The sequence below is a fragment of the Triturus cristatus genome, chromosome 8 (assembly GCF_964204655.1).
Source record: "Triturus cristatus chromosome 8, aTriCri1.1, whole genome shotgun sequence".
NCBI classification, from domain to species: Eukaryota; Metazoa; Chordata; class Amphibia; order Caudata; family Salamandridae; genus Triturus; species Triturus cristatus.
Window position 1 is genome coordinate 852,301,486 of NC_140591.1, and position 940,549 is coordinate 853,242,034.

A 940,549-nucleotide genomic window follows, 5' to 3' on the forward strand; every position below is an offset into this window, starting at 1 on the left:
AGGGGCAGCTGGTGACATTTGAAAGTGGTGGGGCATAAAATGATTAGCATACTGCACGCGAGCCAGCGAGCCCGAACAACCTAAGGGGGGCTCAGGGGGTTTCTCCCCCTGAGAAAATTTTGAAAAAAAGAGAGGAAAAATGGTGCATTTTCAAGCAAATTTGAGAAAGCAGGAAGGTTAATAAAGCAATTGTGAAAGTGCAGTTATTACATTAATAAAGAGATGTCCTATAACATAGGTAGCTGCTTATTCAGTATAACCACGACATTTAATGGCGCCATTAAGAACTGTTTGACTCAACGTCGCAAGCATTCGAAGACAGTGAAGGCACTAATCGCCTTTATAACAGGGAGGAGTGCGACGCAAAATAAGAATAATAAGAAACATAAAAGGGGAAGTACAGTAAAGTCTCTAGAAAGCTCCACGTACCTTCCCGGATCTGTACACATTTCCCTCCTCATCAAGACAATCCTGACGTATAGCCCTATATCTGGTAAATGCAAGTTGTTGATTTTTCTCTCAAAAGTGCATCCAGTCCAGTGTTGGAAGGCACATTTTGCTATTTTTGGACACTGCTGGAGCGTGGGAACAGGCAGTCTGCTGTTACCCACAGCTCTCGCCGTCTGAGGTGGCACAACCGCGCTCACATTTACACATCATTAGAACTCTCACGCCTTCGAGACATGCTCTCTCGGAGGGAGGAAAGCGCTTTAGCCCTGCACGGTGCTGCAGCCACGTGCTATGGTTTTTAACGGGGCCCGTGTCTGCTCATGGAAGACTACCTTAATACCATGGGAGCATCTGCTATTGTTAAAGACATTCCTTCTTCACCGAAGTTAGATTTTTATTGGACCTGTCCAGGATTATGAGTTAAACACTGGCTGCTAAAATCTGTGTCAGTGGTTTCAATCATCGCAGGTTGGTCGAATCATTCATCTTTCTGAGGTCGTTAACATGAGTCCATTTTGGCATCCGCTGTGAGTATAGCGGCACCATACTGTAAAGGCCTGCCGCCTCTTCAATGGCTTCCTTCGGAATTTCAAATTGTATTAAAAGCGTGTGTCTTATTTTTCAGATTCAGGGTACTTTTCCAAGACTCGGTACAGAATATTAAAACTCTTGTCCTCTTTAGCAGCAGTCGGTTACCAGAGGTCTGAGCTCAGGCTTCGATGCCTCACATTTCCCTAGAACATCAGCTATGAATAGATCTTTTTTGTAGTTTAACCTCCACTTTGTGAAGTGTATTTAACCTTGGGCAAACAAAACTGATTTTACATTTGGGATCAATGTTAGCGATATTGATTTACAAATATATGAGAGAGTAACAGGCTCGCACCCACCTCCCATTTCGAGAAAGCACTCTTACGATTACCCTGTTCTTGACCTCAGCACCGGCATGTCTGAGACTTAATCCCCGTGTTTGCATGTGGTCAAAAGTTTTATAATCGGGGTCTCCGTATCTCCAAATGTGTGTAATGTAACAAGTATTTGCAATAAAAAATAAGACTGCAATATGTGTTATATAGCACTGCCCCGATTACACTTTGTTTTCGCCCTTCCCTCCTTGTCACGTTTTGTTTTCTCCCCGACACCAGACCCATATAGTATGGTCCTATGTCCGACACCTTGCCCTTGAGATGCTCTGGTCACAATGAGACTTTAAACTATGGCCCTGCAGATGAAGCAGAACACTGCAGCAGGCGCGTGTTAATCCCCTGGGCTATTTTACCAGAACGAGGGATGGGATTGGGAAATGTGTCTTATCATGATGTTTCTTACTTTTTTACAAGAAGAACACAAAGGTGACAAGCACCACAGTCTGAAGAACTTCGTGGTCGTGTATGATCAGAATCTCAATCGGATTCCTCACACTGTCTCGACTCACTCACACTGACTCTCTACGCGCAGTCAGTACGCACTGCAGCACTAACACAAGGTCTCCGTCTCTGGTGTCGACTCATCGTATGGGTGGCACTGGTGGCGGCCCTGATTCATTCTGGCCAATCACAGCGCGGCTCCTGCGGCAGTGCCACCCCCCCATGATCGGCACCCAATGTAATTGCCTGCCCTCACAGGCTCAGGCTCCTTGGTCACTCTGCAAATCCAGACGCTGTATTAGCAGCGCCAGGATTGGCTAGGGCACAGAGACGGCCCACCCATTAGAGACCGGGGGCTGCTGCATGAAGCAACCCTCGGCCTCTAGGGTCCTGACTCCCCCTTCGCTCTCAGCTCTCGTGGATGGTAGTACTAAGGTGAGGTGGCTGGCTGTAGTGCGCATGTTCGGCTGATCATAAAAATGACCAGCCCAAAATCGAGCATGCGCACTCAGCGCTGCTGTCAGTCTTCCTTGCAGTTGCTGCCGCAGCCAGCCCAGCCCCCTCCCCTTCAGCGCTGATGATTCAGCCTGACAGATGACAGTTACGAGCAGAGCAGAAATTTAGAAAATCTCACAGTCAATCTGCAGTATATGATCCCTGAAAACAGTGACACATGGCCTCTTGATAGGAGCGAATGTTCACCTCGTGAAACTGCAGCTTAAGCAACAATTTTCTTTCCTGGTCAAGGGATGGATAGAAACATAAAACATGGGCCAGAGATTCTTTGGAGTTTTCCGGTGGATGTATTTCCACCCTGGTCCTCTTCCCTTACCTCAAATAAGCCCATACACACTCTCAAAATGTTAGTTTAAAAAACATTTAGTGCAGTAGCGATAAGTATTGCTGTGGCATCTGCACCATATAGGATGATACTCCAAATAGATTGTGCAGTTTGGCTAGTAGTGTGTGCCAGTTAGCCTTTGCTGAGTGGTTTTTGACAATTCTGCTCAACAGATGTTTGAAAGCTGGTAAGAGATGGGCAAAGACCATGGTGGCACTATTTGAAGTTCCTTACAGACTTCATCCGTAGTGATGTGCCACAGTGTAGGGGTTTAATTTGTCAAATCAAGGTAAAGCTCCTGGATTTAGCTTTTTTTAAAATTTAAACCAAAACTTCAATAGGTCTAAGACTTTCTACGTGAGGCCGAATTCTAGGTCAATCTGATCTTCTTTGGTGGAGTTTGACATTCTAAAGTTTGACCTATTTAGCCTGGACTGAATTGGATTTAACCATCCCCAACCTTGCCTGTGAAGGCTTCCAGGCCGTAGACTAACAAGGGCAGCTATTTAGCATTTATGTCCTGCAGCAAAGGTAAAAGGGACAAGCCTGTTGTTATGCTGTTCACCCAGAGGAGTTTCTTTTATCAAACCGAAACTTACTATGTTTGTGGCAACTGGGTTTATGAGTGGCTACTCAAATGCTGGTCTGAGTCTTGCTACCCTGGATAAGATAGTGCTTGTCATCCGAAATTTTGTCACAAACTCTCATGCCTTGTACGAGAGAAAGAAACAAGACATTTTAGAGACTAAGCAATTCTTTGCTATCCCGATCCCAAGATATGAAAAATGCAAATTTATCTGTGAGGTTTACTGAGTTGCTAAAGTACTGGAGGAGACTGCTAATTCCACTTCCAATGTTCTTGAATTTATAGCTACATAATGGTGACACAAAGAGAAGTAATCCTACAGAATAGGATTTAGTCATCAATGCTAAGAGAGAACCAACCCACACCATCCCAATCTACCCCACTCTAACCAAATATACCCTACTCCACTCCAATCTACCCCAATCTACTCCACTATGATCCAATCTACCCCACTCCACTCTACTCCAAATTACTCCACTCTACTCCAACCTACCCCGCTGCACTCAATCTAACCCAATCAACCCCCACCCCACTCCAATCTACCCCACTCCACAGCAATATTCAGCACGCCACTCAAATCTATCCAACTCTGCTTCAATCTACCCCACTCCACTCCACACCAATCTACAGCACGCCACTCAAATTTACCCCACTGTTAGAAATGGGGGTCGCCAGTTGGCAATGGTTTGCACCTTGTCCAAGTAGGGACCCTTCCTTCAAGTCAGGATAAGAGAGTTACACTCCTAAAAGAACCCCTGCTCACCGCCTTGGTAGCTTGGCATGAGCAGTCAGGCTTATCTTAGAGGCAGTGTGTAAAGCATTTGCACATAACCAACAGTAATACAGTGTACGTACTACAAATGGACACTACACCAGTTAAGAAAAATATCCAATATTTTCATATACTCAAGACAAGACCAAAAACAATTTTTAAAAAATCCACAATACAGTACTTAGAAATCTTCAGTTACCAAAATAACCTTGAAATAAAGTTCATAGAAGTTTATAACTCCGTCTGGGGCTATCACGGCGTCGTGAACAAACAAATCCAAACAGTTCTGGCTGACCGCGGCGTCATGGGCCAGCTACGGTTTCGGGGAGACCCGCAAAACAGTACTTTTAGAAATGCAGGGCGTCGGCAACCTCTCGTTGAGCTTCCGAAAGCACGGCGTCCGCAGACATCGGTTCCGGAGGTCAGTGCAGGAGTCGTCGGGCCCTCGAAGTCACACGTGTTGCAGATTGAACTCCTCGCAGTTGAAGTCAGGAGCGCGGGTGTCGGGTGCTGTGGTGCGAAGTGCAGGGGTGTGGCGTGCAATGCCCTCAGGTCGTGGTGCGAGCAGCGGCTCGATGGTGGCGTCAGATGGCGTCGTCGGTGAGACCAGGATCATGGTGAGTAGTGATTAGGTGCAAGCAGCGTCGTCGTCGTTGCTGAAACGATTTCGTCGGCTGACGAACTGGAGTCGATGGCGCCAGCAGGCCAAGGCTGCGGTGCGGGATGACGGCGGTGCATCATGTAACTTTACAAGTGATGCCCTTGAACCACAGTGCAAGCAGCGGCGTCTATGTCAGCGTGAAGCGGCGTCTTTGGGGATACAAAGGCGGCGGCGTGAAGCGAGGCGGTGTGGAGTGCGGTGCCCATAGGTCGCGGTGCGAACAGCGGCTCGGTGGCGGCATCAGATTGAGTCGTCGGTGAGACCAGTGTTGCGGTGCGGCGTTGCAGCAGTGCCCTCCGCTGTGCCTTCAGGACAAGGAGTCGGCAGCAGCGTCGTAGACGGCGTCCGGGTGCTTTCTCTTCTGTTGCAGTACAAAACACACAGTCCCCAGTGCTAAGGGCAGAAGAACTTGAAGACATTGCTGTTCCTGAGACTTCTTGAACAGGGGGCAAGCTCTACCTCAAGCCCTTGGAGATACTCAAAGAAAGAAGTTGTAGAAAGTTCAGTCCAGGCTTTCACCAAGACAGAAACAGCCACTGCAGGCCAACACAGCAAAGCACTCAGCGAACTGGTAGTTCTTCCTCACAGCTTCTCCAGCTCTTCTTCTTGGCAGTCTTCTTGGTCCAAAAGAGTTCTAAAGTTCAGTGGTTTGGGCCCAACTTTTTATAGCCCAAAATCATTTGTCCTCTCAGGCAGAGACTGTCTGTGCCCAGCCAATACCATTTCTGCCCTCTCTGGTGTAGCTTCCTGGCAGGAGGTGGAGACGGCATTGTCAAAGGCAGACCAGGCCCATTCAGGTGAAAACAAATCTCCTCCCCCTACTCTAAATGCAGCCCAGGTCTATTCAGCCCTTTCCTGACTCACCTAAACTCTCTGGAGCCACTGCTCCTCCCCAGCGCATCATCCCAAAACCAGACAGTCAATCCACAAACCCAGCAGAGGCCTACCGGATGGCTGAGCAAGAAAATACATACTTTCTAAAAGTGGTATTTTCAAACACAGGATGTAAAAATCACCTTCACTAAAATATGCATCTTTAGATTCTAAGTCCAGGCATACTAAACTTTAGTTCACTATCTTGTTCCCAGGGCCAGTTATGTTTATAAGATGTTATAAACAAACTCCCCATTCTGTCCTATGGGAATAGGTAGCCTTGCAATAGTAAAAAACGAAAGTGGCAGTAATTCACTATCAGGATATGCCACACACACCATGGCATGTCCTACCTTTCACATACACTGCACCCTGCCCACAGGGGTACCTTGGGCCTACCTTAGGTGTGTCTGACATGTAAGAAAAGGGAAGGTTAGGGTCTGGCAAGTGGGTACACCTGCCAGGTCGACATGGCAGTCCCAGACTGCACACAGGCTCTGCAATGGCAGGCCAGAGTTACATTTACAGGCTGTTTGTGTGGGAGGCACAATCCAGTGCTGCAGCTCACTAACAGCATTTGATTTACAGGCCCTAGCACACTCAGTGCACTTTACTAGGGACCGACACGTACATCAAATATGCTAATCATGGAAACACCAATCCATAACACAATTTACAACAGGAGCACTTGTACTTTAACACTGATCAGCAGTACGAAAGTACGCAGTGACAATAAACCAGCAAAAACAGAGCCAAAACCAGGAGGTCAGAAAGCAAAATTTCAGGCAAACATGCCAAAAGATGCCAAATCTAACACATGACCCCTTGAGCCGAAAGTAGGGAGAACTACCCAACCTCCTGGGAGTTCTCTTCACTAAGGCGGAAGAACCTGGAAAGACCATCTGCGTTGGCCTGCTCTGTGCCAGGGCGGTGTTCCACCGTAAGGTCCATTCCCTATAGGGAGATGGACCACCTCAACAGTTTTGAATTCTCACCCCTCATTTGCTTCAACCATCTGAGGGGCCTGTGGTCCATCTGAACATGGAAGCAAGTCCCAAACAGGTAGGGTCTCAGCTTCTTCAATGCCCAGACCACAGCAAAAGCTTCCCTTTCTATGGCACTCCACCTTTGTTCCCTGGGGAGTAGTCTCCTGCTAAGGAAGACTACAGGCTGGTCTAGGCCCTCTTCGTTCCGTTGTGAGAGCACTGCTCCAACACCATGCTCTGAAGCTTCGGTGTGCAGGACGAATTCCTTGGAGAAGTCAGGTGCCTTGAACACGGGCGCCGTGCACATGGCGGCCTTCAGGGCATCAAAAGCCTTCTTGCAGGACTCAGTACAGATCACCTTCTTGGGCTGCTTCCTGGAAGTCAGCTCTGTTAAGGGGGCAACAATGGTGCCATAGCCCTTCAAAAACCTCCTGTAGTAACCGGTGAGACCTAAAAAGGCTCTCACCTCTGTCTGGGTTTTTGGGGGGCTCCCAAGTCCGAATGGTGTCAATCTTGGGCTGTAGAGGCGCCACCTGGCCGCTTCCTACCTGGTGTCCCAAGTACACCACAGAACCCTGCCCGATCTGGCACTTACTGGCCCTCTGCAGAGCCCTTAACACTTCACTGAGGTGCTGCAAGTGTTCTTCCCAGCTAAAACTGAACACTGCAATGTCATCCAGGTATGCAGTACTGAAATCCTCCAGTCCAGCCAACACATGTTTGACCACCCTCTGAAAGGTGGCAGGGGCATTCTTCAACCCAAAGGGCATCACTCGGAACTGGTAATGTCCTTCTGGGGTTGAAAATGCTGACCTCTCCTTGGCTCCATCGGTTAAGGCAATCTGCCAGTACCCAGACATCAAATCAAACGTGCTGAGGAATTTGGAAGCTCCCAACCGATCATTGAGCTTATCAGCTCTGGAGATGGGATGCCCGTCAGTCCTGGTAAGGGCATTGAGCCCACGGTAGTCCACACAAAAAAGCAGATCTGGAGTGGCACCGGGTGAAGCAGCCTTTGGGACCAAGTCCACTGGGCTGGCACAAGGACTGTTGGAGGGCTCGATCACCCCTAATGCCAACATCTTAGAGACGTCCTCTTTGATGCTGGCCCTGACCCAGTTAGTCAACCTGTAAATCTTGTGTTTCACAGGAGGGCTGTCACCAGTGTCCACGTCATGGGTACACCAGTGAGTAACACATGTGGTCAGAGAGAAGAGTGGGGCAAACTGTCCCAACAACTGGTGACAGTCATTCTGCTGCTCTGGGGTCAGGGTAGAGGAGGATCACACCTTCTACTGACCCATCGTGCTCCTTGCTGGATAGGAGGTCAGGAAGAGGTTCACGCTCCACTTCAACCCCATCATCTGTCACCGAGAGCATGCTCTCTTCGGACCTCTCGAAGTGGGGCTTGAGGCGGTTCACGTGGAGGACCCTCAAAGGGTTCCTTGGAGTCTGCAAATTCACCAGGTAGGTGACATCACTTTTGCGCTCTACCACATCAAACAGCCCAGTCCACTTGTCCTGCAAGGCACAAGGTTTCACTGGGGCCGTGACCCACACTTTTTGCCCAGATTGAAATTCGACTAGAGTGGCATTCTGGTCACACCACTTCTTCATTGCTTCCTGGCTTGCTTCCAGGTTTGCCTGAGCGAGTTTCCTGAAGTGGGCAGTTTGGTTTCTGAAGGCCAGCATGTAACTAAACACATTCTGGGGAGTTTTCCTGGGAGCTGCCTCTCAGCCTTCCTTCCCCAAACTCAGAGGTACTCTAACAGGGTAGCCATACAGGAGCTCAAAGGGACTGAACCCAAGAGACTTCTGAGGCACCTCCCTGTACGCAAAGAGAAGGCATGGCAAGAGGACGTCCCACTTATGCCTCATGGGGTCTGTCAGACCCTTAATCATGCCCTTCAAGGAGTGGTGAACTTGTAAGTTACACCACATAACTTCCACAGGGATGTCATATACTTCGATATGAAATTAGGCTCACGGTCAGAAAACACCTCTCAGGGGAAACTCAAGTGGGGAAAGATCCCCATTAACGCCCAGCCCACCACTGGCGCCGTAGTGGTCCTGAGAAGGTTTGCCTCCGGGTACTGGGTGGCATGGTCCACCAAGACCAGGATATACCTGCTGCCCATGGCTGTCTTGGGATTCAGTTGCCCCACAATGTCCATCCCTACCCTTTCAAAAGAGATTCCAACAATTGGAAAAGGTTGGAGAGGGGCTATGACCTTCCTCCCACTCTTACCACTTGCCTGGCATGTTTGGCAAGACCTGCGATGTCCATTCGACTGCCTTCGCTTTTGGGGCCATAAGAAGTGGTTAACAAGCCTGTCAAAGGTCTTGTCCCGCCCCAAATGTCCTACCAAAGGCACGTCGGGAGCCAGACCCAGTAGGAAGGTCCTGAAGCACTGGGGTACCACCAGCACACGGGCTGACCCAGGCTCAGTGACCTTAGGGTCCCTATACAGGAGACCATTTTCCCAGTAGATCCAATGTGATCCGGATTGATCACCAGCTGCCTGGTCTGCAGCCTGCCGCCGCAGACCCTCTTGAGAAGGGCACTCTTTGTGCTCCCTGCAGAATTCTTCCCTGGTGAGACCCCCTTCTTGCTGACACTGGGTCAGCTCAGAGATGTCCCCCAGTTCAGCTACCTGTTTCCCTGTAGGCACCGGGCCTCCCCCTCAAGGTCTGCCTCCTCCCGGTCCGTGGAAATTCAGGGGCCGGTTTCCCATTTCCCCTGCCCTTTATCTTGGCAGGGACCTGAGCCACTGTTTCAGGCTCCAGGTCATTCTGACCACCCTTTCTGGTTGCCATTGACCGAGCGGACACGCATGCCCTCTCAGACAACCGAAGCATCAGAAAGTGAGACCTGAGCTCAACATCCTTCCACAAGGACTGCTCCAGGTTGTTACCTAGCACACAATCTACAGTCATGGTGGGGCTCACAACAACCCTCAAGGGACCTGAGTCCCCCAATTCAAAGGGAATCTGCGCCACAATACACTGACGCTCCGAGTTGTCCACAGCAACTACTTGGTGGAATGCACTGGGCACTACCTGCTCTTCAGAGACCAGGTTACACCAGACTGAGGTCACACTGGCTCCAGTATCTCTGAGAGCCTCCACCCTTTTCCCATTGATGGTCACCCAGGTGCTATATTTCTTTGTGTTAGGGGGCACCAGGTTTCCTGGGACCATCTCACTGTCCCCTAGTAAGACGAGGGTCATTTCTGCGGGATCCCCTCCCTCCTGTGGATACCCTACCTCCCCAAGCGCTACACTCGCCAACACCTTGGTCTGCCCCCCAGTGGGTGGCTGTGCCCTCTTGGTACACTTGTGGTTCCCCTTCAAATGACCCACCTGGTCACATGCAAAACACTTGCAGGGGGCCGGTCTCCGCATGCTTTTCTGAAGAGACCACTACTTCCTCATCTCCTGGGTCATGGGAACCTTTACCCTAGGTGTTAGTTTGGGGCCCTTTAGAGAACTCCTGTTCTCCCCACTTTTTTGCTGGGGACCCTGCCCACCTTTGGCTGAGTCTCCCCCAAACTCTTTCTTGTGAACCCTGGTACTCACCCAGCGGTCCGCCTCCATCGCACACTTCCTGGGGTCATTTAGCTTACTATCAACCAAGTGCTGGTGCAGCTCTGCAAAACATAGACTAGACAAGTGCTCCCATGCAATCAAATTGTAGAGCCGCTGAAAATCTGTTACATTACTGCCCTTCACCCAGCCATCCAGAGACCTGCAGAAAGAATCTACACATTCCAACCAAGTGATGGCATCGGCTTTCTTGCTGGACCTAAACTGATCCCTATACTTCTCAGGAGTGAGACCATACCTGGTGAGGAGAGCGTCCTTCATGTCAGCATAGGTGAGATTCTGCCCCTTACCCAAAGCTATCAGAGTATCCCTAGCTTCTTCTGGGAAGAGCGGCCACAACCCTGCCCCTCAATTCTTCTCAGGGACCCCATTCATATGAATAGACGCCTCACCCCTGGAACCACCTTTGTAGGTCATCCCCCTTCTTGAATTCATTGCTACATTCTTGGGGATATGCACAACTCTGTCTGACTACCCTGACTAATTGCTGCCACCATTTGAGCCGGTTCTACTCCTCTGATCCAGCTCCTTTATTTTTATCTCATGGTCTAGCATCATCCTTTTCTCCTCCATGGCTAACTTAAGCTTCTCCAGTTCCATAGCAACTCTCCTTGCTTCCCGCCTGTCCTCCAGCTCCTCTGGGGACAAGCCACTTCTGCCTGGTTTAGAGGGTTCCCACCCTCCCAAAAGCACATCCACCCTTGGAATAGGCTCTTCTGCCTCCATGCCAAGATCCCCAGACAGCTCACTAGCATGTCTGGCTGCTACCCAGGCCCTCAGCGCCTTTTGTAGCTCCTCTTTTCTGGTGAGGCCGCTGATTTGGACTTTGAGGTTTTTGCAGATTGCCTTCAATTCCTTCACATTTTAGGTTTCTAACCTCTCCTCCTCAAAGGCCACTTACAAGGATGCAGCAGATGATGCAATTGATTCAGACATGTTGTACTGGAAAGTTCAAGACCAATGGAAAGGCAAAAATAGACCCCAAAAAAGTATGTGGTACATAATGGTCTGTGATGTGGTACTCAAAAACTCAAGACCTGGCTGTTCGACCAGTAGCAACAGCATCCCCCCCCCTCTCCCCACCCTCAGCGCCTTGAAACCCTTGCGGGTATGTAGTGCGCTTTACAAATTATTTGATTGATTGATTGATTGATTGATTGATTGAGTAGTGCACACCAATCACTGTAAGTCAAGTGCAAACGCAAGTCCAATCCCACCGCTGCCACCAATGTTAGAAATGGAGATCGCTAGTTGGCAATGGTTTGCACATTGTTCAAGTAGGGACCCTTCCTTCTAGCCAGGATAAGGGAGTTAAACTCGAACAATAACCCCTGCTCACCCCCTTGGTAGCTTGGCACGAGCAGTCAAGCTTATCTTAGAGGCAGTGTGTAAAGCATTTGCACATAACCAACAGTAATACAGTGTAAGCACTACAAAAGGACACCTCACCAGTTTAGAAAAATATCCGATATTTTTATATACTTAAGACAAGACCAAAAACGATTACAAAAAATCCACAATAGAGTACTTAGAAATCTTCAGTTATCAAAATAACCTTGAAATAAAGTTCCTTGAAGTTGATAGCTCCATCCGGCGCTATCACGGCATTGAGAACAAACAAATTCAAACAGTTCTGGCTGACCGCAGCATCGGGGGCCAGCTACGGTGTCTGGGAGACCCACAAAACAGTACCTTTAGAAATGCAGGGCTTCTGCGATCTCTTGTTGAGCTTCCGAAAGCATGGCGTCCGCAGGCGTTGGTTCCAGAGGTTGGCGCAGGAGTCATCGGGCCCTCGAAGCCACACGTGTTGCAGATCGGACTCCTCGTGGTTGAAGTCAGGAGCGTGGGCGTCAGGTGCTGCGGTGCGAAGTGCAGCGGTGCAGCATGCAATGCCCTCAGGTCATGGTGCGAGCAGTGCCTCAATGGCGGCGTCAGATGGCCTAGTCGGTGAGACCAGGGTTGCGGTGCGAAGTGATGCGGTGCTTGTCGTGGTGCTGGCAGGTCACGGTGCATGCAGCTGAGTTGTCGTTGCTGAAGCGCTGTTGTCGGCAGACGAACTGGAGTCAATGGCACCAGTGTAGATAGGCCAAGGCTCGGATGAGGGTGGTGCATCGTGTAACTTTAGGAGCGGTGCCCTCGAACCACGGTGCAAGCAGCGGCATCAATGTCGCGTGAAGCGACGTCATTGGGGATACCAAGGGGGCGGCGCGGTGTGAAGCGAGGCGGTGCGGAGTGCGGTGTCCACAGGTCACGGTGCAAGCAGAGGCTCGGTGGCGGCGTCAGATGGCATCGTCGGTGATACCAGGGTCGCAGTGCGGCGGTGCCTTCAGGACACGGAGTTGGCAGCGGCGTGGTAGGCGGAGTTGGGTTGCTTTTTCTTCTGTTGCAGCACAAAACACACAGTCCCCAGTGCTGAGGGAAGAAGAACTTGAAGTCTTTGCTGTTCCTGAGACTTCTTGAACAGGGGTCAAGCTCTACCTCAAGCCTTTGGAGATACTCAAAGAAAGAAGTTGTATAATGTTCAGTCCAGTCCTTTTACTGCCCAAGACAGAAGCAGCCACTGCAGGCCAACACAGCAAAGCACTCAGCAAAGTGGCAGTTCCTCCTCACAGCTTCTCCAGCTCTGCTTGGCAGTCTTCTTGGTCAAAAAGAGTTCCAAAGTTCAGGGGTTTGGGCCTCACTTTTTATAGCCCAAATTCCTTTGTCCTTTCAGGCAGAGAGTGTCTGTGCCCAGCCAGAACCAGTTCTGACCTTTATAGTGTAGCTTTCTGGCAGGAGGTGGGGACGGCATTGTCAGAGGCAGACCAGGCACATTCAGGTGAAAGGAAATCTCCACCCCCTACTCTAAATGCCGCCCAGGTCTATTCAGCCCTTTCCTGACCCACCTAGACTCTCTGGAGCCACTGCTTCTCCCCAGCCCGTCATCCCAAAACCAGACAGTCAATCCAGCTGAGGCCTACCAGATGGCTGAGCAAGAAAATACCTACTTTCTAAAAGTGGTATTTTCAAACACAGAATGTAAAAATCACCTGCAATAAAAGATGCATCCTAAGATTCTGAGCTCAGGCATACTAAACGTTATTTCTCTACCTTGTTCCCAGGGCCAGTTATGTTTATAAGATGTTATAAACAATCTCCCAATTCTGTCCTATGTGAACAGGTAGCCTTGCAATAGTGAAAAACGAAAGTAGCAGTAATTCACTATCAGGACATGCAACACACACCAGGGGATGATCTACCTTTCACATACACTTCACCCTGCCAACAGGGGCACCTTGGGCCTACCTTAGGGGTGTCTAACATGTAAGAAAAGGGAAGGTTAGGGCCTGGCAAGGGAGTACACTTGCCAAGTCGACATCGCAGTCCCAGACTGCACACAGTCTCTGCAATGGCAGGCCAGAGTTACATCTACAGGCTGTTTCTGTGGGTGGCACAATCCAGTGCTGCAGCCCACTAACAGCATTTGATTTACAGGCCCTGGCACACTCAGAGCCCTTTACTAGGGACTGACACGTAAATCAAATATGCCAATCATGGAAACACTAATCCATAACACAATTTACAACAGGAGCGCAGAGACACTAAACCAGCAAAAACAGTGTCAAAACTGGGAACTCAGAAAGCAAAAAGTCTGGGGAAACACGCCAAAAGATGCCAAGTCTAACACCCACTCTGCTCCAATCTACCCCATTCCAATCCACTGCAATCTACCCCTGTCCAATGTACCCCACTCCACTCTACTCCACCCCAAACTCCACTGCAATCTTTCCAACTCCTGTCTACTTTAATCTACCTCACTCCATCACAATCCACCCCACTCCAATCTACCCCACTCCAATCTACCACACTCCAATCCACCCAACCTCACTCTACCACATTCCACTCTACCTAAATCTACTCCACTTCACTCCAAACTACCCCACTCCACTCAAATCTATCCCAATCCACTCCAATCCAAGCTACCGCACCCCAGTCTGCCCCAATCTACCTCACCCAAATCTACCTCTATCTATTCCACTCCATCCTACTCCACCCCAATCTACCCCACTCCAATCATCCCTCTTCAATCTTCCCCCCTCCAGTCTCCCTCACTCGATGCCAATGTACTCTAGTCTAATCCACCAAGTCTAACCCACTCTACCCTACTACACTCCACTGTTCCCGAATCTATCTCACTCCACCCCAATCAACACCACTTCAATCTACCCATTCCAATCCACCCAATCTACCCCACTCCACTCTAACCCAATCTACCACACTCCATTCCACTCTACCTAGTCTACCCCATTCCACTTCACTCCAATCTACCACATGCCACCCAAATCTATCACACTCCAACCTACAACTCCACTCCAATCTATCCCACTTCACTCCAATCTACCCTACTTCACTCCAATCTACCCTACCATAATCCACCCAATCTATTTCACTCCAATCTACCCCACTACACTCTACCCATTCCACTTCAATCTACTCCTTTTCACTCCTATCTATCCCACTCCACTCCAGCCAGCCCCACTCCAATCTACCCCAATCCACTCCACTCTTCCCCAGTGCACTCCAATCTACCCCAATATATCTCACCCCACCCCGATCTACCCCACTTCAATCTACCCTACCCTACTCCACTCCAATCAATCCCATTCCACGACAATCTACTCCACTTCACCCCAATTCAATCTACCCCACCCCTACTCCAATCTACTCCACTTCACTCTAATCTAACCACTTCTTGTCCCCAATCTACCCCATCCAAACTACCCCAATCTACCCTCACTCCATTGTACCCCACTTTAATCTATCGAATCTACCCCACTCCACTCCAGTCTACCTGACCCTACTCCAGGCTACCCCACTCCACTCCTATCTATCCCAATCCACCCCACTCCACTCTTCCCCAATCTACCCCACTCACTCCACTCCAGTATACCCCAATGTATCCCATCTACTCCACTCGACCCCAATCTACCCACTCTTATCTACCCCAATATACTTCACTACACCCCAATCTAACCCACTCCAATCTACCAGGCTAATCAACCCCACTCCTCCACTACAGTCTACCTGAATCCACCCCACTCCACTCCAATCTACCCCATTCCACTCTACTCCAACCCACCCCACTCCACGCCCCTAACCTTTAGCCATGCTGAACAGCAGCCACACTGGTTTACATAATGTCTAAAACACATTGCCAAAGCCAATAGCTCTCGCATAGGTGAGACCTATTGACTTTGCCAATGCTTGCTGTACCAGGCAGAAAGATTAAAGGTCACTCTTTCTAGATTCCCCTGAAAGGATTTGAGCGTTGGTGAGATGCGATTCTGATTTTTAGCCCAAACATCAGGTAGGCATTGTAGTTTTGAACTCTGAATTTTACAACAGATGATCCCAAGGGGCCAGCGAGTAGGCTATTGCAGTAGTCCATTTGTGGCATTACCATGGCAAGCTTTGAGTGTTTTTCCGAGAGCAATGTAGTATCTGTAATACCCCTTTTAGCAGACGCAAGTGGTGGCAGGAAGATTTGGAAGCTGCATTTATTGGAGGCGAGAGCGAATAAATGATAGGTCACAGTCAAAGAGCAATCCCAAATAAGGTGCTTTTCCCAACAGTACAGGGAAAAGTGCTCAGATCCAACTGCAATAGCAGAAGAAAGGGGGTTGGAATGACAGGGCCCAAGACAGGGATTTAGGTTTTGTTACCACTGTGGGTGGCACAGCGGATTGTTTTGTTCATTATACGTCCTCGTTTAAAACAATTGAATGAAAACGGCAAAGTTGGTTTGAGGGTTGAAGAGTTGCTGAGTCACATTTCCATATGGCCAGCGCCCTGTAAAGATGTTGAAGCAATCTGGGGATTCAGTATGTTTTCCTGTGAGTTCCACTCTTGCTGGGCCAGAATGTCCTATAATAACCTAAAGCACCTGAGTTCTTCATAAAAAGAGTGTCATTTCAGTTCAAGATCACTGTACAAAGTATGACTTCATAAAGGAAAATTCTGAAATCCAGGAAAGCATATTGACGTTGGCTCTCGTGCATTGAAACAACTTTCTGGCCAATCAAATATTTACTTGCAGGATGAAGGACTGTTTTATCTTATCACTTAATTAAACAAAAATGCGAATGTATTGACAAAATGGCAGTCCATAAGCACTGGAGGAGGAGACCAGTTGAATCATTTAACGTTGTTCATTTGCACTGGTTGTTGATGGCCTCTTTGCTGAATACACCAGAGTCGAAGGAGTTCTGATGGATTTGTAAAAATACATTGGTTTATGAACTGGGCTGAATTGGTTTGGGCCAGTGCCACTGCATTTATGCGACAGGAGAGTCCCAATTTATGAGACATGGTCAACTTAACTATGCGGCAAGAAAAGACAAATTGTGCGGGATAAAGCAACACATTTTGTGATAGTATTACATCATTATTCTCACATTTTTACTCGTGTTAGCATTGTTTTAGTAAAGCCTATATCTCATTAGTACCACTTTAAAAACCCAAATAAATCCATAAGCTACTGAAAATGACATTCCAACCTCTGCCAAGGACTTTCCACTGTGTGGCAGCATGTGTTGCTGCTTTTTACTTTTGATCTGTTATAGCTAGAAACACATTTGTATTAAATCTGCACAAAATCAATAGTTGACGGATCATGTGGCAAATGCACAAAATCCATAATTATGTGAAAAACACTGCACCACAGATTTACCTAATTTCAGTGGCGCTGGTTTGGGCACAATCCAAGCATATTTGTGTGACCACACTGAAACTAAACTGGAATAGCTTTTGTTCTATAAAGTCAAGCTGGAGAAAAAAATCATGCTCCATTTTCTAAACATTATTAACCCACTATCCTTTTCACTAGCAATAACACTTTCATATAAACAAATTAAAAAAAGAGACTGTCTGCACTACAGCAACGTGTACACAGGGTTTTAAGTGGATTGAATAATAGGGGCTTCTAAAAGGGGTATGGCCTAAGTTAATGATGACATGGCTTAAACATGTAAATTAATGTTTTGTAACTCTCATAGTGTACCACCCGAATGGTATTTTAATTCCTCTCTAAGCTTCCTGATAACATCCAGATAAATAACACAACTGATATTCATGTAAAACCCGCCAGACCTATTAGCTTTGTCACTGGTTGTTGTCACTTTAAAATAAATGAGTAACAACAATTATTTTGTTGTAATTAATTCATATTGAATATGTTTCAATGGTGAGACTGTGAATTAAACATTATTTAGGTCTGTGGATGGTGTAATGCTCATCAAGGTGTTTCAATCACTCGTGTTATGTTCACTCTGTTAAAATCGTATGCCCTTTTTCTCTCGTCGCTTCCATCTGCATATCTCACACCTCATCTCTTTCCTCTTCTGCACCCTCTTTTCACTCTCTCCTGAATGTACTTCCTCACATCTCCTTCACTAAACTACTCCCAAACATACAACGCAACTACTCACCTGTGAGCAATGCAGGGTAAATTTACTATCATTTCACACAAGGCAGCAGCTTGCGGCCCTGCGGGAAAGTAAGACATCAGAAATGCATCATATTTGCAAAGACATGGCGCATTTCTGCTGCCTTCTTGCGCTGGTGCACTGTGTGCTGCCTAGTGTCAAAGCATGCACCTTTGCACTATGGTGCAAGGGTTCTTGCATTACGAGCAGGTTTGGTTTTGTGCAGGAATGGACACCTTCCAGCACAAAAACAATCCTTAAAGGCATTCTCCTTTTTCTGTCTGTGAAGCGGAATACATCACACATAGAAAATGGAAGTAACAAGGAAAAATAAAGATATTTCTTCTTTTTGCGCCTGCGAGGCGTACCATTTTCACTCATTCCCAGGGTTACAATTCTTGGTAAATCTGGGAACGCACCAAAATCCCTGGGTGCATGCGTGGGAACACCCATACTCCACCCATGGAACACCACCCTACAGGAAGATAATGTAAGGTAGTACAATGTGCTGTCTTGCATTACCTTGTATATACTAAACCATGCAGTGCCATGTAAGGTGGCTTTGTGTGGCGTAGTAAATTCCACTTAAGCCCTTTGTAAATGCGGCCCTGCATTTTCTTTTATTTTCACTGTGTCAATATTTTTCCAGCTGTTTTCTTCCTTCCCACACATTTGCACCTGGAATATGTGACTAAGTGTAGTGAAGGCTGATCATGGAATCCAGGTAGTTGATGAAGTATATTTATTCAAAGTAGATGGTACAGGATAAGAGTACATTCATTAAGTAAAAGTAAAGTAAATAAAAACCCCACCAGGAGCAGGATGGTACCAGCTCAGCCCTAACTCTCACCTGAAATCCTAGAGCACTGCAACATTCTATTACATCATCATGATGTCAACATTCTACAGGGCTAGGCAGGAGACTATGGGGAAGGAAATGTGAAGTGCAGTCACTACACATCTTCCCCTTTTACAATATCAACAAAAATATGAGGCTTAAACAATGCAGTAAGAAGAAGGAAGACAAAGTAGAGAAGAATAAGAAAAACACTAAAAGAAAGAACAGCAAGAAAATCACATCAAGAACAACTAGAAAACATGAAAGAAACACTGCTAGGGTGCACTGAGAAGGACAAGAACTAAGCCAGGAAGAAAGAAGAAAGATAAACAAGGATGCTAGAAGGAAGACAGGACATCTCCTCCTTCAACGACAATATAGGAAAGAAAGAGAGGAAGAAGGACGTAAGGTAACATGTATAGAAAAACGTTCAAGATACAGCGAGGCACACCAGTTGGCCATACTGGAATGGATGCATGACTCAAAGAACGCTGAGCAATGAAAAGAAAACAGAATAAATAAAAGCAAGAAAATTACTCCAACAGGAGAACATAAGAGATCTCCAACACAAGAATGAGAAGAAAGGTGAGGAAAAGAAAACTACACCCAACAGGAGTAACAATAATGAATGAATTAAAGGAAAATCTTACTTGCCAGGAAAACGTCAGAATGAAAACTTTGCGCAAAATAGAACAGAACCTGGCATAACTTAAGAAGAACATTCAACAACAGGGGTTCCGTGCACAGAACCGCTGTGAGAAAACTCATGAGTATGACTTAAGAATGAATATGAAAATGCAGGAGTCGACATCCTAGAACAAGAAATTTTTCATAGAACTATGTGAAATAAAACTTATTCTAAATTAAAACCTGTGATGAATTACACAGTGCAAGAACTTTAGTGAAAGTGCGAAAAAAATCTGCAAAGGTATAAGCATTCAAACAAGCATATTAAATTAAATGCATCATCAAAATTCGAAGAAAGTGTGATCAGCTGTATGAAATAGGTGTGGAAAGTCATATCAGAACATAACAATAAGGATAGATAGAAATTCTTGAATGAAATATGTGCAGAAGATAAAATGGGAAAGAAACAGAAGCGTTTCAAAATTTCATTTTAAAAGAAATGTGAAGTGCAGTCACTACACTATTGCCCTGTGAGCTCTGCAGAGAGACCAAGGACTGGATAACCATGTATTATGAATATCTTTCTACCCCACTGACAGGCACTGTGAGAAACTCGTGTTGCCCCCACGCAGCCTCTACAGCAGAACTCTCAATCGTAGCCAGTTGTAAACACGCGGAGGCGACTCCGTTCAAAGTTTTCTCTTACACAAGAGTAACGGGCAACACCAAACAAATAACTATAATAAAAATTCTGAAAATAGCTAACTTGCCTAACAATATGGAAGATTAAGTAAAATGTGCAGTGGCGGCTCCACCATAGGGGTGTTTGGGCATTGCCCCACTGCTTTCTCGCAGTGCGAGAAGCAGAAACATAAAATGGTAAAAACTACCATTTTATGTTTCTGCTTCTCGCACTGCGAAAAAGCAGAAGTGCCTGGTTGGGGGCGGGAGGGTGGGCTGTCCTGCTCGAGGGGAGGGGGGAGTGGCTTACCCACTGTTGTGGGTACTGACTGTTTGGTCTGCCCCTGGAGCCGACCAAAAAGTCAGTACCCACAACAGTGGGTTGGCCACACCCCCCCTGCTCTTGAGCACGACCGCCCATTCTCCCTTATTCTCCATCTAGGAAAAAATGGCGTGGCTGGGGCGCTCTCCCCTGCACCGCCCTCACCAATGATTGGCTCCCATGATAAGTCACGGCCTGCGTCATCATCATGACTCTTGAAACAGGTCTGCCCTCGGTGGGCGTCTGTTCAGTAACCCATTTGGAGGCCCAGAATTGAATACACGGTAAACAGGAGGTATGTAAGCCAGGCCACGAACATTGCGTCATCAGCTCAATAGCGCTGTGAACCGGGCCTTTGATGTGTCTTGAACCGGTGCCACCCCCGAGGATGTGGTCCGTCGGCTGCGCTGCCGCCTCTGGTGCAGGAAACCAGGGTTCGAGCCTCGAGGTTGCGTCTACATCCTGTGATTCTGGGCAAATCACTTAATCTCCCCGTGCCTGAATGTGTAATGTAAATACGGTGCTATGTAAAGCGTTCCAATACCTTCGGGTTGAGTTCGCGCTATATAAATATGCAAAAAAAAAAAAAATGAAAGTGAGAGCGCGGGAATGAACTTTGGAATTGTCATCATACTTCTCTTTTTCCAACATTTCGTTAAACAATGGCAACTGTGAAATAAATATTGTCTCTATTCGTTTGTGCGGTCGATCGCAAAAAAACGCCCTTCGCAGCCATTGCCTGCACCCTCCAGCCAGTGTTGCCAGATTTTTAGACCCGTCCCAAGCCCAAAGCCACTCAAATATAAGCCCAAAATAAGCCCAATCAGACCAGTATCAGCCCAAAAACCAGCCCAAATTAGCAAGTCTCCAATTATGCACAAATTGTCATCAGAAACAATTTTAACAACAAATATACATTCTATTCAATATACAGATGGTGAGAGGCTGTTAACTGGGCACCTGCCTTAATGCTATAAATTTTTAAGACCAGTTCTCACTGTGACTTCTAAGAGCCCCTGCAGCTCCACTCTGCCTATTGCTTAAAGATTCAGCCCCCCCCACCCACCGAAGTCAGCTCCAGTTCGAGCGGCAAACAGTGTGCGTCAGTGCGCGCCTTGGCATCAGCAACGTGGTGAAGCACGGAGTGTCAGATCCATGCCAGGACAGTGGTAAACAGACGCACGCGGTGCTGCCAGCAGGTGCGTGCGAGGTTGGGTGGCCCCTGCACGACCGTTTTCGAAGCTGGGATAGCCTACGAACAACCGATGTGGTCCGTTTTGGTTTGGGTGTTAAAACACTCTGTTTACCTACATCAACTTCCTGGCATCTCTCAATATTCATCACTTCCTACAAATGCACGTGCCCTTAATTCCCTGCCCCAATCTCCACTCTGTCTATTGCTTAAAGATTCAGCCCCCCCTCGAAATTTTTTCTTACACCCCCTTCACCCCAAAATTTGGCTCTAGTTGCGCCTCTGACTCACTCTCACTCACCTGAGGTCTGGCGTCGAAGTCCGGACTCAGCAACTGCGGGTGCCGCCGGGCGGCCTGCTGCTGTGCTGCGTGACTCCAGGCTGTGCTGTCGACTGGTGGTGGGCTCACTGTCACTGGGCTGGCTAGCCAGTGCTGCGCAGAAAGCGCTGCCTGCGAGCACCGCCCGCCGCCGCCTGCTGACTGTGGCTCGGGTGACCAGTGGACCACAGTGGGCGGCAGCAGCAGTGACACCACGTGCGTCCGACTCCTCATGACGACGATGATGATCAGGCGTCCACCGTTGAGCCGAGCGCCGCGCCGAAAGAAAGAGCTCAAATTAATCTCACATGTTTTCTGCACTGCAACTGGCAAGACAATCCAATTATTGTCTTGTCAGTTGCTGTACAGTCTCTTACTGGGTATGAATCTCTCCTTTGAGCGCAACATTCTTTGCAGGGTTTATTGGTCCTACCTATTTAAGTATTGCAATAAAGAATGATAATTGTTGTTTTGATAAACAAAATCCACATGATATGAAGGTTAATTATTGCCTCACATTTCCAAGCATAACAGTTTTTTCTTAAAATATTAGACTTAAAAAGCATTGCGTTCAATCTCAGTTATTGCTCAGTCTTACTCAATGTCTGAGAGTTCATAAATTGGACAGTCACACCCATTTGGCGTGAATCTCAAACATTGGAATAGGGTCCCTTTGAGACCCATGGGGAGGTCAGTCTCAAATTTTGCAGGAGTCTCACAAATAGATATCTGTCAAGTAGCTCCTATATCATGATGATTACTTTCGGTCAGTCATAGTTTTCGGCCAGCAGCACTAAACACGCTGAAATTAGTAGTTTGATTTTAATGAACAGTTATGGAACTACAAATCCAAGCATTCTTTTTAATTATGGCTGCAAAACAATGCTATACAGCAACTGATGGGAACGCCATTTGCCAACAATCTCACTCTGCAGGGCCTACCACTGTATTACCTAGGTGGCAGTATGAGGTGCGATGTGTCACACATATGTATTGCGATTTAATTGTTCTAACTGTAAATAACGTTCCACAACCTTCAAATTTCTCTCAAGTAGGGGAGAGCCAAATGTGTTGTCTCTTAGGGACTACTGTTAAACTCAAATAGAGCTCAACCAAGCAATGCCCGTCTGGCTCTTTTATTTTAAAAAAACGTTAAACGTAAGACAGCTGAGCACTGTCATATTCAAAAGAGTACTTTTCATTTTGGAATGTTTCTACAGAACCTAGAGATCAAAGCAGTGACAGAATATATCCGTCTAAGCTTTGATGCACTTCACAGGTGTTTCCTTGAAGCGTAGGTACCCGCGGGGGGCTCCAAATACGTTTGGATTAGGGTCCTACGGCTATAGTGATATTACCTCCAAAAATGTTACTGTCACTCAGTGCAATGCTATAAAAGTATGTAATTAATTGCCATGCTATTGAAAAAAAAAATTCTCCTTAATTTAAAAAAAACTTCATAATATCTCTTCATGTCAATAGTTTCCCGAGTAACATGTTAACTCTTTGGATGGTTCGACTCGTGATCTGGCTCTTTGGACCAAGCCAGAATCCTGGCCTGACTCTGGCTCGATCCTCTTTGAAATTGCCAGATCGCCCACCTCGACTCTCGCGTGAGCCCTTAAACATCGAGGTCAGACACGATTACGGAAAAACGAAACAAAGAAGCTTTAACGAATGTAAAAGCATACAGAAAGTGCGCTACGTTACAATGTCCGACACCTATCACAGGAGCAGGTGTCGTACATAAAATGTTCATACGTAAAATATGCTGAAGATACAAATGTATTGGGAACTCAGAAATGCGCCCTATGTGTCCCAGTAATATTTTAAGCCGCCCGAAGCGAAGACCCTCCCCCCAGCTCCAACACTCACCCACACTATGCGCAGATGATTCCGGTGCTCACACCTCTCTGCTTCCAACATGCGCTTCGAGTTTAGAGCGTCATGTCACTCAGTCCCAGCATTATATGAGAACCGCAGGTGCTGGCCAAAAAATGATACCCAGGGCCGTCATTGGTAGCGTTTTCGCACACTACAGGATTGACGGCCCTGGGGGACCCCCACATTGGCCCGCAGTGCCCGCACACACATAAGTTGACACAACAACAAAGCTAGGTGTCCCCTCTGGATGGTGCTTGCGGCAGTGCAGCGCGCATGTGCAAAATAAGAGTGAGTGCACCTAAAGTACAAAACGTAACAAGTTAGCGTTCTGCACAACATCACGTGCGCCGTCATGGTCATGATGCATGCCTACTGGCTGGCTGCTGCTCTAGGGTGGGCGGGGTCATCATGTGCGCACAGGCAGGCCCAGGATCTGACCTCCAATGAGTGGCAGTCTCTAAGCGCGCGCTGAGCTCTCATTTGCCACTGACAGTGACTGCCACCATCACGCCACGGACTCCCCGTAGTCGGCGCCCGCCCAGGCCAGTAAAATTGCGCACACCCTTTTAATTCTAGCCCAAAAAGTAGCCCCCCGCCAGGCATGGGTTTTTCCCGACTTTAACAACACAAGAGTCCGTGGGTCTCTAACAGTCTAACTGAGGCACAAAGACAAGCAACCAGCATATTCAAACAAACAAAGTCCTCAAATAAAGGACCAAGTACCACTCGGAACAACTAGGAAGACGGTCCGGGGTAACGACGGACAGAGCGTTGCCTCACGCCCTGAGTTGTCACCAGGAGTGTAGGACGCATCCCCGATTGATTACGGGTGATCATTTTACATCCCTACTGTGCCGCATATCTGAAGATAGGCAGGTACTCTTGTAGGTTGTATCGTTCTTTTTAATGTTGTATTATTCACTTGATTTTCAATAATTGCAGTAGTTTTATTACTTGGTCCTGACGAAAGCCACTGTCATATGGTTTAGACATGAGTTGGCTGAAACATGTAGACCATTGAGGACGTGTTCCTATAATTTTTGTGTACACGTTTTCCTCTAATTTCTGCGTTTTACTTTGACACCGCTAGATACTGAGTAAAAAAATGTTTTTCTACTGGTAGTCAATTTTAATTCACACCTTTTTTAATACACACTGCACTTAGCTTCACCACACTATTGGCAGCTTTTGTCACTAGGAGAGTTTTTACCCCTTCCTTGTTACATCATAAAACATCCGTGAGCTCCTCCTTGTTATAGTAAATAAAGGAGTTGTAGCTCTTTAACTGCACCAGGTGCAGTTAAGGGAGGTCCCAGATGATGAAGCATGCCACTTCGGTGGGTGATGGGACTTGGTCCTTTATTTAAGGACTTTGTTTGTTTGAATATGCTGGTTGGTTTCCCTTTGACCCCCTAACCTATTGTTGATTCAAATGGGTTTTTACTGCACAACTGGGAAAAAAGTTTACCAATTGTGCGGGAAATAGCTCAATCTGGCAACATTGCCTCCAGCAATGGATTTGAGGTCAGAAGTTCAGACCTAGGCCTGGCTCGGTCATGTGACACAGTCAGTGAAGTGACAAAGTTTTCAGAAGCATGGAAGTGCGACGGTGGGATAACTGAAGACAGTATGCGTCGACGTCCTCCTCTCCACTGCCTATTGTGTGACTCTAGGTCCTGGTAACCAGTGGTGAGTAGTTTATAATTGTATTATTAAAATTATTTTATTTTGAAAGCTTTCCAACGTGATAAGGACGTCGAGCGTGATTGACTTCAATTTACACTGTTGAAAAGGCTGTTTCCAATACTGATAGACCCCGGATTATGCTGCACGCTGCCACGTGCTTTAAGGATATTTTCTGTCTCCAAACAATTCTGATACTAATTTCTCACTTCGTTTCTTATTTTCGCTGGAATTGACATGTTTTTTGTTCAAAAATAAAATGTGTTTGCAGATACCGTGCACTAACTTGATAAGCATTTTTGGGTTTACTTAATTTGGAAGAATGTGGGAGCTGGCAACATAATTTGTGTAGATTAGCAGATAATGAACAGAAACGTTTTCCAAAATGTTAACATATATGAAGTTTTATTTTCGACTTCGGTTCAATTGTTGCATTGCTATTCTGGGGCCTATCATGATGGACTTCACTCCATCGGTGGACAGCCCAGTGCCACTTGTTATGCATCTGCAGTCAGTCGCGGCTCTTTTCTCTGATTTTAAAATACCAATACCAATTCCTCAATTCCCACCCTTTCATGAGAAATCCAAGAGCTGCAACGTTAACACATTCGTGGAACCAAACTGTCCCAGGACAAGCCTCTTTAAACACGTAATAGTAATTTGCAGATGGTCAGCAAAGGGGCTATTTACCGGGAGCAATGTGTTTGAATTAAAATATGCAGAAATCTTCTCTCAGTACGCCAAATACCGCCAAAGCCCCGGACTTTTCATATGTTTGCTAAAAAAATGTTAATTCGAACTGTAACTGACAACCATGCTGTAAATTTATATTACATTACACAGAGCTTGAAAGTGTTATTATAGACCTGCATCAAAGGTGTAGCACAATTTACTGCGCTTCAGCTAGAGAACTAGTTTAATTATTTTTTTTATCTGAGGCACAGGTGCGAGGCTTAATCATTTTCTTGTATAGACCGCAGCATGATCTGTAACGAGGGTACTGGAAATAAAAAATGATTTGCCCAGGATCACAGATTTTAGTCTAGTGGGGAAACTGGGATTAAAGCACGGTCTCCTGGTGAAGAAGTCTGTAACTTCTCTACCAAACCACACCCCTCCTCTTCTCCTCAGGATACTTTTCCCAGTGAAGACAAAAGGATGCATGCATTACAATGTATATACCGAAGAGTGAAAGTGACTAGCTCTAGTCTGTGCACATCGTCCTTCATGCACAATATTCTGTGGTGCACTTCCTCTCTGATCACAACGTCTGTTTTTCCCTAGCCCTGTTTCTTGTTTTCCGATTGAAATCTCGAATAATGTCCCTCTTGAGACTTAAGTGTTCTTCCCAGTTTATCTCATTTCGAAACACTGATACATTGTAAAGACGTCTTGCACTCCCCCTTAGATCTTTATAAAATCTCTCTTTTTATTTACCGATATAGTTTTAAAATCTGCTTTGGGGTGGAGACCACCATGTCCCCTTGATAGGGCGGCACCTGCTCAGTGACTAAGAACCTGGAGGTTGCGGTATTATAGTGCTTGTACTAAAGAGACCTGTGAGGGTGGAACTGCGGAGAGTGTTGTGTGTTGTGCTCTGAAGGTTGGCAGTGAGATTGCACATTTTAGAACTGTTGGTGTATCAGACCTTTCCTGCTGGAGGGGCAGGAGTCCAGTTACGTTACCCTTGGTGTCTAATTTTATTGTCTATCGCTATATTGCCATTAATGCACCTCATGGTGTGTTTAGAGTTCAGCTACCTTCACGCGCTGGTCTTGGGGACTGCAACATAGCTCAGAATCTGGTTGTTAGATTGGGGTCATTAGTGGTGTGCACGTGGTTAATGTGCTTCATTGGCATGTATGTTTGCTTGTATGTATGAGTGAGCATTAATGTTCTTTTGTGTATTCAGAGGTCGGTACCAGTAGGGGTGTGCCATGTTGTAGGGGTGAAAGACACGGAGCCAGCACATTCACAGCATTTGCAAATGTGTTGGCGGCTGTTCAATCCACATCTGCTATCTTCCCCTTCCAGTCCAATGTCTGGGTTTATGTGCAGCGACTTACGATGTGCAGGTCCCCTTTACTTTAATTCCTGTCGCTCCTCTTTCTTATTTTTGGGGCCCCTGGGCATTGCCTGTCACCGGCCTGCATTGCCACGTGATGAGTGGTATAAGGATTGGCAGAGAGTGCTAAATTGTGTTGGCGGAAGCACAACAGCACTGTTGAGGGCACAATGAAAAAGAGCTTCTTACACTGTGTACTGATTGCTTAGCCTCACTCCAACACATGAAGATCACATTTACTTTCAGTATATGATATGCCATGCTTTATGTCTTAGATGTGTGGAGCATGGTAGCACAAGAGGTTGTGTCAATAACCAGGGAGGTGAACTGTGGTTATACTCAATAAGCAGCAACCTACGTCACTATCATATAAAATCTCTTTATTGAAGTCATACCTATACTTTCGCAACTGCGTTATTAACCTTGCTTTCTCAAATTAGCTTGAAAGTGCATCATTTGACCTATCTTTTTTCAAAATTTTCGTTGCAGGGAGAACACCCCAAAACCCCCCTATGACGGTCGGGCTTGATTGCTGCCCTTGCGCGCCATAGGGCCCTCATCAGGAAATTTTACGCCCCCCCACTTTCAAATGTTACCAGCCGCCACTGAAAACGTGAAATATAAAAAGAAACATTATCACTGAGAAAGATTACCTTAACGTTTTTTTACAGTCATTGTAACGTTTTTTACAGTCTTTGTTCAGAAACTGGTCAGTGTCTTTCCCAGTACAGTTAGGGACATGAATATACGGCCAAAAGGGACCCGTATCAATGTCCGCTTTTAATTTCTATCGGGTCGGAGACTCAGAGGGACCAGGCTAACTTAATGCCCCGCGTGTACAATCAGGGCTTTGAGTGGCCAGAGTCCTGCCGGTGCTCAGCACCGGCAGCTCTAAAAAGAAGGTGCTGAGATAGGTCCCTATCAGGCTGCCCATTTTTATTGCCCTTACCCCCTGAGTGATTTTTTAGGTCTCGTCTGACCCAGCGCATGTGCTGGTCTGGCGAGACATTTTGTGAGGGCTCCAAAAAGTGCTACCAGGCCAGCCTAGAGCTACAGTGCATGTGCGCGATTACTTTCACTTTCGCGGCCGCTTTGATGTTTGATCGCGATCACTTTCGCGGCTGCAAGGCTGCTTTGATGTTCTCCGTGAGGCTTCAATAGATTGCAGCAGTTAAAACAAGCATTGGCATAGCCAATAGGTCTCGCTTTTGGGACCTTATAAGTGTTTAGTTATGCAACTGTTCCATGGCTAAACACATAATGTCCCAAAGGCGAGACCTATTGGCTATGCCAATGCTTGTTTTTTTTTGCTTAAGTACCACCCTTCACTGCCTTCGAGGTAAGTTCTAAGAGACTCGTTATAGTTCTTTCAGTCTCATCATTTCAAAACTGAAGCATTTTCAATATTATACACAACAAAGCCATAGTTGTTGCTTATTTATCTTACGCAACTAACCAGACCCTCCAGGATTTCGCGATTTCGCGATTTGCAAAAAAATCGCGAAATCGGCAGTTTTGTAAAAATGTCGCGATTTTTACAAAACTGCCCGCGAAATTTAGAAAATGCGCCAAAACACTGAAGGTGAATCCCGAGAGACACTGAAAAGCCGTCGATTCATGGATGCGGGGGCAGGCATGTATGTTTTACCCACAGTGGCAGGCTCAAAGGGCTTCAGCCCCCCTCCCTCCCCCGTAGTGTGTGTCAGCCCGGGCTGAGACAGCCTCCCGGGCTGGCGGCAGTCTTAAGGCAGCTGCACCCGAGTACTTCACAGGTCTTTAAAAGAGACCATTCACTTGTTAACTATGCTTTGTTCTGTTTTCACCCGTTCTTAGAGCCCCCTGCACCTCCACTATGCTGTAGGAATTAGCCCCCCTCCGCCCCTCCGAAATTTGGCTCTAGTTGCGCCTCTGCACAGTGGCATGAACACGCCGAAGCAGGCATAAAATTCTTCATTTGCACGCACACTCCACGTTCAGTGGATTGATAGGTCCGAAATACATGTATTCTTGCTGACTGGCGCAATAAAGCCATTGCTGCCCTGGTGAATGCAAAATGAAAGGAATCTTTTAATAGCCGGTTTCAAGCACACCAGGCTTGTATGCAAATCGATTACTACAGGCCTGGTGTGCAGCATGGCCACGGGCATGTACTCTGGTTTTGCACATCATCGGTGCGTGCATTTGCCATTGTTATTTATGGCATGTGTCTGCAAAAAGGCATCCGTGATATGGTTGAGTCCTTTACACCACTTTCAAGAGGGCCGGCCAGACGAGTCTCAGCTGAGGGAGTTGTGAGCTGTGATTCATTCAGAAGCCATCAAGCCATCGAGCATTCGAAGCAGGAAGCGTGACTCTCAGTAAACACGGAGCTGCGTTACATTGCAGCGCAGGCTTGTGTTAGCAAGTACTTTTGGATCTTGGGGTAGGTTATATTCCAAATTAATGTTGCTTCTTTGACATGCTCCAGAGATGAATTAATAAAACGGTTCCAAATTTGCAGCAGCCTTTTCGGATGGGAACAGCCCACGGTGACAGTGCAGTCTGTACATGCAGAGTCAGAAAGACAGTACAGGAAGACTAGCAGAATTAGCTTGAGGGACAAATGTTACAGTATTATTTTCTTTTGAAATACAGCTATCTGAATCAAGGCGCTGTATGGTCCCACAAGATTGGGGGGCATCAGTGGCACCCTCAATTCTTCGAATTGACGTGGGTAGGTGATCAGAGGTGGGCAAGTCAAAATGGCACTCTCAATTGCTTTGAATCTATCCGTGAATGTGTCAAATGGTCTCATGAGTGCTGGGTATGTACATCGTTTGTGCTGTTGAAACCGACCTAACCTCCAAATTCACTACAGCAGTAGTGACATACACTGGACTGCCAACTGGATTGGGCAGCACTTTATCCTTACGGTGCACAGTACGCAAAGAGTCCTTTTTTAATTTTCCCTGGGTGGGAGCAGAGAAAAATCAGTCGAAGGCTTCACAGCATTAACTGGATCTGAATCAATAGTTACAAGTTCATGTGTAATACAAGGATTAACTCTCCTCCATCAGGAGGACCCAGATGTATTTAATCAACTCAGGTTACTTGATTCAGTACTGGGGCCGGCGACTTCTGATGCTGGTAGAACCTGCTTATCTTCCAGCAAAACCTGTTTTGGTGGCACCTAGGCTTTCCTCAACATTACTGATCTCATGGTTGAGGGTGCCTGAGGAAGAGGTGTACTGCCTCTCAGATCCAGAGGCAGCGGTGCCCCGACACAATGCATACATGAGCACTAGAACATCCCGGGGAGAAATACAGCACACTCCCACAAGGTTAGGACTGGAGCTGTGCTTCCGTAGAGCTGCAGATACTTTAAACATGCCTATTACAAGTGGAATACTCTGCTAAAACAGTTTCCATTAATTTCAGGCTGAAAATGAATGATTAGGAGTAAAATAAAGTGCCGCAAAAATGCCGCTAAATTTCCATATTTGTGCCGCTAAATTTCAATATTTGTGCCACTAAATTTGCCAATCAATGCCGCAATTTCCTGGGGGGTCTGACTAACAACCATTGTCAAAGCCTATAGTGCTGTGTCGTACATGAAGAAACGTACTAGTCTTCCAAAGTCAGAGGACAGTCCTCTTTCCATTGTATGTGGCCTCCTGACGTCACTGGTCAATCCGGTGTCGAGGATGGCTGTGACGTCAGGGGGCGGCGGGAGGAGGGCAGAAAGAGCGCGAGAACGCTAGCCGGCGGTTGTTGCTCCCGCTGCTCCTCGTGGGCCGTAACATTCACTGTACTCAATAAAAGGCTCAGATGTACCTGTAACTTGTCTCGCCTCCCTCATTCATGCCACTACAAATGGCGACGAGGGTTAAAGCTATCGTTACGGCCCACATGTGATTCCCTATGTGCCTGATGTTCCGGTGTTGCTGAATCGGCGCGCCGATCTCTCCTCGCTTGATCCTGCGCGCTGGATTCCATCGCAGATGACTCCTTATACCTGCCCATGCCTGCTGACTGCGTGGCTCTGCCGGTGAGCCCTGAGGTGCAGCCTGCTGCCGCCTGCTGTGATGAGGTGCTGTTCTGCCCCGACGGCCCCGTGAGCTGCCCTTGGTGAGCTGCTGTGGGGGGAGCGCTATCTCTGCTGTTCCTTGGTGCTTCCAGTCCCCTGAGGCTGTGTTCGCTTGCTGCTGCGCCTGGCTCCTGCCTCCCTGCACCCGGTGGTGCCCTTCTGAGCTGTCTGTATGCTGCGCTCCTGTTCCACGTGTGCCTGCTCGCCTGCCATGGCGCAACCTATCAACATATGTGTGCCGCCCCTCTTTCTGGACTCCCCTGGTAAGCCGTGTATGAAGTGGAAGGGGTGGCTGCGCGCATTTGAGAATTACATCGTCTCCATGGATGGTGAGGGGTATAGCCCTGCACGCAAGAAGTTGCTTCTATTCGGACTGTTGGGGAAAGCGGGCCAGGAGGTTTTCGACAGCTTGCCCGTTTATGCGGACCCTCCGGGGGCCCTTGCCCCTCTGGATGCGTACCAGGAGGCGGTTAAGCGGCTCGAACTGCAATATTCTGAGGAGGGTAATATCATGGTGGGGCGCCATAAATTCGCATTGCGGAAGCAGGAGGAGGGTGAGACTATCGAGGAATATATTGCCTGTCTCCGTGTTTTGGCATAAGACTGTGAATTCGCGGAGATGACTGATACTTACCTCAGGGACCAGGTGGTGTTCTACTGCCATTCCAAGAAGGTGCAGGAACGGTTGCTTTCTTGCAGGAACCCTTCGCTGAAAGATGTGGTGGCCATTGCGAAGGCCGTTGAACGTTCCATGGTGTCCACGAAGGAACTTGCGAGCACAAGTCAGGCTTCTAATGTGTTCTTTGTGCAGGACAAACATAAAAGTGCATCCAAGACCCCAGACAGGGCGGCGAGTGAGAGAGGGGGGGGGGCAGGAAGCCGTTCGCTTGTTTTAGATGTGGGTCGAGGGACCACCTAGCGGATAGCAGGACCTGCCCGGCCCTGTCCAAAAGTTGTTCTAAGTGCAGAAAAGTGGGCCACTTCGCGGCAGTATGCAAAGCCAGGAGACCTGGTGGGGGCATGAAAGTGAGCTCGGTGAGCGACTGTGATGCGGATGCGGATGCGGACATCGTACTGTCCATTGATGCTGAGGATGGTAGAGTGAAGGGGCCTATTGGCTCTGTCCTGATCGGTGCAGTTGAGCTGCCATTTACGGCTGATTCTGGTTCCCCTATTACCCTGATACCCTGATATCTGATACCACGTATGATTTGAAATGGCAGGGTGTGAAATTGCATGAGACGGATGTGAATCCGAAGGCCTTCGGGGAGCAAGACATAGAGATGATGGGGTACTTCTGGGACTCCCTCACCTTCAGGGGGCGCACAGTGAGAACGAAGATCTATGTGGCTGAGAAAGGGAGGTGCCTGGTGGGGTGGAAGGACCTGGCGAAGCTGGGGGTGATGCTAGTCCCGGGGGCGGACGATCCCATAGTTCTGAGGGATGATTGGGTCAACTACGTGCAGCCGGATGACTTGCCTGAGGGTTTGGCTGGGGTCATCGGCAACTTTGAGTCTGTTTTTGAAAACAAAGTAGGGTGTGTGAGAGGATTCGTGCACGCCATTAGATTGAAAGAGGATGCTGTGCCAATAGAACACAAGGTCAGGTCAGTTCCCCTCTCTGTCAGGGGGGAGCTAAAGGCTGTTCTAGATAGGCTGAAGTCGGAAGGAGTGATAGAGGAAGCAGGCGCATCAGAGTGGGTGTCCGCAATCGTGGTGTCCAAGAAGAAGAGGACAGGGGACATTCGGCTGTGTGTGGACCTGCGATCTTTGAACAGAAACATCCTGGTGAACTGCCACCCTCTGCCCAACATTCAAGAGATCCTGTCTTCCACGTCTGGATCGAGGTTTTTCACTTTGATAGACCTGAAGTCCGCGTACCACCAGGTATGCCTCACGGAGGAGTCCAAGACACTGACCACCTTTGTTACCCCATTCGGAGCGTACAGGTACGTCCGTCTCCCGTTCGGCCTCGCCTCAGCTTCCGGTGTCTTCCAAAGATTGATGGATCTGCTCTTCGGCGACATGAAGGGCGTTGAAGCCTTCCAGGACGACATTTTAGTCCACACGGCGGGTGAAGAGGAGCACCTGGAGCTGCTGGGCACAGTGCTGGGGGTGCTGCGTGAAAAAGGGATGACGGTCTCCAAGGACAAGTGCAAGTTCATGGAGGGCAAGATCGACTACTTGGGTCACGTGCTGACCGCGGAGGGCATTGCGCCTAAAGATGATTTGGTGAGGGCCATACGTGATGCTCCGTGTCCCGGAGACAAAGACGCCCTGCGATCGTTCCTGGGGCTCAGTGAATACTACTCCAAATTCATGCAGGGATATGCGACCATTGTGGAGCCTTTAAGGAAACTGCTGAGGAAGAACGAAAAATGTACGTGGGCGCAGGCCCAACAGGCTGCTTTCGACGCCGTCAAGCAGGCCATCGTGGCGGCTCCAGTGCTACAGCCGTACAACAGGGCATTCCGGAACGTGATCACAGTTGACGCCAGCGCCAAGGGTATCGGCGCGGTGTTTTGCCAGTTCCAAGGGAAGAAGGAGAACACGGTCGCTTTCATTTCCCGGTCACTGAGTGACGCTGAGACGCATTACAGCACCATCGAGAGGGAGACGCTCGCATGCGTGTGGGCCGTGGAGAAACTAAGGAACTATCTGTGGGGCATGGAGTTCGAACTAGTCACTGACCACAAGCCCTTGATCTACATGATGGACGGCGAAGGCCGCGGCAACGGGAAGGCCAGCTCGAGGCTTCTGCGTCTGCTGTCCAGGCTGCAGGAATATCACTTCGTCATCAGACACATCAAGGGTGGCCTCAATTGCAGGGCGGATTGCCTGTCGCGCATGCCGGTCAATGGCGAGGAGGACGGTTCCATGGATGACACGGAGTGCGTGGTGGCGCTGGTGGATGCTACGGCCATTTGCGAGGGGTCCATTTCTGAGGAAGAGTGGTTGGCGGCCCAAGAGAACGACACGACTATGCGTAGGGTGATGGACCATATAACGGCTCGTTGGCCCCCGATCCGGAACTTGAACGGCGCTCTCCGGAGTTTCCAGCAGGTTAGCCCCGAACTCTCCATCGAGGGCGGCTTCGTGAAAAGGCATGAGCTGTTTGTGCCGCCGGAAGGGTTGAGAGAAAAACTAATCAGGATAGCTCACAGGGGCCACCCAGGCGGTACTGCCACGAGGAATCTGCTCAAGCAATACTACTGGTGGCCAGGGATGTGCGGCGATGTCGGCAGTTTTATCGACCGATGCGGACCGTGCTTAAGGGCCGACAAGCACTGGAAGACGGCGAAAGGTACGCTGCAGCTGGTGGACATTCCTGCCCGTCCATGGATCAAGGTCGCCATTGACTTCGCAGGCCCATTTACCCTGCTGCCTGACGACTGCAGACATCTCATTGTCCTCACGGATTACTTTTCCAAGTGGATCCACTACAAGTTCGTCAGGGAGGTTACCACTGAACGAGTGATCAAGGAGCTGAAGAAGATCTTCGCTAGTGAAGGACAGCCGAAGGTTTTGGTGTCCGACAACGGCACACAACTGGTCTCCAGGCAGATGAAGGACTTCCTGGCCAGATTGGGAATCAAGCAGGAGAAGACCCCGCTCTACAGCCCTAAGAGCAATGGGCAGGTCGAGCGGATGAATAGATTCTTGAAGGAGGGTGTGCAACAGGCGGTTGCCTCCAACTTAGATGTAAAAGCATTTCTGGCGGACAAGGTGCACACTTTTCACAACACGCCCAATGCAGTCACGGGGCATACTCCGTTCTACTTGATGAGAGGGAGAAGGTGTATGAGTGAGCTTACTCCCAAATTTAATAAGTGGTATGACATGAGGGAGGAACATGAGAATATACCTGATGAGAGGTTGAGAGTCAAAGAAAGAATTGTGGCTAAACAGGAAAGCAACAAACGGGATGCAGATATGGTGAACAGAGCCAAAGTTAAAGAGGTAGCGCAGGGGGATTGGGTATTGGTGAAGAAACCAACCAAGGTGATGAAAGGAGAATCTATTTTTCAGACCCCTGCACGTGTGCAAGGAGTGACTAAGGGAGCTGTCTGTTTGGAAGGAGGGGGATGGCGTAGCAAGGACGACATTGTCAGGCTCAAGGCAGGCCAAGAGGAAATCATCATGAGAGGCAGCCAGGTGCGCGAGACCGAGAGCGATGATAGTATGTACGAATGGCAGGTTCAAGAAGACAATGATGGTGCCACTGGTGATGGTGTGAGTGGTAATACGCCTCCTATACGAGGGCGGACTGCACACGGAAGTGCAGACCGATGTGAGAGTACGTGGCACGGCCTAGGGGATACCGAAGGCCGTAGTGACAGCAGCCCTATATCAGTGAGGAGTGACAGTCATAATGTGATGAATGCAAGCCAAGGTGTTACGGGCACCAGCGGCGGGGGGTCCACCCTGCATGTCACACCCCGCAGACCAACAAGGCATATCAGGGCTCCCAAAAGGTTCGAAGATTTTGTTATGAGATGATCGTTATGTATAATTCTCAATTTGTTAAGAAAGGGAGATGTCGTACGTGAAGTAACGTACTAGTCTTCCAAAGTCAGAGGACAGTCCTCTTTCCATTGTATGTGGCCTCCTGACGTCACTGGCCAATCCGGTGTCGAGGATGGCTGTGACGTCAGGGGGCGGCGGGAGGAGGGCAGAAAGAGCGCGAGGACGCTAGCCGGCGGTTGTTGCTCCCGCTGCTCCTCGTGGGCCGTAACATTCACTGTACTCAATAAAAGGCTCAGATGTACCTGTAACTTGTCTCGCCTCCCTCATTCATGCCACTACATGCTGGCTTGCTTTTGGTGTAAATTTACTTGCATTATATATCTGGATGCAATGACAGAAGCAGCACAGTACCAGTTGTGCAGCACATTATGTTAAGTACAGATTTTTTGCCTATGTGCTTTAAGCCACTCCCTTAATTACATCGTCGAGGCCCCTTAAGACCCCCTCCCCCCCATTTTTTCATTCCACTTAAAGGCGTGTGCTAGAAAGTGGGTTCCTCGGCCTTACAGAAGTGAGCGCTTTTGGGCCGAGGTTGTCGGCCTTCGTTGACCCTAAATGCAAACTGCACACCACTTCAAGGGAAAGTCAGAACGAGTGAAACCAAGATGACTGGTTGAAGATCGCTACGCCCAAACATGTGACGAGATCAGCGCGCTGGGAGAGCCGAACCTGTGATTTGGGTTTTTTCTAATCTCCGAGAAGGGGGGCGGTTTAGGGTTCTCCCATCGTCGGAGGCTGCAGCTTTAGGACCGACTTTCCTCCGAGTCTGTGTAGGGCGGGACGCCATCGCCAAGCCCCGCCCCAGCACGGCGACTGCCCGGGGGAAGGAGTCGAACAACAGACTCAAGAGCAGGCGGGCAGGCAAATAGCGGACCACGAGGACTGGGGACACCCGCAGGCTGACAGTTGTTTCACCACACCCGCCAGCGTCTCGGAAACCGCCTCGGGCGGAGGACGGAAAAACAAGGAGCTGAACCTCGCCGGAGCCCAGAGAGGAGACAGCAGCAACCCGAGGTCTGGGCTGACCAGAGACTGCTGGGTAAGGGCTTAGCGACCACCCCCGCCCACACTGGTGTTTGAAAATAACGCTGTGTGTTTTGGGTTCGTATTCATTTCAGCAACCTCGGGCTCTGTTGTGTTTGGGAAGTTGCTGTACGGAGCGGGCTGTGGCCCTCTCTGTTCGACCTCGAGTCGGCTCACACTCGCTGCTTGGAGAGCTCAGCCAGATGTGAATGTATGTGGGTGACTTTGTTAGGATTGGTTCTTCGTTCCATAATTGTGAACGCCGCCTTTCTCCCATGCGTGCCCTGCGGTCACGCTAGTATCAACTTGTTCTGGCGGGGGGCGCTCTCACTTACAACTGCTTGCTGGCGCTTCCTCTAACAAAAGATAAATATTGTAATTAAAAAGCCTACTGGCGCTAAAAGCGCAGGCGGTGGCTTCCTGAGCCCCGCCGCCCCCTTCAGTATATCCGGCCCCATGCCCTGCGTTGTTTCCTTGGGCGTCCCGTTAGAAGTCTGAGGGTCATTTTCGACCCGGTTCTGTTGTTCTTGTGCTTTATAAAACGTTTCTACACTGTCTTTCAACAGAACGTTGGACGTATCTTCCGGTTTGTCAAAATGTTCAATTTGCATTGACCTCGTTTTTCAGAGAGATTTTGCCATCCTGTCGTGGGAAATTAATTACAAAGAGTGTGTGCCAGGGTCGTCGTTGTTGTTGATATAAAAGCATGTGAGGAGGAAAAGGGGCTGAACTAATGGAGTTAGGGTACTAGGGAATTTTGCAGAGGCACATAGGTAGTGGACGCAAGTATAACGTTTAGTTATGTCTAGAGATGCTACAGTATGGTGGTAGGGTACTGGCAGTGGTAGCGGTATTCGTTATAAGCATTGCCACAGGCAGCAGGAAGGTGCCAAATTATGGGGCATGGTCGAGTAGATTATGCGACACCAAAGGGCAATTTATGTGGCACAATGCGGCACATTTGTAATATTATTACTTCTTTATTTTATCATTTTTAAACTTGTGAACACTGTCTGGGTATTGGTTCATCTAATTAGCCACTGCTTAACACCCAAATGTACCAATAAGCAATGGGAAGGTGACCAGTCCAGCTCTGCAAAGGGCCTTCCACTGCACTGCAACAAGTGTCGCTGCATTTTAAGTAACTTTTTGTGTTTGAAAGCTTTATTTGAATAATGATAAAATACAGAGAACCAGTAATACAATTAAGGATAAATATTAAAAGGAAAATGACTGGCATATACACAAATGAAAGCTTTTTAAAGGATTTTTTGAGAGATAAGGAAAAGGTAAGGGAAGAGGGAAGGAACGGGAACGGTAGGGAGGTAAGTCCTACATAATGATAGGATAAAGAATGCACATTACCACTGGAACGTAAATAAACTTCCAATAAAATTCATAGGAATAAAAAGTTAAATATGTGTATAAAATGAAGAACCGAGAATATAAACATTCAAGGAGGCTTAACATTTTCAGAATTTAAACAAGTTATTTGCTAACACAAGATTGTCTAAGTAAGGAGTTAGAGGCAACCAAAAGAGATCTCTATTAACTTTGGCTTGCAGGAGGAGGCGAATGCAACATCAAGTAGATGGAAATGACATCGACTATTCCACCAGTGTTGTACAGAGTTTTTTTTTTAAGGGATTTCCAATTGAGAGAGATATGTTGGAAGGCTAAGGCCAGCATAAGGTCAAAAAGACCATGTTCTTGACAAGAAAGATCTAAGGAATCGGAAAGACTTCCAGAGAAATAAAGAGGGAGGGAATAAGGAAAGGAAATATTAAACATATTAGAGATATAGGTCCAGACCTTGTCCCAAAAGTTAGAAACTGAAGGGCAAAAGAAAAGGGGGTGTAGAAGATCAGCATTAGTCGAATTACAGGTCCAACAGTTGGAGTCAATGGAATGGGAGAAGCGAGTTATAGATATAGATGTAAGATAGTCTATGATAAAGGAAAAATATAGATTGGGTGCGAGAAGCAGATTGAGAAATTTTAAGAGAACGGGACCAAAATTTGTCCCAGAAGCTAATTGTCTATTCACACCCCAGGTCCGATTCCCAAGAGTTCCAATTTAGACTTGGAGCATTCTGGATTAGGAGCGGAAAGGTATTTGTATACGAGAGAAGCTTTGGGTAGAGAAAGAAGAATCTTCAGAAGAGGATTGTCAGCAGCTGTGAGAGAAGAAGAGGGAAGAGAATAATAGATATCGAGAAGGACCGACATTAGAATAGTACATTTCTGCAAAAAGGATCGGGGACAGTGGAATAAAGCTTGGAATTGAGGAAAGGAGCAAGGAGCAAAACCATCAAAAATATTTTTAACCCTGATTGTACCCTTTAATCTCCAAGTCTTCCAAAAAAGAGTTCTATTATTAATAAGAATAAGAGAATTATGCCATATTGGAGATTCTAAAAAAGGATTCTAGAGAAATAGGATGAGATAGCACTAGAGGTTTCAACAGGAAACACGTATGTTTTTAAACAAAGGGGAAGAGGTAAATGTAGTTTTGGCAGAAAAAACCATAACTTCCTTTAGAGAGAAGGGCAGCAGTAAAGTTTGTTCAATAGAAAGCCAAAGTGGAGTGAAGGGGGAAGACTGAGAGAAGCCATTTGGAAGCTTGACGAAGAGAAAACGACTTGTGGTATAAGCGGAAGTCAGGGAAATTCACACCCCCATTAGGTTTAGGTTTGCGAAGTAAAGATAAGGCGATTCTGGCTTTCTTGTTTTTCCAAAGAAATTTGGAAAGGTAAGAGTCTAAGAGATGGGGATATGAACGGGGAGCATGGAGAGAGTATATATTAGAATGGGGGTAATCCTCATCTTGATTGAGTCCAGCCGGCCACACCAGGAAAGAAAAAGGGGAATTCCAGGAAGGAAAAGCTTGTCCATTCGAGAGAGGACTGTGGACATATTTAATTTAACAGTGGAGACGATGGAATTGGAGAACCACATACCTAAATATTTGAGTTTTGAACTATTCCATGCAAAGCCAGTAGAAGCAAAAGAATGAGGAAGACAAAATGTAGTAAGGGGAAGGATTTTGGTTTTACAAAATTGATTTCATAGCCAGAAACAAGGGAGAAAGATGCAAACTCTTGTAATAGAGGAGGAATAGAGATTTCAGGAGCAGAAATAAAAAGAATATCATCTGCATATGCTGAAAGTTTTAAATGCTGATCTCCATAGGAGAATCCAGAGATTGAATCATTGTTACAAATTGATGAGAGGAAGGGTTCGAGAGCTAAAATAAAAAGTAGGGGGAAAGGGGACAGCCTTGGCGAATACTGCGTTGGGAGATGAAAGTAGGAGGAGACACAACCATTAACCAATACCGATGCTCTGGAAGCAGAATATAGCAAAGAGACAAGCAAAATCAGTTTGGGACCAAAACCATGCCATTTTAAAGAGTCAAATAAAAAAGACCAATCAACTCTAACAAACGCTTTTTCGGCGTCAACAGAGATGGCCGGCCGCCAAAGATGAAGAAAGAGAGGGGAATTTTATTTAAAACATTGAGAAAAAGACGGGAGTTATCTGAAGTCAATCTGCCCTTGACAAAGCCACATCGCTCCTTTCCAATTAAATGGGGCATTAGGCGATCCAAACATAAGGCAAGAGATTTAGCAAATAATTTATAATCAACATTAATTAGAGAGATCAGGCGGTAGTTTTTACAATACATGGGGTCTTGACCATCTTTATGTATAAGACAGATTGTGGCTTCCTGAAAAGTACCTTCTGTCTTACCTGCAAGAGCGAGAGAACGAAAAAGGTTTAAGAGTTTCGGGAGTAATAAATTAGAAAAGTGTAAATAAAATTCAACATAAAAACCATCCGGACCAGGAGTTTTCCCTTTTGTTAAGGCATTTAAGGCAGTAGATAATTCGTTAAGGGACATATCTGTTTCAAGGTCAGAGAGATTAAGGTGAGAATTGGACGGAGTAGGTTGTTTAGCAAGATAAGATTGGATGAGAGAACTGAAGGGAGGAGATTCTGGAGTATATAGGTCTTTGTAAAATAATTTAAAATCATTGAGAATGTCTTGGTCTTTATGAATGAGAGAACCATCGGGAGAATAGATAGACTCAGAGTACGATCCTTACGTGTTTTGAGGTAGTTCGCTAAAAGTTTACCTACTTTATTTCGACCACCATAATATCTGGCACTACTGCAGAGAAGTATTGAAGATGCATTGTCAGTAGAGGATTTATTAAATGCTAATTTAGCACATATCAAGGCTGGAGGTATGGAATCCGCTGAGGAAGTATAGAATTCATGCTCTAGAGCCTTGATATGTGCCAATGTGATTTTTTGTTGTTGAAGGAAAAGTTTATTTTTCTTTGAAACTATTATAAAGCCTCTCGCAGTAGCCTTAAAAGAATCCCACAGTAGATAGGGGGAGGTAGACGGGCTATTATTGAGTTAAAAAAAATTCAGTAGCAAAAGTGTTAAAAAGAGGAAGAGAAAAGAGGGTCAAGGAGAAGAGAATTATTAAAACGCTAACAGGAGGACCTGGGGCGAGGAGGGAGCAAATCAATGTCAGTCACAATTGGGGCATGATCAGAGATGACAATAGGTTCAGTAGAGGAAGACAACCGATTTTGAGATAAAGACTGAGAGAGAAAAATATAGTCTAGACGGGAAAAGGAATTATGAGGAGAGAAAAAAGAAAAGTCAAGAGTATCAGGGTGGGAAAGTCTCCAAGAATCTACAAGGTGTGTTTGAGAAATAGTATTAAGGAAGTGTCTATGAGTTTTGTGCGGGATGAAGCGAACTTGAGATTGCCGATCAAGAAAGGGGTCAACAACTTTGTTGCAGTCTCCTCGCTAATATAAAGAGATCATCCTTAAACTGAATACAGTTCTGTGTAATCAGGGGCCAAAAGGAACAGTCAGGAAGTGTAGGGCCATAAATATTAAAAACAGTTAAATAAATATTATTAATTAAAAACCTAGCTAACAGCCATCTACCTTCTGAGTCCTTACAATTTAATTTCTTGTGGCACAAAATTATAGCACCATTTTTCCTATTGTTAGTGGGGGAGAATAAGACTGAACCCACCCAACCTCTTTTCAATTTTGAATTGAAAAGGCCTTTCTAGAGCGCATGGCTACCCGGAGGCATCCTAGCGCCAGTGCAGACCACTTCGAGTTTGAAGGAGTTAAGTAAATAAGAAGGTCTTTAGAAGCTTGCGGAAGGTAAGGTAGTTCGGTTCATAGCGAATCCACAAAGGTAAGTTCCACAATTTTAAGGCCTCAATTTCTGTAAGGTGGGTCTCTTGCAAGAGAGCCAAATCGGGGGTATAGGAAGCAAGATGGGAAAGTATTCTATGTCTTTTAATTGGCTTATTAAACCCTGTCACATTCCAGGAGATGACTCTGAATTTAGTAACATAAAAAATACATCGAGAACAAAATATGCTACACTAAAAGATCGGAGTAAACAGTAAGTGGGAAACCAGAAAAGAGATGGAAAATTCACATCAAATAGGAAAAGAGGGAAAAAATAACAAGGAAGGAGGGAAGAAGGGAAAGAAAGATTGAAAGCAAGAGAAGACAGTACATGTCAACGACGACTGTAGTACGTAACTTTTTAGAGGGAACAAGGAAGGGGTGAGAAGCGGCAAGGGACAACGAAGATAGCACACCCAACAAGGGGTGACACAGCACATCAGAACCTCAATAATATAACGTGGGGATAATCAGGAGCGGGAAATGGAACATGGAGGGAAGTAGAAATGATTCAAAAAGAAAACCTGTAAGGAAAAATAAAAAGTAATGTAGAAAGATGAGATATTACAACAAGAACGAATAACGTAAAGCATACAACAAGTAACTATGATAATAAACCGTAAAGAACTAACAATTAGTATCCGAGGAAAAAGTAGGAACCATATACGTCAGAGTAATGGAGCAAAGAGAGGGGTGAGGAGATAACGGATGAAGAGAACAGTTCATCTAACAAGGACAACATATTGTAACAGAACATCAGCAATCAAATGGGGATAAGAAAGGAGGAGTGAGACAAGGTATTGGTGAACCTGTAAAAAGAAACAGTGAATTAAATATTACAGTCAAGATCCTGAGGAATGAGGAGCAGTCTCCATGGAGGAAGTAGAGTGAGACTGAATAAATCTTCGGAGATCAGTTGGATCTTCAAAGGTGGCAGTCTTGTTGAAGAATGTAACTTTGAACAAACATGGATGGAACAAGCCATATCTTGCACCCAAAGACCGAAGAGCTGGACAAAGATCTAGGAACTTCTTCCGTCGTTTAGCAGTCGCTGAAGAAACATCCTGGGAAATGAAAACCTTGGTACCATGCCAGGAGAGGTTCCTTTTGGATTTAGAGGCATTTAGTACAAGTATAAGTTAAGTAAACTGTAGGAATAAAATAATTATTCCAAGTGGGTGTGAAGGAGCAGATACAGAAGAAAGATGGGGACTCAGTTTATGGGCTCGTTGAAGGTTCAGTTGAGTTGTAGAACGGAGACCTAGGATCTGTGGCAGGAAGGAGGCAAAATATGTGACCGGATCATCAACTTCAAGTCCTTCAGGAAGACCATAAATGCGTAGGTTATTCTGACGATTCCTATTTTCCAAATCCTCAGTCGCCTTTTTAAAGTTGCAGAATTGTTTTTTTTTTTTTCCAACAACGAGATTTTAGTAGACGAATCCTGTACTTCAGTAAGCTGGTGTTCCATCACGGAAATACGAGATTCCATAGTAGACCATTTAGTGTCCAATGTTTGCAAACGACCATTGGTTTCCTCAATAAAAGGTTGAAGGGCATGCAGTTCTTCCTAAACCATGTCAAAGGAAACCGAAGAGTAAGATTTTGGGGGAGAGGGAGGGTCTTGTTTAAGCCTCTTGCCGGTGGTCGAAGACAGAGGTCTTTTAGACGCCATGTTAGTATTGCTCTCTACCAAGGTGAGACAATCACTTTGACGACCAATCACATAAGCAGGAAAACCTGTTAAAAGTAGTGATACTGGTCTCAGAGGAAGCAGGAGCATTCAGAACCAACTTTCTGGCATGATGTAGAAGGCGTTTGCTCCTACCCATACATTTTGGTAGAGAGAATGCGAGGAAAGTAGAAGACACACAGGATAAGGGTTAAAGTACCTCAGAAACGTCGATGAAATCGACCCTCCACATCAAAAACCTCAGTCATGCGATAACAATGTAAAAAATATGCAGCAGGCAATGACAAAAAGGAATCCAAAGCATCATGTGAAGAGTTATGAGGAAAAAATTGGAGGAGAAATGCACAAGATGGCGGCAATCAGGCAGTGTGAGGGGATCACCTGAATATAAATAGCATTTCCCGCAGATATGGGCATAAATTCGAAGCGCTAACCTTCTGATTCATGAAGATATCCGCATCTCCTGACATAAAGCCGCTCCAGCGGCAAAACAAAGTCTGATGCGCTGCGGAGCCGAAACGCTAGGTGGCCATCTTAGGTCGTGGTGCGCGCGACTCCCCATTTTAAGTAACTTTTTTAACTGTTTGAGCTAGAAACAATTTTTTTTGTTAAAATCTGCAGATGATGTGGCCGATGATGGATTATGCTGCAAATCTATAATAATAGGAAATTTGCAGTAGCCGCACAATCTCATAATTCTAGAGGCCCTGGTATTAAGCAGTGAAATAAGTACTAGAATGAACATTGGGTTGAGCTACTGGGTAAAGGTAGGGGAACAGGTAATATCGTATAGTCAAGGATAGATGCACTAGGTTATAGGCAGTGTTGGAAACACTAAGGTACGAACAGAGATAGTGGGCATAGGTGGAGTAGAAGTACTTTGGTAAAGATGGAGGTGCTAAAGTATAGATAGGCATAGAGGTACTTGGTTGTAGGTGGGGGAGAGGTATTAGGACATTGGCAGAGGTTCTACGTGAGTGTGTATATATAGCAGTAGAGGAAATAGGATTTAGGCAAGGATTGTGGAATGAGTAGATGGGTAGAGTGTGCATGAGGTAGAGGTAGTAGGCAATCTATGAAGGACATAAACCAGTGAGCCTCAAAGTACAGCGCGGGGCTGCGTGCCATCCTCCTGACCTTTACATGTGGCTCACTGGGCTGCTAAATACTCGACTCAGCACTAACATAAAAAAAAATAAAAAAAATATATATATATATATATATATATATATATATATATATATATATATATATATATATATATATACAGCAAGCACATATTTAGAGGTTAATTGAAGTTGAAGAAAGGAAGTAACTAGGACCTTAATTTTAAGAACACCTTCATTTTTAAAGACAGCAAACTTGTAAAAATTTTATAGTCTTTTCAAAATTCCAAAAGTTTATTTCATTGACCTGTTGAACCGTTTCACCTTCGTAAATCCCATTATAGCAGTGCATTCATAAGTATTTTTTTTAAAGTGATATTTTTCAAACATGTATTTAGAAACTTTCATGCTTCCTACCCCTAACCTCCCCCCCCCCCCCCCCCCCCCCCCCCGTCAGCTATGCCATTCGTGATTACATCCAAGTACAGGAGACAGTTTTGTACAGTACGAATCCTGAAGTCTTATATTTTGAGGTCCTCTTATATGTGAGAATGAAGAAAAAGGAGTGAAATTGAAATAAAATAATTGCCCAGGGTCACATAATTTGGTTAAGTTGAAAAGCCTGGATTCGTCCCAGGTTTTCTGGTTTTGCATTGCGGAATTGAGTTCATCCACTAGATATACATGCTTCACTTCCCCTGCAGCCACTTTACACTCCCCTACCCCCAATGGCATCAGTGCGACCCTTGTCACACCAAAGACCAAACTTTGCGGCCCCTGGGAAAATGTTTGTGAATACCCATGTCCTAAACTATAGGCAGACATACATGGGTAAGAGTAGCAGAAGGTAGTTTGGCCAAAAGGGGACAAAAGAGAGACTGGGTGGGGAGATTGCCAGAGGGAAAGAGACATAAGTGAGCTTTGTGATCCTGGAACAAAAAACAAGTTTTTTTCCCCCACCGTGAAGGACATTTACCAGGATAGTCGACATCCTGGGAATGTCATTTATGAGGGGAAAATAATCAGTGAAACGTATTTTGAGAAAGTATCTCCAGAAGAGAATTCCTGAATTAAGTTTTTCTCCAGAATCGCATTCCGCCGCATTATTATTCGGAAAGGAAACTCTGTTACAGGGAGGTAGACATCACTAATAATTTTTAAATGTTTTGTCTCCTAGATTTGTAATGGCTCGGTATTTGCCAGTTTCTCAGCCCCTTCGCTGTGTTGTTTGGATCTTTTTTCCACCAGTAGCAGACGACCAATGGAGAGGGCTCCGTTGGCATCATTTATCTCTCATTCTTTATCTGGTGCTTTTAGTCAGTTTGTAGGCATGGGTAGTCCCAGTGATTCGTTGAAAGGGGCATTGGGTCTTGCAACACGGAGCCATGTGCTTGTATGCTTTGGCAGTGGTTGTCCATGGCACTGTAGGCCATCTGTAGGATTGCCAGATGTCAAGGTTTGCCAAGGACTGGAAATAAGGTGACACGAGGCACCTTGTATCCAGCAGTTGGCTTTCATTTAATAAATCCTTGTAATATGGTAGTTGGTAGTGTTGTTTCAGATCAATTAAGTAAATCGACTAAAACAATGAATTAAAAAAAGTCATAGCTCTAATGCTGTAGCCCGGTGACATGGAGTTACCTGGCTGCCGTAACGATCTAGCCATTGTGTGTGACATCTGATCCAAGCGTAGGTAGTATACTTCAGCTATCGTGCCCTGTGGTGTTGGCTGTTGTGGTCTGTCATGTGATTGGTGTGCGTTTTTATTGGGATATTTTTGACCAGTTGAAGTTGCTTTCATGCAGCTTACCTTCGGCTCCCATGGGTTGCTCAACTAGGTTGGGTGGGACAAGAAGTCTGTGAGGGCTGAGGGTCATAATGTGTGGAAAGAGATGCTATGGGACTTGTATTGTAAAGTGAGAGAGGAGTTAGGTGGTGGAGTTGGGCTTGGTAGGCAAGTATATGTGGATTTTGGGGGTATGGTGGGAGTAATGAAACCATGGTATGTGCTGTGTGGGAAAAGGGTACAGGTGAGGTGGAGGTGGATGTGTTTAATGCAAGGAGATGTAGCACAAGTTGTACGTTGGAGGAGATGGTAACAGAGCCTACCACATGCAGATGCAGGTAACACTTGACTGCATAGTTTCTATAGTACGTTTTATGAAAGGAGCAGTGAATGATTGATGTGGAGCAACAGTATGTGGAGAGGTGTGGAAAGGAAGGAAGTAGTATGGTGCATTAGGGGAAGCAGCTTACACATTATCATATTTGTATTGTATTACCCATAATCCAATCAGCAGGATGTTACACCACATATAATACACGGGAGCCTGCAATCGCTGTATAAAAGCCCTTCTCTAGTTTCCTTATTATAGGTGACTAGTCACGCTCTAGTTGCTTGTAATAAAGAAATTATGTACCTGCCCAACTGTAATAACTAATTAAAGTTGAGTTCTGGCGTAGGAATGCCCGCTGAAAGGGCCAGGAGCCAAGGGGAGAGGCAGGTCACGGAGCATAATTAAAGCTGCAGTTTAAACCACAAAAATGAATGAAAACAGGCTTTTTTAGGTCTCGCCTGGCTATCGCTTATGCGATCGCTCAGCGAGACTTATGTAGGGGCTTCAGAAAATGCTCCCAAAGGCTTCCCATGCGGATCGGGTGGCGGTTACGCGCACAACCGCACGCATTCCATTTGCCACCAGCTACTTCCTGCGCGTGCGTCGCCTCACGCATTCAGAGAGATTTAGTAAGGGGCACAAGACCTTAGGAATGCGGTTTATGGCCAGTGCATGTGAGGCATTCAAGCGCGAAGCTGGCATCTGGCATCGGACTTGAAAGCAGCAGACTGCTTTCACCAGATCGCGCTCGGCCTCACTTCCTGCAACCCCTCTTACAACAATTAACTTTCGTTATAACTCACACCCCATATGCTCGTTCCCTCCCACCCTTCCTTTGATGTCCGCTTTTCTTGTTGTTTACAAACCACGCCGCACACTGCTGCATTACACACTGCTGCATTACACACTGCTGCACGTCACACTGCTGCACGTCACACTGCTGCACGTCACACTGCTGCACGTCACACTGCTGCACGACACTGCTGCACGCCGCACACTGCTGCACGCCGCTGCACACCACACAGTGCTGCACACTGCTGCACGCCGCACACTGCTGCACGCCGCACACTGCTGCACTCCACACACTGCTTTTATGCGAGCTATGCTACTGACATTGTAAATGACAATGCCTTTTATTTGTTTTAAAACCAAAACCTAAATAAAAGGCATTGTAATTTTACAATGCCAATAGCTCAAACTCTTATAAATGCGAGACCTATTGCATTGTAAATGCTTGTCTTATTCTGCTCTGTTTTTCTAGATGAACGGTGATCTACAGGAATGAGATATGTGTGGCACCGTAATTATTTTATGCATGCTTAAGGTAATTATAGGAAAGATGAAATCTCTGTATGTTTCTACACAGTCTGAGCTACTGCATTTTTATAATCTGACTTCTATTAAACTGACTGTAACATCTTTTTGCAACAAGTATTTAACTGCTCCTTGGCATGTTTAATTTTTCATTAAATATTCTACTTTCATCATCCCTGCAAATATCCTATTTCTTTTCATATGGAAGAACAAAATAAAGGATTTAAGTTGTTTCTTTGAAGGGTAATGGTGCGACCATGTATTGTAAGGACTAAAGAACCCCCTGGTATACATTATAAGGACATTGCAAGTCGCCTTGGAGTTCTATGGCCTTATAAAGGAACTTTGCGTTCGGCCACATTCCTCGATATGGTCAAGGAACTCTTTAGTGATTTGAAATATAATTGCAATGTACGGCAGGGGGTACTTTATCCCATATATAATGCATGGGAGCTTGCAATCCATGTTTAAAAGCCAGTATCCAACTGCTTTATTGCAGTCGACTTGCACATCTTGTCACTTGAAATGAGGTGGCTGCTCAACTGTAATAACTTATTACAATTGACTTGTGACTTCACAATGCCCGCTGCCAGAGCCAGCAGTCAAAGTGAAAGGCAGTGCGCAGAGCAACAAGGAAAACAGGAACTGGGTTTTCCTTCTTTTGATATCTTTTTTCAAAAAGAAAAAGTGATCAGCAGAAGGTAGTTATTTATGGAAACAATGTTTTTAGGTCTCGCCTCGCTATTGCGTAGCAATCGCTATTGCGTAGCAATCGCTATGCGAGACTCTAGTAAGGGGCTTCCAAAAGTGCTCCCAATAGTGGATTGCATGGCGAGCACGCACACAATCACGTGCATTGTGCCGCCATGCAATCCGTTTGGCATCGTACTTCAAAGGGTCCGCTCCCCCGCCTGGAATGCACTCCCCCGCCAAGCGCGCGCGCCACGCTCCGCCGGGCTTGTTCTCAATTGACTCTCTGCACAGCAGGTCGGTAACTGCTTTCGAGGCTTGTCAAACGAGATAAAACGGAGAACGTGCTTCACGACCCCAGGCGCCTCTGGTCAGTTCTCTGTGTTGTCCTTAACCCTCTTTATGTGAATGCAGTCAGCTTCTGCCTATATTAACCCTCTTCCAGTCGCCTTAACACTCCTCTGAGCCTTTCAGGTTTTGTAGTCCTCTGTATCCACCCTCCTGCAGCCTTCTTGATCATCTGCCCGTCCTGCTGCTCCAGCACACCTCTGAGCCCCACCTGCAGCCTCGATGCCCCGCCCTTTCCCCGCCCTGTGCCGGGTGTTGAATTAGCGGGCGGGGTTCATGACGAGATAGTCTCGTCATGGGCACAGCGCAACCGCGGCCCATGACGAGACCATCTCGTCATGGGCACTCAAGGGGTTAATTTGACATGAAAGAGGTGCCGGGGCTCTTATTAGGCGTTCGCTTTAGGCAGCAGTTGTCTATAAAATGTTTTTGTGTTAGCCTGCCCAACAAAAAGAGAACAAAAACGTTATTTTTGTGGAGGACATGGAGGCAAAACGCAGCAACAATTAGCACTTGCGCTTATTTTACTTTTAAAGGCAACTTATATCACAATGCAAGTGTACCTAGACAGTTGCAGTTCCTTGTTTTTTGCGGCTTAGCGTCAGCCGCTTTCACGGTGCTGTTACATCCGCTTTCCAAGGGCTTAATTTGACATTAAAGAGGGGCCGGGGCTCTTATTAGGCGTTAACTTTAGGCGGCAGTTTTCTATAAAATGTTTTTATGTTAGCCTGCCTAAGAAAGCGAACACAAACCGTATTTTTGAGGAACACATGTTTAAAGGCAAAACGCAGCATCAATCAGCACCTGTGTTGTACAACTTACGAGAAAAGTCAAACTGCCCCTTTTTTTCCACGAGCTTAGACCACCACAAAATAACGGTGCTTGGGGACGTGGGGAGGCAAAACATGTACTTTTGTTCGCAATATGTAAGTTTTATTTTCCCAGGTGTGCCTTTTTATCACCATTTCTGGCTTAAAAGCGTCTCTTGTGTGGCCTTTGAAATCTGTGTATTTTTTTAAATTTCTTTACTTTTTGTTTGTTTTGTAAAGTGAGAGCATTAATTAAAGTCTAATCTCTTGCTTGTGTATGAACAGCCTTCAAGATATAGAGTAATTTTTGTGTGTAGAGTGTCTGACACGTCTGTGTATTTTTACACATTCAAAGATACATGGATGTTTTTAGTGTGGGCAGAAATGGTTATGTTAATAGCTAGACTGGTTTGCTGTGGATCAGCATAATCTCTCTTCGGTAGAAGCCTATTTCAAACATTTTAGGTGCGGATATTCTTGAGAACTTGGTGTCTTTTGTTATGATTTGGTCGTTGCATAAACCAGTCAGTTCACATTGTGCGCCATACCAAAAAAAAGCATTTGCAATGCAATAGGTCTTGCAGTAACTAGAGTTTAAGCTATTGGCATTGTAAATTACAATGCCTTTTATTTATGTTTTTAAAAAGAAAACAAAAATAAAAGGCATTGTTATTTCCAATGGCGGCCTTTTTTTTCTACACTAGACGTTTATTCATTACATTATTAAAACCCACTTATTAAAGCAATGGGCCGTTTTCTGTAACAGCTGTTACTTTTAGCGCTGCGACGTATAAAACGTTGGAACATAGTGCTACATAAAACTAGAATAAATAATGCACCACGGACGCTTTTAAAAACAAATAGATAAAAACAATGCCATTTACAATACCAACAACTTCAAACTTTGCTAATGCGAGACCTATTGCATTGCAAATGCTTGTTTTTCCATGCTGCAGGTCATTGCAGGAAAGTTAGAATCTCTGCATATTCCTTCACAGTCTGAGCCATAACGTTTATTTTTTTGTATTTACCTGCTTTACCTTAAACTTTTAGTATTTTTTTAAATACCTACATTATAAACTGCTTTTAGATGTGTTTAATTTCACAGTACAGAATCTGCTTTAATTCTGATCTTCAATGGAAAGGGCAAGACGCCAAGGATTTCAGTGGTTTGTGCGAAGGGAGAACTCTATATATCGTAGTGAATAAAGCCACTTGTGCAGCGCGACCTTTGGCCTCGTTCCTTTATAATGGTCATGAAACTCCTTGTTGACTTGAAATATTTTTATAATGTACAGCAGTGGGTACTTTATCCCATATATCATCTGGTTGGTGTGTTGTCAAAGCTTTATAATGGAACGTTTTTGTAAATTGTGCACTTAGTTCATTTGGATCTGCTGCAGTATTTCATTTATAGCATGACAAATTGAGTATACGTTTTGTGTTTGTGTTTTTTTTTTTTTTTTTTTTCGTTTTTGCACTGCATATGTGAAGAAATGCACTTGAATCTTGCCGAGACTAAGTCTTTCATTCCTGAATCAACTCTGCTGGCTTGCCTACATCTTCCTGAAATCCCGTGCCTTGGATTTGACAAGTTTCTGCTTGTTGACCCGCGGTTACCATGGGACAGTGTGGTGTAGGAAGAACAGCTCCAGATTAAGGTTAATGAGCAAGATGTTTCTGTACCTTGTCTTTTTCCTTTCTAAGCCCTTTCACGGGTGAAGATGGGCTGTACTGCTAGGGCATGCTCGCACCACCAGCAACATATGCTTAGTCACCTTCTATCCTGTGGTAAGGGCCAAGTCCTACCAGTAACTACCACACCTAACTCACTCCCTGTCTAGAAGCCCACTATTGTTTGAGGAAGAAGCTTTCTCGGCTTGCTACTTTGCTAGGTTTTTTGAACAAGTAATATTACAGCAAAATAAGTCTTGGGTTGCAAAGAAGAAAACATGTTAGTAAAGCTTGTTCTGAATTAGACCTCTGTGGTCTACGGTATGATCGATTTTCTGTGGGAGGCCAGTACGTTCTGTAATGGACTAATGTAATGCTCTGTTCACATGTCCTAGGGACTGGTGCAGAAAAAATTGAGGCTGAAGCCTATACTTTAAGTTGCTGAGGGCACTGTTTCATAACTAAAGTGTAATAATGGAAAGAATAGAACCTGTTTGATGTCTAGACCTGGAAATATCCTGAAGGCTGTGTAGACTTAGAGTTTCTCTCTGACTTGCTCCGCTTGCTGACTGTCGTCCCTAGGAGGATTTTTTTAGGACAGGAATGTAACATTGGCAAGTTATGTGGCTTATGGAATTACATTCTCCCTCAGTTGCTTTAGCCCTGCGAGCAGTCTATCTAGCACATCTATGCGCAAGTGTGCGGGTTACACTTCACAGATCTTATTGTAGCCTTTTCGGAATCGAGGATAATCAATCCAGAAATTTGCTCCTAAACCTTCGTAATCTCAAGCTAGATAATGGATCCCATCGGTCAACAAAATCAAAAGCCACTGATGGGGCTGGGAAAGCCAGTATACAGACACACCTTTTCCACAACACGAGGAACATGATGACCCATGTGCAGAACAGTTTCCTCACAGCTGACCTCTCAAAGGTTCTGACAACAGTATCTCAGCAAGTTGTTGGGTGGAAGGGACGGTGCCGAGCCAGTACATCTTTGAAAACCCACCTAGCCCAGGTCCGGAGTGTAGACAACATTTTATGTAGTGGTGCAGATGGGACTATTTTTATTCTCAGAAATTAAAAATATATAAAGTACTGGGGAACAGTTTATGATCTCAGACTATAATAAAAATCAGATGAAATGAAGGATTTTACAGTTTCAAGAGGGTAGGCAATGTGCTGCATATGGCTGGGATTTTGAAGTTCTTTTTCCTTGGATCTTGACAGGTTACAACCTAGAACAGAGATTTTCGATGAAAGAATTAGTAACGAGCAGTGGGGTATTGACACTCTGGGCTGGGTTTTGTGGCTCTGTGAACTAATGAATCCACTAGATGCCTCAGAATGATGGTCCAGGGATGTGTCTGGGAACTGATGGCGCAAAATGACGGAGCGCGAATGGAGCCACCATTTTGTTGTTTCTTGTCCTCTCCCTCGATACGTCGGACTTCATCCTGCCGACCCCCAGACATTGCTCGTCGGCTGGACGGCCTTATCTCTTTCTCCCCCCCCCGCCCCCCCCCCCCAGGTCCCCGTCTCTCCTGTAACCTATCTCATCTCCCTCCCCTCCCTCTCTCTACCCCCATGGATGTCTTATTTCTCCGTTCACTCTGTTGAAAAGATGTTGCTCTGTGTATCTCTGTTGCAGCTTGTGGTGCGGCGGGATATGGGGGTGAGATTTCAGCATCCCCCCCCCGGGCTGCCGAGGTTGTAAAATGAAGGAAAGGGTGTCTGGCCTGACCTGCGTTGCCACACTTCTGCGTTTTCTGCCTGGCGAGTGAGGTGGTGGAGGAGGAAAGGGGGGTGGTGTCCAGAACAAGTCCAGAACATGTGATAATTAAGTTGAAAATCAGAGCCCCATCAGGAGCAGCCTGTATGCTGCTCAGCCCATGCCTAACAGTCGCTTCACCTCTCAGTGTCCCAACATTCCGAGGCACATCATGACACCAACATTCTATTGGACCTACTGCACTAACACTGGCAGAGCAGGAGGAGTAAAATACATAGAATTACCAAATGCAGGATACTACACATTTACAATGCAATATGTCTCGCAATGGCAAGATATTGAGCTATTGGCATTCTAAATGACAATGCCTTTTATGTGTTTAAAAAACCTGCAATAATAGAAGGCATTGTTATTTACAATACCAATAGGTCAAAGTTTCTAAATGTGAGACCTATTGCATTGCAAATGCTTGTTTTTTCTTCTTCCAAACCTGAGGCACCCCACCCCACCTTATCAGGTACTCCCACTTGCCATTATCCGTGTTCCATGCCCTGGAATGATAGAATGATTTCTGGGTGCTGTAGTCTTGATTTGTTTTCATCCAACTAATTAGACTAACACATTATTTTATAGTATAAGACAAATTAAAGTAATTCCATACAAATGTGCAATAAAATATAATGAAGCCAATAAAATGCTTGTCTGTGTCATTTTGCTTTGTTATGGTTACAGAAATTAAAAAACATTAATCCAGCTGAACGTGGCAATTTTGAAACCGTCTTCACCAAAATTATTTTCCGAGTAATTCACGCATAAAAATGAGTATTTGTTAAAAAGCAACTCAATACAATTCTTCTAAAAGAGAATGGGACAAGTTATACCTAAGGCATGGTTGAAAACAGTTTTTAAAAAGCAAGGTATTAAAATTTGGCAGCAACTCGTGAACTGTATTTCATCAGCACTTTAAGGCATCTGCTAAAAACACTACAATGAAAACTTCTGTACAGGCTAGGGTTTTTCTTATGCAGCCCAAATTCCAGGTAGATCCATGACCTATGAGTGTTTTGAGGTAAGTAGGAATGTTCCTAAAGTCCTTACATTGTAAACATATGAGGAGGTGGGGCAGTCTTATCAGAAAGTCCTGTTGGCCGTAAGCAAGAGTATGGAATAATTTAACCCTAATGGAGTGGAGAAGTGTGGCTCAATGATTAGAGCGGCAGACCCTGATGCAGAGGTCTAGCCCGGGACCAGGGTTCAATTCCCCGCCTCGGCGGGTCTTGGGCTCAAAAATTCCACGGACCTGATAATTCTCGCTTCGGTGCCATTCCAATCATGGAGTCCCACTCTGCAACTCTGGGCAATAGCTTGCTTAATCTCCACAACGGCCCCCACAACGCTAAGGATGCCTGGCCTCCACCTTGAGGGTGCCCAGGAGTGGACGCCTTACAGGGAAAGCCAGGATGGGTTCCACAGCGGTATTCGTACAAGCGCCTTGAGACCCTTGCGGGTGAGTAGTGCGCTATACAAGTATCAATTACAATTTTCAATTTAACCCTAATAATTTTCAAAATTGATTCAGCTGCATTCAGTCTACACAGTGCATAGGTTATGGTAGCACCTTTCTTCTTTAAGGACACACAGTCACCTTGTGAACCCATTTCAGTTAACCAAACTCTAAGGTATTTATTTGTAGAGTCCTAATTTAAAGTGGAAGCACCTTTTTTTTGGGACTGATTGACTAGCTTATTTCATAAATTAGAAGCAATCCGTTCATAAGGAGCTCTCTTAAGTCAAATATATTGATCTTGTATAACTGTAGGTCATCTGCGTATTGCTAAATTTGTAACATTTGTTAACCTATTTCCGGGGTGGATTACCTGGCCTTATGCAGGGCAGAACCAATGCCTGACCTGTAGAGAGTGAACAATAATGGAGCCAGGACACAACTGTGCTTGAAACCTCTTAGATATGCATCTTGGGCGCAAGACCCTATGCCAATCTTTGTCTGACCGAAGTGTCTGAGTAACGAGAAATAAGGCCTCTTTTTAAAAAAAAAAATTTTTATTGACATTTCGTGGTAACGCTTTTCCAAAACCGGATTACACCAATTGCAGTGTTCTCCGTTTCAGTTGGTCGAAATAATGCCTCTTAAAAAGATTTCTCGAATACCCGCTTGGCAATCTTCTTCAGTAGGGAGGGGTGATGCATCCCATCAAAAATGGCAGAGTAATCGATGAAATGCACAAATAATACCCCTTCATGTGAATGCGCTGCATGATAAGCCATTCAAGACGGGGCAACAGTATTGTTGGCTGTGCTGCCTTCAGGCCTAGAAAGTTTAAAAAAAAAATATTTTCTCGTTTTCTAACTCCCCTTAAAGGATCCTAGCATAAGCTTTATTGTCAATGTCCAAAAGAGCAATTAAGTGATAACTAGCAGCATTAGCTCTTTTTCGCTTACATTTTTTTTTGTAAAATGGAGTATGACATAAATGTGGAACTAAGCCTTTCTGATATCAAGCTTTGTAACGGTTCTTTGCAAAATAAGTCAAACTGGAAGAGTGAAATTGTTATACTGTGTTCATCATGTGGGGAAGGTTGATATACAAGTGCTAGAATGGTATTTAGCAGAGAAAACAAGATGTATGCATGCCTCTCACTATGTGGAACTAAGCCTTTCTGATATCAAGCTTTGTAACGGTTCTTTGCAAAATAAGTCAAACTGGAAGAGTGAAATTGTTATACTGTGTTCATCATGTTGGGAAGGTTGATATACAAGTGCTAGAATGGTATTTAGCAGAGAAAACAAGATGTATGCATGCCTCTCACCTAGACATCATGTAAAGTGTGATTAGTTCATCCCGTCCTGTTTCCCTTGGCCGTTTCACTTTTCCTCCTGAAACTTGAAATTGTGCTTTCATTGTTATAAATGCAGGACTTCAAGCAACGGGATATAGGATGGAGTGTGGTGCTGATATTTGATGTGAGTTAACTTGATGTCTTAAAATGACATCTAATTACATCTGGGTGGGTGGGGGGGGGTGTTAAGTGTGTGCAGGTGCACCACTGCAAATGGCGGCCCACCGCTTTGAGACTTGTAAAGGATCGCTGAGGCTGGGCAGGAGAGCAGCACACACCCAAGAAGAAACGTCTACTAACTGCCGAGTAAGTACTTAGCGCTATTTCTGACCTGGAGGAAATAAAAATGCTATATGATCGAGTTTTCAACTTGTAAAGCTCTGCAAGAAAATATCCGCGCTCTTGTGTTCCTCTGCCCATATGTAAATAGCTTATATGATCTGGATTTTTTTTTTTCCCATTCTGGTACGTCTAGTTCAGATTTTATAATGGGATCAACAGGACTACAAACACCAGATTTCCAAGAAAAATCTTGGACTGTATGAGCTGCTCGCGCATAGAGCTGAAAAATTTAAGAGAGATTAACTGTTCATTGAAAAGTATCGAACAACAAATTTAAGATGTGAGTGTGTCATATCTCACTCCCCTGATGCAGGAATGTCCAAATTTACTGGATTTTGCGGTTTTTGTTTTCAGTACCTCAGTGCTATCTGAAACAATAGAAATGAAACATAGTGATATTAGATCAAATATTTGAAGCAGTGAATGAATATTGCAAGGTGGGTCCATTTCATGTAGGACCTTACATACTAATCTTAGCCTTTTATCGAATAACACTGTCCACAGTGGCATGTTTTTAAGCCTATGCTTCGAATAATACAAACACAACTATAAGCCCCACCATGCTAGGTTGTGCTGGCTGAAAAGTAACAACTTGCTGACATAAGGCCTCCTAGCAGGTATGTATCCAGTTTATTAGTGATATGAATTAAAAAAGACACACTGCTAATTATCAGGAAATAAGGCCTAATCAGAGTATATCCAGTATGAACTCCTCAACCAGTTCTAGCTTTTTACTGTTGCATGCTGGGATTTTTGAGCTAGTTCATGTAGTAGTAAAATTCAGTTCCACAATGCAGAATGCTGGTCCCGAAAAGCCCTGGGTGTCACGGGACTTTGGGACAACTTTGCAGTTGTACCAATGATTGTATGTACCCCTCTTGCTGCCATTTAAAGGGGTACAAACAGTTGTTCTACCTCTGATTGAAAACAACGAAATCATTCAGAAACCAGGAAATGCTCAATATAGCTTTATTATTCTAAGGGCCGCTGTGAGATTATGATACTATGGCCAGTACGACTTGTTCATAAGACACCAGGACATGTAATACATATAGGGTGCACTGTCCATGTGTGTGCTATGGCACACCCTTAAGCAGGTGCGCCAGGCACAAACCGGGTCAGAGCACCCTGTTCTAATGAATGCACTGTCCCCGGGGCAGCTACGACTGCATGCCTACCCTCTGGGCAGCACATTCAGTGAAATACGGAGCAGCTGCTTCAAAGCCACTCTGTGTTTCTCGTGCAGGCGGCATCCTGTCGGCACTTTCAAGAGGAGTTAGAGATCCCTTTGCGGGTGCAGTGAGTGACTGCACCTACCTGCAGGTGGATGTTCCCCACCCATCCAGAGGGCTACCCTCAGGGGACACCTAATTAAATATTGTGCCTCCTTATTGTGGGACACTTTCAGTGCTCCTCCTAATGTCATGTTTGCTTCGTCACCCAGATTCTTAATACGGTGACGAGGTTCCCTCATTTGCACAGGCCAACCTCCCATTCAAATGAGGGAACGCCCTATGAAGATAGCTCTGGAGCTACATGTGCGCCGGCACTATCATTATTACAGAAAGGACTGCCCAAGCCTCTGCGAGCCCTTCTGTAATACCATAGTGCTCGGGTGCAAAAAGCAGGCGCACACACCTGTTGAGGTCCGAGGGCACTATGTGTAATACTGCCCCTGATGCCGATTTCAACCCAATACATGCAGGGTCGGCTTTAGCGATTTCCACCGCACCCCTCCCCCCCCTCCCCCTCACTACTCCCAATTACCTCTTTCTCCACAGATTCCTTCACTACTACCCTCCAACGGTGCCCTTTATCTCTCTGTAGCCCCTCACATGTATTTAATTTCTAAGCCCTACTCATTCCAGTGTAGGTTGTTTGATCGCTTTACAACACGCACGTTATAGAGAAATTATGGTCACAAGTGAGTAAATCAGTGTATAGGAAATGTTGCATAAGTCAGTGAGGGCTACAAGGTGTAGTAGTCGTACGACATCCTTACTGGTAGTTATTCTATGTTAAGTGTGCTCGAGCTGCAAAAACGCAAACTCTGGAGTTAAAACTTAAAACAGCACTTTGGGTTGTCCATACTAATAAAAATGTATTACTACCCAAGGAAACCCTTTTAAGCAACATTCGAATAACAAAAGATTCAGGAAAAAACAATAAAGCACTAAACCTATGCCTTGCAGTTTGCATGTGGCTCTTTGATGCTGATTTATTGCTCACTGCGCTAGAAACATTGTAAGTTGTGAACTGCAAGCAACAAAAGGATCTCTGTATAAAAGCACTACTCCACTGAGCTATTTACATGAAATAAAAACATGTATTCTACATTACACAATGTGATTTGCAGCAGGCACATTAATCTTCTGTGCTACTTTATGACGGTGATTTGACAACACACATCTTTGCAGCAAGTGCATTAACCATTAACCAGTGCATTGCCATTCTTATCCTCCCCTGAGAATTGCTGGGCACGCAGAGGCCTCTGCAGGCTGCTCTTCTCTCACCTGACCTGTCTTTCCTAGTACATAATGTCCCAGCTTGGACCATCGTAGGGCCATCTCGCACTCTCAGATGGGTTCCTCTACGGATTTTAACCACATGATCAGTCTTGGTGTACAGCAAAGCTATAATGTCAATCGCATTATTCTTGAAAGCTGCAAGCTCCCTCAGTATACCCCTGTGTCTGACTCTCCCAGGCTCGCAGCCCTCCTTTCAGTATTTCTCGTGCCTCCTCTGATGCCTGGTCAATCCCTTCAATTTGTCCTCTATTGCTAGCACTGCTCGTTCAACGTCTCATTCTTTCCGCCATCTTGGAGTACATAGGGCTGATAGATCGCAAAAAAGGTGCTTTCTCATGGTGCAAACTCTGCTTCTTCGCCATGCTCCGCATGAAACTCACACTTTTTACTATGCAATGCAATCCTGGGGTAAACAAGGTCTTCTGTACTCCATCTTCTTTCAAGCATTGGCTCTGGAAGCGTGTGGAGCCAGGAAGCAAAACGAAGTCAAGAAAAAAAACCATGTCCTCTTCTCCATGCACAGTCCCGGCAGCACTCTTTAGGTAGTCCACTAGCGACGACTCCTGATGAATTGCTGGCATGGATGGGAAATGGACAGGTTTGGGTTGGATTGGATTGGGAAGGTGGGCAGTTGCACATTGGGCGATGTGCCGGTGCCTCAGATTCACCTTGAGCCCTTTTTGGGGCGTCTATAAACGGGCACCAGAGACTTAAATTCTTCCCCTGTCAATGCCAGGCCAATATAATGTGGTGCCAGTATTTTGGTCACTCCCCTGCCATGCTGTAAACTGAGGTTGGGGTCCGGGTTCTGCTTTGGCCTTTGCAGCATTTTCACCTCGGTACCCTACCGCTTGTGGCCTGCCCTGCCAGAAGCTATGTTATCCCCTGTTGGGCCATAACGTTTAAGCCATGGTGGGTATGGAAAGGGTAGTAGTATGTAGAGGCCTTGCTGGGGACCAGGTGATTTTGTGCCATTAGGCCATTCTCACCCAAGTTCACCTCGAGCAGCAGGGGCAGTGTGCTTTTCTTGACCCATCCCCTGCCAGGCCTGATGAGTACAGGCCCCAGCTAGGCCCGCAGGACACAAGGGTTCGCTCTCCTGCAATGGAATCTATAAGGAAGTTGGCACGGAAACTGCAAAGTGCAAAGACAAGGTTTATTAACCCTTAAGGGTGGTCCTACAATCCATACAATACCCTTCAGTATTGCATAGAGTAGCACAAAGAACTTGCATACACGGTCCCCTTTTATACACAACAGAGGGGCTCATAAGTGGGAGGGTACGACATGAGACGAGGAATGTTACCTTTTATGGACATTTACAATACAAGATCGATATGTGGGCGGAGCTGACATACTCCTTGAGCGCGCGAAAACATGGTCAAGCAAGGACTAACTGATAACAGATGTGGTCAAGTCTGGGCATGCGCCAGACGGACAAAGGAACTATTTATAGACTGTTACTAGGCAGATTACAAGAGCAACTAACACAAAGATAAGACTCTCCTCGTGTTGAGCACGTGGAGACATGGCAATACAAAATGGAGTCCAGACTTCAGTCAACATAACAAAAGGAACATGTGTAAGGGAGGAGAATTCATGTCTTTAGTAAATGCTTAATCACATCGAAGTTGCAATTTACAACAGACGACCCTTTCAGCATTTACTGAAGACATCCGGCTTGTTAGAATAATCATCATATATATCAATTATCATCATCTCTTCTACTTCCTTAGCTAAACGTTTCTGATAAGTGACATTGGCAATAGCTTTCTTATAGGGGATACAAAATGATACACATACGGAACAGAGCAAAGGACCACATTGAATACAGATACAGCAAGAAAACAGAACTGCTATAATTATGCAGAGACCAGTCAAAACCTTCCAACCCCAAGCAGTGATCAATGCCCAAAACCATCCAGAAAAGGACCAAGTGCCGTTTTCTGTATGGATTTCAGCTGCAATTTTATGCAACCTGTTAATTGCATTGTAGACTGAAGGTGTGTGGTCAGGAATAAACACACAGCAACTACTTCCGATAATTTTACAAGCTCCACCTCGATCAGCTAACATAACATCTAACCCCATACGATTCTGCAATGCAACAATTCTGGTAATCTGTAATTCTTCCGTAAGATTCCCAAGAGCAGCAGCGGTTTGGTTTGTCACAGCCTCTACCACTCGTGTTAATCTTCGAACTTTCCTACTATTTAGGGCAGCTCCAACGAAGAAAAACAATCCTAGATTGAAGTCGATGTACTGCTGTAAACTGGTGTCAGTTTGATCCACATCATCAATTGATAAAGTACGTTTATACCTATTTACAGTCACATTATTCAACAACTTTAAATCCTTATGATAGGATGCAGGTGCCAGAAATACAGGAGGTAACAAAAATGATACATAACATACTCCAGACCAACCGGCTGGCAAACGATAATAACCTTTAGTTCCACACACAAAGTACGTATTATGGGATGCTAGGAAAGTACTGTTATTCAATCCATCGATGTTTAATATGGTAATACAATCGCTAACACCGACGGGAATATAACCCACACTTTGGACACACAGGTCCGCTTGAGCTTGTGCCACTTGAATCACAAATTTATCTTTTCCCACAGTGTCTCTGGTGTTTGTAAAAACATATGGAATCGATTCATTGTCTGGTCGATACTCTTCCCATTCCCAAATTGTCCCATTCGCTTGCGGATATCCATCTTTATCCTGATGACATTCTTTATTGAGTCTGAAGAGTAATCGTCCCACTGTGGGTTTCCGAGTGGCAAAAAGCAAAGTGTACCATGCTCTACAAGAGCCATTATGAGAGAAAGGAAGAGGTATGAATGGCGTTCCTCCCTTCTTCTGATGAGCTGGCATCATACCACATATCCAACAGTTTGTAGCATTGGTGGCAACATGGGTATGATGTAACATCTGGATGAAAGTGTTATTCAAATAGGACTGACGATGCTTCAATTCTTGATACGGAAAGGTATAGAAATAGTGCTCCGCTGGCACTGGAGTGGTCAACACAAGCAACTCTCGGGCAGGAGTCACATCCGCCACAAACCATGTGGTTATCCCAACAATAGCTACTGTGAGCATAAAACCTGTTGCACAAAGGATCTTCTTTTTCTCCATGTCAAAATAGAAAATCAATATCTTCCTGAAACTAAAGGTTTGTCAGAACTCTTCCCCTTGGGCAGCGGTCGATTTCTTTACCAACGGGCCAAGACGGGTGTCACTACACTAATGCAGGGCTGATCCCCCCCCCTTGCCTCACTGGCTCTCCGTTTCACTAACCCAAGGGCCGTTCTGACAACATGTCCCGATACTGAAGGATTCACTTTCTTGGCCTCAGATGATATCGCCTTCCTCCAGGAGTCGCGTGGTCCGGAAAGAGCTCCTCAGCGTCGTTCGATTCCCCAGCACGGCCTTTCTCTGTGGTCAGAATCTCTCGTTGATCGGTCAATCCAGCGGGCTCCACCAATCCGGGCGGTACTTTGCGGCAGTGCAGGGAATGGATCCAATTCTTTCTGTTGGAAACTCGCACAGCCGTCCTCGTTGCCAGTAAGACTTGCTCAGGGCCAACCCATCTCGGCTCCAGGCTGTTCGTCCTGTCGAAGATTTTCAACATGACATAGTCTCCAGGCCGGAGACTATGTCCTTCGCCGGTGGACCGATCAGGGAGCGCCTCCCGGACCTGTTGATGAATGGAAACCAAGTTATCCGTTAACTGTGCCAGATAATCATTCATCATTACACAAGGTACATCATACACAGTCTTAGGTTTTGGTGGACCCCAAATATTCATTGGACGTCCAAAGACAATCTCATACGGTGTAAGACCGATTCGAGAGTGCGGTACCGATCTAATTGACAACAATGCCAGCGGTAAAGCATCTGGCCAAGTCAAAGACGTTGAAGCTTGAATTTTAGCGATCTTGAGCTTCAGTGTACCCTTGTACTTCTCGACTAGTCCCGCAGATTGAGGGTGGAATACTGCGTGGAACTTCTGGGTGATGCCTAGACCCTTCAGAACATACTTTATAACATCCGCTATAAAGTGGGGCCCGTTATCACTCCACAGAAGTCTACAAACGCCATATCGAGGGAAGAACTCCTTCAACAGCATCTTAGCGGTAGTCATTGCAGTATTGTCTTTCGTAGGGTAGGCCTCAACCCATTTGCTAAAGGCACACACCACTACTAGAACATACTTCAAATTGTTACAACGCTCGAGCTGAATGTAATCCATCTGTAAAACCTCAAAGGGTGCAGTGGGCGTTACGAACCCTCCTGCTGGGGTCCGAGTCCCCTTTCCTGGGTTGTACCTCAGGCAGATCATACAGGTCTGTACCACCCTCTTTGCCGTGCTAGCAATCTCTGGATGCTCCCAGACTTGGGTAAGCAATTTTACAATTGCGGAAGCTCCAACATGTGCTAGCCCATGTGCCATCTGAACCATAGGTTGTACAAAAGCTGTGGGTAATTTCCATCGATCCATCTGCTTATTTCTCCAGCAACCCTCATCATCCAATTCTCCCTCACTGGACCATTGCTCCCGTTCTTTATCAGAAGCGGTCCTCTGTATTTCTCGCACTTCTTCCTTCGCATCATGCCATCTTTCTACTTGTGACTTCACTACATACATGGCAGTAGCACCGGGCTGCATCGCAGTCTCCCGCGCCACCCGGTCTGCTAACGCATTCCCTTCTCCAACTTTATCGACTACTTTCCTATGGGCGCTACATTTAATGATAGCAATTTTCTTCGGATATGTCAATGCAGTTAAAAGATTATGAACTAACTCCCCATGCATTATTTGTACTCCATGCGACGTTAAGAACCCTCTTTCCTTCCAGAGCAGGCCGAAATCGTGCGCTACTCCGAAGGCATAGCGGCTATCTGTATAAACATTCACACACAATCCTGTACTGAGCTCACATGCTCGTGTTAATGCTATCAGTTCCGCTGCTTGAGCTGATTTCTGTGGTATGCGTGCTGTCTCCACTATTGTTTGCAATGTGGTAATCGCATACGCTGCCGAAGTCGTACCATCTGGTAGCTTCAGGCATGACCCATCCACCCACAGTTCTCCATCTACATCTGAAAAGGGCGTATCCTGGAGATCAATACGACCCTTTGTTTGTTCCTCGGTCACAAGGATACAATCATGTGCTTCTCGTGCCTCAGACCGAGTCTCGGGGTATGGCAACAATGTAGCAGGGTTTAACGTCACGCACCTCTTCAACGTGATATGAGGAGCCAAAAGCGTCAGCTCATATCCCGTTAAACGGGCACTGGTCAAATGCTGCGTCTTTGTCTGATTAAGCAGGGCATCAACAGCATGGGGGACTAATACCAACAGCTTATGAGATAACACAATTCCCTCGCTCTGGCGTATTGACACAGCTGTCGCCGCAACCGAGCGAAAACAACCAGGCAATGCTCGAGCAACAGGATCAAGTACAGCCGAAAAATATGCACAAGGGCGCTGCTTGTCGCCGTGCATCTGCACTAAAACTGATAATGCACATCCATCTTTCTCATGCACATACAGCGAAAAAGGCTTGGTATAATCAGGAGTCCCTAATACTGGTGCTGAACAGAGGGCCTGTCGCAGTTTCTGAAAGGCAATGTCACACTCATTCGTCCAAGGAAGCGGAATAGGTGTATCTTTCGTCAAGAGAGCTAATAATGGCTTGGCTATGTACGAAAACCCTAATATCCACTGCCTACAAAACGAAACTAGACCCAAAAATGCGCGCACGTCCTTCTGCGTGGACGGCGTCGGCGTATCCAGAATCACTTGGACACGATCTGGTGTGAGTGCACGTCCCTCCTTAGACAAAAAGTGACCTAAATAAGTCACCTTTGGTCTACAGAATTGCAACTTTTTCCGAGAAACTTTGTGATTGTGGGATGCCAAAAAGGAAAGCAAGGACAACGTACTCGTCTCACACAACTCCGGGGTGTCAGCCGCCAGCAAGATGTCATCGACATATTGAATGAGGGCGACACCCTCGGGCAGAACAAAGGAGTCCAATTGTCTTTTCAAAGCTTGACTGTAGATACTAGGGCTTTCCGTATAGCCCTGGGGATTCTACAAAATCGGTAAGACCTATTATTGAGAGTGAACCCAAAAAGGTATCGACTATCTGGATGAATGGGAATTGAAAAGAAGGCATTTTTCAAATCAATAACTGAAAACGTGGTCGCCGTAGGCGGGACCAAAGTAAGCAACGTCGTGATATCCGAAACCACTGGGTACTGAGGTATCACGATCTTGTTTACTTCTCTCAAATCAATGATAAACCGATAGACTTTGGCATCCGTATCCTTTTTCAGAATGGGTAGAATCGGGCTATTACAAACATTATAGGGAACTTCTTCCACCACTCCCACCTTAATCAGATCCTGCACAATCTGTATAAGAGCCTCTTCCCCCTCCTGCGAAATACGATACTGTGGAAGGCGTGGTAACACCGCCCCCTCCTGGACACTAATGTGAACAGGCGGAATCACCATCTGTCCCACATCAGTATCCGAAGTGGCCCACAGAGCACGGGGGAGGGCAGCTAACACAGCATCTTCTGTAGCCACACACATCCGTTCAGACAGGGGGTAATTGTCATTCAATATCACCCGCACTCCAGCAGGGGAACACCGGATCGTAGCTCTGAAGTGCTTCAGCATATCAAGGCCCATAATATTATCCGGCGTGTTCGGAGCTAACAAAAACGGACAGGGTGCAGAAAAGGAATTAACCTGAAATGTGAGGGGCTGCGAAAGAGGGCTTCGGGAGAGTGTTCCATCAAACCCTACCGATGTAACCATTAAGCCAGATGGGGGAGCCCTCGGAACCAATTGTTTAGACCGCGCACTACGAGTCGCTCCTGTGTCCACTAGAAACTGATCAGTGGAGCCCAAAACCTCAGCTGATACGTAAGGACCCCTCTGATCGACTGGCACCTCAACTGATTCTAACCCCCATCCAACGCATTCCTATGCATGCTGAGAATCATGGTACCCAGAACGGTCAATCCCCGACACTTGATACTGATTTTGTCGATCAAAAACATTAGACCTATCTCGTTGCTGCCCAGCAAGGTCAAAACGAGCGTGATCATTAGAATTCCCTCTAAAATTCGAGAAACCCCCTCTACCTCTCGGGCCACTCTGAGTGTGTCCCTGACCGTGCCCCTGCCGTGAAGCATGCAACGCTGGGCATTCTCTGGCCCAGTGCCCCGATTGCTTACAATACGCACATTGATTCCTATTCAGATCAGATCGGCCCGAGGGTGGACCATAAAATCCTCCCCTACCTCTATTTACACCCCGTCGGGGCGGACCATATACCTGTGCTAACATCACCTTCGTTTTTAAATCCTTCGATTTCTTTTCCTCCTGCCCCTTCGCTTCTAGCTCCTGGCACTCATAGTACTGAGCTATAGTCAGGAGGGCTGTCTGGGTCGTAGTGGACCAAGAACTTTCACTCGCTTTGAGGCGAGCTGCAATTGCCGGTAATAGATTCGCCACATATTTGTCAGCAAAAAGGTGCCGACCCGTATCATCCGTAAGAGACTGACCACTAAAATCATGGAACGTCTCCTCAAAGCGCGTAAAGAAATCTGCAACTGATTCATCGGCTTTCTGCTTACACGAGGCTAGCATATTCCAGTCAATCTTTTTAGGGGGAATGATGGTCTTCAACTTAGTCAGAATAGCAGCGGGGAGATCTAAGATAATCTGAGGTGGTTTCTGCGCGGGCTTTCTCTCCCTATCCTCATCCTCAAGTTCAGACCATCGAGCCTTAAAAGTGGCAACATCATCCACCTTCCGCACGGATCGCCACATATCTGGTGGTAGGATAAGCCCAAAGAACAAATCTATATCAGCTAAAGTCATAATACAAGAATTCAAGGCCCCCTCGACTTCTTCGTAAAAGGCTGCTGGATTCTTACGGGGATCAGGCAACGCATTCTTTAATGCCATGACGTCAGCCCTATGCCAGGGAGTATAAACCCAATTATACACAAAATATCCCTTAGCATCGGCGGAGGTAATATCCGAGCTAGTCCCCGCTCCTTTAGGAGGAACATACAAAGGCGCCGCCTCGCGCATTGGTTTAGCATGCACTGGATCGCTCTTATCTGATTGAGAGATGGATGAATGGCCGCCTCCAGTACGCGAATCCGACCGCTTTTCCTCCTCAAGATGTTGGCGCGCTTTCTCTTTAAGGTCTGCTGCCGCATCCCGCAACGCAAACAGTCGCCGAACCGCTTCAGGCGCCTTAGAGGGAGAGAAAACACCATTACGCAATGCTTTAGCATCCAATACCACATCGTCCGGTTCAAAGACGCTGGAATATTTCCGAAAAGCACCAATCACTTCATCAGAAAAGTGTCCCAAGAAATACAACCTTTCTCTATCCTGCCACGGTTCCCAAGAAGCCAACAGTTCATCAAGGGATAACTTGCCCTTACATGCACGATAGGAAAACTGGCGAAGCTCACCCATTCGCTCAGCCGATAACATGGACCGCGTGTCTACCTTACTCGAACCCGATCCAGAATCTTGTTGCCTCGGGGCAGACGCGCCAACATAAGGAGGCGGAGAACGATCTAATAAATAAAAATCATCGTCATGATTATTAAGGACAGGATAGAGTGGCTGACGAACAGCATATTGACCCGAGACTTGTAACCTATGTTCTTTCTCTTGTTTCTCCGTCTGTTCTCTTTCCTCCCGACGCTTTGCTTCCTGCGCTCTCACATGATCATTCTTTCGTTGCTCTTTATCAAACAGCGCTTTCTCGCGTTTCTCTCGCTCACGCACTTCCTTCACCCATAGTCTCACACATTCAAACATGTCTTGACGCGCACGCCGTTTACACATACACTGTTCCACATACTCAATCTTACGTATATCAAACGACCTATACAACGGCCACCGTAACTCAGGATCCTTCTTGGTATATTTCCTCCATACTGTGCTGTACATTATGGAGGAAAGACCATGCTTCACATACATATCCCTATTAGGAGTCCCCTCTGGGGGAGCTAGAGCAGATTCCTCGAGGTTTAACCGGTTTCCAAAGCAGCAGCACCACTTACGGAGTGCGCTAAAAGCAGGCATGCTCAAAAATAATGCAGAATATGCAGTATTATCAAAAAAATGGCACTTAAACGTTGTGCTGGTCAAAGTTACACCGTTCCGGAGAAATATCTCCACATTACCTGCCTATATGTGTTGCAACGCATATATTCTCACAATAATCAATACAAGATATGACCGGTCATCACAAATCAAACTCAAATAGCCAACCCAGGCTTCAAAAACTCGGAGCAAGTACCGTACAACGGTTCTTACCAATCAAGAGTCCAGATTCCAACTGCCAAGCTCCGAAATTCGCCCAAACGGCTGTCACGGCAGAACCGACAGAAGAGGTCTCAGTCGAGGACCGGCGCCACCCAGATGGTCCGCTCGGAAGGGAAGGAAGAAAAACCTCGGGATGCCAGGACTAAAGTGCCTCTGGCAGTGATCACATCCCCGGCCAAATTCCTCACCTTCGTCGCGACCAATCCTTCGAGCATCCGAGTCGCCGATGAGCCCTACGTTGGGCGCCAATTGATGAGTACAGGCCCCAGCTAGGCCCGCAGGACACAAGGGTTCGCTCTCCTGCAATGGAATCTATAAGGAAGTTGGCACGGAAACTGCAAAGTGCAAAGACAAGGTTTATTAACCCTTAAGGGTGGTCCTACAATCCATACAATACCCTTCAGTATTGCATAGAGTAGCACAAAGAACTTGCATACACGGTCCCCTTTTATACACAACAGAGGGGCTCATAAGTGGGAGGGTACGACATGAGACGAGGAATGTTACCTTTTATGGACATTTGCAATACAAGATCGATATGTGGGCGGAGCTGACATACTCCTTGAGCCCGCGAAAATATGGTCAAGCAAGGACTAACTGATAACAGATGTGGTCAAGTCTGGGCATGCGCCAGACGGACAAAGGAACTATTTATAGACTGTTACTAGGCAGATTACAAGAGCAACTAACACAAAGATAAGACTCTCCTCGTGTTGAGCACGTGGAGACATGACAATACAAAATGGAGTCCAGACTTCAGTCAACATAACAAAAGGAACATATGTAAGGGAGGAGAATTCATGTCTTTAGTAAATGCTTAATCACATCGAAGTTGCAATTTACAACAGGCCATCGCCCTGAGGCTATCGTCAGCTGGGGAGGGGGCGAGTAAGAGAAGTGGCATCTCTAGGGGCCAGGTGTTGTCACATCGGCCCCCTGTCTTTTGGGCCTTGTTGAGAAGGGGGTTGAAAAAATGTTGATGTGGCGTTGTGGTTAGAGCTGCCTACGTTGGAACTAGGTTTGATTCTTATATAGCGCGGACTTTACCCGAAGGTATCTGAGCGATGTACGATGGAACCAGTTACGTTACATGAGAAAAATGGTACAAAATAGGAAGTTACAAAAATAAACCAGGAGAGGTAGAGTAAAAACATATAGGCAATAACACAATATCAGACACAGCAATCCAGGGTGGGGAATGAATAAGAGGATGTTACAAATTTACAATGATGAACTAACTTCCTGGAGGGGTCTGAGAATTAGGGTATTAGTTCTGAAAGTGTCTTTGTAAGAGAAGAGATTTGAGGTCAGCTTTGAAAATCTGGATGGAGGTGGTGGCACGGAGCAATGGCAGAAGCGAGTTCCAGATTCTCACCGCATTACCTGAGAACGATTGAGCCATCGATCTTTCCGTTTTGAAGGAGGGGGGGCTCAAGCAGAAACTTTTCCGCATTCTGAGGAGGTCTCGAACCTCCTGACATTTTCAGTTTATTTGCCAGGTAACGAGGGGAAGAAGTGGGCAAGGCTTTATGGGTGATGCAGCCAGTTTTATAAATGGATTTTGCCTCGATGGGAAGCCATCGAAGAGAAGACAGGATAGGAGTAATGTGGTCACTTCATTTGGATCCTGAAATAAAGCGAGCTGCTGAATGGAGGACGGATTTGAGGGGGGAGAGGTGAGATTTGGGTAAGCCAGTCAGAAGAGAATTGTAGTAATCCAGTCTAGAGAGAACTAGCGATTGGACCAGTGTTGTTAGGTCTTTCTCCGGGAAGAACCGACGGATCCCCCCACAGAAGTCGCAGCTGGTAACGTGCGTTCTTAGCAATGGAGTTGATGTGGGAGATTAGGTTGAGTCTTTTGTCAAGTATGACACCTAGGGATTTAGCGCTGTTGACAATGACTGGTTTATTGTTGAGTAAATTAAGCTGATCCATCCAGGATTGAACCGGAGGAGGGGGGAGAGAGAGAGAGGTAGATAGGAGGAGGAATTCAGTTTTGGTGGGATTGAGAATGAGTTGGTGAACTAACATCCAGTTGTGAATAGAGTTGAGAGTAGAGTTGAGTAGTGAAAGATTGTGTGTGGAAGACACCTTGAGGTAGATTTGGGTGTCATCTGCAAAGAGATGGTAGTGGATCCCAGAGTTACTTAGGAGGTTCCCTAATGGTTCCAGATAGAGATTAAACCGAGTGGGTGCAAGGTTAGAACCTTAAGGGATGCCTTGACCTACCGCCAATGGAGACGAAAGACTGTTCGCTATCTTGATCATTTGGGATCTGTCCGAGAGGAATGAGGCAAACCATTTAAGCACTGTGCCTTCCATGCCCATTCTCTGTTGAAGAGTGTTAAAGGAGGGTGTTGTGATTAACAGTGTCAAAGGCTGCAGAGAGGTCAAGAAGAATCAGAAGGCACGATTCCCCAGAATCGAGTATATGCAGCGCATCATCAATCACTTGCAGCAGGGCTGTTTCAGTGCTGCAATTTTGGATGAAACCAGACTGGAACACATCAAGGAGATTATTGTCCATAATATGTAGGGAAAGTTGTTTCGCAACACAGTTTTCTGTGGTTTTAGAAAGAAAAGGGAGGTTGGTGATGAGGTGGAAGTTGTTGAGGTCATTCGCATCTGCAGTGTCTTTTTTTTTTTTTTTTTTTTTTTTAGAAGAGGTGAAACCTGTCCTGTTTTGAGGGCAGCAGGGAGGGAGCCTTGACTAAGGAAGAGGTTAACTAGCCTGGTCCAGTAAGAGAGAGTATTGGTGTAGAAATCAATGGCGATGCCTCTAGGGATGGGGTCAGAGGAATGGTTGGAGGGTTTGGTTTCAAGGATGCATTTGAGGAGGTCATCTTCCGAGATGGCTGCAAAGTTCTGTCAAGTGACTAAGGATTTTCGTTCCTCAATGGGGGTGGGGTGGGTGACCTGATCCACTAGTGATTTTACCTTTTCATCAAAGAATAAAGCAAATTCTGCTGCTTTCTTTGAAGAATCTTCAGGCTTGACGGTTTGGGGAGAGCAGTTTGGGTTTTTGATGAGGTCAAAAAGTTGAGTTGAGGAGGAATCTGAAATGTGATGCTTTTTCATGGAATATGTGCTTGTGGTATTTGGATCTTGCCGAACGTAAATGAGCGAGATTGGTGGTGGATGGAGACTGTCTCCACTGTTTCTCCAAGATTCTAAGGTTTTTCCTTTCATCATAGAGAGCTTTATTGAACCAAGGTGCTGAGGGGGTGGGTCTTTTCTTTTTGCTTTGGAGTGGAGCGACTATATCGATTTCGACTGCTAGGACTGAGAGGCAATGGGTGGTGAGATCATTGACATCCACGTTAGGGTTTAGTCTAGGAAGTGATTGCAGCGCAGAGTCACACAGAGTGTCAAGATCAATGTTTTTACTGTTGTGGAACCAGGTAGTTGCCCTTTTGGGTTGGCTGAATGTAATAACGTGCGATAGATGAAAACAGAAGGGAATGAGGAAGTGGTCTGACCAGTCTACATGGACTGGGGGAGCAATAGTGAGCAGGTCAGGTTGGATATGACAAGGTCCAGAATTGAGCCCTTAGAGTGTGTAGTTTCCGAGCAGTGTTGGAAAAAATAAAGCACAATGATTTGGGGATGGGGGGGGGGGGGGAATGCAGAATATGAGGGGCCCGAGGCTGACCTATTCCACAGATATTCATTGGCCTTTGGCTGAGAGGGAGCCCTGCTGCGCCGCAGGGGACTGTGTTGTGCATCTTTTGTGAATCTGCCTTGGCTTACGTATGTGGCAGCGTCCTGCTCCGGTATAGAGGCAGGTACCGTGGACCAGGAGTCCTCTTTCTGTTACAGTCAGAGCTGCCGTTCTGCTAACACCATTCTTGGTGCCAGCGCCCTCGCACCCCGCTGTGTGCCCCTACAGCTAAAAGCCCCCCCCCCCCCCAAGGAAGGCATTACCAGACAGAGAATCAGGACTCGGGACCACCTGCAAGAGCGCACTACAGACAACTTTGTCCTTGGCACCGTTCGGATCCGCACCGCATGAAATTTCATTTTGAATTTTTCTCAAACTTTACATATTTCGTGTATAAAACACTTACACGTAGTGCATTTTATTATTTTTCCTATACTCCAATATTGATCTTCCTGGGGTTAAAAAGCATAGTTGTACTCTAATGATTTTTTGAACTAGAGACTCAACTTGTTGCTCGGAATTTTATTCAAAGTCCTTGAAACTATTGTTATTTCTCACCTCTCTTTGTTCATAATGTTTTTCTGGCAGGTTCATCTACTTCTTTCTGGGCCGACTTATTTGTTGTGTGCCCTGCCTAATTAACAGATGGTATTCTGTCCTTCTAGAATTTTCTGCTGCTATTTACTCTGCTGATTATTCTATTATGCATTCTCTCTTGACTTTGGATGTTACTAGTGCAGCTGTTGCCTAATTTCGTTCTTCTCATTACCGCTCTCGCGCTGCTGACACATTAACTTAGAGCAGAGCTGTTCATACTTGAATTGAAAAAAAAAAAGGGGCACAGACCTGCCTTTGCCACTGTTGCTCTCTGATGTTTCAGACCAGGGAGAGGTAATAAGGGGATGGGCCGCTGCCACTTTGTTAATCCTGATCTGCACCACAGAGCCCTAAACATGAATATTGCTCTGGCCTGCAACTCGGAGCATCCATAGATGTTGGTACCCATGGATTAATTGCGGCTTTAAGGTCATACGAATATTGCTGTATTGGCATAGTCACCCTTGTGTACCAGTAGTGCGTGGTAGGAACTTTCACCAAGCTCCAAAGGAATCATTGCGGGAATGGTATTAAACAAATGCGATGCAAAATATCTTCTGCAAATGGTGCAGTTAATTATGCATCTCGCTGTGTTGACTGGGTGGGACATTCCTTAAGCAGGGCATCTGGACCCTCATACAGGCATCATGATAGGCCTTGCCCTTCTTGTGGCAAGAATTCTGGTGCGTCTCGTGGGCAAGAGGCTCTTCGGTCGCACTGGAGTAGTTCCAGGGTGAAGAGAGCAGCATAATAAAAGGGCCACTAGCCACCCCTCTGGCACCCCATAGAAGACTAGGGTGGAAGTGGCACCTGCACTGCGCACATCTTCCACTGGGTGGGCACCGTGCATCTTAAACTCAGGCTGCCAGTCCTGACGAGGCCCTGGGCTTGTGCCCACACAGACGAGGTGCTTTGTTTCCTTAATATAGTTATGTGCTGGGGACAGAGGAATGGGAGAGGCTGACAGCAGGCCCGCCTCCTGCCAAACGTTGTCAGTTGATACCCCTTTCAGTTTGAAGTGGTAGATTCTATGTGGGAGTAACCACAGGGCGGGGCGGGTAGGCCCAATGTCCTACTGTGTTATTAAAATGAATGCAGTGTGCAAAAATATCTACTTTATGCATTTGTAGTAGCTATAAAAGCGCCAACTGTAAAAGGTTTTCAGAATACTATTGTACGAAAATAAAGGACTAAAACCAAAAAATGTTCTTGCTCTCAAAAAATACACATTGGCATAGTAGCCATTGACACTGAAGGGGAGCTACTGTGTGCATGTGTCGTTCACAGAAAACATGCGGATAATATAGAGTTAAATTTGAGTCCGTAACAACCTTGGATTGCTCTCCCCTTTGATAAAATGGCTTAAGTAATTCCCACTCTGTGCATATAATCGAAGAGCGTGCTGCTGTTAAATCTGGATTGAAGCCTCCGGCTAATAGGCTAGTGCAGATTTTGTGCAGCAGTCTGTACAAGCACCGTTGGACTCTGGACGACATGGTTAGCAATATTTCTATTGCTATCTTTTATAGAAGTATATTCTCCCTTATTGGAAAGAAAATGGGGATATAAATGACACTTCTACGTTGTTTCTGCCACTGCTTTAATGCCCCTTGGTGCAGAGATTGCAAGGGGTAGCAAAGGGCAAGTGAGTAGCTCCCCGTCAATGGTGTCTATGCCTTTGGTGGGGGTTTGAATATGGAGGACTGCATGCCCCCAAGCTCTTTCCTTTGCTGTATAGCTGTAACAAAGGCTCTCCTTCTGGAATTTGGACGACTTAGGATCCCCAACATTAGGTAGATTCGAAGTAGGAAGACAGGAGCTCAGGACAGAACTCTGCCAAAGGATCCATCTATCCGAACCCAAGTAAAATAACCCGAGCAATCCTAGACAATATAGTAAACCAGGTTAAATTAATGATGTACAGTAGCGTGTTACAAAAATATGGTATGCCTACTATGGGCAGAAAAGCAGGTGAGACTCACACATTGAGCTGTACACAATGCTCTGGCAAGATTGTTGTAATTGCAGTCTATGTTCAAATCCAGATCACAGTAATGCAAACCCTCTGCTGCATGAATACAAGCCTGACTTCCGATCACACTGCAGCACAGAGACTTCTAACTCGCATCATAGACAATGCCCTTTTTTTTTTTTTTTTTTTTTTTTGTGCCAGTCTGCGGTGATCATCTACGTGGCCCCTTTTCTCTCACCAGGCAATAGGCTTGTCTGAGATAGTGCCAGTCTGTGGTGCAGTCATCCTTGTGGCCCCTTGCCCTCTATTTATTTAGAAATCTGTTTATTGAGTTTGCAGTTAGAATCACACAATACATCACATTTTATCAGAGAGCATGGTTACATAAATCACATGGCAAAGTCTCGGTGCACAACGTATGCAATCTGGATGCTTTACACTAAATAAGTGGTATGCAGCATTGTCCAAAGTTACAACCTGTGAGGCCATGAGTAAATCTATCACCATGCGTGATGCTGCGACCTCAGTCCTTGTGGAGAGCATCAGATCACAGTCTCTGTTGCCAAATGCGTGCTATTCCCGGTGCATCCCCGAACAGATATACAAACCGTGCTAAACTCCCCATTCTGTAACTGGGTAGCTGTCCCTTCTACAGCATAGCAATTAAAACAACTTCCAACAGCAGTTCGCAATTTCTAGTCCAGAGGCCCCTCCCCTCTGACCCCTCTCCCGTCAGGTTCCATCCTCCCCGACCCCCACCACCAGGAATGTTTCATGCACTAATATCCGAGCCGCGGCATGCACTGTCATCGCTATCAAGGCAGCCATACCCCGCAACGCCTCGACCAGGCAAACAGCACCCCATCGTCTAGTGTAGCTCCTGCAGCGCACCACTGTCCCCCCCCCCCCCTAGGGCCGCCCCCTCCGATTGCAGCAGGGTCTGCAGCATCTCCCCCCATTGGGATGCGATTGGCGTCCCCCTAAGGCCCAGTGTCTCCTCCCGCCGAAGTGCCACCTCCTCCGCCTTCGCCCAGGCCAGAAAAGAGCCGCGCCATGCCCGCACATGCGGCGCAGCGTCCGCCTTCCAGCGTTTGGTGATAAGTCGCTTCGCCACTATGATCCCCGGATCGATAAAACGAGAGGCAACCTTAGCCGGGGGCGGCCGGTGAAAGAGATGCAGCAAGTAAGTGGGCCACTCAGAGGGAATCTCCCGGCCCGTACACCTGCGAAGCGCCCCATGTATCGCCTGCCAGTATGCCTGCAGTTCTGGGCAGCCCCACAGCATGTGAAGCAGGTCGGCATCAACCTCCGCACAACGGGGGCAGCATGCACCCACGTGATGAAAATATCTGTTAATGGCAGCCGGCGTAAGGTAGGCCCTGTGCAGGACGAAAAACTGTATTTGGCGGAATCTCATATTTCGAGGTACCCTCCTCGGCCCCTGCAGCGCCCTCTCCCATTCTTTATCTACCACAGGGCGGGCAAGGTCCCCCTCCCATTTCTCGCGTAATGCCCCTAGGCTCGGCGCCGCATGCACCCGCAAGGCCGCGTCGAACCATTTGATCAGGTGTCCCCCTCGACCCATGACATGGAGGTATTGCAGCACTAAGTGCTGCTCCGGTTCTTCCCGCAAGTCACCCCAGTGACCCACCAGCGTCTCTATCAGAGCCCGATGACGGAGAAACTGACCCTGCGCCAGCCCCATCTCTTCCGCAAGGGTCGCGAATGGCAGAAGGCCCCCCTCATGGTATAGGTTCTCCAGAGTGTGGATATCAGCCGCATGCCAATCCCTTAATTCTGCAGCCCCAAGCGTGCCTCGCCCGCAAGGGAAGCCCTCCAGAGGGATAGCCGGAGCGTATGGGAGTCTGGCCCTTGTGAGCCTGAGACTTCTACGGTAGCATTTACACGCCACCACTAACAGCAGCGGTTCGGGCCGCAGCGCACCCGCCGTCGGATGAAAGATTCTAAGGAGCTCAGCCACCGCCAGCGGTGGATTCTCCGCCGTCGCCGTGTCCTCACGGCATCTGTCCGCCAGCCAGCGGGCCACCCATTGCAGCTGCGCTGCCAGATAGTAATGCTCAAAACATGGCATCCCTAGCCCGCCCTGGCCTACGGGAAGATACAGTTTGGGCAGAGCGACCCTGTGGCGCGCCGCTCCCCATATAAAGTCGCGGAGGGAGCGCGTAAAGGGCGTGAAGAAAGACGCCGGTATGTACACCGGCAGGTTGGCAAAGTAGTACAACAGACGGGGCAGCACTACCATTTGGACAAGCGCTATTCGGCCGGTCACCGAGAGGGCAAGCGTGCACCAGAACGCCATCTGGGTCCGGATCGCTGTCACGGTTCGCCCCAGGTTACCCTCCACCAAATCCGCCGGGCGGCGATATATCTGGACACCCCGATAGCAAAAGGTGTCCGGTTGCCATTGTACCCGCACTCCGCCGAGGCGGTAGTCTGGGTCCCGGGCGTCGTCCCTGAAGGCGTACAGGCAGGATTTGGCTGCATTCACTCGGAGGCCTGAGAGCTGTTCAAAGGTGGACAGGATGCGTTCCAGCCCCGCAGGGATAGAAGACACGTCCCTGACATAGACTAGGAGGTCATCCGCATAAAGGGATACCTGGTGCGTCGCGTCCCCCAGCGGGATGCCATCCGCAAGATCCCTACGGCGCGTCGCCGCCAACGGCTCCATTGCAAGCGCGAACAGGAGGGGCGACAACTGACATCCCTGCCTAGTTCCACGGCCGACTTTGATGGGGTCCGAGACATATGGGCCAGTGCGCACTCGCACCGTAGGACCTTTGTACAAAAGAGCCGCAAGCTGAAGAAAGCCAAGCCCCAATCCGAATCGCGACAGCGTCGTCACCAGGTATCCCCATTCCAGGCAATCAAAGGCTTTCTCCAGGTCCAAGACCAGGCAGCCTGCCCTGGGCCATTGTCGGGAGCTCTCCTCCATTACACGAAAAAACCACCGCAGATTAAGAGAGGTGCTGCGTTTGGGCACAAAGCCATTTTGATCGCTGTGCACCAGCGTGGGCACCACCGGCGCCAATCTCTCCGCTAGTATCTTCGCCAAGATTTTATAGTCCGTATTGAGCAGGGCGAGCGGGCGATAGGACCCCAGCTGAGTGGCGTCTCGTCCTGGTTTAAGCAGGGAAATCAGGTAAGCCTCCTTCAGTGATGCTGGCAGTGTGCCGTCCTCTAGGGCAGTCAAGTAGAGACTGTGGAGCTTTGGGATCAGGGACTCTCGGTAAGATTTGTAATATTCCGCCGGAAGCCCGTCCGGCCCCGGCGCCTTCCCCGAAGCCAGGGAGGAGATGGCATCCCCTATCTTTTCTACTGTAGGGGGGCACTCCAGGGTCGCATGATGCTCCTCTGGGACCACGGGCAATTCCACCGCTGCCAAGAACTCGTCTAGATCGCATGCACGCCTCCGTCCCGTTGACCGGTACAGAGAGGCATAATGTGCCGTGAACACCTGTTGAATTTCCCACTGCGTGTGGACCAGCGTACCATCAGGACCGGCGATGGCACCTATTGGAGCACGAGCCGTCTCCTGCCTAATCAGCCAGGCCAGGAGTCGTCCTGCCCTGTCTGACGTAGCGTGCACCCGGGCCGAGTGAGCTGCATAATTAAGGCAACGGAGCCGATCAAGGAGTTCGGCATGGCGCGCCCGGAGTTCTAGTAAGTGACTCGAGTCCGCGTCCCCCCCCCCCCCTCCCCACGCAATTCGCACGAGAGGAGGCGGGACTCCAAGGCGGCTAGAGCACGCGCCAGCTGCTTTCGAATATTCCATGTCGCGCCCAGGCAGTGCCCCCTAATATACACTTTATGAGCGTCCCATTCTATCAGCTCACTATCAGTGGAGCCCTCATTAAGGTCAAAATACTGTTCGATCGCAGTGCCCAAGGAGGCCCGAAACTCCGAATCCTCCAAAGCCGCTGTCTGAAGGCGCCATGTCGGTACCGGAGGTCTATCAGGCCGCCACCAAAGCCCCAATATGAGGGGGTTGTGGTCCGAATGCATCCGGCCCATGTATTCCGCGTGGGTCACCCACGGAAGTACCGAATGGGTGCCCACCACCCTGTCTAACCGGACATGGAGGCCGTGAACCGCGGAGTAGTATGAATACACGCGGTCGTCCGGGTGGACATTCCGCCACAGGTCGGTGAGAGTCCAATGGGACAACCAGGCGGTAAGGGCTCTGGCGTTCGACCCCACCTGCGTGCCCCGCAGGGGCGGGAAGGACCGGTCCATGTGTACATCAAGCACGGAGTTAGTCTCCCCCCAAGAGCCAGGGGAGGCCAGCGAACGGCGCCAGTACCGCCGATAGACTGGCCAGGTAGGATGGCTGCTCTACATTTGGCGCATAAAGGGACCCCAGCAGCACCTGCTGTCCATCAGTTCTCCCGTGTACTAAGGTGTACCTCCCACCGGGATCCACCAGCGCCCGCAGACAGACAAACGGGGTGCCCGCCCTCACCCATATCAGCGTGCCTCTAGCGTGCGCCGAGCATGTAGTGCCATATACCTGCCCCCTCCAGCGCGCGCGCAGCCTGCCCAATTCCCCAGTCGTCATGTGCGTTTCCTGCAGGAGAGCTATTGCCACTGCGTGTCGCTGCATGTATACGTAGACGAGTACCTACGCGCTGGTGTATGCATGCCCCGAACATTCCACGTGATTACATTTGTAACAGCCATGCGGAAATCCTAAGTGTGGGTCTGTGGCTGGGGGTAGGGGTGCCCCTCCAGGGCGGGGAGCGGCGGGCCTTCGCCTGGCTATGTAGCGAGCTGCAACGAAAACCCTTCAACGCAACAACGCACAGACATAGAACCGTGTGCAAAAACAAGCCAAACAGGCCAACAGAACTGCCAGGGCGAACCCCTCTACGGGTATTCGTCCAAACCATGAAACCATGCTCACAAAGCGTAACTAAGCCCAATTGTGGCTAAGGGGGCAGGCGAGTGATAATCCCTATGCGCGGGTGCACCTCTACAAAGGTGCCTGTGTATATGCGATGCAAAGGGACCCCCGGAGTCGGAGCGCAGGCCCGGGGAGTGCAGGACCCCCCCCACCACATCATGCAAAGGCGGTTGAATCGCGTCTCGGGTGTCCACCCCACTGCGGAGGGGCAGGAGCCCGGCATCCACCCCATCTCACCTGTCCTGCCAGCCCCCAGAGTTCCAGTAACAAGTCCTCTCCTGTCCACAGCTCACCCCTCCGTCGACCACACGGGCAGGAGCCACAGGGTGCCAATCTGCGGGCTGCAGAACCCGCCTCCAAAGAGTACACTTGGCGAGGACCCCAGATTCCCCATGTATTCTCGTACTACATCACTTGGTCCGATGTTTGCAGGGTGACCAGCGGCAACAGCTGGTCGTCCGAGATCACAGTAGATGGGGAAGATGAACCGCTGGTCATCGCGTCACCCCGCTCTTGGGCAGTCTCTCCTCTCCCGCTGTCCGGTGACCCGAGGGTGGCCACCGCCGCCAGTGCATCTTGTCGTTCCATTCTACTCCTCTCCGGGCAGGGAGCCACCCCCAGGCCTGTCCCTCTGCGCGCCGTTGTCCTTTCCCCTTACGTCGCCGAGATCTCCTGCCGCGCTGTGCGGCGGCCTCCAGACTCTGCGGTCACCGGCCATCACTGCGCCCTGTGTCTTCCAGCCAGTCCCAGACCTCGGATGGTGTGTCAAAAAAGCGGGTGCCATCGGTGGTAACCACCCGCAAGCGGGAGGGGAACAGGAGAGCATACGATATCTCCAGTTCATGCAGGCGGCGCTTCACCGCCAGGTAGTTGCTGCGGCGTTTCTGCACCAGGGCGGTATAGTCCGGGAAGAAGTGCACCTGCCCGCCACCGACGGTGATGTCGCCAATCCGTCTGGTCTCGCGGAGCACCACATCTCTGTCCCGGTAGTTAAGGAGTTTGAACAGGAAGGGCCGCGGTCGGGACCCCAGGCTAGGCCTCTGCGTGGGGACCCTGTGGGCTCGTTCCACCACGAAGTGTGGGGAAAGTTTCTCAGGCCCTATCAGATTGCGTAGCCACTCTTCCACATATTGTTCCGGCTGTCTCCCCTCCTCGCCTTCCGGCAGGCCCACCACTTGCACATTACTGCACCGAGAGCGGCCTTCCGCATCGTCCACACGGTCTTCCAGGGCATGGACGCGGTCAATGAGGTCCTGAAGGGCGGCCGTGTGGGTGGACACGACAGGCTGCACTTCCTGGAGAGTTTGTTCCTGTTGCGTCACCTTGTCCGCCAACTTGCGGTGGTCCGCGTGGAGCAGCGTGAAGTCAACCGTGACTTTATCAAAGCGGGCCTCCAGCGACGACCTTGTCTGCTTGAGAGAGGAGCCGATCCGCTCCACCGCAGCCAGCACCGAATCCAGTTTAGCGGCCAGCAGCTCAGTGCGTGGGGCCGCGCCAGGGTCTCCGGGCGCCGAGACGGGGCTCGGCCCGGCCGCCGGTGCCCGGCTGTCTCTCTGGGCATTGCGCAGCCGGCCCATGACCAGTTGCTGTGCAGTGGGCATCCGCCCGCAGTCTAGCCGACCAGTGGACCGGCCCGGCCCAGTCCCAGCAGGTCTCTCCTCCCCAAAATTGCTGCCGTTTCAGGGTCACCCCCACACTCGCGGGTCCGCTGTGCCGAAGAAGGGGGTAGGGGGAGGGAAATGGCCAAGTCCAACTTGGGGGGCCGGGCGACCCCCGATCAAGCGACGCACCTCTCGGCTATCGTTGGGCGCGAAATCGCCGCGGCCTCCAGAGACCGCTCGCCAGGCTCCTCCGTGGTCCTCCTCAGCCCCACCTCTCTACGCCCAGGCCCACTCGCCCAGCGACCTGGGCTCTGCCGGCGCCACTCCTCGCCGCAAGGCACAGCCGGGGCCTCCACTCCGCGGTCCGCAGATGAGCGTCAGGATATTGCAGGCGGCCCCCAGCCCTGGCCCAACAGACGCCGTCTCAGTCCTAGCGTCCGCAGCGTGGGTGGCAGCAAAGTGACTGCTGTCCGCAGGTGTCACGTGGCGTCCCGAGTGCTGAGCTCCCCGTTCCCTCCTCAGCGCCCCCCCAGGGGGCCGAGCCTCCAGGGTTGTAGGCACCACCGGGTCCGCGCCGCTCCTCACGTCCGTTGCCTCCTCTGTGGGACAGCCAGTCGGGCGCCGCGCCAAGGAGTGCGCTTCTTCCGCCACCCCCTCAGGGTAACCAGGTACCGGCGGGTGCCGGACCGCGGGGCTCCCTCCGTCGAAGCGTCAGGCGTATCTTGCCCCGGCGGTGCTCAGCCAAGAGGCCCCCTGCCCGGGGCCGGCCGCCTCCAGTGTCCGCAGCGTGGGTCGCTGGCCGCTTCGCTGACCAGCCAAATGCCGATGCTTCACAGCAGGTGCGCCTGGTATGGGCCTCCGCTGATTCTCGTTGTCCCCCAGAGGTCCGTCCTCCGCAGTATCGCCAGGCCGCCACTTCCGGTGTTCCAACTGCCGCGGCCCAGGGAGCACTCGGCAAGCCGCGGTGCACAGTAGTGTGCAGCTGGCCGCGGAGCTCCAGCGCCTCCTCCAGCCGCCGGTCGCACCCCTAAGGCGGTCGCGGGCCGCCGCTCGGTGACCTCGCGTGCCGCTCGGCACGCCGATGCTGCGGGGGGTGAATGGGCCACCTCTGCCCCGGCTCCCGACACCCAGGAGGGTTCCCTTACAGGAGACATGACAGGATTAGGGCACCGATGCGCCGGAGCTCTACAGGCTTGCGGCCATCTTGGTCGCGCGCCAAGCCTCGCCCCCCATAGACAATGCTCTCTTGACAACAGATGAAGAAGACTCCTTGTCTCCTGGAATCGTTGCACCTCTCAGTTGCTTTTGACACTGTCGACCTTCCCACCCTCATACGCACCCTGGAGCCTCTACTTGGATTCACTGGCACTGTCATTCAGTGGATCTCCTCTTACCTTTCCAACCAGCCCAAGATTCTCATGGGCACCTCCAGATCCCAAAAGATCCGATCTCCTGTGTAGCCACCTGGGTTTCATACTGTCCCCTGACATCTTAAACCTCTACATGGAGCCGCCCGGTGCTCTCTGCAAAATAGCATCAAGATTCACCAACATGCTGATGATGCACAATCTCCCTGAAAGTCTGCTCCATTCAAACATCCAGTACATCAAACACTACTTGAACATCATCTAGATTTTGATGTTCAGCTCCTACCTTAATCTCAACCCAACCAAGATAGAATTCCTGGAATTTGCCAAAAACAACAAAGAAACAGTACATACATGCCTTAATTGGGTGAACCTTGACAACTTTGAACCTCAACTTTCAATGAATGCCAAGCCTTTTGGATTCACCCTGGACACCATCTTCACCCTCAAACACCTTGTCAAGAAAACAAAGATAGCCTTGTACCAGCTCCTCTTTAAAGAAAGTGAAACCATTTCTTCCCAAAGCCTACTTGAGAAATGCTGTTCAAGCCCTCTTGCTCTTTCACAGGATAGTGGTAAAGGCCACCTTCATGGCCTCCTAGACTTCTAATCGTCCTCTCTTTAGGGCATACTACTTACTGCAGCACACCTCATCCAGGGCCTGAAGAAACATGATCACATCAGACTGCAGAACTCTATTGGATCCAATTGCCAGCCCACACCATCTTCAAATCCAGCTGCATTATTCACAAAGCATCGTGACCAGCACCCAAGCTGATCTTTCAGAGAAGCTCACCATTTCCGATGATTCTCGGCACTCCCACAAACAGGACACCTCCAGACTGCAGACTAAGAAGTGGCCTTTTCCGTCTAGGCACCTAGGATCTGGAACTACATCCCTGTATTCATTAGGACCACCACTATTCTCCTCTAATTTAGGGAAAAGATGGAGATGCACCTCTTCAAAGAAAACCATATCACAATGCATTAACAGTCCACAAACCTGCCACCTCCTCTATGACTTGTCGACTTTATGCTGGTCTTTGACCATGTACAGTGCTCCACTGCTTTTTCGCTAGGTTTGTGTTACAGAACTACTTGCATACATACATGGAAAAGAGGTGCGGTTCCAAATAACAGTCCCAAGGCTTGCACAAATACACCCAGACGTCACTCTGGAAATGTATCATCAATCAATCACTCAATCGGAGGTTTATAAAGTGCCCTACTCGTCGCCCATGAGGGTCTCAAGGCGTGTGGGGGGGGGGAGGGGCAGGGGCAGCTCCGGATCAGTCGAAGAGCTAGGTCTTGAGGCTCTTCCTGAAGGTGTGCAGGGTGGCGGAGTGTCTGATGTTGACTGAGATCGTTCCAGGTCTTTGCTGCGACATAGGAGGAGGCTCTTCTGCCTGCTTTGGTTCTGCGGATGCATGGGGTCTCTGCCAGGGCGAGGTCGGCGGAGCGGAGGTTTCTTTTGGGTACGCAGAAGGAGACTCTTTCGTTGAGGTAATTGGGTCCGATGTCGTGGAGGGATTTGTAGGCATAGGTGAGTAGCTTGAAGGTTACTCTCTTCTCGATGGGGAGCCAGTGGAGATCTCTTAGGTGCTGGGTCATGTGCTCGTGTCGTGGGGTTCCGAGGATGAGTCCGGCTGCGGTGTTCTGGATGATATGGAGCTTGTGTAGCAGGGTTTTGTTGATTCCGGTGTAGAGGGGGTTACCGTAGTCCAGTCTGCTGGTTATGAGTGTGTGGGTGACGGTCTTTCTGCATTCGGGGGGGATCCACTTAAAGGTCTTTCGGAGGGAGTTGAAACAGGTGGAGGCGATGGCGTTGATCTGGCGGGTCATGGTGAGGGAGGAGTCAAGGATGATGCCGTGCTTTTGGGCGTGGTCTGATGGAGTGGGTGGGTTTCCGAGGGCGGAAGGCCACCAGGTGTTGTCCCAGGCGGTGGAGGAGGGTCCAAGGACGAGGACCTCGGTCTTATCCGAGTAAGCTTAAGGCAGCTGTTGTTTATCTAGGCAGCAATGTCTTTCATCCTTTCCTGGAAACTGAGTCTGGTGTCTTCAGGGTTCTTCGTCAGGGAGAGGATGAGCTGGGTGTCGTCGGAGTAGGATACTCTGCTGAGCCCATGCTGTCTGACGATGGCGGAGAGGAGGGCCATGTAAATGTTGAAGAGCGTGGGGCTGAGCGAGGATCCTTGGGGTACTGCGCAGTTGATCTCTGTGGGTTTGGAGAGGAAGGGTGGGAGTCTGATCCTTTTGGGTTCTGCCTGTGAGAAAGGAGCAGATCCAGGCGAGGGCGATTCCTCGTATGCCAGCATCGTGAAGTCTGGCTGCGAGAGTGCAGTGGCAGACCGCATCGAAGGCTGCTGAGCGGTCTAGCAGGATGAGGGCTGCAGTGTGGCCCTGGTTCAGTAGCATGCAGATGTCATTGGTGGTGGCGAGGAGGGCGGTCTTGAAAGGTGAATACCAGCATGCCCGCTTGCTGAATTGTGGTGGTGTATATTGCAGAGCTCCCACATTTCCCAGCTCCATGCGAGAGCAGATGGCCTAACCCATGTCTTTTTAGGTCTCACCTAACGACGTAGCGCTGTCGGTAGCGAGAGCTATTGTTGTCGACTTGCTTTGGAAGGGGGACAGGACATGGGCACGCGCACAAAAGATTGCAATTGTGAACGCATTCGTGAACGCGTATGACTGCGTTAGATTAACTTGCAGGAGAGGGGATGTGCACGTGTACTGCTGGCGCCACGTTTTATTGCTAAACAACAGAGAGGATTTCACATTTGCATGCGACAGTCTATGGCGCGTTGGCACGGTGTGGGCTTGCTTAGTCAAATTTATTCCTGCACCATACGGGCCGCAAAAACAGCCTGACGCTGGTGTGCTCCCAGATTACGAGAGCCAGGCCAAACGGCTCAAGACTAATAAACACTGCAAGCATGCGGCCTACGTCACTCACGAGGACGACGATCGGCGAAACCACCGGGTTAGTGGTCTGGGGGTAACCGTGCCATGCACCTCCAATAAACTCTCTGGCCGAAGGTTGACTGAACACAGGGTCGCTGCTGTCGACAGCTTGTGCACGCGTGCAGAGGACAGGAGTTGTGCTTGCGTACGCACATCTCCTGTCCATGCTCGCGTGTTTGCTCTCAAGGCGACAGCTTCTTTAACACGGCACTACTGAGAGACGGGGATTTATCGACCCTAAAGTGAGATGGCAAGATCCAAAATGTAAAGGAGAACCCAAGACTTACAAAGTACGCACACCCATAATTTGGTACAAAGTAACATCTCTGCGGGTTGAGGTTAGGAGGTTTACCCAAAAATGGGGGTGCGGGCGGCAAGTGTCTCCTCCACAGCATGATCTCTCCCATGGAAGTGGAAGCAGGGTGCCAGAGAAGTAAGGTATGGTTACATGGCGAATGTCTCACAGAGGGTCTAGCCGAGTAACCATACAAGGTGTCACCGCAGGAGGAGCGCAAGTTGTTTCCCCGTAGGGTCGTGAGCTGTCAGCACTTACCTCCTCGCTCTTGAGCACTTCCTTAAACTCGTGCTTGATCCTCTGCACGGCGATGTTAGCCATGTCTGGAGCCGGGCGCTGCTCCCCCTCTCGCACCGCCTCCTGCTCGCTATAGCACAGTTGCCGCTGTTCGCCCGGTGCATGCGCACTGCTACCTGTGACCACGACACTCATGTGTGGTGTCTCCACCCTCTTAGGGGGCGGCCCAGACTGGGAGGGAGGTGCTTACACAGGAGAGGAGGGGGGCCTACGGAGTCAAAACTAAGTGATTTGTGATGGCGGGCGTCGCCGGTGAAGTACTTTAGGCCTCGCTTTCGAGCGCGATGGGGCTTCGGCTGGCGCATCACAACAGGGCTGGTAGTGGGTCTATTGTTGTCGGGCCGTGGTAGAAGCCCCGCTGCACAGTGGGCTCATCGCCCATTCATAGTCAGAGTTCTTAGACTCGTCCTCGTCGTTAAATAGCAGCAAGTTAAAGAGTGCGTATCTGAGGGCCAGGTTCACGTCGTTACCCTTGCTTTGGAAAGACGTTCTCATATAAAAAGTAAAACTGTACAAAATGCTGTTTTTGTTTCACTTTGGAAGATGGCTTGACTTATTTGATTTGTGAAACGCAGCGTGCAACCATTACCTGCCTCCGGGCAATCGAAAAGAACACATTTAATTTGTCAAAAGTTTCAAATGGGGAGGAGGTTGAAAGTCTTATGACATTAAATACTACTCATGTTGGAACTTTCTACCAAGCTGTATTGCACTGATTTTTAGGTCTCGCGCCTAGCATTGCATTGTGCAGCGCTGCTCGCGCAGCGCGAGACCTCTCGTAAGGGATTTTTGAAAGCTGACCACACGCTCGTGCGTGTGATCAGGCGTTTGCTGGCAGCCATTGGGTTTCGCGTGTTTAAAGAAAGAAAAAAAAAGGCATGCGATTGGGCAAAGGTGGGCGCATGTCCCGCCTTTGCTCCAACCATTCCTGTCCGTAGCTAGCATGCGCTAGTTAAGTCTTTTGAGCTATGTAGCTTTTCAGGAGAGTGTGTTGGCAGGTTTATAAACCTTTATTCAAGACCGAATGTCAATCATCGTGAACCATAGAAAGCATGTCTCGGCCCTCTTTGGGAAGCCGTGTTTACTTGAAGCCTGCCTGGTTCATGTCATGTGACAGGGTCTTGCTGGACAGCGTGTGCCAAAGTGCTGAGCCCAGCTGATGCGCTGAGGCCGAAGAAGCTGCAGATAAGTTGGCAAAGCCGTCATTCTCAGCGTTGCCTAAAGCGCTGAGGATTAGATGCTTCCGTCCTCATCTGAACACCAAGGAGGCAGCCCTACAAGGGCAAGCCCCCAGCCGACGTAGCTGTCTGCTTCGTAGCGCGAGCCACACTGCTGCAGCCTGCCAGGGGGTGTGTGCTACAGTGAGCGCGTGCCTGCGCCTGCAGTGATGTCCCAGCACTGTACTCGGAGCTCTCCGCCGAGGCGAGCGTGTGCTCCAAGCACATGGAGCCAGGCAGAGCAGGGGATCTCTTTTTACAAACCGGACCGTCTTCCCCGTCCGGGGATGGATTCTGGAATTTCCCAAAGAGCTCGGGAGGGCTGCAACTTCGGTAAGTGAGGACGAGTTCGGAGTCTGGGCTACTGCCCGTCAAATCTTGCATTTCGAGCATTGGCTTCCAAAGAGCGCTTGGGGTATCAGAGCCATGTTTATTTAGTATATTTACAGGCAGTCGGAACCTTAATTTACATTGAAACTGGGGGTCTTTATTCGATTATATAGAAAACAAATTTATCATGCTTGCCATCTTGCCTGCGGGCTGGATCCTCTCTGCCATAGCTGTGACAGTAATGTTTCAATTGCAGGAATCACTGCTGGTGTGACCATATCATTGAGGTGCTCGAATGTTGACCTGTGCACGTGAGTGTGAATTTTATCTTGGCTGGTTCAGATAGTCGATAACGCAGGCATTCACCCCCCCTTCCCCACCCTCATTCTCTACAATATTACAGCCATTTTGAATACATCATTGCTGCTTCCTTCTAATGTCAATCCACTTATATTTGCATCGGTACGGTTCCACAATACATGGTGTGTGTCCTTGTTACATTCATTTTATTTAATTATCTGGGTGGGAGTGAATTATGTACCTATATGATAAGGTGGGTTCATCGATACATTTGTAAATTAGACACTGCAAACAGTCATACACTATCCGAAAAGGCCAAAAGTGAAATTACAGTTTTTTTCAACAATGTAGATGTTTGTAAGTTTGTGGGCTCCAAGGCTGTGTTCAGTGTAGGAGTGGTTGCAGCAAAATGTTATGCCCCAAAGCTGTGCGCACAACCAAAATAAAGAGTGTTCAATGTTTATAAAGAAAAAATGATATTAAAATGGGAGTAATTGAGGAACCCATAACTTTTATATTGTCTCGCACATAAGCATATCTCCATTTTTGAAAACTGACCGTTTTCCAGGTAGTGTGTGTGTTGTGAATGCATTTCTTTATCCAACTCTATAATCTCACCCAGAAGCAACAGATTGGCATGAGACATGTATGTACAGTATTTAATGAAAATACCTTACTCACTGGCATGTGGCTGATATAATATTGGTGGTGCATGTTATCAATAAGTCACAAAGAGAAATAGCTGTGCAACTCGAGTATACTGTAGTTGCCACAGAAAATTTTGTGGTTTTTTTTTCCAACCATTTTATCTGATTTCTTGCAACTGACAGAGAGAACTTTATTAGTGAATTAGAACAGACCTTTTATTTAGGGAGAGATGGAACACTACCTCTTCCATCCAGTCTATTCTCAAATCAATCCAATTGTATGAAGTCATTGGCTGCATATATCTTCGAAAAAACGAATACATGTGTCCTCTTTGCTGTAGAGCTATTGAAATAGACTTATTGTCTTTTCTTGTTGTGGTTCACAATTACAGAGAATCTGTTGCGATAGGTACCTACCTGTAAGAGTAATCATTGCATGCCTCCAAGTAATTTATTTTTACCTAAATACTCATTGGGAAGTGTGAGCTGGCTGGGACTGTCCTTGTCTACATTAGAAGGCCTTTGGTTTCCATGATTTGCTTTATGGCAATGATTCTCCAATCTTTGCTCGATGGCCAGCCACATGCATTTATTGACTAATCTATATTTGCTTATATTTTTGTTTTTCCTTGGTCGACACTGAAGGCCATTACAGAAAGGACATTCAATTCTTACATTAATATCACATGTAGCCATGTTGGTTTGGAAACAGTTCTGCTTCTCTTTTCACGCGGAGCAATGCCTTGCAGTATGACAGGGAAATTACATTTTTTGTTAGACTCTGTAGGTATTTTTGAGTTTGCGAGCACAGGAACTATGTCGCTGCCACGTTCAACATGAGCGTTGGCTTTTGGCCAGTGGTTTGGCTGCGTTGTATTTATAGGCCGAGAACTGCATGAGCCGCCAAAAATGCATGTTCAGGTTTTATAAAGAAGTATTTACTTAACAGTGCGACTAATGGAGGAGCATGCGGCTCTTGTAATGTTTCAAACTTAATTATTTCTTATTGGCTAGAAAGCTACACCATGTGAAAGGGCAGGCATTTGCAATGCAATAGGTCTCGCATTCACACAAGTTTAAGGTATGGCATTGTAAATGGCATTGCCTTTTTTTAAATTGTGTTTTAAAAACCAAAACATAATTCAAAGGCATTATCATTACAATGCCAATAGCTCAAACTCACGTAAATGCGAGACCTATTGCATTGCAAATGCTCGGTTTTTTTTTTTTGAGTCGTGCACTAGTTTCCACTGTAATCATGCATAGAAAAGCGAAATTATGCTTGTGCTTGCCAACGCGTTATTTCTCACGGCTGCCGTGGCACAATTATTTTAAATAAATACAGGCCACCAATCCTGAAACAGTCCAGCTTTCATAAGGGCTGACCAGAATAAACAAGCATTTGCAATCCAATAGGTCTCGCTTTTGTAAGAGTTTGAGCTATTTGTTCTTGTTCTTGGTTGTTGAGAACTTCTTTATGAATTCAGTGAGCACCGTTCAGTTCTTTGTAAATTCAGGGAGGAAACTTTGCAGAACCCTACTGTAGATTTTTTCAGAGTAATTGGAAGGACTTAAGGTTTCCAAAAATCCACATAGGAACTTAGTATGTGCTGGTGGTTGCAGGTGGTTGTCATCCTTTTTTGGGAAAATGGTTCCTTCTGAATGCGCACATTTAATTTTTAGGTCTCGCCTGACCCAGCGCATGTGCTCAGGCCAGCCTAGAGCTACAGTGCATGTGCGCGGGCGCGCGCGGCGCGATTACTTTCACTTTCGCGTCCGCACGGCCGCTTGGCATAGCCAATAGGTTTCGCTTTTGGGACCTTATAAGTATTTAGTTATGCAACTGTTGCATGGCTAAACACTTCTAAGGTCCCAAAGGCGAGACCTATTGGCTATGCCAATGCTTGTTAGTTCTGTCCTAGGGATAGTTTTATTTATATATATTTAGTTAGGTCAGCGTTTCTGTAGGAAATGCCTTTTTAGATTTGCTAATAACTGTGGTGCCATTTGACAAATCTTCACAAAACTTTCCCAAAAAGTGCTCTTTGTGCCTTGTTAGTGCATGGAAAGTTTGGGGGTGATGCGTTAAGCGGTGGCCAAGAAAAAGGGGGGCACCATAATACAAAATCCCCATGCATTTTCCATAGACTTTAAAAAAAAAAAAAAATTGTATTTTAGACCGCGCTACAGCAAAAATTGCATATGGGAATTTGACTAAATTTAGCAAGAACTTCAATCTTGGGCCAAAATAGGCTTAGAGAGTGGGGCTGCACTGGCTCACTCACCTTTCCACAAAAAAAAGACAGCCCAAGGGGATGGGGTTCCAGGGGCCTGAGAAGGCCCGGGGGGGGGGGGGGACATAATGAAGGCCCGGGGCCAAAATAGGCTTAGAGAGTGGGGCTGCACTGGCTCACTCACCTTTCCACAAAAAAAAGACAGCCCAAGGGGATGGGGTTCCAGGGGCCTGAGAAGGCCCGGGTGGGGGGGGGGGGACATGACCCTTCCTCCTTTTGAAAAATATATACAGCCCTAGGGGATGGTGTCCATAGGCCAAATGAGAATTGGGAGGGGGGCTTGGCGGCCCCCTCGTGCTTCTTATGTTCGGCCCTGGGGAATGGGATCCTCAGGCCTTAGGGAAGCGAGCTGTATGCCCTCCTCTCCTGTTTAATTGTATCTGGCCCGAGGGGATGGGGTCCCCGGGGCCGGTTCAGGTTTGAGAAGGGGTGCCACAATGCCCCCTCCCCTTTTTATTAGAACTGGTCCCAGGGGATGGGTCCCCCGGGCCCAATTAAGGGACGAGGAGGGGGGGGGCTGCACCCCCATCTCCTTAAGTTTGTTTTGGTCTCTGGGGAGGAGGTCCCACGGGCCCGAATGCCAACCCTGTGCTGCGCACTGCCAAAGGCTGTGAGCAGCTTGGGGTTAGCTACCTGCAGGGCATTGGATGCAAAAGTAATAATTGATGGACGGAATGCTGAACAATGCAAACATTCACCCCCAGTCACAATGATCTGGGTTTAAACCATTGTTCTTTAGCTCACCATGCCACCCCAGTTTGGACCCAGCCATATGCAAATCAGTCTTGCCCCTGTTCAACATGGGAACAGTCCAGACCGAACTGCCAAGTCCGGTCCTCCCTAGACTGGAAACGAGCATCCTGGGAACAGTTTCGGGGCATCACCCCTCATCAGCCAGGCTATCTTGAATCCAGTGGCGCGGTGAGCAGGGGACCCACGTCTGGGCATACCCTTCCCACTTAGAACGACAAATGCAAAAGGAACAATTGATGGACGGAATGCTGAACAGTTCAAACATTCTCCCCCAGTCACAAAGATCTGGGTTTAATCCATTGTTCTTTTCTCACCACGCCACTCCAATTTGGACCCCGCCAGATGCAAATCAGTCTTGACCCTGCTCCTCATGGGACCAGTGCAGCCCAAACTGCAAAGCCAGGTCCTCCCTAATAATAAGATAAGAGGAGGGATTGTGCGGCTCCCCTCCCTGAGCCTCTTTAAAGGCCCCAGGGACCCAATCATCTGGAATCTGCTCAGTGACTGTGTCCCTGAGTCCTCCCCCGGGACACAATAGTGTCCCTGTTGCAGGGATTGTGCTTGGAAGCAGAGCTTTGCCTTGGGACAACAGGAGGTCAGAATGTAGGGACTGAGTCTAGCAACTGACCCCATACCTGGTGTTTGTAGTTAGATGGTCCGAATCGCAGGTGTAAACTCAGTTTACGCAAAGCTACTGCTTTCATTCCAGGATCGGTCTCTCTGCTGGAATACTCCTCCATGCCCTGCGAGGGGGCGAGAGACAGTTTATATGCTAAGAACTACTGTGTTATAACACAGTAGCGCAGCTTCAGTTTAAAAACATATGGAGATGTTGCTTACTGGGCACAAGAAAACAGTACACCTTGTTGTCCGACCTCGTACAAAATGTTAAGACTGGATCCTAAGAAGAGTCACTGGATAACAAATAATATGTGCAATGTATTTCTAAAGTCATATAATGTCACAAAAACAAATGTGTGGCTTTGCAAAATAGAGGCAGTCTAAAATGGCTAATTCATGCAACTAATGGAGAACAAAAGAGTGCATTTGCCTCCTAGTGGCAGGAGTCTAAAAGTCTGCTCCCAGATGATGGGTGCTTTAAACTTTCTCCCGCTGGCTGGGAGCAGACTTGTGTTCTCTTTCCCTGCCCACACTCCTGCAGGCAGGGAAACAAAACAAATATTGCTCTCGCCCAGAGGTAGCCTGCAAAAAGCAGCTGCTCCTCTGGGCAACAGCACTGCTAGCTCCTGTGTCATGCGTGGGAGCCTGTTGGGTTCCTGGGCCCCCTGCTGGCTCCAACGTGTTTGTGGGTGCCCCAGGTGGTCACAGGGGCACCCACCTATATTGAAGGCAGGTGCCGCAGGATGGGGTTCCTGGGGTCCATAATAGGCTTGGGGAAGGTGCCTAGTGTCCGCCTCTCCTTTTTAATAAAATACAGCCACAGAGGATGGGGTCCCCGTGGCCTAATGAGGTTCGGGGCTGCGCGCCCCCCCCCCCCACCTCCCCTTTTTTATGTAATGCGGTCCTCAGGCCTAATAAAACTCAGCAAGGTGGGACACCCACATCCCCGTCCCCTTTTTTTAATTGAATTTGGCCCTGGGCACCCCCAGGCCTAATGAGTTTCGTGAAGCAGGGTCGAGAGGCCCTACCCCCTTTTTTAGGTCGAGCCTAGAGCAGCGCTAGCGCAGCTTGCTCGACATTTAGTAAAGGGGTCAAAAAAAGTGCTACCAGATGCTGCCATGGCCGGCCTAGAGCTTGAGTGCATGTGTGTGAGCGCGCGCTTTGCGTGCCCCTCTCCGTGCTTCAATTCCCTCCCCCACCACAGTTCTCCACTTTCGCGCGCGTGCACACTCCCGTTCGCGGCCGCACGTCTTGTTTTTATCTACTTTTGCACATGCACTGAGAGTGCATCAATGCAAGTGTCTGCAGTCTCCTTCAGTCCTGCACTCCTCCTGGTCTCCTTTTCTGCGTTGTTTTGATTCACGCCGATCCTTCTCCTGCTGTCTATTGCATTTTGACCCACACTCCACAGCGGCCCTCTTCGCCCCCCCCCCCCCCCCCTTCTTCTTCAAAATCTGTCTGTCCTCTGACCTCGATTACTATCTGCTTTCCATTTCATCCGTCTCTCTGCTGCCTCACTGCTTCCTCCATCCTGCCCTCCCACACTCCTCACTACTCAGTCAGGCTCTTTTAATCCTTGTGCCTTACTCCCAGCCCTCCTTCTGGATATTGTTGTTGTGATCTTCTTTGGTTAATTTGCTGCCGCAATACTCATTTGCTATTTCTTGTTTCCGTCAGACGGCATCATAGCCCTTTTTTGCGCTCTGTGGTTATGCTTATTTTCTAGAATTTTTTCCAAATTGCCTCTGACTTTGTTTTCTACTGTTTATTGCAAATATCTGCTTGGTGGTGAGCTTGTTTACAGTTTATTTATAGCGCGAGCCTAGGGCACTGGAACGTTTTACAACGGAACGGGTTTACGTTAACATTATTTCCTGGGCAGAAAGAGGATACGTGTTTTGCCCAAAATCACATGCTGCTGAGCTGAAGTCTGGATTCAAACCTTTGTCCGCCAGTGATTCAAGGTTGGCAGCTACAGTCACTAGATTTACTGGCCCACACTGGTGTAGGAAGTGTGTCCCCCTTTCTTGAACTATGGCCGCTCTCGTATTGGGGAGGAAAATAAATCCAGACTTCTGTCTCCACAAGTTTTTGAAGGGCAGCATCGTAACGCTGCGTTTTATTCTCGGCTGCCCCTTTAGAGTTCCCTTGACGTTTTAGCTCCCGTGGTTTGCTGGAGGTTTCTGATCCTTGCATCTGCATCTCCATCAGGTCACACGGGCACCATTCAGGCGAGTTCATTGCTCCAGCCCACCCCGAAAGAGGCCAGGCTGCGGTAGACTATTGCAAGCCGACTCGGCAGACGAACGCTGTGGTGACGGTGGAAAGACGGCGAGACATAAAACTTTGGAAGTGCAATAGGATTAGCAAAGTGAGCAGAAATTGATTTCCGGCGAAGCTGGGATTCTAATAACACTGATAACGCACAGGGAATTACGAGGTTTATTGAAAACCCAATTCTGAATTTCAGCTCATTAAGGCTAACTGAGTTTTAATCAGCGGTGGAAGAAACGAAAAGCATGGGACCTGTGATACTAGCTGCAAAGGGGACAGTGTTCGATATATGGCTGAAAGCAACAACGTCTTCTGTAACTTCTTTTCTTAGCCTGTCACCTACAGGTAACTGATATGAAATATAATGCACACATCTTAAATGAACAAGCATTGGCATAGCCAATAGGTCTCGCCTTTGGGACCTTATAAGTGTTTAGCCATGCAACAGTTGATGTTGTTGCACCAAGGATATTGTGCTGGATGACTAAACACTTATAAGGTTCCAAAGGTGAGACCTATTGGCTATGCCAATGCTTGCTTTTATTTGAAGTTAGCCCCAGGGATGGGGTCCCCAGGGCCTATTTAGGCTTGGGGAGAGAGGGCACGCCCCCTCACCTTAATATTTGTTTTGGCCCCGGGGATGGTGTCCCTTAGGACAGAAGGCCAACCCTACACAGTGCACGCCTAAGGCTGTGCTCATTGTGGCATTGGAAGCCTGCAGGGATTGGCTGCCTTTGGGTGAATTAGCCAATCAACTCTCCCCTGTGCATGGCCAAAGGCTGTGCTCAGTAAAGGGTTGGCTGCGTGCTTGGTGGTTGGCCATAGGGCCTGGCCAACCCCCTGCTGTGAACTGCCTTTGGCCTTGTGCAGCGTGGGGTTGGCGGCCTGCGGAGGATGGGCTGCAGGGGATTCACTGAAGAAAAACAGGTTAAAGTAATAATACAGTTAAGTGAAATGTTCAGTTACAATGTAATGTTTTTTGATTTCAAAGTATTTTATTAATTTTATAAACTAGTTCATTAGCATTTCTGTTACGAGGTTAGTCAAACTTAGTTTGTGTTGCAGTAATTACAGGTACTTTGAGATGTATGTTTAGCTAATCCCCTCTACATTGACTTGCTGTAACGCCCTGAACGTCTCAGGATCGTTTAACAGACACGACAATGAGGACGCAACCACTTGTGAAGGGTTAGTTATTTTAATGAAGGCAAATATACTACAAGGAATAAACAAAAGTTATAGTCACTGGAATCCTCCAGGCTAAGTACGTTACCAGCCCACAGCACGGATGGTCCTAACCGTCCTCTGCATATACGCCGATCACGGCGTATGCCAACAGAGGGCAGAAATGAAATGGCCGACAATGCCAATCGGTAGGCTGTGAGGGGCACGAAGAGTGTTGGGGAGAATCGAGGAGTCAGGGAAACACCCAGCCGGGGTCTCTACCTGAAGGGAGCAGCCGCTCAACCTCTTCCTCAGACTGCACCGGGACGCGGAGTCACCTCCTGGTGATGCGTCGCCGATACCCCAATCAAATGCAAGAAGACTGAACCGAGAGCAGCCGCTCGATCGATCCTGTGGACTTCCGAGTCTGTAACGCGGCAAACACCTCCTGGTGTGCGTTACAGCTGGCAGTCCCTGTGTCTCTGGTCGGGCTGGGAGTTACGACTCCAACCAGCAAAAGCGCCACTGCGCTTGGACTCAGCCGAGTCAAAAAGAGAAGCTCAATGGTTGACCGGTAGAGCTTCCGGGTCCTTCACAGGTGACGATGGGGCAAGACACGGCCCAGGGAGTAACGACTCGACCTACCTCCGTTCTTGCCTTACTGGAGCACCACTCCTGAACACTGCTCTTCACGAAGCAGGTACGTTGGTGTAAACACAATATCCGACAGCGTTGTACCTCCCGGTTCCTCCCTTTATAGGGCGTGTTTTCCTTGAGTTATGTAACAGCTCTCCTGTTTACATAAGGGCGTGTTTCCCTTGAGTTATGTAACAGCTCTCCTGTTTACATAAGGGCGTGTTTCCCTTGAGTTATGTAACAGCTCTCCTGTTTACATAACCTCTCAACCGCTAAGCATCCTGGGAGATGTAGTCCGTTTTCGCTGGTTACCGTTTTCCTCCCCTCGCATGACAGGAATTCTTGACACTTGCTTGGAAATTAAGCAAAGGATGATGGAAAGAGAAAAACAGGAAAGAAAGGGGTGAAAAGAGGATACGAGAGGTTCTATAGCAGTGAGCCTAATTTGGGTTTATAGCCATGTGTCAAAGCAGACACCCCACTAGTTAGTCTGTGGCATGATTACCAGTCATGTGCGGCCCCCTCGAAGCCCCTTCGGCCCACACTAAAACCACAGAAATTCACCATTTATAGTTATCCCTAGTAACTATAACTTGTGCCCTAAGGTAACTATAGCTCACGCCCATGCACGGCTAATTACCCCAGATATTACATCACTCATGACATCTTCTATCACATCATTGGTAATATCACTGCAACATTTGTAATTAAATAATTGATGCGAAAACTGCATGGAGGGGGTGTGAGTTATAGTTATCTTAGGTAATGAGTTATAGTTACTTGAAGTAACTATAACTGGTGATTTCTGTGGTTTTTAGGTCTCGCCTGACACAGCGCATGCGCTGGGCTGGCGAGACTTTTAGTAAGGGCTTCAAAAAATGCTGCTGTGGCTGGCCTAGCGCTTGCGTTTACGCGCGCAGCCGCCATCTGTCTCTCACGGGTCATTAAGCGTGTACACGCTGCAGCTGCTTTCACTTTTGCAGCCGCACGCCCATTCGCTCTGCCCTGTCCTTGTCCATGTCTTTACTTTTGCTATAATCGCGGCACCCTTGCTTTATTTTTAACATTTAAAGTAAAGCGCGGGTGCCGCGATTATAGCAAAAGTAAAGAAATAGACAAAAACATCGATTCTATTTCTTTACTTTTGCTATAATCGCGGCACCCGCGCTTCACTCCAATCCCCAACCTCTCAGCCTAGGGTGGGCTCACCATGTCTTGTTGTTTGTTTGCCAAAGAGTAACAAGTTCGATTCAAATCAAAGGTGACTTGGCAGGATGCGTTGCAGCTTTGCACCAAATACTGCCATCGTTTTTCTACCCATTGTTACTCATATTTAGGTCCTTAATTGCCAGCTATAACCACTCTACCAGCGAGTACCAAACAGTTTTCGGGATATCTGAACCATCACCCATGGAGACATACAAATTAAATCGGACCTGGAAGCCAATGCAAGTCTGTGTAGTGTCCGAGAGATGTGATGTTTGTTAGGCAGACTTCCGAGGAACTCTACTAGCAGGCAGACCAACAGAACTGCCAAAATCTTTTTTCAGACTTGGTGCCAGCCTTCGGGAGAAACCGGGTATTCTTTTAAATAAGCTGACATTTTTTACTCGATATTTACATAGGATAGTAGTTAAAATCTCCCCGCTTCCACGTTCTTCCCTAAAGGAATACATTTAATTTAACAGATTTTTACTATCATTCTACACCAAACAAACGATTCTTCATGGAGAATTATGTTACAATTTTGTTTAAAGGAAACAAAAGCATGCTATGCCACATAATCAAGTCTTAACCATCGGGAGTTCACTACCCTGTTGATACAGTCATTATGCAGGATTCGTCTATGAGTCTAGCTTTAAATGGAGCCACGGGTAATTTCAGGCTAGAAGAAATCCAACCCCCCAATTCGCTATGGCAAGTCAGATTTTATCAGGACGATCTTTTTTTAGGCCCCACTGGCCCGGCCCAGCGAGCTGACCAACAGGTCTCTTGTTCAGAGTTGAATGAGCAATAAAGATGCCTTTAAATCAGGTTTTCATCTTGTCACATTTGCTCTGCCTTCAAAGACAGAGGTCCAATGTTAGCTTGGTGTTTACTTTTCTTTCCATGACAACAATGTTACAGGATTTTGTAAAGTGAACTATCTGACAATTGTGCAGTGAGAAATGAAAGGCTGTAGGATTTTGTTTTTTTTTTAACATGTAAATAGCTCAAAAATCGAACAGTTCAAATATTTCAAAATATATTGAAATAGTTAGGAAAGCACATTTTTTGTAATTCCGTGCGATGGAAACAAATTATTTTAATAGAATGAAAACAAATCATAACACTTTGTGATGTGCAAATGATAAATACTCTTGCTGCCAGAGTCCTTGCAAAGCAACTGGGACTACAAAGGAGCAGCTTATTTCAAAAGAATATATTCTGTTTGAAGATAGTGCAATCAGACAATGGGAATTAAATTGCAAAGTGTAACCATTTTATTTTACCATAACTGCTCGAAAATCTAAAAGACTGACTCTGTTACATACTTTCATACTGCCCTATTTTTAATTAAAATGCAACCACATCTTAGGGTTGTTTACCATTTGGTTCAGGGGTGTCATACAAAATTATGTAAACCTCCTCTATTGCATGAGGCAGATAAATGATCCATACTTCAACCATCTATGGATTATGTGAGCTTCCACTAATAGCAGAGAATGAAGAGTCGATTCACTTTCCATATGAAAAACGAGCATTAACAAATTATTATGTCCTCTGACAGACTTTTGGTGTAGACAAAATGCTTTACATGGATTCCATGCTAACCTGCTTCTTCTTCCCATTGACCAAAGACAAAATACGGAAGACTTGGCCAGGAAATGGTGAAAAGATGTACTTCTAACTGTACAATGGCACATTGGGACGGACACATGGCTCTGGGTTGTGGATATGAGCGACTGACTTGGAAAATCACAAATAAAACCCTCGTCAACTGTCTTTCTGCAGCAGCGAACACCTGAGAATTTTTGCCATGGCATCTGGTCTCTGGACAATATACTAATTAATTTCATTCCCCTTGAGCCACCACCATGCCCACTCTCCCCTCCAGATACAGTTCTCTAACCGGAGAAGTACCACCTTCTCTGCTGATTAAAAGAAAGGGGTTTGGGACAGAGGATAGAGTATGAATAACTAAAGTGGAGAGGAAGAAAACCAGCATTGGGGGTATATTGGCAGAGAAGTAGAGAAAGATGTGTACAGGCGTTGCTGTAGTAAAGTATGATGGTAGATAAGTGAAGGAAACTCAAATCCTCGACATAAGAACATATGTAATTCTTCTCAGCCTCTTTTGCAATTCAAGTTAAGTGGGTAGGCTCGTGTCTAATTACCTGAGAATTAGAGGAAAGTTATCTGGTCACTTCTAATGGAGGCCCAAATAAGGACGTTTAGACAAGAGAATGGCATCATTGAATCTCTGTAACACTTATGTGCTAAAATGTACTACCCAGAGAAGCCATAGACTTATTAGTTGTAGAATACAGTCCACAAAAACGAACACCTTAAAAAACCCAGTACATAACCTTTTTCAGGAATTTATGTAGCAGGGTAGATTAATATGCTCCGCTCCGATTGTTCTCTGCAATTTAAGCTCTTGCGGAAAAACAGTTACAGAACAAGTTAACCCCTGAATTCAGAAAGCAATATCTCTGCAACTAAAAAAGTGATTTTTGACAGTTCATAGTAATTTTCTTTCACGTATCCTAGAAGCTGCAAACTCTACCAACGTCATCATGCTAGACATCGAAAAGGAGTTTGACAAAGTTTAATGACATTTTATCAAATCAGTTACAGAAAATTTCAACCTGCCACCCACATCAAACTGTGCTAATAAGCGGGTGTTATTGATATTATATCCATGAAATCTCCCCAAACCACGATCAGAGGCTACCCCTCACTCCCAAAGGTACTAAACTTCCATCTTAATGGCCTCCTCACATGGCCATGAAGTCCTGGATCAGATACCTCTTGGTCTCCAACCCCAAATGGAGGTTTATTGGTTGTCCATGTATTCAAGATCCGGATTGTCAACTTTGAAGAAGACAAATTTCCAAATCACAGACGTTGGGGGAAGAACTCATGGCTGTGGTCCAAGAATATAATTAAGCCTACTTTTCTTGCATCCTCTTACATACACTGTGCCGTGCCTCCAAGGAATAAAAACAGTTGCAGTGGTTGCACTGCCACTAATCAACTGAGGTTACAGAGGACTTTTCAAACCTTTATATCGCAGCACACAAGGAGTGTCAGGTGGTACCTATTGCTTTTTATGGCAACAATAATTTATGATCGACTTTCAAGTCAACTTCAGCCAACTTGGAAGTTCATTTATTTCAGACAAAAACAGTTATCTAAATAATGCACAAGGAATCCCTTTGTCTGCATTTGGGGATTAGATTAATAAAGCGAAAAACCATGGAGATGCAAGTTTGCGTCCACCGACTAAAACAAGGAAAAACAACTGCTCGTAAAGTTCTGTGGATCTGCTAAAGAGTGAATCTGCTACAGAGTGATTCACATTGGGCTTGCACAATTTTAACACACGTATATTCTCTTTTGCAGAAACGAGCAATTTGAATCACTGATGATTTTAGATATACTATAAATAAGTTTAGATTTAAAGGCTATTCATAAAATCTTTTGCTAACAATTTTGCTTGTACCGGAGAAAGGAATTGCTTTTCTCTTTCTCGCAATTAAAGGTAGTAACGTACATCAGTGACCATCTTACAGAATCCTGTTTGAAGGCATATTCTCTAATCAAATGATTGGCCATATACCGAATATTTATCAGGTCAAAATGTTTTTTGAGAAAGGATTGTTTAAATTCTGAAACAATGGTTTGCTTCACTTGTTTTTGTCCTAGGTATCTACATTTTATAAAGACCGATTTGCACCATAGTTTTAAGGCTAGTGGTGTTGGTATTGTTGACACTCCACATGAACTTTTATTTTAATTGAGTAGGCTTGAGTCGGATACTGCGTGAACATTCTTAAAGGCCATTTTGTAACAATCTGATGGTAGGGAGTTCATGAATTGTATCCTATTCCATTTGTGTAGGGTTTTATAGGCAAACTGTCTAATCAAAGTTTCTTACATAAAATATATAGAAATATTTAACTGCTCTGCTTTAAACTCTCAAGGCCACTTGTGAAAACTAACCGCCTTTCCTCTATACCCTTGGCCCAAACCAAGGTACTCGAGAAAGCAGTCCTTTGTGGCTATTACATTCCCATTTGACTGAGATATAACCTACTCGCACTATATACTGTGTCAGAATGTAAACCACTAATTACCCACTGCACCAAAAAAACACAATCATTGACACAGTCTTAAAAAGTCCTAATAGAAACATGGGCATTCTACGGAGTTCAGTAACAATTAACTAAATTGAAAGCATGCCCGTGAATAAGTCGGAGACAATATAGAAATGGTCACCAAAGTACGTCAGATAGGCTGGGTCGTGGTGCAGGGTAAAAGCAACAAAAGTGATGATTTAGCTTTGATTTATTCGCTATACACTAAATCTTACCTAAAACATTCCCTCCTCTTAATCTGAAGTGAACCGCCATAATCAACAAATTCCGATGGGCTCATTAGATACCATGGACGGAACTCGATCGGCGAAGCTTAAAGGGAAACAACTGAGGAGACATACAATTTGGGTCACACAGTTAGAGTTCATCCTCATAACACAGAATTCTAACCTCGCTAATACTTCTAGACATTGCTAAAGCAATCCTTTTGGCTTACAAAGGCTCAGTAAGGGCTCAATAATTCACAGCACATAACCTTATGGAACCATAAAGTCATGATACGCAATCTCTATACATACTCGTAAAAATGAGCGAAATTCAGGAGCAATTTCATGTGGTCCATAGTCTGCAGGCACTCCCAACGCTCATCTCCCACCACACTTTCATAAGTAGCAATAACTGGCAAAGAAAAAAAAAAAGCATATAGGCAGCCATGACTTCAGTGTGAAAACAACATGCACGTCCAAGTGCTGCTAAGGGACCGAAAGGTATCAGTTGCAAGAGAGGACAAAAAGAGTGCAAACTGTGGTACCTATCACTTTAAGACCTCTTGAGAAACTTAGGTGCTGCATCCTTTCTTTCGGTTACTCGGGATTCCAGCGTTTGCATTAGTGTCCCGGATGCCAATTTTTTACAGGTGGCACAAAAAAGGCACATGCACAGCCAAGTCACAAAAAAGTGTCCTACAAAAGCTAGATGCAGGGGAGCAAACATTCTTAAATAATGGGTCAGTCCTGAAAAATATGTGAACCAGGGTGACACTATGCTCAAGATGGCACAGGGTGTAATGACCAGGACCCGCCAAAACGTGTGGAATATTTGCTGCCCATCCTTGATCAGACGCCATTGGGCACCGCTACCACTGCACTGGTTAGCACTGCCAGAACCCTCATGGCATCAGTCAAGGCAGGGCTGCTCTCATTTGAACTAGTTCAGTGCTTTATTAGAGTGGATACCAAGCTGGGAAATGAAAAAAGAACCAAAGCCTGTTTTAAAAAAAAAACAAGCATTGGCATAGCCGATGGGTCTCGCCTTTGGGACCTTATAAGTGTTTAGCCAAGCAACAGTTGATGTTGTTGCACCAAGGATATTTTGCTGCATAACTAAATACTTATAAGGTCCCAAAAGCGAGACCTATTGGCTATGCCAATGCTTGTTAGTTTGAGATGTTTAGTTGTTACTGAACATTTCACCTAACTATAACATTACTTTAACCTCTGTTTTTTTTTTAGTCAGTGAAGAAAATATTTGTATGTACACAGGTCATCCCTCTCCATCCATTCCTCAGTTCAGCTGTCATCTACATGTTGCTGCCACTCTTCACAGCATATGGAATGGGGCACCGGGTGAGCCCACTTTAGCCTTTGACTCTCTTGTTCTGTGTGTGATCACATATGAATATCCCTCTAAACAGTACACTTCAGTGCCAGGGCTGATAGGCCAACGTTTTACTCTACCAATTTTTTTTGTTTTCCATCTATGATCCATTTGAAAAGAAAAACCGTTTTCGTTTTGGTCATCCTTGTGTGTATACATATTTGTATTCAAGGATATGGCTATGTTTAGGCAGTGGACCTCTATTTTACACTTTTATTTGTGTGGCATACTCTTACACTAAAAAAAGTATTGGAAACAGTTGACCATCGCAGCAGTTTACCTAAGCCACATCTATTGCCTTTGCCTGTTTCCACTGCCACAAGCAGCGTCATGCCAATTGTGAGCTTTTGTTTGAAGGGGAGCACTCAAGCTATTAATAAAACGAACGACTGTGTATTGAAGGTGTGGCCTGTACTGCCAAGTAATGTTTACACATGTAATCCTGTCCCACCCTTTCGTTTCGTAACTGACCGGTGTCTAAATTGACCTTGTTCAGATGTTTTTTTTTTTATTCCTGCAAGGTTTCGGAGACGTAACCCCCCCCCCCCCCAACCTAATCACCCACCTACCTCCTTCATGGGGCGTGATCCCCTGCAAATATCCGGCGCTATAAAGTCGAGGACTTGTAGGTTTCCATCTTGCTAGGTTGAAGGGTATTGACTTTTTTTAAAGGGTACAAAATGAAAGCGCGTCAAGGCCTCTTCAGGGGATCGTTAGCGCTGTTAAGTAAATGACAATAAAATGATCAGTGTTTATCTCTTAATTTTCCCATCACCCTTTGCCCTGTATGCAGTTTTTGGGTGCTTGACAAGTGTTGCCCGTTTAACTGTCTGATTAAGTCAGTAAAACCAGTCATTTAAAATGGAGCTAAGTAAACCAGATTTATCTTTTCACCGAGATGTCAGTTAGCCTTAACAGATCGCAAATCTGAGGCCATGGCTGTCTGGTCGCACCTGCGCCTGGCTGTGTTCGCTTCTGTGCCATTCAGGCTCGAGCAGGTGTAAACAGATCTGCTGCAGTATCAGGTTCACGGGGACAGGACGGCCCGACAGCGCCCCCTACCCCAGAACTTGAACAACGAGGAGTAAGAGCTACGGTGAGGCCCTCACTAAGTCGATGGCGTCGTCTATCGAGGCGTAGCTCACTGAACACGCCTCCGCGCAGATCCCATCATTCACCGAGGAGCCGTGAGGGAAGGACAGATGGTGTATTAGCCTGTACTGTCCCTGCTCCTTCTTGGGCACCACCCCTAGCGGGGAGATCACCATGCCCTTGCCCATGTCAGGGGGGAGGGGGCCCTCAACTCTGCCCAGGGACCTCTCTTTCTCCAACTTCTTGGTCACTACTCCTGGGTGTAGCAATGCCGATTTCAAGTTTTTGGAGCTGCCTGGCGGGAGGGGGCCTGAGAAAGGGATGGGGAAACCCTCCTCAAAGCCATGAACCAAAGTTTCTGCGTCCTTCCTATTGTGGTATCTGTTTGCTAGCTTCCGTAACCGGTGTGTGTTGATTGGTGACCATGCTAGCCTGAATGCCGCCCACCCCCCAGGACCCCCCGTGGCTCCCGTGTGCCCCTCGCTATTTCTTTGCGTCTTTCCTGTCCCCTTTGTGCTCCTTTCTTTTCTTACATGCTGCTGCTGGGTGCCCCCCCCCCGCAGGATGAGCAGCAGTGTTGGAACTTACATGATGCCCCGTAAGTGCACTCGTTAGCCTCGAACTTCCAACATATTGCCGGGGACCCGTTGGCGTGTGATGGCCTCCCTGAACTGGCCTGCCTGGTCTTTTGAAAAGGCCTCCCTCTACTTTTGTGGAAGGGGGGCCGAAAGGACTGCTCGCTCCTCCCCACCCATGACTTTGCCTCCTTCGCAACCATCATCTTATGGATGAAGCCGGACACATCCTCCTCGTTCCACTCCATTTCGGGGTGCGTCTGCATTTTTAGCCTGAAACCCTTGTCGTACTCTAACCATGCATCACCCGGGAATTGCCTTTGTGCTTTATGTATGTTGGCTTCATACAGCCATAGGTCAGCAGCGCAGCGCGGGAATTTCTCTACTATGATGCAGGCCATGATTCTGAATGCATCAAGCCAATTGTCGAAATTTCTCTCTTTGCGCTCCCTACGCCTTTCCCTTCTTTCCTCATCCTTCCTATCGCATGCCGTCAAGTCCAGCCCTTCTAACTGTATTTCCAACAGGGAGAAGATGTCGATAAACTCTTTTCGCCAAATGCGCTCTTTCACTGCTGGCGGTATGAGGCATGCCAAGCCTGTCGCCCTGGTGGTCATAGATGCTGGGCCTGGTGACGCCCTTACGTATGGTTCGGGCGCCGGCGGTGTCATGTGTGAGCTGCCCTGCGCACTCGAGCCCCCCCAGGCTGTGACTGGCGCCCCGTTGTCTCCCCCGGACCCGGCCGCGCCCTGCCCTAGTGCCTGCGCTCGTGCCTGCCCTGGGTCTATGAGGTGCCACGGCAAACCAGCCCGCCCCTCTTCTGCTGCTGCCGGTGCCCCTGTCCCCCGATCCCCCTGTGCCTGGTTTAGGCTCTGCAACAGCAACGGTGTCATAGATTTAATACATTCCTGCACTATTGCGCTGATATGCTCACCGGGTGTTGTCTTGCCGCTGCCCCCGGGGCCCGGTCCCGCCGCCGCCGTGCTGGCTACAGGTGGCTGGGCCAGATAGATAAAGGCGGGTCCTTCGCCGGTGCTGCTCCCCCGTTCCCAAGTGTAGTCGCCAGCTTGGGGGAGCCTTGCTTATATCCCCCCCCCAGCGTCGCTCGCCCCTGCCGGTGCTTGCCCATCATTGGGCCGTTTGTAGGCGCTAAGGCCCCCATTGGCCGGGGGGGTTGGCGCCAGTCCGGCGGCTGCGGCCGGGGGGGGAGGGGGCGGGTAGCCCCTGTCCTGTGGGCGCTTTCTTGGCGCCAAAAAACCGGTTTCTGCGGGGGTGGGGAGGGGGCCCGGCGTTGGTTATGGCGCCGGCCTCTTATGCCCCCGTTAGGGGCTGCCTCTGCGAAAGTTGTCACAGACCACTACCTTTTGAACCATAGGCTCTGAGCAGTGGTTAAACATTCACAGTCCGGATTGATCTGGATGGACAACTTGGTCGTGGCTTGAAGGCTGCTTCACGAGAGGTCACCGGTGCGCGAGCAAGGTCGTCTGCCCAAGAGCTCGTTGCTTCACACTCTCAGAACTGCTTACTGCTGAAATGGATGGTGAACTTTGTTCAAGTTCAGATATACTTTTCTGTGGACCCTTACATAAACAGGAAATGCTTTTAATACCTTTAAATAATCTTGTGTTTTATTTTGAATTCAAATTTTCCGTGCTGTGGTTCTTATGATTTTATATATGCGCTGTGCCTTTATGCATGTTTTTCTTTTAATTTGGGGAAAGCTCACGCGTATCTTTCTCCTTGTCTTCTGTGCACTAAAGAATTAAACACAGGTGATCAGAAGTGGCTTTTTATCGCGGGAAGTGCTATCTGAAAATAAAAGGAACTAAAGATGTGTGTGGCATTCCATAAGGACCAGCCGTCCTCACTGTTTATATTGCGTGGTGTTGTCCGGTGCACCAATATATCTGCTGATGCTAGGGTGACCACATGGCATGGAAGCATAGTCTGGACAGGACTGTAAAAAAAAATTGGGACAAAGGGTCAAAAGTTCAATTTTACAGACCCATCCAAGGAGAGACCCCACCCCACTACTTTTCAGTGCATTTATTTAATATTTTCTACATGGTACTCTTTATTCACTATGATATTTACGTGATTCCCTCTAGGGATACTACAGTCCGGTGGAACATTATGTCCTTGTTCAAGAGTAAATTAATGTCCTTGAGCATGATGTCAAGGCCAAATTTACTGATGCTTTATTAGTAAGAAAGCAACAGCAACATTTTAAAATCTATGGAAAACATGAAGGGAAGTGTCCTTTTGCTAGCTTAGACAAGTTGAACAAAAACATCTGGCTCACCTCAGCCTCCAGGGGATTTTAAACCTAAAAAATTAATGAGGCAGAGAAGTTGGTGTGGGGACAGTCTCACACCCAATGTCACGATGTGAGGTAGCCACAACTTGCCTGTTGTCTCACAACACGAGTTAGTGTCCGGGACTCCACATTTATCTCAGAACTGGAAGCCTGCTCTACCAATCAAAAAGAATTAAAGAGAAGGATGGTATCCATATCAGATGGGAGATGCACTGCAACTGATTCAAACGGTTGTTGCTAAGAAACAGACAAATAAAAAAGAGAAGATCAAGGGCGCACAATTCCTAAAAATCAGACAAGATGGGTCCATCATGAGTATAGGAAAGTATTGCATACCTGGGGAGTTGTCTCAGTAGAGAGGAGAGAAACATACAAGGCACTGTCAGGGGGTTGAACAAGCACCACCGACCCACCCGTATAAACTCTGCTGGTGCAGTGATCCACTGGACGCGCTTGTGAAGGGTGAGCAGGGGCCAGACGCGTTGTAAGGTTGTCCTCTGGGCAGTTTCCCACTCTGTCCATGTCTTAAAATGTTTCTCAGTGTAGCCTAGGCAGAACCAGTGATCTAGCTCATCCCGAAGTGTCACATCCCAGTACATGTACAATCTTCAAAATATTTGGGATGACACAATCAAAATGTAATAACATGACAAATATTTTATAATATCAAAAGTATTTCTTCAATATACGGTAGTGTTTGTGTATATGTGTATGTATGTGTGTATATGTATATGTATATATATATATATATATATATATATTCACTTAAAAACCATAGGTTTCACACATGTTATAGTTAAGTGGATATTTCACTCGTAAAAAACCAATGAAATTCCCCCGTTATTGTTAGTTCAGATAACTATAACTCGCGCGCCCGCAATGCACTGCTGATGACGTCACATATTACATCACTCATGACATGGTCAGTGACATCACTCATGACATCATCCTTGTGATAGAGTGGCGGTCGCGCGAGTTATAGTTATCTGAACTAACTATAACGGGGGAATTTCATTGGTTTTTTACGAGTGAAATGTCCAGCTAACTATAACATGTGTGAAACCTATGGTTTTTTAAGTGAATTTGCAAGGTTTTTTAAATGCTCATTCCTAACTATAACGTGTATGAAACCTATGGTTTTTTCAGTGAATTTGTACGTTTTTTTAAATGCTAAGTTATGTATGTATTTTTTTTATATATTTATTTTACAATAAACTACGTATTAAAACTACAGTCAGGTGGAACATTATGTCCTTGTTCAAGATAAATAAGCAGCAACTTTGGCTTGTATATGATATTGAAAAAGCTTCCACTTAAAGCCCTGGTGAAACCAGGACAATGTTGCTGCTCCGGAGTTTCAAAATGAGAAGGGGAATCCAGAGAGAAAATTACGCTCTTTAAAGGATTTCCCTTCCCCTACAACTCTCACCTGGCATGTCGTCATGCCGTAACTTCTCCACTAGTGCACTGTCACTGCAGTCCGGAAAAAAATAGACCGCCTGTGCCAGGGCACAAAACCGAGCCCGATAGAGACCCGTTTCGAGGCACTCTTTAAACAAGCATTAAAAATGCAATAGGTCTCGCCTTTCATTAAGTTAAAGCCATTTGCTTTGCTATACAATACCATTAGCAAAGCAAATGGCTTTAACTTAATTAAAGGCGAGGCCTGTTGCATTTTCAATGCTTGTTAAGGAATATTATTGTATTTTAAAAGTTGACACTTAGAAATTTTTTCACATAGAATCACCAATGTTATCCTATGGCAGAAAATTCACTTAGCTGGTAAGTAGTCATCGTTACTTTTTATCACTCAGTAGTGGATCCTGGATCCAGCACTGGTGAATCTCCTGTAAACAGTTGAAAGAATGTGTTCGTCATACAGATGATTTTTTTAGCAATATTTTTAGTTTGTGAAAATAGACACTTAGAAACTTTTCTGCTGAAAACCACACAATGGATTCCTATGGAAGGAAATACAAGTTACTGGTAAGTACGCTTAGAATTACTTTCCAGGGTCAGTGCTGGGCTAAAAGATGCAGCCCTGGGTTCTCTCCTGATAACAGGTGAGTAAATCGGAATTCGTAGTTCGGCTGATTTTAGAGGAATATTTGTACAATGGTGAAGGAAGGGGGCGGGGCCTGAGGTAATATGTGAGCAAACACCCCCTGTGGCACGTTTTAACTTGGGGAATGAATTCCTCTTCAATCCTGCGGTCCCCTGGGGGCCAACTAGCCCACCGGGGACCTCCAGTATGCACCAGGGAGCTGCGTTGCAGGGAGGTGTTCAGAGGCCACGCCCATTTTTTACAACACTCTGCAACGCTGCTCCATGGCGCTTAGTGGAGGTACCTGGTGTGCTAGTTGGCCCCTAGGGGACCTCTGGATTGAAGAGGAATGAATTCCCCAACTTAAAACGCGCCACAGGGCGTGTTTACACACATCACCTCAGGCCCCGCGCCCTACCTTCACCACTGTGCAAACACGCCCCGTGGCGCGTCTTAAGTTTGGGGATTACGTCCCCTTGAATCCTGATGTCCACTGGCGGCCAACTAGCCCACCAGGTACCTCCAGTAAGCGCCACGGAGCTGCGTTGCAGAGAGGTATAAAAAGGGGCATGGCCTCATTACACCTCTCTGCAACGCAGCCCCCTGGTGCATACTGGAGGTTCCTGGTGGGCTAGTTGGCCCCCAGGGACCCCCAGTATTTAAGGGGAATTAGTTCCCCCTCTGCAAACGTGCCAGGAGGCGCGTTCGCAGAGTGGTGCAAGGAGGGGGCGTAGCCTCCGGCCCGATCCTCCTCTTTATTTATTTATTTAGAAGGGGGGCTGTGTAGCCCCCCTTCTTTTTCTAATTTATTGGCCCCGGGGACCCCATCCCCTGGGGCTGGCCCTCTCAGTTGGGGACCATGGGGAGGTCCCCAATCCCCCCACGGTCCTGCCGGCTGCCCGCCTCCTGCGGGTGCCGGCATTGCTTTTCCACATGGGGAGCAGCTAACATGCTGCTCCCCATATGGAAAAGCAATCTGCTTTGCTTCATTGAAGCGAGAGCAGGTTTCCCTGCTCTCGCTTCAATGAAGCAAAGCAGTTTGGAATGGCAGGGTGGGAGCCGCGAGGCTCCCGCCCTGCCATTGCAAACAGCAGTGTCCCGGGGGTGGGCACCCAGGGACACTGCAGGAGCCGCCCCTGGGGGGTGGCGGTCCCCAGGGCCTATACAAGGCTCCAGGAGGGGGGCCGCGCTGCCCCCCTCTCACATTGTGAAGTTTCCCCGGGGGGTGGCGGTCCCCGGGGCTGGGGGGGGCCTGAGAGCCCCCCCCACCCATTTTAAAGAAGCCCCGGGGGGTGGGGGTCCCCGGGGCAGTGTGGGGGGGGATTGGGACCCCCCCACAACTACTTTTTTAATATGCCCCCAGGATTTCGGCCCCCGGGGGCAAATTAGCATATGTAGCAAATATGCTAAAAAAAAATTCTATCGGCAGGATGCGCGCATCCTCCTGTTTAAAAACAAACAAAAAAAACATTTTTTTTTTTTTTTGGCCTTGGGGGGGGGTCTTTTTGGGAGCCCCTGAGCAGGCCTAGGGGGTCAGGGTGTTTCTACCCTGCCCCCTTTTCGCGTTTTGCGCCTTTTTTTTGGGGGGGGGGGGGGGGTTTCTTGTGCCTCGGTTCTACCGAGGCACAAGATGGCTGCCAACACTTCCTGATTTCCGAGTGTTGGCAGCCAATTAAAATTCAGCTCGTGATCGGGAGGGTGCGCGGATCCTCCGAGGCCATAGATATATTTGTACTTTTAACTCTAATTTTCTCAGGAACTACTGAACGGATTTACACCATTTAAGCAAAAGGCACGAGTCTGAACAGAGGACTACCTTTTTGCCAAATTTGGTGTATTTCCGTTCAACCCCCCCTTTTTTCTCGCCCCCCGCTTGACGAATCACCGTGAAACTTGCAGGATAGGAGCGGACCGGAGCTGGCCAAAAGTTTGGAAGATTTTGCGAAGATTCGGCAATCGGCTCTAAAGTTATTCCAAATAGAATGCTGCGGATTTCCTATGGAAAATAGGTCCTAACTATATATACCTACTGGCAACCGCCAGTAGGTGATGATTATTATATATATATATATATATATATATATATATATATATATATATATATATATATATATCCGCTCCAGACTGTCCATCAGTAATCGTACCCTGTTTCACAGAAGACAGCACTCACGGGGGAGAGTTCCGATAGTATATTTATTTCGGGAACTCTGGGCGCACAACAACGCGTTTCGGCAGGTCGCCTTTCTGAGCAGTGTGTTGTTTACTGACAGCAAAAACGAGAACATTTCAAATAACACTTACCTGTATGGTAAGATGCACTCTGGGAAGTGTAGGCTATAGTCAGTCATGTTACTAGAGACGTTATAAATATGCACGCACAGATGCATGAGACTTCCTGCCCGTGAACAAGGCTGAATTGCTGAAACTAGTTGGGACTGCAGGAATGCTGTGCTGTAATCTCGAATTAAAGGCTCTCTGTCTCCTGAAGTGGGCCTCTTGTGTGTTTCTTCATGCTGTATGGATTTGTCGGGCTTCTCCGTGCCCGTCTTGAAGAGGCTGCCCTGTAGGGTCGGTGGCTCCCTACTCGGAGGTTTTTCTGTGGATATATATGTATATATTCACTTAAAAAACCATAGGTTTCACACGTTATAGTTAGGTGGACATTTCACTCGTAAAAAACCAATGAAATTCCCCCGTTATAGTTAGTTCAGATAACTATAACTCGCGCGCCCGCAATCCACTGCTCATGACGTCACATATTACATCACTCATGACATGGTCAGTGGCATCACTCATGACATGGTCAGTGGCATCACTCATGACATCACTCATGACATCCTTTTGATAGAGTGGCGGTCGCGCGAGTTATAGTTATCTGAACTAACTATAACGGGGGAATTTCATTGGTTTTTTACGAGTGAAATGTCCACCTAACTATAACATGTGTGAAACCTATGGTTTTTTAAGTGAATTTGTACGTTTTTTTAAAATGCTAAGTTATGTATTTATTATTATATTTTTTATATATTTATTTTACAATAAACTGCGTATAAATTTTTTTTTTTTTTTAATGGTTTTTCACCGTGTGCGTGCGCACCCTGCGATTTTGTTTTAAAATGTTTTTTTCTGCCTTCGGGGTCCTTCAGGGACCCCCTGACAAAGGCTAGGGGGTCAGGAACTCTCTACCCTGCCCCCTTTTCACGTTCGCCACCTTCCTTTTTCACTCTCGCACTGAAAACAAACAAAATGGCGGCCGACACTTCTTGATTTCGACCGATTCGAACGTTGACTAACATGTAACCACCAATCAGAATTACGCTCGCGCACGTTAGGGTGCTCGCACGGTGCGCGCACCCTGCGCGCGTATAGATATTGATATGCTTTTAAATGCTATTTTCTCAGGAAATACTGAACAGATTTACACCAGACCTGCAAAAGGCACTTCCTTGACCTTATGGCTACCTCTCTGCCAAATTTCAAGTAATTCTGTTCAGCCGTTCGGGCTGTAGCTGCGTCTAAAGGTCCTATGGAAAAATGCATGGGGAAAACGCGTTTTGGGACCCCCCCCTTTTTTCTCGGCCCCCGCTTTACGAATCACCCCGAGACTTTCAGGGTAGGAGCTGAACGGAGCGCCCCATTAGTTTTGAAAATTTCGCGAGGATTCGTCAACCGGCGCCAAAGTTATTCAAAATAGAATATTAATATATATATATTTTTTTTTTTTCTGACGAAGCCAGTCGGCGAAACGTGTTTGTTAGAGGGATAGGGGAGGGGGTCTGCAATAAACTATTGAGGAATCGGAGACTCTGTGTGCTTTCCTTATCCAATACGAAAAATATGTTGGAGCTTTTGATATACATATTCACTGAAAAAACATAGGTTTCAGGGACGTTATAGTTAGAAATTAGCATTTAATAAAACCTTGGAAATTCACAGAAAAAAACATAGGTTTCAGAGACGTTATAGATAGTTGGACATTTGACTCGTATAAAACCAGAGAAATTCACCTGTTATAGTTAGTTGAGCTAACTATAACTCGTGCGCTCGCAATGCACTGCTGATGACATCACATATTACATCACTCATGACATGGTCAGTGACATCACTCATGACATCACTGATGACATCACTCATGACATCATCCAGTGAATGTGTTTTTCTGTAAACCATAAATATTTTTCTTATGTATCTATGCCAAGGTCTATTGAAGAATGAGTCGATGTATAAGTGCCTGAATGGATTATTGATTAGATGCATGACTGACTCTATAAGTCACTGATTGAACGTATGTTACTGAATGCATGGATTAGTGACTAAATAGTGTGAATGTCTCTATTAGTCCCTCAGTTGGTGTGTGTAAGCGGGTGCATGGGTTGGTGAGTATCTAAATCAGTGTCTATATGGGTTATTGATTGTTTGTATGGGTGTCTGAGTGTCTATCTGGGTGGGTGTGGGGGTGTCTGACTCTGTGCATACATGTCTGAATAGCTTTTTCAGTGGTTCTATACATTCAAAACTGCATCTCGGAAGGGATGTATGGATAGCTAACTGTGTGTACAGGTGTGTTGATTAGTGAATTGATGTCTCAGTTGTATATATGTGAGTAACTATATGTTTTTAGACCGTATATGTGAGTGTTGGGGTGTATAATTGACTATACGTGAGAGAGTGATTGCAAAAGTGTCTACATACATGAATGTGTACTTGTATTAGGGATTATATAAGAGAGTAAGTATGTGATGGTATCTATAATAATTGTTTTTTGGCATGACTGAGTAGATGTGTGAGTAACTATGGATCAGTAGCACTGTGTGAATGTATGTATAGATGTATGAGTGGATATTATACTGATGTAATGATGAGTGACAGCATGTATGAGTGACTGTATCAGTGTATGTCCGGCTCACAATATATAGATAGGAATCAGTGGATGGGTATCTAGTATCTGGTATTGGTGTGTCTGGGTTTCGAAAATGGTAGTCTGTATTTTAGAGTGGGTGTATTAAAGGTTATATTAAAGTGTGAAGAGGTGTGTCAGACTATCACGTGGATGATGTCATCAGTGATGTAATTTGAGATCTCATCAGTGATGTCATGAGTGATGTCACTGACCATGTCATGAGTGAGGTAATATGTGACGTAATCAGCAGTGCATTGCGAGCGCTCGAGTTATAGTTAGCTCAACCGGCGAATTTCTCTGGTTTTATGAGTCAAATGTCCAACTAACTATAACGTCTCTGAAACCTATGGTTTTTTTCAGTGAATTTCTAAGGTTTTTTAAATGCTAATTTCTAACTATAACGTCTGTAAAACCTATGGTTTTTTTCAGTGAATTTCAAAGGTTTTTTAAATATCAAACTACTATTGTGCTATTTGTCATTACTACTGTTTTTTATAACTTTTCAACTACATAAAATAAACTGCAAGACTACTATGTAATGTAATATATTTCACAAATTACAGTGAGTTTTTAAATAATACAAAATAATTTATCGTTCAGTAAACAAATTTTCTCCCTTTTTTTTGCTGTCATCAGCTACTACTTAACTTCATTATTCACATTGATGTCACAGTAGTTTCATCATAAACAGCAGGGGAAAAAAAGGATCCACTAGATTGTTAAAAAAAAAAATCCTTAATTCTCACAAATATAATACAAAATCAACACAATTAACACATCAAATACTATTTCCAATCTTCAAATCATACCTTTACTTCGTAGTTTCTGTGAACATCTTCCCAATACACCAAATAATGTATCCAAAATTTTGCTTGAAAGCATCCAGTATGAATTCCTTAAAGTATCTTTACACCTTCCCACAAAGCCGAATGGTGTATCTAAAATCTTTGTTTCAGAAAGTCAAGTATAAGTTGGGTAGTTCGTAAGGCAATCTCGGCTTCATTTCCAAGTGTGTATTGTTGCAGTGACTCCAACCATTATTAAACTTTAAACTGTATAATGTCCACTTGTGGTAGTACTTCCAGCATGGAAAACAATAGCAACTGTTGCAAAAGTTCTTCCAGAAATAGATACTTGACTAGCAACAACATTTTTAATTTTGGTTTCCACTTTTCTTCCATTTGGTCTACAGCGTTGTAGCATTATAATCAAATATTTTCCATATCTTTGTAGGCATAATGTAGATAGCATTGTTGATTTACAACGAGAACAGATCATCTCATGATCTGCTTCTTTTAGTAATTTGGAAAATGGTGCAGATTTGCAGTCCGGTATTGTCAAATATAGAAATCGTTCTCTGTCAACTCTAGTGCTTGAAGTTAACGAACACTGTTCACATTTATGATCCCATTTGTAACTGAGTCCAAATAAACTCTCAATCTGAATTCCTTCATCTTCTAGTACTCCAAGCATAACCATCAGAAATTCTTGTGCATATTGTTGTATATTAGCACTGAATGTTAAAGATCTAGTACATGTATTCAACAGTTGGCGAATACCAGAAGCCGAATGAATCTTAATTCTATTAGCTCTCAATTCTTGAAATAAAGTGTAGAGTGCAGAACAAAGTTTTTTTCCTGACTTTCCATAATTTCACCACAAACATCTTCAAGATAAAATATAACATCTAGAATGACATTACCATAGCAGTTGACACCAGAAGCATTTTCTAATTGGTATCCAACAACATCATCACTTGTTTGTATTTTCTGCTTCTTTACATCTTTTCTTTTCTGTTGATTTTTCTTTCTAATTTTCAACCATAGTTAACTCTTCAACATATTTGCGTTTTGAACACACAACACGTTTCTCATAAATAGGATATTCACCTAAATGGGGAGCATAAAGCCTTCTCAAACGATTATATTCTCTTACACAATTAACATCAGCACTAACCTTGTTCTCATCAAAATCAATTAAACACAAACCAGACAACGTTCTAACTCGAGATAATGCAACATATACCATTCCCTCTTTAAACACAGTTTTTCCAACATTTACCAAAGCATTATCTACACTTAAACCTTGTGATTTGTGAATAGTTATTGCGTTTGCTAAACAGAAGGGAAACTGTTTTCTACGACATACAAGTCTTTTACAAGCAAAAAACGAGCGGCAGAACGTAAAATCTCTTACCTCTGCAATCTGATCAAATTTAACTTTCAAAAATTCAATTCCATTTCTATTTTGATATTTCACAAAATCAACATCCTTCCCCATTGCTCCATTCACTAAACCTTCTTCTACATTAAGATTACGCTTCAAAATTACCCGAAAGTTTAAACATGCATCTACATTTTTTTTCTAAGCCAGCAGTTTTTAATACAGACTTTTCCAAAGAATCCAATTTAGTCTGTAGTTTTTCTGAAAGAACAATTGTTATTCCTTGATGCTCTATTTTATCAATAGCTTCAATGTGAACTATTTCTTGATTTTCCAATTTCATAAGCTCTCTCTATTCAAGGTATAACACTCTTTCACTGTAGGCATTAAGCAAACTATAGACTTTTTTTTCTTTCATTTTCTTGTACATTACTTCTGCTGGTGTGTTTCCATTTGTAAACAAGTTCTTTAGTAGACGACTTTGAAAAGCTTGTTTACCATGTTTGCTTAGAACACCAAGGGCCTCATGTAGGTAGCCAAATACCGGTCGGTAACGGCCGATTTTCGGTAAATATGCCGTTACCGACCGGTATTCAGACAAGTGAGATGTAGGAGTCCAAAAACCACTTTTCGGTAAATATGAGGCGGTAAATACCGATTCATATTTACCTAATTCTAAAATACCGATTCATATTTACCGAATACATTATTAACGAATCGGTAAATATGAAGTGGTAAATATGAAGTGGTAAAAATTGAAAATGACATGTAGGAGCAGTCGGTAATTAAGAAATCCAGGAAAATCGGTAAATAAGAGTCGGTAATTAACACGGATGGAAAGCAGGTGGTAACCATCAACAATGCATATAAGCAATCCCAAAATGCAACAGCGTGGACAACATGGCCGCCATGTACGTCATTGCAAGGCGCCTACGTCTACAGGCAGCAGGACTGAGGGTGTGGCGACGGGAGGAACAAATCTACAGACAGCGCATCACACTATTCCAGCTGACTGATGCAGAGATACATGAGAGGTACAGGCTACACCCCGAAACCATCATGGACTTAATCAGGGACCTTCACCCACTCCTGGACCAGCCAATAAGAAGGGCGCACGCCATACCCCCACATGTGCAGGTGCTCTGCAGCCTACATCTGTTGGCATCCGGCAGTTATCAGGTGGTGATAGCTGCGGTGGGTGGGGTATCCCAGAGTTGCCTGTCACGTTTCTTCAGGAAGTTCCTGGATGCCATGATGCAGAGAATGCACCACTACATCAGCTTCCCAAACACACAGGCTGCACTGCAGAAAACAAAAACAGACTTTTATCACATGGCACAGTTCCCCCATGTCATCGGCTGTATTGATGGTACACACATCCCAATCTGTCCTCCAGCTGACACAGAGCACATCTACAGGAACAGGAAGTCCACCCACTCCATCAATGTGCAGGTGATCTGTGATGCAGGGAACATCATCACAGATATTGTTGCAAAGTTTCCTGGGAGCACCCACGACTCTTACATCTTCCAGAATAGTGGGATCTACACACGACTGAGAGCCGGAGAATTCGGAGAGGGTTACCTGCTGGGTAAGTAACAGTGACGCCCCTTGAAACCTGCAAATCAGAGTGTATAGAGGCATGTAACTGATGGTTCCTTTTACTCATCCAGGCGACAGTGCATATGCATGCCGTTCATTCATCCTCACTCCCTACCTACACCCAGCAACCCAGAGTGAGAGACGATACAACGTGGCCCACAAATCTACACGCAATGTGGTGGAGCGCACGTTTGGACTGCTGAAGAGCAGGTTCCGCTGCCTCCACAAGAGCGGAGGCGCACGCCAGTACAAACCCATCACCTGCTGCAAGATAATTGCCACTTGTGCAATGCTGCACAACCTTGCCACGAAAAAAGGTACAGATGTGGAACTAACACATTTTGAGGACAACGAGGATGAGTCAGGCCAGCCAGAGGGCAGCGCAGCTAGAGTGCCAACTGCAATCGATGGGAGAGAGAGACGGGCAGAGATCACATGCAACTATTTCTGAGTAAGTGAGGGGACACAGCGAGTCGTGAGAAGTCATGACGTAGTTTAATGTGGCACCACGCCATGAACACATGAACAGGCCAATCTGGCAATATGCCATCTATACAATGAGTATGTCCAGGGTTACGTCACCCAATGGCAAGTGGATAAGCAGGGCCACATCAATGTTTGCGCATACGCGCTGCAGTGGTGGATTGCACGGCCTGTGCATCCTCACTAGAGCCAACCCCAAGCCGCCTGCTGCTCCTGCGTGCTTCGGGGACGGGGGGTGTGATGCTGCTGCTGGTGTCGATGCTCTCCGCAGCATCCCCTGCAGCAGTTGTCGACGCCTGACTTGTCAATAGCACCCCTAGTGCACTTGTCACCTGCACCATCCCCCGTGACAGGTCGCTGCAGCACTGTGTTAGGCCCTCCTGCATCGTCACAGAGCGCCGGCAAAGTAGGGAAGTCGCAGTTGCCAGACGGTTGAGTGCCCTGCTGGTAGTGTCCCTTCTCTGGCGTTCCCGGCGCCGTGCTTCGATGTCAGCATCTAATTTGCTGCACAACTGCTGGATTGACTGGGACATGTCCCGAATGCCCGCAGCCATGCCGCCAATGTTTGTGTCCATGTTGACTAAGCTTGTCCTCATCACCCGCATGTGCCTCTGGACTGACATTACTGCCTTTGATTGCAGGCGCTGTTGCTTCAACATTTGGCCCTCGAGCCCCAAGAAGACACCATGGCCGTCAGTGGGTGCTGGTGGACTCTGGACACGCGACCTGCGGCGCCCTCTTGCTCCCGTCTGTGCTGCCTGTGATGTTTGGGGCACAGTGGGATGGCTCCCTTCCTGGGGCCCGGTGCGGTCTTCTGGGCCCATGCTGTCGTCTGACGAGGTGTCTAAGGCTCGTAGCCTGGCTGCTGGACGCCTCCTCATTCTCACACCTGCAAGCGGAGATGTGGCCGGTGAATCGAACATGAGTGGCGATGCTGGCTCTGGTGGTGGTGATGCTGGCTCTCGGTGAGGTGATGCTGGCTCTGTGTGCGGCGAGGCTGGCTGCGTAGGTGGTGCGGCTGCAAGTGGGCCTGCTCCCTGGTCTGCACTCGTGCTGGCTAGAGGTGATTTTTGTGGCCGGTGTGCCGTCTCCCCTGCAGCATGCCCTGTACTGCATGATGTCACATCTGTGGACAGAAAAACAACATTGGCTCAGTGTCCCCGAAGGGCTGCATTGCAAGCGTCACAATAAATCATTTCACTTTCCAATCTGTCCTCTGTCTCCTTGTGCCTCGAGTGCGTGACATGCCTTGTTGCCCTGTGACATTTACGTCATGGTTAGTGTTGCCCTGACTACATCTCCCGGAATGCATTGCCTGTCTGCACTGACACGTGTGGACTGCAGTGTGATTCTCGTGTCACAATGGGGGATGTGGGATAGGGGTAGGGGCGGCTACATTGCTGTGCTTTCGTCTTACCTTGGTGTGTTGCGGCTCTGGCAGAGCTGTCGGCGTCCCCAAGACCCACGACGCTCTCTTGCTCGAGTGTGGCCGCCACCAGCTCCTCCAGTTCGGTGAGGGCAGGTGCCCTGTTGGTTCCACCTCCGGTCTGGCTGGCCTCCTTCTGGATGTCGCCCATCTTCCTCTTGGTCACAATCCTCAGGTCATACCAGCGCTTTTTGAGGACCTCAATTTCCCTGTGGGTCACTCCCACAGCATTGACCTGCGCCTGGATGGCCAGCCATATGTTGCGCTTTTCGGCCTCAGGCACTTGCAGGGATTGCCTCCCAAACAGCTTCTGGTGCTGCTTCACCACCTCCTCCACCAGCACCTGGAGTTCCTTGGGGCTGAATTTGAGCTTCCTCCTCCTTTCCCCTCCGTCTTTCTGTGTGCTCTGGCTGGACATGCTGTTCGTTTCCCGCTCGCACATGCAACTGCTCCCTGCCTCTCCTCTGCACTCCGAGCCTCTCCAGGGTCGGCTAATTATGTACACCTGCCTGGGTGTGGCCACTTCGGCTAATTGTGTACGCCTGCCTGGGTGTGGGCAGTTCCTGGTTGGGTGGGCTGTCGTTGCACAGGATTAGCTGTTTCGTCAAGTCATGTGATGTTATTTACCGAATCCGTACGTACCGATTCGGTATTTTCTGATTCGGTAGATACCACCTCGGTATTTTCCGAATCGGTAGATACCACCTCGGTATTTTCCGATTCGGTAATTATCACCTCGGTATTTACCGAATCGGTGAATTCCGATTCGTATTTACCGACTGTTACCGAATCGGTAACTGTTACCGAATTTTTACCTACATGTAACTTACCGATTCTAATTTACCGATTCGGTACGGCTCGGTATTTAAGAACCGGTAAAATTTATTTACCTACATGAGGCCCCAAGTCTTACATCTTTTAGAATCTTTCCATAATCTTCTCTTGCTTGTCACATATTCTGAGTGAGTTCTTTATATTCAAAATGTAACCACAGATTCACATTTCCAATACTTACCAAAGATTTCTTACTGTCTTTGTGTAGAAGAGTTTTAAACACTGGTTCTCCTTTTACAGGGGTTAGTTGTAGCAGATCTCCAAATGCAATTGAATGTTTTCCCCCAAAGAGAACGTCGTAATCTGTTTTTAATACCTGTTGCATTCTTAAAGTGTACAAAAGCAAGCATTAAGTTTGAGACCAGGCTCACCTCATCAATAATTAAGTTTCATTTTCTTCAGCACTCGACACTTCATAAGAAGCTTCTCCAGACAACTTCTGATATTCTAATTTATTGTCATGCTCCACTGGTAACCTCAATAATCTATGCAAAATAACTCCTTTAACATTGTGTGCAGCAAATCCAGTTAGAGCTGTTACCACACAACATAAATGTGAACCAGTAGTTTTTTGAAGGTAACTGGTCAAAACTTTAATTAAAAAACTTTTACCTGTCCCAGGTTGACCACTGATGTACATCAGAAAAGGTTTAAAACATGAACAGACATTCTTTTTTTTTATGCAACAAACCATGTTCTATCCGTTCTCTCACTTGCACATATATTTCTTTCTGTTCAACATTTACTTGTTCTTCTAACTTTTCCAATGTTGTATTCTCCTCGTCTGCTTGTTGCATTGCAATTTCGACTTCATGCATAGCAATCGCTGCTTCATTTTCCATCATTGGTTGTCCAAGAGGATCTTGACTACGTGGACCACTACTTTGACTATGTTGAGAACTTTCATGAGCTATTTCAGCTATAATAGTCTTCTCCTGTTCAACTTCATCATTCAGCATTTTTAAATACGTAGGGAAAATTGGACATCAAATGCTATCTTTACAAGCATTAAAAGAATCTTTGTAGCAGTCAAATTCTCCAAGTAATTCACTTTCGCTACGCCATGGTTTAAACAGCTGCAGATGTACTAAATAGTAAAATTCTCGCTTATCTGGAGTTTCACAACTAAGTTTCTTGTGGTTTATAAGATTACCCTTTGCATGTTTTACTAAACAACCATGACATCCAACTATTGCAAACTTTCCTTCTTTTAAATTCTTTTTAACATTTCTTTTGAAGCTGTAATGTTGAAGTACTTCATACAGACATAGCTGTACAGATGTTGACTCCTTTTCGGATAGAATGTGTCCAACATATTAGTTTTAAGAAAGTCTGTACTATCTGGCTCATTTGCTGCTAATTGTTCAATTTCTTCCAATGATTTCAACACTCTTTCGTTTGCAGGCAAGACCTAAACTTACCCAAATGATTCCTCGTGACTTTGAATATAAACTTGAAGACAAGCGGTCTGAACATTCATACGATCCAATTTCTCGGTGGGAAAGCATTTTCAAACTAAAGCTGTACAATTTTTTGCTAAGACCAATTCTCTTGTGCAATTTCTTCCCACATTTGTTTCATCTCTGTTTTTTCAGATTTTGTTATGTACGATGTAACATAACGTGCAACAGCAGTTGATTTATCCGCAACATACTGGATGTCCATGTTCGCATTCCACATTTTTAAAATGACTGGATTGTAGTCATTGATATATTTTGACACTTCTGATTGGACGGGGAAAAACCAAACTGACATTTGGTGTAAAATTTTCCTTTAGACTTGTATTTTCTTCTGCAATACTTTCCCCAACGGTGACGTTGGAAACGTAAGCTTGCTGTCTCAAGCTTCTATCTCCTCCTTCTCTTGGAATCTCACATGTCACATACTGTTCGATGAAAGACAATACTGTTTCATCAGAATCCTTTCCAAATTTAGGTGCTTCCTTGATCCATACTAGCATATGTATATGAGGTGCACCTCTTGCTTGATACTCCTTTCTCCAAAAGAAATCGGTAACTTCTCCAAGAGGTGGATTCTTTTTATTACAGATAAGACATCATACCTTGAAACTTATGATTAAAATATCTGCACACATTTACAGGATCCAATGAACACAGTTCACCAAGAGTCTTTATTTCAACATATTTTATATTAGAATTTGCTTCTCTTAAAAACTCAAGCAAATCTTCCCATGCATACTCTACACAGCTAAGTGTGACAAACCATGTTGGTGTCCCGAAGTTCCGTAACATACACTTGAGTTCTCCCATGACGACGATACCAATACTCATTTGTTCTACGTTGACATGCCGTCAAATTGATTAACTGTGCTTCTAAATTTTCATCTGTTTCTTGAACTTTCTCCTCAAAATCTTTCGCAGAAAGAAATGATTCACGAACTACAGTTTTAAGTATATGATTCACTGCATACGAGAGAGAAGACCGATCACTTTCAAACAAAAGGTGAAATATGTATGGAATGCACTGTCGAAATCTAGGATCTTCAGAATATAATCTTGTTGACCGATATTCTGAAGCTGGAATCCGTACAGGTCGGTCATCATATCGTCCACCTTCTCCAGTAGGAAACAACTGTGGTAAACAACGAGCTTCCAAGCGTTTCTCCCATACACTCATTGGAGTTCCCTGTGCTTTTTTCATTTGAAATAACTCAATGCTACTTCCTATCACTTCTTTTGAATGCAAAGGACATATTGTATAATGTTCATAAATCTCTTCAGTCCTTGACTTGTCCACTTATTCTATTTGACCACTTGAAATTTCAAAATCATCTTCTAAACGTATTACCTGTTCATCCACATTTACATTTTTGTAATAAATATTGTTCTCTATATGATATAAGGTAGCCTTTTCAACTTTATTAACAGCCACAAATTCTTGCCATATTTTCCGACTTTTTGTGGGTACACAATTTACTAAAATAACTACTGCCTCATCTTCCTCTTTCTCTCCAGCAATAATTTCAATGTTTTTCTTAACATCCAAAGGCAAGTACACCACTCTTCCTTTCAGCCCTCTTTGCAAGTCTGTTGGTGGCAGTTTACCTGTTTTAGGCTCCATCCGAATTATAGTTTGAAAAGAATGAACAGATTGAATTAGAACCGACTCATATGTATTAAATTTGGCCAGCTCCTGCGGAATAGCTACTAACTCCAACTTATTATGCACTGCTCTAGCAGGCATTTTGTTCTCTTCTAATTTGTTGTAACAATATTTACATATACGTTGATCACTCAAATCGACCTTCAACAAACTAGTGAGTTGCAAATTCTTCCCACTTACCATTGTTCTCCTTTTCACTTTTCAAATACAAATCAACATTCCTACTTTGACTTTTATAATGAGTACGTCGACAACAAACACAAACATAGTTTGGTATTTCAGAGCACACTACATTAAACTTTCCAATTTCTTCTTCAAACTGATCAGTGCTAATCACTTTCTCATCTCCTCCAACGTCTGTAATTGTCAAACTTTCACTTTCTATGAACTGCTCTTCTGAACCAAAACATCGCATTTCAATATCATCACACTTTTTTTGAACATCTGATAAAGAACCATATAAAAGACTTCCATTCAGTTCACTTTAACTTAATGCAGGACTTTTTACATAGTACAATTTCTTTACAAAGTACCTCATTTCTAAATGGTGTACTGCTAACATCCTCAAATGATGAAAAACACTTTTACAACCTTTTCTTGAAAGACAAGCCAGAGAATGCCCATACTTCTCTGTATATTTTCTTGCATTACATGGATCTAGTCCTTGTAACAACTTAATCTTCTGTTTTTTCTGAGTATATTCTCGTAGCAAATTTCGCATTATATCAATGGATTCCTGTCGAATGCTACTACAACTCCACTTATACACAGGAGCTCGTGGACATTTCCTTTGCACGTCTTCAGCTATTAACGCTTCTGCACTTTTACCAACCAGTTCCTCCTTTGGAAGAGGAACACCATCCTGAACTTGGTAGCAACGACCTCCAGTATCAACTGCAAATGGTAAACTATTTTCCTGGAAGTAACTTACCTCATTTAAAAAAAAAGGCTCCGTACTAGAAGTATGTCTCCAATGTCCACTAAAGATTTTACAAAAGTTGGTTCTGTTCACAAGTCTTTTTTTTCTACTTTTGTCTTTAAATACTTTGACTATTTTATCCAATAATTTCCTTCTCTTTAAAATCAAAATGAACAACTGTTTCAAATTGAAAGCAGTATCCACTATACTTTCAATACGCTGCTTCTCTTTGAATTGGAACATTCTTCTTTTATATTTGCAGCATGTTTTCAATAAATTCTGAATCACTCTAGATCGAAAAAGTCTCTGACAAATTTCTTGAAATAGTTTTTGTCTCCGAGTACCAGATACTATTTCTTTATCATCTTTCCTTTTCCTCGTATTTGTAATTGAACTCTGCTTCACCTTACTTGAAAAATTCTTCTTTTTGCTTTGTGTGATGTTTTTCTCATTGTCTTTTGCTTTTACTCAAACAGCATTTATTTCTACTTCAAGATATTTCCTTTTCGTCAAATGTATATTTTTCTTCTTTTTTTTTTTCACTTCTTCTAGGGATTTCCAAATTTCAATCCAAATGAAATATTTTTCTGAAAAACAAAAAATAGATTCAATTATTTTTCACATTTCTTCACTATGTTAAAATAATAACATACAATTGAAAAACTTCCACTAACAACTTCCAGACCCAGTGCTGCAACGTGATGGAGCACGACAGATGAGCACTATGATGACAAGTAGTGCCATAGAACATAAAGCAAGTATTTAATTATTTACATACTCCTTTACAATTTATATATAACTGCACTACCTCATACTTTTCCCCTCTCCACCATACCCCACCACCCCACACCACTTTCTCTGCAACCCACCGCACACAACTTTATAAATAGTATTTTGAAAAATTTTAATCTATGTACTTAGAATGATATTCTCAACCAAACAGCACACATAAAAATTTACATTATTACCTAACAATTTTATCAACAACTTCGCTAACATAACACTGCACCCATGGCTTTAACTGGAGGGGGTGTCTGTGGGGATGTGAGCACCAGCACTTTATTTTTGGGAGCCTCGAAACGGGTCTTTATAGGGCTTTATTTTCCGACCTCACAAACGTAATCCGTTTTTTTTTTCTTTATTGCAGTGACACTGTGAGAGCATGCACATTGCTCACTACTTAGAAGTGCAGACATCATGCCAAGTGACTCGCATTGTACAAGGGAATTCCTTTAGAGAGAGCCATTTTCTCTCAGTATTTCCCTTCTCTTTTTGCAACGCACCAGCAACATCATCGTGGGGTGATTAGCAGACAGACCACCAGGCGCGCAACACCCATTGCCCCGGACTCTCTGACACAGCTTCGCGGGCGCACACACAGAGACGCACCCGAGTACTTCACCGGTCTTCAAAACATCATTTTTTTGTAATGGAGACTCTGTTCTTTTTCACCCCTTTTTACAACCCCTACATGCCCACTCTGCCTATTGCTGAAAGAATTAGGCTCCCCCGAAATTTCCCTCTGGTTGCGCCTCTGCAAACGACCACAACAAGGCAACTCCAGCATGAAACTGCTCTCACCTTACACACGGTCTTGTTTTAGTGCTACGAAAACACACACTTTGCCTGCCTCACGAAGTTCTCACACCCCCTCTTTAATATGAACATAAAAACTTTCCAATTACTTTTATATTCCTATACTGTACTTCACATGGAAATATAGAACTCAAGGTTCTCACCACCCCAAATTAGCTCTCTGGTATACTTTCTCAAATATAAGAAGTACAGGTATTCAGTATCTGTCAGTCACGCCACTTTAAAACAGTGTACCAATAAACAACTCGACAAAACGTTAGGTTTCTAAATTAACGTATTACACTTAAAAGTCCCTTTACATTTCTTTCGCTAGATGTACCTTTGTTTAAAACACCACCAGAGAAGGGTGTTGAAGTATGCTCCACAAAGAGTAACTCAAAGCTTTGTTAGTCTTTATTAAAAAAATCTGCCTGTCAATGCTTTTCACAAGCCTTTTCAACGCCTTAAGAGGGTAGCTGGATGAGTATAATGCGTCGTATTTAAGATCGGGGGCGGTCGATGCACGGAAATAAGAACGTATAATTGAATAAAGGGTGAGTGGATGCATGGCCAGATGCATCAATGGATAGATACATAGATCAATGTATGGATGGGTGGAAGGATGAATAAATGCAAAGACCAGTACTTAAGATAGACGGGTGGGCTGATAAATGCTTAGGATTGATTCTGGGACAGATATATCTATGCATATATAGGCGTATCGCTGCATGAATGGCACAGTGCTTACTACAGGCGAGTGCGCTCATAGATGCTTAAGATAAGCGGACGAAGAGATTTATGTGTATATATATATATATATATTCACTGAAAAAACCATAGGTTTCACACATGTTATAGTTAGCGGAAATTTTACTGATAAAAAACCAATGAAATTCCCCCGTTATAGTTGGTGCAGGCAACTATAACTCACGCGACCGCAATCCTCTGCTGATGCTAATACTGTATTTAGACACTTATTTGCCCATGTCTTCTTCCATAAATTTTTAGCTATACATATATTACAAATATTTTTTTTTCATAAAGACACATATGTCATCAGCAGAAGATTGCGGTCGCGTGAGTTATAGTTGCCTGCACCAACTATAACCGGGGAATTTCATTGGTTTTTTATCAGTAAAATTTCCGCTAACTATAACATGTGTGAAACCTATGGTTTTTTCAGTGAATTTGCAAGGTTTTTTAAATGCTAATTCCTAACTATAATGTGTGTGAAACCTATGGTTTTTTCAGTGAATTTGTACGGTTTTTTAAATGCTAAGTTACTTTACGCCATTCGTGGCGTGCGCGCCCACTTAACGCAGTTCGTTCCGTGCGCGCACGGTGCGCTTCGCGCACCGCGCGCCCACTTTACGCAGTTAGTGCCGTGCACGCACGGTGGGCACGCGGTGCGCTACGCGCACCGCGTGCCCACGTTACGCTAGATGGGCCATGTACGCACGATGCGCTTCGCGCACCGTGCGCACATGGAGGACATATGATGCACTTCGTTTTGAAATGTAATATTTTAATTTTTCACACCTGTTATAAGCCAGGCACCATTTGCACACGGGGTGGGGAGAATGTGGATAATTTTTTTTTTTATATATATTTTTTTACCGTACGCGTACGGTAAGCGTAATCGGCGAAATTAGCGGAAAAATAAAAATTCCGTTTTTGGCCTTGGGGGATCTTTGGGGACTCCGTCAACATGGCTAGGTGTTTTGGAGCTGTCCAAACAGCCCCTTTACATGTTTTTGTGCTTTGTATTTTAATCCACACTCTCAGTGCGAGAGAGAAAATGGCGGCCGCCGCTTCCTGGTTTCGGCCGATTCGAATGTTTACTAAGATCTAAGAGCCAATCAGAATCGGGCTCGCGCACGCCACCGTACGCGTACGGTAAGCGTACCGTAAGCGCACCGTAAGCTGGCTCAGATATATATATTGATTTAAAGGCTATTTTCTCAGAATCTACTGAACAGATTTACACCAAACCTACAAAAGGCACTTCCTTGACCTGAGGACTACCTCTCTGCCAAATTTCTAGTAATTCTGTTCAGCCATTCGGGCTGTAGCTGTGTCTAAAGGTCCTATGGAAAAATGCATGGGAAAAACGTGTTTTGGGACCCCCCTTTTATCTCAGCCCCCGCTTGACGAATCCCCCTGAGACTTTCAGGGTAGGAGCGGAGCGTAGCGCCCCACCTATTTTGAAAAATTCGCGAGGATTCGTCGACCGGCGCCAAAGTTATTCAAAATAGAATGTTGCGGATTTCCTATGGAAACGTGGTCCTAACTATAACTACCTACTGGCGACCGCCAGTAGGTAATATATATATATATATATATATATATATATATATATATATATATATATATATATATATATATATATATATATATATATATATATATATATATATATATATATATATATATATATATATATATATATATATATATATATATATATATATATATATATATATATATATATTATATATATATATATATATATATATGCATCAATTAAAAGATGGTTGAATGGCGCAGTGCTTAGGATGCATGGATACAGCGCTTTAATTTGGCCGGGTCTGGGGGCCGGCACTTATTTTTAGGCAGCCTCCAAACGACTCTCTACCAGGCTCCATTTTCGACCCTCTCAAAGATAGTCAATTTATTTTTATTACACTGCAGTGACAGCATGCACATTGATGTACGCATGCTTATTTTGCTCACTACTGAGAACTGGAGACATCATGCTAGGTTTGAGTTTGAGTTTGAGTTTAAAAGCACTTATAAAGCGCACGTATACCGGCGGTTTCTTGGCGCTGTAGCTAGAGGGGACTGAGGGGTAAGAGCAGGGAGAGAGGGATGGGCATTTATTCAAAGGATTTAGTGAATAGGTAGGTTTTAAGACTTTTACGGAATTGGGGATAGAGGGTGATGGCACGGAGATGAAGGGGAAGGGAATTCCAAAGGATTGGTGCTAGAATGGCAAATTTGGAGCCGCCCCACTTCTTTCTCCGGAAGCGAGGGATGGTGAGGAGGGACTGAGAAGAAGAACGTAGGTCCCTAGAGGGGACATAGGGAACAATCTCAGAGGAGATGAAGGCAGGTGCCAGGTCCAATCGGGCCAGGAAAGTGATGGATGCGAGTTTGAATTGAATTCTAGCCCGCACTGGGAGCCAGTGGAGAGATTTCAGGAGTGGGGTGGAGTGGTGGAATTTGGGAAGGTTGAAGGCTAGGCGGGCCGCCTGGTTTTGGATCTGTTGTAGGCGGCGCAAACTGTATGCAGGAATACCGGCATACAGAGCGTTCCCGTAGTCCAGGCGGGACACCACCATGGCCAGAATAATAAGTTTGAGAGCGGAAAAAGTAAAGAAGCGGGACACCTTGCGGCTAGTACGCAGTGAAAGGAAAGAGGAAGATACCACAGAGCTAACCTGGGAGTGGAGGGTGAGTTGGGAATTGAGCTTGATGCCTAGTGTTTTAACAGAGGAGGATGGGACAGGAGGAGAACCAAGAGAGGGAGGCCAGCAAAGGGGGGACCAGGGGCTGGATGAGCCGCCCGTCAAAACCAACTCGGTTTTGTCCGGGTTAAGTTTGAGGTGATTGTGGCCCATCCAGTCCCTGATGTAAAGCATGACAGTTTGAAAGTTGAGGACAGCAGAAGGAGAGGAGAGATCAAAGACCAGCTGGAGGTCATCCGCATAGTTAAATACGGCGACCTCCATCTGTTGGAGAGAGAAGATAAGAGGGGCGATATATAGATTAAACAAAAGAGGGGAGAGAGATGAACCTTGAGGAACCCCGCACTGGACTTTCCGGAAGTCCGCTGTAAAGTCACCCAGGCGAACAGCCTGGGTGCGGTCGCTCAGGAAGGAGGACAACCAGACCAAGGCAGACCCCTCGATCCCCGCCGCCCTGACACGGGAAAGTAGGATGTTGTGGTCCACCGTATCAAAGGCGGCTGAGAGGTCGAGGAGCACAAGGGCCTGGTGATGATTGGTGTCCATACCCTCCCTGAGGGTGTCGAGGACCGACATGACCACGGACTCCGTGGAGTGTGCGGGGCGGAAACCAGCTTGGCGGGGGGCAAGGGCTCCATGTTTCTCCACAAAGGAGCTCAGAGCGTAGGTGACGTGACGCTCGAGCACCTTAGCTAGAAATGGCAGGAGGGAGATGGGTCGGAAATTGGCAGGGACAGAACGATCTGCCCCAGGTTTTTTCAAGATGGGCACAATTACCGCAGACTTCAATGGGCTAGGAACTATGCCTTGCGCGAGGGAGCAATTGAGGAGGTGAAGGGGGGGATCTGGACAGGAGACAAAGATGTGGCGGAGGATATGGGCAGGACAGGGATCAAGAGGGGAGCCAGATTTGATCAGAGGCACCAATGTAGTCAGGTTTTCCCGGGTGATAGGGGGAAAGGTGATTAGTTTGCCTTTGGGAGGGGGACATTGGGGATCCAAAAAAGAAGGGGGAGGTGGGGGGATGTTGGCCTTAATGGTGATAATTTTCTGGATGAAATAATTATTAAGAGAAAGACAGAGATCATTTGACGGGGCAGGTTTAAGCGTAGTTCTGTCCGAGAATGCCAGGTTGTGAACGATGGAGAAGATCTCCTTAGACTGGTTCTCCGCTGCTAGGATTTTGGAGGAGAAATAAGCTGTTTTGGCCTCCAGGATGCTTTTTTTGTACTGGTTAAGGATATTGATATATTCCAGTTTCAAGGTGGGGCAGTAGTTTCTCCTCCAAGCCCGCTCTGCGCGGCGAACTATAAGTTTGGTGGCTTTAAGCTCTTGGTTAAACCACCGGTTGGCGTCTTTGTCGCGTTTAGAGGTGATGCGCTTGAGCGGGGCAACGGAGTCGCAGCTGCGGGAGAGCCACTGGTCTATAGCGTCAGCCTGGGAGACGGTGGTGAGGCCCTGAAGAGGCGGGAGAGAATCAGCAAGGAGAGAGGAGAGATTCTCAAGATTGACCCGGCCCCATGATCGGACCCAGGTGTTTTTGGGTCGGGGGGACATAGCTGGGGGAAGGATAGGAAGGAGAAATGAAATCAAATGATGGTCGGACCAGGTGCAAGGGGAGATAGATAAGGATTCCACAGGGCAGTTCAGGGACCAGATTTGGTCAAGCTGGTGACCCTTGATGTGAGTGGGGGAGTGAACATGGGGAGTGAATTTAAGGGAGAGGAGGGTTTCGGAAAAATCCTTAGATGACAGACATTCGGCAGGATCGGAAGGCCAGAAGTTAAAGTCGCCGAGGAGCAGGATGGAGGAGTTGTTGATTGCAATGGTGGCCAAGACCTCCAAAAAATCTGGGAGAAACTGCAGGGGGGACTGAGGAGGACGATAAGTAAGGAAACAGGTGAGAGGAGGGGAGGTGGATACTGTGCGAATCACCAGGAATTCGGTGGTAGCAATGTTAGGTAGAGGGAGAATTTGAAAAGGGAAATCGGTGCGTGCGATGACTGCCACGCCGCCCCCGGCTCTGCCCGAAGGGCGGTCAGCCCTGAGGGCGTAGTAGGAGGCTGGAAGGGTGGATAGGAGTGCAGGGAGGGAGTCATCGCAGAACCAGGTCTCGGTTAAGAAGAGGAGGTCTGGGGCCTGTAAGTCCAGCAAAACCGAGAGTTCATGCGAGTGGGCAACAGCAGAACGGGTGTTGAGGTAGAAAGCTGTGATGGTTTTAAGGTTTGGCGGAGGAGCAGGCCTACAGGTCGTAGGCAGGGTGTCCAGAATAGGAGGAGGGTGAGGGAGGGGAGAGAGGGAGGCTATGCCAAGAGCAGAGATGTGAGAGCTGGTACTGATCGTGATGGGCCAGGGGCCCTGGTAGCTGCGAAGTAGGTCCGGGCTGTAGGTGATAAGTGGGGCAGAGTGTAAGGCCCCTAGTCCCGGCCGGTCGCGGACGGGCGCAGACGGGCTTGCCTTAGGCGCGCCTTCGGCGCGCAATCGTCGCGCCCGCTGCGCTCGTCCGCTGCGCTTCCTACCAAGACACATCTTTATGGTCGTGAGGCGGGGAGTTGAAAGGGGCGTGGCCAACAGAGTGGGCGTGTCTGTGGCGCGCCTCGCGCTCGAGAATGGCGTCTGGAGGTGAGGGGTCGTTGCAGCGAGGAGCGCTGTTCAAGAGAAGCCCAGGAGTGCAGGTAGGAGGGGAGGTGATAAAAACACGTTATCACAGTTTTAAAATGTTTAAAAGACAAAGTTATGCATTCTCCCGGCTTCCGCCTCAGGAGTCCAATAGCTAATGAAGCGCCTCGCTTCAGCGCTCGCTATATATACGCAAGAGGTCGAGGGGGCGTGGCCAACAGAGTGGGCGTGTCTGTGGCGCGCCTCGCGCTCGAGAATGGCGTCTGGAGGTGAGGGGTCGTTGCAGCGAGGAGCGCTGTTCAAGAGAAGCCCAGGAGTGCAGGTAGGAGGGGAGGTGATAAAAACACGTTATCACAGTTTTAAAATGTTTAAAAGACAAAGTTATGCATTCTCCCGGCTTCCGCCTCAGGAGTCCAATAGCTAATGAAGCGCCTCGCTTCAGCGCTCGCTATATATACGCAAGAGGTCGAGGGGGCGTGGCCAACAGAGTGGGCGTGTCTGTGGCGCGCCTCGCGCTCGAGAATGGCGTCTGGAGGTGAGGGGTCGTTGCAGCGAGGAGCGCTGTTCAAGAGAAGCCCAGGAGTGCAGGTAGGAGGGGAGGTGATAAAAACACGTTATCACAGTTTTAAAATGTTTAAAAGACAAAGTTATGCATTCTCCCGGCTTCCGCCTCAGGAGTCCAATAGCTAGGTTATTGGTTATAGGTTACCCACGTTGTAGAAGAAAGGGAAATCCTTTAAACAATGTTTTTTCCGGACCTACGCTAATTGGAGAGGATTTTCTAAAGCACACAATGATGCTTATCTTCATTTAGACCACGCCCCAACTTGCATAGCCCACACCCCTTTAAGAGCTTTGCCCCCCCCTTTTTAGAGCACCCCCACTTTTGTTTCTCCCACTTAGAACCCTAACTACACCATAGTAACAAACAAACCGTGTAACCTTCCATTAAAATCTACAATGGCACCAAGTTTCATAATTTTCCAGCAACGCTATCAGCCTTCTACCACAGTACAAGAGTGTCTATCAGCACGAAGATGTCTTATTCACAAAACATGTTGTGTAATTTCTGTACCTGTCTGCTGGAACACTCATCACCAAAACGTATTAAAACATGGAAATTTGCCAGAAAAAACATTTACCATACCATATACCGATTCATAAATGGGCACACTGCCACTGCACCACCCTCTTCCCCATCCTTCCTTAACTTCACAAAATTAAAGAAAGAGCCACACCAAACCTAGTAAACTCACTATACCAATACAAGAACTTAATTTCAACAACCGTCTACCGGAACACTCGCGAGCAAAGCGTATTAAAACATACAAATTTGCAGGTAAAACATATACCATGCCATAGGGCACTTTATAAGTGCTCCCAGTGGTACTACATCACCTTCAGTAGCTCGACATCTGCATGTTACTAAATTCTGTGTTTTAATCCGAAACATACCCACCTCCCCCACCCCCGGTTAACAGTACGAAATCAAACCGAAACCCCCACCATTCCTAGTAGCGCCACTATACCTATACACAGGCTTAATTTTAACATGTGTCTACCGGAACACTTATCAGCAAAAACTATTCAAACATGCAAATTGGCGGGTGAAACGTAAACCATCCCAAGGCACTGTTTATAAATGGGCCCAGTGAAACTACATTACCTTTAGTAACTACACATGCCCACGTTACAAATATCTGTCTTATAATCAGCAACATACGCACCTCTCCCACCCCCACCCATCCCTTGCTTAAACTTACGAAATCAAACAACAAGCCCCAGCACTCCCTTTACCGCCACTATAGCCATACATAGACTTCATGTCAACAGGTGTCTGCCGGAACGCTCATCAGCAAAACCTATTAAAACATGCAATTGTGCAATTCAAACAAACCCCATACCATAAGATGGTTCATAAATAGTCACAGTACCACTACACCACCTCAACACCCGCCCTTGCTTAACTTTACGCAATTAAAGAAAGAGCCCCAGCAAACGTAGAAGCGCCACTATAGTCAAACAGAGGCTTAATTTCAACAGATGTCTCCCGAAACGCTCATCAGCAAAACATGTTAAAACATGCAAATTTGAGACTAAAACATATCCCATGTCATAGGGCGCTTTACAAGTGCTCCCAGTGGTACTAGATCAAGTTTAGTAGCTCGACATCTGCACGGTTCGAGGCATGTGGGCTGCTGAATTCATATCTGTGCATAGATCGCCGCCTAGTGTTGGGTCCGGATGTTTGCACGTTGTTGTCCTGGAAGAGTCTTCGAAGTATCCTTGGATAGGTGACTCCTCCCCTGGACTACAGTGCGCATGGGCATCCTCTCCATCCTCAGATTGTTTTTTTCCGCCATTGGGTTCGGATGTGCTATCTTAGCTCAAGTTAGGAAAATATTTTTTCGAGGCCAAAAGGCCTTTAGTTCGCGTCGGTACTGTTTATCGATCGGGTTTCGATAGAATTTGTTAGTTTACTAACTTTCAGCACCGACTGCTTTCGCATTTACCTGTCCATCGACGACTTCGACGATGGAATCCAGGACGCCGTTCAAAAGGTGTCCGGTATGCAATGCGAAGTACCCACACATCGACGTCCATCCGGTGTGCAACAAATGCCTTTCGCCGGACCACGACGAATCAACATGCATGGCCTGTGCCCGGTTCCGCTCGAAGAAGACTCTGCGGAATCGACGAGCGGCGAGACTCGAGGCGCAGCACGCGGCACCGGCCCCGACAGACATCTTCGGCGAGGCCGAGGACGTCGAGGAATTGGAAGTCTTGCCCTCCAGTCCCGTTTCCGAACACGAACCCGGATCGGACGAGGAAGACGAGTCACTCTTCCACAGAGGTGAAGACGACACCGAGGTAGGAGACGACGAGGAGGCCTTCGGGGCCGAAGAAAGTAGCTCCAATGATGAACAAGGCCTACCTGTTCAAACCGTTCAAACACCAGTGCCACAGCCTATGGCTCCGGTCGAGGGATCGCCTTCGGGCCTTACCCGAGACCCATCCCGCAGTTCTTCGGCCCCGCCCTCGGGCCCGGCCTCGGACGTTCAGCGGCAGCCATTACTACATAAACAGGCTGGTTTCCCTATCACAAAACCGAAACCGAAAGCTGCTCAGGTTCCACCGAAACTGAAAGTAGCGCTGGTCGGATCGAGGCCTTCGACGCCAGCGCACCGCGTCGGCACCGACCGCACCAAAAGGGACTTCGGTGCCGAACTTGAGGCGGGCGACGTTGGAGTCGACAAACGGAAAAAAGCCATCGGCACCGACAAACCTGCTCGGCTACCGGCACCGACGACACCAAGGGCCGTACCGCCTGCTGTGTCTCACATCGCTCCCTCGACGACACCTAAGCCTCAGGTATCGAAGACTTCGACGGTGATCTCTTCACCCCGACTCGATGACCCTCCGGCACCGAAAAAATCTACGGCCGCCTCTACGAGCCTGGCCGGTGCCAAAGCCTCGAAGGCGCCCCAAGTACGACCTGGTGTGACGCAAGGCAGCAAAACCACACCTGTCCTCCAGGACACGTCGGGCTCCGGTTCGGTCGGAGCTCCCGCAGCCTCTTCGGTGCCGACCAACATTACCTTCTGCTTGCCTCCGTCAACAATCCCAAAAATGTTCCAACTCAGGACACGGGTCACCCAACCTACGGTCACACCTGCTGAGACGTCTCCAGCACGTATCATCGACGCCGGCACTGGCAGAATGATTCTCCAGGACCGAAGGATAACTTCGGAGCCGCCATTGGACCCTTTCAGGATCCCACTAAAAAGGAAGTTGCCTGCAGAATCGGAACCTCTCCTTTATGAACCCTTCCATTCATCCTACCAGGATCCACACCGGTTCTCCCCCACACGCTCCGATACAGACGCATTGGAGGACTACATGGCTGACCAAGTCCCCTACCATGTAGACACGGACCCTGATGACCAGCAGGACCCTGATCAAACTTGGGGCGACCCTGCAGACCCCAGTGCACCTCTCGATGCACAGGATCCACAACTCTATGGGGCAAAGACATCTCCTACGGAGGATACTGCAGCGTTCAATGCTCTTATCGAACGTGCTGCCAATAACCATGGGGTGCAGCTTCACTCTGATACCATCGAAGATGACTTTCTAATGGACACCTTTGCATCCTCAGAAAGACATGTAAAGACTCTGCCAATGTTGAAGGGGGTCCTCAAACCAGCCAAGGACATTTTCAAAGAACCCACCAGGGCACGAGTGATAAACCCCAGGATTGATAAAAAATACAGATCAGCACCTGGGGATCCTACTTACATCAGAGGACAATTACCACTCGACTCCATCGTCGTAGCGAATGCACGCAAGAGGGCACACTCGCAAACAACAGGTGACGCTCCTCCCCCGGACAAAGAGTCCAAGGTGTTAGAAACCTCTGGCAAGCGAGTTGCCGCCCAAGCTGCCAACATATGGCGCATAGCCAACACTCAGGCGCTCCTTGCTCGCTATGATAGAGCGCACTATGACACACTTGAGCAAATATTCCAACATCTCCCTGACCAGTTCAAGGAAGGCGCAGAAATGCTCATCAGAGAAGGACAGCTACTAACGAACGCTTCCATCAAATGCGCACTAGATGTTGCAGACACGGCTGCCAGAGCCATAAACACAAGCGTCATGTTGCGACGACATGCCTGGCTACGGATCTCAGGATTCAAGCCTGAGGTACAAAACAATATACTGAACCAGCCCGTCAACCCCGACTATTTATTCGGGCCAGAGGTTGACACCACCCTCGAAAAGATAAAAAAGGATACGGACACTGCAAAGTCCATGGGCGCACTACAAACTCACTCCTTTCGGAGCGGCTCCTTTCGTCGCCCCGGAAACAAGGGAGCAGGTAGAGGACAGGGGTCACAACAAACATATAACAAAGGCAATACACAGACCACCTATGATAAAAACACCCGAGGTGGATATCGTGGCTCCAGCACAAAGGGCAGAGGACGCGGCTACGGCAACACCAGGTCCTCCCCCAAGAACAAGCAGTGACGCCCTCTCCCTTCCTCCCGACCACATAACACCTGTCGGGGGAAGGCTACAAAGGTTCCTGTCCACGTGGAATTCCATCACCACGGACAGGTGGGTCAAAGATATTATAAAATACGGTTACTGTCTGGAGTTAACCTCCACTCCACCCACAATACCACCAAGAAGCCGTCCTATGTCCTCAGAGCACTTAACGCTCTTACAGCAAGAAGTGCAAAGTATGCTTCTAAAAGGCGCTATAGAGGTCGTACCCATCCACGAGCAGGGTGCGGGAGTGTACTCCCTCTACTTCTTAATTCCAAAAAAGGACGGGTCGCTCAGACCTATATTGGACCTGAGACCCCTGAACCAGTACATTCTTTCAGAGCACTTTCATATGCTCACTCTACAGCAAGTCCTTCCGCTTCTCAAGCAGGGAGACTTCCTAGCCACACTGGACCTCAAGGATGCGTACTTTCACATACCCATCCACCCCTCACACAAAAAATACCTCAGGTTCACTGTTCAGGGGCAGCACTATCAGTTCAAAGTCCTTCCCTTCGGCGTGACAACAGCGCCCAGGGTTTTCACGAAGTGCCTCGCTACGGTGGCAGCACATCTACGGAGGCAGCATATACACGTCTACCCCTACCTAGACGACTGGCTCGTTCAAGCGAAGTCAGCCCAGCAATGTGCAAGCCACATGTCCCGCACCATTCACCTTCTTCACAGTCTGGGATTCTCACTGAATTATCCAAAGTCCCATCTCCAGCCCGCACACGTACAACAGTACCTAGGTGCGACTATAGACACTCTGGCGGCCACAGCTCAGCCAAATTTAGTGAGGATCGACAGCATACAACTGCTGATCTCCAAATTCAAACCCAATCACTCACTTCCAGCGCGAGTGTTCATGCAGTTGATAGGCATGATGGCCTCCTGCATCTTCATAGTCCCGCACGCGAGATTACATATGCGCCCACTTCAGGAGTGCCTAGCACGTCAGTGGAATCAGGCTCAAGGACAGTTAAAGGACCTAGTGTTGGTGAGCGGTCGGGCATACAACTCTCTGCATTGGTGGAATCCACAAAACCTTTGCAAGGGCCGACCGTTCCAAGAGCCTGTCCCACAAATAGTACTGACAGCGGACGCGTCTCTCCAGGGATGGGGAGCTCATGTACTCCACTACACAGTGCAAGGACTATGGACAACACAACAAAAGAAGTTGCACATCAACCTTCTGGAATTGATGGCAATCTTCCTAGCCATGAAGGCGTTCAAAGTACATCTATGCAACAAGGTCGTGTTGATCCGGACGGACAACATGACCGCAATGTACTACATACAGAAACAGGGAGGCACACACTCTCCACAGTTGTCTCATCTGGCTCAGAGCATGTGGAAGTGGGCCATTCAAAGGAACATGTTCCTCATGGCGGAACACCTCCCTGGCAAGGACAACCAGATGGCGGATCTGCTCAGCAGACACAGCCACCAAATGCACGAGTGGGAGTTACACCCATCAGTACTCCAACCGTACTTTCAGCAGTGGGGTCATCCGGAGATAGACCTATTCGCGACAAGCGAAAACGCAAAATGCCCAAGCTTCGCCGCCAGATTCCCACATCCGCAGTCGCAGGGCAATGCGATATGGATGAACTGGTCCGGCAGATTTGCGTACGCTTTTCCCCCAGCGCCATTGATACCGCTAGTGGCCCGCAAACTCCGACAACACTCCCTGACACTCGTCCTAGTTGCTCCCACGTGGGCACGCCAGCCGTGGTACACCACCTTCCTCGAACTTTCCGTGGTGCCGCATCAAAGGCTGCGGATCAAACCCGCGCATTTGACGCGGAACCATGGAGAGGTTCAGCACCCAGATCCGCAACAGCTGAATCTGGCGATCTGGCTCCTGAAGTCCTAGAGTTTGGCTATCTCAACCTGCCACCTGACTGTATGGACATCATCAAGGAGGCCAGGAGACCCACTACCAGAGCTTGCTATGCAGCCAAATGGAAAAGGTTCGTCATTTATTGCGGAAATAATGACATCAACCCGCTGGACGCATCCATCCAAAACATCATCTGTTATCTCTTACACCTATATCGATGCAATCTGGCGTACACCTCTATACGTGTCCATTTGACCGCAATATCAGCCTATCTGCAAACCAGGCAGCACCTCTCTCTATTCAGAGTGCCTGCCATCAAAGCATTCTTGGAAGGGCTCAAACGAGTCATTCCACCTAGTCACCCACCGGCTCCAATGTGGAACCTCAACTTGGTCCTCACACGCCTGATGGGTCCACCCTTTGAACCTCTACACTCATGCGAGATTCAATTCCTTACCTGGAAAGTGGCCTTCCTAGTAGCGATCACTTCCCTCAGAAGAGTTAGTGAACTCCAGGCACTAACCGTTCAAGAGCCATTTATTCAGGTTCACGCTAACAGGGTCGTACTACGTACCAACCCCAAGTTCATGCCCAAGGTAATATCACAGTTCCACATGAACCAGACTATTGAACTGCCCGTTTTCTTCCAAAACCCACAAACTGTTGCAGAAAGGGCACTACATACACTAGATGTACGGAGGGCCCTCATGTACTACATCGACAGGACTAAACCATTCAGGAAGACAAAACAACTGTTCGTTGCCTTTGCCCCACACCACAAAGGTAACGCCATCTCCAAAGCAGGGATAGCCAGATGGATAGTTAAGTGTATTCAAATCTGTTATCAAAAGGCAAAACGCACATTAACTATTCCACCACGAGCCCACTCAACACGTAAGTTGGGGGCTTCCATGGCCTTCCTAGGAAATATTCCCCTGCATGATATATGCAGAGCAGCCACATGGTCCACTACACACACATTTACAAAACACTATTGCGTAGATGTGCAGTCAAAACAGCAGGCAGCTGTAGGACAGGCTGTTCTCAAAACACTTTTTCAGACCGCTGCAGCTGGCACGGGTAGCCGCCGCTAATAGAGGGCACTGCTATGTATTCTATGCACAGATATGAATTCAGCAGCCCACATGCCTCGAACTGAATATGCTACTTACCAGTATGCATCTGTTCTTGGCATGTAGGGCTGCTGACATTCATATCGCCCTCCCTCCTCCCCGGCGCCTGTCGCAGCTGCAGCTCTCAGAATTACTGTAAGCATGGTCATCACTTTCTGTATCTACTCCATCACTGCCACAATGGCGAAAAACAATCTGAGGATGGAGAGGATGCCCATGCGCACTGTAGTCCAGGGGAGGAGTCACCTATCCAAGGATACTTCGAAGACTCTTCCAGGACAACAACGTGCAAACATCCGGACCCAACACTAGGCGGCGATCTATGCACAGATATGAATGTCAGCAGCCCTACATGCCAAGAACAGATGCATACTGGTAAGTAGCATATTCATTACTATATTCTGTGTTTCAATCAGCAACATAACCACCTCCCCCACACCCACCCTCGCCCTTGCTTAACCGTACAAAATCAAACAGAACCCCCACCATTCCCAGTAGCGCCACTATACCCATATACAACGTTAATTTTAACAGGTGTCTGCCGGAACACTTATCAGCAAAACGTATTCAAACATGCAAATTGGCGGGTAAAACATAAACCATCCCATAGCACGGTTTATAAATGGGCCCAGTCTAGCTACACCACCTTTACTAGCTAGACATCTATATGTTACGAAAGTCGTTTAAACACTCTGTAGAGTGTATAGCAGGGCATGGGGAGAGTAAACAAAGTTCTAATTTCCAAACTTTTGATATACAGTCCTTTTTCTGTATCTATATTAAAGATATTAAATGGAATGAATAAATTGACGACTGTCTCAAAAGGGATAGTGAAGCTCACCAGCAGTAAAACAAGAACCACTTCAACACCTACATATATCCGCCACAGCGACGCAGCCTGACAAATAGTATCACTTATAATCACATGTAGTTCTCTAAACTACAAAAACTATTCACTATATCCAAATGCAAACCAGAAACCATATTCATATTTATCTCAACTTAGGATCACATGATTCAAACTATGCGTACATATAAAAGGAACGTATCACTTTTCCTATCTCCATCTCCTCTCCATGTAATCTCCAAACACTGTACACGGCCCCACTGTACAACAACCTACCCGGACTTGCATTCAAACCTACCTCTCAGTGTCAAAAATAAGACCACAACCTGCCACATAACATTTCTGCATTTCGTTTTATCGCTTTTAGCTTAATACCACATACGTCTCCTACCACCACCCCACTATTTCCACAAAAAGTATAATTTGCAAACGTGCAACATTTTCTTTATCTCCACAAATACATTAAAAACTCAAATTAACGCTGTACCTCGTTTTCAAAACAGTACAGTCCTATAAAGATGACCAGTTACACTTCTTCTCTGTGAAAAATTCCTAAACATATATAATACTTATATAACAGCTCAAATTGTATGCACATTTCATAACCAATATCAAACACCACACTTTACTAACACTATATTACTTTGAAATAAAAATACTTTCAAAATTAAAAACATCACCTCAAATACTTAATACTATAAAACCCATAACACACCTTGTTTATTTCTAACTCACCTTTGTAGTGGTTATCCAGATTTCAAATGACACATGCATACAATTCTCTCTTTCTCACATAGTACATGTAAAGCTCCGACTTCATCAAGAATGAAACCAGGAATGGCACAATATCTCTGTCGCTCCACACATAAATACATGTAAAGAACAAATCAGAATACTTCATTCCTTCAACGACATTCCAAAACTTACCTCCATTGGTTAATTTTGAATTTTCCTTCCGAAAAGCTACTTATTATTCCGCGCCACATACAGATCACAAGTTCAACCTATTTTATCACCACACTTTCTGGAACCTTCTACGACACCTGCAGGTTAAAAGTTAATAATTTTTTTTTTTTACCCAACGATATACTTTTGCAACATTTTATCGAACATTTAACGGCACGTGCATGTTAAAAGTTCACAATAGGGGTCAGTAGTTCATCAGCTTTATTCCCAACTCCAGCAGCACCTTACATTACGCCCCCAGCGCCATCAGACCAGTAGGAGTCAGTGCTTTCCACTTTCCAAATACCAAATTCATTTCATACACACGAATTTACCTTCGCACTCCCTATATAACACCCCCTAAGCACCATACACAAGTTACAATGTTCAAAACAAAAGTTCCTCCAAGTAGCTATAACTACATGCTGACGCTACTTGCACAGATGTGGCACAGCGGCCAGAGCACATGACTTCACAGCATATTGGGCTCACGCTTTCATCCCCGAGTCCGACAGCAACTCAACTTAGCAGCATGCGATTCTACACTCTACCGCACCTATTTTCCATACCACAGAACTTTCAGACCAGTACGGGTCAGTAGTTCGTCCTAGTAGGTATAAACACATGCTGACACTACTTCCACAGCTGTACTGCAGCGGCCACGGCACATGACTTCACAGCATAAGACACACAATTTAGACTCGTGCTCTAATCCCAGAGTCCCGCACCACCTCACCTTTACAGCATCACACTCTAGGCAATACCTCACTTAATTTTCGTAGCCGAGCACTTTCACACCGGTAGGTATGATTAGTTCACTTCGCACCCCCTCTATAGCACATCCTAAACACCCCACAGAGGTTACAGTGCTCCTACCCTCCTATTTCCCTCTTTTTTTCGTCCTTTTTTCCCTTTACTCGCTTCAACGGAATAACAAAATGGCAGCCAACACTTCCTCCTTCCATGAGACTCTAGACAATACCTCACATATTTTCCGTACCCAGGACTTTCACATCACTACAGGTCAGTAGTTCATCCTAGTAGGTATAAACACATGCTGACACTACTTCCACCACTGTACTTTCAGCGGCCAGGGCACATGACTTCACAGCATAAGACACCCAGTGTGGGCTCATGCTTTAATCCTCGAGTCGCACACAAGCTCACCTTAGAAACATCACACACTAGCCAATACCACACTTAATTTTCGTAGCCTAAATCTTTCACACCGGCAGGTATGATTAGTTCACTTCGCACCCCCTCTATAGCACACCCTAAACACCCCACAAAAGTTACAGTGCTCCTACCCTCTTCTTTCCCACATTTTTCGCCCTTTTTCCCCCCTTACTCGTGTCAACGGAATCACAAAATGGCGGCCAACACTTCCTAGTTGCAAACGCTCGCACCGCTTGCAGCCAATAAGCAGTAAGCTCGTGCTCGTAACGCCTCAGCCCATCAGATGGCAGAATCCCCAAATATCGATATCTGTAAATTTCGTCCTGCCAAGAGGTGCCTGTGACTGTGTTGGGCCTCTGGAGGTTGTTGCTGCTGTTAGGAGCTGCAAAAGCAACGCAACTACAAGAAAATCAACGCATCACTTTTCTTGCAGCAGTTATCTTGTTGCAGCACCGCGGTGCGAAAAGAATCTCCATGCATCGCCATTCCGCTGCCAAAACAGACGCAGCGCCTGTCGCTGCTTCAAGAACCGACACATTGAGGGATAGTGGCTGAAGAAACTGACGCAACGCTGCTTGATGCTGCCGCATCCCAGATTTCCACGCATCGTACCTGTGCAGTTTTTCCGATGCATCACCCGCAGACCAGAAAAGTCTTGGAGTAGACGCATCACTTCCCCCTACAGACAGGACACGGAGCATCACTGCTCCTGCGTGCAGCAGACCTGTTGCATAGCCTCCCCATGGTCTCGGGAACTGACGCATCTCGTTGTTTTTCGACGCTTCCCAGCTCTGCGGCTCTTTGGCCTTGTGGATTTTGTCGCAACTACAGGTAATTCGAGAGGAATCACGCATTCATAGTTTTCTATGGCCCAAGTTGTTTGAAACATTTTTAAAGTCATATTCTTATTACATGTATGTTCGATTTTTGTCCCTTTTGGTCTTGTTGAGTTTAGATATTTATTTTTTTAAACTGGTGTGGTGTTCATTTGTGGTTTAATCACTGTATTACTATGTGTTTTGGGTACCAATACTTTACAGATTGCGTTTGGGATAGGCCTGACTGCTCGTGCCAAGCTACCCAGGGGATGAGCAGGGGTCATCTAAAGTGTGTATCCCCCTTACCCTGACTAGAAGCAAGGGTCCCTATTTGGACAAAGGTACCTACCTCTGCCAACTAGAGACCCCCATTTCTAACACACACTCTGTTTCTATGAACTAGTTGTTCTTGTCAAATCTAGGCAACTACACAAGGCAGTTGTCTAAGGGCACCTATCGCCAACCCAGTTATGATTTCCCCACTAGAACACTTTCTTCTAAACACCATAGTGTTCATTGCTCTGCTTCTCTACACTGCTAGTTAAGGCAGTGGTGACTGGGCAGAAGGATGGGGAGGGATATTTTATCATGGGTCAGTTTGTAACAAAAAACCTTTAAAAAAAATCTGTGCTAACTTTTCATAAATGTATGAATCTCAGCACTGTTCTTCTGTAAATGTATAATGGAATCTGTTGCAACATACCTGGCTACTACCGTGCTATGTAACCTCTTTTGGCATACAACAATAAAATCTTTAAAAGCGCATTTAGTGTTTCAGTTAAGTACATTAGATACCAACATTGTATTGGCATTTGAAATGAATGTTTCTAAGCCTGAACTTTAAATCGTTCTTTAACCATCTCTCTTGACAATACCAGGAGTGAACAAAGTGAACCAATTATCTGGCATCCCTTACATTATGGCCAATATTCTTGCTCTGGATGGTGGAACATTGAAGGCCAATAAAACATACAAGTGCGTTTTTGGTACACAGTCCATGCTAAATGAGATTACGTGAAAGTGCTCTCTAATGTCACTATCAAGTAAATTGGACACATGAAGTAAATTTATTTGACTTGGATTACACAATTTATTCATGCAGGACATCCGGAATTTGAACCCAGGCTTCCTGGTCACACAGTGCACTTAAGGCACTGACTAGATTAATGCATGTCTCAATTCCATTCAAAACCAGAAGAGTTAGTTTTTTTTTGTACAATTCTGTAAGCTGAATAGTTCACTGTGTTAAATAAATACAGATCAAAGGATAATCTGGCGCAATATCTAAAAAAGAAAACGTTACATAATGAATTTACAGGAATACAGGAAACCATATGCTAATAACACTGACATTACAGGGCAGATTTTTCAATGTTTGGCGTCACCTCTGGCCTGACAGGGTGACACAGGCGACGCAAAACCTAGAATGTGATTTACCTTGACATGCAGAGGCACCCTGTGTGGTTTAGTAAATCTGCTCTAACGCAAGGCAGTGTAAGTCTCTGCCTTGTGTTACACTACGCTGGCAAGACATTACATGGGTGGAGCGTGGGTGTTCCCACGCATCCACCATATATTCTAAGGATTCCCAGATTTACCAACACAGGTAGACCTGGGAATATGTCATAATGCAGAAATATCTTTTTTTTCCTCAGTTTCCTCTTTCTAGAGGTTGAGTGAGATTTTAGCAGGTGGAGCTATTTTTAGCATTTACTAGACTGTGCTGGGGAGTTCATTTAAATTGGAAGGACCAGTTGTTTTGTTCATTTAGAAAGTGAATGAACAATAAAGAAGCCTTTAAATCTTTTTGTCTTGACACATTTGCTGTCTGTCCAAGGACACAGGTCAAATGTCAGTTTGTCTTTTTACTAATTGTTGCTTATCTGTTCATGGAAAATGAGTTTCACTTTTCTTTCTCTTATTATAGTTGGTGCTTTCTGTCAAGTGAGTTATCTGAAAATAATTGTGAAACAAAAAAGCTGTAAAATGTCAGTTTTTTTTCTAATAGGACATTTAAACACCTTGTAAATGAATTGTACAATTATTTCAAAATATATCCGGAATTACGAAAGAACTTTTTTTGTAATTCAGAAGTGTAATGCAGACAAAGTTTACATAGGAGCAAAACGGATAACTGCGCAGCACTCACCAAATGAAAAATAATTGCAGAAACTCGATTTCCAGACATTGTACTCTATATAGTTTCAAAACCATTTGTCAGTGGGAAATTCTGTGGGCATTTCAATGTAAAATCTGCTGATTGCAAATGACAGTATGCTGCTGCTTTATACTTTAGTTATGTATTTATTAAAAGCTACCGTTTTTAAACAGGATTTCAGAAACATTCCTGCCCCCATACCGATGACCATGCGGTTAATGAACGGAGTCAAGTCAACGGTCATGTGTATCCTATATGTGGCTAGATTTGTATTATATATGAAGCAAATGTTTAGTCTATTAAACTAAACCAAGAGTTATGTGATGGTGCTCTCATATGTGATAAAGAAAAACATTGTGTCTCACTGAATTAAAATACTTGCCCAAGATCACACAATTTGAAACCAGTTTAAGGGTCAAGAGCATTATAATCAGGTTGAGTAGATTATTCATGTCACTAGACCTGCAGGTCTAGTAACAATTTTAGGATTTTTTGAGGCCTGCATAGGTACCCTTGCATCACAGCGCAAGGGTGCCTGTGTTGGTGCTAGGCTGCAGATTGTGCGCCAGTCCAGGAGGAGGACAGGAATGCGCCATATCTTGATAGATAAGGCACATTCTTGCCTTCACACTTTCACGCAGTACAGCAAGTTGTCTTGCTGTGTGAAATATTTTTTAAATGTGGGCCTATATAGCTATTCAAAGCAGCAAACGAAGTGCATTAGAAAAGTAGGAATACTACAATGGGGACAGGGGTCAGTGAACACCAAGGCGGAATCAAAAGCTAAAAAACCCAAAATATTCTGTTACTATTTTATTGATCTTTCACCATCAAGTAACTAAATATGTATTTTTTATTTAAGGTGTGCGTAATCATATAAGTTAAAATGATCAGTGGGAAAATGCAGTATTTTATGTTACAAAAATACCATTTGGTTAATGCAATCACTACAGATGTGTATGTGTGCAACCAGAGGCCCATAAAATTGAAACCTGTTGGGGGAAAAGTGGCTTGTGTATACTTAGTGCTACAAGGTCCCTGAAAGCATTGTGAAAGTGTAAGCCATTACTTTAAATGTGCATTACACACAGTATAATATAGGCTGCCACTAAATGTGCATATACATTTAGGTTAAAGATAAAAAGTGCTTCTAAAGTATAGATTTCAGTAATATACAGCTTGTACCGAATGCAAACATTTATTTCGAACTGTCCTTTAAAGCACAAACTACGCTTGGTACACCCTTACAGTACATCTCAAAAAGAAAATATAATTGTCACAGGAAGCTTTAAGTGACTCCATCTTTTAACCCCTATACTTGCTCCAGAGCAGCCGTTACAATTGCAGATTGTTAGACCCAGGATCCCTGGTTGGCTGAGGTAGGTACCTTAGGCCAAGTAGGGGCCTGCGTTCCAATGTCAGGGAAAGGAAGGTCACTTTCTGAGATAGCCTCGGTAGCTTGCACGAGCAGCCAGGCTTATTTATCTTCAAGGCAATTGTGTAAAGTATTTGCAACCACGCTCCCAGCAATCCAATGATGACACCACAAATAGACTCCACACGAGCTTTATAAAAAAAGAGTATACATTTTATATAAAAATATATACTATAAGGCCACACAATATAAATCCAACATATGAGTTTGTGTACTATTTCTCCTGGCCGGTTGTTAGGCCAGCCAGCCCTTGTAACTTCTGGCGGTATTAATGAGCACTTCTAAACATTCTCCTGTAATGCGAATATCATGTTATACAGTTCGTAATGCTAGAATCCGGCACTTTTGCAATGCAAAAATACTGTAAGGCATAACGCAGCAATCAAGACACTGCAATGTAAATAGAATGCTATGCGTAAAGCAACAATCAGGCACTTTGCAAGGTAAAATAATGCAATGCGTAATACAATTACCAGGTACGTCGTTGTGCAGAAATAAGGCAATGCGTTACACACTTATCAGGTAATTTGTTATGCAAGAATAATGCAATGCGCAATACGCTAACCAGGTAGTTCGTTATGCAGATAAAATGCCATGCGTAATACTCCCCATGGGGGCACAGGGTCAGACTGATTTGCATATGGCCATGTCTGAACTGGGGTGATGGAGTGAGCTAAAGAATGATGATGGATTAAACTCAGATCAGTTTACTGGGGGTGAGTTTTGATTTGCTCAATCGCTCCGTCCATCATCCCCTTTGGTATCGCTTTGTTTGCCCTAAGTTGGCAGGGTATGCCCAGACGTGGGTCCCTTGCTCACTTTGCCACTGGATTCAAGCTGGCCTGGCTGATGAGGGTTATGAACCCGAAACCGGTCCCAGGATGCGTGTTTCCGGTCCAGGGAAGACATGGCTTGGCAGTTCGTACTGGACTGTTCCCATGAGGCACAGGGTCAGACTGATTTGCATATGGTTATGTCTGAACTGGGGTGGTGGAGTGAGCTAAAGAATGATGATGGATTAAACCCAGATCAGTTGACTAGGGGTGAGTGTTTGATTTGCTCAAGCGCTCCGTCCATCATCCCCTTTGGTATCGCTTTATGCGTAATACTCTAATCAGATACTCTGTTCTGCAGAAATGATGCAATGTGTAATACGACAGTCGGGTACTCCGTTATGCAGAAATGGAATAATGTGTAATACACTCCGGCACCGATCACTGTGCCTTAGGTGGTCTCTCCGCCTCTCCTTCTGACTTGCAGTCAGCCTCTCAACAGTTGCACCCAACACGGGTACGATGTAATTAAAAAGTGCAGCTCTGCACTCCGGCCCCTGTACTGCCACTCCCTTGGCAATACGGGCCGCGATCCGAGCCGAAGCAGAGGCTCGCGCTGACAGAACGAGAGAGAGGCTGAGAGCGTCTCCTTCCGAGCCTGCGCCCTGCCCTAGGAGTCGACACACGTTACCTGGGGAGCGTGAACTCACTCTCCTCTCCTCGTCCAGCAGCTGGGCTTCCAATGCAAACTTTGTGAATTGGCAATGGCGGGCTCGGGCCGGCAACTCTGCTCCTCCGGGACTAACGGTCCGGGTCGCGACAGTTACGAAGATCTCAGGCTGCCACAGAGCACATGCACACAGCGTAGCTGAGTCTTCCTTAAGCTGCGGGTTCACGATCACTGGGCACTCCACACACCGGTCTCAGGCTGCACGAAGATCACGCGCACAGTGTCGCTGAGACTCACTTTAACTCCGGTGCACACAATAACCAGGCAAATCCTCACGAAGGTCTCACGGTTCACAACGCATCCGCACTCCGCGTTGATGATTAACTTGGGTTCCGGTGCACACGATCACTGGACAATCCTCACAAAGGTTTTCAGGCTGCACAAAACACAGGCACACCGCGTCGCTGATCCTTGCTTGGACTCCAGGTGCCCACGATCACAGGGCACGCCTTACGAGGGTCTCAGGCTGCAACAAGCACGCGCACACAGTGCCGCTGAGACTCTCATGGAAACGTTTGTGTTCCTGTGTTTCCGCAACAGGGAGCCAGCTCACCTCAGGCCCCTTGGGGAGAAGTTACTTCAGGACACAGCAAAGTCCTTTCAAGCAGGGGGACACAGCACACGGCAAAGTCCCTTTAGCCTTTCCTTGGTTAAAACAGGAAACTGCAGGCCAGCCCCAGAACACACAGCAAGGGTCAGTCCTATCCTTCACTCTCTTCAGTTGTTTCTTCCTTGGCATAGGTCCTCTTGACCACGAAGTAGCTCCAGTCTTGTTCAGACTTGATCAAGCCATTCTCCAAGGTTCAGGGGCTTCAACTGTCATAGTTATACCCCTCAATGGCTTTGAAGTCATTGTGTTTCAGGAGGCACTGACCTCTGTTCAAACCAGTTCTGGGTGCCTCCCTTCCAGTGACATTTTTCTTCCTTAATGGGGGTCTGGACTCTCAATCACTCAGCAGGAGATGGGACAATTGTTTTATAGCAGCAACCCAGGCCTCTTCACCTCTAGGGGCTTCTCCTCCCCCTACACTCCAGATGCGGGTCAGCATTTTGCTGTCTCACCTCCTCCCCTGGGTCAAGACATTCCCCCACATCCTATCGCTTTCAAATCCAGACAGTCCATCCACAGTCGGGCAGAGACATACAAATGTTAGAGCACAAAAACTCAGCCACTTCTAAAAGAGTGGCTTCTAAACACTCAATGCAAAAACCACCTTCATAAAAAGATATTACATTGTGAGTTCAGGCATACTAAACTTCACCTTTCCATCTTAAGCCTTTGGAAAGATAGGCTGGAAAATATATTACACAGCCTCCCCATTCTGTCCTATGGGCAAGATGGCCTTTCAACAGTGAAAAACTAGATGGAGATTATTTCACTGTCAGGACATAGCACACACCTTTGTACATGTCCTACCTTTCACATGCACTGTACCCTGCCTAGGGGGTACCCTAGACCTACCATAGGGGTGTCAGATGTGCATAAAAAGGGAAGGGTAAGGTCTGGCAAGTGAGTGCCCTTGTCAGAACAACATGGCAGTTTAACAAACTGCACGCTAGCACTGCAATGGCAGGCCTGAGTTCCCTTTTTAAGGCTACTTGTGTGGGTGGCACAATTAGTGCTGCAGGCCCAATAGTAGCATTAACTGCCCTGGCACAGATAGTGCACTTTACTAGGGACTTTGCTAGTAAGGCAAAAATACCAATCATGGACAACCAATTACCATTATACTTTATACAGGGAGCACTTGCACTTTGACACTGATCAGCAGTGGCAAAGTGTCCAATGTATCTAAGTCTGTCAAAAATAGAGGGGGTAGAGGCAAAAAGTCGGGGGTAATCACGCCAAGAAATGCCAGGTCTAACACAGATTTAAGCAATTACACACATTTGCTTTTCTTTCGGGAAGCAGGCACCTGGTAGGAAGGCTTGTTTCTTTTTTATCTGTCTGCCCCTCCTTCAGGAACACAGCACAGGAGACTACCTCCCTCCACATAAGCTGAAGAATTATTATTTATTGGAATAAACTTTTGTCTTTTACCTGAAAGGCTAAAATTGTGGACAAATGATGTCATCTAAATCATTAGCTACTGACAGTAGGGTGAATTTACAGACAGTCCATGCATTTGACCGCAGCAAAACTACTTTCAGAGGATTGATGATGATCTGCTGCGTATGATTCAGCCCAAACCAACCATCTCAGACCAATCACCTTGGAAATTAAGCTGGTTTAAGCTAGATTACAAGAAACCAGGAATTTTGTTTTTGTTTCAAGCACTTTGGTCACTTTTGCCTTTCCTGCATGTGTAAGTGTCCTTAACCCGTTAACTGATGCCCTCCCTACCCCCATCCAAGGCTGAGTCTTTTTATGGCTATTTGTGGTAGTTTGCGTGTAGGGCTCCATAACATTTTTGTAACATACGTTATCCACATCAAATGTGTTCCCTTTTTATTCCCAACCTTCTGTGGATTCTAAAGGTGCTCAGGGTTTGTGGGTTCACATGGAGGGAACTGAGAAAGTAGGCAAAATATAGCAACATTTTGAGTTTTTATGGGAAAATAGGGAAAAAGTGCTGTGGATAAGTGTCTTCTCCCCCCCCCACCCCCACCCCCTAAAATGGCATCAACGAACAGTTTGCTGTACAATCTTCCCAGCTTGCAGAAACGCACTGAGCTGAATAAAAACAAGAATTATTTGACCACAGCTTTGGCCTTTTTACAAAGAGGTAGTCCATTTTTCATATTTTTGTCCTTTTAACTTAGTCTCAGTTTGTAGTGGAAACCAGTGTTGAACCCATGGGTGATCCAGGAAAGCAATAGATTTCTGAAAAGTAGACCATTCCAAATTCAGCAAGGGGTCATTCATATGTGTAGGTCCCCCATGGGTCTCCCAAAGAAACTAACTGTTGAAATAAAAAGGAAATATTGAAAATGAGCAGGAAGAAATGGCAATTTGTGACATTTTCATCTGTAATTTGTTGTCACAATTTCCCATTTACAAAAGCAATATACCATTACGTTCGCTAGACCCTTCTGGTTGCGTGGATATATAAGGTTTGTAGGCTCTTCATTCACCCAAGATACCCAGAACCAACAACTGAGCTGCACCGTACACTGGTTTTTTATTGTGTACCAAGTGTATATACCAATTCTTATAATGAAATACATAGTGTGAAAAATGTGTATCAAGGAAACTATGTATTTCTGAAATGGGTAGAAAATATGAAGTTTAGGAACAATCGTAATTTGTACATCTCTGAATTTGTGGGTACCCGTACTAGCATTCGATTTAGCAGGTATTTTTCAAAAGGTCTTCTTTTTCTTACATACTGGCATACATTTGGAAGGCACAAATACAGCGAAATTCATTTGTAATAAATGTTCTACTATTCTATGCTCCCACATGTCTTCCGATAAAAATGGTACCTCACTTGTGTGGTTATGCCTAGTGTCTGCGACAGGAAATGTCCCAAAACATAACATACACATCACATTTTTTCAAGTGAAAAGTGACCCTTTATCTGCAAAGTGGGTAGCTGTGGATTTTGGGCCCTATGTCAGTCGACACCTAGGGAAACGTAGCAAACCTGCACATCTTTGATAACTTGACATCTAGGGTAATCAAGGGTGGGATGACTTGCGTGGCTCTCATCCGGCTTTTTACCTAGAATCTCTTACAAACCTCACACTTTTAATACCAAAACACATTTTCATCTAATTTCTGCGATCTAAAGTTCTGGAATCTGCGAGAAGCAGCAAACTTACTTCTACCCAATATCACCCCCAAGTCTTTTGATAAAAAATTGTACCTCACTTGTGTGGGTATGCCTAGTGCCCGCAACAGGAAACTGCCCAAAATGCAACATGAAAACCTCTCATTTTTCCCCTCAAAACTGACCCTTTTTTTTTTTTGCAAAGTGGGTAGCTATGGATTTTAGGGCCCTAGCTCAGTCACACCTTGGGAAACCTAGCAAACCTGCACATTTTTTAAAAACTAAACAACCAGGGGAGTATAGTGATGTGTGACTTACGTGGCTCTTACTAAGTAATTTTATCCAGAAGCCCTTGCAAATGTCAAACTTTGGTTTAAAAAAACACACATTTTCCTCACATTTCTGTGACAAAGTTCTGGAATCTTCATAGAGCCACATATTTCCTACCAACCTGTGTTCCCACTTGTTCCCCGATAAGAACTGTACCCCACTTGTGTGGGGGGCGACGAGACCATGACACAGGCCCTAAAGCGATACATTGAGAGATGAGCAATGGGGGTAGCTGCGGTATTTGGGTGCGTGCTGTTTTGCAACCCATTCAAAGCTACCAACCACAGACATTTTTGAAAACTATACAACCAGGAGATTCCAGGATGGTGTGCCTTGAGTTGATCCCATGAGGTTTTTTTTACCTGCAATGCCCTGCTAACCTCAAATAATTTCTGAAATCACACGTTTCTTTGATAGAAACTACAGGATCCATAGGAATCCACAAAACTCCTACAACCCAGGGGTGGGGGGCAGGTCAAGAGTAATTACCCTATCTGCCTCCTTGGGGAGGGGGGGGCAGAAAGACTGTCTTCTTGTTTGGGTAGGGGCTTAGCAGCCCCCACCCATTTTTTCTTATATATATATAGTATTTTGCCAAGAACTACATCATCCAGCATGCCTAGCAAGCACGCGCCCAGTGGGGCGGGACTATAACTTCAAACCACCTTGATAAACCGGCAAGCTGCTCGTTTCCCCTTTATACGCCAGCCAGTGAAAAAGGAATACATCCGAAACGCGTATGGCAGACATGGTGTTATGATGTGCTGTGAGGACGTATTTTAGCCTGCTGCTGCCTCCCATGCAATAAAAGGTGAAATCGAACGTTGTGTGTGGTGTCTTCAACTGGGAGCAGTTTCATTTGGAATATTTTGTGGTCCGCTCTGACCACGAAGAACACCCCACTGTTGAGAAACAGGTCCGTGTGCTGACAGCACAACAAACGGAACAACGTACCGGTTTGGAGCGGCGTCACTAAAGCAGCAGGCGAGGATCCTTCCCTACAGCGACCCAACGGGATTATAATTGAGGAGGTGAAGGTCAAGCGACATCCACTATGGACAGTATTTTGCCAAGAACTACATCATCCAGCATGCCTAGCAAGCACGCGCCCAGTGGGGCGGGACTATAACTTCAAACCACCTTGATAAACCGGCAAGCTGCTCCTTTCCCCTTTATACGCCAGCCAGTGAAAAAGGAATACATCCGAAACGTGTATGGCAGACATGGTGTTATGATGTGCTGTGAGGACGTATTTTAGCCTGCTGCTGCCTCCCATGCAATAAAAGGTGAAATCGAACGTTGTGTGTGGTGTCTTCAACTGGGAGCAGTTTCATTTGGAATATTTTGTGGTCCGCTCTGACCACGAAGAACACCCCACTGTTGAGAAACCGGTCCGTGCGCTGACAGCACAACAAACGGAACAACGTACCTGTTTGGAGCGGCGTCACTAAAGCAGCAGGCGAGGATCCTTCCCTACAGCGACCCAACGGGATTATAATTGAGGAGGTGAAGGTCAAGCGACATCCACTATGGACAGTATTTTGCCAAGAACTACATCATCCAGCATGCCTAGCAAGCACGCGCCCAGTGGGGCGGGACTATAACTTCAAACCACCTTGATAAACCGGCAAGCTGCTCCTTTCCCCTTTATACGCCAGCCAGTGAAAAAGGAATACATCCGAAACGCGTATGGCAGACATGGTGTTATGATGTGCTGTGAGGACGTATTTTAGCCTGCTGCTGCCTCCCATGCAATAAAAGGTGAAATCGAACGTTGTGTGTGTTGTCTTCAACTGGGAGCAGTTTCATTTGGAATATATATATATATATATATATATATATATGTCCAAAGGTTGCCCCTGAGCTTAAAGACGCCACTCCACAGGGGAAAAGGTAAGACCTTTATTAATTCAAACCGGCTCACTTTCCCAATTGGATTCATCTCCCCTTATGCGTTTCAATGCTCCTGCATCTTAGTCATAGGGATGGGGGACGACAGAAAAACACGGAACAGACTGCAATGTCATTTTCCCTCTTAAATACAACCATGCTCCAGTGCGTGGAATGTTGGGTATTGTAGTCCAAAATCACCCCCCTCGATGGGGTCCGTGTAATTGTCAATATTCAAAGCTCCCCAAATATTTTCAACAATGTTTGCAGCCCTCCAGTGGGCCTCAGGAAAGAGCTCCGGTTTCGTTCGATGATTCCTCTGTGCTGAAACCTGGCTGCCGTTTTTCAAGCAACCAGACAGACCTGATTTCCAGTTTGCCAGGCGGTGCAATCTTCCACGGCCGAGGCCGCCGTGTAACAACATGTCCAAAGGTTGCCCCTGAGCTTAAAGACGCCACTCCACAGGGGAAAAGGTAAGACCTTTATTAATTCAAACCGGCTCACTTTCCCAATTGGATTCATCTCCCCTTACGCGTTTCAATGCTCCTGCATCTTAGTCATAGGGATGGGGGACGACAGAAAAACACGGAACAGACTGCAATGTCATTTTCCCTCTTAAATACAACCATGCTCCAGTGCGTGGAATGTTGGGTATTGTAGTCCAAAATCACCCCCCTCGATGGGGTCCGTGTAATTGTCAATATTCAAAGCTCCCCAAATATTTTCAACAATGTTTGCAGCCCTCCAGTGGGCCTCAGGAAAGAGCTCCGGTTTCGTTCGATGATTCCTCTGTGCTGAAACCTGGCTGCCGTTTTTCAAGCAACCAGACAGACCTGATTTCCAGTTTGCCAGGCGGTGCAATCTTCCACGGCCGAGGCCGCCGTGTAACAACATGTCCAAAGGTTGCCCCTGAGCTTAAAGACGCCACTCCACAGGGGAAAAGGTAAGACCTTTATTAATTCAAACCGGCTCACTTTCCCAATTGGATTCATCTCCCCTTACGCGTTTCAATGCTCCTGCATCTTAGTCATAGGGATGGGGGACGACAGAAAAACACGGAACAGACTGCAATGTCATTTTCCCTCTTAAATACAACCATGCTCCAGTGCGTGGAATGTTGGGTATTGTAGTCCAAAATCACCCCCCTCGATGGGGTCCGTGTAATTGTCAATATTCAAAGCTCCCCAAATATTTTCAACAATGTTTGCAGCCCTCCAGTGGGCCTCAGGAAAGAGCTCCGGTTTCGTTCGATGATTCCTCTGTGCTGAAACCTGGCTGCCGTTTTTCAAGCAACCAGACAGACCTGATTTCCAGTTTGCCAGGCGGTGCAATCTTCCACGGCCGAGGCCGCCGTGTAACAACATGTCCAAAGGTTGCCCCTGAGCTTATATATATATATATATATATATATATATATATATATATATATATATATATATATATATATATATATATATATATATATATTATCCATAGGAAAATGAAAGTCTCGGGGTGATTTGTCAAGCGGGGGCCGAGAAAAAAGGGGGTCCCAAAACATGTTTTCCCCATGCAATTTTACGTAGGGACCGTTAGTCGCAGCTACAGCCCGAACTGCTGAACGGAATTACACGACGTTTGGCAAAGAGGTAGCCCTTGGTTCAAACTCGTGCCTTTTGGTTAAGTGGTGTAGATCCATTCAGTAGTTCCTGAGAAATTCAAAAGTAAAAACATAGATATATCTAGGGCCGCGGATCCTCCCGAGCACGAGCTTTATGCTAATTGGCTGTCAACACTTCAAACCAGGAAAATATATATCCTACTGTCGGTCTCCGATAATTAGAACCTAGTTTCCATAGGAAGAACGTTTTTGGATGTGCCAATAACTTTGACATCGTTTGACAAATCCTCGCGATATTTTCAAAACTAATACGCCATTCACTTCAGCTCATGTCTTGAACGTTTCGGGGTGATCCACCAAGCGGAGGCCGAGAAAAAGGGGGGGGGGGGGCCCAAACGCTTTTTCTTAAAGATAATCTCCATAGGAAATTTTAGACACAGCTACAGCAAAATTGAAAATTCTACTAACAAGGAGGCTATAGATAAAGGCATTCAAGAAATGAAGGATCATTTGAAAAAACAGGAAGAAGTAAGTAACAGAAAAGCATACAAATTTGCGTGAGACAAAAACGATTATGAACGGGGTCAAGTTTTTACATTCGCGCGCAAATTTGATTACCTGAGGAATCAAATCAGGCAGACTGGATCAAAGCTGCAAAACACTTCCTACAACTGGTGTTGATACCCTTGCCTCTACATCTGATGTCAGTACCATACCTAGTGACTCTGAATCTGACCTCCGTGGGGATAATGCCCCAGGCTAAAGAACCGACATGGGTCATCCATCTTACGCAGAGGAAATGGATTTTTTAGCGTGACAACGGAAACAGTCCTTACGATCACGGAATGTGAATGCCATACAAAACAGAAAAGAAACATCCGAAGGCGCGCAAATGCCTCAAAGCAAAGGAAGGGGGCAGCAGAACAAGAGATGACAACAACGCTAGCTTCCTTGGAAAAAACAATTGTCAATATGACAGACATTATTTTATGTATGGTCATAAGCAGTGCAGTGCGGGGGCCTAAGTTCTTGTTAGCTTGGGTAACTATAACTGCTGAATTTCACTCGTTTTGTATGAGTGAAATCTTCGCCTAACTATAACATCCATGTAACCTTTGTTTTATTTCAGTTAATTTCCAAGTTTTTTCTAATTGTATTTCCTATCTATAACGTCCCTGTAACCTTTTGGTTTTTTTAAGTGCATTTCTATGGTTTTTTAACTAGTACTCGCAATTGCAGAGTGGTGGGGAAAGAGGGCAGGGTCTCTGACCAGCTCTCAGGAATCCAGCTGTAAGGGACTTACTGGAGGCAACAGGAGGGCTTCCTGGCCTCCAAGGTGCCTCAGCATCCAAGAGGACTTCATCCCCAACCAGTAGTGCGCCAGGAGGCTTGTTTGTAAAGTGGTGGAGAAAGGGGGCGTAGCCTCCAAATACCGCTCAGCAATCCCACTGTGTGGGACTTACTGAAGGTAACAGGAGGGGTAGTTTGCCCCCAAGGACCCTCAGCAGCCAAGGGGGGCTTCATCCTCCAACCAGTTGTGTGCCAGGAGGTGCGTTTTCAGAGTGGTGGAGAAAGGGGGCGTGGCCTCTAAAGACCTCTCAGCAGTCCTACTGTGTGAGACTTACCGAAGGCAACAGGAGTGGTAGTTGGCTCCCGAGCACTCATAGCTGCCAAGGGGACTTCACCCCCCAACTTGTAGTGAAACAGGAGGCATGTTTGCAGAGTGGTGGAGAAAGGGGCGTGGCCTTCAACATCCTTTCAGCAATTCCACTGTCCCATCGATCCAAGGCAGAAAAAGATTTATATCAACATAAAAACTGGACATGTCTCCGCTGTGCCATGTAAAAAACGAAAACTGGACACAGCATCTGCTCCAGTTCCTGTACACAAGAAGGACTCTGCAACATCGCCTATGCCCCCTTCTTCTCCTACACTGCTTTCTAACCCACCTCCTCTGCCTACACCACCCTTACCTGTAACTTCTCCACCACATACACCACCTCCGGATGATGATGACGACGACCTGGGGGGTGCAGGGGATCCTAATGACCCGTTCACGGATCCAGATACCTCACCACTTGATGATTGGGCATTCCCTATCCCAACAGACCTAACAGACCCACAGCCATATCCCTCAAAACCATCTCCCCCAGATGATCACCTGGGGTTTGGCTAATTATTAAATAGAGCTGCACTTTATCATGGTGTTACAATGCACTCCGACGCACCAGAGGAAGATTTCCTCTTGGATACTTTTGGACAGTCTCAAAAGTCAGTACAAATATTACCTATGATCAAAGGAGTCATTAAGCATGCCCCTAAAGTATTTAAAGACCCCGTCCGTGCCAGGGTTCTTAACCGTAGAATAGAAAAGAAATATAGGCCTGCCCCTGAAGATCGTACTTGCATCAAAGGACAGTTGCCTTTGGATTCTTTAGTCGTTTCTAATGCTAGGAAACGCGCCAACTCCCAGACCTCCGGAGATGCACCACCCCCAGATAACGAATCCAAACTGCTAGAAGCTTCTGGCAAAAGAGTAGCAGCACAAGCAGCTAATCACTGGCGTATTACCAACACCCAAGCACTTTTGGCACAATATGACAGGGCACACTACGACCAGTTAGAAAATCTCTTACAACCTCTGCCTGACCAGTATAAAACCCAGGCAAATGACCTTATCCAAGAGGGCAAGCTAATTTCAAATGCATCAATTAAATGTGCACTTGACGCAGCAGACACTGCCTCTAATCAGTTAACACCAGTGTGCTCCTTAGACGACATGCCTGACTACGCATTTCAGGCTTTAAGCCAGAGGTACAAACTGCCCTACTCAGTCAGCCATTCAACCAAGAACAGCTATTTGGGCCGGCTGTAGACACTGCCCTTGAAAAAATGAAAAAGGACACGGAGACTGTTAAATCCATGGGAGCATTACAGTCTCCACAAACGTGTGGCTCCTTTCGGCGTTCCTTCTACAGAGGAGCCTCCAAAAATATGGGCGCAGACACCTAATCTACATTCAAAGCCACTACACAAACATCCCCCAGTAGAGAATTTTAGAGGCGGGTACAGAGGGAACAACAACTAGGGGCGAGGTTGAGGTAATAACACTCGCACCTTCCCTGCCACAAAACAGTGACTTTCCTCCGCTCCCCCCCAGACCATTCCACTCCAGTCGGGGGCAGACTAACACAGTTCCTACCTGTCTGGAACTCCATCACAACAGACAAGTGGGTAAGACAAATTATCCAGCATGGTTACTGCCTGGAACTTACAGCTACCCCCCCAAAAATACCATCCAAACAGCGTCCGATGTCCGCAGACCATCTTACACTCCTCAAACAAGAGGTTCTCTCACTGCTTCAAAAGCACGCAATAGAGCCAGTTTCCTTAGAGCATCAAGGAACAGGGGTATACTCACTGTACTTCCTAATCCCCAAAAAGGACGGGACTCTGAGACCAATACTCGACCTCAGACCCCTAAATCTGTATATACACTCAGATCATTTCCATATGATCACTCTTCAACAAGGCAATTTCCTTGCCACACTAGATCTCAAGGACACCTGCTTCCACATTCCCATACATCCTGCTCACAGGAGGTATCCAAGGTTTGTGGTGGACAGACAACACTACCAGTTCACAGTCCTTCCATTCGGGGTAACAACCGTGCCCAGAGTATTCACAAAATGTCTTGCAGTAGTAGCCGCACATCTCAGAAGACAACAAATGAATGTCTTCCCGTATCTAGACGACTGGCTAATACAAGCCAAGTCCTTAGACCAATGTGTTCTACACACTCGCCAAACCATCCAACTATTACACAACTTGGGGTTCACTATCAACTATCCCAAGTCTCATCTCCAACCCTCTCATATACACCAATATCTAGGAGCTACCATAAACACCTCCACAGCCCTAGCATATCCCAGTCCAGCCAGTATAGCCAGTATACAAGCTCTTATCACAAAATTTCAAAACCAGCACTCTCTTCCAGCCAGTGTTCATGCAACTCATAGGCATGATGGCATCTTGCATCTTCATTGTGCCTTATGCAAGACTTCAAATGCGTCCCTTACAGGAATGTCTAGCACGTCAGTGGAACCAGGCTCACGGACAACTCACAGATCTGGTGTTGGTGGACAGCCGCACACATCACTCTCTACAGTGGTGCAACATAACAAACTTGTCCAAAGGGCGGCCGTTCCTAGAGCCTCTTCCACAGATAGTGCTGACAACAGACGCATCACTCACAGGATGGGGAGCCCATCTCCTCGGACACACCACTCCGGGCAAATTGACCACTCAACAGAAAGTGCTCCATATCAATTACCTAGAACTGCTAGCAGTATTCCTAGCACTAAAATCCTTCCAACTACATCTACAGAACAAGGCTGTCCTCATCCGGATGGACAACATGACAGCCATGTATTATATACAAAAAGAAGGAGGCACACATTCTCTGCAGCTGTCCCAGCTCGCACAGAACATTTGGAGATGGGCCATTCCTCAGGACATATACCTACTTGCAGAACACCTTCCAAGGGTTCACAATCAGATTGCCGATCTGTTAAGTCGACAGACACAACAGATCCATGAATGGGAACTACATCCCCAAGTTCTACTGCCGTTTTCCGAAAATGGGGCCAACCAGACATAGATCTGTTCGCCACACACAAACGCAAAATTCCCAACCTTCGCCGCCAGGTTTCCCCACCCGGAGTCCAAGGGCAATGTGATATGGATGAACTGGTCAGGCAGATTTGCGTACGCTTTTCCGCCTCTCCCACTCATTCCACAAGTAGTACGCAAGCTCAGACAGCAGTCTCTCAAACTGATCCTAGTAGCTCCCACATGGGCATGCCAGCCGTGGTTCACAACACTACTGGAACTCTCTCTAGTTCCACACCAAAAACGGCATCTCTCCCCGTCCTTAATAACCCAGAACCATGGAGAGATCAGACATCCAGATCCAGGTCACCTGAATCTGGCGATCTGGCTCCAGAAGTCCTAGAGTTTGGTTACCTAAACCTGCCACCAGACTGCATGAACATTATAAAAGAAGCCAAAAGACCTACTACTAGAGCTTGCTATGCTGCAAAATGGAAAAGATTTGCCATTTACTGCACTAACCATAATATACACCCACTGGATGCATCCATCCAGAACATCATTTGCTACTTACTACACTTGCAAAGATGTTATTTAGCATACTCATCCATACGTCTCCATCTAGCAGCATTAGCAGCTTACTTACAAAATCGACAGCACTTGTCACTCTTTATAGTCCCTGCAAAGAAAGCCTTCATGGAAGGACTTAGAAGAATTATTTCTCCCACATTACCACCCTCTCCAGTGTGGAATCTAAAAATTGTTCTTACTAGGCTCATGGGACCTCCATTTGAACCTCTACATAAATGCGAACTACAGTTCCTCACATGGAAAGTAGCTTTCCTTTTCGCAATCTCATCCCTCAGAAAGGTAAGTGAAATCCAGGCTTTAACCATACAAGAACCATCCTTACAATTATATCGTAACAAAGTGGTTCTTAGGACAAATACAAAATTCCTTCCAAAAGTCATATCACTTTTTCATCTTAACCAATCAGTAGAGTTACCAGTTTTCTTTCCAAACCCAGACTCTGTAGCGGAAAGAGCTCTTCACACCTTGGGTGTTAAAAGAGCCCTTCTTTACTACATTGACAGAACTACATCTTTCCGCAAAACAAAACAATTGTTTGTAGCTTTCTCTCCACCACATAAGGGCAACCCCATCTCCAAATCTGGGATTGCTAGGTGCATAGTTAAATGTATCCAAATATGCTACCAGAAAGCTAAACGCACACTAACAGTTCCCCCTAGAGCACATTCCACACGCAAACTAGGGGCTTCCATGGCATTCTTAGGGAACATTCCCTTAGAAGACATTTGTAAGGCAGCCACATGGTCTACAACACACACCTTCACTAAACACTATTGTGTTGACGTACAAGCAAAGTAACAAGCTTCTGTGGGCCAAGCTGTCCTTAAAACTTTATTTCAAACTGCTGCAACCGATACAGGTGACCACCGCTAAGAGATACTGCTATATAGTCTATGCTAGTGTGTGGTCTGCAGCTCATCTACCTCGAACGGAATATGCTACTTACCAGTATGCATCTGTTCTTGGCATGTAGAGCTGCAGATCCACACACGCCCACCCACCTCCCCGGGACTTGTATCTGTTCCAGCTTTATCTTACTTGGATATCACACATGGACATCTCTTTCTCTTCTACTAACTCCATCATTTCCCATCATGGCGAAAAATAATCTAACGATGGAGTTGATGCCCATGCGCACTATCGTCCAAGGGAAGAGTCGCCTATCTTGTGACTACAAAGACTTCTTCCAGGACAACGTGCAAGCATCCGAGCCAACACCAGATGGCGATCTACTATGCTAGTGTGTGGATCTGCAGCTCTATATGCCAAGAACAGATGCATACTGGTAAGTAGCATATTCCTTTTTGTTCCTATACCAGGTGTCTAGTAAAACATACCGTGATTAATCAAATCTATCAGGGCTCAATACAATTATAACAACTTAAATAAAACGTACCCACCCTCCCTTTTACGCATGCCCGACAATAAGTATTTTTATAGTAGCATTGTCACATTTTCATATCTGAATTTGTGTGCATCTCGGTTCCACAATCTGACCCAGGTACACTTTGCAGTTCTACTAATTATACAAAGTAACAACTCATGGTCAGTGTAGGGAGCCCATGCGTTACATATCAGTAGTCCAAGCCCCCCCCCCCCCCCCCCCAATCTATAATAACAGTACACCCTAGTAGGGTAATAGATCTATCGCAGCATATTCCTCCAGCATTGTATGCCAGCTCAATGAGAGGTGTTTTTCTGAGGCCTCTATATTCCTCTCTTTGTAGTTCAGCCCCCTCAGCCCTTCCCCATTGCACCACTTCCGCATGCCAGTCCTGTATGGACGGGGCTCTAGCGGCCTACCATCCTGTGGTTATGGCTCTTTCAGCTAGAAGGAGCGCAAGATTGGCAAATCTAGAGGCGGGATTACTCTTCTCACGAGGCCCTAGTCTCAGTATACAATATTCCAAGGTGACTGCATGGCGCACTGGGGCTACATCCGCCAGCAATTTGCACACCGTCGCCCAATAGTACCCTAGTCGGGGGCAATCCCATATCATGTGTATCAATCCTGCATTAGGTGCATGACAGCGCGGACAGGTATCGTTCGCTCCCGGAAATATAGTGCTCAATCTGCGTGGTGTTAAATAAGCTCTGTGTAGCAACATCAATTGGATATCCTGGGGTATCCCACTATAGTCAGCCATTTTGTCGGCCGTGCTCCTCGTCCCATTAGATATTGCATGGTAAGTAGGGCATTCGTGGTCGGTTCAGTGTCCCCCGGTGGCCATGTAGTGGTGTATATCTGGTTATATGTGCATGTAATAGGAACTTTGTATCTGGGGCACCATGCAAAAAAAGAATTCTGATATTAGAAAATCTCTGCCGTCTTTAGGGGATGACATCAAACGAAAGGAGATATTATATAGAAGTTCTAATGATAAGTCTCTCTTGCAAGACATCAAGAGTTTAAAATATTCTTTCAATTCCTTAGTTACTAAAAGAGCGTATCTTGGTGTACATGCTAAAAAATCTATTTGTTGTTCCGAAATAAAGCAGGTAAGTTGTTGGCGGCTACATTAAAATATCAGAATACAAATGCTAAAAATACACAGATTTCATATATTAATGATGACAGTGGTTCTAGGAAATTCCATACTCGAGAGATTCTTGAAGTTTTTGAAGATTTTTACAAAAAGTTGTATTACCCCTCCCCCCCCCCCCCCCCCCCCCGCCCCAAGATCAATGTCACATTACTAAACGTCAACAATTCTTGGCCTCGATCCCTATAAACTCGATTTCACATTCATACATGACTGCTCTGGGGAAACCAATTGATGCAGAAGAGATAATCCAAGCCATAAGGGCGACTCGGTCGGGAAAAGCCCCGGGTCCTGATGGATATACTATTGCTTTTTATAAGACGTTTTCTTCCTCCATAATAAAATATCTCGAGGATGTTTTTGATGATTTTATCATCACTGGTAAAATCTTGGGTTCGAACGCCGAGGCCACTATTGTTGTGATTCCAAAAGAGGGCAACGACCATTCTGATCCTAAAAACCTTCGCCCAATTCCGCTTTTGAATATGGAAGCAAACATTTTTGCTAAAATCCTAGCTAAACGCTTAGAGGGCCACATCCCTAAACTTATTCATGCTTCTCAAACTGGTTTTGTGAAAGGGAGATTGGCTAGAGACAATATCCGAACTTTTTGCCATATATTGGAGAAAGCGAAATTGTCCACCTCGCCTTTGGCAGCGATTGCCCTTGTTGCCGAAAAGGCTTTTGACAAGGTCTCTTGGTTCTTTTTGAAAGCAGTACTTCAATCTCACAACCTAGGAGATTCTTTTATTAATATGGTCATGTCTTTATATGCAAAAGCTAATATTAGGATTAATGGGGCTACGTCTTCTGTTTTTTAACCTCAGGCAGGACACTGGACAAGGGTGCCCCTTTTCACCCCTTCTTTTTCTATTGTCTATAGACTCACTTCTTCAGTTGCTTAACTTGAATCAGGACATTAAAGGCTTTCAGTTTGGCTCACATATAATTAAAACTGCTGCGTATGCATACAACGTTCTTATCTTTTCTGAGGACATTACTGTTGCAATTCCTGCCATTTCAAATACCATTAAAGAGTTTTCACTTGTCTCCGGATATACTCTGAATAAAGACAAGACGGAAATGTTTCCCCTTAATGCGTTGTGTTTCCCGTCTCACATGGGTAATGTCGATTTTAAATGGCAATCGACTCGCATTAAGTACTTAGGAATTTGGTTCTGTAGAAACCTTACAGATACCATTTCTTATAATGAAACTTAGATAATAACTTAAGTTAAAGATCTAGGTCTCCAAAATTTATTTCCTGGTGGGGAAGACTTCAAACTCTTAAAATGATAACTGATTATTAACTTTTTATCCTCTATGCTGCCCATAAAGCTTTCTTCATTCTTTTTCCATGACATTGATGTTCTTACTTCAAAGTTTTTGTGGAGTGATAAGCTTTCGAGAATGGCATATAAACCCTATGTTCTGGGGGGTTGTAACCTTCCAGATTGGAACTTGTACCAAATTGCCTTCTTTGCATCTCAGGTTGCCCTTTGGTTTTATAGGATTCTCCTCATACTCCTCCATGGATTTATGTTGAACGAGAACTGTGTTCTCCGCTCTCTACCCCTTCTTTTTTAACGGCCTCTAGGCTTGCTCTACCGTTTTCAGGTCATATCATTTCAGATGCAATTTCCGCACTAAAATATATAGACCAAAAGGTTTCCAAACCCATTTATAAGTCGAGATGGTCTTCCTTATGGTACAATCCTAAAATTGTTATTGTTATTGATATTGATCCTGGCACGATGTCTTCCTGGGCTTCTAAAGGTACTACATTGGTTAAAGATCTTTACGATGCTAATCATGATGCACTTCCGTTTTCTGCTTTAGCTGAAGAATATAATCTTAATAATATGGACTTTTATTCTTTTCTTAAAATAAAGGTTTGCCTTTCTAAACTACCCCTGTGTCCAGACTCCGTTACTATCTCACTTCTCTCTATGTGGTCTCGTTCAGGTCATACTGCTTCTAAAATATATAAGTTTCTATCTGCTCCTTTACTGTCTTAGCAAACAATTACACAAGATAAATGGTCACATCAATGTGGGAAAGACACTTTTGAACATATCTCACAGGAGACGTGGCAGCTGATTGGGCAGCTTTCCCTATGGAACAAGGTTGCTCCTTCTCTTATTCAATCTAAATTTTTTACATTGAATCTTCTACATTGGACCCCTGCTCGCTTACACAAGTTGAAGCTTGGGTATAACTATCTTAGTTGGAATTTAAATTTGGGTTCTGGCACTCACCAGCATATGTTTTGGGAATGCTCGTTGCTACAATCCTTTTGGGGGTTAGTTCAGAAACATTTATCATTAATTTTTGACATTTCATTGGAACTCTCATTACCCATAATCTTATTGGGACCATGGGCTGCATCAACCCCTTTAACACTTGATGATATGGATATGCAGTTATTAGATCTCCTTATATCAATTGCGGTCAAAGTAATATTATCAGAATGGAAATCCTATAATCTTTTATCTTATCACACCTGGTGGGCATGGGTATCATCCCTTTGTGGGGCTCATAATTTTGTGGAAGAGAAACATTATAGTCCTTCCATTTCTAGTAATATCTGGAGGATCTTGGATAAGTATATGAATTTGGCTTCTCAAGGACTGGTAACCCAGTATCCTTTTGTCTCTACTTCTTAGTTTCTTTTCTTTTATAGGAGCAGTGGTCCCCATTTCTCGCTAGTTTTTCACTAGTCTTTCCTTTGCTATTCTTTCTTTTTTCTTGTTCCTCTTTTTTCCATTCTATTCTCGATTCTTTCTTTTTCTCTTCTCTTCTCCTCTTCATTTTATTTTGTTGCTCTACTTGGCCAAGCAATACAAATATGAATGTATTCTTACAACATATACCATATCTACTATTTTGATATTTATTCAACCCTTGTTTATTGATGGATTATAATGCTATTTTGTATTGCATTCTATTATAATGTTATAATTGTATTTATTCTTTTTCAAAATAATAAAGATATTAGAACCCCAAAAAATGGTGCTGGCCAATAGCAGTTCACAAAAATGGTTGTAACCTTTAGTGGTTCACAGAAAGATAAAAGTTGCAGTCAATCAACTGGTCCACAAGCCACCCTACTCAAATGAATGTATTTATAGATCGCACCAACGTGCGTATGCAAAGCCAAAGTTAGTGTGTAACAGGCTTGCAAACAGAAGACTGTATAGGGGCTGTCCAAACGCTGCACCTTACCCTGCTGGGAGTAAAACCTAGATAAAGGCAGCACATAGTACCAGCTGGTGAAGGCCACCGTCTGATTAGAAAAAGAAACTCACTTAAAAACCTGGTTAATGGGAAGTTCTAGATCCACTTTTAATTGCTTCTCATGTAGACATAAGGAAACTGTTGCCAAGTAAGTAAGGACATTAAACAATGTTTTTCCATTAGAGGCTATACATTAGCAGTACCTGGGAAAGCCTTCAAAAGAAATGAATCTCAAAATGCATTTTCCTCATTCATTTTTCTGTAGAAACACAGCTGCAGCCCAACCCATTGAACAGATTTACATCAGATTTGGCAGAAAGCTCGATTTGGTTCAGAAAGAGTGCTTTTTGTAATTTAGTGTAAATCCATTCTGTATATTTTGAGCAATGCAAGCTTTCTTTTGTCCGCGTTTACCAGTGCTTCAACTGGGGCTACCAGTCGTCCATACTAGATTTCTTTTGCTCTACCTGTGCTACTCCCATGTATCAGGATATGGATACCAGCCTTATTCTTAGCCTCCAGTTTCAAATTAAACTTTTTAATTTTGTTTTTGTATGTATAAATACTTCCTTAATCTGCTAATATTGTTTAATATCTTAACTAGTCGCGGACCCCATGAGTAAGGTTTGTGGATACTCCGTGGACCACAGGTTAAGAAGCGCTTGTTTAGCTCTTGAGTCTGTACCTTCTGCCACATGTCTCTGGAATCCCCTTGTTGAACACTTTATATTCCTTCACTTACTGTCAACACTTTGTCTTTCCTAGATACTGTAGATTCATATTTCAGGTGCTTGGAGATCTCGCCTTTTAGTACCTTCGGAGACATGACTTATGTTTTCTTAGTCTTCTCTTGGTCCGCCTTTTTTTTTTTAATTAAATAGCTGAAAATCACTAACTATTCAGCATCCATAATCGTTCTAATCATCTTTATCCATATTATCTGTGGATGAAGTGCATTGAATTATCTGGTACACCAGAACTTAAAAACAGCAATTGATGGACAGAATGCAGAACAATGTCATACATTCACCCCCGTACAGAGATCTGGGCCTAGATCCATAGTTTTTTTGCTCCCCATGCAATTCCATTTTGAACCCAGCCATATGCAAATCATTCTTGACCCTGTGCCCATTGTTTGGCTCCAGTGGCATGAAGAGCACGGGACCCACGTCTTGGCAAACCCATCCCACTCTGGGTTACAAATGCAAAAACAACAATTGATGGACAGAACCACATCGTAAACTGTTATCGGTGCTACAATTTACTCTTTCCCTCGATCTCTTTCCTGCCTTGGTTGTCCTAAAGCAGATTAGTAACAGGGTTTTCTTATTTTTTCAATCTTAAATGTTTTCTGCTTCCGCCATTCCACGCAGTCACCTTGTTTTAATTTGTTTCTGTGGTCCCCACCCTTTGCGTCATTTTCTGCCTCAAATGCCAGCTTTTTTCCAAATGGTAGTTCTGCCCTAAAACAAGTTGTTGCTATAATGTAATGTAGCAATGCCAAAATATTTATGCAGCCGGTGTTCCCATGAATGCAGGTGGCAGATATCCACCCTTATCTATCTGGCCAGGTCTACTTGTATTCCTTGGACCATCTTTCAGTACAGTGAGCAATCACCAGCCACTGTTCTCAGAATCGTGTATTATCAAGAAAAACAACACAGCACAGGGTTCACATCATTGTGAGTAAAGGAGGCTCTTTAAGGTCTTCTAGACACCTCAAAAGATAGACTGGTTCCGATTTAAAAATGGGTCTGCAATGTTAAGTATGCTCCCATTGTGAAAATATTACCCCTCCCTCTGGTTCCTTCTACTCGATCCTCTTCTTCATCTTTGCATAAAACAAAGTTGGACTGATGGAAATTGACACCCTTTAATTTCTTGCTGCTGATCTAATCATTACATGGATTACTACTCTTCCTCGTCAGTCATTTTAGAAAAATTGGTTTGTGTGTGGGAAACCGGCAACCCTGAGTGCCCTCCAAATCTAACCTCTTTAAAGTGAGGACATTCACACCTGGCGCTTAAATCTGACCTCTCAGTTACGGATAATACACTAAACATGCCAACATCTGCCTAGGTTCCTGCACCCCACCCTCTTATGTCTATTCGTTCTCCCACCTCTCATCTTTACAGCTCTTTTCCCTCACCTTCATCTCCGACCTCCCATCTCCTACCCAACTCCTCCTATCTCGCACCTATCTGCTGGCTCTTTCTCTACCATAATAAACTTCATCTTCATATCCCAGTTTACTGTTTTTCTTTCCCCTATCTTAGCCCGTTAGGAACACCTAATCAAAGGCATTGTTAATGTATTTACCTCCTCTGTCTATTAGTCCTCATCTTTCTTCACTTACTCCTGCCGCCCATCAGTCCCCACTTGAACATATGGGACCTTTTATAACTCTGGAATATTGGCGTGATTTCTTTTTTGGGGGGGGCGGGGGCGGGGGCCTCAAACCTAGTTTAACAATGATTACAGGCCCATCCTCCGTTCACCTTTACCTGCAGGCTACAAAATCTTCATGAGCAATCACACCTGCTAGAAAATTGTCAGAGGAATATCCGTCTTCCGTAGAATCTCAATACCTACAAAATTCATTAACTCGTCTTTCCTCAGTTGCCCTTCTGTGGTAAATTTTAATCTTTTAGCAATCTTCTCACTGCCACTTTTCAATGCTCCTTCACCTCCCTGCCCAGCAGTGATGACATTTCCTTTCCTTCTGCGCTTGGTTCCTTCTCTGTCCCTCCCTTGCTCCTTTTTGTCTCACTGACACTCTGTACCGTCCCTTGCGTTCTTACCTTCCCTTTCCTTCTTGGAATATTATTTCCCCTTCCTTTTCTGTGGCCCTATACATTTTCCTCTGTGGAGAAAGCTTTTCCGTCCTTGCTTCTCCTTTAGTGTGCCCTACCTTCCTCTCGCTTTTCTCCTTCAGCAGCACGCATTTGTTCCCTATCCGTGAATGAAAGGAGATGTGGCCCAGTGGCCGCATTGTTGGCCATGGAGACCGAAGACCAAGGTTCAGATCCTTGCTTTGTCACTTGATCATGTAATAGCGGGATTCTGGGAAATTACTGTCCAATTCGTTCATAGGTGTAATGAGTAAACAGTTGCAATATAGGAATGTACTGTACAGTGTGGTGGTGTATTATTGTGACAAATTACATGTTCTCACCAACTCCCCATCCAATCCTGATTTCTGTTATCTGGATTAAATTATGACATCACAAAGCAGTGCTGTTCCACATACAGTACATCTTACTTGGTGCCTTTTCAACAATATATATTGTTTTCTGCAAAGTGAGTGGCTTTTTCTTTGAGCTAGGACCACACAATATCAAAAACTAAAATACCCCCCTTTGGGTTGTTTTCATTCAAACCCTTGTGCTCTCCAGCACAGATCTTGCTTCCGCCACTTCTCATTCACAGGCTATCTTATATTCCTCCAACACTATTACTCCTTTCCAGCAGTCTGGACGTTTGGGAGCAAAAACTGACCGGGCTAGGCTTGGGATAAAATTTTAGTAAGCAAGCGTGTTATCAGTGTTTTTTATTCTAAAGCAGTTGTGTTTTTGGGGGATATTTTTCCCCCCGTCGTTTAGTAGAAAATGCTTGACGTGGACTGATATATGCCGCAGTCACAAGACATTTACTGCTTGAACAAGCCTCCCACTGGTATGTTGTATGACTTTTCTGTGCGAAATATTCCACTGCATTCAATTTTCATGCAAGATAACAGCCAAGTGTATTTTCCGTAATAGGTATAATTTTGAATAATCTTTTGGGAAGTTATGGTGAGGGAACCTTTTTGCAGTTTCGCCAACCCCTAGACTGGGTACATGTCTCCTGCCTGGTTTATGTGGAGCATAACTCGGCGGTGACAAAGGTTGCATGCTGCCCAGCAACATCATCTGCGGTGAGTATTCCAGAGCAACTCGTAATGTCTTACTCCATCTTCATGAGCTGCTGACTGGCTTCTAGTGGTGCACTCAAGTCATCAATATTTTGATAAGTTGTATGCAGCTAAAACGTTCCCCTCCCCGCACAGTGCATTTTTAAAAATAAAATAATTCTAAACTATCATCACTGTCCAATTGTTTAAACTAAATTATTATACACTGTCGTCTCCAATTTACTGATTAAAAAGAACTTCACTACGTTATACGCGTATGTAGTCCTATTTTTATTTAGGGCGCCTGCATTGTCTGCTTGCTTTGGTCTTCCTGTATTGATTCCTCCAGCGTTTCTCTTTAAATGGCTGTTATCGCTGGTTCTTCGGTGCAGGGTTCCCTGGAAGTTGCACGGTTGTGGTAACTCCCTCTAAGCACCTGTTAAGAGCGCTTAGTCAGGGCCAGTGCATGGAGGTTCTAATTGTCACTGAGGTCATTGTTTGCTGGCCACAGCAGGCAACTGCACAGGTCATCACATTTTCCCAACAGCGAATCATTATTGCTGGAGGACCATAATGCTGGGTGCCAGAAAAGGTAACCTTTGTGCCCCAGGTCTCTGCATACATACGACTTGCTTCACAAATCCATTTGCATATGCAAATCTAACTTGTGCGAGCAACGGTCTGGATTTACAAGTGCAAATTATACCTTGCACTGGTGAAATGTTTTACTCATATGCCCCTACAGAGGTGTAGTATGCGTGAGTAGTTCCCACTCAAGGTACGGGGAGTAGGCTGTCCCACGTTGCATTTGAATTAAAAGTTTGAGAACACCCACAAGCTCTAACTCCAGTCCACCCTGGAAATGGCTAGAGATTTACTTAAACCCTTCCCAGAGTGGGAAAGGGGAGGTAAGACTCCTACAATTGTCGCTGGCCTAAGGGAAAGAATTTCTCTGTATGAAATATTTTTTCCTTGTGGAGAAAAATGTGGCATTGGTCAAAGGCAGTGGCAGTTCAGCAGGTGTAATTGTAGAACAAGTACAGTGATGCCAGTGGAAAGCAAACCGCAGAGGCGAAAGTAGGAAAACCAGGGCACCGGCGACTGCCGCAGCTTTCCAAGCAATCGCTTTTACTGACGCTACATAAGTAATATAGGGCCTGGTGCATGACACTGTCGTGCAGCCACAAAACCGGTTTCACAAAATCACAGGCCTTATGACCACAAAACATTGTGCCATAAGGTATAATAAGTACATTGCAAATCAGAAATGTATTTCTGGCTGGAACATTATGACCCATAAAGTCACCATACAGTCCACGCGAGTGCATAGATTACATGTCTAACAGACCTCCATCCCTGCATAGCCTTTCATGGGGAACCCCGAGGCAGGATTTTTCCAGTTCCATGTGAATGGTCAATTTCTAATGTAATTATTACATCAGTCGCAATATGAAACGAGAGTAGGGTTGCAATCAAGTCGTTATGTAAAAGACACTGATTAAGTTGTGACACCACTTTCGTTTTTCGGCCCAGTGATCAGTTTCACAGATGCATATGTATGCATTCCGAATCCCTCGGCAGATGTCCCTAGATGGCAATCTACTCGGTGATCCATGACGTGGGATCTTACTTGTAAAGTTTAGTGGACTCTGAAGAGTGTATAATTGCTTGCCTAATCCCACATGGTCGTATTCATCCGAGCAGTAGAAAAATACAGCTCTATGAAGCCTTTATCAAGAGGTTGTTTATGGCTTCAAAAGGTGTGGGTTGACTGGGGTCGGTGTTGCCAGAGCAGAACTGTTTTGTTGGAGGAATGAGATCTCTTCACAGCATGAGAGAATGTGTTGGCGTTGGAGCTTATTCAGTCATCTGATGCGTTTCAGGGGTCTTTTCAAGTTGTTTCTAGGGGCTCAATCCATTGCGCCATTTTCTATTTGCGAAGGTGATTTCGGGTGGAGTTGTGTTGTCTGTTGTATCCCGGTGACTCTTCATCCAGAACGAAGCTTTGTGAGCGCTTCCTCACAACCTGCCAAGTAAAACAGCTTGCGAACACAGACAATGGTTCACCTCACATGCCTTTTTTTAATTTATTTAATTAAACTTTAATCGTGTTAAGTCCCGCCATTATTATTCACCTGCCTCAGGGAGCCATCGTACCTATAGCCTCGAGGACAAGAAAATGTCTTAGGAAATGTGAGTCTCCGGGAAAATGATGCAGGTGGGGACGGGAAAGGAAGGAGACAACAAGACTTGGAACACAGACCCCGGTGCAAATGACACCAGTACATTAGGTGAAACTTGGACAGAACTGGGCACAGGCGTCTCTCCGTTTGAGATGCATTGACATAATGTAACAATAGGTTTGGAAATATTGGAAAACAATGACACGTGTGCATCAATTACAGGGGGACCAGGAAATAAAAGACAGGGTGGCTTCAGGACACCAAAAGCCAAATCAGAAACAATCCACCCTGCTAGAAATTGAAGTCCCAATCTTTGCTTTACAAATACACAACCAAGTGTATGTTAAAGGGCAGTAAACCATCACACCTACAGAATTGTAACACTAACCGATGGCAAGCACTGCCATTGGTCACGCAGGTGTTTTGGGCCTGTAAGCTCCAACCCCATCTAGAGCATCCTGCATAGCAAGGATAAGCCGGACACTCTTCTTGCTTGTTCTGCTTAGGTTGGAGGACCCCTAATCTCACCCCAACCCCACAGAATACAACCTTAGGAGAAATTCCTACTTCACAAACTACATCACTCACAATTAACTCTGGCCAAGGGAAGTTTGATTTATATAGAGGTAAATGGTTACAGGCCCCAAAAAACTAGGGATCCAATATAATTACATGGTGCACTTAGAAGTATTATTAAAGTGGTACCTATCCTGCTTAAGGTGCTCGGGTAGGGCCAACTATCAGTAAGGGATAACGTATTATTTATGAAAAGTGTTTGTGAAGAACTCACACCTTAGTAAGATACATAAAGTATTTTTAGTACATCTGTAATACTGACGAGTTTACAATACGTTCCAAGGAAAATGATGATGATTCACAAATATATTTATTTAATTTATGTCCTTATTAACATACCTGATGTGTAGTTTGAGCCGAGTTACATTCTATGTAGCTTCTTGAGAGCGGAATATTGAGTTTTTTAACAAATTACTCTGCCAAATATTTTTTTCACCCCTAAACAGCTAATGAGGCAAGAGCTTTTTAACTGCTGAAATTAATGTTTAAGAGAATCAAAATGGCTTAGTACCTTAAAAGCAGCTGTTTGAATGATTATGGTGAGACTTGGATATCTTACTTGTGGAGTCATATACTGAGCAATATACTGCACAAGTGAACCACATGGCCAGCGCTTTGGGAGATGCATACAAATCACAGAAATCATGCAAGGTTATGTTTTTTTTTTGCAACATCACTGTAAGGTTTTGATTTTTAATTTGTAAAGCGCAACAATTACCCGAAGGCATCAAGGCGCTGTAGTCAAGACCATCCGACATAGAGCAGAGTTACTCAGATCCCTCTTTGTTCGGGGGAAACTGCCTAAATAGTGTAGTCGTGTTTTAAGAGCCTTTCTCAAAGGCAGATGTTCAGTAATCGATGTCGGAGATTGAGGAAGCGAATTGCAAAGTCTGGCGGCGACTGAGAAGGCTATCTTCCCCATCTCTTCCTCCAGACCCTAGGTACAATAACCAGGTTGCAGTTGACAGAGCGGAGGTTTCTACCTGGAATATACGGAAAGCATGTTTTTAGGGCTCGGAAGGAGAATAGCCTTATGAACAATACAGATGAATTTAAACAGCATGCGCTTCCTGATGGAGGCAATGCAGCTCACCCAACCCTGCAGCAACCAACTGGCACTTACGAATGCCAAGAATGTCTAAGGCTAGTGCTTTTTGTACGACTTGAAGTTTTGCCTGGGTGCTGATGTTCGAGTCCAGGTATAGGGAATTACAATAATCGAGTCTTGACATGACCAAGGCTAGTGCCACCTGCTTCCGCGCAGGAGGAGTGATAAAAGATCTTCTTTAACTTTCTTATAAGCCTGAAGCAGGTGGCAACTGTGTGGTTGACCTGTCCATTCAAAGACAATTCGGGGTGTAGGATTACCCCACGATTTTTAGCCTTCTGAGCTGGAATTAGGCAGCTGATTAGGGGGTCAGCTACCATTCCAGATTAAGGTTTGTGTCCCAAAGGGCAGCACCTTCGTTTTCGCCCTGTTCAGTTTGAGGAAGTTCTCTTCCATTCAATTTGCGTCCGCCGACATACATTGAGAGAAGTTATCTGCTGTAGCAGTTGAGTTTCTGGGTGGAGATTGACACAATAATCTTGGTGTTATCGGTGTATGATATTGCATACATCTCATTGGCAAGGATGATGGCAGCAAGTGGGGACCCGTACAAGTTATAGAGCGCTCGGCTCAAAGATGAACCCTGCGGCACCTCACAAGGCAGAAAGAAAACATCGAATGAGTCACAGTAATGCGCTGGATAGTCTCATATCAGTTTAAACACGGGATTCCATGTGGAAAGAAGGCAGATATGGTTCTGAGGTGCAAAATAGAAATTGTTAAAGAAGGTGGGATAGAAAAGGCCTACCTCGAGAATCAGCATTAGATCCCATGGTTGTGAGAAATTGTCACTTCAGATGTCAAATGCAATTTACTGTATGAATTGAATCATTGCACACAAGAGGTTAGCTCAAATCATCTGGACAACGGTTGATTGGAATGGAGAGGCAAAGGGCTCCTAACTCTGGAATGGAAGGCACATTTGGTGGAAGGCAGAATGAAGATTACTGGAGGACTTCTATATTGAGGGAGAAGGAAGTCCATTAGAAACCAGTACAGAACATGAAAAAAAAATATCCCGACATGTAGGCATTATAAATTGAACTTAATGTCCATTCTGGATCATAAAGTCATCCTTCATGTGGTGTGCTCTGGGTAGATCCATGGTAGTATGAACGCTCTTTGTCTGTAAATATATAGGTAGACCAGGGGTATGCATAGGATCACGCTGGATGTGCGTCATGGTGTATGTGCAAGGTGTGTCGCCAGTTTGAGAATATGTCTTCATTGTTGCTGGGGATGCCCTCCAGAAAGATCATCCGGTGCAAGTAAGGGCAAAGGCATGATACTGCGGCTGTATAGGGAGTTTATAAATGTGCCCGGAATGCCTAATGCTTATTTATTGACTCTCAACAGATGGAGACTCTTTGCAATTGCTGCCATCAGCCTGCCCCAGAGAAATTAAAGTGCTAAGAGGTCTTGGAATTGGCAATCTGTGCATTATACAACCGAATCTAAAATAGACAACATATATACACAACTTCAGATTGTGGTACTCTAAATATAAACATGCTGGTAAAGATACGAGTGGAGTACTCTCCCTGATTTGATACTCGATCCGTATAAGAGTGGCAGCTTCATTGAGGATTTGTCCTATATAGAGATATAGTAAGTGTTGGATTCCATCTTGACTGCGAACTGTTTTCGGTTTTTATAATACTACATTAGAATTTAGTTAGCCCTAAGGAAGTCATTGGTTGATGTACCTACATGACAAAACACGTGTTGGTGATGTATGAGAAGACAAAATAAAGAAAACTAAACAGGATATTCTTGGAGTATTTTGAACTCTATATTAATATTACGGAGCTCTGGCGTACTATTCACTCTAAATATAGATGTATGGATAGGAATTAGATATATGGTAGAGTTTGGGGACCTCTTGCAGCAAATATGTCGTTCAAATAGGTTTTGTGTTCAAAATAAATTCTCTCTCTTGCCACAGATCTTGTGAAGGGTTGACTACAACACTTTGGTAGTTTGGTTGTTTACATTTTAGGATGAACAGGAAAATGTTATTGGCCTTTTCACTGCATTAACGGTTGAATATTTCAGTATAGTAAAGTTTTATACTCTTGCCATTCTATATCTGTGTCACATGGGATTTTCTCAATCCAGTTTCATACCTATGAAAGGTATTTTTGAGGAGAAGATCAACTGAAAGCCATCACAGATTAGCATATTTTAATTGGTTTATTGAGGCAATTACTTGAGTGTGCTGAAGGTAGTACCTAAGGAGGTCATCCAGGACCTGAGCGTGTTCTCCTGTAGTTCTCGGTTAGTGGTTGCCTTAATCTGTCCCCGTCAGTTGCCTTTGTTGCTGAAGTAAAACTTTAAGAAGAAGAATGGTTTTAATTTCTCAATATTTAGTGTTTGTGAAGGCATAAAAAATAGAAGTCACTTGTGATGTGACCTGTTAAAAACCTTTAGTTGTCCTAAGGAAGTTGCTAGATTGTTTTTACGAACATTTTAATCAGTTATGCAGTTGGCTTTGAATTTTGGTTAATTTATTCTACGTTTTGGCTTCCTTGGTTTTGAATTCTATGTCAGGACCAGAGGCTTCGGATTATGATTTGTTTTGTGGGTTGGTCGCGGTGTTTCCTTTCTAAAAACACGCGCGACCGCGATTAAACACTCTGTGCATTGTTCAATTGCCGTTTAATGTTTTACGCTTTGTTGCTGCTTTGATTGATTACCTTTGCTGACAAGCACGCTCCTACTCTCTGCCGTTTCCCGTTTTTCCCGCCCTGGCACGGCTCGCGGGTCAGCATTCGGGCCTACGCGTTTCCGCTTTGTTTTCCCTGCTGCGGGCCGCCAGTGGGCGCTGTGGAGTGCGCATGACATTGGGCGCGGAGTTTGGAAATCCTGTCAGTTGGTTTCCAGGCTCCGCTCCCACTGCCCCTGGAGAGTGATGCCTGTCAAGGGTCTGTATTTCACGGCTGGCTTGACGCTCTGGTTCTAACCTGAGTCAGAGTACTTTGCAGAATTGACGCCCGAGGGGTGTATTTGTGATTGCCAGCAGCAGGTTGAATTCAGACCTGCAGGGACACGGTCCCAGGGTGTTAAGGCCTGTGGTAACTTTGCAAGTGCAGGGTGTGTCCCGATGGGCTTTATGTTTTCCCTCTAGAAATGTTTTTCTTGGGGTTTTTTCCCTTCACCAATCTTGCTGGTCCCCAGCGTTGAATACACAGTCTTTCCGGCTGTGGGGGGCACCACTGACATCAGGCCCGTGTCCTCAGTGGCAGAGTCTTAAGACGCTTGGCATGTCCGGACAGGCCAACATGCAATGGGAGGAGGAAACCCTGGCTCAGCTGCCCTGGGACGACGAGTTCTACGATGCAGTAGATGCATCCATCTACCGGGCAGTTGAGGAGGTGATGGCTCCTGTGGAGGACCGTTTGATGCAAAAACTGGAGCGCATCTGTGAAAAATGGGCTTCTCCGCCACCCAATACCCCTTCTAATGCCCAGAGTGCGCAAGAGAGTGACCCTATTCCTGCCAAGCGTCCCAAGGTGGATGGGGTGGACCAGGACGCTTTCGAGCGTTTACGGGAAGCCTTTTTGGCTCCAAGCCATCCCCAGGCCACTCCTTTACATACCACCCCTTCCCCTGCCCACACTACTCCCGCTAGCCCGTCGCACGGGGATGACACCCAGGGTTACACTGATGACGAGCCCGGCCCTTCTAGACCATGGCGCCTGGCAGCTAGTGCCACGGAGTCTCAAGGGACAGGGGGCACTTCTGACATGCTAGACCCTGAGCTACTTATGCATCCCAGATCTTCAGAATGGACCCCTTCCACGAAGGTGGCAAGCTACGTGATGATCAGAATTCGGACTCCCATGGGGAAAGAGGCCCGTAGGCGCCTGCGTTCGGAATGCCCACGTCCCTCCCTAGACTGGAAAGTCGCACAAACCCCAAAGTTATATCCGAGGATGTCGACTTTCTTAGCGAAGTTTATCAAGGACCCCAAAAAGGGGATAGACTGATCTTGGAGGGCGTGCCAAGATAAATTACTGGACGCCCTGGGTCTCCTCACTATGATATTAGACATGGCGGAGGATACCAAAACCACTGGCGCTCTTATTTCACCAGCGGCCCTGTCAGGTTGGGCACAGCGTGCCGTGGTTTTTCTCGGCAATGCGAATTGTGCGCTCTCCATAAAGTGAAGGAGGTCCTTCTTGATCAAAGTTGACCCGAAGTTAGGAGACTTAGCTGACCCTGAGGCAGGGGCTGTAGCCCAGGGTGGTTTCTTCGGAGAGCCCTTTATTAAAGAGCTGGGCAAATTCGTTAATACTTTTACAGCCCTTGACAGAGCTCACACCTCTATTAAAAAGGTTTTCTCCTCCCGGGTTTTCCGCGTGGCCGGTCGAGGCAGGGGCCACTCGACCGGCCAGGGCCCTCAGAACTCCAGGGGGCAAGGCTCCCCGCAAGGGCAGTACCAAAGCCAACCCAGGTTCAATAATTTTTACCCTTCACGCGGACACAGATCCAGAGGTCGTGGCTTCAAAGGAGGAGGCATCTCCTCTGCCGCCGGTAAGTGTATTGTCAGATGCACGGTTACGGGTGGGCGGCTGGTTGGCAGTATGTCTGAGTGCATGGAGAACAGTAATGTCCGATGCTTGGGTGTTGCAAACGGTCCAGGGGTTTCAGATAGAATTTTGCGGCGAACCCAAGCAATCGAAGCCGCCCTGGCCTATCAAGTTTTCCTGCCAGGAAGTGGAGTTGATAGACGCGGAGGTCTCTGCGCTCTTGGAGAAAGGTGCCATATATTGCTCCATCTTGCATCCTCAAGGTTTTTTGAGCAACATGTTTGTGGTGGACAAGACGGATGGGGGTCAGCGACCAGTAGTCAATCTCCGCAAATTCAACGTTTACTGCCATTTCAAAATGGAGGAGATTCACCTCCTAAGGGATGTTCTAAGGCCCACAGATTGGATGGCCAGACTGGATTTAAAGGATGCCTACTTGGCCATCCCTATTTTTCCGCCTCACAGGAAGTTCCTTCAGTTCCTTTGGTGGCAACAGATGTACCACTTCACGACTCTTCCTTTCGAGATGTCCTCCGCTCCTTGGTGTTTCACGAATGTGTTCAGACCTGTCGTGGAGTACCTCAGAGCTCGAGGAACACGTCTCATTGTGTACCTGGACTACTTGCTTAAGTTGGCCCAGGATCCTCTCTTGCTCAGAGATCAGTTGCAACAGGCAGTCACCCTTTTAGAAAGGCTCGGGTTTGTGATAAATACCAAAAAGTCACTGTTGGTTCCAGTGCAGCGGGTCACGTTCTTTGGGTTCGTGACAGACTCTGTCGAGGCATCCCTGAGCCTCCCAGCGTGAAAGCTGGCCAGGATCTGACACGAATTGCGGCATACGCTGACCAAGCAGACAGTTCCCCTTCGACAGATTGCCCGCATGGTGGGGCTACTGTCAGCTTCCATCCAAGCGATATTCCTGGGCCCACTGCACTACCGGGCCTTGCAGCGCCGCAAAGCATTTGCAAAAAGGGTTGCCTGTCAGAGGAGGCACAGGAATAGATTCGCTGGTGGCTCTCTCACATGGAAGCCTGGAATGGGAGAGCGATTTTTGGTTCGGCCCCGGATCTGGTTATCGAGTCAGATGCCAGCAGATCCGGTTGGGGCGCCAGGTGTGGAGATTTATCCACAGGGGGGTCTTGTTCTCCGCAGGAGCAAATGCTGCACATCAACTGCTTGGAGCTCCTGGCAGGCTCCTTCTCAGTGCGGTGCTGGACCAAGGAACGAGTTCAGTCATGTGTCCTACTAAAGATGGACAATGTATCAGCGGTCCAGTACATCAATCATCTGGGGGGGGGGGACACGCTCAAAAGTGCTGTCGGACATGGCGACGTCCCTCTGGCAGTTCTGCCTGGACCATCACATTTCGGTAACGGCGGAGTATCTCCTGGGACGGGAGAATCAGGTGGCGGATTGGCATTCCTGTCATTCCAGGGACTCCAGTCTTTGGAAACTGCATCCAGACGTTTTTTCTCTGTTGCAGGGCCTTTGGGGTCCTTTTTCAGTGGATCTTTTCGCCTCCAGGTTGGACCATCCGGTTCCTCGCTTTTTCAGTTGGAGGCCAGATCCGTTAGCGGTCGCCACGGATACTTTCCTGCAGAATTGGGAGCAGGAACCAACCTATGCGTTCCCGCCCTTCGCAATGATCCTTCGGGTGTCGGCCCAGGTCAGACGTCAGAAGGCGAATGTGGTTCTCATCAGGCCCATTTGGAGGTCGCAAGAATGGTTTCTGGTCCTTCTGGAACTTTCTTGAGAATTTCCAATCAGACTCCCCCTTTTTCTGGACCTCCTGCTCAATCCGGTTCAGGTTCCCCATTAAATGGTTCTCGACAGAGCCCTGCGGCTAATGGCGTGGAGGATTACAGGGGTATATGGACTATCCCTGGCCTTTCGGACTTCGCTGAAGACCTCTTATCCAAAGCCTGGCAGATGGCACCACCAAGCGATATCGCTCTGCCTGGCGACGATGGTGTAGTTGGTGTGCGCAACAGGGGTGTGATCCCGTGGGAGCAGATTTAGTCCACATCTTGAATTTCCTAGCTAAAGCAGCAACAAAGCGTAGAACATTAAACGGCAATTGAACAATGCACAGAGTGTTTAATCGTGGTCGCGCGCGTTTTTGGAAAGGAAACAAAACTGCGACTGCATCAAACCCACAAAACAAATCCTAATCCTCTCCTCCGAGACCTTAATAGAATTGAAACTTTCCGTTACGATAGCTAGGAAATATTTCATTCATTAGTCAAAAACCTATTTTATAATTGCCAGTATACTAAGTCATTGTTAGAAATCTCTTGGGAGTACCAGGTTGGTCATTGTATGTTTCCATAGATCTTTTTATACACATTATTTCGAAAATCTGCTTTCAGTCAGGGAGCAGACATGATTATGTGGAGTTCTCCCCTCCCCTAATCCATACTGGTCATTGTTTATAGTCGAGGCTTTCAGTTTTCCTTTATTACAGATTTCTCTTTTTCATAGATAACTATAGAAATGTTTTACTCTGTTTTTTGTGTCAAACTGCAGGTTCTCAGAAATTCGGTTGTTCTTTTTAGTGACTCATCATGTAGGTCATAAGTACTAAGCCAATAACTGTGCAGAATGGCAGCATGGAGCAGTACTACTATGTACCAGAGTTCTCAACATAGCTGCTGCATCTCTGTTAAAACTGCAATTCGATTGTTGCCAAATAAGTGTATTAGAGTGGCTGTTTGTGCTTACAGGCATCCATCCGTCTGTGACTGTCCAGTAATCTGTTAATTAAACGTGGAAATATACTAGTTACAATTCTACTTTTTTTGAGAATACTCAATAAATAAGAAGAATTACTGATCGCATGAGCAAAAGAAATGAATAAATACAGATGGAACTGTTTTAATTAATACTTTTTGAAACCACAGTAGTGCATTAAAATATTCTCAGGGGGCTTTTATGGCAAGGATAGTCTTTATTAATCGTCTGAATGTGGTCTAGGACGAAACGTCTTAACCTAATTAAACTATCATTCGTAGACATCATATAGGTGACCTTTTTATGCAAATATGCTCAACTCCCCAGGACCAATTGTTGAAATCTGGTACAGCACTAAGGTCCGCTCCTTGCTGTGGGCTGCTTATTCTGAAGGGGAATATTCGTTTTTTGCCCTTTTTGAGCCAAAAGGGAGACACTCTATCAGGTACACCTACCCTAAAGCTCCAGGCTAGATAGGCATCTCTGATGTGTTGAAACTCCTTTTTTACCTTATCTCAAACATTTACGAACTTTCATCAATAGCAACGAATTAGAACTTGTCTGCTGTTTTACACTCTTTCTAGCTTAAGCTTTACTTCATATTTCATAGTGCTTAATCATTGATGTATGATCCAATGTAGGTTTAAATATATTCCCTGTAGACCTCATGCTATGTCACTGTTTCTAAATTCCATTTAGTACATATATATTTTTTTAGAAATCATAACTTACTGGTCGCCTGCTGACCTATAAATTATTGTTGATACCAGCAGAGACAATCGTGTGCCTTATGCATCCAAATATTTACATTACTTATGAACATTCACCCAGATAAATAGGCAAAACATCTATTCAATAATTGTTTAAAGAGTCCTGGTTTCTCTTGTATAGTTTGTTTTAATTTTTTTATTCTTGGAATAAAAGGCTGTATCTCAGCAATGAACGAGTCCGATCCTTACTCAACTTTTTATATTCTTTTTTTCAAAATTAAAACGCAAGTCCAGAAAGAGACTGTTCGATTTTTAAAGTGGACGAAGTGCCTCATTGCATACTTTGTCTTACTACAAGCAAAGTATATTGATGGTTTTCGGTTGGGAGTGCTAATGAGTCCTGCCCAAACGTGCAGGTGAACAACATCTATAGTATCATTATCCACAAAGTATTCAGTCATTGTAGGGTATGACATTAACATCATTCCCTGTTTTCTTAAACTTCTGTGGGCATCCTCTGCTATTAAAGACAGTCCTTTAAGCCAACATTCACCAGACCACATTTTCTGCCACTTTGCGACCTTCTGTCCTATTAACTCAAACTGCTTCTCTATATCCAAGTCTCTTCTCGCCACCATTAATTCTGTGCAGTAAAATAGTCTATCATAATTAGGAAGTGTGGATTCACCCCAAATCACCAATGGAGCAATCCAGGTAGAACACTGTAGTGAACCAACCCATACCCCGGCCAGATGTTGTGTAGCCACACTCCAAAACGGCCCTATAAGAGATATTGCCAAATTATATGGAAAAGGTATTCATCCATTCCACACACCCCCTAGGCACAGTAGCCGAAACCTCCCCAAAATGTGTCTGAGTTCTGGAATAATATATGTGTTGAAACATTTTCTGTTGGATCAATTTTTGACTATTACTATAATTGCCACAGTCCGAGTGTAACCAATTGCATTGTCCAAATCGGTCATCCAAATTCTTCTCCCATTCTCAACTCGTTTATCTACAGTACCCCTGGAGTTATTTATCAGTGTTTTGTAGGTAAGTGTTACCACCCTCATTCCTCCCCCCTTTAAAAATGGGGTAGACGGTAACCTCTTTTTTTAAAGGAGAGCAATCCTAACTAAATGACTATCTGTGGAATGACAAGTGCAGCCAGAACATGCTTAAGTTTCTGTTTAAATTCCTCCTGAAGAACCTCAGAGGCTTTCATGTCCTCGCATCCCAAGACATACTCTACTCTTCAGATTCTGATCCTATCCCACTTCATACATTCAGTCCATCACAGATAACTTGTGGAAAATAGTGGTACACCACCAGCACCCAAGACCTGCTTATCTACCTTACCTGTTACTAATTGGGAAGGCCAGTGATAGTTGCATATGTCTGGTAAAACAATTCCATCATCACATACATCTACATAAAGTCTCTAATCATATTGTGGATGCCCCATCTTTGCAGAGTAGAGAGGCAGAATGTTGCATCCAATCCAGTAATGAATTAACCTGGGGTCACGAATTGCACATTCCTAATCATGTATAAATATCCTGAGCAAGCAGTTCCTCTTGAACAGGGCAGTGCTGCTCCTCAGGGACAGGGTAAAGGCTCTCTAGTGTGCCACATTAGTCCAAAGCTTGTTCTGACCAGAAAGGACATTTTTCCTCTGAGTTCCTCTTTACTCTGGGTAACATCTATCCCTAGATTAGAATCCTTAGGGGACAGGAGGATAATACCAGAGGTGTCCTGCTTTGATGGGGAAACATGATTGATTTTCACCAGTTTATTAAAAAATGTGAATAATTACAAATATTGAATTGGTGAAGCCTGTCCAAGGAGGATTCCAGGTCATCAAGGTAGAGAATTAAATCTTCAGCACACGTTGATAACCAGTCTTCCTGGGGCCCTTATCGTGGTTCCTCCCTTACTGAGCAGGCACGTGGTTTTAATACTAGTGCGCACAGAATTGAGAAGAGGCTGCTGTCCCTCTCATACCCTGCTGCAATGAAATTGGTTTCAATATGTTCCAGTTAATCTTGACTCTTGCCATTGGGCAGTACACAAGAGTCTTTCCTATATACAAAAGTTCAACCCAAAGCCAGTTTTATGTAAAATCACAAATAAAAATAGAAAAGTGTAATCAATGCCTTTTTGGCTTTGGGCGAAACCACTATTGAGGGACCCCTCACATGTTGTACGAATTCAATACAGTCATGTAGTCTGATCTTGTAGACCTGAATTTCGATTGGCATGGAACTACAGGCTCAATTTGATCCCACACAATCTGCTTGCCAAACACTTGGCCAGTGTGTTCTGTTCCACATCAAGTAGTGAGATTGGCCTCTATGATGAACAACAATCTAAAGATTTGCCAGGTTTATGGACATAAATCAAGCAGCAGTGTACCTCTAATTTAGGTGCTAAAAGCATGCGCCATGTACAATCTTTCATTTCAAAAGTTTTAGAAGAATCGTATTAGATTTCCATTAGGTCTGTTAGTTTTTAGGTCTCGCCTTGCTATTGCGTAAGCGATTGCAAAGCGAGACTATTGTAAAGGGGCATTTCAAAGTGCTCCCAAAAGCGGATTGCATGGCTAGCACGCGCACAATCACGCGCATCGTGCCGCCATGCACTCCGCTTTTGGGAGCACTTCAAAAGGTCCGCTCCCCCGCCTGGAATGCGCTCCCTCCCCCGCCCCAGCCAAGCGCACGCCACGCGCGCACTTCAAAGGGTCCGCTCCCCCGCCTGGAATGCGCTCCCTCCCCCGCCCCCGCCAAGCGCGCGCGTCACGCTCCGCCGGGCTTGTTTTTCTTTTCGTGGACAATGGATCCACGGCCATGTGTGTGTTTTTGTTTTTTTTTTCCTTTCAAGGAGGCAGTTTCAGCCGCATGTGCTTTTTACACCGCTGCTGTGTCAGGCAGTCAGACACAAAGAACACACACAGCAGAGCGGAGACTGCCACATCACTGTATCTCCTTCACAAAGAGCGAGTAAAAATGATCGTGCTGCTCGGATTGTTGCTGGGCCCTTTGGCAGGGATCGTCCACTGCTCCCCGAGGTGCAGCCCCATGGACATGGCACTAGGTAACACTTTTTTTTTTTTTCCAACCCGGCAAGGAATCTTTGCGGCTCTACATTTCGTAAATTACGTGTAGAAAAATGAGACTTAGACTGGGCTAGTACACTACATTTGGAAATGACATGTATACATAGTTATATATCCACATTTCATAGGCCGACGATACAAGCTAATATTTGAGAGGTGTAATACTTTTTAGCAAATATGAGCAATTGAAATTTGCATGCGGTTATAGTATGCTCTATTTTGTGTTTAAGTAGGGTATATATTTTTGTTTTGTTGATTGTGCGTGGTGAGAACGCAGCTTTTCACTCTTTGAAAGTTGCGTGGATTGGTCCACACATTTTTCTCGCACCTATATGAGTCGTTCAAGAAAACAATGTAGTTTATCAACAGCATGTTTGTTGAGCGGATTATTTTCCTTCATAAATGATGTCCTATGCAAAGCCACGAGGTAACACAACTGCATGACTTGTAATCGAATTGAACGTCGCTAATGGAATACTTTTAATAGAAAAGGTATAAAGCGCATATGAAACTCATGCTGTCTGGGCCATTCGTTCAATTCACGTGTAACTGACGGGCTTTATCATGATTGCAAATCAGACACAGCATGTCTTATGGCGCAGGCGGAGTTCAGCTGTAATTAAAACATTGTGATGATTCGTGTAATACAATTTTGTAATGGTTCGCATCACTTCATGGTATGGTTTATTGCGATATCGATTGTTGGCAAATATTGAATCCACACAATGTGTTCAATGTTTTATCCTTTCATAGTTACATGGCAGAATCTAGTTCAGGACGTCCCATCTGACATCATAGGCTGGTTAAACAGAAACATCTGGGTGCCCGGGTCAATTTCATTAAGAGCTCGCTATTTTAGATCTGGCTAGATGTAGGTTTATTTGTGTGCTAGAGCTCATGCCGTTGCAAAACAAGCATTGCCAAGAACATAGATGTATGTCATAAAGAAGTGAAAAGTTGTATATATGCATGTATTCTGCGTCAGGGAGACCAGTAATGAGATGAATGCCACAGTCTATAGCGCTCACCCTGAGACAGAGAACCTGGCAACAGGGAGACAGCGACATGCATCCTGGGAGAGGAGACACAAACAGTGAGACGAGAGGCAACGCTCCAGTGAAAGACATACATAGCTACTAACACCTGGACAGTGACACTGGCGACTGGGAGACACCGATATGCATACCGAGGCGGTGACACACAGAAAATGTGGGAGGGGGACACATAAAATCACTGACATATGAGACACTTCCACATGCCACATAAAATAAATTATGGTTAAATGTGAGTGTTATATTAATTGTAAAACAATTACCTGAATGATTGCAAAGAATTGTGTTCCTGAACATTGAGATTTTCTTCAGTGATAATTGTGTTTGTTATGTTATACTATTAATGCTTATTGAGCGCTCAAATTCCCTGAGGCTTCTTGGCGCTAACTAAAATAACAGAAAGGAGGCCCTAAAATAGAAAGCCATGTTTTCACAGCTTTTCAAACAAGCATTGAAAATGCAATAGGTCTCGCCTTTGATTAAGTTAAAGCCATTTGCTTTGCTAATGGTATTGTATAGCAAAGCAAATGGATTTAACTTAATAAAATGCGAGACCTATTGCGTTTTCAATGCTTGTTTCACTTTGCCGCGGAGTAATTGCTTCTATGATTTCTTCCTAGTCTCTTCTTTGGAGCCATATCTGTAATTTGTCTGCCTAATTTATAACTTCATACAAGCGTCGCAGGGTGGCCAAAAAATTGCATCTTGGAGTCTTACTCGAACAGGGTCCTTCTTTCACCAGGTCTCTTTCTTCTACATCTTCTTTATTGCCATTGCAGATTTAATATGTGTGGGAAAAGAGTCTGGAACACCCACGTAGTAAGAAAATCACACGGAGAAGTTATCCGTCGGAATAGCAGGGTTTATTCATGTCCACACCCTCTGGAGTTCCTCCCGTCATAACCTGAACCCCCCAGTCAACCGTCCCTGCTCCGAACCCCCCAGTCGAAACAAAATACTCGGCGTGATCTCCACGAGCGTGAAGGCAACGCGCTCGTGGAAATCACGCTAACATGTGGTAAATGAGTTATACATATACAATACATCTTATCTTCCCCCTTTATTATTATTTTTTTTACTTTTTTATTTTTTTCCAAGAATCTTAAATCAGGACATAATCCTTGAATCTTTCTGGATAATGATGCTCACGTTTCCCCCTAGAATCACCCTTCCACTTGGAACAATGAGGATATTGTTCATTGTGATCAACCATTGAATATCTACTTTTGCCAACATTCCTAGCTGAGTGGGAAACACCTTTGAACAGGGAAATCCTGTTCAGATTCCAAACACTTCCTCCCTCTATTCTTACAGCATTGTTAAACACTTCTATAACTCTCTTTGGATCTGACCAACATTGTGAACCTTTAGGAACATTTTCCTTCCTCTTCAAACGAACAAGGTCACCAACTACAACTTTAGGTTTACTACTAGAACCTCTTTTCTTATCCATAAACAATTTCATTTTTTCTTTGTGCTCATTAACTTTGTTTAATTACTTCATAGTCGATAGCAGTTAACTTATTGTCACTCAAACCCTTTTTTAACCACCACGGTACTAAATTGGTACTTGGTTTCCGTCCCCTTAAAAGTTCAAATGGACTAGCTGATGTTACTGAATTTGGAGACGTCCTGTATGCTAGTAACATGGATTGCAAGGCATTACTCCAATTAAGACCCCCTTTTATTGAAAGTTGAATTGCTTCCTTCACAACACGGTTAAATCATTCCACCTGACCATTGGCCTCTGGATGGAAAACCGCTATTCTCTTGTGTGTTATATTGCACTTCACAAAAAATGACTCCATCTCCTTGCTAATTAATTGAGGCCCATTATCCATGACTATTTCTTGTGGAATTCCTTCTCTACAAAAAATATTATCTAGGAACTCAATTGCACTTTGTGAGGTGACTTCTCTGACCATCTTGACTTCAGGCCACTTCGAAAAATAGTCAATAAGAACAATTCCAAAACACTTACCTTTTGGTAAAACTTGAAAAGGACCAATAATATCAAGGCCTAATTTTCTCCATGGACCAACAGGAAAAGCAACAGGGTGAGATTCCACACGCAAAGGAACAGCAGATTTATCACTACTAGAACAACTACTACATTGGCGGACAAAATACTCAATGGAAGAATCTATTCCAGGCCCCCAAAATGCTTCCCTAATTCGTCTTCTGGTGAAAGAAATCCCGAGATGTCTCTCATGACCTATCTCCATGATGATGTTCCCAAGCCCAAAAGGTGGGATTATTTTATCCTCTCTCATGACTAACCCGTTTTCAATAGCTAGTTAATCATGAATCTTTGAAAAACTCATCATGTCACCTGATTAATTTTCTTAATTCTGGCCAACCTTGCACAATGTAATTCTTTACAATTTTTAATTCACTATCTTTTTCCATTTCAGACATCCAAACCTCTTCACTTAGATATAGTCCCCTACCATGTATTAAATTTAGAGCATGTGTAGTAAATGCCACCTCACAATCATCATCTTGATAATTTTTATCGCTGTCGATGGGTAACCTTGACATACAATCTGCATGCATATTTGCTTTTCCTTGAACATACTCAATACTAAAACGAAAAGATTGTAATCTCGATGATAATCTCGCCAATCGTGCTGACATTGAAAGACCTCCCCCAGGAGACATTAGAAACACAAGAGGTTTGTGATCGGTTTTGATAATAAACTCAGTCCCCCACAAAAAACTTCTAAAATGTTCTGCCTCCATACACAAGCAAGAAGCTCTCTTTCGATCACAGAATAATTTTTCTCTGCGTCTCTTAATGCCCTAGAAGCATAAGCTACAATCCATTCAGTACAATTGTCTTTTTGTATTAAAACACCACCGAGGCCCAAATTGCTTGCGTCTACCATAACAATACACTTTTTCCCAAGAACAAAAGGTTTCAAACATGGTGCATTCACAATGAACTTTTTCAAATGCTTCAGTCATGCCATCTAACCATATAAACTTAGCATTTTTCTTGAGTAAACATCTGAACGGGTCAACCTTAACAGAATAATTTGGAATGAACTTTGCATAAAATTCAGTTAACCCAAGGAAAGCAACTAGCTGTTCTCTTGATGAAGGTACTGGAGCATTAATGATACTTTGAATATGTTTTTGCTTTGGTTTAATGCCCTTCCCACTAATTGTATGTCCTAGATATTCTACTTTCCTCGCTTTCATCCTGCATTTATCCAGGCGAAGGGTAAGACCTTTCATTGCTAATGCTGCTTTTACATTGTAAAGATTTCTGTCATGCTCCTCATCATTCTTTCCATAGACCAAAATATCTTCCTGGAACGCTATTGCACCAGACAGTCCCTCCAAAGTTTCTTTCATTAATCTCTGGAAAACTGATGCAGCACTAGCTAGGCCAAACGGCATACGGCGATATCTAAACAGCCCATCTGGAGTAATGAATGCTTTAAAGTTCTTCGAGTCCTCTGAAAGAACCACTTGGTGATATGCGCTTGCTAAGTCAATGCACGAGAACACCTGTGCGTCACCTAAACTTGAGACCATTTCATGTAAATTGGGAAGGGGATGGGCATCAACCCAAATTGCACGATTTAAACTGCGTAAGTCAACCCACAGCCGGAGTTCGCACTTCCTCCAGCAAACCAGTTGCAGCTGCTCTACAAGTTCACGATCATAAAGCAGTCAGCTCAGCACTATTTTGGTCTGAATGGTGGGGATTCCAAAGAATGGAGGAACTGACCAAATCAGAGCATCATTCTTAAGGAGTTTGGTGTTGCTGCCCCAGAGCACCCCACCCCTAAGTTCTGACATGGTTAGGAGATCCATTGTCGATTATAGCAAAGCTTTGTCCACTATTATTTTGGATTAGATATGTCTGTTCTCGAATTGCCTTCGTCTGCCAATCCCTTGACAGAAGTTATTCGGCTAGACAAATCAAAATCAGTTGGCTCGGTAATGTAAAGAGGCTCTTAACTGATATTGGCCTCCAGGGATCTTGGGATAGCAACGACCGGTCTATGCTCCCCAGAAAAAGCTTAGTAAAACCACAATACTGGGATTGGGTAGCCCACGTAGAACCAAGTAGTACGTCCTGGGAAAAGCTTACACAAGAATATATGGCTCAAAAACAGGTCAGATCCCTGGAGTATTATTTTGAAGTACTACAGACATCAAAGGATAGGAAATGATATGTCCTGTTCAGGTTTGGCACCCTTCATTTGAATGGTCTTTTGGGAAGATGGCAATGTGACACACCGACTTCTCGGCGGTGCCCAGCCTGTAAAGCTCCTGTGGAATCTGTGGCGCTAATCATGTTTCCTGTCCTTCATATGCTCTTCCTAAGGCTAATTGGCTAAGTCCCATTTGCAAACAACTGGGAACTCATAATCACTTAGAAGCCATGCGGATTTTAAAATCCGATGCAAGACCATTTGTTTGCCTGTGCGGTTGCCAAATTTCTTGGCCACACTTGGAGCATTAGGAAAAGAGTTCAACGGGTGCGAGTAGGCTAATTGCACTCTTTTGTTTTTCTTTAAAATGTTAAGTGCCTAGCTTATTACGTGAGTATCCGAGCTCTGGCATGATCCTGACCATTGAGTTCTTTTTTCCCGGAACCAAGCTGGTACTCTGGCTGTAGAAAAAAACTAAGTGTCCGGGGAAGTAAATCAAGCGCTACGTTTTTATATAAGAATACACCTACATTTTGAAACTTTTCCGTAGTTACGTGTATTACAAATCCTCTTAGCTGGTTAGTTTTTCTGCTAGTTCCTGGATCATGCATCAAAATGAATTTATTCGGAATTTTAACTATCCATTTTTAACTGCGGGATTTTAATTGTCATAAATGATTGTGTCATCAATTGGGCGGTTATTAATGTTTCTATATTTATGATGCGAAAACGTTTATTGCAAGTATGGCGAAATAAAGTATTTATGATGATGATGACTAGAGCGCGTCATTTGAGCACGAGGAGATTATAAGAGACAAGTTTATAAATAGGATGAATAGCACAAAGTTTAAAGAAAAGCTGTTAGAATTAAAGAATGCCTCACTTAATAAAACGATCACTATAGCACGACGAATGGAGAACACATCCAGATATGTTAAGGAGCTGAATGATGGTCAAGGAAAGGTAAAAAGCAGTGCTGAAAATGTCCATGTAGTGCAGGAAACTTTGAAAACATTAGGCTCGCAAAGGATAATAGTGGAGCTCTTTTACCAGCTAGAGGGCAATTCTTTTTAAACGTTCTTGTAATCTTTGTGGGAGCACGAGACACTTGGCAGAGGCTGACTCTTGTCCAGCCACCTAAGCGAAGTATTTCAAGTGCATGAAAATTGGTTACTTTTCTAGAATGTGCAAATTGGAAGTGCATGGTGGAAATAAAAGTGTAAATAAGAATGTCAATGTGGTGCAAGATATAGCCTGTGGTTCAGGTGCGAACGAGAATTCCTCGGATGAAGGAGAACTGGAGATATTGGTGGTGAATGACCGCAACTAACAGGAGTTTCTTTTTTTTATTTTTTCATAAATTTCTTTATTGATTTTCAAATGACGACAAATCAACCGTAGTGTGCTGCTGCAAATCATCACATCTCCAAGATGATAACTATATAATAGCACATAAACATAATCAACATACGATACAAAAATTAAATGAAGGAAAGTGGACCAGCCAAATCAGTGAATCAAATTTTCAAAGAGCTAGAGCGAAGAAGGACCAGGATAAGGCCATACTGAAAAGGAAAAAAGAGTGTTAAGGTGTAGGACCGAGGTCTAGCGTGCAGATATAGGGCCATATGTAGGTGGGCTAATACCGGTCTGTATTTAGCCCTTTGCGATGTAGAAGGCTGGATTTAAGGATTCGGTAATTTACCGATTCGTTATTGTAAGGAATAGGTAAATTACCGAATCCTTAAAGGATATGTAGGGAGTACTCAAGTGAGTGCATTTTTGGTTTAAGGATTCGTTATTTACCACCAACTACAAGTTGGTGGTTAATACCGAATACCTTTCCAAAAGCAATATTGTGCTTTGTTTGCACACATGCACGATTAAGGGGTGCAACAGGGTGTCAATGTGACACCGTGACACCCTTGAATATGCTCCCCCCCCTATTACCGAAATAGAATGTAGGTAAACAATCAGTAAATTTTACTGATTCAGTAATATTCGTTATTACCGATTCGGTATTTACCGAATCGGTAATAGTGAATGGCTTCCCATTCATACCTATTGGCCTCCAGGCCCATAGGAATGAATGGGAAGGTATTCCTTATTACCGATTCGGTAAATACCGAATCGGTAATAACGAATATTACTGAATCAGTAAAATTTACTGATTGTTTACCTACATTCTATTTACCGATTCTTAAATACCGAATCGGTAAAATTCGGTATTTAGGAATCGGTAAATAGAAATTACCTACATATGGCCCATAGTCACTGGGGCGGGACCAGGGGGGGTTGTAGGAGGGCAAAATCTTTCCCCGTCATAGGCTTTTGACACTTGACCAGAATTGTTTGTGTAGCATTGCCTATTGTGATGAATTGATGCTTTTTTTAGTTTCAAGAGCTATGATACCCTCTATGTGGACTTTACATTTAGAATAGCTGCATTATTAGCAAAGTGAGTGAAACCCTCATCCGTAACCATTTTCTCTATCCATGTTACAGTTGTAGGGCACATGCTCATAATTGTTTCGCTAGTATTACCTATTGCCGTGTATTTATGGTTTTTCTGTCCCAGGAGGAATAATATCTACCGTGTGGATTATGAATTCAGAATGGCCGTATGCATGCATCTTGCAGCGGCATCAAGGAGAGTGAAAGCCTCACATGCACTTTATTTCAATTGAGGTTTGCACAATTCACTTGCTGTTTGATTATTGGGTTTATTACAACATGCACTTTACAAATTAAGCTTCGTCTTTTGATATGTTATACTCGATGAGATATGCATTATTGGTTATATAACTAGTGTACAACAATCTTACAATGTATGAATAATGCAAATTTGGTGTGCTGAGTTCATCGCCCTCATGATTACAATACATACCACAGACTGTGACTATTAATTCTAGTCACGATCATTGGCAATGCAGCACCGATATATATATATATACACATGCTACCCTCTTTTTGTTAAAGTAAAAAAATAAGTAGCATATCTCATCAAATTATCTTCTGCTTTTAGAAACCAGTTTTTTTTTTTTACATAGGATTCTTTCCGTACCTGTTTCTCTCCTGCATTCCCTGAGTGATGGACGGGTCAATATCAGGGGGTTTTCAACCGTTTCTGTAGTGGGAGCTACTTCTGACCTCAAGGGCATTGGAGAGCTTTACATGCGCACCAGTTACATTGCACATGATCACATTGTGTTGTTTCTTAGGCAGTGTATAATTAAGTTATTTTCCCAGAATTGCAAGATGTTGAGCTGACGCCAGGGCTCAAATTTGTTTCCCCAGTTCCAAAGTCGGCAGCTCTGGCAGTAACACTGTGAGCTCCTGAAGGACGAGCAACTCACCCATTGCTCTTGGAGAAACCCTGACCCAGCATAATGACATATTGCCTCTTTATGTGATAATATCAATGGAATACACTCAATAGTGTGCCAGCAGAGGAAGTCTGGTCATGTGTTGGAAAAAATACCTTTTTAGATTTCAAAGTATTTTATTAATTTTTATAAGCAAGTACATTAACATTTCTGTTACAAAGTTAGCCAAACGTAGTTTGTAGAGCAGTGTTTACAGGCACTTTGAAATATGTGTTTAGCTAAACCCCTCTGACTTGACTTGCTGAAAATCAGGCAAAGGGTGAAAGAAAGAAGCAGAAGAGAAAGAGGTGAAAGGAGGATACAAGAAAGGTTCTGTAATAATGAGACTATTTAGACTTAAAGTCGCGTGACAAAGTTAATCTTGAAAACAAGGCAGGTATATAGGGTAACACCTTCGGTACCAGCGCCAGCCGAAACAGCTTGTTCATGCCAAAGCCATAACGGTCAACTCACCACATTTGGCAGTGTCAACCTCTTTTTACTCCTATTCACCCACTTGACCAGCAAAATGCCTCCATAGATTCCAAACTTATAACACACTTTAAGCTCTCAAGTTTTTAAAGATCCCCTCTTATGTGCATACCTTCACCTGCAATTTTGACTCAAAAATGTGTGTGTGCCCAATATGTAAAACAGTCTGAAAACAATATTAAAATTTAATGTACACTAGCTTCCCTTTTTAAAAAAACAAGGATTACTGCACCCGTGTCCTATCTGAACACTATCAATTTTATACCTAGCAACAGCAGTTCAGCAATTTTGGTGTGATTCTAGGATCCCTTCTACCGTGGATCCTTACCTTACAGTAAAAGGGTGTACTTTCTAAAAATGTTTTTGCTTATAAGGAAATGTTATACATATGCAAACTGAAAACTTGGCAACTATGCGTTTCCATAGAGTGAGGTGTAGCCTCAGCTTCACTGAAACACTCCATAATGGAGTGTTATAGTATGGCATTTGCCACGGCACATCTCACTCTAGAAAGCACAATAGTTGCTGTTTGTTTATGTCTTTATTTCGATTATCAAAATCATAAAATCTAGCATGCATCAAGAAATCTTAAAAACAGTCTTGAATAATAACACCATGGATGATATCCTACAGCCGGTAAGACAAACAAAAAGAACAAATGGTAAAACAATGTATCACATTTTATATAAAATCTATTCATATTATATAAGAAAAACTAAAAAGCAGGTATCCTAAAATACAATAGGCTGTTACAAACATGGTACATTACAAATACTAAAACTGCTGTAGTGTGTTAAAAGTAGCTGCAAATAGAGAGACCAGAAATATGCTTAATATATATTATGGCCGTGTTATCAAACCCTCCTCTTATTTACTCGGATAACCCACATTCAGCTCAGAAATTTAGCCACTGCTATGACAATAGGATCCTCTGTGCTGGTTTTCAGAATCCTCCATAGCTACTCTGATTCCCATATTCTTGCAAATAGGTTTCAACCATTTATACCTGGGGGACCTGTAGGCTGGGCATACAAAGAAAATATGAGCCAATGACTCCATCTCAGCAGGGCAAAATGGACATTTATCATCAGTTGGGGGGTGCCAACTACTGGTAAATACTTAAATGGGAAGCGAACCCACCCTAAACTGATGATACAGCTTTCTGTCGGTTGGTCTAGTGATAATGTCCCAGTATGTTTCTAACTTTGGCTTGTGTTTATGCTCATGGAAAACACTGGTCAAAGAGAAGCTTTGGTGGAGAATAAGTTGCTGCAAACTGAACATGTTCCAGTATGCTGCTTTCAAATCCTTTTCACAGGAAAGGTGGCAGCTACTGGGTCCTCCCACAGCTTACTCATCCCCATGTCGGTCAATGTGTGTTTTAGATTCCTTATCCAGGGGATTCTGTTTGTACCACCCAGTGACCTTACTTCAGAGAAAGCTTGGGCATACAGAGTAAGCTCCGGAGTGGTCCAGAGCCTTCTCCAAAATGCTACCGGTCTAAACCGTGCCTGATCCGCGATTCTGTTACAGCCCAGATCCATATATAAAGGCCATAGAGGAGTAGACTGCGGTAGGCCAATCAAAGCTCTCACAAATTTGTTCTGTGCTGCTGCCAAAGATGTTAAATCGTTGAAACCCCATAATTGCGCCCCGTACAAAAGTGATGAACATGTTTTAAGATTGTAAATTTTTTACGCTGGACCTATGGGCTTAGTCTTGGAAAGCCTATGCTCTTTTAGCAGTGCACCTGCAAGTTGAGAGTGCTCGAGCGCCAGCAGGTCGATCTGATTTTTCCAGCTGAGTTTCTTACCCAATGTTAGCCCTAAATAAGTGAAGGTGTCGGTCTGCTCCAAAGGGACATAATTCCTGTGCACCCTCCCCCTCATGGCTTTTGACCTGTGGAAGACCATAAACTTTGTTTTATCCACATTTACCACTAGCTCATGCTCGTGACAAAAGACCCCGAAGTGCTCCAGGGCTATCTGCAATGCTTTCTGAGTCCTGGAAAGCAACAGGGTATCGTCCGCGAACATGAGCAGTGGTATCTTCATTGCTGCCAGCGTAGGAGCCTCAGTGGGCTGGGATGTAAAGTATTGAACCACCCTGTTAATAAAGAGTGAAAACCGGGTTGGGGCCAGTACACACCCCTGACGGACCCCCCTCGTCGCCGTGAACCTTTCGGTAACATTCCCCTGCTTTCCCCAGCGGACCTGGGCATAATTTGTGTCATGCAATTTTACCAGGATACTCAATAGTTCTAGGGGCATCCCCAAGACCAGAAGGGCGCTCCACAGTTTAGTGCGTGGAACTAGATCGAACGCGGTCTTTATCTACAAATGCAATGTAGATCGTACCGCCTCCAATAGCGACTACCTTCCAATAAACAAGAACAAACCTAAACATGTGGTCGATGGTGCTTATATGGGGACCTGGTTGGAAGCGGTCGCCCTTCTTGTGTATGGGAAAAATTTCAGCGCCAGACCAGGTTTCTGTGATGGAAGCACCGCTAGCTATGGCGTTTGCAAGGTATTTTATGTAGGGAACCCAGGTCAGCCGGAATACAGTCTGGGCCTGGAGCCCAGCCACGTGGAATTGATTTTAACACATTTTCCACCTCAAGACAAGTGAAGGATGCACTAATAACTGGAGAAGGTAGGTGGATAATAGGGTCTCTAGAGTTAGTTGCGGAGAACTGTGCCTCAAAGTGGGACACCCACACATCTGGGGCAACGTGGTTTATAGGTACTTGGGGTATAACTCCACTGCCCCATTTGAAGAGCTGCCAGAAATGTCGTATTTTGCTCTTTGCTTGCTACAAACAGGTCGTGCCAGTGGGACTCATCCCAATCCTTCTTCGCTTGCATTTGGGATGCCCTATATCTAGTGCTTTTTTTATATCCCCCATAATATTTGATCTAATGGCCCTAGCCAGTGACTTATAAGCCTCTTTGCAAGATTTGTTATACCAGGAGGCTACCTTTGTGGATGAAGCCCTAGTTTGTTTGTTGGGTTTGATGAAAAAAATGTTGAGCTTCCCAAACAACTCACTGTGAACCTCGGGTATGATGCGGTTGACCGCCTGTTGGGAATCACAACTGTGCAAGATAGAAAGTGCGCGACCAACCAAGGATTTCATTGTAGCCACATCCCCCTTATTGTCATCAATCCCAGCCCATCTAACTCGCCTCATATCATTAACATTCGATTTTGTAGACTACAACAGGCATGAAAAATAAAGTTGCTCTATGTATTAACATCACAGGCCACATTTAGGCTGCACATGACAAATTACTTGCCTCTTGGTTCATTATTGGCATTATCGTTTGGGTGGAGGCACTGTATACATGTTTCAAAACTGTCTCTTCAAAACACTGCATCTCAGTGCAATTATATAAGCGGATCTAGGAAATGCTTCTGCGTGTCAAATAACACTTTTTTGCATTTTGAAGATACTTTTGCTTAATCATATTTTTTTTTTATATAGCATTTGTTGTATTATTTAAGTGTCAAACATTATCATCGTTGGTATCGTGAATGGGCGCTTAGCATTCAATAGTAACTAGCCCCTAGTTAAACAGACTCCCATTTAAAAAAAGTTTCACATTCAACATCATTTGTTGAAAGAAAAGTACCCCACAAGTTGTTGGATCAAGTGTGATCCAAATCATGTGTACGGCCTGGTGGTTCCTGCCTTCAGTCACTGTAACATGCCGGGGCGCTAACTGGAGTCTGGGACCTTTTGTAGCTCAATGGCAAGATACAGTTCTGGGTCTCTTCCGAGGCACCAGTGCTGGACTCCCTGCTGGGTGCTCCTTTGGCCCAAGGTGTTTGGTCCCCATGTCATACCACTTGTGGCATGAAGGAAGGTCAGCAGCTGTAGTCCAGGGCCACATATAAGGCTCCGGTGTCAGGGCTGTTGCTCCGCCTAGGCGCACAGCATTGGTTGTGTAGGATGGCTCCAAGTGTGGTACCAGGCAAAAGAAGGCAGGTGCCCCAAATTCTAGTGGCCAGTCTTTAGCATGGTTCTAGAGGTACAGTCAACACAGGACCACCTCTCAGCATACATCTGGCCACTTAGGGCGTTAACATCAAACACACAAAAGGTGATGGGAGAAATGCTTGCAATTTGTGTACTGGAGATCGCTCACGGTAGCATTTCAACCCATTGTTCTTTTGCCTACTATGCCTCTTAGATTACACCCAGCCATACACAAATCAGTCTTGGTCCTGCTCCCGTAGGAACAGTCCAGCCTGAACAGCCATGCCAGGTCCTCTTCGAACAAGAACACAAACAAGCGAAGACCAGTTCACCCTGACTTTGGCTCATCAGTGGGATGCAGCTTGGTGGCAATGGCAACAAGCTGCATCCTCCCTGCCACTGCGGGAAACGAGGAGGGAATTGGCGAGTAGGAATGTCTGGAGAGTATGAAAGTCCAAAGGCAGTTGCCAATGGTGTGCATTCTTTTGGGCAAGGAGAACTTTGAAGACCAATGCATCAAAAAGGAATCTAACCCTGGCAGATAGCGAAAAAATGATTGCTAGAAAAACAAGCATTTGCAATGCAATAGGTCTTGCATTTGCGATAGTTTAATCTATTGGCATTGTAAATGACACTGCCTTTTATTATCTGTTTCGATAATTAACACACAAATAAAAGGCATTTTCATTTACAATGCCAATAGTTCAAATTCTTGTAAATGCGAAACCTATTTAATTTCAAAGAAGCGACAGCCATTATCCCGGGCTGCTTGGAAAGTGAAAGCATGCTTGGTGCGCTGAATGTTGCTGAAAAGCACTGCAGTCAGTACTTTTGTGAGGAAGGGGAAGTGTGCCCATGACTGACACACCATCATTACACTGCCTTTCTGGCACACTGAGATATATCTGTTTAAAGCTCGTGTCACATCCTTTCGCATATTTGACGTCAGTGACTTTTCCCCTGGTGTGCACCGAGTGTGTCTGGAGGGTGCTCACAAAAGCATCTCATGTGCATTTGAGTAGGGGAGAGCCTCCTTTCAGCCGATAGCCTGCTAATTGCACGAGGGGTTAAAGCTTTGCCTCTGCTACGCTGCAGCTTTAATATTTAGCATTAGACTATATCACTGATTTAGTAGGAGGATCTCTGTCTGAACCACGCCTTGGCAGTAAACCGATATCTGATCTCAGAGGAACCAAGAAAAATCACAAGGCTGCGCCGGGATTGCAGAGAATAGCCAGTGAGCGCAAAGTGCCCCCAGGCTGTCAGGCAAGGGTGGCACAGAGTGGGAGCGGAGGGCACGTGCCTGGAGACTGCATGGATGTCTGCAGACAAGGACTGACCTGCCTGAAGGGGGGCTGCTCTTGTGCGCTGCGCGCAGTTTTATAGTCCGCACTTCTTGTTTCTGTTGAGAGGGGCAGGAGGGGCTGAACGATGCACTTTGGGCAATGAGTGCCACAAAGGAGGACCATGCCAATCTGGACTGAGATGTTAGCGGTAACCTTTGAAGATTAATATTTTAGGGAGAAATATAGTCTAAAGGGAAAATAAGACAAATGTAGGAATTGTGATTAGATTGTAGGAGAACGGGCAGATATTTTGGGAGGCAAACTTATAGGAAGAAACAACACGAACTCAAGAGCTCCAAGAAGAACTGCCGAGCCCTCGAGAAAGTCTGGAGAAGGGAACCTACACCGGACAACAGGACCACCTTCAAGCTTGCCACCCGGAAGCACCACCAGCTGATCCGCGCCGCCAAGAAAACTGCATTCAAAGACCGGCTGGACAACAACGCACACAACTGCAAGGAACTCTTCAACATCGTGAAAGAGCTATCCAACCCTAGCGCAGGAAACAACGACATCACCCCATCGCAAGACCTCTGCAACTCCCTCGCCTCATACTTCCACAACAAGATCGCAGACATACGCAACAGCTTCAACACCCAACCAACGCACACCACGACCGAACAACCACCCCCCACCACCACCCTCCACGCCTGGACCCCGATCAGCACCGAAGACACCATCCGCACGATGAACTCCATCCACTCCGGATCGCCGACCGACCCTTGCCCTCACCACATCTTCAACAAGGCCGACGCTGTCATCGCACCCCACCTGCGAGACATCATCAACACATCCTTCGACACCGCCACCTTCCCTGAGAGCTGGAAGCACGCCGAACTCAGCGCTCTACTCAAGAAACCCACAGCGGACCCCACCGAACTCAAGAATTACCGCCCCATCTCGCTTCTCCCGTTTCCAGCCAAAGTCATCGAGAAGACCGTCAACAAGCAGCTGGCCGCCTTCCTCGAGACGAATGGATCCCTCGACCCCTCAGTCTGGCTTCCGAGCCAACCACAGCACCGAGACCGCCCTCATCGCTGCCACCGATGACATCCGAGCACTGATGGACAACGGAGAAACAGCGGCCCTCATCCTCCTAGACCTCTCCGCGGCATTCGACACTGTCTGCCACCGCACCCTAGTACAGCGCCTCAGCAACGTCGGAATCCAGGACAAGGCTCTGGAATGGATCATCTCCTTCCTCGACGGAAGAACACAGAGAGTCCGCCTACCACCGTACAAGTCAGAGGCCACCGAAGTCATCTGCGGCGTCCCTCAAGGATCCTCGCTGAGCCCCACCCTCTTCAACGTCTACATGAGCCCCCTCGCGGCCATCGCACGCCAACACAACCTCAGCAAAATCTCCTACGCCGACGACACCCAGCTGATCCTCTCCCTGACCAACGACCCCGCCGCCGCCAGAGCCAACCTGCACGAAGGGATGAAAGAGGTAGCCGAGTGGATGACGACCAGCCGCCTGAAACTGAACTCAGACAAGACGGAGGTCCTCATCCTGGGCTCTTCACCCTCCGCCTGGGACGACTCCTGGTGGCCTCCCGCCCTGGGCACCGCACCCAAACCGACAGACCATGCACGCAACCTGGGCTTCATCCTGGACTCCTCCCTCTCCATGACCAGGCAAGTCAACAACGTCTCCTCGGCGTGCTTCAACATCCTACGCATGCTACGGAAGATCTTCTGGTGGATCCCCACCGAGACCAGGAAGACCGTCACCCAGGCCCTCGTCACTAGCTGGACTACGGCAACGCCCTCTACGCCGGTACCACCGCCAAGCTCCAGAAGAGACTCCAGCGGATCCAGAACGCCTCAGCCAGACTCATCCTCGACATCCCACGAACCAGCCACATCTCCGGACATCTGAGAGACCTACACTGGCTCCCCGTCAACAAAAGAATCACCTTCCGCCTCCTCACCCACGCACACAAAGCCCTACACGACCAAGGACCGAGCTACCTCAACAGCCGAATCAACTTCTACGCTCCCAAACGCCACCTCCGATCAGCCGCCCTCGCCGCCGTCCCCCGCATCCGAAGAGCGACGACAGGAGGAAGGTCCTTCTCCTACCTGGTCGCCAAGACCTGGAACTCCCTCCCTACCGACCTGCGCCTAACCCAAGACCACCTCTCCTTCAGGAAGAAGCTGAAGACCTGGCTGTTTGAGCAGTAGCGGCTCCCCCCTTCCCCCAGCGCCTTGAGACCCTACGGGTATGTAGTGCGCTTTATAAATGTCTTTGATTGATTGACACTTGAGATGAGAAAAAAGCAACCACTGACTCATCAATTGGAGCAAAGGCAAGGATGGAAAAGATTTTAATTTACATATATTATGCATATGCAAGTGACAATTCTTGACAACGAATAAGTTGTTAAGTAGAAAAATCGCTGATGAATCAAAGATGGTTCCAAGATTCCTTGCTAAGGAAGAAAATGGAATGGTATTTGAAGAAAAATGAATTGAATGGGGTAAACCCGGTCTCTCGTTTCTTAGAATTCAATTTTAGGAAATGCAACAACACCCAGTTTTCAGAGGCAGATAGACACTTGGTGATCTGGTTACTAAGAGACTGCAAAAGAGGAAAATGAGAAATGGATTAGAGACTCATAATCGGAGAAATTTTAATTAAAGCCAAAAGAAGAAATAATGAAATCGGAAGGAATAAGGTGCAAAGAAATCACTAGAGGACTGAGTGTTGAGGAACACCATAAAGAACAGATTTGCAAGAAAATGGAAACTCTTTTCAGGAAACAGAAGATGATTGTGTTAGAAGCTGATAAGCTTTCTGAGTCAATGGGGTGATCAGGATGAAAACCAAATTGAACAGGAGAGCAAAGGTCAGTATCTTGAACGGGAGAGAGTTAAGAAAAGACCATACTCTCCAAGAGATTAGAAAGAAGAGGAAAAAGAAAAATGGACCAGAAACCAGGGAGATCGTTAAGATCAAGAAAAGCTTTTTTTTTTTTACATAGAAGTAGAACAATGGCCGATTTGAAAGATGATGGGATGAGCCCATAAGTAAGAGAGCAGGTTGAAAAGCCATACGTAGAGGAGATGCTAGAGGTCTTACCATGGACTGCCAGGAGGACAGAAAGGATTCAAGAAGGGGAAACAAAAAATCAGAAGGATACAAAAATGGTAAATACAGAAGAAGTAAAAATAGTATGGATATCAGAATTTTTTTTTGTGAAGGACAAAGCCATTTGATCAGCAATTTGTGAAGAGCGAGAAAAGGAGAATGAAGGCTGAGTTAAAAGTAAACTGTTAACTGTACCAAATAGATGAGCTCAGTAACTGATGGCTGGAAGAAATGTCCCTTAGCAGTTTTAAGTGGTAGGGCATAGTTATTGTGAGTAGAAGGAAAATTATGTGGGAAATGAGAATATTTACACCCTAGGTGTTCAAAATGTCAAGCTATTTTAGGAAGGGAAAAGCTTTCAGGAGAAAGCCAAGGTGGAAGAGGTCTAGCAGTAGGTTTGAAAGGGTCTTGATTTTTGAAATAGTTAGAAAAAGCAGCAAGTAAAGAGAAAGTAGTTCGGTCCATAAGAGGCATGAGAATTCATGGACTGAGGGCAAACTATCTCAGACTGAAGCTGCTAATAGATCCAGGGACAAAGTACACATTTTGCAGCGGAAAGCAGTTACAGGTTAGTGTGCAGATAAAGGAGACTCCAAGTCTGGAAGTAGTGAAAATTACAAAAATAGTCCAAGGGTAGAAGAGGGGTGTCTTCAGCTTTTTCCTAAATTGGAGCAGTGTTGGAAGATCCTGAGTGATATAGGGATGTCTTCCCAGATCCCAGGTGCACAGTTGGCAATCTAGGAACTGTCCGTATGGTCCCTGGGTTACTATTGCTGACAATTCTTGTTTAGGCTGCTTTATTTCATTCATTGAGTTGTATGATTTTTGTGTTTCTAGGTTAGGACTGAGAGCTTTGGCAATTGCTTATAACTAGGGGCGGGTGATAAATTTTGCTCCTCCGGTGGAGTAGGTTTGGCCAGAGTTCTGCTCAAATTCCACCAAATGGGGTGTGGTGGGGTTTTCTCGCACCCAACTAGCCTGCGGTAAATTGGTGACTGTAATTTGGCGTCCTCTAGCATGATTTTCAGTTGCTAGCATGGCACCTGGTAAGATTTCCCCAACACGGGTGGTCGTGACCGTTTGCGGTCCGAAAGCTGCAGCTTGAGTAGAAAATCTATTTGAGCTGCTTCAAAATCAACTAGCGAAGCAGCGCCCTATGGTGATGCGGGATGCCGTTCGTGCCGATTTTTCACTGTAGAACGAGCCCCTAAAGCTAAAAATCAGTGCGACATGCCTAATTCTGCCCGTTCATGGAACTCCGAGATATCTCAGAGTTTTAATGCAATTCAGTGGAATTCTGCAGAATGAAGCACTGAGTGTTCTGCTCCCCTAGTTATACCACCTTCGAGGTTGATGGATGTGCTCACTGCCTGGCATATAGAGAGAGATCTGTGACTAGTTCCTTTAAGTGACAAACTCTGAGTGTCATCATAGTTAGTTATATGACATATCTGTGCTTTGTGGGACATATGCAACCTGCTGAATCTAACTGTTCAATTGGAAGCTTGTGTTTTAATTTTTCCTAGCCCTTGGTGCTGATGTGAGTCTTATGATTTTTTTCTCAGCTCAAGCTGCCCTCACAGTAGGGCTACTGAGTATACCCAAGGCACATGAGGTGGCATAATCGGAGGACGAGGAAAAGGTGGAGCTTTTACGGGGTGAATTGTTGAACCTACTGATGTGAGGTAAGGCAGATTATACTTTTCTACTTCTTTGGTGTACCAAGTGTCAAGACTGTTCAAGAATGTTGTCAGTGCCATGAACCTAACAAGAGGAAACCCTTACACTTGAGGGAACAATGCCATGAATGCTTGAGTGATTAAAGAGGTAGCCCAGTATTTGGAAACAAGACAGAAGGAACTATGATTGGTTCATTTGCTTCCTTCCTGTGAGCATACTCATCAATGCTCAATAGCTGAAGAGTCATGTCATGACAACTCTGGCATTAGGGTAACTGGTATGTTTGGGTTTATTGTGCTACCAATGCAGCATCAGTACATTAGGGTGAGACACATGGAAGGGAACCAGCGGGAGTGGAGCGAAAGGGCTACAGCTGTAGTGTAGTCCCTCATCCCATTCAGTGGAGATTGAATGATACACTCAAACAATCAATAGCACAATGTGAGTTATGAATACTCTACTGGACAGGGCCAAATCATGATTGACAAAGTCTAAAGCTAAAGGCTGATTAAAGTAAGTCACTGTTTGTAAGGAGCGGATCCAGAGCCCTCTTTGTGAATATTGTTAGCAATAGGGCTGTTTAACTGCTGTGCTGTCAAAACCCAGACCTAACCAGATTTGGCAAAGCCAATAGGGATTGTCCTTTAAAGGCGTTGGCTGAACGTTTGGCTTTGTGTATGTTTTTTTTGTGCAGATTCTGAACAGCATCATGAAAAGTACAAAAAAAAGATTGTTGCTAATACTGAACAGCATTAACAAAAGCAAAAAAGAGAAAATAGCTGACCTCACCACATTGTCGTATACATGTGCATGCATCATCACCCATTCGCATATATTCATCATGGCTGTATGTGGGGAATAGAGCTAGAAAACAGATACACTTCTCTGAGTGCTGAAAGAAAATGAAACTAAGTAATTCCTTGAATGTAAACAGTGGTAGTATACAAGTCGTTTAATTAAAAGGGTGGTAAAGTAGTCATGCTTTGGTAGAGGGAAAAACACAAGAAGAGGAAGGCAAGCCATTGAATAACAAGCATTGGCATAGCCAATAGGTCTCGCTTTTGGGACATATAAGTATTTAGTTTTGCAGCACAATATCCTTGGTGCAACAACATCAGCTGTTGCATGGCTAAACCTTGTACCTCAGTTGATGTTGTTGCACCAAGGATATTGAGCTGCAAAACTAAATACTTATAGGGCACACAGGCAGAGAAGGCTAGAGCGCGAGGAATAAATAAATTGGGATAAACACAGAGGAGGTGGTAACAGAATGGGTGGTGGAGGGAGAGCCACAGAGAGCTAAAGAAGAGATGGGGGGGTATAGAGGAGGGTACAGAGATATGGAAAAGAGCTGAGAAGCTGAGTGAGGAGGCAAAAGAGTGTGGGTGGGGGGACTCACGGAAAGACGCAAATAAAGGCAGAGATTGAGGAGGGAATGGTACAACATGTGGAGGAGTGAGAGGGGAAGGTACAACGGGACATGGAGGAAGTGGGGTCGGTAAGGGGTCGGGAGGAGTGAGTTAAGGGACAATGGAGACATTATTGAAAGACAGGTGGAATTGGAAAAATTTAAGAGAGAAGAAGTGAGGGGAGCTAAGAGACAGATAACAAAAGACGGGTGCATGTAAAGAAATCAGGAGGGAGCTAAATTGGTGAAGGGGACAGATGGAGGGAAGAATGAAAATAAAATGGGACAGAAAATATTCGGCGTAATCCACCCCTGAATGCGAGAGAAGGCTCAGGTGGACACAGGCCAGATTCTCAGGCGCTGTGACAGCATTGAGCTGTCACCTGGCTATAGCTCCTGGGCTGCCTGTGACCGCGGCTATGGCTGTATTAAATGCAAGGGGAGAATCGCTGCTGGAAGACTTCTGTCCTGTTTAAACCCATCATAGCAATTTACATCAGTGAAGAACGGGTATTATAATCGACACAATACAGTGAAGTGTAGGCTCTTCCCAAGATAGACAATGGGGAGAGAACAGAACTACTTACTGTTATTGGAAGCGTTGGCAGAGGAAGACACAAGCCTTGGGATCATGCTCAAGTCACACTGGCACGATTTATCATAAGGCTGGTGGGCCCCACCGCTTGTACACCCATATCACACTACTCCACTCCACTTTGGTATACACATACAAAATACTTTCAACGCCGGCCACACAACATTCTCGAATTTATCTCCATTCACATCCCAACTCTCACAAGCCTATGCGTACTATGTCTCGCTCCTTTTCGCCTCACTACACACCAAGGCGCAGGCATACAATAACGATAACGAAACATGTAAGACACTGAAATAATACCAACACGAGCCACAAGAGCACGCTTTCCACCCAATACTCCTCAGAAGTAGCAGGTTATCACTCTGCAAATGCCCGTTGTTAGGGTTTCGAAGAGCTATACAGATAAAACTACAATGCAATAAAGGCAGTTCTCTATTGAGCAGAGAAACAGGAGCCTTACTTATGTACTGTCATTGTCTGACAGCTGTCACTGTTTAATAACTGCACAGGAATGTATTTACTTATCACTGTGGCCATCTACAAAGGGAGCAGGTTTGTTGCTACCAGTCATACCTTAGTGGTATGCTTGCGCCATGTACCGGTGCGGCCGGCGGTTGCTGCATGAGGACCGAAGCAGAGGAGTCACAGAGGGTGGACATCTCGAATTGAGACAGGAGGGCGCTCGCAACAAGAAACTTCAGAGCAATGAACACTCGGTGGTTAAATATAGGTTGTTATGGAGCACTCTAAATAGGTAGAACATATCACATAAATTAGTGGTCACAAAAGGGTTTTTGATATAGGGAAGCGATGTGCGCTGAAAAGGAGCAAACGACCACCCTATAAGGGGGTTATAAAAGGCAGACGAAATATCGAGACTTAGGAGACATTTCATAGGGCTGGATATGCGGAAATAGGCTGAGAGGGAGGGCACTCAATAGCGTACAAAAATCAACTTTTCAAATTTTTTTGTACGGTGCTTAGTTCTGATGCTCGACTGTTTCCAAGCATACAACATTTTGACAAATAAGGAAACAAAGACACATTTCCAGTTAGGTTAGGGTATCAAGTGGGAAAGCCGGGTTTGGAAGTCCGTTCGCACAGTAAAGTATACATCGGATGCTATTCTGTAAGCCCAGGTTCCCCTTCAACTTGGTCCGGCCGGAAACGTGTAAACTGGTGATCAGAGGTTCCAGGAGGGTCGAATACGAAGAACGATAAGTCAGCCAGAACGTTTGCAACTCCCCCCCCCCCCCCCCCCCCCCCCCGGAAATGTGCCGGTCGGAGGTTCTTGTTTGGTACACGTGCCATGCTCAGAGTGACCATAGAGACTGAAGAAAGACTCCACCACAGTTGTTTATATAGGAGTGTATTTATACATTGTATTGATGTGGTTTAAGGAGTCTAAAACTGAGTTTTGGTAGAGAACTAGTGGCTACGTTTCTCTGTGAATGGGTAACACAAGGGAAGTAATAGCAATGCCATCCGTGTTGTAGACCTAGTGAAAGCTATTCTCACAGTAGTTCTATTTGTTCGACCTGGGTCGTACCGTGCGCATAGAAATACGACTACAATTTGACAAAAGTGAAAGTGAACGCGCTCCAGATGGCACCTTGGGCGCTGTAAGCTGGCGGCTGCGCGCGTGACCGCAAGCGCTAGGCCAGCAAAAGCGTGTGGTAGAACTTTTAAAACCCCACTTACTAAATGTCTCGCAGAGCAGCTCATGCGCTGGCTCAGGCGAGACCTAAAAAGCAAACAAATAAGATTGCCAAGAAAGCCAATCATTAATCAGTAGTGGGCTGACACAAAGCTTGCTGTACGTATTGATATTGTTACAAATAAAATCAGAGGGGGCGAAAGATGTCCTGTAGAGATGACCATGAACTTGTGCACGGTTATCAAGGGTGTCGTCATAAATTCAATATAATGCAGTTTACGCTTTGGTCTAAGCGTTAAATAACCTGTATTATATGTGATTTGCACAATGCTTTAACCGCACCAGCATGTTGAAGTCAGAAACTGTTTTTAGTAAGGATATGGATCATACTTCTTGGTCACTTTACATTTGATGTTTTTCCTGGTTATTTTACCATGCATGAAAACGGGGAAAAAAATGATAAAAATAAAAATGGTGCAAATCCCGGTTATGTTTTCCATCCTGCAGCCTACAGGACAGTCTCACCCTACATTTTACCCATGTTCTGACCATGTCCCTGGACCATCTTTGAGCTGTCTTCCCCATGTGAATCCATTTTGGTGGGCATCATGGCTATTTACCCTCTGAGTCCCATAGGCTTTCACTGTGAGGATCAGCAATTCATTTGGCCTCCACTACTGGTTCTTAATGTAGCTACACTGAGGCTGATGGTTTTGGGGAAAAGTTGGGATGTTTGTAAATGTGGCTAAGCCCAAAGCTATCTGTAAGCAGACTTTAAAAACAAGCATTGGCAAAGCCAATAGGTTTAGTCTATGCGAGATCTATTGGCTTTGTAAATGTTTTTTTTAATGTTGCATAGCAATACAAGCTGCTGTGCTACAAAGCTTAAAGTATCAAAAAGCAAGGTGATCTTGCCAGACCGCGTCACAGCGATTTTGTTTTTTTACGTTACGATATGCATATACAACAAGTTAAAATAGTTATTTTCCCTAAACTTAATATGCAGTTTATATTGTTGAAGAAATGCCCATTGCAATTATCAGCGTATAAACGTATAGCTAGCTGGAGCACTGAGCATGTTGAGGCTGATGCGTTACGGCCAGAGCTGGAGACTTTGGAGCTGGGAAACCGGTTAGAATGTTGGCGCTGGCTAAACATCCTGTGATTCTGGGTAAATCGGTTAAACTCCCTGTGCCTGTACAAATTAATGCGTCATTGTGTAATGTAACTAGCCCTCATGTAAAGTGCTCCAAGTCTTTCCAGTCGACTTTGCGCTACATAAAGCAAGCTATGACTAGCGACAGGGTGGGGACGTGGCATGCACTGATGGGAGCAAGGTTGTGGGAGGTACAGGCCAGCAACTAACGGGGAAGAGGCATGCGGGGAACAGGCATGCATCGACAGAAGTGAGGTGGTGGTAGCGATGGACATACAGCAAACAATGTGGACGCTGGAAAGTAAAAATAAATAAAGTATGTTACAAGTGTTCGGCCAGTAGAAGGAAACTGGCCGCCGGAAGGCAGCAGTACTTGGCCCGAGCTCCACAGCTTGGACAAAGACGTGAAGCCGAGCAGGAAGCTGGAGGCAGGAGGAGACGCCTAATAGTAGGAAGAAAGCAAACAAGAGTGACTTGAACGCCAACCAGTGGTAAGTAAAGGTAAGTAATGGGTGGAATTTAAGCCCCTTTTAAGATTTCTTTTTTTTCTCGCTACAAGAGATTTCACAAGCACTGTGCAAGCGCCTTGTAGGTAAAACCTAAAAATCTTACAAGCTAGCAAGTGTGGTTTTAAAGTAAAAGGATACAAGCACATCAATAGAAATCCATGTTGGTGTTCGTGCTTTAAGCTGCATGGATCTCTTGATTCAAAATGTCCACGTGTAACAGTTTATGCAGCCCTAGTAAAATCTATAATTATTTTCTTTCCAAGGCCAACTATGAACTTCTAGTAACCCCAATTTACTTTACTTGAGTTTCCAAGCCTCTCGTTTATTTTGATAAACTTTACCATGCTAACAATCTTCCTTGCATCCTCTGTAGATAAGGCAGACGCTGCATTAAGGCACACCCGCATTTCGAAATGTGTTTACTCATTGGCTCACACAGGAAATGGAGGCTCTCAGAATGTTTATCTTATATGAGACTTACCCGTAATGCGAGAGTGACCGCACAGACAACTCCCTTTATCAGTGTGCATTTGTAGCACTTCGTCTGTTGCTGGAAATGAGACCTTCACTCCTGGAATCCATAAATTGGGTCAAGGTGTGACAACAAAAAGGGGGTGGAGTCGGGAGGGACGCATTTTGACATTCAGTTTTTACAGTTATTTTTCAAAACTCCTGCAATAAAGAAAATGGTAACCAGGAGAATTGTGACAGTTAATATGTTCTGGCTTAAATGGTGGCATAGTCTGCAATTTCTTATGGTGGTAAGGCACCTGCTGCAGAGGGTTGTGTGCCCAGAAAATCATTGGGAATAATAATTATTGATGAGGTAACTGTTGGTTAATGCACTTGCTAGAGAGATTATTGTGTAACATGCAGATGACCGATGTATATTTTATGTAGATATGTAAGAGTTAACTATTTTTGACACTGAAATCCGTATGTTCCTTTCAGTTCATAAATTGCAATCCATCTAATATAGCACAGTGAGCTATGAACCAGCATCAGTTAACTGCATGCGAGCTGCAAGGCACGAGTTTAGAACATTGTTTTTCTCAATCTGTTGTAATAATGCTGCAAAAAGGGTTTCTTTGGGTAGTAATAAACTCATTAGTACAGACTAACACTGTGCTAAGTGTTATTTATATATATATTCAGTGAAAAAACCATAGGTTTCACACATGTTCTAGTTAGCTGGACATTTTACTGATAAAAAACCAATGAAATTCCCCCGTTATAGTTAGTGCAGGCAACTATAACTCACGCGACCGCAATCCTCTGCTGATGACATGTGTCTTTATGAAAAAAAAATATTTGTAATATATGTATAGCTAAAATTTAATGGAAGAAGACATGGGCAAATAAGTGTCTAAATACAGTATTAGCATCAGCAGAGGATTGTGGTTGCGTGAGTTATAGTTGCCTGCACTAACTATAACGGGGGAATTTCATTGGTTTTTTATCAGTAAAATGTCCAGCTAACTATAACATGTGTGAAACCTATGGTTTTTTCACTGAATTTGCAAGGTTTTTTAAATGCTAATTCCTAACTATAACGTGTGTGAAACCTATGGTTTTTTCAGTGAATTTGTACGTTTTTTTAAATGCTAAGTTACTTTACGCCATTCGTGGCGTGCGCGCCCACTTAACGCAGTTCGTTCTGTGCGTGCACGGTGCGCTTCGCGCACCGTGCGCACACAGTGAGCACGCGGTGCGCTTTGCGCACCGCGCGCCCACTTTACACAGTTAGTGCCGTGCACGCACGGTGGGCACGCGGTGCGCTACGCGCACCGCGGGCCCACGTTACGCTGGATGGGCCATGTACGCACGATGCGCTTCGCGCACCGTGCGCACATGGAGGACATATTATGCGCTTCCTTGTGAAAGGTTATGTTTGGATTTTTAATTGACATTACATGCCATGCACACATGGTGCCCTTCGGGCACCCTTTGCACACGGGGTGTTGAGTGTGTGGAACATTTTTTGTTTTACAAAATTTTTTTACCGTACGCGTACGGTAAGCATAATTGCCAATTTTTCAAAAATATTGAAATTGGAATTTTTTCCCTTGGGGGTTCATAGGGGATACCATCATCAAGGTTAGGTGGTTGGTAGCAGTCTAAACATCGCCTTAACACGTTTTTTGTGTTTGTTTTTCCTCCTCCCCCTCAGAGTGCGAAATAGAAAATGGCGGCCGCCGCTTTCTGGTTTTGACCGATTCGAATGTTTACTAAGATCTAACAGCCAATCAGAATCGCGCTCGCGCACGTCACCGTACGCGTACGGTAAGCGCACCGTAAGCTGGCTCAGATATATATATTGATTTAAAGGCTATTTTCTCAGAATCTACTGAACAGATTTACACCAAACCTACAAAAGGCACTTCCTTGACCTGAGGACTACCTCTCTGCCAAATTTCAAGGAACTCTGTTCAGCCGTTCGGGCTGTAGCTGTGTCTAAAGGTCCTATGGAAAAATGCATGGGAAAAACGCGTTTTGGGACCCCCCTTTTATCTCCGCCCCCGCTTGACGAATCCCCCCGAGACTTTCAGGGTAGGAGCGGACCGTAGCGCCCCATTAGTTTTGAAAATTTCGCGAGGATTCGTCGCCCGGCGCCAAAGTTATTCCAAATAGAATGTTGCGGTTTTCCTATGGAAACAGGGTCCTAACTATAACTACCTACTGGCGACCGCCAGTAGGTAATATATATATATATATATATATATATATATATATATATATATATATATATATATTCCATACCAGTAAAGCTGATGTGTGACTCCTACCCCTTGAAACCCTCATTGTCTTTTGTAACATTCTGACACAGATTTACACACTTGTATGATTTATTCTCAAATGTGTTCATGCGATGTAAAGCGCTCCAACACCCTACATTGAGAAGAGTAGCATTATAAAATAATTAAATAAAAAAAATAGTAAGTGCAATTTAAATAGTTTTTAGTGTAAATACTCCTACAGAATGAGACCTCTATCATTCTTTCCGTGCATACCTATTCTTGTATACGAGGATTGAACAAAGTCAAAATCTTGCCTCCAAACTGTAGATTCTCTCAAGTGCTTGTGTAGTGATAACAAGCTGTGAGCCTTTGTTTCTCTTTCATTGCATTGGCATCTGGGTGTTAGCGTCCAAGTAGCTCACAGCCAGGTTAATACTTTTGAATGCAAAAACTCTCAACTCCTTTACTGCTGAAGTCTTTGTGACTTTTTTTGATGTTGGGGCGCATTTCACGTAAGCCTTAGCTACTGAAGTCTTTTTGCCTTTTTTTTATGTTAGGGAGCTTCACGCTTAAGCCTTCATAAAGTTTTCCACAAAAGGTATCCAGGCCATATTTGTTTCATTTTTTCCGACATATTGGGGATTGTAAAAGTAGCCAGGGTTTCTTGATTCCACAGGAGGGAACTGAGAAAATAGGCAAACTACAGCAGCATTTTATATTATTTTATTTTTTTGAAAAATAGGGAAAAAAATTGCTGTGCAGAAGACCATTTATTTTCTTCTAAGGTTGCTATGAACAACGTTTTTGCTGTGCTCAGATCACCATCTTCCCAGCTTTCAGGAATGAACATAATTGTTACTATTGTTTGTGGTTTCAGCCTACTTGCAGTTTGTGATGGAAACAAGTATAAAACTCATGGGTGAAGCTGTAAAACTATCCATACCATCATGTGATTCTGAAGACATTTTGCAAACCGATTTATTTTTTGCAGCCCTGCATACATTTGGAAGCCTTGCATGGAGAGAAATCGAAGTGGTAATAGCAAATGTTCTATTATTCTGTGCTCCCTCACTTCTCCTTATAAAAGTGGTACCCCACTTGTGTGGGTGGGCAAGTGTCTGACAGATCAAAATCCAAAAATGCAGCATGGAGAGGTCAAATTTCCATTATCAAAATTGGCCCTTTTTTAGCAATGTGGGTAACTGCAGAACTAGGGGCTGTGCTCTGCTACCACCCATGGAGGACCAACCAAACCTAGACATTTCTGAAAACTAGACGCCCAGAGGAGTCCTGGGTTGAATGGTGTTGTGTATGGGCTTCACTACTCTATCATACCCACAATCCCCTACAAACCTCAGATTTGAGATTAAATAATACATTCTCCTCACATTGTCTGAGGGAAAGTTTCAAAATCTTTGTGGAACCTTATGTATTGATTGGCCTTTTTCCCTGGTGTCTAGTAGACTTTCCCTTTCCCCTGCAAATGGCAGGTAGTTGGAGAGGTGGAGCGGATGGGAGGCAGATTAGCGGTAAACACTCCTTTTCCATCCCCAAGCGGAGCAGAAAGACTTTGCCAACTTTTCTGGTATGGGAGCACAGCACAATGCCTGGGTGGGCTACCCCCCACACCCTTTTTTTGTCCCATTGGTTTACTGGTGCCTAGTGGGCTTAATAAGGCAAGAGCACGTCCTGGCACATTATGATTTTGTTTGGGGGCCACTTAAATGCTTGTTCTGGAGCTGCCTGCATTGTTGATTGAGCAGGCTATGATTCAAAGTAACTGTGGTAATGAAGTCCATTAGCCAAGGTGCAGGTTATATAATGATGATTTATTGATCTTAGTTGCAGGAAAGTAGATTTATAGGTCCTTAGCTTAGATCTTAGGATAGCCCTGCCAGGAGCAGCCTGCCTGCTGCTCAGCCCATACTCCAATTGAGACTCTCCACCTCACAGGTACCCTAACATTCCATTGATTGCATCACCATGCATTCCAACATTTCACACAGCACATTCATACTGGCTGAGCAGCAAGGACCAGAGTACCATGGAAGATGCAAAGTAAAAAACACATCTTCCCCCTTTATAGAACACATACAAATATTGCGAATGAAAGATGAATACAAGATGTAACGCATATGCAAGATGGAAACAACCCATATAATATACATAAATGAACATAACACACCTGCATCTCATAGAGAGACACTCAAGAAGTAACATGCCTCTCCTGTTACCACCACGAAACACACCAGCTGGCCAGACTAGCATGACAGATGGCATAACACAAAAAACCAGCAAGTAAGTGGCACGGCACACCAACCGACAGAACGACAACACACGCACTATCAAAGCACTAACTCAATTACACAACAAAGAACTCTCAAACTCACACATACGGAACGGGTGCCTTACGTCGTCACAGTAATCCCTCAAATAAAGCATCAAGTGTACAGCAAGTAATGCGTGACTTACTCCCTTACAGTCATTCCTTAAGCATGGACATCTTAGTAGTATCCGTGCCGATTCCCCTGCACAAGAAACTTGTGCATCAGTAGGAATTTACTCTAAACAGGAAATCAATATATCAGGAAACATGCGCGCCTGGACTTAATCACTCACACTGGAAATCAATATGTCACAACCAAACCTCAGAACAATTCTTTCACACCAGAAACTCAGTCTATATATATATATATATATATATATATATATATATATATATATATATATATATATATATATATATATATATATATATATATATATATATATATATATATATATATTATCTACTGGCGGTCGCCAGTAGATAGTTATAGTTAGGACCACGTTTCCATAGGAAATCCGCAACATTCTATTTTGAATAACTTTGGCGCCGGTTGACGAATCCTCGCGAATTTTTCAAAATAGGTGGGGCGCTACGCTCCGCTCCTACCCTGAAAGTCTCGGGGGGATTCGTCAAGCGGGGGCTGAGATAAAAGGGGGGTCCCAAAACGCGTTTTTCCCATGCATTTTTCCATAGGACCTTTAGACACAGCTACAGCCCGAACGGCTGAACAGAATTACTTGAAATTTGGCAGAGAGGTAGTCCTCAGGTCAAGGAAGTGCCTTTTGCAGGTTTGGTGTAAATCTGTTCAGTAGATCCTGAGAAAATAGCATTTAAAAGCATATATATATGTGGGCGGAGCCTAACCACACATCTCATCCTGAGATCTGATTGGCTGTCAGCACTTCATCCAAGAAGTGTTGGCAGCCATCTTGGGACCAATATACATGATAGCACCTCATTAAAAAGCATTGCAGTTAATAGAAGGTTTTAAGACTTTAGTTACATTATAAATCATTTGTTGATGGTACCATACTCATTTTAGGAATTGTGGTATGTCCTAAGGTGATTTCACCATGTGAAAAAGCCTTCTGCTGGGATATCATGAGTGAGAGAAAAATATTTTCTCATGCTTTTACCACAGAGGTTTGGAAGGTGATCTATAGGCTAAACTGAGAGCTTATTTTCTGTAAATTCACATTATCTTTCTCAGTCATGTGAGAATGAAGTCTGACATTCTCAGTAAAACATGTACATCCAACAAGGGCAGAGACTGTCAGTTGATTCCTTTGTGTTCTACTGCAGCTTCCCAGAGTGTTCCAAAGAACTACTAGAGCGCTAACAGTCCTACTTATGATAAACGTATGGCACACCTGAAGCCATCTTGCTTGGATTAAAGTGGTAACTCTTAAAACATTTAATTTAAAAAGGAACAAAATGAGGGGGTTCATTTTTCAATAAAAAGTATGATTAGTGCTGCAGAAAGAAAAATTAGGGCACATTTTGAGTGACTTCTCAAATCCTCTTCTATTTCATTAAAAAATTCTGACATGCAGACTGAAACATGCACTTTCAATACCAGCAGCAGTTTTCCCTGGTGAGCAGTAGCTTTACTACAGTGATCTAATGAGCAAAAAGAGTGCTAACATTCTGAATTTATGGCAAATGTGTGACACATCTGAATGCCTTCTTGATGGAATCAAAGTAAAAAACTGAAAGTATTTCCTACTGAGGAGACTGCAGTAAATGAGGAAATTAGGAAACTTCATAACAAATAAGTCTCCCAAGATGGCCACCAGAGACAAAAGAGCCCAAATGTAGCCCAAATATCACCCAGATGTAGCCCAAGTATAGCCCAATGACAGAATGTCCCAGAATGTTCTTAAAAACAACTAGAGCGCTTACTGTCTTCATTATGACAAAAGTATGGCACACCTGAAGCCATCTTGATTGGAATAAACTGGTAACACTTAAAACATTTAATTTAAAAAGGAACACAATGAGGAGGTTCATTTTGCCATAGAAATTATGATTAATGCTGAAGAAAGAAAATGAGGGCACATTTTGAGTGACTTCTCAAATCCTCTTCTATTTCATTAAAAAAATTCTGACATGCAGACTGAAACATGCACTTTTAATACCAGGAGCAGACTTCCATGGTGCAGTAGTTTTACTACAATGATCTAATGAGCAACTAGAGTGCTAACATTCAGAATTTATGGCAAATGTGTGACATATCTGAATACCTTCATGATGGAATCAAAGTAAAAAACTGAAAGCATTTCCTACTGAGGAGACTGCAGTACATGAGGAAATTAGGAAACTTCATAACAAATAAATCTCCCAAGATGGCCACCGGAGACAAAAGAGCCCAAATGTAGCCCAAAATCACCCAGATGTAGCCCAAATATAGCCCAATGACAGAAGTGTGCAAAACACTTATTATTTTGTGTTTTTGCAGTGTTATATAGTGCAGACTTGTCAGGTATTGGAGTGCTTTACATGAGCATTGGTTACATCACACAAGAACACATTCATTTTGGTTGTAGACATGGGGAGACTAAGTGATTTGACCAGAATCACAGAATGTCGAGCTGAAGCAGAAACTTCAACCTGGTTCCCCAGTTGCAAAGTCTGCAGTTCTGGAAGTAACACCACATCCTCTCCCCTAAGTGCAACATTTAATCAAGTGGTCAACTGGATAAAAAAACATAAAGATAACAAATAATTTAAAAGTGCTTTGTCGCTATTTGAAAACTCAGAAAATATGTCCTTATTTTAGCCTTTTAGAGCACGAACCATAATTTTGATGCCAATAAGACCCTCTCATATATGTAATTTCTAAAGGAATGCTCTAGGTATTACAGTTTTGATTACATCAAGATGATGTCAGGCGTTCCACACTTTTGTAATAAATATAGAATGTTAGCAATCTAGTTGTTCATTAGGATACTGTTGAGAGGCAGAGGCCAGGGGCACGGACTCTGAAAATTGAAGGCAGGTAGGAGGGTGCAAAGGCAACAATTTAACCACACTGAGCAGGCAGGAAGGGCCGTGGAAGCACAACAGACTATGGAGGGCAGTGGAAAGGGGGGCAGGGGCAACAAACCAACAATACAGGACTTGCAAGAGAGGCTGTTGGAGGCAAGATCTATTACGGGTCAAGGAAGCTAGGGGTGGTCCCCAGATCCCCGGGAGCCACCACAGAACTGAGCAGGAGAGTGAGTCAGGGACAAAAGGGGCACCTTAATTTGAGCCGGGGTGCCTAGGAACGCTTGCTCCAAAAATGAAGAAAACAGACATATGAGACATGGAATTGGAGGCAGAATACAATGGCAGTTTAATGAGAAGATGCAACTTCAAAGAAACCGCAGAATAGAGACATAAAGTACAAAATACAGAATCCAGATAATCATACAGCTGTCATGATATTCTCTGTATCTCAATTAATGTACTGACAGAGAGAGAGAGAAAACACATCTATAAATGCATCATGAGAAACAAGTTACACCAAGGAAAATGTTACCTAGGAACACTCACGTTTACTCTTAGAGCAAGCATTCCTGCAATTACAATACAAAATCTTTTAAATGCAAAAGTAAAGAGAACAATGGTTAAACATAACATGACATTTCATATAGGTAAAATAGAATAAGATACTTCAAGCAAAGCAGAGCAAGACATTTTAAGCAAAGGAAGACAAGAGCTCCCAGCTCTTGGGGAAAACCTGCACTGCCTGTTAACCTACATACAGACGGCGAGGTAGTCCGTCGATATCTGTGGGTGCTCCCTTTTTATATCATTTTGTGGGCTCCTTTGCACGCTACATCTACCTACGTATGCTACCCAAAAGCTTCGTCTGCAGATTTTACCAGACATTTCGTCATTTACCCACTTAATGCTGACAATGGACTGGGTGAAAAGGTCAGTCTCTCAGGCCAATCGCTTATCGTAAGTTCCATAGAGCAAGCAGAAAATAATGGGTATTGTACGGGAATTCAATATATTCATGTATAAAATCTCCTCAGTTCTCCTAACTTGACGCTCTGCGGTTGCCACTTTCTTAAAAGCAGGAAACCTGCCCAGGAAGCAAGTACCAGTCCAGGATGCAGCCTACTGTATGTCGACAGCTTCAGGGGGATGTTGAACTTTGATACCGAGCACGGAGCACTCGGGTAGGGTGGGGGCTACTGGTTTGGAGCAGAAGGCCTCGCAGACCTGCCTTCAGACTGCTATACACTAAAATTGCAGAGCTATGGTCAATTTAACAAAGAGGCCTACATATTGAACAGAAGGGCCTACACAGGGGTTTTATACTGGCTGAGTGGTAAGGATGTCTCAGGATAATTATATAGCAACACAGGACCCGCTGGTCAATTTAATACGGCCTACAAATGCAGCTGGCAGGGCAAGGACAAGGGTCTCATACTTCAGGTGTGGACAGAACGGGCCAGGGGCCCCCTGTGATACAAAATCTACCCTCCTTCAAGCCTGTGGCAATGTAATAGACCATTGTGGGCAGAAGGAAGAGGCAATGGTAGTACAACCATACATGCCAACAGACCCGATTCAGCCAGGAAACGTCCAATGTTTTTAAGCTCAAATGGGCTTTATTTGATCTGTCTCCTGTCTACAATATCCTCTTTTTCAATGTAACTCAAAGGGGAAAATCAATACCCCAGTTTTTTTTCAAAATCTCCCTCTTACCAAGTTCAAAATGTTCGCAAGTATGGTACATTGGATCATGGAAGGAAATGGGATAGGGACATGGACTTGGATAACAGAGGACAGGAGGGACATGGAGAGGTGCACCAAACTGACCCTGCAGGGCAGGCATCAGGGTTTGCAGCAGCACAATACACCACACGGGAGTGCAGCACAACAATCCATAGAAAGCAAGAGGGAGGGGACAGGACCATGCACATGGACAACAGAGAACAGAGGGGCAAGAGGCAATGGTAGCTAGCTGACCATAATGGACAGACAGGAGAGAAAGCTGCAGCATAACAGACCATAAAGGGCAGGAGGGACGGATCAGGGGCATTACAATGGAACAGACAAGCCAGGAGGGAGGGAGTAGGGCTGGGAGCAAGGGGGCAGGGCAGGAGCAGCAAGATAGCCATGGAGGTCAGGCAGGATGGGCACTAGAAGCAAGACACACCATGAAGAGCAACAGTGAGACTGTGATGGCATACACACAGACCATGGAGGGAAGGTGGGAGGGGGTCAGGGGCAGCTAACTGACCACACAGGGAAGGTGGGAGGGGCCATGGCAGCACAGAAGACCATGCATGGCAAGTGGGAGGGTTAGTGGCAGCACAATGGCTATGATGGGCAAGAAGGAGGGTGGAGGGGCATGCACAAAGGACGATGGAGGATAGAAGGGAGGGTCAGGACCTGTGCACAGACAAGAAAGTTCAGGGGAAGGGACCTCACAACAGACCACACGGGGCAGGCAGGAGGAGCAGCTGCAGCACAACAGACCAGGGAGGGCAGAAGGGTGTGGCAGTACAATGGACCATGTAGGACAGGAGGAAGAGGATAGGGGCATGGCATGTGGACAGGCAGGGTGGAGGTGACAGGGACAGGTTACAGTCATCTGACAATGCTAGGCAGGTGGGAGGGGAGTGGCAGCTCAACAGAACACTCAGAGTAGATAGGAGTGGCAGGTCCATGGGACATGGTGGGCAAAAAGGATGGAGCAGGGGCATGCACAAAGACATCGGAGGGCAGGGGGAAGGAGAATAGGGGCAGCAAGCTAAGCACAGAGTTTAAGCAGGAGGTCAATGATGGGGCATAGAATTGGGCAATGGAGGGCAGGAGGAGTGGACTGGTGCATCATACTGAGGGCAGTGGCAGCACATCAGACCATGCATGGCAGGAGGGAGGAGGCTAGTCCATGGATTCACACAACCGAGGATAGGGAGGAAGGGGATGGGGCAGCAAGCTAACTGTTCAGAGAAGGCGGGTATTAGGAACTTTATTGTTTTTAAAACATTGTGTCTGTGCGAACTACTTAAAATATGAACAAGTATGCAGCATAATCTCACTTTTATTCAGGAAGAAGAGGACGTTTGTGACTGTGACTCCGGGCTCACTTGGCAGAAACACCCCCTGACCCTCCACCCCCTATCGCAAAATGTAATGCCCGTGAAAAGGGTAGGTGAACACAGTGTTATATAGAACATAGTCCTGAGAGCACGATTGAAAATGAAAACTAGATATAGTGTATGGTATAAACTATGCACCAAAAAGTGTGATATAAGATGAACCGGGCGTGAAATATAATATGCAATACATTGTGCGCAATGACAGATTCATTGGAGAGCGCGAGATAGCACAGGCACTAGCGCGTGCTATGCGATATGCGCCTTGGAGTGTAATATGCACAGGGCAGTGTTGTGTAACCTAACTAGTCTCTAAAGTTGTAATATAAAATATGTGCTGGGGAGTGTAAGGTTGCATATGCACTGTGACAAAGATATGGATCCCAGATTGTAATATGTATGGCATAGCACTGTGCGTTATAACATAGGCATCGAGAAAGGCACGTTAGATGGGGCAATATAACCCGTGCGAAGACAAGTGTGGCATGACATATTCACGGGGTGGTGTTACAGTGCACATGGGCTAGAGAATGTCATAGCATATGCACTAGCTAGTGGAATACAACACAGAGGTGTGTGGCACACGGCAGGCAATGGTGGGTGTAACACAGCATTGGGCTCTGTCAGGAGCGCGCTGTGACTCTCAAGTGATGTTCGTCCCCTTTCCAGAGAGTAAAATAAAAAGTATTACACATCCGGCAGTGGATGTGTGTTTTATTAACCGTGAGGGGGGTTTCTTGCATAGTTTTGGTCGAATTTTTGTCGAATCCCCTTTGAATGGCTTGGTGTGCATGTGTATTAAATGTGCCCGTCAATAGCTACCCAAGTTTGTATAAATAAACGACAAGGGTGTCTACCGGGATTAGGCACGGTAGGGCATCAGACATGTCAGAGCTTCACTAGTGGTGTAAATACATTCCACGTGGATTCATTGCATGCATAGTCGCCTTTTAATGAATATCACGCAAATCGTCATGGTGATAGGTACGTACGGTTTGTCCAGCATGTCCTAGGTGTGTCTATAAATATATATTTTTTAAAAATAATAAAAAACAGTGGCCGGCCCTGGGGATTGGGGTCAAAAAAATATAATTAGGAGACTGGCCCTGGGGGATGGGGTCATCAGGGCCAATAAATTAGAATAAGAAGGGGAACCAAACAGCCCCCCCTTCTTAAAAAACTAAAATAAATAAAAGACTGGCATCGTGCAGGAGGCCATGCCCCCTCCGTGCAGCACTCTGCAAACGCGCCCCCAACAGGTATCTCCAGTATGCGCCAGGGAGCTGCGCTGCAGCCAGGTGTTCTGAGGCCAAGCCCCTTTTTACACCTCTCTGCAACGCAGCTCTGTGGCGCTTACTGGAGGTACCTAGTGGTCTAGTTTGACCCTAGGGACCCTTAGGATTCAAGGGGACTTAATCTCTCAACTTAGAACAGCCACAGGGCGCGTTTACACAGTGGTGAAGGGAGGGGACGGGGCCTGAGGTGACGTGTGCAAACACGCACTATGGCACGTTTTAAATTGGGGATATAATTTCCCTTCAATACTGAGGGCCCCTGGGGGCTAACTAGCCCACCAAGTGCTTCCAGTAAGCGCCACTGAGCTGCATTGCAGAGAGGTGGTCCAGGCCGTGCCACTTTTTACACCTCTCTGCAACGCAGCTCTGTGGCACTTACTGGAGGTACCTAGTGGGCTAGTTGGACCCCAGGGACCCTCAGGATTCAAATGAACTTAATCTCCCAACTAAAAATGGACACAGGGCGTGTTTACACAGTGGTGAAGGGAGGGGACGGGGCCTGAGTTAACGTGTGCAAAAACGCCCTGTGGCCTGTTTTAAGAGGTAGTTTTAATCCCCATGCCCTCTTATATACTAGGGGCTTACAGAGGAGGTCATGCTAATCACAGGGGGACCCCAACGCATAATGTTCCCTAGTGTATGTAGGTGTTTTCACTGTATTCTAAGTGTCTTTTAACATAGCACTGGTTCTAGGACTGGTTAGTCAGGCTCAGTTACCACCAGTATCCGTCTGAAAAAGTTGAGGGTACAGGATGATTTTGCAACAAGGCTTCTTTCTGCTCTTCTTTTTGTTCTTTCTGCACGTTATCCTTCTTCCTGCACTTATCTTCGTATTTGAGGACTTCTGTTGCTTCTTTCTGCACTTCTTTTGTTTCTTTCTGTGCATTTTTTCTTCTTTCTTCACATGTCCTATCTCTGTAGGCATAGTTAGAAATTAGCATTTAAAAAACCTTTGAAATTCACAGAAAAAACCATAGGTTTCAGGCACGTTATAGTTAGGAATTAGCATTTAAAAAACCTCAGAAATTCACTGAAAAAACCATAGGTTTCAGGGGTGTTATAGTTAGCTGGACTTTTCACTTGTACAAAACCATTGAAATTCCCCCGTTATAGTTAGTTCAGCTAACTATAACTCGGGCGCCCGCAATGCACTGCTGATGACGTCACATATTACATCACTCATGACATGGTCAGTGACATCACTCATGACATCACTGATGACATCTCAAATGACATCACTGATGACATCACTGATGACATCATCCTTGTGATAGAGTGGCAGACCTCCTCTCACCCTAATATAACCTTTGATACACACATTCAAAAATAGAGACTAAAATTTTCAAAACAATGGACATACCAATACCAGTTACAACAACCTCTTCAGTAATTCTAAGATCCACATACACATCCACTCATTCACCAACAGTCCTATACAGTCACTCATACATGTACTCACTCATCATATGTACTCATACACCTATACATCCTGTTACACAATGCCACTCATCCATAGAGTTACTCACACACATAGTCACTCATGCTAATAAAGAATCAAACATACATTTACTTGCATATACAGTTATACACACACCACCATACTTACTTCTACGGAAACTTACACATACTTAGTCTTTTAAACAATCACTTATAGAAACACATACTTATTCATACAGGAACTCTTTCAATCTCTCACTCTCACATATACTCACATATATACACCAATAGTCACATATACTAGTTTAAAACATATGTAGTTACTCATAAAGACACTACTGAGACAGTCATTCACTCACTAACACACCCATACACACACTCATCCACCCATACAGTCCTGCACACATGCTGTGTTCAACACATACAAACAGTGAGTCACTCATTCATGCACCTATGCACTACGTAATACCCCCCACCGAACCATGCAGACACTCAGACTGATACTCAAAAAACCAACTAATAACCTATATAGACACCCATGTAGCTACTCACCAACCCATGCAGCCACTTATACACAAAGTGAGAGACTGATACAGATATTTACATATTTAAACATTACTCACTAAGCCATGTATTCACTATGATACACTTAATCAGTCAGTTACACAATCAATTTTTCAAAAACAAATCATCCATTTAGACACTTATATACCCATTTATTCTTCCATCGACCTTGAGATATACATATATAAAACATATTTAATTTTCAGAAAAACACACATTCACTGGATGATGTCATCAGTGATGTCATCAGTGATGTCATTTGAGATGTCATCAGTGATGTCATGTGAGATGTCATCAGTGATGTCATGAGTGATGTCACTGACCATGTCATGAGTGATGTAATATGTGACGTCATCAGCAGTGCATTGCGGGCGCCCGAGTTATAGTTAGCTGAACTAACTATAACGGGGGAATTTCAATGGTTTTGTACAAGTGAAAAGTCCAGCTAACTATAACACCCCTGAAACCTATGGTTTTTTCAGTGAATATATATATATATATATATATATATATATATATATATATATATATATATTCACTGAAAAAACCATGGGTTTCACACACGTTATAGTTAGGAATTTTCATTTTAAAAACCTTGCAAATTCACTGAAAAAACCATAGGTTTCACAGACGTTATAGTTAGCTGGACATTTCACTCGTAAAAAACCAATGAAATTCCCCCGTTATAGTTAGTTAAGCTAACTATAACTCGCGCACCCGCAATCCACTGCTGATGACGTCACATATAACATCACTCATGACATGGTCACTGACATCACTCATGACATCACTGATGACATCTCAAATGACATCACTGATGACATCACTGATGACATCATCCAGTGAATGTGTATTTTTCTGAAAATTAAATATGTTTTATATATGTATGTCAAGGTCGATGGAAGAATAAATGGGTATACAAGTGTCTAAATGGATGATTTGTTTTTTTAAAATTGATTGTGTAACTGACTGATTAAGTGTATCATAGTGAATACATGGCTTAGTGAGTAATGTTTAAATATGTAAATATCTGTATCAGTCTCTCACTTTGTGTATAAGTGGCTGCATGGGTTGGTGAGTAGCTACATGAGTGTCCATATAGGTTATTATTTGTTTTTTTGAGTATCAGTCTGAGTGTCTGCATGGTTAGGTGGGGGGTATTACGTAGTGCATAGGTAAATGAATGAGTGACTGACTGTTTGTATGTGTTGTAGACAGCATGTGTGTAGGACTGTATGGGTGGATGAGTGTGTGTATGGGTGTGTTAGTGAGTGATAGACTGTCTCAATAGTGTCTTTATGAGTAACTACATATGTTTTAAATTAGTATATGTGACTATTGGTGTATATAAGTGAGTATATGTGAGAGTGAGAGATTGAAAGAGTTCCTGTATGAATAAGTATGTGTTTCTATAAGTGATTGATTAAAAGACTAAGTATGTGTAAGTTTCCGTAGAAGTAAGTGTGGTGGTGTGTGTATAGCTGTATATGCAAGTAAATGGATGTTTGATTCTTTATTAGCATGAGTGACTGTGTGTGAGTAACTCTATGGATGAGTGGCATTGTGTAACAGGATGTACAGGTGTATGAGCACATATGAGTAAGTACATGTATGAGTGACTGTATAGGACTGTTGGTGAATGAGTGGATGTGTATGTGGATCTTAAAATTACTGAATAGGTTGTTGTAACTGATATTGGTAGGTCCATTTTTTTGAAAATTTTAGTCTCTATTTTTGAATGTGTGTATCGAAGGTTATATTAGGGTGAGAGGAGGTCTGCCACTCTATCACAAGGATGATGTCATCAGTGATGTCATCAGTGATGTCATTTGAGATGTCATTTGAGATGTCATCAGTGATGTCATGAGTGATGTCAGTGACCATGTCATGAGTGATGTTATATGTGACGTCATCAGCAGTGGATTGCGGGTGCGCGAGTTCTAGTTAGCTTAACTAACTATAACGGGGGAATTTCATTGGTTTTTTACGAGTGAAATGTCCAGCTAACTATAACGTCTGTGAAACCTATGGTTTTTTCGGTGAATTTGCAAGGTTTTTAAAATGAAAATTCCTAACTATAACGTGTGTGAAACCCATGGTTTTTTCAGTGAATTTGTATGGTTTTTTAAATGCTAATTCTTATATTTAACGTGTGTGAAATTATTATTTTTTTTTTCTTTTTGCAAGGTTTTTTACTTCTTTTTGTATTTATTTTATATTCTCTTTAAACACTATGGTAACATTTTTAAAATTCTGCAATATAACATTTTTCACCTTTTTTATAACCAAACAGGTAAGATATAGTAGTATAACATAGTGAATCTTTTTTTTTTTTTTTTTTACGTGCGCGTACGGTAAGCTTACAGTAAGCGCACTTGTTGCTTTACGAACGTAATATTTCTACTCTGTTTGCGTATAGTTACGCAATTTACGTAGACGTCCGTACTGCGTACGCGACGCGTAAGTGCATACGTTACACGCGCACGTTACGCGGAAGTGTTGGAGCGTGCCTGTTATGCGCATGCGCGCATGCGCGTGTCTTTTATACGCGCATGCGTACTTTTACCGTAAGCGCTCCGTAAGCGTAACGTACGCGCACGGTTGGTCATGTGATCAAGAAACAGCACTTTTGATTGGTTTAAAGTACTTTAAGTTCTAGAACTCTCCTACACCACACCCATTCCCCTCATTTCTGCTTGTGATCCCTTAGGAGAAGGAGCTGAGTTGTCTTTGTGATACGATGGCAGAACAGCAGTCCTCTTCTGAGAGTGAGCCTGGTAGCAGCATCATCAGAGAGAGAAGGAGGAAACAAAAGACTTCTTTTGTATCGGAATATTTCACCTATCCAGAGGGGCAGGAAAATGTAAATGCTCCTTTAGTCACCTGCTCACTTTGTGAGCGTGTCTTATCTAGAGGGAATCCAAGGAAGAAGTATTCCTTTGGAAATCACTCTATGGTTAGACACATTAAGGATAAACATCCTAGGACTTATGCTAGACATACTGGAGAAACATCTCCAGTAAGTCACCCAAGCACACCTGCAGATGCTCAGCCGAGTACTTCTTCGGCAGCTCAGCCGAGCCCTTCCTCTGCGGTGGGAGCATCACCCTCTTCTGCTCCTCTGGATATAAACCCTCGTTTTGGGAGGGTTGCAATGAGGTGCACAAGATGTCATGGCCTAATTGTTTATGCGGAGACCTGTGTTTCCCTCATAAACAATAAGATAGACCATCACATCTGTGGTCCTTGTTAGTATTCCCATTCTTTCTTTCCTCTTTCCCTTTATGAACACAACGGTTCTTTTAAGAGCCAACCTTACTTCTTAACTTTTTTTTTAATTTTTAAAAAGAAATGTTTTCTTTTTTTTTTTTACCGTACGGTACGCGCATTTTTTTTTTTTTTTTTTTTTTTTTTAAATCCCAAAATTTTATCAACCTACAAGGTCCATGAGGGACTACTACAGAAATGAAAACAACATAGACAAGAGTAGTGAAAAAAGTGAGCATTAAAGTAAATGTGTGATAATTCCTGAAATTTCACAATTACCTGACAAAGAAAATAACTAAAAAATAAGTGATTTATTTTACTTTGTGATAAGAAGTTTATTTTTATATTTTTCCTTTCTCAATCTGTAAAAAAAGAAATGTATTCATATTTAACAATATTTTTTAGAATACAGTGCACATATTTTCATTTTTCATTAAACATATTTTTGCCCTTTTTTTGCTGTTTTCAGAATATATTGCATTTTACTGTAAATCGTAAAAGCAATTGCATTCATCACTTAACAGCGGGCAAAAAAAAATAACAATCACAAAGATTGTTTAAAAAAAGCCCATAATCTCTTCTCATTAAAACATACCGTAATATAATCCTCACGTAAAAACAATCACTAATTTCAGTAAATATTGTCCGAAAATTCTGTTGCATAAGCATATTCACCAAAATAATTTTTGTCAAAGGTCCACAATGGAAATTATTACCTTTCCGTACGGCCAAATGGTAATTTTTATAATAATATTTGATGACATTTCCGATGGTAATCCAATTAAATGTAAACAATGTTTTGTACAGATGTTGCAATTTCTGTCTAAAATTTTGGTTGCAGAAAAATTAAATAGGAATTTGCTAAATCAAAAGGCAAACGTTGCTTGAAAACCAACTGAGAATCATTACACAGTGTCCAGCCTTTTTCACATTTAAGAAAAACTGTGTAATGACCAGAAGTTACAATAGGCCCATCATGGAAAATTATTGCAACTGTGACAAACGTTTTTCCAGAAATTGATAATTGCTGTCCTGTAAATTTCTTTATTAACGTGTCCAATTTTGTTCCATCAGCTCTACAACGTTGCATCATTAAAATTACATACTGTCCATATTTCTTTAAAAATAACGTTGAAAACATGTCTGATTTACATTTAGAACATTCCATGTTGTGATTGGCATCTTTAACTAATTTACTAAAAGTCACTGATTTAGTCTCTGGCAATGTTAAATAGATAAACCTTTCTGAATCAACATTAGAGCTGCATGTGTAGAAACTGTTTTCACAACTATGTTTCCATTTATAAGACAAATCAAACATATTTTCTATTTCTACCCCTTCATCTTCAAGTACCAAAAGAATGTACATGAAGAATTCCTGTGCATCTTGCTGGACATTTTGTGAAAACTGTGTTCGTCCTGAACAAACATCTAATAGATTTCTAATTTCATTTGTACTTTCTATTTTTGCTTTATCAAATCAACACTCAGCTTCGCATAAAGAAGACTTAGCACAGAACAGAATCTTTTTTCATGATTTTCTGTTATCTGCTCAAGCAAACTTTCAAGATAAAAAACAACATTTAGCACTACATTAGCATAGCAGTTGACACCAGAGCTATTTTCAAAATGGAAACCAACAACCTGTTCAACATTGTCCTTTTTCTTTTTGCTTGCAATCACATGACTCTCTTTTTGTTTTCTCTTCTCTACATCCTCATTACAGATATTCTCAAATCTCCTTTTCCGATAAACAACACGTTTCTCCAACACAGGATACTGACCTAAATGAGGAGCATAGGTTCTTCTTAATCTATTATACTCCTTTACACAATTTGCATCTGCACTAACTTTTGAGTCATCAAATTCTATCATGAATAAACCAGATAATGTTTTCACTCGTGACAAAGCAACATATGCCATACCTTCTTTGAACACAGTAGATCCAATGTTTACAAATTTCACTATCAACAGTTAATCCTTGACACTTGTGAATAGTTACAGCATATGCTAGAGAAAATGGAAACTGCTTCCTACGTACATATAAGTCTTTCACAAGCAAAAAACGGACTGAAGAACGACAAATGTTTATTACCTCTTCAATCTGATCAAATTTTATTTTTAAATACTCAATGCCTTCTTTTTTCTGGTAGTTAACAAAACCCACAACTTTACCCATAGCTCCATTTACTAATCCTTTTTCTACATCCAAATTTCTCCTTAAAAATACTCGACAGTTCATGCAAAGATATAAAAATTTTTCTAATCCAGCTGTTTTCGAAATGTTCTTCTCTAGAGAATCCAGTTTATTTTTCAGTTCGCCTGTTAATGTAATTGTAATTCTTTCATGTTGGATTTTGTCCTCTGCTTCCATTTTCTTAATCTCTTCCTTTTCCAATTTCAAAAGTTCCTCATTGAATATTGAACATTCACGTAGTGTTGGCATCAAGCAGATTACAGTATTTTTTTCTGCAATGTTCTTGTATATTTTCTCTGCAACTATTTCTTCACTTGGAAATAAATTATGTAGCAATCGACTCTGTAAAGCTTTTCTGGCATGTTCTGTGAGTAGTCCAATTCTGATATCTTTTAGAATACTTCCATATTCTTCATCGTTTGCTTGTCTCATATTGGTAGTGAGTTCTTTGTACTCAAAGAATGACCAAATATTCGCATTACCAATGCTTCCTAATGACTTCTTCGTGTCCTCATGTGTCACAGTATTAAACACTGGTTGTCCTTTAACTGGAGTGAGCTGCAGTAGATCCCCAAAAACTATAACATGTTTTCCTCCAAATAGCACGTCATAGTCTCTTTTTAGAATTTGCTGCATTCTTAAATGCACAAAGGCAAGCATTAAGTTTGATACCATGCTTACCTCATCAATAATGAGAACTTGCATCTTCTTCAACACTCTTGAAACTTCGAAACATGCTTCGCCAGTTAGCTTGTGATATTCTATTTTGTTCTCATGCTCCACTGGTAACATTAGCAAGCGATGGAGAGTAATTCCTTTAATATTATATGCTGCTAATCCAGTTGGAGCAGTAACAACACAAGACAAAGTTGAATCAGTTTTTTGCTGTAGGTAGCTTCTGATGACTTTAAGAAAAAACTTTTCCCAGTTCCAGCTTGTCCACTCACATATAACCTAATTGGTTCAAATGCTGTGCATGTGCACTCTTTATTTTCATGTAGTAATCCGTGATCAATTTTTTTTCTGACTTCTTCATAAATTTGTCGTTGTTCTTCATTCAGTTGTTTTTCCAAATCTGGTAATTCTATTAAATCTTCCTTTGCTTGATTCATAGCCGTTTCCACTTCAGTCATGGCTATTGCAGCTTCATTTTCTACGATTGGTTGTCCTAGGGGATCTTGACTGAGCGTTCCAGAACTTTCTGTCTTGAGAACTATCTCTAGCTACTTCAGCTGCAATTGTAGCTTCCTGTTCAATTTCTTCGTTTAACATTTGGACAAAATTCCTGAAAATACTGCATTCAATGGTATCTTTACATGCATTAAATGAATCCTCATAGCTTTGAAATTCTCCAAGTAGTTCGTCCTCTGAACGCCATGGTTTAAACAACTGTAAAAGTGCCAAGTAGTAAAATTCCTTTTTGTCAGTAGTGTCACAACTCCGCTTCCTGTGATTAATCAAACTTCCTTTTGTTTGCTTCACTAAACATCCTTCCTCACCAATGACTTTATATTTTCCATTGTTGATGTCTTCTGTGGCTTTCCGTGAAAAAATGTAGTTCTGCAGCACTTCATAGAGACACATGTTCTCAAGATGATGACTTCTTTTTGGGTAATATGTGTCCAACATGTTTGTTTTCAAAATATCTGTACTTTCTGGGTCGTTTTCGGCCAAATATTCAATTTCTCCAACAGATTTCAGTACCCGATTTCGCATTCCTGCAAGGCCTAAACTGACCCAAATTATTCTTCTGGATTTCGAGAAAAGACTTGCAGATGATAACCTATCTGAACATTCGTAGGATCCAATTTCTCGATGCGTTAACATCTTCAAACTGAAACTGTACAGCTTCTTACTGACACTCTTCTCGTGAGAAATCTCTTCCCACATTTCCTTCAATTCCGTTTTCTCAGATTTAGTAATGTACGATGTGACATACCGAGCAACAGCAATAGAATTGTCTGCCACATACTGAATATCCATGTTTGCATTCCACATGGATAAAATGACTGGGTTGTAGTCATTTATATATTTTGACTCTTCTTTTCTTCTCAGGTTGTACGTATTTTTGGGAGATTTTCTTGTAATAGTATGTCGCACAGCTGACATAAAACTGTTGACTCTTCCTTTTGAAAGAACAGGTCTAGGAAATCCAAATCGACATTTTGTGTAGAATTTATCTTTGGTCTTGTACTTCCGTCGACAGTATTTTCCACACCGATGACTTTGGAAACGTAAAACTTGCTGTTTTAACTTTTTCTCCTCTGTGCTTTTAGGTATAGCACATGTTGCATATTGTTCAATGAAAGATAACACTGCTTCATCAGCATCTGTTCCAAATTTTGGAGCATCCTTGATCCACAACAGCATATGAATGTGAGGAGCACCTCTTGCTTGGTACTCTTTTCTCCAAAAGAAATCCAAAACTTCTCCAAGTGGTGGATTTTTTTTGTTGCAGATAAAGGACATCATAGCCTCAAATCTATGATTGAAATATCTGCAAACATTAACCGGATCCAATGAGCACAGTTCTCCTGCTGTCTTGTATTCGATGTTTTTAATGTTTGAATTTGCCTCTCGTAGAAAATCCAGTAAATCATCCCAAGCGTACTCGGCGCAGCTTAGGGTTAGGAACCATGTTGGAGTTCCTAAATTCCGTAACCTACATTTCAATTCTCCATGGCGTCTGTACCAATATTCATTCGTCCCACGCTGACAAACCATCAGATTGATCAATTGTGATTCCAAATGATCATCTCGCTGCTGCACTTTGTCCATAAAATCCTTAGCAGACACATTATGTAGATGTGTTCCACTTTTTAAAATGTGGTTTACTGCATAAGATAGTGCAGACAAGTCACTTTCAAATAACAGATGGAACAAATAAGCAATACTTTGACGAGATCTGGGATCTTCTGCATATAATCTTGTAGTCCGATACTCAGAAGCAGGAATCTGAACTGGACGTTCATCATATCGTCCACCTTCTCCTGTAGGAAACAGCTGGGGAAAACATCGAGCTTCCAAACTCTCCTCCCATACACTCACAGGAGTTCCTTGTGCTTTTTTCATTTGAAATAGATCAATGGTGTTTGCCATTACTTCTTTAGAATGAAGAGGATGTATGCTGAAATGTTCATAAATTTCTTCTTCTTTTGACTTGTCAACTTTTTCAATTTGCCCAGTTGGTGTGTCTATGTCTCCTACTAATTCTTCTTCATCTTCATCCATATAAATGGCTTCATACCATTTATTATTCCTTTTCAAATATAAATTTGCTCTTTGTACTTTCCGAACATCTACCAATTCCTGCCAAATGTTCTTATTCTTTGTAGGTACACCATTAACCAGAATAACTAATGGTTCAGTTTCCAAATTTTCTGTGTCAATAGTTTCCATATTTTTTTTCAAATCCAACGGCAAATAGACAACTCTTCCTTTTAAGCCTCTCTGTAAATCTGAAGGAGGTAATTTGCCTGTTTTTGGCTCCATACGTACTATGGTCTGGAACGGATGAACACATTGAATGAGTATAGACTCATACGTATTTAAATCAGAAAGTTCAGCAGGAACTTCAACCAATTCTAAATTATTATGTACAGCTCTAGCTGGCATTTTATTTTCTTCCAACTTGTTGTAACAGTATTTACAAATACGATGATCTTCACCCAAATCAAAACAATTTTCAAGAAATATATATGTTGCAAAATCCTTCCACTTATAATTATCTTCTTCTTCACTTTTTTTGTAGAGATCAACATTCCTTGTTTGGATTTTGTAATGGCTTCTCCGGCAACAAATACAAGTAATATTTGGTCTTTCATTAGAGATGATAGCAAATTTTGTAATTTGATCTTCAAATTTCTTACTTACGGAGGGTTCTACATTCTCTTCCACGTTTTCCTCAATAACTGTGTCATTCCCTGCACTTTCTTGTTCTGGCCCAAAGTAACAAAACTGAATCTCTTCAGTAACCTTCTCAACATCTGATACAGATCCACGAAACAGAGCCTTATTCAACTCATTTAACTTTAGTGCTGGACTTTTAGCAAAATACAATCTTCTTACAAATTTCCTCATTTCAGTATGATGAACTGCCAGCATCCTAAAATGGTGAAAAACACTTTGACACACTTTCCGAGATAGACAAGCCAGAGAGTGACCTTGCAAACCAGTATTCTCTCTCACTCTGCATGGATCTAGTCCTTGAAGCACCTTAATCTTCTGTTTTACACTCTTTTTACTATATTCTCTTAAAAACTCACGTAATTTATCAATAGATTCCTGTCGCAAAGTACAAATACTACTACATTTCCAAGTATACACTGGAGCTTTAGGACGTCTCCCCATAGCCTCATCTGCAATCACTTCTTCCTCATTTCTTGGAACCATTTTCTCCTTTTCCATTATACAACCATCCTTAACTTCATATGCTCGACCACTGGTGTCAACTGCATGCAGCAAACTATTACTTTGACGATAACTCTCTTCATGAAAAAATGGTTCAGTACTTGAACTATGCATCCATTCTCCTAAAAACACTTTACAAAAGTTATTTCTTTTTACTACTCTTTTTTCTTTTTGCTTTGTGACTTCATTACATTAACTATTTTTTCTAACGTACGCATCCTGTTCAAAATTAAAATGAATAGTTTCCTTTTTAAATTTAAAGCCTTTTATACAATGGCTTCAATATCTTTTTTTCTCTTTAAAAATGTTGGTCTTTTCTTATATTTTTTCACATCTTTTAGCAAATTGGACATCACTCTTCTCTGAAACATTTTCCTACGGATCTCTTTAAATGCTGATTTTCTTTTCAAGTTAATTATTTTAGCTTCTGCTTGTACATTAGCATTTTGTAAATTTTCACTATTCTCCTGTTGTTTTCTACTTGAAACAGTTTTTCCAATGGGGGCATTTTTAAAATTTTTCCTTTTTTTTGAATATATTTTTTAAAAATTGCTTTCTCTGCTTACCAGAAGACTTTTTCTTTTTCCCAACATGAGCATCTTCAACTAACTTGGGTCCTCCAGTTGTCTTCAAATAAACCTTTTTTTCTGTTGTTTTCTTTGTCTTGATTTTATAGGCATCTTTTATTTTCTTCACTGCTCTGCAGCAATACCTGACAGAAACTAAAAAAAAATACCTTTTTGGTAATTTAAATATATTACTATTTTTGTTATGATCATTTCTTTTCAAATACCACTATCTATCCCTTTCCTACAAGTGAAAAACACAAGAAAACCAACATGAATGTAATATTTAAGATCAATTCCTGTTTGCACACAGACTCTTGGTGAAATTCTAGACAGAACACGATATTTCTTTTGCAATTCAAAAGCACACTTTTTTTTTTTTTTTGCAATTATTAATTACTCTAACAGTCTGACACATTTTCTTTATAGTTTACAGAGGCAGAAAACAGCACATGTGCAATCTGCTTTTTTAGAGCATATACATGTGTAACCTGGCTGACTGACTGCACTCCTGCAACGATAATGAACCTTGGTGATGTTGAATGCATTAGCATTTGTCAGGGGGTCCAAAAATGCCATAAAAGACTCATGCTGTGACTTTACGCAGAAAATGAAATTTGCTTGCCAATTTCAAAGCACAGTTACTACTGATTTTTTCCTCCAAGCGTTAATTACTCCAACAGTCTGATACATTTTCATTACAGTTTTCAGACACAGAAAAGAGCATATGTGCAAACAGCTTTTTGAGACCATGTTCATGTGTGACCTTGGTGACTGACTACACTCCAGCAAAATAAATCAGCCTTTGTGATGTTGAATGTATTAGCGTGACTCACTGCTTCCATGAAACACCAGTCTCTTGTGAATACTCAGCCAGATTCTACAGGATAAACTGCTGGGTGTGTGCTAACAGTCTGCTTATGCAGACTGTGTATTTTCAGTAGCAAGAGACATACGCATGGTTACTTCCCAAAAGAAACAGAGAGACTCCAAATACCTCTGTGACAGCAATTCCACTATGCTCACAGCCTCATGCTGTGATTTTACGCGTAAAATGAAATTTGCTTGCCATTTTCAAAGCACACTTACTACAGTTTTCTGTGTTTTTAGGCAGAAAACGAAATTTGCATGCCAATTTCAAAGCACACTTAGTACTGTTTTTTTCCTCCAAGCGTTAATTACTCTAACAGTCTGATACATTTTCATTACAGTTTTCTGAAACAGAAAAGAGCACATGTGCAAACAGCTTTTTGAGACCATGTACATGTGTGACCTTGGTGACTGACTACACTCCAGCAAAATAAATCAGCCTTAGTGATGTTGAATGTATTATCGTTACTCACTGCTACCTGAAACACCACTCACTTGTGAATACTCAGCCAGATTCTACAGGATAAACTGCTGGGTGTGTGCTAACAGTCTGCTTATGCAGACTGTGTATTTTCAGTTGCAAGAGACATATGCATGGTTACTTACCAAAAGAACCAGAGAGACACAAAATACCTCTCTGACAGAAATTCCTCTTTGCTCACAGACTCATGCAAAGATCACCACATACATCCCCTCTCAAACTCATAACTCACCTTTTAAATTATTTAGTTCAGAAAGAAATGTGGCACTCAAACTGCAGACTATCAGACTCAGAATATCAGAGCTGTACACCTCTCTCCTCTGAGCAGAACCAATAAATTCCAATGTTTCCCTCTCTTTTTTCACACATATACATGGTAATTACAAATCTCAGTGCTTCCCCCTTTTTTTCAAATGAAATCACACATTTCTATTGGTTGAAAACTTCAACCCTTTTCCAAAAGTAGCCTTCCCCCAACTTGACTTCTGCCTGCTACCATAGCAACAGCTCATGGAACACTGCTGTGAGGAGAGAGGTCAGCAGTTCACCACACAATGTTTCATTTCCAAAGAGCAAGAGTGCTTGACTTTTCAAACCTAACAGCTAATCCATAATAATGTTCTTTGGTAACACATTTTTCTGTACCAATACAAAACATGCTTCTATAAATTTACACATACAGCCTAGTTTTTAGTGTAGAATGGTGTGAAACAGCCAATGAGTTCTTTTTATTTTAAATTTCCAAACTGTCTTTCATTTCATTTTGCCATTCTACTGAAAGACACCTTCAGAGTGCATCCAGATCTCCTTGAAAGATGTTCACAGTGTGGATTGTAGGTCACAGCTATGTCTTCTGGAGTGAAAAATTTGCAGAAAAAAGAGGTATGGTGAGAGACCTTGCTTTGCCAAATGTAGACATTAAATGGATTGGTCAGAGAGGGTTAAAGTGGCACCAATTAATGCCTTTGGTGAAAACCTTTCTACATCTCCCACACCCTAACCTTATTATTGTGCACTGTGGTGGAAATGACCTAGGCACTTTAACTGGTGTAGGTCTGGAAATGCTTATTAAGGACACCTTTGTGCAATTGATGTCTCTTTTTCCCCATTCTGCCTTTGTATATTCTAACATATGCCAAAGGCAAAAGTGGAATTGGTCCAACCAATTTTGTCCGCAGATTGACAAAGCAAGGAAGCACGTCAACAATTCTGTTTCTGCTTTCCTCAGAGACTATGGTATGGGTTCTATATACCACAACAACTTGCGTTACAACATGCAAGACATTTATAGAGGAGACGGTGTACATTTTAATGATGAAGGGAACAGAGTCTTCCTCTTAAACTTTAGACTCTGCATCGGTACTTACTTGTAGGTACCAAAAAACACTCAATGAACACAACGGCTCTTTTTAGAGCCCCCTAATATCTTAACACTTAAATTTTTTTTTTTTTCTTCTTTTTTTGTTATTTTCTACCCGTGATTTTTTTAAAAACATTTAAATGTATTTTTCATACTTTTATGGCCTTCTTAGACCCCCTGACAAACGCTAGGGGGTCTGCAACTCTCTTCGTTGCCCCCTTTCCACGTTCTCCTCCTTTATCAGTGTGAGACACACAAAATGGAGGCCGACACTTCCTGATTTCGACCGATTCGAATGTTTACAGTCATGTAACCACCAATCAGAATTGAGCTCGCGCATGGCACCGTGTGCGTACGGTAAGCTTACCGTAAGCTCTCGGAGCGCGCCTATAGATATATATATTGATTCAAATGCTATTTTCTCAGCAAATACTGAACACATTTACACCAGACCTACAAAAGGCACATCCCTGACCTGAGGACTACCTCTTTGCCAAATTTCAAGTAATTCTGTTCAGCCGTTCGGGCTGTAGCTTGGACTAAAGGTCCTATGGAAAAATGCATGGGGAAAACGTGTTTTGGGACCCCCCCTTTTTCTCAGCCCCCACTTGACGAATCCCCCCAAGACTTTCAGGGAAGGAGCGGAGCGCCCCACCTATTTTGAAAATTTCGCGAGAATTCGTCAATCGGCGCCAAAGTTATTCAAAATAGAATGTTGCGGATTTCCTATGGAAACACGGTCCTAACTAGAACTACCTACTGGCGGCCGCCAGTAGGTAATATATATATTATTTCAAACCACACCCCTAGAATTGTCTCAACAACACACCTATTCTCCCCACAGGCTTGAACTGAAATCCCAGATCATTCAGTTTAATAGAGAACATCATAGTGAAACAAAGGCTCGAAATGCACATCTCATGCCACACACAACACCTGCACCAAATAGGGTTGCAACACTCGCCATATACTGAGCCCTAAGCAACAACCCCAATTACCAAAACACATGGTAGAAAAAGCCTAAAGATGAACACATCACAATTTCTAGAACACACTGTCCAAAGTTCCTGGTGAGCGGCTGTTCAACTGAGTCCACTGCCAAAAACTTCGGAAAACCAGAATGAGAAATCACCTCTGACCTTGACGAGGGTTGCAGAACAGATCATCGCGTCTCTGAAAACTACATCAGGAACCCAACTCCAGATGAGGACGAAGGACACCATTAAAAGGTTGATCCATGAATAAAATAAAATATTGTTAATAAGCACAGTTGTTTTAAGGTGTGTGGGTCACCGTGGACACACTTAACACTATCTCTTCGTTGATTGGATGCTTCCACAGTTGCTCCGATAACACCTGTAACACAAAGCGAAAGTCAATGGTGGTCCCTTGCCACAGCTTCAATCTGGTACTAGTGTGCTTGTCGCTGCCGGAAAACTACACCTTCCAAGGTGGCAGCTGAAGTACGTCGGATGTCGTAACCCCATGGGACACACTTCTTTTCTCCGAACTAGTGCGCCTGTCACTGTTGGAACACTGAAAGAAAAGGGAACAATCCGAAAAAATGAGAAGCAAAGATAACCTATTTTATATATACAACACTGGTTCGGTTGACTGAATCACCTAATCCAACCAATGCTATACTATTTCAATCCACTTTCCTATTCCTTGGATGACCTCTGAATCCAACGTGGACTTGATTTTCTGCATTCATGTGCTAGTGCGGCAGCATTTTTTCTGATTGCTCCCTTTTCTGTTCACGTTCACATTGCACATGAGCACTTACTGTTCACTTTTTTTTCCGACAAACGCCTATTGTCATAATGATTGATTTAATATTGCTGTTCATGAAGACTAGATCAAGAAATATTTTTTCATATGAACCTTGTTGTCTGTGGTTCCTCTTTCTGTGACAATCTATGTATAGAATAACTCTTTATATGACCACTTGACTTGAATTCTTTTGTCCTGTGCACTTGAGGTGGGCTGTAAAGATACATCCGGACCAAGAGTTGCTTATACTGTATAGATTCCCAGGTCCTTTAGACCTTCTCTGGGAGAACCCCATTAGTATTTATTACTGCCTGAAGGCGCCTTCTTCGAAAACGGCAGCTGATATACGTCAGATGACGTAATCCCATATACTCTCAGGTAAATAGCGCATGAGCATGTGCACTTTGTTTCGCTCACAGCCTCCACTATGCTCGAGCACGGCGTGGCCCAATAAAGTTCTATAGATGCACGCTCTATGACTGAGGATGTCCTTGTGGGCACTTCAAATGCAGCAAGCAACAGTGGGTAAGGCCAAAGCAAACTCCCACTGTGACTCCTTGCCGACCGATGGCTCGCTACTGCTACTGGCCACATCCTCACGAATACCCCATTCAGCATGGTGGAAATCTCCCACTTCAAATTACATGGAAAGTTGAATGCATCACTCCAATGAGACCGCACCACCCACTGCGAACATCATTCTTTCTCTCATCACAGCCAGCTTCAATACCACTTCTAATCGGCACGCACTCCATATGATGAAAATCCTTCAGTCTCAATGACACCATTGATGTCGGTGTTGATGGTAGTTTATGTTGCTGCCAGCCTCACCGGCACCTCCAAGTTCACTCCAACTCAACGCGGACATTTCCTGGCAACAAACAGTGACTGTTCCTCCAACATATACTCAGTCAGTCAATACCACAGAGTGCTGAATGTTGGCTCCACTTAAAACTGCAATACACATAAATAACAGATGCACGCACTGGGCTGTCCGGATGAAGAGGACACTGGGACAGGGCGTTCTGTTTCTTTCAGGCTTTTGATTTATTTCTTCAGTAGTTTCTTCTGTGTAGTTTTTGAATAGTTACTTCATGTTGATCCTCACGCGCAGTTTCTGTTCTCTGCACCGTTGCCAAAATGTAATAATGAAGTCCATTAGTCGAGGTTTAGGTTATATAATGATGATTTTTTTTTTTTTTTTTTGAAAAACCTTTATTGACATTGCAAATAAAGACAAGTATGGGCCTACAACCCTCGGGGCCGGCCGCTAAGCAGTGAAAGTAACAGCAAGCAGATTCTAATCACATGCAGCACCTCAGGAAGCAGATTCTCCATGCTAGTATTCTCTTATCCACTGAACAGCCCAAGAGGGAAACCAGGATATAAAAGGTTTTCATTTTACAATAAAAGATAGAAGGATCAGGTGCCAATCAAGTTCTCAGCAGCGAAAAATGGCAGGCAGAATAGTGAACGTCAACAATAAATAGCAATCTATCAAGTCAATGGCGCTGAAACAGGAGGTTCAGGATGTGGAGGGATATCACGAGCCGTTTGCGCCTGCAGTCTCCTGCCCTAGGACCCATAAAACCCCACGGAAATGGGGCACAAATGAAAAACAATGATTGGCCACGAAGGAAACCTACCGCACTGACCCCAGAAAAGAAAGGCAAAGAAGAATAAGAGAAGAAAAAGAAGGCCATAGAAACAAAGTAAAGGACTATAGAAGCCCCTCCCCCAACCCCCCACCCTGCACCTCTGCAGATGACTACGGCCCCCCCCCCCGCAGCGTGCCTGTCGCCCCAGAACCAGACCCGAAATATAGAAGAAACAGAGAAAAAGGGGAAAGAGAGGAAACCCCCCTAACAGAAAAGGGGAGAGAGTAATAATAAACTGGAGGAGGGCCTTCAACCATGCCCCCGGCTTCTCCCTCTCGCACAATATCTTCCTCCCCAACGCAAACAGTAGACAGCAAAAGTTCGGCCATATCTAAGAGAAATGGGGAGCATTATTCACCGACTACACTATTAGTTACATCGTGAAAGCACACAACCCCCAAGCCCGCCCGCCTATTAAATGACAACCTCTGAAGGATCAGCCTTATCCTTGGCCACTCTTTGCGAATCCACCAATGCATACCCATCGACCCATTATAATGTCCAAGGTTACAAGGAAGAGGAGCGTCCAAAGAAGACCAGGAAGGGACACACACATGTGAGGAGGACGTTTCGGAACACCAACACAGTCATCGTCATGGAAGATCACCTTTCCCAGTACTGCCCCAGGGCCTGCGCCGCACACGAGGTCCAGGCAGGAGGAATCAGCCAGAGCAGGCGACCGTTGCGTGAAGATTGCCTGAGGCCGCGCGTGGGACAAAGTCACCACCTTCCGCTCAAGTCCAAAACCTCCGGAACAGACCGACCCCACAGCCAGCCGACCACCCGCTGCCACAGTGTCCAAAGTTTCCATCTGTCCCTTATTCACAGAGGCGGTCACGGTACTTTCCTCCTGTGGAAGGTGAGACAGAGCCTTATGTACCTGGGGACAGGCCGACCGCAATTGTTCCGACGCTGACGCAATACCATCAAGCTTTCTCCCCAAAGCCCGGGCGCCGTGAACCAGGGTGGAATGAAGGGCTCCGAGAGCATCGAGAAGGTCACCGTACCCCAGCACGGCCCCCCGCGCTCGCTCCGCCACGCTCCTCTGCGCCACACACTCCCAATCTTGCTGCGACCCAGTGTACAGGATGATAGAGTCCATCCTATCAAGATGGCCGCAGGGCAGGGCCACCCCAGATGGGGACCGGGTCTCAGGCACAAGCGCATCAAGTTCCATGTCACTGCAAACAAGGGTCCGGAGGCAGGCAAAAAGTGTATCCAGTGTGTGGTCACAGGTGACAGTCGTTCTCCCCCTGGGCCAGTGGCTGCGAAAACCGGGAGCAGCCCGTGCAAATCGGGACGAGCCACAGGCCGCGTCCGATCAGTTCACTGGCGAGGGTCCAGGCGATCGCCGATAACCCCTGGAATCGTCACCCCGGGTATGCACCCGTCACGCTATTCTCGGTGATAGGAGCGACCACAACGAGATTCAGGCCAATATTCGCGCCGCTTCGGTATTCCGACTCCACCCGGTCACCAATGGCCGCTGTTGTTGAACTGCCGCCCGGCCATGTTGTCCACCCGAGGTCCCGGCTCCAGGGCCGCACAGGCCGCAAACTTCAAATGAACATTTCTCGGGCGGTACCGCCGCTAGAAGCTTCAGGATCACACGATCGGTTGCCGCTCTCAATCACCAACACGGGCACGTAGCGCAGGCTGAGGATCTCATTCAGGATATCTGTGCGGGATGCGGAGATTCACGGAGCCGGGAGCCTACGCTGCCATCCCGGTCGCCATCTTGGCTCCTCCCCCCTAATGATGATTTGTTGATCATAGTTGCAGGTACGTTCTTTATAGGTCCTTAGCTTAGGTCCTTAGAATAGCCCCACCAGGAGCACCCTCCCTGTTGCTCAGCCTATACTCCAACTGACTCTGTCCACCTCACAGGCACCCTAACCTTCCATTGCATCACCATGCACTCCAACATTCCACACAGCACATTCACACTGGCTGAGCAGCAAGGACCTGAGTACCAGGGAAGATGCAAAGTACAGTACAATAGTAACTGCTGCACCCTCCTCCCCTACATGCAGGATGATGGAACTCTCACCATTACTGTGCTTTGTTTCAGCTTTTAGGCTTCGGAGCCAGGCCAGAGCAGTGACCACACTAAAATATGGGGAAGGGAGCTCACCATATTTACGAGAAATCAAAAGTACAATACTTTGAACTTGGACACATTTTTCTGTTGTACACGCTGCCTACCCATCATGTGAAAGAATCTTTATTATTGATAAAATTTGGCGTTTGCAACATAATCCATACATATAAATACAAAATAGTTTGTATTGGGATGTATGTGTTTTTTTTTTTAAACAAAAAATATCAATCTTAATAATATAGTGACCTAGTGTAGTGCCTGTGCTACTTGAGGTACATTACTATAAACATCACTGCGCACTTTTTTCAGAGTGACAGTATGTAATTGGTTTGTGACTTTGCACATCTTATTAAAGGGAATGCACCGAAGGTAAAAATCATTGCAGCAATGGTGTCCCAATTCAATTATATATTGACAGTTTAAACAAAGAACACATTTAGCATTATAATTGTTAAATCATGAAGAACACCTTGCATTGAATGCTGGTACAATGATCGAGCGGTACAGAATCTTGTGTAGACTTATCTTGCCTGCAAATGATAGAATGGATTGTTTGCAAAGTTGACTGTTGTGCATCACCTTCTTATGCTGTCCGCAATGTGTTATCTGTTTTATCTTTTGTTAATAAATAAAGATGTATCAAAGTCATGTTTTTGCTTTTAAGGTTCACTGTTATACGTCTAGCTGTAGACAGATTTTGGTTTTGGAGTGCCTTATATTCTACTTAAAAAAACAAACAAAACACAGTAAGAACAAGGTACAGAGAGAAAGTGGGCATTGGGTCTGTCTCTTTAGCTATTGACTTGGGTTTTTCGTTGTTTGATATGGCTTGGACAAGCTGTCCAGGGCCATGGCGTTTGTGTTCCCTTTAGGTTTTGGCAATGGGCACAAAACATGAAATGTGTATTATAATTGAGACCTGGTGTGTGTTGTTTGATGTATGTACTTTGCTGATATGACATTTTAATTCTTTTTTTGTGTTTAGGAAGTGTTTGCTCTTTGGATTCTTTAGCTTCTTGTAAAGACACAGTGCTAGCCACTAGCCACCCTTGGAAGTTCCTTCTTATATATATTTTTTTTTTACTTCAATGTCATAACTTGTTGTGGATGTACAACTTATTTTGTTCTGAAAGTAAAGAATTGCCGGCACATAGTGTCTAAAAGATGCAACGAAAATATTGGCTCTTTGTCAGGATTATCTACTATTCAATGATTTGCCCTGCATGGGTTTTAAGCTCACCACTTACACTGCAAACGTCATCTTCTGACTCCTTTGTGTAACGCTGGTGTTTGAGCCAGCAGCTTACCTCTGCTAATGTAGTCTTTTCAGCAAGAGTCCTGTCCCTAGCTGCCATTTCGTTTCAGGGCAAGATGTTGCTTAAGTTTGGGTTTTTCTTTCTTGACCATCTGGAGGACACACACTCTGACACACTCCCACACTGCCCTCCACCCCACGGGACTTTTGCATCCTTACTACGCTAGTGGCAGAGGCCTGCACCTCTGACCATCCATGTTCATTTGTAATTGGATTTATAACTCTGTTTTCAATACCCTCATTTCTGTGTCTTTACCTAAAGTCCTGCTATCAGCAACAAAGGAACTACACACTTAACATTCAGCACGAAGTCTTGCATTCTGTTCTTGTTAATCTGTACCTAACTCGCATGACAAAAAACAAGGATAGAAACATTGTTAAAGTCACAAAGGGGTTGAGGTATGGTTGGTGGTGAGAGGCGAACACAAACCCAATGGGTAACATTTGCCAGATTAGCTAAATGCCTGACTTTATCTCTATATTGGCATTTTATATAGTGCAAACCTCACTAGGAAGCAACTGAGCGCTCCACATTACATGGGTAACGTTGGGAGATGATCTTTGATTGTACACAAATGGATTTCACAAAATTAATATTTTTTTAGGCACAAGGAGATTCAGTGCTTTACCCACACTCAAATGATGCTTAGCCTAGTGCCGAGGCTAGGATTCAAACCGGAGTCCCCAAGTTCCAAGTAGGCCAGAGTGAAATTTAACAGACTACAAATTCGAAACCTTTACCTCCCTTTATCTCTACACACCTAAAAAGGCAGGTAGGGATAAAGGAGGTAAGGGCGATTCTAGGGTTTATGAGTGGGTGGAGATAAAGGAAAATAAGTGATTTTAGTGTCCAGAGGTGGGTAAAGGGAGTCAATGGTGATTTTACTGTCTAGGGATGGGTAGCGGTAAGGGAGAACTTCGGGTTCAGTGGTTGGCTGGAGTAAGAGAAAGTAAGGGTGAACCTTGGGTTCAATGGTGGGTAGCGATCTAGGTAGGTATGGGTGATTTTAGTTTGCAGAGCGGGTAGAGGTAAATGAAGGAAAGGGTGAGTTTAGGAGTAAAGGAAGGGCGATTTTAGGGTTCAATGACAGGTAGAGGTAAAGGGAAGTAAGGGTATTTAGGGTTCATAGGTGGGTAGAGGTAAATAAAGGCAAGGGTGATTTTTAGGGCCTGGGGTGAGTAGAGGTAAAGGGAGGTAAGGCTAAACTTAGGGTTCAGTGGTTGGCTGAGGTACGAGTGAATCTTGGGTTTCGGGGTGGGTGGGGGTCAAGGGATGTAATGGTGCTTTTAGCCTTCAGGGGTGAGTAGAGATAGAGTTCAAGGTAATTTTAGGGTTGGTGGGTAGAGGCAAAGGAACTTAAGGGTGATTTTCTTGAGGGGGGGGTCAGAGTTTGGTAGAGATTAAGAGAGGAAAGGGTGATTTTAGAGTTCGGTGGGTAGAGGTAAAAGGAGTCAATGGTGATTTTTCTGTCTAGGAATGGGTAGAGGTAAGGGGGAACTTAGGGTTCAGTGGTGGGCTGGGGTAAAAGGAAGTAAGGGTGAACCTAGGTAAGGGTGATTTTAATTTTCTCAGTGGGTAGAGGTAAATTAAGGTGATTTTAGGGTTTAGGGGTGGGAAGAGGTAAAAGGGAGGCAAAGATAATTTTAGGGTTCAGTGAGGTAAAGGTTTCTTTAGGGTTTGAGTGGGTAGAGGTAAAGAATGGCAAGGGTGGTTTTAGGGCCTTGAGGTGGGTTGATGTTCAGGGAGGAAAGGGTGATATTAAATTTCAGGGATGGGTTTAGGTAAACGTCATTTTAGGGTTCGGTGGGTAGAGGTATAAGAAGGTAAGGTTGATTTTATTTTTTTTTCCCTTTGGTTCAGAGGTGGGTAGAGATAAAGGGAGGAATAGGTGATTTTAGGGTTTGGGGGTGTTGGAGGTAAAGGGAGGTAAGAGGGATTTTAGGGTTTAGGTGTGGGTAGAGATAAAGGTGATTTTAGGGTTCAGAGGTGGCTAAAGGGAGGTAATGGTGTATTTAGGGTTGCGGGCTGGGTTTAAGTAAAGTGAAGTAAGGGTGCTTTTAGGGTATAGGGATGGTAGAGATAAAGGGAAACAATGAGGGAGCTTGGCCAAGATGGTGGCCGGAAAGGTCATTCAGTTCTGAACTGCTGTGAACCACCCCAGCAAACGGCATCCTTAATGGCTCCTGAGACCCCCAATGGCATAGCTACTCACTGATGACGCCCCTCTGCAGCACACTGGTGGTTTTGCAGGAACATTTGCTGTGCAGAGGTTGAGGCGCATGTGTGGTGACGTGGAGTAGGTCGCCCATGCTTCATGACATCAGAGCCAGCGTGCACCTGTTGTGAATGGCTCCTTTGCGCTGGGGGCAGTGAAGGACTGGCGAGTGGCCAATGTGCCTAGAGATAGATGTTAGGGTCTCCCCCATCCCTCCCCCGAGCAAACAATCGAGGCCTGACTGGAAACACTTTGTTTGCTGCCGTGGATTGATGCTGGCTTTTCAAGACGTTATGTAATTAATTTTTGAGACACAGTTAAGAAATCGTGAGGAGAGACCTCATCTCCTCTTTGAAAGTGTTACCATCAATTCGAATTGATCCTGATTTCTTGATCCGAGACAACTTCGCTATATGTATATAAGTGGTGAGAACGTCATCTCCACGAAAGTGATTACTCGTGTTGAGCTCAACAAGTAAAGGGTCATTCTTTATATGCAATAAGTATTGTCCTGAAGATGGTCTGACGGACTGACGCCATTCAAGGCCGAAACGTCGACTTCATCATCTATTTCCACAATTTTCGGTATATTCAATTGATTATTATTCTCATCAGGAGATATGATGTTGTTTTTTCTATTGGAATAGATGTCTTTTCATGAAGTGTAGGTTAAATTCAAGATTTCTTGCTTCATGATTCATTGCTGAATTTATTGTTCATCTCTACTCCTTTTTTAACTTGATTTACACATATAAATTTTTTTTTGTATATTTCATACAAGATATCCCTGTTTTTGTGCTTTTTTCTACATATTTATTTATGCCTTGGTCCAGTCGATTGACATTGTGGTGTCTGTTCTGAGTAGACTCACTCTCAAAAGAAACTCATTAACTGATAATAGGATACCTTATCTTAAACAAAATCCCTTGTGGGCACTTTAACCTGTTATTGACTGAAAACACGGCCTGACTTGCCGCCAACCTGCGGAGAGTTTGGTCCTGGAGTCTGCCCATCACGGCCGCGGCCTGCGAGTCGGGCCCCTGCCACATGCTGCTACTTTAGACGATATAGAGGGAGAAGGTGCAGGCAGACCCACTGGAGCCCTCCCTCCTATGGGGTGTCCCACACCTTACAGAAACGTAGAGGTGCACCATCTAACGAGTGCAAGTGGGAAACACAGCTGGGGCCTACCACCATTGCGCTGCAGCGTTGCCACAACTTTCTTTCACCAAAGAGGGTTCTGAACCTGAGAGGGGTGCAGCAGACCTGCTCCAGCTAATGAACGGTCTTGAATCTGCACTAATTGAGGGACTCCCCTTTATTTCTTGAAAATGGAGGATCCACCCAGGCCAGCAACGGATCGCCAGCAGTCCACCAGAACGCACTTGAGACACGACCCCCCTCTTACAATCTCCCAATCTGCAGATCGACTTTTAAGGGGCCCCAACTACCAGCCTAGGCATAGAGGGCTGTACCAACAGAGGCTACACATTTTAAGGCAGTATCCACACCAACTACGGATATATGGGGGGCCATCTCCACATTGCCCTGCAGTAGGCATGCTTAAGGCGCAACCAGTTATTTCAAGGCCAAGGGGGCCTGCTGCGTGGACTGGCTTGTCGAGCTATTGGCTGCACTTCTCTAGGGGAACTGTAAGGTATAGAATATGCCTATCCCACTGAAATCGACCAAACCCGCTACCGTAGTGACTCTTGCTAAGGTCCAATATGGTGCAATCCAAAGCGGGTGAGCTCCCCCATACTGACGGAGCAAGGGATCCTCCCGTGTCCTCGACAGAATTGGGCATTCTCCGCACAATTGGGGTGGAGGAAACCCATGTTGCTGCAGACTTAGCTTTGGCGGACCTGGTACTTTGTGGTGGCCCTGCGATAACCTTGATGATGGCAGAAGAGGTAGTAAAGTTTGCAGTTCAGTTGTTTGATACTCAGGATGACAGAGGGCGAACAGAGGAATTCTGAACCTGTGAGTAGTACTTTTATGCCGTAAATCGATTTACTAGTTTTACTCGCTTTGAAAAAAATATATTTACGATATAAAGTAATTTGAACGCTGCAAAGTTCTCACAAACCTGTGATCACGTTGTCTTGGAAGAAATAAGAAAAAAATGCTACAATCCCAGTGCAAGCAGGGCAGAACACTACTGAAGAAATCAGTGTATGGTTCATGCTACAGGGAAGAGACAAACGCATTAAGATAAACTGAAGCCAATGAGAAGCAAGAAAACCAGCATTGGCATAGCCAATAGGTCTCGCCCTTGGGACCTTATAAGTGTTTAGTTATCCAGCACAATATCCTTGGTGCAACAACATCAACTGTTGCATGGCTAAACACTTATAAGGTCCCAAAGGCGAGACCTATTGGCTGTGCCAATGCTTGTTTCACCTTTGTGCATGCCCAGCCTCGGCGCTTATTTGAAATTAGTAGGTTTTCTTAATATCTTAATTGACATGTTTACTGATGAGCCTTTTGAGGCCTGCAGTGAGGCGAACGCTCCTAAACCCTCGGTTTGTAAACATACTTCTGCACGTGAAACATGTCAATAAGAGGCATGTGTCTATTTGTGCAGTGAGTTGGAAAATGTGCAGGGTATAAATGGGCGGCCTGGGGGCGCGCCTGACTCCAGTTTCCAGGAGGTGCAGTCTGAGGCGGTTGCTTTGAAGGTGCACTCCTGTAAATATGGTAGGTGACCCCAGCACTAAGACTTTATTTACTTGCGAAATCTAAAACACGCCAAAGAAGGCATCATAACATACCATAAGCCAGAAGGCACTGTGTCTAGGGGTGATTGTGTAAAAGACGATTTTGGCAAGTTTTTACGTACAAAAAATAATTTCGGTGAAGATGGCTTTCACTGAACTCTAGAAAACAAAAAAGGGCAATATTTTATGCCATTTAAGGGCCCGAGTTGAATGTTTAAGCTCTGTTACGTTATGGTATGTTATTTTGTGCTACAAAGGTGTAGTGCGCGCACAACCGTAAAAGATTATTGAGATTTTGTTGTTGAATCGTGCTCCGGGGTATCACTCTCCGAAAATGAGTGTCGATATAAATTGTAAGGTGCACCCCCGACATGGGGTGTGTCCCCCTGGCACTGATAATAGTCCTCAGAAGAGGTTTCCAAATTTAAAGAAAATTGTTATCGAGTTATGTTTAAAAACACAAAGCTTCAGGTACCACAAAGCTCAAAGAATTCCGAGGGGTCTGAGAATCCCACTGAAACCCTCCCTATGCAAAAATCAACAAAAATTTAAAGACAGATGGTTTGCTATCCTGAATAAATGTTCGTTAGACTTGATCCTCCTAATAATAATAGAAGAACTATCCGCCATCTTAGAAGAATTAACTAAAGAAATTCACAACATCAAAACTGACCTTGAAAACTCCCTAACAACAGACGAGCTAAATAAAATACTTGAAGACATCAACAACCAATTAGCTAAACACACAGCGGAAGTAAACGAACGAAAGATTCGCAAATTTCGTAGGCATACGATTGATTATAAGATGGGAGAGGTATACTCCTGGGCTGAAATTTATGCTAGACGCAGACAGAACAGACCATACACTATCAACACCGACACCTCCTCCTCAGATGGTGATCAGACTCAACAATCCAGAAGATACATGGCCAAGGACAAAACATCAACAGCAACCCCGTTGAGTGCGCCTTCAACGTCAACTACCAACATCGTAACTGAAGACACTACTTTTTTAGAGGTAGGCCATTCAAATCAAAACGACCCAGGAGGAGTCACAGAAAAAGCCAAAGAAAAGGACAAGGATCAACCACAAACACGCATGACAGCAGCAAAGAAGGATCGGTCAAAGAAAGGGAATTGACAGACAACCGTGTTATTAACATTTCCGATCACCACTTTAGTGATATAGAATTAAAGATCTTACAGAAAGGCACATCATTTGTACCTACGTCGAATACAAACACCTTGGAACTCAACATTAGTTTTTTTAAACTAATGAGAAAACTCAGATTACGACATTTCTTTGACAATATCCTTGAACCTAATGATGAACAAACGGAGGACCCCCTGATGGGCTTACATTTAAGAAGCACCTTCATGGCACCAGTGAGCCACAAATGTCTGGATCTGTTTGAGACAGCAGTTAAAAACGACATAGCTAAACTCAGCAACAAAAAAAGATCAAAATCCAGTAACCTTACCAATAAGGAATTGGGCATACTGAAGAAGATAGCACAAAATCCAGACATCATTTGTACCAAAGCAGACAAAGGAGGTGCCCTAGTCATACTCAATACCACCTACTACAACACCCAAGCATTAACCCACCTGCTGGATTCAAACACCTATATGAAACTGGGATTCAATCCAACGAAAAAATTCTAAGAAACCTTACAGATCATCATTCAAGCAGCAGTCGACAAAGGTACTATCAATGAAAAAACGCAAAAATACCTCATACAACCCAATCCCAAGAGCCCGACCATTTTTATGGTACCTAAAATTCACAAGAATCCCATCAAACCACCATGTCGACCAATCGTTTCCACCCGTGGGAGTTTACATGAACCAGTGGGCAAATTCTTAGACCGTCATCTACAACCCAGTGTCAACACCATGAGATCCTTTATCAAAGACACCACTGACTTCCTCATCAAATTAAACCAAATCAACTGTACGGACGAAGAAGACATATACCTATGCACCGTAGATGTCAACTCATTATACACATCCATTCCCCACCAATTAGGTCTGGAAGCCATTGAACAAGCTCTTCTACGGTCAAATCATCCACAGGATCTACAAGTATTTTTGATGGAATTGATGCAATTTACCCTATTACACAGCTACTTTCAATACAATGAAGAATGGTTCCAACAGCTAACGGGCACACCCATGGGAAATTGCGCTGCCCCAGCGTACGCGAATATTTTCATGAATTACTTTGAAGAAGATCATATCCTCGCCACACCAACATGGATGAACCATCTAAAGCTGTATCTAAGATTCATTGACGATTTTTTCATCGTATGGAAAGGTCCAGTTCAGATTCTTGAAAATCATCTTAACCAACTAAACCTAATTGATCAACGCCTACAGTTCACTTTCAACATCCATCCACATTACATTACATTTCTTGACGTCAACATCACAAAAACCTCGACAGGATTTGACACAGACCTATTCAGAAAAACAACGGACAGAAACAATACCCTACATTACCAAAGTTTTCATCCTCTTCCCCTTAAACAACACCTTCCATATTCACAAATGCTTAGAGTAAAAAGTATCGTCTCAAACCCCAACAAAGTCACCGATCAACTAAACACCTTAATACAAAGATTCAAATCATGTGGCTACCCAGATCTTGTACTACATGAAGCAAAAGAACGTTCATCTACTATAACTCGCAATGAGCTTTTGAGAACCCAAATCAAATCGGATAAAAATCTAATCACAGTAGTTTCTAAATATTCTACCATGAGCGCCTCCTACAAACACATCATAAAAAAACACTGGCAGCTCTTGAAACTGGAACAAGATTTCAATCACATTTTTGACAACGAACCAGTCTTCGCCTACACCAGAAACAAAAAAATTGGAGAAATACTCAAACCTATACAACCATCATCTGGACAACCTATCTTTAAAGGGACCACTCCATGTTTAAACTGCAATAACTGCAACAATATCATAAAAGGTAATTACATCACACATCCGATGAAGGGACATAAGATCAAAATTAAAGTCACCGCAACATGTGACACCTCCAATGTTATTTATATGCTCAAATGCCCTTGTGGCAAAATTTATGTTGGACAAACAGAGAGAAAAATAAAAACCAGACTCAATGAACATAAATCCAACATCAGGATCAAACAACTCAAATCAACAGCGGCTCAACACTTCACTGAAGCTGGACATAATGTCAGCCAACTGAAATTTTGTATCCTTGAAACAATCACAAAAAAAGAAGGCAGAGACAATCACAACTTCATACTGCAAAGAGAAAACTATTGGATTTACCTGCTGAATTCTATGAAACCTTTCGGCATGAATGACCGTATGGAGTTTACATGTTATCTCTAATTACTCAGTTTTTCCGCTCTTGATTGAATCAGAGATTCTGCATTTATATTTTGTACTTGTATCCTGCATTTGTACTCTCGTTATGTATTATTTGATGAATATTACCTTTGTTGATTCCATTGTTCAGATTTACAATATTTTTAACCATGCTTTATTTTACCATTGAACACACTCGATTTTCTTTATTGATGTTCCTGTTCACTCGTGTAACACCATGGTTTCATTCTTTGAAACCTTCACACATATTTCCTCTCCTTTTCCTCATACATCCTCTTTTATCATATTTCTACTATATAACACTTCATCTCTTTTCACATACAACTATATATATATTCTTTACATTTTTTACATTATCGACACCGATCTCAGTCTGTTCTCATTCTCGTATCTATCACCATAGTCTGTTTACTGTGTCTAGCACACTGTTCACGTCACACCTCATAGAATTATTTATACTTCCGGGTTAAGATTCGTAGCGAGCACTTTTTCCGCGCATCGCCGGTTGAGACGAAGATTTCACTAATACTTGGTAAGAGTTTAGCAACTGGCTCTCGCGCATTATCCTTTTAAGGCTACTACGTCACGCTTTAAACTTCTATCTTCTTTCACCTCGTTTGAACGTTTTCACTCGATCCCGTCAACTAATAATTGTTACACATTCTGCACTACCGATGTTTCCAGCCACGGGTGTTGACTAGTCACTGAATTCAGTTTCACCACACAGGGGTCCACCTTTATTAGATCGGTTTCTATATTTCACAGCTTTTTTCGGTAGATAGTACTTACGCATAACAGTAGGCGCACCAATGTTAAGTTCACCTATAGCTTTGACCCCCACAGCTTTAAACTAATAATTATCAGCCCCATTCTCATACTCACTTTTGTCCTCTTTAGATTTCCCCTGACGAAGGCATATAATGCCGAAATGCATTGGGAAACAAAATATGGAAGTTCAAACAATTGTTTAAAACGCATATGAATCGCCACACGTATTCAAGCTTTATGAAACCTCAAATGAACAATAAAGCTTTGTGTTTTAAAAAAAAACTCGATAACAATTTTCTTTAAATTTGGAAACCTCTCCTGAGGACTATTATCAGTGCCAGGGGGACACACCCCATGTCGGGGGTGCACCTTACATGGTATTTTGTGCTGTCATATATATTTATATGGGGCACTTTGCCTTGCATAAGCTCTTCAAAGTTGCTACCACGGCTTTGCAGTTTCACGTCACTTTAAAGAGGGAGGCAGTATCATGAGGGTGTGCGCTCGCTCAGGGGGCTGCTGTTCACCTGTTTTTGTGCAATTGCTATGTCAATAGCACAAACATTTTACTCGGATTTTCTCAGTTAGTGTAGAGCTGCAGATAGCTCGAAAAATTGGCCTGGGTCCACAGCTACTTAGGTGTGCTCTATGAAACCCATGCAATGCACCTAATCACAAAAGGTGACACTTAAACGTGTGCACTAAAGACAGAGTAAGTACAAAAACCAAGTGTCGGGATTAGGGCCAGCAGTGGGGTGCAGAGGCGGTCCATGCCCACTCGGGGCAAGGGGAGGGCGGCACACACTTCAGGAGCTAGTTCGAGGGAAGGGCCGGCTTTGCTGTGATCTGTATGTTGTAGAAGACAAGGGGATTACCTAGAGTAGTGGGTGCAAAAGAGGATAAAAAACTGGAAACGGAAAAGGGACAGAAAGAAATACAATACAGAAAAAAAACGGAGGTAAGAGTATGAGAAGTAAATTAAAGTAAGTAAACATATAAGACAAGAGAATTAAAACGGATAATGCTAAAGAGCCATAGCAAGGCAAATGGAGAATGAAAATGTGGCAAATTAAAAAGAAACATATAGAAAGAACCATAATGGATGCTGTAGAAAGGGAAATCAATAAATGTTAGGTCATTCGGACAAGTGACAAAGAATGAAAGTTAAAAATAAAATGGATAAAAACAAGAGAGCTTGATAGAAAGCGATCAGAAGGGGGATATGTAAAATATATACCATCCCTCTTTAAAGGCAAAACCCAGCAAGAACAATATCCCAGTCAGAGGCTCAGATAGAGATCGAGCGGGCGTTGGGAGGAAAGTAAGGGCTGGGAGAGCAGGCAGAGAAAGGCGAAGACTGCGCTCCATGACGTAAGCTCAGCCAAGGGCGGGAGAGGGCAGAAGAGGTAACGAGCGATGACATGAAAGGGTGCCCGGAGAGAGGCGCTTAATTACCCATGACAAAAGAAAGGCAGATGGCGGCGCGCGCACGTGCACTCAAGCTTGTAGCCAGCGAGCAAATGCTTGGGTAGCACTTTCAAGATCCCCTTTGCTAAAAGTCGAGCAACAGCGCATGCGCTGTTCTAGGCTCGACCTAAAAAGAATGACAACTAAGCCAAGTAGTGGTAAGTAACGGGTGAGCCCAAAGCCTTTTTTATTTTTTATTTAAGTAACATAAGATTTTTTTCAAGCCAGAGCGTATGCGCTGTCTCATGCGAGACCTAAAAAGTTTCACTTCTACCCAGAGAGTTGATATATATGGTCTTGTCTCAAGCAGAAAGCGGGCCTCCTTGAGCAGAATATTTGCAACACGTCTTCTGGAGTTGTTTAATCCTTCTGTGCCGCAACCAGACTTGCAACTGTACATGGACCACTTGGCTGGTATGTATCAGTGGTCCATGCCGAGAAGAGCAGTGGGGCGGTGGGGCCAGGTTGGGGGGGGGGGGGGGGGGGGGAGGATTTCGACGGACGATGATGAGGGAAAATTAATTATTTAGTTTTCCCTAGTCATCGTCCGTTGAAATCCCTTGGTTTTAAGAGTGGTACAATAATTAAATAATTCAAGTCTAGGATATTAATGCAGTCAATGTTCGGAAGGTAATCAGTTGCGCTATATGTATAATAAAGAGGATGTCACTCTCTCTTCAGTCAAAGATTTGATTTTGTCTTATTGAAAATGAGGCAGTCCTTGATTAAGAAGGTTTCATTTGGGACTACCTTTTAGATACCGTTTTATCAAGCACTGGTAAATTCAAACATTAACATAAGCGCAACCTCTTAAATCTTCAGGGCAAGGTTATCATTGGTTAAGAAAAGACACCCCATTGTCAATTTTATTTCTCATTCAATTTAACATAACAGCGAGATTGCAATTAGTCTTACTAGCAAGTAGCATTTAATTTAATAGAAGAGGCCTCGTGCAGAACATCCCCCTCTTTATTGTCCGTGTTGGGAAGGAAAGGCGCATTTTCGCCTGCTTCCACCTCCCACACTTGTAACCTCTATTGATGCCTTCTCACCGACCTCTCCTGCACAAGTGAACCCAACTTTTAGTCCCTCTGATCCCATCTCCCACTCATTTTCAACAACTTGGCTTGCTCCTTCATCATCACCACCTTTGACTTCCCTCTCTCGTCAGTGGAACATACACAAAAGTATTTAAAACTGCAGATGCTGTGCTTTATTTGGGGGGGGGGGCAGTGGATCCTCCCCCCCCCCCCCCCACCCCCCGAAGTACTACCCAGTATTCTTAACATCTGGGATTCAGTCAGCTCAGTCTCAGCCTCTCTTCTTTCAAATTACAACATCTACTGCAATCCGAGTTTCACAATTTTCACACCAGTGAAGCAACGGTAAGTCTGAGTTCCTTATCTGCTAACCACAACCATGTCTCCTCCTCATTCTGCTCAGCCACTCCACTGCATTTGACATGTTGACAACTCTGTGCCATGCTTTTGACCTGTTTCTCTCAGGATGTTATAGGTAAGGCATGAGTTCTCCTGATTCTTAACATTATCGTTGTGTTCTGCTCGACCCGCTTGACACTTGCCCCCCCAATTATGAGTGTGGTTTCTGAGACCGCACTTCACCCCACCTCCTTTTTGTCTCGATTCATCTGTATGCCAGTGATACTCTAATCTTTTTCTCTTTTCCATCCATTAAAACCGGACTGTTTAACTGCGATTGGAATTAGGATGGATTTCCATTCATTAAAGCTGAACTCTCCCAAAACTGAAAGTAGTTTCATTCCACTCATCAGTAAATCCCAACTTTTTTCTGTTTCTCATCTGTCTCATCCAAGATATTCTGAGACCTCCCTACCACAGCCAGGAACCTTTGACTACAATTGAACTCAACCGTTCAACTAGAACATTTTATGAAAATTGCCACTACTGTTGCTAGGGTTCCACTGCTAAATGCAAAGCCAATTTGCCAACCTTCCACTTGCAAATTGCCATGTGTGATGAGTACATTGGTAATCAGCAAACGGGACTGCTGTCAGCTTACTCTTAGTAGGGAGCAATCTTTCTCACCATATGATACACTGACACTATTTAACCTCTACAGACCATCAACAATCTGATGTTGCCAACATCAAACAGCTTGACTGCCAGCCAAAGGTAGTGCAAAGGACACAATGCTAGTATTATCTTTTAAAGCCATGCAAAGCATTGCTTCTCCATAAATCTTCCAACTGCTTACACAACATTTACCATAACATGCTCTGAACTGGTCCATCCCTTACATCTTCACTGTTACCAGATCTCACCTAACCCTTCAAGAGTGGGCTGATTCAAGCTGCTTGGTCCTAGCCTCTGAACTAGTCCCCTCTTGAGTTCTGGGCTGCTCTTACTAACTGTAATTGCAACCTTCAATCCCACGTGCTTAGCCCAATAAAAAAAATTGCCATGAACCCTAATATCCCATCTTCTCCACCATCATATATAAAATCATGAAATTAAATATTTAACTACGTATATAATGCTGACATTTTGTATCTGCGATTATTTTGTACGCCCACATCTTATTTACCTGTTACACTACTGATATCGATGTACATCAGTAAAAGAGCTTGCATGTATCACCAATACTATGTACAAAACGTTTCTTAGACTGGCTTAACCCCTTGCCTGCTCATGACGGAACCACTCCGTCATGAGCCACGGGCGCCGTGTGCTCATGACGGAGTGGTTCCGTCATGCTGCGGCCGTTGGCGGCCGCTCCGCCCACGCGGCGCTGATTCCCCGCCTGTGCGGGCGAATAATGCAAGTGGGCGGAGTCGTGACGGAACCACTCCGTCATGAGCACAGCGCGCCCGTGGCTCATGACGGAGTGGTTCCGTCACGAGCATGGCGGCGCCGCGCTCACCCTGAACCCCCCCAGCGCCGCGGCAAAATTCGTGCCGCGGCGAAGGGGTTAACCAGCTTTGGCAAAGCCAGTTGGTCGGGCATTGGCTAGCAACCTTTTGTGTTTGCAGTACTTGCTTTGTTTGGTCATGGTTTTTCGAAAACGTTTATTGTTGGGAAACTGGTTGATCTTGTTAATCTAAAAACAAAAATTTGCGAAAATGTTTTTGGTCTTAAAAAGCACGCATTGCCATCATAGACCCTGGCACTAAAGGGAATTCCTTTTTTTTGTGGATGTGCTCCCTGTGAAAGGGCAGGATGCCTTCACTCAGAGTGAAGTTAACCAGTAGCTGAGGTGAGCTGACTCACTGCCTCACGCTGAGGTCGGTGGTGAGAAATGTGACTGACATAATAACCAGACCAGTAGGTGAAGAGGGCTGACTGAATGCCCTTATAAGTAAAATTTTATACAAGTAATGTTAGTAAAATCAAAAGGTCTTGGATACGCCCAGGCTTGAAAAATAAGAATACTATGTGTTCTTAAATTTAAACAGGCACCACTGTGGAGTGGGTGTCAAAGAAAAACGTAACCTCTTTCCCAGGTAAGAGTTCAAGTGTGAAAGAGCAAGACTATTTACCTTTGACATGTCAGTCTATCAGATTGAGAGGAATACACTAGAAACCTAAAGGTAGACATTTTTCAACTGTACAGCAGGCGCAGTGGACATCTCTTCCTCTCTGGGGACTGAAATGGGATTGAGGGGAGAAAAATAATAGTTTAGCACAGGGCAGCATGGGGGAGTCTAGCCCTCTAGCAGGAGTGCACAAACGTATCAGAGCAGGCCCGTATAGTAAAGAATAGTGTAGCACAAATACGTTGCATCATCAGGCCGGACCAAAAGAACACAGTAAGTGGTGATGAAGATTGTGATAAAACCCTTTTACTGCCACACTGGTGGGGAAAGTCAACAGAGGTGGTGCCTCCTCTCTGTGACCAGGAGTGACCCCATCATTTCAGAAGGTGAAAGGGAACGTGGTGAGAGTTGTCATTTCACGGCCCATATGCATGTGGATGTCTGGGGTGCCTATGCCAACCGAGAAGCTGTTTATTGGAACAAAGAAAGGGAAACCGAAGAGTATTTCGAAGTGGCTGGAACTAAAGAGCACCAAAACGAGAAATAACCCATGCAGTATTTTAAATTAGTACATGACGATAACAAGCAGTGGAGGATGGAGAAAACGAGTGACGCAAGCGGCAGTCCTTTTGCATCCGGCTTCCACTTACACCCACACAAACACAAACCGATTGGAAACTACACAATTTGTGCCAAACTATAGGTGTGGTGAACTACTCCATTTCGAAGTAAAACTTGTAGAAACCAGGATGAGGTCTCAGCATAGATGAATGTGCAGAAACCACTAGTAAAGTTACTCTCGTGTCATGAATGGCAAAAGCATGTGAATCTGAGTGGCACAGTGGGCGTCTGGAAATGTCTGCTGGCTCATGCAGCATTTTCCATCTTCGAAAAAAAAGAAAACAAGCACTACGAAAGTGCACGAAAGCACGTATCAAACAAGCTTTAACACAACACAGGGGAAGAGAAGACACCATGGCTCAGGAATGACATTAGAGAGACCACTGTCCACTGAAATGGAAGCAAGCCTGAAAAACACTCAGGGACGTGTGGCAGACATTGATTATGGATTCATGTGACACACACGAGCTTTCATGGAAGTTCCATCCCCAAAAAATCACACAGCAGTAAACTAAATATGCCAGCTCCACCTCTGGAGATGTTAAGGGTGCATATTGTATATTCCCTCTGCTTTCTGGGTAACATGTTAGTAGTAACAAAATACTGCTACCGCTGCTGGTCTACATGCAGAAACCTGCACTGTCCCATGTTCAAAATTCAAAGCTCAGCGTTCCAATGGGCAAGTTGCACTACATGAGCACAGGACACAAGACTTACTGAAAGGGAATATGTAGCCCAAAAAGAGAATGTCTGCGAAGACAGCACAGTGAAAAGTCGGAATGTTTCATTAAAAAGTATCTTAAAAGATGGTTGCTTGAATGCCATCCCAGTGCTGATAGTACAAAGGTACTCTTAAGTAGCCAGATGCGGCAATCTTATCTTTCTATCCATAAGGAAAGCTACTTACAACAGTCTCCCTCCTACCTCAACATATCACTCAAGTCAAGGTGTCTGAAGCCTGAGATGGGGAGTGGGTGTAGACATTGGACACAACATTCTTGGGGTGGCTGGGGAGTCACAAGACAAATGAAAACTGCAGCTTCTCAAGGATTGGGTAGGACACGAAGGGAAGTGTCTGACAAAACCATACAAGAGACTCAGAGACGCACAATGCATGCATAGTTAAACTACATAAAAGTAGAATGTAAACGTCAAATGTTTACCTCTGGATATCAAGAGCTAGGTGAATCCATGGAAAAATGTGTTGCCAATTTGGAGGTACTGGTTCACATTTTCATAGAGCGCTTTCATGAATGAAGATGTGGTTTAACTGTGGGCGTATAAAGGCTGTCTTATCTGTATCCGTGCAGCACAGGCTCCTCAAAGAGCCCTATCTATTTACGAGAATACTGAGGAAGCGAGTGCTAAGGATAGCACCAAAAGCCCACAAGCAAAATCCACAAGTGGACAGACACTGCACCTGACATCATATGAGCAGCAAAGCACTAAAACAAACTTTAGGGTGAAAAGGAACTTTCTTGTATGACCAGTAGAACAACAAGGCAGACCATGCCAGATGTAAAGTCATTACAATCCAGCTGGTGCATAAGAAGAGGAGAATGAACCCAAGTACTAGTTTTGTGAAAAACAGCCTGCTTGTGATCAGCATGTTCTCTGGAGAATCAAGTTGCAGGAGGGCATATGGATTAGGATGAGTCAGCAGTTAACAGTGAAATCGGCAGGAAAGTACACATGGAGGAGAAACATGCTAGGACAAATACTTCAAACGTGCACCATCAAAGACCAGCAAAGGTGTTACCATTACTAATGGCAGAATGGCATGAAATAGGAAAAAAGACTTGCCCTAACTAAAGACAACAGATGATGCGCACATGTGGGCTAACTTAACAAATACAGCTGCTAGCCAAAGTCTGAGAAATCGAAACATCAGACAAACCCTGAAAACTGAGAGGTTACCTGCAAGCAGTGGTTAACTTCACAAGAACATAACACATTCCAAACTCTTAGCAATCAAAAACAGGAATGTGAGAGAACAATACACTTACAAACTTTCCCCCACCTCACCTACCCTCATTAGTTGAGGTGTTAGAAATTAATTTCTGGTTGGCAGAGGTATGCATCCTGTCCAAGCAGAAACCACAATCTTAGTCAAGGTAAGTCAAACACACACCATAAATTAACCTGTGCCCACCCTCTGGTAGCTTGACACAGAGCAGGCAAGCTTAACTTAAGAGGTAATGTGTAAGGTTTTGTGCAACACTTCAAACAGTGAAAACACCATACAAAAAGATACCACACCTGGTTAGAGTAATAGAGCTTAATTTATTGAACAAAACAAGACCACAATGACAAAATTCGGATACATAGAACCGGAGTTATGAATTTCTAAAGATTATTTTGAAATGTAGTGCTTAAAGCACCAACCAGGGCTCTCTGGTTGCACTAGACCAGTTCAAATACAAAAGTTTAAGCTGACTGCGATGGAGCGCAAGTCATATATCGGAACCAGCCTTGGCCCTGCTGAAACCAGAACCTTGGTTTGCGGTTGTGTCGACATCTTGGAAGGGATGCAAGCAGCAAAGGAGGTGATGCATCGGCGTAGATTCTTCTGATGTGTGGGATGCCTTAACTCAGAGCCGTGTAAATTAGAAGATGCGTCCGGAATGGAGGCAATGTGCAGCGCCGTTGGCGTTGCGATGCACTCTCTCATTGCAGCAGCGGTGATGCGTCGATAAAGCTGTGCTGGTTCCGAGCTGCACAAAGCTGTCAGTGTGTGGATTTCTGCTGGAGATGCTCTTTATACCCACCTCAAAGGGCCCCAGACTGGATTGGCACCACTTGATGGGGAGTCAGTGCAGGTTTCTCAGGTGGGGAGTGATGTGGCTGTGGCGTGGTACGTCGAGGATCAGTTCTGCAGAGGCGTTTTGGATGCGTTGCAGTCATTTGATGAGCTTGGTCGGGGCTCCGCGTCGAGGGCGTTTCCGTAGTCGAGTTTGCTGCTGACGAGGGCCTGGGTGACTGTTCTTGTGTCTGTCGGGATCCACCTGTAGATCTTGCGGAGCATGCGGAGGGTGTTGAAGCAGGAGGAGGAGACGGTGTTGATTTGCTTGGTCATGGAGAGCGTTGAGTCGAGGACGATTCCCAGGTTGCGTAGTGGTCGGTGGGTGTCTGGGCTGCCCCAGTGCCGTCGGCCACCAGGAGTCGTCCCAGGCTGAAGGGTTGGAGCCGAGAATGAGGACCTCCGTCTTGTCCGTTTTCAGCTTGTCGGCTGATCTTCATCCAGTCGGCGACGGCCTTCATTCCTTCGTGAAAGTTGGATTTGGCGGTGATGGGGTCCTTGGTGAGGGAGAGGATCAGTTGGGTGTCGTCGGCGTAGGAGATTATGTTGAGGTCGTGCTGTCGGGTGACGTGTGCGAGCGGGGCCATGTAGATGTTGAACAGTGTCGGGCTGAGGGAAGAGCCCTGGGGTATGCCGCAGATGATCTCGGAGGCTTCGGATCGGAAAGGGGGGAGGCGGACGCTCTGGGTTCTGCCGGAGAGGAAGGAGGTGGTCCATTCCAGAGCCTTGTCTCAGATCCCTACGGCTTGTGTTTAGTGTGCCGTGGCAGACTGTGTCGAAGGCGGCGGAGAGGTCCAGGAGGATGCAGGCCGCGGTCTCACCGTTGTCCAGCAGGGTCCAGATGTCGGTGGCGGTGATGAAGGCAGTCTCGGTGCTGTGGGTGCTGCGGAACCCTGACTGGGAAGGGACCAGGATTCTGTCTTATTCAAGGTATCGGGTTAGCTGTCTGACGATCTTCTCGATGACCTTGGCCGGGAACGGAAGCAGGGAGATGGGCCGGAAGTTCTTGAGGTCTCTTGGGTCCGCCTTGGGTTTTTTGAGTAGGGCGTTGATCTCGGCGTGTTTCCAGCTCTCTGGGAAGGTCGCGGTCTCGAGGGAGAGATTGATGACGTTGCGCAGATGAGGTGCGATGGAGCTGCTGGCATTGTTGAAGATGTGGTGCGGGAAAGGGTCTGATGGGGAGCCGGAGTGGATTGTGCTCATGGTCTTGATGGTGTCATCGAGGCTCACGTTGGCCCAGGCTAGCAGGGGGTCGTTGTCGATGGTGTGTGGAGAGTCTGTTGTGTTTATGTCTGTTGGGGCTGTCTGGGTGTTGAAGCTGTCATGGATGTCTGCTATCTTGCGGTGGAAAAAAGCAGTGAGGGAGTCACACAGGGCTTGCGACGGCGGGATGTCGTTGGTGTTGGAAAGTTCCTTCACAATGTTGAAGAGCTGCTTGCTATTGTGTGCGTTATCGAGGCGGTCTTTGAAGGAGGTCCTCTTAGCAGTCCTGATGAGGTGATGGTGGTTGCGGGTGGCGTCCTTGTGGGCTGCGTGGCTGTCCGGGGTCTGCTCACTGTTTCATTTCTTTAGTCTCCGGCAGGCTCGCTTGGAGGCTAGGAGTTCTGGGGTGAACCAGCTGGCCCTCTTGCTGGTGTTTCTGTAGGAGGATTTCTTCAGCGGGGCGAGGGTGTTGGCGCAGTCGTCAATTCAGCATTTGAGGTTGTGGGCAGCGTCGTCGGTGTTGTAGAGTTCGGTGGGTGGGCTGAGAGCAAGGTTTGCGTGTAGTTGGTCTTCGGTGATTTTGCTCCAGCAGCGGCGGGGGATCTGTTGGGTGCGGTGGTGTGTGGTGGGTTTCTGGAAGATGAAGTGTATGCAGCGGTGGTCGGTCCAGGGGAGTTCGGTGGTGTGGCTGAAGGAGACGAGGGAGCTTGAGGAGAAGACTGGGTCGAGCGTGTGGCCGGTGGAGTGGGTAGGCGTTGTGACGAGTTGCTTCAGTCCGAGGTTGGCGAGGTTATCGATCAGGGTGGTGGAGTTGCTGTCGTCGTTCTCAAGGTGAAAGTTCAGGTCTCCAAGGAGGATGTAGTCAGTAGGGGTGGGCGGAATTTGCGGAATTAACCTTCGCAAATTATCGCGAGAATGTTTAAAATTATCGCAAACAAGCAGAAATATCGCGAAGATGCGGAAGTTTTTTTCCGGCATGTTCGCGCGATTTTCTGCATGGTTGCGGGTCGCCAACTTACCCATGTGGCTGCTTGCGGGCGCGGCCATCTTGTTTTGAGTTGTTCTCGCGGTGCATGATCGCGAGAAGAAAGACGTGATCGCGCGACGCATGACGTCACTGCGGGCGCGAACTGTCGCGAGACAGCGCAAATGGCTAAAAACAATACAACATCTCATGGAGAACGCGACCGGATCAAGAAAACTTGTCGGCGAACGCAGGGATTCAGGTAAGGCGATCGCGCGCGCGCGAGAATGTATCATTTTACAGCGCGAGCAAGAAACAAATTATCGCCAAGCTGCGGAAACCGGAATTTTTGACATTTTCGCGCTCTCCGCGGAACGCAAAAATGTCAAAATATCGCAATTTCCGCGAACGGAACGAAATTTTTGCCCAGGCCTAGTAGTCAGTGGAGGTCAGGGCGTGCGTGCTGATGAAGTCGGCGATGGAGTTGCTGAACTGGAGTCTGGTTCGGTGGGTCTGTAGACGAGGGTGCTTCTGAGGGTGGAGTTGGGGTCTGTGTGGATCTGGAAATGCATGTGTTAGGCGGTGCTGAGAGTGTCGTCTGTGCTGGTCGAGACCCTGATGCTGTTCTTGTGGACGATGGCGATTCCTCCTCCGACTCCGTTGGGGCGATCTTGTAGCCGTCTGGGATGGGCGCAGAGACAAGGACCAGTCCACATGAATCTCATCCATATTCTCGAATGCTGCGACATTTACCAATAATTTTACTCCCATCTTGTGCAGCCCGGGAAAATGGTGTGAAAATCGAGGCCGTTACTAGATGCGGCATTTGACAGGGCCGCAAGATCGTATTATGGGTGGCTCGCGTGCACCTTACCTTGTCTGCGGCGTCTACAGTGCTTCCAGGAAAGCAAGCTGCACAAAGACGTTTTGCAGCGCCTGGAGTCACGCGGGACCGTCCTTTTCTACATGTCGCCATGTTCTTTTCTCGTCAAGGAAAATAAAATCTCTGTGGACTGGCGTCCGTATATTGTCTTTCTAACTTTCATGACACTGGCTTCTGGTCATCACAGTGGGAAGTCGTGGGTATTCTGGTCACATAGTCGTTCTTCAGTCTGTGGTGTCTGAGCTGTGTTCTGGTAAACTCGGGTGAGAGGTCGTTCACCAGAAACTTAGACAGGGTGTTCCAAGAATAGTTACTATGAACATTTGTTTGTAGATGTACCGTGTTTCTCCTGTCTTTTGTTTTTAGGGGAGGTGCATTTGTTTGCAGCCAAGCAATAATTATTTAGTTTATATATTTGAGGTAGATCTCATGTGAGCGCCTGACTTTCATGGTTGTGTGTGCGTTTGGTTGCAGCTTGGTGAGATACGTCTTGACCGGGTGTTGTTGTTAGGATGGCTTTGAGAGTTGAAGTCACACATTTCTAGTGTCGATGTTTGAAGGATGACTATTTATTTTTGCTCCTGAGGGTGTATGTGGTATGTGATTGGGTTTGGTCACCCATGTCTTGCTGAGCGTGGGCGTCATGCACTAATTTCTAATGTGGATGTGTGATGAATTATGACTGCACAGGTATGTGGTATGTGACTGGGTTTGGTCACCCATTTCTTGCTCCCTGTGAGGCGTCATGGTTACCACCATTGGGTGGTTTTGGCATGGTTATAGATGAATTACTCATATTTATAGAAGTTGTGTTGTATTGAAGTCCCTCCATTGGCTGCCGGTCAGGGAGAGGATTGTCTTCAAGGCACTCTGCATGTGTCATCGTATCATAATGAGCAGAGCGCCCTTACCTCTTTCTAATCTCATCTCCCTCTATAGACCGAAGAGGAGGCTTCGTTCTTCAGACACGGGACTTGTAGTTGTCCCCACAATCCGGAAAGCTCGGATGGGAGGGAGATCTTTTAGATTTTTTGCGGCCAAGAATTGGAATTTGCTCCCCATGGAGCTGCGCCTCGAACCCTCAGAGACTACATTTCGAAAAAAATTAAAAACGCATCTTTTCCGCTCTGCACGGATCTGATTCCCTACACTGGCGCCTCTCTTGCCTTCTCAGCGCGGGGACACGCCGGTGTGCGTAACCATGCGCTTTATAAACCTCCATAATAATAATAATAATAATAATATTGAGATGACTGCATGTGGATTAAGTTACTCATTCTGTAAGTACTACTATAAGGATGACTGTGGTGTTTGAGTTGGCTGCTCGTAGATTGTCACTCATTTGGCAAGTATTACAGTTAGGATGACTGTTGTTAGTGAGATGACTGCTCGTGGATTAAGTCATTCATTTGGAAGGTATAACTGATGGGAGGACTGTGGTGTTTGAGATGCATTTTGATAATCAAGATGACTGTGCATGTGGATTAAGTCACTCATTTCTTGGGTATAATTAGTGGGAGGTCTGTGGTGTTTGAGATGTATTTTGGCTTTGAGGTGGTCACTTCAACTTCTTCGGTGGTTGGTCCTCTGTGTGTTGTTTTTCATGTCAGACTGGCCAGCTGGTATTTTTGCGGGATTGGGGGGTTTGGTAGGTGAAGCGTGGTGTGGTATAGTGTGTGTTGGGTTTTTGTTGATGAAAAGGGAGAAGATGCGGTACGCGATTGATTTAATTATATGATCTACTCATTAATTTCTTTATTCTGATTTGCATGATTTATGTTTTGATTTCTTTAATCTGATTAGCATGCATCGTCCTTTATTATCTTTACTTTCAACAAGTTACTTGCATGTTTTCTGATTACATTTAATATCTTTATTGATTCATTTATTATGATTAGCATGCATGGTCTTTTACATTTAATAAGTTACATGCATGTTTCTGATTACATTTGGTATTGTGACGTGAACCATCTCTATATTCAAATTGGCAATATGTTTGCTTTCTGAGTTATGCACGATGTGTGCGACTTTCCCACCTTGTATTTCCATGCACGTTTCTTGCCTCTAGTTATACGATTTATGTATGCATGGAGTTGTCGCAAATGGTATTCTGGCTATTGTAAAGAAGGGAGATATGTCATACCTGCTGCTCAGCCAGTGTGGGTGTGGAGTGGAATGTTGGTGCGTGATGATGCATGGAATGTTGGGTGTCAGAGAGTCAGTTGGAGTATTGTCTGAGCAGCAGGAAGACTGCTCCTGGTGGGGCTCTTCATGATAACGACTTAATAAATCATCTTACCTAATTCACACCTTGACTACTGGACATCTTTTTTGTTTATAACAACCCAGTTGTGCCTTTGAAGTAGGAGAGACTTTAGAGAGGGGCTTTGAACTACACAGAGGTCCTCTCTTTCCTGCCCTGGCTCCAGGCTCATTACAGGGGATTAAGCGGTACTTTGTGTGGGGACAGGAAACAGCTGATTCAGGTGTAAGTGTGAGGCTGTGGCCAGATCTTCCCTCCCATCCTGCCCAGGATGGCCCATCAGGATGTGGATGGCCCATCAGTCACACATGAGCTCCCTTTGTGTATTGCTGTCTAGAGGGAATGCAAAAAGCCCAGCTGTCACCCACTCCAGACGTGTATTGGAGATGGGCAGCAGGCACACAGGCTTAAGAGCAGAAAAATACCAACTTTCTAAAAGTGGCATTTATAAAGTTGTATTCATAAATCCATCTTTGCCATTAAAGAGGATATAATATTACAAGTCCATAGGTACCAAACATGACAGATCTATTCCTTCTCAATCAGCAATTATAACTTGTTAAATGTAATAAGAAATCCCCAATGTTGGCCCATGAGAGAGGTAGGCTTCACGGAAGTGAAAAACAAATGTTGGCATTTTTCATTACTAGGAAATGTAAGATTTTAAAGTACATGTCCTACCTTTTAGTTACCCAGCTCTTTGCCCCGTGGGATACATGGGGGCCTACCTTAGGGATGACATATGTGTAATAAAAGTGGAGTTAAAGGTTTGGCAAGGGGTTTTAAATGTCTAATCAACATGCCAGTAAAATGCGCACAGTGGCAGGCCTGAGACACATTTTAAAGGGCTTAAGTGGGTGGCACAATCAGGGCTGCAGGTCCACCAGTAGCATTTAATTACCAGGCTCTGGGAACATATAGTACGCCCTCTAGGAACTTATAAGTACATTAAATATGCCAGTTGTGGGCAAGCCAATGTCACCATGTTTAGGGGAGTGAGCACATGCACTTTAGCACTGGTTAGTAGTGGTAAAGTGCCCAGCGTCCTAAAACTAACAAAAACAATTCAGCAAAAAGTGAGGCAAATGGGCAAAAGGTTTGGGGGAAAACCACCCTAAGGCTGACAGGTCTAAATGGAGGTCTTTAGAATGAACTAAAGCGTATCAATCTGCCAAGCCTGTGCAAAACTTGCTAGCTTCAGACACTGCCCAGGGATAAAGAGTACTTAAAAATAACCAAATGGTGATGTGTAAACGCAGAGGCAAACTAAGAAAACAACAAATCCTACAGACACACAGTTAGCAAGATCCCCATATTGAACACTATCTAAAGATTCTTCTGATCTACGGAGCCTTTTCAAAACTTTCCTTTGGATTAAAGAAATCACCAGTCAGACAGTGGCCTGAAAAAACCCAAATGGAAATCTGCATGCGAACACTTTAGATACAATCTCTTCCATCCAGAGGCCACCTCATCACCTTATTTTGGATCAACTGATTCACTCTTTTCAACATACTTCCTTACCTAGAGTCGCAAAAAAACCTGAACATCATACCATCTCCAGAGACTGGCATATCTTGATGGACTCTCGGAACCCAGTTCCCAATAGATAAGCTGTCTCGATTGGCACAGAAGAGTTTCTTGTTGAAGTCGGGGAATAGAAGTTGCCATCATTTCTAAGAAGGGGTGGGGAGATGTAAAGTTTGAAGGGGAATGCTAGGACTCTTCAGCTAGAAATCCTTCCTGGTCTACAGTAACAACAGGATGCAAGTTCCTGTAACAAGGACTGGACAGGAAGTGAGTAGAGGAGAAAAGCAGTCTTATGCATAGGCGGAAATAAGCGCCCCCAAAAGTGGTGAAACAAACCGATCCTAAAGTATCTGCATAACTTAGTATAGCGGAAACACTTGTTTCTTTGATATCTGTTAACAGCATCGTACGAATGTAGCACATTCACTCCCTATTAAAATCACCCTAAGCAGCACCTGCGTTCATTTGAGGTGCTGCCAAGGCAAGAGCACGATCCTTCAGTCTTTGAATATCACAGCTAGGTTCATCCTAAATGACACGTCTCACAAAATAAGTGAATGATTTAAGAGGACAGTCTTTCGCTTGGAAAAAAAGTACTAATAATGCAAGTAGTGCAGCCCTCCTAAAGGATGTGCTTTGCGCTCCTTCGTGGTACAACTTTAGCTTATAATGTCGTTACTTTGTACTGGTGATCAGTGGTTCATCGTACATGATGATAGAGTTAAGAAACTAATTCAAACAGGCTGCTTGTTAATGCCATACACAAGATGTTCTACTGAAAAATACAAAAACGCTCAAATCCGAAAACATTAAAGCAACGTATTTTTAGGCCTGGCTTGACTGCGCAGCTGTTCTTTATTATTACCAATGGTTTATAATAGATTTATCGCAAACTTTGGCTCCACCCTGAGGGGGATTATTCCTATTGGCTGTTTGATGTATTATTTCTCTTCCGCTGAAGTGCTTACATTGCAATGCGTGAAAGACTAGCACACTACGTCATTACATGTTGAATTATTTTTCACACAGATGCAATGCATATGAAAAGCAATATTTTTTTTATATTGCTTTTTCATTGCAGCTGTGTTTTTTTAAATGTATTAAGACCCAAAATGCAAGTCAAAGTGAAATTGGTTACTGTCTTGCTATTGAGTGGTTTTAGCCCAGTTAACGCCATGTACCGAATCACCTCCCACTGTGTCTGAAGGTCTATTTATGTGGCCTCTTCCTGTCGCTATAAATCGAAGCTCCCCCATTGGGCTCTTTCTCACCTTTTGTGCTCTCAAAATTCCAATGCATATCTTGTTGCATCCTGACCTAACGCCCACTATTCTTCTTCCTACATATATTCAAGAATGGACCAACTATCTGTCTGTCTGTGGCTGTTCTCTGGCGCTTCTAAAGATGCCAGTTCCTGTGGTGTGCGGCATATTCCCTCTGACTCTGCCAATTCCCTTGAGCGCTTGAGGTCCCCATTCTTCTCAGCCACTTAATGCGCCACCACTTACCAACTCCATATAATCAGAAGAGCATGATATCCCTCACTCCTTCTCCAAGATTGCTGTCAATGTCCATAGCTCAAAGCTGCACAACCTTTGATATGAGCCATTACCTTGCTGTTGCTCCGCTGCTTTTGATGTGTAGTGACATTTCTGTTGTGTGCGTTACATACTAAGTTGTTACTAATCCCCATTACAGTCATAACTTTTGAGCAGAATAAAATAAATAAAATAATTAGTGGGTCCAATTCACAAAGAAACATCATACCTATCTATTTGTTGAAGCATGCCTCATGCAAGGGTGTACATTTCAGACGTTTAGAAAATTCAAATATTCCCAGTAAAGCACCTGGAAAACTACACCAATTATAGCCTTCCTTTGTAATACCAGAATTGCAATGTAACAGTTGCTATTTGTCCAGTGTGTATTTATACGCAGGATATAACTGCGTTGGAGAAATGCAGTCTGATGTGCAAATAGACATTTTTCCCCCCAGAAGTTTCTTGTTCTCCAAGAAAATGTTTGTTCCTGTGGAGTAACCCCACTGAAACAAATGTTAAGACAAAGTGGGGAAATAGGAGAAGATCAATTACTCCAGCCTTTTACTACAATGAATCTTGAACCACTTCCAAGGGAGGGAAGGTGAGATGCGTGTGGCTGTTCACAAGCACTCTTGGCAATCCAGGCCTCAAAACCCACCTCCATTCCTTAACTTTTTTATGCGATATACTGCTGTTTGATTTTGCAATTGGGATATACAGTTACACAGTACTAAAATTTGATTCAGGACCTGTTAGGGTAGCTTCCTGTATAACCACTGATGCTGTCCATTTTAGGTCTCGCCTGTGTCAGTGCATGCGCTCTTGCTTGCAAGACATAATGTGTTCAAGGGGCTTAAGGCCTGCTTATTACTTACGATTCATGAGCTTAATTGCCTCCCTGATTTGATGCCTTCCAGTTAGAAGCTTCACTTCCTCTTCTTTTGGCTGGAGTACGTACCAAGAATTGATTGCTTTGTGTGGATTAGTCCTTTCAGCTGCTGGCACTGTTGACTATCGTATTATTTTTCTTCAATTTAAAAGCTTCTTCTCTCCTCACCCTTCTCCTTGTTGCTTCTTCCCCTTCCACCCTCCCATTTGTGTGGCTATTTCCCCTCCCACCCCCGGTCTGCTTTGCTCCTTCTCCTCCCACCCCAGTATGTTTTTGCGTCTTTCCCCTCCCACCCCGTCTGTTTTTCTTTTTCCCCCCACCCCTGTTGCTTTTGCTTCTTACTCCCCACGCCTTCTGTTTAACTTCTTTCCCCCCCACCGCCCGTCCATTTTTCTTCTTACCTCTCCCAACCCCCTCCATTTTGCTTCTTCCCCTCCCACCCTGTAAGTGTTTCTGCTTCTCATTTCACCCCCTCCTTCACCCCCTCCGTGTTATTTCTTCTCTTTCCACCCCCTCAGTATTGCTTCTTTGATCCTTGTTGCTTCTTCCCCTTAGCCTGCAGCCTGTTAGTACTTCTCCTCCCACCCCTCTCCGTGTTGCTTCTTCCCCTTAGTGTGTTACTTCTTCCCATCCCACCTCTCTATGTTGCTTCTACCCCTCCCCGTATTGCTGCTTCCCTTCTTGTGTTGCTTCTTGCCCTCTCCTTTTTGCTTCTTCCCCTCCCACCCCTTATCAGTGTTTGACTTCTTACCCTCCCACCCTTTGTGGTGCTTCTTCCCCTACCTCCCACCCAGTGTTGCTTCTTCCCCTCCCACCCAATGTTGCTTCTTCGACCTCCCTGTCACCCCGTGTTGCTTCTTCCCCCTCCTTCTCACCGCCTTGTTGCTTCCTCCCCCTCCTTCTCACTGCCGTGTTGCTTCATCCCTCTCACCCAGTGTTGCTTCTTCCCTCTCACCCAGTGTTGCTTCTTCCCTCTCACCCAGTGTTGCTTCTTCCCTCTCACCCAGTGTTGCTTCTTCCCTCTCACCCAGTGTTGCTTCTTCCCTCTCACCCAGTGTTGCTTCTTCCCCCCCCCTCCCACCCAGTGTTGCTTCTTCCCCCCCCTCCCACCCAGTGTTGCTTCTCCCCCCTCCCACCCAGTGTTGCTTCTCCCCCCTCCCACCCAGTGTTGCTTCTTCCCCCCTCCCACCCAGTGTTGCTTCTTCCCCCCCCTCCCACCCCGTGTTGCTTCTTCCCTCTCACCCAGTGTTGCTTCTCCCCCCCTCCCACCCGTGTTGCTTCTCCCCCCCTCCCACCCGTGTTGCTTCTCCCCCCCTCCCACCCGTGTTGCTTCTCCCCCACCTCCCACCCTGTGTTGCTTCTTCCCCCTCCCACCCTGTGTTGCTTCTTCCCCCCTCCCACCCTGTGTTGCTTCTTTCCCCCCTCCCACCCTGTGTTGCTTCTTTCCCCCCTCCCCGTGTTGCTTCCCCCCCTCCCACCCGTGTTGCTTCTTCCCCCCCCACCCCGTGTTGCTTCTTCCCCCCACCCCGTGTTGCTTCTTCCCCCCACCCCGTGTTGCTTCTTCCCCCCACCCCGTGTTGCTTCTTCCCCCCCACCCCGTGTTGCTTCTTCCCCCCACCCAGTGTTGCTTCTTCCCCCCACCCCGTGTTGCTTCTTCCCCCTCCCACCCCGTGTTGCTTCTTCCCCCCTCCCACCCCGTGTTGCTTCTTCCCCCCTCCCACCCCGTGTTGCTTCTTCCCCCCTCCCACCCCGTGTTGCTTCTTCCCCCCCCTCCCACCCCGTATTGCTTCTTCCCCCCCTCCCACCCCGTATTGCTTCTTCCCCCCTCCCACCCCGTGCTGCTTCTTCCCCCCACCCAGTGTTGCTTCTTCCCCCTCCGACCCGTGTTGCTTCTTTCCTTTCCCACCCCCGTGTTGCTTCTTCTTCACCCCTGTATGCCTTATTCCCCTCCCTCCCACACCGTGTTGCATCTTCCCCTCCCTCCCACCCCGTGTTGCATCTTCTGCTCCCTCCCACCCCGTGTTGCTTCTTCCCATCCCTGCCACCCCGTGTTGCTTCTTCCCTTCCCTGCCTCCCCGTGTTGCTTCTTCCCTTCCCTGCCACCCCGTGTTGCTTCTTCCCTTCCCTCCCACCATGTGGTGCTTCTTCCCTTTCCCACCCTTGTTGCTTCTTCCCCACCCTCCCTCCCCTGTATTCCTTCTTCTTCTTCTCACCCATCCCCGTATTGCTCCTTCCCCTCCCTCCCACCCCGTATTGCTCCTTCCCCTCCCTCCCACCCCGTATTGCTCCTTCCCCTCCCTCCCACCCCATTTTGCTCCTTCCCCCTCCCTCCCACCCCATTTTGCTCCTTCCCCTCCCTCCCACCCCATTTTGCTCCTTCCCCTCCCTCCCACCCCATTTTGCTCCTTCCCCTCCCTCCCACCCCATTTTGCTCCTTCCCCTCCCTCCCACCCCATTTTGCTCCTTCCCCTCCCTCCTACCCCATTTTGCTCCTTCCCCTCCCTCCCACCCCATTTTGCTTCTTCCCCTCCCTCCCACCCCGTTTTGCTTCTTCCCCTCCCTCCCACCCCGTTTTGCTTCTTCCTCTCCCTCCCACCCCGTTTTGCTTCTTCCTCTCCCTCCCATCCCGTTTTGCTTCTTCTCCTCCCTCCCACCCCTGTTTTGCTGCTTCTCCTCCCCAATCCCCCGTGTTGCTTCTTCCCTTCTCCCACCCCTGTGTTGCTTCTTCCTCTCTCCCACCCCTGTGTGGCTTCTTCCGCTCTCCCACCTATGTTGCTGCTTCCCCTTCCACCTATGTCTTACTTCTTAACGGGCCACCCCTTCTGTGTTTTGCTTCTTCATGTCCCTTCCCCCCGTGTTGCTTCTTACCCGCCCTTCCCACCCGTGTTGCCTCTTACCCTCCCTTCCCACCCCGTGTTGCTTCTTCCCCTCCCTTCCCACCCCGTGTTGAGTCTTCCCCTTATCCGTGTTGCTTCTTCTCTCCCACTCCATATCAGTTTTTGACTTCTTCCCCTCCCACCTCGTGTTGCTTTTTCCCCCTCCCACCCCTTGTCGCTTCTTCTCCATCCCTCCCCTATGTGTTGGTTCTTCTCCTTCCCTCACTCCCCCATGTTGGTTTTTCCCTTTCCCCTCCCACCCCCCTTTTATCTCCACAACCCTATGTTGCTTCTTCCTCTCTCACCCCCTATTGCTTCTTCCTCTCATCCCCTCCATGTTGCTACCTCCTCTCACACACTATCCGTGTTTTCCCTCTCCCACCCCCTCGTTGCCCTGTTGCTAATGCCCCAACTGCCATTAAGAAAAAGAAACACTCTGATGTGGCCATTGCCTTCTGCTTCAGAGTGCCTATTAGGTCTACCGTTAACCAAGACCTTTTGATTTTATTAAAATAATATGTATAATATACTTAAAGGGTGCTTTCTGCCACCTCTCTTCACCCATTGTGTCATTCTCCATTTTGCTTCTGCCCACTACAACATACTGCATGGGGCAGTGGGTCAGCCTATTTTAGCCTCTGATTATCATCACTAGGAGAGACTGCATTTTGTTCTTTCCCTCAAGTCCCAGTGTTGTCTCTGATGTGCTAACAGGACACATTTGAAGTGAGCACAGGGCACATTCAGGGGCGTAACACAAGCCCCCGCAGCCCCCTTGGTGCAGGGGGGGGGGGGATGGCCGGGCTACAGGGGGCCCCCTCCGCACAGTACTCAGGCCTGATTAGCGGGGGCCCCTCTGTGCACCTTGCAGGGGGGCCCCTTCAACTTTCGTTATGCCACTGGGCACATTTCAGCTTTATCAGTTTGTCTCTTTCCAATGCTGTTGTTAATTACTTTTGAGGTGGACTCCTGCTATTTCACAGCATACTATATTATGTTCCTAACTTAGGTTTAAACAATGGCTCTTTGATAAACTTTGCCCCGGAACAAAACCAAACTTTATGGTGTTAAATTTGCAGCACATGTGTAACAGTTTTATTTAAACAATGATTGGGTGTAATTTGTGTCTTAGTATCCAATATTTTATACTGTAAACCCTCTTTCTTTCTGGCTTTTATTTCCCTTTTCCTTTCTTTTTCGCTTTTTCCTATTTTTGTCTTCATTCAGTCTTTTTCATTTTTTCTTTCTTTCCTTTTCTTTATTTACCTACCTTACTACTTTCTTTCTTTCTGTTTTTAGCTTATTTCCTTTTTTCTTTCTTTTTCCTTCATTCTTTTTCATTATTTCTTCCTTTCATCTCTTTTGCTTTCTTTCATCCTTTTTTTTCTTTTTTGGCTTATTTCCTTTTTTCTTTCAATCTTGGCTTCTTTCATCTTCCGTTTATTTTTTTTCTTAATTTTTGCCTTTTTTAAATTCCTTCTTTTTTGCCTCATTTCTTTTTCTTTCTATCTTTCCTCCTTCCTTTTGCCTTACTATCCTTTTTTCTTTCTTTTTCGCCCTTTCTTTGTTGCCTTCTTTTTTTTTTTCTCTCATTGTTCCTTCTTTCTTTCCCTTCCTTTTCTTTTGCCCTTCTTTCTTTCCCTTCTTTCTTTGCCTTTCCCCCTTTTCCTTCCTTTTTCCCTTCCTTACTTTCCCCACTTCCTTGTTAAAGGCAAGGCTAGCTGCCAATTCCCAAACTAGTGAGTTTTTTAGGTCTGTTAGCCTAGACCTTTCGATTTTACTATAAGTATGCATAACATAGTTACTTGTTGGGATTTTCCGCCAGACTTCGTCCATTAGTCTGTAATTGTCATTTACATTTATCCACCCACTCCTTCATGGATCAAGGGGAAATGTTAGCCCACTTCATCCATTGACTAACTTCACTATGAGTTGCGGCATGCTTCGCTTTCACAGGGAGCACATCCACACATAAGGTAGTGCAGGGTGTAACATGGTGATGCACAATTTTTTGAGACCGGAGAAAGACTTCTCTTTGCCTTTAACGTTGTTTTTTCTTTAGATTTAATAATGGCCAAGACGCTTCCTGTATGATAGTTTTTCAAAAACAATGCCAAAGGAAAACATTTGCCAAAATCTCGGCGGCCAGCGCCAGACCTGTTGCGTTTATCAATGCTTGTGTTTGACATCCGGTTGTCGGTTGGCCACCTCTATACGATTGGAAAAGCCAATAGCTCGCCCGTAGGCGAGACCTATTATCTTGGTCAATGCTTAGTTCCATGTCATTTCGTATGCAGTGAACTGAGTAGGGAGACGTTATTTTCCGCCTGCCCACAGGTTCAGCAGTTGATGCTGTCTAACTTCACCGGAACATGCTCGGCAACGTGAGACGGGCGCAGAGTCTGCTAACCACACGTGTATCTCACCTAACGAGTCAAATAAGCATTGCTAACTCACCGAACCTAGAAACCCTACAGGGAAAGCAACTTGGCAGCCTTTGCGTATTTTATAACTATCCCAGTGGATTTGCAGACGGGAAAAACATGCAAGTCGGAGCTTGCCTCCAAGGCTGGGTATTTGGAGTTAATTTCAAACCTAATGTGCGTGCCTATGTCATTCAAATATTTCCATGAGAAACAGGGTCCTTTCATTGCCTCTAAAAAAAGAAGAAAATATTCTTTCTTTATATTGTTTTTAGCCACGTTGCCTCTCTCTTGGCTGACTCGTCTTTGTAGACCACCAGATGAAAACCTTTCAAATGAAAACAGGAGCTGTGAAGTGAGAACGGAATTATTAGCGGCAGAAGAGGCCTTTGATAGGGAGGAGGTCCTGAGGCTTGGTTGGTTATGGGGGGGTGGGAAACTTTATTTCTCAATTTTTCCCGTTATTGCATTGCTACAGAGGGAGCTACGTGTCGCCACATATTACTGCCTCTTTTCTAGTTGCTGCACATTTGTGTTCGCGTGTGTTGTGAAACAATTTTACTAACGTGTCTTATATGAGCAGGGGCGTCTCTAGATATACTTTCTTTTAATTGTTGTACAGACACAGCCGCCTGCCTCTGCCTGGTGGGAGATGCACTTTACTTTTAGGGTTACAATAAGGGGGCACACAGTATCCGCATGCAAACACCAGCCCTGCTGTGTGACCCTGGGGAGGGCCTGATGACAGCCAGGCATTTTTCATATTCTATGTCTGAGCAAAACGTACTGAATACTTAGTTGCCTCAAGTAAAAAAAATGGACTTTTACTTGCCCCAAAAAACAAAATACTTTTTAGCTAACCGAGCAGCACGGGCAAACCCCTCATTAAGGTGCAGATGGCCCCCATGCCATAATGACAGTGCTCAAGTCCTAGATTTTTTTCACATCTGATCCTCTGGTAGTTCTAGTCTTGATTCCCATCCCATGAATGACCACAATTGTACTGCAGCACTAAATGACAACTGCGAATGGAATCTCAAGACTGGTCCATTGTGTCTTTTATGACACTGGGTCCTCTGGTAATCTTAAAATATAAGCAATTACATTTTTGGTTGTGGGAGAAGTGACATTGTAGCTAGGACTTAAGTGCTGGAAGTCAAACATGAAAGCATCACAGTGTCAAATCGTCATACAAAACCCCTCAGCAACTTTGAGGTAAAGTGCTGCCGTCATACTGCAGCCCCTGGATCTCTTGACTTCACCATCACTCTACAAACCCAGAATCTCTTCTTAACTTCCCCTTGACTGTCACATCTCTGCAGTCTCAGCAACCCTGACTCTCTTCACATTTTCTCCACAGCACCTGCATTCCCCTTTCTCTTAACAGCCTCAGTATCACTCAAAATGTCCATTTCTCCCCAGCCTTTGCATCATCACTATCGCATCTCTTAATTCTTCCATCTCTCCATCTCCTAAGCATCCAGTCAATGTCTTGTGTATCCACAGACTTAGCATCTCTTTACTGCCCTATCTTTCTGTAGACACTGCATCTGTTCTCTGTCCCATCTGTCTACATATTGCATATGATCAGGTTATTGGACAGAGGCACATCGAGTGTATGATTTGCCCAAGTTCAAACAGTTTGTTAAAGTAGGAGATAGAATACTACTTGCTCCAGTAGATATCACATTATCGCCATATTACATTTTAGTAACAAAATACAAAGCTATCAGCAGCTGACCATAGGTTCTGCACCACACTCCCCTTCACATTTATTTAGTAAGCAGTCCTGTGCATCCTCTTCCGGCACTTGCCTCTGTTTAGTGCAACTGGAAACCAGAGAAACGGATATAAGCCAAACGGAAGTTGCACCAGAAATAGAATCAAAATTGCCAGTGTCAGTTCATCATCTTTTTATTGAAAATTATTGATCATATGCTTTAAAATCCGCCATCAGCCAACACGTTTCGTTCCCTTTTCCAATAGGAACTTCGTCAGGGCTCCAACTATTAAATAGTATATTCACGCTTGTAGATAAGTCGTAGTAACAGCACCAGGATTGTCACCCCAGAATGAGGGTATAAAGTAAATTCTATCCCGGCTGGATATCCAAGTCCTCGGAGGGCCCAGCGTGGGCACGGACACCCCAGATCAAGCACTGCCTCTCTCAGAAATAATATTGAGTCTAGTTGTATGTTTTAACCACACATTACCTACCTGCTTTTAAGTTTATTCTAAATGCTTCCTAACCAAGCAGAGAAATAAATTTAAAAAAATGGATTGCCTTAGAAAACACAATTTGCTAAATAGGGAGACTGGGATTAAAACCCTAATTTCCAGACTGCAGTTTTCCAACTAACCCACTAGACTATGGATTATGTGGCACACGAAAGGCTACCCTTTCCAGACAATTGTCACTGTTATGACATCTGGGGGTCAAAGGGCATGTGATTTCACATCTCCTCTGCCTCTAGCATTTTGGTTTATCAATGCCCTGCAGCCATTTCCTATTTCCACGGTGTAGTGCACAGTGCAACTCTCAGATATCCTGACTAGTCCGCACTTGAAAAACTAGATTAGGCTTACAGGAAATGGTTGTAGACATGAAATAAGCTGATATTTCTTGACAAATGAACCAAATAAGCAACCATCAGAGGCAAGCTAGCCGGCAGACCTCCAGGACCCCTCTCCCAGCTTCTGCAACGCAATCCCCGACTTCATAGCCCCACTTGCCAACGAATCCAAGCTTTACATCTTCCTTGGAGACCTCAATTTCCACCTTGACGATCCAAATGACACCAACACTGCCATCGTCCTGGAAAGCATGAACACCCTCTGCCTCACGCAACTAGTCACCAACCCCACGCACATCATAGGACATTCTCAACCCCATTTTCACGGCAAGCGACAGATTCAATTACAGCCACGCCGCCAAAATTACCTGGACAGACCACTCCATTATCCACTTCACCTTCACAGGTCTCCATGACACCGCCATCAAACTGCCCAACACCTCTCACCGAAGTTGGAACAAAGCATCAGAGCGCTAGTGAACCGACACCCTCAAATCCCAGCCGGACACCTCAAACCGACCTCAAACCAACCTAGAACAGGCTGTCAAAAACTACTCCACCTGATTCACCGACTGCGCTAACTAAGTCCCCCCATCATGACCCCAAAACACAAGAGACCCTCTAAATAGGTCAGTTGGTAGACCACGGAACTAAAAACTACAAAACGTGACTGCAAGCAACTTGAAAGAGGATGGCGTACCAACAACACCACAGACCGAACATCCTACAAAACCACGCTCACCCTATACTACCAACTCCTGGAAAGAACGAAAAGGAACACCCTCACCAACCACATCAAGGCCATTTCCAACCTTAGCAAAGACCTATTCAGCATCATCCGGGAATTCTCCAACCCCTCAGCCTCTGAAAATATCATCAGCCCCTCCCAGGAACTCCTTAAAACCCTGGTTGACTTCTTCCTCAACAAGATCTCCAACAGATGTCGCTATATAAATACCTCTATAAAAACATCACCTTCTGTCCTTTAATCTTTTGCTTTGACTTGCTTTTCACACTCATGACTGATTCATTCTGTGCAACTTCGGCCTCCATGTCAGCAGCTTGCCGACCGGCATGCTCTTCAGCTCTAGCAGCCATCAACACTCTTTCAAGGCTGAGTTTCTCTCCATCAATTAACCTGAGACGTATGGTCTCTTCATCATTAAATTAATTGATGATATGTGTGTGAAGTCTTTTACAAATTCATTGATGATTTCGCCAACCTACTGTCATTCTTGACTGAAAATATATCTTTTATAGTCAACATTTGGTAATGGATTGAATTTCAGATTCAAGGTGTGCTTAATCTGACGGTCTGTAATGTCTTCGTCTGTTCGCAGCATTTTCTTAGACTTCCTTTACACCATCACCAGCACGATTTTTGAGGTATTTGATAATCTTTTTAGTGGTCAGTCTCTTCAAGGTCATCAATTAAATCTTCAAATGTCTCTATCCACGTAGTCTATTGGTTACCAATATTTTGTTTTTTGGTGGCATCGAATGATGATGATGATGTTGGTTTCAAGAAAGTGGCGGCATTGTAACTGGTTGTGGATGACACTATGGGTGGAGTTCCCTCCAACACTGACTGCTGTCCGTTAGGACCCGGATTATCCATACCATCTCTGAGACCCGGTAATGTGCTGGCCTCTGGGTTATTATGGACAGTCTGTGGAGTGGAGACCTCTCTCTTGGTCTCCATGGGAGCCCTTAAGTTTCACAGAGACCTTTGGCGCTGTTCTCAGCCGCCACCCAGCTGCTTTGATGGTGTGCCTTCAGGTAAGGACAGCGCAGTAAGAACAACCCCTTTGCTGCTTCTTAGGTCTCTTCCCCCGCCACTGAGATCGTAGAGCTTTTTCCTTTTTCAAGGCTCCGGTAAGTACATTGACAGTACTTGATTGTCTGCTTTCACCCACAGTGCTCTCTTGCACTTGTCTGTCGCTCTCTACTTTTCTTGACACCTGGTTGATCTCTACCTGGCATCACTTGTAATCGCAGTGTTATCTTGCGCTTGGCTATGGCTTTGTACTTATTGGCACCAGGTTGATCTGTACTGAGCAACACTTATAATTGCAGCTCTATCGCTCCGTACTATGTATGGCACAATGTTGCATAGTGGCGTGGTAGTTTTGTGTGGCCTGACCAGCAGGTTCTCACCCAACGACATGTAGATTCTCTGTAAATTCTTTTGTTTTCAACTGCTTCACAGTGGCTGGAACTGCGTTTTGACTCCACATGCATTCATCACAGATTCTGTACTTTAATGATGGCACATGTGGCACACATGAGCAGTCTGCATGGGCAGTAGCAAACTCCATGAATGTGAAAGCGCCGTATGGGCGCTAGTAAACAAACAAAAAAAGTAATAAGTAAGCGTGGCTGCTATACTTAAAGCAGACCACGATGCTAAAATAAATTAATAAAGAAACGTGGCCGCTATAGTTAAAGTGGACCCCCAGTAGTAATAAAATAAAAGCCGGCGGCGTGCTGCGACGTAGTGGGTGGATTAGGGGCAAATCATTAAACAAAATAGTGCTCACAGGCAAGATAAAGCAGACCGTGTAACAAGAAAAGTAAAAGGTCTAGTCGTTATGGGAGGTAACAAATGCAGACAAGGCGGTACCAAGGAGGGACTAATGAGCCCAATAACGACTCGGAAGCCAGCATTTACGAAGGACAGTGACACAAGCCAATTAAAAATATGAGAACCGAGTGGGCGTGGCTTCAAAGCCATTCTCCAATACTGCCCAGGCTCGACCTAAATAGGAACTGGGTTGTGCTGTCTGCTGTTAGAAGCACAGAAGAGGTGTGCCCTGCTTTTGTTTGTGTGTGTGTGTGCAGTTTTTTCACTTCCACGCCGCTTCTTCAGTCTGCAATACCTGTAAAATTTTGAACAGATGGGCGGATAGGAAACTTTGTGTGCTGCAAGAAAAATACACTGCAGTAGCTTATATCCAGAAACCTAATTTTTGATTTTCAGTAATGCTGAATACCAACATGAAAATGTTTTTGGTGTGGCAATGCAGCAAAAAGTACAAAATAATGTAAAAGTTAGTTTAAATGTGTGTTTGCTCAAAATCTTTGATCATGGGTACCCTTAAGAAAGATACTGGATATTTGTTGTACCCTGGCAGCTAAAGTAACAAGCATTGGTAAAGCAAATGGGTCTCCCCTACGTAAGAGCTGTCAGCTTAGTCAATGTTTTCTTTAGCCATGTTGGTGAGAAAATGTACAAAACCTCTATCTGACCTATATTTCTTTAGTAATTCATGTAAAATCGACTGGATCCCACTGCAATACAGATTAGTTATTCTACACAAAACTCAATTAGGTGCAATTATTTTTAATAGAAAAGTTTTTTTTATTTTTTACTGATTTTCAAAACACATGAATTCATAAGTAAACATAATAAGGTTCAAAAATCACAAATTTGTATAACAGAAATGATTCACCATAGTGTGCCTAATGAAAATACAGACAGTCAGAAATGTGCGTTGTTCTTAAGAAAAATCATACCCCAGCATACTCGACCATTAAAAACAACATACTCTCTCCAAAGCATACAAATCATTCAATCTATCATACACAAATATGAGATTAAAAAAGCAACTATAATAGCACATGAAGGGGAACCGTCAATAAATAATATCCAAAAACAGTTTGTATTATAGACATATATCAAAAGTTTACATCTTTGACAGTGTCAGACAACCACTATATCACTTCTTTGTTGTCTGATATAGAGAATATTTTCTGCATTTTTCGCTGCTAAACTATTTCAGTAGACGGATTCCCTAGAAACAGTGGTCGACGTACGTTTTGGTGGAAAGAATATGCTTTCACCACCTTCTTCAGGACCAAAATTTGTACAGTGCTAATGAAGAGTAGAAAGAGGGGGTATCTGATTGATGATGTTGTTCAAGACTAGTTAGTGCGTGGCTCTGTTCAGGTAGTAGGCCACTAATTGAGATCCAAAAAACTTCTTCTTATCCTACACAATTGTCGATACAATTAAGATGTAGAACCCCTTATTTTGTGGGCGGGCTGCCCTCGGTCATGCATTCAAAGCGCATAGGGTGGCCAATAATTATTCAGCTATTAAAAAGTGTGCCTCTGTTTTCCGATGTACTTTGCCGGAATAGCATCCAAACAGTCCGTGAAATAAAGTCAGCCGGTTCAGGGAAATATGCCTTAAGAACAATGCATATTTCTGACTTTGTCTGTATTTTCATTAGGCACACTATGGTGAATCATTTCTGTTATACAAATTTGTGATTTTTTTTTAACCTAATTATGTTTACTTATGAATTTGTGTTTTGAAAATGAAATTTGAAAATCAGTAAAAAAATAAAAAAACTGTTTTCTATTAAAAATGGTTGCAGCCAATTGAGTTTTGTGTAGAATAACTAATCTGTATAACAGTGGGATCCAGTAGATTTTACACGAATTACTAAAGAAATATAGGTCAGATAGAGGTTTTGTACATTTTCTTGTTTGCTCTGATCGTCCCCTTCCTCTAGGACCTTAAATTAAATTAGGGGATACATTTTTCTTTATTTATGTTCTTTAGCCATGTTGTATTGCAGAGCGGCTGCTATGCGGCATGGTTGATAAGAAAAAATCATGGTGACACATCCAGTACAGCCTGTGTCCTAGCGCTTTTTTTTCTCTACTTTCCTTCATGCTGTACAACAGCTGCACTGCTTTGCAACATCGAGAAAGCCAATAGCTCTTCTTGAGGCGGGACCTGTTGAGAACAGCAACAAGGCTACTTACCAGATGCCTGTGGGATACAGGGAGGTGAAATGATCTGTATACCTCGAGAGTCCTCATTAACCATTTCCTCATCACCGAGTGGCCATGTGCAAATATCAAGACATTTTACTGCTTCCGGCCACAGATTCACCTTTGTATTGGAAGCATCCCAAACCCATCTGCTGACCACATAAAACCACATGGACTTTAAACCAAAAACAGAACCCTTTCCTACCTGTGGTCTTACCATCGTACATACAGATGGAAGTTTTTTTTTATGACTACTTTTTTTTAATTTTATGCTTGCATTGATGACATCTTTGGCTACCTGGGGTAGAGGTTGCGACCCATACTCCGAATTCCAAGTGGGCACACTGCCAAGGTACTGCAAGTATTTTGTACAGAGAATTTTTTTTTTTTTTTTATTCAGAATGCTGTTAATCTAAGAAGGCTGCTTTGCTGAGAGCTCAGCTGTACATCAAATATGCTACTTTTCGTGCTCCATAGTGTGGCATCAATGAAACAGACCAGGGACTACTAGAATGGGAAAATATCTTAAGACACTTTTGCTTATACTGGCATTAGTCGCTCTTCATCTCTAGGCGCAAGTATCTCCCATATCACTGTATCAAGCCATTGCTAGCAGGCTCAAATCCCAAGCTTACACCCATGTGTGCTGCAGTACAAAGCATATGTATATTATTTCAGATATTGTTCCTCATAAAATCACAAGAGAAGGGGCTATAATCATAATAGACTTCTCTTGTGATTTTATGAGGAAAAGTATCTGAAATATACGTATGTTCAGGGGGAAACAAAATATTTTTCTGCCTATATTAATTCTTTCTGTATCCATTGCCATTTTGATATTAATATGATGAACTAGCAGGTACATAATTCCCTAGACATTACACATAGGATTTAACTTCCCTTCCCTTATCACATTTATTGTATTTATTCATTTTGAATTCATTATACTGTGATTTATTTTTTTCTTCTTATCAATGCTGTGTAGCTTGGTCGTTATGTTTACCAATTGTTGTTTTTTACATTGTGTATTTTCCCTGCAATTGGAGTTGTGATTATTAGCAGGGGGCCCTGATTTTCTACTTTGTCAAATCTCTTTGGCATTTTCACAGAAAAATAGCAACAATTAGAGTGGCACAGCACTCCGCACATGTAAAATATTGCATTGTTAATAACAGAGAAAAAGATAAATCCCAACCCAGCAAGTACCCTCCCCACCCTTCCCAGTACTCATGTAATGAAGTATAATGGGTATGCTACCACAGCCTCTACTGGGTTCTTATTTAACTGGAATCTCTGTGTTGCCTGGGGTGGGGGGCCTAGTAATGTCTGTCAGACTGAGTAGACATAGATATTTGGGACTGGTTAGTTCCTAAAATTTCGTTGAGAGTAGCGCTTTGAATGGACACCATAGTTCTCCATATGAGGCACTCTGTGCTGTAAGAGAGAGGGTGATCTTTTCCATCCACAGTATGTGCCCAAAGCGGTGGAGTCACCCCTGGTATGTTGGAGTGCGTCCTGTACCCCAATGCCTTACTATGTTCTGTAGTGAGGCTCCCAATGCCAGCCCTAACTGTCTTCCCCTGCAGGATTTTAATGGGAAGGTGAGTGGGTTAGGTATTCCCAGAATCCGGTAGGCAGGGAATCTGTGGAGTTGGTTAATCTAGATGTGAATCAATATCATTTATGATTTTAGTCAGTTTGGGACATTCGCACAGTAAATGTAGCAGTGTGCCGGAAGAGCCGCAGCCCCCCAGTAGTATGGGCTTTGTCTGAGTTCGCTCTATGGAGGTGTACTGGTGCAAGGTACCAGTATGTGGCTATCTTTACAATGATTTCTATGCTAGCTGCATTGTGCGTGACGCACTTTGTAATACACCTCCCCCCAATTACTTAATTGTCAATGGCCTCCCCAGCTCTGTCTCCCATCTCTTCTGACCTGCAGTCAGGTGTGGCGGGTTAGGTTGGTGTAATATGCTGTAAAGTTCAGAAATTAGCTGGTTATTGGAGGTTGTGGTCGCAAGCCACTTCTCGAAAGGTGTAAGGTATCTTTGGGCCCCGAAGTGATAGAGCGGGTGCATCAGCCAGTGTTGCACCTGCAAGTAGTGCAACCTCTAAGATTCTGGTAACGTGTGGTAGCTGTGAAGTTAGTCAAACAACAACATCCTCTTGTAGTACGACAAGTGGCCCACCGGGCAGCACTTGGCACTTTGCCGTGGTGTGAATGGCACCTGATTCGTACGCGGAAGGAAGTTTTTCATAACCGAAGATCGGTGTCCATGGAGAGGGAACAACAAAAGGCCTTTACCCACTTGATCCCAGACTTCCATAGTGGCTTTAGGTATTAGGGGGGGTTGTGGGGGGGATAGGTAGAGGCTCCTCTGGCGATGCGACCTCTTCACAAAGGGAATCTTCTACAGATGCTGACCTGCAATAGCCAGTGCTTTTCAGATTCCATTCCACTAAGTACCACAGTTGTGTCTCCCAATAGTATTGTAAAATGTTAGGAAGACCCAGGCCCCCGTTAACAAGGGGTTGGTAGCTCTGCTCTAATTGTATGCGGCTGTCCACCCAAACAAATCGGTTAATTTTTCCTCGCAAGGACTAGATCATCCTTAAAGGAGGTGCTGGGAGGGTCTGGAATAAGAATAGGATCTTGGGTAGGGTGGTCATTTTAAGGGCAGCCACCCTTCTGAGCCAGGAGAGCTGATAGTCTCCATCGGGACAAGCCTTCCTTACAGTGTTGAAGCAGAGATCCATAGTTTAAGGCAGTTGTCATCTGTACAGAGGATGCTAATTGGATACCCAAATACAGAATGGATGCGGGCACCCATTGTATCAGATATTGTGTTGTGAGTTGTGCCACAGACGCCGGAGACGCGGAGAGATTGAGAGCCTGTGATTAACTCACATTGACTCGGAACCCAGCCACCTGGCCAAAAGTCTCCCGTCAGTCAAAAATGCCAGAAGGGCTGTGATGGGGGCATCTAATGCTAACAAACGTCTTCTGCGTGTAGGCTGATAATGTGGTGTTCCCCACCAAAGGTGACCCCGACCCTGCTGCTTCCACTGGCTCCATAAAAAGGGCAAACAGCAGGGGTGGCAGTGGGCATCCATGCACCATGCCTCTGCCTTTGGTAAATGGTGCAGAGGCCTGTCTGTTTACTCTTGACTAGTGCTTTGAGATGACTATATTTGCTTACAACAAAATATGCGTCACCAGGCATTCTGTATTAAATGAGAAGGTTAGACAGATCATCTGTGCAAACTGGCATATACTTTACGAAGGCACTGAACAAAATGAGAAGATTCCTAGACCCATTGTTCCGTAATGCATGTTAAAGGGAACTACCTTGCTGTACTTGAAGGTCTTAAAAAACAAAAGTGTGTATGTATAATACTGTAACTGCATAGTATGGAAATCCAATGCGTCCATAAGGAGTTTTTCTATCATGGAGTAGAATGCTTCGAGATAAGAGCAGGTTACTGGACCCTCTGGGTCACCATCATCATGTGTGTGGCACTGGCCCGATGTCGACAGGCCAGCCGGAGTTCTGGTAGGCTTAGTTAACATGTCTTTCAAGTTGCAGTCTTTCTTTGCCCCGCCGAGGCCATATCTGTCAGGATTCTGAGGTTGCATGAACCCCGCACCAGCTGCGGTCTATCCCTCTGCGTGTACCGAGAGGATGGTGGATCTGTCACTGTGCAACAACCTGAGTAACCCTAAGATGTTGGAGATAGTGCTTCTGCCAGTATGGGTGACCACTGGTTACTTGGCCTTCACCCCCTATGGAGGCTGCGGGTAGTTGTATTGGTGATAGCTAGTTTTAAGAGGACATGTTTTGAAGAGACTGTCCTGGCTTTGTCCCCTTAATCTTTTGTCAATCTAGTGCTCACTAGGTTGAGGGGAGTCAGATATGTCTTAATGCCCCTTCAGTACCTGATCGAATTAGAATTCGCTAATGTGTGTGCGTTGTTGGGCCTCCACGATCCCCAGAATCTAAAACGGGGGCAGTGGTAAATCGGCCTGCCCTTGGAAAGGGTGCTAGAAAGTTGGTTTAGTGGTTCTTGTGAGGGTACACAGGTATGTCGTGCCTTGGCTTGTGCTCAGCAGGGTCATGATTGCAGATGCGAGGAAAGATGGTGGGTTGGGGCGCACACCTGACCTTCAGGATAGTGTCACACGGAGGTTTAAGGTTTCGAGTCTCCCTCTCTTAGCCCGCTGCAGGTGAATACAGCTGTTTAGGCCTGTAAGAGTCTCTGCAGTGGGTGCCAGGGCCCTGTAATGAGGTAGCCAGGACCAGGCAGCTCAGGAGTCACCAGATGGCCACCAGAGAAAGCACCCATGTAGCGCAACCTGGCCCCCTACCAATGCGGCACCGATATAAGTGGCTTGGGTCCCATGGGCTGGCTGCTAGTCCCTCAATGCAGCTCAAACAGGGCTCAAAGGTGGGGATGTAACTCTGGCAGACTGAGGCCCTCCGGCCCAGCAGCAGTCCTCAACCCTCTAGGAGAAGCGAGACGGTACGGCTGGGTGCAGACGCTGTGCAAATCAGCCCCACTCCATGGCGAGCACCGCCCAGCAGTCTAACAAGTAGGCTGCGCGTAGAGGTGCAGCCTGGAGCAGCGGAGTAGTGTAGGCTAAGCCACTCACTCCTGGCCCTCTCTGGTAGGTGCCATATTGTCGCTCCCAGCTCCCTCCGGCTGCAGTCGTTCAGCAGTGCTTCATCTGGGTTGCATGGCCAGCCCACGCTGGCAACGGGGTCTCCTGTGTCTGTGCCTCAATGCGGACCGCTTCGAGTTGTCTCCACTGGGCAAACAAGGTGATGTGCTGGCTTGGGCCGAGAAGGGAGAAAGGGAGACAAAAAGGCACGTCTCTCCGCTCTGCCATCCTGGCCACGGCCCGTCGTTTTTAATTTATCATTCTTGTATGGTGGACATCCAGCTAGAGCAGTTAATTAAAAGTAATAGAGTTTGCAGTACTTCATAAAACAGAAGCCAGTGTCCTTGTAGCATCTGATCCCAGGCTCTTGTGGTTTTCGGTTTTTGTATTATAGGAACATTTAAAAACTAATTATTGCGAATAGGAAAGGAAATATGAGTGAGGAAGGGGTGTGGGTAGATAAAGAAAGCACAAACATTCCCATAGAGTGCTGTGAGGGGAAAAAAAGTCCTCTCATTGCAGCTCTGGAAAGCTACAACACGTCAGTTGAACTAGAAACCAAAATGCTCAAGGGCAGGGTAAACACAAGAATAAGTAGAGACCTCCGATAGACCATACAATCATGAGCGAGTGTTGGCCCAAAGCCCACTCTAACTATATGTTATGGATTGGAAATGATAGGTCTGCCAACAGACTGGTTAAACCATCTGTTGCCAAGTTCTAAAATTGAACAGTACATTGAGTCTTTCACCTTAGACTTGTTAACTATTTAGTTATTTTGTTATTTACTTTAGTAGAGTGCTACTTACCACTTCTGTGGCATCATAAAGCATTCTCAAATCTAGGAGCCCTTTCGTGTGGATCTTAAAAATGCATCAACTGTAGTTAATAAGTTTAAAGTAAGCGAAGTGAAAGCAAGGTCTCTGTTCAGTAGCATGGTTCAACCATAGAGCGGGGGCTGTTTTGTACTTTCAGGTTACAAACGCCCTTTAGGACGAAGCCGAAACCACGCCGTGCCTTCACAGCATCATCAATAGAACAAACGCGTCTTTAGCACGCATTCATTCAGCACGCAAGTCGTTACAACAACTTGCTTTAGGTGGGTGCATGAGTAGAATGTTGTTGAATTTAAAGTCCCAACACCGTCCCTACTTTTGCGCAGACTGGAGTTGGAATAGTAAATGAAACTATTCCAGAATGCAGCGTCCTCCTAAGGCAAGTCGTTAAAACCTTTGTGTGGCCCTTGGTCAACAGCAGCACTGAGCTGCTGTTTACCCAAACAATATGCTACTTAAACAGGCAAGAGTTTACTAAAATGTGAATTGCAGTTAAAGAGGGGAATTAACTAGAGCCCTGAACCGCTTAACTTTAGGAAAACTTTAATTTATAAAGACATCTTACAGCAAGCATGTACAAATATGATAAAGTCTCTCCAAGAGTCAAAAAGTGCATTTAATTAACATGCAGAACCTTTCACCTTAGTAAATCAGATTCCATCAGTGCATTGAAATTTTTTTTTTTTAAACGGGATAGTTTTTAAACATGCATTTAGAAACATTCATCCTTTCCCACCAGCCTGGCAACAAGACCAGTAGTGAACTAAGAGGCAAGTCTGAAGCAATAATACATGAACAACATTATAGTTCATTATATGACTCACAGGAGAAGTATTTGCATTCATTCTGAAGTTATGTATTTGAAGGTTCTTCATATATTGTATTGTAATTGCATTTGTATAGCGCTTACTACCCCTGACGAGGCGTCAAAGTGTGGGACCCATAGAGGATTAGTGTTGAATTAGTATAGTGAAACATGAAAGTAAATTTTAAGTGGTGGATATTAGTCAGTTATTTGGATTCGGAAGGATAGAAGAGGAAAAAGGGTTGTATTTATATAGGGCTTGTTACCCCTGATGGGGTGTTGAAACACGCTACTTCAGAAACCCATAAAGGAATTGTGGTGAATTAGTATGGTGAAATATGAAAGTAATTTGAGTGGTGGATATTAGTCAGCTATTTGGAGTGAGAAGGCTAGCGGAGGGATAGAAGGGGAAGAAAGGTTTGCATTCATATAGCACCTGTTACCCCTGATGGGTGTTGAAGCGCTTTTCTGATGAGTAGCACGCTACTCTGGAACCCATAAAGGATTAGTGTTGAAAATTAGTATAGTGAAATAAGAAGTAATTTGAGTGGTGGATATGTTATTCAGTTATTTGGATAGAGAAGGGTAAGCGGTGGGATAGAGGAAGGAAAGATGTTTGTATTTATATAGCGCTTGCTACCCCTGATGGGGTTTTGAAGCGCTTTTATGGCGAGTAGCACGCTACTCTTGAACCCATAAGGATTAGTGTTGAATTAGTATGGTGAAAACATGAAATTAATTTGAGTGGTGGATATGTTAGTCAGTTATTTGGATTGAGAAGGGTTGGGAAGGGGTCGAAAAGGGAAAAAAGGTTTCCATTTATATAGCTCTTGAAACCCTGATGGGGTGTTGAAACGCTTTATTAGCGAGTAGCACGCTACTCTGGAACCCATAAAGGATTAGTGGTGAGTTAGTATAGTGGAATATGGAATTTGAGAAGTGAACATGTTAGTCTGGTATTTTGATTGAAAAGGATAGTATATATGTGGAAAAGAAAATGAGGGAAACTAAAATATAACAACTGTCCAGGATCACACGATTTGTTGTTACCAGGTTTTCCGTTTCCACATTGTGCAATACAATTCAGCCAGTAGATGTACATGCTTGCTTCCCTTACACCCACCACCCCCTGCTGGTACCTGTGCGGCCCTCAGTCACACCAGCGACCAAACATTTTGGCCCCTGTGAAAATATTTGCGAGTACCCATCCCCTAGTGCGAATAAGAAAAAGTCTCCCCCTGATCACTGGTTGGATAGTAAAAAAAAAAAGAAATATAGCAATAATCAGGGTCTATTTGTCCCATTGGAGCTGATGCCACTGCACCTAATGCACCATTGATACTCAAGACCCTTGAACAGGGTTTTAGGTCTCGCCTAGCATTGCAGCGTGCATGCGTTACTCGCTCTGCGAGACATATTGTGGAGGAGATTTCAAAGGGACTTGAAGCCCTGCCCTGGCTGGTGTCGTCATTTATGTAAAACGGTGGCCTCTGATTGGAACGGAGCCTTTTTGGTTTCCGACCTTTCTCCTTTTCGTCTGGCTCATCCGGACTGGATCGTCCGCATTTCGGCTGTCGTGGAGGTATTTCTTATCTTTAGTAGGCGTGTTTCTTCTCACCCTCGCCCTCCCTTGTTTAACGAGTGAACAGATGGCTCAGTGCCTCCAGGGAAACCTTATGTCAGCCCAGTCACGAACCGACTAGCCTGGAAATGTAGTTCAATTGAGGCGACCTAGGAGTAACACTCCCAGAATAATTTGGTTGTTACAGGAAATCCCAAGTCTTGAAAACGTGCAATCATCGAGCGTTTGGTTAGTTATACTTTCATAGAGCTAAATACTGCGATGTATTCTTTCAAATGTTCGGACACTCGAGGGACATCGGATAGCACAAGATCACACACCGAGAAGTGTAAAAGACCAGTTTTGCACATCAGTCCCCTGGTCGAATGATCGACAACTTGTTATTTCTGTCTTCTATTGGTGAAGCGCATCATTTGCCTATAAGGCGTGATTGTCATTCGAGTAAATTTAGTTGCCGAGACACGCCCACCTCTCGCCTCTCCTGACCTTGTCCAGCGCTGCCGAAGAGACATTATTCTGAAGGGAGAAGCAGACACTTGAAAGCGCCACTGCTCTATGGCTGCGAGGCCTGAGAATGATAACAACCCCCTCTTCAGTGTTTTGTTTGGCTACAAGGTGACCAGAGCTGGGGTTCAGCTCACTACAGCACGTGATATTTGAAGCAGCGTAGAAAATCAAATTAGTCTGAAATACGTTTAAATTAATGGAAAAGGTTCCCATTGTGGCAGCTAAAAACGCAAGCTGAGCCTGTAGAGGGGGCGCAGCTGCAGGTCTGTGCAGACACCAGGGTCAGCTGAGGCGGGGCTCTTCAGATTAAAGGGCTCAGCTGAGATGTTCCAAAGCCAGCTGCCTTCTGTAATGTTTTTATCGAAATAACAGGATATATCTTTATTCCCCCTGCCATGCAGGGCTCTTCCGTGGAAATATTTTTCCGGGAGCCTGTAATTGTGGTCTTTTAATGCACCAGCACAGCACTAGCTTTTGATAATTGTTAAACTTTTATTAATAAGCATCGACAAAGCCAATAGCCCTCCCCCACATTCAACGCCAAGCAGTCGCAGAGTTGCAGTTCATTTCTGCTCTGTCTCTGCACCACGTTTCTATATGTGCGTCCTCTGTTCTGTGCTCGGATTTTTACTCCCTAAGCAGGGGGTGGTACGAGGCACTCTCCCCGTTGGTTTAAGAAAAAACTGCTGCCATATAGTGACTTCTCAGCCTTGATAGCCGGCCAATGAGAGAGACTCTGAAGTCCTCTTCCGATAGACATGTTTTGTCTTTCTTAAGTCCAGAGTTCATATCCATATATGTTAAAAAGGGTAAGAAATTCGTGGTTCTATACAGCGCCTACACTGGACAGAAATTAATGCTGCACGAAGGAAAAAAAAAAAAACGACATTTACAATGCCAATAACTCAAAATAATATCATTGCGAGACCTATTGCATTGTAAATGCTTGTTTGTAAAGGGATTAACTGATTACTGTGATAGTCACAGACATAAAGTCGCAGAACCCAATTGAATTTTTTGCATTGTGCTTGTCCGATAATAAGCATCTTCTGGTACACTTCTAGACTGGCTGTTAAGCTGATCAAGAAACGTTGGTTGTGAAACATAGAGAAGACCTATAAAGTAGTCAGCATTTTAATGAACACGGTATTAAACTACAGCGCATTAAGTGGATAGCTATTGTTTTCACAAAACGTGTACATGCTTGGTTTCTAGGGCTCTCGATTGGGGAGTCCATTGTTATTTTGCATTTGGTTTCATACAGGAATTCCCAATCAACCCGACTGTATCCTCCCAAGATATATTTAGAGTTTTTTCTTCTCAGTGCTTCAGTGTCATACTTTTGTCGGGAGTGCTTACCTCTTCTTCGTCCTGATATCTTTTTGCACATTCAAATTTCGGTTTTGAATTAATTGTGTGTGTGTGGGGGGTGTGTGTCTGGGGGGGTGAAAGGAGCATAGACCTGGTTGTATCCACTTATGGTAGGTAAAAATTAGGATTATCCTCCAAGGATGTATAGGTTAAGCAGCAACTGTATCCTTAGTGGTGTTAAGGTATTTCTAGGTCTGGTGTCAGCCTAGACCTTTTGATGTTACTAAAATAATATATATATAATGTACTTACCTATAGGTGTTTTCAACCAGCCTTCTACATCTGTTGGTCTGTTGTCACTGTCATGGGCATTTTTCTTACTCCCACAACAGCATGGGACAGTGGCCCTGCCCACTTCAGCCATTGATTAACTTCACCATGAGTGACTGTGTGTGTGTGTATCGTGCTTGTTCACAAGGAACACAACTGCTCACAAAGTAGTTCCCTTCAGTGCTGAGGACTTACTTTATGCTACGTGTTATGTCTTGTCATGTTATCACGATTTATAAGGCATGCTAACCATCATGTAGGCTATCTAGATGCCAGAGAAGGAGTGAACTGCACTGTCTGTGAGGTGCCGAATTGAAAGGCTTTCAGGTTTTCTCATTTATCCTGAATTCAAGGAGGGAGCTGGCAGCTGCGATGGGGAATGGGAGATTGCTCCAGGTCTTGGGTGCGGTTGTGGAGAAGGTGTGGCCTCCCATTTTCCTGTGCCGGATGTGGGGTATGTGGGCAAAGAGTTGTCCAATCGATCTGGGGTGCCTCTTAGGGATGTGGAAGTGAGGCAAGCAAGGTCTAAATTATGGAGTGCTTTGCAGGTGAAGCTGAGGAATTTGAGGGTGGCACTCTTCTGAATGGATAGCCAGTAAAGGTGTGTGGTGATGTGTCTTCATGGAGGAAGGTGGAGTAAGAATTTGGTAGTTTGGCACCACTTGAAAATTGTGTGAACTTGGTGGTAATGTTTGCATAGAGGGTGTATTCGTAGTCTAGTCTGCTGACGATGAGTGCTTGTGTGACTGTCCAGCAGGTGTCCAGTAGGAGCCATTTGAATTTCCTTATGAGCATCCTGAGAGTGTGGAAGCACGTAGCTGCCTATGTGTTGAATATAAAATGTCCTAGCTACTGTGAAGGAAAGTTTCAATTCTATAAAGAACACGGAGGCGAGGATTATGCTGCTTTCATTTGATTACTAAACAGCCTTAACTAAACATTGTAATCAGACTAAAAATCCCATGAGTCTTTGCAACAATCAACACAACAACCATAGAGAATGTCCCATATAAACAACATCAAGGAACAGCACTTCCTCTTTCTTCATGTAAGACATCCTGGTGCAGGCATTCCTTTAAGAATTCTTGCTTTTGCTCTGATCCTAGGAAAACACAAACTTGGAAAATAAATTCTTCTAATATGATAACATAATTAGATGTAGATACTATACTAATTAACAAGGCATTCAGCGAGTCTGATAAAACATTAGTAGGCAAACATTGACATGAATTATTCAGCAATAATTTGTCAACTACTAATCCCAAAGTCCATAATCTTCATCTTACTAAGAGAGGGCCATTGTATAGCTCTGCTCAGCGGGATAATCCTCTCCTCCGCATCCTTAATAGAATTAAAACTTTCCTTCACGGTAGCTAGGAAATGTTATATTCTATGTCGGGACCGAAGACTCAGATTATGATAGTTTAAAGCTGGTTACCAACCAGTGCTGCCATGCCTGCAATGGGCTTAAAGTAGAAAGTCTTAAACGTAGGGTCTGACGACTAATCAGCCACTCAGAGAATGTCTTCCAAATGGCCCACTGGGTAGAAGGCCGTCAAAGCCATTGCTCACCTGGTGGAGTGAGCCCAAAAGTTGATGTGTCTACCCCGGCTTCATGCAACACCCATCTCACCCAACGGACGATAGTGGTTGCTGAGACTGCTTTGAATGGTTTCTTGAGAGACATAAAAAGTTGTTCTGTCCCCGGAGGATGGTATTCTTTGGTCATGGTCTCATACGCCCTCAAGCAGTGCACAACACACAATTTGGGGTGACCAAGGAAAGCCAGATAGTGAATCACTCTGGTGTTGGACTAGGTACGTCTGAAAGTGGTGAAAGAGGCCCCATCTGGAGTAAACATGTGTTGTAATATCTAGTGCACAAACATTTGATACCTTCTTACAAGAGATGAGGCATAACAACATTGCCAACCTACCTGTTGATTCCTTATGCTACAGGAATTCGTTATCCTGCCAAAACCCAAGCATTCGTATTATTACGTCAGCATCCCATAGAGAAGAGTACTTTGGAATAGCAGGAACGGACAGACGAATGCCCCTCAAAACACGATAGACCGGAGGATGACCCCACCCCTCAGACTGTCATGGAGAGGTACGTGTCCCTCAGACGGCTGACCGACATGCATGGATCGTGCGATATGCCAACCCTTTACCTGCCAACTTGGACAAGTAGTTGACAAGAAGCTCTACATCTGTCCCCACAGGATCTTCCCTCTGCACACACCAGTGTGACCATCTGTGCCAAACCAAGCCTTATCTCTTGACTGTAGTGTTAGCCCATGCTCGTCTGATGAGAGCTGAATCCTCTGTCAAAAGGCCTGGGACGTCCCAGCGTTTTCCTTGTAATCCTCCAAGCCATAAGTTGGAGACAACCGTCCTGCACCAGTTGGTGCAAGTTGCCATGGCAATCCATCAGCAAACGAGGAGTCTGAGGAAGTGGGATTGGAAAATCCATGGAAAGTTCCAGAAGAAATGGATACCTTACTGGTGACTTCCAGAGAGGCATCACCAGGATCACCTATGCAGTGTAGTGATATGGGCGATCATCGAGAGAGGATACAACGCATACCCTTGAATTTGACTCTAGTCTTGCAGGAAAGCATCTGTGGATTATGCCATCAGATCCGGGTGCTGGCTGAAGGAGCGCGGTGGTTGAGGGTTTAGTCTTGCCGCAAATAGGTCAACTTGACATGGGCCCCACCGGTCCATAATCTTCGGAAACATGGGTTCCAGTTTCCAAGAGCTGTAATCTTTTAAGGGTCTGGACTGCCAGTCCGCGACTTGATTGAGTTTCCCACAGTAGGTACTCTGCTGACGCTCGCACACCGACAAGTTGCTCTCCAAGAAGTGATTCCAGAAGTCCCTGGCCAAATCTGCTCGGATCGAGCGGCCCCCTGGTAGTTGATTACCACACTGCTGACATTTTGTCCATGTTTAGTAGAATGGAGCAGGACACTTTGTTGGCCACTAGGCTGCGCATTGCAAAGGATCCTGCGATGAGTTCCATACAATTTATTGATGTGGAGAGCCTCCTCCTGTTCGGACAACTGTCCTCCTGTGGTAATATCCCCACAGTGAATGCCCTATCCTTGCCGACTGTCATTGAATTCTATTACTAGATCCAGCGCTGACCCGAAAATGGCTCTGCCATTCCAGGCTTGCTTATGGTAGAGCCACCATTGTAGTTCCGTACTGGCCTTCGGAGAGGGGGAGATTTCATGTGCATACGTCAGGCCCCTCCTGAGATATTGCGCCTTCAAACTTGAAGGGCATGGTAGTGTAAAGGGCCTGGAAAAATCGCCTGTATGTATGAGGACAGTAGTCCTACAATCCTGGCCAGTTGCCAAAGTGAGAACACCCCCTTAACCAGCGTTTTGCGTAGTTCCAGACGTATGAGGGGCACCTTCTTTTGAGGGAATCTGAGTGATTGTGTCACCGTATGAATCTCGAAACTCAGAATGGGCATTTGTTGGGCCGAAACAAATTCTGATTTTTGAATATTCACAATGAATTTCAGACATTGAAGAAGGACCGATTTATTTGGAGTTGGGCGAGTAGTGTGGACCTGTCCTGGTGCATCAGAAGGATGTCATCCAGTTATATTATCAGTCTGACTTCCCATGCCCGTAATCCATTACTTGCCGAAGCACCTTAGTTAAGCACCTTGGTGCGGAGGACAGACCGAACGGAAGGCACTTGACTTCAAAGATCTGTCCGCCCCACTCGAATTGTAGAAAATGCCTGTGGGGTGAGAAGGTATGCGTCCTTCAGGTCGAGCCGCTCTAGCCAACTGTTGGGTATAAGAATGTTCCTGAGGAGGTGAATCCCCTCCATTTTGAAGTGGTGATACACCACCCACTAGTAGAAATATTTAAGATTTATCACCGGTTGGAAGCCATGGTCTTTCTTTTCTAAAAGGAAGATGTTGCTGAAGAGCTTCCTAGGGTAGAGGGAGAATGGGTAATTGCCACGTTCTATAGGAGTTTGGACACCTCTTTGCCAACTACCTGCATGCCTTCCTGAGAGAAGACCAGAGGCCTGGGGGTGTGCGTTGACGGGGAAACCGTAGAGCTCTATATGAAAGCCCTTCACCGTCTGAAGCACCATGTCCCTTGTAATAGCCTCCTAATTTTGTCTGAATCACTGCATTCTGCCCCCCCCCCCCCCCCCCACCCTGTGTAGGGAAGAAAGAAAATTGCTTACCGGTGGTGCCACCTGGTGCGTTGCTTGCTCCGTGGAAGGCTCCTTTACCTCCATGGCCCCTGCCACGGCCTTAGGAGGGGTAGAACCCTCAAAACATATTCTGATCTTGCCACTGGATGGATCTGCGAGTTTGGAGCTTGTGGGGGTTGGCAGGGTATGCCTGGCAGGAGGAGTGCCCCCTACCCCTTCCAGCCCCTCCGCAAACCTGCTGGTTGAACACCTTGTGAATGGATTGCCATGCTTTATCCAGCAACAAGAATGTGCTCAAAAAATGTGAGAGCCCTTCTTGAAGGGTTCCCTAAAGAGACCCAATTTTTCCCAAGGCCCAGTCTATGTGGTGGCCAATTCCCCCAGTCTGAGTTCTATTTTGATAAATAGGGTACGCTTACACTCAGTTGATAGGTCACCATTAGCATTGCCCAGGAAGCATAGGGCTCGTTGGGCCCAGCCAGAAAGAATTGAGGTCGATCACATGGCCGGAATTCTTGGCGTCTTGGGCCATATCTAAAAATTGTGTAAGTGGCCAAGGGCTGACAATTACCTTATCCTGACAGGATTGCCAGGATCAGTCAAGGCCCTTCTTCGGGACCTCAATTAACTTTTAGATGCATGTCACCATTTTGGGGTCTATATCAGGGGTGCAGGCAAACCTTACTGGCCAAGGAGGGTCTAGGGCATTCTGCCTTTAGGTGTCCCCTCACCTTGTGGTCCATGGGTTTCCTTATGCGGCTGGCCACGTAACATGCTACCTTAGTGACAGGAACCCAATCCATTGATCGGGGGTGATAAATGTCCTCCGGGTTCAGCATACCTGGTACCCATTGGGAGTCTTGTTCGCCCTGTCCAACCTGGGTCTCTTGGTGTTGCCTTCCGGTCGCCAGGGTCTACTTTGGCCTGGTTCATCGCCCTAATTCCCTTCGGGAGTGTCAGACTTGGCATTGTCATCTGTTCCCAGATGGGAACCGCAAACGTCTTTGTCGTTATACCCAGGCTGCGAATCTTCCTGCAAACCCAGGGTGTCTGGACGCCTCTTCACAAAGGCTTGGTGAAGTATCTCAAAAGCGTCTGAAGGGGAGAGGTTCCTCTAGTCTTGGCAGCAGGCCTAGTTTTACCTTTGCTTTTGGGGACTTCCTGACGCACAAGCCTCAGGGCTTCCACATATAGGGGGTAACAGACTACGCTGGACAAACAATATGATGATTCTCTGACTCAGGGGAGTTAGAGCTGAGGATATCGCCCTCTCCAGGGATGCATCAATGGCATCCACCAATTCTTAGTGGATGTGGAGAATCGTCTAGTCCTCCTCCACAGTCTCCTGCATCTCTTCAAAAGCACCTGCCATTGATGCTCAGGTAACAAAATTATATAACAGCAATGAGCTGTATAGGAGCTATATAGAAGCAGTAATTGCCGGGGCCAGTGCTTGTTGGCAACTTGTCACTACTCGTCCTTCAAATATAAACGGGCTGATTGTGAGGGGGGAAGGGGCCTTACGCAGTGAGGTTCGGCCAGGGTTGAGGGAGAGAAGATCATGGGACCTGTAACAGTGAGTGAGTTTGGGGTGGGTGGTAAAGGAACCCGGATTCCCAATGCTGGGCATGGACAGGGATCCAATGGGTGCAGACAGGCTTGCCTTTGGCATGCAAGCTGTTCGTCTTTTTTATGTATGTGCTGCAGCTGCCATTAAGAAGGTACAGAGGCCAGTTTTTCCAGGAATTTGCCGTGATATGGTAGACGAGAGATGGGCCTATAGTTAGACATGGTCATCGGGCTGGTCAAGGATTTTTTGAGGAGGAGTAGAATGGTGGAATGGTGGTATGTTTCCAGGTGTCCGGGAAGGGGGCAGTTGATAGCGAGAGATTGAGTATAGAGGTGATCGTACCCTGTGCCTAAATTGACGTTCCTGGACTATAGCAACACTTAATACTGCCCTCCATTGGTGGCCTGCTGCTGATCATTCAGAACTCGCATTGGCTCTTTATTGAGTTGTGTTTTACATTTGAGAACTAATGTGTTCTCATATAACAAGCCACTATTAGCTGTCCCTAAATTCATCAGTGAAAATAAGATGAATCTTGCTCGTTCCACACTTTAGACTAGAGGCTAAATCTTAATCATTTTAGTCCCATCAGTATGGCAATCATTGTTTTGTACTGTGCCGCTTGCAGACAGTACTAGCCTTTGGAAAGTACCTGGAGGCCTGTTTGTTTGTAGGCTGCCAAAAATGGGTGAAAATTTGAATTGCCGTGAATTAGCGGTTGCATAATTTAAATTCAATTACAAATTGTGCCTTTAGGAATGCGAAATCAAATGAAATTTTAATATGATTGCATACATTAGTGGGTAAGCAAAATTACATTTTGCTTAATTAACTCGAATGATTGGAGCTAGGTTTTTAAAGGATTTTTAGAATTTCCTAAATCATTGTAGCAAACTCCTGAGTCAACTTCAATTTGCGGCCGAACTTCCAGTCCCTTTTCGGACACAAATGGGTTTCTGCACCCGAAATACGATATTTGCATTTGTTGTGATCAGGGCCTTAGAATGGGGTTTTGGGGGGGGCGGCCGACCAACGGGAGGCCTGCCACCCCCGGGGAGTTTTGGGCCGGAGAGGCAGCCGTACCACGTGGGGTGCGGCTTTGGGCTGGTTGGGCTTGTCTTGGGCGGTTTTTGGGCGGGTTTAAAGCTGGCCATTTCGTGTCGCGAGCCACCATTTTGGTGGTCGCGACACGACAGCTGGCTGGGGAGGCTTGGGTGGCATAATTTTTTCCCTCCCTCCCACCCTGGTGGCAGTTATCCTTTTTGGGGGGGTGGCCCTCGGGGGACTTGGCTAGTTTAGGCAGTTTTCTGGTTGGCTTTTGGGGGGAACAGGTGCATCGGGGGGGCGGGGGGTTCATGTTATGGGGGTTGTCGCTGGAACAGGTGCGGGTGTGGTGAGTTATGATGTGGGGGCGTTTTTCTTAGTTCATTCGGGATAAGGTTGGATGGTTACAGTTATGAACAGAACATGCGAAGTTTACCTAGTTAGGTAGGTGTAGAGAAGTTAGGAATGGCCAGTTGTTATAATTGTTGCGGGGGGGGGGGGGGGGGGAGAGAAACATGTTAGGGGGGGAGTTGGGGGTAAGGTAGGAAGACGTTATTTAGTGAGGCTTGGTTTTGTACGGCACAGGCCAAGGGAATTTGGATGTAAGGTGTACCTGTTTCCAATAAAGCGTCCTTTTTCACACAAAGAAATGTCGTGGTATGTGCTGCCTCCCAGGTTAGGCCCAATATTCCATTACACAAGGTGTGTTAATGCCGTAGCGCCAAGATGCCTTAAAATCGAATTTAGTATTTATTTAGAACTTACTCTTGCAATAAAAGGGATGAGAAAGTGCATCTTTTTGGACCCCTTGTACGAGTTCATTACTGCTTCAACTATCACGAGAACGACATATACTTTGGTTAAAAATGTGTAACCAATAACACATTGACAGAGGAAAGGTGATTAACCCCATCAGCAGAATCCCTCTGCATAGCTGTTTTGCTGCTACCTGTGTTTTTTTCTCGTTAAACGTTGATACCAATGGCCTTGTGACTCGGGGGTTTGTTTGTGCTTCCTTGCAGGATTCCATCAGCCTCTCCCCATTACATCATGCACGCGCTCTGGCAGCTGGAAGTCCCCTCTGCAAGCTGATTAATGGAAACCGAGGTAAAAATATACCAGTTTGCGAGTTGGATTGTTTTTGTTGGTGAATGTAACAGGCGTTATGGTGCTTTTCATTTCTGATTCGTTTTTTTCATATTATTAGTCCGGAGTACGAACGTTCCCTTTAGACTCTTAAGATAGCAATTATTGTGCGACCGGAGTAGATTTTATTGTTTCATAATCGTTTGCGAATAGTCTTGATGTTAGCGCCGCTAAACAGCTAGCCCCATGAAAAGGGTATTTTTGGTTCTTTTTTATTTCAACCAACCCTGTGTAACATGCCTAAAGCGACCAAGTGTCTCCATGTCGCAGCTCTGCGCACAGGGCTCTGCCGCCAGTCTGCCCGGGTTCTGGCACTATATAGCATCGAGGAACGAGGTACAGTCCTGTGAGTTCTTGACTGGTCCCAGGTGACCCCGTTTCTAATCCTGCGACACTTGTTTCTGTAGAAATCTATTTGTTGTTTAAGGAGAACAGAACGGGTCGGTGCACTCGAGGATCAGTAAATGATCTTCTGTGGGTATTTTGTGTCTTGGACTCCCCGAGTGTAGTGAATTTACTAGATGTACATCCTTTTTGAAAGCAAGAGAAAGGGCACGGGTGAAATGTATGTTAAGAGCTTTGGGGCACTAAAAGAGACCTTCAGGAAAGAATTAGTGGGCACTAGCAGAGCTGCGTGTAGATATCAGATCCGCAAGAGTAGCGGATGCTTCGGGCGTGTTCTAAGAGCTATTTGGATCTAGACATTGCACTGGCAGGGTTACAGTAGGGCATTATTGGCAAGTACTGGCAAACTGTGTGAACATCCCAGAACTACCAGAGCAGAGGTTGCTTCAGGGCGGGGGTGAGGTGTCTTTTAAGAGCAACGCTTATCTTAGTATTGCAGACCCAAGCAAGCTTTAGAATGCACCTCAATTGATCAGTACAAAACTCACTCCTTTCACTGTGCTAAGTTCCACACACTGCTGTTAAAGAGTGGCCAGATACCTTGCCTTTTGGCACTTTACTAACACAGAGCTCAGACTCGTGCACAGGCGACAATGCATCTCAGATCTGCCTACTGCACTCTGTTTGGGGACTCCTTGTGTACCTCTGGCACTGCACCATAGCCCTACCCTTGTATAGCACTGTAAACCACCCCCCATTGTATTCTTGTTCTAGATTAGCCCTGCCGCCACAGTGCCTTGGAAATGTGCATCTTTTCCAAAGGCTATATGTGCATTATTTACTAACCCATGAGTGAAAAGACCTAGTGAGAGAAAGCATCCCGCCAGACATCAAGCGATAAACTGAGGCAATCCCCGCAAATTAGGTGACCCATGGCTGATGGAACCCTCTCCAGTGGTTTAAGTCATAGCAGGACCAGATGCCAACTTTCTTGGTTAAGTAGTCAGGAGAGCAGGCCCAACACACCCTAAATTGACATTTGAGAGCTTATCTTTGTCAACACTGAACCAGGGTCTGTGAGATTGTCTAAACTCGTTGTGTTTACTAAATTGGCTGATTGCTTAACCGGTGTTGGAGATAGGATAGTAACATGGAAATCTTCATCTTTCAGTACTCTTGCACACATCTGCCATAACTCATGTAGGAAACCAGGCATACAACATGTCTAGACGACAGTGTGATGATCTCCTGGTGTGGTGACAAACACAAGTGCATCCCTACTCACTTAGGTGTGCCTGTCGCAACAGCTCTTACTAATGATAGAGATAGCTTTCAGTTCTTCTGCAGAGGGCATGGTATAGAAATGTGCTGGTTTTCCTATGTCCATCACATCCCTGCCCTCGGCTGCAGGATTGCATGCTTTGGACCAGAAGGGCTGTCGCCTTTCTCTTTCCCCTTCTCCTCAGTTTCCAAGTCTTAAGCTGAAATGATGAGGATTTAAGTATGGAGGTCCAGAGGAAAGTCGGGCGGGTTCTTCTTGAGGAAACAGTTGCTCTAGTAGACGGCAAGAGCATTGTTGGAAGCAGAAAGATCAAGCAAAGGACCTTGTTGTGGGCAATTTACGTTCTGGCCTAAGTGGCATGTTCTCTGCAAATTATGCCTTCTGAGATTGGAGAGACAAGTGGAAGTGGTTATCTTCAGGTGGGCTTAGGGTGCACTGTTCCAGGTGCTTTGCATGGCTGAGCTCATGGAAGTTGTTTGATAAGCTAGGTCACTGCTCATGTAGGTGATTCAAGTTATACCCAAATTCTGTGTCTTCTGGTGAGGACAATTAGTCAGCACACATTTGCCTAAACATGTCAGAATTTAATGTGACATACTTCCTATGACCACATGTCAGAAAGGTGATACAGATCACCGCTACCTTCACTCCGACAAAAGTTCTACTCACAATAAAAATTTGTCAGCAGCTAAGAAGTTAAGCCCACTTCTGGTGCGACTTCAAATGGCTCATTTTTTCTCTTCTTAAAATGCTCTCTGCTCAATTTCAGTGAGGAAGCTGAGACCCTTCCACCCCCCCCCCCCCCCCTTTCCCCACATCTTCTAAAATTCTGATATTGAGTGTGTTTTCTGTTTATCCCCAGGCAGACCCTATGTACAGCACTTCAGTTGAATTCTAGAATTCATGGACTTGCTAATACGCTTTTGGAAAAGGATTTCACAGAGGCAGGTAAAAACGCCTTATGTCTTTGGCAGTGTATAAGCAAAAGCTCTCGTTGTAAAGCTAACAGGATTCAGGAGTAGACCTAGGTATCAAAAAGCAGTCACTCACTGAGGCTTTACGCATGACATTGGAAACCTATCCAAACACAAATTTTGTTGATGACATTTCAGACCTAAAGTGACAGATATAAAGCACACTGACTGGTGTCACAACCTGGCTTTGGTAGAACGGTGATCATTGTTTCAAGCATTGAGAGGGTGGAGTTATTTTTTAGTAAGAGCTTCGTTATACACCTTTAACGGCTTAGAAGGAAAGATGAGAACTACTTGTTAAATTCATCTGAGATACAATCCTTTCCGGGAGTTTTCCTGATGGTCAGAGCAGTTATTACTAGTTTTACATCTTCAATCGTTAGTGGGGAGTTATGCAGCTCATGCATTTCCCCTTTAATCCAGACCAGGGCTGCAGCGAGGTTATTAGTTGCATGTTACAGAGCGGAGACATACAGCTGTAAATATTTTCCCTGAAAGGCATGGGATGTCCATCAGCGGCCTTGTTACTAAACCTCCCTCCCCTATGATACCTGCTTCCTGCGTGTGCTCCCTATCTGACCTCAGTACTAATGCAAGGGTTTTACCTGTGTGATCACCCCTCCAAAATGCCCTGCTCTGTACAAGCTGTGCTAAGTATAAGAATGCCTGATTTGCTACTTCCCTGGTATCCTTTAGGGTGTCCTCCTTTTTAAGTAATTTTGTTGGGTCTTTGTATGCCTCATGCTCTAGGAGTTTAGTTTCCCTTTGCAATGCATCTAACCTAGATTGCAGCGGTTTAAGTATTCCCGCTCATTGGATATACATATACCTTGGATATAGGTTTCTAACACCTCCCAATGTGATCCCTTCTCAGCCACTGAGCCCTTTTTCTGCTGACAGTACTGTAGTATGCCTACCTTGATCTCAGATCAGAACACTGCGTCCTATAATTCTGTCCCTCTAAGCTTCCAATAGCTTTTCCTCTGCAAAATAATAGGATCATCCAACAGCAGCATTTCTGGGGAGTGGCCTGATAATGTTCTAGGCAATATTTTCACCTACATAAGCTGTCCCATCAAGATCTGTGAGACCAACCATAAATGAGTGAGAGCTGGCAACGTGGGCTGATGAATAATGTGTGTAATCTGCCTCTATAGGAAACATAACTCGTCTTCCATCACCTAGAAAGATAATACTAATTAAGATCCCACTTAACTGCGAAATTGTTGTCAGATGTGGTAAACCTGACCTGCTGCTGTGAAAGTACCAAGTTAAAATCGCCACCCCACTCCTCCCAAAGCATAGGGAATTCTGCAAATCTACAACATTTAGGCATAACCTCATCAAAGAATCCTGGTGTGTCAATGTTGGGACCATGTACATCAAGAACTATCAGCAACATATTTAGCTGGCCCACCCCAGCACCCATTGACCATGTATGTGCCCTGCCCACTCCTGCAAAGAAACCATCACAGTTTTGTTAACAAAATAATCACCCTTCTGGAGTAGGTTGAAAACGAAGAGAAATACTTGGGATGTAGCCATTAGGTGGCAAAGCTAGATTGAGCCTCTGCTGATGTATGCATCTCCTAGAGAAATGCTACTTCTGGCCATGTCGTGCAAAAAAAGCTAATTCGTGACACTCTTTGCTGGTGTTGTTAAACCCTCATATATTCAAACTGATTACTAGAAGTGTGGTGCTCATAGTGTTATTTACCATGTTGGTTCCAGCGATCGATGTGGAAACGTGCTGAGCTGCATAGCCTAATTCACTTCAATTCTGTACAGTATCATGTAAATAAATGAACAGATGTTATAGCCTACTCCAGACAATTAACCCTCCACCCACGCCACCCCCAGTCACTGGCAAACATCCCCTCCTTGCTCGAATACAAAAGGAAACCTGCCTAGTGATACATTTAATGACTGTAATTGCACTTAACATGTGGGCGGTGCCCAAGATAGCAGATCTGGCCTGGGGTGCCTACTTCTCACCCACTACTGTATGGAACAATAAGTAGGGCCTCTCTAGTACCACTGCTACCAACAAATAGCGAGCACCCAGATAATGTGGAAGATCACTTAAGCATACCAGTTTTTATATTGTGTCTGGAAATTAACTCTGCGGCTAGGAGGGGCCCTACACCAGCACTGACTAAAAACATCAATCTTCTCCATACAAGTTGCATAATTTTTGTCTCGTGTGTTATATTGCCAATATCTCAACCTGTTTATCAAATCATGCAGAAGTCCTCTAAATCAAAATATAATATAGCAATTGATCTCTATCACTAAATGTAGTTTTGCAGCGTGAATCTTTTCTGGATTGACTATGCTGTGCATTATTCCGCTATCTAGTGGTTGGGTCCGGAATTGTAGTATTTTCCCTTCTTTTTTTAAAATTTTCTTTCTTTTTGTTGGTGGGCGTCGACAATTTGATAGTCATCCTCAGATTCTTTTTTCCGCTGTTGTTTCTGGAACGATACGGAGAAGCTCCTGAGATAGGAGACAAGAATTGTGGGAATAACCAAGAAGATTAATTGGGAAAAACCAGTAGAGCGGAATCTTCCATTTCATCTTTAAATTTTCGATGACCGCAGCTCAACGAAGAGAAGAAATCCAGAACTTCGTTGACGACTGGATAATGCGCATGCAGGGGGCTCCCTGGGCGCGGTAATCGACAAAACGCCATTCAAGTTTTTTCAAGAACTGCCACTACAAATTCGCTCAAAAGGATCAGCACCCGGTCTGTAACCTGTGCCCACCGCTGGACCATCGAAGCGACTACTGGAATGCCTGCTCCGTCTTCACCCTGCAGACGTTGAGGGTAAGAGAAAGGCAGCGACTAGCAAATTACAACATGCAGGGCCAAGGACAGCCGCCATCGCTGCAAGACCTAGACCTCTCCAGTACGGAGGAAGCAACATCGCAGAAGGACCTGAAGGCGACGAGGAAACAGAAGTTTTGTTCGTGGAAGTCGAGAGGAAGACTTTGAAGGAGGTAAGAGTCGTCGACCTCAAAAAAACAAGAGTGTCGAAAATCAGACTCTAAAACACAAAAAAGATCCTCTGCGTCGAAGCTTTCGGCAACCGTAGCTGCATCTAAACAAAAAACAGACCGTAGGATCCTTGGATAAGGACTCCGGAGCGGCAAAGGCCCTCGAAAAAACCATGACGTCGAAGGACAGTCTGGAGAAGGACGCCTCTGCGTCGAAAAAGGCGAGACCGAAGCAAACTTCGATGACCGCTTCGGCGTCGTCCGTCGGAAAACGGAAAGCAGACCATCTAAGCTCCGGAACACAAGAGGCCGAGATTGAGAAAAAGAGAAGAAGGCTCGAAGCCGAAATGGCAAATATCCTTCAAGGCAAAAAAGACTTTGACAAAAGCTTGAAGCAATTCAAGATACTGCCGAACACAAGAGAAACCAAAACCCAGGGGGTTGTCGAAGAAACAATACCACCAAGTACCTCAGAAATAATCGAAGAAGAAGAGGAAGGTTCTTACTTCTTCGGGAAAGATGCAGAGCAAGACGAACAAGCATACGAGGAGTCGTCAAACCCGAGACTCAAGAGTTCCATTGGCAAGACCTCGACACCGAATCACCTGTAGAGTCTGTAGAATCATATCCTTAGAGGCCATCTCCTCCAGATGTTTACAACAAAAAAGCTGCTCCTAGTGAGGTGTGACCCTACTACAGTTATAAAACCATTGTGAGTGGGAACATCTCACAAAAAGTAACGGACTGGTCTCACACACCACCTGGTGTCATGCTTCATCATCGGCCAGTCCTCGCCCTCTAAAACCTTCGTTTGATAGAGGGCGGGCATACACCTGGAGACAGGGATGCACTTCTAAACTAAGGAGTGGGGGCCCGTGAAATGGAAAGTGAAGTTAAAAATCATTATAGTTACCAGAAAGTAAGTTTTAATGTGGCCAATAACTATATGATACTAAAAACAAAGGACGGTGAGTGGGGTGTTTAGTGTCCCCTAACCGTCTCGTGAATGGTCAACATGTTTCTGCCATGTAGGCCCGAGCGGGTCCAGGGCATTCATCAGGACCCAAGTCTAAACAGATGTGGCATTCCTAGCTCAGACTGTTTTGGTGTAAGCAGGAGATGTAAGCTTCCATAATTAAGATGTAATGTGGATGAGTCACTTTAACAAATGAGAGACAATGACACAACAAAGTCCATGGACAGCTTGAAACTAAGACATGCGGTGCTCAGTGGGAGGCCAAGTTGGAAGGATCTTTCCATGCTGCCCCAACACAAATGCAGACAACCGAGCCCACCATCACCTAGGGATCAGGCACGTCATGGAGGTATCAACATTATAGGCAACCCTTTTGAGGGAGAGCGAGAAGCAGGAGTCAGACCTCCAAAACGTCAACACCGACCTCCAAATGAGTTTACGAGAGAACCCCTGATCACTGACACCAGTAGCGACTAAATAGGAAGTTTTGTACACAAGTGGAGATCAATCTGCTCTGACAAGTGGATACTATATTTAATATGAGGTATATTTTGTATGTTGTATAGAATTGGAACACAAGCCATCAACTATAAAAACTAAAGAAAAGATTTTACAAAGAAAGATAACTCAAGCTTCTACTGCAAGAAGTAGAGGTACTGTGTCAAAAGTAGGCCATTAAGGAAGTTTGTGTGGATGTGCTCTTATTTCCTGGTCCCAAAGCAAGATCAAAAAGTGAGGTCACTCCGAGATCTGAGACACCGTGGCACCACCAGGGTTGGCACCCATACCCATGTGGAGCTTTAACTTGGTTTTAACACAACTGTGTGGATATGCACAAAGCAGAACTAAAATTCCCAACCCCTCAATACATGCTTTTTAATAACTATCACATCACTGCGCAGTCTAAAAACTGCAGGGACTCATGATAAAAGATTCCTGCCTACTGGTTAGTTATGAGAAAAAAGTTTCTGGCTAAAGTAATATCACAGTTTCATACTAATCAGGCAGTTCAACTACCTGCATTCTTTCAGTACTTAACGCACTCAGAAGGAGAACTTCATACCCTAGACATCAGGAGGGCAATGATATACTATGAAACCAATTCTTTGTCTCCTTCTCACCTACAAACATAGGGTCATTAGTCACAAATGGGACCATAGCAAGATGGATAGTACACACCATCCAAACACGCTCATCAAGAGCAGAGGTGCCTTTAGATAAGGCCGAAAGAGGTCACTTCACTTGGAATAAGAGGGCCACTCTAGACGTTCCACCCTACCTCTACTCTGCCCAATTGATTTGGCTTTCATCTCCAGTAGGAGACTGTAGTACTGCAGCCACTGTATCCGTGGGCACCAGTAAGACTGTATGTATCTCGACCTAGACGGATTTGCCCTCAAGGTCTCAGGTTAACCTGCAGTATAATATATCGGTATTTCCGGTTGAATTCCACCTGATCCCAAACATTCCGTGCCATGTTGATTACGGATCCACACCTTCTTTGCCTCTGGTGCCTGGAGCCGGGCCAGCACTCAAAGTTGTGCTCCGACTGCTGGGCCATGGCTCCAAAAGCTTTGAGGGAGTGGGCCCTAAAGCTACTTGTGGCCCGGCACTTGGCACCCTGTCGCATTACTCCTAGGAGGTGTCCTGATCGAGAGGAAGGTCCAGGCACCTCTCCGGGAGTTCCAAGTCCTCGTCCTCTTACTCTTAAGTCATCGGGTCGGTCAGGTAAAAGACCTAATAAACACAAGAAGTCCAAGCGTGTTTTGACTTCTCCTTGTCCGTCGGCCAATGCGACGAGCAGCCTCCGTGTTCTAGGCCTCATTCTTCTGAACCTGCGCCTGGGTCGGCTCTGCACTTCTCCGCCTTTCCTGGAGGCGGAGTGAGCCCATCCAACTTAAAGAATTTCATGACGCCATGTGCCTCATATTTGGGCGGCCTGATCCTACTGGCGCTTTCGGGTCCTACGGTGTCAGAGGGAGCTCCATCAGATTCCACACCAGTAGCTCTGGCCCTGGCACCGATGCCCTCCCCCCAATGGATCTGAACTGACGCAGGTCCTACCACTGGGACCTTCCCGGGCATCGAGGCTCCCGATGCCGCTGGTGCCCCCCGGCAGTGCCAGCCCAATTCTAATACCCGATGACCCAGAGCCGGATTGGTGCCTTCTGAATCTTAGATCATCTCCTTAGCCTTATTCTGAAGAGCTAGGAATGTAAGGAGATTGGTAGGGGTCGCTGGACTCTTCAGAAGACAAGCCTTATTAAGACATGGACTGGAATGAGAAATTGGGTGAGGCCAGCGGACTGGATTCCTCTCCAGATTCTGGTCTGTTTTCTCCCCCTTCCATGGCAACAGATGAGGGAGCTTTTTATGTTATGATGGTGCGAAGGGTGGCTGAGGCCTTGGCCGCCCAGCTCTGTTCACTGGCCGTCAAGACTAATATCTTGACAGAGGTCCTGCAGCCAGGTGTTTCCTCTTTGGAACCCTTGCTGTCCTTTAACAAGGCCCTTACCGATGTCCTATTGGAAACCTGGTCCAAGCCCAGACTAGGGGCTCCTGTGAAGAGGCCATTTGCCTGCCACCCTCTTCCTGCTCTGGGCGACCCAAACTTACTCACTACCCACCCTACCCCGGAGAGCTTGGTAGTTGATTCCTCCACCTCCTATGGTTCATTCCTTTCCACCCCCGGGACAGGGAATCCAAGCGGCTGGACAGCTGAGGTAAGAAAATGTTTTCTTCCGCCTTACATTGCGGTCAGTGAACACTGCATGCTTATTGGGCTGCTATTTCCAGTTTGTCATGCCTGGTTGAAGACTTCTGGCTTTTCAAGGGATGTCCAGGCCTCAGTCCTAGGCATGCCCTTTGATGGCACCCGTCTCTTCGGAGACAAGGCAGACATGGCGGCGGAGAGCTTTAAAGACTCATGGGCTGCGGCCAAGTTCTTGGACCTCTCCGTGGCCACTCGTCCCCAGTCTGCCTTTTGCCCCTTTTGTGGCCACGGAAGGGGCTTTCAGCAGTACCAGCCCTATCCCAGCCACATCCCAGCCACCCGCCGCCTCAACCTCTAAACCCTTAGTCTTGCCCTTCAAGATCATGAGCTGTCAGTTGGTGGCAGGATCCGCCATCACCTCCACGGCTGGCTCGATGTCAAATCAGGCAGGTGGGTCCTCTAGATAGTCTTAAGAGGTTACTCCCTCCCCTTCAAGACTACCTCACCATCCATGCCTCCATCTTACAACTGGCTGAAAGACTATCATCTTATTTTGAGGGAAGCCATGACTCTCTTGGTCAAGGGAGCCATAGAGAGGGTTCAGGCACCAGAAGTAAGCTTTGGTTGTTATTCCCTCTACTCCGAAAAAAGGACAAGGACCTTCGTCCTAGTCTAGATCTACAAGCCCTCAACTACTTCCTCAAAAGGGGAAAGTTGAAGATGCTCACATTAGCTCAGGTCCTGTCTGCCCTGGACCCGGGAGACGATGGTAGCATTGTACTTGCCGGATGCCTATTTCCCTATTCCCGTCCTGCCTGTTGAACGCCTGCCAATGAAGAAGGTTTGTAATATACTGTACAGAAAAGTGTACTGATCCTCTTTCTTCCTCCCTATCTGATATTTTACTTTTTATTTTAACCCTTGCACAGCAGGGCTCTGCTCTGGGCACTCCAGAAGGATACCTTTCAGCCCTGTCTGCCTTTCTGAGGCTGCCAGACCAACCCTTTTTATTTAAATCTCCCATTGTAAATAGATTTCTCAAAAGCCTTGCACATCTGTTCCCACCTTCCCCTTTCATCATGCCTCAGTGGGACCTTACTTTGGTTCTCACCTTACTAATGTGTGCATTCAAACCTCTGCACAACTGCCCCCTGGTTGCTTGACATCAAGACAGCCTTTTTACTGGCAATCACATCCGCCAGGCGAGTGAGCGGATTGCAGGCTTTGCCATCCAAGCCTCCTTACCTGACAGTATTCCCTGACAAGTTTGTGCTTCGCAATAGGGCCTCTTTCCTACTGAAAGTGGTAACACCCTTCCATGTGGGGCAATTTGCCACCTTGCCAACTTTCTATGCTCCTCCACATCCCTCTAAGGAAAAGGAGTGACTGCCCCATCTGGATCATTCAAAAAGAGCGCTGTCGTTTTACCTTGACCGCACTAAAGAATTCTGAGTGACGACCAACTCTTCATGGGGCACGTGGGAGCGAAGAAAGGTGGTGCAGTGCAGAAGAGGGCTCTTTCACGATGGGCCATCCTCTGCATCAAGATTTGCTACGCTCATGCAAATAAGCAGCCTCCTGAAGGCTTATGAGCTCATTCCACCAGAGCTAAGGCTGCTACCACTGCTTTGCAACGTGGAGTTCCAGTCCTTGTAATTTACCAGGCAGCAACATGTGCATCCCTGCCCACATTTACAAAGCACTACTTGCTTAGATAGTCAAGTCCGCAGGGATGGCTTTTTGGCTGCTCTCTTCTGCAGGACTTCCTGGTCTAAACTTGTCTGCAGTCCCTTCTTACTGGGATGGTATTGCTTGGGTATCTTTTCAAAGGTAAGTAATCTGCAGCTAAATGTTTCTATCAAATGTTACTTCGGTAACACTTTATCTGGTATGGACATGATCTAGCTGCATATTCCTTACGAACCCACCCATCGTCCCCGCACTGCTGACAGGTTTTTAGGGTCAAAGCTGATCCTTTTCAGGTTACTAGTAGTTCACAACACATCAGTGCACTTAATAGCTCCACACTTCTTGTGTAGAAAGTCGATAAAAGTAATGGACGTCAGCGCGCTGAGATGGCCCCATATAGATGACGCAGACATCACTATGGCACAGACGACGCCGATGACATCATGCGGAGATGACCATCGCCACCTACCAGCGTGCAGGGGTATTGCTTGAAGAAAAATCTTCGGGATCCCTTCTGACTTCTAAGAAATTCAAAGGTAAGGAATCTGCGGCTAGATCATGTCTACCAGATAAGGCGTTACCGAAGGTAAGTAACTCATCCACTACTATCGCACTAACTTTACCAGAACCTTTATCAGTTGTGGGAAAATCTACATAATTAAGTATAGAACAAAGAATTATATAGAATCAGCACAATGTTAGCTTCTGAGAAGCTTAATGGAGTATACAAAGGAATGAGACCATTGAAGTAGTATATCTATATTTGATAGCTTGAAACCAAACAGTGGATCTATTTGACACATTTTCACTGCACATACCAGTTTAGATATATAACAAAATAGAGATTTTCTGAACCATGGTGAGGAAAGTCGAGAAAGACAGTGGTGATTATTCTGTTCCCTTTTCTTTACTTAACATTCTGCATAGAAGCAAAACAAGCCTTCTTAACATTTCCTTTTCAATACTTTACCTTCCACCAACATAGTTGTCTCCATAAACCAAACGGTACAGGCTATCTTGTGGTTTTACTCATTATACTACCATGTAGTGTTTTTGCAACATCCTGTTTGACGTGAGAACAACAGTTGTAGTATGCTCGACACGATCCAGCCTCATGCCACAATGTGAAAATAAAAGCATCAGATTGTCATCTGGGGTGTGAAACCGGACAAATGCATACACCATAACATAGCATCAGAAAAACACCATCATCAAATACTGACTGCATCATAGAAGTATAATACATGCATGTTCTCATACACATATTGGTGTGCTCAGAAAGCCTATCAGCACCTTCACTTTTAATGTCGAAGCCTATCAGACAGCTTCCCTGGGAATGCATTCAGCCAATTGCTTACCATTGGCTTTGTGTTTCGTAACTCACATTTGATTGCTTTCTAATTGCTGGCTTAATTTTTCTAGGCTGTCCAGCTTGAGGTTGTCACTGTGGAGCATAACCTATTTACTGTATTCTTCCCTAGTGCTTGCAGGTCAAAATGTTCAGGCTTCATGTTTACTTTTCTTTCTCTTACTTTAAAGTGTGAAGATTTGTGTGACGGGGCTTTTATCTAGCACACAACAAAATGAACTGTGCAGATGTTTCAGAATTAAGAAAGCACAAATAAAGCAAATTTTTTTTGTAAATCTGGAGTGTGGTGGAAACAAATATTTTAATACGGTCAAAACAAATCAATATACCTGGTGATGAAATTTTCACACATTAATATTTGAGCCCTGTATACCTTTATCAGTAAAACTATGTCTGTTTAAATGTAATGGGCATTTCAATTGAAAATGTGTTAGTAATGGCAATGTGCTACCAAACTATGCATACTCCACACTATGCCACTTCCCTCTACTCCAGTCTATACCTGTCAATGCCACGCCACTCTATGAATCTCCACTCCATGAATAGCCACTCCATTCTGCAACACTCTACTTTCCATTCTATGACTCTACACTCTGCAAAACTGTACTCCATGTCACTCCAATCTCCGACACTCCACTCCATGACCTGCAACCCCACTCTTCGCTAATCCACTCTAAGATACTCAGTGACCCACCACCCTATGACACACCACTCCAAATTACCGTATGCCCCTCACTCTATTCCCCTCCACTCTGCAACCCTCCACTTTACACCACTCTCTGACATGCCTTTCCTTTCCAGACCACTCTACTGCACTCCCCGCCACTCCAATGTACGACATGCATCACTACTCTCCGACACGCCACTCTACAACACACCACTCTACTCTACAACATGCCGCTCCAGTCTACGACATGCCTCTCTACTTCCCCTCCACACCTCTCCACATTACGACACCCTACTCCACTCTGACCCTACTTCACTCTGTCCCTCCACTCTACAACACCCTACTCCACTCTATGCCCTTCCACTTTACCCCACGTTGACACTCTACAACACGCCAATATATGAAACTCTGACACGATACACTACTCCACGACACATTGCTCTACTCTGGCACGCCACTCTGCTCTACTCTGGCACGCCACTCTGCTCTACTCTGGCATGCCCCTCTGCGCCACTCAACTTTATGCTAATTTGCACCGCTCTGCTCTGACACGCCGCTCTGCTCTGACACGCCGCTCCATGATACTTTGCACCACTCCACGACACCCTACTCCATTCTACCCTATTGCACTCAACTCTGCAATACTTTGCACCACTGACACACTACGACGCTCTACACAACTCTCTCTATGCCACTTGACTCCACTCCACTGACACATTACTCCACTACACCCCTTTACACCACTCCACCCTTTGCCACTCCACAACATTCTACTCCATTCTGACACCCCAATCCACTCTGAGACTCCGCTCTATGGTACTGTTTTCCACTCTATGCCACTACACTCTACGATAATATACTCCACTCTTCCCACTCTACTCCCCTTTAAGCAACTCTACGCCACTTTACTCCATTCCACAACACCCTACTTCACTCTATGCTACTCTATTCTGTGACACACTATTCTGACACTCTACTTCTCTACGACAACCTACTCCACTCTATTCCACTGTACGCAGCTCCCTATATGCCACTCGACTCGACTCTACAACACTGTACGCCACTCCACTTTGCAGCTCTCTTCTCCATTCTACGACACTCTAACCCACTCCACTGTACAGCACTCTACTCCACACTGTGGCCCTCCACTCTATGCCCTCCAACTCTAGTCCGCTCGCAGGCCTTGAAAAATCTCACAAATTTAAGCAGACCTGCAGGTCTAGTGACTTACAAAATCTACTCGACCTAAATGTAATGCTCTAGACCCATCAACTGATATTAAATTATGTGCTCCTAGTCAAATATTTTAATACACTGGGTGGCCATTTTCTTCATTATTGCATAAGCTAGCACCTTCAAATGTGGGTTCAGCATGTCTGCTGTATAAAAAAACTATTATGTGTGATTTAGTAGACTAAACATGAGCTCCATATATAATACAAATCTAGTGACATATAGGATACACATGACCCCTAACTTACCTCTTAGTTCATTAACATCATTGTCATCAGGGTGGGAGCAAGAATGTTTCTCAAATCATGTTTAAAAACTATTACTTTGAATACATATGTAACTAAAGTATGAAGTGGTGGCACACTGTAATTTGGAACAGCACATTTTCTTTTGAAATAGCCACAAACTGTCCAAGTAACATACAGTTTTACTGATTAAACTATATAGTGTACTAACAATGTTTAGAAATCTAGTTTATGCAAATATTGTCCATTTGCACATCATCACCAAGTGTTCTAATGTGTTTTGCTCCCTATTTAAATCTTTGCCTGCATCACACTTCTGAAGTACAAAACCATGTGCTTTATAAATCACTGATATAGCTTGAAATATTTTTACTATGTATTTACAAGCTATTTAAATGTTGTGTTCGGGGAAAAAAGTGACATCCTACAGCCTTTTGTTTCACAATGATTGTCTGACAGCTTGCTCTACAAAATCCTTTAACTTTAGTAAGAGAAAGAAAAGTAAATATGTTCCAGAATAAGCGGCAATTAGTAAGGAAAAACACAGACTGACATTTGACCTCTGCCCTTAAACAGAGGTCAAATGGGGCAAAATAAAAACAAGACTTAAAGGCATCTTTATTGCTCATTCACTTTCTGAATGAACAGAACACCTGTCTCTTGACTCTATGCCCCCCACTCTTCGCCACTCTGACACGCCACTCCATTCTATGACATGGTACTCTGCTATCTATTCCACTCTACTCCACTGTCTGCAGCTCCCTCTTGCAACTTATTGCACTCTGACGCACTATGCCACTCCATTCTGACGCTATATGCCCCTCCACTCTGCTACTCCCTTCATGACCCTTCACTCCAAACCACTCCACTACTCTACTCCAGTCTATGACACTTTACGGGTCTCCACTCTACGTCACTTCATTGCACCCCCCTCTCTCCTTTATGACACTAACTTTTAGCCATACTAAACAGCAGCCAACTAGTGTAAAACGTGGCTAAAGAACATTGGATGAGCCAATAGGTCTTGCATAGGCGTGACCTATTGGCTCTGCCAATGCTTGTTTTTTGTCAGGTGGACTAATACTTTCCTCCCTGTCTTTAATAGAAGCTAGACTTCCTTTAATGTGGTTCTGAACCTTTTAACACTCTGCAGCTTTCATAATATGCTCTTGTCGCTCACCTATTTTAAAAGTTTTAGAAGCCATTGCTTCCCTCTCAGAATGTCCCACAAAAATTGAGAAATCTACTCCCCCCTTGCATCATTATCTGTGTCACCCATCTCATCCAAGAGGCAGAAGCTACTCCTTGGATGAGATCGGAATTGTCTAACCCCTATCTGTTGCATGCCTTTGACCCATATCTCATACTCCTTAAGACTGCATATAATTTCGGTTTTGTCTGAAACCATGGATAAAAAAATGATTCTCCTATTTGTCTTGGTCCTCAAAGAAATAACGCAAATAACACCATCTGGGGAGAAATACTTCCCGGCCGGGCACTCTCTGACATGAAATCAAACTAAGTAATGTCCAATTTGCTCATCATTCCTTGCCTGCAAAAATAACTGTGCTAAATTGAAAACAAATGAAAAAAGTGCTAACATTCCGCAATAATGAATATCTGGGTCGAAGGGCCTGGTGGAAAATCCCACTAAACAACTGACATACACAAGGGAACGCTCTCCTACTGGATTACCAATAACCTAACCGTGGGCAGCTGAAATGACCGAACAGTTTTATTTGCATTCAGTTTTTCCACCAGTTCTAATAAAAATTCCAAGTATGGTACCCCATGACAACTTCAAGTTCTCCTCCAACAGAGGATGGATGCTTCCATCCTTGTTTGTCACAACTTCAGGGCGTGAGGAAAAAGAAGGGGCGAAACTGTGGAAAGATCGTCCAGATCTGAATACCAGGCTTGCGTTTCCACCGTGGCATGACCATATTAATTCGAGACTCTCCCTCCTGAATTGGAGCAGTGTCCATTGGATCATCGGAAACATTCAAAATGCGTAATTAATGTCCTACCCCATTCTTGCTGGGAGGCATTAGTTCTTCACAGTCTCCGGATATGGTTTGTATGTGAAACCCAACTATTTGCCGATGCAGTCTAGAGGCCTGACACAGTTCCTCCCCCCCCCCCCCCCCTCACCAGATCTTATCAGTTATGAATGTTCAAAATATTACATTTCCTTGTTATTGTCATTTGTAGTTCTCACTAGTAGTGTACCAATATGTCTGCCACTTGTATTGTGAGATAGAAACGGGAATACTAGCGAACATTTAAGAGTAGCGTCTCGCTGACAAGTACTTCATAGCTTCCCTCATATGTCCAGCTTGCCTGCCAGTTTTTGTGCCAACATGTTTCAAATTACGCGTCAATATTGTGAAATGATGTGTTATTGAACATACTTCTTAGCAACATTTCTTAAATAAAATAGAATTACGTCCTTCAGAAGTGTTTGCCACTTTTCCTCAACGTTTTAATTAATTGCTTTTATATAAAAAAAGTAAAAATGATCATCACATTTGTCTGTATATATCTCCTACCAACAAATGAAGTTTTTCCTAGGTCGCAATGTTAGACTGACTTTCATTTGATCACGAGACAATATCAAGGGTCTCGTCGTATCCGAGCTCATCTTTTTACTCAAGTTGGAGCTAGAATGCCATCCCAGTAGTAGAATAAATGCCATTAATAGTATATTATAACATGAGGGAAGTTGAAAATAACGCCAAGCTAGACCTTGTCATGCTATGCTCGGCTGAAATCTGTTTTTGTTGATTGCTCGTAGGAAAATATGTAACATTTTGTTGCATATTTACTTCATTAAATGTAAGTTTGAAAGTTTGGTACACTAGTAAGCAGCCCCGTAGACTTTCATGTTTGTGTATTTCCTCTTTCTGAAAAGACAGGGTGCATTTTGACACATTGGAAACAAATGTACTAACCGGAAGAGGGGCTCGTGTGGAAGAATATTAGTGCATTTAGAGTGCGTGTTATCATCTTTAAGAATGTATTTATTTTGGCTTGAGTGTCCTTTTTGGCACAGTGATTTTGGTGTGAAAGGCCAGTAAAAATGGTGAACTCTCAGTAGGGGAAAGAGAACAATCCTCTTCACTCAACCAGAACATTTCCTACTGTGAAGTTATTTTTAAGCTTTTAACTCGTGACAGACTAAAGGGTGGTGGGAAATGGACTGGGTGGGAATTAGATTTTTGCAGAGCGAAAGCAGTGGGTCAGATATACAAGCAGCAAGGAGGAAAACTGATCGCACGAAAAGTTAGTAACTTGTAGAACAAGCATTTTCATTGTAAGTAAGTAAAATCTTTATTGTTTGATTACCTAATATCATTTACAAAAGACAATGTAAATTACGTCATAGAACAGGCATCGAATGTAAAACTAAACCGTTAAAACCTATACGATGTTCATTTAAATAAAAAATAAATAAATATAAAATGTAACAGCATTTGTAGCCCAAACGAGGTTAACAGCATCAGGAAGTGCTATGGCCCAGTGATATGAGAGCAGAATATAACTCAGTTATTTTGTGTGGCCAAAACAAAATGAGGCATCACTAGGCAAAACCAGAAACCATGGGGGTGCGTAGGCATGCAGTATTGTAGTCAACGTCCTTGGCAAAATTCGGAGACCTACTTATAAGGACGGATTCCCACCAGTCACCATTGGTGTTATCTTAAGTCATCATCTGGGTCTCCTCCTAGTCCTTCTCTTAGGACTCAACCCTAACAGGGAGAAAGGGGAGAGAGAGAAAGAGAACTCGTGGATGATACAATTCGGACCTATTAGTTATTTCCTAACAAACTCACGAGTAAAGCGCCCCACAAACGTGAGCAATTTTTTATAACATGATGGGAAGATATGCACTGCAAAAAATGTTTCAGTGAGTGAGATAAAATTGGGCATTGAGAGAAATAACTATTTAATGGTATCCCTCAGTGCTCAAATCTAAAAACAGTGCAAAAAGACAGCTTACAACAAATAACTGTCAGGATAATTTAAAAGATCAACCGCAATGGACCGCACTCCGCTAGCTCCTCCTCCGGGTCGCCCCAAGGGAAGCTGGTACATGAAGTTCTTGAGTGGTTCACCCCAGTGGGTGCAAGAAAGTACTTGTTGAACTGATGATCTCGGATGGAGTTCTTGAGTGGTTCACCCCAGTGGGTGCAAGTAAGTACTTGTTGAACTGATGATCTCTAGACCCGATACATGTCCCGGGTTTTAAAATATCACCCGAGACATGGCTCGGGTTTCGGGATAACTTCCCTCCTCAGTAGAGAAAATAGTTAGGGGTGGAAGAGAGGGCCGCCAAGCAACCGTCAAGGGCCTCAGTGCCCGCACAGGCACGCAGGTGCGTCGTCCAGGAGCTCGTCAGCTCAAAGCTCGAGGGAGCCATTTTTATAAACCACCGCAATGGACCGCACTCCGCTAGCTCCTCCTCCGGGTCGCCCCAAGGGAAGCTGGTACATGAAGTTCTTGAGTGGTTCACCCCAGTGGGTGCAAGTAAGTACTTGTTGAACTGATGATCTCGGATGGAGTTCTTGAGTGGTTCCATTTGATAGTGAAGTGGATTCTGTTTTTCTCAGAATTTTTTGTCATTTTTTTCAGACCCGTGGATAGATTTGTGTATTGTTATAGATGGGGAGTGTATCCACTCTAGGTCTTTAAATATTCCCTGAGACCCTTTTCTAACTATTGTTTTGTTCATGCAGTATTGTGCCATGCGGACATGCATAAGATTTTGTTTTGGGTGACCATACATCAGCAAATTACAGTGAATTCCTCCAGGGTTACTTTGTGGCCCTCAATAATTTGTATCCAAGCAGTGCAATAGGTCTTGCATATGAGAGAGTTTAAGCTATTGGCAATGTAAATGGCTGCCTTTTATTTATCTGCTTCGATAATTAACACATAAATAAGACATTTTGTCATTTACATGCCAATAGCTCAAACTCTTGTAATTGCGGGACCTATTTCAGTTCAAAGCAGCGGCCACCATTCTCACGGGCTGCTTGGAAAGTGAAAGCGCGCATGGAGCGCTGAATGTTACAGGAAAGCATGTCGTGCCTGCAGTAGGATAAACTCAATAAAGAAAATAGTGCTTACAAACTAAATTACATGCCGTGTAACAGAAGTAAAAGGGCCAGTCCTCATGGAAGGTTACAAATGAAGACAGGGCGGTACTAAGTAGGGACAAATAAGCCTATTAACAAATCAGAAGCCAGCATTTACGAAGGACAGTGACACAAGACAATTACAAATATGGGCTGAGAGTGGGCGGGACTTTAAGTCCATACTCGAGTACAGCATGCCTCGCAGAGCAGAGCATGCGCTGCCCAGGCTCGAACCAAAAACAAAATGCTGTTTTTTTCCTGTTCTTTTCTTTTTAAGGTACTGATCGGAGTTGGATAACAGATGTGGGAGTGACAAGGAAGCAACACAGAGGTTGCGTAGGGAGGGGCGCAATGGGAAGAAGCACACGGGCGAGCACAACAGAGAGAGGGCTGGGTAACCGAGAGCAACACTGAGAAAGTACGAGCGGGACAGCTTGAAAACACACACACTAGTGGAGTTCCTATGGCAAAAGAAAACTAGCATTAGCATACCAATAGGTCTCGCTTTGGGATCTTATACGTGCTTAGCCATGCAGCACATTATCCATAACATTACATTAGACATTAAAGGCATCAAAGTTTGTAGTAAATCATCTGATATACTGGCTCTATTACTACCAGGCATTAAATGTTGGAATTCTGATGCCTATGCAAATTTGAGCAGGGATGGGAATTATGAGATGTGTGGCAATGAACACTCTCCTAAAATTCGACTGTAATATATAGAGACATTGGCCACTTGCGTTCAAAACTGAAGGAACGAGACAAACTATATTTGTTAAAAATGCAAATGGAAATGCTACACCACGTAAACAGTAACACAGGTCGTGAAAGAAATTCAAATTAGGTTCTAAAATGTAAAATATTTTTCGTTCAATACTAAATAACTGGATTAGCATATTTTAGCTATGCGCAGAAACCCATTATAACAAAAGCGTTGCTCAGTACATGCAGGGAAATGAAAATAAACAGGTAAAACAGCGCAGTAAAGAAAGCGTTTCTGCATTTTTAACAGTCTGTTTTCCAAATACGTGGAAACCTCGAATTCCCTAAAAATTAGGCATTTCTCCAATACGTGCAGTAAATGGTTTAGGAAAAGAGCTGAGATGGACATTTGCACAAGCAGTTTGTTGGGCACCAGAACAATATCTTGGCTCCCTGCTTGAACACAGGTAAAACAAGCCCCCTCGGAAGACCTCCGAGCGACCCTTGACCCTATTCCAGGCAGGTCGCTCCCCATGCCGCACAGCACCACCTGTGTGCCCGTGTCCCTGCTCCCTGAGCTCTCTGCTGCAGCCATGAGTTCGAGGCCCCCTTAGGTATCTGTGTGCTCCCTCTTCCCCCTTTTTGCCTGTCCGCCTTCAGTTTTTATCTTCTGTATTCATGCGTCAGCTGTTTTTCCTCTGTAATTCATTTTTGTACCATTGTACAGTGCCTTGCATTGCCAGTCATTTCTCCGCTCTCCCTTTCCTGCCGCTGCGTCCCCGCCCCCCTGCTCGCCCATTCGTCACGCTACCGCCTCCCAGCTGCTCCTCCCTCCCACCTCCCCTTCTTATGGCGGCCGCACGCAGCAGGCGTGCCGAAGGTGCGCCTAAGGCAAGCCTGTCTGCGCCCACCCGCGCCTGGGCTGTGATCAGCACCAGACCCACTGGGCCTCACAAACACCACAGTGACTGCCACCACTACGACGCCAGCACGCCCCACACACTCAATGCCGGATGATCACACGCCTGCGTCCTGGCCACCCCGAAACGCACCCAAGGACCCTTTTCCTGCCTATAATGCAGCTTCACCAGCCTCCGAGCTGCCAACTCATCCACCGAGACAGGACGCAACCACCTCAGATGCATACTACTCAACAAACACCTGCAAACACGCCATAGAACTCTGGGACCTGATCGATACATCCTCCCCAGACGTCGCATTCTTGACGGAGACCTCGATGAACCCTCCTCGGCACCCGACATCGCCATAGCCATCCCGTATGGCTACAAGATCATCCGCAGGGACCGCACCAACGGAGTAGGAGGAGGAATCGCCATCATCCACAGGTACACCATCAGGATCTCGACCAGCACCGACGACACCCTCAGCACCGCCGAACACCTGCACTTCCACATCAACTCCAACACCACCCTCAGAGGAACTCTCGTCTACAGACCCCCCGGATCCCAGCCTCAGTTTAGCGACTCCATCGCCGACTTAGTCAGCACACACACCCTCGCCTCCACATGCTACATCCTCCTCGGAGACCTGAACTTCCACCTCGAAAACAACAGCAACTCCACCACCCTGATAGACGATTTTGTCAACCTCAGACAGCTCGTCACAACGCCCACCCACTCCGCCGGTCACATGCTCGACCCCATCATCTCCGCAAGCACCTTCGGCCACACCACCGAACTCCACTGGACCGACCATCGCTGCATCCACTTCACCTTCAAGAAACCCACCACGCACCACCTCACTCAACGGACCCCCTGCCGCAGCTGGTGCAAAGTCACCGAATACCAGCTAAACGCCACCATTCCCTGAAGCCCACCTACTGACCCCACCGACACTGCAGGCTGCCCGGGGTCCACGAAGGAGACCCGCTAAGAGGGCGGCCGCCTTAGTGCCACAAGATGGCACAGTAGGCATCCTCCCAGTGTTTGGGACCCTCAGGGGTCCGGTGTGCCGCGTCACTTCTGGGTAGAGGAGGAAGGGGGTGAGGTACATATACCTCTCACCACCCACTGGGCGCCCTCTTTGCCCACTATCCTGCTGCCCGCAACCTCAGACAATGGATTGACGACTGCGTCAACACTCTCGCCCGATCAAAAATACCCTTCAACAGACGCACCGACTGAAAAGCCAGCTGGTTCACTGCCGACCTCCAGACCTCCAAGCAGACCTGCCGAAAGCTTGAGAAAAAATGGCCCCATGAACAGACACCGGACAGCTATGCAGCCCACAAAAGCGCCATCCGCAGACACCATTACCGCATCCGAGCCGCCAAAAGGGCCTCCTTAAAGGACCGCCTCGACAACAGCAAAGAGCTCTTCAACATCGTGAAGGAACTCTCCAATCCCAGCTCCAACACCAAGGACACCCCACCGTCACAAGTCCTGTGCGACTCTTTAGCCACCTACTTCCATCGCAAGATCGCAGACATCCACAACTGCTTCAACAACCAGACCACCCCCCGACAGCCACCGACACCACAGACTCACCACCCAACTTCCGCACCAACCCACAGCTCGCCTAGACCCACATGAACAACGATGCCACCAAAATCATGAACACTATCCACTCCGGCTCTCCGTCAGGCCCATGCCCACACCACATCTTCTTCAACAAAGCTAGCTCCACCATCGCACCCCATCTCCGCAAGGTCATCAACATCTCCTTTGAGACCGCAACCTTCCCGGAGAGCTGAAAGCACGCCAAGATCAACGCCTTACTCAAGAAACCCAAAGCTGACCCAAGAGACCTCAAGAACTTACGGCCCATCTCCCTACTCCTGTTACCGGCGAAGGTCATAGAGAAGATCGTCAATGGACAACTAACCTGCTACTTCAAGGAGAACAACATCCTGGACCCGTCCCAGTCCGGGTTCCGTAGCAACCACAGTACCAAAACCGCCCTTATCGCTGCCACCGACGACATGAGGGCCCTGCTGGAAAACTGAGAAACCGCGGCACTTATCCTCCTGGACCTCTCAGCCGCCTTTGATACTGTCTGCCACCACACTCTACGCACACGCCTCCACAACACAGAGATCCGAGACAAAGCCCTGGAATGGACCACCTCCTTCCTTTCCGGCAGAACCCAGAGTGTCCGCCTCCTGCCATTCCGATCCAAAGCCTCCGAGATCATCTGCGGCGTACCCCAAGGATCTTCCCTCAGCCCTACACTGTTCAACGTCTACATGGCACCGCTCGCCCACAAAGCCCGATCACACGACCTCCACATCATATCCTATGCCGACAACACCCAGCTGATCCTCTCCCTCACCAAGGACCCCTCCACTGCCAAAACCTGCCTCCACGAAGGAATGAAGGCCGTCGCTGAATGGATGAAGAACAGCAGACTGAAACTGAACTCGGACAAGACGGAGGCCCTCATCCTCTGCTCCACCCACTTTGCCGGGGACGACTCCTGGTGGCCGAACAATCTGGGAGCGGCACAGACGCCCACGGACCACGCACGCAACCTGGGGTTCATCCTCGACTCATCACTCTCCGTGACCAAGCAAGTCAACACCGTCTCATCCTCCTGCTTCAACACTCTCCGCATGCTCCGCAAAATCTACAGATGGATCCCCACCGAAACCAGAAGGACAGTCACCCAGGCCCTCGTCAGCAGCAGGCTGGACTACGGCAACGCCCTCTACGCAGGAGCATCAACCAAACTCCTGAAAAGACTACAATGAATACAGAACGTCTCTGCATGCCTCATCCTCGGCATCCCCCCGCCACAGCCACATCACACCCCACCTGAAAGACCTGCACTTGCTCCCCGTCAACAAGAGTATCACCTTCAAGCTCCTCACTCACGCTCACAAGGCACTCCACAACACCGAACCCACATACCTCAACAGACTACACACCTTCTACACCCCCGAACCGCCAGCTCCGCTCCACCGACCTCGCCCTTGCCACCATCCCCCACATCCGAAGAGTGACCTCCGGCGGCAGTTTATTCTCCCACCTCGCCACCAAGACCCGGAACACCCTCCCCATCCACCAGCGGCAGACCCAGGACCTGCTAACCTTCAGGAGACTTCTCAAGACCTGGCTGTTCTAGCAGTAGCAGCGACCCCCCCAACCCCCCCCCCCCAGCGCCTTGAGACCCTCACGGGTGAGTAGTGCGCTTTACAAATGTTTGATTGATTGAACACACAGCAAATTTGATAAGATAGGAACAAGATTTAAAGACCTGTTTGCAGAAAGGGAGGCCTCGTGAAAGAATGCAAGGAATTTAAATTTCTAGCCTGGAGGCTACACACAGGTGCTCAAACCACTGAGCTTCTTGGCCTGACAACATCCATGAAAGTCATCCATATCATAGAAGATATGAGCCACCGTGGCCTAACCTAATATATTTACAATGAATATGAACTCCCTTTCTTTTTAAATATAATAGCTATAGGAACCTCAATATATATTATGAAACTTGCGATTCTATGACCAATTTAAATGATGCATGATTCCAATAATGCACAAAATTATGCTTGTGCTTACGAAGGTTAGATTACTCGTTTCCACCATTTATGTATCTCTCTCCACCCTCCTCCTGTCCCTTTTTTCCAGTTTTTGCACTTGGAAGGTGCCAACTTTGAATTTCTGGGGAGGGTTCTGATGCTGGATGAAAAAGGGTAGAGGGAGGGGCTTGCAGGCGCATGTTTGGTGCGGGAAAGGGAGACAATGTACTATAACTAGGTGTAGGTGACAGGGTGGGATGGGAGGCAAAAAGAAGCAGGGGCACCTGAAAAGTTATAGGTAGCTGAGGCAGCTAGGCTGTGGAAGATGAGGGCTGCCGGGGTGGGGAGCTGCAGGAGCCATGGAGAGGTGGACTGGCATATGAGGAGGGTAAGCTCTCATAAATATAGGGATGTCCTCAATGCGAACAACCGGAGAATGCGTTTAAATAGCGACATAAATACCGTTGTTGCGACCCTATAAACAAAAGCATCCTGTAGCTGTTACGCAATAGTGACATTGCATCTAAAAGTTAGATAGATTAGTTAACTAAGCACTAGACTGATCAGCAAGAAAGTAATAAAATAAAACTAGGGAGAGAACATGCACTTGTTTTATTGACTTCAGATAAGTTGACTTAGTGTGGAAGCCAGGATCAAACATTAAACTGCTGGTGGTTGGAATTACAGCATAACAAAATCCATTTGTGCTTCAATACATTATAAACAGAACGTACACTGGGCTTTCAGCTAGCCAAAAGCCGTCGGACCACGTACAGCCTCTTATTTGCTCAAACCCCATATGAATGACTTGACTGCTAGAGAAATTCCAAAACCCGAACTCAAGGAAAGAAACTTACTAGTTCATGAGAAAATATATACGTCCCACAGATTCAGTAAGCAACCTCAAATGTCAAAGTCGTCGCCTCCGTGAAAAGAAGAAACATTCAATAAGTAAATGCAGGCAGCCGTCAGGAGTACATTCTAAGCTCCAATCTGGAGTGAGACACATGCATATGTATAAGTAAGGTGCATACACAGGGACCCATACGCAATGTCCTGTGGTGTGGCAAGACCAGCTTTCGACACGAGAGATGCCAAAAAAGAAATGTGAATACAAGTGTTGAGACATAAACAAAGGACTAAGTCATATTCGGCATTTGAAATTCACAATATTATACCGCCATGTTAGAACGGTGTCCGAATGTTAAGAAATCCGAGGGTATGTATATGGCATGTCTGTCTGACTGCCCGGTCTTATTCCACATATTAAGGAGAATACTAGAAAGTGCAGAAATGAAATTAAAAGCAAAAAGAGGGAGAAAGTCATTGTCAATCCATAGTCGGCGGCTTAAATGCATTGTTCCCGCCAGACAAATACTTGTGCATAGACAGAAGAGCTGTTGGAGCAAAGTGCGTCTCCAGCTGCTGCAGCAGCCGCCGGGCGTGCCGCTGCTCTCTCCCGCAGCAATACTTCATGGGAGATAACTTGTGAGAAAAGGTAGGACATGCACCACCCATTAGCAGGCAATGATTTTTGAATGACACAGAAAAAAGCCAATCCAAAGCTGTGGGAGGAGTCCAACTCCATAAAGTACATACAGCTGATCATCTGACAACGATAGCACTGACTAGGCTCAACCTAAAAAATGTAGTGATTGAAAAGCAAGCAATTAAAGAAGACATGTCAGCCAATCCAAGCAATAGCAAAGAGGTAATGCTTCATGGGAGGGGACACAAAATTGACAATCAGAAGCATGAATAGGAAGCATGCAAATGAGAGTGCCAAGGACAGCCAACCAGTGTGTTGGAGCGGAGTGTGTTGGAGCGGAGTGTTTTGGAGTGGAGTGGTGTGGGTTTGATTGGATTGGGACAGAGCGGGTTCGATTGGAGTGGAAAGAAGTTGGATAGATTGCAGTGGAGTGGGGTAGATTGGAGCAGTGTATAACTGGGTAGGTTGGAGCAGTGTATAACTGGGTAGATTGGAGCAGTGTATAACTGGGTAGATTAGATCAGTGTATAACTGGGTAGATTAGATCAGTGTATAACTGGGTAGATTGGAGCAGTGTATAACGGGGTAGATTGGAGCAGTGTGGAGTGGGATAGATGGGGTAGAATGGAATGGAGTGGGGTAGGTTTGGTGGCCTGGAGTGTTTAGATTGGAGTGCAGTAGATTGGAGTTGGCTCGAGTGGAGTGAGCTAAATTGGGGAAGAGTGGATTGGAGCGGAGTTGGGTAGGCTGGAGCGGAGTTGGGTAGGCTGGAGCGGAGTTGGGTAGGCTGGAGCGGAGTTGGGTAGGCTGGAGCGGAGTTGGGTAGGCTGGAGCGGAGTTGGGTAGGCTGGAGCGGAGTTGGGTAGGCTGGAGCGGAGTTGGGTAGGCTGGAGCGGAGTTGGGTAGGCTGGAGCGGGGTTGGAGTGGGGCGGAGCGGGGTTGGAGTGGGGCGGAGCGGGGTTGGAGTGGGGCGGAGCGGGGTTGGAGTGGGGCGGAGCGGGGTTGGAGTGGGGCGGAGCAGGGTTGGAGTGGGGCGGAGCGGGGTTGGAGTGGGGCGGAGCGGGGTTGGAGTGGGGCGGAGCGGGGTTGGAGTGGGGCGGAGCGGGGTTGGAGTGGGGCGGAGCGGGGTTGGAGTGGGGCGGAGCGGGGTTGGAGTGGGGCGGAGCGGGGTTGGAGTGGGGCGGAGCGGGGTTGGAGTGGGGCGGAGCGGGGTTGGAGTGGGGCGGAGCGGGGTTGGAGTGGGGCGGAGCGGGGTTGGAGTGGGGCGGAGCGGGGTTGGAGTGGGGCGGAGCGGGGTTGGAGTGGGGCGGAGCGGGGTTGGAGTGGGGCGGAGCGGGGTTGGAGTGGAAGCAGAGCGGGTTAGTGAGTGGAAGCGGAGCGGGTTAGGCAGTGGGGCGAGTGGGTTAGGGAGTGGGGCGAGTGGGTTAGGGAGTGGGGCGAGTGGGTTAGGGAGTGGGGCGAGTGGGTTAGGGAGTGGGGCGAGTGGGTTAGGGAGTTGAAGGGGAGCGGGGGAGGGGAGGGCAGCAGGTTAGTGGGTTAGTGAGTTGGAGGGGAGCGGGTTGGTGAGTTGGAGGGGAGGGGAGCGGGTTGGTGAGTTGGAGGGGAGGGGAGCGGGTTGGTGAGTTGGAGGGGAGGGGAGGGGAGCGGGTTGGTGAGTTGGAGGGGAGGGGAGCGGGTTGGTGAGTTGGAGGGGAGGGGAGGGGAGCGGGTTGGTGAGTTGGAGGGGAGGGGAGCGGGTTGGTGAGTTGGAGGGGAGGGGAGGGGAGCGGGTTGGTGAGTTGGAGGGGAGGGGAGGGGAGCGGGTTGGTGAGTTGGAGGGGAGTGGGTTGGTGAGTTGGAGGGGAGTGGGTTGGTGAGTTGGAGGGGAGTGGGTTGGTGAGTTGGAGGGGAGGGGAGCGGAGCGGTGAGTTGGAGGGGAGCAGAGTGGGTTGGTGAGTTGGAGGGGAGGGGAGCGGGTTGGTGAGTTGGAGGGGAGGGGAGCGGGTTGGTGAGTTGGAGGGGAGGGGAGCGGGTTGGTGAGTTGGAGGGGAGGGGAGCGGGTTGGTGAGTTGGAGGGGAGGGGAGGGGAGGGGAGTGGGTTGGTGAGTTGGAGGGGAGTGGGTTGGTGAGTTGGAGGGGAGTGGGTTGGTGAGTTGGAGGGGAGGGGAGCGGAGCGGTGAGTTGGAGGGGAGCAGAGTGGGTTGGTGAGTTGGAGGGGAGGGGAGCGGGTTGGTGAGTTGGAGGGGAGGGGAGCGGGTTGGTGAGTTGGAGGGGAGGGGAGCGGGTTGGTGAGTTGGAGGGGAGGGGAGCGGGTTGGTGAGTTGGAGGGGAGGGGAGCGGGTTGGTGAGTTGGAGGGGAGGGGAGCGGGTTGGTGAGTTGGAGGGGAGGGGAGCGGGTTGGTGAGTTGGAGGGGAGGGGAGGGGAGCGGGTTGGTGAGTTGGAGGGGAGGGGAGGGGAGCGGGTTGGTGAGTTGGAGGGGAGGGGAGCGGGTTGGTGAGTTGGAGGGGAGGGGTGCGGGTTGGTGAGTTGGGGGGGAGCGGAGCGGGTTGGTGAGTTGGAGGGGATGGGGGAGCGGAGCGGGTTAGTTTGTTGAAGGGGGAGTGGAGCGGGTTAGTGGGTTGGAGGGGGGAGTGGAGCAGGTTAGAGGGGAGCGGGTTAGTGGGTTGGAGGGGAGTGGGTTAGAGGGGAGCGGGTTAGTGGGTTAGGGGGTTAGTGGGTTGGGAGTGGAGTGGAGCGGGTTAGTGTGTTGGAGCGGAGCGTGTTGGAGGGGAGCGGAGTTTATTAGTGGGTTGGAGGGGAGCGTGTTGGAGGGGAGCGGAGTGTGTTTGAGGGGAGCAGTGCGAGGGGAGGGGGGTGGGTTAGTGGGTTGGAGGGGAGGGGGGAGCAGAGCGGTTTAGTGGGTTGGAGGGGAGGGGGGAGTGGAGCGGGTTAGTTTGTTTCAGGGGGAATGGAGCGGGTTAGTTTGTTGAAGGGGGAGTGGAGCGGGTTAGTGGGTTGGAGGGGGAAGTGGAGCAGGTTAGAGGGGAGCGGGTTAGTGGGTTAGAGGAGAGCGGGTTAGTGGGTTGGAGGGGAGGGGAGCGGGTTGGTGAGGGGGAGGGGAGCGGGTTGGTGAGTTGGAGGGGAGGGGAGGGGAGCGGAGCGGTGAGTTGGAGGGGAGGGGAGCGGAGCGGTGAGTTGGAGGGGAGGGGAGGGGAGCAGTGAGTTGGGGGGGAGGGGAGCGGAGCGGTGAGTTGGAGGGGAGGGGAGCGGAGCGGGTTGGTGAGTTGGAGGGGAGCGGAGCGGGTTGGTGAGTTGGAGGGGAGGGGGGTGGGTTAGTGGGTTGGAGGGGAGGAGGGAGTGGAGCGGGTTAGTGGGTTGGAGGGGGGAGTGGAGCGGGTTAGTGGGTTGGAGGGGGGAGTGGAGCGGGTTAGTGGGTTGGAGGGGGGAGTGGAGCGGGTTAGTGGGTTGGAGGGGGAGTGGAGTGGGTTAGTGGGTTGGAGGGGGAGTGGAGTGGGTTAGAGGGGAGCGGGTTGGGAGTGGAGTGGAGCGGGTTAGTGGGTTGGGGAGGAGTGTGTGGAGGGGAGCGGAGTCTGTTGGAGGGGAGCAGTGCGAGGGGAGGGGGGTGGGTTAGTGGGTTGGAGGGGAGGGGGGAGTGGAGCGGGTTGGTGGGTTGGAGGGGGGAGTGGAGCGGGTTGGTGGGTTGGAGGGGGGAGTGGAGCGGGTTAGTGGGTTGGAGGGGAGTGGGTTTGAGGGGAGCGGGTTAGTGGGTTGAGAGTGGAGCGTGTTGGAGGGGAGCGGAGCGTGTTGGAGGGGAGCGGAGCGTGTTGGAGGGGAGCGGAGCGTGTTGGAGGGGAGCGGAGCGTGTTGGAGGGGAGCAGTGCGAGGGGAGGGGGGTGGGTTAGTGGGTTGGAGGGGAGGGGGAGGAGAGCGGGTTAGTGGGTTGGAGGGGGGAGTGGAGTGGGTTAGTGGGTTGGAGGGGGAGTGGAGCGGGTTAGTGGTTTGGAGGGGGAGTGGAGTGGGTTAGAGGGGAGCGGGTTAGTGGGTTGGAGCGGAGCGTGTTGGAGGGGAGCGGAGCGTGTTGGAGGGGAGCGGAGCGTGTTGGAGGGGAGCAGAGCGTGTTGGAGGGGAGCAGTGCGAGGGGGGGCGGGTTAGTGGGTTGGAGGGGAGGGGGGAGTGGAGCGGGTTAGTTTGTTGAAGGGGGGAGTGGAGCGGGTTAGTGGGTTGGAAGGGGGAGTGGAGCGGGTTAGTGGGTTGGAGGGGGTTAGTGGGTTAGAGGGGAGCGGGTTAGTGGGTTGGAGGGGAGTGGTTTAGAGGAGAGCGGGTTAGTGGGTTAGGGGGTTAGTGGGTTGGGAGTGGAGTGGAGCGGTTTAGTGGGTTGGAGGGGAGCGGAGCGTGTTGGAGGGGAGCGGAGCGTGTTGGAGGGGAGCGGAGCGTGTTGGAGGGGGAGCGGAGCGTGTTGGAGGGGAGCGGAGCGTGTTGGAGGGGAGCAGTGCGAGGGGAGGGGGGTGGGTTAGTGGGTTGGTGGGGGGAGTGGAGCGGGTTAGTGGGTTGGAGGGGGAGTGGAGCAGGTTAGTGGGTTGGAGGGGGAGTGGAGCGGGTTAGTGGGTTGGAGGGGAGTGGGTTAGAGGGGAGCGGGTTAGAGGGGAGCAGGTTATTGGGTTAGGAGTGGAGGGGAGCGGGTTAGTGGGTTGGAGGGGAGCGGGTTAGTGGGTTGGAGGGGAGCGGGTTAGTGGGTTGGAGGGGAGCGTGTTAGTGGGTTGGAGGGGAGCGTGTTAGTGGGTTGGAGGGGAGCGTGTTAGTGGGTTGGAGGGGAGCGTGTTAGTGGGTTGGAGGGGAGCGTGTTGGAGGGGAGCGGAGCGTGTTGGAGGGGAGCGGAGCGTGTTGGAGGGGAGCAGTGCGAGGGGAGGGGGGTGGGTTAGTGGGTTGGAGGGGAGGAGAGCGGGTTAGTGGGTTGGAGGGGGGAGTGGAGCGGGTTAGTGGGTTGGAGGGGGGAGTGGAGCGTGTTAGTGGTTTGGAGGGGGAGTGGAGTGGGTTAGAGGGGAGCGGGTTAGTGGGTTGGAGCGGAGCGTGTTGGAGCGGAGCGTGTTGGAGGGGAGCGGAGCGTGTTGGAGGGGAGCGGAGCGTGTTGGAGGGGAGCAGTGCGAGGGGGGCGGGTTAGTGGGTTGGAGGGGAGGGGGGAGTGGAGCGGGTTAGTTTGTTCAAGGGGGGAGTGGAGCGGGTTAGTGGGTTGGAAGGGGGAGTGGAGCGGGTTAGTGGATTGGAGGGGGTTAGTGGGTTAGAGGGGAGCGGGTTAGTGGGTTGGAGGGGAGTGGTTTAGAGGAGAGCGGGTTAGTGGGTTAGGGGGTTAGTGGGTTGGGAGTGGAGTGGAGCGGTTTAGTGGGTTGGAGCGGAGCGTGTTGGAGGGGGAGCGGAGCGTGTTGGAGGGGGAGCGGAGCGTGTTGGAGGGGAGCGGAGCGTGTTGGAGGGGAGCAGTGCGAGGGGAGGGGGGTGGGTTAGTGGGTTGGTGGGGGGAGTGGAGCGGGTTAGTGGGTTGGAGGGGGAGTGGAGCAGGTTAGTGGGTTGGAGGGGGAGTGGAGCGGGTTAGTGGGTTGGAGGGGAGTGGGTTAGAGGGGAGAGGGTTAGTGGGTTGGAGGGGAGTGGGTTAGAGGGGAGCGGGTTAGAGGGGAGCAGGTTATTGGGTTAGGAGTGGAGGGGAGCGGGTTAGTGGGTTGGAGGGGAGCGGGTTAGTGGGTTGGAGGGGAGCGTGTTAGTGGGTTGGAGGGGAGCGTGTTAGTGGGTTGGAGGGGAGCGTGTTAGTGGGTTGGAGGGGAGCGTGTTAGTGGGTTGGAGGGGAGCGTGTTAGTGGGTTGGAGGGGAGCGTGTTAGTGGGTTGGAGGGGAGCGTGTTAGTGGGTTGGAGGGGAGCGTGTTAGTGGGTTGGAGGGGAGCGGAGTGTGTTAGTGGGTTGGAGGGGAGCGGAGTGTGTTAGTGGGTTGGAGGGGAGCGGAGTGTGTTAGTGGGTTGGAGGGGAGCAGTGCGAGGGGAGGGGGGCGGGTTAGGTGGTTGGAGTGGAGGGTTAGTGGGTTGGGGGTAGGAGGGGAGTAGTTAGTGGGTTGGGGTAGGAGGGGAGTGGTTAGTGGGTGGGAGGGGAGTGGTTAGTGGGTGGGAGGGGAGTGGTTAGTGGGAGGGGAGTGGTTAGTGGGTTGGAGGGGAGTGGTGGTTAGTGGGTGGGAGGGGAGTGGTGGTTAGTGGGTGGGAGGGGAGTGGTTAGAGGGGGTGGTGGTTAGTGGGTTGGAGGGGAGGGGAGTGGTTAGTGGGTTGGAGGGGAGGGGAGGGAAGTGGTTAGTGAGTTAGTCGGTTGAAGGGGAGTGGTTAGTGTTTTAATGGGTTGTAGGGCAGTGGAGTGGTTAGTGGGTTGGAGGGGAGTGGTTAGAGGGGAGGGGAGTGGAGTGGTTAGTGGGTTAGTGGGTTGGAGGGGAGTGGTTAGTGGGTTAGAGGGGAGGGGAGTGGTTAGTGGGTTGGAGGGGAGTGGTTAGTGGGTTGGAGGGGAGTGGGGAGTGGAGTGGTTAGTGGGAGGGGAGTGGTTAGTGGGTTAGTGGGTTGGAGGGTTAGTGGGTTGGAGGGGAGTGGTTAGTGGGTGGGAGGGGAGTGGTGGGTGGGAGGGAGGGGAGTGGTTAGTGGGTTGGAGGGGAGGGGAGTGGTGGGTGGGAGGGGGAGTGGTTAGTGGGTTGGAGGGGAGGGGAGGGGAGTGGAGTGGAGTGGTTAGTGCGTTGGAGGGGAGGGGAGTGGAGTGGTTAGTGGGGGGAAGGGAGGGGAGTGGTTAGTGGGTTGGAGGGCAGTTGGGTGGATTGGAGGGGAGGGGAGTTGGGTGGATTGGATTGGAGGGGAGGGGAGCGGAGTTTGGTAGATTGGACTGGAGCGGGTTGGATTGGATTGGGTTGGAGAGGAGAGGAGAGGAGTGGAGCGGGCCATTGGGTTGGAGGGGGATGGAACGGAGTGGAGAGTGTGGGGGGAGAGTGTGGGGGATGGAACGGAGTGGTGAGGGGGTTGGAGGGGGACTGGAGTGGGGTAGATTGCAGTGGGGTAGATTTGGAGCAAAGTGGGGTGCATTGGGGTAAGAGGTGAACAGTGGCGTGTTGTGGAGTGAGTGCCATAAATTACAGTGGAGCTTAATTGAGTGACGTGGCATATCGTAGAGTGTCTTGGAGCATAAGGGCGTAGAGTAGAGTAGCACGTCGTAGACTGAAGTGGAATGGAGTGGCATGGTTTGGCATGGAATGGAGTGGCATAGAGTGGAGTGTCATTGTTTTGGAGTATGCATGGTGTGGTAGTGCACTGCAATTACAGACAAAACATTTTCAATTGAAAAATGACCATTACATTTGCACCAAAATACAGGTTTACTGCACACAAACGATAATGTGTGCAAGTGTCATTACTTAGTGTATTGATGTGTTATGATCATATTCAAATATCTGTTTCCACCACATTTCAGAATTACAAAAACAATTGCTGCATGTGTACTAATTCTGATATATTTTGAAACATCAGCACAGTTCTTTTTTTGAATGCTAGAAAAAAATCCTACACCCTCTCCTCTTACATGGATACAAGACAGGATTATCACATAAATTCTCACTTTGAAGTCAGAGAAAGAAAAGTAAATACTAAGCTACCTCGGAAGAGAGTTTGGCATTTGACCTCTGTCTTTGAATGCACAGCAAATGTGACAAGATGAGTACAAGATTTAAAGACCTGTTTAAAGAAAGCGAGTTAGTGGAAGAATATAGTAAACAAACAAGGTTTGGGCAACGGGAGGGATAAACTCAAGCTGGACAGCCTAAAGCAAATGAAGCCAGCAAATGGAAAGCCAGAAAATGTGAGTTGCAAACCACAAAGCCAATGGTAAACAACGGGCGGAATGAATTCCTAGGCGAGCTTTCTGAATGTCTCCAAGATGTCTTTAGGAAAACAGGTTTCGATGTAAAATCCAGTAAGGGACTCGATGACCACGTTCCATCTAAACAGAATGGGCAGTTTCTAACCAACTCTGTTGAATATATTGGTGCATTTTTAGAGTTCATCAAAACTATAGATTGTGGGACCTGTCCCAAACTTAGCTTCAATATCCATCTTCTGGGTCCCCTTGCATTTATATTCTTTAAATATTTTTGTGTTTTACCTACACTCACCTAGTCCAGCATATGTGGAACTTCGGGACGTTGGTTGCAGTCCACATAGTCACTTATCAAGGCTGCTGCTTTGATTAAGCATTTGGTTACTTTCTTTCTCCCCTATGTTCTCCTTTGTATCCACATACTAAGTGACTTTCCTCAGATTTGCCACCTATGGACTGAAGGACTCCTTTGAATAGGACTTCAGAATGTGCCTTACCATAGCATTTGCTGCTTGTGCAATTCTATCCCACTAATTTGGGAGTCTCTGGTAATATTTAAATTGTATATTTATGAGACCCAATTCTAAGCGTAGTGCAGAGTTGACTGACCCCCTTTTGAAGCCCCAAACACCATTTCCAGATATTCATTTGAATTACTTCCAAACGCTGTATATCACTCTCTACCAATATTTCAGTCCCTTGGAGCAATACGTTTCTAATTTTCAGGTTGTATGTCTCAACACCTTTACTGAGTTGTGTCCCCGTTCCCTGGCCCATCCTATTCAATTCACCTGCCACCAATTTGCTCCTCGGTTCTTGCATTCTAAAATGATTTTGAAAACTAAGATTTCCACTAAATGTCATATCCAAATACTTATATTCTTGTAAAAACTCAACCCTTTGCCCATTTAACCACAGCTTATACTTTGGCTTTTTGGGCTGTTTCACTGCAAAGGACGTGGCTTTAGTGTACATTAATTATCAGGTAATTCTCAGCACGATAAACAGATACGGTTTTTCCACTTTATCCAGCTTTGGCGGGAAGACATCACGTTCATCAAATAATCTGGACTATGTGCTATATAAAGAGAAAACAGAGGAGCCATTATTCAGCCTTGCTGTAATCCATTTGGAGTGTCAGTCTTCTTAGAGAGTACTCCATTACTGCCCAACTCGATTTGTGTTCATGAGTTTTCATGCAGCCCCTTTATCAAAGCAAGTAAGCCATCTGGAATCTCCCCCTCTACCATCTTTTTCCACAGTTTGTGCCGCTTTATGGTATCACAGGCCGATGACTAATCGAGGAATAATACCCCTAATGCTTATATCGATGATATTTTTCTGCCAGCAATTTTAAAGTGAGACATTCCTCAATTGTAGAATGAGACTTCTTAAAACCAATTTGTGTAATAGCTCAAATATTTTTTTCTCTACCCAATCTTCTAAATGTATCAACAGCGGTTTAGCATAGATCGTGCTTGGTGTATCTAGCAGTGTGAAAATTCTATAATTTTTAAGGTCTCTGGGGCCCTTTTTGTGTATTGATTCTCTCATACTTCCTCACCAGGAAGGACTGTTGAATTGCTTTTTTTTTATTACAGCCCCATACAGGGTTGTCCAAACTTTAGCCCATAATGAAGGGCTTGACTATAAAATCAACGCTGAAAGCATAACTGGGCCTTGTGCTCTTGATTTCTTTAGCTGTTAATTAGTTTTTCTGCATCTTTAACAGAATGGTGTCGGGGATAAACATAGGGTGTTGAATTTACTTTTTCCTCCCACCTTTTGGCACTCACCTGGCACCACCCGTCCAACTGGCTACTTTTTAGCTTGGATAATGTTGTTATATATTTTTCCCATATTTCTACTCCAGTGGGACTAAAATGAGGTTCCAGAACGTTTGATTGTTTTCTCGCAGGGCAATAATAATCTTTATCCATCTTTTTTCCTTTTCAAGCCACTTATTCGACGTTCGTGTTTTTGATCAGTCCTTGTCGCTAACTTAATTTTATCCGCCCTTTTTGATGGATCAAGTTTTGGGACATCCTTATAATCTTATTTAAAGTAGCTTTAGCATTACTATAATTTGATTTCCTTACAAAAGACATATTTCGGTCTTCCTGCCCCTTTTGAACATACTTTTATATTTATCAACCTGCCTTTGTCTTGAGGAATCTCTTCATGAGAAATCAACCCATATTCGGCCACTAGGCCAGATATTCACTTTTCAGTTTCTCGTATCAATTTAGGCGACCACATGATCAGTCTATTATTCTTAATTCAAATCTCCTTACTGTTGTTCTATGTGTTCCTGTTATTCAAATCATAGTGGATTTTTAACTGAAGAGGCTTATGGTCATTACCCGCCTCCTCGTTATCTCCCACTGACAAATCTATTACCATAGAAATATATTCAGAGGATATGATTGCATAATCAATCAATGAAGTTTTTTTTCCCATTGCCAACCACTAATCGACCTCCCATTTATGATGGAGAAGTAGAGTCTGGATAAATCACTGCCTAATTTCCTACCCATAAAGGAACTCTTCACATGTCCCAGAACTTGCCCAGGGATGCCCAAAGCCCCCTCACTTTCAAGCTGCTCCCCATAAACGCCAGCTGCAGGAGGGATTTTTATATTAAACTTGCCTAATAGTGCTGCAATGCCTATGGGCAGCTATGTGCTATACAAGTGGTCTTAGAATAGAATAATACTAATATAGGGGAAGCTGAATATCTATACCCAATTTCCTCGATTAAGCAGATTAACCTATTTAGCCCAATTGTGTAAGTGAAAAAAAAATGGCCTTGGTTGACGCCAGAAACGAATGTAAATAAACTTGAGAAAGCCCGATTAAATAAGGAAATAAATATAATCTGGAAAACCAAGAAGCTGTCAAGGTAGTCAGGAAACACTGATTGCTTATCAATAAAAGCTTAGTTATTCAAGATAAAATGTAATCCTCAAGAACATATTAAATTGTGGTCAAACTCGGATCTAATCTTTTATATTATAATGGAGCACACCACCAAAAACAAACCCGCCAGAAGTAATTACACAAGAGTAGCCAAAAGTTTGATTACTTTAGAAAATATCAAAATGTTATCCATTAATTTGGTGCATAGAGAATGGTATCCTTATTAAAAAAAATTGAAAAGACCAGTATACCATTCAGTAACCTAGAACAAAACAATCCAGTCCTACGAACCGGTAAGAATGCATGCCCAAAATCCTGGCAGGGAAGTGCCAATGTACAAAGTCCACGGCAATTTAAGGATAGTTCAAACCAGAAAATACGCAGCCGGCAATAGTCGGTTACTTCTAATGGCATCCGATGGATAATGCAGTCTGCCATACAGATCAAGGTAACCTGTTGAACATTATTCCATTATCTAAACAATCGTCTTGTAGGAAACTGATTGAAAGGGCTGTTGTCACGCAAATTCTGACTACTTCTCAAAGCAAAATCTCGAAGGCTTCTATCAGCCCTCAGTACTGAAGAGAAACCCAGTTGCTTTCATGTGCCACTGCCTGTCTGTCATGGATTCTTTGAACTGTCTTTTTTTTGTTGAGTGGGATATGGCATTCTCCTCTGATGTTCCCTGAGTAGTATATGGCATTCTCCCTCTGATGTTCCCGGAGTAGTGAGCATATGGCATTCTCCCTCTGATGTTCCCTGAGTAGTAAGTATATGGCATTCTCCCTCTGATGTTCCCTGAGTAGTAGATGGCATTCTCCCGCTGATGTTCCTGAGTAGTAGATGGCATTCTCCCGCTGATGTTCTCTGAGTAGTAGATGGCATTCTCCCTCTGATGTTCCCTGAGTAGTATATGGCATTCTCCCTCTGATGATGGCAACCTGCTTATCTCCGCTGTGTATTACATACCCAGTTAATCTTTTCCTATGACACCTTCATTCAGCGGCACGTCTGGTGACAGAAGTAAAAACATGACCTCTTGGTGCACTTTCTGTATATGTACCATGCATTATGTATAATTTACTAAATGTATTGCTAAGGAATCCATATTTTTAAACTCCAGTCTGGATACATGACGCATGTCCGACTGCCATCTTTGATATAGATTTTCGAAACCATCGATTGAAAGTGAATGATGGGAAGCCAGGGCGATCAGTCTTGCATATGGATGCAGAGTTCACTTTTTACTGCCCGCATAAGAGCACAATTAAAGATGGAACCCCACAGACATGAGTGAAAAAACAAAACAAAAAAAGTTTTTTTCCTTTTTGTACTTTTATGATCTATATTTTAAAATGGATCGATAAAGTTTCTTTGAGTGAAAAAAAATGCTATTTGGAATCACAAATATACAAAAATGCATTTATGTATACCCTTTTTTGTAAGAGGTCAATACCTTTCAGCTCCCACTGCGTTAAAAAGAATCCGCTCCATAAATTAACACATGTAAAACATGAGTTTCCACCCTTTCTTCGATTCATGAGAACTACTTTTCATTCTTCTCACCATATGTGACGCTAACCATTCAGACTAGAGGTATACTCAATGTGGTAAATGTTATCCTAGTTTAATTTGCACAAAATTCTCTTACCAAAACAGTAAATGCATTTGCTTTGTGGAAAATGAGGCGCACACAATCCATAAGCAGGTGATAGGCAAAAGAAGAGCAAAATGTGCTTACATGTTTCATGCACATGCTTCCTCTGTATCAATGAGGCAAAGAAAAATGCTGGCAGTGAGGAAGCGCCTTACAGAAGTCTTGCAGGCTTCCCTTCGGCCGTTCCCTTCACGCACCTCCAGGTTAGACCTCAGACAGCCAGGCTTCTGCACAATGAATGCCACTCATAGGAGGACATCGCGTATTGCTTAATCCTAATGTCCCCTAATGCCCCATTAACTTAAAATAGCCGTATGTAGAATCTGCCATGGAGAATGGGGACTACATTTGTGGAGCTGTTTACCTGTTTTTATTCTAGTTCTAGTAATGGGTAATCAACTAAATTTGTGTTGGCCTACATTTTCTGAGATTATCATCCTCCTCCAAATGGTAATGTTCCAGAAAAGTAACTTCTTATACATTTCCCGTTTTACGAGGGATTTAGAAGAAACAGCCCTGACCGTAACGCTGTAATTTGTGGTTAAGTGTGCTCGTATATATTCAGCGCTTGGAAACCCTCAGGGGTGATTAGTCTTGATATACAAATCCCGATTGATTGATTGATTGGGTGCTGATGGCATTAGCATAATAAGTTTTTCATTTTTTAAATTTGTATTTAGGCCATTTAATAACTACTGCATCCACGTTCTACGTTTCTTCTACTTCTAAAACAGTTTACGTTTATGAAAAGTCTGCTGTTGCTCAACTCTTGTTCTTGTCCTCATGGTTTTATTCTTTCCACCCCTCACTCAATATCTCCAATTGTCTTGTTATATAAATCTTCTTTTTTGGGGAAACTGTTCAACTCAAAGTATTGGCAGGCCTACATGAGACTATTTATGAGTAACCGAAGGGATGAGCACAGGAGTTTTTAAAACAAGCATTCTCAATGCAATAGGTCTTGCATTAATGAGAGTTTGAGCTATTGGCATTGAAAATGACAATGCCTTTTATTTTATGTGTTGTTTTCAAAACAGATAAAAGGCATTGTCATTTACAATGCCAATAGATTAAACTCTCGCAAATGTGTGCTATCAAAATTTTAAAAAAGCATTAGGAGAGAGTGTGTCCTGCAAAGCTATTTGAGAAAATGGTGCTTGGAGGCTGTAATTAAAGCCTACCGAGCAACCACACACGTAACAGGGGATGTCGCCATGGGAGGTTACAAAATGAGACCAGGCAGTACTAAGGAGGGACCCACTAAGCATTTTGACCAACTAACAGCCACAGTTTACAGTGGACAATGACACAAGCCAATGGAAAGTGTGGGCAGAGAGTGGGTGGAGCTTCAAGTCCCTACCTCAATACAGAATGCCTTGCAGAGCAACACATGCGCTGGCCAGGATCGACCTAAAGATCAGCCTTAAAGAGAGTATTCACAATCTAACTGGAGCCTGACCTCTGCAAATGGACCAGTTCAACTCAACACAATATAGGTTGTTACACACTCTCCCTGCAACTCACTGGTGTGTCATGGGGAGTGGGGGGGGGGGTGACGGGTGGTGGTGGAATGGGGAGTGGCGGGAGAGTCTCCCTAGAGAGAAACCTTCTCAAGTTCACAGTACAAAGCAAATAAGCATAAACAGTTACAGTAGAATTTCAAAGGAATACATCTTCTGCACATTACAAGTTACAAATACAACCACAAAAAACCAACAGTGGAGTTGTTAGACGACCAGATGGCACTCTGTATATGTACAACGAGAAACTTCTAAAATACTGAACCGTGGCCTGTCCAGACCCAGTGAACACGACAGCTTATCTACACAAATATAGAAAAAAAAAGTTCAGCTATCGCTACTGAAATACACTATATTGAACCTGGACTTTTGTTGTGAGAGAACTAACAAAATACAAATGGATACAAAACAAGCATTGACAAAAGCCAAAAGTTCTGTGTTTAATGTACTAAGCATGCAGTGTTAGCACATTAGTGTGAGGCACATGGGAGGAAACCTACAGAATAGGATGGAGAGGGAAGCTGCAAAGTAGTCCTCATGCAGTTTAACGCAATTAATGAGGTGGAGGTGAAGGTTAATCAAAACAGCCCACAGGAGATAAATACTGGGCCAACTAAAAACGTGATTGATAAAGTCAAGCCAATGGCTAGAGGATGCTGGTCAAAAAAAAGTGAATGCTGGAAATGGTGCACCCAAAGGTTACTCCATGTTTAATGTTAACAGGTCTGCTTGACAACTCTGCTGTAGAAAATTCAGACCCCCAAAATCTCCATTTAATGTAACCAAGTGAAACTTCATAAGTTTTCCCTTGTTTGATGTAACTATACGAACTGAAAAGGATTTGAAATCAAATTAAGTTTAAAGCAACAAAGTTAAAATGCAAACACAAAATGTATTAAATTTGAGCATAAATGAAAACAAGCTGCTCACCATGTTTTGCCAGTTCATACACAGGATCAACTGACAAAATAAAAAATATAAATTACCCCACTGACCTCAACACACCGAACTCATCTTCAATATTTGAGAGTTAAAAACCAAATTTCACACATTCATGGTGTTACCACAGAATGAATATTACACTTGTATTGTAATGTAAAGGGACAGAATTAGCAGTGTCTGAGCAGAACAAATCGTAGAATTTTGGTCATTATTGTCAGGGCCATTGGAATAATGTGCTGCTGCGTTGATTTTCCAATGATTATAGGTTTGCCACATTATTTATCATCTGCTGCATAACCTGCAGAGTTTAACAAGAAAAAACAATTGTTTCTACCTCAAAAGGTTCAAAAGTTGCTAAAAAATAAAGCAACACTTATTGCAGTGGAAAGCCCTTTAGCAAGCCCGGACTGTTACTCTTCTGTTGCTTATTGCTATATTTGAGTATTAAACTTCTGCAAATGTGCAGCTAATACCCAGACAGTGTTATCAAGTTTAGAAATGAAAAAAGTAATGAAGTATGTGCAGCATTATGCCGCATAATTGGCCTTTCTGGACTCATAATTTACTCAACCCTGCCGCATAATTTGGCCCAGTCCTGCCACATAATTTCAGTGACCCTGATTATTGTATATGTTGTATTGCAATATCTATTACTGCTTGCTATGTTGGATTGCCACTATGGTTCATATTATGCCATAATTTAGATTACCAAACTGTACAGTGGGGAGCAAGCGTTGTACATGTTTATCATGAGTACAAAATGCAAAACTGACCCGTACTGTTCTTGCCTCATCTATACAATTTATTCTAGAACGTATTGAATTCTACCAAGTAAATTCAAATATAAAGTGATGCATTAAAAGGAAATTGTCTCGAAATTATAATCTGAATAGACCTTCGAGATGAGACTGCCTCCCTTGGCTTGCTGTATAGAAGTAGCAAAATTAAACAGTTGCATTCATTGAAAATGGAATTAATTGAATCCTTGCATCATAACCCAAGATAATCTATAACTTTTTAAGGACTCACAAACCTGAAAGAGAAATTATTCCTATGCGTGTTAGATGACTCCAGTGTGTATTGGTTTCTGCCCCATTTTCAATAATTGTTTAAGACGCCTGGAAGCTACCTTTAAGTCTTTTGTTAATCTGTAATAAAAGTTCCGCTTCATGCGGTCCTATTTACCTTGACACACGTTGACATCATGTATGGCTGGTGTTCGAGCCCCGCACCGGTGCACCCACAGGTGTTGGTGGTATTATGGTATTGTTGGCATTATACAAAGTCCACCTACCAAAAACCACGTATGCACCTATTCAAAACCCTGAAGGCAAGTAGTGTTTGTTCAAACTCAAAACAAACATTGCAGGGTGTAGGTACTAACACTGCCTCAGTGCGTGAGGTTTCGGAGTAAGATGGAGCTCGTCAGCATATTACATCTCAGATGTTTCCCCCCAGCTTCAAATAGATAAATCTATCTCTACGAAAACCCACACGCCCCGGATGACGCCACAAAGGCCGGGGCGTGAAATGCCACGCAGCTTCGGTTGTATTTTTGGCCAGGCTATAAGCAACAGAGCTTTAACAGAGGCCAGGGTGTAACCTTCACTGTAGCCCATCCAGCTAGTGGCCATGTTTACACCCCGAGGGTAAGAGCATTTCATTTTACGGTTCGTGATTCTCCTTTTGAGGTGCCACAAATTAACTGCGGTAGAGCCGGGGAAAGACAAATATTGATGTTAAATTATCAATTACGGTTAAAACAAAAAAAAACAACAACAAAAAACTGTTAAGCTAATTGATTAAAACGGCTCGATCGCTGGAAAATGAGATGTTAATGCAGTATTAAGCTTGAAAGAGCTCATTAGAATAAAAAACCAGCACTGCTGTTAGTCATCTTACTGTTCAAGCACACTAAATAATTAAAACGTTATGCGCACGACATGGCAGCATGCTTATCGGTGAAACCGACAAAAAGCAACTTCAATATGTGGGCTCTTTTAAATATGGTGCTCAGTCTTTATTCACTTTACTCATGCAGAACCCTGAACACTGCACAAGGGAACTAAGAATGATAAACCACTGTTTTTTATCGTAAATCCAAATTATGGCCGAAGTTACAAGTCATCAATCCGCAGTAAGCCGTCTGAGCTCTGTAGGACTCATCCCTCCAAAAATAACCAATAAAAATACAGTGCAATCGTATAACCTTCTGTGAATACTTACAACTGCTGCAAAAACAAGTGGCACTGAATGCGATCGCGAAAGCGATCGCTATTGTAAAAAAAAAAAAAATACTTGCCCGCTAGTGGTGCGCGCGCCACAGCGAGCCATGTTTTCAATTATCGCACCTGTGTCTGGGCACGATAATTGAAACCACATGGGCTTTGGTGCGCGTAACAGACACCAGTAGGCCATGGGCGGAGCAATATGCCCGCCTTTGGCCTATTGCGTGCTCTGTTTAAAAAATAAAACAGGCACTCAAAGCCCAATAATGGAAGCCAAAACTAAAAACACACGCACGAGCGTGTACAATGTAGTATAGTGCGAGGTGAATGTGTCCAGGATTCCAGGAGTATCCTGACAGGTCTGACCCCCAGGTTTTTCTATTTCTAATATCTGCGTAGTAAATCGCGGACACTGTGAAATTTCGGCCAAGGCCCTCCCAGGACGTTCTCACTCGCTGTACCTACGAGCCACCCAGTATCGTCCTTTAAACTTAACCTCCCTGGCAGCAGTATCTTCATACTCAGACAACTTCTTCCTGAAGTCAGCGTGTATCTGATTTGCTTCCCCACGCGCCATTCGATCCTCCAGCCCCTTTAAATCCTGCTCGAGTTTCTTAAGCGTGCGCTGTATATCTCGTAGGACACCAAAACTTTTGGAAATACAATACCCCCGGATAGTGGCCTTGAAGGCCTCCCAAATAACCTCTATGCTATCTACTGACCCTTTGTTACGAAGGAAAAAATCCTGGATTTCTTCCCCAAGCTCAGTCTGAAACACAGAATCTAGGAGGGCGCGAGGCTGCAGCCGCCAAGTAGCTCTGGGCCTGTCGTAGCCAGGAGGCACAATCGCAAGACTTACAGGACAATGATCAGAGAAGGTTTTGGCCAAATGTGCGACCCCCCGTATGCTAGTTCCCAACCCCTTCGATAGTAAACAGTAATCAAGCCTAGCCCATGTTCCAGTGCAGGATGTAAAGTGAGTCCCTTCCATCACCTGCGCATGAGTGTGCCGCCACCCGTCTATTAAACCTCCCTCCTCCACAATACCCTGTAGTACCTCCCGAGACCTAGTGTAATGACATGGAGCAGGATTGGACCTGTCCTGCAGAGGGTTCAAGGCGACATTGAAGTCTTCCCCCCCCCCCCCCCCCCCCCCAATAATGTGTGTAGATCCCAGAGCAACAATCTTCCCCCATAGATTAGTAAAGAACTCTGGAGTATCGACATTGGGTCAATAGCAATTGGCAATCGTCACCGAGTCCCTACCCAGCCTCCCCCAGACAACTACGTATCTCCCCTGCGGGTCCTCCAACGTGCCAGCCAGCACAAAAGCTGTACCACGAGCATATGAGGAATAAGAAGAGAGGCCCCTAACACACGCCCACTTAGATGCAAAGGTGTGAGGGGACCGTGGATTTATGTGTTGCTTGCAGCAGTGCCACTTGTACCCGCTACCTATCCAGATAGGCCAATATCTTTCTGCATTTTCTGGGATCCCCTAGCCCCCTAACATTCCAGGATAGGACCTTCAAGACCGGGTCATTCTCCTGAGCCGTCATAGCATCCTATTTCACCATATCGACAACCCTGCAGCAGAAAATACTTCCACATAGACCTAAAATATGCAGCACTTGCCCTATTACACAACAATGTTCGGCATCGTCCAAGCTGGAAAAACATCCCACTCCCCCTCCCCCCCACCCACTGAAGCATCCCAACTATGCCAGTACCAGTCTTCCCCCCCCCCCCCCCCGCCCTTCAAGCAACCAATCCAACATACACATCATGACAAACCCATTCCAATGAGGAACCAGGCTAAAAAGAAATATACAACCAACCCACAATTCACAAAACAACCCGTTAGGGGGATAACACTACTAGGTGGCCCACGAGTGCCTCTCACCCATCCAGGAGACCCGCAGCACCAAGCAGGTCCCCATGTAGGCAAAAGAGGTGTCCGACTGGTTATTATGTCCATTCACTGTTCAGGTGCACCATCTCCAGTAGAAGTTCCAGCATCTTACGGCGACAGCGGGCCAAACATAATCATGAGTTCCAGCCAGCCCATGCTGTGAGCACCGCATCTCCTCAAGGCTCACGCTCGCCGCCCGCGGGGGCCATCATTCCACGTCTTCCATAGATGCCGCTGAGGGACCACCACGCTCAGATGACGCACTCTGCCATTTTTTTAGTGACTTGAGAAAGTCTTCCACTTTCTGCGGCTCCGTGTATATTGTTTGGGTACCCTGGTGAGTGACTCGGAGGCGCGCTGGATACATTAGGGCGTAATCTATCTGAGCTTGTCTCAGCTTCTGCTTGACTGCAATGAATTTACGTCGCTCCTCCTGCACATGCATGGTAAAATCAGGAAAAATAGTGAAGGACACCCCATTATAATTCAGTTGTTTTTTCTCGCTGGCCACTCTCAAGACCGCATCTCTATCACTATAATTTTGTAGGCGTGCGATGATGGGCCTAGGCGCTGCCCCAGGAGGAGGTCTGGGGCCGAGGGCGCGATGAGCTCTCTCCACAATAAAATGGGAAGACGGGGATTTCACCCCTATCACCGCAGAAAGCAGCTGCTCAACGTATGTCTCCATCTGGCCCGTATTCGTACTTTCTGGTATGCCCAGTAAGCGGACATTATTACGGCGACTGCGCGCTTCAATATCCTTATTCTTAACGGCTATCAGCTTCAGAAGCTTATCCATCTGATTCAGCGTACTTTGCATTTGGGCCGTAGTGTCTCCGATATCCTCTGCTCTGCCTCTTTTATCCGAGTTTCATGGCCATCAAGTTTGTGGGCGATAGCATCCATACGTCCAGAGAGCCCGTCCATCTTCTCCGCCATCATTGCAAACCCCTGCCTCACCTCAGATAGAATCGACTGCACTTCGCCGCTGATCCCATCTTCCTTACCATGCGGCGCTTCTGCTGTTCTGCGCTCCTCCTCCGCCATTTGCTGTCGAGCGCCCTTCTTAGCCTCAAAAGTGAGCCTCTGTTGGCGCGCATCCGATTTTCCCATCTTGCGGCTGGCAGCTAGGGGAGGGCCCAACAGCAAGGATATTCCAGCTAGTGTAGTGGTCCAGTGAACCCACTCTCGGGCGCCGCCTGGACCACAATCTCCCGGTGTGGGTATGAATCAAGGCTAGTGTCTGTATTGTGTCACTGATAGCCTTTCCCCCAGAGCGCCACCAAGCATATCCATCAGCGCTGCACGACCTGGTCCGTCCCATGCATCTTATCCTCATCCGTGCCAGCAAGGGTTCAAAGTTCTGGAGGGATGCTCTACTCCTCACTACAAGTCTGAAGCGCTCCAAGTCACTGTCGCCAATCCAACCAAGGCGCTCCTTACTCCAGGTATCCCGGGCGCCCTCAGTCACCCCTTCTCATCCTCACTCAAGTGCCCTCTATACTCGCTCCATGCGCGTCTGCAGCAGCCGGGCACCAACGCAGCGAGCCACCCAAGAAGAGCAATGTCCATCGCAGCAGAGGAGGTAAGGCCAGGTCCCCAAAGCGCCAGAGCAGATTTTGCCCCAATCACTCGCAATCACCAAGATATATGTAGCGCCTGGTCCAGGTCCACAGTCGCCAGCCAAACGTTGTTCAGGCCACCAGAAGCACCAATGACAGCATCCAGCAAGAGGGCCCCTCTCCTCGCAGTGCCCGTCAGCCAACGCCAGCCGCCCTGGATCGCCACACGCAGCCGCTCAGGAGTGCACTTCTATGCCCCAATATAGTGCGCATAGAATACCTGCAGTCTTCCGCGGGCCATGAGACGGAGGAGGGACTCACTCAGGGCCGACATCCATGTCCGCTACCTCCGTGAATTGCAGCAGCGAGTCCGCGGCCCACTGACCACGTTGGATCCCCGGCGCTCGTGTACCCTTCGCAGCCCCGCCGCAGCTCCAGGCCTCGTCGTGGATGCTCCCGGCCAGGCGCGACCCGGCCGCCGTCACCTCAGCGCTCGTACTCTGCCGCAATGCGGCTCATCGAAGGTGCGCCAGCTCTGCGCCCTCCGCCTCGCAAGGGGTTCTGGAGCACAGCAACACTGGGACAGAGGATAAATTTAGGATAAGGCAGTCGGACTACGGGAGCCTCACCGAACGGCGGTCATTCTGATCGTGCGCCACCTAGCACCCCACACGAGCGGAGAATCCTTCACTTATCACTGCTCCTGAAATCTCAGTATTTTCTGTTACTATGAAACTTTACCAGGCTTTAAATCCCGATAAGGCTCACACATCTTACAATGCTTTGAAGAGCTTCCAAAATGCCCTCTATCTTCTCCATGTCTACCTACATAGGCAGATGTACTCAAGAAGGTCCCAGTTGTCGTTATGCCGGTTACAATCGCATCAGGAGATTATTAAATGTGTAAAGATTCTCCCAACTTGTGAAAATGCCTGTTAAAAACTCTGAAAAGGCTCAAATAAAATTCTTAAATGCTCTTAAAGTATGCTTTGCAAAAAATCTCCTAATCGTTAGGTCCTAGACTTGCTTAGATGTTAGATTTCAAGGCTCTGGTTCCAAGCATTACCCTTTGACTGCTCCTCTGTCACTAACATCTCCATTTGCCTCTGAGAAGGAGCATGTGAGACTTGCCTCTTTGGAATAGCCTTCTTGTGGGCATTGTGTATTCTGCCCTTGACAACTCCTACGAATACTTACTGTCAAGAATTCCTGTCATGCGAGGGGAGGAAAACGGTAACCAGCGAAAACGGACTACATCTCCCAGGATGCTTAGCGGTTGAGAGGTTATGTAAACAGGAGAGCTGTTACATAACTCAAGGAAAACACGCCCTTATGTAAAACAGGAGAGCTGTTGCATAACTCAAGGAAAACACGCCCTTATGTAAACAGGAGAGCTGTTACATAACTCAAGGAAAACACGCCCTTATGTAAACAGGAGAGCTGTTACATAACTCAAGGAAAACAACGCCCTATAAAGGGAGGAACCGGGAGGTACAACGCTGTCGGATATTGTGTTTACACCGACGTACCTGCTTAGTGAAGAGCAGTGTTCCGGAGTGGTGCTCCAGTAAGGCAAGAACGGAGGTAGGTCGAGTCGTTACTCCCTGGGCCGTGTCTTGCCCCATCGTCACCTGTGAAGGACCCGGAAGCTCTACCGGATAACCATTGAGCTTCGCTTTTTGACTCGGCTGAGTCAAAGCGCAGTGGCGCTTTTGCTGGTTGGAGTCGTAACTCCCAGCCCGACCAGAGATACAGGGACTGCCAGCTGTAACGCACACCAGGAGGTGTTTGCCGCGTTACAGACTCGGAAGTCCACAGGATCGATCGAGCGGCTGCTCTCGGTTCAGTCTTCTTTGCTTGTGATTGGGGTATCGGTGACGCATCACCAGGAGGTGACTCCGCGTCCCGGTGCAGTCTGAGGAAGAGGTTGAGCGGCTGCTCCCTTCAGGTAGAGACCCCGGCTGGGTGTTTCCCTGACTCCTCGATTCTCCCCAACACTCTTCGTGCCCCTCACAGCCTACCGATTGGCATTGTCGGCCATTTCATTTCTGCCCTCTGTTGGCATACGCCGGGATCGGCGTATATGCAGAGGACGGTTAGGACCATCCGTGCTGTGGGCTGGTAACGTACTTAGCCTGGAGGATTCCAGTGACTATAACCTTTGTTTATTCCTTGTATTATTTTTGCCTTCATTAAAATAACTAAACCTTCACAAGTGGTTGCGTTCTCATTATCGTGTCTGTTAAACGATCCTGAGACGTTCAGGGCGTTACAAAATATCCGACCTTAATAACACTAACTGTCTCCCGGTCGATAACAGACATGGCAACACTTGATGATGTGCTGGCTGCTTTAGCGACCGTGCAGATTGAATTGGCTGCCTCCAGGCAAGAAACAGCCGATGTAAAAGCCAGACTGGATGCTATCCAATTGGACCCGCTCACGCCCAGCACCTCCCTCACGAACCAGACCCCTGCGGTAGTAGTGGAAATGCCGGTAGCCGTCCCCTTGGCAACACCAGAGAGGTACAGTGGGGATCCTAACACAGTGCAGGTATTCCTCACACAAGTGGCGCTACATCTATCGTGCAAACCAAGGGCGTTCCCCACGAGTCAGGCTCGTGTGGCTTTCCTTATATCCTATTTGGCTGGAAACGCGGCACAATGGGCCGTACCTCTGGTGAGCAGGGACGACCCCATCTTATGTGATTAGGGTGCTTTTCGCGAGGAATTCCTGAAGGTCTTCGACAGAAGGGCTGACTCGTACACGGCGGACCGTGAAATGTTTGAGTTGAGACAGGGATCCAACGACCTGGTGCAGTATCTCAACGCGTTCCGAAGGCTGGTTGCGGAAACCAAGTGGCCTGTTGCTAAACAGACGGCGATCTTCCATCACGGGCTGTGCGATGAGCTCAAGGACGCCGTGGCTCATATTGACCCACAACCCAAGACATGTGAGGGCCTTATCAACCTGGTATTACGGCTGGAACATAGGCTAAGTGAAAGAAAGGGGGATCATGGGAGAAAAGGAAAATCCCTGCCATCCTATGCGACAGTGGGAAGTCCTGAAACTTCCACCGCATCCAAGGGAGAACCCATGGACATCGGCGCAATACGAGCGAGCCTCACAGCCACGGAGAAAGAGTCACGCCGTAAACAAGGATTGTGCCTATATTGTGGCAAAAAAGGCCACTACGTACGTGAATGCCCTGCCAAACCGAAGACGTCACGTTATCGGGCCAACCGGTCGGTAACAGCCGTGGTGGACGTACCGGCGGAAAACTAGAGGACTCCCAGACCAAAGAAGGGGCATCTCGGAGTCACTCATCCATCCCTTCACTTTCCAACTCGGTCACTAAGGGACAACGACACCTGTTTCTCACGGTGCACGTGGGAGTGCATGACCAGTGGATACCCGTTGTGGCCATGGTGGATTCAGGGGCCACTGGCATGTTTATGGACCACAACGAGGCATGCAGGCTAGGGCTAGTGCTTCTTCCCAAAGCTGTACCCGAAGACGTCTATGCTGTAGACGGAAGGCGATTGGCGACGGGGCCCATCGGGCAGCACACGGGGGTCCTTCCGATGAGATGTGGGAGGAACCATTTGGAACAAATCGATTTTAACATCATCCGAGCGCCCCAATATGGCGTCATATTGGGATTGCCGTGGCTACAGAAACACAACCCCTCTGTGGATTGGCCAACACATCGCATCGAACTGACGTCACCGTATTGCATCCTGCATTGTGGAATAAGAACGGAATCCCTTGACGCAGATGAGAGCGGGAGTCAGACGGTGGCTACAGCGGCAGAAAAAGATGTGGCTCTCCCCCAGGCTTATCACAGTTTTGAGGATGTATTTGATGAGTTGAAGGCGGAAGTGCTACCACCACATAGACAGTTTGACTGCCAGATCGACCTGGTGCCAGGGGCCAGCGTTCCCAGCGGCAGGCTGTATGCCCTGACGGAGCCTGAAAACGTGCATCTCCGGGGGTACCTGGATAAACTCCTCAAGCTAGGATTCATCCGCCCGTCCAAGTCTCCGGCCGCCTCGCCACTCTTCTTCATCCCGAAGGCTAATGGGGAGCTGAGAGCCTGTGTGGACTTTAGGGCATTGAATGCGATAACCGTAAAGAATCGGTACCCCTTGCCTCTCATCAGTGTACTCCTGGAACAGGTCAAGAAAGCTCGTATCTACACCAAGTTGGATTTGAAAGGGGCATACCATCTGGTGCGCATGAGGGACGGAGACGAGTGGAAGACCGCCTTTAAGACCAGGTTCGGCCTTTTTGAGTACCTCGTCATGCCGTTCGGTCTGTGCAACGCCCCGGCAGCCTTTCAGTACTTTTTGAATGAGGTATTCAGAGAGGAGTTGGATATCTACGTTGTCGTATATATCGACGACATCCTCATCTATTCGTCCAGTGTGGAGGAGCACGTACACCACGTCAAAGCTGTGCTCCAAAAGCTGAGGGAAAACATGCTGTTTTGTAAACTCAGCAAGTGTGACTTCCACGTCACATCCGTGGAATTCCTCGGAGTGATGCTGAGTCCAGAGGGACAGGAGATGGCAGAACGAAAGATCAAGGCGGTGAAAGAATGGCCGGTGCCCCAAAGCGTGAAGGACGTCCAAAGTTTCATTGGCTTCGCCAACTTTTACAGGCGGTTTATAGATGGATTTTCAGGATTGGTGGCCCCAATCACACAGCTACTGAGGAAGTCCAAGGAGTTTGTCTGGTCCCCTGAAGCGAACAAAGCCTTTGAGGCCCTGAAAAGCGCCTTTGGTAAGGCACCGGTGTTGGCTCACCCCGATCCGGATCTCCCCTACGTGGTGGAAGCGGACGCATCGGATGTGGCGCTGGGGGCTATCTTGTCCCAACGCAACCACGACACAGGGGTGCTTCATCCCGTTGCGTACATGTCCCGCAAACTCAACGACGCCGAACGCAACTACCATATTGCGGAGAAGGAGCTTCTCGCAATCAAGGACGCCTTCACCGAATGGAGGCATTGGTTGATGGGGGCAAGACATGTGGTATCGGTGTACACGGACCATCGGAACCTACAGTTCATGACGGCCACAAGACACCTTTCTCCCAGACAGCTGCGGTGGATGATCTTCTTTGCGGGGTTCAACTTCCGCATCACATATCGGCCGGGGACGGAAAACCGGAAGGCGGACGCCCTGTCCCGTCAATCGGCAGTTAAGGAACCATTGCCTGCGACCGAGCATTCCATCATTTCCCCGAGGATGGTATTGGGGGTTATCCAACCGGATACTTTCCTGAGGGGAATAAAGAGAGGGATCAGGTCATTCGCATGGCGGAGGTGGCTCCTCAGTCACAGAGAATGGCAGCTGAAGGACGGGATACCTCTGAAGGGCAGGTGCCTATTGATACCCACGCCTAGGCTAAGGAAACAAGCATTCATCTGGTGCCATGACTCTCCATGCGCAGGTCATTTGGGCTTTGAAAAAACGGTGGCTAGCATGGGACGGCATTTCTGGTGGCCAACCATGAGAGTGGATGTCAGGAGGTGGGGACAGGAGTGTCCTACGTGTGCTACCATGAAGGCCGACCATGGTCGAACCCAAGGGCTCTTACATCCACTTCCGACCCCGGATAGACCATGGGATAGCATATCACTGGACTTCGTGGTGGGCCTACCGGTAGACCAGGGGATGACGGCAATACTGGTGGTGGTGGATTACTTGACGAAAATGGGGCACTTCATCCCCTGCAAGAGAGTCCCTACGGCCGGGGAATTGGCGTCACTACTCCTAAAGAATGTGGTACGACTGCATGGATTACCTGGGGTGATCGTGTCGGACCGGGGGTCGCAGTTTACTGCGCAATTCTGGAAGACTTGGTGCACTGCGCTGCATGTTAAGACCGCCCTGTCCACCAGCTACCACCCTCAAACGGACGGCCAAACCGAGCGCCTGAACCAAACGCTCAAACAGTATCTGCGATGTTTTGTGGACCAGGGCAGGGAAGAATGGGTCGACTTGCTATGGGTTGCAGAGATCGCCTATAACAACGCCACTCACAGCTCCACACAGTCATCTCCGTTCTATAGCAACTATGGCCAACATCCCAGGTTCTTGCCATTTCTACATCCGTTCAGAGAGGACAGGATTCCCGCCACAGCGGACAGGGTGGCACACATAAAAGACACGTTGATGCGCTCAAGGGCTGTCCTAATAGAGGCCAAGAGAAGATACAAGGCTGCGGCAGACAGGAAGAGAAGGCCCGGGCCACTGTACCGCACTGGAGATTACGTCTGGATATCCACAAGAAACATGAGGTTTCGAAAGAACAGTGTGTTCCATCCCAAGTACATGGGCCCCTATCGAATTACCAAGTGTATGGGTCCCGTGAACGTAAAGGTGTGCTTGCCCCAGTCATTGCGGATACACCCTGTCTTTCATGTATCATTGCTCAAACCAGCACCCTCCAAGCCATCTGGGACACCTAGGCCGGTATGCGTGGAGTCGGAGGTGGAGTATGAAGTGTCGGGCATACGGGCGTCCCAATGGCGCAGGGGGAAGCTGTGGTACCTGGTTGCGTGGAAAGGCTATGGCCCGGAGGAGCAGTCATGGGAACCGGCTGAAGGGGTTCATGCTCCGCGCTTGGTCTCCTTGTTCCATCGGCGTTTTCCTGCCAGCGCTGGACCCGTGGGGAGCCGCTGAGAGGGAGGATGTACTGTCAAGAATTCCTGTCATGCGAGGGGAGGAAAACGGTAACCAGCGAAAACGGACTACATCTCCCAGGATGCTTAGCGGTTGAGAGGTTATGTAAACAGGAGAGCTGTTACATAACTCAAGGAAAACACGCCCTTATGTAAACAGGAGAGCTGTTACATAACTCAAGGAAAACACGCCCTTATGTAAACAGGAGAGCTGTTACATAACTCAAGGAAAACAACGCCCTATAAAGGGAGGAACCGGGAGGTACAACGCTGTCGGATATTGTGTGTACAGCCCAGTAAGGCAAGAACGGAGGTAGGTCGAGTCGTTACTCCCTGGGCCGTGTCTTGCCCCATCGTCACCTGTGAAGGACCCGGAAGCTCTACCGGATAACCATTGAGCTTCGCTTTTTGACTCGGCTGAGTCAAAGCGCAGTGGCGCTTTTGCTGGTTGGAGTCGTAACTCCCAGCCCGACCAGAGATACAGGGACTGCCAGCTGTAACGCACACCAGGAGGTGTTTGCCGCGTTACAGACTCGGAAGTCCACAGGATCGATCGAGCGGCTGCTCTCGGTTCAGTCTTCTTGCTTGTGATTGGGGTATCGGTGACGCATCACCAGGAGGTGACTCCGCGTCCCGGTGCAGTCTGAGGAAGAGGTTGAGCGGCTGCTCCCTTCAGGTAGAGACCCCGGCTGGGTGTTTCCCTGACTCCTCGATTCTCCCCAACACTCTTCGTGCCCCTCACAGCCTACCGATTGGCATTGTCGGCCATTTCATTTCTGCCCTCTGTTGGCATACGCCGGGATCGGCGTATATGCAGAGGACGGTTAGGACCATCCGTGCTGTGGGCTGGTAACGTACTTAGCCTGGAGGATTCCAGTGACTATAACCTTTGTTTATTCCTTGTATTATTTTTGCCTTCATTAAAATAACTAAACCTTCACAAGTGGTTGCGTTCTCATTATCGTGTCTGTTAAACGATCCTGAGACGTTCAGGGCGTTACACTTACTCAGCAGAGGCTCACTTTCCATAGCCGTTCTACTGCCATGTGCTTTCGGCTATGCCAGTGATAGCAGATCTCATTTAACTTATGCAGAGGCATGCTTCCTTTGGTAAAACGAACAATCGCGAGAACCTGTGTTGAAGATCTGTGATGTTCATTTGACTCTCTCTGATATCCAAATCTGAACGCAAACCTGCAACGATCTGTTTGTTCACTGATGCACCACTTGGAGAAATTGATTTTATTTTCAGTGTGTTTTAAACTATTGTATATGATTCTTTGTATTGTTAAGTGTAGAAGCCAGAGTTTCTTGTCTAAGACTTGTGAAAGTAAGTTGGTTGTGCTTATAAACAAAAAAATATTTTGTATTTTTTCCTTTAGCGGGAAATATTTTCTACACTTTGACTTTGATGTGTGATACACCACTTTTGATGAGAAAAGGTATGCAGTATGAACAAGGTGATTTTCCCTGGATGTGTACTGTGTCAAGCTATTCGAAGGGAAGGGTGAAATCTGCCACCCACAATTGGTTCCAAAGAACAAAAAAGTGCTTGCAGGTAAGTGCAACGTACACAAATTGATGCAGTAATAAATATTGTATTATTGACAGCGATGTTCTAGCTGTAACCTAGTATGGAAATGAAACATTGGTTTTGTGATGGTGGTTCTTTTGTTCCCATTGTAAGACCCAAAGGCTATCAAACCTATTTACTAGAGGTGGTTTTGAGAAGGTATCATTCTTTCTGTCTATTACAATGGTTTTCCTTCACCTCAAAATTACCGATACCTGGGACATTAGTAAATTCCGGTGTAGGAATATCTTGTGCACCACATGGAATGAATATCTAAGTGTTTTTAGTCCTGCCTCAGTCTCGAATGGAAGTTAGAGCAAATAGGGGCTTTTAATCAGGGATATTAAAGAAAGGAATTAATTGATTAATCTATTGACGTGACTACATACCTTCATTAAACATGTAAGTGTTCTGCATAACCCTTTCTAACTCTGTAAAATGTAATATTGGTGCTATTTTTATTAAGGTATAGAATTTTGATTTTTATGAATATGTATATTCCTGGTAAATCTATATTGAATTGACTTGAGATGGATGAAAAAAATGACAGCATCACTAAAGTTAAATCTTTTTTTCCCAGTTGCTATACTGTGGGCAAAGATCCAGACCTGATTCATAGGAGGGCAAAAGTTGTCCGGTCTTGTGCCTAAAAACAAGTTTAAATTCATTTCCTGTATCCAAATGCTGCCATTTTAGCAGACAATACAATCCATCCAATATGTTGTTAATTTAGCCCATCTACCAAAAGAGTCAGACGCTTACATTTCCAGAGGAGCTGATAGGCTGATTACACCTCCTTGGGTAAAGAGTCTGCACTACTAAATAACGTATAGTTTACAATGAGCACATTTGACTCTGATCGTTTTGCTAGGCTGATTTGCAAATTGTCTAGGCCTGACAATGGCAATTAGCGGCTCATTATGATTTTTATTGAAGCTAATAACCCATTGAAAGGAACAAATGCACATCCAACAATGTAGCATGCATTGTTGTTTTTTTTGGTCCACTAATATGACTTGGGCTTTCTGAAACACAAGTTTTAAGAGCTGGCATGTGTTTACTGAATTGACTAGAGTTGGCTGGTGAGGTAACCAGATGCAGACGCGACAATCTTGCAGAATCCTAATCTAACCTCTTCACTAGCGCTTAATTTGAGCAGGTGGTATGCATAACACTTATTTTTGGGTTACTTGGATTTATTTCACATCATCAGTCTTTGACCTGTTTCAATATGGAGAAACCAGAAAGGGTGACAGAAAGCAAGAGAAAGATAGGAAAAGAGAGAAGTGGAAGAAATAGAGATGAAAAAGAATGTGCAAGAGTTTGAGAAATAGACAGTTCAGGGTGGAGGAAGTAAGATATGAGGTGGAGGTGTTTGCCAAATGTATATATGTATATTCACTGAAAAAACAAAGATTACCGGAACGTTATAGTTAGGAAATGGAATTTTTAAAAAATCTATACATTCACACAAAAACAAAGGTTACAGGCATGTTATTTTAAATGTTGCAGTGATATTATCAGATGTTATAGAAGATGACATGACTGATGTAATATGTTGGGTAATTAGGAGTGCATGGCGAGGGCGTGACTTTTTTATTTGCTGCTGCTGTGGCGGGAGATTTAAAATTGCTTCCGCCAGGCGAGAGCAAACCCACGTTTCCCTACCCTCAGAAACCGCTATGTCCCAAGAGTAGGTACCCTGAGACCTAGCATACGAGGTGGCTCTGGGTAGTATATGAGCCGGCCCAGGTGGATGGGGTCCCCAGGGCCACTAATGGCTCAGGGAGGGGTCGGTAATCAGCCTGGAGAGTGGGGCTGCATGCCCTTCTCCCCTTTTTGACTATGGCTGGACAACATGGGGATGAGGGTCCCGGGGCCGAAATCGGGCCAGGTAGGGGTGGTGTGAGGGACCTCTTCTCATAATCAGCCGTGCCCACGCGAAAGTCATATATATATATATATATATATATATAATACCGTGCTTGTGGTTTTCTTTTTTTTTTTTTTTTTGCAGCAAGTCTTGAGATTCTCTACAAATTCACTGCAAAATTAAAAAAAAAAAAAGCAAAATGTTTTTGGCCCCAGGTGGGGTCCCCGGGTCAGGGTATTCCTACCCTGCCCCCTTGTGTTTTTTTTTTCTTTCGCGTTTTGCTTGGCACTCGAGCTGAGTTCTAAGATGGCTGCCACCACTTCCTGGATGAAGTGGTGGCAGCTGATCACAGTATTGCTCTTGGTACGTGGATTTGAGGATCATTCGTAGTGGAGCCGCGTCTCTAGATGTACATAAATCTTTTTTTTAAATTGCTCAAAAACTAATGAACAGATTTATACCACTTTACATAAAAGGACTTTGTCTGGAATAAAATCTAGCTTTCTGCCAAATTTGGTGGTGGTCTGTTCAGCGGTTTGGGCTGCGGTAGCCAATTGGTAGTTATAGTTAAGACCTTGTTTCCATAGAGTTTTTTTTTTTTATATATGATAGTTTTGGCGCCATTTGACAAATGTGCACTACATTTTCAAAACCAGTTTGCCAGTAACTTCAACTACTGTCTGGAACGTTTCGGGGATTTTGGTCAATCGGGAATCATGGAAAGAGGTGGAGGGCCCAAAACGCATTTTACCCATACAAAATGTAAAAGAGATAGACGTCAGGTTAGAGGTACCCTGACCCCGTGGGCCTGATGGAAAAGTCTGAGAGTGGCCCCCTCATGGGCAAGAAATTGTCCCAAAATGTTTTTTTCCTAGTGCGCGATAGTCCGCGGATCCTCCGTGGTGCTAAGCGCAACCCCCTGTGTGCTCAGTCGGGGATCTGTGGATCCAAAACCCAATTACAAAATGCACACACCCTCTCTCAGACTCACACACCTACCAACACGCTCACTCAAACACCCATACAGCCACTCGTAGACCCACACACACACACACACTCACACAACCACTTGCATACCACTCACACAACTACTTACACACCCACATAACCACCCACCCACTCACACACACTCATACAGCCACTCTTATACCCACAAAACCACACACTCACTCAGACCCACTCAGCCACTCACAAAACAGACACTTATCCACTCACACACACATCCACTCACACACACATCCACTCACACACCCATACAGCCACTCACACACCCACGGGCCTTCAAAACCACACACACTTAGACTCACACAGCCACTCACACACCCACTCACACACCCACTTACACACCTGTACATCCACTCACAGACCCACAAAATCGCTCACACCCACACATCCACCCACTCACACACCACCACTGACACACCACCACTCGCATATCCATAAAGCCACTCGGCCACCCACTCTCAGACCTGCAAAGCCACTCACACACCCCCTCACACAAAACCAGTTTCACAGGAAATAAAATTTTAAAAAGTAGAAATTCACTGAGAAAAACAAAGGTTTTGTAGCGTGATGCTTTTCTAGATTCACATGCTGTGCAATATTCCGCCATCTAGTGGTTGGGTCCAGCTTTGTTGTATTTGTCCTTTTTTTTTTTTTTTTTAAACATGACACAGTAAAAGTGGTCTTTTTGACCGTATTCATTTTGTTGAAAATTACCAGATTTATTTGTGTTTGACTTAAGATATTAAAATTACATTGTATGTACATCACAAACAAGCTAAAAGTTAGTTACACAAGATAAGTTGTAGAGAGAATTTTTCTTTTTTAAAGTGGGCTGGATCCTGATGTGGAATCACAGTTTAATGAATACATGTGTCCTAAAAATGATAGGTTTGTCGAACTTGTCGTTTTCAATGTACAACAGCCCCACCCCAGTCTCTTTTCTTTTTTCTCCCAAAAAGGATGTATTCTCCCACTTCTTTTTTTGTATTACTAGTTTTACTCTTCTGCTTTTGATGACTTCCCAAAAATTTTTTAACTCTGTTCTGATTCTTGTTTTGTTTACAGCAACCCTGTCACATTTTTTCCATTCTTAGTCTTGTGCAGCTTGTCACCACGTATAGCCCTCTCTTCTGTCGTCTTGTTCGTTTTTTCTTATAATGAATCTTTAAGTTTTTCGGTATCAACATTCAACATGAAAAATAAGAAGGAATCATCCCAGTATACAAAGATCAGTAAGCCAGCATGAGTTTTTGATTTGCGACAAACTTTTGTGCTTCTTACATTGGAGCAAAAAGGATACAGGTCATGTGAATAAAATTGGGATACATTACACCCTGCATAGTGCAATCCCAATCACCTATCGATAATGCCCCCTTCAAATGGAAAAAAATTAGAATCCGAGTAATTTCATGTCCAAACGGAGAGAGGTCGCCTACCAGGCCCACATTCCCTCCTCTTTCAAATCCAACACAAGAGAGCGGTAAACTCTATTGTTTGTCATATTTTACAGTGAATTGGCACTGGGTCCCCCTGTCCCGGGTTTAAGAAAAAATAAGGGACTCAGGCCAGATTCCACATGTATGGAGGTTAGGTAATGGGATAACCCATGGACCTTTGCAGTATTAAACCTCCTTGAATGATCCGGTAAGGGGTGGGACAAGCCGTTTAGTTTGTACTTGTGATTTAGGAATTTGCCCCACTATATCTCAAACCGAGGTAGTCGGTCTTCAAATTCATATATGATTCTCTCATAGAAGTGTCATTTGAAACATTTCCTTAAACCACACATCCACTGTGGGAACAGTGTGTTTTTCCAGTAATGGAGGATACAAAGCTTGGCCAGGGCTAGGGTTGTGGTGAGCCACCGCCTGTGTCAGTGGCTAATTTCTGGGTAATTTGAGAAGTCATGGAGAATCACAGGTGAGGTGTTCAGAGCTTTCCCAATTGCAGCGTGGTGTTGTATTTCCCTCCAGATGCTTGTTTAAGTGGGATGGAGTTTTGGATACTCCTGTACATGCAGAATGTTGCAGTGCAGCTCGTGACGGCGCAGGCAGTTGGAGTTCCCTGTGAACTTTACTTGACGCAACCTGGATGGGGACCAGTACCGGCGCTGAAGTATTTTGCAGTATTCTACTTTAAACCGTACCTCCTGCAGGTATTTGCCATGGAATGAAAATAAAATGTGCCTAGTTCTCATCTTTGTAACCTAGTCTGATGGTCAACCATTGGCGCAAGCTGGACCATATTACAGTGGAAAAGGTCTCATTAATGAGTATCCTAATGAGTATAGATCTGAGACCACCTCTTTATAAGTGAACAGGTAGGAGAGCAAAGAGGATGGTGGAAGAACAATGGGTGGCCTGGGATAGACAATGTGTCAGTTTGTGGAATTTCCATGAGTGGGCCAGCATGAGGAGGTGGGCTGTGCGTTCTTCAGCACAGGTCACGAGTTTTTCCCCGACTGGTGGTGGCCTATTGTATGTTTTCCTGTTTCTGTGAAATATGTTCAACAAGATAATTTTCAATAAACTGTATGTCCTCTGCCAGGCATGTGCGGATGCCCATAAAATTAGAGAGCCCTACTGTGCTATGGACTGTGTAGGCTTCTTCATCCAAATAAGCAACAAATACTTTACACTCATCCACCAGGGTTACCTCTTAGTGGCATGCTTCATAATTGGGTTTCTTCCCATTCTGCTAGGTCCATGGAAGCATGGCGAGCCTGTAGTCATACTAACATCAAGGTCCCCTCCTGGCTCATTAACCTACGATCACAGTCATCCATGTCTGTATCTTACACTATAGGCTCTAACTCTCACCTATGGAACTATGGAGCACCATTAAGTGTTACTACTTAAGCAATGGAGTAATAACATCAAGTATGTGGCAAAGTTTATTGCCTTGTATTGTGCTGTTTGGAATGCACTGTGCACAATCCATTAAAGCAGTGGTTGCAGGGAGCAACTTTTTTCGTCCTGACGAAAGCCACAGGGAAGGGTGCAGAAACATGTTGATCACGTTTTAGGAGTAAGTTAGGGCTATTACTCCCCAAAGGACTTCGTACTAATTCTTTCTCACTTTTAATCATACCAACTGAAGCATTCATTAAAATCGCTACCTAGCTACCAGCCAGGTATTTTTAATGCTATTCACCACCTACTCCTATTTTCTCACATTTCATTTATTATTTAGTTCAATGCTCCTGTGCAACTCACTAGTTGCAGCATGCCACGTTATGCTGCGGAACAGAAGAAATCCATTGATGAAGCATGCCACTAAGGGGTAAGAGTTCTACATATAAAAATAAGCATGTTTTGCTTATTTGGATGCAGAAGCCTACACAGTCCATATAGCAGAGTAAGGCTCACTAATTTGTGTATTCTTACTATATTCATCCAGCTTGGTTGCTCCAGTGTGGTGTGAAGGAAAAAGCACAGGTGGGATAACTCAAATGTCAGCCAATACATTTCTGGGTGTGGTTACATAAGGTCCCCCCAGTCCATACTGCCATACAATTATACAACTTCTACACTTTCAGGGGGGGTGCTAGGTGGCGCACACGCAAGTGTGAGGCTCCGGCAGCCTGATGAATTATCCTTCTTTATGGTCGCCTCACTGCCTGAGAAAGCGGTTCCCTGATAAGTAAACGCTGGGTGCAGACTCGCTGAGAAACACAGCAATGTTTGGCCGACCCTGCTCCTGATATGACCCTGCAAAGATTCAGCCGAGAGTGAAGACGGAACGGCGGGGTGAACTAGAGCGGCCTCGGCCGCTACAGGAGTCTGCGGCTGCCCACGAGGTGTCCAGGCCCAGAGGTATGGATATGGGTGGCGGCGAAACGAATGATGTGCTGAAACTCTAGGTGGCACGAAGCGCAGCTGCTTGCCTGGTGGTGGAGGGCTCTGCTTGGTGCGGCATCAGTGGGGGAAGTAACGGCCCGCGCTGCGGCGGAGGGAGGCAGAAGAATATCAGGGAACGCTGCTGGCGGCGACTGGCACAGGATCCGACGCGGGGAGAGAAAGTCCTTGCGGCCGCTTGGAGGGCGGAGACGCAGACCGGAGGAGTGCCGAAGATCTGCGCGTCTCCGGCGGTCTCTGAGCTCAGACCGCCGGTGCGCCTGGTGTGCATCTGCGTGCCTTCCCGCCTTGGTGAGCTGTGGGAGCAGCCCGTCGCTGGCGGGGTATTGCGGGCTACAGGTGATCGGCCTGCTCCTACTCGGAGGACCATACAGCAGCGCGGTGACGGAGCACTTGAACTGTCCTGATAAGTGGGGCTGACGCTCTGCGTTCAATAAATGGTCGTGACTGAGAGGGTGGAGATTTTGAAGACCTAATCCGGGGTACCGGGCAGCTCAGAACAGTGAGGCTCGGGACTCGGAGCATAAATAGCGAATATACCTGGCATTTCCCCCCTCGCAACACACTGGACATTCCTGTGAAGACTGGGCTGGTGGCACCGGACGACCACATGGTGAGCTGGCATATATAGCCGCTGGCGTCAAGGCTGCCCCTCAATGTAGAGTGTGTGAGCGGATCCTGCAGTTTTATTTGTGACTTTGACATGCCCAGGTAAAACGGGAACTGTGGTATGGGGTTTTGCGTGATTTTGCCTCCGGTGGAATAATTGTATCGCAGGCTCTCAGTGACGCAGAAGGTGCGACCGTAATACTGCGCAAGCAAGACTGTCGCTGCATGCTCGGGGCGGTGCCGGATTTTCCGCTGTGCCTGGGCGAGCAATCCTGCACTGGTCAGCCCGAGTGTGTCTTACTGGAGTAAGCACTGAATGAACGCTTGGAAGTAGGTTTCGAGTATACAAGCAGCTTGGAAACACCCCCAATCACCACAGCCATAAGCCGAAATGGGCAAGGCGGATGCTAGACAGCCAAAGCTGAATTTTGAAGCCACAAGAAAAGTCCCCTGAATCTTGCCGGATGATCGGGACTGGGACAACGGAGCTGGCGCCAAGGGGGGGGGGGCGACGCCGAAAGATACCGATGTGCAAAGTATCCTGCAGGAGATCAGACAGGGGTACGCCACCATAGTGGATAAAGTGGACAGAATGTCGATGCGAATGGAAGCCATTGCACATAAGCTGGAGGGGCACGATGACCGCTTAAAGGAAGCAGAGAGGCGTGTCTAGGACGCAGAGGACACGACGTCCAGGCACACAACGCAGTTAGCCCACATGGTTAAGCTTCTGAAGCTTATTGCTGCAAAGAATGAGGACTTAGAAGCGCGCAGTAGGCGCAAAAATATTCGCGTAATTGGAATTCTTGAGTCGACCAATACAGGGAAAATGAAAGAATATGTCGAAGATGCTGCTGTCTGCGATTGGAGCTGAGTCCTTCTCTAACCAGTTTATTGTAGAACGGGCACACCGATCTCTTGGGCCACGACCTCCACCTGGCAGCGCTCCGCGGCCCATTATAGCGAGGCTTTTGAATTACCGAGACCGCGATGTGGCTTTGCGAGAAGTAAACAGACTTTGTCTTATGATGGGAACACGTTCTCCATCTACCCGGATTTCACGCCAGGAAGAGCGGCGCAAATTTATTGATAAGAACAAGTTACGGAAAGCACAAATAGACTATGTGCTATTATACCCTGCGCGGCTTAGGGTGACTCATCAGGGTAAGCAACAATTTTTTACCAAACCGCAGCAAGTGGAGGAATTTCTTAAGCGATTTAAGTGCGCGAGTCGACCCGATGGCAGCATGGTATCATCAGAGATCCGCATCGCCGGGAGAGGAGGATGATTCGTAATCACTCGGACCCTTTAACATTGCTGTGTAAATTATAGCATGTGTTGCGCAAACCGTTTGGAGATAGGAATTACAGTGAGTCGCATAATTGTTTTAGATGAGTACCCATTAAGAGCAATACCAACTGTGCATCGGGCACCCTCTGCCCGTACGAGCCTAGATCAGTCATTAGTGATGGGCTCTGTGGGTGAGAGGTATCTGTGCCGCCAACTAGTAACGTCCCCCAATGGGTATCCCCCGGGGAATGCTCAATGCATAATTATTGCAGGGGCTGTAATGTGGTTTTTGTTTACGTTGGTATTCGGGGAGGGCGGGTGGGTGAACATTTCTGGCAGGTTTGGGTTGCTTCAGTGGGTGGGGGAGGGAAGAGGGGGGGGACTGTTGTGTTATTTGTATGTCAATCATTCCACAGGATTTTCTCTTCGTTGAGTCGGAAATGTTAACAATTGCATCAGAGTGCGAGCATACCAAGCAAATTCAGGGATTGACCAATTATAGCGTACAGAGTATGGAGGGCCGTTTAGAGGGTATCACTCGAGTTGATAGCAAAGGTCGAGGTATATGGCTGATAGAGAATCTAGAATGTTAAATATTATCACTTGGTATGTTAGAGGCATGGGGGATCCGAGGAAGAAACACATATTAGCTTATCTGGACAGGCACAGAGTACACATAGCCATGTTGCAGGAAACACACCTCACTCCCCAAAAGCCGAACAACTTCGCACATAAATGGGCGGAGTATAGAATCTTCTCCTCCTATTCATCATACGCAAGGGGTACGGTAATCCTTATTAAAAAACAGATACCGTTTCAGCTAGCAGGAACCACCTGTGATCCGCAGGGCCGATACTGTCTGGCATGGGGGAGGCTGGGCTCGGTCTCAGTCACGCTTGCCTGCTGCTCTGGTTCGAATGTGGACACAACCGAGTTTTTTACATCCTTATGGGCTAAGATATTTGATATAGACTCTAGTCACGTTATCTGGGGGGGGACTTAAATGTAACGTATGACCCATGCCTGGATAGGACACATCCTGCCCCTCATCACTACACCAAAGCGTGCGCAGTTCTCTAGGATACCATAGCTTCCTATCACTTGATAGATGCTTGGAGGCACGCCCACCCACACATCTGAGAGGGGACACATTACACGGCGCAGGCAGCGTCATGGGCGCGGCTAGACTAATGGTTGGTGTCCCGGGGGTTGGGGCCAGCGATAGTTCAAGTGCAGCATCTAGCTCGAACATACTCTGGCCACACACCAGTTGGGATTTCGCTGGCGTCCTCAGTATTCTCCACGCCCCGCAAGGCTTGGCGTTTGCATGCTCCCATTTTACTAGACACAGTCTTCCAGGTGGAGCTGAGAGAAGAGATAAAAGATTTTTTTGTGCGTAACAAAGGCACGGTGGACAGTGTGGAAACCATCTGGGAGGTGTTTAAAGCCACGCTCCGGGGGTTTTGTATTGCAAAAGGGTCGGGGGTGCTGAAAGACATAACCAATACGCTGTATAGATTGGAGGGGGAGCTTAAGGCATTGGAAGTACAATTAGCCACGGACCCGAGCAGTGTAACCCAACTCAAATTCAGGGAGACGCTCACGGAATGTATGGATGCCGCGCAGAGGGAGACTCATTTCCGGGGGAAGTTCTGGGTGGCACGCGGTTATGGAGAGGGCGATAGGCCTGGTAAGGCATTGGCACAGACAATCCGGAAGGCTTGCTACTCAGGTTATTATTCAGAATGGTTTATGGCGATTCTGCTCACATCCTTAGGGTATTTACGCAACATTATAGCCAATTATACACCACCCAAAGGAGGGACGGCTTGGAACTGGAGAGTTTTTTGGAAGATGTAGCGCTAGGCTGGTTGAGTGATATGCAGCGGGAATTCTTATGTGCACCATTTGAGCTGGACGAGGTCAGGGATGCTATTATGAGCATGCAGTCGGGGAAAGCCGTGGGGACGGATGGTATCCCCATAGAGTTCTACAAAACATACATAGACCTAATGGCCCCCATCTTACGGGAGGTGTATGAAGAGTCACTGGAGGTTGGCTGTCTACCTGCATCTATGAGGGAGGCTATTATTGTCTCACTTTTGAAACCTGGAAAACCGCCCCAGCAGTGTGACTCCTATAGACCACTGTCTCTCCTTAACTGTGATGCTAAAATACTGGCCAAAATCATTGCTATACGCCTGAGTCTGCTCATGGAGAACTTGATTCTCCCAGATCAATCGGGCTTCGTGCCCGGGAGAGCCACCTCACATAATTTACGAACATTATTTGCTATTTTAAATAACATCTCGCCGGATTTACCACTGGTCGCTGTGTTCTTAGACGCTACTAAGGCGTTTGACTCCATTGAATGGGACTACATCTTGGGGTTATGCTGCAAATGGGTTTCCCACCCCTCTTTCTCTCATGGATTCGGCTATTGTACCACGTGCCGGTTGCTAAAGTGCTCATTAATGGCCACACATCTCAGGCCTTCCAAATTACTAGAGGCTCCTGGCAGGGGTGTCCATTATCCCCCCTACTTTTTGCCCTTGCGACAGAGCCTTTGGCGGCGAGACTGCAACAACGCCACAACGACAAGGCTCTACGGTGTAATATGCAGCAGATACAAATATCATTATAAGCTGATGATATTACGCTATATATACGGCACCCGCAACAATATATAAACCCGTTATTAAGAGAATTTTTAATATTTGGGTCTCTCTCGGGGATTCAAATTAATTGGGGGAAATCTTGCATTGTCCCGCTGACGTCAGCAACGAAACGCTTCTCGCTGGATTACCCCCTAGAGTGGTGCGATGAAGAGCTGCGGTACCTGGGAATTCAGGTCACTAAAGATAGGGAGGAACTCAAGCGATTGAATTATGGAACTGCAATGACTCGCATAACGGATAATGTTAGTCGTTGGATAGCACTTCCCCTCTCCATGACGGGGCGGGCCTCCCTAATTAAAATGGTAATACTTCCCCAGCTGCTCTATTTATTTTTAAATATCCCGTACTATCCCGGGGCCTTTTTTTTCAGGTCGCTTAGATCAGAACTGACGCGCCTAGTATGGGGGGGAAGCAGCCGAGACTGCAGTGGAAGGTACTTATCAGTCCGTATGCACAGGGAGAGTTCGGAATTCCGAATTTTGAACTCTATTACTATAGCGCACAAGCTCACTACGCATGGTTTTGGGTGAAGCAGCCAAGGTATATGCCGCAAGTAGCGGCTGAGCATTGGCTTGCACACCCCCACCCCATTAGAGGGAGTGATATATGACCCGAATTTGCCCAGGGACCGGACGCCGACCACACTCACATGCACAGCGATGGCTTGGCAACGCATAGGGCGCATGTTGAATGTCACCATACTTTATTCCCCATTGCTACCTCTCAGTTATCATCCAATTATACACAACCGCAATGGACCGCACTCCGCTAGCTCCTCCTCCGGGTCGCCCCAAGGGAAGCTGGTACATGAAGTTCTTGAGTGGTTCACCCCAGTGGGTGCAAGTAAGTACTTGTTGAACTGATGATCTCTAGACCCGATACATGTCCCGGGTTTTTTAAAAATATCGCCCGAGACATGGCTCGGGTTTCGGGATAACTTCCCTCTTCAGTAGAGAAAATAGTTAGGGGTGGAAGAGAGGGCCGCCAAACAACCGTCAAGGGCCTCAGTGCCCGCACAGGCACGCAGGTGCGATTTCCAGGAGCTCGTCAGCTCAAAGCTCGAAGGAGCCATTTTTATAAACAACCGCAATGGACCGCACTCCGCTAGCTCCTCCTCCGGGTCGCCCCAAGGGAAGCTGGTACATGAAGTTCTTGAGTGGTTCACCCCAGTGGGTGCAAGTAAGTACTTGTTGAACTGATGATCTCTAGACCCGATACATGTCCCGGGTTTTTTAAAAATATCGCCCGAGACATGGCTCGGGTTTCGGGATAACTTCCCTCTTCAGTAGAGAAAATAGTTAGGGGTGGAAGAGAGGGCCGCCAAACAACCGTCAAGGGCCTCAGTGCCCGCACAGGCACGCAGGTGCGATTTCCAGGAGCTCGTCAGCTCAAAGCTCGAAGGAGCCATTTTTATAAACAACCGCAATGGACCGCACTCCGCTAGCTCCTCCTCCGGGTCGCCCCAAGGGAAGCTGGTACATGAAGTTCTTGAGTGGTTCACCCCAGTGGGTGCAAGTAAGTACTTGTTGAACTGATGATCTCTAGACCCGATACATGTCCCGGGTTTTTTAAAAATATCGCCCGAGACATGGCTCGGGTTTCGGGATAACTTCCCTCTTCAGTAGAGAAAATAGTTAGGGGTGGAAGAGAGGGCCGCCAAACAACCGTCAAGGGCCTCAGTGCCCGCACAGGCACGCAGGTGCGATTTCCAGGAGCTCGTCAGCTCAAAGCTCGAAGGAGCCATTTTTATAAACAACCGCAATGGACCGCACTCCGCTAGCTCCTCCTCCGGGTCGCCCCAAGGGAAGCTGGTACATGAAGTTCTTGAGTGGTTCACCCCAGTGGGTGCAAGTAAGTACTTGTTGAACTGATGATCTCTAGACCCGATACATGTCCCGGGTTTTTTAAAAATATCGCCCGAGACATGGCTCGGGTTTCGGGATAACTTCCCTCTTCAGTAGAGAAAATAGTTAGGGGTGGAAGAGAGGGCCGCCAAACAACCGTCAAGGGCCTCAGTGCCCGCACAGGCACGCAGGTGCGATTTCCAGGAGCTCGTCAGCTCAAAGCTCGAAGGAGCCATTTTTATAAACAACCGCAATGGACCGCACTCCGCTAGCTCCTCCTCCGGGTCGCCCCAAGGGAAGCTGGTACATGAAGTTCTTGAGTGGTTCACCCCAGTGGGTGCAAGTAAGTACTTGTTGAACTGATGATCTCTAGACCCGATACATGTCCCGGGTTTTTTAAAAATATCGCCCGAGACATGGCTCGGGTTTCGGGATAACTTCCCTCTTCAGTAGAGAAAATAGTTAGGGGTGGAAGAGAGGGCCGCCAAACAACCGTCAAGGGCCTCAGTGCCCGCACAGGCACGCAGGTGCGATTTCCAGGAGCTCGTCAGCTCAAAGCTCGAAGGAGCCATTTTTATAAACAACCGCAATGGACCGCACTCCGCTAGCTCCTCCTCCGGGTCGCCCCAAGGGAAGCTGGTACATGAAGTTCTTGAGTGGTTCACCCCAGTGGGTGCAAGTAAGTACTTGTTGAACTGATGATCTCTAGACCCGATACATGTCCCGGGTTTTTTAAAAATATCGCCCGAGACATGGCTCGGGTTTCGGGATAACTTCCCTCTTCAGTAGAGAAAATAGTTAGGGGTGGAAGAGAGGGCCGCCAAACAACCGTCAAGGGCCTCAGTGCCCGCACAGGCACGCAGGTGCGATTTCCAGGAGCTCGTCAGCTCAAAGCTCGAAGGAGCCATTTTTATAAACAACCGCAATGGACCGCACTCCGCTAGCTCCTCCTCCGGGTCGCCCCAAGGGAAGCTGGTACATGAAGTTCTTGAGTGGTTCACCCCAGTGGGTGCAAGTAAGTACTTGTTGAACTGATGATCTCTAGACCCGATACATGTCCCGGGTTTTTTAAAAATATCGCCCGAGACATGGCTCGGGTTTCGGGATAACTTCCCTCTTCAGTAGAGAAAATAGTTAGGGGTGGAAGAGAGGGCCGCCAAACAACCGTCAAGGGCCTCAGTGCCCGCACAGGCACGCAGGTGCGATTTCCAGGAGCTCGTCAGCTCAAAGCTCGAAGGAGCCATTTTTATAAACAACCGCAATGGACCGCACTCCGCTAGCTCCTCCTCCGGGTCGCCCCAAGGGAAGCTGGTACATGAAGTTCTTGAGTGGTTCACCCCAGTGGGTGCAAGTAAGTACTTGTTGAACTGATGATCTCTAGACCCGATACATGTCCCGGGTTTTTTAAAAATATCGCCCGAGACATGGCTCGGGTTTCGGGATAACTTCCCTCTTCAGTAGAGAAAATAGTTAGGGGTGGAAGAGAGGGCCGCCAAACAACCGTCAAGGGCCTCAGTGCCCGCACAGGCACGCAGGTGCGATTTCCAGGAGCTCGTCAGCTCAAAGCTCGAAGGAGCCATTTTTATAAACAACCGCAATGGACCGCACTCCGCTAGCTCCTCCTCCGGGTCGCCCCAAGGGAAGCTGGTACATGAAGTTCTTGAGTGGTTCACCCCAGTGGGTGCAAGTAAGTACTTGTTGAACTGATGATCTCTAGACCCGATACATGTCCCGGGTTTTTTAAAAATATCGCCCGAGACATGGCTCGGGTTTCGGGATAACTTCCCTCTTCAGTAGAGAAAATAGTTAGGGGTGGAAGAGAGGGCCGCCAAACAACCGTCAAGGGCCTCAGTGCCCGCACAGGCACGCAGGTGCGATTTCCAGGAGCTCGTCAGCTCAAAGCTCGAAGGAGCCATTTTTATAAACAACCGCAATGGACCGCACTCCGCTAGCTCCTCCTCCGGGTCGCCCCAAGGGAAGCTGGTACATGAAGTTCTTGAGTGGTTCACCCCAGTGGGTGCAAGTAAGTACTTGTTGAACTGATGATCTCTAGACCCGATACATGTCCCGGGTTTTTTAAAAATATCGCCCGAGACATGGCTCGGGTTTCGGGATAACTTCCCTCTTCAGTAGAGAAAATAGTTAGGGGTGGAAGAGAGGGCCGCCAAACAACCGTCAAGGGCCTCAGTGCCCGCACAGGCACGCAGGTGCGATTTCCAGGAGCTCGTCAGCTCAAAGCTCGAAGGAGCCATTTTTATAAACAACCGCAATGGACCGCACTCCGCTAGCTCCTCCTCCGGGTCGCCCCAAGGGAAGCTGGTACATGAAGTTCTTGAGTGGTTCACCCCAGTGGGTGCAAGTAAGTACTTGTTGAACTGATGATCTCTAGACCCGATACATGTCCCGGGTTTTTTAAAAATATCGCCCGAGACATGGCTCGGGTTTCGGGATAACTTCCCTCTTCAGTAGAGAAAATAGTTAGGGGTGGAAGAGAGGGCCGCCAAACAACCGTCAAGGGCCTCAGTGCCCGCACAGGCACGCAGGTGCGATTTCCAGGAGCTCGTCAGCTCAAAGCTCGAAGGAGCCATTTTTATAAACAACCGCAATGGACCGCACTCCGCTAGCTCCTCCTCCGGGTCGCCCCAAGGGAAGCTGGTACATGAAGTTCTTGAGTGGTTCACCCCAGTGGGTGCAAGTAAGTACTTGTTGAACTGATGATCTCTAGACCCGATACATGTCCCGGGTTTTTTAAAAATATCGCCCGAGACATGGCTCGGGTTTCGGGATAACTTCCCTCTTCAGTAGAGAAAATAGTTAGGGGTGGAAGAGAGGGCCGCCAAACAACCGTCAAGGGCCTCAGTGCCCGCACAGGCACGCAGGTGCGATTTCCAGGAGCTCGTCAGCTCAAAGCTCGAAGGAGCCATTTTTATAAACAACCGCAATGGACCGCACTCCGCTAGCTCCTCCTCCGGGTCGCCCCAAGGGAAGCTGGTACATGAAGTTCTTGAGTGGTTCACCCCAGTGGGTGCAAGTAAGTACTTGTTGAACTGATGATCTCTAGACCCGATACATGTCCCGGGTTTTTTAAAAATATCGCCCGAGACATGGCTCGGGTTTCGGGATAACTTCCCTCTTCAGTAGAGAAAATAGTTAGGGGTGGAAGAGAGGGCCGCCAAACAACCGTCAAGGGCCTCAGTGCCCGCACAGGCACGCAGGTGCGATTTCCAGGAGCTCGTCAGCTCAAAGCTCGAAGGAGCCATTTTTATAAACAACCGCAATGGACCGCACTCCGCTAGCTCCTCCTCCGGGTCGCCCCAAGGGAAGCTGGTACATGAAGTTCTTGAGTGGTTCACCCCAGTGGGTGCAAGTAAGTACTTGTTGAACTGATGATCTCTAGACCCGATACATGTCCCGGGTTTTTTAAAAATATCGCCCGAGACATGGCTCGGGTTTCGGGATAACTTCCCTCTTCAGTAGAGAAAATAGTTAGGGGTGGAAGAGAGGGCCGCCAAACAACCGTCAAGGGCCTCAGTGCCCGCACAGGCACGCAGGTGCGATCATCCAATTATACCCCTGCTCCAAGAAAAAATATTTAATCACTTCAAAGAGCGCACTCTCATTAACACTTGGGGGGGGACCTCTACCATAATGGTCACTTTCGAACTGTGGAACATATCTTCCAGGGTCTGCGCCAGACCCCGATGGATGTCTTTCTATATATCCGCCTTAGACACGGCATTAGGTCTTCAACCCCGGACTTTCCGGCGGAGCCGCAGGCTCTAGCTCTGCTTCAATTAATACTTAAAAATTTGACGAGTAAACGCCTTGTCTCCCTAATATATCAGACGGTGCACACGCAGAGTGAATTGCCGGCCATGCTCTCCCGTAAGCGGTGGAGCGAGGAGTTGGGACTCGTCTTGACGGGTGAACAACGGGTTTATTATTGCTTGCAAATTGAGAGGGTTTTGGCTAGCAGTAGGCTCCGTATACTTCATTATAAGTTTTTACATAGATTATATTACACTCCAGCCAAGATGCATAGATATCACTTGCGGGAATTGATGACTTGGTGGTTTGCCAAGAAAGACTCACCACATATGCTGAAATGCTGCCTAGCGCCTCTAGACCTAGGGATATCTGGGCCCCCTTGACATGTTATTTATTATCGCACCCGCATGGGCCAGATTCCTCTGCCGCAGTAGCGCCTACACAATAAACCTTCTCATTGCAGTGGGAGCGATAGGGAAGTTCCCCTAAGAGATATTTACTTCACATTCAGTTAGAATATCTTCAAGAGAATCATTGAGGTCGGTGGTACGGACTCCTCATTATTGATGTGTATTGATGCTACGAACTCTGTAATGTGTTGTCGGATGGCCCCAGCGGAGGGGAGATAGTCCAGAGTATCTACGTTTGAATGCGAGGTCTACTGCTATAAACAACAGAGAGATCCCTTACGACACTAATAGGAGTTAATGCACACAGATAGCGGGGCTACCCACACACATGCTTACATGGATATGTACTAAGGCACAACTGGCATGTGAGGGAGACGGGCACAGGCTGTCGGGGGTGCTGCCATCTACTTTCTAAAGCAATGCTGATATAATGTAATGTTGTGATATCCTGTGTGAACTGGTCTAATGCTATCATGGCTGATGCAATATAAGAGTGATTGATGTACTAATTATTGCTTGTAATGACGCACAGGATGTATTTTTGTTGTTGCTTGGTTGAAAAACAATAAAAAGAATTTACAAAAAAACTTCTACACTTTCAACCTGGGTTTCCCCATTCCCAAGAGAAAGAGTTTGAGCATTTGGGTAAGGTCCAAGAGCAATGCTTTCGGAAGTCCAGGAGCATTGCACAAACGTAATTAACTCCCATGGGCTTCATTCATTTTAACGACTTGCGCTCTGCCCCACAAAGAGGGATTGAGAGCTTTCCATCCCTCCATGTCCTTTTGGAGCTATAATAGTAGGGAGCAGAGATTGTCTTCCATGACGTTGGGGAGACCTGGGTTCAGTAGGACACCTGAGTTGACCGGTTTCTACTGAAATTAATAATGGCCCAGAGCAGCCTAGTTGGTCAGGTGCATCAAATGCATAGCCTTACATTTCCACCCCTTAATGCAATAAGCGGAGAAAGAGGAGAATTCTGAAATCATGGATGTGAGGTGGGCCAGAAACATCACCAGGCAGTATTAGGTCAGCAAGATGTCTTCAGCATAGAAAAACTCTTACAGGTCTCCCTCCATGGTGAGTATTTCCATGGCGCTCCCTGTGCTGGTGGAATGCTATAGCAAGCAGTTCTAGTGCCAAGAGGAAAAGCAGGGGCGATAACCGGCATCCCTGCCTTGTTCCCTTGCTGTGTCAAAAGGGTGTGACATGTGGCCATTGCAGGAGACCATTGCAGAGGTATAAAGCCATTTGATTTGGATGTGAAGTCGGAGCCTAGTCCTATTGATGTCAGTAGGTGAAAGAGGTAACCCTATTCCACCCAGTCGAAGGCCTTTTTGGTTTCTAGTGCGAGTAGGAGTTTGATTCGTACTTGCCAAATGACATGAGCCAGGGTTCCAAGATGAGAGGCAGATGAGAAGTGTGGAACAAAACCCACCTGTCGCTATGGATGAGTGCAGGTAAGAGCTTCAGTCGGTTCACCAAGAGTTTTGCTAGAATTTTAAGTTCTGTATAGAGCAGGAGGGTTGCTTTAAAGCTTGTGCAGTCCAGTGGGTCCCTATCGGTTCGAGCAGTACTAGTATCCTTGCCCGATTTGCATCTCCTACAAGATTCAGGCCAACTCGCCTCAACTTAGAGCAATTAACAGAGTAAGGAGACCTACACTGTCTTTTTTATTTTATAGAAGTCTGCCAGGAATCCACCAACCCCCGGAGCTTTCGAAGTGGAAATCCATTGAGTGCCTGGCCTACTCTCTCTAAGGTCATGTCCTACGTCAGTCAGGCCGCCAAGTCAGGGCTTAGTTGGAGGATAGTGATAACTCCTTAGAAATTCCTCCACTACCAGACGCGTCGCTTGGTTTTCCTGTGTACAGTTGATCATAAAGCTTGTGAAAGGCCCATGGGATGTCAGATGGGTGAGTCAGCTTCACATCTGGGGCTATTCTAATGGCTGGGATCGTTCAGGAGGCCTCTTGTTATTGGAAGACCAGAAGTTGCCAGGCTTTCTTCCCCCTTTCATACTGCCTCCAGTTCAGACTGAATATGGATTTTCCGCTTGAGTGGTGAATAAAACCTAGAGTTCTCGCTTTTTCGCCAGGAGTTCCGTGAGCTTCTTGGGAGAGTGGGCTCTAGAGTATACTTGTGAGAGATGGTTAATCTAGAGTTTCAACAACTTTTACATTGCTAGGGCCTGTTATTTAGCTAGTGCAGTGTTGTACATTAGTTCCCCAGTATTGTCACTTTACCTGCTTCCCTCAGGGCATGGGATGATGAAAATGTGGTGGTGTTCTCTCGGAAGTACTTGGAAGTGATTTGCTACAGTTTGCTTTTAGCTTCGGGAGTTCAGAACCTAGAGATGCTAAAACTGCAGGGGGTGTTGGAATACTTACCAAAATATGAATTTGCAGTAGATCATGGTCAGGTATGCTGTTTGGAACCATATCGACCTGCTCTATAAATGGGAGAAGAGCTGAGGAAGAGAGATAGTAATCAATTCTGGTTCGTATATCATGGACGCAGGAGGTAAAAGTGTAATCATGATCGTTGGGGTGCAGTATGGATCGGTCACAATTTCTCTGCCTTGGTTTATAGGAGTGGCGTGTCCGTCCGATTTATCTAACCAGGGCTCCAAAACCAAGTTCCAGTTCCGCTGCCCAAGAGAATTTTAGCCCTGGGTAGAGGGTAAGAGTAGTCATCAAGCACCCTGAAAAGACGGTCCTTGGCCCCTGTTGGAGCATAGATGGACCTATCACAAAGGTAAGGTTTTGGGTACTTGCCTTAATAAGAATGTAATGGCAGTCTGGATCAGACCAATATTTAAGAACTCAGTGGTAGCCCTTTCTAGACCAGAATTGCCACTCCCCCCTTCTAGCTCGGCCAGGGTAGAGATGGACCATCCCCAGGGCGCTGTCCAGAGCATACATGACATTTCCTGCCCATCCAGACCCTAAGCAGCGTTTCACTTTTAATGTTGGAAAGATGCGTATCTTGGTGAAGAGCAATGTGGGGGCAGTTTGTGTATGTAGGAAAGGATTTGTTTGTCCGTTGACATTGTGGGCAAGCACATTCATATTTATGGACAGTGTCCGGGGGCATATTCCGGGGTGGCATTTCATGCCCCTCCTGGTGTACTAAGATAGTGCTGCAACTGAGGGAGCATGGGACCCATGAATCCTCTGGGTCAGTAATAGTGAACCCTGAGGATGATCGGGTTGGGGGGACTAAAGATACTGTGCTGAGCGGATGGGGGATAGGCAGAGGCAAGCCATTCGTTTTGAGAGCTAGCAGGGTATGTTCAGCTGTTGCTGGGTGGAGTGAGTATGGGGAGGGGTGCCTAGGGGGCACTGGGGAAAAAAGCTGTACAAATCCTCTTTTTCTTAGAGGTTTGGTAGATTCAAGTTAAAGGCTCTTTCCCCTGCCAGTACCAGAAGTACCAGTGGATGTAGCCAGTGTGGAGGGTAAAAGTGACCTATCGCCACTTGGGGACTGTTAATCCTCAGTCGATAAAGGGCAGCACGGTGTTATATGAGGCATAGGCATCTGGTAAGTCATATCGGTTCTGCTACTCTGGGTGCTGGGATAGGGCGTCCAGGTATGTGGGCTAACCTGCATTTTTGTCGTACACGGTCGCAAGTATAACTTGGGTTTACCACTGAGTGAGTTGCAGCCTGCTCCGATCTCGTTCACTGCCATGGTAAGAGGACCAAATCCTTGCAGTCGGTGCTGGCCTTCTGGCCAGAGGTCGGTCAGTCTTCAAGCGGTAGTGATATTTATCGCTCTGAGGGGGTAGCCAGTCCTTTGCTTTGTGGGTCGGCCCGAAGACCAGTTCCTAGTTACTTCTTTTAGGCTTTCTATTGTTGTCCAGAGTCCCTTGTAGACTGTCGCCTCTTGTCAGGCAAGCGTAGAGCTTAATGTGCATGGTTCTTTTTCATGTTCTCCGGCATTAACGTGTCAAATTATTCCAGGCAGCCCCAGCCTTCATGTTCTTTGTGCTCCCATTCTTAGTGACAGTTATTTGAGTTGGATCAAGGAGGCCATGTATCTATGTCCATTTGTTTGAAGTGAGACCTTAGAGAAAGAGTTTGCATTTGAACATGGTCTCCAGGGAGAACTTTTGGGTCACATGGATTGTGGCTTCCTTGTAGAGGAAGGGCCCATGTTTCTTGGCCAACTGAACCAGTTCCTTTGCTTGTTGCTGGAAGCAAACCATAACTTGTTGCAGAGTGTCTTTGCATGCAGTGGGACGAAAGTTGATTCTGTGGGCCCTTTACAATTCCAATGGCGATTGGTACATAAGGTTATTGAGAGTCAGCAAAGACTGCACTATGAAGGCATAATATCATCCCCTTCCTCATTTACAGGAGCACCAGGAAACCGCAGATTATTCTTCCTATTTCTTTCTTTAAGTTTCGTAATTTGCCCAGCTTCCAATTGATGGTGGTAGTAAGTCGTGCAACAGTGGCCAAACAGTGGCCAATCGAACGTCTGTGAGCTAAGAGTTAAAGGAAGCGTAGTGGGATCTTTTCTTCTTGGTTTTGGTCGCTTTAATGTCTATCATAGCGACTGTAAATCTGAGGACTTGCAACTCTTTCATGAAGATATCAAGTTATGAGTCCTGCTCCATGTTCTCTGTTACCTGTGGCTGTGTTGCTTATCTCCCCCCTTTTCACAACCTCAATAAAAGACAGTTGACAGGCAGGTTTGGGCATGAGGGAGGTTGGATGTGTTGTTGGAGGACGGGCGTATGGAATCTCTAGTATTACTGCAAGGTGTAATTTTGCCTCCACCAGCCTCTAAATACGCTGGATGAAAGCTGAGATCCAGATGGCAGTGTGAGCCCCATGTGCTGTCCCCTAGGATTTACAGTTGTAGAGCCTCAGAAGGCACATGACCTCTCAGTGGGGCCCAATGTAAAGGCAGTAGGGGGAGGTTGTGCCTGGTGAGGAAGAGGAGCCAACAGGGCCTGAGATCACCTCAAGCCTTAAAGGGTCCCTGTAGTTTAGCCTGACAATGATGGCCCCTTCCAGACCTGTAGTCTTATTTCTATAACAGTGGGAGCCAGTGGCCATGCACAGCTCTCCTGCCAGTAGTCTCCGCTGCTTCGGACCCATATAGGCTGACTAGGGTGTCAGGATTCTCAGACTCTGGGTATGTTGGTGCCCAAAGTCTGCTTATGCACCCTCTCCGCTGGCTGCAAGTGGCACAGTGTAGCTGGCTGGTCCCAACACCAGAGCCATATCGCGGCGGTTCCAGGTGATTCTTGGTCAAGGCACCACATCCTAGAGGGCTCTCTAAAGTTTGAGAGTGGCCGCAAGGACGAGGATGACCCTTTCTTTATAGCGTCACTGTGGGGCATCGGCAGTGAAGCCGCCAGTTGGGCTCTACACCAGTGCTGCCATTTCCCTCTGCAGTAAGCTACGCTCCCCTTGTTGCTCTTTTAATCATGTCACTCACCCACTCCTCCTTATTTAGTTTTTTCCCCTTTCTCTCTTGGCATTTAACCTTTGCAACATTGTAATTTTCTCCGCTTGGATGCTGGTTCCTCCTCTCTGCTCCCATTCTGTCTCCACCTGAAATGCCATTTCCAACCTGTTGTGTTTTTTGTGTTTGGCCCAGGATTTAACTCTCAATAAGTGTATTGATTTCGTATGGAGTTCATGATATCTACAATTTTATTTTTTTATTTTGAAGTGTTGGTTCAAAATGCTATACTCATAACACTGAGAATAGGAATTTTTCCATGACTGGCTTCTTTTCATTCCGTTTGGACAAATATCCATACAAACTGAAAATTACTTTGACGGCGAATCAATAGTGCTCCCAAACTTTCACATTGCCTCAGAGTCCTCTCTTTGACTTGGCATCCACACACACATCATTCTTGAGATTCACGACTTTTGCCATAGGAATAGTATCACTTTAGCAAGGTATGTTGTTTAAAAAAAAAATTAAAGTATTTTCGGTCCTTCTGGTGATCACGCCTCCAGTGTCCGCATTCCAAGGGTTGCACAAATACCTCTGCAAGTACTGGTAAATGAAGATGGTCTGGAAGTGCGACATTGTTTATTTGGTGCATTTCCAGCTTTTCTTTATATACATGCTAGAGGTTGCAGTGCATAAAAAGATGTGGAAACTGTAGTCCTGACTCCTGAGTGCCCTGGAACAGGATCAATGAGTGGGGTTGACATGGTCAAATGTAACTAAAAAGAACAACATTTTCAATAGTTTATTTTATATATATATATATATATATATATATATATTCACTAAAAAAAACATCGGTTTCAGGGACGTTATAGTTAGTTGAATATTTGACTCATAAAAACCGAGAAATTCGCAAGTTCTAGTTAGTTGAGCTAACTATAACTCGCGCGCTCGCAATGCACTGGTGGTGATGTCACATATTACATCACTCATGACATGGTCAGTGACCTCTCAAATGACATTACTGATGACATCATCCAGTGAATGTGTTTCTGTAAAGTTTAAATATTTTTCATATATATCTATGCCAAGTACTGTATTGATGAGTAACTGCATATATAAGTGACTGGATGTGAGTGTAGACCTAGGAATAGTGGGTGGTATGTAGTATCTGGCATTGTTGTGTGTATGGTTTCAAAAATAGTATCTGTATTTTAGAGTGCGTGTATCAAAGTTTATATTAGGGCATCCGTATGTGCATCAGATTATCACATGGATGATGTCATCAGTGATGTAATTTGAGATGTCATCAGTGATGTCACTGACCATGTCATGATTGATGTAATATGTGACGTCATCACCAGTGCATTGCGGGCGCGCGTGTTCTCGTTAGCTCAACTAACTAGAACGGGCGAATTTCTCTGGTTTTATGAGTCAAATGTCCAACTAACTATAACGTCCCTGAAACCTATGGTTTTTTAGTGAATTTTTTTAGTGAAGGTTTTTTAAATGCTAATTCCTTACTATAACGTCTGTAAAACCTGTGGTTTTTTCAGTGAATTTCGAAGGTTTTTTAAATATTAATTTCATATTTTAATATTTATAAAACCTATATTTTTTTTCTATTGTTTTTGTAATATTTTGGAACTCTATTATCCTTTTTGTTTTTTTAATTTAAAAAATCATGTAATGTTTTATATCTTCAAAAAAAAGTATGTACATCTTTAGAAAACTGGGGTCACGTACCGGTAGTATACCAAGCTCCATCAGCACGGGAATTCTATCCGCCATACTGCTAAACTCGAAAATGTTGCGCATTTCGTATCCGATGGGTTCGTGACACCGCGTCCCGCGTAACATCATATGCGTATGTGGTTGCGTCAGCTGCTACTTTGATATGCGACGGGTACGCAGTACAAAATGTACGTAAAGGGTCGTGCCCGCTGCGCGTTGCGTATGCGACGAGTGCATGCTGTCAGGCCCTGTGTTACGTCATAGACGTATGGTGTCGCGCCGGGTACGCCATTCCCTCATTTTTTTTGTCTCAAAACCATATCTAAATAAGTTTAAAGTGTATATGAGAGCAAGCGATAATCTAAAATATTTTAAACATTTATATATTTCTAACTAATACACTTATATTATGGTAAATATATTTTCTCAAAATCGCGTCAGGTGCGGCCTCCTTGCGCGCTCGGTGCGCGATTGCCATGTGTCCTTAAAAAAAAAAAGCATTTGATTGGTTCATAACATTTCCCATTGTAACAGTTGGAGGACCCCACCCATTTTAGTCATTCTCTATACAGCGTTTGATGAGACTCCTCTTCTGCTTAGAGAGCTTTTTTGAAAACCTTTTACTATGTACACATATCTGACACTACACACAACATGCAACTATCATCTTCATCAATATTCATGCTCTGTAAAGTAGCCTTCCACCTGTGATAGCCATGCACCTAAAAGTTACATACCCAAAGTTTTCCCCACTGCCAGAGGTAACATGGTTGCATACGCTGTCCACAGCACAATATAATGTGGTACGGCCCAGGGGCAGTATCATGCATAGATAATGAACACACGGACACAGATAGATAGTGGAAGTGGGTACGGGCACGTGCGCTCGACTCCTCTTTATTACCAGGGTCACATAGCCAGTAACGTCTGTGCTGGATGCGTGTGGAGTGAGTGTAAACCAGCCCTCAGGGAATGGTTGCTGCTAGCATCAACTACAACAGTAATCATTGGATCACACACAGAGATTCAATAATAAAAGGGTTAATAGTTTGTGCTGCAGTAAGGTAGGGACAGTAGATGTGAAATAATACACAAATGATTCTATCGTAAAAGAACCATAACTTGTGGTATACTGAGATACAGGCAGTAGATCTGAAATAATACACAAAAATATTGTATCCTAAAAGGTCTATCAGTTCTAGTGCACTCGGCCACATCAAACGCATTCAGCATGTGCACAGCCAGCGATGATGTGTGCTGCGGCGGGCCGTACTAGGAACAATGTCTGTTGCCTACAGGACTGCATCATCTGCAATAGCGACTCGATCTGAATTGTAAACACTGCTGTCTGCAGTGTAGGCCAGAGAGAGTGGTCAGCAAGGGCCCACAGCCACATGGCGCTGACTTGAGCTGCCCAGATTGTTATACGCGAAGCAACAAAAACCGTGTGCAGAGCCTGCGATGATGCGTATGCGTGGTGCAGACAGAGCGCACTGGAACAATGTCTTTTGCCTACAGGACTGAGTCATCTACAATAGAGACTCAATCTTAATTGTGAACACTGCTGTCTGCAGTGTAAATTGAAGGCAGTAGTCCGCACAGTCATCCATGAATACTTTTTCTCACTTCCTCTACACAAAATACAACAACATAAATTACAAAAAACTCAGCAATAAATAAAAAATTTGAATTGCGATCTCTGCTGTGCACAGTGTAGACTGTTATTCAGTGTTCTTTTCCACTACCTAGAAGAATTTGGTAATTGTACTAAACCTAGAACTCATCTAAAAAAAAGTTTTTCAAGCAAGTATACTAAAAGAATATTGTGCATATTTCAATAGACGTTGTATTTAGTTGCCTACTGGATTCTGTAATTAAACAATCACCACTCGATCTGAATTGTGAGCCCTGCTGACCGCAGTGTAGGACATAGGCAGTGGTCATTAACGCCTCACAGCCACGTGCCGTTGGATTCGAAAGCACGGAGTTGCTTGCACCTGATCGGAGAGGGTACACAGAAATCACCACAGACTTTAACTTCTGACATCTTGAATCATAGAATCAAGACCCCGTTTCACTGTTCGGGTCTGCTGTACCGCAGTGTACTCCAGCGACTGCAGTCAGCCAAGCCCAATGATCATGTGCAGAAATTAGCTACGGAAGCACAGAGTCTGATGCACCTCAACAGAGGGAGTTCTGTGAAAACCAAGCAGCAGGTAATATCGGACATCGTTCATTCTGGGATCAAGACACCGTTCCGCTGTTGGGACCTAGAGTTGGTTGCACCTGGTCGAAGGGAGTAACTTCATCTCCATGCTCAGATGCAGTTCTAACATCGTCCATTGTGGGATCAAGACACAGTTCAACTGTTGGTACCTGTTGGACTACTGTGTTAGTAGTATACAGAGCACTCCACGGTGCTGGGCTTCAGGCTCGGCGCTGTCTGCCTGTGTCGCGGTAGCCAGCGTTGATCTCAGGAGCCTTCCCAGCTCGCAGACCTCGGCCCAGGAGCTTCCGCCGGCAAGTGGTGGGCCCTCTGTCACATACGGCGGTGTCGAAAGGTGAACTGTGGGGCATATGTATGTCGCAGAGGCCATGGCGGTTTCTGGGTACCAGCAGGGTGAGAGCATCATTCACGCAGCCACCTTCGCTCACGGCGTCCGCCTCGTGGCGGTGTAAGCTGCGCACACCTGGCAGAAACGTTCGCCATTCCGAAAGAGAACCACACCCAGAGAAACGTGCCTTTTATTCATACCCCTATGCTAGACTTGCTTACGCCGAGTCAGCCCACTACGCTAAAGATTTGGGGGGGGGGGGTCACGTACGCCTTATGTTTTCGTAATCTTCCCTACTGACTGTACTATCATGGTTGCGTCCACTATACCCAATAGATCATCAGTGTATGTTGACATGTACATGTCTGTGCTCCGGCACATCCCCTCAACACTTTGCATTGTATACTTTTATAATCGAGAATCACTTGACACCTTCACACATACTTTGCTTCCATCTCTCCCTGCATTCTGCATTGTGTGGCAGAGGTGCTATGCCATGTTTGGTTTGTGTACATGGCTAGCCACCGTTCCCACAGTACGTAGTGTCGTTGTGTCTACTAGGTGTACATGTTGTTTGTCATGTTGTATGTGATTATACAAGGTAGCACGTTAATGTACGAGCAGTGGTTTCTCCCATTTACATATCGCTATCTTAAAGAGGATACAGAAGTTTTTCTCACAGGTGAAAAGTGCGAGCAAAATGGGAGTCATTAATTACTATGCAAGAATGTCCAACTGCACAACGCTTCTAAGCTTGCAGCTTTCTTAAAAGCATGCCAACTCCCACAATCAGACCAACATTCACACAGCTTTCTAACAGCAGTTATCTGCTTCTTAATAACATGGACTGCTACGGAATGTGAGCTGGCATACCGTATGTCCTTACGGTTTCAAACCGGGTAACTTCCTGTGGCAATCTCTATTCCCACCCACACAAAGTAACTCCCAAAGTTCAACTTGACCTTCAATACCTACTTTGAAAACAGATTTTATTAAACTGAGCAAACTGAAAGCGCTTTTGTTTCAAACAGAAGTGTCCCTCACTTCTGCAAAAGTAATTTATCGACTGCAGATAGCACGAACTTCAAGTAAAATACAGTCCCTTTTAAATACGAATCTCCCATTACACTTTGTGAATTGTTTCACAATTTTCATCACATCTGACATTTAAGCTCTGGCACACTTTTTTTAACACTGTCTCCTCCGGCCTTGTCACAGGCTTTCATACTGGTTTTGATATAATACCAGACTTCATTCATTTGATCATCTCTGGAATAACAGGAACAGTGCCCATAATTCTCGCTCTGTTTGCGGCCATCCTACTACTATTTTTGCTTGTAAAAAATGGCTGCCATCCCTGTGGTAACAAGCCTGTCCGACGGAATACGCCTCTACACGAAGCTACATCAATACCGTGAAAAAAATGGAACAACTTTCGGCTGCCTGCCTCTATCTATTATCGGAGCCAGCTACAACATGACATTTATTTACACATATGCAATCTGCGTGCAACCATCTTTTTATTGCACAATTTGCCCATTCGACTGGTGAATGGATCTATGCCTTGCCAACATACCAACAATCGCTCCCGATATCCATCAGGTAATGGAGTATCTTGAAAACCATGAACGTGATTGTTCGGGGACTCTGTTTTCATTATTGCCCCTTACGTCTCCAGCGTAAGCAGGGATGTGTGATCTATGGCCTATGCAAATACGCTATTTACTTGCTAAATTAGCCTAAACCCGACATCCATTTTGAAACCATGTCTATTCTTTGTACACATGTCTCTCTGCCTGCCTGTTATCCACAAAGCCCTTTCACACAAATTAGCTCATCCTCAGCCTCTGCTCACGAGCTGGCGATCAAGATCAAAAAACACGGCATTGTTTAGGAACTGGTTGGCACTGTGTGGTAATCGTATCCTACCTTTTATTTTCAATATACAATTTACAGTCATTCATGTCTAATAGGTATTGTTTATGTCACATGGAACTGTAACGTAATGTGGAATTGACTGATGCAGGAACTTAGGTTTGAATACAGCAGAAGCGGTTGGAGTTTGCCTCAGCTGGATGCCTTAGCTCTTGCACCAGTGGATCCATTTATGGCACTTAAATACACTTTTTATATAACTTGCAGACTCCATCGCTCTATTACACACAGCCACTTTCTTAAACACAACTGATTTCACCATTTGTCTTCTGTGGCATTGCAACATTCTGCATTATAGTCTTCACGATTATTTCTTTATTCCTGCTTGCTAAAACACTCCATTCGAGTCTTCTGTCCGGTAGGGGTGAGTAGTTTGCTTCCCGCTATAGTCAAAACACATACTAACACCACTTGCGGGCGTTCCTCCGTCGCGCAGGTCCATGCTTCCGCTGGACTGTCGAAACACAAGGTCTTATTGTCGAACACCATCCGCAGGCGCGCCGGGAAGAGAAGACGATATTGAGTGCCCTCAGTTTTTGTTTCACATCATCAAAGGAGCGACGCTGACCCTGAACCTCGCGGGTATAATCCGGGAAGATCATGATGGTGCGGTTTTCGTACAGGAGTTTTTGCTGTTTGCGGGCTTCCGACAGGATGACGTCCCGGTCCTTAAAGTTCAGGATCCGCATTATGATAGGCCGAGGGTCCCCACCCAGGGGAGGCCTCGGGGCCAGGGACCGATGGGCCCGCTCAATCGCAAACCAGGGAGAGAGCGAACCTTCGGGGACCCATGATCTGAGCCATTTCTCGAGGAAGTCCACCGTGCAGTCCTGCTCCGCCCCCTATGGGAACCCCACCAGGCGAAGGTTGTTATGCCGGGACCTGTCCTCTGCATCTTCCACCCAGCGGTGCAGCTCCTGAGCCTGGGATTGAAGATGAGTGACCTGCCCCTTGAGTTGCTGGACGTCAACGGTGGAGATACGAGATTCGGCGTTGGCGTTACGGAGGTCCTGCCGGATAAGGGTCACGTCAACGCGCACCTCAGCGATCTTCCCCTCCACCGAGGTTTGCAGGATGGTTGACAACTCAGCTGAGGGTGGTGGCTGCTGCTCCGCCGTCCCCCCAGGCACTGGGGGTCACAAGCACTCTAGCAGGGGAGGAGAGACAGGAGGGAGACAGGGGGCCGCCGATACAGCTCCCGCCGCCCGATATGGCGGCCGCCTCCACTAACACCCCTCAGGCGGTGTCAAAGGGCAAGACCTCTTCAGGCGCTGCCCCGGCGCCGCACACCGCGGCCCAGCTTCGGCCTACAAGAGTCTAAACAATGCGCCCGGGAGGCGGCACAGGTCAACCTCCCCTCCACATTTTGCATTTCTTTAAGATAGAAATCACCCTGGTGGGAAGCCTTTTTTCTTTAGTTTACGGTCCCTCCCTCTGCTTCACAGCACAGGAGCCCCCACCCTTCAAGTATGGTTCTTTTTCGTAAAAGGCTGAGTCTAGGGGGTGATCTGGAGAAGGCTGCCAGATGTAGGGGACGGTTCATTGGGTCGAGCCTGGGCAGCGCATGCTCTGCGAGGCATGCTGTATTCAGGTAGGGACTTGAAGCTCCGCCCATATTTTTCATTAGCTTGTGTCATTGTCCACTGTCAACTGTGGCTGTTCATTGGTCAATAGGCTTAGTGGTCCCACCTTAGTGCCGCCTTGTCTTATTTTGTAACCTCCAATAGCAATACCTATGATATGTGTATTGTTACTTGGTAGGCTTAAATTACAGCCTCCAAGCACTATTTTCTCATATATGCCCACAAAGGGACAGAAAGCATGCTTTGTGCCTCAGGCCTAGCAGTGATGGCCCAGTGTTGTGTACAGAGCAGATGACCTGCTTCACAGAGCTGTAGATATCATTGGTGCAACAGTATTGCAGTATGAGGGGCTACCTGAACTCCAAATACAGATATTTTACTATATTTCCTTGCTTTGCATTAGGGCCCTGTGCACACTTGATGTGCCAATTTTGCTTTGGGTCTCAAAGCAATGGCCTTGGGATGGGGAAACTGAAGCTGGAGAGACAGTTTAGTTTGGGTGTCACAGAGATGGCAGGGAGGTAGATGGGGCAAGATGAGAGCCCATGCATTTCACAAAGGGCAGAAGAGACAGCCCACTTTTCAAGGCAGTAGCTATCATTGGTGAAGCAGGCACAGTGGCAGTGGAGTCCAGCAGGGGCCTGACTGGCTCACTGGATCACAATATGGATTTACTTTCTCTAAAAAAAAGGTATGGGGCTTGTTCCCCTTGTTAGCGATGAGCCAGAGGGCACCTCTGCTGCAAAAAGGGGGGGCAACACATTTACATTTTTTTAAAGGAAAATGTGGCCTAATGGTGAGAGCTGCCGACTTTGGAACTGTGGACCCAGATTCAAGTCCTGGCAACATTCTTTGATTCTGGGTAACATATCCCAGTCCTCTAAAAACACATTAATCTGACCTTGTGTAACCTAACTGCTGTACATATAAAGTGCTCAATGTGCTAGGGCTCTGAGTTCATTCTGTTTAAACTATTTTAGATTCCATCCCGTTGCCTTTTGTGAACCGGCTCTGTAGTTACAGCATCGAAGGCAAATCGAAGAGGTTTGAAACGAAGTACAGATAAATGCCAGTGACTCGGAGTGGGAAGATATTCCTCCTTGTTTTGTGCATTAATCTGTCTTCACTGGTAATTTAAACACTTGTTCAGTGCTTAATTTGAGCTGGTGGTTTCCGGAGCTGAGCACTGGCACTTAATCAACACCGGCGCTTTTCATAAGCACCAGTTAAGGACACATTCATTTATGATAGGCACTGTGAGATTTCGTGATTTTCCCAGAATCTCAAGATGTTGAGCCAACCCAGAGACTCTAACCCGATTCCCCTGCGCCTAAGTTGGAAGCTGTAGCCATTACGCCACATCCTCTCTTTCATGGTTATTTTTTAGGTGGCATGAACAGGAGAAATGGGCTGATGCAAGCTGCCGCCAGACAAGAGCCCCAGCACTTATTTTTTATTTTTCAAATTAACCACTACACATGTCCTTCCACTAGTTTTACCTTTCAGCTGTCTAATGGTGCAGGGAACAGACGACCTGTCCGACTGCCTAATCCCTCTCGCATTAGTTAAAGATTAAGACTGCTTTAAATAGTTGTGATGTTGTGAAAGTGTCCCGCCTGAATAAAGACTTAAATCTACTTTGACAAAGACCATGTGTAAAACAAGTGACCCACTTATGTAGATTTCAGATTGTTACAGTAAATAACATTTAAAAATGTATATTGTAGCAGGTTTATACGTAACTTGGCCTGAGAGCATTAAAGCATTTTACGTGAGCACCACTGTACATTCTACAAGGTCAGAATGTTTTTTTTGTTTTACGGAAAGATTGTGATCTTTCCCAGATTCACAGCGCGATATATATTTCGTACTGGTAGTCGCCAGTAGGTAGTTATAGTTGGGACCTAGTTTCCATAGGAGAGCGTTTTTTCATTTGCCAATAACTGTGATGTCATTTGGCGCATCCTCATAAAAAAAATAAAAACTAGTATGACGCTCAATTCAGCTTGTCTTGATAGTTTCGTGGTGATCCATCAAGCGGGGGCCGAGAAAAAGGGGGGTCTATAAATGCATTTTCCCAAGGTTAATTCCCATTGAAATTTTAGACACGACTACAGCCCTAACTGCTGAACGAAATTGCATCAAATTTATCAGCAAGGCAGCTGCTGATCCAGAAAGCGACCTTTTTGTAAATTGGTGTAAATTTGTTCAGTAGTTTTGGAACTATTGAGGAAAATCCAAATTTGTATGTATAGGGGCATGGATCCTCCAAGGATCCAACTGTCTTCATTCTGAAATCTGATTGGCTGCCAGCACTTCAAACCAGGAATTGTTGGCATCCATCTTGGACTCTGCTTGAGCGGTGTCGGCACCCAAAACGTTTACAAAAAAAAGGGGGGGGGGGCAGGGTAGGAATACACTGACCCCCTAGGCCTTTTGGGAGGAGTCCCAGATGGACCTTGCCAATGCAAAAAAAAGTTGGGGAAAAAAAAGAAGCACTTACTCCCGGGTGAGCCAGGGGCATGGGCTCTTAGAAATATGTAGGGTGTGCCGTCATGGCACACACCACCCCCGGGGACTGCAACCTCCCTGGTGCAAACATTGAAATAAATGCGGGTGGCCTGCATCCACATGGATTGCCGCCTCCCAGGGCAAGTCATATTGAATTAATGCAATGGGGCCCGCACAGCCCTGGGCACCGCCACCTCCCTGAGGCAATTTAGGGGGCACACGCACCCCCTCCAGCTTCAGAGACCGCCACCTCCCCCGGCCACAAATAAATTAATGTAGGTGGTTGTCACGGACTCCCGACCACAGGGTCTGCCACCTCCCCTGGATGATGATGGGGGGCGGGCCCCTCTCATGGATCCAGATATATCCCTAGAGACCCCCTCAGGTCTGGCTCCTGCAATGTCCCGGGGTGTCCACACCAGGACATAGCTGTTTGCTGTGGCTTTGAGGGAGCTTTAACCACTCCCACCAAGCCCTTGCATACACTCCGCTTCCAGCGAGTATAAGCATATACAAATATGGTTCCCAGGGACGAAATCTGCTCAGGGAGGTGGTCCACATGGCCCTCGTTCCCTATACATTTGTTTTCTATTTAAAAGCCGGGCTCCTGGGGATGGGTTGCCCGGGTCCAAAATCAACCCAGTTAGAGGGTCCACCCAGCCCCCTAATAAAAAAATAAAGGCTGGCACCAGGGGAAGTCGCCGAGGCACCGTTCCCTTTCTCAACTACTCTGCAAAGGGGCCTCCGGACGCACAACTTGTTGGGGGATGAAGTCCCCTTAAATGCTGAGGGTCCTTGGTGGCCAACAACACCTCCTGTTACCTCCAGTAAGTCACACACAGTGGGATTGCTGAGTGGTAGTCGAGGACTCCGCCCCCTTTCTCCACCACTCTGCAGGATGGTGGATGAAGTTCCCTTGAATGCTGAGGGCCCTTGGTCAAGAACCCCTCCTAATACCTCCAGGAAGTCCCACACGGTGGGTTTGCTGAGAAATCGTCGAAGGCCCTGCCTCAATTCTCTGCCACTCTGCAACTTATCTTCCTGGTGCACTACTTGTTGGGGGATAAAGTCCCTTTGGATGCTGAGGATCCTTGGGGGCCAAGAAGCCGCCATAGTTAAAGATGAAGTTGCGTAAAAAAATAACATTTACATGCCAAGGAGCGGGAGGGGGAGGGAGCATCTGCTTTGTGGAAGTGGGAGAGCGTGTTCTGCCTGCAACCGATAGGTACCATATCACTTGTCTACCATACTTTGTATAGCCTTGGTCCAGCTGATGGGTGCAAGTGTTTACAAAACCCATCTGCTCCTAATGCCCATAGGTGTGTAAAGGTATTGAACATGCTATAAATCTTTGTATTCAAGAATAAGTGTGTGCAGGTGAAAGTTGATTTGTGTTCACTATGTTCCACAAAAGTTTTTGGGTTCTGCAGAAAGTTTTCAAATTGAGTAAGATTCTACACAGTAGATAGTAACTTTTGTAAGCAGCCTTGAGTTATTAGACAGAATCGAGTGAGCGTGACAGTTTCTACATACCTTACAAGGCTGTGTGCACCAGATAGAAATGTATATACATGTGCTTGTTTTGCTTGAGATGATGGGCTATCTGTAGAGTTTTTACGATAGTATAAAGGGTGCATGTAGGAGGATGTTTAGCACCTTCAGATCCTGGTCATTTTTTAGCAAATAGTGTATTTTTTAACAACTGTTGCATAGAGTGTACACTGTTCTTAGTAGATACCTCTAAATACTCTGTGGTATGTACCGTATGAAAGTCTCACTGTTTGAAAACAGTATGGTATAAAGTAAACTCTCTCCATTGAGTAACCACTGTTCACAGTACTCTGTTCATTACTGATATCAACTTCATTTCTCAATGCCGGTTCAGTGAGTTTCAGATGTTACATACAGATAAAAGCTGTCTGTAGTAGGTCATTTGTTATGGAACAGGCATTCACTATTTTTTGGAACTTGGCTTTCTCTGAACATTTGTACATAGATTGAACACCGTACTGAATGAGGGTTTCCATTATATCTGTGGTTGATATTGTGAACAATGGTAACTGTAAAGTTTATTGTATTGTCAATGTTATACATAATCCATGCTTTCTACACCTATGGGAATTGTATCTGTGATGGCAGTAATGTTGGCCGATAGTCTCCAGAGATATTTTATACTTTCTGTGAGGCCTCTAATGCCATAGTAATTTATAAACCAATATGCAGGATAGCGAAGCTTTGGTATTGTGATGGCATCAATGATGTCATTTGTAATGTCATGAGTAATGTCATGAGTGATGTAATAACATGTCATATGTGAGATCATAAGCAATACAGGGCGGGGCGCAAGTTGTAGTTAGCGCTGCTAGCTACAACTGGTGAATTTCTGTGTTTTATTTAGTTCAAAACGTTAATGTTATCACTTACATATTCACCTAACTATAACTTTCCTTTAACCTTTGTGTTTTTCAGTGAATTTCGAGTTTAAAAAAACATATAAGGAAACACTTAATTTACCATACCTAAATGGTCGTACGAGGCGGAGGTTGAAAAGGCCGTGCAGACAGCAACTCCTCTTCCCCCCCCCAACCCCATGCTACGTACAGCCTTTGACCGTGCGCAGTGGGGAGTTGGTCATAGGGTCTTGCCTGGGTACACAGTCCCCCGGGGCATTTTTTAAAACCAATTAAACAGGTGAGGGGCCGCACTGCCCCCTTCCTTGAGCTGTCATCGGCCCTGGGGGCTCATTCCCCCGGGGCCTGTTATTTAAATAAAGGGGAAGGGGGTCCATGTGCCTCCCAAGCCTTTTTATCCTCCGAGGGCCCATCTCCCAGAGCCACCCCTTTAATTAAAGGGTAGGAGCGCATGCAGCCCCTCTCCTTGTGCCAATTTCTGCCCCGGGACCCGAAGGCCTGGCGCATTTTACAGCAGTAGGGGAAGGGAGGCACGTGGCCCTACTTCCCGGGCCGATTTGGGCTTCAGTTACACCATCCCCCGGGGCCTGACACAACCAAAAGTGGATGCCCTGGTGCCCACCCAGGGTACCCACCACATTGTTGTGGAGGCTTCAGAGGTAGCCCCAACATCCCCACTCTATTTCCTGCATCCAGCAGGAGCCAGCATTGCTCCCAGCTACAGGGAGAAGTTGATAACGTTGCTGTAAGAGTCAATGGTTCTGTTCCGCAGGAGCGCCAGGAATCCTGAAGAGAAGTCCTCAGTCGTCCCCCACGTCCCTCCTGCTCTATCAAACTCTAGAGCTCGGAGGAACGCTAGGGAAAACAGGGAAACAAAACAAGGATAGGCGGGGAAAAAGGCAGGTCTGGTTGTGGACTACGTCTGAGCAACAGGCAAGACTTCACAGCTGTAAAACAAAAGACTTAGTTAATGTGCATCATTTACTAAATGACCTCACTTGTATAACCCTTGTGCAAGTGGAAAGAAACCTACCACGCTATCTTGTTTCGGGGAACTCTCAGCACGCTATCTTTGTTTCAGATGCTAGGAACCCTATAGAAATATACAAGTGTTACAACCAACAATCCCTCTGAGATAATCATTATCTAAATGCAGTTGTCTAGCTCACCCCTTATCTCCAAGCTAGTTTGAGCAGGCGGAACACTGACTTCTTCGTCTTTCTAATAATCTTCTGAGGTGAGTATTTCACCTAAGGGCTGCAGGGAACATGAGTGTGAAAGAACGTAAAAGATAAACATAAATAACCCCCACTTAATCCCATGTGATGACTAAAGATTACTGTGTCTGTCTGAGAAGTACTGCTGTAACCTAAGACAGAACTCAATGGTCCACGCTAGTTACCCCCACCTAATAGTGGTGCATGATACATAAAATGAACTGAAGCATATCCGAAAATAATATCCCTCTGGCCCGAAACAGTCAGAGAGGCTCCTTAATTGCAGGTTTCAAAAACGCACGATACCTAAACACTGAACACAGTGTTTAACTCAATAAATCCACAACAGCGAACTGCATAGGGAACGGACCCATCGGTAACACCAAGATACAGACACCGAGACCTTACTTGGAAACGGAGGCTTCAGGTATGTAGACGACTTCTGCCAGCAAGCGGACCAGCGCACGTCTACCGTTGCAGCCCCAGTATTCACTGCAACACCAAACACCACGCCACACAAGGAACAGCAAGATCACTCGTACTGTTCGATACACGGCGCCAGAAAACCGGAAACAGGAAACACGCATAAACAGGAAGTCAGGCACTACACCAAAGGACGGAAACGGGCTATCAGCTAGAACGCTAAGCGTTAGAAACGATCGGTTCTCCTTAAATACCCTCCGCATCTCTGGGCATGACCGCGGGGCATGACAGTTGCTCCCTTTTGACAAGAGCAATATTTAGATGGGTTTCCATGCCTGTATCGCTGCGGGCAGGAAAACAGTTCTAATGTCCGCTCCCAGTGGGCTGGAGCATTTTTGAAGCTCCAGACAGCTGGGAACTGACTTTCTATTTGCACTTGCTTGGTGGGAAATTCAAAAATGCGCCCGCCAAGCAGGAGCAAACAACGGTTTCCCTGCTTGCATCACTGCAGGCTGGGAACCCACCATACCCCAGGGGAGGGCACCACAGGACATAGCTGCTGAGCCAACTCTGAGAAGTGGGGTCCCTGGGCCATTATTGGCTCAGGGAGGGAGGCCGCGCAGCCCCCTCTCCCTTGAAGGAATTGGCCCCAGTGCGGCCCCCATCCCCGTAGCGGTGCTCCCGCCAAGCCATAGAAAATAGGAATGTCCCAGAGATGGGCGGTCCCCAGGGCCATTAGTGGCTTGATGAGAGGCCAGGTGGCCCCGATCTATTGTTAGAGGTTGCCCCGGTACCAAGACCAAGAGACCCCTCCCATTTTGAAAGAAGCAAGCCCCGGGAAGGTAATGGTCACCGGGGCGTGGGGGTGCCGTGCAAGCACCCCCTGCTCAATACGATAGGAAAACCTCGGGGAGGTGGCGGTCCCCTAGGTTTGAAAAACCCTAGGAGGGGGGGCCCATGCACCCCCACTTTATTTTTAACATGCCCCTGAGATTTGGCCCACCCGGGTCTTTAAAAAAAAAAAAAGATATGCAGGAGCCTGTGCGTTTTTTTTTTTTTACATGTTTTTATTTTGCCCCAGATCCACCTGCGAGTTTGCAGCAAAAAAAAAAGCTATTAAGTCTCGGTTGGGTCCCTCTTACAAAATTAACTTTTTGCGGCCTTAAACTCGATGAAAATGTGACACTCCTTGTTCTGGTCTTTAAGGAGCAATGATCTAAGGTTGCAGTGTCTCAGCATGGAGATTGGGTAGGCCTTAGAAAAACAAATCTTCAGGGATTAGAGAATGGCCTTTGGGCTGAAATTTCTTTAGCCTCTTCCTTAATTATATTTGGTGCATAGATATGTAGATTGCAGTTAAACAACCTTTAGTTGCTGGTACTGTTTTTTCAGAGTATGTGCGAATTCTATCATTGGTGCAGGGTAGATCAGATATTTATGATGGGATCTTATTTTTTTCACCACTGGGAACAGACCATGTAGTACAGACTCTGATGACCACAAATACACCCTTAGCAGTCACTTTTACTTATAACCCAATGCATGCAAAGATGGCGAGTATGGCGCCTGCTTCTATTCTTTCACGCTCAAACCCATGCTTTTGCTTCCTACCACTCAATCAAACCTCACACAGTGCTCTCGGTGGTTCCCATGTAGGTCAAACTACAATCACCACCCTATCAACTGTGCAGTTAAAGGTCATCCAGAAAGCAATTTGAGTCTGGAAAAGGGCAGGAAAGTGCTTTATAAATCTTGGAAGTTAATACAATATGAATCTCCGTGCATCTTTTACATTGTGGTGTAGTAATATATCATGAAGGTAAAGGGACTTGGGATAAATTAACTGAAAAATAAATTGTTTGGTGTCATTGAGAATGTGGACAGACAAGTGTGTTGCTTCAATTACCTGGGTATGTGTTGTGATGGTAAACTACCCTAGAACGGTCAGAGGGACAAGGCAGTTTTTAGCCTGATAGTTTCCAAATGTTGTACTAGGATTGAAGGAGAAGTTCAGTTATCAGCCAGTAGGAATGTGACTACAGATTTATTGTGTTAAATACGTGATGATTAGTACACCAGGTACTGAAATATTGGCATATATTACTATTACTGATTGAAGTAGTTTACAATAACATTTTACGTTTGTTACTGAATTTGAGTCCAAGCATTCTTTTTTGATGAAGATATTAAATGGTGGATGAAGTTGATTTTGCATATAAAAGCTGTGAGGCCTTTTCCCATTTGGGTAAAGTTACAGATCAATAACTGTACTAAAGGCTCTCAAAACGCCTTGAAGGAAATTCTCATTCTAACTACCAGGAAATTCTAGTAATTATGCTATAAAAGAAACAGCAGGTGATCTATTCTCTTAATGTGGATAAGCCCAACAATTGTTTTCCTACATTTTCAATCTTTCTTTATTCGGCAAATGCTGCCATAAAAGTTCACATAAATACAATTGACATAAAAAACTTTAAAACCAATACAATAAAAGAGGTTAAAGCTATCATAAGGCCATTCTGAACAGTGCTTAGTCAATAGACATGGCTTGTTTAAGAGTACATAAAACACGCTGCTGCCATATGCCTTCTACTTCTTCATTCTAGTAAAACATTATGAACTCGTAAGGGAGGTCCATTGCGTTTTAAGGTATAACATCGTGTATTTGTCTAGGTCACATTGCTAGCAGCAGCGGTGGGCAGTGCAAAACAGCATTCAGGACCCTGTCTGATTCTCCATTCTCCTATTAAGACAGAGCAAACCTAACCAGAGGTGATTTATTTGATCTGAGGATTCTGGAGACGACCCTAAAATCCCTGATCCCCTTGCTCCAACAGAGCGGTAGTATCCACTTCTTCCTGTGATTTTAAAAATGCTTGCATAAGAACAATATGTGATTAATACATTCCTTGATCTGAGGGAAAAAGGGTCAGGCTAGATCTAATTAATTTAATGTACAAAGTTGTAGCCAAAGGGGGTTTAATGAAATCCATGTATTCCTCCATAAGGTAAGAACCTTTGAATTCTAGGAAAGCTAGTGTCAGAGTACCCGAACTCCTGTTCCTGCTCAATTCTCCATCCATGTAGCTCCAGCAAATCCCCTTGAGTGCTGCCTTGGGCACACCAGAAATGACTCCAAGGTTAGTCTACAAATGTTCGCTCCCCAATTTTGCCAAGTAAGTCTTTGTGTACTAACCAGGGAATCCTAGAAACTCCAGGCTGCCTGAGATTTCCTACAGGTAATAAAAATAAATGTAATTTCTTCAAAAAGTGCCAAACTAGTGGCACTAAGTGGCAAACAAGTGGCTACTAAGATGGTTGCTGGTATAGTTAGCCTACACGCAAAAATAGGGGGCAGGGCTGAACTCTTAAATTGATACTTCCAGTCCAGATTAGTTATGTTCCATCCATAGATTCCTTACTTTAGGCGCACATCCAGTAAATTCATTTATAGCGGAATGGAAAGGCATGCTGCTTTTCATTTTATGTTAATTTGTCTTAGAACAAATTAAGTTAATAGTATAAAATGTGCACCCAAAGGGTCTATAAACAATATTTAGGACCCAATGTTTGTCAGATGTCATTTCTCTATATATTCTGTTTGGACGTACAACTCATAATAATGACAATTTAGTTGCCTGAGTGACACCTAGGGACGTTCAACACATGCTACTTGTTAAAAATAAGTATATAAATACCCTATAGATAGGGTCTTACCTCTTTAGGTACTGTTTACTTGTTAAAAATACTTAATGTAGTAGATACTTTTCAAATAGCTTAGTAATATCAGGTAAGTTATGAGACCATTAGAATGCCAATATCCATACTATTTATATAAGACACAGGGTTTAATCTATACATCTCATTTATTGGGTCTCTTGATGGGGAGTTTTCAGTTAGGAAAATTATTTAAATTGCTCAGATAGAGGAGTTGTATACAAGTCCTAAATTCTTTATTAGGAGAACCAACACACCATTACTCCACTTGTGTACAGCACACCCTATACCACCTTTCCAAGGACTAAATGACAGAATTAACATTTTGAGAATGGCGTAATGGGAAACGCTGTAAACACGTCCAAAGCGATTAGTAGCGTCACATTGGCACAGCAGTTATGACATCCAAGTCACTTACTGTAGGCCCTGGCCCTTTTTGCAGGGTTACTCCCTAAACTTTTTTTCTTCTTCGTCCTATATTTTCTGACCTGTTTTTGTTGGCTCTGGGACTCTGGGCACTTCAGCACTGCTGATCAGTGCTAAAGTGCATATGCTCTCTTTCTAAATTGTATTGGTAATTGGTTATCCAGGATTGGCATATTTTATTTACTGGTAAGTCCTTAGTAAAGTGCACAGTGCGTGCCCAGGGCCTGCAAATCAAATGCTACTAGTGGGCCTGCAGCACTCATTGTCACATCCACATGAGTAGCCCTGCAAACATGTCTCAGGCCTGCCAGTCCAGTGTCTGCAAGTGCGGTTTTAAACTGCTGTGTCGACCTGGCAAGTGCACCCACTTACCTGGCCCAAACCTTCCCTTTTACTACATGTAAGGCACCCCTGAGGTAGACCCAAGGTAGCCCCATGGGCAGGGTGCCGTGTATGTGAAAGGTAGGACATGTGCTGGTGTGTTGTTCATGTCCCGATCGTGAAATACTGCTAATTTCTTTTTTCACTAATGCAAGGACTATCTCTCTCATAGGTTATCATTGGAGCTGCCTTGTAACACCATACAAGTGTAATTTTCAATTGAGAAGAGATAGAGATCTGGAGTTTGGGCTCCCTGAGCTCAGAATTTAAAAATACATATTTTAGTAAGTGATTTTTAAATTGTGTGTTTAAAAATGACACTTTTAGAAAGGGGGCATTTTTCCATTCTGTATCTCTGACTGCCTGTGGAATCAATGTCTGGTTTAAACTGACAGTTGGGTTGTTTGTGCACTTACTCTAGACAGTCACACAAAGGCAGCTAAGATGTGCCCTGTATATCTTAATGGCCCATTACCAGCCTGATGGGCCTTCCTGAGCTAGAGTGGTGGGGGAAGTTGTCACAAACATTCGGATAGGTCTGTGCCTGGCCTCTCACAATGCTGTCTCCCCCCTGTAGCCTGTCTGGAGCAAAGACAGGGTAAGGCAGGATCATGTGAACAACAACGACTTTCTATTGAAGTATGCCTACTTCAGAGGCCAAAAGGGGTTTAAGTATTAGACGTATAATTCCACATTTGTAGAACACTTCTGGGCTGAGGACTCTGCCAAGAAGAAGAGCTGAAGAGCTGTCAGGAAGACTACTGCTCTTTTGCTGTGTGTTGCTTTGCTGGGTTGGCCTGCATTTGCTGCTTCTCTCTGTGGGCAGAGAAAGAACTAGACTTTGCTTTATTGTGTCCTGCTTTTCCAAGGTTCTCCAAGGGCTTGTGTGTGCTTGCCTCCTGTTGGAAGACTCAGGGCCATCAAAGACTTCATCTGCAACATCTCTGAGCTACACTGCTGAGTGTTCTGACCTGCCAAGTGGTGCCAATTTCAGTTCTGGACCTTTTGGAGGTGGTTCTGCTGCTTCAAGACTTAAAAACCCATGCATCACCCTTCCAGTGCGGTTTTCCCATTGCAAGCTTGTCGTGTAGTTGAAAAATTGACACGGCTCCTGTTAGCGGCCCGATGAACCACCGCAGACGGAGACCACAGCACTGAGTCTCAGACGTCCAAGACCCATGCTCCAACAACGCAGGCCCTGCTGTGCAGCTGAAAGAATCGACACATTGCCTACCTGCAGCTGTGGAAATAGACGCAGCCCCTGTTTTGCAGCCGCCTTGACCTGCAGTGCCCGAATTTTCTCACGCGTTGCACCTGTGCACCAAGTTTCTGACACGTTGCTCTGCCGAAAGGAGTCTCCTTCAGAAATCGATGCATCACTTCTCCTCGCAGTAAGGAATCGACGCAACACTTCTCCAGCGTGCAGAAGAACTGACTTTTCCATTCCCCTGGGACTCAAGAAACAATGCATCGCTGTTTTCTGACACTTTCCTCCTTTGCTGCTGCTTTTCATCTTGGATTTTGATGTACCAAAGGTACTTTGTGATAATATCAATGCATCTAGAGAGTTCTATGTACAGAATTGCTTAAACCTTTTAAAAGTGATAGCTTGAGTTATGAATGCTGTTTTTTTGTCGTTTTGGTCTTGTTTGGTTTAGATAAAGATTGTTTATTTTTCTAAACTGGTTTGGTGTCCATTTGTAGTGTTTTCACATGTTATTTTGTGTGTTATGTACAAATACTTTACACATTGCCTCGGAGATAAGCCTGACTTCTCGTGCTAAGCTACCAATGGAGTAAGCAGGGGTTATCTTTGGTGTGTGGCTCCCTTACCCTGACTAGAAGGAAGGGTCCCAACTTGGGCAGGGTGCAAGCCACTGGCAACTAGAGACCCCCATTTCTAACACTTGCAAATTGAAGTCTTTGTAGATCTCATGTGGTGCAGGAAGTCCCACACCGAACAAGATCCTTATCAGTGTCACAAATAAATAAACAATGTCAGATCCTTCCAAGTGTTACTGCTATCTTCCACATAAACGATGCCAGTAAATTACAATTGCTGCAAACCACCAGTAGCATTCAATTAAACACTGTTAGTACACGTAGCTTCGATGCTGCCAGTATCATCTGAGTTTGCTGCATTGCTTGGTAGGCTTTGGATGAAATTGCTGAAAAGGAGATTGAACCCCCCAGACTGCAGACTGCCAGATGGATAAAGACACAGGTGGTGCTTCCTCTTCCTTCAGGCTGCGATTCCAATAACTCATAGTTTCAATTAGTCTCTTGTTTAGGTTCAGATATTGTTCAGTATTTATCTATTCTATTTTCCTGTTACTGTAGTAGATTTTCTTCACACTAGATCCTTTTTCCGTTCGTTTCCAGTGTGGTAAATGAAGAAACACAATAGCCAGAAGTACAGGAGACAACAGTATGGTTAATTCATTAAGATAAGAGTAACAGGTTAAAGGTAAAGATGGTAAGAAGGAAGCAGGAAAGCTCACCGTAGCAGCATCCTTGCTGCTCAGCCCACTCACTCCAACTGGCATTCACTCCAATCAGACGCATAACAGCATTCTATTACCTCAGAGTCACACTGGCTGAGCAGCAGGGGACGTATAACTAAGGAGAGAATGCATGGCATAGAACTGGAGATGCCACACCACTCTTACGTGTTAAGCTGAAACAGAGACACCTCAGTACTTGACAGAAAAGCCATTTTCTAGCTAAGTATATTCCAGTAAATCAGTACACCAATTACAAAATAATACATATACTTGTTGTGACTGAAAGTTTGGTGGTCATTATTTCATCTGTGGTAAAAATCAAATGTATACCAAAAACAGAATAGTCTGAAAAATAAGATGTAGATATGTATCACATATACATTTGGCCTTTCTACAAAACCCTCATCAATGGATTCACCGCAGAGGGGGGCTAGACACTGCATGACAAGAGAATTTGAAATGGAGCTCAGACGTCATTAGCCAGCGGAGTGCTAGCGATTGAGACGGTGACATGCAATACCCAATTTTTATATCTGTGTGTCTTTTCAATTGACATAGCAAAATATATCAGTGTCTTATTGGAACAAAAAGTGACCAAACTTGAAGGAAAATAATATTAATTTAGTGGATACAGAAAAATCAATACAATCTGCTTACAAATCCACATTCATGATGATATAAAAGCAAATACATTACTAATGTTACATAAACACATCTTGATTTCATAATCTGAGCACGCCAATCACATTTTTTTCACCATTGTAAACTGGGATCAGTGTATCAGCTCTTCAGTCTTGTAAGCAACTGGAGTAACAAGGACTGAAAGAATCTCAAGTAAATTTCATCTTCACATATTTAGCTTTTCACTATCCTAGGAGTCTTATATTTATTTTTTTACCCTAACCTGTCCTTGACCGGGATGTCCCAGTTTAACAGTGTATTAGTTTGAGGTATTGATTTTAGGCATGACTTTTAGAATATTGATTTGAAAAGCATTAACTTTGAAACTTGTATTTTAGAAAAAAATTTGTTTGAATATTTTTAGTATGGAAAAAAGTTTGTAATTTAGCTTTTGATTATTACCTCCATCTAGCACTACACCAACTTGCCTCTAGCACCGAAACTATCCAAGACGTGTTCGAAGAATAAATATTCGCTGTTGACCTAAAGGCTAGAAAAGCAAAAGGCTAAGCTGAAAAAAGCAATCTTCAAAAACTTGTTGAAATTGTTTTTCAACATATTGATAGTTAATATAGAAAGTAATGCGTCTCTCATAATGGGTAAAATGGATTTCTGTTTGCATTAAAATGAGTGCTTTTTTCAAATGGCTTGTTTTCGAATTAAGTGTTTCGTGACTTGGTCGTTTGTAATAAATAGCTTGCCAGTACTATACACGATCTTGCGATGGTATTAGGCGCATTTCCTCTGTATTACTTTGTGTTGGGGAGTTTGTTTAGTGCTTCTAGATTCTACACAAGAGAAGCCATGATTTCTTCTTGCCGATGTGCAAGGTGCAACACACAGTATAGAACTATGCATGCATTGTATGGATGCACTGCAAATGCAATGTCAAAAAACAAAAGATGTAAACGCTGTGGTACTTAATGGCAAAAACCGGATATGTGCAGAGAAGAAGTTGACTTTGTTACGCATCCTCATTTACAATACAAAAATTTCCAGCTATTGCGACAAGAATTTTAGTTTCTATTAAGGACACGGAGGCGAGGATTATGCTTTCTCATTATCTTTACTGACTCAACAGCAGCCAATGAAAATAAAGTACTTTTAGTAAAAACATCATTTCCCATGAGGCTTTGAACCACGCCTCCTCAAACAGCCATTGGCAGCACATCATAATGAACAAAATAGAGAGGCACCATCTTGGCTTCCTCTTTCTGTGCAAAACCAGTCTATAAAGTCCGAACGAAGAACAGTTCCAACTCTCAACGGAGAATAACAGCAGATCCAATTCTCAAAGGAGAATATATTCCATGAATCCTGGGAGCAACATCCATCCTCCAACAACGAGGTGGTCCATCTCCAGAAGGATCAGCAACTTAGTTCTGTTTAGAATCGTTTCCTGAAACAGAAACAAGTTTGAAAATAGGGAACCCAAAAGGTTTGACTTCTCAGGGTGGGTATGAACAAAATATGAATATAGGAATCATACAACATAGTTGATATTAACTGTCCCAATGGGTGGGATAATCCTCGCCTCTGTGTCCTTAATAGAATCTAAAATTCTTGTCGCTATAGCTGGAAAATGTTGTATTCTATGTCAGGACTGGAGGCTTCAGATTGGTGGTTCAAAGCTCATCAATAACAGCTGAAACATGCGAAATAGGTTTGTAATAAAACACCTTAAACATTGAATCGGAAGACCAGTCAGCAGCTTTCAGGATATCTTCTAAACGAGATCCTTACATGAATACTTTAGAGGCCATGGCGCCTCTGGTGGAATGAGCACCATACACCGAAATATCAATGCCTGCTTCTGACATAACCCATCAGACCCACCTAGCCAAGGTAGCAGCTGAGACCAGTCAAAAAGGTTTTTGAATCGCTAACAATAACTGACCCAACGGTTCAGAACTATGCGCAAGAGTGCGTTCCTCATAAACCCTTAAACCTTGCAAAACACATAATTTAACATTGTGTGGAAAAGCAGGATACTCAACCGAACGTGACATAGTCTTGGTCCGTCTCGTAATGATGAAAGAGACACCCTGTGGGGAAAAATTCTTCCTGCCAGATCCAAAGCACGCACATCAGACACTCTTCGACATGAGACCAAACATAACATAGTGAGTTTGGCCGATAACTGCTTCAATGATAAATCTTTATTATCTGGCCAAGATTCGAGTAAGGACAGAACCGTAGAAACTTCCCATAACGTTAAATACCTGGGACGAGGTGGATTAGCCACCCTAATACCTTTGAGCAACTTACACACTAGGGGATGCATCCCCACAGGCTTATCAATGGGAATATGTCCTGCCGAAAGTGCTGATCTGAAGTTGTTAACTGACCTATATGAAAGACCAGATTCAGCACATTCTGACAGAAAATGTAACACTTCTTTGATGATGATTGATGTATCTCACCGCCGACACATTGTCATCTAGAGTAGGATGCAACAATTGCGCTTCGGAGGAGATATTGATTTTATGGGAAATGAACCTGCTAGTAACTCGAGGCAGTTGATGTGCAACTTTAACTCGTCGGCTGACCAACGTCTGCTGCTGGCGAAGTCTCCACATCGAGCACCCCAGCCCCATCGGCTGGCGTCGGACTCGACAATGACATCTGGGGAGGCGCCAATAATTGCTCTTCCGTTCCAAGCCGCCATGTTCTCCAGCCACCATAGAAACTCCTCTCGAGCGTCCGCAGAACGGGGAATTAGGTGGTCGTAAGAAAACCTCTTTTATATGTAATAAATATTGAGACGCTGCAAGGCCCGGTAGTGTAGAGGGCCTGGAAAAATGGCTTGGATGGAGGATGCCAGGAGGCCCACAATCCTCGCCAATACTCGCAATGAAATCAGTTGTTTGTACAGGGTGTTCCTGATCTCTCGTTTGATAGATCTGAGTTTGGTCAATGGGAGAAGCAATTGGGCGGATACTGAGTTTATCTGAAAGCCTAGGAACTCTACCTGTTGGCTTGGAATAACCATGGATTTTTTGGTGTTTATGACGAACCCTAGCTCCTGTAACAGTGACATCGTCCATTCTAAATGAGTGAGAAGAAGGTTTTGATCCTGAGGCAGGAGTAACATGTCGTCAAGGTAGACAATCATGCACACTCAATTTCCAGAATGCGGGTTACAACCAGTTTCAAGAGTTGGGTGAAAACCCACGGGGCTGATGACTGTCTGAAAGGTAGTGTGAGATAGCGGTACCATTGCCCTTTCCATTGGAATTTAAGGAATTTCTGATGAGAGGGGCAAATCGGAACGGTGAGATAGGCATCCTTCAAATCCAGACGGACCATCCAGTCCTGTTCCAACAGGAGATCACTCAATAGATGGATTCCCTCCATCTTGAAATGCCTGTACATCACAAAGGGGTTGAATTCTCTGAGATTCAGAACCAGCCTTTGGCCTCCTTTCTTTTGCACCATGAAAACGTTGCTGCAAAACCCTCCGGGAATGAAGGGTCCTACGGCAATAGCCTGCTTGGCCAAAAGATCTTGAAGTTCGGAGTCTATAAAATTCTGTTCTTGAATGGAAAAAAGGAGAGGAGGAGGAGGAGTCACCTGACAGGGGGAGTCTAGAAGTTCTATCTGGTACCCTTGGACCGTGTGGAGAATCCACGTATCCGTGGTCAGACGTGTCCAGTTCACAACAAAATGTAACAGCCTGCCCCGAGGGGGCTTATCGGAAACAACAATGGACTTACCGGAGGATTGGTTGTTGAAGTTTTTGTAGCCTCTGTTAACACCTCTGTTGAAGCGGCCTCTGAAGCCTCGAGACCTTGATGGGTAGAAGTCCACCTGGTCTGGCTCTTGTGTGTATCTCCTGTGCTGGGAAGCGAAACCTCTCTGAGGACTGGGATTGACGTAGCGGCCGGTCGAGTGTCACCTGCCACAACCGACCCTACCAGAGACCTGGTGGAAGACTCTCTTCAAAGAAGATTGGGACCTATCCAGGGAGGCAAAGGTACTCACAAATTTGGCTGTCTTTAACAACCTTTTCGCCAAAAAGTTGTCCTTCGGCCAGGGGGCCCCGTTCGGCCGTAGCTAGCTCCACAAGCTGTGGGTCAATTCTCAGGAGCACAGATTTGCGACGTTCTGAAGACAGGGCGCAATTAGCGTTTCCAAGTAGGCAGATTGCCCTCTGGGTCCACTCAGCCAGGACCTCGGGATAAATAGCGGCCCGTCTCCTGTGCTTGTAGGGCTAGCTCAAGAATTTTGGCCAGGGGGCTGGCAATTTCCAACACTTTATCCTGGCACGCCCGAAGGGCGCGATCAATGCCCTTTTTCTGATCTTTTTTGTATTTCTTTAAAAAGGTGGTCATTGAAGAGTCAATTTCTGGGGTAACTGCCACCTTGTGCGCTAAATCAGGACATGGACATTCGGATTTAAGACTGGCCCTAACCTCTTTGTCAAAACTTTTCCTTAAGTGAGTTTGCATATACTCCGCAACAGCCGGGGGAGGGGCCCAGTCAGTTGAGTGAGGGTGGACAATGTCTGAGGGGTCAAAGGAGAAGCGGGAAGGGTGGATGGGGGAAGAGGAGTGTTTGCGCTTCTTAGCGCATTTACGAGGCTTAGACTCTTGGATAGAGTCAGTGTCTTTACCAGTATCAGTGGTGGTGTCCGGAAATCGGATAGGGATGAGCAGGGTAGGGGAAGAGTTCGGGGCACCATCTTGGGCCTGCTCATTGGATTTACAGAGCAAATATACTTGCACATGGGGCCATGGAAGACCGGGAGGTTCGGGAGGAGGGAGGTGTGCCAAGGCTGAAGGAGCACCAGAGGTGGGAGGATTATTAGCTACCAGAAGTTCTAATCGCTGGGAGATAGATAATAAGGCGGAGGAGAGCGCGTTATCCAGCTTGGCATCTAACCGTTTATCTACAATGTCCTCCATGGAGTCATCATAGTAGTATGCGTCATCAGGGGCATCACGCGCAGCTACCTCCTTCATAGACCTTGCAGTCTGATATGACTCAACAGAATATAAAAATATTCAATCAAAATCCCCAGTGGGAAGCACAGGTTATCAGCCCACCACTCTCCAAGCTGGGGCATTGGAGCAAAAGAGATACCAACAAAAATCTGAATGCCAAAAATTAGATTCCAGGCAAGCTGGAAATTCAAGGGTTAATGTCCTCAAGCTCTGTTACACAAACGCTTCCTTAATTATTTAAATCGGGCCCGGTATCCGCTCCGATCTGCCAGCTGCGAAGGAACCCACGATCTAGCCTGGGGCGAGGCGTCTGTCCGGCTGCCCAAGGGAGCTGCGCGTGCACCCGTGCAGGCTCCAGAGACGCACGCAGGCTGCCTGGACGGGCTCCGGCGTGCGTCTTGCTGCCTGCGGGGGGGGGGGGGGCAGTCCCTGCCCGAACGCTGGAGGTGAGCGCCAGCGACGCTGAAGGCAACGAGCAGAAGGGGAACAACAAAGAGGGTGAGAAAAGCCTAAAGCGCAACACGCGCTCAATGGGTAAGAACAATAAATCAAGGGGCGTGCGTGAAGCGTAGCACGAACCGACAAGATCAAGAAAAGCAATGAAACGTGCTGCAAAACGCTGCACATAGCGTAGAAAAGGTTATTTCAATAAATACGATCCGTGCATATAGTGCAATTAAACAACAAAGTAATCGATAATCAAGGCAATAGATGACAAAAGTGGAACCAAATAGAGAGGCACTTATCTTAACTGCGGAGCATCAAAGAAAGAGGAAGCCAGATGGTGCCTCTATTTTGTTCATTCTGATGTGTTGCCATTGGCTGTTTGAGGAGGCGTGGTTCAAAGCCTCATGGGAAACGATGTTTTTTTACTAAAAGTACTTTATTTTCATTGGCTGCTGTTGAGTCAGTAAAGAAATTGAGAAAGCATAATCTGAAGCCTCCGGTCCTGACATAGAATCCTGTTTTATCGCTTGGATTAAAGATTTTGGTGTCAGTCGAATTTGTAGGCGAGTTTTTCATCAAGTGCTCATAACTTGGAAAGCTACCATTCTCTTATTGTTTGGTTAACTTGGCCTTTTTTGCATTCAGGTATTTTAATTGCGTAACCTCCTAGTCTGTTATTTAGCGTTCCCGGTTGATGTGGGAGCTTATTTTTCTTTCGTACTCGGCAGTTTTTTGTTATTAAACGCGGAGCTCAGTGGGTTGGATCCAGGCGGAAACTCTCACTTGAGGTTGCTTTTACATAACCCAAAGAGCTAATGTTTTAGTCTTTCGTTGACATTTCTCTTTTATTAGGGAGTGCTAAACCTCGATTATTTTGCAGTCAACCTGATGAAAATCACAAGTGGGGTGAGTAGAGTTGTTTGCCAGCATTGTGCTTGATAGCCGCCTACACTGATGTTTACGTTCCAATCTGTGTACATGTGACAATTGGCAAAAAGAGGTCACACGTACTTGTATGCACAGATGCACATTCATAAACAAATATATATATATTTATGGAAATACTTCCAGAAGGCTCTGTTACACATACCTGTCTGTTGGCTTCATCTCATTTGTGACTCCTTCAACCAGTCCTGGCGCCTAGCCTACAGCACATTGCACCCTGGGAGTTGTGGTTTTACTTTTTAACATAGTGAGCAAAGTCGAAATGGCAAAAAAAGTCAGGATTGTCTCAATGTGCCACACGTAACACGGTATCTCACTCGGCAGCTTTTATTATATTCACGTTGTTGATCACGAATTCGAATGTATCACTTTGTGTTGACTAGGACCTACATTCTGTCGAATTTCGGTGAGCCAAATATTTGATTAAAAGTGGCCTCGACGGATACACAGATTTCCTGTTCTTATTCTTCGGTCGGCAACTTTGTCAACTAGTGACATTTCTGTGTGAGCGAACAAGTTCGAGTGCTCCAAATAAGCTTCGAGGGAGGGGTTATTACCCCCGAGAAAATCTTGAGAAACATTAATGCACATTTCCCCTCTCCAATCCCCTAAAGGAACCCTAAAAGAATGCCGCTGCCCGCGTCCCACGCAGTGGGACATCAGCAGGGCAGCTCTCTAGTGGCCGCCCGTCGCAGCCTTCCCCCTCCTTCTGCCTCGCGCGCGAGGCCGCGCCCAGGGAGGAGACCTCCCAATGAGTGTGTAGGTGGAGGTGGGCCGTTAGGGGGGCGAGGCTAGCCCCCCCCCTACATAGGCGTCCCTCTCGCCCAGTTCCTCCTCTGCTTCCTGCGCGCCGCTCCTGCCCGGACACGCGTATTCGCCCACCTCGCCTTTTACCTTACCCACCAGCATCGGTCCGTCGTCCTTCGCCGTCCTCGTGTGACTCCGGCCCCCTTGATCGTCGTCGCCTCAACCCTACTTTGTGGTGAGTCTTGCAGCACCCACTCCGCCCCGGCCCTGTCCCTGGGCAGTGCCAGGTTGTCGGGGCCCTGTGGCGAGGTTGGCCACGGGCGGAGGGGATGAAAGATAGCAGCATGGGGGTTTGGGGAGGTGGCCGTGGGGGTAAAATCGCACTGATTTATATTGGACGGACCGTTGCGGAGGTTGTGGGTGCGGGCCTCGCAGGGGGCAGTTGCGGCCCCTTTGTGTCGACAGATGGGCCCTAGGGCCTGCCGGCTCCTGGGCGTTGGAGACTCTGGTGCGTGCTTTTGGGTCGCGTCTTTTCATGATATTGAGGTAATCTGGGCACTGTGCAGACAAAACGGGTAGCGAATATCGCGTGAAATAATGTCCGCACCATTACCGGGACAAGGGTAGATCGGCACCGCCCTCCGGTGGAGGTGGCGTCAACCGAGCAGCAGATATTATTCCCCCCTGCCTCTGGATTTGCATGCGGGGCTTTGAACCGCTTCGCGCAGGCACCAGCCTCGCGGCGTGGGGGACATGGGTGCCGCCGCGGCTTCGGGCGGCCGCCGCTGGCGTGCACGGGTGTCGGGCTTCTGGAACTGGTGATGGGTTCCGCCAGCCCTGGGGCGCTGCTTCGTGCTGGTGCAACCGGCGGAGCTCGGGCCAGCCCCCGCCATTGCGTGAATGCTGCCATGCCCCTCCCCCCCCCCCCCCCCCCCCCCCCCCCCCACCCCCTTTTGGGGACCGGGCGCGATGTCATGGACGGCACTACCTGTGTGTCTGCATTGTACTATGGAAATGTGGAGGGGCGCTTGCAATGTCCGCCGGAGGACTCCTCTGAGGCTCTTGTTTGCTGAAAGACGGTTTGCACTGGTTTTTGTCGTACATACACATTTTGGTGCTTCTAGATTACACGTACTGGAATGGTTGCCTTTTGCTGCCCAACACGCAGAGGCGGGATATGTTGGTGTCTTTAATGTTGATCTAGATACTGCTTTGAAGCACCTGATGCTGCGTTTCTTTCCGCGGCAATTCCAGGCCCCACATGAATGTCAGGATAACTCGTGTGATTCGTTACCTTCCTGGAGAAAGATCAAGAATTTGTATAGTGGAGGTTTTGACTTCAGTGTAGTAGTGCAGAGGGTTAAATATGCCCGCTGCAAAGAACGTGTGCCAAGTAGATTTTCAGAGTGCGTATGATGTATAGAGGTCAGCAGGTTACTGTGTTCAAAGGAAGCACCCTTTTGTCACTTGCAATGTATATCTTACAGCCCTAATAGTCAACAGTGAGCTACGAACGCTCATCCTAGAGCTGCATACACACCACTAAGCAGACATCATTAGAACATTGATTAGTGTTGCAAAGAGGGTTAATTTGCCGACTCGACCGAGCTTGTGCTTCTCCACCCCAAGCAGCCTTAAACTATACTGCCTGCCAGTGGGGAAGGCCATGAATCGCCTACACTTTGAGTCCTTTGGCTCAGGTCACCTTTCCTATGCACTGATTCATATGCATATGATTGATTGGCTCGGCGGATTTTGTGTGAGATGCAAAGTCGCGGACACCCTACACTGGTAGGAGTGGCGCTATATAACTAATTCAATGCATCTGAGAGTGTGGTCTGGAAACGTCGTCATCAGTAACTTCTGGTATTTCATGCCCTGCGCAATTGAGTTCATTTCTCTCCAGTTCCCTGGGAAAGGTTTGGGGGGCCAGGGTGATCTATGACGAGTCTGTACTCATTACGGTTTATGGTAAGCGTTTTGAGAAACGTATGGTATAGTTTTTACTAGTTTAGCTTTTGGCCAATGGTAGTTTTCGTCAGCCAGATTCGGAATAGCTGGTATTGCAGGACACTAGAGGCGGTTGTGTGTATGTCCAAGTTGGGGAATGGCATGCTTTGCAGATTAATTGATTAAATGAATAAAGTCGCATGTTCTAGCTCGAACAGAGCAACTGTTACTAATCGCAATGACATGGGTTCCCACGCACTCGAGAGCCCCCCTTTGCATTTATTCCCTGGTATCTTTGTCCCAAAATGCAGCATTTATTAGGATTATCCGGTACTAGGGGGGAATCTCGTTGGCATTAGTTCCATGCCGGTGGGTACGAAGGGACGAAGTTGTGTCCCAAGTGGTGCAACAGGATAAGGGCAGGTATATAGGTAGATATATGTTCCCTGGCAGCAGGTGTACAAATATGTCAAGGTTCAGCCTAAATCCCAGTCTCAACCATGATGCAATGGTCAGCTTGTGGAAAGGTGTAACACAGAAATTGAGCGACCAATGTTATTATTGTAAGTTCCACGCTTGAGTCAGGAGATGCTGCTGTCTCATCTTTGCCTTGCTATTAAAAAACAGCTGGGGTAAGGTTTCTCTCAAATTAGTCATAGTGGCAGCTTAGCGTATATAGAAAAGTCAGCAGCCTGTGCTGTGTTGAGGCAAGTTGTGGGCTTGGGTTTGTGTATCATACATAACATCTTGAAGGTATTGTGTAGTTCCACGCTTAAGTCAAGAGATGCGGCTGCCTTTCATCTTTAGCCTTGCTATTAGGAAACAGCTGGTGTGTTATTTTCTGCAACTCAGTCATAGTGGCAGCTTAGTCTATATAGGAAAGGCAGCAGCATGAGCTGTTTTGAGACAGGCGGAAGGCCTGGGTTTGTCTATCATACTTAACATCTTTGAGGTTATTCTCCCTGTTCCACAGGGAGGCCAGGGAAAGCACAGAGTGACATGGTTGACCGAGACTCGGCCTGGCTTGCCGCTTCTGCGACCTTGTGAGGTTTGTTTATGTATTGTATGAAGGTGACAGAGGCTGTCACTGTGGTTTGATAGGCGCCAGGGCCAGATGACATTTAAGTGCATTGTGTGCTGGAAACTAAGGAGCGGGTCCATTTAGTAAGCACAAGGAGCACGGGGGGGGGGCGTTCCTAGCTCTAAAAGGAAAGTTGAGACAACCAAGTTAAGTTTCAGTGCAAGGCCACATTTGGGGGGGCAATTCCAGGCGAAAAGCATTAAGCCAGACAGCCCTGGGAATTAGGCAGGCGTACGATTAGCTAAGATTTTGTTCAAACTAAGGGAGAGCATATCGACCACAAATAATTTTGGAACCAGAAAATGCGTTACAAAGCAATGCTGTAGAATGCTGTATGGATAGGCTTCAGGGATAAGGCCATGACCTTTCTGGAAGGGGCATTCTTCTTCGACCTGTGTCGAACTGGGAAAGGAAGTAAGGAGGGCTGGATAACTCTTTATGCTACCTGCGTTGGCACATCTTGCCAGGAGTGATGGTCAAAGGTTTTGCCTTCTGCCAGCCTAGGTTAACGCCCATCCACTCCAAGCTAATTGTTCATGGTGGTATTGGGCCGCATTTACACAGCCCAGTATTTGGCCCCTGGGGTTGTCAGTGTCGTGAATTACTAAATTTCACTGAACTGGAGGTGTGGCCGGGTTTTACACGAGCAGAAGTTTGGGAGTGCAAGCCTCCACCTAGGGGGTGGCTGGCTGAATCTGATGAACTACTTCAAACGATTCACAGGACTGCACGTGGGAGAGTGTCAATGTCCTGTGCATACTTCAACCAGACACCCGTGTATGGCCTGCCCTCAGCTGCATAGTAATAATTGAGAGAGCAGAGAGCGACCATGAGCATGACCAGAGATGTGCTGCTCTCCACAGACATTTGACAGGTTAACGGGCAAGGCTAGCGGAAAAGCCAGATGTAATGTCGTCATTTAAGGCGGACGTGACCCAGGTATTGGCAAGATAGAGACACTGTCAACTATGAAGATATGAACGAAATCATAACTGGGGCTCACAACAAATCATTTGATAAAATAAGACGTTTCATTTTCAAGCCACTATGGCGGTGCCACGAATTACCTATAGCACAGCAGCACCGGTATAACAAGGACTGTAGGCAAACGTATTGACCCTTTCCAGCAGCGATAAAGTCCGAAAGCTAGCTTCTATTCAACAAGCGAGGCAATTGGATACGCTGTCCCAGTGGAGAGCAAGAAAAGATTGGGATGGACAGCGGGACTAGTATAAGACTCTATCGTCCAATTTAATGTAGCTTAATTTGCAAGTAGAAAGGCAAAAACGAGGAGATGTTGCTAAGATATGGGTCAGTTTGCAGTAAACAATAGGATACCATGTGAGAGGAAGCAAATTTTATATACCCGTGATGTCAGCTTGTGTTTATATACGTAGGTAAAGTGGCTGACTCACACGCTACCTTCACCCTGCTTGTTGTGCTGTAGCTGTTGGGAACACAATTACAAGCCAGGAAGGCACTTAATTTGGCCAATTGAAAAATCTTAGTAAGATTGCAGGTCCATAAGTGCCTAATTCACCTATGCCTTGTTACCAATGCCATATTTCCCAGCCTGAGAAACAGATTTAGGTGTTGCTCTTCTCGCTCAGCCTTTCTTGGAGCCAGGGAGTTGGGAAACATTCACAAATTTGGGTCCCCGAGCTGAGAGATGTATTCCTCGGCAGCTCAGTCAGTCATATTGGCTTTATCCGGAGTCATGATAAAGGCGTCCGATTAGCAGTTGCGTTAAAAATGTTTTGCCCAGCCGAGAAATCATGCAATCCTCGTAGTAGCCGCAGCAACTCAGGAACCATGACGCTATCAATACATCACCTTTGTAGATAGAGTGGAAATTAAAACCTTCGTGCTAGGATATGAAGGGAATCGATGGATTGAAGAATTCAGCTATGGTTCAGTTCTGGCTCCATATGCAGGTGCTAGATCTTCCCATAATTACGTTAGGATGATCTGCTGTGGCATCGCTTAGAAGGTTAGGAACACCAGTCACGTCTAAGCTTACGGCAGTGGGGCCAAAAGACATCCTTTGTTCGTCTGCCCTGGGCTTCTGAGTAATGTTGCAAATTAATGCCGTCTTTTACGGGTTACAGCACAGGACCCCCAATTTAGCCCATTATAAGCTGGCTCGCAGGGGCAGGGCACATATAACAGCAAAGGGAGGAAGGGGGGGCTCTGGCAGCGACGGTAGCCTCCCCAGAGCTGTGGCGGAGTTACAGGGCGATCTGGAGGCAGACGGGTACAGTAAGGGTACCTCTGCGACAGGCGGTACAGTAAGGGTACCCCTGTCCGGCACAGTAAGGGTGCCCGAGCCAAGGTCCACGAGCCGAAGGGGGTTCTGGGAAGACCGCGACGGCGCCCCGTTAGTCCTTCGGGCGGTTGGGGGGCCTGACCAACCGGGGGTGTGCCACAACACGCTCCGCCCCTGTCAGAAGGGGCGGGAGTAGGAAACAGATCACGTGACCCAGTGGATGATCTGAAAATAAATATGTGCCGCACTGCCGGGCATCGACCCACCGTGCGTGCCGGCTCACCAGGCGGGCGGAGCAGCGAGGGGCTGCTTGCCCTGGATCGCCCGTAAGATAACCCATTTATCGTCATACTTATGTTGTATGAAATAAACCTGCAGCAGTTCTTCACCCACAATGAAATTGTCAGTGTAATCCTTGGGTGACGTCTGTGCATGCGTGTTGAATGAAGCGGATGACGGTGTGGTCACTAAGTCAGCGTATATTAAATCACTTTATCTGTGCAGGGAAGAAGGCGCACACGATGTTCAGACAGAAGGGGTTAAGATGCCCCGCATATTTTAAACTAGTACCATGCAGAACACTTCGCAACTCGTCGAGTGGAGGAGAAATAGTTCAAAAGCCCTGGTCTTTTTGGATCAGCTGATTGCTGGGAATAATTTGGAAAGTCGCCTGGCCACCCAAAAAAAAAATAGATGGGGGTGGGGGGGGGGGGGAGGTTGTGTTCTTCCCCCGTCCTCAATGCTACATCAGCCTTCTGGGAACTGGTAATGTGCAAGAAGTGACCTCGGCCTTTCCCATCGAACTCCCTTCCTAGGTAACCCTGATTTCTCCAGGTGTAGAAGAGGGGCAATATTTTGCCTGACAGAAAGTAAGCAATAAGAGAATGGGAGACTTGTTGACACTGAAGCCTGAACTCATTCAAGCAAATTAAGAAAACATTCTGAATTTGAAACTGAAAGGCTGCATTATTATCAGATAGGACAGTGGATTACTCATAGAGAGGAGGAGACAAATCTAGAAAAAACCACTGATACCATCTGAAAGATGGCGCCAGACCAAAACAGATAACTTTATTACTGAGCTCTCCAATGTCCTAATTAGGGTCTTCATCCATCTTAAAATGGCAGTCCAGGGTAGCCGAACTGGGGAGAACACTGACCGATCAGGATTGGGGGGATATTTTCTCCAGATCCAAAACAAGTGTGTCAAGCTTGGCTGTGAAGGAAACTGCTATTATAGATTGCCACCCACTGGTACTATTCGCTCAGCAGAATACATAGTTCAGACAGTCGCATGGATGAGTTCTGTAATACGAGCTCCTCCCTCTATTTATCACGGGATTGCCCTAGCCTTTAGAGATATTGTAAGAAAGTTCTAGATAACATTGACTTGATATTTAACATCACGTTGATTAGCCTTCCATCGTATATCATATTAGGGGTGGCAGATTGACTTGAATCTTCCTTTAAGATGGCTGAGTGGCCGTCAGATTACTGCATTGCCGTGTGCTGTTGAACAAGAGCCTCTAGAGTTGTGGGGTAGAGTTGTGCCCAGCTATAACACATGGCTTTGCCACATATGGGAAGGGTTGGGTATGGTAACGCTATCAATCGTACTGGACTGGCAGGGGTGAAAAATGTAGACTAGTATGGAGAACATGCTTGTCCTTGCTAGCATCCAAATGTAAAGGAATCACCTTGTGTAGGAGAGTGGCATCGACTGCATAGTTGCCCCCAACTTTTTGCTGATGTTTTGACTGTTTTATGACACTAGCCAGGCTGTGGCCCAGCTATCCAGGACCCCAGCCTATCTGCTTCTTCTCTAAACTGATGTGAGTACCCTAGGTACCTTCCAATTGGATACTGAGGACACCCTACCAGCCCCTTGTAGATGGTACCCAGGGCATGGATCCCTCAGAGGCCTACCAGGGGCTGCAGCACTTGTTGTGCCACCCCTGGGACAGCCATACCAAATGACACCACCAGACCACTCCTGTAGTCTGAGTAAGGTGGTGCTTGCACCCCTTACAGGGATATAGGTAGCCTGTATCCCACTTAATACAACACATATATCCTCATAGGTCACCCCTAGAGCAGGCCTTGCTAATCCTACAAGGCAGGGTGCTGAGATATGTGTGAGGGGGGACCCCTACCCGAGTAGGGCCCCTCTGCAACCTTCGTAAAATCATTACTGGGTTGTTTGTAGTGTAGCCATACCATATACTATTAACCGCATTATAAGTATATCGCGATAGCGTGATACCTTGAATGGCTAAACAGAACCATATCGTGTTTGGTGTCAAACATGTAGGAATCATACACCCAATCCAGCCATGGGACTGAGGGCATGATTCCCCCCTGCTAGAGGGGCGATATGGGAAAAGCGGCAGAATTTAGACACCAATATAAAAGTGCACGCGAAGTACAAAATGGATGCTACCCGCCACCCACACGACTCTGGCTGCCTGTTGCTGGGCAGAACTCCAGCCATGGCAGCTGGACAATAGGGATCCTGTTGCAGGGAGGTGTTCCCACCTCCCCAGACAGACTATGTGGATTGAAACTGGGTGGGTGCACCATAGGATACTTTTCAGAGTTGCACGTAGGCTTCTCCAGTGCCTACATTCTGCATACACCGCCTGGAACCGGTTTAGGGGCATCCACACAAAGGGGAGAGGGTGTAGCCACCCTTTCCCGCCTGACCTCTCATTAGTGGACCCTGATCTGGACACTCCCCTAATCTTTGGATAAAGGTGAATACTGGGTCCCCAGAGCCTCAGATTATTCTTGAACTTTACAGTCTTGACCTTCGACTTGCTGCCTCACAGCTACCTGAAGAAATCTCCCTTGGGGTAAAGGAGTTACCCCCCTGCTTGGCAGGCACCTGAAACACTGCAAGTGACCCGGTTGGAACCTCGCTGCTCCTTCGGACATCGACGACTCTTTCCTACCTTGAGGTGGGTTTCCAAGCATCCCAGAGGCCAGTGAGTGTGCACAGCAAAGCTCTGCACCGTGGACCCCGTGGGTGCCGAGATCCCCAATACCCCAGGACACCGGCCACCTCTTGCATAGCACCCGACGAGTGGGGAAGTCGTGCTTTGGCCCATTATTGAGCCAACCTCTCTGCAGCAACTGTGCCAAAGATCGACGCCCTAGCCTGCTCCGGCGACCCGTGGGCGCACCTTTACGCATGCCAAATTGCTGCCTTCCGCGGTACCATGTCTCTCAACTTGTGGGCCCTAGCGGAGGACAATCTTCGATTCCAAGAGTTCCCCTGGTTGCTCCAGGCCTGCTCTTCAGTCTCCTCGCTGGAGACCTCGCTCAGACCTCGTGGGTCTGCACCAGTAGCTGCTTTGTGTTTCTTGGGTGGGTTGCGGTTGCCAAGGCTTAGTTGATCCAATCCGGACACTAACACCGCAGCGACCCTCATCCTTCGTGGGACAGTCGCCCTCCAGAAGCTGGCCTTCCTTGAAGCCTCCTGGACCCCGTGGCTGGCGATCCAAGCTACACCTCTTCGACCTGGAAGCACCCGACATTGAAGGGCTCCTTCTCTTGAGCCCCCTGGTCACTGTGCCGTGACCCAGACTCTGTTCCCTCTTCTTTCAGGTTCCTCTCTACAAGATCTACATTTTCATTCTTCACGACAACGACAACGCTTGTGGCTAGCAGCAGTTCTTCACGTTTTGCCATTAAAAATCAGCCCGCGACCCGACATCGAAAACGACCTATGCACCCGGCTTCCCTGGGGCAGGTAACAGTGGTACCTCGGTACTCTCGTGAGTGTGGGCCTTTCAAAAGCTTAACCAAGTGTTGAACTTGAACTCCTGCTAGAAGTGTTTTTAAACTTGTGAAATCAAACCGCGACATTCTCCATAGGCTATAATAGAGATCCCGACAGTAACTTCAGTCACTGCACGCGTCTCCCGTGGGTCCCCTTCCTCACTACCTTGGGTGGTTTCACAAGGGGCCAGCGACCCTAAATGCCCTAGGCATTGTCTGTAGAATTGTCGTGGTTCTTATACCACTTTTTTAATATATGGTTTGGTCCCCCCCCTGGGGCCTTGTGATTCCGGTGCTATATATTGTAACTATCAATGCTTGTTTGAATTGTATCTTCACCTCTAGCCTCATAAAGAGACTAGTGGGGTTATTCCGAGCATAAATACATATATTTTATATATATACCTGTGTGGACTACTCTTTCATTTGGTTATTCAAGAGGTTATCTATGGTAACCAATAAGGTTAACACTCCTTCAAGACTTAGCCTGAAGGCTGCTCTCCACAGCTACCACTAGGATAGCTTTCTTTAAAGGTAGTCTTTAACCGATCACCATAAGAGTCGAATTGGACTGGTACAAGGTGGCCACTAGAACTAGTGACCAGCATATGCCAGGCCAACTTCTCACACCTTGCCTAAATACTTCAAGTGTTAGGAATCATCGATCCACCTTGAGTACTAATATTGATTTGGCTTCTTGACTGCCGTATATGAGCTTACTCTTAGGCCGGGAGGTGAGGATTAGAGGCATTTGATGTTGGATGTGGTATTTTTTTATTGATTTAATATTGTACCGCTCTTTGAAGAGGGTCGTGGTGGTTTCTTGGAACAGCAAGCAAATACAATTTTTAGGTCTCGCCTGAGACCGCGCTTTAGCGCTGCTCTGGCGAGACTTATAGTAAGCGAGTTTTGGCAGTGCAAACAGTGGCTTTTCAGGCCTCCAAATACAGTGCATGTGCGTCGGCCGGGCGCGCGCACCATTTGGAGGCCTGAAAGCACTTTCGCAGACACAGCCACCATCTGTCTCCGTCACGGGTCATTAAGTTGCATTCTCCTCTGCCTCCGCCCGATTACTTTTACTTTCACTTTCGTGGCTTGTTATGGAAATGTGTTTGCAGTGCGTGCTTTTAAAGGGAACACATTCTAACAAGGAGATTTTAATAAGGAAATGGGAGTTTTATGGCAGCGTGTTTTTTCTTGGGCTTCTTTGAAATGTTCCAGCCTGCGCGAGCTTCTCCTCCCATTTCCTTTTCCCGTGCCGTGTGGGCTTCACTAGACTTCCCATATATCTGCCTTTGACAGCCGGCTCGTTTACATGCTCTGTGGAGCCCCAGCTATCATGAAACAGCCCGGCAGCATGTGCTGTGCAGATGCTTGTGTAATGTGCCCCAAGTGTGTCAGCCGGTGCCATCTGCAGCGCCTGCAGCAGCGTCTGGTGGTCCTGCGACAGCCCAGTCTCGGGCCAGAGGATGTGTAAAGCGCCGGGTAATTGCAATCACCTCCGCGCGGGGCCTCCCAGGTCAGCCCACCGGCAGCATCCTTCAAGACGGCCGGCCGCATCTGCGAGGCCTCCGTTTATCATCTGATACAATGAAAATGGACATCAATCTGGATAATTTCACTAAGTTTTTCCCATTCCTGAGGGTGTGTCAGCCTTTTGTGGAGCTCTTTTCCGTCCTCGTCCAATAACCTTAAATCAAGCCACTCAGTGTCATATTATATAACCGCTTTCTGGCAGTGAGGCACATGGACGGGGAATTGAAACAAGCATTTGCAATGCATTAGGTCTCGCATTTACGCGAGTTTGAACTATTGACATTGCAAATAACAATGCCTATTGGCATTGTTATTTACAATGCCAATAGCTTTAACTCGTGTAACTGCGAGACCTATTGCATTGCAAATGCTTGTTTGTGTTCTCCTTGGCCACAGGATGTAGGCAGGTGTATTTGTTATCTCATAAACAAAGTTGATCATATAAAATAGAGGGCAAAGATGGATTTTACATAAATGTTGTTTAATAATTTGCTTGAAATCTAAGGTCTAAAAGTCAAAGGTGAATTTTTACTAATGACATTTAGGACTGTGCCCCTATTTTTTGCAGCCGTAAATATTTTCCCAGGCGCAGAAATATTAATTTTGTCAAGTTTGTACAGTGCCATGAATGTTTTCCCTACCTGCAGACTGCTGCCATCATCTTCGCTGCATCCACTGGTAAACTATTCCGATGAAAGACGTGTGGCAATCAGTCAAATGCCGAATATAATAAAAGCAAACTAAGCATTTACTTTATTATACACTCTTGTAAAGGGCCACGATCCCATCATTTGTTTTGGTTTCAGATGCTGTCTGTTAATGGCCACATATTGGCACTGAAAGGCTTAAAGAGACACAGCTACTTGTTTTGCATTATATATTCCCTAATGTTTTAGTGACAGCTGGGTAAAGGTAGAATAGAACAACTGCCCACGTTGCAGACATTTCAAAGCACTTAAGAACTTTTCCAGCACATCACCATGAAACCCCCTTTTTACCCAGAAAGCACCTACGGAAATTGTTGCCTGCCTTTGGCACACTGCCAGCAAATACCTCAAGAACAACGCGACCTACTGTAATGGAAGAATGTTACTTTCAGACTCTTAACGAGGCTCTAGACGCAGGGATACATGTGGAATTATATGGTGACATCTGCGGGTGTACGTCTTAGTTTATTCCTACCCGTTGCACTGTGTGAAAACATTGTAGCATAACAGGAGTTTATTTTCCCCACAATGTGACTGTGAGTGGGCCTAGGTCTCTCTGAAGGGACAGAGCTTTCATGTACTTTAGATGTGTGTTTTACAGGTTTCGGCACTGCTTTTTAGAGGTTCAGAATTTGGGCATGTGCAACACAGACACAACATATCTGTGGCTGCTGGGAAATTGTGCAATGCATCTTGCTTGCCTCCCTCCATTTTTCATACACTCGCAGCCCTGAGCACAGATGACCCCAGTGCCCAACAGACCCTCTAATGGCCAAAGACCATCACCGAGGAAAATGCATTCAAAGTCCCTAGGAACAGGTCTGCAAGGTCATGAAATCAAATACAGCTTTCTTATTTGCACTGTAGATCCTGGAGTTCTGTGTATCCTATTATAAAATCAGGACTACATGTCCCAGAGTTCAGTCATTCCTTCCCTGGGTGAGTACTTGCGCATGGATCTGGAACCTAAAGAGCTCTGTACTCAAGGTTTATTAGGATTAGCTGTCCTGCATACATTCTAGGCTCAGCGGAGAGGAACATAGGCTAGGGGGTCTATACTCTTGTTAAGCGTTTCACCTCGACACAACTCTGACTCACTCCAGACCTCTTTTCTCTTTATTTCTAGATATTCCTTATTTTTTTCAGCCACTGCTTGGCAGCTGCCACCATCTCCCTCTTTCATTCCAGCGTTCACTACCCTCCTTCACCATACTCTTTATTTCCAAACTTCTGATTTACCTCATGTCTTACCCCCCCCTTTACCCAACCTCTACTTTTCCTCCTACATCCCTTTCGGAGAAGCCTCCACACTGCCCATTTACTCCAATTTCCCTCCTTTGCTCTGAGTCTCTTTCTTCTCCCCAGCTCTTCTTCCCCTCTTCCTACCTCAGCTCCTTTCTCCCAACACTACAAATTACCTTGTTGTCCCTCCATTGATCTCTCCATTCCTCCTCCTTTGTCACATTTCTGCCATTGTCTTGCTCTGGTTCAAAGTTTTTTTGTGGTACACACCGGTCATTGTCCGCTAGCAAAAACATTCACGGTCCCTTAGTGCTCGTGGCACCCTGCATTTTCCTGACAATTTTCATTGGCAAGAGGCAGGAGCAACTGGAAGACAAGTAGTCCCTGGGATTGAGCGGGCCTGATGTCTGTATCACATGTTCACGGGCCTAGAGTTTTGATAAATTGAAACAGCTGATATGGAGTTGATCTGAGGAAGGAGGCCGGGAATAAAGCCACCACCCAGTGTCTTTCAATCCCCATCCTTTCTTCTATACATTTACAAAATCGATTTCTGTAGAGATATGAATGTAAAAGGAGAGTTGGAAATGACTTTTGAGAGGCCAACATTGATCTCAAACTGAGGAAAGGTCTCTTCACTAGTGTCAATTACCTCTCCTCAGAGAAAGCCATGAGTATGTGTCATGCAAGCCAAGCATCAATGTTTCCGCCCACAGTAGGCCTCTTTGAGAGTTACATGGAATTAATGATGTAATTGTACCTCCAGAGTAAATCCGTTATCACATGTTGAGGTAGATCCCCAAGCCAATATTACCTCTTGATTCCAGTTATCATTTCATAATGAGGCATAACAAATGAAATCTTTTTATCACAACTTTATTCTCTGCGATGTTCCTCTGTAGATTAAATTTTCCCTGTGTAAGTCTCACTAGATGATATGTGGTGCAATTTGTAAAGGAAAATCGCTGTCGCACGAAATTGCCGCTCAATTCGTAACCCGGATTTTGAATCTGGTTTCACTTCAAACTCAGAATGTGGGTAAATGTGTTTTGCTATGGAAAAGGAAATTTGTTAAGAGACTGAACCTCCTCCACCTCTGATTCTCTCGTTACCACCCGCAAAACAATAACCCCGCTCTCACATACATAAATTTATTTTATAACACTGGTAAAGGTTGGCTTGACTAATCCACTCAGCTATCCACATGAACTACAGATCTGTTATTTGCAGCAGGCATATTAACCCTCTGTTCCACTTTATGGCAAGTGAAAACCTCTACTAGACAAAACTCCATTCTCTCTCTCTAGCATTAACCATTAATTACGAGTTATAGTGACATTTTTGTTGCTGCCTGAAAAATGGACACATAAGGAAAAATGAAACGGGTGCTTTTAAAACTTAAGTTATTGCTAAACACGGCGCCCTCGCTCGGAGGTCAGCATCTCCCCTCCAAGTCAGCGCCTAGTGCGTCCGCACCAGTCGCACTGCCTTAAAGCTAACCCTGCATATACACTGCTGTTTTGAAATCGCTTTGCATGTATAGTCAGTCAGTCGTGTGGTTACTCTTTGCATGTATATGTTGAAGTTTAAAGTGGACCAATTTATCTAATATACCCAGCTAGGGTCATTCTTTTTGTGTTTGGGGACGTTAAAGTCTGTCACCAGGAGGCAGAGAAGAAGATCTTGTTTATCTTGTGTTATAGGCTACCTATATATCTATTTTTTTCCTCTCTATATATCCAACGATGCAGAAGCAAGCAGCGAGGAGGCGATATATGCCTGGTTATTTATCTGTCAAAACATCCATTGTTTGTATTAAGCCTAAAATAATGTCCCAGAAGCTGCCTGTGTTCTAATCACCCAAGCTCCCCTGTCTGTTCATTCCTCCTGGAAGTGCCTGCACTTATGTACTTACTATGAAACTGGAGAGGCATAAACACGCCACTAATTTAAGAGGAGCGCATGATTTACTATTCGAACACCAGTCCTAAAATATTTGGGGGAGTGTGCTTAAGGTTAATAGAGAGAGTAAAAGCGTAGACCTGTCAGTGTGCATGCTTGTTTGACAATCTTTTGCACTTATTCCGCATTCTCAGTGGCATTGCCCGAGGGGAAGGAAGCTTGTACAGTTGGAATCCAGCAGCGCCTGACTAAACAGTGCAGCTCATTTCAGTTGAGCAGGCGAGCTAAGAGTGGCAAGGCGTGTGCTGCTCAATAAACAGAGAGCGAGGTTGTATTGGGAGGGAGCTACATTTTCTCTTCTGAAAAAAGCAGTCAGCCGAAGGCCAAGAGTTCGAATCCTAGCAAGGCAGACTCAGCCCCCCTCCCTGCCGTGGTTAACAAATCGAATTTAAATTGGGTAATAGTAATATGTTATTTACAGCACATGGGGAGCAATTTGCTATATAAAAAATAAGTTACTCCTCTTATAGCCTATTGATGAACATATCAAGTCTTCAGTTGAAGGTATTATTGCTGTGTGAAGCAGTGGTCTGCTATCCAAACTCATTTGTTGGATACTGAATGATGCAGGCGCTCCCTCTCATTAGAATGTAGTTCGTACCTTCTAGTTTCGGACTGTTCTCAGTCTCTCTCGGTACGTCGCTCATTACAAGCCCAGCCGTACCAAACATTAGTAACCGCTAATGACCAAGAAGGAGACGTGGAGGGCGAGCACTGATGAACAGAATGAGAACTCTGGTTGTATTTGCCCTCACTTTGACGCCAATGAGAGGAGCATCTGCATTTCCCTTGCTTGCACTTTGTAACGAATTTACCATAATGGCTTCGAGGCAAGGTATGCCTTATGTTCGAGGCATGTGGGCTGCTGAATTCATATCTGTGCATAGATCGCCGCCTAGTGTTGGGTCCGGATGATTGCACGTTGTTGTCCTGGAAGAGTCTTCGAAGTATCCTGGGATAGGTGACTCCTCCCCTGGACTACAGTGCGCATGGGCATCCTCTCCATCCTCATTGTTTTTTTCCGCCATTGGGTTCGGATGTGCTTATCTTGACTCAAGTTAGGAAAAACTTTTTCTAGGCCAAAAGGCCTTTAGTTCGCGTCGGTACTGTTCCCGATCGGTATCGATAGTATCTTGTTAGTTTACTAACTTCCAGAACCAACTTTTTCGCTTCCTACCCGACCATCGACCAGTCATCGACGATGGAATCGAGGACACCATTCAAGCGGTGTCCGGTATGTAATGCGAAATATCCCCACATCGACGTCCATCCGGTGTGCAACAAATGCCTTTCACCGGATCACGACGAATCTACATGTATGGCCTGTGCCCGATTCCGATCCAAGAAGACTCTCCGGATTCGACGAGCAGCGAGACTCGAAGCGCAGCAAGCGGCACCGGCCCCGGCCGACATCTTCAGCGCTGAGACCGAAGATGTCGAAGACGTGGAGAACCTACCCTCCAGCCCCGTTTCCGAACACGACTCCGGCTCGGAAGACGTTGAAGAAAGCCTCTTTCGCAGAGACGAAGACGACACCGAGGTAGGAGACTACAATGAGGCCTTAGGGGCCGAAGAGAGTAGCTCCGATGACGAGCAAGGCCTACCCGTACAGACTGAGGACATCCCAGTGCGTCAGTCTATGGCTCCGGTCGAGGGATCGCCTTCGGGCCTTACCCAAGACCTATCCCGCAGTTCTTCGGCCCCGCCCTCTGGCCCGGCCTCGGACATTCAGCGGCAGCCATTAATGCCCAAACCGGCTGGTTTCCCTTCTTCGAAACCGAAAGCTGTATTGGTTCAACCGAAACCAAAAGTAACGCTGGTCGGATCGAGGCCCACCACACCTTCGACGCCAGCAAAACCCATCGGCACCGAGCGCACCAAACGAGACTTCGGTGCCGAGCTTGCATCGGCCGACGTCGGCGTCGACATACGGAAGAAGACCTTCGGTGCCACCAAACCTACTCGGCTCCCGGCACCGACGCAATCGACTCCGACCCCAAAGGTCAAACTGCCTGCTGCGTCTCACACCGCTTCGACAGCACCACCAAAGGCACACTCATCGAAGACGTCGACGGCCATTACCGCCCCTCGACTCGATGACTCACCTGCGCCGAAAAAGTCCACGCCCGCTTCTACGGAACCGGTCGGCGCAAAGAAATCCATGGCGCTCCAGGTGCGGCCCGTTGCTGCGCACGGCACCAAACACAAAACAGTCCTCCAGGACACATCGGGCTCCGAGCCAATAAAAGCTCCAACAGCCTCTTCGGCACCGGCCAACATTACTTTTGGCCTGCCGCCATCCACGGCCCCGAAAATGTTCCAAATCAGGACACGGGTCACCCACACCACGATCACGCCTGCCGAATGTTCTCCTGCGGAGACGTCTCCGTCACATATCATCGACGCCGACACCGGCAGGATGCTGCTCCACAAAAGGAGAATAACTTCAGAGCCAGCTTTGGACTCCTTCCGGATCCCACTTAAAAGAAAGCTACCAGTGGTTTCGGAACCGGTTCTTTACGAACCTCTCCATTCCCCCTACCAGGATCCACTGTCCTTCTCTCCCACACACTCCGACACAGATGTTTTGGAGGACTACATGGGTGACCACGTCCCCTACCCCGGAGAAATGGACCCTCAAGGCCAACAGGACCCTGATCAAGCTTGGGATGACCCTGTCGACTCCGGTGCACCTATAGATGCACAGGACCCGCAACTCTATGGAGCAAAAACATCTCCCACAGAGGACACTGCCGCGTTTAACGCCTTAATTGAACGTGCTGCGGCCAATCATGGTGTGCAACTTCACTCTGACACCGTAGAGGACGACTTTCTCATGGACACTTTCGCATCCTCAGAAAGGAACATTAAAACTCTACCTATGTTGAAGGGTGTCCTCAAACCAGCAAAGGACATCTTCAAGGAACCCACCACGGCAAGAGTAATAAACCCCAGGATCGACAAAAAATACAGATCGGCGCCTGGGGACCCCACCTACATTAGAGGCCAGTTACCTTTGGATTCAATTGTAGTTGTGAATGCTCGCAAGAGAGCACACTCGCAAACAACAGGTGATGCTCCTCCCCCGGACAAAGAGTCCAAGGTGCTAGAGACCTCCGGCAAACGGGTTGCCGCACAGGCGGCTAACATATGGCGTATTGCCAATACTCAGGCGCTCCTCGCTCGCTACGATCGAGCACACTACGACACATTAGAACAACTACTCCAACATCTCCCTGACCAATACAAAGAAGGTGCAGAGATCCTCATCAGGGAGGGACAGCTCCTCACAAATGCATCCATTAAGTGTGCACTGGATGCCGCGGATACAGCTGCCAGAGCCATAAACACTAGCGTCATGTTGCGACGACATGCCTGGTTGCGAATCTCCGGATTCAAACCTGAGGTACAAAATAACATCCTCAACCAACCTGTCAACCCCGACTACTTATTCGGGCCGGAGGTTGACACCACCCTAGAGAAAATAAAAAAAGACACGGACACTGCAAAGTCCATGGGGGCTCTACAAACGCAGTCGTTTTGTAGCGGCTCCTTTCGTCGCCCCGGAAATAGAGGAGCAGGTAGAGGACAGGGGTCACAGCAAACATACAACAAAGGCAACACATAGAGCACCTACGACAAAAACACCCGGGGTGGATATCGTGGCTCCAGCACAAAGGGCAGAGGACGCGGCTACGGCAACACCAGGTCCTCCCCCAAGAACAAGCAGCGACGCCCTCTCCCTTCCTCCCGACCACATAACACCTGTCGGGGGAAGGCTACAAAGGTTCCTGTCCACGTGGAACTCCATCACCACGGACAGGTGGGTCAAAGATATTGTCAAATACGGTTACTGCCTAGAATTAACCTCAACTCCGCCCACAATACCTCCAGAAAACCGTCCTATGTCCTCAGAGCACTTAACGCTCTTACAGCAGGAGGTGCAAAGTATGCTACTAAAAGGTGCAATAGAGGTCGTACCCGTCCACGAGCAAGGTACGGGGGTGTACTCCCTGTACTTCTTAATCCCAAAGAAGGACGGGTCGCTCAGACCTATATTAGACCTGAGACCCCTAAACCGGTACATTCTCTCCGAGCATTTTCACATGCTCACTTTACAGCAAGTCCTCCCGCTGCTCAAGCAGGGAGACTTCCTGGCCACACTGGACCTCAAAGATGTGTATTTCCACATACCCATTCACCCCTCACACAAAAAATACCTCAGGTTCACTGTTCAGGGGCAGCACTACCAGTTCAAAGTCCTTCCTTTCGGCGTGACAACCGCACCCAGGGTTTTCACAAAGTGCCTAGCTACTGTAGCGGCACATCTGCGGAGGCAGCACATACACGTCTACCCTTACCTGGATGACTGGCTCATTCAAGCAAAGTCAGCCCAACAATGTGCCAGCCACATGTCCCGCACCATTCACCTCCTTCACAGTTTGGGGTTCTCACTAAATTACCCAAAGTCCCATCTCCAGCCCGCACATGTACAACAGTACCTAGGTGCGACCATAAACACTCTGGCGGCCACAGCTCAGCCAAATTTAGTGAGAATCAACAGCATACAGATGCTGATTTCCAAGTTCAAACCAGAACACTCCCTGCCCGCGCGAGTGTTCATGCAGTTGATAGGCATGATGGCCTCCTGCATTTTCATAGTCCCACACGCGAGACTACATATGCGCCCGCTCCAGGAGTGCTTAGCACGTCAGTGGAATCAGGCTCAAGGACAGTTGAAAGACCTAGTGTTGGTGAGCGGTCGGGCATACAACTCTCTGCATTGGTGGAATCCACAAAACCTTTGCAAGGGCCGACCGTTCCAAGAGCCTGTTCCACAAATAATACTGACAGCGGACGCGTCTCTCCAGGGATGGGGAGCTCATGTACTCAATTACACAGTGCAGGGACTATGGACAATACAACAAAAGAAGATGCACATCAACCTTCTAGAACTGATGGCAATCTTCCTAGCAATGAAAGCATTCAAAGTACACTTGTGCAACAAAGTCGTGTTGATCCGGACGGACAACATGACCGCCATGTACTACATACAAAAGCAGGGAGGAACACACTCTCCACAGTTGTCTCATCTGGCTCAGAGCATGTGGAAGTGGGCCATTCAGAGGAACATGTTCCTCATGGCGGAACACCTCCCCGGCAAGGACAACCAGATGGCAGATCTGCTCAGCAGACACAGCCACCAGATGCACGAGTGGGAGTTACACCCATCAGTACTCCAACCGTACTTCCAGCAGTGGGGTCATCCAGAGATAGTCCTATTCGCCACAAGCGAAAACGCAAAATGCCAAAGCTTTGCCGCCAGGTTCCCACATCCGCAGTCGCAGGGCAATGCGATATGGATGAACTGGTCCGGCAGATTTGCGTACGCTTTTCCCCCAGCACCACTAATACCGCTGGTGGCACGCAAACTCAGACAACACTCTCTGACACTCATCCTGGTTGCTCCAACGTGGGCACGCCAGCCGTGGTACACCACCTTTCTCGAACTCTCCGTGGTGCCGCATCAACGGCTGCGGGTCAAACCCGAGCATTTGACGCAGAACCGTGGAGAGGTTCAGCACCCAGATCCGCAACAGCTGAACCTGGCAATCTGGCTCCTGAAGTCCTAGAGTTTGGCTACCTCAACCTGCCACCTGACTGTATGGACATCATTAAGGAGGCCAGGAGACCCACTACCAGAGCTTGCTATGCAGCCAAATGGAAGAGGTTCGTCATTTATTGCAATAATAATGACATCGACCCGCTAGACGCATCCATCCAAAACATTATTTGTTACCTATTACACCTCTACCGATGCAATCTGGCGTACACCTCTATACGTGTCCATTTGACCGCAATATCCGCCTATCTACAGACCAGGCAGCACCTCTCTCTATTCAGAGTGCCTGCCATCAAAGCATTCTTGGAAGGACTCAAACGAGTCATTCCTCCTAGCCACCCACCAGCCCCAATGTGGAACCTCAACTTGGTCCTCACACGCCTGATGGGTCCACCCTTTGAACCTCTACACTCATGCGAGATTCAATTCCTTACCTGGAAAGTAGCTTTCCTAGTCGCGATAACTTCTTTACGAAGAGTTAGTGAACTCCAGGCACTGACCGTCCAAGAGCCATTTATACAAGTTCACGCCAACAGCGTCGTACTACGTACCAACCCCAAGTTCATGCCCAAGGTGGTATCACAGTTCCACATGAATCAGACTATTGAACTGCCGGTTTTCTTTCAAAACCCACAGACTGTCGCTGAAAGGGCACTCCATACCCTAGATGTAAAGAGGGCCCTCATGTATTATATCGACAGGACCAAACCCTTTAGGAAAACACAACAACTTTTCGTTGCCTTTGCCCCACACCACAAAGGTAACGCTATCTCCAAAGCAGGTATAGCCAGATGGATCGTTAAATGTATTCAAATTTGCTATCAAAAGGCTAAACGCACTTTAACGATTCCCCCACGAGCCCACTCAACACGTAAGTTAGGGGCCTCCATGGCTTTCCTAGGAAACATTCCTTTGCATGATATATGTAGAGCAGCCACCTGGTCCACTACACATACATTTACCAAACACTATTGTGTAGATGTACAATCAAAACAGCAGGCAGCTGTAGGACAGGCTGTTCTCAAAACTCTTTTTCAGACCGCTGCAGCTGGCACTGGTAGCCGCCGCTAATAGAGGGCACTGCTATGTATTCTATGCACAGATATGAATTCAGCAGCCCACATGCCTCGAACTGAATATGCTACTTACCAGTATGCATCTGTTCTTGGCATGTAGGGCTGCTGACATTCATATCGCCCTCCCTCCTCCCCGGCGCCTGTAGCAGCTGCAGCTCTCAGAATTACTGTAAAGCATGGTCATCACTTTCTGTATCTACTCCATCACTGCCACAATGGCGAAAAACAATCTGAGGATGGAGAGGATGCCCATGCGCACTGTAGTCCAGGGGAGGAGTCACCTATCCCAGGATACTTCGAAGACTCTTCCAGGACAACAACGTGCAATCATCCGGACCCAACACTAGGCGGCGATCTATGCACAGATATGAATGTCAGCAGCCCTACATGCCAAGAACAGATGCATACTGGTAAGTAGCATATTCATTACATACCTGACAAATCTCATGCCAGAACTACGATGATGAATGCGCTCTGCTCAGCGAGTCGGTTGTATCCAGCCCGCATCGTATGATGAACTTGGCTGCCCCCCTCCCGTCAGCGATTGCTTGAGAGAGTATGCATCGGGTCTCCACCGAGGCCAAGGGCAGCACTTGCACAATTGAGTCCCAGATGGTATGGGAATATTGGCCCAAGAGGCAAGCTGTGTTCACTGCAATGTCAGGCTGGCAGAATAGAATATCCTTTTCCCAAAGGTATCCTGCCTTTTGGATTCCCTGTCCGACGGAGTGGTTGGGAATACGCTGGGATTACCTTTAGAGCCGGTGTCGCCAGGAAAAGTAAATGTGGCTTGACCAGCACCGCTCAGGATACATCCACGGATCTTCGGTTCGTAACTGATGTCAGTGCGAACTCACTGGCATGGAGTCCGCGGGGTTCGTAAGTGCTCTAGCGGGAACGGGCTGCCCAAATATGAGGTGCCTGGCCTCATAAAATTCACATAAGTGATCATATGTCACCCTAGCTCCGGAGAACTCTGGGAGGCCTGGAGAAGGCTCAGGCTCCACTACAGAACTAGGCCTTGTGAGCCAATGCTCCCTTGTCTTGTCAGATGACTTTCGCAGACCGGTCGGAGTCAAGATTGCTTTCACTTCCTCCCCTTCTTATGCCTGTGGGACTTTCCCAGCTTCCCTGAAGACCTCAACTGTGACGGCGAGTGCATGGAGTGGCTCTGCGACAGATCTTGTGATCTCCCTATCGACTGAGCTCGTGAGCATAGATCATCGAGAAGCTTGATAGAGGCCTTGGAGTGTATGGCAAAGCACTCGACACAGTTCTTGGCGTCGTAGTTGTGCTCCAAGCACAAGAGGCATACTATATGTGGGTCCGTCAACGACATCAGTTCTTCTGATGCAGACAACTCTGGCAATGCCACACAGAGCCAAATGATGCCACCTACCGGCTCACAGGGTTACTGCTCACTTAAAATATCCAGATCCAGTCTGTTGCCTCTGTATTATTCAAAGGTAAGGAATCTGCGTCTAGAAGTCTCTATCAGATTTAGCAGTTCATAGGACTACTTTCATTGGTGCAAAGACAAAATTATGCAACTGATGCAAGTTGCATAATTCATTTGAAATTTATAAGGAAGGCAATTAAGGGGCATCAATAAAAACTCAGAGTTTACATTGATTTTTACAATGTGGGCGTATCTATGGTGTTTGGGTGTGAGGTTGGACAGCACCCTAATATTGGATACTTGGAGAAATCTACAGCTGCATGTCATGCATGGTGATTACCAGGTATTCTTTACAAACATTTGAAAGTTGCCTAAAAAAACATTTTTTTTCTAACGTACTGCGGGATACAGCTGGAGTATTTGGGCCCAGGATCAACACTTCGGTAACCCTACCAACCCAAGACATTTCTGAAAATCGGCATACTAACTAAATCCTCCACAATTTCCACATCCTTGCTACTCTTAACCACCCACTGTAAGAGTGTTTTATTTAATTTTGCTGCTAAAGTGCAATATTTTACTGCAAAAGATTGCAAGTCGAAAACATCTTTTGATATTTTTTCAATATTTGTCTTTTTAAAATCTTTTCCTACAGTGTGAAATACATGCCAGGGTTCATAAGTCATCAGAGCTTGTTTTGAGTTTGCATTTGATTCAAAAATGTGAATTATAGATTAAAAAGCTTGACAATAAAGTGAACGCGCAATAGAAGCACTTGAAAACCAGCACCACCGTATCCGTATATTCAATGCATTGTCTTATTTCCCTCCCACTGCTGCCTGCACCTACTGACAATGCCTTTTTCACTCTACGTTCTTCCACTGCATCTTTATCAAAGATACCTTACACCTTTGGAAGGCACACATTGAACTGCATTTCTATGAACTCCTATCAGCCTAACAAGTAGCAATCCCAGTGTTATATTTCATATAGATTCCCTAATATAGGCATGGATTGAGATGCCCTAATATAGGCATATTCTTTCACCTACATTATTTCTCTATTCTCCACAATAATCGGTGCTGAGGGCTGAACCTTATTTAGACTGTGGTCTGGGTACAGAAGGAGGGGTTTTCCCCAACAATGGCCTCCTATACCATCTTCGATGTGTTCATCCAGTATGATTAAATATTCTGAAGAGTTCTAGGAAACCAGGCAGGGGCTAGAATCCACCTGCACAAACATCTACGTAAACGGTTCATCCCATACGTCATCTTCATACCCAACAATGGCTAACACAAGGGACTCTATACTTTTCTGTATAAATACAGCACCTCTTACTATCAGTAGTTAAAGGGAACCGAGACTTCCAGGCCGACACACTGACCAGAGACGCTGAGGCTCCTGCATGCAGTCGCTCCAGCTGACAGTGGTCTAACCATCCCTTGCGGGGAGTCCAACTCGAGACCAGGACGAGGTCCCACACTCTTATTATTCAGGTAATGGGGTTCGACTAAATCCTAACTGGGTTCTTGGCTTCTTCATCTCTTTAGCACCTACTCACATGCTAGGTACACTTGGGTACATCTAGACAGGCATCGTAGGAGTATGCGCTTTATTTTACAAATGCATTTTATATTCATGTATATGTTCATGACTATTGCAAAACGTTAGAACTGTACTTTTTCTTTTTATTCACTGTACTGCTGATCATATATCTCTGCTACTGTTTAACGGTTATCGCAGCACATATATTTTACACTAGAAGAACAACTGTGCAATAAATTCTTATTGGAAACACACTCAACTGTTACTTCTCTGTAACTCTCTGAGACCAAATTAGCAAGTACGAGTGACTGGGTGAAAAGTAGTACATTGTTTCCACGAGTCTGAGGAATCAGGGTTGTTATGTTCTGAGGTTGCCAAAAACTAATCTCTCTGATAAAAAGGAGATTCTAGTGGCACTGTGAGCTAGCTAATGCAAACAAGGCTAACATACGCGGCGGGGGTGCTCAGAGTTATTCTGCCACCAGGCCCAGAGTGTGTTATACAAAAGCACAGGTCCTGCAGGGCTGCTATAGGAACTAAACTAAACCAGCTCCTAAATTCATTCACTTAAAAAGCTCTCCTTTCACATTACTTAATAACTCTCCTGATCTGTTCCCTCAAATCAGGAAAAAAGGAATCCTGAGCAATGCAGTGACTATAATCAGGTCACTGGTCTGTCACCTTTAGAGACTGACAAGTCAGTCTGTGACCTGGCAGAGTGTGCAGCAGCACAGTGTCTCAGAGGTGCTGGGTGTCTGATGCCAGAGTGCATTTCTAAAGTTGAAAAAACTACCTTCTCTGTCATCTGACAACCACTATTCCAAAAGTGCACTGCATGAGACTCTGGGGTGGGGGCAATAGGGGTGAGGAGAGGAGCAGCAGTGTCCAGGAGTCATTGAGGGAGAAGTACTTCAGCCATGAAAGAGAAGGGTGTGGGTGTGGGGGGTGTTGATGAGAGCATGTGGTGTGAAGGTCAGAGCTGCCAACTGGGAAACCAAGTTTGAGTCCTGGCATCTACTAAACAGCCTGTAAATCTGGGCAAATCACTTAATCCTACAGTGCCTAAATAAACCACATGTGACCTTTTGTATTGTAAGTGGGTCTCATATAAAGCGCCCCGGTACTGCTGGTTGCGTTTGTTCTATATATTGCAGAAAAATAAAGAGTGAAGAGATGCTGGGTGCCATGAAACAAAGGGCAGGTTGGAGGGAGGGGCCTGGCGAGACATGGAGGTTAGCAGAGAGCCTGGGGCAAGAGGAGAGACCTGTGCATTTTCAAGTAATTATCACCTTAAGAGGCAGGTTACATTGGAATGTAACACCTTTGTCACCTGGTAGTCAGCCTAACTTTCACCTTCCAATATATTGGCTCAGAGACAAGAGGAGGATCAGCTTCCTTGTTTTTTTTTTTGTTTTTTTTTAAACGACAACATTTTGCAGGCACTTTTGTAAAAATCGCAGGATGTTTACAAAATTGCCGATTTTGCATCTTTTTTCTCTTACTAATGGCAATCTCTTTTTTGGGGGGGCAATCTGTGCAGAGCTCATATTTCCATATTGAAGACTACTAAGCTGTCTGATGTAGCCCTCAAACTTCCAAACATTTGTCTCTTACCTTTACTTTGTTCATTCGCTTGTATTACCACTTCTCTGGTTTTTATCCACAATATTTAAAAACAACTGTTGTGCCGTTAGCCACCAGCACATTAATCCATTCTAACTACTGCCTTGTCTCTCAGCATGTTTCTTCTTTCAAAAACATCTTAAACATCTGTTTGCATGCTGTTTCTTGCAATAAAACATGCCCAGCCTTCTTCATTTATGCATGCTGCTGTGCTCACATGTCTAGGTTTTTCACCTTCCACATTTCAAAAACCTACTCCCAATCCTCATTCTACTCAGTCTCTTTGTGTCATTCATAACAGTTGACCCACCACACCCTGCTCAAGTCACTCTCCACTCCTTGGCATTGGTGGCTCTGTGGTTAGTTAGTTGTCTTTTCGCTGTCTTAGTCTCCTTTTGCCGTAACACTCACAACAAAATTCTTTATCTGTTGGTTTGCTACACAGCTAGGTACTAGGATGTTGTCTAAACCTTTTTATATATAAACTGTCATAATATCCTCACTGACGTTTTCTGATTAGAAATATTGAATGTTCTCCAGTTTTTTACTTTCTATCTTCGCCTCAAGTCTTTTACCTCAGATGAACCATAGTCAGTCATTGACTTGGTCTCTGTTCCCTTATTCTGAGCTCTAAAACTGAACTCCTATACTCTCTTGCTGCCAACGCCTACCTGTGAGAAATCAGCCTTTTCTGCAATGTCCCAGGAGTTTTCACCTTTGCTGGCCCCTATTTTTGTTCTTGGTTTTTAACTGTGCTTCCCTTTAAACATGGTTGATTTGTCATACTCCTAATTGGCATACTTAACTTTCCTATATAAGTCCCTAGTATTTCGTACAAAGTGTACTCAGGGTCTGGAAGACAAATGCCACTAGTGGACTGCAGCACCTATTGTGCCATCCACTACAGTGGCAGTGCAAATCGTGTTTCAGGCCTACCATTGAAGCATGACAGTAGCAGTGTAAAATCTGCAATCAACCTGTCAAGTAAGTAAACCTTTTTGATGGGTCAAAACGTTCCTTTAAAATATTTACTAACCAACCCTCAGTAGGCCTTGTAGCCCACAATGTATGGTGCATTGGTATTTAAAAGCAGCAAATGTAGAAATCTAATGTCAACATGTCCTTACAATGACTAGCTCCCTAAAGCTATTTTCACTGTAGGAAGGCTGGCTAGCCCATAGAGAAACACTTGGAAGCAATATTCAGTACTAATACTCTATCTTGAGAATAGGAGCGGCTAGAAAAATAATGAAACAGCTATTTTTAATAGTTATTAAATTCCAGCTTTATGGTGAAGTCAAATTTTGAATAAATAGAAAGGAGAGGTAAGTTTTAGAAAATTACCGTCCCCCTACAGAAGGCTCCTGGAGGCTAATTTTGATTGGTTCTTCAGCCTCTGCCAGCCAGTGATCAGCCTTGAAAAGCTGTGAAATACCTCGATGGAGCACAAAAGTAGGCAACCTGAATGGATGGAAATGACTCCTCTAAACTCCACAGATGCAGAATGGGAGCTGTGGGTATCCTTTGTGCTACTGCAGTGTCAAATCCTGTTTGCCAGGTCTGTTTAATTCACATACAAAACTTGGGGTGCACTTGAATGGCAGAAAACACGATGCCAAAACAATTCTTGTGTATCCACTGTGTTGATTGCTTGAGAACCCTGCTTTTGTTCTGCCAGACTTCTATTTCTGGGTTTGTTGTAGGTACTGTACCTACTTCAAACTGGATTTTAGTGTTAGATGTGTGAGGACACTAGTATTACTATAGTACACTCCCCACACACACCCTCTGCCCTCAGAGCACAAGCTGATTGTGGCGTAATACTTTCGCCATCTTGAATTTTCCCTGACTCATTGCATTTTGGACTTGTTTGCAGTAAGGTAACCCAGACCTACTGGAGACGTAGGCAGGTCAGGGCCTGGGAACATTTGCCCTTTTGGTTAGGGAGGGACTAGGAATCACACCTCATCTACCCACTAGTGGGCGACAGGCATAAATGCGGCATCTCTAAGCACCCACTTCAGAACACTATGAACATGAGGAAGATTAGAAGAGGATTGGGCCTGCTAACTGTAAGTTGGCTGTAGGCCTGGCCTGCTCCCTCCTTTACCCTTGGCAAATAAGTGGATGCCAAAGGTCACTTGACTGGCCTGCGTGGCTACAGGGAAAAAGCAAGCTGCAAGAGGCCTTTTCATAGAAGAACCCAGCTGACTGTTGACAACTGGACCTGGAGTGGACCCTGCTGTTGCCTCTACCTGATGCCCTATAAAACTCTTAAGTGTCTCCCTTGAAGTCCTAGGGGGGCTTTCAAAGTTTACTTCTGTGATGGATTGGGACTTAAAAGACTATGCAAGAAGGTAAATTATTTGACAAGGACGAACCTGGTTGCTGTATGTGACCCTATGCTTAATCGCTGTCACCCTCAAATTGCGTCTAGGTCTGGTCTACCATGACCAATGAGTATCATTGGCGCTTTGTGTTTTTTGGTGCTATTTCTATTTAACCCTTTAAAAAAATCATTTATTCTGTTCTTTGTATTGGACTTTTTATCATTTTGGTGTCATGAGGTTTATTACATTTGACTCAATTTTTCCAATTTTATTTGGGATTTTTATTATACATTTTGACTTTATTACTGATTTGATACTGCATAAATACTTTATACATTGCCCTAAGTTATGCCTATCTGTTTTATGCCATAGCTAGCAGGAGATTGAGCTCAGGTTAATATAGTGACTTTGAGGAGTTACCCTGACAAGGTTTATGATTATTCATTGAGGTGGGTGGTCACGCACCCCAAATAATAATTTAAACAGTGCAGCTATTTTTAAGCTCAAAGTGGTAACTTGTGTATTTGCATATATCTCCATATGGTAAATTCGTTTTTGTGTTGTCAGAATTTTGATTAATGATTCTATTTATTGGGATCTATGGGTGCTACTTTTGAATAAAAACGAGTATAAGATTCACTAACTGCCCCATGCACCGAACTATATTACTTTCTTGTTACACTTCTGTGGAAAATGTAGTTGTAGTCTGATAGTTATAACCATCTCACCACCATGAAACCTCCCACTGTTGATGTCCTTTGGCCTCCTTAACCCACAAACAATGTGGCCCATCATCACTGACTTTCATCATGTTACGCCTCTCCTGTTGTGAGAGTCTGAGGTAGAAGTCTACCTCCTTTGGTTGGAGCGCCATAGTGGATGATGATCTCAATTATAGTGCCCCAAAATCCCTAAACACATCTCACTTATTACCCTGCCTCTTACCATTAATGATCAGGGCAGATATGTATAAGGTAACCTTCTTTCCTGCATGAAATCTGCCACTGCCACACTTGATATTGAAGTCCTTTAGCCTCCTTAGTCCACCCTCCAATGAAGCACACTGCAATTGACTCAACATTTACCTCTTTCTGGTTCCGAGAAAAATGATGATGATCTTACTTATCATACAACAAAACCCCTCACACTCCTCTCCACCCTGCCATTTATCCGCAATCAGGACAGAAGTGCATATATGGTCTCATATTTATATACTTAGTTTTGTCCTTGTCTACTGATTACTTACATACCCTATCACCTATACCCACAAATGTTTCCACTCTTTGTTCTCTTGTATTGCTTCTGTTCTTCTACTGGGTTACAGCTTTCTAGAAGAAATTGCATTGTTTTTCATTAAATGCCAGTATACAATAGTGCAAAGCAAACTGCATCTTCCACCCTGCAGTTGGTTGCTTTGTGGTAAATAAAATAAATATTACCGGACTGAATTTCATACGGAATCTTAAAATAAAGTAAAATAGCTCAAAATAACAAGAGGCAGAATCCGTGGTATAAGAGGTTTTCTAAGTGGGCTTTATTCCATTCAAAATGGCCGACTCGAGTCGCGGCCTTCAGGTTCCGTCACCACGAGGGTTCAGGAAGTGAAGTACAATAATTCATTAACAGACATGTATTTTTATAATAAATACATTACAATGAAACGAATGTAGAAGGCGTAACATTTGATAAGAAAAGTGACAAAACAGTGACATAATCGAAACTAGGCGTAATAAGGAATAAAAGAAACATGATTGGTTAGAATTATCAGACATAGGTGGATCTATAAGATAATACTTGGCATAGATGCGCGCGCGGCAGCATGACGTGTAATTGACGTGCAACTAGGGGGTGAAGGGGACTTGACATTTAGCTCTACATGTGGAGACGAGAAGTCTGGGGTCAAGTCAACCTAATCCCAAATCATATCTAACATCCTATGTTTAAAGAACTATGTTATCCACAAGGAAGAGACTCTCGGACAGAATCTATTCTATACTGACTGTGTACGTGTACAAGCGTCTAAGTGTCTATATGAGATGCGAGGGATAGAAAACTTTCCATGGCAACAGGGCTATGAATCACTTGCAGGAGGACGGAAAGGCTGAGTCCTTTGCTTGTGAGCTAAAGGAAATGTTTACCTAAATCACTGGACAGGAATGCATCGGCTGGAAAGCAAAATAGATAATTCGAAGGTGAAATACAACTTCTTGGCAGACAGGCGAAAACTGGCCGAGGCAGGCACCGTTAGCTGCACAGGGAGTAGGACAAAGTTCATGGATACAGATGCGAGCTCAAGCTGAAGCTGTCAGAGACAGAGAGCAGGGAAAGGCTTTGAGGACAGAATCGGGCCTACTCGCCTGAACTGAAAAAATGGAGTAACTTAGCCATATAAAGTCGGTGGCCCGTCATACCTAGGAATCGAATATCCAGCCCATTGATGGCGGATCTGACAGAGAACATGTTGACGGTAGACACACATATGTTTGCGTCTTAGAAACTGGAACTGGAGGGAACATACATGTACTTGTAACATGCATATAGAACCGTTGGGGTCCAAGATAGGGGACATAACTGATCAGGAAAATCCACATTTCCACATTCCCTCCTTGTCCCCTTCTTGCCCTTCACGAAACATCAATCTTCATCATTCCATTGATTTGCTCATGGAGCATCATTTCTTCTTCCTTCCGGCATTCTGAACGGGACCTGTGATGTGGAATGCATGATGTGGCACACAGACCACAAATCGCTGGTCCACCTTGCAGGCATAAACAACAACTGAAGAGCATAAGAAGGCCAATACCTAGGAAGGATAGAACTCTCCATCCCCAGGCTGATATCACACTCCAAAACCACCCGGACCACGTCCAAGTGCCTGGATTCTCGTGTATCTGGCTTACAATCTTATGAAGGCGTGTTATAGCTTTATATACAGATGGCGAATTTTCTGGTATGAATATGCAGCAGCTGGATCCGATGACCCTGCAAGCTCCGCCCCTATCGGCCAGGATGACGTCAAGGACAAGACGATTCTGGAGAACAACAATTCTCATCACTGATTGTTCCTCTGTCAGATTGCCTAGGGCGGCTATAGTCTCGTTTACTACAGCTTCAAGAGTCTTGGTGAGTCTGCGTATCAGCTTACTATTTGATATTGTACCTATATAGGGAAAGATACCTTTATTGAAATCTACATACTTGTCCCATGCTGTCTCAGTATAATCGACAACTGGGAGATCTCTTTGCTCTCTATTGTGTACTAAATGAACATTTCGATAATAATCAGGGGGAGCTAGGAAAACAGGTGGCAAAAGGAATGCTATGTAACAGGTACCATCCCAATCTAGAGGCAGACGCATATATGCCGTCTGACCACATATGAAGTAAGAATGGCGAGAAGCTCTAAATGAAGATTTACCTTGATCACTATATTCTACTGTAGTAACGCATTGGCTATGGCCCATATGTATGGAACCAACTTTTCTTACACATAATTCACCCTTAACTGGAAATACTGACATAGTGGGCAGAATTAGTTCAACTTCGGATTTGACATTCAGAATCATAAGATTAGGCGTAAAATTACCTAATTTATACACTTCATTTTCTAAATCAGTTCCTGTTCTACTGGGGTGACCCTCCTTATTAGGGTGACAGACTTTGAATAAAACTAGATTCAGATTTCCCCATATCCAATGTTGTTGATAAACTGCTGTGTCTGGGTCTATGGAATTTAATAAACTAAACCATGCTCCACAGGAGCCATTGTGTGTGAATGGATGTGGAAAGAAAGGCAGAACTCCTTTGTTATTCTGATAGGGAGGAAGTCGGCCACACACCCAACAATTGGTCGCATTACTAGTCTGATGGGAATGATGTAACATACTAATGAAGGTGTTATTGCGCAGCGCAAGTCTATAAGATAATTCATGTGGCGGTAGGTCACTAAAAGAATGTTCATCAGCAACATTATAAACATGTCTAGAGATAGGATGATATATGTGCAAAATCACACTCGTAATAATCACTAAAATACTCAATAAAAACAAAATTAATAATGTCCTCATACAATAGCTACGCAGTGATTTACAATACGCCTGTCGTTTCAACATTTCTCGGGTATTTTCTCTACTCAGGTCCAAGGGATACATGTCGGAGACAATTCAACCGCTTCACCTTGGAGAGGACTTAAACAATCAAATTGCTCGACTGTTTGGGCCTAAGCTTTAATTTATAGCACTGAGAGTCATTCCTTTCAACAAAAGGAAGTTTTGAATCAGTCTGTGAGGGAGTGCAGGGCACAGTGTCTATATCTGAAGGTAGTCCATGAAATTTTTTGACGTGACTTGAATGAATCCACCCTTTTCGTCCCTCGATCTTCACGGCTGTTCTTGTGGTCAACAGGACCAACTTGGGTGCTTTCCACCTGGGCTCCAGTTGACTTTTCCTGTCGAAATTTCTCACAAAGACAAGATTACCCGGAACAACGTCATGGGGTTTCGCCTCAGTGTTGTCGGGAAAGGCTGCAGCTACCTGTGAACGAGAAGATTGTAGTGCAGACATCAAGGAAGCCAAGTAATCTGTCAGCATATTACAGTCAACATCAGTTATTTTACGTGGTATAGGCGTCCCCCACATATTCGGCGGTCTACCGAAGATCACCTCATACGGGGATAGCCCTGTTCTAGAGTGTGCTACCATTCTCATGTAAAAGAGTGCAACTGGTAATGCTACTATCCAGTCGACACCTTTCTCTCTACATATTTTGGACAGTCTGATTTTCAGTGTCTGGTTATGTCTTTCTACGAGACCTGCTGCCTCGGGGTGTCGGACACAGTGGAATTTCCACTGATATCCCAACAAGAGTGAGACATGTTTCATTAATTCGGATGAGAAAGGCTGACCGTTATCTGAATATACAACACGTGGTAAACCGTACCGTGGGAAGAATTCTCGAACTAGCTGCTTGGCAGTAGTCGGGGCAGTGTAATCTGATACGGGATACGCCTCTGTCCAACGGGAGAGAGCGCAGACAACTACGAGGACATATTTGAATCCTCGACAACGTTCCATCTGAATATAATCCATCTGGAGGACTTCAAAAGGATGGTCAGGAGGCTGAAATCCACCCTGCTCTACGGGAACACTCTTTCCTGGATTAAACTGACAACATATCATACAGGTACGAACTTTTTGTTTAGCTGCTGCTCGTAAATGTTTGTTGAACCAAATGTGCTGAATGCTGTCTAGCATAGCCTTCTCTCCTAAATGTGCTGGACTGTGAATTGTAGCTATAATGGCTTGAACCATGGAATCAGGGAGAAACCATACAGATTTCTCCTTTGTCATCCACCCTTGATCTGTCTGGATCCCTCCTAGTTCAGTCCACTTCTTTATTTCTTCTGCTGTGGCATGTGTCTGTATGTCAATTACGTCAAGTGCGGGATCCTTAATTGTCATACACTGTGTTGGTGTCTGAACTATTGGCTTTGTCATGTCTAATGTGCGATTCTGAGCAGTCTGTTTAGCTGTTCTGTCAGCTAAATCATTGCCTTGAGAAATGGTATCAGTAACCCTCGTGTGTGCTTTACATTTCATAATCGATATAGCAGTGGGTAGATGTATTGCGTCTAACAAAGCATGAATGAGGGGCCCGTGCTGAATGTGGGCACCATGGGACGTTAGATAACCTCTCTCTCGCCACAGCACGCCGAAGTCGTGTACAACTCCGAATGCATAACGTGAGTCAGTGTATACATTAACTTTCTTATTTGTGGCTTGAATACAGGCTTGCGTTAGAGCAATAAGTTCTGCTGCTTGGGCTGACAGAATATCTATACAATGTGTCTCAATAACTTCAGTGTCTGTTGTGACTGCATACGCGGCCACTAAATCTCCTGTACTTGCTCTCATGCATGATCCGTCTACATACAACGTCAGGTCTGGATCTAACAATGGAACGTCTGTCAAGTCTTGTCTAGGTTTCGTCTTTATTTCAACGATTTCAACACAATCATGAGCTAGTGGGTCTGTTCCAATTACAGGTAATAGTGTAGCAGGATTCAATGTATTACACCGTCGGATCTCTATGTGTGGTTGAAACAATGTCAGTTCATAACCGGTAAGTCTTGCTATGGTCAAGTGTTGTGTTTGTGTTCGGTTCACAAGAACCTCTACTGCATGTGGTACTTGAACTGTCAATGGGTGTCCTAATACTATGGCATCGCTTTGTCTGATTGCTAAAGCTGTCGCTGCCACTGATTTCAGGCATGCAGGCAAAGCCTGAGCTTTGATATTGTACCTATATAGGGAAAGATACCTTTATTGAAATCTACATACTTGTCCCATGCTGTCTCAGTATAATCGACAACTGGGAGATCTCTTTGCTCTCTATTGTGTACTAAATGAACATTTCGATAATAATCAGGGGGAGCTAGGAAAACAGGTGGCAAAAGGAATGCTATGTAACAGGTACCATCCCAATCTAGAGGCAGACGCATATATGCCGTCTGACCACATATGAAGTAAGAATGGCGAGAAGCTCTAAATGAAGATTTACCTTGATCACTATATTCTACTGTAGTAACGCATTGGCTATGGCCCATATGTATGGAACCAACTTTTCTTACACATAATTCACCCTTAACTGGAAATACTGACATAGTGGGCAGAATTAGTTCAACTTCGGATTTGACATTCAGAATCATAAGATTAGGCGTAAAATTACCTAATTTATACACTTCATTTTCTAAATCAGTTCCTGTTCTACTGGGGTGACCCTCCTTATTAGGGTGACAGACTTTGAATAAAACTAGATTCAGATTTCCCCATATCCAATGTTGTTGATAAACTGCTGTGTCTGGGTCTATGGAATTTAATAAACTAAACCATGCTCCACAGGAGCCATTGTGTGTGAATGGATGTGGAAAGAAAGGCAGAACTCCTTTGTTATTCTGATAGGGAGGAAGTCGGCCACACACCCAACAATTGGTCGCATTACTAGTCTGATGGGAATGATGTAACATACTAATGAAGGTGTTATTGCGCAGCGCAAGTCTATAAGATAATTCATGTGGCGGTAGGTCACTAAAAGAATGTTCATCAGCAACATTATAAACATGTCTAGAGATAGGATGATATATGTGCAAAATCACACTCGTAATAATCACTAAAATACTCAATAAAAACAAAATTAATAATGTCCTCATACAATAGCTACGCAGTGATTTACAATACGCCTGTCGTTTCAACATTTCTCGGGTATTTTCTCTACTCAGGTCCAAGGGATACATGTCGGAGACAATTCAACCGCTTCACCTTGGAGAGGACTTAAACAATCAAATTGCTCGACTGTTTGGGCCTAAGCTTTAATTTATAGCACTGAGAGTCATTCCTTTCAACAAAAGGAAGTTTTGAATCAGTCTGTGAGGGAGTGCAGGGCACAGTGTCTATATCTGAAGGTAGTCCATGAAATTTTTTGACGTGACTTGAATGAATCCACCCTTTTCGTCCCTCGATCTTCACGGCTGTTCTTGTGGTCAACAGGACCAACTTGGGTGCTTTCCACCTGGGCTCCAGTTGACTTTTCCTGTCGAAATTTCTCACAAAGACAAGATTACCCGGAACAACGTCATGGGGTTTCGCCTCAGTGTTGTCGGGAAAGGCTGCAGCTACCTGTGAACGAGAAGATTGTAGTGCAGACATCAAGGAAGCCAAGTAATCTGTCAGCATATTACAGTCAACATCAGTTATTTTACGTGGTATAGGCGTCCCCCACATATTCGGCGGTCTACCGAAGATCACCTCATACGGGGATAGCCCTGTTCTAGAGTGTGCTACCATTCTCATGTAAAAGAGTGCAACTGGTAATGCTACTATCCAGTCGACACCTTTCTCTCTACATATTTTGGACAGTCTGATTTTCAGTGTCTGGTTATGTCTTTCTACGAGACCTGCTGCCTCGGGGTGTCGGACACAGTGGAATTTCCACTGATATCCCAACAAGAGTGAGACATGTTTCATTAATTCGGATGAGAAAGGCTGACCGTTATCTGAATATACAACACGTGGTAAACCGTACCGTGGGAAGAATTCTCGAACTAGCTGCTTGGCAGTAGTCGGGGCAGTGTAATCTGATACGGGATACGCCTCTGTCCAACGGGAGAGAGCGCAGACAACTACGAGGACATATTTGAATCCTCGACAACGTTCCATCTGAATATAATCCATCTGGAGGACTTCAAAAGGATGGTCAGGAGGCTGAAATCCACCCTGCTCTACGGGAACACTCTTTCCTGGATTAAACTGACAACATATCATACAGGTACGAACTTTTTGTTTAGCTGCTGCTCGTAAATGTTTGTTGAACCAAATGTGCTGAATGCTGTCTAGCATAGCCTTCTCTCCTAAATGTGCTGGACTGTGAATTGTAGCTATAATGGCTTGAACCATGGAATCAGGGAGAAACCATACAGATTTCTCCTTTGTCATCCACCCTTGATCTGTCTGGATCCCTCCTAGTTCAGTCCACTTCTTTATTTCTTCTGCTGTGGCATGTGTCTGTATGTCAATTACGTCAAGTGCGGGATCCTTAATTGTCATACACTGTGTTGGTGTCTGAACTATTGGCTTTGTCATGTCTAATGTGCGATTCTGAGCAGTCTGTTTAGCTGTTCTGTCAGCTAAATCATTGCCTTGAGAAATGGTATCAGTAACCCTCGTGTGTGCTTTACATTTCATAATCGATATAGCAGTGGGTAGATGTATTGCGTCTAACAAAGCATGAATGAGGGGCCCGTGCTGAATGTGGGCACCATGGGACGTTAGATAACCTCTCTCTCGCCACAGCACGCCGAAGTCGTGTACAACTCCGAATGCATAACGTGAGTCAGTGTATACATTAACTTTCTTATTTGTGGCTTGAATACAGGCTTGCGTTAGAGCAATAAGTTCTGCTGCTTGGGCTGACAGAATATCTATACAATGTGTCTCAATAACTTCAGTGTCTGTTGTGACTGCATACGCGGCCACTAAATCTCCTGTACTTGCTCTCATGCATGATCCGTCTACATACAACGTCAGGTCTGGATCTAACAATGGAACGTCTGTCAAGTCTTGTCTAGGTTTCGTCTTTATTTCAACGATTTCAACACAATCATGAGCTAGTGGGTCTGTTCCAATTACAGGTAATAGTGTAGCAGGATTCAATGTATTACACCGTCGGATCTCTATGTGTGGTTGAAACAATGTCAGTTCATAACCGGTAAGTCTTGCTATGGTCAAGTGTTGTGTTTGTGTTCGGTTCACAAGAACCTCTACTGCATGTGGTACTTGAACTGTCAATGGGTGTCCTAATACTATGGCATCGCTTTGTCTGATTGCTAAAGCTGTCGCTGCCACTGATTTCAGGCATGCAGGCAAAGCCTGAGCTACGGGATCTAATGTACTGGAAAAATAAGCACATGGCTTGCATGATCCTGCTTGATCCTGAGTGAGTACTGACAAGGCAGTACCTTCGCGTTCTGTAACAAAGAGTGTAAAAGGTTTGCTATAACATGGTGTTGCTAAAACAGGTGCTTGACATAAAGCTTCCTTTAGGCTTTCAAAAGCTTGTGTATGTTCCTGAGTCCAAGGGAGAACAGTCGATGTGGCTGCCTCCTGTGTGGTTAACTGAATGAGTGGTTTTGCTAGAAATGCGTACTGAGGGATCCACTGCCTACAATATGAAGTGAGGCCTATGAAAGCCCGCACCTCCTTTTGTGTCTGGGGTATTGACATGTTAGCAATTAACTGGATGCGATCTGGTGTAAGCTGCCTTCCCTCCTTGGACAGCGAGTGACCAAGATAAATAACTCGCTGAACACAGAATTGCAGCTTAGAAGGGGACACCTTGTGCCCCTTGTCGGCTAGGAAATGTAAAACTGTCAGAGAAGCTTTTTCACATTCTGGCTCGCTTCTCGCGGTGATCAGCAGATCATCGACATATTGAAGCAGTGCAGTATTGACTGGCATGTGGATACTGTCAAGTTCTCGTTTCAATGCTTGGCTGTAGATGCTGGGGCTTTCTGTAAATCCTTGAGGAGCGCGTGAGAATTTAAAGCTGCGCCCATTTAAACTGAATCCGAACAAGTATTGGCTTTCCGGATCTATTGGGACGCTGAAAAAGGCATTCTTGAGATCAATTACAGTAAAAAATGTTGCTTCGGAATCAATTGCTGTCAACAATGATGATATATCAGGGACCACAGGAAATTGTGGTACAATACACTTGTTTAGTTCACGCAAATCAATAACCAATCGGTACACTGGTGGAGCAGTAGGATCAGTTCGTTTAAGAATCGGAATTATCGGTGAATTACATACATTGGAGTCTGTTTCTACAACTACTCCCTGGGCAATTAGCTCATCAATGATTTTCAACAAAGCCACTACAGCATCATGCGGTAACTTGTATTGTCGCATTCGTGGTAGTACCACTCCTGCTTTCAATGTAACTCGATAGGGTGTAATGTTCATGCAGCCAACATCCGTAGGGCCTTGTGCCCATAGATGTACTGGTAAAGTCTGTAGTCGGGGATCCATGTCTCTAGACACATAGTGACCTTTAAAATCACGCAAAAACAACCTTACTCCTTCCGGAGAACAACATATTATGGCTCCTAGTGCTTTCAGAGTCTTAATTCCTAACAGATTTTCTGGGCATGATTTAGTAAGCAATAAGTCTGTAGTTCGTGTCAAAGGTCCTATCGTAAGTGGTAGAGGCTGTGATACTTCATTAACAATAGGTTTTCCTGAAAAACCAAGGGAAACATTTTGAGAGCCTGAGAGGGGTGCCCCTGGAACTTCACTACGTTTTATGGTTGTTCGACTTGCCCCTGTATCGAGTAAGAATTTTCTATCTTGACCTAATAATTCACTATGTACATAAGGTCCTTCTTGATCTACCGGAATCTCGATAAGCGGGAAGTCAACTTCCCTCTCTAGGCTGGTTCATGCGTAACGCTGATACTCAGGGTATTCATACTGTGCAGTCTGATACATTTGTCGTGTTGTGGTTTGTGTGGCAGTAGCAGGCAACGGTGGTGCAGCTGGCACAAACTGTATGGGTTGCTGTGAGGCTGGCATAGACTGTTGCTGAACTGGCATGGACTGTCCATGCTGCATAGCTCCTTGTTCATTCTGATCTTGTCTAACTAATCGTGGTCTCTCTTTTGCAATACCTGTAGCTATATTACGTTTCAGGACTTGACAATCATGTACATAATGGCCTAGTTGTTTACAGTAATTGCAGGTTCCTTTTACAGGAACTGCAGAATCACCAGAATGTGTCACACCCTTTTTGTGACCATCTGCTGGTACTGTCTGAGAAACTAGCATTTTCATTTTTGTATCCTTCATGCGTCTATGCTCGTGTTCTTGTTCATCCCTAATTCTATTGTGATGATACTGTAACATTTGTAGCATTTGCGACGGAGTGTTACTTTGCCAGGTACTCTCGAATTTCAATATTCTATTCTTCACTGGAGGCAATGCATTTTCCACTAATTTTGTCACAAATAAATGTGGATATGAGTCACTACTTGCTTTTATACCACTATTTATACCAAAACATTTTTCAAATCGAGCATAATAATCGCTTGTGTCTTCATCTTGCTTTTGTTTACAGGCTGTGATTGCACCCCAATCTTCCTTTTTTGTAGTTAATAAACGTGGTAGTACCTGTACTAGTAAACCTGGTAATAGTTTAACTTTATCCCCGAGCCCTGAACCTGCAGCTCGGCCCCTTTCTTCCTCTGCTAATGCTGTCCAGTCTATCTTTTGGTCTCCCACTTCCCACTCTTTTTCTTTCAGTTTTTCATAAATGCCAGCAGGCAAAAGTACCTTTAATATCGTCATAATATCAGGAAAGGTGTACTCTCCCATCAGTAACATGTCTTTAATTTCTCGGTGGAAACCCGCTGGGTCTTTGTCATGACTAGGTACTACTTTTTTCATTTCTAATAATTCCATTTTTGATATGGGTGTGTAAACAAATACACGGTGAAACTCATTGTCTTCGCCTTTTATTGGGTGCACTTCTCGTAGGGGATTTTGTCTATCCATATAGTACGGCACTCTTTCTCTGTGGGGCAGCGAGAGAGAATCCGGACTTACAAAAAGGACATACTGCTTACGTGACACTAATATCTCTTTAATTAGCTTGTTACTAGAACCTCTCCATCTGTTCGTGAGTAGTTCCGTTAATATATCAGGTAAAGGACCAGGGTCAGCATGTTGGCTCTTATATAATATGAGGAGTTGCTGAATCATATATATTCCAGCTAAACGTTGTTCATCTGTACTGAGGTTAAAAAACGTGTGTGCTACGGTCTCATCACCGTATTTTTCAGGACTGTCAATCCAGTGAACGGCTGATCTGGCTAATTCTTGCTCATCCATGGAATCGAGGAGGTGATAACCTTTTCGTTCTCGTAGTATTTTATCTGCGGCTTGAAACAAATGTTCAGGAGATTTCAGATTTATTACAGGCGTCGGATACGTTCTGCTATTATTTGGACATACAGAGTGTATGGGATCAGAAAAACATCTAGTATTTTCACAAGATCTTCCTCTGCCTACATAGGCTATGGTCTCTGATTGTCTTGCGGAATTCCCTGATTCGGACACTTCATCTTGCTCAAACTCGTCTGTTCCCAATCTCTCTTCATGAATACGCTCTATTTCTTTACGTATTTTTCGGCACATGGCTATTATACAATTTTGCTTATCGTGTCTCCCTTCTGATATATTCTGACTCCATCTTGTAAGAATAAGCATTGCATTCGGGTCTACCCCCGGACGATCTTGATTTCTGATTACACAGTTTGAGGAAACGTAACAGTTCCCCCTGTATCTCTACTTTCTGGAATTCCATAGCTCTGTTAATACATCCTGGATCTCGTCCTGTTTGAACAAAATGATATATGTTATCTAGATGCGTAGTCATCCCTGGTAACCTTGCTAAATACTCTGCGGCTCGCCTGATACGTAATGATGCCAGGACCATTTCGTCCTCTTTACCAACCACTGGGTCATATCTACAATTTACAAGGAGTTCCTTAAGCGTACGTTCATTTACGAATTTAGGTGTACGTGAATGCGCTGACTCTTGAAAAACAAGTTTATTTATTCTAGGTGGTGTAAAAGTACTGCTAGCACTTCCCGTGGCCCCATCTGGGGCGTCGGGTGTGAATGGATTCGTTGAACGTGACACAGCAACTATGGGTGTTGATACCCCTGTAGAGTCGACTGCGGAGACAGATGCGGAAACAGATGTGCTTGCCGAAGCTTGTATCGGGACTTGCTGTTGCACGGGGACAGATACCTGATCCTGACGTTGAACCCCTCCGCCAGACGGTCTATGTGGTGTGGCGTTAGCATACTCGGGAGCTGCATCGTCTAGATATGAGGAAAGAAAAACATCTTCTGCGGTTCTGGGATGCCCCTTTGGATGTACCTTAATTGGAAATAATGGGGGTGGCAAGTCTTTTGGTATCTCTGGAGCAGCCTTAGGTAGTCCTTCGGCTAGAAGGGGATACATACCATTCATAAGAGCATTTCTTTGTCTATTCACTTGTTCTGATTTCACTCGGATACCTTCCTCAATTAATAGATTTTCTTGAACTTTATTTGAACTTTCTTTACTCCTCTCTTCTTGTCTACGTGCTTTTTCTGTTCGTCTATGAGATTCTTTACGCCATAACTCAACAGCGTCTTTCTGTGACTGTCTGACCTTTCTTTTCCATAACTCTTCCTCCACTTTCATGATGCACTCTGCATCCCAGGTTCCCGCTATGGGCCACCTTTGACTTTCCGGTAACCCCTTGGTATAATCTACCCATAGATCAAGAAACAATATGGCATCTAAGCCATGCTTATGGTACATGAAATGCCCTGGAGTGTCTCTAGGAGGAATAGGAACTGCTTCTTCAAGCACCCCTTTTCTGGTAGTAATCTGTCTTAACTTCGAGAAGAGCGGCATATTGACAACTGATCTGATACTTACTCTTGAATTTTCTTAATACGAAAAACACCATAAATGAACAGTGAACAATGAACAGTCATTCATACCACAATATGCAAGACATTTCTGAATACTTTAAACATTAAACATTAAACATTATAACAATGATCGACAATGATGACAGTCTGCCTAACTAATCACCACGCTGAATTCTTGACAATAACGGAATACTTCGGAATACTTGATATACTGCTAAACAGTACATATACACTGCTAAACAGTGCAGACCGGATTTGTGTACCCAAATCCGTCTTGACCGGCACAACCTATGTGCGCGTCAACACGCCTCCCCGGCGATGGTACTCACCGAGTAGCTCCTTGAAACGGAAGGCCTCAGAGAATGGACAGGACTCGATAACTGCGGACATCGGACCCTCTGGACGTCGGGATTTCGGAAAACCTGGTGGGCCTCTGTATACCTCGGATCTTGCTCTCTCAGCTAGGCTCTGGTCGGGATACTTCGCACTTCTCACCGCCTCGTCTGGGTTGATCGCAGCCTCAGTCGCCCCCGCTTGACCGGAGGGAGCTTACAGGAAATCCTGCTGGTACGCGTTTATGGTCCGTCCAGCTGTGGCAGGAGACCGGGCCTGCAACGCACCGCCGGCGCGTGAGATGAGAAAGTGTCCCTATTCGGGCGCCATTATGTGGTAAATAAAATAAATATTACCGGACTGAATTTCATACGGAATCTTAAAATAAAGTAAAATAGCTCAAAATAACAAGAGGCAGAATCCGTGGTATAAGAGGTTTTCTAAGTGGGCTTTATTCCATTCAAAATGGCCGACTCGAGTCGCGGCCTTCAGGTTCCGTCACCACGAGGGTTCAGGAAGTGAAGTACAATAATTCATTAACAGACATGTATTTTTATAATAAATACATTACAATGAAACGAATGTAGAAGGCGTAACATTTGATAAGAAAAGTGACAAAACAGTGACATAATCGAAACTAGGCGTAATAAGGAATAAAAGAAACATGATTGGTTAGAATTATCAGACATAGGTGGATCTATAAGATAATACTTGGCATAGATGCGCGCGCGGCAGCATGACGTGTAATTGACGTGCAACTAGGGGGTGAAGGGGACTTGACATTTAGCTCTACATGTGGAGACGAGAAGTCTGGGGTCAAGTCAACCTAATCCCAAATCATATCTAACATCCTATGTTTAAAGAACTATGTTATCCACAAGGAAGAGACTCTCGGACAGAATCTATTCTATACTGACTGTGTACGTGTACAAGCGTCTAAGTGTCTATATGAGATGCGAGGGATAGAAAACTTTCCATGGCAACAGGGCTATGAATCACTTGCAGGAGGACGGAAAGGCTGAGTCCTTTGCTTGTGAGCTAAAGGAAATGTTTACCTAAATCACTGGACAGGAATGCATCGGCTGGAAAGCAAAATAGATAATTCGAAGGTGAAATACAACTTCTTGGCAGACAGGCGAAAACTGGCCGAGGCAGGCACCGTTAGCTGCACAGGGAGTAGGACAAAGTTCATGGATACAGATGCGAGCTCAAGCTGAAGCTGTCAGAGACAGAGAGCAGGGAAAGGCTTTGAGGACAGAATCGGGCCTACTCGCCTGAACTGAAAAAATGGAGTAACTTAGCCATATAAAGTCGGTGGCCCGTCATACCTAGGAATCGAATATCCAGCCCATTGATGGCGGATCTGACAGAGAACATGTTGACGGTAGACACACATATGTTTGCGTCTTAGAAACTGGAACTGGAGGGAACATACATGTACTTGTAACATGCATATAGAACCGTTGGGGTCCAAGATAGGGGACATAACTGATCAGGAAAATCCACATTTCCACAGCTTGATGCTGGAATAATGCAAGGATGGCTTGTACTGGATGTAATTATTTCCATGCTATCCAAGGATATTCAGAATTTGTGCTTTAAAGTGGAACCGGGCTTGTAAGTTATTGTAGTCAACTACTGGATTTCTCTGGGGCCCCTAAACAATACCGAACTTCTCACGATGATTGTGGCTAAGCATTGTCTCTCTTTTTGTATCCAGAGTATTTCAAGCTCTGCTTTCTATTGTGCTCTACAGCAAATCATGTAAACCCATGTGAGAATTGTCCTAGTTCTGTTTTCTCTACAGTCCCTAGCCTGAGAGACCAGAGGATTGCTGTCATGAGAAAGGTTGGTGTTTCTTTTCCGTTACACTTCCCCCTAAGGGCAGGGTCCGACTGGTCTATAGGGCATTCGGGCAGCACTTGAAAGGATGGTCTGACAGATCAATCTGTGGCCACTTTTTAAGCAGTTGTTGGCTGGTTTTATTGTTGATTTCCCTGATATTACCATAGTTTTTAGATCTATGATTCGATTTTTGCGGACACTTTTATTTTGGTGCCTGAGACTATTTTCTGGCCCAATCTGACACTGCCCAGCAACAATAGCTACTCAATAAGTCTCGGGTTAATATGGTAAATGTATGACGCTTCTCCTTATGTCAAGTGACGCTGTGCTGTGAAATGTCTCTTCTCCAAGCTTCCCTTCCAGCAAGCAGCAGCAGGAAGGCTCGGAGGTACGACTATGCGGACTCAGTTTACAGTTTCCTGAGTGACCCCTTCCCCCAGTTAGTGAGGCCACACTGGATGTGGACGAACTGCCTACGAAGCCCAGGGATCGGTCTTTCCTTTCTAACAGCGATTAGCCCCACACCGGGACGCAGTGCCGGCAGAACCGTCACCCTGTTCATTCATTTGACTCTCTTTAATGTAGGACGTTACTGAGGGGCAGTTTGGTATCTGTTTTTTCCAACAGCTCAAGGTTTATTGACTCTTATGTAAAACTAAACTGGGGAGATGGATAAAATGTCTGCTGCTCACTTGCAATACAAGACTTCCACAGTAGTTCATCTTGTGGCAGACACAAACTTTTGCCCTGGCATCCCCTCCTCCATACTAATGTAAACCCAGGGGCCTCTGCTGAAAACAGTAACGCACTTAGACTGTAAAATAATAATGGAAGGATATGATTGTAACAAACTCACCCACTGCTAATTACTCTGGGCACACTCCATCCCAGTGTTTCCCACTTTTTAGAACGTCAACCCAATTTTTAGAAAGACAAACGTTCGCGACCCACCTAGTTTTAATGGACACGAGGTGGGCTGTTTTTCTTTCTTTAGCGATAACAGCAATTGTTTTTAAACCTCACAACCTTGACCACACCGTTCAATTCTTGGTCACAGTCCGATATTGAACTGCCTATGAAAGCGACAGATGCTGAACTACACTGGAATCTGGAGCTGCAACACTTTTCAGAGTCGAGTGCTGGCATGTGGCATCCGTTCACTAAAATCACAAGGCTTGTGAAAATTCTTGGTGTGGATACCAGTGATTGTAGCAATTTTTAGAAACCTCTTCTGCTGCAGCCTATGGTGTAAGACCTTGTATATATTTTTGTGTTGAAACAAGACCCAGTGGTGCATTTTGGACTCTACAGATTTTGCAGCTGTATATAGTATGAACATGGCCCAAGGGCTTTGGAGCACTTTACAACAAAAGACTGCCTACTAAACTCACCCGCCATCGCCTGGGTGCACCACAGCCTTCGTGTTCTGGCCGACACAGAGAGCAGGCCTCTGAGCTGATCGGGTTCCAGACTACAGGAACAAGTGTGGAGGTGATAAGCAGCAGCACTCGGTGGCCAACAAAGTCATAACACTTGCGTAGCCGTCGGAGCCAAGCAAGCGTACGGCATTGATGCAAACCTCATCGGAGCTAAGCCATACATCGACTTCGAAAAAGACTTCGGGGGCAAACCCGTACTTTGACTCTTGAACAAAATAACACCATTGACGATTTCAACATCTACCTCCTTCGCTCCAACTGAGCATAAAAGGAAACAAAATGAAAAGGACCTGGCACCCAAGAAAAGTAGTTTTAAGAACAATGGTCCTTAGCATAAACTAAATTGAAAAAAACTGTTGCAACATAGACTACAATGAGACCTATGTGTATTCCTCCTAAGTCCAGCCAGACAAAGGAACATTTATTCTAAAGTTTTATAGAAATAGGGAAATGAAGAGTAATCGATGGGGACGATAGTGTCCCCATCGAAGGCTACATCGGATGCCCACCCTCGTCCTGCCGAGACTCCTTTGACCTCGTATCTACAAACGGACAGCCACTGTAGCTGCCGCCTGCTGTATCCTCTGGACGTGTTTTCACCTTTTCCCCACTGAGCCAACTATCGCAGCTCTGTTCCCTTAAACAAGACCTAGCCATTGCTGCTACCGCCCATTTCTCACGCGGATGATAGCGTCCAAAAAACCGCCCCATCGGAACACAATTCGTGCTGTTCCAACGTGGTCGCCTTCAGCATCTGACCGCCCTGCTCAATCAAGCCCTGCCGCGAGTGCGAATAGCTTCTCCCGCGGACACTCGTAGGCATTGTCAATTTATACCAGGCAACTCCTTCTCAAATTTTAGTCCTGATGATGATCCCACTGTACTAGGAGCTAGGGATCGAAACATCATCGACTTTCTATAACAGTACCACAATTTTATCCACTGTGAAAATGTTTTGTGGTTTCTGCTGGGCTGTGCTTACTTAAGTTGATTATTGTTCTGTAAGCCCCCTTGTTTGCTCCTAAAACCTTTTGCCTGTTATTTCCTTCGACTTTAATCTGACCTTCTTTTCTCCTTTTGAAAACTTGGTACAGGATTGTGCCCTTGTTTGATTACTCTTCATTTCCCTATTTCTATAAAACTTTAGAATAAATGTTCCTTTGTCCGGCTGGACTTAGGAGGAATACACATAGGTCTCATTGTAGTCTATGTTGCAACAGTTTTTTTCAATTTAGTTTATGCTAAGGACCATTGTTCTTAAAATTACATGATATACCCGTGGTCCTAAGCTACCTCTATCGGGTCCCCCTTGTTAACTATATGGACCCAAGAAAAGTAGGACAATTGCAACATCCGAAACAGAGGGATATGTATTTGAAAACCTTGAGGAGCTCATGCACAAGAAGCGCTCTGTGGAGGACAGACACTTGCCTGAGCAGGTCCATAAACGGAAAGGGCAAGATATTGGCCTCCCACTGTCTCTTCCAAAGAGGAAGTGTTCAGCATAAGGACACTAGCCCTATGCCACTCAACATCACACCACTTCCACAGCCTAGGTCAACATCATCCATACACTCTCACCATGCAGACAAAAGGAGCCCTAGTCGTTATGAACATGACAAAGACTCGCAGGTAGACCCTACCCAAAGCACAGACCCCTGGGATGCGTGATATACCGTACTCCAAGATCAAGACATTGAAGTCCCAGGACCAGCTAAGGCATCACCTCTCGATGATATCTTCTCCTACCATTGTGTCATTCAGTGAGCTGCTAAATATCATGATGTACAAATGTACACTACGGAAGCGCAAACAGACTTTCTATTTGAGACCCTCTGTAAGACTGAGCACTTTGTTCAATACCTTTCAATGATAGGGTCCAAGTTCAAAGTCTCCATAGAGATATTTAAAGAACCACTCAAGTCTAGAGTACTTGCATCGTGCATTGAGATGAAATACAAACCTGCCCCCACTGACCCAATTTATATCCGGGGACACCCAACAGCTGTCTCCCTAATGGTAACAATTCGAATGAAGAGAGCAGTTTCCCAGAGTACAGGAGACACGCCTCCTCCTGATAAGGAAGGCAAGCGCACAGCTGCGGCAGGAAAACGGGTAACTGTGGGACATGCAAATCATTGGCATGTAGCTGGGGTTATTATGCCGGTATAACAGGGGCGCTTGAGATAAAATGAAAGAGCTTATACAACACCTCCCAGAGCACTATAGAAAAAGAGGGAAAGACCTAGTCACAGAGGGTAGACAGATCTCCGGTGATACCACACACTGCGCCCTAGATAGCTTGGACACTGCTGCGAGAGGAATAAACTCCTCCATTCTTCTACGTAGACATGCCTGGCTACACATCTCCAGGTTCAAGCCTGAGGTGCAGCAACACCTCCTTAATACCCCCTTTGATGGGAACCATCTCTTTAGCCTGGAGGTGGACTACCTGCTAAAGAAAAAGACAGAGGCCACAAAATCCACTGGAGCTCTGCAGTCCATTACACCATGCAAACACTCCTTTCGTAGGTAGGGCAGAGGGAATTCGAAACCACTGACACCCAGACATTTCAAGAGCAGCAGCAGCAATGTCCTCAGCAAACATTTACCTCCGAGGAAGTTCTAAACAGAGGGTAGAGGGAGATAAACTCCCGCAAAGCGACCCTACCTATTTACAAGAGTGGTTCCCCCAACAATCCTGTTCCTTGTCTTTAATGAAATCCAGATTCTCTAATCATGTTAATAGGAGAATAGCAATTATCGCCTAATATCCCTAACCGTTGTGGAGGGCAAAATCTTTGCGACATGTTTACTTAAAAACCTGGAAAAGTGGGTTGTCTCACTAAAGATAATACAGATTTTTCAAACCGGATTCATAAGAGGCCAGTCAGCGATCCCTAACTTGATATCCCTCATGCTCTTAGCGGAGACAGCAAAACAAAAAAACAAAAAAAGTTACACATTTGCTTGGTACACTAATATCCGACTGGAGTTTGTCGTGTTGAGCCAATCCCAAGAAAGACGATCAGCATTTCTAAAAAACCAATACTCCTTATTTCGATCCAATCCTGGCAGTCTCGCAAACCTGTGCTGGAAAAAACTCATTTAATCAGACTATGCATGTGGGTGGAGGTCTTACTTAACTGAGAGTCTAAATACTTTTAACCTCCATCCTTGTGATTACTGGGACAGAAATAAAAATGTCTTTAGGTTGGGTAATACTCTTCTGCCCGGAGGCCAGAATTACTTTGAGCATGGCAGCTTCTTTAAATAGCGGTGTAAGAATTCTTACCCACAGATCTATTTTGGCCTTAAACACAGTGTTGGGAATTCTATTGGGGCCAGGAGTGCCGTTTGATTTGATCCAACCTACCGTCTTTATGGTCTCCTCCTCTTCCTATAATAGATCAACAACCGCTCAGTCGTTACATTCTGTCAGAAAACTTTGACATGGTGACACTACAGGATGTAATACCATTGCTACTAGGTGACGACTTGATGATGTCACTCGATCTGAAGGCTGCATAAAGTCATATACTGATTTACCCGGCACATCGCCAATACCTCAGGTTTGTGGTAAGTGGTTGTAATTTCCAGTACAAAATTCTGCCATTTTGGGGTAACCGCCCCAAGAGTGTCCCCAAATGTCTAGCATTGGTGGCAGCCCATTTAAGAAGATACAACATTCGTGTCTTCCCATGCCTCTATGATTAGCTGATCAAAAGTTCAAAGAGACGTAGGTGCCTGCAACATACACAGGCCTCTATCAACCTGTTAAACAAATTGGGTTCACAATAAATGTCACCAAATCTCAGTTACAGCCTCGTCAAATACAGCCTTGTTTGGGAGCAATACACAGTTCAATCCCTGCCACAGCATAGCCCAATTCACAAAGGTTTCTCAGTCTCCAGAACTAACAGGCTCTATTTCAGCTACATCGTCGCCTGCCAGTCAGGTCGGTGATGTGCCTTCTGGGCACGATGGCCGCTTGTATACTAATAGTTCCACATGCCAGGCTGCACATGCGCCCCTTATGGAGTGTCTGGCATCTCAGTGGTCAAAAGTGAGGGGCAATTTGTAGGATCTAGTGTTGGTTTCACCCAGGGTCCATCAATCTCTGCAGTGGTGGGGCACACAAAGCATCCTTAAAGGCAGACCTTTTTTGGACCCAGCACTACAAATGACTATACCCAAGGATGTATCACTCAGAAGAAGGGGCACACATGGAGGACATGATGGTCCAGGCTCCTTGAGCCTATTGTGATTCAGATGGCTCTAAAAGCCTTCCTCCCCTAATTAAATGGAGCAAACGTTCTTCTCCAGACAGACAACCTGACCAACAAGGAGGAACACACTCGATACAGCTGTCTCAGCTAGCATGGACCATCTGTCACTGGGCTATTCACCATCACATCCATCTCTTGGTGGAGTATCTTACGGGAGTGGAAAATTCAGTGGCGGACCTTCTAATCAGGACATAGCAACAAGTTTACAAGTCATTTGCTGCTGCTTCCAGTGGTGGAGGACACCGGATGTGGATCTGTTCACCACTGCAGAAAACGCAAAATGCCAAAACTTCGCCTCAAGGTTCAACTATCCACAGTCCATGAGAAATACTCTTTGGATGAACTGGTCAGGGATATTTGCATACTCTTTTCTACCTCTCCCACTGATTCCATATCTGGTCACGAAACTCAGACATCTCTCAAGATGATTTCTTAGCTCCTACCTAGGAAGCCCTGGGTCTCGACTCTGAGAGCTGACACTAGTACCTCACAAGAGGTTCCCCCAACATAACAGATCTTCTCCATCACAGCAAGGGCAGGGTCAGGCAGTCAAACCTCAAACCACTCAACCTGGCAATTTGGCTCATGAAGTCGTAGAGTTTGGATACTTGCAATTACCTCCAATGGCATGGGCATTCTACAGGTGGCAAGACCTCTAACCACAAGAGCTTGTTATGCAGCCAAGTGGAACCGTTTTTAAACTACTGTAAAGACCAGCATATAGACCCCTGAATGCCTACAGTTCAACAGATAGTATGCTACCTGTTACACCTTCAGAAATCACACTTAGCTTACACTTCTATACGATTGCACCTGGCAGCGATAGCGGTTTTTCTGCAAAACCACAAGGATCAGTCACTTTTTTCCTGTACCAGTCATCAAAGTTTTTATGGAAGGTCTAAAAATAATAATTTCACCACGTACACCACCATGAATTTAACTGTCGTTCATACACAGCTAATGTTCACACCTTTCGAACCACTGCATTCTTGTCCTCTGAAGTTCCTCTCTTGGAAGGTAGCCTTCCTTGTAGCTATAACTTTCCTGAAAAGAGGTAACGAAATTCATGCTCTTACCACAGAAGAGCCTTACTTTCAGGTTTTCAAGGATAAGGTACGTCTCCGTATAAATCCTACATTTCTCCCAAAAGTCCTCTCTCCCTTCCATTTAAATCAGACACTTGATTTACAGGTTTTCTTCCCTAGGCCAGCCACTGTGGCAGAAAGGGCACTCCATACACTTAATGTTAAAAGAGCACTGTTGTATTTCATAGAGTACTAAACCTTTTAGGAAAACATAAGTTTTTTGTGCCTTTCTCAAGTCCACGAAAGGGTAAAGCCATTTCTAAAGTTGAAATCGCAAGGTGGATTGTAAAATGTATTCAAATTTGTTACGCAAAAGCCAAAACCTCTTTACCAACCATTTCACAAGCACATTCTACAAGGAAGGGTGCTTGAGTGGTTTTCTTGGGAAACATTCCCTTAGTTGACATTTGTAAGGCAGCTACTTGGTCTAATCCACACACCTTCACGAGACACTTTTGCGTGGATGGTCAGGCCAGGCAGCAGTCTCTTGTGGGACAAACAGTCAGTCCTACAGACATTGGTTGAAACATCTGTGCCATCTTATGCCTAGAACTACTGCGAGAGAAGTACTGCTTTACAGTCTATGCCTAGCATATTTAGCTGCATCCAATACATAATATGATACATGATATGAATGGCGTATGTTACTTATCCTGTAAGCATCTATTCGTAGCATGTAGTGTTGCAAATTCACATGCGCCCTCCCGTTTGAAAAATCTTCACAATTTTTTAAGCTTGTTTGCCAGTCACTTCAGCTGCTGTCTGCAATGTTTTGGGGTGATCCGTCAAGCTTGGCTCGAAAAAGGGGAGGGAGGCAAAACAAGTTTCCCCACGTAATTTCCCATAGGGATTTTATGTTATGTTATTATGGTTTGTAAAACACTCGATTACCTGAAGGTGATTTGGTGCTGCCCGATTAAAAAAAGTAACATGAAAGGTGTGAAATTATCAGAACAACTACAGCCCGAACCACTGAATGAAATTACACCAAATTTGGCAGAAAGCTAGATCTTTGTCCAGAAAGAGTGCATTTTGTAATTTGGTGTAAATCTGTTCAGTTGTGTCGGAGTTATTAAAGTAAAAGGATGTATGTGTATCTAGAGACACAGATCCATCGTGGATACCCGTGGATACTGGCGAATTTGCAGATCCACACGCCAACAGCAGTGCCGTTATTGTCTGGCCACAACCTGAGAGGAAAGTTGCGGCTGACATTTTCTTTATCTGAACTCTGTTCCCAGCGGGGAAAATTACATTTTAAAGTAATAGAAGGTCAGGGCAGAGGTACTTAGACCCCATGGGACTGATGGAGGGTTCTCTGATGAATCCCCCATGGGCAATACATTATCCCCAAATTTCTTATTTGGAGCGTGTGAGGATCCACCTGGATCCTTACGGATTCGGGCAGGTTCAGGTGGATCTGCGGATCCAGACCCCAGTTACAAAATATACATACACCCATTCACAGATCCACACACCTTCTCACACACTCATTTATGCACCAACACAACCACTCAAACACTGACAAAAAACACCCACACACTCAGACTGACACAGCACTCGCATACCCACTTGCACACCCACACACCATTACAGCCACTCGAACACCCACTCACAAACCCACAAAACCACCAACAGCCACTAACGCTTACTCACATAGCCACACCCACTCACAGACCAACACAGCCATTCACACACACACTCAGGCTCCACACACACACACAACCTCGCATCATACACAGCCACTTACACAACCACTCACACACCTACATATCCACTCACACACCCAGGTTACAGGGACGTTATAGTTATGAAATATCATTAAAAAATAGAAATTAACTGGAAAAAAAACAAAGGTTACAGGGACGTTACAGTTGGGTTCAGATTTTACACACACAAAACAATAGAAATTCAGGAGTTCTCAAGTAACTATAACTCGTGCCCTAAGGTAACTATAACTTGTGCCCCCACAAAGCTCTGCTAATTACCCCACATATTACATCACTCATGACATCTTCTATGACATCATTGCTAACATCACTGCAACATTTGCAGTCAAATTATTGATGAGAACTGTGCATGGCGGGTGTGAGTTAGTTACCTTAGGGCATGAGTGAACCACACAGTGCTACACCATTGTGCCACAGAAAACACTTCATGGTGCCGCAGACTGTGCTTACAGCAAACGCCAGGCCCGAGGGTGCAATGAGAAAGACGAGGCGCTGTACCAGCCCTCCAGGAGGCCTCATGCATTCTGCCCTCTGCCCTGATGGATTAGACAGAATGCAATAAGCTTTCAGACAAAACCCCCTCTTCCTGAGCCTCCATCCCCGACATTGTGAGCAGCTGGCTGCAGGGGATTAAACACACGCAGCCCTCTCCAGGCGCTGCGCATCTCCTGGTGCTTTCTGGCAGTGAGGAAGCCGCTCTCTCCCCCCAACAAATGTCAACAGGGAACCAGCGCAAAGATGACAATCTACATCTAGCACTTAAGGGCAGTAAGTGCTGCATGAATGCAATTACAATATAGTGCAAAACATTCTGCACACTAAAGATTGGCCAAATGCAGGGCTTTCACTACTATTAGTCTATAGTTTTTTTAGTTTTTGTTTAGAAAACTGATTGAATTGAGGAAATCCGTTTGTTGCTTTGATTGTGAGTTTAGTGGATACACGATTCACTCATATCAGTTTGATAGTTTAAACGGGTACTTTCTAAGCCTTCATGTCGAGCCCAAATGTGAAGCTGTGCTCTTTCTCCAGAGGCTGTGGTACACACTCTAGCTCTCCTGGGAACTGATTAAATAAGGGAACACCATATGATAATGTTAGACAGACCGAAGGATCGATCAAGGCGTCCCTGCTACCGCCTGTCAAGATATCACCGACAAGCGGTCCTCTACCTCTCCACTGATGCCCAAAACCTGACTAGACTGTTGATAATCAAAACAAGAGGCGTAATGGCCAGAACTGCTCACTTTTGACCTGGGGGGAACCAGGTTGGAGTCTCGGCGTCAGCTCAACATCCAGTGATTCTGGGCAACTCACTTCATCTCCCCCTGCCTACAAAAAATGAATGTGTTGTTGTGTAATGTAACTTGTGCTCATGTAAAGCGCTCCAGTACCTTTGGGACGAGTCCGTGTTACGTAAAACTGCAAAAAGAAAAGAAAACTGCCTCTTGGGTCTATAAACAATACAAGGCTTAGTGACACTGTAGGTTTGTAAGGTGAGTTTAGCCCTTATGCTGGAAGCCAGGGTGTGAGAACTATAACTCACCTAGTGCAGCACCTAGATGCCCTTTCAAAGGCTCTGGCCTGCTGTGCAGAATGCCAGTTGAACTGCCCACAGGAATACCTCCGACGACACGGAGAAGGTGCCCCCCACAGTGGTGAAAGAGGGTGGGCTGCACTGAGAGCTTCTTAGTGAAATACTGAGTCACCTATTGCTGGACACGCCCTGTACTATCATTGCCTGGTTACCATGGAAACAGTGGACACACAAAAACAGCTGCTGGTGTACTCGTCCCATCAGTAACGGGGAGGAGCAAGACAGGGCTATTGTCACTAACGAGTAACGGTGGAGTCAAGACCCTAGAGAAATATGTCAATTCAGTGATCTCCGACTAAGCTGATAAAAAAAAAATTCCTACACCAAAGCCAGTTGGGTTTCAGAACCAACTACAGTACAGAGACTGCCCTACTCGAAGTCTCTTGGCTTGTTAAGGAGAAGCTGTATCAGGGTGGTAAAGCCATTCTGATTTTATTAGACCTTTCAGCGGCTTTTGATACCGTGCCGCACACTAGACTCCTTAACAGGCTACAGGACTGTGTAATAGGCGACACCGTTCTGAAATGGTTTACCTCCCTCCTAGAGTATAGAAGCCAGGCACTCAGGATCCCTCCTTCATGGACCCTATCCCCAGCCTGAAAGTGGGAGATCCTCAGGGCTCGATACTGAGTCTTACTCTTTTCAACATATATATGTACCCCCTGGCACCACTGGCAGAAGCGTGCGGCAAGAGAGCTGACTTTGAAGGTGAGAAGATCAGCACCTGTCTCTCGAAGGTGTTCTCATGGTTGAGGAAGAACCACTTAAAATGTAATCCAGAGAAATCTGAGGTTATCTTTTCTGGCTCCGCACCCGAGGACTAGTGGAAACTGCGGTGGCCATCGGACATGTCACCTCCTTCCTCTGCACAAAGCACTGTCAAAAATCTGGCCGTCATGATGGACAGCACCCTCTCGATGAGACCTCAGGTCCAGTCGGTAGCAGGTTCCTGCTTTGGGCTTCTATGACTGCTTAGAAAATTCCTCCCCCTCCTGAACACAGGAAGACTGTAGTCCAATCATTGATCATCTCCAGACTGGACTACGTCAACGTCCTGTACCTAGGCCTCCCTTAATATTGCTCAACCGCTTACAGGTGGTCCAGAATGCAGCCGCCAGAGTGATCATTTTGCTTGAACCCAGGACTCGTATCACCTCAAGGCCTTACACTGGCTCCCTGTAAAAAAAAAAAAAAGGATCAGTTTTAAGTCTCTGGTACTATTCTTCAAGGCCTTTCAGGGAAACGGAGCGGAGTATCTCAGAAGGAGCACTTTGTGCCGCCAAAAACTGGGCGGTCCTCCACGTTGAGCCTGGCATCCGTCCCCAGGATATGCTGCGCCCGATCCGGCAGCCGTTCCTTTTGGTTCCATGGAGCCCATGCCTGGAACTTTCTACACCAGGAAAGTGTCCGACGTAGCCGTTTTCAGGAAAATGCTTAAAACCTGGCTTTTCTGTAACTAACTCCCGGTCTCCTGCTCCTAGGGCCAGCAGAAGGCCTGATAGTCTTTTCAGCGCCAGGACACTCTTTCTGAGTAGCTGCACGCTCTATAAATGCTTTATCATTATTTCATTCATAAGGGATATCCATCCTTACACAATATTTAGTTGTCCCTCTCCCAAACGCTCAGACACACGTCACATACACAAGCATTGCTCTATGCATCCTCTACTCTCACAGACAAGTTCCCCATCAAAGTATATAATTTATCAGTGGCAATGTATTTTCATGCCTCCCTGTGGAATTCAACTGCATCTTCCATGGTATTGTATTTTCAAGTTCCCCATTGCACTGTAGTATTAGTCAATGGCATCATATAAGCATGCATCCCATATAATTGCACTGTAGGTCAGTGACACTCTAAATCAGTGGGTGAATATTTCCACGTGATAACATTAGATGACACAATAAGGCATCAGCAGTGTATATTTGTGTCTTCTACAGGTTTGCATTGTACATTGAATGCATGCATCATTTATGAAGGTATTGTTACCCGACCGGGTGTCATGGCGCTGGATCAGCTGAGAGAAGTGAGAAGTTAATGAACTGCAGCATTGTAGGAAGGTGGAATCTGACTATATGGTTGCCCCCAACTTTTTGCCTGGTATTTGGATGGTTTTTTGACTAGTCTGGCTGGGATCCTGCTATCTAGGACCCCAGCCTATCTGCTTCCTCCCTAAAACTGATGTGGGTACCCTAGGTACCTTCCAATTGGATACTGAGGACACCCTACTAGCCCCTTGTAGATGGTACCCAGGGCATGGGTCCCTCAGAGGCCTACCAGGGGCTGCAGCACTTCTTGTGCCACCCCTGGGACAGCCATACCAAATGACACCACCAGACCACTACTGTAGTCTGGGTAAGGTGGTGCTTGCACCCCTTACAGGGGTATAGGTATCCTGTATCCCACTTAATACAACACATATATCCTCATAGGTCACCCCTAGAGCAGGCCTTGCTAATCCTACAAGGCAGGGTGCTGAGATGTGTGAGGGGGGACCCCTACCTGAGTAGGGCCCCTCTGCAACCTTCGTAAAATCATTACTGGGTTGTTTGTAGTGTAGCCATACCATATACTCTTAACAGCATTATAAGTATATCGCGATAGCGTGATAACTTGAAAATGGCTACACAGAACCATATCGTGTTTGGTGTCAAACATGTAGGAATCATACCCCCAATCCAGCCATGGGACTGAGGGCATGATTCCCCCCTGCTAGAGGGGCGATATGGGAAAAGCAGCAGAATTTAGACACCAATTTAAAAGTGCACGCGAAGTACAAAATTGATGCTACCCGCCACCTACACGACTGGCTGCCTGTTGCTGGGCAGAACTCCAGCCACGGCAGCTGGACAATGGGGATCCTGTTGCAGGGAGGTGTTCCCACCTCCCCAGACAGACTATGTGGATTGGAACTGGGTGGGTGCACCATAGGATACCTTTCAGAGTTGCACATAGTCTTCTCCAGTACCTACATTCTGCATATACCGCCTGGGACCGGTTCAGGGGCATCCTGTCCCCTGCCCTGGCGGGAAACACACAAAGGGGAGAGGGTGTAGCCACCCTTTCCCACCTGACCTTTCATTGGTGGGCTCTGATCTGGACACTCCCCTAATCTTTGGATAAAGGTGAATACTGGGTCCCCAGAGCCTCAGATTATTCTTGAACTTCACATTCTTGACCTTCGATTTGCTGCCGCACAGCTACCTGAAGAAATCTCCCTTGGGGTAAAGGAGTTACCCCCCTGCTTGTCAGGCACCTGAAACACTGCAAGTGACCCGGTTGGAACCGCGCTGCTCCTTCGGACATCGACGACTCTTTCCTACCTTGAGGTGGGTTTCCAAGCATCCCAGAGGCCAGTGAGTGTGCACAGCAAAGCTCTGCACCGTGGACCCCGTGGGTGCCGAAATCCCCAATACCCCAGGACACCGGCCACCTCTTGCACAGCACCCGACCCCGACGAGTGGGGAAGTTGTGCTTTGGCCCATTATTGAGCCAACCTCTCAGCATCATCTGTGCCAAAGATCGACGCCCTAGCCGCTCCGGCGACCTGTGGGCGCACCTTTACGCATGCCAAATTGCTGCCTCCCGCGGTCCCTTGTCTCTCGACTCTAGCAGAGGTCAATATTCGATTCCAAGAGTTCCCCTGGTTGCTCCAGGCCTGCTCTTCAGTCTCCTCGCTGGAGACCTCGCTCAGACCTCGTGGGTCTGCACCAGTAGCTGCTTTGTGTTTCTTGCGTGGGTTGCAGTTGCCAAGGCTTAGTGGATCCAATCCGGACACTAACACCGCAGCGACCCTCATCCTTTGTGGGACAGTCGCTCTCCAGAAGCTAGCCTTCCTTGATGCCTCCTGGACCCCGTGGCTGACGATCCAAGCTACACCTCTTCCACCTGGAAGCACCCGACATTGAAGGGCTCCTTCTCTTGAGCCCCCTGGTCACTGTGCCGTGACCCAGACTCTGTCCCCTCTGCTTTCAGGTCCTTCTCTACAAGAACTACATTTTTATTCTTCACGACAACGACGACGCTTTTGGCTAGCAGCAGTTCTTCACGTTTTGCCATTGAAAATCAGCCCGCGACCGGACATCGAAAACGACCTATGCACCCGGCTTCCCTGGGGCAGGTAACAGTGGTACCTCGGTACTCTTGTGGGTGTGGGCCCTTCAAAAGCTTAACTCTAAAGTGTTGAACTTGAACTCCTTCTAGAAGTGTTTTGAAACTTGTAAAATTCAACCGCGACATTCTCCATAGGCTATAATAGAGATCCCGACAGTAACTTTAGTCACTGCACGCGTCTCCCGTGGGTCCCCTTCCTCACTACCTTGGGTGGTTTCACAAGGGGCCAGCGACCCTAAATGCCCTAGGCATTGTCTGTAGAATTGTCATGGTTCTTATACCACTTTTTTGATATATGGTTTGGTCCCCCCCCCTGGGGCCTTGTGATTCCAGTGCTATTTATTGTAACTATCAATGCTTGTTTGAATTGTATCTTCACCTCTAGCCTCATAAAGAGACTAGTGGGGTTATTCCTATAATAAATACATATATTTTATATATATACCTGTGTGGACTACTCTTTCATTTGGTTATTCAAGAGGTTATCTATGGTAAAATAATAAGCTTAACACTCCTTCAAGACTTAGCCTGAAGGCTGCTCTCCACAGCTACCACTAGGATAGCTTTCTTTAAAGGTTGTCTTTTAAACCTATCACCTTAAGAGTCGAATTGGACTGGTGCAAGGTGTCCCCTATAACTAGTGGACAGCATATGCCAGGCCAACTTCTCACAAGCATATATTCACAAGTCACTTAGCCTTGTACTTTGTGTTTTCACATGGGGCTGTGGTAGCTTGTATTTTGTAACAGACATAAGACTTAAAATGTAAGTGTATTTTTAGTACTCCCCGGGCCTGCATTGTAAATCGGCGGGTGTGCATTTTCATGTCTCCAGTAGAACAGCATCATAAAATAGTGGCAGTGTACTTTAATTTCTGAAGTACAATTGCACTATAAGTCTGACAGTGTATTTTCATGTCTCATAAGACAGTGGCAGTGTATTTTCTTATATCTCGTTATAAGACAATGGTAATGTATTTTAATGCATCATTATAAGTCCTTGGTAGTGTATTTCATGTCTCCTATATAATTGCATCATTAGACAGTGGCATTGTACTTTAATTTCTGAAGTACAATTGCACTGTAAGTCACTGACAGTGCATTTTTGTGTCTCATTATAAGACAGCGGCCTGGTATTTGTATTTCTCATAAGACCGTGGTGGTGTATTTTAAGATCTCAATATATGACATTGGTACTGTATTTTCATGTCTGCCATATAATTACATCATAAGATAGTGGCTGTGTACTTACTGAACTACGATTGCACTAATAGTGACTGGCAGTGTATTTTCATGTGCTCCATTGTTCGCATATTTTCATGTATACCACAGGATGGAATTATACTTTAGCGCCTGACTGTGCTCATGTTCCATGTTATATGGCACTGTGAATCAGTAGCAGTATATCTTCACGTCTTCCATATGATTGCATTGTAAATCAAGTGCAGCATTTGCTCATGAGTCCCATAGGATTGCACTGTATGTCTCTGTATCTTCGTGTCGCCCATGTGATTGCATTGTAAGTCTGTGTAAGCATTTATTTCATGTCTGCTATAAGACTGAACTGTAAGTCGTGTATTTTTATGCGTCTTATAGGTTTGCATCGTAATTCTGTCATTGCATTTCTCATATCTGCTAGAAGATTGAACTGTGGGAGAGGTATTTTGAGGTCTCCCTTGGGATTGCACTATTAGCAGGTGGCAGTGTAGTTTGTCACTTGTGGGATTGCATTGTCAGTAAGTGGCAGCATTTGTTTAATGTCTGCCACAAAACTGAATTGTATTGGTTTATTTTCCTGTGGGGGCGGGCCAAGTGTATGAGGGCAGAGAAAATGGCATGGCTTAAATAAAATATTCTTTAACTATGTGTTGATCTTTTATCGAGTTGTAACACACACCTTAAATGAAATAAATGCAAATTAAACTAATAAGTGAGAAATGCGCTATTCAACGATATATATATATTCACTGAAAAAAACCAAAGGCTAAAGGATCCTATGGGAATTAACATTATAAACGCAACCTTATTTCACGCCCCAAATTCTCGTTCCTCACTGCACAGATCACCCCCAAACTTTCCGTAACTATAGAACCCACGTTGACACTTTTTGGGGAAAATTTCATAGAGATTGGTCAAATGACGCCAAACTTATAGCGAAGTCAAAAAATGCTTTTCCTATGTAAACTAGGTCCTAACTAGAACTACATACTGGTGACCTAATCTTTCTCCTTCGTATTTGAGTGCACAATGTCGTGGGAAAAACTTTTTCCCGTGACATTATGCACCTAAACACGAAGGAGAAAGATTAATAATTGGGTACTATACCACTGGTGAGAGAGACTGACTCCTTATGAAGACATTGGACCAGACGCTGTAGTCTACACCATTTAGAAATTTGACTGTTTTGGAAGGCACAACCCTGATGAAGTCCTAAGGGACGAAACGCGTTGGCTTGGCTGATTGGAAAAAACATCCTAAATGAAAGAAATTTGGTTTCTGAACTCATGCACAAGACTCCTGAATATTGAATTTTGTCAAACTATCCATATTTGATATGATTTTGGACATTATAATGTTTGAACGTTGTCTGGAAATAAAGTAAAACAATCTTTTTGACACAGTTGATGCTCCTTTTAATTGCAATTTTAGATGGTTTATAGGTGTAGGGATTTGGAAGGTGAAAGGATGATGGGTATTTTTTATACATTTTTATGTCGGATTTGTAAATGATGGAGTTTTAAAGTGCGAGCTACTATGCCACCACCTGATTACTGTTGTCTCCTCATGAATTTTTTGTTTTTTGCGGAACTGGAAGATGGTGTAATCGAGTGAAATGCATATTTAGCCGATGTTCACTGATGCAGATTATGCCCAACTTGTTGGTTATGTGGTGGCCTGCATCTGCTGGTACTTTTGCTTGGGAGCGAACTCTTATAACCCTGCTTGCCATTGGGAGGGCCAGTGCTCATTTGTTCTGCCTCCTCCAATGAAAGTTCCTGGATTCAGGTTCCTGCAGGGGAGAGCTGCAGCGTGTTCTTACCGCCGCCGCCGCTGCTGGGAACCAACTACATGTCCTAAAACTCCCTTCTTTTCACTGCCTGAACCTGACCATCTCCGACACCATTAAGGACTAACGCTCTCCTGCAGCGTGGTGGTTGCATCTGCTGGTACTTTTGCTTGGAGGCAAATTCTTTTAACCCTGCTTGCCCTTTGGAGGGCAAACACTTATTTGTTCTGCTCCGAACCACTGAAGGTTCCTGAACTCCGATTCCTGCAGGGGAGAAATGCAGCGTGTTCTCACCGCCGCCCTTGGGGACCAAATACATGTCCCATAACTCCCTGCTGTTCACCACCTGAACCTGGCCATCGCTTGAACCATTTAAGCACTAACGCGCTGCCTCAGTGCAGGTGCTGAATTGAAATGTCGGAGATTCATTCCTGGGTCTTTTCAAGAACACATTGGCAGAAACTGTTCTAATCAAAACGATTACTACATGGAAGAACATCGGAATGTAAATCAGTAACTGGAGTATCGATGGGGGATGAAGAAATTAAGGTGGCAGTAGTGGAGGATGGATGTGGAGCGATCTGTGCAATGGTGGACAATGCACGTCTCTGTTCCATAGATCTTGTGCACATGCTGGATATTCTGCAACGATTTTCTGTTACAGGAGAGGGACTTGAGACTCCGGAGGACAGAGGGATAGAGTCTGGCGCTAGTATCTGCTCACATTCTACCAGGAGTGTATCTATCCATTCATATACACCGTTTTACCAAGTAGATTTCTGAATTGCCCTGGATTTCCTTGTTTTGTCAACTCCTATGGCCCCCTCCATAACCATGCCTTTTGCCATGTTAGATCTGACGGAATGCTGTATAAGAATTCAAAAACACCCGTATAATGAACGAACTCACAGTTCAAATGCTAGCAGTTGTGGAATATCGTATCATACAAACAGTAATGAAGCTGGAGAACAAACATATGTCTAGAATAGGAGCAACAGTACCTTGGTAAGAAAAACATTAAGGGGTGGCACATCCCAGCCTCCTCCGGGATCGGACGGGCCTGCATACGCGTGTCCCGCGCTGCAAGAGCACCTTAGTCCTTAAATGGTGCCGGTGATAGTCAGGTTCAGGTGGTGAACAGCAGGGAGTTATGGGACATGCAGTGAAAACAGGAATCGGAATTCAGGAACCTTCAGTGGAGTGGAGCATAAACAAATAAGCATTGGTCAGTAGCCCTCCAAAAGACAAGCAGGGTTAAAAGAGTTCACTCCCAAGCAAAAGTACCAGCAGATTCTCAGTTCTTTTCAGGCAGCACTTCAAACCAAATTTCCACAATAGTTCAGGCTTTTCGATTTTTGTTGATTTACTGGCGTACTGTTTTAATCAGCAAGGGCAACTTATATGTTTTTACGTTCGGCCTTTGACCTAGTGCCACATTTTAAGTTTTGGCAAATACACGGACATGAAAATGCTGTAGCATCTACTGCCACTGGTAGCCCGCCTTCACGAGGATAATTTTGCACAAGTTAGACTGGGAAGACAAACGAGTTCACAGATGAGATCTTTATTAGCAGAGGCATAAGACAGGGTTGCTTCCTGGCTCCCACCTTATTTTCGTTATATATAAACACTATAGTGTCCTTTTTAACTGACGTTGACGCAGATACACCCTCTTTGGCCCTTGTCAAAACCCCAATACTTTTATTTGCAGACTATACTCTACTGGGCTCCAAGACACCGAGTGGACTCCAGAAACTCTTGATGTGTTTTGAGGAATTCTGTGTCAATAGGGGACTGGAGATCAATATGACTGAAACCAACCCCCACAAATCCTTCAAAAAGAGTCTTAAACCCATGGGCACTTCTAGAAATTGTCTCTAGCTTTACTTATTTGGGTATCACCTTTAGCGATAACATGTCTTGGAAGCCCCATCTGACAAAAGCTGCTTTAAAACTTAGGCAAATAACAGAAGCTGTTCACTAAGAGTACAAAGCCTCCTACACCAAACCTTGAGGCCTGCCCTTCTCTATGAGACTAGGGGATTTGGGGCTGCCCTTTACGGGGCCTAGTTTTGGGGGCATGCAAATATTGACACATTAGCCACCTCTGAAAACAGATTTTTTCAGACTCGCATCCCTACCTGCTAGCACTCCTCTGGTACTACATTTCTGGGACCTGGGTGTAAACCCTTTTTAATAAAGCCAGACTCAGTGCCCTGCTATACTGGAGGAGGTTATGTTCTACCCAAGAACACTATACTTCGGCCATCCAGGATGTCCTCCTTGCTGGCCACTCAGTTAATATTCCTTGGCCTTCACACCTCAAAGAGTTGCTGCACTACATTGGGGCCCCTGAACTGTGGACTCACACAGCCACCATTTCTTTTCCATCAAAATCTGCCCTGAAAAAGCTTTATTGGTCAGCAACGGAGGTTAAAGTTTCAAGAAGAGTTGCTCTTCCCAGATCAACCCGTGAATTTCTTGATTTAAAGGCCCAGATTGGCAATGAGTCATATTGGGACCAAATGACTGATCCCAGCGTTATAAAGCTGTATTTTCAATTCAGAACAGGCACCCTTCCTCTGAGAGCCTTCACAAAGCATTGGTCTGAAGGGCCAGTGACACATGCTTTCTATGCTCTACCATGTCCGAGAGTGTGTCTTTTTTTTGTTTGTCCTGCTTATGCTCGCCCCGCAAGTATTGGTTAGCCCCACTTGCAGGCGTCTATGCCAGCGCAGCCAACTGGCCACACTTCGCATCCTGAGGGCAGACTGCCGCCTATTCCTTGCTATACCTGTTGCTGAGCAGAAAGCTCATACCCCCTTTTTATCTCAGGGGCTATTCCCACTTCAGCGTGTTCTGAACTTAGATGTATTAATATGTTTTTATCTTCTTTTATATTAATGTTTTTACTGGAAATATTTTATGACACTGCAATGTAAATCTAATATTTATCTTTTTACATTTTTGTGTATTGCATATGCTCTTTTATGGGCCTAGTGGCCGAAATAAAGTATTTTTTATTGAATTGAATTGGTTAAATAGTTAGGTCTGATGCATTTGGTGCTTGGCTTTCAGTACCATATGTAATGTGTATGTTTGCTGATGTAAAGGTAGTTGTGGGTGTTAATGTATGTTTGTTATAGCTGGGAGATTTGGGGTTCACATCTTTCTTTACGTTACTGGTGGTTGCTTCACATAAAAAGAATGGGGCGTGATTTGTGTGGAAACTCGTTTTAAGCGTGTTAACAAGCCACACATTTAGGACGAGCATTTGTTAGCAAGCGAGTGGAATGGGTTGTAAAGGTAGGTTTCACAGGACAGTCAGCCTTCCTTAGCCCTAGGGCTGGTAGATCCCAGGCCTTCAATCTCACACCTTGTCAGTGTCACACAAAACAGATCCCTGCACACTGTCCACTGGTGAAGAGAAACCATCACGAGCTGGAAATCCCTGTGCATGGTGGGTTTCCAGTTCGTTATTGAGGCTCTACACAGCTTCAAAAGCTTTTTTTTTTTCTTTCTTCATGGGGCCTCGAGGAACACAAAGCACCTTTCACACAGTGGAAACTTTTTACAGGCTGGCAGATGTGAAATATTGATAAAGCGTTTTAATTTAGGATGCACACTCGCATGATGGGCTCTCCTCTGCTGCAAGTGCAGGTTGATATGGGGTGATCTTTAGATGCAGTTTCCTTGTTGAGAGGCTTGTGTATTTGCCAAGCAGATTTTCCATTCTTGACCTTCAACGTATATTTCCTTCCATAAAAGTTATATAGGCTATCTGGTTTTAGGTTTAAACCTATAATAACTGATAAAACCCCACCGAAAGGAAAATAGCCATCACCTGTGTAAACATATAAACACTGAAAAAAACACCTTTGCAACCAAAAAGTGCCATTCAAAGAAAGGAATAGATGAGTGAAATACATTTTTATTTCTTCCTCTAGGGGCCAATACAATGTAACTTTGTTATACAAGGTAGCATCAAGAAAGACTGGGCTAACATTATTCTGCTTGAGTTTTGTTGTTTAGGGATATCACTAAGACATTGTCTCTTCTTCCTTCTGCTTTTTTCAGATTTGTGGTCTTTGGTCTAAAGATGCAGTTTTTAGAAGCATGTTTTAGGTCTAATTTAGTTATTTTATAAACTGTAGAGAATCAGGAAATATCAAAATCATATTTGATATTTTGGCTTCTGTGGAGAAGTGTAGCTCACTGGTTAGAGGAGGCATACCCTGAAGCAGAGGTCAGACCCGGGACCAGGGTTCGATTCCCGACGAGGCAGGGTCTGGAGCCCAATTGTCCACGGACTCGATAATTCTCGCTTCGGTGCCTACTCTAAGCACGAGTTCACACTATGCAGCTCTGGGCAACAAGCTTGCTTAATCTCCACAACGGCCCCCCGCGGCGGGATGCCTGGCTTTCACCTTGGGGATGCCCAGTACAGGTTATCTCACAGGGAAAAACCAGGACGGGTTCCCAATGCAAGCGCCGAGATGCACAAGGGTAATTTGAGCGCTATATAAGACCGCACATACATACATACATACATACATACATACATACATACATACATACGTTTGATTTCACTGATGGGTAAAATGGCTGGTTTCATAAGAATCTTTCCTAATATGTACCATCACAATTACCCACAGACAGAGAATGGATGAAAACCTTTGATACATCAACCCACTTTTCTAGTCAGTCAGTATTGATTGCAAGTGAATTGCCAAACACTCCAAGCTTTAAACATTCTATGCAAGATGTCGTGACTGGTATATTCGAAACGAATGTTGTCACCAAGCATCTGAGATAGGGGTGAAAACATGACACCAGATGTTTGGTGAAAATGGAACGTAGTGTCCCTTCCAATGCTGGTGAAAAAAAGTTCCTACCAAGTTCAATAAAGGTTGGAGTGAAATTGTTTGTATTTGCAGTAATCCAGCTACATACGTGAAAACGTTGTATGATAGTCTGTCAAAATCGATACCTGAGCTGAAGCGCTTCCCTGTAAGAGATCCTTGTCATTTGCTAAACGGTATGCTGAAAACATTTTAAATGAAGAATGCTATTGAAAATGTAGTGCATACTGTTGCAGTAAAAATGTATTTGGATCTCATATACCCTGTGCACATGCACTATCAGTGCAGAAAGCAAGCGATAATTACAATTACATTAAAATTCCATAAACACCACCAGAATTTACCAAAAATAGAAACTGAAAACAGGAAAGCGTATATATGTGTGTATATGTGTGTATGTATATGTGTATGTGTGTATGTATATGTATATGTGTATGTATGTATATATGTGTGTGTGTATATATATATATATATATATGTGTATGTATATATATTTGTGTGTATGTATATATATGTGTGTGTGTGTGTGTATATATGTATATATATTTCACCATTCTGTCACTGTTTCTTCAATGCTCCTTATTCCAAATGTTGTTTATTCCAGTTCTTCAAGGAGTTCTATGCATTATTTTGCTATAGCAGTCTGTTGATTGCTCCCTAAAAGGGTTTAATAGTTCGAATTCCATCTTGAATGCCATCCAACAGAGCATCAGGACTAAACTGAGTTGAGAAAAACGAGTAGTTTCTTTTACTTTGTTGGCCAACTGTTGTAGAAATATCGATGTCTCCCAAGCTGATACCTGAAGTAGGGAAAATTAAGTTGTTTTTAGAATGTTGTTACTTTTATTTGTTGTAGCACTTATTTTAGTATTGCCTAGATTGTCGGCCACAAAACTAGTGTTAATGTCACTGTCCATTTCCCTGGAATGCCCACACACCAGCAGTGTACTTCAGAGGCGCAGCTCCTGCTAACAGCAACAAGCATTTGCAATGCAATAGGTCTCGCACTTACGCATGTTTCAGCTATTGACATTGCAAATAACAATGCTTTTTATTTTTGTTTGCGTTTAGAAAACATAAATAAAAGGTATTGTAATTTACAATGCCAATAGCTTAAACTCAGGTAAATGCGAAACATATTGCATTGTTTTTAATGCACTTCGACCTCTGGATTTAACCAATCTGACAGGAGATCTTTTTAAACAATGCAAGGTTTTAGCTTTGGTTAACTGTCGGTTATGTGTGCCTGTTAGAATAAATGTTGCAACCACATTTTCAATAAAGACTGATTACAAAAGACTCGCACTAACCCGCTCTTGAGTCGCAGGGTGTGTGCTGTCACTTTGACTACAACTAAGGTTGAGGAAATGATGCTACTGCACTAAGCGAAAACATGGTTATAGTTTAGCTGTAATTACAATTCTTGTTTACTTCCATGATGTCAGAAATCCCAAAATACAAACTATCTCATTCCAAACACTGGGTCTATCCGATTTTGCCACGCAGCCGTGGAACGAAAACAACCACCTGTGTTGGTATCACACACCCAATTAAAAGGAAGTGATACCTGCACATCAAAAAAGCTGAAAAATAAAATAAAGAGCGGGCTGTACTGAGCACTATTCATTCGGAACATTATACTACAAGCTGAATTTCAACGTCATAAATTGACGTCCGGAACATTTGAAATACTTGCTCAGAGGCACTTTCAAACAAAAATAAGCTTTATGATGCAAATTGGTGCCAACGCAGACGTGCACGCCCAAGCGCCGTCACATTTGAGATGAGTTTTTTTTTTGCAGTTGTTATATAGCGCAAACGCGCCCCAAAGTTATTGTAGCGCTTTCAGTAGGCACCAGTTACATTATACAAGGACACCCCAACATATTTTTAAAGCCTGGGAAGATTAAGTGATTTGGCCAGAATCCCAGGATGTTGAGCCGACGCCGAGACTCAACAAGCTGTCTCCACGTGCACGGCTCCTGTCCGAGCGAGGAGGAGACAGGGAGGGATAGTAGATTTGCACGTGTACACATGACCCATACGCGTGCACATCTCCTGTCCCCCTTTGGCCAAGAAACCGACGACAATAGGTCTCGCCAAGGTGAGCAACGCATGCGCTGCGTCGCTAGGCGAGACCCAAAAAAAGACACCAGAGATGATTGATGCACAGTACCTCTCAAAGCAATGTGATCTGCCTTAAATATACGCCACAGCTATGTGAAGGGCTGGCATGAAGAAATGGCTCCCAAGAATGTTTGCATTTTAGATTTTAAAATGTACTTTGCTCCGTTTTAGCTGATCAGCAGTAGCAAATGCAAGTAGTGTTGCGAATTTACTGGCAGCCTGTGTGCACTTAATTGCAGTGTAGGGGGTAATCTCTTGGAATATGTATAAACAATCAGAAATTGAGGCATGTTAGGAAACGCCTAGGACTTTACTACTGTATCCTGCCACGCTTAGGCAGTTGTGTTGCAATTAGATCAGCGCTCCAAAGAGAGTACAAGTACAAGCATTTAACCTTTAATTCCCGTCATTTTCCTGAATCTGTTTCAGCATGTCATTGTCATTAGAACTTGATTCAAAAGCGGTAGTTTGGTTGTTTGTACTCTGGCAATGGTTTGAAGCGCGTAAAATCTGTTTGTCGTGCTCTCACTCCTCATTCTGCGTAATTTTGCTTCCCGGACAGTTGATGATGCTGTGCTTTTGATTGTAATTACTTTACACAATCATTTACATGTGTGTTTGAAGTCATTTTGTGGTTTGTGTTGCAGGTCTGAAAAGTCATGAGAAAGTTCCTCCTGGCACTCCTCTTTGGTGCTGTCATTTTACATTTCTTGCTGCACTACATTGTTCAAATGTCAAAAAGCAACTGGTAAGCCTTATGAATTGAAGTTTTCAGTTTTATTATGATTGTGTTGTCTGTGATGTCTGCTTGTTACCTTTTGGTAATGGTGTCGTTTTTTTCATATAGGATGCTTACAACTTATTGAGTAAGAAAATATTTCTTCCTGGCTGTGTTATGATTACCTAACCTGTGTATGTCAGCAGTCGTACACCCAATGAAAGTAATACAGGGAAAATAGATATAGATGCATTGTGCAATGAAATAAGGCTGTGCAGACCAATCCACTAGCTTTCAAGGAAAACAGCAGCTCAAAATGAAAGCCCTGCTTGCCATAGCCATGAAGAGCTTGTATGCGCAGCCACACAATCCTCAACCACACATGCCTGAACAGAACGATCTTAACAACCCCGCCTTACCCACACATGCCTTTACCACGCATGCGTTTACCATGCATGCCTTTACCACAAATTTACTTGTAATGGCATGAATGGTAAAGGCATGTGTAGTTAAGATTCTGCCCTAGTGTCCTCCCTGAGTCCTAAAACCCAGCCACATGCCCAGAGTACGACCCCGGCCCCATCCCTAAAAACACCCTAGCCCCCTACCCGGACTCCTTAAAGCGGACGCCAGCCCTAAAAATGAATCTCACCGCAGCCCTAGAAAGCCCCCAGTCCCCTGCACCTGAGCTCTTAAACCCGGCCCCCAGCCTTGAAATCGACACCGCCCCCGCCCTAAGCCCTAAAACCTTGACCCTAGCCCTAAAATGGTCCCCCAGCTGTATATAGTACCCTACCCCCGTCTGAAGTCCTAAAACACGGCCCTCCTCACCACCCCCCACCCTGAGCCCTGAAACCGGCCTCCCCGCCCTATAAAGTACCCTGAACACCCACCCTGAGCCCTAAAACACTAAAAGGTTCCTCAACCCCAAAACTCCAAAATAAAAAAAATTGTATTCACTAAGCCATTCCTTATCCGGTCAGGAAGTTGCCGCCACCCATTCGCTCTTAGTCTAGAACTCTAACTACCACTAACATCTAAACCATGCATATACGTGGTAAAGGCATATGCGTGGTTCCACCTGCAGTGTTCAGCCACGCGTAGGTTAGGCTGCGTGATAAGTCTGTATCGCCCCTGAAGCTTGTGATGTGACAGTGCTCCCCTCCAGAAGGAAGGAGATTCACAGCTTTCCCTGCGACTGCTGCTAAACTAATCTCTGGGGACTCATTAAAATGTCATACTGCGCTACCTCAATACTCCGATGCCATTAATGAACATTCTGGAGTGTATTATTAGAATACTTAACATTTACTCTTGTATGCAGATCCGCCTGTGACTTGGGGCCCATAACGAAGGTGTTGGACTTTAATCTCATATTAGACCACTAATGAACGCCACAATGTTGCAAATTTCTCAGTCACGGATGCCCACCTTCTTTTTTGCTACCTCACCCTGTTATTGCCAAAGAAGCGTCCGGTAACTACAACCACTGTTAATGCTCAGATTCCTGAGGTGCTTGGAGCCTGTGCCAAAGTTTGCAATACATTTAATGAGAGTTGGAGAATATTCTGGAAAAAACAAACCTGATGATTCCAAAATCCCTGCCGTATGACCTCCTGTGCTTCAAACAGTTATCCTAGACTTCGCCTTTTAGTAATGTCCCTACGGCGTGATTGTGGTAACATGGCCAAACGCCCACTTTCCAACTGATGGAGGAAATCGACCGTTAAGAAGTACTCCATGCCTTGGTACTGATAATGAAACACTGGACTAACTACGTAAGGCGACCGCGCATAATTTGTTTAAAAAAAAAAACAAAACTGTTACTAAATACGTTTTTCTGAGGAGCCTGCCAGCACTGCTTCCTATTGACTGTTCCCACGTACCATCGCAGACTAGTTTTGATTCCACCTCTTGCCGCTTTCTTTTAGCATGCTACACTCCCCATGTCCCTGCTTTCTCCCTCCTTTTTTTCACAATTTTTCCTCTCTATACCTCCTCTCACTTTTTAGGTCTCGCGAGCCAAAGGCTCGAAGAGACATTTTATATGTGGGATTTTCAAAGTGCTACCCACAGTCTTTTGGCTGGCCTAAACCTTGAGTGCACGAGATCACATGCACGTGCACAGCTGCTCCTCTGCTCATTGCATTCCCCCCTCCCTTCTCACCCAGCCCTTTGATGCTCTGCTTGATTACTTTCACTTTCGCCCGCTTTGACCCTTGCATTCCCCCCTCCCTTCTCACCCAGCCCTTTGATGCTCTGCTCCCATCTCCCTCCTCCCTGGGCGTGAAGGGAGACAGAGCCATCCTGCTTGATTAATGGCTTTTTTATTTTACTGCTTCAACAGAACCAGCAGGCCACCAGTCACCCACTTCAGCTCTGTCAGTGCCCCACGGACTTTCGGTTTATGCTGCTGAAAGAGCATACAGTGAAAAGACTATGTGCCAGCTGATACGTTAAGAGTCTCACTCTGGGGCTCTGTTCAGTAATGATGTAGCTTTAAATTAATGTCTGCCTCAATGAGTACTTAATAATGATGAAATACAAGTCAGATAAAGCATTTCGGTAGCAACATTATCTAAGAACACAGAAGATCGTATGGCCTGTGGAACAAAGAGTTGTTTTTGTGCGACTTCCTTGTTTAAAGCACATAGTCATGGGCTCTCAATCACATGCATGATCAAACAGGGACATGCAGCTGAAATGTGATAAAAAGTTCCACACAAATTTCACAAAAGAAAACCACAAGGCTTGCATGCAGATCAAAGACAGTTTATATGCAGCCAAAAAGGATAGTGCTGATCTCAAGGCATATGACTAACTAATTGACTCACTCTCACTGACTCACTCTCTCTCTCATGACTCACTCTCACAGACTCACTTTCACTAATTGACTCACTCTCACAGACTCACTAATTGACTCACTCTCACAAACTCACTAATTGACTCACTCTCACTGACTCACTCTCTCTCACTAATTGACTCACTCTCACTGGCTCACTTGCTCACAAATTGACTCACTCTCACTGAGTCACTCTCTCACTAATTGACTCACTCTCACTGACTCTCTCTCTCTCTCATGACTCACTCTCACTGACTCTCTCTCTCTCATGACTCACTCTCACTGACTCAATCTCACTAATTAACTCGCTCTCACTGACTCACTCACTAATTGACTCACTCTCAATGACTCACTAATTGACTCACTCTCACTGACTCACTCTCTCACTAATTGACTCACTCACTGGCTCACTCTCACTGACTTACTCTCATGGACTCACTAATTGACTCACTGAGTCACTCTCTCACTAATTGACTCACTCTCACTAATTGACTCACTCTCACTAATTGACTCACTCTCTCACTAATTGACTCACTCTCACTAATTGACTCACTCTCACTGACTTACTCTCACGGACTCACTAATTGACTCACTCTCACTGACACACTCACTAATTGACTCACTCTCACTGACACACTCACTAATTGACTCACTCTCAATGACTCACTAATTGACTCACTCTCACTGACACTCTCACTAATTGACTCACTCTCACTGACTCACTCACTAATTGACTCACTCACTAATTGACTCACTCTCACTGACTCACTCTCTCTCACTAATTGACTCACTCTCACTGGCTCACTAATTTACTCACTCTCACTGAGTCACTCTCTCACTAATTGACTCACTCTCACTGACTCACTCTCTCTCTCATAACTCACTCTCACTGACTCACTCTCACTAATTGACTCACTCTCACTGACTCACTCGCTGATTGACTCACTCACTGAATCACTCTCTCACTAATTGACTCACTCACACTGACTCACTCTCTCTCTCATGACTCACTCTCACTGACTCACTCACTAATTGACTCACTCACTGAGTCACTCTCTCTCTAATTGACTCACTCTCTCACTAATTTCCACACTCTCACAGACTCACTCTCACACACTCACTCATTGGCTCACTCTCACTGGCTCACTCTCACTGGCTCACTAATTGACTCACTCACACTGACTCACTCTCTCTCTCATAACTCACTCTCATTGACTCACTATCACTAATTGACTCAATCTCACTGACTCACTCACTGAGTCACTCTCTCACTAATTGACTCACTCTCTCACTAATTTCCACACTCTCACAGACTCACTCTCACTCACTCATTGGCTCACTCTCACTGGCTCACTCTCACTGGCTCACTAATTGACTCACTCTCACTGGCTCACTCTCACTAATTGACTCAGTCTCACTGACTCACTCACTAATTGACTCACTCTCAATGACTCACTAATTGACTCACTGTCACTGAGTCACTCTCTCTTATGACTCACTCTCACTGACTCACTCTCACTAATTGACTTAGTCTCACTGACTCACTCACTAATTGACTCACTGTCAATGACTCACTAATTGACTCACTCACTGAGTCACTCTCTCTCACTAATTGACTCACTCTCACTGGCTCACTTGCTCACTAATTAACTCACTCTCACTGAGTCACTCTCTCACTAATTGACTCACTCTCACTGACTCACTCTCACTAATTGACTCACTCTCACTGAGTCACTCTCTCACTAATTGACTCACTCTCACTGACTCACTCACTAATTGACTCACTCTTACTGATTGACTCACTCTTACAGATTGACTCACTCACTAATTGACTCACTCTCACTGACTCACTCTCTCACTCATTGACTCACTCTCACTGACTCACTCTCACTCACTCATTGACTCACTCTCACTGGCTCACCATACCACAGGAATGTTCCACAGGCAAATATAAACTTTCTTTACAGTATTCTTGTTGCATCCTTTTGTAGTGTGATCGAAGTATACTACAGTTACACATATAAAGGAATCAAGGCCGAAAGCAAGTACATTAAAATGAAGTAAATATTGCCTACTTGACACTAGAGATGTGGGAAATAGTAACTGTGGTTAATTTATATAATCTATTCACATTAAGTGGCGATTAATGGTTACTTTAGTTACTCTTTTCCCTTGCTCCGTGCCATAAGCAGTGACTTGAAAAAAGACCACTTATGCCATAGGTTGACTCACTCACACTGACTCACTATCACTGACTCACTATCACTCACTGACTCACTCACTAATTGACTCACTCAGTCACTCTCTCACTAATTGACTCACTCTCTCTAATTGCCACAATCTCACTGACTCACTCTCACAGACTCACTAATTGACTCACTCACTAATTGACTCACTCACTAATTGACTCACTCACTAATTGACTCACTCACAGACTCACTAATTGACTCACTCGCTAATTGACTCACTCACTAATTGACTCACTCACTAAATGGCTCACTCTCAATGACTCACTAATTGCCTCACTCTCACTGACACTCACTAATTGACTCAGTCTCACTGACTCACTCACTAATTGACTCACTAATTGACTCACTCTCACTGACTCACTCACTAATTGGCTCACTCTCACTGACTCACTCTCACTAATTGACTCACTCTCACTGACCCACTCTCACTAATTGACTCACTCTCACTGACTCACTCGCTGATTGACTCACTCACTGAGTCACTCTCTCACTAATTGACTCACTCACACTGACTCACTCTCTCTCATGACTCACTCTCACTGACTCACTCACTAATTGACTCACTCACTGAGTCACTCTCTCACTAATTGACTCACTCTCTCACTAATTTCCACACTCTCACAGACTCACTCTCACAGACTCACTCTCACTCACTGGCTCACTCTCACTGGCTCACTCTCACTGGCTCACTAATTGACTCACTCACACTGACTCACTCTCTCTCTCATGACTCACTCTCACTGACTCACTATCACTAATTGACTCACTCTCACTGACTCACTCACTAATTGACTCACTCACTGAGTCACTCTCTCACTAATTGACTCACTCTCTCACTAATTTCCACACTCTCACAGACTCACTCTCACAGACTCACTCTCACTGGCTCACTAATTGACTCACTCTCACTGGCTCACTCTCACTAATTGACTCAGTCTCACTGACTCACTCACTAATTGACTCACTCTCAATGACTCACTAATTGACTCACTCACTGAGTCACTCTCTCTCACTAATTGACTCACTCTCACTGGCTCACTTGCTCACTAATTAACTCACTCTCACTGAGTCACTCTCTCACTAATTGACTCACTCTCACTGACTCACTCTCACTAATTGACTCACTCTCACTGACTCACTCTCACTGACTCACTCTCACTAATTGACTCACTCTCACTGACTCACTCTCACTAATTGACTCACTCTCACTGAGTCACTCTCACTAATTGACTCACTCTCACTGACTCACTCTCTCTCTCATAACTCACTCTCACTGACTCACTCTCACTAATTGACTCACTCACTGACTCACTCGCTAATTGACTCACTCACTGAGTCACTCTCTCACTAATTGACTCACTCACACTGACTCACTCTCTCTCTCATGACTCACTCTCACTGACTCACTCACTAATTGACTCACTGAGTCACTCTCTCACTAATTGACTCACTCTCTCACTAATTTCCACACTCTCACAGACTCACTCTCACTCACTCATTGGCTCACTCTCACTGGCTCACTAATTGACTCACTCTCACTGGCTCACTCTCACTAAATGACTCAGTCTCACTGACTCACTCACTAATTGACTCACTCTCAATGACTCACTAATTGACTCACTGTCACTGAGTCACTCTCTCTCTTATGACTCACTCTCACTGACTCACTCTCACTAATTGACTTAGTCTCACTGACTCACTCACTAATTGACTCGCTGTCAATGACTCACTAATTGACTCACTCACCGAGTCACTCTCTCTCACTAATTGACTCACTCTCACTGGCTCACTTGCTCACTAATTAACTCACTCTCACTGAGTCACTCTCTCACTAATTGACTCACTCTCACTGACTCACTCTCACTAATTGACTCCCTCTCACTGAGTCACTCTCTCACGAATTGACTCACTCTCACTGAGTCACTCTCACTAATTGACTCACTCTCACTGACTCACTCACTAATTGACTCACTCTTACTGATTGACTCACTCTTACTGATTGACTCACTCACTAATTGACTCACTCTCACTGACTCACTCTCTCAATCATTGACTCACTCTCACTGACTCACTCTCACTCACTCATTGACTCACTCTCACTGGCTCACCATACCACAGGAATGTTCCACAGGCAAATATAAACTTTCTTTACAGTATTCTTGTTGCATCCTGTTGTAGTGTGATCGAAGTATACTACAGTTACACATATAAAGGAATCAAGGCCGAAAGCAAGTACATTAAAATGAAGTAAATATTGCCTACTTGACACTAGAGATGTGGGAAATAGTAACTGTGGTTAATTTATATAATCTATTCACATTAAGTGGCGATTAATGGTTACTTTAGTTACTCTTTTCCCTTGCTCCGTGCCATAAGCAGTGACTTGAAAAAAAGACCACTTATGCCATAGGTTGACTCACTCACACTGACTCACTATCACTGACTCACTATCACTAATTGACTCACTCACTGACTCACTCACTAATTGACTCACTCAGTCACTCTCTCACTAATTGACTCACTCTCTCACTAATTGCCACACTCTCACTGACTCACTCTCACAGACTCACTAATTGACTCACTCACTAATTGACTCACTCTCACTGACTCACTCTCACTAATTGACTCACTCTCACTGACTCACTCTCACTAATTGACTCACTAATTGACTCACTCTCACTAATTGACTCACTCTCACTGACTCACTCTCACTAATTGACTCACTCTCACAGACTCACTAATTGACTCACTCACTAATTGACTCACTCACTAATTGACTCACTCTCACTGACTCACTAATTGACTCACTCTCACTGACTCACTAATTGACTCACTAATTGACTCTCACTGACTCACTCTCGCTGACTCACTAATTGACTCACTCACTAATTGACTCACTCACTAATTGACTCACTCACTAATTGACTCACTCTCAATGACTCACTAATTGCCTCACTCTCACTGACACTCACTAATTGACTCACTCTCACTGACTCACTCACTAATTGACTCACTAATTGACTCACTCTCACTGACTCACTCTCACTAATTGACTCACTAATTGACTCACTCTCACTGACTCACTCTCACTAATTGACTCACTCTCTCTAATTGCCACAATCTCACTGACTCACTCTCACAGACTCACTAATTGACTCACTCACTAATTGACTCACTCACTAATTGACTCACTCACAGACTCACTAATTGACTCACTCGCTAATTGACTCACTCACTAATTGACTCACTCACTAAATGACTCACTCTCAATGACTCACTAATTGCCTCACTCTCACTGACACTCACTAATTGACTCAGTCTCACTGACTCACTCACTAATTGACTCACTCTCACTGACTCACTCACTAATTGACTCACTCTCACTGACTCACTCTCACTAATTGACTCACTCTCACTGACCCACTCTCACTAATTGACTCACTCTCACTGACTCACTCGCTGATTGACTCACTCACTGAGTCACTCTCTCACTAATTGACTCACTCACACTGACTCACTCTCTCTCTCATGACTCACTCTCACTGACTCACTCACTAATTGACTCACTCACTGAGTCACTCTCTCACTAATTGACTCACTCTCTCACTAATTTCCACACTCTCACAGACTCACTCTCACAGACTCACTCTCACTCACTGGCTCACTCTCACTGGCTCACTAATTGACTCACTCACACTGACTCACTCTCTCTCTCATGACTCACTCTCACTGACTCACTATCACTAATTGACTCACTCTCACTGACTCACTCACTAATTGACTCACTCACTGAGTCACTCTCTCACTAATTGACTCACTCTCTCACTAATTTCCACACTCTCACAGACTCACTCTCACAGACTCACTCTCACTGGCTCACTAATTGACTCACTCTCACTGGCTCACTCTCACTAATTGACTCAGTCTCACTGACTCACTCACTAATTGACTCACTCTCAATGACTCACTAATTGACTCACTCACTGAGTCACTCTCTCTCACTAATTGACTCACTCTCACTGGCTCACTTGCTCACTAATTAACTCACTCTCACTGAGTCACTCTCTCACTAATTGACTCACTCTCACTGACTCACTCTCACTAATTGACTCACTCTCACTGACTCACTCTCACTGACTCACTCTCACTAATTGACTCACTCTCACTGACTCACTCTCACTGACTCACTAATTGACTCACTCTCACTGACTCACTCACTAATTGACTCACTAATTGACTCTCTCACTGACTCACTCTCACTAATTGACTCACTCTCACTGAGTCACTCTCTCACTAATTGACTCGCTCTCACTGACTCACTCTCTCTCTCATAACTCACTCTCACTGACTCACTCTCACTAATTGACTCACTCACTGACTCACTCGCTAATTGACTCACTCACTGAGTCACTCTCTCACTAATTGACTCACTCACACTGACTCACTCTCTCTCTCATGACTCACTCTCACTGACTCACTCACTAATTGACTCACTCACTGAGTCACTCTCTCACTAATTGACTCACTCTCACTAATTTCCACACTCTCACAGACTCACTCTCACTCACTCATTGGCTCACTCTCACTGGCTCACTAATTGACTCACTCTCACTGGCTCACTCTCACTAATTGACTCAGTCTCACTGACTCACTCTCAATGACTCACTAATTGACTCACTGTCACTGAGTCACTCTCTCTCTTATGACTCACTCTCACTGACTCACTCTCACTAATTGACTTAGTCTCACTGACTCACTCACTAATTGACTCGCTGTCAATGACTCACTAATTGACTCACTCACCGAGTCACTCTCTCTCACTAATTGACTCACTCTCACTGGCTCACTTGCTCACTAATTAACTCACTCTCACTGAGTCACTCTCTCACTAATTGACTCACTCTCACTGACTCAGTCTCACTAATTGACTCCCTCTCACTGAGTCACTCTCTCACTAATTGACTCACTCTCACTGACTCACTCTCACTAATTGACTCACTCTCACTGAGTCACTCTCTCACTAATTGACTCACTCTCACTAACTCACTCACTAATTGACTCACTCTCACTGGCTCACTTGCTCACTAATTAACTCACTCTTACTGATTGACTCACTCACTAATTGACTCACTCTCACTGACTCACTCTCACTCATTGACTCACTCTCACTGACGCACTCTCACTCACTCATTGACTCACTCTCACTGGCTCACCATACCACAGGAATGTTCCACAGGCAAATATAAACTTTCTTTACAGTATTCTTGTTGCATCCTTTTGTAGTGTTATCGAAGTATACTACAGTTACACATATAAAGGAATCAAGGCCGAAAGCAAGTACATTAAAATGAAGTAAATATTGCCTACTTGACACTAGAGATGTGGGAAATAGTAACTGTGGTTAATTTATATAATCTATTCACATTAAGTGGCGATTAATGGTTACTTTAGTTACTCTTTTCCCTTGCTCCGTGCCATAAGCAGTGACTTGAAAAAAGACCACTTATGCCATAGGTTGACTCACTCACACTGACTCACTATCACTGACTCACTATCACTAATTGACTCACTCGCTGACTCACTCACTAATTGACTCACTCAGTCACTCTCTCACTAATTGACTCACTCTCTCTAATTGCCACAATCTCACTGACTCACTCTCACAGACTCACTAATTGACTCACTCACTAATTGACTCACTCACTAATTGACTCACTCACTAAATGACTCACTCTCAATGACTCACTAATTGCCTCACTCTCACTGACACTCACTAATTGACTCAGTCTCACTGACTCACTCACTAATTGACTCACTAATTGACTCACTCTCACTGACTCACTCACTAATTGACTCACTCTCACTGACTCACTCTCACTAATTGACTCACTCTCACTGACCCACTCTCACTAATTGGCTCACTCTCACTGACTCACTCGCTGATTGACTCACTCACTGAATCACTCTCTCACTAATTGACTCACTCACACTGACTCACTCTCTCTCTCATGACTCACTCTCACTGACTCACTCACTAATTGACTCACTCACTGAGTCACTCTCTCACTAATTGACTCACTCTCACTAATTTCCACACTCTCACAGACTCACTCTCACAGACTCACTCTCACTCACTGGCTCACTCTCACTGGCTCACTCTCACTGGCTCACTAATTGACTCACTCACACTGACTCACTCTCTCTCTCATGACTCACTCTCACTGACTCACTATCACTAATTGACTCACTCTCACTGACTCACTCACTAATTGACTCACTCACTGAGTCACTCTCTCACTAATTGACTCACTCTCTCACTAATTTCCTCACTCTCACAGACTCACTCTCACAGACTCACTCTCACTGGCTCACTAATTGACTCACTCTCACTGGCTCACTCTCACTAATTGACTCAGTCTCACTGACTCACTCACTAATTGACTCACTCTCAATGACTCACTAATTGACTCACTCACTGAGTCACTCTCTCTCACTAATTGACTCACTCTCACTGGCTCACTTGCTCACTAATTAACTCACTCTCACTGAGTCACTCTCTCACTAATTGACTCATTCTCACTGACTCACTCTCACTAATTGACTCACTCTCACTGACTCACTCTCACTGACTCACTCTCACTAATTGACTCACTCTCACTGAGTCACTCTCCCTAATTGACTCACTCTCACTGACTCACTCTCTCTCTCATAACTCACTCTCACTGACTCACTCTCACTAATTGACTCACTCACTGACTAACTCGCTAATTGACTCACTCACTGAGTCACTCTCTCACTAATTGACTCACTGACACTGACTCACTCTCTCTCTCATGACTCACTCTCACTGACTCACTCTCACTAATTGACTCAGTCTCACTGACTCACTCACTAATTGACTCACTCTCAATGACTCACTAATTGACTCACTGTCACTGAGTCACTCTCTCTCTTATGACTCACTCTCACTGACTCACTCTCACTAATTGACTTAGTCTCACTGACTCACTCACTAATTGACTCACTGTCAATGACTCACTAATTGACTCACTCACCGAGTCACTCTCTCTCACTAATTGACTCACTCTCACTGGCTCACTTGCTCACTAATTAACTCACTCTCACTGAGTCACTCTCTCACTAATTGACTCACTCTCACTGACTCCCTCTCACTGAGTCACTCTCTCACGAATTGACTCACTCTCACTGAGTCACTCTCACTAATTGACTCACTCTCACTGACTCACTCACTAATTGACTCACTCTTACTGATTGACTCACTCTTACTGATTGACTCACTCACTAATTGACTCACTCACTAATTGACTCACTCTCACTGACTCACTCTCACTGACTCACTCTCTCAATCATTGACTCACTCTCACTGGCTCACCATACCACAGGAATGTTCCACAGGCAAATATAAACTTTCTTTACAGTATTCTTGTTGCATCCTGTTGTAGTGTGATCGAAGTATACTACAGTTACACATATAAAGGAATCAAGGCCGAAAGCAAGTACATTAAAATGAAGTAAATATTGCCTACTTGACACTAGAGATGTGGGAAATAGTAACTGTGGTTAATTTATATAATCTATTCACATTAAGTGGCGATTAATGGTTACTTTAGTTACTCTTTTCCCTTGCTCCGTGCCATAAGCAGTGACTTGAAAAAAAGACCACTTATGCCATAGGTTGACTCACTCACACTGACTCACTATCACTGACTCACTATCACTAATTGACTCACTCACTGACTCACTCACTAATTGACTCACTCAGTCACTCTCTCACTAATTGACTCACTCTCTCACTAATTGCCACACTCTCACTGACTCACTCTCACAGACTCACTAATTGACTCACTCACTAATTGACTCACTCTCACTGACTCACTCTCACTAATTGACTCACTCTCACTGACTCACTCTCACTAATTGACTCACTAATTGACTCACTCTCACTAATTGACTCACTCTCACTGACTCACTCACTAATTGACTCACTCTCACAGACTCACTAATTGACTCACTCACTAATTGACTCACTCACTAATTGACTCACTCTCACTGACTCACTAATTGACTCACTCTCACTGACTCACTCACTAATTGACTCACTAATTGACTCTCACTGACTCACTCTCGCTGACTCACTAATTGACTCACTCACTAATTGACTCACTCACTAATTGACTCACTCTCAATGACTCACTAATTGCCTCACTCTCACTGACACTCACTAATTGACTCACTCTCACTGACTCACTCACTAATTGACTCACTAAAAAAAGACCACTTATGCCATAGGTTGACTCACTCACACTGACTCACTATCACTGACTCACTATCACTAATTGACTCACTCACTGACTCACTCACTAATTGACTCACTCAGTCACTCTCTCACTAATTGACTCACTCTCTCACTAATTGCCACTCTCACTGACTCACTCTCACAGACTCACTAATTGACTCACTCACTAATTGACTCACTCTCACTGACTCACTCTCACTAATTGACTCACTCTCACTGACTCACTCTCACTAATTGACTCACTAATTGACTCACTCTCACTAATTGACTCACTCTCACTGACTCACTCTCACTAATTGACTCACTCTCACAGACTCACTAATTGACTCACTCACTAATTGACTCACTCACTAATTGACTCACTCTCACTGACTCACTAATTGACTCACTCTCACTGACTCACTCACTAATTGACTCACTAATTGACTCTCACTGACTCTCACTGACTCACTCTCGCTGACTCACTAATTGACTCACTCACTAATTGACTCACTCACTAATTGACTCACTCTCAATGACTCACTAATTGCCTCACTCTCACTGACACTCATTAATTGACTCACTCTCACTGACTCACTCACTAATTGACTCACTAATTGACTCACTCTCACTGACTCACTCTCACTAATTGACTCACTAATTGACTCACTCTCACTGACTCACTCTCACTAATTGACTCACTCTCACTGACTCACTCTCACTAATTGACTCACTCTCACTGACTCACCCTCACTAATTGACTCACTCTCACTGACTCACTAATTGACTCACTCTCTCTGACTCACTAATTGACTCACTCTCACTGACTCACTAACTGACTCACTCACTAAGTGACTCACTAATTGACTCTCACAGACTCACTTTCACAGACTCACTCTCACAGACTCACTCTCACAGACTCACTCACACAGACTCACTCACAGACTCACTCTCACAGACTCACTAATTGACTCACTCTCACTGACTCACTCTCACTAATTGACTCACTCTCACTGACTCACTCTCACTAATTGACTCACTCTCACTGACTCACTCTCACTAATTGACTCACTGACTCCCTCACTAATTGACTCACTCTGACTCACTCTCTCTCATGACTCACTCTCACTGACTCTCTCACTAATTGACCCACTCTCACAGACTCACTAATTGACTCACTCACTAATTGACTCACTCTCACAGACTCACTAATTGACTCACTCACTAATTGACTCACTCACTAATTGACTCACTCTCACAGACTCACTAATTGACTCACTCACTAATTGACTCACTCACTAATTGACTCACTCTCACAGACTCACTAATTGACTCACTCTCACTGACTCACTCTCACAGACTCACTAATTGACTCACTCTCACTGACTCACTCTCACAGACTCACTAATTGACTCACTCTCACTGACTCACTCACTAATTGACTCACTAATTGACTCTCTCGCTGACTCACTCTCACTATGACTCACTCTCACTGAGACTCACTCTCACTGACTCACTCTCACTGACTCACTAATTGACTCACTCTCACTGACTCACTCTCACTAATTGACTCTCTCACTGACTCACTCTCACTAATTGACTCACTCTCACTGACTCACTCACTAATTGACTCACTCTCACTGACTCACTCTCACTAATTGACTCTCTCACTGACTCACTTACTAATTGACTCACTCTCACTGACTCACTCACTAATTGACTCACTCACTAATTGACTCACTCTCACAGACTCACTCTCACAGACTCACTCTCACAGACTCACTCTCACAGGCTCACTCTCACAGACTCACTCTCACAGACTCACTCTCACAGACTCACTCACAGACTCACTCTCACTGGCTCACTAATTGACTCACTCACACTGACTCACTCTCTCTCTCATGACTCACTCTCACTGACTCACTATCACTAATTGACTCACTCTCACTGACTCACTCACTAATTGACTCACTCACTGAGTCACTCTCTCACTAATTGACTCACTCTCTCACTAATTTCCTCACTCTCACAGACTCACTCTCACAGACTCACTCTCACTGGCTCACTAATTGACTCACTCTCACTGGCTCACTCTCACTAATTGACTCAGTCTCACTGACTCACTCACTAATTGACTCACTCTCAATGACTCACTAATTGACTCACTCACTGAGTCACTCTCTCTCACTAATTGACTCACTCTCACTGGCTCACTTGCTCACTAATTAACTCACTCTCACTGAGTCACTCTCTCACTAATTGACTCATTCTCACTGACTCACTCTCACTAATTGACTCACTCTCACTGACTCACTCTCACTGACTCACTCTCACTAATTGACTCACTCTCACTGAGTCACTCTCCCTAATTGACTCACTCTCACTGACTCACTCTCTCTCTCATAACTCACTCTCACTGACTCACTCTCACTAATTGACTCACTCACTGAGTCACTCTCTCACTAATTGACTCACTCACACTGACTCGCTCTCTCTCTCATGACTCACTCTCACTCACTCATTGGCTCACTCTCACTGGCTCACTAATTGACTCACTCTCACTGGCTCACTCTCACTAATTGACTCAGTCTCACTGACTCACTCACTAATTGACTCACTCTCAATGACTCACTAATTGACTCACTCACTGAGTCACTCTCTCTCACTAATTGACTCACTCTCACTGGCTCACTTGCTCACTAATTAACTCACTCTCACTGAGTCACTCTCTCACTAATTGACTCATTCTCACTGACTCACTCTCACTAATTGACTCACTCTCACTGACTCACTCTCACTGACTCACTCTCACTAATTGACTCACTCTCACTGAGTCACTCTCCCTAATTGACTCACTCTCACTGACTCACTCTCTCTCTCATAACTCACTCTCACTGACTCACTCTCACTAATTGACTCACTCACTGAGTCACTCTCTCACTAATTGACTCACTCACACTGACTCGCTCTCTCTCTCATGACTCACTCTCACTCACTCATTGGCTCACTCTCACTGGCTCACTAATTGACTCACTCTCACTGGCTCACTCTCACTAATTGACTCAGTCTCACTGACTCACTCACTAATTGACTCACTCTCAATGACTCACTAATTGACTCACTGTCACTGAGTCACTCTCTCTCTTATGACTCACTCTCACTGACTCACTCTCACTAATTGACTTAGTCTCACTGACTCACTCACTAATTGACTCACTGTCAATGACTCACTAATTGACTCACTCACCGAGTCACTCTCTCTCACTAATTGACTCACTCTCACTGGCTCACTTGCTCACTAATTAACTCACTCTCACTGAGTCACTCTCTCACTAATTGACTCACTCTCACTGACTCACTCTCACTAATTGACTCCCTCTCACTGAGTCACTCTCTCACGAATTGACTCACTCTCACTGAGTCACTCTCACTAATTGACTCACTCTCACTGACTCACTCACTAATTGACTCACTCACTAATTGACTCACTCTCACTGACTCACTCTCACTGACTCACTCTCTCAATCATTGACTCACTCTCACTGGCTCACCATACCACAGGAATGTTCCACAGGCAAATATAAACTTTCTTTACAGTATTCTTGTTGCATCCTGTTGTAGTGTGATCGAAGTATACTACAGTTACACATATAAAGGAATCAAGGCCGAAAGCAAGTACATTAAAATGAAGTAAATATTGCCTACTTGACACTAGAGATGTGGGAAATAGTAACTGTGGTTAATTTATATAATCTATTCACATTAAGTGGCGATTAATGGTTACTTTAGTTACTCTTTTCCCTTGCTCCGTGCCATAAGCAGTGACTTGAAAAAAAGACCACTTATGCCATAGGTTGACTCACTCACACTGACTCACTATCACTGACTCACTATCACTAATTGACTCACTCACTGACTCACTCACTAATTGACTCACTCAGTCACTCTCTCACTAATTGACTCACTCTCTCACTAATTGCCACACTCTCACTGACTCACTCTCACAGACTCACTAATTGACTCACTCACTAATTGACTCACTCTCACTGACTCACTCTCACTAATTGACTCACTCTCACTGACTCACTCTCACTAATTGACTCACTCTCACTGACTCACTCTCACTAATTGACTCACTCTCACAGACTCACTAATTGACTCACTCACTAATTGACTCACTCACTAATTGACTCACTCTCACTGACTCACTAATTGACTCACTCTCACTGACTCACTAATTGACTCTCACTGACTCACTCTCGCTGACTCACTAATTGACTCACTCACTAATTGACTCACTCACTAATTGACTCACTCTCAATGACTCACTAATTGCCTCACTCTCACTGACACTCACTAATTGACTCACTCTCACTGACTCACTCACTAATTGACTCACTAATTGACTCACTCTCACTGACTCACTCTCACTAATTGACTCACTAATTGACTCACTCTCACTGACTCACTCTCACTAATTGACTCACTCTCTCTAATTGCCACAATCTCACTGACTCACTCTCACAGACTCACTAATTGACTCACTCACTAATTGACTCACTCACTAATTGACTCACTCACAGACTCACTAATTGACTCACTCGCTAATTGACTCACTCACTAATTGACTCACTCACTAAATGACTCACTCTCAATGACTCACTAATTGCCTCACTCTCACTGACACTCACTAATTGACTCAGTCTCACTGACTCACTCACTAATTGACTCACTCTCACTGACTCACTCACTAATTGACTCACTCTCACTGACTCACTCTCACTAATTGACTCACTCTCACTGACCCACTCTCACTAATTGACTCACTCTCACTGACTCACTCGCTGATTGACTCACTCACTGAGTCACTCTCTCACTAATTGACTCACTCACACTGACTCACTCTCTCTCTCATGACTCACTCTCACTGACTCACTCACTAATTGACTCACTCACTGAGTCACTCTCTCACTAATTGACTCACTCTCTCACTAATTTCCACACTCTCACAGACTCACTCTCACAGACTCACTCTCACTCACTGGCTCACTCTCACTGGCTCACTAATTGACTCACTCACACTGACTCACTCTCTCTCTCATGACTCACTCTCACTGACTCACTATCACTAATTGACTCACTCTCACTGACTCACTCACTAATTGACTCACTCACTGAGTCACTCTCTCACTAATTGACTCACTCTCTCACTAATTTCCACACTCTCACAGACTCACTCTCACAGACTCACTCTCACTGGCTCACTAATTGACTCACTCTCACTGGCTCACTCTCACTAATTGACTCAGTCTCACTGACTCACTCACTAATTGACTCACTCTCAATGACTCACTAATTGACTCACTCACTGAGTCACTCTCTCTCACTAATTGACTCACTCTCACTGGCTCACTTGCTCACTAATTAACTCACTCTCACTGAGTCACTCTCTCACTAATTGACTCACTCTCACTGACTCACTCTCACTAATTGACTCACTCTCACTGACTCACTCTCACTGACTCACTCTCACTAATTGACTCACTCTCACTGACTCACTCTCACTGACTCACTAATTGACTCACTCTCACTGACTCACTCACTAATTGACTCACTAATTGACTCTCTCACTGACTCACTCTCACTAATTGACTCACTCTCACTGAGTCACTCTCTCACTAATTGACTCGCTCTCACTGACTCACTCTCTCTCTCATAACTCACTCTCACTGACTCACTCTCACTAATTGACTCACTCACTGACTCACTCGCTAATTGACTCACTCACTGAGTCACTCTCTCACTAATTGACTCACTCACACTGACTCACTCTCTCTCTCATGACTCACTCTCACTGACTCACTCACTAATTGACTCACTCACTGAGTCACTCTCTCACTAATTGACTCACTCTCACTAATTTCCACACTCTCACAGACTCGCTCTCACTCACTCATTGGCTCACTCTCACTGGCTCACTAATTGACTCACTCTCACTGGCTCACTCTCACTAATTGACTCAGTCTCACTGACTCACTCTCAATGACTCACTAATTGACTCACTGTCACTGAGTCACTCTCTCTCTTATGACTCACTCTCACTGACTCACTCTCACTAATTGACTTAGTCTCACTGACTCACTCACTAATTGACTCGCTGTCAATGACTCACTAATTGACTCACTCACCGAGTCACTCTCTCTCACTAATTGACTCACTCTCACTGGCTCACTTGCTCACTAATTAACTCACTCTCACTGAGTCACTCTCTCACTAATTGACTCCCTCTCACTGAGTCACTCTCTCACTAATTGACTCCCTCTCACTGAGTCACTCTCTCACTAATTGACTCACTCTCACTGACTCACTCTCACTAATTGACTCACTCTCACTGAGTCACTCTCTCACTAATTGACTCACTCTCACTAACTCACTCACTAATTGACTCACTCTTACTGATTGACTCACTCTTACTGATTGACTCACTCACTAATTGACTCACTCTCACTGACTCACTCTCACTCATTGACTCACTCTCACTGACGCACTCTCACTCACTCATTGACTCACTCTCACTGGCTCACCATACCACAGGAATGTTCCACAGGCAAATATAAACTTTCTTTACAGTATTCTTGTTGCATCCTTTTGTAGTGTTATCGAAGTATACTACAGTTACACATATAAAGGAATCAAGGCCGAAAGCAAGTACATTAAAATGAAGTAAATATTGCCTACTTGACACTAGAGATGTGGGAAATAGTAACTGTGGTTAATTTATATAATCTATTCACATTAAGTGGCGATTAATGGTTACTTTAGTTACTCTTTTCCCTTGCTCCGTGCCATAAGCAGTGACTTGAAAAAAGACCACTTATGCCATAGGTTGACTCACTCACACTGACTCACTATCACTGACTCACTATCACTAATTGACTCACTCGCTGACTCACTCACTAATTGACTCACTCAGTCACTCTCTCACTAATTGACTCACTCTCTCTAATTGCCACAATCTCACTGACTCACTCTCACAGACTCACTAATTGACTCACTCACTAATTGACTCACTCACTAATTGACTCACTCACTAAATGACTCACTCTCAATGACTCACTAATTGCCTCACTCTCACTGACACTCACTAATTGACTCAGTCTCACTGACTCACTCACTAATTGACTCACTAATTGACTCACTCTCACTGACTCACTCACTAATTGACTCACTCTCACTGACTCACTCTCACTAATTGGCTCACTCTCACTGACCCACTCTCACTAATTGACTCACTCTCACTGACTCACTCGCTGATTGACTCACTCACTGAATCACTCTCTCACTAATTGACTCACTCACACTGACTCACTCTCTCTCTCATGACTCACTCTCACTGACTCACTCACTAATTGACTCACTCACTAATTGACTCACTCTCACTGACTCACTCTCACTGACTCACTCTCTCAATCATTGACTCACTCTCACTGGCTCACCATACCTCAGGAATGTTCCACAGGCAAATATAAACTTTCTTTACAGTATTCTTGTTGCATCCTGTTGTAGTGTGATCGAAGTATACTACAGTTACACATATAAAGGAATCAAGGCCGAAAGCAAGTACATTAAAATGAAGTAAATATTGCCTACTTGACACTAGAGATGTGGGAAATAGTAACTGTGGTTAATTTATATAATCTATTCACATTAAGTGGCGATTAATGGTTACTTTAGTTACTCTTTTCCCTTGCTCCGTGCCATAAGCAGTGACTTGAAAAAAAGACCACTTATGCCATAGGTTGACTCACTCACACTGACTCACTATCACTGACTCACTATCACTAATTGACTCACTCACTGACTCACTCACTAATTGACTCACTCAGTCACTCTCTCACTAATTGACTCACTCTCTCACTAATTGCCACACTCTCACTGACTCACTCTCACAGACTCACTAATTGACTCACTCACTAATTGACTCACTCTCACTGACTCACTCTCACTAATTGACTCACTCTCACTGACTCACTCTCACTAATTGACTCACTAATTGACTCACTCTCACTAATTGACTCACTCTCACTGACTCACTCTCACTAATTGACTCACTCTCACAGACTCACTAATTGACTCACTCACTAATTGACTCACTCACTAATTGACTCACTCTCACTGACTCACTAATTGACTCACTCTCACTGACTCACTCACTAATTGACTCACTAATTGACTCTCACTGACTCACTCTCGCTGACTCACTAATTGACTCACTCACTAATTGACTCACTCACTAATTGACACTCTCAATGACTCACTAATTGCCTCACTCTCACTGACACTCACTAATTGACTCACTCTCACTGACTCACTCACTAATTGACTCACTAAAAAAAGACCACTTATGCCATAGGTTGACTCACTCACACTGACTCACTATCACTGACTCACTATCACTAATTGACTCACTCACTGACTCACTCACTAATTGACTCACTCAGTCACTCTCTCACTAATTGCCACACTCTCACTGACTCACTCTCACAGACTCACTAATTGACTCACTCACTAATTGACTCACTCTCACTGACTCACTCTCACTAATTGACTCACTCTCACTGACTCACTCTCACTAATTGACTCACTAATTGACTCACTCTCACTGACTCACTCTCACAGACTCACTAATTGACTCACTCACTAATTGACTCACTCACTAATTGACTCACTCTCACTGACTCACTAATTGACTCACTCTCACTGACTCACTCACTAATTGACTCACTAATTGACTCTCACTGACTCACTCTCGCTGACTCACTAATTGACTCACTCACTAATTGACTCACTCACTAATTGACTCACTCTCAATGACTCACTAATTGCCTCACTCTCACTGACACTCACTAATTGACTCACTCTCACTGACTCACTCACTAATTGACTCACTAATTGACTCACTCTCACTGACTCACTCTCACTAATTGACTCACTAATTGACTCACTCTCACTGACTCACTCTCACTAATTGACTCACTCTCACTGACTCACTAATTGACTCACTCTCTCTGACTCACTAATTGACTCACTCTCACTGACTCACTAACTGACTCACTCACTAAGTGACTCACTAATTGACTCTCACAGACTCACTCTCACAGACTCACTCTCACAGACTCACTCTCACAGACTCACTCTCACAGACTCACTCTCACAGACTCACTCACACAGACTCACTCACAGACTCACTCTCACAGACTCACTAATTGACTCACTCTCACTGACTCACTCTCACTAATTGACTCACTCTCACTGACTCACTCTCACTAATTGACTCACTCTCACTGACTCACTCTCACTAATTGACTCACTGACTCCCTCACTAATTGACTCACTCTGACTCACTCTCTCTCATGACTCACTCTCACTGACTCTCTCACTAATTGACCCACTCTCACAGACTCACTAATTGACTCACTCACTAATTGACTCACTCTCACAGACTCACTAATTGACTCACTCACTAATTGACTCACTCACTAATTGACTCACTCTCACAGACTCACTAATTGACTCACTCACTAATTGACTCACTCACTAATTGACTCACTCTCACAGACTCACTAATTGACTCACTCTCACTGACTCACTCTCACAGACTCACTAATTGACTCACTCTCACTGACTCACTAATTGACTCACTCTCACTGACTCACTCTCACAGACTCACTAATTGACTCACTCTCACTGACTCACTCACTAATTGACTCACTAATTGACTCTCTCGCTGACTCACTCTCACTATGACTCACTCTCACTGAGACTCACTCTCACTGACTCACTCTCACTGACTCACTAATTGACTCACTCTCACTGACTCACTCTCACTAATTGACTCTCTCACTGACTCACTCTCACTAATTGACTCACTCTCACTGACTCACTCACTAATTGACTCACTCTCACTGACTCACTCTCACTAATTGACTCTCTCACTGACTCACTTACTAATTGACTCACTCTCACTGACTCACTCACTAATTGACTCACTCACTAATTGACTCACTCTCACAGACTCACTCTCACAGACTCACTCTCACAGACTCACTCTCACAGGCTCACTCTCACAGACTCACTCTCACAGACTCACTCACAGACTCACTCTCACAGACTCACTAATTGACTCACTCTCACTGACTCACTCTCACTAATTGACTCACTGACTCACTCACTAATTGACTCACTCTCAATGACTCACTAATTGACTCACTCTGACTCACTCTCTCTCATGACTCACTCTCACTGACTCTCTCACTAATTGACTCACTCACACAGACTCACTTACTAATTGACTCACTCTCAATGACTCACTAATTGACTCACTCTCACTGACTCCCTCTCTCCCTCTCACTAATTGACTCACTCTCACTGGCTCACTTGATCACAAATTTACTCACTCTCACTGAGTCACTCTCTCACTAATTGACTCACTCTCACTGACTCACTCTCTCTCTCATGACTCACTCTCACTGACTCAATCTCACTAATTAACTCGCTCTCACTGACTCGCTCACTAATTGACTCGCTCTCAATGACTCAAAAATGGACTCACTCTCACTGACACACTCTCTCACTAATTGACTCACTCACTAGCTCACTGACTTTCTCTCACGGACTCACTAATTGACTCACTCTCACGGACACACTCACTAATTGACTCACTCTCAATGACTCACTAATTGACTCACTCTCACTGACTCACTCTCTCTCATGACTCACTTTCACTGACTCACTATCACTAATTGACCCACTCACTGAGTCACACTCTCACTGACACACTCTCACTGACACACTCTCACTGACACACTCTCACTGACACACTCTCACTAATTGACTCACTCTCACTGACTCACTAATTGACTCACTCACTGACTCTCTCTCTCAATCTCACTAATTGACTCGCTCTCACTGACTCACTCACTAATTGACTCACTCTCAATGACTCACTCTCTCATGACTCACTCTCACTAATTGACTCAGTCTCACTGACTCACACTAATTGACTCACTCTCAATGACTCACTAATTGACTCACTCTCACTGACTCACTCTCTCTCACTAATTGACTCACTCTCACTGGCTCACTAATTTACTCACTCTCACTGAGTCACTCTTACTAATTGACTCACTCACACTGAATCACTCTCTCTCTCTCATAACTCACTAACTGACTCACTCTCACTAATTGACTCACTCTCACTGACTCACTCGCTGATTGACTCACTCACTGAGTCACTCTCTCACTAATTGACTCACTCACACTGACTCACTCTCTCTCTCATGACTCACTCTCACTGACTCACTATCACTAATTGACTCACTCTCACTGACGCACTCACTAATTGACTCACTCACTGAGTCACTCTCTCACTAATTGACTCACTCTCTCACTGATTTCCACACTCACAGACTCACTCTCACAAACTCACTCTCACTCCCTGACTCATTGGCTCACTCTCACTGGCACACTCTCACTGGCTTACTCTCACTGACTCACTAATTGACTCACTCTCACTGGCTCACTCTCACTAATTGACTCAGTCTCACTGACTCACTCACTAATTGACTCACTCAATGACTCACTAATTGACTCACTGTCACTGAGTCACTCTCTCTCATGACTCACTCTCACTGACTCACTCTCACTAATTGACTTAGTCTCACTGACTCACTAATTGACTCACTGTCAATTACTCACTAATTGACTCACTAAATGACTCACTGTCACTGAGTCACTCTCTCTCTTATGACTCACTCTCACTAATTGACTCACTCTCACAGACTCACTTACTAATTGACTCACTCTCAATGACTCACTAATTGACTCACACTCTCTCTCACTAATTGACTCACTCTCACTGGCTCACTTGCTCACTAATTAACTCACTCTCACTGACTCACTAATTGGCTCACTCTGACTTACTGTCTCATGACTCACTCTCACTGACTCTCTCACTAATTGACTCACTCACACACTCTCTCACTAATTGACTCACTCACACAGACTCACTTACTAATTGACTCACTCTCAATGACTCACTAATTGACTCACTCTCACTGATTCACTCTCTCCCTCTCACTAATTGACTCACTCTCACTGGCTCACTTGCTCACAAATTTACTCACTCTCACTGAGTCACTCGCTCACTAATTGACTCACTCTCACTGACTCACTCTCTCTCTCATGACTCACTCTCACTGACTCAATCTCACTAATTAACTCGCTCTCACTGACTCACTCACTAATTGACTCACTCTCAATGACTCAAAAATGGACTCACTCTCACTGACACACTCACTCTCTCACTAATTGACTCACTCACTAGCTCACTGACTTACTCTCACGGACTCACTAATTGACTCACTCACTGACACTCTCACTAATTGACACTCACTGACACACTCTCACTAAGTGACTCACTCTCAATGACTCACTAATTGACTCACTCTCAATGACTCACTCTCATGACTCACTCTCACTGACTCACTCTCATGACTCACTTTCACTGACTCACTATCACTAATTGACTCACTTTCACTGACTCACTATCACTAATTGACTCACTCTCACTGACTCACTCACTAATTGACTCACTCATTGAGTCACTCTCTCACTAATTCACTCACTCTCTCCCTAATTGCCACTCTCACTGACACACTCTCACTGACACACTCTCACTAATTGACTCACTCTCACTGACACACTCACTAATTGACTCATTCTCAATGACTCACTAATTGACTCACTCTCACTGACTCTCTCAATCTCACTAATTGACTCGCTCTCACTGACTCACTCACTAATTGACTCACTCCCAATGACTCACTCTCTCATGACTCACTCTCACTAATTGACTCAGTCTCACTGACTCACACTAATTGACTCACTCTCAATGACTCACTAATTGACTCACTCTCACTCACTCAATCTCACTAATCGACTCACTCTCACTGGCTCACTAATTTACTCACTCTCACTGACTCACTCTCTCTCTCTCATAACTCAATAACTGACTCACTCTCACTAATTGACTCACTCTCACTAATTGACTTAGTCTCACTGACTCACTCACTAATTGACTCACTGTCAATGACTCACTAATTGACTCACTAAATGACTCACTGTCACTGAGTCACTCTCTCTCTCTTATGACTCACTCTCACTGACTCACTCTCACTAATTGACTCACTCTCACAGACTCACTTACTAAATTGACTCACTCTCAATGACTCACTAATTGACTCACACTCTCTCTCACTAATTTACTCACTCTCACTGGCTCACTTGCTCACTAATTAACTCACTCTCACTGAGTCACTCTCACTAATTGACTCACTCTCACTAATTGACTCACTCTCACTAATTGACTCACTCTCACTGATTGACTCACTCTCACTGATTGACTCACTCACTAATTGACTCACTCACTGACTCACTCTCACTGACTCACTCTCACTCACTCATTGACTCACTCTCACTGGCTCACCATACCACAGGAATGTTCCACAGGCAAATATAAACTTTCTTTACAGTATCCTTGTTGCATCCTTTTGTAGTGTGATCGAAGTATACTACAGTTATACATATAAAGGAATCAAGGCCGAAAGCAAGTACATTAAAATGAAGTAAATATTGCCTTCTTGACACTAGAGATATGGGAAATAGTAACTGTGGTTCAAGCATGCAGACAGCGGGCTTCTTTGCAATTACATTAGAAATGCTAAATTAACAAGTGTCAGCAGGAAACGGACCAGAGGCGCCACTAGGGCAGAAGCCAGACAGAACCATCCTCCTTGATTGCTGTTTCCCCCTCAGCGGTGTCCGTGCTGCATATACTTAAGGAGCCTGCGAGGTTAATAAGGTCACATTTAAAATTCTGCTTTGGCTTACAGCGCTTCATATTTCACTGCTCCCACACGCAGGGGGCCAGAAGCAACGGATATGGTGTGATACATAGAAGTAAGAGGGAACAACTGTCAAAATTGAAATGGCAAAAAAAGGTTTTAATAAAGGCGCGTTGTTAGAAACCTGCATGCCACTGTACAACATAAACGTTACATAAATATACTAAGAAATATACAATTTTCTTTGTACAATATTTCTATAGTGGATTAAAAACTTTAAAGTTTGGTGAATGGGAGCGCCACCATAAATCAGTGTGACTCTGGCCACACCTAACACATGGCTACCCTGCCTCGTCTAACATATAGGAAAACATCTACAAAAAATGCTTTCATTTATTCCAAATTATAAACACTTAATTCTGGTAACAGAAATCTACACATTTTTTTCATACGGTACCATACGAAAATGCACCTCCTTATAAACCTTCCGTTTTCCTTCTGCCTACATGGAATGGTCTTTTCCCTGCTCCTATGGGACAGAACAGCAACTTCTCAAGGAGATAGCAATCTTAAGTGCCAGGCCACATGTCTTTTATTATGCTGCCACAGTCTAAACAATTGGAACTTTTGACACCACGCCAGACTTCTTGGGGCAGGGAGGAACTGATAACAGTCAACAGTTGTACACTGGCTCAGTTACTGCTCACACATTAAGCCACGGGTCACGACAAAGGAACATGCAGCTTTGTTATACCCTACATCCTTATATCCCAACTTTTAAGTGTGCTGCCGCAGTCTCTAACAGAAGTACATATAAGAAACAATTGCAACATTTCACACCACGCCACACTGCTTGGCACATCTTTCTCTCTTGAAGCACAAGGTGTGAATACATTTAAAACAGACTGAACTGATAGAATAGCCTAAAGGCAGCATTACGTTTTTAGCCAATTACAACGCAGCTTTCTAAAACAAGCATTTGCAAAGCAATATGTATCGCATTTGCGAGAGTTTAAGCTTTTAGCATTGTAAATGGCAATGCTTTTATTTATGTTTTAAATACCAAAAATAAATAAGAGGCATTTTCATATACAATGCCAAGAGCTCAAACTTGCGTAAGTGCGAGACCTATTGCATTGCAAATGCTTGTTTTTCCTTTCGCTCTTGTTCTGAGGGTAAGAGTTTGAGGTTGAAAAATAAGCCTGAATCCCCAAAAGCATATGCCGGTGTCCACCAGCGGCAACCACTGGCACAAAATAATAACTCTTGGGAGCAATTTGCACACAATAAAGCTGTATGACAATGTTGAACCCATAAACAACAAGGGGTGTGGTAATGTTAAAGAAACCTTGACACTCCACTCTCGGTTAATAGAATATACATTAATTTATAGAACCAGATAATGGATTAGTTCGATAATAAAAATTAAATGTATAATTATGATGATTTAATATATGGGAATAACTTTATAAAAGGTTCCATACGTTCATGCCAGTTGCATGAACTACTGTGCAGTTGAGAATACAATATGAACGGAAATGTAATTTTGTTGCAAATATTCCATTTGAATATTCTGCAGGAACAGTGATTAATTAAGTACCTTACCACAGGTGTCTGCACCGTTTTTCAAACAAGCACAATAACTGTATGCGCACATTTGTCGGGGGACGTTTAGGGTACATAAGTCTACCGAATGAAAATAATATCAGTAAAATGTTGTGTTCACTAAGAAGTTGGCTAAGTTTTGCATGTGCATCAGAACTATCACGAAAAGACATTTATCGCAGAAAATGAAAGTATAAAAGTTACCGTGAAAGATATGGTTCTGCTTTAAGTCTTTCCCAAGGAACTGCACCAGGCGTGCAAAGAAAAGGTGGTATTTGATTTTAAGGATAGCAGCTTCAAATTAGAATATCGGGTTTAGGTGACATCGAACAACGAAGTAAAAAAATGTGGCAAGTAGTTTACAGGTTACCCAAAACTGATGTTCAGATTATCAAGATTAAAAAACAAATTATATCTCGCCAACAAGATCTTTAGATCTGCAGCTCTGAAACAACCTCTTGAAACAGCCACACATTATATTTTTACCTGATACCTCTGTTAGAAGAAAATATGCTTTCGCGTCTTACAGCTGGCAACTATTTGAAGAAAGTGCTCCGTAAAAATAATGTCACTAAAATATGCACTTTAAATAAAAAGCCCATCAATCCCTGCAAATACGGACAATAAGACTACTCCAACCTAATTGACAAAATACATCTAAAAGTGGTCTTGGCCGGTGTAAGGATCATTATATCTCACGTCATATGCCAAAATATTGCATTCACTAAAAAGTCAAGGTAAGTAGACGCAGAGTTAAAAATAGTATATATCTGCTTGCCTTGAGGATGCAGCGTTAAGCAATGTAGTGAAAGCGATATTTTTGCATGTCAACATTTATGAGCTCGTCATAGTAACATGCAGCTGTCTTGAAAATTGAGAAGTATTTTAAATGAATCGGTGAGTAATTCCTCATACCTACTTCTACTTGCCCTCATAAATACTATGTCACCTCTGCTCCCCCGCTTCCCAAGATGCTCCTGCCACCCTCCTTCTTTGCTGATTTACTCCTTCTTTTACCAAGTGTCCCCCTCCCCTCTCTTTTGTTGGCTAGACCTCAAAAATCAGTCAAATGGCCTAGGGAACAAAATCAAACACACACTGGTTCTGCAACAGATCAGGCGGCATGCCCCAGATCTAGTGTTGTTACAGGAGACACATCTGAAAGGGAATCGTTACAAGGCCCTAGAGTGTTTTGGGTGCAAACTAGTGGCCCACTTGGGTTACTCGACTGATGCTCCAGGGTGGGAAATGAGTGCACTCTTGGTGGGCTTTCCAGTATGCACCCTTTTAGCGGGAGGAGACGCCAATGCTGCAGCAGATCCTAGAATAGACAGTTCACACGCTCAAATGGGCCAGGGGATGTAACAGATCTTCTCGGGCTTGCTGGAGTCTATGGGTTTGATTGACCTCTGGAGGGCACAACCTCCAGGAGTGGCAATATACCTACTTTTCAGCACAGCATGGTTCCTTCTCCAGAATTGATTACCTACTCACACAGCATGACAGAGTGGGAGGCTTCAAGCAATTGACACACATGGCAAAGGGCATATCCGATCATTCCCCGGTGATTGCCACTCTCTGGGGAACGACCATTAACAGATCAGCATACCCAAAAACTGATCCATGGCATCTAAAAGACCCAGTCCTACGAGAAAAGCTTCACGAGGGGACAGAGCTGTACTTCACAGAAAACATTGGTTCCGTTAAATCACATCAGATTATCTGGGAGGCCTTTAAAACCGTGCTGATGGGCCAAACTCAGGTGCTGATAGATTGTAAGAAGGAGGAAGCTCTTAAAATTCAGGCGTTAGAACAAGAGGTATCTGCAAGAGGGAACGCAGACCAGCATCATAAATTAACCCTACGCCAGCAAGAACTGTGTGCCTTGGCCGAGAGCGAGGCGTGGGCGTACACTCTGGCAACACAGCATAGTTTGTATGACGTGCGTAACCAGGCCTCCAAGTTGTTAGCCTGCTTGAAAAACGGGATAGGGATAGGTCCTGGGTGGTTAACGTAAGGGACATAGGGGGGGTCCTTCAGACGTCTAGTGCGGACACTGCGGTGACCTTCGCGGCTTACTATGAAATCTGTATTGGCTGGTTAGCACACGCTCTGAAAGCGATAATGAGGATCAACTCTGAGACTTCTCACTGCCGACCCTATCGGCCGATGCGAGTCAGGCCCTTGAGTCAGATCCCACAGAAGAAGAGCTATCCACCGCCCTTTGGTCACTGAGATCAGGCAAGGCAGTCGATCCTAATAGACTACTGGTCGAGCTTTACCAAAGCCTGGCCACAAAAACAACATTACCACTTAAAAACATGCTAGAGGAGGCTAGGGGAGCAGGCCAATTACCGACAGACTAAAGCATGGCCACAATTGTAGTCATACACAAACCGGGGAAAACCCCAGATTTATGCAGTTCCTATGGGCCAATCTCACTGCTAAATATGGAGGCAAAGGTGCTAGCGAAGGCATTATCTAATAGACTAATACAGTAATTTCCACCATCATTCATTCAGATCAATCGGGCTTCATGCCCCACAGAAGTACTAGTCATAACCTGCGGCGACTTTACCGCGCCCTACACCTGACTCAAAATCTCTCGCCCCAGCAGACTTCTCTGATGGCACTGGATGCCGTGATTGTCTTTGATAGTATTTAGTGGTCTTTCTTGTTTGTCGTGCTATAGAGGTTTGGCTTCTGCCCCGCGTTCTGTGAATGGGTGAAACTACTCTATTGGGGCTCCCTCACCTGAGTGCGGGTCAATGACGCACTATCAAGACCCTTCGAGTTGCAGAGAGGCACTAGACCGGGTGGCCCCTTGTCACCATTGTTGTTCGCCCTGGCATTGGAGCTGCTGGCGCACTGGATCAGAACAGACCCGATGAACCAAGACATTGCGGCACCAGGGGGATGGGAGCAGCGCATCTCCCTGTATGCAGATGACATAGTTCTTTATATCTCAAGGCACTACTACTCAATAGCAAGAGTCCTTCATATTTTTGAGTTGTTTGGAAGCTACTCGGGTTAGACTATCAACTGGACCAAGTCGGTGGTGTTCCAGCTCTCGGGCCCCCACCAAGACTGCCGGCGCGATGCGAGGCCCAAATCATGGTTGACGTTTTTTAAATACCTTGGCATTTATATAAGCCGAGACAATCAGTCATTTCTCCAGAGGAACCTCAACTAGATATACTTCATACTGATATACTACATTGGCACACCTTGCCGCTGTCACTAATGGGCAGAGCCGACTTATACAAGATGATGGCCCTGCCACGCTTCCTATACATCTTGCAAAACACCCCTTACCCAGTACCATTCACCTTCTTTAAACTTGTGGCGCAAGAACTCCGTACTTTACTGTGGCAGGATGGTGCGCTTGGAATAGCTCTACACAAATTACACATAGGGGTGTACGAGGGCGGCCTGGCCATCCCAGATGTTAGGCGGTACTACTGGGCATCGCAGCTTTTTGTTATAAATGAATGGGTCTATGCTGACTGGGACGAGCCGGCATTCAGAGTACATCGTGAAGCTATGCTTATTGGAAACTAAACCACTCCTTTACGCCCGCAGGGCACTCCCGGAGTGGCCAGCACACACGAGAGCCGTTGTCATGTTGGTTAGAGGTGACTAAGTTCTTGAGGTGGCAGGCGAGGCTGACGGGCATGATGCCCTTGTGACTGGAAGACCGGCTGCGAGAGGTGGCCACATTAGTGGGATTTAGGGGCTGGCACTTAGTAGGAATTGAGCACCTCGGAGATGTGTGGAGAGACGGTCGCCCCTCCCCTTCGAGGCTCTGCAGCAGGAGTATAGCCTTGCACCGCCCGAGATTTCCGTACTTGAAACTCGTACATGCCTTGCAGCGATATTTACAATGAGATACGCCCATCCCGGACCACTCCCAATTAGAGCACCGTCTGCTAGTTGACCCCATCCCAGATAAAGGAATGTCGACGATGTATCAAATTCATTAACAACGCTCCGGATCCCTCGGTTTCCCTCCACAACTCCTGGGTAGACGACCTGTGCAACATAAAGGATGATGACTGGGCTGAGGCCCTCCGGGGTCCCAGAGAAATTAGAATCTGCACACGATTCAGACTGGTGCAACTTAAGATACTCCACCACTCATACTACTCACGGACGCTCCTCCATAAATGGGGAAGGACGCCATTGGCGCTATGCGCCAGGGAATGCCGCAGGAGGGTTCCTTTCTCCATATTCTATGGAAGTGCCCCAAGATCCGTTCATTCTGGCAAAAAGTCACGACTGTAATGTCAAGGGTGGTGGGAACGGAGGTCCTTATGGATGCCAGGTGGCTCCTTCTGATGATCCAGGGCGAGGGAGACTGGCCGCGACACACTAAACTTTGGTTGACATTGGCGGCCGGGGTTGCTAAACAAAATTTTGCCAGGTGCTGGGCAGCGCCCCTTCACCCGTCAGCAGCAGACTGGGAAAAGGACTTAGATTGGTGCCAGAGGGCGGAGGAAGTGGTATACAAAAGTAGGGGAAGTGTAAAAAAATTGGTCTCAATGGATTAGATACAGAAACGCATAAAGAGCTCTGGGGCCCATGATGTGGGTTCATCTCCTCTGTGGAATAAAGCAACATACCCTTCATGCACTGCCCTGGGTCTAAGACTTAACTGTTACCTCAACGCCATACCTATTTCTGTGATTAAATCTTTCTCATCTCCCCTTCTATGTTCCACCTTCAGTGCTCTTGAATTGTACTGTTCACGTGCATGTATGCTCCACAACGTACTGTCTTTTGAGCTGGTTCAATAAAAAGATTTTATTTAAACAAAAAATCTGTCCAATAACTGCATGCTCTTCTGGCTAGCTAAAACATCTTACTGATGCCCCTTTCTCTTTCAGCTACTCACTCAGGGCACTGGAAATCTGTTTTACTTGATTGCTCTTAGTCTTTTAAAAACAAGAACTATTTCACTGAAACTATTTGGAACTACTGCAGTTTCCTCAAACTGTTCTAACTACTGATTTGGCAGATAACTCACACTTTGAACCTGTTTTCTAGTGATACACGTGTTTTTAACTAGCCGTTCCGGAGATTGGCAGATTTTTGTGTACTACCCAAGGCATTTCAACTTCTTGTACTTTTACCTATGTGAAAGGGTGTCTGTGTAAATAGGTAGGTTTTCTTTTTTTTGTCCTCATTGTGCAATAAGCGGGTAAGAAGATCGACCGTTCTCTCTTTCGAAAATTTTACCAATCTACTCAAAATTAGAGTAGAGGTCGGGACACCCCTTCTCGTGAGGGCCAATCCTTCTTGTTTCCAGTCCAGTGGGAGGTTCTGCTTATGGGAAGTCCATAACAAATCCCCTGGATAATGCCTTATTGCCATGGTAAATTATCATTGAACTTCCCACCCTTCTCGGAACTTCCCCTTAGTTTAGTAATATCTTAACTCTATTCCAGTTCCATATATCCCAGAAGCCAGTTCTTTTACTTTGCCCTCTACTACAATCCAACTTATTGATCCTCTGCACTGATAATGACCAGTCATGCAGCTTTGGGGGGCTATCATGTATCCATTTTATTCATATTTGGTGCAGTGGTTCAAGTCCTTCCTCCACAACCGATCTCCGAGATTCCTCATTGTAAATGTAAATGTCAAGGTACTTATAGAGCGCACTGTCACCAGACGGACACCTTGCGGTGTCGCCTTTGCGGTTTCCTGGCGCTGATACTCATACCGCTGTGGAACCCCTCCTGGCTTTCCCTGTGAAGTGTCCACTCCTGGGCACCCCCAGGGTGAAGCCAGGCATCCTTAGCGCTGTTGGGGCCGGTGTGGAAGCTAAGCAAGCTATTGCCCAGAGTTGCAGCGTGGGGCCCGTGATTAGAATAGGCACGAGGCGAGAATAGACAGGTCCGAGGAAATTGAGCCCGAGCCCCGCCGAGGCGGGAATCGAACCCTGGTCCCTGGCCAGAACTCTGCTTCAGGGTCTGCCGCTCTAACCATTGAGCCACACTCCTCCACAAAGGCAACCTATCCGCTCCCACCCCGGTCACGGTTGGAGTCCCCCAAGGTTCAACCCTCTTTAAACTTTACTTGGAGCCACTCACTGAAATTCGACCACATCTCTCCACTTATGAAATCACTAAACTGGCTCCCTCTTGATGCCAGAATACAGCTGAAACTGGCATGCATTACACACCAGGCTCTATACGCAAACTCCCCTGCTTATCTGGCACAGAAACTAGTGGTATCTGAAGGAAGCAGGAACTCCCGGTCCGTGAGAAACCTCTTGCTCCAACCTGCCCGTTTTCAGAAAAGAAGAACCTACAGTAGGGCGTTCTCCGGGGCAGCACCAAGAATTTGGAACTCTTTCCCACCCTCCATCAGAAAAATCCCCTCTCTAGCATGTTTCAAGAAGGAGGCCAAAACTTTCCTCATGGGTAAATTCCTCGGCTAAGGCCTGCTCTCAACCACCACAGTGTGCCTGACAAATCTAAGACTATTGCTTCTTCCTCATATCACCAACTTACCCCACCGAGAAATGCTTCTGTTTCTACCGATGCTAAATATAACTGTAACCATACACTTGTGTCCCCTTTTGTCCCCTGCTCCCAACACTCCTGCCCTGCGCCATCCTTTGTATATTCCTGTACTTGAGACTTTTTGTTTGTTCTCCTCTGTAAACCGTGTAAAGCGCCCTGATACCCTCACAGGTCAAGTTCGCGCTCTATAAAATATTAAAATAAAAAAATAAAATAAAAATGTGTCGCATGGCAAGCAGAACTAATACAAATAGTAGTCTTTTTTGTCTAAGTGTGGTAACGTAGCATCCTCAGTAGATTATCTAGTGACCCCAAAGATAATTCATTCTGAGCTTATCTCAATGTCCTGGCCTATCACATCATTTAGGACCTTACCCACATTGGACCAGAACCGCTAGAGTTGGGGACACTGCCAAAACACGTGGATGTCATTTGCTCCCTCTTCTCCACATGTTGGACAGACCTTCACCTTTGTTAGCATTTTCGGTGTCCAGTATGCTCTCTATAGTGTGAAGAGATAATTTTTTTTGGAGCAGTGCGGATTTTGTTGTATACCATCATGTAGCCATAGATACTTGCCATAGACCTCGGCAGGTCTCTTCCCCCAAAGCTCCATAGGTAATGTGAAGTCTTCCTCTCCAGCTCGAGTCATAGACCAGTACCACTTGGACACTTCTTTCTTTAGTGGTTCTCTTTGTAGTTCCTCCTCTAATTTGCTGTTGTTAACCCCTTCTTTCCTCTAGTCCTTTACCCAACTGGTCATTTGATAGTATTTAAACTTTGACAGGTTACCCACAACACTTACTGACTGGGATTCCCAGCCTATTATAGCTCCTTTTTCTACCAACTGTCCCCACTTCACTATCCCTGCCTCTTTCAGGGGAGTGGATAGTTTATCTCTAAGGCATGTTGGAGTTCCTGGGGGATTCCCAAATTGGGGCGTAGGTGCTATAATATGGAATCCTAAATGATCTTCTAACTTGATATCACAATTTACAATAGTAGCGTCTTTGGTCTGATTTTAGGGTGACCAAATGTATAACGAAAGAAGCTTTCTTCTATCGCTGCCTGCAGGTGTAACGGATAAGCAGAGTGTTCCTTAAGTAGTGATCTAACATTTTTAAATTGAAATTTCCAACTATATAGTAGGAGATCTGGACTTGCAATTCCTACATTTTCTTTTCTCCTTCTCAGCTTTTACCATGTTGTTCTTACCTCCCTGGCCGCCCAGATAAAACTATTCAGTTCCCCCTGTAGCTTTTTAATCCAGTCCGATTAAAATTATAGTAGTATGGTGTTAAAGATATAGATGTATTTGGGAAGTATTGACATCTTTATCGCATTAGATATCCCCATAAAAGATAGTGGTAGCCAGGCCACACTTTTAACAGCTCTCTCATCTCAACCATCTTTGTATTAAAATGAACTAGAGCTAATTCATCTATGTTTTTCATCACCAGTACCCCTAGATCCTTTGACTGGGGATTGTGAGTTGGGAAGTTCCACTCCATAATTTTAGTTTTTTTGGTGATTAATTTGATATCCTGAAACTTCCCCAAATCTTTCCAAAATGTCTCTGATCTTTGGTAGTGATGTTGCTAATTCGCTTGTGAAGATCATTAGGTCATCCGCATATAATGCCACTTTTTTCTGCCACCCTTGGAACTGAAAGTGGATAATCTCTTGACAAGCTCAGATTGCATTAGCTAAAGGTTCTATATATAAATTAAAAAGCAACTGTGAAAGTGGACATCCCTGCTACCTCTTTTAATGCTTGTCTCCATTAAGTTTCAGATTACCAAATTCTTTGCCATGGGGCTTTTATACATACAGCTTATCTACCGCCTTTTAGAATCTTTCTCCTAACCCATAGTAGTTGATGCAGCAAAAAAAGCCAGTTGACTCGATCGAAAGGTTTAGCTGCGTCAAAGGTAAGTACTGAGAGGTGAAATTTTCCTTGCGTGGCTAAGTCTATTGCTCCAATGAGTTCATGGATCAATTTATGCGGCTGTCTCCCTCTTATAAACCCTTTCTGGTCCCTATGTACCAGAAAGATTATCACCTTACCCAGTTGTCTGGCCAGTATCTCAGGATATATTTATAGTCACTATTTAATAGGGATGTCTCCCTGGGCGTTCCACAGGGCTCTATTCTTTCTCCCACTCTATTTAACCTCTTCATGGAACCCCTTACCCTTATTCTTAAACAAGCGAAAATAAGTTATCACCTCTATGCCGATGACACACAACTATACTACAAGATCAAATCCCATGACGATGTCTTACATCTCAACGATGCCCTGACTAAGATCCACTTGTGGTTCCACCAAAACCACCTCAAACTAAACCCCAAAAAAATAGAAATCATCCTATTCTCTCCCAAGAACAACTCGCTCCCTATTCAACACTCGATCACAGACATTAAAGCTCTCAACTGCTCTCTTGCCATCTCCAACTCAGTCAAATCCCTTGGTATTAGCGTAGATCAGAACCTCAGTCTCACTCCCCATATAAAAAACTCGGCAAAAGGTGCTCTCTTCATACTACATCACCTTAAAAAAATTAAACCCCATCATTCCAGCAGATGACTTTAAATCAGTTGTTCAATCATTAGTCCTGCCTAGAATTGATTATGGTAACACCACTCTTGCTGGTACCCCTAAAGTCCACCTAGCCCCTATCAAATCCATGCTTAACCTCGCTGCCAGGCTTATTACTGACTGTAAACGTTACGATCACATCTCCCCTGTTCTCAAAAACCATAAATGGCTTCCAATCGAAGGCAGATCCACCTACAAGATCACCTGCATCACGCACAAAGCCCTTCATCAAAATAACCCCTTCGTACCTCTCTGAGAAACTCCAAAAAGCTGGGTGCACTAGAACAATGAGGAGCACTAACACTCTTGTCCTTGCATAAAAAGAAATCAACTCAGTCTCGCTCATTCTCTGGTAATGCGCCTTCTATCTGGAATACCCTTCCCAAAGATCTACGTTGCAACCCCTCCTACCCCTGCTTTAAAAAAGACCTCAAGCTGCTCCTTCCAACAAATACTGGGGTCCTTAATTTAACTTACTGTCTCTGGCCATGAACTCCTCCCATGCTCACTGTCTATATCAACCCCCCTTTACTTATAAATTCACCTCCTCCCTCCCCTCCACAATATACCTCACTCACTTGCCCCTCCATCTACTGACACACTATATAATTCTTCACTGTCTTCCTGATCTACTATCTTCGATTTGATACCAGATTTTGATCTTCCGAACTTACAACTTTCTTAAAGTTCACATTGCCTTGCCTTATTTTCTCAATTGTACTAAGTATGTGTGTTATTCTGTGTTATCAAATCCTGTAAAGCGCTCTGATACTCTTGGGTCCAGCCAGCGCTAAATAAAATCTTTAAAATAAATAAATAGGGATATAGGCCTGTACGATTCGCAGTCCTTCGGGTCCTTCCCTGGCTTCAATAATATACTGAGAGTAGCCTCATTCCATAATTTTGGTAAAACCTGTCCCTCTGAGAAAGATTTATTCAACACATTAGCTAATACAGGGGCCAGAACTTCCTTTAGAACCATATACAACTCATTTGGGAGCGCGTCTGGGCCCACTGCCTTCCCTTTCTTTAACTTCCTTATCGCCTACAACACTTCTGCAGTTATCTCAGAATTAAGAACCTCTCTATGTTCGTCTTGTAGCATTGGGATTTCTGATTTCTTTAAGTAGCAATCAATTTGTTCTTCTGATATCTGTACCTCTTCTGTATATACATTTCGGAAGAAATTGGTAAAAGCTCAGTCAATGTCCAGGCTAAGAGTTGCCCACTACCTTCTCCATATTCACTACCTTCTATCCACTACCCCCCCTACCTTCTCCATATTCATAGTGCGATAGCTTGCTAGCTTCCCATTTATTTTTTATTCTGACCTCTAAGATGTTTAGTAGATCATTCTTCTCTTTTATATCTTCATCCATTTTCTCTTGTTTTGGTCTGGAAACTTCATCCTCCAGTATCTTATATAACTCCTGAATTTTTGCCTCTAGCTGGCTAATTTTGTTCCTGTTCTTAGAGAAGTCCAAGCTAGACAAAATCCCCCTATTTACTGCCTTATATGCATCGCAGATTATCTGGATGGGGCAGCATTTTCTTTTATTGAGAAGTATTCCTCTGTCTCTAGTCTGTTTGTCCATAATGTGTTGCTCTAAAAAGAGGGTACGGTCTAACGTCCATCTAGGGATTGCCTGGAGATTCCCTACTTGTAACGTTATACAGACCGTTGAGCGATCGGACAAATGGGCTGGTATTTGTTCCACTTTTTAAATGTTTTTGCCTAGACCTTTGTCCACTAGGAAAAAGTCTATTCTGGAAGCATGGCCATATTTTTGATTCCTATAAGTAAACCTATTCCTCTTGTCCCCTTTGCTTTTCCAAACATCCACCAACCCCAGGTCCACTTTATATCTTTTCAACCACATCCTCATTTTAGGTACATTGGAAACGTTGCTAGGGGGAAACCTGTCTTCTTTAAGATCCATTAGCAAGTTGAAATCCCCACCTACAATTATGAGGACCGTGGTATCAAATACCTGATTGTATAGGCCCTGAAGCGGTTTAGGGTCGTCTAGGTTTGGGCCATAAAATCCTGCCAGGACATACGTTTTACCACACATCTTCACCTTAACTATCACCCATCTTCCCTTCAGGTCAGTAATGGCCTCCACAATTAATGCCTCTGCTGTGTATTTTTTTTAGTTAAATAGCCACACCTTTAATACAGTATGACTGGTCGATGCAAACATAACTGTCTACCCGTTTTAGTTTTTTCATGATCTCCTCCCATTCTAGCCTCAGTAATTGTTTCTTTGAGGATTATAATCTCGCTATTTCACAAATTTTATATATTCAAATTTTTTTTGCCTTCTATTTTAGACTCAAGCAATTTACTTTCCATGTAATTATGTTAAGTGTCGTGTGATTAGCCATGCTCCCTCTCCCTAATGAGTACACCGATTGTTATCTTGCATTAGACCTAGGTACCCCATTTTGTCTGAACAATTGCACAGAGGACATATTTTTTTTTCCTTTTTTCCATATGCTCCCACACCTAGTGTAGAAGTTACAATCATTAAATTCATTGTGACCTGCATTCCCCCTCCCAATGCCCCCCACCTCTGTGAAACCCTCCCATTCTTCTTTGGGCAAAACATAAATGGCTTTTTTTCGAGAACCCTTCTCTCTAGGCATCCGTATTTACATGCTACATTTTTCCCTCCGGTTTCCTTGTCTACTTCTGCTGGGCTTTCATTTGGTCTATGAGTTTGCCCACTTCCTTGGGCTCTCTTACATTATACATTTGATTTCTCCACATCATTTTCAGAGAAGCGGGGGCACGCATCTGAGTAGCGGTCCCCAAAGACCTAATTTCCTGTATGTATTGGCCCAGCTCCCACTACCTGTCATGCGTAGCTCTTGATATATCTGAGTGAATACGAACTGTACAGTCCCCTCTAGAAAAGGTGACAGCATTCAGAGCCTCAACCAGGATTTTTTCCTTCAAGACATAGGATTTGAGGTTGACTAGAATTCTCCGTGCATTTTTCCTTATTTTTGCTTTTTTAAAAGGATTTTTTTTTTTGAAAACCTTTATTGACATTTCAATCAATTACACGTATGGGCCTACAACCCCCGGGGCCGGCCGCTAAACAATCAGAATAACAAAAAGCAGGTCTATCACAGTCAGTACCTCGGGGAGCAAAATCTCGACGCTAGCATAATCTCAGTCTCTGAACAGCCCAAGTAGGAGACCAGGATAATAAAGGTTTACATTTTATGATAGAAAAGGATGGAAGGATCAGGTGCCAAACAGTTTCCCAGCAGCGAAAAATGGCAGGCAGAACGATGAACATAAACAATACACAGCAGTCTATCTAAGCAATGGCGCTGAAACAGGAAGTTCAGGATGTGGAGGAATGACACGGCCATTTGCGCCTGCAACCCCCTGCCCCAAGACCCAGGAAACTCCACGGAAATTATGGCACTCCGGAAACAGCAGTGATTAACAACAAAGGAGTACTACCATGCTGATCCCAGAAAAAGACAAAGAAGAGTAAGAGAAGAAAAGGAGGCCATAGAAAAAGAAGGTGAAAGACTAAAGGATCCCCCCCCCCCAACCCCCCACTCTGCACCTCTGCAGATGAGTACGGCCCCTCCCCCCAGCAGTGTGCCTGTCGCCCCGGAACCAGACCCGAAATATAGAAGAAACAGAGAAAAAGAGTAGGAAAAGAGCCCCCACCAGACGGGGGGGTAGAGAGAGTATTAATAAACTGGAGGAGGGCCTGTAAAACACGCCCCCGGCTTTTCCCTCCCACACCATACGTTTTCCCGCAAAGCATACAATACAGAACACGAAATCGACCCTGTCAAAGTGAAGTAAGGAGCATTACACACTTGGTACACTAACAGTTATGCCGTGAGAGCACACAACTCCCGAGCCTGCCCGCCTAGTAGGTGACCACCTCGGAAGGGTCAGCATCATCCTTGGCCACTCTTTGCAAACCCACCCACGCATACCCCTCGTCCCAGTGCCATGTCCAATGTTACCAGGAAGAGAAGTGTCCAATAAAACTCAGGAAGCGACACACACAGGTAGGGTAGAGGGCTCTGAAGATCGACACAGTCAGCTCTAGGGAGGATCGTCTTTCCCGATGCCGAGCCAGGATTTACACTGCACACCAGGCCCAGGAAGGCGGAATCAGCCAGGGCGGGCGACCGTTGCTTGGACGTTGCCTGGGTCGTCGGAGACCGCGCACGGGACAAGGCCACCACCCCCCACTCAGGTCCGAAACCTCCGGAACAGACCAAATCCACAGCCAGCTGATCGCACTTTAATATACTGTCCGGAGAGTCCAGGCGTGCACTATTCACAGGGGCGGCCACGACACTGTCCCCCCGTGCGCGGCGTGAGAAGTCCCAGTGCACCTGGGGATAGGCAGTCGGCAACTGTTCCGACGCTGATGTCACTCCATCGAGCTTGCTCCCCAACACCCAGGCTCCGTGAATCAGGGTGGAGTGAAGAGCACCGAGAGCCTCGAGAAGGTCACCGTACCCCAGCACAGCTCCCGGCGCTCGCTCCGCTACGCTCCTCAGTCGCCCCCTCCCAATCCTGCTGCAACCCGGTGTGCAGGATGGTGGACTCTGGCATACCAAAATGGCCGCTGGGTAGGTCCATCCCAGATAGGGACCGGGGCTCAGACACAAGCGCCTCGGGTTCCATGGCACTGGTAACTGGGTTCCGAGGGCAGGCAAACAATATGTCCGGTGTGTGGTCGCGGGCCACAGTTGTCCCCACCACGGACCAGCGCCCGCGAAAATCCGGGAGCAGCCCGCAAGAATCGGGACAAGGTACGGGCGGCGTCCAGGCAGCTCACCGGCGAAGGCTGAAGCAATCACCGGAGAGTCTTGGAGTTGCCGCCTCGGGCACGCATTCGTTCAGCTACGCTGAGTGGTAGGAGCGACCACGGCAAAGCGCAGTCCGACATTCGCACCCCTCCGGCAGTCCGACCCCACCCAGTCACCAAAGGCCGTCGTTGTTGCACTACCGCCCGGCCACGGCGTTCACTCGAGGTCCCGGCTCCGGGGCTGCACAGGCCGCAAACTTCAGACGGACATTTCTCCGGCGGTACCGCTGTCAGGAACTTCGGGGTCACACGGCCGGTTGCCGCTCGCGTTCACCAACACGGGTAGATAGCGCAGGCTAAGGATCTCGTGCAGGATATCTGTGCGGGGTGCGAAGGTTCACGGAGCCGGGAGCCTACGCTGCCATCCCGGTCGCCATCTTGGCTCCTCCCCTTAAAAGGATTTTGATGTACTCTCTGAATGTCTTCCCTCTAGACCCGACGGTTATAATCTAGGGATGAAGTCTCTCAGGAGTTTGATCACAAAACCCTTAATGTCTTTTCCTTCGATTCCCTCCGGAACGTTCAGAATCCTGAGATTATTCCTTCTTGCATTATTTTCTTGTGTCTCGATCTTATCCTCGATTCTTTCTCTCTGGTTTTTAAGCTCTGTATTTCACCCTGATTGGCTTCTACTTTTTCCCCAAGTTTGTCCAGGGAGGTTTCTACCTCCAGTACTCTACCCATGAGGGTATTTACCTTTCCTTCAAGGGCCTCACATGTCTCTTGTATTTTTTTCTTGATTCCTCTCTGATTTGGTGAAATTTACTCTCATCTCAGCGATTAAGGTTTCCATCAGTTTCCCCGTTTCTGGTTGCTCTGTTTGTTTTTGTGCCTGCAGCAGAGATTGTTGGGCTGTGTCACTCAAATCTCTGAGGGGTTACCGCGTGTAGAGAGATTTCTTCCTCCGGCCCTTCCAGGGCCTGAATTTGAAATCTGTTACCAATAGTGAGCTCTCCTCCTGTTGGGCCTTCATCATTCGTCTGCGCCTACCTTGGACATAGCTTTAAAGTCTACCTGTAACTCTCTAGTTGCTGTACTTATGGAGTCTGGCTTAGCTTGTACTTTAAAAAAAGAACGCAGGGAAGGTGTAATTTTTATTTTTGTCCCCGCTTGTTTGCCTCGTAGTGCCAGAGATGGTATTGGAGGTAAGGTAGATGTGTCCCAAGTCTGGCCAGTCCCTTGGCTCCCCACTTGTGTGTTTACAACAGGTACTATAATGGTGCTTTTTCTCGTGTTATCTGAGATAGTGTTACTAACCGCGAATGTCCTGTTTCTTAAGCAATAGCTAATTCCCCGCTTCCCAGTGGAATCTTTATCAGTCTCCACTGTGGGTGTATATCTTTTCCCTTTTCTCCCTTTAATATCATTAGGGGTGCTAGATGTAGCAGAGGAGACCTGTACGATTTTTCTGCCCCCTCGACGGTCACTTACTGGTGTCATACGTGTGGTGAAGGACTAGTGTGTCCCCCACGGAGGCAAACCGTGTAAGTCCCCGTATCTGTCCCGTGGCTCCCAAGACCTCCTGGAGGACCTCTAAAGGAGACCCGAGCAGCCTCCTGTCATTTCCAAAGCAGCTCCGAGGCTGCCTCTGTCCACACGCCGATGTCAGGTCGGCTGCTCCTGCAGCACGGATCCGTCCCTCTCCCAACCCCACATGTGGAAAACTTCAGCAAACTCTCATCTGGGCAGACTGGTAAGTTCCCCTATAAATTAAGTCTATCAAACATTTGGCCATTTGTCTTAGGGGATGTGTGCATCAATTCCTGCGTTCTGCCTTTGAGGCCTCGGTTGCTTCCAACCGAGCTTCCAAGCCAGCGCCATGTTTCCCTCCTAGCCTTGAATAGGTAGGTTTGTATGCATGCGTAAGAGTACAATATTTGTGTGCTTGTGAATGTGGTAAGTGGGTTGAGGTTTTGTGGCTGTCCTATTTTCCTAAACTATAACTTCCTATTATTCATGTTTCTCAAGGCTACTTGCTTTATAGATCACATGGGCGTACACCATTCTTCATTACTGTACCTCACCCTTGTGTTGTATTCTCATATTAGGGGCAACCACAGATCGGTAAGCAATGCAGAGGATTCGAATTATGTTGAAGACGGGCACTCTAATAAAGTAGATTCCTAGTTAAATTGGGGGTCAGTAAAAATTAAGTGCACTAATCAGTAACGCAAAGCCCTCACCATCGTGACTGTACATGGTTGCAAATGTGTCAGAGGAATCCACAGGAAACTCAGCCTTGAAATACACCAATGTACTGTTACATGTAATGAGATGTTTGCAGTGGGTTGAAATTTGGAACCATGTTATTAATGCAGATGCTTATGTGGATACTGGTGCAGGCCTCATCTGGAAAGCTTTATAATGTGACGCCTTTCCATCCAGTTCGTAATTCACCAGTAAACTTTGATGGGTCCATCAGGTTACCGCCGTGAAAGTGTCAAGAAGAGGCGCCACCCAGGTTTATGCCTATATTGCTGATAGAACAGTCAGAAATGAAAAGTCAGAAATAAATTAAAATAACATCAATGTAGTGCATTATATATGTTCTTTTCCAATATCAAAATAGAATAAAGCTCACATATATAAACTATCTAGAGCGCTGTAAGACAATTTCTTAAAACTCTACTTAAAAACATTCCAGCTAAAAAACATGATACAGCCTTAGTATGTTCCTGAGCTCGTCCAGGCTTTTTTTTGTGTCTTGGAAAATGCAGTTATGATGTTATTGTGGGATAAATGTAACTACAATCTCCAGAATGCAAAGCAACGACTTGGAGAGGATGCAATACACATACACGAGCTAGGGAAACTTGAGAGCTCTGATGTTCACCAAAAGTATGTAAAACAAAGCAATGTAGGTACGGTAATACAGACACTTGGACCTGCTGCAAGATCATTCCAAAGTGACATGGCCACTGGTCTATTACATTTACAATATAACTTGCATTTCTTGAGCTTTGCGTATTTTAGTGTTTACGTGAGATAAGATCCCACCTTGGTGAGCTGGAGTGGGTTAACTATATTTTGAGTGCAACCACCAGAGGAGAAATAAATGTAGAAAAGCTCAATGGATAAGTACTAGAACTACAGCTGCTGCATTTGAATTGGAGCTAAATTTAAACAATAAACGGACCATTTGGAAACACAATACCCTTTGCCTACAAGAACCAGCCATAACAAAGCAGGCTTTAAATCTCAGACATGAACACCACTGTTTTATTTGAGACACCTGATAGCCACTGTCTGTTTGAACACAAATTAACTGGGTGCATGCCAAAGCATAGGCACCAAACCTCAGTTCGGCCGAATCTGCCTACTTCATTGGCACCAACCGTAGGCCGCATGTGGACCACTGCGATTTGATGGAAAAGCGTCTTAGCCTGCTTGAGCAGACTGTGAAAAACGTGTGACTGAACATCAGGATATGATTTCTAGGTTCTTGTTGCACAACCCAAGAACACATCTGTCCTCCCACTCTGCCAAACTGTCTCCCAGGAGAATCTAGTTTGTTAATATAAATGGGTTAGGACAGAGCAAAGATAACAAAGAAGCGGTTTGCCCTAGATAAGGTTCCTTAAAAATCCTTAAGTAGCTTTTCGGGTGGAGTTTTAAACACCACTCCCACCACCAACAACCCCTGGATCTGCAGGAGAGTTAGTCATTTTGTAATGCCTTTTTGAAATTTCAATAAGGATGCTTAATAAGAGTGTCAGTTGCATTCCAAAAGTATCTTTGCCCTAGACTCTGCAATTTGGGGTTTTTCGCAGCTAAACTAGGGTATTTTTTCACTTGCTCCAGGCCTAACATCCCGCTCAAGACTCATCCAGAAAAGAGCCCTCCAGGGGTAATCCAGAAACGGACCCAGAACAGGATTGAGGCTAAAGCAATAAAGTCTCTCGCTGGGGCAAGTCCCAGTTTAAGGTAAGGCAGTTCATTACATCTGGCCCATGGGGCATTTAGTGATTTATTCTCCTTCATCCTAGATGGCAAAGCCATAGGTTTCTTCTTCTCGTTTAGCTACGTCCCTTCCTCCCTATTATAGGCACAGAAAGGGATGCCCTGTGCTTATTGTGATGAGGGAAAAGCAGATTACTTGGCCATTGCAGTTGATAGTGTGAAGTGCAGACCCAAACAACTGCTGGAGCACGGGGTGTCATTCTTTACATACTCTTCACCAAGAACCCTACATACTGCGGTCGATGGATCTTTTTTGTCAGCTGAGACGCATAATTTAAATCTCAACATAAATCATTATCAGTTATCATTACTTTAGTGTTAAGGGGTTTAAAACAAATTTTTTTGTTATTCTCTCTTTTATTAAACATTATTTTTAAAGATTCATCATCAAAGTTTAATGTAATAAATAAATCATTTTATAGTAATAAGGCAAGTCGGGTCAGTAAATCAAAATAAATGTAACAAGCGCATTCCATAAAGAAACCTCCCTATTCTAAGCTTAGATAAATGCGAGTAGGATTTAAGGTGTCAGTTCAGATACCCATGAAGAGTTCTGATGAGAGAATTGAGCATAAGCATAAAACTTTAGAAGTATAAACTGGGAAGTATTCTCAGCTCAAATAATAGTAGAATTCTCATATAGAGATGTCAAGGAAACACAGTACAGCATCTCCTCTAAGAGAGTGTGGCACAGGAAAAGGCTGAGTGAAAACTCAGACTGCTCTACATTGAAAGGGTGGAAGAATCTCTACCTTATTAGTCTAGGAACATGAACACACGTTTTCTGTATTGCAACATTCATATTCTTTCTTCTTGTTGACTAATACGATTTCAGCATGCTCCTGGGAACAGGTCTTTTCCCCATCTTCTCACCCGAGTACAATGGTCTTTAACCATTGTGTCCTTGAATGTTGCGTCACATCCTATCTTGTGTTTCAAAATCGTGTTTTTCATGAATCATCCTCCCTGTCATATGCATCTTTTGCGGTGTGAACCTCACTATCAGTCATCTTATGCAACAAATGTCTATTCATTACCTAATAAACAGTAGCTTCTGAAATTGCAACATCGGCAGCACAAGAAGAAAAACAACTTTCACAACTGTCGGTTAAAGTTAAAAAAATAGGCATTTCAGAATCAATGGGTCTTCCCGTTAAAACTTGGTACCTTTACATATTTCAGCTTAAGAATCCAGGCCTCATCACGGAGTTACCTGTCCATAGGTTTTAAGTATGGTTGCCTAATACAAATTTAGCATTAAACATACTTCATTCTTCATGCCTATTGCGTATTCAGTTTCTCGATATTTATTTTCCATGTGGTGCACACGTCAAGCCATTTTAAAGTAAGGGCCTGCCTAATTTGATCATTTTATTCGATTATTGTGATTGGTCTCTTTTTAATACTATTCTATAATATTCTTTTTCCGGGGGTATGTGTGCATTTTGTATCTATTTATTCATCTCTATTTTTAATCTCTATTTTTAGAGGATTTTTATAAATAATTTAGTAACGCTCATGCACTTTATTATGCTATTTGTATCTCGAATAATGAAAGTCATATTAGGATATTCGAAAGAATGAATTGTATTGTATTTTTATCTGTGCTTTTATGGGCGTAACAGAGAAATAAAGAATTTCTGACTGACTGACTGACTGACTGACTTCATTCTTCAATGTCAATTCTGCACATTGTATTTTTAAAAAAAGCATTTGGCAAATAATAAAATTTTGTGCTAGCACCACCATAGGCAGTAGCCAACTTTCACTCATACAGACTATCTTGGGAACTGTGTTTGGACTGATGTTAATGACCAACGAACTTGACTTTCAGATCTCTGAGATAAGCTGGTTCTCTGAAGACTAGGTGATGGCATAAGTGACGCACATCGCTTGTCCAGATTACTTTTGCAGTATCACTACCCTTGAGATCCAGAACAGTAAAATGTGACCAGGAAAAATTAAGCTGAATGCCCTCTAGCGAAGCAAGGGTACCAGTGTAGGTTTTCTCATGGACCCTTGGTCTAGGAAAATGCTTAGCAGTCTAATCTTTTTACCTCTTCCACAACGCTAACCGCGGTCGAACTCCAGAGCACCACCTATCTCTTTTCAGGACAGTTTCTTTGATATTTGCAGAGCAAAGGAGGTGTTCGTTGACTGACAGTTGTTTGAGATGGAGGCATGCCCCTTCCACCTCTACAGTGCAGAATGACAGTCAGGACAAGGGTATGACATGTAATGTCTTGGGCGCCTCGAATTTCTTAAAGATATAAAGTTTCAAGTTTCTAATCCCACATTGGATAAATGGGTCTTTGTAAGGGGGTAAGTTGATGCGCAATGAGTAACAACATGGCAGGCTAAAACTTTTGGTCCGATCGTTCTGGCCTGATGAAGTTATCTCTTTGCCGGCCCAGTGAACCAATGCCTAGTATGCTAAAATGTATGATTTCTGAATGTCCACATTTTTTTTGCTTCTGGTTGTGGTAGATGGCGAAATAGGAACTCCTTTAGATTGAGGCGTTATCCAAAATAACTGTCCTACCTAATTTAGTAACCCTCCGATTACTCTAAATAGGCCACCAGCTAAGATCCAGGATATGCTAGTTTCTCCCACCTCAACCACGTCAAGCGGAAATTGTCAAAAAGCTTAGTGTCCATAATTGAAAGGCTTGGATGGTTTTTGCCAGGCGAGTCACAAAGTCCTTTGGAGGTCTTGAGATGATAAAGCAAAGCTACAGCAATGTTTTGGATACCACCGATGTATACAGAAGGTGGTCATAAAGATGTGCAGTAGTGCCATGTCGACAGTGAATCTGGAATCAGGGTGAAGGTGGTGGTAGTAAGTTTACAGTTGTACATCCGCGTTCTGTAATTAGGGATATTTTATACCTTCCATTTTATGTACGCTGCAGCTGTGTAGTGAAAGTACGTCTTTTTGTGATGTAAAATCCAGCATCATTTTAAACATCAATGAAAATGTAGTGTGGAGTTGTTATGGCTTGGGAATACTGTAAGCTGACTTGGAGTTGTAAAGGTTTTTGTAAAAGATAACGTCAATTCCACATCACCAGTTTGCTTGGGATCAGTATCACAACAAGCAACAAGGGTATGCAGTTTAATCACTCTGATACTGAAGTATAACTGATAACCTTGTAGAACATTGAGTAATGCTAGCTGTGTGCCGTGCACAAGCTCTGTGGAGAATCCTTGCAACATACTGATGTGCATCAGAAACTGATGCTCAAGGGCCACACAGCTACAATCGATTTATTTCATCATCCGAACATTGCTGCTCTTTGATGTCCATCTCGCTTGTAGTCTTGAGTTGTGGTGTGGGAGTACAGCACAAAGAAATCTGTCTTTAACTCCAGAGTGGTACCACAGTAGAAGGGTCATTGTAGTGTTCTGACTTTTCAAGCGTATTAAGTAATATAGTTAAAAGGACATTAGCCGAAGAATACGCAGGTTATGGGGACACCCATTCGGGTTGGGGAGACGTACATTTAGTACTTAATGCCATTAACATCGCAATCGATCTGAAATTGTCATTGTGTATTACAAATCTTTGAGTAACTCCGTATTCCCATTACTTTATTAGAATTGAATCTGCTGATGTCTTCAGTAGACTGCCACTGAACCTTGTGATATACCAGTTGGTGGCATCATATTTTCCATAGAAAGTCTGCTGAGGACCCCATATTTTAATATTCGGGCGTACAAGCATCTGCCATCAGTTCTGTGGCTGGGAGATCACAAACAACACCAGGTCTTAGCACTTTAAATAATAATTGGTGACCCTTCTCTCAACTTAGTGAGACCCTGAACATTTCTCTGCTCCTAAGGATACAAATGATCTGCTCTTGGCTGTACTTCTAAATGCAGCGATATTGAATCATTAGAATTTGGCTCTAAAATTGAAGTCTAACCGGTAAGAAATGCTTAATAATGCTGCCACGTTCCAAAAATGCCTGGAGCATTCAACCACCTGGGATAGCGGGCTGGAATGTTGACATGCGGCGCTCTGCTGATTAAGCAGAGTTGTCATTCTGCATGCTGAAATAACTGCTGAGGTTTATGTGTCGAGACACTATTTAGAAAAGATGCTAGATAATGAATGCTGAGGCAGTGTCAGCTGATAAGATGTTCTTAGGTCCACCAGGCTCAGCTTGCAGTAGGTGTCGGTGGTGGACAGGTGGGACCTGCATCTCTAGCTGAAAGGAGGTAGTCTCCACTATCTTCCTTACCTAAGTGATAAGTAGTTATTTGCCCACATGTATGTAAGAAATGTATGTTTGTTGCTATTAAAAAATGCACCAAGCTGTTTGGTCTATTTCAGATATTATAAATGGTGTCTTGGCATTAATTGAAAATTCTTTTTACGTATTATACCTAATTGGTAAGTGGACTCGTTTCATGCGGCATTTTTGGGAAGCAATCTAAAACTGATTTATTTGCTTAGCACTAAGACACTGTATCCAATGTGGGCGTGAATCCATGTTGAGGTTCAAGCCTTAATTTATAAACTTCGTGCAGATTCTACACACCGGAGCTTTCGCCCATTCAATTGTCGTCACTTAAATCTGGCGCAAATTATGCATGGAAAATAGTGCCCATTCTGTTTGAGCAGAACCAAATACAGCACCAAAAGTTGATCAACATGTTCTATTAGCAATTTTCACTATTCCATGATGCATAAATTATCATGGTATGTATAAGTGGTGAACCCACTAAATATTGAACTCTGCATGTTCAATATTTGCTGGTTGTGCAGTTTGCACTATAGTTAAGCCAATTGCATACTTCTCAGAATGGGTGCTTAAGCGTTCCTTTTATAGGCAATACCAGGCAAATGCATGGCAAGAATACATTTTTACAACAGTGTTTTAAGGTTCAATGGGGCCTTCGCACAAAGTCTCCATTTTGAACTACATGTTATACTTGACCTATTTTTCTAACGTTGACTTTTTACATGTTTTGAACTTGCATGATAGCATACTTTGAAACGGTTTAGAATGCAGAACATTTCTTAATAACCATATTACTGTGCTGCCCATACCCTGTTTCTAGGGCTAGGAACATTGAAGGTGATGCCCTTGCATTTAGTTGCCCGATTGGAGACAGCTCTGAGTCTCAAGACAATCACATCAGCTCTGCACCTCTAACACAGTGCGATTGGAACAGTGCTTTTGTTATATAAACCGCCTCTGAGCCAAATTGTGCAGAGGAGCGCTTCTTTGCTAGGATTGTCCTGGAATGCTGTGCACTGTGACTAAGATGCAGCCCTGCTGATTCTTAACCATTCCTGCAAAGGGCGATAGAGTGTTCTACTTCAATCGGCTTTCAGATACATCATGCACAGATGCGGGGTGTTGGGTTGTCCCAAGAGATCTTGCAGGGGGTACTCCCACTATGCTGTTGCTATTGTAGGTAATAAATAGAAGTATGAATATAATTATATAATCATATAATCACACAATAATGTTATAATGGTTTAACTGTTTATCCTCTTCACCATTCTTGTAATGCTGGTTAGAATCCTTTGTTTCATTGTACTAATAATTGTAGCTCACGCTTTTCACACAAGAATACAGTTGCTTCAAAAAATATTTGAAAAGCCAATTTGTATATTTCTTGTGTCTCCTTTGGGCATGCCCGAGTAACAGCAAAAGCATAGATATGTTTACACAATTTCTTTGGGGCATTAGAGTGGTCATATTTTGCAGTTGCAGATACCATCTGGTACCCTGGTATGGTTAGGGGTTCGAATGGGGCACTGTGCGCTATCTAAGAATTGAGTCAACATACTCTGCTGTATGGACTCAGTTGCCATATTCTTATGGTTATGTTGTCCGATACGCAGTTTTACTTAAGTCACAGGAACTGTATGACAACAGTTTGGTAATTTTGGTTGTATGACGGAACCACGCAGGCAATTAGGGCGCATGCATTTACAGTGTCAATGCCACGCATGCGTCATTAGTATGCATACATTTACATTGTAATGTTTTACAGTGTATATTCCTTTACCACGAAAATGTTGTTGTAAAGTCATGGTTGCTAAATGCATGTGAATGGTTAAAATAAAAAATTAGCAAGCATAATCCCCACATTGATAACTTCTAATCTCTCTGTTTCGATTGTATGGACTGTGGTACAACGCTACTGAGTGTGTTTCTCATGTATAAAGTCCATCATTCGATCTGGTATCTGCAATGAACATAATTTTCTTTCTTAAACAATAAGTGCCCTTTGTTGAATGTATTAGTCTTTAACCATTTAAAAAATATATATATAGTAATTATTTACGCATACTATGTTTAAATTTTTCCTTTCCAGCCCGAGCACTGCGAGTTTTCCTGCCATATCATTTGCCTAACATTGATCTTTAACTTCTTTTTTTCTTTCTACTGCCATTGCTCCATCTAGTGCGTAGCCCCCCTCCTGTGTCCACTTCAGGCCCCGGGGACCCTATCCCCCGGGGCCGTTTTTTTATTAGTTTTTTAAAAACATTTAGGAGGGGGGGCGCGTGGCCCCCCTCCTGGGACACTTATGGCCTTGGGGACCCCATCCCCCGGGCCTTGCCATCTCCTTGGGGACCGTGGGGGGGTCCCAATCCCCCCACGGTCCCAGCCGGCTCCCCGCATCCTGCGGGAGCCGGCATTGCTTTTCCACATGGGGAGCAGCTAACATGCTGCTCCCCATGTGGAAAAGCAATCAGCTTTGCTATTTGGAAGAGAGAGCAGGTTTCCTGCTCTCTCTTCCAAATAGCAGAGCAGTTTGCAATGACAGGGTGGGACCCGCGAGGCTCCCGCCCTGTCATTGCAAACGGCAGTGTCCTGGGGGTGGGCACCCCGGGACACTTCAGGAGCCGGCCCTGGGGGGTGGCGGTCCCCATGGCCATCGAGGGCTCCAGGAGGGGGGCCGCACGGCCCCCCTCCCACCTCTTTCAAAGCCCCGGGGGGTGGTGGTCCACGGGGCTGGGGGGTCCCTCACGGACCCCCCATTTTACATATTTAGAGCCCCGGGGAGGTGGCGGTCCCCGGGGAGTGTGGGAGGACTTGAGCCCCCCACATGGTATATATTTTTTTTTTTAAAAGCCCCGGGGGTGGCGGGCCGTGGGCCCCCCCAACAAAGAAATTGAAGCCCCGGGAGGTGGCGGTCCCTGGGGCTGGGGAGGGGCTGAGAGCCCCCCCCACGTATTTTACAAAAGCCTCGGGGGGTGGCGGTCCCCACCTGGCTGGGGGGCCCCTCTGGGCCCCCCATTATAATACCATATTACACCCGGGACTTGCGTCCCCAAAAGGGCTAAATCAAAACAAAGCACTTCGTTTATTTTTTTCGTTAGTGGGATGCGCGGACCCTACGCGCATCCCGCGATTTTTTTTACAAAAAATGATTTTTTTGGGGCCTTGGGGGTCAGAGTGTTTCTACCCTGCCCCCTTGTCGCGTTTTGCGCCTTTTTTCGGTTTTCTTGTGCCTCGGTTCTACCGAGGCACAAGATGGCTGCCAACACTTCCTGATTCAGAGTGTTGGCAGCCAATTAGCATTCAGCTCGTGCTCGGGAGGGTGCGGGGAGGGTGTGCGGATCGTCCCCGGCCATAGATATCAATAACTTTTAACTCTAATTTTCTCAGGAACTACTGAACGGATTTACACCATTTAAGCAAACGGCACGAGTCTGAACTGAGGACTACCTCTTTGCCAAATTTAGTGTAATTCCGTTCAGCAGTTCGGGCTGTAGCTGCAACAACAGGTCCTACGGGAAATTGCATGGGGAAAACACGTTTTGGGACCCCCCTTTTTTCTCGGCCCCCGCTTGACGAATCACCGCGAAACTTTCAGGGTAGGAGCGGAGCTGGCCAAAAGTTTGGAAAATTTCGCTAAGATTCGTCAATCGGTGCCAGACTTATTGGGAATAGAATGTTGCGGATTTCCTATGGAAAATAGGTCCTAACTATAACTATCTACTGGCGACCGCCAGTGTGTATGTATATATATATATATATATGTGTTTAAAGCACGTAGGGAACTGTGGGAGCAGAGGAAAACTGAATGCAATCAAACTGCCTCTGAGGAAAGAGCTCGAAGGCTCTGAAACGCGTCAGGCAGCAGGACAGAAATGAATCAGAATTACATGCTTGTTCCTTTGAATTAAAAGATTTTGACAAATCACCGGCTGGAGGAGTGCGTATCCAAATGCATGGGCATTGTTTGGTGAGATAAATACACGGTGGGTCCAGCCGTGGGAAGGGCGCACCACCCCTCGGAAATATCGGAGGGGCTCGTCTTACCTGAATTCCTTGGGTGAATATGACGGCGCAGCTGGTTCATAATTGTGGGGAACAAGATGTTTTTATTCCGAAGCCCACTGGAGGGCAGTTATTAGTCCTGGGAAAGGTTTGAAATGCATATGAAAGCCACTGGAGGCCAAAAAGAAAACTGAATTGAACTACAAGTTCCGATGTGCATTGGAAATACGATCTATCTAGAGAGGCACACCTGAGGCCTAATTAAATGTTTAAAGCACGCAGGGAACTGTGGGAGCAGAGGAAAACTGAATGCAATCAAACTGCCTCTGAGGAAAGAGCTCGAAGGCTCTGAAACGCGTCAGGCAGCAGGACAGAAATGAATCAGAATTACATGCTTGTTACTTTGGATTAAAAGATTTTGACAAATCACCGGCTGGAGGAGTGCGTATCCAAATGCATGGGCATTGTTTGGTGAGATAAGTTCGAGGCATGTGGGCTGCTGAATTCATATCTGTGCATAGATCGCCGCCTAGTGTTGGGTCCGGATGTTTGCACGTTGTTGTCCTGGAAGAGTCTTCGAAGTATCCTGGGATAGGTGACTCCTCCCCTGGACTACAGTGCGCATGGGCATCCTCTCCATCCTCAGATTGTTTTTTTCCGCCATTGGGTTCGGATGTGTTATCTTGACTCAAGTTAGGAAACCCTGTTTTCAGGCCAAAAGGCCTTTAGCTCGCGTCGGTACTGTTCTCGATCGGTATCGATAGTATCTTTGTTAGTTTACTAACTTCTAGAACAAACTTTCGCATCTTACCCGACCGTCGATTCGACATCAGCGATGGAATCGAGGACACCATTCAAGAGGTGTCCGGTATGCAATGCGAAATACCCCCACGTCGACGTCCATCCGGTGTGCAACAAATGCCTTTCACCGGATCACGACGAATCTACATGCATGGCCTGTGCCAGATTTCGATCCAAGAAGACTGTACGGAATTGACGAGCGGCGAGACTCGAGGCGCAGCAAGCGGCACCGGCCCCGGCCGACATCTTCAATGCCGAGACCGAAGATGTCGAAGAAGTGGAGAACCTACCCTCCAGTCCCGTTTCCGAACATGACTCCGGATCGGAAGACGTCGACGAAACACTCTTTCACAGAGATGAAGACGACACCGAGGTAGGAGACTACAATGAGGCCTTAGGGGCCGAAGAGAGTAGCTCCGGTGACGAGCAAGGCCTACCCGTTCAGACTGAAGAAAGCCCAGTGCAACAGTCTATGGCTCCGGTCGAGGGATCGCCTTCGGGCCTTACCCAAGACCTATCCCGCAGTTCTTCGGCCCCGCCCTCGGGCCCGGCCTCGGACATTCAGCGGCAGCCATTAATGCCCAAAATGGCTTGTTTCCCTTCTTTAAAACCGAAACCGAAAGCTGTATTGGTTCACTTGAAACCGAAACCGAAAGTGGCGCTGGTCGGATCGAGGCCCTCCACACCTTCGACGCCAGCAAAACACATCGGCACCGAGCGCACCAAACGAGACTTCGGTGCCGAACTCGAAGCGGCTGACGTCGGAGTCGACATAAGGAAGAAGGCCTTCGGTACCACCAAACCTGCTCGGCTCCCGGCACCGACGCAATCGACTCCGACCCCAAAGGTCAAACAGCCTGCTGCGTCTCACACCGCTTCCACGGCGACATCTAAGCCAAAATCATCGAAGAAGTCGACGGCCGCTCCCGCCCCTCGACTCGATGACCCACCGGCGCCGAAAAAATCCACGACCGCCTCCACAGAACCGGTCGGTGCGAAAGACTCGAGGGCGCTCCAGACGCGACCCATTGCTGCGCAAAGCACCAAAAAGAAAATGGTCCTCCAGGACACGTCGGGCTCTGAGCCAATTAAAGCTCCAGCAGCCTCTTCGACACCAGCCAACATTACTTTTGGCCTGCCACCATCCACGGCCCCGAAAATGTTCCAAATCAGGACACGGGTGACCCATACCACGATCACGCCTGCCGAACACTCTGCGGACACGTCTCCATCGCATATAATCGACGCCGACACCGGCAGGATGATTATCCACAAACGGAAAATAACTTCGGAGCCGGCTTTGGACTCCTTCAGGATTCCACTCAAAAGAAAGCTGCAGAACCAGTTCTTTACGAACCTTTCCACTCACCCTACCAGGATCCACAATCCTTCTCTCCCACACACTCCGACACGGATGCGTTGGGGGACTACATGGGTGACCAAGTCCCCTACCCCGGAGACATGGACCCTGACGGTCAACAGGACCCTGATCAAACTTGGGATGACCCTGTGGACCCAGGTGCACCTATGGATGCACAAGACCCGCAACTCTATGGAGCAAAAACATCTCCCACAGAGGACACGGCAGCGTTCAACGCTCTAATTGAACGTGCTGCGGCCAATCATGGGGTGCAACTTCACTCGGACACCGTCGAGGACGACTTTCTTATGGATACTTTTGCATCCTCAGAAAGAAATATAAAAACTCTACCCATGTTGAAGGGTGTCCTCAAACCAGCAAAGGACATCTTCAAGGAACCCACCAGGGCAAGAGTGATAAACCCCAGGATCGACAAAAAATACAGATCAGCGCCTGGGGACCCTACTTACATCAGAGGCCAATTACCTCTGGATTCCATTGTCGTTGCGAATGCTCGCAAGAGGGCACACTCACAAACAACAGGTGACGCTCCTCCCCCGGACAAAGAGTCCAAGGTGTTAGAGACCTCTGGCAAACGGGTTGCCGCCCAGGCAGCCAACATATGGCGCATTGCCAATACTCAAGCACTCCTCGCTCGCTACGATAGAGCGCACTACGACACATTAGAGCAGCTAATCCAACATCTCCCTGACCAATTCAGAGAAGGTGCAGAGATCCTCATCAGGGAGGGACAGCTCCTCACAAAACGCATCCATCAAGTGCGCGCTGGATGCCGCAGACACAGCTGCCAGGGCCATAAACACTAGCGTCATGCTGCGACGACATGCCTGGTTACGAATCTCCGGATTCAAACCTGAGGTGCAAAACAACATACTCAACCAGCCTGTCAACCCCGACTATTTATTCGGCCCGGAGGTTGACACTACCCTAGAGAAAATAAAGAAGGACACGGACACTGCAAAGTCCATGGGGGCTCTCCAGACTCAGTCCTTTCGGAGCGGCTCCTTTCGTCGCCCCGGAAATAGAGGAGCGGGTAGAGGACAGGGGTCACAGCAAACATACAACAAGGGCAACACACAAACCACCTAAGATAAAAACACCCGGGGTGGATATCGTGGCTCCAGTACAAAGGGCAGAGGACGCGGCTACGGCAACACCAGGTCCTCCCCCAAGAACAAGCAGTGACGCCCTCTCCCTTCCTCCCGACCACATAACACCTGTCGGGGGAAGGCTACAAAGGTTCCTGTCCACGTGGAACTCCATCACCACGGACAGGTGGGTCAAAGATATTGTCAAATACGGTTACTGTCTAGAACTAACCTCCACTCCACCCACAATACCTCCAAAAAACCGTCCTATGTCCTCAGAGCACTTAACGCTCTTACAGCAGGAGGTGCAAAGCATGCTTCTAAAAAGCGCAATAGAGGTCGTACCCGTCCACGAGCAGGGTACGGGGGTGTACTCCCTGTACTTTTTAATACCGAAGAAGGACGGGTCACTCAGACCTATATTAGACCTGAGACCCCTAAACAGATACATTCTTTCCGAGCATTTTCACATGCTCACTCTCCAGCAAGTCCTGCCGCTGCTCAAGCAGGGAGACTTTCTAGCCACACTGGACCTCAAGGATGCGTATTTCCACATACCCATTCACCCATCACACAAAAAATACCTCAGGTTCACTGTTCAAGGACAGCACTACCAATTCAGAGTCCTTCCCTTCGGCGTGACAACGGCACCAAGGGTGTTTACAAAGTGCCTAGCTACTGTGGCGGCACATCTACGGAGGCAGCACATACACGTTTACCCTTACCTGGACGACTGGCTCGTTCAAGCGAAGTCAGCCCAGCAATGTGCCAGCCACATGTCCCGCACCATTCACCTCCTTCACAGTCTGGGGTTCTCACTAAATTACCCAAAATCCCATCTCCAGCCCGCACACGTACAACAGTACCTAGGTGCGACTATAGACACTCTGGCGGCCACAGCTCAGCCAAATTTGGTGAGAATCAACAGCATGCAAATGCTGATTTCCAAGTTCAAACCACAACACTCCCTGCCCGCGCGAGTGTTCATGCAGTTGATAGGCATGATGGCCTCCTGCATCTTCATAGTCCCACACGCGAGACTACATATGCGCCCGCTTCAGGAGTGCTTAGCACATCAGTGGAATCAAGCTCAAGGACAGTTGAAAGACCTAGTGTTGGTGAGCGGTCGGGCATACAACTCTCTGCATTGGTGGAATCCACAAAACCTTTGCAAGGGCCGACCGTTCCAAGAGCCTGTCCCACAGATAATACTGACGGCGGGCGCGTCTCTCCAGGGATGGGGAGCTCATGTACTCCATTACACAGTGCAGGGACTATGGACACAACAACAAAAGAAGATGCACATCAACCTTCTAGAGCTGATGGCAATCTTCCTCGCTATGAAAGCATTCAAAGTACACTTGTGCAACAAAGTCGTGTTGATCCGGACGGACAACATGACTGCCATGTACTACATACAGAAGCAGGGAGGAACACACTCTCCACAGTTGTCTCATCTGGCTCAGAGCATGTGGAAGTGGGCCATTCAGAGGAACATGTTCCTCATGGCAGAACACCTCCCCGGCAAAGACAACCAGATGGCGGATCTGCTCAGCAGACACAGCCACCAGATGCACGAGTGGGAGTTACACCCATCAGTACTCCAACCGTACTTCCAGCAGTGGGGTCATCCAGAGATAGACCTATTCGCGACAAGCGAAAACGCAAAATGCCAAAGCTTTGCCGCCAGGTTCCCACATCCGCTGTCGCAGGGCAATGCGATATGGATGAACTGGTCCGGCAGATTTGCGTACGCTTTTCCCCCAGCACCACTGATACCGCTGGTGGCACGCAAACTGCGTCAACACTCACTGACGCTCGTCCTGGTTGCTCCAACGTGGGCACGCCAGCCGTGGTACACCACCTTTCTCGAACTTTCCGTGGTGCCGCATCAAAGGCTGCGGATCAAACCCGAGCATTTGACGCAGAACCATGGAGAGATTCAGCACCCAGATCCGCAACAGCTGAACCTGGCAATCTGGCTCCTGAAGTCCTAGAGTTTGGCTACCTCAACCTGCCACCTGACTGTATGGACATCATTAAGGAGGCCAGGCGACCCACTACCAGAGCTTGCTATGCAGCCAAATGGAAGAGGTTCGTCATTTATTGCAATAATAATGACATTAACCCGCTAGACGCATCCATCCAAAACATTATTTGTTACCTATTACACCTATACCGATGCAATCTGGCGTACACCTCTATACGTGTCCATTTGACCGCAATATCAGCCTATCTGCAGACCAGGCAGCACCTCTCTCTATTCAGAGTGCCTGCCATCAAAGCATTCTTGGAAGGACTCAAACGAGTCATTCCACCAAGCCACCCACCGGCTCCGATGTGGAACCTCAACTTGGTCCTCACACGCCTGATGGGTCCACCCTTTGAACCTCTACACTCATGCGAGATTCAATTCCTTACCTGGAAAGTAGCTTGTTGACTGGGTGTGAGTCCCTTGCTCACTTTGCCACTGGATTCAAGCAAGCCTGGCTGAAGACGGCTGAAATGCCAGAAACCGGTCCTAGGAAGCTTGTTTCCCGTCCAGGGAAGGCAGGGCTTGGCAGTTAGGGCTGGACTGTTCCCATGAGGCACAGGATCAGACTGATTTGCATATGGCCATGTCTGAACTGGGGTGGCAGAGTGGGCTAAAGAATGGTGATGGATCAAACCCAGATCTGTTGACTGGGTGTGAGTGTTTGATTGGTTCTGATGCTCCGTCCATCACCACCCCCTTTTGTACTGCTTCGTATCTGCAGACCAGGCAGCACCTCTCTCTATTCAGAGTGCCTGCCATCAAAGCATTCTTGGAAGGACTCAAACGAGTCATTCCACCAAGCCACCCACCGGCTCCGATGTGGAACCTCAACTTGGTCCTCACACGCCTGATGGGTCCACCCTTTGAACCTCTACACTCATGCGAGATTCAATTCCTTACCTGGAAAGTAGCTTTCCTAGTAGCGATCACTTCTTTGAGGAGAGTTAGTGAACTCCAGGCACTAACCATTCAAGAGCCATTTATACAGGTTCACGCCAACAGGGTCGTACTACGTACCAACCCCAAATTCATGCCAAAGGTGGTATCGCAGTTCCACATGAATCAAACCATTGAACTGCCCGTTTTCTTCCAAAACCCACAAACTGTCGCAGAAAGGGCACTCCACACACTAGATGTCAAAAGGGCCCTCATGTATTATATCGACAGGACCAAACCCTTTAGGAAAACACAACAACTTTTCGTTGCCTTTGCCCCACACCACAAAGGTAACGCTATCTCCAAAGCAGGAATAGCCAGATGGATCGTTAAATGTATCCAAATTTGCTATCAAAAGGCTAAACGTACTTTAACGATTCCCCCACGAGCCCACTCAACACGTAAGTTAGGGGCCTCAATGGCTTTCCTAGGAAACATTCCTTTGCATGACATATGTAGAGCAGCCACCTGGTCCACTACACATACATTTACCAAACACTATTGTGTAGATGTGCAATCAAAACAGCAGGCAGCTGTAGGACAGGCTGTTCTCAAAACTCTTTTTCAGACCGCTGCAGCTGGCACTGGTAGCCGCCGCTAATAAGAGGGCACTGCTATATATTCTATGCACAGATATGAATTCAGCAGCCCACATGCCTCGAACTGAATATGCTACTTACCAGTATGCATCTGTTCTTGGCATGTAGGGCTGCTGACATTCATACCGCCCTCCCTCCTCCCCGGCGTCTATAGCAGCTGCAGCTCTCAGAATTACTGTAAGCATGGTCATCACTTTCTATATCTACTCCATCACTGCCACAATGGCGAAAAACAATCTGAGGATGGAGAGAATGCCCATGCGCACTGTAGTCCAGGGGAGGAGTCACCTATCCCAGGATACTTCGAAGACTCTTCCAGGACAACAACGTGCAAACATCCGGACCCAACACTAGGCGGCGATCTATGCACAGATATCAATGTCAGCAGCCCTACATGCCAAGAACAGATGCATACTGGTAAGTAGCATATTCAATACACGGTGGGTCCAGCCGTGGGAAGGGCGCACCACCCCTCGGAAATATCGGAGGGGCTCGTCTTACCTGAATTCCTTGGGTGAATATGACGGCGCAGCTGGTTCATAATTGTGAGGAACAAGATGTTTTTATTCCGAAGCCCACTGGAGGGCAGTTATTAGTCCTGGGAAAGGTTTGAAATGCATATGAAAGCCACTGGAGGCCAAAAAGAAAACTGAATTGAACTACAAGTTCCGACGTGCATTGTAAATACGATCTATCTAGAGAGGCACACCTGAGGCCTAATTAAATGTTTAAAGCACGCAGGGAACTGTGGGAGCAGAGGAAAACTGAATGCAATCAAACTGCCTCTGAGGAAAGAGCTCGAAGGCTCTGAAACGCGTCAGGCAGCAGGACAGAAATGAATCAGAATTACATGCTTGTTCCTTTGAATTAAAAGATTTTGACAAATCACCGGCTGGAGGAGTGCGTATCCAAATGCATGGGCATTGTTTGGTGAGATATATATATATATATAATATACCATGCAAATGCCTTTATCATTCATGTCTTTAGAACAAAATGTATTGTAGAGGCATATTTGTGGTAAAGGCACGTGTGTTAATGGTCACACGTGGTTATGACCTCATTTTAATCGCTGTTTACCTGTAATTTTTACAGCAATATTAACCCATTGACCACTTCTCTTATCAGTTTTCTTCTACCATATTTCTTCTGCTTCTCTATATGCCCCTTTCGTAAAACCCTCCCATTTTTATGTTCACAGTATCTCACCTACACGCACATTTACCATGTTTTTCATTACTTTAGCTCAGTACTTAATTTGTAGAAAAATAAGTGCCAAGGTGTTTTATAGGAAGCCGCTGCAGATTTCATCACCCTCTGCCCCTGCCAGTACAATCAAATGCCAACACGTTTCTACAAATGTTAAGATTTTAACTATTTCAGGTCACATAGAGTTGTCCTGTGCGCACTGATATTGAATTGATAAATGCTGTGCTTATGTCCTGTATTTCATTATAGCCATACAGCACCACCATGTGGTAGAGAGACATAAGCCAGTGCCAGTGCTAATAATTTGTTGCAGAGCACCGGAAAACACCGGCACAAAATAAGCACTGCTTCAGCTCCCTCTCAAATCACTTTACCCTTGGTTTACTGCTAAACAAACTTAAACTCTAATTTATGTATGTACTTCACAGAATCCCTTTGTTGTTGGAAGGGCCAAATCTGCCTGTAATAAGATGCCTGCATCACCGAACACTTAAAGATTCAGAGCCCAATACAAGTTTAAAGGCTCTTCTTACCAATGGTGCCATTTCTTTCATACATCTTGCATAAATTGCAATGATGGAATAGTAGGCATTCTTCTCAACAAATCACTATCTACCACACCTTCTTCAACAGCTTCCCATCCTCTTTTGAACATTGCTCCACCTCAGTCATTAACCACTTCAAAGCAAATGTTGTCATTGACTGCCTTCTAGGTAGAAACTCTCTTCCTTCAGCACTGTCCTTCAATACTTAACATCCACTACTACTTTTAAGTTTGAACCTCGCAGTCAACCACAACACACAACCATTCTCACAGTTCCTCTTAGAGGACTCTCGAACACACACACACTCTCAACATCAATGCATAACCTAAATGAAAAACGTATCCTTTCATTGATATTCAACACATTGTCTCTATCCACTGTCGCTGTTCCCTCTCATCTTGCTGTCCTACATACCTACCTATACATTCAGCCCTCCCCCTTTTACCAACACCCTGTCTTCCAATGGAAGCACAGCCCACGTTTCCTTCAAGCAATTTTTAGCCAAATCCGTAATATTGTTACACCACTGCAAAACACATTATCTTTAGCCAAACTTAATAATGCCTTGACCTATATCCTTTTGACTCACACTATTCGCTTTACAAAGCTGTCACAGATACCTTAGATGTTGAAAAATTGATTACCTTAAAATCAATTCTCCACTACTAAATCGGCGTGAAAGTATGGAATTACCTTCCCAAACCCAGCAACAATTCGGGAGGGTCAGCTTCATAGTGAAATCAATGTGGACACAGTATTTATAGGTACATCTGCCTCAATTAAAATGGGGATTTATTTTGAGTATATTTGATATATTCCATACTCCTTGCATACAACCTATTGAGAGATGCATAAATAATGGACTATTGTGAATGAAAGTTCACTCGTGTGCCAGAAGAGGTTGTGTCTCATAGGTCAAGTGAGCATTACTTTCATTCACAACATTTGTACAGTGAAACATGCAATGTAGAATGTAGATCAAACGCTCACACTTATTTTCCGCCAATAAGACATATTTCCAATGTCAAAGGTTTTTATAACTGAAGACCAACAAGGCATCTGAGCAGTGGACCTGATGTGAGTGAAGTACTCGAACAGGATGGTCTTTAGGTACTTTAAGAAATGACAAGGATTGATTCTAGGTCATAGATCGTCAGGCAGAGGATTCCTGCGTATGTTGACTACGTTAGGGAATTTTTGGCCAGTCACCTTTTCTGTTATGAATTTTTGGGCTAAGTTTAAAAAAAAAAGAAGAAAAAAAAGATCATCAGACCTTACTGTTTTTAGTAGGCGGTTGTCGTGTACCTGCTGGTTTCTTCTCCTCAGGATGACGCTGATGCCAATAGGGGTCCACCTCCCATCTGCCCCTAGTCCGGAGGATGTATTACACACTCGGACGGAGGAGGCAGGTGAGCGAGGGAAGGAAGGATAGGGACGGCTGGGAGGGAGATCAGAAATGAGATAAGCGTACAATAAGTAAGTGCCTACGCTAGCCGTCTCCCCTGATCTTCTTTTGTGGGGGACTCTCTTACCTGATGTCTCCTCCCGACTTGTTGTTGGGGTATGCGAAGGGAAGTAGCTCCCTCTCTGTGGCAAAGGAATGAGGTGGGAGTCAGGCAGTGTGGGATGCACGGCCTCAGGTTCCGACCCCCAGCTGGGGGTTCGCGCCTCTATTCTGAGGCGGTCCGGTGAGGGTGTCTTTGACGGCGCTGCTACTGCAAGGCTCCTTTAAGTTTTGCGAGCCGAGGAGCGCGACACCCGGTGTTCGCTGTGGCCCGGAAATCCGTGGGCAGAGCGGGGAACGCTACCACTCGATACTTCCCGATGAAGCCCGAAGCAGAGGAGCGTAACCCGCCTAGGTGCAGCCCGGTAATCCGTGGGCTGGGGTGGAGACAAGACGCTACTACTCGCAACTCTCGGAGGAGCCGGGAGCCGGGGAGCGCGGTCTCTGGAGGAGCCCAGCGGCGAGCCGCCGGGGAGGAGTAGGATCTGGCAGTGCCCCCTCTTCACTCACGGAGGAGTCGGGATGGGAGGAGCACACCTGCAAAAACAGGAACAGCCTTTGGTGTCCACGGTTCCCCAGGCGGGTGAGGTTTCCGGGAGAGCCGAGGCGGAGAGTTCAGGTCGTCAAGGGTCGTCGAGGTATCTTCGCCGAGTGTACGTCTACGCGTACCGAAGGTCACTGGATACATCCGGGAATATTCGGCGCCAGCTTGTCAGCGGGTCGAGCTTTTATGCGTTTTGGCCATGTGACCAGATTACATAAACTCGGGAATGTCTGGAGGGTTTCTGGGATATGTAGTCCGTGGACGCTCGGGTCGTTTCGTAACGTTTCGTCCCAGGGTGAGGAGCGCGAGGCACTCAGCGCCTTTACTGAGTGCGATCATGACAGTATATCCCCTCTCACCCCTCAGCGGGTGCGAGGCTCTGGACCGGGTTTGTCCGGACATCGACGATGGAAAGCCGCCACCAGACGGTCAGCATGGAGCGACGACGCCGGTTCCCATGAGTTCTCCTCTGGACCATACCCTTTCCACGCCAGGAGATACCAGATCCTTCCACGCACCTTTTTGGAGTCCAACACCCGTTGTACCACGTATTCGCGTTCATGGCGGACCCATACGGGAGCAGGGAGCCTCCGGACTGGGCCGAGCGAGGGTTTAAGCAAGGAAACGTGGAACACAGGGTGGATACGTAACCGAGCTGGAAGTTTCAATTGCACAGCCACAGGATTGACGTGTTTCACGACTGAATACGGGCCTATGTATTTAGGGTTGAATAGGCTGGGATGTTTAAACTTGATGTGCTTTGTGGACAGCCAAACCTTATCCCCCTTATGGTACACCGGATCGGGCCTGCGCCGCTTGTCGGCCTGGTGTTTGTATCGGGCTTTTGCGGACCTAAGGTTCGCGCGCGCCTTCGTGAGGGTTGAACGTATGGAGGTTAGCCTGTCTTGGACGTCAGGTACGGTGAGATCAGTGTGAGGGAGCAGAAAAGGTGTGAACCGTGGATGGAACCCTGATGAGAGAAAAAACGGGGTGTGTTGTGTGGAAGTGTGTATGGAATCGTTATAGGCCACTTCTGCGACCCACAACCAGTCTACCCAAGCGTTGGAGGCCTGGTCCACGTAGCACCGGAGATACTGCTTCAGGGTTTGATTGAGTCTCTCGGTTTGTCCATCGGTCTGCGGGTGGAAGCTGGTGGATAAGGAGGATTGAATCCCTAGTTCGGCACACCATACCTTCCAGAACCGTGCCGTGAATTGAGAACCCCGGTCCGAGACGATGCCAAGAGGAAGGCCGTGGAGACGGACGACGTTGATCAACAGAAGTTTTGCAAGGGCACTGGCCGTAGGTAGTTGTTTACATGCCAGGAAGTGTCCCATTTTCGTGAGGTAGTCGACCACCACTACGATGGCTGTACAGTTATGGTCTTTAGGCAATCCAACGATGAAGTCCACCGAGATTCTCTCCCAGGGAGTACGGGGGTTGGCAGTGGACGCAAGAGGCCTTGCGGTTTGTGATGGTCTGCTTTCATTTGGGAGCAGATGGTACAGTGAGCGACCCATAGCAGAACGTCCGGTCTGACCGAGGGCCACCAGAAGTGTCGAAGGATTTTTTCGAGGGTTTTTGTACCTCCCAGATGCCCGGCACAGGGCAGTTCATGACACCAATGGAAGACGAGCTTCCGTAGTTTGAGCGTGGGGACCAGCACTTGCGAGCCTCGCATGGGGATGCCGTTCCGAAGGCGCCAGTCCTTGTGTCTTTTCAGCCGCGAGATCCATGAAAATGAGGCGACCCCTCGCTTTACCTCGATGAGGAAGGTTTCTGATTCCGTTCTTCCGATCACTTGTCCAGGGGACAGGATAGCCTGCTTTGGCTCCACCGCGGGGGTGCGGTTCGTGTCTTGTCGGGACAAGGCATCGGCCTTCTTGTTCAGCGTGCCAGGTAGGTAGGTGACGACAAAGTGGTATTCGGCGAAGAAAAGCATCCATCTTTTCTGCCGGGGAGAGAGGTGGCGAGCCGCCCGCAGGAACTGGAGGTTTCTGTGGTCTGTGAAGACAGTGACTTGATGTTGGACCCCATCAGCCAGTGTCGCCACTCCCGGAAGGCCTCCCGAATGGCGAGGAGTTCCTTTTCGGAAACAGAGTAGTTTTGTTCGGCGGTGTTCAGCTTTCGAGACATGTATGCAACCGGGTGAAGGTGCCCGGTATCCGGATGTCGTTGGGAGAGAATCGCTCCCACAGCTATGTCTGACGCATCCGTCTCCACTAGGAAGGGGAGGTCGGGTTTGGCGTGTCGTAGGATAGGTGCGGACGTGAAGGCTTCCTTAAGTTGATCAAAGGAGTTTTGGGCATCGGAAGACCAGTGGAATGGTACGTTCTTCTGCGTCAGTTTGGTGAGAGGGGAAACCAGATGAGAGAAGTGATGAATGAACCGGCAGTAAAAGTTCGAAAAGCCCAGGAAGCTCTGGATGTCTTTGACTGACCTTGGTTGGGGCCATTGCCTCACTGCTTGCACCTTTCGGGTGGACATCACCTGTCCGGTGGGGGTTAGGTGGACTCCGAGGAATTCCACGGTGGTAACATGGAATTCGCACTTCGTGAGCTTACAAAACAGGTGGTGGTCTCTCAAGGCTTGCAACACGAGCCCCACATGGACGACGTGCTATTCCTGAGAGGTGGAAAAGATCAGAATGTCGTCAATGTATACCACGACAAACCTATCCAGGAAGTCCCGCAGCACCTCATTGAGGAAGAACTGGAAGGCTGCCGGGGCGTTGCAAAGCCCAAAGGGCATCACTAAGTACTCGAAGAGTCCAAATCGTGTTTTGAAGGCAGTCTTCCACTCGTCGCCTTCTCTCATTCTCACCAAATGATAAGCCCCTCTGAGGTCCAACTTGGTGTAAATGTGCGCCTCGCGCACCTGCTCCAACAGAACTGGGATCAGTGGTAAGGGGTATCTGTTCTTGATCGTTAAGGCGTTGGGAGCGTGGTAGTCAATACAACAGCGCAGCTCGCCATTGGCCTTCGGGATAAAGAAAAGTGGCGAGGCGGCCGGCGACTGCGAGGGACGTATGAACCCCAGCTTCAAGTAGGTGTCCAGATACTCTCTGAGGTGGGTTGTCTCTGGCCCGGTGAGAGCGTAGATTCTGCCACACGGGACTATGGCACCCGGTACTAAATCGATGCGGCAGTCGAATTCTCGGTGCGGGGGAAGTTCTTCGGCCTTTTGCACGTTGAACACTTATAGATATGACGAATACCAAGACGAGAGCTGGACCTCCTTCTCGGCGGCTGTAGACACATGTTGAGCGGTTGTCGGCCGCGCAAATGCAATGAAGGCGACAGAACGTGGACCGGAACGAGACGGTGTTGGTGGACCATTCGATCGTGGGTTCATGTTTCCTTAACCAGGGTAATCCAAGTATGAGCTTGCATCGCGGGGCTTGAATGATGCTAAACTGCAGCCACTCGCCGTGGTCTGTTCCGATGGTTATCCAGAGAAACGGGGTAACGTATCGTATGGGCCCAGACTCCAGTTCCTTCCCGTCGACCGCAAAAACAAGTTCGGGCGGTTCCTTGGGCGTTAAATGAATCCCTAATCGGTCTGCTTCGAGTTTATCCAGAAAGCAACCGATGGCTCCGGAGTCTATCATGGCTCTGATGGTTCGTGTTCGTTGGTTAATTACCGCCTCCAGCGAGATAAAGAAATGGTCTGGTTCCTGCGCTTGGGCGGATTCCATCGAAGGGATGAAGTGTGTGCTTGAAGGCTTCCCTCCCTGGACCTTCAAGCTTTGTAGTTTCCCTTGGCCCCTTCTTTTTCAGTAGTGAGAGCGGCTTGACTGGGACGTGATTTGTTCGTCTTGGGTCTGACTGGGCATTCCCTCAGGAAGTGGCATTTTTTGCCACAGTATAAACAGAGGCCCTGTTTGCGGCGATGGTCGCGTTCGCTCAAGGTCAGCGAGGCCCTAACCGTCCCGATCTCCATAGGATCCGATCGGGGACCTGCTGGGTCGGGAGCTCGGTGATTGTCGAAGGCGGACGGCATTTTGTCCCTCCGTTTCGGGTCTCCTTTTCTTTCCCGGAGACGATGCTCCAACCGGGAAGCCAATTCGACCATGGCAGAGCAGGTCTGAGGTTGCGGGTCGATTTGGGCGATGACGTCTTTTAACTCGTCCGTGAGTCCTTGGTAGAAGATGGCCGACTGCTTAGTTTCAGGCCAGTCGGTTTCTGCCACCAACCGACGAAAACTGTTGAGGTAACCTATGAAGTCATTAGGTTTTTGCCGGAGGGCTAGGAGGTCGCGGTCAGCTGAAAAGGTGTCTGCTCGGCGATCGAAGGTCCCTGCAAACGCACAGCGGAAGGCGTCCCAATCGTATAGTAAGGCTTCGTCCCTACGCACTATCGGAACGGCCCACTGTGCCGCGTCTCCTGCCAGGTAGGATATCAGGAAGGCAACCCGGGCCTGGTTGGTTACGAAGAGTTTTTTAGTTTGCAGTGGAAGTGCAGAATGACTTGCGTCATGAAGACTTGGACTTTGTGTATGTCCCCATGAAATCGTTCGGGTGGAGCCAATGGAACATGGGCTGGTACTTCTACCACTACCTGCGGGGTCTGCGGGGAAAACGGGGTCCCTGCATCGAAAGGGTTCTTTTGCATGCGATCCATGCGTGCGTGTAAGGCGGCTGTCTCAGACCGGGAAGCGGCTAACTCCGCCTGCATGTTGGCTAGAGCCACCAACACGTCGTCTAAGGAGGCCATGGCTAGATCAGCGTGATCAGGAGGATAATGAGTCGTGGGCCGAATATTCTGTCGTGTACCCGCTGGTTTCTTCTCCTCAGGATGACGCTGATGCCAATAGGGGTCCACCTCCCATCTGCCCCTAGTCCGGAGGATGCATTACACACTCGGACGGAGGAGGCAGGTGAGCGAGGGAAGGAAGGATAGGGACGGCTGGGAGGGAGATCTGAAATGAGATAAGCGTACAATAAGTAAGTGCCTACGCTAGCCGTCTCCCCTGATCTTCTTTTGTGGGGGACTCTCTTACCTGATGTCTCCTCCCGCCTTGTTGTTGGGGTATGCGAAGGGAAGTAGCTCCCTCTCTGTGGCAAAGGAATGAGGTGGGAGTCAGGCAGTGCGGGATGCACGGCCTCAGGTTCCGACCCCCAGCTGGGGGTTCGCGCCTCTATTCTGAGGCGGTCCGGTGAGGGTGTCTTTGACGGCGCTGCTACTGCAAGGCTCCTTTAAGTTTTGCGAGCCGAGGAGCGCGACACCCGGTGTTCGCTGTGGCCCGGAAATCCGTGGGCAGAGCGGGAACGCTACCACTCGATGCTTCCCGATGAAGCCCGAAGCAGAGGAGCGTAACCCGCCTAGGCGCAGCCCGGTAATCCCTGGGCTGGGGTGGAGACAAGGCGCTACTACTCGCAACTCTCGGAGGAGCCGGGAGCCGGGGAGCGCGATCTCTGGAGGAGCCCAGCGGCGAGCCGCCGGGGAGGAGTAGGATCTGGCAGTGCCCCCTCTTCACTCACGGAGGAGTCGGGATGGGAGGAGCACACCTGCAAAACAGGAACAGCCTTTGGTGTCCACGGTTCCCCGGGCGGGTGAGGTTTCCGGGAGAGCCGAGGCGGAGAGTTCAGGTCGTCAAGGGTCGTCGAGGTATCTTCGCCGAGTGTACGTCTACGCGTACCGAAGGTCACTGGATACATCCGGGAATTTTCGGCGCCAGCTTGTCAGCGGGTCGAGCTTTTATGCGTTTTGGCCATGTGACCAGATTACATAAACTCGGGAATGTCTGGAGGGTTTCTGGGATATGTAGTCCGTGGACGCTCGGGTCGTTTCGTAACGTTTCGTCCCAGGGTGAGGAGCGCGAGGCACTCAGCGCCTTTACTGAGTGCGATCATGACAGCGGTATGGAATCAAGTGTTATTTTAAGTAACCTGTGGCACTAAAAACAAGTCTTTTTGCATATGTCCTAGGTTCTTAAATTTAATTTGAGTAGCCACGCTCGAAGCATTGGACAAATGCCTTGATATGGATAGGTTGGTTTTCTGCCCTATCCACAGACTTCTGCTCAACCTGCAGTCAAAGTGGGAAGTTAGATGCTGTTCATTTTTTGGTATTACCAGTCTAACCTTGTTTAGATCTTCTTTTCTGAACCAGAAAAATTATGGGGCTCTTTACAAAGTCCTTGATGGCCTTGACAAGAAACATATACCTACAAAAAACGTATGTTCATGGATATTATGGTTGTGATCTTTAACTCTAACTCTAAAAACATTGACATTGGCCAGTTAAGGTTACTAGATAACACTTCTGCCTTTACACCACCAAAATGCAATGTTATTTCCACTTAAAAGCAACTATAGGTATATTTTGGTTTCTTGGTGCCTGTAAGGCCCAATTTCCCTTTTTTTGTTTAAGTGAAATATTAATAATAACATGCAGTAATATAAGCATATCCATACATTTATGGAGTTGCGTGATAATATTTTCCATTTTATGTTCATTTGTTTACCCTTTCGCTGCTAGGCATTTTCCCCCTGGTAATGCTAAGCCCTTTTTAGGTCTCGCCTGACCCAGCGCTTGCACTGGTCTGGTGAGACTTTAAGTAAGGGCTTCAAAAAATGCTACTGCTGGCCACAGCTTGCAGTGCATGTGCGCGGGCTTGAGCAGAGGCGCCATATGGCGTGATTACTGCTGCGCGCGCACCACTCGCGCACAAGCACTGCAAGCTGTGGCTGGCGGTAGCATTTTTCCCCCGCGATCACTATCGCCCCGCGGTTAACTTCCTTGTTAGGTCTCGCGCGCATCCCTAGCGTGCTTGTTATTTTAACTGATTATTCTCTATTTTTACGGACACACCATGTAGCAGGTGCATGTAAAAATGCTGTAAAATGTAAGACAGATGTGGTTACCAACAGTGATGACTCAGTGTTGTGGGCCGATTAGCAATCGTGATGGGTGTGTGAGGCCATTGAAAAGGAGCTCTGCATTCACTTCTGCCTAGGTAACGCATTAGGCGGGGACAGCGTCTTAAAGCCCCAGTAGTGTCCTGGTGTAAATTCCCTTATATTGAAAAAAAAAATGTCACGTTCGTTTAGCTTGTTCTCTCGTGTTAACACAGTTGGCATCATTGCACTTCAAATACGAAATCCTTTCCCACTCCACTGTATGCTGACTTGTGACCTTCCCAGCATCCTCTCCGAGGGCTGGTCATGTGCTTTTAAAAGCTTTCATGAGTTAATCTCTTCTTGCTCCTCCAGGTTCCGTTTCGCTACTCCCTCATATGGTGCTTGTTTCCATGCTGGAGGCTGTACAGGCGGGCGCTAAATACACTGGTCACCAGGAATTGTAAGGCGTGTCTTCCCTCCTCCAACTCACCTATTCTCTTCGGTCCCTTTTGGAGGCTGTACAGGCGGGCGCTAAATGCACTGGTCACCCCCCCCCCCCTCCTTCCAAAGCACATCTTCTGTCCAGTTTTTGCAGTTTTATATAGCGTAAACTCAACCTGAAGGTATCAGAGCGCTTTACATGAGGACCAGTTGCATTACAGATGGACACATTCATTTTGGGCATGGGAAGAGTAAGTGATATGCCCAGAATCGCAGGGTGCTTTAGCCTCCCGCCAAACCCAGCTTCAAAGTTGGATTGGATAACTGAGCGCACCAGTCATGATACTTTCACTACACAGCGCCCGGTGCGCTCGCACTGTACAAGGATAACGGATAACTAATTATATCATTATACTTTGACCGCACTTGGTGCTATATGTGGACCACTGATGACATGATCACACTTCACTCCTAAGCCCGTGGTGCACTCAGCGCTGTATGCAGATCACATGATCACACTTTCACTGCACTTAGCGCTACGGCGATTCACTGATCACAATCACACCTTCACTGCACGGGGCACTATATATAGATCAAGGATCACACCTTCACTACTGGGCGTGTGACGCACTTTGTGCCCACACGGTACTTTGATCACCCGGCCCCCCTAACCCCCCTCCGCCCAGCAGTGTTTTTTTTTTTTGTGGTTTTATAAAGCGCAAACTTGACCCGAAGGTATGGGGGTCATTTACAACATGAGCAGCATTACAGATGGACACATTCATTTTTAGGTGCACGGAGAGTAATTGATTTGCCCAGAATAATGGAATGTTTGAGACTCTCGCCAGACTCGAACCCGGTTCCCCAGCTTTAAAGTTGGCAACTCTGGATATTACGCCACATCTCATCCCCCGTCCCTTGCACACAAGCACTGCTTCCATGAACCTACTTTGCTAATCCCTCCTGCTTTGTTGCGGTCTCTCCACTTCGCAACAAATGAGGCCCGACCCTCGTTAATGGAAACAGCACCCGCCCTGAGTTCGGCTCCTTTGTGGGATCATGAAATGGAGATATATATCCTGCTGGCAGTCGCAAGTAGGTAGCTCTAGTTAGGACCGAGTTTCCATAGTAAGAGCATTTTTTGACTTGCCTATAACTTTTGTGTCGTTTGACCAATCTTAATAAAATTTTCCCATAAGTGTCAAAGTAGGTTTTGCATGTCATGGAAAGTTTGGGGGCGATCCGTGCAGAGAGGACCAAGAAATAGAGGCACAAAATAAGGGTACGTTTGTAATGCTAATTCTCATAGGAACGCATTGTCGAACCTACAGCCTGAACTGCTGAACGGAATTGCAGCAAAATTGGCAGAAAGAAAATTATAGCAATATCTCTAGTCACGAAGCCTTTGTGAAAAAAGACGAGCTCGTGCATTGAAATGCACTGCTGTAATTGGTTTCACTACACTTCAAATAGGAAATGTTGACAGCCATCTTGGGGCTTTGCTTCTCCAAGTCCCCCTCCCAAAAAAGTGAAACTAAAGTAAAGAGGGCAGAGTAGGAATTCCCTGACCCCCAAGCAATGGTGATGGGGTCCCCATGGAACCCTGTCACAGCATAAAAGCATTTTTTTGTTTATATTTAATGCAAATTCATGTTCTTCTTTTTTGTGGTTTTTTAAGCAAGTGCGGGCTCCCGCACTTGCTTTACAATAATCCCCAGGCAGAACAGGTCCCTTGGGTTTATCAAAGCCCCCCCGGACTGCCACCTCCCGGGACACTTTTAAATATGAATGCAGGTGCAGTCCCAAACAGAGTGGCCAGACCCTGGGTGATGCGGTCTCTGGGGCCAAAGGTGTCCCAGGGAGGGGGAGCTACGCGGGGCCCCCTCCCCATTAAAAAAAAAAAATATATATATATATATATCTATATATATATATATATATATATATATATATATATATATATATATCTGGCCCCGGGAGAATGAGGTTCGCCCTGCCTAAATAGGCTTTGAGGGGGCTGCACGGCTCCCCTCACTTAAATAAAAATCTATATATATAAAGGCCTGGCCCTCTGGAATGGGGTCTCAGGTCGGGGGACTAACTGCCCTCATACCCTTTGAATTCCACCTGGGCGGGGGGGGTCGCGCGGCCCCCCTTACCTTTTAAAAATAAAAAAGGGTCAGGCCCCGGGGGATGGTGTCCCTGGGGACCAAAATTGTCCAGGGAAAGGGGGCCATACGGCCCCTCCTTTCTAAGTAAAAAAAAAAGAAAAAAGCTGGCAACTTGTCGAATGCCCTGCTCCCTTTCTTCACAACTCTGCAGACGCACCTCCTGGTACGCTCCTGGTTGGAAGGTGAAGTCCCCTTAGCTGCGGAGGGTCGTTGGGAGCTAATAAGACTTCCTGTTGCCTCCAATAAGCCCCACACAGTTGGATTGCTGAGAGGTGGTTGGAGGCCATGCCCTCTTTCCCCACCACTCTGCAAATGCACCTCTCAATGCACTGCTGGTGGGGGGATGCGTTCCCTTTGCCTCCTGAGGGCCTCAGGACTAAAGTGGACTCCTTCAACTAGTGCCCCAGGAAGCGAGTTTGCAAAGTGGTGGAGAAAGGGTGTGTGGCCTCTGACCACCACTCAGCAATCTACCTGTGTGTATTACTGGAGGGATAGTTGGCCCCCAAGGACCCTCAAGAGCCAAGGGTACTTCATCCCCCTACTAGTAGTGTCCCAGGAGGTGCATTTGCAGAGTGGTGGCGAAAGGGGGTGTGGCCTCCTACCAGGTCTCAACAGTCCTGCTGTGCGGGACTTCCTAGAGGTAATACGAGGAATAGTTGCCACCAAGGACGTCTTTGAGGGCCAACTACCCCTCCTGTTAGCTCCCATAAGTGTAACTATAACTTGTGACCCCACAGTGCACTGCTTATTACCTCACATATTAGATCACCCATGACATTCTCAGTGACATCACTGATGACATCTGATATGACATCACTGGAGACATCATCCACAGAATCTCGGACGCACTCGCACCCCTATATAACTTTTCATACACCCACTCCAACGTCCACACTGCCATGCTCAAATGACACACCCATACCAGTACTTACACATCCACTCACTGATTTATAGGTCTACACACACATCCACTCTGTCACCCACACAGCCACTCATAATCCAACTCACTCACTAATACAGCCACTGATATATCCACTCATACACCCATACAGCCACTCAAACACTGAGTCACCCATAGAGATACTCCTACACCTACTCACCCACCCATAGTCAACCACACAGCCACTTACTCACCGATACAGTTATACACACACTCAATGATTCATACAAATATTAACACATACTCACCTATACAGTCATTGACACAAGCACACACTCGCTGATAACGCCACTCTCCCACTCACTCACACATACAGCCACTCCTATACTCCAGCACTCACCTATACTGCCTTTCACATATGCAGTTACACAACTATATACCACTGACACAAGCACTCCGCCACCGACACAACCATACACACACTCACTCACCCACACAGCCCCTGACAGATGCATTCACTAACCCTTACAGCCACTGACTCACCCACTCACTCATCCATGCAGGCAGTTGCACACACCCTCACCCACCCACACAGACACTCCGACACTTATACAGGTACTCAGGCAACCTATCACCCATTCTACAACTCATGTACCCACTCACACTCCCATTTAGCAACTTGCACACCAACTAACATACTGATACAAATATTCACACAACCAGTCACTTCCCATATATTTACTGAGACACCGAATCACTCACGTATACAGTCAGTCCTGCAACCACTTAATCATTCAAGCAGTCACTCTTACATTCACTGACTCACCAATACAATATAAGGCTTGTAAGCTCTGAAACGCGTCAGGCAGCAGGACAAAGTTATCAGAGTGAGGATGCCTGTTCCTTTCGAATAAAATGATTTTGTTGAAAATCACCAGCTGGAGGAGTGCGTGTCCGGATGCATGGGCATTTTTGTTGGATATATATATATATATATATATATATAATATCAAACAAACCTCTCTGCCTAAGAAAGGAACGAGCCGCACTCCATCCGGTAATGAGGGATTTTATTTCATTTCAAGGGTGGCGTTTCCTGATGCATTTCGGTCACATCTTGACCTTCGTCAGAGGGGAGCCAGCAACTTGAGGTCAGAAACAGTACACCAACACGAGGCTTGCCTTTTAAACGGACATTGTCTTTCCCCAGGTGGGCGCCTCGTTAAGCTGATTTTAGGCATGCTGGGTCATGTAGTGCGCTGTTGACCACATAATTTTAACCCTCCAGTGGGCGCTGCTGTTCTGCTCCTTTTACCACAACCGGAGTCCCCAACAAAAATAATGTTGATATTGCTGGGGCACCAGAACCAAAATCCAATTCTTGGCGGCACCAAACACCCTCTGTGTTTCCACTTCAACAAGGTTGGTCCGTTTTCGGGTGCTTTCTGGCGCTCTTAGCAGGCGGTGCGTTGCTCAGGGCTGGACCAAGCCGCTTATACATCAAACAAACCTCTCTGCCTAAGAAAGGAACGAGCCGCACTCCATCCGGTAATGAGGGATTTTATTTCATTTCAAGGGTGGCGTTTCCTGATGCATTTCGGTCACATCTTGACCTTCGTCAGAGGGGAGCCAGCAACTTGAGGTCAGAAACAGTACACCAACACGAGGCTTGCCTTTTAAACGGACATTGTCTTTCCCCAGGTGGGCGCCTCGTTAAGCTGATTTTAGGCATGCTGGGTCATGTAGTGCGCTGTTGACCACATAATTTTAACCCTCCAGTGGGCGCTGCTGTTCTGCTCCTTTTACCACAACCGGAGTCCCCAACAAAAATAATGTTGATATTGCTGGGGCACCAGAACCAAAATCCAATTCTTGGCGGCACCAAACACCCTCTGTGTTTCCACTTCAACAAGGTTGGTCCGTTTTCGGGTGCTTTCTGGCGCTCTTAGCAGGCGGTGCGTTGCTCGGGGCTGGACCAAGCCGCTTATACATCAAACAAACCTCTCTGCCTAAGAAAGGAACGAGCCACACTCCATCCGGTAATGAGGGATTTTATTTCATTTCAAGGGTGGCGTTTCCTGATGCATTTCGGTCACATCTTGACCTTCGTCAGAGGGGAGCCAGCAACTTGAGGTTGCCTTTTAAACGGACATTGTCTTTCCCCAGGTGGGCTCCTCGTTAAGCTGATTTTAGGCATGCTGGGTCATGTAGTGCGCTGTTATATATATATATATATATATATTTATTTATTTAACATTCATAAACTGTTTAAAACAGTCAGTCACTGGATGATGTCATCAATGATGTCACTGAACATGTCATGAGTGATGTAATATGTGAGGTCAGAAGCAGTGCATTGTGGGGGCGCGAGTTATAGTTAGCTAACTAGAAGTGCTGAATTCCTCTGGTTTTGTTCGAGTGAAATGTCAGCCTAACTATAACATCTCTGTAACCTTTGTTTTTTTTCAGTGAATTTTAAGGGTTTTTTTAAAATACCATTTCTTATCTATAACGTCCCTGCAATAACTGGTGAATTTCAGCGGTTTTGTTACTGAAATTTTCACCTAACTAGAACATTACTTTACGCTTTATTTTTTTTGGGTAAATATATATATCTATATACAAAAATACATACTCAATGAAAACAACAAAGGTTAAATTGAGGTTATAGTTAGGTGAAAATGTCAGTTTATACATGAAGTCTTAAATGCACACATCCATTGAAATTCACCAGTTGTCGTTATCTCAAATAACTATAACGCGTGCCCTAATGTAACTGAAGCCCCTGCCGTTGCACAGTTTTGTCATCCATTTCATTGCAGATGTTGAGGTGATATGATCAATAATGTCATAAAAGATGTCATGTGTGACGTAATATATGGGGTAATTAGCAGTGCATGGTGAGGGCGCCACCGCCATGCCTTGGGGGTTTCTTCAAATGAAAATGAATGATTCCGGACTGTTTCCTCTAGCAGGATGTCTCCCAGTGCAGACACATTTTGCAAGCTAGGTAAATACTCTAGTTCTTTGTTGACGGGCAGCAGTTCGGGGAAGAAGGCCTAGTGATGTGTAAGTTGATGTTGTCATGAGGTTTGTCTCCGCTACTAGATACAAATCTTCTGGGTAGATACCGATAAACAAGGAGCCAATCAAAATGTTATGTTCATAGGAACTTTTATAGTGCTCGTTCACCAACAGTTTCTTGGCGCTGGAGGAGTTACTTTCCAGAAAAAGTTACTGGTAAGGATGGTCCTGGTCTAACTGTAAGCTTGGGGAAGAGCCAGGTCTTACACATCTTCCTAAGATGAAAGAGGTGTGACTCAAGTCTCAATGGGAGCGAAAGGGCGTTCCAGAGTTTGAGTCCTAATATTGAGAAGTATTGAAAATGCTGCATTTTTGTAGAGTATACCTCTCTGATTAACAATATTCTCTAGTACAATTTAAAGTCATAACTATGAATAGCAACCATCACAGCCGTCCCATTTGAACTGGAATAACTATCAGAAGAAAAAATATGCAATTCACATATTTAATAAAATCCTTTTCTTGGGCATTCCGACCCTACGTCCTTGATGAATCTCATCCTTAGTCATCTTCCACTACCAAGGGCTACCCTAACATAAAGACTCTAAAACGCAATTAATGAAGCCCATGGAGATTGCATCGTGAAGAGATCTCTCTCCACTAATACAAAAAATTGTTTACTACCAATTCATTTACTTCTAAGGGGAGTAATACATATGCTCCAATATACAATAAACTTGAGTTTAATTTACTCCTTAGCAATGGGACTGTATTCACTATTGTTAGGCTACATTTTCTTCTTGTAAGAAGGGTCACTTCTACCTCTTTTGGCAGCTGTCTTACTGGGCCAGTACAGAGCGCTGTAAAAAAGTACCAAAAGCCAACAAATGGCCTAAAAATAGATTTCATGCAAAGAGAAAGGGATCACGTCAATTGCAAACGGTCACGTTGCCTGGGGCTTTGACAATTTTTGTACTGGAGCTAAATGTAAGTCCCGTTTTGTACATTTTTGGCTGTACAAACTTACTAAATATTCTGTACTACTGTGACGGCATAGCCACAGACCTATTGAATGCATACATATTGGAAGAATGTACATGAATGAGTAAGAAGTAGATCTCTGCTAATTCTACTAATGTTTCTGTAATTCAGTATTGAAAATTGCTCCAGTAAAAGCCGATGCTATATGTGGAGTAGTCTGTGAACTACATCTATGCATATTATATTGTATGGCCTGGAATTTCTTTACATGATGAAATCACTTGTATTTCTTAAATTATAAAGAAAACAGGAATTGGTTTGGTAGGATATGTTACGTTTGGTACAAAATGAAACCTAACCAAGTATGCAAATGAATACTGCTTTTGTAATGTGGAAACAGGCCTCACAGATTATATCAATTTTCATCATTATTTGGTTAAATGTCACTTTACACCTATAATACATGTGTTTTTTATGCATTTACTTATATTATTTTTTTGTGTTTGTCCTACACAGGGTTCCCGCTGGAGATCAAAAAGAATTCCATATTAATGATTCTTGCTTCAATCCAAATTATAAATCTCTTCTTCAGTAAGTCGCATGACTGATATTACGGGGGAAATTTTGTTTTTAATTTAAATAGCTCATTAACTTATAATACTTAGTTGTGTTTAAGTATAACCAGAGATAAAGCGGTCTCTGAATTCCTAATCAGCTTCAATAAACTCCTGCATAACCCTATGAAAGTTTATGTATATGGTTTGTGGGGTCTAGCAGTAGTGTTGAGGGTGACCAGAGAGCTTGCAGTATGCAGAGTTCTGTCGTAAATAAAGTATTACGCACTCATAATTTCTATAGGTATCAATAGGATCATGCATAAAGCAAGAGGCTAAGTCCGTGGTATCAGGTTCAAAAGGGCTTTATTCCAATAACTCGAGTTATAGGGAGAATGGTTCCATCACCACAAGGGATCAGGAAGGGTCTTCTGAAACTTTTATTCACAGAGTACAGTGTATATATACATTCAATATTATACGTAAGCAGGAGCGCTTCAGGCAGACCAAGAGAGAATGAGATAAGAGCATGTGGGCGTGTAAGTAGGCGTGAAGGTGGGCGTCCATGTGGGCGTCCACTTGATGAGTCATAGGTGAGTGTCATAGGTGGGTGGGTACCTGGAGGGGGTTGCGTGATCAGCTGGAACTTTACTGGAACTTTGCCTTACTTGTGCTCAACTCGAGCATGACGTGTAACTGGGGGAAGGTTGCTGTGCAGTCGGGGAGTCTGGAAGAGAGGCCTTCAGTGTCAGGACGACCAGCACATCTTGTATTATCTGATATCTAAAGTCCGGAGCAGGAACTGATCTGTGACATAGGTTGCCCATCACCAAGAGCCGATGTGGCTTCTATTTCTTTATTCACTGCGTGGGCCTTACATGGGGGCTATGGGCTTTTCACTGACGTGAGCTTTGCAATCACTGAAAAGGAGACAGAAAGGCTAGGCTCTATCCTTTGCAGGCGGGTTTTGTTTATTCCTCCTTTTCCAGGCAGGAATGTCATTCAGTAGGAGTAAGCAGATAATCGTGCTCAATACTATCTCGGCACCCCGGACTGGGCCCCTTTGGCTGAGGCCCAAGTGTGCGAGGCCAAGGATACGCAGCTGCAGCTCTCAGAGCGTCTGAGGCCTGAAACCTCTTTTCGGGCTCCGGCTGAGCCACAAAATGGGCTTTCATGAAAATGGCACGAGTGCAGGAAAACATGATGCAAAACGTGTAGGCCTCAGTGCAGATTTGTCGTTTCGATCATGGGAGACTTGATGGCAGGCCACGTTATAGCATAGGCATCATGGTTGACAGGCCATGGAGGGAAAATGCATGGCGTACATGCATGTACACGAAACGTTGGGGAACACATAGGGGACACATAGGCCTTGTCATAATCTTTATTTTCTCATTCCCTCCTTGTCCCCTAGTGGACCCTTCATGTCACATCTATTCTCACGAGACAGTCGATCTGTTCTTGCAGCATTATTTTTCCATTTTCAATGCTTTGTATATGGGGACGTGGAACACATGCAGTAGCACACAGGCCGCAAATGGCCGGGCCACACTGCAGACATAGACAACAACTGAATACCATTAGTAGTATTAACCCACAGACGGTCAACACTTTCCATCCCCATGCCGATATTACTCCCCAGAGCCAACTGGACCAAGTTCACGTGCCCGGGTCTTGATGTATGCTTTGGGCAATCTTGTGGAGCCTTGTTATTGCTTTGTATACAGATGGTGCGTTATTAGGAATAAAAACGCAACAGCTGGAGCCGATGATTCTACAAGCCCCGCCCCTATCCGCCAGGATGACGTCAAGAACAAGGTGATTCTGAAGAACGACCATTCTCATAGCAGACTGTTCCTGGGTCAAGTTCCCCAGGGCTGATGCAGTCTCTTTTACAACTGTTTCTAGAATCCTTGTTAGCCTGCGGATAAGTTTACTATTCTGGACGGGACCTATTAAGAAAAAGAATCCTTTGTTGAAATCTGTATATTGCTCCCAAGCTGTCTCGGTCTGGTCAATGCCGGAGGCATCGAGCCCTCGTCTGTGTCTGATAAGTGCTAGTTGGGGATCTTGATGATAGTTCGATGGGGCCAAGAAAACGGGTGGTAAAAGAAATGATATGTAGCACGTCCCACCCCAGTCTAAGGGCAGCTGTACATAGGCTGTCTGGCCACAAATAAAGTAGGTGTGTCGTGATGCTCTGAAATAGGACTTTCCTTTGTCTTTAAACTCTATTATAGTATTACACTCGCTGTGCCCCAAATGTACTGAGCCTTCTTTTCTGACACACAAGTCCCCTTTTACTGGCAGGATTGTAATTGAGGATGGACCAACATTGTGTATGGGTTTGACATTCAACATTATAAAGTCGAGGGTCGCATTTACTTGCTGATACTCTTCATTTTCTAGATCTGTACCTTTTCTTTGGGGAAGACCTTCTTCGTCTGGGAAACATGCTTCATTCATGACTTTATTCAAGTTACCCCATACCCAGTCACCCCTACACTCCTTGTCTTGACATTCTTTGGCATCACCGTTAATGGATGTCATTAAGGCAAACCATGCTCCGCAAGAACCATTATGGGAGAACGGAAAAGGGAAAAGAGGCAACACTCCCTTCACCTTCTGATACGGGGGAAGTCGGCCACAGACCCAGCAGTCTGTAGCATTGCTAGTCTGATGTGAATGGTGCAGCATCTGAATAAAGGTATTGTTGCGCAGGGCAAGTCGATAGGATAGCTCATAGGATGGCAGATCACTAAATGTATGCTTTATGGTATCATTAGTGGAGGAGTGTAAGAGTGAGGCAATAGGAGGAAAAATAGCATGTAGTATTAGGCTGATACCTATTATCGTGATGCACAGAAGAGATAGAAAAATCAAAGTCACTATACATCTACCACGTAATATTTTACAGTATTTGCTTATCGAGATCTTATGCAAGTCAGAATACATGTTCAACCGATTCACCACCTAGTGGACTTAATTGATCAAACGGGGTCTGGCTTTCTAGATCTAAGTTTAGCTTTGTACTCCTGCTGAGGAGTCTCCTCTAGTAAAGGGGGCTCAAAGTCTGAAAAGTTCCTTTCCTTTTTAAAAGAGTCGTTATTCCCGAAGTAGCGCTTGCAGTGGTGTATATGCAGCCATCCTTTCCGTCCTTCGACTTTAACGGCTGTCCTCGTCGTCAATAGCACTAACTTCGGAACCTTCCACCTCGGCTCAAGAGGACTCGTCCTGTCAAAGTTCCTTATTAAAATATAATCCCCAGGAGCGATGGAGTGTTCCTTGACCTGGGTGTTGTCAGGGAAGGCCGCGGCAACCTGCGAACGACAAGAGAGTAGTGCAGACATCAAGGAAGCCAGGTAATCTGTCAGTATGTTACTATCAACATCAGTAATCTTTTTAGGCATCGGAGTGCCCCACATATTCGGTGGCCTACCAAAGACCACCTCGTAAGGAGATAAGCCAGTTCTAGAATGGGCTACCATTCGCATGTAAAAGAGGGCAACCGGCAGGGCTACCATCCAATCTACACCTTTTTCGGCACAAATCTTTGCTAGTTTTGTCTTTAAGGTCTGATTGTGCCTTTCTACAAGGCCTGCTGCTTCAGGATGTCGCACACAATGAAACTTCCAGGTATACCCTAACAGAAGGGACACCTGCTTCATGAGTTCAGAGGAGAAAGGCTGACCGTTGTCGGAATATACGACACGCGGTAATCCATAACGTGGGAAAAACTCCCGCACCAATTGTCTGGCGGTAGTTACAGCAGTATAATCAGGGACTGGATAGGCTTCTGTCCATCTTGTGAGTGCACATACTACTACCAGGACACATTTGTAACCTCTACATCTGTTCATGTGGATATAATCCATTTGGAGGACTTCAAAAGGATGGTCAGGTGGAGAGAATCCACCTTGTTCCACCGGAATGCCTTTACCTGGATTGAATTGGCAACAGATCATACATGTTCTGACTTTTTGTTTCGCTGCTGCACGCAGGTGCTTGTTGAACCAGATATTCTGTAAGCTGTCTAGCATTGCTTTTTCTCCTAAGTGTGCAGGACTATGTGCGGTATTTATGATCACTTGTAGCATCGAATCAGGAAGAAACCATGTTGCTTTGCCCTTAGTCATCCAACCCTGATCAGTCAGTACCCCTCCTTGTTCCGACCATGTCTTTAATTCGTCTAGAGTAGCATGTGTCTGTATGTCTTGTACATCCCTGGAAGGATCCCTGACTGTCATGGCTTTGGTCATTGATGGTATCTGTGAGTTCGTCATGTCTAGTGGGGTCTGAGCTGTCTGTTTAGCAGTTCGGTCTGCCAGATCATTGCCTTGAGAAATGGTATCTGTGGCTTTAGTATGTGCTTTGCATTTCAGGATAGCTATGGCTGTCGGTAAATGTATCGCTTCCAGAAGGGCTTGTATAAGGGGGCCATGCTGTATCTTGGCCCCGTGAGAGGTCAAGAAACCTCTTTCTCTCCATAGTACTCCAAAATCGTGAACTACCCCGAATGCATATTGTGAATCGGTGTAAATGTTTACTCTCAAGTGCTTAGCTCTTATGCATGCTTGTGTCAGAGCGATGAGCTCTGCTGCTTGTGCTGACAGTATGTCTATTCTTTTAGTCTCTATGATTTCAGTAGCAGTGGTCACTGCATACGCTGCCACTAATTCTCCCGCCCCCGTCCTCATGCATGAGCCGTCAACATAGAGTGTTAGGTCAGGGTCTGGGAGTGCAACATCCGTCAAGTCTTGTCTTGGTTTAGTCACGTATGTATCACTTCAACACAGTCATGTGGTGGAACGTTTTCTGTACTAGAGGGCAAAAGAGTAGCAGGATTCAGTATGTTGCATCGTCTGATCTCTATGTGTGGTTGAAATAACGTCAGCTCATAACCTGTCAGTCTCGCTACAGTCAGGTGTTGGGTTTGTGTCCGGTTCAAGAGAACCTCCACTGCGTGCGGTACTTGTACTGTCAGGGGGTGGCCCAGCACTATCGAGTCACTTTGTCTTATGGCTAAGGCCGTTGCTGCAACAGATTTTAGGCACGCAGGCAAAGCCTGGGCTACTGGGTCCAATGTACTAGAAAAATAAGCACAGGGCTTGTGTTTTCCTGCATGATCTTGTGTGAGGACAGATAGTGCTGTTCCATCCCGCTCTGTCACAAAAAGCATAAAAGATTTGTTGTAATCAGGGGTCGCTAAAACTGGTGCTTGACATAAAGCTCTTTTTAATTCTTCAAAATGCCACAGTGTGTTCTTGTGTCCAAGGGAGGACATTAGTAGAAGCTGCCTCCTGTGTCGTCAACTGTATTAGGGGCTTGGCTATGTAAGCATACTGGGGAATCCACTGCATGCAATATGAAGTGAGGCCAATGAATGCACGTACCTCCTTTTGTGTCTTGGGCTGTGAAAGGCCAGAAATCAATTGAATACGTTCCGGTGTCAGTCGCCTACCGTCCTTGGACAGCAAGTGCCCAAGGTACGCCACTTGCTGTTCACAGAATTGTAACTTCGAAGGGGACACTTTGTGCCCCTTGTAAGCCAGAAAGTGTAAAACCGTGAGTGATGCATCTTCGCAGTCAGTTTCTGATCTTGCTGTGATGAGAATGTCATCTACGTACTGTATCAGTGCTGTAGTGGTAGGCATATGAATACTGTCTAGTTGCCGTTTGAGTGCCTGACTGTAGATGCTAGGACTCTCTGTGTAGCCCTGTGGTGCTCTTGTGAATCTGAAGCTGCGGCCTTTTAAACTGAAACCAAAAAGATATTGGCTGTCTGGATGTATTGGGATACTGAAAAATGCATTCTTCAGATCGATAACTGTAAAGAACGTTGCCTCTGCATCAATAGCAGTCAATAATGAAGAAATGTCCGGGACCACCGGGTACTGTGGGACTACACATTTGTTCAATTCTCGCAGGTCCACAACTAATCTATAGACAGGTGGTGCTTTGGGATCAGTTCGCTTAAGAATAGGAAGAACAGGTGAGTTGCATACGTTTGAGTCAGTCTCCACCACCACCCCTTGTGCAATGAGTTCGTTGATTAATTTCAGTAACCCTACTTCAGCCTCGGGTGGGATCTTGTATTGTCGTATCCGTGGCAGCACTACTCCTGCTTTGAGGGTGACCTGGTGTGGTGTAATGTTCATGAAACCTACGTCAGTCGGACCTTGTGCCCATAGGTGCTGTGGTACATTTTGGAGCCTGATGTCAAAATCTTTTATTACAAAATGTCCCTTGAAATCACGTAAATACAGTCGCACTCCTTCTGGCGAGCAACAGATATTTGCTCCCAGTTCCTTTAATGTCTTTATACCAAGTAAGTTTTCTGGACATGATTTAGTAAGCAGTAAGTCTGTTGTATGTATCAGTGGACCAACTCCTAAAGAGACTGGTTCCGAAACCTCATTAATAATTGGCTTTCCTGAAAAACCCAGGGATATGCTCTTTGAGCCCGAGAGGGGTGCCCCTGGAACCTCGGAATGACTGATGGTAGTTCTACTCGCCCCAGTGTCAATCAAAAACTTTTTATCCTGTCCCAGTAAACGTGCATGTACATAGGGACCCTCTTGGTCCACAGGAACTGGAATAAGGGGCAAGTCGAATTCCCTCTCTAGGCTGCTTCATGAATATGCTTGGTATTCTGGATAGTTAGGTTGAGCGTGCTGATACATTTGTGCTGTAGCGTGGGTGGGTGCATGGACTGGCGGTGGCGGCGGTGGAAACGTATCTGATGTCTGATGCGTGTTATTTTCCTTGGGAGGATATGGACGTGGCTTTGTTTTACCTGTAGCTATATTGTGTTTCAGGACTGCACATTCATTTACGTAGTGGCCTGGCTTCTTGCAATAATTACAGTTCCCTTTAACTGGTGTCGCGCTACTTTTGTTCGTGTTTGTGTTTGCCGGTGCCGATTGGGCCACCAGCATCTTCATCTTTGTGTCTTTCATGCGTCTCTTTTCCTGCTCGTGTTCTTCTCTAATTCTGTTCTGGTGATTTTGTAACATTTGTAACATTTGTGAAGGGCTGTTTGCTTGCCAAGTACTCTCAACCTTCAGTACCCTATACTTAATCTCAGGTAGGGAATTTTGTACTAGTTTGCTCACGAAAAGATGGGGATATGATTCGCTACCGGGCTTAAGGCCACTATTGATAGTAAAACAGTTCTCAAACCTAGAGTAAAAATCGCTTGTGTCCTCGTCTGGTTTCTGCTTACAGGCTGAAATAGCATCCCAGTCTTCCTTTTTAATAACTAATAATCTAGGCAAAACTTGTACAAGGAATTCAGGTAATTCTTTAGCTCGGGGACCCAGACCAACCCCCGGGGCTCTGGCTGCATCCTCTGCTTCCAACACATCCCAGCTAATCTTTTTCTCTCCCTCCTCCCAGTCCTTTTCTTTAAGCTTCTCGTAAATACCAGCAGGCAATAGTACTTTCAATATTTTTAGAATGTCAGCATATGTATACTCTCCTAAGCGGAGAATGTCTTTTAGTTCTCGGTGAAAACCCCCCGGGTCTTTATCATGGGAGGGCAACATCTTTTTCATTTCCAGTATCTCTAATTTCGACAAGGGGGTGTAGACATACTCGTTGTAGCAAATTGTTTGTATCTTTTACAGGATGAACCTCTCGTAGGGGGTTCAGTTTGTCGTATAACTGTCGTCTATCATGGGGTGGAGCGGGAAGCAGGGACCTAGTCACGAATTCTATATATTTGTGTCGCTGATCTAGGATGACATTAATCAATTCAGTACCCATGTTCGTCCACCTGTCTAGTACTATGTCGTCCAGCAACTTATACAATAGACCGGGATCAGAATATTGACTCTCATACAATGTAATCAAATGTTGGACCATGTAAACACCAGCTATGCGCTGTTCGTTTGGTGGGAGGCTCAAGAACGTTTGGGCTACTATATCATTATTATATGTATCATATTGGGACACCCACAGGGTGGCTGACCGTGCTAATTCTTTTTCGGTCGGGGTGAGGGGCTGGTCGTTACCTATCCATCTATTCAGGGCCTTTTCGGTAGTTTGGAATAAACTTTCAAGGGAATATCTTTCTTTTATAGCCGTACCCTGTTTACGGTAATTGAGGCCCTTGGGCCTCTCGAACCATCGGGCATGGCCCACGTATAGTACTTTGTCTTTGTCCCCGGCTTCGTCATCAGAGGATGACTCAGCCTTTCCGTCCGGTCCTGCTTCGTGTGAGGCTATTATTGCCTTTCGGATTTTGGTCAACATGTTGTCTGTCTGTCCTGATTTATCATGCTGACCGGCATCTATGTGATCACTCCAACCTATATAACAAGGGTGTACGTCCCCGTCACCTTCGTCTTTTTCCCTGATCAGACAGTTAATTAGGAAACGAAGGATATAGTTCTTAATAATTACTTTTCTGTTTTGTGTGGCCTCTGCTATGCACTCAGGACCTTCCCCTGTTCTTTTGAAATTGTACATTTTCTTTAGGTTTTTATCCATATCTAGTCTTTTCCTGGTACATTTTTATAATAATGATTTTAGCTCACTACCTAATACACATTTTAGGAATGTTTTTAATTTTATCACCACTCTGGAGGCTAGGGATGATTTTAATGATACCTCCGGCCTTGTATTGGGTGGTGATTTTAATGCTAAATTAAATGGTGATTGCTCAACTTTTAAGGATTGTAACTCAGGTCTGGGGTGCCAAAGGGGTGTGGAATTAACTACTCTTTTGAGTACACATAATTTGGAGAATGTTATGGACCGCTTTCCCACTGTCCCCCTAGTGCCAACATTCAGAGGTAGAGATTGTTCTTCAATAATTGATTACATTTTTATATCCCCTGGCCTGACAGACCGCATCAGTGAGGCCAAGGTAATTCCAATGTCCCAAGGGGACCATAATCCTATCAAGATCAGTTTAAAGATTATCCATCGACCGGTCTACAATAAGGAATGCGGCGCTAGGAACCTTTCCTTAAGCTCAAACAATCTCAGATTAAAATGGAGGGGTATTAATGTGATGACGACTGTACAGACCCTGGTCAGAGATAACCTTCCTCTTTTCCTCTCATGTTTGTCCGATTTAAGTCCTAACACTGGGGTAGTAGACGACTTTGTCAAGATCTGCTTAGCCCTTCGTGCACAGCTCATGATTCCTTTGCGCGCCATGACGGATGACCAGGGATGGTTTGATCATGAGTGTTCCCTGGCCAACCGCGAATTGCGATTAGCCTTATCTGTTAGCCCGAGGAATCAGACTGATGTAAAAAACGCTAGGTCACGATATAAATTGGCCATTAGGAGAAGGAAGGAGGAGATTCTCGAGGAGCGCTGGGAGGTGCTAGTACAAACTGCTGCCCGTGGTAGGGGAGATTTTTTGGGCCGCGGTCAAAGACCTGCGTTGCGCGGGCCAGGTCGCGACCCCAATAGATTGTACTATCCCTGGAGCTGCATGGGTGGACCACTTTTCTAAGATCTATGCAGTTCCACCTTCTGCGGCGGCCATCCCAATATTTAACAGCCCCCCACGGGCTGATATATTACTATCTGAGGTAATGGAGGCCATCGCACAGAGCGCGGGGAATAAAGCCCCTGGCCCAGATGGCCTCCCAATTGACATTATTAAGACCCACCCTGATTGATGGGCCCCACTCTTATTGAATGTTTTTAAGAATTTAAATTTTACCTCTTTACCACCTCCAACCTGGTCATCTAGTATTATAGTGCCTATTTTTAAGAAGGGTGACCGTTCACGACCATCATGCTATAGGCCTATCTCCCTTATTGACAATACTCTAAAGATTTTAGGGAGAGTACTGTATAATAAAATCCTGTTATGGGCCGAGGACAACCATATTCTAGAGAGTTGTCAGTTGGGTTTCCGCAATAAAGTGGGAACTGCGGAGCAATGCCTTAATCTGAACCTTATTTTGGGCAAGTACACCGTAGCACGTAATAGCCCAATTTATCTGGCCTTCATGGACTTATCCACCGCCTTTGACCTTGTCAATAGGTCATTACTCTGGAAGGCCTTATTGGATTACGGCTTGGATGAATCGCTGGTACATTTTTTGGCCTATTTGCATAGGGATTTGAAGGCCTGTGTCAGGATTGGCACTGGGGGTGAGTTTTCTGAGCCTGTTACAGTCAATAGAGGGGTCAGACAGGGATGTGTCCTAGCCCCCCTTTTATTTATAATATACATTAACGGCCTACACAGATATTTGGTCTCTTTAACCGGTGATGTCCCGTTTATAAAAGATAACCATCTCCCCGCACTGCTATATGCAGACGATGCGGTCCTTATGGGACGCACCCCAAATGCACTACGTATATTGGTGAATGGCTTTGTTGCACATATGGACTCCCTAGATTTGAAGACCAATTTTAAAAAGTCTTTTGTAATGTCTTGCGGCCCGAAGAGGCATCACATTGGCAGCATAGTAGTGGGGGCAGAAAGACTGGGGTCAACTGGCAGTTTCCCGTATTTGGGAGTGGTCTTTGCTGCGAACAACTCCTGGAGTGAGCATATTGCCCACGCCAGGAGTAAGTTCTCAAAGTCCATTAATTCAATTTTGAGCCTCCCCCGTCCAAAACTGACCGGGGCATTGCCTGCTATCCTAAAAATATACAAAACTCAATGCGTCCCGGTTGCTACTTATGGCGCTGAGGTTTGGGGTATTGCCAGTTGCTCTGATATAATTACCGAGGAACATAGATTTTGTAGGAAACTTCTCTGTGTTCCCATTACTTCCCCACATTTTATATGCCATAGGGAATTGGGTTTGCATTTTATAGGGGATTTTATTCGTGCTCGTCCAGCCCTTTTTTGGCTGTCGATCTGGAAAAATCCCGCCGCCAAACTGACTAGGGACATCATTGAGGATTGTCTCCGCTGCGACAGGGGCATGACCATTCCCTGGCTATCAGGGGTGCATAGCATTCTTCGCAGCGTGAATTTTGAAGACATTTTCCTGAAACCCTCCACCACTAAGCACCCCACTAAATGTGAACTTAAAAAAGCACTTTATACGTTATTTGATGTCGAAAGGGTAGCAAGGGAGTCCTTGAAATCTAGTGTTTCTGGTTACTTAGCCCGTAATTTTATAATACATCCCACACCCAGATATTTAACTCTTCCGTTGAGCCATTGGGAGCGAGGCCTTATATTTCGCCTTAGGGCAGGCACCATCAAACATGCACTTAGCTTCCCTTTATGGAATTTCAATGACCAATGTGTTGAGCCATGCCCCTGTGACTCCCAGAGTAGGCAAACAACTCTACATTTTTTATTCTTTTGTAAATTTTATATGAAGTATATCAAATGGTTTTTAACTCCGTATTTTAAAAAATCAAAACCAATTAGCCTGGAACTTGCATTTTCAATGATTTTGTCCCTGGACGATGATGAACTTGTCTTTCGTGTGAGCTCTTTTTTAAAAATTGCGGTTCGTGCCCGGTCTACAATGTCTTAAAGTTTAGATGGACTATTCCCCATGTGTAAACAGTATTTTATTTTATTGTATGATTTTATAATTGTTTCTCTTGTACTTTTATGGATGGTTAATGATCCGAATAAAGTTTTCACTGACTGACTGACTGACCATATCTGGTATTTTTCCAAATATGCGACTGCTTGTCTAAGTCTTAGTGAAATCACGAGCATATTGCCCTTTCCTGGATCTGGATCTTATATACATTCGGAGATGTCTACTTTTACAGTCGGCCCCCCTCCTGATGCTGTCCCGGATCCCTCCCCGCCGTCCTCGAGCTCCTGGAGCTGGGCCTGTGTTGGGGGTGCAGGGAAAGATCCGTCTAGGTATGCTGGTGGGGATTCCTCTAGGTAGGCGGTAACAAACGCTTCGGATGCTGTTGGTCTTATTTTTCGGGGTACTTGTGGTGGCACTCTAACGGGTCTTTCTACTGGGGCCACTCTTGCTAGTTCCTCTGAAAGGACGGGATAAATACCAGCAACGACTGTATTTCTTTCTCTTTCAGCCTGTTCTCTTTTTACCCGCTCCCCTTCCTCCTGTAACTTATTTCTTTGGCTTTTTCAGACTCCTGTCTACTTCTCTCTGCTTTGTGGAACTCTTTCTCTGTTCTTCTATGTGACTCCTTGCGCCAAAACTCAATGGCATCCTTCTGAGCAGGTCTACATTTTCTCTTCCATAGCTCTTCCTCTACCTTCATAATGCATTCCGCATCCCACGTTCCCGTGATAGGCCATCTATACTGTCTCTAAATCCTTCGTGTAATCCACCCATAGCTCTAAAAACAACACGGCCTCTAAACCATGTTTACAGTACATGAAATGTCCAGGTGTGTCTCTAGGCGGAATGTTAACTGATTCCTCTAATACACCTTTCCTAGTACCTATTTTACGCAGTTTCGAAAACAACGGCATGTTGAAATGTAACCTAAAACAAAATCACAATGAAACAATCTTACATACAAACCTGACACATTCAAACCTAACTGAACCTGACTAAGACAATAACATTCATACAGTTGAATCGGTGCACCTGAATACTTGAAGACTTGAATGACTCTATGCATGCACTTGTATACTTAAACTCTATGCGCTGGAATACAGCACAACCATACCGGTCTCACAAGTGAGACACGTCTTTACCGTGTTCATTAAATGAACCCGTCTTTATGCAACCCCCATGAAACTCACCGGGAAGCAGAACTTGAAGGCCTCGGACACTCGACGCTGCGCATGCGCGGGAATGGCGTATCTTTGGCGGATCTCTAGAAACCTCGGACACAGCTCTCTCGCAGGGTGGGTTCTGGGTCGGGACGATCCGCAATCCTCACCGCCTCGTATGGATGCCTGGTCGCAGTCCGTCTCCTCCGTTGGCCTGAGGGAGTTGGCGGGAAAACCCGCGACGTGTACACTTGAAGTCCGTCACGGCTGTAGAAGGGGGCAAAACTGGACCTTCATCTCCGGCGCGTGGGGAAGGGGATTTGTCCCTATTCGGGCGCCATAATGTCGTAAATAAAGTATTACGCACTCATAATTTCTATAGGTATCAATAGGATCATGCATAAAGCAAGAGGCTAAGTCCGTGGTATCGGGTTCAAAAGGGCTTTATTCCAATAACTCGAGTTATAGGGAGAATGGTTCCATCACCACAAGGGATCAGGAAGGGTCTTCTGAAACTTTTATTCACAGAGTACAGTATATATACATTCAATATTATACGTAAGCAGGAGCGCTTCAGGCAGACCAAGAGAGAATGAGATAAGAGCATGTGGGCGTGTAAGTAGGCGTGAAGGTGGGCGTCCATGTGGGCGTCCACTTGATGAGTCATAGGTGAGTGTCATAGGTGGGTGGGTACCTGGAGGGGGTTGCGTGATCAGCTGGAACTTTACTGGAACTTTGCCTTACTTGTGCTCAACTCGAGCATGACGTGTAACTGACGTGTAACTGGGGGAAGGTAGCTGTGCAGTCTGGAAGTCTGGAATCTGGAAGAGAGGCCTTCAGTGTCAGGACGACCAGCACATCTTGTATTATCTGATATCTAAAGTCCGGAGCAGGAACTGATCTGTGACATAGGTTGCCCATCACCAAGAGCCGATGTGGCTTCTATTTCTTTATTCACTGCGTGGGCCTTACATGGGGGCTATGGGCTTTTCACTGACATGAGCTTTGCAATCACTGAAAAGGAGACAGAAAGGCTAGGCTCTATCCTTTGCAGGCAGGTTTTGTTTATTCCTCCTTTTCCAGGCAGGAATGTCATTCAGTAGGAGTAAGCAGATAATCGTGCTCCATACTATCTCGGCACCCCGGACTGGGCCCCTTTGGCTGAGGCCCAAGTGTGCGAGGCCAAGGATACGCAGCTGCAGCTCTCAGAGCGTCTGAGGCCTGAAACCTCTTTTCGGGCTCCGGCTGAGCCACAAAATGGGCTTTCATGAAAATGGCACGAGTGCAGGAAAACATGATGCAAAACGTGTAGGCCTCAGTGCAGATTTGTCGTTTCTCTCATGGGAGACTTGATGGCAGGCCACGTTATAGCATAGGCATCATGGTTGACAGGCCATGGAGGGAAAATGCATGGCGTACATGCATGTACACGAAACGTTGGGGAACACATAGGGGACACATAGGCCTTGTCATAATCTTTATTTTCTCAGTTCAGTAGCTAAAGAATCCAGATATGCTTCAGTTTTACCCATGAGTCACTTAGGCATAAGGAGTAAGCTAGACGTATAGGCTTTGCCAATGCTTTTTCTTTCTTTTAACATCCCTTACATCAAAAAAAGTGTTTAGCTAAAATACTTTCCTACTCAAATGTACTAATTACTTTATCCAGTTTTGAAATGCGTAGGGTGGTTAAAAAAAAAATCTTAATATCAAATGTTATCACAAAGGAATGGAAAAAATATGAATTCTTAAACTTCAGCAACGGGGAATTAGACTATTGACACTCCCACAGGGTTTTATTTCCAGAAATCCCTGAAACATATTTTAAATAGAATACCGTAAGTGGGGATTGATACCTCCTACTCAACCCTGCATTCTTAATATTTGAGGCATCAAAGTTTTAGCAATATTCTCCTCAGTGCCTAGACAACATAAAAGCCTTATTACAAGTTTGGTGGTCTTCCAATGGGACCGCCAAGGCCATGGTGAGCCCGCCCGCCGGATTAAGACTTGAATCCAGGGCGCATGGGTGGTGCGGTGGTGTCACAGCAGTGGTCTGTTAGGCTCATAGGACGGTCTAGCAAGCAGACCGCCGCTGTGAAAGTGCCTACTGCACATTCCTGCAAGGTGTGGCATGCACCATGTAGTGCATGCCACACCGTGCAGGAATGAGTTTCCAAGGGGTAACATGTGCCCCCTGCATTCACCCCAGGCCCAGTTTCGGCTGCGGCCTTGTTGGGGCCCCCTTACCTGCAAGTCTGCCACCCTTTTCATGGTGGGGTGCCTGCCATGAAAAGGGCGGTAGATATACAGGTCGTAATATGCTCTGCGGTGCCAGCATTGGCACCACCAGCATATTCAGGCTATTTGCAGACCGCCGCAGTGAGATCCTTGATTCCCGCTTAGTGGGCGGTCTCGTAGCGGTCAAATTGCCACACTCGTAATACAGCGAGCGGACCCTTCATGGTGGTTGGACCACCACTGCGAGCACAGCAGTCCCAGGACCGCCATACTCTTAATGAGCCCCTATAGATCTCTGACCTTTTGGTCTACCTCAGGCTCCAAAAATTCATAGGACCATCTTCCTGACAAAAATCTTCCACTGATTTTGTCCCTCGAGCTATAGAAAACCTGTAAATCTCTGCTGAAGTGATGAGGTGTTGAGTGTGGTATGTAAGAGGCACAGTATGACCTTTTATCAAACTATCTCGGGAATATGACATTTTATGGAAAAATATCTCAATAGTTAATGTGCCCGCTGATTGGAGCTGTGCAGTACCTGTAGGTCATAGCGATTTTGGAAAGACTAAACCCGTCCTTTATGTCTCCAGCGGTGATAAAATGAGTATTCATGGGTAGGAGTAAAAACTATTTTTGCTTAGAGGGCTACCAAATAGAAACTATGTAGTGTGATATGATGCAAAAGTATGAAAATAACTCAAGCTGCAACAACAACAGATGTGGTAAGAGGGGGCAAGCTATGACAACAGCAGTGGGACAGTCTGCAGCAACAGTGGACACTGAAGGGGGCAAGTTGCAACAACAGAAAATAGGACAAGCTGCAACAGCGCAGGAGGAGACTAGTTACAACAAAAAGAATGACAAGCTACAACAACTGGGCAAGAAAAGAAGTACCTCAGTCCCAGCGTGAACAGCAGAAAGACACCAATAAACGAATGATCTAGTACGTGGTCCGTGCTCCATCGAAGAAAGAAGCAAGCAGAGAAAGTGAACGGGAAGTGAACATGCCATTCACTGACGAATTGAAGCAAGGAAATGAGTGACAAATAAGCAAACCATTGGTAAGTATTGAGTGAGCTAAATGCCCCCCTTTTTTTTTTTGTAAAGAAACAATAGATTACGAAGCAACAGCACATGTGTGCTGCCTGCAGGCAAGGCCTAAAGAGCCTATATGACATGACTGACCATGTCACTTTGTATGCGTGCGCACCATGCATTTGTGTGCTTTAAAATTGAGGCAGGGTATTTTTTTTTACCAATGTTATTTGCATCAGTAAATAAAAAGAAAATGTGCTAAAGAAGTGAATTTTTTAGTTTTTTTAAAGCGGTTGGGAAGAAGCAATAGAGGAGGAGCAGGTAGGGGAGGTAGAACACAGAGGGTGTGGTTGGGGGAATCAGCACACAGGGTGCATTGGTAGTGGAAAAAAGAAAATGGGAGAGAGAGAAAGTTGCATGGAGTGCAGGGGTGAAAAGCAAATCGTCGAGAGAGCAACAATGTGGCGCTGGAGAAAGAAGCACAGAATGATGAGTGCATCATGGAGGAGGGCGGTGGAGAGAAGCACACAGGCAACAGACAACATGGAGCATGGATGGAGGAAGAGAAGCATACTAGGAGACAACTGGAGAACACATGCACTATTGTAGAGAGCTTGACTGAAAAGAAAAAAATCTTCTTTCCTAAAAGTGAGCAGTCGAAGGGACACCAGTAAATTGACAATTCTCCAGGCGAGAGACAGACAAGACTGACAAGACAAGCCATCCTCTGAGAAGTATACAAATGAGTGACCGTAAAGCCAACCAATGGTAAGCAGTGGGATGGGCTGCAAGTCCTCTACGTTATTGGTAAGCGCCCAATGTGTCTTTCACAACCAGACAGCTTGCACTATCTGATAGGCTTGGCCTAATAAGTCTATCAGAAACAGATTCATTGTGTATTCCTAATGGCGTTCACTAACAATGACAACACTTAACTCAAACAAAACATTCAAGTGCGAGTTAATTTCACGTCTGTTGTGAGAATATCATAATTTAGTGCTAATCCCATTTCCCTATAAATTAAACAGAAACACTTTAGTTAAACATATTAACCCTGGGTGAGTACTCCATAGTACCATTTTCTCTCCTAACGTAATAATGCTCACTTTTATCATGCTCCCCAGGAAGTGACCCTCAGTGATTATGAACAACAAAATGCTTCCTGTCAAAGTTAAAGCCATCGCCCAAGAAATCTTTATCTATTGAGTGCTAAATACAGATTAAATGCAGTATGTTGAAGTAATACTAGACTCATGGGGGAATGATAGACAAAGAATGCACTAGACTGGTACATGAAGCTCAGATAAGGAGTCTCAAATACACCAAATAGTGAAGGACAAATGTTGAGGAAAGCCATTGAGAACGACCACAGGAAAAAAAGGTGGGTGTGGGAGAAAGTAGTATTAATCTCTTAAATGGCAAGAAGAAATATGGGCTTTGCGGAGTACAGTCCCGGATTCCAAAGGTGTAAGAATACGCTCAAATTAAGAATACCCTCAGGAAAGGTTCTTCCACCACATGTTGGGATTCAAAACAAACTTGTGAGTGGGTTAATCCACTAAGCTGAAAACTCAATAAGAACAGAAAGAGACATTGGTAACCCCAGAAATGGGGAATAACGATTTGCCCTTGATGATGCAGTACAGTTCGTGCATGGAAACTCTAAAATGTGACCACCGAGAAACCACCTAGGGAGTTAAAATAGTCATCTACGCCTCAAGACCTAAGGCAGGTTCAGATTATGGAGGATTTCAGGAAGCATGCCTAGAGGTGCACTATCGGGATTCTACAAAATACACTTCTCAGATGGTGGAGATAAAGATAAAGTAGTTATTGTGTTTGCCTGAATCAGTAAAGAGCCTGCCTTATATACATAAGTCCCTCTAAGTGCAATCAACCACAATGATTTAAAATGCTCATTAACTAGAGAAAGTGTTCATATTCAGACAGATTACAATTCCATTTATCTGCCTAAAATATGTTTCTTATAAGTATAGTAACTGTGATTGTGTATTTGAAAGATATAAAGGTAACCAATAAGACCTCAATCTTTCACCATAACTTTTGGAACCTGACTATAAGCCGGTACAGATTCATAGAAACACATTGAGAAGAGTCCAGCCACGCCTATTGAGATGTCTGTGACATTGTGTTCCTCAACAGTGTTCAAATTTACTTGTTCTGGTTCTGTTTGCTAAATGTAATTCTACCTTTCGATGAATACTTCTTACTGCAGATTCCCCTCCTGTAGAATAACCCCAGGCACCAGACTGGATCTGGTAATTTTCTCAACAATGGTCTCTCGCGCCTCTCACTCGTGTTTCTGTGTGGTGGCTTAATTCTGCCCCGTATGTGATGGTGCACAGCTGCATAAAATGCCACTCCTCCGCTATAACATCAGTTCCTTTCTTTCTGTGGCTTTAAACGCAGATGAAGAGCTCCTCGTTGATGGACAATCTCTCCTTGCTTAGTCAGGAAGTACTGGCTCTTTTGGCCAGGGGTCCATTGAGAGGGTGTCCGCTTCAAAATTAGGTTATGTTTGCTATTCCCATTACTTTTTGATGCCCAGAAAGGATGGAGGCCTCTGCGCTATTCGATACATCTCAGCTTCTCCCTGAATACGGAGAAATTCAAGATGCTCAGGTCCTGTCTGCTCTTGATCCAGTAGACTGGATGGTAGCGCTGGACTTCGCAGGACACCTATTTCCATATCCCCATTCTGCCTGCCCACAGGCATTACCTGCTGTTTGCGTTGGACCTCGAGCATTATCTGTTTGTTGTGCTCCCATTTGGCTTTCCCAGCATCCCTCTGGTGTTCACCAAGGTAATGGCAGTGATTGCAGCACGTCTGCAGAGGTTTGGGGTTCTAGTCTTTCTCTACCTCAATGATTGGCTGGTGAAGGCGGACCCGCACCAGGCTGTAGTATCCCACCTCCAGACCATAGTGGACCTCCTGCACTCTTTGGGATTCGCTATCAATGTGCCAAAGTCACACCTGACTCTCTTTGATGCTGCCTTTGATCGGAGCTATTTTGGATACAGTGCAGTTTCTGGCCTATCCACCCGAACACTGAATCCAGGATATTCAGGCTATGATTCTAATGTTTCCGCCTCTTTCCTGGATTTTGGTGAGAATGACTCTGAGGCTGTTGAGCTTCCTGGCCTCCTGCATCATGCTGGTAACACAGGCCTGTTGGCTTATACAGGCTCTGCAGTGGGAACTGAAGTTCCAGTGGGCACAGAATCACGGAAATGTCTCCGACATGATCCAGATCTCGGAGGGAACTGCAAGAGAGCTGATGTGGTCCCTGGCGAACTGCAATTGTCAGCAAAAGAATCCTTGTCCTTTTCCACCCAGAGTTCTGTAGTGACATATGCGTCACTCATGGATTGGGGAAGCCATCTGGAAGGGATGGAGATCAGAGGACTCTGATCTGTAGTGAAGTCACAGCTCCACATCAACATGCTGGAGCTGCAGGCAACGTGACTGGCATTAAACGCAATTCTTCCTCCGGTCAAGGGAAGGCTAGTTCAGGTGTCCACTGACAACACCACTGATGTGGGGTACTGCAACTAACAGAGTGGGGTCGGGTCATGGACCCTGTGTCAAGAGGCCATACATCTCTGGACATGCCTGGAACACCAGGGCATTTTTCTGACGGTTCAAAACCTTGTGGGCTCTCTAAACGCCAGAGCAGGTGAACTCCACTGTCAATGCTTATCAGATCACGAATGGCATCTCCATCTGGAGGTGGTGCAAGGTCTCTTCTGGGATTGTGGACACTTGTTCGGAGACGCGTTTTGTCTCAAAGGGCTTCCTCTATGCCTTTTCACCGGATTCTGCTGCTCCTCAGAATTCTCCAGAAGATTAGGATCAACTGGGTCCCTGTAATTCTTGTAGCTCCGGATTGGGCACGGAGAGTTTAGTATCTCAAATTCATGGTTATGTGATCCGGACCTCCGATCAGGTTGCCCCTTCAGGAGGATCTGCAGGTCTAACACCTTACCCTGCGCTCCCTTCACATTCATGTGTGGAGATTGAGCAGCTGTCAGTTGATACTCTCCAACCTTTCTCCTGAAATCTGTGATGTTGTTATAGTAGCCAGGCGTCCCTCCACATAGACGGTATACTTCTGCTGTTGGGACAAGTTTGTAACCTGGTGTACATCTAAAAACATTGACTCTCTTTCTGCACCGTTATCCCAAGTTCTACTGTTTGTTCTTTCTGTGGCCTAACAGGGCTCTGCTAGGGGCACAGTTAAATGCGTATCAGTCTTATTGACTATCTTGAGGTGGCCTGACCAAGCTTCCTTTGTTCAAGTCACCTGTTGTGACTAGATTTCTTAAGGGACTCCAACATCTGTCTTCCCCAAGATATTTTCATCATACCCCAAGGGGACCTACATCTTTTCTTAACTTTCCTTATGTGTGTATGCTTTAAACCACTGCACAATTGATTACTTTGACTATTAACCATAAAAAATGTTTTTCTGGTGGCCATACCATCAGCCAGGATGGTCAGCGAACTCAGGCATTCTCCATGAATCCTCCCTGCATGACATTCTTCCCAGATAAAACTGGTTCAGAGAACCCAGGCCCCTTTCCTTCTGAAGTTTCTGACACCCTTCCATTTGGGCCAAAATATCATCTATCCTGCTTTCTTTGCGCTGCTTTGCCCTTTTTAAGAAGAGAGTCCATCGTCTGGTTCGATCAATGTAGAATGATAACTCTTTTTTTGTGTGCAAAGTGTTCCGGGTCAACGATCAGCTTTTTGTTGAGTATGTTAGGAAAAAGAAAGCAAGACCGAAATCTTATGAAGGAATTTGCTCTGCATAAAAATTTACTTCCTATTGGTCAAGAAGCAACCTCCTGAGGGCTTGCGTGCTCATTGTACCAGAGCCAAGACTGCTACCACTGCATTCGCTCGCGGAGTCCCTGTCCTGGACATCTGGGCGTCTTTACACATGTTCACCATGCCCTACTAATCTGGACAGTCAGGTTTGTTGGGCGGAGCACTTTGCCAGTTCAGTCCTGCAGGACTTTTTGGTGTAGTTTGTTGGCAGAACTATCTCTGGGGAGGTGCTGCCTGGGTATCTATTCCAGGGCAAGGAATCTGCAGTTAGAAGTCTCTAACAGATAAACAAGTCACTTAACTTCAGTAATGCCTGATCTGGTAGATATTCTATGTAGCTGCAGATTCCTTACTGACCCTCCCATCCTCCTCGCTCTGCAAACTTATTTCTGCATATTGAGGCCTGTAGTGATGCACTGTAGTGAATCAGCATGTTTTGTGGCTTGGCACTTATGGCACAGAAAGGTCACGAAAAGAAACTGATGTTAGGGAGCTGGGGTGGTGCCTATAAAGACACCGCACATGTCATGGTGCCGACGCAGAGCCCAACCACTCTCCCTACCTGTGCGCAGAGGTACTGCTCGAAAAGGTACGTATCCAGTCTGACATCTGGAGGCAATTCTAAAGTAAGGAATTTTCGCCTAGATAGTTTCCACCAGATAAGGTGTTACCAAAGGTAAGTAACTTGTTTTTCAACACTTTGAGGGGGATCTTGTTACTGCAGTGCTTCTAAAAATAAAGAGAATTTTTGGGTCTAATTACGCATACTGTAAAGCTGTAGCTTCTTATGCTAATATAGTCAATCCAATGAAACATACCTGCACATAGAATTTCTTATGAGTTAAGCCTACATTTTAAGTAGCCCATTTTTCACAAGATTCCCCTTTGGTGTTTGGAAGATGTAAGTAAAAACATGTTTTCCACAACTGTTTATTGTAGACACAGATAAGATAACAGCCTTGATAAGTATTACTGTAGTATTTACCACCAAAATTGTCTTGCTGTCTGTTTCTTTCAGGATGCCAGTGATTAACCCTTTCCTCTGTCCGGAATATTTGAAACAGACTACTGAAGAAAACAGTAGACGGATGGATTTACCTTATGGAATCCATAATGGAGGTAAGTTTATTCCCCTTTGCATTTTACCAAAGAAAGGTGGCATAAGAGGTGTATATTTCTCATAGCTCTCTTTTCACATTAATTTCAAAAGATTGATTTTCAGAGGCCAACATTTGAGGTGCAGGTGTGAGGAACATACTAGTGTTCAGATATTATGACACCAGTGCTTTGAGAACGTGCAGGCGTTGCTTAATTTCTGCAAGTGGTTGCGGATGATGGGCACCCGTGCTCAGTTTTGGGGACCAGGACTTATTTTACGTTGTCAGGCTTTGGTCTTGAGCAAGAGAGAGGAAAACAAACGGGAGGAAGGTAAAAGATGGGAAAACAATAAGAAGAGGAGAACTCGAAAAGAATGAACAACCTGCAAAAATGAAATGGCGACAGGAAATGTGTGGCGGTGAAAGAAAGCTGTGTGAGATGGAATTCAAACTTGGCAGCCTTTGGTAACGCTGGTAGTGGGCATCTATGATAATCTTTGAACCACTGAACTTTAAAAAAAAAAACAAATTAAGCACTAGGTGTCGTGACTTATTACAAAAAATAAGCACATTAAACCTGTATTTCATCCTAAACAGATGGAAATAATTAAATTGGCTCTGTTATGCAAAAGATGCAATTCGAAAGCTTTCTAATGAAGCCCATCTGCAAGTCGTGAAATAATTTTTGTTTGTTGCGACACCACGGCTGCCAAGTTTCAAATTGCCTTTGTGTGACAGTGTATTGGCAAACTTGTGGTGCTTCAAGTGACACATTCTTGCAAGTAAAAACAAGGACTCAGGAAAGAGGTTGCCTACGTTATACAATAGGAATGTTAAAAGAGCGTTCCCTATGAATCATTTTGTCAGTTATGTTGTGTACGTTTAACAAAGGCCTTACTCCTAGAGGGTTGTTAAAACAATAATGCTGGTGAACACACCTGTGTGTAAAACTTTAACAGTTTCCATCTTTGGCACCGATCTAGAATTAAAAAAACATTTATTTTCTGCTTCAACAATATTTGCATTCCTTCGTTACAGCGTTTCCAGCTAGAAACCTCATTGATTCAAGGGATAGATCAGAAAATGGTGATGCCTAATGGCCCTTTTCTGCTTCATTGCCTATGCTGTGTTACTTGCGTTGCCTTAGAATATCCCAAATTAGCATCACTGTTCGACTTAACTTTACTCCTCTTTGCGGAATATCCTAGTAAGCTTTCTCAAAAGTAAATGAATTGTAACGTATTTTGAGGAGACTTCATTTGATGTAACAGTATTATTTTCTTATGGCTGGTGCAGTTAAGCAGCATCAAAATCAACTGCTGCAGATTAACTAGATAATATATACATTACTGGCTACATGTGACTTCAGCAAATCATCCTTAACCAAGGAGAAGGCCCTTAAAGCGCCTAAGAACAGGGTATCACAAAAGTTCACCTCTGACTGATCACCTGTGTCACGGAAGCTAGACCAGCCCTGGGAAATGCTGAACACCAGTCCCATGTAGAAGTGACGGAGCAATGAACCCGACTATCTGCAAAAAGGTTTTAGGGTGTCGGTTTCCCAAGAATACCTTGGAAATAATGAGTTAACAATTAATAACATAACATATTTTGTGTATGTAATTGGTGGAAGTGCTAATATTTACTGGCAGTTCCATGGAGGGGGGTGAGTGATCACAGAATTTTGTGTTGCAAATTTGTACTGAACGAACCACTTCAAAGTACTTTCCGCCAGATTAAGGCAGACCAATTAGACAAGTGAATGGCTCAGCACAGTGCATTTCTGTAGGCTGAGGACTGGCAGGGGTTTATTTTCTGAACAGAAGGCCCTCCTTTCACAGTAAACTCTCTTATACCTATTCTTTTTTAGGTGTTGCCTAGGCAGCTTGTGCGCTGTCTCTTCGAGACATGCTGTAGTTCGGAATGGACTTAAGCACCGCCCACTTTCCACCCATCATATTAAGTGGCTCCTGACACTGTCTTTTGTAAACTGTGGCTTTTTATTGGTCAATATACTTTAGTACCGCCTTGTCTCATCTTGTAACCTCACATGAGGACACCCCCTGTTACATGTGTTGTTACTCGGTAGACTTTAATTGCAGCCTCCGAGCACATTTTTGTTTTAATGGTTTTCTCCTGCCTGCTAATGCAGGCAGGACAGCCTCTCTTGCATCGCTTTCTTTTTTGTTTTTCATAGCACGGCACCCCTCAGCTGATATATTGGCAGCCGTGCCGTTGGTTTGTTGTTTTTGGCACCGAACGCGGCCGCATGTTTCTTTTTCTTCCTATTTTTAACTTTTTGGTTTTAAAGCACCCCATTCAGCGCTTTCATTGTAATGGCAGCTGCGCCCCTTTCTTCAAACACAACTTGTCTAAAGCAAGGAGCAAGGCCACTATTAAAAAGAAAGCGCGGAATAGGGCACTTTACAAAAAAAAAACATTTGTTTGTCAACTTGGCAAGCAAATGGTTTTTTTTGTTATAAAAGCGCCCCATGCCTCACATTCACTTTAATGGCGGCTGCACCCCTTTCTTAAGAAGAGCCACGTCTCAAACTCTCGCAAATGCGAGACCTATTGCATTGGAAATGCCTGTTTCGAATGGTCTTCAGAAAGATGCAATACTGAGAAGTCAGTGTCGTGTATGGAAATAATTGTGACTGATTTTCAATATTTATTTTCAATATTAGCTACTTTGTGTAAATTACTACAGATACCCATCGTTTCAGTAAATAGGGAGCAGAGACTGGTTCTGAATAAAAGAATCATTATTATAATAATTGATCCTTGAATATGAAGTACATTGATATATTATAGCAACCTGGTTGCATATTAAAATAAATGCCAGTCTCAAAGTGGGTCTTTAATTAATTGTGAGGAGAAAGATAATAAAAACCAAATTGGAGGCTGGGAATGGCTATATACATTTATGAATAAGATATTCACTTTAGACTAACTGAAGGTATAAAGTATGATTGGCTGCAAGATTCCATTTAAAAATATATAAACAAATTAATAAAGAACAGCCTATAATTGTCAAGTATATCAGTACAGCATTAAGAAGAACAAAATCAATGTGCAGTTGAAGGACGTCCCATGAAACAGAATATGCCTGTGAGGTGCAATAAGTACCTATTCATATATGAAATGAAACAGGGCTCCCTTCATTTCACCACACTATAGCTGGTGGGAAAAGATACGCAGATCATTTTACAAAATAACCATAAAATATTGTCCAAACCCATTATCAAAGTTAGGGCAGTTGTAATACAGGAGACTTCTGATTATAAAGCAGAAACAAAGCAACATTTGTCCAATGTGGAGCACTACCGGAACTCTAATCTGTTACCGTCTATAATTAACCTTATACCTTTTGCTTGAAATACGTGTTGACTGAGTCAGAAAGAGCATGACTTCCCCAATAAACAGCATACACACGTTCCATGTATGTACATACTACTTCAAATGCACACAAACAATCAAACTCTACTTTGTCACCTTCTTGTGGCAGTGTGTGGGTATGTTTTTGAGCCCTGGAACCTTCTTCCTGATGGACCAGAAACACTAGATCTTTTGTTAGGGATAGCACGGATTTCTTAACATTGGTGGAAGATCTCCCCAAAATCGGACATTTTGGCCACACTTGACATTCCTCATCATCATCAAATTTCTTTATTTGGTTTCATGTTCAAGAAAACCATTAAAGCACAATGTAAAAACCAAGATAAAATAGCATAATACAATAAATACAATCTCCAGGACAAGCCTATGCAAATTCATAATTTGTCTAATCTATACAAAGTGCATATAAAATACCAGACACCAATAATGTTAAGATAAAACTACTAAAAACAATGCATAAAAGTCAATAGCCAGGTCCACGCTATATTGTCTATACAAATGCATGAGCCCAAAAGGTGAAGGTAGGGTTCAACCCAACTAATCGCTGCTCGCCCTAAGTTTGATGGCAGATTTTAAAAAGCTTAAAACATAAAATACGGTATTGCCTGTCAACATCTGGAGAAATATAAATGCAGGCCGAACTTGTTTAAAGTTGGCCTGTTTGAAGGTGGGAATTAAATATGATTTTTTCGGGGTGTCATAAAATGGACAAAACATTGTAAAATGAAGCATTTCCTGCTGAGCTGTACCATCGCAGCCGCAGGGTGGGAGTACTTGTCCTCTGGTTGCGCCCCTTGAGTAAGAAAGTAGTAAGTAAAACAAGTCGAACCTGGTCAGGAGAAATCTATCGTGAGCGTTCACTAAACCAAGTATATACGGCTCCGCTTTGGCTGTTGACCTTAATATAACAGAGGCGAACACTTGGCATCATGAGCTCCCTCTCCTCCCTTAATGTGGACTGGGGCGTGCTAAATGCCATCTTCAGGGTGGGTATGCCTATTTTACGGGTTCCCTCGGGATTGGAAAAGAGGTCACCGCTTCCCAGATTTGTTAAATTTCTTTTAATATATTTCAACCAAGGAATCTTTAGTGCTTGATCCAGGGATAGTCAGTCTATAAGGATTGCCTTGTTTAGCGAGTACCCCTCCTTAACCCCTGTTTTTAACCAAAGAGACAGCGGGTTAAAAGCGGTCTGATCTGTGATATAGGGCATACCCAACTCTTTGTGAGCAATAAAAGAGGGGATACCCTGTGGAGACTGACAACAAAATTCTCATAAAAAAAAATTCTGATGTTTGGACATCCTTTACATCTACATATCCCCAGATTTTGCTGCCATAATGTACTTTTGACAGGCACTTTGCCCTATAGAGCTCCAGGATAGCCCCCACCGGTCTTTTACCCAGTCTTGCGGCAAAATCGAAAATTGCGGTAGATTCCCTGTTAAGGTAGTTTCTCTTGTGGGTAAGTTGTGGGACCCAATTCAATTTGTCGTCCAGGAGTACCCCCAGGTAAGAAAAAACAGATGTTTTAGGAATAGGGGTGGGCCCTATCTTAAAAACATATGATCTAGTGGGCTGCGTCCCCAGTTGCATGATGTGGAGTTATTGATTCTTAGGTCCAAATCTCCCATGAACTGGGCGAATGATAAGCTGGTTTGTAAACCCCTCTCAGTCCTCACCATCAAGACGGCGTCATCTGCATATAGCAAAACCGGGAGACCGTGCCGTCCGGTACGGGGATAATCAGTCTTGGTCTCCAGGAGGATTTTCTCCAAGTTATTGATATAGAGGTTAAAAAGAAAAGGGGCCAATATACAGCCTTGACGGACTCGGCACCTCACGGGAAATGAGCGAGATACGTTCAAACTGGACGAATAATGCATTACCGCTTTGGTGTCCCGATGAAGATCGTAGAGAAAGGAGACCAACTCCCTATCTACCCCTAAGGCTAATAGGATCTGCCAAAGTTTGCCCCTGTTTATGCAATCAAATGCGTTTGACACATCCATGAAAGCCAGGAAGATGGTACCCTACAAGCAACTGTATATTTACTGAAAATTAGGAAGAGGTTCAAGGATTGTTCAGTCATAGAACGGCCAGGGCGAAACCCATATTGGGCGTCCGACAAGATATTGTTGTCGATAGCCCAGGTCGATAACCTATCCAGCAATATCCTGCAGACCACTTTTACCACCGAATCCATCCGAGAGATCGGTCTGTAGCACACGGTGCTGTCCCTATCCCCCTTTTTAAAAACTGGCACAAGGATGGAAGTTGCCCATGAGGACAAAGTGCCAAGCCTTGCTACTGCGTTGATTACGGAAGTGAGTACTGGAGCCCAAAGCGCCACATCTGACAGATAAAGATCAGGTGGCATTCCATCGAGGCCTGAGGCCTTGTTACGTCTCAGACCAATGATACCGTGCCTTACGTCTTCTTCCAAGACTACTAGTTTTTTTGGGGGGACCCCCAAGTTTAAATAAGGGGGACGGGCCCAAGTCTCCCTTAAACATGTCCTCAAAGTAACTAACCCATTTGTTTTCAGTGATGTGTGCTCCTAAAATATTAGCGGCCTCTTCTCCCAGAATGGGACTGTATGATGCTCCAAAACTTGGCACTGCGCCTGTAGGTTGACGCTTCCATGAAGTTGCCCCAGGCTTTTTCCTTCAAGGCCGCCCTGCGTTTACTAAGTGCTAGTTTGTACTGCTTTCTACGGATTTTGACTCGGACAGCATTCCTCGGGGAGGCGTCGAGAGCTTGTTTCAGCCGCCTGGCTGCAAGTGAACCATCTGAATTGAATCATCTAGGCCCCTTATCTCCCTGGGATGGGACAGTCAATAAGTCAGCGACAGAGCCGGCGATTATTTTGAAGCGTTACAACAAACAAATGATGGACGGAATGCTGAAAATGCAGACATTCTCCCCCAGTCAAGAGATCTGGGTTAAATCCATCGTTCTTTTGCCCACTACGCCACCCCAGTTCAGACATGGCCATATGCAAATCAGTCTTGACCCTGTGCCTCATGGGAACAGTCCAGCCCGAACTGCCAAGCCATGTCTTCCCTGGACCGGAATCAAGAGGCACAGGGTCAAGACTGATTTGCATATGGCCATGTCTAAACTGGGGTGGTGTAGTGGGCAAAAGAACGATGGATTTAACCCAGATCTCTTGACTGGGGGAGAATGTTTGCATTGTCAGCATTCCGTCCATCATTTGTTTGTTGTGGCGATTATATTGAAGGCATGGATAATGGACTCATCTGGTTCTACCTTCGCATTCTGACATATCTGAAATTCCTTCCCGCGCATCTCCAATAAAGATCTGCACTGGGTATCTGGGATTATCTGCCCCCATCTAAGTCGTCTCCCTCAGTCTGTTGCCTGTAGAACCCCTCCTCCTATGGTCTGTCTTTTTAGATCAAGAGAGGGCCAGATACCTTTAATACATAAGGGGTTATGATCGCTGTGACAACTGGCTAGTATTGAAAACTCTGAAATCAGATAATAAAGGGGGGGGGTAGAGGTTAGGATGAAGTCAATAAACGACGGTTCCCCGCCCAGCCCCTCAAACGTTTGCTGAATGGGGTCAATTTCCTATGGTTAATTGCAAGTCCCTATATAGCAACATTCCCTAGTCTCTGGCCCTCCTCATCATTGAAAGTACCGTGTAGTGGTGAACTGTACCTTGCCGAGTGCCCACCAGCTTCAGAACTGATGGCTCTAGAATTTGCTTTTACCAGAAATATATACAGACTGAAATTGCTGGTAAAGATGATAACATTATTTTTTACCATTTCGGACAAGAGAATCTGTCCTCAGAAAGAAAACTAAAGATTGCAGATACATCTGTAGAAATTATTCTCAGATGATGTTTTTTGGTTTGGTGTGGGCCTCTTGACTTACTGGAAACTCACATTAGTTGGCAGAATAACCTTAGGATTCATTTTAACTTTAGTCATTAATACAGCGCAACACAAAGGAATTGCGTTGACTTGAGCATTCAAATCGCAAAACAGAGGATAATTCACTCTTACGATCTCCACCCAAGAGTCTAGGGAGATAATTTGTCCTTCGGCAATTTCTCAGTGTAGACTTGAACTGTAAAAGAAAGGGAGGAAAGGGAGGCTTTTTCATCATGTATGGAACGCTGTTTGAGGCTGATCAAAAAGTGCTATCCACGACTCCTAGTCCTTAGAAACCGAAAAAAGAGCTCTGGTTTGCACTCAGGGAACAGTACTGACCCCTAAAATGAAGTCACGTAAGAATGACAAAATGGTGTATTTTCTACCTAAATTTCTCTGAGTAAAATTGTGTAGAAGATCACTCTTCACCATTGGCATGTTTTTACTCCATAACTGCAATCTCATATTTGACGAACTACCTAAAATATCGAAACAACAATTCTCCAACACAACTATAGGATCTGTGGTGGTGTTAGGAAAGTTCTTATAGCGCCCACTTTAACCTCAAAATACATAGGGTCACTGATCATTCCAGAATCATCATTAATGAATTGAGGACATCTACAAGGAGACATTACCACGGTGTTGATGTAGAAGGGATATCGTTGGATTTACAAAGTGGACGTAATAAAGAAGACACTCAATGAATTTATAGAGTAACAAACCGAGGCAAAACGGTTCTCACATGATCGCCATACCCCACATATATGGCCCTTTGCTTATTGATCATCTTGATGATGCAGTTCATTTATCTCATGTAATTTTCTACCTAGCAGTCCCTGGCCTGCTGTCCTGTGTTGGGTAGAGTCCATATTGCCCAGTTTGAAATACCACCAAGGTAAATAGCGCCAAGGATAATATTTGGCGGACAAATTGTTGAGGAAATATCAATCTGCCCCATGTCATTCAAAATCAAGAAAGTTACTTCAGGGCGAAATGTGCAATCTAATGTCCTTGACTTGATACTGGCTAGATCATGTGACTTCTGCAGCATAGGTGAAAAGGTTTGATAAGTAAGCATCTTCGCTTGAGTAGCTTGCAGTTCCAACCCTGATGCAAGTATTCACGCACCTGTGTGAAATATGAGCAGACTCATTGAGGATGAAATAGTTCCACCAGATGTTCCTCATTGCTGCAAGATGTGCAAACTTAGTCTTTCAACTTGTCCTTTGTCTAGTTGTAGACACATACATGTTGTATGACCTGCTCAGCATATCTCATGCCTTTAATTGCAAATCTACCAGACAAGAATTGGTGGTCTGCTGGAGCACAGAAGCTGCTCATGAATGCCAAGCTCTACTGACTTTGGGGACTTTATTTTAATAGAGCTGGCTACACTACTTTTCACAGAAAGTTTCAACTCCGCTCCCCTTGCCCCCAACAAAGCAAATAGGTATGTTGCTCTTTAAATTTTGGATTTCTCCTGAGACTTAAGTGCCACCCTTAAAAATCGTAGAAGTTGCCGGTGTTTGTTCCTATCACTTAATACCACTGTCACTGTCACTGGTGACTTTCCATATGCTTTGTTCCAAGGAAATCATGAAATGTGCTTTACCTTTTTCATGAACTGCTTCTGGGTTTTTAATTTAACACAGAGCGATCTATTGGACTAAGAGTATAACAAAAGTCTTCTAGCTGGTAGTGCTGTTTTTAAATCCATTGCTGATTGAGCCAAGAGTAGTATAGTTATCTTTCAGCTGTTAAATTAATACATTTTCTCACCCTGAGTTTTTTTTCCTTCTCCAAGCCCTAGCATTTTCGATGTTTTTATACATTTTTGTAAGGATAGGTTTTGTTGCTAACGTAATTGAGGGTTCTTGCCGGGTTCTCCTCTAAATTGATTTGGTTTCTAATTTATGACCCGGTTTGTTTGCCTTTTCCTGCCTAGCCTGTTTGTGCATGTTTGTTCATGGACGCTCAAATGTATAACCTCACGCTGGGCGTACGTTCCTATTCGAACCATGTGTGCCCGAAGCAGATCCAAAATCAACGTTGTAAGATCCTTCCTTCTTGTGCTGAGTTGCCATAACCCACCAGGGTCTTTTCACCCTATTTTAGAATTTTATTCTCCGCTCCTCTTTTTTCCCCTCCAGACTGCTGAGACCTATTTCGTGATAGTCAAAATTGTGCAAGATTTGTTTTTTACAGGTTGTGCAATCTTTTGCTCGTTTCCTAGCCGATTTCAGCCTCTCTTCCACCAGTTGCCCTTTCTTGAAAGACAGTTCTTTAGGATTTCTCTCTTTTATTTTCATAAATTAACAAGTCTGCAGTTTTTTCAGTTTCTTGTATAAAAACAGTGTGAGTGATGTAACAATTAATTGTACAGTGATGTCAAATTACCATATTGCCGTCAAATGCCAACGTTGTCAATTTATTGTTGAAATGCCCGCCTTGATGTAAAAATGTTCTCTGCACCTTGGGCAAGAGAGTTTGAGTGCTGGCTAACTAGACAGATTGGGAGGCGCGTGATACCATTGCACAAAATTGTAACAACCATGTTACACACAAAAAATCTTACTACAAGCATTTTTGTGTAAACTACGAGGTCGAAAATCAGATTTTCTATGCATAAGGTTAGCTGTGCGCAGTGCTGTGTAGTCTATACACTCTATGTACTTGTAGGAAATGAATATATTGCCGCATGTGAGTAAGCAGGACTCTAGTGGAAACCAAAAGCAGTTTCCAGGAATTGTATCAAAGCTCCCACCCTGACATGTGTGAGTGGTGGTGGAAAGTGTTGTATGCACTTACAGCCTGCAGCGGAACAGTTTCAAACACAGAAGTTCGAGTGATGGGTGGTTGCCAAGGTGATGTAGATTGTAGCCCTCTCGGACTGAACACGTTGTTGTTGGGCTCTCAGTTGGCTAGCATGTAGGTGAAGCCATGCCAAAGCTGCAGATGAGAAGTGGCGAAAAAATGTCTCGAACACAACCCCACTGTTTTGGTTGGTAGAGACTGAGAAGCTGGATTCAGGCTAACAAAAAGTCAAAATAGTTCTATGTTATCGGAATATAAACCAAGTACATGGACTCCATAGGCCCAACAACCTACCCAGGACATCTAGAGTGTTTTTGAATACCAGACTCCAGCTGTAGTCCCAGCAGGATCATGAGAAGTAACAGATCCCCAAAAATAATTGCTTCCTATGATGAGGGGCAATCATCAACAGAGCCCACAAAGTAAAGGGTCTAACCATAAAATATAGTATTTAGGTGCCACGCCCTTCTCCTCAGGCCTGTCTCCTGACAGGATGGCTATTGCCCCACAGGAATCTTCTTCATGTATATTACATGGCAGGCCTCAGGGTCTCCGAGACTGGGAGGATAGAGGTCTGACACAGAGGGGTAAAATGATGGGCTGTCTAACATTCTGTCCCCATCCTCAGTAGAGGCTAGCTTTACCCAACATGGCTTTCGCTGGTGAGGTACTTTCAGATTTGGAATATCTCTACCGCCAGGCTGGCCTCCCCAAGCTGAGTGGCATAAAGCACTGCAGTTTCCTGCTTAGATCAAGAGAACCAGCTGTCCCTGCTGACAAGAGCACTTCTTCCACATTCCATAGTTAATTTCCTATGTGAAAAAGCAAGCCTATAAATGTGAGTCATGTGGCATATCTCCAAATCAAGCACCTTAAAAAGAGGCGATATCCTTCATTAAAACGGTCATCCTCTTAATTATGCTTAAAAGCCAGTACACATTCCCCATAGGATAGTTGACATACAACAGGCCTTTCTACTGACATTAATGCTCTGCCCCAACCATAAAAGTAAACAAGAAGGCTCAGTGATCTAACCGTCCCCATCCTACTGAGATCGCTTAGTTACTTGCAAACTGTGGAAGTGTAGAATGTATATAATCAAGCACTGGCAAAGTCAATTGGTCTGGCTTGCATTTTCAATTGTACAGCCAAACCTATTGGCTATGCCACTGGAACACTGAGTGGCAACCTTCGAATCCTTAAAGGCGGCACGTTTTTATTGGCATTCGTGGCACTTGCATCCCCTGAAAAGGTCGATCGCGAGACTCCTTTTTCATACCCTCGGCACCAATGACTGCACCAGGAAAAGTAACCAAATAGTTCACGTCCTTCTCAGGGAAATTGCAGCTGCTGAAAATTGCACCCTCCGACCCCTGCTTCCTCTTTCGCTGACATGAAGGTGATCGGCGACACTTGACATGGAGGCGCTATGAATCCTGGTAATGAAGTTCGAGCAGTCCTACTTTACAAAATAATACTTTACTTATGAGGCCATCTTCAGCCATCTGCATTCCTGAGCCGAACTTCACTTCACCGGAGAATATAACTGAAGCGATAGAAGCGGTCACTGCAGCTGGAAATCACCGCTGGCAGGGACATTACAGCGACCATCGGAGGACAAGGAGGTACAATCATAACGGCAGGAGTAATATCAACAAGAACGCGGGTAATGCCGCAGCTGTTGCCACTACTACTACTAATAGCAGTACCAGTAATAATGGCATTTGTGAGGTGAAGGATTAAGGAATTGTAGTCATTCTATTGTTTATGTTCAGGGCAGTTTTAAAAACCAAAAATAGCTAATTGTAAAAATTTTATCATAGGTGAAGCAACAGTAATACTTCTGCAATGACTACTAATTACTACTACAACAAATCATAATTATTATAAATGGCACTGGAAGATAAAGTGGAATTGTCTACAGTGTGCCTGTTCAGCTCCAAATGGAAAAGTTAGGAATTCTGCTTTGAGGTCTCGCACAATGGTTCACAAAATGCAGAGGCCATTTAAGTTAGGTTAGATCCAGTGTCGGCATCAACCTGCAGAAATGTATCCTTACGTACATCAACCCTTTCATTGCCCTGGTTGTCCTTTGGGTTTATGGAGCTACAACCAACTGAAGCAGCTGCACCAAAAAGAACCTCCAGAACTGGATTACACTATCCTACCCATCATGCCTTGTTCCAACCTAGCCTCTCCATGCCATGTCAGTTTCTTGATCCATCTCCAGCTGTCTCTTCAGCCGCGCAGCCAATCTGGCAAATTCTATCTTCCATTAACTTCACCTTTAGAGTAAATCAAGAAATCATTTGCTTTGATAATGGTAATGTTCTGCCACCTGGCCTGCCCAAATCCACTACGAGTAACCATGCCGCGTTCCTGGAGCAATTAACCATGATCACCTTTACTTTAACCCGATGGATGCTGTTTATGTGACCTCCACGTTAGTTGCCTGGCCCATCTGACAGTCTTGACTGGGAGGTCACAGGGAAGCAGTCAAGGCTAGTACCTTCAGGCACTGGCACTGGCACTGGAAGGATTTCCCTCCAAAACTCCCACCTCAGACTGCAAGGTAAAAATTTACTCTGCAGTCTGAAACGTTTGTGTTTTTTTAGGTCGAGACTACACCGCGCATGTGCGGTCTGCAAGACCTGCTGTCATCAATAATACCACTTTTTTCCCACCTCCTACTTACCATTTAGGTCGAGCCTACAGCGCTTTCGCCGTCTGCAAAACGTGCTGTCATCAATAATACTAATTTTTCCCAGCTCCTGCTTACCATTGGTTCACTCCGATGTTGCTTTTCTTTGGTGCCTCCTAACTCATTCACGTTGCCCACACGTCACGTCCGTTCAAAGCTCAGGTGCACCAGCCAATCACAGTTTCCGTACACTTTCCCTCTTCAGATGTTGTGTGGGAGAACATTTTTTTTAAATTATTACTTTGTACCACCACTCGTCACAAAACACAGGTGTGGAAAAATTTGTTTTCATTTAAATATTTAATTCTTGAAGAATGTTTGCTTTTTGAAAAAATAATTAACTGTGATAAATGCTATCTGTAGTGTTGGGCCTCAGGCCCACATGGCGTGAATAACTGAGACGGACACCAGGAGATTGGGTACAGTAACTGGCCTCGAGCATGTGCACCCGGGCCTTTTTATTAGCAGGGCCACGTCACCCATGACACCCGTGATGGATGGGTGTGGGGGTGCAGTGTGTCCAGCCCTCAAGGGAGTGGCTGGAAGTACAGCTTCCTGCGGAACACTAGAATGCAGGACATTACATTCCTCCCCAACTTTATTGAGGAACAAACAAAACGTTAGTCCTACCTGTGGGGACAAAACAAACAGTTATCTAAATACCACAGGGTCCATCAGTCTTCTGAGTCAGGTGGCGGAACGACGTCCGACAGGAGCTGGTGACTTGGCTTGCAACATGACCTTCTCAGCGAACACCCGAAGTTTAACCTGAGGGGTTCAGGACACGACCGCAGGCTTGGAGACGTCCACTGCATACAGTCAGTTCGCTGACGATGACATGTCTTGCTGTCTTGCATGGCTTCCTCTTTGCTGACGTCGGTGATGGTCTGTGGTGAGTTCTAATAGTTCCTTTTAGTGGGCTGTGTCGTGACCATGGATGGAGTCTCAAGTGAGAATTCACAGACGTGTTGCTAGACCGACTGTCCCTGTTGAACGGCTTGGCTGTGACCGGTACCCTGTTGGGGGGGGCAATGTCTCTCTTCGCTCTCCCGCCTTGGGAGGCCCGTCGGGGTTGCTGCGGGACTGTCGCAGTGTTGCGCTGGTGGCCGCTTGTGTGCCGTCTGGGGGCAGCTGCAGGACCGTTGAGGAGCCGTTACTAAGTCGCACGCACAACCCTTACGGGTGGATGAGTCTTGGTCAAGACTTGCACTCGCTGCCACGGTTCCGGTGTAGGCCAGGTTCAAAGGTGGCTTCTGATTTTTTTTAGTCTGCTGGTGTGGTAACGGTGTCGGACTCCAGTCCATCGGTACTCGGGGAGTGGTGTTTGACGCATGTACTGATGGCTGGCGTGATGACGGTTGCCGCCATGTGGTGAGTTGGAATGACAGGTGGTGGTGACTTGCTGGGAGAGTTTGGATGTCAGGATGGACTCAGTAGCCAGGTGTCTCCACTTTGTCGAGGTTGACCTTCGGTGGCAGCTTGACACGTAGAGTGTACGGATCCTCTCGCCTGTTTTGGGGCCACTGCCGACTACATCTTGAGGCGGTGTGAGGGCAGACACTCAGTGCTGATCTTCACCCGTGGCATCTCCGTACAGGAGCAGGGATGCCGCTTGACTTTAGACTGCCGACGTTCGGGGATGGACGATCGCCTGGGGATGCGTTGGGATGAGACGCGGTCTGTGCTTGCTGCGGCTTATGTTCGGTTCATCCGTGAGGCTGTACCCTGGGACGTCGGTCCGCCTTGGTGGCTGTCTGGTGTGTCAGGGTGTGCTTCTTGGCTTGCTGTGTGTCCTCTGTCTTCTCCCTTTGCTGGTCTGTTCAGCCCATCTGTGTTTATCCGGTTTTCAGGGTGACAGGGCTGTCACTCTTCTTTCTTCGAGGGCATTGTGCTTGGACCTTGAGGCGGCGCTGTCATGGCGCCGGCTTCTGCCTTCCGGCACGCTCCTTGCTTGCTGGGCGACGTGACGTCCAGTCGCGTGTCGCTGGTGGTTGGAGCGCATGTGGCTGTGGTGGCTTGCCACGTGGGGCGTGCGACTCCTCTCTTGCCTGTCTTGGGTCGTGGCCGACTCTGTCTTGAGGCAGTGTGAGGGAGTACACTAAGTGTGGTCTTCGGCCCAATGCGGAGCTTCGCTGGTGCTGTAGAGACGTAGTTTCTCTCTTCAGGCACTTGGTGTACCTGTGGTGTAGCTTGCGGTTGTGCCCGTTATCTGACGGCGGCGTTAGGTAGCCGCTTGTGGTGCACGCCTTGCACCAGTCTCTGCTCATGCTGTTGGTGGGGACAGCTCCTTTGAGACGTTGCTGTTCTGGCTGATCGTTCACTCTTGCTAGTGGGGCTTGTGTCGCAGTATCTTTGCTGGAGGTAGAGTCAAGCAGCCACTGGTGGTGTGCGCTTGGCACCAGTTTCCCTGGCAGCTCAAGGTGTGGTAGCTACCTGGAGACTTTGCTGTCTTTGAAGGTGTCCTTGCTGCTCTCACTTTCAGGTTGCAGAGGGCCACTATGAGTGTTCCTCTCGGAGGGCACGTCCTGCTGTGCCTGGTGCAGTCTCTCTCAGCAACTGGGTGTGAGCAGGCAGTCTTCTTTGTGGTGGCGGTGCGCACTCTGGGATCTGTTAGCTGCTGCCGCCGGTTGGTTGGCGTGACGCTATGCCATGCTCTGGTACTGCTAACATTGGTCAGTGTGTTGGACCGCTCTTTGGATGAGCAGGTGTGGATCCCCCTAGCTGGGATCACTTGGCAAACTCCTGTTGCTGATCTAGCCACTTCCAACAGGGTAGTGGGGTGTCAGGGCCTCTCTTCCGGTCTCCAGTGTTGTCTGCGCTGATGTTTGTGGGGCACAGCTGGCTAGCAGCTCCGACAAAGTGTCTGTCCCTCAGTGCGTTGCGCCTGGTGAGCTACCAGGTGGCGCTGTGGTAGTCTTGGTGGCCTTCCCTGGTTGCTGCAGGTATTGGGCTACCTGGATGCCTTTGGTGATGTGCTGCCCGTTGGGGTGGCGCGCAATGCACCCCGTCTTCGTGTGCTTCTCTTGAGGTTCGGCGTCTTCCGGTACTTTGCTGTCCTTTGCTTCTTGGCACATTCCTGTACTGGGGTAGTCCTGGGAGCCTGGTATCTCTTGGTCTTTGGTGGCACTGCAGCCTGTTTGCTGTGCCTTTTGACTGTTAGCCTCTGAGGGCAGTCTGTGCGCTTAATTGTCCTGCGGGACTTCCTCCCAGGATTAGTGGTCTGTTTTGCTGACTCTGCGCCTATAGGCAGCGTACTGGTGCAGCAGAGCCTTTTATACGGCCTGTATCTACGGTCTGGGAAGAATAGGTTGAGAGGGCACTGCTTGCAATTTGCTGAGGCTGGGCAGTGTCTTGTTTCTGAGCGCGTGGCTCCTGGGAGGCCACTAGGTGGCGCTGTGGCCGTTTCTCGGTGGTCACGGCAGTCGTGCTTCCTGCTGGTGGCCTTGGGGGTGGCTGAACACGCCTGTGCAGAGCCATGCGACACAAAGACAACACTTCCGTCTTCCAAGACGGTCCTGGGCTCCCCCGATGACCTCCGGTAGGCAAATGCAGTAGCTTTACATGCCGTGGCAGTCTCTCTCGCGCTGCAGCCTTACTTTGTAGGGGTGCGCATCTGCTGGCAGCGCATCTGGGAGGATTCACTTCCCTTCCACTGTTCCTGGGGCAGTGGCGGTGTGGCGCGCAGCTTCCTCGCTGGCTAGGTTCAGTCCTACCTGGGGTGATCACCGGCTTTCCTTTTGCTGCGGGGAGTGCGGAGGGGGCAGGTGCTAGGTGGCGCTGTGGGCCGTTTCCTGCAGGCTGCCCATTGTGGTGCAGGCCCCTGGAGGTGTGAGCACCAGCCTCCAGTTCTGTTCTTGTCAGGGGCGCGGAAGGGCTCTATAGTCTCAGGCCCCCTTGCTGCGCGGATGCATCAGACTGGATCGTCTGCCGGGCCACCACTCTCACCTCCACGCAGATGGCCGCCTTAGGTATGGGCGTTGCGGTGCTTGTGGTCTCTCCTTTTCACAGGCAATGTCCAGGACCAGTCCAGGGTAGGCACTTTCTTCTGCTGTGCCCAGAGCCGCTGCACGATGAGCGCCCTCGTCACTGTTACTCTATTGCGGGCGCTACCGGGGGCAGGCGCGGCTCTGCAGGGTCGCACAGCGGGTTGCTGCGAGGGAGGCAGAGCTTGCGGTGTGAGTAGCCGATGGTGGTTTCCTTTCTGCGCCGCAGGGAGGGTGTTGTCAGGCGGTGCCGCTGCTGTCTTAGTCGTGCTGGGAGGCAGTAGGAGCCCTGGAGGCACCGGTGCCGGCACGCACCTCGTGGTGCGCTTCAGACGTGGTGGGGGTGCAGGATTTTGGCTTGCTCGCTGCCCTGTGGAGTCATCCTGATACTCCTTACATGCGATGGAGTCTACCTTGATTGACCTGCGGTGGGAGTTAAAACCCGATCGGGGCAGGTGCAGCCTCCATTCTGGTTGCGCCCTGATGGCACTTGGCGCTGGATGGCAGGGTGATGCAGGCGGTGTTTATCTGACATGTGGAACTGGCATTCAGTGTATTCCGCCTCGTCGCCAGTGTAGTGTTGGGCCTCAGGCCCACATGGCGTGAATAACTGAGACGGACACCTGGAGATTGGGTACAGTAACTGGCCTCGAGCACATGCACCCGGGCCTTTTTATTAGTGGGCCACGTCACCCGTGACACCCGTGATGGATGGGTGTGGGGGTGCAGTGTGTCCAGCCCTCAAGGGAGTGGCTGGAAGTACAGCTTCTTGTGGAACACTAGAATGTGTCCCGCAGGACATTACACTATCCATGACTGCTATGCGTTGCATTGCAGCACGCATTTTCCTCTGCAAAATGCCATGGGCCAGTTCCGGGCGCCTTTGATCAGCGCAGTAGCAGTGAGCACGGTGCTCCCCTCTTGGAGATTTCAGTGCAAATGCTTTGATTAGCTCTAGAAAATGCATGTGTGCGCACGTGTTTGTGGCCATAGCATTGAATCTTTATCCGCTGTTGTCTTCATCTAATCCCAGCCCATTTATTACCTCCATGATTACTTGGTACATTCTGCCTCTGGTTGCTGGAATATACCCAACTGCACGCATAATTTTCCTTTAATTTCTTCTGCAAAATGCCATGCTTCCAGTTCCTGTTTAGCGCGGTTGCTGTGGGCTCGGCGCGTGCCTCATGAAGATTTGGTCACATATAACATGGTTTTTCAGGGGAAATGCTTGGATTAGCTCGTTAACATGCATCAGCGTAGAATGCATTTCGTGTTTGTGGCCATAGCATTGACTCTCTATCCGGTGTGGACCTCATCTGATCCCAGGCCACTTATTACCTCCATGATTAGGTGGTACATTCTGCCACTGGTTCCTGGAATATACCTGTGACCATGCCCGGAGTATTTTATTTTTTACGCGGAGTTTTATATAGCGCGAGCCTGACCTGAAGGTATCGGAGCGCTCTACATTAGCACCAGTTGCATTACAGACACACATTCAGCTTGCTCAACCAGTGTCATAATTGACCTTCTAGTGCACTTGTCGACTACATTGAAAGAGTGTAGACGTAGGAGTTTCTGGGACAGAATTACAGTAATTGTGCAAGCCTTGCACCTCCTAGAGAAGGCGAGGGCTGACTAGACCGTGCTGCCTTTATGGCAGTCACACCAGTCCCTGGCCACTAGTAGGGGGAGGGAAGCCGCGTCAGCAAATGATGCGGCGCTCACTCCCCCGCAACGACCAATGGGCGAGGCGGCCTCTGTGAGCCGGAAGCACTTCGGTGGTTCCGGCTCAGAAACGTCCAGCTTGCGCCCAGGCAGACTGGTCTCATCTGGTAAGCCTGGGCGCCCTCTTTAAAAGGGGGTTGTGGGGAGCAGAACAGTCTCTTGTTCTTGCTCCCCACAGGCAACGTCCACCAGGCCTGCTGTGGGCCCGTAATCTTCTTTCTCCAATATTGCTACGCTAGGGGGGGGGGGGGGGGGGGGGGGGAGGGGAGTGCCATCCATAACCCCAGGGTCTGTAGTTAGAGTAGGGGACATGGGTAAGTACCAGACCATATTTGAAACAGTGCAGACTCGTTGGCTTGTCTGTGTGGTACGCACGGAATCACAGACATTAGTTGGCACTTGCTGTAATGTTACATGACATTAACGTGCTTTTGTTTTTCATAGCTAATTTTCCATTACAACAATGTTTGTTCCCGGACAACATTTACAAAATGTATTGGTACTGCAGCGAGAATGGATAGGCGCAGCAGTGCCACATTGCAACTCAGCTGTCGCATGATACAACTCTCCTTGATCTGTTATTGCATTGATAACCAATTTTAAATAAAGTTTAAAGTGAGCTTGTCTTGAGTTTTCTCAATTGAATGTTGTGGGTATTAATGCTTGCATAACATCTCATGGCATACTTTAGTTTCATGATCTCGGAAGACTAGTTTTTAACCGGAAACAGACCCTTTTGTCATAAAAAAATATAATCGACGCATAAGTATTAATATAAAGTACAAATCCACAGTACACACTACAGATACCATTTGCTAACAAAGCAAAGACGCTTAGTTGTTAATTGTCATCTATGGCCTAGTGTGACACATACTTTAGATATGAATATTAAGTAATTCAGACAGGAGAACTCCTTTTTCTTGGCATCTTGCTAATACCCTGAAGAAACAAATGCTGAAAAGCTCAGAGTAGCTGTTAACTGGTAGAGGGAAGCATTGCTGACTTCAGGCAACAAGAAAACACACCTCTGCATGTATTTATTGTCAAGTGCTTCACTTTGATTTTGGCATGTTTTCTTCATTAGACTGCTTCTCTTTCTCAAAAGAAACATAGCAAGTCACTACTTCATTCTTATTGAGTAGTCACCCTTGCGTGTTAACCGCAAGCTGCTCTTTCTGCACGAAGCATATTTATCCTCATTCACCGACTTCAGTACCAGAAAGAAGTACGCTTTTTCAAGGTTTAGAACCACCAATTAGCGTACTGATAACATCTCTGAAGATTACATCACACAACATCTGACATCACACAACATAACACTCTAATTTGTGTGACCCAGAAAAAAACTACTTTTTTTCCACAGGTAGCATTATAAAACATAGATGCAATGACCTAAATAAACTTCATGGAATTGCAGCAGTCACCTGCCTTGATTACAAAAAAACATGTTTTCCCCCAGGAGAGGGCTTGGGGACAGGGTGGGGGGAAAAGTGAATCTTAAGTACTTCTAGCAAGAGGCCCCGCCACCTCCTTAGACTGTAACTTTCGTACAATTTGGCACGTTTTACGTCATTTGCAATGCAAATAGCTCTAAGTTGCTAAAATGCCAGACCTATTGCATTGCAAATGCTTGTTTATTATGATGCTCTGCACTCCATGTGTGCTGCCATCATTAACTGTGAAACTAATAGCAGTTGGCACTTTTAAGAATTGTGTGTGGCGCTGGCCACAAATCCAGCTGCTCAGACAGTATTTTGGCCTTCAATTTTGGGTGGGTGGGCAGATTGGAGGATTTGCCTCTGATCCACCAGCACAGGTAATGAGGGAGGGCAGGATTCTCACTATACACCAAAAATAAAAACTATTTTAAATAAGGCGTGGAATGTGGACCATTTGTCTTCAGGCTGGCCCACACGCACATGGCCAAGTTGGTCATTATTATAATACGAACAAGAGTTTGCTCAACCTTACTAGATAATAAACAGACTAAATCTTTATAATATACAACCCTCGAGGTCACAAAAAGTGGGGAGGGGGACACCAAATATATAATCAAAATTTACAATGTTTATTGATGGTTTAGTTGGTGTATATTGAAAAAATAAGATATGCAAACACCACTAAATACAATATTTCAATAAATATTTACAATATCGAAACTGGCCCCAACAGAGGAGTCAAAGGGGTGTATCGATTATCATCTCACATTCATATTAACCATGCATAACATTCAAACCATTCATAACCAGCAATTGTACTACACATTAGTCTACTGCACATAAAAATATTCGAACTGAAATCCTCTCAACAACTGCTTGGTATACAATGTTGGTATGTGTATCGATCAACCAAACAAAACAGTAGGACACGCCAACGTGCGTTTCGGTGCAATCACCCAGAGATGTGGGTGCCACCTTCTTCAGGGCATGAGTTTTGTAAATTTCTGTACTCCGTGGGGCCTGTAAAGATATAAAGAATTATGATATCTCTCTAATAATATGTACATTCATTTAGCTATAATGTAGTCAAAACATAAGTTATACCTTTGTAAATTCTATATACACATATTGTTCATATATTGTCCAATCTAAATCAAATGGTATAGCCTGAGGGGAATCAAGTAGGGTATAGAATTAATCAATCAAGATACATTTTAGATTATCGAACAAGAGTTGTAGAATACTAATAAAGGAAAAAAGACTGCACATTTCTTTAACATCCTCTTTGCATGGACTAAAGTTTGAGAATCAAAGACAAACACCAGAAACATATTTTGGTTCCTAAAGTGAATACTGATGAAAGTTTTAGATTAGAAAGTCGATAACAAGATGCATCCTGCACTCACCAAAACTAGATCGTATTGGCCATTCTGCCATCCTGAGAATGGAGGCTGGGGGTTGTGGCCCAGACAGCTCACCACAGAAGAAACAATAAAAAACAAGCTTTGGCATAGCCAATAGGTCTCGCCTTTGGGACCTTATAAGTGTTTAGCCAAAGGCGAGACCTATTGGCTATGCCAATGCTTGTTACACATGTTGCCACTCATTTAGTACCAGTTTAATATCCAAATACATCAATATGCAACAGAAAGGTGACCCGTCAACTCTTGCAGAGAGCCTTCCACTGTGCGGCAACAGCATCGCTGCGTTTTTAGTAACGTTTGAGTGATGATTGTTTTTCATTAGAATCTGCAGATTCTGCAGCAAGTGATGGATTATGGGGCAAATGTGTGTGTGTGTGTATATATATATTCGGAAAATGCTGCGGCTACACAGTCTTATGATTCCAGTGGGACTGGGTACATATGACAGACTACATACATGTGCGTGTGCTACAAGCAATGTTTGTGGTGATATCAGGGAAAGCAACAGTAAAAGCAGCCACCAGACCATGAAACACCACAAACCAGCCGAACACTGACCTGTGGGCCCCTCTGGCACCGCCGGATTGCCTTGCAGGGCAGTCCGACCGCACAAACCCTACAGCAGGAAGCCCCCACATCAAAGGGATTATTAACTATTAAACTGCCGGTCAGGAACACTTTCAGGTTCACTTGTCTGGCTTGAATGCACTTTTTGCCCAAAAAGGAGTACATGGTGGAACTTTTTATCTGTTTGATGAATCCGAAATGCTTCCTTGGGGCCTCGTGCTGGAATAAAGTGATTGAAAGGCCTGAGTGCAGCAGCCCGAAGGCTCAGTACACACCTTACCCAGGGCACTGATGGCATGGCACTTCCGGTCAGGGGCAAATCTGCAAAAAACAGGAAAGGGAGAGGGTTGTTTCCCTGTATTTCTGTATTTGAGGTGGGAGCATGAGAAGATGCATCACCTGGTGGGGGGCAGGGGGTGGGGTGAAAGAAGAGCTCCTTCTATGGCCCCCAGCACTTGCCTCTATCGGGGGGGGGGGGGGGGGAAGTCTGTCCTTGGGCACCAGTGAATAGCTGCCTTCTAACCCCGACCCTGGCTGAGGGCAGGTTAGCACCTCGAAGGCAGAGCGGTCACAGGTAGCGCTATAGCGCTCCAGGGGCCCTGCGAACAGTGGCAATGCACAGGAGGTGTCTTCTCCCCGCGTCCCCAACACTTGTCCCCTGTGCTCCCCCATTCACAATCGGGGGGGGTTGGTATAACCCCCCACACTTCCTATGCCCATGGCTGCCAGGATAGGCGAGCAGCTGCTGGGATCTTTTTTTATTTATTCATTTATGCATTGTCCTATAGCGTTGACATTACCCGAAGGCGCTGCAGCGCTTTACAAGAGGAATATTGGGTTAGAGGAGAAAGAAGGGGTTTCAGGCCAGTGGGACGAGGCTGCGCGGATCTGGAGGGAACGAGAGCCAGAGTCTGGCTTGTGCTAAGGGTGGGGGGGGGTCAGAAATTTATACCCCCCCCCCACCCCGCCAAGAGGAATTTGTGTGAGCTGGAAGAGAATGAGTCTGCAGGGGGAGGGAGCAGAGCAGAGCCTGGCAGGAGAATAGCTCCAAGGGTGGAGGGAAGAGTCTGTACTGCAGCAGTCCGAGGTGTGCAGCCAGGCTAGGGGGTGCAAGCACGTGAGGGGGCGGGGGGGTTTCAGGACAGGAAGGTACTTCACACCTCTACAGGAGCCTGCACCATGATGTGTGTGGGGGAGGGGGAATTTATTGTGTAACCAGGGAGAGGAATGCGTAGGCTCCGCCCCTTATCCTCCCGTCCTACAACCTCTCACTATCGCTTTGGGTGGGGTGATTGGAGGGTTTCTGGGGCTGCCCCCGTTTGACCACGCTCACTGAATGAAGCTTTTAGGACAGTAAACTACCACTCTTCACACCCATTGCAGTGCAGCAGCTGCGCTCCGTGGGACCCTTCATGAGTGACTCGTGTCACACCTCGCTGACCCCGCCTTCTGCACATCAACAGCTGTGACCCCATGCAATTAAAGGCCAACTTGCCTTGGGCGCCATTCTCCTATCTAATGGGTCTCTGTGGAGCAATTACAGAAATTAAACACACCATTGGATATTAAGATTGGTTTCGTGAAACAAAGTTCGGCAAATAACTTGTATGCAGAAAGTATGGACGTCCTGTTTTTTAACACAACAGAGCTAGCAGGACGGAATGAACATTGGTAGCCTCTGACACACAAGATATGTACGGTCTGCTCGCTCAAAGACCATTGATTTACAAGCAGCGGATATTTTCTTTTACAGTTCTCTAAACACTGCCACCACAGGTCTCATTTATAGGCCAATAGCGGCAAACTAAGCAAACAGCCGTGGGCCTTATAATCAGAGCATTGATGCCACGAAGGTACCTTCCTTCATGACCCGCGTGGGTAAATATTGCATTAGTGGGCAGAACAGACTGAACATGCATAATGAAGACAGTGCGTGCGCCTCGTGCTAAAAGAAAAGGAGGCAGCAGGGGGAGGGGAGAGAGGAGGGGGCCTGCGCCTGTTTCCCTTGCGGGAGCGAGCAGGAACCATATGGTTTCAAAGCTCACTCCCGCAAAGGAATCGCCAAACGTGCACGCGTTGCCATTGAAAGCAATGCAACGCGTGCACGTTTTTGGGTCAAAAACTGAATCCATTACTAAAGGTCTCCTCCTATGCAGCGGATGCGCGCTGCGTAGGCGAGACCTAAAAAGAGTGGGGTGGGGCGCAAGACTCTATGACATCGTGCTCAGACAGTCTTTCTGCCCAGAGATAAAAAACAAGAACCACTAGAACACAAGGATCATAATTGTCTAAAGTCGGGTGGGAACTAACTCTTATTGGCAGCAAACTGAACCCCTCCTCCCTAAGGTCCCTCACAGACTTTATGCCCCGCCTGGGATGCACACTTGGCCTTTATCCCTATATATCCAGCCTGGGGGGTAGAAAGCACAACTTTGCTCCATGGATTACTGTGTTTTATATCTGTTGGGTGGAGGTCCAGCACTTATGGGCATCAGGGCGCATCTCTCCACCTCCGGTACCTACCCATTCTCACTGCCCTCCTAAAATAGTTTTTCCCAATCTGCCAACCCATGGGGGGCAGTAAGCACTACTGGAAACCAGAGATCACTTGATTACTTTTTAAAATTATGTATTGGGTGGGGGCCTGGCTTTTCTGGTGTCAAACCACTGGAGCCAAACAGTTTTTCTTTCCACCCCCCTGGGCAACCTGATGGGGTTTTTATCCCATTCTGAACTCACCCAGGAGGCAAAAGGTACACTTGAATGGCCTGACAGTCCTCCTGTCCTGACAATGGGTTGCACCCCACACCTGGAGCCTAAACAGTCTTTCGGCCTCCTTGGGGCCAGAATGTCCAATAGACCATAGAAAGAATAAATACAACAAAGGAATGAGGTGGGGGTGGTGGCACAGCCTGGCATCAGCTCTCCCACACCACTCCAGGTCCGAGACATTCTTTCCCTGGAGCCCTTAACCAGAATACAGCAGCCAACCCTCAGGGCAAGTGAGAGGAAATTGGGATTTCTTTGAGTACCGTGAGGACATACAGGCTGGTGGTCAGGGGCTAAACCCTCTGTTAATGGGGAATGCAATGTCAATGTGCACCATATTATATGCAGAGCACAACAGCGGCAATACCAATAAATTCAATGTCAGTGTACACCATAAACTATACACACATATTGTCAAAACTAGTAAAAGCAATGGCGATGTACGCGATGACAACTGTATGCATAATAATGAGAATGTCTGTCAAATATGATAACAATGACCGCCATTTTCTATGCACACGCAAAAACGTACTTGTATCATTCGATGTCAAATTCACTAGAGATGACCTCCCCATCAAGCCTGAGTCAGAGATATGTGGTCAGACAGGCTGTGCGACCCAAACCCAGGCCTTTCGATTGATATGTCACAGGTGAAGTTACAAACGTGCAACCAGGGAAAGCCCTGATCAATCCCACAGATAGGCAACCCCACCACAAACGGGCTAAGGAAATTGGCCCCAATAAAACACATTTGGCCAAAAGCTCACTTGTAGTTAGGAACACTCCGCCAATCAGGACGCAGCACTGACACCACAAGTAGTTATCACAAGTTCCCCATGCTGGACATCTGGACACGTACACACTGGCCCACACTCCCTCTCCCCGAGGTCGAGAGCCATCTGTGTCCCCATTACCAGATGGTTGTACTTATAATTTATGACTAGGCCTGGACTTGCATGCTCTCTAAGAATGTGAAATCTGTTTTATTGCACCTCACGAACTGTATATATGATCAGCTAAAACTTCTGTACATTGAGACTGTCTTCAGATGCTGTTCTGTCGATGCTTTCCCGGCCGCTGCGTTTTATTAAACCAATTTGTTCATGTTTTGCTAAATGCCTCTTGTCATTTTTTCAAGGTAAATTCATATCCAAGCAACACCTCCATTCAGCCTCCTCCTGTTCGCAGAAATACTGTCTGGTGCTCAAGGGTGGGGCCCAAGTGCTAAAATGAGCCATCTCTCCACCCCCCATCCCCCCCTTAGGTTGGTGCTAAACAACAAAGTCTTCTCTCTGGGTGCAGAAAGTCTCTCAGAATCTGGGAAATTGGGGGAGACCAGCATTACCAACTGTGGGTATTTCGGGAAACTAGAGACCAAGGAGAATCCAGAGTGGTGCGACTTGTGTGAATCCCAAAGTGTTGTTTTGACCAGAAAGCTGTGCAAATATCCAAACTGTGCCTTGAAACACAAATTTCATTTCTCTCAGTGGGGAATGGCTTCACCATGTGCACCTGGGCTCACTGGCACCCAAGGAATCCTACTACCATCCCTGGCCATATCTGAAACATAGAGGTTCAAGGAATCTAGTGTAGGATACATAGATCACAGCACGTTTCCTTACCCAAAATACCGTGCAGTATACCAAAGCATAGCTCAAGAAATACAGTCTTCCCTATATTTGTGCATCAGAAGTCTCAGGCGCTTCCAGCCAATGGAAAAAGTCTTTCCATCTGCATTCCCAGGTGACGTGTGAAAGTTTGTAGCCTGCATGTGTTGGGTGGGCCTAACACAAGTAACAGAATTGGCCAAAACTTAACTTGAAGATCACATTGACTCTACATTGACTTCACAGTACCAACGTTTTGACGTATTCCTGTCCAGTACTATAAGTCCACCTGCAAGTGTTAAATACCGTTTTCTTTGAGAGAACTGGAGGAATGCGGGAAAGGAGGGCTTTTGCCTGACTGCAAGTTCCTGAAAATAAAGATAATGAGCTTGTTCACTGGTATTTTTACATTTTTCGGACTTTCCTAATAAGAAACACCACACTATCTCGGACTTCCTGGATGTATCATTTTAAGAAATAGCTAGGGTTGGTCGGTTTCCATGGGTACCCCCACCCCTGCTGGCTTAATGCTACAGCCATTCCCAAGGTAAAGTGAGACTTTGGATTCTTTTAGGCATAGTTTTAAAATTTGCAGGTCACTCTGCGTAAGAAAACTTGCTGGTATATATGCAAGCCACCTTTTATTCCCCTGGGCCTCAAATTAAAAATGTAAAGAAAAGTGGTAATCGGTTTTCTTGGATACCATCCAACCCTGGGCCCACATTCTGCTGCCACTCATGGACAGTGAGAAGAGTTTGTGTAATTTTAGGAATAGTTATGAAAAGTTAGTGTGATCCACTCAAGCCACAGCACTCTGGACAGCCCCTGTTATCTAGTACAATTTTTATCGGGAGACGTATGGGAGAGCGCTGGACTTTAGTTGGTCCAAGCAGACCATGGAACTTTCCTTCTTAGAAATGTGAGGAAATTGAGTAATTTTAGCCAGCAATGGATGTTTGCAGGGGATTCTGTGTAAGAAAATGTAGTGGAATACATGCAAGCAACTTCACCTTTGAATCCCCTGTGTCTAGTTTTGAGAAACATCTGGTACTGGTAGGTGTCCGGTGGCAGTCCCTGGCCAAAATAACAGCGCTACCCATATCCCGGAATAAGTGAAATTCAAAGGAAAGGTCTTGAGGTTTCCAAATTGCATTTTAGGTTTTTTGGGTCGCAAGTGACAACCCCAGCAGTGTGGTACCGTTTTTATTGGGAGAAGTGTGAGAACACTGGGTGGTAGGATTTTTATCAATTGCCACAGTTACTGTAACTTTCCCTCACAGAAATATGAGGACATCTGTGATTTTAGCTAAAGTTTGATATTTGCAGGGTATTCTGCATATAGAATGTAGCATATTCATGCAAACCACTCCTCCCTGGACTTCTCTAGTTTTCATTAATGACTGAAGTTGGTAAGTTTCCCAGTGTACGGGCTGATCCCAGGCCAAAGTACGGCATGCCCACATCCGAAGAATTGTTATACTTGAAAGAAAATCTGGTTGTTTCCATGTTGCAGATTAGTCCTTTTCTGAACCAGATGCAGAGGAAGTTTCTCCTCTGGGGCGTTAGGGCGTTGTACTCCAGAGAGGTGCCTGTTCATAATTTAAAGTCCCCGACCCGCCAGTGTCCAAGAACTGGCCTTGCTGGCTTGCTGCTACATTTGTTATTCAGTGCAGCCAGCGTTGCAGGAGGAGTGTTACAAGGCACTCCTGGGCATGGCCAATCCTAGTGATTGGCAATGTCACTATTGACTGAAGTCCAGTGCGCATGTTGGTGTTGGACAGGTGTCTGACTGTGGACAATCCGATATGCGCACTCAGGCCTCAAACCCACAATCTGTTAGGTAGCTGTGGACACACAACCCCCCCCCCCCCCCCCCCCCACTGGTGTCCTTTGGAGCTCAGGGTTCACCTGCCGCATCCAATCCTTGATTTGCTCTCATGCAGTTTTGAGTATAAATCTCATGTGAGCAGAGCATAAATTGTTTCTGGGCAGGTTGACCTGTTCCCGCAGTCCTTCACTTCCGAGGCAGCGCCGTGGCAGTATGATTAAAGCACATGACCATTCACTGTGTGGTTTTGTTTTAAAGCCACACAGTGATTGGTCATGTTTCGTTAATAGTGACGTGCTGGCGATGCTTTTCCCTTCATGTACAGAGTGAAAGCATTGTGCACAAGGGGAGGGGAGAGTAGCAGTCACTAACCTGAAGTTGTCAGGCATCCTGCAGGCCCCACACTCAGCACACTTGCCTCCAGGTTTGGTGGTTCTTTCCGGTCCAGGCGAGTAGTTAGGACTCAGTGCTGTTGATGCATCATTGTACTCAATATACAGATATATTGGTACTGGTATTAATACATTTAAATCAGCAAGATTATTTGCTCAGATTTTGGCAGGTTAAAAGATGTACATGTTAAAAAAAACTGTATGCATTACGTGTACAAAAAACACGTTTAGTAAAATGCCTCCAATTCACCAAATATTATGGGTAATCCCAAATTCAGATTGGTAGAAATAACCCCTTTTCTTAAACTGTGGTTCTCTGGCACATTTTAAAGATACTTAGCTTTCTTTAATTTCCATTTTTCAATTATTAGATTTTGCCTAATGAATTCTTGCATGGTCAATACAAAATGAAACATCATTATGAGATGGAGCTTGTTTGATAGCTTTGGTCATCATGTTTTTTTTTGGCAACTGAAAAGAAAGCACTATATAGCCCTGTGATCGGTAGGGTCGAACGGGCATAACAGTAGATTACTTTTATAGTTTGAAGTCCAGAAATTTACAGATTTAAACATTGTTACCCGTTTTTAGGTCTCGTGACGTAAGCAGCGCATGTGCTGCTCTCGTCTTACGAGGCTTTTTGGAATCAATACGATTCCAAGCAGCCTCGTCCCAGCTCCGCCTTCACTGTTGATTTGTGCGCGTCGTTTGGCGTCACAAATCCTGCTGAAGGCAGTGCAATGATTGCATGCAAGGCATGTCAATCGGTGCTTGATGCCACCCTGTCTCCTTTTAGCCTCGCCCGCCGGGATTTGATCTTTTACTGGCGGCATGACATTCTCTCCTTTATTGCTCCCGACACACTTTTTTGTTTGCATTGGAGCACTGGCATAATGCCGTGAGTTTATAGTACATTTATTTTAACTCAGTACTTTGTCATCAGCTTGTCAGTCTAGGAATTTTGGTCAGCGTCCTGTGGTCTTCGATTAGAACATCCGTGTATATGTTGACACTACTTAAATCCACTTATGCGTACCTTGGTGATGTATATATTTTGAAAGGTATGTTGATGTGAAGTTAAGAATAGCACGTCTGTGCTTACCTCGTTATACGTACTTTCACAATATTACAGTAGCTGATATTCTGGCCACCATATGTTTTTATTTCGATAATTTTGTACTTGAAAGTCTCACACTTCAGTGCCTGTAATTCTTGTTTACCCTCAGTCAGTTTCCAGTGTTCACGCCTGTTTGGTGCATTACTTGCCTTGCCAACTACTTTCTGGCATTCAAGGTATTTCTTTTGGAGGGGGTGGGGAGGCGTTGTTTTATATATCGCATACTCAACCCGAAGGTATCGGACGCTTTACATGAGCACCAATTGCGTTACAGAGGGACACATTCATTTTTTGTTAGGCACAGGGAGATTAAGAATCGCAGGATGTTGAGTCCCTGCTGAGACTCGAACCCGGTTCCCCATCTTCCAGGACCACCTCTGTAGCCGTTACGCCACATCTTTGCAATGCGCATCACATTTGTAATGCACGGTATGAGTCGGTGGTTTCCTTTTCAGCGATCAGATCAGAATCACACATATTAAAAAGATATATAATATCTGAGAGCACATCAAGTCAAAGTAAAAAAAAAAAAAAAAAAACGCGGATATTTCACTTTAGACCTGTTATCATTCTGCTGAAGTCTGTGTACCTGTATGTGCCCTTTGTTACTAGATTAGCACATCCTCTTCCTGAATGTAGGCCGCAGTCCTTTGTTTGTTTGGAAGAGTTCCCGGCCATTCTTGGACAGTTGAAGCCAATCTGTTGCCCTTACATTTAGAACTAACTCCCATGAGATCTAAATGATTGCAGACCTCACACAAAGAACAGAAATCAGGTAGCATGTACCGTTTCTTAAGTTGCACATTTTATTTCCATTTTGTGTTTATTTGGCTATTTGAATATTGATCAGCACTATTTCACCCAGTTAAAGGCCTTCAACTGTTTGGCAGGCTGTTCAGGCTATCGGGAAACAAAATCTGTTCTCTGTCCTGAAAGGAGATTGAACCAACAAGCCACAGGTACAGGTTTGATGAAAAAAAAAATGTCTCAATTCATAAAGTTAATATTACAGATCCTGTTACTTGGCATCAAGGATTCCATTATGCAACCCTAGCTGCCTAATTCTTACAGTTATTCAAAGAACACATCTGCATTGTCACAGCCCAAAATTGCTGCCTTTTGCATCCCTTTCACAGCTTGTGTCCTTTGAATTAATGTTAAGTCATCCACTGGCTGGCCACTTGTTCTCATCTAGCCCTGCTGGTCTGGTGGGCTGCGTTTCTGCATTAGTAGCTTATCCAAATGCAATTTGTATGCGCAATTGAAAGCTTTGAAATTTTTCCCCCTCGATATACCCTCGAACTATACCGCTCTTGTCTGGACAAAAGCCGGACCCGCCCGCAGCAGCATGCCTGGCAGGGAGAGAGAGGCATGCGCTCCGACTGGAGGGAGGGACTAGTGTCTGCGCTGCTCAGAGCCCGGAGCCAGCCTTCCAGCGAGGAGGAAGAAGTGCAGTGTTTGTGCGCGGCAGGGGCGGGAGTGGTGAGGGGGTGAGCGTGTGTGTGCTTCCTGTTTTTTTACACCGCAGTTGTGTGACTGACACCTGTTTGGGCTCACTGTCCCGGGACAGTCATTACTTCAGGCTGAAGCCGCTGACCGTTATTACAGTTTAACGGGTGGCTTCAGTCCCGTCAACAGGGTGAGGAGCCGGTTACAACACCGGAGCACAACCACACACACCCGTGGTTGCAACCAATCACGCCTGAGGAACTAGATTATATCAGTGGTGGGAAAGCGCGATACGCTTGAATTGGTGGGAGGATCTCTTAGCATGGGATTGGGTATGGGATTTCTCCATCGCTATTGGTTTGTTGGGCAATCGGTGACTACCATGGTAGTTTGCCATTGGCTGAGAAGACTTGCCAGTAATTCATTGGCTGTGCTGTCCCAGTGAGTGTAGCTCTTCAGAATAATGTGATTTGCTGCGCCGATTTTCCTTCAGTGCACTGGTTTATTCAAAACGGGAGAATTCTGTTTTTCTACTTCAGCATCATATCTCCAACCAACTGTCACGATCAACCAAAAACTGTATATGGGTGGGCTCTCCAAGGCCAAGTGAAGGAAACCTACATAGTCTATACCAAAGTGGGGGGGCAATTATAAGGTTGATGTTCGGTAGGGTAAACTATGCCATATGCAGAAATCTATTATAGAGCCGAGATGGAGAAACATTTTATTTAAAACCATTAATGACTTTAGAAACCAGAGTACAACAATTTTGGGAGAAAAATACTAAACGTGCACCATTTACACGTTCAAGAAAAATATGACTAGATTAGAGCTTTTTAGGTCTTGTGACGTAAGCAGCGCATGCGCTGCTCTCGTCTTACGAGTTTAAGCTATTGGCATTTTAAATGACAAAGCAATTTATTTATGTTTTAAAAGCCAAAAGATAAAGAAAAGGCATTGTCATTTTCAATAGCTCAAACTCGCGTACATGCGAGACCTAATGCATTGCAAATGCTTGTTATTCCTTCCTACTTACTTTGACTATTTTTTTTATTTCAACAATTAGTTTGTTTATTTGTTTGTATAAGCTTTATTTCGACAACTTGTGTCATAAAAGCTATATTAGTTTATATGGGAAACACAAGGGCAGTCTACACAGATGACCTCCCTCTTCATTCATAATTTTGTTTACTTTTAAGAAATCTATAGGTTTCCGAATTTACACATGGATTACATACCACTTTTCTTAACAAACATCAAGAAAGTAGAGACCACAAAAAAAAGGAATCCTGACCACAGCTTAAAATGTGCTAAAGCCTTTTGTCAACTCTGCCTGTTTTTGAAAGCTGGGAAGATGGTGATTTTAGCATGACAGGCGTTTTGTTGATGCCATTTCTAGAAAAAACGAAACACACTCGTTCACAATTTTCCAAAAGTACAAAGCTTGCAACATTGTAGCAGTTTTTCCCTGGCCCTCATGGGAACTACAGACCCTAGTACCATAACGTGGGTAAAAAAGGACACTCATTTGACTTGATGTTTTTTGGAGGAGGGAATGTTTGGAAGGCTTAAGTGCGAACTGACCTTAATATCAAAAAGGGACAAGCACCAGTAGAAAAAAACTCGTAGTAAAATGGTTAACCACCCACTCCGGTCTATGTGTAGTTTTATATGCAGTTGCATGACTTTCAACTATTTGTAGGACATTGTGCCACCTTCTCTGCATTATTTACCTCAAAGGGCATGCATTCAATTTAAGTCATATCTCATTACACATTAAAACACCTTTAAGTCCCCTTCCTATGTGAGCCAACTGGAAAGTGAATCATAAATAATAAAAGCCAATGACTCTGCAGCTTTTGTATCAGCTGGCAGGGAATTTCTAGGTAAACTTCTGGCTTCGGAGGCTGGTATGGAAACGACCAGTGGCGGGCAAATCTTATTTAGTAAAATTCTGTGCCATTTCAGGGTCAGGCAATCTCTGATGGCTGAACCTGCACCTTGTTGGGCCAAGCTACACAGTTCTGCAGGGGCCTGGATGGACAAAATAGATCACTATTGAGGAAGGGCATATTGAAACACCTCTTTCATAGCAAGCAGAACAGAAGTTGCCATCAAAATTGTCACAGCATTACGATGTGAGATTTAAAAATTATTTGAAGCACATGTTTTCTGCCTCTCTTTCACGAAGTGATGCGTTTCTTTTGGTAAACACTTTAATAGCTAATTCTCAAAAAGAATGAAAGGTGCTAAGGTAAAAGCCACTTTAGTGCTTCTTTCTTTCTGTGTAGCATTAGCATTTTAAAAAATAAGTCTCTGTACTTTTATGTTTTCTTGACCACTCTTTGTACGTTTAAAGTTTTCTTTACAAGTGACAGGAAGGTTGTTTTGGGGAATACTCCATAGTAAGTTTTGTTGTCACTGTCACTCGCAACAACCTGCATTTCTGTCCCCCTCTGGCCTAAATGAATTTATATGTGGAGGAGGGGATGCACAGATCCCCTCGCCGAGCCATCAGAGGCCCCGGAGCCCACCCCAGCCTGAACTTTTCAAAATGGGACTGGGAACGCGCTGCCCCCATTCCCGAGCCATCACCCGTACTGAGGAGTCCACCCCTGGGGCCGAACTTTGTCAAAAAGGTAGAGTCTTTTTCTCAGGGCTCTGGGAACCCCATTCCTAGGGACACTAAACTAAGTAAAATTGAGGGAGGACGTGCAGCCACCCTCCTTGAGCCATTAATGGCCCCGGGGACCGGATCCCACAGGACAGGCCCACTAGGTATGTCCCAGGGAGCCCACCCCCGGTACATAGCGATTTCTCTGCCCGCAGAGACGCGGGCAGGAAACCCTGTGTTTGCTTCCGCTTGGCAGGAGCATTTTTAGGTCCAGCCTGGCCGGCGCATGCGCTGCTCTGCGAGGCATGCTGTATTAGAGTATTGACTTGAAGCTCCGCCCATATTTTTCATTGGCTTGTTTCATTGTCCTTTGTAAATGCTGACTGCTGATTCGTAAATAGGCTTGTTAGTCCCTCCTTAGTACCGCCTTGTCTTCATTTGTAATCTCAGATGAGGACTGGTCCTTTTACTTCTGGTACACAGTGTGTCTTATTTAGTCTGTAAGCACTATTTTCTTTAATGAGTTTCTCCTCCTGCAGGCACAACATGCTTTCTTGCAACATTCAGCGCGCTATGGGCGCTTTCACTTTCCAAGCAGCCTGGCACAATGGCAGTCGCTTCTTTGAAATGCAATAGGTCTCGCATTCACAAGAGTTTGAGCCATTGGCATTGTATATGAAAATGACTTTTATTTATGGGTTAATTATCAAAACCGATAAATAAAAGGCATTGTCATTTACAATGCCAAAAGCTTAAACTCTTGCAAATGCGACATCTATTACATTGCAAATGCTTGTTGAATCTCCTGCCAAGCATGAGCAGACATAAAGACATAAAGTCTGCTCCCAGCGGACGGCAGATTTAAAATTGCTCCTGCTGGCTGGGAGCAGACTTTTGATCTGTTTCTCTACCCGCAGTGAAGCTAACGGGGAAACAGATTAAAGTATTTCTCCCTCCTGGAGAGAGCAGCATTAGTAGCTTCTCCCTATGGCCAGGAGCAATACTGGCTGAGGCTGCGGGGGCCCTAGGGCTCCCGGTGGCCCCCAATGAATTTATGGTGGGTGCCCTGTGTGTGCACCAGGACACCCACCTTTAACGATGAGGACCCTGGGAAGCGGGGTTTCTGGGGCTGGAAAGGGCTTGGGGAGCAGGGACCACCCTCTACTTTAATTCTTTTAGGTGCACTGAGGGATGGGGTCCCCAAGGCCTAACAAGGCTCAGGGAGAGAGGCACACAGCCACCTCCCCTTGCCTTAAAAAGAGACCCTGAGGATGGTGTCCCCAGGGCCTAAAAAGGCTCCGAAGGGGGGGCCGCGTGCCCCCCTCTCGTTTAATTTAAAAGAACAACCCTGGGGGATGAGGTCTCCAGAGTCTAATAAAGCTCAGGGAGGGAGGTCCACTTGGATATTAGTAAAAAATGGGCCAGTCGACTGTGTTTACTCTATGTAGAGAGTTTACACTGTACCAAACTGTTTGCAGACAGTGAAACTCTCATGAGAAATGCTCCATAGGGTATGAAAAAGTATCATCTAAGAACAGTGTAAGCGCTATGCAAAACTTGAGCAGCTATACACTTCAAATAACTAAGACACTATTTGCTAAAAATAACCAAGATCTGAAGATGCTAAACATCCTACCAGTCTCTTTACACTGTCTTGAAAACTTTGCAGATAGCCCATCTTCTGAAGCAAAAGAAGCCCATGTACATAGGTCACTACCTCATGCACACAATCTTCTTTCTATTTTACATAGAAATTGTCATGGTGAGACGATTCTGTCTAATAACTCAAGGCTGCTTACAATACTTAGTATGCAGTACGTATAATCTTTGCTCTGCTGGAAACTTTTTCTGCAGAGCCTAAAAACGTGTGGCATATGCTGATCACAAGTTGACTGTCGTCACACACAGAGTTACTCTTCAATGCAAACATTTATAACATATTCAATACCTGTACACAGCTATGATGTACCGGGAGCACATGCATTTTGTAAATACTTACACCCATTAGTTGTACACTGGCTATATACAATTATATAAAGAAGTACTATGGTAGATACGCACCACTATGTAAACTATAAATCAAACTAACATACTCATTGGATGATGTCATCAGTGATGTAAGCTGTGATCTCAACAATTATGTAATTTGAGATGTCATCAGTGATGCCATAAATGATGTAATAGAACATGTCATGACTGATGTAATATGTGAGGTCATAACCAGTGCATGATGCGGACGCAAGTTATAGTTAGCTCTGCTAAGTATAGTGGGTGAATTTCTGTTTTTTTTTTCTTTCCAAAATGATAATGTTGTCATTGACATATTGACCTATCTGTAATGTTACTTTAGCCTTAAGTTTTTTCAGTGTGTGTGCATATATATTTGTGATCACGGTCACTGCGTTGGCCGAAACGCGTTATGTCCGAGCTGCACTTTGAAATGAAATAATAAATGCCACACGGCAAGCAGAATCAGCATATTTAAGTTGTCCGCCTCTGTTTGGTACCTGGATGCACCTTTGAGTGGTAACTGGAAATAGATATAGATAGATATATATATATATATATATATATAGATATAATTGGGTTTTTTTTGGTGTTTTTTTCTACCTCCTCCCTGGAAAATTTCAGGGTGATCCACCAAGCGGGAGCCAAGGAAAAAAGGGGGGGTCTGTAGTAGGCCGGGGCGGTTATAGGGCTGGAAGGGACCACAGGACGCTGGAATATAACCTGTACTGTTCTCCTTTATTTCCTTTTAGGTAAGGGTTAGGGATAGCAAAGAGTTGAGGGTACCTTTGACAAGGAGTTGCTTCCACAAAGGTCAGTCCCAAAAAATAAAAAAAAGAAACACAACAGGTGGCTGAAGGCAACTTCTTCTTCTATCTACTGGCTCCAGAATGGCGTAGTAGGGTGTATTGGGGTCTTCCGTTGTCCTGCACTCTGGCTGGCATCCACTCGATAGGGAGAGCAAAAGAAAGAGAAAAACACAGGTTGGGGTCCATATTGTGCTCACAAGTGGTGTTTGTTTTTGTGCTACCATCACCAGCTGTCTTTGTGGAGAGGGGGGGTGAGGTTTTGTCGTGGGGCCTTAAAGTTATCACCGCTCCGGTGCCCTATCTCCCCGTGCCTCCCCACCTTCCCCACCAGAACGATCCCCGTAGGGATACTTGCCTTGAGCCTCTGCCCGTCCCCAGGACCGTGGCGGCTGGACCCGGGGCGTCTTCGCCTTCCTGCAGCCCACCGGGTATGGTCGCGTTGTATATTCCTCTCGTCAGTCGTCTCCACGCCTGTTCCTTCTCGGTCCCGTCTTCCTTCACTGCTTCGCGGTACGTCTCGCTTTCTGTCCTCTCCTCGGTACCTCTCTCCGGCTCCTCGCCTTCCGCGTCCTTTGTTCCGCCTTCTTCCGCCTGCGACAGGGTCTCCTCCCTGTTTCCCTCAGCAGCCGCTAGACCGCTGCCATCTTCCGGACCTGGTTGCGGCGTCGCTGCCGTATCCCGCTTCTGGTCCGACCCACCTCCGTCCTCCTTACAGGGTCCCAAAACATAAAAACCCAATGCATTTTTCATAAACTGTTGAACGGAATCACACCAAATTCGGCAGAAAGGTAGATCTTGGTCCGCAGATTGTGCTTTTGGGGACTTGGTGTAAATTCGTTCAGTAACCTTTGAGATATTAAGGGTAAAAACTCAGACTCCAGCGAGAGAGAGCGCTTTGATTGGCTGCCAGCATCATGAGAAAAATGTTGCTGGCAGCCAGAACAGGACTCGGGCACTTAGTCCCCTGTCCTGAAGTTGTAAAGGTATATGGGAACAGGGTAGGGATTACCTGAACCTCTTGGCCCCATGCTTAGAGGGATCCCCCCTGGCAGCCCGCCTGCATTTAAATCCCTAATGCCCCAGTGAGCCCACCCCTGGGGCTAATTTTATATAGGGCAGGGGGGCTGCATGGCCCCCTCTCCCTGAGCCTCCAAAGTCCCTGTGGACACCCCCTCCAATCCCCCCCCCCCCCCTCCCGGGCTGAAAACTATTTATATGGGAAGAGGGGACGCATGGCCCACCTCCACGAGCAGCCAGGGGCCCCGGGGAGCCCACCCATTAGTCTAACATTACTTTTTTATGGGGAGGGGGCTGCACAGCTCCCCTCCCCAACCCTTGGAAGACCCCTGGAAGCCCACCTGCAGAGCCAAAATGTACGAAAATGGGAAGGAGGCCCCCCTCCCCAATCCTGGAAAGGCCCCAGAGAGGCCACCACGCTGCCCCCCTACCTAAGCCGCTAATGGCCTTGGGGACCCTATCATCTGTGGCTGGCTTAGATGTCATGTCCTGGGGACTCACCGCCGGGGCATAGCGGTTTCCCTAGCCAAAGTGATGCGGGCAGGGAAACAGATCTGAATATTGCTCCCGCCCGCAGGGAGCAGCATTAGAAGCTGATCCCTGCAGGCAGGAGCAATGTCGGCTCCCTCTGGATGTTGGGAGCTGGCCGGGGTCGCGATGGCCTCAGGGGCCCCCCGCTGCTCTCAACAAGCCTATGGTGGGTTCCCTAGCTGGGCACCAGGGCACCCACCTTTTACTGTGCCAGGCCTGAGAGACTGGTTCCCCAGGCCGAAGACTGCCCGGGGAGGGTGGCCGCGTCCCTCCTCCTCCCCCCCCCCCCCTCCCCCCCCCCCCTAAAAATTGCACCGTAGGTCCAAAATAGGCTCGGGGAGGGGGCGTGTCCCCATCTCCCAAGCAAGCACGTTGGGCCCCAGGAGATGGAGTCTCTGGGGCAGAAATCGGCCTGGGGAAGGGAGCCGCGTACCTCCCACCCCCCTGGTAAAAAAAACATCTGGGCCCCTGAGGATGGGGTCCCTGGGGTCGAAATCTGCCTAGAGAGGGGACTGTGTGTCCCCCCTCCCCCTTTGAAATACACCAGACCCGGGCATGGGGTCTCTGGGGCAGATAATGGTCCGGGGAAGGAGAGCCCCGCCCCCCGCCCCTCCCCCCCCCCCCCCCCCCCCCCCCAATCTTCTTTAAACAAAAAACTGTCCCGATAGGATAAGGGCCACAGGGCCAATTGGGTTGGATGTGTGCAGTCAACTGTGCTCAGTGTTGGGGAGGGGGGGGATTTTACTTATGGTAAATTAGTATTAATTTACATTTTAAAAAACCCTAGAAATTCTCTGAAAAAAGCTAAGTTTAAAGGAACATTATACTTAGGTGAATATACCGGTGATAGCATTAACAGTTCGATCACCAACAAAAAAAGTCATACTTCATAGCGCTAATGATGACTTGTGCCCCCATCATGCACTCCTTATGGCCTCACATATGACATCACTCATGGCATCTTCTATGATATCTCAAATGAAATCACTGATGACATCATCCAATGAGTGTGCTAGTTTGTTTGAAAGTTTATATAGTGGCGGGTAAGTACCATATTAATTGTCTACCTAATTTTGTATAGCATAGGTCCAGCTAATGGGTGTAAGTATTTACAAAACACATCTGCTCCTAATGCACCATAGGTTTGTAGAGGTATTGAACATGTTATAAATCTTTGTATTCAAGAGGAACTCTGTGTGTAGGTGACATGTGTTCATTATGTTCCACACACATTTTTTGATACTGCAGAAAAGGTTTTCAACAGGAGTAAGATTCTACATAGTAGATACAAACTTTTGTCCGCAGCCTTGGGTTATTAGACAGAATTGTGTCAGCATGACAGTTTCTACATACCTTAGAAGACTGTGTGTACAAGATACTAACTTGTATACATGTGCTTGTTCAGCTTGAGAAGGAAGGATATCTGTAAAGTTTTCACGACAGTATTAAGGGTGCAGGTGGTAACATGTTTTGAAACTTCAAATCTTGGTTATTTTTTTGCAATTAGTGTTTTTTTTACATCTGTTACAGAGAGTGTACTCTGTTCTTAGTAGATACTTTTTAATACTCTGTGGTATGTTGCTTGTGAAAGATTCACTGTTTGTAAACCGTGTGCTATAAAGTAAACTCTCTCCATAGAGTAAGCACTGTGTACAGTACCCAGTTCTCTACTGATATTAACTGCATTTCTCAATGTCGGTTTGGTGAGTTTCAGGTGTTTTATACAGATAAAAGCTGCCTGTAGTAGGTCATTTGTTTTAGAACTTGGCTTTCTCTGACTGTATACAGGTTGAACACCATACTCAATGAGGTTTTCCTATATAGCTGTGGTTGATTAATGTGAACTATGCTAGATGTAAAGTGTATGGTATAGGGTCTTTGTTGCACATAATGCATGCTTTCTACACCTAAGGGACTCGCGTTTGTGATGGCAGTAAGGATGGCTGATATCATCCTGAGCTATTTTGTTGTTTCCGTTTGGCCTCTATTGACATAGTAATTTATAAACAAATATGTTGGAAACCAAAGCTTAGTTAATGTCATTGATGTCATAGAACATGTCATGAGCGATGTCATATAAGAGGTCACAAGCAGTGCATGGGGGCGCAAGTCGTAGTGAACTCTACTAACTATAATTGGTGAATTTCTGTGTCTTGTTTAGTTCAAAATGTTAATGTTATCACTGACCTATTCACCTAACTGCAACGTTACTTTAACTTTTGTTTTTTTCAGTAAGTATATATATATATATATATATATATATATATATATATATATATATATATATAAAAACATCCACAAGTACCGGTCCAACGAGTTACGGTCTGTCAGCGGCGGTCCGAGTCCGGAAACCGGAATTCCGTAATTAATTCACTCCCCAAAGTCTCCTTGTACTGAGAAAATACTCTGACTCCAAAGTCGAATGCAAAGAAGATTTAATCACAAGTGCAGAACGACGCGTTTCGCCATTACGGCTTGTTCACGCTCAAACTCGTAATACACTACTCCATGTTTAAATTAGAAGATGGACTAAACACACCTCATATTCATGTATAATGTACAGGCTGAATTAATTTTCTTATTGTTTATTGGTATTTTACTGTTACAATATGGCCGCCAACCTTACATACATCTTCCCTACTTCGGTGTGTTTAGTCCATCTTCTAATTTATGTAATTTAAACATGGAGTAGTGTATTACGAGTTTGAGCGTGAACAAGCCGTAATGGCGAAACGCGTCGTTCTGCACTTGTGATTAAATCTTCTTTGCATTCGACTTTGGAGTCCGAGTATTTTCTCAGTACAAGGAGATGTTTGGGGAGTGAATATATATATATATATATATATATATATATATATATATATATATATATATATATATATATATATTCACTGAAAAAACCATGGGTTTCACACACGTTATAGTTAGGAATTAGCATTTAAAAAACCTTAGAAATTCAGTGAAAAAACCATAGGTTTCACACATGTTATAGTTAGCTGGACATTTTACTCGTAAAAAACCAATGAAATTGCCCCGTTATAGTTAGTTCAGCTAACTATAACTCGCGCGCCCGCAATGCACTGCTGATGACGTCACATATTACATCACTCATGACATGGTCAGTGACATCACTCATGACATCACTGATGACATCTCAAATGACATCACTGATGACATCACTGATGACATCATCCAGTGAATGTGTGTTTTTCTGAAAATTACATATGTTTTATATATGTGTATCTCAAGGTCAATGGAAGAATAAATGGGTATATAAGTGTCTAAATGGATGATTTGTTTTTGAAAAATTGATTGTGTTACTGACTGATTAAGTGTATCTCTCACTTTGTGTATAAGTGGCTGCATGGGTTGGTGAGTAGCTACATGGGTGTCTATATAGGTTATTAGTTGTTTTTTTGAGTATCAGTCTGAGTGTCTGTATGGTACGGTGGGGGGTATTACGTAGTGCATAGATGCATGAATGAGTGACTCACTGTTTGTATGTGTTGAAGACAGCATGTGTGCAGGACTGTATGTGTGGATGAGTGTGTGTATGGGTGTGTTATTGAGTGAATGACTGTCTCAATAGTGTCTTCAGGAGTAACTACATATGTTTTTAACTAGTATATGTGACTATTGGTGTATATATGTGAGTATATGTGAGAGGGAGAGATTGAAAGAGTTCCTGTATGAATAAGTATGTGTTTCTATAAGTGATTGTTTAAAAGACTAAGTATGTGTAAGTTTCCGTAGAAGTAAGTATGGTGGTGTGTGTATTACTGTATATGCAAGTAAATGTATGTTTTATTCTTTATTAGCATGAGTGACTATGTGTGTGAGTAACTCTATGGATGAGTGGCATTGTGTAACAGGATGTATAGATGTATGAGTACATATGATGAGTGAGTACATGTATGAGTGACTGTATAGGACTGTTGGTGAATGAGTGGATGTGTATGTGGATCTTAGAATTACTGAAGAGGTTGTTGTAACTGGTATTGGTATGTCCATTGTTTTGAAATTTTTAGTCTCTATTTTTGAATGTGTGTATCAAAGCTTATATTAAGGTGAGAGGAGGTCTGCCACTCTATCACAAGGATGATGTCATCAGTGATGTCATCAGTGATGTCATTTGAGATGTCATCAGTGATGTCATGAGTGATGTCACTGACAATGTCATGAGTGATGTAATATGTGACGTCATCAGCAGTGCATTGCGGGCGCGCGAGTTATAGTTAGCTGAACTAACTATAACGGGGCAATTTCATTGGTTTTTTACGAGTAAAATGTCCAGCTAACTATAACATGTGTGAAACCTATGGTTTTTTCACTGAATTTCTAAGGTTTTTTAAATGCTAATTCCTAACTATAACGTGTGTGAAACCCATGGTTTTTTCAGTGAATTTGCAAGGTTTTTTAAATGCTAATTCCTAACTATAACGTGTGTGAAACCCATGGTTTTTTCAGTGAATTTGCAAGGTTTTTTAAATGCTATTTTTTTCTTTTTTTCTTCATTTTTTTCAAACATATTTTTAATTTAATTTTCTTATCTTTTATAAAGACTATGCTTAAATTTTTAAAATCCTTAAATATTTTTTTTATATATATTTTTTAAAATAAACATGTAAAATGTATTTCCAGATTTTTTTTTTTTTTTTTTTTTTTATAGTACGCGTACCGTAAGCTCACGGTAAGCGTACGGTTTACGCAACGTCCGTAATCTATCTACGCTGCTTGCGCATAGTTACGTACTTTGCGTAGCCGCGCGTACTGCGCGTGGGACGCGTGCGCGCTTACGCAACACGCGCACGTTACGCGGAAGTGCCGGGAAATGACTGTTATGCGCATGCGCGCAAGCGCGTGTCTTTTTTACGCGCACGCGTACTTTTTGCCGTAAGCGTACCGTAAGCGTACCGTAAGCGTACGGTAGGTCATGTGATCTTGAAACACAACTTTTGATTGGTTGAAACTACTTTCAGTTCTAGAACTCTCCTACACCACACCCATTCCCCTCATTTCTGCTTGTGATCCCTTGGGAGAAGGAGCTGCTTTGTCTTTGGGATACGATGGCAGAACAGCAGAGCTCTTCTGAGAGTGAGGCTAGCACCAGCAGCACTGTCTTGAGGCAGAGAGCGAGGAAAGTAAAGCCTTCTTACGTTTGGGAGTATTTTACTTTTCCAGAAGGCCAGCAAAAGGTGAATGCACCCTTAGTTACTTGCAAGCTGTGTAAGCGTGTACTTTCTAGAGGTAATCCTAACAGGAAGTATTCCTTTGGGAATCACACCATGAAGAGACACCTCCAGGAAGTACACAGAAGGACACATGGTCATCTTTTTGGAGGTAACTCTTCAGAAAGACGAGCCAGTACATCCACAGCAGCTCAGCCTGGACCATCATCTGCAGGGCAGACTCCTTCTTCTGCAGGTCAGGTGAGCCCTTCATCTGTGGGGGGAGAATCTCCTTTTGCTGGCCCTCTGGAAATTAACCCTCGGTTTGCGAGGGTTGAAGTACGGTGCGCCACTTGTCACGATCTAATTACTTATAGGGAGACCAGTGTTTCCCTGGTGAACAGTAAAATAGATCAGCACACTTGTCGTACCGTCTAATATTCCCAATCTTTCTTTCCTCTGTCCCTGCATGAACACAACGGTTCTTTTAAGAGCCAACCTTATCTTTCATCTTTTTTTTTCTTTTTTTTTTAAAAACTTTTTTTTTTTTTTTTTTACCGTACGCGTACGGTAAGCGTACCTTTTTTTTATTTTTAAAAAAAAAACACTAAAAATCATTTATCTCATTACAAAGTCCTTGAGAGACTACAATTTTTATTTTTAACTTACCATACTCACTCAAAAAAATATTTATTCATTTGTTTTTTTAAAAAATAGTTTTTAAAATGGTTGTAGTTTCCGAAAATTTTCTATATCGATCTGAAAATAAAGAAAAAAGTATTAATATTTTTTATCCATTTTATAATACAATACACATATTTACATTTTTTACAAAAAAATATTTTTGCCTTATTTTTGCTGTTTTCAGAATATATTGCATTTCACTATTAATTGTGAAAGCAATTGCATTCATCATTTTACAGCGGGCAAAAAAAATTAACAATCACAAAGATTGTATTAAAAAAGCCCAGAATGTCTTCTCACTTAAACTTATCATTACAGAAATGCATATTATTCTAAAAAAATATCATCTAAAAACAATACTTTTTTCTTTAAAATACCGTCTGATATGTTTGTTTCAGAAGTATAATCACAATATTATATCTCAAATAACTCCTAAATACATCTGATTTTATTTCCTTTAGGCCAAATAGTATTTTTTTTTTTTTCCTGGAATAAATTTCCAAGGGAAAACCATTAAAATTCTAAAGTTTAATCTGTCCAGATCTCACCAATTCTCTGTAACATTTTGGTACACGAAAATTTTTTGAATAATTTATTTAGTCCACAATAGAATTGCTTACTTTTCCACATGGCCAAATAGTAATTTTTTAAATCATTTTTGAAAAAATTTCCAATGGCAGTCCAATAGCATTCCAAAATTTAAAATGTGCAGAAGTTACCGATTATCTCTAAATTATTGGTTTTTCAAAATTGCATTAAAAATTAAAAAAGTCCACATTACAATTGGTTATCTTTCCTTTAGGCCAAATGATAATTTTAAAAATCTTTTTTCTACAAAATTGCAATGGTAATCCAGTAAAATGGTAAAATTATTTTGTCCAGATCTTGCCAAATCTCTCTAAAATTTAGGTTTCAGGAAGATTAGATAGGAATTTGCTAAATCAAAAGGCAAACGTTGTTTGAAAATCAATTGGGAATCATTACACAGTGTCCAGCCTTTTTCACATTTTAGATAAACTGTGTAATGTCCAGAAGTAACAGTAGGTCCATCATGGAAAATTATTGCAACAGTTACAAAAGTTTTTCCTGAAATTGATAATTGCTGTCCTGTAAACTTCTTTATTAAAGTATCCAATTTTGATCCATCAGCTCTACATCGTTGCATCATTAAAATTACATACTGTCCGTATTCCCTTAAAATTAATGTTGATAACATGTCAGAATTACACTCACCACATTTCATGCTATGATTAGCATCTTTAACTAATTTTGCAAAAGTGACTGTTTTACTCTCTGGCAATGTCAAATAAATAAACCTTTCATTATCAACAATAGAGCCACATATATTATAACAATTATCACAACTATGTTCCCATTTATAAGAGAGACCAAAAAAAATGTCAATGGGAACTCCTTCTTCTTCCACTACCTGAAGAAAATACATCAAAAATTCGTGTGCATCTTGCTGTTCATTTTGAGAAAACTGTGTTCGTCCTGAACATACATCTAAAAGTTTTCTAATATCAGTAGCACTTTCTATTTGAGTTTTATCTTTACTCAGCTTTTGAAAAAGGAGACTGAGCTCTGAACAGAATCTTTTTCCCTGATTTACTATTATCTGCTCTTGCAAACTTTCCAGATAAAATGCAACATTCAGCACTACATTAGCGTAGCAGTTGACACCAGAGCTATTTTCAAAATGACATCCTACAACCTGTTCTTCATTTTCCTTATTCTTTTTGCTTGCAATTACATCACTCCTCTTTTTTTTCCTCTTCTCTACATCCTCATTACAGATATTCTCATTTCTCCTTTTACGAGAAACTACACGTTTCTCCAACACAGGATACTGACCTAAATGAGGAGCATAGCTTCTTCTTAATCTATTATACTCCTTTACACAGTTTGTATCAGCACTAACTTTTGAGTCATCAAAGTCTATCATGAATAAACCTGATAATGTTTTGACTCGTGACAAAGCTACATATGCCATACCTTCTTTGAACACAGTTGAACCAATGTTCACAAATGCACAATCTACAGTCAATCCTTGAGACTTGTGGATAGTTACAGCATATGCTAGTGAAAACGGAAACTGCTTCCTACGTACATATAAGTCTTTCACAAGCATGAAACGAACTGAACAACGACAAATGTCTTTAACTTCCTCTATCTGATCAAATTTTATCTGTAAACATTCAATTCCTTCTTTTTTCTGATAATTAATAAAACCCACAACTCTTCCCATCGCTCCATTCACTAAGCCTTTCTCAACATCCAAATTTCTCCTTAAAAACACTCTACAGTTCATGCAAACATAAAGATTTTTTTCTAATCCTGCTGTTTTGGAGATGTTCTTCTCTAGTGAGTCCAATTTATTTTTCAGTTTGCCTGTTACTGTGACAGTAATTCTTCCATCCTCAATTTTGTCCACTGCTTCCAATTTCCTGATGTCTTCCTTTTCCAATTTCAAAAGCTCCTCATTAAATATTGAGCATTCACGTAGAGTTGGCATTAAGCAGATGACACTTTTGTTTTCTGCAATATTCTTGTATATTTTCTCTGCAACTATTTCTTCCTTTGGAAATAAATTATGTAGCAGCCGACTCTGTAATGCTTTTTTCCCAACATCTGTGAGTAGTCCAATCCTGATATCTTTCAGAATACTTCCATATTCTTCATCGTTTGCTTGCCTCATATTAGTTGTAAGTTCCTTGTACTCAAAGAAGGACCAAATATTTGTATTTCCAATGCTTCCCAATGACTTCTTTGTGTCTTCATGTGTCACAGTATTAAACACTGGTTGTCCTTTAACTGGAGTAAGTTGCAAAAGATCCCCAAAAACTATGACGTGTTTTCCACCAAATAACACGTCATAGTCTGTCTTCAAAATTTGCTGCATTCTTAAATGCACAAAGGCAAGCATTAAGTTTGATACCATGCTCACCTCATCAATAATGAGAACTTGCATCTTCTTCAATACTCGTGAAACTTCCAAGGATGCTTCTCCAGTTAGCTTGTTGAATTGTATTTTGTTCTCATGCTCCACTGGTAACATTAGCAAACGATGTAAGGTGATTCCTTTTATGTTATATGCTGCTAACCCAGTTGGAGCATTAACCACACAAGACAAAGTAGAATCCGTTTTTTGCTTTAGGTAGCTTCTGATGACTTTAATTAGGAAACTTTTTCCAGTGCCAGCTTGTCCGCTTACATACATCCTGATTGGATGAAATGATGTGCATGAGCACTCTTTTTTGATATGTAGAAATCCGTGATCAATTTTGTTTTTGATCTCTTCATAAATTTGTTGCTGCTCTTGATTCAGTTGTCTTTCCAAATTTTCTAAGTCTATAAATTCTTCTTGAGCTTGATTCATAGCCGTTTCCACTTCATTCATGGCTATTGATGCTTCATTTTCAACGATTGGTTGTCCTAGGGGATCTTGACTGTGTGTTCCTGAACTTTGGCTGTCCTGAGAACTGTCTCTAGCTATTTCTGCTGCAATTGTAGTTTCCTGTTCAATTTCTTCATTTAACATTTGCAGATAAGTTGAGAATGTACTGCATTGTATGCTGTCTTTGCAAGCATTAAAAGAATCTTCATAGCTCTGGAATTCTCCCAGTAGTTCATCCTCTGTACGCCATGGTTTAAACAACTGTAAAAGAGCCAAGTAGTAAAATTCTTTCTTGTCGGTAGTGTCGCAACTCAGCTTCCGGTGATTTATCAAACTTCCTTTGGTTTGCTTCACCAAACATCCTTCTTCACCAACAACTTTATATTTTCCACTGTTGATGTCTTCTGCAGCTTTCCGTGAATAAATGTAGTTCTGTAACACTTCATAGAGACACATGTTCTCCAGATGATGACTTCTCTTGGGATAATATGTGTCCAACATGTTTGTTTTCAATATGTCTGTACTTTCTGGGTCATTCTCAGCCAAATATTCAATTTCTCCAACAGATTTCAGTACCCGATTTCTCATTGCTGCAAGGCCTAAACTTGCCCAAATTATTCTTCTTGACTTCGAGTAGAGACTTGCAGAAGATAACCTATCTGAACATTCGTAGGATCCAATTTCTCGATGCGATAACATCTTCAAACTGAAACTGTACAGCTTCTTACTGACAGTCTTCTCGTGAGAAATCTCTTCCCACATTTCCTTCAATTCTGTTTTTTCTGATTTCGTAATGTAAGACGTTACATATCGAGCAACAGCAATGGAATTGTCAGCAACATACTGTATATCCATGTTAGCGTTCCACATGGATAAAATGACTGGGTTGTAGTCATTTATATTTTTTGATTCTTCTTTTCTTTTAAGGTTGTAGGTATTCTTAGGTGATTTTCTTGTGATAGTATGTCTCACAGCTGACATAAAACTGTTGACTCTTCCATTTGTAAGAACAGGTCTAGGAAATCCAAATCGACATTTAGTGTAGTATTTTTCTTTGCTCTTGTATTTCCGTCGACAGTATTTTCCACACCGATGACTTTGGAAACGTAGAACTTGCTCCTTTAACTTGTTCTCTTCTGTGCTTTTAGGTATAGCACATGTTGCATATTCTTCAATGTAAGATAACACTGCTTCATCAGTATCTGTTCCAAACTTTGGGGCATCCTTGATCCACAGCAGCATATGAATATGAGGAGCACCTCTTGCCTGGTACTCTTTTCTCCAAAAGAAATCCACTACTTCTCCAAGGGGTGGATTTTTTTTATTGCAGATGAAGGACATCATAGCCTCAAATCTATGATTGAAATATCTGCAAACATTAACCGGATCCAATGAGCACAGTTCTCCTGCTGTCTTGTATTCGATGTTTTTAATGTTTGAATTGGCCTCTCGTAGAAAATCCAGTAAATCATCCCAAGCGTACTCGGCACAGCTTAGGGTAAGGAACCATGTTGGTGTTCCTAAATTGCGTAACATGCATTTTAGTTCACCATGGCGTCGGTACCAATATTCATTTGTCCCACGCTGACAAGCCATCAGATTGATCAGTTGTGTTTCCAAATGATCATCTCGGTGCTGCACTTTCTCCATAAAATCCTTAGCAGACACATTTTGTAAATGTACTCCACTTTTTAAAATGTGATTTACTGCATAAGACAGTGCAGACAAGTCGCTTTCAAATAAAAGATGGAACAAATAAGGAATACTTTGTCGAAATCTGGGATCTTCAGCATATAGTCTTGTAGTTCGATACTCTGAAGCTGGAATCTGTTCTGGACGTTCATCGTATCGTCCTCCTTTTCCTTTAGGAAACAGCTGGGGAAAACATCGAGCTTCCAAGCTCTCCTCCCATACACTCACGGGATTTCCTTTTGCTTTCTTCATCTGAAAGAGATCAATATTGTCTCCCATAACTTCTTTCGAATGGAGAGGATGTATGCTAAAATGTTCATAAATTTCTTCTTCCTTTGACTTGTCCACTTTTTCAATTTGTCCAGTTGGTGTTTCTGTGTCTCCTTGTAAATCTTCTTCTTCTTCTTCTTCTTCTTCTATATAAATTGATTCATACCATTTGTTATTTTTTTTCAAATACAAATTTGCTCTTTGTACTTTCCGCACATCTACCAGCTCCTGCCAAATCTTCTTATTCTTTGTAGGTACACCATTAACCAGAATAATTAATGGTTCAGTTTCCAAAGTATCCGCATCAATAGTTTCCATATTTTTTTTCAAATCCAAGGGCAAATACACCACTCTACCTTTTAAACCTCTCAGTAAATCTGAAGGAGGTAATTTACCAGTTTTGGGCTCCATACGTACTATGGTCTGGAACGGATGAACACATTGAATGAGTATAGACTCATATGTATTTAATTCAGAAAGTTCAGCAGGAATAGCATCCAATTCTAAATTATTATGTACAGCTCTGGTCGGCATTCTATTTTCCTCTAACTTGTTGTAGCAGTATTTACAAATACGCTGATCTTCACCCAATTCAAAACAATTTTCAAGAAATATATATGTGGCAAAATCCATCCACTTATAATTATCTTCATTTTCACTCTTTCTGTAGAGATCAACATTCCTAGTTTGTTTTCTATAATGAGTTCTGCGGCAACAAATACAAGTAACATTTGGTCTTTCATTAGAGATTATTGCAAATTTTGTTATGTGATCATTAAATGTCTTACTTACACAAGGTTCTACATTCTCTTCCACTTCTGCCTCATTTACTGTGTCCTTCTCTGCACTGTTTTGTTCAGGACCAAAGTAACAAAACTGAATTTCATCAACAACCTTCTCTACATCTGATACCGTTCCTCGGAACAGAGCCCTATTCAATTCATTTAACTTTATTGCTGGACTTTTGGCAAAATACAACCGTCTCACAAACTTTCTCATTTCAGTATGATGAACAGCCAGCATCCTAAAATGATGGAAAACACTATTGCACACTTTTCTAGATAGACAAGCAAGAGAATGACCCTGCAAACCAGTATTCTCTCTCACTCTGCATGGATCCAGACTTTGAAGCACCTTAATCTTTTGTTTTACACTTTTTTTACTATATTCTCTTAGAAACTCTCGAAATCTGTCAATAGATTCCTGACGCACAGTGCAAATACTACTACAATTCCAAGTGTACACTGGGGCTTTAGGACGTCTCCCCATTGCCTCATCTGCCATCACTTGTACCTCATCTCTTGGAACCATAATCTCCTTCTCCATTATGCAACCATTTTTTACTTCGTATGAACGACCTCTGGTGTCAACTGCATGCAGCAAACTATTACTTTGAAAATAGCTCTCTTCATTAAAAAAAGGTTCACTACTTGAACTATGCATCCACTTTCCTAAAAAAACTTTACAAAAGTTTGTTCTGTTCACTACTCTTTTGCTTTTGCTTTGTGATTTCAGTACATTAACCATTTTATCTAATGTACGCATCCTATTCAAAATTAAAATGAATAGTTTCCTTTTTAATTCTAATGCCTTTGCTGCAATGGCTTCAATTTCTTTTTTTCTCTTGTAATATTTTGCCTTTTGCTTATATTTCTTTATATCCTTTATCAAATTGGACATAACTCTTCTCTGAAACATTTTTCTACGTATCTCTTTAAATGCTGTTTTTCTGTTTATGTTAAACTTTTCAATTGCAGAAGGTATATTTGCATTAACTAAATTCTCAATTTTTTGCTGTTCTCTATTTTTTGTTACATTTTTCCGAGAACAGACATTTTGTACATTTTTCTTTGTTTTGAATATTTTGTTTAGAAATTGTTTTTTTTGCTTACCAGAAGATTTTTTCTTTTTCCCAACATCAGCATCTTCTACTAACTTTGGTCCTCCAGTTGTCTTCAAATATAGTTTTTTTTTTAGCGTTTTTTGAACTCGAGATTTTGTAGGCATCTTAAATTTTGTTCACTGTTCTTCAGCAATACCTGAAAAAAACTAAAAAAAAAAATCCGTTATTGTATTTAAATATATTACTAAATTTCTTTTCACAATAGTCACAAAACGAAATTTCTTTGCCAATTTGAATTCACACAAACTGCTCTTTTTTTTGGGCAAGTGAAAATCTCTTTTACAAACTGTCACATTATGAAACCACTTTTCAGATTTTTTAAAAAGCCCATGTCCACAGTGCTACACTCCACCAAGGGCAACCAGCCTTAGTGATGCTGAATGTATTTGCATTACAGACTTAAACCTGAAAACCCCACTGGCTTGTACATACTGTGCATGACTATACACGGCAAGGACATGGGTGTGTGCTAAGCCTCTGCTTCTTCCCCCAAAAATTCGCTCCCCCTTTCCATCTAATGCAACTGTGAAATCACCAGAGCAAGACGCAATAAATCTCTGTCTATAATTCTTCTATGCACACAGAGTCATGTTTTCACATTAGTGCCAAAACGAAATTTCTTTGCCAATTTCAAAGCACACTTACTGCTCTTTTATTTTTTCAGGGGCAAGTGAAAATCTCTTTTTACAATTTGAAATCACTTTTACAGACTGACACATTATGAAACCACTATTTTTGCTTTATTTAATTGCACGTGTCCAAGCTGTTTTTTTTTCAGACCACCACCATGTGCATTCTCTGTGACTGCCTACACTCCACCAAGGGCAACCAGCCTTAGTGATGCTGAATGTATTTGCATTACAGACTTAAACCTGAAAACCCCACTGGCTTGTACATACTGTGCATGACTATACACGGCAAGGACATGGGTGTGTGCTAAGCCTCTGCTTCTTCCCCCAAAAATTCGCTCCCCCTTTCCATCTAATGCAACTGTGAAATCACCAGAGCAAGACGCAATAAATCTGTCTATAATTCTTCTATGCACACAGAGTCATGTTTTCACATTAGTGCCAAAACGAAATTTCTTTGCCAATTTCAAAGCACACTTACTGCTCTTTTATTTTTTCAGGGGCAAGTGAAAATCTCTTTTTACAATTTGAAATCACTTTTACAGACTGACACATTATGAATCCACTATTTTTGCTTTATTTAATTGCACGTGTCCAAGCTGTTTTTTTTTCAGACCACCACCATGTGCATTCTCTGTGACTGCCTACACTCCACCAAGGGCAACCAGCCTTAGTGATGCTGAATGTATTTGCATTACAGACTTAAACCTGAAAACCCCACTGGCTTGTACATACTGTGCATGACTATACACGGCAAGGACATGGGTGTGTGCTAAGCCTCTGCTTCTTCCCCCAAAAATTCGCTCCCCCTTTCCATCTAATGCAACTGTGAAATCACCAGAGCAAGACGCAATAAATCTCTGTCTATAATTCTTCTATGCACACAGAGTCATGTTTTCACATTAGTGCCAAAACGAAATTTCTTTGCCAATTTCAAAGCACACTTACTGCTCTTTTATTTTTTCAGGGGCAAGTGAAAATCTCTTTTTACAATTTGAAATCACTTTTACAGACTGACACATTATGAAACCACTATTTTTGCTTTATTTAATTGCACGTGTCCAAGCTGTTTTTTTTTCAGACCACCACCATGTGCATTCTCTGTGACTGCCTACACTCCACCAAGGGCAACCAGCCTTAGTGATGCTGAATGTATTTGCATTACAGACTTAAACCTGAAAACCCCACTGGCTTGTACATACTGTGCATGACTATACACGGCAAGGACATGGGTGTGTGCTAAGCCTCTGCTTCTTCCCCCAAAAATTCGCTCCCCCTTTCCATCTAATGCAACTGTGAAATCACCAGAGCAAGACGCAATAAATCTCTGTCTATAATTCTTCTATGCACACAGAGTCATGTTTTCACATTAGTGCCAAAACGAAATTTCTTTGCCAATTTCAAAGCACACTTACTGCTCTTTTATTTTTTCAGGGGCAAGTGAAAATCTCTTTTTACAATTTGAAATCACTTTTACAGACTGACACATTATGAATCCACTATTTTTGCTTTATTTAATTGCACGTGTCCAAGCTGTTTTTTTTTCAGACCACCACCATGTGCATTCTCTGTGACTGCCTACACTCCACCAAGGGCAACCAGCCTTAGTGATGCTGAATGTATTTGCATTACAGACTTAAACCTGAAAACCCCACTGGCTTGTACATACTGTGCATGACTATACACGGCAAGGACATGGGTGTGTGCTAAGCCTCTGCTTCTTCCCCCAAAAATTCGCTCCCCCTTTCCATCTAATGCAACTGTGAAATCACCAGAGCAAGACGCAATAAATCTGTCTATAATTCTTCTATGCACACAGAGTCATGTTTTCACATTAGTGCCAAAACGAAATTTCTTTGCCAATTTCAAAGCACACTTACTGCTCTTTTATTTTTTCAGGGGCAAGTGAAAATCTCTTTTTACAATTTGAAATCACTTTTACAGACTGACACATTATGAATCCACTATTTTTGCTTGATTTAATTGCACGTGTCCAAGCTGTTTTTTTTTCAGACCACCACCATGTGCATTCTCTGTGACTGCCTACACTCCACCAAGGGCAACCAGCCTTAGTGATGCTGAATGTATTTGCATTACAGACTTAAACCTGAAAACCCCACTGGCTTGTACATACTGTGCATGACTATACACGGCAAGGACATGGGTGTGTGCTAAGCCTCTGCTTCTTCCCCCAAAAATTCGCTCCCCCTTTCCATCTAATGCAACTGTGAAATCACCAGAGCAAGACGCAATAAATCTCTGTCTATAATTCTTCTATGCACACAGAGTCATGTTTTCACATTAGTGCCAAAACGAAATTTCTTTGCCAATTTCAAAGCACACTTACTGCTCTTTTATTTTTTCAGGGGCAAGTGAAAATCTCTTTTTACAATTTGAAATCACTTTTACAGACTGACACATTATGAAACCACTATTTTTGCTTTATTTAATTGCACGTGTCCAAGCTGTTTTTTTTTCAGACCACCACCATGTGCATTCTCTGTGACTGCCTACACTCCACCAAGGGCAACCAGCCTTAGTGATGCTGAATGTATTTGCATTACAGACTTAAACCTGAAAACCCCACTGGCTTGTACATACTGTGCATGACTATACACGGCAAGGACATGGGTGTGTGCTAAGCCTCTGCTTCTTCCCCCAAAAATTCGCTCCCCCTTTCCATCTAATGCAACTGTGAAATCACCAGAGCAAGACGCAATAAATCTCTGTCTATAATTCTTCTATGCACACAGAGTCATGTTTTCACATTAGTGCCAAAACGAAATTTCTTTGCCAATTTCAAAGCACACTTACTGCTCTTTTATTTTTTCAGGGGCAAGTGAAAATCTCTTTTTACAATTTGAAATCACTTTTACAGACTGACACATTATGAAACCACTATTTTTGCTTTATTTAATTGCACGTGTCCAAGCTGTTTTTTTTTCAGACCACCACCATGTGCATTCTCTGTGACTGCCTACACTCCACCAAGGGCAACCAGCCTTAGTGATGCTGAATGTATTTGCATTACAGACTTAAACCTGAAAACCCCACTGGCTTGTACATACTGTGCATGACTATACACGGCAAGGACATGGGTGTGTGCTAAGCCTCTGCTTCTTCCCCCAAAAATTCGCTCCCCCTTTCCATCTAATGCAACTGTGAAATCACCAGAGCAAGACGCAATAAATCTGTCTATAATTCTTCTATGCACACAGAGTCATGTTTTCACATTAGTGCCAAAACGAAATTTCTTTGCCAATTTCAAAGCACACTTACTGCTCTTTTATTTTTTCAGGGGCAAGTGAAAATCTCTTTTTACAATTTGAAATCACTTTTACAGACTGACACATTATGAAACCACTATTTTTGCTTTATTTAATTGCACGTGTCCAAGCTGTTTTTTTTTCAGACCACCACCATGTGCATTCTCTGTGACTGCCTACACTCCACCAAGGGCAACCAGCCTTAGTGATGCTGAATGTATTTGCATTACAGACTTAAACCTGAAAACCCCACTGGCTTGTACATACTGTGCATGACTATACACGGCAAGGACATGGGTGTGTGCTAAGCCTCTGCTTCTTCCCCCAAAAATTCGCTCCCCCTTTCCATCTAATGCAACTGTGAAATCACCAGAGCAAGACGCAATAAATCTCTGTCTATAATTCTTCTATGCACACAGAGTCATGTTTTCACATTAGTGCCAAAACGAAATTTCTTTGCCAATTTCAAAGCACACTTACTGCTCTTTTATTTTTTCAGGGGCAAGTGAAAATCTCTTTTTACAATTTGAAATCACTTTTACAGACTGACACATTATGAAACCACTATTTTTGCTTTATTTAATTGCACGTGTCCAAGCTGTTTTTTTTTCAGACCACCACCATGTGCATTCTCTGTGACTGCCTACACTCCACCAAGGGCAACCAGCCTTAGTGATGCTGAATGTATTTGCATTACAGACTTAAACCTGAAAACCCCACTGGCTTGTACATACTGTGCATGACTATACACGGCAAGGACATGGGTGTGTGCTAAGCCTCTGCTTCTTCCCCAAAAAATTCGCTCCCCCTTTCCATCTAATGCAACTGTGAAATCACCAGAGCAAGACTCAATAAATCTCTGTCTATAATTCTTCTATGCACACAGAGTCATGTTTTCACATTAGTGCCAAAACGAAATTTCTTTGCCAATTTCAAAGCACACTTACTGCTCTTTTATTTTTTCAGGGGCAAATGTAAATCACTTTTACACACTGACACATTATGAAACCACCATGTGTAACTACAACAAAAACAATTCCCATTTCTATTATTCATTTCTTAAGTTACCACATACATACCCTCTCAAACTGTAAACTCACCTTTAAAATTAGTTAGTTCTGAAAGAAATGTGACACTCAAACAGCAGATTATCAGAGCCAGGATCTCTGTTCTCTACACCTCTCTCCTCTCAGCAGAACCAGATAATGGCAAACTTTCCCTCTATTTTTCCACACATATACATGTAAGTTTCAAATCTCAGTGCTTCCCCCTTTTTTTCAAATGTAATGACACATTTCTATTGGTTGAAAACCAACCCTTTTCCAAAAGTACCCTGCCCCCAACTTGACTTCTGCCTAGTACCCTTCCCCCAACTTGACTTCTGCCTGCTACCATAGCAACAGCTCATGGAACACTGCTGTGTGCAGTTAGGTCAGAAGTTCGACACACAATGTTTCAATTCCACAGAGCAAGAGTGCTTGACTTTTCAAACCTAACAGCAAATCCATAGTACTGTTCTTTGGTTACACATTTTTTTGTACCAATACAAAACATGCTTCTTTTAATTTTCACATACAGCCTAGTTTTTTTTCTAGAATGGTATGAAACAGCCAATCAGTTCTTTTTGTTTTGTAAAAAATATGTATGCCTCCATTTCCAAACTGTCTTTCTTTTCATATTGCCATTCTACTGAAAGACACCTCCTGAGTGCATCCAGTTCTCCTTTGAAGATGTGCACAGTGTGGATTGTAGGGCACAGCTATGTCTTCTGGAGTGAAAAGTTTGCAGAGAAAACAGATATGGTGAGAGACCTTGCTTTGCCAAATGTAGACATTAAATGGATTGGTCAGAGAGGGTTAAAGTGGCACCAATTGATGCCATTGGTGAAATCCTTCATTCAAATCCAACACCCTGACCTCATAATAGTGCACTGTGGTGGCAATGACCTAGGCACTTTGACTGGGGTAGGTCTGGAAATGCTTATGAAGGACACCTTTGCACAACTGTTTACACTTTTCCCTAAAACTGCCTTTGTGTTTTCCAACATATGCCAAAGGCAAAAATGGAACTGGTCCAATCATTTCTGTCCGCAGATTGACAAAGCAAGAAAGCACGTCAACAAATCTGTTTCTGCTTTCCTCCGTGACTATGGTATGGGTGCCATTTACCACAACAACTTGCGTTATGACATGCAAGACATTTATAGAGGAGATGGTGTGCACTTCAATGATGAAGGGAACAGAGTCTTCCTCTTGAACCTTAGACTCTGCATCGGTACTTACTTGTAGGTACCACTAAAAAAATGACTTCATAAACCCAACAGCTCTTTTTAGAGCTCCCTAATTTCTAAACTCTTAAATCTGCTTTTCATTTATTTATTTTTATTTTTTTTACCGTACGCTTACCGTAAGCTTACCGTACGCGTACCCCGTGATTTTTTTTAAAATCAATAAATGTTTTTTTTGTACTTTTCTGTCCTTCTTTGACCCCCTTACAATTGTTAGGGGGTCTGTAACTCTCCTCATTGCCCCCTTTCCTTGTTTTCACTCTTTTTTTTCAGAGTGAAATACACAAAATGGCGGCCGCCGCTTCCTGGTTTCGGCCGATTCGAATGTTTACTAAGATCTAAGAGCCAATCAGAATCGCGCTCGCGCACGCCACCGTACGCTTACCGTAAGCGTACGGTAAGCGTACCGTAAGCGGGCTCAGATATATATATTGATTTAAAGGCTATTTTCTCAGAATCTACTGAACAGATTTACACCAAACCTACAAAAGGCACTTCCTTGACCTAGGGACTACCTCTCTGCCAAATTTTGAGTAATTCTGTTCAGCCGTTCGGGCTGTAGCTCGTTCTAAAGGTCCTATGGAAAAATGCATGGGAAAAACGCGTTTTGGGACCCCCCTTTTATCTCAGCCCCCGCTTGACGGATCCCCCCGAGACTTTCAGGGTAGGAGCGGAGCGTAGCGCCCCACCTATTTTGAGAAATTCGCGAGGATTCATCGACCGGCGCCAAAGTTATTCAAAATAGAATGTTGAGGTTTTCCTATGGAAACAGGGTCCTAACTATAACTACCTACTGGCGACCGCCAGTAGGTAATATATATATATATATATATATATATATATATATATATATATATATATATATATATATATATATATACAAAAAAGAGCTGCTTTCCACCTAAACTTGAGAACTACCCAGAGTTCTCTGCTTCTTTTTTGCATAATTTATTCGTCACTCTATGCCTGAAAGGGTATTTCTTTGACTTATACTGGGTGCTCCCTTGTGTCTGGACAAAGCTATACCTCTCTGAAGAGCTCTAATTAGAGCGAAACACTGTGTCAGGGGTTGCTTTTACTCATTTCAGGTTGGCTTGATTGGTATTTTACCAACTCAAAGCTGTAATACTGTGCCTGGAGTGGTAATTGGCTTTTGTCATTTTACAGCTCGGCAAGGACAGCACTGTGCTAGTCCTATGCTTAAAGACTTTGCTGTACAAATGGCAAAAGACTTTGTCCTTTTCTATCTCGGCGTGGATGGCACTGTGCTAATCCTATGCTTAAAGATTTTGATAGAAAAACAGACATTTGAGGTGAGCAGATCTAGAGTGTCGCTGGTGTTGAGAGTGCTCCATACAGGAGCTGCTTTCCACCTAAACTTGAGAACTACCCAGAGTTCTCTGCTTCTTTTTTGCATAATTTATTCGTCACTCTATGCCTGAAAGGGTATTTCTTTTATTTATTTATTTATATATATATATATATATATATATATATATATATATATATATATATATATAAAAGTTCCACCCACGGGATGTTCTGACATTTGATTACTTCAGTTGTGCAGCAAGTGATTTCACAATCAACGCCATTCAATCAATCTCTTTGTTGCCATGTATTTATATGCAAACTTCCAAACTACTTCCTTCCTAATTGAGTGGGCATAGTCCGTCTGAGTTTCAGTTATGTCAAAACGTCAGTGCCTTGAATAACATCGCTTCTTCCTGACGCTTCAAAGCCTATTGCAGCTGTAATGTACATAAAACTATAACGGACGATTAACTTAATTTTAAAATCATATAATTAAGCATAAATAAGTGCAACAGTTAAAATTACATGCACAATTAATTATAAACTCAGAGGGATTGTTTTGAGAACGTACTTTATTTTCTTCAATCCAAACTGTTGATTTCGCAAAAGAGCAGTATATTTTTTAGAAAGGAGCCAGCCACCGTGGATGGATCGATGTATGAAAAAAATACATTGTATAAAAATTATTAATAATAATGTAATTGTTATTATGGGTGTTCTATATATTATATGTATAGATTTTTTTTATATATATATATTATTTATATATATAGAGCTACAACTTTCTGATTGCTGAGAATGCGAAGCTAATCAAGATTTTCTTCCTTTCTCAAAATTTAAAGCAAAATAGGATTTTTTTCCTTTCGTTCCTTATTTGTAGTTTGTTTCTTTTCACCCCGTTAATGATGTCCAAACGCATGTTTCTTCTTTCGCATTTCACTTCTTTTGGGATCATTTTTTGTCAAACATTTTTAAAATGTGTATGAAATGGGAATGTTGCTCGGTTGATAGATCAGCACTGCCGCCATTACCTTCAAATTTCTGGCCACTAGCGGGTGGGTGAGGACTGAAACTGCAGCATATCTGTAATCTGAAAGTTCAAGTTGATTCTGATCTTTCTCAGGACATGTGAGAATACGCTTTCTTCTACCTGTTTTGGCTTAAGGAGATTTCTTTGGAACTTTTGTCTTACTTTCCAATGAAAACACATCCGTTAGTGTTTCATAGTGCTTTTATGAGCCCTCTAGATTACTGCAATGCATTGCTCCTGGGGTAGGGTGACCACCTGGCATGAAAGCAAAGTCTGGACAGTGACAGTAAAAATTCAGGACAAAGAGTTAAAATTCAGGGCAAAAATTTAGGACAAATTGTCAATTTTACAGACACATCTGAGGATGGTGCACGATTTTCAAATAGACAGCTGCCAAATGTACAAGCCAAAATAGGTTTGGTATTTTAGTTACGTTACACATTAGAGTACTAAGGAAAGACTCGCCCATGGCTGGACGTATTTTAAGACGAAAAAACTAGCAAACATACACACTCCATGCAGAATTTGACAGCTGACCTGAGGGGCAATTTTAACAATTCTACCCTGTACCATGATTGATAGTGCCAGAAGCAGCGCTGTGCTGCAGACTTATAGTTCACAGGCAATAGTACTACAAGAGAGTGTGAAAAGAGGAAAGAGGGCTACATACAGAGATGAAGAGACAAAGTTGCAACAGTGAGAGAAGAGGAAAGCAAGCGGAGAAAGAACAGGTGGCGAAGAATGAGAAAAGAGGATCACAGAAGAATATGGGCTGGGAAGGAGAAAAGCAGATACAAAAAGATTCTGAAGATGACCGAGAGAAGTTTGAAAAGAGAAAAAAGGTAGGGGGCATATAAAAGGCGAGGTGGGGGAACCAGGAGCAAGCATGTGCGGAGTGAGAAAGGCAGAGACGAATGGCAGGGTAGGAGAGAGGCAGGATAGAGAAAAGGGAAGTGAGCGAGGAAGAGGTTTTATAGGGAGTGGACAGATTATGTGAGTTCACTGTGTAACTTGCATGTTAGAGCTTTCAATATCAATTCCAATGCTCAGTTTCTTTGAAAATATGGTGCTTTCTGCTCTTTCCCTTTCACTTGCTGTGCCTTGTTCGCGTGAAGTGTTAGTAAATTTGCCCCTCAATAATAGAGGCAGGTTTACAGACATAAATTTTGTCTTGGACGATGTACAGTACTCTTTTGACTTTTGGCTAGGGCCGTGCAAATGAAATAACGTATACAGACCGGAAATCTCTGTTTTTTAAGAAAAGTCTGTTTTTCAAAGAATGAGGGGGGAAGTCCATCCAAGTCTCCAGCATGAGGCATTTGTCTGGCAGGTTAGAGTGTGGTATTGCTAAGTTCTGGGACTAGTGTGCATTGGTCATTTTATGTTGGGTATTTATAATCATGCAATTCGTTCACCATTAACTGGAAATGTTGAATAACCTTTTGGCAGAAACAGAAATTAAAATAAAATGAAATCCCTCCGTTCTTTGGCTATGCCTTCCTAACAGTCCATCCAACAATCTGCTCCTGAAGTGCTTTTGCCTCCGGGCCTGGGGCACTGCACCGGCTGCAGGGGAGAGCCTGGAGGTGGGTGAGCCAACAAATTAACAGAGTGAGCCAACCCCAGAGCTGATTCAAGGATTTGGCTTGTCTCGTGGAGCCTGCGCACAAACCAAGCCCTAGAAATGTTTGCCAGTTATTAATGAAAAGGCCTGGCTGAAACATGTAGACCCCCCACCGGATGCAGGAGTTCCTAATCATTACTCAACCTACATCCATCGCCTTGCTTTTACCGCCACCAGAGGCCCAGATATCCAAGGTAACCCCCGTGGGTACTGGGACAACTGGATAGCTTTTAAACTTTCACTTGCACTCCACCATCACTGCACACTCAGTAAAATACCTGCTCCGCTGTAATACAAGCGTAGAAGCACACCCGGGACACAATCGGTGTCACTGGGTGGGCCCGATGATGAAGCATGCCACCAACTAGGTTGGTGGGTGAGGGCTTCATTAGGAAACCAAACAGTTTCCCTTTCCATACAGTTCTGAGGCCTGTATCGCGCATAAATAGGCTAGTCTTCTTTTGATTATATATAATGCTTTGTTTATACCTCTGTGATGAAGGTAGAGTGAAGGTGGCCAGCGACAAATAAACGTGTTTGTGCCTGTGTGTAGGTCTAGATAGAACCTGATAGCTAAACGGACAGACAGGCACACAGACAGACTGACAGAGACTAATGGAGAAACATGCATGCAAAAAAAGCCATATTTGATATGAGTGTATACACGTCTCTAAACCCACTGATGAGCTTGAGCACCTCAGATATCTCACAGCATTGAAAGTAAAGGTGATAGTGCACTGCTCATTGGTGTACGTATTACATGCACACACTTTGCAGAGTTACATTTTCTCAAGCTTCACAGTTGCAGATGGTGGAAGTATAAACAATTGTTGCCTTTAAAATTATAAAGCATTGTAAGATGCATTTAAATGTGTGTGATTGTAATGAAGACTGTCAGCTGCATGTTAAGTGCATTTTTATCATACTCGGAATGGTCTTACCAACTTAAATATTGTTGCAAATGCCGCATTGTGCTTACATCCCTGAAACAACATTCGACCCTGCACTTAGTTGCACTGAGCTCTATAGTTCTGCGAGGTGGCCTGCATAGAGGCTAGAGTGGGCCTGATGAAGCAGGGCACAAGGAAACAAATCTATTGCCTCAAGTGGAGCAGCAGAAGGGGTGAGCGCTGACTGAAGCCGCCATGGAATCCTTGAACATAAGGCACAATAAAAAATTAGCTAGCATTCGCGCAGAGAATTTTCAATTCTATTAAGGACACCGAGGCGAGGATTATGCGTCTTTCTTTTATTTGCTACTCACAGCAGCCAATGAAAAACGTTTTTATGCAAATAAAAACTAAATTTCCCATGATGCTCGCCAATACATCACATCCTGTATAGCCCTATAAGAGCCACTGTATCCTGTTTCTCCTCCTCTTTCTTTGCTCGAACCTTGTCGGTGAAAAAAACATTAACAATTTCAGTCCAAAATAAGGTACATGAGTCCCAACAATCATCCTCCAACGTGGAAGAACCATAACCAAACTGGAAAGTTTACGTCTTCTAAGCCAGAAGTACTTCTGCTCTGTATTCTTTTTCAGAGCCTGAAAGGAATGAGACAGGGAAAAACCCATAACTTCTGCTTATACAGAATAACAAATACATGTGGGTGGGTAATTATTACCAACATTGTAATAAAGCCAGGTGGGATAATCCTCGCCTCCGTGTCCTTAATAGAATTGAAAATTCTTGGCGCGAATGCTAGCTAATTTTTTATTCTATTACAGGACCGGCGGCTTTGGATTATGCTAGTTTAACGCTTATCAAACACAACTGCAGTCATATCACCACCGGTTTATAATAAACTGTTTAAATGGAGACTGAGAAAATCAAACAGTAGATCTTGAAATGTCCTGGACATTAGAAATCATCATACAATATTGAGAGCCATGGCACCACGAACAGACGGTGCCCCAAACATTTGGGTATGAATACCGTCTTCTGGCATAACTGCCTTCAACCACCTGGCTATCATAGCCGCAGACACATTTAAAAGGTTTCTGTAATATAATCAACAATTATATCAAACCTCAGGTCGTAAAGGCAGAGTACCTCCCTTGTAAGCCTTAAGGCATGGAACCACACATAAATTGCATTAGTTGGAAAGCTTAATATGTAACAGGTCTTGACAAGCTGTAGTCCTGACATTAATTGTAAATAAAACTTCCTGGAGTAGATACTGTACCTGTAAAGTCGAGGGCTTTTCACGTCGTAGGAACACCGACAGGTAGAAAGGCCTCGTAAGACAGCTTGACGATAATTGATTCCTTGTCAGCATATTATTATTTGGCCATTTATCAAATAAGGAAAACGAGAGAACATCCCACAGAGAGGAATATTCTGGTCTGGGGCTTTTCGCTACCCTATTACCTTTCAATAACTACCAGAATACCGGCGCAAGTCCACCAATTTGCCTCTATCTGAGAATGACCTGCAGAAACGGCCGAATGGCCGTTGTGAAGCGAACGCTACACAAATCCCTATGACATTATTTCTGATAAAACATTCACAATGTGGGGAAAGTCAGCCCACACAGAAATGACGCGTTGTGTACTTACCAACGAACCCGGCCTTCCCAATGTCGAAAAGTATCGTGTTTGAGTGGAAGGACCCAGGTTTGTTAAATGTACGCCATCAGCGTGTCCGAAAACCCGGCAAGTTCCCGTTGTTGCCGGAAAACCTTTATATCATAAAAGACAACTGTTTACCACCTGGGGATACTTTTTTACAGCATTGGAAGTTTTCGAACCCTGGCCCTGTGCCACCAAAAGTACAAGACTTACCTTTGAGCTATAGCTCCTTGGTATAGCAAAAGACAACTGCCCCAAATTACCAGCGGGCGCTTCTGCATGAGGACCCTGGAGTATTGTAAAGGGTCACGGAGCACTCTGAGCAAGTGGCGGCCCGTCTCAAGGTGTACTGGAAAACAAGATGAGAGTTGCTAAGATCGCTTCCTCTAATTGACGTGATATTTGCGTCCCCTTCTCCGAAAATTGGATTGAACGGAGGGAAGCATAGTTCAGTCCCACCGACAGTCGTGGGACAAGGCATACATCATTTTCCCAATGGATCCAGTCTCCAGCTCAAACGTCTGCAACTGACGAATCAGTCCTGCCGCTAAAAGATCTGTTGAACAAGAACCCTAAAAGGTTTAAAACCACTGAATGTCCTTCGGGTGAAGCTGCTACCCGTTGCCATCTTGGAGATACCAGAAGTACCAGTCCGCCACTGTGTTCTATTGTTATGGTGTATTCTGCAATGACCTAAATCTGATAACCTCGGCAGAATGCCAGAAGTCCTTCACTAACTCCACTAGTAAGATGACCTCTTACCCTCTAACTTGTTGATAGCTCTCACTGCCAAGATATTGCGCATGATGAGTAGGATGCGTCAAGAGACCTGTGTGGGGAAAAAAGACCCAAAATGATTGGAGGTGCAGGGAAGACTGTTTGATAGACTATTCTAATCGCACCAATACTCTGGCAATCGCCCAAAATGGAACCGTCTGCATGGATAACATGGGTATGGGCTCCTTTGGAGATCCCTTAATTTGGAGCGTGTAAGACCTAGCTGAGCTGTGTAGGAACGAGATAATCCTGGAAAGTTCTAATCCAAGAGACACAAATATATTGAATTTATAGCCGGAATAGGCCATTACATATTGTATCCCTGAAGGAAATCGGAATCTGACGTGGAGATCTGACGTCAGGAAAGTTCTGAGGCTAAGGCCTATGTCTGTACTAAGATATATATATATATATATATCTCTCTATATCGCTATATCGCTAAACACGATTTGGAGGATGTCCTGTTCCCTTGAGGGAACAATCTCCTATTTCATTAACTTGGTGAAGCACTAGAGCGCTGAAGGGAGCCCGGAAGAAAAAATCATTAAGTACCCCAACCATCTGTTCCGCCATCGGAATAGCAGCGTACGACGGGAAGGAAAATATGGCGAAAACTGGACCCCTCCTGAACGCTATATGCTAGAAATTTGTTGAATATGTTGGGAAAGGAATTGATGATTCTAGTAGGAATCCCTAAACAGTCCGTAAAGGACCGGCATCGTGAAAGACCCTCATAATTCCAGAGGGTGTGACCAAAAAGCTAAACATGCCCACATATTATAGAGACGTCCAGTTACAAATCTGTCCCCAAGGGGATTTGTCGCTAAGGGCCAGCGCAGCCATGACGTCAAAGTTGTCCATCCTTATGAAAGGATTTGCGTCTCTCGGAAGAGATGGTGCAGATGGCGTTATACAAATGCCTATCGCTGTTTGTGTCCGGCTATGACTAGGAGTTTGTCGTGGCATCCCTGCCAGGTCCGGGTAAACCCTTTCTGTGATTTTTTTTACGACTGGTAAGAAAAGGAGGCTCGTGTCTGTCAGGCGACTCCTGCACCGTAACTAGAATATCCGGCCGCAGCGCCCTAATTGTAATCTATTGTGCCCTTGTCGAAGCCCCGTCGAACGCGCACGGGTGCCCCAATATCCGTCCGGTTGAGTGAGGTAGGGAGAAAATCATGCCCATAGATTTTGTCACTTAATAATGATGATGGGCGTCAATCAAGGCTTGTTACACCGAGCTAGGGACTGTAATTTCTGAGGCCCTGTTGATCAACTCTAGGACTGGGAAAACCTGAGCGTCAACAAAGTTATTCTAGGAGACTTGTGCACTCCTTTAGAATAGATCACATCCTCCTTATATCTCACCCATGCAGTGCCTAAAGGTGTCTGTATTCAATGCTGTAGTGCAAAATGGTCCGCAACGTCCCTGGTGTTTTTACAACCAACGCCAAATATCTGAACGGCTTTAGTTATATCAGCACCACATGCTCCCGGCACTGGATGGTGCTGGGGATAGACATTGCCAGTGAAGAACTTAAAAAACTAAACACAGAAATCGCTGAATTAGAAAAACAAATCAAAGACAAAGATACTCCCACAGAGGCAAAGAAACTTTTAGAACAAATACAAAAAACCATCGAGGATTTCAACAAAATTGAATTAAACAAAAAAAAAACAAAGTTAAGAAAGATATAAAAGCCTTTTCTCAGGAGAGGGCATATCCGTACCTCTCCAAGGGCTATTATACCAACCGGCCCTACAGTGGTCCACACAACCAGAGGCCCTGGGGTAGATATAATAAAAGACAAAACATCGTAGGGTTCACCGACAGTTCGGCTGACTCCTCAGACAACTCTGATCAACACGAAAGCCCATGTCCATCACACAGGAATTTTTTAGGGAGAGGACGTGGCCAGCAAGAGCCTGAAGGGACAGGCAAAGGCAAACAACCACAGCGATGGCCCAACCCCCCAGGCGAACGGTTCACCCGCCGCCAACATTACCGTTGGTAGCAGAACCCGACCCTATTGAAAATGATCTGACATTAAACAAAGAAAAAGGTCTTCTACCCATCTTTAATCTAACACAACACACTTTGTCGGCTGATGAAGTTTCACTGCTCAATAAAGGCTGATCATTCGTGCCAACCATACGCCCAAACTTTGTGGACGCACAAACTGAACTTCTAAAGTTTTTTAGAAAAGTTCGCCTACATAGCTTCTTTATTTTAAACCCATCTCAACCAAAACACCCCCTTTAAACCACCATCTAAATTTTCCCCTACCGCAAGTATGATACCCCCGGAGATCCCAACATTCGAAAAACTTGTTCTGAAAGACCTTGCAGACCTTGAAACTAAACTATCTTTTGTACCTTACAACATTACCATTCAAGAAAAAAATGCCTTATCCACTCTAAAAAATAACCAGTCCCTCGTAATAAAACCGGCAGACAAAGGTGGAGGGATTGTCATTCAAGAAATAGACTCTTACAAAAAAGAAATCTTGTGGCAACTCAATCATACTGAACACTATTGCAAATTACCTCGCAACCCTACCAATGAGATCCAGAAATTAATCTCTCAAGTCACCTCAGAAGCCTTAGAAACAGGCTTTCTATCAAAAAAGGAACACAAATTCCTCAACACAAAGTCCCCACGCATACCAGTGATCTATTGTCTTCCTAAGATTCATAAGAACGCAGAGTCCCCACCCGGCCGTCCCATCGTCTCGGGCTGTGGTTCCATTTTGGAACCCCTTGGACATTATATAGATTACTTCATAAAACAGTTTGTCCCGGGTACTATCTGTTACATAAAAGACAGTATGGACATGATTAATCTCATTGAGGAGCTACCATTTGACCCCACATCCAGCACCATGTATACGCTGGATGTGGAATCGCTATATACTAATATTCCCCAGTATGAGTCCCTTCATGTCATCAAAAAAGTGCTGGAAACACGTCCACGCCCACACAATGTTCCTACCGTGTTTATTCTTCAGCTGCTCGAGATTTGCTTAACCAAAAACTTTTTTGGCTTTGAAGAACAGTTCTACGGCCAAGTACGTGGCACATCTATGGGAGCAATTTTCGCCCCTAATCTGGCCATACTCTATATGCACCACCTTGAGACATCATGTATCCTAGACACGTCTAACCCCTTCCACACAGGAATCACCTTGTGGAAACGGTACTTAGACGACATTTTTTTACTGTGGAGTGACTCCCTAGAGAGCCTTACACAATTCCATCATTGGCTAAATAATAACAGCGGAGGCCTGAACTACACACTCAGTACTAGTAAAGAATCACTTCCCTTCTTGGACTTAGTGATAAAAAACACAGAGGGCCGCTTGACCACGAGTCTCCATCGCAAACCCACTGAGCGGAACACCTTATTGAACTACAGCAGCCATCACCCTCGTGCACTCAAAGATTAACTCCCTTTCTCCCAGTTCCTGCGCTTAAGGCGGAATTGCTATTTTAAGGAAGACTATTTCAGTGAGGCCAAGACACTAAGCCATAAGCTTAGAGCCAGAGGTTATCCACGGAAATTAGTGCGCCATTCCCTCAAACGCGCCTGGTATTGCCCTAGGGAAACCCTCCTAGAACCTAAACCTAAGAAAATGCAGGAACGCTTAATTTGTGTCACCACTTTTTCACCAGCATCACATGCAATCAAAAAGAGTATAGTCAAGCACTGGCCTGTGTTAAATGCCGGCCAACTAAACCTTGAACGTCCACTGTTCGCCTTTAAACGGGCAAAAAACATTAAAGATCATCTAGTCCGGGCAGCCCTGCCAAAACCCTCACAAAAAACAACTATTAATGATGCATGGGGGTTACGACTCTTACAGGTCATGTGAAATGTGGTAGCTGCATATGTTGTGATTACACTGTTGAAGGCAAAACCTTTGAGCACGGAGCAATCAAATATGAGAGAAAATATTTTTCTAACTGTAATTCAACAAATGTTGTGTATGCAATTTTCTGTCCCTGCAAAATGATCTACGTAGGCCAGACAAGCCAGAAAATCAAGCTTAGGATCGGACAGCATTGCAGCAGAATCCGGTGTAAAACGGCTAATGCACCCCTAGTGGAGCACTTTACGGGCAATGGACATACTGAGAATGATCTCAAATGGACAATTATCACAGTGATCAAACCACCCCCAAGAGGGGTAGTCATTTCTCAAATACTCAACAAGGAAGAGCTCCACTGGATTCTGAAAACCAATAGCATCCACAGTGGCCTCAATTGCCTTGAAGACTGGACCTCCCTTTTATAAAGATGTCCCCGTTTTTCTAAAAAGATGTCTCTTTCAACATGTATTCAATTCACAAACACTGCCACTCTGTATGCACGTGCTTGTGTAATCGCACTATGAGTCACTTACTCTGCACCTTTCCTGGGCAACCCACGCCACCTTAAAATGACCGCCTCCTTTTCATCATTTTAGTCCTTCTTCACTTTCTGCCGATTGTGTGCCTTCCCACACCACCTTAAAATGTCCGCCTCCTTTCCATCATTTTAGTCCTTCTTCGCTTTCGGCCGATAGTGTGCTTTAACCAGTCCTTCCTCACTTTCTGACGATAGTATGCCTTAACTAGCTCTGCCTCGGCACACCGGCAGTCTCCATTGAAACTCCGAAGCAGATGCGGCGATACTGCCCACGCTCTCTGAAGTAAGTAGCACGGCTAGATCCCTTGGACACCACCTCTTTAACATGGCGGGTTCACGCCTAACCCATTCTTACCCCTCTCTGCTTCCAGGTAATGCGATCGTGCATTCTCCAACAGCTGGCACACAGCACCCAACAGGACTTTCTGCCATAAAGCAAACAGAATTGGTAATTAAATTATTCTATTTTACACTCAATTTCCGTGTCAACTCCACCCCTTCTGAAACTTAGACACCTTCACCTCTGCCTTTTGTTCATTTAGATCCCGCTGGTGTCAGCAACCCCCAAAGTCCAGATGTTGAGCGCTTCTGTGCCTATAATGAACCGTCGACTCTCTGCCACCTTAGGTAAAGTCCCGACTGCCTTCTGGGTTCACCCATAAAAATATTTCATTCACCTTCGCACCGCGCCGTTTTTTTGTTCCTCCTGAATCACTGGAAACACCTTGCTCATGATCAGGCACTGCGCCGGTTCGTCGTCCTTTAATATGCAGACTGGTTTTTATCACACTCACTTGTCTCTTCTCCGTTGAATCACTGCAATAATTCCCCATTTCATGACGAAGCTGTACTAGGCACCATAAATCAGCATCAATTCATCCAACTCCTTTTTAACGTCGTCACTGCGACACGAATTTCAATCCTCACTCAGCATAAACTAGAGAAATGTCACCACCTCTGCATGAAATTCAATCCACATTGTTCACGCAACTCCAAGCACTTAAGTCACAAACGTTATGCTGAAAACATGCCTAGTTTTGTGTCAAATGTGGTTAAAATTCTTCCTTTCCATTTTTTATCCCCCTTTTTCTCCCCTTGCTCCTTTTTTGTATGTAAAGAATTGTAAAAAAGGTGTGATATATTATTAAGACAGCAGTGCATTATTTGTTTGTCCTGAAGATGATGCCCTATATTTAATGTGGCATCGAAACGTCGCCGACACCCAAACACCCTATGCACTAGACTCAAGCTATAACACATTGTGCAATGGTGTTAAATGATTAATTTGTGTCAGTCTATACTGAGAACAACTGTACAGACCCATTTTGGCTTGCCTTTTGGCCAATTCTGTGTTCATTGTTCTGTCTTGTGTTCTGTTGGTCACGGCTGTGCCCACTTTTCATTTGAATGTTTTATTTGATACTACTTTTGAAAAATACTATGAAAATAAATTCTTGTCCGGCTGGACAAAAGACATACATTCTATTCTAAGTGTATGGTTATCTATCACACTGTATTCCTCCTGAATAGGGACCACTGTTCTCTATAACATGAAATTGCCCAAGGTCCCTGTCTTAATTCCTTTGGGTTCCCTTGTTCTGTAAAATAGTAGTGCAAAGCACAGCATAATGGAGGAGTAGAGGGGGAACCAACCCTGTGCACACGAAAATTGAAAAAAAATAATGCATCAGCTCCTCAGCAATGCTGTAGTCTAAATTATTCCAGCTCCAAGGGTGTCAGAGCCATATTGAAATACCAGGAGCGTGTGCGCACTCCAAGGGCCAGCCTATTGTTGCAGCCCGGTAGGCGTACAAGGAAAAAGTGCTCCATGTAAAATACGAGGCACTATGAACCTTGGAGCAAACAGGGGACGCGTGCGATGTGCGTAGGCCCAAAACGTCCAAATGTAGCCCAATTGGGCTACGCACATCGGAGTGTTATGGCTCCATAACCGCACTCGGCAACTAGGGAAAGCCTTTGGCGGGTAAGCGCGAGACCGCGCAGTGAACAGAAACAACCATATGGAAATGCCAGGAGTAATGTTAATTCAGAAACCACATTCATTGAAATACCAGGATTTAAACACATAACCTTATGAGCAGGAGACAGTTAAAATTACTACAGAAATCACATCCATTGAAATACCAGGATTTGAACACGTAACCTTTTGAGTAATAGTCACAGACCTTAACTATTGGGCCACAGTGACTCACTTGGAACGCTGCAAACGACAGCGCGGTATCTCCGCTCTTGTGGGAGCGTTTTGATTCTGTGCTCGGCCGGGCCAAGTCTTTTTTTATGATGATCGCGCGCATGCCCAATTAGTTATGCAGCAAGCAAGTATCCGCTCGTCATCTCCGCTCCGCGAGAGTGACCTTATTCTGCGCCCGGGTGGGCTAAACTTATTAGCGCTATTGCGCACACACAAGCAACAGTGCAGTATTTAATATTGACAAACATTAATCAGAGAAAATACCAATCCTAAAATTCAATATAAATTCAAATTTAAATATATAGTTACATTTAAATGTAATTTTTTAACTGTGAAAGCACAACAGGATTCGAACACTGAACCTTTGGAATAGGAGTTAGAGACCTTAACCATTAGGCCACAGTGACTCGTTGTAACCAATTAAGCGCGTTATTGAGGAAGCTCTCCTACAACAAGCACACCGGCTATGAGGGGAAGCCTGTAGCGTATATAAAACTGTCAATGTAACGCTGCTGAGAGCAGCGTGGTACTTTGAGGCCAGCGGGAAGAAAAATTAAGCCTGATTGGGCCGCCCGCGTTAATGAGATTCACTGCTCCCGGCGGGGAGCGCACCACATTTCTAAACCGCTCTCAGCATGAGCCTTTCAACACTGCCGGAGGCTCAGTAATCACAGCGCAATACAAGCACTAGTGTCGGAGCACTCCGCAACCCAGTGCAAAGCACGCGCGGCACACAGCGCGATAGCGTGCACATATATGTAAAACGGTAAAACTAAGCGCGATAAACGCGCAAGCACTACCTACAATAATGACTATAAACCAGTTAAACAGTCAATATTAGACAGTAATCATAGTATAATTCTTGAGCACTTCACTTTCTGCGTGAGCAGCAAAGAAAGAGGAGGAGAAACAGGATACAGTGGCTCTTATAGGGCTATACAGGATGTGATGTTTTGACGAGCATCATGGGAAATGTAGTTTTTATTTGCAAACAAAACGTTTTTCATTGGCTGCTGTGAGTAGCAAATAAAAGAAAGAGAAGCATAATCCGAAGCCTCCGGTCCTGTAATAGAATTGCATGCGCACCCCATCTTCCCCCTTCATGAAGATTGCTCTTACCGAGCTTCGGCCACGTTTCCTCTAGGGGCGGCACCCGGCTGATCACCTGAGATGGTGGATCGGGAAACTTTACCTCCCAGTCACCATAGCTGAGTTTAACATCGCAAAATGATGTGCACAGTTCAAAGCATGACAGGCATACCATTGCCTAAAAGCACCTCCTCAAATAAGCCATTGGCTGGGGGAGACCGACTGAAAGCCCCCTCTGTATATTCTGTGTTGTCTCCTGTGTGCAAGGTGTAGACTGACATGAGGTCTGGCAAAAACCAAGCTTGCAAGACAAACCAAAAATATAGTTGTAATTCTAAATGTGTCCATAGACCTGGGACCAGGTTTTTCAGAATGAATATGATTTAATGGATTTCTTTCTAGTAAATCTATCAAACTCAGGATTGATCTCACTTTCAGTCATTAGTCACAAGTGATTTGCATTCCATGTCACTAAGTGGAGGGCCACATGGTGGATAGATGCCTAGGTGACTCCCAGCTAAAATGTTATTCGGTATGTTTTTATAGCAGAATGTTCAGTGGAGTTCCTCCCTACTGGCATGGCCATTGCCTGGGTCCCAGCATAGTTAACCATCTGTTAGGGATGAGTTTTCTCTTTTTTTCACTTCACTTGCACTGCACATGTAACGGACCTTACTGATGTTTTGGAAACCTCAGCAAAAAGCCACTCGATTAATATCTTTATGCCACCATCTACAGTATAATCTAAGCTATATATAGTTTGTCAGAGTTTAACTAGAGTCGTTTGTTATCCTTACTGAATATCGAAGATGGTACCTTCGAGATTTCACTTTGAGTATTACATTTTATTCTTGCGTTTTGCATACAGAGGCTGCTATTATCTGTCTCTTATTAAAAACCTACTGTGGACATTACCAGAACTTATAATGGGCTGTGGGCAAGCCATTTGCTTACATTTAGTTGACCTTCATGTCCGTCTCATTTGTTGAATCTTATTCAGTGGCTATCCTCCTTCTTGTTTCAGCACCTTCCCAGGAGCACAGCTTCTTTAAATTACTTTTGATTGGATGATTGTGTCCTTCCACTGCTCACGTTGAAGGAACTACTTTCTTTCCCATTCAGCACTCCGTGGAAGTGCATGTTTTCTTGCTCTCTCCTTGTGTTGCTTCGTCCCCCATCATACACTGGCCTCGTATGATCTATCTCAACGTTGATTTCTCGCCTCCCTCCCCAACTCATTCGTTCTTGCTTCCCCCACCTACCATGCTTTTTTTTGTTTCTATTGTCACAGTTTTTGCAGTCTTTATGAAAATACTTTTCTTTTTGTTTTTATTTTGTGAGGGGCTGACAGCTGTAGTGGGCTGCCCATTCTTCAGAATGCAGTTTATTGTACATTTAAAGTATTTTTTGTTTTTATCGCATCAAGATTAGCAGCTGCCTTCTGGGAACAGTAAATTAAAAAACACAAAATGACAGTCTTTTCTTGACACATGCATGCGCATGTTTGGTAACTCATGCACACATATTTATCATCATGCTGGGCTGCTTTTCACGTAATCACTTTTTTTTTATGCTTCACAGTAACGGCTAACAATTTTTTTTTCTCTTTTTGCCAATTCTGAATAGCATTGGCAAAAAGCACTGGAAAAGCCTATAGGTCCAAAGGCTTTGCCAATGCTTGTTCTAATCGTTACTGAATTAAAAATGCTGTTATGTTTGTGTGACCGAATACCCATTTATTGTAATAGGATTTATTTTGATTTTGTTTTATAGAAAGATATTTCAGAATGGTATTCTCAAAACTGAAAAACTGCGGACTTCCCTCTAACATTAAGTAAGTGTTTTATCACGGCATTCGTTTCTTGGCATCCCTTTTACGGAAGGCCAATGTGAGACAGTACAAGGAAGGGCTACTATTTATGCAGGCACTAGGTTCACTAGAAGTTTGCTCCATTTTATAAAATCAGCATTTCATATTAGGAGGGGTTATGAACATTAAAAAATGCTATTCTGTGTGAATCGGTTACTAGCAGCGCTTTTTAATCTCATGAAATGTTATGAATTGTACTGAATACTCTTGATTTTATCTGGATCAGTGATGTGTTTTTATTTACCTTATTTTATTATAAATATGTGCTCTGGCTTTTGTTGTTTTATGGCCTGTGACCTAATAAAGTTAAACTTGCCTTGAAATCCTCACTACATCTGCTGCTGGGTCTCTCAGCATGCTTGAATCTTTTCCTACCATATCAGTTATGTGGTTGCTCTATTGCCTAATGACTGATGCAGTTGACTCACAGACGGGTTCTCCGTTGTGCCATTGAGTAATTTGGACTTCCCTTAAGGCCATATCATTGGCACGTAAGGTGACCTCCTTGGCAATTTATAAAACTCCATAAAATAATGAAATACAGAAATTAGTTCTGCATACATTAATGAGACAAAACAACTTTAAAGGAATGTCTTTACAGCCATATTTACAAAGCCTTCTCGTATATAGTTCTGTATAGATATACAGTATCTCTGAATGCCTGTTGGTCAGTTTACCTGAATGTGGGAAACGTGAAATGCTTTTCTGCCTTGTTCATTTATGAATTAACCTCCTCTTCATAGCTAGGATGGCACACTCGGATAAAGCTCCTTGAGCAACAAACTACAGCTACCTCTACTACTCTTTATGTGATACTGTGTTGAACAGTTTTCTGATCAGGGCTTGCCTCGGCACAGTTTGTCCACAGGCAGTGCTTTATAACCAAGTAGATTTCTTACAACTAGTTTTGTCCTATGCAGTAGGGGATTGCACATTATTGGCTAGTTGAGGATGACCAGCAGCCTTCATTAAGTACACTTGATGAAGTAGATATGCAAGAACTTCTACAACCCATCTTAGGATGTCCAGATTTCTCTTGTCCACCTACTGATGGATCAGAGATCAAGAACACCACATTACAGTGACTGTCTTGAGTTGTGTTGTTCCTTGTAAGCAGTCATACACTTTATAATGTAAAATTGAGTTTGGCTGCAAAAACTGAAAGTGAAACTGTTAGAATGTATAATCAATTATGCATGTTAGTCTTGAAAAAGTATTAAGCCTTACATAGTGTATGGTATACAGTTTTCTTTCTGCTAGAGAGATTAGATTACCACTGTATTATGGTGGGTTGAGAGCAGTTAATACCACATATTTATATGAGTAGGGTAATATATTCTAACATAATCCATTGGGCTGGTTTGAATAAGATTGACCTTTATCCTATTCTTGCACAAATGTGATTCCACATCCATTGGAAACAAAAGGATGCTCCATCTCTAGCAGAAAGCTCATAACTTCATAAAATATTTGCTTTGTAGACCATCTCAGAGGAAACAAAGTGAAAATCTCTATCCAAGCAATTAAAACATCCGAATAAAGATGATATATACCTCAAATTCTTTGCAGGCAGACCATTTTCTCTTGCATATATTCAAAATAATGACCTATGCTAAACTGCTTCCCTCTAGACATGGTTAATATATGTATTAACCAGATGTTACATCCGAAATTCGAAGCAGCAGGATGCAGTATGATTAGTAGTTAAGGCCTTAGTGAAGCCCGGCTGTTTTACAGCGTCAATAAAAGCAGTGCATCTTTACTTTAAAGTTGTATGCCTGATCTCACCTGATCAGATGGCTGATATGGCTTTCACTAGACTTACAGACCTTTCTTACTCATTTACTGCCTGTGGTGCCAACTGGCATATCTGTCTGTCTTGGCCACGTTTCTTTATGATGCCCCATCTATGGCTCAGGGTCTTCATTTGTTTTTTCATCGGTACTGCTCCAGGTGTTCTTTGGCCTCCCTCTCTTTTGTTTGCCTTCTCGGGTCCAGCGGAGAGTACAGACCTTTCTGCACATATGCTAATGCAATATTTCGTAATGAGCCATTGAAAATATTTAATTATGCTACATCAAGTCATTCAGTTCATCTGGCATGCGTAGTACAATGGACACTAACTAGATCATGAAATGTTCTCCTCTAGAGAGAACAAAGTCCAAACTCTCATTATGCAGTCTCATGTTTAAATTTGATACCAGAGGGAACGGACCCTGCCAGCCATGCACGGGGGCCCTTTGTCGGAGTCTTTTGGGAAGACTTGATTCTGGTGCAGGTTTGGCAGTCTGGGACAAAAGTGAGCGCTGAAATTTCAGGGTGAGGCACAGGAACCGGTGTGAGTGTAGCAGCCTGGTCATGGGGAACTGAGAAGCAGGTTAAGCCTGGGAAATCTGAGAGGAGAGGAACGACCCTTCACTGGAAATGTCCTTCCAAGATGGTACCAGCTGGCACGGGTATCTCCATGATCAAATGCACTGCACGGACACAGGGCTACCCGAGTGGAGGGCACTACCGAAGATGAACGAGGGCCAGGGAACCTCTTACTACAACATAGAGATTCTTGCATTGATCATTACTCAGTGCTGAGTAGGAGGAGAGATGGAACATGCTTAGGGATGTGCTAGGGAACCAGAGACTGCGGAGAGTAAGAACTGGAGTTTGACTAATCCCCCTATTGGACTTCTGTTGGTGTGGTCAGCTGAGCCCAATTACATTTCGAGGCTGGCGAGATTTGTCAGGGCGATCTGGTTTCTAAACTGTGGGGAAGAAGGTGGCCACATCTCAATATTCCTCCCAAAGATACAAGAAAGAAAATCTCAATGACATGCAGTTATTGTCCCGGGAGGAGTTACTACTATTAAATGTCCTAAATAATTTGTGAGAAGCCACCCATAACACAGATCAGAAGTTCACATACATGGTGTTAAGTTTAGATGAGCGCACCTTCAAATACATACAGCTTAGAAAAAAACATTGGTTTGCTGGACCGGAATGAAGCATTATTAGGGTCACCGTCCCAAAACACAGATGGTCATGCCACATTTGAAAATAGCGATGATAAAAATCATGGTGTGACTTGAACAACTGGTGCCATCGATTCAAAATGTGTTAAGGGCTGCTAGTTAGGGTCTCGCGGCGGCACATTCACTACCCTCACCGATTCTCAAATTGGAGGATGCAAAAGCACTCATGCTCTAGTTTGCTACACAGGTTTTATGGAGACTCTGCCCAGAGAGCTTTGATTCTAGCATCCTAAGACTTAAAACATAAAGTATAGTGACGTGAGCACGTGAGGCTGGATCTCTGTTGATAGAACTGGGCAGCACTGCTAAGAAAGACAATACCAAAGGTATGGCATTCAAAAAGCAGTGCAATTTCGAGGTTGTAAAATGTTGATCATCCCTGACCTACGGTAGACCAGAAATTCAGGGCACTAGAGAATTGTTAGTCTTGACCTGTGAGGATTCCCTGCGCTACTCAGCTTAAAATGGAGTTGCATTTAAAAGGCAGGCTCCTATACTCACAAAAGCAAGCTGTTTCCGGGACTTTTTGGAGATCACCTTGGGAAGGAGGATAAAAACCAGGGGCCCTATACATGGCCCAGCTGCAGTTGCTGTTAAGCACACCTTATAAACCATCCCACAGGTACATGGCAAACAGGTTGAGGGGCTTCTTCCTAATGTGAGCTGTACTATGTGTTTTATTGTTATCATCCTGCCTTGTGTAGAAAGGCGTAAAATCTACATGACTCTTCATGAAGTTGAAATGTGGGATTTTCGCAGATGAAGTACATGCTATGCCACCCCACCTTCGGGAAAGTAATGTGGTTGGCGCAATAAATGTGAATTAAAGTTACATTTGGCTTTAATCTCACTGTGGACCCATAAATGAATGAGAGTAAGGGCCAGCAGTACCATTCTCCTGAGCAATAGCACAATGTTCCTCTCTTATCTGCCCTACTAAATTATTGGTATGCCATGTGTATCTTGTTCAAAATATGGCAGTGCACCTGCTTTTCCAGCTATCAAACAGAAAGCATATTTCACATCATCTGGATGTCCCTAATTGGCTTCCAATATGTTAAGGAATAGCGTTTGAGGCTGCACGTGCTATGCTGTGAAACAACCCATCTGGGCACCCTTCCTAATTAACTCTAAGCCTGGGCGGTAAATTCTGCTCCGCTCGCAGAGTTTTCCGCACTCCACGTTACGAGGAGCTCGCGAAGTTCCGAAAAACTCTGCGTAGCAGAGTTTTTTTCCTTGCTTGTGTTTGTCAACGTCAAATTGGCTAGCGCGAGGGAGAAAAATCCACCTCTCGGGGAGATTTTTCCTCGTTCACGATCGTCAACATCAAGTTGGCATGCGTGGAAAATCAACATCCCGGCGAGATTATTCAACGCGGGCAGTACGATTTTTTTATTTCGAGGGGTCGCATATGTTTGCGACCGCTCGCGTTGAGAAAGCTGCGGCTCGAATAAAAATGTACGCGAGCGGCAGAAAGGAAACAGCGCCTGCTTGCGCTGTGCATGGTGCCAAATGCGATGATTGCCTAGTGCAGACAAGCACCTGGCACTGAAAATCACTGCGAACAGCGTTTATCAGCCAGACTCTGCTGCTTGCGGAGCTCAGCGTAGTGCGGGTGAGTTATTTTTGCATTTTGCGGACTTCCGCGTAGCAGGGACCTGCTCATATAAGCACTCCTAGGTGATCATGTCGCTCTTACAAAGTTTTCAATCACTTTATAATTTTCACGTTGAATTTATTCATTAAGTATTCCAATCGTAGAATTTCAATCATCATATACTTCATTTTGTATGTACATATCAAGGCGTGTTTATCAACATGTTACTTGACAGGAATTGCAAAAGCCCCCATGCATTTCGGGCCCAGCCCTTTGTCAGGGAGTAATCCCTAAAAAGAAAATAGTACCCGCTTTGGTCCAAGAACTGAATGATTGCGTAAAATTCAATGAGATAGGGGACATGAAATGCGATGGTGAAAAAGAAGCAGAAAATAGTGAAGGTCATGCAGTAAACAAAACGATCAGTGAAAATGTGGAGACCATTATTTTACAGAACCTGAAGAACATCTCAAAGTGCCCAAAAATAACCTGTGCGGTCAGAAATCCGTAACCAAATGAAACCCTTGGGAGATCAAATCGATAAATGAATCTTCTGGTCCGTGATGGTGTAACGAGGATAACCCACGTGAACCTCAATATTTGTTAACGCTGCACAGAGTGAAACGTGAATAAGACAGAATAGGCAAATACTCGTATTCTAAAAGATCTTGAAAAGAATGACCCCATACTAGACGTGCGGACTTCACTTACCTGCAAAGTTTGCGGTCAACTTTCACCGTATAACGCTTCGTGAAAACGTTCAAACGCATAACACCAGTGCTCCGGAAATAAATATGGTAAAAATCGGAAGTGAACCACTCTAAAGCGTAGTCAGCGACGAAAGACTATCAAGGAATCCAGGCGGTAACAACCGTATGCGAAAAAAATAAATATATGGGCATGCAAGATAACGGATACCAATTATAAGCAGTAAACTATACCGCAATATATCAAGGAACATCAAAAGACAGAGGGAATGAATTCCCGCGTAGTGTATAAGAATGTATGAACCCATTATATAAGATGTTAGGTAGTGTAGGAAATTCGAAACATACAAGAACGTCTTAAGCCATAGCCAGCAACGAGAGATTGCCGTGTTGCCATGACAGCGAGTGTCGGATGTAAAACAATAGTTAACGTACAAAGTGACAAAAATGAAAATTATGAACTGCAGGCTTTCCTGCGATACAAATGTCAATGACCCTCGGAGTGTCACGTGTAGTGTATAAGAAGGTTTGAACCCGCTAGATAAAGTGCGGGGACCCTGAAAAAATCCACGCCGAGAAAAAGGCTAAGGATCCGAAAAAGACGGAGAAGGTAAGACACCATAAAGATCTGTCGGAACCTAAGGGCCACGAACATAAGGGGCACAAGGTAGCCCGACGCCAAGCAAAAAGGCGATCGAAGATCAGCCGCGATTGAAAGAACCCCACGGAACCCAACTGAAGGTTACAGAGGAGGGAAAATTGCCAAAGATGCTAAAATAAAGGGTCGACACCGAGCCCACAAAAAAGGGCACTACACCGCTGAAGACTGACGTCGGGAAGAAAAGAAAATCTCCAGCCACCAACGCCGAAAGGGCCCTCGACGTTGAAAAGGAGAAGACTTGAGGAAGAAATGGCAGCGCTCCAACAAAAGAAGAAGGACTTGGATGCCTCACTGAAGGATTTTCGAATCCCGAAAACACCGGCGGCCGAACCAGAGAACGCCGAAGAGGCAGAAGACGCTAAAGGAGAGGAAGAAGGGATCTTAGACTCTCCGCTGACACCAGAACCTCGAGGCGAAGAACCCGAGGTATACGAAGACCCACCTGAAGAGGATAAAAACTCTGAAAATTTTGAGGAATAGTCGAATTACCTCAACACGGAGAGCCTGGAACAAGAGATTTGCAGCTACCCTTCGAAAGCTTCACCTCCAGATGACATAGCTTTCTACAATGAAATTGTCAAAAGGGCAGAAAATCTATTTTGAGTACCCTTAGAGGAAGCAAAAGGGGACACGTGTTTCTTGCTAGAAACACTGGCACCATCCTCAAGAGGAACACAATACCTGCCTATGCTGCAAAGTATCCTGCACCAAGGCAAAGAAGCATTAAAAGAACCAGCTTCAAACAAGGTGGTAGCCCCAGAGTAGAGCAAAAGTACAAACCCTCCTCAAAAGACCCAAAATATATTCAGGGAAGTACAGTACCTGACTCTATTATTGTCACCACAGCCAGGAGGAGAGCCAATGCAGTCTCCAACACCGGGCCACTACCTGAAAAGGAAAGTAAGAGGATGGACATGGTGGGGAGGAGAATGGAGAAAGAGGCAGCAACACAGTGGCGCATTGCCAACTCTAATGCCCTGTTAAACAGATATGGCCACCAACAGTGGGATTAAATAGAAGAGTTGCTGAACAAACTCCCCGAGGAGGACAAAAAAAGGGCAAGATCTATTGTCAAAGAAGGGAAAAAGTGGCTAACACCTGTCTAAAGTCAGCCCGAGATGCGGCAGATACTGCGAGCAGACAAATGTGCACAGGAACCATCCTTAAGGCATGCCTGTCTCAGAATTTCTGGCTTTAAACAAGAAGTTCAGACATCAATTATCAACAGAACATTAAGCAGAGAAGCTCTGTTTGGCAAGAAGTGGATGAATCCCTTCAGCAAATTCAAAAAGACAATGAAACAGCAAGGGCAATGGGGGCCCTACAGCAAAGAGGTTCTTGTAAAGGGAGGCTTCTCTAACAGAAAATCCACTGGTAGAGGCAGCTTTGGTCAAGGACAGCAGATGCCACAACAATCTCAGGGACAGAACCAAAACCAACAGATGGATCAACAGTCTAGCTACCAAGGTTGGCAACAACAGCAGAAGCAGCCCTTTCGAGGAAGAGGGAATGGCAGAGGAAGAGGCCAACCCTCTAGAGGAAGAGGAAACCGGTCTAACTGACTCTATCATGGAAGAGGACCCACACAAAACACCAGTGGGGGGAAGAATATCCTTTTTTCCACAGACAATGAAAAAGAATCACAACAGACAATTGGATATTAATTGTGGTACAATACGAATATTGCATAGAGCTCACAAAGACACCGCTTGCAAATCCACCCAAAACAAGAAAATTAACCAGATCAGAACAAACACTGCTCAACGCAGAACTATACCAAAAAGAGGCAATAGAAAAGGTACCAACACAAGAGTGGTACTAAGGAAACTACTTTCCATACTTCCTAGTACCCAAACAGGACCGAGTTCGAAGGCCAATCATAGACTTAAGATTCACAAACAAGTTCATACTAACACAACACTTCAAGATGTATATCCTTCAAGAAATAATCCCACAGATTCAAAAGGGGGATTACTTGGCAACAATAGACCTCAAGGACACCTACTTACATATCCCTATGAACAAAAGGCACAGAAAGTACCTAAGATTCTTACACAATGAAACACACTACCAATTCAAGGTACTACCGTTCGGCATAAAAACGGCTCAACGGGTGTTCACAATGTGTCTAGCCGCAGTGGCGGCATACCTGAGAAGAGAGAAGATCCACGTCTACCCCTACTTAGACGACTGGCTAATAAGGGGACTCACGAAACAAACATGTCACAATCATGTTCAAAAAACAATTCAAACGCTACAAATCCTGGGTTTCTCAATAAACGACAAGAAATCTTCTATAACACCAGAAAGAGGAAAAACCTTCTTGGGAGCAAGACTGAGCACAGCAAACGCCAAGGCTTATCCCACACAAGCCAGAATACAAGCTATCCATCATGAAACAGCCCTTTACCAGAAGGGTCAGTCTCTGACAGTGAAGAAAGTAATGAAACTAATGGGCATGATGGCATCATGTATCCCACTCATCCCTCATGCTCGCCCACACATGCGCCCATTTCAAGAAGGACTGGTCACAATCCACAGGAAGTTGGGAGGATCTAGTGGTTGTTACACAAAGGGTGCAAGCAGAGATACAATGGTGGGCATCCAGCGACATAGCAAAAGGGAGACCTTTCAGGGACCCAACTCCATCTGTGACAGTCACCACGGATGCATCCCTCAACAGGTGGGGTGCACATTTCAACCAGCTGAAAGTTCATGGTCATTTTTCTGGAGATGAAAACCGTTTTTCTGGCACTCAAAGCATTCCAGAAACATATTCAGGGGGAAACCATCTTAATACAAACAGACAATACAACTACAATGTTCTACCTGAACAAACAGGGTGGAACAAGGTCCTTTCCCCAGAGCAAACTTGCACAGGAAATCTGGCATTGGGCGATACCCCAAAAAATCAATCTACCGACAGTACATTTACCAGGGGTAGACCACATTACAGCAGACCAACTGAGCAGACAAAACAACTGCTCCCACGAATGAGAGTTGAAACAGACAACAGTACAGTATCTATTCAACATCTGGTGAACACAAGTGTTGGACCTGTTTGCAACAATGCAGAACAAGAAATGCCAAAGCTTTGCCTCGAGGTTTCCACACCACCTGTCAATGGGAAATACACTTTCACTCAATTGGTCACAGACATTTGTTCACGCCTTTCCACCAATACCCCTGATGCAAAGAGTGCTACAAAAAGCAAAGGAGCCAGGAACAAATATGATTCTCATTGCTCCTCATTGGCCAAAGGCAAACATGGTACTCAACTCTCTTAGAACTATCCAAAGGAGAAATGGTGAGGATCAAAGCAGAAAAAGACCTGCTAACCATGCAACAGGGCCAGATTTTTCACCCAAAGCAGAAAAAGACCTGCCGACCATGCAACAGGGCCAGATTTTTCACCCGGAACCAGCCACACTACAACTAGCAGCCTGGCGCTGGAATACATAGAATTTGGGCATCTCAATCTACCGCTCAGAACCATGGAAATTCTAAAAAAAAGCAAGTGAACTGTCAAGAAAATGCTATACAGCAAAATGGAAGCGATGTACCACATGGTGCACCGCTAACAACAACACTAATTCTATCAATACACAAGAAACCGTTATTACATATCTTACTTACCTCTTGGACAGCAACATCAACTTTTCCAGCCTTAAAGTGCACCTTGCTGCCATAGCGGCATACACAAAAGGAAAATCATGCAAAAGCTTTTTTACAAGACATCAATAGGTTCTTAGAAGGAGCAAAAGGAATAGCTCCAAGAGCTGCTCCTGTACCAACATGGAGCTTAATACAGTACTTTCTCAACTGACGACAAAACCCTTTGAGCCCATGCATGTAGCGGACCTCAAACATATTACTCACAAAACAGCCTTTCTCAATGCTATAACATCACTACGAAGAGTAAGTGAACTGCAAGCATTAACTATGCAAGAACCCTACTTACAAATCCACAAAGATAAAGTAATCTTAAAGACTAACCCACAGTTTTTGCCAAAAGTGGTATCCAAGTATCACTTAAATCAAAACATCTCCTGCCAGTTTCTTCAAGAAACCCTAGATGGAAAGAGGGCTTTACTGTATTATTTGCAGAAAACCGAACAGATCAGGAAAACAAAGCAATTGTTTGTTGCTTACGCACATACCAACACAGGATCAGCTGTCACAAAAGCAACTATTGCAAGATGTATCGTACAAGCTATCCAGTTAAGTTATGCCAATGCCAAAAAAGAACTAACAATGCAACCACCAGCTCACTCCACTAGAAAGAAAGGAGCAATGCTGGCATTTATGGCCAATGTACCCATTGATTCCAGTTGCGCAGCAGCAACATTGGCATCACCACACACCTTTACAAAGCATTATTGTGTGGATATACAAATGAATAAGGAAGCTCAAATTGGACAGAGGGTGCTTCAACACCTGTTGCAAGGTCTTCCTTTCACCACAGCCTCCCAGACACGGTAGAAACCGCTACATAATCTGATGTACAGCATGTGAATCCAGAAAAGGATTTACGCTGCAAAACGAAATGGTTACTTACCAGTAGGAGTAGTTTTGCTGCATGAAGAATTCTCTGGATTCATATGCGACCCACCTGACCTCCCCTATAAGGAAAAACAAACAGGTGGGAAAGCAAAGGACTACATCATTATTTTTTCAAAACCATCTCTAGGGTTACAAAACATAAGAAAAGCAGAAAAAAGAATCCGAAGATGGCCACCACGCATGTTGACCTCCAGGATACCGACTGACGTCACACAGGGGACGTACCTGGCACCAAATGGTGGTCGTCAGCGGCCAAAACAAGGGGGGGGGGGGACACAAAGACAATTCCGGACCCAACCACTAGATGGCGGAATGATACACAGCATGTGAATCCAGAAAATTCTTCAAGCTGCAAAACTACTCCTACTGGTAAGTAACCATTTCGACCTATTGCATTTCAAAGAAGCAGGCGCCATTGTCCTGGGCTGCTTGGAAAGTAAAAGTCCGTAAGGCGTAGTGAATGTTGCAGCAAAGCATGTCGTGCCTGCAGTAGGTGAAACTCATTAAAGAAAATGGTGCTCACAGACTAAAAAAGACATACTGTGTAACAAGAAGGGTAAAAGGGCCGGTACTCATGGAAGGGTACAAATGAATACAAGGAGGCACTAACAAGCATATTGACAAATCAGAAGCCAGCATTTGCAAAGGACAATGACACAAGCCAATGACAAATATTGGTGGAGAGTGGGCGAGGCTTCAAGACCATACTCGAATACAGCATGCCACAGAGCAGCGCACGCACTGCCCAGGCTCGACCTAAAAAGGCACTGCAGACAAAATATACAGGGCTTCTGCAAATATCAGATGGAGCCCATAGAGGAACCTCCATTGTTGCAGTTCTTCCAGAATACGACAGCTGTCCGATATCCTTTTTTCCCACCCATTCGACCATCACTAAGTTTTGTCTCAATTAGCATTCCTTCTTAGCGACTGCAACTTCTCAGGGGCATGGCAACGCTGGTCTCTGAAAAAGCACGGGTGAGCAACAGCAGGAAGGGAGCAAAAATATCTCCTTGATTTGAGTATTGTTAAGACTGCTGTCATTTCTGAATAGGCTGTAAGGTTGAAGCATTACCACGCTTTCAGAACACAGATTGGTTAGAAGCCTGAAGAATTGTAGGATTTGTGTAGCGCCCAGAACTCCTGGCAATGCCCCAAAGCACGTTTCTGTAATTCTTTGTCAATAATTGTACTCGTATCACAATGTTCTGCTTTCTGTTAAATTTGAAGGAGCTTTTATTTGATTTGTTTTCCATATATTTGTCTCCTCGACCACAAAGGCCATTAAAGGAATATGCATTGAAACATTTTAGGTACATATAATATTGAGGAAATAAATAATGGAGGATATTAAAGGGAAGGATAGGAATGGGCGGGGGCATCTGTAAAGAGCAGGTGTGCATCGTTGACCACTAAGGGTGAAGAAAGCAAGATGAGAGTGGTCAGGGACTGATAGAGAAACAACCTTGCAGATACTAGCAAATATAGGCATATTTATGTTGCACCTGAGTTGTATGCATAAGAATCAGGCCATACGGTAAAGAAATCTAAATGCATGTATGCCACTAATAAGGACTACAACTGTTTTTTTATTAATTTTGAAGGTTCCTACAGAAGTCTTTATGCAAGTTATTTTGACAATTGCTAATGAGGTGATGGACATAAATGTAAAAGGTGATCTATGTATAGTTTCAAACTAACATTGGTGTTTTTTCTAGCAATTCATGTAAAAAGTGTATTGTTGTTGGAAGTGGTGGAGTCCTTAGAAACAAAACGCTTGGGAGAAAAATTGACTCCTATGATGTTGTAATACGGTAAGTTTTTCTCTTTAAACCTAAGCAGTTATTGATGATTGTTATCATAAGTAACACTGCCTGATTTTTACTTTCACTAGAATTTCTGTTGAATTTCAGAGATTATCAGTGTGTTTTCTGTTCTTGAACCACATTCTTAGAAAAATTACAGTTGACAACTATACATTGTCAGATTTATCCCATTTTGCATGTATTTGGGCAGAGAAACCTCTTATGTTCAGTTAGTAGTTGATGATTTCACAATATTTTGTTTTCAGAATTCTTCCAAATGAGTGAAAATTAACTAAGGGTATTTACTGTAATCTGAATCAACACCTCATATTAATAGTCGGCACAGTTTGTGGAGCATATATCTTGATGTCTTGGGGTTTTATTTCACAATGGACTCCAGGGGCCCTATTAGATGTTGTGTCCAGGCGGCGCAACTGACATGTTCACCTGCTTTGTGCCCCGCTGTGGTACAATTGTATTGCAGAAGGTGACCCAGAAGCTTGTGCGTCCCCCCCCCCTCTGTAATACTGATAGCACTGTTGCACATGTAGCTCCAGCGCTATCATGGCAGCGTGTTCCCTCATTTGAATGGGACGTGGCCCCATGCAAATGAGGGAATGTCTGTGCCTTCGCACCTGCACCATATTAAAGATGCAGGTGCAAACAGGCCCTTAAGAGGTGCACTCAGTGCACCTCCTAAAAGCAGCCTTCTGGAGGGGGAAAGGAGTCCCATCATTCCTCCCGACACCCCCCTGCATGCGGATGAAGTCACCCTGTACACCCGTCTACAGGGGATGATTAAAGCAGCTTGTTTAAAGCTGTGCCGTGGCACAAACATTAACAGTGCGCCTGATGCATAATATGGCCCCAGGACACCCATTAAGTTGCTCATTGTCATTTTCATTATTTTGGTAAGGTGATAAAAGAAAAAAAGAAAAAATATATATATAGCAGATGACACGTTTCGCCCACCAAGTGTGCTTGATCACATGACAAGATTAGAGTCTGTCATCTCTTTTAAGCACCTTCACCATGCATACATCACGTGATATAGTGAACATGGAAAACAGACTCCCTTTGGATTGATTTCATTTGGATCTTAAAATTAATTAACAATTCTTCTATTAATTATATAAATATAGCAGCAGGGTTTCAAAACAGCTTGAAACAGTTTTGGGTTAAATACATTGGGTAACAAAGTGCAAATAAGTATTTACCAGTACTAATACAGGTTTGGGGTACAATGTATTGAGTGCTTTGGCAATTGGATTTTATAATCCTAATTTACTGAGTACAATTATCAGATATGTAAAGACAAAGTGTCATAAACCTGATCACATGTAAAGTGGATCCATTGATTCAATTTATATTTACATGTCTCTATTGGCTCTACAGGTCGTTCCTATAATTCCGACAACTTCGTCAGGTACAATACTCTGATTAAAAATCATGATAAAACTCAATAATATTCCTCCTTTGTGCAAAACAAACTCATAATCAATCTACTGAGAACACCTTAATATATGTTTCAATATGCCTAGTAAGTTCCCAAAACTTGCTGCTGGGTAGTCCAAAACCATGGAGGAGTTAAAGTGCAAATAAGTGCATTTAAAGTGAAGGTGAAAAAACCCAAAAAATATTTCTGAAAACTTAAATGTTGAGAGAAAGGGAGGCGGTGTCCTCGCATACTATTAAATAACATATAAAAACAGAATCTCAGTATATATAATGGACAAAATCAGATGGTTTAATATGTAAGTTGAGAGCACATTTGCAAAAGTCTTAGGGATATTTCTATGGCCAAGATATAAATTCCATGGTTTTCAAAATTTTAAATTTTTAAATGTAGAAAAAGAATATTTTTTTTAAATTATTTTTTTCCTGTTTAAAACATTATTTTTCTAAAATTCTGCGTATGGGACCAAACCTGAGTAGATAAACTAAAATTGGATATATTAGTTAGAACCATAAATGAAGTAGAAAACATTCATATGAATAATGCATGAATATTCATAAATAGCTATAAGTATTCATAGTTAATCATAAAAAGCTATACAGTTCTTCCCCATTGTTCAATCCATTTGACGTACATGTGTCCAGTCTAGTATAAATTTAGCCTCCAACTGCCTCAAGAGTCTTCCTGGTGCAGGGCTCCCGACCCTTGTGCATGTGACAGAGCATGGAGACCTCCTCCCCCCAGTTCATTAGTGGCCTCACCAGTATCAGTCTTGGGGTGTTCTGATCTCAGAGCTGGCAACCCGCCCTCCCACTGGGGATTGTCACCCTCTTACCTCTCCATCTGCGCTTCTGTACCTTTCTCTGTGGACTGGTACTGTGTAACGCCCTGAACGTCTCAGGATCGTTTAACAGACACGATAATGAGGACGCAACCACTTGTGAAGGGTTAGTTATTTTAATGAAGGCAAAAATAATACAAAGAATAAACAAAAGTTATAGTCACTGGAATCCTCCAGGCTAAGTACGTTACCAGCCCACAGCACGGATGGTCCTAACCGTCCTCTGCATATACGCCGATCCCGGCGTATGCCAACAGAGGGCAGAAATGAAATGGCCGACAATGCCAATCGGTAGGCTGTGAGGGGCACGAAGAGTGTTGGGGAGAATCGAGGAGTCAGGGAAACACCCAGCCGGGGTCTCTACCTGAAGGGAGCAGCCGCTCAACCTCTTCCTCAGACTGCACCGGGACGCGGAGTCACCTCCTGGTGATGCGTCACCGATACCCCAATCAAAAAGCAAGAAGACTGAACCGAGAGCAGCCGCTCGATCGATCCTGTGGACTTCCGAGTCTGTAACGCGGCAAACACCTCCTGGTGTGCGTTACAGCTGGCAGTCCCTGTATCTCTGGTCGGGCTGGGAGTTACGACTCCAACCAGAAAAAGCGCCACTGCGCTTTGACTCAGCCGAGTCAAAAAGCGAAGCTCAATGGTTGACCGGTAGAGCTTCCGGGTCCTTCACAGGTGACGATGGGGCAAGACACGGCCCAGGGAGTAACGACTCGACCTACCTCCGTTCTTGCCTTACTGGAGCACCACTCCGGAACACTGCTCTTCACGAAGCAGGTACGTCGGTGTAAACACAATATCCGACAGCGTTGTACCTCCCGGTTCCTCCCTTTATAGGGCGTGTTTTCCTTGAGTAATGTAACAGCTCTCCTGTTTACATAAGGGCGTGTTTTCCTTGAGTTATGTAACAGCTCTCCTGTTTACATAACCTCTCAACCGCTAAGCATCCTGGGAGATGTAGTCCGTTTTCGCTGGTTACCGTTTTCCTCCCCTCGCATGACCGGAATTCTTGACATACTGTCAGAAATTAGAACTTGTGGCAGCTGCCCAGTCCTACCCTGCCCCCCAAGTTCTCCTGATACTAAAGTGCTCCCTTCAGTGGATGGTCCCTCGGTACACTAGGCTCCCCTGCAAGTGCTCCATCTGGGAGCTATCCAAGATCTGCGGCTGAGAATAGGGCACCCTGGGTCTCTGCCCACCCCACCTCTCCTTCTACTCTGAGAAGGGACATGGGACCCTTTACCCCTTCTAACCCGCCCCCTACAATGAGACCTGTCTGGGTCACTGTGAACCTCCCCTGCCCTCGGTTGGGGGGGGGGGGGGGGGGAACCTGACTCAATTCCCTTCGGATCACTACCAAATGCCTTAGCAGACACTCTGGCACTCACCCAGAGGTCTGCATCCTTTGCAAGTTCCCTGGGGTTAGAGAACTTAAACTCAACCAGGTGTTGGCCTAGCCCTGGAAAACAATAACTGGACATGTGCTCTGTCTGTCAACTTGTTCCTCTCTTCAAAAGTGTTTACCATGCTACCCTTCACCCAACCATCCAGTGCTCAGTTAAAGTACTCCACAAAATCATCCCAGGACTGGTGAGACAGTTTGACTGCCCATGAACCTCAAACTACACTGTTCTGGGTTGAATTCATACTTCTTAACCAGGGCCTCCTTCATGGGCGTATACCTCAACCTGTCCCCCTCTTCGAGGGGCAGTAGGGCGTCCTTCCCACCACCAGGAATTCAACTCCATATGCCAACTCCCCAATCCTTCTCATGGATCCTATACACCTCTAGAGCTGTCTCATATACCTGAAACCACTGGTGAATGTCACCCCACCCTCCTTAAAGCTAGGTACCAAGTCTCTGGGTATGTGGACTGTGTCCAGTTCCTTGAGACTAGGTTTATGAGCCCACAAGCCCTTTGTCTCTTTCATGGCTTTCTCAGCCTCCGCGGCTAGGTTATCGCTGGCTATGGCCCTTTAAGCCTCAGCCATCCTCTCCTCAGCGAGGGCTTTGTCAGCCTCCGCTCTTCTCTCCTCTGCAGGCAGCTGGGCCAGCCATCTATGTAGATGAGTACTCCGACACACCTATCTCAGGATTCAAATAATCATAAAAATGTTACTAGACCTGCAGGTCTATTCACTTAATTTTACTCCACTTAATTCTAATGCTCTTGTCCCATACTCTGGCTTCAATATATGTGATCCTTGGGAAATATTTTAATTCACTGAGCCGCTACAGACCATTGTCAAATACATGAGCTCAGCATGTCTGCTGTACAAAAAACACTATTGTTTCATTTAATAGACTAAACATTTGCTCCATATATAATACAAATCTAGCCACACATAGGATACACCTGACCGCTGCCTTGCCTCTTAGTTAATTAACCGGATTGTCATCAGGGTGGGTGCTGCAATGTTCATCAAATAACATCACTTTTCTAAATACATACCTGAGGCATGAAGTGTTACCACACTTATTTGCAATCAGCAGATTTTCTATTGAAATGGCCACAACATTTCCCACTGATGTGGTTTTGCTGATAAAACAATATTGTGTATAATGTTTGGAAATCACGTTTCTGCTAATATTTGCATCTGAGGAACACCAAATAGTGTTCTGATATTGTTGCTCCTATTTAAATTGTTGCATCACACTACAGAATTACAAAAAAAAATGTTCTTCAATAATTCCTGATATATTTTGAAATACTTGTACTATTCAATTACAAGCTGTTTAAATGTTGTTAGAAAAACTACTGACACTTTACAGCCTTTTGTTTCACAAAGAGTGTCAGACAGCTCACTTGAAAAAGACCTCTACCTGTAATAAGATAATGAAAAGTAAACACCCTTTTCCAAGATAAGATAAGAAACAATTAGTAAAAAGACATACTGACATTTGACCTCTGTTCTTGAACAGGCAGCAGATGCGTCAAGATAAAAACAAAATTTATAGGTGTCTTTATTGCTCATTCACTTTCTGAATAAACAGAACACCTGTCCCTTCCAGCTTGGGTTCACTCACCAGAAGGGATGAGTAGGTGCTAAAAAATAAAAATAGTTCGAACTGATAAAATATGACTCGCCTAAGCGAGTGGGTGCGTAGATATTTCGAGTCCTGTATCCTTCCTATGTTGTGGCTGTATAGAGGGAATGCACAAACTACATCTGTCACCCAGCTCAGAGGTGTATTGGAGAGCGGCCACAAAGCACACAGAGGTATAAGCACAGAGAAATGTCCACTTTCTAAAAGTGACATTTCTAAAATAGTAATGCCAAATCCAACTTTACCAGTAAGGAGGATTTGTCATTACCATTCCAAACAAATGAAAAATGAAAAAACTATTCTTCTCTGATCAGGAATTGTAGCTTAAACTGTATTAAGGAATTTCTAAATGCTAACCTGTGAAAGGTGTAGGCCTTACACTAGTGAAACATGAAATGCGCTATTTGTCACTACCAGGACACATAAAACATAAAGGTACATGTCCTATATTTTACTTGAACAGCACCCTGCCCTTAGCGCTACCTAGGGACTACCTTACAGGTGACGTGTGTACCCCAGGTCCTAGGAGTATTGTTTTTTAATGACTGCACATGGAATGTTGAAACAGAAATGGTTTTACGGATTCATAATTAATTAGATTCATTTAAATTGACATATTTTTATTGTGTTTGGTGCCAATGTATTATTTTATATTTTTTGTGAATTTCTTGTATCTGCCCGTACTATGAATTATTGTACTGTGCTTTGATGGTTTTAAATTCTAACCGAAAAAAGCACATTTTTGACTTTGACTTTGTGTAATAAAAGGGGAGTTTGAGGCGTAGCAAGCGGTTTTAAATGCTAAGTAGAGTTGGCAGTAAACTGCCCACACAGGCCCTGCAGTGGCAGACCTGAAACAGGTTTGAAAGGCAACTTCTGTGGGTGGCACAATCAGTGCTGCAGGCCCCCTAGTAGTTATACAATAGGGCGACCCAATCTTCTCCAGGGAACTTGGTACTATAGTCTACAAGCAAAAATGTTCCTGGAGGAATTATTAATACACCACTCAGTAATTAATAGGTCAAAAACATATCCCCCTCTTTTTACCATCGCAAATCACTCACGTATGGTAATACAAGCGTATTGTTTTTAGCAAAAATATATTTTCATATGACTGAATCAATATATCATCATGAAAGTACAAAAATAGACATTATATACAGCAGTACAATATAGTTACACTGGCACCGCCTCACCATTACAAAGAGCCTCTTACCAGACAATTGACACAGTGGATTTGGTGGAGCACACCCGGGCTTGCTGTTTCAGGTGAAATCCATAGATAATTTATTCTGATTTGTTTTGCATTCTTTGTCATTCTCGTGTTTAAGTCAACAATTCAAATGCGTCCTTCTTGCACAAAAACACACTATTGCACCACAGAGTTAGGGTGCATTTACTGGCACAAATAGTGCAAGGGTTTCTCTCACACGCTGACATGCAATCTTTCATTGGCATATGTATCGGCTATGTTTTAGCTGCAAATTACGTTTGTAGATGGCATAATAATTTTAGTCAACTGCTGTTAAATGTTTTGTTGTTGAACATTGTTTTTTAAATCAGGTATCCTGTTATAAGTGTATTCATTGTATGGTAAATGTTTTCTTGTGTTTTAAATAACTAAAGCAAAAATTATTATATCCAATTAAATTAATTTATCAGTGTTTCATCATCTTAGTAATCTCTTGCCAAGAGTATGAGGCAGGTTCCTATTCTGATGAAAATGAATACCGCCCACATATGATAGAATATTGTAAAGTTTAAAAAAAAAATGAATTTCCATGTACTGTTATGGTTTCAGTTGTTTGGTCCTTATACCACAGTGCATAACGTTAGGATGCAATGCAGTTGCTCTTCATTCTTCCCCAACCTTTTTTTTTTTTCCACCTTTCCATGAATTTAAATAAAAGTGAGTTGCGTCAACGGAACTGTTATCTTTGCTGTGTTCACATAATTTCCTAAGGTACCCCATTTTAATTAACCATTTGATCCCACAGAATGAATGATGCCCCAGTTGTAGGGTATGAAGAGGATGTCGGGAGAAAAACTACTTTCCGGTTTTGTTATCCAGAGTCCGTAATGTCCAATCCGCTTCATTATGATCCAAACTCAACCATTGTACTTCTTGCTTTCAAGCCACATGACGTAAAGTGGCTGTCTGAGTTATTACTGAATAAAAGAGCGGTAAGTGCAGCCAAATAACCCAGTTCACATGTAGGGACATCTTTGTAATGTTATGTATGATCTGTCTTGTACTCTGCTAAACTGAAGCTGTATATTGTTAAAATTTTTTTTTTTTTTTTTTTTTTTTAAATTTTATTGAACAATAAATCAATTACAAGCATGGGCCTACAACCACCAGGGCCGGCCGCTAGATTCAGAAAGGATCATACAGTTGTTAAGGCAATAGTCGGCTCCCGGGGCCCAGCCCCGTACATGGCTCCGGATAGTCCTAGGGAAGCAGGATACATAGGATTAACATAAATAACAAATAAAAACAAAAGGCGAGGCATAAGGGCAAAAAGTGTGGGTAAGGCTACATCCGGGGGACTCTACTTCAGACCTTCAAATAGCTATCAAGAGGGAGGAGTACTGATAGGTCGGGGGGGGGTCACGGGAGAGGAACGTCTATATTCGGTTGTTCCAAAAGTCGCAAGGAACCATCAAGGGTCAGGGGGACAAAGCAATATCGGTGTCCACTAGGGGGGGGGAGTACAGATACCCCCACAATACGCGTTCCATTGCCCCCAGATTCTACCCCATGCCCCCGGTTTACCACGAGCCACATACACAGTCAATGTCAATGTCAAATGTCAATGTCAAAGATTTTTATATAGCGCACAAATCACCAAAGGTCGCAGGGCGCTCGCAACCAAGACAAAGAGACTGGACAGTGACGTTATATTGATGTGCCTAAGCTTGTTGGGAAAAGAGCCAGGTTTTCAGCTTTCTGCGAAAAAGTAGATGGTCGGTTATGGAAAGTAAATCCAAAGGAAGTCTATTCCATAGCGTGGGAGCCTGGTATGAAAAAGAGCGACCTCCATTGCGGGCAGTCCGGACACGGGGTTGGACAAGTAGAGGTCTAGCGCTGGACCGCAGCGAGCGTCCTGGGACGTACCTTTGAAGTTTTTTTGCCAAGTATAGAGGGCCGGTGCCTTGCATCAGCTTATGCGTAAGGCATAGGATTTTAAAGCGCCCTCTTTGGCGAATTGACAACCAATGTAGGGTATTCAAAATGGGAGCAGAGGGAGTGCGTGGAGGGAGGTCCAGAACAAGCCTCGCGGCCGTGTTCTGGAGAATCTGTAGTTTGCAGAGTTGATCCTGGTTGAGTGCTGTAAATAAGGCATTGCCATAATCTAAACGACTGATGATTAGACCCTGGACCAGAGGTTTCCTGGCCTCTATGGGTAGCCATTTAAAAATCTTGCGTAGCAGACGCATGATGCCAAAACAGGTCCCCAGCACTTGATTTACGTGGGTTTTCAGAGATAAAGAATTATCAATTGTAATACCCAGGTTACGCACTGCGAGCTTGGGCGTAGGGCAGGTACCCAGCTCTGGAGGCCACCAGTCACAGGTCCAGAACTTTTCAGCCTTCCCGAATAGGATTACCTCGGTCTTCCCACCGTTAAGCTGAAGCCTGTTTAAATGCATCCAGTCATTGATCTTAATTAAACAGCTCTTGAAACGTGTTTGGACATCAGACTGGTCAGGATCACAAGTCACTAACAGCTGAGTATCATCGGCATATGATAGGGTGTCAAAACCATAAGACCTGATGATGTCGGCCAACGGGGCTAGGTAAACATTAAACAGCATTGGGCTGAGGATCGAGCCCTGCGGGACCCCGACCGTTACTGGGTAGGAACGGGAGGTAATCCCGTCCACAGAAACCTTAGTAAAGCGATCCGCCAGATAGCTTGCAAACCAGTCCAGGGCCCTCCCTCTGACACCAATCTCCCACAAACGATGTTTGAGAATACTGTGGGAGATTGTGTCGAATGCTGCCGACAGGTCCAAAAGGACCAGGATTGCCGACTCTCGGCGATCCAGGGCCAGTCTGATATTGTCCACTACCTCAATAAGTGTGGTCTCCGTGCTATGAGCCGCACGGAAGCCTGATTGGGAGGGATCGAGGAGCCTGTGGGTCTCTAGATAGGTCGTGAGACGTTTATTAACTAAGAGCTCCAGGACCTTCCCAAAGTAGGGGAGCAAAGAAATAGGACGATAGTTGGCTGGCAGGCTAGGGTCAGCCGAGGGTTTTTTAAGAATGGGCTTCACCTGTGCCTGTTTCCATCTTCGGGGGAATGTGGCTTGATTAAGAGACTGGTTGAAAACAACGGTTAAGGTATCCACAAATAGAGGTAAAATTTTGGCACAGGAGCGGGGAGGAAAGGGATCGGCGGGGGAGCCAGACTTAACCCTTACTAGGCTCTCCCTGACTTCGATGCTTGTTATGGGATCAAACTCCGTTAATAAAGGAATGTTATTCTGTTGAGGCGAGGGACTAGTTTGACTCATATTGGTGGTATGGCAGACATGAACGGCTGTCCGAGAAAGAAATGAGGCATAGATAGTTTTGATCTTGTTATCAAAAAACAAGGCAATGGAGTCGACCCAGTCTTGGGTAGGTACAAAAGAAGATCGCTCAACCTGAGGGGCGGTAAATTCCTTCAGTATCTTGTGTAGCTCTTTACTAGAGTGAGCCGCTTTGTTGATACGCTGAGTGAGATAAGCCCTTTTTGCGGATTTAATCTTGTTCATATAAATTGAGTGAAAATTTATATAATTTCTGCGGTGCTCATCAGTCTTTAATTTCCTCCACTGACGTTCAGCGGCCCGACATTTTTGCTTGTCAATTTTTAATTCCTCAGTAAACCATGGTGAAGCATTACTTTTTACTTGGACCCTTGTAAGAGGGAGAACTTTATCAAGGGTCTGTGTGATAGATAGTTCTAGGTTACTAACAGCGGAATCAACTGCATCCACCTTTACTCCTTGTGAGAAAGGCCCAAAGTGAGATGAAAAGGTGTCGATTGAAAGTTTACGCCAAGGCCGAATCCAGGTGTTTATCTTTGAGCTATCATTGATAGGCATGGTTAAGGGCATACTGAAGTCAAGAATGAAGTGATCGGTCCATATTGTCGGGCGAGGAGAATTGATAGTTAATTTAGGGGAATTAGTAAATATTAGATCTAAGGTGTGGCCCGCAGAGTGGGTTGGTCCAACCACCCTCTGAGTCAAACCTAGTGTTAGCATTGCCCCAATGAGATGGCCTGTATCAGGGTCGAGTGACTGTTCGGCATGATAGTTAAAGTCGCCAAGTAAGATGAAGTTGTCTGCCGCAAGTACATGAGGTGCAATAAGTTCTAGCAGTTGATTGACAAAGTGTGACTTCGAGCCTGGAGGTCTATAAATCAATGCCCCGTTCCATGATTCTGAGCCCGACATGTCTAAGGAAAAGATTAGGATCTCCAGTTGTGTGGAGGAAAGTGAATCTAATATTCGAATTGTGATCGGGGCTGTTGCTGCTATTGCAATGCCGCCACCTCTTCCCGACACTCTGTCGAGCCGTGTCAAATGATATTGTTGGGGGAACGCTAAAGCTACGCACGCTGACGAGAGGTCATGGAGCCAAGTCTCGGTGATAAAGCAGATTCCAGGTTTTTCTTCATCAAGGAGGCTCCAGAGCTCGAAAGCGTGATACAGATACCCCCACAATACGCGTTCCATTGCCCCCAGATTCTACCCCATGCCCCCGGTTTACCACGAGCCACATACACAGTCTTCTCCCTGAACATGCACCAGTCCATATTCTCCTTCCATACGGACACGGTGGGAGGCCGCTGGGAACCCCAAAGCTGCGCTATATCTCTCTTGGCAATCATGTTCCCCAGGGCCGCCCACCGAGTCTGAGCCGCGTTATAATCATTGGGCTCCCACACATTCAGGACACAGCGACGCACCTCCGGCAGAAGCGCCACCCCGGTGACCCGGCCCATGACCACATGAACCCAGCGCCAGTATTCCGCCACCTCGCGGCACTCCCAGAGGATATGGAGAAAGGTGGCACTGAGCCCACATCCCCGCTTACAGAGCCCGTCTTCAGAAAATCCCATCGAGACCAAACGGGGACCCGTCACATACACCCGGTGGAGAATCTTTAGCTGGACCAGGCGGAGACGGGCTGGAATGGCCACTTCCTTGGGGGACGACAGTGCGGACTGCCAGTCCTCGTCGTCCAGTTCCACCCCATCCCCTGTCCACGCCTCCCGAAGGCGCACCAAGAGGTCAGCCCGATTATTGATAAGTTTTTTATAAATTAAAGAGATAGTACTGTCGGGGACATGACCATCGAGTATGCGGTCCTCGAGAGGCGAAGAATCCGGGATCTTGGTCCCCTCTCCAAAAACCGAGAGCAGGGCATGCCGAACCTGGGCGTAGCGAAAGAACTCCCTTCCCGTAAGTTCGTATTCGCTCTGGAGCGCCGCGAATGTTTTAACCGCCCCCTTAATCCATAGGTCTCCCACTCTACTAATACCAATCGTGTCCCAACGGTCAAACCCCTTCGTTGTCCAGAGGCTTCCCAGTCGATCGGAGGCAAACAGAGGAGTAGCACACGTTAATCGCCCACTCCAGCCCATGGCTACATTGGCCGCCTTCCAGATCCCTACCGCAATCTTAGTAGGGCCCGTAAGGGTCCGTCCAGCCGATCTGGAGTAAAGTGCCCTGTTATAGTTCCCGCCGGGAAGCAGGAATTTATCCATCCCATACGCCGGATTCAAGCCGGGCGCATACGTGGCATGGTTAATGGCCGATAACTGTGAGGCCCAATAATACCTGCGAATGTCGGGAAGCGCGATGCCCCCGTCGTACCAGGGGAGAGTAAGCTTTGCCAGAGCGATACGCGCCCGTCCGTCCCACACCAGTCTCCTCTGCAGGCTCTCCACCTCCCGAAAGTAGGACACAGGAATGACATCGAAGGAGTTCTGAAGTGCATAGAGGAATCTGGGAAGGGACAGCATTTTAAACAGTGCTGCCCGACCCAGCGGGGACAAGGGCAGCTTACACCACCAAGCCGTGTCTTCCCTCAAACGCCGAAGTGGAAGCAGGAGATTCTGCTCATAGCGAGCCACCGGGTTCAACGAGACGTATATCCCCAGGTATTTGAAGCCGGACAGAGATAATTGGATCGGAAGCCGAGGCGGCAAGAGAGGAGGGTCACCGGAGATAGGATAGACACAGGATTTAGACCAGTTGATCGTTAGACCCGAATTTCTCCCAAAGGAAGTCAGAACATCAAAGAGAACATTAAGCGACCGCCGCGGCGAGGTGAGATACAGGAGAATATCGTCCGCATACAACGAGACCCGATCCTCGAAGCCCGGGGCCCACCGGATCCCTCTGATCGAGGGCTCCCAGCGGAGCCAAGCAGCGAGCGGCTCCAGGGCAAGAGCAAAGAGCAGAGGGGACAACGGGCACCCCTGCCTCGTACCCCTACCGAGAGCGAAGGGCCGAGAGACCCGCCCATTAACCACCACCTGAGCCATGGGTCCCGTGTAAAGAAGCTTCACCCAGCCAAGAAATCCTTCCCCAAAGCCGAATTTGGTCAAGACAGCCCAGAGGAATGGCCACTCGATGGTGTCAAAGGCCATCGTGGCGTCTAAAGAAACCAGCACGGCTGGTTCGGAGAGGTACTCCGCCCTGGCGAGGGCGCCGTGAAGACGCCGCAAGTTAAGGGCGGTGTTACGATGAGGGATGAAGCCGCATTGATCAGGATGAATCAGATCGCAGATGACGCTCAACAAACGATTGGCAAGGACTTTAGCCAGGATTTTAGGCTCTGCGTTTAGCAGTGAAATAGGCCTGTAGGAGGCACAGCGGTCTCGTGGCTTACCGTCCTTGGGGATCACGACTATCGTAGCCAGACGCTGGTCGTCAGGAAGGGAACCTGCCTCAAGGGACTCTTGAAACATACGACGGAGGAAGGGCGCGAGTTTATCCGGGCGCAACTTATATAATTCTATAGGCAGACCGTTGGGACCCATCGCCTTGCCCGAACGAAGGGACCGAATCGCAGTTGCTATTTCATCTACAGACAAGGGGGCGTCCAGCTGCTCACGGTCGTCGACGGACAGGCAAGGCAAAGCAATGTCCCTCAGCAGAAGGCGAGAGTCTTCTTCATCCCTATCAGTCACCGGGGAGTACACGGCCCGGAGGTGGTCAGCGAAACATTCCACAATCTCACCAGGCTCAGTCACACACACTCCATCCGAGACACGCAGCTCCGGGACCACACGATTAACTCTCTCCTTCTTATCCAGCCACGCAATCAACTTTCCCGCCTTGTCTCCGGCATCATACAATCGACCCTGCTGCTCCCTATACATCGTTTTGGCAGCGTCAGTGACAAGAGACCTGTATTCAAACTGTTTCAGGCTGAGGGCATGTAGCCCGTCCGGAGTGACACCAGTCTCCAAGGCCGACTCCAGCCCCGAGATGTCAGTCTCCAGCTTCACCACTGCCTCACTCTTGAGCTTCTTAGCCACCACTATCTGGGAGAGGGCGTGTCCGCGGATTACGGTTTTAAAGGCTTCCCACAGGGACATTGCGGACGACACCGACCCCTCGTTTTCAAGGAAGTATTGGTCCATAGCCTTAACCAGGCTGTCGCGAGTCGTAGGGTCTCGCAGGTACCACGGGTTAATGGGAGCGATCCGCCCTGCAGACCGCGCCTCGGTGTCAAAGAGCAGCCACAACGGGGAATGGTCGGAGATACCCCGCGCCAGGTGCCTAACCTCTCGAATCCGACCAGTCTGCGCCGCGGGCATAAGGAAATAGTCTAACCTAGAAAGACTCCCATGCGCCCCAGAGTGAAAGGTGTACTGACATTGGGTCGGATGCATTAATCTCCAACTATCTACCAGGCCGAAGGTCTCCAACAGTCCACCAAGCCATGCCTGGGCAGCGGGGAGGGCCCTGGGTGGGTGACGATCCAGGTCACCCGAAACCACCGAATTAAAGTCCCCGCCCATAAGCAAAAGACTCTCCGGAAGTTCAAGCAGCATTCGACCCAGGTCCGCGAAGGTGGAGTTCTGGAGGCCCGGGGGGACGTAAACTGAGACCAGGGAAAGGGGCCGCCCCTCCCACCTCCCAGTCAGACACACATAGCGCCCTCTGTCATCCGAGACTACCCTAGTGATATCCAACGGAAGTGAGGATCGCAGGAGAATGCCCACCCCCCTGGAACCAGTTGTGTAACCAGAATGGGCCACGAGGCGGTATCCCCCCCTGTTCATTGCATGACAAACATTACCAACCAGATGCGTCTCCTGGATAAACACCACATCAGGAGTCAGACGACGCAAATACTGCAGTACTACACCCCGTTTGATACGGTCCCCCAACCCATTGACGTTCCATGACATCAGTCTCAACCCGTCCCCCCCCCCATCCCCTCCAATAGATCAAAGGCCCCCCAGTCAGTAGCACAGTTCCCAAATCTGGACAAAAATCAATACCTCGCCCTGCAAACAAAAAACACACAGCAAAACAACCCCTCCTTCCCCCCAACCCCCCCCCAAATCCAACTCCCCCCACCCTGCACCCCTGCGGGCCAAAAAACCCCCCCAACTTGCAGTGTGCCTGTCGCCCTACTAACCCCATTCTACGAAAAGACCCCGGAGGAGGAAAGGGACCCGTCCCCGCCCGCCCCCCACACAGGTCCTAGTGAGACAAAATAAACAAAAGAAGTAAAACCCAGCTGAACAGTGCAAAATGGCAAAACCAAGGACCAAAAGTCACTCCAAAGGGGACCCGTCACCTTCGGCGCCTGCAGAGGGCCCGGGACGGCCACCTCTGTCCGGCAGCGAGTCCAGCCAGTCACTCACGGCCACAGGAGAGTCAAAAAAGGCAGTCCGATCCTCATGTTCCACTCGGAGTTTTGCAGGGTAGAGCATAGAGTACTTGAGGCCCAGTTCACGGAGACGACGCTTCACCCCCTGGAATCCCATCCGCTGTTTCTGGACAAGTTGGGTAAAGTCCGGATAAAAGTTAATGGATGAGTTCTCATGACAAACCGGGCCGTGGACCCGTGAGGCCTGCAGAATCGCATCTCGGTCTCTATAGTGGAACAGTTTGGCCACAATAGGCCTCGGGGGGGCCCCCGGCCGTGGCCGACCGCCCGGAACTCGATGGGCCCGCTCCACGGCAAAGAACTTACTTAGGCCTGCAGGGGTCAACTGTTGGAGGATGAGTTCCTCGACCAGGAGGTCAACCGGGCGGTTGTCGGAGGACTCCGGTACGCCTATGACACGGATGTTGTTGCGTCGGGCCCGTCCCTCGAAGTCCTCCAGCCGCCGGGCCATCTGATCGTTGACCGCCTTGATGTCACCCAGCGCGGCCTGCAGGTCCGACACATCCGCACCAAGGGTGGAGGTCCGCGCATCAAGAGCCTGAACCCTCTCGTTAGTTTTGGAGAGATCTGCCCGGATTAAGGTGACATCGATTGCCACCGTGTCGATTTTACGGGCCAGGGCCTCGTATTGCGTGGCGATGGCTTCCCTGATGCCGTCAATGGCGCCCATGATGTCCTGCAGGGAAAGCTCCGGAGAGACGGTCGTGCCACCACCGGCGGCGTCCGGGGGGGGGGCCGGTCGCTCCAGGGGACCCTCTGCCCTGAGTGTAGCGGTCCATGTTGTTGGCCTGGACCGGTCCCCCGCGGAGGGAGGCCTTAGTCTTACGCCCCTCGGGGCCCCCTTTGCCCCCCATGTGGTCACGGACACCGAAGAAGACCGCCGACCAAGAGTCGTAGGGGCAACGGCACCGCAAACCAGCGCCGCACCAGAGACCACAATATAGCGGTGCGGGGGGACCCAAGGCGATGGGCACACTAGTGGCAGGTGGAGACAAAGCCTCGCGCAGAGGCCAAGGAAACACCCCGCCACATCAAGTGCGTTCGCCGGCCAGCCCCCTGAAGTCCGAAAGTGAAACCGAAAGTGGTAGAGCGGCCACTGGCACCGCACTGCAGCCGCTGTTGTTCAATTACGACACGGCTCCACGGATCACCTTCGCCCCGGGCACCTCCGTCAGGTGGGTCCCAAAAGTTCGAACAACGACAAATCAGGATTCCCAGGTCCGATTCGAGTTCTGAAAAGAGATATGTGCTCAGCCGGTCTTCATCTGCCAGATTCCATAAACCACATCAGGATATTCTCAGGATAAATTCCGAGGAGCAGCAAGGGTCCGGGGAGCCCTGTGCTCACGCGACCATCTTGGATGCGCGCTAGGCTCCTCCCCCTAAAATTTTGAATTTGGAAAAAAATCCTTTTGGAACAGCTAAGTTAACTGCTTGACGAGGAATATGATGGCTGGAGTCAAATCCTCCTGCTCATGTCTGACTGGCTAGAGATCTTGCGGTTTCTTTTTTAAATTGTATTTCATATAAATTGTGCCTTCCACATGCAGGAGTACATTTGTGGGGAAAGGATGCCCTCATATGTATTCCCAATCCTGTTGATATCTAGAAATACTACTAGACTTCTTAGAATGGGTAGCTTTCGAATTTCCACAGACGCTGAAGCAGAAACCGCACAGATGGAGCCATCTTTAAAATGACTATTGCAAAAAGACGGGACGCAGAAGAACTCTTTAAATGAGCAACCTAATCTTTAGAGCCATATGTAAATACAAAAACCTATATTTTCAGAGTATAAACATTACTAAGCTATTAATTGCTGGTGCATTGTCTGCCATTTTCCAGTGCTTTTTCAGTGGTAATGGGACACATGCCCTTCCCTAATGTTTTGTGGCAAGTTTCCAAATAACATTTTTCTTTTTACCATCTCACACAAAGCCACTTTATGGGAACTATACCTACAACAATGTGTACCAACAGGTTCCCTCAGTTGTTTTTTCAGGCATATGTAGCTGTGTAATACATTTGGACCCCACCAAGGCAAGGATTTTCAAAGATTGAGGCAAAACAACATTTTGCTCTCTGGAGATTTCCCTTCTATAGCAATATATATAATTTTAGGCTGTTTGTTGCATTCTTGCACCTTCTTTTAGAGGCATCTTCAGACAACTGCCCGGAGTCTATACTGTTGCCCATAATGAACTGAATTAACCAGGATTCATTCTCATACACAGCTAGACTAGTAAGGATCTCATAAGACATTAACCTATAACCTGGCGTGACACCACACATTTCTATTTCCTCAGACAACCTTATAGATCCTAGATTTCCATAAATCTGTAACCCTTATCCATACATCCAAAAGCCTTTGTACATAGATCACATAAAAATCCTAATGCCTCCTTGTCAAAAGGACAATTTAAATAGCTTTAGCTATTGCTGCAACACATTATAATGCAATGCAGTTTTCGATACATGCTCAAAATAATACACCCTGTGTGGAACTCCTGGAAAACAAATGATTTTACTCCAAATCAAATATCACAAGACAGCACACTCCAAGTAAGACAACTCTTTACTGATGGTCCTATTAATGCTCCCGTTATTTCGCTCCTTACAACACCAACAGGTACACCGGTATTAATACAAACAATTCCAGGATTCTCAAATGTCTGACAATCTTCGGGTCAAACATTTTCAGCAATTGTATAAGTTAATTTTGTAAGTTAAGATTTATGCACATTAATTAGAACATTGCCTACATTACTCTTGTAAAATTGTGTTAGCTCTTTTAACGTGATCAGGGCCATGTGAGTCTCAAAGTCATAACCATAAAGGCGTATTCAGAATTTAAGAATAATTACTGAAGGCAAAAAGTAGTTAGTGAAATTCATATTAATAATGCATCATGTATTGAAAATGCAATTGGAAGCAACATAAGGAAACTTCCAAAGCAAATAGCTACCCCGAGCAAACATTAATTCAGCAAGAGCACTAACATGGAATCTGCTCAAATAGTTTATGTATCAAGTCAAAGACAGACTAGCGCTGAGTCCGCACAGTTCAGAAAGCAAGAAAAGTCTAAAGGATAAACTGACAGATGTTGAGTTTGTCTTCATGAAAGTAAGCAAAAAGTAGAAGTATAAATCAGCATCATAATGACATAGAGACTACTCAGTTAGAAAGGCAAAATAGATTTTGTAGATCTCCCAAAAAGGGCACATATTCTAGGTTCCAGACGGTGAAAACTACCCTCTCGACATGGTGATATCTGACATCATGAGCTGTACTGATAAAGTTATGTACACATAACCAGTGGTAAAAAAACGAAAATATGATACATCAAATAAGACACATTAAGGAACACCTATGTTTGTGCAGATTTATAACCGGTTGCAGAAAGGAAATGAAGGAAATAACTCATTTGTGCAACAAATTAAAACAATAGACAGTGCAACCGCATAGAGTAGACTCGAGTAAAGAGCCTTGAATTGTTGCAAGTATAGGACCATTCTGCACATGGCTTCCTTCTCAAGGAACCAAATTGAATACATTTCAGCTCGGCAAATAATCAGTACCATGAAGTGAATTCTGTTTCGCTTATTTTCTGAAAGAGAAAGACACAGAAGAGACACTTGTGGTAGGAAGATCATTCATTTAATTTAAAAAAGCCATTTCCTTCTGTCACTGTAAAACAAATTTAACTATAGGCTGACTTCAGCCTAGTCTTGTCAACTGACTGCTAACCAAAATACATCTAAATGGAGCATTATTTTCTTTTTATTAAAAGTGTCCTGACAAAGACTCTTGAATTTGTTGCAAATACAGGAACATTCTGGACATGGTTTACTCTTGGAACACAAATCCATACATTTTAGCTCGACAAACAGTACGATGAAATGAATTCTATTTTGTTTATATTCTGTAATGTACAGGTACTACAGAGAAACATTTATGTAGGAAGCTCCTTCATATAATATTAAAAAGCACATGTATTTATGTCACTGTAAAATGAATGTCCGTGCATGTTAACTTCGGCCTACTTGTGTCAATTGAAGCCTGGTTATGTTAACCTAAACGCATTTAAATCGAGCATTATTTTCGTTACATTAAAACGCTTCGATTTCATAATTCCGGTAAAGGCATAATAATGTAGACAAAGCATTGCTTGACCCAGAAACGCATTCAGATTCACTATCACTGTGCCTGAGAACCTTCTGAATCAATTTCGTTTGAAACCTCAAGAAACTTGTAAAAGGTTATAACCAACAATGCAATATTTAAAATATCATTATGCATTTACACAAACATACATAAATTACTTAATTGTTAAAAGCGCATCTAAATAATTAAGAAAATCTATCAAGAATGGTATAGTTAATAAGTCTTGCTTTTGAGACCTGTGCATCAGAAAACATGCACGGTCCAGCCGAAGGGCATTGGCTCCATTTGCTTTTATTTTTTAGTTGCTAATCCATGATTGCAGACGCTGCTTGGATCGATAAATAAAAAAGAATTGTATTCTATTGGCGCAAAAGCACAGTTTAAAAAACAAATGGAATGGGGCATGGGGTCATTGGAGGAGCGGGTGGGGGAGGGAAGTGAAAGGCAGCACAAAGACGGCGGAGTCAGGGAAGCATAAGAGGTAGAGTGAACTTTAGTGATATTAGAGATAGTAGAGCTGGGGGATGCTTGGAGAGAAGCACGCAGATGACAGATCAACATGGAGCGGCAGTGATTAAGGAAACACAAGAGGAAGACCATTGGAAAACACATGCACTCATGGAGTGCGGTAGCAATCTAGAAAAACATACTTTCCCAAAAGTGAGCCGAAGAAGGACACAGGGAAAGAGACTATGCTACAGGGAAGGGACATGCCAAAGATGAACTAGTCAAATAATTGAATAAGAAGCAAACACATGAGTTACAATAAAGCAAACAAATGGTAAGCAATGGATGGGCTTTAAGCCCACTGTAAGTTTGTGTAAAGCTGACAATAGGACTTTTTCAACCAGACCGCTTCTGCTGTCTGGTAGGCTCAACATAGTAACTACAGGGGTCAATAATATCACCAAACTAGCCACACCTAATACTATTAATATTAACAATAATAATAATTATAACTTTCTCTAGCGCTTCATACTGCTGATGTTAGTAAGCGCTATAAATTACAGGCATTCCGGTTTGCCTATTAAATAGTGCTCATTGAAATGAATAAAACATAATGTTCTGCCTTAGATTAATCCTTAAAAAAGCAGATAAACGTTCACTTTACATTACATTTTGTAAGACCACAAACCCACAAATACTAGTACTGATACATTTTAAAGATGGTCTAGTGATTAAATATCAAAATGCCAATATTGTTTTGTTCCATACACCAACAGTGGCAGAGCAGCCTATAACGGACCCTATGATTCACGAGTAACATTTGAACACGCATTTCATATAAACGACTATGTTTCAACTCCGACACCGTAATTCAATACTAATCAAAGATGCGGAAGAGACACATTTTTATTTAACACTAAAACATTTTAACCATAACACGACAATTGCATTAACTTTAGCAAGGAACATATTAAAACATTACAACGAAGGGAATAGGTCGGAGCTAGACTAGAACAGATAGGAAACAACAGCATAAGAAATGAAAACATACACTATCACTACACTAAAGCCTTGTACACTTTAATGAAAAGTTCTTAACTGTTTACTAAATAAGCTAATTAGCAGGTTTACAACATGTCTGTCTGCAGCCCTGCTGAGAAGAAAATAGCACCAAAAACAATTGAAGCTCCACTTGGAGGAGGGAGCCAGACAAATCAGACCATTCTCACAGCCCAACCAAAATGTGACAAGATCAATGTCCACTCAAATATCCTTATTGTGAATGGGGCAAGTTCCTATACTGAACGGAAATAGCACAAATTAATAAAAATGACATGCTTTTCTGTCTACAGAAGATAAACACCACAAACTACACATGCACAAACAGTGGTTAAAATAAGTAATATTAAAGCAGCTATTCAAAAATCTCTTGTAGATACACTCCCGACGCACACAGTAGCAAACAAAAAAGCATGATGACTTTGGCACAGCAATAGGTATGGTGCAAAAGCTACAGTTAATCCACAGTTAAAGTGACGTTATGATTCCTTGGCAAAATACTGTCATCAGGGTTGACATTGCCCATGCCATTGATGATGTCGTATATGTTGTCGTCAGTGATATGATTTAAGATGTTGCTAGGGATGTCATATGTGAGGTCATGAGCATGGTGGGGCGAGAATTATGGTTCACATAGCGTACACTACCTGACAAATTTCAAGGGGTTTCATAACCTGTACATTTCATTGATTTTTAGGTTTATGGGAATTTATTAGGTTTTTTGCTTTTGTAAAGGGAAATGTATTTGCTCCAAATGAACCTTAACTTAATTTGAACTGTGCTTTTCTTAGTGGAGTTAATGCATATTTTTAAAAGGACCATTTTATATCTTGCTATATGAGGTGCATGTGTGATGGTGTATGATAACGCCTCCTTGACATTGCTACCAACTCCACATTGGCATGATCACCAGCCATGTGCAGCCGTGGTTGACTGCAGGGATGGACCCAGGCCAGGCCCTGTTCTAATCCCACCTTGCAGCTAACCACTGTTACACATTGCCTTCACCCTTGTGCAATGGTGGTTTGTTTCAGGCAACAAAACGATCTTGTAGCTAGTGTCCTGCTGCACATGAAGTTTGTAAATCAGCCCCAATTCTGGTATCCTTACTTTCGTGCAAATCCATCAAATGGTGCCATGGTTACTATCAAATCCCACTTTAGGTTTGACCCCTCTTCCATGAACTTTGAGATCCCTGTCCTAGTGTTCCCTTCCAAACCACCTTTTGTTGTTTATTTGCAAAACAGATCTGTTTAAAATGTTACAAAAGTAAATTAGATATGTAAATGTCTGTGGAATTTTGCATGTTTGGTGAAGGGCACCAATCCTTTTTTGGTGCCCTTTTTACCCTTGCGCCGTTTAACTTTGCCTACTTTGTTAGGTCAGAAGTAAAACTCTTGGAACCCTGTCCTAGGCTTAACTTTACATGCCAGCAGAACGCAAAAAATTGAACTGCATGCCCAATTTTGTGCAGATTTGTCAAACGGTGCCAAAGTTCAAATGGACACTTTTTTGCCCCCTCCTTTAACCATATCCTCCTTGCTTGTTCTCATATTAACATGACAAATGGCTGCCAAAATTCATGTTGATCTGTGGAACTGCCCCAAAGGTATTAGCAAATCAAAGATTATTTGTCCCCCTTTAATTTTCCCCTTTACCCCATGCCCCATTTGCCAATGATAGTTAAGATGCTTGCACTGTGTATAACGTCCGCTTAACTTGCTAACCACCTATCAAATGCCATGCCATAGTTTTTAGGCAGTGCCAACATTATTAGTAAATGAACACTTTTTTGATACCTCCACTCTTTAGCCGAGGCCCCAATTTCCAGTTTAATCTCATAGGATATCTTGGCATAAGCCCTATTCACAAGATGAGAGGTCAGCATTGTATTACTGGGCAGAAATGCTTAAGAAGCCAATTATTTTGACTGAGCCACTGCATGAGCTGAGGCCCCTTTAATCTCTTTTATAAACGTATGCTAGATGTGCACTTTCATGGATGCAAAATGTTAATTTTGAATATCCAAAAGTACATAAAATGAGTGAGATTTAAGACATTTCAAGCCTTTTGTTATGTTATTATGATTACATAAAATAGTTGGAAATCAAGTGATTTCCTTCATTCGCTTCCTTATAACCAATCACTGCCCGTTTTTGAAGACCCTAAACCTTTTAGAAGGGAGAACCAGGAGTTAGCAATTGTAGGAGATCTGAGAGTATGATAAATAATTTGGACCGTTTTAGAGCCGAGACAGGTCCTAAACAACCCAGTGATAGAGGATTTTCACTACACATGCGTAATGAAGTCCCCTACCTGATGAATGGTGTTTGGAGGATTTGATCACTACTGTACAACATTTATGAATATATACCGATTTATAAGCTATTTATCCTATCTTTCCTCATTCTTCTGGCAACATATTGAAAGCAATTTTATGGGAGCCATACTCTCAAATAAGTCTACTTTTGCGTTGTTTTCTTATATTGTTACGGTTGTTCTTACTACATGACATTTGTGGATCTGTGAGAAACGGCTTCTTTAGTCCAGTTCTTTAAAGCTGCGACAAAAAGAGGGCTGAACATTTTATCTTGCTCCCATGATTTGGAATTTTCACATCATGAAGGTCACTATATAATTGGGAGAGAACAATGTGATTTTCTTGATGATCGTGTATTTGTACTGCTCTTTGAGCAGATGTATAAGACACCGTTTTATCTGTTAACACTTTTATTGCTCCCTATTTGGTAAGAGTTAGCTGGATTACACTTTCTTCATTTGCTTTGAGGCCTTCATTTTTGTTTGCAATCTGATGAAACCTTAGTACATTTATTGTGCATTACTACCTGCCTGGAATTAAAGAGACTATTCTTTCTTAAAGGCATTTTGAAAGTCCAGAATCTTAAAACATGCCAGGGAAAAATGCAACCTATCCTACGAGGGCACGATTTGATTATAACTGGTAGGGTGGTTTTTACTGGCATTCTCTGAAAGTGCTGGGCACAAAGTTTTCACCTAATTCTTTTCTGTCATCTTGTTTCCTGAGTCCCTATATTAACATGTTGCAGTTTATTAACTACTGTAAATGTCGGGTATCAACATCAGTTTTGTGATTGTTTAATTGTTCTACAACAAACCCCTCAATTTGGTATTGCTAAAGGAGTTGCCTTGCTATTGCTAAGGGAGTTGTATTGCTGGAATGGATGCCAACCCCTGTGATTATTATTTATTTTACTCTGAGAAGCTTTAGACTGGGGTTGGCTATTTTTGTGATTTTTATGAGCATTTCTCACTGTATCGCTCATTATTAAGATGCCTATTAACCAACATTTTTCATTTATTCCAATTTCTTATTTTTTGAGATATGGATCACAGTAGTTCATTTGTGATAAATGTCAAGAGTATTTAGAAAAAACAATATCAGTAGAAAGTTGGAAGGTGAACATCTTGTTGATTCGTAAAGTAACAAAACCTGGTAATTTAACTACTCTACTAGTAACTTGCCTTAAGACAATTAAACAATTTATTTCATCCTTTGTTTTTCTCTTGGTTTTGCTTTATTTTATTAAACTTCCATGCATTTGTACTATTTAAAAAGGAAAGCATGGCAGTGTATCTGAAGATATTCAACGGTTCATCTTGAGAGGATTACAACTGTATCCAAGGAAATAGAGTTAAACAAGTATATTTCAGTGGTTGTGTTTACTTAATAACACAGAATTCGTAGACTTTCTGAAATAAGAGATGAGGGTTGCACTTTCTCTCATCTGGGTAACCTGGTAAATGGCTGCTCTATTGGTGGTGGTGATCGATTCCAAACACATGTAGGAATAAAAGAGCAAGTAGGGTTATCGGCAGATGGGAAAAGAATTATAGTATCTGGCGAGATTCATAACTGAAGTTAGAGTGGCAGACAGAGTTGATGCAGGAAAGCAGATAGTTTGTTAGTTTTCAGCAGCTGTCAAGCAGTCTGATTCTATGATTGAGGTGAGTGAAGGAAGAGGAGATGGAAAAGAGAAGAAGCAGGAAAGCAGATAGTTTGCTTGGTGTTGAGTGGTTCTTAAGTATTCTAAGATTAAAGGATGGAGTGAGAGAAGCAAGATGAGATGGTAAGGTTTTTATGTGGCATCTTCATTTAGGTTGTATGAGAAATGAAGGCGATGGCATTGCCAATACGAGTGGTGTAAAAGGGAGAAGAGGAGGGGGCATGGATGGAATTTATTTAAAGGGTCACTTTTATGTAGAAGTGTTGGTGGCAAGAGTGAGGAGAGTCAAGAACCCAAGAGAGAACCATTAAAATGATTGAAAAAACAGCTCTGTGAGGGTTTGTGATGGATGGTATGACATTGTATAGTGTAATTTAATAATATTTATATGTAATGCTTTTTAAAAAATTCATAGTTAAGTTCAGTGATGAGCCAGTAGTTTGTGGTGAAACAATATTATCTAGTATCAGAAGGTGGTCCGCTGATTCAAGTGCTACAAGAAGGTATATGAGATGGTTAAGCTAAGTTGATCTGATTAAGTTTAATTCCTGCATCAGGGCTACTTATGTCAAGTGGCGGGCACTAACTCTCCATTAAAAAGGTTTTATTAGTCAGAGTCAATTGATTATTAGATCAAGTGTTTTGGAAAAGGAAGTTGTGACAGGGAAAGGTGGAGGGAACGGAACACAGGGTCGACTATGGATTTTTTAGATAATAGTAGAAGTACAGTCAATTTGAAATACTCATGATAAGAGTCAGAGAGGACAGAATTGTCAGAGTTGGGAGAATAGATAGACCTCCAGAGGTGAGGGCCTGCAATTTGATGATTTGGTGCTAAACTTGTCCGACGTGGCACAATAAGTACTGGCTGTCTTTAAAATTAGGATTGGTTATATTTGTGTAGCATGGGAAAATGTAGCTAGTTGGGTATCATGCAAGTGAGAAGGCGGAAGAGTATAGGATAAGAGGGTAAAGGGCAGTATGAAGAGTAATAATTGTGCTCCTGACAGATGTTTTATCTGGAAACTAGAAAGTCAATGGCATAAATGCTATAATGGGTTCTTGTAGTACAAGAGGGTGCAAATAAAGACTTGATGCTGCGTTGGGGATTAGGTTCAAAGGAGGCAAAGAGGTGTTGGAAGTAAGCTGATTTTGCAGCGTTAAGATCTGATACAAACTCATTTAAGACCAGTTTGTAGTCATCTATGAGTTTGGACTAGCAATTTCTCCACCTGTAAAGAGAGGTAAATGTTCATATCTGTAATTGATGGATGACTCAGTTGGTCTCGCTGGGAAAGTCGGAAGCTTCTGTGGGAGTAGTGATTTGAAGGTTGGGTGGAAAGTGTAATAGAAAGAGACGTGGAAGGCGTCAATGAAAGGGGTCCGATTATGTTTCATTTGGAGGAAGTAAGTAGGTATAAAGTGAGATTTGTAGGTTCGGTTTGAGAACATCAGAGGATTAGAGCCATGTTCCTGGTTAAGGATTGCATCAGTATGGTCAAAGAATGAGCCAGTTGTGATGGGACACCTGTATGGATCCATTACGTGCTTGAAAGCTGCAAGGATAATGGTAGCAATATACTGAATTGAAGTGCGGGGGAGCTGGGCAAGCCTTATATAGTCATGAGGAATTTATGAAGAAAGCCAACTACTTCTGGGATTAGGAAGATGGCTTATTCCCTTGTGCAGTTCTTTTGGTGTTGCTATTTCTTAAGGGTTGATCCATGTTTTTGTAATTTTTGTATTTTTTTTTTTTTTGCAGAGTTTTATATAGCGCGAACTTGACCCGAATCCAATCAGGTATCAAGAGTGCTTTACATAGCATCAGTTACGTTACATTAGGACACACATTCATTCTTTGTTAATTGCTGCTAAGTAAAGGCAGGAGCATAGGAACTATTACCTCGATCATACAGGAGATTATATGGCAAATGGATAAAAGCAGATTGTTTCGATGGAGGAAAGTTTGTGCTGCTAGTATTGGATGTAGAGAAGGTCTTCAATCATGTTGTATGAGCCTCCTTGTTTTTGATTCTAAAAGTTATTGGGTCGCCCTCACTACCTACCTGCGCCACCTACAAGGGTGATAGTTAATGAAATACAATCTGAGACTTTTCGGTTCAACAGGTAAATGAGACAAGGATGTCCTTTTTCTTGTTCAACAAATAAATGAGACAAGGCTGTCCTCTTTCCCCTGTGTTCTAACCATGATTCGAATAATATGCACTATTTAGGCAAATTAAAGCAACAAAGGGGATTTATAAAATAGATTCATTTTACTGTGCCTCTTTGCAGTTACTGTCCTGTTAGATATATGATATGATTCCTAAAATTCTGAACTCAGCCATAGTATGTAAATTCTACTGATAAGGCGTGTTGTCTGAATAGAAAAATAGCATAATAAATATATTTCGCTCTACATATTAGTGGCACTCATTAATAGGTTGAGAGGCTGGGGTGGGTGGCAGAGAAGGTACAGCATATCAAGATCATGCAATGATCTCAGGGCCATTTGATTTTTTGCAAAACCAGTCTAGGACTTTGAAAATGTTCGGAATCCAGTGCATGACATCTATAAGGATGAACTTACCCCCTCCCCATTTATTGTTATCAATGCTCCCTATTGCAATTCCTGAAGCATACATTAAAGACCCTAATGTTGCCTTATGAACCTTACTTCAAATGACAAAAGTAAAGGGCTGTACTTAGGACTGTTATAACGTCAATAAACAAAGAAGAGTATACTTTCCCATACTTATCAGCCCATTAATGGTAACCGCTCAAGATGTAGGTTGAGTAAGGGATAGAGATGGCATACCTTGAAGCCTGAGTCTACCATAGGTGATGAGCAGATGCTGGGACTTAAGCATGGTTCTGCTGTTTCCAAAGTGGGCAACTCTGGCCATTTGGTCACTTTTTGAGACTTTACATGAGGAAGTGGGGTTAGGAGCCAACTGTTTTTTTTCCTTACAAGGAGATGAAAGGGAAAATAATGGATGCAAGGTAGAGCAGCAAAATCTGGGGATGGACGGAGTGTTGAACATTGCAAGCACTCACCCCCAGTCAACCGATCTGGGTTTAATCCATCATCCTTCTTTAGCTCACTCCGCCCCCCAGTTCAGACATGGCCATATGCAAATCAGTCTGACCCTGAGCCTCATGGGAACAGTCCAGCCGAACTGCCAAGCCATGTCTTCCCTAGACCGGAAACAAGCATCCTGGGACCGGTTTCTGGCTAATCAGCCGTCATCAGCCAGGCTAGCATGAATCCAGTGGCAAAGTGAGCAAGGGACCCACCTCTGGGCATACCCTGCCAACTTTTCTGGTAACGAGTTACACTCAATCACGGGTAGACAAGAAGTATAGTCTCTGAAACACAATTCTGCAGCATGACCCGGAACCAGGAACAAATATTTTTTAAATTATTTTTGATGGGTCTATATTCGTACATCGATGAATGGTTTTTAAGAACCTCTGCAGACTTAGGCTTCAAACGTGCTTGCCAGGACATACAAGAAATCTTCTGTAGTATAACTTTGGAGCTTTAATAAGAAAAACTTACTTGCACCTTTGAATGTTGAATGTGGCCCGAACATACTAGTATGTGTTTTTCAGGTGGGTTTAGAATATCCTGCATGACATTGTATTTAAAGACCAATTGATGATTTTTATTTGGCTGCCCTGCAGTACAAATGGACAGAAATAGGCTCTGTAAAATGTGCCATGCACTGTTAAAAAAAGATGGTAGACTGTCATGAGAAATGGTTGCTGTTGCATTAGTTGTAAAATAGGCAAGTATTGAAGAATATTTAAGCGCACTTCTGTTATCCGTAATATAGGAGAAGTGTATTGTAGATGAAATGAATAAGAAATTAATTGATAATCCAATGGGTGAAATTCATGTTTGGGAAGTGATGGAAATATGCTTCGCTGTGCCACTACACCCAAGTCAATTCTACTGCATGACCATGTTGTCTTTCCCCGCTCCATAGTTTAATATTGTGCTTGGTGGACAATAGATATAGAACAGTGTTGGAAGCAGATTCTCTTTAAATATCAGATTAGCTGTAAAGCTATTATATGTTTTTTTCACATGTAAACATTTATTTGTTTCTGTGTGCTTGTCTTGTGCATTTACTTGACACAAAAACATTAATGAAATGGACAGAGTAGTTGGTTGATGGTTACAAATATAGTGAGACTAGTACACTGCTGTGAGAGATGAGCATTGCTCAGTAGCTTCATTTTACGTGGATGAGCAACAAATTGTGGTACAGAGTACTCTGTCTTGCTGTGCCTTAATGTTTTATTTTTGGGTTAGGCCAGGAGTTAAATTATAAGTGTTATTGCAAAGGTGAGTACCCCTATTCTTTTTATAGACCTGTGTCACCAGAGTATTTAATTTCAACATCTATTGAACAGTATGACCAATTGTAGGATCCATATCTCTATTTGCAACTTTTGGGGTCCATGTGAAGTTACGTAATTGGTACTCACTGAAATCCCTGGCACATTGCAACATTCCCTGCAACACTTTGTATTTAGCTTCTATTTTGGTCATGTGACTGTATTAGTTAACATTATAGCTAATGTGAAAGCTCCTAAGAACAGTTTCTAAAAAGGTGTTTTAGAAAAATAAATTTGTTATCCAAGTTTCATTAAGCGTTTTTCTCTTCTTTATCCCCCTCCTTTGGTATGTAAAGAGAATTCAAATAATTTGTATTATAAATGTCTGTATTTGTTGCAGAGCACCTTTGGTTTTTGGCGGAAACCTCCCTTGAAGATGATGTATGGATCTCAACAAATCAGGATACTAAATCCAGTTATATTTAGAGAAATAGCCTATGGACTTCTGAATTTTCCCAAACTATTTCCTAAAAATGAAGTAAGTTCCTTATTTAACTGTTGTTTTTAATTTCCAGCCAATATTGTTGTCTGTCTGGTTTGAAGACCTTTCATTTTAATGCTAAAGCGAACACCCAAGACTCTATTCCATGACGCTCTCTTTACCATCTGTATATGTGGAATAAGACCAACTCGATTGCACTTGTTCTGTATCCCAGCAGTTGGGACCAAAGTAGGCATCACCTGAAAATCATATTGGAGCTTTCTTCAGATAGTTCTTGGTGGGTAAGTTGTGTAATAGCCCTTTGTTCCCGTCCTGTAAACCCTACTGCCTCCACCTGGATGCATAGAGTTCATCACCTGAGTCTAGAGCAAAGGTGAATCATAAAGATTTATCAGTCAAACTATGGACCATTCACTTGAGGTTTTAATGGCTAATGACAAAGGCTAACATGATGAAAAGAAATGTGCCCAGAGTAAATGTCAGTATTTTAAATAGATTCGAGCATTTTCCTTTGTCACTTTTGTACTTTCCTAAAGGGCTCCCACCAAATACTTCTGCTTAGTAGAAATACGGTCTACATTTCCAAAGCCCTATTTAGAATCAAACTGGGGTATTTAGGTCATTTGCCTAAATGTTGTGTAGTGTTGTTCGTTCACTGCCCATGAGAAATCATAATGAATGTACTGGGAAACCTACCCGGTACCTTTCATGTCAAGTTTGAGAGTGACTGTCCATCCTCATGCTTAACCAGGGTAACGCACTGTAAACAATTCACCATTTCTGCACATTAATGCAATATTTTCACCTTTTACCTTTTTCTGAGCCCTCGTTTTGCTGGTATTAGGACTTCCTGTGCTGTGACACTGCCAATCAGGGCCACAGTGCATGTGCTCGGTCCTTAAAATGGTACTGTTAAAATTGATTTCACCCAATTAGTCTGTTTGTCCTGTAAGGCCATGGTAGCTATCACATAAAGTGCACTAGCAGTGTGGAAGTTAAATGGGGGCATTTTCTTAAAGCACACCAGCCAACGGGACTCACCAGGGCTCAGAGCAGCGGACTGTGGACGGGGTGCAAACGCTGTGTGTCTCCTCCGCCGCCAAACAACATCGCTGGCCGCAGTTGGGGGAGACTACAGCTCCCGTGAGCCTTTGCCTTTGTCGTCCGGCTTCCTTCCGCCCAACAGCGCGCCCGGAGGCGCTTCAAAACCAGCGGCTCCCTCCGTGTCGCGGGACGCGCGCGGGCGGCGCCGGGCAGAGGGCGGGCCGTCTGTGGCCGTCCGGGGCAGGAGGAGGCAGGGCTGGGCCATATCTCTATCATCTGGCTCTAAATATCCCCTACGAAGGACATAAGGTACTTTCCGGATTTGACTTTATCCAGTTCAAGTGATTTGGGGGTCTATATTGGTTAGTTTGCCAACTGGTACATCATGCCTAAACCTACCCTTCCTAAGCGTGTTCAAGGGGTTCGTGCATGTGCAACCAAACATCAACAAACGAAATCAAGAGCTCCTGAGGGCAAACTCCCGACTGCAATAGACTTAATGCTCCAAAAAGCTATTGGCGTGGTCACCTCGGAAATTGAACTGACTGAGCGCCGCCTTTCCCTAACCCCCGATCTTTTACCTTTGGGGTCACCTGTCCACTCTATTGAGCTAGATTAGAAATACATACTACCCAGACTTTTTCTCCATCGGTTGTAATCACTCAAGATCCTATAATAGCACCCATGGTTACGGAGGGTTCTATTCCTATACTCCCTAAAACTAAGGGAAAAAGGAAAGTTATAAGGGCTAGTAAAAAGAGTAGGAAGATCAAGGGGAGCCCGGCAAAGGGAACCATACATTCTAGTACTCCAGCCCCTGTCATTTCTCCACCACCAACACTTTTCCAGGACACACCATATCCTGCTTGGGTGCATATAGCAGTGACTAACATTGTTGACCAATGCAGGTCTATTATAAAAGAGGAGGTAGCTCCTATCCTAAAACTAGTCCAAAGCTTTACGAAAGTACATACTGACCACCTCCGCAATGTTATGCCTAGTACATCCAACGCTCAAAACGATGGGTTGCTTATACCTCAGACTCCATCGTTAGCCCCTGTGCTTGCCCAACGTAAAGCTGGACAAACTAAGGCAACTAAGCCCTGTACATCGACAGAGGGATCTCTTATAAATAATGGCACTAGAAGGTCCTCTTCCTATGTTCCCCACGCACAAGATCTATGTCCTAATAATCAAATCCCTCCAGCGCAGAATACCAACACTAGTGAATCCTTAGCTACCTCCACTCTGGCTCGTAAAAATCTTTTAGAAAATAATACTGAGACTACTGTTACAAACTTGCCAACGATCAATCTTCCCCCAGCTGCATCCCCGTATGTGACCATATTGACTGGTGTCCCTGAACTTAAGGAAGGTACTAAAGAAAACCATCTAGACCTACGAAATAAAGTTCTTTTTTGGCTGGCAAGACATAAACAATTCCCTTATGAGATGGCCAATGAGATCCTGATGGTGAGAAGGGTTGCATGGATAGGACCAATGGGAAAAGGCTCTAGGGGGGATTGTGTGGTTATTAATTTTAGACATCCGCAGATCAATCAAAAAATCCTTGCGTATCCCACACTACCTCTAGGCCACCAAACTTCAATCAATGCGTCCCCCCTCAAATTTTTTTATCCTCAGTTACCTTGGGTTTCTGTTCCTCATCGAACTGGCTCAACTGCTACAGATATAGGGCTATCCCAAAATATACCACACAGACCTAACTTGAACATTCCACCTTTTAGAATTCCAGTGCACAATCGATTTGCTCCGTTAGAGGACGTTGATTGACTGGAAGATTCGATTGACCTAATATTAGATAAAAGGGTCTTGTCGTGCCCTTCGTTAATTGATGGCAATACCCTGATCAACCCCATCACTAGTCCTATCCCCTCTTCTGCATACATTGCTCTCCAAAACACTCCTTCCCCAATTGACCCCTCCCCTCTCAGAGCCACACCCATGGGCTGACTTGTTATTCCTCTTCTCCCTCGTCTTCTGTCCCGCGACCAGAAAGAAAGAATATTCATTCAAACAATCAATTAAAAGTATTATCTTGGAATGTCGCGGGCATTGTAAATAAACTTTTTTGCCCTGATTGGGATTTATTTATTAATCAGCATGACATCTGTCTGCTCCAGGAGACTTGGGCAAAAGAGGAATTCACAAAAAAGGGCTTTTTTACAGTCAATAGCCTAGTCCTTGCGGGTCCTAGGGGAAGGCCATTTGGTGGGCTGTCTATTTTTATAGGGTCACATTTGGGATGTGTAATCTCTGAAATTGCCACGCAAAGTATCGATTTGCAATGTTTACAACTTACATTCCCCTCTGGGTCTACTCTAATTGTGGTTAACGTTTATTCCCGTCCTACCAAGTCTGGTAGTGAATCACCCACATTAGAAATTTTGGATAAACTGATCCAAACAGTAGTAGACAAGGGCATCTTGATTGTTGCTGGCGATTTCAACTGCCATTTTGAGCCCTTACCGGGGCTCATTGATCCGATTACCAGAGAAGAGGATGAACAGTGGTCCATACCGGCCCTCCAAATCCCACCTATTAAGGCCTGGACACCTTTAGCCTTGCAAATAAACTCCTTAACACTTGCTAACTCACTTCGAGCCTGTAATGGACGTTCCCTGTCGGATCTAGAGGGGAACTACACTTTTAACCGACCTGGACAGACCTCACGCATTGACTACATCATGGTAGAGGCCAAAACATGGCGCAGGATAATGGATTTTGTGATTCACCCTCGACACGATAGCGATCATAATGCTTTGATCCTCGATCTGATGTTAGTGATGGAGAATAGTCCTACACAAAATAGTGGGAAGCCTAGACCCCTATTCCTCTCTGGCGACAGAAGACGACTCAAGTGGCCGTTGCTTCTTAAATCCCCGGAAAAAATTTGTTCCATCTATTCGGCCACATGTAAAGCCCTCGTACAAATGTTACACCCTAGACAAGGACAATGATAACATGGTAAATTATGTGCTTCAAATCCATTCAGAGTTAGTTACTACACTGGGTAATCTTTTGAACCCAATGACATCTAGGAAAAAGAAAACCCTTAAGGTTCTTTCCTGGTTTAATACCGAATGTAGGAGGGCTAAACTAGCTCTATTGGCTTCATTAAAATCTGGTGATAGGACAAGGGTGGCTATGAGGAGAACTGAATACAAGCAGGTCGTAAAGGTGGCCAAGCAGAATTGGGAAAATGATAAATGGGACAATATCAAAAGAGCCCTTATTAAAAAAGACATGAGGGAATTCTGGGCAATCATTCGATCAGATTCAAAGGAGGGCCTGGTGGCCGACGACCCTAATATCGCACCGAGCCAATGGATTGACCACTATCAGAGCTTATACGCTCCCTTGGCTCCGGGCACTGAGTCCTTATCTTTTTCTGATCCGAGTGATGAAGCCATTGACCCCATAACCCTCAAGGAAGTAGAAAAGGCTGTAAATAGACTCCCAGTAGGAAAGGCGCCAGGCCTCGATAAAATCCCTGGGGACCTATATAAACACAAACCTGAGGTGTGGATTCCTTATCTTTGTTCCCTTTATAATGCTATACTCCATGGTGCTCCTATTCCCAACACCTGGGCAGGTGCTGAGATAGTCCCGGTTTTCAAGAAGGGCTCCCCACTCTTGTCAAACAACTATCGCCCAATTAGTTTAATCGATGTTAGCCAGAAGCTCTTTGCACGTATCATTCTAGATCGAGTGCAAGCCTGGATAGATGAAAAATCAATACTAACCCCATACCAGGCTGGCTTTAGAAAGAAGACATCCACGGTGGACCAACTTTTTCGTTTACAACTTCTTTACTGGAAAACTGTGAGGGTGGAGGGTGGCAGCCTCTATCTCATCTTCGTCGATCTCAAAGCAGCTTTCGACTTAGTTCCTCTGCAAACTCTTTGGGCAGTTTTGGCTGAGATGGGGATGCCTGCCTGTTTGCTTGGGATTATAAAACGGCTCCACAAAGACAATTTTGCCCAAGTAAGGTGTGGTAAGAGAGGCAATTTGACACCAAAGTTTCCTGTTAATCGTGGAGTTAGACAGGGATGTGTGCTGGCCCCAACCCTATTCTCCCTTTATACCAATGCATTAGTGGCCCACCTGAGGAGAGTTAACAACATCGATGCCCCCAAACTTAACAACGAGCAGGTGGTGGCACTAATGTTTGCCGACGACACTCTTTTGGTGTCAAAATCCCCCATGGGGATACAGCGTGCCCTTGATAGTTTTTCTGAATTTTGTTCCCATAGAGGGCTCGAGGTTAATTCCTCAAACAAGATTTATGGTATGTAACCCGCCGAAAAAAAATGGCCCTAATCCTTCTCTTAATGGTGCTACTTTGGACAGGGTTACAGTGTTTGAATATCTTGGGGTCACACTTTCGGATAGGATGGAATGGGGTCCTCAGTTAGCAAAAGCTAAACTACGACTCGCGCAGACCTGCGGCGGGATCCTCAAAATGTACAGAGCATCTACCTCTAAACCCATAGCACCCACCATCGAGATGTACAAAGCACAAGCACGGGGTGCAACTTTCTATGGGGTTGAACTTTGGGGGCACTGCCCAACCGGAGACATCGGTAGATTTGAGAATTCGTTCTTAAGGTCTCTATTGACCTTACCACTTAGCACACCTCTTAACCCACTTAGAATGGACTTGGGAGTTAGGTCTATTCAAGAAGAAATTGCACTAAGGCCATTATTGTATTGGCGGAGGTTGTGGGCAACACCGGAGCTAGTGAATTATCAAAACGATCTAAAATCACTAATGACCCTCTCTGGTCTAGCCAACATACCGTGGTTAGTATACATTAAAAGGGAGCTTACTAGATTGGGAATTTCTGCTCTATGGTATTACCCCGAGATAACTGCCCTCAAATTCTCTAGAGCTGAATTGGTTAATGCATTTTGGTTAAATAGCAAAAATATGTTGCTAACCAATAATAAACTAGGCCCACTGACTACGGATTTTTTTAATATCAAGGAGGAGTTTAAAATAGAACCTGTTTTAGACTTGATTGAACCAAATGTTTCTAGAAAGTTATACATGCAATTTCGATATGGTACACTGCCTTTGAGAGCTTTCTCAGGAAAGTGGTCGACAGATAACCCCTCTGATTGCCCAACTTGCGGAGCTAAAAGTGAAACTGACTTGCATGTTCTTTTTTTCTGCCCCACATATAAATTAATCAGAAAACGTTGGCTCCTTCAACTCTGTAGGAATTTGGGCACTACACACTGTAAGGTTGCCTACAGAATCCTGAAGACTGATACATCACTACCCATAGTCTTCTCGGTATCTCGCTATTGGCATGCGGTGTGGCGGAGGAGATGCTCCCTTCTTTTGTCTAAATCTTAGGCCCACTCAAACAGCTACTGTTTTTACGTACCATTATTTTTATAACCATTCTAACTTTTTACTGTTCCATTGTTCTAATGAATTGTTCATGAATTAATGTAATCTTTATTGTACATACTTTTTACGAACTGTAATATTTATTTTTAACAATGTATGTTTTTTATGATTGATTATCTTTTATGGTCTACGACCGAAAAAAGATTACTTTGATTAAATGTTGTATGTGGGCTGTTGACAGCATCCACATATATGGCATAAATAGGAGCACCACTGCGCTGTGGATGAGTTGCAGTTTAAAAGCCCTTTCATAATGCATGGAAAAGAAAAATGTCTCTGCCTTGTCCGAAAAAGTATTAGTAAGTCGCACCTAAATGCTCTGTAAGCCCACAGGGAAGGGTGCCCTAATATATATATATCATGGATATACCATGGGAATCAGACATGTTGATGATTGTCTTGGATATAACAGGTTTGTATACCTATATCGAACATACTAAAGGAGTGAGTGCTGTACAGTATTTTTTAAAGGGAAGATCCTTACAATTTACAGAACATAGTGCAATACTGACAGAATTTATCGCATTCTGTCTAATGAACAACATCTTTCTGTTCAACAAGCAACACTATCGCCAGATACAGGGTACGGCTATGGGCACCTGCTTCGCCCCCAGCTATGCAAACTTGTTGTTGGCTGGTGGAAGAAGCAGGTGGCCTGGGCCGAGCAGTACAATCATTGGACTAAATGTATCACTGCATGGCACAGATACATTGATGATTTGTTTATTTTATGGAAGGGTTCTTAAACTGAAGCAGAAAATTACATAGCGGAATTGAATAATAATACCTTGAATCTCCATTTCAGTGGGCACTTAAGCGCCACAGAAGTATCTTTCTTAGATCTCAAAGTGTTTGAGAGAGATGGTAAAATTTGCACAACTCTCTTTAGGAAAGAAACCGCGGGCAATTCCATCCTTGAAGCGCACAGTAGCCATCAAAAATCATTAAAAAACAGTATACCCTATGGAGAACTATTACGATTAAAAAGAAATTGTACTCTAGACACTGACTATCAGAATGAGGCACTAGCAGCAATTAAATCGCGGGGTTATTGCCCGGATCTGCTGGCTAAAACTTTAAACAAAGTGAATAATATTTCACGGCAATGCTTACTACGGACTAGAGAGGATATAAATAAGCAGGAGAAGGAAACCTTTAGATTTATTACAACTTTCTCGAATGAAACAGGCCCATTGAGAAAAATTCTGTGCCGTAATTGGCATATTTTGAAAGCAGATGGGGTGATAGGAAATTCACTTCTGGAATATCCACAGCTAACCTTTAGAAGGAGTAAATCCCTAAAGGATGCGTTGGTGAAAAGCCATTAGGAACCCATTCCATTTGTTCCACGTATCAGCAAACTCACGAGCTTTTTTCCTTGCCTCAAATGTAAGGCATGTAAACCGAGTAAAAAGGTCTCCACATATAGAATCCCAGGTATGAAGAACCCTAGGTTCATTAATAAGTTTTTGACCTGCAATACGCCTTTTTGTGTATACTGCTTGCTATGTCCATGTGTCAAGCAGTACGTTGGAAGCACGATACATCCCACAAAGTGACGTATTTTAGAGCATGCACGAGCAATTGAGAATCAGGGTTTTACGTACCCCCTAGCTAGACATTTTGCCATATTTCACAATAGCGACAAACTCATTAAAAATGTTTTGTCTAGATCATGTACCAACTAGTGACCGCGGCAGCAATCGAGAGCTTAGATTAAGGCGGTTAGAATCCCGGTTTATATTTGATCTTCAAACTACCGCCCCTAATGGCTTAAACACTGAAGAAGAATTAGCTAGTCATTTAGGCTAGGATGCGTGATCTTGACCGTTCTCTCTCAATTAGCTGCATAAAATTTAAAATATATCCTTATATGCGTAATGAATTTAAAATACATTATGTTGGAGTACTGATCTACAACCATTTTGATATCTTGATAAAGATGAAATGTTATCCCTGCTTTCCCCTCATGAGACTCCTTTCCCCCTTCTTTATTTTTTTGATTATATGACTGAGTGTTTATTTGGGGACAACCGGTTACATTATGAATATCTGCAGATACAGTCAGATAAGGAAATTTTCTATTATATTTCTTTGCAATTGCCCATCCAGGACTCAATTTTTACGTTGAGAAATGGAAAAGTCGGATTCATAATAATATTTAATGATTATAGAATAATGACTTTTGTTTAGTCTATATTTATTTTTATTTTTATTGCACACTTGGAACTGTAAATATCTGCAGCGATATTTTATTGAAGGTTTGTCCCCTTTTGAGGCTGCCATGACATTAAAGCATCTTTATGCCCATTCAAGGCTCAATAGTGCAAGTCAGTGTTTAGAATTCATGGTTTGGAATCATGACCTTGATTAGTTAAGGAACAGTTATAAAAGAAATGTTTATTCAATGAACTGCAAAATATAGCTGCTTTGAAGAATGATTAATGATTTTTATTACCATGATACTACGAGTTGCACCACGGCGGCGCCTCCATTCGTGATTATGTTTTGGAGGCTGTCTATTATGTTTATTTTGCTTGAACCGGAAACACGAAGGGTAAACCGGATATAATTCTGTTGCACATTAAGCACTTTGAAAACAGTCGAAAAAGGCGCGAAAGCCGAAACGCGTCCTGGTAAACATTCTCGGTGAATAAACTGAACCGAGAACCTTGATTGAGTGCGGTCCCTTCATTTGCGCGGTGAAATGAAGTTTCTGAGCTGAATATATATATATATATATATATCTATCACCGTACACATTTGAAATAGCATGTCCTCAGAGTGACTGAAGGCCTAGAAGTTGTTTTTACTCTGAAGGCTAAGATACATTCTCCAGGAACAGTCCTTGGTAAAATTAACAGTAGTAGATTTTTATTGTTTAGTGAATTAAAACCTTAACACTTTTGGCATAAAAATAACATGGTACAGCAGTTTTCATAATTAAAAGAAACTTGATTAACATATCATAAATGTTAATGTCTTGTGTCGAGGTAGTCAGAACACTATATAGTAATTGTTGTCTAGAAAGTTTAAAAGCACAGACTTCAATCTTAAGAGGGAACATAAACATGTTGGCTGAAGTTAATTAGATGTCACAATTAGGCAGTTGATTCAATGTGCAAAATTAGCAAAATAAACACTGACCTGGTTAACTAAAACCCTAGGTGCATTTGCTAACTAGAATTTTCACACAGATTTGAATATTACATGGCAGCATAACAAATGCATCATCTAAGAGTTGATTAAATGTGCAAGGAACAACGAGGTAACCACAAACTCCATTCTTAGTTTTAGACATTTTTAAATTGCGTGCTGTTACTAGCACATAAAGTGCACAGTGCATTGTAAGATGATGATGGATAACTTTATTTGCAGTGAGAGGTTATATTTTAAAATTGTGTATCTTCCTTAAAAAGCGGGATAGGGTACAAAAAGACATAATTCAGTGGTATAAAAGTCAAAACTTGTCACTCTAAAAGAAAGGGAATGCAACAGTATACATGATTGTTCTCTAGACGGCAGGGATGGTGTTTTACTGGTGGCCATTGTACTACAAGCTTTTAGTACCGGGCCCAGATCGTTCCGATGTTCAAAGTGAATGGGTCGGAGCACAAGTGTAAAAAACATAAAACTGAGAGGACCCAAATGATGGAGTGGGGAGGTTTCCAGCTTTGCAGAGGCTGTGCGATGGATACGAGGCAAAAGATGTGCGGCTCAGTGATTGGATTTGAATTATATAGGGCTTACCGACGAATTGCTTGTTGTTACCAGAGCAGCGACACTTTGGGGATCTTTTGGTTGCATGGAGAGAAATTACTAGCTACCTGTTCAGATTTTTTCCCCCGCCGCCTCCATGAATCGTACAAAGCAACATGACAGCTGAACAGCTCCACCTCCGAAGCATGCTTTCCCTGCTTACCTACAAGATCTTATCCCATTGGTTTTAAAGATGGGCTTTAGTAGCAATCGGCGTTCAAATTGCAGTTTCCCATAAATGCACAGTAGGTGTAAGACATTCTGTTCCTCTTTCCCACAAAGGCGACAGGTAGTCAGTGTCTGTGATCATTTCCAAGGTGGAAGGTGCAGCAGAATCGGTAGAATACCCATTCGTTCTCCTGGTAAATCCAGCACCTAAATAAGATTGTGGGGAGGGCTTGGTGTAGCTTTACAGGACGAACCATCCGTGGGCCCTTTCTTTGAGCGCTGCCTTGTCTTCCACCATAGACAGCCTTTTCACTTTCGTGTTTACAAGTTGTTTGAAGCTGTTGTGCGTACGCCTAGACAATTTATCGAAGCTGTCAAATAGGACATGGCTGCTCATTCCTTCTTTGAGTGTATTTCATTCCATAAGCAGGTATTCAGCGTTCCATGGTCAGCCCTTTTAATTCTGTGCCACAGGCACCTTTGCGAGCTATTTCTTGTATCTGCAGACCAAATTCGAACCTGATTTGGGCGAGCCAGGCATATTTAGGTAATTAAATATCATTCTTACCGATCTTAAGACTATGCTGTCCAAAATGCCCACGTCCCTTCCCCTCAGGCACTCACTCTCATAAGTAATAGTTGGGATAAGCTTTGCTTTTCGTACCTGGAGCAGTGGCGTGAGGCTTAGACTGGCAGTTTTATGTTTGATGGTTTTTAAAGCTACCGTGATTGAGTTGCCTCTTCTCTTGATGGCTTCTTTTTGTGCTTTGAACATGCCTTTGTTATCTATTATCACCCCCAGATACTTATATTCCTCAACTACTTCTATTGTTTGACCGGCCAAATGCCAACGGTGACTAGATGCATTCTTTTTTGGGTGTAGTCGCATTACCTTAGATCTATCTAAGTTGATGCTTAGACCTTTGTTAGCAAAATAGCTGTTGGTTGCGACTACCAGATGTTGAAGTCCGATCGGTATTCGGCTGATCAGAACAAGATCGTCTGCTTGCAGCAAATTTGAAAGTGAACGCCCTCCCATCCTTGGGGCGAGTGAATTTAATTTGTCCAGTTCTGTCCATAAATCAGCCATAATCAGATTGAACAACGTCTGGGCCAGCATTCCCCTGTTTGAAGCCCTTTGTGGTTGGTATTTTCCTGGACAGGGAGTTACTGTCTCCAAGCTTCACTTGGACCCACATCTCAGTGTGTAAAAGTATCAGCTGGTTTAAGAGAGCACATGGTGTATTCTTTTTATCGAGTTTGGTCCAAAATGTATTCCGGTATATGTTGTCGAAAGCCAATCAGTAGTCGGTAAAGCAGATGAAAAGTGGTAGTTTTACGGCTTTGACAGCGTCTATTAGTAAAGACAGCACGAGTATGTTCATTGTAGTTCCCATGCCCTTCTGATTGATGGGGATGGTTGATTTTTCGGTTGTCCAATCTGTAAAATCATCCAGAAGAAGGCCGGTGTAGTATTTGGCATCGTTTTCAATTAATGCTACCAACCTGTAGCTTTTTGCTTCATTCTTATACCCTCTTGTATATTGGGGATATGATGGATCCCCTCCAGGAATCTAGTATGCTTTCTCCTCCCGATATCTGTTAGAACAGCTGTAGTAGTGCAGCCGCCCAGTAATCAGGGTCTTTTTTTAATAGTATCGGTGGAATCCCGTTAAGACCTAGTGCGCCCTCCTGCTTGCCTTTAGCAATCCTGTTCTTGATCTGATTGGTTGAAAATGAGAGAGGATCAGTTGCTAATGGATTAGCTTGATTGAACAGTGTTACTCCGGGAGTGTAGCTGGGATTAGGCTTCCCAATCCTAAAACCTCCTGTTTGATGTTGAAATGTTGCAGAAGGTGAGTTGCCCAGGCTTTTTCCATTAGGTGTGAGTTGACTCTTTGTACGTTTGGATTCTCTAAACTGTTTATTGTGCGCCAGAACCTTGCACTGTTGTTAGTCTTCGAGTCATACAGTAGCTTGGCCCACAGCTTATCATTCGTTTCCGTTATAGCTTGCCAGATTACCTTTTTCTTGTTAGCTTTTAATTGTGTTAGCTCCTTCTGAATGGTGGGATCTGGTCCCATTCGTCAGAGCCTATGTAAAGTTTTGTTTATTGCTTTCTTGAGCTCCCACACGTTGGCGTTCTTAGAGATGGAGAGGTGATTATGTTGGTTGTCTGGTAATTATGGGGGGATCCATTTTTGAAGTGTTTCCCTAGATGCTGAGTGGGGCCCTTCCCTTGCTGAGTGCATTTCTCCTAATTTTTGGGTAAAAAGTTCCCAGCGTGTTAACACATTTGTATCTGCCTTTGCATTTTTCTGGTTGGTTGGTTTTACATTTTATCCTCCTGTAGTTCACTGTATAAATGGAGTTTGGATCCTCCACTGGCTGGGCTAGTATCGAGCTAAATGTGTTCATAGTAATTTCCTGTGGTAGATGGTCACTTTGGTCTTGTATCCCTATCTGGAAGTCTGCAATCTTGCTGTTAAGCGGTAGGGTTACAAAGATGTAATCTATTAGCGTACTGGTGTGAAATGCAGCTGCCGGGGGTTGGTCTCCCGGAAAACGCCCGTTGAGTGCCACAAAGCTCCAGTGTTCCATATCCCTTATGAAATTCCTAGCTACTCTTGATGGACTCCTCCATTTGCTCTCTTCCCGGCGGGAGATGTTCCAGGCCATAAGTAGTTCCTCCAGTAGTTCATCCCTTCTTCGAGTCCCTAATAGATGCATTTTAAAATCACCTGTCAGCAGAAAGTTGGACGTTGATTCTTCTGAGAGCAATCTTGGTATTTTGGATCCCACGAGTTTCATTCCTTTGACTTTGTTGCGTGGGTGAAGGTATGTGTTTAGCACTATTATTTGTTGTTTTTGGTTGTCATCACTTATATCCACTCTGAGAGCTTTTATTACATTTGTTGAGCTTCTTTTAGTATTTACATCCTTGGTCGCCGTTATGCTCTTAATTGACGAGTAGATTGTTAATCCACCCTTCAGGTGCCCGAAATTTGGCATCTTTTACTACTGGTAAATGATGTGTTTTAAAGCCATGTAAATGAAAAGGTCCGTCTAGCCATGTCTCTTGTAATAGAATGAGGTTGAAGCCTTGGAATTAAACCAGAAGCTCTCTGTCCGTTTAGTTTCCTAGTCTGTTTATATTCCAGGAGCAGAGTCATAGCTGGTGGTTGCCTACTGGAAGTTGTTTTGTTCTGGGTCTAGTGCTCTTGCTATATTGGTTTATTGTCCTGGCAAGCCAGGTCCAGTCTTCCGGTCTGGTCGCTAGGCTCCGATCTTTTAAATCTGTAAGCAGTGCGTCTGTGCTGCGTGTCCGTTTAAGCACCGATTGAGTCTGCTTACCCAGAGATGAAATGCATAGGGTTGCTTGCTCGTTTCCGATTGGTAGCAAGGGATCTGGGTAGCCCAGCTTTTGACAGAGCTGTATTTTAATTCCCCAGGCCTTTAGTTGGTCCTTTTCTTCCAGAATTCTCCTCACTGTTTCGTCTGAAGACCAAGTTGCCTTTGTTACTTTATGATCTGAGAGTTATTTGAAGATTTTAAACTCCATTTTTTCCAGGTCATGTGAACTTGTTTCCGCCAAGCTACTGATTGATTGAAGTAATTGTAGAATGTTTCTTCTGTTGAGGATGTCCCCACAGCCTCTGGACTTGTATACAGGAATGACCAGAATAGTGCAGCTTTTGAATTGTGGCTGGTTGGTAATTGGGGGTTTAGACTGGGTGGCCTGCCCCTCTTGGGTGGAGGAATTTGGAGAGTCAGCTTGGACTACATGGTCTTCCATAACAATGGGAATGTTCGTTGTAGAAACTGGGTATGAATGCTTATCATTAGTTGAAATGAGAAAGCAAAAAAAACCACAGATGATTGTGTGTCTTTTGCTTTCTCACTCTAAGTTCGCCGGGTATGCTGAGACGTGGGTCCCGGGCTCACTGTGCCACTGGATTCAAGCTATCCTGGCTGATGAGGGGTGAAACCCTGAACTCGGTCCTAGGATACTTGTTTCTGGTCCAGGTAGGACCTGGCTTAGCAGTTTGGGCTGGATTGTTCCCATGAGGCACAAGGTCAAGACTGATTTGCATATGGCCAGGTCTAAACTGGGATGGCATGGTGAGCAAAATAATGATGGATTTAACCCAGATCTCTTGCCTGGGGTTAAATGTTTTGATTTGTTCTACATTCCGTCCATCAATTGTGTCTTTTGCTAAAGAAGATACCAGCAGTCATAGTATAAAAAAAAAAAGACTGTGCCAATCAAACAGGTGAAGGTGTGGTGAAAACGTTTCTATCATAACAGGCCTTGTTACATGAAATTAGGAGGTGGCGTTACCTGTCTTATTGGCGTTAAAGATGCCTATGTTGTATTCCTGCATTTTTTGCAATTTCATTTTAGAGGTCATAAAGCACATCCGTAGATTTAAAAAAAATAATTATTATTTAAATCTTGCAGCTATTATGATGGTATTATTTAGGATGTACTATGTGAACAGTCTGTACTGGACTGCACGAGTAGAGAAAAGACGCATACGTATTTACCCTGTGCGGGTCATGGAACATTGCCATTTTGAAAAGAGGTATTCCATTTTTTCGCCGAATAGGCATGTACTGTACTGGCAAAAAGGGAACACACATGAGCATACGTATTCGATAAGAACACATGTTCTCTAAAATAGGTTTTCGCCATCAACAGTGCATATAGTGACCTAAAGTGTTAAACAGACGCCCAGCTTTCCACTAATCCTGCCTGCAAAGATCATTGACTAGAAGCATTGTTTGGTCCTTCAGATAAGCTCTGGTAGTATGAAGCTTGTTACGTTCTGTTATAGGCATTTGCTATAGCGTAGCAACTCACACCCAAAGGTGCATCTCAGCGCTTTGAAACTCAGTCAGCAAAGTGCTGTTAGAACATCTATGTCTTTAGAAGTTTTTGGAACTTAGACGGATCCTGATAAAACTGAATATGCTGAGGAATCTTGTTCCAGTGACGTGGGGCAAGATATGAATAGGATCTGCCTCCAAATCTGGAAGTGCGGATGTGAGGGATAGCAAAGCTTGATTTGCTGACCTGAGCAATTTCGTAGGCTGATGGTAGCTAAGTCTACCGTGCAATGTAAGATGGTAATCACTTGGTTAGTGCCTTTTAAGGCCAGCTTGATTTTACTTGAGATGCTACTTATATGCCAAGAATTGCAAATGACAACCAAGCATGCATAGTGCCTCAATGTGACACAATGCATTTTACTCCTACGGTTAGTGCTTTCCATTGATTAAATGTACCAACATTTTGAGCTGTGTGGCAACTCTTCTGGTTCGCCGAAGTTGACTTGAGCCAATGGAATTCAGTGACTGTCTATAATGAGAGCATCCATCTATAACCTCGTCTCAATCTTTTTTTTATTTACTGCTGGCTTGATGGTGTTCCTTCCATTATCCTAGCGATGCTCAGATTACTTACCTGTAATCTTTATTACTTTAAATTTCTCAGTACGTTTTGAAGATGTCTGAAACTCATTACAAGACAGAATTTAGAGAAAGCAAGGCAGCACTCTCCCATGGCACTGGCCCGTACTCCAGCTAATGTGCCGCGCTCCAGTTTTCAGGAGTAACTTGCCACAACAACCTTGGATGCCGACACAAGTGCCTCCTTGAGAGAGAGAAAAGAGTAGAATAGGAAGCAATGATCTTGTGTACTGAGAAAGGAGAGGGAGAACTGGAGTAACGAAGATTACCAGTAAGTAATCCGAGCATACTCTCCTCATCACCTTATGTTTCAGCCTTTACCTTCTGAGAATTTGCGAAATTGCCCTGATCTTGGTTCCACAAATCAAAACATAGAAACATGGCAAAAAAGCAGATGCGTCTGACCAGACATGAACTGGAATTATGTATATGATGTTTGTTATGCTACGTAAACTATTAAATGTGCTCTTTTGTTTTCTAGAAACCCAAGCATCCGACAACTGGCTTGATCGGCATCACATTTGCATTTCATATTTGCAGCGAAGTTCACATAGCGGGCTTCAAGTACAACTTGACGTCTCAAAACAGTTCATTACACTATTATGGGAGCGACACCATGAATTCCATGGCACAGGTACTAAGACACTCCGATAAATGAGTATTCACTGCTGTTATTTCTTTCTTGTTTTCATTGAACAAGGCTTTAAGCTTTTCAGGTGACCGCATTGTGATTTGTGGTGTCAGGCCAAATATTGTACATACTTCACCACTAATCTTGAGGGATGGTTTGGCATGTTCGCCACCAATGTTTTCTGTGTTCAAACTACTTATTTGGTAAAAGGTGTGGAAAGTTATGAAGATTTAAGTCAACAAATTTACTGACGTTTATTTAAAAAAAAAAAACCACTAGATTCATAAAGGTTACAGGTAGAAAGTCTGAACAAAGTCGGTTTTGTGGGAAAACATTGCTGAGGAATACACTTATCTGGAGACATTTTTTGCAAATCCGTTTTAGCAGGAAAATTTGAAAAAACAGCTTTTTTTGAGATTTTAATGCTAAATGTGAAGTTGTGCAAATTAGACAAACATTGCAGTCTTTGCGAAGTGTGACGTTTGTCACCTGCATAAAACCTCATGGGCAAAATTTGAATATTGTACATCTCAAATTTGGTAGAAAGTAAACAAGTATAAGTTGCCGCAAGTTTTGTTAATTATTTGAAACGAGTTTAGAGTATCTAGCAAGTGAGTGGGGAAGTGTACAAAATGCACATCAAAATTAGGCTTATCTGCTACTCGGAGGATGATATCAAAAGAAGTCCAAGAGATAATGAAAATGCAGTGGTGAATATCCTGGCTTCTGTGCTAGTTTCTGAGCTTCAGCTTAATGCTCATTGGATGAGTATTGCGGTGGTGGGGCAAGAGTGGGCTTTATTGGCATTGCATGTGTTGTCCTGTAATTGTGTTTTTTTACTTTTTGTTGGGTACTCCTTTCTTTTACATAAAAGAAGGAAACCGGGTTAGTTGAAAGTGGTATACCATAACAGTTAAGAATCAACATAAAGCGACCACTTAACTGGTTATGGCTTTTCCATCTTGAATGCCAAACCTGTTTGGAATTTTTTTTGTATGTGTGCATAAACTCAGATAGTAGTTAGTTGTGGCACAGGGGTATTGGGCAACCAAGCAAATACCCTGAGCTGCATTAAAGCACTTCACGCTATAAACCTATAGATGGCCAGAATGGTTTAGACCATTAAGGCTTAAAAATGTTGTTGGTGATTAGTCATTAAATAATGGTGACTTATTGCTGCACTCTCTTAATATTCTTAATAGTGGTTCCTTGTTGAGGAAGTGATGCCGATAACTTTTTAGGATTTTTGTAATTTAGTGACAGATGTCACAATAAGGCAAAATAGCACAATACGACAAATGCTGTAAACCGTATGCTTGAGCTTCCTCAAACTCATTGGCTAATAGAACATTGCTCAGAAAATATAAATTTTCAGAATGTTGACAAATTAACTATGACTCGACACCCCCTCTTCCCTCCCCCCCCCCCCCCCCCCCCCCCCCCCCCAGCCCATGCAGCAGCATGTCCGTGGCAAGAAAAGGTTAACCAAAATGTATGTTCTTCTATGTATTTTCAGTGTAGTGGTGATTGAAACCCGGTTGTCATGCTCTATTAGGCAGTAGTTGTTAGTATTCCTTTTTGGACACGTGGAACAGCAATGTCCTGCAGGCTAAATCAGTCAGTCTACTGCACATTTCTATCCCTAGTGCTTTGGTGTGCGATTTCTCGTGCATCACAATGGTGTGGCACAAACGAGACTTTGAGGCAGGCAGCAACTGACCAGCACGTCAGCTCTAGGTACTTAGAAGTTTCTGTCAGCAGATTATCGTTACTTACCTTGTGCTGTAGTGGTGCCATTTTGCTTCCCAATTCTTGAGGGTTTCACTCAAATCAAATCAAAACAAGCTTTATCCGATTTAAGCAATTAAATCATAAAAGCGTAATACATTAAAAGATTAAAATTAGGTAATGCGAGACCATTAAATTACACGGTTGAAGGCTTCAAATTTGAAACATATTCATGGGTTATTCATTTCATCAAATAAAGGTTGTAATCTCTTAAAAGAGCATTCATACATAGGAATGCTAAAATTCATGTAACAAATTAAAACTTGGGGGATTACATTGTTTTTCGGGTTCTAATCACACCCTTCAAATAGTTTGCTATAGATTCAATGAAAAACTCTTCATCCAGAAATTGTAATTTAAGAAAAGCAGGCCGACGGTGTCTCAGACCCAACCTCTTCAGTATTGGCAAAATCCATCTTCTGGGCAAAAAAACATAACATTTGCAAAAGAACAACACATGTATTGTAGACTAGGAAGAAATATCGTCACAATGACAGATTTGAGGGTTTCACTCAATGGAGAGTGCCCCTGCTCCTCAAGTAATTGTTTACAATTGTCGCTGCAAGACAAATTCTAGTTTCACTGGATGGAATCAAATCTAACTGAAACCCAGCATTCCTGGATCTGCCATTACTTTAAGTAAGTTTATGCAAAGTGTTATATAGAGTTTATTAATTCTTTCTTTGCCAAGAATAACATTTAAATTGAGTCTGTACCAGTTGGACTTGAACCAGGTTGGGCTTGAACAGTTGACCATGTGACCTGGGGTGCTGGTTATTTCCTAAGTCATTGTTGGTGAAGCTGTATGATTACCTCGTTCCATTGGGAATTTCTTGTTCATCTTGGTGTTTGGTATGTGTTATTTAATGTACAGAAGTAAATATACACCCTTTCATGTGTTACCCTTGTGTACATTAAGTTATAAGTGTACAAATATTCTGTTAGTTTTCTGGGAACGCCAGTGGGCTCTTGGAAACCACAGCTGATTGTCTCCAGAACTTGCAATGTAATTCCCCTCTTCCTGTCTGATCACTCTCCTCTTCACTATTTACACCAATTTGCTCTAGGTGTAGCGTCGATGGCAAAGCTATCCAGTGACTCTTTGCTTCATACTTTGTTAGGCTGTGATAGTGCACCATCTGGGTCTGTATAAACGTGTGTGGTGCTCTTGGTCTCCATCTGCTCCACCTCACTATCATTTTGATTTTTTTAATGCAGTAAAAAGCTATAAACCCTGACAACTCAAAAGAAATCCCGAAAAGTGCGTATGTTCGGAGTTTGAACACCCTACGGAATCGATCTGTCGGTGGTGCAGCCCATCCTGCTTCTGAGTGAATAGATGGTCGTCTTTGTGAAGCATGATTTGTCATACAGAAACACAGATTAATCAAATAATTTAGGCCTGCCAATTCACCGCAGATTACCACTGTAGAGGTCCAAACGTGTATTGCATTAGTTAACTACAATCATAACAAATAAAAATGAAGAATAAACAGATAAAATATATTTTTAAAACACACCAAAGCACGAGCCATAGCCATGCATACAAAAACTAAAATCACAATTTCGCGTCTATGGGCTTTATATTATCAGTCAATCAATAAAAATGTTCTTTTACAATTAATAACAAAATGACCCTATTCTTCAGTGTATGCTTTGCTCTCCATCAAAATTCTCTTTGAATATTTCTTTATTACTGCCAATAAAAGTGGGCATGTACGGAGGATGTAAATCCTTGTCTCCCTATGATAGATAGTTGAACAACCTAAAGGACCTCCAGTTCTGTACACCATGATCCTCTAACATCTGGCAGTGGGGTCAAAAAGAATCGAAGCCCAGTAAATTTATGACATATTTCACTACAAAGGTGTGCATGTAAATAAAGGGGGTATAGACCTGCTCATAGGGAGAGACCCTAAACTAATACTTTTTCTGCTGCAGGTATTTTAAGTCTAAGCCATGGCTTACTCATCTTAAAATTTCCTTCAGAGTCCTTTTCAATGTTCTATCGTAATTTTGTTTCCCTCCAAAACAGGCTCACTTCTAACTATCTGCAGTATTTTCCAAATTAATTAACCACGGTCACATTCTTCCCTTGTATATTGTGTTAATTTCCATACCATTCCCTCCGCAATTCAATTATACTGGGCAAAATATGCCTTGGAGTACTTATGAACAGAAATTACAATTTATCATGTTTCTTTAGCCTTCTGTATTGATTTCTGAAAACCATATAGGGCTAAGGCCTGCATAGTAAATTAAAAGAATATTGGAGAGGGCAATGCTCTCCTTCTTTCTGCTGTCTGCTCAGTAAAGACTCATGCTAACCAAGGTGTCTAGAGAAGGGAGGAGGGTTCCAATTCAAGAGTCAATGGAAGGGAGTATATTACGATTACAACCTAGTGTTGAAATCTGAAGGATGAAGGTTCATCCTGGCTCTGAAATATATTTCCAATAGAAATGTTTTCATAAAGTGACACTGAGTAAAATTCCTCTTCTAAAGCAAATACATTTACTTTGCTCAGTGGATTTAAATTACACCTATGTTCGAAGCATATGAGCTGTAGATCATATGCTGTTCATAGATCGCCACCTAGTGTTGGGTCCGGATGTTTGCACCTTGTTTTTCTTCAAAGAAGTCTTTGCAGTCACGAGGTAGGTGACTCCTCCTTTCGGGGATAGTGCGCATGGGCATCAACTCAATTGTTAGATTTCTTTTTTTCCGCCATCGGGTTCGTATGTGAATTGTTGCGCTCGGGTTCTGCACTGTTCTTCGGGCCCCCTTAGATGCACAATCTACTACCCTTGACTGTATCGTTTACACTCGAAAACCTTTGATCAGAAGATTCGTGGAAGGCCGTTGGGCCTACCCGCTCCGGGGTCGGTAGCAGTCGATGGAACGGACTCCATTCAAGTTCTGTCCAGGGTGTCGCGCTAAGTTTACGCGCACCAACTTGCACAAAGTGTGCAATCTTTGCCTATCCCTGGAACACGACGAGAAGGACTGCGACGTGTGTCGGTCGTTTTGATCGAAGAAGACGCTCCGTGACCGTCGGGCTCGACGTCACGAAATGTACCAGCAAAGTGGCTCCCCGCTGGATCTCCTCGAGGAGGAGTCCAAACACGAAGAATCACATGCGCAGGAATCCGAAATGGAGGAGGAACACATCTCCATGTCTGAAGCTGACTCCGATGCCAAAGACCTCACACTGGGACAACAGATCTTGAGTACAGAGACTTCCTTCCCCTACCATCTCCTCCATACAAAGGCTCTGGTCCCTCCTCTGCCTTCGGGCCAAGGTCCGCACCGAGAAAAGGTTTAGAACGCCCCGCCTTAGAGTTTGGCGCCGAAACATAAACAACAGCCTCCTGGCTCGGGCTCACTCGACCCCACGCTCGTGCCAACTCGAAACCTTCGGCTTCAAAATCCAAACACCTTCTGGTTTCCAGGCCACCGGTGCATAAGACTAAATCTTCGGTGCCGAAACTTTTGACACCAAAACCAGCTAACCAGAGCTAAAGAGCCTCGGACCGATATTCCACCTTCGGATCCGAAACAGAAGAAGATTGTGATTTATCCAGAAACTGGATATATTTATGCCAAATGTCCTGAGAAGAGGAAAATGGGCTTGCAAGAAGACTACCACATTCCTCTAAAAAGGAAAATGTGGGTTCTAACCCTTCTCCACCATACATTCCACATTCTTCACCCATGATCTAAATGTACTCATTACACCTACTCATTCTCCTCCACCACCATCACCTGACCCAAAGGATACATGGGATGGGGATATAGATGACTGCACACCACAGGATACTGACCCATGGGATAATTATAATGCTGACCCTCAACCAGATAATGAGCCCGACCTTTATCCATCCAGACCTTCTCCTCCAGATGATAACATTGGATATATTGAGCTCGTTAACAGAGCTGCACAATATCATAGAGTAGAGCTTCATAAAGAGACTTTCAAGGAGGATTTTTTGTTTGACACACTAAGTTAATCTCAAAGAGCTACACAAACATTACCAATGTTAAAGGGTATGCTTACACATACTAATGACATCTTTAAAGACCCTGTAAGAGCTAGAATCATCACTCCTAGGGTAGAAATAAAGTACAAATCTGCACCTAATGACCCTGTATATATCAAAGGCCAGTTACCCTTGGACTCTCTGGTAGTTTCCAATACTCGTAAAAGAGCTAATTCGCAAACAGGTAGAGCCCCTCCTCCTGATAGAGTCCAAATTTATTGACATTTCGGACAAAAGGGTAGCGTTTCATGCAGCTAATCATTGGCGCATTGCCAATGCTCAAGCACTAATGGCAAGGTATGATGGACCCCATTATGATGAGCTTGAAAAGCTCATTGAATTTCATCCTGATGAGCATAAGTCTAGAGCTAGTGCCCTTATTCAAGAGGGTAAATTAGTAACTAATAGCTGTATCAGGTGTGCTCTAGATCAGACAGACACAACAGCTCAGGCAGTAAACACTAGTGTACTGCTCTGTAGACATAATTGGTTAAGAATTTCAGGATTCAAGCCTGAGGTGCACGCCTCTATTTTTAATCAACCTTTGACAAAGAACACCTCTTTGGTCCAGCGTCGATACATCACTAGAAAAGATGAAAAAGGATACTGAAGTTGCTAAGTCCATGGGGGCCTTACAATCACCTTCCAACAAGGATCCTTTCATCGCTCATTTTACAGGGGCGGCTCCAAAAATGTGTCTACAGACAATCCCTCCTCCTCTTACAAGGGCAACAATCAGTCGCCTTCAAGAGGTTATTTTACAGGTGGATATAGAGGAAATAACGGCAAGTGAAGAAGCAGAGGTAACTCAACACGCACTTACCCTGCAAATACCAAACAGTGACTTCCTTTCCATACCCCCAACCATTCTACTCCTGTCGGGGAACGTCTTTCCCAATTTCTACCTATTTTGAATATGATTACATCAGACAAACGTGTTCTATAAATTATACAATCTGGTTATTGCCTGGAGCTTACAAGCACTCCACCAAACATTCCTCCAAGGTCACACCTCATGTCACAAGAACATCTCACCCTTATAAAGCAAGAGGTTCTCTCTTTGTTGTGGAAAGGTGTAATAGAACCAGTCCCTTTACCATACCAGGGGCGTACTCCCTCTACTTTCTAATTCCCAAAAAGGATGGCTTTCTCAGGCCTATATTAGACCTCAGAGAACTAAATCTATACATTGTCGGACCATTTTCATATGGTAACATTCCAACAAGTGCTTCCCCTTCTTCAGCAAAGCGACTTTCTCTCCACTCTGAATTTTAAGGACACTTACTTTCATATTCCAATACCGCAAATACCATAGGTCTGTGGCAGCAGGTCAGCACTATCAATTCAAAGTCCTCCCATTCGGAGTAACAACCGCACCCAGGGTTTTCACAAAATGCTTGGCAGTAGTCGCAGCCCATCTAAGACGACAACATATTCATATCTTCCCATACTTAAGACGACTGGCTTATAAAGGCCAGCTTGCACAACAGCTGTCTAGGCCACTCACAAAAAACAGTTCAATTGCGCCACGAGCTAGGATTCACAGTAAATCTGTCCAAGTCCCATCTCCAACCATCCACGTCTCAAGCATATCTAGGAGCTACTATAAACACACAAAACGCTCTAGCATACCCAACTCCATCCTGAGTCCGGAATATGCAAACTCTGTCTCGGTTTCAGCCCCAACACTCCTTACCAGCTCGAGTGTTCATGCAGTTACTGGGAATGAAAGAGTCTTGCATTTTTATAGTCCCCTACGCAAGACTTCAAATGTGTCCCCTACAGGAATGCTTAGCTCGTCAGTGGAACCAAGCTCACAGTCAGTTATAAGATCTAATGTTGGTAGACAGCCGCACCCATCGCTCTCTGCAGTGGTGGAACAAAACCGTTTAAAAGGGCGGCCCTTCAGCGACTTGGTTCCGCAGATAGTATTGACAGCAGACTCATCACTGACAGGTTAGGGAGTGCATCTCCAAACCAACACAATTCAGGGCATTTGGAGTTTGCAGCAGAAACAGCATCATATAAATAATCTAGAGCTGCTAGCGATTTTTCTGGCGCTGAAAGCATTTCAAGTTCAGCTAGTGTGCAATACTGTCCTAATTCGTACAGACAACATGACAGTCATGTACTAAATACAAAAACATGGAGGGGGACACACTCTCCAGCTGTCATAGCTAGCACAGACCATCTGGAAATGGGCATACAACACAAAATATATCTCCTAGCAGAAGACCTTCCAGGAGTAAACAATCAGATGGCAGATTTGCTCAGACGTCAGACACAGCAAATCCACTAATGGGAAATACAACCTCAAATTCTCCTCCCATTCTTCTAAAGGTGGGGTTTCCCATTCATAGACCTGTTCACCACACATCTAAAGGCAAAATGCCCAAACTTTGCGTCCAGGTATCCATACCCATTGTCCAAAGGCAATGCACTATGGATGAATTGGTTGGGAATATTTGCTTAAGGTTTTCCACCTCTCCCACTCATTCCATGAGGGGTTTGGAAACTCAAACAAGCGTCCCTGACACTAATCCTAGTTGCTACCACATGGGCATGTCAACCTTGGTTCATAACCCTATTGGAACATTCAGTAGTTCCTCACCAAAAACTATGTTTTACACCCAATCTTCTCACACAGAACCATGGAGACATAAGACAGCCTGACCCCAGTCAACTCAATCTGGCAATCTGGCTCCTGAAGTCTTAGAGTTTGGCTATTTTAATCTACCGCAAGACTGCATTAATATTATCAAAGAAGCTAGACGTCTTACCACAAGAGCCTGCTATGCAGCAAAGTGAAAGCGGTTTGTGATACACTGTAATAACCATATCAACCCGCTTGATGCTTCTGTACAAAACAATATAGGTTATTTGTTACATCTACAACATTCCAATTTAGTGTACACATCCATACACTTATATCTAGCTGCAAACCTCCAGAATAGACAACATCTATCTCTTTTTAGAGTGCCCATTATCAAAGCCTTTATGGAGGGACTCGAGTCATTCCCCCGAGACATCCACCTACTCCAGTGTGGAATCTCCGTATTCTTCTCACCAGACTAATGGGTCCACCCTTTGAACCATTGCACAAATGTGAACTGCTTTCCTCGTTGTTATCACATCACTCAGAAGAGTGGGTGAGCTTCAGGCATTAACTATAGAAGAACCCTTTTTACAAATGCACCAAAATAAAGTGGACTAATCCTAAGATTCCTCCTAAAGTCATTTCTGCTTTTCATATTAATCAATCTGTTGAGTTACCTGTGTTCTTCCCTCAACCAGATTCAGTGGCAGAACGTGCCCTACACACATTAGATGTAAAGAGAGCATTGCTTTATTACATAGAAAGGACAAAACATTTCTGTAACACAAATCAACTATTTTTCGCTTTTGCTCCACCACACAAAGGCAATCCCATATCTAAATCAGGTATTGCAAGGTGGATAGTCAAGTGCATTAAAATATGCTATGCAGAAGCAAAACAAACGTTAACAGTTCCACCGAGAGCACACGCTACACGCAAACTGGGGGCTTCTGTGGCATTCTTAGGAAATATACCCATAAATGACATATGCGAAGCTGCAACATGGTCTACACCTCACACATTAATAAAACACTATTGTGTGGATGTGTAAGCAAGACAACAAGCTAGAGTGGGCCAGGCAGTTTTATGTACACTATTTTAGACTACTGCAACAGATACAGGTTAGCCACCGCTTTGGGAGATAACCGCTATGTAAACTATGCACAACATATGATCTACAGCTCATATGCCTCGAACTGAAAATGCTACTTACCCAGTATGCATCTGTTCTTAGCATATAGAGCTGTAGAGTCACAATGCGCCTATCCGCCTCCCCGGGTACCTATATCTGTTGCAGTAACATCTTACTTAGATACATGCATTCATGGACATCTCTTTTTACTACTCTTACATACTCCATTATCACCCTCTGCAGAAAAACAATCTAACAATGGAGTCAATGCCCATGCGCACTTTCACCGAAAGCAGGAGTCACCTACCTCGTGACTGGAAAGACTTCTTCGAAGAAAAACAAATGGCAAACATCCGGACCCAACACTAGATGGTGATCTATGCACAGCATATGACTCTACAGCTCTATATGCCAAGAACAGATGCATACTGGGCAAGTAGCATTTTCCTTCTGCATGCTCATTTATCTGAAACACACAAAATACCTATTCTTCACCATTGGAAACAAGTCCAAGACGCTTCAGTTGTAGCTCAGGCTGATACCAATGTTTGTAATTCTTTGATTCCAGTTATACCCCATCTGGGAAGAGAAGGAACTGTGTGTACACCTACTTGTATGATTAGCTCCTCCAGGGGGGCATCAGTCTAGTAGTGGAGCAAAGCTTGCAAGTATGTAGGATGCCCTTACAGGGTGCCAGTGTGGAGCCTGGTGGGCCTTGGAGCAGAGAGTTACCACTATCCAAATGCAAGAGTACAAGTGCTTGAACATTAGACTGAAATAGCTTTCTAGAGTATACGGTTTCAGTTTCTTTAGAAGAGAGAGCTTGCATCAGGCTGTCTGAGTTTTTGGTGATGTTGGTGTCCCATGATGAATCCAAGTGACTTGGCATTTAGTAAAACATGGGGGATGAAGTTGCCAATGTTCATGTAATTGAGTCAGGTTTGCATGGATTCTTGCATGTTGTGCTAGACAAATAACTGGAATTCTGTTTTGGTTGAATTGAGCTTTAGTTATTCTTTAGACATTCACACCAGGATGGTGTGCAGGAGGTGCTTGAGGTATTGGATGCCTGGGGCAAAAGAGGACTTTGAGGTGGAATGGTATATTATCTGCATATTGGTGAAGCTTAATGCTGTTAACTGTGAGAAGAACTCTAAGTGGCTTCATAATATTGTTGGTTTGAAAGGACGAGAACCACAAAAGAACACTGCTGGTGAGCCCCATTTGAGACTACATGGTGCACGCAAGGATGAGTCTGTCGACTCTGTCCAACTTAGCTGAGAGGTACAAGCTACAACATGAGGTCAGTCATCTTCATCTGTGGCCAGGAGGGCATCATCTGCGCTGTGCAAGTCAGCAGTTTCAATGCTGCACGTTATCTGAAGCCAGACTGGTAGCTGTGTAGAAGATGGTTTGCACCAAATTCATCTTAGAGTTGAATATAGACTGCTATTTCAATGATCTTGCCGATGAATAGTTGGTGAGTGATAAGCAAGCAGGTGGCAAGGTTCTCATGGTCTAGTGTAGGTTTCTTTAAGAGTTGAAGGATCTGATCTGGCTTGTGAGCTTCTGAAAAGATACCTTCAGTGTGTGAGGATTTGACAATGGTGAGTAGGGATGAGAGCATCCCAGAGAGAGCGTTGATTAAGGATAAGGTTAAGTCATCATCTTCATAAGAAGTAGCACATAGCAAAATGACTAACAGTCTGAATTGGACTGAACTTTGTATGGCAGAGTACTCCACAGTCTTGCAGTTAGAAATTTCATTTTCCAAGATTCATGCCAGCTTTTCTGTTTACATTGTTTTGTACAGTCCTGTGGATGAACCTGCAACTAAAAGAAAAGTAATTGTAACTGCATTACTACCCGCCACAGGGTTTTTAAGTGCTTTTCGGCGAGTAGAACCCATAAAGGGTTAGTGGTGGACTAGTATAGGGAAATATACGTTGTTCATTTGAGCGGATGACATGTGGGTCTGCTAGTTTGATTGGCTAGGATAATGAAAGTATAAGTGAGGGAAAAGTCTAAAAAGGGTTATTTGGGAGATCTTAGTAGCAAAATGAGAGTTGGGGTCGGCCACGGAGAGAGAGAGGAGGGAAGAGTCTAGTAAGATTTATTTGGGAGAGTGATGCATTGGAGAAAGTTGAAGGTTATTTGTTTTTTCTCTACAGTAGGAGTAAAGTAATTAATATACAGATACATAACTACATAGAAAGTATATACATGTATAAGAAAAATAATATATGTTGAGTTATAAAGTTGTACAGTACAAAGTTAAACACAAGAAGGATGCTTTTCCTTCAGAAAAGTCAAGAGAAAGGAATAAGAAGCTGTCGGTCAGGACCAGATAGGGGGTTATCCATGTGATCAGACGTTTTTGCCCTCTCAAACCCAGAGGGGCATCATGCTTCCATCATTCAGCTACTCCTCATTGGGTTGGCACTGCAATGTCCAACTGTCCCCTTGAGGGGTCTCTTTATCAGAGATCTTCTGAATTTTTTATACTTATGAATCCAAGTGAGGATGTAGTGAGTGTAGGGTGAGGTGGTAGATGATTTAAAACTGTCTAAGAGGTTCCAAAAATGGTTTTAATATTGTGGTCCCTTTGACAGAAATAAAAACTAAAGAGCGCTGTCACAGGAGCCAATGAACCTTGACAGCTCATTGTAAGGTAAACCGGTTTCATTCCTTATGACCCAACTGGATCTTAGGCATTTCTTCAAGGCCAATTTGTTAAGGCCTACCCCACACCTTGTTGGGAGAGGAGGTGTGTTAAATAGGTGTGCTCAATCATTATTTGTCAACTATACTTGCTATGGTACAGGAGCGGAAAGTTCCGACCTGTAAGAGAAAAGCAGATAATAGGGTGTGTCTCCACTGACTGGATGGGTTGACACTCCTTTTTACATGTAGTATGCCTTTATTTGAGTAAAAAAACATGCTGAGGGTGCATTGTCAACCTGCAGTGAACTAGTCACAGTGAACCAAACAAATAGGCAAGTGGCCATACATGAAAATGCAGCAAAACACCAAACACACAGAGTACGGGTGTCCCTCTGCTGTTTATCATGTTTTCCTTTCATGGCAGTTTTAGAGAGCAGCAAATGTGTTTGTTTGATCGGTTAGATGATCAAATAATAGTAATTAGTTGACAGGTCAGTGATGGTACTGGAGAATGTCACGTAGCCATTTGCTGGCTGTGTGTCATGTCGTACTGTAGTAACAATCAATCAGTCATTATTTGTAAAGCGCGGCTTGTTAGCCAAGAGGGTATCCAGGCACTTGCTGTAGATCTCATTCTAAGAGCCAAGTCTTAAGCCTCTTCCTGAAGTGGGTTAGTGAGGGCGTGATGCGGAGGTGGCGGGGGAGGGTGTTCTAGGCTTTGGCGGTGAGAAAGGAGAAGGAGTGTCCTCCGGCACGACAGTGGTGTATAGAGGGATCTACACAAGGGCAAGGTATGTGGATCGGAGGTACCTGGAGGGACAGTGAAAATGCAGACGGTGATTCAAGTATGTGGGTCCTAGGTCATGGAGGGCTTTGTAGGCGTGAGTCAGGAGCTTGAATGTCATCTCTTCTGGACCAGGAGCCCGTGTAGGTCTTTCAGATGCTAGGTGATGTGGGTTCTCCTGGGCTGATGGAGGATCAGTCTGGAGGCTGCGTTCTGGATCTTTTGGAGTCTTTGCATGAACTCAGTGGTGGTGCCTTCATAGTGTGTGTTGCAGTAGTCCTGTGGGCTGGTGATGAGGGCATGGGTTACTGTCTTCCTGGTGTTGTTTATAGGGAGCCACTTAAAGATTTTGAAGAGTAGGCGGACTGACAAAGTGTCAGGTTGTTTACGGAGGTAAGATTACTTTGCCTTCTGACAGCCATGTGCAGAAGAGTGGCAACTGCAGTCTAAGTGCCTTAATTCACTACAGGGAATGTCGTTGTTTAATCCGTAACATGGGTAGCTAGACAAAAGACCCAGTATTCGTATCGGTGAAGGGTTTAGATTGAGAACAGGAAGCAATGGCGTTCTGGCATGTATGCTAGAAGTGTGTGATGAGGATGGAAGTGCACAGTGCAAAAACAGGTCAGGGGGAACAAACCCAAATGAAAAATCCCCTGCAAATGTGTAGGTAAAGAACTACACAGTAAATATAGAACAAAGTCCTGTGCACACGTATAAGGATAGTGGTTTTCGTGTCAAAACCAAAGTTAGAAATTTCTTTTGCGTAGTCCTGTCTGGGCTAGTGGAGAGTCTCCACTAGCCCAGACAGGACTACGTGAATCCTACAACCAGGATTCTGGAACGCAGATTGCCTCTTACAGATGCACCCGTCTTTTTGCATTCACGTCCCATAACTTGTGGATGCAGGGAAAGATTGTTTTTTCCTATTCCCGCCTGTTCTATTTTGATCAACCCGTGTCGTATACCGGGTCAGAATTATCACCGGTACCGCGCCCTGAAGAGTCACAATTGTACCACGTTGTGTCGAAACACGTTTCAGCTGGTTTGTTCACTTGGTATTGATCTGGATTGATAGTAAATCCCCATCTAAGATACTTCTGATGTCGATGTTCATAATTTCAGCAACAAGAAATTACTAACTTTGGTTTTGACACGAAAACCACTATCCTTATACGTGTGCAAAAGACCCAGTGTTGTTCCCTCCGGAACAGGGTCTGTTTGTCCCACTGATTACGTGCTTCCAGGATGGTCCACTGGAGGTCATCAGTGATGTGGTTGGTGGCCAGGAAATGTGCGCTCATCTTGGTGGTCCTTTGTTTGTCACTGCATGTTGCTGCGGAGCGCTGTAATCCTAGCCTTTGCTGGCCTTGTTGTCATGCCAGCGTTTCTAAGCATTCAAGGACAGGTGATGAGATATACGTAGTTTTGTGTTGCAGTTGGTATGGTCTGTGTCCATACATGTGTATGATCTAGTCTGATTTCTTTTGTTGTGTTAGTGAGATGGCTTACTCCACATGACCCTCACGGGGAGTGTCAAGTAACTGGGGAGAGGTTCCAAAGTGGGCATTGTTATGACTTCGGAATTGCTTGGGTTTCGTGAGTATCACCATGTCTCTTAGGTTCTGTGTGCACATAAATGCAAAGTGTAGAAGGGAGCTGTTGAGAGAACCCGAGTGTAGTATCGGCCAGTGTTTTCGTATAATCCTTTGTATACGTTGAGTTGGGAGTGAAAGTGGTGACACGTGATGATGTCCTTGGACCTGGTTTTGAGTTCTAACAGTACTGCCCTGCGATTGTTTCTAGCCCTCTTGCGTGCCTGGGGCACTGTCCTGGGGAGGTGCCGTTGCGGGTTCGGACGTTGGTGCTGGGTTCATTGGCCTGTAAATCATAGTCACCAACACTGCTGCAGTTCAGTCTAAGACTGAGAAATTGCCCTTAAGGGAGGTAGTCCTGGAGGGCTTTTGGATGGTGGGTATTATAAAGTAGGAGACTACTGCAGTCTGTGTTTTATGTTGTTGTTTTTTTGTTTTTTATTGTTGAAGGTGCTGGTAGACAGCTTGCCATTGTTGAGGGAGATCAGGAGATCAAAAAAGTAAGTTCTCTTTCAGAGATCGTCTTTGTGAACCTGAGGTATGGGTTGAGCGAGTTAATCCAGGTGTCGAATTCATGGCAAAAGTCAATATCACCATGCCAAAAGATGTCTATGTAGCGTCTCCGCAATATGATGTTGGTATTGTAGAGGTTTGTATCGGCAAAGATGTGCTCCCTCTCAAAATCAGCCATATACAGGCAGGCTAGGCTGGGTGCGAAGGTACTCCCCATCAAGGTACCTTGTATCTAGTAGTTAAATTAATCCATGAACAGAATGAAATTTTCTTTTAGTTAGATGGTTGCGCACTCTGTAATGAAGCTCACCGGTGTTGCTGAGGTCCAGGTTTCAGGCAGGAGGCTGTTCTGTACAACCAAGAAGGTGGCGTCCAGGGGAATGTTGGTATATAGTGTCTCAACATCGAGGGTGACCAAGAGGTGAGTCTCATACAGATGGTTAGCTTCATCAATCAAGTTCAGGATGTCCCTGGTGTCCTTGAGGAAGGAGGGGTACTTCGTAACGAGTTGTTGGAGGAAATGATCACAGAATTTGCTTAATGGTTCCATGAGGGATACGACACCTGACACAATGAGTCTGACGGGGGATCGCCCCTTTATGTATTTTTGGAAAGTTGTAGAATTATGGTGCTATGGCGGATGGATTGACCAAATATTCTGCCTCATTCTTATTGACCCAATTTTGGGTTTCTGCTGCTGTGGCTGTCTGGATCCTGATGGTGAGCCTCTGTCGGGTCAGTGTTGATCAGGCGGTAATATATTATCCACAAGTTGACCAAGGCATTTGTTGTTGTGATCGGTGGTGGTCATAATGACAATAGCAGCTCCCTTGTCTGCAGGCTTTATGGTGATAGTGGGGTCAATGATAGGTGTCCTCACCACACCTGGTTCTCTGCTTGACATATTGTAGAAGGGTGAGGGAGGGTTAGCCTCTCTTCTGCCTCTTTAGTACTGTTTGTTTGAAGATAAGTACTTCATTGGGAGTCATCCCTGCTGCAGGAGAAAATGTGTCCCCCCAGCCCGACACTGGAAACAGCACTTCTGTGATCGCTCCTGACCACACACCTACCAATCATGAGTCATTTATAAACCCTCTCCCCGGATTTAATACACTCCATCCAGGCCAGCAGAGGAAGGTGGTCACAGATAAATTACTTCATGAGACCACGTGAGTACTAACAAACCATACTACATATGTACATGTTTTTTCCATCGTGTCCTTCAGCTACCTCCTAATTGGTACACCTGTTTTTACCAGTTTGTCTGCAGCTAAGCGCGGTCTGCTGGCCATTTCTAAGAAGCTCAGAAACCATTCTAAAAGGGTAAAATCCATATTCCTTACTTTTGGGATATGCTACCTGTTAGAGACGGGGATCTCTGATTGGCGCAAGGATGTCCTTGTGTCAAGCAGTGACCCTCTCCTCCACGTCCGGGCAAAGGATAACCCCTTTGGGAATGACCCTTGCTCACCCTCTAGGTGCGTGGCGTGAGCAGCCAAGGCGATTCTTCAGGCGTTGTTGGTTAAGCAATTATAATCACACACACAGTAAATACATCAATCCCCCCAGAAACGGACACCAGGCTTAGGTATGTGAAAATACGGTTCTTTATATAAAAATAGTTATCTTAATATGCAGATTTATCACAAGACCAGTAACGTTGTTTCTATGCCACCAGATTATCAAGCAGGCAAACGGTTCTTTAAGCGGATACTTCTTTTAGTCTCTTTGCAATGTCACTTGGGAGATTCCAGTCTTTGACTTACTTGCAGGCCTACCGCGGCTCATGCATCGGTCGTGGGCGCGCTCGCGCCGTGCACAGCTCCTCCCGGTGGCTCCTGGGCAGCGGCGGTGAGACGGGCGTGCGGTGAGGATTTAACGGGGAAGTAAGGCGGTGCGGGCCCCGAGCCCGATACTGGAATTCCTGTAGCACTGTTGCGAGGAGAGAGTCGGCACAGATCGGTGCGACTCTCGGCTTTGGGGTAGTGTTTTTGGATCCTCAATCAGCGGCTGCGTGCAGCAGGCAGGCGCGGCCAGCGACCCTTAGCACGGCGGTGCAGGGGGGTCTCCACAGCGGGGGCGGCGCGGCCTGAGATGTCCGGGGATAGCGAAGCGGGGTCACAGGGCACGGTCAGTGCAGCTGGGTGACCCGGCGTAGATCAGTCGTCGGACGGATTCCGGCGGGAGGGGTGACAGCGCGTTCAGCGCACTCCAGTGGCAGGCGGTGATAGGGGTGCAGGCAACCTAGCCCGGGGACAGAGAGCGGCTCCGGACGGAGCGGGGCTCTCACGGGGTAAAGGCAGGCAAGCTCCTGAGTGTCACGGCCCTAGGAGGGGGCGATGAGGGGCGCAGTCTCTTTCCAGCGGGATGCACACACGGCTCGAAGTGGAGGACGAGCAAAAGCACAGAGAACCCACTAGTCCTGGGGTTCAGTTCAGGGGGCAAGCTCAGATCAAGCCCTTGGAGAATGTTCAAGCACAAAGTAGCAAAGTCTTTTCAGCAAGTCTTTTCCTCTCCTTTCTCAGCAAGGCAAGCAGCAGGCCAGTCCTTCCAGCGTCGTCTTCTCCTTCTAGTCGGGCAGAGGTCCTTTGTGGTAAACAGGATTCTGATTTGCAAGGAGCGGGGCTCCTACTTTTATACCACATTTCTTTTGTTCTTTCAGGCCAGGGGGGCCTTCGCATAACCGTTCTCAGTCCTGAGCACTTTGTTGGGGGTACTCTGACTTCTGCTTTCAGTGTGAGGGGCAGGCACATCAGCCGCTCCACAGGAGGTGGAGCCGGCATTCAGGGGACAAGTACTTTCAGGATCACCTTGTGGACAGCGCTTCGCCCGTCCGGGGCCAGGTGCAGGCTGAGTCATCAGTTGCTCACCAGGGGGCGGAGCCTGCTTTGTGGTGGTGAAGCACTACCCTATTCAGAGTCCAAGGGGCACCCCCACCTCCCACCAAGGTGCTCTCCTGCCATTCGCTACCTGTCATCCCCCCAGCCCTATCACTCACATAGCCCAGACAGTCAGATACACGCACAGCAGAGGGGGGCTGAGATGGTTAAGCGAGTAAATACGGGCTTTCTAAAAGTCGTATTTACAAACCCAGGATAGTAAAATAAACTTGACTACAAGAAGTATTTTATCATTCCGAGTTCAGGCATACTAAACATATCTCTCTACCATGTTCCCTGAGCCTGCTGGGATTATAGGATGTAATAATTCCAGCAGCTCATCTGGCCTAAGGGGAACAGGTAGCCTTGCAATAGTGAACCACGAAGATGGCGGTGATTCACTATTAGGACAGGCCTCACAACCAGGGCCTGTCCTACCTTACACCTACAACGCACCCTGCCCGCGGGCCTACCATAGGGGTGACTAACATGAGGCTAAGGGAAGGTTCTGGGGCTGGCAAGTGTGTGCACTTGCCCAGCCAGCGTGACAGTACGGGACTGCACGCGGGGTCTGCAGTGGCAGACCCAGGACATATTTTACATGGCCGCTGGTGTGGGTGGCGCAACCAGCGCTGCAGCCCACTAGCGGCATTGGCACTCACAAGCCCTGGCACTCCGGGTGCACTTTACTGGGGACTGACAGTGAATCCAATAAACCAATCGTGTATACCAATGATGAACACTTTATCTTACGGAGCACTTGCGCTGCGGCACGGATTAGCCGTGGCGCAGCGCCCTGAGCGGACAACACCAGAAAAACAATCGAGACACACCATCAAAAAGTGGAAGGGAAACTCACGTCAAGGTGCCAGGTCTAACACGTGTCCCCTCCAGCTGAAAGGTGGGGAGAACTACCCTTGCCCAGAGGGTTCCTCGTTACTAAGGCGGAAATACCTGGACAGACCGTCAGCGTTGGCGTGATCTGTGCCCGGACGGTGTTCCACCGTAAAGTCCATACCCTGTAGGGAGATGGACCACCTCAACAGTTTCGGGTTCTCACCCCTCATTTGCATCAACCATCTGAGGGGCCTGTGGTCTGTATGAACTCGGAAGTGAGACCCAAACAAGTAGGGTCTTAGCTTCTTCAGCGCCCAGACCACAGCAAATGCTTCTCGCTCAATTGCACTCCACCTACTTTCCCGTGGAAGTAACCTCCTACTGATGAAGGCTACGGGTTGGTCCCAGCCCTCCTCAGTCATCTGTGAGAGAACAGCCCCTACACCATGCTCTGAAGCGTCTGTCTGGACTAGGAATTCCTTTGAGAAATCAGGGGCCAAGAGCACGGGCGCCGTGCACATGGCAGTCTTCAGGGTGTCTAAAGCTTTCTGACAGGTGTCAGCCCAGATCACTTTCCTGGGCTGCTTCTTAGAAGTCAGCTCTGTCAAGGGGGCAACGATCGTTCCATAGCCCTTGACAAACCTCCTGTAGTACCCAGTGAGCCCCAGGAAGGCCCTCACTGCGGTCTGTGTCTTGGGGGGCCCCCATGCCAGGATGGTCTCAATCTTGGGTTGCAAGGGTGCCATCTTGCCACTCCCCACTTGGTGTCCTAAGTACACCGCGGAACCCTGCCCGATCTGGCACTTGCTCGCCTTGATCGTGAGGCCTGCTCGGCGCAGCGCCATCAACACTTCCCAGAGGTGGCGCAGGTGGTCGGGCCAGGTGGCACTGAACACTGCGATGTCATCCAGGTAGGCGGCACTGAACGCGTCCAGTCCAACCAACACCTGGTTGACCAACCTCTGAAAGGTGGCAGGGGCATTCTTCATCCCAAATGGCATGACTCGGAACTGGAAGTGCCCATCTGGTGTAGAGAATGCTGACCTCTCTTTGGCCCCATCGGTCAAGGCGATCTGCCAGTACCCAAACGTTAAATCAAACGTGCTGAGGAACCGGGCAGCCCCTAGCCGATCAATGAGCTCATCCGCTCTGGGGATGGGGTGCGCGTCAGTCTTAGTTACTGAATTGAGTCCTCTGTAGTCCACACAGAACCGGAGTTCAGGTGTGGCTCCCGGCGCAGCAGCTTTGGGGACCAAGACCACGGGGCTGGACCAAGGACTGCTGGAGGATTCAATCACCCCTAAAGCCAGCATCTTGGAGACCTCCTCCTTGATGCAAGCTCTGACCCTGTCAGTTACCCTGTAAGCCTTGTGCTTCACAGGTAAGCTGTCTCCTGTGTCCACCTCATGGACGCACCAATCGGTGACACCAGGAACCAGGGAGAACAGGTCAGGGAACTGCCCCAGCAACTGGCGGCAATCTTCCTGTTGTTCGGGCGTCAGGGAGGGTGAGAGGTTAACTCCATCCACTGACCCATCTTTCTCAGAGGCCACTAAGAGGTCAGGAAGGGGCTCGGTCTCCTCTTCCATTCCGTCATCAGTGGCCAGCAACATGCCCACTTCGGTCCTCTCTAAGTGGGGCTTAAGGCGGTTAACATGTAGGACCCTCAAAGGGTTCCTGGGAGACTGCATGTTCACCAGGTAGGTGATTGGACTTTTGCGCTCCACAACCTCAAATGGACCTGTCCACTTATCCTGAAGTGCACACGGCTCCACTGGGGCCAAGACCCACACCTTTTGTCCAGGTTGAAGCTCTACCAGAGTGTCATTCTGGTCATACCACCGCTTCATCTCTTCCTGGCTGGCTTCCAGATTTGCCTCAGCAAGTTGCCTGAAACGCCTAGTCTGGTTTCGGAAGGCCAGCATGTAACTATATACATTCTGGGGAGGTTTCCTGGGAGATTGCTCCCAGCCTTCCTTTACCAAACTCAGAGGTCCTCTTACCGGGTGACCATACAGAAGCTCAAAGGGGCTGAACCCTAAGGACTTCTGTGGCACCTCTCGGTAAGCGAAGAGGAGGCATGGCAAGAGGACGTCCCACTTACGCCTCATTGGACCATCTAGGCCCATGATCATGCCTTTGAGGGTTCGGTTGAATCTCTCAACCAACCCATTTCCTTGGGGGTGGTAAGGAGTGGTGAATTTGTAGGTTACCCCACACTCATTCCACAGGGATTTCATATATGTGGATATGAAATTGGTCCCCCTGTCGCTCACCCCCTTTAGAGGGAATCCCACTCGGGAAAAGATTCCCATCAGTGCCCGTCCCACCACGGGGGCAGTCACTGTCCTCCGAGGGATGGCTTCAGGGTACCGGGTGGCATGGTCCACCAAGACCAGGATGAACCTGTTGCCCAGGGCTGTCTTGGGGTCCAGAGGCCCAACAATATCAATACCCACTCGTTGGAATGGCGTACCAACCACAGGGAAAGGTTGCAGAGGAGCTTTGTGCTTCCCTCCGCTCTTACCACTTGCCTGGCAAGTCTGACAGGTTCTGCAGTAGGAATCTGAATTCTTATGCATTTGGGGCCAGTAAAAGTGGGTGACAAGCCTGTCATAGGTCTTGTCCATCCCCAAATGTCCTGCTAAAGGCACATCATGAGCCAGCCCCAGTAGGAAGGTTCTGAACTTCTGGGGTACCACCAGCACACGGGCTGACCCAGGTTCAGCAGCCTTAGGCTCTGAATACAGGAGGTCACTCTCCCAGTACACGTAGCGTGTCTTGGCCTGAACACCTTTGGCCTGGTCTGCAGCCTGTTGCCGCATACCCGTGAGAGAAGGGCATTCTTTCTGCTCCCTGCAGAATTCCTCCCTGGAGGGACCTCCTTCTTGCTGCCAATGGGTCAGCTCAGGCAGGTCTCCCAGTTCGGCAATCTGTTCCCCGGTAGGCTCCAGAGCATCCCCCTCAGGGTCCGCTTCCTCATGGGCCGTGGGAACTTCGGGGGCCGGTTTCCCACGCCTCCTGCGCCTTCTCCCTAAGGCCGGTTCCTGGACCTCTCCCTCAGGCTCCAGGACCCTTTCAACACCCCTGCTGGCTGCCATTGACCGGGTGGTCACGCACGCCCAGTCGGGTAGACCCACCATCCTCAGATGCGCGGTCTTCTCCACCTTTTCCCAAGGGGAGCTCTCCAGGTCGTTCCCTAGCAGACAGTCTACAGGCATGTCAGTTCTCACAGCGACTTGTAGAGTACCAGAGACCTCCCCCCACTCAAAGGGAACTTGAGCCATGGGACAACGGCTCTCCATGTTGTCAGCATTGACAACCCTACAGTAGGCATGCGGTACAATCTGCTCTTGAGACACCAGGTGTTGCCTCACCGAGGTCACGCTGGCTCCTGTATCTCTAAGAGCCTCAACCTTCTTTCCATTGATGGTCACTACTTGCCCATATTTCTTAGTGTTAGAGGGTAAGTAGGTTTCAGGGACCATCTCACTGTCTCCTAGCGAGACTAGGGTCATATGCGCGGGACCCCCACCCCCCTGGACTGCTACCTCCTCTCCAAAATTAACATTAGCTACTTGCCGGGGTGGAGCACCAGTGGGTGCTGTCTTACCAAACAGGTGACACTTAGGATCAGAGGCAATGTGACCCGGTTCACCACATCTATAACAATTGAAGGGCCCCTTTGGAACAGGCCTACCTGTCGGGGCCCCATTCTGCTGCGGGGGTGGGGGAGGCTGAGAACCCTTCTGCTGGTTCCCTTGGGGATTACTTTGGGGGGCCTTTTTGGAACCCCTTTTGTTTACCCTTGTCCCCCCCCACTCTTCTGCTGGGGACCCTGCCCACCTTTGGCGGAGTCTCCCACTTGACCCTTGTGGACCCTGGTGCTGAGCCAGCGGTCCGCCTCCTCAGCGAGCTTCCTCGGGTTGGACAGCTTGCTATCAATCAGGTGCTGGCGTAGCTCAGCAAAACATTGACTGGACACGTGCTCCCATGCAATTAAATCAAGCAGCCCTTGATAATCATTCACCTTGCTGCCCTTCACCCAACCATCCAGTGCTCTGCAGAAAAAAGTTACGTACTCCACATACGTACTCTCAGGGATCTTCTTAGTCTCCCTGAACCTCTGTCTATATAGCTCAGGAGTTAACCCATACCTGGTCATTAAAGCTTCCTTCATATGGGGGTATGAGGTCTGGATCTCTAGGGGCAAATCTAACAGTGTGTCACGCCCTTCAGCAAGGAACCTTCCCCACAACCCCGCTCCCCAGTCTTTCTCAGGGACCCGGTGTGAAGACATGGCTACCTCGTAGGCCCTAAACCACTGCCCTAGGTCATCCTTCCTAAAATACTCCTTAACTACATCTTTGGGGATGTACACCTTGGACTCTACCTGCACCGGCGGAGTGCTGCCACCAGAAGGAGCTGTTTCCAAACCTTTTGCCTTCAGCTCCAACTCCTTCACTTTCAGATCATGATCCATCTGGCGTTGTTGTGCCTCCAAGGCCAACTTCTGCTTCTCCATTTCCATTTGTCCTGCCAAAGTTGCCATCTCCATTGCATGCTCCCTGTCTGCTGCCCTGTCCGCCAGCTCTTCTGGGGACAGGCCTCTGGGGGGGCTCCACAAAGTGGTCGGGCGGAACGATGTCCCCCGCATGCTGTGGGTCTCTTGACTCTTTCCAGGCTCTCAACGCCTTGAGGTACTGGTTCTTCTTCCTGAATCCAGTATGGGGAACTCTGAATTTCACACTGTAGCCTTTCAATTGCTCCACGGTGCAGTCCTCCAGTTTCTCCCAATCCACCTCATCCATTCCAGAAATCAGAGTGCTCTTCCAGCAGCAAGTGAGCCAGGCATGGCTGCAGTAATGGCAGATGTCTCAACAGTTCACAAATGAAAAAACCTGTGGCTGCGTTACTTGGTCTGCTCTCACTATCTGGTGATTAATAATTCACTGTATGCAAATTACAAATGCAAATCCGAAATCCCAGCCGCTGCCAACAATGTTAGAGACGGGGATCTCTGATTGGCGCAAGGATGTCCTTGTGTCAAGCAGTGACCCTCTCCTCCACATCAGGGCAAAGGATAACCCCTTTGGGAATGACCCTTGCTCACCCTCTAGGTGCGTGGCGTGAGCAGCCAAGGCGATTTTTCAGGCGTTGTTGGTTAAGCAATTATAATCACACACACCGTAAATACATCAATCCCCCCAGAAACGGACACCAGGCTTAGGTATGTGAAAATACGGTTCTTTATATAAAAATAGTTATCTTAATATGCAGATTTATCACAAGACCAGTAACGTTGTTTCTATGCCACCAGATTATCAAGCAGGCAAACGGTTCTTTAAGCGGATACTTCTTTTAGTCTCTTTGCAATGTCACTTGGGAGATTCCAGTCTTTGACTTACTTGCAGGCCTACCGCGGCTCACGCATCGGTCGTGGGCGCGCTCGCGCCATGCACAGCTCCTCCCGGTGGCTCCCGGGCAGCGGCGGTGAGACGGGCGTGCGGTGAGGATTTAACGGAGAATTAAGGCGGTGCGGGCCCCGAGCCCGATACTGGAATTCCTGTAGCACTGTTGCGAGGAGAGAGTCGGCACAGATCGGTGCGACTCTCGGCTTTGGGGTAGTGTTTTTGGATCCTCAATCAGCTGGTGCGTGCAGCAGGCAGGCGCGGCCAGCGACCCTTAGCACGGCGGTGCAGGGGGGTCTCCACAGCGGGGGCGGCGCGGCCTGAGATGTCCGGGGATAGCGAAGCGGGGTCACAGGGCACGGTCAGTGCAGCTGGGTGACCCGGCGTAGATCACAGTCGTCGGAAGGATTCCGGCGGGAGGGGTGACAGCGCGTTCAGCGCACTCCAGTGGCAGGCGGTGACAGGGGTGCAGGCAACCTAGCCCGGGGACAGAGAGCGGCTCCGGACGGAGCGGGGCTCTCACGGGGTAAAGGCAGGCAAGCTCCTGAGTGTCACGGCCCTAGGAGGGGGCGATGAGGGGCGCAGTCTCTTTCCAGCGGGATGCACACACGACTCGAAGTGGAGGACGAGCAAAAGCACAGAGAACCCACTAGTCCTGGGGTTCAGTTCAGGGGGCAAGCTCAGATCAAGCCCTTGGAGAATGTTCAAGCACAAAGTAGCAAAGTCTTTTCAGCAAGTCTTTTCCTCTCCTTTCTCAGCAAGGCAAGCAGCAGGCCAGTCCTTCCAGCGTCTTCTTCTCCTTCTAGTCGGGCAGAGGTCCTTTGTGGTAAACAGGATTCTGATTTGCAAGGAGCGGGGCTCCTACTTTTATACCACATTTCTTTTGTTCTTTCAGGCCAGGGGGGCCTTCGCATAACCGTTCTCAGTCCTGAGCACTTTGTTGGGGGTACTCTGACTTCTGCTTTCAGTGTGAGGGGCAGGCACATCAGCCGCTCCACAGGAGGTGAAGCCGGCATTCAGGGGACAAGTACTTTCAGGATCACCTTGTGGACAGCGCTTCGCCCGTCCGGGGCCAGGTGCAGGCTGAGTCATCAGTCGCTCCCCAGGGGGCGGAGCCAGCTTTGTGGTGGTGGAGCACTGCTCTATTCAGAGTCCAAGGGGCACCCCCACCTCCCACCAAGGTGCTCTCCTGCCATTCGCTACCTGTCATCCCCCCAGCCCTGTCACTCACATAGCCCAGACAGTCAGATACACGCACAGCAGAGGCGGGCTGAGATGGTTAAGCGAGTAAATACGGGCTTTCTAAAAGTCGTATTTACAAACCCAGGATAGTAAAATAAACTTGACTACAAGAAGTATTTTATCATTCCGAGTTCAGGCATACTAAACATATCTCTCTACCATGTTCCCTGAGCCTGCTGGGATTATAGGATGTAATAATTCCAGCAGCTCATCTGGCCTAAGGGGAACAGGTAGCCTTGCAATAGTGAACCACGAAGATGGCGGTGATTCACTATTAGGACAGGCCTCACAACCAGGGCCTGTCCTACCTTACACCTACAACGCACCCTGCCCGCGGGCCTACCATAGGGGTGACTAACATGAGGCTAAGGGAAGGTTCTGGGGCTGGCAAGTGTGTGCACTTGCCCAGCCAGCGTGACAGTACGGGACTGCACGCGGGGTCTGCAGTGGCAGACCCAGGACATATTTTACATGGCCGCTGGTGTGGGTGGCGCAACCAGCGCTGCAGCCCACTAGCGGCATTGGCACTCACAAGCCCTGGCACTCCGGGTGCACTTTACTGGGGACTGACAGTGAATCCAATAAACCAATCGTGTATACCAATGATGAACACTTTATCTTACGGAGCACTTGCGCTGCGGCACGGATTAGCCGTGGCGCAGCGCCCTGAGCGGACAACACCAGAAAAACAATCGAGACACACCATCAAAAAGTGGAAGGGAAACTCACGTCAAGGTGCCAGGTCTAACACGTGTCCCCTCCAGCTGAAAGGTGGGGAGAACTACCCTTGCCCAGAGGGTTCCTCGTTACTAAGGCGGAAATACCTGGACAGACCGTCAGCGTTGGCGTGATCTGTGCCCGGACGGTGTTCCACCGTAAAGTCCATACCCTGTAGGGAGATGGACCACCTCAACAGTTTCGGGTTCTCACCCCTCATTTGCATCAACCATCTGAGGGGCCTGTGGTCTGTATGAACTCGGAAGTGAGACCCAAACAAGTAGGGTCTTAGCTTCTTCAGCGCCCAGACCACAGCAAATGCTTCTCGCTCAATTGCACTCCACCTACTTTCCCGTGGAAGTAACCTCCTACTGATGAAGGCTACGGGTTGGTCCCAGCCCTCCTCAGTCATCTGTGAGAGAACAGCCCCTACACCATGCTCTGAAGCGTCTGTCTGGACTAGGAATTCCTTTGAGAAATCAGGGGCCAAGAGCACGGGCGCCGTGCACATGGCAGTCTTCAGGGTGTCTAAAGCTTTCTGACAGGTGTCAGCCCAGATCACTTTCCTGGGCTGCTTCTTAGAAGTCAGCTCTGTCAAGGGGGCAACGATCGTTCCATAGCCCTTGACAAACCTCCTGTAGTACCCAGTGAGCCCCAGGAAGGCCCTCACTGCGGTCTGTGTCTTGGGGGGCCCCCATGCCAGGATGGTCTCAATCTTGGGTTGCAAGGGTGCCATCTTGCCACTCCCCACTTGGTGTCCTAAGTACACCGCGGAACCCTGCCCGATCTGGCACTTGCTCGCCTTGATCGTGAGGCCTGCTCGGCGCAGCGCCATCAACACTTCCCAGAGGTGGCGCAGGTGGTCGGGCCAGGTGGCACTGAACACTGCGATGTCATCCAGGTAGGCGGCACTGAACGCGTCCAGTCCAACCAACACCTGGTTGACCAACCTCTGAAAGGTGGCAGGGGCATTCTTCATCCCAAATGGCATGACTCGGAACTGGAAGTGCCCATCTGGTGTAGAGAATGCTGACCTCTCTTTGGCCCCATCGGTCAAGGCGATCTGCCAGTACCCAAACGTTAAATCAAACGTGCTGAGGAACCGGGCAGCCCCTAGCCGATCAATGAGCTCATCCGCTCTGGGGATGGGGTGCGCGTCAGTCTTAGTTACTGAATTGAGTCCTCTGTAGTCCACACAGAACCGGAGTTCAGGTGTGGCTCCCGGCGCAGCAGCTTTGGGGACCAAGACCACGGGGCTGGACCAAGGACTGCTGGAGGATTCAATCACCCCTAAAGCCAGCATCTTGGAGACCTCCTCCTTGATGCAAGCTCTGACCCTGTCAGTTACCCTGTAAGCCTTGTGCTTCACAGGTAAGCTGTCTCCTGTGTCCACCTCATGGACGCACCAATCGGTGACACCAGGAACCAGGGAGAACAGGTCAGGGAACTGCCCCAGCAACTGGCGGCAATCTTCCTGTTGTTCGGGCGTCAGGGAGGGTGAGAGGTTAACTCCATCCACTGACCCATCTTTCTCAGAGGCCACTAAGAGGTCAGGAAGGGGCTCGGTCTCCTCTTCCATTCCGTCATCAGTGGCCAGCAACATGCCCACTTCGGTCCTCTCTAAGTGGGGCTTAAGGCGGTTAACATGTAGGACCCTCAAAGGGTTCCTGGGAGACTGCATGTTCACCAGGTAGGTGATTGGACTTTTGCGCTCCACAACCTCAAATGGACCTGTCCACTTATCCTGAAGTGCACACGGCTCCACTGGGGCCAAGACCCACACCTTTTGTCCAGGTTGAAGCTCTACCAGAGTGTCATTCTGGTCATACCACCGCTTCATCTCTTCCTGGCTGGCTTCCAGATTTGCCTCAGCAAGTTGCCTGAAACGCCTAGTCTGGTTTCGGAAGGCCAGCATGTAACTATATACATTCTGGGGAGGTTTCCTGGGAGATTGCTCCCAGCCTTCCTTTACCAAACTCAGAGGTCCTCTTACCGGGTGACCATACAGAAGCTCAAAGGGGCTGAACCCTAAGGACTTCTGTGGCACCTCTCGGTAAGCGAAGAGGAGGCATGGCAAGAGGACGTCCCACTTACGCCTCATTGGACCATCTAGGCCCATGATCATGCCTTTGAGGGTTCGGTTGAATCTCTCAACCAACCCATTTCCTTGGGGGTGGTAAGGAGTGGTGAATTTGTAGGTTACCCCACACTCATTCCACAGGGATTTCATATATGTGGATATGAAATTGGTCCCCCTGTCGCTCACCCCCTTTAGAGGGAATCCCACTCGGGAAAAGATTCCCATCAGTGCCCGTCCCACCACGGGGGCAGTCACTGTCCTCCGAGGGATGGCTTCAGGGTACCGGGTGGCATGGTCCACCAAGACCAGGATGAACCTGTTGCCCAGGGCTGTCTTGGGGTCCAGAGGCCCAACAATATCAATACCCACTCGTTGGAATGGCGTACCAACCACAGGGAAAGGTTGCAGAGGAGCTTTGTGCTTCCCTCCGCTCTTACCACTTGCCTGGCAAGTCTGACAGGTTCTGCAGTAGGAATCTGAATTCTTATGCATTTGGGGCCAGTAAAAGTGGGTGACAAGCCTGTCATAGGTCTTGTCCATCCCCAAATGTCCTGCTAAAGGCACATCATGAGCCAGCCCCAGTAGGAAGGTTCTGAACTTCTGGGGTACCACCAGCACACGGGCTGACCCAGGTTCAGCAGCCTTAGGCTCTGAATACAGGAGGTCACTCTCCCAGTACACGTAGCGTGTCTTGGCCTGAACACCTTTGGCCTGGTCTGCAGCCTGTTGCCGCATACCCGTGAGAGAAGGGCATTCTTTCTGCTCCCTGCAGAATTCCTCCCTGGAGGGACCTCCTTCTTGCTGCCAATGGGTCAGCTCAGGCAGGTCTCCCAGTTCGGCAATCTGTTCCCCGGTAGGCTCCAGAGCATCCCCCTCAGGGTCCGCTTCCTCATGGGCCGTGGGAACTTCGGGGGCCGGTTTCCCACGCCTCCTGCGCCTTCTCCCTAAGGCCGGTTCCTGGACCTCTCCCTCAGGCTCCAGGACCCTTTCAACACCCCTGCTGGCTGCCATTGACCGGGTGGTCACGCACGCCCAGTCGGGTAGACCCACCATCCTCAGATGCGCGGTCTTCTCCACCTTTTCCCAAGGGGAGCTCTCCAGGTCGTTCCCTAGCAGACAGTCTACAGGCATGTCAGTTCTCACAGCGACTTGTAGAGTACCAGAGACCTCCCCCCACTCAAAGGGAACTTGAGCCATGGGACAACGGCTCTCCATGTTGTCAGCATTGACAACCCTACAGTAGGCATGCGGTACAATCTGCTCTTGAGACACCAGGTGTTGCCTCACCGAGGTCACGCTGGCTCCTGTATCTCTAAGAGCCTCAACCTTCTTTCCATTGATGGTCACTACTTGCCCATATTTCTTAGTGTTAGAGGGTAAGTAGGTTTCAGGGACCATCTCACTGTCTCCTAGCGAGACTAGGGTCATATGCGCGGGACCCCCACCCCCCTGGACTGCTACCTCCTCTCCAAAATTAACATTAGCTACTTGCCGGGGTGGAGCACCAGTGGGTGCTGTCTTACCAAACAGGTGACACTTAGGATCAGAGGCAATGTGACCCGGTTCACCACATCTATAACAATTGAAGGGCCCCTTTGGAACAGGCCTACCTGTCGGGGCCCCATTCTGCTGCGGGGGTGGGGGAGGCTGAGAACCCTTCTGCTGGTTCCCTTGGGGATTACTTTGGGGGGCCTTTTTGGAACCCCTTTTGTTTACCCTTGTCCCCCCCCACTCTTCTGCTGGGGACCCTGCCCACCTTTGGCGGAGTCTCCCACTTGACCCTTGTGGACCCTGGTGCTGAGCCAGCGGTCCGCCTCCTCAGCGAGCTTCCTCGGGTTGGACAGCTTGCTATCAATCAGGTGCTGGCGTAGCTCAGCAAAACATTGACTGGACACGTGCTCCCATGCAATTAAATCAAGCAGCCCTTGATAATCATTCACCTTGCTGCCCTTCACCCAACCATCCAGTGCTCTGCAGAAAAAAGTTACGTACTCCACATACGTACTCTCAGGGATCTTCTTAGTCTCCCTGAACCTCTGTCTATATAGCTCAGGAGTTAACCCATACCTGGTCATTAAAGCTTCCTTCATATGGGGGTATGAGGTCTGGATCTCTAGGGGCAAATCTAACAGTGTGTCACGCCCTTCAGCAAGGAACCTTCCCCACAACCCCGCTCCCCAGTCTTTCTCAGGGACCCGGTGTGAAGACATGGCTACCTCGTAGGCCCTAAACCACTGCCCTAGGTCATCCTTCCTAAAATACTCCTTAACTACATCTTTGGGGATGTACACCTTGGACTCTACCTGCACCGGCGGAGTGCTGCCACCAGAAGGAGCTGTTTCCAAACCTTTTGCCTTCAGCTCCAACTCCTTCACTTTCAGATCATGATCCATCTGGCGTTGTTGTGCCTCCAAGGCCAACTTCTGCTTCTCCATTTCCATTTGTCCTGCCAAAGTTGCCATCTCCATTGCATGCTCCCTGTCTGCTGCCCTGTCCGCCAGCTCTTCTGGGGACAGGCCTCTGGGGGGGCTCCACAAAGTGGTCGGGCGGAACGATGTCCCCCGCATGCTGTGGGTCTCTTGACTCTTTCCAGGCTCTCAACGCCTTGAGGTACTGGTTCTTCTTCCTGAATCCAGTATGGGGAACTCTGAATTTCACACTGTAGCCTTTCAATTGCTCCACGGTGCAGTCCTCCAGTTTCTCCCAATCCACCTCATCCATTCCAGAAATCAGAGTGCTCTTCCAGCAGCAAGTGAGCCAGGCATGGCTGCAGTAATGGCAGATGTCTCAACAGTTCACAAATGAAAAAACCTGTGGCTGCGTTACTTGGTCTGCTCTCACTATCTGGTGATTAATAATTCACTGTATGCAAATTACAAATGCAAATCCGAAATCCCAGCCGCTGCCAACAATGTTAGAGACGGGGATCTCTGATTGGCGCAAGGATGTCCTTGTGTCAAGCAGTGACCCTCTCCTCCACATCAGGGCAAAGGATAACCCCTTTGGGAATGACCCTTGCTCACCCTCTAGGTGCGTGGCGTGAGCAGCCAAGGCGATTTTTCAGGCGTTGTTGGTTAAGCAATTATAATCACACACACCGTAAATACATCAATCCCCCCAGAAACGGACACCAGGCTTAGGTATGTGAAAATACGGTTCTTTATATAAAAATAGTTATCTTAATATGCAGATTTATCACAAGACCAGTAACGTTGTTTCTATGCCACCAGATTATCAAGCAGGCAAACGGTTCTTTAAGCGGATACTTCTTTTAGTCTCTTTGCAATGTCACTTGGGAGATTCCAGTCTTTGACTTACTTGCAGGCCTACCGCGGCTCACGCATCGGTCGTGGGCGCGCTCGCGCCATGCACAGCTCCTCCCGGTGGCTCCCGGGCAGCGGCGGTGAGACGGGCGTGCGGTGAGGATTTAACGGAGAATTAAGGCGGTGCGGGCCCCGAGCCCGATACTGGAATTCCTGTAGCACTGTTGCGAGGAGAGAGTCGGCACAGATCGGTGCGACTCTCGGCTTTGGGGTAGTGTTTTTGGATCCTCAATCAGCTGGTGCGTGCAGCAGGCAGGCGCGGCCAGCGACCCTTAGCACGGCGGTGCAGGGGGGTCTCCACAGCGGGGGCGGCGCGGCCTGAGATGTCCGGGGATAGCGAAGCGGGGTCACAGGGCACGGTCAGTGCAGCTGGGTGACCCGGCGTAGATCACAGTCGTCGGAAGGATTCCGGCGGGAGGGGTGACAGCGCGTTCAGCGCACTCCAGTGGCAGGCGGTGACAGGGGTGCAGGCAACCTAGCCCGGGGACAGAGAGCGGCTCCGGACGGAGCGGGGCTCTCACGGGGTAAAGGCAGGCAAGCTCCTGAGTGTCACGGCCCTAGGAGGGGGCGATGAGGGGCGCAGTCTCTTTCCAGCGGGATGCACACACGACTCGAAGTGGAGGACGAGCAAAAGCACAGAGAACCCACTAGTCCTGGGGTTCAGTTCAGGGGGCAAGCTCAGATCAAGCCCTTGGAGAATGTTCAAGCACAAAGTAGCAAAGTCTTTTCAGCAAGTCTTTTCCTCTCCTTTCTCAGCAAGGCAAGCAGCAGGCCAGTCCTTCCAGCGTCTTCTTCTCCTTCTAGTCGGGCAGAGGTCCTTTGTGGTAAACAGGATTCTGATTTGCAAGGAGCGGGGCTCCTACTTTTATACCACATTTCTTTTGTTCTTTCAGGCCAGGGGGGCCTTCGCATAACCGTTCTCAGTCCTGAGCACTTTGTTGGGGGTACTCTGACTTCTGCTTTCAGTGTGAGGGGCAGGCACATCAGCCGCTCCACAGGAGGTGAAGCCGGCATTCAGGGGACAAGTACTTTCAGGATCACCTTGTGGACAGCGCTTCGCCCGTCCGGGGCCAGGTGCAGGCTGAGTCATCAGTCGCTCCCCAGGGGGCGGAGCCAGCTTTGTGGTGGTGGAGCACTGCTCTATTCAGAGTCCAAGGGGCACCCCCACCTCCCACCAAGGTGCTCTCCTGCCATTCGCTACCTGTCATCCCCCCAGCCCTGTCACTCACATAGCCCAGACAGTCAGATACACGCACAGCAGAGGCGGGCTGAGATGGTTAAGCGAGTAAATACGGGCTTTCTAAAAGTCGTATTTACAAACCCAGGATAGTAAAATAAACTTGACTACAAGAAGTATTTTATCATTCCGAGTTCAGGCATACTAAACATATCTCTCTACCATGTTCCCTGAGCCTGCTGGGATTATAGGATGTAATAATTCCAGCAGCTCATCTGGCCTAAGGGGAACAGGTAGCCTTGCAATAGTGAACCACGAAGATGGCGGTGATTCACTATTAGGACAGGCCTCACAACCAGGGCCTGTCCTACCTTACACCTACAACGCACCCTGCCCGCGGGCCTACCATAGGGGTGACTAACATGAGGCTAAGGGAAGGTTCTGGGGCTGGCAAGTGTGTGCACTTGCCCAGCCAGCGTGACAGTACGGGACTGCACGCGGGGTCTGCAGTGGCAGACCCAGGACATATTTTACATGGCCGCTGGTGTGGGTGGCGCAACCAGCGCTGCAGCCCACTAGCGGCATTGGCACTCACAAGCCCTGGCACTCCGGGTGCACTTTACTGGGGACTGACAGTGAATCCAATAAACCAATCGTGTATGCCAATGATGAACACTTTATCTTAGGGAGCACTTGCGCTGCGGCACGGATTAGCCATGGCGCAGCGCCCTGAGCGGACAACACCAGAAAAACAATCGAGGCACACCATCAAAAAGTGGAAGGGAAACTCACGCCAAGGTGCCAGGTCTAACACTACCCTACAATGTATCACACCATGTATTGGTGTTGTGTTTGTTATGCTGTGTTTTCCACATGTGGTCACCTGTCTTTTATTTGTTTACTTCACTGTGCACACTTCACCGCGGGGCGGCAATACACCCTCAGCATGTTTTTTACTCTGATATACTACATGTATTAAGGGAGTATCAACTCATTGTCAGTGATGGCACTGCCAATTAGCTGTCTCTTTTCTTCCTTACAGTTCGGAACTTCCCTGTCTTGTACTGTAGCAGGTATATTTAACAAATATTGATTCGGCACCTCTATTTAACATGCATGAAGCATGTTGACTCGGTCACATATTTTGAGCTGTCAAGGTTCATTGGCTCCTGTGACAGCTCTCTTGTTTTAACTCCTGTCAAAGGGACCACCTTATTAACACTGTTCTTGGTACCTCTTAAACAGTTTTAAATGACCTAGCACACCACCCGCCACTCACGACATCCTCACTTCCATTAATAAATAAGGCTAAAAATCAGAAGATCTCTGAAAAAGAGTCTCTTTCGATGGGCCCATGGGGCATTGTCACACCGGCCAAACGAGGAGCAGCCCAATGATGCATGACATGCATCTGAGTGTGTGAGGGTATCACTTCCGATCACACGGATCCCCCGATTAAGTTGATCAGCCCCTCTCCTGGTCCCGACCGGCTGCTTCTCATTTCTTCCTCTTGCTGTTCTGGAGGAGCAGCATCCTTCTTTTGTTTAACCACAATATTTAAGGAGTGTTGGTGCTGGACCTGCTCATCTGCTCCTAGTCCCTCGCTTGGTTAACTTTATTGTATAAATTCCTATATGTGCATGGTTGGATAGATAGTTAGAAACTCCTACTTTCAAGTGTTGCTGTTCATGAAGCTAATTTATTTGTGTACATTTATTAGAAAAAATATATTATTTATTTACTTTTTATATCTTCCGCAATATTTCAGTAGTGAAGCACTTGTATATACCATTATGATCATATTTACATATTGTGATAGGTAAAATAAAACTAAGACCTATAGGCATCTAATCAAATAACTTATATGAAAACTATGCAGTGACCTATATACAGGTTAATAATAATATATATATATATATATATATATATATATATATATATATATATATATATATATATATATATATATATATATATATATATATATATATCCTCCAAAAATGTCCCTGCATTAAGAGACCCACTTATCCAGCGATTTCAACAAAATCTTTTATTTAAACAGGAGCAGGCATTGCCATTCCGATGATCTCTGTCCTCCTGCCTGACGCGTTTCAGAGATTTTGTGCTCTTTCTTCAGAGGCAGTTTCAATGCACACACTGCTTCTGGATTCCCACAGTCCCTTGCGTCATTTCAATTAAATAACTGGCCTCCGGTGTGCCTTTTCACCATTAGTTTCAATAAGGTGCACGCTGGAACTTGCAGTTTATTTCCATTGAATTTTTGCCTTTCCGTAGGTTGTGTGCATTAAAACCATTTCAAGGACCAATGTCAGCCCTCCAGTGGGCCTCAGATTAGCAAGTCCTGCTCCACAATTAAATGCTAGCTGCGCCGTCACAAGATCCCTGAAGAGTTCAGGAAAGACGATCCCTTTCCATTTTAGAAGGGCGGTGCAAACTCTTCACGGCTGGACTGGCCGTGTGTAAATCTCCTCCAAAAATGCCCCTGCATTAAGAGACGCACTCCTCCAGCCAGTGATTTCACACATGTATATATATAGAGAGATAGATAGAGAGATAGATAGAGAGATAGATAGAGAGATAGATAGAGAGATAGATAGATAGAGAGATAGATAGAGAGATAGATAGAGAGATAGAGATAGAGAGAGAGAGATAGAGAGAGAGAGATAGAGAGAGAGAGATAGAGAGAGAGAGATAGAGAGAGAGAGATAGAGAGAGAGAGATAGAGAGAGAGAGATAGAGAGAGAGAGATAGAGAGAGATGTAGAGAGAGATGTAGAGAGAGATGTAGAGATGTAGAGAGAGATGTAGAGATGTAGAGAGATGTAGAGATGTAGAGAGATGTAGAGATGTAGATAGATAGAGAGAGAGAGAGATAGAGAGAGAGAGAGATAGATAGAGAGAGAGATAGATAGATAGAGAGATAGATAGATAGATAGAAAGATAGAAAGATAGAAAGATAGAAAGATAGATAGAAAGATAGATAGAAAGATAGATAGAAAGATAGATAGAAAGATAGATAGAAAGATAGATAGAAAGAAAGAAAGATAGAAAGATAGAGATATACATTACCTATGGTTAGGACCTATTTTCCATAGGAAATCCGCAACATTCTATTCCCAATAAGTATGGTGCCGGTTGATGAATCTTCGCAACATTTTCCAAACTTTTGGCCGGCTCCGGTCCGCTCCTATCCTGAAAGTCTCGGGGTGATTCGTCAAGCGGGGGCCGAGAAAAAAGGGGGGTCCCAAAACGCGTTTTCCCCATGCATTTTCTCATTGGACCTTTAGCCACAGCCTGAACTGCTGAACGGAATAACACCAAATTTGGCAAAAAGGTAGTCCTCAGTTCAGACTCGTGCCTTTTGCTTAAATGGTGTTAATCTGTTGAGTAGTTTCTGAGAAAATTACAGTTAAAAGTACATATATCTCTATGGCCTCTGAGGATCCGCGCACCCTGTGCTCACCGTGCGCGCACTCTCCCGATCACGCGCTGAATGCTAATTGGCTATCAAGTGGTTGTCAACATTCAAAAACAGGAACTGTTGGCAGCCATTTTGTGCCTCGGTAGAAGCGAGGCTGAAGAAGTAAGGGAAATAAGTGTGTAAAACCTATAAAGGGGGCAGGGTAGAAATACTCTGACCCTCTAGACTTGCTTAAAACGGCAAAATGCGCGCAGGGTGCGTGGATCCAGCCGTAAAAAAAAAAAAAGGGAAGCGCAGGCTTCTGCGCTTCCTTAATAATTAGGCCCCGGGGGGCTAAATCCCGGGGGCAAACACTGTACCATTTATTGGGGGCCAAGGGGGACCGCTACCCCCCGGGGCTAGAAAATAAATGGGGTGGGGGGGCTGAACGGCCCCCCCAAGCCCCGAGGACCACCACCCCCTGGGGCTTTATTTTGAGGGAGGGGGCTGTGTGGCCCCCTTCCTGGAGCCCTCGAGGGCCCTGGGGACCGCCACCCCCCAGGGCCGGCTCCTGGAGTGTCCTGGGGTGCCCACCCCCATGACACTGTTTGCTATGAGAGGGCGTGAGTCTCTCGCCCTCCCATAGCAAACTTCGTTTGGATTTTGAAAGAGAGAGCAGTGAAACCTGCTCTTTCAAAATCTAAACCATATTGCTTTTCTACACGGGGAGCTGCATGTCAGCAGCTCCCCATGTGGAAAAGCAATGGCGGCTCCCGAAAGACCCGGGGAGCCGGCTGGGACCGTGGGGGCATTGGGGCTTCCCCCCACGGTCCCGAACGTTTTTCATAAGCCCCGGGGGATGGGGTCCCCAGGGATAATAAAAATTAGTGATGGGGGCTATTTTTTTTTTTTAATGGTAAAATTAGGAGTCGCGCATCCAGCACGGCTCTCGGCGCGCCCCCTGGTGTGCACGCGTTGGGTGCACGACTCCTATCGCGTTGGGTGCACGCTTTCTCTCACGTAGGGTCCGCGGTTCCGAACGCGTTGGGTGTGCGACTCCAAGCAAAAAAAAACTGATATTTTTTGGAGATAAACAAAGTATTAAAAATATAGTTTAAAAAATATTTAAAAAATATATAAAAAATTGTTTTAAAAAATTTACATTGAAATTCTTTAAAGACAAGTCATATATTTTAATTTTTTGAACAAATAAATTAAAAAAACTTTAAAAAATGGTGAAAAACAATATAAAAAAATGTATAAAGGAAATGATACGCTGAAAAATAAAGATTTAGAAATCTTAGGAAAATCATTAAAAATCATAGGTTAGAGATAAGTTATAGGAATTAGCCTTTAAAAAACCTTTGAAATTCACTTAAAAAACCATAGGTTCCAGGTATGTTATAGTTAGGAATTAGCATTTAAAAAACCTTTGAAATTCACTGAAAAAACCATAGGTTTCAGGCACGTTATAGTTGGGAATTAGCATTTAAAAAACCTTGGAAATTCAGTTAAAAACCATAGGTTTCAGGTATGTTATAGTTAGTAATTAGCATTTAAAAAACCTTAGAAATTCCCTGAAAAAACCATAGGTTTCAGGGGTGTTATAGTTAGCTGGACTTTTCACTTGTACAAAACCATTGAAATTCCCCCGTTATAGCTAGTTCAGCTAACTATAAGTCGCTCCCCCGCAATGCACTGCTGATGACGTCACATATTACATCACTCATGACATGGTCAGTGACATCACTGATGACATCTCAAATGACATCACTGATGACGTCATCCATGTGATCATTTGATGCCTCTTCTCACAATCTAATATAACCTTTGCTACACCCACTCTAAATTACGTACTGCCACTCTCAAAACCATAGACACTCCAACACCAATAAAAACATACTCCATCACAGAGTCTTAGGTCTACACACCCATCCAGTCACTCATACATATGGTCACTCAGTACAGGACTATCATATGCACTCATTCACCTATATAGACACTCACACGCCGCTGCTCATCCATAGAGGTACTCACACACGTACTCAGTCATGCAAATAATTAATCACAATGCCATTTACTCACCTATACAGTTATACACACACTAGCTCAATTACTCATACAAATACTAGCACATTCGTATGCTCTTATAGAATCAATGATACAAGCACACACTCATCCATACAGCCACTCACACAATCACACACTCACTTATAGTCATTTCTGTACTACAACATACATATATACTGCCGTTCACATGTACTAAATCACACATGTACTAATGAAATATATATTCACTCACTAACAGAACCATGCACATATTCACCCACCCATACAGTCCATCACAGACCTAGTCTTGAAACCATGCACCCAGTGAATCACCCACTCACACATCTATGCACAGTCACACACATCCCACCCACACAAACACTCAGGCACCCATACAGATACTCAGACACCAATCAATAACTTATATAGAGACTCATGTAGCTATTCACAAACCCATGCAGCCGCTTACACACCAACAGACAGACGCATACAGACATTCACACAGTTTAGTCACTAACCCATGCATTCAGTAAGATACGTTTAATCACTCACTTATACAGTCAGTCATGCACCAACTAAATCTTCCATACAGACACTTATAAACCCACTCATTCTCCAATACAGCTTGGCATATATATAAAACAAAATTAAACTTTACAGAAACACACAGTCACTGGATTATGTCATCAGTGATGTCATCAGTGATGTCACTGACCATGTCATGAGTGATGTAATATGTGACGTCCTCAGCAGTACATTGCGGGGGCGCGAGTTACGGGGGAATTTCAATGGTTTTGTACGAGGGAAATGTCCAGCTAACTATAACGCCCCTGAAACCTATGGTTTTTTCAGTGAATTTCTAAAGTTTTTTTATATGCTAATTCCTAACTATAACATACCTGAAACCTATGGTTTTTTAACTGAATATACATATATATACATACATACATACATACATACATACAACAGGAGTCACCGCCGCCGCTCCACATGCCCTGGTTGCCTTCTCAAGCGGTGGTGAGCCGCTTACGTATGCAAACACAGCAGCTGACCAGAATTGTGTAGGCCGACATAGGCGAGAGCAGTCGTTTGTGTCGAGATAGATATATATATATTACCTACTGGCGGTCGCCAGTAGGTAGTTATAGTTAGGACCCCTTTTCCATAGGAAAACCTCAACATTCTATTTTGAATAACTTTGGCGCCGGTCGACGAATCCTCGCGAATTTCTCAAAATAGGTGGGGCGCTACGCTCCGCTCCTACCCTGAAAGTCTCGGGGGGATTCGTCAAGCGGGGGCTGAGATAAAAGGGGGGTCCCAAAACGCGTTTTTCCCATGCATTTTTCCATAGGACCTTTAGAACGAGCTACAGCCCGAACGGCTGAACAGAATTACTAGAAATTTGGCAGAGAGGTAGTCCCTAGGTCAAGGAAGTGCCTTTTGTAGGTTTGGTGTAAATCTGTTCAGTAGATTCTGAGAAAATAGCCTTTAAATCAATATATATATCTGAGCCCGCTTACCGTACGCTTACCGTACGCTTACCGTACGCTTACCGTACGCTTACCGTACGCTTACCGTGGCGTGCGCGAGCGCGATTCTGATTGGCTCTTAGATCTTAGTAAACATTCGAATCGGCCGAAACCAGAAAGCGGCGTCCGCCATTTTGTCTCTCGCACTGAGTGTTGTTTATCAAACATGATGGCCAAAAACATGTTACGGGGCTGTTTTGACAACTCCCTCCCACATAGTCATGTTGAGGGAGTCCCCAAACATCCCCCAAGAGCAAAAACGGTTTTATTTTTTTTTCGGCAATTTCGCGGGGTACGCTTACCGTACGCTTACCGTACGCTTACCGTACGCTTACGGTAAAAAAATAAAAATAAAAAAAACACTATCCACACTTACCCCACCCCCTGTGCTTTTGGTGGCCGCAGGCCACCAAATGTGCAGGGCTTATTAATAGAGAAAAAAAACGTAATTTTGGCAACATGAAATTATAAAATCGAAATAAAAAAAACACTATCCACATTGACCTCACCCCCTGTGCTTTTGGTGGCCAAAGGCCACCAAATGTACAGGGCTTATTAAAGTTGATAAAAACCGTGCACGGAACGAACTGCGTTAAGTGGGCGCGCACGCCACAAATGGCGTAAAGTAACTTAGCATTTAAAAAACCGTACAAATTCACTGAAAAAACCATAGGTTTCACACACGTTATAGTTAGGAAATAGCATTTAAAAAACCTTGCTAATTCACTGAAAAAACCATAGGTTTCACACATGTTATAGTTAGCTGGACATTTTACTGATAAAAAACCAATGAAATTCCCCCGTTATAGTTACTGTAGGCAACTATAACTCACGCGACCGTAATCCTCTGCTGATGACATATGTGTCTTTATGAAAAAAAAATATTTGTAATATATGTATAGCTAAAATTTAATGGAAGAAGACATGGGCAAATAAGTGTCTAAATACAGTATTAGCATCAGCAGAGGATTGCGGTCGCGTGAGTTATAGTTGCCTACAGTAACTATAACGGGGGAATTTCATTGGTTTTTTATCAGTAAAATGTCCAGCTAACTATAACATGTGTGAAACCTATGGTTTTTTCAGTGATATATATATATATATCTATCTATCTCCATATGCAACTGCTCCACATTTGAGGCCCCACACACGGTCATGTAAACCTTTTATTTGGCAGGAAAGCGGGACATCATCATCACCCTACCAGCTTCAATAAAGTGTCCAGACGCGTTTCGGGCTTGCCAGCCCTTGTTCACTGGCATGTTCGAAGGGGAATCCGCAGCATATTTCACTTGCGGCGTTCAATTTCAATCCTGCCTCTGTGAGCGTGTTCAAAACTGCATTGTGGTCTTGGAAGTTCTTCGAATTTCCATAGTGGTATGCTGTGATGGACGGGGAGTTTCAAAAATATTTATTACCTGTTAAACCTTGAAAGAAGAAACTGGTACACTTGATATGATAGCAGGATGGGAAGAGTTGTCATATTAGGACGTGGGCCGCATAGCGAGGTCCCAAATGAGACGAGATTACCAAGGTGGCACACTTGTGTAGTAATTGTATGCAATTTATTTTACCACTTTGTATATATGATATATCCTGCTACACAGATAGTAATCACTCGAATGTTCTATTTGCTTGTGCTGTAATTGGAGAGAATGAATAAAATGTTTTTTAAAAAAAAGTTAAAGAATGTCCTTGAAGATTTCTGGTGGCCACAGGCTGGCCTGCTTGTTTTGACATCATTCATAAATTCGCTTTGTGATAGTTGTTTAAAGGAATGAAGAAGCTGGGTTAGCCTACCCTTGGAAGGAACTGTTCTAAATGGATTGGTGCTGGTAGTTTTCCTTGGTTTTAAATAGAAATCTGCTGTGGTTGTATAATGATTTGCCAGTTTGTCAGTAAATTCTTGAGTAATGAGAAGTTCCTTCTGTGCATTTAGGTTTCGAAATTCAGTGATAATTTTATAAAATTCTTTATTTGCACATTTAATAATTTGAATACTGTCTGAATAGTGCCTTTTTTTTTTTAGCTTTTTTGAGAACTTGTATATTAAGTTTGTGTAGGTGAAGTTTGTCTTGATTTGCTCTTTGTTTTGACAAGTGTGTTGTAGCTTTGCAATTTTTTTTTTTTCGTTCTGCATTCCTTCAAGATGCTTGCTTTCTTTTGTCCTCTTTTTGTTGTTGTTCGTGGTCTTAGTAATAGTATTTTCAAAATTTCAAATGTAGCTCAAAATAGAAATAATTTTAATAATACATTATAAGTATTCTTGTGAACCATTTAACTGGCTGTGTGGCTTCTCTAGACAGTGCATCACTAACTATGCAATCAGTTGGGAAGATGGCCAGTGGTCCTCTAGAAAAATATGAAAAACTGTTTGTGGAGTGCCAGCAATATTGTAATTGTTTGCCTGTCCTAACCTATTTTTCTTTTCTCTCACTAGACTGAATATCATAACATCACTGCAGAACAGATGCTTCTGAGGGACTTTGTGGAAAAAAAGACGGTTATAAATTTGACACCAGACTGACCTGAAAAATTATGATACTGGGAATTAGCATAAACATATTAAAGAGTTGTATTTTTATACATCCATTTGTAAGTGCAAGGCACGGGTATCAAAACCATGGAAGAAAGAAAATTGCATCCATGAGGGTGTTTGATAGATTGCCGCCGATCTCGTGCTCTCTGCTGTAGAAATAACGGAAATGGAAATTGAGACCTGGTCAAAGAACACAGCGAAGACGGTTGGGACCTTTGCAAGTTCCTGTTCAGCAACGTTGAACGATTGTTGTCCAGGCGAAACCTAAGAAAATGAAAAAGGAAAGATTTGAAGCGACACATTGGATGTGTCAGAAGTTTTCAAAATGTGTTCTTCTCCACAGTGTATAATACCCGGCACAGGCCTTATGCGCACCGTGTTGTCCACAACATTTGATTCATTTCCATCAAGAGTGATCGAAATGACATGTCAGGAAGGAAGGATACCTTTTTGTTGATGTTTTTCTTAATCCGGTAAATGAACCAAGGAAACAAATTTCAAATGTCGAACTTTGTTTATTTTTGTTCCAAAATATTATAGACTGCAGTTCTCACAGTGCCATCCCTTAAATCCTGTACATCTGTGCCAGTCATCTTTGGGAATCCTGTCGTTGTCATACTTTTGACACCTCGAAGATTTTCTTTGAGATAATGGGCCCTGCCACTAATGTCTCTGAACTGGATCGGAACCGTGTTGAGAAACGTTTTTTTTCTCCTTAATTTTTTTTTTTTTTAAATATATTTCCCTGCTCTTACTTGATCGTCTTTCCTTTCACCTTCCAATACTTGGATTTTGTGTTAAGAAGTTACCTAGTGTTTGACTCGGCCAGAGCATACATGGCTCTGAAGCAGTTGCCATGAACTACACGAAGCACAAGAAAGCGAATATGAATTATGTTTTGCACGAGATAGAACGACCCTCCAACCTTGAAGTCCACGTAATCCCTCCCTGTTGCAAATTGATTTCATATTATTGCATAAGAATCAAACTTAAATAAAGAAACAGTATTAAAAATGTGTTACAAATGGGGAATGGCACTTCGCTGAGCAATGGATGGCACCGTAGAATCTTTATTTATTTATTATGTTAAGCTGTGTGCATTAAAGCAACCCATATTATATAGATGCTGCATAGGGACACAAGAGATGTCCTGTGCCTTTCTTTTTGTATTTTTCCCCTCTCAACGTGACTATAAAAGGTTAATCTGACGTTTGAATGGAGAATTAACACCACTAAATAAGTTTAATTAAATCTAATTCCTGTAACTGCGGTTGAAAACTAATAACTACCTTAGCCTCTTGACAGCATGCAATTGATATCCGAGGCTGAATTTCATACTGATATTTTGGATATTTCTCACAATAAAATCTGATCTTTTTTAACATGTGACCCAACAAAACTATTTTTTACAGTGGTTTCCTTGCATGGTCATGTACATTTTCTACCATTATGCAGTTACCTTCTAACGTATCCAGTCACAAGGCCTTGTTTTTGTGAGATGAAACATGAACTTGAGCATTAAGAGAACTGTGAGTGAAAAAATACCTAATTTGCTATGAGTTTTTTAAAGTACGTATGGTTTGCTAGTTAAATAAACATGACGTGCTGGCCATGGCTGCATAGTTAGCTCATTTATTAATGTATTGACCTGTAGGAGAAAGTAAAAACAAGCATTTGCAATGCAATAGGTCTCGCATTTGTGAGAGTTTAAGCTATCGGCATTGTAAATGACAGTGCCTTTTATTTATCTGTTTTGCTAATTAACACATAAATAAAAGGCATTGTCATTTACATTGTCAATGGCTCAAACGCTTGTAAATGCTAAAATTATTTCCTTGCAAAGAAGCGGTTCTAAAAGCACCTACTACTTGCGATGAGCCAAAGACCTAAACATTATACTGGGAGTGTTAGTCATATCTCGTGGGCAAAAGACAACGTCACCGCCTACCTCAGCGTGAATCACCTGCTCGACACCGCGGATACAAAAACAAATGGGGTATCTGCGACACTTCGGCAGAGGTCGTCATTACAGATATTTAGGAGGGCGGTAGGAGGTTTGAAAATGATGTATGCTGCAGCCAGTGACAGTTCGCCCAAAATGACGGACACCACACATGTAACTCAATAGCAGAAAAGGCCACTTTATTGGACGAGGTAACTCGTATTACTTCAGGCAACTTAATTTCCTAGAACAATTTCACAATTTGGGCCAAAACCATTTTATTATCACTATGCCTAACAAACTGTACATTTTCCAAGCAAAACCAATGTTTACTTTTGCATTTCCATATTTTGTTTTCAATCCTTTTTCTTCCCTTTTCTTTAACGACTTACCAATAACGAGGGTTGGGTAAAATCCGCTCCAATTTTACCCTCCCCCATCTTGCCACCCCAGGAAAACCGAAGAGTTTTCCTGGACCCCACCTTCTCAGGGAAACAGACCCCAGTTTTTTTTTTTTTAAACATTTCCCCATAAATCCACTGCTAACTCCGTGGCCAAACAATCTCTTACTTCAAGTAAATAATACGCAAGGCCCAATTGTGAGAGGTGTACCCCGTCCGAACGAAACAATTGGCCATCCTTGCCTATAATGTCTGAGTGGCTAACATACTTTATATCCATAGCACTGCAGAATGTTTTCATTGCGCGATTCACCTTTTTCCGGGCTTTGTCCACTGCAGCCTCGTTTCTTGCATTCCTCCAACGCCGCCTGTAAATAAACTCAGTCCATGCAATTCGTGTACCAAGCCAATCGTTCTTCAAAACAGTTAAATCGAGCTGCATTCGCTTTATTAATGACAACCCAGAGAGCGATACGAGGTCATTTTCCCCAAGGTGCAGTATTAAAAACGCTGGAGACCCTCTAACACATTTCATGCGTGTAAGAGTAGGAAACAATTCATCCCACCTCATGCCTCCGCATCCTTTCCATACCAGCTCGTGCCCACTGCTGGGTACTCCCAGATTCCTGCCGTAAAGCTGCTGCTCCGCAAATATAGCAGCCCATTTTATAAAGGAGTGGCCTACCAACCACACTTGCTGCTTGCCGGACAGGCCTCGAACATCACCTATGTGGAAAAACGTAATGAGCAAACAGCCTACAAATGCACATCATTTACGAACATAACTGGTGCAGCAACTTGATCTCCACCTGCCTATACGTTTGATGGCGTCCCAACCCAATCCCAAACGGGCTGTTTCAGTTGCCGCCCCTATTCGAAACGAATGTGTCCCATAGTCCCCGGGATGCTCCCCCACCCACAAAAGTGCCTTCCTCAACATGGCCAATACCTGTGACGCCGACAGCCTCTTCCCCGTCGACTGTATGAAAATAAAACCTTTTCTCATCTGTACACAGGTTTGGAAAACTACCCATTCCTGTACAGGGCAACAATTACCGCTGCCACTGCCATGAAGGAAAATCCACACTCCCCTCCCCAACTGCTCAGTTTTTGATTTCCGTAGCCAAATTCTCACTCGATCACCCTCGTGGACCACTTCATCCCACCTCAAACCTCCCTGACCCTTCAAACCCAACAATTCGGATACCCTGAAAGCCCCAAAAAAGAGCCATATCATACAAATGCGGAATAAAGCAACTTCTTGTTGGCTATAACAACATGCTGGGAGTGCCATCAAAATCTTTTGTAACAACAAAAATGTAATAGGGGCTCGGCCACTCTTTGCCCCAACCGACAATCTCCCCAACCCCTTTAACATGCGCTTAACTAAAATGCCAGCCACTGGGTCAAAACCCCAATATAACTGGCCAAAAAATGAAATGCCTGCTAACTTTCCCCCAATGGTGGACGGAGACAAACCTTTGTCCACTAAATCCAAAACAAAATCCAACACTACAGGTACATTCACCTCATGTAACTTATTACTAGAAACCAACCGTACATAACTGGCAAAATCCGCCCATGCTCTTCGGTATGCGTTCCTTGTGGATGGCGCCACTGAGCTTTCAATCAGCTGAACTATTCTCCCACACCTAGCTCCCAAATCCTGTCCGGAATAGGTGTTTTGCTGTCTGCTGCTCCCGGCGCCAATGTTCGAAAACGCTGCCAATCGAACCGGGACAGTGCATTAGCAATCACATTATTTGTACCAGGTATATATTTTGCCCTAAAAACTATATTTCGCCTTAAGCAAAGCAACATGAATGCACGCAGTAACTACAACACTCGCACATCCCTGGCCTTTTGGTAGTTGATGAGATTGACCACTGCCATGTTATCCACATTAAAAAGGACAGACCTATTCTGAAACCCCTGCCCCCAAAGTGTCAATGCGACCAGTAAAGGAAAAAACTCCAAGAAAGTGATGCTTCTTCCTTCACTCAACCACTGCGCGGGCCAAGGTTCTGAACACCAACGCCCATCCCAAAAAATACCAAAACCTTTCGATCCAGCCGCATCCGAATAGATCTGAATCTGCCACTGATATTGATCGTCAATGAATTGCAGAGGGACACCATTGAAGTCGTCCAAAAATGACAGCCAAATCTGTAAATCTTTTTTGACCAATCTGGACAACCTCACTCTATGGTGGGGCAGCCACGCCCCCGACAATGCCATACCTAGAGCTCTAGAAAAGGTCCTGCCCGCCCGCACCACTCTACAAGCGAAGTTCAGGTATCCCAACAACCTCTGGCTTTGCCGGAGCTCGAGCTTATTATGCTCCAGGGCACTGGCCACGCAAGCGCGTATCTCACCCAACTTATCCGCTGGTAATCTAGCAATCATGTCCGTCGTGTCAATCTCTATCCCCAAAAAAGTGAGCCTGGTCACTGGCCCTACGGTCTTATCCTGTGCTAAGGGCACTCCAAAATAATCCGCCATACTCTGAAATCTGTCCAGTGTTTGCTGACAGTCCTGTGTACCAGCACGTCCCATAAACCAAAAGTCGTCTAAATAATGGCATGCCACACCTCCTACTCCACTTGAAGAAAGTACCCAATGCAGAAAAGTACTAAACTGTTCAAAAAGTGCACACGACACCGCACATCCCATAGGGAGTACTTTGTCCACATAATAGCATCCATCAAAACACATCCCAAATAGTTCAAAATCTGTCGGATGGATTGGCAAAAGTCTGAAAGCGGACTTCATGTCACACTTTGCTAGCTCTGTCCGCTCCCCCAAGGAATGAACCATGTGTAATGCCTCGTCAACCGACGTGTATGTGACCGCAGTATCCTGCGTCGCGATGTAATCATTAATAGATTGCCCTTCTGGCCAGGACAAGTGCTGTATCATACGATATTCCCCCTTTGCCTTTTTGGGAATGATACCTAATGGTGAAACAATGAGGTTCTCCAAAGGACAGAATTCAAACGGGCCCGCTACTCTGCCCAGCTCCACTTCCTCTGCCAACTTCTGACCCAGAATGTCATGAAACTCTTCTGCTGATCTTAAGTTATCTGCCCAACGCCGCCTACGTGGCCCTTGGTAGCTGATCTTAAAGCCTTCCAAAAAACCCCAATAAAGTTTAGCTGCCACCCTTCGATCTGGATATTCATTTAACCATGGAACTAAATGATCCATACTAATTGGGGTAGGCGCCTTTTGGAACCAATGGGACAAGTGCTCCCCTACCTCTAGCTGACCCCCCGTGCTCCTGTCCTCTCTGGCCCCCCGAGCCCACCGCCGTACTGAAACACTGGGCGACTGTATGCTTTCCCCCACATTGTGAACATTCGTGGCGGAACCTACACAATTGCCTGGAACAAAAGCCTCTATTAAAGTTCCAACAAGCCCCGAACCATGCTGCCTGCCCTCTACCAACCATTCCCGCCCCTTGAAGGGCGGGACGCCCAAGAAAAGGCCGATAAGCCACCGGTAACCCACTTGCAGTATGTGTCATTGTGGGAGGATTAGAAGATGACATCCATTGGAGCCATAATTCAGAATCTATTTCACCCCAAGGTTTATCCATGCAAACACTCATCCGGGCTCTAAACTCCTCATCGTAATTTAACCATGAGTACCCTCCAAAATTCATCTGTGCTTTACGCACTACGTCCATATATTTTAACAACGATGCCGCCCTCTCAGGATAACGCTCCACATAAATGCTTGCAAAGATAAGGAACGCTGATGTCCAGTTATCCACGTTACGTGGTACTCTGGGACGCCGGGACAACTCCAATTCCTCCTCCTTAGATCCCTCCGGGGCCTGTACGTCCCTATGTAATAGCCGAAATATATCCACAAAATCGTGGTTCCATATTTTTTGTTTTGTCTTACCTGCTAAATGGGACCCAAGGGGCATCGCTAAACCCATATAAGGAAGCCGCCGAGTCTGCTTAGCCACACTTACTTCTTTCCCTGCGGCACCAAACCTGTCTTCGTTCTTTTTCCCCCACCCCGGGACTCCCTGAGAGACCCCCACTACCCCTTCACATGAACACGCCCTATTGGGAACGCCTTCCTGTTGCGACATCTCCAGATTCTCCTGTCCTCCCACCCCCACCACCCCCAAACCCGGCTGAGCCCTTTTCATCCCCCAAACATCCCACCATTTCGCCCTACCTTTAGGTAGCTGTGCCTCTCGCTCCCGCAGTTCCGCTGGCATACTATGGTGCTGAATCTTCTTTCGCTGTTTCTCCGTCGCCTGCAAATCCGCTCTAGACTGCTGCAACGAGGAAACAGAAAATGTTGCACCCCCCCGTCCCCCCGTGCCCTTTTTGATCCAACTCTATCCTGGGCCATGTCTTTGACCGCATAGTCCACCAATGGACCCATATCTCCTACACTCATAAACACCTCCCTATCCTCTTCTCTCTCCTCTTGTTCAGCTTGCGCACTACCACTAGGGCGCGCACCATCCCCAACCCCCCCATCGTAACAACTCCAGTCAACAGGCGGCCCCCGCTCTAAGGGACAACTGTCAACGCCAAAGTCCGCACATGACCCGCTCCTCACTTCAACATGCCTACCGGAAGCCACTCCAGCTCCCTTCGCCGATGCCAACTGCACCCTCGACGCAGCCGTAGGCCTGGTTCCACCCCTAAGCGACGTCTCCTCTGATCTGGATCGCCCCCAGACAGCCGTATGAAAGCTCACCGTGGGGTGACCTTCCTTGGCTGCCTCCAGCGTCTTTTGCGCAGGCATCTGTGAATGCGGCACCCATACCCACTGACCGTCCTCAGGACCCTCCCCATCTTCATCCTCACATTGCATTAGACCCGGCCTCTGCCGTGCCTTAGGAAAAATATACTGCATGTCATAACGACTCATGCGGTCCTGGCCCTTATGACTCACTGCCAAACCCGACGAGTCACCAACCGGGCTAAATAAGTCACTATCTTCACCCTTATCGCCCTCACCACCTTCCTCCTCCAGCTCTAGGACCACCCCATCTAGTGGGTCCCTTTCAACGTGACGGTCCACCTCCATAACCGGCCACTCTGCAGTGTGGCGGCCTGCCACCTGCCCACGCCAGGCTATCGCTACCGGCTCCATTGCCTCCTCAAAAACGCTCTGCCGAACACCAACGCCCCCTGGCACCTCGTGCACCTCATCCTCCTCACTGTCAGATGAATAAGCCACTAAACTGGCACACTCCCCTGGCCTCTTTATGAGAGGTGCCGGCTGGCACTCCGCATATGTGCGCCGGACAAAACGGGGGGGGGGGGGGGCCCGCCCGGTCAGTGCTTCCTCCTCCCCCAAGCCCCTCCGGCCTTGCTCCTCACCAAACTGTGCTGCTCTTGTGACAGCCACTGCCCTCTGCTCTGAGCCAAAACTCCTGTCATGCCTGGAGGCACTCCTGCCCCTTCCATACTTATTTCTGGTCAGGGCGCGCCCCCTCGCTATGTCACTCGTAATCCTCCCAACATCTTTGACATACGGGGCCTCTACACGCACACTCAACCTCTTCGAGCGCATGCCCCACCTCCCGCCCATTGCAGCAGGTCGCCTCCCAGCTGACCTGCCCACCCGGCGAACTGGCTCACCTATACAAGCAGCCACCGCCGACTTTACTCCCAATGACGCCTTGCGCGGTGTTCCCCTCGGCGCTATCAACGCGGAGCCCCCAGCGGCCGGAGCTGCACCTGACAGCCAGTCCTCCTTCCCCGCCTCACGCAGCAGCTGAAGCGCTGCATGTAACTCCGCCTCCGACGCCATGAGTAACACAAAGGAAACCGGCAAGTCGCGCGCTCCTTCACTGGCTAAAGTGCCTCAGAAAACAAACTTCCCCCACCTAACTGCTTCTAAAAACGCTGCGCCACTCCACGCTCGCGCCCCTGACCTCCTTATATAACCTACGCCTCGCGCTGCACGCTACGCCTACGCCGCCTACCTCTCTCTGTGGCCGTACCATTTGGGCGAATGACCCCGGGGGGAGACCGCTCCGCTCTGCTCCCCCCCGAGGCCCCCCTTTTTAAAGTGAAGGGAGATGGGTGCTTGTGGTATGACATCTGAGTGTAAGTGTGAAATCTATATTTTAAATTCTCAATTTGCTACTGACCAACAAAAGTGTGATTTTGGTAAATTAACGTCCCCTATGTGTGCCTGAAACTGCAAATATGTGTAACATATTTACAGATTTGTATGATAAAAACATGTGTAATGTAAAACAGTCGTGTCCGTATGCTGACCCAATTTTATAGTCTTGTTTCCCTCACGTTTACATCCTGGCTTTATTAATCATATCGCAACCAGACTTTTTCTGTGCTGAACATTTTATTTGAGATGCGTCCGCTGCAATAAAACCAGTTTAACTTCGCTCTGCTGTTTCTTGGGGCTTGTTAGTCGGAATTTCACATTCTCAAAGTCAATTATAAAGGCAAATAAATGACAATGTGCAGACCAATATGACAAACGAATTTAGTTTAAGGAAGGAGGTGGGCCGCTTGGCAGATGCCCGTTTCTCCACCAACAGTACCATCTATAAAAAGCCCCTAGACGTGTTTAAGGTTAAATGTACAATGTCACTTTTGCTTTTGATGGTCACATAAGATGTGACCAATATCTAATATGGTCACATTATGTCAAAAAAATCATTTTGATACAAGTGATTTAGTAACTAACACCAACAGAAGAGCACTGAAGGAACACCAAAATGCCGACTTTAGTCACCATAAAGGGGACATAGGTTCAACCAACACACAACATAACAGAGCCATGGCAAAATATAACCAGCATTTGCAATGCAATAGGTCTCGCGTTTACGGGAGTTTAAGCTGTTGGCATTGCAAATGACAATGCCTTTTATTTATGTTTTTAAAACCAAAACATTAATAAAATGCATTGTCATTTACAATGCCAATAGCTCAAACTCGCGTAAATGCGAGAGCTATTGCATTGCGAATGCTTGTTATCCTCGTACATAATAATTTGCTGTATGCAAAATAGTCACCAGATGGCGCTGCACACTAATTTTTGCATTTAAGCACATGTGACCAGTCAAGTAAAATTGGAAAGGTTGTATTATTTATACACCGCTTCACTTCATACTCTTCAGGAGAAGTTTGTGGAGGGACAGCATCAGGGCTTTATGTGGTCTGGATCCTCCCGGTCCTCAGCACCGGCACTTCTTAGAAGTAGGTGCTGAGATGGGTCCATATCGGGCTCTCTATGTTTGCCCCGGAGGGTAAAAAAAAAATCTTTACTCTGCAGCAGTAGCACTGCTCTAAGCCTTTGATGTCACTTCAGAGAGACTGGTTTTAGTTCTTTCAGTCTCATCAATTCAGAACTGAAGAATTTTTAATATTATCTACAACAAAGCCATAGTTGTTGCTTACTTATCTTATGCAATGAACAACCACTGACAAAGCCAATAGTACTGGCTTGTTGTAGGTATAATGTTACTTGTATCCAGAGGCGCAACTAGAGCCAAATTTCGGGGGGGGGCTAAGCAAAAATTTCGGGGGGGGGGCTGAATCTTTAAACAGTAGGCAGAGTGGCGCTGATTTCGGGGGTGGGGGGGGCTGAATCTAGGCAGAGTGGAGCTGCAGGGGCTCTTAGAAGGGGTGAAACAACAGCGAGGCCTCATTAACATGCAAATGGTCTTTTTAAAGACCTGTGAAGTGCTCGGGCGCGGCTTTGTTTCTGCCCGGGAAGCGGTCTCATCCCGGGCTGCCACACACGATGGGGGGGGCTGAAGCCCTTTGAGTTCAATGGGTGTTGCGCGCCTGCTTGTATCATATATCTGGATGCAATTAAAGAACCTGCAAAATACAAGTCGGGCGGCACACTATGCTAAGCACAGATTTTCAGTTTGTGTTTTTAAGCCACGCCCTTAGCTACATCGGCAACGTCCCTTTGAGAGGCACTCCAGGTTTCTCATCCCCCTTAAAGCCCTGGATAGCATCCTACATCTTGGGGAGATTGCTTGAGTGAAACGTTCGCAGATTCCGTATGGCCCCAGGGCTACGCCAGCTACGACGTTTCCGTGTGACATTTTCACTTTGAACTGAAGTACTCAAATGTGTGACATTTCCATGTCTCATGAGGACACTTTATCAAAAATGTACCAAATAAAGTCTTCATTAGACCTTTGCAGTTGGATGTCACAATGTCCCTTCTGAGCCCAAACGACAGTATCTGTTGCATCACAATACTTGGAGTCTTGCAAATATAACAGAAAAGCTAAAGTAAGTATAAATACGAGAACACACAGAAACAGCGCATTGCATCCTGGAACTTGTAGTTTCATTTTCTTGGAGCTCTGGGTTTAAATGTTCCTGTATGCACAAAGGGACGCTGGCTAAAACCCTGTGCCCAGGGATGGCTGAAGATGTCAAACAGGCAAGCTGTGATAAGCAATGCCACTCCCTTAGCATGTTAGAGGGAACAGCTGAGCTCCTCGCTGTGCCACGGCCACCCCTGGTCTCAGGTGTTGGCCGTGTGCCAGCTCAGCTCTGATGGCGCCCGGTTGGAGGTGATGAAGAGGCCCTCAGCAGTTCTCTGCCCCTTAGCGAGGAGCACACGAGAAGCATTGGGGAGCCGTGTTCAGGAGTCCTAAAACACTAAAGAGATTTTTCTCACATGTTTTCGATGGAAACACACCATGTCCCCTGCACGTTTTGATTTTTCAGAGCTGAGCTGACTGGTTCAGACAGCCACAAGACATTACTGAGAGCACGGATTGGACATAATGTATCCCATCACCATGAGAACCGGAAGATAACAATTTATTGAAAGTTTGAAATTACTTTATTGTTGATTTAGGGACATCTAATGCAATATCTGACGCTTTAGCCATAGCAAACAGATTTAAAACAACCCATTTCTAAAACAAAACAAAAATAAAACAGAAGCGCTGTAAAACAGTCCGTCTGCTAGCAGAGGCGCCTATGCAGACTCTGTTTGTAATAAGAAATAGAATCCGTCTTTCCCTGCTGCAAAGGCAAACTAATTATCAACAAAACATTCTTCAAAACAGACTCCATGCTTCCTCCGTCTCTGCGATGAGGCGGGGAGAGAAGGGAGGGGGGGGGGGGGGAGTGCAATCCGAGGAGCCTCAAGTAAGCTGAATAGAAGGGGAGGGGGTAGTGTGAAAAGAGTGGGGAGAGAAGGGAGGGTGTATTACAAACAAAGGAGCCAAAGCTATAGAGAATGGAGGGGTGAGTGGGAGCCGAGGAGCCATTAGATGCCAGCTGTGCACGTGCATGTGATCGTGCACTCAAGCTTTAGGCCAGCCAAAAGACTGTGGGTAGCACTTTGAAATTCCCACTTACAAAATATCTCGCAGCAGGGCAGCGCAAGCGCTAGCTCAGGAGAGACCTAAAAACGACAAGAATCAATTTATCCAAATAACCTATTTCCTTTCCAAGTACACGCTAAATAACAACAAAGTGTGTATTCATTTTGTACTACTGATAAACAAGGCATACATCAACCGTGATGCATTCAGGAACAAATGAAATCCACTCTGCCATAAAGCGAGCACCACAGGAGTCACAAGGCAGATTCTTAGTGGTAGCCGCGGTAGGTTCTGAATTTTGTCCAGGCTACATAGCTTGGCCACCGCAGGATTGTAAAATGACTGCCACTGGTGGCATAAGTGGGCTCAAGCAGCTTGCGGTGGCCGCGGTGTGCTTGCCATAGTGATCCTAATGGTGACCGCTTTGGTCGATGGAGTCCGCTGTCTAGTTACGTCAGACCCCTACAGGTGGCAGCAGCGAGGTATGTGCCCCTCGTGGTGATAACATGCCCTACAAGTTACAAAAGCGGGACCACCTTCCACCATGGTGTGGCAATGGGTTCTCCTGCTCCAAGCGATGGCAACACCAGGATCAAAGGTTGATGGGACACTGAGCCTCTTACCTTAGTCTATTTTGAGTAGTTCCTTTTCAGAGTTTCAGGCCTCCCCAGTGGGGCTCATCCCCTTGCAGGAGTAGGGCTTGCTGTCTAGCAGGAAGAGGGTGATCAGGTCTACACACCCTGTTGCTACCTTCCCGCGCGGGCTGCTGGGAAGTAGCAACATCTGCGGTTCTTCGCCAACCTCTCTGCCGCATTTAGCTGCCGCGCGACGACTGACAGGCCGCGAGTGCGCCCACCTTCCTACAGCAACTGCCTTGCGTGTTTGCAGGATGTGCATGCGCCCACTATATACATGAACGTCAGGCAGGTCGAGAGCGCGGATGGCGACGTTGGTGTTTTCCTCTTTTTTGAAGTTTTATTTAGCCAAAGCCCAAGGCCAGGAAGGACGCAGCAGCTCCTAAGGAGTCCATGGAGAAGGAGGTAGAGGCTGGGAGGGATGGTGTGGAATAAAAACAGACCCCAGCTTGGGATCAAAAACACCGTAGTTGGGCTCCTGCAGCCTCGGGGACTGCGCTCTGAGCATAGCAGTTCCTGTAAGGAGAGCAGGAGTTCTGCACTCTAGTTATTGCAAAGGTAGTAAGGGCGGGAGAGCGCTGATCCATGGAACAGATCTCGAAAGTGGAGCACTACCAACTGCAAGCACGCAACACGCTTGGAAACAGATGCACTTCTAAGTTTAACAAGCCGGATTCACGGTGTAGGACACAGCAGTAAACAAGCCGTCGGCATTGTCCCGGCTGCGCGTGTCGTCCTGCCTGCAGTGGGGGAAAATAGTGCTTACAAGTCTAAATAACACGTAGAGAGTAACAACCGAAGTAAAGGGGCCAGTAGCCATGGGAGGTTACAAATGACGACATGGCAGTACTAAGGAGGGACTAAGAAGCCTATTAAGGAATCAGAAGCCAGCATTTACGAAGGACAAACACACAAGCCAATGAAAAATGTGGGTGGGGCTTCTCTCCCGTACTGAACTACAACAGGTCATCGCCAGAGCATCTCTGGCTCAGTCTGGACCTAAAAATGCAAGGAAGGATGTACTCCTTTCTGGTATTGTTCAGTTGGTTTTATATGCCCCTTTGTTAGGCAACGTGATGGTATCCTGCTGTAGGATCTCGGAGGGTAACTTACTTTTGATAGAAGGCACCAAATGACTGTGTCTGCTTTCCACTTTGTCTACCCACCACAATGTAGTCTAGGGGGTGCTACTTAATTTTTGGAGTTGTTGGGTGCACTCTCTCTTCTAGGTAAGCACAGGAGGCTGTCCTCTCGCCTTCCACTTTGTGTATTGTCCGTAGCAAAGCCTGTAGGAAGACCCCTTTCCTCCTGGGCAGTTTGGGAGTTACTCTGATGACATTTGTGGAGCCTTGCTTCATGTTGCCTGTCTAGGATGGACTGGAAAAACAGTGACAAAAATTGAGAATTTGATGAAGCATTGGCTGCTGCTGGTCTGGTTGAAATAGACACCACTTCAGTCCATTGTTAAATGTAGATTTGAACTTGCAAACCAGGAAATCCCCCTAATTGAGTCAAACATAAAAGCAAAAGGGCAGTTACCACATGTTTACAACACAAAAAATTATATCTGATAGAGACTTCTGGTTGTAGATTCCTTATCGTTAGAATTTCCCCCAGGCTTCAGTCTGAACCTGGAGATTTTTCAACAGCAGTAGCCTTAGCGTCAGTAGGTGACGTTGGTCGGCTCCGCGTCTGTCGTTGGGATCTTGGGCACCAGAATGATGTCGCGGGACCTATATAGACGCCGCCCATGCTCGCTGACGTCCGTTTGTTTCTTTTTCCACGCCAGCCTAAGTGCAGATCTGGAGAGAGCAACCCCTTAGCCATTTTTTTGGCTAGCATTTTTGTGACTTTTGTCAACTTTTTTGAGTCTTGGACTCCTGCTGCGTCAAGGTTGTCCCAGCGTAGGACTGGCTTCAAGCCCTGTGGCTCTGGTCACGGGATGATGTCCGTTGCGGATGCATACCTTGTGTGCCTCTGGTGCCTAGACCGCGACCACGACCTGAACTCGTGCTCTGAGTGCCAGGCCATGAATCCGAAGGCTTTGCAGGAGCGGTCCTGAAAGCTGTTGGAGGCTAGGTGCTTGGCTCTACTTTGCTCTCGTTTTTTTAGAGAGTAAGGTCCTGTGGACGGACGAGGAGCCTTCTTTCCTCGTTCTATTCCAAGTCATCGGGGAGTTCAAGTAAGGACAAGAAAGTAAAAGCCCAAGAGTTCTTTAACTTCACCCCATCTATCGGCCGACTCGAAGTGGGATGCTGAGCGTAGTCACTCGAAAGCTATGTCCCCAGAGCCGCCTTCGGAGACGACTCCGCGTCTCCCTGCTTTTCCGGGAGTCGGGGTGTCTCCTGCCCAGATCCAGATGTTCTATGAGGCCCTGTACCTCATTTTTGAGGAGTCGGTTGGAGGCCCTTGGCTTTCAACGCTGACTTCTTCGGCCCCCACTCTGGAGGGCCCATGTTTTTACCAGATACATCGTTACCAAAGGTAAGTAACCTGTTCGTTATTCTACATGTCTCTGATTGGCTGGCAAGATCCAGTTTTAATCAGGGCAGAACGAAGATTGAACAGAGAACACATGTATCTTGTGAGGTATTCTTAGGGGAGCAGTAATTCAGGAATTTTAGATAAGCTGAATGAAGTTTGCCTTGTTTCAGCCAACATTAGCTTTCTGCCTCTTTACTGAATTGCATGCCAATTTCTAAACGAACCCCAGCAATCCTCCCAGTTTGCATTGTCTGACCTCGTACTAGTATAATACTTTTCTCGAAGGAACAGTTATGCTTCAGTTTGAGGGAGTATATAATTAGGCTTTCCTGTTTTCAGTTTCTATTTTTGATAAATTCTGGTGGGGTTTTTTCAGTGGTTTCAAGTGATTTCAATACCTTCAAAAACAGTGGTTATCAGTGGTTACACATTTTCGTGCCATTCAAAACAACAGACACTGTGTTTTTCCGGTGTTTATGGAATGTTTTGATTTTATTATTGCTAGCTTTCTGCACTGATAGTGCATGGTATATAGACAGTGTACATACAGTGTATATGAGGTCAAACTTATTGTAGTACACCATACAATACTTCTTCAGTGAGTCTTTGGTCATGTGCACTCACTCTTTCCTTCCCATGTAAACTTTTGTCTGTGAAAAGGCCCTCTCAACATTGGCACTTGAGACAGGCAATGCCAAAACAGCCAGTACACAATTTGCTAACTCTGGCCACTGACAGCTTCCTGTGCCAATACTGGTGAACTTGAAGATTGCGATTCTCTGGGCAGGTTCGGCAACATTTGCATTGAACTGGGCGATTATGCCCTCAGAGTTATTGAAGCGGTCAAAAATGAAGCAGCACTTTTGAAACTACAGGGAAAAATCTCCTTTACGGAAGGGATCTAGAACTTGTACAGAGTACCACAGTGAGGTTCCATTGACTTCAAATGCCATGGTTGGTGAAGGGACATTTCTATGCATCATTGCAAGCCGTTTCTCATATATCGTAAAATAAAAGTTCCTGAATTGCTCTTGAACATTGCTTTGCTTACGAAGTGGCAAGCACTCTAACATGGAATATGTTGCAGTTCCAAAGTCTCTAAAGGTGTCTCCCTGCAACACTTGGCAGACATGGGTTTTTTCAGACTCTAGTTTTTTTATTATGACCACTACAGCAGTTATGTTTTCCTGTGCAAATCTAAGAATGAAGTACAGTGCACTTTTTTTCACATCACTAGCAATATACGATCAAAGATCCTCGCATTTCTTGCGTTCGGCATCATCACCCAGCAAAAATTCTGTAAACGGTTGCCACATGGATAATATAGCATTCACAGCCCCTTGGACTGAGAATCATCAGCTTAGCGAAACAGGTGGGATGGCTTTCTTTGTTGCCACACAAAACACAAAATGAGAAATATTTGCGTTTTAGTTCCCGCGCATAACAAAACTGCACCAGAATGGATTAAAAAGTCAATAGCATTCTTCATTAACTCTGAAGATTGTAAAGATGCTTTCAGCATACCATCTAACAGGTGGCAAAGATCTCTTACAGGTATGCACTTCAGCTCAGATATCGATTTGGACAGGTCATCACACAACTTTTTCATATACGAAGCTGGATCACTGAAAATACAAACAATATCACTCCAATCTTTGTTGAACTTTTAAAGAACCTTTTAGCAGCAGCATTCCAAGTGACACTGCGTTCCATGTTTTCCAAAAGTCTGGTGTCATGTTTTCATCAATATCCCAGATGCTTGGTGATAGCACTCTTTTCACATATACTTGTCACTATACCTTGCTTTTAATGTTTAACGCCTGAGGTGTTGGCAATTTACCTACTATCAATACTGACTCACTAGAAACTGGGGGCTGATGTATCAAGGGTTTTTAACCACTCTGTTGGTAAATGTGATGGCAAATATTGGGAAAGATTCTTATGAAACCAGCCGTTTTATCTATCAGTGAAAGAATTAAACACAGCCAAAATATCAAATATGATTTTGACATTTCCTGATTCTCTACAGTTATAAAATAATTAAACAAGACCTAAAACATGCTTCAAAACCCTGCATCTTTAGACCAAAGACCACAAAACTTAAAAAAGCAAAAGGAAGAAGAAACCATATTTTAGTGACATCCTTAAACAACGAAACTCTAGCAGAATAATATTAGCCCATTCGTTCTTGCTGCTAGCTTGCATAACAAAGTTACATTGTATTGGCCCCTCCAGGACGAAAACAATGACTCTTTCACTCTCCTTTTCCTTTCTGTGAATGCCATTTAGTTTGTGGTTGTGCAGGTGTTTTTTCAGTGTTTATATGAATATATAATACACACACACACTCCCTACTGGTGGTTGCCAGTAAGTAGTTATGACCTTGTTTCTATTCAAAAAGCGTTTTTTCTTTTGCCAATATCTTTGGCTCCGTATGACGAAACTTCACAAAACTAACAGCCCACTCAAATTAGCCGCTCTATTGAAAGTTTTGGGGTGATTCGTCGAGCATGGTGGAGACAAAAGGGGGGTTTCAAAACGCTTTTTCTCCATGTTAATTTCCATAGGAAACTGTTGGCACAGTGACAGCCCAAACTGCTGAAAGGAAGGACACCAAATTTGGCTGAAAGGTATCTCTTGTTCCAGAGTGCACTCGTTTTGTTAAATGGTGTAAATCCGTTCAGTAGTCCCTGAAAAATTGTAAAATTTCTCACGTACACAAATAGGGACGCGGAGGATCCGCAAACTCTCCTGATCTCAACCTGAGATCTGATTGGCTGCCAACACTTCAAACCAGGAAGTGTTGGCAGCCAACTTATTACTCGGTTGAACCGAGGCACAAGAAAAAAGGTCAAACGTAAAATAATTCAGAAAAGGGGGCAGGGTAGAAACAACCTGACTCCCCAAAGCCTGCTCAAGGGGTCCCACTCCTCCAGCATCGCTGTCTGCTCCGGGCCCGGTGCCGCAGGGCCCCCTAGGATCCAGGCGTGGATCCCGGTCGATGCCGGTTGACCTTGTGACACCTCCACCGTAGTCGACCCCACCAGCACCACCTCCGACGTCGCCCGTGCCACCGGACGACGTCTTCTTCGGTTTCAGCCCCGAAGTGGACACGGCGCCAGAACGGTGTCGCTCGACGCCGATGGAGCCTTTCTACCCCTATGTCCAGCCTCCTTATTTTCGGCCTGTACATCAGCCTTCGGAGGAAGGTGAGGACTGGGAGGGGTCTGAGGACACTCTCACAGCTCAGTTTGAGTATGACCTGGACTGGGCAGAGGAGCTGGGGGATGCCAGTGGTCTTGATACCTCTCCTGACCTTGGCATGCTAACTCCTCCTACTGTGGCTACAGAGGAGGGTGCAAGTTACACAGTGGTGTTGCGTGGGGCAGCCAAGGCCCTCCATCTCAAGCTCCCTACAGTGGCCTTCATGACTAACCTCCTGACAGAAGTGCTTCAGCAGGTGGCTACCTCTGCGGAGCCACTGCTGCCTTTTAATGATGCACTTTCTGACGTTCTTTTGGGCACCTGGTCCAGGCCCAACACAGGGGCTCCTGTGGCTAGGAACGTGGCCTGATGCCATTGCCTGGCCCCGGGCGACCCCCTTTTCCTTTCTCAACACCCCACCCCTGAGAGCTTGGTTGTCCAAGCCTCCACGTCCCAGAGCGAATTCCCTACCGCACCCCCGGACAGGGAATCTAAGAGATTGGAACAGTTCTGGAAAAAGATTTTTTCCTTCCGCCAGTTCAGGGCTGCGGTCTGTGAGCACTGCATGCCTCTTGGGCCCTTATTCCCACTCTGTGTGGGATACGGTGGCGCAGGTGCTGCCTCAGTGTCCGGAGGAGGCCCGGACAGTGCTCTCTCAAGCTATTGCTGAAGGGAGGGATACAGCCAAGTTCACAATCCGTTGTGGCCTTGACACCGCCCACTCGCTGGGCAGGGCGATTTCCACGACAGTGGCGCTCCGCCGCCACGCCTGGCTGAGGACAACTGGTTTCTCTGGGGATGTCCAGAACACACTCATGGACATTCCGTTTGATGGCATTCGCCTTTTTGGCAACAAGGCAGATAGTGCATTGGAGCGTTTTAAGGACTCGTGGGCTATGTCCAAGTCCTTGGGCTTTTCGGCTACTCGCCCTCCTCCGCCTTCTGCTTTTCGCTCCTTTCGTGGCCATGGAAGGGGCTCCCCGACACATTTGCTTCAGAGCCACAGGCCTGCGCAGCAACAGTCCCAGCACGGCCGTGGACGTGGGACCTGCCGAGGTGGGTCAGGGGGCCAGCGGGCGGGTAGTCCCCCTCCACCCCGGCCACCACTGCCTCCAAACCTTCCTAGTCCGGTTTTTCAGGCCCATCCAATGCCAGTGGGAGGCAGGATTCGCCATCACCTCCCCCACTTGCGCACCATCACTACGGACAGGTGGGTTTTACAAATAGTCTGATGGGGCTACTCCCTTCCGTTCGTGACTACCCCTCCAGCCATGCAACCCCAGTACCACCGCATGTCAGGGGATCACTTGGCACTTCAACAGGAAGTCGTGGCCCTCTTGGCCAAAGGGGCCATCAAGCGTGTTTCTGCGCCAGAAGTAGGACGTGGTTGCTACTCCCACTACTTTCTGGTTCCCAAGAAGGACAAGGCCCAGCGTCCTATCTTGGACCTTCGGAACGTCAATCGCTTCCTCCGGAAAGAGAAGTTCAAGATGTTAACTCTGGCTCAGGTCTTGTCTGCCCTCGACCCTGGAGACTGGATGGTAGCGTTGGATCTGCAGGACGCATATTTCCATATTGCCGTCCTGCTGGCCCACCGACATTACCTACGGTTTACGGTAGGCCACGAGAGCTTTCAGTTTAGCGTGCTCCCCTTTGGCCTTACCAGTGCCCCTCGGGTGCTCACGAGAGTGATGGCGGTGGTCACAGCTCATCTGTGCAGATCAGGGGTTCCAGTCTTCCCCTATCTCGACGACTGGCTGTTGAAGGCGGGCTCGCCCAGGCAGTCGTCTCCCACCTCCGGACTATGGCCAACCTCCTGCATTTGCTGGGGTTCTTCATCAATGTGCCGAAGTGGCACCTGATTCCCTCACAGAAGCTCCTCTTCATCGGCGTGGTTCTGGATAAGATGCACTTTTGGGTCTATCCTCCCAAACGGCGAGTTCAGGATATTCAGGTTCTGATTCCGATCTTTCAGCCGCTATCCTGGGTTTCGGTCAGGATGACCCTGAGGCTGCTGGGCCTCATGGACTCCTGCATCCTGCTGGTCGATCATGCCAGATGGCATATGCGGGCTCTGCAGTGGGACCTGAAGTTCCAATGGGCGCAGCATCAGGGGAGCCTGTATGAGTCCGTCCAGATTTCAGAGGGCAATGCACAACAATTGCAGTGGTGGCTCACAAACCTGCATTGGGTCAGTGGCAGATCCCTCTCCCTTCCCCAACTGTAGCACACAGTGGTGATGGATGTGTCCCTCCTGGGATGGGGCGGCCACATGGGAGAGGCGGAGATTAGAGGCCTCTGGTGTTCGGCGGAGTCCCGGCTCTGTATCAACCTTCTGGAGCTCCGAGCAATCCAACTTGCACTGAAGGAATTCCTTCCCTCTATCAAGGGGAGAGTAGTGCAGGTGTTCACAGACAACACCACCGCCATGTGGGACTGCAACAAGCAGGGCGGGGTGGGGTCGTGGATCCTATGTCAGGAGGCTCTGCGCCTCTGGACATGGCTGGAACATCAGGGCATTTTCCTGGTGGTTCAACACCTGCCTGGCTCACTGTACGCCAGGGCGGACGAACTCAGCCACAGGTGCATAATGGATCATGAATGGTGTCTTCACTCGGACGTGGCGAAAGTCTCTTTCAATAGTGGGGAGAGCCTTGGTTAGATCTATTCGCCACCGAAGAGAACGTGCAATGTCAGCAGTTCTGCGCATTAGAATTTCCAAGGCGGCACTCGCTAGGCGACGCTTTTCGTCATGAGTGGAGTTGCGGTCTGTTGTACGCCTTTCCGCCTATACCACTTTTGCCCAGAATGCTGAAGAAGATCAGGCGCGACCGGGCCCAAGTCATTCTTGTGGCCCCGGACTGGGCTCGAAGAGTGTGGTATCCCGAGCTACTCAGTATGACCATCGATCCCCCGATCCGACTGCCTCTTCGGGAGGATCAGCAGAGGACGGTCCTCCACCCGAACCTGTCCAGTCTACACCTCCTTGCGTGGAGATTGAGCGGAGGCAGTTGATTCCTTTCAACTTGCCTCCTGAAGCTTGTGATGTCATTCTGGCAGCCAGGCGTCCCTCCACTAAGTTGGTATACGCCTACAGGTGGAACATATTTGTGGCATGGTGCACAGCAAAGGCTGTGGATCCCCTTTCTGCCCCTCTTTCAGAAGTCCTTTTGTGCCTTCTTTCTTTGGCCCAGCAGGGCTCTGCTCTGGGCACTATCAAGGGCTACCTTTCTGCTATTTAAGCCTTCCTCAGGTTCCCTGATCAGCACTCTCTTTTCAAGTCCCCTGTTGTAAATAGATTCCTCAAAGGCATTTCACACCTTTTCCTTCCTACTCCTTTTGTGATGCCATAGTGGGACTTGAACCTGGTTCTAACATACTGGATGATGTGCGCTCCCTTCGAGCCTCCTCACAGCTGTCCTCTACGTCTATTAACTTTGAAGACTTCTTTCCTGGTTGCCATCACCTCATCTAGGAGAGTGAGTGAGCTCCAGGCTCTTTCTTGTAAACCTCCATCCGGACAAGGTTGTGCTCAGAACAAGTCCATCCTTTTTGCCAAAAGTGGTCATTGCTTTTCACATCGGACAAACCATCATTTTGACCACCTTCTTTCCGCCTCCTTCCAGAGAGGAAGAGAGGCTCCACCGTCTGGACCCAAAATGTGCGCTCTTATTTTACCTGAACCGCACACAACAGTTCCGGGTGGATGACCAGCTCTTTGTTGGCTACGTTGGCGCCAAGAAAGGTCGGGCCGTACACAAGCGGACTATCTCTAGATGGGTCGTCTTGTGTATTAAAGCCTGTTATTCTCTGACTAAGAAGGAGCCTCCGTTGGGGCTGCACGCCCATTCCACCAGGGCGACAGCTGCCACTTCGGCATTGGGACGGGGTGTCCCCCTGCAAGACATCTGTCAGGCAGCTACGTGGGCCTCGCTGCACACTTTTACTAAGCACTATTGCCTGGACAGCCAAGTCCGGAGAGACGGCTTCTTTGGCCGTTCTGTTCTCCAGGACTTCCTGGTGTGATCTTGGTTCGCAGACTCTCCACCGGGGTTTGTATTGCTGGGGCATCTATTCTTAGGTAAGGAATCTATCACTACGTGTTTCTTTCAAATGAACAAGTTACTTACCTTCAGTAACGATATATCTGTAAGAACCATTAGTTAGTGATAGATTTCTTACCGCCCCACCAATCCTCCCCATTCTTTGAACTGATTTTTAGGGTAAGGTCATCCCTTTCAGGGCCCTAGTTCAAGGCACCAGTGTTCAGTATCTTGTATGGCTCTGTATTCCTGGTGCGGAAATTCGTGTACAGAACTGACGTCAACGTGCGAGGGCGGCGTCTAAGTAGCTGCTGCGACGTCATCTCGGCGACCACGATGCTAACGACGGACACGGACATGGAGCCGCACGACACCACCTTCCGACATGCAGGGATACTGCTGACGAAAACTTTCCAAATCCAGTCTGACGCCTGGGGGTATTTCTAAGGTAAGGAATCTATCACTAACTAATGTTTCTTACAGATATATTGTTACCGAAGGTAAGTAACTTGTTTGTCATACACTGTGCCCTGTCCCTTTATAGAGTGGGGCCCCTCTGTTTTCAGATTTAACTCGTAGAAAACCAGTAAAATTCAGCAATTCTAGTTACTTGAGCTAACTATAAATGGCGCCCCTGTAATGCACTGCCTATGATCTCACACATTACATTACTCATGACCTTGCTGTGGAGCATTGCGTGGATTCATGTCAAAGATGCATCAGTTCTGGGGGGGGCGCTAGAGGGCGCACAGCAAGATAGCCACACCCTAGTGAGGCTCTGCCCGGCTGAGCATCTATCCGACCATTATCCGCCTTTTAAAACCTGACATCCTGGTACCACGACGATCGCATCCTGCGTGCAAAGCTCCCCTGCATGCATTGGGGTACATTTTGACTGCCTAAGACCGCTGCGAATACCGTATCCAGAGAGCACACGGTTACGGCCGTGCTCCTGCAAGATGGCGGCACCCACGAGGTAATGAGCTCGGCGGCCTCGCTCTGAGACCTGCACTCCCTGCAGTTGACGGGAGTTAGACTGCAGCCTGTGGAACGGGGGAGCGAGCGGCGGCCCGCCGTGTCTCGCTAATAACTTTCCTGACCCCTGCGTTTCCGAGTGGTGAAGCTGTACTAGACCCCCGACGGCAGGAAAGGATCCTCGATCGGAGGTGCCGGAAGGACCCTTTGGACCGAGCTGCCCTGTGTGACTGGCGGCAGCTCCTGTGTCCCAGTAGCGGTGAGTTGGGCACGGCCGGGCCTGTTTCGGCAGAGGCGTGAGTGGGCCTGGTGTGTGCTGCGGCCTGCGAGCCGTGCTAGTGAGCACAGGGGGTTGCAGGTCACATTTGCCTGAGCGCAGCTGCACCTGCCTGTCCCTACAGCTAATCTCTTGCCTGGTATCCCGGTGGTGCTCCATTTTCCTTGGCCCTGCTCTATGCTGATGCCGGAGGCTCCGGATTGTCCCTGCCTCATCACCTCAGGGCCTGAACTGCTGCGTATCTGCCTACCTCTATCTGCACAAAGCTGGCTGCCTGCCGTGGCAGGCTAGTTTGATCATCGCTGACCTCTATCCCCGGCTGGGCTGCTCTTTCATCTGGGGGTGCTGTCCCGTGGTGCGGTCTACTAGGGGCCTCATTGGATCTCTCTCCTGTCTGCTGGTGCTCTGTCCTCTTCATGCCACCCCTTGCTGTACACTATAGATAGAGGCGCTTACGAACGTGCACCCTGGGATTGCTGATGACCTACATATGTGCACCTTGTTAAGTTTGTATTCACGCTGTTGGGCCTTGCTGCGAGGCTGTCTGCTGAGTTACTCTTGCTGTGGCCCCCTAAGACACCACTTCGCTGCATACTCCTGAAACTTTTGCGTAGCCGAACTTTTGTATTGCATTTTTGACCGTGGTTGTGATCCCCCCCTCTCCTGGCCCTCCGGGTGTGAACGGGCAGGGGCGCTACGTCTCCTGGTGTACCACTGGCCATGGTGGACGAGCTGCGGTCCGTGTATTGCCTTCACGGGCCTCGGGGCCTGGGTGGTGAGCATTTTGGGGGTGCCCTTTTCGTCTCCACTCCCGCCCCGGCATCTTAGCTCAGACTGCAGATACTATGGGGAGGACTGATAAGTCCCAACCTCGCCTCACTTTTGAGGCGTGCAAATCTACCAAGTCCCTACAAAAGGCTGCATCTGACTCGGAGGCTGACACCCAGGATGGGGGGCCCTCCACTATTGAGACAACACTCTTGGCCCTGCAGCGCAGCCTCCAATCTACGAGGGTACGATGGCAGCTGTCAATCACCGCCTGGACCACAGCTTGAAAAACAAAACACTTGCATGGGGGAGGTCGAGCAGCGAGTATCTGCGACGGAAGATGGGCTGACCGAGGTTGCTGGGAAGACACTTAATATGGAGAAAGTTCTTTCCCTTATTCAGGCCAAGAATGAGGACTTAGAAGCGCGCTCTCGGCGCAACAATGTGCGAATTACGGGGCTGCCAGAATCAGCAAATGTGAGCAAAATGGAAACTTTTGTGGAAAACTTGATCAAGGATATTTTTGGCACTGACCAGCTTTCTCCCATGTTTATAATTGAGCAGGCCCATCACTCTCTCGCAGCGAGGCCAGTCCCGGATGCTTCACCCTGCCCTATTATCGCACGGGTGTTAAATTACAGGGACCGAGATGCCATTTTACGCATGGCCAGAGACCAGGACACTATTGAACATCAGGGCAATAGACTTTTGTTTTTCCCCCGACTTCACTGTCACTGAACAAGCTGCGCAAAGGGAATTTGGGGCTGTCAAAAGGTTTTTACAATACGAGAGGGTTCCCTACGCCATGTAATATCCTGCCCGCCTGAGGATAGGTCCCAATGGAGACTCAAAAATGTCACTAACCCTAAGGCAGCTCTGGAACACGCTAAGCATTTGAAGAGGAGTCGACGTGAATCCTGGACACCGTCGGACAATGAAGACCAGTAGGACAATGGGGCAAAGCGCCTGAAGAGAAGGCGGCGCGAATCCCGCACACCATAGGATAACAAGGAACAGTAGTGCTGTGAGCGCGTTTGAAGAACTTACCCCATCGCCAAGCTGCCTTTTCAGATTACCGTTTCTTACTATGTACCATACTGTGCTTTTTTAATGTATCCCTTGCTTTCTCCTTTGTGCAGGTGGACACAACTGATACCTAATGTGGAGCGCATGCTTTTCACACTGTGTATTAGGCCCTTGGTATTGTTCTTAACAGGCACAGTTGCAAAATCCTGCTCAGCCACCTCCTTACAGATAGGAGGCTAGTAGCACTGACGCCCCCTCATGGTAGTACCCCATCTATGTTTTGCGTTGATGTTGTTAAGTTGGGAGGAGGTGGGTTAAGGCTGGGATGGCTATAGCGAGTTGGGGGCACTGAAGTGGGAGGGGGATGGGGGTGATGGTTGGGGGAGGATTGACTGGCACTTTGTTTTTTATTTTGTGTAATTAACCTTCTTGGTTAAGCTAGTGGACACATGTCTTTGATATACCCAATTGCTCTGTTATTTTACGGCCCGATGGCTAGATGAGTGGTAAAATGCAATTCCTAACATGGAATGTCCGCGGCCTCAACACCCTTAAAAATATCAGGTCGGTGTTTGCCTATCTAGACAGGATGGATGTCCATATTGCTTTCCTACAGGAGACTCACCTCACGAAATTGTCGGAAAAGAATGTGGGGGGTAGGTGGGCTAGCTTGCGTGTAGCGTCCTCCTATTCCATCTATGCACGGGGGTGATGATTCTGATCAAACAAGGGGTTCCCTTTCAGGTCACGCGCACTGAAACGGATGATTTGGGCTGGATGGCGCTAGTATATGGCCAGCTGGGCAGGTTCAGTGTTCTTTTAGTGAATGTGTACGGACCAAATATCGATTATCCAGCTTTGTTTGCTGATGTTTGGCGTCGCATCTCGGGCTTTCTGACAGCTAATGTCTGTCTGGATATGGCTGTTGACCGCATGGGCAGTGAGTTGGTGCAACCTAAGCAGGCTGCGGAGACATTGCTGGGCATGATGGATGCGGGACGTTTTCAGCATCCTGGGGCACCTGAGAGCACGTTTGTTTCCTCTATGCACGGGACTTGGTCCCACCTGGATTTTTGGCTGGCAACTGAGGCTGCGTGCACTTTGGCGGTTGGGGTGTGTCACTTGGCTCGGACGCTCTCTGGCCATTCCCCGGGGCTTCTGGAGCTGCGGGTCCTTGCGTGCGAGAGACTGCCGTTCCAGTAGCGACTACAGCCGTCATCACTGACTGACTTAGTCTTCAAGACCACAGTAGGGGAGGCCATTCAAAAAATTTTAATAGAAAATATGGGCCCTGTTGACAGTGCAGGTGTCATGTGGGAAGCATTCAAAGTCACTATCAGGGGAATCTGTATGGGGGCACAGGCTGGGGTTCTGCGAGATCTGAGGCATAGGATGTCAGGTTCTTACCGGATAGGATTCTGCAGGAGCGCCACCGAGTCCCCACGCTGCTGTTGCGAGGTGTAGAAGCTAATTCCCAACCGTCCCTTCTCACACCGTGTGGCTATCAAACCCTAGAACACACGGGTAAGGAGGGAACGAGGGGAGACAAAACAAGGAAAGGAGGGTAGCATCCAGAGAACTGCCTTCTTTGTTGTCACTGTGGTTTTTAGAGAGCGGAAGTCTGAAAAAGGCACAAAGAACATATAATGATGAGAAGTGAGGTGAAGGTCCCTAAAAGCCCCCTCCCACCTGTCCTGGCTACCAATAGGAGGCTCGCCTACCTAGTGGACTGGTTGTGAAGGGAATCCTAAGAAGTTTACTGGAACTGCCCCTGGTGTTATGTGAGACACATCTTTGATTAGGATCTATGAAACCATAAAAGGAACAGGATAAGGATGAAATGCTCGTAGTATGGGAACTAACACCCCCTCCCTCAATACTCCCCCGGCACAGTACCTTGAGTCGTGAAGAAAGGAGCCTTGTATGTAGTCCCAACTGCCAACTGTAGTGAATATGGCCAGCTCTCCAAGTAGGGAACGCAGGAAAGCGGGTCTCTGGAGGATGGGGCAGATAAGGAACGAAACAGGAGAGGAAGCGTGGAAGGACAAAGGTGCAGGAGCAGTTAAACCCGGCCGGCCCACAAGACAAGGTCCGGTAAGGTGGGCGGAGTACACTACTGCCTGCTGAAGTATGCTCGACAGAGCAAAGGAACAAGGCGCCAAACGGCGCGAGACAAAAAGGAGCCCCCGAGCCGGAAGAACCAGGCTCGGGTGTCAGAGCTCTGACAATGAGGGTTGCTGTAAAAATAGAGCAACTGTGGATTCCTCAGAAGAGGATGGGCGAAGGACACGGGAACAAAGCGACTACCGAGGTAGTCCAGGAAACTCAGAATGACACTGGCAAGTGCAGTTCCATAGCTACGGGGTTGATTACTCTTTTGATCTTATAAGGCCCAAGGTACTTTGGCTTTCAAATCGTGATATTCCTGTGGTAAAGAGGTCTCCTCCTCCACCCTTGGTACCTTACTGATCTGACTGGACATTACCGTATGAGCCAAACAGTATTCAGAATTGAACTGGATTGTTGCCTTTTTCCAAACTATCAACGGGTTATGCAACCTCAACCAAGGGAGGCCCAACAAGACCGGGAACTGAGGGGATTGGATCAAGTCAAATACTATCACTTCTGTATGATTAGGCTCTAAGAGGACTTGTATGGTCTCCGTCTGATGTGTGATGGGACCTGATTTTAAGATGCTTCCATCAATCGTGGTGACATTTTCTATGTAACCCTTGTTATAAGCTTGTACGCCATGATCCTCAGCCCAGCTCTTGTCTACAAAATTCCCTGAAGCGCCCGAATCTATCATAATTTGAATCTCTGTCTTTCCTTGGTTCCAGATTAATTCGGCGGCGACAAAAAAATGACTGGGATGAGCCATACTAGGGTTAGCGGAAGAGACACTTAAACCAGAATAACCCGGAGTCCTGGTCTCACTAGGCCCCGGGTTTTCTAGTTTTCCGACTTCTTGGTTACTACCGGTTTGGTAGGACAATTTCTGAGAAAATGACCCGCCTTCCCACAATAAAGACACAGCTGATTGTCTCGCCTTCTGCGTCTTTCTTCAGAGGTTAAAGGACCACGTAATGTCCCTATCTGCATAGGTTCCACTACGTCAGCTGCAGAAGCGGCTTCTGTTCTTTTCTCCCGAAAAATCACTGTTCTACTCTCGATCTTTCCTTTTTCCCGCTTTCGTTCTTGAAGACGATGGTCTATTTTGACCGCTCCCTCAATACTCCCCCGGCACAGTACCTTGAGTCGTGAAGAAAGGAGCCTTGTATGTAGTCCCAACTGCCAACTGTAGTGAATATGGCCAGCTCTCCAAGTAGGGAACGCAGGAAAGCGGGTCTCTGGAGGATGGGGCAGATAAGGAACGAAACAGGAGAGGAAGCGTGGAAGGACAAAGGTGCAGGAGCAGTTAAACCCGGCCGGCCCACGAGACAAGGTCCGGTAAGGTGGGCGGAGTACACTACTGCCTGCTGAAGTATGCTCGACAGAGCAAAGGAACAAGGCGCCAAACGGCGCGAGACAAAAAGGAGCCCCCGAGCCGGAAGAACCAGGCTCGGGTGTCAGAGCTCTGACAATGAGGGTTGCTGTAAAAATAGAGCAACTGTGGATTCCTCAGAAGAGGATGGGCGAAGGACACGGGAACAAAGCGACTACCGAGGTAGTCCAGGAAACTCAGAACGCTGGAGAACAAGTATCGCAACAGCCTGAGGAGCCCCACTGGAACGCGAAGCTCCGAGTAAACCGGAAGTCAGGCTTTTCAACTCGCCTGACCATGTTGCGCCTGCGCACTCAGGAGCGGCCATCTTGGACAGGGAACGGAGTCATCCGGGGGTTGGAATCGGCAGGCGTGACAGTATACTCCCCCTAGAACCCCTCCCACAGGTTTAGGCTTGTGAGGATGACGTCTATGGTAAAGACGGAGTAATCGAGGGGCGTGAACATGACTAGCGGGTTCCCATGTACGTTCCTCTATACCGTAGCCTTTCCAGTGTATCAGATACTGCAATCGCCGTCTGTTTCTTCGTGAATCGATAATGGCTTCCACTTCATATTCGTCCTCTCCCTCTATGGACACCGGAGCAGGTTTTGGGGGAAGCCGGGTCTCAGGTTCCATGGGCTTTAACAACGAAACATGGAAGACAGGGTGTACCTTGAATGACACTGGCAAGTGCAGTTCCATAGCTACGGGGTTGATTACTCTTTTGATCTTATAAGGCCCAAGGTACTTAGGTTTGAATTTACAAGGACCCCTTAGAGGTATATATTTTGATGATAGCCATACCTCGTCCCCGGGTTGATACAAAGGTTCTGTCTGTCTGTGAGCATCCGCCCCTCTTTTATACTGTGCCTTAGCCTGGTCTAGATTGTCCCGCGTGACCTTGTGTATATCTTGAATGTTATGAATGAAGTCACTGACCGCTGGGACAACACAGTCCGCGATGGTCACTGAAGGAAGGGTCTTTGGGTGGAAACCGTAAGAACAGTAGAAGGGTGTGTTTTTTGTGGATGCATGTTGACTGTTGTTGTATGCATACTCTGCCGTCCATACCATCTTGTCCCATTCTGTTCTAGAGTGTAGTGACTGGCTTCTTACGTATTGTTCGAAGCACTGGTTTACCCTCTCGGTCTGGCCATCGGTTTGGGGATGATGACTTGAGGACAATCTGACTTCTATTTGTAGCAGGGAGCACATTTTCCGCCAAAACCGAGAAACAAACTGAGCGCCTCTATCTGAGATGACCACGGAGGGAAACCCGTGTAACCTGACTACATGATGGAGGAATATTGTAGCTAGTTCAGCCGCCGTAGGGAGGCCTGGTAATGGAACAAAATGGGCCATTTTAGTGAATAGATCTACCACCACCAATAAGGTAGTGTGGCCACTGGTCGTAAGAGGTAATTCCACTACGAAGTCCATGGACACTGTATGCCACGGCATCGGGGGGGGTAGGGAGAGGTTGGAGTAACCCCATGGGCCTCTGTCTGGATGTTTTACTTTGGGCACACACGTGACATGTTTTCACAAATAGTTCTACATCCTTTCCCAGATTTGGCCACCAAAACCACCTTCTGACTGAGGCAAGAGTTTTCTTTATTCCAGGGTTTCCGGCCAGAGGATGAGCATGACACCATTCCAGAGCCTGTCTTTGCAAATCCAAAGTAGGAAGAACCAGGCCTTCCTGCACATACAGGAACCCCTTCCTTGTAACGTGTTCCACTGACTCTACCATCTCTTGTCCGCTCCCTGTCTGTTGTTCTGTCCTTACTTTAGTGCAGAAATCCTCCTCTGACAGTCCTCCCACTATTCTATGTTGTGGTATGATGTGGGGTGGATTTACCGGTTCTTCAGGCATCTCAAATCCTAACCGAGACAACGCATCAGCCTTACCATTCTGTCTGCCTGCTCTGTATTGAATAGTAAAATCAAATTCACTAAAGAATTGGGCCCACCGTAATTGCCTCATGGAGAGGGCCTTGGCTGATTTTAGAAATTGCAAGTTGCGGTGATCTGTGAATACCATAACGGTATGTCTGGCTCCTAACAGGTACTGACGCCATTCCTCAAAGGCCTTCTTAATGGCTAACAGTTCCTTGTCTCCAACCGCATAGTTTAGTTCCGCGGGTGTGAATTTATGGGAAATAAATGCCACTGGATGTAATTCGCCTGTAATGTGGTCTGCCTGGGATAGCACCCCCCCCACCGCGGCCTGCGATGCATCTGCCTCCACTATGAACGGATACCTGGGATCCGGATGTTGGAGTACTGGTGCTTGGGTGAAAGCGGTCTTTAGTGTTTGAAATGCTGTCTCGGCTTCTGTTGTCCAAACAAAGGGAACCCCTTTTTTCAGTAGTTTGGTAATAGGCGCTATCGTCTTGGAAAAGCCCGAGATAAAACGCCTATAAAAATTGGCGAAGCCGAGGAAACTTTGTATCTCTTTCACCTTTTGAGGAGTGGACCAACGATGGATAGCTTCAACCTTTTGGGGATCCATGCGTAACCCTGTTGGAGTTATAATGAAACCCAAAAAGGGGACCTCCTGGACATGAAACATACATTTCTCAAGTTTGCAGTAGAGGTGGTTGTCCCTTAGTCGCTGCAACACATTTCTGACGTGGTGTACATGTTCTTGCGGGGAAGAGGAGTAGATAAGCAGGTCATCAATATAGGGAATGACGTAGACCTCCAGCATTTCCTTAAGAACCTCATTTATAAAGAATTGGAATGCTGAGGGGGCATTACACAGCCCAAAGGGCATTACAAGATACTCATAGAGGCCATATTTCGTACAAAAGGCCGTCTTCCACTCATCTCCCTCAGCTACCCTGACCAAGTGATAAGCACCCCGTAAATCTAGTTTAGTAAATATTTGGGCATTTCTCACCTGATCAAGGAGAGAAGAGATGAGCGGAAGAGGATACCTATTTTTGATCGTAATCTTGTTCAGAGATCTATAGTCAATGCAACATCGTAAGCCCCCTTCCCGCTTCGGTATGAAAAACAGCGAAGATGAGGCTGGGGAGCGGGAAGGACGTATAAATCCCATGGCCAGCATGGAATCCAGATATTCCCTTAAATACAGGTTTTCTTTCTCCGTGAGGGAGTAAACCCTGCTACAGGGTATTTTAGCTCCGTTCTGTAGCTCAATCCGACAATCATATGGTCGGTGAGGGGGGAAGACTAGTGGCCTCTTCCTCGTTAAAAATGGCTTTCAAATCGTGATATTCCTGTGGTAAAGAGGTCTCCTCCTCCACCCTTGGTACCTTACTGATCTGACTGGACATTACCGTATGAGCCAAACAGTATTCAGAATTGAACTGGATTGTTGCCTTTTTCCAATCTATCAACGGGTTATGCAACCTCAACCAAGGGAGGCCCAACAAGACCGGGAACTGAGGGGATTGGATCAAGTCAAATACTATCACTTCTGTATGATTAGGCTCTAAGAGGACTTGTATGGCCTCCGTCTGATGTGTGATGGGACCTGATTTTAAGATGCTTCCATCAATCGTGGTGACATTTTCTATGTAACCCTTGTTATAAGCTTGTACGCCATGATCCTCAGCCCAGCTCTTGTCTACAAAATTCCCTGAAGCGCCCGAATCTATCATAATTTGAATCTCTGTCTTTCCTTGGTTCCAGATTAATTCGGCGGCGACAAAAAATGACTGGGATGAGCCATACTAGGGTTAGCGGAAGAGACACTTAAACCAGAATAACCCGGAGTCCTGGTCTCACTAGGCCCCGGGTTTTCTAGTTTTCCGACTTCTTGGTTACTACCGGTTTGGTAGGACAATTTCTGAGAAAATGACCCGCCTTCCCACAATAAAGACACAGCTGATTGTCTCGCCTTCTGCGTCTTTCTTCAGAGGTTAAAGGACCACGTAATGTCCCTATCTGCATAGGTTCCACTACGTCAGCTGCAGAAGCGGCTTCTGTTCTTTTCTCCCGAAAAATCACTGTTCTACTCTTGATCTTTCCTTTTTCCCGCTTTCGTTCTTGAAGACGATGGTCTATTTTGACCGCTAGGTCGATAAGTTCTTTGCAATCCCTGGGGAGATCTACAATCTGTGATAGAGAATCTTTGATGTCGTCTCTAAGGCCCCGATAAAATAAAGTACTGCGTTTTTCTTCTGGCCACTCAGCCTCAACCACCAACCTCTGAAATGAGGTGATATAGCTAATCAAATCTGTCGTCCCTTGTTTGAGAGCTAGTAACTCTGTATCTGCAGACTGTGTATAAGTGTGTTTGTCAAAAAGTTTTTTGAACTCTCTTTGGAATGCCCTATAGTCCTGTAATAAAGGGTCGTCCCGTTCTATCAACGGAATCGCCCATTTTGCTGCTGAACCACCTAGATAAGAAATCATAAAAGCCACCTTTGCCTGGTCTGTAGGGAAACATTGTGCCTTACATGTGAATTGTAGTTGACACTGGCTAATAAAAGTGGCACATTTTGTAGAGTCTCCTGAAAATCTTTCGGGTGGTGCAAGAGGAATGGACGGAGGAGTAGTTACTTGTATAACCTGTGCTGAGCCCCTAGCACCGCCCTCCCCAGGTCTCTCTCTCTGTAGGGTATTTACTCGAGCGGTCAAGGCCTGTGTTTCTAGCTGCAAATTCACTATCATATTAGCTAAGTCCGTCATTGTAACCTGAGGTAAGTCCATGGCGCCCGGGCAGAACAAACCACTAGGGCTTCGCGTTCTGTCAGGTTCTTACCGGATAGGATTCTGCAGGAGCGCCACCGAGTCCCCACGCTGCTGTTGCGAGGTGTAGAAGCTAATTCCCAACCGTCCCTTCTCACACCATGTGGCTATCAAACCCTAGAACACACGGGTAAGGAGGGAAAGAGGGGAGACAAAACAAGGAAAGGAGGGTAGCATCCAGAGAACTGCCTTCTTTGTTGTCACTGTGGTTTTTAGAGAGCGGAAGTCTGAAAAAGGCACAAAGAACATATAATGATGAGAAGTGAGGTGAAGGTCCCTAAAAGCCCCCTCCCACCTGTCCTGGCTACCAATAGGAGGCTCGCCTACCTAGTGGACTGGTTGTGAAGGGAATCCTAAGAAGTTTACTGGAACTGCCCCTGGTGTTATGTGAGACACATCTTTGATTAGGATCTATGAAACCATAAAAGGAACAGGATAAGGATGAAATGCTCGTAGTATGGGAACTAACACCCCCTCCCTCAATACTCCCCCGGCACAGTACCTTGAGTCGTGAAGAAAGGAGCCTTGTATGTAGTCCCAACTGCCAACTGTAGTGAATATGGCCAGCTCTCCAAGTAGGGAACGCAGGAAAGCGGGTCTCTGGAGGATGGGGCAGATAAGGAACGAAACAGGAGAGGAAGCGTGGAAGGACAAAGGTGCAGGAGCAGTTAAACCCGGCCGGCCCACAAGACAAGGTCCGGTAAGGTGGGCGGAGTACACTACTGCCTGCTGAAGTATGCTCGACAGAGCAAAGGAACAAGGCGCCAAACGGCGCGAGACAAAAAGGAGCCCCCGAGCCGGAAGAACCAGGCTCGGGTGTCAGAGCTCTGACAATGAGGGTTGCTGTAAAAATAGAGCAACTGTGGATTCCTCAGAAGAGGATGGGCGAAGGACACGGGAACAAAGCGACTACCGAGGTAGTCCAGGAAACTCAGAACGCTGGAGAACAAGTATCGCAACAGCCTGAGGAGCCCCACTGGAACGCGAAGCTCCGAGTAAACCGGAAGTCAGGCTTTTCAACTCGCCTGACCATGTTGCGCCTGCGCACTCAGGAGCGGCCATCTTGGACAGGGAACGGAGTCATCCGGGGGTTGGAATCGGCAGGCGTGACATAGGAATCACAAACTAGCTGCTGATATTTCAGCATTGGAACGCGCTTATGATATGAACCCATCGCTTGAGACACTGTCTGAGATCCGTGAATTAGTGACCGCACATAATGATACTGTTGATCAGGAGATGGTGCATAGGTCTAGACGCAGCAAGGCACGATATTACGGCGAGGGGAGAAGGCCTAGCCGCTCTCTTGTGCACAAATTGGCTGCTCCACGGAGTCAAGAGTATATTACGGATATGCTTGACGAGTCGGAAGAGGCTCATACCACATCTGAAATCAGTGAAACCATACTTGATTACTATACTACCCTTTATGGAAATAGGGCCGAGGTACGGCCGGAAGACATCCACTCGTATTTAGACGACGTCGCCCTCGGCTGGCTGGCCCCAGGTCATAGGGAATATCTTATTCAACCTTTTGATGAGGAGGACCTGAAGCTTGCTATTATGTCCCTCCCCACATGTAAGGCTGCGGGTTTAGATGGGCTCCCTAGCGAGTTTTATAAAACCTTTGTGGATGATCTAGCCCCCAGACTCCTTGAAGTATATGCGGAAGCATACGACACAGGACGCCTCCAGCCTTCTTTAAGGGAAGCCCTCTTAGTGATGCTATTGAAACCTGATAAGGCGCCTAATTGTTGCGACTCCTATAGACCACTTTCAATGATTAACATTGACGTTAAGATTTTATCAAAAATGATTGCTCTCCGACTTCAGCCTCTGGTCCCCTTGCTGGTGCTGCCTGACCAGTCAGGCTTTGTGCCTGCACGGTCTACCACGCATAATCTATACAAAAATACTTCTGACTGCGGCTAACCAAACGTTCAGTACCTCAATCGTAATGCCCATTTAGTAAACAGTCCTGTGCAAGCTACCTCCGAGACCTGCCGCAATTGTGTCTCGCTGGAGTCCAGAGGCAAAGGTTGAAGAAAAATGGAGGTAGCACCAGGGATGAAGTCACACTTTATCCAGTATAGTTATTTCAATATTCTTTGTTCTCCTTTTATATAGTGGAAGACACGACAACAGCCAACGCGTTTCGTTCCTTTTAAAGGAACTTCATCAGGGCAAAAATCTGTAAAAGAAACGGTCCCACTGTATCTGTCGAGGGAATAGGAAGCCCCACAATGCGGGCGGAGTGACGGTAGATTCCGGCCAGAGTGATCTAAATGTAATCAGCTAAACGGTCTAGCTTCTATAAAAATTAGCAGTAGATCCCACAGTGGGGGTAAAATAACAGCAGAATCCGGCCAGATTAATCAGTGCGGTATACGAAAAGATCCGGTGATACGGGAAGGCCAGTAAGCAGTAACAGTCAGTGGGATCCGACCATAGTAGTCTTGAAAGTCTCACCCGAGAATAATGGATGAAAGATGATCAACAATCCCACAAATCGGATGAAGTGAAGGTAAACTTCAGCCAAGAAAGTCACATGAGCCTTATGTATAGCGAGTATGCCCAACAAGTGGATGGCATAATCTATGCACACTCTTTGCTACCCTCCACGACTTTGACTCCAACTTCCAAGCCGTAGCAGTGTTACTTGATGCTACGAAAGCATTTGATTCCCTTTATTGGGAATACAGGTTTACTGTACTCACACAAATGGGTTTTCCCCCATTTTTTCTACAGTGGATCAGGGTGTTGTATACCGCACCAGCTGCCAGAGTCCGCGTGAACGGATGTGTGTCGTCGGCCTTTCCTATAGGCAGGGGCACACAGCAGGGCTGCCCCATGTCACCGATGCTTTTTGCATTAGCATTGGAGCCCCTCGCTTGTAAGCTGCGTCAATTGCATACCTCTGCGGCGTTGTGTTTCAGACAGAGACCACTTGTCGTCTCGCTTTATGCGGACGACATGCTTTTGTATGTCTGTGAGCCTGCAACCTATCTCCGTGAGTTGCTAACTGAATATGTTACATTTGAAGGATTCTCCGGCTTAGGGATAAACTGGGCTAAGTCGACGGTCTTCCTCCTAACGGTAAGTACTAGTGAGATAGAATTAGACTTTCCCCTGTCCTAGACCCGGGACCCGGTGAAATACTTGGGGGTCTGGTTGCACAGAGACCCTGAGCAGGTAATTTCTATGAACTACGGACGCACTATCACACAAATCACGGACAAGGCTGAGAGATGGGCCCGGCTGCTCCTTTCACTTGCGGATCGTATCGCTGTGATCAAAATGTATATTCTGCCAAAATTATTATATTTGTGAATATTCCCATTCGCCTAAATATCTCCACCTTTAAGGTGTTGCAGACGGCCCTATTATCATTTGTCTGGGGGGGGGGGGAAAGCCTTGTTGTACCAGAGTGTCCCAACTACAACCATTTGAACGAGGAGGCTTTGAGGCACCAGATATGTGCCTCTATAACTTATGCGCCCAGGCGCAATTTGTGCATTATTGGTTTTTCCCACAACGTTTCCTCCCACACTCGGCGATAGAGGGTGATGCAATACTCCCCTTACCGCTGGCAGCATCTGCGCTTTCGGGTGGTGGTGGAGGCTCTCGGACGGAAATTAGCCCGGTGCAGTGCCCCGCCTGGGTTTGGCAGGCACTGGCTCGACAGGCACAGCTGAAATACGTCTATGCCCATAAGTTGCCAATAGCGGCGCATCCTGATATCTTGGCGGTGCAAGAGCGTTCCACATTACATGTACTGCAGACGGTTGGGATCACGCAACTGAGAGATCTGTACAAACAGGGCCAGTTCCACTCACTGCTGGACGTGCAGGCTGTCTACCACTTCACATACGTGAGGGTTCGGCAGGCGGTCAAAGCTATATACCCTAACTACCCAGCTGAGCCTCGGACATTGCAAGCACTGCAGGCGGTGCTGGCTGGAGAGGAGCGTAAGGGTCTGATCACTAAATTGTATGCTGCATCCCTCCGTGAGAGGGAGTCGGAGGAGCACCCCTCATACATTAAATGGAATGGAGCGCTGGGAAACGCATTGTCCACAGACCATTGGCAATTCTGCTGTAAGCTGACTGGGCACCTTACAGCTAACTGTAACCTTTGCATCATTCATTTTAAGTTTTTACACCAGCTCTATTATACCCCTGTGCAATTGTAGAAATTTGGACTGCGCGATACAGCTTGTTGTGTTTTTTTTTTTTACATCTGTCTTGGCAGTGTGCAGGGATAGCTGTATTTTGGTCCAAAGTTGCAAATTTGCTGACTGAGGTTGTGTTGGAGCGGGTGCGATGTATACCTGAGGTATGCCTGCTGGGTAACGTGACGACCTTGAAACCCTGCAACAGGAGGCTGGTTGCTGTGGCAACATTAATGGCCAAGCGAGCAGTGGCACAATGTTTGGGTGCAAAGGGCTTGCCCACTGTTCGGAAATGGATCCGAGATTTAACTTACTGTCGGGAGCAATTGGAGGCCTATACAGAGGAACTGCCTGAATCGTCTCGGCCCAAGGATTTCTGGGCCCCACTGACTCTAGATCTCCTGAGTCATCCTGACCTGTGAGGTGCCATGCATTCACATTTGTATTTTGAGGCTACCTAATGCAATTGGAATCAAGTTAACGTGTTACTCCTTATGTGTGCCTAAAAACAGTCCAGGTAATTTATTTATATATGCCATATCGGTTGTTGCAGTGCCAGGAGGAGGGGGGGTGGGGTTCTGTTGTTTTACAGGAGATGGTTGCCACATATATGTTTTGCAAATGTTTGACACTTTGTGGCGCTCTAAATTGCTTGTACTGATTCATGTGATGTGATGCTGATGGCTTACAAGCGGAGCATATATATTGTACTGCAAGCTTTCAATAAACAAATACACATTTTTTGTTTTTTAAAAAGGATGCACCTGAAAAAAAAAAAAGATGCTTCAGTTGTGAGACGCTGTGGTGCGCAGCTCTGTTGAGTCGTCGTCGATGGGGCTTCCAATGCAAAGTCCAGCTTCGGGGATGCAGCGCGCAGCTGGCAATGCGTCAGTTTCGAGGAGCTGCGATGTGGTTTCCGATATTTTTGTCGAGGCTGCCTTCAACGAGAGATGTGAGGACTTGGGCTGTGAATGCACCGCACCTTCAGGCGATGCGTCGGTTTCGGGGACTTTGGTGGGCAATGCAGTACTTTGTGACAGGCCCAATCCACACAGCAGCGGCATTGCATTAGTTCTGTTCAGGGATGCGCCGCTCAGCAAAGATGTGTTGGTTCCGCTGACAAGCACCTTAGGCCCACTTCACTGTGGGTTCTGGGTTCAAGAGATGCAGGTCCAGTCCTTATCACGCAGCTAAGAGGGAAGCAGGTAGCAGATCAGCACAGCAAAGCAGGAACCCAGCAGAGTGCAGTCCAGCAGAGTGGCAACCCTCCAGCACCACAGCAGTCATCCATCGTGGCAGAGCATCCTCAGGTCCAGAAGTGTACTGAAGTGGTGGTGTCTGAGCTCCTTCTTTTATACACATTTGTGGCCTTGAAGTGGGGAGAAACTTCTAAAGGCATGCCTTTGAAGTGCACAGATGCTCTACCTCACTTGCCCTGGCTCCACTCTAACCACAGGGAGTATGTACCCATTTGTGTGGAGACAGGACACAGCCTAGTCAGAAGTAAGTGAGACTGGGCCCACCTCCTCCCTCCCATCCTGTCAGCGATGGCCCACTCAGTCACATACACCTCAGCTGCCATTGTATGTAGTTCTCTATGAGAAATACACAAAGCCCAACTGCCAACTATACCCAGTCATGTGATCAGAGACATGCTGCAAGGTCCGAATAGCTAATGCAAGAAAATGCCAACTTTCTAAAAAAGCAAAAGACCCAATTGATGGACTGAATGCAGAACAAATCAAAACATTCACTCCCATTCAAGAGATCTGGGTTACATCCATCATTCTTTTGCTCACCCCATGCCACCCCAGTTTAGGCCTGGCCATATGCAAACCAGTCTTGACCCTGTGCCTCATGGGAACAGTCCAGCTCGAACTGCCAAACCAGGTCCTCCCAGGACCGGAAACAATCATCCTAGGACCGCATTCGGAGTTTCACCCCTAATAAGCCAGGATACCTTGAATCCAGGGGCACAGTGAGCCCGGGACCCACGTATGGGCATACCCGCTGTGAGAAGTTGGCCTGGCATATGCTGATCACTAGTTATAGTGGCCACCTTGCACCAGTCCAATTCAACTCTTATGGTAGATAGGTTTAAGACAACCTTTTAAAGAAAGCTATCCTAGTGGTAGCTGTGGAGAGCATCCTTCAGGCTAAGTCTCAGAGGAATGTAAAGCAGCTTGTTTTACCTCATAATCTTTTGAATTACCAAATGAAAGGACACCACACAGGTATATATATCAAATATATATGTATTTATTTCTAGACACACTCTACTAATCTCTTTGAGATTAGAAGCCAGATACACATTCAAAATTCAACGTTTCTCAATAAGTTAAGCACAAATATGGCTGGAGCCCTAGGGGCGTACCAGACCATATACTAAAAAAATGGTATAAGAAGGTTGACTTACAAAATGACAAGGCCTAGGGCCTGTAGAATCGTTGGGGCTTCACCACTGCAGTGAAAGCAGGTAAGTAGTAGGAGACGCGTGCAGTGTGTGAACACAGCCGCGGGTTGCCTATTGATTATAATGGAGCAAGTCGCGGTTTGATTTTTAAAGTTTTAGGATACTTAGAGGAAGTCTACAAGCAAGCCACTTACAAGGTAAGTAATTCGAGGGCCAACACACACTAGGGCACCAGAGTGCACGAGTCACCTCACCCAGGGAAGCCGGGTGCATAGGTGTCTTTTGGTGTCGGGTCGCGTTGCTGTTTTCTATGGAGACCAAAGAAGACTTGCTGCTTGCGTCGACTGAAGAAGTGTCCGGTGGAATCCAAGGGTGGGTTCAAGATGCTGAAGACCTGAAAATTGAAGGGACAGTGTTCAAAGTCACTTGCCAGTGACCGGTGGCCAGGAAGATGGATGACCACAGATGTCAGGTGATTTCAGGTCGTCGATGGTGTTTTGACTCTTCGCTCACGAGGTCCGGGAGAGTTCGACAATGACCAGCAGCTGGATTCGGAGTGTCCCACGAAGTCTGCAGCTGATGGTGGTGTCGGCAACCGGATTGGAGCCAACAAGCCTTGGCAACTGCAAGTCTCGTGTAGAGTGAAGAAAGTCGATGGTGCAGACCCGCAAGGTCTGAGGCACTCACCCAGCGAGGGTAAGTGAGGGCAGGCCTGGAGCAACCAGGGGAGCCCTTTGAGTCGATAAAGTCTTCGGGGGACCCACAAGCCAACGGGCAAGGGATCGCGAAGACGCCTCTTCAGGAAATGCTTCACAGGAGCCCACGGTCACTCTGGACGTGGTAGGCCTCTGATTTTCGCTGCAAAACCTGCTGGAGGCTTGGGTCACGAATAGTCCAAAGTGCAAGTTCGTAGAACGTCGTGAAGGGGTTGCACTCGACAATAGTGCATGGTCCCTGGGTATTGCTGTTCCTCGTCACTCGCGGGGTCCACTTGCCACAGCTTTGCTGGGGACTCACAATGGCCGTCGAGAAGTCAGGAAATCCACTTCCGGGGCTGCAGGGAATTCAAACTCCGGCGGGAGCGGGAAAGTTTGCGACCGTTGATTAAGGTTTTTGGTGCCTGTCACTCCTTGACTCCAAGGGAGATTCTTCTGTCTTCCAAAGGTAGTGGAACGTCGAAGGGCCAGGATTCTTCTTTGTAGAGCGTCGTCCAGGGTTATCTGATTTGCAATGGCAAAGTTTGCTATCTTATAGTGAAGATAGGGGAGGGACTATCTCTATGACCACTCCTCTGGGAGGGTCAGGGTAGGGGGTGGTTACACCCACTTCCCTTAGTCCAGTTTCGTGCCAGAGCAGGGACAGGTAGCCCCTGAACCGGTTTGAGCTGGCATATGCACAGAGGAGCCTACTGCTCCCCCAGTGCAGGACTTCAAAGCACTCTGGGAGTGCACCCACCCAGCCCCAATACACTAAATCCTGTCTGGAAGGTGGTGACACCTCCCTGTGACAGGATGCCTTTTGTTGGGCTTCCTCCACTGCGAGTTTCGGTCAGCAGCAGAAGGGCAGCCCAGTGTCTGTGCTGGTGGCATCCATTTTGTGATACCAGGGCTCTTTCAGATTTCTGTCGATTTACATGTCGTCCCCCTCTAGAAGGGTGGGATCATGCTCCCACATCATGGACTGATGTGGGGGTATGATTCCAAGTTGTTTGACAACAAACACAACATGTTTTGATGCAGTCATTCCAAAGTTAGCATTTTAATGCACTTAAGAGTATATGGTTTAACCGCATCCACAAACAGCCATAGAGAATAGACTCTGGTAGCTGCAGAGGGGCCCTACTCAGGCAGAGGCACTCCCTCACATTGTAAACCATGCACCCTGCCCTCAGGATTGATAGGGCCTGCCATAGGGATGGCTGATAGGTTTATATGTGTGTGTATGGTGAGACATAGAAACCTATATCTCAGTAAGGAGTGCTAACACTACCTCACACATGCTGCAGTAGCAGGCCTGTGGTGTCAGATTTAGTCTGCTTCCCAGGGGTGGCCTAATACATGCTTCAGCCCCTGATGGGCCTGTGAAGTACCTATGCCCTAGGTACCACAGTATCCAATCACTAGTGCATCTAATATGCACACCAAGTCGTTTAGAGAGAACAGAGAGACTGGGGCCCTGATTAGCAGGAGCCCAGCCAGACTATAGCCAGAAACCAGTGTATACATCAGAAAAAAAGTGGGGGCAACATAAGTGCAGATTCTACTCTCCTACACCTGCGCACTTAGTGCGAGAAAGCAAAAGACACACAATTGATGGACTGAATGCAGAACAAATCAGAATATTCACCCCCAGTCAAGAGATCTGGATTCAATCCATCATTCTCTTGCTCACCATGCCTTCCCAGCTTTGACCTGGCCATTTGCAAATCAGTCTTGACCCTGTGCCTCATCGGAACAGTCCAGCCCGAATTGCCAAGCCAGGTCCTACCTGAACCGGAAACAAGCATCCTAGGACCGGTTTCTTAGGGCAAGAAAGCAAAAGACACACGATGGACGGAATGCTGAACAAATCAAAACATTCCCCCCCAGTCAAGAGATCTGGGTTAAATCCATCATTATTTTGCTCACCGTGCCACCCCAGTTTAGAACTGGCGGTATGAAATCAGTCTTGTCCCTGTGCCTCATGGGAACAGTCCAGCCCGAACTGCCAAGCCAGGTCCTACCTGAACCGGAAACGAGCATCCTGTGACCAGTTCGGGGTTTCACCAGGATAGCCTGAATCTAGTGGCACAATGAGCCCTGGACCCACGTCTGGGCATACCCGCGCAAACATTCACCCCCAGTCAATAGATCTGGGTTAAATCCATTATTCTTTTGCTCACCATGCCACCCCATTTTATGGGAAGCATGGTGTTTAGAAGACACTGCGTTGCAGTTCGTGCACGACTGTTCCCATTGGGTGCAGGGTCAAGACTGATTTGCATATGGCTGGGTTCAAACTGGAATGGCATGGGGAGCACAAAAACTGTGGTTTTAGGCCCAGATCTCTGTACTGTGGAGAATATATGACATTGTTCTGCATTATTGCCATCAATTGTTTTTGCAACTTTCTAAAAGAGGCATTTTCAAAATTTTAATTTAAAGTCCGACTTCACTATAAGTTACTATCTTAAATTAGGATTCCAGAGACACCAAACTTGAATCGATTCCATCTTCTCATTTGGAAATTACACTAATACATTGTAATAAGGTAATCCCAGTGTTATCCCATGGGAAATATAGGCTTTTTGAAAAACGAATTTAGAAGTGTTTCACTAACAGGACATGTAAAATGTAAACGTACACAGCGGCGGCCCCCCATTAGAGCAAAGGAGCGTAACCCCCCTGCTGCCAGTGCAGCAAAAGTGAAAAAACATGGTAATAAAATGAATTACATTTTTATTTTTCACTGCTCTCAGCTCGAGCAGTGTTTTGGGGCGGGGCATTGCTGCTGACTGGCAGCAGGGGAGTGGTGCTCACTCCGCCATTTTACACTACTGCGCAAGTCACTTTGGTCGGCTGTCTTGCGACCGCCAGCCTGACATGCGCAGTGTGAACCTCTCCACCTAGCTATCTGACAGCTGGGTGGAGAGCAGACACAGGCCTCCTGTGCATGCAGGAGTGTTGATGTAGCCTGCCCCAGCCAATCCTGGAGCTGCTCTCATGCTGCTCATATGCTGCATAAGAGCAGGTTTGGGATTTGCAGAAGGAGATTGCCTGAGGCTCCATGAGGTGCCGTCACGCTGATGCCAAAAGAAAGAAGAAAGCACAAAGGAGAGCAAATCACTGGTAAGTACATTAAAAAATCTATATTTAATAACCTTTTTGGGCCCCACTGGGTTTGTGTCTCGGACCCCTGTACGCACCTCTAGTGTTGACGGTCACCGCCCACCACTGAAAGTACATGTCCTGCTTTTTAAATACATTCCACCCTATCTTCTGGGCTGTCCAGGGCCTACCCTAGCGGTGACTCGTATGTATTAAAAAGGAAGGTTTGGATCTGGCAAATACTCTGCAATGGCAGGCCTCAGGTATGTTTAAAGGGCTTCCTAAGTGGGTGTCACAAGCAGTTCTGAAGCACTATTTAATTTACAGGCCTGGGCAAATGAAGTGCACTTTACTATGGACTTATAAGCAAATTAAATATGCCAATTGGGTAGGAGCCAATATTACTAACTTTGAGGAGTGAGCACATGGACTTTAGCACTGGTCAGGAGTCCTAAGGCCAACAAAAATAAGGTCAGAAGAAATGGAGGAGGGAGAAGACCCGCATAAGGCCGACAGGTCTAACACCTTTGATAATTTCCAGTTGTTATTATGGCAGTCAGTGAAGTGACGTGCAATGTTGTAGCTCACATTGTGATTGGCTATAGCAGTTATGTGCTTGAGGATTCATTTCTTCACAAAGCGTGTGGTACTACCCAAATACCATTTCGCACATGGACATGTGATAACATAAACAACATGATCTGTTTTTCTTGTGATGTATTTATCTTCTGCTTTTGTTTAATCGGATCCAAAACATAATGTTTGACATTAGAGCTAATTTTACATGCCTTACAGTGAGCGCACCTTTAAAACCTAGGTGTTTGTTATAACCAAGAGATGGAGGCAGGGTTAAGATGGCTGTGAACCAATCTATTCTTCAGTGATGTGCTTCTCCTGGCTGGAACCATTCACTCCCTTAAAAGATTTTCCTTAAGAGGAAACACTTAAGAGGATGTTCCAATGTTTGTATAGAGTTTCCCTTCAAATCTAGGCTGCTTGTTATAAGTTAAAATAAAACAAATGGGTTCCTTTGTTTCCCTAGTCGTGCTGGCCTTTGCTTGGTTGGGTCTATACAAGATCAATTCTCTGCTCACTTTCTCAACGTTATCTGATGCTTGTCTAAGCATTTTGTTAGGGTATCCACTTTGTTTGATCCCCTGCATCATGTTTCATTCCACAATGTAAGTTTAATGTGCAGTACGATTGTGTTTTGCTATAAATAATTAACTTTATGAAATGCTCTATATGAAATGTGGAAGATGGTTACTATAAGCATGCAGTAGAGAATTTCCAGCAGTGCTTTTTCTGAAATGCTTGACCTCCAGGGTATTGTTTCACTGTCAATTTTAGATCCAGAAAATCTATACGCTTCTTACTGTGATTCATGATATATTTTAGTTGTTTGACTTTGAGAGCAGAGCGAAACAGTTTTAGCCCATTTTCCCTTCCTTTCCAAATTAAGAATACATCATTGATGTATCTAAGCAATGACAATGTTACCAGTGTGGTGCTCCATTTCATTTGACTAGAGCACCTACTCTTTCCATCAGCCCAAGACTAAATTATCATAGTGAGTGAAGAGGAAGATATTCTCATTGAGGCATATTTTAATATTTTCTATCCGCATATGAGCGCTGCAGAAAATTGATCCCTTGAGCCCTCGGGTTGTATTTGCTAGCACTGATGCAGTCATTGTGACTAATACTTGTGTATAATGCATTGATGTCAAGACTCACTATGTAAAATGATGGTTTCCAATTAATATTTTGTATTTTAGTAATAGTCCTGAATACGTCTAACATAAGAAGCCAGATTCCGGAGAAAGGGAAATAATGGTCCACGTATATTGATCTATTCTCCAAGAGACTGTTCTTGGACGAGACAGTCATTTGTCCCAGTGGATTAAGGCTATCCTTATGAATTTTGGGTAAAGGACATAGGGCTGGTGTAGTATCTGTGTCATTTTTCAAAAATTTAAATTCATCCCATTCAATTATTGTTTGATTATACAATTCAGTGAGAATTTCTCGATAATTGTTTATTTTTCTTATTGAATTTTGCACAGTAGAACAACCATCTCACCGTAGAAGTATCATGCAACATAGTCTGATAGGGGTGTAATGATGGGTATAATATTAGATCACGATACCAGCAAGCATTCAGTTAACATTCTGCATATAGAATACCAAATTTCACCATTACGTAAGCAATGATGGAAAATTCATAAGTTTTGAGGTTGGGGGCGGGGGGACCATTTCATTGCTGCAAAGATTTGTTCATAATAGAGACCAAATATCTATGGGGTGGGCCGTAGGGTGTATAGTCTCAGCATATTGTTCAGTCATGTCTTGGCAGTACTCTGGATCACGGATCCATTGTTTTGTCAGAGGTACCTGCCTTTGTATCCAGAACATGGCATTGTGCCTCTTATCCAGCACAAACAGGATAGTAGCAAGCTATCGACAGGCTAAGGGTATATCTGTGATGCCCCCTAATATGGCAACTTGGGAAGAGGGAATCGAGGGGATACTTGTCACACTTTGGAAAACCTCTTGCCAGTGTGATGTAAACGTAGGCAATGCGCAAGGCATACATAGAAAATCAGCTGACAGAGTATCACATCTCACACATTTGCCACAATCCTCCTACCAAATTTAGCAATGCACTCTGGTGTTTAATAATAATGATGCTAATATTTGAATTGTATCTGTAGTGAAGAGGAGTGTTCTTCACTTGAACGCAACATTAGCCCCAGGCTTTATCAGTGACCCTGTATCCTAGGAAATTTTCACATTTACATCTACCCTCAAGGAGTGTGGCTGTGTGCTATTCATGTAATTTGCACATAAGGTGATATTGTCCAATGTCTCCATGGCCTATGTTGGATGTAAGGAGTGACATTGCATGTGGCTCCGCTGGGAACTCTGGAAGACCAGCTCTACATGTGAATTGCAGCCAGAGGTAACAGAAGGGCGCCAGTGGTGTTGTACCATGACCTGCATGAAAGCTATGACATGCCAAAGGTCCCATCCTCTAAGAGCTCTCCCAGTGTCCTCAGTCCTAAGCGTTGTTGTAGGCAATTAACGCTCTATTCTGGTGTTGGTGGGTACAATGGGTTATCTGTAAGAGGTAATGATGGTAAATACAGCAGTGTAAGTTGCATTCCCCTAGTCAACTCTGCCATGCTCGACACGTCGCAACAAGGATGTCCACATCTCGTCGAGTCACGCTGACTTGTCCCAGAAGGAACTGAGTCCGGGCAATAGAACACTCCGCTCCAATATGCATCAACACCACTCAGGACGAGGACCACTATTTTTGAGTAATGAGCTTGTGCAACTAAATATTATGTATAAAAATCTGGCAATAACATAAGCTACAAGAGCACTCCCACTCGACCTGTGTCTAATTCACTAGTGGCTTAGAAAAGCTCACTGGGCTCCCCTTTGCAGTGTATATCACAGTAATTGCAACAATTTCTTTTCTCAAATCCATTCTTATTTATTAAGTTCATTTTATCAAAAGTTTAAAAATTCCTTTATGCACAGCGGGACGAAAGAGATCGTTAACACTGATGGCCAGCAAGATATCTGTATGAAGATACTGACCACAGAAATGCCAATGAACAAGTATTGTAAGTCAACATAAATTTCGCCTACATCCCTATGAGACAAAGTGAACCAAACCATATTGATCTTCCTTACGACAAGGCTGAAGCCCTGGAGACAGACAACCAACAAACTACTGAAGGAATAACAAAAACAATTTTTTGTGGAAAACGTTCTCCAACCCTGCATCAGATTTCTATCAGTGATTGTGACTAGAGTCACGTTGTTTCTGGATTCCCCAATACCCTCCGTTAGAACTTAACTGACAAGGAGAGGTCCTGAAGAAGGTGGTCGCAAATGTATTTACCCACCGAAACGTGCGTCGACATTAGGGATTCCCAGCTAGCAACATAATCATGGATAATCCATGAAGAGCTCTCACCCGTGATTAAAAAAGTGTATTCCTTTACAGCAGGATGAAGGATGTGTGTATGTATGAGTACGTCAGGTTATGTTGTGATGTGTGGTAGTTGTGGTGCAAGGTGGATCACAGTACGGGGTTTTCCATGCAAACTATGTACATAATGTATACCAATTTGAAATGTTGAAATGACGAATTGTATATAGTAAAATAGCACATAAAAGACCAAAAAAGCAGAAAAAAGAAATGTTTTTGTACTTAAAAATCCTTTTTAAACTTTTCATAAAGTGAAGTTAATACATAAGAATGGATTTGAATAAAAATTTGTTGTAATTACTGTTATATACACAGCAAAGAGGAGCCCAGTGAGCTTTTCTAAGCCACTAGTGAATTAGACACAGGTCGAGTGGGAGTGCTCTTGTAGCTTATGATGTTGCTGTTCCCCTCCCCCCCCCCCCCTTCTCCCAGACCTAAAAATCACATTTAGGGGGCACCTTATGGATATTACATGTAAAAATCTGGCAATGCTAGACTGCCTGCTTGCAACGGCTTATTCAACATGTTCCAATGCACTCTAAGCTGTCCCTCCCGCCGATTCTGCCAGACAAGGGCTTGACGTATTTTTGGGAAAAGGTGGAGTAGAAATTGGAGAAATTTTAGTAAGATTATCATATTAATCGGGGAGATTCTTCCTATTAAAATGGGCTGGAGTTGGATCCAGTGTTCTATGCAAGTTTTTATCTTTTCAAGTGCTGGACCAAAATGACTGCATATTAGAACATCTTAATCACAGGAGACCTTTAGCTCCCTCGCAGGGGTTAATCCAGAACGGGAGCAGCATCGAACTCAGTAAGTGGAAAGAGTTCAGACTTGGGTCAATTTATCTGCGACCCAGGATACCTCCCAAATCAAATGATATTCCAGATAATGGGGAAAAGATTATCGTCCGGTAGCTACTCATAAAGTATCACATATTCTGCATATTGCGATATTATCAGTGAATTATTTCCAAGGCACAGTCCACAATGTGATTGTGATTCCTTCACATAGCAGGCTAGAAGCTCTATTGTTAGTGCTAAGATTAGCGGAGAGCGGGCGAACCCCTTTCCTGCGCCTCTGAGAATAAGAAATAACTGAGAGTGAGATCTATTTACAATGACTCTCGCTGTTGTAGTAGTACATAAGGACTTAATGACAGGAAGTAGCTTCCCAGTCCAATTCTGCAAACTTTTTTCACTCATAAACAGCCACTCAAGCAAATCAGATGCTTTCACAGTGTTTAGAAGAGCTGCAATCGAGGTGAGCTGTTGGTCTAATCTATGGAGGGCAGCCCTTAATGTCCAGAGGTTAAATGCAGTAGAGAGCTGCGGTAGATAGCCAGACTGGTCTGGCAACACCAGAAAATCTATTTGAGGCTGAGTGTTGCACCAGGATTTTAGATTTTTTTTAAATTGTTAGTATTAAGTGAAGATAAGAGTCTGTAGGAGGAAAATTCAGTAGGTTCTTCATTAGGTTTCAGTATTACCATGATAGCAGCCTCCATGGTGATGGGTGGGAGCCGTCGCTTCCCTATACATATCCAAGAGTCTCGGGGGGAGGTGAGGAGATATGTTTTACAATATTCGGCTGGCAATCCATCTCCCAGAGCCTTGCCAGTCGGAAGGCTCATAACAGTTTGTTTAGTGTCCTCCAGTGTTATAGGGGAATTAAACAATTCCTGTGCCTTGCCATCAAGCCAAGGCTACTCGATCCATATATTCCGCACGCTTGGATTCAGTTCTAGGGACCGTTAGGCTATACAGGTAGTCAGTATTTTCTGAATTTATCCAATATAGAGTCTGGGTCAGTTGTGACACCCGTTTCAGCACAGTTAAAATTGTTGATCTGACTAAATGTGCTCTTGCTTATCGTGAACCAGGCAAGAGATTTGACCTGTCAGTCTCCCGGCCCAAACTTTCTCACCCCTTTTCCCCCAGCACCCCTGTTTCCCAAGTATAGGACCTCTTGATCTGCTTCTTCCCTGTACTCAAGCAATGTTTCTTGGAGCTGGGCCAGGAGCGCCACATTCTGAGTGGCAGGGTTGGTGTCAGAGCTCCCTTTCCAAGCAAAAAACACAATTGTACATTGATTTGAGCACCCCAGAACTCTTAGAGAACTATACAACCCAGATGTACACCATGAAGGCCTCCCAGAGTGTTGAGATGTCATCAGCTGTATGTTCATTCAACCAGTAATAGTCCAGTATGGCCTCCCTTACCTCACCCCGGAACAACTCCTCATGTAGTTCAGTTCCTTGCAACCACCAGCTACAAAATGGTGGTGGGGATGTGGGATAATGTAGTGTCATCTTTACAGGTGAATGGTTGGATAACAAGCAAGATTAAAGTCTCTTCCCCAAATCACCAGCCACTCCCTATATTTTGTGCATAACTAAGGTATCATCAAAGATATTTGGGTCATCCACATTCAGCATATATATATATTACCTACTGGCAGTCGCCAGTAGGTAGTTATAGTTAGGACCTATTTTCCATAGGAAATCCGCAACATTCTATTTGGAATAACGTTGTCGCCGATTGACGGTGATTCGTCAAGCGGGGGCCGAGAAAAAAGGGGGGGTCCCAAAACGCGTTTTCCCCATGCATTTTTCCATAGGACCTGTTGACGCAGCTACAGCCCGAACTGCTGAACGGAATTACACCAAATTTGACAAAGAGGTAGTCCTCAGTTCAGACTTGTGCGTTTTGCTTAAATGGTGTAAATCCGTTCAGTAGTTCCTGAGAAAATTAGAGTTAAAAAGATAGATATATCTGGGCGGAGCCTAACCACACATCTCATCGTGAGATCTGATTGGCTGTCAGTACTTCATCCAAGAAGTGTTGGCAGCCATCTTGGGACCAATATACATGATAGCACCTCATTAAAAACCATTGCAGTTAGTAGAAGGTTTTAAGACTTTAGTTACATTATAAATCATTTGTTGATGGTACCATACTCATTTTAGTGGAGAAGTGTGGCTAGTGGAGAAGTGTGGCTCAATGATTAGAGCGGCAGACCCTGATGCAGAGGTCTAGCCCGGGACCAGGGTTCAATTCCCCGCCTCGGCGGGTCTTGGCCTCAAAAAAAAATTCCACGGACCTGATAATTCTCGCCTCGGTGCCATTCCAATCATGGAGTCCCACTCTGCAACTCTGGGCAATAGCTTGCTTAATCTCCACAACGGCCCCCACAACGCTAAGGATGCCTGGCCTCCACCTTGGGGGTGCCCAGGAGTGGACGCCTCACAGGGAAAGCCCAGGATGGGTTCCACAGCGGTATTCGTACAAGCGCCTTGAGACCCTTGCGGGTGAGTAGTGCGCTATACAAGTATCAATTTTACATTTACATTTTAGGAATTGTGGTGTGTTCTAAGGTGATTTTACCATGTGAAAAGCCTTCTGCTGTGATATCATGAATCATGTTTGAGAGAAAACTATTTTCTCATGCGTTACCCACATAGGTTTGGAAGGTGATCTATAAGCTAAACTGAGAGCATATTTTCTGTAAATTCACATTATCTTTCTCATTCATGTGAGAATGAGGTCTGACATTTTCAGTAAAACATGTACATCCAACAAGGGCAGAGACTGTCAGTTGATTCCTTTGTGTTCTATTGCAGCTTCCCAGAGTGTTCTAAAGAAAAACTAGAGCGCTAACAGTCCTACTTATGACAAACGTATTGCACACCTGAAGCCATCTTGATTGGAATAAAGTGGTAACTCTTAAAACATTTAATTTAAAAAGGAACAAAATGAGGGGGTTCACTTTGCCATAGAAAGTATGATTAGTGCTGCAGAAAGAAAAATTAGGGCACATTTTGAGTGACTTCTCACATCCTTTCTATTTCATTAAAAAATTCTGAAATGCAGACTGAAACATGCACTTTCAATACCAGCAGCAGACTTCCCTGGTGAGCAGTAGTTTTACTACAGTGATCTAATGAGCAACTAGAGTGCTAACATTCTGAATTTATGGCAAATGTGAGACACATCTGAATGCCTTCTTGATGGAATCAAAGTAAAAAACTGAAAGTATTTTCTACTGAGGAGACTGTAGTAAATCGCGCCGGAGGCCACGTCCCCTCCTTGCAGCACTCTGCAAACGCGCCCCCTGGCCAGTTGTAAGTTGGGGAATTAATTCCCCTTCAATACTGAGGGTCCATGAGGGCCAACTAGCCCAACAGGTATCTCCAGTATGCTCCAGGGAGCTGCGTTGCAGACAGGTGTTCTGAGACCACGCCCCTTTTTACACCTCTATGCAACGCAGCTCTGTGGCGCTTACTGGAGGTACCTAGTGGTGGGTTTGACCCTAGGGACCCTTAGGATTCAAGGGGACTTAATCTCTCAACTTATAACGGCCACAGGGCGAGTTTACACAGTGGTGAAGGGAGGGGACGGGGCCTGAGGTGACGTGTGCAAACACGCCCTATGGCGCGTTTTAAGTTGGGGAAATAATTCCCTTTCAATCCTGAGGGACCCTGGGGGCCAACTAGCCCACCAGGTGCTTCCAGTAAGCGCCACTCAGCTGTGTTGCAGAGAGGTGGTCCAGGCCGTGCCACTTTTTACACCTCTCTGCAACGCAGCTCTGTGGCGCTTACTGGAGGTACCTAGTGGTCTAGTTGGACCCTAGGGACCCTCAGGATTCAAGGAGACTTAATCTCCCAACTTAAAACGGCCACAGGGTGTGTTTACACAGTGGGGAAGGGAGGGGACGGGGCCTGAGCTGACGTGTGCAAACACGCCCTGTGGCGCGTTTTAAGAGGTAGTTTTAATCCCCTGCCCTATTATATACTAGGGGATTACAGAGGAGGTCATGCTAATCACAGGGGGACCCCAACGCATAGTGTTCCCTAGTGTATGTAGGTGTTTTCACTGTATTCTGAGTGTCTTTTTACATAGCACTGGCTCTAGGACTGGTTAGTCAGACTCAGTTACCACCAGTATCCGTCTGAAAAAGTTGAGGGTACAGGATGATTTTGCAACAAGGCTTCTTTCTGCTCTTCTGTTTGTTCTTTCTGCACGTTATCTTTCTTCCTGCACTTTTCTTCGTCTTTGAGGACTTCTGTTGCTTTTTCTGCATTTCTTTTTTTCTTTCTGTGCGTTTTTTCTATTTTCTTCACATGTCCTATCTCTGTAGGCATAGTTAGAAATTAGCATTTAAAAAACCTTTGAAATTCACTGAAAAAACCATAGGTTTCAGGCATGTTATAGTTAGGAATTAGCATTTAAAAAACCTTAGAAATTCACTGAAGAAACCATAGGTTTCAGGGGCGTTATAGTTAGCTGGACTTTTCACTCGTACAAAACCATTGAAATTCCCACGTTATAGTTAGTTCAGCGCCCGCAATGCACTGCTGATGACGTCACATATTGCATCACTCATGACATGGTCAGTGACATCACTTATGACATCACTGATGACATCTCAAATGACATCACTGATGACATCATCCTTGTGATAAGAGTGGCAGACCTCCTCTCCCCCTAATATAACATTTGATACACACATTCAAAAATAGAAACTAAAATTTTCAAAACAATGGACATATCAATACCAGTTACAACAACCTATTCAGTAATTCTAAGATCCACATACACATCCACTCATTCACCAACAGTCCTATACAGTCACTCATACATGTACTCACTCATCATATGTACTCATACACCTATACATCCTGTTACACAACGCCACTCATCCATAGAGTTACTCACACACCTAGTCACTCATGCTAATAAAGAATCAAACATCCATTTACTTGCATATACAGTTATACACACACCACCACACTTACTTCTACAGAAACTTACACATACTTAGTCTTTTAAACAATCACTTATAGAAACACATACTTATTCATACAGGAACTCTTACAATCTCTCACTCTCACATATACTCACTTATATACACCAATAGTCACATATACTAGTTTAAAACATATGTAGTTACTCATAAAGACACTTGAGACAGTCATTCACTCACTAACACACCCATGCACACACTCATCCACCCATACAGTCCTGCACACATGCTGTCTTCAACACATACAAACAGTGAGTCACTCATTCATGCACCTATGCACTACGTAATACCCCCCACCGAACCATACAGACACTCATACTGAGACTCAAAAAACCAACTAATAACCTATATAGACACTCATGTAGCTACTCACCAACCCATGCAGCCACTTATACACAAAGTGAGAGACTGATACAGATATTTACATATTTAAACATTTAAACATTACTCACTAAGCCATGTATTCACTGATACACTTAATCAGTCAGTTATACAATCAATTTTTCAAAAACAAATCATCCATTTAGAAACTTATATACCCATTTATTCTTCCATCGACCTTGAGATATACATATATAAAACATATGTAATTTTCAGAAAAACACACATTCACTGGATGATGTAATCAGTGATCTCATCAGTGATGTCACTGGCCATGTCATGAGTGATGTAATATGTGATATCAGCAGTGCATTGCGGGCGCGCGAGTTATAGTTAGCTGAACTAACTATAACGGGGGAATTTCAATGGTTTTGTACGAGTGAAAAGTCCAGCTAACTATAACGCCCCTGAAACCTATGGTTTCTTCAGTGAATATATATATATATATACCAGATTCGTAAGATAAGATCAATCTGTAACATATTACTGGGTCCGACGCAGACCAACATCAGAGTTTAGTACTAGAGTTTGTTCAAGGCAGCAAATTATATAGATTATATAATTATATTATATAATTATATGCAGCTTTTAACTCGTGCATCTCGGTGGTTAGATCATGGCTGATGCCATTTTGCATGCCCTCTAAATCTGAAATTCGGACCTCCGCGTGCGCTAGGTACCGTGTTTATCAAAGCGTTCTTGAAACCTGCCCAATCTGGCAGCGAGCATGTCCATTTTACGATCAATAGACCCGAGACTTTCCTGAACCTCTTTAAACATGGCCGCCACATTTGCGTCCAATGTATCTGGAGAGACCTCCACATGATCTCCCTGTGCCAGGGATTGCAGCTTATCAAATTGCAGTTTGGACTGCTAATGGTCCGTCTTGCCCATCTTGATGGAAAGTGTATTGTTATGCCTTGGAATATGTATGATGAAATCAGGCGGTATGGTTTGTGTGGGTACTGGCGGGTAATTTTCAAGCATACAAGGGATGCTGCAATGTGCAACTGCGGCGGATACAGAGGGACAACAGCAGGTATGCTGGTCAGGTAGGGCACAAAGGCTGATGTACCCTATGGGCAGACTCCGCAGGGCAGCCAGGGTCACAGTTCCATTCGTTAAGTTGTATGTGCAGCCTCCAAGTCCCCACCCAGAGTACAGAGACCTTCAGGGTGTCATTCCTCTCAGACCGCAGTTGGCATGGCACGGCCCTGTTAAAGGGGATGTGCTCAACCCTGGAAGTGCCCTCAGTAACTGGTTGCATAAGCGTGGCAATTGTGGCAGCAGGGGGCCCACAGTTGACTGTCTAGCCACATGACAGTGGTACAAGGCCCTGACAGGCAATAGCTTTGTCCTCACAGTAACTCCCCCCACAGCCAAGCACAGGTGCAGCCCCTCTTGAAGGGAGCACCGGGGCATCATCCTCACCTGTCGTTGGCAATGGGATTCCGAGTCAGAGCAGCCGCAGGCAGTGCAGGCTCACCCTAGGCTTTGCACTGCAAGCGCCACGTGGCCTCCAGCACTCACGGCTGCCGAGCCCCTCTGGCAGGCAAAACATCCCAGGATATTCACAGGGATGCAGGCTTTAGCAGGACTCCCAGTGCATAGCAAGACGCCAGCCCCGGAGTCAGTCGGAGCAATCTCAGGCAGAGGGCAGGGAATCAATCAAGCGCAGCCTATACACGTGGTTGCCGCACTGCCGGAAAGCATCAGGCCATCAGAGCAGTCTGTACAGCGCTCTCTCTGACCACTCAACATATGCCCACTCAACAACTGCCGCCTGCCCGTCTGATGAGCCAAATTACACCGTGGCCGTCGCCAATCGGTGTTTACCAATTCTTGGGAGGGGCCACCCCTCCCGTCAGTGGACCACCAGTCCACTCCCTTACTCACCCCCCCAAAAGGTGGGCGGAGCGTTCCAGGCAGCCCCCGGTTGCTCAGACCCACAACTGGCCGTAGGACTAACGGGGCGCCGTAGTTCTTCCAGGGGACAACGCTAAGACATCCCTGGGTATCCTTGGCTTAGCACCATACTGTGCTGCTGCATGAAGTACCCCTTGGTAACTTGCAGACTCTGGATCGCCCTGTAACTCCTCCTGCAACACAAAACAATAGGTTAGAAATTGTACCCCCCCCCCCCCCAAATCCTCTTCATTGTCTGTCCGCAGGGTGCGCGGTGAGGCGGGAAAGGCGAGACGGGCAGCGGACAAGAGGCTGCTCAGTGGGCGGGGGACAGTATATGTACCCCTGTCCCCCTTCCCTCAACCGGACGTGGCCGGCCGGAAGTCCCCCTGGTCCCACGCCCAGGGAAACTAGGAGGCCGACTCCAGTGCCTTCCTGTGCCACTAAGGCGGCCGCCCTGATGGGCAGCCTTGACACAACCACTCCAATGCGTGCACAAACCCAGAGTCTTGTAACAGTCAATTCTAGGGCCCTTTCGGTGCTCGAGGCTGGGATTGGCGTCTCTGAACTGCTTTGGGATCAGTGCAGGTTATGCTATTTGTCCTTGTGGCCGCCCGGAGCTCACAATTCAGGCGGCCATCTTCGTTGTTGGGTCTTTTGCACCCCTTCCTCGATACTTGTTTTGAAAATCTCTATAATATTGCTTATCTATTCTTTGATAACACTCAGCAACATCTAGTTGTTTGTATGCCTTCTCAGTATATGTCTCCCTGGTCAGGAGTACGATGTTGTCCTCTTTATCAGATGGTTGCAACTAACCTGTTGTCATTTTGTAGCAATATTAGTGCTTTTTTGTGTGGGGCTAAGTTTGTGATTCGTTTTGTGTCCCTTGCTACAAAGATATGTAAGATTTGTGTAGACTTTATCAATACATTCATCCATATTGTCCATTGGTGTTGTGGTACATATCTAGATTTAGGGCAGAATTTAGTCTGTGCCATCAAATCATTTCTGATAACTTATTTAGTAAAAATCTTAGTTTTATGACTCAAATCGAAAGGATCACAGGAATCTATATTACTTTTGTTCTCATTCTCATGATGTAAATTATGCAACATATGTAGTGTTTCAATATCTACAATTAATAGATTTCATTTTTCAACTGATGGTAACATCAGTCTGAGATTTGTGTTTACCCATCAAGGGATTTGTCTGCAATTCCCGTTTGCAAATACATTTAAACAAGTCAGTTCTGGTCTCAGCAAAATTCAACAAGGTATCAAGGCAAACTGACAACCCCAAACCTAAATGTTGAGTCTGTTTCAGCAAGGGTTTGAAGAGAAAGTATAACTACTGAAAATGTTTTTTTTGTTTGATCTTTTATTGCTTCTTATGCCCACTCCATCTGTTTTTTTTCACTGAACAAAAACAAAGGTTAAGGTGACGCTATATTTAGATATGGTAATAAGATCTTACTACATGTTAAGCAAAACTGACATTAACCTAAAAAACCTAAGGTCATAGTGACCTAGTTAGGTGTTGAAATGAGATGAACACTAATGTTTAAAAAAAAAAAAAAAAAAGAAAATCACCAGTCATAAAGTACTGAGCTAACTCTAACTAGCACCCCCGTCATGCACTGCTTTCACATATTACACCTTTTGATCTCAATCGGCAAACTCCCCAGCTGCGCACGGCCTCCAGTGTCCAACCTTTACTTCCATTGTACCACACAACCCTGCAAACATCCCCAGGTGCTGCAGTGCCATGGAGGTGAAGCTTAGGGGTCAGTACCTCATGGGAGGGTTGTTCTGGGCCCACACTACCCCTGGCATGAAAAATTATTTTTTAAACATTCTGTCCCCTTGGGAGTGGGGAGTCTCTCTGCACCCCTCCCACCGCAAAGTGCCAAGAGGTCAGGCCTATGCTGACCCCTGTACCATTTATTTTAGCCATTCTAGGACACGGGTGAGTCTCTAAGTCTTGTATTGGTGGCTGCAACATTTTCTCTGGATTGTGACCAGCCAACCAGACCACTCATTACTGCTGGACTAGACCCAAGTATCATAAAGGCCAACATGAGAAAAAGCTTTCTCTGCTAATAAGAGAGCCCTATCTTTTCCATTTTCGGTACCTTGGGACCAACCGTCCAGATATATCTACTTTTTTCCATTTTTTGTACCCCCTTCATGCCCACCTGAGCACCTCTTTAAACACATTTCTGTAAAATTGAACGTAAATGACTTTTTGGTTTGCTAATATCTTTTGCACCATTTAATGACTCTTCACAAAACTATCCCAAAAAGTGTTCTTTTTTGCTTAGTTGCTTCATGGAAAGCTTTTGTGTGATCTGTCAAGCGGGGTCCGAGAAAATGTGGAGGTCCCAAAATGCAAAATCCCCATGCAATTTGCATAGGGGTATTTAGAAAGCCAAAATGGCTGAAGGCAATTACACCATATTTTTCAGAAAGGTAGATCTTGGTCCAGAAAGTGTGCTTTTTGTGATTTGGGGTAAATCCTTTTAAATAGTTTTAGAGAAATTAGGCATAAAAAATATTTGTATATCTGGACTATTTGATTCGAGGGACACTCTCCCTCAGCTTAAAAAAATAGATAATTCTAATTGGCTTAGGTTTTTTATTCCTTTGCCATCTTACTCCCATGGGAGCAAACACTTGGGCTGTAACTTGAAAGAAAATGTTGCCGCTGCTATTGCAGGACTCTGGGAACTTAGTCACCTGTCATCAAAATAGAACAAAAAAAAAACAATATAAGGTGGCAGGGAGAGATACTGTGTCTACTTATATCCCTTGTGAGATGGTGGGGCCAATGGGAAAAACATTTTTTTGTTGCAATCATATGGCACTCCTGTGAGATTGAGGCAAAATAAAAAGCAAAATGTTGGCTGCTTATTTTTTTATTAAAATGATCCCACAGGTGTGGGCCAGGTCCCTGGGGGTCAATATTGTGATATTTGTGGAGAGTGGCATGCATGAAGCCCCCCTCCTCGAATACCGCCCCAAGGACCCTATCCACTGGTCCCCAACATATTTTTAAAAGGAGACCGGAAAAGTGTTCCTGGGAACTCACCCCTAACACACTGGTTCCTTGCTGGGAAAGTACACGCATATCCTGCCCACACTCTTCTGGGAAGGAAACTCAACTTTGCTGCTGCTCAGTGTGAGTGGTTACAAAATGTTGCTTCCGCCTGGACAGGAGCAAAGAACGTGCTGCCTCCTGCCAGCACCCAGCATTGTGCTGGCTGGAGAGCTGGGGAGGGGGGCCTTAGGGCACCCCCCCCCCCATGGCTCCGAACAAACCCAGCCTTCTTGGTGCCCTTGTGGGCACTGGGGCGCTCACCAACACATAAAAAGTGACCAGCTCCCGCAAGTGGCGCTGCGGGTGCCTTGGGTGGCACTGGTGCACCAACTTAGTCACTGACTATGTCATGTGTTATGTGATATGTGAGGTCATACACAGTGCATTGCAGGGGGCATACGTTATAGTTAACTGCAGAATATCTATGCTTTTGTACGAGTGAAATTTGAGCCTGAGTATAATGTGCCTGTAATCTTTTGTTTTGTGAGTGGGACTTCTAAGGTTTTTTAAATTCTATTTCCTAACTGTAACCTCTAACCCTTGAGAGTGAGTGCATGAGTGTCTCAGTGGGTAGGTGCGTGAGTGAATGTGTCTCTCTCTCATTGGGAGTGTGAGTGGGTATGTGGGAGTATTGGTCTGGGAATGACTGCATAAGTGCCTCACTGGGTGTGAGTGGGTGAAGGAGTGGGTTTGTGAGTGCCTGTGAGTGTGCACGTCAGTCTGAGTGGGTCTGTAAGTGGGTCCATAAATCTCTTAGTAGTTCTTTGAATGGGTGCATGAGTGCCTCAGTGGGTCTGTGAGTGGGTGTATGAGTCTCTGAGTAGATCTGTCAGTGGCTGCATTAGTGAGTGGGCCTGTAAGTGGGTGCATGGGGGTCTCAGTGGTTCTGAGAGTAGGTACATGAGTGTCTGAGTGGTTCCGTGAGTAAGTGCCTGAGTGGGTGCATGAGAGGGGCCTAAGGGACAGTGGAAAGGAAGAAGAATATGGATTGTTAGGAGCGCTAAGAGAGAAAGCACAATATTTTGTAAAATAATCAGTAGTTTCGAGGACTTTAAAATAGTGAATGAGTGTGTGTGCATTTTTTGGCTGTGTATATTAAAAAAATTCCTGGTGAAATATGATTGATATCTCACAATACCTAAGTGAAAATACCTGTACCTAACTTCTTATCGGAAAGTATATATTAATATGTGGTGTGTAACACTACAAACTCGCCCTCAAGAAGCTGTCCCTGATAGTAAGTAAGTAAGTAAGTATACTTTATTTAGATATAAAAATATCCTTAAAAGGATGTTTTAATGATATAATTTATTGTGAGTCTTTATGCAGAAAATTATCTTAACATATGTTCCTTTACTAAGGCGACTAGAGTACAAAGATGTAAATATGCAGCAAACAATGTTTCTTCCTTTCAAATATATAAAGTAAGTGATTCTTTTGTTTGGTGGAGTTGTGGTAATGTTCCTCATCATCTACAACACTGCAGCAAACTTTGCAAGATGAGCACTGAGAAATGTTTTGGTATGCAGCTCATCATCTTGGCAAAACACAAATGGTTGTAAGGCATATATAGTAATATGGTGGTTAAATTTGTTATTTTTTCCCAAAAGATTGGAGTTGCGTATTCACTCAGCGTAGTTTGGGTAGTAGTAAAACCCATATATAGACACTTTAAAAGTTTACTTTTTGGTAAGTGTTTTATTAGTACAGTAAGGAAATTAGTGTAATAATAGATTAAGAATGTTTTTATGGTGGTTTTAATGGTTTTTGGGGAGTGGCAACACCGTTGTGCACCGTGCTGACATGTGTTTCTGGAGCCACGTTGGGGACGTGACTCCGGTGTTTTTTTACAATATTAAAATACATTAATATACTCTTTTAAGGTTTACTTTAAGGAAAGAGGTTCACTAATAGACTAAGGAAAATAGTATAATTAGAGAGGAAATGCATTTTAAATGCCTTTTTTGTACAATTTAGGGCATCGTACATCCCATGTGACACAGAAACAAATGGATTTGATAGGTTAAATATTTTTCTATCATGAATACAGGAAGCTCCCACTCATTTTCTTTTTTTTGGAGAGGATGTGAGTTTTAACAGTTTTCGTTTAGGCAGTCACTGTTTTTAATTTTGGCTTGGTGATTCTTTTGTTACATCCCAGCAATTGAAGATGGCATCTACACCAGAACATCTAGGGGAAGAGGAAGAGAATGTTGTGGAGAAGGAGGTCCCCAAGAAGAGAGAGTATTTGCTGGGAGTTTTTTCAATTCCAGAAGGCGAGAAGAAAGTCAGTGCACAAAAGGTTACATGCACTATTTGCCAAAAATTACTGTTGCCTGGCTGTGAAAGAAAATAGTCTTTCAGAACATCCAGCATGTACAAACATTTAAGAACCATTCATGGAACCAGTTTGGGTAGAGCAGAAATGCGAAAACTGAAAAGACAGCAAGGAAGTTCTGGTGGTGCCAATGAAGAAGCATAAACTCCATCTGCAGGAGAACCTATTTCAGGTGTTCTGAACACCATTCCAGAGTTTGGAAAAGTTGGTATTTTTTGCCCAAAATGTCATACCATATTTAGTGTAAGCGAACAAGCCGTGCCTATACTTCTGCAAATTTTTAATGCACATACTTGTTAATTATTTTTTTTTAGTTGTAACACACTTTATTTTCGTGTGCTTGTTGTCCAAAAGGATGTTCCGTATTATTCTCAAGAAACAAAAAAAAAAAAAAAAATGTAATGTTAAAAAATCAAAAAATGTTTTTTTAAAAAGGTTCTTGTTAGAACCACCCATTCCAGTTTAAGAAAGAACATGTATGTCTTAAATGTACATTTGTAAGAGTGTGAATCTGTCTTATGTCTATCAGTATGTGCATGAGTGCTTATATGAGTGAGTAAGAGGGTGTATGAGTGACTGCATGTGTGAGTAAGAGGTTGCATGAGTGGCTATATGGATTAGTGACAGGGTGCATGACTGGCTGCATGGTGAGTGTGTGTGATTAACTATGGGTGAGTTAGTGGCTGTATGAGTGGGTGTATGTGAGTGAGGGACTGTGTGACTGCTATATGGATGAGTGAGGGGTGCATGAGTATCTGTATGCATGATTGAGTGGGTGTTGACTGGCTGCATGGGTGAGTTAGTGTGTCAAGTCCAGTCAAAAGATACTTTATTCGACAAATCAATGCCATAAAAGAGGCCTTTTAAATTGGGAATTTTTTTTAGCAGATCATCATATCATTGCCCTTCAGGAAACGTGGGAGGCAAATGACTGTTTTTATTTAGATGGTTTTAAATCTTTTTGTAAATATCCTATTCCCTCAAATATGGGTAGAGCACGAAGGGGCTTACTTTTAATGTTTTCACTCAAACTCTCCTATAAATTCCGAATGGTTGAATGTAAATCTCATCACTTGCTAGCGGTAGAACTTTTTTTTTAAGAATCGCGCGACTTTGCTAGTAGTGAACTTTTATAATCCCTTTTCCAGTGGTCACGAGCTGGAACACTTGCTAGCCGTAGAAGAGTTTCCTGAAAATTATGAGGGGGGTAAATCTTTACATTATGATTTAATAATTTTAGGGGATTTTAATATTCATTTGTGCACCCTAAACTGTATTATTGAACTGGACCAAGTGGAGTTTCCCTCTGCGGTAAATCATTGTGAACACACACCATCTGGCACTTTTTTGGAAAACAATCTTTCAACCTATAATTTACTCTGTTCTTGGCAAACAAGCAGTTTGGAGTCAGTACCAACCTATACAGGGAATGGAAGGTCGAGTACCATTGATTATATCTTTTTGACTGCACCACTAGCCTCAAATATCGTGGATTTAACAGTTTCTTGGTCATGTTACAGCGACCATAATCCCCTTATACTTACAATTTCACTTTCTGCGATTGAATTCGAGGGGATAATTACCCATATTATAAATAAAGACATTACAACTAAAGATCAAAATCGCAGGCTAAAATGGGAAAGGATTACCCCAGATAGCTTCCTTGAAAACCTGTATACTTCTTGTGCCTCTGAAATCCAACTCTGCCTAGATCCATCCATGGACGGTTATACCACTCTAGAAGCCTTCGAGTTAGTGTGTGAGTTGTTGTATACATGAGTGACCGGTTGTGTGAGTGTGTATATGGGTGAGTGAGTGGGTACATGACTGGCTGCATGACTGAGTGTGTGAGTCTCTATGGGAGCCGCTTCGCTGGTGATTTCACGGATCGCGGGGACTTCAAGCCCCAGGAAACCTTGCTGCTCGCGCCTGGAGGCGCTGACGCTGTTGCTGTGCGCCCAGGGGGGCATACTTAATGCCTCGCGGCACCCGCTTTGCGGGAGCCGCTTCGCTGGTGATTTCACAGATCGCAGGGACTTCAAGCCCCAGGAAACCTTGCTGCTCGCGCCTGGAGGCGCTGACGCTGTTGCTGTGCGCCCAGGAGGGCATACTTAACGCCTCGCGGCACCCGCATCTGCGCCCGTCCGCGACCGACTGAGACCAGACCGGGCCAACCCTTTTCCACAGAGTCACCAGCATGGGTAAGCGAAAAGACTTATGTTCCGCAGTTTCCACCAAATCTAAGGCAAAGATACCATGCAATTGTGCCTCCATTATCTCTTATTTGACTACAGCTGTGGGGGCCATAACCAACGAGATTCAGGATGTGGAGGCTCAGCTGGGGTTGGGGACTGATGGAATGGTTGTTATTGCCACCGAGGGTACTCTATGTCCAGATCCCATCCCCAGCCAAATAGATGTGGCTGCAAATAATATTACTAGAGACAATGACATTGCTTCTACGTCTTGCCCCAAAGGTCAATTGGAGGATAAGGGGAGCACGGAACTATCAAGAGACGGGGCCGTAGCCTCTGGCAAAAAAGGGAGGAAAAAATGTTCAAAAACAGGCCCCGCCACAAAGAAGTTATCAACACGGAAAGGGTGTGCTGATCAACGGCCCACAGAGGAACCTTTAATTTGACTAATGTGGACGTGGACCCGGTTCTCTCACACATTGACATGCTTATTGGTTCACTAAAGGAGGACTTATTTAAGTATTTTAAATCTCGTCTAGATTGTGTGATGGATAGGCTAACTAAAATAGAGTCCAAACTTGACCTCAGTGTGGGAGGGAGTCAGGTTCACAAAGTAAATATGGTGGGTAACAGATCAGGTAATGCTGAGGATGGCAGGAGTCCACAAACACCTCGTTTCACGATCCCCGATGATGACAGGGTACCGACTTCGATACCCTTGGGGCCTTTTAATAGAATTGATGTATGTAATGGCCCAACGGGCAGTATCACTAAGGGAGTTGTGAGTATTATCCAGCGGAAGCCCAACATACCATCTTTGACAGGGTCAAATCTAACATCATCAGGAGCACCTGCCAAACAAGTAGCGCTGAATCTGCCACCAGAGGCTTCCCCTCTAGTGGCGGTTTTAGTAGGGGTACCCCCTCTTAAAAGTAATAGCACCAAGGAGCTCATTCGTAAAGTTACGTTCCGGTGCAGTAGGGCTACTGAGGAGGGTTTAAGAGCATCTACACATATTATAATGGCCAAGCGGGTAGGCTGGGTGGGAAGTTGCCCTAAAACGGAAGATGGCAATTGCATAGTGATCAATTTTGATCGGATAGATGTGGCAGGTTGGCTCCTTCATGGAAGCTCTAATCGGGCCTGGGGAGAAATTACAGCTTTACCCCTGGGCTTTTTTTACCCTCCAGACATGGGCGCTTGGGGTAGAGACAGCAAGGGGCCACAAAGATATACGGTAGGAAAAGGGCTGTTTAGATCTATTGCTCAAACTACGTATAATGCTGTTCAGTTCCCCAGGGTAAATACTGTTGACCAAACCCGAGGCCATTTAAAAGGGAACACCACTGCAGACAACAGAACTAAAGAGATTAGGTTTGTGACACCAAATAGATTTGCTCCATTAAGCCAGCTGGATAATAATGACTGACTAGACCCCTGTTCTGAAGGGCATAACGGGGCTGGAGTTAATAACATGATCTGTTTGAGTAAACCTACCCAGGGGGTAAAGAATAATTTAGGACAGTGTTCCAAGATATTAAGCTGGAACATAGCAGGACTTAAGTCAGATGACGTTAGGTGGAAGGATTTCTTAAGTGAGTTTGACATGATTGGGCTACAGGAAACCTGGGATACTGAGAATAACTTCTGGATGGACGGTTATACCACCTATTCGGAACCAGCTAAAGCATCTGTAACAGGCAGGGCAAAGGGTGGTCTATTGACCTTGATTTCTCTGAAAGTTGCAGGCAATCACTGTAAATTGGACTCCGGCTCACTGAATTGTCTGGTGGTACAGATCACTTTCACTAAAGCACCAAATTTTCTCATTGTTAATTTTTATAATTCATTTGATAAAATCACTACAAATGAACATCTGGTTAGTCTGAATTGTTTCCTTGAGCTGTATAGTGGGAAACAAACTACTTCTTATTCGGTTGTTGTTTTAGGTGATTTTAATGTACATCGTTGCCATCTAAATTGTTACGTCTCGGACAGGTTGGGCCCTGCTAATCATTTAGAGATGCATTTTGAACATTCATTGCAGGGTGGTTTTTTGGAGAGCACCTTGGCGGATCATGGCCTATTTTATCCTAATATAATGCATGATGGTGATGATGTCCCCACCTTTAAAGGCAGGGGAATGCATTCCACCATTGATTATATTTTTATTAGTGTAGCTCTGACCCCTCGGGTGATAGGTTACACCACTAAGTGGTCTCAGTATAGTGACCATAATCCTATAAGTTTGATACTGGCGGGAGGTCTTAAGAAAACCCGAAAACCTGACAGATCTGTTTGTATCTCTAATATACAACCCAAAGACCAGGCCCGTAGACTCAAATGGTGCTCGTTAGTGCCGAGGGATTTCCAGGTGAACTTGTCGCATACTGTTGTAAGGGAGATGAACCTTTGTCTAGATGACAACTCGAGGGACAAAGAGGTCCTTATGGCATATACAAAAATTTGTACCCAGGTGGCCTCTGATCTTAAACGCCCTTTTAGGGAACATCAAAACAAAGGGGAGAGATGGTTTGATCGTAATTGTTCAGCTGCCCATCGAAAGTTGCTAGTGGCCCTAAAACACAAGATAAATGTGCTATAGCAGCTATAAGGAAAACATACAAATTGGAAATAAATAAACGCAAAAATGAGATTAAACATGAGCCATGGAACAATCTATTGTCGATTGATGTTATTAAAAATAGTGCCAATTTTTGGGAAATTGTTAAACCCTTTTTTCAAGAATCTAGGGTTTCTCCCCTTGACTGTAACATACAGGAGCAAGATTGGCACAACCATTTTAAATCTATAAATGGCGATCAGGATAATCGAGGATCCTCAGGTACCACATTTGAAGTTGAGGCATACACTCTGATGTTTACGGAGTTAGAAGTAGCGGAGGCCATAACTCAAATGACCAGTAACAAAACCCCTGGACCAGATGGTGTCCCAGCCGATCTTTTTAAGTTCGATATAATGCTTTGGTCTAAAATATTGGCCCATGTTTTTAACATGGCTTGTAAAATAGGACTACCTAGATCATGGTCAGAGTCAGTGATTGTCCCGATCTTTAAAAAGGGTAATAGAGGGGACCCAAGCTGCTACAAACAAATATCGCTCATCGACTCTGCCGTAAGGATACTTGGAAGGGTGGTACTTAGTAAACTCACAGCCTGGTTAATTGAATCCAATACTCTATCAGATCTGCAATACGGATTCAGGAAAGGAAGAGGCACCACTGATCAGTGCCTCAATCTGCACCTATTAATTGGGAAATACACCATTGCCATGAAGGGAACACTCTTCCTGGCGTTTATGGACCTTTCCTCGGCCTTTGACCGAGTGAATAGGTCCAAATTATGGGTTATACTTCTCAAGCTAGATGTGAATAAAAAAATCGTTCATTTCCTTGCCGATTTGCATAGGGATCTGACGGCCACTGTGAGGTACGATTAAAGGGGGAATTGCACCCAGGGAATATGCATCGCTAACGGTGTTAGGCAGGGATGTATTATGGCCCCCTTACTCTTCACCCTTTACATTAATAACTTGGATCAAGTTTTAGGGGAAGTCAGCAAAGATATTCTGCGTGTGGGGGAGCGATTTATCCCAGCACTCCTATACGCGGATGACGCTGCCCTTTTAGCGAGAACGGCGGTTGGTTTACATCTTCTTTTAAACTCCTTTGCTGCTTTTATGAAATCATTGGATTTAAGTGTCAATTTCACAAGATCTCAAACAATGATAATTGGCTCCAAGCCTAAAAGGGTTCAAACTCTCCACTGCGAGGGTAATGTGATTACCAGGGTCACCAATTTCCCTTATCTAGGCGCCTTATTTGATGACCGAGGCACACGGATACCGCAATTACATGCAAAGAGAAATGTATTGGCTAGATCCACATCTGCAGTTCTAGGCTTCGCATGCAGGTTAGGGGCAAAACCAATGCAAGCTTTGCTAAAAATATATGGAGCAAAATGCACCTCCATTGCTACTTATGGTGCGGATATTTTGGGTTTTAGAGAGGCAAGGGGAGTTCAAGTAGTTGAGAATACATTTTTAAGAAACTTGTTATCGGTGCAACAATCCACGCCAACATATATAATCCAGCAAGAGCCTGGGACTTGGTTCGTGGAGGATTTAATTGTAATAGCACCTCTTTTGAAATGGATTTCAACCTGGTTAAACCCTGAACTAGAACTGAATCGTGAAGTTATGAGAGATTGTTTGGCTCTAGATCAAGCGAGTCGTATCCCCTGGCTGAGTCACGTCAAAAGGCTGGCTGTGAAACTGGGACGGCCAGAGCTATTTAATTCACCAGACAAACTAGTAAAAGGTGATATGCAGTGGGTGAAGCAATCTTATTTACATATGGCTTCTACAGAGAGAGAAGAAAGGGAGTTGGTAAAATCTACTGTACGCGCCCACCAATTGCTAAAAACGTCTTGTGCAATTTAACCCTATCTGAATGTGGTATCTAATCCTAACCACCGCTTTCTCCTGGTAAGATCCAGGCCACTGTAAGGCTTGCAGAAATAGCAAGATGGTGAAAGAATTTAACGTACCAGGGAAGAGAGATATGAAACCCATAACACAGTTCCTTACATGTAGCACGACATTTGTCGTGTATGTTTAGGAATGTCCTTGTAAGAAGAGGTATGTAGGGAGCACTACTCACATGGCTAAAAAGAGAGTTCTTGAGCATCTGAGAGCAGTTAACAACAGAGACCCTCATTACCCCATTGCACGACATTTTGCAGAATTCCATTCATCTAACAGTAACTTACTATGCTACTTTGCAGTGGAACAAGTGAGAGTAGGGCGCAGAGGAGGAAAAGGGAACTGACTTTAAGAAAACGGGAATCAAATTGGATTATGGACCTGGAAACTAAGTTCCCGAAAGGCCATAATCAAGATGAGGAACTGGCAACTCATCTTATTGAAGATTAACCTGTCCCATTACTGCTGTTCTCATTTATCTATATATGCGTACTGTATATAACCTGTGTTGGTCTTTTATTGGAAATATTGTATTGGTAATATTTTAAATATTGTTTTTCTTGTCCTTTATCTTTCAGGAGGAAAGGAAGGGGCCCTTTGTATCTTCACGAGCACTTCACGGGCTCCTACCCTTTTCTTCGCATCCACAGATAAGAAATCCGAAGATGAGTAGATAAGAAATCACCTCTTTTTTTCACACTTATCTTTTTCACAAATTTCTGTTTTGTGTATGCATACTCCGTGTAGATGGACTTACAAGATGGTCTGTAGTCAGAACATTTAAATAGAGGCAACAAGCTTTCTTCCTTAATGGTACCACCACTATGGTGCGAGTATTGAGTTCATGAAGATAATGAGTACATGCAACTGTGTTTATACGTTGTCTGGACAATTTTTGGCCATATGTCACTATGATGCAAATAATGTTTGCTATTAACTGTTTGAGCACTTTAAAATTGCTGAGAGGTGGCCACCATAGCCGTGATCCCTGTAGCTTTTTTGTTGGCTTTTCTTTTCTTTGCTCATGAGTCACTATGACGAGTTCTATGTGCTTATCGTGACAATGTACAGTCACTTGTGCATTTAAGAAGAATAGTATCACCACTATGGTGTGAGTATTGAGTTTATGGAAAGAAAAATAATTAGTATATGTAACTGTGTGTATACGTTTTGGCCAAATGTCACTATGACGCAAATAGTGTTATTTACTGTTTGAGCACATTTAAAAAAGCTGAGAGGTGGCCACCTAAACCGTGATCCCTGTGGCTTTTGGTTGGCTTTCCTTTGTTTAGGAGTCACTATGACGAGTTCTATGTGCTTATTTTGACAATGTATTTGTGCATTATGCTGCAAACAAACAACACTTTGCCACTTGGTTTCATTGTTTTGCTTCACTATGCATAGTAGTATGTACCTACTAAAAGATGGCCGCCATAGTCACTCTTGTATATACGACTGAGATCTGAAGTCCTATGACTATGTCTACTATATGTATTTACTTATAGAGGATTGTGTTTGAATGTATCACTGTGTGACCAAGGGAGCGCGACTCCCGAAACGCGTAACAGTGTGAATTAAACTCGTTACTCGTTACTGCTACTGAGAGTGCGTTGCTTATTTGCGGATATATTTGGATATATATATATATATATATATATATATAAAACTCTAACTACTAGTATATGTAGTAGACCTTTGTACTCACTACCATTCCTATGTGATTCTTAGAGTTTATCCGTTTGCATCTCTTCCTTGAGTGACTTTACAACTTGTACATTTGCAATTTTTTCTGTTTGTATCTATTGTGTAACTCATGTAATCCTAAGTTCTTATGTATCGCAACTGGTTCTTTTGTAAAGCGCCCTGACACCTTCGGGTAATGTTTGCGCTATATAAAATCTCATTAAATAAATTAAAAAAATTAAAAAACTTATACCTTAAAATGTTTCCCTTTATAATTATACCTGGTACACAGCTACTAATAAATGTAATGTACAATTGAACTTTGGAGATCCTTATTCAAAATATGACCCCTAGTAGGCGGAGTAATATATAGAATGATGATCAGCCATGTAGATAAAATACATTACATTAGTCTTTTATCCAGAAATACTATATAGAGGTTTGGTTGGGGGCATGGTCTGGCCACGAACAAGAATGGCCGCCGATTCTGGAGCTCCACCGAGAGACTGGCCCAGACGAATAAAGCAGGCTCCATGGTGTGGCAGGGGTCCCACAACCCACCCCTTTGCCCCACACATGCCTTTTGCCACCCGACCGGGGATTCTGTGCGGCCGCCCCATCCATCCTGGTTCTTCCATGTACGAGCGAGGCTTCAGGGCCTCGCACCTCCCCCTGGAAGCAGCCATTGGATGATGGCTCTGGTGGATGCCAACAACTTGCCTGGAGGCCTGGGACTGCCTGCCCTGGACAGTGTTCAGCACACCAGCCACAATCTCGTCGGGTGCCCAGATCGGCCTCCGAGGGGCTCCGGCACCTCTGCACAGCTACACCCGGGCGCTTACAATGACTGCAACAATGTGAGGCACTGGATTTGGATTCGGGCCCAATGCAACTTCTCGCTTGTTGGTGGGGGCTTCATACCTCTTCCCCCTCCTACTCCTCTTCATTCCCACACCACCATATAAGCAGGCATACTGGGGTTTATTAATGCTATCTCTGTGCCACCTCACCCTGTCCAGCAAGCACAGGCTGGTACAGCAATGGTGCATGGGACTGCCGCTGCTAGATACATTGCCCTGCCACGACCCCATTCAATCCAGCTCTGTGGTGTCGACTGGAAAGAGTGCGGTGGCACAAGCAGAAGAAATCTGGATCGGATATTGCACGCTACCTCCCGTCTGGCCTGCTTGCTCTAAGGATACACGCATATCCCCAATATAAAAAACACACCTCATACAGCAGGAGCCTATCTACCCTGAAACATCTCTGGGCCCTATTAGGAGCAGCCTCAGTGACTGACTTTTACTAAGCCTACTGTATTTCCTGCTGTCCAGCATTCACAAGCACAGACCCAGACGTTGAGTTTGTAGGAAAGACCTGGGCCTATTCCCATTGCAGCACTGCAGCACCTCCCCCCAGCATGCCACACGGACAGACAGCGCACCCACGGTGTGGAGAGGGTCCACTGGATGCTTGACCCCCAACCCCTCCACCCCATCCACTGCTCCCCCTAGGGAGATAGATTAGAGCTGGGTGAGCCCACTCAGTGCCCACCGGAACCCCACGCACCTGGGCAGCATGAAAATGCGAGGCTGAAGCACTTCATCTCACCTAATCTTCAGGAAATAGCCGAACTGGTTCCAATCTCCTGAGTTCTTGCCCCTCTAATTGCTGCACAGGACCTCTGTCCACCACGATCAATACCATCCCATAGCTCGCCTATAACTCCAATCACTACAGGCCGCCTGCATAGAAGACATCGCAGCAGACACAGAGGCATATAGGGCGTCTATGCACTATACATGAACAACCAGCCCTCATGTTCGCATAGCCTACCTACTTTCTTGGCACCGGGAACTACTCACCGAAGAAGACATCCAACAGCCAGTCCTTCCACATTGCTGGGACAGAATATGGAGCATAGACAAAGACCTAATATCTAACTGTTTAATGTTGCAGGGAGAACTCTGATCACATACCACCAATAGAGAAGGATAAGTAAGAATTGTATGTCTACGAGAAGCAAAGAAAAAACGGAGTTACACTTTGTCACCACAATGAGCGTAAACAACACCATATTTGGATCGAGCATCAGCACGCATGCGATGCTTGCAAGACCTTCTCAGGTTTCCAATACCGCCTTTACACCTCCGTATCCCTGGGCCCATGTACCAGCAGTAGCTTGGGACCTGAGTCTGATCCACCAGCCTTATTTGGCCAACTACCTAGAGGCACTTACCACCTCTCCCCCCCCCCCCCCCCAACCGCACACCCCACAACCACTAGATGGACTACAAATACCCCTGAATCACAGTTCCAGAACGGGAGTTGTGGATCAATTGAAAAAATCCAGAATACCGCTCCTTGCTCAGGACTGGACCTGAATCACGCACAGTGCACCGAACGCAGGCGGATGTCAGCAGAAAAAGCTGTGTGCAAAACTGAGACAGCTCCTCTTTGCAGAAGCTCTTAAGCAACCGCGCACCATGGCTGCATCAAAGGAGCCCACCTTTCCCACAAATGCTTTGCCTCAGCCTCCTGTGACAACCTTTCGGGACAATACTATGTAGCGAATTCTTCAAGAAATATATGCGGTGGACCACCAACTGGAAGGCATGGATGCTAACATAGCCACCTTGATGAAGGACACCAAATCGATTCAGCTGGATATAGCAGGATCCCCAGTCCCATGTGGACGGACTGGACCAAAGGATGACGGTGATGGAGAGCTGCCTAGACAATCTGCTGGACAAGGACTGGGACCTTCTTTACCTCCCCATAAGGCTGATCGACCTGGAAGATCACAGCAGAAGAGGTAATGTCAGTTTTTTTGGATTTCCAGAATTGACGGAGGGGCCTAATGTCAAAGCCTTCCTCAGAGACACTCTCCTACAGCTAACCGGTATCTCCTTTGATCCCCCGCTGGCGATGCAGCACATCCACCGCATTGGCGCTCCACACAAGGATCCAGCGACTCGACAAAGACCTCTAAATGTCTACTTCCTGCAGGACAGCAAGCTTGACAACTACTCTCTGTGGCCCGCTCTCAAGGGCAACTTACATTCGAGAGCCACGAAATATGCTTGGCAGCAGATTTTTCCATAGAGCCCAATGACCGCCGCAAAGCCTTTCATTCCTCTCGGCCCGCCTGTGCCAACAAGACATCAAGTATGGCCTCTTTGAAACTGCAAGATTCCGGTTCACCAAAGACGGCATTTACAAAGACTTTTATGACCCGTAAGACCTATGCCTCTTCTAAGACAGTTCTCAAACATAAGACATGGACATCTCTGAATGTCCTCACCCACGATCAAGACAAAGAAAAGTCTCACTCCCCTCTAAAACCCAGCCCAGCAACGGAATGATTGCTAAGGGACTTATGCCACTGTTTCGCAACTGTAATGGGCTGCCGCTGCCAGATCGAGAAGGCCGACGCCCATCAGACGGCTGAGTACCATGCCCCCTGTCTTAAGTGGTTCTGTATATGACATGATTGCAATGTTCTTTGATATGATTGTTATAGTTATTGTCATTATTGCACTTTCTACTTGATTTGTATAATATGCCCCATGTCCCAGCTTTCCCTCTTCCCTACCCTTTTCCCATGAGCTCATGACCTACTGTCTCCTATTTTTCCTGCATGCTGGGCCTAGAGATAAAATATCATGAGCGCCCATGAGCAGCCCCCCTCTCCGTGCATGCTCCATGCTCCGCAGCCTTTCTTGCCCCCCCTCCCTCCCCAACTACCTCTTTAATTCACAATGCTCCAAGGTTTCCAGCCTCTCACCTCCTTCCCAGAGGTCGGCCTAGATCTCGTCTACTCTGCCCTCCCACCTATAGGGTCCGCATGGACCCTCTGAGCCCCCCTCTGCCAGCCCTGCCCAGCCCACCCACCACTCCACCAGTTCACTGAACCAGCTCTTTCAACCGCCTTGCTATTCAGATGGGCCCCCTCGAGGCACTAGCTCCACAAGCCTAGACCGACAGCGCACAGATCAGTGTTCTTGGTGCTGCATTGGCAGCAGTTATGCCTGATTTATTTACTTTTCTTCCCCCGTCCCTTTTCCCCCCCTCTCCACTGACCCCCCTCCTTTATCTCGGCACCTAAATATTTACCTCCTTGCTTTCTGTATCCTTGATACTGATACTTACTCTCCTGTTAGTATCAACTGTTAACCCTGAGCGCCCCTTCCCTGTGTGCCCGGGGATCCATCCGTACCCCCTTCCCTTCTACCTTATGTGTGACCCCACCCTACACACTTTTCCCTACCATGCCAGCCATTGTACTCACCCACCACTACTCCCCCATTTTCCATTACCGGAACTAACCCCAACCAACTCTTGCCACACCCGTACCCATCAAGACTTTCTCACCAGCTATTGTAGCATACTTTACCACAGCTTAAAGTGTAACCTCCTATCACCTCCCCTTTTGCTTGCTCGACATCATCTCGGTAACACTGCATGATAGCTGGGACACAACACCTTTTACTTATCCCAAGCATGTGTGCCTCCCACCCGCTACCTGCCCTCTCTTGGAATGTAAACGGCCTCACACACTACATCAAGAGGAAAAAAGTACTCTCTTATCTTCAGTACAAAAGGATAGACATGGCCCTGCTACGGAAGAACATTTAGATGCCCTGGAGTCTGACAAACTACGCCAAGACTGGGTAGACACAGTGATACAGAGCAGCATAGCGCACAATCGACCTCCGGCGCCTGGACCTCCACGCAAATGCGGGGTTGCAATTCTTCCATGTAAATCTTTGCCTGTCACGTCACAAAAACATGGCCTGACCCCAATGGCAGATATGTCTTAGCCAAGCTACGCCTTGGAAACAACACCTTATGCGTGGGGTCTGTTTACGCTCCGACTGGAGCAAAACGGTAGTTCTTCCTACAATTGAACCAACTGCTAACGGAGATAGTGGCCAATATATTGTTGGTGGGGACTGGAACCTTGCACGAGGCCTGGTCCTGGACAGAATGGGACCTTTTGACAGAAGCCATGATGCAGATAAAGCCCTGCTGAACGACATAACCTCAGACAGCGGACTAGTGGACCACTGGTGCCTTAGTCACCATATGTCTATCACTTCCCCCCGCAACTATCGTCTGCCCTAGCCACGGCCAAGATATGCATTCTCTGCCAGTGGAGGTCGCCTCCTCCCCCATCGCAAGAGACCTGATTGGTAGCAATGATTCAGACAGCCTTGCACCAATGCATCATTTACAACCTGCAGGACCAGACTGAGCTATTCCTACAGACACAGGCACATTTCCTATGCACGGAAAATGCTGATGGATACTCTGCCCCAAGCCCCCGCCCTCCATGAATCCTGCGGCACAACACCAGACTGCATAACTGGCCGCTGCTGTAACACAGATTGTCTGCTTCCCCCCTTCCTCCACTAACGCACATTACCTTCTCCCCACTCCACACAACTTCCTACCCCTATTCTCCCCCTACCCCCATTCTCCCCCCTCCCTCCCCTTCGTTCCCACCCTTGCTTTTCCTTACCCTCCCTCAGGTATCTTATGAACCCTATATCCCATCCCATCTAGCCTCTTTCAAGTGCTTCGCCCACCCCCTCCACCCCAAACCCCCTTTCCGTTGTCTTCACTATTAATCCCCCCACATAAAACCCCCATTTCCATCCCTTCTCCCCGGGCACACGGAACAAATAAAAAACAAGCCACCTCACCCCTTTGCCTCAAGATAATGCCCTTAAATCCGCCAGTCTCATCTTTCACCCCCCTGTATGGTGACGATACTCACCCCGACACCAACACACGGGGGCATCACTGGTAGCTGGGACGCAAGGCCTCTTCTCCCTTATTTCCCCTTTTCACACCCGCCACAATCTTGGCACACACCTTACCCGCCACCCACGTTATCTGACCCCAAGTGCACTGCTTAACCCCTTCGCCGCGGCACTGGGGGGGTTTGGGGCAGCGTGGCGCCGCCATGCTCGTGACGGAACCACTCTGTCATGAGCCACGGGCGCGCTGTGCTCATGACGGAGTGGTTCCGTCACGACTCCGCCCACTCGCGCTAATCGCCCGCACAGGCGGGGAATCAGCGCCGCGTGGGCGGAGCGGCCGCCGCAAGACGGAACCACTCCGTCATGAGCACACAGCGCCCGTGGCTCATGACGGAGTGGTTCCGTCATGAGCAGGGAAGGGGTTAATTACCACAGCACCTACCAACATAGGCGATGCTTTACATTCAGGACATCTACCCCATCATATCCACCATCTGAAGGATCCAGACTTAACAAATCCTACCACACACAACATATGGAAGCCAGACCAGCATCAGGGAAATTGACATCTTCCACCTTTTCCCTTCCTTGAGTATCACTCTTGAACTTAAGCGTATCCTAGAGATCCTGTCAATCACCTCTCTACAGCTTCCTGATACTACCTCTTAACATACCCTCTGCAACTGCCCCCTTACTTCTCCCTATTAGTGTTATATGTCAAATCATCCTGTTTGTTAAATAATGTATGGAGTTATCACGTCTAAATGCTGGATGATGTTCATACATACTGTACATTTCTTCTTAATCTAATTTTTTTTTAAATTGCAACACAAGAAAATGGAAGTTTGGTTGAAGAAAGGTGTCAAATTCGAAGTTTGAAACGTACTTTTGCTGTCAAATAAAGGTTGCTGTGATTTTATTATGTCTATTCTGTCATTGTGTTCTATGGCAGCCAGGTCCTTGGGTTGCGGTGACCGCAACCCAAGGACCTGGCTGTATCCCGTGCATTGTCACGCCGCCTACACTTTTCGAAGTTCCGTCTGGACTAATTAATTTGGATGATTCATCACTATTCTGAGTTTTTCCTTGAATTCACCTGGTGAACTAAATTGCCCGCAGCTCTGGCCGGATTGTGTATTCGCCCTCCAAGTTCACACTAGTGAACCCCCAACTGTACCTGATCACCATTGTAGACGGTCTAAACAACTGTACCTGTTCACCGTCATTGCCGCCGCCATTAGACGACCCTAGCAATCGTAACTCCAGGCAATTTCGTTTATAATCAGGCATGTACGCATTAATGTCCTGATGATGATCCTGATATTCTTCTAACAGGAACGAAACGTCGTCGACCCCTTTTAAAATAGCATGCACGTTAATCCATTGTGTCTAAAAAAGTGCATCAGCTGTTTTCCTAAAAGCTTACAACATTGGATATTGTAAAAAGCTCTTTTTTGTCTTGCCTGAAATGCCTTTGTTTGTTTTGTAATGTTATTGTTCTAATCGGATACAGGACTGTGTCCCACAAGTACGTTGTTCCTTTACATGTGAAAAATTGTATATTACAAAAATTAAAATTGGGTGTCCGGCTGGACTTCCAGAATATAGTATCGATTCTGAACTATATTTATCTAACCATTATTCTAATTGTTTGAGGATCACTGTTGTTTGTACTGAACTATTACCCAAGGTCCTCTACTACCTTATTGGGTTCCCTTGTTCTTTATAAATATGAGATATGTTTAATGGCTACTTGTTTCCATGAGTGACTTGTTTCAATTCTCCAATACATATTTGAAAGAGTGTCTCAGTGCCTATATAGGTATGTCATTGGATATGTAAGTATGTGTGTTGGTGTATGTCGGGGTCTCTCAGTTACTCTATGAGAGTCTTAATCTCTATGTAAAGCGCTGCATAGATTGCTTGCTGGCTTTGTTAGTGAGTTTTGGGGTATTTACCTGTGTGTACAACTGCCTTCATTAGTGCTGGATACATAATGTTATGTTATTTTATGTTATTTGGTATTTTTATAGCGCACAGCTGCCCCAGCAAAGGGGCGTCCTGGCGCTTTGACAGATGCTATAACATAACACACAATAAAAGAAAAGAAATTAACTAGATACCGGGAACAGGAAGGTTTTAATCGCCTGCCTGAAGGTGAGCAGATCTTCAAGAGCTCGAATGTGTACAGGGAGCGAATTCCATAGGCCTGCCGCTAGCACCCTAAAGGAGCGGCCACCCATTCTGCTCAACTTGAAGCGTGGACAGATGGCCAGATGAAGCCCCTCCGATCTCAAGGATCTCGAAGGCATATAGGGCGTAAGAAGAGGAACAAGTGCCGGCGGCGAAAAAGATTTCAGAATTTTAAAGGCCAGGCACAGCGCCTTGAACTTAATTCGCTGTCTGACCGGGAGCCAGTGCAAGGCCGTGATGGTACCAGACACTGAACAATGTCTGGGAAGGCCCACAATGGCTCGTGCCGCGGCGTTTTGTACTCTTTGGAGCCTAGAGGCCTCCGCTTGATTCACCCCTAACAGCAATGAGCTGCCGTAGTCCAGCCGAGAAAGTATTGAGGCCTGGACTACAAGCTGTCTGGTAGGGGGATCAAAATACTTTAAGACCGGCCTAGTACCACGCAAAATTCCGTAGCACGTGGCAGCCACCTTCTTGGTGTGATCTCTGAAGGTCAGCGCAGAATCTACCCATACTCCTAAATTTCTCACTCCAGCGGCTGGAATAGGAGTGACACCAAGCTCCGATGGCCACCACTGATTTCCCCATAACTCCGCGTGCTTCCCTAGAACCAACACCTCCGTTTTGGTGGCATTCAACTGAAGGCAGTTGGTGCGAAGCCAGCCGGCTACTGCCAAGAGACCCGCACGGAATCTGGGGGCCTCCACCTCAGGGTCTTCACTAAGTGTCACCGCTAGCTGTGTGTCGTCCGCATATGAGGCCATCGTGAGACCCCACTGTTTGACGACACCAGCCAACGGTTTCACATAGAGGTTGAACATTGTCGGGCTCAACGAAGATCCCTGTGGTACCCCGAGCTCCAAAGGATAGGTGGCAGATTGACCAGGTGGTATAGCCACTTTAAAGGAGCGGTCTGCCAGAAAAGACCGAAACCACTGGAGAGCGACATCCGTCACTCCCGCCTCCTGTAAGCGTTGGATAAGTATATGGTGGGACACAGTATCGAAGGCTGCGCTTAGATCTAATAGTATAAGCGCTGCAGTATGACCTGAGTCAAGTACCTGGCGAAGATGTTCCGTGATGTAAAGTAATGCCGTCTCGGTACTGTGTCCTGACCGGAAGCCGTTCTGACTGGAATCCAGAATCTGGTTACGAACCAGATGCTCGGACAGAACAGAGTTGACATGGGCTTCAGTTACTTTAGCGATCCAAGGCAACAGGGAGATAGGTCGATAGTTTTCTGGCAATCGGGGGTCAGAGTTGGGTTTTTTTAGTATCGGAGTGACCACTGCCTGTTTCCATGCCGCGGGTACCGTTCCACAAGACAATGACATATTGATGAGATTCAATATGGGGTCGCGGCACAGCGGGGAAAGTGTGTTAATGAAGGCTGGCTTTAACGGGTCCGTAGGAGAGCCTGACTTGACCTTAAGGCTGAACCTGTCAAAGGCCTCAATAGACAGTTCAGGTAGAATGGCCAAAGGCTCAAGATCTGTCGTGACAGGGGTAGAAGCCAGTCGATCCTGGTGGAGTGTGTCGAACCCATGATAGATTTTTTCCACTTTCTCCACAAAAAAGGAGGCCAATTTATCACAGTGCGAATCTGTGCAAATCACCTCTGATGATGATCTGTTTTTCATAAGGTGCTTCAGTACCTTGAAAATCAATTTTGAAGGATTGGAGCTGGTAGCAAATTCATGAGCGTAGAATGCAGCTCTTGCTCTGCAGATAGCTCTATGATAGAGCTTCAACTCAGTGAAATACCGAGTTTTCAGCGCAGGGTCATAGGAACGTCTCCATTCCCTCTCTGTTTTTCGGCAGGATTTCTTCAATTCTGCGAGAGACTCATTATACCAGGGGCTCGGTGTTTTTGTCCGGCCTTTCGACCACCGCAGAGGTATAAGAGAATCCAAGGCATCTGTGCAGAACTGTTGATATCCTTGATCCACATTAGTAAAGGTACTCAGAGGTTTTCGCTCTAATATACCGTAGAACTCTTCCAACGTAAGCTTATGCCAAGGCCTTTTAAGAATAGGCCTGTCTATGGGGATAAAAGGTTTATCAAGGACCGGACAGAAAGCTTCTACTAACAAGTGATCAGTCCACCCCATCAACCTCGGTTCTGACAGCCTTAACCCATCTAGAGTGGAAAAGAAGGGGTCAAGAATGTGACCTCCCGAGTGGGTTGGAAGGGTAACGAGCTGAATCAGTTGGAGAGCTTCCAGATCCGCTAACAGGGAACTCACGGTAGTGGAAGACCCATTATCGAAATGTATGTTGAGGTCACCCAAAATATTAAAATTGGCACAGCCGAGTGCTATAGGACTGACCATATCGGCCAGTGCTAACCTAAAAACCGAGTCATTGCCGGGGGGACGGTATACAAGTAGGCCACTGAAAGTAAATTGATGGGAAAATGCGACTTTAAAAATAGCGCTTTCACATGCGGGTAGTTCTGACGGCTTCCATTCCGCCGGAAAACAGGATTTGACTGCCATAGCAATACCACCACCTCTTGTGGTCCTGTTAGAAGTGAAGATGGTATAGTTCTGGGGGAATGCAAGATTCAATATGGCGGAGTCAGAGTCCTGAAGCCAGGTTTCTGTCATTAAAAAAACATCGGGATCCTCTTTATCTATCAGGTCGTAAATAGACAAATGATGCTTTACAAGTGATCTAACATTAAGGCACCAAATACGAAGATCTCGCGATGCAACATGTAATCGTGTGACTGGGGCGGTATTGTCCAAGGAGCGTATTTTTGTAGGGCTCATAAGAGACCAGCCTTTACAGGCGCAGCTGTATGGGCCAATTAAAGGGTCCACAGGCTTACACGCACCTCCTTTGGACATTTGCCCTATGGCCAGCAGCTCTGACCGTGTATAGGACAACATACCTGCCAGGAGCAACTAAACAACGATGTGTTGAGATACAGAGCCTGCCCCGCCTCGCGCTGCTTCGACGCGGACGAGCGCAGACGGGCAGGACTCTGGCACGACTCCGGCTAAGCGACGGCGTCCTCACCTGCGCGTCCCGCTGCGCGGGAGAGGGGAGCTTTAAGTAGGCTCGCCAATTAAAGTGCGAGCGCGAGGACGCTCCAAGATGGCGCCCAAAGCTATCTTCCCATTCCCTACCCAAAATGGCGCCCACAATGAGCCACCCTCGGGATCCAGGCCCGCCCAAACTGCGGTGAGGGAGCCGAATTATGTGCGGTAAGAGGAGGGGGCCAAGACCCTGCTAAAATCAGGGAATAAGTGCAGAAAATAAAATTTAAACAATATACAAAACGAGGAGAATTAAAAGCGTTAAAAAGCGCAGCGAAGCGCCTGCAGCAGCGCCAGCAACAGCGTGTGTCCGGTCAAATGAGCATCTGTCAAGGCCTGCCCTGAAGCTAGATTCGCCTTAAGTAGGCTCGCCAATTAAAGTGCGAGCGCGAGGACGCTCCAAGATGGCGCCCAAAGCTATCTTCCCATTCCCTACCCAAAATGGCGCCCACAATGAGCCACCCCCGGGATCCAGGCCCGCCCAAACGGCGGTGAGGGAGCCGAATTATGTGCGGTAAGAGGAGGGGGCCAAGACCCTGCTAAAATCAGGGAATAAGTGCAGAAAATAAAATTTAAACAATATACAAAACGAGGAGAATTAAAAGCGTTAAAAAGCGCAGCGAAGCGCCTGCAGCAGCGCCAGCAACAGCGTGTGTCCGGTCAAATGAGCATCTGTCACTCAAAAACACCTGTATGTGTGTGTTTTTGAGTGTCTCTGTTACTGCGTGTATAGGACTATTAGTGGTTGTATCAATTTACACATAGGGAAATGAGTACCACTACTAATAAGAGACCTCATCTCTAACTGGACATATGGGTCTGTAAGTGTGCATGTAACCTAACCAAAGTTAATCAATATGTATTTTGTGTTAAGCTCATTGTTCTCTGTGCTATGCCCTACCTATAGCCTATCTCAGGAGTGACTTGTGGGTAGTAGAAAACAAGTTTAAGGCTCTCCATCATGTTTTGAATGTCATCTCAGCCTAGCAAAAGAACTGTATACAAATGCTCTACTGTAGCAAGCATGAGACATGTTTAAAGGCAAATTGTCTGCATTGATGGCTTGTTAGTGTCCCTATATACCTAAATGAGTGTCACAGTGACTGGGGGTGTTTTTGGATATGTAAGTAACTATATTGGTGTATGTGTGACTGTCCCAGTTGCTTCCTGGCTGTGTTAGAATGTTTTGGGGTATTTACCTGTGTGTGCAACTTCCTGCATTAGTGCTGATTATATAAGATACTCTGTGTGTGTGTGAGTGAATCGTTAAGTGCTCTGTCAGTGTGCGAATAGGTGTATTAGTGGCTCTATCTTTTTAGACTTGGGTATATCCGTTCCAGTATGGGTAGGAGACTAGATGTACAACTGGACATAATGATCTGTAAGTGTGCATGTTACTCAACCAAACGTCAAAGAACAAGTCTTCTCTTTTAAGCTGATAGGCTGTTAATAGGCCATAGCTATAGGCTATGTTAGGGGTGAGGGTGACTTGTATATATTATGAAAGGAGTTTAAGAGTTACCAATATGTTGTGAATTTCAACCCGGCCTAGCAGGAAAACTGCATATACATGTTGTACTGTAGCAGGACCAAAACATGTTTAAATGCCCATTTGTCTGCATGGATGTCTTATCTCTGACACTTCTTCACTACATACCTGAATAAGGGTATCAATGCCTATATGGGTATGTCAGTGGAGATCTAAGTAAGTATGTTGTTATATGTCTGGGTCTGTTAGTTACTGTATGGAACTCTCAATCTGTATGTAGGGACTTGCATGAATTGCTTGTTGGCTGTGGTAGTGAGTATCTGAAAGAAACAGTTAGTTATAGACACCTTACCTTAGAATTACCCCCTGGTGTCAGACTGGATCCAGAAAGTTTTTAGTCAGCAGTACCCCTGCATGTCGGAAGGTGGCGTCAGTCGGCTCGGCGTCGTGGTCGCCGGGATGACATTGCGGTAGCTTCATAGACGCACCCTTGCACGCTGACATCAGTTCTTTATTTTTCCGTGCCAGCAAGCGCAGATCCGGAGAGAGCGGTACCTCCAGTCACTTTTTGCCAGACTTTTTCTCGACTTTTGTTGACTTCGTTTTCTGAGTCCATCGACTCCTGGTGTATGACGGATGCCCGGCTTCAAGGCTTGCGGTTCCTGTAACCGACTGATGTTGGTGACGGATCCGCACCGCTTGTGCCTCTACTACCTGGAGCATGACCACGACCCCAAGTCATGCTCAGACTGCCGAGCCATGGTCTTTGCGGAAGCAGTCCCGATAGATACTCGAGGCCCGGCAGTCAGCTCTGCGCCACCCGAGGTCCCGGTCGTGTAGGAGGTCGAGGGACCAGTCGCGGAGCCAACCCTATATTCATTCAAGGCTTCGCACTCTGGGTCAGGTAAGTTGAAGCACAAGAAGAAGTTGAAGAAGCATCGTCGCTCTTCGACTTCTCCACGTCCGTCAGACGACGTGAAGAGGGATGCGGGTGGTGTCCCTCCCACGGCTCCGCGTGCGGACCTTGTAGTGTTGGGTCCGGTTTTCCCCCCTTCCCGGGACCGTGAGCGACCCCTGCCCAGCTTAGGCAGTTTTACGAAGCGATGCACGCAATCTTTGGGCAGCCCGACTCCGCCGGTGTACCTTTGGGCCCCACAGACTCGGCCGGGGGCCCTGGGCCTTTGGCGCCGCAGGGTCCCCTTGGATCCAGGCCTGGATCAGGATCGGCGCCGGTCGACCTTGTTACGCCTCCCCCGGCGACAATTCCACTGCCACCACGTCTGCAACCAGCGTTAGCTGTCACCCCAGCCGAATTCCACCCAAGCCGCCACCTCTAGGTAGACATGGAGTTGGACCGGTGTCGACCGACCATGGATCCGATGCCGATGGGTACCTTTGTGCCCCTGTTCTACACTGGCTCTTTGAGACCAGATTGGCACCCCTAGGAGAGTGAGGAGGACTGGGAGGGGCCTGGGGACCCTTTAACCGACCAGTTGGTTTATGAACAGGACTGGAGAGAGGAACTGGGGGAAACCAGTGGTCTGGATACCTCACCAGACCTTGGCATGTTGTCTCCTCCTTCCGTGGCTACAGAGGAGGGAGCATCATACACAGTGGTGTTGCGTAGGGCGGCCGAGGCTCTCCACCTCGAGCTACCTACGGTGGCAGTCAAGACTAACCTCCTGACAGAGGTTCTTCAACCGGCAGTGAGCTCTTCGGAGCCCATGCTGCCGTTTAATGAAGCCCTCATGGACATTCTTTTGGGCACCTGGTCCAGGCCCAACACAGGTGCTCCTGTGGACAGGATGATTGCCCGAAGCCACTGTCCAGCCTCAGGCAACCCCACTTTCCTCTCCCAACACTCCACCCCTGAGAGCCTGGTGGTCTAAGCCTCCACCTCCAAAGGGGCATTCCCTAACACACCACCCGATAGGGAATCCAAAAAGCTGGACCACCTTGGGAAGAAAATGTTTTCTCCCTCCAGCTTGGGACTGCGGTCGGTAAACACTGCATGTCTGTTGGGCTGCTACACCCACTCTGTGTGGGATACGGTAGCGCAGGTGCTGCCCCGGTGCCCAGAGGAGGCCCGGACTGTGCTCTCCCGTGCAGTTGCTGAGGGAAGAGAATCTGCAAAGTTTACCATCCGCTGTGGACTGGATACCGCCAATTCACTAGGCAGGATGATTTCCACGTCAGTAGCCCTTCAACTCTATGCCTGGTTGCAGACAACTGGTTTTTCCGGGGATGTCAAATCCACTCTTATGGACATGCCCTTTGAGGGCCTTTGCCTTTTCGGCGACAAGGCAAACAACATGCTGGAGCGCTTTAAGGGCTCTCTGGCTACGGCCAGGTCCTTGGGCCTCTCCACCACCCACCCTGCGCAGTCTGCCTTTCGTCCCGTTCATGGCTACGGAATGGGTGCCACGCCACGTCCCGCCCAGAGCCACAGACCGGCGCAGCTTCTGTGTGGCTGGGGAAGTGGGAACAAGCGCCGTGGTTCTGGGGGCCAGCGGGCGGGCCATTCATCCACAGCCCCCTCTGCAGCAGCCTCCAAACCCTCCAGGTCCGACCTTTCAGGGCCACCAAATGCCAGTGGGCGGCAGGATTCGCCATCACCTCCCCCACTGGCGCACCATCACGTTGGACAGGTGGGTTTTGTAAATAGTCCGAAGGGGCTACTCCCTCCCCTTCGAGACTAGCCCTCCATCCATGCCACCTCAGTACCATCGCATGTCGGAGGATCATCTGGCCCTTCTCCAACAGGAAGTTTCGACACTCTTGGCCAAGGGAGCCATTGAGCGTGTTCCTGCCCCAGAAGTAGGTTGTGGTTGCTATTCCCACTACTTTCTGGTGCCCAAGAAGGACAAAGGCCTGCGTCCTATCTTGGATCTCAGGAACGTCAACCACTTCCTCCGGAAGAAGAAGTTCAAAGTGTTGACGCTCGCTCAGGTCATGTCTGCCCTCGAACCTGGAGACTGGATGGTAGCATTGGACTTGCAAGACGCTTACTTTCACATCCCCGTCCTGCCGGCCCACTGGCGTTACCTGTGGTTCACGGTAGGCCACGAGCACTTTCAGTTAACCGTGCTCCCCTTTAGCCTTACCAGGGCCCTTTGGGTGTTCATGAAAGTGATGGCAGTGGTCACAGCTCATCTGCGCAGATCAGGGGTTCCAGTCTTCCCCTATCTCGATGACTGGTTGTTGGAGGCGGGCTCGTCCCAGGCTGTCGTCTTCCACCTCCAGACTACGGCCGACCTCCTGCATTCGCTGTGGTTCTCCATCAAAGTTCCAAAGTCACACCTGACCCCCTCTCAGAAGCTCCTCTTCATCTGGGCGGTTCTGGACACGATGCAGTTTGGGGTTTATCCGCCCGAAAAGCGAGTCTGGGATATTCGGGCTATGATTCCATCTTTCAGCCTCTCTCCCGGGTTTCGGTCAGGATGACCGTCAGACTGCTGGGTCTGATGGCCTCCTGCATCCAGAGGGCATATGGGGTCTCTGCAGGGGGACCTGAAGTTCCAGTGGCCACAACATTAGGGGAATCTGTCCGATTGCATCCCGATCTCATAGGGCTCTGCACACCAACTCCACTAAGATGGTATACACCTGTAGATGGAACAAATGTGTGGTATGGTGAACAGCAAAGGCTGTGGATCCCCTTTCTCCCCCTCTTTCTGAGGTTCTCTTGTTCCTCCTTTCTTTGGCACTGCAGGGCTCTGCTCTGGGCACTCTAAAAAGCTACCTCTCGGCCATTTCAGCCTTTCTTAGGCTTCCTGATCAGCCTTCTCTTTTCAAGTCCCCTGTTGTAAATAGATTCCTTAAGGGCATTACTAATCTTTTTCCTCCTGTTCCCTTCGTAATGCCTCAGTGGGACTTGAACTTGGTTCTTACCTACCTCATGTGCGCTCCCTTTGAGCCGCTACATAACTGTCCTCTCAGACTTCTTACTTTGAAAACTGCCTTTCTGGTGGCCATCACCTCTGCACGCAGGGTGAGTGAGCTACAAGCTCTTTCTTCCAAGCCTCCCTTTCTGGCTGTCCATCCGGACAATGTCGTCCTTAGAACTAGACCTTCCTTTCTTCCCAAGGTGGTTATTTCTTTCCACATTGGCCAAACCACCACTTTGCCCACCTTCTTTCCACCTCCGTATCCTACAAAAGAGGAAGAGCGGCTCCACCGTCTGGATCCAAAACGTGCACTTTCCTTCTACTTGTATCGCACCAAACCATTCCGGGTGGACGACCAGCTCTTTGTTGGTTACGTGGGCGCTAAGAAAAGGTTGGGCCGTGCACAAACGGACCATCTCCAGGTAGGTCGTTCTATGCATCAAAGCTTGCTATTCTTTGGCAAAGAAGGAGCCTCCAGTGGGACTGCGCGCCCATTCTACCAGGGTGACTGCAGCCACCACTGCTTTGGGATGGGGAATCCCCCTTAATGACATCTGTCAGGCAGCTACATGGGCATCGCTGCACACATTCACCAAACACTACTGCCTGGACAGCCAAGTCTGGAGAGACGGCTTCTTTGGCCGTTCTGATCTCCAGGACTTTCTGGTGTGAACTTAGTTCGCAGACCCACCTCTGGAGTTGGTATTGCTGGGGTATCTATTCTAAGGTAAGGAATCTATAACTAACTGTTTCTTTCAGATGAACAAATTACTTCCCTTCGGAAACGATATATCTGTAAGAAACAGGTTAGTTATAGATTCCCTACTGCCCCACCCATCCTCCGCGTTCTGCGACCTGACTTCTAGGGTTAAGGACTTCCTTTCAGGGCCCTAGTTTGTTCACCAGTGGTCAGTGTCTTGTATGGCTCTGTGCTTCTGGCGTGGAAAGTCATGTACAGAACTGACGTCCGTGCACGAGGGCGGCGTCTATGTAGCTACCGTGAGGTCATCCTGGCAAACATGACTCGGACAACGAACGCGGAGTCGACCTTCGCCACTTTCCGACGCGCAGGGGTACTGCTGATGAAAAACTTTCCAGATCCAGTCTGACGCCTGGCAGTAATTCTAAGGTAAGGAATCTATAACTAACCTATGTTTCTTACAGATATATCGTTACCGAAGGGAAGTAACTAGTTCTTTAGAGTGTTTAACTGTGTGTGCAACTGACTGCATTATTGCTGGATACATAAGACCTGTATGTTTGTGTGAGTGAATGTTTAAGTGCCTCTATCAGTGTCTGACTGGGTGTATTAGTGGCTTTGTCCTTTTATCCATAGGTATGTGAATTGTAGTATGGGTAGGACACTAGATCTATGACTAAACATATGTGTCTGCAAGAGTAAATGTAACTCAGTCAACCTTGAAACAACATGTCTTACCTTTTAAGCTCATAACTCCCTGCCCTATGGCCTACCTTTACCCTACAGTACATGTGACGTATATGTACTGGAGCAAAGGTTTAAGGCTTAACAACATGTTTTGAATGTCAAATTGACATCAAAGATGATGTCTTTTCATTTAAGCACATAGCTCCTTGCTCTGTGGCCTAGTTTTATCCTAATTTACAGGTGACATATGTGTACTTGAGCAGGAGTTTAAGGCTTAGGAACATGTTTTGAATGTCAAATTGACCTAGCTGGACAATTGCATTCACAGAGCTCTACAGTAGTAAGCACAAGATTTGTTTAAATGGCTACTTGTCTCCATGAGCGACTTGTAAGTGTCAGTTCTTCAATACATATTGAATAGAGTGTCTTGTGTACCCAAAGTGGGACCCACAGGCCTTCATCACTCTGCGTTACTTATGCATGCAATGCTCATACTACAATAGCCGCATACACAAGCACACACACATACCATACACTTGATTGGGATTAGGTGACAAAACAATATAATCTGACTTCATATTGATGAGACATTCTAGCCCAGCGCCAGATAACTCACTGTTGAGTGAAAAACCTTTAATTTACAGAATAATGGGGGGAGATCTTTAAATGAGACCATATCTTTTTTCTGCACCAACTTCCCTTGTGCAGCATACAGACTCTGTACCATGGTTGGGATACACAACACTATGTTTAAAAGAACAGTCCTATGCTTGGCACACAAAAGGCTAGGGCTATTAATGTTTACATAATGTGTACACTCTGAATCAGATATTTAAGTTGTCTGTCCTGGATATGGAGCACAGTGTATAATATTGATTCCTCTAGAGCGTGCATTTTCTGATAGCTGGCTATCACAGAAAGCCTTCTCCCACTATACTTCTAAACACTGAATGAAACATTTACCTTGACATACTTTCTTTCAGAGTGACCCTCTTCTTACCTTCCATCTTCTTCATACCTTCTAATTCTGAGTACACCCTCCCCAGTCTCATTCTTGCCTGCCTCAATCTTTCTTATTGTAACTCTGCAATTGTATTATGCCTCATTTCACAGATCATAGCCTATCCTCTTTAAAACCCTACCATCTAACATTACCTAATCTCTGTCAGCCAATCTATCTCGCCTACCATTCTCCTGAAACCCATTTGCCCCCACGAATGATCACACTTACCTGGTGCTAATATATCACAAAGTAACTGAAGTATATGCATGCAATTTTTTCTTGAGAGAATATGACTAACTCCATTAGCCACCAATAACCACTAAATTAACCACTAACTTTGATTTCCGAAGTAGCGTGCTACTCGCCGTACAGCTCTAAAACCAAACAGCATTTGTAGAGGGGGTAGTATGCGCTATGTAAATACAATTACAATTAAATAATCAGACAAGCCCGAGTGCACAAAATATTATTTTTGTAGTCAACTAATAGGTTCAACTTTTGACTGCAACCACCCCTAACAGGATACCCTGGGGTTTGACTATAAGCATATGATGAAAAAAGTTATGATGGCAAATTTAAGTTCCAGAGCTGATGTGTCCACAACATCAATATATTTGTCATCAAACGTTCTGAGAAGTCAGTTCAAGGCTGAACTTGGGCTTGGAGAGTCTTTCTTGCTAAATTGAGCTCATGACAATGGGCCACAGATATTGCCACAGCTTGTAACACAGAGTTTGAGTTATTAATATTGAATTGACTATGAACTTTCAGGGGGACCACCTGTTAGATTGTTTCCCAAGGTTTCTATGTTGTGCACTAATACTAATGATTAACATTTTTATTTTTAAACATGAATATATATATAGACTGAATTGACATCATTGCAATTTAAACAAATTGCATATGATGTACAGAAACATGTCTGTAAATGTTTTAATTATGCCACATTTTCATGCAAAACACCATTTTAGACAAGATGGATGCCACCACTGTCACTAACTCCTGTTTCTACACCTGCGTACATCTCCTCTCAACAGGCTCTATTGAGCAAAATATAGTTGATGTATAGCAGTTTATTTCCACTGTTATTTTTATTGCAATTTTTTTATTGGTTTTTATTTTAATCCACAAAACATAAACTCCTCACGTTATTTGTCAACAATATCCCATACAGTATCCTTGTTGGTTCCTGGCATAATCACTTTCCCAACCAGTGGCATAACACGTTACAACCCCAACAATCACCCTCTGCTTAGTTATAACAGCTGCGTCAGTGCTGCAGCCACAATATCCAACAGTGGTGTCAGCTATTTACTACATTCGGCTCAATGACTCGTCCCCCATTCCCAGAGTTCGACTGCAAATAAGCTATCAATAGTCCCCAATAGTCCTTTGGTGGCGATAATAGCGGTTGTTCTTCAGCATACAGTTCCAACGGGGATTTGCAATGTGCCAAGTCCGACAACCATGCAGCTTTGGGGGGTTTAGTTCTGCTCCCCCAGTGTAGTGCCACTCTACGTTTTGCCATCAATAAACCCACTGAGAGTAGTTTTTTTTTCAATGATCGGAAACTACTCAGCCATCCCAGCAGGCAGACTGTCGGTTCACACTCCACACACTCCAACCATTTCTGACAGTGCTTTGGTAACCTGCACCCAGTATTGCCCCTCCCGTGGGCAGGACCACGCCAGATGTAAGAAATCAGCCCTCTGGACCCCACTGCGAACACAGCGCCCCCTCGCAGACCATATTTAAACATTGCTGTGGCGTATAATACACTTGGTATAAGAATTTGAACTGGATTAGTCTCAAATTGCAGTTGGAGTTTAATGTGCTTAATTGCGCACTATAAAACGTCCGATCTTCTTTCGTCAGGGGCTGGGGTGGTATTACATTCCATTTCGCTAATGGTTTCCCTCCCCCTGGCGCTCCATCTTTCTGCACTGCAGCATATAATTTGATGATGAGATGCTGTCTTGTTGTACTAGTAATTAACACACGTAGTGCCATTCGGGTGGTAAGTTCCTGGGGGAAATGTGGGTTGTGTGCCTGTAACACCGTCCAAAGTCGATGATCTAAAAATGTAAATAAGGGGCTATGTTCCCGTTGTGCCACTGCATCTGATCATGTCAACAATTCACCATTTCTATATAAGTCCCCCATGATGTATAGCCCTGTCTCCCTAAGCATCTGAGACGTGACGTCCTAGTTTATTGTGTCATTGAAATATCTGGATGGTGCAGGAAGGGCATTGCCGGGGCACACAGTATTGATCTCCCTAACTTTTTTGTTATTGCTCGCCATGCCACCAATGTCGTGTGTAATGTGTTTATCGCATTGCTGGCAACTTCACTGTGCTTATGTGGGAGGATCGCCTTTAATTGAATCGTGTCCGCACCATCATGCTCAATCGCCACGTGAGGTATGAAATAATGGGGAGTGTACCAAAAGTGTGCAAAGTGGGTCTGCGCACACAGGTAGTATAATTTAAAATCCGGTCCACAAAACCCCTGTCTTCGTAGGGCCTGGTTAGTACCTCTCAGCTACTTCTTGGTTTCTTGTTTGCCCACACTAGCATGATTAAAAGGACCGCAGGCGCTTGAATAATGTCTCAGTTAACACAATTGGGATATTGTTAAATAAGTATAGGAATTGCGGCAATATTACCATTTTAATAATAGCTAATCTATCTGCTAGCCAAAAATGGAAGTGTATTACAGTACCCAACATGGTCCTCCAACCTGGACACTGCCCTGCCATAGTTCTCACGTATCACAGGGCCTGGGTCTCCGTGCACCCATATCCCTGGGACTTAACAGATACCGCCGCCCATTCTAGCGGGAAATCAATTGCGCTGGGCTGTATAGTCGATGTTAATGTGAGGATGATTGACTTCGTCCAATAAATTCTCAGTCCAGAATAATTTTCACATGTAATGTAGTCTCTAATTACCGGGGCTAACTGTGTGGCTGGTTCTCTGATGTACAATACCATATCATCTGCGTACAACAAAATATTTATGGGTCGTAACTTGAATCTAAGTTCGGCCGCAGCGTGTTTCTGTCTGATGACGCAGGCAAGTGGCTCCATAATAAGCACAAATAACAGTGGTCACATAGGGCAACCCTTTTGCGTCCCTCTGCCTATTGTAAATGATTCTAATGTGTGACCGAAGACCCTTACCCGAGCTGGTGGACACTCCTAGAGTAGTTTAATCCATTTTAGAAACAGCTCGGGCATACCCATTCGGTGTGACACTGTAAACATATAGGACCATGCTATAGAATCAAAGGCCTTGGCTGCATTGAGCAATACTGCCGCTGCCTGCAGTGAGGGCTCAAGTCTATGTAAGAATTGGAAAATGGTGTGCAGGTTATGTGCTCTTGAACGAGCAGTTATGAAGCCAGACTGATCTGGTAATACCATATGGGGTATTAGCTGTTGTAGACTTATTGCAATCACTTTGGCTAGTATTTTGTGCGTCTATATTTATAAGAGATAATGGCCTATAGGAATCGCATTCTTCTGGGCCCTTATCAGGCTTCAGTAGCGTTATTATTAGCGCTTCTCTCAGTGAAGGTGGCAATACCTGACTAAGATAGGCCTCCTCATACACCGCAAGCAATTGTGGGGCTAATAATTCAGAATATTCTTTGTAAAATTCCCTGGTGAACCCAACTATGCCTGAGGCTTTGCCATTCGGGAATGCACATATTGCCTCTTTAATGTCCTCAACCGTCACTGGTTGCATGAGGTATTCCCTTTGCCCTGGTGAAAGCCATGCCAGGGCTACATCTGCAAAATATACTGGTTCAGTTAAGGAAATGCTGCTGTGTCTCGCGATTTGTAGAGTCTAGCGTAGTATTTCCTGAAGGTCTCGAGTATATCTGCGTTCCAGTACACGGTCTTGCCATCTTCGTCAATTAATTATAACACTTGTTCTGTACACCTATTTAATTTTAGTTTCCCATCCTCCCCGTACGTTCTAGCTACATGCCGCTTGGACATGTATCGCGATTCTTGTTCTGAAAGAGTCTCAAATTCTGTTGTGTTCTTTCATGGCTGCTAGCGTAGCTTCTGCCAATGTACACTCATATTCCCTTTCTAGTGCACTTAGTTTGTCCTCTGTCTTTGCGAGCTGTGTCCGAATTTCTTTCAGTACTCCTGCCTGGGTGGCTTTACATTTGCAGCGTATTGTGGCTTTAAATGCCTCCCACAAAGAGCTCTGGCTCGACACTGAACCTGTGTTTAGGGCAAAATACTTGACAATCGCGCTCTGCACCTCTGCTTTAAAAGCCACGTCTAAGAGCACTGTCAGGTGGAAACGCCATGTGTATGGGGGAAGGGCCACATTTGCCATTCTCAAACTCAACAGGACTGGTGCATGGTCAGATAAAGTCCTAGGGAGATGCCGTACCTCCTCAATCCTCTGACACACCTCAGCAGAGACAAGCCAGTAGTTCAGCCGAGACCATGTACCAAGTACACAAATGTACCCTCTTTCTATGTGGGGTGTCTCAATCGCCAGGCATCCACTAGGCCACACTCTTCCATCCCGCCTCACAATACCTTGGCGGCCTGTTTCTCCTGCCACTCAGTGTCTGCGGAGCGATCTATAGTCGGATTTAAATATGTATTTAGATTACCCCCCCCCAAATAACATTTGGAAAAATGTCTCTGTGCAGTTGTTTCCATGTGGTTGTGAAATACTACGGATCATATATATTGGGGGCATAGGTTTTTACCAATGTTACCGCAGTTCCTGCCAGCAATACTCTCACTTTGAGGAGTCTACCCTGATCATCACCGTGGTGTGTAGCAAGTAAAAACGGGACCCCCTTTAATCAATAATAGAACACCCTATGAGTATGTGGAGTAGGAGGAGGCGAGCCGAAGCACCGCCCAGCGAGCACCCACTGTGCACTCCAAGCACCTATCCAAGTGTGTCTCTTGTAGTAGAGAGACATGAATATTATGCCTGTCTAGGAACCGTAGCACTAGTCTAACCTTACGGGGATCTTTGAGGCCTCGAACGTTCTATGTAATAAAATTTTATGTCAAGACCGGAGGCTCCTATTATGCTTTTATTAACTTGCTTTATTCAATAGCAGCCAAGATAAACGGTAACAACTACAGTTCCCAGAAGGCCAAGCAACAGATTGACCAATGGGGAAACATAATCTAGAACCAACAACCAATGACCGGCCATTCTCATGTATAACACTTGTCCTGACTGCGAACAGCCCTCTTTTCTTGCTGCTCGCAGTCAAGATAAGTACATGAGCTCGTTTTATATTGCTTCAATGTTTATTCTGTTGGGTTAATGCATATTTGCTGAAAGAATCTGTTTATATTAAGCTATTTCTGCCGTCCGTTGCGCTTTGCGCTACTGCTGCCGCACGCACCTGTGCTCTTCCCAGCTGCTCACGTGCTCATTATTTCCACAGCGCTTCACGAGTCAGCCATTTTCTAACGCTTGTTACCTCTGCAGTGTTCCCGGCATTTCTCCTCTACGTCATTCAGCCCTGCTGTGTTTTTTCTGCACCGGAGCTTATTTTCTCCTTCACCCTTCCTCCGGTTAGGTCCTGCCTCTTTAGGGAGTGGTTTCCCTCCTTGGCCCGGCTAGTCAGCCTTTACCTCCCACCCAGGGGTGGCCCTAGCCTTCAGGTTTACTATTAACCCTTTGTTACCTCGTTTGTTGCCTAACTCAATAATTTGACTATGGAGCTAGATAGCTCACCCAGCTCTGAGATGCAAAATGAAGAAGGGGAGGCATTTAAAAATGATTTAACTGTATTTATTAATTCCTCTGTTGAACATGCTGTCAAAGCCTTTACGAATTTTTTTTCTAAAAATATGGAAAACTCTATGTTGGCTTTAATGTCCAAAGCTTTGGCCCATTCTGCGGGGGATAGCAGAAAAAGAAAGTTGGTACCTTCCAGCAATAAATATGATGTTTCTGCCAATGTGACGTCACAAGTGTTGTGAGGTTTCCTCATGCGAGGTTGAGGACTTTGTGCCTCCCAGGCCTCCATCTAAGGAGGGGATTTCTATTGCTATTGCTACTGCTGGTAAATGTAAATCAAAACAAAAGAACCCTGAGGTACCTAAGAAACTGGTTATTTCTCAGATTTTGGACACAGATGATGACCTTGGTGACGTAGATGATGTGTTTCACCGTTTTGATGCCAATGATCCTTCTTCCCTTCCTGCTAAGAAATTAAAAACAGACTCTTTTTACTCCAGACCTCTTCTGGATTCGGAGGGTTCCCCTGTTTGATCCTTCTTCTATTCGCCATCCGAATTCCACAGAATGGTTCTCTGCTTCTCATGTTTGTGAATATATTTCAGCTAGACTTCGTCTGCCTTTGGACAAATCTACCAGGTCCAAACTCAAGTCAGAATGTCTTAAACCTTCCCATTCTTCCAATATTACTGCTACACCAATTATTGACCAACCTTTGTTACCTTTTTTCCCCAAATTTGGTAAAGACCCCCATAAAGGGGTGGATAAGGCTTGGCCTACTTGTCAGGACAAGGTGTTGGATGTTGTGGGGCCCTTGGCCCGCATTTTTTATATGGCGGAATCTGCTCTGGATGTTTCGGACTTGGATCCTCAGGATATTTCCTTATGGGTTCAAAGAGCCTTTTGTCTTCTTGGTAATGCCAGTTCAGCAATTATACATGAACGCCGCAAAGGTCTTCTTATAAAGTTGGATCCCAAGTTGGCTAACTTGACTGCCCTTCATCCTGGTATTAAGGCCAATGGACTTTTGTTTGGTGACTCTTTAGTAAAAGACTTAAGTAAGTTTATCACCACATTTGCATCCGTTGATAAAGCTCAACAATCCTTAAAGAAAGTTTTTTCTCTGGGTTTTTGGATGGACCGACAGAGGCAGGAGTTTCTTTGCCGGCCTTTCATATCATAACCAAGTCTCCAGAGGATCTTTTAATTCCAACTCCAACTATCAAGAGTTCAAACCCCAATTCTACCCTCAAAGAGGTCGGGGTTTCCGAGGTCGTGGACAAAAGAACTTCAGGAACAATACCCAACAAGGTGAGTCCCTCAAATCCTCACCCTGTAGGGGGTCGTTTAGGTCTTTTTCTTCCAAAATGGCGAACGCTAACTGCAGATCCTTGGGTTCTAAACTCTATTCAAGGTTATCTTATTGAATTCTACGCTCTATCTTTCCAAACAGTTTTCTCTCCTCCTCTCGTCTTCTCAACCGACATGGCCAATCTCATCTCAATAGAAGTGCAATCCCTTCTCCAAAAACATGCTATTCAAGCTGTCCCTCTCGACCCTTCAGGGTTTCTCAGTTCCATCTTTCTGGTCCGCAAGAAAAGCAAGAAAATGCGTCCTGTCATAAATCTGAAATGGTTCAACCAGTTTGTGGTTTATTGCCACTACAAAATGGAAACCATTATTCATCTCAGAGACTCTCTCCGCTTACACGACTGGATGGTCAGAATAGACCTGCAGGATGGAAACCTTACTATTCCAATTCATCAGTCTCACAGAAAATTTCTCCAGTTTCAATGGCTAGGAGTAAGTTATCACTTTTGCTCCCTCCCCTTCGGTCTGTCGTCAGCACCTTGGTGCTTTACAAAGATAATGAAACCAGTGGTGACGTATCTGAGATCTCTTGGGGTCATATTAATAATTTATCTCAACAACATATTGATAATGAATTTGACAAACAAACCCTGTTGTCCCATTTGAACATCACTCGTTCTCTCCTTTCAGATCTGGGTTTCCTGTTAAATCCCGAAAAATCCATGCTCATTCCTTCTCAACAAATCACATTTTTAGGCTTTCTCGTAGATTCCCTTCATCTTCCATAGTCAAAGGTCTCCGCTATAAAATCAGAAATTTCACAAGTTCTTCGAAACTCCTCAATTTCCCTCAGATCTCTCGCAAGAATCATATGACTTTTGTCTGCCTCCATTCAGACTGCACTACAGAGCCCTTCAGCGCCTAAAAATACGCCATCTGTGTCAAGGCCTAGCTTATTTCAACCTGATTTCTTTAGATTTGGAATCTCGGCTAGAACTCCAATGGTGGATAGACCATTTAAATGCGTGGAACAGAAGGGCAGTCTACGCCTCAGCCCCAGATCTTGTATTAGAATCTGATGCAAGTCTGTTGGTCTGGGGCGCCCGTTGTGGCACAATCTCGACTGGAGGTACATGGTCACTCGAGGAGTAGAGATTGCACATAAACTGTTTAGAAATGCTGGCAGATTCCTTTGCAATCAAAAGCCTCGCAAAGGACAGGGTTCATTGTTCTATCCTACTTCGCATGGACAATGTCTCTGCTGTCCGTTACATAAACCATCTAGGTGGCACAAAATCCAAACCTCTTGCGGAATTAGCAAAGAGTCTTTGGGAATTTTGCCTCCTCAACAAGATCTTGGTCAAGGTAGAATACCTCCCAGGCAATCTTAACTCCATCGCAGACTGGCACTCTTGTTACCTACGGGACTCCAGCGATTGGAAGCTTCTTCCATCCATCTTTTAAACTCTGTTTAAAAAATGGGGCCCTGTGCAAATAGATCTTTGCCTCTCGCCTCAATACCCAACTTCCTCACTTCTTCAGTTGGCGTCCAGATCCTTTGGCTCTTGCCACAGACGCCTTCCTCCAGGATTGGTCTCCTCATCTGAACTACACCTTTCCTCCTTTTATCATGGTTCAAGACCGCTCTCTGACCTAGCTGGTATCTCGTGTCTCTGCTTTGTGTTTTTATCTTTCCCTCACCACCCATTGTGTGTTTCTTTCATTGCACATTGCTCTTTGCCTCAGTACCTGCATATTGTGTCTTTTGCTTTTTTTTGCTGCCTCTTGTGCCCATCTCTCGTTTCAGCCCTCCTTATTGTGCCCCTCCGTTTTTTCTGCTTTTCACGCCCCCGCCTCCCAGCTGCATGTCCCTCCCCCTCCCCTACTTAATGGCGGCCGCTGCGCGGTCGTGCAGCAGACACGTGAGTGGGCGCGCCTTAGACAAGCCTGTCTGTGCCCATGCGCGTGCCGACCGCGGCCAGCGCCAGGAACCCTGGATCTACGACTCTCCATCGCTTCCACGCCACCGCCCTCCTCGCACTCAAACACTACCCATGGCCAGTTCTCCTGCCTCTACTGCTGCCTGACCCTCACCACAACCCTGGCCACCAACACCGCTGACGCCAACAACGGCGACACCCTGAGATGCATCCTCCTCAATGTACGCTCCGTACACAAGCACGCCATGGAAATCTGATGCATGCTCGACTCCCTCTCGCCCGACATCGCCTTCTTCACAGAGATGTGGACCAATGCCTCTTCCCCCCCGAAACCAACATCGTCATCCCGGACGGATACAAGATCCAAAGGAAGGACCGCCCCAACCACCAGGGAGGGGGCCTCACCATCGCCCACAAAAGCACCTTCAGCCTCACCACCTCCAGCAAAACTTTCCCCTCTGCCGAAAACCTGCACTTCCAGATACAGATCACCCCCAACGCCACACTCCGAGGAACCCTCATCTACAGAACCCCGGACACCCTTCGCCACCACCATCACCGACTTCATCGCACCCCGCGCCATCGCATCAACGAACTACATACTCATCGGAGACCTGAACTTCCGCCTCGACAACCCCAACGACCCCAAGTCCTCCACCCTTCAGGACAACCTCGCCAACATCTGACTCAAACAACTTGTCACCACACCCACCTATCGAGCAGGACAAACCCTCAACCCCATCTTCGCCACAGGAAACAGCGTCCACTTCAGCCACACAATGCAACCACCATGGACTGACTAAAACTTCGTACACTTCACCATCGACAAACCAAGGGCACCCAAACCCACCCCACACCCACCACGAAGTAATTGGAGCAAAGTCACCAACGAGCAACTCCACCCTCACCCTAGACAGCCACACCTGGACTACAGATGCAAACAGCGCAGCCAGAGAACTCCACACCTGGATCTCCAACTGCGCAGATGAGCTCACCGAAATACGCAACCCCGACAAACAGCGTCCCAGGAAAGCCGCCTGGTTCACCACCACCCTCCAAGAAGCCAGGCACACCTGCAGACACCTGGAGAAGAACTGGAGAAACACCAAGACAACCGGAAGCTACGCCGCCTACAAGGACGCCATGACAGACTACCACATCCAAATCAGAACCACCAAAAGGAACTTCATCCACAACAAAATCCTCGCCAACTCCACCAACTCCAAGGAACTCTTCAGCATCATTCAGGAATTCCCCAACCCACGCAGCGAAGCCACAGACACCACCCCGTCCCAAGACCTCTGCAACAAACTTGGAACCTACTTCCACCTCAACATCAAAACCCTCTAAGACAACTTCATCAACCATCCTCCAGACAACCCAGCCAATCCCACCCCCCAAGGACACCAGCCATCCCACCATCTCCAACTGAACACCCATCACGACCGAAGACACCACCTCGACCATGGAAAGCATCCACTCGGGGGCCCCCAAAGACCCCTGCTCCCCTCACATCTATCACAGAACCGCCGGCGCCATCGCACCCAAACTGCAATGCACCATCAGCACCACCTTCAAAAGAGGCACCTTCCCACACGTCTGGAAACATGCAGAAGTCAGGCCACTACTCAAGAAGCCCACAGTGGTCTCCACAGATCTCAAACTACCAGCCCATCTCGCTTCTCCCCTTCAAAACCAAAGTTGCAGAGAAAATGGTCAACATGGATCTGACACGTTTCATCGAAGAGAACTCCATCCTCGACCCATCCCAATCCGGATTCTGAAGCAACCACAGCACGGAGACCACCCTACTCGCCACCGCAGGCGACATCCGCACCCTCTTGGACCAAGGCCCTTCCACAGCCCTCATCCTACTCAACCTATCAGCGGCCTTCGACACCGTCTCTCACCGCACACTAGTTGCCAGACTACACGACTCCGGCATACAAGGAACAAGCCTGGACTGGATCCGATAGTTCCTCACCGGAAGAAGCCAAAGAATCAGACTACCACCCTTCCTCTCAAATCCTATAAAAATCACCCGTGGTGTCCCACAGGGATCATCACTGAGCCCGACCCTCTTTACCATCTGCATGGCCCCCCTCGCGCCATCATCTGACAATACGGTCTCAACATTGTATCCTACGCCGACGACACCCAGCTCATCCTCACCAGTGACCCCACTACTGCCAAACTCAACTTCCAGAAAGGAATGCAAGACATTGCAGACTGGATAACCAACAGCTGTCTGAAACTCAACGCAGAGAAGACAGAAGTCCACGTCCTTGGAACCACCCCTTCAGCATGGGACAACACCTGGTGGCCAACCGCCCCTCTGGAGCCCACCTACCCCATCAGACCACGCCAAGAACCTGGGCATCATACTCGACTCCTCACTCACCATGAGCCGACAGGTCAACGCCGTCACATCCAGCTGCTTCAACACCCTCTGCATGCTCCGTAAGACCTTCAAATAGATCCTCCAGGGGTCAAGGAAGACAGTCACCCACACACTCATCACCAGCAGACTGGACTAAGGAAAGGCACTCTACGCCGGCATCAACAAGTCCCTATTCCGCAAACTCCAGACCATACAGAACACCGCAGCCAGACTCATCCTTGCCATCCCCTGGCTAGAAAACATCAGCCAACACCTACAAAGACTCCACCGGCTCCCCGTGGAGAAAAGAATCACCTTTAAAATCCTCACCCACGCCTACACAACAACGGACCCGAATACCTCAAAACAGAATCAACTTCCACATACCCGAAAGAAACGTCCGATCTTCCAACCTCACACTGGCCTAAACCCCGCGCATCCATAGAGCCAGAGCAGGTGGAAGATTCTTCTCCCACATTGCAGCCAAGACCTGGAACAAGCTACCGGCAGACATCAGACGCGCACCCTCCCTGAACACCTTCAGAAAGACTCTCAAGACCTGGCTATTCGGCTAAACAGACCGGAGGACCCCCCACCCACCCCAGCGCCTTGAGACCTTCACGGGTGAGTAGCGCGCTCACAATTCCCCTGGTTGATTGATTATGATCAACAGAGTCCTTGCCCAGTCCAGACGCCAATCAGCCTCTCTGGTGCTAGTGGTCCCCTTCTGCCAATCACAGATTTGGTTCCCATCTCTGCTAGAGATGGCAGTGGATTTTCCGGTTCTCCTTCCCTCATGCAACAATCTTTTTGCTGGATCTCCTGGGTCAGCCGCACAACTTCATTCTGAACAACTCTCTGATTCTGTCTGCTTGGAAGATTTCAGGTCCAGTCACCCTGACTTCCTCATTTCTACCGAAGTTTCTCTCTTCATTAGCAGGGCCTGGGCTCCAGGGACAACTAAAGCTTACAAATTAGAGTGGTCTTTATGGGCAAGCTGGTGTTTGGGAAAACATATCGATCCCTTTTCAGCACATTTAAATTACATTGTCAAATTTCTGGCTTCTGAGGCCAGTTTAGGTAAGTCTTACAGAACTGTTAATTTGTACAGATCTGCAATTTCTCTTAATCACACTACTGTTGATGGCAAACCAATTGGTGAACACCCCCTAGTTTGTCGTCTCGTAAGAGGCGTAAAGTTTTTTAAACCTCCTTTGGCAAAGTACTCTAAGTTATGGGACGTGAATTTGGTACTCAAACTCATTTCTGATTGGACAGATAATGCTCTTGTGTTTGGTTTCCATTGCTAGAGCATTGTGATAATCTGAAAATTGTAGGGGTAGATTATATTCATGAATAGTCTGTACCCCCATATAATCTTATGCGTGTTAATATTAGTTAGTAAATTGTGCCGTAATAATCCATGGAAAGTGAAGTGTCAGGATGAAGTTTGCCGTTCACGAACAGTAAAATGGCATTTAGGTGGAATCATGTAACTCTCGATGTTCATTGCAAATGCTTAATACAGTAGCTCATGTGTAATGTAATGCATTAGATTTAAACGTGCACCATAAATTCTGTACGTATAGATGATTAATTGTGCCTTAAATGTGGTGCCTGAAGATGCTACGTTTATAAATGTGTGTTTAAATTGATGTCAAAGGCCTAGATGGAGTAATTGCTCTTTCGTGTTTATAAAAGGCCTATTCGTTTCCTTATATTAGCTGGTTTGCGTAGGCCTGTAATGCATTTTCCCTGGTAAAGCTCTCATTTGGAGGCAGTCAGCGTAATTCATGTGCGTGCAAGGTTATTCTGTTCTCATGCTTCTGTTGCAGGTGCAAGGACACCGTTCTCGTTAGTTAGACTAACGCCTTTTGTTTTAGGAGTTTGGTATGGAGGAGACCTGCTACAAAGTATTCAGGAATGCCGATAATTGGGAGCCTATATTCTTTCTTGCTGATGAAGCCTAAGACCCAAGGACACATCAACCGTTGATGGACCGAGTACTAGTTTTGGTGGGAAATTACCAACGAGAGGTGCCTGGCCAGAGAAGGTGTTTCAAGGGCATGTTCTACCAATTGTGCATTTTGTATTGTGGACAGTGCCCGAGGGATGAGAGAGCAGAGAGCCGTTTGAGGGGTAGAAGGAAGGGATCGATTCTTAGAAGGAAGACTTAGAGCGAACTCAGTAGTTTTGGCTACTGACCCTTACAACGTGAGTGTACTTCTTAGGAAGTCTTCACGAGCTGACACCTTTTCTTGATCTTGCCTGGGAAATGCTAAGTAGGGATGCCACTTTAGTGATAGTGTAGGGGTAGACTAATGGATTTCTTTTACAGCTGCTAATGAATACTAATATAGATATTGGAGCAGTTATTGCCTATATAGTGTTTTTGGAGTTGCTCATTCTTTTTACATTGCATTGGATTAGACTAATTCTCAGGATGAACTTTGTATTAGTGCCTATGTACTTTTTCAACCGCGTCATGAGGTGCTTGTATGTCCAATTGTTTTTAACGTTGTAATAAAACCCCTAAATTTGAATTCGGAGTCGGTGATCCTTTCCGAGTCTTACTTGGTTGGTCCATGTTAGTTAGTTGTGAATGTATTGGTTTCTCCCCTTTACACTTTTCAGCAGGTAATAAAGATCCAGACGACCGAGGATTCTCAGTAAGTTTTATAATAGAATCCGGCGTTATCAGTTGGTAGCAGAGTAGGATGGTTACCTCTGTAGTAAGGAGAGACGTAGAGAAGGGTAGTCATTGAGTCCCTAGTCCCCATAGAGCCCAAGTGATGGTCATCCAGTGGATGGTGAGCGGAGGACGACGGTATTTGATGGAAATTGAAGGAGAGTGACGGTGCGGCAGAAGCAGCAGTTTGTGGTAGAGTGAGTATGAACAGGGATGTGTGTCTGTTAGATTGCTGGGTTGTTTTGATTGTGTGATGTCTTGCGGAGTTGGAATGAGAGTTGAGTGATTGTGGTTTCGGGCCGAACGCCTGCGGTCCATGAGAGTTGATTTTGATATCCCGGGATAAAAGATTGTGTTGTAGAAGACTCCCAGAGTTGAAATTGTCTGACCAGTGATTGTGGGAGTCATGCGATGCTGTTGACTGAGCCACCAGTGATAGGGAAATGTGTGTGTGAGCGTGAGTAATCGACGCAGGTCGTGGGTTGTTGTATGTGGTACATTGAGTGATTGGATCCTATCGATTGAGCACATGACTGTCCAGCCGTTTGTGGGCAGATAGTCTGAGGCAGTTTTCCGGTCGTTTCGTGGAAAAGACGGTTGCCAGAGTTGAGGTCGACAATTGTGAGAGACTATCCGGTCGTTTGGTGGACAGACAGTCAAAGAAGTGACTGTTCGGTCGTTTCACAGACAAACAGTTATTTCACTGTATGAGAGAGACGCGTGAGTGTGTGAGACACAAATTGTATAGGAGGGGAACTGCTGCATGCTGAGGAAGAGTGACGTCAGAGAGTGTCGACCGATAGGTCGGTTGGTGTGACGCCGTGCTCGTATTGGTGGATTGACATCAGGAAGTAAAACGAAACGCTGTGTGTAAAAGAAAGTTGATTTCATTATGAAATGTTTTAAAGTTTTAAGAGATATGTGTAGAGGAGATAGAAAGGTAGGGGAGGAGAAGAAGCTCCCCCTGAGGATACCCCAGCCCATTGCATGGCTACGAATGTGGGATTGCATATCATAATTTGGCTAGAAAATTGGCATAAAATGACTGAAAAAGAGGGAGAGTTGGCTTTTCCGCGTTATGGTACTTTCAGGTTGGAGGTGTTATACCAGTTGAAATCGGTGATGTCTTCATTGCAACCTCTACCCAGACCGACACAGTTTGAGGCACTACATGCATCGATGAGAGCAGCACATGACAGGAAAAGAGATCGAAGTTAGGAAAGGGTGAAAAAGTCGATCAGGGCATTTCAAGATGCGCGATGGGACGCATTGGAGAAAAGATGAAGGGTGGAAACTATTGAAGGGGATAGGCTATTCCCGTTGATGGTGACAGTAGGAGATGCCCAGAAGAAGTGTGGCGAGGAAGAGGATAGTGACACAGATGACAGCTTGTTAGATAGATTGCTATCAGAAAGACCACCTCCATATAATCCAGATTCAGAGGAGGGAAAGTCAGTATCAACAGAAGGGACTGGAGAATCACAGACTCAACCTAGTGCGAAAGTAGTTGGAAGAATTTCAACAGCAACAGAAGGGATGGGAACACAGACACCAATAGGTATTGAAGAATCAAGTACGCCATTGCCAGCCACTGCAGACTCCTCTAAAGGACAGGTATATTTAAGAACAGCGAGACAAAGGTCTTTGGCCGACTCTGGATCTGACATGAGGATGTGGGAACCACCAGTGAGAGGCCAGAATGACAGGGTGACAGGAGATTGGGATCACGGAAACTCGGGAAGCCGACCGGTCCTTAGGAATATAGCGGAAGGGAACCGATGTGGAGATCAGAGCAGTGAGAACGGAGAATTGAGTGATGCATCTAGTCGAGGGACCCTGAAAGTTGCTATAAGGGCAAAGATGTTGGACGTGGTGAGACTGAAAGCCGAGGTAGATGAGATAATTAGTGGGAACCTGCCTTTGGAAAGAGTGTAACTTTATGAAACAGATGAGTTGCTGTTTGTAGCAAAAGACGTAACCAGCAAGGCAAGGACAGCACATGAGAAACTGTCCAAAACCAAGATGATGCAGGGAGGTCACAGATTGCAGTACAGTGATCAGGAACTGGAAGAGAAGAGGGTCATAGGGTTGAAAACTCACATTCGAGAATTGATTGTGGGGATACATGCCTGGAGCATACTTGATAAGTGGGAGGAAGATGGTCCAAAAAGAAGAGCACTTAAAGGAGCGTAGGAGAGACACCGCCTCCAGGAGGGGGTATTGTAGGAGTGGAGAATTACCCTTTGCGAGAGGTACAAAATGGGAGGTATGTGCATGTGCCTCGGAGTAGAGGTGATTTTACGGCGTTTATGAATGAATTTTCTCAGCTGAGGGAGAAGCCTGTCTAGTGGTACAAGCAGGTCGACCGTTTTGTTAAAATTTCGAAAGTGTTGTGGGTTGATCTGAACACATTGTTTGATATCGTAGTACCAAGTGATTTGTGGGCGGCTTGTAAAATTGCAGTTGATTGGCCGACTTTTGAACCAGACAGGGATTCTGTTACCAATGGTCCTTCACCTATTGTTATGAAAAAGTTTGAACAGGTAATTATATGGCTGAAATCCAAAATCTCACCACAGGATATTGATTGGGTTAAGATAGATCGAACCGTTCAGAAACCGAAGGAGTCTGCACACAAATATTACGAAAGGCTCTTGCAAGCCTTTAAGCAGTACAGTGGACTAGACACATTAGATCCCAAAGACATGAGACAGTTTGTTTCCAAGTTTGTTTTGGGTCTGAGAATGGAAGTTTGCTTCATGATTCAGCAGCATTTGATCTGCTGGCAGAACACGTCAGTGGATGAAATTCTGAGGTACGCCAGGTACTGCAGTGATGAAGTGGATTCGAAATACAGGAGGCTTAAGGATAAGCTAGTCCAAATGCAAAACACTGATAGGGAAGCCCAGACGCAGCCAGGTGGAGGGACACTAGTAAGAAGACAGGGAAACAATCAAGGTGGGACCCAGAATGTGCAGGGTCAAGGGAAAGGGAAACCTGTAGACCCCAAGACAGGAATGGATGTGGCAACACTGAAAAAGACCACTGCGTGTCACCTTTGTCACAAGATCGGGCACTAGAAGCGCGAGTGTAGATTGAACCCAGCAAACCAGTGCAGGTATCGGAGGTCGTCAATACAGTAACGAGACCCAGGTCCATGCAAGGGGGGACGTTGGTCCTGCAGGTGCAAGTTCCGCAGCCTCAGAGAATTCCCCAGGGAAATCGTATGTATCAGCAGATGCACCTTTTCGAGAATTATGATGAGTACAGCTCAGACCCGTTACAACGACGGTGCCTGAGGGGGGATGAAGGCTGCATGCTTGGGGCAGTCTTAGAGGTAGACCACAGGGGACCGTTTGTTGAGGCGGTTGTTGACGGTCATCCCACCACCTTTTTGGTTGATACTGGTGCTACCCGTTCTACTGTAAGATCTGCAGTAGTTCCCAACCTACCCCTTTCGGGACAATCAATCCAAGTAGTAGGAGTGGCAAATAAGAAAATGACTAACCCATTGACCGATCCGATTCCTGTGAGAATATGAAACTTTCGAGATCGACACCAGTTTGTGGTGTGCGATTAAAGTCTAGTCTGTTTGCTAGGATGTGATCTTTTGTGCAAGTTGAATTGTACCATCTACTGCACGCCCAAGGGAGTGGAAGTACAGACAAAGGATGACGATGCCACCTTTAAGGTTGCAAATCAGCATTTGTGCATAGAGATGTATCCCATGTTAACAGTGGAAGAGCTTCCACTTGACTTGAGAGACTCTGTTTCATTGGACGTGTCGGATTTTACGGGAGAAGAGATTGGACTGATCAAGGGTGTTGAACCAGTTAAGATTCAGGTTAAGCAAAATGTTGAGTTCCCGAGAACGCCACAGTATAATCTGTCACCTGAGACGATCGCAGGGATTAAACCTGTAATCGATTCCATGATTCAGCAGGGAATCCTGAAGGAGATAATGGGCAGTCCATGCAACTCACCCATTATGGGATTGCAGAAACCAAGTGGGAAATTCGGAATCGTGCAAGACCTGCAAAAGATCAACACGATTTTAGTTCCATGCTGTCCAGTGGTACCGAATCCATCAGTGATACTATTCCAGATTCCATGCGAGGCCGAGTGGTTTACTGTGATTGACTTGTGTCAAGCATTCTTCTCGATTCCTTTGCACGAAGAGAGACAATTTTTATTTGCTTTCCGGCTGGAAGATTGTGAGTTAACGTGGTGTCGTATCCCTCAAGGGTATACAGAGAGCCCATCGATCTTTAATCGGATCTTGAAAAAGAATCTTGAGTCTTGTATTGCCACAGAATTCTGTTCTTGTGCAATACATTGATGATCTCCTTATTGCGTCAGAGACAGAAGACGCTTGCATGATTGATACGATTGCCTTACTGAATCATTTGGCAGAGAATGGACACAAGATGTCCCCAAACAAGTTACAGCACTGTTTGAGTGAGGTTCAGTACTTGGGTCACTGAACTGAGAAAGGCAAGAGAAAGGTGTCACCAGACCGAATTGAAGCGATCATGAATATGACTGTAACTACCACTCGGAGGTAAGTCAGAATGTTTTTGGGGATGGTTGGCTACTATTGTTAATGGATTCCCAATTTCTCATTGAAGGCTAAGCCTTTGCAGAGGCTGACGCACAAGGATGTGAGTGATCCATTACCATGGGACCATGACTGTCTGATGGCGTTCTTGGAGTTGAGAGAGGGCCTATGTCGTGCTCCGGCTCGCGGAATGCCTGACTACAACAAGTCCTTTTCATTGTTCTGTTGTGAGCGAGAAGGTTGCGCATTGTCAGTTCTGACTCAGAGTCATGGAGGTGTCCGTAGACCAGTTGCCTATTTTTCAGCTACTCTAGACCCAGTAGCTTCAGCATTGTCCGGATGTCCCAAATCCGTTATCGGTGTCAGCATTGATAGGTGTGAAAGCATTGTTATGGGTCACCCTTTGACTGTCTATGTTCTGCATTCTGTTGAGCTGTTGATGACGAGGACTAAAACACAGCACCTGACAAACAATAGACTCACACGCAACAAGCAAGTCATACTTGCCGCAGAGAATGTGACTCCAAAGAGGTGTTCTGTTTTAAATCCTGCTACACTGATGCCCTTGCCAAATGCAGATGATGAAGATTGTGAAGACCATGACTGTCTTGATGTGACTTAACTTTGCACCAAACCGAGACCTGACATTGTTGATGAACCTCTGCCTGACCCCGATGACATTTTCTTTGTCGATGGTTCATGCTTAAGAGACAATGTGGGTCAGCTGAGAGCAGCGTTTGCTGTATGTACCATTACGGGAGTAGTTGAAGCCGCTTGCTTAGAAGGAGTATACTCCGCACAAGTGGCTGAAATCATTGCCTTGACTCGCGCCTGTTTGGCAGCTGATCAGATCTGAATCACCATCTACACCGACAGCCAGAATGGGTTCGTTGTGGTTCATGATTTCGGGCGGCTATGATCGCAGAAAGGTTTTCTGACATCATCTGGATCTCCTATTAGGAATGGAGAATATGTGAGACAATTGTTGGAAGCTTTACACCGTCCGAGGGAAATTGCGGTGGTAAAATGTGCAGCCCATGGGAGGGGAAATTACTTTGTTTCTCTTGGTAACAAGTACGCGGACGAAGTAGCATGTTTTTGCGCTGGACAAGGGTGCATATTTACTGGAGATTATACAGGAGAGAGACCAGAAAGAATCGAGCTCAGTATGATGTTAGCCATGGCAGACACTTGGGAGGAACTCAATCGCCTGCAGGGAGAAGCTTCAGACCAGGAAAAGAATGTACGGATTCAATCAGGATGTGAGATGGGGGATGTTGGCATTTGGGTTTCAAATGATGGTCAAGCAGCATTACCAGATGACCTACAGAGCCCGACGGCAAGGCAAATTCATGGTGCTGTGCATCTTGGAAGGGATGCGATGGTGGGAGTGTTCAGACAAACGTACAATCCACGATTTTGTGCGTTTGCTAAAGCAGTGTGTCATAAGTGTGTTACCTGTCAACAAATTAATGCTGGGAAGAAAACTGTGGTTGCTGTGAGTCACATTGGAAGGTCAGGAGGGCCTTTCAATAGGGATGCAGCTTGATTTCATTGAGATGCCTAAGTGCAATGGATGGAGGTACATTTTAGTGGTGGTGTGTGTTTTTTCACGGTGGGTGGAAGCTTATCCAACACAAAGGTGCGATACCCTCACAGTAGCGAAGCTGTTAGTGAGGGAGTTGATCCCCAGGTTCAGTTTTCCAACCTCATTGGAGTCGGATAGAGGAACACACTTCCACAGCAAGATCATGAAGTTGCTTTGCGCTGCTTTGAATGTTGATTAGAGACTCCATTGTAGCTATCGACCAGAGGCTTCTGGGATGGTGGAGCAGATTAATGGAACTTTGAAAGCACGGATGGCAAAAGTGTGTCCGTCTACACCCCTGAAGTGGCCTGATACAGTACCCTTGGTGTTAATGAGTGTTCGCAGTGTCCCAGATAGGAGGGCAGGTCTTTCCCCGCATGAAATCTTTATGGGGAGGGCGATGCGATTGCCAGCAGTACCATCCACAGCTTTAATAAACATCACTGATTACTTAATCCTTGATTACTGCAAAGGACTGGCTGATGTGGAATGTTCTGTGTCTCAGAAGGTGCAAGCTGCCACTGTTCCAGCTTCGAGTGATCTCTGCCACGACCCGTGCCCTGGTGACTGGGTGCTTGTCTGCAAGCACGTGAGGAAGAGCTGCCTGGATGCTCGATGAGCAAGGCCCTTACCAGGTGATACTGGTAACGAAGACAGCGGTGAAGTGCGGAGGGTTGCCGAACTGGGTACATTCCTCCCACACCTGCAGAGTTTTAGGACCCTCGGAAGAAACAGCTCCTCTCAGAAATGAAGATCCAGCGGTGGCGGCAGAGCCATGAGAGAGGACAAGCCAAGCTGTGAGGGTTTCCGACGAAGCTGGTTGCTCACCAGACCAAGCTGAGGAGGGTTATGCTACACACAACCCAGATATTGACTCTGATTAAGAAGGTAATGTTGCGAGTGGCATAGAGTCAGACTCAGCTGAAGGGAGTGGTGCGCAGGGTGTTCGAGAGGAAGGTAAAAGGGCTAATCGAGCAGAAGGATCGTGGCCTGAAAGCAAGAGAAGGCTGAATATAAGTTTGGCTCCTGAGAGTGATCTTGCCCCTGTGTCTGAGACATCCGAATCAGAGGTGAGCGAAGAAGAGCAAGCCCAAGGAGGCCTAAGAAGGTCGAGAAGGACAAGAGTGCCTTGCCAGAGATACACTGCCCCAGAGAGGACTTATGCAGTAACTGATGCAGGGAGTAGTGAGTTCCGGGAGGCTGAGGTTCGTGAAAGTGGTCAGCAGGAAAATCGATGTGGGACTGATAGTTCCAGGACTCGAAGTTGAAGGCGTGTTGATAATCACGGTTCCAAAACCTCCAGTTTTGAGCAGGGTGTGAATCCTGATACTGCACAAGTTAGTTTTTCCAACGTTTGGATTTGAACCACCACCTCATGAAATGGTAGATGTTCGTCTTTAACTTTTCAGGAATCTTGCTATTATAGGCCGCAGTGACGCCCCTATGCAGTGGCCTCACCATGAGTGCCTGGTGCGCCCATTCCACCACTGATAGCTGAAAGAAGTGTTCAGCGCCGAATACCGCCATCAACATGTTCTAAACGTAAGTCTCCATTTTCCCTGTATTCGCAGATACCGGCACACCTATTATTTGTAGGTTGTTGCGGTGAGAGCGCTCCTCCAGGTCTTCATTCTTTGCCTGAATGACTGCTAGGACCCGTTCCATGTTAAGGGTTTTCGACCTTGTCGCCTGCATCTCATCCTCGACCTTTGAGAGTCTCTGCTCTGCCTTAGCAAGGCGCACAGTCTGCTTGTCTATTTGTGCCGCCATATTGTCCATCCTTATATTGAGCATATCTATTTTACCAACATTGGACTGGAGACTGCTCTGCATAGCCATGATTCGTTGTCCACTTGATTAGCCCCTGGGCAGGAGCTACGTGCTACAAGTTATTATACCTTGGCAGTACTTGCCCTGTTTTGTAGTATAGCGTGCTATAGTTGTCCCGTGCTGCTATTTCAATCTGAATCATGTTGCAGTCGTATATGTATCTCCAATTGTCCTGCCCGTACTTGCAATGTCTTTAGCGTGCAATCCACATGTGTGAGAAACCTGTACTCTATGCTATTCGGGCTGAGTCTATAGGCAGTATACAGGGAGTGTGCTTATTTCCCAATTTTATCCACTGAATTGTCCTACCTTTGACTATCCTGCACTTGCTGATCTCCAGCACAGCACATCCCTTGTCTTAGGGATTTGATCATCAATGCATCTCGCGGTGTTTTGGACAATGCATGTTTAAGCACCTGAAGTGATTTGGTGCAGGCATTGTCAAACCACCCCTTCTTATTTTTGGCACCGTTACCGGTCTACCTAGTTAAAAGTCTTTTAATATACAAGGTAATGCAGTTAAAATTACTAATTAGTACAATTGGGGAAATGTCGTCCTGGAGGCAATAGGCGATTTCACCCTGATTATGTATAATTATTTGCTTTAATGTCCTACTAGGATCAACGCCAAGCAGGGAGCAAATGTCAGCGGGACTCGTGCTGCGGGAGCCCGCGCCCGGTGTTCAAGCGCCTCCTGGCTCTCTGATTGGCTGATTTTGGCTGGCAGCGGATTCGGTGGCTCCGGCCGCGGGAAGCACCAGGCAGGGAGCAAACGTCAGTGGGACTCGTGCTGCGGGAGCCCGCACCCGGTTTTCAAGCGCCTCCTAGCTCGCTCATTGGCTGATTGTGGCTGGCAGTGGATTCGGCGGCTCCGGCCGCGGAAAGCACCAAGCAGGGAGAAAATGTAAGCGGGACCTGCGCTGCGGGAGCCTGCGCCCGGTTTTCAAGCGCCTCCTGGGGCTCTGATTGGCTGATTGTGGCTGGCAGCAGATTCGGCAGCTCCGGCCGCGGGAAGCACCAAGCAAGGAGCAAATTTCAGCGGGAGCCCGCGCCTGATTTTCAAGCCATCTCCTTGTGTTTGCTTTGTTCGCCCTAAGTTGGCAGGGTATGCCCAGACGTGGGTCCCGTGCTCACTTTGCCACTGGATTCAAGCTAGCCTGGCTGATGAGGGGTGTCACCCTGAAACCGTTTTTTTCCAGGATGCTTGTTTCTGGTCCAAGGAAGACATGGCTTGGCAGTTCGGGCTGGACTCTTCCCATGAGGCACAGGGTCAAGACTGATTTGCATATGGCTGTGTCTGAACTGGGGTGGCTAAGTGAGCTAAAGAATGATGATGGATTCAACCTAGATCTGTGATTGGGGGTGAGTATTTGAAAAGTTTCAGCACTCCGTCCATCATCTCCTTGTGTTTGCTTTGTTCGCCATAACTGTTGTCACACCAGAACAGGACAGTTCCCTGAGCTAGTGGTGGAAGGTCCGTCTAATAATGTCCAAACCCAGACGTAGTTAGGAATGAGGATGAGCACCTGTGGACAGGGGTTTGTCATGTACTCTGACAACCAATAATAATGTTTTCCTGAATTGTTCACTAAGTCAATTTTAGAAGCTGCAGAAAAAAGGTCCTCTCTAAGAAATAAGCAACGTCTACTGAACACTAAACAGAACTATTCGAAATTGGACCTCAACAGGGGTTGAAACCTCAGAATTCCTTCTGAAGGATTGGCATATTTTTGTTCCTGATTAAAATTGAAGTTTTAGCACAAACTGGAATGGGTCAAATGCTCAGATGCACTTTTGCACCAGTGAATCTCACACTTTTAAAATCTGTTTTTGTACATCATTTTTGTCTTCTGATACTTTCAGTATACAGCTCATTTTGGAGACCGAACCACTGGATTTGAGATGGGCTCATCGTTGTGGTCATTTTGGATGCATTTAAGTGCAAAACCTCGTATTCTTCCCAGAAGAGGCAATATTTTATAGTCTTACAGGAAGAAATGATTCAGGACCAACCAGCATTAATTATTCAAACTGTTTTCTCCATGTCCACTCTCAACAATGTTTTCACTTTTATTTCTGACAGCTATATTGGTTTGCAGATACCCAGATTCTGTCCTACACGCAAGATGACTGCTCATATCGTTGGAAATTCTTTGGGGAACTAGAATTTGAAAAAAAGGTAAGATAAGGGTAAGAAGAATAAAGGGTAGTGTCATAACAAAAAGCACAATAGTGGTTCGAGTGTCAGCAGATCATGTAATCATTTACAATGGAGGGTCTTGTCGTCAGTCGACCATTATTTTATGGTCGCATTTCATGTCCACTTTTTCATAATGTTAGGGACTCTTGCTCTGCAGAACTTAGATAGAATGTTTCATGGGATGCATGTTGTAGGAAGCTGGCTCTGTGTATACTATACCAAAGTAAGGTATAGTTTGCACAGAGTCCAGTGGATCTGCAAAGGTATAGTAGACAATACCTTACTCTCTCTTGTGTTAGAGTGGTTGAGCCGTCAGGCTGATCAGAAAGGTCGTGTTAAGCATTTGTTGTACACACTCAGGTAAGAAATGATGTCACACACTCAAAGACTGAATACAGACCAATTGTTTGTATAAAAAGTTATTATTGTGTTATGTTATTTCTAGAACCAAGATATACTTAACAGCAGGTAAGTGATACTTCTCATACAATGTTACTGTTCAAAATACAGTGCACTCAGGTTTGGTAGGAACCTTTGGACTACTATTGCAGTCTAGAAAAACATTGATAAACTGTTCCAAACACTTGAAATTTCTTTTGGATTACTTTTAGATTACTTCAAGATTACCTCTTTAGTTTAGCATGAAGTACACTCCTAACACAGTCTTAGCAACACAGGACATCAGCAAGCAAGGTAAATTATTTTACAGGCCCTAAGTTACTTTTGTTGCAAACAAGATGGTTCAACACTTAGAAGAATTTTCGGAGAAAAACCACCATTCAGTCCTATTGAGAAAACAGAAGTGCTAAGTTTTTAGGTGAGTAAAACGGTTTTAGGATTGGAGTTTTGCAGGGTAAAACCAAGGTTCCCCAAGGTTCAGGTTGGCACTCAAGGGCACCACAAGCCACACTAGGACGGCCGGGTGCAGAGTTCAGGGCACCAGTGTTGGCCAATGGGGCTAGGGGCACTTCTGTTGGTGGCTGCTCACGGGCAGGCCAATCGGTCTCAGGAGCCAAGCTTCTATGGTTAAGATCAGGGCAAAGGGGGTCCCAGGTGTAGGAAAGTAGTATCTGCTTCTTATGGTTACCCCCACTTTTTGCTGATGTTACACTGTTTTTAGACTAGTCTAACTGGGATCCTGCTATTCAGGACCCCAGTCTATCTGCTTTCTCCCTTAAATTTCTATGCATGTACTTTAGGTACACTCCAGATTGGATACTGGGGTACCCTTATCATTCCCTAGTATATGGTACACCATGTACCAAGGGCATAGGTACCCCAGAGGCCTGCCATGGGCTGAAGCATGTATTATGCCACCCCTGAGAGGCCATTCAAATTGACACAACAAGCCTGCTACAGCAGACTGTGTAAGTTGGTGCTTGCACCACTTACTTAAGATATAGGTTCACTATATCTATCTAAATCACTACACTTAAATACCTATCAGTCACCCCTATGGCAGGCCTTAACAATCCTGAAGGCAGGGTGCTGGGTTTTACGTGAGAGAGTGCCCCTGCATGAGAAGAGCCCCTCTGCAGCCTTTGGAGGCCATTCTCCGGGGTTGTCTGTTGATTGCGGAACGGCGTCGGACCTGTGACCACATGAAGAGATATCGGCTCAAATAGAAGTTTTAAATAAGGGCAAAGGACTTATACCTGACTCCAAATAGAAGACCTTCTTCTTCTGCTGCATGAATATTATATAAAGATTTTAAAAAGCCTGAGAACATATACCGAACAATCAGCAATCACAGAGAACCGATTCTTGAAAAAAGATATTGTGTTTAAGGAGAGAAACGTCAAGGGCCTCATGAAAAAATAGGTCCTCGTGTGGTTCAGTTTGGCACATTTCATTACGCATGGTATCATGGAGGTTATGACCCATTGATTCAGATAATTCAATTTCTATCAACAAGAGCTAATAATAATAAGCAAACAGATATTCTGCTCTGTTCCCAACCCCAATTTCAAGGCCCACGTGATTTTTGTGCTACTTCCTACAAAGAGACAATCATTATAAAGTCCTGATTAAGGTGGTGCTAAAGCTGGTTGCACACCGCAACGCGTCGACGATTCTGGGGTGTTAAATTCAAGGAACTATTGAGTCTAAGGATATTCCATGTGATGTGACTACAATATAGATTCTATCGACTTAACGATATTTTTGATGATTTTTAATATGTCACTTGTTGTTGTCTCTTGGTGTTTTTAATGAATTTACTATATGAAATGTTTTTATGAATTATGAACAGTGTTTTTCTGTTTTTTTAAATAACCTTTTGAACTATTGGCCGATATTAATGTACATTGAATGAAAATTGTGTGATTTTTCTATAAATTTGTGTATTTTATAATTATATGTGGGGTTATCGACAATATATAATTTAGAGAAGAAGCATGTGTGACAGATGGTTGAATGTTGATCAGAGTTGGTGAGTCAATCCAAGGGAAAAATGTCTTCTTATTGCTACTGTTAGACCTGGAACCTTGGCGTGGGTCTCCCTTCCACTTTTTGCTGTTGCCTCATGTATTTTTGCTGGTGTTAGATGCTCAGGGCACTGTGCCACTGCTGTCTAGTGCCACAGTGCAAGTGCTCCCTATTGTAAATTGATGTATGAATTAGTGATTCCATGATTGGTTGGTTTGGGTTACATGTCAGACCCTAGTACAGTGCACTAGGAGTGCCCAGGGCTGGTAATCCAAATACTGCTGGTGGGCTTGCAGCACTGGTTGTGCCACCCACAGAAGCAGCCTTTAAAAGTGTGTCTAAGGCCTGCCATTGCAGAGCCTGCTTGCAGTCTGGTACTGTCATGCTGACTGGGCAAGTGCACCCACTTGCCAGTCCCTAAACCTTCCCTTTTCTTCATATCAGACACCCCTATGGTTGGCCCCCAAGGGCAGGGTGCATTGTAAGTGTAAGGTAGGACATGCCCTGGTGTGTGTGGCATGTTCTAATAGTGAATTACAGCCATTTTTGTTTTTCACTATTGCAAGGCTACCTGTTCTCCATAGGCCAGAATGGGCAGTTTAGATTATTACATCTTATAATCTTAACTGACTCAGGGAACATGGTAGAAATTCAAATTTAGTATGCCTGAACTCAGAATGATAAAATACATCTTTTAGTGAAGTTGGTTTTAACATTCTGTGTTTGAAAATACCACTTTCAGAAAGTAGGTATTTTCTTGCTTAACTGTCCAAGCCTGCCTCTGCTAGGTTGTGTATTGCTTGTCTGGAGTTTGAGTGACAGGGCTGGGGAATTCCAGGAGACAGGGTGAGGTAGCCCAGTGGTGAATAGAGAGATCTGCATCTAGATGAGAGGGAGGAGTTGCACCTGGGACCTGAATAGGGCTTTGCCTTCCCTCCACAATGCTGGCTCCACCTCCTGTGGTGCATCTGATGTCTCTGCCCTGCACTCTGAAAGGAAAGAAGGAGTCATGTAAGCAAAGTGCTCCAGAACTGACCAGAACTAGTTTGGACTAGGCAAAGGCCCCTCTGCCCACAGAGGACAAAGGATTTTGGGGTATAAGTAGTGGGACCCTGATCCCAAGAATTTAGATCACTTTTGGAACAAGAAGAAACCTTTACTGAGGAGCGGAACCTGAAGAAACTGAGGAGAGACTATCCCTAAGCTGAAGTGCTGCTTGGGGGATTGGCCTACAGTGGTTTGCCTAACTGCCAAAGGAAGGAGGAGAGACTTTGTGTGCTTATTTCAACTTGTAAGGATCTCAAAGGGCTTGAGAGAACAGCTTGCCTCCTGCTGAAGTCTCAGGGAAAACAGATTTCAACCACCAGCTTCCCAAGAGTTTATTGGAAGTGCCTGCTGCTGTTTTGGGCCTTCTGAGGGACTGCGTGTCGCAAGGAGCTGGAAGCGCGACTCAAGAGGAAGAAGCGTGTCGCCGTCGCTGCTGCTGCCGTTGCATCTTGCATGTCGCCGCTGTAGCTGTTGTATTGCACCGCATCTAGAGAAGCGTCTCGCAACGCCGAAGAAGCGTGTCGCCTTCACAGCCGCAGGGGCTGTCGCATCACACTGCATCACGAGAAGTGTCTCGCATCGAGGAAGAAGCGTGTCGCCATCGCTGCTGCTGCCGTCGCATCTTGGATGTTGCCGCTGTAGCTGTCGTATTGCACCGCATCAAGAAAAGCTCCTCGCATCCACGGAAAAGCGTGCCGCCGTCGGAGCTGCTGTCGTCGCATCACGGGACACGGGTGTCGCCGTTGCAGTTGTCGCATCGAGCGGAAGTGTCTCGCAACGTCGGAGAAGAGTGTCGCCGCCAAACCGCATCAAGAAAAGCTCCTCGCATCCACGGAAAAGCGTGCCGCCGTCGGAGCTGCTGTCGTCGCATCATGGGACAAGGGTGTCGTCACTGCAGCTGACGCATCGAGCTAAGATCTCACTCAACATCCGAAAAGCGTGCCGCATCAGGAAGACCTTCACGTCTTTATTTCTTTGCACCAAGCTTTCATCGCATCAACATCGTTGCAACACTTTCGTTGCCCTGCGTGTCGCATCTAAAGGTACATTTACTTAAAGTGTCGCATTTAAGAACTAAAGAGAACTAAGCTAAATACTACCATTTTAAAGTAACAGTATTGTGGATTTTTGTTGTTTATGTTCTTGTGGTAAATCTATATAAAGAATACTTATTTTTTATATAAAACCTGTGTGGTGTCCATCTGTAGTGTTGTCACTTGATTACTGTATGTGTTCACAAATGCTGTACACACTGCCTCTGAGATAAGCCTTTCTGCTCGTGCCAAGCTACCAAGGGGGTGAGCAGGGGTTATTTTAGGAGTGTACCCCTTTACCCTGAGTAGAGGAGAGGGTCCGTATTTGTCACAAGTACCTACCTGTGCCAACTAGAGACCCTCAATTCTAACATTGGTGGTCAGCGGTGAGGATTCTGGAATTGCATTTGTGACTCATGTACAGTGATTGGTGAACACTACTAGTGAGTGCAGACCAAAACGCAACCACATACATTTTGGTAGATTTCTTTCTGGGATTTTCTATTTTTGAGAAATGCCAGGTTCAACAACCATGGTGGAGAGAGCAGAATCCATAGCCTCTATTGATTGTGATTGGGAAGAAGAGAAACTAGAAAGCTACAAAGTTACACAGCTGAAGTACTTCTGCAAGAAATTCAATGTTTCCACTGCTGGGTGCAAAAATAAGGCAGAGTTCTACAAGGCGCTTAAGGCCTGGGTAGAATCAAGAAATGCCCTTGATAATGAGAATGCAGAGGAGCAGATGGAAGGGCCAGTGGGCCCAGGAGGAAGGAGAACCCCTTCCCCCACAGGTAGCAGTGTTTCTGCCAAGAAACTGTCTCCAGAGGAGCTGGAGGACAGAGAAAGATGTAGGAGGCATGAAATGGAGATGACCAAGTTTAAAGTGAATGGGCAACTGGAGCTAGAAAATAGGAAATTGGCCCTAGAGGAAAAGAAATTGCAGTTTGACCATGAAAGGGTTTTGAGGGAGTTGGAATTGAAGGCCAAGAGCTTAGAGATTTCTTCCTCTGGTGGCAGCATACCGTCAGTACCTGTTGAGTCTAGAGTGTACATTCCCAAAGATGTGGTGAAGGAATACTTTTTAAATGATGATATTGGGCAGTGGTTCAAGGCCTATGAGGAAGCCACGTCTTCCCACCGGGTCCCTGAGAAGGATTGGGGAGCGGGGTTGTGGGGGTGGTTCCTTAGTGAAGGGCGGGACACACTTAGACTTGCCTTCTAATGTCTATAATTCATATCCCCACATGAAAGATGCATTAATTTCTAGATATGGTTTAACGCCTGAATTGTACAGACAGAGGTTCAGGGGCTGCAAGAAGATAGAGAACAGTACCTGGGTTGAATATGTCACTTTTTTCTGCAGAGCATTGGAGGGTTGGGTGAAGGGTAGCAAAGTTGATGATTTTCAGGGACTTCTTGATTTGATTGCATGGGAGCACTTGTCAAGTAACTGTTTTCCTGAGCTACGCCAGCACCTGATTGATAGTAGGCTGACTAATCCTAGGAAGCTTGCTGAGGAGGCGGACCGCTGGGTCAGTACCAGGGTCCACAAGGGTCACGTGGGAGACTCAGCCAAGAGTGGACAGGGTCCCCAGCAGAAGAGTGGGGGGACAAGGGTAAACAGAAGGAGTTCCATAGAGGGCCCCAAAATAATCCCCAAGGGAACCAAGGGAAAGGTTCCCAGCCTCCCCCTGAGAGAAAGCAAGTGGTCCCGACAGGTAATCCTGTTCCCTAGGGACCCTTCAAATGTTACAAATGTGGGGACCTGGGTCATAAAGCAAATGATCCCAAGTGTCGCCTGTTTTGGAAAACCAGCACCCCCTGGTGCAGCCCCTCGGCAGATGGCTAGTGTAGGCCTGGGTGAGGAGATGGGTGCCCAAGGTGGGTGGTGTCCCGCAGAGGTGTCCCTTGTCTCTTTAGGAGACTGTGAAATGGTCCACAGGACCGAGCGGCCTGATAACACTAAAAAATACAGGCAGTGGGTGACCATCAATGGCCATAGAGTGGAGGCTCTTAGAGATACAGGAGCCAGTGTGACAGCTGTCAAGTGTCACCTGGTGTCTCAAGAGCAGGTTCTCCCTGATGCATTCTATCCAGTTGTTGCCGCTGACAACACAGAGAGTCACTGCAAGGTGGCTCAGGTTCCCTTTGAGTGGGGGGGTGTCTCTGGTACTCTTCAGGTAGCTGTGAGGCCCGCCATGCCTGTTGACTGTTTGTTAGGGAACGACTTGGAGAGCGAAGTGCTCATTTGGAAATGTTGGGTTTGCCTGACTGGGCATGTGTGACCACCCGGTCCATGGCAGCAAGTAAAGGTGCTCAAGAGGACCTGGAGCCTGAGAGGGAGGCCCAGGGATCTGCCATCAAGAGAGGAGGCAGGGGGCGTGGGAAACCGGCCCCCGAAATTTCCCACGGTCCAGGAGGGAGCAGACCTTGAGGGGGATGCCCTGGAACCTACAGGGGAACAGGTAGCTGAACTGGGGGACCTGCCTGAGCTGACCCATTGGCAGCAAGAAGGAGGACCCTCCAGGGAAGAATTCTGCAAGGAGCAGAAAGAATGCCCTTCTCTTGTGGGTCTGCGGCAACAGGCTGCAGACCAGGCAGCAGGTGATCAGTCTGGGTCACATTGGGTCTACTGGGAGAATGGTCTCCTGTATTCTGAGCCTAAGGTTGCTGAGTCTGGGTCAGCCCGTGGGCTGGTGATACCCCAGCGCTTCAGAGCCTTCCTACTGGGGCTGGCTCATGATGTTCCCTTGGCAGGACATTTGGGGCAAGACAAGACCTTTGAGAGGCTTGTCACCCACTTTTATTGTCCCCAAATGCTCAGGAGTTCAGACACTCACTGCAGGACATGTCAGACTTGCCAGGCAAGTGGAAAGAGTGGGAGGAAGCGCAAGGCTCCCCTCCAGCCATTCCCTGTGGTCAGCACCCCCTTTGAACGGGTGGGTATTGACATTGTGGGGCCACTGGACCCCAAGACAGCCATGGGCAACAGGTTCATCCTGGTCTTGGTGGACCATGCCATCCGGTACCCAGAAGCCATACCTCTAAGGACAGTGACGCCCCCCCTGGTGGGTCGAGCACTGATGGGAATTTTCTCCAGAGTGGGATTCCCTCGCGAAGTAGTGTCTGACCGAGGTACTAACTTCATTTCCAAGTATATGAAGTCCCTGTGGCAGGAGTGTGGGGTAACCTACAAGTTTACCACTCCTTACCACCCCCAAGGAAATGGGTTGGTTGAAAGGTTCAACCGAACCCTGAAAGGCATGATTATGGGTCTTGAGGAACCTATGAGGCATAAGTGGGACATCCTCTTACCATGCCTACTCTTTGCTTACCGTGAGGTGCCACAGAAATCTCTGGGGTTCAGCCCCTTTGAGCTTCTCTATGGACACCCAGTGAGAGGACCTCTGAGTTTGGTTAAAGAAGGCTGGGAGCAATCTCCCAGGAAATCTCCCCAGGATGTATATAGCTACATGCTGGCCTTTAGGAACCAAACTAGGCGTTTCAGGCAACTCGCTAAGGCGAATCTGGTAGCCAGCCAGGAGGAGATGAAGCGGTGGTACGACCAGATTGCCACTCTGGTAGAGCTTCAGCCTGGTCAGAAAGTGTGGGTCATTGCCCCAGTGGAGCCGTGCGCGCTCCAAGATAAGTGGACCGGACCATTTGAGGTTGTGGAGCGCAAAAGTCCAGTTACCTACTTGGTGAACTTGCGGTCTCCCAGGAACCCCTTGAGGGTCCTGCATGTCAACCGCCTGAAGCCCCACTTGGAGAGGTCCCAAGTGGGCATGCTCTTGGCAACAGATGCTGGGATGGAGGAGGAGACCAAGCCTCTTCCTGACCTCCTGTCAGCCACAGAGCAAGATGGGTCAGTGGATGGTGTCAATCTCTCTTCCACCCTGACCCCTGAGCAACAGAATGACTGCCGCCAGTTGCTGGGACAGTTTTCTGATCTGTTCTCCCTGGTTCCCGGTGTCACTGATTGGTGCGTCCATGATGTGGACACTGGGGATAGTACACCTGTGAGGCACAAAACCTACAGGGTGACTGACAGGGTGAGAGCTTGCATCAAGGAGGAGGTCTCCAAGATGTTTGCGTTAGGGGTGATTGAGTCCTCTAACAGTCCTTGGGTCATGACCGCCCAGTGGTCTTGGTCCCAAAGGCTGCCGCACCGGTGCCACACCAGAACTCCGGTTCTGTGTGGACTACCGAGGGCTTAATTCAGTCACCAGGACTGACGCACACCCCATCCCCAGAGCTGATGAGCTCAGAGATCGGCTAGGGGCTGCACGGTACCTCAGCACATTTGACTTAACGTCTGGGTACTGGCAGATTGCTTTGACTGATGGGGCAAAGGAGAGGTCAGCATTCTCCACACCAGATGGGCACTACCAGTTCCGGGTGATGCCCTTTGGGGTGAAGAATGCCCCTGCCACCAAACAGATATTAAGCTCTGTTCCCAACCCCAATTTCAAGGCACACATGATTTTTGTGCTACTTCCTACAAAGAGACAATCATTATAAAGTCCTGATGAAGGTGGTGCTAAAGCTGGTTGCACACCGCAACGCGTCGACGATTCTGGGGTGTTAAATTCAAGGAACTATTGATTCTAAGGATATTTCATGTGACGTGACTACAATATAGATTCTATCGACTTAACGATATTTTTGATGATTTTTAATATGTCACTTGTTGTTGTCTCTTGGTGTTTTTAATGAATTTACTATATGAAATGTTTTTATGAATTATGAACAGTGTTTTTCTGTTTTTTTAAATAACCTTTTGAACTATTGGCTGATATTAATGTACATTGAATGAAAATTGTGTGATCTTTCTATAAATTTGTGTATTTTATAATTATATGTGGGGTTATCGACAATATATAATTTAGAGAAGAAGCATGTGTGACAGATGGTTGAATGTTGATCAGAGTTGGCGAGTCAATCCAAGGGAAAAATGTCTTCTTATTGCTACTGTTAGACCTGGAACCTTGGCGTGGGTCTCCCTTCCACTTTTTGCTGTTGCCTCATGTATTTTTGCTGGTGTTAGATGCTCAGGGCACTGTGCCACTGCTGTCCAGTGCCACAGTGCAAGTGCTCCCTATTGTAAATTGATGTATGAATTAGTGATTCCATGATTGGTTGGTTTGGGTTACACGTCAGACCGTAGTACAGTGCACCAGGAGTTCCCAGGGCTGGTAATCCAAATACTGCTGGTGGGCTTGCAGCACTGGTTGTGCCACCCACAGAAGCAGCCTGTAAAAGTGTGTCTAAGGACTGCCATTGCAGAGCCTGCGTGCAGTCTGGTACTGTCATGCTGGCTGGGCAAGTGCACCCACTTTGTGCCCTAGTCTCGTATAGAGACTAGCAGAGAGTGTTATATTAATAAATAGATATTTTTATATGGTTCTCCTTTCATTTAGTCATTTAGGAGGTGATATTCTGGTAAAACAAGCTGCTTTACATTCCTTCAAGATTAATCGTGAAGGCTGCTCTCCATAGCTACCACTTGGATAGCTTTCAATAAGGTTATCTTTTGCCTCATACATCATAAGGGGCATGTGGACTGGTACAGGGTGCCCACATTCTCGTGCGGATGGCTGCAGGCTGCTCAGTAGGTGTCAAGAGCCCAAGGCTTTTCAATGGAGTTTGTCGGTCACGAAAAAGGACTTCAGGCTGGAGCCAGAAAACTGAAGAAGAAAATCAATGACTGGAGTAAGAAGTTCAAGAGTTGCTGGACACCAGGACACTGTCGGTCGGGCACCTCAGGTCACAGGAGCTCCAGATGCAGGGGTGCCCTTTCGTGTTGGGTTCTTCTCACCTGTTCCGGCTGCAGTCAGAGGGACCATGCGGAATGAGGCTGCAGGCATTGAGGAGAAGGTCGTTGGAGGTTGTCCAACGCTGGTTCACAGGTCAGGATTGCCGGGGGGGACCACTCTGGGGTGTTGGGCCACTTGGCCGTGGGCGTTAGCTGCAGAGTGGTGAGGATTTGTGGATCCGTCTGGATCTGGAGTCCTGACTTGGGTTAGGCTTTGGACAAATCCGGTGTCCATGAGAGATCTAAGTTCTTTGAAAGTCAGGGCAGGTCTCTGGGTTTCTTGGAGGCCGCTGGCTGCAGGACACGCTGGGTTCAGCTTGCAGGGGTTTTAGAGCCGGAGACAGGCTAGTAGGGTTGAGGCCAAGGCAGTTGGTTGTTGTCCTCCTCTTCTGCAGCACGGCCCTTTGGTCCTTCTTCTTGTCACGTCGAATATAAAGAGGCAAGGGTTTGGGGTGCCCCTAAATACTACATTTAGGGGTGTTATAGGGATATGCAGGTGGGGACCAATGGGTCCCTTCCCTGGGGTGTTTATACCACCTCGTATGCCACCCACCAATGGAAGGGTCCCCCATCTACAGGGCCCGACTTGGAACCGGCACTGGCAAACTGCTCAGCCGCCCCCCCCCCCCCCCCCCCGGGGGAGGGTGCGGCCGAGCTGTTTGCTAGGGCCGGGTTCTGTCAATTTAATTACAGGGGGCCGATATTGCCGACCCCCTGTAACAAAAACGCCCCCCCCAGCGGCCAAAAACTGGCCCCCACCCTCGCGGCCCACCTGGGAAACGCCTGTTGTCGGCTGCTGCCAGTCTGGCCCTGCTCATCTACAAGATAGTGGGACTGAGATTGGTTCTTCACCTCGCCTCTCCCACCTGGGGTGTGGGGCTGGCAAAGAAGGGCACACATCCCCTTCCTAACAAGGTTTTTCTGCTGGTTCTCGCGCCCAAAATGGGGGTCAGAACCGGTAGGAGCCAGTTGCTGATAGCAGCAAAAGGCTTGGGGTAGCTAACAAAGGCGGCAGGCCTTTGAAGCTCCCTCCTCAGGTACCATGCCCATCCTGGGGAAAGAGCCATGATAACTCAGCACAGGAGGTGCTTTGCTTACAGACCCAGAGAGCAGAGGACTCTCTACCCAGGGGTCCAGAAACCTGTCTGGTGGTGGCAGATGGCTGGGAGCCAGTTAGTAACCATCCAGAGTTGGTCGTTTTTCTGGGGGCATCTTTAAGATGCCCTCTTGTGCATTTTCCATTAAATCCAACACTGGCATAAGTGTTGGATGTAATGGGACGTTTGATACGAAAGTCTCCAGACTTCAGTAAAACCATCATGGAGCTGTGGAGTTCGTGTTGACAAACCCCCAGCCCATGTACTCAAAATAGCTTCACTGGACGTACAATGTCTGTGAATGGCACAGACACTGTAGGGGCATATTGCTCATGCAGCTATGCCGTATCCTGTTGTATGGTGCACCATACCTTTAGGCCTGTAAGGCCTGCTAGAGTGGTGACTTATCCTTGCCAAAGTTAGTGTAGGTGGGCATGGCACACAGGAATGTGTGCCATATTGACTCTTCAGTTTGGTCTGCACCAAAACACGCAGCCTGCAATGGCAGTATGTGGGTGTTAAGGTGAGGGCCTCTGTGGGTGGCACTATTCATGGTGAAACCCTCAGAGGCCCTCTTTAGTCACAAGGCCCTTGGTACCAGGTTTACCTTTTACAAGGGACTTACATTTGGCCAGCGATGTGCCAATTGTGGGTAACAAAGTACAGTTTTGGGAAAGAAGACAGGTGCTGGGGCCTGGGTTAGTAGGATTTCAGCACACACTCAGTCAAGTTGGTATCAGGTAACTGGTAAAACGTTTGGGGATAACCATGCAAAGTCAAAGTCAAAGTTTTGCTTTATTCGGTTAAAATTTAAAACCATCAAAGCACAAAACAGCAAACAAAATAGAGGAAAATGCATTACAGAAAAATTATTAACACAAATAATAAATACAAAACAGATTGGCGCAATGTACAATAAAATAACACTTGGAGAATTCATTCCTATAGCTAAAAACGTGGTAAAATTTCATGATAACCTTAAAAAACATTTCATCTACGACAACGTAGTGGGCACAATAATCATTATCAGGTAACTATGTCAACTGGGCCCTATTTCTGACTCTCAGGGCACCCACTATAAAGCAGGCAACCCCAAAGCAAATCAATGGAGATTCCAACATTTGTAAATAAGCCAAGGCAGGCCTAACTTGCTTAAATTGGCAATTTTTTAAAATCGGCAAGATATATTTTTTCCGCTGTACAGAGTAAAATTTACAGAAAAATATCATGTGCAACAAATTTTGTTCAGAAATATTATCACAGGGACAGGGCCCCAGAGTTCCCTCTTTAAAAAATCCTTTCGGGTATGCCAAGAGCCAGGGAAGCAAACCATGCTTAAATCTTATTAGCAAAAACATATGGAAAGGTTTATTAATGTAGGTTAGGTAGGGCTGAATCTTGTTCCCTGAACTCAACATCACAAACCTCCTCACTGTCGGTTTCCCCAGCTCATCACTTTCTCTTGACAACATTACTCTTGACAAAAATTGGGTCTTGATAGCTTTAATTTGCTCTTTACTAATCACACAAGGACTAGAGAACAATTCCGAACACCCTATTGAAGTCAATTTATTTTTGATGTAACTTAACCAAGGGATAGACAGGGCTTTTTCCAAGGACAGACAGTCCTGAATAATTTGTTGGTTTAGGTTTGGTGGCTGTTGTGCCCAAACCCTCAACCAGCCTAGTAGCGGGGCCACTGCTATTAGGTCACTGATATAACCCATCCCTAAGTCCTCATGAATATTAAAAGTGGGGGCAGAGGGGGGTAGAGACAGCAGTTTCCGAAAGAAATTATTTTCAACCACTTGGATATTAGGAGAAGCCTTGTAACCCCAGACCTCGCTACCATAAAGTGCCATGGGCAAACACTTCGCACTGTATATTTTTAATAAAGCGGGGAGTGGTTTACAGCCTAAGCGCTTTGCAAAGCCCAACAAAGCGCCTGTGGCACTAGCTAAGATATTCTTTTTTTGAGCACGTTGTGTGACCCAGGATGATCTGTCGTCAAATGCTACCCCTAGATATGGGAACGTCTGGACTTTCGTTAATTCCTGCCCATTGCAGAAAAATTTCACCCTTTTTGCTTTCCCTGAACCAATCGACATAGAATGTGATTTTTTAAAATTAATTAATAAGTCTAAAGAGACCATAAAATCATAAAATCCATTTAAGAGCGCTTGCAATCCTCTCGCGGTTCTGGCCAACAAAACTGTATCGTCCGCGTATAGTAGAGCGGGAATCATTTTGGAACCGGCTTTCGGGGTGTCTTTACAGATCGAATTCAGAACCGGTCCCAAATTATTGATGTAAAGCGAGAAGAGTAGGGGAGCAAGAATACACCCCTGTCTTACTCCCCGCTTTACCTGCCAGGCATCAGTCTGGCTTCCATCATCCCTGTAACGGACGACTGCGGTTGTGTCGTCATGGATTACAGCCAGGAAAGAGATCAAAACCGGGTCAAGCCCCAAACCGGCTAATAATGCCCATAATTTTTGCCGATTTACAAGGTCGAAAGCGGTGGACAAATCCATAAAAGCTAAATGGAGGTCCCCCTGCTTAGCGACTGTATATTTTCCTATAATAAGGTGTAAATTGAGGCATTGGCCCACTGTGCCCCTTCCCTGTCTAAACCCATATTGTAGATCGGAAATAATGGATTGCTCCTCCAACCACACAGTTAAACGAGCAAGAACAACTTTACCCATGACTTTCATGGCAGAATCAAGGAGAGAAATAGGCCGGTAGCAAGCCGGGTCTTCTCTTGAACCTTTTTTAAAAAGTGGAACAATAACGGCTTTTGCCCATGATCTAGGGGCACCGACCACAGAAGCTGCGTTAAAAACACAGGTTAAAAGTTTCGCCCAAAGCTGTGGGTCTGCCCTATAGAGGTCCGCTGGGACACCGTCCGGACCAGGGGCTTTACCAGACGCCGTGGCCTCAATGGCCTCCCGGACTTCCTCCTCCTTAAAAAGGATACTGAAATAATGGATTGCTCCTCCAACCACACAGTTAAACGAGCAAGAACAACTTTACCCATGACTTTCATGGCAGAATCAAGGAGAGAAATAGGCCGGTAGCAAGCCGGGTCTTCTCTTGAACCTTTTTTAAAAAGTGGAACAATAACGGCTTTTGCCCATGATCTAGGGGCACCGACCACAGAAGCTGCATTAAAAACACAGGTTAAAAGTTTCGCCCAAAGCTGTGGGTCTGCCCTATAGAGGTCCGCTGGGACACCGTCCGGACCAGGGGCTTTACCAGACGCCGTGGCCTCAATGGCCTCCCGGACTTCCTCCTCCTTAAAAAGGATACTTGAAGCTAAAGTGTAATCCACGTAATTTGTGGGATTAGCTTCTTGTATCTCCGAATAGAGACCACTGAAGTGAGCCACCCATTTGTCTGGCGGGATAAGACATTCTTTGATGGTATTCTCCGTCTCATTAAAGAGGGGACTATTTATCACCTTCCAAAACTGGCTGCTATTTTTCTGTATGCTTGCATCCGTCAAATCGTCCCATGCCTTGGACTTTAGCTCTCGTTTCCTATCCTTTATTGCTTTTTTATAACCTTTTCTTGCCTCAGTTATCTTACTGGGGGTGCTCCCAGGTTCTTTAAGTGCCAGTAAGAGAGCAGAGTGAGCACTAGAACAGGCATGGTCAAACCAGTTTTTAAACTTCCTAGGTTTAGGTTTCCCTTGGGAGGTGAGACTCCCCTGGACGTGTTTAGTGATTCTGTCGAAAGCATCCAGAATCACTTTCGGTTCCTCCCCTGAAGAAAGACACAAGCTAAAATCCTCTGTTTTGCTTTCATATAAATTGACGAGGAAATCAGCCGGGGTAATGACATCCCATCTAAGTCGTCTGCCCTGGCTTGTAGGCTCAAGATTTGAATTAGAGATCAAAGGCTGAGGAACATCTTTCCTCAAAGCCTTAACTTTGATTTCCAAAATTAGTGGGTTATGGTCACTTAGGCCATTTTCTGTAACACAAAACGTGCCCAATAGGTTCAGCATGTTACGTGGTACAAAAATATAATCGATTGTGCTACCGTGGCCATGACCAGTAAATGTGTGAACCGGGTCCGACAAGTCTTGAACCGGCATGTAGAGATAATAAGACGATACTATATTCTCTAAAAAGATCCCGCCTTTAGTGTGCTCAAAGTGGGTCACTTCATTTGGGCAAAAGTCTAAATAATTATTTAAGCAACAGTTAAGATAACATAAGTGTATATTAAAATCGCCAAAAAGTAAAAGAAGATAAGGTTTTTCATTCAATGCATCAAACTCATCCAAGAAACTGAGTAGTGCTTTGAGATGTTCCAGTTCTTCCGTCCTAGTAAATGAATTGTAAAAATTCACCACCAAAAATGATGGCAGGTTAACACATTCCATTTTCACTGCTAGGATGTGAGGAGAGTTAGTTGGTAATAACTCAATATTATAACGAAGCTTTAGGCTGAATAATAACAGGAGGCCCCCTCGTGGTCTCCCCATATCCGAGGGTGTAGCATATTTAATAAAAGATTGGTAGCCATCCATAAAAAAAGGATCTTTGGCCTCCCATGTTTCTTGTAAGGCAATTATATGATATGAGGAGAGAAAAGCCAACCAATTTTGATTACCTCGTTTGGACCGAAGACCAGCTATGTTCCAAGATAATGCAGAAATTAAATCTGCAGCTGGAAGGTCCATTATGTGCCCTTGATCCTTAGTTAAAGTGTTAACCAGGTTAGATAAACAAGGTAATGGAGCAACCTCTACACCATTCCAAGGTAAGTCCACGCCCATGTTTTCCCCATAAAAAATGGGCGCATTTCCTTTCTCGACTGCGTCCTCAGATTGTAATGGCAAATTATTAACTAGTGCAGTGGAAGGGGCATTATTCGCCGTGACGGGAAACCCAGCAGATAAAGGCTCAGAAGAATTAGAAACGTCTATACTAAAAACATCCTTATTTAAATAAGCTCCATTATCACTAAGTCAATCGTTAGTATCTAGAGTGCTAAGGGCTTCAAATCTATTTGATAACAACAAAGGATTACTAGTAGGGGCGTACTGAAGGGGACGCTCTCTCTGTCTGCCCTGACCTGCAAGAGATGGTGGATAAAAGAAACCCAATGGAAGAATGTTAATGTGGTCCTGATGAATTCTAATAGACCCTGCTTGTCTAAAAATGTGATCAACTATATCAGGGGTACTGAAGTTCACCACAACGCAATCGCCCCTCAGAGACTTATTAGATTTCCCCACCCACGGGACCCTTCTCACCATTTTAAAACAATCATAGAGGTGACTCCCCAGGACTGTCTTTCCTGCCAAAAAATGAAGGGTTTTGTTTTTCAGAGTAGACCAGTGCTCTTCTTTACCATCACTAGTCTTAGGAACGTTGGCCAAGATAACGGTGTAAGGGCAGGCTTCTGGGGGCAGATTTAATGAGCGTCCCTCATATGCCAAATGTCCCTGAACTCTTCGGCTTTCAATAATATTCCTCGGGCCTGAACTAGTACCGTTAATGCTCGGGGCAGGTGGTAAGGGGATTGCTGGACTTGCAACAGTAGTTGCCATGATGTCAATCATATCCCCTACTCTAGTAGTAACTTCGCCGAGGGGTAATAAATCAGAGGGATTAGACCTTGGCACAGGGGCGCTTTGAACAGCAATGTGGCGCTCAATAAGAGTAAGTCTGTTATCGATCTCACTGAGTCTATCCAAGACTGGGGATATACACCTACTCAATCGTTCATCCAGCTGCTTAATTACATCAGCTAACATGTCTCTAAAGATAACAGCCCCCCCCTGGGCAACAGACTCCATAACACCGCTACCTGAATGAGGTGTGGCCTCGACCACTGGACTCTCTACCGGGTGAGTCGCCCCCTTAATAGGATCATTATTTCTGGATTGTTTAGCATAATGACGAGCTCAGTTAGGAGCGTGAGTGGCTTTCCTCTTACCTTTAGAAGCTTTAACATGGGCCACAGAGGAAGTTTTTGGCTGCCTAGTACGTAAAACTGGGGGGGAAAGAGAAGGAGAAGGACTGGACACGTTCAACGATGATTGAACGCTGGGATGATAGAACTCAGGTGCGGGCCCAGGGGAAATAGAGTAAGAAGTCCCAGGGGGAGCAGCCAACAAGGGTTGAGAGAGGGACTCTAGTGACAACCTTTTTTCCACGATCTCAATTTCTTTAGAGACAACATGTTCGGCTTTTTTCAAAAAGGCGTCTAAAGTTCCAGGACCTCCCACTATCTGAGCCTTGTTGAAGTTCTTAGCCATGACTTGTGCTAAACAAACAGATCCTTGCCGTAGACTGTGTATGACAGCCCCAAATCACCGTGTAACGTTCGTGCAGGATAAGGGGGGTGGCCCAGCTCAGCCCTGTCCAGCCCCGGACGGCCACAGACGGCCCGCCCTTTGCCCGGGCTTAGCCCGGCGATGCCCGCGCGCGTCCCGCGACGCGGGGGGTGAAGCTGTTTTTGTAGCGCCTTCAGGCGCGAGATGCTGTAGGTCCGCTTCCGCTTCCGGTGGGCAAAGGAGCCTGGGAAATGAAGTTTCCTGCTCCCTCCGCGCTGCAGTCGCCGATGTCACCGATGCGACGGCGGGAGGGAGAGACGATCCACACAGCAACCCCCAAAGGCCAAGGTAGTGAGCAGGTAGGCACAGCGTTTTCAGACAGCCCCCGCTCTGCCGGGGGTGAAGCTGTTTTTGTAGCGCCTTCAGGCGCGAGATGCTGTAGGTCCGCTTCCGCTTCCGGTGGGCAAAGGAGCCTGGGAAATGAAGTTTCCTGCTCCCTCCGCGCTGCAGTCGCCGATGTCACCGATGCGACGGCGGGAGGGAGAGACGATCCACACAGCAACCCCCAAAGGCCAAGGTAGTGAGCAGGTAGGCACAGCGTTTTCAGACAGCCCCCGCTCTGCCGGGGGTGAAGCTGTTTTTGTAGCGCCTTCAGGCGCGAGATGCTGTAGGTCCGCTTCCGCTTCCGGTGGGCAAAGGAGCCTGGGAAATGAAGTTTCCTGCTCCCTCCGCGCTGCAGTCGCCGATGTCACCGATGCGACGGCGGGAGGGAGAGACGATCCACACAGCAACCCCCAAAGGCCAAGGTAGTGAGCAGGTAGGCACAGCGTTTTCAGACAGCCCCCGCTCTGCCGGGGGTGAAGCTGTTTTTGTAGCGCCTTCAGGCGCGAGATGCTGTAGGTCCGCTTCCGCTTCCGGTGGGCAAAGGAGCCTGGGAAATGAAGTTTCCTGCTCCCTCCGCGCTGCAGTCGCCGATGTCACCGATGCGACGGCGGGAGGGAGAGACGATCCACACAGCAACCCCCAAAGGCCAAGGTAGTGAGCAGGTAGGCACAGCGTTTTCAGACAGCCCCCGCTCTGCCGGGGGTGAAGCTGTTTTTGTAGCGCCTTCAGGCGCGAGATGCTGTAGGTCCCCTTCCGCTTCCGGTGGGCAAAGGAGCCTGGGAAATGAAGTTTCCTGCTCCCTCCGCGCTGCAGTCGCCGATGTCACCGATGCGACGGCGGGAGGGAGAGACGATCCACACAGCAACCCCCAAAGGCCAAGGTAGTGAGCAGGTAGGCACAGCGTTTTCAGACAGCCCCCGCTCTGCCGGGGGTGAAGCTGTTTTTGTAGCGCCTTCAGGCGCGAGATGCTGTAGGTCCGCTTCCGCTTCCGGTGGGCAAAGGAGCCTGGGAAATGAAGTTTCCTGCTCCCTCCGCGCTGCAGTCGCCGATGTCACCGATGCGACGGCGGGAGGGAGAGACGATCCACACAGCAACCCCCAAAGGCCAAGGTAGTGAGCAGGTAGGCACAGCGTTTTCAGACAGCCCCCATGCAAAAAGGGACACTTTCCTAAACGTCATCAGATTTTTTTCATGCTTTCGAGGATGTCATCTTCCCAGGGAGATACGTTTTGGACATCCTTGTGGCCGTTAAATGCTGGAAAGCTATCTTAGCAAGTGCCTATCTTTTCATGTCTGCTCAACATGCTGCTATTGAAGGTGCATTTTGTGAATTCCAGTCGATGGCTATCATGAGCTTGGCCAGTATTAATGGCATCTAGGGACACTGCCCGAGGTGTGCCAGATATTCGGCGCAATCTGATAGAGGTAAGATAAGTATGAATTCCAGCCTACTATTTCTAGGTGTTTGAGCTGTAACACACCATAAAGTCAGATGCCACACTAACTCAGGAACACTCAGCCAATCAGAACACAGCATGAACACTTCATGCAGTGATCAAGCGCTCACCATGTCGGATATCTGGACATGTACCCACTAGCCCCGCATTGTGTCCATGCAGGGTCGAGACCCTCCTGAGTTTTCTATCAAGTGATCAGAATCATGACTCCGTGACCAGGCCAAGATTCCAGTTCTAAAAAGAATGCACAAATCTCTTTATTACACTTCGTAAAATGTGTGAAATGACAGCCAAAACCAATGTACTTTGAGACAGTCTTCAGAACCCGACTCTGTTGCTTGCCCTTCCAGCCTGCAGCTTGAACGAACTGTCCTTGTTTTGCCAAATGCCTCTTGTCTTCATTTTTTTAAGGTAAATTCATATTGAGCAGCATTTTGGTGAGCCAGCTAGGAGAGAGAGGAGAGAGAGGTTTTTCGAGCCCAACTGCAGCCGAAGGAACCGGATCCCACCCATATGGATTCACATCTGCGCAGCAATAACGGTAAGCAGATGCTGCAATTGATTGGAAGTTCTGTTAAATCCGTGAGGCGGTGGTCTATCCTGAACTCACCGTCGGTGGCTAAGAGACTACATCTAATCCTTAGTATTTGGCGTATGGCGGGCAAACTAGGACAGAGATCACCTTCAGCATGTTAGGAAAGGTAAGAGTGGCTTGGGCCACTGGGAAGGACACAGAGGCTACGTTTGGATCTGGGTGTGATACAGACACCGCTTGGACTGCTGAGGGAGACACAGTGGGTACGCTTGGCTCTAGGTGTGATATAGGGCCTCTTGGAATGCTGGGCGAGACAAAGAGGGCACGCTTGTTTCTGAGAGTGATACAGGGACTGCTTGGACCGCTGGGTGAGACTCAGAGGGTCCACTTGTCTCTAGGTGTGATATAGGGACTACTTGGATTACTGGGTGGGGACACAGAGGGTACGCTTGTCTCTGAGTGTGATACATGGCCGCATGCACCACTGAGACTGATACAGAGGGTACGCATAGGCTCTGGGTGTGATATAGAGCCAGCATCTTGATCTTAAATTTTGTCTAAAATATTTTTCTTGGTGCTATTGGGTTCTTAATGCTGGTTGAATCTTAAAGAAGTGAGAGGTGATTTTCGCTTAGACCCCTGGGAGTGACACAGCAGGTATGCATGATCCCTGGATGTGATGTAGGGTGTAATTCAGACGTTAGGGACAAATTTGGACCTTGGAGAGAAAGGTGCAGCTTGTGCTTGGCCAAGGAGAGCCTGTAGTTGTCGAGTCACTCCTTCTCCACGTAAATTGTTGCTATCTTTGTCCTCATAGCTGATATTGAAAGACTATTGGGCTCACTTAGTTCCGTGTACCGGGCAGAGCTTGCCCTCCCCATTGATCGTAATGCGCTAGGAGCAGGCTAAAGATTTTTTGGGACAAAGTCATAATTTTATCCTCTGTCATTTTTGCTTCCATTTTCATTGTGGTCTTCAATTGCATTTTTCTTGATATTGTAGTGCTGATAAAATTATTGGAAACAGTGTTTTAAGGTAAATCTCATGTGCAGTTAACGATTCTATTTGCATGTGAAAAAGTCGTCATTTGTGTACATCCTGCTATTCTGCTGCTAAAAGTACAGTTCATAATGTTTTTGAGTCAAACAATGCACTTTCTTACAGGTTGTTATTTTTCATGTGTGTTGTTTTGTGTATTGTGAAAGTTTGTTTGATGCATCCTTGTCCTAAGCTGAGCTCATAGTAAAAGTAGTTGTTACAGGTATAATACCTTGCAAATATTTTCCCCACAATCAGAGTAGTTTTTAAGTTGGTTTTAAAGATTTGTTAAATTAGAAGTGTACTAACCTTAAAAAGTTCCCAACCCATCATGTAGTTGCCGGTAAACCACATGCAAACTAGGTTCCCCACACAGGCTGAGGAACTAGACAAAGTCTGCCATGACTGACATTCACACACTAAGACGCATGCGTTCCCCTGGCCAGATGGAGGAACCTTCGACATCAGCATAATAGAACATACAAGGGCACCCCCACACATGCACACATTAGTGAAAGTAGGGTATTAGAGGGACGATAATGCCCATAAAACAATAGTTAGCTAGAAAGAGGAATCCACAACCACGAAGACCGCCCCAGTAAAACACTCACCTCCATCATGGCAAGAGGAGAGGACCAAATGACCCACACAAAAAAATAAATCAGGTGACCTATGATGAAAGAGTCACTGACTCCTAAACTGATGCCCAAACTGGTAGGCACAAGACTTTCTGAGACCAAGTAATGATGCATATCTCTCCCAAACAAGCTAACCTACAACCCACAGCTGCAATAAAGCCTTATGTGCACCACCTTTACTGGGGCCCGCAACCTATTCAGTAGCAACCTCCGAAACGGTCTTCAGACCTTGACTCTGTTGTCTGTTCTCCTGGCCACTGCATTTAATTAAACCAACTGTTCCTGTTTGACAAATTCCTCTTGTCTTTCATTTTTTCAAGGTAAATTCATATTCAAGCAACAACTGCACACAGACTATTAATTTATCACGAGAATTAGTTGCAATTCAACTGATGCAATTGATGAAATCCTCCACACATAACAAGTGTCTTCTTCTAGATCCTGTTTTCTCCAGTGTACGTGATATGATAGTCAACCCGCCTTTTCCCGTGACATAGTCAGACCACTTTGTGGCCCTGATTTAGTTATCCTAGAACACCCAGCCTTTCTTTTATCATGTCTAGTACGGGTAGACATTGGTTTTAATTGAACTCTGTAAAATGTGATTGCTTACTAACTCTCAAGAATCCAATCTTCAGAGAAAATATAATAGAAGCAGGTTTAAAATTCCATTACTAGATCATCTCTATGCTAGATAAAACCATTCCGCTCTGTGATTGCACAGGTATTGTTTCCAAGGGGCATGTCCCATGGTTTGACTCCCAGCTTACGTAGCTTAAAATGGAATGTAAAATCCTGAAAAGAAATTGGAGGAAGATATATGACGACTTTAGTAAATGTGCGTGCAGGAGGGAAAGCTATCATTATGCTATTAGAAGAACACAAAAAATTGTCAATGTTGCCAGCTCAGAGATAGAAGTATTTTCAATAGTTAAATCTATGACCAAGCCAGCTGCTAAAAATCTAGTAGCGGCACCCTTGCTAGGCCACAGCAATGATTTAGACAGATTTTTCTAGAACAATATTGGATTTATATGCCTTTTTCCCTCGTCAAGGAACTGATCCTTACCCGGGTAAAACTTCTAGCCTATCTGAGGGCCCTAAAGAAACACTCAACTCTTTCCTTCCTATAGAAGATAAAGATCTTGTAGTATTGCTCAACAGGGTCAAAGCAGGCTCTCACCTAGACCGTGCACACCCCATATTCTTAATCACGTTGCGGAGATAAAACACTAGATTGTTCCCTTTCTGGTGGAATGGTGTCTAAAGCTTTGAAACATGCAATAGTTAATTTTGATTAAAAAAATCTCAGATCTTCTTTGGATCCCTTGCAACTAGAAAGTTACAGACCCATGTCACTTCTTCCCTTAACTGGAAAGGTGTTAGAGAAACATGTCAATAAGCAATTGACTGCATTTCTGAAGCAGAGCGGTGTTCTTCACCGTTCTCAGATAGGATTCTGTCCTGGCCACAGTACTGAGTCTGTGCAATTGGCAGTGAACGAGGACCTCAAACTAGTATTAGATCAATGCAGTGCTGCAGCCTTCATACTGTTAGACCTTAGTTTCACTGCTGACACTGTTTCCCATACTATTTTGCTTGAGAGGCTGCTTAATTCTGGGGAGAGATATATGGCATGGAAATCTTTTGCCTCCTTCCTTCAGGATCAGGTTTTCAGGGCTGTGACAAGCCGTTTTACTTGGCCTCCTCAGGGATCTTACTTGAGCCCCACCCTGTTCAGTATCAATATACAACCCTTCGGCAGATATTGTACAGTTCTTTGCTGTCTTCGGTCTCACTCTCCTAACCTTTGCTAAAGTGTTCTTTCTTTAAAACATTGTCAAATTAGCCCACACTTGTTTGCCCAATTTAATTACCTGTAAGTCCCTATTATTTGGTGCTACATGTACCCAGGGGCTGTAAATTGAATGGTACTAGTGGGACTGCAGCACTCATTGTGCCACCCACTCAAGTAGCACTTTAAAACATATTATAGGTCTGCCATTGCTACAGGGTAGTGCAGTTTTAAACTGCCATTTCAACCTGGCCAAATAAACCTCTTGTTAGGCCTAAACCTTACTTTGTAATTCCTTAAAGGTAACCCAAAGTTAGGCTGTAAATTCTCCTAGGGCTGGGTGTATTTTATTTAAAAAGTAGGAGATGTGGGTTTAAGGTTTACATGTCCTCATAGTGAAATTCTCCTAAAGTCATTTATCTCTCCTTTTGACTAACACTGGGTTGCCTTATTACATCTAATAAGTGCTACTTTTGAATTGGGAGCAGGTAGAAACTTCATGTTTAGACTTAAATGAATTGTAATTTTAAAACCTCTTTGAAGGTAAAGTCGGATTTTAAGTCACAATTCTGAAAATGACCTGTTTAGAAAGTTGGAATGTTCTTGCCCTAACCGTATGTGCCTTTTGCCAGTGTTCTGGGTTATATGACTATGAATAGCTCTGCTGTTTGGGTTTGTTTATTCCTCTAAGACAATAACACAAAAGGAGCTTAGTTGTTGACCGGGTGGGCCATCCTGCAAACATGGGCCATTCTGCCAGTATGGATGGGGAGAGTGCTGTGCGCTGTCCCACGTATACTTCAAATGGCTTGCCACCAGCGCACACAAAATACTCTTACACAAGCCTTTTGTCACCCCTGACTGCTTGGAGCATTGCCAGGGGAAGAGAAGAGCTTTCCGGAGCCAGATTTGGTGGTGGGACAGGGTGTTCCCTACACACAAAGGCTGGCACCAGGTAAAAAATATCCAATGCACTCCTGGACATGTGGCCATTACTGAAGAAGGACTGCCCTGCCACAGGAGGACTGCCCTGATACTTGAGGATTGCTGTTATCTCTGAGAAGGAAGACTAAACCTGCTCCCTTAATTCATTGCTAACCTGAGCGACTCCAAGGGTTAGGTCGCTGACCTGTCTGAGCTACAGGTTCATAATAAGCTCCAGAAGCCATCCGGCCTGCTGTACTGGACCTGCAACTAAAACTGCTGCACTGGACCAGGAAACGGACCTGCCTCAGCTCTGCTGGCCTCTGCTGGAGTGACTTCCTGATCCCCAAGAGGTACCTCCTTGGCTTCTGGACCTTTGGCTGGCATCAGTTGTGCTCCTCCTAGGGAAAAAAGTGAAATCCTAAAGTTTTGGGTTCGTCGCAACTGTGAACTACTGGTTCATGCTAAGACTCTGCCGTTTGTGCCCCCAGCAACAAAAAAATCTGGTTAGCCCAATTCTTCAAACAACAGCGACCGCTAGCGATGACCTGTAATGTGAGATCTGCACTTTGCACTACTGCAATGATAGCTTGCAAAGACTATCAACGAGAAGCTCCAGCAACGCCAGTCTGTGAGGCCCGACTGTCTGTTCAAGCTACAGCATTGACAGTCCACTCCATCTGGCCTGTTCTTAGTGCTACAGTGACGGCCATCTGCGTTGCTCTCCCTTCTCCTAGCAGTCCCATCTACCACAAACGGAACTCTTTGCACTGGACTTTTAGAAGGTACATTTTCCCATAGGACTAACCTGGTCCCTGTTACCGGCCTGCACTCCATTGTGGTCAGGCTGAACTTGTGACTTCCCCCGGTTAAGCATGAGCAGATTACTGTGAGTGACACTTTCTGCTTTTAGGTGCTATATCTATTTAAACATGTGAAATTGTATATCTCCAGCTCTGCTCATTAATTTTTGTTGTACTGGTCTCATTTTATTTGTTAAAATTCACTTTATTCTTCAGAATTGGCTTGAGACTGTTCTTGTGTTGTGTTTTCACTTTATTACTATTTGTGTGCTGCATAAATACTTTATGAAAATATGTCAGGTCAAGCGTACCAGTCCCCGGTGGATGTGTGCACTTTTTTTATGAAACCGAAGGTTTCTCCTCCAAGTTTAAACAAGTTTATGTCCAATAAACAAAGTTTCTTCCACTCGTTATCTTGATTAAATCATTATTTTATTTTACTCGATTGTTTACTTTAAACGAATATGGGATCTCAAACGCATTGGTAACAGTCGATGAACCAATTTGAATTTCAATCATGTTGACTTTTGCCTATATAGTACATTGTTTATAAATGCATGTATATTATGATGAATTGATGCGAAACATAATATTTTAGTTATGATTTGATCACCAGAATAATGGACTGAAATGGCTCTTGTTTTGTTTCATTGTAATTTCAGACCCCAGATGAAGGGTCCATGCAGACCCGAAATGCATTGGGTTGTGAAAAAATTGAAAAACAAGGAATGAATCACATATGGCTTTTCGCTGTTTAAAGAAAAGAAGAAAGTACTTCTATAAATAAAATAATGATTTAATCAAGATAACGAGTGGAAGAAACTTTGTTTATTGAACATAAACGTGTTTAAACTTGGAGGAGAAACCTTTGGTTTCATTAAAAAAGTGCACACATCCACCGGGGACTGGTACGCCTGACTTGACATATTTTCATTTATGCGAGGCACTGCCAGACACAGTGCAACGGATGTAGTAGCACCACATTAGGCTGGAAGATTTATAAAACATTGAACAATCAAGTGCACGGAGAACCATTATATGCTGCATAAATACTTTACAATATTGCCTCTAAGTTCAACATGACTACTTTTGAGCCCAGAGGGCTAAGCACAGGTTTATTTAGTGAATTCACCCTGACAAGTATTGTGATCATTGCCTGAGTGGGGCTTCCAACCCCCTCTATTTTCTAAACTTTCTAAAAGCAGCATTTCAAAAATTGTAATCTGAAATACCACTTTGCCATTAAAGAGGATTTTACATTACATTTCATTTGACTCCAAACAGGAAATTTCTACCGGTTCCCAATCAAAACCTAGCACTTAGTAAATGTAGTAAGGTAACCGAATGTTATGCTATGGGAGAGGCAGGACTCACAGTAGTGAAAAAACAAATTTGGGAGTTTTTTACTACCACGAAATGCAAAACTGAAAAATACGTCTCCTTCCTTGTAATGCAATGCGCCCTGACCGTTGGACTGTTTAGCACCTACCCTAGGGGTTGACATATATTTATTAAAAGGGAGGTTTGGGCCTGGTAAAAGATTTATTTTGCTAAGTCGAATTGGCAGTTTAAAACTGCACACAGGCTGCAATGGCTGGCCTGAAAAAAGTTTTGAAGGTTTACTTAAATGGGTGGCACAATAAGTGCTGCTGGCTCACTAAGAGCATTTAATTTACAGGCCACAGGTACATGTACTGCCACTGTGCTTGGGACTTATATGTACATTAAATGTGCCATTTGGATGTAAGCCAATTTTACCATGTATGTTTTAAGGAGTGAGCAAAAGCATGTTTGCCCTGGTTAGTAGTGGTAAAGTACACAGACTACTAAAAGCTAATGAAAATAGGAAACAAAGTAGGAAGAGTAAAGGCAAAATGTTGGGGAGTCAGCCTGCAGAGAGGCCTGTGTCCATCATCTACACTGATGCCACCACTCCATTGAGAACAGGTGGGATTCAAACATGGACGGAACCCAACCCATCCAAGGTCACGTGACATTAAATACACTGGTTGAATACCATTTCTGAAATTGATATTATTTGTTTTCAAGAAACACGAATGCTTAAAATGATTGTAATTGATGGGTTTATGTCATTATGTAACCCCACTGTAGAGTCCTCAACATGATAAGCAAAAGGAGGACTGGTAGTGCTTATTTCAGTTAAGCTAACCAGTGTAAAGGTGGAAGTTATTAATTGTACTCGATGGTATCAAATGTTATAGTTTGTATGTCTTAGCCATTTACTTTTAAATATTAATTCATTGTTAATATAATATTTTAATACCTACATACCAAGGTCATAGTTTTTTCTGTATTATTGTTTTTTTTCCAATTATCTAGACGATTGATGCCTTTGTTTGTTGAGCTCAAAGTAATCGCCCGTTGTCTGAGTAATTATAATCCATTGCTTTTAGTTTTGAATCTTAATTTATTCAAGTTGCAGGACCCCTTATTAAACACACCCATTAATTTTACGAGTAAAAAAGTTCTCTGCACCAGCTGGGACAGCGGAGACCCTAACTGTTTGTTGTGCAAAGATGCGAGTACTGTCTTGGAAGGTTTTTCGGTACTATACCAGAGCATTGCAGGCATGCTGCTACTTAATAAGTGATCAAGCATTTCTTATAATTGTAGATGATTTGAGAAGTCCTGCCCAGCAGCTCATTAAACCCTGATAAAAGCCTCACCTAGGTGTGCCGATGACATGAGGAGAGTCCAGCAGGCTTATAAAACATCATTAATAACTAGTAAGGAGGAAATTAAATGCAAGGCATGGAATGATTTGGGGAGAGCAGGGAATGCAAGGGATAGTAGGAGTTTTTGTGGGGTTGTGAACAGGCATTTTTTTCTCGAATCATGAAGAACCTAAACTCATGTGCCATAATAGTGCGGACAGCTGGTCCCAACATTTAAGAACAGTTTTCATGCTGGTGTGCAAAACTCGACATTAGATGAGGGTGGGGCTTTTTAGGTGCTTATGGCATCTGTTTATGCTCTAAGTCAAACATTCAACCTCAGTGAGGTAATTGATGCCATTAACAAATGCGCCCTCTGGAAAGCTCCTGGTACGGATGGAACTCCAGCTCACATCTTTAAAGCTAGTATGGGTTTATGGAGGCCTTTGTTGATGATTGTTCTATTTGCAATAACAATTGACCAGCTTCTGGACTGTTGGAAAGAGGTAATTATTGTCCCATAATGAAAAAGAGAGAAACCATCCCTTTTGTTACCGACCCACAGCTCTGCTCGGCGCTTCTTCCAAAATTTGGGATCGGGTTTTATTGTCCATACTGGATTAATGAATAGAGTACACTAGTATAATTTCTGATGTTCAATTTGGTTTTCACCGGGGCATGGGGATGACACAGCAGTGCCTCAATTTGTTCTTGATCTTAGGGAAGTATGTGAATGCCAGGAGAGTTGCTCTCCATATGGCTTTTATCGACCTCTCCTGTGCCTTCAACACTGTGGACTATAAAATAGGACTTGTTTAGGTCCATGGGGGTTTAACAAGCCCTTATTGACCTTCTACGTTGCCTGCATTGGGATACTTTTATGAAGGTTTGTTATTCCCAAGAGAGAGATTGTACCTCATGTATAAAACCTTTTCAGGGTGTTCGGCAAGGATGTATTTTCGCTCCCTTTTTATTCTTACTTTATTTAAATGGCTCGGATAACTTTTTATTGATCGATAAGGATTTGCATCAAATTCTGAATCAATCCCTCCCAGTCCTCTTATATGCTGACGATGCTGTTCTCAGCTCTTGTTGGATGGCTTTCCCTCTTTTATGAATCTATTGGACCTAAAGGTAAACATGTTCAAGTCCTGTGCCATGGTTTCAGGGCCCCAGAAAACAAAGGTTAAAACAGATGTGATTGGCGGCACTTTGATAAACAGGATAAAAAACTTTAAATACCTGGGTATCCCCTTTGATGAAAATTGGCCTACTTTCTTAATGTTAGGTCCATACAGTTTCAGACTGCTGTCGACAGTCTCTTCTGATTTGAATCAAGGCTTTGACATAGACCAGTGAAGGAACTTATCCACATTTATAAGGTCAAGTGTTCTGCAGTAGCTTTATACGGGCCCGTTGTTTGGGGACATATCAATTCTCCAATATTACAGAGAACTGAGGATAATATTTACGTAAATTGTTCGTAGTACCTAAGAGCACAGCTAACATAATCTGTCAAACCAAAGTTGGAATGGCTTATATAGAAGACTAATTGTATTGGACCCTAATATGTTGTTACACAAAATCTGGTGTCAACCAGACTCAGGATTATCAAAATCCTTTTTGATTGATTGTTTAGTTTATGTTAATATAATCTGTATTTCTTGGTTTTCATATTTGAAACAAACTTTCTTTGAAATGGATGTTCCTCTATACTTTTTTTGTTGATAATCAAATTTATAGATTTTAAGAGAAAACACATTAACAACACAGGATATCTGGTTGATAATACAAGCGCTGACCATATTTACCACTTGCAGGTGCGTACAAAGTATTAGATAAAGGCTCCCTCGCCACGACGCTGCCCCATTCCTGCACCCGAGGGGGAGGTGTCGTATTTTTAGATCATCGGGCCCAACCATTTGCCCCATATTTTGGTGAATTTGTCAGGACACACCCGGGCCTCAAACAAAGGTCTCTCCTGTATGGCGCACCAGTCCACTCCCCGGCGCCATTTTGCCAAGTTTGGGGGTTTGGCCAGCGCCCATGAGGCCGCAATGTCTCGTTTGGCCACCACAATTGCTGTCCCGAGGAAGGTCCTGTCTGCTCGCGAACCGTCGAGGTCCTCCATCACCCCCAGGAGAAGGCACAGGGGGTCATGGGGAATCGGCCAGCCCAGGACCTGTGTGAGTTCCGTCTCTATTCCTGACCAGTATGGGGTGAGGCGGGGACATGTCCAGACCATGTGGTAAAAGTCTGCTGGGGCATGTCCGCAACATGCACAGTCTGGGGAGGAGCGTAGTCCTGCTCTGCGCAAGCATGTAGGGGTAATGTATGCTGTGTGGAGGTAGTATAATTGTATGAGGCGGCGTCTGGCTGAGGCTGTGATTGTTTTGGGGCCATGAGGGCGTCACGCCAGTCCTCTTCCTGCAGGAGGCCCATCCAAACCTCCCATCGGATCCGGATTGGGGTCAGGGATGCCGGTCCGTTTTTAATGAGGGTGTGGTAAATACGGGAGACCTCTCCTCTTCCTAGATTCCCCATCACGACCTAGGCCTCCAGGGGGCTAAATTCAGGAAGGGATGTGCCTATTGAATATGTGTGTTGAGGGCATGAAAAAGATGTAGATATTTGTAAAACTGGGTAGCATGAAGGACATAGCCTTCACGTAGGTTCTGGAATGTCTTAATGTGGTACCCCACCCATATGTCGCCCAGCAAAGAGATCCCAATGCGATCCCACTGCCTGAACCCCGAGAGTGCCGCCGCCTCCTCTAGCCATGTACTGTGCCAGAGAGGCGTGTGCTGTGTAAGTCGTTTGTCCCACTCCGTATGTCTCAGGGCCTTGCGCCATGCCACCAGGACTGCCCTGGTTATTGGCTGGATGCCCTTGGGTATGGGACACCCATATAGATATGCAAGTATCTGGGAAAATTCCATGTTTTTGAGTTCCGTCATGTATGCTGGGTCCGACCATCTCCCGGTAAGCCAGTCATGGATTACAAGAAGCCGAGTGGACAAGTAGTATAGGTGAAGGTCTGTCATACCCATACCTCCATCAAAGGGCGGGATCCAGCAACGGGCTAGAGCTATCCGGGGTCACGTTCCGCCACACAAAAACCTCGTGATTACTCCATACATTTCTTTAAACCAACTACGTGGGAGATGAAAGGTGGTGTTCTGGATGATGTATAGGAAGCGTGGAAGGATCATCATTTTGAACAGCGCTATCCTCCCGAGTGGGTTAAGCGGCAGGGTTTGCCAGCGCTTGAGATCAATTTTGGCCTTATTGACCAGCGGGGTAATGTTCATTGCCCACTCTAGTCCAGGAAGCAGGGTGACCGATATCCCCAGGTACTTGAAGGATTGTCTCCTGATAGGGATGTTGGTCTGCCAGTCAAAGCAGTCTCAGGAGAGGTGAAGGGGCACCAGTGTCGACTTCTGTGGGTTAAGATGGAGACCCGAAATGTTCGCAAAGGCTCGTATGACCTCAAGGGATCTGGGGCCAGTGTTGGCTGGGTCTCACAGGTAAAGCAGAACGTCATCTGCGTATAGGGAGATTTTGTCTGTGTGATGTAGTCCCCAGGACCATCCCTGCACCTGATGATTGGATTGAATGAGGCAGGCTAGGGGCTCCATTGCCAATGCAAATAAGAGAGGCAAGAGGGGGCAGCCCTGTCGCGTGCCCCTTTGAATTGAGAAGGTTTGGAGAGGGTTCCATTGGTCAGACCCTTGATCTGTGGTGGGAGTAGAGGACCCCGACAAGGCGTTGGAACGGTTGTCCCAGACCCATCGACTGCAGGACGTCCTCCAGATAGTGCCAGTCCACCGTGTCGAACGCTTTCTCGAAGTCGACAAGGAGGAGTGCAAGGTAGGGCGAGAGAACCTGGTGGTGGTCAAGGGCCAAGTGGAGACGACGGAGACAGTGTCTGGTGCTCCGCGCTGACATGAAGCCACATTGGTCCGCATGGACCATCTTGTGGAGGAGCGGACGCAGTCTCTGGGCAAGGACCGTGGCGTAGAGTTTGATCTCCGTGTTGATAAGGGAGATTGGACGATAGTCCGCGCACGTCAGTCTCTGGGGTGAATGAGCCGACCTCAGCCACATGCTGACAGAGGTGCACGAGATGGGGAACCAACAAATCCCAGTATGTCGCGTAGTATTCTTCGGGGAAACCATCGGGTCCCAGAGTTTTCCCGGCTTTTAACAGGGAGATCGCGCCATGTATCTCCTCCAAGGTAATGGGAAGGTCCAGGTCAGCCGCCTCCATTCCTGAGAGGTGAGGGAGTTGGACTCCTGCTTGGCTGAGCACAGCAGAGAGGGCAGCTTCTGGTGTATGGGCGGAATACAACCGGGTGTAGTAGTCAGCAAATGTTTGGGCGATGGCAGATGAGGTATGTTGGACGGCACCTGAGGGGTACTGGACTTCAGGGATTATCCTGTTGGCGAGAGGGTAGGAGGTCAGTCTGTGCAACAGACTACCGTTTTTGTCCCCTCAGCCATAAATTCTGGCCACGGATGAGCGCCATAGCATCTTGGCTGAGTCCATGGAGATCTGTTTGATCTCGTCTCGAGTGATCGTCAGTTGTCTGTCTCGATGGGCATCAGGGGTGTCGGTTTGGACCTCTTCTAACCGTATAGCTCGGGCTTCCAGGGTGGTCAGGCGGGTGATGAGTGCCAAACGCTTTGCATGTACCCGACACCTCGCCACTCCACGGATGGGGGCCTTACCCGCCTTCCAGAGGGTACTCGGGGGGTGGGGGGGGGGGGGGGACGGGACTGAGCCATGGTTAGTGAGAAAATAGTGACGTAGTTCCTCCACTATGGCTTTTTTAACCTCCTTGTCCTGCAGGAACCATGCGTTCAGTCTCCATACCACCCTTGCCGCTTCTGAAGTTCCGCCCAAGTGCAGGGATAGGGCTGAGTGGTCCGAAATTCCCTGGGGAAGGATGGTTATGTTGGACACCTTGTGGCAGTCCGTGGCAGGCAGCAGTATCACATCAATGCAGGAGTGTGTGTGGTGGGCCACCGAGGTGTGGGTGTAGTGGGTGCCTCGGGGATGCTAGATCCTCCAGGTGTCACATAAGCCAAGTGCAGCCACCCAATCTGTCAGTTTCCACGCGTGGGTTAGCCTTGTTGGGGAGGGTGTACCCGTCACATCCAGCGTTGGCTGCATAACGGTCCCAATCACCGTCTGTCCCGGGGGAGAGAGGAGAGTGCATCCGTGAGGTGTCGCAGTGTGGAGGTGAGCGTGGCAGGTGGGACGTGTATGGATACTAGATTAATGATGTTGCCCTCTAACTTCCCAGACACAATCACGTATCTGCCCTGGAGGTCTGTTGTGACATGGTCAGGGGTGAAGGTGAGTCCTCGCCGCGTTAGAATTGCAACCCCTCTCGAGCCGCGCTCGAAGCCGGAATGCCACACTTTATAGAACCCACATCTAGCCATAAAGGGACATTGAGTCACAAGTAGGAGTATGTTGGGCATGTGGCGCTGGGTGTATCTAAGGACTGCCGTTCTCTTGATATGATCCAGCAGTCCATTCACATTCCAGGACAAGGCGTGGAGGGGCCTACCTTAGGTGGATGAGTACATCATGGTGGGTGTGTGAGATGAGTGGGCTAAAGAGCAGTGGACCTCAACGGGGCACAAGTGGGGCAGTGTCGTCGTACATATCTGGTGAGTGCTGCTTGGTACATGTTCGTGCGGCGTCAGGCTGATGAGTCGACTTGAGGACATCGTCAGTCGCTAGAGGTGAGATTCCTGTCAAGTGAGAACATAAAACAACCCAGGCGCTAACGGTCCCCAGCCTTCCGGAACTGAAGCATCTGTCGCTGTGGAAAGCAAAAAGGTTAACAACAACAACAAGCTAAACTGAAATGCTTAGCCGGGATCGTGTGATGGTAGTGGACCCCTCCACGTTATCGGATGTAGCAGTCTTCGAGGCTCGCCATCACAGCTTGCAATGTCCATAGGGTCTGTCGTGTCTGGCCGCTGCCACTACATAGTTTTCAGTATTTCGATCCCTGGCGTCAAGTTGTGCTTCCAAGTTTCGAGCTTTTGGAGAGATCAGTGTCTGAGGCCTCAGGGTCCAAGACCTCAGAGGGTTCAGGTTCTTGGAGTGTACTCTCCACAGAGTCCTCTCTGCTGTGGTCCGGGGAGGCCGGGTGGTCTATATAGTTTTTGGTATCCAGGGCTCTTGAGCCAACCGACACGGATGACGCCTTCCGTGGTACCCGGCCCCTATGGGACCGCGTGCTCCTCCTCTGCTGCCGCGGGTGGAGTGGATCGGTCCCAGCCGGTCTGGAGGGTCCGGCTGAGGGTGCAAAACGGACTTGGAGAGGCCTCTCCTCAGTCAACCAGGTCCAGGCAGATTGTGGAGACTCAAAGAAGAGCGTTTTGTGTTGGAAGACGACTCTGAGACAGGCAGGGAAGAGGGGCCCGTATCTCAGGCCAAGATTACGGAGTTTCTGCTTGACCTTGTTGTTCGAGCGGCGTTGCTCCTGCACCACTTTGGTGTAGCCTGGGAAGAGCATCACGGTATGGTTCCTCAATACTTTGATAACCATAAGTATGTAGTTTGCAGGCAGACTATGACAAAAATACATCCAAAATACAAGGCTAGGCTGTCATGATTTAAAGGTAAAATCTCGGAGGACAGTGTTTACCTATTCTGCACTGTGTGTTCCTATAAAGCCTGAACTGTACTTGACTCTTATTCAAAATGTTCAATGTAGATTCTATCTTACTCGTTTTAGACTTAATACCCTGCATTTTCTAACTACTTTCCCAATTTAGATGGTCTGATTTACTTTCCATTTGTCATTGCATCTTACCCCAGCCCCAAAGCACAAGTCGTTTTATGCAATTTGTACAATTTATAGTTTTCATTGCAAATGTTTTTTGATACCTTATTTGTGTGTGGTTAATATTAAATAACATCACATTTCTATATCACATTTACAGATATTAACTTCCCCAGACATTTGTTTTCACAATATTTGGAGAGTAACCTAATTTCCTTGTTCACATTGAACTTTCTAATTCGAATTGCATGTGTCTGTAATCACTCTTTTGTTTTCAAATACTTTCCATATTTCGTTTTTCAATTAAATTCCAGACGTGGGTGTCTTTTTCCATAAAGTTATTTTTATTAAGTATCCAATGCCTTCACACTTAAAACGGACCCAGCCAACACATTTCATCCCTTGTAGGGACTTCATCAGGGCAAGTTGATTTATCCTGCTTCTCAAAATTCTTATTTTCCATTAATTCACCGGTTAAATGTCTGGGCTCCTTTCGAGCAGCCTTTTGGCGTCTGTGTCCTAGTCCTATCTGATCGATCTGATAGGACTAGGACACACATGCTGAAAGGCTGCTCGAAAGGAGCCCAGACATTTAATAGGGAATTGGAAAGTTCAATGTAAACAAGGACATTAGGTTGCCCTCCGAATATTGTTAAAACATTTACCAAGGATTGAGATTTTATTGGGAAGTCAGAACTCCAGGAGAGGGCATAAGAGAACTATTGGATTGGGATAGTTGACCAATGCCGTCCAGAAACACCACTGCTGGCTGTCTTTTGGAAATTCCCCTGACATTTGTTATTCTGTTTTCAAAGCTGCACTTACTATAAGGAAACATTATGGCACTTCTGCAACATTGTAATTTTATGGATGTATCTTTTATTGCATTGACTTTTTGCACGTTTTATTAATTATTTATTGTATGTTATCTGTTTTTATGTAATTGAGACGAATAAAGTATTTTTTGATGGTGACATTAAATGCAAAACCAATGCCATCTCCAAATTATACATCTCCCTATCCAATCTGCATCTTTTACCACACTTCATTCATATCACCCAGTTTTCTAATACTTATAGTCGATCCATAGTCAAAAACACTGAATCACATATTTCCAAGTCATTCAATTCATACAATTTCAAAGCGGGAGAATATCCAAGCTATGGAGGGAGACCCGAAACCCAGCCAGTGACAGGTCACACAACAGTGGCTGAGATGTGGGGGCCATCTTCGAACCGCATAAGCATCGCATAGTTTTGAAGTTTGACCTAACAACATACCTTTTTGCCCATTTCCACAGATCTATATATTCAGAGCCAGGGCTGGCTTTAGTGCTGGTGGTGCTCGGTACTACAATCATTTTTGGTGCTCCAATACCCCATTACCGCCTCCTCGGATTCTCTTACTACCACCGGACATACGTCTCCCTCGTCTCTCGAATCATAAGTTATTGCTAAACACAGCACCCCCCCATGAGGTCAGCGTCCCCTCCACAGGTCAGTGCCCAGTGCGGCCGCACCAGTCGCACTGCCCTGAAGCCGTTCAGAACTAAAAACATTATTGGGAAATGTGTCCTAAGACACTAAAAGCAAAACATATACGTGCCAATCCACTCCAAATATCAGGTTGCATATAACTCCCCTCTCAACATCCATAAAGATCTTGGAGATGAACGGACCTTTCTTGGGTCTTAAAATGATGACTAATGTATGACTATGTTAAAAAAAATATAGCATCCAACGTGGTTTCCAGGACATATGGATGGAAATCCACTCCAAAAATCCCAAAATGCATGAGGCCATCTCAGTCTCTCTCACACCCCGGTAAATGGGGATGCAAAGACTGATAAAGTCATATAGTCTTGATTATAATCCAGTCCCTGCAGTGTACCTGATAAATCCATAAAGTGATTCAGTGTAAAACCTAGCACCATTCATTGCATACTTATTCTTTATTCTATATTGCCCCTTATTATACCAAAGAGCAAAAAAACATAAACCTACAACAAATATAAACTATGATCAACCCCTTTTATAATATACCAGACTAACAAGATAGAATTATAAATATACTTAAAGTTACTCGAGCCTTGGGAAAGATTACAGAGCGCCAGTGGGACTCTTCTATTGTTTGCTTGTATCAAAGAGTACTCGTGATGATTACAGTACAGAGGATTCACTCTTCAAATACAGATGCTCTAACTCACAAAGCCCAGAAAATTGGACACCTACCCAGATTACTTTTAATTCAACCTGGTTTGATTTGTGTTGAGAGACAAAAATACAAAAGGTTTCCTTTCTTTACACCTTTTTTTCTCAGATCTATTTTGATGAGATTTAATTTCTACCAAATTACCCATCCGAGTTTAAAACCTTTGGGCCTGATTACGAGTCTGGCGGTCCACGGACCTCCAGACTTGTGGGCGCGTGACGGTGGCGGTCTTCCGACTGCCCTATTACAACGAGGGCAGTTGGACCACCATTGCAGCCCCGCAACAGCCAGGTTCGACAGTGCGAGGCGATCCCGATCCTGCACCATCAAACTCATAATCAGACCCCTAGTGTTTCTTCTCACTCTACTAGTGGGGATATCATTTTAACAGTTTCTCCAACGTGCCACAAACAATGCCACATAGTAAGTAAGTAATATACTTTATTAAATGCCCCTGTGATAACATTTCCTCTCAATCGGACATTCATATTTTATTCTTTTGTAAATATTATGATATACCTAGGAAAAGGTGGATTAAGCCAATCATAAAATGTATGAATTTGAGACAATGCCGACCTGCCTTTTTGATTATACGAAAACTTGAGGATATATTTACGGTCGCCTCGGTTTCTGTATTTCTAAGAAATGTTTTCCATTTAAGAAAATCAATACTGTTTTAAATGTATTTTAGAGCCCATGTGCCTTTTAACACCTATTTTATTTTTATCATTATTGATTTGAAATTATCTGTAGTAAATGTGATATAATATGCCTTTTTTATGTACTTTTATGGTTATCATTGTTTTATAACCGAATAAAGTCTTATTAATAATTAATTAATATACTTTATTCGATTTCAAAATTCATGAAGTCATAAAAGCAACAGGTTCATTACAAAGACAAAAGTAAACCACAGTGGAATTGTTAAAAAAGACATACATAGATTTCCTAAAAATTGATTAAACTTTTCCTTTTCCTTAAAATACTTTTTAAAAAGCCCAGCATTATTGACACACAATATTCATCATTTAGAGAGACTAAAAACAATAAAGCGGGGCGACACTGTCTCCATCAACCATGTTTTTTTAAAAGTGGCTTGATCCATCTTGATCTTTCCAACGAATAAAATTTACAAAAACAAATTACATGCAGAGTTGATTGGGTAGACAAGTTATCACACGGGCAGTTATAAAGATTTCTAGCCCAGTCATTAACTGCGGGAAAAGAGACTAAACGAAAAAAGACGTCAAACCTAAGTCTATTTAATAAAAAACGGTCAAAACCCACCTGGCACCAGATTAAATAAGGCTGGATAGTATAGGAGACCAGTATACGTTGGTGTTGCAGAACAAGATTCTTATTTAATTCAACGCCTAGTCTAAGAGATTCAACATGAGACCAACACAGCTCCTTCAGATCCTTTCTAGTAATCCTGCACATTGACTCAGGTTGATGGTAAAACTCTGGTCTTCCAAGATCCCTAGTAAAATTACAAATATACTTCAACCAGGGTATCCTGAGTGCCCTATCCAGGCCCATGCAGTCCTTGATAATATTTTTATTTAGCGTTAGGTCCGGCGAAGTCCATACTCTATACCAGAGCAAAACTGGTTGTATACTAATCAGGTCACTCACATAACGCACTCCCAACTCAGCATGACAGTTAAAAACAGGGGAGCTAACAGGGGTTGCCAGAATAAATCTCAGAAATGCATTCTCTGCCTTTTGTATTGAGGAAGAGTTGTGAATCCCCCAGATACCTGCCCCGTATGTGGCTGTACTGATACACTTCGCTTGATACATTTTTAACAGAATCGCTGGTGGTCTCTTCCCCAGCTTTTTCGAAAAAGACATAAGTGCAGCAGTGGCTTTCTTAAATGACAAAGTCCTGTTTCTGATGGCTGGCCCCCAGGACCCTGTTTCTTCAAGGACTATACCCAGGTATGAGAAAATTTTAGTTGAAGCAAGTTTCTCCTTCCCAGCAAACAAACGACACACTTTTTTCTTAGATCTGCTACAGGTCATTACAAATGATTTGGATACATTAAGTTTTAACCCCCTGTTGTCCATAAAATTTAAGTAAGTATCCAGAGCAATTTGAAGACCTCTTTGAGTCTGGGACATGATCACTGCGTCGTCTGCATATAAAAGGGACGCGATTTGATGCTGATTAACCTGAGGGGAATCGCGTACTGCAGCAACTAAATCTTTTTCTAGGTCATTAATATACAGATTGAACAAAAATGGGGCGAGTACGCACCCTTGTCTCACTCCCCGCTTTACAAAGAAAGGCTTGGTGCATTCACCATTGATGCCGTACCTAACTTTCGCCCTGGCACCGACGTACAGCTGTCTTAAAAAGGAGATAAGTACTTCGTCCACCTTCATGTCACTCAGGATCTGCCACAGTCGATTGTGAATGACGCAATCGAAAGCAGTGCTTAGGTCTACAAACACTACGAAAAGTTTGCCTTCTTTGGCCTGGGTGTATTTACCTGAAAGTAATGTAAAATTAAGGACCTGTTCCAAGGTGCCGCAGCCCTCGCGAAAGCCATATTGTACCGGGGATAAGATGTTAGCCTCTGCGGCCCATCGTTGTAGGCGGTTCAAAATAACTCGCCCGGTGACTTTCATAAAAGAATCCAGAAGGGATATAGGACGATAACAAGAGGGTTTATCCCGGTCCCCATTTTTAAATATTGGTATAATTATAGAGTCTGCCCAGGTGTCAATAAAGCCCCGCACGTAACTAGCCTCCAATACACGCGTGAGTAGGGGCGACCAGAGCTCAGGCTGGTATTTAAATAGATCTATAGGGACGCCGTCTGCGCCTGGCGCTTTGTTACCTTTGCTCTGGGTGATTGCGTCTGAGATTTCATTTACGGTAACATCTAGCTTAATCGGAGCGAAGTTGCCCACCTTTTGTCCCTGAGTAACAGTCTTCAACTCTACCAATTTATCTTTCCCTCCTGGGTTGTAGACCTCGGTGAAGAAATCTATCCATGAATCTTCTGTAATGGCCACTTCCAATCTAGCAATTTCCCCTGAAGTAAAGAAAGGAGCCTTGACAGCTAACCAAAAGGCAGAGCAATCCTTTTCCAAAGACGCGTTATATAGACTTACCCACGCATCATTCTTAATTTCGCGTTTACGTGACTTTCTAGCCTGATTGTACTCATGTCTGAGATGTCTAATTTCAACTTGGTTCCTCGGATTTTTCCTTAGAGCGTTCTTTAAGACAGTGTGGGCCTTAGTACAAGCTGAGTCGAACCACCCTTTTCTGCATACTTTCCCCTCTTTAAATGGACGTTGTAAGTCCTCTTTAATAATCTTTGTAATTTTTGCAAAAGAGTCCAGGACGTCTATTTGTGATACTTCATCCCGAAGGCATACATTGATGGAAGTTAACGCTTGTTTGATTATGTTTCTGTTAGTAACCTTTGGGTTGCACTGTGACCATCGACGAGCATACTCGTTCAATCTGCTTAGGGTGCAATTTGTTGTCCAGGCCAATTTCTCAGCCGGAGTACAAACTAATTTACAGGGGAGCTGAATACAAAAGCTAAGTGGGAGATGGTCACTCACCCCAAGTGTGTGGGTAGCAAAATCGGTTAACCAGCATGAGTGAGAGTTGGTGATGGTAATAAAGTCAATCAACGTGCTAAACCCTCTCCCCACATACGTTGAGCTGAACTCCACCGGGGGCCTACAGAGCAGATTGACAAAGCCCAGATCGAATGAGGCCATCATGTCGTTAAATGAGTCACCCCCGCCGTTATGAGCAAAGTGGGGTTGATATTCAGATTTATATTTTTCCTGGTCACCACAACCGCTCAAATACTGTTTACAAAGGTAGTGGTTGAAATCACCTCCCCAGATGATAATTGAATCCCTTGGAGATTTGTCTACTAGGGCCCCTAGTTCCTTAATAAGAGTATTTATCATACCATTAACTAAACCCTTCTCAATACTATTATACATATTAACTATAAAAATCTCCACCTTGGGGGTCACCCGGATTAGGATAATTTGATAGTAGTTGCATGAGCCCACCGTACTCAATGATAAAATCTCCAACAGGTTGGATAAATAAATAGTCAGGCCGCCTTTACTCCTCCCGGAAATGGAGGAACTAGCAGGTTGGTGGAAAGTTCTGTACCCAGTGATATGGATGGCATCAAGAGACCAAGTCTCTTGCAGACATAGTATATCTATGTCCTTGATAAAATCAATCCATATGGGATTGTTTATCTTGGAACGGAGACCTGCTACGTTCCAAAAAGCGATCCTAGTTCCTTTCTTCGCTACAACCCCAGGTTGTTCAGACAGATGTGTTGCCTTCAGTTGATCGCCTGCACAGGCTACCACTGTTTGTTCTTTCAAATCAGAAGTGACAGAAGAGACAACAGCCTCAGTAGTTGGGCGTCAGTCAACTCCTTCTAGCCCGCTCAAAACAGAGAAGCGATTGACCCCTTCTAAACTTTGATATTGCCCTTCATTCCCGCTCCACGTCCGAATAGGGAACATCTTTCTAGGGTATTCCCAACCAGGGCTTAATGGGATGCCATAACTCTTCCTGCCCCCAAGCTCAATGACCTTGCTTGAGTTTGGTCTGTTCAGCTCCCTGTAAAAGTAATCAAGTGAGAGGATCTCAATGCCCTTCGATTGTGGCTTAGCGTTGAATATGGACTCATCAATGATTCGTCTGACTGGAATGGGACTATTAAAATTAAATATAATACAATCCCCAGCTTTGGTCTTCCTAGTTCTGCCAATCCAGGACACTCTACGTACCATTATTAAATCTTTCCAAATGTTATTCCCCGCCGATGTATTCTTTGTAATCCAGTGGAGCACCTTATTTTTTAACTGCCCAAAGTCCTCTCTTACACCCTTATTCAATACAGGGACGTTTGCAAGCACTACTACTAAGGGTGAACACGCTGGTGGGAGATTAATGACTGGTAGGGAGACCCGCTCATCCTGTCCGACTAGCACTGTCTCCCCCTTGCAATTCTCTCTAGTTTGTGAGGATGTAATAGTAAGTTATGTGGTTTCAGCAGTTTTAGTTGGAGGGGATATCAGAGGTAAAGTAGTGGTACTATTTCCTCCTGAAGGGGCTACAACTAGAGGGATGACTACACCTTGGGGGTCTATGTTGTTACTAGGCGTTATCTCAGTGCAGTTGTTCAACTTGGATAGTGTTATGGTATCAAGCCTGCATGTGTTATCATTGGCAAGTTCACCCAGGGCGTCTAGCTTCCCGTTGATGATTCTCAGTCTCTCGATTATTGGTAGGGTAAAGGATCGCAATAAGTGAGTTAAGTTTGAAAATGATATCACTGCATTCTCGTCCTTCCCTTTAATTATAGCTCTGTTATGTAAATCTGAAGACTGTGAACCCGGATCAATCGGGGCTTGAGTATTCCTCTTGGATATTTTGATGGATTTCTTAGGGAACGATACACTCTGGGTACCAGACAACTTTAATACTTTTGGTTTCCTGCCTGCTTGACAGCCCCCGCCCCTCTTCCTTTTTCCTTTCGTGTTGGTACAAAATGGGGCCACTACCGTGATGGCTTCAAGGTCAACAGGATCTACAGGCTGTAAACTTTTCCTGGGTTCAATCGGATAAAAGCCCTCAGATGAATCAAGACTACAAAAAGAATTGTTCAACTTGGACACAACTTCCTCCCCAAGCAAATAGTCAAATTGAGAGTTTTGATTATCCAAGATAATAGGGCTTCGAGGACATAGGGTATTCAGGTCTGCCCTGGCCGGTCACACTGCATTACTTAAGTCTCCTAGGGAAGAGCGTCTGACGTTCAAGAGTTCCAGTGACAGGCGCTTTTCAGTCCGAGCAATCTCACTGCCTACGACGTCAGCTGCTCTTAGGAAGAAATCATCAAGAGTGCCAGTAAGTCTTCCACCGGCGACGGCCGGGGTAAGGCGGCACTTCCCCTCGTTATCAGAAATGAGTGTCATAATCGCACGCAAGTACTATAATCAGGTTGATCTTACCGTGGGGAAGTGGACCTCAGGGGAATGGCCCAGCCCAGCCTCGGCCCGCCCTTTGCCCGGGCCTAGCCCGGTGCGCGTCCCGCGGGACGGGAGCAAGTAAATGATTTTAACGCCCCCGGCAGCCAGTGGGCAGGATCTCCAGACCGGGACTGTCCCTCAGGCTCCTGGGACTCGTAGGCAGTAGGGAACGGCTGTTCTCTCCCCAACTTAGATGCGCTGCGTCTCCCGCGAAGCAGGAGGCGCGAGGTCTTTTATCAAACGCCCGGCAGCCAGTGGGCGGGATCTCTAGACCGGGACGGTCCCTCAGGCTCCTGGGACTCGTAGGCAGTAGGGAACGGCTGTTCTCTCCCCAACTTAGATGCGCTGCGTCTCCCGCGAAGCGGGAGGCGCGAGGTCTTTTTATCAAACGCCCGGCAGCCAGTGGGCGGGATCTCCAGACCGGGACTGTCCCTCAGGGTCCTGGGACTCGTAGGCAGTAGGGAACGGCTGTTCACTCCCCAACTTAGATGCCACATAAACTAAGATACATAATATTGTAGCTTCTATATCTCGTCATCTCCCTAGCTAATCTTATAACCATTATTTTCCCATGGTTGCACCGCAAGCACGGCCTTTTGAAGGGGTTCCTCCTTCAATGGATCTTTGAGTCCATCCATATTTTTGCTTCATGCTGGAATGAGCCAACATATCTCCCAAATTAGTGTTTCTTCTGAATACATGTTGTGGTTTCTCAATCAAAGGGTCCTCTATATGGGGCGCTAGGTGGCGCTGGACCGTCATGGCCGCGCTTTAGTGAGGCTCTCGCCAGCCGGGCGTCAATAAACCCTGCAACCACATCCTACAGGCCAGTTACCTACATTTAATCGATGCCGACGGACAGCTGAAGGTCTCGGGTCCACTCGGCGCAAGTTTCGAATCTGTAGGTGCCCTGACGGCGCAGATGCTACCCGGCGGGGACGAGACAGCGAGAGGGGCGGACCTTCGGAGCGGAGGCTCCTAACAGCGCGAGACCGGGGATTCATCGGGCCCTGCGGGCCGCGAGGTACTCGTGGACTTTGGCTGGCACGAACGACACTCTACTGGACGACCGCGGTGGGCCTGACGTCCCCTTCACTTCATCGCGATTGCCTGTGCCCACTTGCGGTGCCGGGCGTGCTTCTACTACATTGAGGCTGCGGATGTCATATGTGTAGGTACCCTGCCCACCCTACCGGACCACGCTAAAGCAGGGGAGCGCGCTTCTTGGCCCGAGGGCGCCGGGGGCTGCATCGAGGAGGGGGCTGTCAGCGGAGCACCTCCACTGGAGTTGCGGAGTAGCAGCGGCCCGTGCCCTTCGGACGTCTCTCCTGGTCTGCCTACGGAGCGGAGGTGCGTGACCCTATACTTGCCGGGATAGCGGTGGTGCTGTGGCTGTACGGAGCGCCCTGAGGCCAGGCTGACCCACAGGCCCCCGGCATCTGGAGGGGTCTGCTCCTCTGGCGAGCTGGTGTTGGCGCTGCGGAGTGTGGTAGGCGCCTCGACTCGGAGCTCCCGTTAGCACCTGCGGTATTGACCCTACCTTGCGGCCTATCTCCCTTAGCCCTCGTCCGACGCGGCCATGGGCAAAGCGGACGCAAAACAGGCGACTCTACAATTCAACCCCCCAAAAAAGAAAACGCGAGCCCTACCTGCAGAGAGTGGCGAATTGGGGCCCAGCGAAGAGGAGGAAGTGGACTGGAAGGCTATCCTTCTCGGCCTGCAGACGAGCCTAACGTCCATTGACACCAAAATCGACAATATGAACACACGTCTGGAGGCAGTGGTACATCGGCTGGACCAACATGGAGAGCGCCTGAAAGAAGCGGAGGGGCGAATATCGGAGCTGGAGGATGGCGCAGTGGCCGGGGCGGCTAAGTTGACGCAGATGGACCGGCTGCTCAAGGTCATTGCCGACAAAAATGAAGATTTAGAGGCACGCTCCCGCAGAAACAACGTTCGCCTGATTGGTCTTGCGGAGTCCAGCGGTGGGGGTCGCATGGAGGATTTCATTGAGCGGCTGCTGATCGATAAATTTGGAAGGGACTCTTTCTCGCCGCAACTGGTGGTGGAGCGAGCCCACCGCTCATTGGGGCCTCGCCCGATTCCTGGGGCCCCTCCACGTCCTGTTATCATCAAATTTCTGAATTACAGAGACCGTGACACCGTATTGCGTCTAGCCAGGGAGAAACAACCGATCCTACATGAAAACGTCACCATTTCATTTTACCCGGATTTCACACAAGCAGTGCAAGATGCCCGTCGAAAATTTACAGGAGTAAAGAAGAAACTACAGCAACGAGACATTCCTTACTCCATGCAATATCCAGCCAAGCTCAAGGTCACACATCATGGCAAGCCCTTCTTCTTTGGTACTCCGCAACAGGTGGAGGACTTTTTGAAGGAACAGTCTTCGGCGGCCCCTCAGCGACGCGGTCCTGGAACGAGATCAGGCTCCAGCTCCCCGACTACTGCTCCTGACTGATGAGTACCGCTGTTATGGTTTATGTTTAGTCTCTTTACCCCTTCATGTATCTCTCCTTTTTCCTTGGTACTATCTATTCCCCCATCGCTCTTGAATCCACTCTTTGAGCAACCTGTACTTTGACTATGGAACTTGGGAGGATCATGCTTTTTGGGAGGGACCGTCTCCATCGGTCACTATGGGACTACATTTACCCTTCGCCCTCTCGCTGAAATGCACGGGTTGAACAATCATTACGATTTGGGGCCCTGTATATGCTGTCGCCTACTGTTAACAAGGTACTGGTCTGGTCGTTGACGACTGGATTTCGCCCTGGCACTCCCCCCCTGTCCCACCTGAACTCCTCCCCCTATGGGGTGATGGTATGGTGGGTGAAAAAAAGGGATGGGAAGGGCAGGTCCGGCACACCGGCGAGTCCCCTATAGGGTATACCCCACTTTTTGCATATATGTTTGTTGTAAAGATTGGGAGGGGGTCTGCATTCCGGCAGGATTGGGCTGCAGTGGTGGGAGGGGGTGGGATGGGGGTTGGGGATGTTCGACATGAGTGGGATGTTGAAGTAGGTAAGGGGGTGGGAGTTCCAGGGACTGTTTTAGAGTTGTTGTTCGCATTCAGCATGAATAATGCGCATATATTTGTTGAAATAGCACACTGTGTCACCCCTTTTCGACCATTACATTTATGGCCCTGCTGCCAGTTGCACCTCGTCACCCATAAGTCATCTCTCGGCACACATGACCCGCACCACAGGCACTGAGATGGGGGAGGGAGCCCTGCTCACTGCTGTCACCTGGAATGTTCGGGGCCTGGGGGACCCCAGGAAACGTAGGCACATCTTGGGTGCCTTAGACAGGTTGCATGCTCAGGTTGTATTTCTTCAGGAGACTCACATGGACCCTCTTCGCAATGCCACCTTTGCTGCCAGATGGGCTGCACATTCCCTTCATGCCCCTTACTCGTCTTATGCCAGAGGCGTTACTATCCTAGTTAAAAGGGGAGTTCCCTACGTTCCCATAGGCACCGCCACTGATCGCGAGGGTCGTTACTGCATAGCATGGGGTAGGATAGGGGTCGAGACCATCACCCTTGCCTGCTCTTATGGCCCCAACTGCGACAATCCGAGCAGTTTCATTGCTCTCTGGAACAAGGTCAGGGAGGTGGGATCCACCCATCTTATCTGGGGGGGAGATTTCAATGCTGTTTTAAACCCCACGATGGATAGGTCAAACCCCTCCACGCACCACTACACTAACACACACAGATACCTGAGGGACATATGCGACACCCATGAGATTGTGGATACCTGGCGACACTTGCACCCGACTTCTATGGAAGGCACACACTGGAATCATGCACATGCAACTTGGGCCAGACTAGATTACATTATGGTAGATAAAGCCCTAGCCCCCTCCTTGGTGGGGGTGCGCCATCTGGGCCGCACATACTCCGATCACTCTCCAGTATTGGCCGAGTTCCGGCTACCCGACATCGTGGGCAGACCTCAGACTTGGAGACTCCAACCCACCATCTTACTTGATGAACTATTTAGAACAGAATTGGGTCATGAACTAGAAGACTTCCTATCCCGCAACAGTGGAACGGTGGACCGGATGGCCACTCTCTGGGAGGCGCTGAAGGTAACGATACGAGGCTTCTGCATTTCAAAGAGCTCCGGGGTACTACGGACCCTGAGAGATACACTACGCAAACTGGAAACTACACTCCACACTCTAGAACATAGCCCAGACTATAACACCAATGCAGATGCGCAGGCAAAGTACCGCGAAACGCTATCGGACTACATGTCCACCGCTGAAAGGGAGGTAAAATTCAGAGGCCAATACTTCAAAGCTCGCACGTACGGGGAAGGGGAACGACCCGGTAAATCTTTGGCGGGAGCGGTCCGACCACCACGAGGCTCTAATTTTGTGCTGGAGCTGGAGGGGGAGGATGGGACTCCTTTACGGGACACGCGCTCGCTTCTGGCGGCCTTTACCACACACTACTCAACGTTATACTCCACTACCAGGGTCGGTGCACTGGACATGGACGACTACCTTAGGGAGCTCACACTGGGATGGCTCTCTGACCGTCACCGGGAGTTCCTGGCGGAGCCGGTGGGCCTGGAGGAAGTTAAAGATGCGATCAAACAGATGGCTCCGGGAAAGGCCCCTGGCCTGGACGGGCTGCCTATGGACTTCTACAAGGCGTATATTGACATCCTTGCTCCGGTGATCCGTGAGGTTTTCATGGAGGCGCATGAATCAGGCGCACTTCCTCCATCAATGCAGGAGGCGCTGATTACCTCCTTGTTGAAGCCTGGGAAGCCGCCTCAGTGTTGCGACTCGTACCGCCCGCTCTCGCTAATTAACTGTGACGCAAAAATCCTGACAAAAATACTGGCTAACCGTCTGCAGTTGTTACTGGGAGGCCTGGTGTTATCTGATCAAGCGGGTTTCGTCCCGGGTAGGGCCACCTCCAATAATCTCCGGACGCTATTCTCCATCATGCATAATGTAGCTCCAGATTTGCCATTGGTGGCTGTTTTTTTGGACGCCACCAAGGCCTTCGACTCCCTGGAATGGGACTATCTCCACTGTATCTTGCGCAATATGGGCATGCCGCTGGGCTTCACGCGCTGGATTGATCTCCTGTATGACAGACCGGTCGCTAGGGTGGGGTTGAACGGGCGCATATCGGACGCCTTTGTGGTGTCGCGAGGTACCCGGCAGGGTTGCCCACTATCTCCGCTGCTGTTCGCGATAGCGATGGAACCTCTGGCGGCCCGGCTCCGCCAACATCACCGAGACAAGGCTCTGCGCTGTCTCCAGCGGGAGGTCCTCATCTCCCTATACGCGGATGACATTACACTCTACATACGTGACCCCGCTGCCAACCTCAACCCTATCCTCCGTGAGTTTATTCGTTTTGCGGGTTTATCTGGTGTCCACATCAATTGGGGGAAGTCCACTATATTCCCACTGACTGCGGCCGCCCAGCCCTTCCCTCTGGACTACCCTCTACGGTGGGAAATGGAGGAAGTTCGTTACCTGGGCATACTCCTCTCCCATGACCGAGAGGAGCTAATGCGGATGAACTATGGCCGCACGTTTGAATATATCCAGGCATGCGTGTCTAGATGGATCACGCTGCCCCTCTCCTTTGCGGGCCGCGCCTCCTTAATCAAGATGGTTGTTCTTCCAAAACTCCTGTACCTGTTCATGAACATCCCATACTACCCTGGCAAGTCCTTCTTTCGTCTTTTGAGGTCTGAACTCATTCGCCTGGTCTGGGGAGGGAGGAGGCCGCGTCTTCGTTGGGAGGTGTTGACTCGTCCATTCGCGCATGGGGGGCTCGACCTTCCGGACTTCGAGTTGTATTATCACAGCGCGCAGGCCCACTACATTCATCACTGGATTCGCCCCACGCCCTTCCTGCCGCAGACGGCTGTGGAACATTGGCTGGCTGCGCCTATTCCACTTGAGGGAGCGATACTCAGTACACCAGAGACACATACAGCGTACCGCACCACGATCTCGAGCTCCATTCTAGCGTGGCGTTACATTGCGAAGGTGGCATGCGCACCGCTCATCTATTCCCCACTGCTTCCTCTGGCATACCATCCCCGGCTGCCCCTTTTACAGGAACAACTATTTAAAAAGTTTATGGCCAAATTCCACATTACAACATGGGGGGACCTCTATCATAGTGGACAATTCCGTTCCCAATCTCATATGTTCACTCACTCTGCACCCACTTTTATGGACACTTTCCTATATACCAGGCTTCGTAGCGGTATTCGTGCATTAACGGGGGACTTTCCTAGTGAGCCACCCACGCTGGAACCCCTGCATCGTTTACTTAAGGCTAACACTCCGACTCATGCAGTCTCTACCCTATACCACTCGCTGCGCACCACTCTAGACTTCTCGCCTTGCAAGGCCCGTACAAAATGGGAGGAAGACCTAGGACTGCCCATAGATGATGACCTCTGGAGCTACTGCTGCTTACAAACCGAACAGATCTCCTCCAGTAGCAGGTTTAGGGTGATTCATTATCGGTTCTTACATAGGCTCTATTGCACTCCAGCACACATGCATAGGATAGGCCTTCGAGAGGATGATCTATGCTGGCGCTGTCGCGCTCCGGGGGCGGACTTCCTGCACCTGGCGTGGGGATGCCGGGAAATTGCCGACTATTGGCAACAAGTTTTTTCCGGCATTTCCGAAATGATAGATGTCTCACTGACACCCTCTCCAACACAGGCACTCCTGGGCTATACAAGTACTATACGAAAACCTGTCCGTAGATTTGCCACTATCGCCTTTCTTATGGCGAAACGTCTGATAGCTTGTAGATGGGGGCGGGGCAGAACTCCCAGGTTTAAGGATTGGATCGATGATATGGTACACTGCCAGGATACTTTACTTCGTTATGCTGAACTCCTGCCTTCCGCTTCACGGCCGGCTGACATCTGGGGTCCCTTACAGGCATATCTGTTATCACACCCACAGACATAGCGGCCCTTCTTCCCATTTTCCCCTTCACCTTCCTAGACACCGCTCCTGCGGTGGTGGCCCAACTTCTGCCCCTTGGCCAGGCAGCAATCGGGGATGAGAGTTGAGACTGTCATTGGACGCAACAGACAGGCGCCTTTATACCACTGCTACACGTTATTATGGGTCGACTGCTTCAATGCAAAAGTTTTTGGGGGTGATGGTCCTTCGTACTGGCACGTTAAGTATCTTGCTTCTTATGCCGCAGCCGGCCCCTGGAGGGTTGTAGGCAGGCAGCTGTGTTTAACATTCATTCTCCTTCTTGTACCACGCTGCCGGCCACAGGTTGGTTGTAGGCATGGGGCTGTGTATTTGTATTCATGCTGAATAAAGGTTTTGGAAATTAAAAAAAAAAAAAAAAAAAAAAAAAAAAAAAAGGGTCCTCTATATGGTAATGAGGAGCTTCCTATTTGAATCAACAATCCTCCTATGTTTAAGTGATTAGTGATACATACCAATTTCTCCACCTTTCTCTACTCCTTGTTTGAAAGCAAGACTTCTTAATCATAATATTTAGCCCTTTTAAATGTGTCCTTCACCAAACATTTGAGATACCTCCTTTGGAGAAGTTTACTTTTTAGTTCTTTCTCATTTTTCATTAAATTGTCCATCTTGGAACAATTCCTACTTATTCTGAGGAATTGTCCAAATGGCACTGACTTGTTTGGGCAATTGGGTTGAAGACTAAAAAAGTGGAGAAGTGTAGTTCTCGTCATAGGTTATCTATACGTATCTACTTCAAAGTAACAGTTTGTACCTCTAATCCAGATGTCTAAAAACTCCACCTTCTCTCTAATTGTATTTGCTGTAAACCTCTGATTTTGAATACTGGAGTTAGGCCCTAATAGAAGTTCATTGAGTTTTTCTTCCTCACCCCTACAAATAAAAAATGTCATCTATAAAGCAAGCCCAGTTCCTACCATTCTCAAAGAAAGGTGTAACTTTATTGTATATGTGCTTCCCCTCGTATACATCCATATACATATTCACTATTCACGGGGGGAGTCCGTATCAGCTTTGGCAGTAAGGGGACCCCATTCCCCAGGGAGCACTGCGGTTAGAGCACCGCCACCGTCACGCAAATGCACCAGGAGGCGCTTATCTCCGATGCACCGTATCAGCTATGGCAGTAAGGGGACTCCATCCCCCAGGGAGCACCCCCACATCACGCTAACGCGCCAAGAGGCGCTTCTCTTCGGCTTGGTGCTCCCACAGCTCGGGAGCTGGTATACACTTTGGCAGTAAGAGGGCTTCATCCTCCAGGGAGAACCGCGGTTAGAGCACTGCCATGATCACGCAAAAGCACCAGGAAGAGGCGGGGCGGGCCACTCCCCTAATTTTTGCCCCAGGAGATCCCACCCCTAAGAGACTTTGAGCTGGAATACACAAGGTACTGTTTTATTATGTGCTGTATTTGCTCTATTAAGCATAGGGGTCATTTATTTAAACAGATCTGCTTCTGGCCCCAGTACTGGAGGTAGTGATACTGAGGACTGTATGTTTATAGTCTAGCTTTATCCTAATCAAGTGATCACTTGCCCAAACCAGCTACCCTCATACAATGGGGAAACAGGCCTGCCATCCCAACAGCAATTTGTACCACAACAACTTTCCTCCTCAGTGCCCCCAACCTCAAACGACAAGATGCTGCAGAGGGCGATTGGTGTAGTGTCAACAGAAATTGAACTCACAGAAAGGCAGCTGTCTTTAACCCCTGATCTCTGCATTTCCATGTCAAGTACCGTCTCCCCTCAACCAACTCTTGCCACAGGAACTGATCTTTACACTCCACAGTCTGCTAATAATGTTAAGGTGCAAGTAGTAGGAAAAGCCATCCTGCATAAAGGGGTCACTGGCAAAGGCCCTGCTAAAAATGGGAAATCTAGACAAGCACACTGAGTGGTTCCAAAGGGAAAGAAGCTTTATGATGGGATGCCTGACACTGGAAGCCGCTTGGGCGAACCTAACGCAAGCGTGGGCAACACGGATAGTTCCCAAGTGACATTGGACTACCGAGTATGGGTAACAAACCTGGTGGTGGACTTACAGGCACAGTTTAGATCTATTGTTAAAGAGGAGCTTAGTTCCCTGGTATCATGGGTTGATAAATTGGCTGACTTGTTTGAATCATTTGTAGGGAGGTTATCACCAACTGTAGGGGAAAGAATCAATGCCAGTTGCCAGGCCGACATTGAAAAAGTTAGTCCAACATGAAGTACCAGGTCGGAATTCCTACATGCCCAAAACTCCATTTCCACCTCCGACTCTAATAGGGCTACAAATGAGGTTAGGAGCAGAGACTCAACATACATCAGTAAGGTAAACAAGCAAGATTTTCTAAACCAGCTTGGGCCCAGGCACAGATGGGAGTGGGGCAGAAATAATTTCATCACTGAGGTCAGGGAAGATTGTAGAGATTTGCCTTCCATTAACATACCTCCAGCCTCCTCTATGTACTTTATTGTCTTAGTTGGGCTACCTAAGCTTAAACAAGGGCAGAGGTAAATGCAACATGACCTGAAGAATAAATGTATGTTATGGCTAGCAAGGAATAGACAATTTTCTAATGAAGACGCTGGTGTGATTATCATGACACGAAGAGTCCAGTGGGTAGGAAACAGAATGAAAGATGTGCAAGGGGACTGTATAGTGATTAATTTTAAAAATCCAATGACTGAGATTTTTAAGTCTAAACTATCACAGACAAGTCTCGGGAATTATGTCCCTACCAGTAGAATATTTTTATATTCCATTCCAGGAATTAGCAACTAGTGTGCAAAGGAGCCCTGGTCATGGGCTGTGGAAGCAGAACCATCAGCACACATGGTGGTGGCACCAACCCCTTAGACCTCTTTTATACAACCTACCCACTGCAAACAGATTTTGGGGTCCTGGAAGAAGTTGATTGACTTACAGCAATGAAGCATCCAGAACAGCCAATCAAACACCAGGGGGGAAGTAGTGGGCGGTTTACTTCCACTAGGGAGTTACATCACCTTAACATCATATACGGGAAGGGGGGTGGGTGGTATGAAGGAGCACACAAATGCAATGAGAGGGCAAGCTACAGAGGACAAACTACTCTGGGGCTGTTTTCCAGCGATGGCCTCAGAAGCCCACCTACGGGATCGCCACATCATGTGGCTCAGGCTAAAGCCCAAGTATTTTTAGCAGACCCCAACTTCTTAGTGCCTACAGAGGACAGCAGTAGGGTAACAAACCGCACCGAAGCAATTAAGTCCAGAGAACAACAGAGAGAACCTATGTCATCCAATGCTGCTTTCAGGCCACACATGCCTGTAGTTGCCAGCAGCAAGATTCCCAATAACACCCCGGTGATCAGGCTTAGGGGACCACAGGGAGAAACTGTCATCTAGTGCTGTTTCTCGGTCAACCATGCCAAATAGATATAAAACTGAGGGTTTTATCATGGAATGTTGCAGGCCTTAGAAATAAACTAGACAATCCTGACTGGGGGGCTTTTGTGGACCAATACGACATCTGTATGTTCCAAGAAACCTGGGACATGGAGGACCCATTTCAGTTGGCTTTGTGGCTTTTAGGATAGCTGCTACCTCTAGAGGTAAGGGCAGGCCATCGGGTGGTCTCTGTATATGGGTTGGGTCTCATTTGGGCTGTTCAGCCAAACAACTGGAGCTCCTTTCAAATGATGTCCAGTGTATCCTGCTGACATTTACATCTAAGGTCAGAATTGCTCTGGTTAATGTTTACTCCAGGCCGGTAAGCAATAGCTGTGAATCATCAACCCTTGACCAACTGGCCGCTTCCATTTCCAATATCCTAAATTGATACTGTAAAATTATTTGAGGCAACTTTAATTGCCAATTTGAGCCGCTGAACTGTTTTATTGGAGGAACCCCCATTGAAGGAGACCTACATTGGCCAATCCCTGAGGCCAACATTGCACCAGCAAGGGCTTGGACACCATTGGTGATCCAGAAGAAATCCTTTACCCTAAACCACTCCTTAAGGGCCTGAAATGGTCAAACCAAATCAGATACACCAGGGAAGCATACATTTAATAGAATAGGACACTCTTCTATTATAGACTATATCCTGATAGATGTCAGGACATGGCATAGGGTGGTGGACTTCGAGGTTCTGACCCGACACTATAGCGACCATAATGCTCTAGCTCTGGAGGTGGAATTACAGTTTAATGAGGAAGGCTCTGGTTTAAATATTCCCCCAGATGACAGAATAATCCTGACAAACAATAGAAGAAGAGTACGGTGTCATCTTGCTTCATTATATGACCTAGTGATTCCATGCCTAGTGGCAGTGGAACAGTCTACTTCTAGCGATGGTACTTCCATCTCCCTTACGTGAGTTGCGGAGACCCATGAGATGCTGGATTCCACTCTGGCTGATATCTTTTCACCCGTATCACTTTTAAGAGGTTGTAAAAAGCCAAACATCCTTGGTTTAGTAACAGCTGTCGGATGGCCAAGCTGGCATAGATAGAGGTAATTAAAACCAGAGATAGACTCCTAATTAGAGAAAAGATAGCGATATACAAAACTAGCATCATTGAAGCAAAAAAACTATGTGAGCTGGATAGGTGGGAAACCTTGAAACAGGCACTTTCCAACTGTGATATGAAGGTTTTCTGGAGTATAGTTAATACTAGTAGCAGTGAAGGGAAGCCGGCTATTGAACCAAACATCGCAGCCAATGTTTGGAAACAACATTTCAAGGCCTTGTATTATATGTCAGAGGATGATGGCTCCAGTGAAACTAAAGATCTATCCCAACTGCAGGTTATCTGCTCTCAAGCCCCTCAGTTTACACTCACTGAAGTAACCAACGCCATTAGTAAAATTTCCCCCTCTAAAGCCCCAGGACTCGATAAGATTCCAGGGAACCTTTTTCTTACGGAACCTGCTATTTGGGGCCATTACCTGTGGACATTGTTTAATGCTATACTGCAGGGAATAGCAATTTCAGCAACGTGGGCTGGTGCATAAATTCTGCCGGTTCACAAGAAGTGTTCACCACTTCTTCCTTCCAACTATAGACCCCTAAGCTTAATCGATTTTAGCCAGAAGATCTCTGCCCGGGTACTGTTGGATCGTCCCAGACTTGGATGGATGAATTTAAAATGTTGAGCACATTCCAATCTGGCTTTAGGAAAAATACGTCCACTATAGATCAAATATTCAGGCTACAACTCTTCTCCTGGAAAACGGTGATCATAGAGGGTGGAAGCCTCTTTGATCTTAGTGGATCTAAAATCTGCATTTGATCTGGTACCAAGAGGCAAACTGTGGGCCGTCTTAAGCGATTTGGGCGTGGCGTCCTATCTCCGTTATTTGCTCAGGCGTTTGCACGAAGGCAACTATGCCCAAATTAGGTAGACAAACATGGTGAACTCACCACTCCCATAGCTATAGACAGAGGGGTAAGGCAGGGAAGTGTGCTAGCGCCCACCCTTTTCTGTCTATTTATAAATGTATTGGTAGATTTATTGAATGGGGGGTAGCATAATGATGCACCTAAGATAGCAAACCATAAAGTACCCGCCATGATGTTTGCTGATGACACTCTCCTGCTTTCAAAGTCACCAATGGCTATACAGAGAGTCCTCGATAACTATAAGGCTTTCTGTGATAGAAGGGGTCTTGAGATTAACTGCCAAAATACCAAATATATGGTCTTTAACCCCAAAAATTCAACTCGGCCAAATTCAAGCCTTTACGGTACCCCATTGGAGAGGGTCTCCGTATTTGAGTACCATGGGGTTATTGTAATGGATAAAATCGACTGGGTGGCCCAAATTGCTAAAACAAGCTTGAAGCTAGTGTAGAACACAGGAGGGTTGATGAAGGAATACAGGAATTCCTTCCTCAAACCTATTAGCCCACTTTTATAGAACGATAAAGTGCAAACAAGGGGAGCCACAATGTACGGAGCTGAACTTTGGGGGCATAGTTTTCTTATACCGCTTCCCTTGGATCTGGGGGTTTAACCAATTATTGAAGAAATCGCCCTCAGACCTCTGCCGTATTGGAGTCGCATATGGGTAACCCCGGAACTGGCGTTTGTACAGGGAAGAGCTAAAGGAGATCCTGGGCCTGCAGGGTACAGGGAAACTACTGTGGCTAGCGTATGTCAGGAACTCATTTGCGGAGCTGGGCAGAGTGAGTTTATGGTATATCCCTGAGGAAGCCTGTACTACAATCTCCAGAAAAGAACTGATTTGCAGGAGAGCCCAGCAACAGGTTCACTGACAGACGCATTTTCAGTTTAAAATACGAGTACATCTTAGAGCCTGCCCTGGAAGAAATACAACCTGCGCTAGCGAGGAAACTGTATATTCAGTTCAGACATGGGATCCTGCCACTGCGTGCCTTTTCTAATAAATGGGCATGTGCACTTCCTCTAGGCTGTCCAGCCTGTAACAATGCAGAGGAGTCAGATTTGCATGCATTTGTTTTTTGCCCTGGCAATAGACATCCAAGAAGCCACTGGCTAACTCAAATATGCAGTAAACTGGGGACTCAACGCTGTGCAGAGGCCTTCAGGTTGTTAAAATACAGCACTCTCCCTCCAATTGTATTTACGGTGTCTCAGTTTCTATTCTCCATTTGGTGAGTGCGTAGGACTCTCCTGAAAGATAATGTACAGGATTAAGCTGCCAAGACCCTCCTTTTTCATTTTAAATTGGGCCCCTGCCATATATCTTTTAATGGAATTTTAATGTGATTTTAAAGCGCTTTTAGTATTTTATTAACATGAGATGCTTTAGCCTCAATCTCTTTGTATCAACTGTAAATTGTATTGTTTTGATAACATGTATGTGTTGTTATGTATTTTGCTTATTTATTGAGACACGAGCTGAGGCCCTGGTGGATGTCTGTTTTTATTCACCTGCACTTTTATGGCCTATGACGGCAATTAAGTTTAGGAAAGAAAGATATTCACTATACTTGGGGTGCAAGACACCCTCATGCTGGTACCTTTAATTTTTGGGAATAAATCTTCATTGAATTCAAAAAAGTTATTGAAAAATGCAATTTTAAAACATTCCAAAATGAATTCTGTAGGTCTCTTTCCAGGGAGTCTCAGCCAACACCTTCCCAATCACTTACTTTGCTTCTCTCTAAGGTATATGAGCATAGAGCGCTTTGACATCTAAAGTCACTAGTAATTCACATTCCATATAATAGGGTACATTCTAAATCTTCTCAATCCTATTCCCTGTGTCTTTAATGTATTATTTAAAGGTTTTTACAAGGGGGCATAAGAAGATTAGAGAGGGGTCCCATCATAGCATCAACTGTGGATATAATAGGATGCAAAGGGGGATCCTTTTTATCTTTATGCGTCTTTGTGACTCTATAAAATGCTGGAATAGCTGGGTTTGTTTTAATGAGACACTCAAATTCTTTCTTACATATCCATCCCTTTCTCTAAGACGATGGACATCGTGTCACTGATCTTGGTCTTGAAAGGCATCAGTACATCCCTCTTCACTTTTTTTGCAGTTGTTTAAGACAGTATCTGATTCACTTTATCTACATAGTGGTCTGTATAGATAAGGGCTATACCAGCACAATTTTTACAGGTTTCACAGTTATTTTAGGATTTTCCTGTAACCTTTAAAGAGAAGCCCTCTTGCCGCTTGTCAAATTCAATGGGACGAGAGGTATGTATTTCATGATCTTCTTCAAGTGCTTTAGCACTGCCTTTTCGAAGACCACTTCTACTGGCCCAAACATACCGAAGTCACTGTGAAGTTGCATCTAGAAACATTTTCCTCTGCCTGTTTTTTCTGATTGTTGAGCATGTACAATTTCTTCAATCTGATCTTTCTAAAAATGCATGCACAACTTTATTAAGTTGGAAAGTATTACTTTTATGACTGGAAGTAAATGAAAGACCTTTAGATAGTAAATAATTATCATCTTAGTTGGTACTTACTGAAGATAGATTAAAGATGGAAATGATGTCTGAAGATGACATAAGACTAACCACTCCCTCCAAGGTCCACAGTACTGTAGTCTGTTTGCGGTTTCGAATAGTGGTGTTGTGGATCCTGTTGGTAAAATCTCCCTCTGTCTTGGCTCTGGGACTTGTTCCGTCCTCATTCCCTTGCACTGAACTCCAAAAAAGCAGATAAGTACTAGTAGATATCAGTTTGATTGGATCTAGTCGGCCCCTGGTTTCTCACCAAGACAGCAGGGTGCTTGGTCATCAAGCTTTCTCCTTCCGAGTCCGATGAAAATGTGTCGGAGAAAGTCACTATTTTCCCCTGTTTCCATTCATTCGAGCCAGCTCCGAAATTTAAGCTATGATAATAATTCTTCTTGTGGGTAGAATTTAACTCCCCATGGGAAAACAATCGCTTTTCCAAAAATGTATTAGCCCCAGATGGGCCAGCCCGTGGGTTAGGAGGGCCGACCCTCCCCAGAATATGTCAGTGCTATTGTTTTTTTTGCCTTGGATGTTATCCCAGTAGGAAATATACATTTTTATGTTAAAAAAAGAAAGAAATGCCCCCTGGGTTGTCGACCCATGTGTGATGAGGGTCACCTATGGGAAAGGAAAGATGCCAAAATAATAATGTGAATATAAAAGTGGTGGGGCACACTATTGTATTTCAAAGATTGTTGAAATTAAATTGCTGTCAATCGATCTTAGGTGCAAATATGGCGATGCACTCTGACTTCAGGGTGTGAATTAAATGAAACTTAGAAAGCACTGAGTGAGTCTCATCCAGCGTCCCCTCGTTGCACTCTTCAGGGTTTCAAGACCCTTCTTCAGGTTTAATAAAATGTTCCAATAGTCAGATTTTTTTCTCTGTACTTTGAATGTATTTATTTACTTCATGTTATCTCGCAATGTTAGTCTTCACATTGTAAAATTGAACATTCTCTTTCAAAATTACTTCACTTTTTTGCAGTTAACCATGACATTGCCATGTTATCATTCCCAATGCATTTCGGGATTAACCCTTCATCAGGGGAATCATTACTCTGGAAAAAATAAAACTTTATGTCAAGAGCTGAACTCCTCCAATCTTGTATCAACATAAGATTGCTCAGTAGGTACCATAATGTATAGAGGATGCAAACGTAAAAAGATATAGTGCCAAACCATCAGAGAAGTCGGAAAAGTGAAAAGCAACAGTATATACAATCACCCGTGTCCGCTGAAGTGCAGGCCGACGTTTAAAAGAATATCGTCTCGGGTGTACGTGTTGAAATAGATCTGAAAAATCCACCAATGTCACCTGGCGTAAAACGATCATTAGTACAGAAAGTGGATGGGATCTCTCGAGTTCACGATTGTCGTCAAAATATTATGTATAAAAGTGAACTGGTGGATTAAATGCCGACATGGGTGTGCATAGCGGTGTGTGAAATAAATTCACAGACGTCATGCAAAAGTGCTCCTTAACCACAAAGAACATACCTAGTCAATGCCGCGTAGTGAACAAAGTTTATCACTTTGATCGACGGCCCATAATTCCCATATGTATCGGCACTAAGAACGAAAAGTAAAACGCGGGTATTACTGCGTGTAAACAATGAAAAGCCGTAATAACGTATCGTCATCTAAGACGATCGTATTGGCTTACCTTGCCGGTGGCTTAGTTCGGTGAAGTGCTCAGTCAAACCGTACCGCCCAAGTGACTTCCGCAAACTGGATGCAGGGTCTTATGGGTGATGGTAATCTACATGGAAAAAGGACTGTGGAGTAGAAACAACGACGCCATATTGGAGTGAATGAGATGAGAATGTCAGCCTAACGACCAGCTGACAAATGTTGTGTAGATAAATGTAGAAGGTCAGAAAAACAAAAATTTGAAAAAGAGTAAAGACAAGTACAAGAGTACATCACAAAACTGGATAATCTGGTATTCAAATAATAAACAACAATTATAGCTGTATGGACGATCATACTACAAAAAAAACTGTATTCCAATCTGTCATTGAGACCCTTCGGATGAAGAAGTTCAATTTTTTTATACAAATTAGTTCACGCTGTAACAAGTGTTTCCTGTTATCAACTCCTTCTAAGATGGGCACCAGTTCCAATCCCAAAAATCTCAGTTGGCTAATGTTGTGTTTATGCGTAGTGAAATGAACGGCCACAAGTAATATCTCTGAGTGATTTCTGATGTTGCTTTTATGTTCGGTTAAACACATTTTTTATCTTACTCTCAGTTTTACCAACATATGTCAAACCACATTGGCACTTAAGCAAGTAAATACATTTTTTGGAGTCGCACGTAGCTGCAGTTCGAAGTTGGATTGGGTACCCTTAGTAGGATGAGTGATGGTGGTTCTTTTTATAATATTGTTACAGTGTCCACAATTTAAGCAAGGAATTTTACCTATGTGGAATGCTTCAGTGACGTGCATTGGTTTGCATAGTAGTTCCTTTAGATGTTTGGTGCGTTGATCAGCAAACAACAGGTTAGTATTAATAATTCCATTTAAATCTGGTTCATTCATTACCATCGGCCAATATTTCAACATTATTCTCTTTATTTGCTGGCTTCTTGATGAAAATGTGGATACAAAGACTGGTCTGTCACTGGTATCCGCTTTTTTAGAACCCATTAGTAATGCACTTCAATCAGCACATTCCACTCTGCTTATGGCATTATCCAGTGCACTTTTGGGATATTTCCTTTCTTTGAATCTGTTGACTAATCTGTTTTTGTTTGCTTCGTACTGATCACTGTTGGATGTGATTCTTTTAGCTCTCAAGAACTGAGAGTATAGCAAATGATTTTTTTAAAGACCTTTGATCACAACTCTTGTAGTGTAGAGTATTGTTCCTGTCAGTGCTTTTTCCATGCATGCTTGTTTCCAAATTGTTACCCTGTTTGATATCGAGTACATCCAAAAGGATAATTGATTCTGATTGATGGTGTAGGTGAACTTAATGTGGTCTTCAATGTTATTGATATACTCCAAACATTGCACCAATTCAGATTTGAGTCCCTTCCATATTAAGAAAATATCATCGATGTATCTCCAGTATGCCAACAGGTTTGCGCTCAATTCATTATTGGATAAGATGTTATCAATTTCAAAGCGGTGCATATAGAGATTTGCATAACAAGGTGCTGCGCAATTGCCTATGGAAGTTCTGGATAGTTGTTGGTAGTATTCGTCATTCCATCGGAAGTAACTATGAAACAGTGTGAATTGAAGAAGTTCTAAAAGAAATACCTTAAGCTCTTCATTAATAGAATGGTTTAATAGAAACAATTTGACTGCTGCAATACCTTGTTGGTGAGGAATGGATGTGTACAAGGACCAAACATCGATGGAACTTAATGTGATGGATATATCTTCATCAAAATATATGGTGTTGATTTGTTCAAAAAGTCTGTGGTATCGCGTAAATATGTTGACATGTTCTGGACTAGTGGTTGTAAGTGTCGATCCAGATATTTTCTTGTGGGTTAATGGAAGGTGTAATATCTGGATCGACACTTACAACCACTAGTCCAGAACATGTCAACATATTTACATGATACCACAGACTTTTTGAACAATACTACCAACAACTATTCGGAACTTCCATGGGCAATTGCGCAGCACCTTGTTATGCAAATCTCTATATGCACCGCTTTGAAATTGATAACATCTTATCCAATAATGAATGGAGCGCAAACCTGTTGGCATACTGGAGATACATCGATGATATTTTCTTAATATGGAAGGGACTCAAATCTGAATTGGTGCAATGTTTGTAGTATATCAATAACATTGAAGACCTCATTAAGGTCACGTACACCATCGATCAGAATCAATTATCCTTTTTGGGATGTACTCGTTATCAAACAGGATAACAATTTGGAAACAAACATGCATGTAAAATGCACTGACAGGAACCATACTCTACACTACAACAGTTGTGATCAAAGGTCTTTAAAAAATCATTTGCCGTACTCTCAGTTCTTGAGAGCTAAAAGAATCACATCCAACAGTGATCAGTGATCAGATTAGTCAACCGATTCAAAGGAAGGAAATATGCCAAAAGTGTACTGGATAATGCCATAAGCAAAGTGGAATGTACTGATAGAAGTGCATTACTAATGTGTTCTAAAAAAGCGGATACCAGTGACAGACCAGTCTTTGTATCCAAATTTTCATCAAGAAGCCAGCAAATAAAGAAAATAATGTTGAAATATTGGCCGATGGAAATGAATGAACCAGATTTCAATGGAATTTTCAATACTAACCCGTTGTTTGCATATCAAAGCACCAAAAATCTAAAGGAACTACTATCCAAACCAACGCACGTCACTGAAGCATTCCACAAAGGTACCATTCCTTGCTTAAATTGTGGACACTGTAACAAGATTATAAAAGGAACCACCATCACTCATCCTACTAAGGGTACCCCAATCCAACTTAGAACTACAGCTACGTGCGACTCCAAAAATTGAATTTACTTGCATAAGTGCCCATGTGGTTCGACATACGTTGGTAAAACTGAGAGGACGATAAAAGTTTGTTTAACCGAACATAAAAGCAACATTAGAAATCACTCAAAAAATCACTTGTGGCCATTCATTTCACTACGCATGAACACAACATTAGCCAACTGAGATTTTTGGTAATGGAACTGGTGCCTATCTTAGAAGGAGTTGATAACAGGAAACACTTGTTACAGCGTGAACTAATTTGGATAAAGAAATTGAACTCCTGTCATCCAAAGGGTCTCAACGACAGATTGGAATACAGTTGTTTTATGTAGGATGATTGTTCATACAGCTATAGTTGTTGTTTATTATTTGAATACCAGATGTTCCAGTTTTTGTGATGTGTTCTTGTTCTTGTCTTTACTCTTTTTCTAATTTTTGTTTTTCTCACCTTCTTCTACATTTATCTGCACAACATTTGTCAGCTGGTCGTTAGGCTGACATTCTCATCTCATTCACTCCAATATGACGGCGTCGTTTCTACTCCACAGTCCCTTTTTTTCACTTCACAGTCCTTTTTCCATGTAGATCACCATTACCCAAAAGACCCTGCATCCAGTTTGCGAAAGTCACTTGGGCGGTACGGTTTGACTAAGCACTTCACCGAACTAAACCACTGGCAAGGTAAGCCAATACGAACGTCTTAGATGACGATACGTTATTCCGGCTTTTCATTGTTAACACGCAGTAATACCCGCATTTTACTTCTCGTTCTTAGTGCTGAGACATATGGGAATTACTGACCTTCGATCGTAGTCATTAACATTGTTCACTACGCTCCATTGACTTGGTATGTTCTTTGTGGTTAATGAGCACTTTTGCATGATGTTCGTGAATTTAATTCACACACCGCTACGCACACGCATGTCAGCATTTAATCCACCAGTTCACTTTTATACATGATATTTTGACGACAATTGTGAACTCAAGAGATCCCATCCACTTTCCGTACTAATGATCGTTTTACACCAGGTGACATTGGTGAATTCTTCAGATCTATTTTATCACGTACACCCGCGACGATATTCTTTTAAACATCGGCCTGCACTTCGACGGACATGGGTGATTGCATATACTGTTGCTTTTCAGTTTTCCGACTTCTCTGATGGTTTGACACTATATCTTTTTCCTTTTGCATCCTCTATACATTATGGTACCTATTGAGCAATCTTATGTTGATACGAGATTGAAGGAGTTCAGGTCTTGACATAAAGTTTTATTTTTTCCAGAGTAATGATACCCCTGATGAAGGGTTAATCCCGAAATGCATTGGGAATGATAACATGGCCATGTCATAGTTAACTGCAAAAAAGTGAAGTCGTTTTCAAGGAGAATGTTTAATTTTACAATATGATGACTAACATTGCGAGATAACATGAACTAAATAAATACATTCAAAGCAAAGAGAATAAAATCAGACTATTGGAACATTTTATCGAACCTTAAGAAGGGTCTTGAAACCCTTAAGAGTGCAACAAGGGGACGCTGGATGAGACTCACCCAGCGCTTTCTAAGTTTCATTTAATTCACGCCCTGAAGTCAGAGGGCGTCACCCTATTTGCACCTAAAAACAATTGACAGCAATTGAATTTCGAGAATCTTTGAAATACAATAGTGAGCCCCACCACTTTCATATATCTATTATTCAATTTCTGACTCCCAAGGTGGAAGCACCTTCGCATCAACAATATTGTACGACGAAATCACAAACATCACGGATAACCGTGCTGAAACATTTGGTTTTACACCTGAAGAAACCAATCTCATGTATTCTTTAATCGAAGAAGCTGATCCCTCGACTTCCAGCCCTGCATCTACACAAAGCATGATAAAACAATTGTTGTACATCACAAAAAGGGAAATAAACCAATGGTTACATGCAAGTACCCTCATCAGATACCACAGAGCACAAAGGATTCCGAGGGGGCTAAGAATCTCTCTGAAGTCTACTGGGGCTAATTTTTTAGAGAAAGGTCAAAGCTCAAGCGTCGAACCCGGAGGGGAAAAGGTAACAAAAAACAAAGACCTTCCAATAGCCACGTCAACTTGGAGTCAACGTTGATTATTAACATCTCGAACACTACATTGACCAATTTTAAAATCAACACATTGCAAAAAAGTACATCGTTCGTACCTACTCATCACTCCAATGAACTTGAAACAGAAATTGCAGTGTTCAAGTTCATGAGGAACTTGCGCTTAAAGAACTTCTTTAAGAACGTGGTTACTTACATGACACCTGCAAGCCAGGACACTACTATGGGCCTTAACCCCTTCAGTGCCACGCCCTTTCCCCGCCCTGTGCCGCCCGTTGCATTAGCGGGCGGGGTTCATGACGAGATGGTCTCGTCATGGGCACAGCGCAACCGCGGCCCATGACGAGACCATCTCGTCATGGGCACTGAAGAGGTTAAAAAGAAAAGCTCCTTCATGGCGTCCTTGAGCCACAAAATCCTTGACTCCTATGAAACCATCATGCTCCAAGAACTCAGAGATATACACAAAAAACCCAATCCTAAGATCTCTAACTTGACTACTAAAGAGAAACATGCCATTCACAGTATAGCTAATAATCCCAATATAACTTGCTGCAAAGCCGATAAGGGTGGCGCTTTGGTGATTCTCGACACATCTTTTTATTGACAAAGTGTGACTGAGCATGTTCATGAAGAAACAAACTATTTGAAATTACCCAATAACCCTACTGAAGCGTTTAAAAAAATCTTACAATCCATTGTATGGAAAGCTTGTGAATCTGGTATTATCACTGAAAATGACAAGCAATATTTATTGATTTACCATCCTCGGAGTTCCACGATATACATACTACCCAAAGTACACAAGAACTTACACAAGTCACCTTTCAGGCCAATTGTTTCTACAAAAAACACCATCCATGAACCCACAGGAAAATATCTGGATCGACACTTACAACTACTAGTCCAGAACATGTCAACATATTTACGTGATACCACATACTTTTTTTAACAAAATCAACAGCAGACATTTTGATGAAGATATAGCCATCACGTTATGTACCATCGATGTTTGTTCCTTGTTGATGGTAGTGTTCTGTCACCTCCGTGATGCTGATCTGCTTTTCCTGCGGACTGCACCCCGTCTTCCTCTCACTCTTCTCCTTGGCCTTCCCCGACCCCGTTGTTACTTGCTGGTGGTCCGTGGGGCTTGTGGGGTTCGCGTTGGCTTCTGCACTGAGTCCGGGTGCATCCATGGTGCTCCGCAGTTGCTTTTTTTCTCCCTTTTTTCCCGTTGCTTTTATAGTGCATTTTTCCGCATGACGCGTGGGATTTGCAGGCCTGTGGCTGGTTTTAGCTGGATTTAGTATCGCGATTGGCCTCATCGCAACTTTTTTTGCGTTCGTGTTTCGCATTTTTACGGCGTTGCGTTCACTGTATCGTGGACATTTGACGCGTTATCCTGGGCCTGTCACATGGCACCGCCGGCTTGGGAATACCACGTTACCGCGGTGTTATTTTCCCGTGATGGACTGCGATGTGAAGAGTTGCGTTAAGCTACTTCTTCGGTAGTTTTCACACGTTCTTGAGAATATCCCCCATAGTTCTTTGGCTTCTTAGCCATTTTGAGGCCCATTAATGAAAGCCCCCTTCATCTTGGCCCAATACTACAGTTTTGCAGCCTCAGACTCGCCAGTTGGTGCAACTACAACTGGGATGTCTGAGCTGCCGTTCGGACGGTGTGGTCTCTGGCTCTACTACAGATAAATGGATATCGGATGTGGTGTTGGGGGTCTCTTGCTTGGGCTCCTATGTTCCATGTGCCCCAGTGTGTAGTCTAAGTCACCCGAGCCTAGGCATTCTTCAGACAGATAGTCTTCTTTACTGCTGTGGAGAGTCTCTCGCCTGGAGAAATGGATGTCAGTGCATCTATGGATGCGTGACTGAGTGCATGAATTTGTGGTTAATTGAATGGATCAGTGAATGCATGGATTAATGGCTAGACTAAGAAGTTAGAGTGTGTATGAATGAATGGGTAAGTAAATTGATGATTAACCCTTTCAGTGCTCATGACGGAATGTTTCCGTCATGAGCACAAGTGCTGCTGTGCTTATGACGGAACCATTCCGTCATGAGCACCTGCTCAGAGAATCCCTCTGCTGCAGGCAGCAGAGGGATTTCCCTTTTTTTTTTTTGCCTGGGGAGGTGGGGAGGAGCTCCCCCAACCTCCCCAGGCCCATGTATAGATTTTGTTGCAATGGCGCGTGATCGTCATTGAAACCAAAACGAAACTGAAACTTAGTTTCAGTGTTTCAATGCTTGTGGGGCTATCTCAGCCCCCGAGCACCAAAACATTTGGGAGAGGTATCGTTGGAAAGAGGAGAATCTCCCTTTTCCAATGGTACCCTTCCCTAGTGGATCCCTGCTTGGGGATTACCCCGAAAGGGCGATCCCCAAGCAGGGATATACCCACTGGCACCAGGGAAGGGGGGAGCGGCCCCATGGGCAACGGCCTTTGCTCCCCCATGTTTTTTGGGCCAAATTCAGTCTTTCTGCCCCCCCCCCCCCCGGGGCACTAGAAGCCCACTAGAAGCCAGGGATTTCTTTTTTACTACAGAATAGGGGTGGGGGCTGCCCAATATGGGCATGCCATAGCCCCCACCCCCATGCACAATTAGAGTCTTTCTGCCCTCCTGGGGGCAGATGGGGCAGTAGCCCCCAATCTGCCCCCTGGGGGGTCAGAAAGCCCACTAGAAACCAGGGATTTTTTTTTATTGACGTTGGGGTGGGGCCTGCCCAAAAAAGGGCATGGCAATGCCCCCACCCCCCCAGGGAAATATCAGTCTTTCTGCCCCCCCCCCGCGAGGGCAAAAAAGCCCACTAGACGCCAGGGATTTTTGGTAAAATCTGAATTAGGGTGGGGGCTGTCCAAAATGGGCATGCCAATACCCCCACCCCTCCCCCCTTAAAAATTACAGCCTTTCTGCTCCCCCGAATTTGGCAGTTTTCAGACATTAACATACTCTGGAAGCTGGGGCACACATTCACCATTCAGGTTTTGGCCACCAGTAACATCCCAGAGGGTGAAACGTTGTAACTAAATGAGCGCCATCAGTTTTGGACGCTGTTAGATTTAAAACTCACCAGCTGACAGATCTGTGTATTTTAATTGCTGAAACTTCTCTTATTTTAAAGGGAGACATGGATAGAAATTGTGAAGCAGGCACGGAGGTGCCAGTGCCCAAGTCGGCTGGGTACCATCATGTAGCTCCTAAGTTAGTGTGATTCAAAACTCCTTTGCTTTAAGCTGTTGCAAATTTTTATAGTTTAAAAAATAATCCGTACAATTAATCCCCACAGTCCCACTACTTAGGTAATTCTGTTTTCAGGGTCCTCTATACAAAGTAATGAAAAGGTTACAGAGCGTAGTACCACATTCCGTGGCAAGGGAAGACCAAATTATGTGTCGGGTTGACTAAATCATGCGGCAATAAAAGGCAAATTATGCTGCAGATTGAAGCACATGTTGTTGATAGTATTGCTTACTTATTTTGTTATTTTTTGCACAGGTTAAAACTGCCTGAAAAAACGGATCACCTCATTAGTAATACCCAAATACAGCAATAAGCAACAGAAAGAGGACCAGTCAACCTTTACAAAGGGCCTTTCACTGTGTCACAACCTGCGTTGCAGGATTTTGTAGTAGCTTACTATCCATTTGCTCTAGAAACATAAACCTTTTTTTGTTAACATCTGCAGATTGTGCAGCACATGATGGATTATACGGCAAATGTGTAAAATCCAGAAATATGCAGAAAATGCTGCAACTGCAAAATCGCGTAATTCCAGTGGCCCTGCTTTTAGTCTGCAAATGCCTAGAAAAACTTCAAGTACCAAAATCCTTTGCAGTGGTCTTTCTGATTTCTAATGACATTGACAACTGTGAGAGAGAATCAACAGATATTTTTAATCACATTCGTAATTTCATAAGGAGCTGGAAGCGCGACTCACGAGCAAGAACCGTGTTGCCGAACTGCCGCTGTAGCTTCACAATGAGAAAGCGCCTCGCATCGTCGGAGAAGAGGATTGACGTCGCATCAGACGCCACCGCATAACCGGGAAGTGTGTCGCAGGGCCTGTCGTGGCCCAGAAGAACCGTTGAGTCATCGCAGGGTCCCCGAAGCGCCTCACAGCGTCAGAGAAGAGGATCGACGTCGCATCAGACGCCGCCGCATCTCCGGGAAGCATGTCACAGAGCCTGTCGCGGCTTGCATCGTTGTCAAGGCAACTTGCATCGCTGGAGAATAGGATCGACGTTGCATCAGACGCCGCCACATCACCGAGAAGTGTGTCGCAGGGCCTGTCACGGTCTGCATCGTGTTGCATCAAGAAAATATGCCATCTTTGTTTCATTGCACCGGACCTTCATCGCATCACGGCATTGCGTGCCACATCGCCATGGAAGCACAGTAAGAAACCGACGCATCACCTAAAGATCTAAAGAGAACTAAGCTAATTCTACCATTTTAAGTAGAGTAATGTGGATTTTTGCCGTTTGTGGTCTTTTCATAAGTCTATATAAAGAATACTTCTTTTTTATATAAAACTTGTGTGGTGTCCATCTGTAGTGTTGTCAGTTGATTACTGTATGTGTTCACAAATGCTTTACACACTGCCTCTGAGATAAGCCTGTCTGCTCGTGCCAAATTACCAAGGGGGTGAGCAGGAGTTATTTTAGGAGTGTACCCCCTTACTAGACACAAGGGTCCCTATTTTGTCAAAGGTACCTCTGCCAACTAGAGACCCCAAATCTAACAGGCTTTCTTAGAGTTTTTTAAAACATTTTTTAGACAACTGTAATTTTACATATATTTGCAATTTTACTGAAGGTTGCCTTGTGGTAAAGCTTATGCACAGTACAGTTGGCCTGCCTCTATTACGGTGATGAGCCACTCACAAAAGCAATAGATCTGATTAGTTCATCTGGAAATTTTATTTCATATAACATAGGTCCGATCTATCGCTTAAGAAATGTTCTGGCACTGGCAGTAGACCTGCTTTATATATAATGAAATACACCTGTTAAAACCAATAGGACTTTAAGGGTGGGTTTTTATTGCATCCTGTTAAAACTTCCAGACATATTCTGTTACATGAAATCTCACAGATCAGTTTTTAGGCAAGCCTTTGTGTTTATTACCATGTAGACAAACCTTAGAGATACACGATTTGCACTGATATAATTATTTCTAAAATCTCTTCAGAAGGTCTGACAGGCTTAGTTGTGTGCCAGGATCTTGTTCTAAAAAACATATATTGGTATATATACCAAATCAGTCTCTCTTGCCCTGTGAATGACAATTGTTTGACCATATTTGCACAGCCACCTGAAAATGAGTGCTTTTCAGTGCCAAGGCTGGTGGGCCAGTACTTTAGTTTTCCATGTTCTAGTTACAGGTCCCTTTTCATTTCTTTCTTCCTCTTATTATTCTCATGATTAACACCTGGTACACCTCCAAAGGTAGTTCTATCTTGCAGCTTGCTTGCGGCTCACTCCATCTGCAGTGTACTGCATCTAAACCACCATGGAAGAATATTGTCCATAAGTTTATGCTGTTTTTAACGTAGCAGTCACATCCAGCTATAAAACAATACACTATGTACAGTACCATTGCATGACGGCCATCTGGTTCATTTAATTTTGTTATTGCAAGCATATGTCTGCCATTCTTAGGATATAGCATGTTTTCTTTTTTCAGTTGTTATTTTTTAATTTCTTGCCTATGTTGCTGAGTTTGTGCATGCATTTTATTCTGGTTGTGTAAATGGGTGAATGCAAGAGAGACTCAGGGATGATTAGATGCATGAGTGAAAGAATGAGAATGAGCAACAGATTGCATGTATGAAGACTTATTCTGTACCTAAACCCATTACTGACTAAAGAGGCACGTTCAAATATAAGCCATACCTATTGACATTGTCAATGCTTGTT

General features: G+C 45.5%; 1 protein-coding gene across 7 annotated transcripts; it reads left to right on the forward strand.

The window, feature by feature from the left end:
• The first annotated feature begins 36,452 nt into the window (after positions 1-36,452).
• Positions 36,453-758,833, forward strand: ST3GAL6 (ST3 beta-galactoside alpha-2,3-sialyltransferase 6). 7 transcript variants are annotated; one of them, XM_085622349.1, is made up of 15 exons: positions 36,620-36,847; positions 206,026-206,145; positions 303,196-303,280; positions 305,809-305,894; positions 358,269-358,444; positions 479,618-479,718; positions 526,377-526,499; positions 560,284-560,358; positions 582,117-582,217; positions 656,393-656,453; positions 668,762-668,857; positions 676,198-676,384; positions 698,520-698,657; positions 714,989-715,141; positions 757,353-758,833. In XM_085622349.1, exons 6-15 carry the CDS (start codon positions 479,630-479,632, stop codon positions 757,437-757,439), a joined length of 1,110 nt encoding a protein of 369 aa, XP_085478475.1. In that variant the 5' UTR covers positions 36,620-36,847; positions 206,026-206,145; positions 303,196-303,280; positions 305,809-305,894; positions 358,269-358,444; positions 479,618-479,629; the 3' UTR covers positions 757,440-758,833. The 7 variants fall into 7 exon arrangements, with proteins under 7 accessions (XP_085478478.1, XP_085478477.1, XP_085478474.1 ...); XM_085622352.1 differs by lacking the exon at positions 526,377-526,499 and having other exon boundaries at positions 36,453-36,847; XM_085622348.1 differs by lacking the exon at positions 305,809-305,894 and having other exon boundaries at positions 36,607-36,847.
• The last annotated feature ends 181,716 nt before the right edge of the window (positions 758,834-940,549 follow it).

Coding starts and splice junctions, on each gene's coding strand:
- ST3GAL6 (XM_085622348.1), top strand. CDS start 479,630: ATGAGAAAGTTCCTCCTGGCACTCCTCTTTGGTGCTGTCATTTTACAT. Junction 656,454..668,761: donor GGACTTCCCTCTAACATTAA/GTAAGTGTTTTA, acceptor TGTTTTTTCTAG/CAATTCATGTAAAAAGTGTA. Junction 668,858..676,197: donor TCCTATGATGTTGTAATACG/GTAAGTTTTTCT, acceptor TTGATCCCACAG/AATGAATGATGCCCCAGTTG.